At 45.7% G+C, this 849,782-nt stretch overlaps 4 protein-coding genes and 1 long non-coding RNA gene across 17 annotated transcripts; 2 read left to right on the forward strand and 3 right to left on the reverse strand.

Moving 5' to 3' along the window:
- Positions 1-13,871: 13,871 nt before the first annotated feature.
- LOC146783772 (uncharacterized) lies at positions 13,872-95,385 on the reverse strand. The gene is made up of 3 exons (XM_085633373.1): positions 94,713-95,385; positions 85,557-85,643; positions 13,872-14,006 (listed from the first exon to the last, which is right to left on the reverse strand). The coding sequence occupies exons 1-3, from the start codon at positions 94,996-94,998 to the stop codon at positions 13,963-13,965; spliced, it is 417 nt and encodes a 138-aa protein (XP_085489499.1). The 5' UTR covers positions 94,999-95,385; the 3' UTR covers positions 13,872-13,962.
- On the forward strand, positions 27,256-72,271 carry CDK2AP1 (cyclin dependent kinase 2 associated protein 1). 2 transcript variants are annotated; one of them, XM_085635527.1, is made up of 4 exons: positions 27,256-27,417; positions 57,582-57,679; positions 69,811-69,958; positions 71,575-72,271. In XM_085635527.1, the coding sequence occupies exons 1-4, from the start codon at positions 27,351-27,353 to the stop codon at positions 71,640-71,642; spliced, it is 381 nt and encodes a 126-aa protein (XP_085491653.1). In that variant the 5' UTR covers positions 27,256-27,350; the 3' UTR covers positions 71,643-72,271. The 2 variants fall into 2 exon arrangements, with proteins under 2 accessions (XP_085491653.1, XP_085491652.1); XM_085635526.1 differs by having other exon boundaries at positions 27,257-27,417; positions 57,579-57,679.
- Positions 95,386-108,900: 13,515 nt separating the features above from the next.
- LOC146783774 (uncharacterized) lies at positions 108,901-109,347 on the reverse strand. The gene is made up of 3 exons (XR_014970595.1): positions 109,250-109,347; positions 109,041-109,144; positions 108,901-108,958 (listed from the first exon to the last, which is right to left on the reverse strand). It is a non-coding gene; the product is annotated as an uncharacterized LOC146783774 (long non-coding RNA).
- A 74,463-nt stretch (positions 109,348-183,810) lies between these two features.
- On the reverse strand, positions 183,811-265,004 carry MTRFR (mitochondrial translation release factor in rescue). Of its 10 annotated transcripts, none has more exons than XM_085635807.1 (5): positions 264,618-264,686; positions 250,613-250,727; positions 247,493-247,580; positions 219,683-219,975; positions 183,811-184,151 (listed from the first exon to the last, which is right to left on the reverse strand). In XM_085635807.1, the coding sequence occupies exons 3-5, from the start codon at positions 247,548-247,550 to the stop codon at positions 183,927-183,929; spliced, it is 576 nt and encodes a 191-aa protein (XP_085491933.1). In that variant the 5' UTR covers positions 247,551-247,580; positions 250,613-250,727; positions 264,618-264,686; the 3' UTR covers positions 183,811-183,926. The 10 variants fall into 10 exon arrangements, with proteins under 10 accessions (XP_085491933.1, XP_085491938.1, XP_085491935.1 ...); XM_085635812.1 differs by lacking the exon at positions 247,493-247,580 and adding an exon at positions 251,673-252,250 and having other exon boundaries at positions 264,618-264,659; XM_085635809.1 differs by lacking the exon at positions 264,618-264,686 and adding an exon at positions 251,673-251,806.
- Positions 265,005-265,063: 59 nt separating this feature from the next.
- Positions 265,064-758,929, forward strand: MPHOSPH9 (M-phase phosphoprotein 9). Of its 3 annotated transcripts, none has more exons than XM_085635805.1 (24): positions 265,064-265,268; positions 351,698-351,946; positions 358,940-359,081; positions 396,213-396,302; positions 414,314-414,840; positions 478,403-478,514; positions 489,289-489,367; positions 495,920-496,026; positions 507,187-507,312; positions 526,941-527,416; positions 538,094-538,252; positions 543,908-543,995; positions 544,186-544,401; positions 552,434-552,481; positions 591,203-591,267; positions 608,778-608,879; positions 609,987-610,124; positions 683,849-684,033; positions 712,433-712,603; positions 719,871-719,988; positions 735,434-735,534; positions 738,885-739,084; positions 746,581-746,649; positions 758,118-758,929. In XM_085635805.1, the coding sequence occupies exons 2-24, from the start codon at positions 351,873-351,875 to the stop codon at positions 758,217-758,219; spliced, it is 3,495 nt and encodes a 1,164-aa protein (XP_085491931.1). In that variant the 5' UTR covers positions 265,064-265,268; positions 351,698-351,872; the 3' UTR covers positions 758,220-758,929. The 3 variants fall into 3 exon arrangements, with proteins under 3 accessions (XP_085491931.1, XP_085491930.1, XP_085491932.1); XM_085635804.1 differs by having other exon boundaries at positions 265,065-265,268; positions 351,695-351,946; XM_085635806.1 differs by having other exon boundaries at positions 265,065-265,268; positions 351,695-351,946; positions 609,990-610,124.
- Positions 758,930-849,782: the final 90,853 nt, after the last annotated feature.

Below are 849,782 nucleotides of genomic sequence, written 5' to 3' on the forward strand. Positions count from 1 at the left end.
AGGCTATCCCCACCCACTCCTTGGATTGGTGGTCCTAAATTTGTGACGTGGTATGCACCACTAGTTTTCTGTCATACCAGATGTCCGAATAGTCTGGTTTCTTTCTGCAGCAAGGGTGAAGCAAGCAGCAGTCTTTTGGGGGAATGTGCCAGCCAATAGCTTCAGGTTCCTATCCAGCCCTTGGGTGCTTATGGGTTTAGACCCACCTCCCAGGCATCCTTTCCTACGCCAAAGACATTGAATAAGACAACATTCAATGTTACTCCCTTACTGAGACCTCGGATTGGAGCCCTTTAGAATGGATAAGCTCTTTCAGCGGCTTCTCATGCAGCCAACTCCTAGGATATCTCTAGCTTCCACCATCAATCACATCAGCACAATCCCAGACTCAGACTATGACCACCCCCACCTGTTTCCCCACCATACTCCTCTCTCACTCTCTGTAAGACGCAGACACCCTTACAGAGTCACGCGCATGGAAGAGGTCCCTACCGTAGCATTACAGTTGTCCGTAAGGGACATACGACTGCATGCACCTGTTCAGAGTGACGAATGATCTTCACCAACATGAGGGCCATTCAGTGGTGGAGCGACAGGCAAATTGTGCTTCTCACAAAAGCATTTGCTTTGGGTGCAAAGTTGAATGATTGTGATGTTGGTGAGTTTAACTAGACGAATATGCTTTGTCAGAATGAATACAATGCATTTTATGTCTCATGAAACCGTTCTTTGTTACACCTTAAACACTTCGCTTCTGGGTGTCTTCAAATTGTGCTTTTCTTTATCTTTCAGGAAAGGGTTCCCTTTCTACTTCTGGATAGTGACCCTCTGAAGGTACACAAACACAAAAGTCCAGGAATTCCCTAAAGAAATAATAACTAAAGTTTCCAATGCTTTGAGTCATGTCACTGTCCATGATCATTCATTGAGCCTGGTTTATGTTCTACTGTGGTGGGCTTCCAATCTAAGACACCAGCAGTCTACCTGCCTCCAGGGAGTACTTGGCCCTGCTCACTTCCAGAATCCTCACCTCTCAGAGAAAACACTCTATGCCACACTATCTGAGATGAAGTGTGGATCTGGGGTTTCTTGTTGGTTTTACACTAGACCCCTAGCATCCTCTCTGACCTCCATTGGAACGTCCAGATGAGCGTAGAATTGTCTGATAGGGATATAACCCTGTGCTGCACCTCAGTAACCAAGGATTGGGCCTTAAATTGATAAAGATGAGCTTCATTCTAGCGTATGAATTATGGGGCCAGATCAGTCGGATACTGAGCCCTCCAAGGGTTCAGCTGGCCCATATCCCCCGCCACTGCCTGCAGTGGATAGATATCATTGCAGTACCCACATACCTCTGCCTAGATCTGAAGGCCCCTTCCACACAAGATTCCAGTTGGCCCACCCTAGAAGTGGATCTGAGGCAAAGGACACACTTTTCTGTAGATCCGCCATATGAAATTCATTCTGATCTGTATTTGGCATTTACAGAGTCACAAGGGAGACATCCCTGACCCTCAGACTGCTGCTAAAGGCCAGAAGCCTCCCCCTCTCATGGCCGATAATCCCTGGAATGAAACCCCACCTAAAAGTATGGATGAATTTCTATCCCATACAATTTGGGCTTGGCCAAAGTGAAGTGTTTTCCCATGAAATGTCTGGAGCAAAGCCTCTATGCATCTTTATGCAGCAGGTCACTTTCCTATAGAAAATATATGTCTGCAGCCATCCAGTATAGCAACTGGTGCACATTTACCCTCACTTTAGCTATTCCTGCTTCTTATTGTGAAGCAGAACTCAAGGCATCTCCATGCCCTGTCCCAAACTATACACCCTGGGTAATCTGATGTGCCTAAAACAATAGTGAGACTATTTTGAATATTTCTCTCCTCACCTCCCCAGAAGTCAACCACCCCCATTTAGGAATAAGACCCATACTCCACATTTGTGCAACTGCATTAGCCCTTTCAGCCCTCTCCAGCTGCTCCCCCAACAAGAGAAACCACAGAGCTGGCACACTCATTATCTGTCAGCAGGGCCCAGGCTGCTTTGCATATGGATGGGTGCAATCTGAGGTGGCATGCTGGGCAAAAACACAATAGGACACGGCCCTGAGTAATTACCAGTGGTTTAGATTAATTCAAGCATTCCATTCATCACTTTTTGTATGTTTAAGTGTGATGCCATAAGTGCAACAGTTAGGCACACAGGTGGATTCCGTGCTCACTGTGCCACTGAAACCAAACTGTACCCCACTGAAGAGGACCACGTAGGCTTAAAGTGGTCTTGGGGTCCTGTGTTTTGGTTCAGAGAAGACCTGGCCTTGTAGTTTGGGCTTCACTGTTCTTATTGGAGCAAGGCCAAGGCTGATTTGCATACGGCTGGGTCTAATCTGAGGTGGCATGGTGAGCAAAAAAACGATGGACTGGGGTGCAGCCCTGAGTAATTACCAGTGGATTAGATTAATTCAAGCATTCCATCCATCACTTTTATGTACTTTTCATAATCTGACAGACGCCGTGGAAACACCACCCTGAATCTTAAAACCCACTCTAGACTAGTCAAGTACCAGGTAATGTTATCAAGACCCGAACTCCTCCCTTCGCCCCATGACCCTAACAAGCCAGAGTGTAGCAATATACAAGCAAATAAGCAATCAAAACGACCCCCACATCTTGCAGTGTGCTCACCCTCGCTTCAGTTAACCCCTTCCAGTCAAAGATTCCACCTCTTGTTGCATTTCAGTTCCTATCCACTGACAAGTCTTCTGGGCACGTCAGCTTGAACAGTTCCCCGGCAGCTGAAAATTGTTGGTTCGCTGCCCGCCAGCCCCTCATGATCATTTCCGCATTAGGTTTGGTGCTTCTTGCCACTGCTTTGCTTCGTTGAGTAGAACCTTTTCCACCTCCCCTTCATCGATAAATACAGAAACTTTATTGCTTCTCCTTCATCACAGACATTTGTCCCTGCCAATAGAGATGAACCAGAAGAGGGAGTGTCTCCAGTTGCATTGATGTATTTTGTAGTCCTGAAATAACTTTTCTAGGCATTGTACATAAAGTTATCTCTCCAACTGGTTTCCAACATTATGATTTCTTTCAGCTAGAAGTGGTGAATGCACAGGTTGTCGGAAGGCAGATTATGTTGTGGGCCAGCTGAAGCTGTGTCCAGTTCTTTCCATGATGAATCTTCTAGGCCCAAAAGAGCTCGCTTAGGAATACCTCTTCTGGAGTGACTCTCAAGATCCTCATATTTTTCTGGCAGAGTGACAGTTTGCTTTTGAAGGACCAGCGCCCTATTTGCTCCATTTTGCTGTCTACGGTTGTTGCCTTACGAGAGTGGACTCCTTTGCCCAGATTGCCCACCTAGGTATGCCTTTCTGTCCAGTCTCTCTTGAAGTTAGATTGTTGGAAGCAAACTCATCTTTTAACCTCTGGAAGAGAGACACCATAAAGTCTTGTTCCACTGTTGCTGTTCAGGTCTGTTTTGCTTTCTATGAAGCGATGCCCGACTTCAGTTGAGGTTGAGTCAACACTTCTCTAACCGAAGGGCACTGCTTCCATTTCCCATGTGTCATAGCTACAAGATGCTCCATGAGGGCAGGCTTCTGGTTAAGTGCCTGACTCTCTACTTACAGCCCTAAGTACATCATGTAGAAAAGACCCAGGCCTCAATCACCTGGAGAAACTACGCCTGTGATTCAACTGTGGCCCAAAATGCATTGCAGGGGCCACTCCTTGCAATGCTAAACGACCTGGCCTGGCACCCACCGCTGGGACCCAGCATCAGGGCAATTATTTATGACTAGATGTGACCGCTGCGATAGTGTCCTATGTTCATGCACCAGGGACCGCTTTTCTCAATTTGCAGCAATCTTGAAGAGGCTAATACCTCTCTCCAAGGACCCCCTCTGTCCAGACTGAATCAACCCCTGCTCCTGGTATGCATTTCCTATGGTGTACTGAGCAGGACTCTTGGTGCCCCATGACTTGTTCCTCTGAATCAGGCTGAATTGTGGTTGAGTAACAGTCATGCTGTTCAATTACCTTGTCCACGGAACCGTGTGGTGAGTTCTATCAAGTGTCCCTCTCAGGAGCCGGAGTTTGCTTAACAGTGCCGCTAGGTTCTCTTCTGCCTGTGGTGCCGGTGACACCAGCGAGGGTCCTCCCTACTCCCCTGCAGGTTTAGTGTCTCTGAATCTCTCGCCTGCTGGATCCCCACCAAGCTCTCCATCATCACTGGCTCTATGTTCCAGGCCCTTTATTTTTATTATTAGTGTTTTGTAAAGCGTGCAGCTACCCGCAGTGGATTTCCCGGCGCCATGCCTCCACATGGTTCTTTCTCAGAGAATGATGGGATAATTTATTCAAACTGCCAGGTTTTTGATGGTCCGCTTATCAGTCTGACTCTGCACCTCGCTATCAGTCCCGCCAGGCGGTGCTCCCGCACATATACCCTTGAAGCACTTTCACTCCTCTACCTATGACGTCAGGTCCAGCAGACTATTCAAGACTTTAAGTAGCTGCCCTCTGAAGCTGTCAGCCCGTCCAGGCCAGTCCAGGGGCTTCTGAGTTCCAACCTTGCTGGTTGAGGTAATTTATCAATGGTATCCTGGAATCCATCTTACTATAGTTCTACAAATTGGCTAAGTACACCCTTTCTGCACTTGACTGTCAGGCTGGGGTGGATGAGCAGCCAAAGGCTTCTCAGGGAGGTAGTATGGGGAACAGGAGCTCAGAATTCAACAATAACATAATTTCAATAAAAGAAAGTTCCTTAATCACAGAGCATTAATTAATACTACTACTGCGCAATTGGAGGATTGTGATATGAGGTTAAAATACAGTTTGTGATCATGAGGCACTGAACTCTTAGGAACACATCTCCTCATCGTCTTTAATCCCTGGTCTCTAATCTGGGATGCAGCGCTTGTCAAGCACAGGAGAAGTTCTGCAGTTCAGTCATTCACTTCCAAAGGCACATATGCGCCCAACAGTTTAGATCACTTTTCTCCTTATTTGCTTTGAGCCTCTCGTTCTCACATAATTCTCAAGCTCATGGTTACATCCATCTAGGGGATCCAGTCCAGGTGGGTGTACGTAAGCAGTGGTTCTGCTCCTGCGGCAGAGGCTGATGGGGCTGATGGGGCTGTGGCAGTGGCCTCGCTTGAGACTTAAAGACTTTAGGGAATTCTGGGTCTATGGATCCTGTGGCAGCTCTCGTCTTTGGCAGTTGCAGCTTCCCTAGACCGGGTACAGATGGAACATCAGTAATGCAGGTTCAGCTTCTGGGGTGATCTTGACTTTGTGTATAACTTCAGAAGTTGTGGCCTCTGGGCCTATCAGGGCATTCACCTCACTGTTGACTGAGCGCTGAGGGCCAGATTTATCATAGTATGGCGTTGCCTTTGTGTAGGAAGCTGGGTTTCTGGTGCAGTAACTCCCCCCACACTTTTTGCCAGGATATTGATGCACTTTGACTTGATGTGCCCTGGGTTCCTGCCAATCAGGTTCCCAGGGCCTGCGTTCTTTCCAAAAACTGTACCTTGTGCCCCTCAATTGGCACCTCTCTGGCCACATGTCAGTCCCTTATAAAAGGTACCATGGGTACCAAGGGCACTGAGGCCAGGGAAGGCCTCTAAGAGGTGCAGCACGTATTGTGCCACCCTTAGAGGCCCTGTACCTTTACACACACACAGTCCCATTGCAGGCTGCGTGTTTTGGTACAGAACAAAGTGTAGCGTCAACATGGCACACCTCCCTGTGTGCCATGCCTACAACCCGCAGCCCTGGCATAGTTCAGCCACCCCTTTAGCTGGGTGCATTATACAAGTGGTGAGGGTACAGGTGCATGAACCCTGTACCCCTAAAGTGTCTAAGCCAATTCTTAGACACTGTAAGTGCGATAATGCCATTAAGAGTATATGGTACTGCTAGTTTCTTTATGAACTCCACACCACCATAATGGCTTTACTGAAAACTGGTAAGTTTGGTATCAGATTTCTCAGCACATTATACCCACAATATCACCAGATCACCTGTGAACAGCAGCTCTGTTCAAATGAAACTCCCAAGACAGACTCTGAGCCTGCTGAGGGCAAAGAAACCCGACGCCTGGAACCACCACTGCACCCGTCGCCTACAGCCCGAGTTTGAGTGGCCCACTGGTCCCAGCAAGGTCCCCCAGCGCTACAGAGTCTGAGTCCACTGTGGGTTGACCCCTTCAGGACTCCCTGACGTCGCCTGCAGCCTCAGCACAGAGACCCCCCCCCAACCAAGGTGAAATCCGACCTCAAAAGACACCCCTGCATCCAGCCGCCCTGTGCCCTGGGGAAGAGAACCCGGGGTGCACCTATGCCCCGAGCCCTCCAACTTACCTGCCCAGCTATTGGTTTCACCGGGAAGTCTTCCTGGATCGAGCCTGCAGCCAAAATCCAAAACCGGCAACTCCCATTGAAAACAACAGGGCACCTGACGCCATAACAGCACCCTGCACCCGGCTGCCCCTGTGGGGGGCGCACCTTGTGTGCTAAACAGGATCCCCCTTTACCATGAGCTTAAGTCCAGGAGCTTTGCTCTCACTACCTTGTGGCCCACTACCCCCCATTGGATAACATTGGGCCTCAGCACTCTGCACCCGGCCGCCCTAGTGCCGCTGAGGGTGCTTTGAGAGTGCATCCTCGACCCTGGCGGAACCCTGGTTCTAACCCCAGAATGCCAACACCCACAAACATGTACTTACCAGCAAACTGTTAACTTACATTTTCTCCATAGGAATACATTGACTGTTTTTCGTTGAAAATTGTTTTAAGTGTGGAGTTGGTTTGTATGGAACATTGAAAACTGCCTATGTACTAAAAAGTGAATTACTTACTTTTTGTCTAGGATAAGTCTCAGTGTGATATCTAGGCATAACACACTGATTAGCAAACGTAATCTGAAAAGTAATCTAAGAAGTAACGCACATAGTAATCTATACAGTAACTGAAAAGTAATTTCAAAACATTGACTTACCTGTAATTCAATCAACTGCATTTGAACCTGCATTCAACTGTAAACCATTGCATAAGATTTTGCAAAGCATTTATTTCACTTACCTGCACCAGGGTTGGATTGGTTCTAGAAATAAAGTAACGTAATAATACTTTTGATACAAACAAATTGGTCTGAGTTCAGTCTTTGAGCGCGTGACATCATTTGCTGCCTGAGCGTGTACAAGAAATGCTTAACACTGCCCTCTGATACAGGCTTCCTGCTCGACCACACTACCACAAATAGAGAGTAAGGTGCTATCTACTTTTACGTCTGTAAGCCTTAGGGGTTCCACTGAACACTGCGCACAGTATACCTCACTAAAAGTATATTATACACAGAGCCAGCTTCCTACACACTTTGAGTCACACATGGTGTCACAAGGGCAACACAATACTAAAGTCAAATTTACCAAGCAATACATGGTCACATAGCATGGCCCTGTGTTGCTTGGTAAATCTGGAGTAATAAAAGGCAGCGCAAGTTGCTGCCTTGCGTTACTCCGCCCTGGGAAGGCATTCCGCAGGTGGAGCTTGGGTGTTTACATGCATCCACCCATGGATTTTGGTGCATTCACAGATTTAATAAGACTGGCAACCCTGGGAATGAGTCAAAATGCAATGCCTTCCCAGGGAAGGTGCAACTAGGAGAAATGTCTTTATTTCTTCTCCTTGTTTCCTCTTTCCAAGTGTACTTTATTTTGCAGCACACTTAGAAAGAGGAAAAAGCCTTAAATGATTGTTTTGTGCATTACGATATACCTTTATGCGCAAAAACAACCCTGCCTGTTACGTAGGCACCCTTGCACCATGGAGCAAGGGTGCCTGTGTTGGGGCTAGACAGCAGATTGTGTGCCAGCGCAGGCATAAATCAGAAATGTGCCATATATTGGTGAATATGGTGCATTTCTGCGCTTTTCCTTTCACGCAGCGCAGCAAGTTCACTTGCTGCGTGTTAGGTTAAGGTAGAATGTGGAGTGTGGAGTGTGGAATATGGGAGCTTGAGAGTTCCCTGCGTGGAACTGGGGAGGGGGCTGGATGGCAGTTGCTGCCGGATGAGGATTGAGATAAAATTACAATAAAAGAAGTCTTACCTGTTGACAGCCTCAGCTTCTTTTCAGTGGCGACGAGCTGGTCTGTCCATTCCTGCGTCCCTGCCCATCTGCTCTGTCCTGTCCTCGATGCCCGCCCAGGAGGAGCAATCTTTCCTGGATTTTGACACCACGTCGGAGGTACTGTTCCGGTGCCCGTACCTTGTGGGGCAAAGGGTCAGCGGAGTGGCTGGCAACAGCGTGCTAGAAGCGGAGTGTGGCGAAGCCAAGAGAGGTCAAGACGCCTGACAGCGTATGTGAAGGGGGAGAGGGTCAGCTTCTTGTCACTGCGTTGCGTGAAAGATTGATAAATCTGGCCCCTGGGTTCCAATGATGGCAGTTTCATGGCAGCACCAGTATCTTAGTCCCGGCAAACTGTTGATCACACTGCATCTTTGATTTCTGTAGGAGTCTTGATGCGGTTCACAGCCAGAACTGTCTAGATTCCAGGAGACACCTTCCCCACACAGGTCGCACCAGGCTTCACTCCCTGACAGTCTTTTGCTCTCACTGGCTATTCCCCATATCAGGAAAACACTCGGGGCATATTATCAAGAAACGGCGTTAATATTATCGCCGCTTTAGCGGCAGAAAACTGCTGCTAAAACGGCGATAATGGGCTTGATAATATGCCCTTGAGAATTCCCATAGAAGCCCATGTTCTGGTGTCAACATGGGCTTCTATTGGCATATTATCAAGCCCATTGTCGCCGTTTTAGCGGCAGTTTTCTGCTGCTAAAGCGTCGATAATGTTAACGCCGTGCTTGATAATATGCCCCTTGGTTTCTCCCACTGTACAGGGCAAGGTACGCTCCTTCCCTCTCTGTGCGGGCAGACAGGCTTTTAGGCTCTACACATTATGTGCAGACTTTAGGTGATATTCCCTGACCTCTTGGAGACTGGATGCCATGCGAGTACCACCCTGGTCACTTAGCTGAGATTCAGGTACTCTGTGGAGCACTACCTTCCTTGGCCATGAAGAACTTGGAACTGGAACAAAGGGGGGATGTTTGGATCCCACTTTTACACACATCTTTCCAACAGGTGATGTGGATCCATTTTTCTAAGGCTTCAGACCCGGTTTGAGTTGATCATCTTTCAAATGTCTTTTCTGGCTGCTCCTCAGACACAGCCTTTGTGCAAGATGAGGCTCTCACATCAGGTAGCAATGATGCTGGCTCCAAGCAGGTGTATCCAAAACAAGGGCACAATACAATGAGAGATCTGTGCACTTCACTGTCATCAGACTTCCTGAATCAATAATCTGGGGACATTAAAAAAAGGGCAGGCCCCGCCTAGAAACGCCCTCACCTTCAGGAACAGGAACTGCAGTCCCACCCCTTGCCTCTAACATCTATCAAATGGCAGTGCTCACGAAGAACAGACATTTGTTAATAAGGTTCACAATGAATTTCTAAGGAGAGCCCTCTGTCCATCCCCCTCCACTGTCTAGATCGCCATCCTCCAGCTACAAGAAGGCAGTCAGTACTGTGCCCCTGCCTGAGTAAGCTATTGCGGCCTTCAAACTTGTGCCACGCTGAACCTGGGGCATCCAAAATGCATCACACTGGTTCCAGTATTCAAACCCTCACCACAGAGTCATGCTACCATATATGTGTCATAGGCACATAGCACTTAGAACTATTTTACATGCACACAGAATGTCAGCTCAAAGATCTGTGGTACACATAACAGTGGAACTTTAAATGAGAGTGGTCAGTAAACCTCACTCGCCATGATGGATTAGAAAAGGCTCTGGTTGTGCTCATAATTTACAAAAACTTGATACGCTGCCACCCCCAATTTTTGTGATTCATTCAATAAATGGCCAGTGCCCCATACCTGCAATGTGGGCATGCTTTGTGTGTCCCTTCATCTCACAGAAGAGGTTCAGTATCTCGCATTACCAGGAACGGATCTAGGCCTCTGCGCGCATGCTAGTGTAATGCTAGGGCCAAACAAAAGGTTATGATACCAGTTTCATATGTAGTTGGGAACTCAAGACAGGGGCCTATGCTTGTTTCCTATGGTGGGACATTTCTGACCCAATAGAGACTCATAACAGCCCCATTCAGACGCAATGAGGCATCTTCTTTCTTCTGCCACCCCAGCTTTGGCACTTCTTCCCTGGGACTCAATTCTTGGGCTCTCTGTCGCATTCCTCCATGCACCTCCTCCTAAAATTGTTAAATGAAAAAAGGATTTCTTCAATGGCTATTATGAGCATTTTGTGGGGTCATGATTGGTTCCAGAAGGATCAATCCTGTAGCCAGATCAATATCTATCATTAGGTTGCCACTCACTGGCATATTGTGAGTTACAGTCCAGGCAAATCCACCTCATCCTTCATTTCATTTGAGGATCAGAAAATTGCATATCATTCAATTGGATACTGGTAACATCTGTTGATTTGTACAACACTCTGAAATGTCAGATGTCTGTTATGGAGCTCTGTTAACTTGTGGTGTGTACAGCTCCACAACTGTATTCCAGAAGAAGAATGTCTCAAAATATAGGGCTTCTTAACACTCCTGAATTTCTAAGCACTGCATATAACAAGAGTCACTATTACACAATGTAATGGTTTTCAGTTTACCAACGCTGGAAGAATGGGAGGCTTAGCTGGTCTTGACAGGGTTCAAACCTGTGACCTACAGATCATTACAAATGTCAACTGTGAGTGTGTATCTCACTGGGCCAGGTATCATGCTTGTATTACCTCCTAGCAGTTACTGGTCCCTTTCCAAGCCGTGGAGGGGATTAATGTTCTAACAGACCGCGACCCAGAAGAGGAAGGTCTTTAGGCCTTCTTGACATTTCCCCCAAATCCTTCTCAATAGTGGTTCCTTGAGAATGCAGGGATCAGACACCAAACAGTTTGCACCTTGCCAGGGTGGAGCATTAGGTGATTGTTGGAAACTGGTTTTGGACATCTAATGGCAGATTTATCAACACTTTGTGCCACCACAAAGCCTTGTTAAAAAAAGTTTTGGCCTGGAAAGTTGCCCTTTTTATAGCTCTTTCACTACACCTCGTAAAGTGGGCATTCCTTGGATGGTAGCTGGGTGTTCCATCTCGACCACCCATGTGTAGGAAGCTGGCTCTGTATATACTATACCAAAATAAGGTATAGTGTGCAGAGAGTCCAGTGAATCCCAAAGGCTTACAGAGGTTAAAGTAGATAATATCTTACTCTCTATTTGTGGTAGTGTGGAGGAGCAGTAAGGCTTTATCAGAGGGTAGTGTTAAGCATTTATTGTACAAAGAAATGATTTCACAAACTCAAAGACTGAACTCTGACCAATTTGTTTTGTATAAAAATATTATTTAGTTGTATTTTATTTCTAGAACCAAGCAAGGCCTGGCACAGGTAAGTGTAATCGTTCTAGGTAAGAATAATGCATTTGAATACAGTTGAATGCAATTGGTTTGGTTACAGGTAAGTCAAATGTTCATAAACAGTTGGAATTACTATAGTTACTTTAAAGTTACTTTGTGAGTAGTTGTTAGATTACTTCTTAGATTACTTTTCTTACTCAGTGTGGTATATCTAGATACCACACTGGGACACTTCCTGGATAGAGGTAAGTAATGCGATTTGTTATAAAAACACAATTATATGACTTTTAATAGAATTTCCAACTCCACACTTGGAACTTTTTTCACAGAAAAGCAGTCAATGCAATCCTATGGAAAGAAATGAAGGTATCGTTTTACAGGTAAGTACTTGGTTTTGGGAGTTGGGTTTCTAGGTTAGAACAAGGCTTCCCCCAGAGTCAAGGACGCACTCCGATAGCACCCTCAGCGGCACTTGGGCGGCCAGGTGAAGGGTGCTGAGGCCCAATGTTATCTAATGGGTATAGAGGGGCCTCCGGTTGGTGGCTGCTCACGGGCAAGCCACAAGGTTGAGGGAGCAAAGCTCCTAGGGTTAAGCTCAGGGCAAAGGCGGGCTCAAGTTAGCACACAAAGTGCACCCACAGCGGCACAGGGGCAGCCGGTTGCAGGGTGCTGTCTTGGCGTAGGATGCCCTGTTGTTTTCAATGGGGTTCTCCTGTTTCAACAAACACTGCAGGCTCGGGCGAAGACTTTCTGGAAGCGACCAGTGGTTGGAGCGGTAAGTTGGGATGCTGGGGGTTGCCTGAACACCGTTGGTTGGGCCACCCAAGGCCGTGGGGCGACGGGTGCAGGGTGTCCTTTGGCATCAGGTTTCCTTACCAGCTCCTGGTTGCGGTCGGGGGACCCTCGAGATAGAAGCTGCAGGTGTTGGCTGGAAGCTTGAGGCAGGTCAAGGTTCACTGGATCTCAGGTCAGGATCGCCGGGGAGACCCTCTCTGGGTGTTGGGCCACTTGAAATAGGGCCATGGGCGTCGGGTGCAGAGTGGTGCAGACTCTCAGATTTGGCCGGAGCCAGAGTCTGTTGGTGAGCAAACCTGGTACTCACGGAAGACAACGGCCTTTAAGTGAAGGCAGGGCAGGTCCTCCGGGTTCTGGGGGGCTGCTGGCTACAGGACATGCCAAGATTCCACTTGAGCAGGTCGAGGTCGGTACAGGCCAGTAGGGCTGGGGAAAAGTCGGTTGGTGTCCTCCTCTTATTCCTTCAGCACAGCTCTTCAGTCCTTCTTCTCTCTTGTATGAGGAGGCAAGGTTCGGAGTTGCCCCTAAATACTAGATTTAGGGTCGTTTCAGGTAGAGACAGGTTGGGGCCAATGGATCACTTCCTTGAGGTGGGTACACCTCCTATTATGCCACCCTCCAGTGGGAGGTGGGCATAAGCCTCACTGTGGTCGGCTGGGTCCCCCCATCTTCAAGATGGTGGGGACTGAGAATTGTGCTTCACCTCGCATCCCCCACCTGTGGGTGGGGTTGGCAAAGGTGGGCACTACTCCTATCTTGGTTTTCCCACCGATTCTCCTGCCCAAAGTGGGTATCAGAACCGGTGGGGGCCACTTGCTGGGAGCAGCAAATGGCTGGGTCAGCTTACAAAGGTGGCAAGCCTTTGAAGCTTCCCCTTTGTAGACCCTGTCCATCCTGGGGGAGGAGGCTTGGCACCTCTGCCAAGGATGTGCTCTGTTTCCAGACCCTGAGAGCAGGAGGCTCTCGACCCAGGGGTCCAGAAACATGTCTGGGGGTGGCAGCTGGCGAGCAGTAACTCAGCCTGGACACTAGAGTTAGTTTGTTTTTCAGGGGGCAGCGCTAAGATGCCATCTGAGTTCATTTTTCATTAAATCCCGCCCAGGCATCAGGGTGAGTTTAATGTGCTGAGAAGTTTGGTACCAAACTTCCCATATTTCAATAAAGCCATTATGGTGCTGTGGCGTTCGTAATGACAAACTCCCAGACCATATACTCTTTATGGCTTTACTGCACTTACAATGTCTAAGAATAGACGTAGACATTGTAGGGGTATAGGGCTCATGCACCTGTACCCTCACCAGTGGCATAGTGCACCCAGCTAGAGGGGTGGCTGACCTCTGCCATAAGCAGTGGGTTGTAGGCATGGCACACAGGGAAGTGTGACATGGTTAATTAGCAACCCGCACACCTTTTTGTTCAATGTTCTATTCATTTAATCCTTTATGGGGTGCAATCCTGGAGAGTGCCCTGTCCCATGGCACGAAAGAATATAGCATGATGCTGATGCACAATTGCGTATCAGTCCCAGGTTGCGACACCGCGTAGTAGATGAAAAAATCATCGTTCAACTGAAGTTCATTCAATTTAACCACATTTTATTGAAATCTTTTGCATGTGAAATTGGTCATTTCGATTTTCAAATGCGTGTAATATGCTGAAAAGCCTTAGTTACAGCATGTCGAAAGAATCCAATGATCATGAAGTAATTTAACCCAATGCATTTCGGGCTTCTCGCCCTTCGTCAGGGGTAACTGTAAAACATGGAAGAGACCACAAGTCAGAAAGACCTCGAAAAAGCACAATTTCAAGTGATTTTTAAATTAACAAAGTCTAAACCGTTAACCAATTCAATAGCAAAAAACACTATGATGGATATAATGTCGAAATACAATCGTCCCGTTTGATGGTATATTGAATACTACCCCCCATAATACAAATGAAATAACAATACAGAGAAATAATAATGAAATCATGTTGCGACACGATTAAGGGTCAAAATGTAATGCATACAACACCTCCACAATGCCGCACCCGGCGTTGCCTACCTCAAAATCTCTTAATTTATCGTATGGAGCGGCTGACATATGGATACTGCCTGTTTGAAAAGTCAGTTTCACCAATCCCGTTTAAATATCATCTAACTCCACCCCTATTGCGGCCACGTGTTCACCTCCGAATGTGAAAATGAAAAAAAGATTTAAACAAATCAATAAAGTTAAAACCATACAAAGCAAATTTAAACAGATGACACAGATCTCTATAAATGTGTGAAATTACTTCATGATCATTGGATTCTTTCGACATGCTGTAACTAAGGCTTTTCAGCATATTACACGCATTTGAAAATCGAAATGACCAATTTCACATGCAAAAGATTTCAATAAAATGTGGTTAAATTGAATGAACTTCAGTTGAACGATGATTTTTTCATCTACTACGCGGTGTCGCAACCTGGGACTGATACGCAATTGTGCATCAGCATCATGCTATACACAGGGAAGTGTGCCATGAAGACTCCTCACTTTTTTCTGCACCAAAACACGCAGCCTGCAATGGCAGTGTGTCTGTGTTAAGGTACAGGACCTCTAAGGGTGGCACAATAAGTGCTGCAGCCCTTAGAGGCTTTCTCTGATCACAGGGCCCTTGGTACCTAAGGTACCGTTTACAAGGGACTTACATGTGGCCAGAGAGATGCCAATTTGGGGGTACACAGTACAGTTTTAGGGAAAGAACATAGGGCCTGGGTACCTGGTTGGCAGGAACCCAGGACACACTCAGTCAAAGAGCATCAACATCAGGCAAAAAGTGGGGGCAACCACGCAAAAAGGGGCACTTTCCTACACCATCGTTTTTGACACCACGCTAAATCTACAAAGAATGTCAGACTAGGCTTTGCGTCAAAAAATAACACCTCCTTGAGCCAGCTGCTAAATTGGTTTTTTTTCCAACTTCACCTAACAGTAAAAATATTGAATGTGTGCTGAACCATACAAGACACATTCAATGTGGTAAATGTTTAAAAAAGATATCCAAGCATAAATGATGGAGCAGGTAAAACAAAATTTTGTATACCTTCTCTATTTTGCATGAAAATACTAATGACGTAATCAATTTATATATTAATTTGAATTAACTATGTGCTGTGATTTATTAATCAACAAAGTGCATTTTTTTATTTATTTTTTTATTGTTTTTATTATTATTAAAGTTAGGGCATAACACAATCACAGAAATGTCTATACAATTGCAGTATGTTGGTACATTAGCTGACGTCAACGCTCATATCACTGTTGCATCAGAATACTGGTCAGATCCCACCTACGGACCCATAGATATCGCCTCACCCCCTCCCTGTTTCAGATGGAAATATCCTCATTCGGCAACTCCGGTGGTTCACAGATAAAGCCCCTGTACTTGTTCCAGGCACCCCATACCTTCCCCCATTTCTGTGGACAACCTTGGTTAACATATGTAGTCTTCTCTGCTACCCTGGCTTCATCCATGTCCTTACACCATGCCCTGACCATCGGCGGGCGTCTGGAGCCCCACAACCTGGCTATATTCCATTTGGCGACCATCATTCCCAATGTTGCCCAGTCCTGTGCCGGATGGTTTAGATCATTTACAAAGTGCATTTTTGATAAACACAAATTACACGCGGGACTAATTGCTATCTGCGTGGCAGAATAACTTAATGACTAACTGTGGTACGCCTATTAACAATAGAAGGGGTGGTAATAGGAAAATTGCATGATTTATGTTGCTTTGGTGACGTTTGCGTTCCTGTTGGGACCGAATGGTGAGTATTGTTGCTTTAAATGTCGCTATAAACTAGGGAAATACTAATATATAATGGGATTAGTGTGGGTTTAACATTAGAATCTTAATTTCCATATATTAATTATGTTTTATGTTTGTTTCGCTTAAGTTGGCATTCGGGCTTACCAGGCCATGACATTCCAAATGGAGTTCGGAAGTGGCCACCGTCTTGTGAGCTTGATGTCTACTGCGTAGACTCGGATGGCTCCGAAGATCTCCAGGCATCCTCAATTCAGAGCACAGTGTTCCTGGTCAAGGATAGGAACGTGGAGGACTGCCAGATTTCAGTCAGTGTAAATTACCTCAAGAAACAATAGTCACCTATAATGAAGAATTAACATTGTTGCATGAGAATGACATAAACTGAGGATATGACCAAGCTATTTCCCTGAGAACCTAAGACTCTGAGAAAATCGGACCCTATTACAAAATTTGCAGGATTGGCCAATCACAGTTCTTCCCAGTTCAATAAATGTTTCATGTTACCCAGAATTTTATTATAAAAAGGGTAGTAGAATAGGGAGGGGTTATCAGAGTGTGTCCCGAGGAGAGAGTGTGTTCCAGAGGGGTGTCCCGAATTTGCATGATCAACTGGCTTGCACGATTGCTTGGTCCTTTGGATATCTTTGGGACTGTGCCGTGCTGAGCGAGGGAACCTTTCGGACTTATTGAGTTTTGGCCTGCTTTTGTTTGGGACGATTTCCAAAAGGATTTGGGGTTATGCAGAGCCAATTGAATTAGAAAAGAACCCCGATAGCAAGAATAGGTCAATATAAAATGTCATGCAAATTTGTGTTGATTGATTAAATTCAATTTGGTTGAACGAAATGCTAATTATACAATTGCAAGCAAGAAATTAGATAAACCAAATATTGATTAACAGAAAATGAGTTTGTGGTTCTTCAAGTAGGTCATTAGAAGGGATTCTGAAGGTTTAATGTGTTTTAGCTGGTTCTAAATCACCATCAACCAGTCCAACTAATTGCTCCATTGACCAAGTGGTGGAGTGCCTTGATGTTAAAGCTAGGATTCTACAGATGCAGGTGTACATAATGTATTTAATGCAAATAATGTTCCTATAGGTAATAAGGTACCCCGCCACATGTCCAGCAGATTCATCGTCCTCCTGCATGCGGATTCAGAGTGAGATGAGTGAGAGTTGGTGTTATGGGCCACACCAATGAATGCGTGTGTGAATGAGCAAGTGCGGTGACGGATCTGTGATGCAGGGAGGATCTGTGTAAATTTTCGCCCCCCCCCCCCTTTCCGCTGGATCATAAACTTTTGTACTGGAAGAATATCCCTCCAGTACAATACCTAAGCCACACGGCATGCATACACGTTTGCACTGTGGTGCAAAGGTAGGTGACTAGTGCTAGGCAACCTTAAAGAGGGCCATTGCAGAGGAAAGAAGCAGCAACAGGCCTAGTAAATATGGCTCTGCCGGGGCGTGGCTAGCAGCCGAAGAACATGGCCGCAACCTAGTGCGGCTCCGGAGCCCAGCGCCTGATCCCACCGCTATCCGGCATACATCCTGGCCGTAAACCGGCATAACCACCACGACTTGGCCCCCTGGACACCCGGGGCTCCGAAACTTGAAGAAAGCGCGAGCAGCGCGGAGTCTAGCCCGTCCGGCTGCCTCGCTGCGGGTGCGGGGCCTGTCGGCGGCGGAGACGCCGGGGCCTCGAGTGCTGGTTGCCTGACCCGCCGCATTACACGAAGGACCGGACTGCGCGCCAGCAGTGTGGGCGGCCGGGCCGGGGGCACGCCGTGACGGGATCGGGAGGAGACGGAGGGCCGGATCTCCTCCGGGTACCCCCCCCCCCCCCGCCATCAACTGCAATCAGCCCGTCGGCAGGAGACGCTGGCCTGGCGTGGCACCAAATCTGCACGGCGGCCCACTGGGTAAAGGGGCACCGCGAAGGACTTGGGGTGCCCTAGGGCCCTGGACACCCGAGACTCCGACGATTCCTGGAAGCGCGAGCGGCGCAGCATCTGGCCCGCCCGGCTGCCTCACTGCGGATACGGGGCCTGTCGGCGGCGGTGACGCCGGGACCTAGAATACTGGTTACTGGTTACTTGACCCGCCGCGGTTCACGGAGGGCCGGACCAAAGCCAGCGGTGTGGGCGGCCAGACCGGGGCCCCCCCCCGCCATCGGCAGGAGACGCTACGAGACGACCCGCTGAGGACTTGGGGCAGTCTGCAGCGCGGGGAATAGACGGCGACGAGGGGCAGGTGACACTCCGGAAGCGAAGCCCCCCGAGAGGGAGAGCCCCGGCGACTCCCGGAGTCGAGGAGAGCAGTGCAGTAGTGGAAGTAGGCCGGGCCTAAGGCCTGGCGCAGCAGGCGCGGGTGGAGCGAGTCGCGCGCCAACTTCCCCGGTAAGGAGCCAGCGAAGGGTCGGAGGCGGCGCAAGACCGGGACAGGAGCGGGGCAGACACGTGGCCCTGTGGTGCCCTGCTGCAATACTTTTGCACCTCCGAGGCAGGTCCCCGCCCCCGCTGACCGTCTGTCGCCGACCACCATGGGGGGGAAGGGCCAACGTGGTGGAGCGCAGGCCAGGCTTGACAAGTATGCCTACCAGAAAGACCGGACTGCCTCCCCCCCCCTGACAAGGCCAAAGAGATTACCCTGGCAGATGTTATGGCCACACTGACTCAAATGCAAACCTCTATCGGCACAATATCCACAGATGTGACGCTGCTGAGGGCCGACGTCGCAAAAATCAGCAATAGACTGTCCGAGGTTGAGACGACTACCGCCACCCTTACCAAGGACGCGACTGATAGCAGAAAACGTATACAATCACTGGAAAGGGTTCAAAAGCAGCTTCTGGACAAGCTGGATGACCAGGAGGGACGGTCACGACGGAACAACGTGCGCGTCGTGGGGGTGCCTGAGAGTGAGCGGGGACCAGCACTGGACCTCTTCGTGGAAAAGCTGATCACGGAGCAGCTGCAACCGCGTGGACTTTCCAAATTTTTCTCGGTCGAAAGGGCACACCGGGTGCCTGGGGGGAGGCCACGGCCTGGGGCCCCCCCACGCCCGATCCTGGCCCGCATCTTTAACTTCCGAGATAGAGACGCTATTCTTCAGGCGGCGCGTACTGCCCCCCCGCTGCGGATTGACAACTCCACGGTGACCCTCTATCCGGATTACACCGCGACCGTGTCGCGGCAACGCCGAGACTTCCTCGCGGTCAAAGCGGAACTGCGCGCGCGAGAACTGAAGTACGCGATGCTTTACCCGGCAAAGCTGCGAGTGGAGGCGGAGGGGCGCACATGGTTCTTTGCCACGCCGACGGAGGCCACGGAATGGCTGGAGGGCTGGCGCCCGGCGGAGGCATCGGGCCGGGCGGGGCGCGCCCGTCGCAGCCAGTCTGCCTCTCCCGATAGATCTGGAGGACCCTGAGCGGCGGGAGACTGTCGCTGCACTACGTGGCCGGGCCGACATGGCACGAGAGAACTTCAGCGGTGGAAAGGAGGCGGAGGCCACGGGGGCCTGGATACACACAGTAACCTCGGACAATGAAGGGACGCTGCAGTCGTGATCTACAAACTTGGCAACATGCTGTGGACCGGTTTCTTTAATGGACACGCACATGGTGCGGGGATCGGACGAGGGGCATGGGGCAGCCATTCCCCCACACGCAAGTAGAAAGTTATGGGACTTAAGCACTCTGCTACGTTGGGGTGGCGGGTAGTTTTAAATCCGCTGGGCAGGGAGGCAGGGAGGAGGGTGGGGGGACAGGGGAGTTTTGGGAATTTTGGTTTTTGTTTGGTTTTAGGTTTGGTTACTACACATTGGCCAGCTTGGCAACTCCGGAAGGTTGGAGGGACACAGGGAGATGTGCGGGGACGGCTATTTTCCACCACCCTACATGGCAAGGGAATCACATAACAACATCAGCGAGGCCACCGTTGGCTCCACGAAGGAACAATCACAGCAACGCAGCCCCGCACTTCAGGTCCTATCGTGGAACGTAAACGGGTTGGGAGATAAGATTAAACGGGGGCTGGTCTTACAATATCTTAAGCGCAAGGGACCAGCGGTGGCACTTCTACAGGAGACACATCTGGTAGGCTCGACCACGAAAGCACTGGACAGATGGGGTTTTAAGATGGCGATACACTCTGAGTTCACGACTGGGTCCCGTGGGGTGGGCATACTGGTAAATAAGCGCTTCCCACTGATTCTAGTCGACTCTCGTAGGGAGGACCTGGGCCGCTTTGCGGCGCTCACCTGCCAGTGGGAGGGTAGAATGTATAACATAGTAACAGTATACATCCCGCCGACACTCCACCAGGATACACTCCGGGCGTTAGGGGAATTCCTGCTGACACTACCGCCAGGGGACCTTATTATGGGCGGGGATTTCAATGCGACTATGGACCCGCTACTGGACAGGTCATCCTCCCGAGACCACGGTGGCGCTACCCCCAAGTTGCGCGAATTCGCGGAGGCACTCGGCCTAGTAGACACCTGGAGGGCCCACTATCCTGATGACCGACAATATACCTTCCACTCGGGGGCTCACAACACCCTCTCCCGTATAGACTATATCTTCACTTCACCCGCGGGGTTTAGGGGCCTGACCGACATATCTCATTTGCCCAGGGGCATCTCGGACCACTCACCTGTACTGATCACGTTTACACTTTCTATGCCGCACAATCGCAGGATATTCCCAATCCATCCGGGATACCTCAAAATCCCAACAATTCGCAAGGCCCTTCAGGCGACGACCAAACATTATTTTGCTGAAAACATGGCCCCTGAGATAGGCCCTGCAACTATATGGGAGGCGTACAAAACAGTCCTTCGAGGACAAGCAATCTCAGTGACTACAGCCTATAAGAAGACTCAGCAGCTAGAGGTGCTTGGGCTTGAACAGGGGGTGAGAGAGGCAGAGGCCGCACACGCCACGCATATCGCTGATGACACCGCACATACCGCCCACATGGCACGGCAGGAATATCGCTCCTATCTTTGGGAAGCCGCACGCACCAAACAAACGGTTACACGACATACTGTTTACGAGCAGGGTGACAAAGCGGGCAAACTGTTGGCCTGGCTGGAAAGGCGGGAACGGGCGGCGCGTTGGGTGGCGCGGATCAGGCTAGATTCAGGTGACTACACGTCGGAGCCGCGGCAAATCGTAGAGGCCCTAGCGACTCACTACCAAAAGGTGTATACGCCGGAGGCCTCGTCCACGGTGGCAGAGAACGAGGCCTTTCTCCGAGACATCGCGATGCCACGGCTGGCCCCGTCGGACGCAGAAGCCCTAGAGGCGGACCTGAAGGCGGAAGAGCTCACACTAGCAATCCTCGCTCTCCGTGCCGGGAAGGCGATGGGCCCGAATGGAATTCCGGTGGAGTTCTATAAGTCCAACGCTGCCCACATAGTCCCGCATCTACTGGCCATGTACGAGGACAGCCTCTCTACCGGGATACTCCCCCCGGATCAGAGAGTAGCCACCATAGTGGCGATTCCGAAGCCTGCCAAACCAGCGCATGAGTGCGCTTCCTATCGTCCAATTTCATTGCTAAACGCGGAGGCAAAGATTCTAGCGAAGGTGCTGGCGACGAGGCTGCAGCCCTATCTTACGACCCTGATACACCCGGACCAATCGGGATTTATGCCGCGCCGGAACACCGCTTTAAATCTACGGCGGCTCCACAGAATTCTCGAGCGCCGCACCTCGATAGAGGAGGATGCGGCCATCCTCTCGTTGGATGCGCGGATGGCGTTCGACCGGATGGAATGGCTGTTCCTCTTCGCTGTCCTCCGTCATGTGGGACTCGGCCCCAAGATATGCGCATGGATTCAGCTTTTGTATACCGCGCCACTTGCACAGGTGGTGGTCAATGGCCATATCTCAGACCCCTTTCCGTTGGGGAGGGGGACGCGGCAGGGCTGCCCCCTTTCCCCACTCCTCTTTGCTTTGGCGCTGGAGCCGCTGGCGGCCTGGTTGAGGCAGGACCCGGTGATCCGGGGATTAAAGTGGACAATGGGGTGGGAGGATCGCATCTCCCTCTATGCTGACGACATCCTGTTATACTTGGCCTCCCCTGCGCGCTCGATCGTCTGCCTCCTGGATATATGTGCATCATACGGGAGAGTGTCGGGCTACGAGATCAACTGGGAAAAGTCCATTGTCTACATGCTCCGCGGTTCCCCACCTCGGCTCCCGCGGGGTTGTGAGATTCGGGTGGTGACGGACGGTTTCAAATATCTGGGCATATTTATTACAGCGGACAGGGACCGTTTTGTGGCTGAGAATCTAACTGAGCCGCTGCAGCGGTTTAGAAGCGACGTCAAACATTGGCGCACCCTGCCCCTGACGCTACTGGGGAGGGCTGCCCTCTATAAGATGATGGCTCTCCCTAGATTTTTGTATATACTCCAAAACATCCCCTTCCCGGTGCCACCATCTTACTTCGCCGCCGTCAATGCGGAAGTCACCAGCCTACTGTGGGAGGACAAGGCGCCGCGGATAGCACTCCACAAGCTCACCATGGGGTGGTACAATGGTGGGATAACCCTCCCAGACTTGCGACTGTATTACTGGGCGTCGCAGCTTACGGTGATCAATCAGTGGTTGCATGCGCCAGGGGAGGACCCGGCATATCGTATGGACCGGCACCTGCTGGGGGCTGCGGGGGTTATGGGAGCGCTCTACAATCACAAGAGGGGCCTCTGCCCCCCAGGCCCCACGGCGCACACCCTCCGGCTGTGGTTCGAGGCGCAGCGAGCCCTGGGGTGGGCTGGGAAAATAACCCAAGCCACTCCGTTGTGGGAGGCGAAACAGCTGGGGGTATTGCGTACGACCAAGGGGTTCCATCGATGGGACCTAATCGGCATCTCCAGGGTGGGAGACCTTTGGCAGAAGGGGGAAGTGGTCACATTTACCCAATTGCAAGCAGATTTCGACCTGGCCCCCACCGAAGGGTTCCGGTACATGCAAATCCGGCACGCACTCCAGGCAGCTATCCCGCCCGGAACCCGACTTCCGGAGTCGTCGCCTCTGGAGGACCGGCTCCTCACGGAACACCTGGCACAGAGGGCGACCTCCCTAACATACAGAAAGCTGATAAACAACCGGCCAGATCCATTCACAGCCCTTAAAGACCGATGGGAGGCCGAGCTGGGGGAATTCGACGAAACGGACTGGCAGGCGGCGCTTTCCTCCCCTAGGGAGGTGGGCATCTCATCTAGACTACGTCTGGTCCAACTTAAAATTCTACACCGCACATACTACACTCGTACACTCCTATTTAAGCTGAACCGAACTGACTCCCCGCTATGCCTGAGGCAGTGTGGTATGGAGGGAACACTTTTCCATACACTTTGGGAATGCCCGGCCATAGCTCTGTACTGGAAGGGAATTTTGCGCACACTCTCCCAGGTGACCAAGATCCCAACACTCCCGGAGCCACGGAGGTGTCTCCTTAATGTCTGGGAACAGACGGATCACAACAGGACCACGCAACTCTGGGTAACACTGGGACTTATGCTGGCAAAACGTAATATTGCCCAAAAATGGGGCTCCAGCCAAACTCCGACCCTCGCCCAGTGGTCCCGAGACATGGACTCCACAATGGTGGTTGAAAAAACTGTCTACATTCACAGAGGCTGCCCCAAGAAGTGGTCCCGGGTGTGGGGTGGGTGGAATGCTTATAGAGGGAATATATGTGAACCCCCGAGCGATACATCAGACTCAGACCTCAGTGACCCCGAATAGGCGAGATATCACTGGTCGATGCAAAGTGATGTATACTGTCATGCGCAGAAAAAAGGAGCTCTCTGTTTTTCACCATGTCATGTATGTCCCGCGACACTTTCACTGGACCTCTACTCTACTGAACCTGATGCAAATGTGTAATGTTACATGTTTAAACTTCAATAAAAATATTTACAAAAAATAAAATATGGCTCTGCCTAACTCTTTATCCCGAGCACAGTGTAGGGCAGCAACTTTAGTTGCTTCGCTGCGTTGAACAATTTTTTTGTTTATCTGCTCCACAGTCAACACTGCTGTACATGGTACGATCCTTACCACCTTCTAATTTGTGTTACTGTCGGATATTTGTGGCCCCTTATTACTTTCGTTGGGGACATAGAAAAACTATGCTTTTGTTAATTCAGATTTTCCTGGTCCTGAAACATTTCTTTTCTATTCTGGTCTTTTGGGCCTGAACATATGACATGTGCTTCTGTTTGCGGATTTAAGAACAACTTGAACAAATGCATCCCCATTACTTCCATGCACTTTCTTATTCCATTTAAGGAAGATTATAGGCTTGTTATAATTGAGACCTGGTGAAAAAGCTAACATTGCAGCTCTTACAGTGTTTCCAAGTGCAAATCCTTGTTCCCAAAATAAAACACAGCCTTCTCCTTAGAAGGGCAATGAACTACTCTTGAAGCAAAGCCGAAAAATACATCCAAGCAAGAGAAGCCTTTAGAGCTCGCAGGGCTGCCTATCTATGTCAGGGGGGATCTGATAGTCACTGGCGTGAAAGCAGGAAAACAAATCTACTAGCACCAGAGTGCAAAGGAAAAGACAGGACTGTGTGAACTACTCATATCTGAGGAAGCTTTTGTAAGCATCTTGCACCGGAGACGGCCTTTGTAACCACAAATCTCATAGTGCAATATTCTTTGTACAAACTACCTGTTCATGCTGTACATTTTACAGCTGTTTTTTCCATCTCGCTGTGACATTGGTGAGGCACTGTCATGTGACCTCCTCGCCCTTATATGCAGCTCACCAAAGGACTTAGACGCACATATGTTATGTAGCGTGTGTTATACAACAATAAGAAAAGAATCATATTCACCTGACTTGGGGACACTTGAAGCCTTTATCCAAGACATTCCATAATAGTATCTTGATTCTTAAGAGTGGCAGTCCCGGGTTGATAGCCACATTCAGATTTGTGAATATTTATCGGAGTTATAATAAATGCACTCCTATTGTTTTTTTTTTACTCAGTCGGTGAGGCCAATAGTTTGGGGCAAGCCCACCCCAAGAAGCCCTCGCGTATGACTTCAAGGATCACCGTCTACAGAAAGTTGCCCATTCAAGACATAGTGGCAGGTGGGAAGCATAACTGGAACTGTACACTTGTCAAACGATAACTCAGGCCTCCTAAACCATGCTCAGGAAGGACAAAAAAACGCAAATGAGGCAGTAATGCAAAAGCCCGATTGATCTTGATTTTAGTGTCAATAGAGCCATCCTTCCGTCTATTGGTTGTTGGTTGATACATGCCAACTTGGACTCCTTTTCACTATGTGTGTGTCAGGAGGTGATCCTGCTCAAAGACGGAGCCTGTAGATGGGGTGGGGCTTTCTGGCCATTGCAGCTTGAGCTGCCATAGCTGAACATTAGAGTGGGGCAGGGCCTGAAGAGGAGTGTGGTCACACCTCTCCTAGCCAAAACCACAAAAGTTTTAGAAACTCCCTTGTGTGTATGTCCAGGGGAAGTTGCAAAATTTGGAACAGATTCCGAACATGCAGAGCCTTCAACCATGAGGCGGAAACTACTTCTGAGTATGCTGTTTCCAGCTCACCTGGTGTTTGCCATGTGATATCGGCTCCTTGCCAGGTGACCATTTGAAGAGAGCCGACATCTTGTGACACACTGGTGCACCGTGTGAGTTGACAAGGAGGTGTCAGAAAAGTTACCACAGAGATAACTGACTTGTGGTGACTATGTGTCTAGAAGGACACCCTTTAGGCTCTGCTCTTCCTATCAAAAATTAACTTTGAACTAGTAAACTGGAGCGCTTGTAATGCTAGACCTTTAGGTGTAAAAGTTAGTGGACATTCAAAAGAGGACATTTCGTTTCTCGTTTGCCAGCCCCTCCCTCACTGCACATCTATTATATTAATAAATGTAAAGTTACTGACTGGATTATCACTTCAGTTACACTATTTTATGCCTTACATGGAACCAAATTACCTTTACAGACTTGCCAAAATCAGCTGCAAGGAGGGGAGTAATCTTTATTTACATGTGTGTGCAGACAATAGGCTCTTGGGCATTTAAATGCATATTTCCCTTAATGAAACAATCAGACGCGAAGACACGTCGAAGAATCCTCAACAGCCGGGTAAAGCGTTAAAAATTGGACGATTTCAAAGAAAACGAGGGAAGTGCCCTCGTCCTTGAAGGAGGGGGGAGCTGGGGTGAGTGAGGGGGGAGGCAGGGAGACACAGCGCTCCATTGTACAGCACTCGCTTCACCTTTACCACTGTCTCTGCATTTCTTAAAATGGCTACTGCTGTGAATTAGCCAAGGGCACAACATGGATAGCTCAGAATTGCTGCCACCTACGGGCACGCCCATTCCTTTCATTTCAAAGACATTTTCATGGCTTTCAGACCAGAACGAAAAAGAAAGAACGGCATTTTTTTTCTAGCACATGCCCTTGAAAAATAACGCAGCTCGTTTTAACTGTTCGTCCACGAGAAACTAAAAAACATTATTTGGAATTAACAATATCCCGATCCCTTCCAGACAGACGTAGTAGTTTCAGCGACGCCGGTCACTGAATATACACATTAAAGTGTAAGACATTTCACATTTTGCTCCCCTTTATAGGAGGGTCATTGGAGATCGTTGCACAAATATTTAGGCGCTATGTGGGGGTTGAATATTATGCGTATTTAGTGCTGAATATCAGAAACTAAACTTTGCTGCACTAAAACATGTTTGCTAAAAAATAATCATGCTAGGCTATCCACGTGATTCCTTTATTTAACCTGTCCTTTTTTCGAGAAAGAAACCACGCAGTCAACAGAAAAAAAAATTGACAAGTTATTTTTCCCTCTGCGTCTCACTTTTTATCCCCCTCAGTCGGAATTCTAACACACTGTAATTGATTTTAATTTTTAAAATGCATTCAAAAAGTTTGCACTTTAAAAAAAAACGTAACCTGCTTCAAAAGAATCCCCTACCATAAAATCACTTTTTTTAAACAAAAAAGAAAAAAAAAAGAGGTCATATATTTTTTTAGACCGGTTGCATGGATGCGGGATGTGATTTATTATTTTTTTTACGATGTCTGTAAAGTTTTTGGGATCCCTGGAGCCCCCCTTCCCCAGCCCCCCTTAATGATGTATAGATGATATATTGCATTGTGGGTGTCAATATAAAGTGACGGCCATATTTGCCGGTGCTGCCGCTGTAAACAAAAAGTGTCTGAGGGAGAGAGACAGAGACGCTTCACTGAATTTCAGGACATTTTTATTTCTGTAATTTATAATGTCTCTGGGAATGCCTTACAAGCCCAACTCGAACAGCCACATGCCTGTGGGCTCCATGAACCAGGGTAAGTGTGAATGGGGCTTGGAGGGGCAGTTTGGGGGGCTTTTGGGGGCCCCGACTCGGGGTGAGAGAGGAATACCTGGGGAAAGCCCCGGTCTGTAGTTTCTGTCCAGTTCTGTGTGCAGGGTCAGATCCTGAGAGCTGATTCACACATCCGCCATGATCACTTAACCGGTGAGGCTCCGGCGGCCCCGGGATGGGTCACCAGGGCGTCCCGGGGACCCCCGTGGGCGATGGGGGCTGCTCCGCCACCCCCGGCAGGTCGTTCCAGCGTGTAACATGTATCAGCCGGAGCCCTTTTGATCAGCCCCGGTTCCACCATGATTGCCTCCCTAGGGCTGCTGATTGATCAGGAACAGGGATGTGCGTGTGATTGCGTGGAGGCGGGCGGCCCCCAGTGGCCAAACGCGGCGCTGCAGCTCAGGCGGCTTCACCAGCAGCACTGTGGTTTTCACAAAGACAAAGGGGAAAGAGGAAGCAGATGGCACGATGTCTTCATGTTCTCTTCATCGGCAGGGTTCTCGGGGCTGCTTAAAATCGTGCTTGGATTTCCTGCCGTGCTATTTTTCCTTGTTTTACGATTTTATTTTTCGAGAATTGGCACTTTGTGGACTTTTGCTACGGAGTTTGGAATGTGTACCCAGGTTCCACACTGAAGGCCATGCCGAGGTTGCATCCTGTCCTCGCAAAGCCTCAAGACTTTATTTTAGAGTATTTCATGTGGCCATTTATTTTGTGCGGGGATGAGCAGCGGGGGTGGGGGAGGGGGTAAGTTTAATATTTTAGTACATGTTGTGCATGCGCCAGTCCGTTTTATATATTTTTTTGAAGATATGTTTACATTTTCTAAACAAAGGCCCCGTGGTTGTTGATGTGGCGCTTTCGCTGAACTTTGAGACAGATGTCCAGTGTCTGAAATGTGTTTTTTATTCACTCGTGGAATTTTAACGCGTCAGTGGCAGGGGGACCCCGACCTTACAGCAGTGTGGGGGTGGGTGCGTAATCCTTCAAACATGGAGGGACATTCCGCCCCAGGGCAACGAATATCTCTGAGATATTGGAGACTCGGGGGGCCTCTTAACCTTTGGCAGATGGGGGGGGGGGGCATCCTTTCACTTTACGCCACCGATTAGTTAGCGATAGAGTCGTACGTGCACGTTTATGTGTCCAGAAAGCGAGGACCGATGGGGGGGCGCGATGGCCGGAGGGGGTGTGGTGAAGCAGCGGGGATGCCCGCCGAGCCTTCCGTGAACCCCCTTCCTTGCGCTGAGCTGAGGGAAGGGGGAGGGGTGGCAGCGAGCCCAGTGGATTTAGAACACAAAAGAGATGTAATGCAGCAGACCGGCCTTTTTATTACCTCGTTTAAATCGATTTGCACTTTGCTGAAAAGTGATTTCCGATAATACTAAGCACAGTATTCCAGTACTCTGCTTAACGTATTGTATTGTCGCTATACAGCGCCAAGTACTACCACAATAGCTGGTAAGAAAAAATACAACATTGGGCATTTTATGTAGCGCCCACCACTAAACTAAATTAATTGGCTCTTGGTGCTAAAATAGGCAGAGGGGACAAGCGGGCATCGACTTGGGCTCTGTGATACTGACATTTTAAGGTTGGCTGTGCAGCGTTTATCACATGTACTGCACTGGGGCATTTCTATTAGTATCATGCCTACATATGACGTGGTATTTCATTTGATGTTAATTATAGCTTGCTTTTGATAAATAATAAAAAACGAACTTAGTATCTAATGTGTAATAAGTGGCTTGTGACAAAAGCCGGGCGGGTGGACCGAGTAGGTTCCCGTGCCTGCTAGAGATATGTATAAACCAGAAGTGTGCATATTTGATTCCACAAGGTGGTTGACTCCCCCACTCTAAAGTCAATCTTCTGGGTGCCACTTAGGTGGGCAATAACACAGACCACTTGCAGCACCACACAGCTGAAAACGGGGGCTATCTAAGAAAGAAGGTTATTGTTTTATGTTATACTTTGTACAGAACTGCACACACGTGCAACACTTCTTGAGTAAGGCTGGTGCAGGCTCAAGTTGGCTATCTTCGATTATTTATCATTTGGGGATGGGGGAGTCTCTCATTTTCTTATCAACGGAGTATTTACTGAGTAACTAGAACTGAATGCTGTTATATTTTTTTGCAGAAAAGTGTATGGTGCCAGGAATTAAGCACTGGCCATAGGTGTAATGAGGACAATGGGCAAACATAATGTAACTCGGGGTGAGAGCGAGGTGAGTAACGAGTGATTTGAGTTGTGCTGCACCAGTGCTGTATCTGTGTCCGCGGCTAGTATTGGTTGGCCTGTCGGCCTCGCTGGTCGAGCATGTAATGGTGTGCTGCGTGCAGCGTCCTGCAACCCTGGAACTCTGGGATGTGTAGTTCAGCAGGGCTCTTAGACTGTTTCCATTGGTTCATGCGGTGCATGCAGTTTTTGAGAATGTACACCTTGCGAGACAGGTCTTTCCAAACACGCCTTTGCCATGGGCACTTAAGGTGACCCAATGCACGCTCACAGGGCGGGTTCGATGCCGCATGTCATTTGAGTAGCTCACTACACCAGGGTTTCTCAAACGTTTCCTTTCCGTGACCCGCTTGCTTTAGCAATTCATGAACCTGCACTTCTGTTTTCAAAATGAGACTTGCCAAACTGAGATGGCTCCACCAGAAGACCTCATCACAGCCTTTTGCAGACACCCGCAGTCGCCACCGCGCCTTAAATCCTCGTCCACTCCGTGGTTGTAATGATATCCAATTGCCACAAGCATCTATTAAATTGACAGACCATAATTAACAAACGAGGCCTATCCTCCCTTTTTGCCTCTCAACAAAAACTGCTTTCGGCCAGTAAGACCAACATAACCTAGATTCACATTTCATAGTTGTTCCCTGCAGGCAGTAGCTTCAAAAATCATTCGTCTATACAGACAGTATGTTTTTTTAACAAAGCAAATTGTGTTTACACGAAACCCCCAACTTCCGAATTCCATAAAGAAACCTTGTTCCTCGTGGTTTTTTTTTTTTATAGAGTACTGTCTTTTACCTGCTAGTTTAAAAAATATTTCCGTATTTGAAAGAAACACCTTTTTCTTGCTAACTGTAGCAAAATAAAGCTGTAAAGTAATAATACATTACAAGTAATACATGCAGAATGGCCCCATATTGCCAACTCGCGGTTCAGGTGACCCTTTCAAGCCATTCGATCTTTGGTTTCCTACATCACCAGAACCCCCAAGCGTTATGAATCATCTTTACATCTATACTAAGGGTAATAAACAAGGGAAATACAGCAGCGGATTGGTTAGATCCCATGGTAGGTACATGTAACTAGTGCTCGAAAGGAAACTGAAAGCGTCAATCAATCTACGATTTGTATAGTGCTGCTTATCACCCGGTAGGGTATCCAGACGTTTGCAGGGCCAGAAGATCTTATTTGAACAGTCTGGTCTTGAGGGCCCTTTGGAACTCTGAAGTTTGTGATGGTCTGGAACTGACGGGGAGGTTGTTCCAGGTCTTTGCTGCGATGCAGGTGGAGGAGCGTCCTCCGATTCTGCTTCGATGAATGCGGGGCATGTGGGCGAGTGATAGGAAAAGCAGAGCGTAATCTTCTCGAAGGTTGGTGGAAGTTGTGGCAGTGGTTTATGTAGGCGGGTCCTTGGTTGTGTAGGACTTTGTGTGCTTGGGTCAGCAGCTTGAATTGGCATCTCTTCTGTAGAGGGAGCCAGTGGAGTTGCCTAAACTGCAGTGTGATGTGGGTTTATCGGGGGAGGGTAAGGAGGAGTCTAGCTGCGGCATTCTGGATATTTTGAAGTCTTTGTAGGAGGTGTGCGGCAATCCCTACTTAGAGAGCCTTGCCATAGTCCAGTCAGCTGGCGATGAGGGCATGTGTCCCGGTGCATCTCATGAGCAGGGGTAGCCATTTGAAGATTCTCCGTAGCATGCGCAGTGTGACAAAGCAGGCGGAGGAGGCTGAATTTATCTATGTTTTCACTGTGAGCTTGTTTTCAAGGATGATTCCGAGGTTTCTGGCGTGGTCGGTGGGAATGGGGGTGGGTCTGGGTTTGTGATCCACCAGGAGTCATTCTAGGGGTTGCACCATGAAGGAAGGAAACAGTATTACAGTCTAATTTGTCAGTTGCCTCCACTAGGGGCTGCTGGGAAAACAGAAGATAGACACCCAGAGTAGAGAACGAGGGCATTCTCAATCAGAACTGCTTTCGGAACTTTCAGGTGAATTTCCTAGCCGTAAAAGCCCATTGAAAGGTATTTGAGTATATGTGAAATTCAAGTGAGGTTCTTTGCAGCCCTGCAGAACACACCCACTGCAGAGCACTAGTCCAGCCTAAAACGCAATGGAAATTCTTACACTAGCATCTTCAACATGGACCACAGAATCTAAGGGAAAAGCTAGAATCGTAACAAACTAGCATACTCTACGCCCTTCCTTTCGTTCCCGTTTCCCATTGTTATGGAACCTTTTGCTGTGTCAGAATTGCAGATCATTGCCTTACCAGCCCATGTACTCTAGTCCAGTTGAATTATGGTCAATGCAGTTGTTTCACGATATATTACATTACCTCACATTTGGCTTCAGTGCAATTCATTTCTGCCATTGCAATTGTTCATATGGTAATAGAAAGTCTACACTGCAGTGACAAACCAGACAAAAAGTACTGGTTTGTCCTATTGTTACGTGTTTTGGAATTCAGTTGTGGCCTCTTAGAACCAGTAGAGATGCCCCAGGGGAGGAGTTTCCTTGCAAAAAGGGCTATTTACAGAACAGGTACTGAGTTATTCTACTGTGAGAATGTAAGCTGTTTTCAGTGCCGAACTCCCTGTGCTGAAATTCCTGCGCTGCTCACCTGCGTCATCTGTGTTCAGGGCGTGGAAAAAAAATTAAAGCGCTTTTGCACTACTGCTTATTTATGTTCTTTTAAAATTCCCAATCCAAATCTTTAAAAAAACAAGAAAAAAATTCACACACCCAGAAAAAGATGCGTCCGCCAATGTCTTATTGCTATGTTTTTAAGTTAGTTTCCTTTAATAATACAGGTATTTTGTAGAGCACGCTTATCACCTGTGAGGGTATCCAGGCTTTACCATACTGCACAGCATTGAAGGTGATGTACAACATTGCTAAAAACCATTGGCACAGAAAATAGGCCCCAAAGGCATGACATTTTGGCTTTGCTAAGGCTTGTTTAAATTAACAAACAAGATGCTCTTTCTGCATTTTTCTTCACCTTCTCATCTGCACTGGAGCTCATGAACAGAAAACTACTCGGAGAGAGATTTTTGTGAGGACTAGCACAACCCTGTTTAGTACAAATTTTAGAACACTTCCACTGCACATTCACACAATGATTTCTACAGATATTTATAGGTAGAAATTAATTTGTGCTTCTGTTTGAGGCTGTGGACACTGGCACTCATTTTTAGGTCTCGCCTGACCCAGCGCATGCGCTGGTCTGGCGAGACTTATTGAGAGGGCTCCAAAAAGTGTTACCAGGCCAGCCTAGAGCTACAGTGCATGTGCGCGGGCGCGCGCGCCGCGCTTTACCGCGATTAGTTTCACTTTCGCGGCCGCACAGCCGCTTTGATGTTTGATCATGATCGAGATCACTTTCGCGGCCGCAGGGCCGCTTGGCATAGCCAATAGGACTCGCTTTTGGGACCTTATAAGTATTTAGTTATGCAACTGTTGCATGGCTAAACACTTATAAGGTCCCAAAGGCGAGACCTATTGGCTATGCCAATGCTTGTTAGGTCGAGCATTAGAGACCTCTTTTATATACTTAATTATATACTTCTCTTGTGGGTTTAATGCGCTCTTCCTGCTTTTCATTTGTTTGTTTCAGTATCCTTTAAAAATCCTTGCTTGCTCTTGGTCAATCATGCCTCTTTGTCCCTCCTTTTTCTCTTTTTTTGTTCCTCCCACGGAGCAGGGACCAAGTACTGTATCATTACACTCTGGTTATCTGTTATTTTTTCACTACTTTCTTGCCCATGTTTGGTGTTGCCTGTTTTTTTTGTCACTCGCTCTTTATTACCTTGTCACATTTGCTGTATGCAGTCTACCCATTCAACAACACTCATGCCTTTAACTCATGCTTCTTTAATTTCCTTAGGCCGTTGCCGGGAAATGCACCTGCTGTGCTCTGGTCAGAGCTGCTGCGACGGGGGAGCTCTGCTGCTCTGTGAGTGCAGTCGCACTCTCTCGTTGATCCCACTCGCTGCCCGGGTCGGTCCTCCTGACTTCTATGGAGGGCCCTGGGGGGCGAAATTCTCAGTGCCAACTCCATGCAAGTGAAACTACAAGGAGACCTCAGCTGAAGGGTATTAGGGTATTTGGGAGCAGATGACAGGTTTCCAGTACGGCGGCCCATGGTAGTCTTGGGGCCCACTGCCACGGGTAGAATATAGCCTGGAGGTGGCTGTGATGTGGAAGAAGAGATGGGGTAGGCAGTGTAAAAAGCACGGCATGTAAGGGAGCAGTGGGGGCTATTTCACTTACGTAGAGGCTTGATGGGCTAGAACAGGTAACTGTCAAGCTAGAAGTCGGGAGTGAGAATACTGCCTCTCCCTTTGTTAGATGCTCGTACCCTGCCTCCTTTCGCCCCACCCCCTTCTCCGTTTTCCATGTCATCCTGGATCGTGTGGAACAGTACTTCATGACGCGCGGGCAGGAACTTTGAACAACCATGTGTCTCTGTCTCTTCCCTCTTGAAAGTATTTCCATCACTCACAAAAACGCATGCACCATTCTTTGACCTTGTGATTTGCACCATGTCACACATGTGACCTTTTACTAGCCACACACTTCACTCTAATACACCACACAATTCCTCGCTCACTATCATATGCAATCATACGCAGTTGCGCAAGCGGAGGGAAGCTTGCACTGCTGCTGCCTGAGATGTATATGCGAGGAAACTTGGACTGCAGTGGTTTCTGATAGGTGCGCTTGAGGAAGCATACTTTGCTGCTGCATTTTCAGTAACCATTCTGTGTGTGGCAGGAAAATATGCACTGGTTTTGTGTGTATGTCTGTGCAGCACTGTGCACATAATGGAAGCCTGCACTACTGCTACAGTTAAGCACATGTTTTGCATGTATGAGGAAATTTGAACTGCTGCATTGACCTGTAGGTGTTTGTTATGTTAGTGAAGCTTGCACTGCAGCAGACCACGCTGTACATGTGAGTATGATACTTGGTGGCAATTTGTTTCACTGTGCACAAACCAGTATCGTTTGCTTTGTCGCTGTTTGTTTGTCATCTTTTAAATAAAGCATTGTACCATTCACCACCCGCCCTCCCTTTCACCACCCCCTCCCTCCTTCCCATTCACCAACCCTACACTCCCTCCCGTTCACTGCCCCCCACCTGATTGCCAAAGGCAATACCTTGCCCATAAGCGAGACCCATTGGCTTTGTCAATGCTTGTTTTGAAGTTGAGCTTACTGGGCTGTGCATGTGCTGTCTGTTATAAAGCATAACGCGACCTACCTAGAACATAGAGGGGGTCAGGGCCCACACATTACTTACCATTGGTTGGCTTTTCTTGTCACTCATTTGCCTGCTTCTTATTTGTATTCCTGCTTGCCAAACTTGTATTTGTCTCACCAATGGAGAATTGAATTATTAAATCGCTTTGATTGGCTGTTATCGCGGGTTCTACTGCTTGCTTTTCAAGCACTACTTTTTTGGTCGAGCCTGGGCAGCGCATGCGCTTCTCTGCGAGGCATGCTGTATTCCGATATAAACCTGCTGCTCCGCCCATCTTTTCAAATGGCTGCTGTGACTGTCCTTTGTAAATGTTGGCTTTTGATTTGTTAATAGGCTTATTAGTCCCCCCCCCTTAGTACCTCCCTATCTTCTGTTGTAATCTTCCATCAGGACTGGACCTTTGACGTGTGTCCTTACTGTATAGCTTGCATTAGTCCTTCTGGAGAACTCTTTGTTTAAATAATTGAAAGCTTTCTTTAGAGCCGGGTCGTCTAAAGAAAGAGGCGTGGGTGCCATTAAAGTGAAAGCGCCGCATGTGGCGCTTTTACAAACAAGCATTTGTTATGCAATAGGTCTTGCACTTGCAAGAGTATAAGCTATCGACATTGTAAATGACAATGCCTTTTATTTATGTTTTTAAAAACCAACGCATAAATAAGTCATTGCAATGCCAATAGCTCAAACTCTCGTAAATGCAAGACCTATTGCTGTGCAAATGCTTGTTCTTTTGTGTGAAGCACGAGTGTGTATGTCTTCAAACTTTCTCCCTTTTGCTCTGTCTCCCTGTGCAATCCGTGTTGCTCCCTGTTGGCTGCCCTATCTGCATGCGTTCAACCGTGTGGTGCCCCCATTTCTTACCCACACTGTGCCCTCTATGTTGCTTTCCCAATATTGTTGCTGCTTCCCCCCTTCATGGTTGCTTTCGCATCCACTGCAGCCCTCCTGCTGTTGGTTTGGTGTCCCTGTCTTTGGTGCCCCCCACTATGTTGCCTTGCCCCACCCTCCCTGGTGTTGCTTCTGTTCTGTGCCCACCCCCACCCAACTGCATTAAAAACAAAACATCTTTTGCACGTTTTATTTTATTTTTAGTTACTGATCCAACTCTACAATTTTCCCAATCACGGTGAGACGAAAACAAGCACATTTACACAGATGGCTTATTCTAAATATTATACTCTTAAGTGCATAGGCAGTCGTGGGTGTGTGGTGGCCCGAACGAGGAGGGTGGTGTGCTAGGGGTTTAAAGGCTGAAGGGGGTGTTGACCGGAGTCAGTTCTCACTGGCTGTCACGCGGTATGAGGTGACCTTTTAGCGGAACCTTAAATGCTGGAGGTGGATGTCCGCAGGATGTCTTAGAATGAGTTGCAGTGTGGGGGATTTAGGATTATGTGAGGCTTTATTAATTTGATATAACAGAGTATTTAACATTTGGGCCCTCATAAGTAGTGTGGAGAAGTAATTTGGATTTCAGTAGTAATTCAGCTCCACAGGGTTAGAAATATTACCAGGTGTGGTATTGCCTCACGTGAGGATATTTCCATTTGTTTTCTAGCAAGGAATTCCAACTGCGAAAAAGCAGGTAGGATTTGTGAGTGATAAATGACCAGGAATTAGTGAAAAGATGCAGTAAATGGTCTGGTAATCTAGGTTATTTCTCAATTCCTGGCCTCAAACCTGTAACAGGTCAATGGGATGGTACTACCACAGGTACTGGCAATACCGGGGCTGGCACTACCACTCCACTTTACCAACCAAGCTGACAATCGAAATGGTACTGCCCACTTTAGCCTCAGTGGGTGACAGTGGTCGAGCTGCACCAGCAAGGGAAAGTTCAAATGGTGAGAGAGGGGCAGGGTAAGGCGTAATGACTTTGCCCTCAAACTCTCCACTAGAAGATGATAAAGACTGCTTCAGTTGCATGGTCCCTTCCATTTTGATTGTTGAAATTAAGGAGCTGCACTCCCCTCTCCACATCATTAATGAAAAGGTGACCTCTATGGAGGGCCAGCAAAGGGGCTAATATATGTACACCTAATTGCTCGGACAACCCCAGCTCCCCATCCCTGTGTCTTCATAGTTTGGCTGGGACTTGCAAAAACATTTTATGTTAGCACTGTTAAGAGTTTATACTTAATATGCAGTTGTTGAAACTGTATTTTTCCCCTTTTGGTGGTTTGGTATTGGGGAGTATTTTGTTGAATGTGTGTACAAATGCCCTGTATCCAAAAACCCACCATTCAAACAACAAGTTGCGAAACTACAAGAAACGTTTTAGGGGCTTCAGGTGGTATCCTAAGTAATGCAGGAGAGGGTCACCGATGCCTGGTTTAGAGAATGCTGTGCAGGCAATGGTAACCAGTTAAGCACTCTAGAAGGACATTGATTACAAACGTGGTAGGCTAATGACTTGTTCCCAATGTGTACCTCCGTTCCAGCCATGCAATATTTTATGGTTGAGGGGCAACCACAGTGCTAGGGCACCTACAGCATTCACCAGGAAAAGATGCAAGCAGTTCTGCAATCCTCGGAACCTCCTCCAGCCAACAGAACCAGACCCACACCTGGGGTGAAGTCTAACTGTCTCCTGGTTCGACTGAAGGTGATAGGAGGAAAGTAGAAGCAGCCGGTGGGCATGTGGTAGATCGAGGGTAAAACAGGTGCACCCTCCTTAGGTCTTTGTGGCACCTGGGGAGGCCGTTCATCACGCTGTCCACTTACAGGACATTCTTGGCAGTAGAGCCTTGTGCTATCTTCCTGTGGATCAGGTCTCTCCTGGTAGGCGAAGTTCAGCTTCCATCACAGCCCGGCTGTGCCTACTCTCCACAGGTCAAGCAGCAAGACAATTCTGCAGGCATTGCCAGACTTTGGCTCAGCCTGGCGGAGAACGGCAACAACACAGCAGTTCCATTCCTGTTTCTTGTGGTCTTCTTTTATGGGTTGATGCATAGGCCTTCTTTGTAATTAATCGATACATCGAACAAAGTACTGGCAGAGGGTGGGGGAGGTCAACACTTGTACTCTTCCGAGAAAGGTACCTTGTGACCACAGGGTCTGCAGTTTATATTAAGGGCTCCTCTAACACTGGCTAAGTATGTTTTTGCTTTTTCAGGTCACATTTGAAGAGTTCTTGGCCTGGTGACCATAAGGAGGTCAGCCTGGGCTGTTGCAGGTGGAAATGTGTGGAAGATGGCCATAACACATAGAAACATGTTGGAAATGGGGCAAGTGTTTCACTCCAGCAGAGGGAACTTGAGCTAAGATCTAGATTGGCTACCGCTCTCATCTACAAGGTACACCAGTTTTGGGTAGTAGGTCAGGGATGGTTTGTGTACATGCAGGCTGAGACACCCTAAAGGAACATCCTAGCTTAGAATACAGGAGACCACACTCTTGTGCATCTTACGCAAATGGAGTCCAATGGACCCTAGCTTTTATTATTCTAAATACACGCTTGATTTTCCCCACTCCCCACAATCTTCATACATGTCTCAGAGATGCTGATGGGCCACAATCCTAATTATAGGGGACTGAACAGACTGCACAGAAGGGAGCCGGATAGCAGCCTTGCCACAGGGGGTTCAGATAAAAAAGCCAGTGTTCCTGACTGGAAACACACTGTCTTCTCCCTCAGTGTAAGCATGGCAGCAGTTATGTCGAGCGACTGACCGGCCCAGCTAATGTTGATTACTTTTTTTCTGTCCCGAGTGTATCGCAGAAGAGGTCCACTAGCTCATGAGGGGGGAGAAGGAGGAATAGAGAAGAGAAGGGTAGAAATAGAGGGAAAGGAGATGAGGGAATGGCTACACTAGGCGGGGACAAGACTGTGTAGGCTGGCTGGGGCCCAGTACATTTTGTGGCTGGACCAAAATCTAGATGGTGCAAGGGCAGGGGTGATTTTGGCATCAAAGGGATATTTCCATATCTTTTGCCATATTGTTTCATTAAGGTTTGAGACGCCTGCTGGTTGTTTATGGAGTTTCCATTTCTGGTTAAATAATCTTAGTCTGTCCATTAGGTGTGTGAAAGAGTTTATACCATAATCCTATGCCCAGGTATTTGATGGCTGTTAGTTGCCGCTTTAGACCATGGTCACTGATCACAGCAGATGTATAGTGTATGTTTAGGGGGAATACCTCAGTTTAATCTTTATTCAAGGAATAGCCTGCTACTTGTGAGTATTTTTCTATTTCTTTCATGATGATTGACATCTCTTGTGGGAGCATCCTTGGTGAATAACAATAAGTCATCTGCATAAGCAGCTACCGCTTAATACCTGTGATCCCGGGGTTTTCCCTAAAGACGGAGATGAACAGTTCACTGACTAGTAGGGAGAGAAGGGGTGAGAGTGGACACCCTTGATGAGTACTTTGTGAGAGAATGAAGGGTTGGGATAAGTGGCAGTTGACTCGAACCCTTGCTGTGGGGCCCGAGTAAATGCCCATAATCATGCAAATAAATTCCTCCACCAGGGGATATCTGTGTAATGTGGCATGGAAAAAGGCCAAGAGACCTTGTTGAATACCTTTCCTGCGTCTAGGGCCGCTGTTGTTGAGTGGGATAGTTTGGCTCTTTCTAAGGCATGGCAGAATATCCGGATGTTGACCGCCACGAGTCTGCCTTTTAGGAAACACTTTTGTGAATTCTGGATCAGGTGTTGGATGACCGACTCCAGTCTGCGGGCAGCAATATTTGTGTAAACCTTACAGTTGATATTGATGAGGGAGATCAGAATGTAATTTTTGATTTTTAAATAGTCTTTCCCTTCCTTTTGTATCACTACAATAATAGCTTCAGTGGCTGAGCTGGTAATGTAGCCTGATGAGGCATACTGTTGGAAAACTGTATGAAGGGGACCTGTCACTTTGTTAGCAAATGTTTTATATCATTTTACCGAGTAGCCATATGGGCCTGCGGCTTTCTCAGTTTTAAGGGCATGTATTGCTGAGACAATGCCCTCCTCTGTGATGGATTTATTGATGGCAAGGAAGTCTTGTTGTGATATTTTGGGGAGATTGTAGGAGTCCAGGTATTCATTAATCTTGGTTAGAGAGGTGGGAGCGTTGGGAGTTGTAGAGTTCCACATAAAGCAGTTGAAAGGAGTTGAGTATGCCTTTTGTTTAAGTGGTGACCACCCATTACGGGCTTTTTATGGACGATATAAGGGAATCGCTTTGTGTGTATTATAGGTAGTTGGCTAGCGATTTCCCAGCTTTGTTGTTATTGCAAAGTCTGCCCACATTGACAACATCAATCCATTTCTGAGCCCTCTGGCTAAGGATTTGGTTATATTCGTATTGCGCTGTGTGCAGTTTAGATAGAAGAGATGAATCTTTATTAGAGTGTCTGAGTTGGGTATTTAGAGTTTAGACAGTCAGATCTAATTCCTTGAGGGGGTTGGATATGGGCTTGTTTTTTAGTGAGGCAATGTGGATTAGTGTCCCTCTTGACTCTGCTTTGAGGGCATCTCATCGGATTGTAGGGGATGTGTCATTCGGGAGATTTTCTTTGAGGAAGTTTTCAGTGGCCGTCTCAATCTCCATCATATTGTTGGGGTCATCTAGGAGATCGTCATTCAAGCGCCACTTCTGAGGTGGTGGAGTAGGGTCATTGAGTGTTAGTTGGATTGACCCACAAGCATGATCGGAAACCACCATCTGCGTGATTTCAGTGATTGGGAAAGGTGGAGCAGGAAGTTGCTCACCATAATATAGTCTATACATGAGAATGCGTGATGGTGCGAGGATTAGAAGGCATAGCCACTCCTGGCAGGATTATGAAGACGCCAGGGCGTCTACTAAGCTGTTATTTTCCCAGCAGATTTTCGTTTGTTTGTGTGCTTTATTGCCTATAAATTAGTGGGTTGATATTCTATCTAGGTTACCATTCATAGGCAAGTTAAAGTCACCAACTAAGATAACGCCTAGGTTGTCTGGAAGGTCCGAGAGCTGTTGTTTAGGTCCTTCCAGAAATCAGTAGCGTTTGGTGCGTTGATGTTTACAATAAAGAATTTTAGATCTCTTTTGTCCATCTTGGAGATGAGCCATCTGCCCAATTGGTCGTGAGTTTGTGATATGACTGAGAGATCAGATATTTTTTATTTTAGTGTTACCACCCCATTCTTATTTTTTGGGGGCAGTGTGAGGAAGTGGTGGGGATCTACTCGGTGAATTGGGCGGGCCGTCGTGGGGCGTTCCTTGTAGGGCCGAAAGGGCAAAATAATTGGTAAAGGTCGGCGTGGGTACCCTATATGGTGGGCTCCATAAAATGGGTCTCGGCTCACACTTTATTAACTGGGTTAAACTGTTATATACAAACCCGCGGGCGAGAGTGTATACAGGGCGGCATGTTTCAGCAGCTATAGCCTTACAACGCAGCACTAGGCAGGGTTGCCCCCGTCTCCATTGTTTTTTGCTATAGCAATGGAGCCTCTCGCGTGTCAATTGAAACAGGCACTGCGGGGCTGGCGGATACGCATTGGCACAAACGAGCATATACTTTCACTCTATGCAGACAACGCTATGTTGTATCTGAAGTGACCAGGTGCTTCTGTCCCGCTGTTGTTGAGTGAACTGACTGAGTTTTGGGGGGGCCCTCTGGGCTCTGAATAAACACAGCAAAATTCCTTCTGTTCCCCTTAGGTTGACTTGCAGACAGCCCTCTAAATCTTCTACCACACGTCGAGCTGCCCTGGATAATAGACAAGGTTCGATATTTGGGGATTTATATAACCCACGAAGGAAAACAATTATATGACCCGATTGTGGGTCAAGTGACAGAGGGATTACGTCGTTCCATTCAATTTTGAAATACTCTGTACTGTTGTTGAAAGATCGCCCCGATTAAAATGGTAGTATTGCCAAGCTGTCTATATGTAATGAAGGGGACGTTCTATGAGCTACCCCGAAAAGCTTTTAAAGAGCTGGACTCACTCCTGGTCAAGCTTTTATGGAATGGCTAACGTTGTAGGGTTGGGCTTGATTCATTGCGGAGGGTGTGGGACCGAGGGGGACTGGAGGTCCCTGACTTGGAATTGTATTATTTGTCAACACAACTCCAACATACCATACATTGGCTGGATACCGAGTCCAATAACGCTACAAGAAGCAATGGAGACTTTTGCTCTGGGCCCGAGACAGTTCCATCTACACACTAAGATTGCAGTCACAGCATGGCAGCTATGGCCTACATTTCCAGAGGCTCCTGAAGATACCCACACGCTAGTTATCTATGGCAGGTGGTCGTAGATTTGTGACTCGCCTGTACCGAGCCCTTTGCACAGATTGAGAGTCCAAGCCTCTTTGGGCCAAGGAGAAATGGCAAACCCTCGGTGATTAACCCCTATCCTCTAGGGATTGGCTACATATTCATGCAGATGTCCGTAAGGTGACGCTATGCGCAAGATTGAAATCAATTCAGTTTAACTTCATACATCTGTCCCCCAAGAAACTTCACACAATTGATAATACATGGGACCCACGATGCCCGAGATGTAAGGCCCATGAGGCTGATTTCTTACATATGGCCTGGTATTGCCCATAGGTGACTTATTGGGCAGAGGTGGTGACGCAGCTTACCCACGCCACTGGTTGAGATATCCCACCGGCGATTACTAAATGTCTCTTGAGATTACTACCCAAGGACCCGAAACGAAAACTTAGCAGGTAGTTTCTGGTGCTTGAACTCACGGTGGCAAAACGACGCATTGTGCATCATTCGATAAGCAGCAAACCACCAACCAGGGAGTAATAGGAGGGAGATATGAGAGAGTGTGCAGGGATGGAACATAGATAGAAGAACAACACCTGGGAAAGAATTGCCCGAGGTGCTGCTCGCCTGGGGGCGGGAGGGGGGGGGGGGTAATGCTACGTGACCTGCTCGACCCTACATTACGCACGCAACCTGGAACAGATCATATGGAGGAACCGGTGCAGGAGGGGGGACTGGAGGAGGTAAGATGCTCACAGCATACCCCAGTCTGACAACCACTGTTTATCGACCATCAGCCTCATTATGTATACTCATGTGATATTGCCTATTGATATGACTTGATTGTTACATGGAAGCTACACGGGAGAGGAGGTCGAGGGGATAACGGGTGTTTATATCATTGTTTTTTGGTTTACAAATGACTACACGCATCTTTTGTTGTATGATGATAAGTGGAATCAATCCTATCCTATCTGTGAATAATATTTAAAAAAAGGCTCAAAGATATATTTAAAAAAAGAACATATATGGTGGGGACACACGTCACTCCTGACAGATGTCCAAATGGTAATGAGGGGTGTGTCAGTTAATAGCCTATATAGACATAGGGCAATCACCTTTCGGCCAAAAACCTCAACAGTTTAAACAGGAAACATCAAACATTATACTGATATCATCAAACATTTCTGTTAGTAGGAATTATAGTGTTTGTGAGAAGTTGGTCTGGTATATGCTGACCTCTAGTTATAGTGCGCACCTTGTACCAGTCCAAACAACCCTTATTGATGATTAGGTTAAGGACAACCTTTATTGAAAGCTATCCTAGTGGTAGCTATGGAGAGAAGCCTTCAGGCTAAGTCTCGAAGGAATGTAAAGCAGCTTGTTTTACCAGATTAGAACCTCCTGGATGACCAAATGAAAGGAAAATCACACAAGGAATATATAAAATATATGTATTTATTACTAAACACTCTCTACTAACCTCTTTATGAGATTAGAGAACAAAGCACACAATATTAAATCACTAGAACGACAGTAAATAGCACAATCCACAGTGGTCTCCAGGGGGAGACCAAACCATATACTAAGAAAGTGGTATAACAACCACGACTTGACTGAACACAGTGCCTAGAGCACGTAGAATCGCTGGGACCCCAAGGAACCACCCAAGGTAGTGACACAGGGGACCTACGGAGGACGGGTGCAGTATGAGAACACAGACGCGATTTCCATACAACTCTATGGGAAAGTCTTGGTTGGAATTTTAAAGATTAAGGACACTTCGGAGAGGACTTTAAGCAAACTCAGTTTAACATAGAAGGTTCTAAGACCAGCACCCTAGAGAGTACCGAGATACCCGCGTTACCTATCCCAGAGGAGCTGGGTGCATAGGGGGTCAAGTGATGTCGGAAACCTTCGTAGTTTTCAATGGTGTGATGCGGAAAAGTGCTGCTGCCGGGAAGATGAAAAGTGTCCGGTGTGATTCAAGCCTGGATCGGAGCTGAGAAGAACCTGAAAGCAGAGGGTACAGAGTCTGGGTCACTTCACAGTGACCAGGGGTACGATAGATGAATGCCCACCGATGTCGGCTGTTTCAGTTGAGAAGAGGTGAAGCTTGACTCTGCAGCCACGGGGACCAGCTGACGACGACTAAAGTCCGGGGGTGAGCTGTCCCACGAAGGATGTCGAGTGTTGGGGGGTCAGTGTATGGATTGAACACCAACAAGCCTTGGCAACTGCAACCCACGCGGTCAGAGGAAAGATGCTTCGGTGAGGACCAGCAAGGTCCTGGGGACTCTCCAAGCTATGGAGAGTCAGGGCACGTCTGGAGCAACCAGGAATGCCCACGGAAAGTCAAAGTTACCTTCACAGGGACCCACAGGCCAACAGACCAGGGATCGCGAAGGGACCTCGAGCTGAATCACAAATACCAGCCCACGGAACACTCGTGGAGTGTAGGCCGGAAAGCCTTGGTGCAATTACTGCTCGGGGTCAGGACTACAAGTAGCTCAAAGCACAGCCTCGGGGTCGCCAAAAAGCATGTACTGCTGCAAATGTACGCGGTGCACAGGGGTTCGGGTTGCGCGGTCCCCACGAGGGATACTGGCCTCAGAATAGCGGAGAGCGTAGATCAACGTCAGAGACCACGGGAACCCACCTCCCGTGTTGCAGAAGTCTTCAGAATCCTCAGGAGCTCGGGAGATGCAAACCGGTCAGATGCGTTTTAGGTGCCTGCCTTACAGGGGAGTAACTCCTTTATTCCAAGGGAGATTCTTCAAGCATCCAGCATCGTGCAGATCGTCGAAGTACTTGGTTTCTGTAGCAGAGTTTAGTCCAGGTAAAATCTAAAGTCCTGTAGTCAGGGGGGTCCTTCTTTTTACCCAAGGAAGGGGTGGGACAAACTCTGGGGACCCACCTATGGGAGAGTCAGGACAGAGGGGTGGCTACACCCATGTCCTTTGTCCAGTTTCGCGCCAGAGCAGGAGCAAATGGCTCCTGCAACCGGTTTGAGCTGCACAGGGACACCACATGTGCCCCCAGTGCAGACATCAAAGCACTCTGAGTGCACCCACCCAGCCCCAATACACTAAATCCTGTCTGGGAGATGGTCACACCTCCCTGTGACAGGAAAGCTATTGTCAAGCCTTCCCCCTGCTCGAGCTTGGCTCACCAATAGGAGGGCAGACTCGTGTCTGTGGCTGGCAGCATCCATTTTGTGATGCCCAGGTCGAGAAAGCTGGTACAGCGTAGCCCGGTATGTCATATTTGGCCCTCTAGGTGGGTGGTATCATACCTCCCCACCAGTTACTGGTGGGGAGGTATGATCCCAAGGTGTTTGACACCAAACACGGCATGTTTCCATGCAGCCGTTTTAAAGTTAGCATTTACCGCGAAGTTATAATGCACTTCAGTATATATGGTTGGCTGCATCACAAACAACCCCGGAAAATAGGTTCCAAAAGCTGCAGAGGGGCTCTGCTCATGCAGGTGCACCCTCTCACAGAAAACCCATCACCCTGCATTCAGGATTGATAAGGCCTGCCATAGGGGTGACTGATAGGTTTATATGTGCAGTGATAGAGGATAGATATAGTGAACCTATGTCTAAGTAAGGGGTGCATGCAACACCTTTCACAGGCTGCTGTAGCAGACCTGTGGTGTCATTTTGAGTAGTCTCCCAGGGGTGGCATAATACATGCTGCAGCCCCTGAGAGGCCTCGGGGGTACCTATGCCCTGGGTACATAGTATAGCATATACTAGGGACTGATAAGGGTACCCCAGAATCCAATCTGGAGTGTACCTAAAGTACATGCAATCAATTTAGCGGAGAAAGCAGCTAGGCTGGGGTCCTGGATATCAGGATCCCAGCCAGACTAAGTCGAAAACAGTGAAACATCAGCACAAAAAGTGGGGGTAACTATAAGAAGCAGATCCTACTCTCCTACAGTGTTCATACTGTTAGACATGCATGCAGATCTTGCGTATCTGGCATGGTGTAACGGGGTACGGGTACATTACTGCAGATCCAACCAGGACAGACCAGGTTGGCCCACAGGTATCAAACAGGAAGTTTGTACTCGATAACGTCAACTTAGAGCAGGATAGCGTCCTCAGTGGGGGCTAGATACTACCCTGCGGGGTAGTTCAGCATAGGTTTACGTTAGCCCACCAGACTTGGAAGTCATTTTGACGGACAAGGAAGTGTCAGTGAGGAACTATGACCTTTCTGAATAGGATCTTGGCAGCTCTACATAAGAATAGCCACAGAGAATGGAGAAGACAGAAGACATTAGCAAGCCTGGTGGACGTTAAATGTGCATTGTAGCCGGGACGGAAGAATCCAAGAATGTTTGTAGTTCTGCTGGATCCTTGAAGAGCAGAGTTTTTCCATGGATGACGATTCAGAATTTCGAAGGGCCTGCGAATCCGTATGGAATGTTATGGTCTTTGAGAGACTGGCAGAGGTCCAAGAAGCTTTTTCTTATGTTCACTGTCCTTTGAATAGTCCTGTGCAATACTGATTCTGGCTCCATTCCAGAAGATATGCTGAGCTTTTCCTCATATGTTCGAGAATGTCATTTTGCGTGGCGATATCGTAGTGGTCTAAATATCATGGCTCTAGGATGCGAGTTAGGAGGGTTAGAACATGGCTTGCCCATCGGGACTCGAAGAGTCTGTTCTATCTCAGAGTCTGCCAAATTTGATTCCAAGGGTGCGGGGTAGCCAGGCCTCCAAAAATTTGACACTGGAGTTTGCGTCGTCTTCCACCGTTTCTGAATTACCTTTGCGATTCCGATTTTCCAAGTCGGAGATGTCTTTTATCAGGGCCTTGATCTTGCTGGTGGCCGTGTCCACTCTTATCTTCTCAGATGATGCAGAGTCCTGCAGTGTACCAATCCTTGTTTCTACTTCTGTGAGCCTGCCTGCCATATTTTGAAAGTCATTCCTTAGGGCTTGAAGGTTGTGATGCATGAAATTTGTGTTTACTTTTGTTTCTTCGGCCAGGTTGTGTAAGGCATATCCAGACTGGCCCCAGAATCTGTTTTAGGTTTAATGGCGGAGTCTGGCGACGGAGGCTCCGTCTTGGCCTGTTTTAGTGTTGATTTGTTGTCTTTATTGTCCCTGGTGTCTTTGCCCCTGTGATCTGCCATCTTGGGAGCTGCTGCAAACTCAATGGGATGTTATGTGGTTGCGTATCTGCATAAGCTGTTTACAGGAGCAGAGGAGTGGCTTAGCGGTGAAGGATTTTGTCTACAGCCGTTCTTGTGAGTCAGCAAGTGTTTTGTTGGAAAACTAATCTAGCAGGGTTATGCTGATCATGGCCACGCCGGACCCCAAGGCCTGTGTAAATTGTAGTTGCAGGACTGGCGGTAGGGTCATGAGTAGCACTATATGTAAAGATCAGTCACCGCCCTCATAATCTCGATAGGCAAAGCTTTGGTATCCAACCTAGCATCTGGCTTCATTGATCCTTAATCTGGGGTAGGGCGCAAGCAAGGGCGTGTCTGTCATTTTCATTTCCCTCGTGAGGATGCTGCTAAGTTTGCATGGGATGTTGATAATCAGAGAGGTCTGCAGTGCGTGATGCTGAGTGTACCCACTAATCCACCGCAAATTTCAACAAATCACAACCCCAGTGGATAATTTGCCTTGTGGATTAGCCTCGGGCATTTGATGGGGAGATTGTACACTGAAGCACTGGAAACCGCAGGGCTGGGCACAGAGCAGTCCTATTAGGCCACCATCTTGCTTGGGCTCAGGCATCGCTAACCAAACTTCAGTAGCATCTTTAGGTTAAGTATAGGCTGCGATATGGACAGGCGGCTTTTGACTATACCATAGAATAGGGTCAGTACTAGCTGCAGCCCTCGATGACCTAAGGGACAGTAGCATCTTTCAGTCTCTTGATTCTTTGAGATCCAGCCTTGGGATTGATACTGTAAACCTATCCTCCAAGATGGTTCCAGGAGGCTGAGAACAGAGCCTTGTTTAGTTTCTTCCTTTCTAGCCAAACTCCAAATGTTTATCTGGCACAATATACCTTGTATCCATGGAATTTCTAATCGTGGGTGAAAATGAAATTTAAAAAAACATAAATCTGTGAAATGCACATCCCGGTATCATTTGAGTAAACCGAACACAAAGGCCCACCCATATTCCAAACTCATGGGAGAGCCCAGCAGGAGACTGGCTGAGGTGAAACCCATTGATTTCACGGTTCCTATGTGACATTTTCTGTTGCTACCAATGGCCGGTGAAAAGAATTTATTAGAAATCTCATAGTTGTCCAATTTCATGAAATTTGCCTCACAAGCAGTACTTTAATTATGTGAGATTATTGTCGTAACATGCATTTTGATAGAGGCTTATTGACTTCCAACAAAAGAAATAAAATGTTTTCACCTTGCACTGGCATGCAAAAAAAGCTGGTGCCGGGAGTCGTATTTTATCAAGGCAAAAGTGCAAAATGTCTAGAATTGGCAACCATAGCACTTGGCTGGCACATAAAGCCTTCTGTAACAAAACAAAAAAAGATGGTCTGGTGCAGGCAAAGTCACGTCCACTTCCAGCTAAATTTTGTGCCCTAGATTGTTCTGCGAAAATACCTGCCTTCCCTAGAGCGTGCAGGGTCCATCACCGCATACGTTCTTATTCTGATCTGAAGAATGGCATCTTCCTCTGATGTGGATGTCTGGCTGTTGGCCACCCTCCAAGATGCAGAGTCCCTTAATTCCTGTTACCATGGCAACACAGGCCCTAATTCCTTGTCTGATGTGAACTGCAGGATTGTTGGGTTGGCACTTGTTAGGTTAGGAGGATGAAGCAGACGGTGAAGGCACCAAACAATGGCGAACAACTGGAGATCTGGGGTAGACTCGAGCGGCTGCCATATAATTAAGGAAAATGGCAGATGCTTGTGCTGAGAAGAGCTAGTCACGAATTGGGGAGCCCACAAACAAATGGGGACATCACACAACATAGGAAGGTATCATTACAGGGTTGAAACATTGGTCTAGCTTGATATGATGTCAGGACCATTTTACAGGCGGTTGAGGGGGGAGTGGGGAGGTTAGGTGGCATCACCCACAAGGATTTACACGTAGTGCAAATTGTTAGTTTTAAAGTACATTGAACTAAGCTTACTAGGACCCAAAGAACAATTTAAAGGGTGATGCAAGGGTTTTCTCACAAAGATTAAGTGGGAAATATGTTACTTATTGCACATTTTAAAGTACATTGGTCATTCAACAGCAGTCAAAATATGATCAGAATTAATTTTACAAGGGGACAGGGATAATTCAGTAGACGGTGGAAATACAAGCGGTGCAAAATATTTATTTTCAATGCACAGTACTCCATGCAAATACACAAACTGACCAGGCCATATCACAGGGGTATGGAGGGCTGAACTCTGTAAAGAAGCTTAGTGGCAGATTGTGCATTTTAATGCACAGGAATCCAAAAATGGTGAATACTAGATTGTGTTTACAACTCCATTCATAAGTCGACCTAACCTTAATACCCAAATATTTGTATTTGAGTTCCATGACTACAGCAAAACCCCCCTCAGATCAGACTGTGCCAGTACTCAGTGCCAATAGTAACACTGTCTGAGGCATTGTCCAGTGTCCGTATATAACTGGACCCCTTTTGAGCAGTACTTCCCCATTCGAATCAGAACTAGTCCTATTAGTAGACAACTACCCAATGCATTTAGTGCACAATATACACCAGCACAAAACCGAGCACATTAACTTCAGTCCCCACATACCAGCCCAGTACTAGCACAGAATGCCTAGTCTGCACAATGCCACTATAGCAAACGTTGCTTGGTTTCCATAATGTCACAAACTGGACAGTTTTTATAGTCTGGCTTGACAGTGCAGCTGTCGCCAGACAATTATGTCAGCATCACTAGAGGGGGGCTTTGGTTCCTCATGTTGGGAGCCCAGATTACATGTTTCGATTGGGCAGAATTTGTGATTGTAATTACAATTTCAGAAGTTGTGTGCTTCCACAAAAAAGTGCTTGCCCTCCACACAGCTGTGAACCTTTTCTCTGTTTATCCAGCTGGCTGAGGTTGAACTTTAAGGGGTAGACACATGTCACTGGAATGCTAATAAAGTGGCTTAGATAACTAGATAACTTGTAGTGTTTTTCTCTGGCAGCAGCACATATGGGAGTAGGGCAGTCATTAACATACATGGATTTTTAGGTCTGTCTTCGCAGTGCATTCATATGCGAGACCTATTGGTATCGCCAACGCTTGTTAGCTGTGGCTTAATAGAAAAATGATGGGGTGACAGTCCCCCCGCAGCATGTGGTCCCCCATATTTACATATATATATATTCACTCACTCTACAGGTGGAATGGGGTGCTTATGTGCTCCACAGAGGCTTGCGTTACTGCCCTGATTTCTAGAAGGCTTGATATGTTTGTGCTCCCACCATTCCTGTAGTGACCCAGTTATGTTGTGGTTTTACCGTAATGTTCCAGTAATACTTTGTTAGCACTACTGGGAAGGGGCATGTCAAAGTCACTTTCGTGGGGTTTTGTTTTTCGGTCTTCTTAATTTCTCACGTCTCTTTGTCCAAGCTCATTATTTTCATTTTATCGGTATTATCCATTTTCTTTGTCCTAAGAAAAAATGTAGCTTTAGCTAGTATTTTTCAACATTTATTTATTTGAAAAAAGTATTCTGTGTTGTGGATGGTTGTCGGGTTTTCATGCTACATTACATAGATGCATACAAAACAGTTCTCATGCCAAAGGTATCCTAGCAGTGAGATGTTTGGTGCTCATGTAAAACTTGCTCTATTAAGAGCTTTGGGTACTGAGTAAGCCTGGGCGAAATCACTTGTGAAATGTCTTAATTTTGCTTAATGCAATTTTGCGTAATTGTTCTCCCCAGGGAAGCTGGTTCTTGCACACTATGTCTCGGTGAGAGAGCTTTCCTGCTCAAATCAGTCCCCTGACAGTATCTCTGAAGGCTTTCTTTTTTCGCGAGTTGCATTCACAAGCAAAAAGTCGTTTGAGAAACCAGCAAACCACATTTTACCCAAATGCGCAGTTTTATGAACTTTTTATCATCTTTCCCAAAATGTCATACAAATTGCGCATTTTCGTCCATCTCTAGCTGCTTAGGAGTCCATAACTGTGGTAATGACCTCCCGTTGTGCCACCTGCTCATGGATGTGAGGGAGAAGGGTTTCTGTGAACAACTCTTGATCTATGCTGTCCGCGACAGGATCACAAGTGGGTGTAATCCAGAAGATGATGGCTCTCAATCGACCATCTCCATTAAGCACAACAATGTGGCTTAGCAAAAATGATCTGACCAACAGGTAAAAGGTAGAGGAATTGACTTCATGGGAACCTGCCAAAACACACCTTGTGTGTGTTTTTTTTTTTTTTGAGGAGATGAAGGGTTTACTCCTATGGTCTCAATCTCCACAGCAGTGGGAGCAACCCGAAATCCTGGTTTTCGCTTACAAAAAATAAATAAACACACCTAAGATCTTTCATGGAGGGAGGGAGAGGGGTGAAAAGGAAAGCAGGTGGGAAATGGGAGTAGAGGTGGAAAATGTAGAGGGGAAAGAGAGTTGTAGCCCTAGGACATGTCGTATCACAAAGTTCTGAATTGAATAACCACAGTGAAATAGATGCTGCTCTGGCAACTGTGTGTAAAGAGGGCATGTGCATAGCTGAGAACGGTGAGGTAATGACAGAATTGTGGTGTTAGGATTCATGAGAAGAAGGACGCAATACATCTATTTATACTAGGAAACTAATCAGCAATTGACAGGCCTGTTTTTTTTTTAATCATAGGTAGTGCTGGAGTCAGGTGGGAAGGGCGAGTAACAAGAAGCTGGTCCCTCTGTGCACTACCCACATTCTTCATATACACTGGTGTTTACCTTGACTGTAGCCAATGGCCTGTATTGAGAGCACTTGAAGCATTGCTGTGTAGGCGTTCAATGTTGCCAAAGGGGCATCAGACACTGGCCATCCAACAATCATCCTGCTTCGCTGAAAACCATTCGGTATTGTCTCTCATAGCTCCTGCGTGTTTTCAGCGCTATTAAGTTCCCCAGCGACCCTGCGCAGTCCCGCCCGACCATGCCGAAGCCCCAAAGACGCAGGACCAGGGGGCACCAGCCCAGCGCCCTCCCTCTCGTGCACCAACTCAGAGGCCAGCGTCTCCCAGCCGACTACCTCCCTGATTGATTTGAGCCAGCTCCCGGATCCCTCCATGGCCTTGCGCCTGGCCATATCTGACTCCGACCTGTCTAAGAGCCCCGTGCTCCGTGGATCCAGGGACGACGAGGGGACTTGAACTCTGGCCTATGGCAAGGCTTTCTACTCAGCCTCTAACATGGCTCCTGTACCCATGAATGTTATTCTGTCTCTGTATTGGGAGCGATTTATCCTTGATCCATTCCTGTTACGCAAACTGCTTCCTCTTTCAGTGTTGGGTTCTACTGGAGTTTCCCTGTTGCTGGAATGTTCTTATGATAATTGCAGCTGATGACGTTTATCTATACGACTGTATGGAGGGGGGGGGTCCATCTCCACTTTGTCCATGTTCAACTAACCGTTTTAGCTTAGCACTTAGACTCATTGGTGGGTTGTTGTTGCATGTTGTTTTTCCTTCTAGGGCGACAGGTGCTTCATCTTCAGAAGTGTAGGGTGGGGGATGTTGGGGGGCAAGGGAGGGGGGGGTAGACCGTTGTCTCCCACTTGTTCGCAGTTTTTTGTTTTTCTTGGCAGAGATCTATGCACGTCCACTTATGATGATGACCTGGGACTTACTGAATCACACCACTTTCACCCACTTACACTGACCATGGTCCGCTGCCTCCCTTGGGATCCTGGTCAACCTGCGCTTGCGGTCCCTTCACCACACATTATCCACCCAGATGGTGTCCACCCTAAATAGACCCCTCCATGTCATGTCATGTCATGGAATGTCAACGGCCTCCTGGATCGCATAAAATGCACTGCCGTCCTTTGTAGCGCTCAGCGACACGTGCCTGATATCCTGTTCCTCCAAGAAATGCACCTTCTGGGTTTCCAATGCAATTTCCTTGCCCGGTATGGGTTTGATAGGGTCTGGCACTCCGGTTTCACACTGGGATCCCGGGGGGTTGCCATACTGCTCCGGAAGGGTCAAGGCTGGTATGTGGCCCTGACGGGTAAGGTCGAGGGACTCCCCTTTAACCTCCTGTGTGTGTATGTCCCTCCCGAACGCCATGGCCTCTGCCCTTCGCCGTCTCACACTTGTTATTTCCTCGTTTCCCCAAGGTCTGACGGTCATAGGCGGCGATTTCAACGCTGTTCTGCAACCCACCCGCGACGCGTGGGTGTTTCCTCAGCACCCCGCATTGCCTCTGCTAGGCGCTTGTCCGATTGGTCGTCTGCCCTGGGTCTGTGATGCTTGGAGGGTGTGGAACCCCCGTCATGAACAATACACTCACACTTCGGCGACCCATCACACCCACTCCCGAATCGACTTATTTCTGCTACCAGCCCCAGACTGCCAATTGATGGCCGGGGCTACCATCCTTCCCCGAGGCATTTCAGATCACTCCCCCAATCTCCCTCCGTCTTGGGAACTCCCCTGGTAGCACCCGCACGGTGTGGCGGATGAATGCCTGATTCTTACAAGGTCCCGAATTTGTCGAGGCCCTCGGGCAGGAACTGGGGCATTATTTCTCGACCAACACAGGCTCAGTCCCCTCGCCGGGTACACTATGGGAGGCCGGCAAGGCTACTATACGGGGAGTGGCTAGAGGCCTGGTCCATGCGAAACGCGCAGAGCGGACCGCCCAGGCTAGCTTCGACAGCGCTGTGTCTGCTCGGCAACTTGCACTGATCCATGAAGAGATTTGTCAGATCTCACTGGAATCAGCCCAAATGCTATGGCGGTCTTCCGTGGCACGCGTATACGGGTGGGGCGAAAAAAACGGTAAATTGCTCCATAACTTGGTGTCCTACCCCAAAGCTAACCGCATTATTCCAGAGATCCGTGATGAGACTGGTGGTCACCACGTCACCTCTCGAGCGGTCGCCCAAACCTTTGCAGGCTACTACCCTGCTCTTTATGCCACGCCCCCCCCCCCCTCGACCCCCCGGTGACCCTCTCGCTGCCCTGCTGTCCGAGACCAGGACCCAGCTGCCCCACCTCACTCAGGCGGTCACGGAGACTTTGGATCTTCCCTTCACTACGGAGGAGATACAGGGGGCCATTTCCCTTTTACATCCAGGCAAGACCCCAGGGCCGGACCGCTATCCCCAAGAATACTATGCCACCTATTGCAACACTTTGGTTTCCCCCTTATTGGACTTGTTCAACCATGTGGTGGACACGGGGTCCTTCCCAACTTGAATGGGCCCTGAATATTAGACCCCTGGTAGCCAAAGCGGACCTCCGGAAATGGCAATCCCTTCCCCTCAACCCCCTTGGCAGAAGTGCCCTCTACAAAATGATGGTTCTACCCAGTTTTTTGTACATTTTACAGAACATTACCCTTTATCTCCCAGGGAGCTGGTTCCGGGAATTGGACAGTACCCTCTCCTGGTTTTTGTGGGGGGGGGGGGGGGGGGGGCAGACAGCCGTGACTATCCCTGGCGCATTGTCGCATACCTCCTTACGATGGGGGCATGGGGGTCACCAATCTCCACCTATATGACGTGGCACAAGGCTTTTTGTGATCATGACTGGTTTGGGTGCGGCTGGTCTGACCCAGCATACTGGGTGGAACTCCGGTCAATGGATTTCCCACAGCTCCAAGCCTACCTGTACGGGGCCTCCATACCACACACCCTCACCTCCGTTACTCGAACGGTATTCATGGCCTGGCGTGCGGCCTTACGCCACACACGCTGGGACGGGACACTTACCAGGCAGACGCCCTTGTGGAGTGGCGCTTGGCTGAAGGAAACTTCGTCCCTTCAAGGCTTCAGTCGCTGGGATCACATCGGGATTTCGCTCCTCGGAGATGTTTGGGTAGGGGACCACGTTAGATCGTTTGCGGATCTCCAACAAAGCTACTCACTCCACTTCTCCCAATCTTATAAATATTTACAATTAAGGCATGCCCTAAGAATGCACATTCCGTCCCCCACCTCCTTCCCTGAATTCAGCCCTCTCGAGGCCCATGTGATGATGGGGAACCCGGGCAGAGGGGGGTTATCGCGGATTTACTGCTCGCTCATCAATAATGGCCCGCATCCTTAGACTTGCTGCGCGCACGCTGGGAGGGGTGGTTGGGTCACCTAGAGGACGCTCATTGGTGGGATGCCCTTATGGCTCCCTTAAGCTGCGTCTGGTCCAACTCTACTATCTGCATGCGGCATACCTCACCCCAGCGCGCCATTACAGGGCCCGTTTGCGGCCTTCTCCATCCTGCACGCGTTGCAGTCACGCCCCTGCAGATTTTTACCACATGATCTGGCAGTGCCCCGTCCTGGAGCCATTTTTGGCGGGGGTGGAACTGGAACTCACGCAGACCCTTGGATGGGAGGTTCCTCATGACCCGCTGCGCCTGATCCTGGGGGTGTTCGACAGTCTTGATGGCTCCCGGGCCGATAAGCACTTCCTGGGCACTGCATTGGCGGTGGCGAAAAGTGATATAGCGCCACTCTGGTCCCAGGCCAAGCCACCTACTAAGCGGAAATGGAGAAGGGAAGTGGACTGGTGCGGTACCCAAGAGGAGGCCCTCTTCGAAGCCCAGGGTTGTTCCGAGCTTTTTGACAAGGTATGGGGCAAGTGGTTCAACCTGCGACCCTAAGGGGTGCAAAAGTTTTTGTAAAAATTGATCGTGGGTGCATGTGTTATTTCCTTTGCAGAAACCTTTACAGGTCCCTGCCCTTTTCCTTTCCATTGGGTCTCTTCAATCATGTGCATGTTTTTACTGCCAGAGATGTTCTTTGTGATTTGTTCTTGAAACCAATAAATTTGATTATCAAAAAAAAAGTTCCCCAGCAAGGTCCGAACTGTACAAATCATTACACCTACCTTACATGCATCTAAACATGTATAGAGTTACACAAGTCATGAATGTGACAAAACTCATGTGGTTGAATTGTTTTTAGGTCGAGCCTACTACACTGCTTAACAGTGTGATTGGACAAGACCTATTGTGGGCTTGCCAAGAGCTTACAGTCGTCCATTCCCTATCATTGGTTGGCTTTATTGTCACTCATTTGCTTACTTCCTATTCAATAGCTTTCCCGTCCCACCTATGCCGAATGTGTATTTGATCATCCTCTAGAACATATCCTCTTTACCTTATCTTTGGTTGGCTAACTTCTATCCTTCCACTTCTCACTTTTATGGAACTACTTTTTTTCTTTGTGGCCAAGCACTGCATGAGTGCATGTGTTTTTCAGTTCTCTTCTGCTTGTGCTTGTGCCCACCCAGCTACTCATGCCCCGCTGCCGTCTCCCTTGTGTGCTGTGGTTTGAGTCGTGCTTCGTCTCCTTGCCAAACCCCGCTGCTTCTTCTCCTCACCAGAGTCTGTCGCTTCTCCCTTGTGTGCTGCTTTTCTCACCCACACTCCCATGTTGGTACCCACCCACTCCTCATTGCTCCACCCCACATACCACTGTTTGGCCCTTTTTTTTTTTTTTTTGGAGGGCCAGGCAGTGAATTGCTACAAGCCCCTCTATTTTAACAAGAACTTTTGCAGTACTACAATTTCATATATATTTTTCCTTATTTGATGGTTCATCGTGGATTGACCAATACAAAACTTTGCCAATGCTGGTGGAGTATAGAGGCAGTGGAGGCAACAGAGGAGGGGAGTAAAGATCCAGGTTTACATCATAACAGTTCAGCGACATATAGATATATTAGTTTGATCAAAACAAAAGAGGCCGATCCACTTTGGTGCTCACTAATACTAGTGCTTCCAACTTTTCTTTTTGTTCCATCTTAAAGATGGATCTCACATTTTTTGCACTGATTCTTTCAGTATTGTGGACTGAATTTTGGACCGCCTTGTCAACAAGTTTTAAACAGTGCGATGATTTTGATCAAAACCACCCAGCATTTTCTATTTCAAATCCCCCCCCGTTGATTGTACCTTAATCCTATTATGTTTCGTTGCCTGGAAATGCTTCTCTCTGTGGTCTTCACAACTGCTACTATTTTCATCTGTAAATTATGTTACTTGGTGACAGATCTCTTCTTCTGGATTTGCTCTCAAATGAAAAGCTCGAATGGAGAAATAAGAGTCTTTCGAACCACACACCCTACTGTTTTCAGAGTGACACTACTTTTCAAAAAGTAAATTACATGCATGCCCTTGCTGGCTTCTAGCTGTAATTCCTAAAGATAAATCTATTAAAAACCATTTTTAAACTAAAGAGCATGTTAAGAGTTGATGACCAAACATTAAAACTTTGCCTCTCCTATTTTTCTCAGCAGTTGCAAGTGTTCACTCCCCATCCACCAGTATAGCAACAACCGCGCAATATAGACAACTTATAAATGACTACGGACCCCCGTCTTTAGGCTATACACAGGTAATGTAGGGCATTTATTCTACTTGTCTCATTGGATTTAAACATTTTTAAAATGATCTAATTTTGCTTGATATCATGTTATGTGTTACTTATATAGCATACATACACAAAAGGATCATGGTGCTTTAGAGAAAAACATAACAAATGATTAAAAAAGATAAACTAGATTAAATGTTTAATTCCTAAATAATAAAAGTTTTGAGTTTCTTTCAAAATGACGCAATAGTAGTAAATCGAGCAGAAGTTTGAAGCAGTTTGTTCCACTTTCTGGCAGCAGCTATAGATAAAGCTTTATCGCCGAAAGAAAATGTTTTCAGACTGGCGCAATAAACACGGACTTTTGTGCAGTTTAAATTTGGAAAGTCCAAAAAACAAGATTAGAACAATGAATGAAATGATTGACAATTCCAGAGACCTGGATCGAATTCGCGTTTTTACTGGCAACCAATACAGGCACAACAGAAGGGGGAATGTGATCACGTTGGTTAATACTGGTGATGGACAAGCAGCGGTGTTGTGTACCCGTTAACGCCATCTTGAAAGTTTTTCTTTGAGGCCTAGGTAACTTGAGTTACCATTGTCTAGTCTGGAGTATACTAATGAGACCACCACAGGAATGTGATAGCCTGGTTTAACAAAAGGCAGGATTTATTTTTTTAAGAAGTTTAATATGCCAAAAACAGGTAAGTGCTATTGTGTAAACCTTGCGGCTAAAGGGAGAGGTCCGCATCATTGTAGACACCCAGGCTGTGAACGGTTTTGGAGGGCAATAGGTGCAAACCCATGACTGAGGGTCTAGAGGTGGGATTCCAGTTGTTAAAGAAATTCCTTGTGATAACAAAATATGTTTTGGCTGGATTCAGTTTTAAGAAATTTGAAGCTATCCAACGTACAACAGAAAGTACCATCATGAGCGAGTTGTGTGCAATAGCAGACTGGGCCCGACGGATGGATAATTTTAATATCAACTTAGTGCCTTCAGAGACATCGCCCTTCACTGGGGAAGCAAACAATCGCCAAAAGACACATCTGGGTAACCAGTCTGGCATACTGCGATACAACCATTGAGCTATAGGCTAAGCTGCAACCCGACATCCTGGCCAGAGGACATTCGGCAGCCACTGCAAGACTACCAGCTGTCACCTGAGCCCAGGGCCTCGGACAGAAGCGCATGGATATTGCTGTCTCCGCGTGACACCGGCCTCAAAGCACTGTACCCAGATGCTCCTGACACGGACTACCCCAATCTGCACTGAGTTCCTGCCACTTGCCCGTCCCACCCGACATTCAACCCTATAATTGTATTATACTCTGTCACCAGTGACCTCTATGACGCACTATGATAATGTACACCCTGCAAGGTTACTCATGCTCATTAGATGTATGTTTGTTTTGTACTATGACAAAATAGTAAATTAAATGTAAAAAAAACAAAAATGGCAAAAAGAACTTAGGGGCATATGTACAAGCCCCGATCACCACCACAACGTCGCCTATAGTGACGTTGTGGTGGCGATAGGGGCTGCACCTTATGTACAGGGCAGCGTTAATGCTGCCTTGTACATAAGGCCACCTTTCACGCTATAGTTGGCGTGAAAGGGGTGGGCAGCGGGTGTTGCGGTGGGTGTTCCACTGCAACATCCACTCATTTAGACGCTTCCCCCTATGTGCAAGGGTGGCGTACATAGATGGCGAAATGTGGAGAAATGCATTATTTCTCCTCGTTTTTGCTTTTCCCATGTGTGCTGCTACCTTGTCCAGCAAACATGGAAAAAGCAACATGCCATTGTTTATGTAAAGGAAGGTGTCCCATCCTGTACATAAAATTCTATAAAAACAAAATGCCATTTTGTGACTTTCATGTGTGCTGCATGAAGCAGCACACATGAAAGTGACATAATGGCATTTCTAGGATTGTTTATCTGCAGGAAGGGACACCTTCCTACACATAAACAATCCATCCCTGCACACAGACACCCTTGCACTATGGTGCAAGGGTGCCTGCGTTGGTGCTCAGTTGCTAAACTTAGCGCCATCGCAGGGCGCAAGGCTGCAAAACATTCATGTAAATATGGTGCAGCCTTGTGTTTCAGAAGTGGAGGATAGTGGCGTTAAGCCAGGAAGACGAACACCTCTCTCATCCACTTCCTTGTACATATCCCCCTTAGTGTCTTCATCATAGATGTGTATTTGGGCATCCATGCTCTAAAGAAGACAGGCCAGAGGTAGCGTGTAGATATTATGTGGGGATAACAATGAGTGAGCAATCTCAATTTAAACAGTACTAAAGGAACTACCAGCTCCGTGCTATGTCCTGGCTTAAAGCCGGCTTGGAGAAGTGGAGTTTGTGACTGGATTCTACAAAGCACTCTAGCTTAACAAATGTATGTTTCTCAAAAGAATTGACAAGAAATGGTAGCATGGAAACTGGTTGAAAATGTTTGGATCATCTTGGGGAAGCGAGGAGGTTTAAAGGTTTAATACATTTTATAAAGCCAGATATCATTCTTTGGCTTCAAGACTGGTTAAACTAGTGAGCCAGCCCCAAGGCCAGAAGGTGCAAGTTGTTGCACAGTGCAAGCAGGACACAACACAGCATGCTAGTGAGAGGGTCTGGAGATAGACTTTGCTTGAAGTACTTCACTGAAGAAAAATAGCTTATCTTCCTTTGATGCAGTAGGTAAAGGTAGCCAAGGAGTGTGGAAAGCAGAATCCTTCATGATCCGTGACTAAAGTTTAACTCTTTATGGTGCTAAACAAAGAAGATTATCACAGAGAGCTGGAAGGGGTGTGACTTGGTTGTGGCTACTTACAGGATTGGATAAATTGTCAATTGCACCCTCAACAACTCTTTAGATACATTAGTAGCCGGGTGTGATACACATAGTAAAAGCTCAGCTTTGCTAAACATATGTGTTGTTTATACTTAATTTAAGCCTTGAGTAGTGTGTTTAGCTGTAGGGTCAAAGTCCAGTCTCCAATGTCGTTCTGCTGTGCTCATCTCTAATTTCAGAAGGGCGAGATTTATTGCTGGCTATATGTTTAAGACTGATAGAACAACTGTGAGTTGGAAATCGTATCCAAGGGAGAAGATTGTTTTTTATCAAGTATCCAGACGTTCATTTTTCTCCTGACTCACTTGTAGGTTGATTGGACGGAAATGCAGCAGAGATAGCATTGAAAGTTAGTTGGAGTGCAAGTGACCCCCTGCATGTCTGTTATCGAAGTTTAGGTGGCCACTGTTGTTGAAAACTACTAATTTTCATTGGAAAAAGGAACCCATGATGTCTGATCTGACCAACCAAAGGCAGGGGCAAGAGTTGCTACAGCGCTTTGTGCTGGTAAAAAGTGCATCCAGAATATGTCTGATTTTTGAGTTCTTCGTTTACTAAAGAGAAGTTAAACACCTTAAAATCTTTCATTAAAATGAGCAGTGGTCCAGCTTGTTGGTCTAGCTAGTAATAAGCCACCAAGTAACGGAACATGATTGTTGTTAAGAACAAAATTGCCATTAACCTCCATCATGGCTGCAGAAGCCTTGACTGCACTTCGTGGTGAGCGATAGATCACAAACAAATGTATGAAGAAAGGTCCTATTTTATCCACATGTCCAAGTTTAACCTGAAAAGGTTTACGTTTATTTGCCAAATTGTTACTTACGAAGTATATCTTCTTCCTCAGCCGTTTTATTAGAGAGGTCCTGCTTAATTAAGTAGTATTTAGGAGAGACCTATTCATCCAGTTAGGGGCTGGCTATGTAATGGAACCAAATTTCTTCAATGAAGCACAAATCAAGATTCTACATTGTGCAAATGTCTGTAACTTGGGTCCGGTGTTTAATGGCTGACTAGTATTACAAAGCAGGGCTTTGATACTGGTAGTATGATTGCTTGTACTCCGGGCAAGATCTACAAAGATGTGACCTTCTAGACTGGTATGCTGTAGGAGGCTGGCTTAGTATATGATGCTCACTTATGTAAGTGTAGCACCCTGCATTAATACAGACAACCCTTATGGTTTGTTTAGTGGTCTTCGACAACCGTAGAAAGCTCTCTAAGTGGTAGCCGTGGAGAGCAACCTTCAGGCGTAGTCCAGAAGGAGTGTAAAGCAGCTTGTTTTACCAGTACTAATCATATAGTGTAAGTTAAATGAAAAAGAACCACACAGTGTAGTTATAAAAATATGTATTTATTATAAACACTAACACATTGCAATATCTCCTACCCGGATATATAATCACAATACACACACTACTTTGATAATAGAACACGTAAGTAGCACAAATACACAGTGGTCGCCAGGGGAGACCAAACAATATACTAATAAAGTAGAATGCGAACAATCACCTAAGTTGAGACTGGACCCAGAAGACGTAGAAGAGCTGTGGACCCAAGGAACCACCCACGGTAAGTACCCAGGAACCCCCATGGAGGCCGTGTGCAGAGTCGGAACACAACTGTGTGCTCCATACATGTCAATGGATAAGTCGCAGTTGCAGGTTTTCCAGTAGAAGGACCCTTCTCAGAGGACCCTGAAGAAACCCAGTGGAAGATGGAAGGTTGGAGAGTCACCCCACCTGTGGGTACCCTGGGAACAAGGATACCTACACCAGGGAAGCTGGGTGCATAGGTGCGAAGTGACGTCTGAAACCGCCGTAGACCACAGTGGAGGACTTTAGTGAAGATGCCGCTGGCGAAGGAGAAAGAATCCGATGGAACCCAAAGCTGATCCAAGATGAGCGGTACCTGCAAGCAGAGGGGCAGTGTCTATGCCACTCGGAGATGACCAGGATGCACGGAAGATGAATGCCCACCGATGTCGGAAAATGCAGGAGAGTTGATGGTGACCTTGGCATTGCAGCTGTGACTAGTGTGGAACGGTGTGGAAGACCAGGAGCTGTTCACAAGCTGTCCCATGTCGGATGTCAAGAGCCAGGGGGTTGGTGTCCGTCAGGAGCTCCAACAATCCTTGGCTACGGCAACAAACATAGTGCAGGGTCACCACGAGCAGGTAAGTCAGAGCAGGCCCAAGTAAATGGGGGAGCCCACTGGCGCCAAAGAAGACCCTCGAGGACCAACAAGTTGGCAGCACAGGAGTCTCAAGAGGATCTTGAGCAGCTCACCAAGGATGAAGGCCCTCGGTGCAGAGGATGTGGTGAGGACAAAGATCTTGGTAGCAAGAGATGCTTGAGGCTGGAGCTTCTTGGAGCCTGAAGATCTCTGGAGGAGAGAGTCAACAAGCCTTGACAGCGGCATGTCGACACGGTGAACAGGGGTACTGCTCTAGCGGTTCCAATGAGGGTTGCTGGCTTCAAACCTGCTGTGAAGACCGTGCAGGCCTCGAGGGAGTTGCAGAACCACCACCTGTATTGCTGAACCTTTCGGAGTTCATGTGAGCTCTGGAACGGCAGACCGGTCAGCTTCGTTGCAGTGCCTGCAAATGCAGAGGAGTGACTCCTTCACTCCAAGGGAAATTCTTTCAGGTGTCTTGGATGTCCACTGGCCTGTAGGAGAACCTGTATGGAGTGCAGGCACAGTCTGGCAGAACGACGAAACCAGGAGCAGCAGGAGTCTTCCCAGTTGCAGTCTTGGTTCCCAAAGTGAAGTCCAACGAAGTCCCCAGATGGTTGAAGAGGAAGTTTTTTCGGATCTGAATCTTGTCCCATGACGAATCTAAGGAACCACCCACAACTAAGCCCTCAAATACCAAAGGAAAGGGTTGGGATGATTCAGGGGTCCCTCCCACAGGAGGAGCTGGACAGAGGGGAGGATGCTTCCATGTCTTTGTCCAGTTTCGCGCAAGAGCCAAGAGCTCACTGAACTGGTTCCAACTGGAGCATGCAAGGAGGGCACCAAATGTGCCCTTCAGAGCAGTCTAGTGGCGCTGGCAAGCACCCCCACCCTGGCCCAATACACCAAGTCCTGTCTGGGAGGTGATCACACTTTCCTATGAGAGGAAACCTATTGTCCTGCCTTCCCCTGCTCGTGCTTGGCTCAGCAGCAGGAGGGCAGAATCGTGTCTCTGGTAGTCAGCAGCCATAGTTTGCTGTCTGGGTCTGGAAGACTAGTATCGGGAGCACTGAGGGCCTCCTGGAGGAGCTTTACAGTGCATGTGTTGGAGTATGATTCCAACTTGTTTGATACCAAACATGCCAGGGTTCGTTACAGCCAGTTTAGAGTTAGCCATCACATAATGACGCATAGCCACTCTATGTATCGTAATGGCTGATGCACCTACAACCCGGGAGAATGAACTCTGAGGATTATAGGGGTGTCCTACTCATGCAGGGGCACCCTCACTCTTATAACCAAGCACCCTGCCTTCAGGATTGAATGGCCTGCCTTAGGGGTGACTTATAGGTTTTAAGTGCAGTGACCTCAAATATAAGAATTTATATTTTGCGTAAGTGGTGCTAGCACCAGCTTGCACAGGCTGCAATGGCAGGCCTGTAGTCACACTTTGAGTGGTCTCCCATGGGTGGCATAATACATGCTTCAACCCATGGGGGACCCCTAGGGTACCTATGCCCTGGGCACCTTAGTACCATATACTAGGGACTTACAAGGGTACGCCAGTAGCCAATCTGGGGGGTACTCATCATGATCCACAGAGACTGGGGTCCTGATTATCAGCATCCCAGACAGACTAGTCAGAAAAAACATAATGACACCAGCAAAAAGTGGGGGTAACCATGAAAGCAGATCTTACTTTCCTACTTATGCTATATGATATACATTATTTACATTTAGTGCTGTAGTGGTAGAAGCATGAAAGGTATAATTTTGAGAGAAAAGCGCAAGGGGTGCTTGATGAGTATAGTCATTTGTTAGCCGTAATATGCTTGCCCACAGCGTTGGGAAAATAAGTTGATTGTCCATCTTTTGGGGCCACATTTGGCGACCAGGTGCGGAGATGTTCAAAAGTGCTTGTCTTTGGTACGCCTTCGAAGCACTGCCTGTGCATGAGCGTACAGTTGTAACCTCTTAATAAGCAACAGAGATGTGACACATAAGGCTAGAGCGCTGTCATAAGCTCAATAACACCCTCACCAAAGATGGCCGCTAATGGCAAGGACCGCAATCTTGCCTGCACTAGTGAACGAGTCTCCAACAAGCCAGTAGTCACAAATAAGAAGCGAAGAATGAAAAGGCCAAGAATAAGTCCTCCAGCACAAACACTAACCATTCGACTGCCGAACAGAGGTTTCGACCACAAACAAAATAGATTTGATGCGCAGTGGTCGCCCCTAAGTAGGCGTCAAACAGTAGCAACAACACCAATCTGATTTACCATTCTAAATTACATTAATAGTTCTTGTGAAAAATTCAATACAATCTTCTGTTCCTTGACCTTAACAATAAAGCCTGTGTACATGACCAGAATAGTGTAAGGAATTAGTTGCCCTGTAGAATCAAACACTAGGTTTCTGCCCTTTTACCAGTTGGAATTTTTTTTCAAGATTATTCACAAAATCAAGGGTCAGGCTGGTCAAAAGATGATAAACTTAAAAGTAAAAATCCCCACCAAGGACCACCTAGAACACGGAATAGATGTGCCTAGCTCCACAGATGAAGAAGTGCAGTAGCCATTCTAAGCCAAAGGACAATTAGCAATCACAAAAGTGATGGTGCAGTAGGGAGACATTCAACATTTTTCCACCGGCAGTTTACATGCGATACTGAGTGGCATAGACAGCAAGGACACTGCAGTCTAATCTGACCTTTTAACAATTTAGTCTATCATTGTGACGTAATCTCCGGATATTAGCGATGGTCGGTCTTTATGGAATGTAGGGTACTCAACGTAGGCTAGTTTCTGCCACCCCTAGTCCCTAATGGTCTTTTAACCAGCTTTTGGTAACAATTAAAACATTCAGGTCATTGTATAGAGGGAGAGATCCAATTCCAATATGATTTGGGAGTGACTATGTATAAATATTGATTTATGCAGGTGGAGATATTCTGCATATTGTTGAGCTTGTTGCACCTCCAGTCACCTGACTAAATGGGCAGCCCGCATGCTAAATGTAGAAAAATTAGCAAAGATGACTAGCACTTACGGCTTTTGAAATGGGTATATCACTTATAAACCAGGAGAAGATAGTTTTGCAGGAACATCTGAGCCAGTAACAACAAAGGTGGTGTTTAAGCTGACAGGCAGCGAGGTGATCTTCGCTTGCTGTGAATGGGCACAAAGGAGTTTACTTTCAGTGCCTTTGGCATCCCTGTGAGACAGATCTGCCACAACCAACATTGAGAGGAGGAAGATGGGGAGGGAAATCTGAAAGAGGGTGTAAGACGTCACTCCCAGCAAACAAGCAAAGCGAAAAGACCTCCACAAAGAGACAGGGTGAGATGAAACAGAAGGAAAGGCCTGTCAATTTATTTTTTAATTTGAAAGTTTTATATAGTGCGGGTATCCGAGCGCTTTACAATTGTTCAGAGAGCAGAGACCAATAGAATCAATAATATAGTCGAGAAAAAAAAATACAGGATATGGCAACAACCAGATAAGAGAGGGTCAGTGCTTAATTTGAGATGGTGGTTTCAGGTGCCCTGCACCAGCACTTAGTTGTCAAAACTGACACTTATGACAGCTGCCACATGTTGACACTGTTTGTATAATTTAGAGATGACCATTACAACAGCTGTTTAATACTTAAAATAAATTAATACATGTTGCTCACGCCATTATTATAGCTTTGGTGGTATCGAACAGTCTGAATTGTCACACTTGAAGCAGTGTGGTGGTTAGTAGTTGTGTAGGTACACTCATTGGCAGCGCTGGCGGTGCAATGGGTGGTGCACTCTGCAGTGACCTCCTGACGAGGGCCCTCACACTTATTTTTGTACAAACTAAGTACTGGGGAGGGTACAACTTATTTTAATTTTATTTTTTATTTATTTATTATTTTTTATTTATTTACAACACCATGTCAGGACCGATAGGACATAGCATGCGTACATACATAGCAAGCCCTTGCATCCACAGTGTCAATTACCAGGGTTCCAGTCTGAGACAGTGGTCCTTCTCTTACTGAGCAGCATCTGTGACCACACTTGAAAGGCACGAGGCAGGCTGGAAGACTGATTCTTCCATGCTAGCTGTAACCCATTTGTGTACCTGCCTCCGACTGGGCTGCACAGAGACAGTGCAGAAAGGAGTCTTGCATAATTAAACTGGGTTATATGACTCCCCGGAAGACGGCAGCAAACACCCTGGGAGAGGCTGCCTAGACTGTTACTATTTTGTAACAAATGCACCTGCGCCTCTTAAAAAACAGCAGCTGCAGATTGTAAATGCACCTGCGCCTCTTAAAAAACAGCAGCTGCAGATTGTAAATGCACCTGCGCCTCTTAAAAAACAGCAGCTGCAGATTGTAAATGCACCTGGCAACAATGCCCTTATGCTTTCTGGATGCATGGCTTTGCAAGTTAGGTGGGTCAAAAATTGCCCACTTCTTTCTTATTTTGATTTCCGCTCCAATCTTAAATGCAGGTAAAACGTAAAAGTTTATTTACTGTATAAAAAACGTAAAAGTTTATTTACTGTATTTCTCTACCTGGTGTTTTCTTGCAGGAGCTTCAATTGAAATAACTAAGTGAGGTTACACGAAAAATCAGCTGTATAAAATGGACTAGCAAATAAAATGAGTAAAATAAGAGGTTGATCCATGATGCTGGTTCACTTTAACTAAAACAAGCATTAAAAATAATAATACAAATAAAAAAAGAGCCACGCTTCTACAAGTACAGCAAACAACTGAAACCACCAAAAGAAACCCTCAAATCCCTTAAGAAAATACATATTAGATTACACGGTTGGCTTGGCATTTTTTTAATCAGGAGTACATGGCAAATGATCCCTTAATATTCCTTGCAGTGCCAGTTTTAGGACTCTGGCAGGCTGTCGGTCGAGCCTTGGTTCAGAGGACTGATGTCTTGCTGAAGATGCACGGGTGGGCCACTTCCTATCCAAATGATAAAAACAGTGTTTTGATTGAGGTGAAAGGTGCTCAGTTAGGCTGTTGCTGACTGGAGGTCACATTAATTTAGGTAAAATTGGTAATGAATATTGCTGCTTTGACGGGGGAGGGGCTACAAACGACCGAGGAGTGCAGAAAACACAAAAGAATGAGTGGGTCAGATTAAAGGGAAAAAAATAACTCATGGGGCTAGACAAGATTTGGCTCTGGGACATCCCCACTGCCCCCATAGGAGAGCGCAAAGGCGAAGTTAAGTGTCCTACGTACTGTTTGGTCCTTGTGGTATAGCTTGGACATCGAAGGGCCCCTACAAAAATCACCAACCTGGCTGAAGCCACAGCAAGTGTGTGTGTGTGTGTGTGTGTGTGTGTATATATATATATATATATATATATATATATATATATATATATATATATATATATATATATATATATATACATACCAGTGCGAAACGGGAAAACAGATGGCGCATCTAAAATAGCAACACCATGTCACTTTTACCACTGAGTCCAACTGCAATTCTCTTTTGAGTTTCTGTACGAGGCATTGCTAAATGTAAATACAATTAAACTAATTCCTAATAATTGAGTGGTTTCGGAGGGCAACTTGATACTCCTTTGAGGACGATAGTCCCCCTTTATCAATGTCTTCATACGCTGAGTAAAAGTATATTTGAACAAAAGACAGCTTGTTTTTTTTATTCTTTGTATGTTCCTGTGTGAGACAGTGCCATATTGTTACTCCGTGGTACCGGGCCTGATTTTGCATGATGGTTACATGTGATAATAAAGATTGAGCAAACCCTAAGACCTCATACTGAGTGGCCCAATATGATCAGTGTTATTTCCACACCCTGCAGTTACCATTACAGCTGGGCGCGTATTTACCGGAATTAGTATTACAAACCCCTTCAGAGATCTGCAAGTCGGAATGAGGCATAACACACATTTTCCTTTTTTTTTCTTTCATACCAACCCCATATTGTCTAGAGTGAAAGTAGCAAGCAAGCACAACTCTCTCTCTCTCTCTCTGGGCTGGGAGAGGCAGAAATGGTCTATACCCAAGAAACTCTTTAAAAATGGGACAAACAAATTAAGTTTACATCATAATTTTCCAACTAAAGCAACTAAAAACACTAAGGGGTCCATTAGGATAACGGGCGGATCGCCACCGCCCGTATGGCGGTGGCGATCCGCCTGCCAAAAACCTCCACCCACTACAAATGTCCCCCCCACCACATTACCATGGCGGGGGGGACCCCCGCGGACGGGAAGACCGTCCGCCGGTTTTCTGCCGGTAGGCAATCCGCCCGATTGCCTACTGGGCGGAAAAGCATTTTATATGGTGGCTGGTTGTTTCGTAGACACCGCCATCCATATTATTATGCAGGCGGGGACCTGCCTCGTTGCCGCCACGGATAGGCAGGTGGTTTTTGCCATTGGGGGCCCATAGCGGGCCCCCAGGGATCCTGAGGGGTGGGGGGGTGCACATGGGGGGTTACGGTACCCCCCTGCAGTTCCATGCACAACATGGCAGGCACCGCACGGTGCCTGCCATGTTGTGCATAGAAGTGCACGACATGCCTTCTTGGCATTGTGGCGGGCGGTGCTGAGAGCACCGCCCCCCGCAATGTCAAGTATGCAGGATGCGCCCGCCAGTGTGGCGGGCGCATCCTAATGTCTGCAACGGGACCCCCGCACTGATGGTGGGCGGTCCCATTCTCCGAGAGGATGGCTAGTGGACAAAGTCCGCCCACCATCCTAATGACCCTCTTAGGTTTTACAGGATGCTTGGAAAAAAACAACCTGAAATATTCTAATATTGAAGTTTGGCACAACATCCAGGAGCATTATTTCTCTGCGATGCCTTTGATGAAATTGTGCACTCCCCCATATGTTTCAAGCTGAATAGGCTGGAGATCATAACCCAAGAGCCCCGAAAGCTACCCCTGGCCCCAACCACTCTAGGGTATTACCAGTGTCCCATTTGGCCAATCCAGTGGTGTTCAGTGGTCTTTTGATTTAGGGTGGTTTTTCTCATTATATGATGAGCAACTAATAAATGAACAGTAAATATGATCTTTATTTGTAATATATTTCATGAAATTCGTATCTTAATTGTGTCTGTTCTGTGTTTCTATCAGGGAATTTTTATCACTCCCCAGGGGACCAGTAGTAACCAAGTACCTCAGAGCAAATATGCAGAACTTCTCTCTATAATCGAGGAATTAGGAAAAGAGATTAGACCAACGTATGCTGGAAGCAAGAGTGCAATGGAGCGGCTAAAAAGAGGTAACTATTCCCTAGTATTGTAACTCCGGACTCCTCTGTTAGCTCGTAACATGTTCTTAGTAGGGTCCTGAAAATTCTGCATGATGGCTCCGATATCATCTGGCCTCCTTAGTCTGTATTTAACAGAAGAGGTAGGAAAATTGTTTAGCTAGAGTTGAACGTTATTTTCAGGAGAGACGCCTAGGAATTACAAAGTCCATTTTAAATATCATATGGACTTGGAAAAATTGCATAGACTCTAGTGAAGTGACTGGGGAAGGGACTTTCGTAATTTAAGAAAAGCATAAACAATGCTTGCTTTCTCCCTTAATGACCCAAATTACAAGGTTGAGGGGGAAGGCAGGGGTATTTACCACACTTAGTAAGTAGCATTACCCGGGTGTGAGGCATCTACCATAAATAGCTTCTATGCAAGTGTTTCTTTCGGAAATTAGGCATAATATGCAGAATTGATATTTAACTGATCTAATTGCACACGTTTTGCCTTTTTTTCTGTGCCTGTTCACCAATAAAGTTTGGGATGCTTGACCTGTTATGGAAAAAGAGTGAGAGTCCAAAAAGTACTGCACAACTCAGATTTGAATCCTTGCGCAAACTCCCGTTTGCACAGAGATCAGCTTTTTCCTCCAGCTAGTAATCAGATCCTAGGTGCAATTGAAAGTCAGGTTAAACAGCATGAGTAAAATAAGTGACTGTGGGGATGCAATGCACAGTCGAAAAACTTGATTAAAAATATCTGCCTATGAGGTGTTACTCTAAACCAGGGATCTCCAACCTTTTCTGTAATAAGAGCCACTTATGATCAAAGAAAAGCATCCCGAGCTACTATTATTTGTGTTGTGATAGTGACCACGTCAGACAAAATTACGGTAGTGGCCATCCCATGCATGATTACCAGCAATGTGAAATGCCTCTGCATGAGTAATACATGACCGCCATAGCTGCAATGCCCCTGGCCCAAGGTAATATTATTAATAATAAGTCTCTCCAAAGCTGCATGATTTATCACTCAATAGCTTTAAATATATTTTGGAAATCCATCTTTCCGCTAAACATCAGTTTATGAGTTCCGAAACTAAATACATATTCATCCCAAAAGCACACTTCTCAATTCTGGTACACAAATTAGTTCAATCAAGCAAAAACGTCTAATTTAGTAGACTGGGCTACGCATAGGAGAGCTACTTGCAGGTAGCTGGAGTACTACCAGTAGCTCACAAGCTAATCGTTGGAGGAGCATGCTCTAAACCAGTGATACTCAAAGTACAGCCCGGGGGCCGCTTGCGGCCCTCTTGACCTTTACATGCCCCCCCCCTCGTGAACAGCAGCACAAGCTGCTGTTTAGTTGCTGAGGAATAATATGCAGAAAAAAATGTTAAATAAATAGGCAAGCATTTATTAACCTGCAAATAAATGCTTGCCCGTTTATTTATCATGTCTTTAAACCTACTTATTTAATCCCTGACCCACTCAGACCCCCTACCGCCACCCTGATGGTATCCGTGTGGCCCTCAGTCACACCACAGACCGTACTTTGTGGCCCCTGGGCAAATGTTTGTGAGTACCCATGCTCTAAACTCTTGTATTGTGTGTTTGTATTTTTTTTTAAATTCTAGGTATTATCCATGCTCGAGGACTAGTCCGGGAATGCTTGGCTGAAACTGAAAGGAATGCAAGATCATAGCGCTTAAGCGATCCATCCAACAAGATTTGCCATCTCCTTATGAAGAAGACTAGAGATTTTTCTTTCGTGATTCCGAAACATTCACTTGAATGTTTCCTTTTGTTCTGAACGGCATTAAGTACTGTACAGTGATTTAAGAATCTGAGAAACTACAATTTTACAGTCAAACTGAGTTTCAACTATCAGTGCAAGTTACTACACATTCTTTTTCACAGGAAGCTGGAAGCTGCATGCATATGAATGCTTAACATTTTGTTTACGTGCCTGTACATTTTTTTTTTTTTCCTTTGCTTACACCGACATCCTGAATTGCTGGACCTTACACTTTTTACATAAGCTATTCATTTTTGTTTGCTAATTAAAGCTAAAAAAATGACATTTTACCAAATTTCCTTAGTAACGCGAAGTCTGCCATACATCAGGATGAAAATGATTGTTTCGTGGTGCTTTGGGGACATTTACAAAGCATGATTTACTAATGTAACTTGACTTAGACGTACTGGAAACTGCAGATTTTATTAGTATGTTTTAAACAATATTATGAAACCTGCAAAAAGGACTTACTGAAACTGTTATTTGCATCTTTGTATGTATTTATTACTTTATGTAATAAAGCTTATTTTCACTAATGGCTTGTAAAAAAGAAAAACGTATGTGATAGATGTTAAATGGGAGTGTCAGTTGGAAAGACGGTTCTAATTCAAACGTGTAGGTTCCAGACTGCTGTATGACTACCAGTGGACATTTTGTCAACATTTTCTCATTGAAAAGCTATCCACATTGTAAGAAGAAATCCGCAGCCTCATTTTGAGTTTGGCGGTAGTTGAAGTCCACCTTAGTTTAAGTTCTCCAGAAGAAGGAGCCGAGCTTTCGCCACCACAGTGGCCATACCTGTTGCTGCAGAAACCACTGGTGGGCAAACGTTTTAATGGAAGCTTTTTAATGTCCGCTAATGTAGGTGGACTTCCACCACAGAATGTGGGAATGAGAAAAATACTCCCCTCCCCAAAGTGACGATACCATGTCAGTGCCAATCTGCATAAAAGCACTGTAAGTGGAAAATAATATTCTAATATTTAGTTTAATAGCAATACTGTGTTGAAAACTGTGTGTAGAAAGTGGTATTTTATGCCTCTCTTAGAGATCTCTCTGTGAGATGATTGTCTTTGTGGTAATTAGAAGTAGGAGTTTTAATATGCTTATGTTGGGGGTTAAGACATATTTTATCCTCTAAATCATCGGGTACTTTCCTCATCCCTCTCTCATTGTTACTATTATGGTGTGCGTCCACTCTCAGGAGACGGGAAATGGCTGGTATACTTACCAAAGACAAGTACTTTTAAACGCGAATCCAAAAGTAGCCTGTAAACAACAGCACCTTTGTCCAGTTTTGTCTTGGTCCTGGCAGCCAGTTTGTTTTTGGTGCATGCTATAACTTACATTTTTCTGATCTGTCTGTTGTGGGTGTGAGGTGTGCTAGTAACCCTGCCGGGATCAAGCTTTGGCTTCAGTTAAATGTGCATAGTCTTGGTGCACCTGGGCATAGGAAGCCCAGGACAACCCGCTGTCTGCTCCTCCACAGTGGCCCCCTTTCCTTCTCATTTACTCGCTCAGGTGCTTTTGCCGATGGCACAGAAGTGGAAGGACGAGGGCCACGGCCTTTCGGTCTCTGGCTACTTTGAAACAGAATTCCCAACAGTCCCCACTAAAGCCAATCATTGGCCTTCGTTTCACAAGTGGTGTGCAGTCAGAGGTGTTGAAGCTCTTTATGCGGCTCTTTTTCAGGTTCGGCACTTTTTCCAGCAAAGTTTTGACGGGTTCAGCGGTCTTTTCGCTTAGCCTAATGCTCAATGCATTATTGGTAATGTTCATTACTTTGAGTCCTAGTCCACCCCATCTCAGTTCTTACTTCAACAGGCTCTGTCCCACACATACATGGGCAGCATTCACATATTCTGTACAACTAAACGTTTTTAAATTATTCCTCCTGAATGGTTAATACGAGGTGTTTGATACCAAACAGCATAGGTTTCAGTGAAGCCATTATGTAGATGGGAAACTCATTTTGAAGAGTGCCCAGTACATACCTTAAGACTGCTTCCCTGCTCACTTGTAATATCCAGCAAGGGAGCTAGATATTACAGGGGCATATTTGCCCATGCAAATAGGTCCTCACATGTGCTATAATGCACACTGCTTCAGGGCTCCAAGGCCTGCTATAGCGGTGACCCCCATATAGCCCACGCAGTGTCTTTGGCATGGCAAACAAGAGTGTCGTGTCATGTCATGTCATAAAACATGGTTTTCACCATGTCACACAGTCTATGTGGAATTTGTATGTGGGTCCCTTAGGGTGGCATAAGCTATCCTGCAGCCCTTAGGGACCCTCTTTAGCACCCCTGCTGTAGGTACCTTTTACTAGGACATTACAGGGGTGTCCCTAATAAGTCCTTAGTCATTTGTGAAACAATCAGATATCATTTTGTTATAAGGGGGCAAAAGTGAGGGGACAAATGCAATAAAGCCCAGTTTCCTACACAACCAACCCCAATGCCAACAGGCCAGGAGACTCATCCACAACCTGGTTGAGTCTTCCTAGTCTGTCAGGTGAGGAAGAGAGTAAGGAAACAGGCTGCATTGTTGCAGGGCCTACTCTGCCTCACATCCTCCTGTCCAAGTCACTGCCTCTAGGCAGCTGACCTATCCCAACAGTGATCAGGCCCATTTTAAATTGATAGATATTCGTTCGGATGGGTGTTTGATAGCTTTAGGGCGCTCATATAACAATCACATTAAGTTTTTGTCTCAAGGTTTCTCACCTGCAGGGCTCTCAAATGAAGGGGAGCTACACCCAACTCCCCCAATTTCAATCCAAAGATTGAGCAACAATAATTAGCATCAAGAGGCACACGCAATAAGTATCAAACCGATTCAGTACAGTGTACAATGTTAGAAACAGAGAAGGCTTCTTTTCTGGATTTGTGGGTTTATTTCTTGATACATATATCTTTTTCTTGTGTGCTCTCCCTTGAACTTTAGCAAACACGTGTTTCGTCGTTTGTGGGAAGTATCCCTACAACTTCATCAAGGCTATTGGATACAGAACTTCTCTGTTGTCCATCCTCAATTCCGGTGTAATCCTCCTAACCGGAGTATTATCTTCACTGTGCCCGCTATGGACAATGATGCCAGGACATGGTATCTTTCAAACGGCACCACTGTATTATAGCTCACACAGTAGCATCCTCCCATAAAGTAGTCACAGAGTTGTGATCAGTAACCTATATGTCGCTGGTCCGTACTATGTAATTGATGGCACAGCTATATTTTCAGAGCCACACGGGAGAGTAATCCCAAACAGGAATGTAAATACAGAGCGTCCGAGCGAGTCGGCTTCAGACTAGCATTTTAAACTGGACTAGATCTGTTTCACCTTTTCTCCTTTCCTTTGGGTTAGAGGTATCTACCTCTGCTAATTGTCTCTTAGCCAGGGCAACCCATAGCTTATCAAAGAGGTTATCCTTAACTGGAGTAATCTCACCATGACCAGCAGGGTCCGGAGGCCTAACTTGTTACTTTACATGGGGTCAGACCACCATGCCAAGGACAGTGCCGCCATAAAGGTTAACGCCCAGCAGAAGCTGCTATCACTACCCAGAACCACACCTTTAGCTTTCCACTGACTGGTGGATGGGCTAACAAATCGGTTTCTTAAAGTTCAGAGGGACCTCCAGTTGTTTTGGAGCAAACCTTCTCCTTCTATTCTCTTCTGTCAGCTGAGGGGCCACAACCTTCTGCGGACCAGTTGCCTGACTAGTCAGGACTTTTTGTAGGACAGGTAAGGCTTCACCAGTGCCAACTTTGGAGTTCTTCCTTACTGGAGCAGAATCTCCTTGGCTTACTGGAACGTTTTCTAAAAGTTGCCCACATTTCCTACACTTCTTCCTCTTGCTTTTCCTCTGAGGCTTACTTTTACTAACTGTAGGTTCACCCTGGGAGAGGACTGGCACTGGACCAGTACCTCTTTGGAGCTCAGAGCAACCTCTGGGAGGTAATTTCCAAGCAGACAATCAAGGGGGATGTCTGTACGGACTACCGCCCCTTCCCAACTAAGGGACCCAGCTATGACTAAGAGTACTAAAGCCATAGGCCTAACAGTAGGCTCTCCTGGTAAATACTGGTCTGGGCTTACCAACCTGTAATGCACAATGGTGTGACTAGCACAAGTATCCCTCAGGGCAGTGATTGGGGTTCCATTCACCTCGATGCAATGGAAGTTTCTGCTTCCCTGTGGAACAGGTGTCTCCAACACTTTGATTGCGAGCTACCAGTAGCTTGTTGACACCTTCGGAGTAGCTCACATTCTCAAGTTAATTAAAAAAAAAAAAGCACTGGGACACATTTTTCTTTTGAAAGAAGGCTGTGTTTATTTACATTATTTTCTTCAGGCTGCAGATAGCAGGGCCTGATAATAAGCAGTACTGGAGTCCGATTTATGACACAGGCCACAGAGATGATGAATTGAAGCACTGTGGTATTTAACTCTTAAATAAGTCCTTGTCAAGTCAATATTGGAGTGTGAGAACAAAATGATCTTTCTGAATACTTTTAAATGTTAGAAAATTAAAATGAAAAGTTACCTTAATGATTAAGTTAACTCTTCATTTTAATTTCCCCCCATTTCAAAATGTCACATTTACAAACAGCAGGTCTCTTGCACCCTGTAGCCAGAGGACAATGTGCCATATGTATACCTGGAAAATACAGTCCCTTTTTTTAGCTGGGAGAAATTTAAAGTGAAGAAAAAGTTTTCCATGAAACATTAAGTCTTAATATTTTTCTCCACTTTCAATAAGCCAATTACGTCAATGTTTTATGAAGCATGTTTCTTCACTTTAAATACCTCCATTTAAACAAATGCCTGTATTTTTCTGTTTATAATTATGGCATCTTGTCTACAGGCAACCGGGAGCAAGATGCCTGGTGTTTGTAAATGTGACACTTGGAAATGGGATTTAATTTAAATGATGAGTTTTATTGAATCCATATAAACATAAAGTTAACTCTTCAGTTTAATTTTTTTCCCATTGCAAAGTGTCGCCTTTACACACAGGAGGCATCTTGCTCCCAGTGGCTGGTAGACACTGTGCCATATTTATAACTGTAAAATACAGCCATTACTTTAAGTGGGGGAAATTTAAAGTGCAGAAAAATGGTTGCTATCATGAACATTTTTGCAGAACATTTTCTGCACTTCAAATTTCTCCAATTTAAAAAAATTGTTATGTTTATATTATACATGTAACAGTGCCACAAATGACGAACGGTATTCCAGTGCCACAAGTACATACGAAATGGGCTCTCAGTCACCCATACACATTCATCCCATTCATATGCACACATGTTCATACATCGCCAAAGACCACACTCTCACTGACACACATGGCAGTCCTGTCGTAGTGCCCCTAGTCAACGTATTTTATTCAAACCATAGTATCTGGTTCTATGGACATTAGAATTAAAGTCAATGGATCTGGGCATAAGGGTGTTTAGTAACAATCTGCGAGTTGCTTAGCCTTCAGTAGCTCACAATGATTTTCAGTGATCAGAAGTAGCTCTCACTACTGACAAAGTTGAAAACCCCTGCTCTGGAATCACCAACTCGCCTTCTGGCCCTATTTCCCAGTTACCAGTTAAAAGCTACAAGGATGTCCTCATCAGAGGAGCAATCCTCAAAGGCTACACTGACCACTCCAGTGCCTACCTTTTTCTTGGGACAAGCTGAGTCCCCTATGTAGTTCCCAACCTGCTGACAATCAAAGCAGGGCCTACAGCCCATGCATGTTTTAAGCTTAGGTCCCCACTGCTCTGTTTACCACTAGAGTTGGGGAGGGATGCACTATCCTCTTTTGTGGGGGCCTGGGTCCCTGAAGGAACTTCTTTGGAGGACTTACCACCTGCTTCTTTTCCAATCTGTGGACCTAAACCCCATTTCTTGGAATCTCATCCCTGATGCTTTTTGGGAATTTCAGTCCTAACCCTTTCATCAGCTTTCCTAGCCAGCTCATTGTGACTAGAAAGTGATGTATCTACTAGAGGCTGATGTAACGTTTCTGATGTACAGTTTGATAATATGTACTCCTTCATAATCCTGCACCTTGTTACCTTTTAACCAGCCACCCAGTGTCCTGACTGAAAAGTCCACAAAATCAATCCAGGTCTGAATCAAGGTTTTCTGAGTCTCCCTTAACTTAATCCTCTTCAGTGGTCATCTAATCAATCAATCAGGGATTTGTAAAGTGCACTGCTCACCCGTGAGTGTCTCAAGGCGCTGGGGTTGGGGGGTGGGTGTCGGCAGCTCCGTGGGAATCATTCGAAGAGCCAGGTCTTGTGGTCCTTCCTGAATTGGTGCTTGGCCGCGAGGTAGGAGATGGCTCTTACACCTGCTCTGGTCCTGTAAAAACGTGGGACAGTGGATAGGGAGGTCGGATGAGCGGAGGTTTCTCTTGGGGGCGTGGAAGGAGATTCGGTCATTGAGGTATTGGGGTCCGGTGTTGTGGAGGGCCTTGTAGGCATGTGTGAGCAGCTTGAAAGTTATTCTTCTTTAGATAGGAAGCCAGTGGAGGTCGCAGAGGTGTTGAGTGATGAGGTTGTGCCAATGGATATCGAGGATAAGTCTGGCTGCGGCGTTCTGGAGTTTGCGGAGGAGTTTTTTGTTGATTCCGGTGTAGAGAGTGTTGCCGTAATCTCTTTTTGGAAGTTGTGCCTGATGATGTCGGGTTCCTTGGTGAGGGAGAGGATGAGCTGGGTGTCATCGGAGTGGGAGACGATGGTTGGGAGGGGGGCTATGTAGACGCTGAAGAGTGTGGGGCTGAGGGAGGATCCTTGGGGTACTCTGTATCTGATGTCTGTCGGTTCTGAGAGAAAGGGCGGGAGTCTTATTTTCTGTGTTCTAGCTGAGGGGAATGATCGTATCCAGTCTAAGGCCTTTCCTTGGATGCCAGCGTCGTGGAGTCTGGTGGCTAGTGTGCGGTTGGAAACGGTGTCGAAGGCTGCTGATCGGTCCAGGACGATGGGGGCTGCCGTATTGGCCTTGGTCGAAGAGGGTGCGGATGGCAGCGAGGAGGACAGTCTCAGTGCTGTGGTTGTTGCGGAATCAGTATTGAGAGATATCTAGGGTGTTGTTGGTTTTTATGAAGTGTGCTAGCTGACAGCCTTTTCAATGACGTTGGCTGCAAAAGGAAGCAGTAAGATGGGCCTGAAGTTCTTGAGGTCTGTCTGCTCTGCGGAGGGCTTCTTTAGGAGAGGGGTTGACTTTGGCATGATTCCAGTTGTCGGGGAATGTGGCTGTCTCGAGGGAGCTGTTGATAGTTTGTCATAGCTCGGGTGAAATGGCAGTGGGCGGCCCTGTGGAAGATGGGCAGGGGTCAGAAGGTGCTCCGGAGTGGATGCTCTTCATAGTCTTTAAGGTGTCTTCTGTGGTGCGAGGGGCCCAGGTGAGAAGAGTCTGTTGGGTGGCATCGTTGGGGGTGGGGGTTGGGGCAGTCCAGTGGTCTTGGTTATCGAAGTTGTCGTAGAGCGTCTTGATCTTGAGGTGGAAGAAGGAGCTGAGTTTGTTGCAGAGGTCTGGGAGAGAGGGATGGCTGTTGTTTTGTTGTTGGGTTTGGCAAATTCCTGTATGATGGCGAAGAGTTCCTTGGAGTTGTGGGTGTTGGAGAAGATTCTGTCATGGATTAAGTTTTTCTTTGTTGATTTGATGAGTTGGTGGCGTGCTGTGATGGCTGTTTTGTAGGCGGACGTGCTGCCAGGATTTTGCTGTTTCTTCACGTCTTCTCCAGTCAGCAGGAGCGCTTGGATTCTGGTAGATCCGTGGTGAACCAGTTGACTATTTTGTTGTGTCGTCTCGTGGTGTCCTGGAGGGGGCGAGAGTGTTGGTGCAGTTGGTGATCCATTGGTGGAGGTTGCTTGCCACTGTGTTGGAGTCTGTCGTAATTGGCGGTGGAGTGTAGGTGAGATGTTCCTCTGAGACTTTGTTCAAGCTTATGCGTGGGAGGGGGCACGTGTGCTTGTGTGCGGTGGGTTTTGTAAAGACGATATGGATGCAGTGGTGGTCGGCCCAGAGCAGTTGTGGTGGTGTGGCTGAAGTGAATATTGTTTCCTCCGGCGAAGATGGGGTCAAGTGTATGTCCTGCTGTGTGAGTGGGAGTGGAGACAAGTTGCAAGAGTCCTATGTTGCTGAGATTCTATAGGAGGGCGGTGGTGTTGGGGTCGCTGTGGTTGTCCAGGTGAAAGTTCAGGTCTCCGAGAAGTCTGTAGGGTCAAGGGCGTGGGGTGCGATGTGGTCGGCGATGATGTTGGTGAAGGGGGTGCGAGATCTAGGAGGTCTGTAGGCGAGTGTTTTGCGGAGTGTCATTCTGGGGTTGGGCTGGATCTAGAAGTGGAGATGTTCCATGTAGGGCGAGGCGTCGTCCGAGTTGGTGGTTGTCAATCAGAGGGAGCTTTTGTGGACAATGGCGATGCCTTCTCCTGGGCGATTGTGGCAGTCTTTTCTCAGGATCTTGTATCCGTCGGGGATGGTGGTTGCGATGTCTGGTTTGGAGAAAGCGTTGGGCTAGGTCTCTGTGAGGAAGGCGACGTCGGGCGTGTGAGTATTGAGGTGGTCCCGAATTTCTATGGCATGTCTGTGCAGGGAGTGTACACTGAGGAGGATGCAGCTCAGTGGTTTGTGTGTGGTGGCGTCAGGTGGGTTGGGAGTTGCTGTCGGGGTTCAGAGGTGGGTGAAGGTGCAGTGGCAGCAGGAGATCAGGCCTTGGGTGTTGTTGCATTCAGGGTTGAGTGCGAGGAGAGTGCTGGGGTCGTAGAGGCGGGGTGGGGGGTCAGAGGACCAGGTTCCATGGCGCTGGTCGTAGACTGGCGCAGACACGCATGCTAGAGAGCACTAGCCAGGAGCTCAACCTGGTGGTGAGTCCAAAGCCCTCAATCAAGGTCTCCTTCATGAAGGTATAGGACTCAATATCTGTCTCACTAAGTGCCTGGAGTCTATCCTGAGAAACTCCCAAAGTCAAGCCCCAGTGTTTGTGGTGTAACCTTTTCATTCTATGAGCCCTCTCAAAGGCTGTGAACCACTTGGTTATATCGTAACCTTCAACATATTTGGGGACAATCCCTTTGGGGATTTTAGGGTCAAATGTTTCTTCTCTCTCCCCATTTAAAATGTTGCTTCCACCAGAGATGGGTCCTAGGCCAATCTTAGGTCTTTCTTTTTCTATGCCTAATATTTTAGCTTCAGGTACTACTCTACTAGCTAGTTTTTGAAGATCAGGGTCTTCCTTTATTTCTTCTGGAGTACTGTCAGAAGTACTCCCAGTAGGGGTGCTATCAGTAGGTGAATCGGAGGTCAGTGCAGTCATTATGTAGCTGGGAAACTCGTTTTGACGAGTGCCCAGTACACACATTAAGATGGCTTCCTTGCTCACTTGTAATATCCAGCAAGGGACCTAGACATTACAGGGGCATAATCTTCTCATGCAGATAGGTCCTTACATGTGCTATAATGCCCCCTGCTTTATGGCTTAAGGTTTGCTATAGGGGTGACTTACATATAGCCCATGCAGTATCTTTGGCATGGCACGCAAGAATGTCTCATGTCATGTTTTCATACATAGTTTGCACCACGTCATGCAGTCTGTGTGGAATTTGTGTGTGGGTGCCTTAGGGTGTCATTAGATATGCTGCAGCCCTTAGGGACCCTACAGGGGTAAGAATGTACTTGGGATTCTGTATTAGCTATTTTGTGGGATATACAGCAGTGTGATCATCTTAAACATTGCCGCCTTGCCCAGTAGAGACAAATGTTTCAAATACCGCTCCAATGTTTCACATCCCGCTCCAGCTCCTGGAGCAGGGGCTCAAGATTCTCTTCAGAATGAGATGTGGCATCACCAGTGGTCCAAATGCCCAGATATTTAAACTTATGTAGTTCAACCCGCAGGGGCAACGGCAAGTCTCCCTTCTGCACCCAGTCTGCCATAGGGAACAGCAGGGATTTCTCCCAGTTGATCACAAAGCCAGAAAACTCGCTAAATACCTGAAACTCATTGCAACGACTGTTTGTTCCGTATAGCAGTATATTATCCGCATACAGGGATATTCTTTCCTCCCAACCTGAGTTTCCAGTCCACCCCCAAATCTGGCCATCTATTCTCATCCGCTCCGCCAGGGGCTCCACCGCCAATGCGAACAGCATCGGTGAGAGAGGGCAGCCCTGTTGGGTCCCTCTCCCAATAGTAAACGCTCTGAAGAGGCAGCTTTTGAGTTTGAATCTAGCTTGTGGTCCCATATACAGCAGTTTAACCCACCTAATTCTGTGGGGTTCCCCATCCTCTGGCATTGCCAACAGGAAAGACCACTTCACTGATTTGAAAGCCTTACTTGCAGCTAACGAGATGATAGCCCATGGCTCCTCATTCCCACCCATCTGAGTTGTTGTGTATACACATCAAATTCAGCCTCGTTGAGCAGCATGGCTTGAATCCAATTTGGTCCGCATGTACCAGACCTGTCACTACTGTGCGTAGCCTGTTAGCCAGCATTTCTGCAAAGATTTTTGTGTCTAAGTTAAGTAAAGCGATTGGCCTGTATGAGCTGCATTTATCACGGGGTTTCCACACCTTGGGAAGGGTTGTATGACTTTACAACGCATTCTGTTGTAACGCATGCCTTTACCACGCATGCGTTACAACACGAATGCCATCACCACGCATATCCCTTACCACGAAAATTCCTTTTACACGCATACTTTTGCAACGATTTTCGTTGTTAAACTATGCATGTAAATGTCATTTTCATGTTAAAGGATTTTCACCCTAAAAATGTACCTCTTAAATTTATCCCTCTGCGACACCACCCCCTCATTCCTCCTTACCTTTCCTCTCCTTGACCTTCCGTGGTGATGTTGTACGTCGTTAAGAGGAAGCGGAAGTGTTTTTCCGTTTCCTCTTACGACGCCGATTGCCTCCACGTCTTTTTTTTTTATACTTCGGAAACAGGTGCTCCCTTTTTTTTATCCCACGCTTTTTAGGTCTCGCCTGACCCAGCGCATGTGCTGGGCTGGCGAGACATTTTGTGAGGGCTCAAAAAAGTGCTACCACTGTAGCCTAGAGCTACAGTGCATGTGCGCGGGCGCGCGCGCCTCACTTTCGCGACCGCACGGCCGCTTTGATGTTTGATCGCGATCACTTTCACTTTTGATGTTCTCCGTGAGCCTGTTTATTACTTCTATGTAGTAATGGTGGCACCCGTGCGCCGCCATAACTACAGAGCAGTAATAAACAGAAACAATCATTGGCATAGCCAATAGGTCTCGCTTTTGGGACCTTATAAGTATTTACTCATGCAACTGTTGCATGGCTAAACACTTATAAGGTCCCAAAAGCGAGACCTATTGGCTATGCCAATGCTTGTTTTTGTAGGGGGGGGGAGACACCCCCCCAGCCCTCCCTTTTTTTTTTCTTTTTTTTTTCTTTTTTTTACTTTAGCACACATGCCTTTACTACGTATTTCGGAGTAAAGGTATGCTTGGTAAAGGCTTTTCGTTGTAACCACGGATGCGTTGTAATGCATGCGTGGTTATGGTAATGTGTGGAAACGGCCACGTTGTAGTGGCCGTATCCCCTTGGGAAGGAGGACAGCAGTCGCCGTATGTCGGTTAGTCTCCATTGCAAAATGACCCTATGTACAGCGAGAGCAAAGGTTCAGCCACTCCTAGACATTTTATGGAAAAACCGAACAGGCAACCCACTTGGGCCTGGGGCTTTCCCGGTCTGTGTAAGTGCCAGAGCGACCTCGGACACAGTCCGCTCAGCCTCCAATGTGCGTCCTTGGTCCGGACTCGGAAGTCTCACTCAAAGTTTATAGAATGTAGCAAACACATTTTTTGCAGGCAACACAATTACAAGTGAGTCAAAGTTTACTGCAAACAGTAATTAGTAGATGCGAGAAAGTTTCCACCTTCACAATATTCATCAGGTACATATCAGCAGGTCAAATCTGCTGATATATACCAGGTGAGAATGAAACAGGAAAACTCGTAATTGGTGCTATTTATCACACCTGTTAAATTCCGAACCGGGGAAATAGTATTTTAACCAGAGCAAAACAAATCTATCACCTACGCCTCAGGAGCACTCACCACTGCTATTGAAGGCTCAAGTTGCAGTTGGCTTTAAGCAGCTGTCCTTTAATATTGGCTCCATATTAGTGCAATTTCAGCCTGCCATCGTGCTGAAAATTGAGGCATTGTGGAGAAAGGGTGGTAAGGGAAAAAGAAGGCTGCAACATTTCTGACACTCCTCTCTCAATAGATTCCCCTGTTTTGCCCTAAACCTCTAACCAGGATCAGCCACAATACTTTCATTCAAGTACGCGAAAGACCTACTCAAAATTTGCCCACTTGTGGTCTTTTTCTTCTAGGCTACCTGATCTTATCCCAGATCTTAAGCTCTTTATGCGAGCTGCTTCACTAGGCAGAGCTGGCAAGTTTTCAGATTGGTTATGTGTGACATTTCCATGGTTTCAGTGTACTTATGAGTGGCATTCAACAACCAGATGTGTGACACTTAGAGTAACTCTTTTGCGTGAGTTAAACCAAGCAATGCAGTGAATGGAAAGACATAAGTATCAGAAATTACACTGTTTTGAGCAATCAGACGAAAAACTTGAGACTGCTGCAAAACATGTGAAATGGAAGTTTATCACCCTTCCACCCCGTACTAAGATGATAGTTATTTAAGGTAAACTTCAACCAAAACGGGGGAGCATGGCCTAGCGGTCCAACGTGGCAGACGCGCTTTAGGCAAGCTCCGACTGCCCACTAAAAACCTCAATTATTCTCCCGTTTACCATTGCCGAAAACGATCCATGGCCTGACTCATAGGATTGGGAATGAAGTGCCAGTAGAAGTGAGGCAAAGTAGATCGCGAGGAATGTGAGACCACCGGAGCCAAGATACCTCACAGGACAGCGCTCCTGGGCTGGGCCGGCGATGGCACGAGAGGCGTGTGGTGAGCCGCAACCGAGGGCGGTGAGCAGTTGAGAGGTACGGGACAAGAGGCTACGATGGCCTGCCAGCCGGATAGACCTGAGACCCAGATAGGCCACACGATAAGAAGATGGGCTGAAATGACGGTGGAGGCCGCGACCGACTGGTATGGTCTGGGGACCCACATGCTTCAAGGAGCAGAGAAAAATCGCAGACCCAGACACAGACGGCTGGAAGAAAGGATCACGAGACCCAATAGCCGGCCATACAAGTAAGGTGCCCAATAGGGAGGTAATGGCTGCTTTCCCAGCCATGGAACCGGCCGAGCTAGGTCCCAGTGTGGTTTGGGGTGGGGGAAGACCTCCTGGCCTGCTCCTACAGGATTATAGGCATAGCAGGCTCCAGTATGGACTACTTGCTCTCAATAACACAATAAAGAGACCTGCAGCAATACCCCTTGAAAAGAAAACGCACAGAACATAAGTGCCAGACCTTACACTAATTTACCAGGCTGTACGAGGAGGACTGGGGCATCTATTAGACAACCGTGATGAAAGACAAACCGGTGGGCAGCACAACAAAGCAAAGTACATTAGATAAATATACAGGGGCCGGGACCCCAGGACCATAGGTGAGCGGAGCAATGGGCACAATTCCAGATCATGCAGGCAAGAGTAAAGGGGGAACTACATCATGATTCCCACTGCATACTGATTTTCCCGGACTACACGAGGCTGATGCAGCAGCAGCGTCCGTGCTTCCAGGTTTTCCAGGTAGCCAAGGCCCGCCTCACCGAGCTGAAATTACCCTATATGCTGCTATTCCCGGCCAGACTACGGATGGAATATAACTCTAAGACACTGTTTTTGACCCACCTGAAGCCGTCTTCCAATGGACAAATGAGACGAGACATTTGAAGCACTCCCCGCTGCGCCGAGGTTCGAACTCGTCATCAGATGAACCTTGAACACAAACAAAGAGAAACTCAGACATTGATCTAGATCCACGTGGCGCTCCAAGGCCTGCATAGGAGAACAGATAATAGCTCATGACACCGAAGTCTCAATGGGCCATGGATGAATACAGGACAGGATCACTGAAAGTGCCTCGGACAGCTACTTCTCTTTTGAAACAACACAGTATCATGGTACTTGTATCTATGTGTTAGGTGGGTGAAACAGGTAGGTCATTACACAAAGAACATCCTACAAACTATACTGACAATGGGACGTTTGGGGATCCATTGAATGGGTCCAGGTGTGTCTCCTGTTGGGGACGACGTGGCCTATCAACCGCGGTAGATGCTTTAGTTCTCTTGAGGTATTGGGGTAGAGGGAGGGGGGATGGGAATTGTTCAGGGGGTTATGTTCTTGTTAACATCAACTGCGTAGTATGTTCTGTCCGATATCAAAATCCTGGTCTAGAAACTACACTTGTTAAAGAACCCGTAAGAATCACTGATGTCTGAAGAGAATCCTGGGGCCGCGGGTTTATTGAGAATAATCACTTGGAATGTCAGGGGTATGCTTGACAAGGTGAAGAGAGGAGCACTGCTTCGCTATCCGATGCATGCTATGGTGGACGCCCTGTCACTCCAAGAAACTCACTTAATGGGTTCCTAAACTCTGTGCTTAGCAAGGTATGGGTGTACCCATATGTTTCATGCCGGATTTCTGGCGGTTCTCAAGGAGTTGCAGTCTTGATTCGCTGTAGGGTCCTATTTTCACTGACGCAATCATGGGTTGAGCCGCAAGGCCGCTCTATCCTAATCCAAGGTCTTATATATGAGGAACGAAATATACTGGCCAGCATCTATGCCCCCCACCACTCAGTCAGGCCTTTGCTGATCGTATAATAGACATATGGGACCTTATTCTGTAGGGCTTGGCGATTGTCGGGGGAGACTGAAATGATGTACTATGGCCTATTAAAGACAGATGGACTCTCTTTCATACCGTATGGACCTGTGTGGCCCTAAACAGGATTTGGGGAGGTGTGTTGGCATGTCTCACAGACGTTTTGGGATGGGAATTGTCTAGGTGCCCAAAATTACTACATATCATGGACGAGATAGGAGGCAACCGATGTAAGTGTTGCCTCTTACACTAGCTAAGCGGGACATAGCTCAATTATGGAAAACCGACACATCACCACAGTCTTCTAAGCACAGGGCTACCCCCATAAACACAAGAAGATCTGTCAAAGATGGGCAGACTTCAGGGGGATCACCCTGAGAACCCCGGAATCGACAATCAGTAGAATAGATGAGGAAATGCGGTCATATAGAGGAGAAATGCCTGTTTCCCACGCAAGGTGGCACCAGGTTATATGGGACGTTGCTTAGAATATTATCGGAGATACATGGACATACTACACCGCAGCAAGTTTAACGTTTTATTGGTTCCGTTTTTGCTACATAATACCAAGATGGGTGCTATTGAGCTTTATGTATGTGACATCTTGAGCTTTCCTATGGTACAACACTCAATAAAAATATGTTGTGAGAAAAAAAAAACCTAAACCAAACAACACAGGAACGCATTCTCAATTCTATTTCTTTAACTTGCGTTTCTCAGTTGATCTTTCAGGCTATTTTATGTAGATACCTGCAGATAAAGTCCAAGAAATGAGTTGTGCTTTCTTCCAGTCGCCCTCATTGCACTCCTCCTCAGTGAGTGCTCTCCTGCTGGGCTCACCAGTGTCGTGATCAGTAAATCCTCCTCTCTGCAGTCCCAAGCTGAGCGAAGTCAGGGTCTTTGGCCCTAATTCTGCAGGGGGCCAGTGACCTCACAGTGGCTGTGCTGCTGTAGAATGAGCTGCTGTTGGGGGCTGGCCAGAGGCTCCCAATGGGTTGCTGCGGACTGAGGCCTGACTCATTTCGTTGCCTCGTTAATGGTTTTGCAGTTCTTACATAGCGCAAACTCGATGGTGAGGTAATGACGTGCTTTACATGAGCACCAGTTACATTACACAAGGACACATTAATATGTTTTAGGTACGGGTGCTGCACTGCCACTGAAGCTGACCTCTGTCGCCGCACTACAGCTGTCTGGTTATGAGAGACCCAGTGTGGGATGTGTCTCACGTCAGTCGCCTCTGAGTATGCCAGCTGCTTGTCATCGTCATCCATCCGGGTTGGCAGACCAGCGCTGCTGGCATTTTTACGTGTGCACCTGTGTCTCAAATACAGATGCCGGCCACACTGTACACATTCCCCCAGGTGAGAGCAAGCTAACTCGAAAGTTCAATCAATCAATCAGTGTAGGAAAGTGCCCCTTTTTGCATGGTTGCACCTCACTTTTTGCCTGATGTTTGATGCTCCATGACTAAGTGTGCCCTGGGTTCCTGCTAATCAGGTACCCAGGGCCTGTGTTCTTTCCCCAAAACTGTACCTTTGCTCCCACTTTGGCACTCCTCTGGCCTACATATAAGTCCCAAGTAAAAGGTACCAGAGGTACCAAAGGCCTTGTAACCAGATAATGTCTCTGAGGGCTCAAGCATTTATTATGCCACCCTCAAAGACTCCTCCCCTGACCCATACACACCACCAGTGCATTCTGTGTGCCAGGGGGAGACCCTAAAACTGCAAGTCGACATGGCACACATCCCTGTGTGCCATGCCCCCCAAAACACTGCCTGTGGCATAGGTTAATCACCCCTCTAGAAGGCCTTACAGCCCTAAAGCAGGGTGCATTATCCCACTGGTGAGGGCCCAGTGGGGTGAGCCCTGGGCCCCTACAGTACCTATGCTATTCACAGGTATTGCAAGTGCAGTGAAGCCATTTTGAAACCATGGGCTGGGAGTTTGGCATCTCGAACTCCACAGCTCTATGATGGTTTTACTGAAGACTGAGAAGTTTGGTATCAAACTCCTCAGCCCGTTAGACCCACACTGATGCCAGTGTTGGATGAAATGCCCCCTGATGAATGACCTCACTCTAGTGTCCTGGCTGAGGGCCTGCTCACCAGCTGCCACCCCCAACCATGTTTCTGGACCCCTGGGTCGAGAGCCTCCCGCTGTCGGGGGCCTGAAACCAAGCACATCCTGGGCAGAGAGGCCAAACTCCTCCCACAGGATGGGCAGGATAGGAAGGTGGAATCTGACTGCATGGTTACCCCCACTTTCTGCCTGGTGTTTTGCTGGTTTTCTACTTAGTTTGACTGGGGTCCTGCTAATCTGGACCCCAGTCTATCTGCTTTCTCCCTAAAACTGATTGCATGTACTTTAGGTACACCACAGATTGGATTCTGGGGTACCCTTATAAGTCCCTAGTATATGGTATACTATATACCCAGGGCATAGGTACCCCAGAGGCCTCTCAGGGGCTGCAGCATGTATTATGCCACATGTCGTGTTTGGTGTCAAACACCTTAGAATCATACCTCCACACCAGTAACTGGTGTGGGAGGTATGATTCCACCCTACTAGAGGGAGAAACATGACTTCACCGGTACACCCGGTACCAGCTTCACAGACCCTGGCATCACAAAATGGATGCTGCCAGCCACAGACACGAGTCTGCCCTCCTGCTGCTGGACGAAACACTTGCAGGGGAGGCTGGACAATAGGTTTCCTGTCACAGGGAGGTGTGACCACATCCCAGACAGGCTTTAGTGTATTGGGGCTGGGTGGGTGCACTCCAAGAGTGCTTGATGTCTGCACTGGGGGCACATTTGGTGTCCCTGTGGATAGTCCAGCTCAAACCGTTTGCAGGGGGTACCAGCTCCTGCTCTGGCGCGAAACTGGACAAAGGACATGAGTGTAGCCACCCCTCTGTCCTGACCCTCCCATAGAGTTTGTCCCACCCCTTCCTTGGGTATAAAGTATGAACCCCTGGCTATAAGACTTTAGATTTACCTGGACGAAACTCTGCTACAGAATCCTAGAACTTCTACTATCTACACGACGTTGGATGACCGAAGAATCTCCCTTGGTGTAAAGGAGTTACTCCCCTGCAAGGCAGGCACCAAAGACACTTCTGTCCGGTTTGCAACTATGCAGCTCCTGAAGGACTCCGAAGACTTTGCGACACAGGAGTGGGTTTCCAAGCTTCCTCGAGGCTGATCCGTGCTCTCAGCATTCCTGAGATCCAAAGCCCTCGTGGGGACCGTGCAACCCGAAACCCTGGACACCGTGCACATTTGCAGCAGCATATGCTTCTTGGCAATCCCTGAGGCTGTGCTTTGGGCTACTTGTAGTCCAGACCCGAGCAGTGATTCCACCAAAGATTACTGGAACTACACTCTTCGAGTGACCCGTGGGCTGGTATTTAGTGATTCCTCTTGAGGTCCCCTTCGTGTTCCCTTTTCCATCGACTTGTGGGTCCCTGAGAAGGGTACTTTGACTTTCAACTGGCTTACCTGGTTGCTCCAGACGTGCCCTGACTCTCCATCGCTTGGGAGAGTCCACAGGACCTTTCTGGTCCACACCGAAACTGTTCCACCGTGTGGTTTGCCGTTGCCAAGGCTTGTTGGTCTCCAATCCGGACACCGACCCCCCAGCACTCGACATCCTTCGTGGGACAGCTCGCCTGCAGGCTGTGGCCGTCGTCGACGCCTCCTGGTCTCCGTGGCAGTGGAGTCAAGCTTCACCTCATTGCACCTGAAACACCCGACATCGGTGGGCATTCGTCTATCGTGCCCCTGGTCACTGGCAAGTGACCCAGACTCTGTCCCCTCTGCTTTCAGGTTCTTCACATCTTCGATCCAGGCTTGTATCACACTGGACACATTTCCTTTCCACTGCAGCAGCACTTTGCAGCAACTCTCCATTAAAGACAGCGAAGATTCCCGACACGATTTGATACCTATGCACCCGGCTTTCCTGGGTTGGGTAACACAAGTACTCTGGTGCTCATGTGGGTGCGGGCCTTAGAACCTTCTATGTCTAAGAGGGTTTGCTCCAAGTCCTCTCCTAAGTGTCCTTAATCTCTAAAATTCCAACCGCGACTTTCCCATAGGATTGTACGGAGCTCGCGGCTGTGTTCTCATACTGCACGCATCCCCCGGGGGTCCCCTGTGTCACTACCTTGGGTGGTTCCTTGGGGTCCCAGCGATTCTACGTGCTCTAGGCCCTGTGTCTAGTCAAGTCGTGGTTCTTATACCACTTTCTTAATATATGGTTTGGTCTCCCCCTGGAGCCCATTGCATATTGTGCTATTTACTGTGGTTTTAGAACTGTAATATTTTGTGCCTTGCTCTTTAATCTCATAAAGAGGTTAGTAGAGAGTGTTTAGTAATACATTCATATATTTTACATATATATACCTTGCGTGGTTCTACTTTCAATTGGTCATTCAAGAGGTTATAATCTGGTAAACCAAGCTGCTTTACATTCCTTCGAGACTTAGCCTGAAGGCTGCTCTCCATAGCTACCACTAGGATAGCTTTCAATAAAGGTTGTCTTAAACCTAATCATCAATAAGGGTTGTTTGGACTGGTGCAAGGTGCCCACTATAAAACTAGTGGACAGCATATACCAGGCCAACTTCTCACAGGCGGGGTCCACAAAGGGGAAGCTTCAAAGGCTTGCCACCTTTGTGAGCTGACCCAGCCATTTGCTGGTCCCAGCACCTGGCCCCCACCGGTTCAGCAGGAAAACCAAGATAGGAGGAGAATTGTGCCGACCTTTGCCACCTCCACCCCACAGATGGAGGAGGCGAGGCAAAGCACCACTCTCAGTCCCCACCATCTTGAAGATGGCTGGACCCAGCCAACCAGAGAGAGGCTTATGCCCCCCTCCCACTGGCGGGAGGCGCAAAAGGGGGTGTACCCACCCCAAGAAGGGACCCATTGGTCTCGACCTGTACCGACCTGAAACGCCCCTAAATATATTATTTAGGGGCGACACCGAACCTTGCCTCCTCAAACAAGCAAGAGGAAGAAGGTCTGAAGAGCTGTGCTAAGGAAGAGGAGGAGGATACCAACTGCCTTGGCCCCCAGCCCTACCGGCCTGTTCAACCTCGACCTGCTCCAGCAGAATCCCGGCGTGTCCTGCAGCCAGCAGCCCCCTAGAACCCAGAGGACCTGCTCTGCCTTATCTGCAAATACTCTGTCTCCCGTGAGCACCAGACTTGCTCAAGAACCAGACTCTGGCTCCGGCCAAATCCACGAGTCTGCATCACTTTGCACTCTACGCCCATGGCCCGAGTTTGAGTGGCCCAACCCCACAAGGAGGTCCCCCTTGCGAACCGGCTCTGGTGATTCCTGACCTACCTCAAGCCTCCCGATGACTTCTGCAGCCTCTATCTGGAGGGTCCCCTCAACCGCAACCAGAGCTGGTAAGGAAACCCGACGACTAAAGACACCCCTGTACTTGATGCCCCACGGCGTTGGGTGGCCCAACTGATGGAGTTAAGGCATCCCCCTACACCCCAACTTACCTCTCGAACTGGTGATCTCGCCTTGGAAGTCTCCCTGCCAGAGCCTACAGTCTTTGTTCCTACCAGAGTTCTGCCATTGAAAACAACAGGGTACCCGAAGCCAATCGAGCACCCTACACCCGGCCGCCCCTGTCAACTCGGATCTCCCTTTGCCCTGAGCTTAACCCTAGGAGCTTTGCTCCCTCAACCCCGTGGCTTGCCCGAGAGCAGCCACCAACCACCAATGGACCCCAAGCCCAATGGGCTAACATTGGGTCTCAGCACTCTGTACTTGGCCGCCCTAGTGCCGATGAGGGTGTTCTTTGAGTGTATCCTTGACCCTGGGGGAACCCTTGTTCTAACCCCAGAAATCTAACTCTGAAAACCAATTGCTTACCTGCAATCCGATAACCACATATTCCTCCATAGGATTGCATTGACTGTTTTCCTCTGAAAAATTGTTGAGTTGTGTTTGCATGGAAACCCAAGCAACTGTGTTTTAATGCAAAAGTGTTTTACTTACCTTTGTCTTGGAAATGTCCCAGTGTGATATCTAGGCATATCACACTGAATAGAAAAAGTAATCTAAAAAGTAATCACTAAGTAATTACAACTGTGTTTAAAATGTTACCAACCTGTAACAAATTCAATTTCATTCAGCTTGCATATCTTTATCAACCTGTGGAGAGGATGTAGCCTTACGGCTAGAGCGGTCGACCTCGAAGCTGGGGAACCGAGTTCAAGTCTCGGCAACAACGCTCAACATCTTGTGATTCTGGGCAAATCACGTAACCTCCCCGTGCCAATCAAATCGGACTTTATTCGATTTTTGTTAAATAAAAATCATAAAAGCATACAAAATGTAATAAGTACAATTATATCATTATATTGCAATGTTAAAAAAACCAAAAAACATTCAATTCTGCATCAAATCGTTTTGCACTGTAAAGATAAAATTCTCATTGTTTTTTTCTGCATTTGATTATACTTTTTAGAAACAGAGCTATCTCTCTTGTAACACATTCATTTTCCAGGATCTGCAATGCAATAAAAGCCGGATGGCATTGCCTCAAGCCCCATAATCTTAGAATCGGTATAATCCATCTCCTCCTTATTGCCTTGTAAAACTTGCAGAAAAGAACAACGTGTATTGTAGATTGCTGGGAGACCTCGTCACAAGGGCATCTACATAATGCTTTAGACCAATCGTTTATTGTCGAAAAGCTGACCAGATGATGGAATGTACTTAGTCTGAAACAAGTCAAAACAAATCTGTCGTACCCGCTTGGTATAATAATTAGATATGACTAGATACCAGGAGTAATTAACAGCAATTGGTTTGAGAGTACCGTTGGAGGAGAGGCCTCCCCAACAAATCTAAGTGACTCCAAATGAGCCAATACATGTTTTTTAAAATCTTTTCTGGCGATAGAACCCATGGATGGGGTATCAGTATAGTAGCCCGGTTGCCCCAAATCACTCATGAAGTCTTTTATATATTTCAACTATTTTATTTCTAGAGCATGATCTAATTTGAGACTGTCTATTAAAACTTCACGGTTGAGTGCTGTTTTGGCTGTGGACCAGATCCAGTGCCAAAGAAGGACCGGTTGCGCTTTTATTATGTTAGTTATAAACATGACTCCCAATTCTGCATGGCAGATATAAGACGAGGTACTGCGTGGGACAGCCAACAGAAATCTTAAAAATGCATTCTCAGTCTTTTGAATTAAGTTTACATCGCAATAGCCCCAAATCCCAGCGCCATATATTGCTGTGCTGACGCATTTTGCACTATAAATATGGAGCGGCGCTGCCGGGGTTTTTTGCCTAATTTTTTTGAAAAAGTGACCAAGGCTGAAGTTGCTCTCATGAAATTTAGGTTTCTAGTTTTAATTGCATTGCTCCAAGAACCCTTGGAATCAAAAAGAATTCCTAGATAGGGGTATGTGGGGGTATTTTCAACCTTTTTGTTATCGATGTAAATGGCTCTAGTCTTCGTACTACCTTTCCCGCAGCTCATAATAAAAGTTTTACTGGTGTTCACTGACAGGCCCAGGTTTTTCATAAACTCATTATATGTATGAAGAGCTCTTTGCAGGCCCAACGGTGTGCACGCCATTATAACGGCATCGTCCACATAAAGGAGGGCGGGCAGGGAGCGACTGGCTAGTTGTGGTAGATCGCGACACTTCTCTACCATCACCTGTTCTAGCCCATTTGTATATAAAGTAAATAAAAAGGAGGCCAGAACGCAACCCTGCCTAACCCCCCTCTCCACATTGAAAGGTACCGTACACTCGCCCTTAGACCCATAGCGAACCCTGGCAGTCGCATTATTATACAACTGTCTCAGAAATTGAATTAGTGGTTCCTCCACTCCCATACTAGCTAAAATACGCCATAACTTCTCATGGATGACACAGTCAAAAGCTGCCGTGAGGTCGACATATGCCAAATACAATCTCCCTTTTCGTGACCTTGTATATTTGCCAATTAAAATGTTAAGGTTGAGGCATTGTTCTAAAGGTACCTAGGCCATCTCTAAACCCAAACTGCAGGGGGGGAGTGGCCAAGATGGTGGAGATTTAGGACGTGTTTTCCTATCTCTCCAGCGCCGTCCGACATTAGCCTTGTTTATCGCCCTTAATCGTGCCCATCCGCGCTTACCGGCTGTTGGATTGTTGCCTGCTGTCGTCCTGGCGTAAGCGGTGGGCTCCTTTCTTGCTTTCCCGGTGTTTGTCCCCGTGAACCGATTTGCCCGGCCCCGGCCTTGCTGTGGCCCGGCGGATCCTGTGTGGACTCGGCGGCGGTGAGACTGGATGCCACTTCGCTTGGGGGTCTCTGGGGAGACGTTGGACTGTTGGGTCCTCCCTGTGCTGCCCAGCTGTTGGGCCTCCGGCCGGTGGCAGATCCTGGCGAGACCCGGTGGTGCAGTGACGGAGGTGCCCGCCATTTTCTGTTTCCTCGGTGGCGCGGCTACTCCGTGATGGCGGCAGGCCCTCGGGCTGAGAAGCTCTCCGCGTGATGCGGGGGCCCACTGAAACTACTGGCGGAGACTTATGGCACCCGCACTGGTGCGGCTGAGGTGAGGAGCAGAGGTGCGGTGAGCTGGCGCCCGTGACTGTGCTCGGTCCGCAGACCGGCGGACGGCATTCGCGCTGGTGGAGGGTGCGAGGAGGGGACTGTCGGCTTCTGTGGGTTCTCCCCTCCCCGTGTGTTGGTTCCTGCTGCGTCTGGGGCCGAGTGTGGAGTGCGGCGCTCGGCCGGCGGCCCTGATTGCAGCTAGGGCCTTCGCCTTTAACGTTGTGCTGCGCTGCCGGTGGAGGTGAGGAGAGCGGGAGTTGCGGAGCGGGACGGTGAGTTGTCGCCTGTGGTAGGGCTCGGTCCGCATATCGGCGGACGGCGTTAGCGCTGATTACGGGGGTGGGGTGGGGGCTGTCGGCTCCTGGGGGCCCCCCCTTCCCCCTGCTTGCATAGGAGGCTGGTGCTGGCTGAGGCTGGGGCCGCGTGTCGGGGACGGTACCTGGAGTAAGGCACGCGGCCTCTAGCCCTGGTTTCCATAGGGCCTTGCCCATATTGATTCCGACTGCGACTTGGGGCTCCTGATCTGCCACACTCCAGGGAGGCTTGTAGTCGGCCTGTGATTCGGTGGGCGGAGATGGATCAGCGGGCCATGGGCTATCTTTTGCTTGCTGGTGGCTGGGGCCCCCCTGGTGGGACTTTGGGGGCCTGGCCTGGCTGTTGCCACATCGTGGTGCATTCTTCGGGGGCGCCTCCTCCTTGGACTGCTCTTGCTTGCCCCCCGGCGCTGCGGTGCTGGGTTGGCGGCTCCTTTGCCGGCTCGGACCTCTCAGCTGAGGGCTGCCCCACCCTTCCGTAGCTCACTTCCCAGGTGAGAAGTCTTAGTGGGGGCACATCTGCACTACTCTAGTTCCTCAGCGTGGACTATACGCTGTGTTGCAGCACTGACTTTCTTCTTCCTCTTTCTCCTCACTGGCTTACATAGCGGCCGGCCTGGTGGGGGGGTCCTGTCTGGGGTTGGAGCGGCTCCCTCCCCTTGCTTTAGTCTGGGATACCTTACGGCAGTTCGCCGCCACTTTTCTGCACCATGTCGTCCAATAAAGGTAAAAGAGACAAGGCCCTGAAGGGCCCCTTTTAGGCCGCCTCTGGCCCGCCTGCCTCTCAGCCTGACGCCAGGTCCCCTCCAGTGGATGATGAGGATGCGCCAGCGACCAAAGCTTTTATGGTTGAGCTGTTCGCCTCCATGAACGAAGACATTCAAGAGTTGCGCTCACAGCTCTCCTCGGATCTCAGGGATGTTAGGCGGGATGTCGATGCCATAGGAGAGCGGGTCGCGACTTTGGAGGAGCATGACCTGGGTAGGGAAGACGACTTGCACCAACTTCAGCAGGAGATGATTCGACTCAAAGAACAGAATCTGGATCTACAAGTGCACGCGGAGAATTTGGAGAACCGCTCCAGACGTAAAAACATCCGCATTCAGGCGGTTCCGTGGAAGGAAGAGGGAGACGATCTCCGTGCTTACATCAGTGCCCTGTTTCAGCAGATCCTGGGTGATGAGGGGGGTCGGGAGGTCCAGCTGGACCGAGTCCACCGGGTGGGTCTCCCACGCGGTGCTAAGGCTCCCCCTCCGGATATCCTTGTCTGTGTGCATGATTTCCAACTTAAGGAACAAATCCTCCGCAAAGCCAGAGACCTTCACCCAGTGCAGTTCTGAGGTCATCAGCCTGCTCTCTTCCAGGACTTAGCGGCCTCCACGCTGGCTAAACGCAGAGTGTTTAAGCCTGTCACCAATCATCTCAGAGAGCAGGGTATACCTTACTCTTGGGGTTACCCATTCCGTCTCATCTTCAACCTCAACGGCAAGCTCCTGCAGCTTCGCTCCCTTGAGGACGCCTGCTCCACGCTGGGCATGGACCGACCTTCTACTCCTCCTGAGCCTGCTCATTCTCACCCTCGACGACGCAGGCGCTCCTCGGAATGGCAGCGGGTTGGGGGTCCATCGTCTAGCTCTAAACCGTATGCATCTGTCAGAGGGATGGAGAGAGAGGCAGTCCTTTCGTCGGTGTCGCAGGTGACCGACAACACTGATGTCCCTTGATTCACATGCCTTGGCATCCTTTTGGGCTCAGTTGCTGGCGCTAAAGGGGGGGAGTCGCCCGACAGCACGCACTTTCTTTGCTCCCTGACGTGCCAGGGACTTGTTAGGTGCACTATGGTTCGGATTAGGGATTACTCCTCGATCCCTCTCAGATCATGCCCTCCTCTCAGTCCAGCTACCGGCGTGCTGTGTGCGTTCTACTCCCCCGAGCTGGCGCCTTCGTGATTCCCTTCTTCATTCTGATGACGTCACTCAAAGGATTCGATCCGTTATTAAGCACTATATCGCTGAGAATGCTCAGGACGACACGCCCCTTGCGTCGGTTTGGGAAGCCTTGAAACTCGTAGCTCGGGGGAATTTATTGCGGTTGCTGCGTCTTTCACGCGACTCCGCAAACAGAAACGCGTGGAGCTGGAGGCGGCGGTTGAGGAACTGGAAGCGGTTCATAAGCGCACCGGGGCGCCGAGGGTGTGGAGGGAGTTGGAAACGCGGCGCTGTATGCTGAAGCATCTGGATCTGGATAGGGCTGAGCATGTGCTCCTGCGGCATAAATTCTACCTCAGTGGAGATCAGAGTGGGAGGATGCTGGCGCATAGATTACGGGCGCAGGCACAGATGTCTGCAATCCCTGTCATCCGGGGTCCGAATGCGGTGGAACATACCACGGATGCACTGATTGCTGACACATTCCGTCAATTTTACCAGCACCTTTATTCAACGGAAAATGCCCCTTTGCCTGATCCAGGGTACTATTTGTCCTCCAGTAATATCACCCCCTTACTTAAGTCGTCGGCTGATGATCTGGACTCTCCTATTCATCTCGAGGAGGTGATATTGGCAATTGCGCGGCTCAAAGTGGCTAAGTCGCCGGGCCCGGATGGCTTTTCAGCCTTATTCTATAAACAGTTCTGTGTGGAACTCGCTCCCCTTTTAACAAAGCTTTTTAATTCCTTCCTAGATACTGGGGAGGTGACGCATTCCCTGTCTAAGAGGCCATCTCAAACCTTAGAAGGATCCAAAGGAGTGTGGATCGTACAGGCCGATCTCGCTCCTTAATATTGATGCGAAGTTGTTCGTGGGTGTGTTAGCTTCCTGTCTTAACCCCCTCATGGATGCCATCATAGACCCGGACCAAGCAGGCTTTATACCTTCAAGACAAGGTGGGGATAATACCAAGAGGTTGCTGCACCTCATTGATTTTATCCATCGATCGCATACCCCGGCCTTTCTGCTGTCAATAGACTCAGAGAAGGCCTTTGATCGGGTGGACTGGGATTACTTATTTGCGGTGCTCCGTACATTTGGATTTGGGGATAATTTCATCTGTTGGGTGCTCTGTCTATACGCCTCCCCCAGGGCGGCGGTGCGGGTTAATGGCGGCAAATCAGCCCTGTTCCCTATTGCCCGGGGCACGCAGCAGGGCTGCCCCTTATCCCCCCTATTATTTGCGCTCTACATGTAGCCTTTTGCTCAGCACATCCGTTCCACCCTGATGTTGTGTGTCTGAAGTTCGGAGCTGATATTCATAAAATTAGTATGTATGCTGAAGACGTCATCCTCTCTCTTACGCAACCACGGACGACTCTGCATTACTTGACGACGGAGCTCTCTACCTTTGGAGAGTTGGCGGGGTTTAAGGTCAACTTTTCAAAGTCGCAAATTCTTAATATTTCTACCCCGGAGACAGAGATTCGGGATCTCCAACAAGATTTTCACTTCCAGTGGGTGTCCACGGATATTACCTACCTCGGCATTCGTCTGAACCCTTCCATTGCTAAAACGGCCACTCTTAACTACTCCCTGTTGCTGGAACAGACGGCCAAGGCCCTGGTGGCCTGGTCTCGTCTCAAGCTGGCATGGTTTGGCAGGCTGGTGGCAGTGAAGATGACGGTTCTACCGCGCATCCTCTATATCTGCCAAATGCTCTCTTTGAGCCCGCCGTCAGGCGCCCTCCGCAAACTCCAGGGACTGCTTAATAGGTTCCTGTGGGACAATAAGAAACCATGCCTTGCGCTTGCGCATGTGACTTCCCCGAAGGCGCAGGGAGGGCCCGGCTTCCCGATCGTGCGCGCCTGTTATCAGGCAGCATGTCTTTGCTTCATCACAGAGTAGAACAGGCCTCTTTCCAGTAAGCACTGGAATTTTATGGATCAGACGGTGGCCGGTCGGAACATATGGCGGGAGTTGTGGCTTCCACGTCGGCACAGAGCGTGGGGGCTATACTCTTCTCCGATTACTTCCCCGACTCTTAAAGTTTGGGATCGATTTGTGGGTCCGAATGGGTGGACGACGTTTCCTTCTCCTTTGTCCCCCATAGTCGATAACCCCGACTCTCCGCCAGGTTGCGCATCCCAGATCTTCTAACGATGGCGGGAGGAGGGTTGCAAGCGGGTAGGTGCCCTGTTTGATCACGGGGGTGTGATTCCCTTTCCTCAGTTGCGTAGGGATTATGATTTGCTGGAGGGCGATACCTTTCACTAGGCGCAAGTTGTACACTGGGTCATGCGACCGGAGAATTTCGCGTTAATGTCCCGCCCCCTGACGTCCTTCGAAAAATGGCTGGGGTGTGAAACGGACGATCGTAAACTCATCCCTGAACTCTATGCCCTAATCACTTCACAAACGCAGAGGCGCCGCACCAAAGCGCAGGTACAATGGGAAACTGACCTGGGGAGGCCCTTGTCGCACAAAGAGTGGGACCACATTTTTTACAGGGCACACCATACTGCTTCTAACACAGCAGGGGCCGAATCTGCCTATAAGGCTTGTTTCTTTGTTCCTGTTTTTCTTTATATAAAAGTGGCACTTTCACTTAGCACCTAACTGGCTCACTATGGCTTACTCTCATTGCGAGGTCGCCCTCAGGGATGTAGACCTATACGCTGTGTCTTTCTCTACAGTTCTCGCTCTGCCGGCGCTCTGATGTAGGCAGTAAAGCTGTATATTTGCTTCTTTGTGACCACATAATAAACATGATTCATTCTAAACCCAAACTGCAGGTCAGATAAGACATCGTTGGCCTCTGCCCATGATTGCAACCGATTAAGTACTATCCGGCATGCCACTTTAGCCAAAGAGTCGAGCAGTGAGATGGGGTGATAGCAGGCTGTATTCTGCCTGTTGCCTTTCTTGAATATTGGGACCACTGTGGATTCAGACCAGGTTTTAATAAGGCCTATTTCGCAGCAAGCTGCAAGCACTTGCGTTAATAGGGGGCCCCATAGATCAATATTAGACTTAAAAAGGTCTATGGGTACCCCATCTGGTCCTGGTGCCTTACCTCCCTTACTGAAATGTATTGCGTGGAGTACTTTCTCCAGAGTGAAATTCAAAGCTATAGGTAAATTTATAGTTGGCATTGGGGCCTGAAAAATAGGGGTAAGATTCATGCCTTCCACTTCCTCAGCTCGTCAATAAATACTAGAGTAGTGCTCCACCCAAAGTCCTTCCTCAATGGCAATTTCTATCCTTGGGCTTTCATTGTTTTCAAAAAAAGGGGCTTTCACGACCCGCCAAAAAGCAGTGCTATCCTTATTTTTGCTCGCCTCTTTTAAGTCCGCCCAGGCCTTATCTTTGAGTTCGCGTTTACATAATTTCAGGGCAAGCTTGTATTCCCTTCTATATTCCCTAATTTCCTTACAGTCCCTAATAGTTTTGCGTAGGGCTTCTTTTAGGTTTGAGTAAGCTTTTGTACATTTGTGATCAAACCACCCTAGAGTCTTACCCTGGCATTTGGTCTTAATCTTTAGAGTGCTGCTAATTTACTCCGCAATCTGCATATAGGATTCCATGATCTCTTTGGGTACTGCAGACGTATCTAAGCAAACTTCAAAGTTTTTATAATTACTTTTTGCAATTTTCTCCGTGAACTCAGTTGGTTCTAGCTTGTCCCATCTCAGGGAAAAGCCATTATGTTTATCCAAAGCTAAGTCACGGACCGCATAAACCCTTTTTCTCTGTGTAGATCGCAAATTAGTAAATTTAGATATGATCATGCTCAGAGGAAAGTGACCGCCCATAGCGTTCTTGTGTACTTTGTAGTCAAGGAGTCTGATTGCCTATTAGGGATAAGTATGTAATCTATAATGGAACTCGGGCCTCTTCCAGTGAAAGTCTGAGTAAAGGTAAGCGATGGTGAACATAAAAAATGGGCGAAATCAAGATCTAGTGTGAAGAACATTCTGTTAAGAAAGTACCCATATTTGCGAATGGACAGGGCGATGCTGGGGCTACACGGAGTCCTCCACGCCTTATATGTTAAATCGGGGATAAATAAGCTGCAAGGTCCCACAGCGTGCACGGTACAGATATGGCGCACGGCATGGCACAGCGCAGGTTGGGGTGGGAGGGGGTGATTACGCAGCATACGCCGCTATGGATCTCCCCTAAGATAGGTATGGGTCACTTACGTAAAGAATTCGAGGGGTGGGACCTCATAGGCATCTCCAGGGTCGGTGACCTCTGGAGGAAGGGTGGAGTGATACCATTTGAGAAGCTGCAATCAGAGTATCAGATGCACCGGACCGAGCATTTTAAATTCTTACAAATACAACATGCACTGCAGAAAGCTATACCCAGGGGGACCACCCTACCTGAGTCCTCCCCGCTAGAAGATCGGCTGCTCACAGACCACCTCACCAAGAAAGCTATAGCATTGACCTACCGTAAACTGGTGAATCATCAAAAAGACCCCACGGAGATCCTTAAAAGAAGGTGGGAGGCAGCAGTGGGACCCATGGACGAACTAGAATGGTATGAAGCTTTGGCGTCTCCCCGAGAAGTGGCCATCCCATCCAAAATAAAACTGGTGCAGCTTAAAATACTGCACCGGATATACTACACTAGAGACACACTCCATAAAATGGGGAGGGCTCTTACTCCGCTCTGTCTGCGGGGGTGTGGCCTACAGGGCACCTACTTTCACACTATATGGGAATGTCCTGACATTACCTTGTACTGGGGGGAGGTCATGGCGACGATCTCACGGGTTACCGGTCATGATGTCCCACCAGAACCTCGGATGTGCTTACTGAATGTGTGGGACGCTACTGATCTTAACCAGGCTGACCAAACTTGGGTGACCATCGGACTAGCATTGGCGAAGAGGAATATTGCGCAATACTGGGGGGCGCAGTCGGCCCCCTCCCACGTGAGGTGGTGCAGAGACCTAGATAGTGCCATGACGGCGGAGAGGGTGGTGTGCGCGAACAGGGGTTGCCCCCGGAGATGGCAGAGAATCTGGGGAAAGTGGAACACATTTAGAGGCAATATATGCGAACCCCCTGTAACGGACTCAGAGTCCGAGCTGAGTGAATAAAATAGGGACATCATCACGACTAAGAATAGACTCGGAGGAGGGTGGGTGTAGGGGCGGGGGGCGACGGGTGGTGGATATGGAGGCTTGGCTGTAATTGTATGACAGTTTCACTAAATGTCTGAAATTGATTAATATGACAGCAAACTGTACCACACGGATGCAATATGTACTGACGAAAGGTGTACTTGTGTTCTCTGTTTGTCTTAATAAAAATTGTTTAAAAAAAAAAAAGAAAGTACCCATATGGAGAATGTGGGAAGTGAGGTAGATTACAATGATTATCATCCATTAATCCACAAGTGATATCATTGACCAAAAAGCACGGTGCAATATTACAATTCCCCCCCCAAACAATAAAAATATTGTCTGTCTGATCGTTCTGTACCTTATGTATATCATTCATTAGTTGCTTCAAAATATCCACCACACTTTCCCTTGGAGCATTATTCTAAAAATTAATCAACACAAAACAATTCCTTTTATCCAACCGTAAGATCACAATTTGGTAGTACGTTTCTGACTTCATGAGTAGTGTTTTGTGCGTGTCTCAACATATTTAAAATGTAGATGCTAAGACCTCCCTTAGGCCTTCCATGGCTTGACGGAATAGCAGGTGTGTGAAAGGTCTTAAATCCGTTTATATGGGGCGTGGCCGAGCGCGGATCGAAGATGGCCGTGTAGTGTAGTAGCTCCACTGAGTGTTTCTGCCCCACGTCTATCCTGAGGACACATCAGTGTCATCCTTCGACGGCTCCAGAGGTCAGAGCAGTAGCGGTTTTCAACCCGCTCACCCCGGTTCACCTACCGGCTCAGGAGGGCGAGATATCGGCCCCGGAGTGTTGAGGCCTGCAGAAAGCATGGGAGCCGGGACCCACAGTAGACGAAGGAGCCGGAGGAGAGCTCCGACCAGCCTGATGACAGCGAGCGGTGGCGCCGTACTCTGGAGGCGCCGCCTCAATATTTGAAAGCGGAACTGCGGGGGGGGCATCCAGGACCCGAGGCTGTGGCGGTGACCACTACTTGCGCCCTGAACTCGGTGAGGCCAGAATACATAATTTGCAGCGACGACATGGAGCGCGCCTGCCCAGAGTTGGTTAATGGGGGCGGCGCGCTCTTAGCAGCGAGAGCCTCCCTGCTGTTTGCCCCTGCGGAGTTGAAGTGCGTCGCGCACCCGTATCGGGGCTGCTGTCTACCACGCATTTCTTCACACAAAAGGGCACTGGCGCGTCCCCCCCCCCCCCTGCGCTGTCAGACTGGCCTGCACTGCGCTGTGGGGCCGCAGTTCCACAGCGCCACAGATATCACCCACAATAAAACCGTGAAGAGGCGTCGGGGACCCGTGGCTGCAGCGGTGATTAAGCTCCCAAACCTGGAGTCTGGTGAGGAGGGGGGGCGCAAATGAGCAAAGAAGACACAGAGTGCACCTGCCGTGCATTTGTCAATGGAGGCAGTGCACTCTTGTGAGTGGTAAATCTACTGCTGCCCACCTCCTCAGCGCAATAGTTGCATATATCTGCAGCGGGAGAGAACCTGGGGGCCACAGTTTGAACACATCAAGGCATTAAGGTAAAAAAAAACTCCCGCCCCCCTGAGAGGCTCAAGCGGAGCCAAGGCAGAGCCGGTGGCCCTCTGTAATTTCCCCTGAGTTAGGGGCCCCGCTCCCTGGAGAGAAAAAGACTTGACCTTAGACCTCAAGGGCCCGCACTTTTGATGCTGATACTCTGACTAGTTGGCCTCACTGGTGAGTGCTGTTGGGTTGGTGCCTCTGCCTGCCCCAAATACTTCAGTTCAGTTGAAGCACACACTGGATACCACGATGGATCGCGTCAAGGGTTCCGGGTCCCATGGTGCGAAGCTGGTCCAGACTAACAAACTGGACCGGTACACAGTTACAAAGGACGCTCAGCAGAACCGACTGTCCGGAGAGGCTGCCCAGAGAAACCCAGGGGAAGAGGGACAGGAGCTATCGCTCAAGGATGTCATCGAGGCTATCACTGGAGTCAAAACTTCACTGGAACACAAAATGGACACCATGACGATTGACATCAATCTGATTTGGGCAGATCCTATGGAAGCTCAACGAAAAAGTCAAGCAGGTGGCTATAACGACCTCCAGTCTTGTTGGCGATGTCACACAACTACAAAGGGAGGTACACAAGCTCCAGGACTCTCGCAAGTTCATAGATCTCAAGCTAGATGACTATGAAGGCCGGCTCCGGTGCAATAATCTCCGCATCCTAGGAGTTCCGGAGAAATCGGAAGGACAATCTCCGGACCTGTTCATTGAGGACCTTATTCTTAAACACCTGCAGCCCAAAGGCCTCAGCAAATTTTTTGTTATTTAACATGCCCATAGGGTCCCGTGTGGCCGTCCCAAACCGGACGCTCCCCCGCGGCCCATGCTGGCTCAGGTCTCGAACTATCGGGACAGGGATGTTATTCTCCAGAACTCCAGAGCGGGGGCCCCCATTCGCTATGAAAATGCTGACATTACTTCTTTCCGGACTTCACACAGAGAGTACAAATACTCAATGCTGTTCCCGCCACGTCTTCGGGTTGAAGCAGAGGGAAGAGCGTGGTTCTTTGACCAGCCTGAAGAGTGGATCGAATATCGCAGAGCGAAGAACCAGGCGGATCGCGGCGCTGGGGAACATGCGGACATCTAACCTGCCTGAAATAGAACTCTGAGGATGGCGGCCTTGAACTGAGTAACAGGGACTTTGATGTGGGTGGGCCGGGGTGGGTGGGGTATCTGAGTTTTTCATTGCGGGAGCTGGTGATTTTATACATGCTTTAAGTCCTTTATCTGTCACACTTTACATGAATAGGGGGGGACACGGAGCACACTATTCCCCCTTCCTTTCTTCCTTTGAATTTCTTTCTAGGGTGACAGGCACTCTGCAGGTGTCCGATGGGCAGTTCTAAGCCCAGAGTGCAGGGCAGCGGGGTGGGGGGTTGTTGGGTTGGGGTATTTAGTTTATTTGTTGTCACATTTGTTCCATCGGTGCAATGTATGGGTACACTTGCAGAAGAGTGGCAGAAAGAATACAAGCCATGGATTTCTTGACCTACAGTTTGCATAGCAGGCATGATGGGGGATAAAAACGTAAACATTTTGAGCTAGAATGTTAACGGATTAGGAGACAAAATCAAACGAAGTGTGGTTTTCCAATACATTAAGAGGCACTCTCCTGACATAGTCCTACTCCAGGAGACACAACTGGTTGGGAATTTATGTAAGGCAATGCACAGGGGGGGGTATATATTAATTGCGCATTCTGGTTTCACCTCGGGTTCTAGGAGTGTAGGTATTATGACAAGGAACACCTTCCCATTGACAGTTGACACCACATGGGTGGATGATAGAGGCAGATATGTTGGTGTATCCGGGATGTGGGAGGGCCGGCTCATCACCTTTATGTCTGTTTATGTTCCCCCAGGCCTACAAGGCACAACTTTTGCCGATCTTTGCGCGGCCTTACTCACCATTCCGGATGGGCTCCTGGTCCTGGGTGGGGACTTTAATGCAGTGGTCTCGGGTACATTGGATAAATATCCCCCACGAGAGGTGAGACCATCTGCCCGTTGGTTGCCAGACTTCCTTGAGGCGATGGGACTGGTCGATGGCTGGAGAGTATATCATCCAGACCAGGTACAGCATACCTTCTACTCTGGGGCGCACAACAGTCTCTCCTGTCTAGACTATTGTCTTGTGCCAGCTGCGCAAGCCACAAATATAAACAAAATTAAACACTTAGACAGCGGTATCTCTGACCCCTCGCCCATCTGGGTTCACCTGCTCGTAAGTGTGGGTGGAGTTGGTAGATTGGCCCCAATTAACCCTTGGTATCTTCGTAACCCCAAGATCCGTAAAGAGCTAATTAAAGCTATTGACAACTATTTTTCCGACAATGAGGGGTCAGTGTCGTCTTCTCGGTCCTTGTGGGAAGCATTTAAAACTGTAATTCGGGGACAAGCCCTGTCATTGATATCTGCTCCAAGAGAGACAAACAAAAAGAGGTCCTCAAGCTTGAGGCAGACATATATAGACTGGAGGGGGAACTGTAATCTGGGGTAACGCCGCAGAAGCTCCATCTGCTGAGTCTGAAGCAGCACGACTATAAAGCACTGACCTCAGACAGAGCCAAGGCCCTGAGTAGAGAACAGCAAGGCACACTTTATGATTTGGGAGACAAGGCCGGGAAGCTCATAGCGTGGCTAGACAAAAAGGAATGGGCGAGTCGACTAGTCCCGGGGCTCAAAGTACAGGGAGGTGTCTCAATCACGGAGCTGCAGGAAATAGTAGACAGGTGTGCGGAACATTTCCACTCCGTCTATACGGCGATATCCTCCCACACCGCAGCGGACCATCAGGAGCTACTGCAGAATATCAAGCTTCCCTGTCTCTCCCTTGAAGACCGGAAATATATGGATAGCCTTCTTACAACCGATGAGATCGCACAAGAGATTCGCTTCTTAAATTCTGGGAAAGCTTTGGGCCCAAATGGACTTCCCATTGAGCTCTACAAGCTGAGACCAGATAAGCTAGCCCCCTATTTGAAGTCTATGTTTGAAGAATCTAGGGAAGTGGGAATAATGCCCCGGGAACAAAGAATAGCTACTATTGTCACCATCCACAAGCAAGGAGAGGCCAAAACAGATTGTGCCTCATACAGGCCCATCTCTCTTTTAAACACTGAACCTAAGATTCTGGCCAAACTCTTAGCCAACCGCTTGGTGAAGGTGATCAGTGGCTTAGTGCACCCAGATCAATCCGGTTTTATGCCTCAGAGAAATACAGCCCTAAACCTACGCAGAGTTCATGGGGTGATAAATAGAGTCCACACCCTTCGGGAGGCAGCTGTGATTGTGTCGTTGGACGCAACCATGGCCTTCGATACCATTGAATGGTCCTACTTATTGGCAGTTTTGGTGAAACTGGGACTTGGCCCGGAATACATTCAGTGGGTACATCTTTTATATTCTGAACCATTGGCTCAAGTGGTGGTAAATAACAAGGTGTCAGCCTCATATTTACTCAGTCGAGGAACTCGTCAGGATTGCCCACTGACCCCCCTTCTTTTTTCCCTGGCCTTGGAACCCCTTGCCGCTTTTATACGTTGGGATCCAATGATAAGAGGTTTGCAGTGGTCCCCCGGATGGGAGGACCGCATATCCGTGTATGCAGATGACATTTTACTCTATTTGGCCTGCCCTAAGAAATCGCTTATAGTGGTGCTGGACATTCTTACAGTCTTCGGTAGATTCTCTGGTCTTTCCATCAATTGGGGAAAATCCTTATTATTTGTTCTGAGGGGGGACCCTCCCGTCCCTCCCCGGAACTGCCCAATACAAATTAACCTGGTTGGATTTAAATATTTGGGGATTTCTGTCTCACTGGACCCCTCGGTCCACTATGCCCAGAATCTCCTTCCCCCTCTTCGTAGACTTAAAGGCGACATCGCCAGCTGGAAGACTCTCCCTATTTCGCTCCTGGGCAGAGCTACTCTATTTAAAACTATAGCATTACCACGGTTCTTATATGCCCTGCAAAACACCCTAGATCTAGTTCTAGCACGTTATTTTAAGGAGGTTGAGAGCCTGCAGAGGGACCTATTATGGGACGGCAAACCTCGTATCGCCTTGAACAAGCTAACGCTACACTGGTATGATGGAGTCATTATATTTGAAAATGAACAACCTAGGCAATTCATGTGAATAATAATACAAACTAATTCTGTATCCAGTAGTCAGAACAACTCAAAACAGTAAAACAAGTGTGGAAATTATTGTTATTTTTTTTTAATTTAATTAATTTGTACATTCATCAATAAAAACATTTTATTATGCATAAACAAGTATTAAAATTATTACAATGATTAAAAGTAAATTGTGGTCTACACAGGAGTGAGAAGTAAACAAAGTTGTGGCACAATTGTATACTTTTCGACGCGCGTTTCGGCGTAATTAACGCCTGCCGTCAGGAAAAAAGCCACAATTCCTGTAATTTAAAAAGAAGAAAAGGTCTAAACAACATTTCATAACAACTTTTTTATATGTATCACACATTTGTCATTTTCTGACATTGACATATCGAGAGTCTGACTAGGACTTATTCTTAAATTAATATAGGGTATGCCTTCATTATAGCACTCTATTAATTTCTTTTGTTTCAGATCAGCATATTGCTAAATAGATAAAGGGGGAACAGAGGATATAGAGGGGAAAAGTGCACAACTCATACATAAGTATGTATAACCATTTAATGAAGAGTCGTTTACTTATTATTTTAATTATTTAGAGTTGTGGAAGAGAAATAGATGAGGAATAGAAAGAGAAGCGATAGGTTCTAAGTCTTTCTTTAAAGCTAGATATCAATCTTGGGTCTATTCTTTGATTATATATCTACCTGTGCTCCAATTGGTAGATGCTGGAGTTCCAGGAAGTTAAAAGCTGTTTCGGATAACTGAGTACCTAACAATGCAGAATACATGGTTATATCTCTATAGAGAGTTGTTTTTCTCTAAGGTATAATTTGAATAGTTCTGGTTTATACCTTGATACTTGGGTGCTCATCTGATAGTACTCAGTCAGTCGAGGAGTAGATGGCCTTTCTTTTATACATATTGCGTAGATATTAGTTCGAAATGATGTTTAAATCTAGAAGTAGAGATTAAAAAACGCATTACTCAAATCTGTACCTTGATAGTAGATCTAAATGAGTTGGCTAAGTTCAATTCCTTATTGATGTAGAGCAAGCATTACCTCTGTTTGATAGCAAACTCTTTTTTGTATGCCAGTTCTTGGTTGAGTGGAGGATGTTTGGCATATAAGCAGCATAGGCGTGGTAGGTGTGATTTAACCTAAGAGTGAAGAGTAATGGGGGATTGAGTAAAATAGAACAGGGTCAGTAACGAATTTTGTATAAAAAGAGACCATGTATTTGCACACTTCTTCAGATATTGTTGGTACAAATTGAATAGCAAAGAAGCTATCTATTTTGCTAATGACGAATATATCATGTATATTTATTTACTCTCTATTGGGTACTAATTCTTATGGGCTTCGGAGCGTATTATTGTCATTTAGCTTAAGATAGCAATGTATCTGTTAACTGAGACTATATATGCCACGATAGGGTTTTGTGGTGCTTACCTTCGCGTTTAGATGCTTATTATATCAGCAGGGGCCCTCCTCGGTCGGTAGACTGGTGTTTCTTTAGATGGTGGATAAAAAGCAAATGCCGCCTCAGAGTTTCGCGTTTATATATTCTTTAAAAAAAAATTTCAACATCTTTCAGGTGTATCGTGGTTGGCTCGTTTAGGGGACGTAGAGCGTGAGACGCTTCTCACGTTGATCTTAACGGTGTTGAGTGGCGTGTAGCGCTATTCCCATAGTGAAAGTTTGCTTTTTTTCTGGTGTATTTCAACTGCATACTGATTGGCGCATTCGAAGGACGTGAAGCGTGAGACGCTTCTCACGTTGCTCATAGAGGTGTCGGGTTGTATGTAACGCTAATCCCACAGAGGAGGTGTAGGTCACATAGCGATTTTTTATTGGCTAAATTGGCTCACGTGCTGACAAGGCATACAGTTTTTAGCATGAACCACATTTCTATGTAAAGAAAAAGCTCCAACATGTAGTTTATCTCTTTTTTATATAATATTTCACTAGTGACATTTAAGTTTTTGTACAATTGGTGTATTGAGAGGCCATGTGAATAATCCAAGGGTTGCTGCTTGTGTGGCGTATAATGAGTTTCGTAATGTGTGACACTGATCACGGGGTGTCTGGCATTATTTGTAAGGAGGTTTTTTATAGGATAGTTGGGTTCACGTGTCAGAATAATATTTATGTGTAGCGTGAAACTGAGCTTTTTGAATGACAACAGCCCAACTTTCAATTATAGCTTTATTGATCATGGTTATCGTAACATACAGGACTTGATCCATGTTCTAGAAGTTATCAGGCGATTATTTATTACTTGTTTATTAAATCTAAATATGATTAAGCAATAACCGGAATATAAAAAGAAATTATAAATCTGAAAATGGAATGATGTTTAAAATTTCATTCTGCTATATTCTGAGATCTTATGGTTGTGTACTTTATCATATTTTATTTGACTAATGAAGATACATCTGGGGAATGCAGTTGCTGATACAGTTCAAGACGCAAAACTAGATTTTTTATATATGTGCATATTCTGCCAAGGTGTAGAAGGGTTAACATTTAGTTAAGTAATTGCGTTTTCCCATGGCAGTTCACTGTTGAGGCCATTTTTGAATGTATTCAGTGAAAAAATCCAGAAAACTTCACGTTTCTTGCGGATTTTTGTTCCATGTGTATCGTCAAGTGTATTAATTTTCTCTAAGATGCGCCAACGGATATCTTCTGGCTTATGTTGGAATTCTAAAAAATGTTTTACTAGGGGGGCAGCTAGTTTTTTAGTTTTTATGGCTGAACGGTGTTCTGATATTCTGGTTTGTATTGCCCTTGAGGTTTCTCCTATGTAGCCTAATTGGCACGGGCAGAGAATTAAGTATATCACGTTTTGTGTCTTACAGTTCCACATTTGCGTTGCTTGAATTTTGAATCCATTGTGTATGAGTGTCTCACCTGAACTAATAAGATCACATGATTTACAATTGGTGCATCTGAATGTTCCCTTGATTGGACGCTTGTCATCAATGGATTTTTGGATGAAGGGAAGATTGGTATTGTCGTCTTCAAATCTGGAACGTACCATGATATCTTTCAAGTTTTTATTTCTGCGGTGGGCATATAGAGGTTTCTCTAATTTGGTGGTATTTGTAGAGTTACAGTTCAGAATATGCCAGTTTTTATTAATGATATGTTTAACTTTTGCATTCAATGTAGAGTGCTCTGTTATACATACCAACTGTATTTGTTCTTGTTGTTTCTCTTTCCGTAACAGACTGTCTCGATCATAGAATCTTGCTCTTTTGTAAGACTCTCTTATTAATCGGTGTGGGTAGCCTCTTTCTAAAAATTTAGTTTTCATAATGGTGGCCTGTTTATCGAAATCAGATAAGCTAGAACAATTACGTCTAACTCGTAGAAATTGTGAAAAGGGAATACTTTGTTTCTGGCTACGAGGATGGTAGCTTTGAAAGTGTAACAGCGTATTCCTCGCAGTGGGCTTTGTATGGAGATCTACTTCTAGTAGTCCTGAGCGGTTTATAATGTTAATATCTTAATATTCTACTTGAATACTGCTGTTGTTACTTGTAAATTTCAGATGAGGATCTGTGAGGTTTAGCCATTGGATGAATTCTGGAAGAGTGTCGTCCCCACCAGTCCAGATAAAGAAGATGTCATCCATATATATGGACCAGTGGGTGACAGACTCAAAAAATGGAGCTACTTCGTTGTGGATAAATTTGGATTCCCACATTGCCATATAGATGTTGGCTATGGAAGGTGCTACTGATGCTCCCATACTAACGCCTTTTGTTTGGCGAAAGAGATGACTTCCAAATGAGAAAATGTTCTCAGTTAGTACTATTTGGAGACATTCCTTTATAAAAGGTTTAGAGCAGGATATCTTAAAAGTATCTATAAACCAATCTGTGGCATCTATGGCTTCTTGCTGTGAGATATTGCTGTATAGTGACTCGATGTCAAGGGTCACTAATACATCATTATTGCAATTAAAGGTGAGATATTCTACTTTATTTATTATATCTCTTGTATCTTGCACATAAGATTTTATTTGAGGAATATATGGTCTCAATAAGTTATCTACGAATTTGGATAGAGGTTCTGTGGCTGTTCCAATAGTAGAGACTATCGGTCTATATGGAGGGTTGTTTGGATTTTTATGAATTTTTGGTACTCCATATATACATGCCGTTTTGCCTTTTGAAAAGTTGAGATAGTCATGTTCTTTAGTTGTGATAAGTCCTTCGTTAAGTACAAGAGTAGTTAGAGTTAATATTCTTTTTTCTATTCTAGAGATAGGATTGATTTGTATCTTAGAATAGAATGTGTTATCTTGTAACATATTGAGCATGTTGTTTTTATAGTCATCTGTGTTCAGAACAACGATACCACCGCCTTTATCGCAGCATTTTATTGTTAAGAGTTTATTTTGTGTTAAGCTGTTCATTGCTGCAAACTCTTCTTTATTGAGATTATAGACGGGTTTTGGAATGAATTTTAAATCCTGTTCTAATTGTTTAAGGACTATATTTTCAAAAGTAGATACCTCTGGTCCCACTTGTTCTAATGTCGGGGTGAATGTGGATGGTAGTGTTAGTTTACTCAGATTGGAATCTAGGTTTGTATTATGTTCATCAGATCCAAAGAATTTGTTTAATCTAATTTTTCTGAAAAATGAAAAGATATCCTGAAAAAGTTCAAAAGTATTAGCATAGGTGTGAGGGACAAATGAGAGGCCTTTTGATAAGAGATCTATAGCTGAAGATTCTAGTTGTTGAGATGACAAGTTGAAAATGGGAATTACATTCCGTTTATCCAATATTGTCTGTTTCTTGTCTCCAATAGGTATTGAGGATCTGGTTGGTAGTGATGCCCCTGGTAATTCCCTCTGGATTGGGGTTGGGCTTGAAACCGGACTCTTTGTTTGCCTCTGCCTCTTCCTCGCTGACCTAAAAAAGGCTGATGAGAATTTTTTGAATTGAAGGAATTATATGTTTCTGGTGGGTCATATTGATAGGATGGTCCTTCATTTTCAGAGTCAGACGTGTCTGAAAAGGTCATGACTTTCTGTGGTCTTGATGTTTGGTCATTTGTAAAATGATTTTGTTTATAGAAATCTGCATTGAGGTAAGGATATGTTTTTTCTAATGTGTAGAACCTTTTATCTTTAGTTAATTTATCTAGTTTTCTTTTGTTGAGATATTCTGCGAAGGACGCTAGTTCTCTACTTGAGTCTTCTAGTTTTTTTGTGGCTTCTTCTATACTGTTGTTTTTTCTTATTGTCTCTTCTAGTTCTTTCAATTCTAGTTTGAGTGATGATACTAACTCTTTGGCTGTTTCAATAATTAGTATCATAAGGTCTCGTGAGCAGCGGTTGGCAATCATGCTCCATTTTTCTAAAAATTCTTTATGGTGGATAAATAGCCCTGGGATATTACGAACACGTAGACCTTGTGGAATTATTCCTGCCTTCAAGTATTCCAACATAAATTCTCCATGGGCTTCTATTCTTTTAAGTTTTTTCTTGAGGTCTACTAGTTTATTAATATCATCATTATTGTGTATGTTAGATCTGGAGCTGCTTCCAAAAGAGCTGCTTGTACCTACCAGTATTGCAAATTCCTCATCGGTAAACCCAAATGTTTTTAGTTGGGCCATGAGGGTTGGTGCAAGGGTGAGATAATAGGGTTTAGATGGATGATATAAAGAACGAAGATTAGAGAAGATGGAGAACAGATTCTGATATAGAGTTAACAATTTGTCAGAGCATATGAAGGCATACCAATATAGAAGGAGGGTCTGATATATCCTTTCTCTCTATACAGTAACAGTACATAAAGTCCCGCACAGACAGGCTGTGGGTAAATTCTCGAAGATAGCAAGGACCCCCTGATAGTTCCTAGGACAGGGTATTATATATTTGAAAATTAACAACCTAGGCAATTCATGTGAATAATAATACAAACTAATTCTGTATCCAGTAGTCAGAACAACTCAAAACAGTAAAACAAGTGTAGAAATGATTGTTATTTTTTTTTAAATTTAATTAATTTGTACATTCATCAATAAAAACATTTTATTATGCATAAACAAGTATTAAAATTATTACAATGATTAAAAGTAAATTGTGGTCTACACAGGAGTGAGAAGTAAACAAAGTTGTGGCACAATTGTATACTTTTCGACGCGCGTTTCGGCGTAATTAACGCCTTCGTCAGGAAAAAAGCCACAATTCCTGTAATTTAAAAAGAAGAAAAGGTCTAAACAACATTTCATAACTACTTTTTTATATGTATCACACATTTGCGCCCCTGCACTAGCGCACAGTTTGTGGCAACAGCAGTTTATTTTGGACGGCAAGCGAGGGCAGAAGAGCATGAAGATAAACAATTTGATTGCTGTCGTCTGGCCAATCACTGCAGCATGTATATGGAAAAAGGAACCGGATCAACAGGAGATTGGGTCTGGCACTGTTGTCAGCTTCTTTTATTTTATTACATTGTTCTTCCCACATGGCCCAGAGCGGCGGAGTCTGAGACCAACTCACAATGTTTTTTTGTTTTTTTTGTAAAAAGGAAGCTGCCTTTGCAGCTGCTGGCGCAGAGGATAAACAATGTAGCAATAACTTTCTGGACGGTGAGCATAACAACATAACTCTTCTGACTCCAGGCCCAGCCATCTGATAAAAATTACCTGCAGTGGCACTCTAAGGCAGCAGCACGGCAGGCCAAGAAGCGAGCACATTGTAGCGCCTCAATGCACAAAATGAGTCGGAGGAGCTGTATTTATGCAAGATACCAGCACTAAAATGCTTTAGTCTAACCCCTGATGTGTGGTGCTTAGCAGGGCTGTCTGGGCCCAAGCAGAAATATGATGCCTTCCCTTTAGAATCACTTTCTTTAGCCATTGAGCAGAGCTTATCCATTCTGTCTGTTTTGCTTGCAAGCCCTTGGGCGGGACGGAGCATCCAGGAACAACACAACACAATTACTTAGTGTGAAAAAGGCCGATTTAATCAAACAGGTGCAAAACCTCCAATCCAACTACCTTGGCTCTATGTCGTACAGACTAACCTTAAACCCAGCCTCTCTAGACATATTACAATCTACCCACCCCGAAATAACCCTTAACATGTCCAAAACCTGAGCACAAACTCTGCTCAGTCAAGCGTCATGCATGCTACCATCAGGAAGACACCACTGTTGCCTTCTTCTTGCTTTAAAACTTTCTCCTCTCTCCTTCCCCACATCACTCGACTGAGTCTCAACATGACCAACTTTCATTGCAATAACTTTAAAATGTGTTTAACCAACCGGCACCAGAACAACCGTTAAGAGTTTTTATGTCCCCCCAATTACTCCCCCCACCCCAAGGTCTCTTCAGCTCTTAACTTTCCTTGAGAAAACTGTACCAATTCTGACAAAATGCTCCTCAACTGTAGCAAGTACAATTCCATTCCAAAAGCAGAAAGATGTACCTCGTCAAAGAAATGAACAATCTCGTATTTAATGTCTGGATTTCCCCAAAAACATATTCCTTCGCTTTTAAAGAATCCCCTCATTTCTTTGTTCCATTTTCTCCTTGCCCTATCAATTGCTTTTTTTGCTGCTCTCCATTCCATATGTGGCAAGAACTCAGTCTACACAATTGTTGCGTTGGACCACATCCGTTTCAACTCATTCAAATCTTCCTTTATAAATGTTAATGACGCTAATCCTTTCGTTTTACAAGATCGTTCTCACCCAAATGGATGACTAACACCTCCAAGCAAGTCCACCCTTTTACCAAGGAGTCATGTTCTGGCAGTAACTCATACCACCTCAATTCTCCTTTACCAAATCACTTTAGCTACACTACCAGACTGTCAAACCTCAACTGCGTTCCTTGTTTCTACTTGGCAGGCTGTCCACTTGACAAAAGAGTGCCCACATATCCACACCTCTATGTGCTTGTGCCCAAGACATGTAACATAACAACAACAACAACAAAAAACGCAGTTTACTCCAAAGCTCATCTCCACCTCATGTATTTCTAGCAGCAATCCGATCTCCACCACGCCAGACGCTTGATGTCATTACCTATCTACATAGCCATCCCAATACGTAAAGAGTCCCAAAACCCTGCCCCGGAAGGCCCAGTTCCTTCAGGGCCCTCCTGAAAACCCCAAGAACCTGCCAAGCTGAGAACCTTGTACCATCAGCATGCCAGAAAACCGCATCTTGCCCCACACCTTGCCCAAGCAGTCTGCTTCATGATGTCAAAAGGCAAATGTGGTTGTCTGTATATGCTCTCAAGGATACACAAATGCCACTCCGTGATTGATCCTAGATAACCAAACCTGTACCGTCTTGTCACAAACCCGAACATCCTCCCACCTAATACCTTGGCTAATTTTGGACCCAACTACCACTGCCACTTGGAACACCCTGAAAAACAACCAAACCCTTATTAACAAAACCTCAAACTCTCATGGCCGTCCCTGCAAACCTGCAGAAGTACATAACTCCTTTTCGAAATGCAAAGCGTCACATGTCATCTCATTTTGCCCTTTTCTGCATTCTCTCACTTATCCCTTCAAAATTCTCTTCCCCATCTCCTCTGCCGACGGTTCGTAACTCCATAACAGCTCACAGTATAAGGCTCGTGACTGCTGACAAACCTCTCTCAATCATTCCCTTCTGACAGCTACGCCCTCGCTGACGCGCCTTCTCTCTGCCAGCCAAGTGAAAAATTCATAACCAGAAGACGCGAAGGAAGTTTAGAACATTTATTTAAGCTATCATGCTCTAAAATGCAGTATATGTGCCACAAATAGAAAACAAATGCATTCTAAAATTACTGTTAGCATGGTTAATAATTCATATATCATGAAAAGCCCTGTCATTTTATAGGACAGCGTAACCTAAACTCCCCTCCTTCACTAAAGAGGCTAAATGATTATATATCAAAGATCTCTGGAATTACTGGCAGACCCCGTACCTTAGCCTTCACAGATGAAAGTGCTACATCTCAGCAGACACAGTGCTCTCGTCTCAGAACTCTCTTTTCATGTGTGTGTTTTTGGTTTCTGTACTCATCTATATGATAGAACATGTATGCACATAAACAACAGCTGCATTCTAGTGTTATGTCTTGGTGATAGTGCCTGACCTGAAGGAATAACAAGGGACATTGTTGTTTGACCTGGTCTATGGTGTTCAGACTAGATCCCAAGAAAAGAACATAACGCAAATACATATGCAGGTATCGTGTGAAAGTACAAAATGGCACAAAAGCAAGACTGTTTAGATAGTAACGTGTGCAAAGGAAAATGAGGCCTACAACATGCACAGTTAGGCTAATATAGGGAACTACAATGGGCCGTGCAGGAAACATGACACTGTGGTAAATTTAAATTACCTAGACTTAATTTATGCGGTAAAATACAATACGAATAACTCAGTAAAAATAAGAGGCAGAATCCGTGGTATTCGAGGGTATAATAGGGAATTTATTCCTTACAAAGGAATGATGGTTCGAACCAGGCAATCGAGTTCCGTCACCACAAAGGTTCAGGAAGGGATCAGCAATACATTATTGACAGGTTATAGTATATATAGTAATGCATTACAGTAAAGACAGATGCAGGAGGCGTAACAGCTGATAAGAATACACATACGTAATAAAAAAGGCATTACAATAGGCGTGCATAGAGGCGTATACTAAAAACGTCATTATGATGATGACACAAGTGGGTGGATCCATAAGAGAATCCTGCAAAGTCAGCAAAAATATATGGCAGAGATGCGCGCGCAGCTGCATGACGTGTGATTGACGTGTAACTAGAGGGTGAAGGGAACTTGACATTTAGCCCTACATGAAGAGACAGAAGTCTGGAGTGTCAGGACAACCTAGTCCTAAATCATATCTAATATCTTGTGTTTAAGGAACTATATTATCTGGAAGGAAAGGTCTTCTCGGACAGATCCTATTCTATACTGACTGCTAGTGCGTGTACAAGCGTCTAAGTGTCTACATGAGATGCGAGGGGGCATGGGCCTACCATGGTAACGAAAGTCATGAATTACTTGCACGGAGACAGTAAGGCCGGGCCCTTTGCTCTGCAGCTGGAGGGATGTTTACCTAAGCTACTAGACAAGAATGTAGTTCTTGAGGAGCGGAACAGATAACTTGAAGGCTGAATACAGTTTTGGCAGGCAACAGGCCGGGCTAGGCACCGTTAGCCGCGCAGGAAGTAAGACAAAGTTCATGGATACAGATGCAGGTCCAGGCTGGAGCATTCAGAGGCAGAAGCAGGAAAAAGCTCGATGGCAGAATTCAGGGCCTACCTTGCCAGAGCTGGAAAACGTGAAAAGTATACCATATAAAGACGGTGGCAAGGCATACTTAGGAACGGAATATCTGACCCATTCATGGCAGATCTGAAAGAGGACATATTAACGTTGGACACAATTGTATTTGCGTCTTCATAGCTTGAAGTGGAGGGAACATACATGTACTTGTAGCATGTACATGGAGCCGTTGGGGTCTAGATAGGGGACACAATTGACCATAAAAATTCATATTTCCTCATTCCCTCCTTGTCCCCTACGGACCCTCATGAAATATCGATCTTCAGGAATCCATCAATCTGTTCATGTAACATCATTTGCTCTTCTTTCTTCTTCCGGGATCTTGAATGAAAACTTGAACGTGGAATACACGATGTGGCACACAGGCCGCAAATCGCTGGTCCACATTGTAGACACAGGCAACAACTGAATACTATGAGAAAGCCAATACCTAGGAGGGATAGGACTTTCCATCCCCAGGCTGACAATATGCTCCAGAACCAACCGGACCATGTCCAGGTGCCTGGATTCTGGTGTATCTGGTTTGCAATCTTGTGAAGACGAGTTATGGCTTTATATACGGATGGCGCGTTTTCTGGGATGAAAACACAGCAACTTGATCCGATGACCCTACAAGCTCCGCCCCTATCTGCTAGGATGACGTCAAGGACAAGACGATTTTGAAGAACAACAATCCGCATCGCAGACTGCTCCTCGGTTAAGTTGCCTAGGGCCGAGGTAGTTTCATTCACTACTGCTTCAAGGGTTCTGGTTAATCTACGTATCAGTTTACTGTTTGAGACAACACCTATGTAAGGAAAGAGACCTTTATTGAAGTCTGTATATTGTTCCCATGCTGTTTCGGTGTAGTCAACAATCGGGATATCTCTCTGGGGTCTATGGTGTACTAGATTGGTATTTCTATGATAATCAGGAGGGGCTAGGAAAACAGGTGGCAGAAGAAATGCAATGTAACAGGTACCATCCCAATCTAGGGGTAGGCGTATATATGCGGTGTGACCACAGATGAAGTAGGAGTGACGGGAAGCTCTAAATGTAGACTTGCCTTTATCACTGAATTCGATCACAGTAGTACATTTACTATGACCCAGGTGTACTGAACCATTCTTTCTTACACACAATTCACCTTTGACTGGTAATACGGACATAGCAGGCAAGACTAGTGTAGCTTCAGATTCAATATTCAGAATCATGAGGTTAAGTGTAAAATTACCTAATCCATATACTTCATTTTCTAGGTCAGTTCCTGTTCGTTTGGGAAGTCCCTCCTTGTTAGGATAACAGGCTTTAAGCAAAACTAAGTTCAGGTTTCCCCATACCCAGTTGCTCTGGTAAACTACAGTGTTTGAATCTAAAGAGTTAATCAAACTAAACCATGCTCCACAGGAACCGTTGTGTGTAAACGGGTACGGAAAGAGAGGCAGAACTCCTTTGTATTTCTGATAGGGAGGGAGTCGGCCACATATCCAACAATTTGTAGCATTGCTGGTCTGATGGGAATGGTGTAACATACTAATGAATGTGTTGTTGCGCAGCGCAAATCTATAGGACAACTCATGTGGAGGTAGTTCACTAAAAGAATGTTCGGCTGTAACATTGTAAGCACGCTTGAAAATAGGATAGTACATGTGCAACAGTATACTTGCAGCAATAATAAAAAGACTTAGAAAAAACATAATCAACAATGTCACTATACAGTGACTATGAAGTGATTTACAGTATGCATGTTTCTTGAGCTGTTTCTGTCTATTTCTCTCTCTTATTCGGTCTAGAGGATACATGTCAAAGACTTAATTCAACCGATTCACCTTGGAGAGGACTTAAACAATCGAATTGTCTGACTTGCTAGACCTTAGTTTCAGTTTGTATTCCTGTGATTCGGTCTTTTCAACCAAGGGGAGTTTTGAATCAGTCTCTGGAAGGGGGCAGGGCTGAGAGTTCAAATCCGATGGTAGTCCATGAAATTTCTTGATATGACTCGAGTGTAACCAACCCTTGCGACCCTCGACCTTCACGGCTGTCCTCGTCGTTAGAAGAACCAGCTTTGGTTGTTGCCAGCGAGGCTCCAACGGGCTCCTCCTGTCGAAGTTTCGTACGAAAACTAGATCTCCAGGAACCACTTCATGGGGCTTCACCTCGGTGTTGTCGGGAAAGGCTGCAGCTACCTGTGAACGGCAAGATTGTAGTGCAGACATCAAGGAAGCAAGGTAATCTGTCAGCATATTACAATCAACATCAGTTATTTTACGAGGTATAGGCGTCCCCCACATATTTGGTGGCCTACCGAAGACCACCTCGTACGGGGATAGCCCTGTGCGAGAATGTGCTACCATTCTCATGTAAAATAGTGCAACTGGTAATGCTACTATCCAGTCGACACCTTTCTCTCTACAGATTTTAGAAAGTCTTATTTTCAGGGTCTGATTATGACGTTCCACGAGACCTGCTGCCTCGGGATGTCGGACACAGTGGAATTTCCATTGATAGCCTAACAAGAGTGAAATGTGTTTCATTAGCTCGGATGAGAACGGCTGGCCATTATCTGAGTACACGATACGGGGCAAACCATACCGTGGGAAGAATTCACAAACTAATTGTTTGGCAGTAGTCGGGGCAGTGTAATCTGAGACGGGATACGCCTCTGTCCAACGGGAAAGAGTGCATACAACTACGAGGACATATTTGAATCCTCGACATCGTTCCATCTGGATATAATCCATCTGGAGGACTTCAAAAGGGTGATCGGGAGGTTGAAATCCACCCTGCTCTACAGGTACGCCTTTACCTGGATTGAACTGACAACAAATCATACAGGTTCGGACTTTCTGTTTGGCTGCAGCTCGTAAGTGTTTGTTGAACCAAATGTGTTGAATACTGTCTAACATAGCTTTTTCTCCTAGATGTGCTGGACTATGTATTGTGTTAATGATAACTTGAACCATTGAGTCGGGGAGAAACCATATAGATTTTCCCTTCGTCATCCATCCCTGATCTGTTTGGATCCCTCCTAATTCAGTCCATTTCTTTATTTCCTCTGGTGTAGCATGTGTCTGTATGTCAATTACATCAATGGTGGGATCCTTAACTGTCATGCAGTGTGTCGGCGTCGGAACTATTGTCTTTGTCAAGTCAGTTGCATGAGTCCTATTCTGTGCTGTTTGCTTAGCTGTTCGGTCTGTGTGACGGGGCAGGGGACATGACTGAGGAGGACTCACCTGTTTGGCCATATTGGTCACATGACCCCTCTATATCACTTTATGTTCATACACAGGCTGGCGAGGAGCGAGAGCAACCGCAGGACTGGATTTACAGCCCTCAGCCAGACTGGACTCAGAAAGAGGTACCGGGTGCCTTTAAGAGGGAGATCCCATGCGACGAGACTCCTCCCCTGGATGACGCGTCCTGTAGCGGGACTTCAAAGGAGAACAGGAACAGGAAGTTGGCGGACGGCGTTTCCCCGGAGTTGGAGAGTGAGCTGGAGTGGAGGAGAAGAGCGACGGTGAGCGGAGAGGAGTACGGGACATCGGAGGAGAACGAGTTGGAGTGGCGGAAGAGGAGCAGACTGGAGCGGACGGCGGAGCCGAGAGCCGAGACCGAAGAGCCTACGGGAGCCGAGAACGACAAGCCAGGAGGCCACCGATTCCGCGAGGCGCCCTGCCACGTTCCCAGGGGAGGAGCGTGGCTGGAGCAGGTACGGGGGAAAGTCGCAGGCTGGGTGGGGAAGGGAAAATCCTCTTAAAGCACTGATAACCTCGAAAAACCCGCCATCACCCCCTATTCCCAAATCCCCTCCCCTGAGCACTTAGACACCAATTAGACTCTCGCTGCACGGTGTCCCTCACTCCTGGACCCTTCATTGCTTCGCTGGGCGACATCGCCTAACACGTGATTTCCTTTTGTTTTCTTTTGGGTTATACCGGGGAAGAGAAACCTGTCCAGAACGACTAACAGGGAGAGAGGGACGACGGGAACACCTGCAGGGATTCGACCTACCCTGAACACGTCAGAGCAGCCCCGGTTCACTGGATGAGAAAGACTGTTACACTTGGCAATAAAAACCTACTTTGAAACCCCTTACCTTCTTGTGCAGCGTGTCTGTCACCCCGAACCCACTACACTGGTGTCAGAAGTGGGATCCCGCCATCTGGATGGACAAGATGGACGCCCTCATCCAACACCTCGTGAAAGGGCAGGAGAAATTGGAATGGGCTATCCAACGACAGATGACGTCAGCCCAAGCGGACAGGGAGGTGTTTCAGACCACTGTCAATGCCCAGCTGGAACACCTGCAGAAAGTAGGCACAGCCCCTCCCCTCTCGATGCCCCTAGAACACCGCCCCCCCCACGTCCCAAACCCGTCAGGGATTGCTCCACAGAAGTATCTTCCGGGGGATGACCCAGATGTATATTTAATGAACTTTGAACGAGCCGCACGAGCACTGGGATGGCCCGAAGATAAGTGGCCCTTCTTTTTGGCTCCCCTACTGACAGGCGAAGCTCAGTTCGCATACCAGGTGGCTAACCCCACAGGTACCGTGCCTTACTATACGATCAAGGAGATCATCCTGGATCATCTAGGACTTGATGGGGAGGCCTATAGAGTGCGTTTCAGAAGGGAACATGGTTTGCCTGGGGAGAATCCCAAGACATTGTTCTTTCGGCTCAAGATGGCAGCCGACAAATGGTTGAAGCCCTTGATAAGCACCAAAGAGGAGGTAATGACGAAAATATACCTCGAGCAATTTATGGAAGCGTTGCCTTATGGCACCCAAAGGTGGCTGAGACAACATTCTGGACTAACACCTGAACAGGCCATAGACATGGCCACCAACTACTCGAGAGCCCAGCCAAGAGCAGCAGGATGGGAAGGCGAGAAGGGACAAAAAGGGGGGAATCTCGGAAAAGGGGAAAAGAAACCCAAGGGTACGCCCGAGCCTCCTAGACCCCGACCAATACGGGTGGAGGGTCCACCGGTCAGGGGCCCACAGTGCTTCGACTGTGGTGAATGGGGGCACATTGCCAGACTCTGTCCAAGGAAGCGTACAGCGGAGGAACCGATGGAGGTCGGATATTTGCCCAGGTCCATCTTATATTCAGCAGAGTTGGGGCATTCTTTTTATGTAAGTTTAAACCTGAATGGTAGGGTGGTTAGAGCATTGCTTGATTCGGGCTGTCGGCAGTCCGTAGTACAAAAACACCTGGTCCTCCCTCATCAGTATGTACCGGGGGCAGTTGTACACATCCGCTGCGTACATGGTGACGTGAGACCTTACCCTCTCGCCCAGGTAACCCTTCATCACCGAGACAAAAAGCCGTGTACCGTGAAAGTCGGGGTGGTGGAGTCCTTGCCCGAAGAAATGCTGCTGGGGGTGGATAATCCTGAGTTTCTTTCCTTGTTCCCGGGATCTAGTTCAGAGCCACCCTTGAGGACTGGGGTAATAAGGACAGCCCTCATGTCTCCCGAACCATGGGTCCTAGACCGCAGTTTTCGGTTTGCACAGGTCAACGACACCACGCTATTTAATGCATGGGAAAGCGCCCACATGTCCGACTCCCAGGGGACAACGCAGTACCCTCGTTTCCTCATAAAAAGCGGGCTCTTGTACAGGGAGGGAGCAGAGGGAGCAAAACCCCAACTACTGGTTCCAGTGTCCTTTAGGGAGCAGGTCCTCTTCTTTGCTCACGCGCATCTTACTGCTGGGCATAGTGGGAAGGAAAAGACCACGGACAACATAACCCACTTCTTCTATTGGCCGGGAGTATATAAGGATGTCTACACTTATTGCATGCGATGTGAGACCTGTCAGAGGAAGAATGCACATCGTCCTCCCGCAGCCCCGTTACATCCCTTACCTTCCATTGGCACGCCGTTCGAAAGGGTGGGGATGGACCTGATCGGGCCATTACCGAAGACTGCAAAGGGGCATGTGTACGCGCTGGTGGTCGTGGACTACGCCACCCGGTTCGTGGAAGCCTTTCCGCTGCGGACCCCGACTACCAGCCTCATAGCGGAGAAGTTCGTCGAGCTGTTCTCCAGGGTTGGGTTCCCGAAAGAAATCCTTACAGACCAAGGCACCCCTTTTACATCCAAGCTCATGAAAGAGGTCTGCAAAACCCTGGATATACACCAGTTACGGACTTCCGTATATCATCCACAAACGGATGGCCTCGTGGAGAGGTATAATCAAAGCCTAAAGAACACCCTTAAGAAAATGCTCACGGCAGAGGGACGTGACTGGGACCGATTGTTGCCTCTGGCATTATACGTCTTGCGAGCACAAAAGCAGAGCAGTTTGGGCTTCTCGGCCTTCGAGCTCCTATACGGGCGACAACCAAGGTCCCTCTTGGAGATCACCAAAGACGTATGGGAATCAGAGGGAGAAGACGAACAGAAGTCCCTACTGGACTACACCAACCAGCTCAGGTCCAAGCTAGGAAAACTAAGGACCCTCGCCTGTTCCAACCTAGAACAACAGCAAACCCGTCAAAAAAAATACTATGATCGGGGAACTAAGCTACGGAAGCTACAGAAAGGTGACTGGGCCCTACTGCTCCTACCGGGAATAGCCGACAAGAGAAAACAAGAGTGGAAGGGTCCATATGAGGTCGTAGATACCATTGGAGACACGACCTACAGACTGCGGTTGTCCCCTACCAAAACTCAAACGTATCATGTGAACCTATTAAAGAAATGGATTGGACCGCCACCGAAAACAGCCCATCTACTTATTCCCACAGGTGAGAGCCCGACGTCCACGATAGATGAGCTCGTCGTGAACGAAGGACTATCCCCCCACCAGAAGAAGGAATTAAGGGATGCGCTAATACCATACAGAGACACCTTTTCGGACCTCCCTGGTAGAACTACGCTGGTGGAGCACAGCATTGAGACCCATCCCGGCAAGAAAGTAAGACAAAGACCCTACAGGATCCCGGCGGCCCGAAGGGAAGCCATACGTAACGAGGTACGCGATATGCTGGAGTTAGGTGTGATCCAGCCTTCCCGGAGCGATTGGGCCTCGCCGATCGTAATGGTCCCGAAACCCGACGGGTCCAGACGTTTTTGTATGGATTTCCGCGCATTGAACGCCATCTCTACATTCGATGCATATCCGATCCCACGAGTGGACGAGCTCATCGAGAAATTAGGCGACGCAGTATACATCACCACGCTAGACCTAACGAAGGGGTACTGGCAGGTACCCCTTAGAAAAGAGGACAGGAAGAAAACTGCGTTCATCACGGAAGAGGGACTATTCGAGTTCACAGTCCTTCCATTCGGGCTCCATGGGGCGCCTGCCACCTTCCAGCGTTTGATGAACACCCTACTTCAGCCCTATGCCGCCTTCTGTTCCGCATATCTGGATGATATCGTCATTCACAGTACACAATGGGAAGGCCACTTGCAACATGTTCAAACAATCCTGGCGGCACTCCAGAAAGCCGGCCTCCACGTCAACGCAAAGAAGTCTCGAGCTGCTTTCCAGCGAGTGAACTACCTGGGTTTTGTCTTAGGTGAGGGAACCATCACCCCCCAAGCAGAGAAAGTCAGAGCCATCGAAGGTACCCCTTTCCCACGCTCCCGTAGAGACCTAAGAGCTTTCCTGGGGTTTATAGGCTACTATAGACGGTTTATCCCAAGCTTTTCGGCTGTAGCCGCCCCCCTGACCAATCTATTAACAAAAACGGCCAAAAACCGAGACCTAACAAACCCCTCCCCCGAAGCTGAACAGGCTTTCTTCGATCTGAAAAAAGCCATAACTTCTCAACCAGTCCTCGCCTCCCCCGATTTCACCAAACCCTTCATCCTTGCCACGGATGCCTCAAATGTGGGGGTGGGGGCTGTTTTATCGCAGGTGGGGTTGGACGGGCTGGAACACCCTATACTGTTCGTCAGTAGGAAGCTCTTTCCTAGGGAGATGAAATACCCCACTGTGGAACGTGAGTGCTTGGCCATCAAGTGGGCTGTAGATAAGTTACAATACTACCTGGAAGGTAGGCCCTTCGTGTTATACACGGACCATGCCCCGCTACGATGGATGTATCAGAACAGAAGCCTCAATCCCCGTGTACTGCGCTGGTTCCTGTCTCTGCAGCCATATTCATTTACGGTGAAACACAGGAAGGGAAGGGACAATGGCAATGCGGATTTCGTCTCCCGAGTCTTCCCTCTCCCCGAACGGGAGACGCAAGGGGGGAAGGTATGTGACGGGGCAGGGGACATGACTGAGGAGGACTCACCTGTTTGGCCATATTGGTCACATGACCCCTCTATATCACTTTATGTTCATACACAGGCTGGCGAGGAGCGAGAGCAACCGCAGGACTGGATTTACAGCCCTCAGCCAGACTGGACTCAGAAAGAGGTACCGGGTGCCTTTAAGAGGGAGATCCCATGCGACGAGACTCCTCCCCTGGATGACGCGTCCTGTAGCGGGACTTCAAAGGAGAACAGGAACAGGAAGTTGGCGGACGGCGTTTCCCCGGAGTTGGAGAGTGAGCTGGAGTGGAGGAGAAGAGCGACGGTGAGCGGAGAGGAGTACGGGACATCGGAGGAGAACGAGTTGGAGTGGCGGAAGAGGAGCAGACTGGAGCGGACGGCGGAGCCGAGAGCCGAGACCGAAGAGCCTACGGGAGCCGAGAACGACAAGCCAGGAGGCCACCGATTCCGCGAGGCGCCCTGCCACGTTCCCAGGGGAGGAGCGTGGCTGGAGCAGGTACGGGGGAAAGTCGCAGGCTGGGTGGGGAAGGGAAAATCCTCTTAAAGCACTGATAACCTCGAAAAACCCGCCATCACCCCCTATTCCCAAATCCCCTCCCCTGAGCACTTAGACACCAATTAGACTCTCGCTGCACGGTGTCCCTCACTCCTGGACCCTTCATTGCTTCGCTGGGCGACATCGCCTAACACGTGATTTCCTTTTGTTTTCTTTTGGGTTATACCGGGGAAGAGAAACCTGTCCAGAACGACTAACAGGGAGAGAGGGACGACGGGAACACCTGCAGGGATTCGACCTACCCTGAACACGTCAGAGCAGCCCCGGTTCACTGGATGAGAAAGACTGTTACACTTGGCAATAAAAACCTACTTTGAAACCCCTTACCTTCTTGTGCAGCGTGTCTGTCACCCCGAACCCACTACAGTCTGCTAGGTCGTTACCCTGGGAAATGATATCGGTGACTTTTGTATGGGCTTTGCACTTCATGATAGATATTGAAGTAGGTAGATGTATTGCATCTAACAGGGCTTGAATGAGGGGACCGTGTTGAATGTTGGCACCGTGAGAAGTCAAATAACCTCTCTCTCGCCAAAGGACTCCGAAGTCGTGTACAACTCCGAATGCATAACGTGAATCTGTGTATATGTTAACTTTTCTATTCTTAGCTTGAATACAGGCTTGTGTCAGGGCAATAAGCTCTGCTGCTTGAGCTGATAATGTGTCAATACAATTTGTTTCAATGACTTCGGTGTCTGTCGTGACTGCATAAGCGGCCACTAACTTTCCTGTACTTGTTCTCATACATGAACCATCTACATAAAGTGTCAGGTCTGGGTCTGGTAGTGGGACATCTGTCAAGTCTTGTCTGGGTTTCGTCGTAATAGTAATGACTTCAATACAATCATGTGCCAGTGGGTCTGTTCCACTTAATGGCAAAAGTGTGGCAGGATTTAATGTACTACAACGTCTGATTTCTATGTGTGGCTGAAACAATGTGAGTTCGTAACCTGTCAGTCGTGCTATAGTCAAGTGTTGTGTCTGTGTCCGGTTCAAGAGAACCTCTACTGCGTGTGGTACTTGTACTGTCAATTGATGTCCTAATACTATGGAATCACTTTGTCTGATCGCTAAAGCTGTTGCTGCAACTGATTTCAGACACGCAGGAAGAGCTTGAGCTACGGGATCTAACGTGCTAGAAAAGTAAGCACATGGCTTGTGTGATCCTGCTTGTTCCTGCGTGAGTACTGACAAGGCAGTACCTTCACGTTCTGTAACAAAGAGTGTAAAAGGCTTACTGTAACATGGTGTCGCTAAAACAGGTGCTTGGCATAAAGCTTTCTTTAAGTCTTCAAAAGCTTGTGTATGTTCTGGAGTCCAAGGGAGGACAGTCGATGTCGCTGCCTCCTGGGTTGTCAACTGAATGAGTGGTTTTGCTAAAAATGCATATTGGGGAATCCACTGCCTGCAGTACGAAGTGAGGCCTATGAAGGCCCGTACCTCCTTTTGGGTCTTGGGTGGTGACATGTTTATAATTAACTGGATGCGGTCAGGTGTGAGCTGTCTCCCCCATTTGGACAGCAAGTGCCCTAGGTACACAACTTGCTGGGCACAAAATTGCAGCTTTGAAGGGGACACCTTGTGCCCCTTTTCGGCTAGGAAATGTAAAACCGTCAGTGATGCTTTTTCACATTCGGGTTCGCTTCGGGCGGTGATCAGCAGATCATCGACATACTGAAGCAGTGCAGTGTTAACGGGCATGTGGATACTGTCAAGTTGTCTTTTCAGTGCTTGGCTGTAGATGCTAGGACTTTCTGTAAATCCTTGAGGCGCGCGTGTGAATTTAAAACTTCGTCCATTTAAACTGAATCCGAACAAATATTGGCTTTCCGGATCGATTGGGACGCTGAAGAAGGCGTTCTTGAGGTCAATTACAGTAAAGAACGTTGCCTCTGAATCAATAGCTGTCAGTAATGACGAGATATCTGGGACCACGGGATATTGTGGTACAATGCATTTATTCAATTCGCGCAGATCAATAACTAATCGATATACTGGGTGTGCTTTTGGATCAGTTCGTTTAAGAATCGGAATGATCGGAGAATTACATATATTGGAGTCGGTTTCTACAACCACTCCTTGTGCAATGAGCTCGTCAATGATTTGCAGTAAAGCCACTACAGCATCTGGCGGTAACTTGTATTGTCGCATTCGTGGTAGTACCACTCCTGTTTTGAGTGTAACTCGGTATGGTGTAATGTGCATACAACCTACATCAGTGGGGCCTTGTGCCCATAAATGTGCAGGTAGATTCTGTAACCGGTGATCCATGTCTCTAGACACGTAGTGACCTTTAAAGTCACGCAAAAATAGTCGTACTCCGTCCGGAGAACAACATATTATAGCTCCTAGAGCTTTCAATGTTTTTATACCTAACAAGTTTTCTGGGCATGATTTCGTAAGCAATAGATCTGTAGTCCGTGTCAATGGACCAACTGTAAATGCAAGTGGTTGCGATACTTCGTTAATAGTAGGCTTTCCTGAAAAACCAAGGGAAATATTTTGTGAGCCTGAGAGGGGTGCCCCTGGGACTTCGTCGTGACTTATAGTTGTTCTGCTTGCCCCTGTATCAAGTAGAAACTTTCTGTCTTTCCCTAATACTTGACTCTGTACATAAGGACCCTCTTGATCTACAGGAACCTCAATAAGGGGTAAGCCAACTTCCCTCTCTAGGCTATTTCATGTGTAGCGCTGATACTCTGGATAGTCATTTTGTGCGTACTGGTACATCTGTTGTGTCGTGTTTTGTGTTGCAGCAATAGGCTGTGGCTGTGGTTGTGGTACGGTCTGTTGTGCAGCTTGCATAGGCTGTACATTCTGAGGTACTTGTTGTTGGATCTGATCCTGTCTAGGCGGACGCGGTCTCTCCTTGGTTTTACCCGTAGAGATATTATGTTTCAGAACTGCACAATCATTTATATAATGACCTGGCTGTTTACAATAGTTGCATGTCCCTTTAACGGGAACCGCTGAGTTACTGGACTGTGTCGCACCCTTTTTATGACCGTCAGCTGGAACTGACTGAGCGACAAGCATTTTCATTTTCGGGTCTTTCATACGTCTTTGTTCGTGTTCTTGTTCTTCTCTAATTCTATTCTGGTGATACTGTAACATTTGTAACATTTGTGAAGGAGTGTTAGCTTGCCAAGTGCTCTCAACTTTCAATACTCTGTTTTTAACCTGTGGTAGGGAATTCTCGACTAGTTTTGTTACAAAAAGATGTGGATATGACTCGCTATTTGCTTTCAGGCCGCTATTAATACCAAAACATTTTTCAAATCGGGAATAAAAATCACTAGTGTCTTCCTCGGGTTTCTGTTTACAAGCTGAGATTGCTCCCCAATCTTCCTTTTTCGTAGTTAATAAACGTGGCAATACTTGTACTAATAATCCTGGCAATGCTTTTGTTTTGTCCCCAAGCCCTACGCCTGCAGTTCTGTTATTTTCTTCGGTTTCTAATGCGGTCCAATCAATCTTTTGGTCTCCCACCTCCCATTCTTTTTCTTTGAGTTTCTCATAAATACCGGCAGGCAATAATACTTTCAGTATTTTCATAATGTCAGGATAGGTATAATCACCCATGAGTAACATGTCCTTTAGTTCACGGTGAAAACCTGCTGGATCTTTGTCATGGCTGGGCACTAATTTTTTCATTTCCAATAGTTCTATTTTGGTTATGGGCGTGTACACAAACACGCGTCTAAACGTATTGTCATCATTCCTGACTGGGTGTACTTCGCGTAAGGGATTCTGTCTGTCTATGTAATACGTTTTTCTCTCCATGGAAGGAGCTGGATCATGTTCTGGACACAAAAAGGCACTATATCTATGTCTGTATTCTAGAATTACTTTAATTAGATCGGTACCTAGACCTCTCCATTTATTCATGAGTAGTTCTATCAATATATCAGGTAGGGGACCAGGATCGGAGTGTTGGCCTTTATATAATATAAGGAGATGTTGTATCATGTATATACTAGCTAAACGCTGTTCGTCTGGGGCGAGATTCAAAAACGTGTGTGCTAGCGCATCATCACTGTATTTTTCAGGACTGTCAGCCCATTGTACTGCTGACCTGGCTAATTCCTGTTCATCCATAGAATCGAGCATATGGTACCCCCTTCGTTCTCGAAGTAATTTATCAGTAGCCTGGAATAAGTGTTCAGGGGTCCTTGGATTTGAGATAACTGTTTGAAAAATTCTGTTACATTCTGGACGTATCGGACGTATTGTTTTATTAAAGGATCTTCCTTTTCCTACATAAGCTATCATTTGTTTAGCTGGTAATTCAAATTGTCCTGTGTTCATTTCTGACTGTTCCTCCTCCTCTTCCTCTGATTCAGTTTTATCTGCTTCTACTCTTCTTTCATGTATTCGTTCTACTTCTTTTCTGATCCTTCGGCACATGACTTCTATACACTTCTGTTTATCATGTCTCCCGTCTGTTATATTCTGACCCCATTTGGTAAGTACTTGCATTTCCTCCGAATCTACCTCAGGCCTGTCTCTGTTTCTGATCAAGCAGTTTATGAAAAAGCGTAACAATAATTTTTGCATGTCTACTTTCTGGTATTCCATGGCTTCGGCAATACTTTCAGGACCTTGCCCTGTTTGGATAAAGCGATATATTTTGTCTAGATGTTCAACCATTCCTGGTAACGTCATTAAATAGTTTGCAGCTCGTCGTAAACGTACTGAAGATAGCAACATTCTGTCGTGTTTTCCTGGCACTGGATCATATCTACAATCTGAAAGAGGCTCATTTAATATATTGTCATTAGCTCTTTGGGGTGTACGTTGGTATGCTAAATCCCTATAAGTCAATCTAGTTGTTGGCGGTGGCGTGGAAAAACCTCCTGTCGCACCTCCCGAGGTGCCAAGTCCAAAAGGATTTGTTGGGTGTAGGGTAGAGAGTGTGGGTGCAGGAAGGACTGTAGAAACAGATGGAATGGTTAGAACTTGAGTAGGAGTTTGTTGCTGCGGAGGTGGGTGCAGCTGATTTTGGGTTTGAGCGTCGTTAACGGGTGGTGTGCGTGGCTGCGCACCATTAGCATATTCGGGGGCTGCATCATCTAAATAGGAAGAAAGGAAAATGTCCTTTGCGGTCTTGGGATGTACTTTAATCGGGAGTAATGGAGGTGGCAGATCTTTTGGTACCTCGAAGGTGGCCTTAGGCAAACCCTCGGCCAGAAGAGGATACATACCATTCATAAGAGTGTTTCGTTGTCTGTCTACTTGTTCTGTTTTTACTCGGGTACCTTCGTCAATTAAAATGTTTTCTCGGGCTTTTTCTGAATCTTCCCTACTTTTCTCTTCCTTTCTGAGCGCTTTCTCTGTGCGTCTATGCGATTCTTTACGCCATAGTTCAATGGCATCCTTCTGTGACTGTCTGGCTTTCTTTTTACATAATGCTTCTTCTACTCTCATGATGCAATCTGCATCCCATGTTCCAGCAGCGGGCCATCTCTGACTCTCTGCTAAATCCTTGGTGTAGTCCACCCATAGATCAAGATATAATACGGCATCTAGGCCATGTTTATGGTACATAAAGTACCCTGGAGTGTCCCTAGGTGGAATGGGAACAGCTTCCTCGAGTATCCCTTTTCTAGTTTTTATCTGTCTTAATTTTGAAAATAACGGCATCTTAAACCTTGCCACTTAATTCTTACTCGGTCTTGAACACAATAATTACAATAAACACAATAATGAAAACAATCACTCATACCACGACATTTAAAATATATCAAAACATTTTAGAACGAACAATAATAATTAGAATAAAACTAGTTAACTGCATAATGCTAAATATACTGTATGTACTGCTAAACAGCACAGATACACTGCTAACACAGTGCAGACCAGGTCTGTGTACCCAGACCTGTCTTGACCGGCACAAACTAATGTGCACGTCTAGATGCGTCCCCAGCAACGGTACTCACCGGGAAGCACGTAACGGAAGGCCTCGGAAGTCTGGACTGGACTGGACCAAACTGGACTGGACTCGACTCGTGACTTAGATACTTCGGAACTTCGGAATATGGTGGGCCTCTGTATACCTCGGATCTTGCTCTCTAAGTTAGGCTCTGGTCGGGATTCTCCGCACTCCTCACCGCCTCGTCTGGGTGTTGATCGCAGCCTCAGTCGCCCCCGTTGGCCTGAGGGAGATACAGGAAATCCTGCGGGTACGCGTAATTGTCCGTCCGGCTGTGGCAGGAGACCGGGTCTGCAACGCACCTCCGGCGCGTGGGGTGTGAGAGGTGTCCCTGTTCGGGTACCAATTATGTGGTAAATTTAAATTACCTAGACTTAATTTATGCGGTAAAATACAATACGAATAACTCAGTAAAAATAAGAGGCAGAATCCGTGGTATTCGAGGGTATAATAGGGAATTTATTCCTTACAAAGGAATGATGGTTCGAACCAGGCAATCGAGTTCCGTCACCACAAAGGTTCAGGAAGGGATCAGCAATACATTATTGACAGGTTATAGTATATATAGTAATGCATTACAGTAAAGACAGATGCAGGAGGCGTAACAGCTGATAAGAATACACATACGTAATAAAAAAGGCATTACAATAGGCGTGCATAGAGGCGTATACTAAAAACGTCATTATGATGATGACACAAGTGGGTGGATCCATAAGAGAATCCTGCAAAGTCAGCAAAAATATATGGCAGAGATGCGCGCGCAGCTGCATGACGTGTGATTGACGTGTAACTAGAGGGTGAAGGGAACTTGACATTTAGCCCTACATGAAGAGACAGAAGTCTGGAGTGTCAGGACAACCTAGTCCTAAATCATATCTAATATCTTGTGTTTAAGGAACTATATTATCTGGAAGGAAAGGTCTTCTCGGACAGATCCTATTCTATACTGACTGCTAGTGCGTGTACAAGCGTCTAAGTGTCTACATGAGATGCGAGGGGGCATGGGCCTACCATGGTAACGAAAGTCATGAATTACTTGCACGGAGACAGTAAGGCCGGGCCCTTTGCTCTGCAGCTGGAGGGATGTTTACCTAAGCTACTAGACAAGAATGTAGTTCTTGAGGAGCGGAACAGATAACTTGAAGGCTGAATACAGTTTTGGCAGGCAACAGGCCGGGCTAGGCACCGTTAGCCGCGCAGGAAGTAAGACAAAGTTCATGGATACAGATGCAGGTCCAGGCTGGAGCAAGACGGTGGCAAGCTATGAAGACGCAAATACAATTGTGTCCAACGTTAATATGTCCTCTTTCAGATCTGCCATGAATGGGTCAGATATTCCGTTCCTAAGTATGCCTTGCCACCGTCTTTATATGGTATACTTTTCACGTTTTCCAGCTCTGGCAAGGTAGGCCCTGAATTCTGCCATCGAGCTTTTTCCTGCTTCTGCCTCTGAATGCTCCAGCCTGGACCTGCATCTGTATCCATGAACTTTGTCTTACTTCCTGCGCGCGCATATACTCCCTTTGGTCAGGATAAGAGCACTTAGAAAGACATTAAATACAATAAATGTAATCAAAAAGTAAGCACACTCGCCATTTCACTGACGTACAGGAAACTCATTAATAATATGAGCGACCCACTGACCTTGTTGCGGGAGAAGTGGACAGCGGATGGGATTGAGCTGGACGATGAGGGGTGGCAGGAGGCGGTCTCCTCCCCTAAAAACGGTCGCGATATCAGCGCGACTCCGGTTGGTGCAACTGAAAATTTTACACAGAGTATACATAACGGGGCCCCAGATGGTACAAATGGGAGGGCAGACAGATGGGTCTTGCAGACGGGGGTGCACAGTCCCAGGCATTTTCATGCACACCTTATGGCACTGTAGACATATTCAGTAATATTGGCGAAAGATACATGAAATTATTAACAACACTCTGAAAATTGAGATCCAGCCGGAAGCCCCCAGATGCATCCTCAATATTTGGGAGCCGACAGACCTGAACCACCATGCCATGCAGTGGGTTACACTTGGCTGCATAATAGCAAAGAGAAATATAGCGCAACTCTGGGGGGCGGCACATGCGCCCAAAATCGCTGATTGGAAGAATGACCTTGATTGGTGCATTCACCGTGAAAAAACTGTATACATTGCTCGAGGCTGCCCCCGTAAGTGGTCCAAAGTGTGGGCCCCCTGGAACACATACCGTGGTAATATCTGTTCCCCACCCAGATTGTTGGAGGAAGATGTCTCCCTTGAAGTGTAATTCCTACTGTACAAAATTCCTGTATGCTTATGAACTTCTGTCTTGCTGCCGCCTATTGTATGATTCAGTGATACTAGGCCATGTTGTCGAATTGGTTTTAATAAAAAGATTTACACAAAAAAAAAAAAGTAAGCACACTCAAAGCCTTGTTCTAGAGATGTGAATGACAAAAATCCATAATGAGAAAGAAATGTCAATTTGGAAAAATAATCAAATCAAGGTGATTCAGAGGAATCCATAACGTCACTCGCCATTTCATAGGCCAAAGACTCCATGAAGGAATCCGACTGCACTTATCGATTGGTCCACAGCCCAAGTCAGGAGCTCCAAAGAACAAACATGCTCTTCGGTCTCAGCCAATGCGGAGAAAATTACTGGGCAATCCGCATCCGTGTTAATAGTGCCTGTATCTTATGATCCATGTGGCGATGCACATGTTTCCTCGGAGATCAAATGTTCATACATTGCATTGTGAAGAAGTCGCAAGTCAAAAGAACAGTTCTAAAAATGGGTCGCTAAGGGACTCATCAGCAGTCCAAAGTCCAAGGCAGCGGGTGTTTGCGAAGCCAGACATATATCAAGAGTCCATTTGAAGGGACACCAGATGTAGTGGAACACGGGTAGCACGCAGGTAAACCAGGCAGGTCAAAACGTCAGAGACGAATCAAGGTCCAGCTTTTGAAGCAGTAGCATTCCAAAGATGTGATACATATGCTCACAGGAATACTGGAGTGATGCCAGTTCCAGAGTGTCCACAAAATGAGCATCCATTGCGGAGAAGAAAAAACAGGACAAGAATGCAGCAAATTAGGAATAACAGCAATGGGAATCCTCTGAATACACTAGAAAAAATGGGCTGAATAAAGCCGGCATTACTCCAAAGATGGTCTGAAAAGAACTAACAAGGCCGGAGCCTACAACCTTAAAAAAGTGGGCAAAGTTGGCCATATTAGAGGCATTAAAGATTTGATGCACTAATTCTCTGAAATGCAGGGAAAGGTTAGTGTTTAACAATGACTGTATTTTACTAGAGGTTCTAGCCACCTGCAATTTGAAGGTCTTGCAAGCAGATGTTAAGGGCTACTTCTTGCTGAAACAATAATGCTTTGAATCTGCTTAGTTTGTTGAAATCTGCCTTCAAAGTTGGAATGGAATGCCACAATGAGCTGTCTACTATCTATCCCATGCGGAGGGGAATCAAGAAATTGTTGCAAGAAGTGACTAACTGGGAAATGGACAAAATATACAGGGGCCTCTATCCTGCATTCCGCAACAGTCTTGATCACTAAGCATGAGATAACTCCTGTTAGAGAGTACCGTAATGAAAGGAAGAATTGCAGGAACCGGGATTCCTTTTAAATAACAAGCCAAATTGGTGATTGAAATGTTGAATGCACCGTGAATTTTAATGTGTTTACAAACAAGTGAATGTCAGACAGTAGAGTTGCATTCTTCTCTAGTGATAAAAACTTCCTTGTCGCTACTTTCACAACGATAAGCAAAGGGGAGTGACCATAATTCATGTATGTAACTGCTACCTAAGGGTTGGTATCTACCTACAGGAACATGTTTCATGCAAGCTGTGAATTGAAATGTTGATATAGGCAGTGAAATAACTTTATGTATTAAATACAACGCTGAAGACGTTTCAGCTATGGTAAATGGGGATTAATGCACTTACCTTTGGGGCTGACACCGTCATCGCTGGGGCCCTAACGCTGTCTGTTCTCCCCCGCTGCCGTTGCCTGTTGCTTCACACGGCCGCCGTGGGGGGAGACTACAGCTCCCAGCTGCATTGCGGCTTCCTGCTTCTGCCCACTTCCCGCCTGAGCGCGCCCGGAGGCGCATAAAGACCGGTTGCCCCCTCGGTGGAGCGGGGGATTGATGCACTTACCTTTGGGGCTGACACCGTCATCGTCATCGCTGGGGCCCTAACGCTGTCTGTTCTCCCCTGCTGCCGTTGCCTGTTGCTTCACCCGGCCGCCGTGGGGGGAGACTACAGCTCCCAGCTGCATTGCGGCTTCCTGCTTCCGCCCACTTCCCGCCTGAGCGCGCCCGGAGGCGCATAAAGACTGGCTGCCCCCTCGGTGGAGCGGGGGATTGATGCACTTACCTTTGGGGCTGACACCGTCATCGTCATCGCTGGGGCCCTAACGCTGTCTGTTCTCCCCCGCTGCCGTTGCCTGTTGCTTCACACGGCCGCCGTGGGGGGAGACTACAGCTCCCAGCTGCATTGCGGCTTCCTGCTTCCGCCCACTTCCCGCCTGAGCGCGCCCGGAGGCGCATATAGACCGGCTGCCACCTCCGCGTCACGGACGCGCGCGGACGGCGCCGGGCTAAGCCCGGGCAAAGGGCGGGCCCTTTGGGAGCTAGTGGGTTTCCCGTGCATTTGAGACATTGAGCACCTTGGATCTGTACCCCCTGAGACCTACAGCCCGTACATCAATAAGCAGTTGTGGCAATTGTTAATCCCATGATGACTAAACAAAAGTCAATCATGGACAATTACCTGGTTAAAGTCATAAGCAAGATTAACAGCGACAGGAGAAAATCCTTAGGACGAGATAATTTAACTGATCTGCCCCTGGGACTTTCCAAAGAGGATACTATTGACATTGCTGAGTCCGTGGTCAACGGTTGTAATTCTGAAGCTTTATCCACGGTAGTCTTAGATGTCTGTGCCCCCATTGACGATCCACTAGTAGCCCCGGAGGATATTCCACAGCCATGCCCGTCGGTCCCACGCTCAGTGACTACTAAACGGGGAGGAAATATTACCCGAAGAAAAGCAGAACCTGCACCAAAGAATTCTGTCTGTGACAAGGGGACCCTTTCTAAGGACAATACAGTTACTATTAACACCGAGCAATTTGACCTGCTAGTTGGTATTATAGAAAGTAAACTTGAGCTGATTGTTAAACCATTAATTACTAAAATAGATAAATTAACAGCTGAAGTATCTAGACTAGGGAGTGTTTTAGACGGGCATATGATTAATATAGCTAATCCTAGGCCCCCAGTGAGGGATGGTTCAGGAGTTGAATCTGCCCCTAAGCTAGTTAATGGAAGCGCCTGCTCTGTGAAAGCAGCTACATTAGGCTCACAAGCAGGCAGCCGAGCGACGCAGGCCCAAGTAGTACCAGCAACTTTGAGTGGAGCATCGGCATGTAAGATGAGTAGAACCGTGCAGGTGCCTGTAGTGACTGTAAGACCAGTAAGGGAAGCTGCACCCAACAATAATCGATCCGTAGACCTTCCACCTGAGTGTGTACCTTATGTTGTTGTTCTAACCAATGTCCCCTCCCTAGATCTTAACCAGACTAGAACCACTCCAGAGTCGCAGGATTCATTAAAAAATAAAACGATTTTCTGGCTAAACAGGCACTGTGGGTTCCCGGTTAAGTTCTCTGATCAAATTATATCAACCAGAAGGGTTAGTTGGATTGGTAATACAAGAAAGTCCTGTAGGGGTGACTGTGTCATTGTTAACTTCCAACACCCCCAGCATGTTGCGACGATCCTGTTAAGAGCAGCCTCCCTAACACAGAACGAGACTGATGTAATTGTACGACCTTTGGGATACTTTTACAATCATCTTAGCAGGACGCCTCATGCTATTAACAGAGATAGAGCCTTTCCTCCTAATCATGCTATCACTAGAGATAGTCCATTTCTACCCAATCATGGATCAGTTTTTGAAACCCCTGTCCAGAACAGATAGCAATCCCTGAGTTCCCTAGATCAGAATGATTGACATCAGAGGGCATCTGGACCCCAGTTGGCCACTACCCTTAGTGCCCTGTATAATCAATCTAGTGTGACAGGGTTAGCCATTTTGGGTCTTCAGGTGAATGATAACTTGGAAACTACTAACAGTGGGTTAACGGTAGTAAATGCTATAGAGAATAACCAGGAATTGATTAATGTTGTAGACGGGACTCCGGGTGTGACTATGTTTGAAGTACGTGGTGACGGAGATAACCCCAATACTGCCCAAGATGAGCCCAATAGTCGTTCCTCTGGGGGTATCTCCGTCGCCAGCTGGAATATAGCTGGTTGGGCCTCTAAGGGAAACAAACTGGGATGGGAGGCCTTGATTAGATCATATGACATTTTATGTCTCCAAGAAACTTGGTGTACTGTTAAACCAAGTCTTAATGGATATGTATGTTATAGCCTAGAAGCCTCAGAGTCCAGACATGGAAGAGCTAAGGGGGTACTGCTTTTTCTTATATCAGTAGACCTAAAGCTGACGGTTGTTAAACATCTGTCAGTCGGAACCCATTCCCAAATTCTTTGGGTGCGACTACCAGAAGGCATAGAAGTGCTTTTAATAAATTTTTATAATAATATTTTTAATAATTCTCGGCACAAAGTGATAGAGGAGCTTGATAGTGCCCTCATGAAGCTTGTAGCAGAAGCAAAATGTATTTTTACTTTTATTTGGTTAGGTGATTTTAATTCCACAACCTGTGGTTTGTCCTCCTCTAGGGCTTGCGGGGTACAAAATAATAGTGGTGAGAACACGCCCCATTTCCCACATAACGCCTATGGGGAGGCCATTAATAGTGTAATGGCAACTTATGATTTAGAGCTGGCGAGGCCTGATGTAGAGGCCAGTGGTTTTTCTATTCCCACATTCATTGGGAGGAACGCTAGCTCTAGCATCGACCACATTTTGGTATCATCTAGTTTAGTGCCCCATTGCCTGATCAAGATAAGGGATGCCTCTAATTTGAGCGACCATAATTGTATTACTATGCGAATCGAAATATGGAAGTGTAGAGATCAGCTGGCGTCAAGAATTTATGATAACATCGAGCCGCATAGAGTAAACGGGAATAGGCTAAGGTGGAAAGGGGAAAAATCTGCAGTAGTAGTGCCCATAATCATATCTAAAAACTTGGTAGACATTAACGCTATTTTAACACCAGGGTGTTTGCCTACCTTTGTTGTGACTAATTTTATTAATATCAATATGACTATTAATAATATATTTACTGGAAACAAGCCGGGTACAAGAGGCAAGGGCAAGGGTTGGTTTGACCATGCTTGCACAGCCCTTCTTTCCCAACTTAAACAAGCTTTAGCCCTTATACCTAGGGATAAGAATCAAGTCGCACTTTTACGATACGATTATAAAATGGCACTTATTAGAAGGAAGAAGGAACTACAGCAGGAAGCTTGGGATAATTTAACACAGGCGGCAGAAACCTTGGACAGCCGCTTATTCTGGTCTACTATTAATTCCCCCTTCCTACAAGATGATAAAATCCCCCAACTTTCTTCAAATGTGGGGAGTGAGGCTTGGGTGACCCATTTCTCAGCCATTTTCCAAGATAATGCCCTGACTGACAATGAGCAAAGGCAATGGCCCATTGTTTCACTAGACATCTCCTTAGGGGAGGTGGAATGTAGTATAAAAGCTAGCAAGGGGGGAAAGGCACAGGGGCCCGATGGAGTCCCCATCGATGTTTATAAGGCCCAACCACTGATTTGGGGACCGATACTTACTTTAGTTCTCAATGCAGCGGTAACCACTTTGATTCCACCCACATGGGGAGACTCAATTATTGTCCCTATTTACAAAAAGGGGGACAAGGCATCAGCCTGTAACTATCGGCCGATTAGTCTGTTGGACTCATCGGTGAAAATTATGAGCAGGGTGCTGTTGTCTAGATTGGAAACGTGGGCCGAGGAGAATGGGATTCTTGCCAACTCCCAATATGGCTTTAGAAAGGGCCGTGGGACCCTAGATCAGTGCCTGAATTTAGAACTATTAATCAGCAAGTTTACTAAGGCTATGCATGGTAATCTGTATCTATGCTTTGCCGATTTAAGTAGCGCTTTTGACCTAGTTAACCATTCGCTCCTTTGGTCAGTTTTGTTAGAATGAGGCGCCCCCAAGGAAATCATTTTTTTCCTCGCTAGACTATACAATAAGATGCAAGCGTGTGTTCGATACGGGGTCAATGGGGAGTGTACCCCGAATTTCAATGTGAAACGCGGAATAAGACAGGGCTGTGTCCTCGCCCCCTTGTTGTTTACTTTATTTATTAATGGGGTGGAAACCGTCCTGAAAACAGTTAAGGCTGATGCACCTCAGGTTGCCGGGATTAGTGTGCCAGTTCTGCTTTACGCGGATGATGCTGTGCTCCTATCCCGGACACCTATTGGTTTGCAGCGCCTGATGGACCGGTTTTCTGAAATCATAGGGGAGAGGAAGTTGCTGATAAACAAAAGCAAAACCCACACCATGATTTGCGGGGGCCAAGACTAGCAAGAATCATGCTTTTTTTATAGAAGGTGTGAAAGTGCAGCAAGTAAATAATTTTTGCTATTTGGGTGTCACTTTTTCGAGTGATGGCAGTTGGGCCCAGGACCTAATAAGTGTTAGGACGAAAATGGCTAAAAGTTCTTATGGCATATTTAAATTTGCCGCAAAGATAGGGGATAGGCGAATCAGAGACATGATGGAGATATACAAGGCTAAAAGTGTCTCCATTGCCCTATATGGGGCAGGTTTGTGGGGTTACTCTAATGTTGGTTGTTTACAGAGGGAAGAAAAATCTTCCTCAAGAAATTAATGTGTCTACCTGCTTCTGCCCCAACAGACTTGATTCATAAAGAGGTTGGGGTTGCCTATTTGAGTGATCTTGCTTCATTTAGGCCTTTGTCGCTTTATCAAGCAATTTGGCTCAAGGAAGAGACTGAGTTCAACCAACTTGTTATTAAAGATTGCCTCAAATTAGATAATTGTATGAAAATCCCATGGCTCAAGTATGTTGTTGAGAGCTACCAGGCTATTTTTGGGCTGAACTTGTTGTTAGATTCATGTCCCCCCCTGAAGGACTGGGCTATTCTAAGGCCCAGCGGTGCCAGGGGACAACACCTGAAACCTTCGTGGGTTACCTGTTCCGGCGTACAAAACACAGAGACACGGGACACTTCCTGCGACGTCAAAGATCAGCGTTTTATTTACTGCAGGGATACAGAAATCACAAGAAGTACACAACGTGTAGGTTCTGGGAGACTGCTTCGAATTGCAAAAGTGGATCGCTCCTTTTATACACATTTTGGTCATTGCACAACATGGCAGACAAAGGTTACGACTCAGTTCCCACAATAAACTTCAAACGGGTCGCATTCATGTTTCAGAAGCCTGGAACATGATTACAACGACATTGCCGGTTCCCAACTGTAAAAGCATATTATCCCCACATTAAGCACATTCCATTCTGACTGTAAACACATTCAGGAGAAGGGACAGAAACAGATGCAAAGGAAGAACAAAGATGCACAACGGATTGAAAAAGAGTGTAGAGAGTAATAACAGAAACTTGATTACAGGATCAAAGACCTCGTGCCTAATGCATGTATGACTGAAACAATAAACGGGCACGGCAAGATGAGCCTTGAGCGGGGCCATCTGCCTCTGCCGTGTCATTTCCCCTATCATAAAAGACACCCTCAAAGAAACACGTGTCCTTCGTGAAAGCTTGGGAATCCCAGGGTCAAAGAGCGGACAAGGTCCGTTCGCTGGCTACTTGAGGGCAAGAAACAAAATGGATGCCGTATCTAAAATGGAACCCGAGGGTTCAGATGGACATACCTAGAAATGAGACGATCCGTACATAGTAGTGTAGCGAAAACGCGTACACCCACTAAACTCGTCATTTGCGGTTCGTAGATACCAAACTCGTCCATATTCAAACACACCCAGAAAATGTCGTTCCGATTCACACGGAACCTCACCCCGAGTTCTTGTCAAACATGTTATGAAAAAATCCTTTATGTTGTTTAGAACCCAAAAACGTTTAGCTGGGACTGGTCCCCTCACTACAGTTCAACTTTATAACAAATACATTGTAAGCGAAGGTTTCCAGCAGTATTTGAACATGGTAACCCGACCAGCCCATAGATTTGTCTTAACCAGATTAAGGTTAGGAATGGCACATGTCTTGGTGGCCTTCCCCTAACAAAAAAGGTACTCTGTCGGCCCTTGCCCATGCGATGGTCATTCAAAACAAAGCAGTATGCACTTTATGCTTATTTGCACTCTCTTTTTGAATGTAAGGATTACTTTTTTTAAACCCTTGTTTTTAAAATATGGTATTTCTAATGTGGAAGATGCAATGAGGTTGCTTTTTAATATGAATTCACCAGATATATGTTTTTATACTGCAAGTTTTATCTGTAAATCTATTTATTATAGGAGAAGTATGACTTTTTAAATGTGTTTTTTATTTCGTTTGTATTTCTGCATTTTGCCGTGTGCTTTTATGGTCATTATATGTATGAACCGAATAAAGCTTCATGAGCTGGGAGCTGTTCTAATTTTTCTAAATTCAGCATTGTATAGGTTGCGTCTTTCATTGCCATCAATTGTTGTTTACGTGTTAGATTAAAAGGTAGAAACAAATTACTGCAATTCAAGTAATTCCATGGAGCCTGCCCATTTCGAAGTGTTTGAAGCGTCCAGCTAAACTGCATAATAGATCTAAGTTGACTCTGCACATGATACAACGTTGACATGTTACTTTGCACAGTATAATAGGCAACACAATATTGTTCAAGTTGTAAATATGAGATGACAACTTATTAATACTATTATGAACAACAGCTAACACTTTTTCCAAATTATCTTGGTCAATTTGTCTTAAACATGCAGCAGCTTCCATTTTTATTTCCAAATTTCATTATAGGTAGTATGTATAAATCTTTCATAACTTGGGGACTTGGAACCCTAAAAGAAATTCATTAAATTCATGTCCTCGGACAAAGATGTTGTTCTACTGCAGACAGTGTGGAATATTCCAACCATTGTTGACATAACTTTTCACACCAAATAGGTGGAAACAATACCAGAATGTAAAGTATCGGGGATCAGGTGATCAGGTGTACTTGATTTATACCCCGGCGTGGAATTAAGAAAACGAGCATGACAACTATTTGTGTCTACTGACCACAATAACCACCTGCAAGGACTCAAAAATGAAGAATTAAATGTACCATTCTACACAAGGCTATTTAATTGTTCTTCTGTGTAATTTGTATAACTTTGCCAATTTATCAAAGCGGGTGATGAAGGGAATGGTCGGGCATTCTTTTCCTTGATTTTAGCCAATGCCATACAAATAGTCGACTGAATTGTTTCATTGAGGATGGTCCCCTGTGTGGGAATTAGACTCAAAACAAGGTTTCCGTGCCCTGAACCTGCCAGGGCTTTGTACCCCAAATCTATTTGAAATCACTAGTAACCTTCCAATAATCATAACCTTTAAGGGCCAACTGATTAACAAACATTGTGGCATATATAAGCTTAGTTTGAGTAAGCATATATTTCCTTGGTGGTGTTGGGATTAATTTAAAATAATATGACATGGGGTCTGAAGTGTCATCCTGAAAAATATGTATATTTTTCTCTTTGCTTTTTAGAACTCTCTGGAGGGAGATTTGTACAATGTTCCCATTGAGTATAATTAAAATGGGGACACTGTCTACCAGTTCTTTATAGGAAATGGTGTCCATAATGATGGTAGCAGAACATCTTTGCATAATTGGCAGAACTAAGGTATAGATCTTCTGTCTCAAAAACAGTATAATACTCTAATTAAGAAAGCATAGAATTTACAGCATCAAAATCCCAATCATCCGAATGCAACCCTGGTACTATCACATCACCCATAGAAACTTTTAACACATATGGTTTTATCCCAAACAATTCCATCAGTCACTGGAATGGCCGAAATGTTAATGAGGGACAAGTCTCTTTTCATTTTATGCAATGAAGAATGGGGGCCAACACCCTGTTAACCAGTTCTGTAGCAGAACGTTCCGGGAGGCAATGGCTGTTAATTAGTAGGAAAAAACACAGTCACAAATCCAATCCACATGAACAAGGAAAGTATGAGCCAGACATATATCCAGCATTCTTTCGCCGGGGCTACTGGGACCTCTCTGTGAGTGGCCACAGCGGCAAGGGAGACACACCCAGTAGAGGATTGGAAGTGGTCCCCCTACCACTGGGATCCTGCACAATTGCTCAACACTCACTACTACTGCTGGGAATGAGGTAGATCTGCAGACTTTGGAACTGTCCCTCTCACCACTCTTGACATGGGGGCAAGCTGGAGAATGAGGCGGACGGCACCTCCAAGTAACACCGTGATGGGTGCCCTTGATGGAACATTTTGACGATGCCCCCTGGGCGGAAACCATAACTGTCTGTCCTTACCGCGGTGCCCGAGCAACCTTGGCCGATGCCCGGTGGAGCTGTCTTATGCAGTTATAGAGGAATTTGGCTCTGGTTCACCCCTCGGCAGGCCCCTACCCAGCCGGACATCGGACATTGTTTTCCTCATCTCCCCATTGTGTTTCTTTTCCCTTGCCCGCCTCCTCCCGCCGTGATTCTTTGACTGCCTCCCCATTTCCAGCCTGACTTTTCTGTGTCCCCTGAAGTACTTTCCCCCTTTCCGTTTTTTTCTATGTTATGCTATGCTTTAGTAACTCATGTAACTATGTTATACTGTTTCCATTTCTATGTTATGCGATGCTCCAGCAACTGATGTAACTATGTAACAATGTTCTGAAACAATGTCCTACCTCATGTAAAGCGCTCTGATACCTCCGGGTCTAGCCAGCACTATATAAAACTTTTTAAATAAAATAAATGAAATAAATATATCAAAGGAGTGACTAAATAAGTGTGTTTTAATCATGAAATAAAAACAACTCCGTGCAGAAGGTATGTACAAAACAGAAGAAAAGTTATCTTGATCCATATAGAATCTGGAGATACTCAGCTGAAAAACAGGAGGTTGTGACTCAGCAGTAGGACTTGAAAAAGCCAACTCAGATGGACTCACCAATGCTGTATCATTATAAATAACATCTGTTGTAGAAGACATTATATTAGAAGCAGGTATCGTGTCAGGGAAATTGTCGGTGGAGGACTCAGCCTCCCCTCCCTCTGGGGAAGGATCAGCATCGGTGGTGCTCACAGGCTGTAAAGAGAGGTCTTGTAAAAAAGAACTGCTATTTCGTGACATACTATGAAGTATCAGCCACATTGGTTAGTGGGACATGTTCAATGGAGACAAAGCCATTGTCCTTGTAACCAAGGAGAGGTGGCAAAATCACAGTTTGTGTACCTTGAAGGCCAAGGACCGAAACAAGAGCATGGTATGATGGGCCAAATTCCTTTTTGATGGCCACCTTCTCTCAAACTAGAGCCCCAAGTTTTGGAAGCCAGACGGAAACTGGAATTTGATCTGCAGCACTGGAAGAGGAAGACTCCAGCAAGTGTTTGCGAGATTGAGCGTCACTGAACTTTTGTAGGTCCTGTAAGACAGCACAATGGTTATCTACGTCAAAGATTGTGACAGCTGCCACAACGTCTGGACCATCAAAGTCCGGAATATACATCTTGATGCCAAAAAGCACTTCGTACGGGGTTCGCCCACCCAGAGAACTTTTAGGGAGGTTATTTAAGATTAGATAGTTCAATCAACCATGACCCGTACCAAATACTCTAGCTGTTAAGGACTGCTTTAAGTCATGGTTCATTCTCTCCACAACAGAATTTTCCTCGGTCTATACAGTAAAGAAAAATGCACTTGCGGTCCCATGGACTTAATCGTATCATGGTACGCTTTAGCAGTGAATGCTGGACCTTGATCCGAATGGAATGCGCAGCAGGCATATGTCCCGATAAAGACTTGCAATTCTTTAAGAACAGTTTGGGTGTCAGCCCAGCTCTGCCGCCAAACCCAGAGGAATCAAGAACAAGAATCAACTGCAACCAAAATATATTTAAATGCAGTATCTGAAATCAGTGGACCACAATGATCTAAGTAAATGCAGCCAAAAGGCTGGTGGAAATAAACAAATGGGTCTGTGGTGGACGAGACACAGTGGAACTTTTTAGTTGCATTGACAAATGTCACAGGTTAAAACATTTTATGGTTCGTTGGTATAACCCCTGCTACCAATAGCACTGTTTTAAGAGTGAAATAGTGGCAGCCACACTGCATGAGCAGAACCTATACCTTCATGTGCGGCCACGATTAAATCGTGTCTGTGGTCTGTGTTGGCAATCACATGCTCACCAACTCCAGGAATAGTTACAAAAGGAATATTTTGATCATTTAAATGATAAGAACATTTAGAAGGAAAGTCCTTCGCTAATACATTCACGGCAGCCAAGATATCATTATCAATACAAGTCTTACAGAGTGTTACTGCTGCTATTTTAGCTGTGTCTACTACAGATTTGGCCGCTTCATCAGTCAGAGAATTCCCTAGGGCATGTGCTCCCACACGTTGATGAATCAATGTATGTATAAAATGAGCTAGCGGCAAATTATCCTTAAAATCCGCCACTTTAACCTAAAGCATTTCGTGCTTTATTATGCTACCTTTGGAATTCTTAAAATCATTTTGTCGCCAAACACGCAAGTTGTCATTAAAAGACTGTACACAGTAATACAAATCACGTACAGTAAGGGCAGGGAATTTAAGATACATATTTTCAAGTGCAAGTAGTAAAGCCTTCAATTCAACCAAACGCACCATAAAGTCCATAAGGGACTGTGTGCGAGTAGTTTGTGAGTGAAAAACGTCATCTGACATAAAGCCAATAACGATGGCAGATGTGGCAGAATATTGCTGCTTAGAAACTATAGCAGTTTGAGCAGAACCATCAGTATATATGACTGATCGATATTGATCAAGAGGCAGAATCGGAGAATGCAAAGGATAAACATGTTCATATTGCAAAAACCTCTGTCTTTGCAAATAAGGATCAAAGATGAAGTCTACATCTATGGCTGTCGAGGATGTAGTCCATTGTATCCATCGGGAATGGTGGGCTTTTGCGTTATCGATGCCAGCTTTTGGCAGAGTAGATACAACAATAATGCATTTCCCTTGAGCAAGTTGCCTTTCCTTACGGATGGCCATATGTACAGCAGTTAGAATTTCTTCAGTAGAATCAAAACGAATTTCCGCAGACAGAGATGAGATTTATATGCAATGGGTACTGTTTCACCTTCATTAAAGGTTACGTATGTAAATCCGATGACACCCAACAAAACACAGATAACCAAGTTTGTGGTATTGACACGTGTATGCAAGCTATGTGTTTCAAGTAAATCAGACTGTAAAGATCCGAGTCTGGCATTATGGTCCGACGTCCATTCGGAAGCAGAAAAATCTGGGCGAATTAAGGCATAAAGCGGTTTAATACGTAGTGCATAACCAGGTATGTATGTCTTACCAAAATTAAGATTACTGGGAGGCTGCCATTAAGCACACTTCTCCAGAAAATGAAGGGCAAGACTATTACCCTCATGAGTAAGTTCATATCCCATAAAAAAAGACACTGAGAAAATCAATTTATGACTTTCTTGAAGTTAAACTTGTAACCTAGTACAGCAAATCATGAAATGATGCGATCAACTCTTGCTACATGGGGGTTTAATTCATCGTAAGTTAGGTAGATATCATCAATGTAGGAAATCGCATCAGGGTCGATCTCATGAAGGATCGTCACAATGCTTGTCGCAAAGACCCCTGGGCTCTTCTAATAGCCCATAGGAAGTCGGGCGAAACGCCTCTAGAAACCGAGGGTGCTAAATGCAGACCAGTCGCAGCTCTCTGAAGCCAAACTGTGACTGAAAAAATGTTGAAAATATCCAAAGTTATTTTATATATTTTATGGACGATATTATTCATCAGTACTGTACTATGGGTATTTTGCACCACAAACATGTGAGTATGACTGTTCAAACGTGTGTAATCTAAGACAATGCGATAGGAATTATCAGGTTTCATAAACGGAAAAAGAGGTAAGGAGAATCCTTATCCCAACCAGTATGCTTACGATAAAGTGCGGGGGCCAATGCAAGGGCTCATTCAGAGGAGTAAGCATGTTGAACCTCATCTGGGACAAAGTGCGAGAAAGAAGGGAGTAAGATATCCGCACCGTGGGGACATGCAAGAACAAAAGGTGGGGGCCAGTTGATCTCCGCCAAGAGAATGTCATAACACTTAGTTAAATTGCCCTAAAATATTAGCGTAATTGTGCGTTTAACGTCACCTTCAATTTGTATATCCAAATGATATAGTCCGCGGTTTCAACCGTAATAAATGTATCAGTTGCTCTTGTAACTAGATATTGGTGGAGATTCCGGCGTACCATGGTGACTTCTGCCACGCTGTCGGGGTGAGCCACTGCCCAACTCCTGTTCATGAAGAGGGTTCTCATTGTCTGGGGCATACTTTGCAGTTAATGCAGCAACTTTCTTTTCCTTAAAAGGGGGTTTTACATGGAGTGGGTCTATCCTCCTTCTTTTAATCATCAGGTCAGATGAGCGTTGTGTCTCCTGCTTCGTTTGAAGGTACTCTCCTTGTCTGAGAACAGATCGCCCTCCTCTGTCGTATTGTTGATCAGATGATTCCTGAAAGGAACAAAGAGAACGTGTATCAGAAGACTGATACCTGTAAGGAGTCCTAATCTTAGTGCGATCACAAAGGTCGTAACGTTGTACAGAGGACTCAGGGTGGAGAAACTCCATGTTGTCTAGTTTTTGTTGCTGCTTAGATTCATCCCATGTTTTTTGGGAAATTCACGGGCACGTTTCAGAACTAGGCTTGCCAAGTGGTGGTACAGAAGGGCTGGTCCCCAAACTATTGTGGCCTAGAGAAGGGTACACATTAGCAATAATGATAGGCAACTCACGTTTGCGGTCAACTACTGCCACCACAGCAAGTTGCTGGCTTATATCCAAAGACATGGCTTCACCTTTAACATTAGAAAGAATCATTTCGGAGATGACGGGGACATTTCCCACAAGTTTCATCCTCAAATTGAGGACAGGACCTGCCCCATGCTCATTCTGTATATGTTTTATGATGTTCGGTAGAACAGCCATCGAGGAAGTGCCATGACAAAGAGTGTATACTGTGGCCAAAAATAGTCGCCCAGGTTTTGCAGTCAGGCAGACTGGGGACCAGTCCATTAGGTAAGCACATGGTCAAAATAGGGTGCTTATCTTGTGGTCACGTAAGGGGAAACAAAGCTTCAAGGGCCATCCAAAATTGTATTTCTTAATGATTCATGGGTCTTTTGCCCATAACTGAAGGAACAATTACAGGACTAATTATAGGCCCCACTGGTTGTTGGGCCTGTCGTTGTATGCAAAGTCTAGCTGGACCAGCTAGCAAGGCACGGGAAATATATTGGATAAGATGTCGATATAGTACGACAAGACAATTATACGATGCACGTGTTTCTACTAAATTAATATTCGCCATATTAGGATTTGGAGTATAGCCCGCTAATGCTGACCATATGGCCCCTTCAATACTTAAGAGACCCATTCTAACAGTCCCAAGGATGTGGGGGAGGGTGCCATTAAACCACGTCTGATGTTCCCAGGCGGTCAGAGAACTTTCAAGAAGCGCATATGGATGATATACATTAGATGCCTGCAGTACTTTGTATTCATGAAAGGTATTATCATTAGCATCGTCAGCCGGAAATATGACCCAGGAATAGAAAACTTCGAAACGATATGCTGCGTCCGCCTCTACGACAAACATCACAGGAGCACCCGCATTAGGGACTCCATGCCGTAACAAGTGCTGAGTAACTGCTGGACAGCAGTTAACAGGAATAACTATGGACTGTGCCATAACTCATTTAGAATGGATTCAAAGTGTAGCACAAAGAGGGTCATAAAATCTTTTAATATTCAAGCTTGAAAAAAGAACTAGGTACTCCCTAATAACTATTGAGGATAAATCTCTAGCACCACTGACATCTCTGGGAAAAGGTGCAAGGGTATTGTGGACAAGCACTCCTCAGGGTTCCTGCAAGTACGAGATCAAACGTTGGCGGCGCCATGTTGCAGGGATTCTGCTTTAGGACAGAACTATGCTTGGAACTATAGAACATCAGTATTGTAGGGACTTCGTCCCCATACCACCTCAGTGTCTTTGATTCAGAGTCCAACTAGCTATTTATTTATTTATAAAGTTTTGTATAGTGCGAACGTGACCCTTACGGGTATCAGAGCGCTTCACAATTTTGGGTAAGAGGGATACAGTATTGGGAAGCAAAACATTCTTTTTTTTTTTTTAAACTTTGTTTATTGAAATTTTACGTCATGTCATTACATACATACAAAAGCAAAAAGAAAACCATAAACAGAGGCAAGTGGCAGTGCAGAAATCAAGTCGCATTAGCATCCGATCCAGTGCGATCGCAGGGGCCAAGTAAACAGTCACGTACAGTAGAATATAAGTGTTGATCGCTTGTATACAGTGTAGGGACATCGGGCAAAAGGTCAAGACACATTATAATCACCTGGTAGAGGCGTGGGGGCCCCTCAGACAAAGTTCACCCACGCACTTCACATCACCCATAGCGCAGTCTCAGCCCAAAAATCTCGTACAACGAGTACATACAAACAATCCTCATGCCCTGGAATATCGTAGAGGAGAGACCCTAAGGGGCTGCCCGGAAAGGAAGGTGGAGGAAGAAGAAAAGAAAACACTGCATCCACCTCCATATATCCATAGCAGCTCACCGTCCCCCCTATGCAGGGTGTGCGTCGTGGACGGCGGGATCGGGATCGGCAACGGTCAGGGGAGGGGCGTCTGCTGTCAGAGCCTCCGGATACTGCAGTAAGTAACTTTGTAATGGTCCCCAGATATCGGCAGGGCGGGACTGGGCAGGGAGCAATTCGGAATATGTCAGTACCTGCTCCTGGCAGTAGACCAGGTCCTTGAGCCACTCCTTAAATTTCGGAGCCCGTCCCCGTCCCCACCGGCAAGCTACGCGCCGTTTTGCCAATAGGAGCGCAGTCGTAACAAATTTGCGACTCGCACGCGGAATAGGTTTAGTGTAGCCCAGTAACGCCTGTATAGGATCAGGTGCGAAGGGCCGCTCTATCATTTGCGAAATGGCAGAACACACATGTGTCCAATAGCTCTGGACAGTGGGGCATGTCCAGGACAGATGCAAGAAGTCCGCCTGGGGGGCATGGCATCTCTCGCAATTATCCGAGTCCTGCAGCTGAAATCTGTACTTGGTGACCGGAGTGCAGTAGAGACGGTTCAAGAATTTAAAATGTATGATACGGTGTCTACTACTTGCTGAGATTTGTTCCGTCTGCAAACAGCAGTATGTCCACCTGTCATCACCTAGCTCCAGCCCCAACTCCCGCTCCCACTCCCCACGTGCTCGGGAAATGTCGAGTGTAGCGTCAGAGCGGACTGCATGATACAGTATCGAGACCAAATGTGAGGGTGAGGTGGCCTGGAGGATCCTATGTAATGGAGCCATGGTGTCAGGCTCAGTCGGGAAAGTCGGCAATATGGCCTTCATGCCATGCCTCAGTCTAAAGTAGGTAAAGAGCTCCAGGGGGGTAGGCGTGTACCCTTCAAAGAAGCGTTCCCGGTCGTGAAAGGTCCCGCCGGAGAACAGATCTCCCCATCTATGGAGTCCCAGCTTGCGAATCAAATCTTGGAACAGTCTCTCTTGGAGAAGAGGAAGCTGCGGATGATAAACAATTGGGAGAAGAGGGGAGTACAGGAACGGACTTCCCACTCGCCTCGACAGCTCCAGCCAGGCCCTCACCGTGCCCTGCAAAGCGTTATAGCTGGTAGTGGTAGGTGGGAGCACACTATGCAGTAGGCCAGGCAGGGGCAGGGGCGCCGCCAGCCAGCCCTCCGCAGCAAGCTGGGGCATAAAAGCGATCGGGTGGAACCAGTAGTACGCATAGTGCGCTTGGGCGCAATGATAGTACAGTTCCAGATCCGGTATATCGAAGCCTCCGCGCGAATATGGAGAGGTCATCGTAGCCCACTTCAATCTAGGTCTCTTTCCCCCCCACACCAACCGTATCAATTCGGATCGCAAACGAGTGAAGAAGTGCCTGCTCGGGGGGAAGGGAATGTTCATAAACAAGTATAGAAGCCGGGGAAGCACCACCATCTTAATCAGGGCTGCGCGCCCAGCCATCGACAGAGGGAGCGCAATCCAGCGGTCGACACAAGAGGAGATATGCAGCAACGTCGTGCCATAGTTTAACCGCATGAGCTCCTCCCTATCTCGAGAGATCTTAATGCCTAGGTACTTGACTTCGGACTCACTCCATTCTATGGGATAGTCGAGCGAAAAGGTCTGTGAGCCATCAGTTAGATGGAAGATCTGGGACTTTGACCAGTTGATTCGTACGCCCGACATCTCCCCATATGTCAAGAATTCCCGGAGGAGTGGGTTTAAGTTATTTTGAGGGTCCCGCACATACAGAGTAATGTCATCTGCATACAGCGACAGCAATATCTGTCGCTGCTCACAGAACAGCGCTCGGTTTTGGTGGCGTTGTCGGAGCCGCGAGGCGAGAGGCTCAAGCGCCAGTGCGAATAAGAGTGGGGAGAGTGGGCACCCCTGCCTGGTCCCTCGGGCAATTCCGAAGGGTTCGGACGTCCTGCCATTGATTAAGACCCTGGCACACGGACTGTAATAAAGAATAGCTATCCATCCCAGGAACACCAGAGGAAAACCCATGTGAGTCAGCACAGCCACCAGATAATCACACTCCAAGGAGTCGAACGCTTTCGTAGCATCCAAAAAAACCGCCACCATCTGTAGGCTGGGATCCACATTCTGCAAGATTGCAAATAGCGTGCGCAAGTTGTGCGACGTCGCTCTTCCGGGTATAAAACCCGATTGATCCGGGAGTACCATTCCCTCCATGAGGAGCGTCAAACGATTAGCCAGAGTTTTAGCAAGGATCTTTGCATCACAATTAAGGAGGGACAAGGGCTGATATGAGTCCGGGGAAGTCGCCGGTTTACCTGGCTTCAAGAGGGAGGTAATCAGTGCCTCTCTCATGGAAGGGGGAAGCTTCCCCAGCGTGTGGGCCTTGTCGAATACCTCTTTTAAAATCGGGGCAAGGATATCTATGTAGGATTTATAGAATTCTATCGGGAGACCATCAAGGCCCGGGGCCTTCCCCGAGGCCATCTGCATTATGGCCTCCCGAATTTCGTCAATCCCCAGAGGAGCCATTAAGAACCGGCGCTGTCTGTCAGAAAGCCATCCCAATGTAATTTCCCCCAAATAACGGTCCAGTTCCGGCGCATGTGCATGAGTAGAGGAGTACAGTTCAGTGTAGTGGGTAACAAACGTGTGCATAATAGACTGGGTATCCCTGTGGAGTGTCCCCGAAGATCCTTGGATCTCAAGGACATGGTTGCTGAAACGGGGCGGACGTATTGCCCATGCCAGGAATTTACCCGGCCGTTCTCCCTCCCCGTACCTGCGAGCTTGGAAGTGTTTCCCCCTAAACCGAACCTCTCTATCCGCGGTGGCTTTATAGTCAGACAATAGGTCTCGGAACCTGGTCTGTGCCTCTGCATCTGTGGAAAACGTGGGGGCGGTCTCCAGGGCCTTAAGGTCGGCCTCCAGTTTACTAAGGCTGTTACGTAGGTCCCTGAGGACTCCCACCCCTTTCGAAATGCACAGCCCCCTGATGGTAGCCTTAAAGGCCTCCCAGACTACAGCCACACTGTTCACCGTTCCACCGTTCCGCTGAAAGAAGCCCTCGGTCTCCTGTGCAATTTCCGACCGAAAGACCTCATCCAACAGGGCAGAAGGCTGCAATCTCCAGGACATTGGAGAGCCAGCAAGGTCAACCAGTTCCACACCCATCAGGACCGGGGCATGATCGGAGTACGTGCGCGCAAGGTGTTGTACCCAGCATATCGTGGGAGCAAGTCCCGGGGAGACCAAGAAATAGTCCAATCTGGCCCATGTGGCGTGTGCAGCCGACCAATGTGTGCCCTCCAAGGTCGCCGGGTGCCTAGAGCGCCATGCGTCTAGCAGATGACGCTCAGTAAGAAGGTCGCGAATATATGCCTGCGAACGAGAGTAGTGTTGAGGGCCGGGATTTGCCCTATCTTTCGTGGGATCAATAGCTACATTTAAATCACCTCCCCACACTAAGTAAGTGGAGCCTATGTTCAAAATCTCCCCCCAGAGCACCTGAAGGCATTTCGGATCATCAGAGTTAGGGCCATAGTAACACGCTAGAGTGAGCGTGTCCGCACCTATGCGTCCCCAGACAATACAATACCTGCCCTCCCCGTCTGTCCGCTCACCCAGGCGCAAAAAGGGGGTGTGTTTCTTAATGAGGATTGCAACTCCTCATGAGTAAGTGGAGTAGGAGGAAAAGGAACGGTGCATGGCCAACCTGGATGCAAACAGCGATGGCCTGGACGGGTCCAGGTGCGTCTCTTGAAGGAAAGCCACGCTGATGTGATGTCTATCCAGATACGCCAGGATCTGTCTACGCTTTCTAGGGTCCCCCAAACCCCTCACATTCCAGGTCAGGAAATTAAGCTGCCCAGTAAAGTCCCTGCATGCCTGCGGATCACCCATGGGGATCAACAATTCTCAGCAATAGCAACGCAATGCCACCGCCACCGCCACCACTAAAATGATGCGAAACAGACGATGCAATCACCACAACATACCAATCAACATTAACAGACAAAAAAGAAAATTCCCCACTCCCCCCCCCCCCCCCACCCCCCTCCCACAGCAGCATCCCAATCATGCCATCTGGATAGTCCCCTTCCTCCCCACCCCAGAACCAAACCCTTCTATAGCCAACGCCACAAGGGATTAACATTTGAACTGGAAGACAATGGGGTGATACCCTTTGGAGGTCAGTCTAGGTGGAGACACCGTGTCCCCTCGACCCATGGGAATGCGCCCGGCCGTGGACCGAGCCCCTTCCAGGGACAAAGAGCGCCCAGCGAAGTGAGATGTCCTGAGAGTCAGGTGCGCGTTAAATGGAGGTAGGACTTCGGTTACATCCCCCCACCCACAGTGCAGCCAGGCCTTCAAGTCTCCATAACATGGTCCGTGGCAGTATACATCAGCATCCGCTTACCAACTGTCAAACATCTGCCCCGGAAGCGCCAGGTCGACGACCCAACGCCGTCATACCGAGGCCGGCGAGGATGGGTTGTCCAGTTCGCGCCTCTTGACCCAATTCAGAAATTCCTCTGCTTGTTGGGGTTTAGTGCAGAAGATTTGTTTCCCCTGGTGTGTGATGCGTAAGCGAGCTGGGTAGAGTAGCGCATAGTCAATTTGAGCAGCCCGCAACTTTTGTTTGACCTGTACGAATTTCTTCCGCTCCTCCTGGACCACTGGAGTGAAGTCAGGAAATATGGTAAATGCAATGCCGTCGTATGAGAGGGTCTTCTTCTCCCTCGCCACTCGAAGTGCCGCATCCCGGTCCCGGAAGTTCAGCAAACGGGCGATGATAGGGCGGGGGGGGCCCCCGGCGGCGGCCTCGGAGCCAGTGATCTGTGTGCCCTCTCAACGATGAACTGTGGGGAGAGGGAGTCAGCCCCCACCACAGTGCGCAGTAGGCCCTCTACATAGTCCTCCATTTTGCCTACGTGGGTCGACTCCGGTATGCCAAGTAGGCGAACATTATTCCTCCTACTACGCGCCTCCAATTCCTCATTCTTGGCCGCTATCACGTGAAGGACTTTGTCCATGCGCGCCACAGTGTCTGACAATTGTGATGTGCGATCCTCGGAATCAGAGATACGCCGCTCCGCCTCTGAGATGCGTTCTCCATGACTGTCCACCTTGTGCACAATCGAGTCCATACGTGACTGCATGGAGTCCATTTTATCCACTATGGTCGCCAGACTTTGCCGCATATCCAGCAGTATGGATTTGACGTCATCGCCCGCCTCCACCGGTGCCGGTCCCCCCGCACCGGCCTCCGGCTGGGACCTGGTGGTCTTTTTCGTCTCGAAGGTGAGGCGAGGCTGACGGCTGTCTGGCTTCCCCATGACGACCCCGTCAGGCAGACCACAGCAGGAGCAAAGATATGGCCGGAAAGACCGGATCGTAAGGTAGGCCACGAGGTGTAAGAGGGACCAAGGGGGAACGCAGCCCCGCAGGGGCAGAGGCGATCTACCAACCTGGGCGCAGGCACACCTCAACCCCTACGAGAGCGCCAGTCAGTCTCCTCCACCAGCGGCGGATAAGCACGCCAGGGACAGGTCCCAGTGCCAGGAGCCGCTCACGATCACCCGGGGCCGCCACACTCCTCCACAACAGGCCGCTCACTACCCGGGCAGCAGGAGCGCCCTCTCTCCGGGCCACCAATCGCTACGAACCAGCCAGGGGGGGGGGGGCAGAGGGGCCCAAAACTGGGACCCCCAAGTACTCACAGCAGCTGTAGCCTTCCAGCAAGGATCCAGTCTGAGGAAAGAGGCAGGCCCTGTCCTCCAGCGCCTCCAGGTCCACAGCGACCCCCGCAGCGCCGCCGTAGTCTCAGCGCGATCCCTGCGCAGGCCTCTCAAAGCAGAAAGCGAGGCAGGACAGGCCATAGGTCTCTGCCTCCAGCAAGCAAGTCCCCCGGGTCTCAGAAGCCTGCTGAATCCGCCGATCGTCGCACCACACTCAGCGGGTAAGGAAACAGGCCACAGCGGGGGTGGATGGGTCCCCACAGCGCGAGGCAGGTGAGGCAGCATCGCGCCGCCGTAGTGTCCGGGAGAAGGACGGGGAGGTGACACCCGCGGTCGCCACAGCCGCCGGCAGCTCACCTCGTCAATATGCGTGCCCCCAGCAAGCTCTCGATGCAGCAGTATGGTCAGCACAGGGCGAGGGCACCAGCCGGGGCACACGAGGCCCACCGCGGCTGTAATGCAGGGCAGCCGCCCACAGCTCCGGCGCCGGAGGCGAGGCCCTCCGTCCACGTGTGCTGCGTCGCTCTCGCGTAGCGGTAGCACCCCGGTCACGGCTCCAGACGAGTTCTCACGCCAGCCGGCGCGGTCAGCAGCAGCCTCTCAGTCCAGCCCCGCCGAGTCCCCCAGGGCAATGCAGAGCCTGGGCAGCAGCAGCGGCGTACGGGAATCACCAGGGTCCGTTTTTTTCACTAAATCGCGACGCTCAGGAAGGATTAATGGAGGATTATGTCGCTGGGCTGCGGGAGCTTCACCCACAGGCAGCCATTCCGCTGTGCGCCACCTAGCGCCTCCTGGGAAGCAAAACATTCTTTACATAACTATGCAAGTCACGTGCAAGACTCCTGTAGGTATCGGATCTCTTCACATAGGGGTAGGGCGGATACAGTAATGGGTGCGGAACATTCGAACATATGTATGTACAACGCATGCTAACAATGTTATTCCCAGGTATATAACCATGTCAAAAGTCAATCAAGACGACCGAATAGAGGGTAGTAATGGAGTCTAGGAGCCAAGGCCTATTAGGGCAGGAACTTGAGCATTAGGATTTTTTTCACTTCCTTTTTGAAGGAAGCAGTGGAGGAGATTGTACGGATTTCTGGAGAAAGAGAGTTCTAAATCTTTGGGGCAATGCCAGAGAAAGCTCTGTTACTCGATATCTTTTTGTGGAAATTCTGTGGTTTCAGGAGCATAGTACTTGCACTTTGTGATGCTCTGCCGCCCCCTGATAATTCTAGTTTTTTTTTTTTTTTTTTTTAATAAAATTTTTTATTGTGCAGAGAAAAAGGGTACAAGCACGGGCCTACAACCTCCTGGGCCGGCCGCTAGTATTCAGAAATGATCAAGCAGTTCAAAAACAATGACTGGCCCGCAGGGGCTCCGCTAAATGACAGGAGATCAGGCTGCACATAAGGGAAGTCAGGATACACCATTTTTTACATAAATATCAACAAAAGTAAAGAAAAACAAAAAGCAAGGCGAAAAACATGAAAAGGGCGTCTAACCACAGCAGAGGAACTCCACATAGGACCACCCTAGGGTGGTCAATAAAAAGGGGGTCTGAGAGGGAGGGGGGGGCCACGGGAAAACCAAATCTATACTCAGATGAACAAATTAAGCAAGGAACCCTCAAGGATCAGGGGGACAAGGCAACATCAGAAGTATCCACCAGGGGGGGAGAACAGATAGTCCCTCGATACACATTCCACTGACCCCAGATTCTACCCCACGCCCCCAGTTTACCACGAGCCACATACACCGTCTTCTCCCTGAACATGCACCAGTCCATGTTCTCCTTCCATACGGACACGGTGGGAGGCCGTTGGGAACCCCAAAGCTGCGCAATATCTCTCTTTGCGATCATGTTCCCAAGGGCCGCCCACCGAGCCTGGGCCGCATTATAGTCATTGGGCTCCCACACATTCAGAACACATCGGCGCACCTCCGGCAGCAGAGCGACCCCAGTGACTCGTTTCATAACATCATGCACCTGGCGCCAATATTCCGCCACCTCGCGGCACTCCCAGAGGATGTGGAGAAAGGTGGCACTGAGCCCGCAGCCACGCTTACAGAGCCCATCGTCAGAAAACCCCATCGAGACCAAACGGGGACCCGTCACATAGACACGATGGAGAATCTTAAGCTGGACCAGACGGAGACGGGCCGGGATGGCAACCTCCTTAGGGGATGACAGCGCAGACTGCCAGTCCTCGTCGTCCAACTCAACCCCATCTCCCGTCCATGCCTCCGAAGACGCACCAAGAGATCAGCCCGATTATTTATTAGTTTTTTATAAATCAGGGAGATAGTACTGTCGGGGACGTGTCCGTCGAGTATACGGTCCTCGAGAGGCGAAGAAACAGGGACCGTGGTCCCCTCCCCAAAGACCGAGAGTAGGGCGTGCCGAACCTGGGCATAGCGGAAGAACTCCCTTTCACTAAGCTCGTACTCGCTCTGAAGCGCCGCGAAGGATTTAACCGCGCCTTTAACCCATAGGTCCCCCACTCTGCTAATGCCGATCATATCCCAGTGCTCAAAGCCTTTCGTTGTCCAGAGGCTTCCCAAGCGCTCTGAGGCGAATAGAGGAGTAGCACACGTTAACCGCTCACTCCAGCCCACAGCACATTCGCCGCCTTCCACACACGTACCGCAATCCTGGTAGGGCCCGTGAGGATCCTTCCGGCAGATCGAGAGTAGAGCGCTCTGTTATAGTTACCGCCGGGAAGCAGGAATTTATCCATCTCATATGCCGGGTTCGAGGCAGGAGCATACGTTGCATGGTAATGGCAGACAGCTGGGAGGCCCAATAGTACCTTCTAATGTCAGGAAGCGCGATGCCCCCATCATACCAGGGAAGAGTCAGCTTTGCCAAAGCGATACGCGCACGACCGTCCCAAACCAGTCTCCTCTGCAAACTCTCCACTTCCCTAAAGTAGGCCGCCGGAATGATATCGAAGGAGTTCTGGAGTGCGTAAAGAAATCTGGGAAGGGACATCATTTTAAACAGTGCTGCGCGACCAAGTGGAGACAAGGGCAACTTACACCACCGAGCCGTATCCGCCCTCAAACGCCGGAGGGGAGACAGGAGATTCTGCTCATAGCGGACCGCCGGATCCAACGAAACGTATACCCCCAAGTATTTAAAGCCGGATTGAGATGTTTGGATCGGAAGCCGAGGCGGCAAGAGAGGAAGGCCACCGGAGATAGGATACACGCAAGATTTGGACCAGTTAATTATCAAACCCGAATTTCTCCCGAAGGAAGTAAGGACATCAAAAAGCACATTGAGCGACTTCCGCGGCGAGGTGAGGTACAGAAGAATATCATCCGCGTACAACGAGACCCGATCCTCGAAGCCCGGGGCCCACCGGATCCCTCTGATCGAGGGCTCCCAGCGGAGCCAGGCAGCGAGCGGTTCCAAGGCGAGAGCAAAGAGCAGAGGGGACAACGGGCACCCCTGCCTAGTACCCCTCCCGAGAGCGAAGGGCCGAGAAACCCGCCCATTGACAACAACCTGAGCCATTGGACCAGCATAGAGGAGCTTCACCCAACTAATAAATCCCTCCCCAAAGCCAAACTTCGCCAATACGGCCCAAAGGAATGGCCACTCGATGGTATCAAAGGCCATTGTGGCGTCTAAGGAAACCAATATGGCCGGTTCAGAGAAGTACTCCGCCCTAGCGAGGACGCCATGTAGACGCCGCAAGTTGAGCGCGGTATTACGATGAGGGATAAAGCCGCATTGATCCGGATGTATCAAATCACATATAACTCTCAGCAAGCGATTAGCGAGGACCTTGGCAAGGATTTTCGGTTCGGCATTTAGTAGGGAAATAGGCCTATATGAGGCACAGCGGTCTCGTGGCTTACCGTCCTTGGGAATAACAACTATAGTAGCCAGACGCTGGTCGTCGGGAAGGGAACCCCGCTCGAGCGACTCCAGAAACATACGATGGAGGAAGGGCGCGATTTTATCCGGGCGTAGTTTATACAGTTCAATCGGCAGTCCGTTGGGGCCCATAGCCTTGCCCGAGCGAAGGGAACGAATCGCGGTAGCAATCTCGTCGACAGACAGGGAGGCATCCATCTGCTCACGGTCCTCGACGGATAGTCCGGGCAAGGCAATATCCCGCAGCAAGAGACGAGAGTCATCCTCATCTCTATCAGACACCGGGGAGTACACCGCCCGGAGGTGGTCAGCAAAACACTCTACAATCTCACCAGGGTCAGTCACACACACTCCATCCGAAACCCGAAGCTCCGGGACCACACGATTCACTCTCTCCTTATCCAACCGAGCAATCAGTTTACCCGCCTTGTCCCCGGCATCATACAACCTACCCTGTTGCTCCCTATACATGATCTTGGCAGCGTCAGTGACAAGAGACTTATATTCAAACTGCTTCAAGCTGAGGGCATGAAGCCCATCCTGAGTGACACCCGTCTCCAAAGCCGCCTCCAGCCCCGATATTTCAGTCTCCAGCTTCACCACCGCCTCATTCTTAACACCCTCTTAGCCTCCACTATCTGGGATAGGGCATGCCCGCGGAGCACTGTTTTGAAGGCTTCCCACAGGGACACTGAGGACAACACCGACCCCTCATTCTCGAGAAAATACTGATCAATCGACTTAACAAGGCTATCACGAATCTTGGGGTCTCGCAAGTACCAAGGGTTAATAGGGGCGATCCGCCCAGCGGACCGCATCCCGGTGTCGAAAAGCAACCACAGTGGGGAATGATCAGAGATACCCCGGGCCAAGTGCTTTACCTCTCGAATCCGGGTAGTCTGGGACGCGGGCATAAGAAAATAATCCAATCTGGAGAGACTCCCATGGGCCCCAGAGTGAAATGTGTACTGACACTGTGTCGGATGCATTAACCTCCAACAATCCACCAGACCGAAGGTATCCAAGAGTCCGCCGAGCCACGCCTGGGCAGCAGGGAGGGCCCTGGGCGGGTGGCGATCCAAATCACCCGAAACAACCGAATTAAAATACTCACCCATAAGCAAAAGACTGTCAGGAAGCTCAAGCAGCATACGACCCAAGTCTGAGAAAGTGGAGTTCTGGAGGCCCGGGGGAACATAAACCGAAACCAAGGAAAGGGACTGTCCCTCCCACCTCCCAGTCAGAGCCACATAGCGCCCTCTATCGTCTAGGACAACCCTGGTGATCTCTAGCGGAAGTGAAGATCGTAGGAGAATGCCCACCCCTCTAGAGCCAGTGGTGAAACCGGAATGGGCCACGAGTCGGTATCCCCCCCTGTTCATGGCATGACAAACATTACCGACCAGATGCGTCTCCTGTAAGAATACCACATCAGGAGTCAAACGACGCAAATACTGCAGCACAACACCCCGTTTGATACGATCCCCCAATCCGTTGACGTTCCAAGACATCAGTCTCAACCCGTCCCCCCCCATCCCCTCCAGTAGATCAAGGGTCCCCCAGCAAATAGCACGACACCTTAAACTGAAACAGAGCCAATACCTCGCCTTGAAAACAAAAAACACAAATCCAAACAACCCCTCCCACCCACCAACCCCCCCCCAAATTCAACTCCCCCCACCCTGCACCCCTGCGGTCCAGAAAACCACCCCAACTTGCAGTGTGCCTGTCGCCCTAAAAACCCCATTCTACGAAAAGACCCCGGAGGAGGAAAGGGACCCGTCCCCGCCCGCCCCCAACACAGATCATAATTAAACAAAATGTACAAAAGAAGTAGAACCCAGCCGAACAAAACAAAATATCAAAGTCAAGGACCAAAAGTCACTCCGAAGCAGGCCCGCCACCCTCGGTACCACCAGAAGGCCCAGGCCGGTCACCCCGGTCCGGCAGAGAATCCAGCCAGTCACCCACGGTCGCAGGACAGTCAAAAAAGGTAGTCCGGTCTTCGTATTCCACTCGGAGCCTGGCAGGAAAAAGCATCGAGTACTTAAGACCCAGGTCCCGGAGACGGCGCTTCACCCCCTGGAAACCCATCCGCTGTTTCTGGACAAGTTGGGTGAAGTCCGGGAAAAAGTTAACGGATGAGTTCTCATATCGGACCGGGCCATGTACCCGTGAGGCCTGCAGAATCGCATCTCGGTCTCTGTAGTGAAAAAGTTTTGCGACAATAGGCCTCGGGGGAGCTCCCGGTCGCGGCCGACCGCCTGGGACTCGATGGGCCCGCTCCACGGCAAAGAACTTACTCAGGCCAGCGGGGGCAAGCTGTTTGAGGAGGAGTTCCTCAACCATAAGATCCACCGGGCGATTGTCGGAGGTCTCCGGAACACCTATGACGCGGATGTTATTGCGTCGGGCCCGTCCCTCGAAGTCCTCCAGCCGCCGGGCCATCAGGTCGTTGGCCGACTTGAGGTCGCCGAGAGCAGTCTGCAGGTCCGACACATCCGTACCAAGGGTGGACGTCCGCAAATCCAGCGATTGAACCCTCTCATTGGTCTTAGAGTGATCCGCCCGAATTAGCGTAACATCAATGGCCACCGTGTCGATTTTACGGGCCAAGGCCTCGTACTGCTGAGCGATGGTCTCCTTGATGCCGTTAATGGCGCCCATGATGTCCTGCAGTGACAAATCCGGAGGGGCGGACGAACACCCCCAGCGTCATCCGGGAGAACACTGGCCGTCCCAGGGGACCCTTTACCAGGAGTGTAGCGGTCCATGTTGTTGGTCTGGACCGGTCCCCCACGTAGGGATGTCTTGGTCTTATGCCTCTCGGGATCCCCTCTGCCTCCCATGTGGAACCACGCTCGCCGAAGGGGACCACCGAGCAAGCGTCAAAGTGGCACAGGCGAAGCCGACACGAGCCGTACCAGGGACCCCAATGTGGCGGTGCGAGAGGATCAAAGTCAATGGGCACACTGGTTTCAGGCGGAGGCAAAGGCACGAAGCGAAGGCCGAGTGAAAACCCAGCCGCACAAAGCAACTCCACTGTCCAGCCACTCAGAGATCCAAAAGTGAAACCGAAAGTGATGAGACGGCCGCTGGCACAGCCCCGATGCCGTTGTTGTTCAACTATGCCCCGGCTCCACAGTTCACCTTCGCACCGGGCACAGCCATCAGTTGGGCCTCAAAAGTTCAAACCACCATAGATCAGGTCTCCCAGGTCCGATTTGGTTTCTGAAAAGAGTTTAGGGTTCAGCGAACGTTCATCTTCCAGAATCCGTCAACCAAGTCAGGATAAAGTCAGGATAAGTTCCGAGGAGCAGCGAGGGTCCGGGGAGCCCTGTGCTCACGCGACCATCTTGGATGCATGCTAGGCTCCTCCTGTCGATAATTCTAGTTTTTAAGCCAGATAGATGGGGGTCTTGAAATGAAGGGCTTTGTGCGTCTATAGTGCCTCACTTGCCCTCCTAACCTTATCAGAGAAACAAGTGAATTGGCACCCCAGACACAACACTATCGGCACCTCTCAGGGATCGCGGTAACAGAAAACACCCATTCGCTCTCACTTGTTCAAAATAAGATAACCAGAAGACACAAAGGAAGTTTAGAATATTTAAACTATTGTGCTCTAAAATGCAGTATACGTGCCACAATTAGAAAACAAATGCATACTACAAATACTGTTCGCATGGTTAATAATTCATATATCATGAAAGGCCATGTCATTCTATAGGACTGCGTAACCTACACCCCGCTCCCTTGTTAGTGAGGCTAAATGATTATATAATCAAAGATCCCTGGGATTACTGGCATATCCCGTAGTTTAGCATTCACAGATGAATGTTCTTAATCTCAGCAGATGCAGTGCTCTGGTCTCAGAACTCTTTCCAGGTGTGTGTTTTTGGTTTCTGCGCTCATCTATATGATAGGACATGTATGCACATAAACACCAGCTGCATTCTCGTGTTCTGTCTAGGTGCTAGTGCCTGGCCATAAAGAATAACAAGGGACATTGTTGCTTGACCTTCTCTATGGTATTCAGACTAAATTCCCAAGAAAATAACAAAACGCAAAAACATATGCAGGTTCCGTGTGAAAGTACAATGTGGCACAAAAGCAAGCGTGTTTATATACTAACGCGTGCAAAGAAAAATTAGGCCTACAATGTGCACAGTTAGGCTAACATATGGAAAACTATAATGGGCGATGCAGGAAATACACAACATGAGAAGGGCTGCATCTGTCACAGTACACAACGTTCCAGGATAATCCAAGCAGAAATGCTCCTCTGCCAAATGTAGCAGAGAGGTAGTTTATATAATAAAATAACCGTTCTAATTGCACTGTGTCAAAAGGTGCGGAGCTGATGTGATGGTTCATCTGGAGCCTTAGAATGGTCTCCAACCGCACAACCAAATACAAGGGCATCGTGTTCTATGTTCCTAGCCTCGGAAAGAGAAGAACAACAACTTGATAAGAATGCCTACTAAGAAATAAATTGTATGCAGAATAATTTCAAAGTACATTATTGTGTAAATATAAAACATGTAAAAAGTCACCATTAGAAAAGATGTCAAGTTAAAACGTGTAGCTAAAATGGAGACTCAACTACCTTACAACACCCTCTCCTTGGCCGGAGGGAGACTAAGCTCCAACTAAAACATGAAAGCTAACCTACAATGTCAATCAAATTATTATAAAATATACTTTAATAACCAATATAACTAAATTAAAGCTACAGAAAAAAGCCAATTGAAAGCACTCAACTAATACAAACAAATAAAAGTCAATTAGTTTGAAAAACAGGTGTGCAAATTAATAAATGTTTCCCATTTTCAGTTAGTGGGATCCAGGACGATCTGCAGACGATATATCCACAGTGGCTTAAAGAGGACAAATATGGGTATATCCAGCCCAATCAGAAGTTGTTGATGGTGTTGCAGCCGGTAGTGTATAAGCAGTAGAAGAGATAACTTCCAGGAATCCAGGAGCCGAAGCATCCAGGAATGGCTCATATTAAGTATCCTTTAGCAATGGTAGTCTCATAGAACAGCACTGAAGATGAGCCCTCAACGGACGCACCTGCAGATCCATATCTGTAGATTGAACCAGTCATGTCGCAAGACATAGGACAGTGCACAATCAAAAGGACACCATAGGCAGCGGAACACAGGATGCACGCAATTAAACCTTAAAGGTCTAAAAGACAAGGACCAGTTGTCGTTCAACACCTGAATAAAAGACACTCGAAATTGTTCTACTATGCGTTTACGTAACATCATGATGTGTGGAAAGACTAGAGAGGGGGACAGATCAGGGGCACTTCTTGCCTGGCTTGCCCATCAGAACCAGAACACACGGCCAATTAATGAGATCGTGGGCCCCGCCACCTCCCAGGCAGATATTTTTTGGCTCTTCCAGGACCACTACATAAAAATATACAAGAGCCATGAATAGGGCTGTAAGGAACAGGTCGATCACTTCTTAGCGCCCCTCAACATACCACAAATTCTGAGTGAGAACAGGGCACTCCTAGAGGCAGTGATCACACCCTCGGATGTAAAGCAAGCAATTCAGGCCCTAGTCCGTAACAAAGCCCCCGGGCAGGACGGCAGCAGGGTTAAGATTAACTGGACAAAATCCACTATATATCCCCTGAGCCTAGACCTTTCCCCATGAGAGATCGGAGACTTGAGTATCGCTTGGAATACCTGCGCCACACGATACCTTGGCATTCGACTTTATAACTGTCCCACGGGCTCATGCAAAGGAAATCATTGTCGAGCCCTAGCAGGAGCCAAAGCCCGAGTAAACTTTTGGAAAGCTCTGCCTTTTAGCCCCAATAGGCAGGATAGCCTTAGCGAAGATGATCTTAGTGCTGCAATTTCTCTACTACTTTGCCAACAACCTCCCTTGCTCTTCCTTTCGCGAAATGGATACCTTATTGAGCTCCCGCATATGGGGAAACGGACGTCGGAGAGTGGCCCTTTCAATGCTGCAACTCCCGACAGACCGAGGAAGACTAGGATCGCCATCCTTTGAAGCCTACTTTCTTGCGGCGCAACTCCAGTGGCTGACCCGATAGACAGCGGGGCGACATCTGGGGCAGACCGCCTTGGAGATGGGATCTATGACGGTGCTGGCTATTTGCAGAATGCTCCTCCCCGGCACCCATCCTGAATCGACATATTCCATACAGGTGACGGTAGCGCATACATGCATGTTACGCATTCACCGCATGTCTGGTGGGTCCCCCTTGTACACCCCCCTATTCCCGCTGGCTGGACTCTCTAGAAATGGAGAATACTACTCCGCCCGAACAATGCAAATCTGGAGAAACCACTCGGTCCTGGAGGTGGGATCCCTGTTCACAGAGAGTCAACTTTTCCCGTTCTACCAACTCTCGGACGAGACAGGTCTCCTACGGGGGCAGTTCCTACTCCATAGACAAATAATCGTAAATTGCCGCCGCCTTTGGGACCTCTCAGTGGGGGTACCTGCAACGCACCCGGTACTCCACACAATACTCAATATGGGCATGGGTCGACACTTAATTACATGGCTTTATAAAGCAATGCGAGATCTTACTGCCACAACACTTACCCCGCTGTGACAGAAGTGGGAGGAGGAGATAGGGCGCCCACTACATGATAAGGAATGGGAACAAACCTTAGAATACCTGAAGAAAGTGTCTCGCAATGCCTGGTTTAAAAACATACAGTTCTCAATACTACATCGGGTCTACCTCACCCCGGAGCTGCTCCAACGGTTTTACCCAGACGCACAAGTCCTCTGCCCAAGATGCCAAACCCTGGATGCAACATTTAAACAATTGTTTTGATTATACCCCATGATACAGACCTGTTGGAGTACACTACACAAGACACTACAGGAATTAACAGGGCTCACCGACCTTCACACCTGGGAGGCCAGCGGGATCCGGATATTCCGCAGACAAAAGACCCTTAAAGTTCAGACACGCTCCACCTCCCTAGCCCTCCTACTGGCGAAGAGAGGGATCACAATGTACTGGAGATCCCCAGTAGGACCCCCACTGGCATCCTGGACAGGGGCAGTTAGTAAATGGGGCTCGGCAGAGAAGGACATAATCAGGCGGGAGGAGGTACAAGGTGTGCGTAAGAAGAAAAATGCTACTTACCCAATATGCATCTGTTCTTGGCATGTAGAGGTGTAGATTCACATGATTTGAATGAGTCTGCCATCTAGTGTTGGGTCCAGATGTTGGCACTTTGTTTTTGTTCGAAGAAGTCTTTTCCAGTCACGAGGTAGGTGACTCCTCCTTTTGGTGATGGTGTGCATGGGCATCAACTTCATTGTTAGACTGTTTTCCCGCAGAGGGTGAGAATGGAGTTAGTAAGAGTAGAATAGAGATGTCCATGTGTATGTATCTAAGTAAGATATTACAGCAAAAGGTATAGGTACCCGGGGAGGTGGGCGGGCGGGCGCATGTGAATCAACAGCACTACATGCCAAGAACAGATGCATACTGGGTAAGTAGCATTTTCCGTTCGAGGCATGTGAGCTGCAGATCACACGCTTTCCATAGACTATACAGCAGTAATCTCCCAAAGCAGTGGCTAACCTGTATCTGTTGCAGTGGTTTGAAAGAGTGTACGAAGAACTGACTGGCCTACATTAGCTTATTGTATTGCTAACACATCTACACAATAGTGTTTTATGAATGTGTGAGGTGGAGACCAGGTTGCAGCTTTACAGATGTCAGCTATGGGAATGTTTCCTACGAAAGCCATAGAAGCCCCCAATTTGCGAGTGGAATGCGCTCTAAGGTGGAATTGTTAAAGTCCTTTTTGCTTTTGCATAGCATGTTTGAATACATTTGACTATCCACCGTGCAATACCTGATTTAGAAATGGAATTGCCTTTGTGAGGTGGAGCAAAAGCAACAAAGAGCTGTTTAATTTTACGAAAAGGCTTAGTCCTTTCTATGTAATAGAGTAATGCTCGTTTAACATCTAAGGTGTGTAGAGTACGTTCTACCACAGAATCTGGTTGAGGGAAAAACACAGGCAACTCAACAGATTGGTTGATATGGAAGGCAGAACTTACTTTGGATAGGAATTTAGGGTTAGTACGAAGAACCACCTTGTTCTGGTGTACTTGTAAAAAGGGTTCTTCTATGGTTAGTGCCTGAAGATCACCCACTCTCCTCAGTGATGTCATAGTAATGAGGAAAGCAACTTTCCAAGTGAGAAATTGCAGTTCACATTTATGCAATGGCTCAAAGGGTGGACCCATTAGTCTGGTAAGAACAATATTAAGATTCCACACCGGGGCAGGTGAATGTTTTCGGGGAATAACTCTTTTGAGTCCTTCCATAAAGGCCTTAATAAGAGGCACTCTGAAAAGAGACAGATGTTGTCAATTCTGAAGATACGCTGCTATTACAGCGAGATGTAAGCGTATAGATGTGTACGATATATATATATTTTTTAATTATTTTTATTGCCATTTATAAAAACATCAATTACAAACTGACAAAAACATCATCAGGCAATACTCAGATCATCGGAGCAATAGTGTCCATATCCATCATCTTCTAATTCAGCAATTATCGGATATAATCAACAGCCATACATTTACAATATCGTGACAGTGGCCAGAATGCCATTTCATATGCCCGGTCTATACATTAAGAAGGGGTATTGGACTCTCGGTCCTAGGTGTCAGTACATTGTTGTTACCCTGTTAGGTACATTAGAGGTCGTCTATGTTTACCGTGTTCAGCCAGTGTACAAACGGTTCCCCGATATCTCGGGGCGGGACCGCGCTGGCAACTGTTCCCAATACATCTCCAATTGCGTTTTGCAGTGTGTCACACTAATGATCCAGTTCTTAGTGGTCGGCAGCAAAGCCGTTCTCCAGTGAATGGCCACCTGGCGTTTAGCCATTATTAACAACATAGCAGTCAATTTCTTTCTTTTGGGTGGTACTGCAGTGTTGTCGCCTAGCAACACCACCAGCAGCGTGCAGGGTAGTTTGTGTCCTGTGATGTATGTGTTGCAGTGTATGTATCCAGAAATTAGCCACCAGGCGGCAATGCTGTGCCACGTGTAAGAAGGTAGCCTGTGCGTCCCCACATCTCCAGCAGCGATCATCAGGACGCAGTCACATTTGGTGTAGTTGCACCGGGGTCTGGTATAGGCAGTGTCAGACGGTAATTTGAGGACAGTAGCCGCAACTGACCGCAGATTAACTTCCATTGGTCGTCTGAGATGTCCACTCCATTATCCGTCACCCATATCGTTCTAGCCTCTAGTGTAGTATTGTATATACGGGTGATCAGCTTGCGGCCGTGTTCTATCGCAAGTACATTTTCTAATGCAGGCAGTGCCGCGGGGGGACTTGGAAATGTGTCGATTCCGCTTCTGCAGGAGGAACGTAACTGATAGTAAAGGAGCATATCCGCAGCCGAGGGGGCCTCCTGTCCGCACATTTGTTGTAGTGTTAAGAAGATTGGGGTATGGTGAGTACCTCCCATGCAATTCTAGGTTGCTGCCCTGCCCACACCAGTTTGACCATAAGGAAGCGCAGCGATTTAAATGGGGATGTTGACAAAGAGGTATAGCAGTTTTGGCAGCATGATCATTTTTGCCAGCGCAATACGGCCTATCAGAAATAGGGGGGAGTGTTTTCCACCAGTGTACTCGCTCTGTGATCCAGTCTACCTCACTCCCGTAGTTTTCATACCACAGTTCGTTGAGATCTTTACTAATCCAAATTCCCAAATATCGTGTTGGCCCCGTAGCCCATGCGATCGGATACTCGGTCTTGAAGGGTCGAGTGCCGGATGTCAAGGGGATGATGACAGATTTACTCCAATTTATTCGTATCCCTGAGAGTTTGCCGTACCGGATCATTTCTCGCGTCATGGGTGCAAGATTGTCTTTAGGGTCCATCAAGTATAGCTTGATGTTGTCCGCGTATAATGATACAGTCAGGCCTCGTGTGGTGAATCCAATGCTGCGGTGTGTGTGATGCTGTCTGATGCGCGCTGTCAGTGGCTCGGTCGCGATGGAAAACAGTAGGGGCGTTTGGGGGCACCCCTGCTGTGTTCCCCTGGTGATTGCAATGGGTTCGGATACTAGGCCGTTTACCATTAGGCGCACCGTTGGCATAGTGTATAATGGTTTTATCTGTTGGATGAAAATGGGCCTAAGGCCTATTGGAACAGCAGGAAAAAGAAGCCCCATTCCAAGGAGTCAAATGCCTTGGTGGATTCAAGTAAAACCACGATCGCCGGGACATATGGTGCCAGATAGTGCATTGGGGTGAACAATGTTAGAAGATTTTGGGACGTAGACCTTACCAGTATAAAACCAGTCCGGTAATATTACTCGGTGAGTAATGGTTGCATTCGGGTAGCCAAAAGTTTGGCGAAAACTTTCGCGTCTATGCTTATTAGTGAAATTGGGCGATAAGAAGCGCAATTAGTGGGATCTTTGTCCGGTTTTAAAATTGTTATAATAACGGCTTCACGCATTGAGGTGGGCAGATAGCCAACCTCCATGGCTTCTTGATACACCGCCAGGAGATGAGGTGCTAGGATGCCAGCGTGTTCTTTATAAAATTTGGCAGTCAGGCCATCCGGTCCAGGGGCCTTATCTGCCGGGAGTCTGCCTATTGTCTGCTTGACATCTTCCACCGTGAAGGGCATCCCCATGTATTCCCGGTGGGCATTGTTAAACCACACCAGTGCAATGGAGTCAAAGTAATCTGAGGTGGACTTATATAGTTGTGCATAAAAACTGCGCATGGCGGATAAAATGTCTGGTGGAGAGGGCACTGCTGCCCCCTCTGCAGTGGTCAGTTCTGTGATGAAGGAAGAGCCTCTGGGCTTACGCAATATATTGGCCAGTGTTTTACCCGGTCTATCCCCTTCACCATATCTACGCGCCGCAGCCTGCTTGTATATGAATTGGACTTTGCGCTCCGCTTCTTCCTGGTATGACGTGAGCGTAGTGCGTATATTGACTAATATAGAGGGTGTTGGCGTTGCGCAGTACTGTGCCTCTAGGTCGTACAGTTCCTTCTCTATTCTATTCAGGCTGTTCCTTATATCACGGAGAACACCAGATTCGCCTGCTATGCAATGAGCAGGTCTAGGGCCCAGGGTGCGATGCGCTCATTCCACCAGGAACATCGGGGTGAGTTCTTCTGTACAGAGATCTCGGAGCAATTCTTCTACGTATCTTTCCATGTTTTGGATGTTGGTTGACTCCGGTATCCTGTGATATGGACATTGTTCTAAGTCTTTGTTGCGAGCTTTTATTACTTCGAGTGCCCTCTCCATGCGTAATATGTTTCCCTGTGACGTTTCCTGTCGATCCTCAAAGTCTGATACTCGCTGTTCCAGTGTATCTATCCGGCTTTCATTCCTGTCCAGTCTTTGAGACATATGGTCCATTCGTGCTGCCATATTGTCCAATTTTGTGTCAATTGTTCTCAGGTTGCCTCGCACCTTCCGCATTAGTGCTCTGATGTCGTCGTCGTGGTCAGAGTCCAGTTGTGTTTCCGGGACTACAGTAAGCAAAGCAGTGGCAGGTTCTTGGAGGCGCGTTGATCTTTTTTCGAAGGAGATCTTAGATTGTTTGTTTTCCGCCTTCCCCATGTCGGTGGCTGGTTCTCCCCCTCTCTCAGTCCAGTGATGCCGTGGATATGGTGGCATGTCCCTGCTGGTGTGGTGAGTGGAGTCCGCGGGTTCGGATGGATTGTGCTGTCTTTACAGTATGCTGCCCTCGTAGTAGATTCTTACAGGTGCGTCGACCCGTCTGACCCCCAGTGGTGTGGTGGGTTGGCAGGCTCGAGTAAATAGTGCCTTGTCTTACGACAGTGCTGCGCTCAGTTGTCCTGTGAACGTCTCACTTATTTTCGTGGCTCGTTGCAGCAGGCAGTGGAGTGCTCAGGCTGGTCCGCTGTTGGTCACAGCGTTGGCTACCTCCTGCTGGGGGCCCCCTCAATCCTCCTCTCCTCACGTAATCGCCCCAGAGTCGTGCAGTGCCTAGGGGGGGGGCCTACCACGGCGTTATGTTATGTTGTAGGTCTTCTCTCGCCAATCAGTCTTCGCCTGTCGGATAGGGTCCGGGGAAGCCGCGCACCTCGCTTACCCCACCTGATATTTCCTCCGGCTCTCAGTGTGCTTGACCCACCGACGTGGTACTTCAGGCTTGTATTTGATTTATCGGGCAGCAGCGTAGCTCCACGCGTCTGTGTTAGGCCTCGGTTTGCATGCCCGGCCCCAGCCTGTCACGGGGAGAACCAGCATGTTGAACTATGTGGGTAGATCTCTTGAGCTCACTTTTGTGTCTCGCGAGAGGTGTTCGCGCTGCCCGAGCGCTGCCTTTCTTGTGTCTGATCCGGGCCTTCTCGTTATGGCGCGGGTCTCCGGTCTATCTCCTGCCCCCGCCGGCCGGGACTTCGCTGCTTACATCTGTCCGCCTCAGCCACCCCACTCAGGTCGCTCTAGCAGGTCAGCATGAGGGGGGGGAGGCTCCGCTTGGCAGGACTCACTGTATGTCACGCAGGTTCTCAGTACCGGCTCTCTGTCTCTCCGCTTCTCCGTATTCGCCAGCGGGGTCCCGGCATTGGCGATCCGCCATTTTGATGCCTGACTCGTAGGACCTTCGGGGGCTTCTGTGCTCCATGCTGATGCTTCCCGTACAATTTCACAGACTTGCCGGTGGAGCGGTGGCTCCCCCCCCACAGATCTCAGACCCACACAACGGTGCGCTGTTCGCATGGCCCACCGCGGGCTTTCGCAGTCGTTACGCGGCCCAGGGAGAGGCCGCTCCACTCCGGCTCTGGATCTTTGGTCCGCAACAGGATTTTTGCGCCTGGAGCCTCTCGGATAGCAGCTCTTTTCACTTCCCAGTAACCCTGCTATCTACACCATTGCGCCCATCTCCTCTGTCAGAACCACTCGTCCACCTAAACCCTCCAGAGCACCCTCATACAGGTACAATATCCCCATCACCCCTCATAGCCCAAGTGCCCCCGTCACCAAAACAGTCGCGACAGAGCTGCGCTGTATGCTCCACAACTGCAGATCTGCAATAAAACACAAACTTGAAATCTCCGATACCATCAACTTGCACAATATTGACATGCTCTTCCTCACTGAGACCTGGTTCAACGATACCTCTCACTCTATGTTTGATCTCCTTGTACCCACAGGTTATTCTATACTTAGAAATGACAGAATTGACAAAGTTGGGGGAGGTGTTGCAGTCATCTTTAGAAACTCCCTTCAACTTAAGGCTCTTCCCAACAGCTCCTTCCACACTTTTGAATGCCTATCTCTTGAGCTTCAATTGCACCACCGCTCACCTTCTCAGATTCCATGTTATCTACCACCCGCCTGGAAGCAGCCCTTCGTTTATGGAGGAACTCACGGACTGCATCAGCGACCAATACTCGCAAAGTGACAATCAGATCTTCGTGGGTGACTTCAATGTCCACTGGGGCTCGCCTCAAGACACCTATGCGAACTTACTGGCCACCTTCCTCTCTGCAAACGATCTTATCCAACACTGCACTGAAACAACACACTCTAAGGGCTCAACCCTGGACCTTGTCATTTCTAAAGCAGGCTTGCTGACCATCGCTACCCCTATTCATGTAGACTGGTCTGACCACCTCCTCATCCCATTCTCTCTTCAGCTATCACACTCTATAACTCTCGGCCAGCCTAAGGGGGCTACTTCCTGGTTCCGTGACACTAAAAATATTGACCTCAGTACCCTCTGTGATTCTGCTTTGCTATCACTTCCAAGGCTAGACCCGGACCTAGATGTTAACGAACTCACCTCCCAATGCCTCACAGTCCTTGCAGTCGAAATCAATAATGTCGCTCCTCTCCAAAGCAAAAAGAAAAGGCCCACTCCCTCAGCACCTTGGTTCAACAAATCCCTCTATGAAGAAAGGAAGTACCTAAGAGTCCTTGAGAAACAATGGAGACAAGCGCCCTCCACCGAAAATCTGGCCACGCTTCGTTCAGCAAGATCCAAGTACCACAAGCACATCTTCCTTGGAAAAGCGTCGCACTTCAAATCCCTCCTTGAGTCAGCCAAAAATAGACCCAAAAAACTATTCGACCTCATCAAGAACCCAAACAGCTCTCCCCCAACCTCCAAATTGAAGGATTCCACAAAGAAAGCAGCGGAATTCGCTATATTCTTTGATGAAAAGGTGAAATCACTTGTAAATCAGGTCATTCATCCTACCCCTACAGAGGAGCGCAAATCCTTAACCATTTGGCAAAACTTTGACCCCCATCTCTGATGATGCCCTCCTTAAATGCATCCTCGATACAAAGCCCTCTAACCATTCTCTTGACCCCATCCCTAGTGCCATTGCCATTGACTTCTATACCCATTCTCTCTCCTATTGGACCACTCTGGTCAACCTCTCCCTCAGTCAAGGCTCCCTTCCTGTTTCCTTCAAAACTGGGCAGGTCACCCCTCTGCTTAAAAAACCCACTGCTGATGCGAACGACCCTAACAACTACCGTCCCATCACTAACCTACCCTTTCTTGCAAAAATCACAGAAAAATGTGTAGCGAAACAACTCTCTCGCCATATTAAGGACAATGATCTTCTGGACAACTTCCAGTCCGGCTTCATTCAAAACTGCAGCACTGAAACAGCCCTGCTGCTAGTGATTGATGACGCACTGCGGATACTCGATTCAGGGGAGTCTTGTCTTCTAATTCTTCTTGACCTTTCTGCAGCCTTTGACACTGTCAATCACAATACTCTCCTTAACACTCTGCAACAGAGAATGGGCATGGAGGGCACTGTGCTCAAATGGTTTGCCTCCTTCCTCTCTGATAGATCCCAAATGATCAAAATAGCGAACAGTCTTTCATCTCCTTTAGCGGTCGGTCAAGGTGTCCCTCAAGGCTCTATACTTACACCCACACTGTTCAATCTCTACTTAGAACCATTGGGAAATCTCCTGAGTAAATCCGGGATCCACTATCATCTATATGCGGACGACACTCAAATCTACCTTAAGGTGGCCTCCACTCACGATCTCTCCCTCCTAAGCTCTACTCTCGACTCCATTCAAAACTGGATGTTAACTCATCAACTGGTCCTAAATCCCTCCAAAATTGAATTCCTCCTCCTCTCCTCCTCACTTTCTCCTCCCCCAGTGCAACATGGATGGATCAGATTAATCTACTGAACAATAAACCCATCATTGTCGAGAGCGCAAAATCCCTTGGCGTCATACTCGACAAAAAACTCAATCTACTCTCCCACATCGATTCCATTGCAAAGTCTGCTCGATACCAACTGCGCCTTCTTTGGGGGATTCGTCGCTTCTTCCCGGAGCACGACCTTAAAACCCTGGTCCAATCGCTGGTTCTCTCCAGATTGGACTACTGCAATTCTCTTCTTACTGGCCTCCCCAAATCCCACCTGTCCCCCCTGAAGTCTGTTCTCCATTCAGCAGCTCGCTTCATACATGGGGCCAAAAGAAGCGACCACATCACACCCATTTTATCCACCCTCCGTTGGCTTCCCATAGAGGCAAGATCTATCTACAAGACTGCCTGTATCACCCACAAAGCCTTGCACTCATCCTCCCCTCGCTACCTGGCGGATAAACTGAAACTCTCTGGTGGCTCCAGACCATCACGGAATGCAGAAAATGTATTGCTTGAACCTCCCACTTTCAAGAAGGAAAGATCGATGGCCCAATCCTTTTCAGGCAACGCGGTGAGAATTTGGAACTCACTTCCGCCTCAGCTCCGGACCACCACCTCTTCCCAGGCCTTCAAAACTGACCTCAAATCTCTCCTCCTTCAAAGACACTTCCAAATTTAATTCACGCCCTATATTTTCTGAAGGAAGTCCTTCCATTATAGGAAATTCTGTTCTCCATGCCTATAGAAGTGCCTTCCCAGTGTGTTTTGTGTTTTGAGTGTCTGCCATATATTGCAGTATTATACTTTTACTTGTATTAAGATCGCTTTTGTAACATGCACACATGTCACTTTCTCCTTTTGTAATGTATCGTATGCTACCTCTTGTATTTTGTTTGCTTTTGATACATGCAGTACGGCCACCACTGCCTCATGTAACGTAACTTCTGTTTTAGTGTTCTGAGTGTCGGCCATTTATTGCAATTTTTTTTCCTTTTACCTCTACGTGTACTTTGTATGCTCTTGTAACCTGCACACATCACTTTTTCCGTTTGTAACGTATCGTTTGCTACCTCTTGTATTTTGTTTGCCCCTGATACTTGCACAATTGTCACTATTGCCTCATGTAACGTACCGTTTGATTTTGTAACATGCTCAATTGTATTTTTGCTCCTTATGTATCATTACTGCTGCTATTGTGAAGCGCTCTGACACCTTCGGGTAAAGTCTGCGCTATATAAAAACGCATTAAATAAATAAATAAATAAAGGTTACACAGTATTGTTACTTGCTAACCTACTATTGCGTGCCTCGGATATTGATCGGATTATGTGCTCTGCCGGCAGAGCCGCCTCTTTGTGCTGCCATCTTGCTGCTCGGCTTGGCCACGCCCCCTGCAAATTATATTTTTAACTGAAGCATCAAGCGGGTTGATATGGTTATTGTAGTAAATAACAAACCGCTTCCACTTTGCTGCATAGCAAGCTCTTGTAGTGGATCGTCTAGCTTCCTTTATAATATTCATACAGTCTGGTGGAAGATTGAAATAGCCAAACTTTAGGACTTCAGGTGCCAGATCGCTAGGTTGAGATGTGTGGGATCTGGGTGTCTTATCTCTCCACGGCTCTGCGTGAGGAGATAGGATGTGAGATATAGTCTTTGATTAGGAACTACTGAGAGCTCTAACAGGGTGGTGAACCAAGGTTGACGGGCCCATGTGGGAGCTACTAGGATTAGTGTGAGGGATGTCTGCCTGAGCTTCTGAACCACTTGTGGAACGGGTGGGAGAGGCGGAAAAGCATAGGCAAATATCCCTGACCAGTTCATCCATAGTGCATTGCCTTTGGACAATGGGTGTGGATATCTGGAGGCGAAGCTTAGACATTTTACGTTTTGGTGTGTGGCAAACAGATCTATTTCTGGGAAGCCCCACATCTGAAAGAACGGGAGGAGAACTTGAGGGTGGAGTTCCCACTTGTGAATCTGTTGTCTCTGCCTACTGAGCAGATCTGCGATATGATTGTCAACCCCGGGAAGGTGTTCTGCTAGAAGATAGATTTTGTGATGTATGGCCCACCTCCAGATGGCCTGTGCAAGATGTGACATTTGGAGACTGTCCCTCCCAGTTTCTGTATGTAATACATGGCTGCCATGTTGTCTGTGCGTATCAGGACAGCTTTGCCTACAAGGTGATTTTGAAAGGCTTTGAGTGCTAGAAATACTGCTAGGACCTCTAGATGATTTATGTGAAGTGGTTTTTGCTGCTGACTCTACATACCCTGAATTGTGTGAGTTTGGAGATGAGCTCCCCAACCAGTGAACGATGCGTCTGCTGTAAACACTGTCTGTGGAACCGGGTCGATGAAGGGCCGCCCTTTGGAAAGGTTTTGTGGATTGCACCACTTCAGAGAGCAATGAGTGCGGCCGCCTACCAACACTAGATCTGATAATTGACCCAGAGACTGATTCCACTGACGTGCTAAGCATTCCTGAAGGGGACACATTTGAAGTATTGCATAGGGAACTATTAAGATGCAAGACACCATTATTCCTAGTAAGTGCATGAATACCCAAGCAGGTAATAAGTGGTGGGGCTGGAACTGGGAAATTAGATCCTGAATGTTGCGGATTCTGGTTGGATTGGGACAGGCTAGAGCTTTTTGTGTATCGAGAGTGGCTCCCAAGTATGATTCTGTGCTGATAGGTCGGAGATGGGACTTGGACATATTTACTGTGAATCCGAGAAACTGGAGCAGCTGTACCATTTTGTGAGTTTGTGGTAGACACTTTGTTTTGTTAACTGGCTTTGATGAGCTAGTTGTCGAAGTATGGGAAGATGTGAATATGTTGTCTTCGCAGATGAGCTGCGACTACTGCCAGACATTTGGTGAATACTCTGGGAGCAGTGGTGACACTGAATGGAAGCACTTTGAACTGGTAATGTTGTCCCGCTACCACAAACCTGCAATATTTGTGATGAGCGAGATGTATTGGAATATGGAAGTATGCGTCCTTTAAGTCAAAAGTAGACAGAAACTCACCTTGCTGAAGGAGTGGGAGCACTTGTTGGGAGTGTTACCATGTGAAAATGGTCTGACTGTATATACAGATTTAGGTTTCTGAGGTCTAGTATAGGCCTGAGAGAGCTGTTCTTTTTGGGTATGAGAAAGTATAGAGAGTATACGCCGGCCCCTTGATATTGTAATGGGACTGGCTCTATAGCTCCTTTCTGTAATAGAGAATCTCTTGTTTGAGAAGGTACAAATGTTCTTTAGACATTTTGTGTGATCTTGGAGGAATGTTCGGGGGATTGTCGGCAAGCTCCAGGCAATAACCAGATTAGATAATTTGTAGAACCCATCTGTCTGAAGTTACTGTATTCCAGACGGGTAGAAATGGAGGACGGCCTCCCCCGACAGTTGTGGAATGATCGGGGGTAGAGGAAGGATAGTCACTGTTTGTTGTTGGCAGGGGAAGTACGTGTTGAGTTACCTCTACCTCTTCCCTTGCCATTATTGCCTCGAAATCTCCCCTAAAGTAACCTCTGGAGGAAGGTGACTGATTGGTGCCTTTGTAGGAGGCGGAGGGATTGTCTGAGGATATATTTTTAGAGGCCCCCTCTGTAAAAGGAGCGGCAAAAGGAGCCCCGATTGGAAGGGAGCTGTAAAGCCCCCCATGGATTTCGCAACCTCTGTGTCCTTCTTCATTTTTTCTAAAGAAGTATCAACTGCAGGGCCGAAAAGGTGTTCCTTAACGAAGGGTAGATTTAAAATGGACGCTTGGACATCCGGTTTAAACCCTGAGATTCTGAGCCAGGTGTATCTGCTCAGAAGAACGCTGGTGTTTACTGCGCGAGCTGCTGAATCAGCTGCATCTAAAGCACATCTAATTGATGTATTAGAAATTAGCTTTCCTTCTTGGATTAAGTCATTGGCTTTATTTTTATGTTCATCTGGTAAGAATTGAATCAATTTTCCCAGCTCGTTGTAATGAGCCCTGTCATAACGTGCTCATAGAGCCTGGGTGTTAACAATACGCCAGGTATTCGCTGCTTGCGCAGCTATTCTTTTATCAGAGGCATCTATAAATTTGGATTCCTTATCAGGAGCAGGGGCTTCTCCTGTGGTTTGAGAGTTTGCTCTTTTACAAGCGTTAGAAACCACTAGGGAGTCTAATGGAAGTTGGCCTTTAATGTAAACTAGGTCTGTAGGTGCTGGTTTATATTTTTTGTCTACTCTGGGTGTGAGAATTCCTGCACGCACAGGGTCTTTGAAAATATCATCTGTTTGTTTAAGCATGCCTTTGAGCATGGGCAGTTTATGTGTTGCTCTTTGAGAGTCTCAAAGAGAAAATCCTCCTCAAGGGAATCTTTGTGAAGTTGGACCCCAGATATTCAGCAGCCCTGTTGAGTAGTTCCATGTACCCTATATTGTCATCAGGTGGAGAGAGTTTAGAAGGGTATAGATCCAGGTCAGGGTTAGGTGGGAAGGAGGTGTAATAGGAGAAGGAGAAGGGTTAGTACCAAATTTTTCCTTTTAAGCGGAATGTGGTAATCTTCCTGTAACTCTGGTTTTCTTTTAACTGGCAATTTAACGTGAAAATGCCCAGTTTTGGGATTAATCACCAGTTCTTTCTTTTTTGGGTCCGTGTTGGAAGGCGGAACATCGAAACGAGGCTCCTTAGATGGAATAGGAAGTGGTTTGTCTTTCAGTGCTGTACTTTTTGGTGTGGAAGGCTTCGGATCTGAGAATTTCGGATCCGAAGATTTAATTTTCGGTGTGGAAGGGATGGTCACTATGACATGTTTGGATTTGTGTGCCGTAGGTTTCGGCTTGGTGCCGGCACAGGGCTGACTGGGACCCGAGCCGGAAGGATTTGGTGTATGTTTTGGGGCCTGGCCCGAAGGTGGGGCATTTGAAACCTTTTCTCTGTGCCGACATTGGCCCGAAGGCAGAGGAAGGACCGGTGCCTTTTTGTTCGGCATAGCTTAGGACAGGGGAGCATCAGTACTCACTGTACGTTGACCCAGTGGAACTTCCACTTCCATGTCGGAGTCAGCTTCGGACACGGAGATGTGTTCCTCCTCTTGCTCAGCTCCTTGTGCATGAAATTCTTCCTGGTCGGAATCTTCTCTGAAGATATCAGGTGCCGAGCCGCTTTACCAATGCATTTTGTGACGTCGCACCTGACAGTCAAGGAGCGTTTTCTTGGATCGGAAAGATCGGCACGAGTCGCAATCAGTCCTGTTCATTGTGTTCTAGTGACAGACACAAGTTGCACACTTCGTGCAAGTCAGTGCGCGGAAACTTAGCGCAACACCAGGGACAGAATCTGAATGGAGTCCGTTCCATCGACTGCAAGTTGACCAGACGCGGTTAGGCCCAATGTCCCTCAACGAGTTTTGCGATCGAATATTTGAATTGATACGATACGTGGAGAATGGTAAACGCGATTGAGAAACAATACCATTGAGGTTAGTGGATTGCGTACTGAGGGGAACCCGAGAAATGGTGTTGCAGCAATTCACGTCCGAACCCAATGGCGGGAAAACACTATCTAACAATGGAGTCGATGCCCATGAGCACTATCACCGAAAGGAGGAGTCACCTACCTCGTGACTGGAAAAGACTTCTTCGAACAAAAACAAAGTGCAAACATCCGGACAAACACTAGATGGCAGACTTATGCAAAGCATGTGATCTACAGCTCACATACCACTAACACATATTTCCATGGAGTGGGCAACACTAATGCAGTAATTCCGTCACCATGCAGTAAGCACCCAGCAAACGCCACCACAAGCAACTACAACAGACGCCACAAGCCACGATATACAAGCCCACCAACCCTAAATACTGGTAATACCAGTTACCTCCAGACATCACAATAGCACATGACCTGGCAGTTCTCTCACGGGACAGAGACCCACACACAGCGCTTACACTTGTCTGAGCTGCACTTTGGGAGAGCCCTACTCCCCAAAAAATACATGCAACAATGTAATCCTCCCATCTCATCATGCCCATGGATTAAGATGCTCTAACTTGCCTTGCCCCAATCACCCTAGGTTCCTACACCCAGTTCATTGTCCATGCCAGTAGTTTCAGGGACCGGATACCGTTCAAGTTATGTAGCTCCTATTATAACTATATCAAGACACACCACAGTACTGCACGGCAATAGCAGGGAGACCAATAGCTAATCCTATTACTCACGTATACTGTTACACCCGTAGTTGACCGATAACCATGTATTATACAATTATATTAACTGTGCCAATTACTACGACTACAACAATGTAAAACGTTTGTGAAAAATTCAATAAAAATTGTTTTAAAAAAATGATGTGTGTAAAGACCCTGACCATTTGACCTCGAGGTGGGACATCCATTGCGGAGCAACAAAAATGTGACAAAAACATTAACGACAAGGAAGCACAAACAGTATGCCTCTACATACACTGGAAACCAAAGAGTGTACAAAGGACTAAATCACTCCAAATACAGTCTGGAATGTACTAACAGAGTCAGACCCAATCGCTGTAAAAAGCTCTTTGTTTAGTCTTCCTGCACATGTGATCACCATTCTCACAAAATGCTTAGCAGTCCCTTCCTGAAGGTGAGCGGACTCTGTAATCTTGACTGTTTTGCTAGGGAAGTTTCCCAGCAGCTTTTCTCCCTTCTATGAACTCACATTTTCAAACCTTGGTCACAGCTAAAGCCCACTCCAGTTCCCTTTCCCAATTCTTCCACTCCAGGCCAGCCAAGTTGCTTTTGTCCACCATCTCATTCATCAACAAGGTCCTGCAGAGACCACCACATGCATGTCTTCTCTGCTGCTTGGCAGGCTGTGCAGCTTCGGAGTAACAATGTTCTACATTGACAACAGTAAGACATTATGTTTGAAAGGTGAGGCCTCTTGAAAAACTATACCCTGAAGCATGACATGAATCTGCAGCGCTGTTACATTTATTTCCTCATTCAATGGCTGTTCAAAAAATGACAATTAATTGTGCTTATGCTTTAGTTGTAGCTTTTTAAAACCTAAAAATATTTTCCCAGATTAATGTTGTTCTTTGTCCAAATTATGTACTAGCATTTCTTTGAACTGCTTCTTCTTTTCAAGGAGTTCATTTGCTTTTCTCCTCTTTTCTTGTTTTCTCTTTTCAGCTTCTACCTTTGATTTGCAGAGTTCACTTGTTTCACCTTTGTAAAATATGTCCACTTTTTCTTGAAGGATTTTTCTAGCTATTTTTCTGTTCTGTTCAAGCGATCGTGTTTGATGACACTGAAGATAAAGGATACATTTGTAATTATCAAACATATAACAAACTTCCAATTCACTTATTGCATTATCACCACACTTTTGATTACTGAATAAGAACACGAAATTCACAATTTACAACATCATTTGCAAACAAGCTACTTTGTGCCACATTCAAAGCCTATCACAGCCTCTTGAACCCGAGGGCCATAGTATTGTTATTTAATGTGGCTGGTTTCTCGAAGTCTCCTTTAATCCCCTTCTGTGCCATGTCTGTGTCTCAAGCCCTGTTATGTCATGCAACTCAGATGTAAGCTTGAACGTGAATGGTCTGGCACCTGGCACTTGCTGACTGAAAGCTTCTGCTGATGTTCTGGTCTACCTGACTCTGCTGGTCGCTAAAAAACTTTCTACAAAAATCGTAAGGACCGCACTTTCGTTTCAATATTGGGGATGATCATTGACCCACAGAGGAACACACAACCCCAGAATGCAATGAGAACTCAGATGTGCTCTTCTCTGCTCGTTCTGCTACTCAGCCTCGTATGCAGAAATTGCTGCTTAGGTGCAGGAGGAGGAACAGTTTCCCAGCATTTCTGGACGACTGGCCAGGAGGAATCAATCGACAGGTTGTGCCAGCTGCTTTTGCCAACTGTTTAGTGCGAAGAAGTCTGAGATGCAGGCAGTGCCATATGGATTAACCTCGTCTGGGTTCCAGCCCAAGCCAAGTACAGCAGTGACACCAGTTCCAGTCAGTGCCAAGTAGAATACAACTGGAAAAGCAACGTCACAATTTTCCGCACGGTCGCTCTCTGTGCTCAGAATGGCATGTTGTCAGCATCCACCATCTTGGACAGAGGTGTCACTCACTTGTCCTAAGCAAAACTGTGTGTTACAGGGGATGTGCACACGATTGGCTGCACAATTAATCTTCCCTGTAATGCATTCCTGCAATGGAGCTGTGTGTAACTGTGGAACATACACGAGTTGGAGCATGAAATAGCTAGCTTTTGAATTTAGGGCTAATTTCCCATTTTATGATGTGCACATATCTTCTCATTTATACCAATTAGAAGCATTTCTGCTTTCTACTTGTAGCTGGAGTAGATTCTGCAACTGTATATGTTTTGGCTCCTTGTCTCCTAAATACATACCTTCTATAAGCACTCCTCTTCACCATTATTTCCATAGCTAATCGGTCACCACAAATTAAACCTTTGTAATTATTACTGGAGAACACTGGAAACTTTACATTTGGCTGGTATGGAATCCTCTTGCTGTGTTCCTTGAGGCACTATGTAAACAACCTATCTGTTGGAAAGAATGGTTCATAGCTCTTTGTTAAGCGCCCATTGATGGACTCTGATGCTGCGGATAAAGGAAAATAAATGCATCCTAAAACACTGATTCAGAATGAAGGGGCAGGGACTTTTAACTTCGTCCCATCTGCTCAGCCCAAGATGGTCAACAACTTGATGAGTACCAGGAGGCTGCATTGCAACTTGACCAGAAAAGTATCCTTGTCAGAAGGTTTAAATGTCCTTTTAAAGGGTACAAGTCTGGTGAGAGCATTAAATCCTAGCACCTCACTTTAGAGTTCAGGCTTATGTATGCGAGTTCGAAAACTTTACGGATTAGCTCATCAAAGATCAACTGGTTGTTTATTGCTTCTACAAATAAATACAAGAAAGGCTGTTGTCTTGTACAAGTGTAATGTTATCGGAGGGTGTAGACACATCTAGTATTATACATACAATCAAAGACTCTACAGAAGCCACAGAAAGACATTGTGTTTATTGAAGACATAAGAGATCACGTAATAAAACTTTAATAAGTACAAAAAGGGAAGTGCCATATTTTTGCAACAACCAAAAGCATAAAGTAACTGTTACAGATGTGGATCTAGTCACCAGGTAGCCAGTTTTGAATTCTGTCCTTCTGCTGAGGAACCATGATGTTTATGTGGGACGCTATTTGTCAGAGGGCTTAATTGCAAAACGCAGATCTACTGTTAACGGAGCTACAGAAGAACAGAACGATTTGCAGAAAGGAGTGCAAACTTTTGTCGCAACTATGGTAGACCCAACATTCATTTTATGTAAGGGTCCAACTGCAATTGTCAGAGGTAATCCACTTGATTTACTTATAGATTGGGGAGCACCTATAACAATTATTTCGAAACAAACCTATGATGTTTATTGGAAGGATGAAGTTCTGCAAGAAACATAAATAAAGACAGGAGTCGAGGGTAGTACAATTTTTTGTTTTCTACAATCAATTTCAGGGGGTTCAGAGATATACAGGAAGATCTATGTTGCTCTCAAGGGAAAGGACATTTTAGGATGGTACCAAAGGATATATTGAGAATTGCACTCATGCCTGGCAGGAAGCAGCAGATGTTGTGTTTCCAGGAAATTGCTACGAGAGGTTTCTAAAAAAGTGATATTTTTTCAGAAAAGAGGGATGTGAGTTTGTCTACGCTTATGGACATTATGTTCAAAGATCCAGGAAACAGAGGGTTGGGAGATTGCCAAAATCTGAACTCTGTGAATGGGATAGTTGACAACCACGAAAGTGAATGCTGAAGGGTTGGGAATCTTGGGAGGCTCTGAACTTGGAATTAAGTTGAAGCATAACATAACGTGTATTTGTAAAGTGCATGTTCACTCAGGTGGGCATCTTAGCGCTGAATAATAGATGTTTGTTGATACCCAACTCAATAGTAGTCATTTTATCAGCATCAAAAGGATCAAAGGCTGAGTGGACCCGCCAGAATTTGAACCTGTGACCATGAGGTCATACAGAGGCCCCCTACAGTGGACGCATTAGTCCACTAAGCCCCCAGACCAGGCTAGAAGCAAGATGCCATTCCTATAAAACACAAAATGAGAGGGACACCTCTTATTGTGAGAAAGTATCAACAAAGGTAATAACTAACCTTTAGCTACAGGGAGCTATTGAAGCTGTTGGCAGCTCACGCTGGTTATCTTGCATAGTGATAGCTCAAAAGAAAAAAAAGAAAAATGTTGAGTGCATGTGTAGATTTACCTTACTTAAATTAATAAATTTGGGTTGAAGCCCATCCAGTACCCAAAACAGATTACCTGGTGGCCCCTCTGGATGGTGCACAGCTTTAATAATTTTGATCTATGCTCCCTGTGCCACCATGTTAATCTTTCTCCGACTTTGCAGTATCTAACTGCTTCAGTTCTCAGCAGCTTTCGTGTTTCAGCACATAGTGACAATCATTTAAAGGAATGAATGACATCCTGGCTTTCCAGGATGTCATTCTCGTCTTTGGAAAGGACTAAGCAGAGCACAATAGGAGGTTGGACACATTACTTGATGTAAGAAATTGGATTACTACAGGGGTTTGGGGGCGACTACTCACCTCAAGGAATAATCACAACCCTTGTCAGGGTGAACTTTCAAAGTCACCTAATTAAACAGAGCTCAACCGCCTGGCAGCTAAGGCACAGAGCAGACAGGTTTTACGCTTTACTTAGGGCAAAGTGTAAGGTATCTATTCAGTACCAAAACAGTAATCGAGTCAAAATGCAAAATAGGAAAAATTACAATATGAATTAGGAAAATAGAGCCACATTTCATAGACAACACATGTGCGTATCGACATGATCTTTATGCCGGCTACAGCATTCTCAAGGTCTCACACATTCAGATACTCCCCCACAGAAATTACGACCATGCTCCACTACTGCTTCAAATTGGAGACCATGCCTCACACCGTCAATCGATTTGGCGGCTTAATGTCTGGTATTTCCAGGATAAAACGTACGTTCAGACGGTGGGTAAAGATATTCAGCAATATTTTCAGCTCAATGCTGGGTCGGTGCAGTTGCCGGTTATCCACTGGGGAGCATGTAATGTCACCACGCCAAAAACATTCTCAGACGGACCAAAAGACAGCGCCACCTTGGGGTGAACAAGCTGGAGACCAAGGTGCTTCACCTGGAAGAATGTCTGGCCACAGGTCCTGATGATGACACCAATAGACAGCTGGTGGTGATTTGCAAGGAAATTAAACTCCTTTCCATGGAAGCGGCAAGGCAGCTTTGGTGGGTGTCCACTGCATGGGTCTATCGGTGGGGTGACAAGAATGGGCAGCTACTATACTGGATGGCATCACGGCCCTTAGCAAGCACCGTTATCCCGGAAATCATCATAACGCCCCCCCAGCCCTCTATGCAGCTACCCCACGCCCTGCAGCTGAGACAGAGGAGCCTCTCCTGGATGATGTGCCGCTGCTGCGCCTGTTGCAGGTTGACTATAGTGTACTGTACGAGCCCATTACACTGGAAGTAGGTAAAGCTATATCCTCGATGGCGGCAGGGAAAACATCCGGGCCATGTGGGTACTCTATAGAACTTTACAATAAATACCAAGATGTCCTTGCCCTTGTCTCCTGGATTTGTACACGGAAGCTATAGAGGTTGGCTCCTTTACAAAAGGAACTTGATCAGGCTAGAATTGTAGTCATACATAAATTGAATACTCCTTCGCCTTCCTGTGTGGATTACCGCCCCATCTCCCTCATCAACGCGGAGGTTAAATTCTGGCTGCGCATCTCCGGCAGGTCCTCTGGTCCCTTATTCACCCTCATCAGTGTGGCTTCATGCCCGGGAGGACCAGGAGGCACTGCTTCAAGACATCTCCATGTAGCACTTGCACACCAGCACCTTCTACCAAATCTCCTGGCTGTGCTCCTGGTTGACTTTGAGAAAGCACTTGATATGGTCGATTGGGGGTACTTGACGAAAGTGCTTGAAAGAGGAGGTTTTGGACCTCGGTTCCGCAATCTAGAAAAGATGCTTTATTCGGATCCACTGCTTGAGTCCAGGTCAACGGTGTGGTCTCGGAGGAGTTCCCCATACGGAAAGGGACCCAACAGGGGTGCCCCCTGTCCCACCTTCTCTTCCACAAATATCTGCAACTCCGACACGCACTTAGGGTCCACGTAGATCCAGACACGCAGATTCCAGAATTCATCCCAGTGGTGGCAAAGACCATTATGGGAGCGTTGGGTAACGGGGCCAGAGGGGATGGCGGGGGGGGGAGGGGAGTCTCCCAGATATACTACACACTAATCAATAATGCTCCAAACACCTCACCGAGCCTCAGAGCGTGTTGGAAGGCGTGGCTTGGGCCGGTAGAAGATGCAGACTGGAGAGACGCACTGATGGCCCCTAGGGTGTCATCACGCTTGTGCATCATGCAGACATATTATCTACACTGTGCTTACTTGTTCCCTGACAGGCTATATTGGTCAAATTTGCTGCCCAGCCCCTCAAGCTTCCGGTGCTCCCAAGCACCCGCTGTTTTTTTATGACATGATCTTGTGACCACATACAGAGATACTGGAGGAGAATAGCCGCTGAGCTTTCTGGGGTGGTTGGTCTAGAACTTGAACTCTCCCCGTTGGTGGCATTGCTGGGGGTGCTGAAGGGAATTGGGGGAGGAGGAACAGGGCAAACTGGGTATTAATGGGGAAGGCCATACTGGTGGCCAAGTGAGACATCGCAGCCCAATGGAAATCTATCAGGCCCCCTACGATGACGCAGTGGAGAGGGGGGTCGACTGGTATGCCCAACAGGAGAAGCCGGTTTATAAAGCACGGGGTTGCCCAGCTAAATATGTCAAAGTATGGAGTAGATGTTTTGAAGGGGGTGGTTTGGGCCTACCCAAGCTGTACTTCTGAGAGACGTTGTTTTGCATCACTGTATGGGACCATTTACACTGCCATTGTAATGCATATACTGTCTTTTACCCGTTTGTGGTTTAGTATTGACTGCATTGCGACTTGTTGTGATAAAAAATAATAAAAACATGTTTATAAAAAAAAAAAAAAAGACAAAATCCAATGAGGGGAACAGGAGATATGAATTTTTTAACTTTTAAGTAGGTATGGTGCCAAGAAGCATAAAGTGCCAATGACAGTCAATGGTACTGGTAGACTGGGACCTAGGCACAATTTGACACCCGGGCCCGACGCTTGAAGTGAGCGGTTGGATTGGCGTTTTGTACCTTTTTGCAACCTGCCAGGGACAGATACGGTAGTATACCTGATTTTTGCAGGTCACCCGGTGATACTGCAGAACTGCCGGATCACTGGTTTGAGTATATTTTATATACATACAGACGCATTCACTTTCACTCACTTTTTCTCATCAACATAGCAGTAGCTTACCAAAGAGATACTGAAGAAAGCCATGACACTTTTATAGGTCAATAGGCTGAAACATGTTGATCACTTCCTAGTGCCACAGCCTCTAATGCCGGCAGTTGCACTACTCACTATCTGTTTTTAACCCTAGCACCAGATGGCAAAAGTAAACTATGTTAGGCTAACCTTATAGCTAGTTTTATTCACTTTTTAGTCAGCACTGCACCCCCTCCACCACACACTATGCTCACATTGGGTTCTAGGACCACTCCTCATATCTAAGAAACATTCCTGAGCTCCTCCCTCGCAGCGAGGGGGTCGTAGCCCACGTCACAACTAGGTTTGTGACACGAGGAGGTATCCAGATGATGAAGCATGACACCTCTGGTGTGAGAGGGAAACCGTCCTTAAAAAGGGACACCACCCCCCATCTCCTCTTAGCGTAGTCTGTTCCACACACCACTCGTCTTACGTGACTCTGGACCCGTGGCCTGTTGTGTGTTTCATAGTTCTAGAAAAGGGAGTTTGTCTTCGCTGGTCCTTCCATCTCCTCAGGCCCCCCTCTTTTGTGTTTTTCACAATTTAATGCAGACCATGATTGATCGCGGGTCAGATATACCAACAGGGATTGTCCTGGTCAAAGGTTTTACCCTCTGACTTTTGTCCTTTAAGGTCCACAGGAGTACACTTCTAAAGCTGCCCAGGACATCAGGGGGAGGCACATAGAGATCAGGCAGAGACCAACAGCTGTAGTCAGCCCCGTCCAGGTCCAGTAGTCACTGTTCAGCTGGACAGTTGCAGGAAAGGCCTCTTGTAGCCTGTTTTATCTCCGTAGCTTGAACAGCAAGTCAGCCTTATAACCTATGGAGTCCACTTCTTTGTTCTCGGTACAAGATAGAGCAGGTCCTGTCCTTCAGGGCTCTTCTCAGGTCGCAGACAGCAGGTTCAGTCCTCTTCTGATCTTTCTCAGATTCAGGGCTGTTCTGAAGTGGATGCTTGGGGTACCACATTTATTTCCAACATTAGCTTGTGGGTGGGAATGACTCACGGGCATGCCCTAACCAATTGGATAAAAGTTCTTGAAGCAAACACTATCCACTTTGGACATTTTCAAGTTGGCAAAAGTCATTGGCCACACTCAACCTTGGCTCTGAGGGCTGCCTGTGGTGAGTGCACCAGGTTAATGCTAGTGTCCTCCCACATCCAACACTAAAATCCAGTTTGGAGCAGGTACTATACCCTCAACAAACCGAGAGAGGTACATGTGGTAGGACAAACGTAGAGTCCTCCTACAACATGACAGTGGGCATACAAGAATTGTCTTGGCATTCTTTTCTTTCCCTTTCAACTGTGCCCCAAAGTGTTAGACGTACACCCAGCAGACCTAATAAGCAGGCTTGGACACTCAAGCAGGATTAGCCACTCTAATGTAAAAGGCTTGCTCACAGACTCCATCCTACATATTCTGGGAGGTTCAGAGTAGTTCACGTCAGCCTATTATTATTCCTGGCAGGCATGTCACACCTTTTCCACACCTATTCAAATGCTAATTACTGGCTGGCAGAAGTGGGAGAGCAAATGTAAATTTAGCCTCCAGGAACTTGAGGTAGGGTAAAAGTAACTCTGAAAGTTACTTTTCCGAAAAAATATATCACAAATCAGACTTCCCCCTAGAATTGAATGTTTAATAATTATTTAAAACAGTTGTTTTATTATTTTTCTAGGGAGTCCCATTCCCAAAATACAGTATTAGGATTTTAATCAGTACTCTGGTTTTCTACATAGAACTGCTAGTCCTTCTCCAGTAAAAGAAAACCAGCTTTTGGGTGTTAGTTACTGTAAGAACACAATAATATATGTCTACATGTCCTACTTTTTAATACCATGCACAGTGCCTTGTGGACTACAAGGCCTACACAAGGGTGAAATTAATATTTAAAAAGGAGGTTTTGACCTGTCAAAATATTTTATTTTGACCGGTTGAGTTGCAGTTTTTAAACGGAGCCATGTTTTACACGGTCAGTGTAGTGGATGGCACAAAAGGAGCAGCAGTCCACTAGTGACATTTAACTTACAGGACTTGGGTACATTTTATACCGTATACTAAGGGTAGGGAGACCATGCAGAAAAGGCAGATTTCCTACAATTGAGAAGAGTGGTTTGCCTCGGAGACTGAACAATTGCGTTTTTGACAAAGCCATATTGAATACCTGGGGCAGGCTATTAATGCAGGCAGGATAGAAAAAGGCCAGGTCAGGTGAGAGATGTAGAAGAAGCTCCTGCCGAGACAGATAAAGAATAGACACTCTCTTTTTTGGTGCTTTGTGATTTTTATTAAAAATAGACTCCCAGTTTTGCTTCCATAACGGAACCTATTCTCAGGATACTAAAGAAAAAAATAGAGTATAAATGGTGGGAAGAACAAAAGTGTGCCTTCTGAGAAAGTCGAAAGGACATTGGTGAATTCACAGCTTTTACAGTCTTATGTCCCAGATATACCAATGTATGTCACTGCGAATGAGTGAGCACAGACTTGGTGCTGTTTTTTCACAGAACAAACAGAGCGATGAACAATCTGACTTTTGTGTCCCGCACTTTGAAAGAAGTGGATAAACAGTTTTCTGTCATTGAGAAAGAAATGCTAGTTTTCACCGGGGCAAGCAGATATTTAGATCGCATATGTGAGGAATCAAATGTATTCTCCCCACTAATCGCAAGCAACTGCTCCACATTTTATGCGGAACTCGTGTGAATTCCAGCAGAACCAAGAGACAAAAGTTATATTTTGAAAGAGTATAATTTTGTTGTAGAGAATATTCTCAGCAACAGTAACAAAGGGACAGACTGTTTCTCTAGGCTTCTTGTGGATGATTGAACAGAGGATGGTTTTGAGGATTTGTAGTGCTTAGTTGAAGCCCTGGATGCAAAAGAGAAGAATTGTATTAGAGAGTCAATAGACACAGGCAATGCAATGTGATCATGTTTACAGAAGGCATTCCGTTTTTAAAGGAGGGTTGGTAAAAGAGTGTTGATCATTTTTACATTTTCAAAGGTAGCTTGTAAATTGTCAAAAAGTAGTTCAGATAAAGATTGGTTTGGAACTTCGGCTGATGGGCAGTTGAATGCTAACAGGGTTTTGCCAGCGAGTGTCCAAAGTGGGACTGGAAATTTGGAAGGGTACTGGAAATCTCTGCAGGTTAAGAAATGTTCATGTTGGTCTAAAGATTATGCTTGATAGCCAGTTTCTATTGAATTATCCTTTCAGCTTGTTTCCAGTATTTGCATTTAATATATTATTCCAATGCTGTAAAAGTTTTAATTCCCTTTGCTTGATGTTGCTGCTCAGTCTTGTTAGTGGCTTCAGTTTTAGTTTAGACGAAACTCAACTCTCAGGTTTTTATATGAAAGGGGGTGTTGTGCCTAGTGTTTCCCCTTTTATCCGGTTCTGTGTCTTGCCTGTGACTCGTGCCTGGAATGCAGATGTAAGCTTAAAAGTAACTTTTCTGTAACTGGGCAGTTGCTGATTGAGAGCTGCTCCCGTTATGCCGGTCTCACAGGCCCTGTGGGTCATGAATTAAGTGAGTACAGTTACTCATTTTTGATTCATATTTTATCTGTGTTAGGGGGTCTGCATACAAATTTGTGTCACTGCCTCAATGACTATGTCCTCGTGTCTGGTTATCCTGGTTTTGGGCTCTGTATGAAGTCTGGGGCCGGTCATCCGTGTTCCTGGTTTGCCTATCCTTCTCTCAGTGTCCTTGTCTTAATGTAATGTTCTTTGCAGTAATGGAACACACAGCTACACAAATAAGATGAGCCAATGTAAAATAACATTTCAAAACCATGTTTTCAGTGCAAATCATTTTAAGTCAGTATTGCTGTGTGCAGAAACGTCCCTAGATAGTTTCTACCTTCTTTATTGATTTGTAGACAAGTTTATTTGTTGGTTTGGTCGCTTTGCTCTAAAGCACAGTGTTTCGCTCTGCATTTTAAAGCCTTTTCTGTTCCGGCAACCTTACATGGTGATTGGGTTCTGGTTTCCATGACGCACAAACATTAGCTACCCTTAGTGATGTCATTGTGTCTATGTGACATCGATATGGGCAGCCATTATTAGCCTTTGCAAGAGGCCACATATAAGTGTGCAATGGTGTGGCTTTGACAGGCTTGCAGAGGTTCTTTAAAGGCATGCCCACAAAATAAACTCCACTTCAAAACAAACTGAATTAAGGCCTGAAGACTCCTTTGCAACATGTTTACCCGCAAGCTGAATTACTATGGGCTGCTGTTTTGGTAGACTTTCTTGCAAGAAGCATTTAATAGCTTGTGCCTTCTTGTTTGAAGGAGTCATGTAAGAAGGACAATGCCAGGTCCAGGAGTGCTGCAGACCACTGCTATCCTCAATGGTGTTGGAGCCATTTTTAGAGGGAGGATGAAGACACCCTTAGCTTCAACTGCAAACTGGAATTTAGCAATCATGGTCTTTAGGTACTTTAGGAATGGGTGTTAATGATTAATTAAGAATTATTTTGGGGCAGAAACTGTAATTCTTAAACATCTGTTGTGTTTACAGCAACATGCTGAGGCGTCGGACGATATGGGCAAAACTGACATTGCTTTGTGCATCTTCGAAATATTGTGTAAAAAGGACTGAAATTGGGTAGACATCAGATACCCGAAAAGTCAGTTGAATGTTAAAGGCCTACTTCAAGGACAATAGCTGCATCTTGAAATTTTAGACAATTATTTGATCAAATGGTAAGGGATTAATTGGTTCACTAAACTGATAACAGCAAAATCAAACCAAAAGTGTAGTTGGTCAAGAGCCCTTCACTTAGCTGTGGCAGTCACAAAATGGGAAAAAGAAACCAAAAAGCCTTTGAGAGAACTGACAGTTAAAAGGGAAGCCAAAGGGGAACGCAAATGGTAAAACCATGTGAGAAGGTGGCAAATGCGACGGAAGGAATGGCTTTGTGGTAAGCTGACAGCTCTCTTCCCTCAAACACTGTGCATTACTTCCCAACTTTGTAAGATATGTAATCCGCAGAAGAAATCTCTCCACTTCATTATTTTCTCTGTTATACTGTGAAGTTTTTGCCTAGTGCTATACCGTGCAGTTCCTTCTCCGTTTGGTGCTTAAGGGTATCTCCATATGTGGATCATTGTTTGTGGATTGCAAGATGGTAAATAGAGGGGAGCAGATGTGGGAGATCGCTCCAAGGCAAGATCTGAACACCCACCAATCGTCTTTCAGACCCGGCCATAGCACAGAAACAGCCATTCTACATATAGTGGACGACGCCCTCCTTGCTCTTGACTGCAATGAAACCTGTCTACTAGTCCTGCTTGACCTCTCCTCAGCCTTCGACATGGTCAATCATGACAACATTCTAAAAAGACTGGAAAATATGATGGGTTTATCTGGCTCAGTCATTCAATGGTCAAATCCTTTCTGGAAAACAGAACGCAATCTTTCATTGTGAACAAAAATCTTTCTCTCTCCTCACCGAACCGTCTGGGAGTACCACAAGGCTCAACCCTATCCCCCACCCTATTCAACCTATATGTCGAACCACTAACCGAAATTTTACAGCAGACAAACACAGCCTACCACATGTACGCGGACGACACTCAACTCTACATCAAGATCTCCTCCATTGAAGACATAATAACGATGAACATGGCACTCGAAAAGACTGTCCACTGGCTAACAATCAAGTTCCTCAAGCTAAACTCGCAAAAAACTGAATTTCTTCTAATCTCCCCCCCTAATAGTTCCCAGGAGACAAAGGAATGGTCCAAGTTGATCACTGCACTTAACTGCACGCCAACTCTGGTGGACTCCACCAAATCACTTGGAATTACACTAGATAAGAACCTTAACATGCAAACAGACATCAACCTGTTAGCTAAAAACGCACGCTTTCACCTCAGCTATCTCAGGAAAATGAAACCTTTCATCGAGAACCCGGACCTCAAAACTGCAGTTCAGTCCTTAGTCATCTCAAGGCTGGAGTATGGATGCACCACCCTCGCGGGGCTTCCCAAAATCTCAACCGCCCATTAAAAGCCTGTCTCCTAACAGGATCTAGGAAATTTGACCCCATATCTCCACACCTGAAATCGCTCAACTGGCTTCCTTTTGAAGCTCGGATCCACCTAAAAATGGCATGCATCACTCACAAAGTGCTTCACCACAATACTCCCCAGTACCTATCCCAACAACTTACCTTATCTGGAGGAATCAGACATTCAAGGAGTGCTGATAATCTACTCCTGAAACCCTCACGCTTCAGAAAGAAAAAAAACCTCTGACAGATTATTCTCCAGAGCAGCACCAAGAATATGGAACTCGCTTCCTCCCTACATCAGAAAAATCTCCTCTACTCTTCTGTTAAAAAAAGAAGCAAAATCATTCCTTATGTGCAAATTCCTCCTGTAAACTATTCACATGGAACATTCCAGGTCTACACCCTAAACTTGACCCTTCTATTCCTCGAAAGTCATCTTCGCTGCTCTTGACCCGTTGCTCAGAAATACTCTCACGCCTGCGACCCTCCGAACTTTGTAAAATATGTTGATCTTATGTATGCTATACTTTTTGCAAATTGTTTTACTCGTATTATGCCCTCATTGTAAAGCGCTCCGATACCCTTCCCTGGGTCTGGACCGCGCTATAGAAAACGCTAAAAATAAATAAATAAATAAAATAAAGATGTGGTGGACTGGAGGGGGCAGGAGGCGTTGCAACGTTCCACAGAGCTGCACAAGTTAGTTCAGTGATTGTTAAGATTCAAATCACTGCATGCGTGTCAGGGACTGTCATGACAATGCAAGAGATCTGTTTGTTGGTTGTTAGTTTCTCCAAAGGCATAATGGGACTTTGTTGTGTGACTTACCCTATTGAGTCTGTTTAGTGATTTCATGTCCTGTTATTATGTGCATGTCAGTGTCGCCCTGCCTTAATATTCAGCCTTTACTGGTGGTTCTGGATTTTCTACATGTGGGGTGCTACGATGTGGGGGTCAAGTCCTGGAACAACGAAACCATGTGAGTGTGACTAATGTTTTGGTTAAGGTGCACATGGCAACCGCTTATCTTCCTTTGTATGTAGATTACTGTGGATTTTTCCCAGTTGTGAGCTCTGTAGAGGGGTGAATGAGGAATGTTGGTTTTGTTTTGGGGAGGGGGAAGGGAGGTGTATTCTTTTTAGTGCTGGTGCATGTATTCATAATACAAGAGGGAGTGTATTTAGAGTCTAGAGTCTGTGTATTCCTGTTTAAGTGCCATAGTAATCACTGTTTTTGTATACCAATGATCTCTTCGGATATGTTGTAATATAGCATCCTCCTTTTTTTACAATCGCAAGGAGACAATAATCAGTAGTGAAATATTTCTTACAGTAGCAATCCAACTATTTTATAATCAGGAGCACAATGGACCATACTTGCTAACTGAAGTTAAGTTCACTCTTGTAACTATACAGCAGTAAGTAGTTTTCAGAAAAAAGTAATTTTCTGGTAGAGGTGAAAAGCATCTACGCACCAAGTCAAAGTATACAACACACAATAAATCAATGTTAGTACATACACAAGGTACATGCTACAGAAAAGGTTTCCAATTGCACAATGTTTCTCTTTAATCTCATTTACACTATACCTAAACGTATTTCTTCCCAATCTATTAACTCACATATATAATCAGACTAAGCATCATCACTCAATTCCAATAACCCAGTTATGACTACAACAACATTCTTCATGAGCCAATGTAAACATTTTACATTTAACCCCCATTGTTGGATTTAAGTGTTTATGTGTACCCCAACCTGCCCCCGCTGCGTGGCACCGGATGCGGACCTGGTACACATGCTGTGGGTTTGCCCGAGGTTGCGGGGGTATTGGGGTGGGATAGCGCACGTCTTGAGCACGGTTGCTGAACGTCCCTCCTGGGACACGGCAGAAGCTTGCTTACTGGGGCTTTTGCCGCTCCCCTTGAAGGCGAAGCGGCTACGCCACTTCGCTAACCTGGCATTAATGCTGGCAAAGCGCCTGATCACACAACGGTGGAAATCCCGCACGCCGCAACGTGTTGAAACTTGGGGAGAAGAAGTGTTACGTTGGGCGGTAGCGGAACGAGAGGCGCTGTATCGTGAGGAGAGTCGGGGGCTGCGTAAGCGGCCTATCTCACTGGAGTGGGCGCATCTGACCGAATTCAAGAGCGAGATGGAGGAGGCGGAGGGAAGAGCTACGGTGCCTACCCCCCCGGATTCCCCCGCATAAGTGGTAGTGCTCGTTGATAGAGGTGGATCATTGGGAGTGAGAGGGGGTGCCTGACTCCGGGCGATGTGCGGAGGGGTGAATGGTGTGATCGGGGCCCCTCTGTCGGGATACATGGATTGGCCTCTGCTCGCCCTCATCCAGGGGCTTGGGATGGGGCGGCCCTCTGCCCCGGCTTGCGGTCCCTTCTTGTTCCCCCCCCCCCCCCCTCCCCTCCCCCGAGTGGATGCTGCGAGGCCCCCAGACTGTGACTGCTTACTTTGTGGCATGGGTGGGTATGGCGGGTGGGTTTTGGGTGGGATTGGGGTTTGTGAATAGTTGAGCGGTCTCCGCTCCTCCTGACCACATTCGTTCAAAAGCTGGGTATGGAGAGCACAATACTGTGACATAATGGCGACCCTCCTAGAGTGATTGAGACATTATCGTGTTATATTGTGGACAACAGCACAACTTGAAAGGATAATACACAAAACCTGAATTGTATCCTTTGTTTCCGGAATAATTACCTGTGCAACGTGAGGTGTAATTTGTAATACCTGCATATGAAAATCACAATAAAGTTTGTTTAAAAAAAAAAAAAAGTGTTTATGTGTACCCCTTTCCCAGTATTTCCATGTCCCCTATTCCAATATTGGTGAATGTTTTGCTGACACACAGCTGGTGCACATCAAGTGGGTGGGCTGTTCCACTGCCCCGTGTGCTGCAGTCATGACCAAGTCTACATGTCTTCTTATCTCTATGTATGTGCTATTCTGTCCTTGTATAAGGCAGTGGAGGCTGGTGATACCTGAAAATGGTGGAGGTAATACTTGCCACGGGTCACTGCATTGTTTCCAAACTTTGCCTTGTGTGATCTCGTACACAAATGTACCAATACATTAACACTCACTGTTTCTCATTTTCAAACACAATTGCACACACTTGGACTTTCACAATCACTGGCCATCACTCACAACTACTGCTTTACAGGGACCCTAATTTGAACTATACTTTCACTACTGGTGCTCAAGTGGAAACGCCAAACAACAGTTAAGGGAAAGATCCTTTCCAATTTCCTTTAGATCCCTTCAGGTCTAGCACAGATAGAAATAAACACACAGGTGTCTTGGTGGTGTTTGGCATTTCCACTTGAGCACCAGTAGTGAAAATATATTTTAGGAAGAAGGATGTGCTTAGGTGTTTTCCTTTTTCTCTCTTTGTGAACACACAGCTATGATTTGCCATTCTGGGGTACAGGTGTTCTGCTTCAGTAATGCACCAGGTGCCATTTCACCATGGCCTCTGGGCCCTGGTGCTTCTCCAGCTGCTGCACTATTGCTAGAGGCACCCGTGACTTACTCCCACTCCCTCTCACGATCTCCGCCTCACTCATTTATTCTAACTCACTCGCACTTCTTTACTCACACCCTCACCTTTCTTTCACTTATTCATACTCACTCTCATTGATTCTAATCAATCTTTCACTCTCATTAACACTCGCAAACACATTAAATGACCACACACCTCAATCTCATTCTCTCTTAATCACTCACAAACACACTTTCACTCACATATGCACAGTGAAACAAAACAATTTTTTTACTTACATTTCTACCTTTGCTGGCAACTCAGAGGCTTCCTCGCAGCAGCAGAGTAGTAAAACGGTGCTGGAAATTAGAACCAGCATGCCATGATTCCTAATGAGGAGCCAGACAGAGCAGCAAGGCAAGGATTAATAGGAAGACCCACTTCAAGCCCGCTTCCAGCTACTTGGTAGCACTGGAAGCACAGTCCTATCAAAAGATGGGACAGTACTGGGGATCCTGCCCCTGTTGCTCTGTATTTATTTTGAAAGTTTTACACAGAACGAACATGACCCCTGTGGGTATCAGAGTGCTTTACAATTGATCAGAGAGCAGAGATAAATAGAATCAATAATATCAATGTCAAGAAATATAGGATATGGACACCCAGAGAAGGGAGGATCAGTGCTTAATTTGAGCTGGTGGTTTCCGGTGCTCAGCACCTGCACTTAATTATCAACACTGGCACTTATGACAGCTGCCACATGGTGGCACAGTTTGTATATTTAGAGATGAGCAGTACAACAGTTGTTTAATAATGAAAAATAATTAATACATGTCGCTCACACCATTATTATAGCTTTGGGGCCCTGAAACAGTCTGAATTGTCACACTTGTAGCAGTGTGGTGGTTAGTAGTTGTGTAGGTACTGTCATTGGCAGCGCTGGCAGTAGCAATGGGTGGTGCATGATGCAGTGGCCTCCCGACGAGGTCCCAGACACCTATTTTTGTACAAATTAAGTACGGGGGAGGATACAACACAATGTCAGGACCGATAGAACATAGCATGCCTACATACATAGCAATCCCTTGCATCCACAGCGTCAATTAGGTTCCAGTCTGAGACAGTGGTCCTTCTCTTACTGAGTAGCATCTGTGACCACACTTGAAAGACACGAGGCAGGCTGGAAGACTGATTCTTCCATGCTAGCTGTAACCCATTTGTCTACCTGTCTCTGACTGGGCTGCACAGAGACAGTGTAAAAAGTAGTCTTCCGTAATTAAGCTGGGTTATATGATCCCTGGAAAACAGCAGCACACACCCACTGCCTAGACTGTTACTATTTTGAAACAAATGCACCTGCGCCTCATGAAGAACCAGCAGCAGCATTGCTGCCGGGGCATTGTTGCAAGGTTAATTTACAGACAAACCTGTATAACATACCAATTTTACTCCACCTTTGAGTAGAATAATTATTTTCTTCCACTTAGCTATGATACTGCAGTTATAAGCTGGTACACTGTGGAGGAGTGGGACTTTGGAAGTCTCCTGACTAGGGTCGAGACCCCAATGGGCATGTTGACTTTTGATGGGTGATTATGGCTCAGATTGGCCTTTGGGACGCACCGATGTGCTCCCTGACAGCTGCGTTTTAGCAGATAAACTGTACTGCCTGAGACATGCACTGTATGTCTGCTAAATAAAAAGGATTGTGTCTGTATTAGGGGAATGTAGTTGAACTGCACCCCTCACACAAGCAATCCAGACATCCATCTACAGAGTACTGTGTTTTAAAATAACATTCTGTTGATGGATCGTCGCTCAGACCCTCCTGGTGGTGGGGCTAAGAAGACTGACCAGAGCAATTGCAGAGTTCATGTAAACACAAATATTGCATATGCATGAATACTGCTAAATGAAATTATCAAAAGTGTGGGCAGAGGCTCTGCGAACTATGCTCACAGGTGGCAGGGCTAAGCCCTGAAGAGGAGTCACTCCAATATAAGGTCTTGAGAGTACCAGTGGCACGCAAGCGGTCTGTTTTTTTTCCAGTGCACTCCAGGGGTAAGTGTATTGCTTGTCAAGATAGACTGAATGAATGTCAGGAGGCAGAGTACCGTGACCACCTCTCTCAAGGTCATTACAGACGCCGATTTCAGTTCAGGACATTCGTGTGACAACCGGATGCATTCTGGGTGTTGTGATCTTGTTTTGCTTCCAGTGAACTAATTAGATCAGCAAACCATAAAACAACGATTTGTAAGTAAAATGTTCAGGACTGGAAACAGTGTCCGTAATGACCTGGAGTGAGGTGGCCACCCTATGGCGAGCCAGATACCAGGAGTTCTAGTGAACGAGTTGAATGGATTCAAGCACCATAACCTTCCAAGGTCCAACAGAGTCAATTGAGTGGACACCTTTTGTTTGGATTGCTGGACTGAATACCATAAATAGGTTACATAAAGGGAAACACTATCAGAGGTCCTAGGATATGATCCCTGTAAAGGGTCCATCAGAGTCCTTTGTGGGTGGTGTAGGATCGAACGTCCCTGACACAGTGGCCATGTGACATAGTGTTCCTCATTTGCTCATTCGCCTGTGCAGAAGACTTGTATGACGAGTTTCCAGATATGCATGCTACGTGAATTTGTCGGTTGCTCATCAAATGAGTGCTAGACTCTGTTTGAAGACAGGGGTACACCCAAGTGGTACTACTTTTACAATGGGTGACTACTGTTCCAAAGATCAGGTTCAATAATCCAGAGTCGTGGGATACAAGCATCCCAGTAGGAAGACCTTCTTTGATTTTGGAATTTAAAGTGTGCTAACATCTTGTGAGTTTCATGGCACTTTAAGGATACATGATGCCTAAACCGAGAGACTCACAGAGATTCAATAGACAGACTTTAAGAGCCGATTCCACAAATGAATTCCAAGAACCCAAAAGAAAAGACTTCCCTAGCAAGCCGCACTGATCCTGGCAATACATAAATGTAGCTAATTTTCTGAGTGAAGTGCTCTATGGAGGACATACCGCTGAAGCAGCTGGGACACACGTTATAGATGAGGTTAGCAGAAAGCTTTGTGAAAGAGGCAGAGACATTTAAATTAAGTAATTTAAATTAAGTACTTTCTTCAATAGCTAGACATTGTCATTTTGTTGTAAAAAGTAAACATTATCACATTTCTTAAGTTAGAAAAAAAATCAGTCTATAAAAAGTAGGGCAAGGGAGCAGAATGGAGTAAGAGTCAATACTTGTTGAATTGGGAACAAAGACCTACTGATTGGGATACATGGAATGAAAAACGCAGTGAAGACAATGCCTGATAAATGAGCATCAATATGTGGACAGGAATTGCCTCCCAAGAATGGATAATATCTGTATGCATTCATGAAATATAATTGTACTAGAACTTATGTGTGCTGTGAGCAAAGTCAGGATCTTGAAGGGTGTGGGTGGGCTCGGCTGCAGGTTGTCTATGGTATTTTTGTTAATCTTGCTTAAACAAAATGCAAAAAATACAGATTAAGAAAATCAGTCTAAAAGCTGCATTTTGCCCATGGTTTAGGCACTATGGCTTAGAAATAGAATGGGCAGGGGTTAATAGCGTACACCCACATACACAGGATTAGAACTTAGTCAGCGGATTTCCTCATTCCTCGAGAGCATGTTAATAGGAGGGGATTACCTCTGAAACGGGGAGGGGTGAGCGGTAGCGGGATTATACTCTCCTATCTTTGTTTACCTGACAGCGAATACTGGATGTAATAATGTAAAACTTACTGTGTACAAGGTTCACCTACTGATGTACTTGCTGACGTTTTATAAATAAAACCAGTTAAAAAAAAAGTTGCATTTTGCTTCTTGCAGTAGCACTAGATGTAAACTGTTGCATTAGTTATCCTCCACACACAAAAAAGGGGGAGGAGGGGAACTCCTATTTCGACCTCCTCTATAATTGACTAATCACACACAGAGAAGTAGGAGTAAGAAAATCGCTTTTTAGAGGTTTTGTGGCAAAGTTAAGATGCTTGAAAAACTGCCCTCACCCACAATAATTTGTGGCATGCTTCATCATTGGGCTGCTAAACACACCCCTGCGCAGACCAACACACGGGGTTGAGCAATAGGGTGGGGGAAACAATACAAATACATAGCAGAGTAGAGATCAAGCAAAGAATAAGTGCAGCCAAACTAATGTAAATGTAAAACTAACTCATGGCTATCCAAATGCCTATTTTATTCACGGATTCCCAGGTCAGGGTTGAAAAGGTATCTAAGACCAGAGGATGGTAGTGAATAGGTTAAATTATGAACCATTCACCCCTCCACACTGCAAATTAGTTTACATGTTTTAGCTGTATCTTGTGTCTTCCCCGGCTGTTATCAGGACTACTGGATCCCTGTAGATATACCCTCCTTTCCTACCTTAATAAGTAGATTGAGGACTGAACCTGTAATTTGTACGTAGGGCATGTAATCACACTTTGAATAAAATCTGCAAGTAAGAGAATATACACAAGTGAAAAGACACAAACACATATACATATGTGCATCATTATAAAGAAACATATTACTATGCTCCTCTAAACTGATTTAGTGCAAAACGGCTGATTCTACACTTTCTGTAATTGCCGTGTATCAGGGCAATGCCCTTATCAAATGTATAATCCATGATACAAACTTAGGAAATCATTTATTTAAAAATGATTACTCGGATGACACTACTGTCCATCTACACCCTTCATGGTGTGTTGTGAATCACAAGGAAATATACTCGGTTGATCTTAATGAGTTTCACTGTAGTTTGTGCTCGAGAATGCGTAGGAGCGCAGGCGGCTCTCTGTAGTCCCACACTAGTTATAGACAGGGGGGGTAATGCATAAATAGTTAGAGAAAAACTAAAGAACCATCTCTGTAAGTCATTGCCCATGCACTATATACGCACTTCTTGTCATCACACCCCGGTATACGTTCGTGCCCGATCGTTCTATGCAGGATCTGGTGTCTAGTGGCTATCGTGACAACATGGATTCAAAAAGGAGAGCCATCTCTTCTCATTCGTTCTGTCTCTGCCCCCACCTGATCCCGGCTTACTTCATCAAGGTGATTCTGCCTCAGCGACAATGTCTCTCCCAACGCCGTGAAGGTTCCGAGCAATTGATCGGTAACCCTCTACATAGTGCCTGCATTTCCCGTCATGTGGTCCCGGAAGTGTATCACGTGACCCGCGGTATCGAATTTAGAAACTAGAACACCGCATTTACCAAAGATAGAGCACTCCGCCTCCCTTTTAGGATAAAGCCATAAACTCCCTCTGTATATCATTGACTGAAGTCTCATCATTTCCAATAATGGAAAGAAAGGGGGGGGGGGTGGGGGGGAGAAACATACTCTCTGCAAAATCTTATTCCTGAGAGAACAGAGGTGGATCTCTAGGACACGTAGCCATGAAATTGGTCTGAATGATGACATCCCCTGGAATATTCTCAGCAGATTATGAACATCATCTAAGGAACATCGCACGCCCTTTTTGACTCTTTTATCTTATTGGTATAGACAGAGTTACCTGGAACCACTTCCCCGCATAACTTTACCTTCCATCAGATGAGTGTGGACTGATTTAATCATCTCAGTGGAGTGTGTGGCGTGGTAATGTTTTATTCCCTTAATGTAGTTGCAATAATATGGGGGTCGTGCGTTTACTTATTTGTGTAATAAAACACATTAATGCAGAGAGTATGTCCCCCCCCCCCCTTTCTTTCCATTATTGGACATGATGAGACTTCAAAGAAAATGATATGGATGAATACTAGCAGTCCATTGGCAGGTAGTCGAGCCATTTGTAACTATGCCTGGACGATTTAACCGCTTCAATCGAGAGACTGGGATTTTCCTTCGTGTAAAAACGCGGAAGTACTAGTCTTTGATCCACGCATCCTGTATCACATGACTGCCCCCGGGACCAGGTGGGGTTATGCGTGGGGATGAGCAGGCGCCAAGTAGGACTGCAGAGGGAGTTTATGGCTTTATCCACTCCAAAAGGGAGGCGGAGTGCTCTATCTTTGGTAAATGCTGGCGTTCTAGTTTCTATATTAGAGACCGTGGGTCATGTGATACACTTCCAGGACCATATGACGGGAAATTCAGGCACTATGTAGAGGGTGTGTTTCAAAGGAGAGAGTGAGAGAAGCAGCTCAGTTGCAATCTCCCAGGTACTATAATATCACAAAAGGCAACGGCTGTTTTCTGTTCTCCAAAAGGATATACAGATTTTCGAGCTCAATTTTTTACCGGGGCATCCCGTACAAATGATTTGTCTTAATACATAACCACTATGGGTGTTGGAGTATCCAAAGGTATTGGAGAAGATGCCTCACTCCCTAATAGTGACATGCTTCATCATTGGCGTCTTTCCACACCCAGGTAAGATGGTACTACCTGGGCGGACTCAACCAAAGGTGTTATGGGAGTTCTTATATAAAGTATTGACTGGTTATGCAGGGAACCAGATGGGTGATATAATAAAAATACCTACAGGTATACCCCAACTCTATGCTTTATTCCTAGGGTACCTGGGGTATAAGATAAAATCGTGTCCTGGTCTGGGGACTTCTTCAGGGCTAGAATGTCTACTCCTCGGTGTCCCTGCTTTATGTTTAGCAATTTATTAATGCAAAAAAAGAATGAGGCCTATTGCACTCACCTATAGTCCTTATTCATCCAGTAGTTTTTCTACTGTATGGTGCTACTGTGCACCATGCGGGTCTTATGAGCTATGGTGCCGTCTTGTAGTCACACATTCGTCAAAGATCAGACACCACTTGTCTACCTATGGTTCACACACCGCCCGTCGCCTCCAACACCCAGAGTGGTTATGTATTAAGACAAATCATATGTTCGGGATCCCCCGGTAAATAACGGAGCTCGAAAATCTGTATATCTTTTCGGAGAACAGAAAACAGCAGTTGCCTTTTGTGATACTTGGTAGAGGGTTACAGATTAATCGCTCAGAACCTTCACAGCATTGGAAGAGACATTGTCGATGAGGCAGACTCACCTTGATGAAGTAAGCGGAGATCAGGTGGGGACAGAACGAATGAGATGAGATGGCTCTCCTTTTTGAATCTATGTTGTCTAGATAGCCACTAGACACCAGATCCTGCATGGAACGATCGAGCACGAACGTAGCCTGGGGGGTCTGGGGTGTGATGACAAGAAGTGCGTGTATAGTGCATGCGCAACAACTTACAGAGCTGGTTCTTGAGTTTTTCTCTAACTATTTATGCATTACCCCCTTGTCGATAACTAGTGTGTGACTAGAGAGCGCCGCCCTCGTTCCTACACTTTTTTGAGCACAAACTACAGTGAAACTCTATAAGATTAACTGAGTGTATTTCCTTGGGATTCACAATACACCATGAATGCGCATGGGCTTCGGCTCCATTCCTCAGATTGTTTTTCGCGAACAGAGAAAGATGGAGCGTAGTAATAACAGTGAAGAAACCCATGTGTGTTGTATCTAAATAAGATAGACTGGAACAGATACAGGTAGCCGGGGAGGCGGGTGGGCGTGTGTAGATCTGCAGCTCTACATGCCAAGAACAGATGCATACTGGTAAGTAGCATATTCCGTTCGAGGCATATGAGCTGCAGATTACACACTTTTGCATAGACTATATAGCAGTTTCCAACCTTAGCGGCGACCACCGGTATCTGTTGCAGTGGTTTGAAATAGTGTTTTTAGTACAGCCTGGCCCACACTAGCTTGTTGCTTGGTTTGCACATCTACACAGTAATGTTTAGTGAAAGTGTGCGGTGTTGACCATGTAGCTGCTTTGCAGATATCATCTAATGGGATGTTCCCTAGAAAAGCCATAGAAGCCCCTATCTTTCGTGTAGAATGGGCTTTAGGGGGAACGGATAGTGTCCGTTTTGCTTTGTGGTAGCAAATCTGGATGCATTTTACAATCCACCTAGCTATCCCTGATTTTGAGATGGGGTTGCCCTTGTGTGGTGGAGAGAAAGAGACAAACAGTTGTTTGGTCTTTCTGAAAGGTTGTGTTCTTTGGATATAGTATAGTAAGGCTCGTTTGACATCTAGGGTGTGTAGAGCCCTTTCTGCAACAGTTTGAGGTTGCGAGAAAAATACCGGTAATTCTACCGATTGGTTTAGATGAAAAGGGGAAATGACTTTAGGTAGGAATTTTGGGTTGGTACGGAGAACAACCTTGTTCTGGTGCATTTGGAGAAAAGGTTCTTGTATGGTAAGTGCTTGTATCTCACTGACCCTTCTAAGGGAAGTGATGGCTACAAGAAAAGCTGTTTTCCATGTGAGAAATTGCAGTTCGCGTTTATGCAAAGGTTCGAAGGGCGGCCCCATTAGCTTTGTGAGAACTATATTTAAGTTCCACACAGGTGAGGGTGGTACTCTGGGGGAATTATTCGTTTTAGGCCTTCCATGAAGGCTTTAATGGCAGGTACTCTGAAAAGTGATAGGTGCTGCCGGTTTTGTAGGTAAGCGGCAATTGCTGCAAGGTGTAGCCGAATGGAGGTATATGCTAGGTTACACCTTTGTAGATGGAGTAAGTAGCAAATGATGTGTTTTATAGACACGTCTAGAGGATTAATTGTGTTGTTATGGCAATAAACAACAAATCTTTTCCACTTGGCAGCGTAGCAGGCTCTAGTGGTAGGGCGTCTAGCCTCTCTGATGACGTTCATACAGTCAGGGGGAAGGTTTAGGTATCCAAATTCTAAGATTTCAGAAGCCAGATCGCAAGGTTGAGCTGAGCTGGGTCCGGGTGCCTTATCTCTCCATGGTTCTGGGTTAGTAGGCATGGTGAGAGGTGTAGCTTTTGGTGTGGTACTACCGAGAGTTCCAGCAGCGTGGTGTACCACAGTTGTCTAGCCCATGTTGGAGCTACTAGGATCAGTGTGAGGGAATGCTGCTGTAGCTTTCGCACCACTAATGGAATTAGTGGGAGAGGTGGAAAAACGTACGCAAATTTGTCTGACCAGTTCATCCATATCGCATTGCCTTTGAACAATGGGTATGGGTATCTGGCGGCGAAGCTTGGGCATTTTTTGTTTTCGTGGGTGGCGAAGAGGTCTATGTGCGGATGCCCCCACATTTGAAAGAACGGGTGAAGAACCTGTGGGTGAAGTTCCCACTCGTGGATCTGCTGCGTCTGTCTGCTGAGGAGCTCTGCCATGGTGTTTTGTACTCCTGGTACATGCTGGGCTAGGAGAAAGATTTTGTATGGAATTGCCCATCTCCATATGTTCTGTGCTAGTTGAGAGAGCTGTGGAGAGTGTGTGCCGCCTTGTTTTTGAATGCAATACATGGCCGTCATGTTGTCTGTGCGAATGAGGACTGCCTTGCCTAAAATCTGTCTTTGAAAGGATTTTAGGGCTAGAAAGATTGCTAGTAACTCCAGATGGTTGATATGGAGTAACTTTTGTTGCGGCGTCCATGTGCCCTGCACTGTGAGGTGTAATAGATGAGCTCCCCAGCCGGAGAGCGATGCGTCTGTTAGGATTATTTGTGGAACCGGGTCCAGGAACGGTCGACCTTTGGAAAGGTTTGTGGTGTTCCACCATTGCAGAGAGCGATGGGTGCGACCGTCTACCAACACCAGATTTGTCAGTTGCCCCTGGGCCTGGTTCCATTGGCGCGCTAAGCACTCTTGGAGTGGACGCATCTGGAGTCTTGCGTGAGGCACTATGAAAGTGCAAGAGGCCATCATCTCTATCAGTTGCATAAACACTCTTGCTGGAAGGGAGTGTTGAAGTATGAATCTTTGACGCAAAGCCTGAATGCTTGCAATCCTGGCTGGATTGGGGTAGGCTATGGCTTTTGAGGTGTCTATGGTGGCACCGAGGTATTGCTTTATGTGGGATGGCATTAGCAGGGACTTTTGGTGGTTCACCGTGAAGCCTAGTTGGTGAAGTAGTTGGATTGTAGTGGCGGTGTGGTGTACACATTGGTTGTAGGACGTGGCTTTTATCAGCCAGTCGTCCAAATATGGGAAGAAGTGAATGTGCTGTCTTCTGAGGTGTGCCGCCACGACCGCTAGGCACTTGGTGAATACCCTTGGTGCTGTTGTGACCCCGAATGGGAGCACCTTGAACTGGTAGTGTTGCCCGTCCACTACAAATCTGTGGTACTTTCTGTGAGCATGGTGTACTGGAATGTGAAAGTATGCATCTTTCAAGTCCAGTGTGGTGAGGAAGTCGTTCTGGGAGAGGAGCGGAAGTACCTGCTGAAGCGTTACCATGTGAAAATGGTCTGAATGTATGTATGTGTTTAGGGGCCGGAGATCTAGAATAGGGCGTAGAGTCTCGTCCCTTTTTGGTATTAGAAAATATAGGGAGTAGACCCCTAAATTTTGCTGATTGGCGGGAACTTGTTTTATTGCCTGTTTTTGTAGGAGGGAGATTACCTCCTGTTTTAGTAATGTGCAATGTTCTTGTGACATTGGGCGTTGCCTGGGTGGAATGTTTGGGGGGGTAGATGTTAATTCTAGGCAGTACCCTGACCGAATAATTTGGGTCACCCATTTGTCTGAGGTGATGGTCTCCCAGACCTGAAGGAAATTTTGTAGTCTGCCCCCGACCGGAGTGGGATGGTCTGGAGGGAGCGGGGGGGAAGTCATTGGGTAGGCGGTGTGGCAGAGCGGGCGGTATTTGTTTTGCCTCTGCCTTTATTGTTATTGCCCCTATAGCCGCCTCTTTGATAACCCCTTGTGAAGGTGGACTGAGTGGGGGATTTGTAGGAAGTGGACGCGCTATCTGAGGAGTAGCCTCTAGACGTACTCCGAAAGGAAGAACGGCGAAAGGAGCGCCTAGGAGGGTGTGACTGCAGGGCTCCCATAGATTTCGCCGTATCAGTGTCCTTCTTCATTTTTTCGAGGGCCTCATCTACCTTTGGGCCGAATAGGTGTTCTTGGTCAAAGGGATGATTTAGGATGGAGGCCTGTACCTCCGGTTTAAAACCTGATATTCTCAGCCAAGCATGGCGACGGAGGAGGACGCTAGTATTAATGGCCCTGGAGGCTGTGTCTGCTGCATCTAAGGCACAGCGTATGGAGGTGTTAGTTATTGTCTTACCCTCTTGAATTAATTCATTGGCCCTAATTCTGTATCTTTCGGGGAGGTGGTGCATTATGGTTTCTAATTCATCATAATGCGCCCTATCGTATCTGGCCAACAGCGCTTGGGTGTTGGCGATACGCCATATATTGGCTGCCTGTGACGCAGTGCGCTTTCCTGACGCGTCCAGTAGCTTTGACTCTTTGTCAGGTGGTGGTGTTTCACCGGACGCCTGGGAATTTGCCCTCTTCCGTGCAGTGGAAACTACTAGGGAATCTAGTGGCGCTGGCCCTTTGAGATAGGCAGCTTTGTACTTTTTTTCTATGCGTGGGTTAATGACCCTGGCCCTGACTGGGTCCTTAAAAACCTCTGGCGCATGTTTTACCACCCCCTTGAGCATAGGTAGTATAGAGGTAGACCTATGTGCGGTATCAAAGGTGTAGAGGAGGAAATCCTCCTCCACTGGGTCAGTGTGTAACTCTACCCCGTGATAATGTGCCGCCCTCTGAAGTAGGTGGTGGAAACCTAATGAGTCTTCCGGTGGAGATGGCCTGGAAGGGTAAAGGTCATCTTGTGGGACGTCTGGAATATCTGGGTTATTGTAGTTGTCCCATGGGTGTGGGGATCCTGTAGGGGTGGGGTCTTGGGGCACATCCCGTGGATCGTGATATGGGTCCCCCTGATCATCATCATCTGGAGACGGGGTCGGAGAGCGATGAGGTGGGGGTGGAGAAGGAGGAGGTGGAGGAGGTGGGGAAGGCATTCTGAAAGGGGAGGTAGCCGAGTCCTTCCTCTTTGGAGGTGGAGGCGGAGCCGGTTTGTCCAAATGTCTCTTTTTGGAAGAAAGTGCCAAATGTCCAGTTTTTGGATCCTTGGTAAGAGTTTTTTGCAAGGGATCCGGTGTAAACAGTTCTTGTGACAATGTTTGTTCCGTCGGCGCCGAAGTTTTCGGGGCCGATGACTTTTTAGGCTTGTCCGTGCCGTGCTTAGCACTGGGCTTGGGAACCTCCGTTTTATTGGTCGGTGCTGAGGTGGGCTTCGGCGTGGAAGTGTCGGTGCCGAGGGCCTTATGGGGTTTGGTCGGTACCGAAGATGGCGTCGGTACGGAAAGGCTGGGTTTCGACACCGAGGACTTCGGTGGGGAGCTCGGTGTCGAGGTAGAGGCCGGTTTCTTTTTCGGTGCCGAAGTGTGTTTCTCGGCACCGCTGGAAGGCTGGCTTGAGCCCGAGCCGCCGGAAGGCTTATTTGGCTTCTTCACCGGGCCCGAAGGTGGGGTGTGTGAAGCAGTGTCTCTGGTCTTGCCTAGGCCTGGAGGCGAAGGCGTGACCGAAGCCTTTTTGGGTGTAGGAGGGGGTATAGTACTCACGACCCTCTGCGCCGAGGTGATGTCCTCCACATCTGAGTCGTCGGCTTCGGAAGCACTGACGAGGTCCTCTTCGGTGTGCTGCTGTCCCGGATCTTCGACATCGTCCCCGAAGATGTCGACTGGAACGGAGGTCGAGGAGTGCGCCATGTTTCGTCTGGCTCTTCGATCCTAAATAGTCTTGTTCGATCTGAAAGACTTACAGGCCGGACAGTCTCGAGCCTCGTGTTCAGGGGAGAGGCAGAGGTTGCACACCTCATGAAGATCGGTGTGGGGGAATTTGGATCCACATCGAAGGCACTTCTTGAAAGGAGTTCTTTCCATCAGCCGGGACCGGAGCTTGGGTAGGCCCGAAGGCCGCCGTCGACGACTGGAATCGAAGATTTGTCGATGAGAAGCTGATTGAGGAGATCTGGATCTGAAAAATACCGCGATGAGCGAGGATTCCGCTTCGATCGTCGAACTGGAAATGTTCTGAACCGGAGCGCGTAGATTACATCCAAGGCCGATGGCGGAAAAAAACAATCTGAGGATGGAGCCGAAGACAATGCGCAATACGATCCAAGGGAGGAGTCACCGACCTTGTGACTTCCAAAGACTTTCCAAGAGGAAAAAGAAACTGCAAACATCCGGGCCCAACACCAGATGGCGATCTATGCAAAAGTGTGTAATCTGCAGCTCATATGCCTCGAACATATGTTTCTTTATAATTATGCACATATGTATATGTGTTTGTGTCTTTTCACTTGTGTATATTCTCTTACTTACAAATTTTATTTGAAGTGTGATTACATGACCTAAGTACAAATTACAGGTTCAGTCCTCAATCTACTAATTAAGGTAGGAAGGGAGAGTATATCTACGGGGATCGAGTAGTCCTGATAACAGCCGGGGAAGACACAAGATCCAGCTAAAACATGTCGACTAATTTGCAGAGTGGAGGGGTGAATAGTTCATAATTTAAACATATTCACTACCATCCTCTGGTCGGAGATACCTTTTTAACCCTGACCTGGGAATCCGAGAATAAAATAGGCATTTGGATATCCCAGAGTTAGATTTACATTTCTTTATCTGCACTTATTCTTTGCTTGATCCCTACTCTCCTATGTGTTTGTATTGTTTCCTCCACCCTATTGCTCCACCCCGTGCATTGGTTCGCGCAGTGGTGTGTTTAGCAGCCCAATGATGAAGCATGCCACAAATTGTGGGTGAGGGCAATTTTTCAAGCATCTTAACTGTGCCACAAAACCTCTAAAAAGCCATTTCCTTACTCCTACTTCTGTGTGTGATTATTAGTTTATCCTCGACATAACACAGGAAGAGGCACTTGAAGCATTCATCTCCACATGTGAATTGTTTTTTTTTTAAAGACAAAACCCATATCAGAATGTGCAAGGAGTAGTAACCTATCCTACAGATTGCAATGAATGGATGTTTTAATGAAAGATCCTCATCCATGATAAATCCTAAAGATTTAACTTCTGAGAGAAAATCAGGATCAATAGCCAGGTTTATGGGCCATATGGAGCCATTCCATTATTCCTTGTAGGTACTGACCAGGAGGAGTTCTATGTTTTTGGCAATCAATGTAAAAAAAGTGTGCACCATTCATTTCTGGACTGTGAAAAGGCAGTCATGCAAGTTGGAGATGATATGTGATCATGTGATACTTAAGATGGAAGATCAGCTGCTTGTTGTCTGCATTAAGAGAAGGCAAAGCAACCAAAATATTCAATACGTTTTGACAAAAGGTGCACATATATAAGAAAAGGACGTGAGAGAGGCAATAACTACTAGAGATACCGCGCATTCACAAACTATAGGAGGCTGGTCTCACTAGTTGAGTTTGGTCTTTTAAACCGGATTTAATCCACTGCAACAATACGCAGCTGATTCCCATTTATTTCACACAGTGAACCAGAATGGAATGGTCGACCAAATCAAAAGCTACAGAGAGATCAAATAGGATCAAAAACAGCTTAAATTCCTCCATCAAATGTGCCCCCAAATTCTTTGATTACAAAGATCATTGCTGTTTCCTTCCCACTTCTTGGATGAAAGCCAAGCTGCCAATCTTGTAAAACGTGGTCTAGCTCCAGGAAAGAGGACAGCTGCTTGGCCACCACCTGCTCCAATGTTTTCCCTAGAGTGGACAGGAGGGCCACAGGATGATAACTGTATACGTCACCTAGCTATAAAAAATGTATTGTCTAGCAATGCAGAAACAACTCCTCTCTTCCAAGGTGATTGTGTCATCCCAGTCGAAAGAAATAATTTAAAGCATTTTTGTATAGTAGACAAAATAGCAGGGCTAAGTGCTTTCCAAACGTGATGGACATAGGCAGAGGGGAGACCTTGACTTGATATTCTGCAACAGGTGATTGACCTATTGAACATCAGAGATATTTAATCATGCCCCACCTAAATCATGTTCCACATGGAAAGACTTCTCAGCGGAGAGACTGAGGAGAAATTGAGCATTGGCACTACCTGTATGTATCCACATGATTTCAGAGTGGAAAAAAGGACAAATTGTTGTAGAGTTCTTGAGAGGGATTACCTGTATTGCTTAAACACAATAGATTCGCAAAGAATTTTTGACACTATAAAAATGTTTTGGAGCACTATCTCCTTTTGCTTTCTTCTCTTTCGAGAAATAGATTCTGTTTTACTCATCAGTGCTTTAAAATCCTTTGATTGATTGTTTTGTAGTTCTAAATCCTCTGTGCTGTAAGGCTCACTCCACTTCCTTTCCAGTTACTATGTTATAGGTTTATCTCTTTAAAGCTGGTCGTTAAGTCAGGGCTTTAAGGGGGGCACAGATAAACACTTTCCCTGCAAACTTAGGATGTGCTCTCTGAGAGTGTCACATACAAAATTATTTAAGAAGTCAACATGTTGGTTAATATCAATACCATGTTTAGCATCAACATGAATCAAGCAATATAACTATTGGTCCAAAGCTAATATTAAGCCTGCCCATTCTGTGTGTCTGTAGACTAACTTGAGTCCCGCAACCGTTAGTGAGATTACTGGTCATGACTTGAAACCGAAGCAAAATATGGTCCCTCGATACCCATTAGGGTTGCCAATGGGATTTCAAATGCCTGTGGGACCAAAGAACAAATCAAGTGTATGCTTGGCCTCTGGTGTGGACCATGGCCAAGCTGCAGAAGGCATAAGCAGTCCCAAATGAATAACTGTTTCCTTTGACACAATTGCTGAGTTATGACTGCAACTCCTCCACCTCTACCAATGGTACAACTACGATGGGAAATTTTAAAACTGTCCGGCAGAGAATTTGCTGAAGGTAGTGCAGAAGCGTCTGTTAGCCACGTTTCAGAGAGTGCAAGAAACTGACTAGTGTTAGAAATTATTAATTTAATTCAATTGATGTCTCACTAAGGTTCTGCAGTTTAATAATGCTCCTGTGAGACTCTGAGGAGTGAAGGGTGTGACTTTTAAGATTGGTTCTGTCCACATACAATAGAGGTCTTGGAGCTGTGTGGTGAGGATTCCAAGGCATTTTAACTTATCACATACCTTGCAACATTAGGGGTAAAGTAAGTAAACCCATTGTAATATACACATTATTTGAGCTGACCTACCACACTTTCTGAGAGACTCAGGATCCAGAGTCTACCTTCAGATGCATTGACGGGCAAAGACAGGCTTGCCACAGAACACATCAGCCCTGTTTAAATAGTCAAAGGCGGGATCAGCACATGACAGATGTAGTCAAATGGAAGATATGACTAGCTCATACACACGAAACCTAACATGAAGAATGAACTGTCCTGTAAAAGAATTAAATCATGCTCCATAAAAACAGGTAATTATGCGAATCAGACAACAAATCTTACAGGCTCTGAGGGGCTGAGGTAAAGATAAAGAAAGAGAGAGAGACATACAGACAGTGAGAGATGCTGGTGTACAAGGAAGATAGTGATCCTGTTGTAGCCCTTAGTTTGTTCCATAGGGTTTAGAGACAGTAGGAGCTGTGGTCTCCCTTTTCCCTACATGTCCTTTTGTACTGCTCTCCTGTTATACCCTCTCTCAGATACCATTTTAAAGCCAAGTGTCTATGTCAGGTTAGAAATCTTGTCAACCTGCCTGGATCACAAAGATTATTTCATGTTTCACTTCCCTAGACCAAGCCAATTTCCGCAGATCTGCTTATGGCTTGAGAGAACAATACCTGAACCAAAATAAGCCCGCAGCGGTCATATCTACAAAAAGACACTAATAGAATGCCCGTGACATTTTGTTAAATGAGCTGCGGGAAAAGCAAAAGCCCAGGACAGCTTGATTTGATATAATTCTTCCCTGTACACAACCTTTGAGCGACAGTCACCTTGCTAGCTAGTTGTCTTGAAACTGTGTCACACCTAAAGGAAAAATACTTCTGAACAACAGCTTCCTCCAGTTGTTTGGGGCCAACTTTGAATATCAGCGGCCAGTTGGCTGGATATAAGCGGATGTCATTTTTAATTACTGTGTTCCCAAGTGTGAGGGCCTGCTAACTTCTGCCATGGCATCTTTGATCTACACTCATAGGATCCTGTAACATTCCCAAAACACAAGCAGAAGAGAGGGACTACTGCCCGGCACACACAGTGCCTGTGCTGAGTAGTCTTCCCTCCTGAGATGGTCTGCCAAATAGACATTTGTGTGCTCCAACCGTTGAAAAGAATATTAAGTGTGCAGCTGTATCCTGCAGAACAAGACACCGTGTGTGCCTTGCTTTGCGGTTCTGAAGCAGTCAGTCACTACAGTAGCTCGTAGGGCTACTGTCATTTATCATTGGTGTCCCAAAACCACAATACTCATGTACACCAGTTCAATAACCAACTATTCTCTTTTAGCTCTCTCTTTTCTTGAATTAGAAAGGTTGACTAGTCAATGCTTACTCAAGGAGGTGGAGGAGCTTTAAGACTCAGAATACAGTAACACATTGGACAAAAGTTAATAAGATGAATGTCTACTAGCCAGCACTTTACTTTTAAAAAACGAAGTGTTTTTTAATGCAAATACAGTAAGTAGAAATAAGACACTTAAAATTATGATGTTCAAAGAAAAACTGAAGGCTCAAGCACCATCTGAGCACAAGTTACCATCCCAAACTGTTTACAGCCCCCTCTGCAATCACCATTTCAGCGTAACATTGAGCCCTAGGGTCTTGTTAGATTTCAGACGAATGTAAGTGCTGGCTCCAAACAACATACCCAAGGTGCCAGACAGACCGATACAATGCATTATGTGCCCACCTCAATCAATAGCAGTTATTTCCGGTGAGAAATGTCCTCAGGAATGTAATAAACCAGAGCCCCTGAACCACCTCAAAAATAAAACTGTTTCCACCATGGAAAATGAAGTTCTTCAGGTGTTCCAGTGTATCACTGGGGTAGTGCCTCTGGGTGACCTGGTATCTGATCATTGAGTTTAAAAAAAGGACACCCTTCAACTATCTGGAGTCCAGATCCTGGTTATCCAACTGAAATTTATGTTAAGGAAATAGGCTGACTAGGGGGCCTTCATTCATTGGATGTTCTTTCAGATGTTGGTTTAGGTACCAAACTGTAACTCAAGAAACACCTGTTGCAGTCAAGAATTTACAGTAGAAGGGGATTCATAGGGCAGCTGCATCCTGAATGGGAGATGCTGGGACCAGCCACTAATGGTAAGCTTGAAAGGGATCTTAATTGTTAGTTCATCTGGTGATAACAGCAGAACTAGCCATCTTGGAATATTTACACTAAGTGGAGTTGTCTTGAAAAACTGAACTCTGTCCCCACCATGGTTTGTCTACAAGGGTCTACCAAACTGCATATGAAAGATTGGCGAGGTGTTGAATAGTCAGTCACATATCTGCTAAGTGGACCCAAGTCATGTGCAACACCCAAAGCCTGTTCTGACTTCTTAACATACAGCACTTCATGGTGGGGCTTGGGAGCCCACACTTTTATTGGAAAAATATTAAACTACCTGTACCAGGAGACTAAATGCTTCAGGCTAAAAAGCTCGGACTGGCTAAAGGTTTCAGATGACATGATGGCAACCTGACAGCATTATAGTCATCTTCATGTCACCTGTTAGAATCACCTGCAAAGAAGACTTGGAGCAAAATAGATATCACGTTTACAGTGACCGGAGTGCATCTAGGAGACCTGGAGGACTCGGTAAAGGTGAATCTCATAACAGAATTGTCTCTGAAAGGCTGGTATGGGTGATACAGTCAAGTCAGACCACTGACCGAAAGCTTCAGAGCTATAGACAGTCAGCCATGTGTCAGGATCACCTCTCAGAGACCAGCTTCGCTTGGACAGATGTGTTATGTGTCGGTCTTGCATCTGAAAAGGTCTTGAAAGGCAATAGAGTCAGTCACCAAGCACCTTCACCCAACTGACTGACTCCGCTCCAATACTACTGCACCACATTATGAAAGCTAAGTATGTAATAATTTTGATGGATTAAAAATAAAACTGTACATAAAATATATATTTTACTCCTTTGTAAAGTTACACAATCTGTGGGTATAGTGGTCACTTGTCAATTTTCAAGCACTGGGATGCACTTAAATGGTGAAGGTGAGTTGGGGAGGGTCAGTAACAGGGAAGAGTGTGGCGCGGCACAGAGAAAGGAGACGGAGGAGGATTTCCTTTGTAAGGGGACCTATGACAGCAACTGAGGGTGCTTCGAACAAAAATGGTTTTGGTCACATTTTTTATAAGAGGATTTTGAACCGCAAGTCATGCTAGTTTCTTTCTTACTTTAAGTATGTAAAATTATGGATGGTATATTTTTGTCACAGTCAAATGTGATTTCAGACACCCTCATAGAAAGAGGTGTGTTCAATGTTGGATTAACTAATCCATGCCACCTCTTCTCCAAAAGAAACTTCTTTAAAAATAACTTCAAACAATGATTACACTGTCAAACGACACAACCTTTTGCACTTGTATAATTTGGCAATATTTGTTTTAATGTTTTCATGATACTTCAGAGTAACTTGCCCTACTATTATCTATGACTGGCCAATCAGGTAAAGTCTTTACATTACAGTTTATATTATGACTTTGAGTCTGGGAGCCCTTTCCATACCGCGTTTTTGGGTTTTCATTGACCAGGTGTGTTTATGCGCTTGGTTTTACTAAATTGCAAATTAGGTAGTGTAAGGTATTGCTCTGATTCAAGTGATTGTGGTGTATTTAGCGGCAAATTAAATGAATAAAAGTTCTTATACCAATACTGAGATTTATTCAAATGCTTTTTTGGGTATACAATTTTTGGTAAAATCATTTCAACAAAACATCTTTCACTTTTGGCTGCTTCTCCTACTTTGACCTTACCTTTACTACAATCCCAGACGGCTGATGTTTCAAAACCACACAGTTGCTGGTTTTATTAGTTGCCTGGCCTCCTGGACCATGTCCTCTTACAAACTGTTCATTCAAGTCGTTTTCATCTATCAGAAGCAGATCATAAGTATCTTTTTTTTCTGCCACTTGGATCAACGTTACGCTCAACATAGGGGATAAAAGGTTTTTGTGATTTGTAGATAGCCATGGTTTCAATAACTGGGTCCTTAATCTGGTCCAATTCAACAAACAGGATATATTCATGAAGATGCAAAGAAAGTTTCCTGGAAAATACAAAAATGAATTTAAACTAAAGAGAACAGCCAGAAAAAGTGTTGTTCATCTTACCATAGAGGCTATTGGTGAAACTTAGTTTTCATTATATCCATGTTACTCTTTTAAATACCATTCAATAATACAGCACACACTGCAGCACAAGTAACAACATTTTTCAGGTAATGCAATCAGAGAGACAGTGTATTATACATTTATGATGCCATAATAGTCCCCCCAACATCCCAAAATCTTATGTATTTGTGTGGACAGACCCTGGCTTTATAGATGGGTTCCTCCATCTTCTTTGCATAGTTACCAATGGCTTTTCACCACATAGATAAAGGAGGAGCCATAAGCGATTTCCAAAACTGGGCAATGAAGCTCTTTGCAATTACAGTATCAACATCATCAATTAAACTTTGTTTCGGCCAATTTGGCCATAAAAGCATATATACAATAACGTACAGTTCATTTGATTCGTGATAAAACCACTAAAAGATATATATTCGTCATATGGCATTGTATAAATAACACACAAGTGTAACCTGCAAACAATCTACATTACAAACCGTCCCAACTCACTGGTTACATTAAAGTGTGTGTGCAGCATGTATGTGCAATTTACAATGTCAAATTTAATAAGTCCATGCTCTATCTCACAGTTCAACCATTCAGGCAATTTTTTGTAAAGTGCTTGTGTCTATCATTATAAAGGCTGTACACATTATTATAGGCCCATGAACCACAATTCTACTTGTTGAGTCGTACGCACTAGTACACCATACATCAAGTTAAAAATACATCAATAAAAATAGTTACAAAAGCTCATAAAATTAATATAATACCTCCACACAAGAAAGTGTACCAAGGATTAACCAGTATCTTTAGGGGTCAACTTCAAGAATACCTTACGTGTGCACCACATGGAGAATAAAAAGCCTGCTACTGAAAATGCTATAGGGAGGTTTGCGTCACATTTCAATATCCTAAAAGACTCAGAGCAATGCCTGGTTCCCAGATTTCTGCATATCTGGATCAACCATTGTTTTCTCGATTTCTTATACCCAGGGCAGAAAAAAAAACACATGGTATTCTGACTCTGCTGCATTGTTACAGGCCGGGCAACCCAGAGTTTGTAGGCCTGCCCATTTGTTCGTAAAAGCACGCAGTGGCAGTACCCCATGCCTGAATTGAAAATATAGCTTCCTAGCGGCAACTGGCTTGATGTCGTCCAGTACCGACTTTAGCCTGTACTGCTCTTTGATTTCCAGAAAAACTACAGTAAGCTGGCCTATTGAATGGCTCCCCTGTAGTTGAGCCAATTTGTTCTCCCAGTAACAATCCTTTAGCTCCTTCCTTGACACTGTGGGACATGTTATTTCTGGACTATCCCACAAATGACCCCGTCCCATAGTTAAAAAAGTGTTCCGGATAAGGGTCAGCCATGGTAATCTCCCCGCCCCAGGAATACTCAACACCTCTTAGTTCTTCCCTTTACTCAGCCAGTTCTGGAGTGACCCACAAACATCGCCAAAATAAGAGAGGTCTGAGAGCAACTTCTTCCGCAATTGACCTGACCCCCAAATCTAGTCGAATCGGTATGAGAGGGGAGCTGCGAGGGAGGCCAAATAATTGCCTGACGAAGGTGTTTTCAGCTTGTGTAAGGCTGTCAAAATGACAGTGTCCCCATATTTCTGCCCCCTATAAAGCAGTACCTCTGGCTTGAGCCTACTATATTTCTAGTACCGGGCCCACAGGTTTATGGCTAAAATTTCGAACTACCTTGGTCAGGCCCCCCCGTTGTCTGGGCTAGCTTCAAACTAGTTTTTTTAATTTGTGCCCCTCAGTCCATTTTTTCAGTAATCATAATGCCGAGATACTCAAAGACAGACGCCCTCTCTAGGGGTCTGCCGTCCAAACATGGGTTTGGTCAGGTACCATTGCCTGAGTTAAACACCATAATTTTAGTTTGTTTAGGTTAATCTCAAGCCCCCTTTCCTTACAGAAGATATCAAATGTATTAAGAACCCTCTGTATACCTATAGGAGATTTTGAAAGTAACAGGGTATCGTCGGCAAACATCATGGCCGGGATATTACGGGTCGCCAACTTAGGTGCGTCTGTATCCTGTAGCCTTCTAAATTCAATTAACCCATTTATGAAAAAGACTAAAAAGGGTCGGGCAAGGAAATAACCCTGGCGGACACCTCGATCTACAGGGATGGGTGTGGCGAGTTCCCAATGTTTACCAAACCTTATTTGTGTGAAATTTCCTTCATGTAACCGCCTCAGGATTTGGCACAAATACACCAGGACCCCCATCTCTAACAGGGTTGCCCACAACTTACCTCTTGGCACCAGATCAAAAGCAGATTTTAAATACACAAATATTAAATAGAGGTTGCCACCCTCAATACACAAGGTCTTCCAGTGTAACCATTGTAGCCTAAAAATCTGATCCAGTGTGGACATTTTTTCTCTGAACCCTGCTTGGAACGGGCTGAGAACATTATGCTCCTCCATCCAGCTCTGTAGGTGACACAACAGCACACGTGCAAAACATTTTTGGCTAGTGTCAATGAGGCTTATGGGCCTGTAATTTGTGGGTAGCAAAGGAGATCCCTTTTTGTAAACTGGTATGATTTCAGTCCCAGCCCAGCTAGCGGGAATTGCCATACCTTGAAGGACGGCATTAAATAGAGTCCAGAAGTATGGTACCCAGATGGTAGGTTCGCTACGGAACAGATCCCCGGGTATCTTGTCTAACCCTGGGGCCTTTGTTGGTGCTATTTTGCTTAGTGCACCAGTTACCTCTTTAGTGTTATTATCGGGATATCTTTTTTCTCCTTAAGTGTAGTCGTGTGTGCTTTGGGACAGTTGGCCTGTAGGGGGCAACGTTCATTATCCACTGTGTTGTCCTCTATATATACCCTCGAGTAGAGAGACTCAAAATGGTCCTTCCACACATCTGCCCCTAGATTTGGTTCTATCGCCGATTTTCCTTCAGAACTGCCCGTGTTTACCACATTTCAGAATGTCCTCATATCATGGGTACCCAAGAAACTTCTCAGTTTCCCACTTATCTCTTTCCCACCCTTTTTTAGCCTCATCGATATTATTTCGATAGGCCACTCGATTGATTTTAATCAATGGTCTATCCTTGGCCTTGATAGCAGAGATCAAATCTGTTTTGGCCTTTCGGCATCTTTCATTATATATACCAAGGGTGTCTGGGTTTTCTATTGATTCTAATTTTTTTGATCGGAAAGAAAAAGTCAGCCATGGTAGTTGTCAGTCTAGTATGATTTTTTTTTAAATTCAATTGAAGTACCGTCAGCTAAAACAGATTGCATTGAGTTCACAAGAATCGGGATGACGGTTTGGTATAGGGAGCATAGTTTTTCTTGGGATTGACTTGTATCCGCCCATCGGACTCTCTACCTGCAGCTGGTAAGGGTCAATCCACCCTCAGCAGGCACATGCAGACCTGATGCACTCCCAGGGCTTGGCGTGGACAACTCTAAGATTAGGGTGTTGTGATTACTATTGTGACGGGGCTCGATCTTAAAGTCTACTGCCCTGTGCCAGGATTTTATATCAATCAAAGTATAATCTAGTATAGAACCATGTCCAATTCTATTAAAGGTGTATTTGCCTGGTGTGTCGGACTTTGTTCTAACGTTGCATGCCCTCAGTGAATGTTTTAATGCAAGAGAATTCATCTGGAGCACCAGACGAATCCAGACTCTTACTAATGGACTAGTAGTCTCTGGGATAACCTAGTGTTGGTCTTCTTCACAAGGGTTATCTTCGTTCATACCATCTAAGGGCTCATATTGGCAGTTAAAGTCCCCTCCAAGAATCACCAGGCAGTTATCAGGGACAGTAGCAAGAAAAGTAGTTAGCTCATCAAGTGTCTGACTCTTGACTACGACTAACTGGTCTCGAATAGACATTTATTAGCGCAATTGTAATCCTTGATGGAAAGTTAAGGAGGACACCTAGAATGTCGTTTGAGGATGTTTCTAACTGTTTTACAGTACAGCCTGGATGTACACCCACTCAGATACAAAGCCCCCCTGAGGGCCTCCCCTTTCCCCCCTATATTGCAGCTACGCTATACGATGCGTAGCCTGATTTAGGGATGTCCCCCTTGCCCAGGTTTCTTGAAACATGCAGATCTCGTGTTGTTCAATAAATGTCACCCATTCAGGATTATCCTTCTTGGGGGCTAGTCCAGCTACATTCCAAGCTAAAAGCCGAAGCCTTAATGGATCCCGCTGGTTATCCATGACAGCAGGTATAGGGAAGGGTGCGTGCGGGGTCGCACCAGTACACAAATCTGACTTCTGGGTAATCTCATTGGATGAATTACGAGATTGTCCATTAGTTGTGGCCATAATACATCTATCAATTTCATCCCTTGTTGTCCCACACAACCTCCCACAAGTCTCACCCCCCCTTGATGGCAGGCATGCTCTGGTCTTTGACCTCTTCTGATATGTACAGTTTTCACCAGTTGCTCTCTCTGATGGTAGGGTTCCTTCAACCAGTATCTTTTGGGTTCAAGTCAATCTACTCCCTCTAAGACACCAAATCTATTTGTTGTTGGAATATTAAAGAGTGGCTGCCTGGGCCGATCATAATCTAGATTGGTAGATTGATAGTTCCGGTTTAATGTTCTCCCCTCCCAGCCATTCTGCCTTCTAATTTGTTGGGGTCTCCCCGGAGGTTAAAAGTAACCCAGTGGAAGAGCCCTTATGGCCCCCTCCTGTCTCCAGTCATCCCTGCTTAGCATTGCTCGGGCGACCAGTGGATTTCTAAAATGTATCACTATACAATCCCCCTGCATAACCTTGGGTCTCCAGCCCACTCAGCTGACTCTGCGAGTTGTTAGGATCTCTCCTGCATCCTCATAAGGAAATTGCTTATGATTGGCTAGCCAAAACATGCATTTATTTTTTAATTCCTGGTGAGATTCACTATGCCCCCTCCCAAGCTCAGGAATACCTGTCAAAACAACATCATATGGGGTTGAGGCAGGTGGTAAATTAATGCACGGCAGGGGGAGGTTTTCTTTGTTAGCTTCTGTACATTTAATAGATCCTACCCCCTCCCGCTGTCTATTCTCTTGCCACTGTCTGTTGTTATGTGATTGTGAGGGTGTTAAATTGGCCCTGCTAATACTTGTAGTACACTGGCTAGCTTGATCGGAGCGATGATGGTAGTAGAGCCATTCTGTGCAAGTGGAGAGTCAGCCTTATTGGTACCAGGTGCAGCCTGAGCTTCTTGACCACTGACAGTCACTTCCCTCCCCATTTATTACCCCTCTATTGCCTGACTGGGCCTCGAGCAGCATAGCCAGCTTATCAACCCTTTCTACCAGCATTTTAAGCTTGTCCTTTACAATAGCCCTTACTTGGATTTGTAGATCCACCACTAGATTTGTGACCCATGTTGGATGTTCATTGTCCATTACTATGTGGCTTGATGATCCTCCTTCCTCGGTGTACATCTTGCCCATAATTTCTTCGGGCAGCAGAGCAACAGGCAGAAAGGACACAGCAGTATCAATACCCACCAGGGCACATTTTGTGCATTATATCCAATGGCCCTTGTTAGACGGTGGCCGGGAGATATCTGTAACATTTGTGACTGATTAATCCGCTGCCAAACTCTAAATCAATAAATTGACCAGATGGCAGTTTCTTTAGACAGATGGCATTTTGTTGTGAGAAAGCAGCAAACCCCTACTGATATCCCCACAACGCGATAACTTCTGGAAGTTACTGCAGTTTTCCTGCAAGCAAAAATCAACTCTGCACCTGTCACAATGTATTTCAATTTGTGTGGATGAAAGATCAATGGTCGCAGTATGTGAAAAATCTATTGTTCCAGTGCTATCCCCAATGATAAAACAGATCAAGCTGTGTGTCCTGTTTAACCTGAACAGATATGTATTTCCTTCTGTAACAACCAATTTATTATCTGTCTCCTACTTGCGATATTGTTTTTCAATGCTCTCTGGGGTTAATATTGTATACTCCCATGCATTTGCCATTACTTTGAAAATTCACAAGCAACTGCTATTTGTGATGTAAACTACAGCTTGTAAAGCGCCTACTTTGCGAAATGAAACATGTGCCAACTTGGCAGAGCAAACTGGTTGGGCTACATTTATAGTACAGCTAACTTGTCACGCTGAAAACTCACCGGGCCGGTTACCTACAACATTAAAGTTGGATGGAGCAGTGGCTTTGGTATAAATTGGTTTATCCTTAGGATATTACACTCTGGGGCAGATTCCAAACCTGTACTTTTTTGTCCCGCCCGACTCGTATCGGTAAATTTTTCCATACAAATCGTACAAGTCCCGTCCGACCCGTGAAGTACGATTCGTACGGGAAAAATACAACTTTTTCCGATCCGATTTGTACGGATCGGCCCGATCCGTACAAATCGGATCGGGAAAAGTTTTACCAGACGGACCCGGGCACTTTTCCATACAAATTGTAAAAATGCAGTCCAACCGTACTAGTATGATCCGGACCGGCTTTCCAATTTACGATTTGTACGGAAAACGTCCCGTACACGGGGAATGCCATTACCCGCTACGAAGCGAACTTTGTACGACTCGTATCCCGGGAAAAGGTGTTCCAGGGGTGCGAGTCGTACAGGCATACACCCCCGTGCGTTGTGTATGTACGGTGTGTACCCCCAACATCGCATACCCCAACATCGGGTACCCCAACATCGCGCATGTACTGTGTGTACCCCCAACATTGCACACCCCAACATCGCGTACCCCAACATCGCGTATGTACTGTGTGTACCCCCAACATTGCGTACCCCAACATCGCATACCCCAACATCGCGTATGTAATGTGTGTACCCCCAACATCGTATACCACATCGCGTATCCCAACATCGCGTATGTACTGTGTGTACCCCCAACATCGCGTACCCCAACATCGCGTACCCCAACATCACGTATGTACTGTGTGTACCCCAACATCGCGTACCCCAACATTGCGTACCCCAACATTGCGTATGTACGGTGCGTACATACGGGATGTTGGGGTATGCAATGTTGGGGGTACACAGTACATACGCGATGTTGGGGTACGCGATGTTGGGGTACACACAGTACATATGCGATGTTGGGGTACGCAATGTTGGGGTATGCGATGTTGGGGGTACACACCGTACATACACAACGCACGGGGGTGTATGCCTGTACGACTCGTACCCCTGGGGACTCTGCTTTTACTGCTGTTTTTGGCTCCCGTAAGAAAAGTGCCGTACAGAGTGCCGTAGGGACAAATCGTACTTGCTGGGCTGGAAACCGCTGCTTAAATACATACAGACGTCACGTGCAAGCTGTTAAGGATCAGAATCGTTGGGTTATTTTAGCTGTATGGTCTTTTGTGCGATTTGTTTGGAAAGAGGCTTTCTGTACGAATCGTACTTCCTAGGTTGTAAGAAAAGTTTACCGGGTACGAGTTGTACGGGAAAAACGCTCCATACAACGATTTGTACAGCCTTTTTCCAGGATTGGAATCGGCCCCTCTGTGTGTGTTTATGTATCTCTACAAACACACACACACCTAAAACATGCACCTCAATTCCTACATTATTGACCAAGGCGTGCTTTCCTTCTCAACGAAGCAGGCTTATTCCACACCAGCTCTAGCAGTTCAGTAAGGCACGGAACCCTTCAACTCAATTGACATTCACCCCAAACAAAATTCCTTTTCAATCAGAGAATTCAGGTTGAATCTACAACTGCACCGTTTATATTATATCACAAATCTTTCATACATCTATTTTAAAGTAGACAATTCCTTTCATTAGTGTTTAAATAAGTGTCATCTTCAAAACATATTAACGCACTGTAGCCGCTAAAGCAGTGCACTTATCCACGTATTACGGTTGCCATCGTTGTTACAAAGGTAATCAGCCTGCAAAATGACACCATTAATAGAACCGTTGCTTCTAATTGAACATAATTAACTAAATACAATTTAAATCCACGTAATAAACTAGACTCCAAAATACAACTCTAAAACTTACAATACTTTTCTTTATATTTGATTCCAAAAAGAACAAGCATTTGCAATGTAATAGGCCTTGCATTTATGAGAGTATGAGCTATTGGCATTGCAAATGGCAATGCGTTTTATTTATGTGTTGTTTTTTATTATTATTATTAAACATTAGTTGAGCGCGTAGCTACCCGCAGGCATTCCAGCGCTAGTGAAGACAGGCAGACGACAGTAGGAGTTCTAGATCGTATTCTGAAACAGCCAGTTCTTCAATAGCTTCCGAAAAAAGAAGTGATGAGCAGTTGAGCGAAGAGGAAGGGTATTCCATAATCTGGCTGTATTGTATGAGAAAGAGCGGCCTCTGGAACGGGCCCTTTTAATGTGAGGGACTGATGCTAAGAACAGATTGGCTGAACAAAGACATCTCAAAGGTTGATAGAAGGCAATAAGGGAATGGTTAATTATGGGACCTTTCCCCCAGAGGGGTCTTGTGAGCTATATACAATGATTTGAATATTATGCGTTTGTTTATTGGCAACCAATGTAGCATTTTAAGGACGGGCTTGGCAGAATGAGTTTTAGGGGTATTGAGTAGCAGCCTGGCTGCTCAATTCTGCACGACCTGAAGTTTCCTTATGGTGGATTTAGGGGCACCAAGGTAGAGAGAATTCCCATAGTCCAGGCGGGAGAGAACCAATGCTTGAACCATGACTCTCCTAGCTGGCATCGGAAGAAGTGGTAGGATATTTCGGATCAATCTAAGGATGCCGAAGCAGGTAGTTGCTAGCTTTACTGCTTGGTGGTCGAATTTGAGAGAACTATCCAACCAGACCCCCAAGCTTTTGATTTTAGGTTTAGGGGCTGGTGGAGGGCCAAGACAGGTAGGCCAGCCTAGTCCAAAATTGGAGATAGAGTGATTGCACATGATCATTAACTCAGTCTTATCTCCATTGAGCTTGAGGCACGAGTGATCCATCCATTTAACCACTGTCTTCAAACAAATTTCCAGGTGGGAGGGAAGTTTATTGGGGTGTTTTAGAGCTACCACTAGCTGTGTATCATCAGCATATGTAACGATATGGATCCCGTGTGGCAGGACTAGCTCGGCGAGGGGTTTCATAAAAACATTAAACTGTGGGGAACTCCACAAGTGAGTGGCACGCTCTTAGAGATGTTACTTCCTTCAAATACCTGGAAAGATCTGTCAAGTAAGAAGGACTTGATCTAAGCTATGATGCCACCTGAGACTCCAACCTTTCTAAGTCTGTTAAGAATGATGTTATAGTTGACAGTGTCGAAGGCGGAGCTCAGGTCGAGGAGAATGATGGAACCAGCTCCTCCCTGATCGAGGATTTTCCTAGATTCCTCAACTACTGCGAGAAGGGCAGTTTCTGTACCATGTTGCGGTCAGAATCCGGTCTGTGAGGTATGTAGTAGAGCACTAGTTTCTAGGAACTGAGAGAATTCTGTTGACATATTTCTCTAAAATTTTGCTTATCCCAGGGAGATGCGAGATGGGGCGATAGTTACCCAGTACCTTTGGGTTTAAATTGTTTTTTTTTTTACCACTGCTCTTATCATGGCATGCTTCCATGATAGAGGAACTTGACAAGTGGAAATAGATAGATTTAGCACTTCCATTAAAACTGGGAGTATAGTTTCCTCTGCCTTACGAAGTATATGGAGGGGGTGCCGGATCACGAGGGGAGCCAGATTTGACCTGGTCAATGATTTGGGAAAGGGTGTCCAGGTTCATAATAGAAAGTTCCTCCAGTCGTTGTTCAATGTCAAATGGAGGTTTATCTTTCAAGGTAGTGTTGTGGGAACAAAGAACCTGTAGAAGGGCATTATATATATCTAGGATTTTCTAATTGAAAAATTCTGCAAGTTCATTGCAGCGGGTTGGGGTAGAGTCAGGTGGTGTCTCAGGCGGAGGACACTCCATGAGACTTCTTGCAATACGGAAAATGTCCCTAGGGGCGTTGACTGCAGAGGTAATTGTTTTCTTCAAAATGCAGTGCTTGAGCTTTCTTTATTTCTGTTTGGTAAATTTTGATGGACTCTCTATATTTCTGTTTATTTAAGGTATCGTAATCTTTCCTCCATGCTCTTTCTAGTCTTTTGCAATTTTGTTTGAGTTCACGGAGTTTGGGTGAGTACCAGGGTGATGTTTTCTCTTTAGGCCTTTTGTGTCCAGATTTGAATGGGATGGTGGCATCCAAGGATGATTCAATCCAATGATTGAATATTTCAGTAGCTGCGTTGGGGTTGGGGTCTAACAAAGGCCTGGTATTCGTCAGAGCTGTGGTCCAAGATTCTAGCGAGAGTTTAACCCATGGGCGTTCCCAACTACATGTTGACTGAGAAATAGTGGTCTGTGTCGGAATGTTCCATTGGATCAGGATTAGGGAATGGTCTGACCAAGGCACAGGGTTGGGGTTGCCTGCTGAGAGCTTTTTGTTGTTTGAAAAAACTGGATCTAGAATGTGGCCTTTACAATGGGTGGAGCTGGTAACTTTTTAAATCAGTTGGATAGCCGATAAGTCCTGGATGAGTTCCAAGGCTTCAGACTTTAAAGGGTCCTCTAAGTGCAAGTCGAAATCGCCTAAGAGGGTGATGTTGGGGGAGGAGCTAGCTAACGTGGCAGTGGTATATGTGAAGGATTTAAGAAATTGTCCACAGGGACCTGGGGGGCAATAGATGAGGATTCCTGAGAGGGTGAGTGTAGCAGAAAATGAGATTGCGAAGAGCAAGCTTTCGCAGTCTTGAATGAGATCAGGCTCAGTGTGACACTTGAGGCAATCCTTGAGAAGGATAGCAATGCCTCTCCCTTTCCTCAGTTCCCGGTCTTTCCTCAGGATATAATAGCCGGGAGGAAGTTCTTGCACAAGGTCGGGTTCAGATTCCTTGTGGAGCCATGTTTCAATTAAAATCAAAACATCGGGATGTTCTCCCGCAAGAAATATATTGATTCCCAAAGAATGTTTGGGTAGAGACCTGCAATTGAGAAGAAAATATTTTATACAAATTGGGGGTCATCATTTTAGGCTGTGTATGAGGGGCAGTTCAGGGACCAAAGTAAGTGCATGGAGTGAAACCATTCATTAAGCAGATTGAATGAAGGCACTTATCTTTACAGGGAATCCTCAGTTGATGAAGTTGGCTGGAGGAGTATCCAAAATTGTCTTTGGAAGTAGGGGCAGGGGTTCTGGCCCCTGGCCCGAATTGCGTGTGGAGGGGTAAAGACTTTTTTGCGTTCGGCGAGCTAGCAGTGCGCCCGCTGCGTGTCCGCTCTGCCATGTAACTTAAATAGTACAAGGGAGTATGCCTACCTGGCGTTTGACCCAGGAGTCGCCCCCCTCCTTTTGCCGGCTCCCTCCACTCAAGTGGAAATTCCGTGGTAGACCAGGGAGCGAGCGCGAGGCAGGAGCCTTAAAGAGGTACGTTTAAAATAATGGCTCAGTAAATAAAAGCAACGGTTAAAATACTTCTAAAATGCCCCCAATAAAGTGCTCAGTGCCAAAAGCTTTTCCCCGTCTGTCTAAATGTCCTTGCGTGTCAGCGCTGCCATGCGACTTAAGTAGATAAATTAAACTGCATTGTCATTTACAATGCCAATACCTTAAACTCTCGCAAATTCGCAACCTATTGCATTGCAAATGGGTGCTTTAAAATAAAAAAAGGGTTAGGTGAGAGCGTGTCCTACCTGCAACAGCAGGCAGGACACAGCTGTTTGAGAAAATAGTGCTCGAAGGCTGTAATTAAAACCCACTGAGCAACAACACACGTAACACGGGGTGTCGCCATGGAAAGTTACAAAATGTGACAAGGCGGTACTAAGAAACCTTTTGACCGATGAACGACCACAGTTTACAGTGGACAATGACAAGCCAATGAAAAATGTGGGCGGAGCTTCAAGTCTCTACTTCAATACAGCATGCCTCACAGAGCAGCGCATGCGCTGCCCAGGCTCGACCTAAAAAGGAACTAGATAAATATAGATACAACAGCATTAATCTGAACATTTACATGAGGGTAGAGCTACTGGTACCTCTTCCATTATGACTAGCCAAAGGGAATCATCCCAATTTTTATTTTTGCCAATTAGCAATATTGGTCGTAATGGCTTTCAGGTAGTTTAGCCACATCGCCTAGTGTATAGCTTTCAAGTAGCTGTGCTAGTTGATAAGGAGGCAGTATGTGACCAATTATTGACTGCAACAAAAAAGCAAGCCTATATAAAAACTTGTCCAGAAGACTCCAACCTGCAGTGTGTATATTAAATATAGACACAACAGGCTCAAAAACTCACCACCACTCAGGTACAAAAGTACCTGCAGTGGGAGCCGTGCAAAGTTCGGAAGCCAGGCTGAAATGACGAGGCAACTCCTATTACCAGGTTCTAGTAGCGCTCAATTTTCCATGATTTTGGACAATACTAGAATTCGGGTGGTTTGTCAAGAGATGGAGGAGTTATAAAACTCCAAAAAGCCAGAAGTATAAAATCAGTATAAGGACAGGGCATGCTTCTTTGCTCAACATGTGAAAGTTTTAGGAGAGAGGGGGTGGGGTCACCGAAAACAGAAAAGTGGTGGTCTTTCAGCAAAGTTTACTTGTCATCATTGTCCCTAAACCAGACTTGTTCAGATTGAAGAGATGTGTGAGAAATGTCAAAATAGCGTCAAATAAGATGATCGCATAGGGTAATCAGGTGGCATTGTAAATAAAAAAATAGTGAGACATATTGGTGCCAAGTCAGCTTCTACCAAGGCAAATTTACACAGATAGTGCACCGCCAATCAACTGACAGGCCAGATTCCGATCTATATAATTGTTTGAAATTTAATTTTTCAAAAAGTTTGATTGATCTAATTAAGGGGTGGGGTGTTACTGAATTTGTATGTTGCTTTATTTTATTTTTTTAACTTAGTGAGTCATCTAGTGGACTTTCTGGGACTGTGGCTTGAATTAGGTCAGGTCAACCATTAACAGTTGAACTACAATCCTGAGCCAGTTACTCAGAGCTATGCAGTAACCAGGACTGTATGGAAATGATGCCTGGTGTGATGTGTGGTGGGACGGTTATTAAAGTTGGACTTTAAAGGTTTATAAAAAGTCAGGCGAAGGTTCAAATACATACATGGCATCAAAGTACCTGGACTTTGAAATGCAAACAATCACATTAAGATCCTTTAGGACCGTAGAGTGGGATGATACTGAAAGCACGTATCATTTGTCAAGGATGACAACAAAATCCAGAGGCTGATCTATGGGCAGTGAACAGATGCGGTCAGTTCTAAATAACCAGGGGATAGTCAAACCGCTGATAATCTGTGATGCACCAGTTTCAATGCATAGCTAACTCACTGTATTCAGTTATATGGTCATTGAAATGAAGTACTTGCAGGACAGCACCAGCTGAGAGCAGCTCCCTTTTCTTTGCCAGAGGTGGCATCAGAAGTGATAATATTGCTCAGAAGGGCAGAGTAGAATCCTGAAAGGTGCTGGATTCTAGAGTACATGGAAGATTGAGAAACTACTCACTCCAGGTTGAAAACCCTAGTGGCTCAGAACCTCATTTCGGGGGTGGTAAATGCATTATTGACTTGCATACTCTTCTGCACGTGGAAATACGAGGAGTCTTGAGATTTTGTGAGGAGGGCTCTGGGAGCCCAAAGGCGTGCCTAGGGAATGAAACGGAACAGTCCGAGCAACTTCTCTCTCGAGATCCCTGTGGTAGTCCTGTGCACTGCAGAGGGTCTTGCTCCAGGCCTACTTATGGGCAGCAACAAAAGGCACTGGACACGGACCATCGCAAGAAGCCATGTCTGTTCTTCTGCTAGACTAAGATCTGGAAGACACCTCCATAAACTGCATGTTATTAAAGAGCACAGTTTCAGAGGCCGGGAACTGGAGTTGCAAGTGGATGATTCCCCTTGAGTGTAGCAGGGTGCTTTGCCCCTCAGTTTTCAAACTGCTTCTCGCACTATGCATCTTTTAAAAAGTGTCACCATACACTACATTGTTCATGCCACACAACCACCTGTTTCATTCCACTTCATTTATAGAACTAGGTACTGCTCAAATCAGTGGCCCCAGTGAAGCACCACACAAAAAGCCATTTAAATAGATTTCCTTCCCTTCATTGTGAGTGTCTGTAGTGAACAATGTCACTGGAAGGCATGGCATTGGGGGAGGGGAGAAAAGAGGGGGAAAAGATGCATAATTATCTTGATTTCTTAAGGCATCACAGCTGTACAGAGCCCAATGGGTGCTGGAGAACGAACAAGTATTCCTTGCACAGTGGGGATGACCCGAATTACAGCTTGGTGAGCGACTGGCAGCCACTGTACCCTTTGTGAGTGGCCAGAGGCCTCCCCGAAGCCTAGTTGGACTCATCTTCTGATAAAAGTGGAGTAAGTTTGTTAGAGCATTAGGTGTTCCAACCTATCGAATACACCCATGGGAAGCATGGTCAAAATCGTTGCAACAATCCTCCCTCCACTTACCTAGGGGAAACCATATGCCAAGCATTCCCAGGGGATGCAGTTATCCCAAGCCTGGAATGCAACCTGGCGATAACCTACCTATTCTTGGGTATTAACTAAAGATGAATGACAATGCTTGGACTACTAGCCTGGGGGCTGAATGGATTTACATGGGTGAGTGTACTCCATTTTCCTGGTGCTCTGCCAGGCACAGATCTTGAGGTCTTAAGCGAACCATCACGGATTAAACCTTTTAGCATTTGTTCCAAAGGAGTACTCTGATGGAGCAGCCCTCTGCCCACTGGTCTGCACTGCCTTTCCTTTAAGTCTGTGCCTATGCCCTTGGAGCCGAGATGCCATAGAACTATGGCAAGGTTAGCTTAAGGGCGGGTCCACGGGAATTATCGGATTCTATAGCCTTGGCATACCAACGTAATTGTAGTCTTACTGCAAGTGCCAAAATTTACCATCGTCTGCATCATTACACTTTGCTGTCGTCTGTTTTGAAGGCCCTAAAAAATGGTTTGTATAAAAAATATTTTGTTTAAAGTACCCCTAAGAATCCACCTTCCCTTTTCCACTGCCACTTACACCCCCTCATGTCCTGAATCTCACAATCAATTTTAACCCGCATTGCCAGTGTGATTGTTTGGAAATCAGAAGCTCCCCCCCCCCAGCCCCCCCAACTTACTGACTAAGCTACGCCCCTGGCCTGAGCAAGACAGTATATCACACCCACAGGATGAGACTCATAAATAGCAAAGTTCTTGAAGTTGTGATCTTGGGAGAGTTAATATGCAGTTCCTGGAATGGGAGGGGAAAGAAACACAAGAAAACACGCACACACACCAGTTGGGGTCACGCATGTATTATGGGGTTTTTATGCCCCATGTGTGGGGAAACCAGTCACTGCACACAGCTATAGGCAAGACCCCCCCCCCCTCCTCCAAAGGTCCACTCTAGTTCACACAATAGTGGCTCCTTCACAATGGATTAGAACTGACTGCTACTCACAAGACTGCTACAAGGCAGACACAGAACAGTCCCATGAAAAGTCACTGTAACAACTGAAATCATGTGTTGCCAGTGCGGGCAAGTCACTGGATGCCACGCGTTACATTCTGGACAACTTGGTTGTCCAGAAGAGATTTATCCTGACTGGATTAAGTCTTCTCAGACAAAAGGCTGTTTTTGTATCCTCACAGCGTGAGCAAAAAGACATTCATAACATGGCCACTTACCTCGAGACAAACCACATGACGATTGTGTACCCAACCAATAACCCTCCCACACCAATCTAACTCTTTACTGAGAGAATGAAACAAAGGGAGGAATGGCTCTCCCATTAAAGTAGGTTTAAGTGAAATAAACCACCCTCTACAACAACATCCACCCGGGAAAGCTTAGACTCAGTCCATTCCTACAGGCTCGGTCTCTTGCTCTTCACAAGTCTACACTGAATTCTAAAGCAACAATCTCTTGCTCCAAAAAATAACTTGCTTCATGGTAGACTTAGCGCTCAGCATTCGTCACCGCAATCTCCCACAACACACTCCTGCCCCACACCAGCGACTAACATTATACAGAACTCGTATTCACGTCAGAAAGTGCATTCCTCTCGAGATAATCAGACACGAATTGTGCAAGGGGCCTGTACAATAGAGTACCTCAGCTCCTTGCTCTCACTTTGCACCATCACACTGACTAGCACCGACACTCAGTACTGAAAAGCACAATTCTAGGTACGCATGACCCCAAAAGACTTCCCAAATTGACATGAAAGCAATTCAACCAGACACTCCCCCGTGGCGTACAGCGCTATCTTCAGCTGATGTTCCTTGACACCTCGCAAGATGTTTTCGGCGCTATACAAGTGCAATTACAACAAGGACAGTCAATAGGGGATCTGAAGGTACCAGGAGCAACGTCAATAAACATAATAGACCAACGTTCTCTAGTTGCACATTAGCAATATGCATACAACCTGCCACCTGGAGATGGGACAAAATTCTGTATTTAACTCATTAAACCCCACCTTCTGTGATGTGCCCTGCTGTTGTTGACAGTGCCCATTTAGAGTGGCTAAGTTGTGCCAGGCTTCAGACAGCACCACAGAAATCCACCGCCAACGAACTCTACACTCGGGTTGTCCAACTCCCTCCATGTATCATTAGGCGGGAAAGAGAAGCGTCCTCACTCTAACAGGAGATGGAACTACTATGTTTTTAACCCCTGCAAATTCGTCAGTATAAACAGTGTGAGGAGACAGGGATATGGGGGGGGTGAGGGGAGTTATAGGCAAATTAGTAAACCCTTGAAGCCCAACGCCGCTTAAAATAAAACATTCCCTTTTATAGCAATTTAAGGTCACTGATAACTTGTCGACTTAAAACTTCTTAATGGAGCAGTTTGTCGTATATAAGCGTTCCAGAGCAGGAGTTACTACGACAATGACTTCGGAAGGATGACAGGCCGAGTTGACCTTACCTGAATTCGAACGTGTAACTGCAGACCACAAGCAAGTCGTGAGCAGGAGTTTAACTCCATTACATTTTATTACAAGCATTTGCAATCTAGGTCTCGCATTTACACGAGTTTAAGCTATTGGCATTGTAAATGACAATGCGTTTTATTTATGTTTAAAAAAACCAAAACATAAATAAAAGACATTGTCATTTACAATGCCAATAGCTCAAACTCGCATAAATGCAAGACTTGCATTACAAATGGTAGGCATCACGGACAACGGGAGGGTGGGCGGGTAAAGAAAGCACGGACAACAGGTGGGATGGCAGGGGGGTAAAGAAGGCAGGACCTCAGGAGGGAGGGCGGTGTTGTAAAGAAGGCACAGACAGATGTGCTTTTTTTTTTTTTTTTTTTAGGAAAACATTTTTTTTATTGGCATTTGTAGATAGTAATAGACACATACATAGGCGGTTTCGCCCTTATCTCAGAAACATTACATAGCATAGCAGGAGCGCCCTGCCGCAGCCATTTCAACTTCGCAGTCTCGTGAGCGCTTAGGCCATTGTGCTTGCAGTAAAAGTAACTCGACAAAGAATATAGTGCTTAAAGACAAAATAACAGGTACCGTGTAACAACCGAAGTAAAAGGGCCAGTCGCCATGGGAGGTGACAAATGAAGAGAAGGCGGTACTAAGGAGGGACTAACAAGTCTATTTAGGAATCAGAAGCCAGCATTTAGGATGGACAATGACACATGCCAATGGTAAATATGGGTGAAGAATGGCCGGGGCTTCTATTCCCTACTCCACTACAACAAGTCTTGCACAGCAACTTATGCGCGCTGGCTTTAGGCTAGACCTAAAAAGGAAACTACAAGTGCAATGTGTCTTAAAGATTTACACTAAGTCGTACACAATCATGACATGCGGTATCTAATGAACTATACAGAGGAAGAACAGGGATCTCTGCTTTTTAGCCTCACCTAATACACTGCTACATAAATACTGTTGTTATTATTGTTTAAATAATGAATATATTATTCAATGCAATCTTTGTCAAAATTGTAGCAACGGTACAGTCCATGAACGAGGGTTGCCACCCGGCCAGTATTATATCACCATGCCCATGCTGGGAAAATCACGAAAAGCCATTTTCACTTCGTTGCACTATAAATTTAAAACAACACATACAAGAAGACATCCCTCCAAATTCGGTTTAAAGCTATGCCTACTTTTCAGAATGAATATATATGAATACAGGGGCACAAATAGGCTTGACAATAAAGACAGAACACAGAGGATTTTTACACATCATGCAACATTATATTCAAGGACCAGCTCCTGGTGTTTCCAGAGTCACTTCTCTAAGAAAGGTGGCAACCCTATTATGAACCCAAATCAAAATGTAACACTGCAGATTAATGTGCACTTGTTCAGGAAACAGAGAGAAGCTAAAACTAAGGTAAGATGGAGGTTACAAAAGACCCAAATGGACCATAGAAGAGGACTGTTTTGGCAACAAAAGCAGCAACTTTCTATTTATATGTATTCCCCAGAGAGAAGACCCGCACAATGGAAGACAGAGCCCTGAAACCCTCCCATTATTGTAGGCTGCCGAGTTTGGGGTATTATGTTTCACTCCTTGAGCGGCGTCTGGCATAAAGAACGGTGTCAGGTCTAAGCAGCAAGGAAACAATAGACGTGCAGGCGAATCTACCCACCCAACCTTCTATTTTTGTGAAGTCAGCCCCAGAGGCAAACAAATATTTACAAATATGAGAGTAGATGCCCCCACTCCTGCACACAGTTATCTAGTAGGTTTGGTTTTAATGTCTATGTGTAAACTGCATTTTTCTGATGTATTTGTTGCAACATAATTATATATATGTGCTATAGCGGTAAATATCTATAGCACTATGAAAAGGCCAAATTGTGTCAGTAAGCTTTCGCTATAGTCAGAGAAAGGGAGAAGAAACAAGCTGTTGGCTATGCTCATGTGGGGACAAAACACCTGTGCATCTATTGTGCATTCGTCACGATCTTTCTGGAATACATCTGAGAATAAGAACATTTACTGATACGTTCACAGCGCGTTTGAGTGGAACAGACCCGAAACGAACTGGATATTTATTTTTTATTTACAATTTATTTGTTTCATTTTAAGAAAAACTTTTAAGTATTGACATTGATTATTAGCCGAGTGCGGTTTTGACCGTGCAATTCATTTATAGAACATTTGTAAATATAGAATAAGATAGGTTCATTGTTATTTGTTGGAAATGCATTTACTTTTTTACGATAGAAAATGTTTTTCATTTATTGTGAATGAATGACTGAACAAGTGTAACCTCTCATTTGGCATTCTCAAAACATGAAGATAAACTAATACCTGAATCTAGTCTCCTAGGTGTGTTGTGAAATTCCAGGGTGGGATGCCTGCCTTAGTAGGTGCACTTGTAAACCCATGGATGTTCACAACTATTTGCGAGCACCTTCCTACTGTGTTTATAGTAAGAGATCTACTCCTGTATAAAGGCACAAGTAAGACCTTGTCAGGGTAGTAATGGAGACGGAAACCCCCCCCAAAATGGTGGGGTAATGGGATGGGTTTACTCCTCTTGGAAAAATATATTACTGTGGGGAAAAAAACTTTTAAAGTGCAAATGCACTTTTGTGTTATATTTACTACATGTAAATGTACACACTACATTTATACATATGTAATTATAATATGTTTGAAAGTTAAAACAAGATGTTTATGCTCAAATCTACTTAATAAAGCAGAGAACTTAAAAAGCTGTTTAATAATTCCACAGTTATATCTGAATGCTGTTTTCTTTCATGAACATTTTCTTATTATTAAAAATAAATCATAGGGATTATTTGGGAACTCGAAAAAGTTTAATCTATTGCTTCAGTAGTAAGTACAACATACATCCCAAGTATGGTATTTATGCACATAACATCTAAAAGGGAAAAAGACAAGTTAAAACAGATTATCCATAAAATGCATAACGATACATTCGATATTCCTGAATCGCCCGCTTCACCCATAACCATGCAGACTATAAAAAGGAGGCAAATTCAGAACTACATCTGTCCCAGAGCAAAATGGTAGTGCTTCAAGATGGTATCTAAATCCATAGCTCATGCATAAAGAAAGAAGCCACTTTGTTGTTAAATTGTGAGTTTTGGTGCAAAAGAGCATGAAGTGCGGTGTGTCATCTTTGTCACCGTGACTACAATTGCAGAAAACTTTACATGCGAGTTGCACACCCTACCTTGCTCTGTACATTCTTGTCAGGAAAAACCCTAATCTAAATGTAATGTTTTGTTTATGGAACAATGTGATCCTGGATGCAACGAACGTAAGTAAGTCACAAACATGAGGGTCTCTACAGTCAGATAACTAGATTATGAGTTACCCACCTTAATTGTGCTCTCTACTAGATTCATAAGACCAATATAACCCATTCACAGTCCTAATGGCATCAATCCCAGTAAGAGCAGGATTGACCTACTGATAAGTGAGGCCTATGTCTGAAAGGCTATGTTGTTGCATCTCCAGGAGTGTACGGTCAATATTCAGGTTGGTAGAATATTCAGATCTCGAAAAAAGCTGATAGACTATTCAACTACAAGGTAAATGAAAATCCTGTGTAAAAGATACACATTCAAGGAGAATGTGTTTTAAATATTGAATAGTGCTTATTCTTTGGTTATTGACCGGAAGGCCATGTATGTACTTCTTAACTTTATAAGTAAATTTATCCTTTAACATTCAACAACTACTGGCACATCGATATGGCACACATTAACTGCAACAAACTGTAAGCACTGATTAAATGCATATATTATCTTCTACACAGATCGTGTGGACGTTGCCAGAGAAGTAGCCTTTTGATTATGAAGCACCTGCTGCCTAAGCACCTTTCCTGCTAAATTATTAAAGACCAAGAGGGTATCTGGGCAGTGATATAAAGTGAGGCACAAAACAGGGCTGTCCCCTGTCGTCACTATTGTTTGTCTCGGCCCTTAGCTTGTTTGTTGCACAGCAAGTAGAATCTCTGGGGAGTTATGTTACTGCCTAGCACCAAATTGTGTCCTTATATGCAAATGATGCTGCCTTATATCTGAGGAACCAGGGGATGGCTCTACCAGATGAGAAGACATTAGCAACTGATTTTGGACGCATATCTCGACTTCAAGTTAATTAGAATAAATCCTGCCCTTTTCTACTGAAACATTTAGGTGTTCAAATATACCATGATGAATCACAATTGATTTCAGGTAATATAGGTTATGTGGTTGATAATGCCAGACAGTCATCTTCATTTTGGTGCAGTCTTCTGCTATCCCCAATGGTACGTATAGCTATAACAAAATGCTGCTCTTACCCAGAGTACTGTACCCTTTTATGATTCCATCAGTTCTACTATCCAAGAAACCTGAGTAAACAGAGGTGGCCACTGGCAGAGGGAGGACTTGGGCCTCCAAATTACGAGGTTTGCTACTTGACTGCCCAATCTCAATGGCCTATGCGATGGGGTTGTGCATATCTGACCGAGAACAAACTGAAATGAAAGTGACGACTGGAATTACCACTATATATGCAGTGGTTTTAGGGAACACCCCCTTAACTGGTAATGTCGGAGATCTCATAAGTTGGCCAGGCAGTGCTGCCCTCAATTTCTGGATCGACTGGGGACACAGATTGCATATTCATCCTGAAATCCCTCTATTAATGACTTCTATAATGCAAAGTACTTACTAGGGGACACACTTCCCAGGCATGGTTCCAGGGTAGAATATTACTTGTGGGAGATTTATATAATAATAATAATAATAATAATAATAATAATAATAATAATAATAATAACTTTATTGCTTAAATAAAAACCTTTGCAATTCACTACATTGTACAATGACATAAGCCCAAATAGATAGGCATCACCTTTTGTGTAAAAATAAAAAACAAAAAAAGATTTGATTCAATACGTTAAAAGGTTGCGATATTACCATAAGACTGTACAGGTTCTAAAAGTGACATTCTGTACATTCAATAAAGTGCATTGAGTAACGTAAAAGTACGGCCTTTCAGGTTTGGAGTCCATTCTCCATTCGCTCTTACTAAAACATTTTCAAATTTCTATAAAATTAATTTTGCAAAGTCTTGGTATGGGGTGATTTCAAGTTCATTAGACCTCACCACTCAGGGGCAGCATCCCAACTAAGTCCATGTTCATAATTTCAATTTTTTGACCCTTTCATTATTCTTTTGCCAGCCTGCTCCATTAACCTTACTGAAGCATAATTTAGCTCCGGGTTGTGTGGATTAAAACTTGCTAAAACTGCGGCTCTGCAGGATCTGATTTCCATTTTGTTCCAAATTTTTCTTAGGAGGGACCTTCTTTCCTGCATCAGGCTTGTACATAAGCAGAGAATATGGATTATATCTTCTCTGTGTTTCCCACAAATGCGGCATAGCTGCTGTGTTTGGTCTCTTTTCCACTTCGGCAGGTGACAAAGCAGGTTGGACACTCCCAGTCTTAGTCTTAAGAAACGAAGTTTAGTATGTGCAGAGAATGGTAAAGTTAGGTACCCCTGGGGAGACAGATTGGAGTACGTATTGAGAGTTAGCCAACCGTGTGACCTTTTTGCGAGGCATGATTTGTCCTCTACTACAGAGAGTTTTTTCATACTTATTTTTGCCAATCTTTTAAATTCGCCTTGACTGATTTGCAAATCCCATGCTTCTGTTAAGTTCAAAGTTGCCAGTCCTTTGGCCCAGTATGCATGCCCCGAATGCCATTGGTTTGTGGTTATATTAGACCAAAGATATTGTGCCAGACTCCCCGCTTTTGATGACCTTAGTTTGTGGCAGTTTATTAAAAAACTCATTAGTCTCGCCAGAGATTGATTGCTGATGCCCAATTCAAGCCTGATCTGTGCTGATGAGGTGTTTTTTGGAAGCTTAAACACTGTTCTAAATTTTTTTGCAATAATTGTGTTCAAGTTGCCACTGTCCCGCCCCTTTAGAACCTCGCTTCCATATGATAGGGTGGGAATAACTTTTGCCTGAACTGTCTGCAGAATAGGGGTAAATGTTGGTCCAAACAGTTTCTTATAGATGGAGCTGAGAGCAAAAGAAAGTGCTACTCCCTTCTTTTTTTGCTCTTCTAGCTGAGTTTTATAGCCACCGTTGTTGTTAAAAAAGACACCTAAATATTTTTGACAACGTGCTTCTTCAATTTTCTCCATATTTAAAAACCAAGCCATCTTCCGGGGCTTACCAGGACGCACCGCCAAGATTACTTACTAGGGGACACACTTCCCAGGCATGGTTCCAGGGTAGAATATTACTTGTGGGAGATTTATATTCTAATTGGTACACTTCACATGTGTGCCTCCCTCGAATATCTTGGGGAATAGGGACAAGACACTTTCTCACTCCAAATGCACTACTCAATGTAATCAGATTAATGTGGGGGGTTAGGGGAGTGGGTAAGGTGATATTAAACCTTTTAGAAAGTACATCCTTCGATTTAAACTCCCAATTGGCACTGGTAGACATGCCATGTCTACCCTTTATAATGGTAGATCTTTCATTTTTATTCCAAGATAGTTATTGTTAAGATTAAATAGGGAAGAGAGGATCAGGCAGTTGCTCATGGAAAAATAAGAAGTCCTGCAATACACTAAGAAAGTCACAAGAAATCCCATGTATAAATTCAATCAGTTGAACTATTTGAATCAAGCGTACCTAACATCCAAAACAATAGAAAAATGAACCCAGTCTTGGCTACTCACTGCCCATAATGTCAAGCATTGCAAGGAGATTTCCATCATAAGGTGTGGTATTGTCGGATTCTATGTCAGGACCGGAGGCAAGGATTAAGCTTCACTTTCTCCACTTTTATTACAACCAACAGCAATTAATCGTTTATAACCCATAACAAACTACATTTCCCATGAGTCCTCAGGAAATAGAAAAACGTTAACATCAGAATATTTAATAAGGATGCGACCCTTCCGTAAACTTCCCCAGAGGATACTCTATCCTCCTCCTTCTTCGCTGCTCCAGCAGTTTAAGAGAAGTGTTTTTCTCTCCCTCTGTCGTTTGCTTGTTAAGTTTAATTATGGTGTTGTAGCCTTTTTAAAACGTTTGCAAGGTTGTTTTACCGTGTCATGGTTTTCGCGGCGATGCATTATGCCCAATTAATTTCCTTTCCAGCGCGGCCATGGGAACGTTCTCGCTCCTTCGCGGCCACTTATACAGGTGACAGGCTCTCGTCACGGGTGGTCTTTCGAGGGCTAGGGGAACCGCAATCAGCGTGTCTTTACCCCCATGCAGCCTGCATGTCTTTCATCCACTTCCTTAGCTTGGTGAAGCATGCACGGCTGAAAACTCTGTCGAGGAAAGTACTGTGTGTGATAATTGGGACCTGCCCAGGCAATACAGTTCATTCATTAACAGTAAAGGAGAACTGGCCCCAGGCCCCATGGGTCTTCTGAATTAACCCTTAATTGGATCCAAGCATACAGGGGACTCACCCTTCTGTTAATCCCCATTCCTATGTATTCCTCAATTTCACTCCTAAATAGAGGACTTTGATGATTATTATGAAGAGGAGGAGGTAACATACCTCCCGAGTGATGATAATTTTTGCCAGGTAATAGAGGTCTCGATTTTTAAGGTGGTTTTTCAAGTGGTAGTGCCCTTGGAGAAGATAACACTTCAACTTCATACTCAGTGTCAGAGACCCCTCGAACCGAGGGAAGATCTTAAAGGGCCCCAAGACCCTTTACCTCCCGGGCAGCTTTCTACAGCAGCCCCAGAGTACAAGCCCTAGTGCGTGGAGGAGAAAGGAGTAGATATTGATGCTTTTGCATGCCTGAAGAAAACCTTTATGGATTCCCAATCCCCCACTACTTCCGCTCAAGTCATAGATAACTTAGGGGGGCCCTCCTTTGCTCCTGAAACCTCTAGACAAGGAGATGAAGAGCTGTCTTAGAGTAGAATGCCCTAGACAGGCTTTGGCTGGGAAAGTTGCCCTCACGCCAGAAGTGGATGCAAAAAATGGCTATCCTTCTAGCTAAATTTGTAAGGGACCCAAAGAAATGCATTGATCACTCTTGGCGCTCATGCCAAGATACATTGTTAGCCATCACTGGTTCATTAGCTAAGATCCTGGACATGGCGTAGGATGCCAAATCTTCCAGCTCTCCTGACACGCTCTCCAGTTGGGGCCCAGAGGGCCATCGTTTTCTTAGGAAACGCGAACTGCGTGATTTCAAAAGAGAGGCGTCGGTCACTCATAATAAAAATAGACCAAAAATTAGGAGAACTCTCCACCTCGGAGGCAGGACCCATTGCAGAGGGCAATCTTTTTGGGGACCCTTTCATAAAAAAATGTGGGAAATTGTTAACACATTTAACTTCCTGGACAAGAACCAAACCTTGATCAAATGCATCTTTACGCCCCGTGCTTTGGTGAAGACAGTAGTGGCAGGGGGCGCACAACCAGCCGCGCTTACTAACAAGCCTCCTACAAAGGTGCGGATTCCTACAGGAGGACAATGGCAAGATCTGGCCAAATTTGAGAAGAGGAAGAGGCAACGGGTCCTATAACACCGAACAAGGTGAGTGTTCAAAACTTGGTGGGGATCAAGATTGAGGGCAGACTGAAACTCTTCTCCCGCAACTGAGCTTCCCCAACCATGGATGCGTGGGTCCTACAATCAAAGGTTTCCAAATAGAATTCTACGACTCCCCTACCCAACCCTCGCGCCTCAAACCTCTGTTTTTTAATTCGGAGCAATGGCACCTATAGATGGGAAGGTTTCCAAACTTTTAGAAAAAAGGACGATTGTTCCATCTTCCCTTTACTCCCATAGTTTCCTCAGCAATCTTTTCCAAGTGGAGATAGGGGATGGGGGTCATCGGCCAGTAATCAACCTGAGAGAATTCAACGAGTGGCTGGCTTATTGCTACTTCAAGGTGGAGGGCATACACCTCCTTAGGAATCTACTGCAGGGACAGGATTGGATAGTCAGGTTGGATCTCAGAAATGCATATCTCACGATTCCCATTTTTTCCCCTCACAGACTTTTTCTATAATTACAATAGAGGTCTCAGATCTTCGAATTCACCTCCCCCTTTTTGGTTTATCCTCCAGTCTGTGGTGTTTTACCACGGAGATGAGACCTGTAGTGGCACACCTGAGATTTGTAGGTGTCTGACTAATAGTCTGTTTAGACACCATCCTTATTCTGAATCAGTGCCCAAGGCGCCTGACCTCTCATTTACAAATGACCATTGCGTTACTGGAGTCCCTTGGATTTGTGATCAACGAGACAAAGTCAGTACTCGCCCTTTCTCGGAAGATTCAGTTTCTAGGGTTTGTGGTGGATTCAATCAATGCTACCTTAAGTCTTCCCTCTCGCAAGCTATCCAAGATCAAACATGAACTCATACGAACTTTACCCAAGGCCACGATTTCACCACGTCATCTAGCCAAAATTGTGGGCCTTCTCTCATTATCAATACAGGCCATCTTTCCGGGCCCTTTGCATTATTGCATTTTACAATGCCTCAAAAGTTCTCATCTGTGCAAGGGTCTGACTTATACCCAGTTTATTTCTCTTTCGGAGAAAGCGAAAACAGAGATCCAGAGGTAAATTTCCCACATGCAGGCGTGGAACGGACGCGCCATCTTCGGTTCCCAACCCGAAAAGGTAATCGAATCAGATGCCAGTGGTTCAGGCTGGGGAGCTCGCTGCGAAGACTTTTCCACAGGAGGAAAATGGTCCTCCACAGAACAGGTTCTTCATATAAACTGTCTAGAAATGATGGAAGCTTAATCTGAAGTGAAATGCTGGACCAAGGACAAAGCACAATTTTGTGTCCTACTCCAGATGGACAATGTAGCAGCTCAAAACACAAGGGAGTCACCCTAATTCAAAGAAAAGGATCAGGGTGTCACTGAACCAACAACAAAAAAAAAGATTCCCTTTTCGCCGGGAGTTATAAAAACCGGTAATAATTAGGACCCACCTGTTAATTAAGAGCCACTAATATTAAGAAATTTTAAAACTAAAAAAACAATTCTTCTCAATAAATATAAATTGATAGCAACCATGAACGAAATTATAGACAAGTGAACATAAATTTGAAATCTTAATCATTTGAGACCCTGAAAAGCCTTTGATCACCCAAAAAAAACATTTATGTATATAAATATATATGTGACTCTTATTTTTACTTTTAAAAATGGGTAGCAAAAACATATGGATGTATATCCCAATCACATTCAATATCAAGGACAGATTACATAAAGTGCTTGTGCTAGTAATTTCAATTTCATCCACATAATAAATATTAAAACTCCCCTAATACATAGATTATGCTACCTTTCAGAGCATAGTTTAACACAAATGGCAGTCAATAAAAACAATTCACATGTTAAAAAACTAGGAAAAGAAAAAAACAGTTATGCTTCAACAAATTTTTTCCAGTTTTCTATACCAAAAGATTGTCGACGCGGCGTTTCGGTGAAAACACAAATTTTCATCACCTTCTTCATGACAATTATTTAATAATTCAAATACAATCACTATAAAACAAAACAAAGGACATATCAGTAATTGATACAAAGGTATTTCATTCTAAACTATCACTTCTAAGGCTAACTATGTTCACTTGTTTGTATAAATAAATAAAACCGACATTTAAACAAGCATTGGCATAGCTAATAGTTCTCACCTTTGGGACCTTATAAGTGTTTAGCCAGAGATATTTGCTTTGCCAATGTCTTTAAGCTATGTTGTAGAGTAGTGTGGCTGCAGTGCAGCATGTTGAAAAGTTATAATAAAGTGTTATAAACATTTTTGTTACCTTATATATAACCAAGTAGACATTATGTACACTGAACAACTTGATTAAAAAAAGAAATAACATATACAATATCTTCCAGAAAGCTGATTTATGAGGGAGGTAATAAACAGTAAGCTATTTAGCCTGCTGGCAGGAGCTGGGCAGCAGCTGTGTGTGGAGGAGGGGAGAGACATCTGGCATAAACCTGTGGCGGCTTTAGATCTCTGATCACTGCCCTGTATACCCCTATAATATTAAAATCTATCACTGGCCAGGCTCGACCTAAAACATGAACAAGCCATGCTTTGGGGGGGGGGGAAGAGAGGGCTCTGAGGTGGGCAGACAAGCATAAATATGCAAAGTTGAACAGCGTGGTCTGCCTTGGCAGCTTGTAACCCATGTAACTGACACATCATGATAGTGCAAATAAAGCGTGGCACGATAAGAAAATGAAAAGGAATGGAGTGGCGCCTCGTGAGCAGCGTCATACGGCGCCTCTCCGCCGCTTCAGGGGTGATGGGAACTTGGCTCAAGTCTTCAATGACCAAACACGTCTACTCGTTACCGCACTTTAACCCGGCACTGCTCCGTCCATTTACAAAAGACATTCTCATTCATTAATGTGCATTACCCATGCGGTGCGATGCGATGCATCCTGCAGTCTTAAAAGTGCCTAGATTAAGGTGCAGAAAGCATAAGTAACGACAATCATAAGATCAGCAAGGTGAGCATGGTTCTCTGTGCCTTCAAAATTATTGATGAGCAGCACAACTCAAATGATATTTTTACTTGCATGCATGTGTGCAATCGATAACTTCCATTTGGAATTATCAGTGCTGTGTCTCGCACACACTGTGCTTGCTATGTGACTCAAACATACCGTGCATCAATGGTTTTCTCTTCACATCGAAAGATCTTCACGGTTTGCACTTTGGTGACAAGCTGGTCGCGAATCATGCGCTTTTGTGTAAAGCACCATCCTATCAGGGGGTGGGGGCGGTGACCAGATAACTTTAAGAATTAGCTGAACATGGACAAAGAAGGGTGGTGTTTCTTTTGGAAATAAGGAGTGATTGAACAGTCTATGATATGCGTACATTGGTTATTTGAAGTAGATAATTAAAATGTAACTTGCTGGCGCCATGGTTAAAGATGAAATGGGATGCCGCACTGATGAAGGGAAATGAATGAACATGCCTGAAGAGCTATTCAGAAACAAGGTTCACAGAAGAAAATTGAAGCATTAGACCGTAGCTACAAACCTATTACTGCGATTTTTTCCTGAGCCCGATTCTTTGTGTGGGACACTTTGAAGTACGAGCTACCACTTGCTTATCTGAACAGTTGTACTTTTACTTCGACGCATGTGTAATTTCCTTGTTGGATCAAAGAAATATATAGTGGTTCATCACCTTTTCCCACCATGCCTGCACGATGACTCAGTAAGTTTACGCTCTTAGCTTTACAGATTTTACACTATTGACAGCGCTGTATTTTGATCGGCAGGTCACCAGTAAAAATCTAGACATGCGCATTGGGCACTTCATCCTACCGAGATTGGTATGTTGAGGAACACTTACTTGGAATATTGTGACGCCTGTAATTAACAATGTTGAGTAACGGCACAAGTACGGTATGAAGCACTATATACAACAACAGCATACTGCCACCTTTGATCATTATTATAATGGGAGAGTGTACGCCTTCAGCTTTTGACTTTTGGGCCTTAATAAATGCTGTCAAATAACATGCTTGAAGGCACTTGGTAAGTGACATAAACAAGCAAAAGTGAAAGCACGGCGTGTTGTGTGTATCCTGACCCACGAGGAATGAAGCTGCCACCCTGCGCGCCGCTGCTTGCTCCCGAGAGCAACACGTTGTGGGAGTCAACATTAAAAAAAGAAGGTGGGACATGCACCTGCCTTTAGCCATTTGCGTGCTTCCATTACTGAAAGACACACGCAAAAGCCAATTCTATGTGTGGGAGGAGTCAGACCCACACGGAGTAGTTTAGAGTGCTTACAAGAAGCCTTGCAGAGCAGCGCATGCACGCTGGCTCAGGCTCAACCTAAAAACATTTTAGGGAAATTCAAAATCTACAATGAGCCAGTTCTCTTGATTTGTGAAAGATATACTCTATCAATGCCCGGACTACCTCCTGGGAAATACTTGGACTCCCTATATTGTCCCACCAAAAATGAAGGGTCTAGCAATATTACGGTATCTCAATTATTAAGAAATATAACTGTATAAGAACAACTTACATGTCTATAAAAAGGCAGGACTCTATATTTTATCCATTTTCTCTCCTGACAGCTGGAGTGATGTCTTATAACTGTATAAGAACAACTTACATGTCTATAAAAAGGCAGGACTCTATATTTTATCCATTTTCTCTCCTGACAGCTGGAGTGATGTCTTATCTACTCCTGCAGAGCGCTTCTTACCCAACTGATTGATAGCAACTACTTACTGGTCTAAAAACGAAATTGAGTTCTATGTATTTTTTTAATATACCAGGTATCATTAATTGTATGAGTCTATCAAACATCTTCCCCTTAAACTTACTTTAAAATAAATGTCATAGACCATTCAAATAATCTGCAGATCGTTAATATCCCAATATCATAGAAAATGACGTAACATTTGATCGAGGTGTTATCATGCAGAAGCCTCACAATATATTCCTGTCAATTAAAGCAAAAGAATTGTGAGGACCTGATTGAATGACTTGAAGGTCCTTCATTAATTAATGCACAGGCAGCTTCTCACCTTGTATGAAAGGATTGACTGTATCTTGCAAATTTTCTCTTCAATTTTTCTTTTTCTTAAGATATCTCCAGTATTTTCAATTAACTGGATTGAGGTATACAGTTGGGTCATTACTCTGTAGTAAAATAGGGAGAGGAAAAAAGAGAGAACATACATCAATATAAATTGTCTCTCTCAATAATATTAATTTATTTAGAAAAAACACCAAATGTTTACTGATAGCTTGTTGGGAAGGACTATGAATCATTCTCTCAAGTTCTCTGTTAAGGGTCTTGGAGTCATTTAATCAGGTCCTCATGATTCTTTTGCTTTAATTGACAGGAATATATTGTGAGGCTTCTGCATGTTAACGCCGCGAGAAGGTGATGAAAATAAAAGATTCATATATATATTTATATACATAATTTCTTTTTTTGATCAATGGTTTTTCAGGGTCTCAAATGATTAAGATTTAATATGTATGTTCACTTGTCTTTAATTTCATTCATGGTTGCTATGAATTTATATTTATTGAGAAGAATTTTTTTTTTGTTTTAACATTTCTTAATATTAGTGGCTCTTGATTAACAGGTGGGTCCTGATTATTACCGGTTTTTATAACTCCAGGCGAAAAGGGAATCTTTTTTCGTTGTTTGTTCATTGACACCCTGTCCCTTTTCTTTGAATTAGGGCGACTCCCTTGTGTTTTGCGTAATCTGTCCTTGATATTGAATGCAATTGTGATATATATCCTTATGTTTTTGCTACCCATTTTTAAATGTGGTGAAAAGTAAAAGAATCACATACATATTTATATACGTAACATTTTTTTGGATCAATGGCTTTTCAGGGTCTCGAATTATTAAAACTTAAAATTTATGTTCACTTGTCTTTAATTCCATTCATGACTGCTATCAATTTATATTTATTGAGAATAATTTTTTTTTGTTTTAAAATTTCTTAATATTAGTGGCTCTTGATTAACAGGTGGGTCCTGATTATTACCGGTATGGAGGTAGGAAAACACCCATGATGAATCAATCAATCAATCAATCAAGCATTTGTATAGCGCGCTACTCACCCGGAGGGTCTCAAGGCGCTTGGGGGAGGGGGGTCCGCTACTGCTCGAACAGCCAGGCCTTGAGTTGCTTCCTGAAGCAGAGGTGGTCTTGGGTCAGGCGGAGGTGGATGGGGAGGGAGTTCCACGTCTTGGCAGCCAGGTAGGAGAAGGATCTTCCTCCTGTTGTGGCTCTTCGGATGCGGGGGACGGCGGCGAGGGCGTGGCTGGTTGATCGAAGCTGGCGGGTGGGAGTGTAGAAGGTCAAGCGGTCGTTGAGGTATCTTGGGCCTTGGTTGTGGAGAGCTTTGTGTGCATGGGTGAGGAGTCGGAACGTGATTCTCTTGCTGACGGGGAGCCAGGGCAGGTTTCTCAGGTGTACGGAGATGTGGCTGTGTCGGGGAATGTCCAGGATGAGGCGTTCTGGATGCGCTGGAGTCGTTTCTGGAGTTTGGCTGTGGTTCCGGCGTAGAGGGAGTTGCCGTAGTCCAGTCGGCTGGTGACGAGGGCCTGGGTGACCGTCTTCCTGGTTTCGGTGGGGATCCACCGGAAGATCTTACGTAGCATGCGTAAGGTCAAGCATATGGGAGCAGATGCTTAGTCTATGGAGAGAACAATAATTTTGAGAAGGTATGCTAATTGACGGACAACAAACACCAATTGAAGGGGCTCAGAATGTGTCACAAGGCGATTTGGAACATTAACGAAGCATAGGAAGATTGCTCACTATCTCTAACAGACGTGATATTGTTAGTGTGCAAGAGTTTTGAATAAGCATACAGGTCCACTGTGCTGAAGAAACATGCACACCAGTGGTGAAGATACAGGGTGTTAGAACGGGCGACCTTCAGCATCATGGTCAGAGCCCTGCAGCTGAAAATCCAACCCATATAGAATTGCACATATGAATTTGGGGGTTCTCCAGCCTCTCCAACTGAAAGGTTTTTTTTTTATTTGTAGAGTTGTGCATGGGCATGTGGAGACAGCAGCAAAGCTATTTATTTCAAAATCAGGCTGAAATAATCTTCTGAGTTGCAAAATGGTAGAGGAACTGAGAATAATTCTCTATGAATTTAACATAGACTTGTGTGTAGTAAAACACCTTCTTGGTGACTCACAGTCAATATTTCAAATGACAGTTTGATGGAAAAAAAATTAAGTAAAGTTACATGTTGACCCTTCAGTACAACCCGATGCCCTGGGACATCCGTGCATCCAGTAATGTTATGAAACAGGTAAAGCATTTTAGAATCAGGAAAGCACAGGGATCAAAAAAGGTGACTACATCAATGCTCTGAGTATTCCTTATTATTGTCACCAGAAAGCTTTAGTAGCCAGACCTGGTGTAAATCTGTATGGACATGTGTCTACCAAGTTACTCAGAGCGGAGGAAGCCCAAGGACGTCGTAAACACCTGATTTCTATGCCCTGGGCCATGCTAATGCACTCCTTCGTGCAGGAAACAATAATGGTGGCGGGCCCACGAACGATTGGTCGCCCAGGGGCCCCTGCGGTCCATGAGCCCACCCAGGGAGACATACAAGGGGTTCAGGCGCCCGGCGGGTCGTAATTGGGACCTGCGACTATTCCTTCATTATGCCTCCACACGGGCAGTGATCAACGCTCCCGCCTCCCTCCTTCCCCTCCCCTCCCCGCGCCCAAAACCCCAACAATATGCCCTGCATTGGTGCAGCTCTCAGGCGCAAGATAACTGCTGCTCAACATTCACGACATAGTGCATCCCCCCAGTTCACATATCCCCAGTTTGTTGACGGTTAACATATGGCTGCAATCCCATAGCCTCTACGGTAAAATGCTATGGGGAGTAGGCACACTTAGTGGCCCCTGCAGCGCGCGGCGACAACCATGTGCGCTAGCTGGGTATGCCTGGGCACAGACCCCGGACGCCTGACTGCAACTCATAAGACTAAGTGGAGACCCACATGCCCTCGGCTCGCACGCTCCAAAGTCCACACAGGGCGCGATTGTGCGTTCCTGATTGTAGGCCCATATCAAATCGCATTACCAGATGTGCTATTGTATATATTGTTTTTCAAAATGCCAATAAAAAGTGTTTTTAAAAAAAAAATGGACATGTGTCTACCAAATCAGACCATGTACCAGGAAAGAGACCTGACATTCCATCACTGATGACATTAAGGAGGACCTGAATGGGGCATGGCAATTTTTAAAACTAGACTTGAATTTGGGAATGGAACTCGATGAAGACTTGTGGTATACAATAACCTTTTCCACTTATGTTGGCATATACATTTTTAAACAAATAAGCTTCTGAGTATCCTCTTTGGCAGAGGTATTCCAAAATACTATACATCTGATCTTGGTCTACCTTTAGGGTGCACTCCGGGCCAGTGGTGACATGCTGACATATGCGTGTGCTGAAAAAGAACAAAGTGCATGATGAGTCCATGCAAGTATTCATTGCCTGCAGGAAATTGAATTAATCTTGCTTGGAGAGAATTGTGAATGTTCTCAAACTCAGTCTTATTTGCTCTCTTTGGCTATGATGATAGCTGACCCACAGAAAGGCAAGATCAGAATGTGTTCGAGCTTCACAGTTTTTTTAGGGACGGCCAGCTACTCCAGATGCTTTATATATAACCACTCTGAGTGATTTCATCAACTGTTAAAACAGCAAAGTGAATGGCCAAGGTTCTTAACATCATTCAAGATCTTGTCCCTCCTGTGGTAGAGGTAACAGTCTCTGTTGACATTGCTCATTGTCCTAATGAGAACCGTCTCACTGCCTTACCCCAGATTTCGATACAGCAAACTAAGAAGATACTGCTGAGCTTAAAATCAGGAGCCCCCTCAGACCAGTGTATGCTTTCTATACTTAAACTGGCTCCGGATCTGATGGCCAAATTTCTATACAATGTGTTTAACTACACGCTCCAATCCGGAATTTATCCTGACATTTGGAAGGAAGTGATTGTTACGCCACTCTGCTCACCCCCAGGACCTGAAGAATCTTCGTCCCATCTCGTTACTCCCCGCCCCTGCTAAGATCTTGGAGAAAATCATCAATAAAGAGCTTATGAAATTCGTTGACACCTGGGAAATGTTAGAATGGATTTCGTACTGGTTACAGTACTGAGTCTGCCCTTATCGTGGCTACTGACAGCATTTGTGCTCAGGTCGATCAGTGGGGAGGCGGCGGTTTTGATAATGCTTGACCTGGCGGCGGCATTTGATACCATGTCCCTGCCCCGTATGATTCAGCGTCTGCAGCAAGTGTGAATCATGGTGACAGCCCTACAGCTTCTCCAATCATTTCTGTTAAATAGGGCTCACATTGTTAGCTCTGGAGGCATTAAAGCTAAGGCCTTTAGTCTCCCATGTGGTTGGTGTGCCTCAGTGCTCATCTCGGAGTCCCACCCACATAGAAAGGCCAGAGGTCCCTTTCTATGTGGCCCCTCTGGCAGACCTGGTGCATTCCTTTGGCTTTCAGGGCTTATCATACGCTGACAACATGCACATTATCGTCTTATTTCTAACAACCTGCAGTGGGTAGAAGGGAGGTTTAATCAGTGTATGTCCAGCATTATTTGCTGGATGAAGGACAACTCACTGAAGATTAACGCAGACAAAACTGAAGTGCTTGTGCTTGGTGCTCAGAACTCCATCTGGTCAAGCACTTGGTGGCCAGCGGTCTGCGGACCCCTCCCACCCCCGTTAGGTCAGCTAAAATCCTGGGGATCATCTTCGACTACGCTCTGAGTTTTGACGCCCAGGTTAATCGCACCGTCAGCATAAGTTTTTACATCTTGAGGATATTGAAAAAGGTTATTCCTTTTGAGCTGCACCAGCCAGTTATTATTGCCCTGGTTACCTCTAGGCTAGACTACTGTAACGGTCTGTACCTGAACATTAACGGTGCTTCCCATAACAAACTACAGGTGGCACAGAATGCGGCGGCTTCAAGCGGCCCTCAGCCAGGCAGGGGATTCGCTCTCTATACTGGCTCCCCGTCAGAGAACGTATTTCTTTTTTTAAGGCTCTGTACGTGGTCTTCAAGGCCTTGCATCTTAAGGGCCCCTCCCATTTGAAGTCGCTTTCAATGGTATGTTTCGGGGAGGCAATTGAGATCCTCCTCATATAAGAAACTTGTGATCCCCAGAATTCGTAGGACTAGATGGCGTGGCTGCTCCATATCGGTAGCAGCCGCCAAGCTATGAAATTCCTGGCTCTTTACATCCTAGTTTCCTTTATGTTTGGCCGCCTCTCCTCTGTTGGTCCTCCTGTTCTGCTATAGCGCCTTGACACCTCTGGGTATTAGTGCGCTTTACAAGTGCCATCCTATCCTAGTCAGCAAGATGAGAACTTCAATGCATCAAAGATATCATGCTAGCTGAGACCACCATGGACTATTTTATTACCAAAAACTGAATACCGGAAGCTGTGCTGTTCCATGCCATGGACACCTGCTACAAGTGGCCTACGCCAGCCATGCATTTATGTCCACAGACAATCCTATTCAGATAGAGAAAGCAGTGATTTATTTTCATCTGGACACTGAGCATTTTAGTCATTTTTACAGTGATACAGATCACAAATCACTAATACAGCTGCTCCAGGTATCTGGTCAAACCAAATCTTGCCACATGGGGAAATTAATCCTTCAGCTTCAAGAACATTACTTGATTTAATTTTTGTGTATTGACTGGAGGCAAAATATCTTGCATAGTTTCTCTCTTGAGACACTTGAATCAAGCCTTGCACCATCTCCTGGCAAGGATAGACCAGCGGAGCAAGAAATACTTCACTATTTCATGTGCCAAGCATTAGGACAAGAATCACCTATCCTGTCCAAGGTCTTGTACACTACCCCATGGGAAAATGTAGGCTTTGACTGCTGATGCACCACTGATGGTCACCAGGCCATCGTCATGCTGGGTGAGTGTAATCTCCACTAACAGTCAAACTGCGGGCCATCACCTCAATAGAAGAGGTAATTTCTAATTTAGGGATTTCTGGCGACCAAAGGACATCAAGACAAACAATGGTCATCTTTTCAGGATTGATATTTCATGCTCTAAATTACAACTCCACGCATTCCAACATAGGAAGATCATCCCACTGTAATCTAAAGTCAACACTGATGGGGGGGCGTGGCCTGCAGCGCAACGAGATGGCTGCAGCTTAGAGGAGCTCCGCGAGAACCGCAGACTCCCCCGACGATCCGTAACATAATCCGGGCAATAATTATACCTCAAAGGCATACGATGGCAGCGAAGCGCACAGAGAACCAGCCGACCCGATGTTAGGACGTCGCCGAGGCACCGGGAAAACAGTGGAGACGGGAGCGGCCTGATGATGCGGACGCAACCAGGGGCTCAATTGCAGTGAGTGCCCGTCCGAGGGAGGAGTGAGCCGGCGCACCGCTACAAGCGCAGGAGGCGGCTGTTGGGCATTTTGTGCGGAGGCACCGGTGGTGGCCGGCCGCATTCAAGATCCGCTTGTGTCCCCGTGTAGACAGGAAGGGGAGGACACCTGGAGCTTGACTCGCGTCGCCTCCGGGACGCGCTGGTGCGCGATTACCTCTGAAGGGGGCGTGAGGAACGGCCTAGCAGTCCGGCCGGAATTGGAGCCTGGAGCTCACATCGAGCCGTCCAGAAGTGTATGGGGCTTGGCTTTGGCCCCCATTGGCAACCACAGCAGCTCGTGGCACAGAGGAGAGCAGGGCCTGTATGACCAACTGACACCGGGGCCTCAATTACTGCAGGGGCCTGCTTTAACTACCGGGCCAAGGGACAGGAAGTATCTAACGCTGCGACCTCAAGTCAGCAGAGGTCTTGATCGCCGGAGGGAGGACCGGAGATTGGCTGTCACCCGAGGTGGCCCCAGAAGACTGGTAAGCAGAAACCATGGCAGTGCTATGGGGGGGGGGGTCGTGACCCTAGCTCCCGGAGGACCCACTCTCAGCGGCGGCCAGGCCTGTGTGCCCTGAATATCACAGCAGGCCACGAATAGAGGCCCACCCGACCTTCCTGGCTGGTTCCCCCCAGGAGTGCGACAACAGAGTTCGTGGGACACGCAAGTGCGACGCACGGTGTAGGCGGCATCTCTGACCACACGTCACCGATCATAAACCCTGCAAGGTCAGTTCGTGGTACAGCGGGAAAACCGACAGGCCGCGCGGGACCGCCGGTCTCGCGGCAGGCGACGGCGATTACCGTTCGGAGCGGCCTTATCAGGGCAAGAATGGGGGGCAGAGGCCCACGCACGACCTCTCAGGTCAAGCTAGATAAATTTGCATACGGAAAAGACTTTCCCGCGCCGCCAGAGCGTAAGGGACTCCCAGACAAGGCCCCAGAAGACGAAGGAGCAACTATGTCTGCCCTCACGATTGTGCAGTCGACGGTGGGTTCGATCTCCGCGGAGGTTTCCTTCCTGCGGGCTGACTTCCAAAAGATGACCGCCAGGGTGACAGACGTTGAACAGGCGACGAAATCCCTTACGAAGGACACAGCAACCTTAATCAAAAAGGTGAACCACTTGGAGGCGGAAAACAGGCTCATGGCTGCAAAGTTAGATGAGCAAGAAGGGCGCTCACGGCGCAATAACGTCAGAATCACGGGCATTCCTGAGAGCGAGGGGCACCCTGCCGTGGACCTGTATGTAGAAGACCTCATAAAAGCCAGGCTTCAACCCAGGGCACTCTCCACTTTTTCTCTGTTGAAAGAGCACACAGAGTGCCGGGGGTAAGCCCAAACCCGGGGCTCCCCCTAGACTTATCCTTGCCCGCATCTTCAATTACGGAGACAGAGATGCCATATTGCAAACGGCGAGGGTGGCACCACAGATATGCGTCCAAAACTCGGTGGTATCCTTCTTTCGGGACTATATGTCGGCCGTCTCTAGGCGTCGTAGGAGCTTCATGGAAGTTAAAAAAGAACTGAGAACCAGGGAGCTGCCATATTCAATGCTGTTTCCGGCAAAACTACGTGTGGTGGCAGAAGGAAAGACATGGTTCTTTGAGACACCTGAAGAGGCCCACGAGTGGCTCGAGGGATGGCGTTGTGTGGAAAGATCCCAGCGATCAGACAGAAGCCAGAGACACCACAGGATGGATGGAGAAGCTAGGAATGGTGGACAGGAGCGGGAAGAGGAACAACAGAAGCGAAATCTGACCGAAGAGTGAGTTTAACTGTAGCGGTCAGCAACTACGAACGGATGCAAAACAAGGGCACTCCAGCGAACTCACTAACATGAGGTAACGGCTAGGGAACAACGAGAGCAGCTTGTCTTTGAGGCGGGGAGCAACTGCAACCCTCGGCGGACTTCTCACCCCCTACATGCAAGTACTGTTCATGGGAATGGGGACTAAGTGCTCTGCAAAGTTGGGGTGGCGGGTAGTTGTGACTCCGTCCAGCAGGGAGGCAGGGTGGAGGGGATGGGACTGTTCGTTTGGTTCTGTTGGTTTTTTGTTTTCAGCTCTACTGAGGCACTCGGGTAAGTCACATCCTTACACATGATTCACCGGACACATTGCACATATGACCTTGCAACATCTCTTCTGCACTTCATCAGATATGGCGATACAAGACACAATTGACCCTGACACAGGACCGTCCACCATGACTCCAGTGTCCTTGCTCACGTGGAACGTACACGGCCTGGGAGATAAAATAAAGAGAGGCCTGGTTCTACAATGTATGAAGCGTTGCTCGCCGGCAGTGGCTTTACTGCAAGAAACACACCTTACTGGAACCACTTGCAGGGCGTTGGACAGGTGGGGGTTTAAAATGCTTGTCCACTCGGAATTCTCTTCCGGCTCCAGGGAAGTGGGTATTTTAGTTAAAAAACACTCTCCGCTAATAGTGCACAACACCAACACAGACAATCAAGGCCGCTTCGCGGACAAAATAGGTCAATGGGAGGGGCGGTCCATCAATATAGTATCCGTCTACATCCCCCCTGCATTACACGCGGTAGCACTCCCAGCACTTAGTGATTTCTTACTTGATCTTCCGGAAGGGGAGATCCAGATTGGGGGGATTTTAATGCAACTATAGATGGAACTCTGGACCGATACCCGGTAAAGGCGCGAACAACGGACATTTCGGGCCTTGGGAGCTTTATGGGAGCACTTGGGCTTACTGATGTGTGGAGATGGCACCATCCCACGACACGACAATTCACCTTTCATTCCGGAGTGCACAATAGCCTGTCTAGAATAGATTACTTCTTAACCTCAGCTGATAGCATGAGGAATATCGACAGTGTAAAGATCAGGCCTAGAGGTATCTCTGACCATTCTCCAATACTGCTAATGTACACATCATCACAGGATGCGACGGCGTATCTATCCCATCCGTCCTGGTTATTTGCAAGTCCCCAAGATCAAGGCTATAGTTGCGGCAACCAAACACTATTTTCAGGAAAATGTTTTATCGGTTAGCTCTCCGACTACCCTGTGGGAGGCTCATAAAACTGTCTTCCGAATGCAGGCCATTGTCTCTATTACGGGTCACCGGACAAAAAAAACAGCGAGAGCTGCAGGGCATAGAAATAGAGCTGCATGACGCTGAGGTCCAACATTCCAATAACCCAACACCGACTACATCCCAGAATTTGCGTTTTAGACAACAACAGCACAGGGACTACCTTAGGGAAGCAACCAGAATGCGACTAACGGCCACTCAACACAAGCTATATGAAACCGTGATAAAGCCGGGAAGCTCTTGGCGTGGCTCGACAAGAGAGAACAAGATACTAAATGGATAGCGGACAGGGGATGGGCAAACGAAAACGGATTCGCGGACAATAGTGCACACACTTGCGCAACACTTTCGGCAGGTGTATACGTCATCCTCCATGATGACATTGGAGGAGGCATTAACCTATATACAAGATATTGATATGCTCAGGCTCACCCCAGAGGAGGCTCTGGCACTCTAGGTGGACCTCACAGTGGAGGAGGTGCAAGTGGCAATTGTGTCGTTGCAATCAGGTAAAGCAGTAGGACCAAACGGGATACCTATTGAACTTTATAAAAAGATGGTGGGGACGATTGCCCCACATTTGCTGCACATGTACTCCGATAGTTTACAGGTGGGTGAGCTCCCGCTCGATCAGAGATTGGCCACCATAGTTGCAATACCTAAACCAGGAAAGCCCGCTGATGAATGCACCTCTTATCGTCCAATATCATTGATCAATGCGGAGGCAAAAATCCTCGCAAAGCTACTGGCGATTAGGCTAACACCGCACCTTACGACCTTGATACATCCGGACCAGTCTGGTTTTATGCCAGGTAGAAATACGGCCCTAAACCTGAGGCGCTTGCATGGGGTGATGGCCCGCATCCCTTATCTTCAGGAGTCAGCTGTTATACTCTCCCTAGACGCACGGATGGCGTTCGATATGGTGGAGTGGCCCTTCCTGTTTGCCGTGCTTAATCACCTGGGCTTCGGCCCCAAGTTCTGTGCATGGGTTTGTCTCCTGTATACTAAACCAGTGGCACAGGTGGCGGCAAATGGACACATCTCAGAAGACTTTCCACTGGAGCGCGGTACACGTCAAGGTTGTCCCCTGTCGTCGCTGCTTTTTGCCCTGGTGCTGGAGCCATTGGCGGCGTGGATTAGGTGGGAACCTATGATACGGGGTCTCAAATGGGCAGTGGGGTGGGAAGACCGCATCTCCCTATACGCGGATGATGTCCTATTATACATGACCTCCCCTAGGCGCTCCATACTGACTCTCCTAAACATATGCGATCTCTTCGGACGGGCGTCTGGCTACACCATAAACTGGTCCAAATCTGTAATGTATATTTTACACGGCCCTCCACCGCAACTCCCTAAGGACTGCCCGCTGCAGATCGCGGGTGACACGTTTAAATACTTGGGTATACATATAACAGCTGACCCGGATGATTTCTTCAACAGAAATCTGGTGCCCCCACTAGAGCGCCTTAAAAGGGACGCAAAACACTGGGAGACGCTGCCGCTCACATTGTTGGGAAAGGCTGCGCATTTTAAAATGATGGCGCTTCCCCGATTTCTAGATGCGCTAGAGAACACACCGATCCCAGTACCGGCAAGCTATTTTAAAGCGATAGCGGCGCAGGTTTCCAGCCTTATGTGGGGTGCCAAACCAGCGCGCATAGCACAAGCTAAGTTGGTCCGAGGGTGGTACGATGGTGGGATAGCCCTCCCTAACATAGAATTATATTACCGGGCGGCGCAGTTAAAGGTAATCAACCAATAGATACACGCCCTGCAAGCAGACCCTGCATTTCGGGCAGACATATCAGTATGGGGAACGGGAAATATGCTGACCGCCCTTTATAATAAGAAACAAGCCCCTGCATTAATAGGGCCCACAAAACTCACAGTAATCATATGGCACGCCGCACAGGCTAAGTTGGGATGGCAAGGGACTATAACCCGGCTTACTCCTCTTTGGGATACGGAGGGGTTGGGAAAACTCAGGAATAGTAAGGGATTCAAACAATGGGATGCAATAGGCAGATCCACAGTGGGTGACATGTGGAACAAGGGGAGTGTAATTACATTCGAGAGTCTTCAGCAACAATACGAACTAGCACCCTCTGAAATTTTCCGATATACTCAGATAAAACACGCGCTAACAGCAGTCATTCCACCTGGTACCGATGTCCCGGAAGCTTCGCCTCTGGAAGATAGATTACTGACAGACCACATGCAGAGGCAGGCTACCTCATTGACCTATCGAAAGTTAGTTAACAATCTGCCAGATCCAACTGTGTCACTCAAGAACAAGTGGTCTTATAACGTGGGTGACCTTGACTACACTGAATGGCAGGAGGCGTTGGCCTCACCACGTGAGGTGGGCATTCCTTCACGACTCAAACTTGTACAGCTTAAAATTCTGCATCGAACCTATTACACTAGGCCTACACTACATAGGATGGGAAGAAAAATACACCCATACTGTCTGCGGGGATGTGGGGAGGAGGGCACCTTTTATCACACCATATGGCAGTGCCCGAAAATTGCAGAATATTGGACAAGGGTAATGAGAACCATATCACAAACAGGGGAGGTGGCATTAACACCGGAGCCCAAGAGATGTTTGTTAAATTTGGGAGCCGAATTACCTTACTCATCCGGAGACACTGTGGGCTACGCTGGGGATAATGGTGGCGAAGCGTAATATTGCACAAAAGTGGGGAGCGGTGGAACTACCGTCATTGACCACATGGTGTAAAGACATGGACACTTATGTTGGCCGAAAGAACAGTATTCATTAACCGAGGTTGTCCTCGGAAATGGAGCAAGATCTGGGGGGCCTGGAACAAATTCAGGGGGAACATCTGTGATCCACCGCCTGACCAGACGGAAGAGGACTCGGATGAAGAAAGCTAGAAAGGGGGGCGATATCAGCATGTGGGGCAATGTTAATGACTACGGTGTAAGAAGTGTTAATGTGATAAGGAGATTGAAATATGTAGTGTTGATATATAATGAGTACATATATTACCTGGAACGGTTATGTCTCGACGAAGTTAACTATAATAAAAAGATTTTTTTGTTTGTTTTTAAAGTCCACACTGATGTTGTGAGGTTTAAGCGAACCTTGAAGTATGTAGTCAGTATTGCTAATAAACAAGATACTGATCTTGAACTGACACTTTACAGTTTTCTAAAGAAAAATATGTCCACTCCACATTTTTCTACTAAGGATCCTCAGGTGACAGCCCAATAATTGCCACCATTTTAGACTACCGCTCATGGTCCCCAACTGTGTGGGTTTCCAGTGATCACAGCGCTCGGAATAACAATGATCTCATGGGCCAACAAAAGAAGTCAAGTCCTGAAAAATTCAAGAGGCAAGCTGAGTGTTAATTCACCTCGATAGTGAATGAAGACAGCCCCCTTACTATTGAGCCACCTGTGGGGACAGAAGATGTCCACATGCACTTGCATCAGGGGACACTTGTCTCTGTATCACTTGAGATCATATTCCCCATCAGCTGCAGACAATTGGTGTGAGCCCATACAGTTGAAAACGGTAAATGTTTGAATACTGTGAGGTCCATGTTTGGGCAGGCTGTCCCAAATTGAGTGACTTGAGAAATTAGGACCTTGATGGATTCCTCCTCTCTGCTGCCGCTTACATCTAGGGTGGTCACAGCATCAAAATACTATCTTCTCTCCCGAGCTTTTAACCAAGAAGTCACCGCCTAGTGTGCTAGTCTAGTTAGTTCTCTGGAAACAAACCATGATTGAAACACCCAGAATGCATTAGGTTGTCACATGAAAAATCAGGATTGAATACAATATTAACATGGAGTGACATCGCACTCCAGGGCCTCAAACATCCACCCAAGACTCAGATAGCAAAAACGGAACGGTTTACCTTCAGTTGAATTTTCGTTTCAGGTGTGCACATTATATTTTATATACAATAAGTAATCTGTAGGGCATATGCCAACAAAATGCGATGCTATGCATTTTTTATTTTCCTTTGCGTATGTAAAGTGCTCTGATACCCACGGGTCTAGCCAGCGCTAGTCCGGTCCACACTCACTGACCTCGCCCTCTAGTACTTCAGTCACAGTTCCTGAGAACTTCTCTTGTCCCTCACCCACAACACAAAAACGCTACCCACATAGGCTCAAAACAAAGATAACAAACGTCCATCTACAAGCCCCGGTAGCGTGTTACTCGTGCGGGTTAGAGCTAGATAAATGCTGCAATATTCGTCTATTATGGTGCATTATAAATAACTCTCCAAGTAGAACGAGTGTGCTCATTACTGATTCCCAATTTTTACCGTTTTGCTGACTCCAAGCTTAGCAAGTGCGTTCAGGTCATGCTTTTCTGTATTAATAATAATGCACATACGGAAATTAACGAGGGAGCGGAACTTTCATCCTTAGTTGATTAAATAACGCCAATAACGCAATTACTCTGTGTCATGCCCAAATTTTGATCATTCCACCGATTTCTTGCTTACCAATTCCCAGTTACCCTTCGAGCAGTTTGGCAAAACACAAGCAAATCGGTAAACACAGACAGAGGACTACCTGAAGAAAGAAAAAAGAACAACGTAGAGAAGTGACCACGCCTTCAATGGAAATAATCGATACCGCGGCAAAAGCCGCGGCTTTTCGCTCGTGGAATTGATTCATGATGTCAATCCATGCTTAATTTTAAAACAAATTGTCTGAAAAATTGTCCGATTACATTTTGCACACGTGAAGCCAGCAGGGAGTATATACACTATTCTAACAATGAAGACATTATAAAAAGTCAATGCTAAATTTATGGACGTTTTTAGTTGTTATTGTTGGTGGTCAAACTGGAAAATATGGATTACCGTTTCGAGATGGCCGCCGTCTTTACATTTCTATTTTTACCAGACGGCCAGCTTGGAGTCAGGCGCTATTCGTGACGTGTTCCAGCCCCGATTGAAGATGGCCGCCGCCTATGGCACAGTGTTGTCCCACTGGAAAACCACTTTCGAAAAAATGTCATTAGCCAATCACAGAATGGGCTGTCATGGGTGCTGTTAACGGTCCCTGCAAAGGCGAAAACGCGACATGATCTTTTTAAGCCTCAAAGCTATCAGCCAATGAAAATCTGGAAAAATGGAATCAAGGAGCAGGTCGGTGGCAGACTGGAATTGGGTGTTAAGAGGGGATGGGAGAATCCGGTCGGAAAACTTTTTGGGGATGATACTTAGATATTTTCTTATGGTTAGTAATGCAGTCACGTAGACAGGACATGGTTGAGATTGTCACGTAACCCTTTCTAATCTTGGCTTAAACGTGACTCGTTAAAGCGCGGGAAAGCAGTGTTCACCTCTAGGATTCGACACAGAGCTCTTAAGCATTTACCTCTAATGGTCAACAAAATTCTCACACCGGCACCCCTGGGGAACTGAACTGAACCCGGTTTAGTGCCCCGGGGGCACCGCACCTTTTACATTGCTATCCCTACTTTACCTGTGCAACGGTATTTTGTTAAATGCGGGCTTCTTAACCCTCGCTTTCATGCCACGTCCCAAACATTAGAAGATACTTATGTCATGTGATGTCTTCAACCACTCCCCTTGTAGGGTAATCTCTCAGTTTTGCTGACAGTTCGCATGAGTTCAGGGGCAGAGAAGAGGGGGTCTCGTTAAGCAGCTGTTATCCTTCTTTAGGTTAATCGCAAATGCTTACAGTTTCATCTTTTGTGCTCTTTCATTCATAGGTTTAAAGGATTAATAAATGTGGATTGCAATTCACCCCACCAAACAATGTTATTTATTTTAGCTGTGCAGTTTCTTGACCGTTAAGGTGAATTTCTTGCCGCAGGGCATGTCGTATTTGTGCTTTGTAATATGTTTGCGTTTTCTGTCTTTTAATAGGGTGAATAACTGTTTTAACATTCAAGAATATTTTGTTCCTTATAGACCCCCCCCCCCCAAGCCAGCTGATTCTGCTTTCCTATTTTGTTGACAGAATTTCTGAGCTGCAGAAAGCACAGTGCCAAATTAGGAGCTTGTGTATATATAGCTCGACACCGGTACAAGGGTGCCCATCATTTATGCTCCAGAATAATTTTTATTGTTTTATAATTGCATTTTGTTATGTTGCACTTAATAGAATGTGGAAGTTGGAGTGTTGGTGTTTGTATGTAAGGAATAAGTGTGAAGAGAGGAGCTGAGCTAGCTGGATGCGTTGCAATGTTAGTGTTGCAGAGCTGCTGACACTCCCACTTAAATGTACAGTCCTTTCATGGACTTTATGCATGTCACACTTATATAGCACTGCCCCTGATGTTATGTTATGTTATTTCAAATTTGTAAGGCGCACAACTACCCAAGGGTTTCCCTGCGCCGCCTGAAGGGACCAAAGAAAGAGAAAGAAGGAGGAAGCTTATTGATTGAATAGCCAAGTTTTCAGTGACTTACGAAAGTGGCCAAAAGTAGTCTCTTTCTTTAATGGCAGAGGAAGGGAGTTCCACAGGGTGGGGCCCAGGCAGGAAAAGGATCTGCCACCCATACGTGACAATCTATGCTTGGGAACCATGAATTTCATTTGAGTGAATGAGCGGAGAGAGTGTGACGGGGCATATTGGTGCACAATAGTGTTTAAGTATTCAGGGGCCTTGCCGGTTTTAATCTTGAACATATAGGTTAGAGCATTACATTTAATGCGGTTTTCAACGTTGAGCCAGTGCAGTTCGGGGTAAAGAGCTTGCAGTGGTGTCAAATTTCGGAATGTGGCAAAGTAGGCGGGCTGCAGCATTTAGTACAACCTGCAACTTGTGCATCACGTCCTTGTTGGCTCCCAAAAAGAGGATGTTGCCATAGTCCTAGCCTGAGATGACGAGAGCCTGTATTACAGTTCTTTGAGTAGAGACTGGCAGCATCCACAGAATTTTCCTGAGCCATCTGAGGATGCAAAAACAGGTTGCAGCCACCTTTACCGCCTGATGTTTCATAGAAAGCCGATCATCCATGATGAAACCTAGATTACGGGCTTGATGGGTGGGCTGAGGAAGGGCACCCAATTCAGATGGCCAGTGTTGGGGACTCCATAACTCTTTATTATTCCCCAGTATCAACACCTCAGTCTTCTCCCCGTTAAGTTTTAGGGAATTGGCTTACATCCACCATGCAATTTTGCGTAGCCCTGCTTGAAGGGATGAAGGCTTGGACGCTCCTTCAGCAGAAAGGGAGAAGATTATTTGGGTGTCGTCCGCATAAGAAAAGATCGCCAAACCTGCCTCGGCGGCGGTCAGCCAGAGGTTTCACATAGATATTAAATAATAAAGGGCTAAGGATAGAGCCCTGTGGTACCCCGTAGGGGGATGTGTGGGTTTTGGACGTTGCAGCTGAGGAGAAGACCTGATACGTACGATCCTCCAAAAAGTCCGCCAGCCATTTCAAGGCAGGCCCAGCCACGCCAATGGATCGTAAAGCTTGCAATAGCACAGTCTGAGATACCGTGTCAAAGGCGGCACTCAAGTCTAATAGTATGAGTGCCACAGTGTCACCTGCATCTAAACGACTGCACAGCATCTCAGTGACTCCCAGAAGGGTGGTCTCTGTTGAAAAGCCTTTCCGAAAGCCTGATTGAGAGGGATGGAAGAGCCCATGGGACTCAACGTACTGAGTTAATTGCAGGTTCACATGTTTTTCCAAAATTTTAGAAAAATTGGATGCAAGGAAATGGGGCGGAAGTTAGATGGCTGTGTCGGATCGGCATTTGCTTTCTTGAAAAGCGGAAGAATCATAGCATGTTTCCACTCAGATGGAATCACTTCTTCCTGTAAAGATGCATTCAGTAACTCCATGATCAACCTCATGGCAGGTGACTCAATTTTCTGTAACACGGCGACAGGAAGTGGGTCTAAAGGGGAACCAGATTTCAGGCTCCCTAAAATCTGACTAAAAGAAATGATATCGAGCGGAGCCAATGATCTAATTTACTTAAACAGGTCTCCTGTTTAACCTCCAGCTGGAAGTCAGTCTTGGAAAGTGGGGAAACAGCTGAAACTAGCTGTGTGGTGGTAGCGTTTATGGTGTTTAAAGCAGAGTGAATTTTCTCAACTTTATTTAAAAAAAAAAAAAAACAGTGCAAGATCCTCACATTGTGATTCCGTAAGAATCGGAGGGGGAGCTTGATTTCCAGCTCCGGAAAGCTCCTTCACCAATTTAAAAAGAGTTTCAGGACAGTTTTGGGCATTAGTGATGATGGAACTCACGTAATCCGCCCAGGCAGTATTACAAAGAGAGTAATATTCTCTAATTGCTTGTTTGTAAGCAATTTTTGACTCAGATGCATAGTCCTTCCTCCAACGCCTTTCCAACACTTTACATTTGCTTTTTTCTATTTTTAGGTTTTGTGAGAACCAAGGGGCAGGAGGGCGGTGTTTTTTCACCTTCTGAGTGAAAGAAGGGGAGGCAGGTATCCACTGAGTTGGAGATCCAATTTTTAATCGTCTCCAGGTCTGTCATGAAGACCTGGTTGATGGTAGGGATACTGTTAGTTAAAAAAGTATTAAAAAGTTTCATATCTAATTTCCCCCAGTTTCTGGAGTTAAACTTATTGCCTACAGCAGGAGTAAATGAGTTGTTCAAGTCTAACGTGACCCTGAAGCCAACCAAAAAGTGATCTGACCAAAGGACAGGGAGAGCAGGAGAGCAGCATACATTAAGGAGGGTTGAAAAAATAGGATCCAATAAATGACCTGCCACATGGGTGGGGCCATTATTTTGAAGCAAAATATTCATGGCTGCCAGATCAGTAATTAGGGTGATGCTGACAGAGCAAGTGGTATCATCAAAATGAAGATTCAAGTCCCCCACGATCGTGAAATTAGCTGCTCCGAGCAGATAAGTGGCGATCAGGAAGGGAAGCATCCCAAGGGCCAGCCGGCCCGGGGGACGGTAGATTAGTATTCCTGAGAGAGTGAAGTGAGGGGTCAGGGCTAGTTGGAAAAGCATAGAGCTGACAACGTAACCGCTACATCAGGACCAGACCTCCTGTGAAGCCAGGTCTCAGTTAAGAAAATGGCATCTGGGTCCGTACTGGTCAAGAGATCAAATATGTCAGCTCTGTGTTTAAGAAGCGAGCGACAGTTGATGTTAAAAAACGTAAAACCAGAGCTAGTAGTATTAGGGCTTCTAAAGCCCTGTGCTTTCTTGTGATGTGGGGGATTAACGAGGGCATTTTGAGTTTTATGGAGCTGAAGTTCCCGTCTCCAGCCACACTTATCGCAACTATGCAGCATGTTCTCAGTAGTAGCAGGACGCATTTGCACGCAGTCATCGCGTTGACTGTTGCGGAGCTCTAAGAGTTGTTAAGCCGAGAAAATAATCAGACTTTCCTGGATTTGAGCAGGGGTTATGGCCCCTGGTCCCGGTTGGGCACAGACTGGCTTGCCTTCGGCGCGTCCGATCAGTGGCCATTATGTAGGGATTATGGCCGGACGGCGTGCAGCGACTGGAGCGCTGACTGCCAGCAGCGCGTGGCCGAACCAAAATGGCCACCAAGGACCAAGTGAGTCACGTTGAAAGCTAAGGTTTGATGAGGCATTGAAGTGCTTTGCTGTCTGTAGCAAGCTATTCCAGAACCTAAGGTTAGTCTAGTGTTATTGATTAAAACCAATACAGTATGGAAGTAAAAGAAAATGCTCTTTTCTCGCAAGTGGCTAAAACAGATTTAGTAAAATAGATGCAAAGGGGGAATAAATAAAATTATAGGAAGCTATTGCACAAGTTACCGGGGCCGTTAAGCCTAGTGTCCTCAAGTCATTTAGCTGTTCGCTCTTAAAGCATTATAGTTTTATCATCGTGCGTGAGCAAAAATGCATATGCAATTCCAGTGCATGTGTGTGCTTTTCCAGTTAAGCAGGGGCATTCACAGGCTTTCCTATAGACTTTCCTGCGTCATATCAAGTGTAACATATCTTCAACTCCATTTCCGCACAGGCGTCAATATGAGGGCCTTTGCCCCCTCAGCCATGGTGGTAGATGTTGAATGGCTGGCAGTTTTCCTAATCTAAGTTTCAAGAAATTCTCCTTGATGGTTCTGTGGTATCCTGTGCCGAAGTACGGTTGTGGGCTAATGTACAGCCTTTGATTGTCCAGGCGTGTTTTCTTGATGCAAAGGTGACTTTGTCAAATACTAGAGACATGCTCCTTATCGTCTTCAGCACTATTTTCTTGAAGCTAGCATGTTTAGTCGGGACTTCCTAGACCTGGGAGAGTTTGGTGTTTGTGAGGCAGTCATAAAGGTGTTCTCTTGCCGGTGCAGTAAATGGCGCAGGCTGTTCGAGGAAGCAATCTTGATTTTGTGCCAACAGATTATGTAGGCCCCCTGTCTTGCTAGCTGTTGTTTTGAGGCCAAATTCCAGCCGGATCTGTGCTGCGGATGCATATGTTGGGATGTTGAATATAATTCTGTATGGAAAAAAAAAAAACAACCAGCAAGGAGTGGAGGGTCTCCGGAAACGTTTAAAGACCAAGCGCGGATATATTCCCCAGTAATAACTGTCAAACCAATTAAAGAATCCGCGGGTCTGATGAGTCAAACAAGACTCTTATTATAGCTAAAGACCTAAAAAACTGTAATGCTGTTAACAGAGGAAGAAACAGTCCTCAATAAAGGTGACCCTTAAAAACAGGAGAAAATCCTTAAAAAAGGACGGATTCCCATCACTCACCGAGGGGACATGCTTCATCATCTGGGTCTCCTCCTCCTAGTCACACACTAGTGTAACCAAGGGCTACACCCCTCTCAGACAGAGAGGGAAACTCACAGATGTTTTCAAAATAGTGTGAAAAACAGGCAGAAGAGAGAAAGCTCTCTAAGGTCTCGCAGATGTGAAGAGGAAATAATGTAAGAGTGATGGGTGCAGTGCATGAAAGTGAGGGTGAGATTAAAAATGGATAGCGAGAGAAAGGACTTTAATAGATATCTCTTGTTATCCACACTTAAAAACAGTGCAAAAGCAGTTTTAACAAAGTAACTGTGATGATGTATTAGGTAGGTCTACGTGTTTCAGCCAAACGGATTAATAATCCTCTGCTTTTTTCAGGACCACAGGAAACTATATTGCTGCTGCGTAGTGAAAAACAAAAATATATAAATAAGTATAGATATACAGGGTTGGAATAAATCCAACCAATGTAACCTGGCTTTCAGGTGTTCAAAGCCTCCGTAATCCACGAGATGCTGATGGCACCTGTAGAAGAAGATACTCGTATTCAAACAGCAAAACAGAAACATTAGTCTTATGCTAATACAATTTGTTTATATACTGTGGTGGAAAAAGTCAACATCAATACAAATGTGTATCACCAATATACAAATACCATATAGGTGTTTATGCTCACCTGTATTTTACGAGGAGTGGACCTCACCTCACATGGCGACAGCTCAGGATTAGAGGGCCGCTCTATGGAAAAAAGAGAGAACTGACAATGATATGTAGACAACGTGCTATGTCTCAAGTCTGACAAATCATTCACTCTTATTTTCCAAGACCTGCATTGTGAAGAACTGTTTAAAAAATAGTTTTGAAAAAAATCGGTAATTTTTTTTTTTTACAAAAATAGTTAAAAATAAAATGTTTAAAAAAAATGGTTTAAAAAAAATCGGGAAGGCAGACAACAGTCTAGAGTTTGCATTTGAAAACAAGGGGGCACAGCCTTTTATGCTAGTGATGCATAGTGCTGTTTCAAAATGTACTTGAGATCACACTGGAAAAAACAAGTACACAACATTTAACATCCATAGTAGTATACAGCCACAATTATACAAGAAGATATGCAATAGTGTAGCTGGTAACAATTTAGAGAGGAAGACATTTGCGTGTTTAAAATCCTATTTGTTGTTTAGAGGGTTGGGCTATGTGATGGTGTAGCTGGTAATTATTTATAAAAGAAGACCTTTGCGTGTTTAAAAACCCTTTTGCCATTTTGAGGGTCGAGCTTGAGATAAAGGGTAAGCTACGGTACTCCCCAGTATAAACAGCGTGTATATTAGCATGCTTAGAAAGATTGTATTAACCGCGGAGAAAAAATATAGTAGTTCCGCCGGACGCCTAGATTATAAATCAACGCATGCACTGTTTGCCACTGAACCACGCTTCAGCCAAAACGTAGACCCTTACCTGTCCGTCGGTACCCCGGGCTCCAACTGAGCCGTATGTGGAGGTACTGACTGCAGGGCGAGTCTGTCCTTTATGGTGGAGTCTTTCACACGTGTAGCGCATTCTGCCTTGTATCGCGTTCAGAAATGATGTCAGTTTTCTGAAAACTACAAACTGACGTAGCTTATATTGGGGATTGTAGTTTTCAATAATGCGGTCTTCCTTAAAATTCCACTTGTTGTGCATGATTTCACGTATTCTAATCAGCGCTTCTGTGTTTTGTTCTATCATGTGAACCAAAGAATAACATAATTGTCCCTCATTGTTATTATGAGTCTTAACAATTGACCACTATAATTATGCCGGCCATAGAAATGACGTTCGTTGTCTAAGAACTACAAACTGACGGAGCATGTCGTGGGGATTGTAGTTTTTTTGATAACACTGTCCTCCTTAAAGCTCAGTTTGTAGTGCATGATTTTATGTAGTCTATTCCGCGCTGTTGTATCTGGCTCTCTAATGTGAACCGAAAACTAGCATAATAATCCATCGGTGTCAGTATGAATCTTGACCATGGGACTCATGAAAAATGGTGCCCGGCGGGTCGTAATTGTGAACTGCGACTGTTCTTTCATTATGCCTCCACACGGGCAGTGATCAGCGCTCCCGCCTCCCTCCTTCCCCTCCCGCGAAAAAACTCCAACAATATACCCTGCATTGGTGCAGCTCTCAGGCGCAAGATAACTGCTGCTCAACATCCACGACACCGTGCATCCCCCCAGTTCACATATCCCCAGTTTGTTGATGGTTAACATATGGCTGCAATCCCATAGCCTCTACGGTAAAATTCAAAGGGGAGTAGGCACACTTAGTGGCCCCTGCAGGGCGCGGCGACCACCATGTGCGCTAGCTGGGTATACCTAGGCACAGGCCCCGGAAGCCTGACTGCAGCTCATAGACAAAGTGGAGACCCACATGCCCTCGGCTCGCACGCTCCGAAGTCCACACAGGGCGCGATAGTGCATTCCTGTTTGTAGGCCTATATCAAATCGCATTACCAGATGTGCTATTGTATGTACTGTTTTTCTAAATGCCAATAAAAAGTGTTTAAAAAAAAAAAATGGGACTCCTGAAAAATGAGTAAAAAAAAAATGTTGTGGCTAAAGCAGAAATTCTGTATCTCTTAATAAATATATATAAAAAATAGGGAGAGACCCCTTCTAACACTAAGGGATTGGAGTACTATTAGATAGTTTGAAAATCAGCTATCCCTTGGAATATCATTGGAACACATACAATAATCCCTTCCTCATATTCAATCACACAACAGTTTTATATAATTTTCAACTGTCAAATTTCATCACAAAAGGCTACTTTATTAAAAACATATTATTATACATTTGTAATAACATAAAAAGAGATTGTTTTGAACTGTGTATAACACATTTGTTTTCTAAAAAAGCACATTAGTTCATAAAATACAGTACAATTAAAACATTATACAAAGCATTACATATCCAAAACAACATTTGTTGAACAGAGAGAAGATTTGACAATACAATTTGTCATTGAAAAGGCATATCGATAGGGACAAATTAGATAACTTGGCCTTGATATACTTAGTCTTTGCACCATTTACAAGACCAAGATTCCCATAGATTATGCTGTTAATTGCGTCAACGCGTTTCGATGGTTCCTTGTTAATAATCCATCTTTTTCAAGACCATAATAAATTCAAGTCCCTCTGAGTATTTCGTTATACAGTCGCTGTAAGCATCCTGTATACAACAAATAAAAACAAAAGAGTATTTTTGGCCCAAAAAATTATTTTTGGGGTATTTATTTAAAAAAAAACCCTATATAGCACAATTCTATATTTAATATTCTATTACTGTCATCCTTCGTAAATACCACAATAATACAGTTGAAATCACACTATTATCATAGCTCATTCTTATTGTTAAAAGAGCTTTCGAAATGTTCCTAATAGTAAACCACTCCTAGTTCAAGAGTAACTCTATATCACATTACTACTTATATTGGAATTATTCATTATTGTTTGTCCCTTCTTATCAAAGCCACGCCGCCTGGCTAATCGGCTATACGTATGTACACTCTGGCTTATGTTATTGTCATCATATCTCTATATAATCCTTCTACTTCAGAACTTCTACACCTACTCTACAGTGTGACTTACAATAACTCAATTTAACAGGGGGAAGGCATTTCCTATATAGAGGGACTATAAAATCTTCCCTTGAGCGTTTAGTCCCTGCATCAGCTTGATCTTGTCGATTTTGTTTTATAAAATAGATTTCACATTATTGTTCATTTTGTATTTATTATTGGTTGCCGCCCACCTACATGCTGGCTATTATGGTCTCACCTGTTCTTTATGAATGCTGTGCCCCTGTTGATCTATAGCACAAGTTAGGACCATATGTCAGAAAAAAATGTGTTATACACAGTTCAAAACAATCTCTTTTTATGTTGTTACAAATGTATAATTATGTTTTTAATAAAGTAGCCTTTTGTGATAAAATTTGGGAGTTGAAAATTATATAAAACTGTTGTGTGATTGAATATGAGGAAGGGATTATTGTATGTGTTCCAATGATATTCCAAGGGATAGCTGATTTTCAAACTATCTCTTGATAAATATACAAAAGACGATTGGATTGCCATAAAGGGAATTCGAAAAGGAACTCAATGGCCAACTCTCGCGTGTCAATCTCATGTCAAAATGTATAGCTCAAAAATGATAGTCATGCAGGAGTATGTATGGATCAGATTCATTGTATAGTTTTGACGAGTGGACCCAATCTCTTGCTGAAAAAATAATTCATAATATGGTCCACGGTATGTCGTTATTTAGCCCTTGTTTATCGCTTTGCAATTTGAAGACCCATTTCTGCTCTTTGATAAACAAGAATTTGAACACATCACTAACATGGTTCGGTATAAATGGTTTTTCAAGGACTGTCCATGTAAATTCTTCAGCCTTGTGGTCACGGTCTAAGAAGTGTTTCGTCAGTCTAGTAGCCTGTTTCCTGCACCTGATAGTACTCTTATGTTCCAATATTCTTGATTTGATCTTACGGGTGGTCATTCCTACATATTGATATTTACAGGGGCACGTTATTAAATAGATCAGTTTGTCACTGTTGCAGTTTGTGAAACTCTTCTGAACCCAAGGTCTGTTTGTGCCAATATCTATAGTTTTAGAAGGTTGAGTTTGTGGGCAAACCGCACATGACCCGCATGGAAAATGTCCTTGCACTGCTGGGAGGCCCCACAGCGTCCCAAACGGTTGAGCTGGTTGTGTTCTCGTCCTGGTATGAACCAATTTGTCGCGCAGATTGGTACTTCTTTTAAAACAGAATAAGGATAACGGAATTTTTTTCTCTACCAATGTTCAGAATGCGCCAATGTTTGCGGACGCTCTGTTGGATTCCGTTGGGCAGTGTACTAAAGGTGTTAACAAAAGTAAGTCTACTCATTGGAGGTTTCGGTACTGGTGGATCTAGCAGTGCTTCACGGTTGTTATTCGTAGCTCGTTTCAAGGAGCGTTGTACAAGTCTCTTCGGGTATTTCCTAGCTTGGAGTTGTTTGGATAGTGTTTTTGCATGGTCCTCCTAGTTCTCCTTTGTAGAATATTTCCTCCGTACCCGAAGGAATTGGCCATACGGTAAATTGTCACGAAGTGACTTAGGGTGATGGCTGTCGTAACAAAGTAGAGAGTTTCTAGCCATCGGCTTCCAGTACAGTTCACTCTCCAGGCCCGTGGGTGTAGAAAAATGGATAAATCAAGAAACGGTAACCTATTTTTATCAAACTCTACCGTAAACCTAAGGAAACTATTCCTAGTGTTTAGCCAAGTTTGAAACCGAACGATGGAATCGGGATCACCTCACCATACGACCAGCACTTCATCGATATAACGCTTCCATAAACAAATGGAATCATGGAAGGGATTCTCTTCAGTCAGAATGTGTTCCTATTCAATGGCATGCACATACAGGTTCGCCAAACTTGGCGCGAAAACGCTGCCCATGCTGGTACCAGAGACTTGGAGGTAGAATGGTCTCCTCAAATCTAAAGAAATTTTCTTTCATGGCTAATTTGGCACAAGCCATGATGAAATGTACAGGGGTAAAGGAGTCTAGGTCTCTGTTAGTCAGCAGTGTGTCAATGGTATCCAGAGTCTCGTCTTGAGGAATGGAGGTGTAGAGTGATTCAACATCAAATGAGACCAGGTAATCCGTATCCATGTCGAATTCTACTTGCGGAAGCAAACGTAGGATATCTTTCGTATCATGGACTTTCGTTGGCATCTCTTTGACCATTGACCTAAGAAAATAGTCCACAAAGGTTCGAGAATCGAGCCTAGGCCAGATATAATGGGCCTTCCAGGTGGTGGTCTCTGTTGTTTGTGCACCTTCGATAGTGCATAGAAGTATGGCATCACAGGATGTTTTGTCTGCAGGAAGGCGGCCTCATGAGTGGTGATCCATCCCTCGTTGGTGGCTTCCTCGACTATATCGGAGATCGCTCTTTTAATCCTCTCTGTGGGATCTTGTTTAAGAGGGCGGTGCACTTGGGCTTGATGGTTTCTCCAGCTGCCTCTGGAGCGCCCGCGACCGAACCCTAAAAAAAGACTGATTGTTAAAGTCTTGGTGGTGGGGTTGGCATGGACCCATTTGTGGCTGGAATGGATGTGTCGGAAATCAGCAAGGCGTACGGGGCCACCATTGTTGGAAATGTGGTGCCTGTGGACCATTTCGTCAACTAGATCTAGTGTTTCTGCCGTGGCCTCTGTTCTGTTGTCTAGTGCCGATTGATGAGTCTGAGTCACTCGACCCTTCTTCTGAGCTAGTGGCGGAGTAATTTGAACCATATCTACGTCCTTTTCTATTGAATTTTGGCGGGATATTGTCACTTGTGTATGGGTACACTTTCATGTTTGAAACGCGCCAGATCTTTTTTAAATTTCTCAATTTTAGAAAGTAGAATCGAATCTTTAAAGTCTTTATTAGTTTCTTCTAAATTCTTTTTAAAATAACGTGGTCGTGATGGTAGCTTTGATCTGTGACTCAAGCAGCTGTATTTCAATGATAATAGTGTCAGCTATGCGCTTGGCCTTGCTTATAATTAGAATTAACCAATTACGCGTGCAGCACCAGGCTATAAGAGACCAATCCTTCAGGAAGAATTTATCTTGGAGAAATAACCTGGGAGCATTGGTGACAAACCGGTGGGGGCACAATTACCCCTAAGATATTCCGTCATGATTGCCCCATCTATAAGAGTCAGAGATTGCGATTTTTAAGACCCAATAGTTTTGCCCAATCGTCTTCATTAATTCTGTATGCCCCGATTAGTGTGCAATCCAGGATTACCCCTAAATATCTGTAGCTTTCTGTGTTCTGAATTTGGGTCTTTTCCAAGTACCAATTGTGGGTTTTCTCTCCGCATCTTTTTATAGACATTGTCTTGGTTTTCTCCATGTTTACTTCCAAGTAGTTAGCTATTGAGTATTTGTGGAGAGTTTTTAAAAGGCGTTGCATTCCTTCATGCGTGTGGGTGATTAGCACTACATCATCAGCGTATAAGATGCTAGATGTAGTCTTGCCGCCAATCGTCAAATCGCCAAATTGGGTCGTGTGCATTGCATAGGTCAAGGGTCTGCGTCAGGTCAGCTATGTAGAGATTAAACAGGGTTGGAGAGAGCACACAGCCCTGTTTGAGGCCTTTGATGGTAGGAATATGCCTTGACAGGCGTGTACTGTCGCCCAGTTTAACCTGTACCCAGGTGACTGTATGTAGGCCTATTAGCATGCCCAACAGCGCTTGCGGGATTTTCCAGCGTGCCATCTTTTTCCAGAGACTAGCCCTCTCCAAGTTGTCAAAGGCAGCCTTAAAGTCTACAAAACCGAGATGGAGCGATGTTTAAGTGACTTTGCCTTGTCCATAATTAGTAACAGCTTAAGTATGTTGGTGAAAATCCCTGTGTTTTTCGAGAAACCGGTTTGGTTGAGCGGTATTATTTATTGCTCGGCTGTCCATGTTTGAAGTTCTAGTAGGATGCCTGCAAAATATTTGGCTTTCTTATCTAGTAGAGTGACTAGACGATAGTTCTTTGGGTTGGATTTCGCTCTGCTTTTGTAGATGCAAAAAGAACTATTGATGGACAGAATGCAGAACAAAGTCAAACATTCACCCCAGTACAGAGATCTGGGCCTAAATCCATTGTTTTTTTGCTCGCTATTCCAGTTTGGACCCAGCCATATGCAAATCAGTCTTGACTCTGTGCCCAATGGGAACAGTTCAGCCCGAACTGCCAGGCCAGGTCCTCCCTGGACAGGAAACCAGCATCCTAGGACCGGTTTCGGGGTTTCACCCCTCTTTAGCCAGGATAGCTTGATTCCAGTGGCATGCAGAGCACGGGACTCGCGTCTGAGCATACCCGTCCCACACGAGGTGACAAATGCAAAAAGAACTATTGATGGACAGAATGCAGAACAATGCCATACATTCACCCCAGTACAGAGATTTGGGCCTAAATCCATCATTTTTTTTTGCTCACCATGCCATTCCGTCCATCAATTGTGTGTCTTTTGCTGCTTTTGTATATGGGCGCAATGATGGACCCTTTTCCAAGAGGCCGGTAGTTGACTCAGTTGTCTGGCTACCCGAAATAGTGGCATCAAAGTAACTCAAGAAGGGAGTGAAGAGGTAATGCTCAAAAGAGTAGAAGAGGTGGATACGTCCTCCTCAAGTTATATTGTCAAAAAACAAAGGTATCCACCCTTATGGCAAGGTATAGAAGTGGTCCTCCAGACTACGTGTGTCTCCTACAATGGTGCAAAACACATAGCTTTGTTTAAATACCCCTCACCCATCAAAAGGACCCTTGGTGGCATGCTTTATCATCGGGGTCTTCCTGCCCCGCTGCGGGACAGGGCCGTCTTACGACCTATGACTATGTGGGAGCACTGGTTATGAAAAACAATACTGTGTGTGGTGTAGGAGTGTGAGTGGAAGGGTCTGAAGTGAGTGAATGGTGAAAAATTAAAAAATATCTGTCTCCGTGGAAAAAATAAATTGTAATGTTCCTTTGAGCTGGTATCGTTGAAAGTTGGGAATGAGATGGAGATACTATGCTTTAATGAGCAGTGTATCCTGTGTCGACATGTTTCGAAACCCTCCCCTGGCTCTGGCTTCTCATCAGGACCTAGAAGAGATCCCTTCTACACTCAAATCAAAACAACTGTGTATTTACATATAATCCTAACTAAGTGGTGCACATAAATTTAACATGCATAGTATACTATACCCCAGTAGGTATATTGCTGAATGGGTTCTGGAAGAATAAAAACAGAGTTAAAATAACATAACACATCCAAACTGCACCATGGGCCTCATGTAGGTAGCCAAATACCGGTCGGTAACGGCCGATATTCGGTAAATATGCCGTCACCGACCGGTATTCAGACAAGTGAGATGTAGGAGTCCAAAAACCACTTTTCGGTAAATATGAGGCGGTAAATACCGATTCATATTTACCGAATTCCAAAATACCGAATCAGATTTACCGAATACATAATTAACGATTCGGTAAACATGAAGTGGTAAATATGAAGTGGTAAAAATTAAAATGACATGTAGGAGCACTCGGTAATTAAGAAATCCAGGAAAATCGGTAAATAAGAGTCGGTAATTAACACGGATTGAAAGCAGGTGGTAACCATCAACAGTGCAGATAAGCAATCCCAAAATGCAACAGCGTGGACAACATGGCCGCTATGTACGTCATTGCAAGGCGCCTACGTCTACAGGCAGCAGGACTGAGGGTGTGGCGACGGGAGGAACAAATCTACAGACAGCGCATCACACTATTCCAGCTGACTGATGCAGAAATACATGAGAGGTACAGGCTACACCCCAAAACCATCATGGACTTAATCAGGGACCTACACCCACTCCTGGACCATCCAATAAGAAGGGCGCACGCCATACCCCCACATGTGCAGGTGCTCTGCAGCCTACATCTGTTGGCATCCGGCAGTTATCAGGTGGTGACAGCTGCGGTGGGTGGGGTATCCCAGAGTTGCCTGTCACGTTTCTTCAGGAAGTTCCTGGATGCCATGATGCAGAGAATGCACCACTACATAAGCTTCCCAAACACACAGGCTGCACTGCAGAAAACAAAAACAGACTTTTATCACATGGCACAGTTCCCCCATGTCATCGGCTGTATTGATGGTACACACATCCCAATCTGTCCACCAGCTGACACAGAGCACATCTACAGGAACAGGAAGTCCACCCACTCCATCAATGTGCAGGTGATCTGTGATGCAGGGAACATCATCACAGATATTGTTGCAAAGTTCCCTGGGAGCACCCACGACTCTTACATCTTCCAGAATAGTGGGATCTACACACGACTGAGTGCCGGAGAATTCGGAGAGGGATACCTGCTAGGTAAGTAACAGTGACGCCCCTTGAAACCTGCAAATCATAGTGTATAGAGGCATGTTACTGATGGTTCCCTCTTACTCATCCAGGCGACAGTGCATATGCATGCCGTTCATTCATCCTCACTCCCTACCTACACCCAGCAACCCAGAGTGAGAGACGATACAACGTGGCACACAAAACAACACGCAATGTGGTGGAGCGCACGTTTGGACTACTGAAGAGCAGGTTCCGCTGCCTGCACAAGAGCGGAGGCGCACGCCAGTACAAACCCATCACCTGCTGCAAGATTATTGCCACTTGTGCAATGCTGCACAACCTTGCCACGAAAAAAGGTACAGATGTGGAACTAACATATTTTGAGGACAACGAGGATGAGTCAGGCCAGCCAGAGGGCAACGCAGCTAGAGTGCCAACTGCAATCGATGGGAGAGAGAGACGGGCAGAGATCACATGCAACTATTTCTGAGTAAGTGAGGGGACACAGCGAGTTGTGAGAAGTCATGACGTAGTTTTAATGTGGCACCACGCCATGAACACATGAACAGGCCAATCTGGCAATATACCATCTATACAAGGAGTATGTCCAGGGTTACGTCACCCAATGGGAAGTGGCTAAGCTGGGCTACATCAATGTTTGCGCATACGCGCTGCAGTGGTGGATTGCACGGCCTGTGCATCCTCACTAGAGCCAACCCCAAGCCGCCTGCTGCTCCTGCGTGCTTCTGGGACGGGGGGTGTGATGCTGCTGCTGGTGTCGATGCTCTCCGCAGCATCCCCTGCAGCAGTTGTCGACGCCTGACTAGTCAATAGCACCCCTAGTGCACTTGTCACCTGCACCATCCCCCGAGACAGGTCGCTGCAGCACTGTGTTAGGCCCTCCTGCATCGTCACAGAGCGCCGGCACAGTAGAGAAGTCGCAGTTGCCAGACGGTTGAGTGCCCTGCTGGTAGTGTCCCTTCTCTGGCGTTCCCGGCGCCGTGCTTCGATGTCAGCATCTAATTTGCTGCACAACTGCTGGATTGACTGGGACATGTCCCGAATGCCCGCAGCCATGCCGCTAATGTTACTGTCCATGTTGACTAATGTTGTCCTCATCACCCGCATGTGCCTCTGGACTGACATGACTGCCTTTGATTGCAGGCGCTGTTGCTTCAACATTTGGCCCTCGAGACCCAAGAAGACACCATGGCCGTCAGTGGGTGCTGGTGGACTCTGGACACGCGACCTGCGGCGCCCTCTTGCTCCCGTCTGTGCTGCCTGTGAGGTGTGGGGCACAGTGGCATGGCTCCCTTCCTGGGGCCCGGTGCGGTCTTCTGGGCCCATGCTGTCGTCTGACGAGGTGTCTAAGGCTCGTAGCCTGGCTGCTGGACGCCTCCTCATTCTCACACCTGCAAGCGGAGATGTGGCCGGTGATTCGAACATGAGTGGCGATGCTGGCTCTGGTTGTGGTGATGCTGGCTCTCGGTGAGGTGATGCTGGCTCTGGGTGCGGCGAGGCTGGCTGTGTTGGTGGTGCGGCTGCCAGTGGGCCTGCTCCCTGGTCTGAACTTGTGCTGGCTAGAGGTGATATTTGTGGCCGGTGTGCCGTCTCTCCTGCAGCATGCCCTGTCCTGCATGATGTCACATCTGTGGACAGAAATACAACATTGGCTCAGTGTCCCCGAAGGGCTGCATTGCAAGCGTCACAATAAAACATTTCACATTCCAATATGTCCTCTGTCTCCTTGTGCCTCGAGTGCGTGACATGCCTTGTTGCCCTGTAACATTTACGTCATGGTTAGTGTTGCCCTGACTACATCTCACGGAATGCATTGCCTGTCTGCACTGACACGTGTGGACTGCAGTGTGATTCTCGTTTCACAATGGGGGATGTGGGATAGGGGTAGGGGGGGCTACATTGCTGTGCTTTCATCTTACCTTGGTGTGTTGCGGCTCTGGCAGAGCTGTCGGCGTCCCCAAGACCCACGACGCTCTCCTGCTCGATTGTGGCCGCCACCAGCTCCTCCAGTTCGGTGAGGGCAGGTGCCCTGTTGGTTCCACCTCCGGTCTGGCTGGCCTCCTTCTGGATGTCGCCCATCTTCCTCTTGGTTACAATCCTCAGGTCATACCAGCGCTTTTTGAGGACCTCAATGTCCCTGTGGGTCACTCCCACAGCATTGACCTGCGCCTGGATGGCCAGCCATATGTTGCGCTTTTCAGCCTCAGGCACTTGCAGGGATTGCCTTCCAAACAGCTTCTGGTGCTGCTTCACCACCTCCTCCACCAGCACCTGGAGTTCCTTGGGGCTAAATTTCAGCTTCCTCCTCCTTTCCCCTCCGTCTCTCTGTGTTCTCTGGCTGGACATGCTGTTCGTTTACCCGCTCGCACATGCAACGGCTCCCTGCCTCTCCTCTGCACTCCAAGCCTCTCCAGGGTCGGCTAATTATGTACACCTGCCTGGGTGTGGCCACTTCGGCTAATTATGTACACCTGCCTGGGTGTGGGCACTTCCTGGTTGGGTGGGCTGTCGTTGCACAGGATTAGCTGTTTCGTCAAGTCATGTGATTTTATTTACCGAATCCGTACATACCGATTCGGTATTTTCCGATTCGGTAAATACCACCTCGGTATTTTCCGATTCAAATACCACCTCGGTATTTTCCGATTCGGTAAATACCACCTCGGTATTTACCGATTCGGTGAATTCCGATTCGTAATTACCGAATGTTACCGAATCGGTAACTGTTACCGAATTTTTACCTACATATAACTTACCGATTCTAATTTACCGATTCGGTACGGCTCGGTATTTAAGAACCGGTAAAATTTATTTACCTACATGAGGCCCCATATGTGGTGTTGACCTGTAAAGAAAAGCGATATATTTCTGTGATATATTTTTCTTATCTTAATCCATTATAATTAGTAATCAGTGCTGAATTTTGCCGGCGAGATGGGACAATACAAAAACATACACCACACACTCTATATCTAAGAACCGCGTGATGTGTGTATCCATATGATCAATATAACTGAGAGTATCTGTTAAATATATCTCTCCTTCAAAAAACAGTTTAGTGACAGATAAAGAAGCCTCCAAAGTTTAGGCTGTTCACATACTCTTATATCGCCCAGATAATGCTCAATGAGCCTTCAAAACGGGAGGGAAGGGGTACCTATAGTCACACTGTTAAAATAAAATAAAAGGAAAAACTGTTGGTTTTGTGATCCTTCCTGATTGAGCAGCGTTTCACTGTTGCAAATCGGCTGTGCCGTACTTGCAATATCAAGGTTACCTCCTCACCAGGACACTGCCTCGCTGCGGCTCCATGGAACATTGAGCCAGTGTGGGCAGTGTCCTTAAATACTGAGCATAATTGGTAGTATTGCTGCCAAAAACTGCACTAATTGGTACAAACACTAGACCGTCAGAAAATCCAAGACCTAGAATGGCACCTCTGGCTGAATGTGTTTGTTCCTCACTTCCTGTTGCTCGAGGGTGTTTGTTCCTCACTTACTGTTGCTCAAGGGTGCCGGAATAGTGGGTCCAAGGACGCTGCCCAATAATTGAGTCCTGCTCAAAGAAGGCAGGATGAGAGGTTGTGATCTGTGAGGTGTGGGCAATTGTCAATAGTACAATAATATGAAGGAAGGCAGACAAGCATTCAGCTTAAAGTAGGGTAAACACAGTACGAGTAAGGCATGTAGAAGTTAGAGGAGAAGGAGCATTCTATAGTTTTAAGTCCAGATCAGTTTTTCATGCTGGATTCTGGGAACACAGTGGGAGGTAGCATGAAATATAAGCATGTAAAACTGTAGACAGTTACGTTATTTTCATCTGACATATTGTATTTGAATTTTAGCATCTGTACAGCGCCCACCACCCACATGCGAAGCGCCCATCCATGTAAACACCACGTCACAATAGGTTAAGCAATATTATGTAGATAAATGCCTGCCCCACAACGGAAACATAAATGTAAATCTGAACAAATCCATTTCTTAGACATGTAAGAGAAAGAATGAAAACACAATGCATTGCTTAATTAATAAGCTGTTGGATTGGGCATTGTGTGGTATTTCACAAAAAAATGCACACATGAAGGTAGACTCAGTACATTTAATCTTCTCACCTTCATCCAAGGTGGTATATGTTATCAGACACATACAAGTGTTTCAGACAGTGATTATATGCTTCTTTATCAGAGAATAAATATTCTCTGAACCTTTGGCCTCCAACAAACAAACAACAAATTATGTCTTCAGTGCAACTAGTTGGAGCTCTGGAAGCCTGACATCACACGTGACGCAAGAGTGAGAGAAAAGCGATCCTGAGAGGGCCTGAGACGAGGTGTGCTTTCAGCAGCGTTTGGTTGCTGCAAGGTTAGTGCCTACAGCTCCCTCTGTTTGGTGCGGAATCGGGCGGCATTAGGCCGGTGCAGCTTGCGCCTTCGAAAGTCTGCTTCTACAGCCTCTCTTGCTGCCGCCAGTTTGGCTGCCGGCCCCCTTTTGCAAGCTGACTTCCCGCTGTACGTTTTCCCAACGTCTAACTCAACAGCATTAGCTATTTATAAATGCACTGCCCACAGAACCTTAACTGTTACTTCAAATCAGGGCTGGGACCAGAGTACATACCGCAGGTCTACCTTAAAAGCCCCTTAGTCCCAAGGTATCCCGGTGGTGTCCAGTCCTTTCCTGCACCCGGTGAGGCTCCCAGCAAGGCAGGTATGGCAGCTTTAGTAAGCCGCCACTGAGTGAGAGCCTACCGACCTCACGGACGCGGTCCAGCTAGGCTGGGTGTCGCTTGCTGGGTCCTGGTGTGCTCCACTCGCCTTGTGCCTAGTAGGGGCCTCAGAGCCTTCAGCTCCAAGTTTGAAGACTAACATATCAGCAGGCCAATATCCTGCACCACAAGGACCAAGACGCCCCCTGCAGAACCGACTGCAGTATGCTCAGCGGTACCCCTGCCCCACTTCATGGCACTGTGGGAATAAGCATACATAGAAAATACAGGAAGGAGGTAACTATAAGACTGTGGGAGCCCCTACTCTGCAGGGCCCATTTGGATTAGTTCCTAGCAGCTCTACGCCTACCTTTAGCGTGCCGAGGCCCAGACCTCTTATCTGCGGAAGGGATCATCAAGATCCGCAGTGGCTCTAACTTGCAAATAACCTCAAAGGGCTCGTCCTGCTCCGATTTTTCTTCTAAGACTACTGTGCTTCAACAGCAAGTCCATCTGTAGCTTACAAAAATGAGCCTGCTGACTTGGACTCCTGGGCCCTAAAAAGAAACCCGCCAGTTGTTCAAACTTTGCCAGTGGCGGGAAAGTTACTTGGCTCTCAGCCACCATAAGGACTACGCGGAGCACTGCCCAGGAGCACCTATCTCAAAAAACAACATACAAGGATCTCCGTATGGGCTTAATCGTGCACCATTTCCAGCTTGCTACCAGCTCAGGGCTTTGCCGGTTTCTTCCACCGCTGGATACCTAGGTGTAGAAGAGATCTCATCCAGGATAAGTCTGAGCTAGAGCAGGATAACAGGCCTGTCTGCACAAAAGCCATCATGCCCAACGTGAAGCGCAGATCCCATTTGTGCCTTGGTGTTATGGGTTCCCCGCTACAGAATATTGAAAATCAATGGCATTCCATAGTGGTCTCCCTCACTTCCCAAGCAATGGCGCAACCAACACCAGATCCTAAGAACCATCAAAGCACAGTGTATGAAGGGGAGCCCGAGGTGAAAGCAAAAAAAGGGCAGGTAACAAGAGTGCACATACATCACCAACACTCAACTGGCCCCAGAGAGTCTAAGCTGCATATTCCTCCAACCGTTTTTGGACCAACCACGTTTGCGAATGGCTCAACTGCTGAAAACATCGATATTGGTGAACTTGCAGCCTCTGTTCTACAGAGCCTTGAGTCTAAGATCGAAAGAACCATGGAACTTACCCAGAAGCTGTTCAGGACGCCAGAAGCGTTCAGGGAATCATTCCCAGAAACACAAGATACAAACAGCATTGAGGACCTACACTCCACAACCATCAATGCAGCACAAAACCTCATAGCAAGAGCATTACTATGGCAGTTTTAAAAAATGGAGTTACAAATAGACCTTCTGCAATCAATCGCGCAGCGCCTTGTTAAACTAAGCACCAAGCTCAACATCATCGAAGAGAGTATTCAAGAAACAATGAGCCTCGAGAAGTGCTCTTGCTCCTGAGCTGCCATTATTGATGGGGGGCATTACTACCTGAAGTACCCGGCGAGATAATAATCCTAGTCAGGGGGGAAAATTGTGACATAGTATCTCCCAGCTTGAAAGCTCACCGCAATGTCATCCAGGACCCCACAAGTGCAGAGGAGGCACTTCCTATATCTACCACAAACTTAATCACCATCTTCCCCATTGGAACCAAGCTCCTGCTCCATGGCCACACCCAAAGAGATGCTCATTAATGAGGCGCCAACCAGAATCAGCGCACCAGTGGTCTTTCTATCCAGGAGGGCTAATAAAAGCTGAGGAAACAACATAAAAAAGCTAAAGCCAAAAGAGTGGCCCTACAGCCATCCACATTGAACTGTCACATGCCGAGAGCCAAAGCGCATGTTCTGTTATATCCAATCTTCACCTCCAAAAGTGGCTCAGAATAATCACTCATCACAGAGGGACACTGTTCAGGGAATAAAGACCCACCCTCTCCTCAAAAACACACTGGAACGTTAAGCCCCTGATGAGGCAAGTCCTGACCTGGGCACACGTATGACTAAGCGCTATTCAAGAAGAAGATGGAGGCTAGCACCCAGTTTTCTCCAGCAAAGGCCCCAGGTCTCGTAACATCTGAACATTCTGCAGGGCCCCCTCCTCGCCTGATTATATTGCCAGCTCTGTCCAACTGGCAGCCTCTTGCTGAACCAAAGATGGTCAATAGTCTTACGGGAAACTCTACGATAGGACGACCAGGCTCCGGTCCCTCTATTCAATAGCAGACAATCCGATTGGAGCTAGCAACACTCCCCACCTCAAAATCAGCCCCCGTGCGCATGAGGCAGTGCTTACCCTGAGGTATCCCTAGTCCTAATCCAGTCTGGCGACTGTGAATGGGTAAGACTCCAGAATCTCCAAGGGGATGTGCATGGCGAATCCTGCCAACAGCATCACCAACTAGCAGCTCTCAAGGAAGCGCCACAGTTAGCAGAATGGGGAATAGACATCCAGCCCCCCTTCCTGGAGAAATATTCGCTAGTCCTCTATTCCTGTACACAGGGAAAGGAGGTTCTCTCTGTCCTGTGTGGCACAAACAGCATCAATAACAGTGGGAGAAGCCATCAAACAATACCCAAGACCACTAATGACCTCCGAATAATCTGCAGCAACAACCAACGGTCCGCACACTTCAGGGAACCAACGGAGGACCCAGTGGGAGATGGAAGCTCCCACAGGTGTCATCCCTAGCACTTGTTTTATTCAGGCATAATCTAATGCAACAGTTAGGCAGGCTGCTCCCATCAATTAACAATAATTTCATGGAACGCAGCAGGGCTCAAGCAACTCTTTGAGGTAAAAAGCTGCTCTTGACTACCTTAACGGTGAAATACGGTGTCTCCGGGAGACATGGGCCATGGCAACAACGATGCTTGCTGGATACTATGAATTTCATCATGCTCCCACAAGACATAATATATTTGGGCTACCATCAGACGGCTTCCCCATCTTTATTAAAACTGCTCGGAAAATAGTGGCCACTGCATCACCCATTAAGTCGCACGCCCTACAAGCCCTGCTCCTCAAAGGCGCAAAGCTCAATACTCCACCTATAATTCTGCTGTTAGTCAACTGCTCTCTCATTATCGCTTTCCTCAAACACGGTTTATGAGCTGCTGATCAAATACGAGCCGCATCAGGCAATTCTAGCCGGTGACTTTAATATCAGGGATCTGGGCAATCCCACCATTCTTCCCAAGCCGTCCGATGTAGCCACACCTCTACATGCTCTCCTTATCAATCATAATAACCTCTGCTTGTCCCAAACCATAAAAGTAGTCTGATCTCATTTCTGGCGGCCCAAATCAACCTTTAGGACCATCTCCACAATAGATTACATTTTTGTCAGCGAAGGGCTGGCTTCTATTCTCCAAGTCTTTGAAATTGACGATGGAGATGAAAGCTATCATAGACCCTTATGCATAACACTGCAATTAGTCTTTGCAGACTTATCAATACTTTTGCTCAAGGAACCAACAGGGGATGAGCACCACAAAGCTCTACACAGAATTAAATGGTCGACTAAACTAGGGGTTAAGCCTTCAGCCTGGATAGGGGAAAGAAAGACGGCTACCAACCAATCAGTCTAAAAACAGCCCCAGAGCTCTGGGAGGACTTTGTAGCGGATCTTCAGCATGTGTTGGGCCATGTCCAACTGAAATCTCTGAGTCACTCAATTCCAATGCAGAACCCTGACATTTCTAGTAGTTAATTGCCTGCAATTGCACCCTCCGCAGGACCTGGCTACCAGGAGAAAAGACAGTAAACCACGAAACTACCAAATCATCACCCAGGTTAGGGCAACCAATGAGAAGAAAGTATGGCTGCACAAAAAGGAGCATAATGAAGCTGAGTGGCTCAAAACCTTTACGCTACTAAAAGATAAGTCGCTCCAGAATATGTAGGTAGATAAATCATCTTGGCAATTCAGGGCATACCAAAGAGAATGGCGTGGAGGAAAAGGACCGAATCAGCCATTTGGAACAGCTATACACAATTGACCAAGTGAAAGCAGCAGCTCCCCCTTGTCATCCCGCCCAACCCCAGATCCTGGGGTCCAACAGGGCACACCAATCACAGAAGTCACAGTAATTGCCACAATGAAGAAAATGAAGAATGACTGGACACCAGGGCTGAACGGGATTCCTGCCTCTGTGTATAAAACAGCGCAAGATTTCTGACAGACAATACCAACGCCACTCTTCAACCATGCGATCGTAACGGCAACAATACCGGCCTCCTGGAGGGGCTCAATTCTCTTTCCCATTCACAAAAAGGGAGACTGCTCGAACCCTGCAAATTAGAGGCTCATTGCTCTCCTCGATCTTGAAGCAATGGCCTACGCACGCATCATTCTAAAAGAGCTGGAAACCTGGGCAGTGGAAAAAGAAATTCTCCCGCCTTACCTTTCCAGCTTTACGCCAGATAGCTCTGCAATGGGTAACATCTTAGCACTGGTGTATTTATCTACACAAGCGGTTAGGAGAAAGCAACCCCCTTTGTTCTGCTGCTTCATTGACTATAGCACTGCCTTACTTCAACAGGGTGGAGTGAGGCAGGCTATGGGGCAACCTAGCTGCTTGGGGGGGAATTCCGCTCTAGCTCCTTAGGGCGATCACATCATTATATCAGGGAACATGGGCCCGGGTAAAAACAAGCCTTGCTACAGCTATTGCAGAGTGACCTCCAACATCGGGCTCAAACAGAGCTGCATGCTGGCCCCCCTCCTTTTCAATCTGTCCATTGCAGATCTGGGAGCAGCCCTGGAAGGAGCCAGTTTAGTCACACCAAGGCTGGGATGGCTTCATCTCGCAGTATGCAGACGATAATATCACGGACCACAGCACGGTCGTTCTGCAGAGAGCCCTCCATGCTCACCACTGATACAATCAAGCGAGCAACTGGCACATGAAGATGAGAAAAAACAATGTTATTGTATTTGGTAAATACCCACACAAAAAAAAACAATCCCACTGGTAGCTGGGTGATGACAAATTATGACAACCCCAGCCTACAACTACCATTGAGTGTGGCTATCGTAAAGTGCCAAACCGGCTGCTCTCCTAAGGCATCTCAAAACAAAGGCCTACACTGTCCTTCACCTACTGAAGCGCCATGGTAACTGCCTACAAAGTCCAACAGCTGAGCCCATGCTGACAGTTTTGAAAGCAAAATTGATTCTGGCCCTCAATTGTGGTCACCTGGCGTTTCCCCCAGCCTTTGATAATGTCTTAGCAAGCTCCCAGATCAAGGCTTACAAGAAAACTTTACTCACGCCTGACAGACCAGAATATTGAGGCTGGAGCTGAGCCCTGGGAGCCCTGACCTCATGGGACAGGGGGATTGAATACAGTTCTATGTCAGGGTCCTGCGGGCCCCACCGTGTCCTCGATCAAACACCTTCCAAAACCAGTCTTTGATGGAGCAGGGTCCCCCTGGCAATCAAAACTAGCAACCGCAGTAAGCTATATAAAGATCAGGACAGAAAGCCTGCATGCACAAGACATTACAGCCTCATCCTGGAAAAAAGTTGTGAATAGGCAAGTGCTTTTAACCATTTTTGAACGGGACATTGGGAGTCTCTGGCCCAGGCCTCTGACAGAGACACTGGATGCGTCTTAACTCCCAGGAAAGGCAAAGTCCTATTTTCAACATGCTCTTTCAACCCAGGCTCGCTGCATGGAGGGTTCGGAACTGTACCTCACTGAAAAAACGCCAAGCACCCCCGCTAGACTGGGGACATTTACAAGCCTTATTTGCCTCTCACTTGCTGAAGTGATAATTACAGCGACTGGCCACTTACCACAGGTCCGGCACTCTGCAGTCAGCCTTTAGGAGATCTGCTAACCAGCATTGACAACCCCATGGGATCTGTGCAGCGCTCTACACTGTAGAGCGGCCCTGTGCCCTGGTAATTCATCAACTGGGAACTAACATCTTTTCTAGGTGACCCTCACCCATTGCTCAAAATATCCAGAGGTGACTAGTCATCTGCAGCTTATGCCCAAACAGCAAGAGGACATATAAGTTTGCACCAGGCACTTTACACTTTATTCCCTCACAACCTTGGACACTATTATTTCAAAGTCACATAATGTTAAATTATTTTGTCCAGTATTTTTATAGCTTTTATACCAATGAAACAAATCAGTTCACGTTTTTTTGTAAACTTCTTATAACGCTACCCTGCTTGTAACACTAATTGTTTTATCTCATGTACAGTTTTAGACATGTCATGATTTTAATTAATCGAACATGAATACAATGTAATAATAATGTCTACTATTTTCTGCAATGTGAAAAGTAATTGAGGCAAATTTTCTGTAATTTACATAAATTTGAAAATTCATTCTGTGTGGGGGGGGAGTCATTCTGTCCATTTGCATGTTTGCTAATGTTTGGCTTTCTAATTTAATTATGAACTTACTGGGAAGATAGTTCATTGGGGCGAAGGACACCGAGGCGGAGAATATGCAGTCTTCGCTTTACTTTTTTATTCTCAACAGCCATGTAACAATGATGCAATACATAACATATTACAGGAAGAAAGTAAGGAAAAATAGCTAGCTGTCCATATAAATAATGATGCCCAATTTAAATCTGCCTCTTCTTGCTGCGAGGTTTTGTTGTCATCTGAAAATTGTAACTTCGAGAGTTATTCTTGTTTTTTTTTCTGAAACTAGCAAATCTTAGTGCTAAGTAACTTATTAATATTTTATCATAATATATAGAGGTAGACAATGTAGAAGAGTTCTTAATAGTGAAATCTACATATCATATACAGACCCTAATCTGGGTGGGATTATATTCACCTCTGTGTCCTTAATAAAATCGCAACTTCTTTTGTATAACATTTTCGATTCTGTGATTGTAGGCTTCAGATCATGCAAGTTTAAAACTTATCTACAAACAAAGAAAAAGGATTACTTACTGGTTTAAAATAGAATTCCTTAAGCAGAGAATCTGATGACCATTCTACTATATGGATGATATCTTCTAGACGTTCACCAACATTCAAAGATTTGGAAGCCATTGCACATGTAACGGAGTGAGCTCCCAAAAACAGAGGTGTCAGTACTTTCTTCAGATCAAATCTATCTGATCCATCGGGCCAAAGTGGGGCAAGAGACCGAGCCATAAGGGCTGAAGAAGATGATCTTAGTTTTGTAGTAACTATTTCATATGATTTTAAACATTGTACCACATAATATTTTTTCTCCTGGGGCGGCATGAAAGGTAACTTACCTGAAGCAGGTTCTGTCCTTCTGGAAATAAGAAAGTAACTCCCTCTGGAGTAAAGTATCTACCTGCAAGATTCAATGCTCACACATCTAACCCTCTTTTACAAGATGCTGGCAAAGGAGGATGATAGTTTATCAGACAGTTGTTCTCCTGATAGATATTATCAGGCCATGTGTGAAGGAATTTTAGAACAATAAAGGTGTCCCATAAAACAAATATTTAGGACAAGGAGGCGAAGAGTAAATCTATTACCTCACAGCAGTTTTGGAGCCCAGAGGATGTTCACCATTTGGGTGATCTGCCGTTGGCAAAGGACCTTCAAAAATTGCTAAGTGGTAGGTATTAATTGTTCTGTAAGAAAGTCAGCTGCCAAAGATGCTAGAAAATTCACTACAAAAATTACATCTGTTGCTGTGAGATTCAAATCCTGTTCCAAGCACCAACCAGACCATCTGTTTAGGCCGACCAATATCTTTTGTGAGTGGGGTCGGGCCAGGTCTTGTCGATAAGACTGAGAGCTTGTTTTTAATGTTGGAAAGTCTCCAAGCTACTAGGCGCAGTTGGTGTTTGGAGATTAAGGGGTGAGTTGGCCTATTGGGTCCAGGTGTAAAGTAGGAAATATCGGCACAGACCCAGGTTATTGGCAAGATAATTGCAGAAGAACTGGAAACCAACTCTGAGTTCTCCGTAAGGGAGAAATAAAAATCACTTCAACTTTCTGCCTTCTGATCTGTAGAACTAATCTCAAGAGCATAGAAACAGGAGGGAAGGTATAATTTCAACTCTTCCAATCCTGTAGAAAAGCAATGGTTGCCAGAAAAAATTGATCTGGTCTCCAGCTGTAAAATAGAGTAAGCTGGAATGCCAATTGTGAGTCAAAATCATGCCTTTAACATGGACCCCACTTTTACTTTATCTTGGCAAATACAGATACATTCAGTTCCATTCGCTGGAATCCCTGCGGTATCTGGAGTTCAGTATATTACCTTATTCAGTTTTCTTGGAAGATGCATAGGTAGAACTGATACATTGTGGGTTAGGCAATAATGCCAAAATTCTTTTCGATATGAGCAAGCGAGATCCCACTCTCCCACCTCACTCCGCCCAGGAGGTTTATCTATTGAACTTCTGAAACACTGCTCATTTTCCAAAGTATAAAACACTTTTTTTTTTACAGGACAAGGAATGGATTGTAAAGGATCCGGCTAGGAATTCCAAGCGATTTATGTGGAGACATGATCACCAAAAGACCATCTGTCTTTCTGTAGTTAAATCTCCACATCTGGCACCCCAACCAAATAAACTGGTATCTGTTTCAATCACCATATGTGGAACGAAAACGAAAATTACCTTTGCATTTCAAGCTTCCAAGTGATTCAGATGCCAGTGTTATTCCTGGCTAATGCCTGTAGAAAGTTGAATTTGATCTGAGAAAGAGACCTTTCCTTAAGTGAAGAATCTTTTCAAACCATGATCGTGTAACATACCGGGGAAAATAGCCTGAATATAAGAAGCTAGAAGGTCTAGTAGTCTGGCTTCCCAAAGAAGTGTGATCATATTATTTGACAGAGCCTTGCTAGTTTCCTTCATGATGGCTTGAATTTTTTTAATTGGTAAAGATATTTACGTTGAAATGGAGTCTACGGCGAATCCCAGAAAAGTAATTTGATTTGAATGAATAATATCTGATTTGCCATTGTTTATGACAAACTCTAGGTTCTGAAGGAAACATATTGTCGTACTCACTTGAAGAATGAGGGGATCCTAAGACATTGTTAGACTATCGTCTAAGTAAATAATCAGACAAATTCCACCACCAAGAAGCCGAAGAAAGTCCGAAAGGTAGAGCCAAATATTCCTAATTCTGTTCTTTCCATTGAAATTGAAGGGCACGTTGGAGAGGAGAAAAATTGTGACTGGTAGATAAGCATCTTTGAGATCTAAGTGGACTATGAAGTCACCTTTTCTTAAGAGGTTTCTCGGAAGATGGATTCCTTCCACCCTGAAGTGTCTGTAAAGGATCAGAGAGTTGAATTCTTTGAGATTTATTGTTAATCGAATCCTCCTTTTTTTTCCCCACAAGGAGAAATATTGCTGAGGATACCAATCAGATGAAGGGCACATGGTCTGATGGCTTGTATTTTAATAAGAGAGCACATCTCCTGGTTGAATATCTTTTTCTGCACTGTGAAACAGATCTTTTTTATGGAGTTTGGTTTGGATGGGGTGGTATAAAATTAAGGATTAAAAGCGAAAACTGGAGGGGCGTGGCTTGGACTCCACCGAGCATGGACGCGTGAGCTCTGAGCTCCGTGTCGGCCGTGCGAGGTATCCTGATTTAAATCTTCCTGGCGGCGTCGGAGTCTCAGAGGGGGACCCCCCCTGACTGAGAGGTGCCTGCCGGTGGGTTGAACTTCGCGCCGAAGCACGGGGGGGCTGCCTGGATCGGCGACTGCTGTGGACCTGCTGGGTGGGGCCCGGCCATCTTGTCTGCGGCCTGTGGAGGGCCTCGTATCCCCGGTGTTGCGTGCGGAGCTGCCCTGCCGGAGGTGGACAGTAACCCGGCTGGGGCGGACCATCGGCCGCGCTGCGGCCCTCTGGCCCAGAGGTGAGCGGGGTGAGCGGTGTCGGCCCAGGCGGGGCATGGAGGATCGTGGACGGCTGGCGGCACTAGTGGAGCCCGCGAGGACCGGGGAGGCGCAGTGGTAGCGGCTACGCCGGCAGTGGTTGGAGCTAAGCTGGGCCCGGCATCGACGCCCCGGGGAGCGGTTAGGAGGGCGGACTGCGGCCCACGGCAGGAGCGGCGGAGGAGAAGCTGTGCGGGCACTGCGGGGATCCTGAAGCGCTGGACACCCCCCCCCATAGCGCTATCACGCTCCCACCCCCCGCGTCTTGGAGTGGGGGAGCACCGGCCCACGGGAAGACTAGCGAGGACTGCGACCTTTATGGTCTCCACTGCAAGTGGCAGTGCAGGTGCCGGGGCGCCTTCTTCGTGAGCTTCTGCTGCAGTTGGTGCTGAATGGGGACATTGCAGTGAACGGTGCGCCCCGTATCTTGGGTCCCTTGGGCCTTTCCGGCAACGGCGGGGACCCGCTGCCTTTGCCGGTGTTTGCGCCGTGCCAGATGAGCCTGCGCATTCTAAGCCGATGAGGGAGCCCTTAAGCAACAGGAACGATAGAGTGCATCGCTGTCTCCCAGTGCGCTGAGTCAGGAGCAGTACCGGACTCGACAGCAGATGACATAAACCTCTGTGGAGATACAGGTCAACTGGAACTGTTGCTGCTGAGCGGGGAGATCGGTGCGCATTTCTCGCTCTCTGGTGATCACTGTGTGGGCACGTCGTCCTTTGAGCTGGACAGCTGTGGTCAGGGCCCGACCATGGGGAAGCCGCGGCGCGGCCCGGGGGCGGCGCAGACTGAGCACAGGGAGGACCCACCTGACTCTCAGGTTCAGGATCCGGCTGGAGCCCTGGCGTCGGGACTACAGCAGCAGCAGCTGGATCAAATCCTCAAGGCCATATCGGACACGGAGGAGGCACTGTGCCGTGACATAGCGCAGGTGTCCACGAGCCTTGGATTTTTGCGCGCTGATCATGGCAAACTGGTTGACCACGTCAAAAGCACGGAACACAAGCTTGAGACGCTGGAACCTGCCCAGAAAGCGATGGAGGCCTCACTGGGTGACTTATTGCGCAGAGTGCAGCTGTTGGAGAAGAGGGCTGAAGAGGCGGAAGGGCGCAACAGGCGCGATAATGTACGGGTGGTGGGCCTTCCCGTGAGACTTGAAGGGGACAATATGGTTGAATATCTGGAGGAGTGGCTGCGAGAGGTGGTGGCACCGGAAGGTTTATCGCAGTTCTACACCCTTGAGAGGGCCCACCAAGTGCCGTCTCGCCCGCCGGCTTTGGCCCGTCCCCCTAGGCCAGTGGTTGCACGCCTGCTGCATTTCAGGGACCGTGACCTTATACTGAGGAATGCCCGGACATCTGGCCCATACAGAGTGGATAATGCCTCGGTCTCCCTTTACCCTGATTACTCCCAGGAGGTCCAGCGGAGCCGCTTCTCCTTCATGGCAATTAAGAAGGCCCTTCGGGCGGAGGGGATCCAGTATGCTCTGTTCTTTCCGGCACGGCTGAAGGTGATGGTGGACGGGACTTCTACATTCTTTGACGTGCCAGACAACGCGTGGCACTGGCTGGAGCAGTATCGTGCAGGTGGGGGCGGCACTGGACAGCGATAACCGGAGGTTGGGGCCCAGCCAAGGCGTCGTCAGGGCCGCCGCAATAGAAAACGTGTGGCGAATGGACGGTCACCGTCGGCCTCTCAGACAGAGCTGGAGAGGCAGGCGGCTCTGCAGGCAGTTCCCGCCATTTCTGGAGCGGCAGTTGCGGCTTCGCCGGCGGCTTCAGGATCTCGACGGACATCTGAAGGGGAGGTATCAGCGGGGTCGGAGGATTCTGGGGAGGACATCGAACACCTGCCAGAGGTTACGCCAGGCACTGCCGATGGTATACTGGACGAGTGACGATGCCTGTCTACAATTGGTTTACAATAGGGGGTGGCACGCCGGGGGCTGCTCTGTGGCTCAGTGGGGAGTGGCTGTGGTTCTGCTGAAGATAGTGGGAGACCTGGTTCCTGGTAGGGACGGGGGGGCGGGGTGGGAGGAGGGGGTCTCTTAACCGGGGGGGGGCCACCGGGGACGGGACGCTGCCGGGAAGAGGGGAATATGACGATTGAGGCCTGACACACAGGCTGGGCTGGTGGGATCGCTGTCTGGCTTGTGTTGGTGCTGGGTCACCCCCTCTACCTCACACCTATTGTGAGTCTCTGGTAGCTACCAGGGTATTTTTCTTCGTTAGGTCTGTGTTTGGATGGGTAACTATGGTTTGGAGCCTGTTCTGGGGAAGGAAGGGAGGGGGGTTCGTTGGGGATGTTTTGCAAAGGGGGGGTTTGTCAGTGTGCCCGCTAGGCCGTATTGGCTTGTGCTCTGTTGTATCCTTCTACATGGCGACCCGACTTAAGATGTGTCACTTGGAATGTGCGAGGGCTGAACTCCATGAGAAAACGTTATAAAGTACATGCCTATTTGGTCCGTAGGGGGATTCAGGTGGCCCTCTTGCAGGAGACACACGTTGACCAGGCGGAGGGGCGGGCGTTACAGAGGAGATGGAGGGGACAGTTGTTTTACACTACCTATTCAGCCTTTGCTAGAGGGACTTTAATTTGGGTTAGAGGCGGGGTTCCTTTCCAACCCTTGATCACACTAGTAGATCCAGAGGGGAGGTTTGTGTTGGTGTTTGGCCGCCTAGACGGCAGAGATGTGACATTCTGCAGTGTATATGCCCCGAACTCCGATCACACCGCATTCTTTGCGCGGCTTTCTGGGAAGCTGGCGTCGTACTTAGCTGGCATGGTGTTCCTCGGGGGGGACTTTAATTCTGTTACTGATGTGGAGCTGGACCGTTCTCACCCCCCGCTGGCTCAATCAGCAGTACGTAGGGCGGCCAAGGTGAGACGGGACTGGCAGGAAGCTTGGGGCCTTATGGATGCCTGGCGGGTACAACATCCGTTAGACAAGGACTACTCCTTTTTTGAGTGCCGCATGACTTGCATGTCCGGCTTGACGGCTTTTTGTGTACCCCGGGAGCCCTAGAGCTTACGCGCCATAGTGAGTATCTCGCAAGGACACTCTCGGACCACAACCCCTGCTTGATAACGATACTCTGGTCGCAGCAACGGCAAGCGGTCCCGACGTGGCGTTTGAATCCGGTGACGCTGGAGGATCCCGTGTTTAATGCGGAGTTAGGGGAGGGCGTGGAGCGCTACTTTCTAGGCAACTCGGGGACGGCGAAGAGTTGAGCTCAGGAGCGGGACGCGCTTAAAGCGGTGGTGAGAGGGATTTGCATCTCGTCCGTAGCTGGGACGCGCAAGGTGCTGCTACGAGACATTGACCGGGCTGAGGTGCGGCTGCGCCAGGCAGAGTTAGACGACCACGCGGCTGGGGGCGCACGGGAGGAGTTGTTGGCGGCGCGAGAGGAGGTGGCCTCGCTGCTGTGACTATAAAGAATACATGGTGCGGGCGCATGCTGAATGGGAGTGGGGTCGCTTTTGGCCTGGTTGGCTAATCCGGCTGTTCGGGGATCCCCGGTGGTGTCGCTGGCTGCGCCGACGGGGACCCCGGTTCACTCGCAAAAGGAGATTAATGACCAGTTCCTGGGTTATTACTCGTTGCTGTACCAGAGTAGGATGAGGGACCTGCCCGATGGTCTGGACACTTATTTAGAGACTGCGGGGTTGACCCGCTTGGATCCGGAGCAGGGCTCTGCGTTGGGGGCAGTTATCTCTCTGGGTGAAATCAGGGCAGCGGTTAAACATATGGCCCGGAGAAAGACTACGGGGGCTGATGGCCTCCCGGTGGAGTTCTATGCAGCGTATTTGGATATTCTGGCACCGCAGCTACAGTCAGTATATAGAGAGGCGTGGGATCTGGGCAGGCTACCGACCACTATGAGAGAGGCGATCATAGTGCTGTTGCTGAAGAAGGGCGGGGTCCCCACCTCTAGGGCGGCATACCGACCGCTCTCCATGGTCTCGGTTGACTATAAGATCCTTAGCAAGATCTTGGCCACGCGACTTTTGGGTCACATGCGCTCACTGGTACACCCGGATCAATCAGGGTTCATTCCCACTAGGAATACTGCGATGTGCATTCGGCGGTTGGTGCGGATACTGGGGGAGGGAGGGGAAGGTACGTCGGAGGCCGTGGTGCTGTCGGTGGACATCGAAAAAGCATTCGACAGTGTGGAGTGGCCGTATCTGTTCCGGGTGCTGAAGGAGTTTGGCCTTGGTGATAATTTTGTGCGTTGGACCAGTCTGTCATATAGCTCCGCCACAGCTAGGGTTCGTACGGGACGTACCATATCAGCGGCTTGCCAGGTGGAGAGGGGCACTCGTCAGGGTTGTTCTCTGTCCCCGCTGTTGTTCGCGCTGGCAATTTAACCCCTTGCGGCTCATGCCCGGCAAGGGCGGTACTACGAGGGCGTTCGGCTGCGAGGGGAGCTCCATCACATATCGCTGTATGCGGATGACCTCCTGTTGTATCTGGCCGATGCGGGGGATTCCCTGCGGGGCGCCAGGACCCTGCTCAGGGAGTTTGGTCGATTGTCGGGGTTGCAGGCGGATTGGACTAAGACCTGCCTGTTTCCTTTTTTGTCCCCTGGAGCTCAGCAGCCTTCGGAGTTCGCAGAATTGAGGTGGGAGCCTACCTGCTTGCCGTATCTGGGCGTCCGTATATTTCACACCCCCACTGACCTTTTTGAGGGGAATGTGGGTGGTGCGCTGAGGGGGCTCAAAGGTAGTATGGCGTTCTGGCGCACTCTTCCTCTTTCGGTAGCTGGGCGGGTAGCGCTGCTGAAGATGATAGCGCTGCCGCGACTGCTCTACTTTTTCCGCACTTTGCCGATATGGATCCCGGTCACCTTTTTTAAGACGCTTCGGACATTGATGACCGGGTTTATTTGGGGAGCTGGGAGACGGCTGGTGGCGCTGTCCACTCTGAGGCTGAGGGAGGAGGGGGGGCTGGCGGCCCCAGATTTTGAATGATACTACTTGGCGGCACAGCTGCAGTGGCTGACGCAGGCCGTGGCGCGTGAGTTTCGAGGCCCTGAGGGCCTGCAGGGTCGGGTTATCCTGCGACATGTGTTGTCATTCATTGTGCTTCGGCAGAGGCTCAGGCTGGACCAGCTTACCCTCGAGGAGCGCACACTCTGGCTGTGCTGGATTCGTAGTCAGAAGCGGGCAGGCTTCGTGGTCCCGTATGCCCCGGAGATTCCTTTGGGCATGTGCATGGCCCTCCCCCATGGCGGCGATTGGTCGGCGTTGGCTGGCTGGGAAGAATGCGGGGTCCACATGATTGGGTATTTATACATGGATGGCGTCTTGTTGTCATTCCAGGAATTGCAGGCGTATGATCTACCGAGGGGGGATTATTTTTTGCACGCCGCCTTGGTGTCAGGAATTCAGAAACAGTGGAAGATGGGGCTGTCGGAACCCCCAACTTCTTTGGGGTGTCAATACGTCACTATGGCGGCGGGTACATTCAGGGCCATTACTTGTCTATATAGGCGGCTGTCCACGGAGAGGTTGTCACCTATGGATGCCTTGCGGGGTAAATGGGAGGGGGATCTTGGTAGGCCCATTCCTGAGACTACGTGGACGCAGCTGTTACGGCGGGCCTGGAAGGGCACGCGCAAGGCTAGATTTCAATTGGTCCAATTTTATACTCTCCACAGGGCTTACTTAACTCCGGTCAAAATCTTGCGGTACTTCGGAGGCTCCCAATCGCCGTGCCCCCGGTGCAGAGTGGAAGGTGCTGATTTTGGTCATATGTTTTGGTCCTGTCTGGGACTGGGCTCTTATTGGGCGGATGTGGTGGCGTGTCTGAATCAAGTGACTGAGCGCGAGCTGGAAGTGGAGATGGGGACTTGCCTTTTGTTATGGTTTCCGCACACCCCTAGTACCAAAATTACGAGCAAGTTTTACGATTTGGGTCTGATAATGGCGAAGAGGGAACTCACTATGCATTGAAAGGCTAGGGCCGGTCCGAGCTTTCGGAGATGGAAGGCGAGTTTCTTGTCCTGGGCGGGGAGCGAAGGGACGCTTCGTCTACAGCTGGCCAGACGAGCATCTAATGACAAGGCGCTGGCCGCGGCACAGGCGTGGGGGGCTCTGGTGGAAGGGCTTCGTTCTTTGGAGGAGTTGAGTGAGGGGGATAGGGATCCTGTAGACATGGACCGGAGCGTGGAGCCTGGGGTGGGGCCCTCTGGGGCTACTGGGGAGACCGCACAGGACGGGCCACTTAGGTACACTCATGGAGGACTCAGCGTTTGCACACTATATTGAGAACTTTCAAGTAGTCCTGGTGGGAGCATGGGGCGTAGGTAGATGGGTGTCAATGTGGGGCCTCCTGTTGCTTGAGAACAATGAAAGTGCTCTTTTGATTGTTTTGAGTTAGGATTTCTCGGACCACAGGGCCCTACATGCAGAAGTGGAAGAGGGGTTGATGCGGGCACACTGACAGGGGGGGTGGGGGTAGAGAGGGTGGTGGGTGGGGGAACTAGGGAGGAAGCATGGAAGAACCGATTTCTCCTGACATGTACATTGATGGTTAGGTCTTCTATAAGATATTGTATGTAGTATTGGCTTTTTTTTTTTTTTTGGTGCACTGATTTGAAAATTCAATAAAAATCTTTAAAAAAAAAAAAGAAAAAAGCGTAAACTGTTTGAAGAAACTACTTTTCTTTTATGATTCCCCCCACTGCCCCCAAGTGTGTTAAAATGACATAACCTAGCACTAGAAGGAAGAAAGTTGATCACTCACCTCGAAAGGAAGAGTTTTTAACACTCCCAGGGAAGTTTCCATATGGAAAGTGTCTTCTGTGACCCCGACCTCTGGATGGTACGTAGGGGATATTCTTTGTTGTCAGTTCAGGTACCTCTGTGACAACGAAATACTCTATAGAGCCAGGTAGGAAAAACAGCTGCCAGAAAAGCCCCTGCTTCTGCCAACCCTGAGGGAAAAGTTTGATTGGAAATTTCTTTTTCAGGGCTGATTTGGTCTTGCCCAAAGAAGTAAAGGTATTGACAAACCTAGATACTTCTGACCTTACATGTTGCATCACTCAGACATGGTCAGTGACTTCCCTTATGACATCACTCATGACCTCATCCAGTGACTCTTTTTAAAATGTTTATGAGTGTTAAAGATATATACTAAGAGGGGAGGGGATGTAGCCTTACGGCTAAAGCGGTCGACGTCGAAGCTGGTGAACCGGGTTCTAGTCTCGGCAATGATGCTCAACATCCTGTGATTCTGAGCAAATCACTTTATCTCCCGTGCCTAACAAAAAATGAATGTGTCCTTGTGTAACGAAACTGGTGCCATGTAAAGCGCTCTGATACCTGATATCTTCGGGTCTAGTTTGCGCTATATAAAACTCTATAAAATTAAATTAAATTTAACAAAAGGATCTCTGAACAAGAGATCTTCAGCTGAAGGACTTGCTTCATTAGTTGCCCAATTACAGTTTGGGATCGATATGTAAAAGTATAGATCTACAGCTTTCAGAAGAGAGGGCACAGTTGCTGTTGCCCAAGAGATAAAGGACTCTTTTTTTTTTTTTTTTTTTGGTGTGTGCAGTTTTATTTAGTGCACCTCGACCCGAAGGCATCAGAGCACTTTACATGAGCACCAGTTGAATTTCAGACTGACACATTTATTTTTAGGCACAGGGAGATTAAGTGATTTGTCCAGAATCACAGGATGTTTGAGCCTTCCGCCAGACTCGAACCTGGTTCCCTACCTTCGAAGTCAACCGCAGTAGCCGTTGAGCCACATCCTCTCCCAGCCCGTCCTGTTAGAATCTCTGGATCAGTAGGAGTGCACTGACCCTTTTGCTGTAAAGGCTAACTCCAGGATTTTGGAAAGCTGATCTGACAAATGCAGGAGTTTATCCTGATGGGCTTTCCAAGACCTATCAATACTCTTTTTTTGGATCTTTTGTACATTTGCCCAGGAACACTGATAGTTTAGGATCTGTATCTGGAGTTTGGGAAACTTTTCCTACTATGTTGGACCTTGGACATTCTGTGTGAAGTCCATAGAAAGGAAGGGTTTTGTAAATTAAAAGATCTTTCTCCTACATCTTCATTTTCACTTCTCTTTTTTTTTGGTGCTGGTTGCTAAGATCTGTCGTTCTCCTCATGTGAGGCATCATATTCTAAAGCCTCTTCATAGTTGTCCCCAGAAAGAACACTGCCTAATTCTTCATTTTACTCTATTCCGATACTTCAGCAACAATATCTGAAAATGCTATTTTTAAATTCTCTTTTGTAAGAGATCTTGTACTTTTTTTCAGTAGGGTCAAGATTAAAGATAGTAAAGATCTTACTTATTTAACCATAGGGCATAAGCTAATAGAAATGGTCTTTTGAACCTAGTTTTGTAAAATGTTATCAAAGACAGTTTTGTCACAGCTGATAATAAAATCGGTTACATTGTATGTGGTAAGGTTGACCAGAATATTCGTGGGATTATTTTTAGACATCCCTAGCATGGTACAAAACTATAGCTAGCAGTATCGATTTTAAAACCCCAAAGTAAACTTTTTAGAATAATCACTCAATTAATATAAAGGGTTATACGCAACTGCGAAACTGTAAATTAGAAGTGAAAACTCTTTGATTAGATAAAATGGTCTAGGTCAATATAAACGTTTCCACAGTTATTTAAAAACTGTTATTAATTATAAGTTCAACCCTGGAAGTACAGTAAAGCAGTATATCTTTAAAATAGGAGAAAAACAGCCTGGAAATGGTTAATGTTTATGGGAGAGAATTACAGGAATCTACTGAACCTGAAGGTGCAGAATTATGAAGTATCTCAGGTGGGAGGAGACGGGTCGAATGTAGGACTTGAAAGTGCACTCGAGCAGGAGCCAGGATCGTCACACGAACGGTAGAAGTACTGGGAACAACCAGTAGATTCCAGCTAATAGTCCATAGAAATACAAGTGGAGATTGAATATAAAATGTCATCCGCACAGCTGTCCTTTGATTAGAAAGGAGAGCCTGACCAAATTAAATAGCACCATTTTATAAAGGGTATTGTGGAGTTGTTGGCAAAGTCCGGTGGACACGCAAAATCCATGAGTTGGTGTCAGCTTTCATCACTTACAGTGGTTCAGCTTAAAAAACATGTACGCATGTTCGCTACATTTAACATTATGAAGCAACTTGCAGTGTTCCCTGATTACTCCCTGATAATATGCAAGTACAAGCAGAAGCAAGAAAGCAAGATTTGTGATCGCTTTAAAAATAAAATGTACACAATACATGTAACTTGATAAAACGTTTTGCTGAACTGTTGTTGAACGTTAAATCAATTTCTCTGAGGAATCATTTAGTAAAACGTGTTGTATGAATAGCAAATGTTTAAAAATAAATTTAAAAAAAGAGCCATAAGTGCTTTGGCAGATATGTCCTTGCATTTGTGCCGATTTACGACTTTCAGGAATTCGCAAGAGTTTATAGAAGTAGGCCTGAAACAGTCATTATAGCAAACTTTTGTGATCTCCATTTTCTCATGAGCAAATATCAGGCACGTAACTTCACAGGGTTGTTTCGGGCATGACATCCCCCAATTAAAGGCTTTCTTTTGGGTTCAAAATAGTTTAATGAAATTTTCATACTAAATCAACAATAACAAGAGACGATACAAAAAATAGTACCGAATAAATACCCAATAACAATAGAGAAATCATGAGAACATCAATTAAATTGCTTTAGGTAAACAGTAAATATATCATTTAAAGAACAGAAAAATGAGGGGGGAGGGAATGGGAACATCTATAAATGTATTATAATAGTGACGAAAAAGAAACTTAAAACTCTGTAATATTATAATAGCAATATATATCATGAATTAATATATATTTAAGAAGATAAATATATATCAATAGGTTTCCAAAAAGAATGATGAGTTAGAATTATGATTAATACCATGTAAAATAACTGAGCTCCTCTTCTAGTTAAAATAACCCATGACCACCAAACGTGAACAGATAATAAAGAAACATCTTTCCAACATGCTGTAATGGATTTTAGAGCAGCCGATAATAAAAAATTGAAAAGTTTACCCTCTAATTCATTTACTTTTTGTGAAAGAAACAGATTTGCAGATTATCAATTTGAATAAAACATCTTCATGAATATTAAATAACTTTTTTAGAATAACCCAAACTTCAGACCAAAATTTAAAAACTAAAGGACAATCATAAAGCATATGCTGTAATGAACCGGTATGTAAATTACAGTGCCAACAAGTTGAAGACGGAAGATGTTTAGCATCAAATAATTGAAATGGAGTCCATAAACCGTTATATAAAATATGAGTTTGTTTGAGAGAGCGAAACTCGTAACCAACCGGAAATATTATTAAGTCAAATAGTTTTCCATGTATTGATTGAGAAAGAGATTGAAAGTTCATTATACCAAAATGTTGAGAACACATTAATGTTGGTTCCTTGAGAGATGGGCATTTTCTTATATAGTATAGAGACACCATGAGGTAAAGTGGAAACAGTTTGAATATAAATTGATAAATCTAATTTAACATTAGAAGGAATGCAATGAGGAAATTAATCTAAAATAGAGTTACATAATGAATCATATTTGATAAAATCAGAGGAAGGTAAATGAAATTTCGATAGCAAAATGTCAAATGAAACAAAAGCATTATTGTGATAAACATCCTTATGGTAGAAAATGCCATCTTAAATCCATGAAGACCAAAATCTAACATTTTTATTAAGTTTTATAACTGGGTTATGCCATAATGACATATCTTCGGTATAAGATATAGCTGATTGAAAAATTAAATCTAAATCATTAAAAATTAGCTTGGTGGATTTTAAACTAACAGATTTATGCAAAAATTGAGATTTATTAGACATAGTTAACAAAGTGGGCAATGGAAAAGGATTTATTAAAGATTTTTCAATTAAAAGCCAAGTAGGGGGATTATTTAAAAAAGAGTGGTTAAACCAAATAGAGCTTTGTTTTAAAATGAAAGCTTTGTGAAGACAAATCTGGTAATCCAAGGCCTCCATTACACTTGGGTATTTGTAATTTTTTATAGCTGATACGAGATGATTTATTATTCCAAAGATATTTTTTATAAAACTTTAAAGGAAATTGAGTGGGAATCATGGCAAGAGTGTAAACATGTTTTGGTGCGATATTCATTTTTATAGAACCCATTCTACCCCACCATGAAAGATGAAGTGAAGACCATTTGGTTATTTTATCTTTATTATCATTTAAGATAGAGTCACAATTTAGTGATATTGTTGATTTCATAGATGAAGAAAATTCAATTCCAAGATATTTTAATTTTTCTTTTTGACAAATGATATCATTCATGGGTATCGTATCACGAGTACAATAAATATTTAATGGAAATAATTCAGTTTTATTAGTATTTAACATATATCCAGAAACTGTGGAATACAACAAAATAATTTCAAGTAGGGAAGGGAATGAGGATAAAGGTTCACTAATAAATAACAATACATCATCAGCAAATACTAAAGTTTTAATAATAACATACTTGATATTAATTCCTGTATATATTATTACATTTTCTAATAGAAACAAGTGAGGGTTCGATACCAAGAAGAAATAAAAGGGGGGGGAAGAGGGGACAACCTTGTCTTGTACCTCCTGAAAAGAGAAAATTGATTAGAAATGTGGCCGTTAATAAATAAACGAGCAGTAGGGGAAGAGTATAAAGCAGAAATCATACGTATAAACATGTCCCCAAAATTAAATGATAATAAAGTATGAAATAAAAACTGCCAGTGAATTTTATCAAACGCTTTTTCAGCATCCAATGCGAGGATTCCTGATGATAGAGACAAAGTGGATCCCTGTTCAGTAACGTGCAACAGAGTTCTAGTATTATTGGCTGAATATCTATTCTTCATAAAACCAGACTGATCTGGATGAATAATAGATTCTAACACAGACGATAATCTAGAAGCAAGTATTTTGGCATACAATTTATTAAAGAAATAGGTCGATAATTTAACACCAGGGTAGGGTCTTTATTAGGTTTGGGTAATACTATAATTAGAGCCTCAGTTAAAAGAACCAATAGTAGTTCCCGTAGAACCAAAAAAAGGTAAAAAGTTGAAATAAATAAGGGATAAGCTGTAACTGAAATTTTTTATAAAACTCAGTGAGAATACCATCAGGACCAGGGGATTTATTCTTTTTGAGAGATTTTATGGCTAATAAAATTTCATCTTGAATAATAGGTGAGATAAGTTCAATTTTATCTGATTGCGAAATCTTGGGTAAACCACAATTTGATAAGAAAGAATCAATTAAGGTGGCATCGTCAAAGTTAGGTTTGTTATATAGAGTAGTATAAAAATCCAGGAATTCACTAACAATATCATTTTGGGATAGAGCGATTTTACCATTAGAGCCATGAATTGACATTTTTTAAAATCTTTTTTGATGCGTAAATAAATGGCTTAAAGTCGTCCAGATCTATTAGCATTAAAAGCAAATTTGGCTTTAGAATTTGAAAGCTGAATACCAGCTCTTCTGCCAAGGATTGAGTTAAACTCATATGTAAGTTTCTGCAATTTGAATCTGTATTGAGGGTCATTGGGTGTAATAAAAAGTCTCTCATAGTTTGCAATTTGTTTATCCAAGTTTGTAATATTTGCATTAAAAGTTTTTTCATGGGCCATAAGAGAAATAGTAGCACCTCTAATATAAGCTTTAAAGGCATCCCATCTATTCACCATAGAAGTAGAGCCTTCAGGGTTAAGAAGAAAGTAGTCATGTGTAGCATTTAAGAGTTTAGGTTTATTTTGTTCATTAAGAACAATACTAGTATTCATTCTCCATCTGGATTGTGTTGTAACATTAGAATTCAGCTTCAAAATAAAAGAAATTAGGGCATGATCCGAAATATCAATATTACCAATAGTAGGAGTGACCACGGAGTTAATTAATTGTCTGGAAATTAATAGATAACCAAGCCTAGAATGAGAAATGTGTGGATTAGAAAAAAATGTAAACATTTTTTCTATGGGAAAATGTAATCTCCAAATATCAACTAGCTTTGTAGTTTGAAGAAATGATTTAAAAGCAAAAAAAACTTTAGGAGGCCGAAATTTAGTAAGCGATAATCTATCTAATAAGGGATCAGATATAACATTAAAATCTCCACTAACTATGAGAGGAACTTTACCCAATTTGAGAACGTCGGTTGTCAGGACAGACCAAAAGTGGGGATCATCAGCAGTAGGATCATAAACATTTAATAAAAACATAACCGAGGCATGGTCAAGATGGGGGCGAGGTGAGATGTGTCCTCTCGTCTCTCCCTCCGGCCGACCAAGTAATCACCGCACCCAGGCGGTTTGCAGCTATCATCGGATCAGGATCCTGTGCGGGACTGCCCGTAGGGAGCAGGCGGTCCCCGTCCTTCCTGAAACGCTCCCTGAAGCTGCGGAGGTGAGGCAGAGACGTTGCGCTGCGCTCTGGTGACGGTGGGGCCTCCTGCCTGAAGTGAAGCTGCGGCCTCAATGTTGATTCCGTGCCTAGCCGGCGCTGCTACTACGCGGCAGGGTCGCCGGGTCTGGTGCCCTGCCGGTTCTTCTGCCACCGGACCTGAGGAGCCCACGTCGCCCTACTGCTACTGCCACCTACGACGCACACAGCGCTTCTGACGCTGAGTGCCAGCCCAGACGGCGGTGCCACTCTCCTGGAGCCGGGGCTGGCGCGTGGATGCTCGTCCCCAGCGGCTGTTGGTGTTTGGGCCCACACCTGATATCGGTGGAGCAAGCGGCTGGGGCCCTTCTGGTGCGGCTGATAGCGGGGGCAGCGGGTGTGGGTAAGCGCTTGGCATTATCCCCTGCGTTCCCTGTGACATCTGGCTGCACGACTCTGAGGCGGACGGCGGCCTGGAGTGCTCCGGAGAGATTCCTAGCGGAGGCGGAGGACGTAGAGAGGCATTGAAGCGGCAGCCCGGAGGAGCCTGTGTGTGACCTGCGGTGGCCTCGAGGCAGCTTGCTCGCCCTCTGGGCCCCTACAGTGGGATCCTGACCGGGGGTGACAGGAGCCCCCACAGAGGTAATGATCAGCTCCCACCAGAGACACATAGGGACCTGAGATTTGACCTGCTGTGTTAGGGCCTCGCGCTGGGAGGTCCGGCTGGGGCCTGCGGCGACTGCGCCCTGTTGGAGGTGAGGCATTGAAATCTGCCTCTTGTGCTTCCCATGCAACACAGTGCCTTGCTCCATTGCCCATAAGGAGACAGTGACATTGTGAGGTTGGAGTGGGCCCCTGTTGGTCCTGCTTCAGGAGCTCTTCCTTTATTGCGCTCACACGTTATAGGTCCGGGTGCGGTGCCGTTCACTAGCCACTTTCCCCTACTAAACCTACCCGGTATCCTTTTCTTGACTGGCACCGCTCCTCCAGGTGGACATTTCAAAGGTACTCTAACGTCTCTTCTTGGCACTGCTGCGGACGCGGAGACAACTGGTCTCCGTTCTTTTCGACACTCCCGCACTGACTAGGCAGAACCATGTCTTCCACGAGGGGGAAAAAGGGCAAGTCCCTTCAAGAGCACTTCCCGCAGGGAAGTGTGATGTCTGAATCTGCCAAGGAACACGATCCCACACCGACGTGTGGGTGCCGCGGGTGAGGAACCGGTAACACTGGCCTTCCTGGAATCCTTGTTCTCGGCCCTCTGTGATGACATCCATGCAGTGAAACGAGACCTCACCGCGGAACTTCAGAGCCACCTAGAAGACTTGGAGAACCACTCTAGACGTCAGAATGTTTGGATCCGGGGGAATGAAGACCAATGCAGAAGCTGGCGATATCTTTACTTTCGTGCGTGAACTGTTCAATCACATTCTGGGCAATCCCCCCGACTCCGACCTCAGGATTGACAGGGCGCATTGCGTGGGTCCCCCTTGGGCTGACTCCACCAGCGGATATCCTGGTCTGTCTTCACGACTACCGCACCAAAGAGGAGATTCTTCAGAAGGCCAGGACACAGCACCCTATCGCGTTACAAGATCAGTCTCCAGTTCTTTACCAGGACCTCTCTGCCCACACACTCCAGAAACGTAGGACATTTCGCCCCATCACTGCTGCCTTACGAAAACGCAACATCGCGTACTCCTTGGGTCACCCATTTCGTCTTGTGTTTCGCTACGACAGCAAACTATATCAACTTCGCTCTCTGGTGGAGGCTGGCAGAATACTGGGGATTGACTTGCTGGAAGAGGAAGACAGCAGTGACACCCAGGACCGAGGGTCCAGTGACACGCGACCGTGTTGAAGGCAGCAGAGATGCAGACGCCGCCCCAACCGCCCGCGGCGTCCTGATCCCGACGAAATCGCAAGGGGCCAGCAGGACGCTCTGGAGGCCTTACCTGGAACCCTAGTTAAGACATTGCTCCCTTGAAGAACCTGGGCCAAGTAACTTTTCTCAGCCTTTCTGTTCTTGGGCGGTCTGAGGGGGGGGGGGGGAGATGGGGGACACACTATCTCTTTCAGGGGCTGTTTTTCTCTCCTTCTCGCGCTCCCTTTCGGCCGCCCATTGCGGCTGGATATAGTCCTCCGAACTGCCGATGTGTACCCATTGATCTCCCTATGCAGTTGCACCTAACTGTTATATTTTGCCATATCTCATGTACGCCTTCCAACGCGAGATTCTTCCCCTCAGTAGATGCCTCCGCATAGCCTTAAAGTCCTTACACTAAACGTGAGGGGACTAAATAATCTCATCAAACGCCGGATGATTCTGGCTTATCTGGAAAGCTCCGGGGCTGACGTATGCCTATTACAGGAAACACATTTGTTAGCCAGAGACTGTCACAGATTCAGGTCACATGCCTTTCCAACCCAGTTCTTCTCCTCGGGACCTTCTAAATCTGCAGGGGTGGCAATTCTGATATCCAGGGCTTTTCGGGGAAAGGTGCTGCAGAAGGAAGCCGAAATCAAAGGCAGGCTTCTTTCCTACCAATTCATGATTGGGGGCCACACACTGATCCTGGAATCCATCTGGGCCCCTAACGAGGGACAGGAGTGGTTTCTCCATGAGGCATTGCTTGGGGGTACCGCTAATCCGGAGCGCAGGCTACTCCTGGGGGGGGACCTCAACCTAGTTTTCAATAATGAGTTAGATCGGTCGGCGCACCGCTTTGGTCAAGTGGGTGCCCTTTCCCGTGCCGAACTTGCTAGATTGGGAGACCTAGGCTTGATGGACTTGTGGAGGGACCTCCACCCACAATCCAGGGAATACTCTTATTATTCTAGCGCACACCAGACTTACGCTAGGTTGGACTATTTCATAGGCGCCAAGACAGTCCGGGACATGACGACCTCCGCCGACATCTTAGTTGCTGCCTTATCGGACGATGCTCCAGTAGTGATTACCCTAACTTGGCCCCCCGTCCGGCTCCCTACTCGATGCATGCGCTTCCGAGATACCTTCTTGCACCGCGTAGACTCCGTCGCTCAGATCCAATGCGCGATCGATGACTATTTGTCCTGCAATGACAACGTGGACACGTCTATCTCCACTTGATGGGAAGCTTTGAAGGCTGTAGTTCATGGGGCGATTATTGCTCTCTCCTCTGCCGATAACACGGACCGTAAACGTAAGAGGGAAAACCTCACCCATAAAGTGCGCGAGCTAGAACAGATACACCAACGCACCGGAGCACCGCACATATGGTGCCAACTGAAGACAGCGAGGCTGCAGTTGGCTGCCATTGATCGCGATAAAGCTGAATACGCGGCACTTCGCCTGCTTCATTCCTTTTATACCAGCAGTGACAAATGCGGTCGGTTATTAGCACACAAGCTGAGAGAAACCCAGCTGCGGGATGGGGTTCAGGAGATCACAGACCAAAAAGGCAGCACACACCGACGGCCTGTTTGATGACTTTGACATAGCAGAGACATTCTGTGATTTTTATGCACAGCTATATGATGCGCAACATCTAGAGTCGGCGGACATAGTTGTGTATTTGGACCAGGTTGCTCTTCCCAACTTGTCCCAGGCACAAACCGGCCACCTAGAGAGGGAGATTCGCCCGGAAGAAGTCGTTTCAGCCGTCTCTCGCTTGAAATTGGCCAAATCCCCTGGCCCAGACGGCTACACAGCCGCATTCTACAAACAGTTTTCCCACACACTTACCCCGATTCTCACTCGCCGCTTTCCTTCTTCGGGGGCAATACCTCCCTCCATGCTCGAGGCGGCTATAGTGGTCATTCACAAACCCGGCAAAAATAAGGAACATTGTGCGGCGTACAGTCCTATCTCTCTTCTAAATCTTGACCTGAAGCTGTATTCTAGCATTCTTGCAGCCCGACTGGCTTCCTACATGCCTGGGTTAATCGATCCTGACCAGGCGGTCTTCATACCCCAACAGCAGACCAGTGATAACCCAGAGCGAGTGCTCCATCTCATCGAGAAAGCTTCTTGTATCCTGGGAGACTACATGCTCCTCACCGTCGATGCCAAAAAGGCGTTTGACCGCGTGCATTGGCTTTATTTGGCGCAAGTGTTGATCCGTTTTGGCCTAGAGGAAAGGATGAGGAACCGTATCCTCAACTGCTATCGTGACCCCGTAGCTGCTGTATGGGTGAATGGCTACATATTGACTCCCTTTTGCATTCACAGAGGCACTAGACAAGGGTGCCCTTTGTCGCCTTTGCTCTTTGCCTTGTATATGGAGCCCCTGGCACAAAGAGTACGTGAACACCCACAAATCTCGGGCATTCGCTTTGGCAGTGACACTCATACCATCAGCTTATATGCGGATGATGTCTTAGTCACTCTGACAAACCCTTCCATGGTTCTGGGCACCTTTCTAGAGGAGCTGGACTCCTTCGGAAAGACGTCGGGGTTTAAAGTAAATATCAAAGTCTGCTGCTCTAAACCTCTCTTTACCACCCCAGTTATTGGCGGAACTGCAGGCGCGCCACTCCATGCAGTGATCCTCTGACACAGTCCTTTATTTGGGGATTCAGTTGGCCCCCACAATTCAAACAACAAGGACAGTAAACTACAGCATCCTACACTCGCGCATCCGGACGGATCTGCGTAGATGGAAACACTACCCTATTTCTTGGTTGGGTCGCATCTCCGCAGTCAAGATGATGATCCTTCCCAAACTCCTCTATCTTTTTCAGACGTTTCCTCTCCAGCCTCCCGCTCCAACGGGTACAGTCGGAACTATCCCAGTTCATTTGGCAGGGCCGCAAACCGAGGATGAAGCGGCTGGTTAGTTTTCTCCCACCTGCCGAAGGGGGTACTGGGGGTCCCTGATCTTGCGCTTTATTATAAAGCTGCAGAGTTACGTCACCTTGTGGAGTGGAGCCGGGCCGAGTCGGAAAAGCACTGTGTTTTTCAAGACCGCTCGATAGCGGCACTTCTTTGATGAACATCCCTTTCCTTCGAATGGCCCAGCATCCTCCCAACCTTTACGCCTCTCATGTGACCAGCACTACACTGCTAGTCTGGGATCAGACAAATAGACAACACAAATTGACGACTTACCCCTCCCCGCTCACTCCACTTTTTGGTAACTCTGACTCTGGGCCCGGAATGGGTGAGACCTCCTTCCCTCATTGGAGAACCACAGGTTGCTGCGCGCTTGGTACTCTCTACGACGCTGACAGTGTAGTACCTTTTGCACAACTCCGCACTGACTATGGTCTCCCTGAATCTGAGCGACTGCATTACCTACAGCTCCGACACTGGGCCACTCACCCTGACAGTAAATCTCAGGCAAATAGACTCCTTACCCCATACGAGAAATGGCTGATCACCTGTTCCTCGGACAAGAAGCTAATTTCAGATTTGTATAAAATGCTTCTATCACGCTTCACCCACGCCTTTCATGCAGGACGGGCTAGATGGGAAAAAGACCTAGGCCGCAATCTTACCAACAAGGAATGGGAGGGAATCTGCTATAGAGCATGACATACTGCGACTTACATGGGGTTTACGGAAACCTTTACTAAACTTGTGTATTATTGGTATTACACCCCGAGCGCATGCACCAATTCGACAGCGCACATACCCCGGATTGCTGGCGAGGGTGTGAGAGGGTGGGAACACTTGTCCATGTACTGTGGGAATGCGAACATTTGACACCCTACTGGACGCAAGTCCTCAATGACATTGATAAATATTTAGACACAGAACTGCCTCGAATTCTGGAGAATGTGCTTCTGGGGGTTTCTTTTTTTTTTTTTTTTTAAATGTATTTATTAAATTTTCACAACAGCAAGAATAATTGATCGAGCTTTACAAATCATACATACAAAAAATTAACATAATTAAATAAGATCAGACCAGATTTCATTTCAAAAGCATTGAAATACAAAGGGAATAAAAAAAATAAACACAAAAAGAAAAATTAACCTTCTAAGACTGAATCCAGTTACTAATAGGGGCCCAAATATTTAAACCTAAAGCTTTCTTTTTCCTCCCTTTTAACCTATACACAGCTTGCTCTAACTGATAAATGTTCAACAATTTCGATTGCCATTGAATAAATGAAGGAGGATCAGAATCTAGCCAATGGGAAGTAATACAGTATCTAAAAATAGACATAGATATAAATAAAAAGCCTTCTTCAGCAATTGTCCACAATTTAACAGGATTTGATTGGACACCACAAATAACAAATTCAGCAGAAAGAGTAACAGATGAATTCATAATATTATTAAGAAACATTTGAATTTCGGAAATAAATTGATTTAAATTTGGACCGAAAAAAAACATATGAGCAGCATTTGCACCAAGAAGATTACATCGACTACATTTATCACCCCTATTAGCTTTCCACTTCATCAATTTAGCTGGAGTATAATATAAATCAAAAATACTCATAAAGAATTGGCTTTTTAAGGATCCATTGATTAAGACTAAGTCAGATAGATATAAAGCATCAGATAAGTTAATAGACTCTATGCCCAAATCCTTTTGCCATTTTAAATTAAATAGATCAAGATTGTCTACCATCCGGGTTAGCATAGTCTGATAAATTATGCCAATTCTATTTTGTTTCTTACAACTTTCAAATATATCAATTTTCCTAATTTTTTTACTGTATAATAAGTTCTTGGTGTGTAAAAAACTACGTATTTGCAAGTATTTAAAAAAATCTTTTTGAGGTACATTATAATTTTGTTGTACATACAAAAATGAAACAAATCGTCCTTCTTGATAAAGATCACCTAGACTAAACATATTTAATCTTTGCCATTGCTGAAGAATCTGGTCTGAAAATATTGGTGGCAAAATCGGATTATTATATAATGGTGTATAATAGGTAATGTTATTAAAACAAAATCTTTTCTTACATTGTCTCCATACCTGATAAACGGTCAATATGACTTTAAATCTTGTTTTTTTGTAATAACTTGGTTCTGAAAAACGTAAAAGACATTGACGTGCTTGTGCACCTAAAATCATTTCATAAATTGTTGGATAAGTAGAATCCTTAGGTGATAATTCTTGGAAAATTAGAACTCTCATAAATTTAAGTGATATCGCCAAGTAGTATAAGCGAAGATTTGGTAATCCCCCACCTCCTCTATAAGTAGGAAGTGAACACCATTTAAGGGATCGCCTAGCTCTCTTATACCCCCAAAAAAATCTTGAAACTATTCTATCTATTTTGGTAAATAAAGTGGAGGGAAATAATAAAGGTATAGTTCGAAAAAAATAAAGAAATTTGGGGAAAAAGAGCATCTTAATTACATTAGTACGGCCATAAAGGGAGAGATGGAGATTATTTAGCCTTTCAAGGGATCTAGTAGTTGAGGCGAGTAGTGGATCAAAATTAAGATCAACAATATCCTCGACCTTAGCAGAAAGTGTTACACCTAAATATAAGGCCGTTGTAGCATATGTCAAGTCAGTTGATAGGCTAGCATTAGAGTGAATTATTTGTGTTTTGGCTATATTTAATTTATATCCAGAATATAAACCAAATTCCCGAGCTGCCTCTACAATTTTAGGAAATGCTAAATTGATATCTGAAGTGGCAATCGCGACGTCATCTGCATATGCAAACATTTTATACTCTACTTGATGAATTATAACCGGCGGGATACTTTCCTGATGTATTAGTTTTTGCAAATAAGACTCAATATAAAGTGCAAATAAAAGAGGTGAACATGGACACCCTTGCCTGGTCCCCCTTGTTATTGATAGTGTAGTAGATGTCTCAGAAGCTATGCGAATTACAGCCCTAGGTTGTTTATATAAGGCTTTTAAGGCACATACAAATTCAACTGGAAACTTTTTCCAAGCCAGTACTTGCCAGAGGAACCCCCAGTCTACCCTATCAAACGCTTTCTCAGCGTCAAGTAAAACAATTCCGACTGGGGATCCCGTGGCCTGAGCCCAGTCTAGCAAAGTAATGATCCTTCTAACATGATCAGTTGTATCTCTCTTTTTAATGAATCCATGTTGTGAATCAGCCACTAAATTTGGCATTAAGTCATTTAGGGCCTCATGTAGGTAGCGAAATACCGGTCGGTAACGGCCGATTTTCGGTAAATATGCCGTTACCGACCGGTATTCAGACAAGTGAGATGTAGGAGTCCAAAAACCACTTTTCGGTAAATATGAGGCGGTAAATACCGATTCATAGTTACCGAATTCTAAAATACCGATTCATGTTTACCGAATACATAATTAACGAATCGGTAAATATGAAGTGGTAAATATGAAGTGGTAAAAATTTAAAATGACATGTAGGAGCAGTCGGTAATTAAGAAATCCAGGAAAATCGGTAAATAAGAGTCGGTAATTAACACGGATGGAAAGCAGGTGGTAACCATCAACAATGCACATAAGCAATCCCAAAATGCAACAGCGTGGACAACATGGCCGCCATGTACGTCATTGCAAGGCGCCTACGTCTACAGGCAGCAGGACTGAGGGTGTGGCGACGGGAGGAACAAATCTACAGACAGCGCATCACACTATTCCAGCTGACTGATGCAGAGATACATGAGAGGTACAGGCTACACCCCGAAACCATCATGGACCTGATAAGGGACCTGCACCCACTCCTGGACCAGCCAACAAGAAGGGCGCACGCCATACCACCACATGTGCAGGTGCTCTGCAGCCTACATCTGTTGGCATCCGGCAGTTATCAGGTGGTGATAGCTGCGGTGGGTGGTGTATCCCAGAGTTGCCTGTCCCGTTTCTTCAGGAAGTTCCTGGATGCCATGATGCAGAGAATGCACCACTACATAAGCTTCCCAAACACACAGGCTGCACTGCAGAAAACAAAAACAGACTTTTATCACATGGCACAGTTCCCCCATGTCATCGGCTGTATTGATGGTACACACATCCCAATCTGTCCACCAGCTGATACAGAGCACATCTACAGGAACAGGAAGTCCACCCACTCCATCAATGTGCAGGTGATCTGTGATGCAGGGAACATCATCACAGATATTGTTGCAAAGTTTCCTGGGAGCACCCACGACTCTTACATCTTCCAGAATAGTGGGATCTACACACGACTGAGTGCCGGCGAATTCGGAGAGGGATACCTGCTGGGTAAGTAACAGTGACGCCCCTTGAAACCTGCAAATCAGAGTGTATAGAGGCATGTAACTGATGGTTCCCTTTTACTCATCCAGGCGACAGTGCATATGCATGCCGGTCATTCATCCTCACTCCCTACCTACACCCAGCAACCCAGAGTGAGAGACGATACAACGTGGCCCACAAATCTACACGCAATGTGGTGGAGCGCACGTTTGGACTACTGAAGAGCAGGTTCCGCTGCCTCCACAAGAGCGGAGGCGCACGCCAGTACAAACCCATCACCTGCTGCAAGATAATTGCCACTTGTGCAATGCTGCACAACCTTGCCACGAAAAAAGGTACAGATGTGGAACTAACATATTTTGAGGACAACGAGGATGAGTCAGGCCAGCCAGAGGGCAGCGCAGCTAGAGTGCCAACTGCAGTCGATGGGAGAGAGAGACGGGCAGAGATCACATGCAACTATTTCTGAGTAAGTGAGGGGACACAGCGAGTTGTGAGAAGTCATGACGTAGTTTAATGTAGCACCACGCCATGAACACATGAACAGGCCAATCTGGCAATATGCCATCTATACAATGAGTATGTCCAGGGTTACGTCACCCAATGGCAAGTGGATAAGCAGGGCCACATCAAAGTTTGCGCATACGCGCTGCAGTGGTGGATTGCACGGCCTGTGCATCCTCACTAGAGCCAACCCCAAGCCGCCTGCTGCTCCTGCGTGCTTCGGGGACGGGGGGTGTGATGCTGCTGCTGGTGTCGATGCTCTCCGCAGCATCCCCTGCAGCAGTTGTCGACGCCTGACTACTCAATAGCACCCCTAGTGCACTTGTCACCTGCACCATCCCCCGAGACAGGTCGCTGCAGCACTGTGTTAGGCCCTCCTGCATCGTCACAGAGCGCCGGCAAAGTAGGGAAGTCGCAGTTGCCAGACGGTTGAGTGCCCTGCTGGTAGTGTCCCTTCGCTGGCGTTCCCGGCGCCGTGCTTCGATGTCAGCATCTAATTTGCTGCACAACTGCTGGATTGACTGGGACATGTCCCGAATGCCCGCAGCCATGCCGCCAATGTTTGTGTCCATGTTGACTAAGCTTGTCTTCATCACCCGCATGTGCCTCTGGACTGACATAACTGCCTTTGATTGCAGGCGCTGTTGCGTCAACATTTGGCCCTCGAGCCCCAAGAAGACACCATGGCCGTCAGTGGGTGCTGGTGGACTCTGGACACGCGACCTGCGGCGCCCTCTTGCTCCCGTCTGTGCTGCCTGTGAGGTGTGGGGCACAGTGGGATGGCTCCCTTCCTGGGGCCCGGTGCGGTCTTCTGGGCCCATGCTGTCGTCTGACGAGGTGTCTAAGGCTCGTAGCCTGGCTGCTGGACGCCTCCTCATTCTCACACCTGCAAGCGGAGATGTGGCCGGTGAATCGAACATGAGTGGCGATGCTGGCTCTGGTGGTGGTGATGCTGGCTCTCGGTGAGGTGATGCTGGCTCTGTGTGCGGCGAGGCTGGCTGCGTAGGTGGTGCGGCTGCAAGTGGGCCTGCTCCCTGGTCTGAACTCGTGCTGGCTAGAGGTGATTTTTGTGGCCGGTGTGCCGTCTCCCCTGCAGCATGCCCTGTACTGCATGATGTCACATCTGTGGACAGAAAACAACATTGGCTCAGTGTCCCCGAAGGGCTGCATTGCAAGCGTCACAATAAATCATTTCACATTCCAATCTGTCCTCTGTCTCCTTGTGCCTCGAGTGCGTGACATGCCTTGTTGCCCTGTGACATTTACGTCATGGTTAGTGTTGCCCTGACTACATCTCCCGGAATGCATTGCCTGTCTGCACTGACACGTGTGGACTGCAGTGTGATTCTCGTTTCACAATGGGGGATGTGGGATAGGGGTAGGGGAGGCTACATTGCTGTGCTTTCGTCTTACCTTGGTGTGTTGCGGCTCTGGCAGAGCTGTCGGCGTCCCCAAGACCCACGACGCTCTCTTGCTCGAGTGTGGCCGCCACCAGCTCCTCCAGTTCGGTGAGGGCAGGTGCCCTGTTGGTTCCACCTCCGGTCTGGCTGGCCTCCTTCTGGATGTCGCCCATCTTCCTCTTGGTCACAATCCTCAGGTCATACCAGCGCTTTTTGAGGACCTCAATGTCCCTGTGGGTCACTCCCACAGCATTGACCTGCGCCTGGATGGCCAGCCATATGTTGCGCTTTTCGGCCTCAGGCACTTGCAGGGATTGCCTCCCAAACAGCTTCTGGTGCTGCTTCACCACCTCCTCCACCAGCACCTGGAGTTCCTTGGGGCTGAATTTGAGCTTCCTCCTCCTTTCCCCTCCGTCTTTCTGTGTTCTCTGGCTGGACATGCTGTTCGTTTCCCGCTCGCACATGCAACTGCTCCCTGCCTCTCCTCTGCACTCCAGGCCTCTCCAGGGTCGGCTAATTATGTACACCTGCCTGGGTGTGGCCACTTCGGCTAATTGTGTACACCTGCCTGGGTGTGGGCAGTTCCTGGTTGGGTGGGCTGTCGTTGCACAGGATTAGCTGTTTCGTCAAGTCATGTGATGTTATTTACCGAATCCGTACGTACCGATTCGGTATTTTCCGAATCGGTAGATACTACCTCGGTATTTTCCGATTCGGTAGATACCACCTCGGTATTTTCCGAATCGGTAATTATCACCTCGGTATTTACCGAATCGGTGAATTCCGATTCGTATTTACCGAATGTTACCGAATCGGTAACTGTTACCGAATTTTTACCTACATATAACTTACCGATTCTAATTTACCGATTCGGTACGGCTCGGTATTTAAGAACCGGTAAAATGTATTTACCTACATGAGGCCCTTAATCTATTAGCTAGTATTTTAGAGAAGATTTTACTATCTATTTTTTTTTTTTTTTGTTTTTTTTAAAAAAATTTTTATTTTTCTCTCAACAAAAGTAAGTACAGTATCTCTTACATTGAACAGTTTACAATATTCTCCTTAATTTCTATTATTTTTATCACCTTGCAGGCGTAAAATATAAAAAATATAATGTTTTATAGTGCTGAGACTGGAGAGGGGCTGCACTTAATATTGTGCGTCCTAAGTTCAACGATTCGATAAACAGGTTGCATTCACCTCCTATTTTAACCGCCCATTTCATGCCAAATTTCTCCAGGTCGTCCTGGGTTTCTTTCAGGAGGACTGCATAAAATGACCTTATTGAGCAATCCCCCATCAACTTAATTTTCTCCATTATTTCTATTTTATTAAAGCCTGCAGGACCTCCCGTTTTGTTTTTAAAGAAGCTTCTAATCTGCAAATATTTGAAAAAACCCCTATTATCTAAACCATATGTAGTTCTCAAATCCGAAAATTGCTTGAAACCATCCTGGGAGAACAAATCTCCTATTTGCGTAACCCCCCTCGGTGCCCATTCTGCCATTATCTGATCATCAAATATTTCCGGTGGGAGCGATCTGTTGTTAGTTAAATGCACATATCTATTAAACCTCCCCATCTTCACCCTCTTTAAGAAAGCGTTCCATACCGTAACTGCTGCCTTAACAGTTTTAAACCTAGTTCTCTTGAAATAACTAAAACCTTTACTAAACTTGCGTATTATTGGTATTACACCCCGAGCGCATGCACCAATTCGACAGCGCACATACCCCGGATTGCTGGCGAGGGTGTGAGAGGGTGGGAACACTTGTCCATGTACTGTGGGAATGCGAACATTTGACACCCTACTGGACGCAAGTCCTCAATGACATTGATAAATATTTAGACACAGAACTGCCTCGAATTCTGGAGAATGTGCTTCTGGGGGTTTCTAACCCGATTACTTATCCTTTGAAATCCATGAGGGGGAAGCAAATGGCACTTGCCTGGATAGCGCCACGCAAAACATTCTCATGCATTTAAATCTACACGCATCCCAACACAAACCAGGTGGATCCACTGCCTATGGCACATATTAGGCATGGAAAAGATCTCGCTCACTATGGGTGGCAAAGGCTCGGCTTCAGCGAATTGTGGCAACCTATCCTAGCTCTCCTGGCACAAGACTTTAGGGAATTGATGTGCCCGAGTTACTTACGCCTACAACAACTGGCGCAGTCAAGTACTCCCATGAACTAGCCACTCAGGCTAGTTTCCACACTGCCATAGGTGGGATGGGCTGAGGGGGGGCGGTGGGAGCGGGGAGGAGCGCTATTCTATCTCTTTCCTTTTTCTCTATTTCTGAGTTAGGGTGGGGGGGCTGTATTTTTGTTCTCACTCTCTCTGGAGAATTTATTCTGTATTTTTACATGCCATTAATCTGAACCGAAGCCCTGTGTGGCCCATTTGATTGCATTGCATTGCTTATTGGCTAATTTATATTGCTTGGCATCTATTTAATTAAAAGAATTTAAACCATACAAACATAACCGTCTTGTGAACTTTAATTTTAGCAATAACATATCTTCCATCTGTTTCTGAAAATTTGCTCAGAATTTGGCAATGTAGTCTTTTTGCAAAAAGGATAGCAACACCATTTTTTTGCCATTTGCAGGCGATGAAACAATACTATCAACCCATTTTTTTTCATATACTCTAAAATGTTGTCATCAATATGAGTTTCCTGTATAAAATAAATATCCGCTTTACAACCACCCAAATAATCTAACATTTTCGTACGTTTAATAGTATGACGTAACCCCTTGACATTTAAAGAAACTATTTTAATAGATTATTTGCTTGTCCACGTGAAGCTTTGGCCTTATCTTAGTGATATGAAGGTCATTATTCGAACCGAGAGTGACCACCACCCACTAGTCTCATTATTTCTTCTGTCCCTCTCTGATAATCACCCCAGCAAGGTAATCTTGAACCCGAACAATCCGTGTCCAATAACATGCGCTACCTAAAATGGGACAGGATTGTAGAAGACCCAAAAATAAAATCAGCTATGAATAAAGAAGTAATTGGTGCACTACAAGCTACGGGGAGCGATCTAGAGGGTGGGAGCTCCTGCCAGATTGTGGTGGAAGTCCATAATAGGCTCTTTGAGGGTTTGAGGAAATATTTTGTTAAACCTACCTCAAAAAGAATCCCAAAACACCACAAGAAAGTGGGATGGTACAATCTCGATTGCAGGAAAGCCCGGGCTAAACTTGGTAGTGCTCTTAAGATGAAAGACATAATTTTGGTAAGAAATGCCAGGATAGATTACAAGAAGACATTAAAGGAGGCAAAGGAAACGTGGGACAATGAGATGTGGAAGGATCTTCTTGATGCCTGTAGGTGCAAGAATAGCAAGCAATTTTGGGACATATATTAATGGGACAGGGGTGGCATACCAGAACGCCCACAGAATAACGTGGCCCAGAATGAGTGGGTAGATCACTTTAAACCCCAGTATGCCGCACCCTGTGAAGAAAATTCACGTGACACTCTGACCCATGTCTATTATAATGAGGCAATATTTTCATTATCAGATGTCGGAAGGGCCTTAGACAAAGTGACAAGGGGCAAAGCACCTGGCATGGACGGAATTCCAGCAGATTTGTTTATTGGTGATAGACACCTCTGGTGTAAATACATTATGCGTCTTGCCAATGCTATTGCTCAGGGAGCGGATATCCCCTCCTCGTGGAAGGGAGCAGAAATTGTTCCGGTCTTCAAAAAGGGGGATAAGTCTGTTGCGGGAAATTATAGACCAATTAGCTTGATAGATGCGATTCAGAAGATTATTGGTCGAATGTTCCTACATGAGATCCTGACCTGGATAGAAGATCGGGAAATTCTAAGTCCTATGCAGGCTGGTTTCCGACGCCGGACAAGTACAATCGATCAAGTCTTCCGTTTTGTTATTTTATATTGGAAGACGGTAGTTCTAGGAAAGGGTGCCTTATATGCTGTATTTGTGGACTTAAAAGTGGCCTTCGACCTGGTCCCCCGTAGCAAGCTATGGCAGGTCCTGAGTGAACTTGGAATTGCACCCGAACTCCTTTCCATGGTTATCCGCCTACATGAGGGAAATGTTGCTCGGGTGCGTTGGGGGGGGGTATGGGAGAGGTGACGGAGGAATTCCCGGTGGGCAGGGCCGTGCGGCAGGGTTGCGTTTTGGCGCCGACCCTGTTCTCGCTCTTTGTCAACGGGGTGGCGGACTTCCTCTCGCTGACCCCCACCGATGCACCGGTATTGGCAGGATCTCGTATCCCCATCCTCATGTTTGCGGATGATACGCTGATTATTTCCAAGACCCCAAGTGGTCTACAGAAGGCACTTGGGTGCTTTGAAGAGTACTGTAAAGTGAGGGGCTTGGAAGTCAACACCGGAAAAACAAATTTTATGTCATTTAATGCTCATAAATCTTATAAGGGAAGGATTTATATGAATAACCTACCCCTGGAGGAGGTTACTTCATTTACATATTTGGGCATTACATTGCAGAAAGATATGCATTGGGGTTGCCAATTAGATCGTGCTGCATTAATACACAAACAAAAAGCAGGCGTTCTACTTTCTAGATTTAAAACCTCATTCACAAAACCAATCTAACCAGTATTAGAGATCTATGGGACGATGGTTTTGAGTTCATGCTTATATGGGGCTGAGCTCTGGGGTTTTGGCAATTTGAACAGCCTGATGGTGCTTGAAAATGCGTTTTTACGTAAGATCACAAAACTCCCTTCAAGCACACCATTGCGACCCCTATTGTTAGACTTTGGCAAAAAACCACTAGAACATCTGGTGAAGCTTCGCCCAATACTATACTGGCGCCGGCTTTGGTCCACAGGAGAACTTGTCCACTACAGGAGTGGATTCTTGGATATAATAAAATGTGATTCGTTCCACAAAATACATTGGCTACGTGGGATTAAGTCTCTCCTGTGTAGCTTAGGTTTGATTGATCTCTGGAACGATCCATTAAATGCTGTTTTCCCCTCTAAGGACAAACTGAAAGCAATGTACTGGGAATAGGTATTTAAGGTAGAAATCACACAAGGACTTTCCACTCATTTAACATGTCGATTTCTTGACCTAAAAGCTCGCCCATCCTTTGAAAGGTTCTGGGACATAATTGGAAAAACCCTCGACCGCAAATTGTATTTTCAGCTGCGGGTGGGTACTCTACCCGTTGCTGAATTTACTGCTGGCTGGGGGGGTCACCAAAACAAAAATGATAAGTGTTATAGGTGTGTAGATGAACGTGAATCTGTAGGACATCTATTATTTTTTTGTCCCATGTATGCTGAACCTAGAAGAATATGGATAAAGCCCATTTGCAGATTTTTGGGCATTAGGAGATATGCAATAGCGCTCCGCATTCTGTGCACAGAATCTAAACCCCCTGTATGTATAGCTGTGGCAAAGTTTTTAGGGTGGGCCTGGGGCATACGGGCAAAAGCCTTGAGGATCGGGGTAAATCCCTTCTAAATCATGTGCACTTGGTAGAATATTTATTCTATAGTTAATATAGGCTGGCGATTAAATCAATATGTTCATCAAATAGTCCCACGACATCATAAGAGCAAGTGGATTGTTTTTTTTTTTTTTTTAGATTGGTCAAATATTTTTATAAAACATTGTGGTCGACGGTTATTCAGAAATGTAATTGCAATTTTAACTTTTTAGATAATTTAATACCTGTTTTATGTTATGAATGTAATGTGCTTTTATGACCTAAACTGTCGAATAAAGCTTGATTGAAAATTGTAATATTATGAACACTAGCCATGGTGAAAAAGAAAGAAAAAGAAGGTCAAGAAGAGACAAAGATGTAGATAGAGAGAGGAAATTAGTAACTCCAAAACAGGTGATCAAGAGAGAGAGGGGAAAGAAAAGGAAAACAAACAAAACATAGAAAAAACGAGAAACATTAATAACAGGAATGAAACGCACACACACTTTACAAGCATGACTGAAACTGGATTAGCAAGGTAGCCGAGAAATTGGTCAACGGGCAATTATCTCAGTTCTTCGAGACAAATAACATTCTGCGGCAATCCCAAACTGGATTTCGCCCGGGTCACGGCACAGATACCGCCCTCCTTGCCGTCATCGAGGAGACGAGGCGCATTCTGGATTCAGGAGGGTCAGTGGCAGTGATCCTCCTGGACCTCAGTGCAGCCTTCGACACAGTCAACCATCGTGTCCTTCTCCATCGACTCGCGGCAGCAGGACTCACCGGGACGGCACTCCGTTGGATAGAATCCTTCCTCACCGGGCGCACGTTCCAGGTTTGGGATGGCAATCACCACTCGTCCACCCTCCCTCTCACGAGCGGGGTCCCTCAGGGATCTTCCTTGAGCCCGACGCTTTTTAATGCATATATGGCCCCTCTTGAAGACGTAGTGACACCATTCGGTATAAAGATAGTAAGCTACGCTGATGACACACAACTGGTCGTCTCCCTTTCCCAACTAGACGACCACCCAGACAACCTGGCTAACTGCCTCACGGATATCCACGGTTGGATGTGTGACTCATCATTAAAACTAAATGGGTCAAAGACCGAAGTGATGCTCCTGGGAAAGCAATGGGTGACCATCCCCCCAGCGGTCTGGCCAGACGTGTTCGGGGAAATTCCTACCCCAAAGCGCGAAATTAAGACCCTCGGAGTGTGGCTTGAACCCGAGCTCTCCTTGAAGATGCAAGCCGCCAAAACTACAGGCACCTGTTTTGGGCTCATGCGCACTACCCGCAAGATTCTTCCCTTACTACCACCCACATCCAGGAAACTACTCATCCAGGGGCTAGTACTGTCTCGGCTGGATTATAGTAACATGGTCTACCTGGGAGCCCCTGAGGCCACCTTGACGAGACTGCAACGGACACAGAATGCAGCAGCACGCATGCTCATGAACCTTCCATCTAGAGTGTCAGCCAAACCCGCCCTCAAGGCCTTGCACTGGCTCCCTGTGCGCCAAAGGGTGGAATTCAAAGCCATGTGCACGGCTTACAAACTGATCAACGGATCTGGCCCTGCGATCCTCAGTAACATGGTCACCCCCTACAAAGCACCCAGATCCCTACGATCCGAGAATGAGCACCTAGCCAATATTCCCAAATTCAAAAGGACACGCACAGGAGGCCGACGATTTTCTGTACAAGCGGCTACCAGATGGAACTCCCTCCCACGTACCCTTAGACTGGAACCCAGTTATTTGGTTTTTCGTAAAAAACTGAAGACACTCCTATTCCCCAAATAAGGTCTCCCCTCTTCCCTGCCCTCATCTGGAGAACAAGTCTTTACAGCGCGGGGATGCCCTTGGGTCACCAGGCGCTATACAAATCGCTAAAAAAAAAAAAAAAAAAAACTCTGGGAGCCCCCTGTGAATATAACCAAAAGAATTGTCAGGAAAATGCGTAAAACTGATGTTCAGGTAGCAGAGTCATGAGTATCTATTGAATGCAGGGAATGCTGATCCAAGAACAATCTTAAATCTTCAGGTTGTTGGAAGGATTTAGAGAAATTATCTTTCCAAATGTGCATTGTTGATGGATCAAAAAGACCATATTTAAATCCAAGACTTCGGAGCTGAGGACGAAGAAGAGTAAATTCCTTGCGAATAGAAACAGTTTCTTTAGCAAAGTCTTGGTGGATAAAATGTTTATGTCCATTGACCATCAAAGAAGGAATTTCGCAAGCTGCTTTTTTTTATCAAAGCCAAATGATGGTGGCGAAGAACTTTAAAAATCATTTGTTGAGGTTTTGTGTGGCGAGGATTACGATGTGATGGAATCCTATGCGCCTTATCAATTTCAAATTTTTCTGGAAATTTGATGTTCAGAAGGCCAGGAATCAGATTCTCAAAATGTAATCTGCAATTGGAACCTTCAAAATCCTCAGGCAAATTAAAAATGCGCAAGTTATATTGTCTGTTGCGATTTTCCATATCCAGAAGGAGAGCAGACATAGTAGAGATTTCCGCCACAAGTGGAGAGAAAGCGTCAATTTTAACTTTGTCATGTATTTTAATTGAATTATCAGGAATTTTCATTGACATACTTGCCATGTCTATGCGCAAATTTGTATTCTCTGTTGCAATTGAGTCTGTGTTGGAACGAAGTGCTTGAAATTCGTCAAGAATTAGTGACAAAGAAGGTTCACTTGACTCAACCACCTTAGATTTAACAGGATGGCAAAATCTGATTATTCCTCTTGTTATAAGGAGTTTGCGCATTTTTATGATCCATGCTTTTGTTTGAGAAAATAAACTCGCAAGGAATATAAAACTAATAAAAACGTAATAATAGCTGAGAAAAGCTTGTGAATACTATAATAATTATTGAGAAAAACTTGAAAAAATGAATGGTGCAGCAGCTAAAACTGACTGTGGGAGTGGTTAGGCCAAAGCCAGGCCCTCTCCTAAGCACTTACTCCGCCCCCCTGACAGACAATCCGGGCAGTACCTCAGACCAGGGCTGGGAGCAGAAGCAGGAAGGAATGAAACGCCACTTCCACCGATGAGCAGACCTGGAAAAGCCTCACAGCATCAGGTAAATGCTTCAGAATCCCAGCGACCTCATTTTTAGAAAAATTGTGACAGAAATATCGTTGTTTTAGGTGAAAAAATGGGGTAAATCGGGCGGATCTCAGCAGGTGGCGGCTATCTTGTTTCGAGTGCTCGCGCGTCTCCTCCAATTAAATGCTTTCTAACTTGGTAGTTGGGTCTGGGGGCCAAGTGTTGGGTCTCGCATGCCTATGTCTGGTTTCTTGTTGTCCTGATCTCATTCAGGGGTTTTAACGTGTTCACTTCTTGGATCAGGAACGTGTGTGTGTGTGTGTGTGTATAATATTTGTCTCCACAGATTGCTGTAAACAGCCGCTCACCCTCCTTTCGATGCCGGTGCCAGCAGCTGTCACAGCACCGCTAATTATATTTCCCACACGGAAAACTTCTTTCAAAATAATGAAAAGAAATTCCACCGGCACACCATAGGACGAGTCCAATAAAGATTTATTGTCTCACAAAACCAACAGTACAACGCGTTTCGGTGAAGCCTTTGTCAAGTAAATGACCTGTGCCCAACTTCCCTTTGAAATAAGGGTCGTAGTTCATAGACAGTGAGAAAACACTTAAGGATCACAGGTACATATGAAAAAAGAGAGATGCAAATTCATATGTAAATAATGCCGTTACAAAAACAAATATGCTTAAAATGGAATATCTTTTTCACCCAGTTATGCCGATCTCACCATGGGGTGGTGTGAAAAATTTGTGGCATGGAAAGAGGAAAATGAAGGATACACAGCCAAGATAGAACTGTGGCTGAGGTACATTGACAAACTCTTTCTAATCTGGAATCGCAGCCCAAATGATTTCAAAGAATATTTTGACATTTTAAACACCAATGATGTTGGCTTAAAATTCACGTACAACATCAGTTCCAAATCAATTCAGTATCTGGATGTACAAGTATATATAGAAAACGATCAAATACAAACAAAAGTCTATCCGCAAACTGACAGCCACCAACAGCATACTCCACGGCAAAAGTTTCCATCTGGCCAATCTAATAAAGTGCATCCCTTATGGGGAGTTTATAAGAATGAGGAGAAATTACTCGGCAAACGACATGGCTGAAAGAAATCTTGAAGAAAGTGTTAAACGATTCATGATGAGAAGACACAAACAGAGATGTAAAAGAAGGTTTGAATCAGGCGAAAACAGTCTCACAAGAAGAAACTCTAATCAATAAAACGAAAAAACAAACTGATGATACAACTAGGCTAATTTTGACCTACAGCAAAGAGTTTCAAAATCAAGAAAATGCTCCCAAAATATTGGAATGTTCTGGAAAAAGATCCTGACATAGGAAAATCAATTGGTTGCAGACCAAATATTACATATCGCAAAGTTGCATCTTTGAAAGACAAACTTGTGAACAGCCACTTTGCACCACAAAAACCAACTACATGGCTGGCAGTGAAACAAACAGGATGTGTGCACTGCAACAAATGCAAAGCGTGCAAAATTGGCAAGTCAATGACCGGCATTAAGGACTTCAAAGGAAAAACATTCAACATAACGGAGAAAATCACATATGAAACATCATATGTCGTTTATATGACTGAATGTACATGTGGACTGCGCTATATTGGTAGCACCATCTGTCCCCTTCGGAAGCGAATGTTAGAACATCTTGGAGCCATCCACAACAAAGATATGAACTATGCAATATCGAAACACCTTCACACACAACACAAGACACATTGGGAGAACATTCGATACTTTGGAATCGCCACTGTTCCAATACATGAAGGAGGCGGCAATCGCACTCTTAAATTAAGAAGACTGGAATCGCGCCTCATCATAAAATTTAAGACCAAGGCTTCGTTTGGATTAAACGGAGCTGAAGAATTACATGTGCATTTATAGAAATCTCTTGAACATTAAAATTGGCACTCAAAAATTGGGTACTTAACCCGGAAATCAAAGAGTCAACCTATCGAACAAGATGTCAAAAAGAGGCGCTCAGCCTTAAAACAAGAAATGTATAAATAAAGTTTTTTTCAAAATTGAAGGAATATATGAACAGTCGAGTTACATCGCGAAAAACAGAGGTACTGAACCTATGTACAACAAACTAGGCAATTATCAACTGAAATGAAGAAAAACAGTTTGATGAAACATCGCCTAAGTAATAATTACGCGAACTATTCTTGAAGTCTGGTACTAAACCTATAACTAAACTATCGAAAGCTGTTGAAATAATTCACAGAACATCGCTAAAAATGAATTTGATCAGTGCCATTACAAAGAGACATGTACATAATGTATAATTAATCTGTGACTCAATAGGAAATACAAAGACCAGAATGCATCAGAACTGGCAATTCAAATGAACACTATTTAAGGGTGAAACTGACAAAGGACTCACGTAACCGTGACAAAGACCATCTCTTGGTCGAAACGTTGGTGGGTGGTGGGAATGGTGGCGGGATTTATGCTTTATTAAATGGCATTCAAACACGACTTCTGGAGTGCGGTTGCCCTCTTTGTTTGAGATATATATATATTTTATCTACTGGCGTCGCCAGTAGATAGTTATAGTTACAACCTATTTTCCATAGGAAATCTCAAAATTCTATTTTGAATAACTTTGGCGCCGGTTGACGAATCTTCGCGAAATTTTCTAAACTAATGGGGCGCTCCGCTCAGCTCCTACCCTGAAAGTCTCGGGGTGATTCGTCGAGCGGGGGCCGATAAAAAAGGGGGGTCCCAAAACGCGTTTTTCCCATGCATTTTTCCATAGGACCTTTAGTCGAAGGTACAGCCCGAACGGCTGTACAGAATTACTTGAAATTTGGCAGAGAGGTAGTCCTCAGGTCAGGGAAGTGCCTTTTGCAGGTCTGGTGTCAATCTGTTCAGTATTTCCTGAGAAAATAGCATTTAAAAGCATATAAATATCTATACGGTGCCGTGCGCGAGCGAAATTCTCATTGGTTGTTAGATGTCAGTCAACATTCGAATCGGTCAAAATCAGGAAGTGTCGGCCGCCATTTTGTCTCTCGCACTGAAAAGGAAAGGGGGAAAAAAGGTGGAAAACGTGAAAAGGGGGCAGTGAAGAGAGTTCCTGACCCCCTAGCCTTTGTTAGGGGGTCGCAGAAGGACCCCCATTGGTGAAAAAAACATTTTTTTTTTTATTTTTAATTTTTTTATAAAAATCGCGGGGTGCGCGCAGGGTACGCGCACGTCGCACGGTGCACGCAGCGCACCGTGCGCCCAAAGCGCGCGCACGGTGTGCGAAGCGCACGGTGCGCGCACGGTGAAAAACCTTAAAAAATATATATATATTCAGAAATACATAACTTAGCATTTAAAAAAACGTACAAATTCACTTAAAAAACCATAGGTTTCACACACGTTATAGTTAGGAATTGGCATTTAAAAAACCTTGCAAATTCACTTAAAAAACCATAGGTTTCACACAGGTTATAGTTGGGTGGACATTTCACTCGTAAAAAACCAATGAAATTCCCCTGTTATAGTGGTTCAGATAACTATAACTCGCGCGACCGCCACTCTATCACAAGGATGATGTCATCAGTGATGTCATCAGTGATGCCACTGACCATGTCATGAGTGATGTAATATGTGACGTCATGAGCAGTGGATTGCGGGCGTGCGAGTTATAGTTATCTGAACTAACTATAACGGGGGAATTTCATTGGTTTCTTACGAGTGAAATGTCCACCTAACTATAACCTGTGTGAAACCTATGTTTTTTTAAGTGAATATATATATATATATATATATATATATATATATATATATATATATATATATATATATATATATATATATATATATATATATATTCGCTCCAAGGTACCCACAGGTAAGAACGCACTCCGCAGAAGTTACTAATCGGGTAAGGACCACTTCACAACCCGATAGAATTTCAGCCATTCAGTTAACTTGATGATAGCCTTACGCGTTTCTGAGCCGCCGCTCGGCGTCAGAGGCTTTAACTGAATTCGTGCTACTGGACTCTCCCATACTATTTGCATAATTAAATGTCCTCAAATGGACTGATATATTTCACCCACATGGATTGTGGGACTTGCAGTCCGTGTCCCAATAGTCACTAAATAGTCGCACTTTAATGAAGCTGTTTTTAATGAAAGGCCCTGTCATGGGCCTCAGGGTGCGTGTGGCCCATAAATCCCTAATTCCTGCTCCACGATGAGACGCGGCATGATTCAGCACCTCGTGGCCCCCAGTGATAGCGGGGTGGTGCATCTTTCGTGGCTGGGCTGCCGCGTAATATCGTCGCTCCAAGGTACCCACAGGTAACATCAGACTGTGATGCTCACTCTTACCCATGATTCTGCTGTTGAGTGCGTCCTTGCCTGCAGGCAAACTTGGAGCGAGATAGAGATATATATATATATATATATATATATATATATATATATATATTACCTACTGGCAGTCGCCAGTAGGTAGTTATAGTTAGGACCCTGTTTCCATAGGAAAACCGCAACATTCTATTTTGAATAACTTTGGCGCCGGTCGACGAATCCTCGCGAAATTTTCAAAACTAATGGGGCGCTACGCTCCGCCCCTACCCTGAAAGTCTCGGGGGGGATTCGTCAAGCGGGGGCTGAGATAAAAGGGGGGTACCAAAACGCGTTTTTCCCATGCATTTTTCCATAGGACCTTTAGACACAGCTACAGCCCGAACGGCTGAACAGAGTTCCTTGAAATTTGGCAGAGAGGTAGTCTACAGGTCAAGGAAGTGCCTTTTGTAGGTTTGGTGTAAATCTGTTCAGTAGATTCTGAGAAAATAGCCTTTAAATCAATATATATATCTGAGCCAGCTTACGGTGTGCTTACGGTAAGCTTACCGTACGTGTACGGTGACGTGCGCGATTCTGATTGGCTGTTAGATCTTAGTAAACATTCGAATCGTTCGAAACCAGGAAGCGGCGGCCGCCATTTTCTCTCTCGCACTCTTAATGGATGAGGAAAAACAAAGGCAAAAAACCTGAAACGGGACTGTTAAGACAACTCTTTACCACCTAGCCTTGATTAATGGGTCCCCACAGTTCCCCCATGGGCAAAAAGGCATTTTTTTTTTTTACGAAAAATTGCCGATTACGCTTACCATACGCGTACGATAATAATTTTTTTTTGGGGGGGATTTTTTTTATCGCCACTTTCCCCACCCCGTGTGCCAATGGTGCCCGCAGGGCACCATATGTGCATGGCATAATAAACCTATTGAAAATCTAAAAGCTTACCTTTCACAGCGAAGCGCATAATATGTCCTCCATGTGCGCACGGTGCGCGAAGCGCATCGCGCGTACATGGCCCATCCACGGCACTAACTGCGTAAAGTGTGCGCGCGGTGCGCGAAGCGCACCGCGTGCTCACTGCGCGCGCATGGTGCGCGAAGCGCACCATGCGCGCACGGAACGAACTGCGTTAAGTGGGCGCGCACGCCACGAATGGCGTAAAGTAACTTAGCATTTAAAAAACCGTACAAATTCACTGAAAAAACCATAGGTTTCACACACGTTCTAGTTAGGAATTAGCATTTAAAAAACCTTGCAAATTCAGTGAAAAAACCATAGGTTTCACACATGTTATAGTTAGCTGGACATTTCACTCGTAAAAAACCAATGAAATTCCCCCGTTATAGTTAGTGCAGGCAACTATAACTCACGTGACCGCAATCCTCTGCTGATGACATATGTGTCTTTATGAAAAAAAAATATTTGTAATATATGTATAGCTAAAATTTTATGGAAGAAGACATGGGCAAATAAGTGTCTAAATACAGTATTAGCATCAGCAGAGGATTGCGGTCACGTGAGTTATAGTTGCCTGCACTAACTATAACGGGGGAATTTCATTGGTTTTTTACGAGTGAAACGTCCAGCTAACTATAACATGTGTGAAACCTATGGTTTTTTCACTGAATATATATATATATATATATATATATATATATATATATATATATATATACATATACACATATACATACATATATACTGGTTTGCCCAAAAAAGTTGCACGTTTGCACGCACAGAAGTACTCCTTAAATGGATGCAAATTTACTACTTTTTTTAATTCACAAACATTGGCAATAGTAGACTTGGAAAGATGTGCTAGTCTTAGGTTTCAAAGCATACTGCTGCCAATCAAACGCCAAATGGTGATAGGACGAATGCTTGCAAATAGTCTAGCTACTGGCAGTCACCCTGGATAGCATTTCAAATTATTGTTTTTCACCCACCATGACACACTAGATAGCCTGATTTTGTGTTTGCAGAAGGACTAAAGGTAGACAGGGTGGCGGAGGACTTTGTCTGCCATCTTGCCTTTACTATGCCTGCCAAATTTCCTGTCAGTCTAGGAAAAGTTTGAAAGATGCCCATGTCAGACATGACACCCGGCCATCAAACTTTTTCAAACTTGTTTATTTTTTAAAACAAGCTCCCAAAGTGTGAGTTTGTTTTTGAAAAATAAAAAAAAGTTTTCTCCCATAGTGTAGATGTAAAAAAATATATATATATATATATATATATATATATATATATATATATATATATATATATATATATATATATATATATATATATATTCACTGAAAAAAACATAGGTTTCAGGGGCGTTATAGTTAGCTGGACATTTCCCTCGTACAAAACCCTAGAAATTCCCCAGTTATAGTTAGTTCAGCTAACTATAACTCGCGCCCCTGCAATGCACTGCTGATGACGTCACATATTACATCACTCATGACATGGTCAGTGACATCACTGATGACGTCTCAAATGACATCACTCATGACATCATCCATTGAGTATGTGTTTCTGAACAGTTTTAATATGTTTAATATATATAGGGAAAGGCCTGTTGAAAAATAAGTGGGTGTACAAGTGTGTGAATGGATTATTTTCTAGGTGCGTAACTGACTCTATAAGTGAGTATTTTACTGCAGACTAGTGACTAAACTGGGTGAATGTCTGTATGTGTCTGTGTGTTGGTGTATAAGTGGCTGCATGGTTTTGTGAATAGCTATACGAGTGTCTATATGGGTTATTGATTGGTTGTCTGAGTATCTGTATGGGTGCCTGAGTGTTTGTGGCGGTAGGGTGTGTGTAACTCTGACTAGATGTGTGAGTGGGTGATTCAGTGGGTGCATGGTTTTAGGAGTGCATCTGTGATGCACTGTATGGTTGGGTGAGTGTATGTATGGGTGTGTTAGTGATTGAATGTATATTTCAGTTGTACATGTGTCAGTAACTACATATGTGAAACGCAGTGTATATGTGTGTAAGAGTATATAACTATCTATATGTGAGAGTGTGTGATTTTGGGAGTGGCTGTATGCGCCATAGTGCAAGGATATCTGTGTCATGTGCTGTTTGTTTTTTCTGCAGGAAGACACAGAATTTGTTAGTATTTTTATGAGTAAGTGAACTTGAGTGTTTTTAACTGTATAGGTGAGTACATTTTACTGTGATTAATTATTTGCATGACTGACTAGATGTGTCAGTACCTCAATGGATTATTGGCGGTGTGTGAGTGTCTATATAGGTGTATAAATGCACAGAGTGACTGTAAGTATGAGTGACTGTAGAGGTGAGTGAGTGGACATGTATGTAGACCTAAAAGTCAATGAGTGGGTGAGTAGTTATTGGTATTGGAGTATCTATGGTTGTCAAAATGGCCATCTGAAATTTTGAGTCGGTGTATCAAAGGTTATATTAGGGTGTGAGAAGATGCACTAATTTATCACATGGATGACGTCATCAGTGATGTCATCATTGATGTCATTTGAGATGTCATCAGTGATGTCACTGACCATGTCATGAGTGATGTAATATGTGACGTCCTCAGCAGTGCATTGCGGGGGCGCGAGTTCTAGTTAGCTGAACTAACTATAACAGGGGAATTTCTAGGGTTTTGTACGAGGGAAATGTCCAGCTAACTATAACACCCCTGAAACCTATGGTTTTTTTCAGTGAATTTCTAAGGTTTTTTAAATGCCAATTCCTAACTATAACGTGCCTGAAACCTTTGGTTTTTTCAGTGAATTTCAAAGGTTTTTTAAATGTCAATTCCGAACTATAACGTGCATGAAACCTATGGTTTTTTCAGTGAATTTCAAAGGTTTTTTTAAATGCTAATTCCTATCTTTAACTTATCTCTGAAGATGTCATATTTAATGATTTTGATTGGATTTGTATATTTTTCAAATTCAGTGTCAAATTCATTAATTTTGTTTTTTTTATAGACTTTTTTTATCACCATTTTTTAAACTTATTTTTTCAATTAATTCTTTTAAAAATTAAAAAATATTATTTGAAGTTAATTGCTTTTTCAAACATATTTTTTTATATATTTCAAAATATTATTTGAACTATATGTGCAAAACTTTATTTTATATATATTTTTTAAAATGTTTTTGGATCCGCGCACCGTTCACGATTCCTACGCGATAGCGTCCGCGCATGGTAATCTTTATCTCCCAACAATTTCATTTTTTTTCCCTTGGATCCGCGAACCCACCTCGAGAGGATCCGTGCATCCAACGCGATAGGATGCGCGCACCGTGCGCGCATGTCGCTGTATTTTTTTTCTTTTTTTAAACAGGGGCCCCAGGGGGTCCTTCTGGGACCCCCTAAGCACCTCTAGAGGGTTAGAGTATGTCCACTCTGCCCCCTTTGTATGTTTTACACACTTTTTCCCCTTGCTTCTTCAGCCTCGCTTCTACCGAGGCAGAAAATGGCCGCCAACAGTTCCTGATTTCGAATGTAGAGAGACACTCGACAGCCAATTAGCATTCAGCGCGCGATCGGGAGGGTGCGCACTTGGTTCGGGGAGGGTGCGCTTATGGTGCGGGTAGGGTGCGCGGATCCTCCGAGGCCATAGATGTATATGTACTTTTAACTCTAATTTTCTCAGGAACTACTGAACGGATTCACACCATACATGCAAAAGGCACGAGTCCGAACTGGGGACTACCTCTTTGCCAAATTTGGTGTCATTCCGTTCAGCGGTTCGGGCTGTAGCTGCGACAACAGATCCTATGGGAAATTGCATGGGGAAAACGCGTTTTGGGACCCCCCTTTTTTCTCGGCCCCCGCTTGACGGATCACTGCAAAACTTTCAGGGTAGGAGTGGAGCGGAGCTGGCCAAAAGTTTGGAAAATTTCGCGAGGATTTGTCAACCGGCGCCAGACTTATTGGGAATAGAATGTTGCGGATTTCCTATGGAAAATAGGTCCTAACTATAACTACTTACTGTTAGTAAATTTGAGATGCACCCCTTTCCCCGAATCTCACTGACTAAGATACGTCCCTGATGCACGTGTGTGTGTGTGTGTGTGTGTATATATGCAATTGCAAAATCACTATCACTTGCTCCTTTTTCCTATTATAAAAAACGTATTACTTCTGTCTTTTTTAGGAGTAAATTTACAACTTTTTCCAATGTGGAAAGAAATTGGAGAGGAGTTGATGAATATCCTTAAATGGGTACGTTTGTGGGTGTGCACAGACTCGCAGGGCATTCCAACTCTGGAACTACAACTTCACACCTACTTTCAGTCCCTTTTTGGATCAGATTAGGATCCATAAAAACTAGTACCGTGCAGTAGCACCTCATCAGTACCATGCAATTGAGAGTTTATTCTTATGGAATGGGGAATACCAGTAGAGACTTGGTATTACTGAGAAGATTTACGCGCAGTATTCCCTTTCTCTGGGTATTGTCAATCACATTGAACACCTACTCTGGGCAGGACATAAAAGTAACTGGAGGGGCTGCTGCAGAACAAGGGAAGATAGTACAGAGAGTTAGTTGGGAGGACAGGAGAGACTAGTCTGGCATGGGCAGGTTGTAAACATTAATGGCGAGGGTGCTGCAGATGTTGCTGAGAGTTGGGCAGTGGAAACAATAGCCTGGCATGGAAAAGCATTGCATGCTCATCGTGCACCAGGGCTGAGGGTTGGGTGGGAGGCATGAAAACGTGTCCAGTCTGGGATGCTGCTTGTTCGGTAAGTGATTTTGCTGGCCGATTTTTTCCAGCTGGTAAAATTGGATCCATTGTTCTCACACTTGGTAAATAAGCATGCTGGAACAACAGCAGACTCATGATTGAGCGGAGCAGAATTAAGGCTCATAATCTGGGTCTATATAGATTTACAGAACGTTTGCAAAATCAGAACGTTGCTGGAATCCAAACAGTGATATTACATGATCCATGGCATAATCCGAGAAGCTATCATTAGAGATTTTATATAATGAGAATGCTTCCATAATCTGTCATCTCTTTGCATGGCACCAAAAGGGACAAGTGATTTTTTTTTTTTACTGGACAAGTGGATTTAAGAAACTTCCTCTCCCTTGGAAAAGTAGGTAATTTATACAATTCCACACCCCTGACATCGGAGCACAACTGCTCCACGGTGCTTGCAGCACAAAAAAAATGACAAGTTTAGACAGCAACAGTACTTTCCCTTTGTTAATGTTAATAATCCAGTGCCTCTCTCCATCAGCTCAGAATAGAATTCCAGATCTCTTCAGAGTAATCCCTTTTTAGGTTGAAGCCTACCAGGCAGCACATCTGTCTGGTTGGTACAGATATCTTGGGGACATTTAGAAAGCTGTAGGAATGCATTCCACCCGTAGCTTACAATTGTGGTTTGTAGCTCACGCTTTATGGCTTTCTATTTGCTTTAGGCTGTCCTGCTTGAGATTGTCCCTTCCATTGCTCAAACCTTGTTTACTGTATTTTTCCACAAACTCGCTTTCTGTAAACAGGCCTTAAAATCTTGTTCTTATCTTGCCACATTTGCTTTGCATTCACAGACCGAGGTCAAATGGCAAGCTGTCTCTTCCTAGGGAGCTTGAGGTTTACTTTTCTTTCTCTGACTTCAAAAATGAGAGAATGTATGTGACAATCCTGCTGAGTATCCATGTAAGAGAAGTATGTAGGATGTTTTTTTCTTTTTAGCATACCAAAAAAAATGAACTGTGCTGATTTTTTTAGAATATATCCGAATTAATGCAAATGGAGCACATTTTCTTTGTAATTCTGAAGTGTGGTGGAAACAAACATCAACGGGGGCAGTGCCTCTGGGTCGTTGACCTGCTTATTTTGGCCCCCCAATTAAATGTAATACTAAAACTGTTTTGTTTTGATCTTCTGCTGCTAGGCCGGTTAAAGTATTGAGGGCTGAGGTGGTGCCTAGAGAAGCCAGTGTGGGTCTGAGGAGGGGGTGGAGCTTAACAATATTGACAGACTGACTGACACGGTCAGGACTAGCCTGCGGCAGCGCACCTGGATCCAAGTGCACATGTCTGGTTGGACTGCTGCAGCTCTCCGGCCAACCCAACATGCGCACTAGATGCCACTCAGGGTCTCTCCATCAGCTCATAGCCGCAGCCCCTGAGCTCAGAAAGGAGTGTTGAGGTTGTCTGCCCCAGCCAATCCATGCGTGCCTGTAACAGCAGGAGCAGCATCTGGATTGGCTGAGAGACACGGTACGGTAGTTGCTGGGGCCTCTGGCAGTGTGTGCACGTGACATCACACAGCGCAGGGGTGGCAGGCAGATGTGTTCCTCTTTCTAACCTCTTCTTGGTGTGAAACGAAGAGAGACAGGCTGCACTGCACGCATGCTTGCTTTGAAAAGAGCCGCTGCCTTCCATCGTCATCGTGCTTCCAATCCACACACAGGTAAGTTAGTGAGTTGTTTGGAAATTTAGTAGTAGTTCGTCGTGAAGGTCAGGGCCCTCTAAGTGGCACGAGCAACTCTTGCAAACAAATGGATTGACCAAGAATTCTAAAAAAAAGCCCACAGTGGCATAGCAAAGGTTCCGTGGGTCCTAATGAACCCCCTCCCCCACCCAAAACAAAATAATCCCAGGGTGGACAGTAAAAACGCAGCCTAAGTCTAAGTGCTGTGGCCTCTCACATTGCTAGACACCAATGCTATTGCAGCAGCTGCACTGTTTGCAGCTACAGCCCAGTGAGCATCTCAGGACTCGTAATGTCAGTTTCCCTGGGGATAACAGAACGATCACCTCTATGGTGACCACCTTTCATAAGAGGCAGTGACTTTCTAAAACAAGCATTGGCATAGCCAATAGGTCTCTTCTTTGGGACCTTATAAGTGTTTAGCCATGCAACGGTTGATATTGTTGCACCAAGGTTATTGTGCTGCATAACTAAATACTTATAATGTCCCAAAAGCGAGACCTATTGGCTATGTCAATTCTTGTTTTAATTATTATTTTTTAGAGGACCTGCCAACTGCAGTTTGCTGCCGGGTTGCTCCTTTTACACAAGGCATTTTTGGAAAGGCTCGTTTTATTTGTATTCATCGTTCCAAGATCGGTACCTACCATAATGGATTAGTAAATATAAAAAATAAACAAAATGGAGGATCTCTCATTTCGTATTGATTCGCATGAGTTGTGGTGCACGCATGTACATGTGTCATGGCTGTGAGAGTAAAATACGCTTTTAGCTTTTGTGTTCAATGCTGCACTACATATGCAAAAAGTATGGCAAAGACAATAGGTCTACATTGACAAACAAAAGGCGAGACAATTGTCTTTGCCAATCCTTGTTTTTTTTTTTTTAGAAAGCCTTAAAAGAACATCAGCAAAATGTGCTGGGCAGCAATCACTTTGTTCCACTTATAAGAAATTTGCACCAAATGTTTTGAAAAATTGATGAGAAGGAAGGCACAAGGGAAACATAGGGGAGAGTTAGGTTTAGGTTGGAAATTTGTTTTGTTTGGAGTCAAGGTTAGACTTATTACATGTGTTAAGATTAGATTTAGGGACAGGGAAGTTTAAAAAAACGCAAACAAATTCTAGATTTCAGTGACATTTTAAATGTAATTGAGCATTTTCAAATCATTAGCTTTTGAATTCTTTTAATTTCCAACTAAATCCAATGCGAGCTAATTGGTCTAGATGCTTGTGTCGTGAGAGTTGGCGGTGTTGTGGTAGGTTGTCTTGGCCTATCAGGTGTGCATGCCCTTGGCACAAGGCTATTCTGTGACCTCTAGGACTGGGGGGTGTCTGAGACACTTAGAATTTGACACCGCATCTCACATGGCATCTTGAAATATCCTTGAAGAGGTGTGAGCTTGGGGTTAGTTTGCCCACCCTGGAATGGGAACAGGAACACCCGTGGTGCAATCCTGGCTTCTCTCCTGACCAAACTGGGTACCCTGGGTCAGTTTGCAAAAGTCGGAAGCGCTTCGGGCTTTTGCTTTACAAAGATGTTAAAGAAAGGCATAAAGCGAGTTGTTTATTCGGAGTACACTTTAAAGGCAGTAATGTTTCGGCATTACACGTCAATGCAGCACACTGCTGGAATAAGCCTCACATCAGCACCGTTTAAAGGACATTAACTTTAACAAAGATCCCGTGCTGGGCTTGGCAAAGCCGGGAAAGGAGTTCCCAGGGAGCCGAGCTCCGGTGACATTTTTGGCGCTGTTCCTGCTCCGAGAATCAGAGTGCGGACTAGAAGCACACACTGCCAGGGAGACATGCAACCCGGCACTTAAGAGGTGTGCTTCAGTTTAACACATAAACCGCTTGTTAGCAGAAAGGCCAATCACTGAGGGGTGGAGGCAGCGCCCGAGGAATCCTTTCCTAACAGACTGAGCACGCTGCTGTGAAGGAATAGGGAGCTTGAAGGAGGGTGAAAGTGAGGAGGTATGCATGGAGAGCAGCTGGGAAGAGACAGAAAAGGATTTCAGAAACCCGTGGGAGGTGAAAAAAAATAATGAGAAGTGGACTATTGAAAGAAGTTCTTGACGGCACATGAAAATAATGAATAAGCGTGAGGGAGCGTGGCGCAGCCTCGCAGCCACGAAGGAGCAGGCAAATGCACTCGTGCTGGCATCTGCGTTGCGGGAGCGAGCAGTGGCGGCGCGTAAGCCATATGTTTTCAATAACCACGCGTGCCTCTGCTCGCTCCCGCAAGGTGGATGCCAGCACAAGCACGAGTGTGCTTAAAAAGGAGCAGACAGATGGCTAAAGGCCCTCCTAGCGCAGCGCATGCGCGCTGCCTAGGCGAGACCTAAAAAACTCATCAAAGGCCTTAAGCGCAACAAGTACATCAACGGCTCATATCGACGCCTCAGCAATATGGCTAGAACACGTGTAAGACGCAGACCTGACTCTTTGAGATTAACTATTTTTCTCGGGATACCAACTTGGCTATTTGTGGTTTATCAGGCTCGGCCAGTGTTGAGAAGGTGCATGAAAGCTTCATTCAAATCATGACGCAACCAAGCTTCGTTCTCGTCTCGATGTTCGTTTTTACTGATCTTAAGTTGTGCTACGTGAGTAGCTGACAAAGCCCTCAACTTTCCAAATGCGTTTCGGTGGTTGTAGTCCGTAGAAGTGGGTGAGCCAGCATATTCACAGGGGGAGCCGAACCAAGGGCCTGTCTTCGGTATAACAACCCGAACACGAATGAAGCTGACAACCTATTTAGCATTTAAATTGTGCAACAAACATAAGATAAAGACTCATTAAAACTAGTGTGTTTAACACGTAGAGGCGTTTCTCTTAGAGCATTAGATTGTATCACTCCATTGAGTGGCATTTAATAGAAGTGATAGTTTCTAAACATGGACTTTAAAACAGCCACGTCCTTCCCCGCCTTTTATGATGCAGTTAGCCAACCATGTGGGAGTCAGTTCTCACGTGTACTCTTTGTAGCATAGGTTGATACGTACATACTAACATTTTAGAAGAGGAAAGTAGAAGATTTTTCAAAAATAATCGGGACAATGTATTTCCCCCATGACTTCTAATGCAGCAGCGGCAATTTCAGGTGGGTTGCAGCCAAAATAAAGCAGTCTTGGGCTTCAAAAATCCGGAGTCTCCCACAAGAATTGGGTCTAGTGGCATGGATTCGTTCTCCAGATGGAACAACTTTAAAGTATATTTAAACTCATCTGCTTTCCCCCAAAGTCGCCCTAAAAACTTTTGGAGCTTATACCATAGTTATGAGATGGCACAAATCTCCCTTGAAGGCATATAAGAGGATCACAACTCTGGAGGTAAATTGTGCTGATAAGTCCGCTACAAACACAGGGTGTAACTGAAGAAGATTATAAGGCATGTATTAGAAAGTAACCTAATGGAATAGCGAGAGCATGTATGAAGGCACAGATAAGATGCATATTATTGTATGTGTACTCTAGAGGGTGGGAATGCTGAAAAACCATTGGTAAATGAATTGGGTGGGGAACAGAAGTTACATTGGCTAAAAGATGTTGTGGGCTTTTTCCTGTATGACTCAGTCACTGCTGTTGATGTGGATAGCTATGTTCAGTTATTGTACTTATGGTGCGCATTGCTTCAATGACTATGTTATCATTTAAAATCAATAAAAAAAATATATATGTTTTTTTAAAGTGGACCATAAATTGCCAAAGCTTGTGACAGGAAATAAAATATCCCCTACTGGTCAAGGGAAAAAAAAACTCCTCTGCTTTCGTCGGGTACATACTGAAGGATGTATTTCAAGGTGCTTTCGAATGGAATGAAAGGAAAAGAAGAAACAGTAAAATAAATTGCCTAGAATCGGACAATTTGGTCAAGCGAGGAAGCTAGGATTGAACCCCAGTGTTCTGCTTGTGTAATTCAGCCGCTAGATGGGTACATTCCCATTTTGCATCCAATTTTAATACTGCATCTTAATTCTCTGAGCAGGTATATCAGGACACTGTTAAATGAATGCGCATTATGTTAAATCAAGCTTATATTAGAACACCTTCTAGAAAACGGCGATTGATGTAAGGCGGTGCGTGACAGAAGCCACGTAGTTACCTGTCTCGTTTTTTTTGGCTGGAGTTTCCAAGCTGGAGCACATCTGGCTGGAGCCTTCAGTGGCTCTCCCACCTCTAGTAGGTTTGCTATAATTCAGTCTAGACTACATGTACCAGAATGCAAAGAGTGCTGGCTAAGACTGCGTTTATAGGTGCGTATGAATAAACGGATCTCGTTCTCCACTGCCTGGTGCATGTAAAGAATCAATCAATTAATGGCCTTTGTAATTATTCTTGTATTTGTGGTTAATGATTCAACTGTGTTTTATCCACATGCAATATGAGTTACTGTGCGTACCTGATGTAATTTCTGACGCAGTTTCGATGCGAATCGGAGGCTCTTAGGGGTGTGGCGTGCTTCATGGTTATGTAGTTACAATTACTGTGGAATTTTAGGCGCTTTGCTTTTATGGTTGGAACCGCGCAGTGCCCCATTGTTAGGGATATATCCTCGATTGTGTGTGTTTCAGTGGTTGTGTGTGTGTCTGGCCTTTTGAGTTTGTGTGGGTATGTGCATAATTCTGCATTTGTGTGTTTTATTTGCTTGTGTGCGCGCGCTTCTGTGTATGTTTCCGCCTGTTGGTGCATGTTGTCTGTTCTTTGCCCATCATCATAGCTGAGAGGATGTGTGCACTTATTTGACATTATAGAAGAATTTTGGGGTAAGTCTCCATCACTAAACGTCCGTAAATAAACCTACTCCTTGAAAATGGCAGAGAATTAACCATTCCTACAGAAGTGCATCGGCTTAGCCATGTCACACAACTAACATTTTTAAATGGATGTCTCAGTACTTTTAGGTGTTTCTTCTTTTCACCCGCTTCCATACTCCATCTCTCACACATCATGCATACACACATTAAGACACCCTGACACGGACAGACACACCGTATCCGGACACTGGCCTGTGACAGTACAGCATGGTAGGTTCCTTCTGGGTAAATGGCAGGATGTGGCATTATGATAAACAAAAGTCAAGTGACGAGTAGATACCCTGAAGCAACAAGTAAGGCGCCCAGGTGGTGGAAATAGGCTGTGTGTGTTGAGCGGATGTCTGTGGTTGCAGCTCCCTCCACCGCACTGGTAACATCTAACAATGCCACCCACTGACGCGGACAGTCCGAGACCCTTTGTTTAGGACCGTGTTCGTTTGAGCTTACTTACTTTCCATGTTTTCAGTTGTTGGTTGATGCATGTTATGACAACATGTTGATGCCTGGAGCACCAGGGATTAATGGCCTTACCCTTTATTTTCTACTTAAAAATGTGCACCACAACGTAGTGTGAGCAACTTAGCTCTTCCAAATGTCTTTAGGAAAGAGCCAGATCGCGCTGCTCTGAGACTTCCTCGGCCCGTCAGCGCCTCCGCCACCCTCCACTGCATGCATGCTGCCAGCAAGGCGAGAGGCTGGCCAGAGCTACGGACCTGGGGATTGGAGCCCAGCTGCAGTCTCAGCGGCAGCTCAACATCCTGTGATTCTGGGCAAATCACTTACTCCGTCAGCCTCCTCTGCCTGCAAGGAGGGAGGACGGGCGGAGCTGCCGACCTTGGACCTGGGGATTGGAACCTGGTTCCATTCTCGGCGTCGCCTCAACATCCTGACTCTGGGCAAATCACTTACTCCGTCAGCCTCCACTGCATGCAAGGAGAGAGGACGGGCGGAGCTGCCGACCTTGGACCAGGGGATTGGAACCCGGGTCCATTCTCGGCGCGCCTCAACATCCTGACTCCACTCCACTCCACTCCGATCTACTCCACTCCAGTCTACCCCACTCCAAGCTATCCAATCCACTGCACTCCACTCTGCCCCAATCTACTCCACTCTACCCCAATAGATCCCCCTCCACTCTACCCCACTCCACTCCAATCTACCACACTCTACTCCACCCCAATCTACTCCACTTCATCCAACTCCAATCTACCACACCACATCACTCCAATCTATCCCCACCCCAATCTTTCCCACTCTACCCCACTCCAAACTACCCAAATCTAACCCCTTTCCATTCTACCCTAATATAATCCACCTAATCTACCCAACTCCACTCTGCCCCACTCCAATCTACCCAAATCTAATTGACCCCACTCCACCCCAATCTACCCCAATTCAATCTACCCCACTCCAATCTACAACGTTAATCTACCCAACTCCCCCACTCCACCCACTACCATCTATTCTAATCGACCCCACTCCATTCTAGCCCACTCTACCCCCACTCCACTCTACAACAATCTGCTCCACTCCACTCAACACCATTCCACTCTACCTCAATCTACCCCACTCCAATCTACCCCACCCTAACCCCTCCACTAACATTTAGCCATGCGGAGCAGCAGCTACACTGGTGTACAACATGGCTAAAACACATTACCAAAGCCAGTAGCTCTCGCATAGGCATGACCTATTGACTTTGCCAGTGCTTGACTAAAATTTGCTTCCAATCCGATCAGCTTACTCCCACATTACTAAATGTTGATCCTAAACGAAATTTCAAATCCATTCCAAAATGTCTGACACTTTTGGTTTTCTAGTTTGACAAGCACACTATGCATTCTACCTTTCAGACTTGTAACTTGCATCATCATGCACTATGACATGTTGGACGCTTCCGTCTCCCGCATCGCATCAGTTACCAAAAGTAGCACCTGGTCATCTCGATAGCTTCCTACTGGATTTGCCCCCTTCACTTTAAAGCACTGTAAAGTCAGTGAAATTTGTGTTTCGATTCAGTTCTTTGACACTCGTGCATTATTCTCTCATGGCACTTGCTACCCCTACACCTTTTCTAAATGCATTAAAAAAAATAATTGTCTTCGTGGAAGATCTTTACAGCATCAGGGTTCACCTGTTTGCCTGCCTCACCACGTGTCGTCCGCAGCATGTCGCCACTTTCTTATTTTGAGTTCCACAGATGAAGGCTAATAAAAACGAGATTTAATCAAATTAATAGACCCTATTAAATGGTCTTACTATGACATAGAATGGATACCAACCATCAGTTTTTAATATAGAAGAATCATTAACAGCATTCACTTGTGGCAACAGAAGATTCTTATGCTGACTGTACATTCTTATAGATGTAAGTTACTTATTGGCAACTACAAAAACTGATACCATGGGAATTAGTATTTATTGTGGCTGATAACTATCTGCTACCAAGTTTTTTCCCATCTAAATGGGGAATGACGTGGATTTTAATACTTTCCCTACCAAAATCTACATGTATAGGTATTTACCACCTTTAATTTTCAACACTCCTGTTTGACCTACCAAAATTCACATGCAGAAAATTGCAGGGGTTGCATTAATTACTGCTAAATTTGTGGTTCTGCGCATGGGTTTGAAAAAAGGCCACTGATAATAAGACCATAATGGGTTGACGGGCCCATACTACAAAATAAATCACACTACTATATCTCTCCCCCTCGAAAGAAGATAGATTTTTGCAACTACATTGAATGTAACTGGACACTTTGAGAAATAAATTAATAATTTTGTTTGCAGTTGTTAAGGGTATTTTGGTTCTTTTATTAACACTTGGTGGTAGGAGAAAAACACTTTAACCGTGACTGTGTATATCTAATTGAATAGAGAGGCACAGAAAAGTAGAGTTTTACCTCTGGGTTAAACTGTAGATAGGATGCCCATATAAGGGCTACAGCAACACCATATTCATAATCCCCCCCACTCGACTGAAGCCCCCCCCATTGCTCTCCTTTTCTTCAAAGAGCACATTGGTCTTGGCAAGCAGGCTGGCACTGGTGCTCCAGGGCAGGTGGTCTTGGTTTCCTTGGGTGATGTCTCCTCACCCACCTGGGAGACTGGCAGGCCTTGGCCCCCAGTCCTGGTCTCAGGCAGAAGTCTTGCAGATCTTCTCCTCGTGTAGCCTGACTGGCTGCTTGACAGTTGACCGTTTTGGAGGCCTCGAGCTCTCCTTCTTATAGTTCCTTTCCAGACACCAAATGTGATTTAGAGTCTGAGGCTTTTAAATTGATGCTGGGGATCTGCTTCCTTTTGAAGTACTCTCTCTTCTGCCTTGCCCATCCTCAAAAAAGCAGTCTGTCATAACAGGAGCAGCTCCAAATCTGATAGCCCCCCAACACAGACCATGGGAGTGACTAGAGGTTCACATCTGGATCACAGCCACAGTGATATGTGTTTTAAAAGGTTACTCCAGGGTCTCAGCCCTATTCTATATGCTTCTCATATCAGACCCATCTCCTTCCTGAGATTTGCCCATGCCCCTTCCTAGTGACCACTCGCTGAATCAAAGAGTACCCTTTAGAGTGTACCAAAGAGCCTGTCTCTCCCTTCCTCCGGGGTATCTCACCCAGCTTACAGGAATACAGCAATCAACAAATATGTCTGGGGGGATTGCTCTACCTCCTCATGTTTCTCCAGTTAGTCATGTCTCCCAAAATGTAACCCAGAATATTGTATGCATTATACCATTTACAGGCACACATACACCCACCACATGCATATAACATACACACCCTCCACAGCACTGCACAGTTTCTGTATTGTACCATTCACAGGCACATAAACACCCAGCCCATGTATAACACACACGCACTGCACAATGGTACACACCAAACCAACGAAAGCCACATGCGAGTTAAGCACACAGCAGTGGAACTTTGAATAAGTGAGCTTGTAGGCCTCACTCCAGTGACACAGCTAAAAACAACTGTTCACCTTTGATCAATCACTATACAGGATTCTACTACCACCGCGCTCGTGCTGCTTAACTCCTGTGAAAGGCAGTCGCCTTTCACCACTATGAGGGTAGCACTTTGGGCAACCCTGCTGGTCCAAAAAGACATGCAGTCCATGAGACAGGACTATGTCAAGGCGCACACACATGATCGATGTTAACGCATTACAACAAAAATCGGCATCGGGCATACATACATCATTAAAGTTGGGGCACTCAGGACAGGGGTGCACATCCATCACCATGTGAGGGATTTTTCTATCCCATCATCTCCTTTAATACATCTTGAACACAATGTTTCATTTAAGGAGAGGAAATGTGCTCCTAAAATGTAAGTAACAACTTTTGTAGTTTAGGTACTTTGGACAAATATATGTTCATATTGATGTTTTTATCCATATAATTGTTGCGTGAAACAAATACAGAATTCCTTTATAGAAGAAAAAGTTAATATAGCATTTAATTGAATGGTTTTGCTGGTTTTGTAGGAAGTTGGCTCAGTATACAGTGCATTAAAAACAAGTACACTCTGTGGAGAGTCCAGTGGGTCCCCAATTGACGTACAGAGGCTAAAGTAGATAATACTAACGCTCTCTTTTGTGGTAGTGTTGGTGAGCAGTTAGGCTTATCAGACGGTAGTGCAAAGCACTTGTTGTAATCACAAAGGCAATAAATGAGACACATACCCAAAGAATAAATCAGAGATCTAACTAGAAAAATAACACTTCTTTTTATATGTATTATAAAACTAAGAAATTCGTTCAAATGTGAGTACTGTTTTTGATAGCAATATTCACAAGTAAATACACTGGTCAAAGTTGTTTGCCTTTATGCACTATGCAGTCTCATGGGGAAACAAAGCATGTATGCATAAAGATAAGTGCAGTCGGTTTCAGGGGTTCACCTTTGAGCTGGATGAGCAAATGTGCTCCTTGCGGTTAGAGACAAACAGCTGGCAGGGGCAAAATTGGGACAGCTGGGCCACTCATGAAGTGTCTCAGTGATCTTGACACCCCTCGGCAGCTTCTTGGTCATGGTGCAGTGGGAATACGGATTGAACTCAAACTGTTGCTGTTTGGTGCAGGACATCTGGCACCACGGGGATTAGTGCTGCATGGCTCTTGTTGGTCCTAGCGTCTTCACACTCAGTGGGGAGACAGCTCTGATTTTCCAGAGCATGAGTACTTTCTCCTGGTTGTCTGCGGTGTCGGTCGGGTCGGGGAGCCGCAAGGCGGTTGACCGGACTCTGCTTTTCGGTGCCTGCGGACTGCAGGGGAGTAGCCCCTCTACTCCAAGGGAGACTGTAGGCAATTTTGGAAGTGCTGGCATGCTACCCATGGCTTTGGTAGATCTGCAGCTTGCAGGACGAGTCACTCTGTTGCGATTGTCGAGAAAGTTCTGAGCAGGCACGGTTTCATGCCCAAAATGTCTGCTGTTCTCGCCAGGCAGATACTCTCCTTCCTCCTCCTTCTCTTGATCCATCGAATCAGAGTTCTTGACTTCAGGGGTGCCACCTAAATACTCGATTAAGGGGCTTTTACGGGGAGTGACAGGTAGTAGCCAATGGGCTGCCTAAGTTTTGGGTGTCTACACCTTCTATATGCCCACTTCCTGTGGGTAGTGGTCATAAACCTGACCCATGAATGCTAATTCCACCCAAAACAAGATCGAGGAATCTGAAAAGTGGGGTCCCCATCATTTAGTTTACCTTACGGGTGGTGCTATCCTGATGTGGGCACACCTCCTAATCAAACAGCATTTTCCTGCCTGTCCTGCAGCCAAAAGTGGAGTCGGGACAGGGGGTGGGCATCTTTATTATCTGGAGAGGCCTGGGTCGCATAACAAAGGCGGCAGCTCTGTTGAAGCTTCCCGCCCTGGAATGCAGATCCTGTGTGGAGGAGGTGTAAACACGTCCGCCCAGAGCAGGCTGTGTTCCTGGCCTCCAAGAGTGAAGGCTCTCGCCTCAGGAGATCAGAAACTTGTCAATGGTGGCTGGCTGGTCGAGATCAGGTTTTCAGGGGGCACCTAAGGTGCCCTCTGGGTGCATTTCTTACTAAATCAAACACTGGCATCAGTCTGGGTTTACTAAGATGAGATGTTTGGTACCAAACATCTCGTGTTACAGTGAAGCCATCATGTAGCTGGGAAACTCGTAGCAGCAAGTGTCCAGCCCATGTACTCGGTATGACTTCCCTGTGCACTTGTGGTATCTAAGGGTGAACTTAGATCTCACAGGGACACATTGACTCATGCAGATATACCCACACATCTGTATAGTGCACCCTGCCTATAGCTGTAAGGCCTGCTGTTTGGGTGACTTACATATACCACATGTAGTGTTTCGCCGGCATGGCACTCTGGAATGGGTGCCATGTCGGCTTTTTGTTTTTCTCTGCACAAAGACATGCAGGCTGCAGTGTCAGTTTGCATGAGCTTTGTGAGGAGACCCTTAGGGTGGCACAATTCATGCTGCAGTCCTTAGGGAACTTCTTTAGTCCCAATGCCCTCGGTACCAGGGGCACAATTTACCAAGGGCCTATATGGAGCCTAAAGTGGGGTCAATTGTGGAACACTGGTACAGTTTTGGGAAAGAACACTGTTGCTGGGGACCTCGTTATCAGGAACCCAACACACTTTCAGTCAAAGTTGCATCAGATACCAGCCAAAAAGTAAGGGGTAACCATGTCAAAAGGGGGACTTTCCTACACTCGGCTTCTGTATTTAATTACTTCAGAACTTTAATTTAGTTAAAACTGTCATCTTGTTTCAGAAGTGGTTGGATATTCAAGGCATGCACATTTCCTGATGTTGGAGACATAACAAGCACGTAGAGAACAAGGAAATGCAGATGAAAGGGACCCCCTTTCTTCTCAGCAGGCTGATTTGGAAATAGGCGAACGTGATCATTTTCTTCAAAGTTTCACCATCAAGAGCAGTCGTTGATCAAAATGGAGGACGCAGACTCCATGAAATCCTCTAAACATCACCACGCTTCAGCAGAACATATAGATACAGCTGAAAGGTAAAGCTATAGCTGAAGTTGTTTACTTAAGTAATTATTGGAAAATGCTTGTTATCTAAATCTGCATTCCAAGTAATTATCTACCCCACTCTGTTAAAAAGATATTATTTTAGTGATTGGTTTATGTTCTTACAGGTTGTTTTTGTATGTAAGAGCATCTGCTTTAGTAGATTTCTTTGTATGCAGTTTTTGAAATCAAATGTGCAGCTGGCAGCAGCTTAAACCTTAAACCGTTCACATGATTTTCAGTCTTCATTTAAGACTTCAGTGTGGTTTCTCTCTGTAGAAGAGCCGAAGATTATCATAATATGCCTGTCTCTGTCCATGATTAACACTGCCTGTTACACTGTCTTCTCCACACGTTTATTGCATTGACTGGTGAAAGGAAAGGAGGGATACCAATCACCCTGTAGTTGCTTATCTCCATGACTAGCTCCTACCCATCTCCTGCTTCATTCCCTTCTAAGAATTTACTAAACTTGCTTGTGACAGAGAAAGATTGTCCAGATACGTCTGCCTCCCTCACTCCATGATCAATTATGAGCTGATTAGGTGGCTCTGTTTTAAATCCATTCCCCTTGCTAGTGTTGTACTCTCCTCCCATACCTCTCTTCTGGATAAGTTGTGAATCCTGTCCAGTTTGCGTAGGTTCAGCAGTGAACCAGTGATGAGTAGATCAAGGACCCACATTAGAGCAAATTTCTCTGGGTGAATCCCACCCCTTCCCTTCCTGGCAGAATGCGTCTATCTTTACAAAACCTTGGATTGCTCTTCCAGGATATTGCTCTTAGTTGGCCATGTTAAGGCTTTGGTGACCAAAGGGTCAATCGGAAATCTGCACAGACAATGAATCCTATCCATCTGGTGCCGTGTGGTGTATGCGGGCTCCACCGCAGCGCTCATAGTGGTATACTTTAGGGGCTAGGCTGACTAGATCGCTTTGGGAAACAAAGCCACCAGCTGCAGTGATATCAGTCCAGCAGCATGGGTTACGGTTTCCCCCTGCCCATATTTACTTTTTGGGTTTACTTGCTCATGTACAGAGGTTTATGTGCTCAAAGCCTCTCTGCAAAGCTGCTAGTAATGCACCGCCTAAACCCGTTGCCACTGCAGTAATTTCAGCTTCTCTCACACAAAATAGAGCAGGTACATCATGGATTGCAGTAATGCAAGATTCCCCCAGTACACAGAACTGTTAGACAGCGACCGTACAAGCTTCTCTTGCCTTTTAGCATATTTGAGTCCTTATATCAATGACTTCAAATGGGATAAACAGCATGACAATTCTCCTGGAAGCTCAAGTGGAGTGCTTGGGTGCAGAGAAATGCAGCGATAAGTCACAACTGAAAATGTGTTTTACAGCTGCCAAGCGTACACATTACTGATTAGGTGCATATTGAATTTTGTGTTCAGCTCTGGGGTTTTGTATCCAGAACGCTTCTCTTGATTTCTGTTCCGGGCTGGAGTCTTCATCAAGAACATTGTGTACTGCTCCAGACACCACTACTGGTGTACGGTCGAGGTCTAAAAAGCAAACTCTGGCCTTGACATCTCTCCTTACCCATTTGATATGGAGAGAAAGATTTATTGAGGTCAGGTGCTTTGACTTTTTAATTTGACCCACGTGGCGAGTAAATTAATTTTCCACTCCCATTGGGCGTTTTATCTTAAAAAAAAAAAAAAAAAAAAAAGGTTTGCATGGCTTGAACTTTGGAGAACCAATTCTCAGTGGCCTAGATCTAATCTCTTCACTGTGTATTTGTTTTTATGTGCTAAGAAGGAATTAAATCGCGTCCTTACCCTGGATGGTACTTACCGTGCTCAAAGTTGCAATTTGTGTATAATTTTAGTAATCATGTCCATTTGCGTAACACTTATTTGCTTTTTCTTGCTAACAGCATTATTTATATTTCATGGCAGGCATGCCTACCTCTCCCTAATCTCCATGTGAAAGGTTGTTATGGCTTGGTGAACAATCAGTTACGTGTCTGCTTAGTGGCCACATGGCAAGTGCTAAGTCAGCAATCTGTTCTGGCTTATTAGTAAAAAGCACTTCACATACTGAGATGAAGAAGTCTATACTTAAACGAAAAAGGCAAGACCACAGATCCCAGATAGCAGTGTGCTGCTGCCTAAAGTCCATAGTGGCTGAAGGCGTTACACATGACATGGGCAGCACTGAAACCACCTGTATGTATTATTTCTGAATTGTGAACAAACTGGAGTCCTATCCCATACTAAATAAGCTTTCACCTGTAAAGGTCAATAAATACAAGTAATGAGTCACATGGCATATTTACTTCAGAAAAACTTGTAGCTGGTTCAGATTCACTTACATGTCACTGAAAGATTATCAGAGTGGGGCACAATCCGTAACAAACGAGAATCGCCTCTTAAGAGTCACTTGGTTCAAACAGGATCAGTCCTCTATCTGATGAAGACTAATGGGTATTTGTTACCCAATTCAACAGTACACATTTGATCAGCCTTGAAAAGATGAAAGGCTGAATGGACAAGTAAGGATAATATGTGACCATAGTGTCAACCACAGACCCCATGGTCAGATTAGTTTACTCACCTACTTGAAAAAATTGGATTATTGGTAGCTACCAACCTCAAGTAATATTCGCAATCCTTATCAGGGCGATTCACTTACTAAACCTTTGCTCTACCCTCTGCTAGCCATGGCACAAACAGAGGAGACCGGTTTTGAGGAAATGTGTGAAATATTTATGCAGTATCAAAAACAGCAAAAAGGTTCATATGTATAACAATAAAATTCCCAAAACGAATTAGAAGAATAGAGCTAAGGTTCATAAACAAAATGACACCAAAATTACAAAAATCAAATAAGTGGACCAGAGATATGAATTTGTTAAGTTTTAAGTAAAAATAATGCCAGAAAGCCTCAAGTGCAATTATAGTCAGTGGTCGTGGTAGAACAGGACCTACGCGCAATTTGACACTGACCGCAATGAAGCCGCGAGTCAGAGACACTAACAAGGAGTTTACCTTCTGACTTTACTTTAAGGGGCGTGACAGAGAAAGGGTAGGAATGCACCGTATTTAGGGCAATACGGCGCATTCCTGTCTTTTTCCCCGCACTGGCGCCCTTTTGGCTGCCTAGCACCAATGCAGGCACCCTTGCACCATAGTGCAAGTGTGACTATATTGCATGCAGGATTGTTTTTGTGCAGGAAGGGGCACTTTCTTGCACAAAAACAATACTGAGAGGCTACACATAGAAAGAGGAAGTACCCAGGATAAATAAAGATATTTCTCCTCATTACGCCTCTCCTGGGAAGCCGTATCTTTTTGGCACATTCCCAGGTCTACCAGTTGTGGTAAGTCTGGTAATGTGTCAAAAACCATAGGAGTTGTGTGGGAACACCCACGCTACACCTATGGAACTCCTTCCCAGGACCGAGTAAAGCAACACAGCAATTTGCGCTACGTTGCAATACTCCAGATTTATGGGGCCACTCAGGGCTACGCAAAGTGGCCTTGCATGGCTTCAGAAATCTCACTTAAGCTCTGTATCACGCATGTACCACATTTCGTGGTGCAAACGCGACACAAACAGTCTTGTAATAGGCCCATAATTCCCAATCCACCCCATTTTCCACTGATAAGTTGGGCAGTTGCAGGGAATACCTCTTGGAGCTTGTTGTATCCCTGTCTCTTGAACAGGAGGTCAACATTATGACCCTTGGAGACCACTTCATTGTCATGGCTACGAGAGGAAGAGCAGACCAGTCTTCTGGGCTCTTCTCAGGTCTCGGACAGCAGGTTCAATCCTTGTCTGATCTTCCACAGGTCCAGGAGTGTTCTGAAGTGGGTGCCCAGAGGTACCGCATTGATACCTGGCACACGCTAGTGGATGGGATGACCCCAGGGGACACCCTAACCAATGGAGTAAAGGTTGCCGGTGCTAAGCCTACCCACTTTGTGCATTGTCAAGATGGCCAAAGTCTTCGGTCACACTAAACTTGGGCTCTCAGGGCAAGGTGTGTGTGTGTGTGTGTGTGTGTGTGGAGAGTGAACTATGGTAATCCATGTGTCCTCCCACATCTAACATTAAAATCCAGTTTTAGACAGCCTCTGTACCCCCAACAAACGCAGAGAAAGAAGTGTGCTAAAGTCTAAGCTGAGCTTTTCAGAAACTAGATGATATATGTTATACACCAGTACCTGTTAAGCTTGATGGGAATTTTAAGCATGGTTTGACACTTTAATGTTAAAGAAGATGCTCACAGCCCCATTCCAGTGGTCACTCTAAACCAGTTCTGGAGTAGCTCTCCCTCCCACTGGGGCTGGTACATGGCTGACTAGAAGGCCACAGTCATCACAGCACTAGATGCCACCAAATCAGACTGCTCCCAAGATCTTATCAGGATCTACCTACTTTCCTCTGACCCACACCTGCAACACCTAGCCTGAACAATTGCTGACCTTCTCCCTCCATTGTACTTTATGCTGGGGTCACAGTCTTCACCAACTGAAAATGACTCCCTCCCTCTTTGCCTCTCCCCCCCCACCCCAAGTCCAATGTATTCAATTGTGTACTTGTTCATGGACACACAAAAGAATGCATGTGTGACTCCTTCAGCCAGTTGCATGATGGGATTTCTGATCATATACGAAAAGCAAAACCTCAAGCCCTAGAGGGCAACTTGCCTGCTGCCTATATAGGCGAGAGCTTCAGCGCCCCACACATGGGTAGTAAGCGTGATTTAGATATTGCTACACACTGAAATCCAATGAATGGCTGATGGTTTCACACATGAATAATGGGGCTTGGAATCTGTTATCTAGAACTTATGTTTACTTTTTCTCTATTGCTTATATTGTTAATATGTTTACTAATCTATTTCCTATTGTATGGTCTGCTGATACGCAAATTCAGTTTATCATATTGCTGCATGCTAGAACGATGTCATGTGTCCGGTTTTTAAGGGATAGCGTTGCTATCTCGCTACATTTCTTCCGATCACTATTTTCTCTTCCTGGATTTTTCTGCTACAAATCATTGTGTTGAGTAAACCAAGTCTACAACTCCCCGAATGCATTAGGTTGTCAAATGAAAGTGTAGTCTGGGAACGTGGCCCCCTAATGATATGGAACAATGTAGCAACCCTTCTAAAGGATGAACGATCCAATGGGTATATCACAGATGATCAATTCAATTCCATCCGGCTTTCTCTCTCTCTCTCTGGACCAGGACCCTGGAGCCACCTTTCTATGCATCTCAGACCTGATCTTCACGGCTGCTGTCCAGGAAAGGTCTACAAATCCCCTCTTCACAATATTCTTACCGTTCTATAGTGTCCACCTTTCCACACTACCTCTCTCCTGTGCTGCTGTCTTTGATCCCTTCGCACTCACTGCCCTCACTTCACATTGTAAACGTAGCTGCATGTCTTCAGATGCTGCCTGCATACTCTTTCGGTAGGTATGGTGGTTCACTGCCTCCTGGGGTTAGGTTTACACTTTATAAACACGTGTCCAGGGATGGCTAACGCAACACATACTGTTCTTTATACATCGCGGCATAGGCGTACCCGCCGTCGCCACTACATTTACCACAGTCCTTTGGGGCAACTTGCTGGTGTGACGAGCAGTGTGCGACCAACCTTTGCACAATTTATTATGGCTCCCTTGAGCCAACGGGCTGGCGAGCCTTGGATCTGCACCTGCGCGCCATGAGAGGTACTTGACCTGTTTTAATTACATTTTGGCAGTCCACACGGCACCCCTTTACACTGACCTGCTCCCTGCTGACGAGAGGCAACTACCTCGAAACACGTGTCCAGGGATGGCTAACGCAACACATACTGTTCTTTATACATCGTGGCATAGGCGTACCCGCCATCGCCACTACATTTACCACAGTCCTTTGGGGCAACTTGCTGGTGTGACGAGCAGTGTGCGACCAACCTTTGCACACTTTATAAATACCCAAATTTAATAAAACTACGCCACCAATGGGTGGCTTTCCTAGGAGAGCTTCAATCCCCCTGGGAATGGTGCCCTGGTGGACTGGGAGTGTACCCTCAATTCTGTCAAGACGTGAATGTAAGTGGCTGATTCATAAACCTTTTCAGGTGCTCAAGTAGGCTTAAGCATGCATACCTTGCATGCGAATCACAAGAGTATAGATGCATAGTGTTCGTGTACCAGCTTTAGTCACACCAGAAGTATTCACATATTACATAAATGTAGATTACAATTCCCCCCCCCCCCCCCGAACACGCACACAGCGTTCACAAACAGGAAAAAAGCAGCGGGAACAGGCAGAGCAAGCAATTCCGTGTGTTCGTGGAACTCTGCATGCTTTCGGAGATTTTTTACCACTTCGCTGAGCTTTGCGTAGCGCCACTACGCAAATTTCGCCCACCCCTACCTACCAGTGTGAATATTCCATGTTATGGGCTGATACGAAAAGTGATGTTTCTTGAAAGTCGGTGGATGCTGCCACAAACTGTAACCCTAATCAAATTTGGTTATAAAAAAAAAAAGTGCTATGACACTGCTGCACCATCGCGCTTTTTTCGTTGACTTTGCGCAAGATGTCTTAAAAAAAAAAGAAAATTCACCAAGCTGAAAGAGCTTGCATAGGCGAAAACTATTGGATTTGCTTGTGTTAAAATGATGCTTAGATTTGTTGCCTCTCAGTTCTGTTCTTTAGGGATGACTGAGGAAGCAAATCAATGCCGTTGAGTGAATCGTAGGTTTCGATGCAGCATTTCCATCCCTGTCCACGTTGCCCATTCCCTACTTACCCCTACTCTTCAGACCACCTGCTTTCTAGCTCTGCCAATGCTTTCCTATTGTTGGTGCTGTCTTGGGCCTGTGCTATGCTTTTCCAAACTCTTCTTTTTGTTTCTTCTCATAATTCTTTTCCCCGATGACACTAGCACAGCATGTCTTCACTTTAAATGCATACTATGCTGCCAAATGCCTGTTTTGTACTTTGTGCTCAATTTTCTCTAGAAATGACACACATGGATTACAGTGTGCCTCGGGCGATGCATCCTCACCTTCGTTGCCTGGGTCGGTGGAACTGCTTACCACCTTCATGCAAGATATGCAGAAGAGCGGAAGGAGTGACTCTGAAATCTGGAGGAACTGTGAGGTACGTATTGTATTCTCATCAATACTATGCAAAGGGTGTGCTTGATTCAACTGAATGTGACAGGAAACTTTTTGTCTCTAATAAAGATAACAAATCCAGCTAAGATGGCTAAACCGAATTTCCTGTATATGACTGTTAATTGTATTCAATGATACTGGTCAAACAGATGCTTCTTCAAAAGTGTATCTGTTCGAAGCCGGTGGACGCTTTGATATCTAACCATATTTGTGATAGATTGTGACCTTTTACCACAATTTTGTGGCTGCTCTTACCACTGTACATGTCCATACTGTATTACGCAAAATGTCAAAAACCTATTAAAAAAAATCAAAAAAATCCAGCAAAGACATTGTATAACATATTGGTTACGTCATTCTATTTGTCAAGCATCACAAGTCTGTTGCTGGTAAGCCAGCTCGGGGAGTTAAGAGTTTTCTGCTGAAAACTGTGTGTAACATAGGTCAACATTTTGAAACCCAGCACAACCATCTATAAATTGAGTAGTGTTGAGTTGGATAATAGTAAAATGTATTTCCAGGGCTACAGAATGGTAAAACCTTGAAATGCTAAGTAAAAAAAAATATTATTAATATTATTAGTAGCCCGTATAGAACCTGATTATAGATTTGGCGTAGAGGTGAAATGCTGCTCGGTCCAATCAAAAGTTCCTAGTTTGTTTTTGCACCCGGCATTACTGGGTGTGATGAGATCACACCCATTTTAACTGCCAGTAAAATCTAGTGCGGGTCAATCAGGGTTTTAGGGCACAGGCCCACCTCAGCTCGACCCCTTCCTCCACGATGGGTGGAGCATCCTGAGTGATAAATGGGAGCAGAATAGTCCTCGGAATAGGACATACACATGTTGATTAGAACCCAGTAATTCCAGATTTTCCTGGTTATTCCCCATTGCTGGGACAGAACCTCCTAATAGGGAGTTTTAAATACAGAGATATTGTCCACAGTTAGTAATTCCGTTTGTGTTCTCTCTACATCTAAAACCCAATGCACTCGTATTTAGGCCCATGCTGCGCAGAATCTCCCTCTACTCATCACATCCCTGATAAGACACTGTATTTTGTAGAATATTATGAGGACCCTATGAAGTTTGATCAATGCGAGGGTGATCATGCCAGATTTTCAGGCTAGATACTGACCATGTGAATTCCTTTTCGTTTAATTATGGGTATGTGTATCTTCTGTGGCTGTCCTGAAAACATGCCATGGATTCCACCTTCCTTGACATACTTAGCACATCTTTGCTTTAGAGTTTCCTCACTTCAGCTGCACATCGAAAGGGGTTAATGTTGCTTTTTGACACTAAAATGCCTGTCACCCAGTGAAGCTGTTATTTCCTTTCATGCATGTATCGGTTCTGTAGGAAGCTGGCTTTGTGCACGGTATAACCACCTAGTGGTATGGCATATACAGAGTGCAGGGGTTCCCCAAAAGTGTACAGCGCTCCATGTAAAACCCAAAGTAACTCAAAGGGTTTCATTAGTGGTAGTATTTGCGACCAGCCTTAAGCCGAACACAGAGGAGTGTAAGATATTTATTGCACAACATTGACCAATAAGATTTGATTTGATTTTGATTTGCTTTACAAACTTATAGAGCGCACGTATGCCCGAGGGCGTCTTGGCGCTATGAATGACGGGTATGCTGAATTTTGCAGATTAATTATACTTCTGACCTTTCAGTTATTAAATAACCATGTTTTCAGCAGCCCTCTAAATGACATTAGTGACTTGCTGTTTTTTATCGACATAGGTAATGAATTCCAGGTCTTCGCTGTTCCCTACAGGAAACTCCTGCTCCCCCAGCGAGCTTGCTTATACCTTGGGATTGACAGTAGTTGTGCCTGAGCTGACCTTAAATTTCTAACTGGCATGTATTTCTTAAGATGTATTCTCCAATACAGTGGCCCTTTTCCCTGTAATGCCTTATATGCCAGGCATTGCGACTTAAATATAATTCTTTTACCTACTGGAAGCCAGTGGAGGTCTTTCAGTCGATGGGAGACTGACTCGTATTTGGGAGTATCCAGAATCATTCTTGCCGCTGCATTCTGCATTCGTTGAAGTCTAAGTAGGAGCTGTGATTGAAGTCCCACATATAATGTATTGCCGTAGTCCAGTCGTGATAAAGCTAGGGCTGTGACCACTGTTTTTAGTGCGTCCAAGGGGATGAAAGGACGGATCTTCCTAATCATTTTTAGAATGCCCCAAAAAGTGGAGGCAAGCTTATAAATTTGACATTCAAATGTCAGTTTTTCATCAAATATTTCCCTTAGGTTCCTGACCTTTGTGACAGGAGTTGGACAGTCACCCAGATCACCGGCCACAATCTTGGGGACCAAAAGGAGGTCTTTGACCCTAGTATCAACACCTCTGTTTTTTTGCCATTTAATTTGAGGCAGTTTTTCTGCATCCAAGTATTGATCTGTGACATGCAGGTATTAAAACAGTCTGCTGTCTCCTCAATATTATTTAACACCGATACCACCACCTGCGTGTCATCGGCGTAGGAGACAACCGAGAAGTCACATTGCCTGATAATTGCTGCTAGAGGGGCCACATAAATATTAAAAAGGGTGGGGCTCAGTGAGAACCCTGAGGCACCCCACATGGCAGTTTGAAGGATTTGGAAGCTAGTCCATCCATTTCTACAACAAACGTTCTGTTGGTTAGATATGATGACAGTAGAGTAATGGCGGTATCTTGGAATCCCAGCTCTTCTAGTCTACCAATTAGGATTCCATGGTTGACCGTATCGAAGGCCGCCGATAGATCTAACAAAATCAAGGCGGCTTTCCTTCCCTCATCCAATGTTCTTCTAAGTTCCTCCACTGCCATCACCAGAGCTGTCTCTGCTCCATGGCCTCCTCTAAACCCATATTGCGAATGGTCTAAAAGATCTCCATCCGAAATAAAGGTTGTAGTTTCTCCAACACCTTGGAGTAGAAGGGGATTCTTGAGATCAGCCGGATCAGCTACCCGGTTCAGTGGGTTAGAGATTGTTTTTTTTTTTTATAGTAGAGGCCGAACTGAGGCTGTTTGCCAAGCCTCTGGAAACAGACCTGACAGTATTATTTCCGAAAATACTGTTGTGAGTTGCTCGCTAATTGTTTCTGTGAACATATGAAAGACTTTAGGAGGGCAGGGATCGGATGGGTATCCAGACTTAGTAGTCGTTACCACTTGGGTAATCTGTTCCTCATAAGGGAGATACGACTCAAAAAGGATATCCACACCAATTTTATAAAAATAAGCTTTGTTTGTGTTTTATTTTAAGATCTCCACAATAAGGGAAGTACATTTTTAAATACAAATACTTTTCAATTTCAAAGGTCGAGAGTGCAATTTTTAAACAGTTCAATGTTATCATATGGAGGAAAACAATAATGAGGCTATACAGGTAAGTATCTGACTTGCAGTTTGAGTCTTCGGGACCAAAGGTCAGCAAGGGGCAAGGGTCAGGTAAGTACCAAAACTACACCACCAGCGGTACACGGGCGGTCGGGCTCACAGGTCAAAATCGGAGTTTGGCCCAATGCGTTTCAATAAAGAATGGGGGTGCTTGAAGCCACACTGCTTGCAGGTAGATAAATCTGTTGCAGGGGCTAAGCTTTAGGGGTTAGAACAAGCACGGGGGGGCACAAAGCAGCACCAAACATACACCACCAGCGGCACAGGGGCAGCCGAGTGCAAGGTGCAAACACAGCGTCAGGCACCCAGTGCTTGTCAATGGAGAACTTGCTTCGGGACAAACAGGCTGCAGGTGTCGCACCGGAGGTTGCAGAAGGGAGACCAACAACAGCAGAGGTAAGTCGAGATATATGGGGTCATAGGGGCACTATCAGTTCAGCTCACCAAGGCACAGGGGCTTCGGGTGCAGGGGTGTCTTTTCACATTGATTTTGTCTGCACCAGGCCATGCATGCTACTGTGGCAATCTGCATGGCTTAGGTGAGGGGTCCTTAGGCAACCCTTTTCAGTCCCAATGCCCTAGGTACACAGGTACCATTTACTAGGGACTTATAGGGGACCTGAAGCGCCAATTGTGGAATAGTGTTTAGGGTAGAACACTGGTACTGGGAACCTGGACAGCAGAGACCCAGTACTCTACAGTCAAAGTTGCACCAAAAGCCAGGCAAAAAGTGTGAGGGTACTGCAGCATAAACCCCGTTTTCTCACCGGTTCCTTCTTTCCAGTGACATTTTGTTCAATCTGTTCCCCGTGTCAGTAGTCTTGCTGAGCTAGTGAGAAATGATAATGAATGACTACTATCACACAGTACAATCCTGAAATTTTATTACAACAAAAAAGTAAAAAATGTAAATCTTATAGCACACATTGACAGTTAGAACTCACAAAATATACATAGCTTCTCATATTATTCCATTACTGCGACTAAACAGGGATTTACTATTTATATGAATCGCATACCTTGCAAGGAAAGCGAGGTTCCTTGTTTGGTGAGGGGCCGAGACGAACTCTGTGAGGGAGTACACCCTCCCGGGGGTTACCACTGCGTCACTATTAGTACTCCCTTGATTAACCAGTCTGCCAATAGAAGATGTGGCTAACTGGAACAGTATGCTGATGGTGGATAGATGATATGCCCTATTTGAAGTATTTAACACCACCTATGCGTGGGGAAGGAAGCACGTCCTTTTGTTATTATATTCCCTCACACACTCTAGTGGTGTCATGCTTCATCATCGGGACACCCCAACGCCTAAAAGTCAGGGTGGGCTTGACCATTTTTCAGGGAGCACTTACTGAGATCTTTTTTGGCCAGGGGGATAAAGATTTAAGAATCAATGTCAGACCCCAGTTTCCCTTTATTCTTGGGTCTGACACTGATAATAAAAACAATAAGTTAGGGATTTCTTGGGATATTATGGTCCTAGGACCCTATTGCCAACCTACTTCTGTCCCTTGCTTCCCCATAAAGGGTGCTTGGACTTTCTTCAGGGCGTGGGCCCCCTGGGAATTAGAATAGTAAGAGAATTTCCCTATACTAATTCGTGATAAGGGCAGATAGCTGCTCCTTATAAACGAGACCTTTGTCGTCAAAATCACTCCATCGGTTGGAAAGGAAAGAGGGGAGACAAGACAGACAAAGTACAAACTCGTTATATCCTGATTACCAGTTGAATAAATTAAAATATACTGGTGTTAATATCACCATGTTCCACACATCATTATCAGTGAGAAGAAATAGAATGTGCGCATGATTGTAGCACATCCTCTCGTACATGTCATGGTCTGCCTCTTCTGCCCCTGGTATCCCTCTAGGTCGCGTGAGTGTATGTCTGTGTTCCGTGACGGAACAAACCCCTCACTTCCGGACTTGGCCGCTAGCGGTCTAGTCTTCCTGGGAATCACCGCAAACGTCATCAGCGCTTCCGGGGGAATCCGCGTATCAGAAGCGGCGATTCCCCCGGGCCGGCGCTTCGGATCCTGATTGCTGTGCCGATTCCGCTGGGATCGTGTCTGCCGCTGCCCCTGCCGGAGTAATCGTCCAGAGACGTCGCCTGCTACCCTGAAGCCCATTCCGGGCACTCTTCGTACGGAACAGCCACGCCGCACTGAAAAGGATTTTGGTGGTGCTCCTTTCTCCGCGTCTCTGCGCTGGGGCACATAACTGGTGGTGCTCCTTTCTCCGCGTCTCTGCGCTGGGGCGCATAACTGGTGGTGCTCCTTTCTCCGCGTCTCTGCGCTGGGGCGCATAACTATCCTCAAGACCTCCACGTCGTGCTGAAACGCCGGAAGGTACTTTCGCCCAGTCACCGCGCTGGAGGTAAGGTATGTGACATTGCTCTTCCTGCAGTTTGCCTTGCCTCAAGACGGATACCTCTTTCTTTTGTACTGTGTCATAGCGCAGGAGCGCTTCTTCTTGGTTTGTCTGTACTGTGTCATAGCGCAGGAGCGCTTCTTCTTGGTTTGTCCGTACTTTGTCTTGGCGCAGGAGCGCTTCTTCTTGGTTTGCCTGGATCACAGCGCAGGAGCGCTTCTTCTTGGTTTTACATTTGCTTTCTTGAGCGCAGGAGCGCTCCCATTTGCCAGGCATCTCTTTCCTTCCTGGTTAAGCGACCTTCCCTCTAGAGGTAGTCCTCATTCCCCTCACGAATGTATGTTGTTGAATGGGGGTCAGCGTATTACTGGTGTAGTAACCAGTGTGCCCTTGTCTTCCTGAACAGCTGGTGTCCATCCACACTGAGGGACGTCCCACCTTCCACCTTTGGGTAACCTGGTCCTTGATTGGCTGCCATCCCTTCTCCCATCTTACTCCTAGTTTGTCACCGTTCCAGAGTAGGGTAAGGTGGGCGTAGGGGTAGTGGCTCCTGTCGTCTCTGCGAGATCTCTCCACAGGTAACAGGTACCTTGTGGGGAACCTGACAGAATCCGAAGCCCCAGTATTAACATCTCGCCCGGACGACATGAGCGATTCCGATATATCCCTGCAGGACATAGCAGCTATGCTTGCAAATATTCACGCAGAAAACCTTAGTCTACGGCAGGACATGACGGCCTTACAGGGCCAAGTAGCAGCAGGGGTTACTAATCCCTGGGGTCCTGCTCCTTCTCCTAGGGTGAGGCAGGAGGGGCTGATACGGCCTCCTGTGTTCACCTATGGGAGCTCTGCGTCAGCCGCCCAACAGGACAACACCATACAGGTGATAGCACCCCATCCCGTTCAACTAGCTCCACCCGAACGCTTTTATGGCGATAGCTCCAAATACAGCGTTTTCCTCCATCAGTGCCACCTACACTTCATGGCTAGAGCAACGGCCTTCCCTGATGATGCCTCTAAAATCGCGTTCATCCTCTCCTACATGGGAGGTGACGCCGCGCAATGGTCCATCTCCCTCGTAGAAGACGATGACCCCATGCTGTATAACTTAACAACCTTCAAGGAAGCCCTACGACACATGTTCGCTCAGCACACCTTTGTCCAAGCAGCAGCCAACAAACTGCTTAATCTAAAACAAGGCAACACAGACTTGCTTCATTATATTACAACCTTCAACAGACTGGTAATAGAAGCCTGCTGGCCCGAGAGCAAAAAGGTATCCGTGTTCTACAGGGGTCTACGTGACAAACTAAAAGATCTGATTTCCCAGATGCCTGATCCTCCGGAAGAGATAACACCCTTTATCGACCTAGTGGTCAAGGTGAATTACAGGTTACAGGAACGCAGAACCGAGAGAACCAAAGGAGGCGATAACCGGTTCTTGTCCTATAAGGAAAAGACCCAAGAGGAGCAGAAAACCGTTGGGGACAGGCCCGAACCTATGCAAATCGGCGGCCTCCGAGGTCCCCTTACCAACGAAGAACGAGCGAAGAGAAGACGACAGAATCAATGCCTGTATTGCGGAAAAAGTGGGCACTTCGTGAGGGAATGCCCAGTCAAGCCCTATCGGGCAAGAGGAAACCGGCCTTTTGCGTTACCCGTGTCTAAGACGGACAAGGCGGGAAACGGAGAAACCCAGTAGGCAGAGGGGTCCTACTACTGGGTTTCTCATCCAACAAGATGATGACGACCCCCGCCTTAGTCAGTGGCAACCACCATCTGGGCATGGAAGTGTTTTTAAAGGCCGGGTCAGGGCAGGTCTGGCAGGTAACTGTCCTTCTGGATTCCAGCGCCACCGGCAATTTCATTGACACTCAGCTTACGAAGCAACTGGGGATAACCACTGTTCCCAAGGTAAAACCCGAACCCGTCAAGGCAGTGGATGGTACTGACCTAACTTCGGGGCCTATCCGATACCAGACCGAGAACCTACGTATGCCGCTCGTGAATACTGACGCAGAAGATATCACGTTCGATGTGATAGATGCCCCCCAGTTCAAGGTCATACAGGGTCTGCCCTGGCTGGTGCGCCACAACCCGTGCATAGACTGGGTAACCAGGGTCCTGGTCTTGGATTCCACCTACTGCAACGCATCTTGTTACTTCTCCACCGGTTCCTCCTGTATACGTACCATACAGGCCCATCCCCTATTCTTCACAGGTACCGGTGTGACCGCACAAGACAAAATCCCTGAAGAATACCGGGACCTGGCGAGGGTGTTCGACAAGAAGGGCGCAAACACCCTGCGTCCACATCGCCCGTTCGACTGCAGGATTGATCTAGTACCGGGCTCCACGCTTCCGTGCAGCAGAATATACTCACTCACGGAAAAAGAGAACGAACACTTGCGCTCCTACCTGGATGAATACCTCCGGAACGGGTTTATCCGCCATTCCAGGTCTCCTGTGTCCTCTCCCCTATTCTTCGTAGCCAAGAAGGAAGGGGATCTCAGGACGTGCATAGACTTTAGGGCCATGAACGCCATTACCATCAAAAACAGGTACCCACTGCCACTGATTTCCAACCTGCTGGACCAGATAAAGACGGCTACTGTTTTCACCAAACTGGACTTGAGGGGGGCTTACCATCTTGGCAGAGTTCGAAAGGGTGACGAATGGAAAACAGCCTTCCGTACAAAGTATGGCCTCTACGAATACCAAGTCATGCCTTTCGGACTCTGCAATGTCCCCGCCGCTTTCCAACATTTAATCGACGAAACCCTCCGGGACTTTCTCGATATATTCTGCATCGTGTATATCGACGATATCTTGATCTACTCCCAAAACAGGGCGGAACACGTGCAACATGTACGAGCGGTCCTTAGACAGCTGGAACAGAACGGATTATACGTCAAATTGGAGAAAAGCATTTTTCATACAGACTCCGTCGAGTTCTTGGGACACGTCATCACGCCAGCTGGTATTCAAATGGATAATAAAAAGGTCGAAGCCGTCTTGCGTTGGCCATCCCCTACCACGGTGAAGCAAATCCAAAGGTTCTTGGGATTTGCTAACTATTATAGTCGCTTCATTCCCGGTTTCTCCAGGGTTGTCGCACCCATCACCTGCCTGTTGCGGAAAAATGTTCCTTTCTGCTGGGACGACACGGCCGAGCATGCCTTTCAGGAGCTGAAACAGAAATTCACGACGGCCCCCATCCTGAGGCATCCCGACCCAAAACAGCCATTCACGGTAGAGGCTGATGCCTCACAGGATGCTCTAGGGGGTGTGTTGTCACAAAGGGACGCTACGTCAGGCTTGCTACACCCGGTGGCGTTCTATTCCAGGAAGCTCTTACCAGCCGAACGCAACTGTACCATCTCCGACCGAGAGCTATTGGCTATTAAGACAGCATTCGAGGAATGGCGCCATTATTTGAAAGACAGCGTGCACCCCGTGATGATCTTCATGGACCATCAGAACCTTCAGTTCCTCCGCTCAGCCCGTGCCCTCACATCCCGGCAGCTCCGATGGACCCTGTTTTTCAATGAATATGATTTCCGCATCGCATTCCGACCAGGAAAAGAAAACGCCAAAGCCGATGCACTGTCCCGCCTGGAAGAATCCAACGACCCTGTGTTAGTTCCTGAACCTGTGCTCATCATTCCCGAGCAATGTTTTCAGGGGGTAGTGCTGTCTTCTGACTTCCTATCGCTCCTTCATGATGATCTCACACGGATCGACCTGTCGGCCATGACAACGAAACACAAGGGCGTTTTTACACAAAACGGTTTCCTGTATAAAGACAACAGATAAGTTCTCCCTCGGAGTTCACATCAACAACAAGCCCTGTCCATGTGTCACGATCCTGTTCTGTCCAACCATCCGGGTTACCACAAAACCGTGGACCTCCTACAAAGACATTTTTGGTGGCCTACCTTGGAAGAAGATACCAGGCTCTACATTGCGCGTTGTACCACGTGTGCCCAGGGTAAAAACGTGTCCGGACCGTCAGTGGGATTGCTTCACCCCATACCTGTACCCCCATATCCTTGGCACACCGTATCCATGGATTTCGTAGTGGACTTACCTGCCACCACCCTAGGATACACAACAATCCTTACCATAGTGGACCATCTCACCAAACAGGCTCATTTTGTCCCTATGAAAGGGTTACCCACAACAGCCGGATTGGCGGTTGTGTTCCTTTAAAACGTGGTTAGATTGCACGGCATACCGTCTGTGGTGATTACGGACCGGGGGGCACAGTTCGTGTCTTGCTTCTGGACGGAGGTGTGTGCTGTCATGGATGTGGACATTCGCCTGTCTTCCGCTTACCACCCTCAGACCGACGGTCAAGCCGAGAGGACAAACCACACCATGGAACAGTACCTGCGTTGCCTACTCCTCACTACAGAAAAAGAATGGGGAGACGTGCTATGGTTGGTGGAATTCGCCTATAACAACAACAAGCATTCCGCTATCGGCATGTCCCCCTTCTACTGTCTCCAGGGCAAACATCCTAGGACCATGCCATGGGAAGAACCCAGAACAGCCCTTTGCCCACCGTCCAAGAACACCATGCTAAACTCTGCGACCTCTGGCAACAGGCCCGGTTTGAGTTGGCCAAGGAATACTATAAACAATATGCAGACAACCACAGACAAACGGAGCCCGCCTACAAGAAGGGGGACAAGGTGTGGCTCTCCATTCGACATCTCAACGTCCATGGCCCGAATAAACTGTTGGCCCGCTTTGTTGGTCCGTATGTTATCGGTAAAGTGATCAACCGTGTCTCCATGAGATTATTGCTGCCTCCATCAATGAAAGTACACCCTGTCTTCCATGTTTCCCTTCTCCGCCCTGTTCACCCTGAGTGCGATGTCTCTTCCCCTCCTGCTCCAGTTCTGAGGGACGACCACATTGAGTACGAGGTCAGGGCTATTCTTGGTTCTCGTCGTACACGGGGAAGACTCTTTTACCTTGTAGATTGGAAAGGCTATGGCCCGGAAGAGAGGTCCTGGGAGCCCCTGTCACATGTCCGCAACGCTTCTCAGTTGGTTCGCGCCTTCCATGCCCGCCACCCTCTCCGTCCTCGCCCAGCTACCCCTGTCTGATTCTGTTATGGTGGGTGGTACCGGGGGGGGGGGTTGTTTTGGTGGGGGGTGCTGTCATGGTCTGCCTCTTCTGCCCCTGGTATCCCTCTAGGTCGTGTGGGTGTATGTCTGTGTTCCGCGACGGAACAAACCCCTCACTTCCGGACTTGGCCGCTAGCGGTCTAGTCTTCCTGGGAATCACTGCAAACGTCATCAGCGCTTCCGGGGGAATCCGCGTATCGGAAGCGGGGATTCCCCCGGGCCGGCGCTTCGGATCCTGATTGCTGTGCCGATTCCGTTGGGATCGTGTCTGCCGCTGCCCAGTAATCGTCCAGTGACGTCGCCGGCTACCCTGAAGCCCATTCCGGGCACTCTTTGTACGGAACAGCCACGCCACACTGAAAAGGATTTTGGTGGTGCTCCTTTCTCAGCGTCTCTGCGCTGGGGCGCAAAACTGGTGGTGATCTTTTCTCCGCGTCTCTGCGCTGGGGCGCATAACTGGTGGTGCTCCTTTCTCCGCGTCTCTGCGCTGGGGTGCATAACTATCCTCAAGACCTCCACGTCGTGTTGAAACGCCGGAAGGTACTTTCGCCCAGTCACCGCGCTGGAGGTAAGGTATGTGACATTGCTCTTCCTGCAGTTTGCCTTGCCTCAAGACAGATACCTCTTTCTTTTGTACTGTGTCATAGCGTAGGAGCGCTTCTTCTTGGTTTGTCTGTACTGTGTCATAAGGTTTGTCCGTACTTTGTCTTAGCGCAGGAGCGCTTCTTCTTGGTTTGCCTGGATCAGAGCGCAGGAGCGCTTCTTCTTGGTTTTACATTTGCTTTCTTGAGCGTAGGAGCGCTCCCATTTGCCAGGCATCTCTTTCCTTCCTGGTTAAGCGACCTTCCCTCTAGAGGTAATCCTCATTCCCCTCACGAATGTATGTTGTTGAATGGGGGTCAGCGTATTACTGTTGTAGTAACCAGTGTGCCCTTGTCTTCCTGCACAGCTGGTGTCCATCCACACTGAGGGACGTCCCACCTTCCACCTTTGGGTAACCTGGTCCTTGATTGGCTGCCATCCCTTCTCCCATCTTACTCCTAGTTTGCCACCGTTCCAGAGTAGGCTAAGGTGGGCGTAGGGGTAGTGGCTCCTGTCGTCTCTGCGAGAACTCTCCACAGGTAACGGGTACCTTGTGGAGAACCTGGCCGTACACATGCCACACTCTCTGTAGCGCGTGAATTCAAGGATGGCGGTAGTTTACCGCATCCTAATTTCATACACTCTTGGTGCGTGACTCGCTAGTATCAGTCATATCAATCAGACCTACTAACATAAAAACACGAGAACACCACAAGAGTGCCCATCTCTCATTCCTGTATCAAATGTAGTTCACACATTCTCAAATTCATTCATTTTGTATATATTTCTGCTTACCCCAATTTAGGAGAGGATTAACCCCATGTGGGACCTCAATAAGAGGGGTAGCCCTGTAGTCAAACTCTGCAGGTTGAAAACATTCGAGAATTCCAAAAGAAAGTAAATCTGAATGCACTGGTATGATTTTCCGTTAGTTGCCGCCCGGTCAATGGTGTCGAGCCCGGGAGGTAGTGGGGAAGAAAAAGGAGGGAAAAATGCCCACCAGGACGAAAACACAATCATTATTGGTCTGTGCCTTAAACATGCCCCAAAACGTACCTTTTTGTTCAGTGCAAGTATTCAGACTACTCACGCCATCAAGGGTCCTGCCCCGTAGGAACACCTGCTCAGTTGAGGTTTCCACAACTTGGAGTAGCTGCTGTGTCTGCGGTCATGGCTTTTAACTAATGTACGGAGACTCAATGGAAAACTATCCCGCTTGCTTCTGGGGACGTGTAACCGCACCACATTTACTATTTATATACCTGCAACATATCTCCTTCAGTGCAATAGCATGTGTTACATTCTACACCCTTCCGAAAGTATAAAAGGTACAACTCCTCTGTAGGTCCTCTCATCCCAGTATGTGGCTTGTCTTCTGTAAAAGATCTTCCTCAACTCAACATTCCAAAGGCCTAGAACAGCTTTGAGGTAGAATTGCGTACAGTGTAAGATCACAGTCCTACAGATATGGTCCAACCCTTTGTTCTGCTTAATGTGGCCTAAATTCAATTCGAAGATCGTCTTTCATCTATATTTGTTTAGTTGGGCACCTTTTAAGATGCACCAACAAGAAGTCTGCTGTTATATCCTTTTTATTTGACGTTCATTATTTTAAAGCTGTGAGAATTTAAGCATAAAAATCTAATTGTCCTTAAATATCTTTATCCAATTTTGTAAAAATAGTATAGCCATGTTGATACTTACTATTTGCCATGGCGGGGTTGTGCACCTCATGATGTCCCGTTCAGGTGTTTTTTATGAGGGCAAATGCCCATTATGGCACTAGTTAAACAAAATCTTAAAATACCGTAATATGACCTTTAAATTTGTGTCTTAATTGACTGTGTTCTCTGTTATGATAGATGGTATCTGAAGCAGAAGGCACACAGGAGCCTGAAGAATCGCTGAAGCGTTGAGCAGATCCTTCTATCCAAATATCTGGAGCTCAGAGCTCCTGCACTGGGGCACTGTGGCCCAGGGCGTCTCAAAATATTGCCTTCTTATAACAGCATAGAAAGTCACTGGGCCAGATTAGCAAAAATTGTGCAAAAGTCAGAAATCTGTGTATCGTGGATTTCTGACCGGAGACTGCTTGGGGTCTGTTTTTGAGGAATCTAAGAGATCTCCTGAAATGTGCATGGAACTCTAGCTAAGTCGTTAATGGCCCTGTATTCTCCTATTTTTCCAGGCAGGGTTCTATGGAATTGTCTACTGTATATGGTTCTTAATCCACTGGGCGCTTTGGTAAAAATGTGTTAGGTCCATAGGGAAATCATTTTTCTGTTTTACAAAGCCCCTTGCCGAACATCCATTTTGCATATTGGAATGTTAATTCCCTTTTCCAACCTTTTTAGGTCTCACCTAGCGCTGGAGCGTGCATGCGCTCCTCGCTCTGCGAGGCTTATTGTGATCGAGAAAATTTCAGTAGTGTACTTAAGCCACACCCATCATTTTGATTTGCCGGCATCATCATTTATTTTAAACGCTGGCCTCCGATTGAAAATGAGGCTTTTTTGTTACCACCCTGTCTCCTTGTGCGATGGCCCATCCGGACTGGATTGTTTGCTTATTACTTGGTGTAGATCGTTTTTTTTCATTAAAGGGACACCGCGCTTTTAAAAGTTTAAGGTAGAGCACTGCACCTAGACACCGCGCTCTGTTTATTATTATTTTTTTTACTTTAATTCGGAGCACGGCGCCCGCTTTAGGGACACCGCGCTCTGTTTGTCTAATTAATTTTTACTTTAATTCGGATCTTCTCACATTTTCCTTTCGGGCGTGAAGCGGATTTTATGATTCTCTCGGATTAAACTCGGTGTCTGAAGTGAGATTTATGGCAGCTGAAGGATGCGATCACAAACACGCAGGCGAGCGGTGGGTCACTGTGCTCCTTGTTAAGACACGGAAATACAACTGGACCCCCGCCCCCTTAAAAGCTTCTGATTGTAACGCCTCGAGACTTGCTTCATAGCCAGCTCCAGGCCTTGCAACCCTATATTTAGGGTAGAGGTCCGTCTGGTCTAGCACGCGAGAAGTGCGTCTTCGGTGTAATTTCTGGGTGGCTCCGCGGTGCTCTCCCCTGGTGCAGACCTCGCAAGCCATGGAATCTCCCTGGGTGTAGTAGGTGTTTTGTGCCTGGGAGGTGCTGCTCTTCCCCTTAACTTCTTTCTGCGAAGGCAGTGACCTCTTGCCTTTGAGAACAGACTGTAAATAATTGACGCAGGTGCTTGCTATTGCTCGTTCTGAGGTTCTCGAAGAAGAAATCTGTTGGAGTTGCTGGGTCTGTTTTCCTCCTTTCGGAGATGTGACCGAATCTAGGACAAGTGCCACTTACTCACACCAAGCGTGTCAGCCAGCAGCACTTTAAGCACTCAATGTAACTAGCAGAACGGTGCTCAGCAAGCGCTGTAGAAAACATAATGGGCTCGATCCATAAAGCCCTTTTTCGATCGTAAACCTATTTTTGTGGTCACAAAAATGATACTTAGCAGGGGGAAATAACATAACATAACGTACTTTTTGTATAGCGCACATATCACCCGAAAGTCTCAAGGCGCTGAATAACAGATGTATAATGTTACCCAACTCAATGGTACTCATTTTATCGACCTCAGATGGATGAAAGGCTGAGTGGACCCGCCGGGATTAGAACCTGTGACCATGAGGTCGAACACAGGCCCCTACAGTTGATGCATTTGTCCACTGCGCCACCATACCCGGCTTAAATGCACTTGGTACTCTGTAATTAACGTCATAACTGACCACAAGAAAACAGAAATGGGAGGAGCAGGAAGGACGTTTGCCACGGGAGTTTGTAAAACCCAAATTCATTAACTTTCAGCCAATAAAGTCTCTTTCCAAGCCCTTTCCCACCCTAGAACCAATTAGATTTGCTCCAGCAAACGGCTGAAATTAAAGCCTTTCCGGGGTGTGAAGGTGAGGGGACCCTCCCCAATCTTCATGGGGGTGTGAAGGAGGGGTTTTGTCCATGCCAAAAATACAACTGTGTATTGTTGCCGTCATTCCTCAGTGTGTAATTGTACCCATGGTCAAAATTTGCATTTGGAAGTAGTGACTCCTAACCATGACCTTACCAGTCGATTGTTTGGTAGCCTGTGATTGGCACGGCCTCCCCGGTGTATTAGAAGCAATCTTTGTGAACAGCGAAAAATAGCAAATCTGCACCCATTCGTAGGAGTGTTTTAACGAGCGCAGATTTTCCACTCTCTTTTGTGAATTGGTCCTCCTGTATTCCGAATTTGACTTGCTTAGCTGGAGGAGAATGCAGTGGAGTTAATTTTCACCTTTGCCCTCCGGCACCGGTTACTGGTGTTTTAAAATTAAGAGGGATGTGTGTGTACTCCTATGTTTATATAGTTTGGAACACATTTTCTAACTCTTCTCTGCCGGTGATGCCCGTCACACACTGACGCGTGTAGTGTTTTAAAATTAAGAGGGATGTGTGTGTATTTCTATGTTTATATAGTTTGGAACACAGTTTCTAACTCTTCTCTGCCGGTGATGCCCGTCGCACACTGACACTTGGATTCAGGTAATGGATTGGTTTAGCACTACATACCATACAGCAATGTACGAGTACTTGTAAGCATGTAGGGCGTTGGGTGGTGGGGAGTTTGTGGTTGGCAGTTGGCATCTGTCTCCTAAAATGCGCTCTTGATGATAACAACTTGGGTAGAAGCCCACTGTGTTGGGAAATAAGGAAGAGATGTCCTTTAATACCTGAAGGCCAATTGCACCCTCGTTATTTTCTTACTGCTAGCCCCCTTTCGCTACCAATGCTACTCATAAGTCCTAATCAATACTCACTTTCCATTCATAAGTGGATTCAAGTTTGACCCTCAGGATTGTGCGCATAAATTGTATTAATTACCAACCTTTTTGTTTTTCTCGGATGTACATTTTTGTCCTTTAGTGTACACAAACTTCAGAACGCCGAAATTCGTCCTGTGGTTCATCAGTGTGACCTACCAGCTTCTGTGAGTGTCGGAGGTCAGAGTGTCCAGTAAACAGTGCAAACCACGCCATAGCTCCACAGTGCCATTAACTGCTCGTCCATGTTCTCGCTATTGCAGACTCAATGTATGATCTTCGGCATTCCCATGGCCGGGACTGTGATAACCAGTCATGGTTCTATACACGGTGTGGAGTTCTGCGAGCCCCAGCGTGCACTAATTGCAGGTAGTATCTGGCATCCACCTGGGTGTGGGCTTGTGAGTGAGGGCCCTGTTCACTAGCCACCAACAGCTGACTGTCTTGACCACGATTCAATTTCCAGACAGGTTGGCTTAGGCCGGTGACCAGACGTCCCGGATTTGCCCGGACAGTCCCGGTGTTTCACCAGCTGTCTGGGCAGATTTCGTCAATTTTGTCTCATGTCCCGGTTTTTAGAAGGGGTTGACTGAAAACAGTTTGAGGCACTTTTTTGGGTGTTCAAAAGCTTTGCTAGTTACCAACTGTTATAAGTAAACAATTTAATTAATAGGTATCATTTTGATTGTAGAAATAACATTGTATTTACATTCTTAATGCATCTTCTGTGATCCTCTGTTGATGACAGCTGTCATTCCGTGGATGGAAAATTGTAGTCCTTCTATTTTCCCCAAATGTCCCGGTTTTTGGTTCTCAAGATCTGGTCACCCTAGGTTGGCTGCCATACATTTATACCGTAAAGCATATAGTGTGAATTGAGGAGCCTGCTCGGCAAGGGTCTCGGATTTCAGTGGGGAGTTTTAACTGGGGTCTGTTCCTCGTTAACGTAGAGTCTTTTTGTAGGCGTTTGTCCGTTCCTAGAGTATGCAGCACTTATGTGGCAAAGGCAGCTTTACTGTTCAAACACCAATGTCACCACATCAAAAGACCACGCTTGCAGATTAATCGCGCCTTTTCCACCTCAAAAGAAATATGGTTTAGCTTACTTGATTGGTTTTGGTCACCCTGTGACGCAAAGGCTCGTCTTTTTCACCGTAACGTGGAATAAATAAGAGTAAGTAAGTTAAAGGCAGAATAGCAAAGTTTTGTGGTGTGTGTATGTATTTGTAATTGCTGTATTTTTAGTCTGTGCTGTTATATGTCTATGTGACATCCAACGTGATATTGATAGCGACAACAAGTATTCACAACAAGCATTTGCAATGCAATAGGTCTCGCATTTACGTGAGTTTGAGCTATTGGCGTTGTAAATCACAATACCTTTTATTTATGGTTTAAAAATAAAAGGCATTGTTATTTGCAATGTCAATAGCTCAAACTCCCGTAAATGCGAGACCTATTGTATTGCAAATGCTTGTTCAGGGCTGGGAACTGCCTGCAGGATTGTATATGAAGGATATGGACAACCTCCTCTGTCACAGGCCATAGTGGTCGTTGGAACAGGTGATCCTTGACACATGAGCGCAGCTTGTGTCGCAGCTCTAGGAGCTTGTAAGACAAGGCGCATCTGCACAGGGCTCTAGGACACGTGGATGGAGTGTTTGAAACACTGGAGATTCGTCTCGATGCTTCCCGTGCATGTTTCTGCTCGATGTGCCCATGCAGGGGGAGCCGCCATTTGCAGATTGGTCTTGCCCCCCTCCGAAGGGAGCTTCCAGACGTAACGGCGCGGCCGCGTCTAGCGTGAATGGGAGCACGCGCCGTTCACGGGGCGTCCCGGCCTCATTAGGTTTCATCTGGAGCTTCGTACGGCAGGCTGCTGTCTCTCCTGCTCATACGTGTAAAAGTAGGGCATCCGCCGCTGCTGGGCTCAGCCGCAAAGCATTCAATAATTCATGATTCTGTAAACGCACCTGAAAGCACTCTGGGTTTTAAGGGCCAGAGCAGGAAATGATGAAGCATAGACCGACTCTCTGTTTTCGTTCTTTCATTTTGATCTTCTTTTCCTTTTGATCTTTTTCTTTCGCGTTTTGTAAACCAAGGGGTTATTATCATTTAAATATGGTGTTGTCTGCGCCGGTTTACTCGGTGGTTGCTCGTCTTCTCTGGGGAGACAGACATCAGTTTGGGTAATCTTAGTAGGCCGGTACTGACATCACCCAGAGAGGCTGACGTCGGTTCCCTTGAATAACCGTTGTTCTATTACATGGCCCGTTTTTAAAAAGGACAAAACTCAAAAACGGTATCTTCGCCCAAGATAGTTTACATATGATTCAGCTCACCTCGTTAGAAATTTCCGTAAAAAATAAAAGGGTTGGCCAACAGTGCAAACTCCCACCACCAGCTGTTTTCTTTATTTTTTTTATTTTTTAAGTTCGACTCTGTTTTATTGCATTTTAAGAATAGAAACCTGAAAACAGTAAGCGAGAACTTGCTTCAATAATCAAGAAAAAAAAAAAAAGCCACCACCCACCATTCCTCCCATCCCCTCCCCCCTGAGTACTCACTCCCAGACCCACTGTGATAGCTTTGCACTACTCCAGGCTTCCTCCTCGTCTCGTCCCATGGTGACTGACTCTGCCAAGCGAAACAGGAGCAGGTATCCGTGGCAGTTCAGCTCTCTAAACTCTGCAGAGAGAAGACCGATGAACGTGCGTCAAAGCTCTCCATAATTGGCTACCTGGTTGATTAGTGTGAGAGTTAATCTCCCCGACTCCAGTTTGTGCCATAGCCGGTGTAGCCATCCGGCATTGGGATGAAAGCTTTTCAGTTCCCCAGTGTGAGAGTTAGGAAACGGTGGAGGGTAATGCCTTCTTAATTGGTCCACGTCAGTGGATAATCAACATCAAGAGCATTGCTCAGAATGAAATTACTTGTGTTGTTTTTATTTCTGGCAGACAAAACAGGTATAAATTGTGAGAGGAAAAGCAACAAGCCGACACGTGTTTCGCCCTAGTGGCCCATTGGCCTTGGGCTTTTTCAAGGCGGTTTTCAGTAAATAACAAGGTCTTCCTGCGGATGAAATAGATGAGTCTCTGCGGTCTCAGGGAAATCGGAGGAATGAGCTGTAAGACAGCTCATTCCTCCGATTTCCCTGAGACCGCAGAGACTCATCTATTTCATCCGCAGGAAGACCTTGTTATTTACTGAAAACCGCCTTGAAAAAGCCCAAGGCCAATGGGCCACTAGGGCGAAACACGTGTCGGCTTGTTGCTTTTCCTCTCACAATTTATACCTGTTTTGTCTGCCAGAAATAAAAACAACACAAGTAATTTCATTCTGAGCAATGCTCTTGATGTTGATTATCCACTGACGTGGACCAATTAAGAAGGCATCACCCTCCACCGTTTCCTAACTTTACCTTTTCAATGGCTCTTGGGTATAGCCATTTACGAGGATTGTGCCACATATAAAATTGGGCCCTAACAACTGTAGCGCCGTAAGTCCAGAACTTTCCACCCATACAGCTTCTCATATCCCCAGTGTGAGAGAATGTTTTTTAGGACTGCTCCTAGTTCTAGACCAATGTGTCGCCCCCTGTGGGATTTGAGCGTGAAAGTAAGGACATTCGGAAGCCCCAAGATAACATATGCAGGGAAGCGGGGTAGCTGACTGTCAAAATAGGTGTCTATGTCAGACAGTATTGTGTCCCAGTATCGTGTAAGCCTGCTTGGGGCAGTCCCACAACAGATGAAGCAGCGTCCCTGGAGACCCACAACCCCTCCAGCAGTCTGCGCTGCGTGCAGGGCTACCCATATGGAGCTGCACTAGGGTAAGGTTCCAATATGTAGCTATTTTAGTAGCGGTCTCAATGCTGGCAGAGTTGCTTGCTCTGTTGTGCACTGTAGTAGATCTCGTCCCATTCTTTGTGTGTCAGCAACTGTCCCAGATCAACCTCCCCATCTCTTCTGCTCTGGGATTTCAACAATCTGGGTATCTCATTGAAGAATGGCATTAAGTTCCATTATAAGGCAGCTGTCGGAGGTCTTAGTCACGAGCCATTTTTCAAAGGGGGGTAAGCAGGCATTGTACCCTCGTGTGAACGTTTGGGGGAGTGAGCCAATGGCGAATTTGAAGGTAGCGCATTCTCTCCGTCTCTAGCACTGCAAAATATTTGCACAATTCCTCAAAGGAGATGGGGACCTCTTCATTGAAGAGGTGATCGTCAGGAAAAGTGGTGTGATCTAATCCCGGCGTAAAGTCCGTATTTCCCACAATCTGAGTGAGCGGGGAAGAGAACAACGTCAGGGCTTTGCACGTCTCCACTCGATCCCACACCTCAAGAGTGGCTTTAGTGATAGTGTAACAGTAAAGGCCTCATGCTCTCTGCGCACCCCGCAAAAACAGGATGTTCCGCATAAGTTACCCAGCTACCTCCCTGTCCATAAAAAGCCAATGCTTCTGGGATTCCTCTCTACTCCATTCCATTAAATACTAGAGTTGTGCTGCCTGATAGGAATGCAGGAGGTTGGGGATCCCAGACCCCCTCTCTCGGGTGGCCGGTAGCTCTGTTCCCAGCTCATGTGAGGCCTCCCCTGTGGGAAGACAAAGCAGCACATCGCCCCCTGAAAAGACTGAAGCATGTCCACAGGGGGTTCTATCGGGAGGGCCTGAAATAAGAACCGGATACTCAGGAGGGTTTATCTTTAATGCCACCACCCGACTGAGACAGGACAGTCAGTAGTACCTCTATTGGCCCAAATCCCTCCGTACCTGCCAAAGTAAAGTTTGATAATTAATGGCCACCGTCGCTTTCACTGTCGGGGCCAATTGGACCTCCAGATAGGGGATTGAGGTAGTTGACCAATATATCTGGTGTTAACCAGCTAGTAACCTCTCTGGAGCCAGATGGACCAAGAGGTTGAGGGCCTGCTATTTCTGGAGATTAATATGAAATCCTGCAGTCTATTCAAAGTTCTCAAGCTCTCCCAAAAGGGCCGGGAATGCTGTGATAGGGTTATCAAGTGCTACTATCACATCATCGGCATAGAGGCTAATGGTGTGTTCCTCTCTGCCGAAGCATACTTCTGTGATGATCAGGATTGTTGCGCACCGGTTTGGCCATAGGCTCCATATATAGAGCAAACTGCAGGGGTGACAGCGGACACCTCTGCTGAGTTCCCCTGCGAATAGTAAAGGGGGCGAGGTCTGACTATTGTATTGTTCTCCATAGATACTAAGGACCCAAGAGCAAAATCTAATCCCGAACCAAAGTGTTTGAGCGTCGCCTCCCAATAGCACCAATGCACTCAGTCACATGCCTTCTCGGCATCAATGGGCATGAGCGTTATTTCCCTCTGGGAGTGTTTGACTTTATCTATCAAATGCTGTCACATATGCCCCAATGTCTTTGCCTTCCACTGTGGTTGATGCACCCCGGACTCGAATGTTATTCAGCCTCAACCGGTTCTCTATATCCTCCGCGTGAGCCTACAGGTCAATCTGTTGGTCCCTGAGGCGGATCTCCTCCTGCTGAAGCTGCTCAGTTTCCTCATCACGGCTAGATTCATGATCCTCAAGGGTTGAGACTCTGTCCCCCACCTCTGTCAGGTTGCTGCGGACCGCCTTTAAGTCTTGGGAGGGGACTTTCTTAACTGTCTGGAGGTCATCTTGGAGGGAAGCGAACATGGTCTCCAGGAATGATCTTGTCACTGGCCCCTCACCATCATCTCAAGCTGCTATCTGCTCAACCTGCGAGGGCAGAGGCTTCTCTCCAGACTGGCCCCCGGCTGGTCTTGTCAGCATCTCCTTGAGCGATCTCTCCTTCTTAGCTCGTGCTGCAGCCATGGTCATCAAGGGGTATGCCATACCGACCACTTCGGTCCTCAGAACTGCAGGGAGGCGTAGGCCGTCCCCCAGGAAGGAGAGATCACAGGGTGGTTAGTGACCCCGTCCACTGGAGACCTCTGCCTTGCTGGGAACTCAGGAAGAAGTCGACTCACTTGTGTCGCTTTGTAAAATATCAGAGTGCATCCAGTCACAGCCAGGGCCCCACTCTAGTTGGTCGATATTGAGGAGTTCATGTCCTATGCCGCCAGCAGCCCAGTAGAAGTCCTCCTTTTGTGCACAACCCGCACCCTTGGGTTAGAATGAACGCACAGTATCTCTATGCCGATCTCTACCTATTGCGGATGGCAGACTGCATCAGGGCAATGTCTAAGTGGAGAACCCCAACGATCTTCAGCAGTAGTCTGAATGCAAGGTGGACGACTCAACTGCCAACAACGCCATCGTTGTCCGCCCTAGGCCTGGGGCAGTAGACTGGGCTGGAGAGCTCCGCCGGGGTGTCTCACTCTGTCCAAAGGGAGACCGGCAGTTGGACCCCTTGCCGCCCCAGCGACTTGGCGTTTTTAGGTCTCACCTGAACCAGCGCGCATGCGCTGCGAGGCTTCTAGTAAATGCTTTTCAACTCTCACCACATGCACGTGCGTGTGCTTTTTTTTTTCATCATACCTATTGGCCTTTGCGTGCATCTTTCTAAGAAAGACCGCACGCAATTGGCCAAAGGCGGGGGCATGGCCCGCCTTCTCTCTGCCTTGGCCTAGGCAGCTCTGGACCGAGTAGCTGCACCATCTGTTTCCAATTATCTTAATTAGAAACAGATGGCGGTCGCGCTGGCCCTGGTGCAAATTCCTTTTAGCGCGCGCGCACCACTACCAGGCTTGTTTTTATAAAGCATGCACGACTATCGAGCAACAGTCGTTTATAGGCTTCTTCTAGACAGACCATTTAGCCTCCTATACCATTGCGAAGGTGCAAAATACTCACAAGATTACATGTGACTATTTCCATGCACTCATAAGACCGATACGACTCATTTGTCATACTTGCTTAACAAGCCACAAGAGCAAAAAAAAAAAAATGCACATCCGTTCCAAATGGGCATCGCTCCAGGACTCCCAGCTCCTAACCAAATCAGACCGGGCTAATGAAAAACAGCTGGCTTCTGAAAATACGCTGCAGAGAAGCTTTTAACTGGAGTTTGGAAGATCCGCAAACCTTTACCCAAAGAGGAAGATGAAGAATGCCCACAATTCAGCGCGTTAAACCAAAGAGCGAGACAAGGAAGGGGCTTGTGTTGTTATGAATGAATAAAAAGAAAGCCTCGCCACAAAGCACTGCGTTCTTAAGAAGAATGGAACAGCAATATCGGGCAGTAAGCCATGGTGTCCTTAAAGACCACAGTTTGGGAGGGGAACGACTGTAATGCCTAAGTGGAAATTCACCTTGCAGTCCTCATCGCAAACACTGACGCCCATTCAAGAAGACTTGCATGACGGGAGAAGGGGAGAGGCATACAAAGCAGGCACTTCCAGGTGCGAACCGATCACATCCAGGTGCGCGGGAAAAAATTTCCGACTGAAGATGAAATCCCACATCATAAGTCATCCTTAGAAGGAATACATTCCCGGGCCTCCCAAAGCTTTAACATTCGGCCGCATGGCAAACCTCAAATTAATAAACATAGGGCCAGCAGGAGCAGAGTCGGTAAATGCTGCCAAGAAAGTGCTCCATTCATCTCTCGCTTTAGAATGGGCACTTCAATAGCTCAGCTGTGTAAAACAAAGCTCCCCAGAAAGATTGCCATTTGTAGCTATAGCTCTGTATCTATTTCGTACTGCCTAGGCCTATGTAAGGTGAGGCACAGCTTAAAATTAACTCGCTCTCCTAACCTAATTTTCTTCCTTCGCCGTCGGTTAAGGTAGTGAGTACTTCGGGTACTGTGCTTCAAAAATAAATATAAACAAACATACAAACAGTGTTGGCTACCATCACAAAGTAATAAGGGGCACGAGAACATAAAGGAATTGACAAATTATAGCATTACAAAATAGTGCACTATGGTCCATGCCAACCCTTTTATTTTTAAGTACATTAGGATATTGAAAGAGTGTTGAAAAAACATCACTTTCTCAGCCTGCAGCCTGATCGCGAGCCCGCCCTTAAGGCCCTGTGACCTTTTTAGCGTGTGCTGTTTTGGGCATTGAGGCCTCAGACCTGTTATCTGACTAACCCGCTATCAACGATATTGTTAAGCGATGTTGTGACTTTGGGCGCCGGAACCTTTTTTTAAAAACAAAATGTTCATGTACGCGTTTTCTAGAACATTATTTATACATATGCAATTCTTAATCTATTCATGTATCCAACGATATTGTTAAGCGATGTTGTGACTTTGGGCGCTAGAACTTTAAAAAAAAAAAATAATAAAATGTCCATGTCCATTCACCAGAACATCATTTTTAGATATGCAATTTTTAATCCATTCATGTATCCAGTCATCCATTCTCCCACCCATCCATTTGTGTTTTATTTTGAGCATGCATTCATCCAAACATTCTTCTAGACACACTCTCCTATACAGGCATCCACCAATAAGCACGGTCAGGGAGCATTTAACCATCCTTTTGCACTCACTTTACCATTTAACTGGCCATGCATCAATCATAATTACACACCACATGCAAGTAGAAAAAAAATCGAAGACATTTTTTCATTCAAATCTTTTTTTAATAAAGATTTTCAGTTATATATGTCATCTTAATTTCTAAAAAAATAACAAAAATTATTAACACTTTTTATTATAACTTTTCAACATAATGCACAGCAGCCACACTACTCTACAACATAGCCAAAAATTCGGCCTAAACACATAAAGTCCTAAAGGCGAGACCTATTGGCTATGCCAATGCTTGTTTCTTAATGTGCTCCACCACTAGGGCAAGCCGCCTATCTCCCGAGTCCCCCGGGAGTGCCCGTCACCAGGCGGGGAGGAGATCCCCAGTGAAGCGCCGATTGGTAATGGGCAGTGGGGGAAATATCTGTCCCAGCATTGTTAGGCAAACTGCTGAGGGCAGGTGAGGTGATCCCCTTCACCCCACATGCTCCTTCTTGGGCCCTTACCTCAATTGGTGCTCTGTTGGGAGCCGGCATCTCCACAATCTCCACAGCCCATTCAGAGCTGCCTCTGCCTCTACGTCGTCGATAGCGTCTCGACGTAGTGGTGCAGCAGTCATCCCCGCCAAGTCCCGGTTTGAAGCTAGGCTGCTCACGTCACATCACCACAACGCACCAGCCCCTTTGGCACTCACTTAATCTTGTGGCGGTCTTCCTGCTGGACTCTAGGCTCTCCGGATATCAAGAGTAGCCTCCCATATGGGCCAAATGGATCGGGGCAGGCCCTAGGTGATGTGCGTTGGCTCGCTGCGGCAATCTCAGACGGGCTGCAGCCAACACACACCTCACAGCGCCGTGGACACTGCCATCTTCCAATGTTTCCTTGTGGCCAATGATGTTCTGCTTTGGCCTATACGGGGCAGTAATCACCTCAGCTGGCGTCCTCTGCTATGCCTCAGGCACGTCTTACCAGGGGGTGCAGTGTAGGACCTATTGTCGAACTCCAGGCAACTGGCTTCTCCGAAACTATGCTCCCTTTTTAGGCAGTAGCATCAGGGCGACTGTAGGCGGACCGCGGCCGTCTCACCACGTCCCGCCCGCCGCCAGCTTGCGTCTGTCGGCGCTCTCCGATATGGTTCACCCTCCCACGAAGGGGACCAGCCAACTTCGCTGATGCCCCACAGTGCTTGAGGGGTTCTCTTTTAGTTTCAAGCACCTCGGGACCCGGTTTATGCTCTGGGGGGGGGTGGGAAGCTGGCCCTGGACAGCAGCAGGCGGCAGAGTGACAGACGGCACGTGCTATCCATTCTTCATCGTGCACACAACCCCCCTGCTGGTTTTCTAAAGTCTTGGGAAGTACAAACTTAAGAGACATTGCGTCTCTTTTGTACTGTGCCATGTTGCGTATGAAGGGCAATCTCAATTCTCCGCTTAAATCTCCTCAGTCTTTTGGTTCCGCTTGTGTCCATCACATCAATGGAGTGGACATTTCAGAATGTAGCTTTGTGCAAAGCAGCTGTGGTTTATCTCCACCTCTGTAGGTGGGTTTCTCCTCTGGGATCTCAAAAGATGTCCTGTTGAGGTTTGTGCGGGTGGAAGGAGTGAACTTTGCTTTTTTTCCCCCTAACACATTTAAATTATTTTTTCTGCTACAACATATCAATTGTAATGCAAGCACATGCTATATTTCAGCAAAATCAAAGCATGACTTTAAACTTTGTAGGCAAAAATGGTATGTCCATCAACAACAGTTCACCCTAGGAGTGGTTAGCAACATTGTGGCAACATTGTGGTTGCCCAGCAATAAATACTCAGTTATAGGAAACACTGATAAAAGGATGTTCTTTCCAGTCTTGTGAGACTTGTGCTATTTGGAGGAAACAGGGCTACTACTTTAGGGACTGGATCATTGTTTACATGTGTACCAAACAGTACCATGTACTTTTCTCAAACTTTCTGAGGTTATAAGGGATCTGTTGCTGTTAACTTTTCCATAATCTAAATATTTCATAGCTTGGCCCACCACAAGCTCAAAGCTTAAGTGGTGTGTGATGTCCACTGCTGATCAATTGGTAATCTTGCCGCTAGGTGCATGTGTGTGAATAGTTTTCCCATGGTAGTTGTCAGTGGGTAAGAACCTTTTTCCCCATTGTCACCAAACATTGTCACCAAGGGGTCAATGATAGGATTATGGTTCTTGTGTTATCATTGTTCTGTATATTTATATATCTATGGGCACATTTCCACCACATATGTATCGGAGTACCTGAATTCTGGCTATCTCTCCTACATTGTTTAGAGGTTCCAAATACCTCCGTTACTGGTGTAAAATGCCATCTCGGTAGGATCGTATGAGTTTTCTTTGTTGTAAACATATCGGTGATTTGGCATATAGTATTCTACAGAAGGTATTTCAGTACTCCACTACCCCCCCCCCTAAAAAAGAAGGAATCTTGAGAAGATCGGTCAAAATCTCCTACACAAATGGCTCCTCTTTTCAGGTTGCCAGCCACAAACAGGTCACGTAAATGTGAAATGGCCACCTAGCCTGGGTGTTGGAGGGATGTTTCTCTAAAGTTGAAATATGGATTGGGGCCTCTCGGGAGGGAAGCCAGGATTGCAGACAATGGAGTTAAGTTAATGGCTAAGGATACAAAGTCAGTTGTGCACTCCTCACTACCGGGTCCCAATGTTCGAGCAGCATTATCACTGATATCATAATTTGCGGTACACACCCACATCTAGGGGGAAGCCATGGATTATATTACAATGGGAATGCGATTTATCCTGTTCTACTCTAGCCCAGGGCAGTGCCTAATTTGTAAAATATTAAGTGCCAGGGCTCTGACTATGAGGCCACTGCAGCTTGCACCACCCATCACCCTGTCATCGCTGCCAAAACAACAACTAACCTTCTCTCTCGCATGTAAATGCGACAGTTCAGATTTTTCCAGGTCCCCAAAGCTAAAGGAATGGCTCGGGAGGCAGGTTTTAGTAATTTTTTTATGTATATTGTTTTCCTAAACAACTGTTAAACTGCTCATCTCCAAATTACATGAGCAGAGCCACCTTGTGGCAGACTGCCCGAAGTGTGGTGTTGACAATTAGGTGCCGGTGCCGAGCACCGGAAACCAATTAAGTGCCGGTGCTTAGCACCGGAAAGCTCCGGCTGAAATTAAGCACTGGCCCAGGGTTTCCTGTAAGGCAAGCATGACCAATTCAGAGTGATCCATTGCTGGGCTGCTCCGATATAGTTGGGCAGATGAGGCATTCCAAGAACTCCCTCAATGATGGGCTTAAACAGGGTATTCTTAGTGGCTAGGAGATCTACCATTCTATTCAAAGTTAATGAGTTTTTGTTGTGTCGTCTTAAATGGTGGTCAGGGAAACAAAGAGTGGTTGAGTCTGGATAACATAAAGGAGGTGAGGCATAAAAATCATCTGACTGCTGGCAGTCCTGCACAGACACTCACCCCCCCCCAGTCTCAGATCTGGGTTGATTCCATCATCGTTCTTTAGCTCACTTCGCCACCCCAGTTCACACTCAGCTATATGCAGTATGGATCTGTGAAAGAGGACTGCCTACCATTAAGGCAAGATGTATATCCATATGTATGAGTTGTTCTAACTTGTATTTAGGATTCATTAATGCAAAAACCTTTTTTACTATTAAGGTGAGTGTTTTAAGGAAATGCTATGAGCAGAGAACTCAGCTTGCATTGCTACCAGTGGTTACAGTTAAACATGTGCATGTTCGCAAACTATAAAAAATGGAAGAATCTTATAGTGCTTCCATATTGTTCTTTGATTATATGCAAGGTATATGCAGATACATGAAAGCAAGATTGGGGATTGCTTTCAAATAAAATGTACACAAAAAAATTTAACTTGAAAAAAGTTTTGGTGAACTATTATATAACTTTAAATACCATTTCTCTGCAGCATCGTTTAGCAAAAAGTGTCTGATGTATCCTAATTTATGTTTAAAGAAAAGCCTTAAGTGCACTTGTAGGTACAGCTTTTGGGAATTCACAAGAGTTTATATATGTAGTCCTCATACAGCCCTCCTAGCGAAACTTTGTACAACCCATTTTCTCATGCGCAAATATCTACATATATTTTTACCCCGGCGAAAATCTCCTGAGTAATTGCAAATTCACTGTACCTTGCCCCCTTTTCCCATCATGAAAACTGTATTACGCCTGTCTTTTTCAGGAGTAAATTCCAACCGATTTTCAATCTGGCAAAAGATTAGAGAGGAGTTGATGAATACCCTTAAACATGTAAGTTTGTGGGTATGCGCAGATTCGCAGGGCATTCCAACCCTGAAACTACCGCTTCCTGTTTAGTTCCAACCCCAGTTTGAGACCGCACTGTACTGGTGTGGTGGTAACCCCTAACAACTGGTAATGTGTGGAAACACCCTATCAATACAATGCAATTACAAGTTTATACCCATGGAATTGGGAAAACCCCTGCAGACCTATTTTTAGCGGGTGGAATTAAGCACAGACCATACATAGAAAACTTAAACTCATTTCTATTTTTGACAAAAGAATTTTAGCGAAAAAGTATCTGCCTACCTGATGCGAGTCGTAATACGGACCAGCCCTTCCTGAATTGGATAGTATTCTATGTTACATCACGCATGTAGGAAACTTTTACTTAAATATCTTTTTATTCTTTTGACTTTGTGCATGTTTTCTTGGTAAAATAATGGGTAATTCCTAAATCTGATTCTGATTTTCACTGAGCACTTTATGAAAAGATTGCTTTAGCACATGGCACTTTTTCTTTTAGAACACATTCGGAGTATCTAAATCTTGGGAACTACTCTCTTAATTCTTCCCTCAGATTCTTGGAATATCCGTATTGGAGATGATATAATGATGCTATTTAAATATATGAGAATTTATTTTGGCTGTAGGAGTTCTAATTAATCATGAGCTTCGTAATATAAAAGTTATAACTAAAATTATTCATTTGACATTCCCTAGTCTTATACATATATTTTGTATTATTACACCATTACAGAGAACCCCTGTTTATTGCCGCACAGACGATAAAGAAATTTCTAAAAACTTTTTGGTCCTGAGGAAGGAGACACAAAATTTGTATTGAGTCTCCGAAACGTGCGTAGACCAGTGACTAAACATCTGATAGATCCACAGAAGAACTACATGTCAATGTGTTGACTAAGATAGCTTATGACCTCTTAAGGCTTTCAAAAATTTATGAACTAGAATTTAAGCAGGATCCTACATCAGATGTGGTCTCTAGCAGAAAAACATTTTTGTGGTGTGTCTGATTGTATGTGAGAGTAAGAGTGATAGGTGAGAATATTGTGATGGTTGTCTTTATGGGGGTTTCTCCAATGTTTCTTTAAACTGTGTCTTTCTTTTCAAAATTTAGAAGTTGAGTATAAAACCTTTTTTCAGTGTCTCAATTGTACAGATTGTTATAATCCAATCTAATGTGGAAACATTTTTAAGGAAATATTTAAATGATACACAAATCATATATAAAAAAAACTAAATGAATGTTTTGTGATATAAAAAATAAAAACAATAAAACGATGAAAGAGTAAGTTGCTGTGTAATGTAATTCTGCTCTGGGGAATGTCTATATACAAGTAACTACTATTGAAAAATTAGATAGGTCAGATAAGAGGCTCTCTTTCTTTGTTTGTACCCTCTCCCCTCCTCTTGGGCCTAAAAGTAATTAGGGGAACCCTTTTGTACTTACACAGGAATTAAGCACAGTATACACTTTTCCGTGGATATTGTCAGTCACATTTACCACCTTGCCTTGGAAGGTCGTAAAAACGAATGGGGAGGCTGCTGCAGGGCTAGGCAAGATGGTGCTGAGAGTTGGCCAGGGGAGATTGTAGCCTGGCATAGAAAAGTGTCCTGTGTTTCTCATTTGGCCCATTGTTGTTTTCCCAATGTTAGCCTAATCATGCACGTTGTGGTCACTTTGATTTTGCACGTTACTAAATAACCCGCTTGCCTTTGTGCCACATTATATTTCCCCAGGGAACCAGCGCATGTTTTTGTATTTTATTATCTTCCTGGGATTTAATCTGAACAGTCTAAGCAAGGTCAAACAACATGTCCTTTCCTATTCTCTCTGCTCAGCCACTAGCACCTAGGCATAATAAAGGAATACAGCTGCTATGTTAACATACACATACTCTGTCATATAACGGAGGACAGGGGTTCTGGAAAAACACACACAGAGCGAAGGTCCTGAGATGAGAGTGCGGCATCAGCTGGGATGTAGAACATCCACCTATGTATTCTAAGGTACGGGGTCCGCCACTAAACTAGATCTATACTGTATAACTAGCTTGCTTCAGTTTTACGCGAGGAGTTAGGCAGATCTGTCAGGTAATCCTGACAGGACTTTTCATGGCATATGGTTTATTAACCATGCTGATGATATTTTTAATATGTATTTGTTTTCTAAATTTAGGCGCAATAATTGCATCTTGCAGCACAATGGTTTAAATAAACATTGTAAACTTCCTTCGTGTCTTATTCTTATCTTACTGTGGACACGTATGATTGAGAAGGCGAAAAGGTGTATCCTGTTTCTGCGATCCCTGAGAGGGTCAAGAGTGTTGTGTTACGGGGTGCCAAATCACTTGTCTTTCTAGAAAGGTTAGGAGGGCAAGTGAGGCACTATAGTTAGTCAGACTCTGGCTCATAGATACTGATGTGGTATGGTGACTCTGTCCCCTACATACTGATATTTTATGGTCCCAAGCATTGTTCTGTTCCTGTTCATGATGCTTGTGTGCCATGGCAGAGGGTTTAGTATGGGGTCAGGAAAAGGAGTCTAGTGTGCAATTGAAACGGTTCAGTAAGCGATTTTGCTGGCTTGAATTTCAAGTCCTTTCGGGTCCCTTGTTCTCACACTCTGTAAATGCGTGTGCAAAAAGAGCCACTAACTCATAATAGAGCGGTATTCCCTACTCATAATCAGGGTTAAAAAGATGTACTGAAAGCCGGCAAAATCAGAACATTGTTCGAATTTGAACCCTGATATAACACAAGCCTCGTCATAATCAGAGAAGCTATCCTTTGCATTAAAGCTTTTATATAATCAGAATGCTGCCATGATCAATCACTTTTCTGCATGACATCAAAAGGGACAAGTGGATTTTAGAACCATTCGGTCCCTTTGACAATATTTTATAAAATTCCACACCACTGGTTAATATGAGTCTGCGCTATTGGATAGTAAGGACTTGTTCTTATTATTGCAGTGAAAGACTCCAGTTCTAACATTTGCTGATATTGACCTGAAAGCCCAAAACCATTGAAAAAGACTGTATTTCTTTTAGTAAGTGTGGCAGCAGTGACTGAGTTAGTCAAGAGCAAAGAATGTTGTCTGGAAACATTGTAAATATACAATGGACACTGCCAGTTTTGATGCCCTACATGCGTGAGTTAGCTGCAATAGCGTGTTTAAAGGGCTTGAGCGACATAGGCAAGAAGAGGGCATCCTCGGGTTAATAATATTTACAAAGCAGTCTATTCAACTTTATTTTAGTTTTAGGTCTGAGGTTGTTTTTTAAGATGAACATTGTCATGTTTTGGACAAGGCCAGTCCTGCTCAGATGTTTTACAAATGGCCCTTTTCCTATATCAAAAACATTTTCAGAGTCTAGCAATAAGAGTATCCTGGTTTGTCTTGCTTGGCTTTCTCCTATATTAACCGCTAGATAGATATTGTCCCTAGCTTGCCTATCTTTGACAAAGCCTGGCTGATAGGCCGACATTAGATTGGATTAAATGGAGGCAAGATGTGAAACTAGCATCCTGGTGTATGTTTTGACATCGTTGTTCAATAATGATATGTGCCTACATGAGCCACATTTTAAAAGGATTCTTATCTGGTTTTAGGATCAAGGCCCTTTATGACTCAATTATCATGAATGTGGTCTTTCCAGTGTATGGGAAAGAATTGAATACCTTTGACATGTCGACCACTGTGACATATGGTATTAGTGACCAGTGTGCGACGAGTTTTGGGGTCAAAAGTGGGGTCAGACTGGTGTATATTTTTGCCTCTTTCCTATTCACGCTGTACATTATTCAGTTAGAATTGGCCTTACGTCAGAGCGATAAGGATCTACCCAAAGCAGGCGATAGGCTCATTCTGGCGTTTCTCTACGGCTATGATGCCATATTATAAGCCCATACAGCCCTTGGTTTGAAACCTCTACTTCAATCCTTTGTGGATTTTCTAACCTCCCTGTATCTAACCAGAAGTTGCATAACGGTAGTATGTCCTAAATCCACAAAACCCTGCCGATACACAGGTTGTCAAATTTCAAGGGTATCTGCGTTTCCTTATCTGGGGGTACAGTTTGACTAAAAAGGTTCATGAGCCACTCTTTGATCTACTATGAAACTCTCACTGGTTAAGTCCAGCTCATCTGACTTTGCCTCCATGTGGGGCAAGAAGCCACTCCTTACTATGGTTAAGATCTACCAAGCGAAATGTCTCTCAGCCGCAGCTTATTGGAGTGATAGCTGGGGCTAGGAGGACACTCGACCTTGAAAATTGTGGAGAATTCATTTTTTCAGACTTCTTTTGTCCCTTCCGCAGAGCACTTTGGCAGATATTGTACACTAGGAACTCTGAGTGGGTTATATCTCTGATGTCCTCACCCATCATCCCCTCCTTAGATGGCTCGCTGTCTGGCTGACTAGCGGACTATCTATCAACAAAGACATTATAAGGAACTGTCTGAAACTGGACAGGTCATGTCAGATTCGATGGCTCAGTTATGTTAAACTGACTTTTTATGCTCTTGGCCAACACAGCCTATTTAAAAATAAATCCTGAAAGTGTCACTAGATCGGATTCAAAGTGGACCAAATCTAATTTCCTTACCTATAGGAAAGATAAGAGGGAGATGGATCAAATTGTGACGCTCACCTTTTGAGCACACACCGTTTTGAAATCCACGCCGCATATGGAGCCCTATTTGGTTATGGTGCGTAGTACAAATCGTAGCTATCTCCTGACCGAATTTAGGCTAAGCCTGGTACATTATCTACTCAGGGTGCCGAGAGGCTGGCAGCAGGTTAATAGCCAGGCTCCTTCTGTGAAAGGATTTAAACTTTACTCAAGCTAGACCAGCCCTAATATTTTTACAATTATCTGCAAAGCACATCTGTTTTTCTATGGCAGTTTTTACACTCGATCTCAAAACCTTCTTGTTTGAAACCTCTCTTATTGCTATATAATTGTCACTTTCCCGTGACCTCTCACGTACTGTCCGCTAGCGTCGGGACACCTCCTTGGAGGTAGCTGTGCACTTTACAAATGCTATGAATTGAATACATTTATTTGACTTGGCAATTTTTTTTTTTTTAAAGAGGCTGGTACATTTTTTTAAAAACTTCTATCAACTGTATCCGGATTTCTTAGATGGTTTTATTGTCGTATCTTTGTTCAAATTTACTATGCCTGTATGGTTTAGTTTCTTATAAGCCGAAATAAAAGGGTTATGACTGACTGAATGCCTTAGTCAGAGGGTCTATCAGAATGCATTGATAGGATGTCTTGGTTGTGTGGTGGAATTTGAATTAGGGCTGTAACTTCTGATTCTTCAATAAGGTCATCTAGTTGGTATAATGTGTCTTACTCGATAGGTGGGAATGTAAAGTTTGCTAAGTAGGGGGTTAGCCCAGGTTACTTCTATCCCCTTAGACATGAAAAGGGATGTCTAATAAGTGAGAGATTGATTACATATGTCTCAATAACCAGTCTGGAACAAGTTCTCATCTTTCACTATGCTTCCAGCTTCCCGAGTTTTTGGGCAAGCAAGCGGTTGTGTGGCCTAATTAGCTAACCATGAACTGTTCCAGACTTTTCTTCTCCCTCTCCTGGTGTGTCTCCTCATTTTTATTAAATTATAACCCTCATCTGAATAGGATAGGAACTCCTTTATTTAGAGCGCTAGAGTGGAAATACATATAATTCGAGGTGGGCAGTCTTCTTCAGGAGGGTTTCTTGGACCACTATCATGTCCAAGTCTTTCGTGGTGAGCCATTTTAACACTGCTCTCCTTTTCACCAGGGAATAAAGACCCTGAGCATTCAGGGGAAAACGTAAGTGGCGTTATCATGTTGCAGTGTTTAGGGATTCAAGTGCCAGAGTGTTGAACTAGCATGCTGTCTTATCTGCACCAATCCAGATATTGTATGTAAAGGTGGGCTTGTGTGTTTGAGCAAACAAATAGACCAAAAATAGCCAAAGAGAAGATAGATGCTGGTTAGTCCCTGACTACAATTATCAGAGTATGAGCTACTCTGTATCATTAGAAATAGGGAATAACAAAACGTGAGCTTTACGACATTAACCGTAAATTCAACAAAAACATGATGGGAAATTGTCATGTGTGCAAACAAATAACACGCCCAATAAAGTGACCGCTTGTGTCGTATATTAGGGGCAGACAAAAGGTGATGATACAGAAGGCTAGGCATGAATTAACACTTCCTTTGGATCAAGAGCAAATACGGAGAGGTAAGAAATGTATGTGAGTAGCGAATGTGGCTTTTCTGAGTTCAAGCCTGAGGGTTAGTTAAAATCCTGCTTGAAAGATGGGAGAGAAGGACTGTTGTAAGGAAGACAGGAAGCCCATTCATAAGAGTTCAGTGCCCCTCAGAAGTTGTTTCTCGAGCCTCCATTGTCTCTTGCAGTTGTCTCCCTGACCGCACAGTGGTTTCCGCTGGGGGTCAGTATTCGAATGGACAGCCTCTCTGGGGTTGTATCACGATTTGCGCCAGGTAGGCCAAGGATGATTCGGGCCACCTCCGATTTTATATAAACATATGTTAAGTTCTATCTGAAATTATGTCTTTGTCATTAGGTGCCTGTAGGACATGGTGAAAGAGAGCCTACACTTATGTTTCCAAGTCTGTATTGGATGTATCTTTGAGTAATTGATGCATATATTATTACTTTGGCTACAGTTTTCTCAATCGTCAATTTTCTCAAGCTTCGAATGGCGATGCTGTCCAGTACAGTTATTCTTCAGCAAGATCACCATGCACATGAAGCTACTCAGACATCTTAATTTCTACATGTCCTCCAACGTGTCTTTGCTTTCTGCAGTGAGTGGTCCAGATCCTGTAGGTATTTAGTGGTGTCCTGCCGGAGCACTGTGGTCTTTTTTTTTTAACTCTAGCAGGAGTTGTAGGATGCTGCCCTTTGTATTGCAGTTGAGTACATTGGTCCTGGCCATCTGTTTATCCAGTGAGTTTTCCCTAGGAGGCATCCTTTCGATATTTTCATTTTCAGACTTTTGTGGGGCCAGTGAGTCGCTGATGTATGACGATTTCTGGGCCTTTTTTCGCACCGCTGCCATTGTATCATTCATGGGAAGCATGGTGGATGAAGCCGGGGTTGTTCAGCAGGTCGGTATGAGGAGGAGGCATTCTAAAGGGGCCCCTTCACCATGTGGCTCATGGAATGTTCATGTGGGATGTGCGCAGCAAAATTACTTTGCAATGACTTTAGCACAAATTTTCGGAATTTGATAGGCTTCATCCCCCTTGCCTGAAGCTGCAATGTGGGTTGTTACATGTTCTTATTTTATCAACCAATCTGATCCGTGAGTGGCCCTGCACTCCCGAGTACAAACTGCGAGAGTCATTGGATTCTATGCTGCCTCTCCCACGTTGAGATTAGAGGAGCCGCTCTCCATTTCTTGAGGCCACCGCCTCCACAGAACACTCCCATCTTCAGCAGCTAAGACAGTCCCCAGGTGCAGGAGCTGGGGCAAAAATATTTTGTCACCATTAGAGTATTCATGGCTGTTCATCGTGTCCGCTTCAGTTGTATCACAAGGGTCTGGGCAGTTTGGCGGTGATTGGCCCCAAATGATGCTCTATATTATCCCCGGCGGGTGCCCTGGCCTCAGAACTCAGCAGAGACGCCTCAAGGATGTCTGCTTTTAAAGGGAATTTTTATTTAACATCCCTCTATCTTTCTTTTACACATACAACTCACCCTGCACCACACTGCCTACACCATTCATGCATGTATTAACCAGTATTCATATATAGATATCAAAAACATGGAAACCGCAAAATAAAATACTGTGAAAAGGACACTGACTAGCAATGTAATACTGTTTGCAAATCAGAGGGTGGAAAAAAGACGACTGAATATTTGCAAACAATTAACTTGGCTCATTTAAAAGCGCTATGTGGCTCCTGTGTGTGGTGTAAAGCGGTAATAGTAAAGAAACTGTATTTCTAAGCCCCATGTAAATTTTCTTTTTTTTACATTTAACAGGCCAGGTGGTTACAGCTGTTCAACTTGATGGAGAAGCAGTGTCAAGAACAGATCACTGCCCAGCAAGAGCAGTTCCACCAACAAATCCAAGTAAGGAACTTACTCGTATTTTCTGTTCTATAGTTGGTCTCTTGTCCTTTATGATGGTTGCATCCAGCTTTGTTCAAGTTGGCTTCTTGGTAGATACAAGGTCATGAATTTCTTTCATTTAAACTTTTTTCTTTATTTAAGGTCATTGTCATATTTGTGCTTTGTAGACAGTCTAGTAATTTGCATAAATGTTAAGTAACTGTATGGAAAAAATCTCCACGTGCTGCAGACGAGGACAGAAGCCTTCATGGTCCTCAATCAGTCACCTTTTCTGAGCACTAAATGTTGAAGCACCTAGCTGCTTTATAGTGAACAGCATGCACTGTATGCCAAATATTTTGCTGCTAGTTGCATGGGTACTCTATATGGTTATTATTTACATAAAAAGAAAGCTTTTTTATTGGTTCATTTACACAAGATACATATTTTGTAATACATATAATAAACATATCGCACCTTTACCTTAAGATTACCATTTCTCAGCATGTAGTTAGAAATAAAACGACGTGCTAGATCAGCCGGGTCTTTGACACTCCCCAAGAGAGAGTGCTCCTTTTCAAGCTAGGCATCCTTAGGGTGATCAACTGAGCGAGGGGAAAAAAAACCATGATGTGACAGGAGACCTAGACGCTAAGTATAAAGAACAGTCTCAGGAGGAATGCCTGTGTGATTCCCCCAGGATTTGTGCTAGGTCCATATCAACGACAGTTGCAGTATCAATCAATCAATTAAGAGTTTATTAAGTGCAACTACACACCCGGGAGGGTCTCAAGGTGCTGGGGGACGCGTGCGCATCTCCTTGACACTCACGGAGATACGCCGAGAGGCCAAGTAGGTCCTGAGGTCTTCCAGGGCTCACCAGGGTTCGTGCAGTTGCCGGACGCTCATGGTGATTCGTCGAAGAGCCAGGTCTTGAAGGTCCTTCAGGAACTTGGTGAGAGATGGTGTCTGGCAGAGGTGGAGAGGAATGGGTGTTCTATGCCCTGGCCGCGAGGAGGAAGAAGGGGCGGCCTGCTGTTCTGGTCTTCGTGTTGCGCGGCACTGTCACGAAGGAGAGCATGACAGGAGGTGTACGTTTTACCTCTTTGCAGACAACACTAAAACTTGTAAAAAGGTTAATACCACAGACACAAGTAGAACACTATAGGAAGGTTTAAACAAATGTTTCATAGAGACCAGGCATGGCATAACTAAGCTTGTATGCAGGAAAGGGCAGAGGTATTGTTCCAGCGGAAACTGTGGAGCTCAGCACATGATGGATGAGTTATTACTGTAGGCGATCTTACAAGAGGGGCATTTTGGAGTTAGGCAAACGTCTTAAATTTAATGGAGTACACTGAAAATTAAATGAGGCAGGGGAGAAGACTGAATTGTAGCTCCTCGCTTGTTATCAGGCATGAGGCTGACATATCCTTATAATATTGAGTGGGATTCCAGCACTAATTAATTCTCTACAAATATTGAAAAGTGTTACACCCTTTTCACTCATCTCAACAGTGCCCTCCTGAAAATGGCAATGCACCTCACAGACCTCCCAATAAATGAGAACTACCTGTAACAAAACCATACCAAGTAGGCACCATTCCTGAAGAAAGGATAGTCCGAGAGAGCCTGATAGAGTTGTACTAGAGTTCCTTCTTCACCTTGGCCACATGAAGCACCTCCATCCTATTCCTGTAGTCTTCACAGTGAATGAGGATTGTGCAGTTGCGCATCTGGTTTGGGCAGACATGTAGTGACTCATGAATGAACTGGAGGGTAGAAGATAAGGGTTGAGACATCACAGAGAGATCAAAACATGTCAGTCATAACCCCAGTTTCCATTAAGATCCACAATTTGTACATTGTACTAACACAGGCGATGTTCAAGAACATGAACTGCTTTAGAAGGAGTTGTACTGGTATCTTCCAGCTCTACCACATTCTTTTCTCCAGTGCTGTTATCATGTCAGCCTACCTCCCTGTCTTATGTTGGAGGCTTGCATGCTGGGCACATTATCAGCTATCTTATCCGTAAGCGTCCTGTTGTATAGGCTTTGTAGAAATGGGGCTACCAGAGGAGGAATCCAGACTCTTGACTCTACATCTGTAGTTGAATTTTTGTACAAAGGTTGTATTTCAAACCTGCCCATTATTGTGGTACTGTGGTCAACCTGAGGTTGGCTCCTAGAACCAATGAAGGAGCTGAAAAACGATTTAAGAGGTCATCGATGTACAGACCAAACTCGCCTAGTTAGATCTTCAGTGAGGCAAAAGCCAGCAGAGTGAAGTGAAAGAACTAGAGCACCGCTGCTGCACTGTTAGCTCTACACCTTAATGGAGCAGGTGGCAACCAGATGGAAACGTCAATTAAATGGTGCCAAAAGAACTCTCCACTCTATGCAACCGTCATTCGAGTAAGGTAGAGATTAGGCTTGTTCCTCTTCATATGTTGCAAAGCTCCAAACAATAATCAGAGGCAGAAGAATTCAGTGGATACACCTGTATTTCTGTTGCTGTGCTGCAGAACTAGACTGCACTGTTCAGGAAGGTGAGTGGAATTTCAATCCTCCAGCAAGTTTGGAGTATCACTGAATGTACTGCAGGGTAGAGTATGACTAATAAAGGATGGATTGTTCATGGACTGAAGATAAAACTGGAAGTTCATTGACTTTGCATTGGGTAGATGCTAAGAGGGTTGTGGCAGAGATCCCCTTTAGTTAAGAACTGGACAAGGTGGAGGACAACGCATTGGTTACACGATGGCAATGTCCCCCAGAGTGCGCCATTTGATAATATTGGAGAGAGGATAAAGCTAATCCTTGAGTACAGCACCAGTGGGAAGGTTCTTTACAGAGTTGAGAAGGCGAGGTGGCAGTAGGAGTGACCAACCATCAAGTTCTGAGCAGGAGACATGTTGGCCAGAGGTAGCTAGTGCAGGCTGGATAATATTCATCACTTTCACTCAACTGCTGTCACAGTGGCTGAGAGCATCGACCAGGCAGGAACTGGAGGCAGTGCCGCTTAAGCAGTTTATATTCCATTGCATGGTCTCACTGTGGCAGAGCTCCCCAGAGAGTGGACACCAGTCAGCTTCTGCTGACTGCCCCACAGCAATGCACCAGTTGGACCCTGCCCCTTAACGAGGAAGAGAAGTGTGGTCAGAAGATACCACAGTAGTTCTAGGGTTACTATGATCTTGATCATTGCTACAAGTTCAGTCGGATGGCTCTAGAAAGAAGGCACACAGAGACCCTCAAAAGGCACTGTCAGCAAATAACACCGCTCAGAGCGGGGCTAACCATTACAGTCTTCTGATGGAACAGCAGCACTCTGCACCTGGGCTCTTGGAGCAGTCTGCACACCAAGGGTAGGGGGAGGGTGGCGATGGGCAGCCACAAAACTGGAAGGTCCTCTGAAAATCTTCAGCAACCTTCAACACAATAAGGGAGCCTGGATGTCCCAGAATTGTTCCAGAAATAAAGTTCATCCCAGAAGTGAAAACTGAGACAGGAAAAATAAAGGGTTCTAAATAAGGATGTTAATATGTCCAGCACTCACATTATGCTTAGCAGATCGCTTACCCACACTTCTTCCTTTACCCACACCTTGACATGCCTTGACACCTGTAGTCATGGATTGACTCTCAAGCCCTGATTTGACTCCCTGGGCGTGTGTACACACCGAAGGTGAGTCACACAGTGCTAATAGCCCTAGGAAAATCAGACATCAAATATAGGTGGGAAAGCCGAATGATAAATATTATGGTTGCTAAATACCCAAGTGATCACTCTAACTGGAGTTGGGGAATTTCACACATTTCCACATCTTGGGGACAGGCGTATACTCCATTAATGTAAAGCCATAAATTCTCTGAAGATAATCTTCCAGTCTTTGAATTACCCTAAATAGCTAGCAACAAAAATGCAAGGGAGTGCCGTCCAATCATTGGGTATAGTATTCAGAAATTGCTCTTCAAGATATCCAAAAAATAAAGGATAGCTGGCTTCCGAGGTTTTCAACTCCTATTGTCTGGAACAGACTCTGCATTATTCTTGTGCACTAGTCGATGTGCCTTCAGTGCCGCAGCCCCTTACTGCCCGAGGAAAACTATGGTCTCAGCCTGGTGGACGCGTGGCTCTCCTCTCAGTTTCCCACCAGTGTTCATCACTTTCATACAGGGCACCCTCAGTCCACCAGTCTAGGTGCGCTGGATTGAGGTCCATCATAACTAATTCCGCTGGAGCCATGTTTGCTGAAGAGCGGTCAACTGCTCTAGGGTTTACCATGATGATTTTACGGTGTACGAGTTAACCACAAGCCCATTGTTTTGATAAAGGCCTTCTGAAGTCAACACAGAGCTCCACACAAAGATATCCTCAGTCAAGCCTAGGAGACTCTATACCATCCAGAAAATAATTTTGTATTCCTGTCTGTCAGGTATGACATCGCAGTGTTAAGATGTTCCATGTAGGTTGTGAAGGAAGCTGGCTCTTTATATAGTGGACCAGAACGAGGTACACTGTGTAAAGAGTCCAGGCAAACACTAGTTGGTTTACAGAGGCACAAATGATATCCCAAATGCTCTCTTTTTTGGTAGTGTGGGCGAGCAGTTAGGCATATCAGAGCTTAGTGCTAAGCATTTGTTGTACTCGCACAGGTTGTTTTCAAGTAAGAACTTTTTTTAATACAAATTTTTACAGGTAAGTAAATAGTTCCCTTAAATGAGACTTTACAGAGCAATGCTTCCCTATGGGAGGAAAGACATATGTTGCATATGGTCTGTTTCCGGGGGGTCTCCTTCAGGACCTAGGATTGTAGGGGGCCAAGGTCCAAAGTACCACCAACAGTTACTCATTACCTGCCTTGGGGCATCCGGTTGCAGAGGTGCCGGTTGGGTTGGTAGCTGTATGCGCTACACCGGTGGAAAGAATGGGCCTCCTAGAAACTGTTTGCAGAGGGGAAATTGTGGACAAGTCCCGGAGCTCCCAACAGGGGGGCTCGGTCACAATCGTCCTGGGGACAATGGTGCACAGCTGGTTCGTTGATAACCAGGCTGGGGCACTAGAGTGTAAAGGCCTGCTGGGCTCTGTGCATCCTAGAGCCTTGCAGTTGTCAGGCTCGGCGGTTGTGGGTGCAAAGTCAGGACAGCTGGGCCACTGAGGAGGTGGGTCTCTGCGGTGCTAACATCCCTCAATGGCTGCTCTGCCTCGGTGTTGTTGTTGTAGTCTGGATTGGACTCTCTCAGTCTTTTGTTGCAAGGGATCTGGCACCCCGGGTATTGGCCCTGTGTGGCTCCGGTCGGTCCTGGTGTCCTCTCACTTGGTAGAGGGACAGATCTGACCTTCAGGAGCACAGTGTCCTCTTCCTGGAGGGATGCGTTGGGCTGGCATGGGAGCGGCAACTCGGTCGACTGGACTTTGCGTTTCAGTACCTGTGGTCTGCATGGGAGTAGCTCCTCTACTCCAAGGGAGATTGATTCACAATTTATGAAGGGCAGGCAGTCTCACAGGACTCTTGAAAGCTGGTCAGCTGCAGGACGAGTCGCTGGTAACGATTGTCAAGACTTGGTGCAGGAAGGCAGGGTGTGGCGGCAAAAGTCCACAGCAGCAATCAGTTCTCGCTTTTCTCGCGGCTGTTCTTTGCCCTCTCTTCTTGATCCATCGAATCTCAGTTCCTGGTGTCTGAGGTACCACCTAAATGCTCAATTTAGGGGGTGTTACGGGGAATGACGGGGAGTATGCAATGGGCTACGTACCATTAGGGGGTCTACACTCTCTCTATGACCACTTCCTGTGGAAAGTGGGAATAACCCTGACCCAGAAACCCTAATCCTGCCAAAACTAAGGTGGTGGAATTGTTTTTACTTCATGTAGAATAGTGCAAGTACGAAACCTTGCTTTCTAGTGATCATGTAACAATGTCTCAATTATGCTCATTGATTTAAACACGCAGTTTTACTTGAATATCATAGTTTTCAAACTGACAATTTAATCAATTGTTGCACATCACAATTGTTTTAATAATAATACTAATATCAGATATTGAACACATTCATGTTCGCCCAATGCATTTCGGGCCTTTTAGTGGCCCTTCTTCAGGGGAAGATCTAAAAACAAATCAGAGATACACACATTTAAACATCGGTGTGCAAGAAAACAGCACTTCATGATACAATCGTTTATATACCAGAACTCAACTTATTATATAAATCATGAGAAAATGTCCATCCTCTAAATCATACAACAGAAGAAAATGAAAGAGAACCCCTTAAAAACCAATCACCCGGTGTGGTGGAATGTTGACGTGAAACAAGCGAACCGAAAACGTACCTGATCGTCATTAATCAACCGTGCTGGGAATAAGAAATAGAAAATACGCAACTTTAGCGTAAACTTTTCTACAGGGATTTGAAAGAACAGAGATGACTAAATTAATATCCCTCAAAGCCACTGACCTGTAAAGTGAAACAAATCAACGTGTACTATACCAGCCTCACGGGATCAAACTGTAAGAAAAAATAAACTAAATTGCCACTCTGTTGGTAAACTCAAAAGCCTACAAACCAGCTCAACATCTCCCGAAGAGCAAACGCTCACCTTCTTACAAAACTATCATAGCCAAACGAAGTCACCGATGCCGAGCTGAACGAGTTCCCCTCAGCTGTACCAGAAAGTCGAACCGGCGTCTGCCTTATACGGAAGTAGCGTCATAGCTATAGAAAGAGGACTGAAAATCGCATCTATCTTAAGTTTGCACGCCCGCCATGTTAGGAAAGAAAGAATCAATCTCGTAAACGCAGAGACAACTGCTATAGATGTAGAAGGCCCGAAGGATGACCGGAAACGACTGAAAAAGTGCGTGTTTGCGTGAAAAAAGAAAAAAGAAATAAAATGAAAAAAGAAATAAAATAAAATACACATGAGTGTACATAACACAAGTGCCATTCATAGTAAAAATCATGGACATTCATATAACTGCAGTCGGTATGTCTCCAACAAAGTGCATAACATCAGTTTAAAGGAAACATCCTAAATCAGCTTTATCATTGATCCCAAAAGGATCTTGCGTATTTAATCTCCTGATCCAAAATATCTCCCTCTGCAGAAATGTTTTAGTTAAGTTTCTACCAGGGGTGGGGACCATTGTTTCAATCACTTGAAATTTGAGTTGGGAAATGGAATGTTTACATGTATTCCAATGTACTGCTAGACTACTCTTGGGGTTGGTGTTTCGAATCGTGCTTTTGTGCTCCGAGATTCTGGTTTTAATCTTTCTTTCTGTTTTACCTATATAGAGAAGTCCGCACGGACATTTTATAGCATAAATCACATTTTTAGAATCACAAGTGGAATTATGTCGCAATTTGATAGTTTCACCCGTCGAGGGGTGATGTACTACATTCCCTGCAATTACTTTGTTGCAATGTACACAATTGGAGCATCGTTGCGTGCCTTTGAATTCTATGACATTGGTCTTAGGAGTGGTAGATAGGATTTCTTTGATATTCTTTGATCTTTTGTAAGCAAATAAGGGTTTTTCTTGAAAAAGATCTTTAAAGTCCTCTTCACTTTGTAACATGTCCCATCTATTCATGATGATCTGCTTAATTTGTCTGGAACTTGTGGAATACTTAGACACAAAAACTTGTCTGGTAGAGCGTTTTTTAGGTGTAGATTGCAATAGACTTTCCCTGGTTCTTTGCTCAGTTTTTGTTATGGCATCTTTCAAAGTCTCTTCCGGGTATCCTTTGGATAAATATCTCTTCCTCATGCAATCGATATTAGTTTGAAACGTTTGTTCAGACGAACAAATTCTTTTGGCACGTAAAAATTGCGAAAACGGAAGATTCTTTAGTAAATTTTGTGGGTGGAAACTTGTGAATGACAAGGCGTTGTTTTTATCAGTTGGTTTGTGGTGAATTTCTGTGTGAATAATACCATCTGTTATTTTGATCAGTACATCCAAAAATGATAGTGAATGCTCACTAATGGTGTTAGTAAATAGAATGTTTTCATCTTTATGATTGAGTTGGGATATCTTCCTTTCCAACAGTTCCGAGCTGTTTTTCCAAATTAAGAAAATGTCATCTATGTACCTCACGTACAACAAAATATTTTCCGTCCACTCTGCGTCACAATAAATATGCTGGTCTTCAGAATGGGCCATGTAGGTATTCGCGTACGCGGGTGCCCCCGCAAAACCCATAGATGTGCCTTTGAGTTGTAGATAATACTGGTTGTTCCTCTCAAAGTAGCTATGGTGCAAACAAAAGTGCAGCATTTCTAGCAGGAAAATGTTGTCTACTCTCAAGGTAGCTTGTCTTAATAATGCCCATTCCACAGCTTCCATCCCTCCCATACGGGGGATGGAAGTGTATAGAGATTTCACATCCAATGTACAAAGTAAAATTTCATTTGTGATCTTAACCTTTTGTAATTTCTGTAAGAATTGGGTAGTGTCTTTGATATAGGAAGTCCATTCCTGAACGAAAGGTTGTAAAAAATGGTCAATGTATTTACCAATGGGTTCAAAAATGGTCCCGCACCCAGTGACTATAGGTCTGAATGGTGGATCCAAAAGATCTTTATGGATCTTGGGTAGCATGTATAATCCAGGTGTACTCGGATTTTCTTGGGTTAAAAACAATCGGTGTTGTCTGAGATCCATCCCATTTCTTTGGCTTTAGTAAGAATGGTGTTTAAAGTAACTGAAAGTTGATCAATAGGGTCACCATCAAGGAGAAGATACGTGGTGGAATCAGAAATATGCTCCAATACTTTTCTATGGTAGAACGTTTGGTCCATAATCACAATGGCTCCTCCCTTGTCAGCCTTTTTGATGTTAATGTCTGTATCATTAGCAAGAGTTTTCAAAATAAATTGATCTGATTTGGTGAGATTAATCTTGGTTTTCCTTTTTTCGTTCACCTTGGAAAAGTCTTTCTTTACTAAATTTTCGAATGCATCTAGGATTTTGTGTGATACAGGTGCTTGAAACGTGGATTTACGTTTGAACTCCTCTAATTCTCTTTCTGGGAGAGGACCCTCCGTGGTAACAAATGTAGAAAAGAAATATTTTAGTCGTAGGACTCGCATAAACTTGAATAACGTTATCTCGTTTTCCAGTGCGTTGGTGTGATATGTGGGGACAAACCCTAATCCTTTGTTTAAGATCCTGATTTGATGATTCGAAAGTTCTTTAGAAGAAATATTGATGACTAGGTTGTTTTCTGGCTCCTCAGATTTTGCCTTAATTTTTCTTTTGCAGAAGCAAAAGAAAAATCAAGGCAAAATCTGAGGAGCCAGAAAACAACCTAGTACATTGGAATACATGTAAACATTCCATTTCCCAACTCCAATTTCAAGTGATTGAAACAATGGTCCCCACCCCTGGTAGAAACTTAACTAAAACACTTCTGCAGAGGGAGATATTTTGGATCAGGAGATTAAATACGCAAGATCCTTTTGGGATCAATGATAAAGCTGATTTAGGATGTTTCCTTTAAACTGATGTTATGCACTTTGTTGGAGACATACCGACTGCAGTTATATGAATGTTCATAATTTTTACTATGAATGGCACTTGTGTTATGTACACATGTGTATTTTATTTTATTTCTTTATTCTTTTTATTTCTTTTTTCTTTTTTCACGCAAACACGCACTTTTTCAGTCGTTTCCGGTCATCCTTCGGGCCTTCTACATCTATAGCAGTTGTCGCTGCGTTTACGAGATTGATTCTTTCTTTCCTAACATGGCGGGCGTGCAAACTTAAGATAGATGCGATTTTCAGTCCTCTTTCTATAGCTATGACGCTACTTCCGTATAAGGCAGACGCCGGTTTGACTTTCTGGTACAGCTGAGGGGAACTCGTTCAGCTCGGCATCGGTGACTTCGTTTGGCTATGATAGTTTTGTAAGAAGGTGAGCGTTTGCTCTTCGGAGATGTTGAGCTGGTTTGTAGGCTTTTGAGTTTACCAACAGAGTGGCAATTTAGTTTATTTTTTCTTACAGTTTGATCCCGTGAGGCTGGTATAGTACACGTTGATTTGTTTCACTTTACAGGTCAGTGGCTTTGAGGGATATTAATTTAGTCATCTCTGTTCTTTCAAATCCCTGTAGAAAAGTTTATGCTAAAGTTGCGTATTTTCTATTTCTTATTCCCAGCATGGTTGATTAATGACGATCAGGTACGTTTGCGGTCCGCTTGTTTCACGTCAACATTCCACCACACCGGGTGATTGGTTTTTAAGGGGTTCTCTTTCATTTTCTTATGTTGTATGATTTAGAGGATGGACATTTTCTCATGATTTATATAATAAGTTGAGTTCTGGTATATAAACGATTGTATCATGAAGTGCTGTTTTCTTGCACACCGATGTTTTAATGTGTGTATCTCTTTGATTTGTTTTTAGATCTGCCCCTGAAGAAGAGCCACTAAAAGGCCCGAAATGCATTGGGCGAACATGAATGTGTTCAATATCTGATATTAGTATTATTATTAAAACAATTGTGATGTGCAACAATTGATTAAATTGTCAGTTTGAAAACTATGATATTCAAGTAAAACTGTGTGTTTAAATCAATGAGCATAATTGAGACATTGTTACATGATCACTAGAAAACATAAAGAATTGTAAAAATTTGTCAGCAACAGCTGCATGGGTAGGTTGCTCCGAAGCAAGGTTTCGTACTTGCACTATTCTGCAATTCATTTCAGGGTCTGTCCAGACAGTCAGCCCCCTTTCGGAAGCACCCCTTCATTAAAATCATTTAAGTAGTATAAAGATCAGTGTGCCTTTCTTACACTCCAATTACTTTTACTTCATGTAGCCCACCTTAGGGGTGGTACTAGCCTGAGAGGGGAATACGCCTACTGACTAGCTAATTTTTCCACCTGTTCTGGTGCCAAATGGGCCCGGGCAGGGGTTGGCATTTCCGATTTCTGGGGAAGTCTTAGGTCACATATCAAAGGCAGCAGAGGCCTTTGAAGCCTCCTGCCGTGATATGCTGATTACTTAGCCATCCTGCTTTGGAGTAGGTGGCAACACCTTCGGCCGAAGCAGGCATTGTTTCTGCCCTCAGAGAGCTCCGGCTCTCACCTGCAGGGGGTCAGAAACATATCTGTGGTGGCAGGCTAGTCTGCACCAGTCTGCCAGTACACAGGTAGTTGGTAGGTTTTCAGGGGGAACCTCTAAGGTGCCCTCTGGGTGCATGTATTAATAAATCCATCACTGGAATCAGTGGGGGCTTATTAATACAAGATGTTTGATACCAGACATCTTTAGTTTCAGTGAAGCCATCCTGCAGCTGGGGAATTCGTAAACACCAGTGTCTAGCACATGTACTCAAAATGGCTTCCCTGTCCACTTGCAATATCTGAGAATCGACTTGGACATCACAGGGGCATATCTGCTCATGCAGATATGTCCACACCTGTGATATAGTGCACCCTGTCTTAGAGCTGTAAGGCCTGCTATAAGGGTAAGTTACCTATACTGCATGCAGTGTCTGCAGGCATGGTAAACAGGAGGTGTGGCATGTGGTGTCTTCACTTTTCTCTGCACAATGAGACACAGCCTACAATGGCAGTCTGCATGTTGGTGCTGAGGGGTCTCTTATCAAAATACACGCTGCAGCCCTTAGAGACCCTCTTTAGCCTCTTTGACCTAGGTACCAGGGGTACCATTTACTAGGGGCTTATAAGGGGTGCTAAAGGTATTGCCAATTGGGGGAACAATTGTACTGTTTTAGGGAAAGAGATATGACACTGGGAACCCAGTGACAGCCTGTCAAAATTGCATCAGCTAGCAGGCAAAAGGTGGGGATGACCATGTAAACAAGCATTTGCAATGCAATAGGTCTCGCATTAGTAAAAGTTTGAGCTATTAGCATTGCTGATAATGCAACGCCAATAACTGAAACATTTAGTAATGCGAGAAGACAGAAGTTGGGAGAGCCCTGGTGGTGGAATGTGTGGCCGAATAAGCGACCTCTAGGTGATGCACGCATGAAGGGTGAGCAGGAGCTCGAGAAGGAAGGAGGGGTAGGAGAAGATGGATTGACAGTTGTGGAGGGTGGGGGCTGAGAAACGGAGTGTGTGCGCCGACGAGTGTTCTCTGGGATGTGGGGCATGAGAGAGCTGAATGGGAGGATGGAGCGTGAGCTCCATGATGGATAGTGGGGAATGCGTAAGCTCAGAAATATGTCCCATGGAGAGTGGGGTTAGATTAGGGATGGAGAGTGTGACAAGGTGGAGCGCACTTTGGAATGGTGTACCTACGTGGTGGACGGGGTAGGTGATCTCAAAGATCGAGGGTCTGTGAGGTGAACTCAAGGAATGGATGAGGGAATGATGGGTGAGGTCATGAAACAGTGTGTGGAGGGACAGCGAGAGAGGGCGGCGTGCATGGTGATGGGTGAGAGGCTTCGAGGATGTAGGACGCGCTAGTTCGGTATATGGGAAGGTGGGGGAATGCCAGATCGTGCGGTGGAGACCGGGCAGTGGGTGAGGTTGTGGGTGGAGAGTAGGTGAGATAGCACGGGGTGGAGAGAGTCAGCCAAATGAGAGGCTTGGGGAGGTCGCTTAATGAGAGATCAGGACTTGCAGACTGTGAATGAGATCATGCGACTGAAAGAGAAGTGGGAACGGAGAGCATAAGGCAGGTGAAATGAATACACGGAGAGAGAGGGTGAGATCGGAGCATGGAGAGTGAGGAGGAGGGGTGGGGTGGGGAGGTGACATTGTTGCATTGTTTCTGCAGAGCTTTTATTTCTTCAGCCCTTGTTCCATATTCTGCGTCCAACTCATTTATCATCATGAAGCGGGAGCTTGTCTGAGGCCAGAGATTATCTTTTTAGCCCGAAGAATGATGTCTGCTGCACTGGGAATGGTGTGAGCTCCGAAACACCAGGAGGGCTGTGCACGCGCGGCTCCGTGGACAGCTTGCATCATCTAGCGCTGACAGACTTCACCCCGCTCAGGTGACTTGAGCTCGGCAGCAATGCCTGCGAGTGAACCCGATGCAGCAGCGGCTCCCAACGGAAGCAGGGCTCCCACATCATTGTTTGTACTGGGCAGCATGGCTCTCAAACTATAGGCGTGGGAGCTCCCAAACGCTGACCTTGCCTCCAGTCCTGCCAAGTGTCACGCATCAGGCGTGACGCTAACGCATTTCAGTGTGGTGTTCCGCATCACCGCACTGAAATGTATTGTCACGCATGTGCCCACTCTCTGCTGACGCGCTGAAAGTTGGCTAAATTAAAGCCAGGGTGCTGCTAGTGCGCGCTTGACCTGTGTGCGCGGGGGCTGCACAAGTCTGCTCTCGCTCCCCGCAGACTAAGGAGACAGTAATTTACATCGGATGCTGCTCTGGCGGAGCCCGTGCAGCGTGCCCAAATAATATGCTTTATTGTGACGCTTGCTGCTTAATAGGAGCTACAATGTTGCAAAACTGTGCAGTTCTGCAGAGTGCTGGCTCGATTCCTGCCTGACCCTGACCACATGACAGAGTGAGTCATCACATGTCAGGAGACTCACCCTGCTGCCGGAATAAATTACCGGGAGTCCTCAGAGCCTGCCCTAGTTGTGACAAGTGGTGCGTTAACTGGCTGGCAGTGAGTGCGGCGCCTCTGGCGCCCATTACCGCACATCCTGGCTGGTTAACATGAAGCAGGAAGTGAGGCTCCAGAGTTATAAGCGGCCGGTGGCGGGACTCTGTGTCGCAGAGTCTCACCATGATGGTAGAGCCGCATCAAGAGGCTTGTGGCTGCAACAACGGACGCGCAGCTGCGCAGCGTGTGCGGGGAGACTGGCGCTGCAGTATGCAAACTGCTGCGGACATGTCGTGCGGCGCCGGCCGGCGTCCGACGAGAGGCAGGTGGCCGAGGCGCATATCAGTCACCCCCGCCGTGCGGCTCAGTCCTGGGCTCTCCCCCGTGGCTAGCAGCCAGAGAGAGAACAAGTTGAACTCACAACTCAACACGCTCAGTAACTTACTATCTAAGAAACGTAAGTACTTCTAACGCTCGTCACGTGACAGATTCTGTGTCTGAGAGGCAGCCTGCTCACAGTCACGTTGCTCAGTGCTGCCAGTCTGAGACTCACTGTGTCGTGTGTGTTGTACTGTCGTCGGCAGGCCGCACCCGGGTAAACCTTTTGTGTCGCTGCGCGGTGGTGTCTCTTGTTGTTTGTCACACAGAGCTGCACGCACTGTCCCACCAGATCAAAATGTGTGAGTCACTGAGTAACTCACACATTTGATCTGGTGTGACTTGCGGTGCGCCGGTGCCCGTGGTCATGGTGGTGTTTTCTTTTGCAAGGAGGGCTCTCTCTCATCTGTCAGGAGGGAGCACTAGGGTTAGCGCCCTTCCATTTCTGGTGCTCTGCAGCATTTTCAGGAACTTCTTGGAGTTTCTTGTTGCTCAAATGGCTGTAATTTCTGATGTCAAGAAGTTTCCCTCGTCTTTATTGCATGATTTTTGCTCGCGAGAAAGTGTCACTCATAGTCGCTGAAATGGGAAGTGCAATATTCGAAAAAAAAGCAGCTCCGGTTCCCTTAGTGCAATGCGGCGGGGGCTCAGCAGTCCGGGCGATTTCATCTTAGGGACGCTCCCCGTCCTCCGACGCAGCTCTGCTTCCTGGAACGAGCGCGGGGAAGCCCTCGAGGCTGGGACCAATCCCAGCGCGGCACGGCAATGACGAGGCGGGAATCCCTGAAGGCGGAGACCAATCTCTGCGCGGCACGACAATGACGTCAGCAGAATCCAGGCCAGCAGCGGTGAAGTGGAGGAGCAAGGGAGCACAGCAGCAAAGAGAACGCGCAAATTAGAAACACATGTCTGCTGCGCGTAACCGACACCGCCGGGAAATGGGCGGTTACATTTCCAAAGAAGCTGGGACATTAATACACCTTTCACCAATGGCGTGCCGCCTTTTTCACAAAGACGCACGCTAAAGCCAATAGCAGCTGACAAAACCACACGCACGAGCGTGTGGTCAGCTTCCAGAACCCCCTTACAAGACGTCTCGTGCTGCGAGAGCAGTGCTGTGCACTACAACGCTAGGCGCGAGACCTAAAAAGGGGCACTTTCCTATAGGTTGATTCTGGTTTGCATATTTTCATTACTTTTTGATCCTATAGCTGGTTCTTTCAGAGTTCTCAACATTTTTGCCAGAGCCAAGAATTGTATTTCTGCTTGTGATTTAGGATACCCTGGATTTGTGAAATGATATGTTCATTTTGGTCTACCACATTGTGATTTGTCGACTTTAAGACATTTGATAGGATCTTATATTAATAGTCATCTTAATTTTTTAATACGTGGGAGCCATTTATATTTGTATAATCTTGATTTGTTATTACAGGGACTTTTTGACATCAGAATGGAATTGTTTAAGAAAGTGACATCACTGTTAGCTTACGACAAATAATTACAAGTGTATTCTTGTCTTTGTGTGGGTGGTGGATTTCAGCTTCACCTTACATGGCACCCTTACCCATGGAATGAGGCTGTCCTACCACAACTGTCGGCAGAAGCTCCACGTCTCCCTCAGAGGACGTGCAGTGTTTACAAGCTCATGGCTCTCTGTCCCTGCTACTGCATACTGCCTCTACTGATATCTCTCTCAAAGGTGGGCCACAGCAGGCAGGAATAGCGGGTGTCACAGCTAAGCCGTACATGTTTGTGCATTATCCCGAGAATGGGGCCATCTTGCAATTTTTGGTGTTGCATTCTCCTGTTTCCTCTAACCATACCCAAACCACAGCTGACCAGGAAATGTAAAGGCCTTTGGGATGTCTTCATAAGAAACAACGGCGGAATATAATGAAAAATGAGGAGTGTACACTTCTCAGATTTTTGCTTTTCATTCCAGATTTTTACAATAATTTCTATATTGGAAACTACAACCTGGAAATGAACAATTCATGTTTTACTTGGGGCAACTGTTTATCTTTTTTGAGGGAGAGAAGGTGTGGAACACCCACTTACCATATGGAATAATACAGCCCAACTTTATGTTTAATAGAATATTGCAAGTGCTCTCCTAATTCTTTGTCCTTAATAAGTCCTTCAGCCTATGGCTGTATGTCTCTGTATAGTCACAGAACTCTTCTGCGATTTGTAATATTATTATAAAGTACATTTGTAAGCACATTATTGCATTCAGTTACTAATTGTCTGGTGATGTGTTTACGGTACATTTATTGAAGGGCAGGAATTATTTTGTGAAACCTTAAAATCGGATTAGTGACCAGTCCTATCAGTTCTGTTTTGCTAGATCTGTGTTGTATATTTGTAAACATTGTTTGCACTCCTTAAAGCTAACAATCACAATTAATTTGACTACATTCCAAGTAAATACAACTTATTTCAATAATTGTAGCAATCATAACTGGTAGGGAAAAGAAACAAGGAACACACAAATCCTGAATCAATCATGGGATATATTGCAAGGAGAAAAAAAAACTTTTTTTTTGTTTTTTTTTTGTTTTATATTTTGCAGTGTATAGGTGACACTATAAGGCTGTCCCAAATACAAAAGTGGCAAAACTGCGTGAGTGCTGTGGTGACAAGGTGCAAAAAGTGCTGGGTGTAGAACAATTGTATACATTGATGTATTGTTGGTTAAAAATAGTCATTTAAATAACATCAGTCCCTAGGCACATGAATCTCAGTAACACTTTTAGTTTGATTTTCCTTCTTTCGTGGAGCTGAGAGTGTAGGGATAAGATTGTCACTGTTGTGTCGACTTTTCGACCCTAATATAAGCGCAGATTGTGCGTCGGGACGGGTCTTCTTAAGGACTAGAAGAACAGAATTGGACAGCCTGGAGTAACAGGTATATATGGTATATATGATATGGTAGGAAGCGATTGACCATCCAATTCAAATCTTGTGTGATAGAAAGTTTGAGAGCCCAGGTCAGAGGAGTCTCAAAAGGAAGGTTAAAGATCGACCATCCGGTTGCGATCTTGTAGGTAACGTGGTTGCCCTCTGGAAGATTCTGAATGGGAGGGATAAAGATCCACCATCCAGTTGCGATCTTGTGAGGAAATGGATTCCCATCCATTAGATTCTAGACTGCGGTCCGGGCGATCCTGTCCGAATTTAACCTTCCTTTTGAGACTCCTCTGACCTGGGCTCTCAAACTTTTTATCACGCAAGATTTTAATTGGATGGTGAATCGCTTCCTACCATATCATATATACCTGTTACGCCAGGCTGTCTAATTCCGTTCTTCCAGTCCTGAAGAAGACATGTCCCGATGCGGAATCTGCGCTTATATTATGGTTGAAACGTCGACGCACCAGTGACAATCTTATCCCTACACACTAAGCTCCACGAAAGAAGGAAAATCAAACTAAAAGTGTTACTGAGATTCATGTACCTAGGGATTGATGTTATTGAAATGACTATTTTTAACCAACAATACATCACTGTATATAATTGTTCTACACACAGCACATTTTGCATCTTGTCACCACAGCACTTGCACCGTTTTGTCACTTTTGTATTTGGGACAGCCTTATAGTGTCACCTATACACTGCAAAATGTAAGAAAACAACATCAAAAGATTTTGTTTTTCTTGCAATATATCCCATGATTGATTCAGGATTTGTGTGTCCCTTGTTTCTTTTCTCTACCAATTGTGATTGCTACAATTATTGGAATAAGTTGTATATATTTTTTGTATGTATTGTTCTGTATTCAATTACTGAGAAAGCAATTCCTATCCCGACAGAACCAACATTATCTCTAAAAATTCATACCCAGGTTCTGAGGGGCGCTTGGTCACCCCATTATATCAGACGTACATTTCAAGTATGACAAGCTACATACTGACAACCTCTCATCAGTGCCGAATTAGATGCACAAGCGCTGCATCGGCCTATCAAATTTTTCAATGGGATAAACAAATTTTCATTCTTAAATATCTTAGTGCTGTGTGTTGTTGTTGCATATTGATTCATGGAATTTGCTTTCACGTGGTTTACCTTTTACACATTTGTTCTCTGTTCATTTTCAGCTGATACAGGATGAGATAAAACATTTAGTGAAGTTGCAGAGCAGTAGTAATGCCTGGAAGCCTTGTGCAGGAGATCCCTCAGCCAAACTTGCCAACAATTGGAATTTGTGGGGAATTCGTGCTGGACAGTCTTCTGGAGCCTTTGAAGGAACCAAAGCAATTCCCAATCAATGTAGCAGCTCTGGTGAATCTGGAATGGGTCTGAAAATTCAGGAGAGCCTCGATGACAGTATTTCAGCAACCAGTGGTTATGGCACAATATCCTTATCCCAGCCTAATCCTGTGGGCGATAAATGTGAACAGAATGGCAGGCAGTTGGTGGGAAGTGAAGCCACCACTTCTAAGGAGCTTGGAGACGTTGGTTTCAGATTAACATTTGATAGAAATGAAAACCTGCAATCTACGGAAAAAGAGAGCCTGGCTTCAAAGCCTGATCAGCCGGGCAATGGCAAACAGTTTGCCCAAGGGTTGACTTGCTCTGTTACCTCTGAAATGCATAAGGCCAGTGAAAGCGAAAAATCCAATGGGTGAGTAGAAAGGCTTTTCATATTTACAATTAGCTAACCAACTGCTTCTGTTTTCGATGTGCTGAAAGCGGTGCTTAATTTATTGCAGAAGCAAGAGACTGATGCAGTTAAACGTCCGATGCAATTAAATGTCAGCATGACTAATAACATGGCTGGAAGTCTTACCTCCACCTCATGCCTCTTTAATCCAGTACGAGACATTCCCTTACAGGTTCCTGCTTTCTCCCTGTGTAACGGATTTTCCGTCTTTCTCTTCCTCAGTCTTTCCGATCTGTTTATTTTTCCCTCTTTTGCTAAGAGTAAATGTATTATATGGAAAAATAAGTTCCGGTCCCCCCCCGACTGGCTCAAATTAAGCACTGGTTGAAACTCTGATTGTGGATTTACAGGTACATATCATCCAGTGGAATCATTTTTAATGGTTGATCGGACAAGGATGGGCTTCTCCCACTTGAAAATGTCTGATTCTTCTTGTGGGACTGGCTAATTTGTAAATGTTAGGACAGAACAGCCTTGACTATTATCATCTCAAGTGAATGTTGGAGTGGAAAGATCCTCAGCAACACTGCTAAGCCACATCAGAACAGGTAGTCTTATTTTAAAACCTGGTGAACCCCAGGCTACATAGACAATGCACACAAGCATGCTTGGACAATCCCTCCAGTATTGGAAGCTACACAACAAATAATTGTTCACCTTGTAAGTTTCCTGTTTTTTTAATTCACTTATTAACAAAAAGTCCGGTAGTAGACTAAATACCAGACTATCTAAGCACTGTCCACTATGTTGTCCAGATCCGTTTTGATCATCTCAGGTTTGGTGAAAAGAAGAGTTTTACCTCCGTGGATTATCTTGATCATTGCAGAACTCCACAGGTAGGCTGATTCCCTAAATCTGAGAAACACTTTCTACATTTCTTGTAGACTTGTTTGTGTAATCTGTGTTTCCACACTACAATCTGTTGCTGTAAAAAAAAAACATACTTTGCTTTCCTCAAATGTTCGACAGCCTTGCTATGTCACCTGAGCCACTATCACACAGACCCATCTGTTCATGCTGTGCCCTCTGTTGTAGGTTGCTGTGCTTCTCCTTCCGGCTGGACTTGCGCTTATAAACCCTAACCCCACCACGGTGACCAAGGGTTTCTCCAGCATGAGGAACTGAGAACTTGGCACCCACAAAAAAATAGGATACCCCACTCTCACCAGCAGAACCACAGCCTGAGGCACATCCCTCTCCTGGTTCACTTCATATTGTACAAGGCTGGAGCTCATGGTGAGGACTTGCGCTATGAGGTTGAAGTGTGCTGTGGTACAGGTTCCAGTGATTGTACCAGCTGTTGCATCATTTGTCTAAGGTCCTGCACAAGTCTTCTTGCAGTACTCGTGGTCCACAGGCTGCGCCCCCCCCCCCCTCCCCTCCCCCTTTTAACAAAGAAGCAGGAGTGGTTGTACGAGGCCCAAAGAAAGTGGCTGTTTTGCTCATCTCTAGACTCTGGGATCTTCTTTGATAATGATTGATGGTAGAGTATCTCAGCCCATGTGCATGACCGTGGAATAGATTTCAGTAGTTTTAATTATGTTTTTGGAAAATTCTCATTAATAAATACCTATTGCAGGTAACAGTTTCTTGCTTTTTAAAAGTAAAACTCGTTAGAATTAAATGTTGACAATATACTGTACTTTTGACTGAAAGCCCCCTGTGATATCTCCTGAACAAAGAAAAGCAAAGCAGTAATGATGTATTTATGCCTCACCCCTTACTTGAATGAATGTGCACCTTACCTTTAAGAAATCCAGATAAACCTCTGTCCAGAATGCACAGCAGTGTCAGGAACATAATCCTTTCAGTCTGTTGTGCAAACATCTCTCAACAGAGCTGAAGTTTTTTTAACTTATGTATTTTTTTTTTTTACCAAGGAGTAGCACTCTTTACCTGTCCTTTTATTCTTGTTTCTCCTGTGCCAGTGGTAATAGCAAGATTAAGCCTTTAAAAAGCTATTTGCAATATAATCCAGTGTTTAAATAGCCACTGAGTAGTACAAATTAACATTAAAACTGATGACTGGCCCAACGAGAATTCAAAAGAATGAGATGAGACAGAGGAAGTGTGCCAGGTGAATAAGCCAGGTACCTCTTGGCAGTAGAATCATACTAACTTTGTACAAGATAGCCAGTTTTTAATATACTGACTGCCTCCTTATTGAGATGAAATGAGAGAATAAGACTTTTGCCTGGATGTCATCTTTCGAGGAGCCAAATTGAAGTCTATCCAGTTCATAACTAATCTCAGTTCATAAAGAGCTTCTAGAGATTTCAATATTCTGAGTAGTCAGTGGGAAAGGACTTGCATAGTTCAAACCAGTTACTAATTCATACAATTGTGTTTCTGTCAGTCTTTTTGAATCTGATCTAACCAGGAGAAACGTTCCGTCATACCTTTTAATGTTGAGTATCTGGGGATATCTCGATAAGACTAAAGACAAACTTATATCAAAATAGTTATTTATAAATCATGGCTTGAACTGCCCTGGCCATTGCTTTATATGTAGTATTCTGCATTTCCGCTGGTTATCAAAAAGCAAATAGACTCCTTGTCGTGAACCTGATGTTCGTCCTGCTAGTAGTAAAGCAGATAGCGTTGCCCTCATATTAATCGTCCCTGTCTTGGATTTGTGGAAAAACTCACCTGGAGAACCACTCAGACGCTCCCAAAACAGTACTGCTTTGGCTCGGAGTCTGACTCCAAATCCAATGCCTTACTGTCAAGTCGTTCTGCTCAATGTGTTTGCATGATTGATCTCTTACACTTTGCCCTGTATTCTCCTGTTTTACCCTGTCTCGGGTATAGTAGGAGGAGCTTTTTGTTAAATTAACCAGTCATTTTTCTTGCATCCAACATATCGGAGCATTTGTGGGAGGATCTCAGTGAGAACATGAATCACTGGAAATTTTTAAATATACAAATGAATGTACACTACATGTAAAACATGGATAATATCACAAAATCTGGGACACAGTATAACATAATACAGCCAGCTTTCAGTTTAGACAAAGTTTGGCAAATGTATGTGGGAAAGGAAGGAAAAGGAAACGCCCTGGTTATAGAAAATACGTGACCGATATTTAAAAGGCATCTTTTTGTTCTAACTTGTCTCAGGAAATAGTCCTGTTTGGTCTGCCCTAGTGAGTTTATCTCCGCTGGGCTAATCTCTGCAGCGTGTTATCCGGCACCATTATGATACATGGGTCCATATGAGAACTTATTCCTTGTTGATGTTGGCAGTAGTTACAGGAACAAGAACGAGGAACTATCAAGTAATCAACAAGGGGCCCTAATGGGATAGATATAACTCAAGAAACCAAATTCACATAAAATAACAATGGAGGCAACGCTTGTAGCAACATTGGGCGATATGGGACCAGAAAGAAAATGCACTTGGGGCAGAGGTGCAAAGGCAGCAGATGGGTACGTTTGAGTATGGGACATAAGTTCAATTGTCTCTTTACCACATTGCTCAGATGTTGGGGTAAAAATGCAGTGTTACTTTTAAGGTTCCAGCCTTCTGATGCTCCTGTAAGTTTGTGTTGGATACCCCTTCGATCAGAGATGTCAGAGGAAGGAAGGTGACACAAAAGGAGCCAGGATACCGTCTAATGCTTCCTTTCTTTTTTTTATTATAAAGTCAGGAACAGTAGAGACCTAAATAAAAATAAAACAACAACAAAAGAAAATAGAGGACACAAGTCTTTTATAGTCTTCCCAGTCCTTCTTGGAGGTCAGTCTGTCCTCACAAAAAACAAAAGGGTTTGTCTTCCGGCTTCCCTGTTCTCTTCCTGTTACGGACGTTTCAATGGTCACACACCGACTCCCAGGAGGATAGTCCTCGAAAGAAACAAAAGAGGGGACGTTGTGAGTGGGGTGCCTGTGATCACATGTGTGCTGTATTATCTTTGTGTCTCCTCCACCACACTCGTGAGTAGTTAACATCTGTAGTGGCCTTTTACACTACTGCCTATGACTGGTCCCTGCCACCACCTGTGAAACGATACAAAGTTCAAAAAAGGAACTTGCCTGCAGCCACGGCCCTGCTGGGACGTGGCAGACTGGAAACAGACAGCCTCTCTGCTCTGGGAACCCGTGATGCTGAGTGCTGGTCGCCTCGGGAACTTGGATTCTGCCTTTACCTGTGCGTCGCAAACTTCCTGGATTCCTCTCTGTCTCTGTCCCGTAACTGGTGTTGTCTTCTCCTACTGATTCCTCCGGCGTGTAGACCACCGACCCGTGGGACGGCCCCACCTTTTCTTCTACGTGCTGCTGGTATGCTGGTGCGCTCACTACAGTGCCGCCGGTCCGCTGCTGGCCACCATGTTGGAGTTCTTAGGAGTGGAAAGTGCGGTGTCGCACTGCTCCCCCGTTAGGTATGGACGTTCGGGCCAAACGGATACTGGACATCGGGATAAGAAGTCGACATTCCCTTGAGGCTTCCCGGGAACATGATAGGTCTGGAAGCAAAAAGATTGGAGGGCTAGGAGCCAACATAATATTCGAGGATTAGTGGTCTTGTTGGTTGCTAACCAGGTAAAGGGGGCATGGTCAGTTAAAATAATGAAGGACTGACAAAGTAGGTAGTATTGTAGAGCCTCAACAGCCCACTTGATTGCTAAACATTCTTTTTCGATGGTAGCGTACTTTTGTTCTCTAGGGAATAGTTTCCGGCTAAGGTACAAAATGGGTTTCAACTGCCCCTGATGGTCAGGTTGTGACAATACCGCACCCAGTCCGTGTGCAGATGCATCGGTTTGAAGAACAAAGGTTTTTGCAAAATCCAGACAATGGAGTACGGGATTGTGACATAAAGCATCTTTCAGCCTAGTGAAGCTGCGATTAAGTCTTTGTACCACTTCACTTTACTATTGGTATGGTGACTAGTTAGCAAGTCAGTGAGAGGGCATGCCAGTTCAGAGAAACAGGGAATTAACCGGCGATAGTACCCAACAAGACCCAGGAATTATAGTATTTCTTTCTTTGAGAAGGGCTGTGGGATGTTTCATATAGTCTTAACTTTGTTCACTTGGGGATTAATATGACCCTGAGTAATAGAGAACCCCAGATAGTTTGTGGTCCGTGGCGGAAGTGGTTTTCTTTGGATTTAAGGTTAGGCCTGCTTGCGTGAGAGTGGATAAGATTTTTTCCAGGTGACCTAAATGGGTCTCCCAATCAGGGCTGATAAATACAATGTCGTCTACGTAGGCAGCGGCGTACTGTTGGTTGGCCCTTAAGACCACATCCATCAGTCTTTGAAAGGTGGCAGGGGCACCATGAAGGCCAAATGGAAGGACCTTGATATGATATAACCCTAATGACGTGGAGACTGCAGTTTTTTTTCTCGGGCGGCTGGTGTAAGTTGGATTTGCCAATACCCTTTAGTAAGGTCTAAAGTGGACATAATGCGTTCCCTTCCTACTTTTTCTATTAACTCGTATACCCTGGGCATAGGATAAGAATCGAATTTGGAAATGGCGTTTAGTTGTCTAAAATCAATACAAAAACGAAGACTTCCGTCAGGTTTAGGTATGAGAACTACAGGGGAATTCCAGGCACTTTGGAAAGGTTCAATAATGTCTGCCCTAAGCATGTCCTCGACTTCAGCCTCCTGGCAGCAGGTACTCTGTAGGGTTTTAACCTGACAAATTTTCTCTCGTCTGTTACAATATCAAGTTCACCAAGTGTAATACATCCTGGGGACTTGGATACAACTTTCGGGTATTTCTTCAATAGCGCTACCAACTGTTGTTTTAGGGTTAACAACTTACAGGTGTTGATATCTTCTAGGGAGGTCTCCTCAAACATCTTAGGGGGGTTTCGGTATCGTTTGTGAGGGTTATAGTCCTTATTGTTTCCCCTGTGGTCTTTCTCTGCTTGGGGTTCTTCCCATTTCTTCAGCAGATATATATGGTAAATTTGTCCCTTTTTGGCTTTGTTGGATACGGCCACCTTATAAGTGACGGGGGTTATTTTGGCCAGGACTTGATAAGGACCCTGCCAGGTGGCTTAAAGTTTCTTTTCAGTAGTGGGTAGGAGAATGAGTACCTTCTCACCTACAACAAATTCTCTCAATCTTGTCCACCTATTGTATTCCTTCTACTGCTTTTCCTGTGCCCTTTCCATATTCCTATGTACCGTTTCCCACAGGGAGGACAATATTTCTTTAAGCAATGTACTGTAGGTCAATCAATCAATCAGGTGTTTGTTAAGCGCGACTACTCACCCGTAAGGGTCTCAAGGCGCTAGTAGGGGTTTCCCTTCATCTTCCTCCTCTACCCACTGTTAAAAAGCCAGATCAAGTAGGGAGCGGGGTTTCCTCCCAAATAAGAATTCAAATGGAGATAAAGCCGTAGACTTCTGCTCATGGGATCGGATGGCAAATAACACTAGGGGATGCTTTTGGTCCCAATTGTTCTCAGTATCATTTACGAGCTTCCACAGTATAGTTTTAATCTTTCTGTTATACCATTCCACCAGTCCATCCATCTGGGGGTGGTATACGGCGGTTCGTATTTCTTGAATTCCTAGAAGGGGGCATACCTGTCTTATTAGTCTGGAGACAAAGGGTGTGCCCTGGTCTGTCAGAATTTCACATGTGAAACCCACCCTGGAAAAAAGTTATCCTTGCCTGGGCCACAGAGGAAGATGTTATACTTCTGAAGGCTATGGCTTCAGGATAGCGAGTGGCGTAATCAACAATCACTAAGATATACTGATAACCCCTAGCAGACGGTGTTAGAGGGCCAACTAAATCCATTCCCAGCCTCTTAAACGGAATGTCAATGATAGGGAAGGGTCTTAAAGGGGCTTTCGGGTGTGGGGTGGATTGATTAATTGACACCTGGGGCACGAGGAACAGAACTTAGCCACTTCATGATAAATGCCAGGCCAATAAAAACGTTGCAATATATATTTAAGGGTATATTCCTGTCCATAATGGTGGTCCTCCCATTTTTATTATGGGTAAGACGCATGACTTGCTCTTTCAAGGCTATTGGTACCAACAATTGTTCAGAGGATTGGTTTACACACTGACAGACCCTATATAGTAAGCCTCTTTTGACAGAAAAATAGGGGCCTACCTGTTTAGGGTTTTTCTCCTGTGCTCTCTCCCAAGCATATGTCAGAGTGCTGTCTTTTCCCTGCGCCGCCCGAAAACTTCGAATGGGTGTTGTTTCCGCATCAGAGGAGGAGAGAACACAAGCGGTAGGGGATTGGACAGTATTTTGATAGTCCATTCGTGCCTTTATTTTCTCCCTTTGGGTTTTAGGGGCTTTCACTGCAGGGTTTTCTATCTCTATTGTAGAGAAAGCAGCCTCTTTTAACCAGCCTACCACATTATCCTCTTTTGTTACATCCGTTAAATAGTCAGCAAAATGGGGCAATTCGGTACTTGAGAATCACCTTTTCTGTCAAATAGGGAAAAACTCCTACTTTACGCAGTTAGGACTCCCCATCTATAGTCAAAAGTACTTCTGCCACAGGGTAAGTCTTTACGTCACCATGGACACAGGACACTGATATCGGTTCGCCACTTTTTATCAGGGTTTTTGGTACCAGTTCCTGACAAATTACCTAATGGCGGCATCCACTGTCCAATAGAGCTTTGACTGTTCTCTCATTAAGGTAGACATCTTCTTATAGCGGTCCCTACTGCCACCTGTCCATCAACACTCTTCCCTTGTAGTAATCTACTTCCATTGGTTCGTTAGCGTCCATTTTGTGGGGACAGTTCTGGATATATGACCCCACTCAACACAACAAAAGCACTGGGGACCTGTGTGTTGCATTGGGCTTTCGGCTTCAGGTCTTGCCACACTTCTTCACCCTGTGGTAGTGATCTGTAAACCATTTGCCGTGTTGCTGCTGCAGTGTTTTTGGGTAACACTGTATGAAACTCCGGTGAGGGATGGTAGGCACAAGCAAGGTCTATTGCTGATTGTATTGTGAGATTTCGAAGTTGTCTTACCCAGTAACGGGTGTTACAGGGCAATGCCTATAAATATTGCTCTAAATATATTTTTTCAGTAACCTCCTCTACAGAGGATGTGGTGGGTTGTAGCCACCGATTCCCAAGGTCCCTTTTTCGAAAATATAAGGCCATTGGGCTGTCCCCTGTGACCCATCTTTCCTTGTGGAACCTAGTGCTGTAATGTTCTGCATCACATCCCAGTCGTTCCAATATGGCTCTCTTTATCTCATGATAGGGCGGGCAAACATCAGGGTTGGTAGCCTGATAAGCGGCTTGTAATTCTCCGGATAAAAGGGGAGCAATGTATTGGGCCCATCTCTCTGGGGGCAAGCGACAGTAGAGGCTACCCTCTTAAAATTTACAAAGAAAAAATCTGTCGTCCCCTTTCTTGATAGTTCTGCAAGACCGAACCCGGTACGTTTGGGTGAACACGGGCGCTGGAAATGGCATCCGTGAGGCGGTGAATGGCAGTATCTTGAATCTGCTGGTTGCCGGTAAGTATGGATGCCTGTTCCTTTAGGGCCGTTTGGAAAGCTTTTCTTTCCTCTTGTGCGGTTTTTGCCTGTTGTTCCATTATGAATTGCAGATGTCGATGTCCTTCGGCAAGCTGGACTATCATAGCCTCCATCGTGATGAGTTGTGTCGTTTGGACTAGACGCGAGATCCCACTTCTGACACCACTGTAAGTTTGTGTTGTATACCCCTTCTGTCAGGGATGTCAGTGGAAGGAAGGCAGCATGAAAGGAGCCAGGATACTGTCTAATGCTTCCTTTCTTTGTTTTATTCTAAAGTTAGGAACAGTAGGGACATAAATAAAAAAACAACAAAAGAAAATAGAGGACACAAGTCTTTTATAGTCTTCCCAGTCCTTCTTGGAGGTTAGTCTGTCCTCACAAAAAACAAAAGGGTTCGTCTTTCGTCTTTCCTGTTCTTTACCTGTTACGGAAGTTACAATGGTCACACAGCCTCCCAGGAGGGTAATCCTCGAAAGAAGCAAAAGAGGGGACGCCGCGAGTGGGTTGCCTGTGATCACGTATGTGCTCTATTATCTTTGTGTCCCCTCCACCACACTCGTGAGTAGTTAACATCTGTTATGGCCTTTTACACTACTGCCTATGACTGATCCCTGCCCGCCACCTGTGAAACAGTATGAAGTTCAAAAAAAAACTTGCCTGCAGCCACGGCCCTGCTGGGACGTGGCAGACTGGAAACAGACAACCTCTCTGCTCTGGGAACCCGTGGTGCTGAGTGGGGAAGACGGTGGGTTTCCCACTTCTGTGCTGGTCGCCTCGGGAACTGGATTCTGCTTTTACTCGTGTGTTGCGAACATCCTGGATTCCTCTTGGTCTCTGTCCTGTAACAGGCTTTTTCCTCTCCTTCTAATTCCTCCTGCATGTAGCCCGCTGACCCGCGGGATGGCCCCGCCTTTTCTTCTACGCGCAGGTGGTATGCTAGTGCGCTCACTACAGTGCCACCCGATTCGCTGCTGGCCGCCATGTTGGAGTTCTCTGAAGCGCTCAGAGCGGTAACACAGTTCCCCAGTTCCCTGTGCGATGAACAAATCAGACCAGCCGTACTGCTTCAGACTTTACCCCTACGATGCTCATGACGAGCTGGACTCGTCTTGGCACACAGTGGTCTTGTGCTCATGACGAGTTCAGCTCGTCATGAAACATCGCATGGGAAATCCCTCTGTTGCGGGCACGAGAGGGATTCCCTTTAAGCTAAAACAGCCTCAGGAGCTTCCGAGGCCCTGCCCACCTTCCCGGTTTCCCTGAAATGACGATCAGCACTCACGTCGCGCTGACGTCATTTCAGTGAAACCGAAACTGAAATGAGCCAAGAGGCTCATTTCAGTTTCAGTTTCTACGTGCTCAGGGGGCTATCTCAGCCCCCTGAGCACGTAAAAACTCAGGAGAGGTATCGTTGGAAGTGGGAGAATCTCCCCTTTCCAATGGTACCCCTCCCTAGTGAATCCCTGCTTGAGGATCGCCCCAGGAGGGCGATCCCCAAGCAGGGATCCACCCACTAGGCACCAGGGAGGAGGGAGCGGCCCCTTGGGCAAGGGCCTTTGCTCCCCCCATACATTCTTCGGGCACCATTAGTCTTTCTGCCCCCTAGACATCAGGGATTTTATAATAATTTATTCATTAGGGGTGGGGGCTGCCCAAAACTAGCATGCCGATTGCCTCCCCCCCCCCCCCCCCCCGGCACAAAATTGGTCTTTCTGCCCCCCCTGGGAGACAGATGGGGCAGTTGCCCCAAATCTGCCCCCCCGAGGGGGCAGAAAGCCCACTAAACGCCAGGGATTTTGTTTTTGCCCCATTTTTTGGGGGGGATGGGGGCTGCCCGAAACGGGCACGCCAATGCTCCCACCACCATTACAGCCTTTCTGCCCCCCGGGGGGGGTAGATGGGGGCAGTAGCCCCCAATCTGCCCCCGGGGGGGGTAGAAAGCCCACTAGACACCAGGGATTGTCTTATGGGGTATTAATTAGGGGTGGGAGCTGCCCAAACGGGCATGCCGATGCCCCCACCCCTGGCCAAAAAATTAGTCTTTCTGCCCCCCCTGGGGGCCAGATGGGGCAGAAGCCCCCAATCTGCCCCCCCCCCCCCCCCCGGGGGGCAGAAAGCCCACTTGACGCCAGGGATTTTGTTTTTGCACCTTTTTAAAAAAAAATATTTTGGGGTCGGGGATTTTTTTTAGGCAAATTTGAATTAGGGTGGGGGCTGCCCAAAACAAGCATGCCCATGCCCCCACCCCGCAAAAATGACAGCCTTCCTGCCCCCCCGGGGGGCAGATGGGGGCATTAGCCCCCAATATGCCCCCCAGGGACGAAAAGCCCAGTAGACACCAGGGATTTTTTGGGCAAATTTTAATAAGGGTAAGGGCATTGGCATGCCCGTTTTGGGCAGCCCCCACCCTAATTAAAATGTACCCAAAAAACTCCCTGGCGTCTAGTGGACTTTTAGCCTCCCCTGGGGGGCAGATGAGGGCATTAGCCCCCAATCTGCCCCGATGGGGGGGGGGAGGGCAAAAAGCCCACTAGTCATCAGGGATTTTTTTGGGGCAAATTTGAATTAGGGTGGGGGCTGTCCAAAACAGGCATGTCCATGCCCCCACCCCCTCCCCCGCAAAACTTGCAGCCTTCCTGTCCCCCCCCGGGGAGAAGATGGGGCAGTAGCCACCAATCTGCCCCTCCGGGGGGCAAAAACCCAACTAGATGCCAGGGATTTTTGGGGCCAATTTTTATTAGGGTGGGGGCATTGGCATGGCCATTTTATGCAACCCCCCCACCCTAATTAAAATTTGCTCTAAAAACTCCCTGGTGTCTAGTAGGCTTTCTGCCCCCCCTGGGGGGGGCAGATAGGGGCATTAGCCCCCAATCTGCCACGCCGGGGGGGGCAAAAAGCCCTCTAGTCGCCAGGGATTTTTTTGGGGCAAATTTGAATTAGGGTGGGGGCTGCCCAAAACAGGCATGCCCATGCCCCCACCCCCTCCCCTGCAAAAATCACAGCCTTCCTGCCCCCCCTGGGCGGCAGATGGGGGCAAAAGTCGCCAGTCTGCCCACCGGGGGGGGGCAAAAAGCCCAGTAGACGCCAGGGTTTTTTTTGGGGCAAGTTTGAATTAGAGTTGGGCTGCCCAAAACGTGAATGCCCATGCCCTCACCCACTAAACAAATAGCCACAGTGTTTCTGCCCCCCTTGGGGGCATATCAGGGCAACCCCACCCCCCGATATCCCCCCCAGGGCGGCAGAAAGCAGACTAGGCACGGATTTGTTTTTAGCAATATGCCCACCTGTCGATTTTGGGCCCTAGCGTAGCCGGCACTTAGGGAAATCTAGCAAACCTGTGCATTTTCCCAGGGGAATCCAGGATGTGGTGACTTGACTGGCTCTCACCAGGTTACCATTTTTCTCGTAAGACTTTGGGGAATGCGGGGTGGGTGGAAATTTGTGGATCCACGCAGATTCCAGAACTTTCCACCACAGAAATGTGGGGAAAATGTGTTTTTTTGGGACAATTTTTTAGGTTTGCAAGGAATTCTGGGAAACAGAACCTGGTGGGAGGCAGTCAAGTCACCCCATCCTGGATTCCCCGGAGTGTCTAGTTTTCAAAAATGTATAGGTTTGCTAGGTTTCCCTGAGTGCCGGCAGAGCTAGTGTTAAAAAACTACAGCTAGGCACTTCGCAAAAAAAGGGTCATTTTTCACTGCAAAATTGAGGTGTGACCACGTTGCGTTTTGCGCCGTTTCCTGCCACGGGCACTATGCCTACCCACACAAGTGAGGTACCATTTGTATCGGTAGACTTGAGGTAATTCAGATTTGTAAAGCAACTGTTATTACCTATTGATTTTTGATGCATTTCTGCCTTCCAAATGAAAGACCTTGTGTAAAAAAGAAGTCATTTTGAAAAATGACCGATAATTCTCATGCTAGTTTGAGTATTCCCAATTTCGAAAATGTGCAAATATGTACTGTTTCTAAACTCTATAATTTGTTCCCATTTCAGAAATACATAGGTGTCTTTCATACCGATTTTTCCATGTATACATTTTCCCACAATAATTGCTATATACCCGGAACATAATAAAAAACCATTGCAAATTGCTGCTCAGTTTTTGACTCTGGGTTTGTCGGGTTCTTGGTGAACCTACAAGTCCTATATATCTCCACAACCAGGAAGGTCCAGCGGATGTAACTGTATATTACTTTCAAAGAGCTGTCATAATTAGAAGAAGTTACAGGTGAAAACGTTGACACAAAAGGCTGTTTTTTTGTCAACTAATTTTCAATTTTTCCTATATTTAACTGTTAGTTTCTATAAAGAAACCTTGATGGATCTACACAAATGACCCCTTGATGAATTCAGAATTGTATCTATCTTAAAATGTATAGCTTTCCAGGATCCATTATTGCTTTCACACCCATTTCTACCATTAACTGGAAGGAGGTTGAAAGCACAAAAAATAGCAAAAATAGGCTATATCCCAGAAAAATGTCAAAACTGTGTAAAAAATGTTGGTTTTCTGACAAACGTCTGTCATTCCCTAAAAGCTGGGAAAGTGATTATTTCAGCCCCATAAACCCTTTTTTGATACCATTTGCAGAGAAAAACCCAGACGCTTTCATTTCCAAGAAAAGGACGCAAATTTGGCGTGGATACCTTGTGTGGTCAAAAAGTTACAGGGGCCTAAGCGCGCACTACCCCAAATAGCCAAAAAAAGGCTTAGCACGGGGGGAAGGGAGGGTGGGGGGGAAGGCCTAGCAGCGAAGGGGTTAATCTGCCTGCAGTGTTCTCGATGCTTTTTCACATGCCACCTTGAGCATCTTTGCATAGCAAAGCATTTTGTTATCCTATTTAGAATATGGTTGGAGCCTTGGGCTAGCATTGGAGCAGAAATTGACAGGTAGCAGTGGCATGATACTTAAGGAAGAATAGGTGGGAATGCTGGATAAGCTGAGCCAAAACAAGATGAGAGAATGCACTCCTTTCCTTTAATCCATTGTTATGCTTATAACCATGAAATCATTGCGTGCGAACAGTCCGTGAGCTGTCCCAAAACTCCCGGATTTATTGATTATAACCATCCAAAAGAGGCACGCGCTTTACGGCCCCAGCTGTCGCACTGTGGAATTTGAGAATGTTCTTCTCCTTAGAAAACTGCACATGTATTACTCCAATCTTAATCCTTTGGAAACAAAACTTGTCAAATAAACCAAACACTTTGGAACACAACGAGGATGGCTTGATTCCACCATGGTTCTTTTATTTCTCATTTTCAAATATCGTCGGCGTGCCTAACCGGGCATTACACAGCGACACGTGATAAACCATTCATATAAAATGTATTCCAGTAAATCCATATGCTCTCCACCCAATGCATTTCAGGCCTAACTGCCCTTCGTCAGGGGAAACAACTGAAAGTTTAAAAAGAAACATCTCAATCACCTGCTCAATGCAAACTATCTTTATAAAATGCATTCAAAATAAAACTACAACTCCCAGTGTTCCACTCTACTGTAATCCCACCCAATACTCCCATAAAGCAAACCCCAAACCCATTCATGAAAACCCCCCTTCCAATGCTCAACTTAAATCCCCACTTGTAATCACCCATAGAAACTATGCATAACAAGCATTTACAATGCAATAAGTCTCGCATTTACGCGAATTTGAGCTATTCACATTGCAAATAACAATGCCTTTTATTTGTGTTTTTGTTTTTCAAACATAAATAAAAGGCATCGTCATGTACAATGCCAATAGCTTAAACTCACGTAAATGCGAGACCTATTGCATTGCAAATGCTTGTTGTTCCTTTCACTGTAGCAGTGACCTGGTTTGGTTTTAAAAAACATAAGACCTTTGGCGTCACGCTATTTGTTCATTTGCATCTCACTGATGCTGGGAACAAAGAGATTGCAATCTTTACTGCCGATCTTAAAGCACTTAATTATCTTGTCCTGGTTTCGTTTCTCAGCTGGCGCAAACAAGCTGACACTTCACACTGTACCAGACTTTCTGTCTCTCGTTTTCACATCCTATTCCTAATTAAAGGACAATGCGAAGTGGCTGCTTGGGTGTTGTATGGACACGGGTAGAAAACACTAGTGTTATGGTGTACATAGGTGCAGCGCTTTATGCAGTTTTACAGTTCTTCCCTGTCTCTTTATAAATTTATAACAAATGGCACGCCATGTCCTGACTTTGTAACGATAGCAGGGTGATTTAATGTCTGAATTAAGTCCTGTAAATATACAATCACACTTGATGTCATAAGCAAGCGTGAAACTTGCTTCAGTTTTATAATTGCATGTTCACTCACTATCAATGGTATGCTATGTATTGAGTGCGTAAAGATAGTAGGGTGAGTTCTTGTTAGTATTGAGTCCTGTAAACGTACCGTCCCACTTGATGTCAGCAGCGAGCGTGAAACTCGCTTTAGTTTTATAATTGCACGTTCACTCACTCTGAATGGTATGCTATGTACCGAGTGCGTATGGATAGCAGGGTGAGTTAATGTTTGTATTGAGTCTTGTACATATACCGTCCCACTTTATGTCAGCAGCGAGCGTGAAACTTGCTTCAGTTTTATAATTGCACGTTCACTCACTATCAATGGTATGCTATGTACCGACTGTGTAAGCATAGCAGTGTGAGTTGATGTCCTTATTAAGTGCGCTAAATATACCTTAACATCTAATGTAAGCAGCGAGCGTGAAACTCGCTTCAGTTTTATAATTGCACGTTCACTCACTCTGAATGGTATGCTATGTACTGAGGGCGTAAGGATAGCAGGGTGAGTGCTTGTTAGAATTGAGTCCTGTAAATATACCATCCTACTTGATGTGAGCAGTGAGTGTGAAACTCGCTTCAGTTTCAAATTGCACAGGCATATGCATAACACGAAACATTATTTTAAGCTATGCGTGTACTATACTAAATATGGGTCAGCCCTTTAAGCTGTTTTTTGCATCTGCACAAAACAAAGCATTATTTGTTAAAGCTTTGCTTATGTTATACTGAATATGGGCTCAGCGCTTTCAGTTGTAATCTAGTTTTGACCTCTGGTTTTAGGAATTCTTTATAAATGCTCTGTCATGTACTGACTGCGTAGGGTTTGCAGAGCTAATGTTAGAAATATGTGCCGTAATATACCATCACACTTGATGTCAGCAGCGAGCGTGAAACTCGCTTTCGTTTTGTAATTGCACGTTCACTCATTATCAATGGTATGCTATGTATTGAGTGCGCAAGGATAGTAGGGTGAGTTCTTGTTAGTATTGAGTCTTGTAAATATATCATCCCACTTGATGTCAGCAGCGAGCGTGAAACTCGCTTTAGTTTTATAATTACATGTTCACTCATTATCACTGGTATGCTATGTACGGAGTGCGTAAGGATAGTCGGGTGAGTTCTTGTTAGTATTGAGTCTTGTAAATGTACCATCCCACTTGATGTCAGCAGCGAGTGTGAAACTCGCTTTAGTTTTATAATTGCACGTTCACTCACTCTGAATGGTATGCTATGTACCGAGTGCGTATGGATAGCAGGGTGAGTTAATGTTTGTATTGAGTCTTGTACATATACCGTCCCACTTGATGTCAGCAGCGAGCGTGAAACTTGCTTCAGTTTTATAATTGCACGTTCACTCACTATCAATGGTATGCTATGTACCGACTGTGTAAGCATAGCAGTGTGAGTTGATGTCCTTATTAAGTGCTCTAAATATACCTTAACATCTAATGTAAGCAGCGAGCGTGAAACTCGCTTCAGTTTTATAATTGCACGTTCACTCACTCTGAATGGTATGCTATGTACTGAGGGCGTAAGGATAGCAGGGTGAGTGCTTGTTAGAATTGAGTCCTGTAAATATACCATCCTACTTGATGTGAGCAGTGAGCGTGAAACTCGCTTCAGTTTCAAATTGCACAGGCATATGCATAACACGAAACATTATTTTAAGCTATGCGTGTACTATACTAAATTTGGGTCAACCCTTTAAGCTGTTTTTTGCATCTGCACAAAACAAAGCATTATTTGTTAAAGCTTTGCTTATGTTATACTGAATATGGGCTCAGCGCTTTCAGTTGTAATCTAGTTTTGACCTCTGGTTTTAGGAATTCTTTATAAATGCTCTGTCATGTACTGACTGCGTAGGGTTTGCAGAGCTAATGTTAGAAATATGTGCCGTAATATACCATCGCACTTGATGTCAGCAGCGAGCGTGAAACTCGCTTTCGTTTTGTAATTGCACGTTCACTCATTATCAATGGTATGCTATGTATTGAGTGCGCAAGGATAGTAGGGTGAGTTCTTGTTAGTATTGAGTCTTGTAAATATATCATCCCACTTGATGTCAGCAGCGAGCGTGAAACTCGCTTTAGTTTTATAATTACATGTTCACTCATTATCAATGGTATGCTATGTACGGAGTGCGTAAGGATAGTCGGGTGAGTTCTTGTTAGTATTGAGTCTTGTAAATGTACCATCCAACTTGATGTCAGCAGCGAGTGTGAAACTCGCTTTAGTTTTATAATTGCACGTTCACTCACTCTGAATGGTATGCTATGTACCGAGTGCGTAAAGATAGTAGGGTGAGTTCTCGTTAGTATTGAGTCTTGTAAATATACCGTCCCACTTGATGTCAGCAGCGAGCGTGAAACTCACTTTAGTTTTATAATCGCAATAGATGGCAGATACTCAAAACACTAAAACAAAAGTTATGTTGCATGAGGCAGTGGTGGCCGTTGTGCATGTATCAAAAGCACACAAAATACTGTGTTGCTGAAATAAACAAGCACCCGCCGCAAAAGTGAAAGTAAATTTGTGACGCGGCGGAGTGGGGCGCGCGCTTGGCGGGGGACTGCATTACAGGCGGGGGAGCGGACCCTTTGAAGTTTGATGCCGAGGGCGCCAGAGATGGTGGCAATGGTGAGGCAGGAGGGCCAGAAGGGGCATACCGAAGCCTACAGCACCCGCGCCAAGTTCCATTTGGGAGAGGGGACAAGAAAAGAAAAATTGACTAGCAGGTGTCTGGTTAAGCAAATGATTTTGCAATATAAAAGCAGATCTTACGAGCTTTGTAGGTGGGTTAGGTATTGATGTGTCTCCATGCTAATGGGGTGCTCCATTGGCTGTTTCGACCGCACGAGGTTTGTTTTTGTGGGGAAAAAAATAATCATGGCTAGCATCAGTATCAGAATTTAACAGCGAGCACAGTGGAATTTCACACGATTGTAGTGGAAAGAAGTGACTCGGACAACCTTCACAGTGGCGCTGTTATTCTGCGTTCCATTGTACTTGAATAACCTGCTTTTGGTACAACCTGACAACCCAAGCTGCAAAGACCCTTTTCAGAAAGGGTCACCGAGGCAGCCACTGGGGATATTGCAAAAGATGTTCCTGAGTATGCTGTCATAGTAGTCTGGCCCCCTACTGTCTTTCACAATTGGTTCCACATTCCTAAACGAGTATACTGTGCAGCCAGCGGTGGGATGGAGATACGAGATAGGATAGGGAAGGGACGGCCGGCGGGAAACTGGCACAAACTGTTTATTTATTTATTTCATTAATGTGTTTTTATATAGCGCGGACTTTACCCGAAGGTGTCAGAGCGCTTCACAATAGGAGCAGTAATGATACATAAGGAGAAAAATTACAAGTGAGCATGTTACAAAATGAAACGGTACGTTACATGAGGCAATAGTGACAATTGTGCAAGTATCAAGAGCAAATAAAATACAAGAGGTAGCAAACGATACGTTACAAAAGGAAAAAGTGACATGTGCAGGTTAAAAGAGCATATAGGGTACACGTAGAGGTAAAAAAATTTCAATAAATGGCAGATACTGAAAACACTAAAACAAAAGTTACGTTACATGAGGCAGTGGTGGCAGTTGTGCATGTATCAAAAGCACACAAAATACTGTGTTACTGAAATAAACTGTGTTTCTGAAATAAACGAGCGCCCACCGCAAAATTGAAAGTAAATTTGTGACGTGGCGGAGTGGCGCACGCGCTTGGCGGGGGACTGCATTACAGGCGGGGGAGCGGACCCTTTGAAGTTTGATGCCGAGGGCGCCAGTGGGCTGAAGCGCTTCCCAAAAGCGGATTGCATGGCGGCACGATGCGCGTGATTGTGTGCGTGCTCGCCATGCAATCCGCTTTTCGGAGCACTTTTGGGAGCCCCTTACTATAGTCTCGCCTTGCGATCGCTTACGCGATAGCAAGGCGAGACCTAAACACGAAAAAGTATGCATAAATCCAAAAAAGTACCAAACTAAACTCCAATGTGTCACATCCCCCACAATACTTAATTCCTACTGTGTTCTAAAAACTACCCCACCATCCTCTCGAAACCCTATTCACAACCCATTCCAGTTAGAAAGCACCCATTGTAAATCCCTCGCAGAAAGGCCCTTAAAACTACCTTCAAAGCCACGATCAGCAACCTACTATCCACCTCCGCGCTCTTCTTAAACTGCCGGAAATGCCTAATCCCTCCTTTCTCTTTACTGCTCTTATAACCTCCCACGTAAATACCATCTCATCATACCATCAAACGGTGTAGCCGTGACCCACTATGAATGGGACTGCGAATACAAAGACAACTATTTTAAACAGTGACCTGAATACTACAGTGTATTCATACCCAACCCTATTATAATCCCGCCTGCACCAAAAACTAAATCATAACGTGTGTTTAAACATATTCACTGCACAAACTGGATGACTAATGTCCTTCAAAATAAGTACAAACACAAACCACGACTTGTGTACAAAACCACAAGTTAAAAACAGGTTTTCAATGTTCCATCAATCAGATGTTACTGCTGGTACTATTCATAAGTAAACTCTTGAATTCCATTCTGTGTGTTCCGTGTCCTCTCGCCATCCTCGGAGAGATGTTTCATTTCAATGCCGATCTTCATCACATTTAGTCCTGTTTGTCAGCAGGGTGCAGACTCAAATAGGGACAGTACATTGCTAAGCTGAGCCAGCACTAGAAAGGGGAACCTTCTGCATAGAGCACCAGCTGCGCTCCACCCCTCACCCACGTGCTACAACCCAGCCCTCTTTCTTTTATTCTTTCTCTTCACATGGCCACAGCTCACTGCTACGCAATACACTTTTAAGCTGCAATTGACATGAACTGCACTTTCCTCCATCCAACAGTAAACTAATGTCTATAAATAGCAAAGTTTGTTATGTTATATATACTTCTATAGCGCTCGAATCACCCGGGGGCAACTTGGCGCTTAACTAGAGATATTCCTGAGACTGAAAAAGAGTTTTAACTGTTTCCTAAATGTGCTATAAATAGTAATTTTGCCGAGGGGGTCTGGTAGCTTATTCCAATATCTTGGTGCTAAATACGAAAATAATTTCCCCCCAGAACGACATAGCCTTATACGCGGCACTTGTAGGAGACCCCGCGCGCCGGACCAAGGTTTCTGTTAGGTTCGTGCTTAGTAAGTCTCTTTTGGAGGTATTTGGGGCCTCTACCATTAAGTGCTGTGTAAGTGAGACAACAGATCTTAAAAAACGATCTCTTTCTCACTGATAACCAGTGGAGTTCTTGCAATAGGGGCGTCGATGCGGACCCCACTGGGTGATTCATTACCATCCTAGCTGCAGTATTTTGAATCACTTGCAGTTTGCTCAGCAAGGTCTCTCCTACCCCTGCCAACAAGGCATTACCATAGCCCAGGTGACTGATGACCATAGCCTGGACCAAGGTTTTGCGATGGATTGTTGGCATAAAGGGGAGGATTTTATGCAGCAGACGCAGGTTATAGTAGCATGAGCTAGTTGTCGCGGCTATATGGTCTCTCATAGATAGAGACTAGTCTAATTTTAGCCCTAAATTTTTAACACATTGAGAAGGGACAGGGGCAACTCTCAATTGGGCGGGCCACCAGTCATCTGACCAGCTGACTGTGGCTTTGCCCATTAGCATTAACTCTGTTTTGCCGGGATTTAGCTGGAGGCAGTTCCGCGTCATCCAATTAGAGATTTCAAGCATTCCTCTGGCAAACCGAGCTTTCTGTAGTAGGGGATCTCTGTGTATAGTCATAATCTATGAATAATCCCCGCCCATGTGCGGGGACCCCGGAGCAATCAAAAATATCTCTTAAGCTGTCCCGCATTTGCAAACCTGCAAAGACACTTAAGAGACAGACAAAATAATACAGCCTAATCACACCAAGGCTGCACTGGCCAGCACTTCCTCTGAAGTGAACACAACAGCCAAAATAAAGTTGAAATGTCATTTTTATTCACATTTGACATGTTCCTTTATTATCACACACTCCCTTCACCAAAATCCCTTTAAACAATAGAGAGGAAGGGGTGGACAGACAAGCCCTATAGGCTGTCATTATGTGTCTGCTAAAGGGATACCGTGCCTTTAAGAAACTCTCCAGAGACCCCCGGTATCCCAGGATGCACAGCCAACACAAGTTACTTTCAGTTCTTTTTTCCGGCTCCTGCTAGCAGGACCCTGGAGCTTGAGCTCTACCCTTTTGGGTGGTTTACTTGATTTAAATTGGATTTTTTGGATAAATAGTGTTTTCATTCGACGTCTAGAGCCTTTGTCTACTACTGCCTGCAATCTGGAGCAGTTTTGGCCCACTCTTAGCATGGCTTTGTTCGATAACTGCCCTGAGTGTGGGAGGAAAAAGGCTAAGACGGACCCACATGATGTGTGTATCCTCTGCTTGTCGCCCTCACATGTCCCAGCTACATGTGCCATCTGCAAAACCTTTTCTAAGAGGACCCTGAGGGACAGGGAGAAGATTCGCCTTCAGGGACAGGAGCAGCAGAGGACCGGTGGGACTTCGGGGCATGGAGGGTCTCATTCCCCCTCCTCCGCCCATGCTTCAGCCCCTGGAGGGACCTCCGGGCAGAGCAGGGAGCAGAAGCGGCACCTACCGGCTGGTAGGTCGCGTTCGACGTCGAAGGCGACGACGTCGACGGCGAGAGAGAAGGCACCGGTATGTTCGCCGTCGATCCAGGGCTCTGGGTCGCGGCAGCCTCGGCGTTCGACGTCGAGGGAGGGGCCGGCGAGACCCGGGACCGGGTCGCCGTCGCAGGTGTCACGGTCGACGTCAACAACACATCGACGTCGTACCGAGCCCCATGGACTTCACTCGCCACCTTCGCCGTCGACCCACGGCTCGACGCTGACGGAGTCGACGCCGAAATCCCGGCGCCCGCCGTCCAGGCGGAGACGATCGCCGTCGAGGCACAGGTCGCCGTCGAGGCACAGGTCGCCGTCGAGGCACAGGTCGAGGTCGCCGTCGAGGCACAGGTCGCCGTCGAGGCACAGGTCGCTGTCGAGGCACAGGTCGTCGACGTCGAGGCACCAGCGGTCGACGTCGAGACACCAGCGGTCGACGTCGAGACATCAGAAGTCGACGTCGAAACATCTGAAGTCGACACCGCGGCGACGGAGGTCGAGGCGTGGTTCGACATCGAGGAGGCATGGTTCGACGTCGAGAGGACGCTCGACTGCGAGACAGCGTTCGACGTCGAGGGCTAAGAGACGCCGGACGAGGTCGACGTACAGTTCGACGTCACAGACATCGGGGAACACGTCCTCAGTGATTACGATCTCCAGTCGGGGATCGGGGAGACGCGGACGTTCCCCGTCGGTGGCTTCCACGCGGGACAGGCCCGCCAAGAAGAGGAGAGTGGCCGCGAGCCCGGACAGTTCTGGTGGGGGCTCGCCTGCTAGGAGTGATGGGGCTTCGGAACATCTGTCCCCGCTGCGTACCCAGCAGCCGCCTCTGCCTCCTGTGCCCGACCTTCCACCGGCGCCGCCACCGGTGCCTGCCCTTCCTCCCCCTCCTCCTCCTCCTCCTCTTCCTCCGCCCCCTCCTCCGCTGCCTCTGCCCGTGCCTCAGCTGCCTACATCGCCGCCACGGGCACCTCCTCCGCCCCCGAGGGTCCCTCACAGGCAGAGATCTCGCTCTCGCCCTCGCAGGCGATCACGGAGTAGGTGCAGATCGTCCACTCGCTCTGGACATGGACGACGGAGGTATCGGTCTCGTTCCAGAGGCTCGAGGGGCACGTACTCTTCCGGAGCTGGCCGGTTTTCGCCCTCACTGTCGGAGACGCCTCCTACCCGCGTCTCGCCGGTGGATGACATCGCCACGTTCCAGGAGGTGCTGATGAGAGGGGCTGCGAAGTTGGGGATATCAGTCACTACCCCTATCCCCACTACTTCTTTGTGATTTTTAATTAATTTTAAAACTGTGTTATTTTCATGTTGTAAATGCACTCAGCATACCTCTGATACACTTGCACGCATTTTCGCCCATCTATCACGGCGCTAGCTGCCGTTAGAGCTTCAAACCGGGCTCAGGCTTCTCTGCACTCGGCGGCCATCTTGAGTGGGGGCTAGAGTGGTGGGAGCGCTCTAGTGTACCACATATAAGGAGCCCTGAAGCAGCGCTCGCGAGATCTATCCCTTATACCAGTCAGAATCGATTTTGGTGAAGCACAGAGCATGTGCATTGTATTCAGTGCTCCCTGAGCAAAACGGATCGTTTTTTGTGATTTTTAATTAATTTTAAAACTGTGTGATTTTCATGTTGTAAATGCACTCAGCATACCTCTGATACACTTGCACGCATTTTCGCCCATCTATCACGGCGCTAGCTGCCGTTAGAGCTTCAAACCGGGCTCAGGCTTCTCTGCACTCGGCGGCCATCTTGAGTGGGGGCTAGAGTGGTGGGAGCGCTCTAGTGTACCACATATTAGGAAACAGTGTTCCACCGCGCTAGCGGTCGCGTTTGCGGGGGCGCCGTCGCTGCGCCGGAGTCTCGCCTGAGTCAGCCCGTCTGCGCCCGTCAGCGTCCCGGAAGCGCTCGGGAACGTTTTCTGGTGGGTTCCTCTTAGCTCTTGGCTCGATGTACACTAGAGATGATCTTCTGTCTTACAATGTACACACTGCTCCATGTCAGCGAGCTATCCCCTACTCTGCCTGGGATATTACTAAGTGGCCCACGTGTGGGTGGATGCCGGACCCCACAATTCCCTGTCCTGGCAAGCTCCCTCTTTTAGGTACTAACTGCGCCTTGTTAAATACTAGGTCTCTTCCTCAGCACGCTCTCGACATATATAATCTCTTAACACAAGATGACTTAGATTGTCTCTTTCTCACAGAAACATGGCTCGGTGAGGGCTCGGAACCTGATCTGGCTATTGCCATCCCTCCCTCATATGCTATTTTCCGTCGAGACAGATGCAAGGGAAGGGGAGGCGGAGTGGCACTTATCATTAAAAGGCACATTCCTTGTACCATCTTGTCGACGGATGATTTACCTGACTGTGAAATCCTTGCCTTCTCCCTGGCCCTATCCCCCCATCAATCCTGCCTGGGGCTTTTGCTTTATAGACCACCTGGCCCTCTTGGCTCCTTTACTGAGGATTTGCTATCGATCATTTCCACACTGAGTCTTAGAACAAAACACTGCCTAATACTCGGGGACTTTAACATCCACATGGATAAGGGCGAGGATCCTGAAGTGCAAAAATTTCTGGATATGACATCGTCGGTGGGACTTCATATGTACCTACAGTCCCCTACACATGAGAAGGGGCATATTTTAGATCAAATTTTTTCGACCGTTCCGGTGGTCCTTTCCTCCCTTGCCCCAGTTCTTTGGTCGGACCATTTCCTAGCGGATTTCACGCTAGTACATCAGCCTGTGGCCACCCGCATTTCGCAGCGGCTCGCTGCTCGTAGTTCTAGAGCCTTCCACAAAGTCACCCCGGCCATGATCACCCAGGCTTTAGATACCCATCCTTGTGTTTTTACGGGCAGTCTGGAGGATGATGTGGTGTGTTTTCAGAATTGGCTCACTGCACGTTTGGAAGCCTTGGCACCATCTCGCCAGGTTAGATCTGAACTGGCACGAGCATCAGCCCCGTGGTTCTCTGCTGCCTTGGCGGCCAAGAGAAGGCACTGCAAGAGGCTGGAGAGAATTTGGAGGAGGCACTATGATACATCGGCTAAGCAGTCTTACAGAGCAGCAGTGAAAGAATATCACAGGGAGCTCGTTGCAGAGAACAAATCCTATTTGGCCAGAAGGATCGAGGAAGCAGATAGCTCCTGCAAAGAGATCTTTAAGATTGTTAAAGAATTCACCTCTCCCTCCTGCTGCACTTCTGCATCTGCTCTCTCGGAACCTTGGATCATGGAGCTTGCAGTATTTTTTACTAATAAAATACGTACTATCCAGTCAGCGTTGCAAGGAACCCAGATCATCTTGAGCAAAGGTTCAGAGGTCGATGGCCTTTCCAACCCCTGGTTATGCCCACCAGCTATGCATATGGATTCTGTGGGCCCTACCCTGCACTGTTTTCCCTCTTTAGAGCCTCAGGCCTCGCTTGACCTTTTGTCTAGCCTGAAATCTGGCTCTCCTCTGGACCCTTGTCCCGCCAAGTGTCTTGCGACCCTTGCACCTGCCCTTAATCCGATCATCAACCCTCTCATTAATGCATCTTTGAAGTCGGGCAAAGTCCCCTCCTCCTGGAAACAGGCCTTAGTTCTTCCCCTCATTAAAAAACCAAATGCAGATGCTAAACTGCATTCTATCTCGCTGCTTCCTGCCCTGGCCAAGATCACTGAAAAGTGTGTTCATACCACCCTTACCAACTTTGTAGAGGGCAACTCCCTTTTACATCAGTCACAGTCTGGATTTAGATCTAACCTGAGCACCGAGACCGCTCTTCTTGAGGTTACTGAGATTGTGAAGGAGACCCTCGATAGGGGTGGAAAGGCCCTGCTTATCATGCTTGATTTGTCGGCGGCCTTCGACACCGTCCCCCACGACCTCCTCCTAATTAGACTCTGGGAGATTGGGCTGCGGGGTACGGTGTTCGCATGGTTTCAGTCTTTTTTGGCCGATCGGACACAAACGATCTGGGCTCCCCCTTTCTCCGCCCGGATGCCGCAGCTTAAGGTAGGGGTCCCGCAGGGCTCCATACTGAGTCCTTCCCTCTTTAATATCTTCCTTACACCTCTTGCGGCACGGGTGGAGGAGCTAGGGGCCCAGATCATATCCTATGCGGATGACACACAGCTCCTGTTCACTTGTGACAGGGGCTGTGACTTTGATGGAGCAGCCATTCGGAAGTGTTTGGAGTTTGTGTTTGACTGGTTTGGGAAAAATGGCCTCAAATGCAACTCCGATAAATCCGAGATATTGTTCTTTGGCTGTCCTGCAGACCCACGTTGGAAGCTATGGTGGCCTTCGGCCATGTCTCCCCCTGCCAGCGATTCGGTCACAGCGAAGAACCTGGGTATGATGGTCGATAACACTCTTTCCTTTAAAACCCAGGTTGCTGGCTTGACTGGGAAGTGCTTTGCCATCTTAAGGATGTTGCGCAAGTTTCTGCCCTATTTATCTTTGGAGCATAAGAAAATTACGGTGCAAGCATTAATTGGCTCGCGCCTAGACTACGCCAACACCCTTTACTTAGGTCTTCCTGAGTATCTGCTGACTCGTCTGCAGATAGTTCAAAATTCTGCAGCCAGGGCAATCTTCGGTTTAACTAGAAGATCTAGGGCCAGCAATCTCCTTGTCTCTCTGCATTGGTTGCCGATTCGTAAGCGTATCTTCTTCAAGACCCTAACTACAGCTTTTAGGGCGCTTCACAATTTCGGCGCTGAATATCTGCAGAGAAGGGTCAATTTCTATCTTCCATCTAGACCTCTGAGATCTGCTGCCCAGGCCAAGGCTATCGTTCCAACAGTGAAGCGTGCTCGCTGTGGAGGTCGCTCCTTTAGTTACCTTGCACCCCGCCTCTGGAACACATTGCCCTTGACGTTGCGGGTGTGCACCAATCTCTCGGTTTTTAGGAAAGGACTTAAAACCTATCTGTTTGCTTTGTAATGCTGTTATGGTTAATTCTGGTTGTGTTTTCTGTTATGGCTGTTTGTTTGCTGCTGGTATTTGGTGTGATGATCTTTAGCGCCGGGACGCTCTTTGGAGCAGCTGAGCGCTCTACAAAACAAACAGTAACATAACATAACATAACATAACTTCTGTGATCTTTGAGACTTTGCATAAGACTCATCTGTCGCGCCCCCTCCTTCCGTTGGTCCCGGGGTTGGAGGAACCTGCAATGGAGGTGTTCTTGACGCCGGCCGTGGTGAAACCGGCGCCCTCGAGACTGCTAAAAAAGTACAGGGCTCCTGACTCGGACCCGGCGTTCCTCAGAGTGGATCCTCCACCGGATTCTGTTATCGTGGCGGCGGCTCGTAAGCAGCACTCTACGACGCCTTCATCCACGGCTCCTCCGGATAAGGAGAGTCGCAAAATGGACTCCTTGGGGAGGAGGATGTGCTCCACGTCGGCCACCACGATGAAGGCCGCTAGCGCCTCCGCTCTGTTGGGGCGCTATGACAGGTCTCTTTGGGACTCCCTGCAACAGTTTGCTGCCTCCCTGCCTAGAGACAAGAGGGAGGACTTTCAGGAGGTGCTGAACGAGGACATGATGGTCTCTAATCAGATCATCAGTGCGGCGGGGGATGTGTCGCTGCTGGCGGCCCATGGGTACTGCCACGGCATACACATGAGGAGGCATTCCTGGCTGCGGCTGACCCCGCTCAAGCCTGAAGCGCAGCAGAAGATCGCCAATTTACCATTCTCTGGCACGACGCTGTTCGGGTCACATGCGGATGACGAGATGGCCCGCATGAAGGCTGAAGCGGAAACTCTGAAGGCGGTGGGGCTGGAGAGGCCCAAGGAGCAGAGGAGGTCCTTCCGATCCTCGGGCAGGCGCTACGCCAAGCAGAGGGGCCAAGGGCGTCAGTCGGGCCACCAACAACAGCCCCAGCAGCAGCAGCAGTACCCGAGGCAGTCCTTTCAGAAGCGCCAGAGGGGCAGAGGCCAGCATCAGTCCTCGGCGGGGAACAAAGGCCCGGCCGGGTCGAAGCCCTGAAAAGCTACTTCCCCCTCATCCGTTACCCGCTCCGGTGGGGGGAAGTATTCAACACTACCTGGCAGAGTGGAGGACGATAACGCAGGACAAGTGGGTGCTGAATATTGTTTGCAATGGGTACTGTCTTCGTTTCACCAGCCCGCCCCCACAGATTCCACCCGTGCGCTCCTCCTACATGGTAAGGGAGCTCCAGCGGGAGGCAGACGTTCTGTTAAAAAAGAGGGCGATAGAAGCGGTTCCTTTGCAGCAAAAAGGAAGAGGTCTCTACTCACGGTTCTTTCTCGTAAGAAAAAAGGACAAGAACGAGTTCAGGCCTATTCTAGATCTGCGTCAGGCCAACAAGTGGATCCGCAGAGAAAAGTTCCGTATGTTGTCCCTGCATCAGATTTACCCTCAGTTGCATCGAGGAGACTGGCTGTGCGCCATAGATCTGCAGGACGCTTACTTTCATGTGCCGATCGCACCAAAGCATCGCAAGTTCCTGCGGTTTCTGGTAGGCAACAACCATTACCAGTATTCAGTACTCCCGTTTGGCCTGAAGTCTGCACCACGGACGTTCTCCAAGTGCATGGCGGTGGTCGCGGCACACCTGCGGAAGACCAAGGTGTTTGTGTATCCTTACCTGGACGATTGGCTGATCAAAGCGTCCACTTACCAGGAAGCCCAGTGCCATTTCAACAGGACAGCTGCCTTGCTGCATCGCCTGGGCCTGCACATCAACATGTCGAAGTCCGTGCCGATCCCTGTGCAGTGTCTCCAGTACTTGGGGGCCTCAGTCAATACCTTGACCGCAAGCGTGTGTCCTTCGGAGGAGAGACGCTTATCGATCCGTGGGAAGGCGCGGCATCTCATCTCAGCCCGCTCTCCTACGGTGAGGACGGTGTCTTCCTTACTGGGGTCGATGGCTTCTTGCATCTTTCTCACCCCCAATGCACGTCTGCATATGAGGCCCCTACAGGAATGTCTGGAGGATCAATGGGACCAGAGGCGGGGGCGTTGGGAAGACAAGATCCAGCTGTCTCAACACGCTCGGCAGTCTCTGACTTGGTGGTGTGCCCCAGAGAATGTCTGCAAGGGGACTCCTTTTCACAAGGATATTCCGGTCCAGACCATAGTGACCGATGCGTCTCTCCAGGGCTGGGGAGCGCATTCGGGCCCTCTTCAGATTCAGGGGATATGGTCACAGATGGAGACGACTTACCATATCAACTTTTTGGAACTCAGAGCGGTACACTTGGCCTTGAAGGCGTACCATCCCTCCTTCAGGACGAACTCCCTGCTGGTTCAGACGGACAATACTATGACCATGTATTACCTCAACAAGCAGGGGGGCTCACGTTCACGCACCCTGTCCCGGGAGGCACAGGCGATCTGGAACTGGCTGGTGGCCAGGAACCTGACGATCACGGCGACCCATCTGCCGGGAGTGCAGAACGCCCAAGCAGACGCGCTCAGCAGGCTCGTTCAAGAGAACCACGAGTGGGTGCTAAACGACGACGTGCTAAGAGACGTCTTCGCAGAGTGGGGCACTCCGGATATAGATCTGTTCGCTACGGCAGAAAACAGCAAATGCCGCGACTTCGCGTCCAGGTACTACCAACCAGGGACGCTGGGGAATGCCCTATGGATCAGCTGGTCCAACAGCTTTCTCTACGCCTTTCCACCCATTCCCCTGATCCCGGCGGTGCTGATCAAGCTGTCACAATCCAGAGCCAGAATGATCCTGATTGCTCCGGAGTGGCAGAGGCAATGGTGGTTCACCGACCTTCTTCACCGGTCTGTTCGGCCGCTCCGACGCCTGCCGTGTCGGCCGGACCTTCTCACGAAGTTCGGAGGACAGATGGTTCACCCCAATCTCTCGTCCTTGAGTTTGGCAGCATGGCTCCTGAGCTAGTACAGTATGGACACTTGAACCTGCCTCAGGACTGTATGGAGATCTTGAAAGAGGCTAAGAGACCGTCTACGAGGACTTCCTACGCCTATAAGTGGAAGAGATTCTGCTTATGGTGCAAGGCAAAGAGCTTTGACCCTACATCCTGTAAAGAAGATGTTATTTTGCCTTATCTGCTGCAGTTAGCTCAGTCTGGGCTTAATTTTCAGTCTATTAAGGTTCATCTCGCAGCTCTGACTGCGTATAGGAAGGGCCCTTCTCAAACCTCATTTTTTCAAATCCCTGTGATTAAGGATTTTTTGGAGGGTTTGCGTAAGGTGTTTCCCCCTGTTAGAAGACCTTCTCCACCATGGGAATTGAATGTGGTGTTATCTAGGTTGATGAGGGAGCCTTTTGAGCCTATCCATAAGGCTTCGTTGCAGCACTTGTCTTGGAAGGCTGCCTTCCTTGTGGCCATTACATCGGCCAGGAGGGTGAGTGAGATTCAGGCTCTGTGTTGTCAAGAGCCGTATACTGTTTTCCATGCTTCTAAAGTAGTGATGCGTACCCATCCTAAATTTTTGCCTAAGGTAATCTCAGATTTCCATGTGAATCCGATGATAACTTTGCCTACGTTTTTTCAGCATCCTTCCTCTCCGGCGGAGAGGTCTCTGCATTCACTTGATGTACGTAGGGTGTTGAAATTCTACCTGGATAAGACAAAAGATATCCGCAGGTCGGATCAACTGTTTGTTAATTATGGTTCGGTAAGAACTGGTTTAGCTACCTCAAAGCAGTCCATTTCCAGATGGATTGTTTCCTGTATCCAGCTTTGTTACCAAAGAGCTAATAAAACATTGGGGGGTAAGCCTACGGCACATTCGACTAGAGGCAAGGCGGCTACTACCGCTTTGCTTAGGAATGTTCCCATTGCGGACATTTGTAAGGCTGCCACCTGGAAGTCCGTCCATACGTTTACAAAGCATTACTGCCTGGATTCTGATGCTAGGGCAGATGCGCAGGTTGGACAGGCTTCGTTGAGGAATTTGTTTGCACAGTGATTTGTTGGTGGTTGGACTTACTCCACCGCTTCTTGTTGGTTGGGATGGGCTTGCCATTCTATTCATAGATTATGACTATACACAGAGATCCCCTACTACAGAAGGAGTAGTTTCTTACCTGTAACTCCAGTTCTGTAGTAGGGGTATCTCTGTTATAGTCATAAGCGACCCTCCCTCCTCCCCGGTGGAGTAACCTGACAGTATCAGGCCTGTTGTTATACACCTTCAAAAAGAACTGAAAGTAACTTGTGTTGGCTGTGCATCCTGGGATACCGGGGGTCTCTGGAGAGTTTCTTAAAGGCACGGTATCCCTTTAGCAGACACATAATGACAGCCTATAGGGCTTGTCTGTCCACCCCTTCCTCTCTATTGTTTAAAGGGATTTTGGTGAAGGGAGTGTGTGATAATAAAGGAACATGTCAAATGTGAATAAAAATGACATTTCAACTTTATTTTGGCTGTTGTGTTCACTTCAGAGGAAGTGCTGGCCAGTGCAGCCTTGGTGTGATTAGGCTGTATTATTTTGTCTGTCTCTTAAGTGTCTTTGCAGGTTTGCAAATGCGGGACAGCTTAAGAGATATTTTTGATTGCTCCGGGGTCCCCGCACATGGGCGGGGATTATTCATAGATTATGACTATAACAGAGATACCCCTACTACAGAACTGGAGTTACAGGTAAGAAACTACTCCTTCTCTGCTATTATGTCAGTGCCAACCGAGAAGATAAGCTGAGTGTCATCAGCATAAGAGATGATCTCAAAGCCCAGTTGTTCCGCTATCCCTGCTAAAGGGGCCATATAAATATTAAATAGGGTCGGGCTTAGGCAAGAGCCCTGAGGTGGGCCTTTGTCTAAGCTGATTGAGTCTGACAAGTGTGGACCGAGCATGATTGTCTGTGTTCTCCCAGACATAAAATTTTGCAGCCATTTTAAGGCTCCTCCCTGGATACCACAGGAGTCCAATCTCTCCGCTAGCACTTCGTGTGAGATGGTATCAAATGCTGCGGAGAGATCTAGTAGCATCAGTATTGCCGAACCCCCTTTATCTATTTGTTGCCAGAGCGAGGCGATGACTGCTAAAATAGCAGTCTCGGTGCTGAAGGCCAATCGGAATCCCGATTGTGATGGATCCAAAATTTCGTTTAGTTCTAGATATTGGCTTAGTTGTTTGTTGACCATGCCTTCCAACACTTTTCCCAATAAAGGTAAAAGAAAGATCGGACGGTAATTTCCAAGTTCTCGTGGGTCTGCCGTTGGTTTCTTCAGGATAGCACGCACGTATGCTTCCTTCCATGTTCTTGGAATATTCCCATATTGTATAGATGAATTATACAGTTGGAGAATAACTGGCGCGCAACTGGTGGCTAAAAGAGCCATCGTCTTAGGTGGACAGAGATCCGTTGGTGAGCCTGATTTAGCTGAGGCAAGTGCTTTAGAGACTTCCTCAAGAGTAATTGGGGCGAAAAAGTCCAGAGTACTTCCTGTCCTTTTTTCCAGATCCCTATATCTGGAGGAATCTGGAACTAGCACAGTTTTAGATGGGGAAGTTCGCGTAGATTCTAGTGATCTTATCTTGAAAACGACTGGCTAGCTGATTACAAAAATCCTGTGTTTCCAAGGGGGATTGCCTGCAAGCATGAGGAGATACAAATTCAATTTGGTTAAAAATAAATTGGCGTCCTGCCAATTTTTAAATTGAGATGATAGGTGGTCAGGGATTGTTTGTACTGCATTCTATCTTGCGTTGCTTTGCTGGCACGCCAGACTCTCTCCAATCTTTTGCATTTGGACTATTCCGTCCTAAGCTCGCTGGTGTACCAGGGGGCTGACGGGCGATTTTGCAGCTGAACCATGTTCTTTTTAGGGATGACTACATCCAAGGCAGTGATGAACGCCTTGTTTAAGTCCTCCAGCGTTAACTAATTTCTCATCTCCATTTTTCCCTTCTCTAATTGAAAAGCCTCCTCAAAGAGTTCAACTGAAAGATTGCACCAAGGCCTAAGCATTTTTTGTTTCTTAACCAAGCTAGGGGTAGTAGACTTAGGGCAGAACAGCTTGATGGCAAAACTGACCATAGCATGGTCTGACCATGTAAGCGGCTCTGAGGGGCTACAGGTTAGATAATCAATGTTAGGAAAGATAAGATCTAACATGTGCTCAGCGCTATGAGTAGAACCAGTCCCTCTTTGGGTCAGGCCAAGCATATCGATAGTGGACATGAGTTTGTTCACCTCCAAGCTCATAAGGTCTTCCCCATGGAAGTTAAAATCCCCCAATAGGAGGAACTTATTTGCAGCAAGCACATGCATAGCAATTAATTTGGTCCGTTTGTCTGCAAAATCAGTCTTAGAGCCTGGGGGGCTGAGAAAGCAAAGTTACTTGTCAACATTGTGGGTATCGTCTTCAAATTCATAAATAGCGCTGCCTCCTAACGCATAAATGAGGAATATAATTGGAGATTGGAATGATCCTTTCTCAGACGTTCCCCTCAAAATGAACCAACTATTTGACTATGCTCTGCACTTGAATTATCAAATCAAATCAAATCAATCTTTATTCGGGAGCCAAAAAGGCAACCATAAAAGTACATAGAAAAACAGTTGACAAGAGCTTCAAGGTTTTCAGCGTAAAAGAAGCAGACATATTAAAACCAAAGAAAATATTTAAAAAGTAATTTAACAAGGCACAAATTCTGCCTATGTCTCACTACCAATTTCAAAAAAATAACTGTTTGTTTAGCAAACAACTCGGTGTCCAGTAGTTGCAAGACAAGGAAGGCGGGACGACATCTGCGTAAACCCCAAATTTAAAAAATCGGGGTTAACCACTGCTTTCTCAAGTCGTTGTAAAAATTACAAAACATTACTGTATGCATTGTGGATTGAGAAGAACTCATATCGCAGGGACATGGTTGAAGATGTCTTTCCCAAGATTTAGAAATAGGAAAGGTAACCGAATGGTGAAAAACATTCAGTCTAAGCCTTGTTAAAAGAGATTTCTCATAATCAGTAATGTTAAAAGTCAGGTAAGGCTGAATTGAAAGAGTCGTTTGGGTCAGTAAGGAGTATTGAACTGTGGGTTTGTGGGCTTCGCTAGTTAACCTCAGGGATTCAAGCTGAGCGAGGCACAACTTTTTAAATTGCTTCCTAGGAATTTCAGCAATTTTCGAGGGGGAAAGATAATACTGGATCATGCCCAGATCACCTAAGAATCTCTTTACATAAGCAATCCATCTGACCTTATGTACTCTATCCAAGGCCATACAGTCTTTTATGAACCCTTGGGTAAAGGTAGTGTCTATAGAGGTCCAAATGCGGTGCCATAGTAACAAAGGTTGGATCCTTATTAGATCTGCTACAAAGGGCAATCCTACTTCTAAATGGCATACATAGGTTGAGGTAGACCGCGGGACTGCAAGAAGAAATCTTAGGAATCTGTTTTCCACCCTTTGGACCTCGTCAATCATAGCGTAGCCCCACACACCCGCCCCATAAATTACGCTACCGATGCATTTTGCCTTGTAAATTTCCAGGAGTTCAACAGTGGGTCGTCTACCTAATTTGCTGGCGAAATTGACCAAAGCGGCAGTTGTTCTTGCAAAAGTGAATTAATTAAAAGAGCAGTAAGGGTGTGTGACTTCAATGAAGGGTCCTACGATGGAGAACCTGGATTACAAGTATGTTAATTTTGCTTCTCCATTCTAGGATCGTTATAAATAGTCTTAAACATTTGAATATAATAGCATGCGATTTTCCTTGAATTGTGGTGAAAAAGTTAAAGAATCTTAAACCTGGGATAACTTAACAGAAACACAAAACCATTGTCTCATTGTGATAGGACTTCAAGCCAGTGCCTCTTAAATGTCCACATTTTCTGTGGAAAATAAAAGTTTGCTGGAAGGCATTACACCACTGCTTGTAATTCACCCTAGTATTTGCATTTACGTTTGTGGTCATCCTGGTCCTAACAACTTTCACTTGCAGATTAAACTGCTGGCTGATGGCACATCTTGATGGGATCTCTTATTGCATTCCACATTGCATCTCATTCACAAGCTTAAGTCTGTCTCAAGGGTGTGGAATTCCCATCCTGCGATGCTCAGGACATGTTGTTTGGGGTGAAGCACTACAAGTCTTAATCAATGTTTATTTAATTCCCTGGACAAGTTGGTTCAACCCCTCGCAGCATGAAACCTTTGGCCACCAGTTTGCAGTGCCTCGGTATTGCTCTGAGAGAGAGAGGCCTGTCTGATGCTTAGCTACGATATGCATCCATTTTTATGTGTTATTCAAAAGTCTATATATGATTTGTTAATGCAAAGTCTTTCTGTTAGGGTGAGCACACTAAGGACATTGGTTCAAATTTAAAAACTTGTGCACGTTTGCAAAATGTAACAATTTGTGGCTATGTACAGTGCGCCATTATTACATGCAAATACATGTAGAAGAATTGAAGCAAGAGCGGTGATTTTATATTGAAAGCAAACAATATACCCAAAAAGTTGCTGCTTAAAACAATGTGCAGGTTCCTTTCAAAATAACGTACCCAAACAATATTTGCAGCTTGAAAAAAAGGATGAAACTTGCACACAGTTTTGCTAAATTATTGTACAATTTTTAAGGACAAATCGTGTTAGATGCACGCAATGTTTAAAGCAAAGTAATACTGGAGAATTAGTGTAAAACCATTATGGCCTATCCTGCTCCTGTCTGGAGTAAATGTCTGATCTTTAACAGGGTGGATACAGGTTGGAATGGGTTTGGAGAAGGGCTGGTGAATAGTCTAGGCTGTGAGTGAGCACAAACACTCTGGCATTTTAGCCCTCAAATAACCGCATTTGATCGACTTCCTGTCCCGGAGCTTAGATTTTCTCGCAGTTAATCCTTTTATAAATGCAAAACCACCTTTTGTGTGTGTAAGAAAACCTCATCTGCCTAAATAGCCCATTGAAGTTTAACTGACAAAACTTTTCAGAGTTTAATGAGCTGTAGATTGTCACTATCTTGTAACTGATATAATAATTGGTATCTGCTCACAGTTGTGGCAAATAAGGAACAGTCAGGTGAAGTTATCTGACCAGGAATTGCACAATGCAGTGAAGTGGAGAAAGTCCGACTGGAGGGTGGGGCGTTGGGGCTGGAGATGTCCTTGACCCTCAGTTGGCAGCCAAGGCACAAGAGAATTTAAGTTTATTTACAGCGAAGTAATTTTGTGACATCAATTGAATGCTTACATTTGCCTTTGTTATTCACAAGACACTTGCTCAGAAACGAAAGTAAGAAAGAGAGCAATTGTACAGTGGTACAATTGGAGCAATGTAACATCCTGATGTAATCAAAACATCGGCACAATACAAAGTGCTGGCATAGCGAGAGCTCCATCGTGATCACAAAACCAACCTAAACGGAGTCGATTCATGAACCGAGGCTGTGCAAGCACGAGAGCTGGTGAATATTTGAATATTTGGCATGAATAAAGTGCAGCCGTGTTCAGAGACCGCATAATCAAAGCTGTTCTAAAATCCAAAAATTCACCAAATATGAGCCTTGGCATAATCGGAGGGACTATTCTCACCTCATTGCATGGAACCAAATGGCACAAATGAATTCTTTCTGCACGGCAAGTAGATTTCTGATGCATCTTGTTCCATGAACAAGTAGATCATTGATAACATTCCATACCGTAACTCTACACCTAGATTTTAGAACCGCCTGTCCCATTCTGAGCTTTCATCCAATGGAAGACTCCAATTCCAAAGCGCCTTGGTTCTATATGGATCCTAGAAAATATTTTCCTATTACCTGTATGTAATTTCCAGTTTAAAGGTCAGCAACAGGTGCCCAGCCCTTCATTCACAAGTTTTTAACTCCCCTTGATGGCATTCAGGTGCACATCCCTTTCTGTTTGGTAGTGATGTGTAATTGTTGAATTAAATACTTCTTTTAACAAATATTGGTTTCAGGATTCGTTCTCTGTGTCTTGTAACTTGGTCTGAAAATCAGGTGGTCCCACCTGTGCAGTGGCGTTTTTGACATACCTCCATACTTAGTCCTTTACCATATGCTTAGGTGAGCTCGTTCTCATCAGTCAAGTCCAAAAGATTGTCATCCAGTCACTTTACAGTACTGATATATTAATAAATATTTGTCCTCTTTTGATATTGTTTTTGATTTTGCTGTAATCGGTAGGATGACGCGTTAACAATGTTAATTAAACTCTACCCAATTCTTCCACTGTGTGTCTCATACATGTGATCCAGCACGAACCCGACAAATTGATCAGGGATAAATACTCAATAACTTCACATACTTTGGCCCATACTCATTCACCCAAATCCCTGATGCGCTGGGGTTAAGTTTTGTTATCTTTATATCAACTTACTTTTATTACTCAAGTTTATATTATAAACATCCTGTAATTTATGCATATTTAACTCCTGCTGATCGACTTTTCATCTACTTGGTCATTAAACCAATTAGCTGAAGAGTTGACGGCAACGGAAATTCTAAGAACATTAATAATTAATAATTGACTAAAATAACCACAGACTCTCTGTGAGATTTCATAATTTTATCTAGTAATAATAAATGCTCATGGCGATCATTTTTATAAATTCAAATACTGGAAACCTCATGAGAGAGAGTAACCAACTAATCATAGCAACAGCGGAGATACCATCTCAAATATACCTTGCAAAGAGTGGATAGATGAAGAGACATTAGATGCAAATAAAATATATAGACTTTAACCAACAATTTCAGAGGGATAGATGAAGAGACAAAAGCACAGAGACAAAAATGCAACTGCAAAATATACTTCTGCAATGATAATTTATGCTAAAAATACAAACCCAAAGGATCTGTTAAGGGAAAACCACCGCCTAGGCAGTAGTGAGGGACCCCTGAACCCAAGAGTCAGGGATCAAAGACTCGTGAACCAGGACCGAGACAACACAGGAACAGCTAGGCCTCTCAACAAACCGACGAACAGCGCCGCACCCCTCTCTCGAACACCTTCAGCCTAAGCGATCTCTAACCACACCCCCAAAGCACCTATTCTTATACCCTAAAAATACGTGTCCGTCCCACAATAGTTGCTAACTTTACATTTTCTAGCTAAGGGATTGGTTAGATTCTAGGGGTGGGATGTCACCCCACTATGAAATCATTCTTCTTTTGACTACACCATTGTTCTAAACATTTTCTTTCATTAGTCCTCAATACTTCTTCTCTCTCATGAGTACACATGTAACAATTTATTGTACTTCCTAATAAATTCAACACCTTCAGGTTCCATTCCTACGATGACACTGGCTTTGGCTGTCTTTCAATGTTTTGTCCTTCACCAGGTCAGGCTTTTTCAGCTTTGCACAGCAGTTCAGTCACGTGGACACATGGTTCCTGCTTTCTCCCAAATTCACCTGCCCGTGCTTACGCTAACTTAAAAGATGGCGGACTTGTTTATTACTAAAAGAACGGAAAGACAGACACTCATGAATTTGTGACAATGCAATTTTCACTGTTTACCACCCACTTAGCTCTGTTCATAATTATTAACGATTATCCTAGCAAAGCATAAGCAGAAAAGCTGCATTATTTATTAGTTTAAAGCAACACACACCATGCTTTTTACTAAATACACATGCGGCCTTGCCATGCACACCTTCTTAATTCATTCTAACCACAAGATTATTACATTTCCGGTTATTTACGTATTCATTTATGGTTAGTTCATGCATATTGCAAAGTAAGCTTCCCACATGTAATGTAAATGTGCACATTAGTGTTTCTAACTCTACTTACTGTTAGTACATATTATAGGGGTGTTCGGTCGAGCAGGTTTCCTTCGCGAAATCCTGCTCCATCAATCCCCCCTCCGATGGCTTTTAGGAGCCATCATAAATACTCACCATACTGAGTGCCACCTTTCATTTTATCTAGATATTATTTTTTCCTTCTCCTTTTTATGGCACTCATCTAGGTTTTTCATCATATCATAGTATTCTCCATTTATTTCTTCAAGTTCTATCTCTTTTTTCTTTTTCTCTTTATTCCTTTTCTTTTATCTCTTTTGTCTGTTTCATCTTTTCTTTTTCTTATGCACTTACGACACTTATATGCCGTTAATATTACTAAAACTACTATTGCTACTGAAAGTATTTACATTATTAATTTTCCCAACAAACTTCTTCCAAAGGTGGAAAACCACTGACTTACCGGAGAGAAACTCTTACCAAGTCTCTCCCATACACCGTCAACCTCCAGTTGGGTTATTTCTTTAAGTAATTTTGTAATATTTCTTATATATCCTTTTATCCCTTTACTTTTATCCGGGATATATGTACAGCAGTGTTGAATTTTCAACATGCCACAGACTCCACCCTTTTTTGCTAAAAGAATGTCAAGGGCAAGCGATTTTGTAAAACCATTGATCTAATTGCCACCATTTCAGTATCAATCATCAAGAAACCACCAGCAGTATCTGTTGATAAATGATCAACCACTGTGGACAATTTTCGAATTTTGTGGGAATTCAGAACAACTCCAACAGAGTATCAGTGCACCAAAAATATCACCTACTATTTCTGTGAAACTTGCTCTCTTGCTACGTATTAGTCCTTGCTTTACTTCATTGACACTATTATCTTTTCGGTTTACATGATAAAACTTTGAAAAAACTATTCCAAAATAACAGCTCTCATACCAATGTGCAGGTAACCTATGATAGGCTTTCTTGCCACACGCATAATATATTCCCGGGAAAACAGGATCAGTTCTACCCTTTAATCCCCATCCTCCAGTAACTTGGTAAGTATACTCACATTCACTAGTGCCAATAAAGTAGTTATTATAGTTAGTTTTTGATCTAAATATACATAGTTTCCCCTTCTGAGACCAATCCAGGGAAATCACAGCATATATCTCACCCTTCTCATAGTTTCCTTCTCTAAAAGCCCAAGGGGGTGCCTGTGATTTCTGTTTATCAGCTTTTTCCTGGAAACTTGCCCTTCTATTTTCTACCATATCTAAAAAAATAATTTTTTTTCAACATGTAAGCTACACGCTAGGTTATTCTTGTAGGCATATTCTACATCTAAAGCTTTAGTAATATGGAAAAACATTCGCACTTCTTTTTGATTTCTGGGTGGATTCTTTCTGGAGTCACCTTTCTGACCCCACTTTCAATTTTGTGACCTAAATACTGAACTTCCTGTCTACAGTATTGTAATTTAGATGGTGACACTATATATCCTCCTTCTGCTAAATGGTTCAGTAAGGCAATTGTGTCTGTTACACATGCTTCTCATGTTTTTGATGCCACCAGTAGGTCATCAATATACTGAACCAAAACCGAATTTCCAAGCATAACGAAGTCTTCAAACATTTTTTCAAGATCTGATTAAAGATCGAAGGACTCTCAGTGTACCCTTGAGGAACTCAGCACCATGCCAAGACACGGTTAACGAACCGGAAAGCAAACAAATATTGACTTTCCAGGTGCGAAGGAATGGGGAAAAATGCCTGACACAAATCACTAACGGTGTACCATTCTACATCACAAGGAATTTGGTGAAGGATTACTGCTGGATTTGGCACTACTGGACAACACAGCACTACAATTTTATTCACCTTTCTCAAATCTTGAACTATTCTATATTTTCCGTTGGGCTTTTAAATTTTAATAATGGGTGAGTTACAGGGACTGCTCATTATTTCTTTTAGAATTCCTTGTTCAATCATTTGGTCAATCACAGGTGTGATTCTAACAATTACATCTGGACTCATTTTGTTTTGTGGGGTATTAGGGGAGAGAAGTTGGCCTAACGGCTAGGGCTGTCGACCTTGAATTTGGGAAACTGGGTTTGAGTCTCCACAATGACGCTGAACATCCTGTGATTCTGGGCAAATCACTTAATCTTCCTGTGCCTAACAAAAATGAATGTGTCCTCATGTAATGCAACTGGTGCTATGTAAAGTGCTCTGATACCCGATTCGGGTCAAGTTTGCACTATATAAAACTCTGTAAAGTAAATAAAAAAATTGGGATATATAGCACCATCCTTTACTGTAATCTGAATGGGATCTACATTTTGCTTGAACCCAATCTCTTTTCCTGTGAAATCCCACACATCTGACCTCACTGTACTTTTTAATTCTTCAGGTAAATCTTCCTCAGTAAGGAGTGAATATAATTCACTCACTTCTGTCTCTCGTTGGGCCATCATCATTTTGTACTCCACATCCTCATCCGGTGTCCTAAATGCAACACCATCCGGTGTGCAATAAATAGTGCAATTCATTTTGTACAATAAATCTCTGCCCAGGATATTAACAGGACTGGAATCACATACCATAAACCGATGCATGTCTTTAAAATTTCCAATATGAACTTCTATGGGGGAGGAGTTCCTATATGTTTATTTGCAACGCCTATATCTTGGATAGTTTCTCCTGAGAGGGGTAGGTTTGGGATTTCTGCTGCTCTCACAGTAGAACGGGTAGCACTAGTGTCCAACAAGAAGGTGATATCTTTACCTTCTACCTTTCCATCAACAAATGGACCTGACTGATCTACCGCTAAAGATGCGCCAAGTATGCACTCTTCCTCCCCCCTCGGGCACCGTCATTGAGATGAATCCGAATCACTCTCATTGCACTGCACCAAATACTGCTAAACTAATGGATTCTTACCAAACTGTTCTTCTCCGTGGAATCCAGAACTTGCACTGTACATCTGCATATGAGCATTCACATTACGAGGTATAGGAGGTTGTGGCATCTGTAACTGTGGAGTAACTACCTGCTGCTGCTGTTGATTCCCAACCACCTCATTCTGTATCTGTGGATTTAAATGTTGATTTACTTCATTACCCTTTTGACCAGATCTACACTCCTTCTTCCAATGTCCAAGCTTTCCGCACGCATGACAAGGAAATTTCTTTTTAGCTTCTTCCTTACTCATTTTAAAATTTCCTTTACCTCCACTGTTTACCTGACCAACCTGATTCTGACCTTGTTGCACATTGCTATTTTCTTGTTGCTGTTCTGCCATCTTCACTTGAGCCCACATAATTTTCTCCTTTAACTTTTTAAGCCTTGAATCAATGTCATCACTACACTACTTTGCATACCTCAGAATTTCATCTATTAACTTACTTTGCCAATAGAGCATATGCTGCTGTATCATTGCACTAATCTCCAGTTTCAATCCGTATACGAATCGATGCACAAAATGTCCCATGTCTTTGTCTCCAATATTCTCAAACCAAATAAACACTTGTAGCAACCTCTCATAATATGCAACTCTTTGGGCTCCTGGGTCGTCCTATCAATCTTAACCCAATCTGTTTCTTTAGGAGAGATGTTCTCTTTCAAGAAAGTAATGACCTGATGATACTTCTTCATTATCTCATCAGATGGTGCACCTGTTTTTGCATCTCTGGGATATTCATCCTTAGGCCAGTTGACAGTAATTTTACACTCTGTCCACAAATCAGCCAGAACTACTATTTCAAAAAGACCATCTAAATCTTTCAAAAACACCTTTGAACCTTTGACACATTTGTCCACTTGTTTATACCATTCAGCAGGTTTCTCTCGCAATCTGGGAAAACCATTGGTAAATGACAATATATCGTCTAGACAAGGTACATGAACATATCCACCACCTGGAACCTCTCTCATAGGACATGCCCTTTCAACTTGCTCGTTTTCCTTTAACAGAAACATGGAAGTTCCCTTACCAGTAGTTTCTTCCTTCTTTTTCATCCATTTACTCCTCCATCGCTCTACATTTCCCATTTTTTCAACATATTCATTAATTCTTTTATCTGTAATCTTTTTCCGGACACATTCAAACTCTTTAAATACTTGTCAGTAAAAGCCATTCTGTACGTTTTCTGCAACACTTTTGACATTTCTATAGCCACACCAAACTCAATAGCAGCTTCAGATAATTTCTCATGAAGATTCTTCGCTCTCCATGTAAGTCCCTAGTCTATCTGGACTTACTGTTCCAATAGCCATTTCTTCTAAGTCTTTCAATTGGCTCACGTTTATACTCTGTGTGACAGGGTGGTCTCGACACACTCTTCCCCTACGGGCACGAGTGAATGGTGGTCTGCCTCTTCCCCTTCAACCCCTCTGTTTCATCCCCATCAGGAAGAGTGGAGAGAAAGCACGGACACCTGGGAGTCGGAGTTCCAAAAGGAGCCTAACCCGGGCCCCTTTAAGCAGAGCAAGAACCTACAAGCGGACCCGCCTTACAGCAACGTCACGGGCCGCTCACTGGACAAATATCCGGAAGTTACGAAGGAGGTGTGTCTTTCGACCAACGCGAGGATCACGATGGAGAGCACAACGGAGGAGGTGGCGTGTCAACAGTCTGCGGAACCTACTGTAGCGGAGAGGACGGAAACAGGGAGCAGCTCAGAGGAGGCAGCAGCGGAAGGCGAGCCAGGAGGCCAACGACCCGGCGAATCCCCGAGCCATGTACCAAGGGGTGCGTGGCTGCTACAGGTACGGGAGCGGCTGTCAAGGGCATTTGGGAGGCGGGAGAGGGCGCTGGTGTAAACGCGGCGCTTAGAACCCCACAGAGCCGCGCGGCTTCAAGTCGGTCGCATAGGCGTTGTTCCCCTCTCTCTCCCTCTTTTCTCCGCGCCCATCACCAACTGTTCACACAAACGCACGTTTTAAATAAGCACGTTGTGGTGTCATCCCTCACTCCCGGGCCCCTGGGAATCCACTACGTTCAGAACCAAAAGCTGACCCAGTACCTGTCTGTCCTTTTCTCCCGCGCTCGAGGGAAGTGCCGACGGAAGAGCCCAGCCCCAAGCACGGCAGAAACAGACCGGCAGAAGCGGGAAAGAGACTCCGAGCGACACCCGAGGAGAGAAGACATCCCGCCCCCCCGCCCAGAGAAAGAAAAAGACTGTCCCACACATCAGGAAGACAGGGAAAACGGACCCCCTAAAAGAACTGCCTAAAAGACGGCCCTTACATGTAAAACTAAACTATAGGGGAATAAAACCTTATAGCAGCAGACCTGGTCTCCGGCTCCTCACTGTCCCATCCTCACAACTGGTGTCAGAAGTGGGATCAGAACCAGCATCCATCAGAAATCCTATGATGGAGACCGTCGTCCAACAACTCATAGTAGGACAAGAGAAACTGGAATGGGCAGTGACTCAACAAATGACGTTGGCCCAAGCCGACCGTGATGCCTTCAGGGAAACAGTAACCGCTCACATAGACAGTATCCAAAGAGTGGTACCATCGCCCGCAACGCTACCCGTGAGTGAAGGGAGATCAGCCCAGCCACATCCATCTGGGATCTCATTGCAGAAGCATAGTCCGGGGGAAGACCCGGACGCGTTCTTAAAAAATTTCGAACGGGTCGCCAGAGCCTGTGGGTGGCCCTTCTTTTTAGCGCCACTCCTGAGCGGAGAAGCGGCGTACCAAGTGGCCAATAACGCCGGTAATACCCCTTATGCGACCGTCAAGGAAATAATATTGGACCATCTCGGACTTGACAGTGAAGCCTATAGGGTACGGTTTCGAAAAGAGAAGGGGAACACAGGGGAAAACCCTAAAACTCTTTTCTTTAGACTAAAGATGGCCGCAGACAAGTGGCTCCGGCCCTCCACGAGCACGAAGAAAGAGATAATGAATCGGATTTATATGGAACAATTCATAGAAGCCCTTCTATATGGAACACAAAGGTGGCTCAGACAGCACTCTACTCTATCCGTGGAAGAAGCTATAGAAATGGCGGCAAATTTCTCACGAGCCCAACCAAGACTTATGCCCTGGGACATGGAAAAATCAGGAAAAGGAGGAGCCCCCCCCAGTAGAACAGAGAAAAGAACAAAACCTCTCTTAGAAGCCCCCAAATCACGCTTCAGTAAAGTCGAGCCACCGCCATTAAAGGGTCCACAATGCTTCGAATGTGGGGACTGGGGCCATATCGCCCGGCTATGCCCACGCAGAAAACCAGCGGAGGAACTCATGGAGGTTGGGTACATGCCAAGGGCCATGTTATACACCGCCGAAATGGGGCCGTCCTTCTATGTGAGTGTCTTGATAAACCATAGGAAGATGAAGGCCCTATTAGATTCAGGGTGTAGACAATCAATGGTTCAGAAAGAAGTGGTCCTATCAGAGCAATTCTTACCCACACAAGTAGTGCATATCAAATGTGTCCACGGGGATGTTAAGACTTATCCTGTGGCACGGCTGACAGTGAATACCAGGGATCACTCTCCCTGCACGGTAAGGGTGGGGGTGGTAGATTCGCTGCCAGAAGACCTCATACTGGGGATTGATAATCCAGATTTTTTAGCCCTTTTTCAAACAGAGCTGCAGAACCGATTAGCAGGAAAAGGGGAGGCGCAAGTGAGATTCTCTACATCAGAACCCTGGGTTTTAGATAGCAGCTTTAGATTTTCTCAGGCTAACGATCCCACTCTCTTTAACGCCTGGGAAACGGCCCATCAGACCCAAGACTCTCAAACTCCTGTGTACCCCCGCTTTGTGATCCGTAATGACCTCTTGTACAGAGAAGCAAAGAAAGGCGAACCCCTTCAGTTGCTAGTACCTAAAGTCTTTAGGGAACAGATCCTGTTCTATTCGCATGCCCATCTGGTTGCCGGACATTCAGGGGCAGAAAAAACAACAAAACACCTTCTGCGCTTCTTTTATTGGCCAGGTATTTATAAGGAGACTCTACAATATTGCCAGACCTGTGAGATCTGTCCGAAGGGGAACACCCAACGACCCCCAAAAGTCCCACTACAACCATTACCAATTATCGGAAACCCTTTCGAACGAGAGGGCATGGACCTGATAGGACCCCTCCCTAAGACGTCAAAGGGTAATACTTATGCCCTGGTCGTAGTAGACTACGCCACAAGGTTCCCAGAGGCTTTTCCTTTGAAAGCTCCTACCACCAAAAATATCAGCGAAAAGCTGATCGAACTATTCTCCCGAGTAGGGTTCCCAAAAACCATATTAACCGACCAAGGCACTCCGTTTACGTCCCGACTCATGGGAGAAATCTGCCAGACGCTAAACCTAGACCATCTTAGAACCTCGGTTTACCACCCACAAACCGATGGGTTGGTTGAACGGTACAACAAAACCCTTAAGGGGACCCTGAAAAAAATGTTGGAAGTCGAAAAAAAAGAGTGGGACCAACTCTTGCCCTTGGCCTTATATGTAATAAGGGCACAGGAGCAAAGCAGCCTCGGTTGCTCTGCTTTTGAACTCCTGTATGGGAGAGTGCCACGTTCTTTACTCGAGATCACACGGGACGCGTGGGAAAACGAAGCAGACACGGACCGCAGGTCCCTGTTAGAATACACCTGCCGATTAAAGTCCAAATTGGGAAATCTACGAGACTTGGCCCATTGCACTCTGCGAAAAAGCCAAGAACGACAGAAGAGACACTACGATAAAGGAAAAACCTGGAGAAAATTAGAGATCGGTGACTGGGCCCTGGTCATGTTGCCGACCACCGCGCAGAAATTCCGGAACGAGTGGTCCGGCCCTTATCCAGTCGTTAAAACGATTGGCAACACGACATATAGACTACAGATGACACCCAATCGGACACAGTGTTTTCACATAAACATGTTAAAGAAGTGGCTAGGACCCCCACCGAAAGATTCCCACCTAATTTTTCCTTCATCATCCGTGAACACGACTTTACCTCAGCTCCCCATTAATGAAGAGCTGACAGACAACATGAAAGAAGACATTCAACGCCTCTTCCGGAAGTCTAGGATTTGGCTCCAATGAGTTCATTCTATCTCTCAAGTTATGTAAAATCCTTACATTGAACGTACCGAACTCAGGGAAAGCTAACATCCCATCATCCTTCGTATATTTCCTCCAGTTATCTAACCAAACACATGTATGGTACTGTGAGAAAGTGGCTCTGTATATACTGTTCCCTAATAGGTACAGGGTGTACAGAGTCCACAGTCCCCCAGGGGCTGATAGAGGTTAAAGTTAGGTATGACCTTACTCTCTAAAGTGGTAGCTTGGTCGAGCAGTAAGGCAGTACCAGAGGACAGTGTAAAGCATTTGTTGTACACACTCAGTCAGCAAATGGTCTCCCGCACTCAATAACTGAACTCTAGACCAATGGTTTATATATATAAAATATATGCTTGTTTTATTTTTAGAACCACAAGGGAATAAAAATATACTTTCTCAGAATGAGAGGTTGAATATGCAATAAGCAATGGATTTTTTGTAAATAGTCACAGTTGGTTACAATAAACAATCCTATTTCCTAAACATAACAATGCATTGAGCTCAATGGTAAATTCAGGTTGTTTGTAATAAATTACTTTTCAGATTACTTTTGGAATTCCAGGTCTGGCTCCTAGATCCAGCCCTGGGACAATATTCAGAATCAAGTGGTGAAAGTCGACTTAATTACTGTACTGATTTTTAAATAATATTTAGCTATTTCAAAAGTTGACACTTAGAAAATATTTCAAAGAAAACATTCAATGGATCTCTATGGCAAGAAATTCAAGTTGCAGGTAGAGTACTTTATCGTTACTTTCGCAATCCAGGTCTGAGTACCTAGACTCAGCACTGGGGTCTTTATCAGAAACAGGTAAGTAATTACGTTTGCAGAAATTGTACGATTTTAAAAGAATATTTCAAGATTGCAGAAATCAACACTTAGAAGAAATTTCACAGAAAAGCAGTCAATGGTTTCCTATGGAAGAAAAAGGAGTTAAAGGTAAGTGTAGTTGTGGGTACTTTTCAGAGTCAGTGCTGGGCATCAAGATCCAGCACTGGGAGCTCACCTAAGAGCAGGTGAGTAAATTCGTTTTTGGTACTCGGCTGATTTTTGGTGAATATTTTGAGTTTTGAAAAGTTCACACTTAGAAGAATTTCCAAGAAAAAGCCAGCCAATGTTACCCTATGAGGAAAATGAAGATCGCGGTTTAAGGGTAAGTTCTCGACTGGCAGAGTTGAAGTTCTGGGCATAGACTCAGGGGTCTCCCAGTGTCAGGTAGGTACAGTCAGTTCACCCTCAGCGGTTTCAGGACGGCCGGGTGCAGAGAGAGTTAGGCCCAATGTTATCCTATGAGGAATAGGGGGGCCTGGTTTGGTGGCTGCTGACTAGCAGGCCACGCGGCTGTGGGAGCTGGGCTCCTGGTCACCCACTCGGGGCAAGTGGGGAAGTAGGCTAGTGTAGAGATTGCACTGCCAGGGCCACTCGGGCGGCTGGGTGCAGGGTGCTTTTGAGCCGTCGGGCGCTCAATGGAAATCAATGGGAATGTTCCGGTTTGGAAAAAGGCTGCAAGCTCGGGGACGAGGATGCTTCAGGTGCCACCACCACTTCGAGAGGTAAGTTGGGTAGTTGTAGGTTAGGTGGGTACCCCGGGATTGGGCACAGGGGGCCGCAGGGCGCCGGGTGCAGGGGTGCCTTTTGATGTCGGAAATCTTACCCTCTTGTTGATCGCGGTTGGGGTGGCACTCTGTTCTGAGGCTGCAGGCTTCTTCCGGAATGTCGAGGGGGGTCCTTGGGTGCCGGACTCGGGGTCACAGTCGCCGTGGGGTCGTCCTCAGGGTCTTTGTCCACTCCGACACTGGCCAGGCTTGGCTGGTGCAGAGTGTGCTGGGTTCGCGGTTCCGGGCTGCTGCCAGGGGTTAGAAGTAGGTTTCTGAGCAGAGCCTCTACTCATGGGAGTCCCAGAGGCTTAGAGCCAAAAGGTAGCCAGGTCCTCCGGGGTTTGGTGAGGTTGCTGGCCACGAGAGATGCCGCGCTGGTGCAGGTCCGGGAGTCGACAGGCCGGTAGGGCTGGGGCCAAAGCAGTTGGTGTCTTCTTCCCTTTTTAGCAGCTGCAGGGCAGGTCTTTGTTCTTCTTGCTCTTCTTGTAGTTTTTCGAATCTGGAATCTGGGGAGGGAAGGTTCAGGGTGCCCCTAAATACTAGATTTAGGGGCGTTACAGGTATGTGAAGGCCAGGGACCAATGGGTCCTTGTCCTGGGGTGGGTACACCCCCTATCCTGCCTCTCTCCTGTGGGAGGGGGGCAGTAGCCTAATCCTGATAGGGTAGGGCCCCCCCATCTTCAAGATGGCGAGAGCCCGGAGATGTGCTTCACCTCGCCTCCCCCACCTGAGAGGTGGGGTGGGCAGGCTGGCACATCCCCTGTCCTTGTATGGGGTTTCCGGCCAAGCTTCCCGCCAGAGTGGGGGGTTGCAGTGGCCTGGGGAAACTCCAAGAGGCGGCATGCCTTTGAAGCTTCCCTTTGCTCATCCTGGGGGAGGAGATTTATCACCTCACCCAGGATGTGCATTGTTGCAGGCCCGGGAGAGCAGGGGCTCTCCCACCCAGGGGTCCAGCAACGTGTCTGCTGTGTGGCAGCCTGGGCAGCCTCAGAGCAGACGTGGATTGTAGGTTAGTTGTAAGGGGGCATCTCTAAGATGCCCTCTGGGGTGCTTAGTATATTAAATCCCACACTGGCATCAGTGTGGGTTTAATGTGCTGAGAAGTTTGATATCAAACTTCCCAGTCTTCAGTGTTGCCATTATGGTGCTGTGGAGCTCGTGTTTGACGAGCTCTCAGCACCATGTACTCTTAAATGGCAGCACTGCACTTGCAGTGCCCAGGAAAGGACCCGGGTACTGTAGGGGCACAGGGCTCCTGCTCCTGTGCCCACACCATAGGCGTAAGGCACCCAGCTAGAGGGGTGACTGATATATGCCTTGGCAGTGTAGGTGGGCATGGCACACAGAGATGTGTGTCATGTCGACTCTTTGTTTTGTCCTGCACCCAGACACTCAGCCTGCAAAGGCAGTGTGTGTGTGTAAGGGTACAGGGCCTCTAAGGGTGGCACAACGAGTGCTGCAGCCCCTAGAGGCCTTCCCTGGCCACAAGGCCCTGGGTACCTAGGGTACCATTTACCAGGGGCTGACATGTGGCTAGGGTTTGCCAATTTGGAGTTGGTGTGTCTTAAGGAAGGAACATAGGCCCTGGGCACCTGATTGGCAGGAGTCCAGGGTACACTTAATCAAAGTACATTCTGCAATTTAGCAAAAAGTGGGGGCATACCATGCAAGAAAGATGGCACTTTCTCACAGGTACCCTCGCTCCATCATCATATAAGAGGCAGGCGTTTTTGGGGGAGGAATTGGATATTCCCTCTCTTTTCACAACAGGGTTGTCTTTCTTAAGGAAACTCTTCATTATCTTTAGCAAACCCATTTTCAGACTCTTTTACTAGTATTTTCAACAAACAGAATAAAAAAGCTTCTCTGTAATTCTCCTTTCCCTATCAGTTAAGCTCTGTCTTATACCAGCGCGACTCGCACCAACCCACCAATCTGGGCTTTGTTCACACCCGCTATCTGGCCAATGCCAGCGCGGCCCTTTGTGATGTCATTATCACTCCTTCAACTGTCCCCTCCTTTACAAAAATCTTTACGACAAATTTTCTGAGTTTTCTTAATCAAAATTCTGTTAGTAACAACATAGAAAGGCAATGCTACCTGGTCTGTTCCACTAAATAAAGAGAGAGTTTTCACCCTTTCGAAAAAATCCTTACTCTGCAAGCAATAATAACGACCAGCGTTATCTCACTTTTCTAACAAGCTCCGGGGAGACATGTTACTCCTCTTGGGATAAAGCTGAAGTTTCACAAGAGGACTTTTTTGGCATAAAAAAGGTGTCTTGTTACTCCCCCGGGGATACTGCTAGAGTTTTAAAAGTGGACCCTTCGCTATTTCAGACACTCTACTTACACACAAAATTTCCCTAAATATAACAGTGACAGCCCTACATTTCTTTTCAGTATTATCCCAACAGACAAAGTACGTCTGCAGTGTGATTTCTTTACCACACTCTTATTCTGCCTACTTCAGGCATATTCCTTCCCGGGATTCCTCGGGTAACTCCGGACCTGTATATCTAGACAACATAGAACAGGACACTAACTCTTCATGTTAAAACATATAATCAATTTTCGATAACCATTCCCAAACCAATCGGTAATTAAACCGTCCTCTGCTGCCTAGTAACTGATCCAGCGCGAACCCGACAAATTGATCAGGGATAAATGCTCAATAACTTCACATACTTTGGCCCATGCACATTCACCCAAATCCCTGATGCGCTGAGGTCCAGTTTTGTTATTTTTATTTTAACTTGCTCTTATTACTCAAGTTTATATTATAAACATCCTGTACTTTATGCATTTTTAACTCCTGCTAATCGACTTTTCATCTTCTTGGTTGATGAATCAATTAGCTTAAGAGTTGATGGCAATGGAAATTCTAAGAACATTAATAATTAATAATTGACTAAAATAACCACAGACTCTCGGTGAGATTTAATAATTTTATCTAGTAATAATAAATGCTCATAGCGATCATTTTTATAAATTCAAATACTGGAAACCTCATGAGTAAGAGAGTAACAAACTAAGCATAGCAACAACAGAAATAACATCTCAAATATACTTTGCAAAGAGATGAAGAGACATTAGATGCAAATAAAATATATCGACTTTAACCAACAATTTCGCAGGGATAGACGAAGAGACAAAAGTACAGAGACAAAAATACAACTGCAAAATATACTTCTGCAATGCTAATTTTGGCTAAAAATACAAACCCAAAGGATCTGTAAAGGGAAAACCACCACCCAGGCCTAGGCAGTAGTGAGGGACCCCTGAACCAAGAGTCAGGGATCAAAGACTTGAGAACCAGGACCGAGACAGGACAGGAACAGCTAGGCCTCTCAGCAAATAAACGAACGGCGCTGCGTCCCTCTTTCGGACACCTTAGGCCTAAGCGATCTCTAACCACATCCCCAAAGCACGTATTCTTATACCCTAAAAGTACGTGTCTGTCCCACAATAGTTGCTCACTTCACATTTTCTAGCTGAGGGATTGGTTAGATTCTAGGGGTGGGATGTCACCCCACTATGAAATCATTCTTCTTTTGACTACACCATTGTTCTAAACGTTTTTTTCCCCATTACTCATCAATACTTATTCTCTCTTATGAGTACACATCTAACAATTTTTTACATCCTAATAAATTCAACAACTTCAGGTTCCATTCCCACGATGACGCTGGCTTTGGCTGTCTTTCAGTGTGTTGTCATTCACCAGGTCAAGCTTTTTCAGCATTGTACAGCAGTTCAGTCACGTGGTCACATGGTTCCTGCGTGCTCCCAAATTCACCCTCCCGTGCTTATGCTAACTTAAAAGATGGAGGACTTGTTTATTACTAAAAGAACGGAAACACAGACACTTATTAATTTGCGACAATGCAATTTTCACTGTTTACCTCCCACTTAGCTCTATTTATTATTAACGATTATCCTAGCATAGCATAAGAAGAAAAGCTGTGTTATTTGTTAGTTTAAAGCAACACACACCGTGCTTTTTACTAAATACACATGCGGCCTTGCCATGCAAACCTTATTAATTCATTCTAACCACAAGATTATTACATTTCTGGTTATTTGCATATTCATTTATGGTTAGTTCATGTATATTGCAAAGTAAGCTTCCCACGTGTAATGTAAATGTGCACATTAATATTTCTAACTACTTACTATTCGTATATATTATAGGGGTGTTCGGTCAAGCAGGTTTCCTTTGCAAAATCCTGCTCCATAACATCCTATTTCCAGATGTTGAACTTTCCACAGTCCATGATTACATCTGTACTGATATGTAAAGAACTTCAGTTTGCTTGAATATGGATTTATAGCTGTTATAATCCTAGCTACACAGCACCTCCTTTTCACAGATATGGTATTCTAGACTTTATATAAAAATAGTATGAGACCATGTATGAAAGAAATCCCTTTGCCATACATTGTGTTGGTGGTATTTCTGGATTTTTCCTCTTGGTCAAGGAGCTCCCCTGAGTTCCATTCGAGTCAGTGACCCACAATATTTCCCATCAGCTTCTCAACCTCTCCTGATTGCCTGAAAGCCGCAGTACTAACAGTTGCTCAGTCTCATATTTTCCAACTGGTCACAGCAGTTTTTTTCTCTTTTTATTGAAGTACTACTAGTCAATACACTGTCCAGTTTTGTTTTTGTGAAGGCTAAAGCCTTTGTTTGGCAGACAGACACAAAATGCAAAATCGTCTGCTTCGGTAATATGTGTGACGCAGGAGCCTTTTTGTGACCCATTGCGAACTCTGCAGAGTGCAGAGATGGAGGCCTTAAGTGGCGTAGTTAATGCAGCAGATGCAATATGGAACAGAGTCGTAGGACCAACTGCAGCTCAGATGATATTGACGTTTACTATCCAAACAGAGGGAAGTGGTCCCACTCATTTTCAGTGTATGCATTAGGGTTCATGGCACCTTACCCATGACACTGGAGGAAAGTACAGTTACTCAGAATAAATTAACTGCTCGCCTCCCTTCCCCCACTGACCTTGACCCTCCTCCTACTGGGTACTATGAATTTCTGAGGAAGCTGCTCACACTGCCTACCACCACAAAGTCTCCTTCCACATAGCATTGCCATGCTATTGCCTTCAACTCCTTGCCCCGCCTTCGAACCTCATGAAAGGAAATCATTAGTTCTGTGGTGATTTTAAAGTCGTAAGGTGATGCATTATAAAAGTTAAGTACTAAGGGCCATATGTAGGTAGCTAAATACCGGTCGGTAACGGCCGAAATTCGGTAAATATGCCGTTACCGACCGGTATTTAGTCAAGTGAGATGTAGGAGGCCAAAAACCAGTTTTCGGTAAATATGAAGCGGTAAATACCGATTCATATTTACCGATTTCTAAAATACCGATTCATATTTACCGAATCGGTAAATATGAAGTGGTAAATATGAAGTGGTAAATATGAAGTGGTAAAACTGAAAAAGACATGTAGGTAAATTCGGTAATTAAGAAATCCATGAAATTCGGTAATTAAGAGTCGGTAATTAACACAGATTGAAAGCAGGTGGTAAGCATCAACAGTGCATATAAGCAATCCCAAAATGCAACAGCGTGGACAACATGGCCGCTCTGTATGTCATTGCAAGGCGCCTACGTCTACAGGCAGCAGGTCTGAGGATTTGGAGACGGGAGGAACGCATCTACAGTCAGCGCATCACACTCTTTCAACAGACTGACGCAGAGATACATGAAAGGTACAGGCTACACCCACAAACCATCATGGACCTGATCAGGGACCTGCACCCACTCCTGGACCAGCCAACAAGAAGGGCGCATGCCATACCACCACATGTGCAGGTGCTCTGCAGCCTACATCTACTCGCATCTGGCAGTTACCAGGGTGTGATGGCTGCGGTGGGCGGTGTATCCCAGAGTTGCCTGTCCCGTTTCTTCAGGAAGTTCCTGGATGCCATGATGCAGAGAATGCACCACTACATCAGCTTCCCAAACACACAGGCTGAACTGCAGAAAACTAAAACTGACTTTTATCACATGGCACAGTTCCCCCATGTCATTGGCTGTATTGATGGCACACACATCCCAATCTGCCCACCAGCTGCCACTGAGCACATCTACAGGAACAGAAAGTCCACCCACTCCATCAATGTGCAGGTAATCTGCGATGCAGGGAACATCCTCACTGATATTGTTGCGAAGTTTCCTGGGAGCACCCACGACTCCTACATCTTCCAGAACAGTGGGATCTACACACGACTGCTTGCCGGAGAATTCGGAGAGGGATACCTGCTAGGTAAGTAACAGTGACGCCCCATGAAACTTGCAAATCATAGTGTATTGAGGCATGTGACTGATGGTTCCCTTTTACTCACCTAGGCGACAGTGCATATGCCGTGCGGTCATTCATCCTCACTCCCTACCTACACCCAACAACCCAGAGTGAGAGACGATATAACGTGGCACACAAATCTACACGCAACGTGGTGGAGGGCACGTTTGGACTATTGAAAAGCAGGTTCCGCTGCCTCCACAAGAGCGGAGGCGCACACCAGTACACACCCATCATCTGTTGCAAGATCTTTGCCACTTGTGCAATGCTGCACAACCTTGCCACGAAGAGAGGTACAGAGGTGGAACGAACAGATTTTGAGGACAATGAGGATGATTCAGGTCAGCCAGAGGCCAACGCTGCTGGAGTGCCAACAGCAACAGATGGGAGAGAGAGACGGGCAGAGATCACATGCAACTATTTCTGAGTAAGTAAGGGGACACAGCCAGTTGTTGTATGTCATGACGTAGTTTTAATGCGGCACTACGCCACAACACCAAAAATATGCCATTCTGGCAACATTGCGTAAGTACAAGGAGTAAGTCCAGGGTTACGTCACCCAATAGTCTTTGGCTATGCGGTGCTGCATTAATGCTTGCGTCCACGCGCTACAGTGTGGGATGGCACGGATTGAGCCTCCTCACTACTGCCAACCCCAAGCCGCCTGCTGCTCCTGCGGGTATCTGGGACCGGGGGTGTTATGCTGCTCCTGCTGCTGGTGTCGATGCTTTCTGCAGCATCCCCTGCACCAGTTGTGGCCGCCTGACTAGTCAATAGCACCTCAAGTGCACTTGTGACCTGCACCATCCCCCGAGACACGTCGCTGCTGCAGTGTGTCAGGCCCTCCTGCATAGACACAGAGCGCCGGCAGAGTAGTAATGTGGCAGTTGCCAGCCGGTTGAGTGCCCTGGTGTGACTGTCCCTCCTCTGCCGTTCCTGGGGCCGTGCAGCTCTGTCAGCATCATATTTGCTGCACAACAGCTTGATGGACTGGGAGATGTCCTGAATGCCCGCTGCCATGTCACCCATCCCCACCACCATTGTGCTGATGTTCCTGTCCATGTTGGTAAAAGTGGTTTTCAGTCCACGCATATGTCGCTGCACTGACATCACTGCCTTTGTTTGCAGGCGCTGTTGCTTCAGCATGTTGCCCTCGAGCCCCGAGAAGACCCCATGGCTGTCGACGTCTGCTGGTGGACTCTGCACCCGCGACCTGCGGCGCCGTCTTGCACCCGTGTGTTCTCCCTGTGAGGTGGAGGGCACAGTGGCATGGCTCCCATCCTGGGGCATAGTGTTTGGCTCCGGGCCCCTGCTGTCGTCCGATGTGGTGTCTAACGCACGCAACCTGGCAGCAGCACGCCTCCTCGACCTCACAAATGCAGGCGGTGATGTGGCCAGTGACTCAAACATGAGTGGCGATGCTGGCTGTGGTAGAGGTGACGCTGGCTGTGGTAGAGGTGACGCTGGCTGTGGTAGAGGTGATGCTGGCTGTGGTAGTGGTGATGCGGGCTGTGGTGTTGGTGATCCTGGCTGTGGCAATGCTCCCTGGGCGGAACTTGTGCTGGCCAGAGCTGACCTGTCTTGCCGGTGTGCCCTCTCTCCTGTAGCATGTGCAGTCCTGCGCGATGTTACATCTGTGGACAGAAATGCAACATCAGCTCAGTGTACCTGAAGCCCTGCATTGCTAGCATCACAATAAATGTATGTAACACTCTCACATTGTCCCCTGCATCCTTTTGGCTAATGTGTGTACCATGCATTGTTGTTCTGTGCTATTCAGTTCATGGTTGGGGTTTCCCTGACTACATCTCCCATAATGCATTGCCTGTCTGCACTAACACATGGACTGGAGTGGGATAATCATTTCACTATGGGGGATGTGGGATAGGGGTAGGGGGGGCTACATTGCTGTGCATTCGTCTTACCTTGTTGGGTGGCGGCTCTGGCAGAGCTGTCGGCATCCCCAAGGCCCACGACGCTCTCGTGCTCTATTGTGGCCTCCACCAGCTCCTCCAGTTCGGTGAGGGCAGGTGCCCTGTTAATTCCACCTCCTGTCCGGCTGGCCTCCTTCTGTATTTCCCCCATCTTCCTCTTTGTGACGATCCTCAGGTCGTACCAGCGCTTTTTCAGGACCTCAATGTCCCTGGGGGTCACTCCAACCGCATTGACCTGCGCCTGGATTCCCAGCCATATATTGCGCTTCTCTGACTCTGGCACTTGCAGGGACTGCCTCCCAAACAGCTTCTGGTGCTGCTTCACCACCTCCTCCACTAGCACCTGGAGTTCCCTGGGGCTGAATTTCTGCTTCCTCCTCCTTTCCCCGCCATCTCTCTGTGTCCTCTGGCTGGACATAGTGGTTTTGAGCTGCACAATCGGGCACTGGCTCCCTGCCTCTCCTCTGCACTCCCAGCCTCTCCAGGGTCTGTTGATTGTGTGCACCTGCCTGGGTGTGGCCACTTCCTGGTTGGGTGGGGTGTGGTTGCACAGGATTGGCTGTTTCATCCAGTCATGTGTTTTTGTTTTTCCGATTCGGTAAATACCGATTCGGTATTTACCGATTCGGTAAATACCACCTCGGTATTTACCGATTCGGTAAATTCCGATTCGGTATTTAAGAATCGGTAAATTATATTTACTCCAGTATTGGAGCCTTTCATAGATTCACATGCCTGAATCATTCCCCGTCGTCGAGACGGGAGTCTCCGGTACATAAAAAAGCTTTGCTTAGTATCATAGCAAACAGAAAAAAGGCCTAGGCCCATTTTCCTTTGCAACCCATAACCTTCGTTATGTAAAAAAGGACTAAACCAGTCCCTGAGCCAATCAGAGCCTCTCACCCTCTAGAACACTCCTGAGAGAACCTTCTGCCCTCAGATTTTCTACCGCACGTTGTGCTAGGGAGTCTCCTTTGAGCTCTGCTCAAATTCTACAGTTGGTTTTAGATTGAGGTGATTTTTTCTACTGAAATTTCTACATCATCTAGGAGAATGGCTGATAAAGGAAAGAAAGGCTTGTTTAGGGCCTGTGCCACCTGCTCAAAGAAGAGATTATATACTGATGATCCTCATAAGGACTGTATATACTGCCTTTACCCACACCACCAGGCGAAGGAGTGTAAGGTATGTCGCACCTTTTCTAATAAGACTTTAAGGGATCGTGAAGGCAGACTGCTAATTTGGCTCCAAAAACTTAAAACCAGGAAGGACGTCGTGTCTAGTGACAGTGAGGAGGCGTCAAATGTTTCAAGGAGATCTCAGAAGAGAGGCAGATCTCCTCAGGCTCATACCTCAGGGGAGAAACCTGAGAAGGCTCTTAAAAAGACCACTGCTGGGTCTTCAGAGCGCAGTCCCTCAAAATCTCCTAAAACTAAAGAAAAGGAGAGCAAGGGTCATGCTTCAGGGGTGGAACAGCCAAAGAAAACAAGTTCTGAGCCTTCAAAATCACCCCTTAAAATTAAACATGCGCTTAAAAAGCCAGCGTCTACTTCACCTGAGGAGAAATTAGGAAAATCTACATCGTCGACGGGATCGTCGACGAAGAAGGTAGCGTCGTCGACGACGAAGAGTGAAGTAAAAGTCATTATTAAGCCTGTACTCTCGTCGACGATGGCATCGTCGACGGCAGTGTCGACGACGAGAGCGCCGACGGCGACGGCAATGACGACGACGACAACAACTACATCGTCGACGGCACCGTCGACGACGGTGACAACTACATCGTCGACGGCGGCAACGACGACTATGTCTACAGCGTCGACGACGATGTCGACGGCGGTTAAAATGGCAATCTCGTCGACGGGCTCGTCGACGAGGGAAAAAACCCCGGAAAAGCGGGGTTTTGACAGGAAAAGAAGGATTACCCCGGATATTACGTCTCCTAGTAAGGTAACGCCTCTGGTTCCATCCCATTTATTGGAAGAAGAAGATTCGCAGGAAGAGGATAATGAGGGCCCGTTTGGCTATGCAAGTAGCCCCTCTCAGTTGCACGTTAAATGTCAGGAGGATGACTGGGAGGATGAGTATGGGGGTTATCAGGACCCCCCCCGACAACATGAACAGGAAGAGATGGTGAGTGTTCCAGCTTCTCTTCTGACGGATTTGCAGTTCATGTTGGATGATTACAAGAAGAGGCATACTTTGCCTCAGTCTACCCAAAGGATGCCAGTGGCTCCGGCGCACTCTGTGCCATGCACACCACTGCGAAGACAGGAGATACCGGTTCCGCGGCCACTAACACCTTTGCCACAGCCGGCTCTGGACACTTCTGAGGATGAAGAGCAGGATGAAGGGGAGATAACAGATCCTAGTAAGGAATGGGATGAGTATTTGATTCCGTCCCCTTCATCTCCGTCACCAAGACCTGTGGATTCCCCTCCGGAGGACATTGGAGGGTTCCATAATCTGATGGAAAGAGCCGCGCAGAGATTTGCGCTCAGTATGTCATCAGATAAAGCAGAATGCTTTTTATATGATTTTAAAGAACCGTTTCGCAAGACTGTTAGATCTCTTCCAATTGTGAGTCATCTATGGGAGGAAGGTCTCAAAGTGATGGAGACGCCGGCAACGGTTACTCCAGTGCTGGCTAGGCTGGACAAAAAATACAAAGCGCCTTCCGATGCTCCGGCTTGTTTATTAGGTCACCCCAAACCGGACTCGGTTATAACTCAAGCGGCGCAGCAAAAGTCGAGGAATCCCTCTGCTCCAATTTCCACGCCACCGGATAGAGAGGGTAGGCGCTTGGATGATGCAGGAAAAAGGTTTTCGTCCATGTCTGCTCTTCTGGTTAAGGCAGCAAATGCACTAGCCATCCTGGGCAGGTATGATAGGCAGATGTGGTGCGACCTATCACCATACATTGATAGCATACCTGAAGCGGACAGACAAGAGGCTAGAAAAATCTTCCAGGAGGGTGAAAGGACTTCGGCTGAAGTCATAGATTGTGCAATGGACATTGCGACCACGGCCTTCAGATCTCTGGGAGGAGCGGCGGTTTTGCGCAGACAAGGATGGTTGAGAGCAACATCTTTTAGGCCTGAAGTCCAGAATAAGATCTTGGATCTTCCGTTCAATGGGGAAGATCTGTTCGGAAAACATGTGGATGAGGCCTTACAGAGTATAAAAAAGGATACGGAAACAGCGAAATCTCTGGGAACATTGCAGTATAGGAAAGTTCCTTTTCGTGGCTCACGTGGTAGGGGCCAGCCCTCTTATAGAGGGGGTTATCAACAAGGCCGTTATTCTTCCTACTCCACATCATCTCAACCATATCGTCAACAACAATATTCACAAAGAGGAGGTTTCACAAAATCTACTCCTAGAGGTCGAGGAGGTCGTCAAGGGAAAGACACCACCCGAAGACAATGACATTCTGGTGACACTTACTCCTCATATGTCACATATTCCCCTGGGTGGAAGAATTTCCTATCATCATCAAAATTGGCAGCAGATAACGACGGACCAATGGGTCCTCCAGATAATTCAATTCGGTCATACTCTAGAATTTCTGGAAAGCCCCCCTTGTTCACCTCCAAGATTTCAAGAGGTCAAGTATTTGCATCAGATGCGTCAAGAAATTCGGACAATGCTCCGAAAGGGAGCAATAGAACCGGTACCGAATTCCCAGAAAGGAAGGGGATTTTATTCCCGGTTTTTTCTGATCAAGAAAAACATTCTTCAATGGCGCCCCATTTTGGATCTCAGATCCCTAAATACTTACCTCAAGGATCAGACCTTCAGAATGATTTCCCTCCAGGATATTCTGCTGCTGTTAAACCCAGAGGATTATATGACCAAACTGGATTTCCATATTCCAATCCATCCTTCACACAGGCAGTACCTTCGGTTCGTGGTGGCCGAAGATCATTACCAATTCAGGGTGCTTCCTTTTGGTCTGAAATCGGCCCCGAGGATTTTTACAAAATGTCTGGCTCCAGTGGCAGCGGTACTAAGGAGACAGAAACACCAAGTGTTTCCTTACCTCGACGACTGGCTAGTCAAGGCTCCATCGAAAGCGTCAGCCCAGTTGTCAACAGAGGCTTGCATAGAACTATTTGCCAGTTTAGGCCTCACTCTAAACGAGGAGAAGTCGACTCTACAACCTTCAAGAAATATAACTTTCTTGGGAGCGATTCTGGATACGGAGGTAAACAGAGCGTTCCCCTCCGAGGAGAGACAGCGCGGAATAATATCTCTATCCCAGGCGTTTATAAAAAGAAAGTCTCTTTCAGTACGCAGGTACAAGTCTTTGCTGGGAACGATGTCATCTTGCATTCCCCTCGTACCTTGCTGCAGACTACGGATGCGTCCGTTACAAGAGCAATTGGATCTTCAGTGGCATCAAGCGACAGGATCCTTCGAGGATATAATCAAAGTGACGCCGATCATGGTCCACGCGGCGACATGGTGGACCCGAAAACGAAACATCTCACAGGGTCTTTCTTTCCTGACTCAGCCAGCTCCATTGGTCATTACAACAGATGCATCCTTGGAAGGATGGGGAGCATTCCTTCAGGATCTGCAGGTCAGCGGTCGTTGGAAAGCGGACGAACAACAATTGCATATCAACCTTTTGGAGCTCAGAGCCGTCCGCTTAGCATTGTTAGCGTTCCTGCCAAGGATTCAAGGTGCAGCCGTGTTGGTAAGAACAGACAACACAACAGCAATGCACTATTTGAACAAACAGGGAGGCACAAGATCTCTCTCCCTGTCTCGGGAAGCCCAGTGGATATGGGAATGGGCTCTACGACACGAAGTATCCATTACAGCGGAACATCTTCCAGGGGACCAGAACACCAAAGCGGATACTCTAAGCAGACTAAAGTCTGTCTGTCACGATTGGGAAATCGACAACGGGATTTTGGACAACATCTTCCAGAAATGGGGAACTCCAATAGTAGATCTTTTTGCGACAAGGGAGAACAGAAAATGCCGGTTCTTCGCAAGCTGGCTTCCCCAACGGGGATCTTGGGGGAATGCGTTTTTGATGGCATGGTCAGGCATCTTTGCCTACGCCTTTCCTCCAATTCCCCTCCTGCCGCGGGTTCTTATGAAGATCAAGAAAGAACCATGCAGGTTAATCCTGATAGCTCCGTGGTGGCCCAGACAGCATTGGTTTGCAGAGCTTCTTCTACTGTCAGAGGAGCGCCCGATTTGCCTGCAGCCGATACCGTCTCTGCTGACAATGTTCCAGGGGGAAGTGCTGCATCCGGATCCGAAATCTCTGCAGTTAGCAGCCTGGCTCCTGAATACCGTGAATTTCAACATCTGAATATCCCTACGGAGTGCAGAGAGATTCTATCTAGAGCTAGAGCGGATAGTACAAACAAGACATATCGGATGAAATGGAAAAGGTTCTGTTTATGGTGCAAAAGTTCTAACATTCATCCGCTGCTTTCAGAAGCTCACGAGATTATTCCATACCTCTTGCTTTTGGCTAAGTCTGGTTTGGCGCATGCGTCTATAAAAGTACATCTAGCTGCAATTTCACGCTTTAGAAGAACGGCCTCTGGTCCATCTCTGTGGTCTGCTAGAGTCATCAAGCAGTTTATGAAAGGTCTGTTCCGAGTTTTTCCTCCAATAAAACCACCACCACCTCTCTGGCAATTGAATGTCGTTCTTTCCCAGTTGATGAAACAGCCCTTTGAACCAATTCACAGGGCGGAACTGAAATTTCTTTCCTGGAAAGTTGCGCTTCTCATTGCACTCACTTCAGCCAGGAGAGTGGGAGAAATTCAGGCTCTCACGATCCAAGAGCCGTTCTTGCAGTTCAAGGAGGACAGGATAATACTCAGGACTAATCCAAGATTCATCCCTAAGGTTCCAACTGACTTTCATTTGAACGAACCTTTAATTCTCAAAAGATTTTTTCCACAACCATCAACAGCGGCGGAAAGAGCTCTCCACTCGCTGGATGTCCAGCGTTGTTTGAAATTCTATTTGCTGAAAACTAAGCCTTTCCGCAAGTCTTCACAGCTTTTTGTGGCCTACAGCGCACCCAGAAAGGGTTTCCCTTTGTCAAAGAGAGGAATTGCCAGATGGATATCAAGTGCCATAGGGTATTGTCATCAGGCAGCTGGCCGACCTTTGAATGCACGAGTCCGTGCTCATTCTACAAGAGCAGTCTCCACCTCTACTGCTCTATTTGCAGGAGTACCGATCCAGGATATCTGCAGGGCGGCGACCTGGACGAGTACACACACCTTCACCAGGCATTACTGCTTGGATGCAGCCACAGAGAGAGATGTGGCAGTGGGAGAAGCGGTGCTGAGGAACCTTATCCAGTAACGGTGAGCCTTCTTTACCATCCCTCCTTCCTTTGTTATGTACGTTGGCACATTTTATGGTTGTTTATTGTATTACCATTTGCAAAGAAATTTTGAGAGGTGGAATTTGGTTTACAGATACCATTTTTATCACACTGTATATGTTTCCTGGATTCACTTTCTAGGTAACAAAAAATGTGCATTTATTTACTGCTCGCTATTCTGATTCAGGCATGTGAATCTATGAAAGGCTCCAATACTGGAGTAAGAAAACAAGTTACTTACCTGTAACTGTAGTTCTCCAGTATTGGACCTTTCATAGATTCACATGCAACCCACCCTCCTCCCCTGAGAGGCTCACCTCGGATTTAGCACAAAGAGTGTTATTGCACAAGTGCACGAAAATCTGAGGGCAGAAGGTTCTCTCAGGAGTGTTCTAGAGGGTGAGAGGCTCTGATTGGCTCAGGGACTGGTTTAGTCCTTTTTTACATAACGAAGGTTATGGGTTGCAAAGGAAAATGGGCCTAGGCCTTTTTTCTGTTTGCTATGATACTAAGCAAAGCTTTTTTATGTACCGGAGACTCCCGTCTCGACGACGGGGAATGATTCAGGCATGTGAATCTATGAAAGGTCCAATACTGGAGAACTACAGTTACAGGTAAGTAACTTGTTTTCTTACCTACATGAGGCCCTAAATGTTTACAGTATGACCTGCTGTATGTCTGTTGCCCAACAGTTTCTTTGTGGGGATTTTAAAAAATACTGCATTTAAGTCCAACCTGCCTTTTATTCTTAGAAAAAGAAATGTTCGCTTTGATACAAAAATCCAATAGTGTTGTATTTTGGAATTGCGTAGAAAATTGACAGTGAATTTACATTTTACATAAAACAAGTTTACAACATTGTAATGTATGCCATCTGATGCCTATAAAATTGACCATTTAGAATACATTTATAGCAGTACATTTTACATAAAAAGCAGTTAACCAGATATTCAGTTGTATTTATTTATTTAATGTGGGTGTTAAGGTAGTCACAGAACATGTAGCATGTCCTTGTAGCCGGAAATAGACCTACTTGAAATGTAATAATTGTTTTTTTGTGACTTATAAGTGCTGCAACTAAAGTCTATATATGTTTCTTGCAGTAAACCTCTAACTTCCTGGGCACATAAAGTGAAACAAAGTCAACCGAAGAAGCCCAGTGAGGAAAAGGAGAGTTGCAACAACACTGTGCAAAGAAATGGCCAAGCTGAGAAGGTGAACCTTGGGAGTGCTGGCTGTATTAGTCTGTTTTATTCCATTACTTTTTATTTCCATCTCATAGACACGAGTTCAGATCTAAAAATGGGTGTGCGTTTTCAGTGTACTCTGAAATGTAACCTTAGTAACCTTTAAAGACCAGCATTAACAAGCCAACAGGTTGCGCTTTTATATTATGGGTGCCAAGCTATAGACTTTACTAAAGCTTGCTTGTAAAGCAATGCTTTAAACCCCCCAAAAAGAAGAAAAAAACAGTATTGGAGGAAATGCAAACACATATCATAAGGTATCTCAGACAGTTTATTGAATTCAATATTTTTAGTCCTTATAAACGGAATGATTTATTTTTCAAATTCTTCCCACTCAGGAAACTCTGAACAGAATTTAAAACGATTAAGGAAGTTTCATAATTTAAAGGAAACTCTTGCCAAGGCCTAATTACATTTCCTCGGAACTGAAACAAATGTTTCAGCCAGTTTGACCTGAGCAGTAGCCCAGAGAGCAGATTTATGGGCCCCCAGAACAACTTCTGCTTCAAACCGCAAACTGATTGAGTGCTGTCAACTACTCTTCTAGCACCATAAAAGCCTTTGTGTGATAGGGCCAAGACGCGATAGATTGCACAATCTTACTCTGTGTTAATTTTGTACAGCCCAGGGTATCAACATCAATTTTATGTCTCTATCCATGTATATTGACCAATCTTTTCTGCTTGATGGGTTTTTCTCTGTACTGTATTTGGGATATATGCATTTGAAATGATAGTTTTTATCTTTTTAATGTTGTTAGGTCTCGCCTGACCCAGCGCTTGCGCTGGTCTGGCGAGACTTATTGAGAGGGCTCCAAAAAGTGCTACCAGGCCAGCCTAGAGCTACAGTGCATGTGCGCGGGCGCGCTCGCCGCGTTTGCCACGATTACTTTCACTTTCGCGGCCACACGGCCGCTTTGATGTTTGATCGCGATCACTTTCACGGCCGTTTGGCATAGCCAATAGGTCTCGCTTTTGGGACCTTATAAGTATTTAGTTATGCAACTGTTGCATGGCTAAACACTTATAAGGTCCCAAAGGCGAGACCTATTGGCTATGCCAATGCTTGTTTTAATATTTTAATAGTGATGGCTCAAACTTTTTTTATATTACTGATGTATTGTACATCTGCTCTGTATTTATTACTGGACTAATGTACTATAAGCATTTGCACTTTTATGGCCATAATAACCGAATAAAGTTTATTATGATGATGATAGGGCCTGTGTTTTCAAGCAATAAATGGGATGTAGGAGATAAAACACAAACTTTCCTTATTGGCTTTTTTAGTAATACCATGGGAAAAGTATGCCTGTTGCTGTGGTTTTACAGACAAAGCGTGAGGGGTGGGAAGCATATTATTTCTTAGTTATTTATGGCATTCATAGAGCACAACATTCATCCCAATAGGATGTCACAACGCTAGTTATAACTCCCTTAAGTTTCTAAAAGCATTCGTTAGTGAGGACTCCAAGAGCATTATATTCTAAACAGCCATGTTTTTAGCTTCTTCCTAAATCCCAAACAGTCTTTAGTGAGGCGTAGATCTAATGGTAATTTATACCATTGTACGGCGGCCTGGCATGAAAAAGTGCGACCTCCTGCTCTAATTTTATCTTTATTCACCTGATTTTGGCTAATGCAAGATTACGTGATCTTAGTTCTTGCAGAGGAGAATAGAATTCAACTTTGTCTAGCAGAATTTTAGGCCAGTCTTACGTAATGCTCTATGCGCATGGTACAGTAACTTAAACTTTCCTGTTTGGTGCATTAGCAACCATTGTAACATTCCTAAACATTCTGATGCCGAGGAAAACTTTTTCTTGTTACAGACCAGCCTGGCTGCTGCATTTTGAGTGACCTGCAGTCGTGAAAACCAGTAATCTACCATGCCAATATACAAAGCATTCCTGTAGTCCAGTCTACTTGTTATCAAAGCCTGAACTATAGTTTTCCTCCAATTGTCCGGGATCCACATAAAGTCTCCTCCACAATTTTAGTAGGACAAAACATTTGCCACACATTGCCTTTACATGATTTTGCATGGATAATACACTATCTACCTAGACTCCTTGATTTTTTGCAACCCTTGGGCTCTGGCACAGTTCCTAACAGCATAGGCCATCAAGATGAATCCCAGATTAAATGTGCTCCCCCAAAGAGTAGTATTTCTGACTTTCCTACGTTTAGTTTGAGACAATGCTCTGTCATCCAATTTGCAGTTTCTGATACAGTCAACAAAATTATCTCTGGTGTCCTCATGTCTTTCCCCTATTTCTGTAATGAACTGTGTGTCATCCGCATAAGAGCAGATGTTAACTACCCCTTTTTCCCAGAAGTTGGCTAATGAAGAAACTTATACACTGAAAAGGGTTGGGCTCCACGATGATCCCTGTGGGACTCCACAATTGCTTATTTTGGGGCACATGTAAAAGAACTCAGTTGTACTTTGAGTTCTATTTCTTAAAAAATAGCTAAACCACTGTAGAGTTTTGAAGTGAAGTCCTTGTTCGTGTAGTTTTTCCCCATCAGAAGAGTTTGTGATACAGTATCATGCTGCAGACCGGTCTTAAATGATCAGGGTGGCAGCTTTGCCCAGCTTCACTAGTAATCTGATCTTATCAAACACTGCAGCCTTTGTGCTGTTCTTTGCTCAGAAGCCTGTCTGCAAGGGATCTAGGAGATCATTGGTCTCTATATAAGCAGTCAGTTGTTTGTTAATTTCTCCAAAACTTTGGAAATGTATGGGAGCTGAGAAATTGGTCAATAATTCGAAAGGATGGAGACAACTAAGCATGTTTTTTTTGGCAGTGGGGATACCACTGCTTGTTTCCACAAATACGGAAATGTTGCTTCATTAAAAATCAAGTTAAGTGGGGACACAGTAACATTGCTAACCGCGAATAGATAAAATGGGGACACGGATCTAGCGAGGATCCTGATTTTACCACTTTCATTAATTTCTCAACTTGCTCTTCCGTGATGGATTCAAACATTCCTAAATAAGAGGTTGCATCCGGATGAGGTTCCAGAGATTCCCAGTTTATCTCCTCCAGTACTGGTTGTGTTTTAAATGGTGAGTACATTTGTAAGACTTTATCGTTGAATAAGTCAGTGACTTTTTCACAATTAGCTTCAGAAGGAGTCAGTAATTGAGAAAGGCCTACTGGGTTGGAAAGTTCATTTACTATTCTAAACAGTTCCTTGGATGGGCTACTATTTTCCTCAATTCTCTTTATAAAGTAGGCTTTCTTTATTTGTTTGAGGGCTTTATGATATTTATTTTTGGATTGCCTCCATCTGTGTTCCAAGGGTTTACATTTTCTTTTCATCATTCTGAGCATTCCGCGATATTGGTGGGTACTCTGACTCACTGTTTAAGTTGCAAGATCTGCATATCATTTTCAATTTTCTAATATAGAATCCATTAACATTTTGGGGATCGATCCTTTAATATGGACAGATCTTTTTTAAATAACTTCTCTTTTACGCTCCCCCCAGGGAAAACTAGCTCTTCCATACCCTCAATATGTGCAAAAAGCTCAAGGAACCTCAAAACTCCAGATCTGTTTGCTTCTTATTTCTCGCCAATAGAACATACTGCAGTGAGGGCACCCTCCGAACATGTAGAGAATTTAAATTTAGAAATCATAAATGTGTTGGACCACTGTGCCACCCGGAAAATGATCACGTCAACTAGAGATCCACCTTCAGAAAAGTGTAATTCACCGGAGCTCAGAATTATTAAAAGCAAATGTAAACATTGAGAGTCTGGGGAATAGGTATTTGAGGGCTGAGCAGCACTTGAAGGACAGAGCAAGAAAACACACACTCTCTCATTGAGTGCTGATTAGAAGAAAAACAAGCATAGCCAATAGGTCTTGCCTTTGGGACCTTCAAAGTGTTTAGCCATGCAACACTTGATTTTTTGTGCACCAAGGATATTGTGCTGGATAACTGAACACTTATAAGGTCCCAAAAGCGAGGCCTATTGGCTATGCCAATGCTTGTTTTCTTCAGTTCCCAGAACAGAAGTCAGATTTTAGTATCAAAAGTTTCCGGACTGTATGTCATCCACCCTTGCCCAGGTCTATTGCCCAGGGTCATTCGTTTATAGAAAGTCACATCTTTCGGTGCATTAAGATTTAGAGACCGGATGCATAAACTAAGGAGGGCAGACTCCAAAAATATGACTTGGAAAATGTCTTGAAGGGATGCTTAAATATGAGCATTGTGGTCCATACTGAACGGATATAGCGATTCAGCTGATAGAATGGGCAATTGGTGAGGTCAGGCAACTTTGGCTGGAAAATAAATGGAAAATAAAAATACTTTCAGATGCCACAAATTGAAGGTGAAGGGGTGGCAACAGAAAGGGGGCGGAGTCACAATGGACAGAGCCATGAGGAGTGGTGTCTGACACTCAAATGACACATTTTTTTAAAACCTGTGCCCCAAAGGAATTTGCAGCAAAGACAGATGTTATAGGGAATCTGTTCTTTCTTCCTTGATTGCTCACAAACAGAATGCTTTTTAAAATATCTTCTGGGTTAGGGCGCCTGCTGCAGGGATCTTTGTTCCCAGCAATTTCCAGGGTGTAATAACAGTAAGATAACTTGGGTTGTTAATACACTTGATGGAAAAATTTGGTGTTGTCTGGTTACAGGCTTGACTCATCATGAAGCAGAGGGTTAAGTGCCTGCCAGAAGCAGAAGGTCAGACATGCAGGACACAGATTTGTATTTAACCCAGACATCTCAGTGGGTTACTGCTTTTGCTGCAGAGATCCCCATGTCGCCTTCATTTCACAAGTTAAAATACTTGCATTACAGCTCTGTGTATTATGAACCGGAACGAGACAACGATTCCTGGTCTTCGTTGTTTTCCACACCCATCTGTGTTCGGCAAACCTTTTAGACAGTATTTGATCTGTTGCGTTTTCTGAGGCAGATCTGACATCTTGCGCATGGAACACACGCCACCTCGCCTCAACACTGACTAGAGACAACTCGGCACGGGAGAAATGCTTATTTAGTCAGAACATATTTCCTCTCAGGCATGGGGATGCTTCTCGCCTGGTTAAAGGGGCCTGCTTGGAGCACTGGAAAATGGAAATTCACGTTTTCTGACAAACCAGAGAGAAAAGAGCAGTGCTTACAAAATAGCGGGTTGCACCAGAGGCAGCAAGCCCAAAGTTTGAAGTACCATATATTTAAACTTCTATTTTAGGATTAAACAACAAAAACTACATGGTGCAGTAGGACCCCTTGCAACAGATATCAAAACGACCGTGAAGTAAAAGACCCGCATAGCTGACCAAAGAATGAAAAACAATGAAATATAAATCTATATTTCTGCCTACGCTGCCTTGACGTTATTTTTACAATCTGTGCTGGCGTCTACAAAGTTACTTTCTGAGTTTCTTTGACTTGAAAGGGATCCCGGCTGCACGCAATAAAGCCATGTTTCCGTGAGCGCAGCACAGTAAATGGAAAAACATAATGGCGTGCCCGTTTCAAAGCCAGGATATTTACCACTTTACAGCGGGCCGACTCTATTCACAGTGCGCCGATGTGACCTTTGTTCAATTCCTATTCATATTTTACTGGGGCTGTTACAGAGATCAAAAAGATTTATCAAAATGAAATTTCCACAGTAATATATAGCCTTGAGATATTCTGTTACTTTACACAAATCCAACTATCCATTCAAACTGCCGAATGCAAGGCCTGGTCTCCATGGCGACAGGGAAGTGCACAGTTAGATCATTGCTTATGTTAGCAAAGTTTTGTTGTGTCTTTCTTTGAAGCCCCGGCGAGATAGTGCCGTGCAGGGCGCACAACACGGCTCAGCCTTTGCCGCTACAACTGCCGCCTGTTTACCCATGCAAAGTGTAGGCCTTTGTAAATAAGGCTATGAAAGACGGGCACCATCGGCTACACTTTTCAACAAGCATTGGCCGCGCACTGGAAGGTAAACAAACAGCGGAGGCAGCGGGTTCGCTCATGGGAGGGGGTGCCTGCTGCACTCAGTGCACGGAGGGTTTGTTGAAACAGCGGAGGCAGCGGGATCGCTAAAGGGAGGGGGTGCCTGCTGCACTCAGTGCACGGAGGGTTTGTTGAAACAGCGGGGCAGTGGGATCGCTAATGGGAGGGGGTGCCTGCTGCACTCAGTGCACGGAGGGTTTGTTGAAACAGCGGAGGCAGCGGGATCGCTCATGGGTGGGGGTGCCTGCTGCACTCTGCTCGTGCATGCCAGCAAACGGCAATGCGCACGAGGCGCCCGCGCAAGACACCAAAAGTGAAAGCAGCTGCACACACAGCATCAAGAGGACGTCCAGACAACGCGAAAGTGATCGCGCGCTGCGAGTGATGCGCTTAATGAGCATGACGAGGAAAGCCAGATGGCGCCTCTGCTCGTAAGCGCGCGCGCGTAACCGCAAGCTCTAGGCCACAGTGGTAGCATTTTCTGAAGCCCTTACTAAATGTCTCGCCAGAGCAGCGCATGCGCTGGCTCAGGCGAGACCTAAAAATCATTTCCTCTTTGTGAGCAATGGAAGTATTCAAGTCATCCAATCAAAAGGCTGCTAAAGACGCTGTGCTGTGTGTGACCGGGGAGGGTCAACACAAGAAGAGGAAGGAAAGCCATAGAGTAAGAAGCAATTAAATGAGTGACAAGAAAGCCACCCAATAGTAAGCAATGGGTGGCACAAAGTGCATTGTAAGGTTTTAGTGTGGTCCACAATAGGTCTTAATAAGCTATTAGACATGATTGAGTGAGTGAAACTAGGCAAAATATTCAGAAACCGGTGACATTTTTGATGCATTTCTACCAATGATTTTTTTGTCTTTTTCTGAAAGTGTTATATTTGTGAGGCCATTTTGTGTGGGCCAGACGTCCAATGTTGTCTATGAGGGCTGGTGCTACATAATCTGTGTTTACTCTGAAAATTTGTTATAGGTCCGTGTGAGAAAGTGCCTCTTTTGCATGAGTGGTGGAGTGAGCTAAAGAATGATGATGGATTAAACCCAGATCAGTTGACTGGGGGTGAGTGCTTGCAATGTTCAACACTCCGTCCATCATCCCCTTTGGTTTTGCTTTCTTTTGCATGGTTAGCCCTCTACGTTTTGCCTTGTTTTGATATGGTTTCAAATGTAGTGCACAGGGTCCCTGCCAACCAGATCCCCTATGCAAGTGCCCCTTCCCTAAAAACAAATCCCTAATTGGCACTTCTGCCCTCTGTAAGTCCCTAGTAAATGATACTCTAAGTACCTAGGGTCTGGGAGCTGAAGTGGGACCCCCCCCCTCCTCACTGGGACCATGCCACTGCCCTTGCAGCTTGCATACCCCTGTGAGGGAGAAAACAACAAAGTCAACATGGCACCCTGCCTGTGTGCCATGCCAACTAGCACTGCCTGAAGGCATAGGTAAGTCACCCCTCTAGCAGGCCTATACCCCAGGTGAGGGCATATCTGCAGGAGCGGATATGCCCCAACAATATTGGGATCCATTCCTTAGTATTGTACGTGCCAGTGAAGGCATAGAGGGTACATGGGCTGGAAACTCGACAACTCGAGTTCCACAGGACCATGATGGCTTCACTGAACACAGGAGTGTTTGGTACCAAACTACTCCGTTCAAAAATCCCCACTGATGCCGGTGTAGGATTTATTGTACCATGTAGATGTGACCCTTGAAAACCTACTGTGGTCTCTGACTGGCTGTAGGCAACTAGCCACCACCCACCACCCATCATACATGTTTCTGGACGCCTAGTTAGCGAGCCCCTGCTCTCTTGGACCAGAAGCAATGCACATCCTGGGCAGAGGTGTAACTCCTACTCCCTCAGGATGGAACAGTGCTCGAAGAGGGACTCTTCAAAGGCCTGCTGCCTTTGTAATGCAACCCCTAGCCTCTGCAGCTATCACCAGATGGCAGCCCCTGGTCACTGTGGGCGGGAAAGGCGTCGAGAAACTCAAAAGAATCGGAGGTGTGTGCACTTCTGCAAACCCCACTCATGAGGTGTGAGAGGCGAGGTGAAGCACAGCTTTCAGTCCCTCCAATAAGGGCTATGTCTATGTCCCCTCCTACAGGAGGGTGACATAATAGGGTGTAGTCACACCAAGTAAGGTGCCCATTGGCCCTACCTACTAATCCCCTAAAACGCCACTAAATCTAGTATTTAGGTGGCTCCCCCCAGACCTGGAAACTAGATTTGCGATAACCTAAGAAGAATGAAGACAACCCTGCAGAGAAGAGTGAAGACTACGACTGCCTTGGTCCCAGCCTTACCAGCCTGTCTACAGTTTCTGTGAACCTGTGACCTGTCTTGCAGCCAGCGACCTCTGAAAACCATGGGAGGACTGCTGCCTTCGAAAAAGATGCCAATCTCCCGTGGACAGCGGGCCTGTCCAGAAGAAACCTACTCCAAGATTTTGCATCCAGGTGGATCCGCGTCTCCTGTCCACTCTGCTCCAGATGCCCACAGCCTGAGTGGTTCACCTGTGCAGTGAAGTCTCCTCATCGATCCTGTCCCTGTGTCCAGCGCTGGCTGACTGCTCCTGGCCTCTACGACGGCACCTGCAGTGTGAATCCAGAGGCTCCCCCTGACCTTGACCAGCACCGGTAAAAAGACTCGGACGGCGAAAGGCACCCCTGCACCGGAAGCCCCTGAGCCTTGGTGAGTTGAACCAATGGTGCCCCTACGACTCCCTAGATCTCTTTTTACCTCTGCTGTTTGCGGTCTTCCCCTTGCAACCTCTGGTGCCACACCTGCAGCCTCTTTGCCGAAAGAAGAATCCCAATTGAAAAGCATTGGGCTCCTGATTTTGAAATTGTGCCTTGCACCCGGCCGCCCCTGTGTCGCTGGTGGTGTTTGTTTGGTGCTGCTTTGCTGCCTCCCCTGTGCTCAAAATAACCGCCAAAGCTTTGTCCCTGCAACGTATCTACTTACCTGGAAGCAGTGTGGCTCCAGGAACCTCCGTCTCCATTGGAAAGCATTGGTCGAACTCGGGTTTTGACCCCTGCACCTGGCAGCTCCTGTGCCGCTCGTGGTGCAGTTTTGTCTCCGAAGACTGGGATTTTAAGTGCAGTACTTACCTTTTTAACCTCAATATTGTTTTCCCCAAATGATAACATTGGACTGTGTTGAAAAGTTTCTAAGTGTTGATTTTTCAAAGTGAAAAGTAGTTTTTCAATTATAAACATACTTACCTTATTACGACGATCTTGGTCTTAAAATAAAATACAAAGTTTAATTTTCTAAAATTGGTCCTGACCTCCTTCTTGAGTTGTGTGTCCATTATCGATCACTGTTGTGCAATATATGTCTTACACTCCTCTGTGTTAGGCCTAAGGCTGATAACCCTCACTACCGCTAATAGCACTTTGGGTTTTACATTGAGCCCTGTACACTTTTAGGGATCGCCTGGACTATTTGCAGCGTGGCAATATCATATACAGAAGCAGCTTCCTACAGTCCGGCCTTTGTGGACCACAGTTGGACATCCCAAGTATAATGGAACCAGTCAAAGGAAATTTGATCTGTTTCTTTGCATTTCTTAATGGTTGCAATAATAAGCTATTTAGAAACATGTTCAAATGTTTATGGAAATAAAAATGAACCTGCTTGCTGAGATTGTAGAACAGAACAAAGTGGTTGAACAGGTGATCGTGGTGGCTAAACAGCTGTACAAAAGTGATGGGGGTTTTTGTAAATGGGGACACCATATAAAGGTATGTTGTGTCACTATCCGTTTCCTGTGGCTTTGCCTTCTGGATGTCGGTGATCTGAAGCTTTCACTTGCTACAATCTTGTCTGTATGGGATCTTTGATCAGTAGTCCCATTTACCTGTTCAGGAACATGTGCCAATAGTATCAAATGCACCTTTTTCCCTTCCTGAATGAGTTTAAGAGAAATAGAAAACAGAACAATTAATTCATAAGTCGCATATTGTTCTTGCCATCGAGATAAAAGAACGTTTACCAGAGTTCAGAGTAACAGTCTGTGATAGGAGAAATCATGTGGAAAGGAGCACCCATAACTGCAAAATCGTCATCACCATGTCCCTTTGAAGTGTAGCCGCAGGTTTCTATGTCATTAAGTTTTACTTGTCATAATGTGGAAGGTGTATGGGGCTTGTGCTGTGGATACCTACAATATCACATAATTGATGCAAGACAGCTGCATGTCCAAGCTTAGACTTAGATGTGTCACCATTATTCACAAGGTGGTTTCCACTTCTGTAGAGCTGATTAACTTGCTTGTAGAGTTGAACATCTACTCTCTGGATTCCCGAGTAGAAGAAAACCTAACGAGGTTGAACGGAAATCTGAAAGTATGTTTGGTTTTGGTAGGAAAAAATGCTTTTTTTTTATCTTCTAGCTGGTTGAGTTTGCCAACCAGTAAAAAGCCAGTTTAAGAAAGTGGGTGCAGAATATTGACCCATGGAATGATTGCATAAGTTCAGTCCTTACGCAATAATGCTGAGGGGGCATATTGGTTTACTAAAAGAGGCTAATTGAATGAGCAGAGACAACAACCATCCCTTAATTTACATACTTAAGTGAAATGGGTGATTTGAAGGTAGGTTTGTGTGAATATGAAAATAAAAGTACTCCCTTTCCTCCCAAGATTTATATTGACTTTGCTAGGCTATAAAATATTGATTGTGTGTTGCTTACTTTTGCGCTGCACCTCATGCCTCCGAAAATTAACTCTGATATTTACTGATACATTTTAGATCTGTTCTTCGTCATCGCAGATGTCCTTTGTTCGGAGACAAAGTGATAGTCCAAGCTCCTTATTCTCCGACGGTTCAGGTAAAATTGAACTGGATAAAACACTTTAACGCAGAAATGTTTGGGTCTCTGGTCATGTGGGAATAAACACCAGTATTGCTCACCTTGTCTAATCATCATCTATACCTTTCCAAAACACCTAATTTGTGTGTCAATGATGTTTACATTTTCAGACTTGTGTTATTGCAGTAAAGTATGATAGAAAAGTTACTTCAGTGAGGAATTTGGTAATAATTACCTCATTTAACTTAACATTCCATATTCGTTAAAGAATACTTTGGTTGCCCGATCCATACATTAAAACCACTATTTTATTATTTGTTAGACGTTTTGCCCACACTGGCTGCGAATTTATGTTTAATTTGATGATTTTATAATAAATATGTATGAATTTGTAATAATCTCATTCAGGTTGTTGACACAAAGCAAGGAGTGACACCCACTCTTAGTTCATCATCCTCCATGTTTGTGAATATAATGCAATGATCAGCTAACTTGGGGATACCTTCACTGAATCTAGAAATGTTGAGGTTAAATGAAGTAACTATTGCTTAAAATTAAATTCGTCATGGAAGTAATTTTTGCTTGTTGGTTCTCTGGCGGAGAAGATCAAATCCCGCGATCAAATCCCAATACACATGGCGTGTGTTGGGATTTTTTTTAAATCATGCTGCATCAGTCCCTAAATCTTTTTCTTGTCTTTAATCATTTAAAACTTGTCAATACTTATTTAAGGCAAGGTTAAATGAGCCTACAGCTTTTAAACAGGTTTATATGCTCCTTTTCATAAGAAATATGAAGCCTGGCAGTACTTAACTATGCGTCATAGTCCAATTTCCATATTTCTTTCTAGAAATGGTGGCTATGCAATTACAAAATCATCTTGTCTCTCTACCTACTTAAGCAACTGTCCTTGTAAAAGCGCAGTACAGTAGATGAAGACAGTATTGCTATGTTAATGTTGTCAGATTTGCCACACTATACATCTTGATTATCCTTGGAACAGACCAGGGATCTGCAATACAGGCTGGCATTATGGGTACAACTTAATTTGTTGCTGCTCATAGCAGCAAGAATCTTATGACACACTAGAACTTAGAACATCATGACCAAACAATACTTCAGAACAGAGGTAAAAGGCCCTTCAGCATGTTGACCTTTATTACTAATCGCTGTTTCTTTCAGGTAAGGACTGCTTAATGCGTTGTTGTATGTACGCTCTTGCTCAGAGCAGGCTTTTGTGGTGCTCGGATCAAGAGACTATATTGGTTTTGCCTTTGTTTTGCTCCTTTGCCACAGCCATGGCAAGGGTCTGTTTGGTTTACACCACTATTAACTAGAGAGGTCCTGAAGAAAGCTCCTTGATTTTTACAGTGAGCTGAAACATGTTGACCAAGGGATAATCCAGACACAACTAGTAGTTCTGACACATTATCCATCTCATTCATTCATTTTTAGGTCTCGCACCTAGTGTTGCAGTGCGCAGCACCGCTCGCGCAGCAAGAGACCTCTTGTACGGGGTTTCAAAATCGAGCTAGGAATCGCATGCGCTAGTGTGTGTGCTTTTCCTTTTGGGTCATGCTATTGGCCTTTGCGTGTGTCTTTTTTATTAAAGACAGCACGCAATTGGCCAAAGCCGGGCCCATTGCTATGCCCATGACCTATTGGTGTCTGTTACGCGCACCGCCGGCCATGTGGTTTCAATTATCGTGCCCAGACACGGGCGCGATAATTGAAACCACATGGCAGCGGTGTGGCGCGCGCACCACTCGTTTGGGATCAGGACGGGAGCCAGAGCCGAAGGAGCAGATTCAGACAGGAAGGAGCGGCATGACTGGAACTCACAGCAGCATGCAGCTGGGGGGGGGCGAGGGTGAGTAGTGGGCGTGGGTCGTGCATGCACTTAACGGGCCCGTTTAGGACGGGGCAGGGTCTGATAGCACCTTGTTTTAATCTTCTTGAAGGGCCTAGTCGGCAGAGCCTGGTTATCACACGGCTGCCTAAGCCTTCCATTTCTTGTGGGTCCTTTTTCCGTGTACCTGTCCATGTGCTGATGTCATGGAGTTGCCTAACGTGGTGTTTCATCCATCTATGTTGTTGACTGTTTCTTTGTAAAGATGCCACAATGGGTTATTGTTAGGTTTGTTCTGTCTTATTGACGATTACAAAGGCACTGCAGTCACCATGTGCTTTGTATCTCACAAGGAGACCGGGGAGGGCTGGGGGCTCACGGTTCCACTTTCTCCTTGGGTTTCGGTGAACGCCCCCTGAATGCTGTGAGCTGGTCACTTGGTTCCTGTAGCAGGGTTGGGCCAGCGCCGGTGTTTGCCTTCACTAAAGGTTTGTGTTGTCGTTCGCGTTCAGATAAAGTCTGTTGACCTTCCGTGAGCCCTGGGCACTTGCCAGCCACAGAATACAGCACCGGGGTCAGGTTTTCACCCCTCCCCTCCTGCCCCGGCCGAAACCACCAGGGCCGTGGGAGAGCAATGAAACAATTCCTCCATGCGGATTAGTCCAATATGCTCTCAAACGCAGGTTTGAGCTATTTGTATTGTAAATGACATTGCCTTTTATTTATGTTTTGGTTTTTGAAACATAAATAAAAGCCATTGTCATTTACAATGCCAATAGGTCAAACTAGTTTTAAAAAGGATAACTAACTGGCTGTCATGCGAAATAATTATGGGGTCTATAGCGATGACACGTGGAGCGCATGTGTCTGCCTTTTATTGAGTGAACGCTATTGTGTATATTTTGTAAGAATTGGACTTGGTCAGTTGTCTCTGAAGATTGTATGCAAGATTCATGCTCGCTATTGCAAGCATGTGCTCGGGGGGAAAAAAATCAGATTTTGATGTGTACAGATTGAAGATTGGTGACGGTGATATATAGCTTAGTAGTGATAATCTAATATGCCGTTTAACCTTTGAGCGTTGTACATAATCACAAGCTTTACGGGGCAGTTTAGCAGAAGTACTCATTATATTTGGATCTGAACTTTTGAAGCTAGTTTGTAAAGAGAGCTTGCATCTGATAGTTCAACAGCAGTTTTGAGGTCAGTATTTGTGTTGCTTTATATTTTTACCGGACAATACGCTGTAGCATGCTTGTTAGTATTATCTTGCACTTTTGTCCGAAAACGGGAGTTCATTTCTGCACCGAAATCTGATGGTGTAGAACGTTTTGGCTTCTATGCAATGTCTTCGGACTTATTTTGTGTAATATCAAATCATTAGACCTGCTATCACTTTTTTGGGGCAAGTGCCCAGGGTTGATGGTATAATTGTTTGCAGATATAGTACGTTACTAAAACTTGTGTTAACTACTGAACCCTGAAACTACGTTATTTCCCCCCATAATGCATTGTCAATGAAGACTGTGGTATTGTCTTATGAAAATCATGGCTCCTTACAACATTCTTAACTCTACGTTTGCCTTCCCAAGCCTGCATTTTTCCAACAGTTGGTTTTTCAGCTGCGGGCGTTGTGAAAACGTTATTTTATATTTGCATGGCACACAGCTGACAGTGGTGGTTTTAGTAGTAATGTATTAACTATTACAGTAGAAGTGAAACATCTGGGCGAAAATGGACATGTCTGTACCGTGCTTTATGCGCATAGTGATCTTTGGTTAGATTCCTAAGGGTCAGGTATACGCTGTCATGCAGCAATGCACATTTTAGTTGCTTTTACTAGGCATGCTGGGGACACAGATGTGCATTCGTGTTATAGGTTGCATGCCTTTCATTGTACACATGTATGAGATATATCTTGAGTGGGCTGACCACCTACTTTCAGGTCATTACGGACACTCCTGGACTTGTGTGACAACCTAGTACATTCTGGGTTTTGTAGCTGCTTTTGCTTTCCTTGAACTAATTAGACTAATACTTGTGTAATCAATGATTCATAAGTGAAAAGTTAAAGGATGGAGACTATAATGACATGGAGTGAGGTGGGCACCCAGTTCTGAGTCCGATTGAAATGAAAGAACTGTAATTAATTTGTTATTAAGGTCAGTGACTCAAGCTGCTTTGAGGAAGGAGGGGCAGCGGCACTGGTGGAAGGGAGCAACCAAGGACTGTAAAACTCCTGAATGAGTTGTTTCTGAATGAGTACCGATCGGCTGAAGATTGGATGAGAACTTGTCTGAAACGTCCCAGTCAGAGCATCCTAGATGTGAAATGGAAAATCAGTTTATAGTAAACTCAGTACTGGTAATGTCCTTCCCACCAAGATTTGGGATGTTCCTTTTTGTTACACTCGGGTGATAATGCTGAAGTGCTGTAAATTGTTGGGGTCTCAAATTACCACTTTGGTTCAATAAATCATATTTGCGTTGTTAGCATGCTTGGAGAGTAGTTTGTGTGTTGGGGAATTTCATGGGCTTGTGACCCAGTCGAAAGCTAAAGGCGCCTCGCTCTGCCTTATGCCGAGAGAGATTTGCAGGGGTGCCTCATGTTCAGGTGCTATAGGGTCCATTTGGAACCTAAGTCGTCCTAATGTGCTTTTTAATGGTAAACTAGCAGCTAAGAAAAGCTAGCTGCCATTAAATGTTAACATTAAAGAGACTGAAACCCTGAAAAGCAGGCAAGATCCCCGTAACAGTTATAGAATCACACTGTAGCACCTCCAAATAGTAACAGCAGGGAATAACACTTTCGTGCAGTAATAAACGACCACCAATGTGCATGTCTTCTCTCTGGTTTATTTCCAAAGTTTCCAGTGATCCATGAGTATATGCAACGATCAATCAGTAGATTTCCAGTTTCCATTATTGTTGTAACGTACAGCCAACACTTGTTTAGTCTAAGGCAGACCGTTTTCAGGTCTATAATATGTACATAATACAGTCAATCAAAACTTTATTCAGTCTATCAATTCAGACTGCGTATGTATCATAGAACCCGAATACCATCCCCAAGTGTCAACCAATAACAGCCAAAGATTGTAAGTAGTTGTACCAAATGTAGTGCACCCCTTGTGTTAAGGAGAGAATACACATTTGCTGTCAGTCTATTTAAATAAAAATAACTAGGTATGAATACATGCCAATGAGCACACCCTTGTAAGACGCATATAACACCACAACAGTGTCGTACTGCATGGTCATGTTGAATGTATCACCTGCTTGCCTATGTGCACCATTGATGCATGCATATGACAAGTAGACAAAGAGGAGTACCATATTTTTCTCAACAGGCGGTACCCAGAAGGCGCATAATCAAAAAATGGAAACCAGGTCACAAAGACCTATACTGTACATGCTAAAAATGATAAGAGTATCCAATTAGTCACGCAGTATAATCTGGTTAAAAAAATCACATTAATATACATCTGAAGCACCTATTCATTGTCTTTACCAAAAAGAAAAGGCTCATTGAGTATGTGCTTCAAAAGTGTTTAACGGGGTGTTAATACACTCTAACATAGTATACACAATTATGATGTTTATGCTAGATCAGCTAGCAATGAAGCCATTATAAGCTAAAAACAAGCATTTGCAATGCAATAGGTCTCACATTTGCGAGCGTTTAACCTATTGGCATTGTAAATGACAATGCCTCTTATTTACGTTTTAAAAACCAACACATAAATAAAAAGCATTGCCATTTACAATGCCAATGGCTCAAACTCGTATAAATGCGAGACCTATTGCATTGCAAATGCTTGTTTTATCTACCATGGGCCACTGGGAATAAAGTATTGGTTAGTGAGTTTCCCAGAGGTATTTTTAATTTCACTGCACCTTAAACACCATCACATATAACGCATAAAAAAACGCTCCTGTAATCCGGTGTCGCAGCATTCGGCTACCCAGCTGGGAACCCAATGATGAAGCATGACCCCAACTAGGTTGGTGTGTGAGGGTTCTTTTAAAAGCCCATTAGGTGCTCTACACTACTAGGGTGACCCAGCCACTCTCTAGTGGTCCGTCTTAGTTGTTTATTACATTAGTTTGGGACAAGAACGGCCTACATACTGTCCTAACTCTCCCCCTTGTTTTCAGATTTTTTTTAAGAATCAGCAGATAAATAAATGAGTCTTGCTGCCATGAGAAGAAATACAATGAAGTTGTATGCTTAATTTTAGCCTCTAGGTGATTGTCAGCATTTTTTTTCACCAATTGGAGCTGCCTTGCATCAGCTTAGGTACTATGCTAAAATGGACAGTATTCCCCTTTAAGGGAGGAAATTCCATGGGCAAAAATACGGGCCTGAATACAATTAACATGAAACACATACCTTAATCTGGGGAAAAACACAGTTTGTGCCCGATTCCAAACTTACTGCAGCACTTATAATTACGTCTCTCATAAGTTAATACATTTAATATTAACACAATATAACTTGAGAGTACTTCACAATAATGCAAAACTTCACAAGTTGGAAATCAAGAGGTCATGGAAGGGTATGTTGTATATGTGTAAGCTGAAAATTGTCATTCACTTGACAGAATACATACATCCGTATTTGTTCACATTTCCAAATATGGGCTAGCTTTCTGTTTTGCATCAATGTTTTTGTTACATCTCACTTAGGATCAATTAACATCATTATATATTTTTTTCTAGGACTGAGTTATTGGAAGTTGGATGAAAAGGAAATGTATCACTCTTTACCCAAGACGTTTGAAAAAGGCCTTTCCAACGTGTTCTCCGATAACCTGGCCATGCAGCAGGTACACCTATTTTTTAGGTCGAGCGTAAGCGTATGTCCTCTTCTATACTTTATTATACTTATATCTCTGTGGGCCAAATGCCATTCCTTGCTTCTCATTTGTTTATTTCAATGTCCTTTAAAAATCCTTGCTTACTAGTGGCCAGTCCTGCCTCTTTGCCCCTCCGTTTTCCTCCAAGGAGCATGGATTTAGTACAATATCATTGCAATTTGTTCTGTTGATCTGCTTGTGGGGGTGGGGGGGGCGATTTTTATTATGTTTTCAACCTCTTGTTACACTGTGGGTGCTCAGACATAACTGCTTACATTGTATTTCAGCATTCATGTCTCGTCCTTCCTGTCCGAAGCCAGCAGCAGCCAGCCATGCTTTCTAGCTACTGCAGCTCTAAATCATGTAAAAAGTTAAACCAACACTTAAACACAGCTTGAAATTGTACTTTAATATGCATGCTGCATGTGTTTTTCCTCCTCTCCAGGACTTGTGCTTGGCTGCTGGCTGAGGAGTTGGAAGTTTCTCCTCATCAGTTTTGCGCTGAGGTCAAAATGTTTCCTTCTGGAAAAATGTCCCCTTTAAAATGTGCATTTGAATGTATAACATAAATTAAAAGCAGAACAAGAACCCAGGGCCAGCAAAAGGGCTGTGCGATTGCACAGGATACTGACTTCAGAGGGGCAATGTTATTTTGCTTTTAAAAGCACTCCACACATTCCTGGCCTCCTGCAATTTCCAGATAATAAAAATGTCAAGATAACTCCGGTGATTGATGTTCTTGCTGGAGAGGTCAGAGTTGTCTAGTGGAAGAAGTTTTAACTCATTGCAAGGTAGCCTGAGGGTTAATATGCCAGCAGTGATCTATGCAGATTACAAAGTGCATAAAATGTAAATAGGTCAATGGGTTACTGCTCTTCTGTTACTTAATTAAAATCCTAACAGAACAGTGAATTTATAACTGTCATCAAAGAACTGCATGCACTGCAAAGTAAATATTTGATGAGATATTAAAGTTGCAAAAAGGGTTCATCTGGATGGAAATTGTTTTTATATAAGAGAACTCCCAACTATGGAGTTCTGTTTTCAATTCTGAGTTTGTGCTTCTGGGGCCCAAGTACTCTTTAGCAATGCTGCCTACCAATATGCATGACTTGTGACTCCTACACCCTGTAGTCCTCTGTGTTGTGTAACATTTCCTTTACACTAATTTATACACTTCTGATTGATTGTCTCTGTAATTTGTATGTGATGCAAAGTGCTCTGACACCCTACACTGATATGTGTGGCGCTTTATAACTAATTAAATGCATCTGAACATTAGTGGTTATGGAGCCTTAAGGGACACTGTTAAAGTGTAGTGGTGAGGGAATCCGCATCACTCAGTCTTACCTCAACATCACCTGAGCACTGTCTCAACATCAACACAGCACCACCTCCTCATCAGTGCACCACCAGTGCCTCACCAAATCAGCTTCAGCGCAGCACCACCTTAACATCAGCACTGCTCAGCACTATCTCCGCATCAGTGCACCACCTCCAACACAGCCCCACCTCTGCATCAGCGCACCACTTCCTCAGCACAGCACCAACTCAACATCACTCAGCACCACAGACTGGCAGTAAAAGAAGCAGTTACTGCCAGCTTTGCTTCTTGTAAGCAATGACTATAAGAACAAAGTTCATGTTTATGCACCTCTTGCAGGTTTTCAAAACACAGAAATAAAAGGCATTGACATTTACAATGCCAATAGCTCAAACCCTCTTAAATGCCATACCAATTGCATTGCAAATGCTTGTTCTCTCTTCCTTCTGAATAGTTTACAGTTGACACTTGATTTTGGTGCGCATGTAGAATTCTAAAAATGATATAGGAAATGTAGCTGTAGGTATTATGTGGAAGCATGATATATGATATTGCAGGAGTGGGGAGTTAGATGTATTATTGTATATTTAGTACAGAATTACGATTAGAAACATTTATTTTTCTGTTAAGTGATTCCATGGTCATCCCATTGGGTGATGTATTATTAATAATGCCAATAAAATGTCAATTTAAAAAAGGAAGCAGTAGCACTTCATGAGACATTGTACTAAAAATAATAAAATCAAAAGCAAAATCATTCAGTATATATTTTACATACTGTACGATCCATATAGCAAAGGCCTGCAATTCATACTTTGCAAAATGTAACACATGGCTTATGATCAGTAGTGGTATGACCACACTGGTCAAAAGCACTGTATCAGAATGTTTCCCTTTGTTGGCTCTGTCTATGTGGACTTTGCATTTGGCGGCTATCATAATGGCAGGACTCACAACTATTTACATTTCTTCTATCTGTGTTAACGTTTTAGTGCAAATTCGTTTAAATTTGTAGTTCCTACAGTAGTTTATATGAAGCAGACATAAAATAAATTAAGTTGAATAGGTGTGTTGTCAATTCTATATTTTGCCTCATCAAAACAAAGTTTATTTTGGACACAGTCCTTAAAAACAAACCGCAACAAAACTATATCTCAGAATCAACCAATGCAAACCTATCAATATAAAAAATATACGGACAGTATTTACATAAAGACTTTCTCGATCTTCACTTATTGAACTCTGCAATTGGCATTGCAAACAGTCATTTCCCACTGAAAGTGCAAGTGCAATTAATTCTCTTGAGTTTTACATAGCTTTAAGGACTTGATTGTAATACGTTTGTTTGAAAATTGGTAAATTTGTTAGATATGCTCTTTGCAACAATTCTGAATATCAGTTTATCTGGGAAATCATGTTTAAATCCTCTAGCCTGGAAAATTCCGCAGCTTGTTCGACCTTCATTTCTGTTGTTTGAAGTTAGGCAATATAATTCTAATAAGAAAGTTATGGTATGCTTCGTTTAGCAGATGTGTGCTATATCTTGTAGACACAGAGAAGGTTCTACACTTATGGCTCTGCCCAAGTCAGACTTTCCCTATATAATTAGATCTTTTGCAGTATTTATTTTTTTAGTAGGTTCAGCTATGAAAATGAATTTAAAATAAAATGTAAAGGAAACATTATATTTGTATTTGAAGAATATTTTAGTGTGCTTCATGCTGCCCCTGAATCAAAGAGATTATTCTGAAACTTTATAGAAGGACAAAGAAAAGTTAAGGACTTCACCATGTCTTCTGCTGAGGTCTCATGATTCCATCACTTTGTAAGATTTTGTAAGATGATGTTGTTGGTGGAGCTACACATGTATTTATGGTGTATTATATCACCACGATTTTTTAGCAAGTGACTTTTGCTCTCGGATGCACCCAAAGGCCATCAGGTAGCAGAAGGTCAAACTATTTTCGAAGGCCTCAAGTACACCCCAAGGCAGACTATTTTCACTCCTTCAGGTAGGTCATCGGACAGGGAACGATTACCCAAGGTATCTTTTTGCAAAATACACACAATTTCATAGGAAAGATCCTCAAGGAAATGGTCTTGCTACTGTAAGCATCAGAGACTCAGCAGTGTTCCCCGACACAGTCTGTTCTATGTTGTCTAAGCCTATTCTGGGTCTAAAGAAAACGATGCAGAAATAGCTCACTCTTGGCAAACCATAATAGACAAATTCAAGGTTGACTCCAATACTCTCTGAACCAGTCCGAGGGGGGCCAGTGCCTGCACCTTTGGTGATTTTAGCTACTGTGACCCTGCTGCCACCCATCTTTATGCTCCCACAGGCTTGGGCCTTGGTGTCGCATCCAATTAAACCATAGCCTTCTTCAGTGTTGTCAGTCATGCCTACAATGCAATTACCGGCGCAACCCTTGTAGGCAAGTTGCCAAATGTTATCCGAGTGGTTAAAGAAAAGGTTTATGCCTGTTTTCCTATTGCCCCATGGCAGGACACCTCCTGAGAGCCCAGAGATTTGCTTGGATAGTGGAACATTTTGGATCAGATGCAGAGGTCCTGGCAATTTACAGTTGGGCTGCTAGCATATGGAGAAAAACTAATTGGAGGGTGTTAACCTGCTTCATTTTTAATATACAGATACCGGCCTCATTGTTGACCTACAAAGTAAAAGGAGTCCCCGAGACATCTCCAGAAGGGTACATTTCTAACCCCTCGGGCCTACTTCAAAATAAGTCTGTTCATTTGCCTCAGTTTTATGTAAAGCAACAGAAGCACTGGACTAGTATTACCTTGGTCCACTGCTGAGACAAAGTTCAACATCTTAAGTGAAATCTAGGAACCATCCTCAGCTATTTTATAACGCTTGCTACCTTTAAAGAAGTTACTCTTATAGCCAGTTATAACTGCCTGGGAGAAGTTATTTTCCTACCTGGCAGTCCACAAATCAATCACACAATGCCATAGGCTTATGCCTTCTGACCCTAAATTTTTGTCATTGCATTGCCCTGCGAATACCATGTGTTCTCTTGGAAGAAACGTTCACACCTTGTAGGAATTGGTCGAAATAACCGTAATCCGTCTTCCTTTGCTCATAATGAACAAGTCATTCCCGGATCTGGTCAACAATGATTTAGCTGCCTTCAAACAGATCTTGAAGGGTCACCTGGATTCCACTGACATAGTAACTTGATCCATGGCCATAGCGTTCCTTTGCGCCATTGTGCCTTGATGCGCTCCACAAGCTTTTTTGCAAATTTCGAGGTGGCCATTATGGATATGCCCTTCTAAGGCGTTTGGCTCTTCATGGAAAATCCTGGCTCCTCCTTTGAACGTTTTAGGAATACTCGCTACGGTGTACTTGCTGGGCCCTAGACTCCACAGCGAAGCTGCTCCACTAGCAGTACTATTGCTTCCAGTTTACCTCTATGTGGCAGGCAGATGACCTTCTTCTATTTAAAAAAGGAGCAATAGAAGGGTTAACTCTTGAAGGAGAGGGACCCCAGATTCTAATTCACTCTACTCTCTTCTTGGTCCCCAAAAGGCCTCCGTCACATCCTTGACCTATACCTCTAGATCCAGTTCATTTTCCAGGAAGTTCAAAATGGTGTCCTTGAGCCTGGTCCTGCTGGATCTTCAGGCAGGAGACTGAGATTGGTTGATGTCCATGGACCTTTGTGAATACTTTTTTCATCCTCCTTGCTCTCAGGAGCTACCTCTGATTTATCTTGGGGGCCAAACAATTTTAGTTTGGAGTTCTTACATTTGGTCTGACAACCACTCTACAAGTGTTCACCAAAATGTTTGTTCTTGTTGCTGCTTTACTTAGAAGATAAGGATTCTAGATATTTCATTACTTGTCTTCTTGCTTGTGGTAGAGGAAACTCTACGCTAGTCATGAAGTATCTTTAGTGCGCCCTGACACTCAACACCCAGAAGTCTCACCTTGTCCAGAAGCAGATGTTGGCCTTCATAGGTGCAGTGGTGAGACCCATATGAATACTTCTCCTGCTCCTCAGTAGATTGCAGATATTCAGCATATTATTCTGATGTTTCTGATTCATATCCTAGACCTGCTAGTCTTGTGTCTACTCAGCGTGATGGCAGAATGCATTCTGTTGATACAGGGTCCTCCAGTGGTCCCCAAGGCGGTAATTGCTCAAGGATCAGAGGAAATATTTGTCTTGGACGCAGATATTTCACTCTGTCATCCCGGATGGATCTTAGATCTCATGGAAGTTTGCCCATTTAGCCTCTGCAGTTGTAGTTCGACTCCTTTTCATTGGGCTGAATTACTCATCTGGACAACATGACAGGTGCAATGCCTTTGGTCTGTATTGGAGCAGCTTCTACAAATTAATGTGTTGATGCTATGGGCAGTCTGTCTGTCTTCCCCTGAAGTCCCTGAAGACTTTTCCCCTTTCCATCTCTGGGAGTACCATCCAGATACTATACAACAAAATGAGCACTGTCCACTAGATTAATAGGCAGGGCAGTGTGGGTTGCTGGACCATGTGTGTGGACATTTACGACTGTGGCGGTAGGCCCTACTGCATGGCATCTTCCCAGTGGCAGCTCACCTTGCAGGCATGGGATAGCCTTGAGTGGATCTCTTCTCCACAGTCCAAAGCAGGAAATCTTTTCAGTTTTGTGCTATCCAAATCCCTTCTAATGGTTCCCTGTGGACGGCCTTTTGGACTGAACTATTCACTAGGGGCCAGATGTAGGACCATTCCATTTAGCGAGTCACAAATTGCGACGTTTTGCGACTCGTAAAGTGGAATGCACAATAGTGTCTCCGACACTGTTTGCGATTCCTAATGGGGTCGCTAAAGACCTACCTCATTAATATTAATGAGGTACGTCGCAATTCGCGACCCTTTAGGAATCTCACATATCACAGGGATGGTCGCCTGCTGAGGACAGCAGATCACCATGTCTGTTTGTTTTTTAAATAATGCAAACAAAAACTCAAATGCAGCCCGTTTTCCTTAAAAGAAAATGGGATGCGTTTAAAAGAAAAATGTAAAAGTTTGCGGGAACACTACTTGCTAGTAAAAATATTTTCGCATCCATTCAGAAAGGGGAAGAGGTCCCAGTTTGCAACTGGCTTACCACCTACTTGAAGTAGGTGGTAAATGTGATTGTTTTGCGACTGCATGTGCACTCATCACACTTCTGACAAAAGTCCTGCAGGAGGGCGGAGCTGAACTGATCCTGATCACCCCATATTCAAGAGGAGGATTTAGAACACCAATCTATTTGATCTAAACATTCGGCCTCCTCTTCCTCTTACATAGATTAAACTTGCTCACACTGCTGGGTGGTCACATCTTGCACCCCAGACATTTGACGCTACAGATCTCCTGTTTGATAAAAGAAGTGGCAGTCGTCATCTTGACTGCCAGAAACCTACAAAATCTGTTTCTGAAAACTGCTGGACAAATTAGGTTCCTTGGTGTGAGTCAGAAGACTTGGATCCTTTCCGCCTCCCTTTTCCGATGCACTCTCCCTGGCCCAGCAGAATTTGGTAATTACCACTGTGTAAGGATATTTTACTGCCTTGTCTGCTTTCAAATGTCTACCTGACCAACCCTCTGTTTTCAAGTCTTATTTAGTGGTGCTAAAAGGACTTTATAATATGTTTCCTACCTTATTTATTGTTTTACAGTATGGTTAGAATCTGGTGTTAACCTTCCTTATGGCTTCTCTATTCGAACCAGTGCACAGTTGCCCAATAAGTTTACTCGCGTTAAAGACTGTATTACTGATGTCAATAACTTCAGCCCATAGGATGGGTGAATTTCAGACCCTTTCAGTCTGGCTACCCTTATGTGCTTTGCCCCATATAAACTGGCACTTCACAACTTCACTTCCATCTCGCTGAAAGGTATATCTGCCTTTCACATGAACTAGTCTGTCACTTTTCCTTCATTCTTTCCTCCTCACCCGACCAAGGAAAATGAGCAACTGTATAGACTGACCCCCCCCGGCATTCATTATCTTACTACGTGGACTACGCAAGACAAGAAGGAGTTCCTTATCAACTGTTTCGCCAGAGCCAAATGAAGAAAAAGCAAGAATAAAGCACACAATTTCATGTAGGTTTACTCTTTCTGAGAAGATCTTTTAAGCTGTGACCTAAAAAGAACCTCCAGCACATTGGTGTCCAATCTGCAAGGGCCATGGCTTTTACAGTTCTCACCAGTGGTGTTCCAGTGGCTTATATTTGCAAGGCAGCCATCTGCTTCTCCTTAATACTTTTGAAGAATATTATTACTCGCTCTCACCCCCATTGCGGTATTACTTTGGATTCATTCATAAGGTGAGGAATCATCAGATGGTTTACTTTTCGTAGGTAATGCTATTTCTGGTGGATACTATATTGATTAGTAGGGCCGTTGTAATTAAGATCCCAAAGTATGCAAATGTATCATCTGCTATGATTGTTGCCATCATTAATGCTTTGATGGGAGACCAAAAAGAATCCAGTACCTGACGTCATCATCATCCCTCATTGCCATATATACAATAATGACGCCACATATGAAGCTGGTGGATTTAAGACCGAAGCCATATGATACCACTTGGTGACAAAGCAGAGCTTTTGCTGGGGGGAATAGTTCTTCAGATCCAATCTGGCCACTGGAGTATTATTAATAAAGGTGATAAAGCTATAGTATCTGTGGGAAAATATAGTATCCACCCAAAATATCAATATTGAAGGCAGGTAAGTCCTTGATGCACATAGTAGTTTGAAAACATCTGTGGAAAAAGAACTAAGGGGCCGATCTATATCTATATCTATATCTTGGCGGTATAGGTACAGTGACAGAGCATCTATAATGTATGCGGGCAGACCCTATGTTTAATCACATTTGAGACTACTCAGTGCACTCTCATAGTCGAAAATCAATATCTAGTTGCTTAAAAGAAGGCAAAAAGTGGGGGAACAACTGCAACAAAAGCCCAGTTCCTACATTATCCTCCTCCCTATCTGAATCTAATCCTTAGGAACAACTCATTTCAACATCCCCACTTCTGGAGGATTCATTACAAACCACTGAAATATGGCTGTTTGACCATTTTAGACATCTCCTATGCTCTCTCTGGGTGCCTGCCTCTTTTTGAGACAATAGGCCGGCATGGATCTTCCTTTGTCAAACTGAATTTGACCCCTCTTGAAGGTGTTTTCTCTTTCTTTACACTTTTTGCCTATTAGAATTCCCTTCCCAGGTCTTCTGAATCACCCGCCGACCAGAACTTTTCGTCCTCCTAGGTTTCTTCCTGCCTCTTTCCTTCAGAGCAAACAGTGGCATCAATTTCTCCATACAATTGTAAGGATGCCTCCTAAGCCATTTAGCAAGAGAAATAAAAGCCTAATTTACCAATCCCTCTGGATTTTCTGCTCTGTACCCTCTGACCTTTTCACACAAATCCTCTCCTCAGAAAAAAATATTCCACCTTTAGAAAAAATAATTAATTCTACTATTGCAATACGCTCACCACTCAATGGGATCTAAAATACTAGACGTTCCCTTTGATAACCTGGTCATTGCTGCTGGCCATGTGAAAACATCGTTCATCTGATTCCTGTCAGGCAATGTTCATAACCATCCCAAAGTATGGGCGCCGTAAGAATTCACAAACCCTCAAGGAGCCTTGACCAATTTTTCAAGAGGGCTACAACACACAATAGCAAATAAGCTTATGGTGGATGACAGAGCTCCACTCCTGATGAATGGCCACACACTAGAATGTGAGCATTAACCAATTCCCCCCACCTGGCGCTCTGCACTGCCTTCCTCCTCAAGCTCTCTTGTTCTGCCTCAGTGCAGCCAGAAGGAGCACAAGTGCAACAGAAGTAATAAGCTCCTTGGGCCCAGGATCTCCTATTCAAGCAACCCTGTTGCCCGCTCGTGCCTGTTAATGGCCTCCAAAAACAAGTGGGGGTACCAAACCTAATACTGATGCAGAGTCGCTCAGAAAATAAGCATAACTAACATAATTAAAAACACTACATAGAAATGACACTCAAAAGCACCTCACGAAGCTAGACATATATATAAAAGAGGTGATACCAAGTAGCTTCCTGTAGCAGACTCTCCCCTCGGCTTATCAACATGCAAAGACCGTGGATCGCAACTAAACATTCATACATAATATTAGGACATTCCATAGAATCACAGCGCCTAAATAATTATAGAACATATCTGTGCATGAACAGCAACAAAAGAAGGAAGATGTCTGTGGGTTCTGTTGTTTTATACTTGTTCTAGAATGTTAGTGTTTGACATACTTGACTTCTGTCGTTGTTACTGCTTTCCATTAGGGCAATAAAGCAGGTCTGTGTAATATTGGCACCCATGCCCTGCCATACAACCATGTGTATTTATGTGCCAATACACCTAGGTTAACTCTACACTTTTTTGCTGGTCACCATTTCAGTGTAGATTTACACCTAGGTGTAGACTTGCATGTCTCCACTGCTTCAAATCAGAGGATGGAGCCTCTTAAGACAGGATTTACAAAAGTAGATTTACTGCTAGTAACTTTGCACACTTAAGAGGAGATCTTTGCCACCATGGCAGAGATCTCCCTATGTGAACGATTTGGGACAATTATTCAAGTTTATTATTCTTTATACAAAATTAATAAAAATATTTTAATTTGAAAATAAAAAAGACAACATATTTTAATATAACATAAATTTAATAATAATTTTTCATAGAACTAATAACATATTACAGTACATTAATTCATCAAATTTAAATGTAAAATATTTATTTTGAATAAGTCTAATTTAATTTTTTTAATTAACTTTTAAAATGATGTAAAAAAATAAATTGTGTGTATATATGTGTGTGTATATATATATATATATCAGTTCAGTTGCATTCCTGGCAGGGCAGCCTCCTCGTACCCCCGCGCAACAACACAAACACGGACCACCTTCTTTAGTGCAAGGAATTTATTCGCTCAACTGCTTGATGTCGCCATAACGTTTCGGCTCCCCTTGAGCCTTGATCACATGACTATATATATATATATATATATATATATATATATAGTAACATTAAAATAAATATGCATATTTTAACAGTCAAAATTATTATTCTAACATTAGTTTCTATAGCATGTCATTTTATTCCTCTGCATCTGCCATTTTCTACTGGAGTGTGTTGCAGTACCTGTGAGTGGCCATGTATTGTGTTTGATTTACTTGAAGGCTAAAATAGAGTACATTCACAACAGTGCCACTGTAGTAACTTTAGATGTGTAGATTGTGAAAAGCTATGGTCTTACTGTTTTGTGGTTGTGTTTGTTCTAGCATGTCCCATACTACACCACTCCTTAATTCTGAAAACTCTTTTAATTTAGGAGTATTTCCCTTTTTCCATCTGCTCTTATTTGTCCCTTCCACATTTAGTACTGAAACGTATATCCATGCATGAGGAAATCACAGACACCGTCTCTTACCGTAGGGTTATAAATTGCATTTTGTGGTACCGAAGTAGTACTACTTTATGTACTACAAAATGCTGTTAGTGAATAGACCTCAATATGTTTCACAGCCATGGAGTTTTCTTTTAAATTGTGATTATAGTGAAATGTCCAATCCATTCTGCAAATATATTTTAATGACATTTTTGAGGTAATTAAAGAAATTAGATGAGTGGCTAAGTCAGTAGCATTCGGGTACTCGTTATGTTCCTCTGCAGAATTGAGGCTAGCTTGATGACACCAAAGGCTTCCAAAGTAATAAAGTGTAACTATGTGCTTTTATTTTCAAGACTAATTCTGCCAGTGAGAGTAAGCTTCAGTCTTTAAAGGTGATTTATCAAAATAAACTGAGAGAGAAGGACGAACGACCTGCATGGAGTCCACCTGACCAAGCCCATCAGAGTCATCCACCAGAGGTAATATTTATCAATTTAACCTGAGACTATTGCTCCTGTGAAATGCAACCAAGGCAAGTCATTGAAGGAATGTACGCTTGGTGCATACCAGTTGTGCAGCTTGATGTTTATGAAAGAATTGATTTACAAAATACAATATGTTCTTGAGTGGCCTGGCATGGAGATTTTCCAGAGATCGTGAGCTTGATCCTTGCATGAACCAGATAACTATAGGTGGCAATCCATGCGTCTGGTTGGGTTCTGAGCAAAAGCATGAGTCCAGCTGTCAAAATAAATGTCATGTGAATTATACAGCAACATATTTTGTAAATAATGAAAAATAAATGTCATGAGAAAACACTTTAATGATTTGTGTAGTTGTAGTCCAATGAAAAATGAATATTTTATATAGTATTTTGGATTCTAGCTAGTCTATCCTGTATTTACAATGCTAAAATCAAAATTAAGTCCTTGATGGCTGTTAATTGAAGGTGTCGCATTAAACATGGGTCCAATGGTAGCTATAGTTATGACTGGCATTTAGAACCAGCATAGACTGAAACAACTGAAAACGTACAACAATGAAAGACCGAACCTTGTTATATCCATTTGAAGCACACAACCTTTGACTAACACAATGCAGTGACTAGCTCTAGTAGAAGCTGTGATGTAGGCATGTAATAAGAGTGCAGGGTTTCAATGGGGTTCTTGGGAATTCTCTTCCCAATCTAACTTCCAGGTTTACATTTGAAACACTGTGGTTAAAAAAGCGTTGGCAAAGCCAATAGGTGCTAGCTTCCAGCCTTTTGGGGTGTCAGTGCCTGTTGTGTTTCATTATGGTCTTGGTGAAACTTTATTGTAGAGGGGAGTTTTTGTGCCCTCACCAATAAAAATAAAAAAAGCTCAAAATAACAATATTTTCGGATGCAAGAGACATATTGTTATAAAAGTTCCTGTCATTGAAGGAACTACTTTGAAGGTGGATATGACTTGGCCGGCAAACTCTTGCCAGCCGTCCTCATGGCCTCGTTGGCTTAATCAATATATGATGGTCAAGATGCAGTGTAGGATGTCTTGTGTGCTGGTAAAGACGGCACAAACTCTGGGAGCAGAGCTATTGGCAACAGGGTTGTGCTTAGAAGGCATGCCTGGAAGTGGTCAACTGTGTTTTGTCCTTTGATGGCTCTATATTGTTTGGGAAAAAGTCTGGTTTGGGGTTTGAACAACTTATGGTTGGTTGAGTCGCAGCACGCTCCTTGGTATTTTTTCTCCAGGCGATCATTTCATATACAATATGGTAAATTGAGGGTTTATTCTAGGGGGTAGCCTACAGTCAGTATCAGCCCTCCCAACCTGTGCAGGACTAGCAGGCTCAGTCTTCTGAGACAGAGGTTTTGGCAGTGTCTTTCCTGTAGCTCTTCCTCCCTTGCTGCAGTGGTTGCCAGGCTGCTTTATCTTGCCCTCACAAGCGGCAAGACAAATTAAAAATGCTCAATCTGTCTCGGATTCCTTTTGCTCTGGTCCCAGGGGACTGGATGCTGTCCCTAAATTTGCAGGAGATGTATTTTTATATACCTGTCCTGCACTGCACATGAATTATCTGTGGTTGTGTAACGCCCTGAACGTCTCAGGATCGTTTAACAGACACGACAATGAGGACGCAACCACTTGTGAAGGGTTAGTTCTTTTAATGAAGGCAAATAAAATACAAAGAACAAACAAAAGTTATAGTCACTGGAATCCTCCAGGCTAAGTACGTTACCAGCCCACAGCACGGATGGTCCTAACCGTCCTCTGCATATACGCCGATCCCGGCGTATGCCAACAGAGGGCAGAAATGAAATGGCCGACAATGCCAATCGGTAGGCTGTGAGGGGCACGAAGAGTGTTGGGGAGAATCGAGGAGTCAGGGAAACACCCAGCCGGGGTCTCTACCTGAAGGGAGCAGCCGCTCAACCTCTTCCTCAGACTGCACCGGGACGCGGAGTCACCTCCTGGTGATGCGTCACCGATACCCCAATCACAAGCAAGAAGACTGAACCGAGAGCAGCCGCTCGATCGATCCTGTGGACTTCCGAGTCTGTAACGCGGCAAACACCTCCTGGTGTGCGTTACAGCTGGCAGTCCCTGTGTCTCTGGTCGGGCTGGGAGTTACGACTCCAACCAGCAAAAGCGCCACTGCGCTTGGACTCAGCCGAGTCAAAAAGCGAAGCTCAGTGGTTGACCGGTAGAGCTTCCGGGTCCTTCACAGGTGACGATGGGGCAAGACACGGCCCAGGGAGTAACGACTCGACCTACCTCCGTTCTTGCCTTACTGGAGCACCACTCCTGAACACTGCTCTTCACGAAGCAGGTACGTCGGTGTAAACACAATATCCGACAGCCTTGTACCTCCCGGTTCCTCCCTTTATAGGGCGTGTTTTCCTTGAGTTATGTAACAGCTCTCCTGTTTACATAAGGGCGTGTTTCCCTTGAGTTATGTAACAGCTCTCCTGTTTACATAAGGGCGTGTTTCCCTTGAGTTATGTAACAGCTCTCCTGTTTACATAAGGGCGTGTTTCCCTTGAGTTATGTAACAGCTCTCCTGTTTACATAAGGGCGTGTTTCCCTTGTATGACAGGAATTCTTGACAGGTTGATTCTGAGGCAGGAACAATGCCAATTTGGTGTCCTCTCTTTCTGCTTTACCTCAGCTCCTTGAGTTATTATACAGATTTTATTTGTCAAAATAGCACATATGACGCAGATCTCTGAATCCCAGAGACAACTGCCGCAGGGAAGATGCAAAAATTGACTTTGACCGTTTTGGATATTGAAAGACAGGAGAATATGAAAGGCAATACAAATAAAATCAGTCCCTGCAAACAAACAACTTCCCCTCCCAGCGAACCGTCTCCTTATTCCGGAACAACAAATCACTGACCCAGACTTCCATTGATCTACACAAGAGCTCAACATCCACAATACCATTTTCTGCTGAGGAATTGCAAGCCACACATATGGAAGTGCAAGGAACGGGAGAGGCCAACGGGTTACTCTAGGTCTCGGTCCCACACCCCCCGTGGCAGCTCCAGGCCTAGATAATCTGCCCAGCGCCTCCAAATCTTATAGTGCTTCCGAGGGCAACCTCTAGCATTAAAAATGGGGATCTCATGGCACATACAAAAGTCCAGACCATTTTTCATATCGAGACCGAGGGGGCAACCACCGCCTTCCACGCTCTAGCTATATCTTTCTTCGCTAAGGTAAAGCCTAGGAGCATGAGATGTCGCTTATAGATGTTGCCCCCGATCCCTTCCATCACATGAAGGAGAACAAGCTTCGGTGAATGAGGGAGCTACCACCCCAGGACTTCAGAGAGACAGGCCAAACCCCCCCCCCAGAATCGTGCTAGCGCTGTGCATTGACATGTAGTGTGTATCAGGGTCCCCTCTTCATGCCCGCAACGGAGACCCACCGGGGAAGCCACCAAGCCCGCCCTCGAGAGCCTAACCCTGGTAAAATAAACCCGGTGGAAATATTTAAATTGGATAAGCCGCAGGCTCACTGCAATAGCCGCCCCTCACGGGGAAGCCAAAGCTTCTGTCCAGTCCTCGTCTTCCATCTGACCCACATCGCCTTCCTAGGCCTCCCACAGACGCTGGAAGGAGGGTGAACAGTGCGGAACCAGGGACTGATAGAATTTGGAGATCTTATGATCTAGGAGGTCCCCCATAAATACCTTAGCTTCTACTGGGCTAAACTCCGGCAGCTTAGTAGGGTAGCGGGCCTCAGGGAAACCCCTTGTCCCCCATCTGTCTCTGGCCACATCCATCACATCGTTTCGATCCCCTCCAATAACCGCTAGGCCCTCAGGTATATCTGCCCACAGGGTCATAATTTTCTCTGCCAGCCCCCAGGAAAAAGATGGGGGGGCATAGACACTCCCCAGAACCAAGGTCTCACCACCGACAGTGCCCTGCACAAACATGTATCTGCCCTGAAGGCCCCCCCCCCAGGTCTTAACATGTGTATACGCAACTCTACGGTGAATTAAAATAGCAACTCCTCTGGAACCCCTTACAAACCCGGAATGAAAGACCTGAGTAAACCCAAAATGCTTGAAGCATAATGCCTTAGTCCCCATGAGGTGGGTCTCCTGCAACAACAATACATCTGCGCGGGCGCGCTTGGCCGACTTCAAGATAGCCCACTGCTTGATCTTGTCAAGTGCCCCTCTAACGTTCCAGCTAAGGACTCTAAGAATGCCAGGGGCCTCTCGTGTGCTAACAGACATTCCTATTCCGTGCAGGTCCTATACAGTACAATGGCAGATTCCTGGCAGGCCCGCCCAAGGAGGAGTCGGATTCTCTTCCTGAGGGAGAGTGAGGACGCAGCCGCAGTTTCATCTGTCCTGTGGAACACCTCCTCTGGCGTGTCAAAGAAGTGGGTGCGGGACCGGAATACCACACGCAGCCTGCCTGGATAAAGCAAGGCATAAGGGAGTTTGAGTTCACGGAGGCGGGCCTTGGCAGCCAAGAACGACTGCTGCCGCTGCTGTACCAACTTAGTGTAGTCCGGAAAGATTAAGATGCGTGAGTGGTTGAAGAGCAGCGGTTCCCTAGCTTGGGCCTGTTTCAGGATAGTGTCCCTATTGTGGTAATTGAGGAGCTTGGCGATGACAGGCCGCGGACGGGCGCCCGGGGGAGGGCTTCAGCATCAGGGCCCTATGGGCACGCTCCACCACAAAGCAAGTCATTAGTTCCTCAGGGGGAGCCAGCCCTCAAGCCAGTCCGTAAGAAATCGCTCCATATTCCCCTTTTCGCAGTCCTCCGGAAAGCCAACAAAGCGCATGTTGTTGCGTCGCGCCCTCCCTTCCGCATCCTCCACTCTCGATGACAGGCCCCTCTGCGTAGTCTCGAGGGACGATACCTTCTGTTACAGCGTGGTGGCTACATCCTCCACGCCCGAGATCCTCCTCTCCGTCTCTGTGATGCGGGCGACCGCATTCCTCAGGTCCTGGCGCAGGAGCATCACATCGGAGCTGACTGCCCCAATCTTGGCTTCAAGGGTGTCTCTGGACTTGGTAATGGCAGCCAGGAGGGCTGCGTTGACCGGCACAGCATTTTGAGACCCCCGGGCAGTGCCACTGGAGCCCCTTGGCCCGTGAATTTGTCTATAGTGCTCTGTTTAGACGAGCTGCCGCCGGGCTTATCCCTGGTCATAGTGGCCCAGTTACTGCCACCAACCCCGGCCGAAAAGCCCCCAAGAGGTGGATATGCAACCGTTCCGCCGGAGGTCAGGGTCCCACTCCTGATGGTGTCTAGATGAATGCATGCCACCCCCCACACATCCTCTTGTCTGGCTGGCTCAGCAAAGCCCCCCGGAGGCACCCCCGATTTGGGATCCCCGTCCCAGCGGCCCGATACAACCGCCGAACCCCTGGTGGAACAACCCCCAAAGGGATCAAAATGGGGGGGGGGAGGGAAGCACCGGGGCCCCAACAATGGACTCAAGGGCTCTGACCCCAGCGACGGTCCCCACCGCGACCCGACTCGGCTGCCGACGTCCCCGGTACTCCTCACGGGACGTGCTAAGCCCAGGATGATAGCCCCCTACAGGTTTCCTCGCACTGTCCGGCCGACAGCCGGCCGAAAGGACTGGACAAGCCGTGGAGGCCGGGAGAGGGACCCCAATGGATCACTCTCACCTCTTGGAGACGCTGATGGGCCACCACCCAGCGTCTTTCCCCGCTCAATGCTGCACACAGCGGATCTCCGTGTCGCTGAAGGGGCCCAAACACTCCGAGAAGGAGGAGGGGGGGGAGAGATGAAGAGGCGAGGGGTGCCTGCGGCCGTTGGACCACCTTCCCAGGCAGCGCAGTCATACTCACAAGCTGGGCGCCTAATATGGAAGGACTCCAGCATTCCCAGGGCCCACTCTCCCCCAGGAACCATACGGGCCACTACGGGGACGAAACTGCGTCTCCAGCTACCGCCACCACTCTGCTCGCGACCCGATCAGGCCGCCGACAATAGCTGTATCCCCATAGGGAACCGGAGGGCCACCAACTTATCGGGGCAAGCCCTGCTCAGGATGACTCAACCGAGGCCCACACGACTGTTTGCGCATGGCGCACTCCCTCAGCTGCTGCCGCAGCGGCGAGGCAACGCTGCAGGAAGCCCAGGCAACACCGCTGCTCAGGATGAAACTGCGGCGCAGGTAGGCCGCAGCCGCCGCCACACCTCCGCCCTTGAGTCGTCCGCGGCACCCAAACTTGCTCCAGGGGTAGCTCTCAGCAAGCGATAATGGCGGAACAGCCCAGGAACTAAATAGGAGACCGGAGAGGCAGGATAAATAGAGGATTAAGGTGAGGCTGGATGGAGCACGCTCATCTCACGTTCGCCATGCTGGCCCACCAAGCCACGCCCCCAGCTCCTTGAGTTTTTACAGAAATAATTGCAGTAGTTGCTGCTGACCTTCGTAGGTCGGAGATACATGTGTACCCATAACTAGACAACTGGCTGCTAAAAGCAGGCTGCTATAGGCAGGCTTGCCGCAATCAATCCGAGAGGAGTTTAAGTCCCACTTGTGCCCCGGGCCGATGATTCCATTCATTGGAGCTGTTCTATACAAAATGGTGTTCAGGTCTTTCCACCGCCGCCACAAATCCGGCACATTCAGGATTTGATCCCAATGTTCCAGACTCTATCTTCAGTCTCTGTGAGGGCAGATCTGAGGCTTCTTGGACTACTGGTGTAATGCACACTCCTCTTCCTGATTGCCAGATGGCATATTCGGGCCCTGCAGTGGAACCTAAGGTTTCAGTGCTCCTAGTGGCAGGGCTGCCTAGCCGATTCCATCCAGACTTTTCAGAATACAAATGAGGATCTTCAGTGGTCGCAGACAAGTGGCACTCGAACCTGCTGCAGATCACTCTCCCTTTCCCACCATGACTTCATGTTTGTGACAGATATGTCCCTTCTGGTGTGGGAGCTTTCACCTGGGAGAGTTGAATATCCAATACTTTTGGTCTCTTCTGAGAGCCAGTCCCATATCAAACCTATAAAGCGTCTAACGAGTTGTCTTGCCCTGAAAATCATCCTGCTATTTATCAAGGGGAGTCTAGCGCAGATGCTCGTAGACAACACGCCTTCCACCACCTCTAGTGATACGACACAAGCAGGGCAAAGAGGAGGCCTGGGTCCTTAGCGATATCCGTATGTCTATGGAACTCGCTGCACCAACAGAAAATCTTTCTAGTAGGCAACCATCTGGCATGATCTCTGAATGCCAGGGCAGATGAGCTGAGTAGATGTCGGCTAGTGGATCACGAACGGCATTACCACCGTGAGGTAGCAAGGGATGTCTTTGACAGGTAGGGCACACCCTGGTCTGATCTGTTTCCCACCAGCGAGAACATGCAGGGTCAACTGTACTACTAGAGTTTCTTCAAAGAAAGTCACTGGGACATAGATTCAGATTGTGAGGGGACACATGTCTCCTGTAAATGTTCCGACATTACCTCTCCTGCTTGGAATTGTGCGGAAAGCCAGGAAAAGGCAGGTCCAAGCTATCTTTATAGCCATTGGTTGGGGCAAAAGAGAATGGTCTTCGGAGCTCCTGAGCATGAACATTTGCCTTTCGATCCGGCTACCCCTTTGGGAGGACCTCTTTTCCCCAGCAACAACGGAGGGCCCTGCATCATAGTCTCCACAGCCTGCACCTCCATGTGTAAAGAATGAACAGCAATAGATAAATGTGTTCAGTCCATCAGCTGCAGTAGTCCATGTTAGCCTGGTGTCCGATCTGCGCTGTGGGAAGTTTGTTGTCTGATGTGGTGCTCGTCCTACTGACTCTCTGCAAGCCAAACCTTTGGATGTGTTGTTGTTTGTTTAATTGTTGGTTCAGCAAAGCCTTGCAGTGGGCACATTCAAGTGTTATCTGCTGGCCCTTTCAGCCTTTTTGTGTTTAACTGATCACCTTTTCATTTTAACCCCTTCGCCGCGGCAGGAATTCTGCCACGGCGCTGGGGGGGGGGGGGTTTGGGGGCACAGCGGCGGCGCCGTGCTCATGACGGAACCACTCCGTCATGAGTCACGGGCGAGCTGTGCTCATGACGGAGTGGTTCCGTCATGACTCCGCCCATGGCGCTAATCGCCCGCACAGACGGGGAATTAGCGCCGCGTGGGCGGAGCGGCCGCCAACGGCCGCAGCATGACGGAACCACTCCGTCATGAGCCACGGGCGCCGTGTGCTCATGACTGAGTGGTTCCGTCATGAGCACGGAACGGGTTAAATCTGTTTTATTGTTATGATAATACATAAACACATACCACAGTACAAGGCTTATGGCAGGCGAAAGCTGGTGGTGATCTTTACAATGATGAGAGTCGTCAAGAGCAACAGGCAGGTGGCCATACTCATCTAACATATTAAAAACCAAGCGTAGGGACGCAATTCAATTAAAGAATAATGACTGTGGTAAAAGAAGCAGACAACACTTTACTCAACGTAACATAATAACTGGGAAAGGGGAGGAAAGGAAAGGAGTCGAAGGTGTCATGCAGTGAGGCCAGACAGACAGTCAAGGGAGCTAGGGCAGGGGACACATTGGCAAAGAAGGTAAGAGAGAGATGAGCAAAGAAGAAAGAGGACGGGAATAGAAGGGGAAGAGACGAGAGGGGGGATTGAGAGGGGGTGGACGGGCTGGGAGGCGTGAAGGAGAATGAAGGGCCGGATTTCCCGGAAATAAATTGTTGGGGCCCCCATTGGAGCTGCGGGGAGAATAGCGATTTTCTCCTGTGGTGAGATTGGACACTTTACAGTGAGATTTCAGCACCACGGGCAGAAGAGTCCTCAAAGCTGGAGGGTGCGGACTCTGGGAGGAGTAAATCGGGAGTATTCCTATTTGGAAAAATTATCAATCAGTGGTTGTCCAGTATGGGTGAATTTGGGTTCTGTATGTGTAACCTGGCATGTTAGGAGTTCGCCATGACGTGCCAGAGGCACGTAATCCACGAGGAGGTAGGTGGGTCAGAGGGCTTCTTCCAGTGGAGGGCTAGGGTTTGTTTAGCCGCCCTCAGCATATGCACGATAAGGTGCCAATCGGAGTGTGTCATGGCTGTGAGGTGTTGAGGGCAGATACCCAGGAGGACCACTCAAACGCCGCAAGCGCGGACAGGAGATGTGAATACGCGTGCACAACTCCTGTCCTCTGCACGCGTGCACATGTCCTGTCCCCCTTCCGTCTACAAACTGACAACAATAGATCTCGCCAAGGCGAGCAGAGGATGAGCTGATTCGCTAGGCGAGACCTAAAAAGGAAACTCAAAGGCCGACTTGTAACTACATCTTATGTTACTGTTTTAAGCTGAATATTTTTTTTACAAACATTTTATTGCAAATAAGATCAGATGAATGCCTGAGGCAATGAATCAATTTGCACGTCTTTGACTAAGCATGCATGTATGCATGAAACTTCTTTAATGAAGTGTAAATATGGAGTGTGCAATTGCAAGAAAGGGTGTCATGAAGCAAGGAAAGAGCTGGTTGAGCCAAACGAGTGGGCAAGTTGGTAAACATGAAAGAGCTCCATAAGAAATGTGCACCCTGAGTTTGGTATGGTTTTGTGACAAAAGTAAAGTATTTTAAATACAGATTTTTTGTAATTTGTATGCATTTCATTTTCTTAAATGAGAATATACATAAGTGTGTCGGGACAAGTTTAAAATGAAGGAATTTTGTATAACACATTGCTACTCCTAGGAGAAGTGAGAAAAACAAAATTCAGGAGGAAGCAAAAAAACAAGTTTTAAGATTCTTTCTGAAATGCCGGTCAGAGCAGAGAGTACGGAGCTTGGCTGGGAGATGGTTTCATGTTTGCGTAGCCAGAGAGGAAAAGGAGTAGCCTCCCTTCCTGACTTGCCTGATTTTGGGGACCACCACAAGTGAAACCTTAGAAGACCAAAGAACATTTGAAGGAGAATAATTCTGCAACGTGGCCAAAAGGTACTGAGGGCCTGAAGAGAGGTAGGGCCTATGTTCCAAAACTAATGATTTACTGACAGTCAACCCAGCGATCTCAAATAGGGGGTATTGGTGTCCGCTGGGGGAAATTTAAGGATCAGGCATCCCACTATGTTCTAGACGACCTGCATCCTTCCTATCAAGTAGTCCGAGAGACCAAGGTACGGATTCATTGACGTAGTCAAGTCGTGATGTAATGAGCTTATGAAGTACAGTCTTGCAGGAATGCACAGGGAGAAGAAAGATGAACTTTTTCAAAGCTCAAAGCAACCCAGAGCATGTGCCAGCTGCCAAAGACACCTGGGGTTGAAAGAAATGGAGCTTGGTGTCAAACTTAACACCCAAGTCCTTGACAACCATCGCCAGCGAGATGAGGTGGGGTGATGTTTCAGCCCATGATCTCTTCCACCAATTGGAACAAAAAGACCCAAACAATAAGCCCTCTGTATTATTCGTGTTGTACTTCAGATGATTAGAGACTACTTTAAGAAAAGCTTTAAAAAGTGCTGCTGCGGCTGCAGATCCCTTCTTGAAGGAGAGCAGCAGCTGAATGTCATCAGCGAAAGACACCACCTTAAATCCATGCGATTTAACCAAAGGAGCCAAGGTGGACATAAAAACGTTAAATAACTTAGGGCTAACAGATGTGTCCTATGGTACCCTAATTGAAAGGGGCTTGATTCCCAAAGAGAAGGAGCCAGGCAAACCAATTGTCCTCAGGAAATATTTATTCCATTCAATGGCCAGGCCCCCAACCCTGAAGTCAGTGAGTTGTTGCAGGAGGATCATATGAGAAACCATATCAAAAGCTGCGGAAAGATCAAGTAAAATAAGTGCCAGCCTGCCTCCTTGATCGATTGCCAGTTTGATTAGTTCAGACACTTCTACTTATATTTTCAGTTCCACTTTTAGGGCGGAAATATCTAGGATGGAGCAGCCTGTGTTTTTCAAGAAAATCTGAGAGCTGCATATTTATCAGCTTTTAGATGCAGCCAGGAGGCGTGATATTGGTCTGAAATTAGACATCACAGTAGAGTCCGTGGAAGGCTTCTTAAGAAGAGGTACCACTTTAGCTTGTTTCCAGACTGACAGCACAATGGTTGTTGATAAAGAGGTGTTTAAAACCCTGTTCAAAGCTGGGTTGACCATATCAACAGACATAGCCAACAGCATCGATGGAGGATAGGGGTTAGCCAGCAAACAAGATTTGCTTTTCTGATTAGCAAGTTCAGGCTCATCCTGAGAGAAGTGATTAAACTGGAGGAGTGAGCAAACTGGTAAGTTCACACAGCTGCCGGTCAAAGATTCTGTAGACAAGTTGTTCTGTGTTTTGGTAATTAAAAATGAACGCCTATTGCAGAGATTCTCAGCAGGCAGGATACCGATATTGCATGCTTGTGGTGCGAAAAGAGTTTTTGTAATGTTAAAGATTTCACATGGCCCATTAGCTGGTGCGGAGATGTTTGCTTCAATATAGGGCACCTGAGCTGCTTTAGTTGCAGCATGATGTTTTTGCAAGGCTGCTTTGTAGGGCGCGTTGCCCTCCGGCAAACGGGGTCTGCGCCACTCTCTTTTCTTTCTCCTGCAGGCTCTTTTTTGTTACCTTGTGCTAGGAAAACACCATGGGTCAAGGGTATGCAATTCTTCCAAGTCCGTGAGGAAGCTGGAGTGTCAGCAGTTGATTGAAGCCAGCTATTGACTATGTCCACATCATGGACAATGGTGCCCGAAAGTTGCAACAACATTAGAAGGAACGCATGTACAACAAAATGAGAGAGAAGCACTCTTACATTGCAGTCAAACATAAAACATGAAAAAAAGGGAAAGTGTTTTAATATTCCTCCGTAAATCAATATTCAGAGTTAAACAACTTTTCACTCAATACATTAAGATGCCATGGACCAATATAATTGAAATATCCACTCTATTTCTTATTTGAATATAATAACAAGGACATTTACAGCCAACTCGTTTCGTTCCATAACAGTGGGACTTCTTAAGAGCTGTAAAAAAACATACAAACCAGAACTTAAGCCACATACAATACATTGAACAATGCAAATTATAAACATCAGGTGCACAATGAAGCGACGCAAAAAGCAACCATTGAAAAACATGAACCAACATTTACACAAAAGACATTTAAAAAACTCCTGATCACTTGGGAGAAACTCAAACAAAAACAATCGAGTGCACAAAGTTCTCTTGGAAAACTAGTACACGTGACCTTCCTATGTAGGAAAATTAGTCCTCATATATTTTAATTGCTTTTTCAGTATATCATTATTTTTAACAAACGTCCATATTAATAAGAATGAAAAATATCCTAGCTATCGTAACAAAGTTTCAATTCTATCAAGGACTCGGAGGCAAGGATTATGCCTTCTTTCTTCCCTTTATTTAAATAGCAGCCATTGATTCAACTTTAAACAACTACAATTCCCATGAAACCTTGGCAATAAATTAGAACAAATCATCCAATGAGGAAACAGTCCCACAGTAACCATTCAGAAACCATTGTCCACAACATAGTTCCTCGTCATTGTCCCTTCTCCCTCTTTCTTCGCTGCTCGCAGACGAGATAAGTGTCTTCTTTTGTTCACTTCTGTATGCCGTTATTCGTGCTTTGTTGACAATAGTGTTTTACTGCCACGTGACCACGCTGCTTGTGCGCTGTTCTTTACGTTCTGTGGCTTTACCGCACTGCTTGCGTTTAGCTGTGTGACTAATTAATTGTGATTTTCCCTTTACGGCCATGAGAGCACTCTAGGATCATATAATTCATTCTAGAGTATGTATCTGTGATATTCTTGTGAATTGAATTAGTCCGGTATGGTCCTATGTGCCAAAAAGGTCTTTTGCAATGTTTCCACCATGCTGCACTACAAAGCTCTCAGTATACATGCCTTCACCATTTTATTCATGGCTTCCACCAGACCATTTGCCTGCGAAAGATAAAATGCTGTGCGCTGATGTGAAATTGACAATCTATCTAGGAACTCTTGCTTTTCCTGTGAAACAAATTCTATACCAATGTCTGTCACAATGACTTTGGGAGTACCTTCCCTGGACAACTATTACTTCAAAAACTCAATTACACTTTTAGAAGTACTGCACCAATACATTTAGTCACTACCAACTTCATAGTGAAGTCAACCAAAACTACCACATACCTCTAAAAGGGCTTTTTATCTTGGGCTCATGTCAAACATTCTATGAGTATCTCTTCAACTTTCCTGTCCATGCCAGACCACCAGTACCGCTCTCTCTACCTTGATCCGGTTAAGTTCTTCCCCACATAGCCATCCTGTGCCAGACTCACTAATTTCACTCTCATATCTTTCAACAGAATTCTCCTCTCCCCTCCCCCCTGCATAATTCATCATTTATTACATACAGTTTATCTTTGACAGCACAAAACTGTCTTTCAGCTCCAATGAGGTTCCTTACCTCAGGCCAACCTTTAATTCCCTCATTTTTTTCATAACGACACATCCTTCCTTTTCCCCATTTTTTGCTCTCATAACACCTTCAAACCTACTGGCTCTCCAAGACCATCCTCTAAAACCGGAAACCTGGAGAAGAAATCAGCAGCTTTGTTTTTGAAATACATCACATACTGCATCTCAAGATTGAACTCTCTGACACGTTCCATCTACCTGGTGATCCTGGCTGTGGCTTGGTCACTTCCCTTACATAAAAACACATATACCAGCGACTTGTGATCACTCATTACAATCAAAAGCATACACCACAAATAAAACTTGAAGGGCTGTATTACTTCCTGCTCAATTACAGAATAGTGCACCTGTACTCCTTTAAGTACCCTTGAGGTGAAGGCCACCACTCTCTTCTCACCATCTTCCAGCTGAGCCCCAGCAGCACCAAAACCTTTCTGGCTTGCATCATTTGTCAATATTGTCTTCAAAAAGTCACAAAATGGGCAGTTTTCCTAACTGTTTTTTTACTTATTCAAATACTTTGGAACACTCCCCAGACCACACAAACGTTTCACTTTTTTAAGAAGTTGTTTCACTGGTTAAACAAAAGAAGCAAAGTCTTTTATGAACCTCAAATAATATCCCGTAGACCCATGAAGGACCTCAGCCGTTCCTTATTCTCAGTGTTGAGAGCTCAAATTATAGACTCCGCAAAGTTGTTTTTGTGACCAATGCCTTCTCTAGAAATGGTATGAACCAGATATTCTTGTCTGATGTACGCAGACGGGAAACAGTGTTTACAACACAGACAGAACTATGCTGTGCCATTACAACGCAAGCACTACAACAAATGCGTTATTGACACGCATTGCATTACAATGCAAATCGTTACAGTGACTTGCTTTAGGGAACACATTATTGTATTTTAAATCGAACACCTTCCCTACTGTTGCAAGAACTGGAGTTGGAATAGTAAAATATACTATTCTAAAGTACAGCGCTTCCCTAAGGCAAGTCGTTGTAATGACTTGCGTTGTAATGGAACGTGTGGTAACGACGCGTTTGTTGTATTGCCTGCGTTGTAAAGGCATGCGTTGTAAAAGCATGCATGAATACGTCATACATCCAAGCAGAAGATTTTGGAATTAGGGATTTAACTCCCAAAGGGTTGAATAAGAAACTAATGTCACTTCAGAAATATACGGCAGTACAATATTTGAAGATAAATGTTTCTAAGAGAAAATTCTTGATTTTAAAGAGTAGAAAGTGCGGAAAGAATAGGAAATTTGTTTGGAGAATTGGTTTAGAGAAACTTGAGATTGTAAATTCTTATCTTTACTCGGGGGAAATTGATAACTGACAATACAAAAGATAAATCCCACATCGAACATTGCTCTTGCAAAGCTGTCTCACATGCAAATGGACTACGTGCATTCCATAATGTAATGGGTCAAAGGCATTTTTTGCATATGATATTTATGTTTTAAGTGAAAGTCCCTCCAACAATATTATATGCTATTGACTATATCCAAGTAGGAAAATGGGGCTTCCTTGAATAGATAGATCAGATCTTGCATAAATTATGTAATTTTAATACATCAGTCCCGACTGCAGCTATTAGGTTAGAAGTTGGCCTGAAAAGCTCAAATGCCGAAGGACTAGCTAGAGTGATTCAGTGGGGCTATCAGCTGAAGAATAGTGAATAGAATACTATAAAGGGCTTCTTGAATGAGGAAATGTTTGGTGCGGAAGCAGTTAAATTCTCCTTCTCCCTTGCGTTTAACCATTTTGACGCACAGGAGGAGTTTGTGACTTCCCTTCCACTCTCAGAATTCAAAAAATGCTTTAAAAAGTACTAGTTGTGTTATTAGTCTTCAGCGAGATCTTAAGTATTGTAGGATGACGAAAAGGCTGGAGGTAATCTCTGCATCAAGCAATCCAAGAGTTGCCCAGAAGTATTTAGCCTGTAATCTGGATCATGGTATTCTCAGCTTGTTGATTTTATTTCGTCTGAATTTTCTTCTGTTAAATGATCTAACGTCAAATTGGTTTACCCCTGTGATAACAGGGAAATATTGTAATGTGTGTAATTTGGGCATTGAGAACCTCAACCATGTTTTTTTTGTTTGTCCAGCCCTGTTATCACATGGCCTTCTGCTGCTACAGCCAATGTTTATACAGAATAATGTTAAAACAGTAGCGGCAGCACATGAGTTTCTCCTTAACCCAAAGAATGGAATATTATGCACAAAAATATTTAACTTTTTTGAGGAGTTTTCAAATTATTTTAATTACTTAGTGTATTGCTGTATGAGAGGAAGGAATTTACAGGGCTGTTTTTTAGTGATATAACGTATATATATTGATTACAGCCAAGTAGGGAGGAACTTGTTGTGGAAGTTAAGGGAGATAATAACTGAATTCCCATTCATATGGCCATGTCTGAACTTGGGTGGCGGAGTGAACTAAAGAATGAGGATGGATTAAACCCAGATCAGTTGACAGGGGGTGAGTGCTTGCAATGTTCAACACTCCGTGCATCATTCCCTTTGGTTTTGCTTTGTTTTGTTCGCCCTAAGTTGGCAGGGTATGCCCAGACGTGGATCCCTTGCTCACTTAGCCACTGGATTCAAGCTAGCCTGGCTGATGACGGCTGATTAGCCAGAAACCGGTCCCAGGATGCTTGTTTCCGGTCCAGGGAAGACATGGCTTGGCAGTTCAGGCTGGACTGTTCCCATGAGTCACAGGGTCAGACTGATTTGCATATGGCCATGTCTGAACTGGGGTGGCGGAGTGAGCTAAAGAATGATGATGGACTAAACCCAGATGACTTGGGGTGAGGGCTTGCAATGTTCAACACTCCGTCCATCATCCCCTTTGGTTTTGCCCTACTACCAAGAATATACATATTGGTCTTTTTTGCAGACTTCTGCTATGGCTGCCAGTGTTTTTCTCTTCTCCGGAATAATTTTTACATAATATTTGCTGCTATTGGGGAGTTTCTTTTTCATATAAAATCGTTACCTTTAAAGAATTGGTTTTAATTATAATGAAATTACGAATGAATGCATGTTCACTATCTTGGCCCAGGGTAACCGTTTTAGCATGAATATAACTTTTGGGGCTATATGAAGACTTTGCTATGACTGCTATTGATTTTACTTTCTTTGGAAAAAATTGCACATCTCCTTTGCATGCTATGAGGGTATGGACTATTTGTACAAAATTGTAACCTTTTATTAATTCTCCTATTACAGAAGTTTTAATAATAATAAATTACATGTGTATTTAATTCGATTTATCTGATGATGGTAAAGGATCTAAATATGTAATTGTAATATTATTATTTTGTTATAATTGTGACCAAAATGCTTTATTCTACTGTGGACCTCATTAGAACCCAAATCTTAATGAATTGAATTGACCCAGATATGGTACCGCACCTACCCTGAATTGACACTTTTCTCTTTTGAATGTCAAACCACTTTTTTGCACGATTGTCAGCACCTCCATTGTAACCCTATCATGGTCAATCCTATTTTTACTGTAGACCAAGATATTGTTTTGAAAAAAACAGCATGTGCTGAATAGCCTCAAATACCTTCCTCATTAGTCATTGGAAACAAACTGCTACTGAAGCCAAACCAAATGGCATGAGAGTAAATCAGAAAACACCAACGTGCATCACAAACTAGATCAGGTGCCTTGATTCCTCTATCAGTAATACCTGAAGGTATGTGAAAGACAGATCACCATTCAACAAAGTTATCTTCCACAATATTCGATTAGTGTTGCCTGTCTACCCATATGTTCTATCTGCACACATACAAATGTTTTTCCCTCCAACTTTGGGTGCTAGAACCAGTCGGGCAAGCCACTCAAAGAATTGTGATTCAAAGTGATACCTAAATCATGTTGGCAACAGAAGTCAAAGAAATTATTGATTCTTTTTGCGACTTAGTCTTTTCATATGGTTTACCCACACCAAACATTGCGTCACAGTTCTGACCTCGTATGAGTGCGTTTGGTGACCCTGAATCAGCTAACACAGCCACTTCATTCCCATCTACGGTAACCTTCGACTCATGTATTTTAATCACCCCAGTGTCATAGTCATGCATACTTACTGAGGTATCCATCACACATAACGCAAATTTGCTTAATCCATTTTGCAAATTCTGAACTTGATGGTCAGCATTATTATCAACAATCTTTTTACCTTCTTGACTTATGTGCACTCTGGCGAATTGACCTTTCTTACCACGCTTGTAACAACTAGACAATTTAACATAACTCAGTCTATTCAAGCCATGATTACTACTTCCACATCCAGAACATTTAAATTTGTTAAATATTTTTGTGGATATGTTCCTTCTCTTTTAAATTTGGTATATTTCTCCTAACTAGATCCTCACTCACTATTTCAGGCACAGACATTTCTTCACTTTTTTCCTAGTATTTCTTTAGTAATTTTTGCAAAACAATAACATATATTCAGTGTATATGCTTGCATGAGAGTCATCATACATGTAAGGAATTATCTCAATTGTGCTATAGTGCAACTTGCCATCTTTGTTCCACAGAAAACACTGGTAAATAGAACGAAAACTATACAGAACCAAAACTCAACACATTCTTTGGCCTGCCCTGTGGCCTGCTCTATACTTCGATTTAAAGAGATCACATCCTTTAAATGTGTGATTTTTTTTTTACCACTAGCTTCTACTGCACTCTAGGGATATTGTTGCATCTAACCATCTGATCTATTATAAGTGAATCGGTGATCTCACCAAATTCGCATGCCCTTGCCCAATTGTTAAAGCGGACACAGTGTTTGAGTTTTTCTGTTTTCCTTGCTGTTGTGCCAAAAATATATGCCTCTTGATTTCAATAATTTTTGTCCCAAACTGTCCACTAAGATATCATTATATATCCGTTGGTTTGCCATATCCCACTTCTTAAGACATTTCTTCCAAATTTCTATGTTTCTACATTCTGTTCCAAGATTGCGCAGTAATAAGCCTTGCTTCCTGGCTGCAGGCAATGTTTCACCCTCAGTTGCAATGAAGTAGGAATCAAAATGTTCTTTCCACCTTTTCCAAGTTAGAAGCAGTTTACCCGCATCGGATAAAAAGGCTGGAGGCCTGGACATCCTAACATCTGCTTTCTATATAATTTTGCATCAAGAGCACTCACCCCCCAAAAGAACCCACAACAATTTGATGTATGTCAGTGCAATAGTAATCGATAGTGCGGGGCATAGAGTTGATGTGCAACACAAACATTCAGTTCCTGAGGAATCATAATCGGAATAATAAAAAAAAATCTCAATAATGAACTTCGATCTAATCCTCCATCTCGGTCTGTTCTGTTAATACTGCTTATTTTATACCTGTCTGGAAGCGTGGGAGCTGCCAGGTGTAGAGGATTCCCCCAGTGATGTTTTGGAAAGCAAATGCAGTGTAACTGCTGATGCGGAATATAATTGTGAATTAAAACACTATGTTTGAAAAGTGAGCGTGTATTTAAGAGCGCTGCTTTAAACATGTTAGCTGAGGGGATGTTGGCATTATGTTGACAAAATGTACCAGTGTATTAAGGTTTAGAGACAGTTACAGTCCCTGTAATATAGGGTAGATCCATAACATTATCAGATGCCTCTACTTCTAGTCTGTCATACCGAATGGTCTTAGCTGAATGAAATTGGCCAGAGCATCTGACTGCTGCTGAGGTTGAGGCATGAATGGGTGCAGATGGGGTGGACTTTGACATGTCACTGTTGCGCCCACTGCATGGTCATGCAGGGCTTCTGATTAAATGGTGTTTGGGGGTTGACACAAGACTCATCCGGAACACTAGACTGCTGATCTGGCTGTCCCAAAGCGGTGGACACAGCAATGTGGTAGAGAGTGGAACAGAAATCTGAAATAACTTCTTACACCCAGTATGAGACAGTCACACAGTAATAAGTTCTAATACATTTGCTCTACCAGTTAAAAACACTGCAAAAATCTATCCTAAGCAATAAAAGCACTCGCAATAATTGGTTTACATTTCAGTGGAAACAAGTGAATTGGTTTTTGAAGCCTCTCTAACATTGTTGATGGGGAAGTGGGCATGTTTGATTAGTTCTTCTGACAATTACAAGAAACTGTAAGATTGTGGGTCTTCTTGCTGATGTTTTGTATCTCTTATTTCACAGGTGTGGACACTAGATCCGACAATACATATGAAGCCGGGCCATCAGAACACAGATCTTCTTTCCAGCACATTCTTCAACCAAATGGGACCTACAGTACCATTCACTCCAGACTCCATTTTGGAATCTAGCTCTTGTAGCCATTCGGACAAGGAGTCCTTTTCCAGGGATAGCGCTATGAATTCACCTATGCTGAGTGGGTCACCAAACGTTTTTCCCCGAAGTTGTGTTTCATCTGTGAACTTGCACAGGAATCATACATTCCAAAATAAAACTAATGAGAATACAAACTTTGTAATGCGATTTGATGGTGCTGGTATGTCACCCATTGATTCTGTAATTCAGAGTGAGGGTGATAGAAGCAGTCGGACTCTAACACCAACATCCGACACCCGGTCACTGCTTCACAGTGCTGACGATCAGGACCCAGAGTACAACGCCTCCTCCTCATCTGCAGAGCATCCTGTCATGTTGTCTCGGTAAGTTCTTTTTCTTTTGAATCTGCTCTTTAATGCAAATTTCTTTGCAGTGTGCTCTTTACACATAGTTTGCTCAGATCAGAGGCAGGGTTACTTTTGCTTTTACTTGTTTGTGAATGCAGTATGTATTACAACTACACGTATGGCTTTTTGATGCAGCTTTAGTACTAATTAACTGCAGTCTTTGCTTCATTGAAAATAAAAGCAAGATTGGACTGCTTGCAGATAAAGTCTTTAATATATTAATGAATTCAACACTCCCCCCCCCCAACCATGTCACACTCCTTTTAAAAGTTAAATGTGAAGCTTGTAATCTAAGAGCGGCTAAGCCGAGTCAGATGAACAAATGTGATACTAAAGTGACCTGTACAAACTTTATTATACACATGCAGCAGGAGCATTATTATCAGGCCAGCTCTCCTGGCCATCTGGAACGCCTTGTGACAAATATCAGACCCTGTTTTGGAGAACGACAGGGCATACAGGGGCTACTGGGCCCCAGTTGTGGTGATTGAGGGAGGGTTGCCATTGCAGTCCTGGGATCCGTTCCTTAATGGCTGTGCAAACCAGCCCAAGTACAAACCTTTTGAAGCTCGACTCCCAGGGTAGCGAGGGCGAGCAGTCACATGTTACTTAGGAAGGTAGTGTGGAGGACAGAAGCTCAAAACTCTGCAATAAACCAGCAGATACAATAACGTAATGTCCAACCGAGTGCTGATCGGTTCTATGAAAAGAAAGTACTTTAATCACACAGCATAAACAAATATTACTCACTTCAATTGAAATCCTGGGTTTGGTCTCCAGGAAGCATTATACCTCCCATTTTGATCCTCGCTCCCCGGTCTGGCAATTCTAATACTTCTAGTCCCCAGTATACTGCAGGTAGAGGCATGAATGGATACAGGTACAGATTACTTCACTTTGAATCTGACTGGTTAGATGCCTAACTCAGTTCAGTATGTTTCACTGCAAGTATTAACTTGGGAAAGCCTCAAATCCTCACACCGGAGTCCTCTGCACATGTTTAGTCCCTCATTCCAGTCATTGGCTAGGCACTGCTTTTCCCTGTTCACTGGTGTTGCAGATCACGTGGTATGGCGGGTACACCCGAGCCCCTGCTCTCCTCTGCTGCAGCTCCTTGCTTCGGAGGGCATAAGAACAACTTCCCTTCGGAACTGGACTTGGTGGACTAAATCAGCATGGCAGGTCTTGTATAGCAGCACAACATATTTGGCAGTTGCAGCGCTCCTGGCCAAGTGCAGATGGGTTACAGAGGCAAGGTAGTTGTGGCCTTCAGGCTGATTAGTTAGCATTGAGGGGTCTTCAGTAACGGTGGCCCTCCACGTCGCTCGGTGTACTTTAATGTGATACAGCTCCTCTTCTCCTTTGTCTGCTATTGCAGTACCAGCTCCAGGACCCACAGTGGTGACAGCTGACACAATGCTACTTGTGCTTGTAAAGGCTTAGTGTAGTTCAAAACAGGATCTATGTAGAGAAGCCAAAAGACCCCCTCACTACATGGCCATTCGCCATCACTACCTGGGCCGTTCCTGGCTTCGTTGCCTAAGCCTTCCATCGGGTATTCATTATGCCGGTCGCAAATCGAGATCCACCTCATCTAAAGTCACTCCTCTTGCAGGGCCATTCACATTTCTTCCCTTTCTCAGCTGACAGACAGGCTCCTAGGCACTAGGTAGACCCTCAACCCTTACTGTAGAAAGTGAAGGTGATTTTCGCCTCTGAGAGACTGGCTGTCAGGCCGGCACAATCCCTGATTACACAGCAGTTTGAGTACCCTGCAGAAAGAGTTTGGAACTAGAGCAAAGTGGGACGTTTTTGAAATCCCACTTTAATTTACATTTTACAGATAGGTGAGGTAGATCTACTTTATAAGGTTTCAGAGCAAGTTTGGATTGACTCTCTTTCAAATATTGTTTTCAGGCTGCTCTTCAGACCAATTCTTTGTTCAAAGTGTTGGTTCTCCCAGCAGGGAGCAATTGGACACGCTTCAAACATTAGTATCAAATATATAATCACAATGCAATGTGAGCTCTCTGCACCTGGCTTGCATCCCCTTCCTTAAGCAGTAATCAGAAATAGGAAAATGGACAGGCTGTCCCTAGAAACACCCTCACCTTGAACAACATCTATAGTCATACCTCTAACACCTTTCAAAATGCAGTGCAGAGGAATAACTAATCAGCAGTCCATTGATAAAACATTGTCCTCATAGAATTTCTAAAGGTGGCCTGTCTCTATCCTCTTCACTTCTGTCTCTGGGTCTCCAACCGACAGCCACAGTAATACTTGTAATACACATCTGCTGTCTAGGGGAACCTTTCGGCATCCTCCATCTTGTGCTGTGCTAAACCAGGGGCATCAAAAATGGATACTGTAGGAAAGTGTCCCTTTTTTGTATGGTCACACCCACTTTTTGCCTGTTATCTGATGCCTTTGACCGAAGCGTACTGGGTTCCTGCCAACCAGGTCCCCATTGCCAGATCTTTTTCCCAAAAGCTGTACAATTGTTTCCCAAATTGCCAATACCTTTGGCATCCCTTGTAAGTCCCTAGTAGATGGTTCCCCTGGTGCCTAGTGCAAGGATACTAAAGAGAGTCTCTAAGCATGTATTGTGCCACCCTCACCAACATGCAAACTGCCATTGCATGTTGGGTGCCATTGTGCAGAGAAAAGTGAAGACATGACATGGCACACCCCCTGTGTACCATGCCTGTGGACACTGCATGCAGTATAGATCAGTCACTCCAACAGCAGGCCTTACAGCCCTAAGGCACGGTGCACTATACTACATGTAAGGACATATCTGCATGAGCAGATATGCCGCTGTGATGTCTAAGTCGACTCTTAGATATTGCAAGTGAATAGGGAAGCCATTTTGAGTACATGTGCTGGACACTGGTGTCTACAAGTTCCCCAGCTACATGATGGCTTCACTGAAACTAGAGATGTTTGGTATCAAACATCTCATATTAATAAACCCACACTGATTCCAGTGATGGATTTATTAATACATGCACCCAGAGGGCACCTAGGAGGTGCCCTCTGAAAACCTGCTGACTACTAGTGTGTTGACCGACTGGTGCAGAGCAGCCTGCCTCAGACAGGTTTCTGACCCCCTGCACGTAAGAGCACGCACTCTCTGAGGACAGAAACAAAGCCTGCTCTGGCCGAAGGTGGTGCCACTTCCTCGGAGAAGAATGGCTAAAATAATCAGCATATCAAGGCAGGAGAAGTCAAAGGCCTCTGCCCTCTTTTGATGTGTGACTCAAGGCTTCCCCAGACAGGGGAAATTCACCTCACTGCCCCGGTTCTGTTTGGCACCTGGACAGGTGGGAAAATTAGCTATTTAGGAGGCATGTCCCCCACTCAGGTTAGTACCACTCCTAGCGTGGGCTACTTGATGTGGACACGACTTTTAGAATGCCACCATTTTTATTTTGGTGGAATTAGGCTCCATGGGTCAGGGAGACTCCCACTTCCCACAGGAGCTGGTCAAATAGAGGGTGTAGAAACTCTAAAGGTAAGTAGCCCATTGGCTACTTCCTGTCACTCCCTGTAATGCCCTTAAATTGAATATTTAGCTGGCACCCCTGACACGAGGAACTGAGGTTCAACGTATCAAGAAGAGGAGGACAAAGAAGAACTGCAATAAAAGCAATAACCGAAGACTGACCGTGGACTTTTGGTGCCTGCCGCACCAAGTCTTGACAGTCATGACCCAGCAGCTTGTCTTGCATCTGACCAGCTTCCAAGAACTCTGGGAGACTGACAGCCTTTCCATATTGCCAAGCAATCTCCTTTAGAGTAGAGAAGCTACTCCCCTGCAGTCCGCTAGCACCGAAACGCAAAGTCTGGTCTGCTGTGTTGCTGCTCCCCAGCCAGCCCGATGCAGCAGTCCCCAGGAAGAGGACCATGTGCTCCTGAAGGTCAGTGCCCCCCCTGCCCCCCTTCCCACTGAGTGAGAGGATACCACCCGGAGCTGAACACGGCCAATTTTCCGTGGTACAAGACCCATTGCAGCAAGCAGAGACCGTAAGAGTTCAGTCGGGACTCCAACGACTCCAAGACAAAGCAGCCATCGAGGTATGTCAGCACCGTAGAGACCCACCTATAGAGGGGCCCAGCTGTCCTAATTTTCCACCCTCATCCGGTGAGACCGACGACTGCAAGGTTCCAAGACACACAGAGCACAGCTGACCTTTCTACTCTGTACCAGAGTGCCCCAGCCTAGGTACCGACGAACTGACTGTGCTCCCTTGGCCCTGAGACCCTTGTGACCCAAGTCGCCTGTTTCAGGCTTCCGTACTTGTCTCCAAGTCCCCCTCTGCAGCCTGTTTCTAGGTGGCTCCCCTTACTGGTGTAGAGCGCACAGCTACCAACATGAACAGCCCTCTGCAACTGGACACCCCAGAACAGTTGAGAACTTGCTGGTAGTACTTTTGACCTTGGCCCACTACGACTCTAAGTCCTGAAGGAAGATCCTGGAAACCGACTGTAAATACTTGTATGCTATCTTTGCCTTTTCTCCCATAAGAAAGCATTGTGCTTAAAGGCACATTTAAGTGAACATTTACTTACCTGCTAAAATCAAATAAAGTACTTTCTTGTTATAAAATTTTTTGGTATCAAAATGTATATGAAAATACAACTCGTTTTTCTAAATTGATCTTAGATTTATTCTTGAGTGTCTCATTTATTGCCTATACGTGTGTCAACAAATGCTTAGCACTACCCTCTGATAAGCCTAGCAATTATTTTCACTTTACTGTTCCACCTGGTATTCCCGGATGACTGTCTCTAGATTGCGCACCAGGAAGAGTATGTTGGTCTGTGTTGTTTCAATCTCTAGGTATCAAAACCCATTGCTTGAGAATAAGGTAGGAGTGGCTCAGGTTGCCCTTTTGCCTACAGCGTAAAACACTGATTTTCCACAGTTGATCCTAAACCCTGAGTAGCGTTGGAAGAGTTGAAATATTGATAGGGCTGCCAAAATGGGCATCTCCTGGACTCAGAAATAAAGCAGAATATCATCTGCATAAAGCGGAATTTCCTTTCCCCTTTGTCACATGACCTCGAGGAATCCTGTCACACCCGCCCTCAACCTCCCCCAGCACAGCATGGGTTCTATGCAGAGGGCAAAAAGCAGGGGCGACCGTGAGCATCCCAGTTTGGTGCCACGCCTAAGGGGGAACCGGGCTATGTTGTCCCGTTGAACGTGACTGCTGACAAAGGTGCCTTATACAACAATGCCACCTATTTGCTATAGTTAGGGCAAAACTCAGTTGCCACCAGTGTCAGGTAGCTCTAATCAACAGAATCCAATCTCTTCCACCGTTCAGCAACAGTATAGCAGTTCTCTTGTGTGGCCCAGTACAACCAGACAATTAGGTAACCTCCTAAGATCGTGCCTAGTAACCCTACCCAGCATAAAGCCTGTTTGATCTGAGGGAATTAGTGTATCAATCACCCCCACCAGTCTATTCACCAACATTATTGCCAGGAGTTTTACTTCGGTATTGAGAAGGGATATTGGCTTCTAGGCACCACAGTTATTTTCGGGCATGCCTGGTTTGGAAAGCACCACTATGGTGGCATGACGTAGATCTGGAGGAAGTATCTTTCCACATACCTCTTTATACATATTTAGCAAGTGAGTGCCAATAATTGGGATAGTCTTTTGTATAATAGGCAGGGTGCCATTCAGGAATGGAACGTTGGGCATGCTATTGAGTGCGTCAGCCAGCTCTGCCAGAGAAAATTCTTTCTCCAGGTTCATCCTGTCCTTAGCAGTCGGAGCTGGTAAATCAAACTCCCTGAGGAAGTAAGCCACATCTTGCTCCTCTACCTGTTGCTACCCATTATACAGTGCTTGGTAGCCTCTAGCAAACTCCTGTGCAATGCCCCTATCATTGTTGTTTGACGCCCTTCCTGTAGTCTGATTTCTACAGCCCATCATGAGGCCTCGTTTGCTTAACTAGGCCAGTAGCACCAGATTTCTCCCCTATCTCATATAGTTGTCTCTGTTGGGCTATATACTGTTATTTTGCAGTTTGATGGACAGTTGTAATGTTTTCTTCTCTTGGTATTTCTAAGTTTCTTAAGTCTTACACTACGCCCATGTTCCCGTAATGAGCCTCTCTTTTACTAATCTCGTTCTCCATGGCTAGCACTTTTTAGACCCTGCTTCTCTTACCCTGGACCTTTAAGTATTGCTTTCTGTTTGTAAGGACAGTTTTGTAGGCTTCCCATTGTTTAACCTAGAAATCCACCATATTCTTGTTTTCTTGAAAGAAAAATTTGGATTCCATCCTTAATCCCTCCAACATATCATTATCCTGCAATCCCCAAGCATTTAGCCTTCACCCTCTTGGGTCACCAATACCATCCTCATCTCTTCCCAGTAGAAATTCAAGGCGGGAATGGCCCGCGATCTCTCTGGCTAGATATTCCGCCTTTTCTTTTGCTTCACTTGTAGAGACAAACACATAATCCAATTGGGAGAAAGATTTATGGGCACCGGGGAAAAAGGAGTTCTCTCGTTCTCTCTCTCTCTCTCTCTCTCTCTCTCTCTGTCTCTCTCTCTCTCTCTCTCTCTCTGTCTCTCTCTCTGTCTCTCTCTCTCTCTGTCTGTCTCTCTCTCTGTCTGTCTCTCTCTCTGTCTCTCTCTGTCTCTCTCTGTCTCTCTGTCTCTCTGTCTCTCTGTCTCTCTGTCTCTCTGTCTCTCTGTCTCTCTGTCTCTCTGTCTCTCTCTGACTCTCTGTCTCTCTGTCTCTCTCTGTCTCTCTCTGTCTCTCTGTCTCTCTGTCTCTCTGTCTCCGTCAGTAAGGCCCAGGGCATGTATGAATTGTGTCAAGTTAGGAGAAGCCTGTGGGGTTGCAGTGCTGTGTGTGGATTTGTGATACCCTCCCACCACTAATTGTGTCTTGTGACGTCTGACTCATGCAATACGGGACCTATGGCGTTAAGGATGCACTGTTGAAGCATCAGCGTGGTGGTGGAGGGGTGTGCACACTGAGGATCAATAACATTTGCCTACCCAACCTACTTTGGATACCTACATAGCATTTGGCTGGATCCTCCCACTTCTGCTTATTTTTTTTAATTTTATTTATATAACTTTTTATTAAAGACAAGGTTAGACAGTATACAAACATAGGTGCCAGAGGGTGGTTTGCTGTTACAGACCTGGGTCCATTGCCTGTTGCAAACAGTTTACATTTGATCAAAGTGAGACTATTCTACCCCGAATCATTCCTCCGTCTGGGCTGCGGAGGATCACAAATGCCTCCCCTATACCCATTCCATTTGTCCCAAATTTGTGTCCATATTTTGGGGCATCCTCTGGATTCATACACTGTCCTCTCCTTTAACATGCACCGGTCCATGTCATTTTCCCATGCTATCAGTGATGGTGGTTCCTGCGCCCTCCATAATCTCTCAATATTCCTTTTGGCAATTATCATTCCCAGTGTCACCCATGTTCTCTCTTTAGTGTTTAAATCTGTAGGGCCCCAGCTGCAGCTTTATATTACAATCAATCTTGTTGCCCATTACTTCCTCCATACAATTCATTAAGTCAGACCAGTATCCCTGGGGCACATGTACAAATGTGCCCTCCTGCCCACATCTCCTCATGTATCCTGCGTCAGTGCTATAGCCCATCTTCACCAACGTCGGTCCCGCAAGATATAATCTATGGTGTATCTTCAGTTGTATAAGACTAAGCCTGGAGGAGATGGATGTTTCTCTGGGAGAAGCTAGTGCCTCAGGCCATTCCTCGTCTTCTAGTCCCGCTACGTCATAGTCCCATTGAGCACTGAGTCGGAGGAGAGGGTCAGACATGTTGTTGATGAGCTTTTTGTATATCAACAAAATAGATTTCTCAGGTAGGTTTCCGTCTAAGACCCTGTCCTCTAACGGGGAGGATTCTGGTGGCATCTCCCTCTTTGTTATCGCCGCTTGCAGTGCGTGTCTGATCTGTAGGTACCTAAAGTGTTCTGTCAGCGAGGTCGTATTACATCTGTAGTTGGGCAAAGAAGACTACCCCTCCCGCCTTCCGTAGATCCCCAACCTTGGAGATGCCTATTAAATCCCACCGGTACTTCCTTGTTATTTGAAATGGGGATCTCTTTCGCATCAGTATCGCCACCCATCTTGAGCATTTAGTGACTCCAGTGTGCACCAAGGACATGTAGGAGCCTCTCTGGAGGCACCTAAAATGTGATTCTTGTGACTAAATCTGGTGCCTGCTTGCAGAGATAGTGGGCCACGATTTCTCTTTTAACTCAATTGGCCTGACCGTTTCCATTCAAGGAGAGAATTTTCAGTGTATTCAACCATTTTTCAGCCACCCTTCCGCCAGACGGCATTTCTGCAGCAGTCAGTCTCCCCAGGCAGTGGTCTAGGTCCAGCAATCACCCTTATCACTGGGGGTGGGGTTGGGGGAGAGGTTTGGGCCTCCTTGTTTGTCACTGGGGGGGGGGGCCTTTCGACCCCCAGCAATATGGCACCCCCCACCTCTGACTCCCAGGAGTCCCCACAGCCAACACTTTCTATTAAGTTGATGTCCTTATGATTCGTTGGAGCGGGACAAGTACAGGAAACAGAATCTGGTATGGCTGATTGTTGGCCTTAAGTGAAGCACTGGTATGTGTCAACAAAAAGAGAGCATGCATCGGGTGCAAAAAAAGACATATATGATGGAGACTACCATATGGTGTCATCTTTTAGAACTAAAACTACATTTTTTATAATTTGCATGTTATGTTTACTTGTTTCTGTATTTTTGTGTATTGTTTCGTGGATCAGAAGATGGAAATTGCTTTGGCCGTGGTCTTGAAATTCCAGTGGTGATTCAGTGGACATACTCAAAAGACAGAAGGCTAAGTGCCATAGGTCTCCTCTACCATAGTATTATATTGTATATTAGATGATTGGTTACATTCCTCCATTGGACATAGGAACCAATGGTGAAGCACTGTGCCATCATTGATTCTTGTCGGTGCCAAGTAAAGTTCAGTTTAAATAACGGAAGAGGTTGTTCACCTGGTTAAAACAATATTAATGAATACCCTCTTGATGATCTCTTAGTGGAGAAATCAGTTTTATGTAATCCTATTAATGGACATTATTATTTAGAAGTAAAAAGAATTTGAGAGAGCTAAGAAAAAGTAATTTTCATCTTCTCCAAATAATGAATCATAAATGAAGAAACACTTTAAAACTTATTAGAGTGCCTAAAATATTTGGAATTGAAAGACTATGAATTTTAAAAAAACAGTATAAGAAGAAAGTTTGAGATTTTAAAAAAGTGAGTGCGTCGTGCCACCCTCTAAATGTCTAATAAGTCCTAGGAACTGGAAGAGCATGGACCCGTTGTCCTTGTGAGGGAGTTATAAATTATTTCCATAAGTGTAAAACCAACGTCTGTGAGTTGTAGAATATATTTTTCACTTGTAAAAAATGTTAAATATACTCCTAAGAAAGCTTACAGAGTGAGGCCCCTATACTTGTTCCATTCAGCTATTTTTTCTGCAAGCGAAAACGCAAATAGTTTGAGTTTTCCTCCATACTTTATCTATGTTTTATCCACCTTTTCTGTGGGCACATTTATTTCTTTGTTGACCTGATGCTCTTTCTTCAGAGAAACAGAAGTGCCCAACCAACACACACACACAGGTCTTATACATTTCAGTACCGCAATGTTGCACTAGATGAAGACCTGAAGAAAAGAAATGTTAACTGGTAATCAAATAATTCTACAATACAAACACTCCGGTTTTGGTCTAGACTTCGCCTGCACACAGTCTATCCCTATTATTACAAAAATGTGCTCATCTCTTTGGGTCAACCGAAAACCCCCCAAGCTTTAGACATGAAAAAACACAAGTTTGAGGAGCACTCTAAGATTAGTTACATCATTTGAAGAATTCCTCTTATAATTCACAACTTCTAACGTTTAGGTCAAACAACAATAGAAGACACCATACATCATGGGAGTCAATCTCTAAAGCATATTCATTTTCATCTTCTTTTTATTTTTATTTTCATAACATCGTAAGCGAACAATTCCAAACTGTACAACAGCCAAATGCGCAACAGCCAACGCGTTTCGTCCCTTTATTTTCTGATGGGACTTCTTCTGGGCAACAATAGCTCTTGTGGGAGTTTATCTCTTCAATAACACTTCAAGCTGCTCTTCGTGGCCCTTTAAACCAGGTGATTCTAGCGTACTTCTGCAATGCAGTTTCCTGCTTCTTTTCTTGCTCTCTCAGCAATCTATTACTAAACAGTCCCAATCTCGGGGTAGTATCGTCAGTGTTGTCTCCAAGCTTCTTTCATCATCATGCACCAGTTTGTTAACAATCTCTTTCACATGTCCTATTCGAACCACCAAGGCGTGTAGTGCCCCCTGGTTACCGGCGCAGTCCGCTATCACCGGATTCCAAGACCAGACCCATGTTATGAAAATAAAAATTAAAAGAAGATGAAAATGAATATGCTTTAGCAAATAATTCTAGCTTGTGTTTTGCTATTTTAGCAGATCAGATTTTTGCTTTCCCTACCCCATTGGTTTTGTTTTTGGTGGGTACATGATCCACATGTTTGCAATTGCATTCTAAGGCAAAAATGTAACGTTTAATTTGTTTCCTGCAGGATGAGAGAGAATCTTCGAGAAAAACACGCCAGGCACATATCTGATTTGCGTGATTACTATGAGTCAGAAATTAACAATTTAAAGCAACAGCTGGATACCTGCAGTACATTGACTGCATCTGAAGAGTTACAGCAAAAAAAACAACATCTTGTTAGCAGGTAAATGATATTTGACTTGCACCATACTAATGGTAAAAATGTGTTGTTTATATAGTGCGGTTACCACAGTTCTGTTTCTTAATGCAACAGTTTTAACGCCACCCTGTTTAATGTCACTCAATTACTAGGCTGGTACTCTCCTTTATAATCCTAAATTGTGACCTACTGGTGGTGATGAATTCGTTTTGCAGCGTGTCACAGATACCCACAGGCTTTCTGGTGCTAATAGAAATAACCTAGAAATTAGGAGATTAATGCTACTGTATTAACCGTATTTTGCAAAAAAGGCCGAGAGTGAGGGAGCTGCTAATATGAACAGCGAGAGAGTGGTCTTATTTTTCAGTGAATAAGAAAAGGAGTGTCGAGTTTACCTGCAGCAACTTGATCCATGAGACAGTTAGATTGTTACTGGAGGCTGAGCGAGTTAGGTAGGGCGCGAGGTGGGGTCCCTCACCTGAATTTCTTCCGTTTGCATTAGTGACTGCTTGATCGGTAAAGCAGAGAGTCTTGTAGAAAACCTATTGGTGAATGGGCAGCCACAATGTAGGTTTGCAAGATGAGATGAAGTAGATGTGGGGGGGAAGATTGTGAAGCAAGTGAGCAGTTGACTTCTTCTCGGTTTGAAGACAGTGTAGTGAGTACTGAAGTACTAACTGGATCCATCGGGGGAAGAGAAAGAGGGCTTGAAATACTTTTTTGCGTGACTTGGTAGGAATAAAGGGAACACTTTTCGCAATATTCTTAGAAACTGAAAGCAAATAGCGGCTATATGACTAATGTGGATGGAGAAGGACAGCTTTTTGTAAAAAAAACTGGAAGGTTTGTTCATAATGTACTGTCCTGGGGGCTGGGGCAAGGTCCAAGTGCAGGCGGCCACGACGACAGTGACTAAATGAGGGTATTCTTTCCAAATTTAAGGACTTCGGCCGCGTGCCTTTCAAGTTTATGGAGGTTTACATTTTTCCTCTTGGCTACAGCTTCATACAGTTATTGATATATTTTTGAGTTTGCAGGATATTTGTTTTATAAATTAGCACAATAATTCGCATGTCAATGGAATGGGAAACAATGTTGCAGCCATTAGGAATGGACAAGTAGAAAGAATGCTGTGTTGTCAGTTCCAAGTGATTATGTGGCTTATACACCCTTCTGGTATAAGTAATTTTCAAAATTGATGCTGCAGAGGGACATTTGACAGGTATGGAAAATCGGACTGAATTCTTGAACCTATTTTGCATAAAACTTTAATGGCGAAAAATATTCCAAGGAAATCACTTTTGTCTTGTTAAATCTGCTAAAAAATAAATTTGTAGTTTTAGCTTTCCCTTGCACTGATTTTGCAGATGTATGATCCTTGTAAAATGAGAATAACTTTGGAGAGTTAAACCACCGACATATTCAAGCTCAGTAGATTAGTGTAAAATCACACAATTGTGAAAGTATACTAGCAGAACCAATGTCAAAATATTTTGATGAGCCAAAATCCTGCTTTATTATGCACCGAAACATGCCAACTGTGGCTGTCAGTGATGGTTAAAGGTCTGTCAAAATATCCTGTGAACGGGAGTCCGAGTCAGAGTATCTGTTTGATAAGAAGAATGATTTCAGAGGCACAGAGAAACGTTAAAAATCATAAATGTTTACATCTGGCAGTTCATCATATCAGTGCGATAGTTTCTGCATCTGACCAGTCTCAACCATGTCTCATCCATGTCTATCTGTGTTCCTACTCAATAGAAAATTATCGCATTGGTCACTTACAGTATATCCTACATGTTAAGTGATACGTTTTTCCATCAACTTCACGGTACACTGCCAGCGCCTTAGAACGTGTAGCCTTCTTCCAAATTTCGACTTACTCAGTCAATACTCTTGTTCATTCTAGTGCTCATTGTAGCAAAACTGTTATGGCAGATAAGGTTTTGTGGGAAATTTTCCATTAGATGTCAAGTTTTGCAGGGATTATTATTTGCTGCCTTCAGGACTCTTAAAAAAAAAAAAAAAAAAAAAGTTCTTGGAATCTTTTGTACTTTCAGTTGGGTTGTGCTCTATGATGTTTCAAGTCTGTTTCTTCCTGCATGTTCTCCATTTAGCACATGGTATTTTAAATATACTTAAACATGGTTTCAGAAGTTTCGCTGTTCTTCAATTGTGATGTGATAGTTGATATGGGAGCTTGTGTGCAGTGGCGGCTGGTGACATTTGAAATTGGTGAAGCTTAAAGGTTTGGTATGACTTTCATGTAGTGATCAACGTGGGCAAGCTTTAATGGACAAACGTGGGGTCCAGGCTAGATTCTCCTCCAGAGAAAAAAAATTATTGGCAAATGGTGCATTTTAAAGCAATTTAATTTAATGATAAAGCAAGGCTTATAAACCAGTGGGAATGTACAGTTTTGAAATATTAAGCACATAAAAAACTGGCCTATATTTTACTGCATTAATAAGTTCAATAGTTACTGTAATGTGAAAATTGTACAACGTGACAACGTCAGCCTTTTAAAGTGTGTGCTTGCCCAGTGTCTTGCACTGCATGCAGCATCAACATTGGAAAAAAATGCTCTAACCAGGTTTCGGGAAGGACCCACAGCTGCTGATTGAAATAAGTCATATAGAAGTATATGAAGACAGGCCTTTAAGTAAGATGAAAAATGTGTTGACTCCAAAAGGGAACACGTAAAATAAATTTCTGTGATTCCCATAGTGTGCTACCTGACCAGTATTTTGGTTTCTTTCTGAGATGTAATTGCATCCAGATATATAACACAACAACTGACCTACACCTAAAACGTGTCAGTACTATTGGCTTTGTCAATGGCTGTTAGCTGTTTAACATAAATGAGACACAACAAGGATTTGTTATAAATAATTAACCTTCAAAATGTTCTGAAATTTCAATAGTATTGAGACCTGTGGAAGGAGTTTTGGCTTTATGTGTGCTTTATGTTAGATATATATCCTTTTTTTCCCTGCACATCTTGTCCATCTTCAACCACCTCTCCTTCCTCTTCAGGACTCTTTTCACTCTTCCCCAAATGCACTTCCTTGCATCTCCCTCATCTCACCACTTCCAAACATACACTGCACTTACTCACATTTAAGCAATTTATTTACTTTTGCTTTTGCCCTGTAAATATTTTGCCATCTGTGCACCCCTTTCATACATATTTTCCCACGATTGCAATTACGACTGGAATACGTGACCCTTGTCTTGTGTGCTCTGCAGAGAGGCCCATCCACTGACTGACACTTTGCTTTGGCTTCAGTGTCAGCGCTCTGAGTCAAAGCACTTCATAAACGCCTGCACAGCTCAATGTATGCATGGAAAGAAAAATACAGAAAGAAACACAACGTGATTAAATTGCTTACTCTGAGGGAGGCACGATTAAGTAAAACTTGAAATAAGAGAAGAACTAAATAGCTGACATGCATTGCCTTAACGTTTTTAACACTCATTGTTCGTAAATCAATCCATGTGTTTTGGCATTAATGTTATCTGGCATGCAAGACTGCGGTAATGCGGGCTGGAGGGCCATGGTACGCACTACTATGATCACTAATGTCCATCTTTATTTTGTAAATCAAATTTGAAAAACTACACAAAATGCTTTTCTTTTCAAAGTATTATTTCATCAAACCTCGGGAACATAAAACTGTGCCATTATTACCATGTTATTGTTAAAGTCTGCATTGCATGCTCTCGGTCTGGAGACTAAGCAGCATGGCCATGCGCCTGCAGGGATGTATTATTTGCAGTGAGGCATGCAGCTGATTTAAAGACTCTTGCTGCCAGACCACATTAAAACTGCAATGAATTTATATCAAATGAGCCAACATAGCTCAGCTGGACTAGAGAGTCTTTAAGGGGCACAGCATGTACTTCTCTGCAGGACTCGGTACTCAGGGCAAGTTTTAATGTCATACAGTAGATAACTGTCTACTGTAAGTACATTTCTCTTGCTTTGCACTTGACTCTGATATTTGCATCAACTTCACAAGGGAACAAGAACCCTGTTCTGCTAGTCTTTTGGATCCATTTTGTGAAGGAACAATTGCATCAGCTCCACCTGAGGTGTCACAGTGGGGGAGGTTAGTATGGGGAGGGGTCTCAGCACAATAGGTATAACAGAAGATTAACATTCTAACACTTACCATTACCGAGAACAAAGCACCAGATCACATGTGCTTGCATCCACTCCTTTGTGTGACAAATGAGAAAGGGTGGGATCTTTGCTTGTGAATGACAGATTGCTACTCTCACGCAGGGACGGAGACTTCATCGCCCGAAACTACGATGCTGAAAGCTTCACTGGCCTACAGTGGATACTACCATAGCATAGAATGGCAATGATTATTTATGAAGGGCTTTAGAACAGTAAGCCCTGCGCCATTAGTCTCAGTTCAGAAAGTTGATGTACTGCCTGGCTTCCGTCTCCTGCTTCAGAGGAGGTGGGTCAGGCCGCCTGGGGGACACAGCCCAGACTTAAATACATCGATTTGTTTAAAGATACAATCTCATCTCTAAATAAATCGATCTATTTAATATATGTACAGGAATGTGAAGGAATATCAGGCAGCCCCAGAGCCCTAATGGAGAATCCGCCCCGGCTCGTGCTACATGTGGAGATATTTGGGTAATGGAAGAGAGGCTCATGCCAGAAACAGTTTGACATTTGTATGGAGGTTAATGTTAGCCAATTTTCAAAGGCATGATACGTCAAGGGTATGTGATGACTTTTTCAAGCTGAATATCATGTCAGATATTCAGATTTAAACTAGACTGAAAGATTGGCAGACAACATGAGCTTGGGGATTTCTGTTGTTCATCAGATTTAAGTATGTTAGTCTTGGTGATGTGCGTTGTGGCTGCTTCCAACGTTCAATGAAGTACAATATTACTTGAAAAACTGATAATAGATGTTATTTAAGTCTTTTTAGAATGTATTCTACTTTTACAGTGAGGATTTGGAAGTGTAAATTGATTGACTCTGAAATGCTAACAGTGCCTACATTTTTATTGAAGTTATTTGGAGGTTATTACTCCTTTGCCCTGGAGTAATTTATTGGAATGGTTCCTATAAACATTTTACTGTTGGTAAGATGTAGAAAATAAGTCTGTCTTGCTTCTTCTTTCGCTAATTCAGAAATGGGTAACTAGAAGTTTGTACATTTTCTGATCCTACATACATTGGGAACTTTCTGCTTCATAAATCTTATTGATGTTCTATTGAAAACTTGTAACATTTGAAGAGTATTACTAATTCGCAGTGCGAGAATGCTCTACTCTTGTACTGCATTGCAGGTGAACTGTCCATTCCATTTTTAAGCTATTCCAAAGCATAAGGCTCTCCATCTACTGGAGTCTTTACAAATAATAATAAAATGAAAGGCACTGAGACAGATGCTAGGAAAAAACAGAGATGCCTCTGGATTGCTAGGCTGAGATGTTCTTGTTTGTGAAATTGTATGATTGTGGCTATTTTTTCTTTTCTTGGTTTATCAACTGCGGAGCGCTGAAAGTGAAAGACACTATTCTATGTTGCCCAACACAGGCATCATTTTGTATGTTTAAATCCTTGTCACCATAGGTATTTGATGTGCTTCACCTGTTCTTTATTTCTAAAAAAATATATATGTATATATTGTATCTTCCCAGATGTGACCAGTTAGAAGATGCTCTAACCGAAGCAAGCACTCGCTTGCGGACTCTTGAAAACAAGAATAATGCACTGGAAATGCAAGTGGTAAGTAACCATCTTGTTACTTGACCTGTTCTGTGTATCCTCAGGTGTACAGGCTTATCTTGCTGTATATTTGAATTTTTAAGTGCATGATCATTCTTGTTTTACTTGTATAATTGTATTTTAGATGGCTGTACAATTAGATTTGTTTTTGTGTTATTTTTTTTAATGGTGTTAACTTTTTTGGGTGCAGGCAGACTGGAGGGAACGCTTTAATACAGTTAATAATAGCTCCAACATTTTACAAGAACGCTTTGAGGAAATGAAAGCAAGCAATAAGGAGAAGGACAACACCATCAGCAGACTCAAATCTCGGCTCAAAGACCTTGAAGAAGCATATCAGAAATCTTATAAGCTTTTGGAGGAGAAAGACCTTCGGATTAAACAGGAACAGAAAAGGTTTCAAGATGTAAGTAAAGACAAAATAGCATATCATAATTATATGTGAGCTCAGTATATTAATAATATTGGTGGGCAAATCTAGCTATAGAGCTGCGGAGCACTGCTCATGGTTGAAACTAATCGTACTTCAGGTCGTGTTTAGTAAGTGGTGTTAATGCTTGCAGACTAGTTCTGATTAAAGAGGAAATCTGTTTAAACATGTTGCAAACTAAAATGTCAACTTTGCAGTTACTCTTTTCTGAAACGATAGCATTGCTACTGCTTTACATTCTTCATGCAATAAAACAGCAGGCAACTCAGATGGCTAATTTAAAATAATCATTAATGTTTGTACAGTCTGGGCATTCTTATTTGTCATGTCTACAGTTTATAGGGTCTGATGTCTTTGAAAGCTGCAGCTAGTCAGATCTGAATGGTATTAGAGGGCAGGGTCTTAAACAGTCACAGTTTGTTGCACCATACAATCTTAAGGGGTTTGCCTCTAAGAGTTCCAACAAGTCCTGTTAAACCTGAGCATTGTTATTAGCGGAAGCTGGTGGAATGTAATAGTTTAAAACCTAATACCTGCAATTGGAAAATGGCATGCTTAAAGTACATGGGTGGCTCTTTAACAGACCATTGGTGGGGTCAGAGCTTCCTCATGAGTTGTGATTTTAACAGATGTAGTTCATAGCATCTGAGTATTATTACTTAAACGTGTTTTTAACACAATAGCTACTGGGACTGAAATGGTTTTACTGGGACATGTCTTTAAGAAATTAGTTTAATTTTGACAATGACTGGCGTTTGACTAAGGCGGTTCGTGGAAATAGACTGTTCTCCAAGGCGCTCACCTTTAAAAGTTGCAGATGGTAGCATTGCGTACTTGTAACAGTAACACCAAAAATTGTATTTTGTAGAATAACGTTCTCAGAATTTACATTAAAAGCTGTAGTTGGGTGGATAGCAACATACTTATGAGAGCTTGGCTCAGACAGCTTCAGTTGTACAGGAACATGCATTTAACAATCACTGCTGTTATGACTGGATGTGCTTTTAGGACCCATGTAATCTTAGAGGGCTGAGTTTTTAAAAACTTCAGCTGGTACGATCTCAATGTACCTCTAGAGGTGTGTCTTTAATAGTGATAGAAATTTGTAGGTTGATGTTTATTGCAAGGACTAATTTTTAACAGTTGCAAACTGAGCATTCTTTTGGAAAATCTTAGCAGCTGCATATGGTAGAATGTGAGCATTGTTATGGCGGACTAACTTTAATAACTGGATTTCTATATTCAAGTGTTGTCACAGGGACAACTCTTCAGCAGTTGGTGAGACCAGTACTTTTCTATATAGGCTAGTCTTTTCATTTGTAGAATTGGTGTAGTATGTGGTATAATAGGAAGAACAGTTATCAGAAAACAACATTAGAAATCCGTTTTTTTTTTTAGAATCCCCAAAAATGAGACAAAATGGAAAAAAACATCATAGATACTTTATCAAAATCGCACATCCTGAAGATGATCTAAACTATTTTAAAAATAAACATAAGACCTTCCATCAATTCCCAAAAGAAGAAATTGGAAATAAGGTAAATGCTTTAAAGCAATGTAGTTATTTTTGTTTGTACCATGACCGTTAAAAAGAAAGGGATCAGGATAGCAGACAATAGCAAAAATATAAAAAGCAAACAATGAAAAGGGGTAAGGAGCAGAACACAAGGGGAGGAAAGGAAAAAGGAATCTAGGGCTTGATAATAAAGTCAAATTGAGTTTAAAAAAATCAACAAGAAAGTAGTAAAAGAGATTTTCAGCAAAGGGGAGGGAAGAAAAATAGAGATGGGCAGGTTGGCATAAGTATTGGGGATTTGGGTGGTCAATCCCCCACAAAGTATGATAAAAATAAGAAATACAAGAAGGCAGAAGGAGGCACAAATAAAAGGGAAAAAGCCATAAGTGCTTTGGCTAAATCTCTCAATGAAGAAGGAAGTTGGGGGATAATAGTACAATGATTGAGTAATGAGATTAATTTAAAAAAAGTATTTATTTGATTGTTTAAGGACTTAATTGGGAAACCAAATTGTAGATAGCATTTTCTAGATAAATCATTCAGACATTCCCGGAATTGTTTTGCAATGTTTAGTTGATTTAATGTTGAAAATGTATAGCAAATAAGTTAGAGGAAAAGGATTCTCAAAGTTGGTATTCTGCAAGTTTCTCAGCGAACGCCTAGAAACAAGAGACAGGATCTTCTAAGGGACATGCCTTTACCAGCTTCTGAACCCACAGATAAGTGTTTAACATGGAGATTTGGGGTGACTAGATAATGTTTACAGGTCTATTATACTTGTGGGATAGGATAATTCTTGCAGGACCAAGTTCAGTTGGTGAGATTGTGTCGACCTCAGAAGGCATTATGCGTTTTTACATTACCACATTGTTACACAGATTTATTTTTAATCTCTTAGTTCATACTGCCTCTTTCTTTAATGGACTTCATTTGAAAGGAATTCAACAATCTTAAAATTATATCTTTTACAGCAGCACTTTATATTTCTGCTGCTTTCTTATTACCACTTAACCATTATCCACTTTAGCTAGTAGCAATGCCGTAGTCTTAACAACAGTTTATTTTATTGCCAGAAATTGTATGTATGTTTTTTTGTTTTTTTTTGTCCTCATTCTGCCAATTCTCTTGTTGGCAATATTCCATTCCCGCTGCTAGGATACCCAGGTAGGGATAGTCATTCCATCCAAGAAAAAATAGCTGCTTCCACTTCCAACCCTTCACTGGTGTGCCCGTAGCAAAGAAGGTGCCAGGACCGATAGCAATTCTTTGGCTTCATCATTGGACACCGGGTTTTTGACTCCAATCGACCAGCATAGCTCATACTTTCATCTGACTGCTAGGATCACATACCATATGATATTCTTCTTACACGCTGAAAAGAGAGGTGGGGCCCCTGATTTCCAAGACCTGCAGATCTCCCGTCTCCCCAGTAAAGTTACATAGAAAATAAATCTTGAAATTAAATTATTAAGTCCTGACGTACTTAAAAAATAATTCAAGTGAGGGGCTTACCCTCACCTGTATGCCTGTTACTTCCGTCAGAAATTTACACAGCTCAATCCAGTAATTTGTGAACTTGGGGCATGTTAAGAACCTAGGCATGTCGTCTGCCAAAGGGTACATACATCTTGGGCATGTATACTGTGTTCCTGAAAATTTTGATAATTTTCCTGCGGACCAATATACCCTATAAACAGTAAAAAGGTGATCACGTTTGAGAAAGGCGGGTTTTACTATCTCCCGAAGCATTGCACATGAACCAAACCAGACCGCACTCAGGTTTAAGTTTGTTAGGTCTTCTCCCCATAGCTTTTGAATGTCTCTGTCTAATTCATTGTCAGCCTCTACCAAAGTACGATACCACAGAGAGACCTCCTTTTTTGATAGTGCCAATTTTTATCACCTGATCCAACCAGGAATCATCTTCTTCCTCATCCCAACTTGTCGTACCCACCATGCGGAAACTTGATAGTACTTGAATCAAGTTAATTGACCCCCTGAGCATAGACTCAAGGTTTCCCAACTAATTAACTCGGACTCCGACTTAAGATTTCCCCATCTGGAAATCCCCGCAGTTTTCAGTGGAAGGCTAAGCAGATCCTTTAAACGCTCTGGGTTTCCTGGTGAATCTCATATCGGGCCCTAGAGGAATAGTATGGTATTCCTGGTTGTTTCCGAATAAAAACCCACAATCTCAAAGCCCCCAGCAAAATCTTCAGTCGCACCTTTTAAAAAAACTTCGGTCTCCATATTTAAATAAAAACTGATCTTGTCCATCCCTCAGTCCACTCGACATTGCCCCAAAGAGTATTCCTAGTGATGACCCATCAACTTTATTTAACAACATACAAAAGTTCTTAAAATGAAATGCATGAGTGTATATCATCAGATGAGGAAGCGCCAACCTCCCCTTCTTCAGCCTCCTCCTTAATTTTTTCCAGGATGTTCGGGGACCCTTTGAGGCCCAGATAAAGCTGCCTATCTTCCCCTGCAATTTAGCGATCTCTCCTTTATCAAACGGTAAGGGTATAGAGTTAAAAAGAAAAGTAACCTTAGGGAGAACAAGCATTTTAATAAGATTTACCCTGCCATATAGATTAGAGATAATTTTGCCCACCTAACCAACAGTCTCCCTACTTCCTGACTTATCTTCCTCCAGTTGACAATAGGCACTTCCACTCATTTCTGTGTAATTATTATACCCAAGTAACGCATATGCGATTTCACCCCCGGGGTTTGCCTAGACTGATTCCATTCCATAATTTCCGTCTTTTCTCTGTTTACCTTGTATCCCGATATCTTCCCAAATGCTTTCTCAGGGATGACCGTATACAGTATAAGATCATCGGCATACAAGGCTAATTTTGCCTCTAAGCCTGCATACCTGAACGGAACAATGGAATCATCATTTCTAATCCAAGACGCTAATGGTTCAATATAGAGATTAAATAAAAGCGGGGACAGGGGGCACCCCTGCCTAGTTCCCCGCATTATATTGAACCAATCTGTTAACTCCCCATTAACTAGGACCCTGACTCTAGGCCAACAATATGAATGTTGAACTGCCCCTATAATATTATCATGGACCGCAAAGACCTTTAGAGCCTCCCAGAGGTAAGGCCAATGAACTTGATCGAATGCCTTCGCGGCATCAACTGCCACGGCTGTTACAGGTAAATTATATGCTTCCGCCAAATCGATGACCCCTAACATCCCGAAAGTGAGTTCATTGAGCTGTCTTCTGGGAATAAATCCGCTCTGATCTTGGTGTATAACACTTTTAATGATCTTAGCAACTCTGGCGGCCAATATCCCTGAAAAAACCTTATAATTGGTGTTCAATAACGATATTGGCCTATAGGAATCTACTGCCAGGGGATCTTTGTTGGGTTTTCAAAATCAGGGTTACTGTCGCCTCTGGCCAAGACAGCGGAACATCTTCCCCTTCAAACAATATAATGTTAAATAACCCTTTCAGCACTGGTACAATACAGTCCAGAAGACTAAGATCTATCTCAAACGGGTGGCCATCCGGACCGGCTGCCTTCCCTCAAGCCATCTTTCTCAGCTGAGCTCGGACTTCCTCCTCCGTTATCTCAGCCATTAGGTTCATCTTCTGGTCTTTGTTTAATTTCGGGAGTTCGATTTTCTTTAGCCAAACCTCTATATTCTGTCTCCCCGGGGAGATATCCTCCTTTTATAGCTGGCTCATATATCTACATACTTCCAAGACCATTTTTATGTTGGTATCCAAAATGGTGCCTGTTACATCCTCTCTTAAGCTAGCTATTAAGTTTTGGGCTTTATCTACTTTAGCTTTCCAAGCTAAAAGTGAGCCACTCTTCTTCCCGTATGCGAAATGTTGCAATTTACTGACCCTCCATCTATCCAATAGCGTCTTATCTAGGGCTCCTTGATACTCTGCTTGAAGCTGTTCTAATTCTTTGCCCACCAAAGAAACTTTACTAGAGCCCTCCAATGATGCCTTTTGGAGCTCCTGTTCTTTACTTTTGATTTTTTTTGGAGTTCTTCCTCTTGTTGTTTCATGCTACATCTTTTACCCACCATTATAGAGGTGCCAATAGCTCTTAAAAAGGCCTTCAAAGAATCCCATACAATTTGAATCTTTCCTGATCCCATATTGGCTTGAAAAAAGACTAAAACCTTGTCTCTCATATTGGATATCACCCCTCATTTAACAGGATAGTCCTATCTAGGGTCCACCTTATTGTACCCCTCTTATCCTGGAGCCTCCAGGAAAAAAACACACCCGAGTGGTCAGACAGGATAGCAGGCAGATGTTTAATCTCTTCAACCCCTGTCAACACCTCTCGATCTGTTAAAAAGTAATCAATACGAGAGTGGTGGCCGTACTTCTTACTAAAAAAAAAAGTAACATCTTTTTTATCTCCCATCTTACTTCTCCAGATGTCCACCAGGTTTAGTTCTTGGATTATAGTCTTAAGTAACGGAGTTGTTTTAGGTGGACTGGCATATTTAACTTTGGATGTTCTATCCAGATCTTAATTTTGTACTATGTTAAAGTCCCCTCCAATTATCACAGGGGCATTCGCTAATATTAAACATGATTCAAGTTTAATTAATGCATCTGGATTATCCTCGTTCGGCTCATTTGAAAGGAATTCAACATTCTTAAAATTATATCTTTAACAGCAGCACTTTATATTTCTGCTGCTTTCTTATTACCACTTAACCATTATCCACTTTAGCTAGTAGCAATGCAGCAGTCTCAACAACAGTTTATTTTATTGCCAGAAATTGTATGTATGTGTTTCCTTTGATGGGAATGCAGCGAAGTCTTGAACTGCAGCATTGTTTCAGGCTTTCATTCTGACCGTCACTTATGCTCTTCATTTGATAGAATACAGCATTCCTACAATGATGTATTTAACAAATGCAGCTTTGGACATCACTTTCTTAACCACACTTATCTTTATGTAATGACTATGTTGGGAATGTATCACTTTTACAACAATCTCTTTAACAGCTGTAGTTTGTATGACTGCTGTGTCTATGTAAAGTTATTTGTATAGCAGGAAACTAGCTAGGCGAGTGCTGAACAATCGCTGTGTTCTTGTCAGTGATTACTAATATACATCTGATTTAATAAGAATGTTTCTATAATGACATTCTTAGCAGTAGAAGTTGTTAAGGCCTAAATAATTGCGAAATATAAAGTGTTATCATAATATTCCATCTAAATGTCATCGTATGTGCCCAACTCATAGAGAATTTTTTTATAAAAATATATTTAAAAACTCATATATACTGTTAATAATTGTTCAGGCCGCCACATTATTACCAATACTATATATATGTATTTTAGTTAATAGGAATGAAGTTTTCTTACACCGATTTTCTTTTTTTGCAGCAGCTTTTATGACTGTAGCCTTCTCAGTAGTGTTCATCTTTTACTAGGAGTGTGTGTTCTCACAGTGATAACTTTAACTGCTAGAGGTTTTGGGAATGGGATGTTATTACAGCCACTTTTTAACAAGGAACATTGTAGAGACGGCGAGCGTGTGTAGTCTTTTAAAATATACATAAACACAGGCTGTTATGCTCTGCCTCAAGGACAAATACCTAGAAATGTGTTTGTTTTCTTATTTTCTTCTACAAATATTAGGTTTAAGTATTATGTATATATTTCTAGGTCTGGCTTTTGAGACTGCTGTAGCTCCACCTTCTCGCCAGACAAATATTTTCCCAAAAATCTCATACGTAACATACGTGCATATAGGGACTTTTGTTCAGAGAGTTTCAGCATTTGATTTGTCAAAATGTGATTCATATTTTGCGTCCATCAACCACCACGTAACGATGGGGCGGGGCCTATCCCAGTTTACCTATTGACTCACTTCATTTTGAGTGACTGCACAAAGCCTTTGTACACTATTTACATTACCTAAAAATAGTTCCTTTGTCCTCAGTGACTAAGCTGGTTTAAAGTGTGCTATTTAATTTAGCTTATATTGAAATTAACTTTAAGTACTGGCTATGTAATTTGCCTCCAAGTGGGTGCCCAGATAGATGGTGATTTATTTTCTTTTGTAAATGTATTACTGTTTAAGTAATATTAGAGCTGCCTGTGATTTGAATGCTTGGGTAGGTGGTGATTTATTCCCGTTTCCATGAATAATAATAATAAAATGCATGGTACAACTGAAATGCTTGTTATTTAAAAACACTACTAGTAAAACGGCCACATCAATGAATGTTTATTTTATTTTAATGACCAGCATATTTCAACCCCATTTAGGAGACTGCTTTCTTTCTTTTTTTCTTCTTTATGTGGCTTATACTTACAATAAAAAATAAAAGAAAATCCCACAGCTTGCCAAGGTCAGGCCTGTTGTCTTTCCCAAGGCTTGTCTTTATTTTACAGTAAATAAGTGAAGTCCAGAAAACGTCAAAAAATAAATTATATTGCTATTTTCTGTGCATTTTCTAATAATTGTAATCCATTCCTAGCTGCTTGCAGAATATGAATCTCTTGCAAAAGAACACGAAAGAGTAAAGGTAAGGAAAAATAATGAAACCATTGTGTTTTCTACATAATTTATTTTTCTCTTCAGTTTAAAAAGCTTTATTTGAAAAATAACAGAGAATATAAAAGGCCAGCAATACAGAGAATGGTATATTGAAATACAGAGAACAAATAAAATGGCTAGCATGGGACAAAAAAAGAAAGCTGTTTAAGATTTAGAAGGCAGTAAGGGGGGAAAGGGGACGGTGGAAGAAAGGGGGAAGGGAAAGGGACAATTCTAGCAAATTGATAAACTGTGATATTGCATATCTACAAAGGAATGTAAACAATAATTATAATATAGTTAATAAAAAGAATAAGCCAACAAAAGAACAACGGAAATAAATGTTTAGGGAGGTTTAAATGTTTCCGCATTCAAACGAGAATGATCTTTTAAGGCTAGTTTTTTTTAAGTAAGTAGTAAGTGGCAACCAGAAAAGTTCCCTATTAATCATCGGCTTACAAGAGGAGGCGAAAGCAACATCAAGTCGGTGAAAGTGGCAGAAACTATTCCACCAGTGTTGGACAGAAAGCTTTGTAAGAGTTTTCCAATTAAGAGTTATGTGCTGAAAAGCCAAAGGAAGATTTAAGGAATCGGATAGGCTCCCGGAGAAAAGAAGAGGAATAGAGTAAGGAGTATTAAACATGCAAGAAATGTAGGACCAGATTTTCCCCCAAAAATGAGAAACTGAAGGGCAGAGGAAGAGAAGATGTGTGAGATCAGCACCAGAAGAGCTACAGGTCCAGCAATTTGTATCAGTAGCTTGGGCAAATCTGGCAATAGAAGTAGGGGTGAAGTACAGTCTATGGTAAAGGAAAAACATAGATTGATCTCTACATAATTTATTGCTTACTATAAATATTAGTATTTCAAGGATGAGGAGGTGTGTAATATGATGTTGGGTATGTTGAGGTGTATATAATGGGTGTTAAAGGGCATAGAAGAATTTTATGAAGAACTGTGTATGTAGGACAACTCTTTTATTCCAAACTATTATTCTTGTATAGATCTTCCTCTTGACATTTTAATATAATTTGTATATTCAATGATGCTAAATGAAACTCATTATCTATCTGCTGCAATTAGTTCCGGCTTCACGGTTGGTATCAGTAGTTTGCTGTGAGAAACAACCTTTACCACACAGTCTTTACCACGCCAATGCATTGTCTTTTCCACATGTGTGTGTGTATGTGTCTGTATATATATACATATATATATATATATCTGTGTGTGTGTGTGTGTGTGTGTGTGTGTGTGTGTGTATATATATATATATATATGTGGGTGTATATATATGTGGGTGTGTGTTTATATATGTGTGTGTATTTTTACGTATTTGCTATAATAGGAGAGTTGGCATGTGTGCTTTCGGTCGGGGCTTGTGATTGTGGGTCCACTGGGGTGTGTAGGGAACAGACTGGGTCGTCGTGTGTTGGTTGCAGTTTAAATTGGTGCAACAATAAGGTCCACTCCATAGAGATGGGGGGTGCTTGCGTATCCCCTTCACCTCCTCCCCCCCCCTTAGGGGGCGATTCCGATCCGGGTCGGAAAGCACTCCAACCGAGCCGGATCCGGAGTGTTTTCTGACCGAGCCGGAGTCCTGCAGTCCGACCGAGCGAGTGCGATGCGGCCGTATGCTGCCGGACTTGGTTCGGTCGGACTCCCATAGAAGTCAATGGGAGCCGGTCGTACGACGCGTACATGGGCTCCCATTGACTGAACGGGTACGCCGCGGACAAGTGCCCCCCTACAGTGAGTACGCGTCGGAGCCATCCGCACCGTACAGGCCTGTGTTGGGGAGACCCATGGGTCTCCCCCTGTGTGCGAGGCTGCGGGTGACAGGGGGTCCGACGCGGACCCCCAAAGGCAACCACCCGGATGATTTGCGAGCCGGACACTCCGGCTCGCACAGGCTGTCCGACGCGTGCATCGTACTGGCTCGTTCGTGAATCACATCCATTGCATGCCACGGTTAGCTTACGACCAAGACGTACGGTGAGGTTCGTACCCGGAAACAAGTCGGTCGGTGAATTTCATGTAGCTCGCATCGTACTTGCTCGCTCGTACAGCTGTACAAGTCGGGCGGAAAACACGCGTATGGCGCGTAGATTTTTCCGGCCTGATCGCGTTCGGTGCCCTTCCGACCCGGATCGGAATCGGCCCCTCTGTGTTTCCTCCTCCGCCGTCGCCCATTTGTGTACTGCTCCCACCCATGCCGCAATCGGGGGACCCGTGGAGGATCGCCAATGCATAGCTATACTTACTTCTTTTAGCCAGCAATATTGCCAGTGAGACAAAGCGGAGGGACACTTTGTGTTGCTTCTGTTTCCAGAAGATACCTAATGTACAGGTTTCCCAGGTGTTCAGGTGTGAAAACCCCGTGAGATCCCTAAGTGTCTTGTGAACATTGTTCCAATACGGCTGTAGTGTGGGGCAACTCCAGAAAATGTGGTAGAAATCTGCTTCCCGTGATCGGCATCTGGGGCAGAGGAACTGGGTGTCTGGGTAAAATCGTTGGAGGCGCGCTGGTGTTTGATATGCCCTGTGCAGGATGTAGATTTGTATATATTTTTAAAGCGTGCGTTTCTGGACACCTTCTTGGGGTATTCGAGGGCCATCTCCGTTCTTTCTCATGTATTTAGAGCCCAAGTTCCTCCTCCCAAGTGGCCCGCAGGGCCTCCAGGGGTTTGTTTATGAACTCCTGAATGGCTTTATAGAGCCATGTGGTCGGGTGTCGCCTCAACCCCATGTGTATGATCGTGTGGATGACCGGGTGAGTTGCTGGCTCTCCCGTTGATAGGTCGTGGTATGATCGATAGCTTTCTAGGAGTTGGCGGTGAAGCAGAAACTGGCCAGGGGGGAGGTCATAGTCATCCATAAGCTGGCGGTATGGTCTAAGCTGTCCGTCTTCAAACAGAGACTCTATTTCGGTTAGGCCGTGGTCTGTCCATGCGTGAAGCATGCTAGTTGTGTAATATTTATCTTGTTTTGGCCAGCCGTCTAGCGGCAGCAGAGGGAAGAACGGAGGCGTCCCTGCCGGCATACGGTGTATCTTTTGCATGCATTTGCGTGCCACCACTACTTGTATGGGGTATGTGCGTCTCGGTTTGGTGCCTGGTAGTAACAAGCGGCGGAGTTCTGGGATGGGTACCTGGCCGGTCGCCGTGTATGTCTCAACTATGTGTCTGCCTGCCGTCCAGTAGGGCAGCCACTTAATTGTGCTGTCATGAAGTATGATTCGAAGGACGGTGCGCCCAGTCCTCCCTGTGTGGTGGGTAGTTGTAACATCGCTAGTGCTATCCTGCATCTGCTTGTTCCCCATATGAGCGAACTGAGGAGCAGGTCTAAGTCCCGAAAGAATGTTCTGGGTGGGATTACCGGCAGATTCGTGAAGTGGTACAGTAACCGCAGGGGACTATTATCATTTTGGCTAAGGCCACACGGCCGATCGGGGCTAGCGGGAAGTTCTTCCAGAAACCAACCGCTGATCCGATTCCGGCCAGCGCTATACGTGGTTACCTTCAAATATGTCGGCCGGAGAGAGGTAGAGACGGATCCCGAGGTAACGGGGGGCACCTGCACTCCAGGTCACTTTCTGGTCACCCAGCCATACATCCCGAGGGGGGAGGTTCGGGTGCAGTGGTTAAAGTGTGGATTTGTCCCAGTTTACTCTGAGCCCGGAGGCTTCTGCGAATTCTGTCAATGTTGCCCAAATGGGTGTTCGGTCCGCAGTAATGTCCCGGATATATAGTAAGAGGTCGTCAGCGTACATGGAGACACTCTGTATGGTATCCATTATGGGAATGCCCCAGTGTTCCCCCTCCCGTCGCAGCCGTATAGCCAGGGGTTCTACAGCGAGGGCGAAGAGTAGAGTTGAAAGCAGGCAGCCCTGCCTCGCGCCTCTGCACCGCGAATTCTGGCGATATGTATCGTCCCATGCGGATGCGCGAGGTTAGTTTGGTGTACAGAAGTTGTGTGTATGCCAAGAAGATGGGACCAATTCCTGCTTGTTTTAAGACCGAGAACAGGTATTGCCATGTGAGGGTGTTGAAGGCCTTCTCGAGGTCTAGGATAAGACAGGCTGCTCTGGGGAACGCTGCACCCGCTTGATCTTGGATATGAAAGAGGCGGTGTATATTTTGAGACGTGTTTCTGCCTGGAACGAAACCACATTGATCTGGGTGAACAAGGGGTCGTAGGATTTGTGTAAACCTGTCTACTAATATCTTCCCTAGTATCTTACAGTCGGCGGATAGAAGCGTGATGGGACGGTAGGAGGCTACCGGGTTAGCAGTCACCAGGTTCCCAACACGGTGGTAGCTTGGCTCGAGCGGTTGGGGTCAGGCACCGTGCTAAGCGTACGTCACACCCTCACAATAACCATGCGTTCATCCGTTCCAAAAACGACACTACACCGTAAAAATTATGAAAGAAAGAAGTTTGTCTTTATCTTATTTTCTCTTAGTTGCAGGTTTCAAAACATACATACAATACCATAAGACTTTTCTTGAAAATAGCAGGTCAAATAAATAATACCACAGTGGGGTTTCAATAAATAGGATCAGGTCATAAATAAACACGGAATAAATATAGGTGCAATAAATACAAAGGGCAATTAAATACTGTCAGACAATAAATACTATGCAGGAATAAATACCGTCAGACAATAAATACTATGCAGGAATAAATACAGTCAGACAATAAATAAAACGCCTTCAATAAATAATATAAGCAATCAATAACAATTGCAAATCAGATCACATTTATGAGGTAGTCTGGTTTTACTATGCCCAAGTACAGCTTGTGGTCATTTGGATGACATGGGGGGTGTCCCACCTAGATTGGTCAAGGCTGGGCCTGAACTGAGGTAGAATAAGGGTAACCTAAGGATCTGGCTCTCCCAAAATACACAACCCCTCACAGAGGTCACTACACCAGTCTCAGTTCACCCCTGGCACTCCCAGGCTGGTTCTAACCCCCCTCTAGCCCCATGAATGGTCTTTTAGGGCTCTACAGGGCCTCAGATGCCCTTTCTACCACTTACTGCCCTTTTCACGATGATCGGCTCCGCTCGGCGCCGGGTCGACGTCGCTGGACGGCTCCGGTTCGATGTTGCGTCGATCTGTTCCACTTGACGCCGTGTCGATGCCGTCTGGCGGTTCCGGTTCGATGTCGCTGGGCGGCCTCGGTTCGATGTCGCGTCGATCTGCTTTACCTGACGCCGGGTCGGTGCCGTGAGGCAGCTCCGGATCGATGTCGCTGGGCGGCCTTGGCTCGATGTCGTGTTCCGGCGTCACAGGGTCACGGTCTCCCCGCTTCCGGGTGTCTCCGGAGTGCGACCTCCACTCCTGACCTCCGTCGGCTCCACCTCGGGTTCCGGCGACTCCGGAGTGCGACCTCCACTCCCGACCTCCTGCGCGCTTCACCTTGGTTTCCGGCGACTCTGGAGGGCGGACTTCACTCCCCCGTCGACGCCTCACCTCGACCTCAGGTGACTTCCTACTCGACCTCCGGTGACTCTCCACGACCTCCGTCGGCGCCCTCTATCAACCTCTGGCGGCTCCGGGTACGACGTCTGCTTTCTGTCAGCGCCACTTCTCCACCTCGGGCTCCAGGTCTCCAGGCTTCTCGACGTCAGGACTCCAGGAGGACACTGCTGTACAGGTCAGGAACTTGCTGGTCGTCTTCTTTAAGGCCTCTTCACAATATTTAGGTCCTTAAGATGGTTTTTCTGGTCTTGGTCCCACACAGGGCTCTAGGCTGGGCTTGGTCAGTAGGGACTAGCATCAAGGGTGGGTTTCTGGACCCCACTCCAAGCACTGGTTTCCACCCCTGCTGCCTCACTCCTTCCGAATCTCTGTCCTCTCTCCTCTCCAGTCAAGTGCCAACTGCCAACCTGAGATGGCCTCCCAACATTCTAAACTGCCTCTAACTGTCACAGGGTTCCAGAATGTTACGGAAGGTTCTAGAAATCTCCAGTGGGTTCTGATGATGTCACAGGTGACCACCATTTTGTGTCACAGGCCCTCAGACAGAAGTTCCAGGGGTAGGGAAAATGGCTCCCTGACCCTGCATCAACACTAAAAAGTCTGGTGGTTCCCAAAAAGGAAAAATTATAACAGGGTTTGAGGCAAAAGTGGGACAAAATAAATAATGATGAGGAGGGACCACCCAAAGGGCTGACAGGTCTAACAGAGGCCATCTGGTGTGGGTCGCAATTCGGTTTCAGGAAGGTTACAATAACTGATTCCCGGAGGGATCTTGGTAGTTCTCCTTTCTCTAGCGCGGTTGCGAACATCTCTACAAGGCGGGGGACCAACAGGAGGGAGAAGGTTGTGTAGTTTTCCAGGGGAAAACCGTCCAGCCCTGGAGCTTTGTTGCGAGCCAGTGCATGTAGTGCCTGGGTGATGTCGGCTGATTGTATCTCTGCGTCTAGTGCAGTTCTCTCCGCCTTCGTGATTTTGGGGATCATCAACGGGTCGAGAAAGTGGTCTAGTACTTCCTGCTCGGTCGGTGCTGGGCTACGGTAGACCTCAGAGTAGTATTGGTGGAACGCCAAGAGGATTTCCGCTTGGGACCGCACCAAATTTCCGAGGGGTCAAGCACTTCAGTAATGGGTTTCACGTCAGTGTCTTGTTTGGCTAGCCATGCCAGTAGTGTACCAGTTTTATCCCGCTCCTTATGCATCCTGGTTGCATACGCCCTGAAGTTGTACCAACTGAGGCCGGTGCTGGCGGCCAGGTACTCTGTCTTTGCTTTTGCCACTTGTGCTGCTGCCTCCTCAGCTGCGTCGTCTCGTTTGGTGAGGGCAGCTAGCTTTAGTTAGCGCTTGCCCCAGTGTCCGTTTTACCCCTACTATTTGTGTGATACATTCTCCCCAGGCCACTACTTTGTATGTGTCCCATTCCACTAATGTAGATGTCGCAGTTCCTGCGTTATTAGTGAAGTATTCCTGTATGCTTTGCTTCTGTTCATGTTTGAAGACTTGGTCCGTCAGGCAGGCCTGTGGTAGTCGCCAAGTGGGTACTGGGGGGGGTCTCCAGTTTAACCGCAGAATATGGGCGTCATGGTCAGAGGTGACCTGGCCTAGGTAGTCCATGTGTTGAACACATGACCCAACACCTTTGAGTCCTCCACTGGCTCCCCATCGAGAAGAGGGTCACTTTCAAACTCCTCACCCACGCCTACAAATCCCTCAACAACATCGGACCCAAATACCTCAACGAGAGAGTATCCTTCCACGTACCCAAGAGGAACCTCTTCTCTACCGACCTCGCCCTGGCATCCGCAGAAACAGAAATGGCAGGAGAGCCTTCTCCTACATTGCAGCCAAGACCTGGAACGAGCTCCCCGTGAACATCAGACGCTCCCTGACCCTGCAAACGATCAGGAAGGACCTCAAGACCTGGCTCTTCAACTGATCTGGAGCCACTCACCCCCTACCCCCCACCCCCCTGCGCCTTGAGACCCTCACGGGTGTGTAGCGCGCTATATAAGCCCCCTTGATTGATTGATAATCTGCCCTTTGGAGATCTATCTAGTTTATTGGCTAACATACGAAAGTTCTTAAAATGGAAAGCATAGCAATACATAAACAGATCAGGGAGAGCTAAACCCCCCGCCCCAAGCTTTCTCCTTAATTTTTTCCAGGCGATCCTAGGTCCCTTTGCAGCCCAAATAAAACTCCCAATTTTGCCCTGCAGTTTTGCTATGTCTTATCTCAGGAAGGTACGGGGTATAAAGTTAAAGAGAAATGTGATATTAGGGAGAATAATCATCTTAACGAGGAGGTGGTTGTAGGCCTGGCGGATAAGCCCGCTGATTTCTTTCATTTTAACAAAGATTCTGCCAAGGCACAAGTAGAGTGGGATTCGTACAAGGTGTACTTAAGGGCAATAATAAGTGTTATAACAATAGGTAAGCGGCGAGCTACACAGGTGAGAGATGAGGGGGTATAGCAAATATTAAGATGAAAGAAACTGAACTCCAGAAGGCCTCATTTGAGGTGTCATCCAGGATATCAACTCTCCGAGGAGAATTTGAGGACTTGCAGGCAGAGTATGAGGCTCAGCTCGGAAAAAGAATCCAGGACAGATGGAAAGTCAGTAAGCTGCAGCATTTCTCCTATGGCGAGCGGTGTAGCTCACTTTTGGCTTGGAAAGTTAAAGTAGCGAGAACCAGGAATTCGATACAGGGTCTGATAGATTTGGAGACCGGGGTGCTCTTAAAGACAAATGCAGACATTTGAGCGGAAGCTTTGAGGTATATGAGCAGTCTATATAAAGATGATCTACAGCCAAGAAAGGAGTGTATAGAGGCCTGGTTAAGGGAGCTGGATCTACCAAAAATAACAAGGACACAAGTGGACCCATTGGGGTCAGAGATCATGAAGGAGTAGATATTGGCACAATGTAGGAAAATGAGCGTCGGGAAAGTGTTGGCCAGATGGTCTTCCAGTAGAGCTGTATAAAGCAATCATAAAGAAGCAAACCCCCTTTCTAAAGGGAGTGTTTAACGCAATATATATGAAGGGAGAAGAAGCGCCGGCATCTTGGTTAGAGGCAATTGTGGTCCTAGTTTTGAAACCTGATAGACTCTGTAAAAACAGAATCCTATAGACGAAAATCCTTATTGAATGCGGATTAGAAGATCTTTTCTGGGATATTAACCTCAAGGGTGGCGCGGGTTATCGAGGGCATTATCCACATAGATCAGTGGGGTTTTATCCCGGAGCAGCAGTTAAACGAGCTTACGCATTTGATGATGGGGGTCATTGATATGGCTAAGCTCAGAAAACTCCTTTAACTGTTGTGGGGGTAGATGCGGCTAAAACCTTTGACAGGGTACATTGGGAATACCTTTGGGAAGCCCTTAAAAACCTTGGATTTCCCCAAAACGTAATAAGTGCAATACAAAATCTGCATAGGCTCCCCATAGCGAGGGTGTTGGTAAATGGAGAGCTCTGACTGGTTCCACATAACTAGAGGCACAATACAGGGCTGTCCCCTATCTCCCTTACTTTTTAACCTATATATCAAGCCTTTAGCGCATCAGATTAGAGCAGATATCACCATAACCCCTTTTAAGTCAGCTGGGTTGGAGGCCGTATGCAGACGGTATGGTGGTAGCCACAGTCTACAATATCCAGTTTGATGACGAGTGCTGAGGGTTTTGGCAAGATATCTGGATACAAGGTTAATGTGGACAAAACTGAAGTTATGGATTGGAACCAGGGAAAGATCAGCCCGGGGGCAAAATCCCAAATGAGATACTAGGGTATTTTAATAACTCCGAGATTGGAAGACATTGATCCAGCGCGACACCAATAATTGATCAGGGATCAGTACCCAATGACATCACACTAAAATGGCCCACACACATTCACCCAGAATCCCTGATGCGCTCGGATCAATTTTATGTACGTTCAATTCTTTTCCTTTATAGGTTTTTTTGCGACATCTTTTTATACATTTCTAACTTGTACATCAACTTTCCTTCCACTTGGTCGATGGACCAATTAGTTGAATAGTTGATGACAATGATAATACTATCTAACTAACTATTCAGTTAGCTAAATAATCACAGACTCTCGTTAAAGTTAATAGTAAACTTTATCTCCTATAAATGCTCAACTGCATATGGTCACAAAATACAAACCATGAACCTCACAAAGAGAGATAACATAGGCAAATTCAAATGAATACAAACTCATCCAATAGGCAATTACTTTATGCAATGAAAGAGTGGATAGATTAAGAGACAAAAGTTTCAGCAAAAATCATATGTGAAACATAATACACCTACGGAGGGGATAGATGAAGAGACAATAGTTTCACCTAAATAATACTTTTCAATATCAATGATGGCGTGAATAGGTAAAGAGACAAAGGTTTCAGAGACACAATACATTTGTAAATAAATGTTCAAAAGCGAGTTAAACTAAATACAAACCTAATGGTCTGTAGAAAACCACCCCCTCTGCCTAGGTGATGGCGGGGGTTCCCCGAAATAGAATCAGGGAACAAAGAATAAAAGGGACAGGAACAGGACAGGTCAGGAACAGCTAGGCCTCTCTGCACACCGACGGACAGCGACGCATCTCCCCTCTGTCTCTCCTGCCTGCCTAAGCTTAAACCACACCCGTAAAGGCACCCCAATTATACCCTAAAACTAACATGTCCGTCCCACATTTGTTGCAAACTTTCATGTAACTCGCAAGAGGATTGGTGGGCTTTGGAGGTGGTGGTGTCACACCACTGTGACTTCACCTATGATTCAACTAAATTATTGTTCGACATACGTTCCCAGGGTTTGGTTCTTAGCTCGTTCTCACGATCACTACACATGATACAATTTTAAGTCTTTATTCATAATTTTAACATCATCTGCGGAATGAGTCTCCGGTCCCACGGCTGGGCACATCACCTGGCAGTAACCCGTTACTCTGGCGTTTAACTCGTACATCTTTTCTGCGGTGCACAGTGCATCTGTCTTGCCTCTGACAGATTGTATTCACTCCTCGAATCACCCGTCCCACTTTAGCCAACTTAAGAAAGATGACGGTTTCATCAGGCACACTAAAGCAAAAGAATATAGACATGTGTTATATGGTAATGTACTTCCCACTGTTCACCACCCACCTTTGCACTATTCCCTGTTAGCTGATTTCCTAGCATAGCTTGTGGCAAAAGCGGCGTTAATTATTATTTCAAAACAGAATGCAACATGCAAATTCTGATGCACATGCGGCCTTGTCATGCAATATTTCTTGTTTCTTTCAAACCACAATGTTATTACAAGTTTTAAACTCTTTCATATATTATTTTTGTGTTAATTCATTGCATACGCAAAGCAATTTCCCTTGTGTTTATGTAAGGTGCATGTTAGTTTTTCTATCACTACTTACTGTTAGTACGTATTATGGGGGGTTTCTAAATGCGAACCCCTGCTCCATTAACATGCCGCGGGTCAACTAAGAAAAAATGAGCAAAGAGGTGGAGAGACTCTTAGTAAGATGGGCTGATCTGCCATTAAACATCTATGGTAGAGTAAACCTCATTGATGCGGTTATCTCTGAGTAGAGCTCCAAATGGTGCAATGTTAAGGTTGAAGATGACAGGAGACAGTATGGAGCCTTGGGGACTGCATGGTGATAGTGATCTTTCGTGACTTGGATGTGCCCTTGTGAACAAACTGATGTCTCTTGGAAAGGTATGAAGAGAACCAGTGAAGGGCATTGCTGTTGAATCCCATTTGAGGCTCAATGGTGCATATGAGGGTGGTTTGGTCGACCGTCGAAGGCAACTGAGAGGTCCAGCAATAATCAGAAAACGGGTCATCTTGATCTTTGGTCATGACGGCATCATTAATAATGTGTAAGGTACTAGTTTCCATGCTGTAGCATGATCTAAAGCCAGACTGGTAGTCGTGTAGGAGATGGTGAGCATTGATGTGGTCTTAGAGTTGGACATAGACTAATTTTTTATTGATCATGCCAATGAATGGTAGGTGAGTGTTGGAGCCAGTAGTTTGCAAGGACATCGGAGTCTAGTTTGGTTTCTTTAGGAGTGGGAGGTCTGGCCTGTCTTGAGAGTTTCTGGAAAGACACCTTGAGTGAGACAGGTATTTACAATAGTAAGTAGTGGTAACAGATCATTTCCAGACCCTTGGTGAAGGACGATATTAAGGAATCATCTTCATAAGTAGTGGCTTTGAGGGAGTTGAGAATGACAGCAAGATCTGGGGGAGAAAGAGGTCTTTGAAGGCTCACAGTTGCGGAGTTCTATTGGAAGGAGTGGGTGTGAAAATTGAAGTCAGTTGCTCTGCGAGTTGCTAGGGTGAGAGATGAGTTTAAGCAATAAGTGTTATGTGGAGAAGTCTTTTAAGGACCTAAAGGTTTGTTTTTCTCGTTTGTGCTGATCTTGGTTTGTTGGTGGGGCCATAAGCATGGAGACAGGGATGACAAAGTGGTCGGTCCAGTCCAGTGGATTGGGTAGTATGAATTGGATTATTGGTAATGTTGTGAAGTTATGGTTGCGGATGTGGCCCTTGGAGTGTTGTTTGACATGCTGTGCCATATTGAGTGTATCAATGAGCTGAAGAGGATGTCTGTTTTTTTTTGTCTAAGAAGTTGAAGTCATACGAGGGCGATATGTTGGATGGACGGGGTGTTGAAGAAATAGTCTATGTTGCTCAGTACACAGCAACTGCTATCTGAGTGGTTCCAATTACTTTCACCAAGTAAATGTCACTGTGTTGTGGAACTTGCCCAAATTAGTAATACAGAGTTCACAATCAACATAATTTGGCAGATAAGTAAACTCTAACAAACTACACAGTTCAAGGGGAGAGTCCAAGGGAATAAGTTTAGAGACCACTAAGGATTATATCCCCAAACAACTAGTATTATCAAACAATGAAAATCCTAGGGTCTATAGAATTACCGGAAGTGCCAGTAAACGAAAAAAGTAAAAGAGCAAAAAGAAACAGAAACAACACCACCTCCAAGTTATAATCTAGACTTGTGCGATAATGATCAACCTATTTGGTAAGAGTTAGCAAACACAGTGTGTCTAAGGGCAAATCCCTTTGAGGACGTAATCCCTCACTCACCAATGGTGACATGCTTCATCATAGGGACTCTCCTCCCAAAGGAAAATCCTAGTTCCTTTGGGGGCTACAACCCCCTCACCGAGAGGGAGGAGCTCAGGGATGTTTTGTTTGTAATTTTAGAGGATCGACTAAATCCACATATGATGAGTTATGTGTGAGTGAGGATGCAGCGCAAACAATCAAGAAGAATTGGTGAGTGTATGAAATCAAGTGATAGTTAAAACTGGCTAGGAGGCATCAGAACTATACTTTAATCAGGAGATGCCCACTGTCAGGATTAAAAAAGCAGTGAGTGCACCTGTGGTATGGATTTAAACCGCTATGGTGTAGGCTTAGATTGTCAACATGTTTCAGCCCTAGAAGACCCAAACTGGATCAGGCTTTCGTCAGGACCTTACAAACAAGCTACTGCCAAATGGAGTGAAAAAGAAACTGAAAAGGATATGGGGCCAGAGCAGTGTCATTGGCCTCTCATAGCAACTGCTGATACCTGTAATGAAAGGTAAATAACATGCATCAGATATATGCCCAAATATATCAGTCATGTGACTACACACTGAAAGTAGTCTGCTTAACCAATCTTGAAAAAAGAAGGGAATATCCACCTTACCCGCCAATGCTGGGTATAGGACCTCACCTCTACCTGGCAACCGCTCAGGAAGGCAGCACCTCTCTACAAAAAATATATTTACAGTTTGTAGAGTGCAAATACTGGTAGATAAACACTCAAAAGGAACACAAAGCCTGGTCATTTAGTGGTGAAAATAACCACCTGTACCAATCATATAAGCTGTGCTTCGTGTGTAAAGTTATTAAAAGAAGGAGGGATTCACACACAAAGATACCAAAATACCAGTGGTCAATAACTGTTATAATGGGTCTGGTACGCCAGAACAAACAGCAAAAGACTACTACACCACAGGTAGCCATTTAACCCCAATCACATATAAAAAAATATTTGTAAAAAAATGCACGCCCACCATAGGGACTATGTTCATAGTAATGGAGAAACCCATAATAAAATGTCTGTCTTGAAATGTGGACTATCACAAACCACAATGTTTTATACTAACTGTAAAAGATGGATAATACCATACCATTAATCACAGCAGTTAAACATCGTCTAGTTCCCAACAGTCCCCCAAACCAAGGCGATTTTTCTAGGGATCTAGAGTAAATACTCCAAAGGGACCAAAAGGATACCATCGCACTCACCTATCCGTCGGTACTACTCGCCCCAGAGAGCCTGCTGCCGGAGGTGAGTGTTCCACCGAGAGTCACGCTCTTAAGTACCCTCTCGATAAACCATTAATCGGCGTCCGGTGGTGTTAGACTCGCGCATGCTCAATGATCTTGAGCGTTAATGCGCATGCGCGAGACTAAGGATACTATACTAAGCGCGTGCTCCGCATTTAGGCACGCCCACGAACACTACCACGGAGGTGCTGTGCCCATGCGCAAATAGGATCTGCGTAAAAAGTAAGAAACTTGCTCATCCCTCCGAGTAGTTCTGACATAGTGTCTCAATGATGATAAAAATGAGATCACACGTGAGACTACAAAGGACGAGGGAAGATGTTCAGATCAAAACGGGATTACTGAGCGGTGGTATTATATGTTAAGGCGTTCCACTACGCTAACTCACTAATGTGGATATAAATGTAAGGAACCAAAAGTAATAAAATAAAACATGTAAGCTCCACAATAGCAGACACATAATAACCTAAACACATTACAAATATTCATAGAGCCCAACATCTAAAGGGCGCATGCTTATAGAGGCCCGAAAAAAAAAAAGGCTCTATGATAAAAACATTTTTTAAATTAAATGATCCTCAACAGGGTTGAAGTAAAAAAAAACAGGTCAATCCATGTAGATAACGTGTGTAGAAAATGGAAACTCCTAGAGAGTATCATGTGTGAAGGTATCAACTAAGGGCAAGATGAAAACCCTACATTGGGTGTCCCAATGGCGATATGTGGACATAGTTCAGTACAGGGTTAGAACTCCTCATAAAGAGACCCAAGGAATATCGTCATTCAGACCAGACTGGTGGGTATCTAGTTTGTAAACCCAACGCTGTTCCTTCTTGAATAGGAAAGCAGAGATGTCTGTCATAAGTGTGGGAATGAATGGATGTTCTAACACAGTCCATTTGAGATCTCGAGTAGTGTGACATGCCGTCACAAAATGTTGAGTTAGTTTGGTAGAGATTTTCTTACAACGGACAGTACTGTTATGTTCCAGAATACGTGTCTTCACTCTCCGTGTCGTCATCCCAACATACCGGAGTGAGCAAGGACAGGTGATCAAATAGATTAAATTACTACTATTGCAGTTTGTGTGATCAGTCGGATCCACGGTCTTGATGTGCCAATGTCAATCTCAGTGGTATGTGCAGTTTGTGCACATGCAGCACAGCTACCACAAGGGAAATGACCACGTACAGCTGGTAGACCCCACAGCGTATCTTGATGGTGCATAGCGGTCTCACGTGGACGAGTGTGTATAAGTCTATCCCTGATGTTGGTGCTTCTTTTGAAGGCAAAGAGATGACGTGGTAGGGGTGTAGTACCAATGTTTAGTATCTTCCAGTTTGTCAAAATACATTTCTTGATCTGATTAGAAAAACTACAAAAGGTGTTGACACAAGTAAGTCTATTCGTTGCCTCCTTGGGGCTGTTGGGTTTCAGCAATGCTTCCCTGTTATTATTCGCCGCACGTTTTAAAGATTGTTTGACCAATTTCTTGGGATAGTGTCTGGTGACAAGCTGATTCAACAGTACTTTGGCGTGTTCATGGTATTTGTCCATCGTCGAACAGTTCCTCCTAATGCGCAAAAATTGTCCAAAGGGCAAATTTTGACGCAAAGCTTTGGGATGGAAACTGTCAAATAACAGAAGTGAGTTTCTCGCCATGGGTTTCTTGTAAAGTTCGGTGCCCAGGCCTCCATCAACTGGAAAAATCAAAACATCCAGGAAGGGTAATCCTACTTTGCTAAACTCACAAGTGAACCTCAGGTAGGTGTTACGGGTGTTCAACCAGCCCTGGAAATCGTTGATGGAAGACTCTGACCCTGTCCATATGACGAAAACGTCGTCAATATACCGTCTCCAACAACGTATGTGGTGTCTGTAAGGATTAAGAGTACCCAGAATGTGTTCTTGTTCAAAACTATGAACATAGAGGTTCGCTAAACTTGGGGCGAACACACTGCCCATAGAAGTCCTGGACACTTGTAAGAACATCTGTTCCTCAAACCTGAAAAAATTCTCCTTCATGGCAATCCGGGCACAGTTCATGATGAAGGATACTGGAGTAATAGAGTCAGGAACCCTCTCCAAAAGTAAGGCCTCAATCTTAGATAAGGTCTCATCCTGAGGGATGCAGGTGTACAGCGATTCCACGTCAAATGAGACAAGGAACTCGCTACTAACATCGAATTCGACCGTTTCGATTAAATTGAGGATATCCTTGGTGTCTTTCAGATAGGTCGGCATATCTAAGACAAGAGGATGTAAAAAATTATCCACAAAGGTTCAAGCAGAGACCCCAAACCGGAAATGATGGGACGTCTCAGGTTTGAGGAACAGATGTTCTTACAAGTGTCCGGGACTTCTATGGGCAGTGTGTTCGCCCCAAGTTTAGCGAACCTCTATGTTCATAGTTTTGAACAAGAACACATTCTGGGTACTCTTAATCCTTACAGACACCACATACGTTGTTGGAGATGGTATATTGACGACGTTTTCGTCATATGGACAGGGTCAGAGTCTTCCATCAACGATTTCCAGGGCTGGTTGAACACCCGTAACACCTACCTGAGGTTCACTTGTGAGTTTAGCAAAGTAGGTTTACCCTTCCTGGATGTTTTGATTTTTCCAGTTGATGGAGGCCTGGGCACCGAACTTTACAAGAAACCCATGGCGAGAAACTCACTTTTGTTATTTGACAGTTTCCATCCCAAAGCTTTGCGTCAAAATTTGCCCTTTGGACAATTTTTGCGCATTAGGAGGAACTTTGCGACGATGGACAAATACCATGAACACGCCAAAGTACTGTCGAATCAGCTTGTCACCAGACACTATCCCAAGAAATTGGTCAAACAATCTTTAAAACTTGCGGCGAATAATAACAGGGAAGCATTGCTGGAACCCAACAGCCCCAAGGAGGCAACGAATAGACTTACTTGTGTCAACACCTTTTGTAGTTTTTCTAATCAGATCAAGAAATGTATTTTGACAAACTGGAAGATACTAAACATTGGTACTACACCCCTACCACGTCCTCTCTTTGCCTTCAAAAGAAGCACCAACATCAGGGATAGACTTATACACACTCGTCCACGTGAGACCGCTATGCACCATCAAGATACGCTGTGGGGTCTACCAGCTGTACGTAGTCATTTCCCTTGTGGTAGCTGTGCTGCATGTGCACAGACTGCACATACCACTGAGATTGACATTGGCACATCAAGACCGTGGATCCTGACTGATCACACAAACTGCAATAGTAGTAATTTAATCTATTTGATCACCTGTCCTTGCTCACTCCGGTATGTTGGGATGACGACACGGAGAGTGAAGACACGTATTCTGGAACATAACAGTACTGTCCGTTGTAAGAAAATCTCTACCAAACTAACTCAACATTTTGTGACGGCATGTCACACTACTCGAGATCTCAAATGGACTGTGTTAGAACATCCATTCATTCCCACACATTTGACAGACATCTCTGCTTTCCTATTCAAGAAGGAACAGCGTTGGGTTTACAAACTAGATACCCACCAGTCTGGTCTGAATGACGATATTCCTTGGGTCTCTTCATGAGGAGTTCTAACCCTGTACTGAACTATGTCCACATATCACCCTTGGGACACCCAATGTAGGATTTTCATCTTGCCCTTAGTTGATACCTTAACACATGATACTCTCTAGGAGTTTCCATTTTCTACACATGTTATCTACATGGATTGACCTGTTTTTTTACTTCAACCCTGTTGAGGATCATTTAATTTAAAAAAACTTTTTATCATAGAGCCTTTTTTTCGGGCCTCTATGAGCATGCGCCCTTTAGATGTTGGGCTCTATGAATATTTGTACTGTGTTTAGGTTATTATGTGTCTGCTATAGTGGAGCTTACATGTTTTATCTTATTACTTTTGGTTCCTTACATTTATATCCACATTAGTGAGTTAGCGTAGTGGAACGCCTTAACATATAATACCACCGCTCTGTAATCCCGTTTTGATCTGAACATCTTCTCTCGTCCTTTGTAGTCTCATGTGTGATCTCATTTTTATCATCGTTGAGACACTATGTCAGAACTACTCGGAGGGATGAGCACGTTTCTTACTTTTTACGCAGATCCTATTTGCGCATGGGCACAGCACCTCCGTGGTAGTGTTCGTGGGCGTGCCTAAATGTGGCGCACGCGCTTAGTATAGTATCCTTAGTCTCGCGCATGCGCATTAACGCTCTAGATCATTGAGCATGCGCGAGTCTAACACCACCGGACGCCGATTAATGGTTTATCGAGAGGGTACTTAAGAGCGTGACTCTCGGTGGAACACTCCCCTCCGGCAGCAGACTCTCTGGGGCGAGTAGTACCGACGGATAGGTGAGTGCGATGGTATCCTTTTGGTCCCTTTGGAATATTTACTCTAGATCCCTAGAAAAATCGCCTTGGTTTGGGGGACTGTTGGGAACTAGACGATGTTTAACTGCTGTGATTAATGGTATGGTATTATCCATCTTTTACAGTTAGTATAAAACATTGTGGTTTGTGATAGTCCACATTTCAAGACAGACATTGTATTATGGGTTTCTCCATTACTATGAACATAGTCCCTATGGTGGCCGTGCATTTTTTTACAAATATTTTTTTATATGTGATTGGGGTTAAATGGCTACCTGTGGTGTAGTAGTCTTTTGCTGTTTGTTCTGGCGTACCAGACCCATTATAACAGTTATTGACCACTGGTATTTTGGTATTTTTGTGTGTGAATCCCTCCTTCTTTTAATAGCTTTACACACGAAGCACAGCTTATATGATTGGTGCAGGTGGTTATTTTCACCACTAAATGACCAGGCTTTGTGTTCCTTTTGAGTGTTTATCTACCAGTAGTTGCACTCTACAAACTGTAAATATATTTTTTGTAGAGCGGTGCTGCCTTCCTGAGCGGTTGCCAGGTAGAGGTGAGGTCCTGTACCCAGCATTGGCGGGTAAGGTGGATATTCCCTTCTTTTTTCAAGATTGGTTAAGCAGACTACTTTCAGTGTGTAGTCACATGATTGATATATTTGGGAATATATCTGATGCATGTTATTTACCTTTCATTACAGTTATCAGCAGTTGCTATGAGAGGCCAATGACACTGCTCTGGCCCCATATTCTTTTCAGTTTCTTTTTCACTACGTTTGGCAGTAGCTTGTTTGTAAGGTCATGACGAAAGCCTGATCCAGTTTGGGTCTTCTAGGGCTGAAACATGTTGACCATCTAAGCCTACACCATAGCAGTTTAAATCCATACCGCAGGTGCACTCACTGCTTTTTTAATCCTGACAGTGGGCATCTCCTGATTAAAGTATAGTTCTGATGCCTCCTAGCCAGTTTTAACTATCACTTGATTTCATACACTCACCAATTCTTCTTGATTGTTTGCGCTGCATCCTCACTCACACATCATAACTCATCATATGTGGATTTAGTCGATCCTCTAAAATTACAAACAAAACATCCCTGAGCTCCTCCCTCTCAGTGAGGGGGTTGTAGCCCCCAAAGGAACTAGGATTTTCCTTTGGGAGGAGAGTCCCTATGATGAAGCATGTCACCATTGGTGAGTGAGGGATTACGTCCTCAAAGGGATTTGCCCTTAGACACACTGTGTTTGCTAACTCTTACCAAATAGGTTGATCATTATATCACAAGTCTAGATTATAACTTGGAGGTGGTGTTGTTTCTGTTTCTTTTTGCTCTTTTACTTTTTTTCGTTTACTGGCACTTCCGGTAATTCTATAGACCCTAGGATTTTCATTGTTTAAGATAAGTAAACTCTTCTAGTTCCAAGGCTAAAACTTCCACTATTCCACATCTAGTGGTGGAGGCGTTTGTGTCTGCCCATTGCCCACATCAGTGAATTAGCACCTTGTTTAGGGGTGGTGGTGTCTTTGTCAGTGATTTTTTTTATAGCACTCGTTATCTTAACTGAGTCTGTTTCTAAGCACTCCTAAATTTTACAAATGAGAGACTAAAGGCATAAATAAGAAGATTGTCAGTCCTAAGGTTCTGTTTCATTCCAGTTCAATAATCAAGTTACTTTCTTTGTACACTTGACTCGCCAAAGGCTGTGATAGCAAGAAAAATAGGCTTGTTCTGGTGCAGTAGAGGGATCGTAAGACAATTAGAGCATAACACATTATTGGCAAATCTGTGGCTGTTCTAGAGACATGGGGCTTAATTTAAAGGGAAGTATGGAATGAACCCCTCAAAATAACTTCAAGACTTACAGTTCACACCATGTGCATGCTTCACTCTCCCATGTCCACCTTGCACCCCACTTCCTTGACCCCAAGACTGTGGCATCAATGAGGTCACATCACAGACCATACATTTTGGCCTCAGGGAAAATGTTTGCAAGCACTTGTGCTTCGTGGTATTACTTTCCTCGAGTATTCAACTGCAGAAGTAACACAGCTAAAACTGTTATCTTTTGGTACATTCCAGAGGGGACACCATTTTTGAGATGCTGAGAGGGTAAATGAGATACATAAAAACTTTTTACGAGTAGTCTGTTAATTGTTGCAATGACAAAAGGGGCCAGAGTCTCTGACGCTGTCCAGTATCCCTGATTAGCATTCAAAGGTATTGACCTTGGAATGAGCATGGATGTAAATGTGAACAAGAGCCATCAATAGCACAATTGCATATGCAGCATTTTTGATAGAGACTTCTAACTGCAGATTCCTCACCTTTTTAAAATATTTGTCCGGGTGTCAGACTGAATCTGGATATATCTTGAGAAGTACCTTTGCATGCCAGTAGGTGCTGCTGTGTGGCTCCGTGATGACATCGCTCCGCTCCAGAAGTTACATATATGGGCCACCTAAGTGTGTTGGTGTCGGTTCTTTTCTTTCCATGCCAACAGACGCAGATCCGGAGCTACCCCTCATCTCTTCGACAACACAATTTCAACTTTTTTCAGAAATGTATTTTCTGTAGTATGCAAGTGAAATGTCAAAGCCTAAATCAACAGGGTTTAAACCTTGCAGTGAATGTCGCAAACAAATGTCTGCGACAGACCCGCATTTGGTTTGCCTATAGTCTGACCATAAATCTGAGGCCTGCACTGACTGTGCCTTTATGCACCTCAAAGTCACCCGGAATTGAGAAGCGAAGCTGTTTGAGTGAAAATCCTCTTTGTGACCGTTTGAGGTTCAAGGGGAAGTCCAGACCCTGCTCCAGAGGTAATTCCACCAACAGATTGTCATTGTGGTCCACAATCTTCGAGTAAGTTGAAGAAAAAGAGCAAAAATTGCTAGTGAGACTCATCCTCTTCCTGGCTCTTTCGCTCTCCCGAGCAGGCGCTAGGTCTCGCTCCGTTCTCTCTCGGTGCAGATTCTGACCCTCGTCCCGAGCCGACCCAAATTTCCAGGACCGTCTGCGACATCGTAGCAAATCAAAGACTTTTTTGATGCTGTCCTAAGGCTTTTTGCCACATTACCAGCTCCCTTCTGGTGGGCCTTCAGGCCCCAAGGAGCAGTGAGTGCTCCCAACTGGGCGTCCCCTGGCGGGTATGCCCTCCGACCAGTCGTGCCCTCTGGTTCCACTCCTGGTTCTAGACTGACATCATTACCTGCTTTCACTTAGGTGTCACCTCCAGCGTTATAGCGTGACCCACCGACACAGATGCCGGAGAATTACGGCCAACCCATAATGTCCAACGCCGAAACAGCGCTTCTCCGAACAAAGTTGCGTGCTTCTCTCATGGAGCTGCAGCCTGTGGGTCCCCTTCTGATTCTGATACTGTGCCCCTGCTCCTTGAGAAGGCTCATGTTCCTCACATTGTTTAGCACTAATTCGGTTAACGGTGGCTATGAAGCTGAGGGCGGGTATACCTCCAAGGTGCCAGTGATGTGGATACCTCTCCGGACACTGGGTTAATTGTGCCTCTGGCCCTGTCTCAGAGGAAAGTTCATCCTTTGCAATGGTTGTGCGGAGGGCAGCAGAGGTCCTGGACCTTCAGCTCTCTACCGAGGAAAACAATACCAGAGTTTTAATTGATGTGCTAAAGCCTAGTCTGCCAAGTTCCGAACCCCTGCGTCCCTTCAACAAAGCTCTAACAGACATACTTTTGGAGACCTAGGCTGAACCCTGTCATGGGTGCGTTGTTAATCTGCAAGTTCCAGGCGCCATTGCCCGGCCCCAGGTGCCCCAGACTTCCTGACCTAGCACCCCATTCCTGAGAGCCTTGTGGTGCAGGCTACGGCCAGCAAGATCAACCCAAATGTATCCCGTTCTACTCCCCCTGAAAGGGAATCAAAGTGGATAGAGACTTTTGAAACGTGGGTACCCTGCGCTCTGTGAATGGCAGCTGCCTTTTAGGACACTAAACCCATTCTTTGTGGGACTCAGTGGCTCACAATTTGCCTTTTTTGCTTGAGAAAGATCCTACCATCCTCTCTCAGGACATACAGGATGGTCATGATGCGGCCAAATCCACAATCCATTGCGGGGTGGATTGCATGGACTCCATTGGTAAAGACTTCTCAGGCATGCCTGCACATGGTCACTGTTTTTGGACGATGTCCAGGCAAGTCTCAGGGACATTCCCTTTACTGGTTCCCAACTTTTTGGGAAAAGCATTCTCCGCTCTGGAGCCATTTAATTATAGCGGGGCGCAGCGTGCCCCCTGGGCATGTTGGTGTGGCAGGCATAGAGTGGCACTCCATGCCAGCCGCACCAACTGTTTTATTCTCTCCGTGGCTATGGTAGGGCTTTCAGTACAGGCAACAGATGCAGCCATTACACCAATACCTTCAGTCCTTTTGTGGCTGAGTTTGCCACAGACCACGTGGGCAGCAGGAACAGCGTGTAGCCCTGTCTTCCACCCCTCTAGCTGCCTGAGTGCCCAAGCCCCTTTAGTGTGGCCTTCTTGGAAGACAGCCACCTTGTCAGAGGAATGATTTAGCACTTCCTGCCAGGGTGGAGGATGATAACTTTGGATAAGTGGATCCTCAAATTGTCCAGTGTATTTACTCTTTACTCTTCCTAGAAACCCCGCTGCGCTTCCATCATCCTCATAGTGGATGACTGAGGAACACTCTGTTGCTGGTTCTGACGCAAGTCTAAGCTCTCTTGCCGAAAGGTGCTATAGAGGAGGTTCCAGTGCCGATAGTTAGTTGTGGTTGTTATTCCCGCTACTTCCTATTGCCAAAAAAGGGCAGGGGACTCCATCCCATATTAGATCTCTGCTTTCTCAATGCCTTCCTGCGGAAGGACACATTCAAGTTGTTCACCCTGGCACAGGACTTGTCTACCCTCTGCAAACTGAATGGTAGTGTTGGAGTAGCCTTGGACCTGCAAGGATGCTTATTTCCACATCTTTGTTCTGTGGACAACTAGCCCTTCCTGCATTTTCCAGTGGGCCAGGATCATTTTCAGTTTGCTGTGCTCCCTTTTGGCCTCATCAGCGGCCAACTGGTGTTCACGAAAGTGACGGTGGTGGTTGCAGCACACATTTGGAGAACAGGCGTCCCAGTCTTCCCAAACCTCAATGACTGACTTTTGAAGCCGGGTTGGCCCCCACAGTCATCACCCACCTCCAAACTATGTTGTGTTTTTTTAACATTGTTGGAATTCTCTATCACCATACAAAAGTTACACTGACTCCTTCACAGATGCTCCCTTTCATCTGAACCATACTGGATTTTGCACCTACCCCCCACACCCGCTCCTGGAGCAGATAGTCCAGGACATTTGGGCTATAATCCAGATGTTTCAACCTCTCCTCTGTCTGAGATTTATGTGATTATGACTCTGAGGCTGCTGGGACTGATGGCCTCCTGGTGGTCCAGCACGGCAGGTGGCACTTGCAGGCTCTGCCATTCGATCTGAATCCCTTTGGGATCTCTCCAATCATGTCCAGGTTTTGGAGGAGACTGCAAAAGATCTGAAGTGGTGACTGTGGGACTGCAATTGGATCAGTGGCAGACCCCTCTTGCTATCCAATTCAGAGCTGACAGTGGTGACTGATGCATTATTTCACAGCTGGGGCAGCCACTTGGGAGAGGTGGTGATCAGAGGCATCTGGTCTCTGACATAAGGCCGGCTCCATATCAACCTTCTGAAGCTCCAAGCCATCAACCTTCATGCCATCCCTCAAAAGAGCAGGTGCTCACAGCAATACCACAGTACCACAGCCATGTGGTACTATATTAAGTGGGGTAGGGGAGAATAGATTTGTGGAACTTGTGCCAGGAGGCCCTGTCTCTCTGGATGGGGCCAGACTGATAGGGGATTTTGCTGGCGACACACCACCTGGTGAGATCCTTGAACGTCTGAGCAGACAAACCAAGCCGTTGATGCCTTGTGGATCACCAATGGCATTTACATGCGGAAGTGGTACAAGGTCTCTTCAGTGAATGGAGATAACCTTGGCTTGATCTTTTCACCACTGCCAAGAATGCATAATGTCGGCTATTTTGCGCATTGGAGTTTCCAAAGCGTCTCTCATTAGATGGGCATATGGCTTTGAGTAAACCACGGGACTCCTGTACCGTTTATGTTGATACCTCTTCTGCTCCAAGTTCTGAAGAAGATCAAAATCGAACGGGCCCAAGTCATCCAAGTGGCCCCAGATTGGGCACAAAGAATATGGTATCCCAAATTCCTTGTCATGAGCAGCTGCCCTTCAATCAAGATACCCATTTGGGAGGATCTTCTGTCACAGCAACAGGGCAGGGTCCTGCACCTGGGTGTGTGCAAGCTCCATCTCCATGCTTGAAGATTGAACAGATACATTTGAGTACTTTTGACCTTCCTCCCGAAGTCGTTGATGCATCTTGGCAGGAAGGCATCCCTCAATAAAATCTGTATACCCGGCTTTGTAACAAGTTGGGTTCAGTTTCTGGCCTGTGTGCTACTAAACAGATTGGACATCTTTATGCTTAGTTGACAGAAGTATTGTTGTCTCTTGCCCAGCAATGCTTATCTTTCGGGCACTGTTAAAGTGTACCTGTTGGCTCCTTCAGCCTTTCTAGGTCTGCTCGATCATCCTTCACTGTTTAAGTCCCCTGAGATGATACATTTTCTTAGGGGTTTACAACATTTGTTCCCCTTTCTCCTTTTATCATGCCACAGTAGGACTTAAATTTGGTTCTGATATTCCTCTTGTGTGCTCCTTTTGAATCTCTGCACATCTGTCCTCTATGGCTGCTTACTTTCAAACCAGTCTTTCTTGTCGCCATAACATCGATGCAGCAGGTGAGCCAGCTGCAAGAGGAGGAGGGACTCAATTCGACTGTATCCAAAAAGGGCTCTCAACTTTTACATTGGTTGTACCAGAGAACTCCGGGTGGACGATCAGCTCTTTGTACGATTCACTGGAGTGCAGAAGAGGACCATCTCTTGCTGGATCATACTCTGCATTGAGATCTGCTATAGAAAGGGCAAATATCAGTCTCCTGAAAGCTTGTGGGCTCATTCTACCAAAGCCAAGGCTGGTACCACTGTGATGGCATACAAGGGTGTCTGTTCTGAACATCTGCCAGGATGCTACATGGTCGCCACTCCATATGTTCACCAAGCAAACTGACTTTTTGGTTTGAGCCAGTTCACAGACTCCCATCCTGGGAGGTACTGCTTTGGTCTCTATTCAAAAGGTGAGGAATCTTTGTATCAGAAGAGCAAGTTACATACCTTCAGTAACACTCTTTCTGGTAGAGACTCTAACCACAAATTCCTCACCTACCCTCCTGCCTCCCCGTTCTGTAAACTGAACTCTTTCTTCTAAAAAGATCTAAAAAGATCACAATTTAGAGGACCGTACACTGCTCATGACCAATCTGAAGATTGGGCTCCATGTCTTAGGGTACAGACAGTATAGAAACCAACTGATGCCTGGGTGGCGCTTATATGGGTACCCATGTGTCGTTTCCGAAGCAAAGTGATGTCACCGCGGAGCAGCAGGACACCACCTATTGATATGCAAAGGTACTGCTCAAGATTTTTCTAGATTCATTCTGACGCCTGGGGGAATATTCAAAAGGTGAGGAATCTGTGGTTAGATAGTCTCTACCAGAAAGAGCATTAGTGAATGCAAGTAACTTGTTCTTTGGGGCTCAACTCGGTATAGCTCAGTATGTGCAAGTTTGTTAAATACCCTAAGTCTCAATTTTAAGTAATGATTTACATTAAGACCTTCTGATTTTTCTATCCTAAAATAATGGTTTATTGAGAATATTTGTAATAGTTTTTCTGCAATTTTCCTTATAATGGACAACTGCTACTGGCTACTATTAATGGGGATTAGGGACACCAGAGCAAGGCACTGTTTCATTAGTTTATGATAAAGGTGGTATAGCCGGAATGCCCCTCTTCCTAATTTGATAAATTTCTGTAAGAAACTGGCTCTATATATACTGCACCAAAGTGAGGTACAGTGTATACAGAGTCCAAGGGTCTCCAGAGGTTTTGCAGAGGTTAAAGTTAAAGAGAACCTTACTCTCCAAAGTGGTAGCTTGGTCGAGCAGTAAGGCAGTATCAGAGGACAGTGTTAAGCATTTGATGTACACACTCAGTCAGCAAATGAATTCACACACTCAAGAACTGAACTCTAGGCCGATTTGTTTTTGTATAAAAAAAAAATGTACTGTTTTATTTCTAGAACCAAGCAAGCCTGGTACAGGTAAGCATAAAAATACTTTTCAGATATACGATGCTGTGGTTGAATACTTTCAAATACAGTAGGACTTTGTACCAATTCGAGTTTACAGGGGTTGCAATGCAATGCACAAAATTAGTAGACTCAGTACATAGGAATCAATAGGCTTTTTAAGTAAAATGCAGTTAGATTACTTTTCGGATTACATTTACTTACACAGTGCTGAATCCTAGATTCAGCACTGGGGCGTTTCCTGAAAACAGTTGATTAAAGGTGTTTTAGTTCGTGGTACGATTTTTAAAGAATAATCTGGTATTTCAAAAGTTGACACAAACTTTTTCACATGGAATCACCAATGTTATCCTATGGAAGGAAATTCAATTCGCAGATGAGTTACTTTAACGGTACTTTTCTTACTTCTTAGGGTTCTGGGGTTAGACTCAGGGGTCCCCCAAGGTCAGTGATGCACTGTTGTTGCACCCTCAGCGTCACTCGGGCGGCCGGGTGCAGAGTGTTGAGGCCCAATGTTATCCTATGGAGGATAGGGGGACTCCGGTTGGTGGCTGCTGGCAGGCAGGCCACTGGGTTGTGGGGGCAAAGCTCCTAGGGTTAAGCACAGGGCAAGCTGGGGACCAAGTTAGCACAAAAGGGGCACCCTCAGCGGCACTAGGGCGGCCAGGTGCAGGGTGCTATTTTGAGGTCGGGTGCCCTGTTGATTTCAATGGAGATTCTCCGGGACAAAGAAACACTGCAGGCTCGGGGATGAGGATCTTCCAGGAGTGACCAACACTTCGAGGGGTAACTTGGGATATTGAGGGTTGGTTAGGCACCCCTGGGTTGGGCACACAAGGCCGTGGGGCGTCGGGTGCAGGGGTGCCTTGGGACGTCGGATTTTCTTATCCGCTCTGTAGGGGGGGTCCTCTGGATTGAGGCTGCAGGCGCCATCTGGAGGCTTGAGGCAGGTTAGAGGTCGCCGGATCTCGGTTCAGGATCGCTGGGGGGACCTCCTCGTGGTATTTGTCCACTCGAGCTCGGGCCAGATTCGGTGGGTGCAGAGTGTGCGGGATTCGCGGTTCCTGGCTGACACCAGAAGCTGCAGTTCAAACACGTCCGGTGTTTACGGGAGAAACAGCTTGGAAAGTGAAGGCAGGCAGGTCCTCCAGGGTTTGTGAGGTTGCTGGCTGCTGGACCCGCTGGGTTTCGCAGGAGCAGGTTCGAAGGGAGACGGGGATGGGGCCAAGTCAGTGAGCTTTCGTCCTCTTGTTAGCTCTGCGCTGTTTTTCGTCCTTCTTCTCTTGTGGTTGCTGGATCTGAGGAAGAAAGGTTCAGGGTGCCCCCTAAATACTAAATTTAGGGGCTTTACAGGTAGGTAAAGGGCAGGGACCAATGGGTCCCTTTCGTGGGGTGGGTACACTCCCTATTCTGCCACTCTCCAGTAGGAAGGGTGCAGGAGCCTGTCCCTGGTTGGCTGAGTCCCCCCCATCCTCAAGATGGCGGGGACTCTAGGTTGTGCTTCACCTCACCTCCCCCACCTGAGGGGTGGAGTTGGCAGAGGTGGGCACACCTCTTTTCCTCACTTGTTTTTCCCGCTGGTTCTCCCGCCCAAAGTGGGGGGTAGAACCGGTGGGGACCAGTTGCTGAAAGCAGCAAAAGGTCTAGAGAGGCTCACAAAGGCGGCAGGCCTTTGAAGTCTCTCCTTCATGAACCCTGCCCATCCTGGCACCTCGTCCCAGGATGTGCATAGTTTCAGGCCGACCGAGAGCAGCGAGCTCTCGACCCAGGGGTCCAGAAACATGTCTGGTGGTGGCAGCCTAAGCAGCCACTCAGTCAGGTCACTAGTAGTTGGTCGAATTTCAGGGGGCATCTCTATGATGCCCTCTGTTGTGCATTTTACATTATATCCCACACTGGCATCAGTGTGGGTTTAATGTGCTGAGAAGTTTGATACCAAACTTCCTAGTCTTCAGTGTAGCCATTATGGTGCTGTGGAGTTCATAATGACAAACTCCCAGCACCATATATTAATGGGGGCTCTGCACTTACAGTGCCCAGGAATGTACTTGGGCAGTGTAGGGGTACAGGGCTCATGCACATGTACCCTCACCACTGGCATAGGGCACCCAGCTAGAGGGGTGACTGATGTATGCCAGGGCAGTGGTTTGTGGGCATGGCACACAGGGATGTGTGCCATGTCGACTCTTCACTTTGTTCTGCACCAAGGCACTCAGTCTGCAAAGGCAGTATGTTAGTGTCAGGGAACAGGACCTCTGAGGGTGGCACAATAAGTGCTGCAGCCCTTAGAGGCCTTCTGGTCACAGTGCCCTGGGTACCTGTGGTACCATTTACCAGGGGCTGACATGTGGCCAGAGATGCCAATTAGGTTTGTTTTTGGGGAAAGAACACAGGCCCTGGGAACCTGATTGGCAGGGACCCAGGGGACACCAAGGAAAAGTGCATCAGTAGTCTGGCAAAAAGTGTGGGGGGGTTCCTGCAACAGAAACCCACTTTCCTACAATATCCAAATGCAGAAGTCCCAAATTCATCAAGAGAACAGCATTCCAGTTCATACAAAATGCATGTACATTACTTCATCAGTTAATAAACAAGCATTTGCAATGCAATAGGTCTCGCATTTGCGAAAGCTTAAGCTATTGGCGTTTATAAATGCCAATGCCTTTTGTTCATATTTTAAAAACCAACACATAAATAAAAGGCATTGCTGTTTACAATGCCAGCAGCTCAAACTCTTGCAAATGCGAGACCTATTGTATTGAAAATGCTTGTTACCAATGGGGCAGAAGTGTCACTCCCACTCCCAGTCCCAGTCTGGGACGGCCCATTAATGTATGCAGAGTGAGCAGAACAGTGAAGCAGTGTTTGTACAGGCACAATCCGTCATTGTGGGTAACTGTTTTTTTTAGGGTGCCAGGGCCAATTTTTATCCCACTACAACCCTGCTGAATAGTACACATATCAGAATGTCTGTCACATTCAATAATGTATCTACTATATGCATTTTATACAGTAGTCGATCTATTTTTGCCACTTTTTTCCCTGCACTGAAAGCCAATAGGGTTGAATAACTGCATTTGTACATGTAAGGATGCACACAGCATTTGTAAATGTTTAGTTGTGCTGGCATATTAAAGTCAGACTTGTTGGCTTTGCCAATACTCTATTTTTGTATACTGTGCGGTCGGTCACAACTTTTACATATTTTTGCACTTCATACGACATAAGTAAGGATACTTCCTGAGATATTCTAGTGCAAGGAAACAGTATGGTGTAATCCACCTAATGTGACGAATCATTCTGATTGGACAACACTTCATAGAAGAGGTCAAACAGGGTCTACAAAACCCAGGAGTGTCACCACCCATGCAACCAATGTGTAAGCTGTGAATGAATGTATTTAGCTTTCTGCTTCTTCACACGCACAATTTGCGTGTGAATAAAGAGCCTATAGGATGACCGCAGAAAGTAAGCGGTGATGGGGTGTGTTTTACCGCCTAGCTCCACCATCGCCATCATTCTTACGAGACACAACCACAGCTAGATGTCCTCCGTGGTTAACCCACCGACCCCCAACAAAACTCTGGAAGAAGTCTTGGTGTAGAACACAGATGTGACTAATAACCTCTCTTAAACCAAAAAGATTGTATTCTTCAAGGAGCGAAGGACTCCACTATAACAAATAGCAGTCAAAACCCAAAAACTTTCCTTGTCAAACTGTCCCTTTCTCTACAAACTATAAGTCATGGGGATGTTTAATAGCTATTTACCGTCCATACCAGTGATTCTTAACCTTTTGACTTCTGTGAACTCCCACTGCATCATTATTGGAATTCAGGGACCCCCAAATGAATAATAATTGGAATCCAGGCATCCCCACTGAGTCATTGGAACCCAGGGACCCTGGCCTAAACAGTTTTAATGATTTGAACCACAGAACAATACACAAAAATACGGAAACGTACAACACGCAACACACCGTATTGAATGAAGAGGCCGCTAGTAGAAGAGGTCTCCCTGAGGATTTTCTAGCAAGCCACATCCTGCGGCCATTTTTGGGCAACAGGCTTCATTAGAAAGGCTGAAAACGAGAGAGAGTCAATTGGCCTGTGAAGTGCGAGGTTGAGGGAGTAAAGTAGGGGAACTGTAGGGCAAAACAAAGATGAACGAGAAGAGAAAGTGATAGCCTCTCAAGGAATACAGGTTTGCTGGCGCATCCTTGCATATTTGTATAACAAATATATATTGTAGATATTGTCAAGAGATATACATTGCACTAATATGATGCCTATGAAGTGTAGGAGGACACAGTGACCCCTGGTAGAGCAAGAGAAGGAGGTAGCGACGGAGGTGAGAACATGCAGGGGTAGGAAGGTGTGGGTGAGACGACTAAGAGCCAAGATAAAGAAAAGAAGAGGGGAACTGAAGGAGGCATGAGAAGGGGGTGTGAAGAGGGTAAACAGGATGATGGCAGGAGAGGAAGAAGTTAAAGTGCCAAGAGCGGGAGACTGACAAAAGCAAAGATAGAGCATGCATGATGGAGGTTGATATTAATTGGCATCTGTCGGTATAGCGCATTGCTATCACTTGTGAGGCCTCGTAGCGCTCCACTACACGCTGTTCATCGGTCCACTTCAGAGAACAATGAACCAACAACTGAGAGTACGCTTCAGAAGGGAAAAAACAGATATAGATTTACACAGACCGTGCATTGGTGCATCATGGATGTGCACAAGGCGGTGCGATACGAGTGTGTGACACTGCACTAATGAGCCCACTCAGTGACATTTTTGCGACAGCCAAGCAGCAGGCGCCTTGAGGCAGGCATGCTTTAACTATGGAAACGCAGGAGTCACCAAGGCCACAATTGTAGATCAGCAGTAAAATAATAACATATTTTCAATGCTATAGGTCTCGCATTTAAATGAGAAACCTGTGGCATGGCATTGCAAACAAACGGCCACATTATGCGCGCACCCACGCAGCCGACCGGCCGCCTACTAGTTCAGCGCTGTCACCCAGTGCCACTGGCGCACCCAAAGGCGCCTGGAAGCCTCTAAAAGGACAAAGGGAGCTGGAAGGACTCACCCCGGGCAGCTGCTGCGCCTCTGGATCCTCTTCGGAGTGTGCGAGGCTCCACCCCGGCCGCTGCTCACGTGGTGCTGAAAGGAACAAATGCCTGCATTGTCCTGGCTGCTTTCAAAGTGAAAGCGAACAAGATTTTTAAAGCACTGCATACCCCTGGCGAGGCCCAGAAGCGCTGTCCTAGATATGACCTCTCTCGCTTCGCGGTGGAACACGCGAGTGAAGGGACACGTAACCCGCTTAGCGGCAGGGAATCTGATGACCCCATGGAGAGGCACGGCTGGCACGGAGATATATATATAAACGAGAGTGATGCAAGCTGCTCAGCGGCAGCGCGCCATAGCAAAATGAAACAAGCTGGAAAAAAGTGCTTACCGACTAATTAAAGGAGACTGTATAACGCCGCAAGTAAAAGATCCAGTCCGGATGGGCCATCCCAAACGGAGACAGGGTGGTAACAAAGAAACCTCATTTTCAATCGGAAGCCAGTGTTTACCATAAACGATGACGCAAGCCAATGTAAAGAAGGGGTGGGGCTTAAACTCCACTTCTGAAATCTCCTCGATTACAAGAAGCCTCGCAGAGCGGGCAGCGCATGTGCGCTGCAACGCTAGGCGAGACCTAAAAATGGAAACTACCAAAGTTTTTTTAAATTATCCCATTATTGCTCCTGTGGGCAAGCACAAGGAATTGTGGAGCTGGGCCATTTAAGGGAAAATGTTAGTCTATCACTTCCAAGGGTAGGCTGATCTTTTAAATATCTCCAGCTCAAGAGTAATCTTAGTATTGATGCCGCAACACAGACTGAACAGACAGTTTGCTGTCTATTGCTGTCTATACGCATGAATTCCTTACAATCTGCAAAATGCAATCTGGTTTAAATTCCAGGATAAACCATGGTTTATACTTGGTCAGCCATTGCCTGATGCCCTTGCTTAACAGTGATATTGATTGCACCTCTGACCATGGTGGAGTGGTTAGCTGTTGGGGACATGATGACTTCTGGTAACCCCTAAATGGTGTCCATGGTATTGGTACCAGCGAGTCACTCGTATCAGCTTGAGTACTCCTCTACTGGACAGGTACCAGCAAGAAATCATATCAGATCATATCAGATTGTTCATGTATGTTTGCCAAAACATCAGCAACAACACTTGTTAGAAAAACTCAATGAGAGTTCTCGGGCTGCCAACCAAGTAATCAGTGCGGCTGATGATTTTTCCAAATTAGCCTCCACTGCCTATTGCCAATAGATTGCAAAAAGAAGATTTTTCTGGCTTAAACGTACAACTCTAATGTTAAAAACCCAAATGAAGGTTATGAATCTTCCCTTTTCCGGGTTATCTCTGGTCATCATAGTGAAGACAATGTTTAAAATGAAGCGGAGACCCTCAAGGCCGTAGACGTGGAAGAAAAGAAAAAACAAATTCAGGCAACAGAACAAGCCTAAAGACCGCAGAGTAGCACTGAGTTGAGGCTTGCAGATCCAACATAGTAGGTCTTTCATACCAGCCAGAGAGAAACTCCATAAACAGTCAAATGGTTGTCAATCTATCTTTATTACCTTTTCTTTTATTGTATTGCATATAGGCTACCTTTGGTCCAGACAAATGCCTATACACCTGATTAAAGGGTTACCAAAGGCAGAAACATTTTGACTGAAAATGTGGGTTAAATTAAACCCCACTTTCGTTTTAGTTTCTTCCAACTGGGGACAACAATAAACCTTTTCAAGTACGCCAGGAGGTATTTTTAACCTTTCTACTCCCATCTACTCACAACACTTACATCTGACACCTATTCGGACCCCAATACAACAAGAATACGGTTATGGCCTAAACCTTGCCTGCACACAGTTTATCCCTAATGTTTCAAAAAGTGCTCACTTCTTTGGGTCGACAAATGCAAAAATAACAATTGATGGACAGAATGCAGAACAATGTCATACATTCACCCCAGTACAGAGATCTGGGCCTAAATCCATCGTTTTTTTGCTCACCATGCCATTCCAGTTTGAACCCAGCCATATGCAAATCAGTCTTGACCCTGTGCCCCATGGGAACAGTCCAGCCCGAACTGCCAAGCCAGGTCCTCCCTGGACTGGAAACAAGCATCCTAGGACCGGTTTCGGGCTTCCAGCCCTCGTCAGCCAGGATAGCTTGATTCCAGTGGCATGGAGAGCAAGGGACTCACGTCTGAGCATACCCTTCCCACTCGGGGTGACAAATGCAAAAATAACAATTGATGGACAGAATGCAGAACAATGTCATACATTCACCCCAGTACAGAGATCTGGGCCTAAATCCATCGTTTTTTTGCTCACCATGCCATTCCAGTTTGAACCCAGCCATATGCAAATCAGTCTTGACCCTGTGCCCCATGGGAACAGTCCAGCCCGAACTGCCAAGCCAGGTCCTCCCTGGACTGGAAACAAGCATCCTAGGACCGGTTTCGGGCTTTCAGCCCTCGTCAGCCAGGATAGCTTGATTCCAGTGGCATGGAGAGCAAGGGACTCACGTCTGAGCATACCCTTCCCACTCGGGGTGACAAATGCAAAAATAACAATTGATGGACAGAATGCAGAACAATGTCATACATTCACCCCAGTACAGAGATCTGGGCCTAAATCCATCGTTTTTTTGCTCACCATGCCATTCCAGTTTGAACCCAGCCATATGCAAATCAGTCTTGACCCTGTGCCCCATGGGAACAGTCCAGCCCGAACTGCCAAGCCAGGTCCTCCCTGGACTGGAAACAAGCATCCTAGGACCGGTTTCGGGCTTTCAGCCCTCGTCAGCCAGGATAGCTTGATTCCAGTGGCATGGAGAGCAAGGGACTCACGTTTGAGCATACCCTTCCCACTCGGGGTGACAAATGCAAAAATAACAGTTGATGGACAGAATGCAGAACAATGTCATACATTCACCCCAGTACAGAGATCTGGGCCTAAATCCATCGTTTTTTTGCTCACCATGCCATTCCAGTTTGAACCCAGCCATATGCAAATCAGTCTTGACCCTGTGCCCCATGGGAACAGTCCAGCCCGAACTGCCAAGCCAGGTCCTCCCTGGACTGGAAACAAGCATCCTAGGACCGGTTTCGGGCTTTCAGCCCTCGTCAGCCAGGATAGCTTGATTCCAGTGGCATGGAGAGCAAGGGACTCACGTCTGAGCATACCCTTCCCACTCGGGGTGACAAATGCAAAAATAACAATTGATGGACAGAATGCAGAACAATGTCATACATTCACCCCAGTACAGAGATCTGGGCCTAAATCCATCGTTTTTTTGCTCACCATGCCATTCCAGTTTGAACCCAGCCATATGCAAATCAGTCTTGACCCTGTGCCCCATGGGAACAGTCCAGCCCGAACTGCCAAGCCAGGTCCTCCCTGGACTGGAAACAAGCATCCTAGGACCGGTTTCGGGCTTTCAGCCCTCGTCAGCCAGGATAGCTTGATTCCAGTGGCATGGAGAGCAAGGGACTCACGTCTGAGCATACCCTTCCCACTCGGGGTGACAAATGCAAAAATAACAATTGATGGACAGAATGCAGAACAATGTCATACATTCACCCCAGTACAGAGATCTGGGCCTAAATCCATCGTTTTTTTGCTCACCATGCCATTCCAGTTTGAACCCAGCCATATGCAAATCAGTCGGGCTGGACTGTTCCCATGAGGCACAGGGTCAAGACTGATTTGCATATGGCCATGTCTGAACTGGGGTGGCGTAGTGGGCAAAAGAACGATGGATTTAACCCAGATCTCTTGACTGGGGGAGAATGTCTGCATTGTCAGCATTCCGTCCATCATTTGTTTGTTGTAACGCTTTTCGCCCTAAGTGGGATGGGTATTCCCAGACGTGGGACCCGTGCTCACTACACCACTGGAGTCAAGCTATCCTGGCTGATGACGGCTGATAGCCAGAAACCGGTCCTAGGATGCTTGATTCCGGTCCAGGGAAGACATGGCTTGGCAGTTCGGGCTGGACTGTTCCCATGAGGCACAGGGTCAAGACTGATTTGCATATGGCCATGTCTGAACTGGGGTGGCGTAGTGGGCAAAAGAACGATGGATTTAACCCAGATCTCTTGACTGGGGGAGAATGTCTGCATTGTCAGCATTCCGTCCATCATTTGTTTGTTGTAACGCTTTTCGCCCTAAGTGGGATGGGTATTCCCAGACGTGGGACCCGTGCTCACTACACCACTGGAGTCAAGCTATCCTGGCTGATGACGGCTGATAGCCAGAAACCGGTCCTAGGATGCTTGATTCCGGTCCAGGGAAGACATGGCTTGGCAGTTCGGGCTGGACTGTTCCCATGAGGCACAGGGTCAAGACTGATTTGCATATGGCCATGTCTGAACTGGGGTGGCGTAGTGGGCAAAAGAACGATGGATTTAACCCAGATCTCTTGACTGGGGGAGAATGTCTGCATTGTCAGCATTCCGTCCATCATTTGTTTGTTGTAACGCTTTTCGCCCTAAGTGGGATGGGTATTCCCAGACGTGGGACCCGTGCTCACTACACCACTGGAGTCAAGCTATCCTGGCTGATGACGGCTGATAGCCAGAAACCGGTCCTAGGATGCTTGATTCCGGTCCAGGGAAGACATGGCTTGGCAGTTCGGGCTGGACTGTTCCCATGAGGCACAGGGTCAAGACTGATTTGCATATGGCCATGTCTGAACTGGGGTGGCGTAGTGGGCAAAAGAACGATGGATTTAACCCAGATCTCTTGACTGGGGGAGAATGTCTGCATTGTCAGCATTCCGTCCATCATTTGTTTGTTGTAACACTTCTTTGGGTCAACCAAAAAAAACCAAGCTTAAACATCAAATTCAACAATTTTGAGGAGCACAATAAGATTCTTTCTCTACAACATCTGAAAAGGATCTTCTTCTAATTTACAAAGTTTGTACATTTACTAATATTTAGATCAATTGACAGCAAAATACTTTTAGTAGTTATACAATACAAAAGTTAGATTCTCAATCAGACTGTTTTTCATTCTCTTTATTCTTCAATTTAGCAGATTTCGTGATAAAACAGATGGACAATTCAACAAACATTGGATCAACAGAGGAAAGTTTCTCAAGCCCTGAAGAAGTCCCATGTGAAAAGGGATGAAATGCCTAGGCTGTTTCATTTTTTTAGGGAATTGTCCATCTGTTTTATCACGAAATCTGCAAATTAAATTGTGCCTTTCCAACAACGATTTGTGACCACGGCGGTTCCAGAAATTGAAAGTTTATAATTGTCATGTGCACCTGGAAAAAAATTGCAGGGCATGGGTAGCTAGGCATGATGGACTTGCCAACAAAGCTTTTGCTCCTCAAATTGGCTCCTGCCATGGAAGTGGGAGACGCTCCAGGGACAATGTTCGTACATTGTGCGGACAACTCTGCATGCAGCAGGCAGAAGTTGGCCTGGATGCCACAGCCATACATGACTTGAAAGGAATCGACTTAGCCTTTCAGTTGGACAGAGATTTAAGCATGTGTTCCTAGAGAGGTGACACAGGGTTTACAAAGACATGTCCTATTATATTAAAGGAGGCAAAACTGTCCTTTTTCTTTTCATTAAATGAGGAGAGACACAAACTTAACATCTATGCCAGATTAATAGTGGGCCTTGAGTAAAGGGGCGGGTTTACATTACCAGTGGGCTCGAAGGCAGACTGAAGTTACTAGACTAACGAAAAACCAGGGTGGACTGTTGGAGAGTCACACTTCAGACTGGCATCAAGGAAGGGGAACAGGATGAAAATGATTGATGGCTTGTAAGAGGCACTAAACTACCATTCAGCTTCGAAGATGGGGAGGGGCCAGGTTAGCGCTGCCCATAAGAGGGTCTTAACACACATGAACTGTGGGGAGTGGGCAAGCAGACTACAGTTTAGCTGGAAGGGAAAGAGGGAAAGATCAGACTACCACTGAACTATAAGCGAACCAGGACGGATTACTGATGTCTCATGAGAGAGTAGCTGTCTGGAAGACAAAAAGCCAGGAAAGAGAGTAGGAAAGGTGAGAAATGAGAATGGGCAATGGGCTTCCTAGAAGCCTCCCCACTGTGTGACACTACCTACTTAGGGTCTCATTACGATGGTGGGCTGAAAACCTTCTCTGGACAGTCAGAATCTCTTCAAACACATCAGAGCCCTTCTGACTGACTCGTTCGGTTTACATTCCGACTGCTCGATTACGATGTGCGCAGTCGGAATGTAAACCGCCCGGTCATTCCGACTCCGTTCCTAACGACTCGCGGAGTATTCCTGTCGCTCGGAACTACATCATACACCCCCTAAGGACAGCGTTTCGGCACGCGGCATTACGATGCCAATTTCCAACCGCCTTTCCGCGTCGGCCTGTCTGACATTGAAAGGCTGTGGCAAAGTGACTTTGGGGGCCCCTGGCAGGACCCCCTTGCCCCCGCAGCCTACGGTTTTTGGCCAAGGGGGTACCTAAGAGACCCCACTGTAAATATCCTGCCTGCACAGTGTGGCAGGCACCATGGGGTGCCTGCGACAGTGTGCAGTGTTTTCTGCACACACCCCATTTTCCCATAGGAGCCTGTAACGGCCGGTTGTCGTGTGTAACACGAGCTCCCATAGGGAACAATGGGACTCTGACCAAACAGTGTTTGGTCGTATCGTAATCCGGCAGTTGGAACCGCCGACGCAAGTCGTCGGTTCCGAATCGGAGTCTGTGTTGGGTGGTGGCTTTCGGCCTGCAATCGTAATGAGCCCCTTGGTTGTGAAACATTGTTGAAGCTTTGCAGCTTTGACTGTTTTTACTGAGGCAGAAACATTTTAGAAAAGAACCTTAGTGGAAAAAAGAATTGTAGAAATGAAATGATGAAATTTCATTAAACCCATGCTGGGAACTTGTCAGTGCAGAATATACTATTTGTACTGCTAATTGTGGCAAGACTTGGTAGCTCTATCTGACCAAAAAGCGAGTAGGAACATGAATCAAGTACATTTGTACTCTGCATGCTGTAAGAAAAATAATACTTTTAATATGTGCGTAAATACAAAATCTTTGTTTTCTAGTGTTAGAATATTTCGTATTTTTTCCATACTTGATAATTTTTGGGTTTTTGTGCTTACCTTGTTAGGATACATTGAGCGCCACTGAGACCAAACAAACTGAGGCAAACAGAGAAATTTCAGACCTAAAAAGGTAAAAAAGGAAAACACTTCATTGTGAAATAATGTTGATATCAATGCTGATGATTGATTCTATGATCTGTCTTTTGATCTAGCCTTTTGACATTGTTACATTTCAGTTAAGACTTCTCAGCAGTTCCTTAGCTTTCAGATCATAGATATTTGTGTGTTGTAACATTGGAGAGGCTTGTGTTCTCATTATAAACCTGACTTGTATTGGGTGGAGGGGAAAACAAAATATCACCATCTAATGTCAACGGATGCAGCTGACTAATAATTATTGCTTTTACATTACATTGGTTGAAAAAGGTCCCCTTGGTAGGTCTGGTTAGTACTTGTAAGGGTATATACACCTAAATGTTTTGTAAAAACCGGTTATTGCTCACTGGCCTTAAACAGTGGATTCAATTTTTAGCAGAGCCTTGATCCATAAGCAGGAGACCAGAAAGAATAAACGCCTATTCTCTGCTGCCTCTGGGATGCTTGATGCACCTCTGGATGAGGTTGCGGCACAGCGCACTTCTGGTCTTCTGCTTTCTCATCACATTCAGTGTGGATCTGTCTGGCAGCCCTGGAATGGGCCAGCTCTTAACACTCAACTCCGGTTGACTGAGCTATGTCTTGTCTCACAAGCAGGTGAGGCTCGAGTAAAGGAACTGAGTTCTGGTTCTGTTGTGACCATGCTAGGAAGACCCATGTTTCTCAATCAATGTGGCTTGTGGAAGTCAATGAAAAATAAACATCAGGAACTCACTACTTTAATGTTCGGCAAGGGTCAGCCTACACCTACGCTCCAAAATCGTGTGCTGCAGATCTTTCCTGTACATAGTTCTCATTTGTGAATCACGATCTGGGTGCCGCCCAGGGGCATTTTTATGGTTTATATCTTTTTATTCATTTTAGTCAATAACATATGCTCACTCGCATCCAAAATCCAGGTGAGGTGTATAAACGGGGAGATGAAACATGATTTGTGGAGGGGAGGGAATGCAGAGGGAAGGGGAGGCAACCAGTACAGAGAGGAGGTGGTTAGAAAATGTAAGGGTAGACAAAACCGGAAAAGGGTTGGTCTCTATCTCACAGGTACCATCCCAGTAGATTGCTAGAAATCTTCCAGCTTGGCAAGGTGTGCTACAGATTGGCAATAGGTTCCCCTAATCTTGGTGGTCTTATGCAGGTGCTGACCTCTTTAACCTACGAACCTGGAGGTATTTGGGGCATGAGAGTTTCCAAAAGTCTAGTGATAGAAATTGAAGACAGGGGCCCCGCATTTTATCAAATTGTGGCACCTTGTTGTCTAGTGAGGCCATGAGTATTTCCATTCTATGGTGTCCCAGAGTCTGTGTAGCCAGACTTCATGTTCTGTTAGGGTGTTGGTGCCCTACTTGGAGGTAATAGCCTGTTTGGCTGCACACAAGGCCATAGGCTCTTCCCTTGTTGGAGTAGAGCGGGTAAGTCCAGGCATTTGGGAGGCCTAGCAGGACATAACTGGGAAAGGAGGAATGTCTGCATTAAAGATCTCATGGACATCTTTCAGAACTGCCTCCCAGTACCTTTTGAGTTTGGGACAGCCCTATATAAGATGTGTCAAAGTACCCAAGTGGCCACAATTGTGCCATCTGTCCTCTGAGCTTGTATGTTTCCTATATAACCCATTGTCATTTTCCCCTATGTTAGCCTAACTATGCACATTGTAGGCCACTTTTGCTTTGCACACGTTACTAAATATCACGCTTGTTTTTGTGCCACATTGTATTTTCACAAATAGCACATGTTTTTGTTCTTTTTCTGGGATTTAGTCTGAACAGCCTAGGCAAGGTTAAACAACATGGCTCCTTGTTATTCTCTGTGGTCGAACACTAGTGATCCAGCGGCTCACCAGCAGCTGGTACTCCAATACCATATACTCACCAGGGCCCATAAACACACTCACTGCAACCTGGCAATAACCGCAGGACTCAAAATGTGTGATTTTCTTTCATTTAGAGATTAGTCACCTCTTATTTCTCAACTAATCTTTCACTGATCTAAAAGTTATTTCCTCTGGTCCATGGACCATTAGTTGAACTAGTTGATGGTGAAATTACATAAAATAATCTTTTACATTTATAAGTGACCACAGACTATGGAAGTAATTTAAATCTTTATCTAAATTAATTTCATGTGAACCACTTACAAAGTACAGTACAGTCTCCGTCTCTCATAGGAAGGAAGATTTCAATTAATCATCAAACACATACTTTTATACCTTGCAATGACTTATGCTCAGAAAGGAGAGGATAGAGAGAAAGGAACATAGGCACATACACAGAAATAAAGTTACCTAGGATGGTGTGAAAACCAACCCCCTGGCCAAGGAACTGGAAAGGGTCCCCCGGGAAATATCAGGCGACAAAGGCTTCAGGACAGGAATCCGGACAGGCTAGATGACCTCTCTACCACCAACGCTTGCGTAGCACCCCTCTCTGACACTCTCTTCCTCCTCAAGATTCTTCTGCGATCTTCTTCTAAGTAAATTAATTTAGGATAGATGGTTCTGCATTCGATTCTTCTACAGCATATCTTGTCACTCCGACAGCATCCTGAGCTCTGCAGCATTCAGCAGATCTGTCTCTGGTTCACTCGGACAGCATCCCGGTCTCATCCTTGCTAACTAACTAAAGCTACCTCAATTATACCTTCGAATTTTCATGTACCACCGATTAATGTTTCAATATCGTAAAAATACTAACTCTGATTGGACAGGCAAGGAGGGATGATCATCACACCATGCTTATTTTTCAGTTTTGTCTTTCAGTCCATTGTTAATAGATCCAACCCCTTAATTTTTATTGACACATCTTTATTCCCACCCTTATTCACTTCATATTAGAAACAAGTGTATATTTTCTCATGTATTTCTATTCATCCAGAGGACTTCGGTGCTGGTTCCCAGGGTATGTGTCTTTTGCGTCCTTGGATTGTGTTCAAGCGCCAGATCACTTCTTCCGGCTTAATCACACCACGCATGTGCGGAGATCAGGTGTTTAAAAGACTCTCGACTAACACGAAAGGCCCAAAATACGCACTAATAAAAGAGTAAAAAGGCAAATGTTAATTTAAAAAATAAATGGTTTCACTGTATACCACCTATCTGTACTCCACTCCCATTTAATTTATTAATGCTTTCCCCGCATTAGCATTAGTAAAATAGCTTGTTTTAGTTTCAGCAAAGCAGATGCTAAGCATGTGAGCTTCAAGCCGCCATCTTAACAGCGTCTGCTCATGCGCAACAAAATCCCTCCACGCTTTAGCTTTCCATACTGCGTAGATGCAGCTGACGCATGCGCAATAAAGATTTCTTGTTAGCAGCCATTTTAGAATTTCACTCGAGTTACTTTATTAGTAAACACGTAGGCAAGCTTCTCTGCCTTTTATGTTCAATGTGGTGCATGTTAGTTTAACACAATACGTAATTAATACACTTTTAGAAGTTAAATGAGAGGATTGCTTCCAAGCAAGTCTCATTTCTAGGAGTCCTTGCTCCATTAATCCTCTCTCTGATGGCATTTTTGAGCCATCACAAAATTACCCATCCCAATCAGATGCCAACTTTAACATATCTCATTTTCTTTCCCTTTTTTGTTCCTGTTCTCATCTTTATTCTTTAAATCTTTCATTCTTTCATATAATTTTTGCCTTCATTTCTTCTAACTGTATATATTCATATTTTCTCTTCATTCCCTTTCCATTTACTTCATATTTTCTTCTTCTCAATTTATTTGTGCAACATTTACTCCATATTACTATTGTTAAAACTATTATTGCTATACCAACTAATGGTAGGATTACTTGACCTATTATTCCTTTCCCAAGATTAGAAAACCAAATCCCCATTGAGGAAATACTCTTTATTAGTCTCTCCCATACATTGTCAGCCTCCAGTGGTTTCAATTTTTCTTGATGTTTGGTAATATTCCTAATATATCCTCTAATTTCTTTACTTTTATCAGGTATCTAAGTGCAACAATGTTGCACTTTCAACATTTTACAAACTCCTCCTTTGCCAATAATATATCAAGCGCTAGTCAATTTTGTAAAACCATAGACCTAATTGCAACCATTTCGATATTAATCATCAAGAAACCTCCAGCAGTATCGGTTGAAAGACTGTCAACTACTGTTGACAATTGACAGATTCTATGTGAATTTAGAACGACTCCCACTGAAGGTATCAGTGCACTAAATATGTTACCTATTATTTCTGAAAAACTAGCTCTCTTTCTCAGTGTTAGTTCATTAGTGTTTTCATTGCTTCCAGTGATTCTTTTTACATGATATATCTTCGGAAATACTATTCCGAAGTAGCAACTCCCGTACCACCGTGCAGGCAGCTTATAGTAAGCCTTATTCCCACACACATAGTAAACTCCAGGAAATACTGGATCTGTTCCCCCTTTTAGTCCCCAACCTCCCAAAATTAGGATGGTATGTTCACATTCACGGGAACTAATAAATACATTGTTATAGTTTGACTTTAATCTATGGATGCAGGTTTTCCCTGTCTTTACAAAGTCTAGGGACATCGCAGCATGAGCTTTGCCAGTTGTATAAATTCCTTCTTTCTCAGCCCATGGTGGAATATGGGGTTTCTGTTCAGTAGCTTTTCTTTGGAAATCCGGTCTCCTTTCTTCAACTAAATTCAAAAACACTTTCTCTTCTTCACGTAATGAGCATGTTTGGTTATCCTTATGTGCCTTCACTATATCTAATAACATTGTTAAGAAAAATTCACCCATAAACTGTGCATCTAGACTACTAAGCACTGGATTCATATTCTTTTGAATAGGAATTTCTGTAAAAACTACATCTAGATTTGAATAATAATATTGAAGTTTTCCTGTTCTATAAAATAAACTTGACAATATGCTACATGAAATACCATATGTTAAAGGTAAATGATGGTATGTGACTCCTGCTACTGAAGCTGGTAATTTCATACAAACAATCACTAATTTCCATTGTGTCTATGTACTGAGACAATAACTTTGTAAATACATTTAAAGACGTATCATTATCTGTTACTGTGTGATGTAAGTCTACCTCATCTGTTGCTTCTAATTCTACTCTATCTCCTCTCATAGTAGCTGTCTTTTCATTAGTGTCTGTGTCATTCTTCTTGTCTGTTATTATCAGATAAGGTACTGCTATTGTTAGGAATAGCCATACTAAGATCACTATTAAAATACTACATATGCAAACCCTACAGCATTTCTTTATACAGTTTCGTTTTGGTCTCTCAGTAACCCTATCTTTAGCCATTTTGACTTAAGAAGATTTCTCTTCTTTTCTTTAGTTATGACTCAGACTCCTTAGTACTTCAAGGAGGCCTCACTTCCCTTTCGTCAATCTGTTCTGCATTCACTTCTTCGACTGTCTCTTCATTTAAATCTAGATTCTCAAATTCTTCTAGTATTACATAGGTCCATTCAGGACCCTTGAACTTCTTGTTCAAGACTTTGTCTTGGACTTCTCCGAATGTTCTTAGCAATTGACTGTTCAGACTGATTTTGACTGGTAACCTCATTCACTTGTTCTGGGATTTCATTTACTTTTCTCAAATGATATTTCAGCCTTTTGACTCCACCTGGCCAATTATCACCTTTTCTGACCACTTTTAAATTGCACTGCACTTTCACCTTCTTTGTCTTTCTGAAGAGCTCTTTTATTCTCGTTATGTTGTGGCACAATCTTTTTTTCCCTTTTCTCAGTATATCTGTCTTGGTTCAGGTCTTGTTATTGTGGTTTCTTCTGCCTGAACGTGTTCTTCCTCTAACTGTTCCTGTTCGGGTATCCTTTCAGACTGTTCTTCTTCAGCCCGAACGTGTTCTTCTTCTCCTATCTGGTCCTGTTCAGGTATTATTACAATTGGTTCTTCTGCTGCCTGAACGTGTTCTTCTTTACCGGTCTGTCCCTGCTCAGGGTTTTCGGTTGCTTGGTTTACCTGAGTATGTTCTTCTGTCCCTGTCTGGTCTTGCTTAGGGTCTCCAGTAGCTTTGTTTTCTTCTCCCTGAGCGTGTTCTTCTACACCTATCTGATCCTCACTAGTGTCTTGTCTTTCTAATCTTGTTCTTCTTGTTTTAATAACCACCTAAGGTATGTCGACCACTGGTATCCAGTCTTCCAGACTTGTGCTCAGATGTTCTTTGTCAGTCCCTTCAGAATCTGTTCCTCTAGATTCTTCGACTGTACAACCTTCGGCAGCCTCAACTGTTCTAGCCAGTTGTGGTCTCTTTTCAGCAGGGTCTGGAACCCTTTTCGTGTGGCTGGCATGGATCCAATTGGGCAAACCTGCACACTTCACTGCTGTAGTAGTGACCAGTATGACTTGCCGTGGATCATCCCACCTGGGTGCTAGGCAACACAGTCTGGTGTGCTTCTTCCCTACCACCCGTTCTCCGGGATTCAAGTCATGCGCCTGAGCCGGCTGCATGGCAACTGCGTCTTCTCCAACCTGGTAAGAGACGGAACGCACTAGGTCAGCCAATCCTTTGCAATAATCCAATACCAGATCATCAGTTATATTCAGTAATTTATGTCCTGGTATAAATGCTTGTCTCATTGCCCTTCCCATAAGAATTTCTTGGGGACTCAATCCTGTGTTTCTGTCAGGAATACTTCTGAGTCCCATTAATACAAGAGACTATGCTTCTGGCCAACTCAGTGATGTGGATGCACACACCTTTGCCAGTCTTGACTTGATTGTGCCATTTAATTGTTCTACCACTCCAGAAGCCTCTGGGCGGTATGCACAGTGCAGTTTCTGTTCAATTTTGAATGCTTCATTTATTAATCGAATTATTTCATTATTAAAATGAGGTCTTGTATCTGATTCCAAAGTTACTGGAAACCCAAAACGTGGAATTAACTCTCTTAACAACAGTTTGGCTACTGTTATGCTGTCATTTCTCCTAGTGGGGTATGCCTCCACCCATCGTGAAAACAAACACACTATGACAAGGATGTACTTCTTTCCACTGCATGGTGGTAACTCTATAAAGTCAAGCTGTAGTCTTATGAATGGTCCTTCTGCCTTTCCAATTTTTCTCCAACTGACCACTGTCTTCCTGCCTGGGTTTATTTGTTGGCATACTAAACATCTCTGGCAAAGACTTTTTGCGACTACCCTAAACCTTGGGTTATACCAATCTTGTCTAAATAGTCTGATCATAGCGTCCCTGCCTACATGAGTATCTCCATGGTACATTCTTGCAAATTGAGAGAGCAAGCAGTCTGGCATGACTAGTCTTCCATCAGGGTACACCCACATGTCATCTTCTGCCCTTCTTTCACAACCTGATTTATCCAATTTTTCTTTTCATTCCCTTCTACCTCATCCTGCAATTGTCTCACCTCATCCCATGTTTCGAAAGCTGAGAATAGCATAGGTTGGCAGCTGATTCCACTTGTTTCCATGTTCTTGTTTAATGACATATTATTTCTTGCACAGTATTGAGCAACCTGGTCAGCATATCGATTACCAGCCGCTTCATAGTCATCTCCTGACTGGTGAGCAGCACACTTGACCACTGCTATTTCTTTTGGCAATTGTATTGCTTCCAACAGTTCTTTCACAAATTTCCCATTTCGAATAAGGGGTCCTGAAGAAGTCAGAAATCCCCTTTGCATCCAAAGCTGGCCAAAGTCATGCACAACCCCGTAACCATATTGACTATCAGTAAATATGGTTACTTTCCAGTTTTTCCCAATTTTGCATGCTTTTACTAAAGCTATCAATTCAGCTACTTGTGCAGACTTGACTCCCGATAAATAGGATGCTTCAATGATTCCAGATATTTTACAAACCGCATAAGCTGCACTTAGTCCTCCACTTTCAAGTCTTAAGCAAGAACCATCAACAAATAGTTCATGGTCTGGCTCTTTCAGAGGTTCTTACTGTATGTCGGGACGGGGCTTAGTACACATTTCAGTTACATCCAAGTAATCATGATCTACTTCATCTTTCACTTCCTCACAACGGGAGTCTGGCAATAGAGTAGCAGGGTTCACCATAGTACACCTGATGACTGTCACATTTTCTGCTCCCAAAATTATTCTTTCATACTTAGTCATCCGACTAGGGGTAAGATGCTGCGTTCGAGTTCTTGTTAACAGAATCTCGAGTGAATGTGGAACATATACTTTCACTGGATGTCCCATCACAATTGACTCACTTTGTTATAGGCTCATACAGGTAGCAGCTACTACTTTTATGCAACTGGACTTCGACTTAACCCATGTCTTTGGATTAGGACTGAAAGTGCACAACCTTCCCTTTCACAACAGAACAGTGCAAATTCTTTCGAATAATCAGGCATGCCTAAAGCTGGGGCCTCGCATAGACAATTTCGCAATTTTACAAATGCTTCCACACTTTCATCATCCCAAACTATTGGATCTTTCACTCTTTTCCGTGTCATCTGTATCAGTGGTTTCGCTAGCAAGGAAAAACCTACAATCCATTGTCGACAATACCCCACCACTCCGAGAAACATTCTGATTTCTCTTTGTGTCTGTGGTAACTGCATTTGCTTGATTATTTTAATTCTCTCAGTGGTCACTTTTCTCACTCCTCTTTCTATTTGGTAACCCAAGTATTTGCCTCCTGTTTGGAAAAATTTTAATTTTTCTGGGGACACTTTGTTTTCTCCCTCAGCCAAATGATTTAGTAATGCAATGGAATCAGTGACAGTTTTCTCTGGATTTCAATGCTACAAGTAAGTCATCGATATATTGCACTAAAACTGAAATTCTGGGCATAACTAACTTCTCTAAACACTTTTTCTGTATTTGATTAAAAATTGAGGGACTTTCTGTATACCCTTGAGGAACTCTGTTTCATGCCAAAATGCGATCTTCAAATTTAAACGAAAAAAGATACTGGCTGTCTGGATGTAAGGGAATTGAGAAGAAGGCTTGGCACAAATCTATTACGATAAACCAGCCTGCTTTCCAAGGGATCTGATAAAGAATCACTGCTGGATTTGGCACCACAGGACAACAAGGCACTACAATTTTATTAATTTACCTCAAATCCTGGACTGTTCTGTGCTTCCCACTAGGCTTTTTAAGTCCTATTATAGGCGAATTACAAGGACTACTCATTATTTCTTTTAAAATGCCCTGTTTAATCATACGGTCAATTTCAGATGCCACTCCTGCTTTCACTTCTGGACTCATTTTTTATTGTCTGGTTTTGGGGTAAACTCTACCTTCTTTCACTGTCACTTTCAATGGGTCTATGTTTGCCATTAGCCCTATTTCTTTTCCCCATGAAGTCCCATACTTCTGGATTCACAGTTGTGTTCAGCTCTTCTGGTAAGTCATTTTTTGTCATCAAAGAATACATTTCATCTCTTTCTGTGCCTTGTTTAGCTGACATTATCTTCTATATCATATCTTCATCAGGGTTTTGGAAAGCAACACCATCTGGTGTACAATAAATGGTGCAATTCATTTTGCACAGTTAATCTCTTCCCAATAAATTCACTGGACCAGAGTCGCAGACCACAAATCGATGCATATCTTTAACATTTCCAATATGCACCTCCATAGGTTCTGTAATTGGAGTTCTAATCTGTTGATTCGAAACTCCTACTACTTGGATTGCTTCTCCCGAGAGGGGTAGGTTTGGGATGCCTACTGTTCTTACAGTAGAATGGGTAGCACCAGTATCCAACAGAAAAGTGATATCATTGCCTTCCACTTTCCCATCAATAAATGGACCTGACTGACCTACCGGCAAGGATGCGCCAAGTATGCACTCCTCTTCCTCCCCCTCAGGCACTGTCATTGCTCATTTTCATTTTCATGGTTATTCAGTAAAAGGTATTATGAACTCACAGAATTTTTCTTACCACTTCCTCCTTGAAATCCGGTGTCCGCACTGTACTTTGACTGATTCACAAAATTTGGCATAGGGGCAGGTGCCACCTGACACTGCTGATTAACTTCCTGCTGCGGATGATTCATAAGCACCTCATTCTGCGTCTGTGGATTTAAATTTTGGGTTGGCCTATTATTATTCTGAATATTCTTACACTCGTTTTTCAAATGTCCAAGCTTTCCGTACCCATGACACGGAAACTTTTTCTTTGCATCTTCTCTATTTATTCATCCTCTTGATTTGCCACCATTCACCGCATGATCACTCTGACTTTGTTCCTTATTTGACCTCTGCCTGACTATTTAATTTCATCTCTTGCTGTTCTGCCAATTTCACTTGTGCCCACATCATTTTCTCTTAACTTTTTATGCCTTGCCTCAATATCATCCCCACAATATTTTGCATATTTTAGAATGTCGTCAATGGACTTTCCCTGCCATACAATGTGTGTTGGTGAATCATCTGACTAATTTCTGGCTTCAAACCATACACAAACCGATACACAAAATTACCCATATCATTATCTCCAATGTTCTCAAAACCACTATACTGTTTGAACACTTGTAGTAGTCGCTCATAATACGCATGAATCGATTTATTTGGTTCTTGGGTGGTTCTATCTATCTTTACCCAATCTGTTTCTTTAGGAGGAATTTTCCCTTTCAGGAAAGTAATTATTTGGTGATATTTCTTCATCACATCTGAGGGGGCTCCTGTTTTCGCATCTCTTGGATATTCTTCACTTGGCCAATCAATTGTGATCTTGCATTCTGTCCATAAATCAGCAGGTACACTATATCAAACAGGCCATCCAAGTCTTTCAACAAAACCTTTGAAACCTTCACAAACCTCTCAACCTGTTTGTACCATTCAACTGGTTTCTCTCTCAGTTTAGGGAAATCGTTTGTAAATGATAAAATATCTTTTCGAATCCATGGAACATGAACATATCCACCACCAGGTACCTCTCTCATAGGACACAATCTTTCTACTTTTCCTGACTCTCTTAACATATATGCAGTAGATGCTTCTTTCGCCTGTGCTTCCTCCTTCTTCTTTGTCCACCTTATTCTCCACTTGTCAATGTCTCCCCACTTCTGCAAAATGTTCAACAACTCCTTTACTTGTAACTTCTTTCCCGACACATTCATATTTTCTAAATCTTTGTCCGTAAATTCCACTCGATATGGTTTCAGTAGCACTTTTGATCTCCCTATCTCTATTCCCATCTCAGAGGCCAGTTCTGTCAGTTTTTCATGAAATAAATTTGCATTCCTGGTTATACTCCTGCAAATAAACAACAACTCTTCTTAATTGTAAGTGTTTAATCTTTCTATTCCCACATTTCAAGCTATCATCTCTTCCAATTCTACTTTCAGTTTGTAAATATCTTAGGCAGGGCTCGAAAAATTCAAAAATGGCACTAGTCCTGCAGGACTAGTACCTTGAAAAATGTCCTCGACCTAACTGCAACCTACTTGACCTCCGTCTCTGAAAGCGGAGCAAATGTGACAAGATAACAAGATTTAAAGGCATCTTTGTTGCTCATTAGCTTTGTGAGCAATAAAAATGCCTTTAAATCTCGTTATCTTGTCACATTTGCTCCGATTTTAGAGACGGAGGACAAAAGTTAGTTTGTTTTCCTACTCGCCAGAAAGGGCGAGTAGGACCTAAAAACAGCTCGCCCTCATTAAATTTAGCTTGCATATGCGAGCGGTCGAGTGGATTTTTCGAGCCCTGTTAGGGGGTGTACTCTGTTTTTCTATTCCCTGTGCCCATCTCTCCAAATCTTCTGGAGTTACTGCTGTTGTACTTCTGGCTCCAGAGGATACCACTGATCTTCCTTCTTTTGAACTACTGGGTGTAACTCTTTTTGGGGTTTCACTTACTGAGTCTCTTATTGGTAGATCCATTAATGAAATTACTGAATCACACTCACTGGCTTGATCGGCTACCATCACAATTTCTTTTCTGGGGTTACTTAAGGAAGCTGTTACAGCTGGTGGTTTAAGGCAATTTACTTTGTCTCCATACAATGGAACAACAGGACCTATAGTTACTGGTATTGTTAATGCTTCAGGGTTCAAATTTAATTGACCCATCTTCTGTATTAATTCCTCTCTATTTTTACTTAATACTTCTTTTTCCCTATTTTGAAGTACCCTATTAACTGATGGATCATGTAAATTTTTTCTAATCAAGGGTGTTCCTAGTACTGGTGCCCTTGGTGTAATTCTACATGGTACTTCTTGGTAAAATGATGGGTTTTTAGTTAAAATACCCGTTAGCAACTCATCATCTGATTCACCATATCCTGTCGGGTTCAAGTATCTCAATTTTGCTTTGCACTTACTGTGTTCCTCAGCCACTAATACTGGGTATAAACCTTCTGATACCATTGCTTTTCTTCATTGCTACATCTGACCTTCACGTGTCTCCCATAAGTATCTAGGAAAATGATCCATCTATCTTCCACTCTGATTTTACTCACGTTCACATGATTGTCTCCCATTCTTCTAATGCCTCATACTGTGTTAACCTAGGTCTCAGATCTAAATCATTCATCCGTATCCTTAAATTCAGCAAAATTCTTCCATTAAAGGTACCATGCTCAGGAAAAGCTAAAACACCATAATCTTTCGTGTATTCCATCCAATTCCCCATCCATACACATGTATGATATCCTCTCTCCATCATAAATGAAGCAGGTTTTTTAGGGGGCAGAGTAGGAATTCCTTTTCTAGTCAATACAGGTTTATCTTTCTTAAAGAAATTCTTAATTCTCTTTACAAATGACAATTTTCTCTTTTCTCCATACATTCTAGACACTCGATACATGAAACGATAATCCGCAAATCCTAGAGCTTTTCCGTCAGTGCGACTCACACAAAAAGGCAAATGGGGATCAAGCATACAAATTTGTCAACCAATCCAAAAGTAGCTTTCACTCAATCATCCAATCAGTTTGCAGCTTGCGCTCGTGCTCTGACCAATGCCAGCGCGGCCTTTCCAATGTCGTCAGTTCTGCTCCTTACTACTGACACCTCCTTTACAATTCGCGTCAGTCACACGCCCGCTGTTTCAACCTATCCCAGTGCGGCTCTCTGTGACGTCAGTGCAACTCCAGCAACTGACCCTCCCTTCACAAGGTAATACGAAAACGTATTTCTTTTACTCTTCCTTAGTGGATTCCGTTAGTAACAATGTTAAAACATTCGATGCTCTGCCTGTTCCACTAAACAAAGGATAGATTTCAACTTATTCTGGAGAATTGCTCCTCTTTCACTGTGAGTAAAACCTCTCTTTACCCTTCGTTCAAGCTCAAGAGAACCTGTCACTCCTTCAGTGTTACCCTTTCTAGGTGATAAGACCAAAGTTTCACCAGCGAATCCTTCTTCTTTCACTCACACTCAACTTTCTATACGAAATAGTCCCTAATCTAGCACTGCCAGCCCTGCATAGGTTCTCAGTGCTATTCCAACAGACGAGTAACCTCACTGCAGTATGGCTTCTATCAACACCCGCTATTCATTCCCCCGGGGAATTTTTCCAGACAACACAAAACGGGACACTAACTCTTTTGTTAAACATAAATCAATAATCAAAAATCAATATTTATCACCAAACTAGTTAATAATAACCATAGCTCTGCTACCAGAAAACTGATCCAGCGGCTCACCAGCAACAGGTACTCCAATACCATATACTCACCTGGGCCCATAAACACACTCACTAGAACCTGGCAATAACCGCTGGAGTCACAATTTGTGATTTTCTATAATTTCGAGATTAGTCACCTCTTATTTCTCAACTAATCTTTCACTGATCAAAAAGTTCTTTCCTCTGGTCAATGGACCATTAGTTGAACTAGTTGATGATGAAATGACATAAAATAATCTTCTTACATTTATAAATGACCACAGACTCAGGAAGTAATTTAAATCTTTATCTAAATTAATTTCATGTGAACCACTTACAAAGTACAGTACAGTCTCCGTCTCTCATAGGAAGGAAGATTTCAATTAATCAATCATCAACCACATACTTTTATACCTTGCAATGACTTATGCTCAGAAAGGAGAGGATAGAGAGAAAGGAACATTGGCATATACTAAGAAATATAGTTACCTAGGATGGTGTGAAAACCAACCCCCTGGTCAAGGAGCTGGAAAGGGTCCCCCGGGAAAGATCAGGCGACAAAGGCTTCAGAACAGGATAGATGACCTCTCTACCACTGACGCTTGCGTAGCACCCCTCTCCGACACTCTGTTCCTCCTCGAGATTCTTCTGCGATCTTCTTCTAAGTAAATTAATTTAGAATAGATGGTTCTGCATTTGATTCTTCTTCAGCATCTCTTGTCACTCCGACAGCATCCTGAGCTCTGCAGCATTCAGCACATCTCCGTCTCTGGTTCACTCGAACAGCATCCCAGTCTCATGCTTGCTAACAAACTAAAGCTGCCTCAATTATTCCTTTCAATATTCATGTACCACCCATTAATGTTTCAATATCGTAAAAATACTAACTCTGATTGGACAGGCAAAGAGGGGTGATCATTACACCATTCTTATTTTTCAATTTTGTCTTTCAGTCCATTGTTAAAAGATCCAACCCCTTAATTGTTATTGATAAATCTTTATTCCCACCCTTATCCACATCATATTAGAAACAAGTGTATATTTTCTCATGTATTTCTTTTCATCCATAGGACTTCGGTGCTGGTTCCCAGGGTATGTATCTTTTGCGTCATTGGACTGTGTTCAAGAGCCACATCACTTCTTCCGGCTTAATCACACCACGCATGTGCGGAGGTCAGGTGGTTAGAAGAGTCTAGACTCACACGAAAGGCCCAAAATACTCACTAATACAAGAGTAAAAAGGCAAATGTTAATTTAAAAAATAAATAGATTTACTGTATACCACATGTCTCAACTATAATCCCATTTAATTTATTAATGCTTTCCCGCATTAGTAAAATAGCTTGTTTTAGTTTCAGCAAAGCAGATGCTAAGCATGTGTGCTTCCAAGCCGCTATCTTAATAGCGTGACGCATGCGCAATAAAGATTTCTCGTTAGCAGCCATTTTAGAACTTCACTCGAGTTACTTTATTAGTAAACACGTAGGCAAGCTTCTCTGTCTTTTATGTTCAATGTGGTGCGTATTAGTTTAACACAATACGTAATTAATACTCTACTGGAAGTTAAGTGAGAGGATTGCTTCAGGGTAAGTCTCTTTTCTACGAGTCCTTGCTCCATCACTAGCACCTAGACAGAATATAGAAAACACGTTTTGTCATACATCCCGGGACATTTCGTTTTGGATAGGACCCAGCATAGATTTGCAGACAGAGCAAAGGCCTTGAGACGTGAGAGCTGAGTCGGTTGAGATGTAGAGCACCTATCTATGTATGCTAAGGTATGGTATCCGCCACTAAACCTACTCGACGGGATCCTGAAGCTGCACCTGCCAAGAGAGGGGCTTGCGACCAGATGCTGTGCTAAGTGTGGCCTATCACCACTGCTGCGGACAAAGCAGGGTCAGTTACATGGGCTAAGGGGCCAGCAGCAACGCGAGAGGCAATGCCTCAAGCTGGGCACCTGGAACTCACTGTGTGTCTCCGTTCCCGGCCTCTCCAGATGTGCGGCGCTACAGCGGGTCACGGTGCAAGAAGGCTCAGTGTTGCACCCTCTACCACCACCGTTTCCAACAACCCTCAGCCCGTGCATAGAGCCCTAATGTGTCTTTCAGGCACTGGACGGTTTTGAGATTCACGGCCGCCTCACCACTCACTCTCCACAGTGGTTGCCACCTTGCAAAACCCCCACAGGGTCGCCCTTGCTCAGGAACCAGCAATTCTGAGTCTGGATGGTGTGTATGGAAGCCCCGCATCCAGGGCTACCCCGCTGTTGATTGCAGGCCTCCGGGGGTTAAGGATGTTGGCCCAGGGCACGGGCGCACAGAAACAGGTGGCAAAGCTCAGCAAAAATGCTCCTACCTGGCAGTCATCTTGGCCATGCCCCCTCGCCCACAGGCATTTTTGAGGAGCAGACTGCTCCTCACCCATGTACATAGTGCACATCAGTCCATGTTATTCCAAGTAGTTGTGATAATGTGTCTATAGCATTTTGCCCATTCTGCAATGTCCATTACTGTGTCCTGGTAAAGCAATATCGTACACAATCTTCAGCAATGTCTACACAAGAATATGTAACTCAATAATTCGCTTAAGTTTATCTAGCTCACCTTTTTCCAATTTCACACATTCCTTATGAATTATGGCGGATAAGGAGGAGACAAAAATTCCATTTAACCTAGGGGATTTTTGTTGGAAATAGTTGTTTTTTTTAAAACATTTTTTATTAAGGTCATTTAAATACAAAGCTGAGTAAACGGGGTGTAATGGAATACACAATGTTGTTGGAAATTGTTAATGGAAAGTTTATCACCTTTGTTACCCACAGTTTACATTTTGAATGTGTTTTCAGTCTTATCAAGTAATTTAATATTAGTGGTCTGTATATTTTTGTATTTATAGTGTATTGTCATGCTGTGTCCTGTTCAAAAAATACTTTAGTTGATTGAGTTCAGCATTATGCATTGCACCTTTCCACAATAGCAGTCTGATTTCTGCCTCGAATTTCCCAATCTGCCTATCTCCACTAATGTTTAGGTAAAGCCAAATGTAGTTCCTGCACACAATCTCTGTCACACTCTACCCATCCCAGCCAGGCGAGGAGCCTCCCAGCCTTATTCCCGCCCTCATACAGCCTCCGTTTAGAGACCACAGAGGCTGCCCGGTTACTCTATTCTACCAAACCTCTGTATCCTGCCTGCTTAAGGTGTAACTGGTGCCCCAAGCGGTCTTTTGTCTGACTGCATATCTAGTTCCAGTCTGAAAATATCTTCTTCCAATTTGTCAGCCTGGCCTCTCCACCCACAATCAGGAGAATGGCCTGTCCCCTCAGGATCACCTTGTAGACTTCCCAGATCGAAATACTAATCTGCTATATCCATAGTCTCCTGAAAATACAGAGTTGACCCTCTCTTATGTTGGCCGCCAGGTTTCTCCTCTTGAAGCACTATGGGTCAGTGACCAACTCCTTCCAGTCCCTCGGTATTTTCCCTGAAGTTCCACACACAATGGTTAATTGTTGGCAATTACTCTGGCAAGTAGTCTGGCTCCTCGAACATGACCCATATGCAAGTGGTGTGTAAGAAAGTAGTCAATGTGGGAAAAGTGCTATGCGCCTGAATAGGTGTATTATTTGGTCGTCGAGTTTTGCTTTTGCCATATATCAGTGAGACCCAGTGCATAAACCAGCAAGGGACCTCTCCTCCTTAATTTATTGTGGTGTTTTCCTATCATTATCATCCCTCTGGATTAAATTAAGATGCAAATAGCTGTTCTTAGCTAATTCAAGGGCAGATCGCAGATATGCAGGCGATAATGACCAAGGTAATATAGAACTAGGTAAGCAATGTATTTTGTGGCGGTACAAAGAGCGGATGTTACAAATTCAAATAATGAGGATGTGCTTGAAAGGTTCTTACAGTAGGATTTTTAGATTACAGATATTTCTTTTTTTGTTGCAATAGAACTAATTCAAAACTTGAAGACCAGCTCAAACAGATGGAACATGATAACATGGCAAAACTGCGTCATATTGCAGAGGATCATATACGGATAACGAATGCAAAGTAAGTCAAATTGTGTTTCAGACATTTTTTTACTTCTAGCAACAGGGTTGACCTCATTGAGTGATTCAACGACTGTAGAAATTGGTTTGCAGTCTCTCCCTGGCCTCTGGTGTTTGCTTTGTGCCTAGTAGGGTAGGAATTACTGGTAGAGATGATACCATACCTCTTGTGTTTTTGTTGATGGTCCCCTCCGTTTCTTAGTTGCTTGAACTATGAGGTAGATGGGTGGGGCAATAAGTGCCATGATGTCTGCCATCGCCACCCAGACTGTTGCAAGAAATTGCTAGTGCTACATAATTATCCCTTCGATCCTCTCTAGGATGTACAGTGTCCGCTCCTAACCACTGCCTGGCTTTAAAAAAAAGTACATAAAAGTGGTTCTGTTGGATACGATTCGTTGTCAGTTACCAACATCAATATTTACACAAATGCTTATATGATTAATTATGATGAAATTAATTCAAAATCTTTTTGATTGATTTTCTCATATGAATTAACTTTTGAAGCATTTGTGCAACTATTGATTTTGGTAATAGACAACAGATCTTATCTGACAGAACCACTATTGTTTATATACTATATGACAACCAGGTTCTGAGCAACACAGGGTTACCCCATTGATGCTTAATGTCTTTCCAAAATAGCAGACTGGTAGTCATTTGCTTAAGATGTCAGGATAGCTTATGTTGTTCTGTTATTTGCTAATTAAAATGACATCTCTTTCTTCCTCTTCCTTGTGCTGTCTTTACCTTGACCTCCTGTCTTCATACACTCCCTCTCTCCATTTTTCCTCTTTTAGTCTGTTCTTCACTCAGTCTTTGTCCTTTATCTTACCGTCTCACTTTTACTCACGCACTCTACCTTCCTCCCTCAATCTTATCATTCTGTTTCCCCTATGTCTCTATCTCTCATCTTCCTCCCCAGCTGGTTCTGTCTGTCTCTCTTGTTCACTCAATTGCACTCCTCCCCTCAAACTCCCCTTCACCTGTTGGCCTTTCTTTAAAGTATAGTACTCATCCTACTTTTATTTTCTGAGTTATTTATGGAGTAAATGACAGTATTAATAAACAATAACCTGGTTCATACTTAAGCATTTTACTTCCTTAGCAGGTTGCGAAGCACTGATGTTAGCAGACGAAAGTGGTTGATGCCTGGCTCAGAATGTTCACCCTTTACAGGGCAGCCCTTGGAGAATGATCCAAGTATTTTGGACAACAAACTGCAGGATACCTTCCTGCCAAACAGGTGAGGCCTCTTGGGAAGCATTCTTACATAGACTCTATGTTGAAGAAAGCGGAGTTCTGCAGCTATTTCTCAAGCTCTCCGTGATTGTTACTATAGTGGTGGGTACATTAAGAAAAGAAAACGTTGCACTATTCTTCAAACTAAATCACGTTACCAAGGTTAAAAAACAATTGGCCTTTTGCACACACATTTGCTGTCAGTGGAAATGCAGCCCTTTTTTATATTTCCGATGGCTAGCTGGCTTTCTAGGCAGGGTAGTTTGGTGCAGGGTAAATTTGAAGGCCATGGCCAGTGGGCTTAGACATCTGAAAGCTAGACCATATACCCAGAGCCAAAAGCCACAACCCACAAATCCCATCATTAAAGGCAATGGGAGCGGGGTGTAAACCTGCCATTGGGCCTAGCCTGGTCCTGTGATTTGATTGGGTGCACAGTTGGGTGAGGGCCTGAGAGAAGCTCCCACCCTGCACTGAAATCTGCCTGCTATAGTTAGCTTTGCAGCAATAATTCCCACATAGTGCATTACAGAAGATCACAGATGACATCACACATGATTTCATTGATGATATGATCTTCTACAAGAGCCACAATTTGAACAATGGCCATTAATAATGACAATGAAATATTCTACATTTCACATTTTTACTAATAAACGTAGATCTACTGTGATTTTGCATGCGACTTTGTGCTAGATGTGCAGCCCCACAACAATTAAGCATTGAGCGAAGAATTTTTTTTTAATCAAAGACGAGTACCAGAAGCAAGAATCGTGCATGCTCAAACTCAAGATAAATATTTGTGTATGGAGGGGAAATTAGAAAATGATGTTGGGAATGGCTATCCGACCCTCTGCTAAGCGGATACTGATAACGTTCTACTCAGTGCAATTATAATATGATACAAATATTCAGAGACTTAATCGCTGACTCTAGGAAGCTGGCTCTTTATATGATATATCAAAAAGTTGATATATTGTGTAAAGAGTCCCGGGGTTCCCTTATGAGTGGACAGGGCTTGCTATGCAATCACCAAAGTGCTCTGTTAGGGGGTAGTGTGGTCGAGCAGCCTTAGGCTTAACACAGAGGAGTGCAAGACATTTGTATATACACACAATGATTAATAAATGACAAAACAACTCAAGTAGGACATCCACACCAAATTATAACAAGCATTGGCATAGCCAATAGGTCTCGCCTTTGGGACCTCATAAGTGTTTAGCCATGCAACAGTTGATGTTGTTGCACCAAGGATATTGTGCTGCATAACTAAATACTTATAAGGTCCCAAAAGCAAGACCTATTGGCTATGCCAATGCTTGTTTTCCTTGTCCCCTGCCTGACAGTAGTAGCTTGTGGAGGGAGTGCCGTGGGGCGGTGGCGTGCCGGGTGGGGGGTAGTAAACTCCGGCTCACGGCCGACTGGAGTAATATAACAAAACAAAAAAAAACGAATTTCATTGCTCGCGCTGAAACTCCAAATGCGTTTCAGCGCACGCAATGAAATTTGTTTTATTTATTTATTTAGTTACATTACTCTGGTCGGCCGTGAGCCGGAGTTTACTACCCCCCACCCTGCCTCTCCCTCGCCCCACTCACCACCCGCGGCACTCCCTCCACAAGCCGCTACTGCCCTGCCATTTACCTAATCCCCCCACATTATATTACCACCAGTTATTGGTCAATATATTGGCTTTCTTAATAAACACGTCTTAACCCTTTTATGGAGTCTCAGTAACGTACATTGCACAACTGCTCACCATGCTAAAACGTACAACAACAACAAAATATATTATTAATCACAGAGGCGCAAAGCCTATTGTATTTTCCAATGCTTGTCTTTATTACACCAGCAATGGGTATTAGGCTCCTATTCACTGTTGCTGTAAATAAAACGGTCCGAAAGCAAAGAAGGCAGAGCTCCATCACCCATGAAGGCAAGTTACCTCTAGCTTCGTGGCGCTACATAAATCCTGTTTTGCTGCATGATTTATTAAACAAACTAGTGAATTGATAGCCATTAACATATAATATTTTAAATGAAAACATCAAATGGGAGGAAATACATTTGTCAGGGCTGCTTAAAGGTACCAGTCAAAAACAGATAAGTTAAAAGAACAAGGGGAATGGATGGGTTTTGATTTGATCAAATGTCCGAAGGTTGATGTCTGCGGTGGTCGACGGCTTTAAGTTGTGTGCCACTGAATATGTGGTGGCCGTGTTGGCACGGTCAGGCCGGACGGTCCTGCGTGGCTTATGCAAGGCTGCCCCGGGGGGTTGCGCAGCAGCCCCCCTAACAGGGCGACCGCCTTAGTGCCGAATGAAGGCACTGGGGGCAGCCGGTCTAGTCCCTGGGCCCAGCCAGGGAAGACGTTCGGCGATGGGTACTTCCGGCGGTGGGGGAAGGGGCAAGGGTATTTAGGCTGTGCCCGCCCCTTCCTCGCCCTCTTGTCCCTCTCGTCTCGCCTCTGGTCCCTTGCCGGTCGTCCGAGTCCCTCGCCGCCGTCTGCGTTGGGGACAGCGAGGTTAGTGTGGATTGTATCGCGCCGAGCGCCTGGCTGACGTACTCCGGCGCTGCGCTGTGGGACCGGGCTGCACTAGTGGATGTGGCACGTCAGCTTGGCCTGCCGACTTCGGTGCGGGAACCTGGTGTTTGAGCCTCGGGGGTGCGTCCACATCGGTGAGTCTGCTTGCGACTAGTGTGCACCCCCTACAAATGAATTTGTCTCGCGCTGCTCGGTGGTCATAATGCGAGGGGTGGTAGCTCAGTTGGCAGAGCTCTTCGATTGCGTGTGGGAGGCCCCGGCAGTGCCGGATTTAAGGTCATCGCACCGAGTGCTGGCTTCTTGGGGGCTCCGAGTTTGGAAGTTTATTATGCCTTTTGAAGCTCCGGATGCTGCGCGGCTATTACCAGGCCTCACATAATTGTCAAGATTTTTGGTGTAATTAATCATCTTCCTGGAGAGCGAGCAGGATTTTGTATAGTTGGGGGTTTGACTTCCGTGAAGTTCGTGCAGAGGGTTAATACGCCTGCTGCATAGAACGTGTGCCAAGTAGATAACAGAGTGCGTCTGATGTAAATAGGCCACATCCTGTGTTTCTGGCAATACAATTAAATTTTTTCAAGATGCTTATTAAATTATGGCCACTAGTCCGGTGCGCTGATTGTGCTTGGTCCCGGAGGTGTTTCTAGTCGGGGCGGGGGCTGCCACGTCTGGGGATGCTGCCCCACGCACCGGGGCTCGAGGTGGATGCGCCGCCGACTTGGCGCTGGAACCAGGGTTCGAGCCTCGTGGTCGCGTCCACTTCCCGTGATTCTGGGCATCCTATTTGGACACTTCCGGCAGACACGATCCCATTTGGTAGAGCAGACCTTTATATTACCGACTAATAAACAGTCTCTTCTGCCCGTTGTTATCTTATATGTGTGAAATGGTTATCGTCCGCCTTAATCATTCGGCCACTCAATGGTGTGGGCCATATACATCTGCATCTCTTCGGTAGTGAGTCGTGTTTAGGCTATACTACTGTCTAATTTTGCAGTCTAGGCCAGCCGCCTTGCATCTGGGGTGTTCGCAGCTGAGCGTCGCTTGCTGGTGTCTTCACAACACCCAGGATGCCGGTGGCCATTTAGTGTGCATTGCGGACTACGTTTGCCCGGCTTTGTTGTCCAGAGCCCAGACCTGCAGGCCCCTCCAGAGTTTGCCTCATTTTCGGCGGATCGTCCGACACTGTCCTTGCGTGGTCGCGTTCACAGCCTGGGATTCGGGGTAAACTAGTAGGTTATCTCGGGGGGGGCCACCCTCGAATCTGTCTTAGTCGGGCGGGATGAAGTTCTGCCACGGCGGTGCCTGTTTGGCCGCAAGAGTGTGTGGCGTCTTGAAATACTGTCTCTAGCGACGCCCATCTGGCACGATGCTGCCACGTTGAGTTATGTTGTGTGCACGATTGTATTCCACACACCGCTTTAGCTATCAAGCGGAGGGCACGATTTCCCGAGCTGCTAGCGTCAATCGGCGAGGCCTGAGGGGAGGAGATGTTGTCCGCGGGCTGCGCTGCCGACCTTGGGCCTGTAAACCAGGGTTCGATCCTCGAGCTCGCGTCCATTCCTGGGATGATGGCTAATCACTTATCTCCGTGTACCTGAATATGTAATGTATATCCGGTGCGCATGTGCAGCGCTCCGTTACTCTCGGGTCGAGTCAGCGCTATGTTAAACATGCAATAGAACTAGAGTTTCGCTTCGGGCCCCCTCCGTTGTTGTCACCGCCCCCCCCCCCCCCTATTTCTGTGCGTAGAAGGGCGCGACAGGGGCCAAGCTCCAATGCGATGGCAGGTGGCTAATTCCGGCTGGGCAGGCCATGTGAAGCAATAGTTCGTTTTACTTGGTCCTCAGGTTGTATCTGACACCTTGTAAAGCAAGTGCATGCCAGCTCGGGCTGACTTTAAGTGTCTCATTGCTGCCTTTGGGAGGGCCTGTGGGGGGCCATGGGGATGGTCAGTACTCTCCGAGATGTGTCGGAGAGCACGCGTGCGGGCCGCGCTACCTCCGGTAATTCGCTTGGGGGCATAATGTGGAATCAACGATGCTGGCTTTCTTTTCCAGGAAGTATGCAGGCCACGTGGGGGGCGGAAGTGTGTGACTATCGGTCCCGGCCTAATGATTTTATAGGTTGGCGGCACCACCCGGTGATCCTGGGCAAATCATGTATTGTATTTCACTGGCCGTCGAGCGGGTCCGAGTGGGGCCGCGAAGATGGGTTCCGTTGGCGGCGCTGTCGCGGAAGGTGCGGTCCTGCAGGCTGCGAGTCTTGTGGTGGCGGCACCATCCTGTGTTCCTGAGAAATTATTGAAGGTAAATGCCCCTGTGCGTCGAGTTGTAACCGGGTGGTGCCTGGAGTTGGTGGTCCGTCGACGCCGCTGCCGCCAAATGTGCGCGAATGCAAGTTGCGAGCATAGTGGTCGCGTCACAGTCATGTGATCTCTGGCTTCAGTGAATCCGGCCGCCCCCCCCCCCCCCTCCTCCCCCTTGGTTCAGCGCGGGTAAAGGCACTGTGGCCTAAGGGTTAAGGTCTGAGAGAGACTCTTATTCGAGGTCACAGGTTCTATTCTCATTGATTCTGACAATACGCGCTGCCCCCCCCCCCCTTCATGTGCATTGCAGGGCATTTAAGGCGAAAGATGGCCATTTCTGGAAATTGTTGTATGTACTGCGTGAAGCCCTGCCCCTTGGCCACAGCATTGCTGTTTTCTCCGCGAGAGTGTGAGAGTTTTACAGCACTTTAGTCATGTTATGGAGAGGAGCATAGTTGAGTAGACTGCCTCAAGTCTTTAGTTTTGACTAAGCACTGTTTAATAACTCTGCTTCATGTGTGTGAGATGATTTTCATCTGGCAAGGAGATATTTGAAAAGGGCTTTTAGGGTATTACAGACTCTGATTGGCACGAATTAGAAACAACTTTGAGGAGGAAGGTAGGGGTCATCTTTATCATTGCCTTGTTTTTTGTGAAATGTGATATATGGCTTAATGAAACATAGGGGCTGCATCACACATTTTGGTACTGAAGTAGTCGCAACGCAGCACAATCGGTGAACTGCAGCTCCATGCAGGGGCTTTGAGTTGAAAGGCATTAGTTTGAATAGCTCATTGGTAAGATCCCTGGGAGAATCCAACAGATTTGGAGAGGAAATCTTGTACTATCTTCCGTAATTTCCTTAATACTAGGAGAGTGAAGAAAGGGGGAGAACTTTGTGTTATGCAGCAAGTGCTGCTAAGAGCCAAAAGTTGAACTTAAATACAGAACATGGCCTCGTACTTCGCTTTCGGGACCTTTAGTGAATCACCTGACCTCTTGGCAAACTTGATGCACAGCTTCTTCTACTTGAATGCGGAAGATAGCCAGATGCTCTTGGGATTTTAACGTCAATTTTGTCTTGACACTTTCCATTAATTAAGGAACGGTTTAGGTCTATGGTGCCTCTATTCTAAATTAGTGGGCTGGTGGTGAATGGACAATAAATATGCCTTTAAAACTTGTTTTTACCACATGTGCTGTGCATTCATAGCCAGGTCATATGTCCCTTGTGGCGGTTTGGGTAGCGGTGGTTGATTTGCCTTCCTCCCATGCATTGACATGTCATGGCATTGTTGCTTGTCTTAGAGATTGGGTGACGTTGCTTGAGTTCTACCGGGCTGAAAACTTTCGGAGTGCACGTGGTGAGTCGGCCACTTTGGAGGCATGTTCCTGAAGGGGTAATGTGTAAACAGCATCCATCAGAGGTAGGTGTCCTCCGCCACTGTAGATTACCTCGTGGGCCAGAGTCTGTCAATGGCATAGGGTGAGGGGCCCGTTTTGTTGTGTCCGTCAACGTCCCTTGTCCCTGAAGGAGGTGTGATTTCCCGGTTATTGCCTGCAGTGGGCCAGGCAGGTTGACCTATTGTGTGAGTTCTTGGTGGCCACTGCTTTACCAGCCTTCTGTGTACGTCGTTCATCGCCACCGGCCCAACATCGTACTCTGGTGGTTATGCATTGCAGATGTCCTTAACGTATTTGGTAACCCAGTAGATGTTGTAAATAGACCTGGGGAAGCAATGATCTGCCTGACTTTGCCTGGGCTCACCAATAATGACTACGGCTCTCACTGTGTGTAATGCACACCCTTCATCGGGATGGGCTCGGGGCCCGTGGTATCCCTGGTGCCTTCTGATTCAAAAAATATTCACACTGAAAGTGTTTAGGAGTGTAGAACTTTAGGAAGTCTGGCCAGTAGTGAATGGAGGCATTTTTCAAGAGGATATGCCTGTTAGCCACAATGATGTCGCATTATCCTATGCACCAGAGAGGCTTAGTCTAGCCAGTACTGATGTGAGATGGGAGGTTGATTGGTAGTATTCCTGCCTCAGCGGTTCTGGGGGGGGGCCTGGTTGCAATGCTTTGTTTCATTGGCAAATTAGGCCGAGTGGACTTGGAACACCTATTAAATGCGCGGCGTGTTGGTGGCCGGTCTGTATGCCATAGCCAGTGCCGGAGCATGCTGGGTAGCCCTGCAGTCCAGTTTTACTCTGGAAAACACTTGTAGCTGCGCAGGGCTCCCTCTGTGCTGTCGAGGTCTTTTATATTAGCCGAGCACTCCTGGGACTCTTCACCACTAGGGTCGGGAGCAGGGGGAGGTGTCATTTGCATCCAGCACCTAGGCGAAGCAAAGAGTTACGCCTAGTGTTGAGTGAGTGTTAATGTTGCCTGGTCGTTCTTGGCCTCCTGAGGGTAGGATGACCTAGCAGCAAGGAACAGCTAGGGTGGTTTCGTGTGCTTCAGTGATGAAAAAAAAAAAAGGAACGGGGGCCCCGGCTCACACGGTAGTGGGTAAAGATCACACACGCCACAGGTGCCGAGGCCTGTACTGATGCCTGGCATTGGGCTCCCAGGTTACTTCTGAAGGGCTAGGCCTTCAGATGCTGAAAGGATGTCCGTTGTTATTTTACTCGATTGTTAAACAATTGGTTATTTTCTGGGTCATCCGCGGGTGTAGAGCGTTAGGCGCTTATCTTTCCATCGGGTCGGTTTGATGCGGGATGGTGGTTTTTGGGGCAGGTCACAGGCTGCTTCCTCTCGCTGTGTTTGTTCTTCTAGGTGTGGTCGGGGGCAAGTGACGGAGGAGAGCAATCATCGCGTGGTATAGCTGGGCATGAAGGAACGCCAGGCAAGATTGTAGCGTAGGCAGATAGTGGTACTTATCGGGGACTGGATGTTGGTCTCAATGGCATGCCGCCATGCTGGGGGACCATGTACCTAGGTCACGTACATCAGGCAGTGACAGGTGAACTGGGACCATGTGGGTTACTGGCGAGTTGTTTGCTCTACGGCTGAAGCGGGCGCTCCTAGAACAGGGCAAGATTGATTATCAGACGGGCAGGCTGCTAAGGGTTGGCCTGCCCTGGGATCGGATCGCCCGTAAGATAACCCACCATGTTTGCATATTGGTTATGCTAATAAACCTGCAGCAATATTTCTCCACTTACAAAAAGTGTCGTGTGGTTTATTTATGTATTTACTATGTGTTATGTGACAACAGTTGCCGATATTGGCACTAAGACTCTGCCACATTGTTTGTTACAGTGCTGTCGTCTGCTGCGTTGTATGTGGCCTTATGGCTTCTGACAGAAATGAGCACAGCCTCTCGCCCTCCACCCTGGTCACTTTCAGGACGCCACCGTCACTACTTTATTCCTAGTTTCTGGAACAAAATGGCTAGTACCAATCAAAATCAACGTCTAGTCCAATGAAAATGCACGTTGTGCTGCTATGCGGCAGCCCCTGCCGAGACCGGTTGGATTATAGAATCTGGGGGAAAGTTCAGAAGCAGTCTGTGCTTCTCGTAACTTTCCCTACACTCTGATTATCTGGTCTTCTGTCGATCGGCCTTTAGAGAAGCAACGATGTGTAGTTTCCCATCTCTTGCTATTTGAATATAGTCATTTGCATATTTCCCAGTTGCTGTGATTTAGCTTCGAGTTTCGACGGGTAGTGCAAACTCGAGTTCTCACTGTAAATTGAGTGAAAGTGCTCTTTGGTTGTTGGGATTTATATGTTAAAAAAACCTCAAATCTGGTAACGACAAACACATTTAAGTATTACAAGACCAGGAAAGACAAAAACATCTGATTGCATGTCGGAGGCTGCGTCCATAGCAGGAAGAGTCTGTCCCCAATGGCGCGCGAGTTGGGGGTGTGCCGGTCCAAGGCGTCTGCTCGGGCCTTGTATTTGTGTAGCTGTTCATCTGCCAGGCTGGTTATGTCCGTTCTGCCACATTCCTGTCAAACGCATCAGTATCATGTTCTGTTCACCCAGAGTGCTCCATGATATTGCCTGCTTTCTGTAGGCGATGAATTCTTTACACCTGTAATTTCAAAACAATGCAATATGGCAGCAGATAGCCCTGTGGGAGATGTACATATTTCTGCAGGCGCTCACCGTGTATGTCTGTGATGTAAATACATTCTGGGCTTCACAGCAGTGAGGGTGCTGAATATTCATTCTTTTCTGACATTGTCACCTCACCACCTGTGATCTGGGTGTGCCGGCGGTCTTAAGAAGTATGACCAAGGAAATGTGTCAGTGTTACCAACTTCGAGCTGGGTGTACCAGCCTCACTGAGCAATGTGGAATGGAATTATTGGTAGTAGCGTACCATAGTACAAATGAGTCCCTAATGATTCTGAGGGAATTAGGCACAGTGTGGCCCTCACACCCCTTATCCTATAGGGGGTGTCTGCATTTCTTTGGGAGTGTTACACACAGTCATTCGCGGTGGGAGTCCTTCTTTTGAGTTGGCCTGTCCTACATGCACTAGGAGTGTGGCATAGAATTCATGGGTACTTTCTGGCACAGTAGGCTGCTGTTCGGGTCTTGCTGTTGTTGCCTCTATATGACATGCAGGAAGAGCCTGCTGGTCATGTAATATCATTCAATCAGCTCTTTTTGACACTAGCGGAGGTCATTGTGTTATCTGAACTTCTAAAAGTGTGCGTACACATATGATTTCAAAACGGACCATTACAAGTGAAAATTGTGAATCGTTAGGATCCTAAGAGATAGAGCTGCTGACATGGGGGAGTAAGCATGATTACTGCTGCCGGACGACACGTGCGAGCCCCAGAGAAGCCCAGCACCCAGTGTCGTCCCCCGTGGTGTACTAGCTCAGTAGCTCACAACTTCCCTGCATTTTGAAGACCCACCTTAAAAGAAAATCTAATGGGATGAGTCAATAGAGGTTGAATGGTCAGTAACTTGGAAGAAAAGAGGATGGCTTCGCTATGATTCCATTTGCAGGGGGTAGAGATCGTGGGGCTACAGAAAAGAGGTCTGTACAACTCTGGTTGGGCACAAAGTTCTAGAACATTTCACCTTTGGAACAATCCAGATCTACTTGGTGATTTCTTTGCTAAACCGTCCGAATTTAGAAGCTGTTTTCACTTATTTGGCTGTCAGAATCCCCTCACGATAGCACATTTCAGACCACTGCAGCAAAGAGGCCAAGAATTGAACGAGCTTGGAGCCAGAACTACTTGCAGCCCCATTCACTCAGAAAGTACAGTGCGCTATGGGTGGCCGTTTCTGAGATGGTGCTCTTAGTGCAAAACCTTCCATGAGCACCGATTTCACCAAAGCGCCGAGAGACAGTTAAGTTTAGGCTATATACAACAAGCACTAACCAAGCCTAGAGGCCTGTCTCAGTGAGTCGAGTACTCAATTAACCAAGTGTGCCACGGGTTTTGTGCGACTCGAGGCAAGAAAACGGACCGCACCACCCGCTTCAGGTGTAACAAGACGTCAGCAGTTCTTTCATTTAGTTGCTTCCCTGGGAAATGGATCCAAAAACAGAACAATCCCGCGAGTGGTGCACGCGTGCCACAGCGAGACATGTGCTTTCAGTTATCACGCCCGTGTCTGGGCACGATAATTGAAAGCACATGACGGCCGGTGCTCGTAACAGACACCAATCGGCTGTGAGCGGAGCAATGCGCACGCCTTTGGCCTATTGCGTGCCGTCTTTGTGAAAAACACGCACGCAAAGGCCAATCGCGGAAGCCAAAAGGAAAAGCACACGCACAAGCGTGTGCGATTCCAGGCTCCGTTTTGAAACCCCATACAAAAGGGCTCTCGCTGCGTGAGCCCTAAAAATAGCAAGTATTTTTATATATGTTTAGGCATCAGAGAAAAATTCAGGTAAGTACATTTTCTTATATAAATTATTTTCCGTTCAAAAAGTGTCCACAGTGTAATTTCCGAGTTCTGCAATGTTATCCTATGGAAGGAAGAACAAGTTCTGCAATTAGGTACAGTACATCGACTTCTCCAATCTCCAGGAGTTCAGGTGAGTGGTGGGCAAGGTCCAAGGTAGCACCAGCAGTACCCCACCAGCAGCACAAGGGTGGCCCGTTGCATTGTTCAAATTTGCGTCAGGCGCCCAATGCCTTTCAATGGGGATCGGTCACTGTAAAAAAGAGGCTTCAGGTTCCGGCTAGGAAGCCAGTCGGCATTGACCAACGGGGGATTCAAGGCTTACGATGCTGGGGTTCTCTTGTCCACAGGCCTGGGGGTGATGAATGCAGAGGTATCTTTAGGTGTCGGGGTTTCTCTTACAAGAAGAAGTCGCGGTCAGGGGGTGTGTGCAGAGGCTGCAGGCGGCGTCAGGGAGTGCACGAGGGGTGAGACTACGACCTACTCGAGCCCTGGAGGGTTTGGGAACCTTGTTGGCACCATTGGCTCACTTCAACTTAGGCCGGAGTCGACGGGTGCAATGGTTGCTTCAGTTGTCAGGATTTCGCGGATCCGGAGGCCTCTCAGTCTACTTCTTTGGATTCCTTTAAAACACCTCTGCTGTTCACTGGAGTTCTTGAGTCTTTTTTCAGAGGCAGGTAGCCCTCCCTAGTTTCTGGAGTCACACCTGAAGGACAAGTCGACTTTGGCATCATTTTCGACACGGAATGCAGACAAGCCAGCAGAGTTGGTACCAGGTCAGCTGCTTCTTCTCGGCTTTTGCAGCTCTTCGGTGTCCTTTCTCTTCTTAGTTCATAAGGAGCTCCTTCTCTGGCACCAAAACTGAATTTAGGGGCTTTAGGGAAGTGTAGGGGAGTGTAGGGTAGTGGCTAATGGGATACTGACCCTTGGGGTCACTACGCCCTCTATAGAACCACTTCCTGTGGGAAAGGGGCATAAGCCTTTCCCTGAATTGCTAAGTTTTCGCAGTTTTTTTTATATAGCGTGAACTCGACCTCGAGTGCTTTACAAGAGCACCAGTTGCATTACCTTAAGGGTGGTATTAGCCTGGAGGTGGCACGCCTACCCGACAAGCTCATGTTCCCACCTGTCCAGGTGCCAAGGGGGCTCTGGACAGCGGGCAGGTGGCTTCCTCTCGTGTGAGGGGAGCCAGATTGCCATTCACAAATGTGGCAGCTTCATTGAAGCTCGTCGCCCCAAGGTTACTAATCAGCAGGTCATCCTTTGGGAGGGGGTGTTACACCCTCTTTCTGGACAGGCTTTTGTTTTGGGTCTCCTGAGAGCAAAGGCTCTCACTCTAGGAGGTCAGAACAGCGTTGCGGGTGGCAGGCTGGTAGAAATCAGTCAGCAAGGAGATCAGAGGCTGGTAGCTTTTAGGAGGGCACCTCTAAGGTGCCGTCTGGGTGCAGGTATTGGTAAATCCGACATTGGCATCAGTGTGGATTTACCAATACGAGATGTTTGATACCAAGCATCCGTATTTTCAGTGAAGTCATCATGTTGATGGGGAACTCATTTTCACTAGTGTCCAGCACATGTTTTAAAATGGCTTCCCTTGTCACTTTTACTCGCAGTAATAGGACGGACCAGCACAGGGGTATATCTGCTCATGCAGGTATGCCCGCACATGTGATATTCAGCACCCTGCCTTAGGGCTGTTAAGCCTGGTGTAGGGGTGAATTACAAATATGTCATGCAGTGGTAGGGAACATGGCACACAGGTATGGGTTACATGTCATGTTTTCACTTTTGTCTGCACCAAGACGCGCAGCCTGTAATGGCAGTCTTGCATGTGCTTGGTGAGGATTTCTCCTAGGTTGGCACAGTTTGTTTTGCGTAGGGACCTTCTTTAGCACCCCAGTCACCAGAGGTACCATTTACTAGGTACTTACAGAGAATGCTAAAGGTTTTGCAAGTTGGGTAAACAATTGTGAATGTTTCGGTGAAAGAACACTTGTACTGATGACCTGGTTAGCAGGAACCCAGTATACTTCAGTCAAAGGTGCATTAAATACCAGGCAAAAAGTGGGGGGGGGGTACTGCAACAAGTACCCAGCTTTCTACACTGACATTTATTTATAGGGCCACAAGTCTGAGTCATAGGTTGTCCTGATCAAAGACAGACTGACTGCCCTTCTTCTGTTACACTCTGTCCTTCAACAAATTAACCTCCTGTAAGCGGGTCGCACAGAGGACACGAACACGGGAGGATGGGGTGAGGCGTTTTATTGAAGGTTCACAATAAAGTTCGCGATGGGTTCTCCCTCGGTGGTAGGATGTCCGGGTCGGGGCGCTGTTCTTGGTCCTCGTGGGCTAGCGTCCCTCTTCTCTCTTCTCCCGGTTTCCCGTAAGGAGGGCTCTCGCCGTGCCAATGGAAAGAAAGAAGGAGAGGTGGCTGTTAGGAACGAGTGTTCTGTTTATCACGCTGTATAAGGGAGGGGAGTGAGGGTCATAGACTCGTGATAAGGTGCTCTCCAACGAACGGTCGTGAAGGGGGTGAGTGAAAGGGAGGACGTGCAGTACTAGGTACGGCGGTAAGCGGCGGCGTTCAGTGGCGCTCTCTCCTCTCCCGCCTCCCGACCCAACCCGTGAAGCGATCCCGTACCTGGGATAGCCACGCACCTCCTCCTGGGGCGTGGCTCGGCGGAGCGTGAATGCCGCGGTCTCCTGCCTCCGGCCTCGGTTCCTCCTCGCGTCCTCTGCTCCTCTTCGGTCCTTCGCTTCGCTCTGTCCCGTCTTCTTCCTCCGGTTCACCGTCGTGCTCTGTCTCCTTCCGTCCTCCGGTGTCGTCACACGCCACTGTCTTCTTCTCGCGGGTTCTTATTGGCGACTGGCCGTCTACGGTGGAGTAGAGGGCGGGGCTATCCTGGAAGACGTCCCAATTAAAGGCACAGTGTTCCGTGCTAGTGCCGTCTGACGTCTCTGCTGGCCACGGGTCGTCCTGAGGGACACAAAACAAGTCACTGGTCAGTTCTGGAGGGGACCACCATTCTCCTCCTTCCAGTACGGAGTCCGGGTGGTCCCCGTGACACTCCTCCACCCCTGGATTCTCCCGCTCGGGGAGAGGGGAAGTCCGAGAGAGATAGTCAGCGCTAGCGTTTTCAGCCCCCTTCCTATGTTTTAAGGTGAAAGAAAAGGGCTGGAGGGTGAGAAACCAGCGAAGCACCCTGGGGTTGTTCGAGATGTTCTGGCTCATCCATTGCAGAGGGGCGTGATCAGTATATAAGGTGAAGTGCCCCCCCTCCAGGTAATATCTGAGCTTGTCTACGGCCCATCTAATAGCGAGGCATTCCCGCTCAATCGTGGGGTATCTCATCTCCCTGGGGAACAGCTTGCGACTGATGTAAAGCAGGGGGTGCTCAATACCATCGGCCGCTACCTGGGATAGGACCGCCCCCAGGCCGTGATTAGAGGCGTCCGTATGTAGGATGAATGGCCTGGTAAAATCAGGAGAGGACAACACAGGGCTGGAGGTGATTATGTCTTTCAAGGTCCGAAAGGCTTCTCTCATTTCGGGGGAGGGGGTTTGGAAGACATGGGGTTTTACGTTCTTCAGAAGGGTATCAGTTAAGGGGGCAGCCTGCTCTGAAAAGTTAGGGATGAAACGCCTGTAGTAGCCGATCAGGCCTAAGAACGCCCTCATTTCCTTTTTCGTAGAGGGGAAAGGGGTGTTGTGAATCGCCTTTACCTTCTCGGTCTGGGGGGCTATGAGACCATGACCCAGCACATATCCCAGATAGTTCACTTTCTGGAAGGCGATCCTGGATTTCTTGGCGTTGACGTGTAACCCAGCCTCCTGCAAGGCGGAAAAGATAGTTCGCAGATGTTGCAGGTGCGTTTTCCAATCAGGGCTAAAGACCACGATATCATCTAGATAGGCTGATGAATAGGGCTGATGTTCCCGTAAGACGTGATTCATTAGGCGCTGAAAGGTGGCCGGGGCGCCATGGAGGCCAAAGGGAAGGACCGTAAATTCGTAGAGGCCGTCTGGGGTGGAAAATGCGGTCTTCTTGCGGTCTTCTTCCCTTAAGGGCACCTGCCAGTACCCCTTGGTTAGGTCTAGCGTGGTGATGTACACGGCTTCTCCCAACTTCTCAATTAACTCGTCAATTCGAGGCATGGGGTAGGCGTCGAAGGTTGAGATGGTGTTGAGAGCCCGGAAATCCATACAGAAGCGGACGCTTCCGTCCGGTTTTGGCACCATAACTATTGGCGACGACCACTCACTGCGGGAGGGACGTATCACCCCCAGTTGCAACATAGCCTGGACCTCTTGTCGTATCGCTTCTCTACGAGCGGCGGGGATTCGATATGGCCTTTGTTTGATGATCGCCCCGGGCTTGGTTTCGATTCGGTGTTCTGTTAGGTGAGTTCTTCCAGGAATATTGGAAAAGAGCGAGGCGTGGAGCTGTAAGACTTCCCTCAAGTCCTGGGCCTTGTCTGTGCCTATCTCGTTGTTGATGACCAGCTGGTGAAGAGTCTCCGACTCTTTCTGTTGCGTGGGTACCGTTAGGTTGGTGGATCGGGGGGGTGGCCCTATCCACTTCTTTAGCATGTTGATATGACACACTTGGGTCCTCCGGGGGGTGATCTGCAATTTGTAGGTGGTTTTCCCTATGGTCTCGATAACTTTATATGGACCCTTCCACTCTTTCTGGAATTTCTGGGAAGCGATCGGTAGCATCACTAACGCCCAGTCATTGACAGCTAAAGTCCTCCATTTCTTCCCTCTATTGTAGAAAGACGCCTGTTTTCCTTGCTGTTTCTCCAGGTTGGAATAGGCCAAATCACGGAGCTTCCCTAGTTTGGATTGTAGGCCCTGGGTGTACTCCAGCATCTCTCGGGTCTCCACCTTCTCTTCATTTTCCCAGGCTTCTTTCGTCATGTCCATTAGACTTCTCGGCTGACGACCATAAAGCATCTCGAAAGACGAGCAACCGAGGCTGCTTTGTACCTGGCTTCTGATGACGTACAAAGCCAGTGGCAGTAGCTGGTCCCACTCTCTTCCTTCTACGCTGAGCATCTTCTTGAGAGTGGTCTTGAGGGTTCCGTTATAGCGTTCCACCAACCCGTCCGTTTGCGGGTGATAGACTGATGTTTTTATCTGACGGACGTCGAGCAGTCGACACACCTCCTTCATTAGGCGAGACACAAACGGGGTACCCTGGTCCGTGAGAATTTCTTTCGGAAAACCGACTCTTGAAAACAGCTCTAGAAAGCGGTCGGCGATGTTACGGGTTGTGGGTGACCCTAAGGGGAAAGCCTCTGGGAACCTAGTGGCGTAGTCAACCACCACTAGGACAAACGTGTGACCCCTTTTTGTTCGAGGCAAGGGCCCTATGAGGTCCATCCCAACTCTTTCATACGGGGTTCCAATCACCGGTAGAGGCTGAAGGGGAACGGCTGGTAGTATTCGTGTGTTCCTCCGTTGACAGACCGAACAGGTCTGACAGTGGTCTTTGATATCCTTATAGATGCCAGGCCAGTAGAAGTGTCGGAGAATGTTTTTCGTGGTTTTTTCCGAGCCTGTATGTCCTGCCGTGAGGTGGGTATGGGCAAAAAACAGAATCTGCTCCCTGAAGGATAGGGGTACCAATAGCTGATGGGGCTCAGAGGGACCTCCCTGGCGATATAGCAAATCGTTTGTTATCAGGAAGCGGGGATAGGTATAGGGACCTCGTTCGGGTGCACTGTGAGCTTGTTCCCAGGCATTAAAGAGTGTAGTGTCGTTGGCTTGGGCGAACCGAAAGCTGCGGTCCAACACCCAGGGTGTGGGGGTTATCAGGGCAGGCGCTGTGGGGACCCTCTTGCCTTGGTGCGTCCTCCCCCCCTGGTCCTCGCTTAAGGCTAGGCGAAACATATCTTGGAACGCTGGGTTATCGGTTCCAATGATGAGGTCCTCCGGGAGGTTATCAAGGACCCCAACTCGTACCGGGCGATGGACCCCCGAGGGATGAATTACTGGAATGTCGGCCACGGGGTAAGGTTTGACATCCCCATGGACGCAGCGAATGTGGACCGAGGAGTCCGGTACTATCTGCTCCGGGGACACCCACATACTTTGGATAACCGATTGCCTACACCCTGAATCTAGGAGGGCCTGGAGGGGGGTCCCGTTTACCTGTACCTGGACGTGATATGCGGACCCCATTTCAGCGGTGTAGAGGATCGATTTGGGCACATATCCCACTTCCATGGGCTCTTCTGTGTGTCGTTTCTTGGGGCAGGCTCGGGCGATATGTCCCCACTCTCCGCAGTCGAAACACTGTGGGCCCTTCAGGACGGGGACTTCATACCGCTGGGGCCTGACCTTTGGTTGCTCCAGGATTCTGGGTTTCTTATCCGAGCGTAGGGCCGGGGGTCGCTGTCTCTCCGGTTCCCCTACATACCCCTTCGGTTGGGCCCTGGAGAACGTCGTGGCCATCTCTACCGCTCGTTCAGCGGTAAGATGCGTGTGCTGCCGCAGCCACCTTTGGGTGTGATAGGGTAAAGCGTCCAGGTACTGTTCTAGGTAGATCTTCTCCATGATCTCCTCCTTTGTGCTAGTACCCGGGCTCAGCCACTTGTCGGCCGCCATCTTCAGCCGGAAATACAAGGTCTTTGGGTTTTCCCCGGGCGCCCCCTTCTCCCTTCTGAATCGTACCCGGTAGGCCTCTGCATCAAGGCCCAGATGGTCCAATATGAGGGTCTTGATGGAACCATAGGGAGCGTCTCCGGTAGCGTTTGCCACCTGATAGGCTGCTTGGGCCTCTCCAGTCAAGAGAGGGGCCAGAAAGAAGGGCCATTTCTCCAGCGGCCAGCTGCATGCCCTGGCGACCCTCTCGAAGTTCGTAAGAAAAGCGTCCGGGTCGTCCCCAGACACATATTTCTGCAAGGATATCCCGGCTGGGGTGGGGTGACTGGACCTTGTCGCGAGTCCGGAGCCGGTGAGGGGATTGGTTACCGCCTTATGTAGCCCCTCCAACTGTGCTGCAATGGTATCCTTAAAGACCTCCCGATCCGCGCTGGCGGAGGTCATCTGTCGTTCGACGGCCCATTCCAGCTTCTCCTGCCCCTTGATCATGTGTTGAATCAACGCATCCATCTTCTGTGTACAGATGGGTCCTCTATGCCTGCATTCTCCACCACTGTAAGCGGGTCGCACAGAGGACACGAACACGGGAGGATGGGGTGAGGCGTTTTATTGAAGGTTCACAATAAAGTTCGCGATGGGTTCTCCCTCGGTGGTAGGATGTCCGGGTCGGGGCGCTGTTCTTGGTCCTCGTGGGCTAGCGTCCCTCTTCTCTCTTCTCCCGGTTTCCCGTAAGGAGGGCTCTCGCCGTGCCAATGGAAAGAAAGAAGGAGAGGTGGCTGTTAGGAACGAGTGTTCTGTTTATCACGCTGTATAAGGGAGGGGAGTGAGGGTCATAGACTCGTGATAAGGTGCTCTCCAACGAACGGTCGTGAAGGGGGTGAGTGAAAGGGAGGACGTGCAGTACTAGGTACGGCGGTAAGCGGCGGCGTTCAGTGGCGCTCTCTCCTCTCCCGCCTCCCGACCCAACCCGTGAAGCGATCCCGTACCTGGGATAGCCACGCACCTCCTCCTGGGGCGTGGCTCGGCGGAGCGTGAATGCCGCGGTCTCCTGCCTCCGGCCTCGGTTCCTCCTCGCGTCCTCTGCTCCTCTTCGGTCCTTCGCTTCGCTCTGTCCCGTCTTCTTCCTCCGGTTCACCGTCGTGCTCTGTCTCCTTCCGTCCTCCGGTGTCGTCACACGCCACTGTCTTCTTCTCGCGGGTTCTTATTGGCGACTGGCCGTCTACGGTGGAGTAGAGGGCGGGGCTATCCTGGAAGACGTCCCAATTAAAGGCACAGTGTTCCGTGCTAGTGCCGTTTGACGTCTCTGCTGGCCACGGGTCGTCCTGAGGGACACAAAACAAGTCACTGGTCAGTTCTGGAGGGGACCACCATTCTCCTCCTTCCAGTACGGAGTCCGGGTGGTCCCCGTGACCCCTCCCTATCCAAGGGCCTGAGTCAGGAGTGAATTTATTCACTAAATCTGGCACTGTACCTCTGACCTTTCTCAAAAGGGCAAAGAGAAAGTGACTGGCTTTCTCTGAGAAGGAACTCTACTTGCACAACTCAGGACTATCACATTTAAGTGTCTGTCCGTGATTTTATCTAAGGATGTTTACTGGTCTTTCTGATGACCAGACTTTTCTATAATATCAGTTCTCTGTAATGTTTGAATTCCTTAGCTATATTAAATGCTGGGATCGCCATGGCAAGTTTTACCTCCACTCACCTAAAGAAGCAGAATTGATTCCCATCCTAACTTATTGCATTTGTGTTGTTCCTTGGCACACCCCGAATTGCCATGGGTACACTACACTGACACTTGGGTCAATGGAATGAGGAATATGAATGATCGTCAGTCAATTTATGTTTCAATCTTAAATGGCACTTGAGAGAAGTCCTTGGCGCCCTCCTTTGGTGGTCCCAGACACTCATGTATTCAGTTTGCAAATCATAATTCTGATATTTCTTTGTAACTGTAGTTTTTGAAGTTTTTTGCTAGAGCCTTCTCTAAATAGGTTGTCATCTAATGCTTAGTGGACCTTGCAAATTTCATATTAACTAAATCATTCTATTTTTAGAGTTAAAAATATCTAACTAAATTCACTTAAAGCCCTACCAACCAGCGTTATGATTAAACAACTCCACTATCTTAGCTTCATTGGTCTCGCACTGAGAAAGTAATGTCTCTGCATACTGAGATTTGAACCAGATCTTTGCCGCATTCCAGGTTATTTCCAGTTACCTTTTTGGCAGAAATTCTCTTTCTAGTGTAATGGCAGACTGGCTTGTGAACCATACATGAATTCCTTTAGGATCTTGAACCTGTAATCATTTATTCATTCATTAGCTCTTTATTTCAAATAGCATCAGTAATCATAAAAATACAATAAAAACATCAATAAATTAATGACCATAGTATAAAAATCAAAAAAATTACAATATCATACACAAAGGAAATACGCCCCTTTTTAAAATCTAGATAAATACCAACATACTTGAATATTATGTAAAAATTGCAGATATAAAAGAGCTGGTCTTGCTTGCTCTAAATTCAAAGGCACGAGTAACGGACAAATATATTCATGTTGCAGGTCGGCCCATTTAGGGCAAATTAAAAACAATGTGCAAAGTGTCTAGTGCAGAGTACGCATCACATATACAAGAGGGGGGATCTGATGGCTTGTGCCATCCCTTTAGTAATTGAGGGAACATATTCAGAGGAAAGTATGTTGAAAACCTTCTGTGCATAACAGGCATATCCAGTGTTGGGTAAAGTTCAATTTTTTCCAAAGATTTCACCAAAACATAATGTGTATAGCAAAGTTTATGCTGTGGACCTAAGATTCTAATTTCCTGAGTATGTACCTTAAATGCTCTCTTAACCCATGCTATATCTGAAATTAGCTCTGAAGAATCAAAAAGATGTGGTTTACCCAAATTTGTCAGTGCATTTTTTGTGTTACTTAACCAAGGTATGCGAAGGCTATGCTCCATAATCAGATAATCTTTCAGAATCAATCTGTTGAATTCCAACTCTCTTTTGACCTATATCGAAAGCCATAAAAGTATAGGGCACAAATGTATATAAGCAGCAATAAAACCTGCACCTATCTATTCATGCACTATTCCTGCAGGTACATTATGCGGAATAGTAACAGTTTTCCAAAAAATGTATTTTCAGCCACTTGTTTAGTAATAGAAGACTTATAGCCCCAAATCTCTGCACCAAACGATACAGTTGGAACACACTTTGCAAGATAAATGTGTAATACAGACTTTAGATATAGCCTTGGCATCAATACTGAAGGTGACCCTATTAAAAGATTGGATGTGTGCTTTCAATAAGAGATTCCAGCAACAATTTTTCATCCAGCAAGATGCCTAAGTTGCAGAATTTATCCGCCTTTCCTATAACATGATCACTTATTGCGTAGGTTTTGGTTTTAGTATTTCTAGGTCCCATTATCATAGTGTATGATTTAGAATAATTAATTTTTAGTCCCACATTTTCCATAAAATCGGCAAAATAAAAGTTGTATCCTCTCTTTGGCACATCTTTGCAGTGTTCCCTTATAAATTGATCTAATTTATTAATGTATAAAATAAAAAAGCATAGGCGCTAAAATAAATCTCTGTGGGAACCCCTTTCCTAACTTAAAGTGCTCAGTGCATTCCCCCAGTGTGCCGTATCTTACTGAGGCTCCAAGCCCTGTGTGCAGATCCTGCAAAAATGTTACTAGGGTCTCCTCCACCCCTATGTCCCTCAGCACAGAACACAGTTAAGATCTCACCACTGTGTCAAAAGCTGTGCTGAGGTCACGAAGGTTAGATGTATACTTTCCCTTTTGGCCACTGTGTATTTAGTGACCAAAAGATATAAATTCAAGGTTTGTTCCATGGTGCCTCGACCAGGTCTAAACCCATATTGAATTTCTGACAAGGTATTCTTATTAATAGCCCAGTCTATTAATCGCTTCAGCAAGAGCCTACCCAAAATCTTTACTTCTGCGTTCATCAGGGAGATTGGACGGTAGCAAGCCGTTTTAGGTCGAGGGACCGTCCGGTCTGCCGAAGGCAGAACCGGAAGTCCGGGGATCTTATGATGCTTAGAGTGGCTATTTAGCCTGCCTCTCTTTTTGCCTCTCCTCCATTGGCTGGCTTCCTAAACGGAGGCCAGCCATTGGAGGAGCGAGCCGTCCCTCCAAATAGGCTCAGTCTTTTTCAGATTCGGGGGCGTGTTCCGTGCTCTTCTTTCCACTTTTTAGCCACGCCCTTTTTTAGGCGTGTTTTTCTCTCCTCCAGCCAATGGCAAGAGGAGAGAAAAGAAAAACACGCCCCCGAATCTGAAACCGCCGCTGCGTTTCTCCGAGGCATTTCTGCTTCGCCTCTGAGAAAGGCGGTGGTGTCTCCTACCTACTTCCCCTTTGAAAGACTCGTTTCCACCCTGTCGGGCATCATCAGCGAAGTGCGGCGTGAGGTCAGTTGTATGGTCACTTGTTGCAGTTTCCGTTGGAGAAGTAGATTAGTGAGGCAAAGTGGGACATTTGTAGCTCTGGTAATCTGTACTGGGTCTCTCAAGATAACCGTGCGGAATATGCGTGTACCGTAGAAGGTAAAATTAAATCACTTTAGAAATTCGGTTTATATTAGTCATGGTGGCTCATTATGGTCCCATTCAAATTCTCTGCTTCTGTTTTCGTTTCTTTTCGGCTCTGCCATTGGTTATGAAATATTTGTATCCCTGCTTCTATTGGACCAGCTGTTTTTCACCTCCTGTTCGGCACTGCCGTTGGCTCTGGCTAAATTTGTTGCGTCCCCTCTCGTGCTGCCATTGGCTCTGAGGATGTTCCAGTCTACCTCCGGGACTTTCCCATTGGCTGCGACGGTACACAGACAACTCGGGCCTGGTTCCCGCTTTCGCAGTCACTCACGCTGTTTCTGTTGTGCTGTTTTCTGTGCATCCGGCCTCTCCCGGTGACCCGCAATGTGACCCTCGGCACGACAAATATGGCGGAGGTAAGGCATAAAGTCCATGTATACGAATGGGCATGTTGTGCGTATCTTTCACAGTGCACAAGCTGTCCCGGCAGCTGCCGGTGGAGGGCAGGGAGGCCTGTGAAACCTCCACTACGGCACTCGCAGTCAGCCCAATAACTTGTTGCTTCCAGTGCACAACTTGAGCATTTTTTTTTTATAACCCGGCATAAGCAAGATGAGAGAGCTGCGTCCCTGCCCCGCCCATCTGCTGCAACGCGCACCCAGTAGTCACTGCATAGTGGGACCAATCTGTTTCTGTGCAGAGCTGCGAATGCCGATCGAGCCCCACCAGTTTACGGTACAGAGGGATTTCATGCGTAGTATTTGCTGAGCCATAATGTCTGCCCCCCCCCTGTAGAGTGCTGAGAGCGTTTCTACTTACCTTAGTGCTTATGTACTGCTACCCAATGACATCCTCTTCCGCCTTTCACTGATAGCTGCCTGTACTCCGCTACTTTGTGTCTGTGAAAGCCCCTCGCAAACGTTAGGAGTTGCCCAACACCATTGCAGAGTGAAAACTTTGGGTCTTCTAAGACCCCAGCTTTATGAAACGTCATACATGCCCATTTCATAAAAACGGTTTGTTCACGAGCATACATGGTAAGGGGATTTTGCAGTTACCCGTTATTTACCAGATCTTGTCTCTTCCATGTCTGACATTCATGAGTCTTTTTGCCCATATTTTCCTGCTGTTCCACTGTTTAGAGCTGTATTTTTGCATTCTGAACTCCTTTCTTGATTTCCACACACCTTCCCGTCGCATTCAGCACCTCGCACTGCAGCATGTATTTTCATTTCTACTGTTTATCAAAAACAAACCATGTCTGGGGCAGTGGCTCGCATGGTTTGTGCTTCTGCTACTGAGTTTGCCTGTGTCGCGATAGCTCAGGTTGGGCGGTCTGAGCTGTGATCTAACGCCGCATAATATACCAGTGAGGTGCGCAGTTAACGCAGCTTTTCCTCGCAGGATTCGCAGTTGAACGAAGTGCGCGCGTTTTTCCTTCCTACGCTTTGGTCTGTGGCTCGGTTATAATGACAGTTGCTGGCGCGCCTTTCATATTCTCTTTCCGCTCCCCTTGTAGTATTGTAAATGCGATCGTTCTTGACCATTATTTGATGTCTTTAATTAGGAAGGCAGGGCAGCGACTATTCGAATCTTTCTTAAGCCCACCCCCCATCGCGACAAGCACGGGAGAACATTAATTTCACTCTGTGTATCTGAAAGAAACACGTTAGTTATATTCCTCACCTTAGAATATCCCCAGGCGTCAGACTGGATCCGGAAGATTTTTCGTCAGCAATACCTCTTGCGCGTCGCTAGGCGACGTCTGCGGCTCCGCGTCTGTCGTCGGCGTCGTGCGCCAGAATGACGTCGTCGGAGTACTTAGACGCCGCCCTCTCGCGCTGATGTCAGTTCTTCTTTTTTCCGCGCCAGTGTGCAGATCCGGGAGAGCTATCCCTTTAGTCAATTTTTGACTAACTTTTTTGACTCTTTTTGGTCAATTCTCGACTCTGGTGCCGGTAGGATGCCTGGTTTCAAGGCCTGCGACGACTGTCACCGACTGATGTTGGTGACCGATCATCACCGCCGGTGCCTGTACTGCTTGGGCCTCGACCACGACGCGGCGTCGTGCTCCGATTGTATGGCCCTGACCTCGAAAGCTAGGCGGGAGCGGTCCCGCAAGCTTCTCGAGCTTCGCCGCTCGGCTCCGCGTCGCTCTCGATCCCGGTCCAGGAGGAGGTCCAAGGATCGGTCGCGGAGCCGCACTCGACATAGTCACTCGTCTGGCTCAAAGTCTTCGGGTAAGTCGAGGCACTCCAAGAAGTCCAAGAAGCGACACCGCTCTTCGGACTCCCCACGCCGGTCGCGCGACTCGGCCGAGGGTTCGGGTGGTTCCACCCCCGCGGCGCCGCAGGCGCCGCGCAAGTCCCCATACCCGACGGTCCCTGGGACTCTGACGCGACGCCGGCGGAGGTCAGTGCCTTCCTCTCGGCCATGAGGAGCCTGGCCCCGCCGTCGACGCCCGGTGGTGTGCCTTCGGGCCCCGCGGACTTGACTGGGCGACCTCGCATGCCGGCGGATCCGGCCCCGGCGCCGTTGGAGGCTCCGGCCCCGACGCCGCAGGTCCCCGAGGGGCCCGAGCCTGGGCCCTCGTCGACGCCGGTCGACCTCGTTACGCCTCCTCCGCCGGCGCCGACACCAATACCACCCCCGACACCGGCTCCGATCGACGTCGATCCCCGGTTCAGCCCCTGTCCGGTCCCGACGCCGATGCGGCGCCGCCCGACGCCGCATCCGACGCCGCTAGAGACGCATATTGTCTATCGACCGGCTCCGATCATTCCTCCTGTTTACCAGGAATCGGATGACGGGGGCGACTGGGAGGGGTCTGATGACCCTATGGCCCTTCAGAGCCAACTTGCACAGGACTGGGCAGATGAACTGGGGGAGGCCAGTGGTTTGGATACCTCACCGGACACTGGATTTATCTCTCCTCCGACTGTGGCTTCGGAGGAGGGTGCAGCTTTTTCTGTGGTGCGGCGCAAGGCGGACGAAGCCCTTGGGCTCGAGCTGCCTGCCGTGGCTGTGAGGACTAACATCCTCACTGATGTGCTTCAGTCTGAGGCATGCTCCACTGAGCCTCTGCTGCCATTCAATGAGGCCCTCACTGACGTTCTGCAGGGCACCTGGTCCAAGCCCTCCACAGTCCCTCCTGTGGATAGGAACGTTGCCAGGCGCCACCGCCCTGCTCCGGGAGACCCCAGTTTTCTGTCCCAACACCCCACCCCCGAGAGTCTGGTTATCCAGGCCTCTACCTCCCAATCCTCCTTCCCGTCCGCTCCTCCGGACCGGAATTCCAAGAGACTGGAACAGTTTGGTAAGAAGCTGTTCTCTTCGCTCAGTTTGGGCCTGCGGTCTTTGAACACCGCCTGTCTCTTGGACCGTTATTCCCACTCTCTGTGGGATGCGGTGGAGGACGTGCTGCCACTGTGCCCGGAGGAGGCCCGGGCGCGGCTTTCCTCGGCCCTGGCCGATGGGAGAGATGCAGCGCGCCATGCAATCCAATGTGGACTCGACACTACGGACTCGCTGGGTAGGCCGATTTCTACCACGGTGGCACTTCGACGTCACGCCTGGCTGCGGTCCACGTCTTTTTCAGGGGATGTCCAGAGCACCCTCATGGACATGCCTTTTGATGGCTCTCGCCTTTTTGGTGACAAAGCGGACTGTGCGCTGGCTCGCTTTAAGGACTCCCGGGCTACGGCCACGTCCTTGGGCCTCTCGGCCCGCGGCCACTAACTTCCGCTTTTCGCTCCTTTCGTGGCCAAGGAAGGGGCACCTCCTCACGTCCGCCTAGCCACCGGCCGCAGAACCAGCCTGCACGCGGTCGCGGACGTGGTTTCCACCGAGGCGGTACTGGAGGACGACGCGGTCAGTCCACATCCACCCCGGCAGCATCCGCCTCAAAGCCTTGCTAGTCCGAGCTTTCAGGCCCATTCCACGCCAGTGGGCGGCAGAGTTCGCCATCACCTGCTCCACTGGCGTTCCATCACGTCGGACAGGTGGGTGCTGCAAATCGTCCAAAGGGGCTACTCCCTCCCCTTCGAGACGACCCCTCCAGCCATTCCACTGCAGCACCACCGTATCTCGGGGGATCATTTGAATCTTCTCCACGAGGAAGTTTCGGCCCTCTTGGCCAAGGGGGCCGTCGAGCGCGTTCCGAGCCCAGAAGTAGGTCGTGGTTGTTATTCCCACTACTTTCTGGTTCCCAAGAAGGGCAAAGGGGGCCTACGCCCTATCTTGGACCTCTGGAACGTCAATGCCTTCCTCCGGAAGGAACGGTTCAAAATGTTGACTTTGGCTCAGGTTCTAGCTGCCCTCGACCCTGGAGACTGGATGGTAGCGTTGGACTTGCAGGACGCATATTTCCACATCCCCGTCCTGCCGGCCCACCGGCGTTACCTGCGGTTCACGGTGGGTCAGGAGCACTTTCAGTTCACCGTGCTCCCCTTCGGCCTTACCAGTGCCCCTCGGGTGTTCACGAAAGTGATGGCGGTGGTCGCAGCTCATCTGCGCAGATCAGGGGTTCCAGTCTTCCCCTATCTCGACGACTGGTTGTTGAAGGCGGGCTCGCCCCAGGCAGTCGTCTCCCACCTCCAGACTACGGCGGATCTCCTGCATTTGCTGGGGTTTTCCATCAACGTGCCGAAGTCACACCTGAGCCCCTCTCAGAAGCTCCTTTTCATCGGAGCGGTTCTCGATTCGGCGCAGTTCCGGGTTCATCCACCGGAACAGCGGGTCCGGGATATCCAGGCCCTGATTCCCATCTTTCGGCCTCTATCCTGGGTTTCGGTCAGGCTAGTGTTGCGGCTTCTGGGGCTGATGGCCTCCTGCATCCTACTAGTGCATCACGCCAGGTGGCGCATGCGGGCTCTGCAGTGGCACCTGAAGTTTGTGGGCCCAGCATCACGGCAACCTGTCCGACCATGTCTTGATCTCGAGGGCACTGCACAGCAGTTGCAGTGGTGGCTCACGGACCGCGATTGGGTCACGGGCAAGAGCCTCTCCCTACCCCTACCGGAGCATGTCGTAGTGACAGATGCGTCCCTCCTGGGATGGGGTGGCCATATGGGAGAGGCGGAGATCAGAGGCCTCTGGTCTCCGGCGGAGTCTCGCCTCCACATCAACTTGTTGGAGCTGAGAGAGATCTGACTTGCACTGAAAGCCTTCCTTCCCTCTGTCCGGGGAAGTGTCGTGCAGGTGTTCACGGACAACACCACCGCCATGTGGTATTGCAACAAACAGGGCGGGGTGGGGTCGTGGACCCTTTGTCAGGACTCTGGACATGGCTGGAACACCAGGGCATCACCCTGGTGGTTCAACATCTGGCGAGCTCTCTGAACGCCAGAGCGGACGAACTCAGGCGCCGGTGCATGATGGATCGCGAATGGCGTCTGAACTCCGAGGTGGCGCAAGGTCTCTTTCAGCAGTGGGGAGAGACTTGGTTAGATCTATTCGCCACCGACGAGAACGCGCAATGTCAGCAGTTCTGCGCGTTGGAATTTCCAAGGCGGCACTCGCTCGGCGACGCTTTTCGTCGCGAGTGGAGTTGCGGTCTGTTGTACGCCTTTCCGCCTATACCACTTCTGCCCAGAGTGCTGAAGAAGATCAAGCGCGACCGGGCCCATGTCATCTTGGTGGCTCCGGATTGGGCACGAAGGTACTGGTATCCCGAGCTACTGAGTATGTTGACCGATCCTCCGATGCGTCTGCCCCTTCGGGAGGATCTTCTGTCGCAGCAGCAGGGGACGGTCCTCCACCCGAACCTGTCCAGCCTCCACCTCCATGCGTGGAGATTGAGCGGCGGCAGTTGATGCCATTTGACTTGCCTCCTGAAGTCTGTGATATCATTTTGGCAGCCAGGCGTCCCTCCACAAAGACGGTATACGCCTGCCGGTGGAACAAATTTGTGGCATGGTGCACAGCAAAGGCTGTGGATCTCCTTTCCGCCCCTCTTTCTGAGGTTCTCCTCTTTCTTCTTTCTTTGGCCCAGCAGGGCTCTGCCCTGGGCACCTTGAAAGGTTATCTTGCTGCTCTCTCTGCCTTCTTACGGCTTCCAGATCAGCCCTCTCTTTTCAAGTCCCCTGTAGTATCACGCTTTCTTAAAGGCATTACTCACAATTTCCCTCCTGTCCCTTTCGTAATGCCTCAGTGGGACTTGAATCTTGTCTTGACATTCCTGATGTGCGCTCCCTTTGAGCCTCTTCACAATTGTCCTCTTCGTCTTCTAACTCTTAAGACTGCTTTCCTGGTAGCCATCACCTCGGCTAGACGGGTGAGTGAGCTCCTGGCTCTATCGTCCAAGCCTCCTTTTCTGTCTGTTCATCCGGACAAGGTTGTCCTTCGGCCTCGTCCTTCCTTTCTACCGAAAGTGGTGACCCCCTTTCATCTTGGGCAATCTGTCACCTTGCCCACCTTCTTTCCGCCTCCGCATCCTTCCAAAGAGGAAGAGCGGCTCCACCGTCTGGACCCAAAACGTGCGCTCTCCTTTTATTTGGACCGCACTAAACAGTTCCGAGTGGACGACCAGCTTTTCGTTGGCTACGTGGGTGCAAAGAAGGGAAAAGCTGTACACAAACGGACCATCTCCCGGTGGGTCGTTTTGTGTATAAAAATCTGTTATTCCTTGGCAAAAAAGGAACCGCCTGTTGGGCTGCGCGCCCATTCTACTCGGGCCACAGCGGCTACTATTGCTTTGGGACGGGGGGGTCCCTTTGCAGGACATCTGTCAGGCGGCAACGTGGGCTTCGCTGCACACGTTTGCCAGGCATTATTGCCTAGACAGCTAAGTCCGGAGGGATGGCTTCTTTGGCCGTTCTGTCCTCCAGGACTTTCTGGTGTGATCTTGGTTCGTCGACCCACCACCGGGGTTGGTATTGCTTGGGTATCTATTCTAAGGTGAGGAATATAACTAACGTGTTTCTTTCAGATGAACAAGTTACTTACCTTCGGTAACGATGTATCTGTAAGAAACATTAGTTAGTTAGATTCCTCACCGACCCACCCATCCTCCCCGTTCTGCGAACTGACATCTAGGGTTAAGGCTATCCCTTTCAGGGCCCTAGAATTTTTTGGCACCAGTGTCGGTATCTTGCATGGCTCTGCGTTCCTGGCGCGGAAGGCTATGTACAAGAACTGACGTTGGCGCGCGAGGGCGGCGTCTACGTACTCCGACGTCATTCCGGCGCACGACGCCGACGACGGACGCGGAGCCGCAGACGACGCCTAGTGACACGCAAGGGGTATTGCTGACGAAAAATCTTCCGGATCCAGTCTGACGCCTGGGGATATTCTAAGGTGAGGAATCTAACTAACTAATGTTTCTTACAGATACATCGTTACTGAAGGTAAGTAACTTGTTCGTTAATACGCCAGGGTAAACTCATTATCACCATTGTGTATTTTGTTGTTGTTCAATTTTTCTAAAACATGGTTGTTTTGACAGTGTGACATTGCAATTCTGTATATTTGTAAACAAAACACGGTCCGTACCCATGATTTGCTGTGCGGTTTTTGGACGTTCTTTTCTAGGTGAAGGATATTTCCTATTTTTAGCATATTACTTATCTGTGATTCCCCTAATAGTGCTTTTAGTTGCAGAGCGGTGTGTTTATGGCTTCATAGCATGTGGTTTTTTTATTTTCATTCAGAAGGAGTGTCTGGACATGTTCTTGACGGAGTAATCGTCCTAATTCTCTAAATAAAGAGCATCGTTTGCTTTCATGTACATTTCCATTCGTTTGACTTTTTATTTGTAAAGTAGTTTTCTCCACGAGTGCCTGTTTATGCAGTGTACAAAAACATTTTAAATACATTTTTTTGTGATATTTCAGTTACACGTTTGTGCAACAGACGTATAAAATGCAAAGGAACAATTGGAAAACAAGCACTGGCAAATCCAGTACTACTTCCCTTGTTGAGCTATCAATCAATCAATCAATCAAAGCATTTATATAGCGCACTACTCACCCAGAGGGTCTCAAGGCGCTGGGGGAGGGGGGTCCGCTACTGCTCGAACAGCCAGGTCTTGAGTTGCTTCCTGAAGGCGAGGTGGTCCTGGGTCAGGCGGAGGTGGGTCGGGAGGGAGTTCCATGTCTTGGCGGCGAGGTAGGAGAAGGACCGTGCCCCTGTGGTGGCTCTTCGGATGCGGGGGACGGCGGCGAGGGCGTGGCCGGTCGATCGAAGCTGGCGTTTGGGAGCGTAGAAGTTGAGGCGGCTGTTGAGGTATCCTGGGCCTTGGTTGTGTAGGGCTTTGTGTGCGTGGGTGAGGAGTCGGAAGGTGATTCTCTTGTTGACCGGGAGCCAGTGCAGGTCTCTCAGGTGTCCGGAGATGTGGCTGCGACGGGGGATGTCCAGGATGAGTCGTGCTGAGGCGTTCTGGATTCGCTGGAGTCTCTTCTGGAGTTTGGCAGTGGTTCCGGCGTAGAGGGAGTTGCCGTAGTCCAGACGGCTGGTGACGAGGGCCTGGGTGACCGTCTTCCTGGTCTCGGTGGGGATCCACCAGAAGATCTTACGTAGCATGCGCAGGAGACGGCGTTGACTTGTCTGGTCATGGAGAGGGAGGAGTCCAGGATGAAGCCCAGGTTGCGTGCGTGGTCTGTTGGTTTGGGTGCGCTGCCTAGGGCGGGGGGCCACCAGGAGTCGTCCCAGGCGGAGGGTGAGGATCCCAGGATGAGGACTTCCGTCTTGTCCGAGTTCAGTTTCAGGCGGCTGTTCTTTATCCATTCGGCTACTTCTTTCATCCCTTCGTGAAGGTTGGCTCTGGCGGTGGCGGGGTCGTTGGTGAGGGAGAGAATCAGCTGGGTGTCGTCGGCGTAGGAGATGATGTTGAGGTTGTGCTGGCGTGCGATGTCTGCGAGGGGGCTCATGTAGACGTTGAAGAGGGTTGGACTGAGCGAGGAGCCTTGAGGCACGCCGCAGATGACTTCGGTGGCTTCAGATCTGAACGGGGGGAGGCGGACTCTCTGTGTCCTTCCGGCGAGGAAGGAGATGATCCACTCCAGTGCCTTCTCCTGGATTCCGACGTTGCTGAGTCGTTGCACTAGTGTACGGTGGCAGACAGTGTCGAAGGCCGCGGAGAGGTCTAGGAGGATGAGGGCTGCTGTTTCTCCGTTGTCAAGCAGTGCTCGGATGTCATCGGTGGCTGCGATCAGGGCGGTCTCTGTGCTGTGGTTGGCCCGGAAGCCAGACTGCGAGAGGTCGAGGGAACCGTTCGTCTCGAGGAAGGCCGCCAGCTGCTTGTTGACGGTCTTCTCGATGACTTTTGCAGGAAACTGGAGCAGCGAGATGGGGCGGTAGTTCTTGAGGTCGGTGGGGTCGGCTGATGGCTTCTTAAGTAGAGCGTTGAGTTCGGCGTGCTTCCAGCTCTCCGGGAAGGTAGCGGTGTCGAAGGAAGTGTTGATGATGTCCCGCAGGTGGGGTGCGATGACGTGGTGAGGGCAGGGGTCGGTAGGAGATCCGGAGTGGATGGAGTTCATCGTGCGGACGGTGTCTTCGGTGCTGATCGGGGTCCAGGCGCGGAGGGTGGTGGTGGGGGGGCGGTGGTTCGGTCGTGGCGTGCGTCGGTTGAGTGCTGAAGCTGTTGTGTATGTCCGCGATCTTGTTGTGGAAGTAGGAGGCGAGGGAGTTGCAGAGGTCTTGCGAAGGGGTGATGTCGTTGTTTCCGGCGTTGGGGTTGGAGAGCTCTTTAACGATGTTGAAGAGTTCCTTGCTGTTGTGTGCGTTGTTGTCCAGTCGTTCCTTGAATGCGGTTTTCTTGGTGGCGTGGATGAGTTGGTGGTGCTTTCGGGTGGCGAGCTTGAGGGCAGTCATGTTGTCTGGTGTTGGGTCTCTGCGCCATTTTCTCTTGAGGGCTCGGCAGTTCTTCTTGGAGCTCTTGAGTTCGTCGGTGAACCATGGGGCTTTCTTGCTGCCGGGTCTGCTAGGCGGGGACTTCAGAGGGGCGAGGTCGTCTGCGCAGTTGCTGATCCACTTCGCGAGGTTGGTGGCCGCCTGGCTTGGGTTCGTTGCGCTGGTGGGAGGGTTCATGCTCAGGGAGGTCGCGAGCTGGTCGGCAGTGATCTTGTTCCAGCTTCTGCGTGCAACCTGTTGGTGGTGGTGGATCGTGGTCCTTCTGAAGCTGAAGTGGACGCAGCTGTGGTCCGTCCAGTGGAGCTATTGGCTTTGCCAATACTTTTTGCTGATGCTGTGCACACTGACTAAAAAGGAAAAGGCGCGAAGACCCAGCTGCTCTTGTACCTCAAGTTTCTGAATTCTACCTCTCTAACCCTCCCTATGTTCTACCTCTTCTCTACCTGGTGCGTATCATTCTACCACAGTGATGTTTACATTTCATCTTTATATCTCCTCCATCTACGTCACTTCTCTCTCAAATCACCTCTCTACCTCTCAGCCCTCTCGTCTGCACTCAGCCAGCTACAGAGCTTCAGCCCGCGCCGCTCTCCTTTCCGCAACTGTAGCAAACTCCGGCTAGCTGATTTCGATGTTCATTTAGACTGAGTATCGTTTTTTGGGAAATCCTCATTGAGAAAGACGAGTTTCCTTAATATTGTCTGCATGCTGCCTGCGTCCTCTGTTGCTCATGCCATGTTTAAAATGGCAAGCACCACAGTGTTATTAGACTCTGCTGTGCACAGTGGTAACTGAGCTTTGATTTCTGATCGTTCACAAGCCGGTGATAGTGTGGTTTGTACAGCACACGCCTGAAAAGACTAGTGTGGGCATTACCTTCAGCAAAAACAATATTGTGACACTAGGAGTTTATATACGTCAATTCACAACCATGTGCCATTTCCATATCTGTGCACGCTATAACATTCCAAAAAGTGACCGTGCCCCTTATACCAAAAATTTTCCTAGCATTGTTTTATCACGGAAAGTGCATACCATCCGGTGGAAGAAAGTCCGAAAGCCCCGGATTGAACACCACAGTTCAAAAGCTCTAGCTTAACATGAACATGTAGGGATTACATCAAGAGTTCGGTGAGGCTCATGTGCGGACCAGCATCGACTGCACTGACTGCAGCCGGTTCAGCTCTCCCCGTTCTGAGTCTGCCTCCCTCCTCCTCTACTCTTACCACTCTTCTCCTTTCTTTCTCTTCCTTCTCCTTTCTCGCACTCCTCTTGCTGTCCCTTTTCCTTCTTTCATTCCCTTTTCTGCCCTCCTCGCTCTTCCATCCTCTAGCCTTTCTCTCACTTGCCGCTCTATCCACTTTTCCTGCTTCCTTTTTCTTCTCTCCCCTTCATTCTGTCTTTTTCCCATGTTATGCACTCTCATCCTTACCAGCTTTTCCTTCTCTCTGTCGCCTCTCTTGCATTCCTTCCAACCGAGCCATCATGGCACATAACTCCTATCAGCATGATTTCATTCAGCGCCACACAGTTCCACGCAACACCATTCCATCCCACACACTACCATTCTACACCACACAATTCGACAACACACCTCATAATTCAACTCAACAACACATATACACAACACACCACATACATCCAATCTACGCCACAGAATAACACATAATCCTATCAAATTCAACAACACACCACGTAGTTAAACTCCACCACACCACTACACAACACAAAATACCATTCCACATAATTCCACTCCATAACACAGAATCCCAGGCAAGGTTTTAAAAACAAGAACATAAACAAAAATAATGTCATGAGCAATGCCAATAGCTCTAACTTTAACAATGCCGAGACCATTGCATTGTAAATGCTTGTTTAAAAATAGGTACTATAACCGATTACTTCCATGATGAGGGAATATGGCCTTGTGCTGCCACATTCAGATGTTGGGTAACTAATGGGACTCACAGATTTTAAAAGGTCGCCTGGAACCTCATCTGGGCCCGGAGACTTCCCAGGTGTTAATTCCAATATGCCATCCCTCACCTCTTCCAACTCGAAATAGACAGCAGTTTCTTTAACCGAAGGGACAGTAGAATTAAATCGCTGTAACCCGCTTATATGTGACCAAAATTATCTACCCACTTTTGTGCAGGTATAGTTAGGCCAAATCTGGTACTGTTCTCTCGTTATATAATGGCTGGTTAAAACTTTCTAGAAGGCTGCCCTGTTTATAGAGCTGCAGGCCTCCTTAAGTTTATCCCACGCTTCTCTCTTCAGGGCACTTATACTATTCCTGCGAGCGAACGCATATGCCCTCCTAGACACTTTTACGGCACACTGTGACCTTGGTTTTGATTTAGGGACTGCCTTTAGACCTGTAATCTTAAAACCAGCCATCTCATCACTGGCGGACCAGAATAAATATGAATGTTGCAGCACCACAGAGAGTTAAACTCCCCCAAAAAGGAAACGTGTGTTCCTGTCCTCCGCTTTATTGTTGGTCCTCATTCACAAACAAATGTAAACTGCACCTGGATGCTAACATCAACAATATAGTGAAAAGAGCAACATTACTACTGCTGAGAAATTTTGAAAAACTACATCCAAGATTCCCTTCTAAGGACAGCAGTGCAGGCATGCATCTTGCCCAGTATTGCATTTAGCAGCAATGCCCTAAAAGACTTCTCCAAATCCCCTCATATCATCAAAAGTAGTACAACCCTCTGGAAGCTGATTGATGATGGACACTTACCGCTACATCCTTATTTCTGTGGTCCGTATTTCCATACAGTGGCTACTAGTAGAGGCTTGGTGCAACTTCCAAATCAACCTCTATCACCCTCAAAGCTTTTCACTGGTCTTCTCCTAGGTATGTGCCCAACAACCTTTCTTTCTCTGGAAGTGCTTAAACTCTGTGCAGAACAATGCACACTTCACACAAGAAGCTCCTTAACAATTTGGTATTCTCTCACAATTGCTTAGTCCTTTTCTTGTCAGATTCGGTAAATAGTTCAAACTTTATTTTAGTGATACCCACATGGCATAGACTAACTTGGAATTCTTCCTCATGTTTTCCCATTAGCTGTAAACATTGCTGGGAAGAGTAAGTGGCTCAAGCAGGTATTCAACTTCTTTCCAGATCAACTCCATGTGACCCAGGCTGTGTTTCACCCCACATCTTTTCATGGTCAGGTAACCACCCACTCACTTCACTATCAAAATGCTTCAGAAATCAGGAGCAGACTGAATGTGCCAGCCATCCTCTGGTATCTGGTTGATGTTCCTAATTGTCTTTATTTGCTGTTTTTTATCGCACGTACCAGCTGCAGTGCTGTCCGAGTGCTCTACAGCATTTGAGTCTCGACATGACCAGTGACTGTACTGCCATTTCTAATAGAGACTTCTAACCACAAATTCTCCAGTATTGGGGTATTTTTCATAGATTCACGTGCTTGAATCATTCCCTGTTGCCGAAGTGGGAGTCCCACGGTACATAAGAAGCAGTAAGTAATGACTTTAACATTAAAGTTAATAGAGAAAAAACATTCACTTTAATATCTCATCCTAGTCATTAGGAATGGTCCAAACTCAGCCAATCAGGCGACAGCACCCTCTAGAACCCTTTCCACAGAGGCTCCAGGCTCTGATTTTCTACCGCACGTCGTGTGAAGGGAGTACTCCTTATAAAAAAAAGTCCACTTCAGTTCGGAAGTACAAATAGCTTCTGGGGATGTTGTCCTCCTGCATTCCCCTCATTCCCAAGTGCTGCTTGCGGATGAGACCCTTGCAAGAAGAGCTAGAGAATCAGGGGCTACAAATTTGAGGGTCCTCCGGGGATATGATAAAGATAACACCTCAGATGAAGGAGGCGCTTCAATGGTGGACCCACATCCTGAACATAGCCGCTGGCCAGTCGTTCTTGGTAGATCCTCCGAGTTAGAAAATTATGACCGATGTATCCCTCGAGGGGTGGGGAGCACATCTGGAAGGGCTGACAGTCAAGGGCAAATGGGACAGCCAGCAACAGTCCTTACACATCAATCTATTGGAGTTAAAAACAATATTCCTGGCCCTGAAATCTTTTATCTAAACAAACAAGGAGTGATGAGATCAACTACGCTATCCCAACAGGCCCAGGAAATCTGGGATTGGGCAATTCAGCACCAGATAATGTTAACAGCGGAACATGTTCCAGGAGTGGCGGATTCCTTGAGCATGCCAAGTACAGCCAACCACGAATGGGAACTCCACCAACCAACGCTGAATCACATCTTTCTGTTGTGGGGCAAACCGAAATTAGACTTTTTTGCGACCAGTCTGAACCGCAAATACCGATGCTTCGCCAGCTGGCTACCCCAGCGGCGATCGTGCAGGAATGCGTTTTTGATAACTTGGTAAAAAATGTATGCTTAAGCTTTTCCTCCGATTCCTTTAATCCCAAGACTGCTGCGGAAGATGAGGAACGAACCTTGCCGAATACTACTCATAGCACCCAGGTGGCCTTGCAGTTCTGGTTCACAGAGCTTCTCCTCCTATCAGAGTGCAAACCCAGGTTGTTACCTCCAATAACGAACTTGCTAACGACAAATCACGGCCAAGTCTGCCATCCGGACCCAACATCGCTACGATTGTCAGCTTGGCTCCTGAACACTATGAGTTCGCCGGCCTAACCATCCCTACTGACTGTCGGGAAGTCCTTGCAAATGCTAGAGCGCCATCCACTATAAGAAATGTACAAGCTTTAATTGAAGACATTCTGCCATTGGTGTGCAACTTCAGAAGTACATCCTATTCAATCTCCGCCAGACCAATTACTACCTTTCTTCCTGCAGCTGGCTAAATCTGTCCTCTTCCATTCGACTATTAAGGTTTTCCTTGCCGCAGTCTCCGGGTTTCTGCGGCATAATAGGTCACAGTTGCTTTGGTCATCAAGAATTATAAAACAATTTCTTAAAGGATTGTTTAGAATGTTCCCTCCTATTAGGCGCCCACCTCTGCCTTGGCATCTCAACATTGTATTGGTACAACTTATGAAGAGCTCATGTGAGCCCATTCATAGAGCAGACCTCAAATACATTACATGGAAAATGTCTCTCCTGCTGGCTCTTACGTCAGCTAGACGAGTAAGCGACATACATGCTTTCACTATTTGTCATCCTTTCCTTCAATTTTCAAGGGACTCTGTTATTGTTCGTTCCAATCCTACCTTCATCCTTAAGGTCACATCAGATTTTCATTTAAATGAACCAGTCATATTAAAAACTTTTTTCCCAAATCCACAAACACCAGCGGAAAGATCTTTACATTCCTTGCATCTAAAGAGGTGTATAAAATTCTATTTACAAAAGACCACCAGCATCCGCTGGAGATACTGTCATACGCTGATGAGACACAGATCATGGTAACAATTCCTAAGAACTCCGGATCAATGGCTGAGAATGTTCGATGCTGTATGACTAAGGTGGCAGAATGGATGTCTACCAATTTCTTAAAACTAAATGGGGATAAGACAGAGGTGATGGTCTTTGGCCCAGGGGCAACAAACTGGAACAGCAGTTGCTTGCCTCGTTCTCTAGGAATGTGTCCTTCCCTAGGAAACAAGGCCAAGAAGGAGTTCTGCTGGACCTTGACCTTAATTTCAATGCCCAAACTAACCGTACTATCTCCACTTGCACCTGGATATTAAGATGCTGAAAAAAATCTTTCCTTATATCCCGCTCCCTGCACGTAAGCAGCTTGCCCTCGCCCTGGTAATGTCAAGGATGGATTATTGCAATTTACTCTACCTAGACTCAAACAATAATGTGCAGCACAAACTCCAGCTAGGTAAAAATGCCCTTGCAAGTCTGGTTCTGGACATTCCCAAAAGACATTCTTCGGCGAAGGGACTGAAAACCCTACACTGGCTTGCTATTAACAAACGCATCAGCTTCAAATCGCTATGTATGGTCCATAAGGCTCTCTATCTCCCCTATCCTAAGAGACTGCAATCCATGTTCACTTGGTATTCCCCGGGCAGATCCCTTCGCTCATCTCCTAATATATATCTCCACGTACCCAGAACAGTAAGGAAGAAATGGGGCGACAGAACGTTTTCTACGGCTGCCAGTAAACTTTGGAATACCCTGCCGATAAACATTAAAGCCATTTCCCAGCACCTCCCTTTCAGAAAGGCCCTAGAAACTTGGCTTTTCTGTCTATAGACACCCCCGCTATCACCCTCTCTCAGTTACTTTCTCACTGGACGGTAGTCTATAGCGCCTTGACGCCCTTGGGTAACTGTTGCGCTCTATAAATTAAAAAATCTAATCAAATTTGCAAGACTGATCAACTTTTTGTGGCTTATGGTCAAATCAGAAAGGGATATCCTGGTACTAAGCAAACGATAGTACGTTGGATATCATCAGCGATACAATTTTGCCATTAGCAAGCATGCAAACCTTTATCTTTGACAGTGAAAGCTCACTCGAGGAGAGCTGTCTCCTCTTCGATGGCTCTCTTGGCCAGTGTGCTTATACAGCAGATCTGCAGAGCAGCAACCTGGTCCAGCAGGCACACTTTTACCAGTGGTTCCTGTGGTATAAGGTGCACAATCGCAATGGAAGGGTTAAAATGATGAAGAAACCACTTACACCTATGGTTTTAGTTTGATACAATCATATTTTATATTTTACAAACAAAATTCTATATACAATGAAAAAGAAAAATGTGCGTAGTGTCCCCAGTGAGAAACCGGAACCTAAAATATTAATGACATAATTGTGATAGTTTTTTACAAGGATTGCAAGGTATTCAAAAAAATCGACCATTTAGCAACTCCATGCATAATATACAGCAACTATATACAATAATACGCACTGTTAATTGTTCTCTTTCTTTTGTCGTCGACGACGTTTCAACTTGTGATCTAGGGTCTCATCAGGACCTATGGATTTAGGGACATCTAGGAAAAGAAAAAATTATAAAATAAGCATAGGGCCCATGTACCGGCACAAATGTGACCAATTGGATACAAGGTCATAAAATCAAAAAGTACCTGACGGGTAGAATGCGCAGCCGCTTGAGGTGTACATGCCAACAGTGGGTGAAGGAGGAAAAAGAAAGCAAGATACTCACAAGGACACCCAGCCGTGTACTGATTATGTGAGAAGAAAAAGAAACAGAAGAATATTATGTATAGGGACGGCAGGCAAGATGGTAGCGGTGCTGTAAGGGGTATCTGTACTAATGATAATACATAATAAGGAAATCTTACCCCAAGTGAGAGTGAAGGCTGGCACTCTATGGGTAGCTGAGCACTGTTACTGTGTTGATGATACACAGACACGTGTATGAAGACGGTGATGAGGAACTCTGTTAATAATGGTCAACAATTAGGGCCTGCGCACTTAAGGTGTAGTTCTATAAAGTGAGTACCTCTGGGGACTGATTTTACCTGGAGTTGGTGTTAATCACACGTGGTGCTGTCTCGCTGACCTGTGAATCACAAATGTTTAATATAGTGGTCTGTACCTGAGAATAGCAGGGGGGACAGAGTTACATTTGGTTTTACTGCATAACTGCATTGCGCGGTGGAGCAATAGCGGGCAAGGCCAAAGGTTCTTACCTACATATGGTATGAAGCCCATCTATAGAAGTTAGTTTTTTTCAATGAAGACGAATCCTGTAATTAACAGGAATCAGCCGATTAGTGAGGCAACGGGGAGAGTGAAGCTACTAGAGTCCCTACGTGTGCGCAGCATCATCAGGTTCTTATCTTCAATAATAGCAGTCCTCAAAGCGGTGACGATCCACTACGCGGGTAGCACGACAGCGTCAATCTGTCTGCTGTTGGCCAAATGACAGTGAGCCTGTGCTGACTCTGCCTTTAAATACACAATCTCCCGCCGAAAACTGGAATGACCGGTGTAGGAGAGTGGCATCGACTGCATAGTTGCCCCCAACTTTTTGCTGATGTTTTGACTGCGGGCCACTCTGTCTAGTGAAGGAGGGATGGGAGTTACCTCTCAAACCCCATAAACAGGATATTGTGGACTATGTACTTGGTCTCCGCTCTCGGATGGCTGAGTACATGAAGAAGGCGACAAAAAACCTTGATACAAGTCAGGAATTGCAAAAAGCCTGGCATGACCAAAAGGCTGTACTGGTGGTGTACCTGCCAGGACAGAAGGTATGGGTGTTGGAGCCAGTGGCCCCAGCAGCCCTCCAAGACAAATGGAGTGGACCCCATACCATATTGGAAAAGAAGGGAGAGGTCACCTACTTGGTGGACCTTGGCACTCCCAGAAGTCCCCACAGGGTACTTCATGTAAACAGACTGAAACCATATGCGGACAGGGCTGACATGGGCTTGCTCATGGCAACAGATGAGGGACAGGAGGAGGAGAGTGACCCTCTCCCAGACCTGCTCTCTCACAACCCTGATGATGGGTCAGTAGATGGTGTCGCCTTGGCAGGCAGCCTCACTGCCCAGAAACCGTCTCACTGCAGACAAGTTCTCCAGTCATTCAGGCATATGTTTTCACTGACTCCAAGTCAGACCACCTGGTGCACTCATGAAGTGGACACTGGGGACAGTCTGCCTGTGAAGAATAAGATCTACAGGCAACCTGACCATGTCAGGGACTGCATAAGGACAGAAGTCCAAAAGATGTTGGAATTGGGAGTTATTGAGCCCTCAGACAGCCCTTGGGCTAGCCCAGTAGTCCTGGTACCCAAACCTCACACCCAAGACGGCAAGAAAGAGATGAGGTTCTGTGTAGACTACAAAGGACTCAGTGCAGTCACTAGGACTGATGCACATCCCATTCCCAGAGCAGATGAGATCATAGATAAATTGGCCTCAGCCAAATATCTGAGCACATTTGATCTGACAGCTGGCTACTGGCAGATATGGTTAGCTGAATCTGCAAAAGCCAAAACGGCATTTTCTACCCCTGGTGGGCACTATCAATTTATTGTAATGCCCTTTGGTTTGAAAAATGCACCTGCCACTTTTCAAAGGTTGGTGAACCAAGTCCTCTCAGGCCTGGATGACTTTAGTGCAGCATATCTAGATGATATTGCTATCTTCAGCTCCACCTGGGAAGATCACCTGATCCACCTGAGGAAAGTTTTGGAAGCCCTGCAAAAGGCAGGACTCGCTATCAAGGCTACTAAGTGCCAGATAGGGCAGAGTCAGGTTGTGTACCTCGGTCACCTTGTAGGTGGAGGCCAGGTTCAACCACTACAGAGCAAAATCCAGACCATCATGGACTGGGTTGCTCCAACCACCCAGACACCGGTCCGAGCTTTCTTAGGCCTGACTGGTTATTACAGAAGATTGTAAAGGGATATGGAACCATTGTGACCCCCTTAAATGACTTAACCTCTAAGAGGATGCCCAAGAAAGTTCAGTGGACTGTCAGCTGTCAGAAAGCTTTTGATGACCTAAAACAGGCAATGTGCTCTTCTCCAGTGCTCCAAAGCCCCAACTACTCCAAATAATTCATAGTTCAAACTGATGCATCTGAGGTGGGGGGTAGGTGCTGTATTATCACAACTGAATGAAGAGGGCCAGGATCAACCAGTACCTTTTATTAGCAGAAGGTTGACCCCCCAGAGAGAAACGTTGGTCAGCTATAGAGAGGGAGGACTTTGATGTGGTCTGGGCCTTGAAGAAGCTGAGGCCATACTTGTTTGGCACTCACTTCATTGTTCAAACCGACCATAAGCCCCTCCTATTGCTAAAACAGATGAAGGGTGAAAACCCCAAACTACTCAGGTGGTCCATTTCCCTACAGGGGATGGACTATACAGTGGAACATAGACCTGGGAGCAACCATGCCAATGCAGATGGCCTCTCCAGATATTTCCACTTAGAACATGAAGACTCAACTGGTCAAGGTTAGTTTAATGTCCCTGCGTTTGGGGGGGGGGGGGGGTTATGTAGGAGAGTGGCATCGACTGCCTAGTTGCCCCCAACTTTTTGCTGATGTTTTGACTGTTTTCTGACTCTAGCCAGGCTGTGGCCCTGCTATCCAGGACCCCAGTCTATCTGCTTCCTCTCTAAACTGATGTGAGTACCCTAGGTACATACCAATTGGATACTGAGGACACCCTATCAGCCTAGGTACCCAGGGCATGGGTCCCTCAGAGGCCTACCAGGGGCTGCAGCACTTATTGTGCCACCCCTGGGACAGCCATACAAACTGACACCACCAGACCACTACTGTAGTCTGGGTAAGGTGGTGCTTGCACCCCTTACAGGGATATAGGTATCCTGTATCCCACTTAATACAACACATATATCCTCATAGGTCACCCCTAAGGCAGGCCTTGCTAATCCTACAAGGCAGGGTGCTGAGATATGTGTGAGGGGGAACCCCTACCTGAGTAGGGCCCCTCTGCAACCTTCGTAAAACTATTGCTGGGTTGTTTGTAGTGCAGCCATACCATATACTCTTAACCGCATTATAAGTAATCGCGATAGCGTGATAACTTGAGAGTGGCTGCACAGAACCATGTCATGTTTGGTGTCAAACATGTAGGAATCATACCCCCAATCCAACCATGGGACTGAGGGCATGATTCCCCCCTGCTAGAGGGGCAATATCGTAAAAGCGGCAGATTTTAGACTCCAATTTAAAAGTGCACACGTAGTACAAAATGGATGCTACCCGCCACCCACACGACTCTGGCTGCCTGTTGCTGGGCAGAACTCCAGCCACAGCAGCTGGACAATAGAGATCTTGTTGCAGGGAGGTGCTCCCTCCTCCCCAGACAGACTAAGTGGATTGGAACTGGGTGGGTGCACAATAGGATGTCTTTCAGACTTGCACGTAGGCTTCTCCAGTGCCTACTTCTGCATACACCGCCTCAAACCGGTTCAGTGGCATCCTGTCCCCTGCCCAGGCGGGAAACCACACAAAGGGGAGAGGGTGTAGCCACTCTTTCCCGCCGGAACTCTCATTGGTGGGCTCTGATCTAGACACTCCCCTAATCCTTGGATAAAGGTGAATACAGGGTCCCCAGAGCCTCAGATTAATCTTGGACTTCACAGACTTGAACCTTCGACTTGCTGCCGCACAGCTGAATGAAGAAATCTCCCTTGGGGTAAAGGAGTTACCCCCCTGCTTGGCAGGCACCTGAAACACTGCAAGTGACCCTGTTGGAACTCCGCTGCTCCTACGGACAACAAAGACTTCTGCCTACCTTGAGGTGGGTTTCCAGGCATCCCAGAGGCCAGTGAGTGTGCACAGCAAAGCTCAGCACCGTGGACCCCGTGGGTGCAGAGATCCCCAATACCCCAGGACACCGACCACCTCTTGCATAGCACACGACCCCGACCAGTGGGGAAGTTGTGCTTTGGCCCATTATTGAGCCAACTTCTCAGCATCATCTGTGCCAAAGATCGACGCCCTAGCCCGTTCCGGCGACCCGTGGGCGCATCTTTACGCACGCCAAATTGCTACCTCCCGCGGTCCCTTGTCTCTCGACTGGTGGGCCCTAGCGGAGGTCAATCTTCACTTTAAAGGGCTCCCCTGATTGCTCCAGGCCTGCTCTACAGTCTCCTCGCTGGATACCTCGCTCAGACCTCGTGGGTCTGCACCAGTACCTGTTTTGTGATTCTTGCGTGGGTTGCAGTTGCCAAGGCTTAGTGGATCCAATCCGGACACTAACACCGCAGCGACCCTCATCCTTCGTGGGACAGTTGCCCTCCAGAAGCTGGCCTTCCTTGAAGCCTCTTGGACCCTGTGGCTGACGATCCAAGCTACCCATCTTCCACCTGGAAGCACCCGACATTGAAGGGCTCCTTCTCCTGAGCCCCCTGGTGACTGTGCCGTCACCCAGACTCTGTCCCCTCTGCTTTCAGGTCCTTACCTTCAAGATCTACATCTTCAATCTGCACGACATCGACGACGCTTCACGCCAGCAGCAGTTCTTCACCTTTTCCCATTGAAAACGAGATCGCGACCCGACATCGAAAACGACCTATGCACCCGGCTTCCCTGGGGCAGGTAACAGTGGTACCTCGGTACTGTCGTGGGTGTGGACCCTCCAAGAGCTTAACTCTAAGCTGCTGAACTTGAACTCCTGCTAGAAGTGTTTTAATTCCTGCAATTACCAACCGCGACATTCTCCATAGGGTTTAATAGAGATCCCGACAGTAGTTTATACCACTGCACGAGTCTCCCGTGGGCTCCCTTTCTCACTACCTAGGGTGGTTTCTTAAGGGGCCAGCAACCCTAAGTGCCCTAGGCACTGTCTGTAGAATTGTCGTGGTTCTTATACCACTTTTTAAATATATGATTTGGTCTCCCCCTGGGGCCCTATGATTCCAGTGCTATTTATTGTAACTATCAATGCTTGTTTGAATTGTATCTTTACCTCCAGTTTCATAAAGAGACTAGTGGGATTATTCTTAGAATAAATGCATATATTTTATATATATACCTGTGTGGACTACTCTTTCATTTGGTTATTCAAGAGGTTATCTATGGTAAAACAATAAGCTTAACACTCCTTCAAGACTTAGCCTGAAGGCTGCTCTCCACAGCTACCACTAGGATAGCTTTCTTTAAAGGTTGTCTTTTAACCTATCACCTTAAGAGTCGAATTGGACTGGTGCAAGGTGTCCCCTATAACTAGTGGACAGCATATGCCAGGCCAACTTCTCACAACCGGCAGGCATCACAGATGAGTGCTGCAACACCGTGTCATCCGTTTTTCGGTAAGTAAGACCGGAGATTGAAAGCCCAAAAAGTAAAGAGAAGGTAAATGCAGTGTAAAGGATAGGATTACACTGTGGCAAAAAACGGCTGCGACACAGAAAAGGGGGCATTTTAAATGATGGATGCTTGTTCTTTGAGAGTTTATGTAAAAAATGGATGCATAAGCGGTTGAAAAAGTGATGAGTATCCCATGCAGCAACCAGCAACCATGTGGGGGAATTGTAACAAAAGGGACATATGGGAGGACATTTTCAAGTCCTAGTTTATTCACTTGGTTTGTTTTCATAACATGTTTGATGCGTGTGTGTTTCCACTAATAAAATTGTATGTAGTGAATTTTAAAATTGCACAAAGGCATAATTCACAATTTTTATAACTTATAGAGCTTATCGTGTACTTTTTATAGAAAGTAAATGATGAGCGGTTATTACAAGGATTAGTACTTCATGATTAATTACGTCATCATGTTAATACAGTTGTGATTTGCACAAAAAATACACGCAGGAAGGCATTATTAGGGTGGATGTGCTATGTATATTAGTGTGGTGCATACAAAGAGGATCTCTTACAGATGGAATATTACATGAAATAGTGTGTCCAAGGAGGCGCATACGTAATTATACATGCTCTGTTGTTGATGACATCCTATATTATATAATAGTCTATATTCTGCAGCCACACTCCGCTTCAACTGTGACATTGGTAAGTAGGACATATTTTAGCCGGTAATCAAAAGATAGACATTTGAAGAAATGCTATTGTGCTGAAATATAATATATAGCATAGAGGTATGTCCTTTTGCTACTGTTTCACAATGTACATCTATTGTAAACAATCATAGGAGAAAATAATGCTTAATGACTAAAGATACGCATTGACAAGTTTACAAGATGAAGTTATAGACAGGAGGTCTGATAAAGATATGGTCACATCAGTCGGTTAATGTGGTCACAAAACCCCGCCATTCTTTGGCGGAGTTCAGCCCATCATTGATAGTTAATTCTCTCTATCCAGCGACATTCTAATCATTGTAAAATTTGTGAGATATCACCTCCTCTTTGAGGGACAACGGCGACATCTAAAGTCCTCTGAAGTATGATTTTTTTCATCAAAATGGGACACCAAAGGGGCATTGGCAACAGTGCGTCTTATCCGGCTGCGATGTTGTCCAATGCGCGCCTTTACTGGCTGTTGTGTTTGGCCAATGTATGGTAACCCACAAGGGCACCATATGCAGTATACTACTACCTGTATTACATTTGGAAAAGAATTTCAATGTCTGCTTCAAACTTGCATGTTCAAATACGTTTGTGTTTGATGTAAAGGTGCAGGAAACAATTCCCACACTTATGGTGTCCTTTGATTTCCGGTAGGCCCCATGTGGATTGTAATGTATTGCTTTTACGCAAATTGACCTCTGTAGATGATCTAACTAGACCAATTCAAGTACCCACTTCTGTCATTATCTCTCTTCTATGCATTATTTTCTCCTATGGTTGTTTACAGTAGATGTACATTGTGAAACAGTAACAAAAGGACATACCTCTATGCTATATATTATATTTTAGCACAATAGCATTTCTTCAAATGTCTACCTTTTGATTGTCTGCTAAAATATGTCCTTCTTACCAATGTCACAGTTGAAGCCGAGTGTGGCTGCAGAAGATAGACTATTATATAATATAGGATGTCATCAACAACAGAGAATGTATAATTACGTATGCGCCTCCTTGGACACACTATTTCATGTAATATTCCAACTGTAAGAGAGCCGCTTTGTATGCCCCACACTAATATACATTGGGCATCAACCCTAATAATGCCTTCCTGCGCGCATTTTTTGTGCAAATCACAACTGTATTAACATGATGACGTAATTAACGATGAAGTACTAATCCTTGTAATAACCACTCATCATTTACTTTCTGTAAAAGGTACACCATAATCTCTATTGGTTATAGAAATTGTGAATTAGGTTTTTGCACAATATTAATATTCACTACATACAATTTCATTAGTGGAAACACACACGCATCAGACATGTTATGAAAACAAACCAAGCGGATAAACTAGGACTTGAAAATGTCCTCCCATATGCCCCTTTTGTTACAATTCCCCCACATGTTTGCCGGTTGCTGCATGAGATACTCATCACTTTTTCAACCGCTTATGCATCCGTTTTTTATATAAACTCTTTAAGGACAAGCATCTATCATTGAAAATGCCCCCTTTTCTGTGTCGCAGCCGTTTTTTGCCACAGTGTAACCCTATCCTTTACCCTGCATTTACCTTCTCTTTACTTTTTGGCCTTTCAATCTCCAGGCTTTCTTTACTTTCTACTTTTTCTACCGAAAAACGGATGACACGGCGTTGCAACACTGAACTGTGATGACTGCCGGTCATTCCAGTTTTCGGCGGGAGATTGTGTATTTAAAGGCAGAGTCCACACAGGCTCACTGTCATTTGGCCAACAGCAGACAGACCGACGCTGTGGTGCTGCCCGCGTAGTGGATCGTCACGCGCGTTCAGGACTGCTATTATTGAAGGTAAGAACCTGATGATGCTGCGCACACGTAGGGACTCTAGTAGCTTCACACTCCCTGTTGCCTCACTAATCGGATGATTCCTGTTAATTACAGGATTTGTCTTCATTGAAAAATACTCGCTTCTACAGCTGGGCTTCATACCATATGTGGGTAAGAACCTTTGGCCTTGCCCGCCATTGATCCACCGCACAATGCAGTTATGCAGTAAAACCAAATGTACCTCTGTCTCCCCTGCTATTCTCAGGTACAGACCACCATATTAAACATTCGTGATTCACCGGTCAGCGAGACAGCACCGCGTGTGATTAACACCAACTCCAGGTAAAATCAGTCCCCAGAGGTACTCACTTTATAGAACTACACCTTAAGTGCGCAGGCCCTAATTGTTTCCCATTATTAACAGAGTTCCTCATCACCTTGTTCATACACGTATCTGTGTATCATCAACACAGTAACAGTGCTCAGCTACCCATAGAGTGCCAGCCTTCACTCTCACTTGGGGTAAGGTTTCCTTATTATGTATTATTATTAGTACAGATAGCCCTTACAGCACCTCTACCATCTTGCCTGCTGTCCCTATATTTAATATTCTTCTTTCTTTTTCTTCTCACATAATCAGTACCCGGCTGGGTGTCCTTGTGAGTATCTTGGTTTCCTTTTCCTCCTTCACCCACTATTGGCATGTACACCTCACGCTGCTGCACATTCTATCCGTCAGGTATTTTTTGATTTTATGACCTTTTATCCAATTGGTCGCACTTGTGCCGGTACATGGGCCATATGCTTATTTTATTATTTTTTCTTTTCCTAGATGTCCCTAAATCCATAGGTCCTGATGAGACCCTAGATCACGTATAGGGTCGAAACGTCGACAACAAAAGAAAGCGAACCCTTAACAGTGCATATTATTGTTTATAGCTGCTGTATATTATGTATTGTTGCTAAATGGTCAACTTTTTTGAATACCTTGGAAAATACTGTCCCAATTATGTCACCAATATTTTAGGTTCCTGTTTCTCACTGGGGACACTACGCACATTTTTCTTTTTCCTTGTATATAGAATTTTGTTTGTAAAATATAAAATATGATTGTATCAAACTAAAACCATAGGTGTATGTGGTTTCTTCGCCCTCTGACATTTTTTTTGTCAAAGATATTTTATTACATTTTATACAGCATATAATCTGAGATAGTACCATCACATCATCCCACGCAGGGGAGCAGAATAATTCAGCAAAATTATAATAGCTGAATACGGTGCATTGCCCAATATAAATCCAGCTCCTTTCCTTGTTGAGTGGCGCGAGTGGTGGATACAGTTTCTAAACCTAATGGAGCTTGAAGTGAGTCCTTTCTGGGACAAGATGCGAGCAAGCAGTTCTACAGAGATTTCATCTTCCTTCTGCAACGGTAACTTCCCTATGTCTTCCAATTGGAATGTGTTACATGGAATGAACATAAATCATATACAAACTTATCCCAAACGTGAGATAACTTAAATAAAAGACAAAATAACCCCCCCTTGTACCCACCCTACCCGTGGTGGCGGCAACAATCATACAGTGAGGGAGTCGTATGACACGAGCTCCAATCAAAATTGAAAAAGATGAAGGGTTCTTATGGTGGAGGGACAAACAGCCGCTGGGAGGCCTCGTGAATGGAAGGAGACTAGGAGTCCCCATTTAAATTCAAAGTTCTTATAGTTCTCCCTGAAAATGTCAGACATACGCTCTAGGCTAAGCAATTTCCATATGCGAGAGTGCCAAAGGGAGATAGCTGGAGCCTCCTTCCTCTTCCAGGCGGCTGCCAAAGTAATCTTAGCTGCTCCAATGCAGAGCCACATAATCATTTCATCAGCTCGAGTCTGGTGTTCTAGGGAAGAGTCACGAAGCCTCAAAAGGCCACCCGCCATGGTAGTGGGGATGGGATAACCCAGCATGTCTTTTCTATGTGCCAGAATTTCTTCCCAGAAGAGGTGGATAGTCGGGCAATCCTACCATATGTGTTGAAAGTCCCCAAGTAATCCGCACCCTCTCCAACACCTATCAGATGTGGTGGGGAAGATCTGCCTAATCTTGGATGGATGCAGGTACCAGTCCATCATGGTCTTCAGGGGCGCTTCCCTGAGCTCCGTGGAGTGATTGAATCGTGTGATATCCGACCATAGGTGTGTCCATTCCTCATCAGAAATAGGACGGTGTATCCCCACATGGACATATATTGTGGGCGTGGGGATAGGGCGGTTTTAAACAGGAAGCTATATATAAACGAAATCACCCCTTTCATAGAAGTAGTCTTGGTGAGGAAGGCCTCAAATTTTGTGAGAGGCTGGGTGGCTGCCTCCCGTACCTGAGTAGTAAGGGCCCAATGCATCAATTGAGTATAGTGGTATCTTTCTGTGTTCCCTATTTCATAGTCCCGTTTACAATCCTCAAAAGTGAGAGGATCAAAGTTATGGAACAGGTGTGTCAGGGCTAGGCAACCTCCCTTTCTCCAGGCGTCAAAGGGTCCCTCATGTAGGGCCGGGGGGAATGCTGGGTTGAAGTGGAGCGGTGTAAATGGGGAGGGGAACGAAGTCAACCTATCGTCCCCCGCGACTGAGTCCCACACTCTTAGGGTGGTGCGTGCGGGGGTGCTAATGTATGTATTCTTAGGTCTGTCCTTTCTAGGGCACCAAGCCAAATCCCAAATAGTCCTCCCTTCGCACTGCGGTCCATATGTAACCAATGTTTCTCAGATTCCTGTTTTGACCATTCAACCAAGACTCTCAGCTGTGCCGCTTTGTAGTATAAGAGAATGTCTGGGAGTCCAACTCCCCCGTCTTTGCGAGAGCAGCGCTTTAGAGAGTAGGAGAACCGAGCACGCCCCCCCCCTGCCAAATAAAGCGTAGGATCATGGCCTTCACTCTTCGGAAGAAGTCACTCTCCAACTCAATGGGTAAGGCCTGAAATAAATAAAGGAGCTTAGACAGAAGAGTCATTTTCACGGCGTGTATTCGGCCTAACCATGACAGGAAAAGAGGTTTCCATTTTGTGAGTTCTGTTTGGATACGTGCAAGGATGGGGGGGGAAATTGGCAGCATAGAGCCCCTCAATTCTTGGCGTTAGTTGAACCCCCAAATATTGGATGGAAGAGGTAGCCCTTTGTAGTGGAGTAAGGGACTGAAGTCTGAGAACTTCTGCTGGCGGGAGGGTAAGGTTGATTATATACGATTTGTCTAAATTTATTTTAAACCCTGACACTACTTCAAAACGTTCAAGTTCCGACTGTAAGTGCGGGAGGGACGTAGCGGGCTCAGACAAGGACATAAGGACATCGTCCGCAAACAAGGAAATTTGATGGGACTCCCCTGTGAATGGTAACCCTTGGATACCGGGGTTAGTCCTGATCGCTAATGCTAACGGTTCTATGCTGAGAGCAAAAAGTAAGGGTGAAAGGGGACACCCCTGTCTCGTGCCTCTAGAGTGGTGAAAGGAGGATGATTGTACCCCATTAATCACCACCTTAGAGCGGGGGTGGAGGTAATTAGCTCTAATCCTATTGTGAAATTTAGGCGAAAATCCGAATGCTGTAAGTGTGTGGAATAGGAATACCCAATCAACCCTGTCAAAGGCTTTCTCAGCGTACCATCCTACTAAGACCGCTGGAATTTGGCGTCTGTTGGCCTTTTCTATCAGGTGTATAATTCGACGGGTATTATTGTGTGTTTGACGTCCTTTGATAAATCCTGACTGGTCTGGGTGTATGAGGTCGGGCATGAGGTCATTTAGGCTTTTGGCTATAATTGAGGAATACAGTTTTGCGTCAAGATTTAATAGGGCAATCGGCCTATAAGAGGCGCAGCGCTGGGGATCTTTCCCCGGTTTGGGTATCACTGAGATCACGGCCTCGGACATGGTGCCGGAGGTCGCGCCTTCCTCTGCCATTTTGCCAAAAAGACGTGCAGGGTAGGAGCTAATGTCGGGGGCAAATGTCTTATAAAAAAGGGCGGTATAGCCGTCCGGCCCGGGAGCTTTGTGGGACTGCAGGGCTTTAATGGCCGCGGTAACATCGTCTATGGTAATAGGAGCGGTGAGCAAGTCATTCCATGTAGCAGACACCTGGGTTAGGGGCAATGACTGGAGATAGTCCCGTTGGGTGTTCGAATCTAAGGATTCCCCAAAGTATGGGTTTTTATAGAAAGAGCCTAAGATCTCAGCCTTGTCCTCGTCTTTGTGTGTAAGTTCCCCCGAAGGACCCCAAATGCCGCCTATGTATTCTCTCTCTCTTTTATCTTTTAATTGTCTGACCAGATGTTTACCAATTTTATTGCCCTGGGTGTATGATAGGTGCCGTAGTTTGAGAAGTGTGAATTCCGCCCTGTTATTATAAATGGCCATGAGTTTACCTCGGAGCGCCGTGAGATTGCGTAGAGTTTGCCTTGTGGGGTTCAATTTATGGGTGCGTTCAAGAGAAGTCCGCTCAGTTTCGAGTAGCTCTCTCTCGCTAACGCGCTGCCTATTCAGTGCTGCATTGAGGGCAATACATTCCCCCCTAATAACAGCCTTAAGTGTATCCCGGTGGTATATTCAGAGGTGTCTTCCGGCCTGTTAATAGCGAAGAATTCAGTAATGGTTTCTCTTAATTTGGTACAGGATTCCTTGTCGCGGATAAGCGACGGCGGAAAGTACCACCTGGGGGTAGTCGGTGCGTTCCCATACCAAGTGAGACTAACGGAGAGTAGGCTATGATCTCATACCGAGAGGGAGAAGATCTTGGCATCTTGTAAGGCACCTTGCAGGGACTTACTAATAAAGATGTAATCGAGCCAAGAGTATGTACGATGGACATGTGAATAGAACGTCTCGGGTCTGCGGGAAAAGAGTGCGCCAGGCGTCTAGAAGGCCCGAGTCATGTATGCGCTGCTGTGTTTCCACGGAAAAGGAGCCCATGTCCGAACGCTGTGTGTGCGTACTGTCCAAGTCTTTCTGCCATATCAAATTAAAATCACCCATGAGGATCAGTGGACCCTCTACAAAGTCTGTTAATTTCCTCAAAAATGTGTGTAGGGAAACCGTCTGACCAGTGTTGGGGGTGTATACCGCTGCAAAAGTGAAGATTTTCCCTCTCAAGCGCCCTTTGATCATAACCCAGCAACCATCTCTAAAACTCTGAACTCCCAGTGGTTGAAATTGTATGGAAGAGCGAAACATAATAGCCACCTCCCAGTGTTTCGTGTGGGCTGAGGACCTATACATTAGTGGAAAATGTTTGTGTCTGATGCGCGTGTCCTCGGCTCTAGCTAAATGTCTCTTGTAAAGCTACTATGTCGAGGTGATGGTCAATAATGTATTTACATACTTTGGGGGGAGTTAAGACCCTTAACATTCCAAGTTCCAAAAGTAATCGGCATTATGTCACAGGGAAAAAACTACAGCTCTCCCAAAGCTCCAAAAGCCCCATCACGTCCCCGATCCTAATCTGTCCCCCTGGGGAAGTGTAGTACCAGATCACACCGACTGTGCCTTCCCAGAAATCAGAGATCCCCTCAAAAGCAACTGTTAAAAAGCCGCCACCACATCCCTCCCAGACCCACCCCGTAACCCCTAAAGAAATGAGAACAAACATAAACAAATATACAAAACAAACACTACTGTTTGTCTCCCTGTGGGGCGGAAATGACCCCCCAGGGACCAGGGGGTACAGTAGGTCCGAGGACCCCGTCCACATCCGTCCCGGTGGAAAATTCAATCGAAAGCATATTTGTGCTGCTAAGAGAGAAAAAAAGAAAAGGCAAGCCTTAATAAAAGTCCATGCCTAGATAAACGTATAGGTAAGTTATCTGCATTGGCGAATAGAACATTCAGCACCATCTTGAATAACAGCATGTATCTAAAAGCAATAACATAGACCCACTTTACTATAGAAAAAAGGAAGCAACATTGGTCTTGCGTATAAAGTCCACAATGTCCATGATCTCTCCTCATCCCGAACAAGTGACCAAAGCCTCAGGAACAGGGGCAGCAGTGGGGCTCAAGAATGGAATATTCCTGTTATGAGCCGGCCCCTGTTGTGTATCACCGAATGCTTCTAGAGACGTCGGCCATCGTGGCAGCTATGCAGGAGACTGTGAGGTTCAGACAGGAGGCGATCATCGGCGCCCCCTGCGCGTCCCAACAGACCATGCTGAGGTTGACGTAGCTCCTCGGTTAGATTCTCCAGTTTTGCCTTGGGAGGGGGCATCCTCTTCAGAGGGAAGGCCCAGAAGATCCAAGCCTTCCTGTATATCGGTGATATGGCGTCGCTTGTTCTGAAATTCAAACTGAGCCCAAATGGGTAGGTCCACCTGTACCTGATCTTGTCGTCTCGCAACTTAGAGGTAATGGGTCTGAGCAGTTGTCTCTGTGCCAACGGTGCTACATCCTGATAGATGGTGCAGGAGTGGCCTTGAAATGCGACGGTGTCCTTCGTCCTGGCTGCCTGGAGAACCGCCTCCTTAACTTTATAGGAGTGGAATTTTGCCGGGATGTCGTGGGGCCATTTCTTCTCGCTGTGCTGTAGAGTCTCCACTCGGTGAACTCTGTCCAATTTCATTTTAAGTGTCTGTGGGGTCAGAATCTCCTGTAGTGAAGATCGTTATCGATTTGGGAAAAAGGGGGTGGTGATGGACAGAGTTTCTGATTGATGCAGAATGCTCTTACCAAGTCAAGAGATCATGGTTTTAATCCATCACCGTTTTTTAGCTCACTGCACCATCCCAGCTCAGAACCTGGCTACATGCAAATTAGTCTGTACCTGTCCCAGTGCATGATGGGAACAGGGCAAACCAAACTACCAAGCCAATTCTTATACTGGGAAGGAAACAAGCTTCCGGGGACCGGTTTCTGGCATCACAGCCTTCGTCGGCCCGGCTTGCCTGAATCCTGATGGTGCAATGAGCAAGGGACTCACGTCTGAGCATACCCTCCCACACTGAGTGTGGATAAAATCGATTTGGGAAAAAGGGGGTGGTGATGGACAGAGTTTCTGATTGATGCAGAATGCTCTTACCAAGTCAAGAGATCATGGTTTTAATCCATCACCGTTTTTTAGCTCACTGCACCATCCCAGCTCAGAACCTGGCTACATGCAAATTAGTCTGTACCTGTCCCAGTGCATGATGGGAACAGGGCAAACCAAACTACCAAGCCAATTCTTATACTGGGAAGGAAACAAGCTTCCGGGGACCGGTTTCTGGCATCACAGCCTTCGTCGGCCCGGCTTGCCTGAATCCTGATGGTGCAATGAGCAAGGGACTCACGTCTGAGCATACCCTCCCACACTGAGTGTGGATAAAATCGATTTGGGAAAAAGGGGGTGGTGATGGACAGAGTTTCTGATTGATGCAGAATGCTCTTACCAAGTCAAGAGATCATGGTTTTACTCCATCACCGTTTTTTAGCTCACTGCACCATCCCAGCTCAGAACCTGGCTACATGCAAATTAGTCTGTACCTGTCCCAGTGCATGATGGGAACAGGGCAAACCAAACTACCAAGCCAATTCTTATACTGGGAAGGAAACAAGCTTCCGGGGACCGGTTTCTGGCATCACAGCCTTCGTCGGCCCGGCTTGCCTGAATCCTGATGGTGCAATGAGCAAGGGACTCACGTCTGAGCATACCCTCCCACACTGAGTGTGGATAAAATCGATTTGGGAAGATCGTTATCTACATATGTACAATGCTAAGTTAGCATAACCGCGTTAGATGTTAGAATGCCATCTTGCCGCTTTTGCACACGACACTGTAGTCACATGTTATTAAATTGAGAAATGCTTACTCGACTTTGCTTCACATGAGAACTGTCTGTTGTTAACATCCCAAACAGTGAGCAGTGACCTTGGTCTGTATACAGTGTAAAAGAAACCGTCTGGGTCGCTAGACGGTGCATGTTGTTGAGTTCAGGTTGATCGGCCCACTAGTTTAGCCATAACACGCACGCAGCTGCAAATACCTGAAAGTCGAGTGCTTTTAATATTGCAGTGTTACATGTTTTCATTACATTCGGAAGAAGAGCGTTCATGGGAGCAGAGCATAGCTGATCCTGTGATGTGAACTCTCTGAGCTGATCTTTACGGTATGGGGTTCCCCATTCAAGCCTAGAGACCTTTTATTAGTCTAATAATACTATTAGTGTGTTAGAGAAAGGAAGGTGGCTGGGATCCACTGTCATTTTAGTATGATTACTCCTTTAATTTTCTATGGTATTGTAACCATGCTGATGGTTTTGATTTTAATCGTTTGTCTGCTAATGTTAGCCAAACTGCTGCATCTTAGAACACAAGGTTTATAAAATAAACTCTTTAAACTTTTACCGTGTCTCTGTTTATTCTGTTGTGGACTGGTACGAGAATAATTACGAAAAGGTATTTCTGATTCCCACCATTCCTGAGAAATATACTAAGTCGCTTGTTCTGGGTTGTCTATACATTGGGACCGCCGAGCTAAACCTCGGATAACGGATGCTGGCCGGATAAGGGGTTCTGGGTTCTGAGGTGAGTTTTTGGTACACCACAATTCACTGAGGGCCTGGGTTCCTGCGCATAGTTCTGCGCATAAGCAGAATCCCTGCAACATGGCGCACCTAATGTTTGGTCTATTGATTTGAGACGCCTTAGTAGTGCTTGTATTAGTCCACAACATCCTCACTCTGGTTTCCGGATAACAGGAGTGACGGTTTAACCTACCTGTGTTTTTTCTATATAGGTTCTTTCAAGCTTGATCATTAAAAAGGTTATTTAATCTGAATCCTAGTGCTACTGATATACTGTAGATTTACTGTTAGTGTCCTAATGGCGGTTGATATTCCGGCTCATAGCCGGGCACCCCTGAAACGTCATCTGGCGCAGTATGGGGTGCCGGACGATGGTATGGCTGTGATTTTTGTGATAAGTGCCGATGCGTTGTTTCCGTTTGAGTTGTTCTACTCTTGGGTTACTTTGCCGGCGGTGAGTGAAGACAATGATACGTTCCTTACCTATACTGCCACGCAGCTACCAGCCAACTATACGCCATATAGGACTCAGGAAATTCCAATTTCTGCCTGGCAGCATAGCATTTGGTTTAATGGCGCCCTTCCCCATGCGGCTGTACCGGCGAGAATGGGCCCTTTGTCGATTGCAGGGGCCACATGGCCGGTACTGGCCGGATATACGCCTCATCCCCGCTACCTACAGGTGACGGTGGCTGAGTTACGTATACTGCACACTGCCCTTATTACAGTACACAGGGCTTTAGTGCAGTACGTGTCACGCAACGTGCAGGTGGTCGCTACTGCTGTTGCGGGACAACCGACGGACCACCACGCGGTGGTTATTAGTCCTGTTATGGTTAATTCAGTTGTGGGCAAAATAGGGATGACTTCTCTTATTGGCTTGCTGAGAAATTTCCGAACTTTGCCGAAAGACTTAGTCCCAGACATGGCCGATTGTGAGAACTGGGGTAAGGTCTTTGCAGCGACATACTCGAAGTGCTTTGGCACTCCGTCTGTCGGTACTGCCCTCCGTTATAAAACGTGTTCAGGAGAATCATGCTGCGGAGGCTGCTGTTGAATTGGGAATGCGGCTTGTCGGTGTGTTCGATGTGGTTGCTACCATGATACTGGGCAACCTCAAAGGAGATGCTATGCAATTCCAAGTGCTTAATAAATTAGACGCAGTGAACGAAGACGACAAGCCGAGGGAATTCGCGAAAATTATCGCGAACGCCTATAAACAAGTTGGTCGTAGCGCCTTGGGTGTTAAACCAACTGTGAAGAATCCTGATTTAATACAGCAGACAAAGGCAAACTCGTCTGGTAAGGACGAACGTCCTAATTTTCCAAAACAAAGTTGGCGGGCTAAAAAACAGGAAAAGCAGCAACAGAAACAGGGGTCTCATCCTGCCTCTCCAGTACAGTCAGGTAGTGAACGCACTTATGATCTGCGTGATCGTGCTACTATTAATTCACCTGATCGATTTCAGGTTTCTGAACAACGTTCTCCTCGTTCTTCACAGGAAACATCGGCTTCACAGTCCGGTGGCGGAGGCGGTTGCAAAAGTCGGTGTGCACCGCACGCACCTGAGCAATCCCGACAGACTGACGGCAAAGGCAAGCAAGAAGACTCTGCACGTCAACGACCCCCGTTTCAGAAGAAGAAAGTTGCTGCACTGACAGCGAGGTATGCCTCAGATGGTACGGACGCAGCTTCAGAACCTGTCATGGGCGCTAACGCTGCTAGACAGCGCGGCGGAAGTTACAGTAGTGCGACAAGCACTGCGTCCATATCTGGTGGCGACAGCAACTGATATATTTGTGAATATTGAAACTGCTGACGCTCGGGTGTATCCCCCTGATAGATTGTATAATATAGTCATTCAAATTGAAGGTGACATACAACGTACAATTCAAGGTTTTTTTAGGGATAATCTGACCACTACCTATGATATTCTGTTGGCGGAGGCAGATTGGCCCCCGGCTTTCGTTTTAGATGCTCCTAGAGGGGAGGAGGCAATCCTCCCGTCCTTTACGCACACAGTGCCTAAGGTCCTAGCTAAAAAGTAAGCCGAGGAATGGGCTCAGGTGCAAGCACCTGCGTTATATCGAAATCAGGTTGGCTGGGATAAAATGTCTCCCGGCCATGAGATTCCGTTGCGGACTACGCCCCAACCTCAACCCCAATACCCCATGCGTCGCGAAGCTAGACCTCACGTCGCGTCGATCCTTGAACAATTGGAATATCAAGGAGTTATCGAAACATGTGTGTCACCTATGAATAATCCCTTGTTCACTGTGACGAAGCCTGACGGGTCGTACCGCCTAGTTTTGGATTACCGGCACTTAAACTCTCATTGCCGGACCTGTGCAGTACAGAACACCCACAGTTCGGCTCTCGTCGATAGTCTCGTGAGAAAAAGGTTTAAAACCACACTTGACATTTCCAATGGCTTTTACAGCCATAACCTGTCCTCTCTTAGTAGTGAGTGGACGGCCTTCACCTCCGGTGGCAAACAAAAACAATTCAAAAGATTACCTATGGGCTATAAGAACAGCCCGGGAGTCTTTGCCGTGCGTGTGGTCTCCCTCTTGGAGGGTATAGATCCTGATGCGTACTCGTATGTGGATGACATTTATCCCACAGATGACGAGTTGGACCCGCATCTCCATCGCGTTGATCACATTATTGTTTTGTTTGCAGACTTCGGTTACAAATTCAACTTTGCGAAGTCACACATTGCGGAATATACAGTTTTGTTCTTGGGGTACGAACTCAACAATGAAGGTCGAGGATGGGCTCCGCACTTTCTAGAGAAGTGCGCATGCATCCGTGCTCCTACTTCGCTGAAGAAATTACAATCCCTGCTGGGTTTTTTGAATTTCGGTCGAACTTACATCCCGGATTATGCCCAGCGTATCAAGCCGCTTTACGCCTTGGTACAACCTACTTTTTCCAAATCTTGTTGGCTGCCAGAGCATTCAGCTTTATTGCAGTTATTGCAAGCTGATCTTCTTGCTTCTAAATACTTACTGACGTGTGATAACCACACTAACCTGGTCATAAGAATAGTGCCCGGCGCAGTTGGTTTCACATACTTAACGTTCAATGAGGGCGACACCGTCCCCACTGCTTACAAATCTCACTTGTACACTTCAGCTGAACTGCGTTTTTCCGCTGTCGAGAAGGTTCTGACAGCAGTGCAGATGGCGATTCTGAAAGAATGAGCGCTGTCGCAAGGAAAACGCATGTTGGTGGTAACACCCTATCCTGCCCTTGAGGCAGTGACAAAAGCGAGTGTACCGAATTCTAAAGCTTTGCATCCAAGGTGGATACAATGGGCCACTTCCTTGACCTCGCCGGACGTCACTTTTATCTTTGACGCGGCACTTCAGACTCAGGAGTTTTTGCAGTATGAATTAGTTCATCCGGCTCCTCTGTCCTTGCGCCCGCTCGAGGATTACCATTGTATCATATACACTGACGGGTCTGCGCAACCCGCAACTGGATCAAAGCACGCCTATTCAGCGGCTTGCGCAATTGTAGTCGGTACTTTCGTAAATGGAGAATTCCAGTCCGATGTCGTGCATACGCAGTCATTGGGTGATTGTACCGCGCAGTTGGCGGAGCTTCGTGCTCTGGTGCTAGCGCTAGAGTTTGCTGATCCCCGAGTCACTACCCTTATAGTGAGTGACTCCTTTTATTGTGTTCAATCTTACAACGACAATCTACATTTTTGGTCTCAGAATGACTACCATGATTCCAAAGGTAGCACGATTAAGCATAAATTGCTTTGGGTTCGAGTGGCAGATCTTAAAGAACGTCTGCCTCTCGTGAATGTAATTCACACTCTTGGTCACCAACAAGTTGGTGTCCATGCTGTCGGCAACAGCCTAGCTGACGAGGCAGCAAAAACAGCAGTGGCGACATATTTAGTAGCAGCAGTTACAAGATCCAAAAGTAAGATCGATGATGACATCTTTGCAGCTATTGCTGCTACAGAGCAGGGAACGATGCCACCGAGAGGTTTCCCAGCTCGTTACCATTATCGCTTAAGTCCGGATAAAGTCCCATTAGTGAGGATTAGTGACGTTGGTGACAGATTGATTCCCAACGCGGACTGCAGACCTTCTTTGATATTAGCGGCTCACGAGGGCATGGCGTCCGCGCATGCCGGCGTTGCAGCTACTGTATCTCTGCTACAACAGCGTTACTGGTGGTGCGGTTTGTATAAACAAGCCAGAGCTTATGTTCTTAATTGTGACATTTGCCAGCAGATTAAACCTTCGACTGCGGCGCGCCCACCACAAACTCAGTTGTACATATCTAATAAACCATTGGGTTGTGTTTATTTAGATCACTGCGGTCCTTTTACCTCTGATACTGCGTACAAATACATCTTGGTTGCAGTTCATTCGTGCACACGTTTTCTGTGGGTGTGGCCACAAAGGAGTGCTGATTCTCGCACTGTCATAAAAGATTCGCGTGTCTTTGTTGGGAGTTTTGCATGTGGTACCTTTCATTCTGATCAAGGCCCGGCGTTCGCCTCTAAGGCGTACAAAGAGGCCATGAGAAATTTGGGGGTCCAAGTAAAATTTTCGTCTCCATACCGGCCTGAGGGTAATAGTGTAGTGGAGCGAATGAACCGTGACTTAAAGCAATCTTTGACAGCCAGAGTTTTGGGTACGGGCCAGAACTGGCTTGCCCACTTGTATGACGTGCAACGTGCACTTAATAATCTCCCTAGAAGGTCTCTGGGTGGGCGGACCCCATACATGATGCTCTTTGGTGTTCGAATGTTTGTTTCAGACCTTGATGGTCTAGACATGGCGGCGTCAGCCGCACTCTTTGACGTAGATGAACACTGTGCTGTATTGCAGAATCTTCAAAAAGCCAGAAACAGTCTAGCGAAGGAACACGTACCCTCCTCATCTGAAGCTAAAATTCAGATTCCGGTAGTCGGCTGGCTACCTCGAGTTGGTGATCTGGTCCGTGACAAGGTGGAGAACAAGGAGGAGTTCGGCCCCTCTTATCGTGCACCGGTTCCTGTGCTTGGAGTGCAGGGTACTAGAACAGTCATTTTACCTCCACTTCCTGGTCGAAAGGATAACAGGTACATTTCGATTGACAATGTCAAACTACAGCGAGTGGCCGATTCTTCTTAGTATGACTCCGGCGGTTTCCTGCTCTTCGATGCTGAGAAATTCTGTTGTGGCCCGAGCTTCTGACACAGTGCCTGATGTTGCCATCGAGATGCATGCCGTTACTGGTCCCTTGTTGCCACAAACGCCTAGTGGTGTGCTTTAAGAAGTTGAGTATGCTTATCCTGCGGATGTTACCTTGCCTGTTTTACAATCCACCACAGTTGCCCTCTCACAAGACTCTTTTGATTCTCATTCAGTGACTTCCATTGCCCCTTCCAAAGTCTCAATTTTTGTGGCTTGGTTCAAAAGACATTTTTTAATACCCCCTTGGACTTACATTTGGGTGGTGCTCATATGTGTTTTTTTGTTTATGTCCATTGGCTTTGTGGTAGTGTTTTTTAGACTTATCAATGGACACTACCTGAATGAAAGGTCTACGATTCGACTAATTAATGGAACTTTGGCCCCCCCACTCCTCATCACACATTATGAAGAGGGACCAGACTTTTGTGAACATTACGGCGTGGCCTGTACGTGATGGGATCGTTTGGGATGCCGTTAAATTTCAAATTCATGGCCCCACTGAAGTGATTAATGTGCCAAATGTATTTCGTGTTTCTATGGGTGATGTCGTTAAGCAGAACATTCACTCAGATGATTGGGATGTTCAAGCCATAGAAGCACTGTTTTCTGATTTGAAATATTATGCTGCATTTGATGCTGAGGATTTGTATTTAGATACTGCTAATTATAATGAGCAATTTTGTTATCAACATTATGGCACGCATTTCCTACACAAAGCAAATACGTTTAGAAATTTTGTAAATTATACACAATGGGAACACTGCCCCGCCCCTAGGATGGGCAGCTCTGCCACGTTAGTGGAAAAGTTCACTTATTTTTCTGATTTTAGTGTGTCCATCCCGGCCTCCTTTTATTTTAAAGTTGTGCCTGAGTCTGCTTCTAAAGTTAGGCTGACACACACCAAATTGTTGTATTCCAAGTCCTTTATGGACGAGTTGGCAATTGGCGGGTATGATCTGTGGAAAGCTACAGTCGATCTTAAATCGGTTTGGGGCTCCAAACGATGGCAAGTACAGGGAACAGAAGCTTTGCATCGTGCCTGTCTTATCCCGAATCATATGTTATTTTTAAATTCCTCGATTTTTCAGACAACCTGTTTTGGATTGGCTACGTCTAAAAAATTAAATTTTCCCTCCGTTCCGGATCTGGGTGCTTATCCCAATTGGGGTAATCATACGGATCTATCTCTTGCTATGTTGCAGACACAGGTTTCCAACACGTCCTTCAATATTTCTGAATTGAATCCGGATGGGTGGTTGGTGTGGCAAACGAGTTCGGACTCCTGTCAACATAGGTTTCTGGATTTAAATCAGGGGTATACACAGGTTCGTGTGGACCCCTGTTTTGAATCTTCTCACACTGTAACTACCTACTCAGTAGGGAAGTTATGCCAGTCTTGGCTGCAACATTCCACTTTAGCGTCTGTTAAACTTCATTTAGCACGATTACATGACAAAATAGATTTGAATGAATTTGTTAAGGGTCCTGCAGTTGGCAGGCCCAAACGATGGGTGTATGCGGTTTATAACGAAGTTTGGAAGTTATCACAAATTGAGGCTGCATCCAGATTACGTGCTATTGATCAAGCCAATATGGAAAAAGTGTTGGCTGTAATAGATAATAGTATTAACACCCTATCTTATAGAATTTATACCTTAGATAATATTGTATCATCTGTGGTAGACATTGTGCAGGATGATTTGTCTGTATTGTATCATGGTCAAAATCAGTTGCGTTCTATTATGCAGTTTGCATGGACGTTGCAAACTTTAAAGGCAGGGAAAGTCCCTTGGGATTACATGAATACTTCATCTTTGTTCCTTCCTTATAATTTAACTGCAAAACACCAATTCATGTCCATGAAAGATGCTACATATTCATTGCTACACATTGAGAAGTTAGAACCTTTGCCTTTCTCTGTTGCCGAATTGAATTCTGCTGTGTGGCTTGTACATGGGTTGATCACATTACCGTTTCCCCTGTTTAAGTTTAGTTTGTGCATGAAACATTATGCTCTAGGCAGATACGAACAATTGGGTACTGCCTTCCTGCATGAAGTTTGGTCGCTCCCTTTCACATACAGATGTGTGAGGGACGGCAAGGAGGTTTACTTGAAAGGTGAAGAGTGCACTTCCACTCCGGATCACTCTGTTGTGTGTAGGCACATTCAATTGCATGGTGTATGTAATGTGCACGCCCCTAATTTAGCTTGCGTCCTGAAAGGGATTCCTGTGCCAGTTATTACTCCATCTTTTACGCTGCTTTCTAACGGTAGTTATTTGCTGTTAAATAATGAAGCTTGCTGTGGGATGTTAGTGGGAATTCCCTACATAGTGACTGTATCACAGAGAGTAGTTTGCTGTAATAACGTCCTGTTCCCACCCCCGCATGGCCGGCTCGATGTATCCATCTGGCCTTCCATTCCAACCTTGAAAGCAGAGTTCAACAAGATGAGCAGAATAAGGGCTCTATTGTCTCAAAAAGAAGTCGCGTTGACTTCATCCCGGGAAACATTTGTCCTTCACGTAGCAAACACGCTCACTGAGGTGCAAGCGCTTTTGAATACTGATCTACCACTTCATTTTGGGACTCTGCTTCAGACTATCTTTAATGCCTCGTCCACAAGTGGCATTGCTAATTTTTTTTAAATTGTGGTCTCCGGCCTCGTGACCTCTTTTCAAACTATTTTTGGAGTGATTCCGGCCTTTTTTCATTCTATTTTTTCCAGCGTCTTCGGAGGTCTCCCTTTGCTTCTCGCCCTCTTAGCTGGAATACTTTTGTTGATCTGCGCCCTGCGCTATGGATGCACGACTTGCGTCACACGACAACATGTCCCGGCTGCTCCATCTTCGTAACCGGATGCTTGAATACTATGGCACTTTGCCATTGGCAACTTTGAGCGTAGCCTATGGATTGTCCTTCCGGTTTGCCTACTTTACTTGTGTGCAGCCAGTCTTTCATTGCCTAGATTGTCCGTTCCAATGGGCTCTGGATTTGTGTCTGTCAAACTTGGTGTCTCCTGTTTCGGATTATGATCGGCTTATGAGCCCCTTAGTGGCTCACGAGTTGGACTGTTCTGGTGTTGGGATTATGGCGTGTGCTACAGCGCATGGAGTTCTTGGAAATTGGGACATCGGAACGGCGGCGATTGACTTCTTAGCGAACAGTTATCTTGAGGTACACGCCGGTTGTCCTCGCCAGGTGCTGGAGGCTCCGGTGGTTGAGGAGCATGTATGTTCCTTCCCCGTCCTGAACTGGATGGCAGATAATTTTGCGGAACGTTCCAATGATTTCCTCTTGGGAGCTGTTGCAACTTATTGTGCCTATACATTGATGGATTGACTTTTGTACTTTCTTTTCGTCCTACGTCCGTCAATGATTGTTTTTTTGTCCGCTACATGGTTTTTTTTACTCCGTTTTAACTTTTTCCTTTGGTTTTTTTTCTTTTTCTTCGACCTTTTTCACTTCCCTTATATGGACTTATAGTTCATGCCCTTGGTTCAGTTCTATCAAACTTGAACTCTGCGTTCTTGCAAGTGCGCCCCTACTGGTTAGTGGTCCGATCAAGGGGGGGTGTAGTGAAGATCGTTATCTACATATGTACAATGCTAATTTAGCATAACCGCGTTAGATGTTAGAATGCCATCTTGCCGCTTTTGCTGCTTTTGCACACGACACTTTAGTCGCATGTTATTAAATTGAGAAATGCTTACTCGACTTTGCTTCACATGAGAACTGTCTGTTGTTAACATCCCAAACAGTGAGCAGCGACCTTGGTCTGTACACAGTGTAAAAGAAACAGTCTGGGTCGCTAGACGGTGCATGTTGTTGAGTTCAGGTTGATCGGCCCACTAGTTTAGCCATAACACGCATGCAGCTGCAAATACCTGAAAGTCGAGTGCTTTTAATATTGCAGTGTTATATGTTTTCATTACATTTGGAAGAAGAGTGTTCCTAGGAGCAGAGCATAGCTGATCCTGTGATGTGAACTCTCTGAGCTGATCTTTACGGTATGGGGTTCCCCATTCAAGCCTAGAGACCTTTTATTAGTCTAATAATACTATTAGCGTGTTAGAGAAAGGAAGGTGGCTTAGATCCACTGTCATTTTAGTATGATTACTCCTTTCATTTTCTATGGAATTGTAACTATGCTGATGGTTTTGATTTTAATCGTTTGTCTGCTAATGTTAGCCAAACTGCTGCATCTTAGGACACAAGGTTTATAAAATAAACTCTTTAAACTTTTACTGTGTCTCTGTTTATTCTGTTGTGTACTGGTACGAGAATAATTACGAAAAGGTATTTCTGATTCCCACCATTCCTGAGAAATATACTAAGTCGCTTGTTCTGGGTTGTCTATACATTGGGACCGCCGAGCTAAACCTCGGATAACGAATGGGACACTGATGCTGGCCGGATAAGGGGTTCTGGGTTCTGAGGTGAGTTTTTGGTACACCACAATTTACTGAGGGCCTGGGTTCCTGCGCATAGTTCTGCGCATAAGCAGAATCCCTGCAACACTCCGAGAAGAGAACTACTATGAAGGCCTCCAAGTCCGTGCCCTCCTCCAGGTCCCTGACTCGTATGTTCTCCCTCCGTGCTCTGTTCTCGAGGTCCTCCGTCTTGAGTTGTGACTGATGGAGCTGATCCTTGAGTAATCGAACATCATCCCGGAGCTCAGTGGAGATTTGCTCTTGTTCCTGGTGGTGAGTCTCGAGGTCAAGGACTCTAATGCCTATAGAGTCCACATCTTGTTGCAAGGAGGACAAACGTTCCATCAAGTCTGATCGCAGTTGGTCCATGGAAGATTTGATTTCTTGGCTGATGTCACTGCGTAGTTCAGATTTGAAGTCTTTGAACATGGTTAGGAGTTCTGCCTTCTTGAGAGCCATTGCTGCAGAGCTTGCGTTTCCTCGTAGCGTTGATCGTTTTTCTGAGGTCGAGAAGCAGTCGGAGACCTTATTCGGTGTCTTGCTCGTTGTCTTCTTAGGCGGCATATGGCTTAAACCCTCAGAGTCGTGCAGGCGTATCAAGAATAGAGTGTGCAGGGTTCCGACTGGGGAGCGTCATGAGGTGGTGCTTGAAGTGCTGATCCCTGTGCTGTAAGAACTCGTACCTTGAAACTAACTGAGGACTCTTCTCAGGAATTCAGCTATTCAGTCAACCAGTGCACAGGGGAGGCCAGTGTCGCCACGTGGGAGCACGACGATCAGGTGCACGTTAATGCCCTTGGTAATGAAGAGAGCCTTGAGGTATCGCTCCCTCAACCGGAAGGAACCAGTTATGAGGAACTGCAGTGGGGGCAGCAAGGTGCCAGACTGTGGCGTCCAAGGTTGCCAATGCGGGGTTGTTTAGCAGTGGTTAGCTTGCGCTGGTGGTTCCCACAGTTAGGGGGAGGTGTGCAAGCATGGCGACATCAAGCAATGGCGAGTAACAGCATCTCAATCCATCAGGGCATTTGCAACTATGCGTCAGCTCTGTGGTGTCTGTTGAGGTGTAGACACTAATTGCAGTGCTTGACGAGCCCTGCGGTGCGGAGACAGCAGGCGGCTCTAGGCATCACGTCGCGAGTGATGGTGATCGCCGCTATTGAGGGAAGCGCGGCCGCCATGTTGACTAAGGCACGCGCGGGGGAGGTGAAGTTCAGCCGAGTTAGGTAACTAAGGTTGCCGCCGCTACTGCCCCCGAGCCAACCGCTACCTTAAACTGGGTCCGCTCCTCATATGGGGGTTTCTGCGTCTGCACTGCCAATATAAATTCGGGAAAGGCTCCTGTCACCGCAGGACTCACGCCGCCATTTTAGCCTGCAGTGCCTTCCCCCTCCAAGGCAGCGAACCTAAACGAGCCAGTTCTCGCGGCGGTCAAAGTGTACAAATGATCTCCCCTGATGCCTCACATCGTCCCACGCTGGTAGGCGCCGTTTGCGGCGTTTCTATGTTTCCGCAGCTGCTCCTTTTAGCACTGAGACAGCGCGTGGATCGGGAGCCGAGACGGGCTACGTCCGATCGGCCATCTTGCCTGGCCACGCCCCCCCTGACATCATTTTAACCCTTCCATTGCGATTGTGCACCTTATCTATATTGATTCTATTATTCCACAGGAACCACTGTTTCTGATAATAATTTACCCACCCAGGTTCCTTAGTGAGTTGGGTTCCCTTGTCCCTTTTCTCAACACTTTTACCAGGCATTACTGTCCGGAAGCTACAAGCAATGCGGACACAGCTGTGGGACAAGCGGTTCTCCGTAATCTTTTTCAATAAGGTGAGCCTCTCTCCTTTCCACCTTCCTATATATTTCGACCATTGATTTTTTTTCATTGATATTTGACTTGTTTCTTGTATCATGCATACGTTGTTATGTGCACTTGTATATTTAAATACCTATATGTAGGCGATTGTCTTTTTATTATATATGTATATATGTATGTGGGATGCAATTCTTTTCTACATACAGGTTTACATATGTGTTTCTACTGCCTGCCTTATATTGGCATACATTCCTATAATACTACTGCTATCTATTCAGATTCAAGCATGTGAAGCTATGAAAGATACCCCAATACTGGAGAAGAAAAAAATTACTTACCTTTAAACTGTGGTTCTCCAGTATTGGTATCTATCATAGATTCACATGCGACTCACCCTCCTCCCCATAGAGGCTCCCCTGTTTGTTTTAGATACTTATATTGCACTTGTGCTTGAAATAAATTCTGAGAGCCTGGAGCCTCTGTGGAGAGGGTGCTGTTGCCTGATTGGCTGGAGTTTGGACCATTCCTAATGACTGGGACGAGATATTACAGTGAATGTTTTCTCTCTATTAACTTTAATGTTAAAGTCATTACTTACTGCTTTTTATGTACCGTGGGAATCCCACTTTGACGACAGGGAATGATTTAAGCATGTGAATCTATGAAAGATACCAATACTGGAGAACCACAGTTTACAGGTAAGTAACTTATTTTTTCCTACGCACAGTAGGTGGCTTCGTTCAGCTCCACGACACCATCTTCCTCATCAGAAATGATGTTGCGTTACCTATATATGCACCACCGTAGAGCATTGACATCAGTTACTCTCTTACCACACTAACAGCGTGGATATGGAGAGCTACCTCAGTCATTTTTTACCACTTTTTTTTTTAGACCTTTCATGAGCTGCAGTTTCTAGTGTGCTTAGACACAAGCCCCCTTCAAAACCCTATGGGCTTTCAACCTTGTGGGGACTGCCACAGACAAATGTCCGTGTCAGATCCTCACTTGGTATGTCTACGGTGCCTGGGGTTGGGCCACCTCCCAGGGCTTTTGCTGAGTGCAAGTCCATACACCCCAAGTTGATGAGGTTACTATGGACGATCCATCTTCCCGCTCCAAGATATCCTCTTTGAAGTAAGATAAATCAAAATAACACAAAAAGAAGTCGTCCAACCATTCTTCAGCTTCCCCTTCCTGCCATCGTGCTTTGACTCCCTGCTCCTGTACTCCACCTGCAGAGCCAGTGGCCAGCCCCTTCTGCGCTTTCCAGAGTTTCCTGGAGGAAGAGCGACTCCTGCTCAGTTGGAGGAGTTCTACGACGCCATGCATGCCATGTTTGGGCCACCTACTCTCTCTGACGCACCTTTGGGCCCCACGGGTTGGTTACCAATGGCATGCCCACTCTCCCCAGTTTGGATCCAGCTATATGCAAATCTTGACCCTGCCCTCCATGTGAACAGTCCAGCCCAAACTGCCAAGCCAGGTCCTCCCTGGACCGGAAACGAGCATCCTGGGACCGGTTTCGGGGTATCACCCCTCATCAGCCAGGATGGCTTGAATCCAGTTGCGCAGCGAGCAAGGGACACACATCTGGGCATACCTTTAGCCACTTATGGCTCACAAAGCAACATCACAAAACATCACTGCATGCTTCTTGGGTCGATATTCCAAATCGTTGTTGGACTAGGTTGCACGGCTGCTTGCCATGCTTCCTGAAGAGGACTGGGCCATCCTCAATCAAAACATAATGAACAGTCAACTAAACTATCTGGGTTTTATTTTTGTTCCACCCTTTATGCTACGGTTACTTATAATGAATCTCAAACTATTCTTAAGGTGCAACGTCTTTTAGAAACTTGGTCTCCAAAGCATATTTCCTGGTGGGGTCGACTGCAGACTCTTAAAATGATAATAACACCTATTATTAATTTTGTTTCTTCTATGCTTCCGGTAAAGCTCTCTGATTCCTTCTTTCACGAACTTGATTTACATACTTCCAAATTTTTATGGAATGACAAAAGGGCTAGAATTGCTTATAAATTCTTACGGAAATCTTACGATATGGGAGGCTGTAATCTTCCTGATTGGGGGAAATATCAAACTGCTTTTCTGGCGTCTCAGGGTGCGCTCTGGTTTTCTTCTCCCTCTATTCATGTTCCATATTGGTTGCTAATAGAACAAGAATTGGCCTCCCCTCTGCCGACTGCCTCTTTTTTAACCACGAATACCCTTTCTATTCCATTCTCTCGATCTATTATTGTAGACACTATTGCTGCGGTTCGCAAGGTTGATAAGAAAGTGGCAATTCCACTGCATAAAACTAGATGGTCATCTATTTGGCGGAATTCTAAAATAAAAATTAATATTGATCCAGAGTTGATGTCTTATTGGGCTGGGAAAGGTATCTCACTTGTTAAACATCTCTATCACTCCAATAATGATCCTTTCCCTTTCTCCTCCCTAGCTCAACAATTTTCTTTATCTAACTTAGACTTTTATACCTTTCTTAAGATAAAGGTAGCACTTGCTAAAGTGCACCTTCATCCTTCTTCCCCTACGATTACGCTTTTTCAATTATGGATCAGGACTGGTCATGTAGCGTCTAGGATTTACAAATTCTTGTCGTCCTCTACACTTCCTTCCCAAACTGTCGCACAGCAAAAATGGCTACATCATTTTGATCATAGTGTTACCGATCATATCTCTTCAGACACATGGCAAGATATTGGTAAGCTTTCTCTTCGTAACAAAATCGCCCCCTCATTAATGCAGTCTAAGTTTTTCTCTGTTAATCTTCTTCACTGGACTCCCATTCATTTGTACTCGCTAAATCTCAAAGAAGACAATCTGTTTTGGAGTTGTGGTCTTTTACCAGGCGATTTTCAACATATGTTCTTTGATTGTTCCCTTCTCCAACCCTTTTGGGATTTAATTCACAAACACCTCATGATTATCTTTAATATTAAGTTTCAACTCTCTTTTCCATTAATTCTTTTAGGTCCGTTGGCGGCCCCGGTCCCTTTGCCTTTAGATTCCATGGAATTACAATTGTTGGATCTTTTATTGACTATTGCAGTCACAGTAATTCTCATGGAGTGGAAATCTTTCTCTTCAGTTTCTTACCATACTTGGTGGGCTTGGGTTTCCTTTTTACGAAGTGCTCATACGTCAGTTGATCACGCTCATCTCTCTCCTTCTATATCTTCTGGTGTTTGGAAAGCCTTAGATACGTACATGGAATTGGCCTCAGAGGGGTTGGTGGATCAATATCCTTTTGATTTGTCTGGTTAATGTTGTCTTGTGTGTCGGGTGAATCCTTTGGAAATCTTCTCCTCTTCCTTCACTCCTCCCTGTCTTTCTTCATCTCTTTCCTACTTTTTCCGTCTTTTCTTCCTTCCTTTCTTTTTTCCTCTCATCCCTAATTTGCTATCTGATGGTGATACTTTTGATAATTACTTCTGCCGGTTATCAATTTTTTCTTCCCTAATTAATTTATTTATCTGATATCTGCAGATTAATGAATGTTAATGATGTGTTTCTTATTATTTAATTTCAATCTAACATATTGTTTGTCTTTATCTGATATCAATTGTATCACTTTTGTTTGTATCCTATGTCCTTATTTGCTCCTTTAAAATAATAAAATTCTTTTGAAATAAAAAAAAAAAACATAATGAACAGTCGGGATGCAGCGAAGTTTGCCATCTGATGTGGGCTGTATACCACAGATTCCCTGGGTAAAACCATGGCATCTATGGTGGTTGCAGTTCACTGGGTGCTTGTGGGATGTCCAGTCATCCTTGATTGACATGCCCTTCGATGGCTTTCGCCTATTTGGTGACAAATCTGACTCTGCGCTCAAGCGCTTTTGCTGTTCAGGCTATGGTACTGATATTTCAGCCTATATCCTGGATTTCACAGAGACAGTCTGAAGCTGCTGGGTCATATGTCCTCCTGCATCCTGGTGAAGCATGCCCGATGGCACACGCAGGCACTGCAGTAGCATCTAAAATCCCAGTGGGCGCAGCATCAGTCCTGATATTTCTTCGACCTGGTCCAGATATTGTAGTGGACTGCACAAGATCTGCAACGGTGACTGACGAACCACAAGTGGGTCAGCAGCAGACCCCTCTCACTTCCCCACCCAGAACCTTACATTAGGGACATATGCATCACTCCTGGGTTAGGGTGGCTATCTAAGAGGGGTGGAGATCGGAGGACTCTGTCTTCAGCAGAGTCTCAACTCCTCACCATTCTCCTGGAGCTGAGCGTCATCCGTTTGGCATTAAAGCCTTCTGTCCATCCATCAAGGGAAGGCTGTTTCAGCTGGTCACGGACAACACCACCGCCATGTGGTATTGCAACAAACAGGTGAAGGTGGGGTCATGGGCCATAGGCCAGGATGCTCAGTTGTCAATGACTTCTGGATCACAAATGGCAGTTACTGTTGGATGTGGCTCGAGGTCTCTTCCAAGAAGTGGTGGAACCTTGTCTCGATCTGCTGGCACTGCTGAGAATGCACAATGTCAGCCCTTCCACGCGTTTGGAGTTTCCAAGACGGCTCTTGCTCTGAGACACATTCTGCCTCGAGTAGAACTTGGGACTCCTCTACGTCTTCCGTCGATACAACTCCCGCCTACTGTTCCCTGTAAGATGCACTCCTGTCCAGCTTTTCTCTACACACCTTGGAGTACGAGGCTTTGAGCGCTCACAGAGATAAAAACTTAAATGGTCTTAACATTAAAAATATGCATGCCCGTGGTTCTTCTTATAATATGGATTGCATAGAAAGAAGAGTCCAGCTTACCTGATGATGATCTAAATTGACACAGAGGCAAGTATTACAGTGTTTGTGATTTCAGAAAGATGTGGGGAGATAAAGGGTGTATCTGACTAACAGATTTGAGAGACTACAGAGGACGTGAAGTGAAGGGGAGGAAAGAAGTGAACAAGACACTTCAAAGACCACTACTGTTTCCACACACCTTAGTAATGTTTAATTTAGTGTAATATTTTCAGAATTGACAACAAAATGTTGTTACTCATTTATCAGATACTGGTAACAAGCATTTTCAAGGCTAATATTTTCGGTTTGCATTAGGTGTATGTTGTGTGATATGTCTGGATGCAATAATAGAAAACTGACAGGGTGGCTGCTAAATAATGGTCACGTGGCACAGTGTGTGAAAAACTGTATTTTAGTTTGCATGTTTTAAACCAAGTCCTAATTAAATAGCCCAGCCCTCTTGGAAGGGATTCCTAGTAATGTTTTTTTTGGCAATGCCTCCCTTTGCAGACCTCCCCACTCGCACCTTTTTTTATGCCACTTAAATCACTGGTGGTTCTGTTCCTATCTGCTTCGGAGCTAAACATATCTTACTGAAATCTTGCCCTCTTGCGGATCCCCACTAAATCTCTTCAATCAAGAGAGACCACCTCCTGGTTGAGGGAAAAGACCAGATGATGACGATACCAACTACTAGTACGTCAGTGGCAAAGCATATACCATCAACTAAAAATAGTTGTTGAGGGTCCCACAGATTTTCTCAAAAGGGATTCCTCCAGAACATCATATCCCACTCTTCTTTGATTTTTGTTGATATCTGTGTATGGCACAATCTTTTTTGTTTTTCTTTACCTTGTAAAATTTTCTCATGCCCCATATTATCCACTAGAAGCAGTCTTTAAATATGTGTCATCACGTGTCTCTCTCGCTAATTAGTTGCCCCATTGCTTTGTATTGGTTACTGTCATGTAACCTATGATGTTTTGCTGCACTCTGCGTTTAATTATCCTGCAATAAAAATAAATGGTTTACCTTATTCATAAGACTTGCCTGATGTGACAGACCAAATTAATTATGAAGAATGAAAATTAAGGGATAAATGATAACGATGAACCCTATATGAGGAAAATGCAGTTTACATTTCATAGAGAATTGTAAAGAAATCATTATAATACTGAAATGAAGAAAATCCCAACTCTAACACTGAAGTGCCCACTTACTCTCGTGCTCACATTAACCCTGACCCTAAACTTTAACCTAAATCTAAGCACAACTACAACTCTAACTTTTATTCAAAATAAACATTTCTTACTTTTATTCTTATTGTTTCCTTTATGGATTTCTACTAAGGACCTCAATATGAGGGTCCCATACATTACAGTCACCCTCCCCTAACAGATGTTACAGGGCCCAATGGAATTGGACATTTTCACATGAAGTTTGCCGCTGATGAAAGCAGCCAAAATCCCATCTCAAAACTCTAGTGGAAAATATGCGGTAATTGGGGGGAAAACTACTGAGAATTTTAACAAGCCACTTGTAATGAGATATATTCTTCCTCTTCACATGAGACCCCATGTAATGGCCTGTACCAGTTGTGATTTGTTCTGGACCTGGTGTGTATTATGCTCCTCAGATGCCCGCCTGAGCCTCACTGGCCCTTGTTACTTGGGAAGCACAAGAGTTTGTCAACTTAGAAAGTGAGTACATTAAAAATCAGTGCATACAGTCATGAGCAGTAGAATAGAAAAGTACACATTTTAGATAAAGTATATTATCATATCACGTTGCATTGTAGTAGACCTAAATAGATTTCTTGAATTATCCTCAACCCACAAAACATGTTTTTATGTAATATCTTATGTTTCAATATCTCTCCTGCCAACATTTAAAAAATTTCATTTTTGTTGCGTTGTATTTTCAGGTTTCCATCTCCACCAGAAAAGGACAATTCACGTGAAAGCTTTTCTTCAAGCCTAATGCCAAAAAAAGGCAGAGTTATGCCTGACACACCTATTATGAGAGCCTTCAAAGACTTCGAAGATGGAAAAGTTTTGAAAAGTTGGGGCTCACAAACAGCACAAACAGAGAAGATGGATTCTTCTAACAGTAAATTTAATTTGCTTCTTGGTTTACTTTTTTACTTTGTACCACTCCTGTCAGCAACATCCATCTTGCCAAGGCCTCATATGTTGCCCACAAATATCAATACTACATCTGACCATGTTTACATGAATGCTCAGTTGGTCCCACTGGAGTTTCTTGAATGTTAGTCAGGATCTACTTATTTTCACACAGTGTGGGAAAGTGGGTTATTATTTTGCTGGACAAGTGTCCACCTCAAATGAAAAGGCGACCTCCTGCTAGATGTCACACATATTAAATAAAAAAAAAAAACTTACTCAATCCCTGGTAAGGTGTCACAAAGCGGGCATAAATCAAAGGCAATGTGTAAACGTTTAAGCAATGCATACATAGTAGAATAGGTTTCACAAACACAATAAAATTCCAACAACTAATTTTAAAGTAAACCGAGAAATGTCATGAGTAAAATGTGAATACAACGCATATCCAATTAGGGGAACTGGAGATGAGCATTTGTAAATATTTAAATTGGTGCCAAAAATCAGGCGATGGCAATGATTGTTTATAAAAGTGGTAGACCCGGACGTTGGCACGATTTGAGGCTGACCACGATAGAGCTCTGGTCGGATACAACAACTGATTGGTCCCAGTGAAAGTCTGAAGTCAAAAAGTTCAGAAACATTTCTCTGTCCAAAAACAAAAAGTGCCTGAAAAAAATTCCCCTTTTCTGCATTTTACCCCAACTTTTTCGCCTTTTGCTGGACTCTATATTTTTACTGCCTTTAAAACTCTGCACACTTTACCCCTGATAATCAGCAGTAAAGTGTCTGTGCACCTCCTTTCAACATGATGAAATGGGTATGCTCATAATTCCCATGCGTAATCTACCCTCAAGTCCCCAGTATATGGTAAAAAGTGTACCCAGCGGCCTGTAAGTTACATGCCACTAGTGGACTGCGGCACTTATTGTGCATCCGCTACAGTAACCGTGTAAAACATGGTTTCAGGTCTAGCAGTGTAGCCTAACTGTAGCAGCATTAAAACTGTAATTTGACATGCCAGAATAAACCCTGCTATTTAAAAATAGTACATGTAGAAATGTAAGAATACCCCCTGGTATTTAAAAATAGTACATGTATAAATGTTTATTTTAATATGTATAGTAACTAACACCTAAAAGCTATTTTTTATTGTGACATGCCTAGCTGTCCTATGTAGAAAAGCAGAGTATGGATTGAAATCCTAATGCTTTATTGTAAGAAAGTGCCCTCTTTTTGCATCGTTGCCCCCACTTTTTGCCAAACTGCTGATGTACTTTGACTGAATGTGCCCTGGGTTCCTGCCAAACAGGTACCCAGGGCCTATGTTCTTTCTCTAAAACTGCATTAAGACAAAACGCAATTGGCACTCTTTGGCCACAGGTCAGTCCCTTGTAAATGGTACCACAAGTACCAAGGGCACTGTGGCCATGAAAGGCCTCTAAGTGCTACAGCACTTATTGTGCCACCATTAGAAGCCCTGTACCTTTACACACACACACACTGCCATTGCAGGCTGAGTGTTTTGGTGTAGAACTAAGTGAAGAGTTGACATGGCACCAACCCTGTGTGCCATGCCTACAACCCACTGCCCTGGCATAGGTCAGCCACCCCTCTAGCTGGGTGCACTATACCACTGGTGAGGGTACAGGTGCATGAGCCCTGTACCCCTACAGTTTCTAAGCCAATTCTCTGACATTGTATGTGCAGTAATGCCATTAAGAGTATATGGTACTGGGAGTTTGTCATTATGAACTCCACAGCACCATAATGACTTTACTGAAAATCTTGGAAGTTTGGTATCAAACTGCTCAGCACATTAAACCCACACTGATGCCAGTGTGGGATTTAATGAAAAATGCACTCAGAGGGCATCTTAGAGATGCCTCCTGGAAAACGACCTAACACTAGTGTGTAGACTGAGTGGCTGCTCGTCAGCTGCCGCCACCAGACATGTTTCTGGACCCCTGGGTCAAGAGCCTGCTGCTGTTGGGGGTCTGAAAGAATGCACATCCTGGAACGAGGTACCAAGCCTCCTCCCCAGGATGGGCAGGGTCCACGAAGGGGAAGCTTCAAAGGCTTGCCGCCTTTGTGAGCTACACCAGGCCGTTGCTGCTTCCAGCAACTGGCCCCCACCGGTTCTGACCCCCGCTTTGGGTAGCAGAATCGGCGGGAAAACCAAGTGAGGAAGGGAGGTGTGCCCGCCTTTGCCAACCCCAGCCCTCAGGTGTGGGAAGTGAGGTGAAGCACAACTCTCAGTCCCCGCCATCTTGCAGATGGGGGACCCAGCCAACCAGAGTGAGGCATATGCCCCCCTACGACTGGAGGGTGGCCTAATAGGGGGTGTAAACTGCCCCAAGGAAGGGACCCATTGGTCCCAAACTTTACTTACCTGTAAAGGCCCAAATCTAATATTTAGGGGCAACGATGAACCTTGCCGCCTCAGACAAGAACTGACTAGAAGAAGGAGGATCGAAGAAGCCATACTGCAACTAAGAAGAGGAGGATGCCCACTGACTTGACCCCACCCCTACCAGCCTGTCCCCACCTCAAACCTGCTCCAGTGAAATCCCGGTGTGTCCTGCAGCCAGCAACTTCAAGAACCCGAAGGACCTGCCCTGCCTTCCAAGCTGAAGATTTGTTCTCCAGTGAGCACCGGATTTGCTCACCCACAGACTCAGGCCCCAGCCAAAACCACAAGTCTGCACCCGACGCCTATGACCCGAGTTTAAGTGGCCCAACACCACAAGGAGGTCTCCCTGGCGATCCTCACCTGAGATCTGGTGATCTCTGACCTGCCTCAAATCTCCAAGCGAAGCCTGCAGCCCCTTTCTGGAAGATCCCCCAACCGCGATCGGAGCTGGTAAGAAAACCCAACGCCTAAAGACAGCCCTGCACCTGACGTCCTGCAGCCTTGGGTGGCCCAACCGACGGTGTCCCAGCATCCCCAGGCATTCCGACTTACCTCTCCAACCGGTGGTCACCTCCAGGAGTTCTTCGTCCCCAAGCTGCAGTTTTTGTTACAGCCGGAGAATGACGATTCTCAGATTAACATGACTAGAGAATCAGGACTTCATTAAAGATGCAGAGACTAACATTATGCATAATCTTTTATTTGCCACTCCTTTGCAGCCCCTTTAAAGAACTTCAGCCATAACAACCCAGAACTGGAATTATGAAGGCTATAAATGTCTCCTGCATAGAACACTCATCCTCTTTTAAATACGATCTTGCGAAGATAACTTTCCATCTTCTTCCACGTTAATCTCACTTCCCTATGACTGTGATTCTGTAAACAAAAAACACCTTTTTAAAGCAAACCAAACACTACATATCAAATCCTCAAAAGAAAACATAATTCCAAGAAAAAAAAAACTTTTCACAACATATTTTCATTATTTATTCTCAAATACTTTATGTATCTACTTAATATACTTCTACTTTTCTTTTGTTTTTTTGTTTTTGTTTTTTACAACATGCTAATAATGCCACCAAATAAGGGTGTGGAGGGAGGGATAATGTTAGCCTCTGCGTCTTTAATGAAATCCTGATTCCCTAGTCATGTTAATCTGAGAATCGTCATTTCATTACAAGACCGGAGGCTACCATTATGCATGTTGAAAGCCCCTTAACACCACTTCATACATATTCTCAATTGGTCTAAACCATGGGTACTCACAAACTTTCTCTCGGGGGCCAAATTTACAGTGTGGTTTGTGGTTGAGGGCCGCACCGGTAGGGGTGGGGTCAGTGGGGGCGGGTCAGTGGGGGCAGGGCTACCGTTTCAAAACATTACTAGACAATGCTCTATTTCCAAAGCAGATGTAAGTACATGGAGCACATGTTTATAATAACTTTTTACTATCAGACAATAGCAATCTTAAGTGGGAGTTTTGGATATGAGGAACTGCTGATTGTTTTATCCAGGCTGTCAATGTAAGTGCCTGCTTATGACTGGGAAGAGTATGGAATGTTGGTGGCAAGTGTAAATTAATGCATAGGACTAGTATTTCCAAAGAGGAGATGGCTAAGGCCACCCAAGAGGATAAAATGCAGGGAATTGTGGCAACATTTATGAGAAACAGGGAAGAACTGTGTGCATCTTTCTTTAATTTTATGGGATACCCAATGATTTATTTGTCCACAGTGGCCTGTTCTACAGAAAATAAGTAGTGGTGGTGGCAGATGGGCTAATGGAGAGAATATTAGTGCTGGCACATGTAGGTCAACCAGAAATGAGTGTAACAAGAAGGAGAATTAAATCAGATTTTATTTTTGGACCCTGGACTAGATTGTAGCATGGAAAAAACAATGTGAGAACCTTCATTTCAACATCTTACAGTGATGAAGCACGAAAGATAATAGTGTATTCCATCAATAATGTCAAGGGGATCCAACTATCATGGAAGAATATCACTTTAGAAATTTCGGGAAAATATGGCATTGTAGGGTGGTCCCTAGTGCGATATTGTTGCACTTTATTTATTATACCTGTTGGCCAGATAAGGTTTGAGATGCAAGTCAAAATATATAGAATCATTGATTTTTTAAAGGACTTATTTGTTTTAGGAGGGTTTCTTAGGAAATTCATTACTGACAGCATAGTCCATATTGTTTCTAGGAAAATTAGAGTGTTTGATATATTTGGGAATTATATAACTTTCCACGTCAGTTTATTAAACCCTAATAAATGGCCTAAAGAAAAGCTAGACTTGGGTTATAAAATGTTTATAGTTTATTATGTGAGGATGGCAATGGAACACATGCATGCAAGCACATAAAAAATGAAAAGGAAAAAACTGTTTAGCAGGAATATAACCCATCATCCATGAAAAAATAGTAAGACCAAATGAGTTATAAAACCCAAAATCAGCCCTAAGAGCTTTGGAAAACCGCAAGGCGAGTTGGAGTGGAGAACCAAGATGCAGAAATAGAATAGCCAGGTGTGAAATGAGGGCAAGCCACAACAACGAGAGACACACCCAAAGTAATTCAAAAGTAGTAAATATCGACTTTGAGGCCCTTGGGACAAAACTAGATCTTATTTATGTTAAGGACTAATATTTCACATTTCTTTCGAGGTATGCCTTAATGTAGCATCTCAGATCATTTTGCAATGCCAGTTCTAAACACATTTTTCAAACATTTGATAGCATCTGCAGTACAATGGGACACTACAAGCACATGTTGAAGAAACTCATGCAGATTGCCAAACTAACATGCAAACTATTATCTCATTTACTTTGCCACAGAATGGGAGGGTATGTTGGCACATCTCACTGCACCCACAGGGAAATCGCCAGCAGCGATCCTATTTAGAATGAAGAGAAGGACGCTGATTTCCCAAGATACTGATCCTTCCCCTCCCGCAATACACAGCCACGTGATAGCAGGAAAAGGCAGAGGACAAACTAATCGGTGGACAGACAACACCATCACACCTCTGTCAAAGAGAAAAAATTGGCAAAATAAGGGTTCACACAACTATGGCGCATCATTTAACCTTGAGCCATATGGTGGCCTACGGTTGAGAACCTATGCTCGTTGACGTCTCCTGTCACCTACAAAATATCAGACTTTCTAAAAGACTCGTTACAGTGATGAACTACAGATTACCTACAAATTATATAATATTAAAAAGGGAAATGTAGAGTCGCAGGCGTCCCCAAAGAATGCGAGTGTCCTACTCCTAGTATCAGCATTCTGAAACACACAAATGGGATGATAACAGATTCACTGGTAGCTGAAAGAGACAACGAGCACAGACTGGCCATAATCTGGCAGCACTCTGGGGCCATGTGACTTCTTGGCACCAGACTGCTTGCTCTGTCTTGTATGCTGCATTGAAGAATTGTTTACTGAAAATTAAAGATTCAGAAACACTAATCAAAATAAGAAGATCAAATCATAAAGCAATTTTAGTTTAGATGCTCGCGTGGAGCAGAAAATGGTGCATAGGGGGCAACGTGTTGTAACAGCAGCACATCTTCAAAGAAAACACTAATACTTTTATGAATTACATTTATAAGAAATATGTATGTTAGTTAATCATTTTATAACACCATTGTGCACACACGAAAGGATTACAACATCTTGTTAATGTGAGAACGAAAGTATTTAACAATTTAGTGTGTAAATACATTAAAGATTAAATATATTTATATATTTCCAATGATATCTGTCACTGCAAGCGTCCTAGATAACATTGTCAAACAAAAGCAAAATCAACTCTGGCGACACACACCCTGACCTGGGCGAGAAGAGGCTGCTGCGTCCCTGCACAGAGGAGAGGTCGTGCTGAGGCAGTGGAAGGGCGAGGAGAGGTCGTCCTGAGGCAGTGGAGGGGCGAGAAGAGGCTGCGGGCAGAGAGGATGTCGTCTGAACCATGGACACGGGAAGCTTCCCAAAAGGCCCTTTAAAAGTCAGCTGTAAAAGCGCTGCGCTTACAGCTGACCTTTAAAGGGCCTGTGCTTCCCGCTGGTGCCATGCGTGACGTCACAGAATCAGGCACAATCAGAGGCCAGCAGTAAACAGAGAAGCCGGCCGCATGAGCATACGTAGTGAATACGTTTGAGTACGTATTCACTACTTATGCTCCTGCGGCCATCTTCTATGTTTACTCGCAGGTCAGGAAATACAAGGCAAGGCCCGCGGGCCGCCAATAAAGGCTTGCCGGGCCGCTGGCGGCCCTCGGGCTGTACTATGAGTACCCGTGGTCTAAACTAATGCTTCGCAAAGGTGTCCACATTTGACCAATCCACTGCCTTCAAAATGTTCTCCAAACTTCCACCATACTAACAACGCTTGCCATAGCTCCCCTGGTGGCATGAGTTTTGAACTTTTCCATATTCACTACTGCTTGTTCCATCACACATCTTACCCACCTTGAGATTGCTGCTGTACTTACCACACTATAAGGTTTGAAAAACGAAAAAACAGTAATTGGTGTTCACCATCCCTCCTATTCTCGACTCTGCACTCATACTCCCTCAGACAATCTACCACACACGTCTTACACTCCTTATACATCGGATAAAATACTGAAGTCGACATAGTCTTAGTTCTTTTTGTATCTCAAAAAATACACCATCCGGGCAAAAGTACCTAATATTAATCTCTAACCACTTCACATCAGACACCCTTCTGCATGAAATCAAACACAACAATGTCGCTAGCTTAATAGAAATATTCTTATTACTCAAAAACCTATTCATAGGCCAGTCAAGAAACCACTTCAAACCCAAATTTACAATTCACATCACGTCAGAACCTCACTTAGGTGGCCTCTTCAATCTCACACTCTTTAATACGCTACAGACCAAAACCTTGCTACCCCTTGATCTACCTCCTACAAAAGCATGTCCTGCTGAAACAGCGGACCTGTAACAATTAATGGTACGATAGCTCAACCCCTTATTAAACTTTTCCACTAGGAAATTCACTAACTCCACTACAGGAGCCTCCACAGGATCTAAACTCAGTTCCATGCACCAGCGTACCCAGAACCTCCATACTCCTTTATACCTTTTCCTAGTTCCTGGTGCCCAGGATTCTTCGAGTAACTCTGCAGCCTCCTGCGAAAGTCCCTCAAAAGCACTGGATCCCCTGAGACCTTCCAAACAAGAAGGTCCAACATACCGCTCTGAATCCAAGGATGAACCTCTCCTAGCTAGTTTACCAGCATACCTTCTTCTGCTGTCATCAGAAATGGAACCTCGCAACCCAATTCCAGCACCACCGGAAACCAAGCCTGCAACACCCTAAATGGAGTCACCAAAACCAACTGACATCCTTCTCTCCTCACCTTCAGTAATACCCTCTGAATCATAGCAAAGGGTGGGAAAGTGTAACCTTTCAAGTCCGACCAAGTCTTCTGAAAAGCGTCAATCGCTGCAGCCCCTGGATCTGGCAACCAACTATAATACCTCTTCAACTGGCATGTCAACCTCGTTGCAAACAGGATCACTTCCAACTGACCCAATACCTTCTGTATCCACCTGAAATACTCTGTCCCCAGCATCCAGTCACTGTAGTCCTTCATATGCCTGGAATCAATCCGCTACGACATTCTGTACTCCCGGAAGGTATTCTTCTCTTAAAGCTATTTTATTCTTTAAACAAAACATCCACAGCTCCTTCGTCACATCCCATAGACTCTTCGATTTGCAACCCCCCAATCGGTTTATATATGCTACCGCTAAAATGTTGTCCAGCTTCATATGCACTGTCTGACCTTGTAACTTCACCTTGAAACTCTACAATCCTGCTGTCAGTTCCAGACAGTTTATATACAGGTCCTTCTCTTGCCTTGACCAGGCACCACCTGTTTCCTGAAGTTCCAGACGAGCCCCCCATCCTAAAAGGCTGGCATCCGTCTCCAGGATAACATCCGGTAGGCAACCAAAACTTGCTTTTCCATTCCAAACCTTCACATTGTGCAACCACTTCTCTAGTTCTTCCTTCGCTTTGACATTCAACTCTACCTGGTTCCCATGCCATAAACCTGCTCTCAATGCAACTGCTTTTACCCTTTGCAAGGCTCGATAATGCTTGAATCAAAGTCGAAAATAAATCTAGAATCCTTGCCAAATCCCTCAAGCTCAATGACATCTTCCGCAGAACTCTCAACACCTCTTTCTTTATCATTTTCACCTTCTTCTCTGATAACTTTAGCGCCTCTCCAACCGTATCTATTGTAAACCCAAGGAAATCTAAGCTCTTTGCTGGTATAAAATTGGACTTTGTTTGGTTTATCAAGAAACCCAAACTCTCTAACATATCTATTGCAACTCTGAGCTGTCTCCTCAATTCCTCTGCGTCCTAAGACATCTATAAGATAACGTCTAAATACACAATCAAACTGAAACCTCTCTCTTTGAAGATTGCCACTACTACACCCACCAAGGTGCTGAAGACAGGCCAATAGGTAAGCATAGGAATTGATATAATTGGCCTCTCCACCTAAATTGAAGAAATTTCTGACTGCTTTCCCTCATAGGTACCGTGAAGTTGGCATCCTTAAAATCCATCTTCACCAACCAATCCTTCAACTGCAACATGTCCCTCAAAAGATGTATTCCTCCATTTTGAAATGTCTGTAAACTAACGACTGATTCAGACTTCTCAAATTTATCATCAGTCTCCATCCTTTGTCTTTCTTTTCCCCCTAAAACAAGGTGCTTACAAAGCCCTTCAAATGTTCCTCTACCATACATACTGATTCCTTTTTAGGTCAAGCCTAGCGCAGCGCGCATGAGCTGCTTTATGGGAGGCTTCATGTAATCACTCCAAACTTTTCCGTGTAGGTCAGACTCCTCCCACACATCTGATTGGCCTTTGCGTGTGTCTTTCACTAATGAAAGCACGCAAATGGCCAGAGGTGGGTACATGTCCCACCTCTTCTTGAAATGTTCACTCCCATGGCGCTTTGGTGTCGGGAGCGAGCAGCGGCGCGCATTGTGGCAGCTGCATTCTTCCCTTGTTGTGGATCATGTTACTAATGAAACACAGCGCGGTCGCTTTCACTTTCGCGGCCGTGCTTGTTTCTCTTGTCTTAGCTGTGAGAGTTTTGTTTTTGATATTCGTAGCTGCTCATCGTAAAGACCAGGAAGAGTTTTTTGGCTTGGACAATAGCTGTTTCTACAGATCAGTCATGTGTTTATAACATATCTTATCTGGAGGCTTTAGCTTCCTCCACTAGGCTCCTTCACTGCGCTTTTGCTGCTTTTTATTATTTTCACTGTTGATTAAAACCAGGAGGAAGAAGGAGGAAGTACGCTGGGCATGGAGTCACTCTCTGCCGCAGGTGGGCGGCATTTCCTGTGACAGTTTTGGAAGCGTGAATACTGCGAACTAAGCTCTACTAAAGCGCCTTAAGTTGGTGGAGTGGGGTGCAGGCACTATTCTTCGGACTAAAGTCATCTCCTTAGAGTATAAGTGCCCTACCATTAAACGTTTATAGATTGAAGATCTCACATTAGGGGGCTCAACATTAAATTCAATTTATACTTGGATGGATTCTATTGCAAAATGTCCTCGGTCCATGGACTGGAACATGGGCGGATCATGGTACACTGCTAAATATATATGTGTGCACACACACGTACTCACACACACACACGTATACACACACACACGCGCACACACACCCACCCACACATGTACACACGCACGCAAACAAATTTTTTTACCTTTAGACTGTCCCACTGAAGAGGGTTGAGCCGCAGGGCTGAACTTGTTTTTGCTAATTTACTTTCCTGGAGCACGCACATGACATCGCTGATGTGGGCTTCAGATACCAAACTTTGCTACATCTGCTTAGATTGTGCGAGTTATTTTACATGATGGTGGAAGTTGCTCAGAACAAGTTCTCTGTTTACCCTCCTTGAATAGTTTCCTTGCTGAAGTACATTTTTTGCATATTTAACAATGAGAACAGTTGTAGGACACAATGCTCCTTGCCAGATTCACATCTCCTTCTATCGACCTGAAAGAAGGAAGCGAAGCTCGAAGTTTAAACAAGCATTGGCATAGCCAATAGGTCTCGCTTTTTGGACCTTATAAGTATTTAGTTATGCAGCACAATATCCTTGGTGCAACAACATCAACTGTTTCATGGCTAAACACTTATAAGGTCCCAAAGGCGAGACCTATTGGCTATGCCAATGCTTGTTTAACATTTCCTTTACCTCTAAATCTGCAATCTCTGCTTGAGTCAAAACTAATGCCTTTGGTTCCACAATCTGAACTGGTCTTTGAACAAAGTCTATTTCGAATCCTTGTACTACATTTAAAACCCAAGGATCCCTTGTAATCCCCTGCCATGCTCCCACAAAAAAACGTAAACGTCCTACCTTTTCTAGGGAAGAACCAAAAGTTATCTGCATACTCACCTCGAGTGCCTGGACCCAACTGACATCTTTCTCTTCCACCTCTAATCCTGGGGTATCTTCCTCTTTGAGGGAAAAAGCCTGAGGAACCCTGGAAATCCCTTCCTGTTCCTCTGTAGTTATAGTTGTATTGGGACCTCTGAAAGCCTCTGCCAGCATAGGGTCCCCATCTACCGGCCCTAGCAAAAACACCTCCAAATACTTTTCTCATATTTGTCTGCGCCTTTTCCAGCACAGTAAAGGTAGAAACATGTTTCCCCAGACTTTTTGCAAAACCTTCTTCAAAAAGTAAGCCTTAAGGCTCCTCGCTAGGCTCCTTATTTGTTATATCTCCCAGTTTTGGACTGATTTTCATAAAAATGGACTTCTTCCTTTTTGCCAACAATCCAGAGTTAGCATTGCCCAAGATGACCATAGCCTTCTGGCTCCAACCACGCAACAGCTGCACGTCAACCTGCTCACCACTTATGTACGCCTCTTCTGCCATGTCCATACGTTTTGTTGAAGGACCCAACACATCTAATAAACGGTCCGGACACTGTTTCAATGATCGTTCTAATCCTTTCCACGGATCTTTCCCTAACTTACTAAATAAGATATTAAGTCTGGGTCCAGATTTGGGCTAAAGCGGACCTTATTGTCAATTTGAGGCCTTGAGCTCTCAAAACACTCCTCACCTCTCTTTCTAAGGGCTTTCTAACGCAATGTTTGATTAACTTAGCAACATGATCCAGCGGCCACCAATCCGCACTTCTAGGGTGCATTAGAGGTAGAGGCTTGATCAATCTTTAGATCATCATTCAGATCATCCTCATGTTCCACATCAAAAACGGACTCATCTTACATTTTCTCACCCCTCTCTTCATTTCTTTCATCCAATTCCATATTATACTCCTCAGAGTAATCCTGCGTGCCACCAAGGGCACCACTCTTTTTTTATGGAGCTAAATCCATCTGTTCCTTTCTTATCCATGTGCTTAGTTTTCCTAACCCTTTTTGTCGGTCTTTTCTCTCTCCTTTAATTTTCTTCCTCAGAAGACCAAAAATCCTCCTCTGATCTAATCTCCTTCTTTTTCTTGTCCATAACAATCTCAACCACGTCTCTTATTGAACTTTTCATCTCACACTGGATCAGTCTCCTTAAACTCTCCTCGCTTACTCTTCCCTCAACAACTGCTGACTAACACTAGCTTCCTCTGTAGTCATTCCTGGTTCACAATTAACCACAATTTTAAACACTCCTAAAGGAATCCTAAACAAATTCTCTCAGAAGCTCACTGTTCTCCAAATAGCTATCCTAAACCAAACCACCGCTGTTCTGTCAAACAATCAGCTGTGCGTTTTTTTTTTTAATTGTAACACTCTAGTTCTCACGCCCTCGTATTCTCATTAAATACAATTCTTTTCATCCCAAACTAAGATGGCCGCCGCTCTCTTGCGAGATTTCGGCGGCCAATCCGCTTCAGCAGTGATAGTGACCTCACAGACTGTCACGCCATCTCTTGAGGAACCTACTTGTTCCCTCTAACTGCTGGTGACGACCTCAAGACACCGCATGACCAACGTGAGCCTCCTGAAGTTGCACACATACTCCTCCGATCGTACGAGGTGGCAGCGGCTCGCACGCGACCCCCGAATCAGCAAGAAAATGACACAGTAAGGCCGCGTGCAGTTTCTTAGCTAACAATACGCCGCATTATAGATAAAACCCGAAATGCATAGCATACCCTGCTTAACAATCGGTCACAGTCTCAAATCCTACCTAAACCCCGCATACTCGCTCTCAATTAAAACAAACTTGTTTGCAGTGAAAATTAAAAACCACACATTCCGCTTCTAAAAATTAGAAGCTTATCCTAAAATACTAATATTCAATCATCCTACATATCCATTATATATCCTCATACAAAACCAACCGTTTAGTCTAAGGATAACTATACATGTACTTATCAGATCAGGAGCAGCACTTAGAAGAGGATGAGTGTTCTAAGCAGGAGACATTTATTGACTTTATAATCCCAGTTCTGGATTGTTTGGGTGAAGTTCTTTAAAGGGGCTGCACAGGAGTGGTAAATAAAAGATTATGCATATTGGTAGCCTCCTGTCTTGTATTGAAATCCCCATTGAAAACAGCAGGACACCCGATGCTAAAACAGCACCTTGCACCCAGCCACCCCTGCGCCGCTGTGAATGTACTTTGTGGCTAACTCGGATCCCCCTTTTCCCTGAGCCTAACATCAAGAGCTTTGCTCCCCCAACCTAGTGGCCTGCTCGTGAGCAGCCACCAACGGAGGCCCCCTATTCCCCATTGGATAACATTGGGCCTCCGCACTGTGCACCTGTCTGCCCTAGTGCTGCTGAGTGTGTTTAAAGGATGCATCTTTGACCCTTGGGAAACCCTGGTTCTAACCCCAGAATACCAACTCCCACAAACGTGTACTTACCTGTAAACCGATAACTCAATTTCCTTCCATAGGATTACATTGACTGCTTTTCTTGAAAATTGTTGCAAGTGTGGAGTTGGTTTGTATGGAACATTAAAAACCTGCATATGTACTAAAAGTGAATTACTTACCTTTTGTATAGGAAATGTCTCAGTGTGATATCTAGGCATATCACACTGATCAACAAAAGTAATCTGAAAAGTAACTTACATAGTAATCTGAAAAGTAATTTCGAAAAATAGATTTACCTGTAATTCAATCAGCTGCATTTGAACCTGCATTCAATTGTAAAACATTGCATAAGATTTTGCAAAGCATTTATTTCACTTACCTGCACCAGGCTTGGCTTGGTTCTAGAAATAAAATAACTAAATAATATTTTTGATACAAACAAATTGGTCTGAGTTCAGTCTTTGAGTGTGTGACATCATTTGCTGCCTGAGTGTGTATAACAAATGCTTAACACTACCCTCTGATAAAGCCTCACTGCTCCATCACACTACCACTAATAGAGAGTAAGGTGCTATCTACTTTTACCTCTGCCTACCTTTGGGGTTCCACTGGACCGTGTGCACACTATACCTCATTTTGGTCTCTCCTACTGTGGCTACAGAGGAGGAAGCCTCTTTTGCTATGGTGGAGCATAAGGCAGCTCAGGTCTTGGACCTTTAGCTGCCTTCAGTGGCAGTTAGGACAACTGTCTTGACAGAGGAGCTGCAACCTGGTCCAAACCATAGGAAAATTACCTGTCACCATTGTACCGCTCCTGGGAACTCCAGTTTCCACACCCAGTACCACACCCCACCCTGGAGAGCTTGGTGGTCCAAGCCTTCACTTCTAGGATCAACCCCGGTGCATTCTCTACCACTCCAACAGATAGGGACTCCAAAAGCCTGGATACCTTTGGAAAGAGAATGTTATCTTCCACCAGCCTTGCACAGCGGTCGGTGAACACCACTTGCCTTTTGGGCTGATATTCCAATACGATCTGGGGTTCGGCTGCACGAGTGCTGCCCATAGTCTCAGAGCAGGCCCAAGCCATACACTCCCAAGCTATTACTGACTGGAGAGACTCCGCAAAGTTCACCATACGATGTCAGCTTAACACGACGACTCACTGGGTAGAGCGATTTCATTGTCAGTGGCTCTGCGTCTGCACATATGGCTGAGAACAATTAGTTTTTCAGGGGATGTCGAAACCTCGCTTATGGACATGCTCTTTGCTAGCTCTCACCTTTATGGAGAAAAGGCTTACTCGGCGCTGGAGCGCTTTAAGGACAACCGACCCATTGCCAGGTGCTTGGGCTGGTCTATGGCCCCTTGTCACCCCAGTCTGCCTTCCAGCCCTTTCTTGGTCATAGAAGGGATCTCCAACAGCATCCATACCCTCCCAGCCACCGTGGCCAAAGGTTGGAGGCCTTCATCCTATTGCAGACCTGCACCCTTTCAATTCCTTCCTGAAAAAGGAAAATGTCAAGATGCTCATGCTCCTGCAAGTTCTGTCTGCCCTGTACCAGGGACACTGGATGGTAGCATTGGAATTGCAGGATACATGTTTCCACATCCCCATACTGCCTGCCCAGAGGTGTTACGTGTGATTCATGGTAGGCGAAGAGCACTTTCAGTTTGCCATACTCTACATCTTACCAGCACCCCTCAGGTGTTCACAAAAGTGATGGTGGTGGTTGCAACTCTTCTGCAGAGGTTGGGAGGTTCTAGTCATTCCTTACCTCGACAATTGGCTCTTGAATTCGGTCTCGCTCCAGGCAGTAGTCTCCCATCTCCAGACTATGGAGGACCTTCTGTACTCGCTGGGGTTTACTATCAGTGTGCCGAAGTCACATCTGACTCCTTCTCAGACGCTCCCTTTCACAGTGTAGTTTCGGACGCATCCTCCTGAGTAGTGAGTCCAGGATATAGAGGCTACGATACCGATGAGCAGCCTCTATCCTGGGTTTCGGTGAGAAACACACTGAGGTTGTTGTGCCTCACGGCCTCCTGCTTGTTGACATTTGCGGGCTCTGCAGTTGGACCTGATGTCTCCTTGTGCACAGCATCAGAGGTATCTCTCCGACATGGTCCAGATCTCCGAGGGAACTGCGAAAGTGGTGGCTGACTAACCACAATTGGGTCAAGGGCTGACCCCTCTACTTTTCCCAACCGAAGTTGACTGTGGTGACAGAGGCATCACTCCTGGGATGGAGCAGACATCTGGGAGAGGTGGAGATTACAGGACTCTGGTCTACGAAGTCTGAGCTCCATATCAACCTTTTGGTGCTTTGGGCAATTTGCCACGCATTGAAGGCCTTTCTTCCCTCAATCAGGGGAAGTCTGGTGCAGGTGTTCATGGACAACACCACCGCCATATGGTACTGCAACAAATTTGAGTATGGTAGGGTCGTTGACCCTTTGACAAGAGGCTCTGCGTCTCTGGACATGACTGGAATGCGCATTTCCCTGGTGGTTCAACACCTGGTGGACTTTCTGAACACCAGGACAGACAAACTCAGGCAAAGGTGTCTAGCAGATCACAAATAGCCTCTCCATCGGGAGATGGTGCAAGGGACTCTTTCAGCAGTGGGGAAAGCCTTGGTTAGATCCGTTCACCACTACTAAGAACGCTCAATGTCAGCAGTTTTGTGCACTAGAGTTTCCAAGGAGACTCTTGCTCTGAGACTTTTTTCGTCTGAAGTGGAGCTCCAGCCTCCTGTATGCCTTTCTATCAATACCACTCCTGCTTAGAGTTCTCAAGAAGATCAGAAACAACCAGGCCCAAGTTATTCTTGTGGCTCCGGATTGGGCACGGAGATTCTGATATCTCAAACTGTTGAGCATGACAATCTGTCCTTTGATCAGGCTGCCCCTTCGAGAGGATCTTCTGTCGCAGCAACAGAGGAGGGTTCTGCACCTAATTCTGCACACCTTTCACCTTTGTGTGTGGAGATTGAGGGCGACAGTTGACAGATTGCGACCTCTGTCCTGTCTGTTATGTTATTCTGGCCATCAGGCGTCTCTTCACCAAGTCGATATATGCCTGCCATGGGGATAAGTTTGTGACATGGTGCGATTCCCACAACATCGAACCCCTTTCTGCATCTCTATCACAGGGTCTTCTGCTTGCGCTCTCTTTACCCAGCAGGGCTCTGCTCTGGGCACATTTAAAGGTTATCTTTCAGCCATTTCGGATTTGCGGTTGCCGGACCAACATCAGTTATTTAAGTCACCTGTTGTGGCTAGGTTTCGTAGAAGCTTGCAACACGTTTTCCCCCAAGGCCATTCATCATGCCCCAGTGGGATCTGATTATTAACGACCACAAGGGCAGCCCAAACCACCTGAACCAGGGGCATTCAATAATTATTCCAAACAAAAGGTTCAGAGTATACAAATCAAAGGAAATATCAGAACACAATAAAAGCATAAATTTATAATCAAAAAGAAAAAGAAAGAAAAAAGAGAAGACCCTAATAGAAAAACATACAAAATGTATTCAATAAAACAGCTCAGTGTGTTAAGCTGGTACATATAACATTAAGAACATATACATGACCAGACAAGTGGCAGACAAGGAGAAAAGTACATAAGATGGGAGTTTACACTATTTTTCGTAAAACTCCAGTAGACAAAAGAGTGTGTCCTCCAATAGTTGCGGCCACAATAGCGTCGACGGCGTTTCGACCTTTGGTGTTAATCCATGGTCATCTTCAGGACGATAAATATACTGAGCATCCTAAACAAGTAATCTAAAATTACAAAAAATGTATTACATCATAAACATTTAAGAAAGGGCCAAAAAACAGTATTATTTTACAAAAGAGAAAAAAGGAAGAAAAGAAGAGAAAGAAAGTCAAAACTTAAGGGAAAAAATATTTGGAGAGAGATCCAACCAAGCCAGGTTTATTTACAGATTAAAGGTACTTCTATGGGGGCTTCTTATGCCCCCAATTTTGCCATTTTATTTGTTGACGATTTTGAGCAACGTTTTGTTTATAACTGTAGACATAACCCTTTTCATAGTAGCGTTTGCCATTGGCGACGCTATATTGACGATATCTTTTTTGTTTGGACTGAGACTTGTACGGACTTGACGTTTTTTTTGAGTTGGTTAAATTCTTGCTCTTCTGATCTTAAATTCATTTCTCAATCCAGTAAGACTCACATTGATTTTCTGGATCTTACTATTTTTCCTCATGAAGGAGGTTTGTCAACTAGACTCTTTACTAAACCCACGGCTCGCAACACTTTGCTTGAATATTCAAGTCACCATCCTCGAGGTTTGAGGGATGGTTTGCCCTTCGGGCAATTTCTTCGAATACGTCGAAATTGTTCATTTAAAAGTGATTACTTTATAGAAGCAGGCAAACTTGCAGAGAAATTGCGACAACGTGGCTATCCACGTAAATTGGTAAAGCATTCAATGAAAAGAGCGTGGTATAATCAACGTGAATTCTTGCTGATCCCCAAAACCAGAAAACAGATGAATCGAATTCCTTGTGTTACTACCTTCGGCACTCAGAGCAACCACATTTCGGCGATTATTCGCAAACATTGGCCGTTAATTAAATCAACTGGCATTACCAACGAGGACCCCCTTTTTTCTTTTAAAAAAGGAAAACATTTACGGGACCATTTGGTTAGGGCAGCTTTGCCCTCGGAAAAAAATCCTAGTTTGACTACCATGTGGGGCCTAGACAAAATTGTTGGACACTACAAATGCGGTGGCTGTGTCATGTGCGATTCCAGCTTGACCACAAAACAGTTTGTTAATGGCAATATTTGTCATGACTTACGAGAACATTCAAATTGTAATACTCAGAATGTAATATACGCACTGTGGTGTCCTTGCGACCTTGTCTATATTGGCCAAACGACCCAGAAGATAAAGATACGCCTGGGCCAGCATAAGAGTAGAATAAAATGTAAAACTGAGAATGCACCTCTGGTAGCACATTTTCTGGAATTTATTCACGCCCCTACAGACATTCGCTGGCAGGTCATTGAGGTAATACATGCGCCCTTAAGAGGAGGTAGTATTACTAACATCTTAAATAAAAGCGAATGTCGTTGGATTTTCCGTTGCAACAGTATAAATCAGGGTCTGAATACTCTAGAGGAATGTCATTCTCTTATTATAGGGTAGGTGGTATATCAGCTCTCCCTGCCTAGATACTGCTGACTATGATACTGTGTAAATGTTGGATGTTTTCTTTTCCCTTTTTCCCATGAAACCATACTATTGGGATTCTTTCAACTATTGCAATCATTCATGATTTTGTAACAACATATTGTCATTGGTAAAAGTATAGGCATCAAAATGTAATGAAACTATGTTGCACTATTGAGCCCATAATGCTTTGCCATGCCATTATATAAGACTGTATATATTTTTTAAAAAGGATAAACATCTTTGAGTTAATATGTAATGTTGCATTTATAATTATAGCTCTGTGACTAGCTATTTTCGTTTGGCTATATTATAGATGACAACAATGTAGGAAATTGCTGGGAGGATGATTGTATCTTAAAAGATTTTTTCTTCCTGTATTCATTATGGTGGCACTAATAACCAGTCCTTCATTTCTGTCTGGTGTTGGGGCTTTTAAAGTATCTGCTTGAATTTTTTCAGTATATTCTACGAATTTTTTCAGTATATTCTACTTTCTTTCCTCCGGATATTTCTACTTTCGATAAATTGCCTCTCTGTATTGGTGGTCGCTGTATCTTTCAGTGTGAGTCTTTAGCTGCTGTAGGATGATACTTTAGCAGCTTTTAAAATTGATTAACATGAATTGAGGCTCTATTCATTTACGATAAACTGCCCCTGTATCAGTGCGTGTAAAAAATCTGTAATAGGATCGAGGGTTGTACATTTACTGATATCTAGTACTATGATATCAGTTATGTTTAACTAGCTTTAACCGTTCCAAAATGGCGCTGTATTTCAACTATCGACAAACGTGAAGTCCTTTTTCTATTGTTATAGCCCTTCGCGGCGTCTTTATACCTGACGGAGACATTTTGCCGTATTGAAACTGCTACCACTGGTATGTGATATCGTGCGGTGTTTAAGTCCCGGTAAGCGCCCGTGTCGGTTTGTTCGTAAACTTTTCAAATTGATATGAACGAGCAATTTTACATATGTTGGGTTACGAATGGTGCTACTCAAGTTCTGGGAAGCACCCGTGCTTGCTTGCCTTTAAAGTTGAGAAAGATTGCTGTGAGCTGGGCGCGTAGTATTGTATAAGCATATTTAAACATAATTGACACGAAGTATTGGAGTATGAGTGCCATTTAAGTTCCGGGAAGCACCCGTGTTTGCTTGCTTTTAAAGTTGAGGAAGAATTACTGTGAGCTGGGCGCGTAGCATTGCATAAGCACAATTTGAAACATAAGTGGCACGAGGCATTAGAGTAGGATTGACTAAATATTCGCACTCTAGGCACATTTGGCCTTGTGTTGTCGATCACAATTTACTTTGTCATTCCTAATATTAGGATGACATCCCCTACCCTCCCCTTTCTCCCTTGACTACGTATTTTAAGCTGCACATTTAATGAGCTCTAATACTAAATAAGCTCACTGTTTTCCTTTCTTTCCTCCTCCCCTTCCCCCCCTTTTTTTCCCTTTCCCCTTTCCCTCCCCCCTCCCCCTTTTCCCTTAACCCCCCCCCTTTTCCCTTTTTTCTCGTGCTATCTAGCATGGATCAAATAGGGTGAAGTTGAGGACGATTTGTTCGCTCCACTATTCCCTGAATTCATTACCGTTAACGATCGGCTCCCCAAATTGAGGTTGTCGTAGTCTCCTTGACGGTTTGATATTTCTTCAAGTGGCTTCTGATATTTTGACCGCTGAAATAAAAAATAACAGTGGTATCCAACCTGTTTAATACAGAAGTAAGTCCTTTTTGAAATTCTGATATGAATGGGTGGCAGGATTTGACTGCACATTGGTTCCAAGTCGGATACTATACATTTCTTGCACGGCTAATGGAATCAGTTCCATCTGCACCGGTGGTTCTTCATTTTTATTGTTAATTTTGGCACCTGGCTTGGTTGGATCTCTCTCTAAATAATTTTTCCCTTAAGTTTTGACTTTCTTTCTCTTCTTTTCCTCCTTTTTTCTCTTTTTTCTCTTTTGTAAAATAATACTGTTTTTTGGCCCTTTCTTAAATGTTTATGATGTAATACATTTTTTGTAATTTTAGATTACTTGTTTAGGATGCTCAGTATATTTATCGTCCTGAAGATGACCATGGATTAACACCAAAGGCCGAAACGCCGTCGACGCTATTGTGGCCGCAACTATTGGAGGACACACTCTTTTGTCTACTGGAGTTTTACCAAAAATAGTGTAAACTCCCATGTTATGTACTTTTATCCTTGTCTGCCACTTGTCTGGTCATGTATATGTTCTTAATGTTATATGTACCAGCTTAACACACTGAGCTGTTTTATTGAATACATTTTGTATGTTTTTCTATTAGGGTCTTCTCTTTTTTCTTTCTTTTTCTTTTTGATTATAAATTTATGCTTTTATTGTGTTCTGATATTTGCTTTGATTTGTATACTCTGAACCTTTCCAGTGGGATCTGAATCTGGTTCTCACTTTATTGATGTGTGCGCCCTTTGAGCCTCTGCACAATTGCCCTCTTAGGTTCTTGATCATCATGACTGTCTTTCTATTGGCCAGAACATCTGGCAGGAGGGTTAGCGAATCATAAGTGCTCTAGGCATAGACCACTTTTTACCCTTAGAGGTTGGTCCTCCAGACATGTGCCTCCGCCCTTCCGAAGGTTGTGACTTCCTTCCATGTATGCCAAAACATCACCAGTCTACCTTCTTTGCTCTACCTCATCCCTCTAAAGAGGAGGAGAGACTCCACCGACTGGATCCAAACAGAGCATTGTTGTTCTACCTTGAACAAAAAACGTCCCTGTGAACAATCAACTCTTTGTGGGGTGCGTAGGAGTTGAGAAGGGGAGGTCACCACAGAAACGGACCATCTCATGATGGATAGCGCTCTGTATCAAGATCTGCAATGCCCTGTCCAAGAAGCAACCCCTTAAGGGTTTGCGCTCTCATTCCAACAGATCTAAGACTGCAAGCCCTGCATTAGCCCGCAGAATTTCTGTCCTGGATATCTGTCAGGCAGCAATGTAAGCATCCTTGCACACGTTTGCTAAACACTACTGCCTGGACAGTCGGGTCCGTCGTGACAAGCACTTCACCCGTTTGGTCCTACAAGACTTTTTAGGTCGAGCCTAGAGCAGCGCATGCGCTGCTTGCTCGACTTTTAGTAAGGGGGTTTTCAAAGTGCTACCCACAAGCTTTTCCTGCCCTAAAGCTTGCGTGCATGTGAACGCGCGCAGCCGCCATCTGCCTTTCTTATCTCATTAAGCCTTGTTTTACAGATACGAGCAGTCATGGCTCATTAAGTGCTTTCGCGCGCAGCGCGCGCGCACCCAACTCCCTCTGCCTCTCCCTCCCGCTGCAGCCCCATCTATGCATTCCGTGCTGCCAATGCTTGTTATTAGCAGCTGCTTGGTGTTGCCGGGTCAGTGTTGCGTGCACTGCACCGGAGGTAGCAAATCAGTCTCCCAGTGGTTAAAAACATAAACGTGACACTACGATATAATTGGTGTGCGCTATAGAACATTTTTTATATTCTATAAGTGTTTTCGTGTAGTACGTGCATTTCTCCCAAAAAAAGCAGGGAGGCGGGAGCTTTAGATGGGCGTGACTGTACTTTGTTCGCCGTTTCAGCAATACAATTATTTTGCAACTATTTTTTGCCATTTATAGCGGAGAGGGTTATTATACTTGTGAGCTTATAACCTATTCTTTTTAAAAATGATAACCTGTTCAACCGGCCATTCAAAATATTAAACCATGCTTTCTATTACCTGTCACACTAAACGTTATCCAATCACGGGCATTTCTGATTTGCTTATACTGAAGACGCTTTTGTTTGCCTTTTCAAAGGCTTTTTGCGGAGGCTGTAGGAAATACATTTCTGAAATGGCCACTGGGCGCTTATAGACCCTACAGCACGAATGTAAACGGAGACCGCCTCTGAAGGGCGGGTTTCCCATGATTCTAAACGTCGAGTGGGCGGAGCAAAAGAGTAGTAGGCGCTATGAAATGCGATACTGTGTTGACAAAGGATTTTCTCTTTCGTTGTCTTACAACACCATGGAGTGCTCGTAGTCAGCCCTGCAACCGCCCACCATGAGATTTGAAGAGCAGGTTTATGATAATTTATGCCAAGCAAAGGGACGGAATGCAATGAGAATGGAAGTTAACTTGATGTGTGTAACTTGTATAGCGCACACCAAACGTGCATTTCTCTTGACGATTAATAATTGTTTTCAACGTGCATGTCAGTGGTACACTTCTAACCTGCGTTCCTTGTGCCTAATGAACTCAACCCCTGAACTTGAGTGTGTTTTGCAAATCGAAAGACGGAGGAAAACTTTTAAAAATATTTTTGAATCCTTAGAGAGCTGTGTATACCACCTCCTTTATTTAATATATACATGTAATGATATTGCTCTTTACAGTTTTTCCAAAAACGTATACCCGTGGTATTACTGTGGAAGGTTACTGTTTCGTTCGTGACCCTAGCGTAAATAAGCACTCAGTTATTGAAACAAGAGCCTCCAAGAAGTTTTCAATACTTGATGTGAAGGAGGGAAGGTCACAACAGTCCACAGGTCTTTGGACGCTCTTTGTACGTTTGAGCTATTTGAGTTTATTTACCCAATGAAATCTCTCGAAGGTACATCCCACTTTTGCCTTGTTTACCATTTTTGATCCAAATGGTGACTTTCAGGTTAAAAAAAAAACTCACCAAAGAAAACATCGACATCGTTTTCCCAACAAAAGTACTTTGTTAGTCATTTGCTGAATGCAAATTAGCATTCCGCCGTAAAAAGGCCTACAAGAAGAGATGCGTGGAGGCAGACATTTATATTTATATATAATTACACATTTAGTCTACCTGATGCTCACCAGTTGCTCCATTCAGAAACAATCTTTTTTTTAAGGTGTCACTTAAAAAAAAAAAAATAATAATTTAGTAGGCCCAACTCTTCTCTATTCCTGCTGTTTTTTTTTTATGGATATTAAATGCGTGTCGTATTGCATTGCAAATGCTTTTTGTTTCTTCTTTTGTGTCCTTCGGAATCGTCCCCTATGCCGTATTATTTCATGTCTCCTGTTCCATGGAATGTGCCTGTCACCGAAACACGGGGCTGCGATGTTAGGAATGTTAAAATGTGAACTAAGGTGTCAAGCCAGGTGAACCGTTTAGCTTGACAAAAACGTAATTCGCTGTATCCGTTTTCGCCATGTAGGACAGCAATTTCTGTCTTTTTCGTGGACAACCTGTGATTCACCCCAGTGCAACCCACTCGGGTTATCTTACAGAGTGGTGTTCATTTTAATTTCGTTTTCAAACATGCTTGAAAATGCATTGTGAGAATTTAAGCTCTCAATATGACTATATTTGTGCTACTTGGGGTGTATGGCATTAGCCTTGTGTCTCACAATAACCCTTCGGTGTACTAACCTCAGAGGAGAACATAGACCGACATGTTTAAGCCAATCTTCGTTAGGTCTGGCATCATAGCACAACTGTTGCAGTGGCCAATTGTTGCTATTTTTAGGGTTCGATTGCACTGTGTATGCAAAATCTCTTGTAAATAAAACAAGCATTTGCAATGCAATAGGTCTCGCATTTACGCGAGTTTAAGATATTGGGATTGTAAATGGTAATGCCTTATATTTATGTTTCAAAAACCAGAACATAAATAAAAGGCATTGTCATTTGCAATGCCAAGAGCTCAAGCTCGCGTAAATGCGAGACCCTGTTGCATTGCAAATGCTTGTTGATTTAGAAGTGGCCTTGCAGACCAACCTCCGTGGAAGGCATTGCTTGGATATCCATCCTAAGGTAAGGAATCTGTGGCTAAAAGTCTCGATCAGATGAACAAGTTACTCACCTTCAGTATTGCCTTTTCTGGTAGAAACTCTAGCTAGCCGCAGATTAGTTACCGACTCTCCCATCCTCCCCGCTCTGCGAGCCAATTGTAGTATCAGGAACACCCTTCTCAGGGCCTTCCCTTTTCCACACCAGTAGTCAGTTCTCATTGTGGCACCACGCTCCTGGCATGGAAAGTCACAAAAGTAACTAACATCAGCGCACAGGGGTGGCGCCTGTGTTGGTACCATGCACATCACTGCTGATGCAGAGCCGAACGACACCACCTACCGGCGCACAGGGTCACTGCTCAAAAATCTTCTGAATCCAGTCTTGACACCTGGGGGTATTCTAAGGTATAAGGAATTTGCAGCTGGATGCAGTCTCTACCAGATAAAGGGCTACCTATGATAGGTAACCTGTTCTTGTGGAAGCTCTGTTTTTTTGCTGCTGAAAATGAGTTTATTTCACAAGTCACTTGATTTAATAATATTGTTTTTCACACTTATTCTTCGGAATGTGCCTACTGTTGCTTGCCGGGGAGAGGCTGTTTCCAAGCAGGTGTTTTTAACCAACATTTCTTATAAGGATCTGAAAGTGGGCAAACTCCAGACGTAAAATTGGTGACAGACCCTCTGTACCAGTGGTTGTTAACCTGGGATCCATGATACCCACTAAGGGGGTTCACAGTTGTTTAGAAAAATTAAGTAATAGTAACATATTAATAAGGTATATACATAAAAAAGCTAAATTAAAAATGTTAAAACAATGTAAATCTGAAGGATTTTTACTTTGGAGGATAAACCTTAAGTTGCAATACTTAGCTTGGTTCATTGGAGCAGTGCAAGTACAGCAAACCGAATCTAGTATAGATGATTTGTGGCCCCAATTGAAGCACTGCTATCATCTGACAAACATAGACCATGCGTTTGGAGCAATAGACAGACAAACCGCTATACTAAAGTGTAAATATATATATATATATATATATATACGCGCTCCTCTTTCCACACAAAAGCGGAGCACTCCCAGGCAGGTGCTGACTTTGCGGCTGTGGATTCCGCAACAATATTATGCTCCACTCCTTCTATTATCGTTCAAAGGAAATTGTCGCACTCACGGAGGCGTTTTCAACAGAATTTATTTACGTGACCAAATGACCACATGCTGGTCATATGGTCACGTAAATAAATTCTGTTGAAAACGCCTCCGTGAGTGCGACAATTTCCTTTGAACGATAATAGAAGGGGTGGAGCAGAATATATATATATATATATATATATATATATATATATATATATATATATATATATATATATATATTATCTACTGGCGGTCGCCAGTAGATAGTTATAGTTAGGACCCTGTTTCCATAGGAAATCCGCAACATTCTATTTGGAATAACTTTGGCGCCGATCGACGAATCCTCGCGAAATTTTCAAAACTAATGGGGCGCTACGCTCCGCTCCTACCCTGGAAGTCTCGGGGGGATTCGTCAAGCGGGGGCTGAGAAAAAAGGGGGGTCCCAAAACGCGTTTTTCCCATGCATTTTTCCATAGGACCTTTAGACACAGCTACAGCCCGAACGGCTGAACAGAGTTACTTGAAATTTGGCAGAGAGGTAGTCCTCAGGTCAAGGAAGTGCCTTTTGTAGGTCTGGTGTAAATCTGTTCAGTAGTTCCTGAGAAAATAGCATTTAAATCAATATATATATCTGAGCCAGCTTACAGTGCGCTTACGGTAAGCTTACCGTACGCGTACGGTGACGTGCGCGAGCGCGATTCTGATTGGCTGTTAGATCTTAATAAACATTCGAATCGTTCGAAACCAGGAAGCGGCGGCCGCCATTTTCTCTCTCGCACTCTGAAGGGGTGAGGAAAAACAAAGGCAAAAAACATGTAATGGGACTGTTTAGACAGCTCCTAACCACCTAGCCTTGATTAATGGGTCCCCACAGTTCACCCAAGGGCAAAAATTCATTTTGTTTTTTTTTAAACGAAAAATCGCCGATTACGCGTACGGTAAAAAAAAAAAAAAAAAAAAATTATCCTCACTCTCCCCACCCCGTTTACAAATGGTGCCTGAAGGGCACCATTTGTGCATGGCATATTTGATTTTGCCTAAAAATGTAAAAGCTTACCTTTCACAGCGAAGCACATAATATGTCCTCCATGTGCGCACGGTGCGCGAAGCGCATCGTGCGTACATGGCCCATCCACGGCACTAACAGCGTAAAGTGGGCGCGCGGTGCGCAAAGCGCACCGCGTGCGCACCGTGCGCGCACGGAACGAACTGCGTTAAGTGGGCGCGCACGCCACGAATGGCGTAAAGTAACTTAGCATTTAAAAAACCATACAAATTCACTGAAAAAACCATAGGTTTCACACACGTTATAGTTAGGAATTAGCATTTAAAAAACCTTGCAAATTCAGTGAAAAAACCATAGGTTTCACACATGTTATAGTTAGCTGGACATTTTACTGATAAAAAACCAATGAAATTCCCCCGTTATAGTTAGTGCAGGCAACTATAACTCACGCGACCGCAATCCTCTGCTGATGACATATGTGCCTTTATGAAAAAAAAATATTTGTAATATATGTATAGCTAAAATTTAATGGAAGAAGACATGGGCAAATAAGTGTCTAAATACAGTATTAGCATCAGCAGAAGATTGCGGTCGCGTGAGTTATAGTTGCCTGCACTAACTATAACGGGGGGATTTCATTGGTTTTTTATCAGTAAAATGTCCAGCTAACTATAACATGTGTGAAACCTATGGTTTTTTCACTGAATATATATATATATATATATATTCATTCGTCTTTTAGAAATAAAACTAAATATTGAAAAGCTCCAACATTTACATTAAAATTTCAATCTTTGAATCATTTTTTGTGCATGAATTAAATAAAATATTAGATCATCTGTGCATTCGTTTGATACCTACTTGTTTCTGTAGTTTGTTTATTGTTTTGAGGTTCAAATTGTAGAAATTACTTTTGCCTGGGTTTGCGACTTACAGGACTGATTATGTGGGAGTTCCCAGAACTCAAAAGATTAATACCCAATGCTCTGTACTGTACTGTCAAACATACCTTATCAGCACTTCATCTGATCATTCCACAATACATCGCCCTTTCGCATTGCTAACAGTCTAAACTCTTCCTGGTCCAAGAAGCTCACACACGTGTCCAGTCCAAAAATGCTGGCGACTCCCCAGCTCCACAACCTCCCTCTCAGTTCCCTTCCTTCCGGCACTTCTAAATTTATTTTTCGGGTAGAGAATATTTTACAAGAAGAACGCATGAACATTTTGGACAAGGAAAAACAGTAGTATGGGATTTAAACCTATTTAGCTTACGTTGGTCTCTATTAGGACCCAGGTTGGCATGCAGGAGGCAGAGGTTTGATTTTCACTTACCAAACTTAGCATGTTTCTTTGGCAAATATGTTATCTATAGGATGAATCTAGTCTTTCCTTCTATTTTCAGAGTTTTTAGTGGCATAACAATAGAAAGCCACGTGCTATCATCAAAATGTCTTATATTTGCCTCCCATCACCTATTTAAACTCTGAGTAGACACAGCAGTTGGTATCTTGTGCAATCTAGCCAATGCCTTTCTGGTCATTCTACCTTTCTCATTGTTACCGTGAATGGGAATTTAGATTGTATTACTCTGACAAGGAAGTTTCATTGCCTAAAAATACCTGTCAGTTAAATTTGTATATAGAGCCACAAGACATTGATAAGGGAGACTAAATTTAAATGATGCTGCAATATAATATACTTTTTTTCCCAAAGATACTCTATTAAAATCTTTCCTAACAGGATTGTCAGAAAAAAAGTCTCTCAGTTTGTAACAAGTAGCTCAAACAAAAGCCCCAATCGGAAAGAGAAGCCACACATTTTAGGAAAATGGATCTTCCATCCCTCTTCCCTCAAACCATTCACCCCACCCTTAAAGGTTACTCCGGCAACATAGACGTCCAGTGCACATACAGTAATGTAATAATGGTTCATCATCGTAATTTAATATTTTAATACTCTTTTTTTTGTTTTTTTTGTTTTAGAGGCCTTGAATCGTCGCAGTACTGTAGGATTTGTTGACTCTCCCTGTGGTCCCCAGTCTCCAGAGAGGCATAAAGGGCAAAAGCAAACAAAAAGATTTGGATCACCAAGTGGTCAACGATCATCATCTCTGCCACCCTCTAACCGGCGATCATCTCCATCTGCAACTCCAAGTAAGTGTACTCACTTGTTCGTCTGAAGTGCCAATGAACTATTTCTCAGATGAAAATGTTGAATTTTGTGGGCCTTGATGTTTTGGTTGCACAATTCACACAGTTGATCTTTCCAACACAATCTAGAAAGTATTCCTGAAGATCTGTGTGTGACTGGCTTGCATTTCAACATATTTTGTCTTATGAAAAAATATACAGTTAAATTGTGTGTTAATTAAGTACTAAGCATTTAATCGTTTTTATTCTCCAAAGAGCAGTATCGTAGCATTTCTTAAAACGTGTGTTACTGAAGGCCTGGTTTAGACAAAGCTGTATTACCTAGAGACAACATTCCTTTGTACTCAGCATTCGCAAGGCGACATGCAAAGACACAGTGCATTGATGACCTTGGAACCTCATGGTTTGGATTCTGATAACCGCAATTGACCAGATTCTGGACAAATCTAATCTCTTGTCTAGAACTGTCCCAGTACTGAACTATACACACTATTTGTTGTGTGTACAGCACATCATGTTTCATGAGTTTCTGCTAAATTAACCTATTCCTCTGCTCCTTGGGCTAGATCTGGATCTACAGAATATCCCTAAAAGAGATTTCAAAAACACCTTGGTGTTACTTAGCCTTATTGCAAACTTTCTAAGTCTGAATTAAAATAAATTACTGATTCTTATTGTTTAATGTAAACTGTTTCTGCTTAATTTTTTTCTAGGGTGAGAACATTAAGTGACTTTTTAGGCTCCTCGAAAAATCACTTTAAAAATTATTCTTGTAGAAGTAAATCTCAGTGATGGACAAAATAATGTGCAAATCATTCAAGGCCTGATGACCTCCTGCAGCTTTTGACTTATTATTATTTTCTGTGGTTCTATAGAGTTCTTGTCTCTGCGATATAGGTTTTTGTAATCTTTTCTGTCACAAATTATTTTGGACAGAGCCCTTTTCTTGACCACTTCAATGTGTTGTCTGAAATTTCATGCCATTTTGTATTTGAATGTGTTCATCATATTCCTCACTTTTAAATAATTACCTTGAATGAGTAAGGAAAGCAGATGTTTAAAACACTGACGGATCTCTATGTATATCCCTCACTTGTGCAATGAACTCCTTAAACAGCAAATAAATCTGTGAGAAAAACTAAAATATTCCATTAAGCTATTAGGTACAACAAAAAAATTCACCTAAAAAAATGACAACACGTATTAGATAAACGGGTGGATACTTAAGATGTGTACCCCAATTTTTTTTTTCACCTGATCATACCTTCCACATTTTGTTGTGCTGCCACCCCTGTGCCTTAATCAACCAGTATAGCATTTATTTGTTTTTGCAGCTTTGTGCTAGAGACCATTTCATCTTCAAATCTTCTCTACATATCGCCCTGGATCCAGAATTGTTTTGCTCTCAGCTGGCACAAGGTAATGCCATTCTGAATTTAGCCCTTGATCAACTCACAAACAACCAGGGTAAAATGGTGTAGGTCCTCAACCCCATAAATGCTTTGGATGCGGAGATCACATACTCAGCATTATATTCTGGGAGCTAGGGGTATCACTTCAGAGTTTGTAGCACCCACCACCACGGAAATGCCTAAATGCCTGATTGTCTTCACCTGACATCTCCCCCCCCCCCCCATTACCTGCAGGAGAATTACTTTCACTGCCGGAGATAATTATGTCTTCGCTTGAGGACATATGCAAACCGCTATCCTGAAGGTGCTGGGTCAACTTGGCGAATCAAATGCAAATTGTTTTGGTCCTGCCCAGATATGGAATGTCCACGTTGAACTGTTTTGTCCCTTCTGTAGGAGCACATGTAATTCCAGAATGTATACACCTTTTCCTACCTGTAGCAAAATTCTTAACAATTCAATTTGTGTATCTTTAGAGTCTCATAGTATATTCTAACTTTTTGATACCTCAGTAAAGGTGGAGAACAAAGTCTCTGCAATGGCACTTTCTTAGGTGCCAGTGCAGAGACCCCATCCTCCATCTCTACAGATGTATCAGATAGATAGATATCTCTTGATAAGTGGAACTATTTGTATGAAGAACTATTTTACGTGCACCACTTGGGTTTCAGGATGCCAATAGTATGGAGCTGTCCTTCTCCTCTCCACTCACTAGCTTGGTAAAAAAAACAAAGCTTCCATCCAGGCTTTCATATCAGACCATAATACCTCTGCTTTCGTTCCCAGCATTCTGAAGCTCACTTAGCATTTACTGAGGTTGTCACTTAGCCCTACAGCCGGACAGTGGAATTCAGAAGACACCCCTGAGACGCCTGGGGAGAGGTCCTGGCTCAATGATACAACAGTTTGCCTCCGAATCTTAAATTGATCCTCCAGTGTGGACAGTTTTGTCTGTTGCAGAGGGCTTATGATTCAAGATTCAGAGGTAACCAGCCTGTTCTCTGTGACAATATTTAACAGTAAGCTGGTCCCTATGGGGGAAGTGTGGCCCTTGACTTCCACGGCAATAGTATTACACCAGGCATACAAGAAAACCTCTCAAATGGCTACATTTCAGTTAATCGTTTATTGCATTTATTTATACATATGTAATTTAAAAATATATTAATCAATTTTAACAATATAGTGTAGTACTTGTATAAGGTGCAACACATCTCTTTGAGATTCCTGCATGAATGACTCTGCATCAAATTGAGACTTTAGTAGAGGCCATTCTGCACATCTCTAGTGCTTTCCTGACTTCTTCTGGTGCACATTCGGGCCCCATGGAACTGTTTGGGACTGTAGTAGTTATTGCAGTAGTGCTGTCTCCAGATGCCAACTCAGTGCTGATACTCTTGCTGGATCCTGAACCGATGTCCGCTTGAGCTCAACTGATGTCATGCTACGAGATCACAAAAGTGCAACCAGTTGTATGCCTCCTGACTCCAACCCAATGCCTCTTCCGGAACGCATCAGCAGAGCCTCCATTCATTTTTTTGGCTCAGATTCTCATCCTGTGCCAGAAGAGGAAGTTCCATAGCATACTGATGACGATGAGGAGGGTGGCTTGCTTGTCCCTCATATTACTGATGATGCCTTTTACCTTGACTCACAAAACGCTAGTGAACTTTACACCTCCTCAAAAACAGAGCTTGACTTGCCACTTTGACCTCCAATGTACGGAAGTGCCTCTTTCGCTGTGGCATTTCGGAGGGTAGAGCAGGTACTATATTTGCACCTGCCCTCCATTGAGACTAAGACAAATGAAGTTTTGACAGAGATTCTCTAACCTGTGCCAGCGAAATTGATACCTTTGTTCCCATTCATTGACACCTTCATGGACGATTACATTTTCAAAACCATGTTCTTATACACCTGCTAGTCAGCAAGTAACCAGATGACACATGCCCAGGCCTGGTGATCAGATTTTCTCACCAAGCACCCTAAATTGGAGAGTCGTATTGTACAGGTTTTTACCAGTAAGTTTAATGGCCAGTCCAGCAAATAGGGAATCCAAGAGGATTGATACTTTTGGCAAGCAGATGTTTTCTTCTGCAAGTTTGACACTGCAGTCCATAAATAGTGTGTCTGTTAGGCTGCTAAACATATTCCTTAAGAGACTCTGTCAGCGAGATCTTGCTGGCTGTATTAGTGGACGTTAGGGCTTCCTTTGCTCAGACGATCGATACTAGGCAGGATGGAGAAAAAATATGTTTTCTGTGCAGGCTTAGACACCATGGATTGCTTTTTTCAGACAGTTGGTACTAGTTTTGGTACCACAAGCGTGCTTGGGTGAAGTTGACCAGATTTTCTGGCGAAGTGCAGGCATCACTGATGGACATTTCTTTAGATGGGTCCTGACTTTTTGGACCGAAGGCGGACTCAGAATTGGAATGGTTAAAGGATACTAAAACCACAGTGCATTCTTTGGGGCTTTTGTCTCTTGCAAAACAATTCCCCTATCAGTTCTGCAAATGTAGGCGCTACTAGCTTATAAGTACAGTTCCCAGCAAGTACTGCGGCAGACTGCCCAGTCTTTTTGGGGCTACGAACGCAATGCCAGTACACATCGAGTAGCCAAAAGTGGCACTAGTCCTCCAGCTTCTCTTCCTCTGCTGCAGCAGCCACCAAGACACTTTAGTTTATCTTCAGTGGTTCTTGATGGGGGGGGGGGGGGGGGCGAGATTCATCATTTTCTCCCAGCTTTGTGACCTATCACTTCCTACCGATGGGTCTTACCAGTTCTCCAAAGGGGCTACCCCTTCATTCATTCCCCAGCCCACTAGGCCGAATTTCAGAGGATCATCTATCTATCCTGCTGCAGCCAGTACCACTCTTACTCTCTAATCATGCTATTGTGTGGGTATGATATTGGAGAGAGGCTAGGGCTGTTGTTTACGCTACTTCCTTGACCCTTCGATCCCTTAATGCCTTCCTGTGGAAGGACAAATTCAAAATGCTCACATTGGCTCAGATTCTATCTGCTCTGGACCCAGGAGACTGGATAGTGTCTTTAGTCTTGCAAGATGCATATTTTCATACACCCGTCCTACAGTCCCAAAGACGTTAGCTGCCGTTCAAGGTGGGACAGGAACATTTTCAATTTGTTCCCTGTCTGCCTTGTCACAGCCCCTCGGGTGTTCACAAAAGTGATGGTGGTGGTTGCTCTCCATTATCTAAGGTCGGACGTTCTGTATTCCAGTAACTCGATTATTGGATACTGAAAGCAGATCGCCGCAGTCTGTTATAGACTACCTACGGACAATGGTGGAATCCCTAGCATTAATTTCACTACAAACAAGCGAAAGGCCCGCTTTCTACGCTCACAGAGGCTTCCATTCATTGGGGCAGTCCTGGTTATGGTCAGGTGCAAGACTTTCCATTCACCACAGCAAGTCCAGAACATTGGACTGTGATTGAAATATTTCCTGCTTGGTCCTGGATCCCAGTGTGGGTGGCTCTGAGGCTACCTGGCCTCTTAGCCTCGTCCATCCCCTTGTCAATGAGGATGAGCCTCTGTCCTCTGATCAGTCTACCACTTCAGGAGTACTTCCTGTCCCAGCAACTGGGAAGGGTCCATTATTCGAACCTCCACAACTTACACATCCATGTGTGGAGACTGAGTAGAAGCATTTGACTGTTTTTGACTTGACGTCCAGAGTGGTAGATGCCATTCTTGCTGCTGATGCCTTTCCTCTGAATCCATCTATGTTGGGGACTAAGACAAGTTCCTAACCTGATGTGGTACCCAGGACACTGATCTCTTGCAAGTTAAGCATCTAGACGTTCTCTTACATGTTCTGGCTTTAGGCCAGCAAGACCTTGCAGTGGGCACTGCAAAAGGTTATTTTTGGCCACTTTTGGCTTTTCTAAGTTTGCTAGGCAAACCATCTTTGTTTAAATAAATCAGTCGTGATGCGGTTCATTAAGGGGTTGACAAACTTGTTCCCTCCCAAACCTTTTGTGATGCCTTAGTGGGAACTTGGTCTTGACATTTCTTATGTGTGCTCCCTTCTAGCCTATGCATAATTGCTCGCTGTGCCTATTGACTCTGAAAACTTGCTTCGGCATGCTTAAGATGCTCCGGAAGTTCCTGCCTTTACTCACAGAAGAACATAGAAAGATCACTGTGCAAGCCTTGATAGGCTCTAGATTGGACTACGCGAACGTCCTTTATGTAGGTCTTCCGGAATATCTGGTTCAGCGGCTGCAGGTTGTGCAGAACTCCGTGGCCCGTGCCATCTTTGGCCTTCATAGGCGAGCGAGAGCTTCGGGTCTGGTCCGATCGCTTCATTGGTTACCAATCCGGAAGCGGATTATGTTTAAAGTACTGACCCTGGCGCATAAAGCGCTCTTTGGCACCGAAGCAAAGTATCTACAGCAGAGAATGTCCTTCTACCGCCCAGTTAAATCTCTGCGGTCGGAATCTTTGTTTCTCGCGGTGGTTCCTCGGGTGAGGAAGGCCCGCACGGGGGGTCGCTCTTTCAGTCTGAGGGCCCCTCAGCTGTGGAACTCTTTGCCTTTGGTCCTACGGTCCTCTTCTTCTCTCCTTTTGTTTAGGAAGAGCCTCAAGACGTGGCTTTTTAACCTTTAGGGTGTCTGTTTTTTTTTTCCTTTTGTTTGTTTTCATGTTTTCAGGTTTTACTGAGCTGCCTCGATAAAGCGCCGGGACACTCCACGGAGTAGCCGTGCGCTATAGAAATAAAAGTTTAACATAACGTAACATAACAAAACTGTCTTCCTCATTGTGATTTCGTCAGCTCGTCGCAAGAGCGAACTGCAGACAGTTTGTATATTTGATTTCACCCCACCTTCAACAAACTATTCATGCATTGCTCGCTTCTCCTGATCGAGTTCATCTTGTATTTGTAGTCTAATGGGCACAAGAAACTGCAACTGTCAGTGCACAGGGATGGTGTGGAGTCAGTGCAGAGCCACATTACGCCACCTAGCTTTGCATGGGAGTATTGCCGAAGACTTTTCCGGATCCAGGCAAGGATAGTCTATGGGTAAGGTCTCTGTAATTGGAGTATCCTCCAGAAAGAGCGCCACCGAAGGTAAGTACCTTGGTCTTTGCATATGAGTCGTATTTTTAAACACAGAATGTTCACAAGTATTAGGCTTCTGGTGAGTTTTCAACCCTATACAGTATTGGCAGGGCAATGTCCACTTTATTGGGTGCTCAACACCCTTCTATCTAATGCCCAAAATGCTCATGGTGGGCACATCAGTGCAGCCTTTGTTAGAGGCATGGGGAAGGGGAAATCCTTGGTATTCCCCAGTGACTGCTCCACCCATTGAAATCTGTCCTTCATTTCCCTACATCCAAGGAGTGACTGTCAGAGGTACATACTATTGTGAAGAAGTTCATGTTTATTAACATTCACATAGGTTTTAGATTAGTAATTTTACTTTTTGGTTAATTCATTATTTCTAAAATACTTAGCTCTTTTTGTACCTATGTATTGACAATAATTTATTTTCAAAGTACGTGCAGCATCAGGTTTGTAGACGTACATGACGTCAATGATGTGGATGGGATGGCATTCTCTTTCTGTTCTAGATTGGTGTATTTCAGCCACCTTCAGACCAGCTATTCATGCATTGCTCCCTTTTGCTTGAGTTCTTTGTGGCCTAATATGCAGTATACAAATGCCTAAATGCATTGATTGTCTTGTTTTGTATTCAGATAATTGCCACGCTGATTTATCAATAGTAAATATGCGTCTACAAGAGCCTTTTTGATAGATACAGATCCAGCCCAGGAAAGATTTGTGGTTTTGCTATTGAGCCATAAAACTTGTTCTGTTTTCCAGCAAAAAGGGAGATCATGTTGATGCCGGTATCTGTAAAATATAGCCCAAAGAGATCCCCGAGAGAGAATTTCTCGCCTGGATTAAGCCAACTACTAAGTAACCAGAATTCTGTTACAAGGTACATTATAATAAATATTTCAAGTTTGAACTTAGCTATGTGTGTATTTGAAAAAGCTCATTGTTTAGCTAGCTTTTGGCATGCAAATTGTACATTCGCATTGTTAAGTGTTGCAGCATTGCACCTCTAGCGGGGTGACTCAGGATACAGTGTTGGAGTGCATGTTTTTCATCTCTGATCAAAATATGCATTAATGAGTGGGCTAAATATCTTTTATTTTTTTAATTTCTGGAGCCATTGCATTCTTTATCCTCTGATGTCCTGTCTCATGTCATCAGAATAATTCAATGAAAACATTAGCTCATACAGTATTGTAGGATCCTGTGTAATTCGGCTTTGTGGCTGGGTTCTCTAATGTCATCCTTAAAATTTCAAATTCTCTGGTAGAGCCGGGTGTCTGAAGCCCTCTCAACGAGAGAGGACCCTGTTGTCATTCCTGGTTGGAATCACAACCCAGCCCACTAGCATATCTTCTTCTTGGCCTTGCTTTTTCCGTACACAAGATGCATAGATGAAGAGTATCACCTCGAAAGGAGAGTGTCAGTGGCGTTCAAAGCCCTCTCTGATTTTGTTATCTCTATTCACTCTCACCATATATTGGGCTTTTCATTATTAAGTTGTACTCCAGAAACAGTACAGTTAAATTATTGCTGCTCTTGTTTGTCTTTTGAGTAGAAGATTAAATCTCCGTTGATGGTTTTAACTATCAGTAAGCTGTGGATCAATAATAACTTTTATTATGTAGCGATTAATGGTACTAAGTTTGCTGACCTCAAAAGGATGAAATTCTGACATTGGTCATGCTGGATTTAAACTTGTAACCTGGATTGTAAAGCAGATATCAGAGTAAATGTAACTCACTGAGCCATCTTGCTCAGAAAACTGTGAGATTACATGAGGACTATCAGGTTAATAAACACCATTTATTTTGCTGGGTTTTGGTGCAGTGGCGGTGCTTGAGCCTCCGTGACTACCCACATTGATATCCCCAATCTGGAGTCTAGTGTTTCATCTTTGTATTATTAACAACGATAATCCATTGAGCAAGGCTCAGTTAATAAAGCTAGCGAAGATACACTAATCAACAAGCAGAAATGAATGAAAATACTTAATCCATACAGTTATTTTGAATTAAAGCATGAGTTGACCAAAGGTTGTGGATGGTGCATTGCTGAGTGCGAATAAATAACACTCTCCCGTGATGACTGAGAGAAAGCAGTCAAAAAGGAAATAGTAATGGACCTCAGTAGAAACAGAAGCTGATGAATATTTGGTTGGGGCTAGGCCAACAGAGCCTGGTTGTCGTATCAGTAAGTAGAGAATTACCCACAAGTGGCATAACAAGCCGTATGATCATACTGTACCACTGCTACCTTTAAACCTTTTGGTTACTCAATCAACCTTGTCCCAGCAACACTCTTGAAGGACATGCAACATCCATGATCTTGTTTGTACAAACCTAGTTAACCCCGGGCTAGCCCAGGGAAAGTTGCTTGACTGCTATAAAATAGGCCAAGTCCTGCACCCGCTGAAGAACGTCTGTGCCGATGTCGATGATCTAAATGATCTTTGTCCTGTATCAGGTCTTCATTTCCTAGTAAAGGTCATAAAGAGATGTGTGCTACCCTCAGTTCAAATAGTTCATCTCTAAACCCTTCTTGTAGACCTGCAATAGAGCACTAAGTAGTGGAGGACACCCTGTGAATCCTTGACTAAAATAGAAGGCTTGCTCTTCTGCCCTGCCGCCCTCATACAATGCATATCCCAAGTCCTACTCTTCTGTTCTTACTTTGAACCGCTTAGTGACTGTTTCTGTAGCTCTGCATATCCCACCACGAATATGCCTACAATGCCCCTGAAAGTCCCCTTTTCTGCTAAACCTAAGGAAAATGTATGTTTGGATGACACATCATCTGAAATTACCCCCTCAAAAAAACATTCTGCTTATTCCTCCTCCCCCACTCTGCTCCAACGTTGAGATGATATAATCGTACATCATGAAATACAACTTTATATCAGTAGTATAGTCCTTTAGTGCTGTTGATGATAAACTGCAGAAACACCCTCTTCACAGGTATTCTCAAAGTGCATCTTGCCCCTCTGAACGCTGCCTACTGTGGCTTGTGAAGCATCAGGGCAGTTCTTATTATAATCAGAACGCCCTCATCCTTGCCAGGCTGCAATGGCTTACCAGTGACACCTGATTCATTTACAAATTATCCTGCTTGGTATATAAAATACTGGATACTAACATTCCCTACTATCTGAGGCAGATATTGACCATCTCAGGCAGTCTGTATTCACTATGCAACTTCTGGAGCCATCAGACTTTAAGGAACACTGGACCATAGCGCAATCAGACTCATGGAATAGTTCGCAAATTTGGGTCTCCCTCCCTTGTGATCTTTAGGCATCCCTTTCTGATGCTGACTTTTAACTAAAACTAAAATCCCGCCTACATAAGAGAATCACCGTCTGGGCTCTCTTGATGTCCGTTGCTTATACGCTTCTCTCTTGGTTTCCAGAAGTGCTGCTCCATTACATTCACTATGTACATTAGCTATAGTTCACCTGCTTTGCACACGTCTCCCATCTAGTGTTGCAGATGTTACAAGTTATTTTTCTTTTATATATAAGTTTTGGTTGTGAGTTGACTCCTGATCCCTCCCCGAAAGTCACAATGCACCAGGACAAAGACTTTTTAAAATAAAATATTTTTAATGGCATTTGTATTGATACATCTTTCAGTAGGGCAAGTGCAATCAAAGGCATCATCTAGAAATGAAAATTCAAACATGGCCCATTGTGTATAATAGATATAAGCTTGCAAGCATGTCATTCAAGGAAAATAGGAAAATGAGGATAAAATTCTGGCAACATATTGCATCTAATCTGACAAAATATCAAATTGCCCATTATGTACTGAAAACAAACCAACAATTCAACAAGAACCCTTTGGCTAGTGCCATTAAAAGGCAGCAGGACGGGAAGCAATACACATGATTAAAGAGCTCTTGCCAATCCTATATCGCAGCTGTGTGTGGGCGAATGGAGGGGAGGAGGAGGAGGGAAGAGATAGGAGGGCTCAAAGTACATCTCTACGGGGACCTCTCCAGGGGTCCATCTTGGCCATAGCGCCACCCCGCACCCATTCATGCTTGAAGAGATCCCAGGCACCCAAAGCCCCCAAGGCAACTCCCCTTAACAATGTAGAGGTCATCTCCTAGTCGGTGGGGGCTCATGTAATTTGTTAACCAACTTGAGAACATATGTGTCCCAGAGTGTAGCGGCACCACCCCGTCCCCGTAATCGGCAATCAAGAGCCAGCATGTCTACCTCACCTCTATCCCATTTATGAGTCATGTGAAGCCAGGATTTGAGTGTGGGCGGCTGTGTAGCTTTCATGCAATTAAGCCTTTGTAAAGGACCAGTGCCAGGTCCACCAGCCTGAGATAGTGCTTATTGCGCTTGGTGCGTTTCATGATCCCCAGCAAGCATAAGAATGGGTCCGGTGGTATCTGTGTGTCAATCACCAGTGATACCTGTTCCATCACCTGTGTTCATACCCACTCCCTCACCATGTGCAAATATGTGGCATCTGCATGTCCACAACGCGGGCAGGCCAGCGATACCCCACCAGGTCTTGTCCTAAAGAAATGTGTTCCCTAGCGTCTGATGTATTTGCAGCTCTGGGACCATCCCCCGACAAAGAAAAGTAATTCGACTCCAGACACTACAATTGCTTCCATTCAACTCCAGACACTACAATTGCTCCCATTCAACTCCAGACACTACAATTGCTCCCATTCAACTCCAGACACTAAAATTGCTTCCAACAAACCTCTACCACCGACTCGGATTCACACTCAACAGGGATTGGAGGTTTCTTTCTCAGCACCAGGTTGCATAACAATGACTCATGGAGAGGTGGTTATAGAGAACAAGCCCTTTCAGTTTTGCCCCAAGTGCAACAATAAGTTCCAGTGGTCTGACTGTCACAGGCTTTGCAATCTCTACTTACCCAGAGACCACAATGAATCGAGCTGTTCAGCAAGTCAGGACTTTAAAAATAAAAAAGACCATTAAATATAAGATGGAACGTCTTTGTGTGCATTACAGAATTCAGCACAAGGGCCATACAGATCCATCAACCTTCATCGGTTCTGAAGAAATCAAAGGAACCTCCTCAGAGTGGGAAGGTCATCCAATATCATGGTAAGCCACACTACTCGGAACCCAGAATACCTGTTTTTAGAGGACTCTGAAGGCCCTAGTGAAACCTGCACCCAAGACAGACTCCACCAAGGACACCCTATACTGCAAATACCATTCAAGGATCATCCTTTCATGGTTCGACCTTAAGAAGATTCTCGAAGGCAGGGTAAGCACTGGTCTCGAAAGAGGCTGGGTTTTACCCCTGAGACTGTGCAAAATAGTCTTAAGCAGACCGCTCCAGCCACTGTTGTGAACCCATTCTGCACCACAAGCCTATCTCTTCTCCAGTCAAGCCTCTAGCAGTGAGCACCAAGCCACAAAGTCGGACCCTACCTTTTTGACCCCTTTGTGCAGAAGTCTGTTCCGAATTCAGCTCCGAGACGTGTTTCCACTCTGTAGTCGATGCCGTGCTACCCAACTCCAACCATAGATTAGCTGGAACAGCTGATGTCAGGAAAAAGAGAATTTACATCCATCATCAGCCAGGGAAGATACTGGCTCGCTTCCAAACGAGTAAATCCAACACCTCTATAGAAGAGAAAACATATAAGGAGGTTATCGCTGAGGAATTGCACATGCTTTGTATACCCAAGTGCGCCACGTGCCTCCTGACTCCATACTTGTTCATGTTGCTAAAAGGAGAGCCTTTGCTCAGGCAACTGGAGATGCTCTGTCCCCAGATAACGACAGCCATAAGATTGATGCAGCAGGAAAAGAGGTTGCACTAGGAGCAGTGACACAGTGTCCTGTCAACTCAGTGGGCACCCTCTCAGTGTATGACAGGTACCATTGGGAGGAGATGGAGCAGCTTGTGAACATCTGCCTGAAGCTTACTGCTGACATACACTGTGCCATAGATGCGGCAGACAGGGCCTTTAGTGAGATGAACACAAGTATCATCCTAAGAAAACATGTTTGACTCTGTGTGTCAGAATTCCATCCGAAAGTACAACAGCACATCAACAATGTCCCTTTCGATATGGGACACTTATTATGCCCTCAAGAGGGCACCATGAGGGAAAAAATAAAAAGCAATATGGGCTTTCTAAACTTAGACGTGTATCATTTGTTTTCATCACCAGCAGGTGAGTGGGTGCCGAGGTAGTGGCAACTTCACATTGTTCCGGGTTTCAATAAAATCAGCCATTTCAAAAGGGTCAGCCTCAGAAAACTTACTCCAAAGTAGGCTCTAGAAGGAGTTGAAAGGGGGGAGGTGGCCAAGCTAGGGTGCCTCTGATGCCAAGGAATGACTTGCCCCCAGTCACATAACATCGGTCAGGTGAAGGATAGGAGTTGTTCCTTTCACAGTGGGAGGAAATAACATCGGACAAATGAGTCCTGTCAAATGACCAACAAGGATACTGCTTGGGGTTTCACACCACCAAGCATTGCACCTCACTCTCAAATAATCAGTCCGGAACATCAACTACTGCTGCAAAAGAAGTTGCAAGCACTTCTAAACAAGGGTGCTTTAGAACCTCTTCCTCCACATCAAAGTGGTCAAGTAGTATACTTCCTCATCCCAAAGAAAGACTGCATCCTAAATGCATAGCCTAGACAGCAGACTGTTAAACTGATGCATATTGTGGGAGCACTTAAAAAGGACCACCCTGCAGGATGTCATTACACTGCTTTCCATATGGCGACCCTCTATCCAAAGGATATCTACTTGCCAGTTCCTATCCATCTAGTGAATAATTGCTACTTCAGATTTGTTGTAAGTGGACAACACTACCAATTCAAAGTGTTACCCTTTGGGGGGTGGGGGCACAACAGCTCGAGGTAATTCACCAAATGTATAGTGGTGGTTGCACCATTCGTGTATCGCTGTATTTGGATGGCTGTCAGCCATCTGCTGTGCCAAACACATAATGAAAGAGTAGTATCACTTTATCAGAGGTTAGGTTTCACAGTCAGTGCCAAAAAGTCTAATCTCTTCCCCCAACAGATCCAACCCCTTTTGGAAGCTGTACTGGACACCGTGACATGCAAATTATATTCTAAACGAGAGAGAGGTAATATTTCAGAGGCTGCTCCCCTTTACCAGACGCTGCATCCTCTGACAGTGAGAATGGTCATGAAATTTATTTTATTTTTATTTATTTGGAGGTTTTGTATAGCGCGAACAAGACCCTTGCGGGTATCGGAGCGCTTTACACATGTTAAAGAATAGACATATATACAATTAATATAATAATAATAATCTAGAAACCGTGCATAATATGGCTGATCCCCCAAATAGGGCGGGATCGCCTCAATGATAGGACAGATGCATCAAAACAGTGATATAACAAGCGAGCCGTAATCATGAATAAAGATGATGAGTCCTAGTAAGCTGAGACAGAAGAGTTCCAAGGAACTAAGGTAGAAATTTGTTCATGAGTAGTAGTTTAACTTCTTTCTTGAAAGATGCCGTTGGGGGATTCAGTCTGGTTTAGGGGAAAGGGAGTTCAAAATTCACGGGGCAATGCCACAGAAGACTCTCTTGTAGGTTTTCTTTTTAGAGAATCTCAGAGGTTTCAGAAGTAATGTTCTTGAGCTTCTAGAAGATCTGGGCCCCCAGAGAGTTCAAGCTTCTGAGCAAGATAACTTCGGGCTTTGTAGGTCATGTATGCAATTTTCAGATGAATTCTTGCTCCGTAGAGGAGTTGAGGAATTTCAAATCAGGGGTGGTGTGGTTGTTTCTTTTCCATCCAGTGATGAGCCTTGTTGCAGAGCTGAGGGAGGACCTTAAGGGAGCCGTTGTGGATTTGGGTAAGCCACTCAGGGTTGCGGGTCCATAGTCCAGCCTGGAAAGAACTAGGGCTTGGAAGGCAGAGGAGTTGAAGTCCTTGGGGGGGGGAGGGGGTTGAGGGGTAGAAAGGGTTTTAATTTTCTTAAGATGTTAATTTGGAGGTTCGCTCCTTTGGTGACCGCCCTAATGTGGTTCTGCATGTTAAGGTTCTTGTTGAGAATTATTCCTAGTGATCTCGCTGAATCAGTGACCGCAGGCAGTTTAAGCCTGTTAGTTGCTTTATCCATTCGTTAATGACAGGTTATTGGGTGGGGCAATTAGGAGGAATTCTGTTTTGAGATTGTTCAGTTTGAGGTGGTTGCATGTTAGCCAGATTTCTTTTTTTATTTTGCAGGGTTGATGTCTTTTATGTCTAGAGCGGAGGAGACTTTCAGGTATAATTGGGTGTCATCGGCATACATATGATAGTGGATAAGCTCAGAATTAACGTTAGCGGCTCCATGAACAGGTTTAAGAGAGTGGGTGAGAGAGAGGAACCCTGTGGGAAGCCTGAAGTGACAGGCATGGACTTAGAAAGGGACTGATTAACTTAATTATTTTAGTTCTGTTTTGGAGAAACGAGGTGAACCAGTTTAGGACAGTCCCTGAGAGTCCCATCCCATGTTCCAATAGGTCTAGTTGGTAGTCGTGCTTAATCGTATCGAATGCTGAAGAAAGGACAAGGAGGCATGATTCGTTTTCACCCAACATTTTTAGTGCATCGTCCACTTTATGTGTAACTACCGATCCAAGGCTGTGCCCTGGTAGGAATCTGGATTGGAATTGATCTGTGTGAGTGATCATCCTTTGTTTTTGTTTTTTAGCATAGGGGTGACCTGCGTAGACTTTAGGCAATCGGGGATTGTGCCTTGAAGTAGAGAAGCATTAATGTTCTTGGTCCAAAGTGAGAGTATTAATAGTTTTATATAATTGAAGAAGTTGGGTGGTAGCGGGCTTTTGTAGTAGTTTGAGGGTTTCATATCTGCTAGAGTTTTGAGAATGACGTTTTCCTTAATGGTCTTGAAGGAGTTCCACAAATCGTTTTTGATGATGTGCTCTTGTAGATATGAGAGTACAGAAATCCAGTACAGGGAAGGGCTGGAGTGAGATGAGAAGGGACGGTGCTCCAGAGCCCTCTGCAAATCAAATGTAATGTTTTCCATCTTTTCATGAAAGAAGGAGGCATACGCTTCGCAGCGTGGTTGCGGATTGGATCCGGCTGATGGAGGGTTGGATTGGATTGGCCAGTTGATTGAAGTTTAATGAGCTGAAATAGCTTTTTTGGTTGGTTTCTTGCTTGATCTAGTTGGTTTCTGAAGAAATTTGCATTCGCGTTTCTAGTGCTTTTGTAATGAGTTTCTAAGTGATCTCAAATGCTTGAGGTGTTCAAGGTAAATTGAGGATCTCCATTTTTGTTCCGCTAGTCTCATGTTATTTATTTATAAAGTTTTATATAGCGCGAACATGACCCACGAGGGTATCAGAGCGCTTAACAGTCAAGAACATAAATGGATGAGGTGTTATGCACACATTCAAAAGTGTCAATACGAACATAAGAACTAGCAAAATATAGGAATAACTTACATAGAGGACCATGGAACTGCAGGACGTTTTACAATAGACAGTTAGTGAAAATTAGGTGATTGTGCTAGCAAACATATATACATATTAAGACCACAATCGATTCTCAATAGAAATAAAGTGTATAGTAGACCAAGAGGGACCCACCGCCAGCTAAGCGTTACATAGCATACAGTAGATGAGCAGTATGAGCTTTGCTAATGGTCAGAAGACTCGACCAATCACATTAGATAGGTAAAGACATTCGGGTCATGAAGATAACTCAGTGACATCCTAGAGTTGAAAATTAAGGCAAGTATTTGTTCATTAGATGTATTTTTACTTCTTTTTTGAAGGCGGTAAGGGAAGTGATTCCACGCACTACTGGAGGTAGGGAGTTCCAAATCTTAGGTGCATTCCCTGAAAAGGCTCTACAGCCGGTTCTCTTCTTGTGGAAGGATTGAGGTTTCAGAAGGAAAGTGTTCGCACTTCGCAGTTGTCTACAACCTCCGGACCTTTCTAACTTTTGAGCCAAGTAGCTGGGTGAATTGTTGTGAATTGCATTGTGTGTCATGCAAGCCACTTTAAGGTGTATTCTTGCCTCGTAAGGTAACCAAATCAGGGCTTTCAAGGTTGGCGAGATGTGAGTATTTCTTTTTCTTCCTGCTACCAGTCTGGCCGCGGCATTCAGTGCTGCTCTTAGCGGCGCCAGCTTGTATTTAGGAAGACCACAGAGGGTAGTGCTTCCGGAATCTAATCTTGGTAACACGAAGGCTTGAACTGCCATTTTTAGATCAGCCTGAGGGAGGAAGGGTTTCAGTTTCCTTAATATACTCAACTCATGATTAGCACCCTTGGTGGCGATAGAGATGTGCGACTGCATATTCAAATGTTTGTCTATAGCGATTCCAAGCGATTTTGCTGAGTCAACGATGAGGGGGACACAATCGAAGGAGGTTAGGTGTTTTAACCATAGGTCTAGCTTTGGTGTGTGGCTCGGTGGCGAGATGAGAATGAATTCAGTTTTTTTTGTATTCAGCATGAGGTGGTTGTTTGTGAGCCAGTTTTGTGTTTTCAGTAGAGTATTGTTGAGGGCAATGATGTCTTCTGGAGAGGTGATTTTCAGATACAGCTGGGTGTCATCCGCGTACAGGTGATATAGGATGTTCGCTGAATTTAGAGCGTTCGCCAAGGGCTCCATTAGGAGGTTGAAAAGAATGGGTGATAGGGCAGATCCCTGAGGAACACCCAGGGTGGCCACAGGGGCAGCGAGAGCGAGTTCTTCATCTTGATTCTTTACGTTCTGTTATTCAGGAAGGAGGAGAACCATTGCAACACTGTGCCTGAAAGGCCCATCCTACTTTCCAATAGGGACAGAAGGTTGTCATGCTTAACCGTATCGAAGGAGGAGGACAGATCAAGAAGTATCAATAAGCATGATTCATTGCGGTCAAGCATTTTTAGTATGTCATCCATAATATGTGTGAGAGCAGATTCTGTGCTGTGTCCTTGGCGGAAGCCCGATTGGTGACTGTCTAAGAGGTTGTACTGCTCAATGTGTTTACAGAGTTGAATTTGTACACATTTCTCCAAAAGTTTCGCCAGAGTGGGGATGTTGGTTATTGGACGGTAGTTGTTTAGATCAGATGGAGAGCTTTCTTTAGAATGGGCGTGACCTGCCCTATTTTAAGAGAGTCCGGAATGACACCTTGACTCAGGGAGGCATTTACTATTTTATCCCATAATGGTAGAATTGATGTTTTTAAGGTTTTGAACAGGGAGGGAGGCAGGGGGTCAGAGAAATGATTGGAAGGGTTGATTGCTTGAAGCGTGTTGTAGATGCTGTGTTGAGAGATTGGCGAAAAGGTGTGCCATGAGGCATTGTTTTTAGTGATTTCTCCTGGATTATTAAAATGAGTTTTTGGGTGTTAAGACTACCATTGTATGATGGTTTAAAGTCCTTAGTGGACAGTCTTTTGAGCTGTAAGGGTGCAATTGAGTTTAGAATTACCTTCATGGAGCTGGTGTAGTGGCTTGTAAGATCTTGGACATCTGACATGTCCCCAGGAGGATGTAATTACTAAGGGATGTTAGTTCATTAAGGTTAATGTTATTTATGCTCCTTTTCCATATTTTGGGTTTCGTTAATTGAACGGTATTTGTTCTTACGAATTTCGGAATGAAGATTGTGATGCGGTGGTGGTCAGACTAGTCACAGGGGAGGATAGATTCCAGTTGAATACAGTTAGCTTTAGAGAGGATTAGATCGAAGGTTGCTCCCTTGTTGTGAGTGGGGCTGTCATAGAATTGTATCAGGTTGAGATCAGCAAGAAAGGATTTAAGGCTGTTGACTATAGGGTCATTCAGATCATTCCAGTGGAGGTTGTTTGAAAGTGTTTGAAATTGTTGGTGCAATGTAATGCAGTATATCCGAACGTCTGCATACACATGCACCCATTTCGAGAGTGTCTGCGTAGAAAATGGTCACAAGCAACAGGTCAGTTGTAAGATCTTGTATTGGTATAGCCCAGAGTTCAGCACACACTCCAATGGTGGAACAGCAAGAACTTTTTACTGGATAGATTGTTTCTTGACCCTAAATCTGAGGTGATCATTACCACAGATGCCTCACTGTCGGTTTGGGAAGGACATCTGCATAACCTGACCTTTCAGAGTACCTGGACACAAAAATCATAAAAATCCCATCAATTTCTTGAGGCTAATAGCAGTCGATTGGCCCCTTGTAGCGTTTTACTTACATATTTGCACAATACAGTTCTTGTACCAAAGCGCAACATCACTGTGATGTACTGCATCCGTATCACTTGTTTCACCTGTCAGCACTGGCACAGTCGACATGGCACTGGGCCATTAGACACCAAGTCCTGATGGTAGCAGAGCATCTGCCTGTTGAATGCTGCTGACCAGATCCTTTTTCATGAGATGACTTCTGCTGCTGAAACTTCTGCAGTTGCACCTGCTATTGCCCCTGAAGTTGACACTTCCAGAAAAGTATGTGAACATGTTGTTTGTACCTTAGAACTGGACCGGAGGAAACGCACTGACTTCAAGGTCTATGCCTCAATTTTCATCATTTGTAGCTACTTGCTGGCCCATGGATAAAACAGAGATGAGCCACTAAATGGTGTCTGTAACATTTGTTGCTGAGCATTTAGTGTCAAAGATGTACGCCTCAATCAAGATTAACGTCTGACGAAGACACCATGACAGATGTCAGCAGTGGCTAGGTCAGCTTAAAGTGTCTGAGGTGACCATTGCTTCCTTGAGGATTTCTAGGAAATCTTCTCTTTTCTCTCATGGGATATACTCCAGAAGCTGGTTCATAGAATCCAAGAGGGGCCTATCATACCTGCTTAGAAGTGCAGCACAACTAGCTGCTCTGTCAATGCTGGATGTCAGACAAACATTCTTGCCCAGAGAGTCCCATCTTCTGCTCTCTTTATCTGGCACACATAAAGGAGTAGAACTCATAGCATTGATTTATTTTCTTTATAGAAGCTACCACTGGAGCATCAGCTAGTTCTAATTCTCTAAAGAACTTCGGATGTGAATCTGCTGGTCTGAATTTTTTCTCTAGCTGTCTCTTCACAGGACGCACAAAGGATATGCAAGAGGGTCCATCATGGGTTCGAAAAAGCCTAGTTGCAAGACAATCACTGGGGTCAGAGCTACATTTGGATTGTTTAAACAATTACAAATGTGGTCATCCCCAGCATTAATGTCTGAATTTTGGACAGTTTGTTAAATTAGATAATAACAACAGTTGAGCATCCTTGATGGTTTGGACTGAAGTGATGCTGGAGATGTTGGAATGTTGAGAAGAAGACCTGTACCATCTGCAACTAGTAGCCCTAGATGTCTTGTGCCTTCGGCAAAGTGGCCATCTTTACAGCTCTGGCTCCCTGTCTCTCGTCTGAGTTCAGCCTGGAGAGGGGCTTGGAAAGTGGCCTGGTAAAGATATCGAATTGTCCATATGTCCACCTCTGTCATCTGCAACATCCTCTTTCTGACGAAGTGAAACAGAATGCAGATTTACAAATATTGGGCATTTAGAAGGAGGCTGAGCCTTTTCTGTAGAGCTTCAATGCACAAGAAAGACTGGTTGGATGTCATACTCAGTTCACTATCATCCGCTGGTGTTCGAGACAATGGTGTTGGCTGTCTAATCCTCTTCCAAATGTGTAATTTGAAGCCCATCCCTCTCTAGTCAAGGCACTGGCTCACTCTGGACATTGGAGACCCACCCCACCAACGTCAAAATATCTCTCGACATCGAGTGATGCCCCTAATGCTACAAACCTCTTAACATTGCATCGATGCTGAAAGATGTTCTGAAGGTCCTCCTGAAATTGATGGCCTAGATCATGAGCGCCAGTGACTTTGAGATGCGACCCGCTCACCTCCTGAAGTGGCAGAAGCAGCACTGACTGGATACTGGACTGATTCCAACTGAGGCTGCTGCAGAAGCTGAACTGTTACAATTTGTATCCCCCCAATGGGGGCAAATTGCTCGTTAGCCTCCTGTATAGCAACTTTTTTTTTTTTTTTTTTTTTTTTACAAACGTCATATTCCTGTGACTCGCTCCTTTGTCCAACCCGACCATATTGGCAGTCTGTCAGCTCTGCGCATTCATTGTTTAACTGCTCCCTTCCCCACCTCCTTCGATGATGTCTGTGCTGGCTGTCAGTACCTGATCATCCGGCGGCTTAAATGTCCTTAAATCTATGTCATGTCAGACCTGTCATTGATCAAACTGGTTAATCAGAAAAACGCTAATGGAGAGTTTATTAGATCCTACCCACTTTCTGTAAAGAAGTCCAAAACGTGCAGCTCATGTTGAAGCATCGAAGAGTTATCAATATATATATTTTTTTAAATAATAGTTATTTTTTACTGTGCTATTTGGAGTACTGCTGCCTTTCAGTAATTCTGCATTTCGGTACAGTGCAGTTGTAATAAACATTAAATTGTGCTTAAATGCTTTCAATTACAGAACCATTCTTTGTGGTGTTCTCTGACTTACAAAACTAGCACTCTTCAACCATTACGTTGCATTTTTCATAGACAGTTGTATTGGGCACAAGGTTGAAACTGACTGGCAGTCTCAGTGGATGTACATGTCAGAACCTTGACTACACTATGTTTATACTCAGCGTTCTGTATCTTCATTAAATTGTAATTGCTTTGGAGAGAAGGAACCCTTGTTGTGGGCTATTTCTCGTGTTGTCTTCCGTTTACACAAGCAAGGATATTTTCAGCCCAATCCTCTGATCTGAATCATGTCTTCCAGCTGGTAGCAATATGGATATTGACAAACTGAAGTAGGACCTCAGTAGCACAGATTTGTCCAATATTTCCTGTAATATTTCATGCTGGGACAACACCTGCTATAGAGACTGCATAAATGTAATCCGAGAAGCCACTTTATTTACATCCCCCCCCAAAAAGACATTACTCCCCTTATCCTGCTCTTAAGTGCTCTCTCTGTGTGTTCATGTTTTCCATTGTTAACACTTTCTCGTTTCTAGCTGCTATGAAAAGACTTTGGTGCAGAGCTTCCAACCCAACACTTCAAAGCTCAACAAGTCTGTTGTGCTATTGAAATTCTCATGGGCCCGAGTTACAGAAATGGAAATCAAGAAGGGCAGATGAAGGTCAGTTGCTCCTGGGTCCAAATGGTTAAAGACATACCAGTTTTACACTAGGAAGACTCTGGTCCAGGCTCTTATCACCAGCCGCCTGGACTATGTGAACGCCTTGCTGACCTCAGAAAATGATACCCTGCTGTCAAAACTGCAGGTGGTCCAGAAAACCGCAGTGCGACTAATCTGTAACCTTCCTTCAATCTCGCCTTCTTCTCCGATCCTTAGAAAGCTTAATTGTTTACCTATTAGGAAGCGTGTCATCTTTAAACTTTGCTGTTTGACACACAAGGCTCTCTTTAAGTCGCAGCCAGCTTATTTGTCGTCCCTGTTAAATCCTTATCGTCCTTCTAGATGTCTGAGATAGTCGGAGAAGGCGTTTTTGGTGATTCCACGCATCCGCACCTCAAGATATGGAGGCAGATCGTTTTCCTACACTGCCCCCTACCATTGGAACAAACTTCCTTTTGGCCTACGCTCTTGCCCTTACTTCCTTCCTTCAACAAGGGGCTTAAGACTTGACTATTTAAAATTTTCTCCTCCTCTACTGGAGCGCAGCTCTGAGATGCTCCTTCGGGAGGGATTCACACGCAATACCAAGTGACTAAATAAATAATAAATAAAATAAATATTATAATTCCAAACACTATGGCCCTGATTACGAGGTGGTCAGTATATTTCGGCCCGTGGGTAAACCCTATTTTTTACGCACTGGTTGGAATTTTAAGTTATTAGTTATTTAATGCAACCAATAATTATCGGATGTGTTAAATAACAAAACCTGGCAAAATTTAACAGGGGTAAACCATATGGTATTTACTTTGAGGCGGATTTTGATGCGTTAAACATAAAAATCTGCATGTTATTCCCAACATCTCGTAATAGGTGGGATGTTTATTTATCATGTGTGATAAATGTCACCTCCACTCATAATCAAGTCCTCGGCTGGAAAAAACAACCGGAAGGCGTAGTCTGTGGGCTCTGGGCCGAACACCTCTTGAGTCATACCGATTCGGTCTATTGTAGACGCTTGAAACCCTTAGTCAAATAGACCGATGAAGTATTGAGGCGGAGAATGTGAATCAAAAATATCCTCGAACCACAATACTTCGGTTACAGGTAAAATTTTCATTACTGGGAATCTGTGGTTAAAAAAATACCTTTGCTAGTCGATTAATGTCACCTTTTCATATTCTCTTTTTTTCTTTTGTTTTTTTCTTTCCTCTGCAACAGATTTGATGTACTCGTAGATGATCTGCATAATTCTCCACCATCATTTCAAGGGCGGAGTCCCAGAAAAAAACTTCATTTCATTTCGCGCGATGATCTCGAAGGTACGCTGTGACGTGTCACCTCATAAACATGCTTCACAAGGTTACATTCTTCCTTTGAATCGTTGCCATCCCTTAAAATACCAGTGCAGGTGGCCGTCAAACAAGCAGTGATATAAGCCTTATGTCTAATATCTACTGCAAACTGTGCCCTGAACCGGGGTTTCGGATTATGACAATATGTACAGACCTGTTATCCACCTCGCAGTAGCTAAGCTCTGTGATCAAGTGACCGTACAAAAGAAACCTACAAAGTTGTCTGATTGGTGAAATCAGTAAACCTGGACAACTGGTGTTAAACAGGTCTTGGCAAAGCAAATAGGTCTGGAATGCAGTTTAAGTCCTGACTTATTAAAAAAGCCTGCTGCAAAAGAAAAAAAAACTATTGTTTTCAGTCAATCAAATAACTATATTTTGGCTGCCAGGGCCATAAAAGTACAGGTACGGATATAAAAACATAACAATTAAGTAAAACAATACATTTCAGCATAAGAAAGGTTCAGAATTCATATAAAATAAACACCAGAATTAATTCAATAAAACGATAAAATGTCATCTAGCATATACAAAATACAAGTAAGTACAAAGGTATAAAAATAAAAGTATGACACAGAGGCCAACATGAAGTTAAGAGGAGAGGAGTACCTTTCTTCGAAGTATCCATATGAAACCGAAGAACCTGGCTACCGAAATGGCATGAATTAGACTACAATTCAGTCTCAAAGAGTGGCAGTGCACGCCTAAGAGCCTACAGGTGGGTGCTAGCCAAGTTCTAGGGGGACGGGCATAAACTGGGCAAACAAAAAGGACATGCAAGACACTCTCTCCCTGAGAGCTGCAAGCAGGACAGACATCAGTTCCCCCGCAATCAATTGTTATCTGTATACGTTGCATGTATGAGATAAATAATTTAAAGTGTGATGGTTCAGAGTACTTTTCAGTTGTAAAATAGTCCCTGGTGCACTGCAAATCCATTCAGATGGCATTGCAACACTGTACAACTCTTCATAACAGTATGCCATTTCTTCCGTGAGGAGGAGCCCTTATCCTTGAAGTTATGGAGGGGAGTGTTGCACTTATAACATATCACTAGTATTGTTAGGTGCCTGTTTAGGATTGCAAAGCCATTGGGAATGTTTGTGAATACCCACAAAGCTACTGATCTGTGAGTGTAATTCAGAGTTACCCAAAGCCACCTAACTGATCCCCTGATAAACTTTATTGGCCATCTTTACTGCCGTAAATACCACCTTCCTGGTTTTCTGCGGTCGTAGGATTGATATGCAGTTTTAACTGCCCACAGCTTGTACTGCTGTAAACTAGGGACACAAATGGCCCTATTCATAAAGGTAAATTTGCATGCGTAGATTTACTCACGTGTAAATCTACTTCTGCACCTTGGTGCAAGTCTATATTTTGTACACTTAAGTGTAGCTTCGCATGTCTCCACCCCCTCAGTTCAGGGGGTGAAGAAATCGAAGACAAAATTCAAAAGTGTGAAGTTTCTCCTAGTAACTTTTCACACATAGGTGCAGATCTTGGTCATCATGGCAGAGATATTTCTATGGTAAAGTATAGGAAAATGGATCAAGCTTATACTTTTTAAATAATATTAAAAATAGTTTATTTTAAAATAAATTGAAATAATTATATTTACTCTGGAATTAGTAAAATAAAATATTAGAGCACATTAACTCTTCAGATAAATATGTGGTAAATAAATTTAAATATATTGCCTTATTTTATAAATAATGTAAAAAATATATAAATCCACCCTCACCGCCATTTTTATTTTTTATATTTTAGTGTGTGTAATTAAAGTTGTGTTTAACTAATGTAAATTATTTTGTAATAAAAGTTTATATTAAGTCCCAGTTTCTGTTATTTTCTATGGTTGTGTACCTGTAAAAGGCCATGTGCGGTGCTTGACCTATTCCAAGGCTCGGCTGGAATATTTTTACAACTGTTTTGGGACCTTTAGAGCTGTAGAAACTTTAGAAGTGTAGTTTGTGAATAGCAACGGTCTTACTCTTTTGTGGGTGGTGTTTGTATGTTCATGTCCTTCTGTATTTCCCTAAACCTGCAATACCTCTCCTTAAAACACCCTCCAATTTAATAATAAGTAGGCTCCATTTTCTAGCCACTTCTTGAGTTCCCACCCACATTTTACGACAAAAATATATACCTAGGTATACACAGATCTATGCTACGTTTGAAGATATTTTGCACACAGAAAAGATTGAGGGATGGAGGTCTCTGCATGCAGGTTTGTTTTTAGCATTTTGTAGTGAGTAGTACTACTGCAGTAGTACTCTATGTAGTACAAAATGCAATTTATGAATAGGTTCCAAAATGTTCTGTGAATCAAGCTCTAAGATTTAGGTTTTATCATTAACCTAAATTATTAAGCCAGTTCCTAGTGTAATGATGTTTGCTTGTCTGAATTGCCAAAATCCGTTTATTCACAACCGAGGCCACCTCATTCCTCAGTAAATATTTGTCTGGCACCAATCCAGTTATTAAATCCTGTTCAAAGTGGGTTTGCCTCTTAGCAGATTCAACTGTATAAATAGAGACAGAAATAGCCGGTGAGACATCCTTTCATTTAAGACATACAATCTGGTGGTTTGCTTTATGTCCCTAACAGAGTTACATGTATTTGAATTTAATTTTAGTAAATTTAATTTCACCACTCTGAAATTTGGCATGGCTGCCAGTGGATATTTTAACACACACATTGTGACCTAAGATATCTTGTGAACTCATTATGTCTGCAAAGAATGCAAAGCCAATTCCATGGCAGAATCCCATTCATGCATGCTATATAACTGATATTAGTGCTGTTTTTAACATTTCTGCTGGTACCTATCCACATCCACTAGACATATTAGTATTTATTTATATGTATTTTTCATTTTCTGACAAGACGTTCGTATAGTTCCACTTTGTACGCTCGCACGTGGGTGCCTGGTTTGTTCTAGTCCTTTAGCCATGTAAAATACTACAGTGCACTCTTATGAAATGTCTAGCAAACACTACAAGTAAATATGCACATCTATAGCTATTTAGTCTTAGTTTATGCAATTCAATATTGTGGTTTTTTTTATAGAACCTGTCATACTTTCAGTCTGGTATTGGGCTGTCACTCATGATTGATAGAATAGAGAAACACTTTCAAAACAAGATCGAACTTGCAATTTGGTGATGTTTAAAAAAAAAAAAAAAGAGTGCTAATTGGGAAACATTGTTTTCACTTTGCATCTATGTGTAAAAATCTGACATAACTGAGAGACATCTGACTTCAATGTTTAGTGACTGCACGTGTGTATGTTTTAATGTTATTGCTTGTGCAGAACCGGAACATACGGGATATACAACAGAAATGGTTACACGTGGGCCATCCTCGGAGGACACCACCACAGTGTTGAGAAAACAGCCTTATCCCCCTGTTTCGGATACATCTCATGAACCTGAATTCCCAAGTCGAACAGAAATGAGGACGTTGGATGAAACCGAGAGACTTTTTGATGAGCTTACGCAAGAAAAACAGCAGGTACCACTTTATTTGTATTTCTAGAGCTGTCAAACTCATTTTGTGTGTATCTGTTATTAATTGAGTTAAATTCTAAAAACTGGGACGATTGGATCCATTGATTAAAGGTGTTTGGCATTAAATACTTTTATCTCTGTTTTTTGGGGGGGGGGGGGGGGGTTACCATCTGTTCATTTCACAGTCACCTGTTGAATCTCATTCCATAAAGTGATTGCCAAGATTTAGTTATCTGAAGTTCACCCTGTGTTTTGACATTTTTGTGATCGGATTAGGGTCTTTAAAAATGCTTCAAATATTGGGGCATCTTCAAACAAAGCATGCTCCTCCTGAAGTCACACCTTCACCAGTTCAGTATGTCAAAAAGTGTTTTCTGTTGTAGAGATGTCATTTTACCTGTTTGTCTGGTCAGATTACATGTTAGTACTAATGGGGTTTCCATGCTGCCAGTTATAAAGTGTTTGACAACATTTAGTGATTTATTTGTGCTTGTGTAGTACTCTAGATCCTAGCTTTTTGAGGGGTATTATCACTTTGAATCTCGAAGCCTAGGTCCTAGGATGTCAATGAACACTGACACTTTCAAAGAACTGTAGACAGCCCAGATAGAGGAGTCTTCAGCTTGGGTGGTATGTAACCAGAATACATATTGTTTGGAAAGATCTGGGCAACTTTAGCTGTACACCCACTGACTGACTGAAGATGTAAAGTTTGTTCTTGTATGGGAACCACCATTTTAAGCCTTCATTCAAGGAGCAATACTCAGCGTAGCGGTGTGTACCTAATATCTGATCATCTATGGAGATAATGTGAGGAGCCAATAAGAGGCGTATCTTAGGCCTTTTTGAGGGACATACGTAGCCCTAATATTTAAATTATCCGAACATGGACGGTTACGTTTTGGCTATTACATAATGAGTACGGGATATTTTCAGTAAGTAGCAAGGCTCTTCTCCGCCAGTACCACTGGTAGTTTTGGTCAGCATATAGGGACCAGATCACTTTGTAGATACTGTACTGTTATGAAAATAGATACATGATCCCGGAGTAAAGTCGGATCATTTTAAGCCACAACTGTTGGTGTGATGCTTCTGCCATTTATTCGGATTTTTCTGTCTGCTTTAACCATCTTGAATTTTTGCTTGCTGTGGGGATTGGAACACTGACTAAACATCTAAAGTGGTGGTTAGAATATTACCAAAAAAGTAACCAAATAAAAGGGACACCCACCACAGTGTTACTCCTGTCATGTTATTATTTTTACACTGTCAACGGGCAACTTGCAGTTCACCTGGGTTTATCTCCAATAGTGTTGGATTTTTTTTGTCCCCTTAGTTTTACCATGAATCTAATCAAAGTTTGCTAATTTTTTTCTAAATACTGATCCCCTCTCACCACAATCTAGGACAGCAGTGTCATGTTAAAGCAAACATTAATATTCCTGGTTCATTAACACATAATAAAAATAAACCCCACAAAGAATCTAGCCCTGGAATACTTAGGTTAGATCTGCTTGCTTAAGGAACTTAAGATATGTATACCAGAGATGAATCGCCGATCTCCCCTTGGGTGGAATATGTCATCAAATCAACTCTGAGCTTCACTTTTCCCCAAAACTTTTTGACTACTTACAATTAAACAGAAAGGTAGCAGTGGTCGAATTCAACCGCACGTTCCTTATAAAGTTAGGGTAAATATATCAACACTAATAATTACGTATCTTATTTGAGTAAATCAAGTGCTACTAACATTGCTCATGTCCCTGCTACTACCCATAGGGTGTTACCTATGTTGCTTTCCCTAAGAAGTGTTGCAGTCACAAATGAGTTTACAATGCAACACCGGAGCACTATGAAACAGTTAATGCAAGCAATAGCGATTTTTCATCTTAAGTAGAAGAAGAAGAAAGAAGAAAGAGGCATTTGTAGAGCGCATGGCTACCCTAAGGCCTCCCAGCGCTGAGAACCAGGTAACAGAGATGCTGACTGCTTATGCGATGGGGAAAAGATGCGTCTTCAAGAGTCTACGAAAGGGTAGATATTTTTCCTCCATTCGAATGGAGTGTGGGAGGATATCCCAAGTCTTCGATGCGACATAAGAGAAGGAACGACCTCCGCATCTGGACCTGAGAATTCTCGGAACCATGGCCAGGTGTTTACTACCAGAGCGAAGGTGTCTGTTAGGATGGTACGGGGAAACTAACTTTTGAAGGATTGGAGGGCCATTCTTGTTCAGGATCCCATGCGTGATGCATAGGGCCTTAAATTGGATTCTTTCTGCGACCGGAAGCCAGTGCAATTGTCTGATTGCTCCTTTAGCTGATTCTCTCCGCGGGATTTGTAGGAGAATTCTTGCTGCGCAGTTCTGGACCTTCTGCAGAACGCTTATTGTGGATAGGGGAGCTCCTAAATATAAGGCATTAGCGTAGTCCAGACGTGATAGAACCAATGCTTGAAGGGGCAGTTTTTTTGCGTGGAATGGGAGAAGAGGGAGAATCTTCCTGGCTGTTTTCATAATCCCGAAACAGCACCCAGCAACCTTATTGGCCTGTGTCTTCATATCTAATTTTTCGTCCAACCACACTCCTAGACTCTTAATGTGGTTTTTTGGAGTGGGTGGAGATCCCATGCAGCTGGGCCAGGACCAAGGCAGGTCTGGGGGCAAAGGCTTTCCCAGCAGCATGAGCTCAGTTTTTGATCCATTCAGTTGGAGGCAAGACTGTTGCATCCAAGCTGATATTCCTTCAAGGCATCTAGAGAGATTGCATTGTGGCTGTCCGAGATTTTTGAGCGAGACAATCAGCTGAGTGTCATCGGCATACATCACTATTTGTATGCCAAATTCCTCCACAATCTTGGCTAGGGGACTCATATAAATATTAAAAAGAGTGGGGCTAAGGGAGGAGCCCTGGGGTACTCCACTCTTCAAGGGAACCTTCGTAGAGGACACGTTCTCCTCGAAAACCTGGAAAGTGCGACCTTCAAGAAAGGAGGCTAACCAACTCAAGGCTGAGCCAGTCACCCCCATTTCGAGACACCTTGAAATCAAGATTTGATGATTAACGGTATCGAAGGCCGCACTGAGGTCGAGGAGAATCAATGCAGCTGATCCTCCTGAGTCCATGATTTTCCTTGTTTCTTCCACTACCAGGGCGGTTTCTGTCCCTTGATGAGATCTAAAGCCGGTCTGTGTCCGGTGCAGGCAATTATGTTTTTCCAAATAGGAGGAAAGGGTAATGTTAACATGTTTCTCAGCAATTTTAGCTATTCTCGGAAGCAGGGAAATAGGGCGATAGTTAGCCATAAATTCCGGGTCTGATCCCGGTTTTTTTAACAGGGCTTTCACCATGGCTTCCTTCCAGAGTACGGGGACTTTACCTGCTACAAAAGAAGAGTTGATCAGTGTAGCAATGACTGGAGCTACTTCTGGGGCAACCTGCTGCAATACAGTGGGGGGCGCCTGATCATTTGGGGATCCTAATTTGAGTTTATTAAGTAAAGACACCACTATGTCTGTGTCTAAGGGCGGGAAAGATTCCAAGCTTCCGCAGACAAAATCTTTGCCTCATAAAACGAAGATTGGGCTTTGGAAATCTTAGTTTTATACAGTTTTAAGGCATCACGATAGATTTTCTTTTTTTGAGATGAAAAATCTTTCCTCCAGTGCCTCTCAAGCACCTTGCAGTTCCGTTTTAGGTCTCTTAGTTCCATGGTATACCATGCCACTTTTTTTGTGCCTTTTTTGATGTCTTTGAGTTTTATAGGGGCGAGTACATCCAATGAATTTTTAATCCATTGATTAAACTGTATGTTGGCAATTTCGGGGTCGGAGTCAAGACTAGGCCTTGTTTCTTTGAGAATAACAAGTAAATAGTCCAACAATTATATAAATCCTTCTTCTTGATTTATTTCCTTGTTTATTCAAATTTCCAAAAGAATACATAAAATCCAACAGCTGACATGTTTTGTCTGATACATACTTTTTCAAGGCTGCAATGAGCTGCAACGTGTTCCTTGGTGGTGTTAGCCCCTGCTAAACAATTTCTGCCCCAGTTTGAGAAATGTAGGGTCTACTCCTGAGGGCTTGCATTAGATACAGACAGCAACAGTGAAGCCCAGTCCTTTTGGGACTGCGGCCGTGTGTTCGGCAGGCAACATGTGGTTCAGCACGGGCACCAGTATTCTAGCTCCTTATCCCCTGCTACAGTGGGCAACAAACCGCTTTAATTTGCCCTCAGTGGTGCATGCCAATGCAGTGGGTAGCAGGCTTAGGCATTTCCTTTCTAGTTTGCGATCCATCGCATCCGATAGATGGTCTTGCAAATTATTCACAAATGTTATGCATTCCTTATTAGGTCTTGCCTGGCGTTAGCAGCGCGCATGCGTTACTCTCGCCATGCGAGGGCCTTTTGTAATCAATACATTTTCGAAAGGAACTTGAAGCCCCGCCCCTCTTTCCCATTGGCTTGCGTCATCGTTTATGGTAAACGGTGGCGCATGATTGGATATCGTTTTTTTTTTCTTACTACCCTGTCCATTTTTCCGACAGCTCACCTGGACAAGCCGACGCCATCTTTCAGAGAATATGCAGCTATTCATATAGCGCCTCATTTGCCATCATAAAAGAGCCTCACAGCTGCCACCGCCCCTTCAGGCCCAATGCTGAGAGGGATTTACCATGATTCTCCTTTCACTGCATGATATTCATGGTCTCGAGTTTTCCCCAAACCCCTGTTTACATCGGTGTGTTGTACCACCACCTAAAATCCGGCTGCACAAATACCAACATATGCGTGCATGCAAGTTTTGACAGAAAAGAGATAGTCTCTTCTGGTGACGATTTTTTGGTTTCTGTATTTTCTTAGCAGGAATGTAAAAGGCCCTTGCATAGTTGCGTGGGTCTCACGTGTACAAGACCATCTGTTATAGGCTAAATAAATAACACAGCCAGCTCCTCCTGCAGATTATGGCCTCCCCTTCCTTGTCATGCTTTGACCCCTCTCTCTCTCTGCCCACTCCCTCCTCGTGACACCCCTCCTGATGCCTTCACATCGCCTCGGCTTCCTCCTGGCTAATTGAAGCATATGATTTTCACTGGTTATCTGCAGGGTCCCCAGAGACAGCCAGGCACGCTGCGTAGGAGGCATTTTAAAAGCTTATCTCAACAAGCATTGGCAATGCAATAGGTCTCGCATTTAAGCAAGTTTGAGCTATTGGCATTGTAAATGACAATTACTTTTATTTATGTTTTTGTTTTAAAAACGTAAATACTAGGCCTTGTCATTTACAATGCCAATAGCTCAAAATCTCGCAATTGCGAGTCCTATTGCATTGCAAATGCTTGTTCTTTCTTCTCTACCCACTAACTCTCCCACATCATAAAAGATTTCAAAAGAGCATCTGTCCATCCTTCTTTAGGAGGTTGTCCTTTCGCTGCCTAAAGTTGCCATAGAAAGAGCACCAGACTCCGAGAAAGAAGGAGATTGCTACTCTTGCTATTTCCTCGTCCCAATAAAGGATGTTTACCTTGGGTCTGTCTTGGACTGTCATCCCCTCAACATCTTCCTACAGAATGAGAATGCTCACATTTGCACACATCCTGTCTGCTCTGGAACCTGGTTAGTGGATGGTGTCCTTTGACTTGCAGGGCAAGTATTCTCATATGCTCATCGTGCAGCCTCACAGCGGTTAACTGCAGTTCAGGATAGCCCAGGAGCATTTTTAGTTTGCTGGCCTTCAGACTCACCAGCACCTCCTCAGGTGTTCACAGAAGTGATGGCAGTGGCTTCAGCCATTGCCAGAGGCTAGGAGTTACTGTATTTCCGTACCCCAGCAACTGGCTGCTGACGGCAGGTTGCTTCAGTCAGTCATGGACCACCTCTGGATGACTGCTGACTTTTTAACATTGTTGGGTTTTTCCATAAATGAGCCTAGTTCTACTTGAATTCCTCTCAAAAGCTTACATTCATTGGGACATTCCTGGATACAGTGGAGTTTAGAGCTTTCCCTCTGCAGCAATGAGTCCAGAATATTCAGGTTACCATCCTGATGTTTCAGGCTCGATCCAGGTGGCAGTGGCTCTGAGGCTTTTTGGCCTTTTAGCCCCGTGCAACTCCCTTGTCAACCATGCCGGGTGGCAACTGTGAGCCCTACAGTGTACCTCGAAGTTTCAGTGTGTTCCGTATCAAGGCTGCATTTCCAACCCTGTCATTTTGCCTGCTACTTCTGCGAGTCTTTTTGGTCTGAGTCCTCTCCACAGACCCCCCACCTTGGGGAGGTACGGCTTTGGTATCTAATTTAAGGTGAGGAATCTGTACTTAGACGTATTAGGAAATTGCTTACCTTTGATAATGCTCTTGAGGGTATACTTTTTCTAACCGCATATTCTTCTGTACTCTTCCCTCCTCCCTGTTTTTGTGGAGGGACCTCTATTTAACACCTAAAAGGTCCAGAGTTAGTACTCTGCACACTGTAGACAACAATTGTTCACACTCTGCATCTGAAGGCGTGAACAAGGAAAGGACAAGAAACCAAGGTCAGCATCCAGGGATGGCACGTGTATGCGGTTCCGCTCAATCACTTCCTGAGTTGTATGAGCCAACACAGAGATGCATTTTTACACCCAGTGCTGAGGGGGAGCACTTTTACGAAAAATATCCGGTTCCCGTCTGGCGCCTGGGGAATGTTCTGTGGTTAGGTATCTGTGGTTAAATATAATATCCATCAGAAAGGGCATTAATGGAGGTAGGTAACTTGCTCAGTCTGTATTATCATTTAATGTTGCTTATTGGCAGACTGCATTTTTTTTTTATATTTGTGGAGCATGGATTTAGCTGAGAGCAGCGGAGTGATGTACATTGAGACTATTGGGGACAAGAGTTGGCAAGAGGAATGATTTAGGTGTGTGTGTATATAGTCAGAAAATGTTGGGGATAAAGCAGTCCTTTATCGCCATGGGCAGTAGTTTGAAGGTGGCCCTTATTGGTTTATTAGATTCCCTTTAGAGTTTTAATTCCTCTTTCCTGAACTGTAGGCGTGATGAGGTAAGTCTGATGTGTATGGGTTTTGTTCCATGTTCTGGATGCGTCGATCTGATTCTCTTCCTAGATTGTGGTGTTGTAACATTGGTGGATGGATTTTTAAAGTGCTTCACTTTACACTACTCTAATCTCAGTACAATACACACTAGTGGATAGAGATTCACCACCTGCATTCAGGGTCTCCATTTGCTGTGGTCAGGGTGAGAATCCCAGAGAAAGATGCACAGTTTATGATGACTAAACCACAGTATAAGCCCAAACAGAGCTAACTCAAGCATTACTCATGTTATCTCTACTGACAGCGCGAAGCTTTCAATCGGAAAAGCCTCATTCTAGATTGTTTGTCCTTTTGATTTGTTGATGTATATAGTTGGTTTGGTTGGAAAATGTGTTTTTTTTATTTTGATATATTAAATGATTTTCAAATGTGTCACTTACCTCATATGTGTTTTTTACACAGATTGAGGCTGCATTAAGTCGGATCCCCTATTCTCGAGGAAGATTGACTCTGCAAGCCAAATACAACAAGGTGACAAATGTCTGCATTTTCGTTAGTTTGTGGGTGGGCTTACTATGCAAAGATCTCTCACCAGGTACTTAATACAATTCCCCACTCTCCCAGATTGATGACCTTATTGCTTTCAATGAAGTATTAATAGGGGGAGCAGCTAATCTTAGCATTCCTATAACGACTCTTGCTTCCACTACAACTGTGAATTTTGAAACTGCATCACAGGACATCACCCAGACTCTTTTTGCCCTTGGTTCCGGGTCTTTTGGAACCTGCAATGCAGTTATTTGTAGCTCCACCCTCTGTGAAGTGTGCCCCTACCAAGCTATTTAAATAATATAAAGCCCTGGATCAAGACCTTCTCTTTCCAAGATCTATTCCTCCTCCCATCTCTCGGACTAAGAAGTCCCATGCCTTTGTTCCCTCATCCACTGTTCCTCCAGATAAAGAGAGCAAACAAATGGATTCTGTGGAGAGAAAAATGTGCGACATAGCTGCCATGATCTTGGATATTGCAGGTGCTATTGCCTTGCCTCTTTGATAGATTTCTTTGGGACACACTACAAAGATTTGAAGAGAACCTACCAAGTGAGGATGAACAGGATGTTCGATGGCATATGTGGCTGTAGATACACAAGCTCTGCATACTCCTGCCATTTAGTGTTGGGTTCAGAGTTGTGCAACTTGTTTTTCTTCAAAGAAGTCTTTCGAGTCACAAGGTAGAGTGACTCCTCCTCTTGGTGATACTGCCCATGGGCATTGACTCCTGTGTTAGATTGTTTTCTCTCCGCCGTTGAGTGCAGATGAATGTGACTCTCCTCTGTGTTCAACTCCGTTTGGTACGAGCCTTCAGTCCTAGCCTGTGTTCAACGGTATAGTATATCTTGATTGCACTTTTTCCATTCCTGTGCCACTACAAAAAAACCTTTGGCGGGTCGGACTTCGACCCATCGCCCTTCGGGGTGCCACCTGTCTCGGGCCTTCCACATGCACCGTCAGTACGCAAGATGTGTTCCTGATGCAATAGATCTTCAAGATGCATTTTTCCTCATTCTGATAATAAACACAAATGTTCTATGATTTCTAGTAGGAAAGGATTATTACCAATTTAAAGTCCTACCCTTTGGCCTGAAGTCTGCTCCTTACACTTTCTCAAAGTGCGTGGCAGTAGTAGCGGCGTATTTCAGAAAGTTCAAGATCGTTATCTACCCTTATATGAGTGATTGGTTAATGAAGGCATCATCTCCAGACCTGGTAACAAAACACCTCCAAGTAGCAGCAAGCACCTTACAAAGGCTGGGGTTAAGAATCAGTTTTCAAAAGTCAACGATTACTCCATTGCAAAGGATTCACTTCTTGGTGGTTATGCTAGACACCATTGTCCCTAAAGCGTATCCTTCAGAGGAGAGACACAACATAGATGTTGCCTTCTGAAGAAAACACACTATCCAGCTGCTCCACAAATTTCTTCATTACTAGGGTTGATGGCATCAAGCTACTTTTTAGCTCTAAATGCCAGATTCAATATGAGGCCATTACAGCATGCCTGGAAAAAAAGTGGAACAAGAAAATGGGAAGTTTTTTGCAACACATTAACATTATCTCGGAAAGCACTCCATAGACCACAGTGACAGATGCATCACTACTAGGATAGGGTGCTCACATGGCCATCTATAGATACATAGAACATTATCAGAGAGAGAAATCCTATAACGTCAACCAGTTGGCTGGCCATCTAGCTCTTAAATCATTCTTGCCATCATTCAGATGGAGTACCCCTCTTGTTCAGACACAGTGCAGCCACATATTATTTGAGCAAACTCGGGGGGAAACATACTCGAGACTCTTATCCCTGAAAGCTCAAACCATTTGAAAATAGCTGTTGGCGACTATGGCCTGCCAAGAAATGGTCTTTCCACTTCAAAGCAGTCCATCTCTGGATGGATAGTTTCTTGCATAACGTTGGCGGATAAACCTCTCTTTAGTAAGCCTAAGCAGACAATTCCACAATGGATTTGATGATTCACAAAGAGCACAAAATATGCTGTGGTCTTCTCTGATAGTTAAGTACTCGAGGGGCTGTATTATCGAAGGAACCTAGAGGGCTCAATAGCAGGAGCGGCCCCTGCAGGTAAGAGCTGTGAGGTGGGGTGGTGGGGATTCGTCAGATGACGATGAGGCAAATTTAAATAAATCATTTTCCCTCGTCTGTCGAATTCAACCCCACCCTGCCCCACTGCTCTTACCTGCACGGGCCGCTCCTGCTCAATAGGTGTTTATGCCTGGTTTTTGCGACCTCCAGGTACTTTGGTATAACAGAAGGCAGCAGACACTCGTAAGGCCCCTTCTGTAGTACAGATTACGCCAGCGCAATCTGAAGACCCTGTTACCTCATTTGCATGGGGGCTCCTCTCTATTGATATATGGGAATACTTTGTGACGGTGCCATATTACAGTCCTGGGCAAAAAGGCCATCGGAAGGCGCACATAGAAATGGAGCACAAACAGTGTGCGCCCAGACGGTTGCCACTTGAAAGGGCAAGGGGTCACAGAGGGATCCCCACACATCCCCCAGCAGACATATGCAGTTGTGAGAGCAGAACCCCAATATTTTACTGCACCCCAATATTTGGATCACCCCAAAATTTACCTTCCAGCACCCTTGATCTAGCGATAAGAGTGACCATCTTTCTCGACATCAGGCCCACAAAATCAACTTAGCAGAGCAATCAAAATAGTGACTGGGAGCACTCAATAACTGAGTTTTATAACAAAATCTCAAAATAGGCATTACAGCATTACAAAGAAATGCAGAATATATACCATGAAGGCTGACATACATAGTCCGATATCAGAATTATTTCAAGTCTCAATAAGCAACAAAAAATCCTAGGTAGAATGGGCAGCGTCCTTAGAGGAATAAGGAAAGTCATCTAGCTCACCTCTAAAAAGAACGATTTTTATACACATTTTACGCATAGGTAATAAGCAAAATCTGCAAATTCAGCTTGGCATGATTAATGATAACACATACTGGACAAATCAGAATGATGATCATCACACAAATAATTATAACACTAACCCATTTTTAAGGTAGAGGAAATCTTCCATTAGCTTCCACAGCAACAGCACAGTCAGGAGATGTAAAACATATTAGGAAATATTTTCAAACAAAGACTCATACACCAGTGTGCTATCAAGCTTGCATTGGAACTTTCAGGGGGGCGTGGCTAAGCCAGCCACGATGGCGGTCACGCATTGCTGAGGCTCCGCGCTTGGGCGCTACGTAGCTTCGTAGCGGGTGTTCGGCGGCCCAGGGAGCACCGGAATGTGCCTGCATGGCAGTGTGATGCCAGTGGACGCCTGAACGCGTCTTGAGCCTCAGGAACGAGGCTTCACCCGGACAGAGCCATTAGCGCCGCAGCCCGAGACCTAAGATGGCGCGGGGGCTCCCTTGAAAGAGACTGAGACGGTGCGGGGGGAGACACCGAGGGCAGCGGCGCATCGCGCTTTCCCTGCACGGCTGCCTGAGCGAGATGAGCCGGGAGCAGACCCGGGGACATCGGTGCGGGACGCCGCGAAGCGGATAAGCATCGCCGCCCCTAGCAGACCCGCCATCTTGGACGCTGTGTGCCCGCCGGGGAGTGGATCCTGGCGTTGCCATCGAAAGCCCCAGGTACCTCTTATGACCGACTCCTGGGGCGACTGAGGGGAAGCGCTGGGATCCGGTGGGAGCGGCGCGACCTGGGGGTTTTTCAACCCTCTCACGCGATGCCTGCCTGACCTTAACATGGCTGCCAAGAGGACACCGGACCCTCTCCTGCACCACCAGTGAGGCCTCTACCTCCATGACCGCCACAGCGACAGCGTCCTCAGCGGCATCCGGGGGGGTTGGTGCGCCCCCGGCCGACCCACCCGCCGCCTACCCACAGCGGACTGCCTGAGAGCCCCCTGGTGCCCCGGGGATCGGAGAGGACCGGCGCGACGGGCCGCACCGGCGCGAGGTGGCGACAAGCCCTACACCCTGAAGGGGACGCCCCAGACACCGGGCACAGTGGTCACACAGGGAGACACGAAGTGGACAGAGTCTCTGGGGAGGTGTGACGTGAGTCCGAGCTCCCCCACCACACACGGCCAGGCCTCGCCGACTACACCCTGAAGGACTGCGGGGGGTCTCGCCTCTGTTGTGGGCTCCTGGAGGGGACTTAGTCTGCGCGGACACCGTGAGGATTGCTCTCGAATCCTGTGGAGTGCACCCCCAATTCACGGGGACGCCGCAAGTGATTTCCCACCCATAGCATCGGACGCAGACGTGATCTCTGTGTGGGTGGTCTGCAACTGGAAGCGCCGTTCAGGTGGCTCCCGAGGTCTGACATTGGTGACTCCTGTACCCTGCCTGCGGAGGGAGACCCAGAATACCGGCCCGGGCTGCTGTTCTCCGGTGCCGCTCTCTCGCCATCCTTCACCATCGCGCCTTCTTCCCCTCGCGGACCCCTGGCGCCACTGCGGGCTCTTGAGACCTGACCGCCGGCACCGGCCCTTCCACCCCACGTGGAGTCAAGATGGGAAAATCAAGGCCCGCGCAACACCAAGCGGTCCCGGAGAACATGTCAAAGACCTCGACCTGGTCCCCCAGTACAGCGTCCTCCACAGACCTATAAATCTCGGATAAACTGGATAAGGTCCTCGCCGCCATTGAGCTATCCCGTCTGTCTATGGAGGAACGCCTTGGTACCCTGGCGTCAACCTTCTCCGCGATGATCACCGTAAATTAGCTGACCGGGTGCGCACAGAGGAACGGACACTAGAGGAAATACAGCCAATTCTGAAAGAACACCAGACGACGCTCCAGGGGGTCCTCACCCGTCTAACCGCAGTGGAGGAGTGCGCAAACGACTTGGAAGGCTGCTCGAGACGCTGCAACATCCGAGTGCTGGGGCTACCAGAGGGTATCGAGGGAGGAAAGCCCATAGACTATATGGACACATGGCTGAAATCCTTTACCCCGCCCTCAGACCGTACAGCTTTTTTCTCCATAGAGCGAGCTCACCGAGTGCCGGCCCAGAGACCCCCGCCTGGTGCGGCGCCTCGGCCACTCCTAGCTAAGTTCCTACACTTCCGGGATCGGGATGCGGTGCTCCGGGCGGCGCCACTACGGGTGGAAAACAACCAAATAATGATCTTCCCGGATTATGCCCGAGCAGTACAACAGCAGAGATCCTCCTTCCTGGACGTAAAGCGGAGACTACGGGACAGTAAAATTCAATATGCTCTGCTCTTCACAGCCCGCCTAAAGATCCTCCACAACGGGTCCTCCCTCTTCTTCACATCCGTGGAAGCCGCACAGGACTGGGCAGATCAGCACTGCTCGCGGGCACCCAATCCTCATCCCCAAAGGGGCTCGCCTCTCAAAACTTTCCGCACTCGGAAACGCCCCAAGAAGCTCCGCAACATCGAGCCCAGAACAACGAGTGGCTCTCATGACTCGCCCGACCTCGAACAGATTATGCGAGAGGGACGCGAGGCTCTGCAAGCAGCAATCGATCTGCGCTCCACGCAACCCTCGGAACCCATAGATCGACCCCCACACCTGTTCTCATCAGAAGGCGAAAACGACAGCGATGGCACCGTCTCGGGAGCAGACCTGGCGGCACTCCCCCACGCCACCCCGCAAACCGCAGATGGACTGCTGGACGGACTGACCTCTCCTACCTCGCCCTGAGGCAACTCAGGCATACAGACTGCCACACTGTATCCTTATATGTAATGTTCGCCTCATGCCCATTGTCTCAAACACAGGGGCTGACACCCTGCACATGACGCGCATTGCTCCTTCTACATGCCCACTCAACGGGTTGCCTCGCACTTGCATGCCGTCGCCCCCTATCACATAGAGCAGTTATCCCCCCTCGTGTTACGGGAGGAAGTTTGGACACACCGTTTCCTAAACGATGAGTCCTATGTATTGGAACAGTTTCCCGCACCCCCACACGTTGTTAATACCCCGGTTCAAACATGTCCCACCCCGCCATGGGGCTTCATGCCACAGAATATCCGATTGGACAGGCTCCCCACCTGCCTACTCCCCCCAGACGCGGCGCATCCCTAGGAGACCACTAAATAATCTACCTAGTGGGCACCTCACCTGACCCACACACAGACCAGACTACTCATGGCACAGCTGACGAACAACGCAGACATTAACATACTCACGCTCAATACACGTGGTCTACACACCCCACGTAAGCGCTATGCGATATACGCCTACGCGAAGCGACAGAAAGCGTCCATCCTCTGCCTACAGGAAACCCACCTTAATTCAACTGAAGTGGGCAAACTGCGAGTAAAATGGCGCGGACTTATCTGCGCCACGACCTACTCCTCGTTTGCCCGGGGGGCACTGATATGGATCCGCCCAGGAACCCCATTCCGGGAACTTAGACGGGTGGTGGACGACGAAGGCAGATTCGCCCTACTGGAGGGACTTTTAGATGGGAGGGGTATCTTCTTGGGAAGTGTATACGCCCCGAATGTCGATCAGGATAAATTCTGGGACCGACTCACAAACTCTCTAGCCCAATTCACACATGTACCCTGGATACTAGGCGGGGACTATAACTGTATCCTGGATCCGAGACTGGACCGATCGCACCCCCCACTCCCGCACTCCCCCACCTACAGAAAAATCGAACGATTTAAAGCATGGGTCGCATACTGGTCGCTCACAGACGCATGGAGACTGCACCACCCCCAGGCCCGCATTTACTCTTTCCACTCCATCCCACACAACCTGCGAGTCCGGTTTTGCCGATTCTTATGCACCGCAACGCTTCTCCCGCAGGTATGCCACTCTGATTATCTGGGCAGAGTAGTTTCAGATCACGATGCACACCTTCTCAGCCTCCAGTGGAGACCCCCGTACCCCCCTGTCCCCACATGGCGATTATCACGGGAATGCCTCACAGACCAGGTTTTCACACACTAACACCAACGCAGCATTTCAGATTACTTTACTCCTAATACGGGGAATGCATTGTCGACCCTGGTCGAGTGGGACGGCTTCAAGGTGGTAGCCCGCGGGGAATGTATTCAGCAGAGGGTCGGGGTGAGACATACCTTAGAGCAAGCCCTAGAGAACGCGGAACAGCGACTGGCCACGGCCACTAAAGCCGCAGACCAGTCGGTAGCGACGGCGACCCAAGTTGCCCAAGCCAAATCAGCATATCAAGCGGCATGCATGGACCTTCGGCGTCACAATTTTCGGACTTATGCAACCCGAATGCACAAGGACCGTGATAAAACGGGCACACTCCTGGCATGGCTTGCCAAACAAGATACTGAAGTCCGGCCCATCACCGCAATTATAAACCCCTAGGGCACCCTGGTGCAATCCCAGGATGAGATCCTCCAGGCATTCTACCAACATTACTCAGCGGTCTACACGGTCCCCTCATCTCTCGATCCAGGGGCCGTCGACCACTTCCTAGACCCTCTCCCCCTCCCCCAGATCTCTGCTGAGGACAAGAAGGGGTTGGATGCAAAGATACAAGCTACTGAGATTACAAGCGCTGTACGAGCACTGGCCCGTGGTAAGGCCCCAGGCCTGGACGGGTTTCAACTTGAATACTACGCCACCTTTGCCCCTCTGTTGACTCCCCGTTTATCAGCAGTGCTGGACTCGGCACTCAGAATCGGTGAACTACCCAGCTCCATGAGAGCGTCTGTGATCGTGACATTCCCGAAACCCGACCGGGACCCCCAACTCCTAGCCTCCTATCGCCCCATCACACTACTTACAGCCGACTGTAAAATCCTGGGGAAAATCTTAGTGGATAGATACTCACAAATTATACGCCCGTTGGTACATCCTGACCAATGTGGTTTTGTCCCGGGGAGGAATACTTCTCACAATATCCGGCGCCTCTTTCACATCCAGCTTGGCGATCGATTCCCTCGGGCGGCGTGTCTAATTTTGGACCTTGAGAAGGCGTTTGACACCCTAACATGGCAGTTCCTCTTTGCCGTCCTCGGACGGGCGGGACTGGGTACCACGCTCATAGCCTACACTCGCCTGCTCTACACCAACCTTACATCTCGGGTCCGCCTTGGTCGCTACATCTCCCCGGAATTTGCAATGCACAGGGGCACACGACAAGGGTGCCCCCTCTCGCCCTTATTATTCGCGCTCGCGGTGGAACCCTTGGCTATCCGGCTCCGCCAGGACGGGCAAGCCTGGGGTATTCCACTAGCGGACGTCACGCACTGCGTGTCCATGTACGCAGACGACCTCCTCATATAAATACGAGATGTGACAGCGGATCTCACCATGCTCGAGACCGCCCTGATGGAGTTCACGGAGGCCTCAGGCTTGAAAGTAAACTGGGATAAGTCGATGGTGTACCCTCTCCATCCAGGCGCCTCCTCCCAGGATGTCTGGATCGGTGACCGGAAAATACATTGGACGGCAGAGGGCCCCCGTTACCTCGGGATTCGTTTATACCATTCCCCAGCCGACGTCTATGAGGGTAACCACCGTAGGGCACTCGCAGGGATACGATCCTTCATTGGGTTCTGGCGGAGCCTCCCGTTGGCCCCGATAGGCCGGGTAGCCTTTGCAAAGATGATACTGGTCCCGCGGCTCTTATATTACTTCACCAACCTACCAGTAATCCCACCCCGCTCCTTTTTCAAGGACTTAGACACACTCCTCAGTTTTCTAATATGGGGTAAGGGGCGGCACAGGATCGCGCTAGCAAAGCTGAAACTACCCACGACACAGGCGGGGCCCGGTGCGCCATCGTTCGAAGCCTACTTCCTGGTATCGCAGCTCCAGTGGCTCTCATATTGGACGGCAGACAGATACACACTCGAAACATGTACTGCCACGGGTCGTATGCCCATACCAGAGCTACGCCGCCTACTCATACCGGGATCCCGCCCCACGCGAACCTACCCCCTACAAGTAGACATTGCCCGGAAGTGCGTTCAGCGTATACATCGCGTGGCACCAGAATGCCCCTCATACACACGATTACTACCGCTAGTCGGCTGGCCCAGACACGGGTTTTTTTTCACATCCGAGGCAGAAATACTGTTTGAAGAGGGGCAGCTCCGGATGTACCGGCAGCTTATGGACCACTATGACCTGCCCCCAGGCCAGTTCTTGCTTCACCGCCAACTTCTCAGCCACTACCAACCATACTCCGACCTCACATCGGGGGAACCCCCCACACACCCAGTTCTCCACACAATATTACGAATGGGACCGGGTCGCCATCTCACCACATGGTTGTACAAATCGATTAGGGAACTGACACCCCTTCTACTAGGATCCCTACGGGCCCTCTGGGAGGAGGAAGCAGGACGACCATTTCATGATAGCGAGTGGGAAAGAGCGATAGAATTCCCCAAAAAAGTATCCAGGAACGCCCGGTTTAAGAACATACAGTTTCACATCCTGCATAGGGCCTACCTAACGCCAGCGCGCCTTCAACGCTTCTACCCGAACACGACCTTCCTCTGCCCTCGTTGTCAAGCGGGGGATGCAGCCTTTTCCCACATGTTCTGGACCTGCCCGGGCATTCAGACCTATTGGTCATCTATCCACTCGACGCTCAGAGATCTCAATGGGCTGACCCACCTGACTACCTGGGAGGGTTGCGTGCTGGGCATACTCGGACGGAGGAAACGACACAAAATACCAATGCGCTTTGTTTTCCTAGCCCACCTGCTGGCCAAACGCTGTATAGCCATGCACTGGCGGGCCCCATCGGGTCCTCCGCCTGCGGCATGGGTGGGGGCGGTTCTTAAATGGGCGGCAGCTGAGGAGGATGCAATCCGTGAGGAAGAAGCCAAAGGTATCCGCAAAATCCCAATCTCCCTAGAATGGGTGCTTCTATTGCACCAATTCAGACAATCCCAGACCCCGGAGGTCCCGGTCACCGACATACATACCCCCGACACCGTACAGCCTCACACTGTACAGGCTCCCGGGGCAGGGGATCCCCCTCCACGACTTTCCGTGCCACTCCTAGACCCGCCGGGTCCGTCCTCGCCCGTCTGACACACTCAACTGCCCACCACATCAGCCCACGCACCCACCCCCTCCTAGGCGAGTGGTAGCTGCACTATCGAGTAGGCAATAACGGGCCCACAGTATACGCCTGGCCCAAACACGAAGAACCCCATGGCACCTCCCAGTTTAGTTTTCCCCCCAGTTTTTCTTACTGGCAAAGACCTGCTACAACACAGACCGCATCCACACTGAATAAGATGTAAACGTACTCTCTATATTGATGATGGTCTACTCTGCTACTTACGTATCACAGTCATCTATACGAAACATGATGTATGTACGCTTATATTATCAAATGCCAATAAAAAGAATTTTTTAAAAAAAAGCTTGGATTGGAACTTTCAGAGGAAGTGTCCTTCAGAAAATTACATGAGGAACACTAAGAAAGTTTCATTCACAGTACATGCTTGTTGAGGAAAGTAACCAATTGCATCACACTGTCCTGTGCTCTGCGAAAACTGCAAGGAGAGAAGACCCACGGGGACATTGATTGGCCGGGGTAAAAAGCAGGAGCAAGAGGAGCAGAACAACAAGCAGCATTCATTTTAATAAAATGGTGTCTCTACAAAAATGTGGTATACCTAAACTACATAAATAAACACACTTCTAAACCTCTAAATAAAAATTTTCAAGTGCAATGTTACAAATTTATCAGTTACGACTATATTCATTAGAAAAATCATTAGTATAAAAAATGTCACCTGAAATTGCACATTTAGAACAACCTCTATTACAGTCACTCACTGCACCCACCTACAGGGGGATTGTAGCGTCCTGCTATAAGGTCAGGTAGCTAATGCATTGTTCCCAGTTACAAAGCGGGTTCACGTCTGCTGTAGGAACAGCACATATGATGTTATATGGTCCTGTTCTGTGGCCGGCACACAGACTTAGAAGTGGGCTCTGATGCAAAGTGTGACAGTGCACCATATATATAATACGGATCATGTGCTAATCTGCCATCAGCTCAGTATTTCACCTGAGCAAATGTGAGTAAACAAATATGGATTGTTTTACACATTTTTCCCAGATTCAAAAATACTCTTGCCTAAGAAAAGTGGAACATTACTCCATACTTGCAGCAGAGCCATAGGCCAGGACATTCTTAGTCTCTTTGAATCCCAAACTATTCCTTGCCCTGATGTTCTGCTATTTACCTATGTATATTGCTAGTGACATTTCTTATGCCATTGTAGTCTGTTCTCTGTGTGGGTTCTCTTTTGTGCAGTTCTGGCAGGGTCATTAATGGGACACTATTGTAAATTTGTCATTTGTAGTTTATGGTCCAAATAAAATGAAATGCATATGAATTACCAACAATGCACAACTTGCACATAGGTATAACCAAACATATGCATTGGATAAGCTGTGCATATGATTACTTAGCAATAACATTTTTTTCTCTTTTTAGGAGGCATTAGAGGATCGTTTGGAAAAGATCAACCGTGATTTGGGCTCCATTCGCATGACACTAAAGAAGTTTCACGTGCTACGAACCTCTGCAAATATTTGAATATAGTCTGTATTCAATTCTAATGTTTGTGATTGCACTAATGTACAGTAATGCACTGATGAAATGCAACCTTTTTTTAACTTTTTTTTGTAATAATTCCAGATCAAGATATCCTGTGAAATTTATATTTTATACTCGAACAAAAGCCAGCAAATATTTTAAACTTATTTTTGTTACTATAGTTTTGGACCAGTCTGTAAATCATGTATTTAAATGTTTTTAAGAACTGTTTATATGTATATATCTATATATATCTATACACACACCATGTAAACAAATTCTATTTATGTTGAGGCTAAGGAATTAAAGAAATTACATTTTGTTTGTTGTAGGCAAATATTAAATGTTGTCTGTAGTTTCCTTTGTTCCAAGTTGTCTGTAAGCCACCCTTAGTTGTAATTATATGATGTAACGTTTCTGTTGAAAAATTGTATGCGCAATAAGAACATTTAGAACATGTTTAAAAATGTTTGTCGTTTTTACCGAGGTTGTATATTATTTTGCCTTTACTGTTATTTTGTGGTTTGGATGAATTAAGCAGCAGCAGTTCAATTACATTGAAATGGTTGAGCAATATTGACAAAAAGGGGTGGTAATTTGCTGTTAAGTGGTGTAAGAGATGCAAACTGGAGTGGTAGTAACAGAAAGTGCACAATTTATATTTCATTATGTTATTATAAACTATAAACATTAAATGTTTTAAATATGAATTGGTGTTGATACCTGTTTTAATTGCAGTGTTAAGCTTGATTGTCTGGCCTTTACTGGGCTTCTAGTCTTCGGAATGCAATTTTGTTCTCCATTGACATGAACGTTGCCCTTTTTTTCTATAATTTTCATCATTTTTATGATAATTGATTCTTGGCGAAGCACTGTTTTCTGTTGCACAGCTTTTCGAGAAGCAAACAATCTATTCTAGACTCCGGCAAAGAAAAAAAATACTTGAAACTTCTCAAAAAGTTGGTTGCTAACCTTCCAGAGGGATTTTAGGAATCTGGTTCTTACAACCACTTTGGATTAAAGCTGAAAAGGGGAAAGTTACTTGAAATCCTTATGGAATCCTATGGTTGTTCCCTCATTCGTGAATTCATGAAAAGTAGAATGTATGAGATCCTGAAACGCAATTTTTCGACATAAATTTTGTTTTTCCACCATTGCAATAAATAGAAAACAAACCCAAGAAGGCAGTATTTGCATCATGTTCATTTAGTTCAAATACAAAATAAATAGTACTTTAGGCTGAGAATATCATTTAGAACAATCAATGTAGTTACTATAAAGGAAAAAACAGGAAATTAGCCCTAAAGTAGACAACACTATACCATAGCATAAATTGACCCAGCTCCTTTAAGAACCATGGATGGCTTCACTGTCCCATCATACCCAGCTGAGTGTTAGTTTATTTTTGGGAGCAGTTCAAAATCTTTATCCCTCAAAGTGGGGAGGTCGATAAGACTTTTATGAATTCAGAGAGAATACAAGTCATCAGGAGCTAGGATTATAAGTGAATATATTTTCCTTTTTCACTATGGCGTTCTCTATGATAGGTTTAAAATGTAGAATAGAGTTTGCCCAGCATTGTCTGTCTTTGAATCCGAATCCAGAGAGTAGTGATTATAAAGGTATGGATTGATTAAGCAGACTTCAAATTAATTGAGACATTTCTCATCAGAGCATCAGTAGCTGTCTTCTGTCTTGAGGAATTGGCTCTCATGTTTACCAGGTATTGATCTATTCGCTTTCCATAACAAGTGGCAATACAAACAAGCATTGGCATAACCAATAGGTCGCGCCTTTGGGACCTTATAAGTGTTTAGCCATGCAAAAGTTGCATAACTAAATACTTATAAGGTCCCAAAAGCGAGACCTATTGGCTATGCAAAGCGGCCATGCGGCCCCGAAAGTTAAAGTGATCGGGATCACGATCAAACATCAAAAGTGAAAGTAATTGCGGTAAAGCACGGTGCGCGCACCCGCGCACATGCACTGTAGCTCTAGGCTGGCCTGGTAGCACTTTTTGGAGCCCTCTCAATAAGTCTCGCCAGACCAGAGCATGCGCTGGGTCAGGCGAGACCTAAAAACTATTGATATGGCAAGGGTCTGTTTAGAGTAGGCCACATCTTTTTGACCACCATCATAAGAGCTGTTCTTCCTTACGAATGTCTTTGGTCTTATGTAAATAACATAATACCCTACTAACATACAGTGTATATAACAACCTTTCCACTGGAGAAGAAGTATTTGACAAAATGTTGATAAGGAAATGTTTAATATTTACGTGGCCCCCCTTGGCTAGACTGATCTAATCATTAGGGTTTGCTCCAGTAGCCTATACAGATGAGACACAAATTGTTGTTTCTATTTCGAATGATGTTGATGATACAGCACACCGCTTCAATGGATGTATGGGAGCCATCGAACATTGGCTGAACGTTAACAGTCTCATGCTTAATTCGGCTAAGACAGAGGTTATCCTCTTTCGTAAGGAGTTGGTCTCTTGCAATCAATCCTGTTGGCCCCAGACACTTGGCTATCCTTCAATTCCAATATCTTCAGTTAAGAATTTGGGAATAATCTTTGATCCCAACTTGTCCTTAAACGCACAGTTTAACAAAATCACCTCTTGTTTAAGATCAGGAAGATCCTTCCATTCATCCCTTTTGAAACTCTGCTAAATCAGTATTGTAAGGCCTTATATTTTGGCATTCACCAGCGCTCTCTGAAGAAACTTCAAAGCCTGCAGAATGCAGCGGCAAGACTTTTAAAGAGAACTCCAAAGTTCCAGACAAAGTCTGGGATATTATGAGAGCTTCACTGGCTTCCTGTGAAGAAAAGAGTCAAGCTCAAGGCCTTGTGTTTGCCTCATAAAACCCTGTATGACCAGCCTATCTGGGAAAAAAAATCTTTCTTGGTACAGTCCTAGTAGGATGCTACGTTCAACGAATTCTCAGACAGTCAATGTCCGTAAAATCAGAAGAAAGAATTGGGGAGGTAAGAGCTTTATTCACTCCACAACATAACTGTGGAACAACAACCTACCTGAACACCAAAGAGGTCAGTTAAATTTTTTAGCTTAAGAAAACAGCTTAAAACCTGGTTATTCTCTTGTCCATAATGAATAGATGTAAGCAGTAAGTCTGAGTTTTACGACCATTCTCTTTTCAGTCAGTAGTCATTAGCACCAAGACGCCATCGGCATTTGCGCACTTTATAAAACAAATCAATATCAAATTGTCTGATTAATGTGGTTAGATGACCTACAATGAGACCGATCCTTTCGGAGCTCCTCTGGCCGAGGGTTCAACTTCATGTGGTTTTCCTGGAATGTCTTGCTGACTTCACAAACTATCTTTGTGTGGAGGTATTTCTGGACACTGCTGCTTGTTTTGTGCAAATCCACTCTCGACATGAGTCTGAGATGAGGAGACTCTGTGATCTGTAGTGGGCTATGGTGGAGACCACCCTCTCGTGTGAGGAGTCTATGGGCAACAGGGATGTCAGACTAGATGGTGGGTCGTTCTGGGTGCTTCATTGATTGTGGATACTGGAAGGGACTTGGGAGGGGAAATGCCTGCTCCCCAGTAGTAGCCCTTTTCCTAGTGCTGCAGACCTGTCTTACTTCGCAGATGTGATACAGTGTGAGGGATTGTGCAGAGGGGGAAGGCACAGTTCTAATGAAACCTCCTTGTAATCTGCCCTCACTCAGAAGAATTGAATATAATAATCTCAATGAGTTTCCAGTAGAATTTACTCCCTTTGAATACACTTCCACCTCTAATTTACGCTGCTTACTTCATAACTGTAGATCGGCAGTCAAGCACAGGATTGAGATTGCTGACTTGGTTGTGGCTTCAGGCCTGAATATCATCACAGAAATTTGGATCAATTGAACCTCCCCACCCAGGCTCAACATACTGATTCCACCAGATTATGGGCCCGATTACGATGCCGGTCGGACGCGTGACCGCCCGACACGGAGTAGGAGGGCCCGCTTCCCAGATTACGATCTGATCACCGTGTTGGCGGTTGCATCCTGTAATTTTTCCATTGCATTTTGTGCTGCCGCTCGCAACACACGCCACAATGGAAAAAATACAGAGCTGAAAATCCTTGCACCGTGTGGCATGCACCAGGAGGTGCCTGCTACAGGGTGCAGAAATGTTTAGAGCTGAACCACAGGTGCTCCCAGCCCCCATAACGGAGGGCCAGGGGGCAAGGGGGCGCCTTCTAACGACCCCCAAAGTTGCTTTCCACCTGCCTTTTCATGGTGGGTAGACCGCCATGAAAGGGCAGGCAGAAAACGAAATTGTAATTCCGACGGCGGAGCCGAGGCTGGCTCCGCTGCTATTTGTGGATTACATTTCCGACCGCTGTCCTGACGGGCATCTTGAGCCCCTCGGAAGCGCATGCATTATTCCCCCGCGGGTTTCCCTCCGACCGACAGTATAGTATTACGGGGTCGAACAAAAACCTCTGATGTTGGACGGAAAGCCTCCTATGAGCTGTCGGATGGCTTTCTGTCTGACATCATAATGAGGCCCTATGTTATTTTATGTCTGGACACGGAAGAAACAATTCATGGTGAACTGGCTTTAATACACAAAAACTCACTGAACTGTAGAAAAGTAACCTTCTCCACCTTCCAGTGTTTCACTATAGATATCAAATTTATTGCCAGCAAATCCGCCAGACTTAACATAGTTAACTGTCCTGTTAGGGATAACCAGTCTTTTATCGAACAATAAAATGTGGACTGGGTTTGAGGTCTCATCGGTGAGACAATAAGTTCACCAAGACGTATTAGTTGAAACTCAAAAAAGATATTTTTATTATGTAGTTTGCAGACAAAGAGCAACACAGTCCAACTCGTGTTTCATGACACACGTTGCTTCATCAGGGCCATTTTAACAAAAACTAATAAGTCTTATTAAAAAAGGAGAGACATACGTTTTTATGACACATGAACAAATTTAGACAATGAACATAAAACCAGAAAAAAAAACAGAAAATGGAATAAAACAAATAGAAACAAGAAAAAGGAAAATACTATTAGTCACCCATATAGCAATTACTGAGTTTGTACAATTGTATTGTGTTGGACCTATGTCCTAGGGGTAGCTTGGCTCCAGTCAACAGGCTTATATCTCCCTCTGGCTTCTCATGCTTGCATCCTACCCAGCTTGCAATCTGGCGCAGCCTCACCCAAAAAGGACGCTACACTGATTAACTGTGAAGTTTTATTAAAAAGACTTGAACACCTCTCCTCCTTGTTAGGCTCAATTAATCAATTTTCCATTAAACTGGTAACATTTCAGTACCTTCCCAGTACCTTTCTAGTATATTTCTAGTACATTTCTGGTACATTTCTAGTACATTTCTAGTACATTCCTAGTACATTTCTAGTACATTCCTAGTACATTTCTAGTATATTCCTAGTACATTTCTTGTACATTCCTAGCACATTCCTAGTACATTCCTAGTACATTTCTCTATATCTTGAGGCACACCAAATAGAACAGTACACGATAACTTTTCAAACAGTGTTTACAACCACCAAAGCTTAACCCCCGGTCACATTTCAGTCGGGCATTTTAAGTATGACTTGACCACTCCACAGGGAATGTTAATTCAATTTGGCATCCCACAACTACTTCCCTGGGGCCTATGTACAGCACCTGAACTCTCTAGGCTGTTCCACAGCAGCTTGGTTAATTGTCATTTACTGCTTCTTTTCCCTTGTAGCCCTGGTATCAGTCCTGACCGCTGGGGTTGAATAACACTTCACACAGTCACCTCATAACCTTATAACATAGGCCTTAATCCCCTCTAGTTCCGTGCTGGTCTCCTAGGGGTCTCGGCTACCAAGAGAATAATAAACAACACGTATGATTACCACGGACCCTGTTAATAGCTATGGGCCTCACAGAATTCTCTCACACCCCTCCCTCCTCCACCAGGACCAGCTTACGGTTAGTCTTGCTATACTCCTCACTGGAACTGGAGCTGCTTTTCTCTCATTCCGCGAGAGAACGGGTCTGGTTGGTACGTGGAATCCTTTCCCACCTAAACGGCGAGAATCTGGGCTCTGTTGCCGATTTTCCCCCAAAACTGTCGGTACGGTGCCCCTGCCGGATTCAGCTTCCTGACCTTCAGACGCGGTGAACTTTTAGACGGGGATTGGGATTCTCTCGAACTCCCCCCTGAAAGCAATGTCGTACGCTGAATTCCTCTTCCTCACCGGCAAAGGGCGGCGCTTCGGCCCCGCGGCACGTGATCAGAGGACGGCGGCCTCCTGGCCGGGCCCGCCCCCTCTCCTTCCTGCCTGCTTCCTGAGGCAGCTCTCGCCGGAGCTTCGACGGAGTCGCTGGCTCCCGGCCCCTCACCTCCTCAGCTCACTGGCACCGCAAGTCCACACAGAGGACCACCGGCCACGCGACCATGACGTTGGGGTCCGCTTCAGGTAGGGACCGGACACAAGTATTTTCGGGGAAGTGAGGGGGGGGGGAAAGAGTCTGGTGCGGCCCTCACGCGACCAGGAAGGCTCCGGGAGAGTTAAACAATATGGCCCAGTCTTCTTGCTACGGGTTTCGTCTCACCCTTCTAAGACCAGGGACACAAGGCGAAGGGTAACGGGTGCTGGATCCCACACGGGGACAGTGACGGAGACCCGATAGACTCCTGGGCTTGGGCACTATCACTTCTTCTATCAGTCAAAAGGGGGGTTTTGGCCACAACCGGCCAATCCTGCAATCCCCGGCAACAATGGATTCGGGGAGTAGGCGGCCCCAGGCGTTAATTCACTCCCTCGTCCCGGCTGTGTTCAGGGACCGGTCAGGTGGTTGAGGGTGGTGTCACTGCCGTAGATACCCTGGCAAATCCTGAGATCTGTCCACTCTTTGTCCAGCGCAGCCACCTCCCCACTCACGGGCCTTACTCCTGACTAGCCTGCCGCCTCACTCTCACCTAAAATGGCTGCCCTCCTGCCACCTCTATTTATCACCTTGGGCTGACTTGCCAGAGGGGCCCAGAAGGTTCCGGAACCTCTCATGGTAGTCATGGCCCAGGTGCTGAGGTGACAGTTGGAGCCACCATTTTGTGCCTCTCACCTTCCCCATCTATTTCCCTCAGAGGAGCACCTTGCGTCTTTTCCTCAGGTGAAGTGGAAAAAAACACCCAGAACCTCTACATCAGCACCCAATAGTTAGGTAGACAGAAAAAAATGAGGAGGGGGGAAGGGACAAAAATAATAAAATGAGGAGGGAACTGCCAATGGGCTGACAGGTCTAACACGCGTCCCCCCCAGCTGAAAGTGGGGAGAGCTACCCAACCCCTTGGGAGTCCTCTTCACTAAGGCGGAAATACCTGGAGAGACCGTCAGCATTGGCGTGGTCCACTCCTGGGCGATGTTCCACCCTAAAGTCCATCCCCTGTAGGGAAATGGACCACCTCAGCAGCTTGGGATTCTCGCCCCTCATTTGCATCAGCCACCTGAGGGGCCGGTGGTCGGTCTGAACCAGGAAGTGCGAGCCAAACAGGTATGGCCGCAGCTTCTTCAGAGCCCACACCACCGCAAAAGCTTCCCTCTCAATTGCACTCCACCTCTGCTCCCGGGGGAGTAGTCTCCTAGATAGGAAAACCACCGGTTGGTCTAGACCCTCATCATTAAGTTGCGACAGCACTGCTCCAATACCGTGCTCCGACGCGTCCGTCTGGACAATGAACTCCTTGGCAAAGTCATGGGCCCTGAGAACAGGTGCCGCACACATGGCCTTTTTCAAGGTGTCAAAAGCTTGTTGACATCCCTCGGTCCAGATCACCCGTCGAGGGTGCTTTTTGGAAGTGAGCTCAGTCAAGGGGGCTACGATGGTACCGTATCCCTTGACAAAGCGTCGGTAGTAACCAGTGAGGCCCAAGAAGGCCCGAACCTCTGTCTGTGTCTTGGGGGGTTCCCAGGCCATGATGGTTTCGATCTTGGCCTGGAGGGGTTGCACCTTGCCCCGACCCACCAAGTGACCGAGGTACACTACCGACCCCTGCCCGATCTGGCACTTACTGGCCTTGATCGTCAGACCTGCCTGCTGCAAAGCCTGAAGAACGGCCTGAAGGTGACTCAGATGGTCCTCCCAGCTGCGGCTGAAGACAGCAATGTCATCCAGGTACGCAACTGAAAAGGCTTCCATTCCAGAGAGGACCTGGTTCACCAATCGCTGGAACGTAGCAGGGGCGTTCTTGAGCCCGAAGGGCATCACACAGAACTGGTAGTGACCCTCGGGTGTGGAGAAGGCTGACCTTTCCTTGGCTCCATCCGTCAGGGAAATCTGCCAGTACCCAGATGTGAGGTCAAAGGTACTGAGATATTGGGCAGCTCCCAACCGGTCAATGAGCTCATCCGCTCTCGGGATAGGATGAGCATCTGTCTTTGTCACTGAATTCAGTCCCCTGTAATCCACACAGAACCGGAGTTCTGGGGTAGTGCCCGGTGGGGCAGCTTTGGGTACCAGTACCACCAGACTGGACCAGGGACTTCCTGACGGCTCAATTACTCCTAGCTCTAGCATCTTGGTAACTTCCTCATGGATGCTAACCTTCACCTTATCCGACAGTCGGTAGGACTTGGACTTCACAGGTGGGCTGTCCCCTGTGTCCACATCATGGGTACACAGATGAGTCCTTCCCGGAATAAGGGAGAACAAGGAAGCAAACTGCTCCAGTACCTGGCGACAGTCCTTCCGTTGTTCAGGAGTTAGTGACGGTGAAAGGATCACTCCCTCCACCGATCCATCCTTCTCTCGGGACGCAAACAGATCGGGAAGAGGTTCACTTTCCTCTTCCTCTGACCCATCAGTCACCATCATTAACGTGACCTCGGGTCTCTCTTGGTGAGGCTTGAGGCGGTTGACATGGAGCACCCGATGGGGCTGCCTGGGGGTCTTAAGATCTACCACGTAGGTAACCTTGCCCTTTTTCTCAACCACCTCAAAGGGACCTGACCAGCGATCCTGGAGGGCGCTAAGCTCTCCAGGTTCCATCACCCACACCTTCTGGCCAGGCTCCAGCTCCACTGGGTGAGCGTTTCGGTCATACCATTCCTTCATGACCGTTTGGCTGGCTTCTAGGTTTTCAGAAGCTTGCTTCCACAACCTAGCCATTTGGCTACGAAAGGCCAGCATGTAGCTCACCACATCCGGGGGAAGTTTCCTGGGAGTCTTTTCCCATCCATCCTTCACCAGGCTGAGGGGTCCACGCACAGGGTGCCCGTACAACAACTCGAAGGGGCTGAAGCCCACTCCCTTCTGTGGTACCTCCCTGTACGAAAACAGCAAACAAGGTAGGAGGACGTCCCATTTCCTCCGCAGGCTCTCGGGCAGACTCCGGATCATGCCCTTTAAGGTTTTGTTAAACCTTTCCACCAGACCATTAGTCTGGGGGTGATAAGGAGTGGAGAACCAGTAGGTAACTCCACACTCTTTCCACATGGCCCGCATGTAGGCCGACATGAAGTTGGTACCTCTGTCCGACACCACTTCCTTGGGGAATCCCATCCGGGTAAAAATTCCCATAAGGGCCCGTGCCACCGCAGGTGCAGTAATGGTCCTCAGAGGGATAGCCTCTGGGTACCGTGTGGCATGATCCACCAGAACCAGGATAAACCTGTGACCGGCCGACGTTGGTGGATCCAATGGCCCGACAATGTCGATGCCCACCCTTTCAAAGGGGGTACCAACGACAGGCAGTGGTTCCAGGGGAGCCTTCAGCTTCACCCCTGTTTTCCCACTAGCTTGGCAGGTTACACACGTCCTACAAAAAGTATCGGACGCAATCCTCATCTGAGGCCAGTAAAAATGAGGGACAAGTCGAGCAAAGGTCTTGTCTTGTCCCAAGTGTCCCGCCAAGGGTATTTCGTGAGCCAGTCCTAATAGGAAGGCTCGGTAACGCTGGGGAACTACCAAGGCCCGGGATGAACCATGCACCGGAGCCTTGGGTTCGCTATACAGGAGTCCATCTTCCCAGTATATGTGGAAGTTCCCCGAATCGTTACCCGCTGCCTGGGCTTCGGCCTGCCGCCGTAAACCCTCAAGGGTAGGGCACTCCTTCTGAGCCCGACAAAACTTTTCCCTAGTAGGTCCTCCCTCCACCTGCCAGTCTGCAGGGGTAGGCAAGCCCTCCAGAGACGTTACATCCCCCTCCGTAGACTCCGGGACCACCTTAGTTGCCCCATCCACCTTTGGAGGGTCAGATGCCGGGGCAGGCTTTCCCCGTCCCCGTCTACCCTTTCCGGCAGCTGGTTGGGCCTTTGTCCCAGGCTCCAACCTCTGTGAATCCCCTCTTCGGGTGGTCACGGACCGAGTGTGGGCACACGTCCACTCAGGGGTCCCCAACATCTCCATGTGGGCCCTGAACTCAACCTCCTTCCACGCCGAGGGTTCAAGGTCGTTTCCCAACAGGCAGTCGACCGGCATGGCAGGGCTGATCGCAACTCGTAGAGAACCCGCAACCCCTCCCCACTCAAAGGGAACCTGGGCCACCGGATAGTGACCCTCTCGGTTGTCAGCCATCACAACCGGGTGGACTACATTGGGGACCACCTGCTCTGGGGACACCAGCTGACTCCTTACCATAGTCATGCTGGCTCCTGTGTCCCTCAGAGCCTCCACCCTCTGGGCATTGATGGTGACCCATTGCCTGTACTTAGTAGTATTCGAGGGCATCTGGGTCTTAGGAACCATCTCACAATCCCCTAAGGACACTAGGGTTAGCCCTGCCCACTCACCTCCCTTATCTAGGGGCAACTCCTCCCCGAGCACTACACTCGCCACCCCAGGGGTCTTTCCTCCAATGGGAGGGTGTGGTCTCTTGGGACACTTGGCATCCCCCTTATAGTGCCCAACCTCACCACACTCGTAACACCGGACAACTCTAGGCTGCTGACCACGGTCAGGATAAGGGGGTTTGTGGGGACCAACCTTAGGAGGGAATCCTACTCCCTTCCCTGGTGAACTATTTTGGGGGCCTTTAGAGAACTCCCTCTTTTTGTCTTCCCCCCCCCTTTCTTCTGGGGGGCGCCCTGTCCAGCCCCTTGGAAATTCCCTCCAGTCCCTTTTGAGGATACCCGGGTACTCGCCCAGATATCCGCCTCCTCTGCAAGCTTCCTGGGATTAGTGAGCTTGCTGTCTACTAGGTGCTGACGCAGCTCTGGAAAACTTTTCTCGAGGAGATGCTCCTTTAAGATTAAATTGTACAGTCCCTCATAGTCCTTGACTTCGCTACCCTGCACCCAGCCCTCTAAGGCCTTCCTGGCATAATCCAAGAAGTCCACCCAATTCTGAGTGGACAACTTCTGACTACCCCGAAACCTCTGCCTGAATTTTTCAGGGGTCAGTCCAAATTTCCTTACTAGGGCTACCTTCATAACAGGGTACCGGGTCTGGTCTGGCTGTTCTAGCGCTAGCAAGGCATCCCTCCCCACCGGAGGCATATACCTATACAGGCCACCCCCCCACTGGGCTTCGGGGACCCCAGGGGCTCTTAGAGAGACCTCATAGGCAGCCAGCCATTTTACAATATCATCCCCTATACCATAGCTAGCAACCACATCTTTAGGCAGGTAGGGCCTGGACTCTCTCGGGACTTCCCTCGGTATGCTGCCACCATTAGGACTGCTGGGGGTTCCAAGTTGAAGGGCTTTGAGCTCTAACTCTTTTAAGTGAAGCTCATGGAGGAACCTCCTCTCCTCCCTCTCCTTTTCCAACCGGGCCAGATCCATTCTAAGCTGTCTCTCTTCCCTCCGATCAACTAGGTCAGCAGAGGACAGGCTCCCCCCTGAGGCGCTACTTCCCACTCTTGATGGGGCCCTGGACCCATCGTCCATATTACCGCTCCCAGGGGGAAGAAGGACTTCCGGTTCTTCTAGGAGATCTAGTCCTGGTTCTTCTTCCCGTTTCCCGCTAGGGTGGGCCATAACCCAGGCTCTTAAGCTTGCCTGGAGCTCTGTCTTCTTCGCCCCCTGCTTAAAGAATACCCCCCGTTCCTGGCAGAACTCCTTCAATTGGGCCACTGTATACTCCTCCAGCCTACCCAATTCGAATTCCATCCTGCCAGATGGGACCCCAACACAGTTAACAAGAACTTTACTCAAGAAAGGGAATCCACAGGACAATTTTAAAAACCTCCAATTAAGAAAACAATCTGGAGAAAACTCCAGCCAAAACAATCCAGTGTAGGTGGCGATGCGCGCTAAACTGCCACTAAGCGGATGCAAGCACTGAATAAGTAATCCCACCGCTGAGCACCAATCTGTTGGACCTATGTCCTAGGGGTAGCTTGGCACCGGTCAACAGGCTTATATCTCCCTCTGGCTTCTCATGCTTGCATCCTACCCAGCTTGCAATCTGGCGCAGCCTCACCCAAAAAGGACGCTACACTGATTAACTGTGAAGTTTTATTAAAAAGACTTGAACACCTCTCCTCCTTGTTAGGCTCAATTAATCAATTTTCCATTAAACTGGTAACATTTCAGTACCTTCCCAGTACCTTTCTAGTATATTTCTAGTACATTTCTGGTACATTTCTAGTACATTTCTAGTACATTCCTAGTACATTTCTAGTACATTCCTAGTACATTTCTAGTACATTCCTAGTACATTTCTAGTACATTCCTAGCACATTCCTAGTACATTCCTAGTACATTTCTCTATATCTTGAGGCACACCAAATAGAACAGTACACGATAACTTTTCAAACAGTGTTTACAACCACCAAAGCTTAACCCCCGGTCACATTTCAGTCGGGCATTTTAAGTATGACTTGACCACTCCACAGGGAATGTTAATTCAATTTGGCATCCCACAACTACTTCCCTGGGGCCTATGTACAGCACCTGAACTCTCTAGGCTGTTCCACAGCAGCTTGGTTAATTGTCATTTACTGCTTCTTTTCCCTTGTAGCCCTGGTATCAGTCCTGACCGCTGGGGTTGAATAACACTTCACACAGTCACCTCATAACCTTATAACATAGGCCTTAATCCCCTCTAGTTCCGTGCTGGTCTCCTAGGGGTCTCGGCTACCAAGAGAATAATAAACAACACGTATGATTACCACGGACCCTGTTAATAGCTATGGGCCTCACAGAATTCTCTCACACCCCTCCCTCCTCCACCAGGACCAGCTTACGGTTAGTCTTGCTATACTCCTCACTGGAACTGGAGCTGCTTTTCTCTCATTCCGCGAGAGAACGGGTCTGGTTGGTACGTGGAATCCTTTCCCACCTAAACGGCGAGAATCTGGGCTCTGTTGCCGATTTTCCCCCAAAACTGTCGGTACGGTGCCCCTGCCGGATTCAGCTTCCTGACCTTCAGACGCGGTGAACTTTTAGACGGGGATTGGGATTCTCTCGAACTCCCCCCTGAAAGCAATGTCGTACGCTGAATTCCTCTTCCTCACCGGCAAAGGGCGGCGCTTCGGCCCCGCGGCACGTGATCAGAGGACGGCGGCCTCCTGGCCGGGCCCGCCCCCTCTCCTTCCTGCCTGCTTCCTGAGGCAGCTCTCGCCGGAGCTTCGACGGAGTCGCTGGCTCCCGGCCCCTCACCTCCTCAGCTCACTGGCACCGCAAGTCCACACAGAGGACCACCGGCCACGCGACCATGACGTTGGGGTCCGCTTCAGGTAGGGACCGGACACAAGTATTTTCGGGGAAGTGAGGGGGGGGAAAGAGTCTGGTGCGGCCCTCACGCGACCAGGAAGGCTCCGGGAGAGTTAAATAATATGGCCCAGTCTTCTTGCTACGGGTTGCGTCTCACCCTTCCAAGACCAGGGACACAAGGCGAAGGGTAACGGGTGCTGGATCCCACACGGGGACAGTGACGGAGACCCGATAGACTCCTGGGCTTGGGCACTTTCACTTCTTCTATCAGTCAAAAGGGGGGTTTTGGCCACAACCGGCCAATCCTGCAATCCCCGGCAACAATGGATTCGGGGAGTAGGCGGCCCCAGGCGTTAATTCACTCCCTCGTCCCGGCTGTGTTCAGGGACCGGTCAGGTGGTTGAGGGTGGTGTCACTGCCGTAGATACCCTGGCAAATCCTGAGATCTGTCCACTCTTTGTCCAGCGCAGCCACCTCCCCACTCACGGGCCTTACTCCTGACTAGCCTGCCGCCTCACTCTCACCTAAAATGGCTGCCCTCCTGCCACCTCTATTTATCACCTTGGGCCTGACTTGCCAGAGGGGCCCAGAAGGTTCCGGAACCTCTCATGGTAGTCATGGCCCAGGTGCTGAGGTGACAGTTGGAGCCACCATTTTGTGCCTCTCACCTTCCCCATCTATTTCCCTCAGAGGAGCACCTTGCGTCTTTTCCTCAGGTGAAGTGGAAAAAAACCCCCAGAACCTCTACATCAGCACCCAATAGTTAGGTAGACAGAAAAAAATGAGGAGGGGGGAAGGGACAAAAATAATAAAATGAGGCGGGAACTGCCAATGGGCTGACAGGTCTAACATATTGTAATTGCATTTATATAGTGCTTACTACCCTGACGAGGGGTCGAAGCGCTTTTTCGGCGAGTAGCACGCTACACCGGAACCCATAGAGGATTAGTGTTGAATTAGTATAGTGAAACATGCAAGTACATTTTAAGTGGTGGATAGGTTAGTCAGTTATTTGGATTCGGAAGGATAGCAGAAGGCTAGAAAAGGAAAAAAAAAGGTTTGTATGTATATAGCGCTTGTTACCCCTGATGGGTGTTGAAGCCCGCTACTCCGGAAACCCATAAAGGATTAGTGCTGAATTAATATGGTGAAATATGAAAGTAATTTGAGTGGTGGATATTAGTCAATTATTTGGAGTGAGAAGGGTAGCGGCGGGATAAAAGGGAAGAAAGGTTTGCATTCATGTAGCACCTGTTACCCCTGATGGGTGTTAAAGCACTTTTCTTGCGAGTAGGACGCTACTCCGGAACCCATAAAGGATTAGTGTTGAAAATGAGTATAGTGAAGTATGAAGTCATTTGAGTGGTGGATATGTTAGTCAGTTATTTGGATAGAGAAGGGTAGGTTGCGAGATAGAAGAGGGAAAGAGGTTTGTATTTATATAGCGCTTGCTACCCCTTGATGGGGTTTTGAAGCGCCTTATTGGCGAGTAGCAGCTACTCTGGAACCCATAAGGATTACTGTTGCATTAGTATTGCGAAACATGAAAGTAATTTGAGTGGTGGAAATGTTAATCAATTATTTGGATTGAAAGGGGTTGGGAAGGGGTAGAAAAGAGAAAAAGGTTTGCATTTATATTGTGCTGGTAACCCTGATGGGGTGTTGAAACGCTTCATTGGCGAGTAGCACGCTACTCTGGAACCCATAGAGGATTAGTGGTGAATTAGTATAGTGGAATATGGAAATTGAGAAGTGAACATGTTAGACTGTTATTTTGATTGAAAAGGATAGTGGAGGGACAGATGAGTGAGATTTTTTTTTTTAGGTCATAGCAGTAGGAGGAGGCTTTTGGATGAGTAAAAAGGGGTTTTTGAGGAGAAGAGTCAGAGGGACGAGTTTAGAAAGGTTTGTTTTGGGGGATCGGAATAGTTAAAAGAGGTGTCAGATGATGCAAGGAGGGGTAGAGTAGGAGAGAGTCTAGAAAGGGATATTTTGGGGATCATAGTAGTGGTATGGGGTTTGGGATAAATGAGAGCGTGGATGTAGAGGATATATTGATAGATGTATAGGGTGAGAGATAGGGTAGTGCATTGGAAAGAGTAGTAGAAAGAAGTTTGAGATGAGTCGGAAAGTTGGGCTAGAAGATATATTGAGAGAAGTATAGGCTGAGAACTAGGGTAATGCATTGGAGATGCTAAATTAGAAGAAAGTGATAAATATATAGATCCATAAGTACATTGAAAGTATATAGAGGCATAAAGGAGGTAAGTATATGTAGATTAAAGATATTGATAGAGGTACAGGATGAGAAATAGGGAAGTGCATTGGATATGCTTTTTCAGGAGATAAGTAACAGACACACAGAGGATCTTACTTGTAGCAGAAACACCCTGCTTCCTCTCCCTTGTAGTACGGGTATTCCCTTGTGTATGGGGTGGGATCTCCCTCGTACATGGGACAGCCTCTCTTATGGTTCTCCCTAGAGTAATAAGTGCTGTACATTTTAGGTCTGGCTTGAAAGCACAGCTGTCTGTTGGCGTATTGTTTACAGGGCTTTAAAGGGCTTTAAAATGCAGTTAGCGTGGACTTTGGCGCCACCCAGAGTATAGCTCGTTCACTGCTTGCCATTAGCTTTCTTGTGTATCCATTCCACGTTCTAGGAGGGGTCGCTTCCTTTGGCATGCATGAGGGACTAAATTACATGTGTAAAGTACACCCGGCCAGCCCTCACGCTGTTTGTAATGTTCAATTCATAACGTCCAATGCGCGATCTATACAGAAAGCAAATCTTGTATGCTGTGTTTCTTTCCCCACTGGGAAACCAGTAGGGCCAATCTTAATATGATACACAGTACTTGTGCATGCAACACATAAACAGCAGTTATGAATCCAATACATGCATGCTGCATTTATGAACGTCTGTGTTTACATGCACTAGCACATTAAAGCCAGACCTGCAGGCTTTGCCAATGCTTCTTTTAAGTGCTTTCTGTTATAAGTAAGAGATGCTGATGAATGCTCTTCATTCCATAAGAGCCCCCCCTTCCCGCCCCCATGTTTACTATGAAGGGCTCGGCCGCGAGGGAGGCTGACCCCTGTATCCGGGCACGGGCGTAGGAAGTGTGGGGGACGCGGGGGATATATCCCCCCCCAGATTTTGGAGTGGGGGGAACACGGGGGACAAGGGTGGGGGGGGGGAACAAAGGAATTTCCCCTCTCCCTTCTGTTATCGCAGGGCCATTAGCACGCGAAAGCGCTACCTAATGGCCCTGCACTTGACCTGCCTGGAGTCAGAGGCCACCCGCCCTCTGCCTTCTGTTATGCTGCAGGAAGGCTCAGCCGTTCTGGGAAGGGCAGAGAACGGAGAAAAAATAAACGCTGTCTCTTTTCCTTCATGGCAAGGACCGTGTCCACTACTCCTGATCTGCCTCTGGCGGCTGCCCTCCTCTCTTTATTCCTCCATCTCTTTCTGTCTCTGTCTCGCTCCTGCTTACGTGCTGATTTCAAGAGGCAGCTCTTAAGGTACTCTCTCTTGCCTCTCCTTTTCTTTATTTGTTCCCCTGTGAAATTGATCCAAAAAAGGCTGAACACTTTGGCTGTAAATGTCCTCATTTTTTGACCGTTTTCTATTGAAAAGAAAAACCTCGGAATGGAGAGAAAAAATAGTTAAATACCTAAATAAAGCAATACAGAGTGAACAGCAGACAGGCCAGACTGTTATTTACACCCACACACATTAGCGCCACTTTACAGAGTTTGCCAGTGAAAGCGCTACTTTCTTTTTATCTTCTTTCTTTGAACAACATTGTTTTCCCAGGGTGGGTAAGTGCGCCATTCCTAAAGGGACTGCAATACCTGGTTGATGGGTAGAGTGGAAACGTTTAATATGATAGTTTTCAACTTTTTAATTATTTTAGCTTATAAAATGCGGCTCTGTGTTTGGGGATGTGGTCTTTTTTAAACCAAACTGCATACATTTTGAAAGGATATAAGCATTGGACATTGAAAGGGGTCCCTTCCTGGTCCTGTAGCCATGTCTTGAACTTTTCAGGCAAAATCACTTACTGATTTCTGAATAATGAGTTTAAAACCATTAAGGTAACCATGTTTTTTTCTGATTACAGTTCACATGCTTTGCTTATTCTTGCATTCCCTATGAGTGTTTGCTTTTTCCAGGGTGTTATTAATTTTTTTTCAGGCAGCATTTTACTGTTGTCTAGTGCATAATTTGAATTTAGTCGCAGCACAATTGAGTTGTGCTGAAGGCAGTGCGAGTTTCTCTCAGTGGGGCAGTATGGTGTTCAGTGTGGGAGAGAATGTGGCACTCTGGCCAGAGCTGCTGAATTTGGAACTGGAGAACCATGTTCAGACCTTCATGACCAGTTCACCATACCACACTCCTGACAGAGCTTATTCCGATGCTACACCTTAGAAGGCCCGATAGACCTTAGAAGCCCAGGTGACTTAGCACCCGCAGGTGGACCTGTCCACCACAATCCATACTGCAGTTCACTTCCAGTCTTACGGGCAGGCATATGAAGAAGCACATCCTAGATCGACAGTGAATCTGTCACTGAGGTCACAAGACCCTTGAGGCCAGTCCACCTCACCCATTGGTACCTCCATTGGCCTTTTTCCAGCACTAGCAGTGCAACTTGCCAGGGGTTGGCAATGTAGGATTTGCATGCACACCAAACTTAGGGGGTGATTATAATGGCAGTGGGACCGCCACGTCACCCCGTCGGTGGCGGTCCCACCGCCATTGATGACTGCATCACAGCCCGCCATATTACAATGGCGGGTGGTTACCTGGCGGTCGGAAAGACCAACCACCACGCACCCGACGGGCTTCTTGAGCCCGCCGGTGTGGTGGAGGGGCTCGTGGTTCCTACAATGCTGGTGGTGCCTACCATGCACCGCAGCAGGGATTACGATGTCCCTTACCCGCCAGCTTATCAATGGCGGTTCACCTGCCATGGATATGCTGGCGAAAGGGACATTGGGGGCCCGTAGCAGGCCCCTTTACCCCTGGCCCCCAGACATGGGTCCTGGGGGGCGTCTATGATGCCCCACAACATATCACTGCATCATGTGGCAGGCACCGATATATTTAACTTGTTCCTTTTTTTTTTACTTTGCGGCGGATGATGCAGCCAGCAGCACCTGCTGCAATGTAAAAGATAGGCACTGCGAACACCGTAGTGGCAGTCGCAGTGTAATGCCTATCGTGGGGCCTCCACCTTGAAGGCCAGCGGTACCATTCCCCGATTCGATGGCGGTGGTACTGAAGTCCGCCTGCCATCGTAGTCAGCCCCTAAGTTTGCATTTTATGAATATGATTCAGCGGGAAATAAATTGATGTTTACAATTTAATTGACTTTGGTTGGCCTCTTATCTATGAGATTTCCCTGTTGAATGTGCCTTTACATTATACATTTTCGGTTGTATGAATTGATTGCATACTACACTCTCCTACAGGTATTAACTTGAGTGTCATTAGGAGTGTCTGGGACCAATTGTTTTCTTAGGAATTGTTTTCTTTACTAACCTTTGCAAAGGGCCCTAAACTTCACAGCAACACAAGTCGCATTTCTTTTAGTAATTTGGGATCCGTTTGAGCTACAAAATTGTTTTGGAGGAAATCGTTAGATTATGCAGCAGATGATGTATTATGTGGTAAATATGATACAGCCATAGTTAAGTGGAAAACATTTTTCCACTTAATTTTGCCCCAACATTGTAGTTGATCAACTTGTAAGTTCCCCAAACCCAAAAGTCGAGTTTGGGCACAATTTGCATTTTAAAAGCAGCCCTATAACACAGGGCTACTTTTAAACTGACCTCAGGCTTCAGCAGTGCACACATGCAAGCGCAGAAAGGGCTGCTGGCCTCTAAACTGCCATGCCTTATTATATTCTAGGGACTTAAAAGTAGTTCTAATCCCCCTGCCCTATTATGTACTAGGGCCTTATAGGAGAGGTCATGCCAATCATAGGGGTACCCTAACCCATAGTGCACCCTAGAGTATGTAGGTGTTTTCACTGTATTTTTAAGTGCCACTTTCAGAATAGCACTGGCTGTTTAGGCAGAGGCCAGGGTCAGTCAGTCAGGTACCACCAGTACCAGTCAGCAAAAAGTTGGGGAGTGCCCAGGGCTGCTTTGCAACACTAGAGAAACACAAACTCAGAATGTAAAACATAACACCATGGTTGGGGGGTTCTCTTCAATAATCAGAATTGATTTCTATCCTAATGAACCCATTTTCCAACATTAGGATAGGGAAAGACTGGGGAAAACTCATAACGTTCTAATCTATACATTGAAGTTTTTATGCAGCTCTTTGATGACGGTTAATAGCTCACTGTTCAATGTTAGGATTTTAACTTATAAACTTTAAATACCAAAAGAATATCTCAGACAAAAGCAGTAACTCACTGACCTTTTGAATGAAAACTTTCACTAGACAAGCCTTCGATCTCTCTCAAAAAAAGAACATTAATCACCAAAGTTATCTTCACATTTTTATTGTTGCCTGAAAATTGCTGGAGACCAGGAATGCAGCAGCAGGTACTTTTCCAACCATAATGCACTTGCAAACACGACGCCCCCACCCTAAGTCAGCGGCCTTTGTTTGCTTTGTGCATTAAGATGCAAGATTCATATATATGTTTTTTTTAAACATTTGGTCTCATTACTATATGAATGTAAATATAAATAAAGCATACATGCAAACTGTGACTACATGCCTGCTTTTCTCAATATTTCACTTCGAAAGTATGCAATTGTATTTGTTTAACGGGCGGTGATTTGTATAGGGTCACTGGAAAGTGCACAAGGTTGTCCCTGTCCCCCCCCCCCCCCCCCCCCCCAGAATTTTAGTGTCTCCTACGCCCTTGTATCCGGGCTCTCCCGGGCATTGGGAGGGCCTCTTTTGCGGGGAGGACTCATGTTATGGCGGAGACTTGGCAAGGTGTTTCATTAATTTCAATTGTCGGTGGGGGGCGGTGCCTCGAGTATTAGGAGGTTCCCTTCCCACCAATAGGTTCCATTCGATTGGAGTAGTGCTCCTAGTATTACAAATAACGGCGCGGGACTCTACCCGATGCTACGAGGTCTCCCCTTTTATTAATTGCCATAAGGCCTCTCGCTCAAGTATGGGGTCCCACTCTGCCCCCTCCAACTACACGGGTCTCGGATGCTTTCTATGGCATGTATACGGAGAGGGGGCTCTCTGAGACTAGGGTCTGAGGACGTCACGCTGATACTCGGGTCTTCGGGGGTGTGTCGGTGCAAGGGGTCTCGGGACGGGGTCTCCTCTCGCGTGAGCTCTCACCTGCCGGTCTTGGTGACGATCATCTCGTTGGTGCGCTGCTGGAAGTGCTCCCACAGCTCCTTGTCCTGGAGTCTGACGGTCACCTCCCGCTCCTGGGGGGCGCCGGGATCGGACGCCTTCATCTCCCCCCCTCGGCCGCGCTGAACACGTGCTCCAAGCGCTCTGGAGCCCCCGTTGGGACGCTCATCCTCCCGGCTCGGCTGAAACTCCTCTGCACCTCTCCCGGGCCGCGGGCGCCTCGTCGCCTCTGTTCTCTTCTCCTCGCTGTAGCCCAGGCCAGCAACTTGAAAAGTTGTAAGAAAAGAAGAGAGACAATAAGATGTTAAGCCAAAGGAAATGGGAAAACCTTATCTGTGATAAAAACTAGTATCATACACAGAATATGTGCAAAAGATACTGAAGGGAACCCAAGAAGATATTAGAACAATGTAAACCAACCAGACAGAAACAGAGTTGCACGTCTTCACAGTGCAGAAAGTGGATGCAAAAAATATAGCGGCCTTTAATGAACCAAGTGATTATAAGAAAAGAGGTTAAAGGAAGAAAATTAGATGTTATACCAGTGTATCATTGAAGATCGCAAAAAAAAGCGATGCCCACAAATATTCAAGACGATACTCTATCTCCGTATTTGGACAGATCACGAATCCGAAATACAAAAAGATTTTTCAATACATAAATATGTTGCATCAAAAACAAAAAAGGTTTTATCGTCGAATTTGACTGTATAATCTAAGTCAAGGAATATCAAATACTTACAGAAAAAACTTTAAGTTATTATTCGTATAATCAAAATATGTTAAGGATGGCGCAGAGAAAATAAAGACATAAAAGTCCATTCATCGCTGAAAAATAGAACACTCAACACCAATGCATTAAAGGACAAGAAGGTAAAATATAATAATTCTGTGTCTTCAAGAGAGAAAAACAATTTGTGAAAACAAATGTCCGGTAAAAAGATGTTTATAGTGCTAAAGAGAAAGCACTGTATAAGCCCAAGGAAATGAAATAAAACTGCAGCGAGAAATGGCCACGGATATAAACAATCAATGCATCTCAAACCAATATTATCAAGTACAATCGAGACGCTTGAAAAGTGAAAACAATAGAGAGCACGTGTGAAGAACCAGCCAAGGCAAAACATTAGAAGTTTCACATGAGAATACAAAAGTAAAGCTGAAGCATTAGCTTGGAGTGTAATACTGTGAAAGCAAGTGGGGTACATGACTTTACTGCCATACAAAGAGAAACAGTGTAGGCGCAAAAGCGGCACTATAACTGTAAAACAAGAAGCACCGCTCATTAGGAGCGTACAGCTCTTTCCAGGAGCAAAAAAGCACAGCCGTAGATGCGGCACCACTATTTAGAGTCCCAGGAAAAATTAAATAATTAATACTGTTACAGAAAAAGAGAAATAGAGCGATGCAGCGCTAGTAATATAGAGTAAAAGTAAACCCGTCACTGTAGCACTAGCGCTTGGAAAGAAAGAAGCGCCGCTCATTAAGAGTGTGTTGCTGTTTAAGGGAGAAAACCGCAAAGCCGCAGATGCGGCACTAGTATTTAGAGTGCTTAAAAAAAAAAATTATACTATCGGATAAAAAGTGAAAAAGAGCACCGCTCATTCTCAATGTATTACATTAAAGAAGAAAAGGCATGTAAAGCCTATGCTGACATGAGTACCAGGTTAATGCAGTGAGAAATATTATTTAAGACCCTGCTGTGTCGCTGTTTATCGAAGAATGTTTGGTCTTCACAGCTCCTACTATCCAATATCAATCATATCTTTCTCTGCAACTTCAATCTTGGCTGTGGAAACCATATGTGCCTCTTATAGCAGACACTCCCTTCCAGCCTGCTGGAAAATGGCCTGATTCAACAATACTTAAAAGCCACAAATACCGAAAGTTGTATCCTGGATCTGATCAATGCCAAAGACAACCTTCTCAATATAGAGCACGTTTTGTTGACTGGCTTGATCACTACAAAATTCTTAGGCTCAATTTGTGGACTAATCAAAGGAACAATTACCCTGCTCAGGGACACTGCCAACCTCAATCATGTTGAAGTCTACTCATGTCCTACAGATTGTCTTCCAAGTCTCATCCATTATCAAGATATAAATGAAGTCACCAACAATTTAATAATACCCAACTGAAATCATGAATGACTTTGCCCTACTCAAAGAGAAAAAGTCTAGGGGCAAAAGTTCTTCCTTCTGGTATACTAGAGAACTCAAAGATGAAAAACAACTCCCACTGATTGAACATTCCTGGCGCCAAAAAGCAATCTAAAAATACTTTGCAATGCAAAAGGACCTTCTAAAAATGATATCTTTGTAGCCAAATCTCCAATTGATTTTCCCAATACCAGGTCTAAAAGCTCTTTGATAATATAAAAGCTGCAACAAATCCCAAACCTCAGTTAAAATGACCAAACCAGACAAGATACATGCAGAATATCATTTTTCTTTGACAAATCAAAAGATTGAAACGTCAGTCCCACCTCATTCCAATTCCCCTATGAAGATCGAAGTAGAAACTCACTGAATAGTTGGTCTGAATTCAAAGGCATATTACAGACTGACCTTCTCAGTATTATCTCCAGTCTCACGCCATTGAATGTCTTTACCTATCCATTTGGCTAAAGAGATGTGATAGGTCTTACTCATTTTGGTATACCCTACATTAATCTCTCACCTAAGCGAGGAGCTTGTCTAGGCTGCTTAAAAACCCTGTGTCAGATCCAGATGTTCTAAACCAGTGTCTGGCCCTTCCCTTCTCTGCTGCAAGCATGGAAAGTTGTGTCAACACCCAACTAAAGCAGTTCTTTCAAGCAACAATATATTCCACAACCTCCAATCTGGGTTTTAGAGACGGGTGTAGCACAAAGACCGCTATTCTGCAGATTTTCAATGCTCTCTGCACATTGGACAACAATGCCTTCTAGTCTTGGCCTCTTAAAAGTGTTCAGTGCTGACCATCGTGTTATCCTGAGTCACATGCAGGAAGACTGTATAGGCTTCGAAGAACAGTCCATGACTTATTCAAAGATTATGTAGCAAACACCGCATTGAACTACATTTTAATTGTTTAAGCCAATAGTTGCATCTCAAGGGGCCCATCAAGGGTATATTTTTGCCCCAGCCCTGTTCATCATGTATCTGGAGCCTTTAAGTGTTATAATTAAATATCAGTATGTTAACGACACCTAACTGCTCCACCTGTAAGTTTGATCACCTGCTGATATCTCTTTTCTGGCTTTGACCTGGATACATTTTAGTCATGGCTTATGACCCACCGTCTCAATTTCAATCATCAAAAAACCCATTTCATTTTGAAATGTATTAAAGGTGATTTTGGCACATTGGATGAACAAGCAGCCATACACACAAGTATCAGAAAAAGAAAAGACAGGAAATATATAAATTAAAAAAAGAAAATTATGAAAACTAGAACGTTTGCTTGGGTGTTTTTAGTTTCCTACACAGTGCACAAAATGATGCATAAAATGACCTTCATGCAAGAGGCGAGTAGTTCTAAGGTGTCCCTTCTATGCAGATCTAATAACTTGGGCAGTCGGTCAATTCTTTGGCTTTTGGGAGTCTCGTTGTTGAGGGGGAGTTTGTTCCAGGTCCTGGCCGCGATGTAGGAGAAGGCTCTTCCTCCCGTTCTGGCTCTCCGGATGCAAGGGATTTCGGCCAGGGCAAGGTCGGCTTAGTGGAGGTTTCTCTTAGGGGCGTGGGAGGAGCTTCTTTCGTTGAGGTAATGGGTGAGTGAGCAGCTTGAAGGTCACTCTCTTTTCGACAGGGAGCCAGTGGAGGACTCGTCGGTGCTGGGTGATGTAGTCCTGTCATGGGATGCTGAGGACGAGTCTGGCTGTGGCGTTCTGGACGGTGTGGAGAGATTTTTTAATTCCGGCATAGAGGGTGTTCCTGTAGTCCAGTCTATTGGTTAGGAGTGTGTGGGTGACGGTCTTGCTGGATTCAGAGGAGGAACCACTTGACGGTCTTGCGGAGTATGCTGAGGGTGTTGACGCATGCGGTAGATATGGTGTTGAGCTGTCGGTTCATGGTGAGAGAGGTGTCGCGTTTGATGCCGAGGTTGCAGGTGTGGTCTGTGGGAGTGTTGCCAAGGGCGCTTGGCCACCAGGTGTCGTCCGAAGCGGAGGGAGTGGATCCGAGGACTTCTGTCTTCTCCGAGTTGAGCTTCAGGCAGCTGCTGCTCATCCAGGATGTGACTTCCTTCATTCCTTCCTCGAAGCTGAGTCTGATAATGTCGGGTTCCTTGGTGAGGAAGAGGATGAGCTGGGTGTCGCCAGCGTGGGAAACAGTACTGAGTCCGTGTTTTCTGACGATGGTTGCGAGCCGGCCATGTAGATGTTGAAGAGGGTGGGGCTGAGTGAAGATCCTTGGGGCACTCCACATCTGATCTCTGTGGGTTCGGAGAGGAAGGGCAGGAGTCTGATTCTTTGAGTTCGGCCGGCAAGGAAGGAGCGGATCCAGTCTAGGGCAGTTCCCTGTATGCCGGCGTCGTGGAGTCTGGCGGTTAGTGTGCAGTGAGAGGCGGTGTCGAAGGCTGCTGAGAGGTCCAGTAGGTTGAGTGCTGCCATGTGGCCTTGGTCAAGGAGGGTGCGGATGTTGTCAGTGGCAACTAGGAGGGCGGTCTCGGTGTTGTGGTTGCTGCAGAATCCAGATAGAGAGGTGTCGAGGATCGAGTTGGATTCTATGAAGTTCGCGAGCTAGATGTTGACAATTTTCTCAGTGACTTTGGCGGCGAAGGGGAGGAGGGAGATGGGTCTGTAGTTCTTGAACTCCGTCGGGTCTGCAGAGGGCTTCTTGAGGAGGGTTTGACTTCTGCACGTTTCCAGTTGAGGGAGCAGTTGATTGTACGTCGTAGTTCAGGTGCTAATTGCGGAGGCGGCTCTGTGGAAGATGTGCGGCGGGCGGGGGACATTAGTGGGGGCTTCTGAGTGTATGCTCCTCATGGTGTTAGTGGTGTCTTCTGTGGTGACAGGGGTTTAGGCGGTGATGGTCGGCTGGATGGTGTTGCTGGTGGCTGGTTTTGTGTCTGTGCCTTGGTTCTGCTTGTCGAAGTTGTCATAAAGAGTCCTGATCTTGTGGTGGAAGAAGAGATCCTTGGAGGGAGGAATGTCCTGGGTTTCGCTGGGGGGTTTGGTGAATTCTTGTATGATGCTGAAGAGTTCTTTAGAGCTGTGGGAGTTGGACCAGATTCTCTCCTGGATGAAGTTCTACTTCGTGGACCTGATGAGTTGGTGGTGTTCTGTCATGGCGGTCTTGTAGGCGGTGCGTACTGAGGTTTTGCTGTTCCTCCATGCTTTCTCGAGTCATCGGCACTTGCGCTTGGATTCTCGGAGGTCTGTGGTCAACCAGGTGGCTTTCGAGGTGCATTGTCTGTCAGAGTTCCGATGGGGGGGCAAGTATGATTGCGCAGTCGGTGAGCCATCTGTGGAGTTCGTTGACTGCGGAGTTGGTGTCGGCCGTGGAGGTTGGAGGCGTGCGTCTGATGGCGGAGCTGAGGTGGTCTTGTTTCAATTTCTGGATGGGGGCGTGGTGTAGGTTTGTGTGCGGTGGGTTTCGAGAAGACGTGGATGCAGTGGTGGTCCGTACAGTGGGTTGCGTGGTGTGGCTGAAGCAGATGTTGTTTCATCCTGCGAAGATTGGATTGAGGGTGTGTCCTGCCTTGTGGTTGGGAGTGGTGATGAGCTACTTGAGTCCGATGTTGGCGAGGTTGTCCAGGAGGGTGGTGGAGTTGGGGTCGCTGAGGTTGTTGAGGTGGAAATTCAGGTCTCTGAGCAGTGCGTAATCTGTGGTGGCGAGGGCGTGGGGTGCAATGAGGTCTGCAATGGTTAGTGGCGAATGGGGCGCGAGGTCCGGGAGGTCTGTAGGCGAGAGTTCCGCAAAGGGTCGTTCTGGAGTTGATCTGGAAGTGGAGGTGTTCCATGGGGGCCGAGGATACATTTGAGCTGGCAGTTGTGAGTAGGAGGGAGATTTTGTGTACGATGGCGAGTCCACCTCCGGGGTGGTTGGGGCGGTCTTTCCTCTGGATCTTGTGCCCGTCGGGGATGGCATTTGCGATGTCTGGTGTGGAGCTGGCATTGGTCCAGGTCTCTGTAAGGCAGGCGACGTCGGGCGAGAGGGTGGTGAGGAGGTCCCAGATTTCTACTGCATGTCTGTGCAGGGAGGGTACTTTGAGGAGGATGCAGCTCAAGGGTTTGGGTGCGCTGGCGTCCGGTGGGTTGGCGGTAACAGTAGGGGTCCAGAGGTGGGTGAAGGTGCGGCAGCAGTGTCGGCAGAGAACTGGCCTTGGGTAGTGTTTAGCATCAACAGCTGGCAGTTATTTCTTCCGGGATTGAGGTTGTGGAGGGTTGTTGATTCATAGCGGCGGGGGTCGCGGCCACCATTAAGTAGGGGTCAGGGGAAGGGAGAGCAGCTGGGAGGCGGGACTGGGAACACGCTGGGGGGAGGGACCACGGGGGCAGCAGCAGTGGGAAAGGAGGCGACAATGGCGACAAAGACAACTGGAAAAAAAGGCGCAAGAGACAAACAAGGCACAAAAAAGCATAAGAGACAACAAGGCACAGACAGCCAACAAGGCACAGAAAGGCACAAGAGACAACAAGGCACAGATAGCCAACGAGGCACAAAAAGACACAGAACGGCACAAGAGACAAAGAGGCACAGACAGACAACAGGATGCAGGCAGACAGAAGCAGGGAACCCACAGAAGGCTGTTAAGGTGGACCAGCAGACTAGCAAGGCTCCCCACTGGACCACCATGGAACGCCTTAGCTGGGGACCAGAGAGGTGCAGGGGGCAGAGGCGCAACGACAGAGCTGCATGAGGGGAGAGCAGTTTCCCTGACCAGGAGGTCAGAGGTCCTTCTCCTGAACTGAATTAATTGTTTTTCTTAAACAGAAGCCTCAGGTTTGAAGGTGCCAGTGACAGTGCTGGGCCAAGCCTTACAATGTCTATTTTGCCATAGCATTGAAATGTTGCATTAGTGCTTGATGCAAAATATCCTTTCAGGTGCAGTCCACCAAGTTATTATCGGGGGATCTTTTTTTCTTCAATCCATATTTTGTGGAAGCCATCTGACAATTGGTTTTAATCGAATGATAACCAGCATCTAATTTCTGGGTGATCATGGAGAGGCTTGATGTCAGCAGTAACAAGGATTTCCAAAACTTCCTCTCCAAACAACCGATGCGGTGTAGTGATTTGTCCAGACCCCATAACGTGGAGTCTTACAAAATTTGACTTCCCACTTTTGCTTGAATTACTTAGTCAATGTAGATAGAGAAATGGTGATCATTGGAACATGTGATTCTCAAAATGGCGCTGGCTTCTACTTTGGCTCTATCTAGTGTGGTTTGTATATGGGTATCTCACTTAAGTTGCTATTGATGGCCTAGGTACTTGAAGGAGTCAACTTCTTCCAGGCTTGTACCATTGATTGAGAAAGTTTTCTTCCCTTGGCATTTATCTTACAATACCTTTTCATGATTTGAAGTTGTCCCTGCAGACCACTAGGGCTCTGGGCAATCAAGATTGAGTCATAAACATATAAAAGTGCTGGGGGTCTTAAAGTCATTGATTGCAGGGATATCTTCAGATGCTTTTTGAACTTCACAGTAGAGGTCATTGATGTAGAGAGAGAACAAAAGCGGGGCCAAAAGACAACCGTGGTTTACCCACCTATGGATTCGAATTCTCTTTGCTGTTGTCGCCCTTTTGTTAAGTCTCTCTTGGGATGTTGTGTCAGTATACAGCAGCTGACAGTAGGGCTGCATCGATGCCCAAATTCAATGATTTCACCCAGAGGATTTGTTTTGGGACCAGGTCGAAAGCTGATGTAAACTCTAGAAAAGCCAACAAGACGGGGCATCTATTTTGCTGTGTTGTATTTGTGAATTGAATGTAGAAAAGTAAAGATCTGATCAGTCGTCAAGAGTTCCAATGAGCTATGGCTCTGAGGACTACTTTTGAAAAAATCTTGCAATCAATGTCTATTACTTTGGCCTGTAGGATTTCGAGTGGCTTTGCTTACTGAGTGGCACCATGAAGTTGTTTCACCATGAAATTGGACAGAAGCTTGAGGTGGCGATCTCTGTGAAAATTCCTGCAAGTATTTTTGGATCAGCAATCTGGATCCAAGAGGAATGCCTCTGGAGGTTTCATGTTAAGGCTTTTCCCATTGACAGATCATTTATTGCTTCCTTTAGTTTATCCATGTTGAAGATGATGTTCCACACTATTTGCTGTTATTTCTTCCTGTACTTCAGCCAGTGGTAAATTGGACTATGGAGAATCAATTGGAACTCTTCTAATTTCTACTTGCAACTAGGCCTTCTCCTATTTCTTCCCAAAAAGCCTGAGAATCTTTTTCCATTGCGCCTTTTTCTAGTTCATGTCGCTTTGTATCTGATAGATTCCTTACCTTTGAATTTCCCAGGCGTCATGCTGGAGCCGGAAACCTTTGCGTGAGCAGCACCCCTGTGCGCCGTTGGGTGGTTCCATTCGGCTCTGTGTGACGTCGTTGGCGTTGGTTATGATGTCGCTGTCACCTATATAGGCGCCACCCAGGCGTACGGACGTCAGTACTTTTCACTTTTACATGCCAGAAGCACAGAGCCTTGAAGTGAGTGACCTGAGTGTGTGCCATAACTAGGGTTCTGAAAAAAGGAACAACCCTAGCCCTAACAAATGCAGCTAGATATTGTCTCTACTAAATACTGCATTACTAAAGGTAAGTAACTTGTTCATCTGATAGAGACTTCTAGCTGCAGATGCCTTACCTTTGAATGGATACCCAAACCATACCATCCTGGTGGTGGGCTGTGGACAGATTTCTGACATTAAGAAGTCCTGCAGGACCAAACGTGCAAAATGCATGTCCCTGCGGACCTGATTGTCTAGGCAGTAGTGCTAGGCAAAGTGCGCAAAGATGCCAACGTTGCTATCTTGCCGATGTCCAGGACTGGGACTCCCCGAGCCAACACCGTGGTCGCACCCTTCTTCCTGGTGGAATGAGCTCATAAGCCCTCAGGTGGCTGCTTTTTAGCCAGGGCGAGGCAGATTTTAATGCAGAGAATGACTCCGCGAGAAATGGTCTGTTTCTGCACTGCCCAACCTTTTTTTCTTAGCTCCCACGTACCCCCCAAAGAGTTGGTTGTTCACCCAGAATTCTTTTGTGCGATCAAGGTAGAACAACAATGGTTTTTTGGGTCCAGACGGTGGAGACACTCCTCTTCCTTAAAGGGATGCGGGAAGCAAAAAAGGTGGGCAGTGTTCTTGATTGACCTATATGAAATGGGGTCACCAGAAATGAAGCTCTGGTGCGAAGCAGCACCATATCTCCAAAGATAAATATATAGGGAGTCTTGGATGACCATGTCTGCAACTCATTCACCCTCCGGGCCAATGTTATTGCCACTAGAAAGGCTGTTTTGATAGTAAGCAGCCGGAGGGGACAATTATGCAAAGGCTCGAAAGGAGCCCACATAAGAAAAGTGAAAACCAAATTAAGGTCCCGATTTGGCATGACAAAGGGCATTGGTGGAAACATGTGTACACGCCCTTTTAAGAATCTATCCACAACAGGAGATTTAACCAAAGAGGGTTGGTCAAGCAGCTGCAAGAAAGCGGACAGAGCAGAAAGATAACCCTTCAGAGTACCCAACACAGAGTCCTGCTGGGCAAGGGTAAGAATGAAAAGAAGGATGATAGATAAAGAAGCAGAAAGAGGGTCAATTGACTTTTCTGTACAATATTTTACGAACGTTTACCAACAGCAGGTGTTTACCGTGTTGGTGGAGGGCCGCCTGACTGCAAAAATAACTTTACATACTTCAGGAGGAAGGTCAAAAGCTATCAACTGTGATGCAGTGAGCATGGGACCCACGTCTGGGCATACTTTTCCCACTTTAGGGCGTCAAAAGCAAAAAGAACAGATGATAGACAGACTGCTGAACAATGCAAACATTCACCCCCGTCATTTGTTGATGCGGCATGTTTCTCCCTAAGTGGGATGGATATGCCCAGATGTGGGTCCCTTGCTCTCTGTGCCACTGGATTCAAGTAAGCCTGGGTAATGAGGGATGATACCCCGAAACCAGTACCAGGATGCTTGTTTCTGTTCCAGGGAGGACCCGGCTTGGCAGTTAGGGCTGAACTGTTCTCATGAGGAGCAGGGTCAAGACTGATTAGCATATGGCTGGGTGAAAACTAGGGTGGCGTAGGGAGCAAAATAATGATGGATTTAACCCAGATCACTTGACTTGGGGTGAATGTTTGATTTATTCAGCATTCCAACCATCATTTGTTTCCACAGCTCCTTACCACCATGACATAGGAAGCTCTCTCCTCCATAGCCACAGTTGGTGGAGAGAGAATGCCAGTATTTGGGGATGTGTCCAGTCCACTAGCTTCCCCAAGTTCCTCATACCACTCCATCTGTTCTACTGAAACATCCTTGTGCTCTAAAGGATCCATAGACCCCTCTCAATACTCTCCAGCGCCTAAAACATCTTCAAAATGTCCAGGCACAACATAGAACCTCTGGGTTTTGCCGGCGCCAGAGTGGTCATCGAGTAATGACGATCTGACTGAGTCATCGGTAATAAGGATGTGGCTGACAGGTCCGATGTGGAGGAAGGTTGCATTGGCATGACTTGTGTCGCCCCGGATCTGGAATCGAATCCACGAGGTCCCACCAAAGCCGTTGGCGTCGAATCTGATGTGCCACCCTCTGACCCAGCAGGGCCCGAAGGCTCACCAGAAGGGTCAGCCTGTTCAAATTTAGGGTGTATGGCCTCATAAAATATTATTTGAGCCAGTGTAGCTCTGGCTCCTGGAAATGTGGGGAGGCGCGAAGTCAAACCTGGCTCCGGCTCCTCAGCACTGTGCCTAGAGCGTCGGTACACCGTACCTTGTCTGCCGACAGCTGAGGCGAAGGCGAAGTCTGCTTTGACTTCTTTTTCTTCTGGTCCTCTTCCCCGAGTGTCCCGAAGACCTCAAGTGAGATGAAGAGATCTTGGGGCTACAGGAGTGGTCCTGCTACCTCCTCCTCTTCGAATTGGACTGAGGTCTCTGTGGAGTCCAGCTGGCCGGTGTCGACTGCCAGGCCGCAAGGAGTTTCAAAGCTTGCTACTGCAAGGCCTTCGGAGCCATGGCCCGACAATACGAGCACGACTTTGAGTCGTGGTCAAGCTCGAGGCACCAGAGACAGATGAGGTGGGGGTCAGTTGCCGACTTGGCGTGGTTACAGGCGCCACATGGTTTAAATGCGGTCTTTCTAGAAGACATCTCTCGACACACAGAAAAAATCTCAACAAAAAGTTGAAAAAACCTGTCAAAAAGAGACAGAGTGGTAGCTCTTTCCTGGATCAGCGATTAACTGGTGTGGAAAGAAAAGAACTGACGTCCGCATGCCTGGGTGGTGCCTATATAGGTGAACGTGACATCATAAGTTCATAAACAACACTACCAACGCCAATGACGTTACATGGAGCCACCCAATGGCGTGCAGGGGTACTCTTCACGCAAACGTTTCCAGATCCAGCCTGACGCCTGGGAAATTCAAAGGTAAGGAATCTGCAGCTAGAAATTGTCTCTACCAGACAATGCGTTACCAAAGGTAAGTAACTTGGTTTTTGAGGGCTTTGTTCTTTTCCATTTTTGTAGGGGCTTTATATCTGTCTTGCGTTCCTAATTTACTTACATAGTGTGTTACAGCGAACTAATGTTTGCAATTCCATCTTTGTGAGTTTACACTCCTCGTCAAACCAGCCTTCTTTTGAGATGTTTTTGGACCCTGGTGGTTTGTTGCAAGTGCATTTTCTTGACACTATGGGTGAAAGTGATTTTAGTAATGTATTGTAGGAAAGTAGGATCTGCTTCTTATGGTTACCCCTACTTTTTTGCTGATGTATCACTGTTTTTCACTAGTCTGACTGGGATCCTGCTAATCAGGACCCCAGTCTATCTGCTTTCTCCCTTAAATTGTTATGTATGTACTTTAGGTACACTCCAGATTTGATACTGGGGTACCCTTATCAGTCCCTAGTATATGGTACACCATGTACCCAGGGCATAGGTACCCCAGAGGCCTTCCATGGGCTGCAGCATGTATTATGCCACCCATGAGAGGCCATTCAAAATGACACAACAGGCCTGCTACAGCAGACTATGTAAGATGGTGCTTGCACCACTTACTGAGATATAGGCTCACTATATCTATTTAAATCACTACACTTAAAAACCTATCAGTCACCCCTATGGCAGGCCTTATCAATCCTGAAGGCATGGTGCTGGGTTTTACGTGAGAGGGTCACCCTGCACGAGCAGAGCCCCTCTGCAGCCTTCAAAGACCATTCTCTGGGGTTGTCTGTGATGCACCCAGACATACATGTTTAAGTGCATTAGAACCTCGCGGTAAATGCTAACTTTAAAACGGCTGCTTAGAAACATGTTGTGTTTGGTGTCAAACACCGTGGAATCATACCTCCACACCAGTAACACCCTTCCAGAACCACTACTGTGGGTCACTGGTCTACCTGGTACCAGCTTTCTCGACCTGGGCAGCACAAAATGGATGCTGCCAGCCACAGACCCGATTCTGCTCTCCTGCTGCTCAGCCAAACTCGAGCAGAGGAAGGTATGACAATAGGCATCCTGTCACAGGGAGGTGTGACCACCTCCCAGACAGGACTTCGTGTATTCGGGCTGGGTGGGTGCGCACTCTGAGTGCCAGAAAGTCTGCACATTTGGTGTCCTTGTGTATAGTCCAGCTCAAACCAGTTCTGAGAGCCATTGGCTCCTGCTCTGGCGTGAAAATGGACAAAGGACATAGGTGTAGCCACCCCTCTGTCCTGCCCCTCCCTTATGAGGTTCCACAGAATCCGTCCAACCCCTTCCCATGGTATAAAGTGGGTTACCTGACTACAGGACTTTAGATTTTACCTGGACAAGATTCTGCTAAGAAGAAACCAAGTACTTCGACTGCCTGCACTACGATTGCACGACTGAAGAATCTCCCTTGGAGTAAAGGAGTTACTTCCCTGCAGCAGCAGGCACCTAAACGCATCTGACCGGTTTGCTTCTCTAGAGCTCCTGCGGACTCTGAAGATTTCAGCAACACAGGAGGTGGGTTCCCAAAGGTCCCTGAGGTAGATCTGACCTCTCAGCGATTCTGAGACCAGTATACCTCGTGGGGGCCGTGCAACCCTAACCCTTGTGCACCATGTACATTTGCAGTTGCGTAGGCTTTTTGGTGATCCCTGAGCTTGTGCATTGGACTTTGTGTAGTCCTGACCATGAGTAGTATTTGCACTGAAGATATCCGGGCTCCACTCATCGAGTGCTCTGTGGGCTGGTATTTTGCACACTTGCTTGAGGTCTCCTCGCGTTCCCTGGTCCGTTGGCCTGTGGGTCCTGGCGAGGGTCACCTTGTTTGTTCTTGGACTTTCCTGGTTGCTCCAGACGTGCCCTGACTTTCCATTGCTTGGAAAGTCCCTTGGACCTTGCTAGTCCACACCGTAACTTGTTTCCTCTGACCGCGTGGGTTGCATTTGCCAAGGCTTGTTGGTCCTCCAGCTGGACACCCACCCCTCAGCACTCAACATCCTTCATGGGACAGCTTACCTCCGGATCCTGGTCATCCTCGATGTCTCCTAGTCCCCGTGGCTGCAGAGTCCAGCATTCCTTCTTCGCACCTGAAGCACCCGACATCAGTGGTCATTCGACTGCCGAGCCCCTGGTCACTTGCTGTGACCCGGACTCTGTCCCCTCTGCTTTCAGGTTCCTCTCACCTTGAATCCAGGCTTGGATTCCACTGGACACTCTTCGCCTTCCTGGCAGCAGTACTTCTTTGCAGCTCTCCATTGAAAATGACAACGGTTTCCGACACTACTTGACCCCTATGCACCCGGCTCCTCTGGGATAGGTAACACGGGGACCTTGGTACTTACTGGTGGGTTGGCTCTAGAACCTCCTAAGTTCCAAACTTGAAGTCCTCGTAGAAATGTCCTTAAACTCTAACTTTCCAACCGCGACTTTCCCATAGAGTTGTACGGAGCATGCAGTGGTGTTTCCTCACTGCACCCGTCCTCCGTGGGCTCCCTGTGTCACTCCTCTGGGTGGTTCCTTGGGGTCCCAGCGATTCTATGTGCTCTAGGCACTGTGTCTATTGAAGTCGTGATTGTTATAGCATTTTTTTAGTATATGGTTCTGTCTCCCCCTGGAGCCCGCTGTGTATTTTGCTACTTACGAATGTTCTATTGGTACAGTATTGTGTGCTTTATGTTCTAATCTCGTGCAGAGATTAGTAGAGATAGTTATATTAATAATAAATTATTTTTATATAACTACTGTGTGGTTCACCTTTCATTTAGTTATTCAGGGGGTGATAGTCTGGTAAAACAAGCTGCTTTACATTCCTTCAATATTAAGCCTGAAGGCTGCTCTCCATAGCTACCACTAGGATAGCTTTCAATAAGGTTATCTTTGACCTCATACATCATAAGGGTCGTGTGGCCTGGTACAAGGTGCCCACTTTAACTAGTGGACAGAATATACCAACCCACCATCTCACATTACGTTACATAGAGCCACCCAATGGCGTGCAGGGGCACTCTTCACGCAAACGTTTCCGGATCCAGCCTGATGCCTGGGAAATTCAAAGGTATGGAATCTGCAGCTAGATATTGTCTCTACCAGACAATACGTTACCAAAGGTAAGTAACTTGGTCTTTGAGGGCTTTTTCATTTTTGTAGGGACTTTATATCTATGTCTTGCGTTGCTAATTTACCTACATATTATGTTACAGCGAACCAATGTTTGCAATTCCATCTTTGTGAGTTTATACTCCTCATCAAACCAGCCTTCTTTTAAGATGTTTTTGGACACTGGTGGTTTGTTGCAAGCGCATTTTTCTTGACACTATGGGTGAAAGTGATTTTAGTAATGTATCATACAAGGACAACTGATTAGCTTCATCTGCTTTGTTTGATAGATTTACCAGGAGGTCAGTGGTGGCAGGATCAGTTTGTAATTTCTTGACATCTCACTCGTGCCCTGATATCCCAGGTATCTGAAAGAGACATGTTAGTGATAGATTCCTTACCTTTGAATATCCCCAGGCGTCAGACTGGATCCGGAAAGTTTTTCGTCAGCAGTACCCCTGCGCGTCAGTAGGCATTGTTATGCGGTTCCGTGTACGTCGCTGGCGTCGTAGTCGCCGAGATTATGTCGTCGGAGCTACTTAGATGCGCCCACGCGTTCTGATGTCAGTTCTTTCTTTTTTCACACCAGCAAGCGCAGATTCGAGAGAGGTACTCCTAGTTAATACTTTAACTTGGTCTCTGAGAACTTGTTTCTCTTGTTTTGCCGAGTACTCGACTCCTGGTGCAGTAGGGATGCCTGGGTTTAAGTCCTGTAGGACCTGCCGTCGGAACATGTCGGTGGCGGACCCACACGACGTGTGTCTCTCATGCTTGGGGCACGCCCAACCCCGAGGCGTGCCCCGATTGTCGGGCCATGGCACCGAAAGCTTTGCGGGAGCATCCCGATAGTTATTGGAGGCCCGGCAATCGGTTCCGCGCCGATCGAGGTCCCGCTCCCGTGGGAGGTTGAGGGATCGGTCGCGGAGCCATCGCTCGTCGGAATTGGGGAACAGGTAAGTCAAGGCACCATAAAAAGTCGAAGGAGCGATGTCGCTCTTCGTCTACCCTTCACCGGTCGCGGGACACGGTGGAGGGGGCGGGTGGTCACTCCCCCGCGGCTCCACTGAAGCCTCCGTTGTCCCCTGCGGCCTACCCACCTTTACCGGGCCCGCACGCGATTTCAGGACATGTAAAGGTATTCCTGTCAGCCATGCACCGTTTGTTTCCAACGTTGGATCCCTTTGGAGCACCTTGTGGACCCGTGGGGTGGTTCTGCCCCCATACTGCCACCTTTGGCCCTGGCTGCGCTGGCACGATACCCTGGAGTGCCGTCAGCTTTGGCCTTGGTGCCGCCACCAGCTTTGGCCTTGGCGCCGGCTCCGGCCTCGGCGCCGCCACCGGATTCGGCCTTGGACACGACCCCGTTCCCTATGGGGATGGACTACGTCGAGCCTGGATTGGTCTATTATCCACCGATTCCAAATTCCAGGTGGTGAGTTCATTCCCTTTCCCCGAGCCCTCCGTCCTTACCGACCTCTTACACGGCCGGTGGACGAAGGGGAGTACTGGGAGGGGTCCGAGGACCCTCTCGCAGCTCACTGCAAGGATGAGCTGGATTGGGAGGGTGATATGGAAGGTCCAGGTGATCTGGATTTCTCTCCACACCCAGGTACACTGTCCCCTGCTTCCGTGGCTTCGGATGACGTTGGGATTTTTTCTGCTGTGTTGCGCGGAGCGGCGGAGGCTCTTAACCTCGAGATCCCATCTGTGCCTATCAGGACCGATCTCCTGACTGAGGTACTGCAGCCAGCAACCTCCCCTGCAGAGCCGCTGCTGCCCTTTAATGACGTGCTTCCAGACATTCTGTTAAGCACCTGGACCAAGCCTAACACAGGGGTTCCCGTGGATAAAAGGGTGGCACGGCGTCATCGCCCGGCCCCGGGTGACCCCAGCCTATTCGGTCGCTATTCCCACTCTGTGTGGAACCCAGTCGCACAGGTGTTGCCTCAGTGTCCAGTGGAGGCTCGGACGGTGCTCTCCCAGGCCATTGCCAAAGGGAGGGATGCTGCAAAATTTACTATCCGCTGTGGTCTTGACAAAGCTGACTCCCTCGGCAGGGCTATTTCCACTACGGTGGCCCTACGCCATTACGCTTGGCTCAGAACTACTGGCTTCTCAGGGGATGTCCAGGCCACTTTGTTGAACATGCCCCTTGGTGACAGGGCAGATGGCACTTTGGAGCACTTTAAGGACTCCCAGGCTACGGCCCAGTCCTTAGGTCTTGCCACCACGTGCACTCCAGTGGGGTCTGTCTTTCGCTCCTTTCGAGGTCAAGGTCGAGGCGCACAAACACGTTCTTTTCAGAGCCGCCGGCCAGCACAGCCGCAGACTCAGCGCAGCCGGGGTTGGGGTGCCCGCCAAGGTGGGTCACGAGGCCAGTGGGCGGGTCAGTCCACCGCCACCCCGGCTACAGCTGCCTCAAAACCTTCCTGGTACGGTATTTCAGGCCCACCAGATGCCAGTAGGTGGCAGGATTCGCCATCACCTCCCCCACTGGCGCACCATCACTTCGGACAGGTGGGTTCTGCAGATAGTCCAACGGGGCTACTCCCTCCCCTTCGAGACTACCCCTCCGGCCATACCGCCTCAGTACCTTCGCATGTCGGGGAATCACTTGGTGCTTCTCCAGTAGGGCGTTGCGGCCCTCTGGGCCATGGAGCGCGTACCAACATCAGAATAGGTCGTGGTTGTTATTCTCACTACTTCTTGATTCCAAAGTAGGACAAGGGCCTGCCTCCTATCTTAGACCTCCGGAACATCAATCGCTTCCTCCGGAAGGAGAAGTTCAAGGTGCTCATGCTTGCTCAGGTCCTGTCTGTCTTAAACCCGCACGACTGGATGGTAGTGTTGGACTTCCAGGAGGCTTATTTTCATATCCCTATCATGCCGGCCCTCTGGAGTTGCCTGCGGCTCACGGTAGGCCACGGGCACTTTGAGTTCACCGTGCTCCCTTTCGGCCTTACCAGCACCTCTCGGGTGTTCACGACAGTGATGGCAGTGGTCGCAGCTCATCTGCGCAGATCAGGGGTTCAGTCTTCCCCCTATCTGGATGACTGGCTGTTGAAGGCGGGCTCGCCCCAGGCAGTCACCTCCCACCTCCAGACTATGGCCGACCTCCTGCATTTGCTGGGGTTCTCCATCAAGGTGCCGAAGTCGCACCTGATTCCCTCTCAGAAGCTCCTCTTCATCGGAGCGGTTCTGGACACGGTGCAGTTTTGGGTTTATCCTCCGAAACAGCGGGTCCGGGACATTCGGGCTATGATTCTGATCTTTCAGCACTGGTCCTGGGTTTTGGTCAGGAAGACCCTGAGACTGCTGGGCCTCATGACTTCCTGCATCTTGCTGATCAATCATGCCAGGTGGCATATGCAGGCTCTGCAGTGGGACCTGAAGTTCCAATGGATGCAGCATCAGGGAAACCTGTCCCACTACGTCCAGATGTCAGAGGGCATTGCACAAGTCTTGCAGGGGTGGCTCACGGACCAGCGTTTGGTCAGCTGCAGATCCCTCTCCCTTCCCCAACCGGAGCACACAGTGGTGACGGATGCGTCCCTCCGGGGATGGGGCGGCCACATGGGAGAGGCGGAGGTCACAGGCCTCTGGTCTCCGGCAGAGTCCAAGCTCCATATCAATCTTTTGGAGCTCAGGGTGATCCTACTTGCACTGAAAGCATTCCTTCCCTCAGTCAAGGGGAGGGTAGTGCAGGTGTTCACAGACAACACCACCGCCATGTGGTATTGCAACACACAAGGCGGGGTGGGGTCGTTGACCCTATGTCAGGAGGCTCTGCGCCTCTGGATATGGCTGGAACGTCAAGGCATTTCCTTGACGGTTCAACACCTGGCAGGTTCTTTGAACGCCATGGCGGATGAACTCAGCCACCGGTGCCTAATGAATCACGAATGGCGTCTTCACTCGGAAGTGGCACAAGGTCTCTTTCAGCAGTGGGGACAACCTTGGTTAGATCTATTTGCCTCCGAAGAGAACGCGCAATGTCAGCAGTTCTGCGCGTTGGAGTTTCCAAGGCGGCACTCGCTCGGAGATGCTTTTTCGACGCGAGTGGAGTTGCGGTCTGTTGTATGCCTTCCCGCCTCTACCACTTCTGCCCAGAGTGCTTAAGAAGATCAGAAGCGACCGGGCCCAAGTCATTCTTGTGGCACCGGACTGGGCTCGAAGAGTTTGGTATCCCGAGCTGCTCAGTATGAGCGTGGATCCCCCGATCCGACTGCCTCTTTGGGAGGCTCTTCTGTCGCAGCAACAGGGGACGGTCCTCCACCCAAACCTGTCCAGCCTCCACCTCCTTGCGTGAAGATTGAGCAGCGACAGTTGATTTCATTTGACTTGCCTCCTGAAGTCTGTAATGTCATTCTGGCAGCCAAGCGTCCCACAGCTAAAACTGTGTACGCCTGTCGGTGGAACAAGTTTGTGGCATGGTGCACAGCGAAAGCTGTAGACCCCTCCTTTCTGGCCCCCCTTCTGAGGTCCTATTGTTCCTTCTCTCTTTGTCCCAGCAGGGCTCTGCTCTGGGTACCATCAAGGGCTACCTTTCTGCTCTTTCAGCCTTTCTCAGGCTGCCTGATCAGCCCTCTCTTTTCCAGTCCCTCCTATTCCTTTTGTAATGCCTCCGTGGGACTTGATCCTGGTTCTCACATACTTAATGTGCACTCCCTTTGAGCCTCTTCATAACTGTCCTTTGCGGTTATTAACCTTGAAAACTGTCTTCCTGGTGGCCATCACCTTCGCTATGCGTGTGAGTGAGCTCCAGGCTCTTTCATGTAAACCTCCTTTCCTGGCAATTCATTCGGACAAGGTTGTGCTTCAACCAAGCCCCCCCTTTCTGCCGAAAGTAGTAACTGCCTTTCATCTCGGGCACACTGTCACTTTGCCCACTTTCTTTTCGCCTCCGCACCCTTCAAGAGACGAACAGAGGCTACACCGTCTGGACCCAAAATGTGCGCTTTCATTCTCTCTCAACCGCACACAACAGTTCCGGGTGGATGACCAGCTCTTTGTTGGCTACGTGGGAGCCAAGAAAGGCCAAGCTGTGCACAAGTGGACTATCTTCAGATAGCTTGTCTTGTGCATTAAAGCCTGTTACTCTCTAGCTAAAAAGGAACTTCCGGTTGGACTGCACGCCCATTCTACCAAGGCGACAGCAGCTACCACGGCATTGGGACGAGGTGTCCCCCTGCAAGATATCGGTCAGGCAGCTACGTGGGCCTTGCTGCGCACTTTCACTAAGCACTATTGCCTTGACAGTCAAGTCCGGAGAGACGGCTTCTTTAGCCAGTCGGTTCTCTGTGACTTTCTGGTGTGATTTCATTTCGCAGACCCTCCTCCGGGGTTGGTATTGCTTGGGTATGTATTCTAAGGTAAGGAATCTATCACTAACGTGTCTCTTTCAGATGCACAAGTTACTTACTTGTGTAACAATATATCTGTAAGAGACATTAGTTAGTGATAGATTCCTTACCGCCTGCCCATCCTCCCCATTCTGCAAACTGTTATCTAGGGTTCAGGTCATCCCTTTCAGGGCCCTAGTTCTATTGCACCAGTAGTCAGTCTCTGGCATGGCTCTGCGTTCCTGGCGCGGAAAAGTTGTGTACAGAACTGACGTCAGCACGCGTGGGCGCGTCCAAGTAGCTCCAACTACGTCATCTCGGCGACTACGAAGCCAGCGACGTAAGCGGAGCCGCACGACGATGCCTAACGACGCGCAGGGGTGCTGCTGCCGAAAAAGTTTCCGGATCCAGTCTGATGCTTGGGGATATTCTAAGGGAAGGAATCTATCACTAACTAATGTCACTTACAGATATATCGTTACACAAGTAAGTAACTTGTGCGTTATGCGGTGTTTGGACTTCTCTTGTCTTCGATAATAGGTTGTTTTTTATGCCTAGAATTAGAGCATTATGATCACTCTCCAGCTTCCAGTGAACCATACATTTTTTGAATCTAGATCTAGACCAATCAACTCCTCTAAGCAGAATATAACCAATTACAGACTGAGCACCACGAAATGAAGTCCTCACGTATAAAGAAATGGGCCAAATGCTTTCCCTTTGCGCCTTTCTTTTTTAAATAAACAACAGGTGTTGGACAGTTTACCAAAGGCAGAGTTCAGCTCAGTTGTTTGATCATTGTTAATCTCCTAATCTCCACTCTTGCAATTAAAATCACCACAGATGAGAATATAGTGTTTTGATTTGCTGGGTTTGGCCGTGGCTTCCTTAATGGAACTAAGGAGGTGTAAGAACCCCTCAATCATTTTTTTTTTACATAAATGTTCACTATTCTCACTGTTGTATTATCCAGTAATCTGATTTCACACATTAATAGGTTTTTGTGGCTGTTATCCCAAACTTTGGTTGAATAGCAACCTTCGACATTGCAGGATATCAGTAAACCACATTTCTTGGTTTAGTTAGTTTTGTTGCACATTTCAAGTGGGACTGTCCAGGGTGAGGTTCCCAGGGTTTCTTGTAAAACTATTATATCCTGACCGGTTAAATAATTCATGAAATCTGTGTCACTTTCTTTTTGAGGAATACAGGCTATATTCCAGTATAAAAATGACTGTAAATATTTTAAGAATAGGAATCTGGCTTCAAGAGCATGGTATCCAAGAGCAGGTATCATGTTTGGGACTGAGACTGTAACCCATCGCTGGGTAATTCTCTGGGTTTAATGTGGTCTGTTTCTAGTCAGGGAGTTTTTGCAAGATTGATTTTGCCCAATCCTTTCCCTTCTGGTTATGTTGAGGGTGAATTATCTGATCTTGTTGAAATTTTGTTTCCTGGATTTTGCATCATACCTGCTGCAGTTAAATTCAATATCTTTTTCAATTTGTGTATATTGACTGCTGCTAATCTCCTTTTTGCCTCAAAGATTGTATCGTTGGAAACAGACCTCCATTCTACCACTATTGATGAAACCTAATTTAGATGTAACGGACCTGTGCAATTTTCGGCCAATCGCCAGGCTACCCCTGCCGGCAAAAGTTTTCGAAGGCATCCTGAACGCACAGCTGAGTGTCTTCTTGGGCGCAGGCCATAGCCTGGACACATCTCAACATGGATTCAGAGCAGGGCACAGCACGGAATCGGCTTTGATTAGTTCAACAGAAGATCTAAGAACTGTGATGGATACAGGGGGCAGAGCCGCCTTGATCCTGCTGGACTTGTCTGCGGCCTTTGATACGGTCCATCATAAGATACTTGTGGACCGGCTAAGGGCCTGTGGGATTCAAGGAAAGGCGCTTAAAATCCTTCACGCCTTCCTTTCCGGCAGGACGCAGAAGGTGGCACTAGGCGATTTTGAATCAGACCCATTCGTGCTCCCCTGTGGAGTTCCTCAGGGGTCTTCCCTGAGCCCTACTCTTTTTAACGTATATGTCTCTACCTTAGCACCTATTATTAGATCCTTCGGCTTCAACTTAACATCGTATGCGGATGACACTCAGATAGTGGTATCACTGATGCCGGGGGAAACAGACAGCACGGCAGAAAGGTTCAGAGGCTGCATGCGGGAAGTCAGTAACTGGATGGCGGAAAACTGTCTTAAATTAAATACAGCGAAAACAGAGGTGTTACTCTTTGGATCCAGAGACAACTTCTGGTCTCCACGCTGGTGGCCGGAGGAAATGGGCTCCCCCCCAACTCCGGTCCCGAAGGTTAGAAACCTGGGCGTACTAATGGACGATTCACTGTCCTTTAGGCCTCATGTCAATGCTATCACCTCAGCTACCCATTTCGTCCTAAAAACCATCCGGAAAGTGCTGCCGTTTCTAGCCAACGAGTACAAGAAGACAGTGGTGACAGGACTAGTGATGCCCCGTCTGGACTATTGCAACAGCCTTCTGATGAATGCCCAAAAGGGGCTCCTCAACAGGCTCCAAATTCTGCAAAATGCAGCAGCTCGTCTGATTACTAGCACACCCAAATTTGCCTCGGTATCGCGAGATTTGGCGAAGCTGCACTGGCTACCTGTTCGCAAAAGAATTACTTTTAAATCGTTATGTGTAACATTTAAAGCTTTGCATGGCTTAGGGCCCCGTTGCATGACCCAACTTTTCCAATGGCATAGACCGACTAGAGTGCTGAGGTCTGCTGAACTGAGCCTGGTAGTTGTCCCCAGAGTTAGGAAGGCTCGGTGGGGAGGTAGGAGTTTCTCTCTGGGCGCAGCAAAGGCTTGGAACGCACTGCCACTCAACATCAGACAACTCCCCGACCTCCTGTCTTTCAGGAGAGCACTCAAGACGTGGCTCTTCACACAGTAATCTTTCTGCCCTCACACTTTGGCAATCAGCGCCAGGACACCTCAGGGTAACAGTGCGCTCTATAAATGTGAAAAATAAATAAATAAATAAATATTGTTGCTTTTGGGTTGGATATTTTTACTTGCTTGATCTTTCTTCAGCTGAGGGTAAACAGGAATTGTTCTGACAGTGTATAGCCAGTAGTTATTAGTTATATTGACTGAGTTAGCCTTTACTTTGACATGTACTTGGGCCAAAGGCAGTGTGCCTTGTAAAAGTAGGCAGTCAGGGCTCGAGGTTGAAGATAAATGGCCAGGATCACCCAGGCGTCTAGGCATAGTATTTGTTGCTGGCTAAACAGTCTACTGAAAGATTGTGTACATGGTTTGCATGGTTATTTCTAGAATTTGTTGCTCGTGTATTGATTGGTACCAAGATGGATTTGTCAGTCGTGTGTTTATTACTGGGGTTCCCGTACCAATGATTGCAATCTGCCCCCGCGTAGTTGACAGTGTTTTTTCAATACCCTCAAACAGAATGTTATCGTCTTCCTTTTTGTTGTTTCTTGAATCTGATTGTAATTCATCGGGGTGATGGCTGCTCTCAAGTGTAGATTGCATGTCAGCTTTGGAAGAATTTTGTTCACCGGCTTCTTAAGCCATTCAAATGACACCCCAGGTGATTGCTTTCTGGTTCAGTATCTTAGCAGCTTAGTATGTGCTTGATGTATAGTTGGTGCCGGGCCCATTTTGCAGTAATTGTCAGTCGTAAGGGTTGCAGAAGCAGACATTTTGAAAGCTTTTGAAGTCTCCATGGCTCCAAGCACGTCCTCTGCAAGGCCTGGGATCAGAAAACCACTGGTACAGAGGTAGTTCAGGTGACCATATAATAGGAATATTTTGCTATGGCCACTATACAGTGATTTATTCACAACGTGGTGCTATGGGGTTCTCCTTAGAAAAGTGTGAAAACCTCAAGGCAGTGAAATGTTGAGCACCATCTATGAAAATGAATTAATCTATAACATTTGTTTCTTCACTCTGAATTTCCCTCTTTTGGCAAATAGTTCGGCTACATTTCCTTTCGATTTCTTCAGAAGATTCTTCTAGGACAGCTCAAAAATGGCTGGATTCTACCGATGTACTCAATTGCTCTCTAGTCATCATCGATCATTGTAAATCACCAGGATATATTTTAGACAACAAACATGGCTTAAAAGAAGTCACCCAAACTATGGTCCTGTAAAGACTGGACTACTGAATGTCATCCTATATGAGACTCCAAAATTCATCTAGAAACCATCAAATCCCCCCTACATTCAGCAGCCCATTTAATCTCCGATGCTGGTCGCCTTGAACATACACACCTATACTATGATTTTCATACTGGCTGTCAATTGAGGACCGGTCCACTTTTAAACTTTCCTGTATACTTAATGAACTCTTACCCCCTGACCACTCAGATTGCTAGCAAAGTAACTAAAGATCTTTGGCAGTTCACGCCAAATTCACAGCTTTAACTCTCTACTGGTCGAAACCTCTGCTTTTAACAAATAAATGCAACATGAACCACCCTGTCTCTGGCTATTTCAAAAATCTGGAACTCCGACTACCACCTTATCAGTTTCCAGAAGACAGTTTAAAGACTACCTCTTCAGTGACTTGTCCTGATCATACTAGCCCCCAGATGAGAGGGAGTTGAGGGACTCTGCGCAAAACTCAATTTGTCATGTTGATATGTTTGCATACTGCTTCTGCTGATCGAGGATATACTTTGCAGAGAGTGCACTCTCATTTAAGCATGATGGTGGTGGCCCACAGATTATCCCTATGTAATTCCAACACCAGTTATCCTTCATGAACATCGTTGTATCTGACCCCTCACTGATAATCTCCACTTTTTGTACAACGAAACCCTATGTTCAGTAGCTTGAGTCTGTGGAAATGAGTGATGTAGATGCCAAAACTATTTATGGTCCCTATATATACAATTTTACTCCTGCATTAACTGTACAGTATTATGTGAGGCGTGCTGATGCTCTAGGAGTTTGTGATTGCTTTATGAACACCTTAATGTGTAAATCTGAAACTTTAGGAAGAAAAGAATGGGCTCATAATAACTCCTCGATATGATGAAAAAACACAGAGCTTGAAGCTAACTCACCTTCCTGGCTGATGCAATAGCAAATAGAAAGACAACCCTCCAAGATGGATGCTGTAGATTAGCCTTGTGCGATGGCTCAAATGGTGGAACCAACAATTTAGAGAGAGCAACATTAAATTGTGAGGGACAGAAAGGCCTTCTCACTGGGAGGAAAACATCTCTAAGGCTCTCCAGAAAACCCTTCATACCTGAAGTAGACATGCGATAAGCAAGAATGTTAACCAATGCACACAAGAAAACAATAGACCAGACCAGACTTTGCTAGGTAAAAGATACGGTAGTGCTGTCAATTCCTGGCATGTTCTTGAGTAAGCCTGCTTGCTGAAGCACCATATGTGAACCTCTTAGATTGTGTCAGAATGTAAAGACCTTGTGGAAGGGTGCACCACCTCCCTCAGGATGGCTAGGCACTCATCAGAGAGCTTTAAGTGACCATACTGCAAGACAGCAGGAGCCAGGGGGTCAAGTTCAGGGATGGACGATCCTGAAATCAAAATCCAATTTCTTTGGAAGCCTCTTGCAAGGCAGAAGAAACATCTGAAGAAGGTACTACCATTCACAAATCTAGTCTGTAGCCAATCTTCACTTTCCTGAGTCTGAATTGAATTGTTCTAGGAAGAAGTGAGCATGGAGGAAAAGCGTAGAGAAATTCTCTTGAAGGGTTATCAAAAGTGCATTCCCTCAGGGACTGAAGTTCTGAGAAGCTGCAGGCATAACTTTCTTCCTTTGTCATACAAGTCTATTTCCAGTTGCCTCCAGCAAGAAAAGACGTCTGGCAGTGCTCTGTCATTTAAAACGCATTTGTGTTCTAACAAATGGTAGCTTAGTTCATCTGCTTTGTATTCTGGATCCCTGGAAAATGACCTCAGTCAAATGCGGTCACCAGCATCCGTTGCCAAATTATCTGAGATTCCTCAGAGAGCCTTTGGGACTTTATCCCTCCCTGATTGTTCAAATAGTACATGGTGAACTTAGCCTTCTGCAAAAGAAGAGAAGCGACATTGCTCACCAGCTAGTGGCAGATCTAATATGTGGGTGAAAGGCACATGGGCACAAATGGCTTGTATTTTCAATCAGACATGTCCTGCTACGCCCCTGTAGAAAGGGCCAGTGTGCGTGTGACTCTCAAGACAGATGTAAAGTACTTATATTGTAATTCACGGTTTAATTTGCACAGAGTAGCTGGGGTGAGAGGAGGGCAACTGGGTCAGGGGGTTTCAGAATGCAAGTATCAAAGGGAGGGACTGAGGAAGACAAATAACTGGTGACTTTGAGCAACATGTGGCACTGTGAGGGAGAGGAGAGTAGAACGTGGTCCTGCTGTGTAGTATCTCTGGGGATGGCAGCTTTGGGGCTGATTCGTTCAAATGGTCTTGCTAGAGGTCTGCAGGCAGGTACATTGTAGCGAGGGTGGTGGGCATTTGTGTAGCTCAACTGGGGCAGGGTTTGAGGGATTTGGTAGATGGTGACACGTAGAGCAGGAGTGTGTGGGTAGTGAGTGTGTTTAGGGCCAAGATAAGGGGGCTATGGTGTGGGCAGGATCCATGTAGGAAATTAATTTGATGGGGGAAGGGGTGTGGCTTTCAGCCGAGTAGTGACAGGAAGGGTGAGTGGTGGCAAGTGGGTTGGTGTGTAATGACTGAAGTGGAGGCAGATGGTTTGTGACTAACACATGACAGTCTGAGGTCAGGCAGGCAGGTAGTGATGGGTGATCCAAGGGTGTGGAAACAGATGAGTAGTGACTAAAGCATATAGGGGTAGGCGTGGTGAATGAGGTGTGGAGCAGACCGTTTCTGGAGTGTGGGCTGGGGCATTTTCAGGTGTGAAATGCAAGCTGAGATAGGGCTGTAGGAATAGATATGTTGCATACAATCCCTATAAAGGGATCTGGGGCACAGTGGTAACAGACAAAAACCTATTTAATTATTCACAATGTCACACACACATTGCATTAGGAAGAATAGACACTTTAAATAAAAAACGTTTACTATGATAGGAATAACCTGTTTCTCAGTACATTTTAACCAACTATACAGGATATCTTAACAGCAAGAAGGCACGTTTGTTACAGGGAGCGAAAAAACAGAGTGATCCAGGGGCAATAAACTATTTTTGCTTTCTCTTAATTTATTCATTTATTTATTTCCCTAAATTGAGGCGCTTATTTTGCCTATTTTATTTTTAAGCAGTCCGTTCAGGCATTGCTGAAAGTTGTTGCTGCTTTAATATCATAATAAACACATGGTTCAGCTGTGATCCAAATCTGTGGGAAAATGTAGTAGGCCTGAGCCTGTGGCATGACAAATCTTTCCTGTTGCAGTCTGCCTATTCTAAGGGATCTAATTGTACTCCTCTGTTATTTTATTCTTATTTATATTTTATTTCTAACCAGACAAGAGGTGATGAAAACAATAACATTGCTTATCTATGCAAACATCCCGAAGACAGGAAATCCAATACACTTCTTGGGGACGCAGGGAAGACCGTAATAATAATAATGTTGCAAAACCTCGAAACATCAATTAACTCCGAAAGCGAACGAAGAACCAAAACATTGTACTCTAATAGTTCCCAGGAGATAGAAACATTTAAGGGAGACAAAAACTCATAGTGGTCGAACTGCAAAATATATGCAACCACATCTAAAGTCTGCAACTCTACTTTTAAAAGGCCTCTTTAAATCTACACACATTATTGTGACAATATGCAATACTGAGCATTGCTTACTTCATGCATACTGTTCTTTAACATATTCCACAACTTATTCCTTCTCTTCTTCCACAGCTGCACTCATGGTAATCCTGAGATAGGATGGCCTCTAATGTGTCATAATTCTAAACAACAATTAATTAATTTAAGAGATGTCCCCAAAGATGTTGCCAGTCAGTAGTGTTGCTTCCGTTCAGTTGTCATAGGGGAGCGAAGCATGTATATACATATATGTACATATACACACACATACATACATACATACATACATACATACATACATACATACATAGACACATACATATTCCGTCACTAAACTGCACAACGTGAAACCTGAAACACTGTATTCAATCTCGTCCTCCCCCGTTTCCAAATTGTGTGATTGTAGGCAACTTATTTCTCTTGTTCACTTTCACAGCTCAACGTATTCTTCTAACTGTATACAAAAATATATTTCTACACATACATATTCTTCCTCTCAATCTCATGTTCATTGCCAACCACAGGAAGTCTCTTTCCAGCCTGGCTCAACGCCCAGAATCTGTGGTCGGCCAGGAATGCTACTTCTGAAGGTAGCCCAAGAAAAAATCCATTAACTCTTCAACACCACGTAATATTCAGACACATGTGTTGTCTTATTTTAAAATAATATGGCGTTTTTGTAAAGCGCACGTTCACTCAGAATGGTATTGTGGCGCAACATAGCAAATCTTTATTGTTCCCCTAACTCAATGGTACTCGTTTTATACATCTTAGAAAGATGAAAGGATGAGGAGACCTAGCAACATTTGAACGTGTGACCATGAAGTTAAACCATGGGTGTAGCTAGCGTGCATTCCATGTATGTAATATGTTAAGCTTATGATCCAAAAATATCAAAGGGAATAGCTCCATTTTACCTGGTATTACATCTTCTATCATTGGGCTGTGGGCGGTAAGGGATGGCAGTCCTTGACCTCACCTTTTTATGTCACTTTTTTCTTTTGTGTGGCTGGTCTCTCATTTGATGCTGGGCCAAGTCAAGGGTGTAATAGCAATCAGAAAATATTCAAGTGGGAGAATCCATTACTAAGGGTCCAAGCACACCAGAAAGGTGAGGTGTGAAGCGTGAGGTGTGACTGTCAAAGAACTGAATGTACCTCATTCGGGGTATAATCAGTTAAAATAGGCAAGCCTATTTAAAACTGTGCTAAAAAAGACGTAATTAAGAGTCGTGAAGGCAGCTACTTGGAAGCTAGACACAGTATTCACTGGATGCACCTCGCACCAGTTGTGTGGTCTCTAATTGAACCTGTCAGTTAAAGTGGGTGTGCTTGGCACATACCCAGATGTTCATGTTGATCACCTCTCACTGCAGTGCATAAGAGAGAAGTACACCCATATATAAGATTACGCTTAGACTGTGAGAGAAAGAGATGAGAAATGGCGATGTGATGAAGGAAAATATTTCCCCCTTTGGAAGCACGCAGTTGAAAAAAAGACGCTGTTAATCTCAATGCGATAAGATGCCTCCCATTCCTTACAGAAATAAATGTTCAAACAATACAATTTACTCCAAATAGGTAATCAAAATTCTAAACAAATGTGAGCTGCCAGACGCAGTCCCATACACACGTATTTGTAGCACAATGTGGAGACGCCAGATGCAACCTCCTGTCACTATGTACATATTCCAAAATATAAATGTGAGAAACTATTTCAACAATTCGGTGTATGTTGTTGTGCATTACGTGGTCAGTTATCTGAAAGTGACTTGTGCTAATTAAATGTGGTGCTGCGCCACATGGGTCAGACAGGTGCTGGGGGGGGGCGGCAAGGGGTAACTATATAATACTATTTATTCACAAAAAGGCTTTCATATATAAAAAAACAGTTACAATTCTAGTTATTATTGGTCGCACTAAAAACATAAAAGTTCAGCTCGCCAGGCACAGATGCTTAAAAAGACAACCACAATGCATGCTAAAAAAGACCACAATAAAAAGAGATTTGACCATAAAATAATCGCACTTCAATTATATAAAATGTGAAGCATATTATGTACACGTCTATTTATATATATAAACCCACAGAACTATTTGCGCATTCTCCTCTGCTGGCCTAAATGCGTACAGAAAGATGTCTTAAAATAACAAAGCAAAAAATAAACGTCTTTACGTTTCATTTTAACACAGGAAGAGAACAGAAAACCACATTGCAAGGCGTTTTGTTCACAAACCATAATCACACAATACTCATGTTGACTGTCTTTGGAGATAAAAATATATACTGACAGTCCCTTGCAAAAGCCAAGGAAGTATGATAACTGTTTATCATATATCCTCACGTGTCAGTCACAAGACGTAGAGTGGCACATCCTATCCAGGACTCGGAACCGCTCCTGAGCCAGCAAATAGCTGAAATGTGTGAAAACTCTATCTCCGTAGCACAAAATATATCTATATAATGATAAAAAACCCATAATGTAAGCTCTAAAAAAAGAAAAAACAATGCTTAAGCTAGTGAAAATCTAATAATATTTACTCTTACACATACCGGGGAAACCACTTTCTTCTCTTCTTATACAAGAGAAAACCGTAACACAAGAGGAAACCGTGAACCTGTTAGCTATGCAGGCGCGCATTTCGTCTTCTTTCTCATGACTATTGAATGAGAGTAATCTTCCCTTCCCTGTCGATCCTTACAAGTGGACAGAGGTATACCTTACATCTATTTAACAAACCCACAATTGAACACTGAAAGATGCCAGACGCAATCTTCCCTTCCCTGTCAGTCCTTGTAACTAGACGGAGGCCCCTCCCTGCTTTCAGAGAGGCACGATAACCACTTATAACAATGATAAAACAAAATAATCATTGGAAGATGCCAGACGCAATCAGCCCTTCCCCGTCAATCCTAGACGAGGCACAGTAACAACGTATGTCTATTTCTAAAAAGAAAAACACAGAATTCAAACAACTTCCTAATGTCACTGTTTGGCTCAGAGTCCACTACGCACACGTTTCCGCAGCTTGGGAATGTTCTTTTAATAAGCGAGACCAGTTAGACAGGAAAACTGAAACAACGAACACAGATGTCCTACGGGCGCCCTTAGCCGCTGCTCCCAGAAGACACAGCACATCAGGCAGCCAAAATAACTTACCCGAACGCTGTTCTCTGTGGTTCAGTCAGGAAAGAGGCACGAAGGTTAGTCTGCGTTCACGGTCCCAGTGGTCTCCTGTCAGCCAGCACTGCTCATCACGTTGAGGTCACCAAATATGTTACAGGGAGCGTTTTAGGGGCACGGGGTCACCCTCACCACATGTTCGAGGGAGTGATTTAGGGACAAAGGGGTACCTTAACTTGAGGGGGGGGGGGTGACCAGGAACGCTCACACTAAAATGAAGGAAACAAATATGTGAGCCATGGAAACTAAGCCAAAGGGTTTAACAGATTTATTTAGAAGGTGCAACTTCAAGAAAAAGGCATTTAAATTACAGAATACAAAATATAATGACCTTGCATTCATAGAGAGTCTTACCAAACAGAAGGCACTTTTATCTAATCCTCAATAGGACTCAGAAGGCATTGAAATTGTTTGAAGAGAGACACTTCAGAAAATGCAATTATAACTTGTGGAGAATACAAACCTCAAAGACACATTTATAAATGCACTATGAAAAACAATTTAAATCAAGGAAAAAGTTCTCAGAGCCAAAATACATTTGATCTAAAATGCTGAGAATACTCATGTTTAAACCTAAAAGAAAGCAGCCTTGCAATTATAATAGAAGTATTACATTCTCACCAAACTAGAGACGAAATAGCATACATAGCATATACAGCAAATATATTGGCAAGTTAAATTGTATCTTAAAAACAAAAAACAAGAGCTCTTGGGGGGCACCCACACCCGCCTGCCATCTACCAACAGACGGGTGGGGTAGTCCGACAAGAACCCCGTGGGCTTCCTTTTTATACTCTTTAATGCAATGAGAAGTGCCTACAGCAACGTCATCTCACGCCAGTCCTACCTACGTCAATTACACCACGGTTCGCACATTTATTAGAAGTGTTGTGTCTATCCTACTAAATGAGGAACATAGACTAGGTGAAAGGTTCTTTTCTCAGGCCAAGCACTCGTCGTAAATTGCATAGGGCAAGCAAAAAATATGTAATGTAAGGAATAAAATATATAGCAATGTCTTGGTAGCCACATCCATCACCCTGGTCTGACGTTCTTGCGGTGGGAACTTCTCTGTTCTTGTAACCAGACCTACCCAGGATGTGGTGGGCTATATGTCGACAGGGTAGAGAGACAGAGAGACAGTGAACTCTGCGCACACGGTTACGGTGGGGGCTCTATAGGTTGGAGCAAGAGGCCTCGCAGAGAGAAGCTGGCTGTGATTTTTAGTCAGACAGGCATAAAGCCTGCTTTTCAGAAAAATGGGTGCAGAACTCTGGTCAATTTAACACGGCCTACAAATTAGGCCGGCAGGGCAAGGATAAGGGTCTCATACCTCAGGTGTGGGCAGAACGGACCTGGGGTACTATATGATAAAAATAGACTCCACCTCAGTTGTGAGTAATGAAAATATAATGGACACTTTTAACATGGTTAAAATATCATCTCAAACCTAACACCCTAACAACCTACTTCTGTGCACTACACTGAAATATGGAAAGCAGAGCAACTTTCAGTCTAGAGTTTCTTAGGGAGAAGTTACAAACTGCATACCTTGCTGACAGCTAAAGCGGTTATCAACAGAGGCGGGAAGGCAGTGTTCCCTGCAAAGGGCACACAGGCGCTGTGGTATCAGCACTGAGCAAGATGTTGCATCAGCGAAGTGTACCGGCAGTAGCTGAGACCGTCTTCTGGCAGAATGTCGGGCGATAATCTGGGTAAAGAACCTACCATCAAAATGGTCAAATGCCAGTCCTTCTATAATTTGAATCTTATTAGTGATTGGAATTTCTGACATAACAGAACGTCAATTCAGGCTACATTTCTGATTCTGATTGGTTGTTAGATCTTAGTAAACATTCGAATCGGTCGAAACCAGGAAGTGTCGGCCGCCATTTTGTCTCTCGCAGTCTGAGGGGGTGAAAAACAAAGGTGGAGAACGTGAAAAGGGGGCAGGGTGGACAGTTCCTGACCCCCTAGCCTTTGTCAGGGGGTCCCAGAAGGACCCCCAAGGGCAAAAATAAATTTTAATTTTTTTCCGAAAAATCGCGGAATGCGCGCAGCGTACGCGCACGGCGTAAACGGAAAAATTCCGCGAGAAAAATTCCGCGAACTTCGCGTATCTATTACGCGTACCGTATGCGCACGGCAAAAAACAAATTTCAAAAAGGAAAGCTTAAAAAAAAAAATTGTGAGGTAAGGTTGGCTCTTAAAAGAGCCGTTGGGTTAATACAGGGATAGAGGAAAGAAAGAATGGGAATATTATGAACGTCTACAAACGTGCTGGTCTATCTTATTGTTAATAAGGGAAACACTGGTCTCCCCAAAAACAATAAGACCACAACAGGTTGTACACCTCATTGAAACCCTCCGAAATCGAGGGTTAATGTCCAGAGGAGCTGAAGAAGGTGATGCTCCCACCTCGGAGGAAGGGCTCAGCTGAGCTGCCGATGATGTACTCGGCTGAGCTTCTGAGGTTGGGCTCCGGTGACTTACTGAAGAGTTTTCTTCAGTATGTCGAGCAAAGGTCCTGGGATGTTTATCCCTAAGGTGTCTCATCATAGAGTGATTTCCAAAGGAATACTTCTTCCTTGGATCTCCTCTAGATAAAACACGCTCACAAAGTCTGCAAGTGACCAATGGAGCATTGACCTTTTTCTGCCCCTCTGGAAAAGTAAAATACTCCCACACAAAAGAATCCTTTTGTTTCCTCCTTCTCTGTCTGATGATGGTGCTGCTAGGCTCACTCTCAGAAGAGGACTGCTGCTCTGCCATTGTATCTCAATGTCAATTCAGCTCCTTCTCCTAGGGGATCTCAAGCAGTAATGAGGGGAATGGGTGTGGTGTGGGAAGTTTCTGGAACTGAAAGTAGTTTCAACCAATGAGAAGTGTTCTTTGTGGATCACATGACCTACCGTGCGCGCTCCGTAAGCTTACGGTACGCGCTTGTAAACAAGTATGCATGACCAAACGTGACGTAAATATGCGCTTACGGAGCGCGTACGTAGGACGCACTCGCACATGCGCATTACACGCACCCGCGTAACTGCGACGTTGGTTCCACGCAACGCTCATGCGTGTACGCGTACGTCACGTACGTATCACATAAGCGCACCGTACTTATGACGTACGGAGCGCGTAGCGTCAGCTAACCGTACGCGCATCGTATCACGTAAGCGCACCGTACTTATGACGTACGGAGCGCGTAGCGTCAGCTTACCGTACGCGCACGGCAACAAATGCATAAAAAAAAAATACAAGTTTCAAGAGTTGTAGAAGATAACAACTGTATGTAAACATTAATTTATTAACCATTCCATAATGCAGGATATAGTACATATATTATTTTATACATAGGTTGGATATTATTTTTTACCCAAAATCTAAAAAAAAAATTTGCATTTAAAAAACCGTACAAATTCACTGAAAAAAACCATAGGTTTCACACACGTTATAGTTAGGAATTAGCATTTAAAAACCTTGCAAATTCACTGAAAAAAACATAGGTTTCACACATGTTATAGTTAGCAGGACATTTCACTCGTGAAAAACCAATGAAATTCTCCCGTTATAGTTAGTGCAGGCAACTATAACTCACGCGACCGCAATCCTCTGCTGATGATGTCAGATATTACATCACTGATGACATATGTGTCTTTATGAAAAATAAATATTTGTAATATATGTATAGCTAAAGATTAATGGAAGAAGACATGGGTAAATAAGTGTCTAAATACAGTTATTTTGCATATGGGCCTGATTTAGATATTGGCGGGACTCCTGTCTTCCTTCCGTGGCAGCGCTTAACTCCATTGAGCTGACAATTTTCTCCCCGCCTTATTTAGATGTGGGCTGGCTGAACCGCCGTCCACATCAACGGAGTGTTTTCCGTCTCTCGTCAGCGGCTCACCTCCATCCACGTCGCTGACTACTCTGCTGGTAACCAGTACTCCATTGCCATCATGTTTGCGCCAAGCCTATTTAGATTTCCCTGTTGTGCTGGCATTGTCCTAGCAGCGAATTCCTGATGCGGTGAATAGCTGGTGGAGAAGGGACTGGTAAGTACTACTTAATAAAATATCACTACACTTACATGTTGTGTTTGCTTTACAAATATATGTTCACATATAGCATAGCACACAAGTAGCATACACACACACTATTGAATGTACACCCAAATGCACCACAAGCACAATACCCACAACCACCACAACAAAAAAATATATCTGAAAGAAACACGTTAGTTATATATTCCTTACCTTAGAATTAGCCCCAGGCGTCAGACTGGATCCGAAGAAAAAAAATCGTCAGCAGTACCTCTGCGCGTCGGGAGGTGGTGTCGGTCGGCTCCACGTCCGTCGTTGGCTTTGTGTCGCCGGGACGACTTCGCTGTAGCTATTTAGATGCTGCCCTTGCGTGCTGAAGTCAGTTCTTTCTTTTTCTGCACCAGCCAGCGCAGTTCCGGGAAGCGCGGTACCTCCAGTCACTTTTTGACTGATTTTCTTCTCGACTTTTGTTGACTTCTTTTTTGAGTCCTTCGACTCCTGGGGCGCACGAGGGATGCCCAGCTTCAAGGCATGCGGTTCCTGTAACCAACTGATGTTGGTGACAGATCCACACTGCGTGTGCCTCTTTGGCCTGGAGCCCGACCACGACCCCAAGTCGTGCTCCGACTGCCGGTCGATGGCGCCGAAGACTTTGCGGGAGTGGTCCCGAAAGCTGCTTGAGCGCCGGCAGTTGGCTCCGTGCCGTTCGATGTCCTGGTCTCGAGGGAGGTTGAGGGACTGGTCATGGAGCCACCACCATTCATCCAAATCATTCAAGTCTTCGGGGTCGTGTAAGTCGAAGCATAAGAAGAAGTCGTCGCTCTTCGACTTCTCCTCGTCGGTCGGCTGACCCGACGAGGGATGCGGGTGGGGCCCCTCTCACTGCTCCGCGTGCGGAGCCCGAAGAGTCGACTCAGAGTTTCCCTCCCTTCCCGGGACCCGGAGCAACTCCCGCCCAGCTTCCTACGTTCTACGAGGCAATGCATGCCATTTTCTGGCAGCCCAGACCTGGCAGTGTGCCTTCGGGCCCTGCAGAACCTGTTGGGGGGCCTAGGCCTTCTCCACCGACGGCCTCCCTTGGATCCAGGCCTGGATCCTGATCGGTGCCAGTTGACCTGATAACGCCTCTACCGGCGCTGCTTCCTTCACCACCATTTCCGCATTTGACGCCGGTCAGCCCCCCGGGCGGCGTTGACCCCGGCCTCCATCCCGACGTGGGCCCGGAGCAGGAGTGGCGTCGCCTGGTGCCGGATCCGGCACCAAGAGGGGTTTTTGTGCCCCTGTTCACTCCTGGGGTCCCCTTTCAGCCAAATTTGCGCCCAGAGGATGAGGAGTAGAACTGGGAGGTGCCAGGAGACCCTTTAGCTGATCAGATGGAATCTGAGTAGGACTGGAGAGAGGAACTGGGGATGCCAGTGGTCTTGATACCTCTCCTGACCTTGGAAAGTTGTCTCCTCCTACCGTGGCTACGGAGGAGGGAGCGTCGTATGCAGTGGTGTTGCGCAAGGTGGCCAAGGCTCTCAACCTCAAGCTTCCTATGGTGGCGGTCAGGACTAACCTCCTGACAGAGATGCTTCATCCGGCTGCGAGCTCTTCGGAGCCCCTTCTGCTGTTTAATGAGGCCCTCACTGACGTCCTTTTGGGCACGTGGTCCAGGCTCAACACGGGGCTCCCGTGGACAGGATGATGGCCCGACACCACTGCCCGGCTCCGGGCGACCCCACTTTCCTCTCCCAAAACCCCACCCCGTAGAGCTTGGTGGTCCAAGCCTCCACTGCCAAGAGTGCATTCCCTACCGCTCCCCTGGAAAGGGAATCCAAGAAGCTGGACCATCTTGGGAAGTAGATTTTCTCTTCCGCCAGCTTAGGGTTATTTCTCAGCCATCTCAGCCTTCCTTTGGCTTCCAGATCATCCTTCTCTATTCAAGTCCCCAGTTGTAAATCGTTTTCTGAAAGGCATAACTCGCCTCTTTCCTCCTATTCCTTTCGTTATGCCTCAGTGAGGCTTGAATCTAGTTTTAACTTATTTAATGTGCGCTCCCTTTAAGTCGCTTCACAACTGTACTTTAAGGCTTCTCACGCTTAAGACTGCTTTCCTGGTTGCCATCTCCTCTGCCAGGAGAGTGAGTGAGCTCCAGGCTCTTTCATCTAAGCCTCCTTTCTTGTCTGCCCATCCAAACAAAGTGGTCCTCAGGACTCATCCATCCTTCTTGCCCAAGGTTGTCACTGCCTTTCACTTTGGTCAGACCATCACTTTGCCCACTTTCTTCCCGCCTCTGCATCTTTCGAAAGAGGAGGTGAGGCTCCACCGTGTGGACCCAAAACATGCGCTTTCCTTTTATCTGGATCACACCAAACAGTTCTGGGTGGATGACCAGCTCTTTGTTGGGTAAATGGGTGCAAAGAAAGATCGGGCCGTACAAAAACGGACTATCTCCCGATGGGTTGTTTTGTGTACCAAAGCCTGCTATTCTCTGGCGCAGAAGGAGCCTCCAGTGGGGCTGCGCTCCCATTTTACCAGGACGACAGCAGCAACTACTGCTCTAGGACGAGGCGTTCCTCTTAATGACATCGCTCAGGCAGCTACGTGGGCCTCGCTGCACATGTTTACAAAACACTACTGTCTTGACAGTCAGATGCGAAGAGACGACTTCTTTGGCCGTTCTGTTCTCCAGGACTTTCTGGTGTGAGATTGGTTCGCAGACCCACCCCTTGGTTGGTATTTTGCCAGGGTATCTATTCTAAGGTAAGGAATCTATAACTAACGTGTTTCTTTCAGATAAACAAGTTCCTTACATTCGGTAACAATATAGCTGTAAGAAACATTAGTTAGTTATAGATTCCTTACTGCCCCACCCATCCTCCCCGTTCTGCGAACTGATTTTTATGGTTAAGGATATTCTTTCAGGGCCCTAGTTTTGTGCACCAGTGGTCAGTGTCTTGCATGGCTTTGCGTTTCTGGCGCTAAAAGACGTCTACAGAACTGACGTCAGCACGTGAGGACGGCGTGTAAGTAGCTACCGCGATGTCATCCCGGCGATACAACGCCAACAACGGACGCGGAGCTGGCCGACGCCACCTTCCGACACGCAGAGGTACTGCTGACGAAAAAACTTTCCGGATCCTGTCTGACGCCTGGGGGAAATTCTAAGGTAAGGAATCTATAACTAATGTTTCTTACAGATATATCATTACCGAAGGTAAGTAACTTGTTCCTTTTTAAATGTCAATACAGGTGTGTTCATTTTACCTTGATAAGTTGTGAAATGAACTCTTACTGCATTACACGTAAGAACAAAAATTGCATGTAAGAGCAATGCAAAAATGCTTGACCCTAAAGAAAATTTAAACACACGGTTCATAGTAAGACATGTAAACAAGAAGCTTACATTCTATCCCGGCGACAACGGAGTTGATTAGCATTGTGGGCAAGTAGTAGCAACACAGGAAGGACCAGGACAATGGGGTTCAAGACGGAAATAGAAGTAGGAAACTGAAAAAAGGTAAGATTGTGCCTCATTTTCTTCTAATCTTCCAACTTAAGCTTGGAGGTTTCCCTGCCACAGTTTCCTTGACGGAAAGGCACATCGTGATTGGCATGGTGGTAATCTTGGTTGGAATCCCTCTGACAGCCGCTTTTTACTATGACGCCATTGACGTGGGAGGAAAATTCTGGCAGTGACGGCAGGAGTCTGACAGGTTCTCATCTGTAGACTTGCCAACATCTAAATAGAGTGGGCGGACCGCCAAGTAGGCGGGCAGGCAAACCATTAGAAAAGTGACTGCGGGACCAGAACTGCCAAGATCTCACTCAGGCCCAAAATGTTTAAACTTTGTTCTTATATGACCTAGACATGGTGACAAGTAGACACTTGACACAGACACATGTTGCATCAGGTGTTATATCTATGTCATCAATCGATGACCTGACACTTTCACAATTCTTAGAAAGATTAAGGTCAGATAACATTTGCGTTAAATGGCAGAAATGGAGAAAGATGGTGACCTCCATGACCTAAAATGGCGATGGTGCCTAGCTAGTATAAAGTCAGATGAATCGGACCTTAGGGGTTTTACGTCGGGTAGCTAGTAACAGGTGGGGCAGGTGCTGTGGTAAAGGTGGGGGAAACGGATATAGGCCAATCTCTGACATATTTACCAATCCCTGTAACTATCCAAAAACCTGTCACTTTTCCAGTTATTGTCACTATCACATTCCAGCACCATCATAACGTCTTCCACCCTCCCTATCTTTGTCACTACCCAAAACCACAGGCATCACGTGACCATATTCACCATATACCTGACCCTCTAAGTCACTGTCACACTCTTAGGCTTTGATATGGGTCCTGTGTCTGTCACCGTCCGAGCCCTTACTACAATTCCAGGACCTGTCTTTGTCACCCTTCCCAACACTATTACCTTCCGCTTCCTCATTACCTTCCCAATTCTCAACACCCTCCCCATCTGATCGAGACTTCTAGTTGCAAATTCTTTACCTTTGATTTATCTCCATGCGTTTGACTGAATCTGACTGATAGGTGGCGTCGTTCGGCTCCACGTGGTGGCGTCCGCACCCGAAGTGATGTGCACAGTGCCTATATAGGAGCCACCCCAGTGCGCTAACGTCAATTATTTTCTTTCTGTGCTAATCAGCGCAGATCCGAAAAGAGGTACCTCCAGTCATTTTTGACTGACCTTTTTCAACTTTTTGTCAAAGTCTTTTCTGAGATTGTCTCCGTGTGGCAGGATGTCAACTAGAAAGGCCGGCGTCAAGCTCTGTGACACCTATCTTTGAGAGGTGTTGGTGACGGACTCACCTTGTTTGCTTCTTGAGCCTCAACGAAAACCTGCGCTGACTGCCACGCCATGCACCCCAAGGCCTTGAGGGATTACTCCCTCAAGCTTCTTGTTGCTCGACGTACGATACTGCGATGGTCTTTTCCCGGTCAAGAGGAAGGTCCTGTGATCGGTCGCAGAGACCAAGATCCTTGTATTATTCAAACTTGTCTTCCGGTACATCCAACAAGAGAGAGAAAAGTAAGAAGCAAAAGAGGTTTTCAACTTCGCCCCGTCTGTCGAAATCATCCAACGAGATGAGGGAGCGTTGTCATTTGAGGCCTGGCTCCGCAGCTGAGCCTGCGCCTGGGTCGTCTCTCAGAGTTTCGTCAAGCCAGAGTGACCCCCGCCCAACTTAATGAGTACCAGGGTGTCCTTGCACCTCATATTTGAGCAGCCTGTTCCTGCTGGTGTGCCTTTGGGCCCTGCAAGTTCAGGAGGGGCCCCCACTATTCTCCGCCAGCAGTTTTGTCCCTGGCTCCAGTCAGGCCCCTTGGATCCACATATGGATTCGGACCAGTGCTGGTCTTACCACCTCAACCTTCCCTAGTGCTGGTCCTGGTCCCGATGCTCCCGGCGGTGCTGTTGCCACCCCCATTCTCATCCTGAATTCAACACAGAGTTGGAGGGGCATAGACCCTAACATGGACTGGTGTGAGGAATTGGCGGATGCCAGTGGACTGGACACCTCTCCAGATACTGGCATGGTTTCTCCTCGTACCGTGGCTACAGAGGAGGGAGCCTCTTTTGCTATGTTGGTGATAAGGGCGGCCCAGGTCCTGGACCTTAGCCTACCCTCAGTGGCAGTCAAAACGAACGTCTCGATACAGATGTTTCAGCCGGGAGTAACTCCCTCAGAACTGCTTCTCCAATTTAATGAAGTCCTCATGGATGTCTTGCTTTGGACTTGGTATAAACCCTGCAGAGGGGCTCCTGTGAACAAGACAATTTCCCACACCCTCCGCTCCGCTTCAGGGGACTCCAATTTCCTCACATAACACACTACCCCAGAACGCTTGGTGGTCCAAGCTTTCCCCTCCCGTGTAAATCTTAAGACATTTCTACCACTCCACTGGATAGGAAATCCAAGAGGCTGGATACCTAAGTGAAGAAAAAACTTTCTTCTACCAGCCTGGCACTTCGGTCCATGAACACAGCATGCCTTTTTGGCTGTTACTTTCATGCACCCTGGGATTCGGTTGTGCGAGTGCTGCCCATGGTCCCAGAGGAGGTCCAGCCATACTCTGCCATGCTATGACAGATGGGAGAGATGCAGCTAAGTTCACAATCAGATGTGGGCTGGACATTACCAACTCACTAGGCAGGATGGTTTCTTCATCAGTTGCCTTGTGGCGCCATGTCTGGCTGAAGACGACTGGCTTTTCTGGAGATGTCCAAGCATCGCTTATGGACATGCTCTTGGGTAGCTCATATCTCTGGAGACAAGGTGGCCTCCGCGTTGGAGCGCTTCAAAAATAGCAGAGCTTCGGCCAGGTCTTTGGGCCTTTCCATAGTCCCTGTTTGCCTTTCGCTCCTTTCATGGCCACGGAAGGGGCTTCTAGCTGCTTCTGTACCCGGTGAGCCACCACGGCACGCATGTTTCTCAGCCTCTGCATGGCCAATGAAGTGGTACCCACAGACCCCTTGGGTCGGGCAGCCAAAGGTCGAGCCAGTCCGCTACCCTCCTCCCCGGCAGCTGCAGCCTCCAAACCCCTTTTGTTTGCCTTCCTACCATCATGGGCTCCCAGTGGGAGGCAGGATATGGCATCCCCTGCCTGATTGGGGGTCAATAACATCAGACCGTTGGGTTCTTCAGATTGTCTGAAGTGGCTACTCCCTCCCCTTCCACCCATGCCACCCACTTGCAACAGGCGGATGGGGGACCATCTCTCCTTGCTCCACCAGGAAGTAGCTGCTCTCTTGAACAAAGGGGCCATAGAGAGGGTACCAATGCTAGAAGTAGGTTGTGGTGGTTAATCCAGTTATTTTTTGGTGGCCAAAAATGACAGAGACCTTAGTCCTCTCCTAGACAGGCACCCTCTCAATTTCTTTCTGAAAAAGGAGAAATTCAAACTTCTCCCACTCACTCAAGTCCTGTCTGCCCTGAACTCAGGAGACTGGATGGTAGCGTCAGACTTTCAGGAGGCATACATGCACATTCCCGTCCTGTCGACTCATAGACGTTACAGGTAGTTCTCAGTGGGCTACGAGCACTTTCAGTTCCCCATGCTCCCTTTTGGCCTTACCAGTGCCCCTCAGGTGTTCACCAAGGTGATGGCGGTAGTTACAGCTCATCTGTGGAGATCAGGGGTGCCATTATTCCCCTATTTCGATGACTTGCTGTTGGCCATATCACTAGCAAAAAGCACATAATGTTTAATGATCAACCTATTTAGTGTGTTCCCATAAGGAGTGTGTTTAAAGTGAGTTGCCTCAACACCATCAGTATCTTCTGATTCACAGACTGGCTGGAAACTATGTTTACACCAATTGATGTTAAAATCCCCAGTCCATAACATGTGAAGTTGGCAGATGTATGTCATGGACTATAAACTCCTCTCTGTCTCTCTCTCTCTCTCTTCCTTCCATCAGCTTTCTCTCCCTCTTTGCCCTGGTGTTTCTCTCCTACCAAAATGTCTTCCTTTGTTCCACGGTGTAATGTACCTGCTGATGATGTTCCATGATGTAATGTCGTGGTCCCAGTGCTTCTTCTCCTCAGGATCGTGTTGATGCTATGTGTGGGCCCCCCGCCCATCCGACCCCTGTCCGGTGCACGTGAAATACCCTCGGACGAGGAGACAGGTGGGCGAGGGAAGGTCGGGAAGGGACAGCAGGGGAGAGACCTGGGGTTTCTGTCTTCCCTATGGCAGCTCTCTGCGAGTCCCTCTCCGTTACTTCACGGATGGGACGAAGAGAGAGAGAAGGTCTCGCTCGCGCTCCTCGTTCATTCACGGGGAGGCGCCAGGAAAGGCTTGAGACAGCCTGCGGACTCAAGCGCTGCCACTCACGCCCAGGAACTCCGAGGGCGGAGGAGCGCAGGAGCCGCTGCTGCTTGAAAGTGTCGGGGGGGGGGCGCTGCCACTCACGCCTGGGAATCCGGGAGGCGGAGGAGCGCCGGGAGGTCTGTGAGAGCGGGTGGCGCTGCCACTCACGCCCCGAGGTCCTGGGGCGGAGGAGCGCCGGGAGGTCCGTAGAAGTAGGTGGCGCTGCCACTCACGCCCGGGAAATCCAGGGGCGGAGGAGCGCCGGGAAGTCTGGAGGAGCAAAGAGTGCCTCAGAATCTTCTGAGGCGCGCCGGAGAAACCGCAGCCTGCTTACCTCCTCAGAGTCGTCGAGAGATCAGATGTCGAGATATCCACGTCGGGTCACCGGCTGGATGGAAGACAAGGAGTCGCGGGACGATGCGGGGGTTTCTTCGTAGCCGTTAGGATTCACTAGTTCGAACGGGAATCATTGGCCCCGCCTACCAGGTTGCCGCGCCTTTTATACTTGCCCGGGGTGCGATGCCGTTTCGTCCGGCGGGTGGCCGCGGGGGCTGCTGGGATTTGGAGTCCTATCCTCGGAGCAGCGCCGTCGGCCCCTGAATCATGACAGCACACCCCTCTTTACCCCGGCCACCGGACCGCCGGAGCCTCCGGGCTTGGAGGGCGAACGGCGGTGGAAGGCCGCCACCAGTCGGGCCGCGTGTACCGCCGTCGCCGGTTCCCATGAGTTCTCCTCGGGGCCGTATCCCTTCCAGGCCAAAAGATACCAGAGCTTGCCCCTCACCAGTTTGGAATCCAGAACACGGCGAACGACGTACTCCTGCTCGTGGTGTACCCAGACAGGCGCAGGAGGCTTCTTCACCGGGCACAGAGAGGGTTTCAGCAACGACACGTGGAACACAGGATGGATGCGCAGATGCGGGGGCAACCGCAGTAGCACCGCCACCGGGTTCACATGTCGCACCACCGGGTATGGTCCAATGTACTTCGGGTAAAAAACACTGGGATAGCGGAAGCGGATGTTTTTCGTGGACAACCATACCTTCTCCCCCTTGCGATACACTGGTGCGGGTCCCCGCTGTTTGTCGGCTTGGGCTTTATAGCGAGTCTTCGCTACCCTCAAGCTGGCCCTGGCCTGTTTGAGAGCAGTGTGTATGGTGCTGAGTCTTGTCTGCAAATCAGGAAGGGACACCGCCTCCCTGGGGAGAATGAAGGGGACAAATCGGGGGTGGAACCCGGAAGCAAGAAAGAATGGAGTGTGGTGTGTTGATGAATGTTGTGCATTATTATACGCCACCTCGGCCACCCAGAGCAAATCAACCCAAGAGTCCGCCGCTTTAGCGGCGTAGCAACGCAGGTATTGTTTCAGGGTTTGGTTGAGTCGCTCTGTCTGCCCATCCGTCTGGGGGTGGAAGCTCGTGGACAAGGAGGAATGGATGCCGAGCTGCTCACACCACACCCTCCAGAACCGGGCAGTAAACTGCGAACCCCTATCCGAGACGATCCCCATCGGGAGTCCATGAAGTCGCACCACGTGTCTCAACAGGAGGGACGCCAATACCCCTGCCGAGGGGACTTGTTTACAGGCGATGAAGTGGCCCATCTTCGTAAGATAGTCAACTACAACAATAATGGCGGTACATCCCTGGTCCTTCGGCAGCCCCACCACGAAGTCTATGGAAATCCGTTCCCAGGGATTCATCGGGGTAGGAAGTGGCATCAGCAGTCCTTGTTGTCGCTGATGGTCGGGTTTCATCTGGGCACAAACCGCACATCTCTTCACCCATAGCAACACATCAGGTCGGACAGTAGGCCACCAAAACTGTCTCAACACCCTCTCCAGGGTTTTTGTCCCTCCCATGTGCCCCGCGCTGGGCACGTCATGGCACCATGAGAAGACGAGCTTTCGGAGTCGTAACGTGGGGACTAATACCCGGGACCCCCACAAGGGAATACCCTGGAAAAGACGCCATTCCTTGTGGCTTCGTAACCACGATGACCAGGTGAAGGTTTGGATTCCTTTCTTTACCCCCTGCAGGAAGGATTCGGTCTTCAGACTACCTATGACCTGATTCGGAGCGAGAATGGATTGCTCGGGAGACACCGTAGGGAGACATGGAGGATTTTGGCGTGAGAGAGCGTCGGCTTTTCTGTTCAATGCCCCGGGACGATAAGTCACCACGAAATGATATTCAGCAAAAAAGAGCGTCCATCTCTTTTGCCTTGGCGACAGGTGGCGGGCTGACCGTAAGAATTGCAGATTGCGATGGTCCGTGTAAACGGTCACCTGGTGACGAGCCCCCATCAACCAATGCCGCCACTCCAAGAAGGCTTCGCGTATAGCGAGCAGTTCTTTCTCCGCGATGGTGTAGTTGAGCTCGGCCGGGCTCAGTTTCCTGGACATGAAGGCCACTGGATGGAGCAGCCCTGTCTCCTGCTGGCGCTGGGAAAGAACCGCTCCCACTGCTTCGTCTGACGCGTCGGCTTCCACCAGGAACGGAAGCTCCGGTTGGGCATGGCGAAGGACGGGCGCGGAGGTAAACGCTGTCTTGAGCTGCTCGAAGGCCGTCTGGGCTTCTGGTGACCACAGGAAAGGCGTTCCCTTACGGGTTAGCTTGGTTAACGGGGTTACCGTTTGGGAAAAATGTTGGATAAACCTCCGGTAAAAGTTCGCGAAGCCGAGGAAGCTCTGCACGTCTTTCACTGAGGTCGGTTGTGGCCAATCGGCCACGGCTTTGACCTTCTGGTCGGTCATGATCTGCCCTTCGGGGGTGAGCAGGACGCCAAGGAACTCCACGGTGGTTACGTGAAACTCACATTTTGTGAGTTTGCAGAATAGTCGGTGTCGTTCCAGGGCTCCCAGCACGGATCGTACGTGCTCTTCGTGGTCCTTGGGATCCGACGAAAAGATCAAAATATCGTCAATATAGACCACGACGTATTTGTCCAGATAGTCCCTCAATACTTTGTTGAGGAAGTATTGGAAAGCGGCCGGGGCGTTGCAGAGGCCGAACGGCATCACTAAGTACTCGAATAGGCCGAATCGGGTCTTGAACGCTGTTTTCCACTCATCCCCCGCGCGTACCCGAACCAAATGGTACGCCCCTCGAAGGTCCAACTTTGTGTAAATCCGTGCTCCCCGGACTTGTTCCAAGAGGACGGGAATGAGTGGTAGGGGATACTGATTCCTGATGGTTATTGCATTGAGGGAACGGTAGTCGATGCAGCAACGTAACTCCCCGTTGGCCTTCGGAATAAAAAACAGGGGGGACGCCGCCGGAGAGCTGGAGGGGCGTATAAATCCCAGCTTCAAGTACTTGTCTATGTACTCTTTGAGATGACAGGTTTCTGGACCGGTAAGAGCATACACCCGGCTGCACGGAACGCTGGCTCCTGGGACCAGGTCGATGCGGCAATCGAATTCCCGATGGGGTGGTAGTTCTTCGGCTTGTTGCTTATCGAAGACCCCGATATAGGGTGCATAGCAGTTGGGGAGGACCACCTCCTTCTCCGCTGCAGTGGCCACATGGTGCGGGGTTCCGTCGCCCGTCCCCAGAGGTTCCTTCATGAGACGGCAACGGGTGTGACAAAACGGAGAAACGAACGTAACCGTGTTCGTCGCCCAATGTATATGTGGTTCATGCAGCCGTAACCAAGGCAACCCTAGGATGATCCTGCATCGAGGGGCTTGTATGATATTCAGAGTGAGCCACTCTCCGTGTTCTTTCCCTATTGTAACCCACAGGGGCGGAGTGACCTGTCGAATGGGACCGGACTCTAACTCCTTGCCGTCGACAGCATACACCGTTTCGGGGACGTCTTTGGAACGGAGGGGGATTCGCAGCCTCTCTGCTTCCTCGATATCCATGAAACATCCTGTGGCCCCGGAGTCGATCATGGCTCTAACCTCCAGCGTGCAGTCATCAACCGTCACTTGAGCGGTGATAAACACATGGTCGGGTTCCTGGGTGACATCGGCTTCCAGCGAAGGGATGAACTGACAGCTTGAAGGCGTCCCTCCTCTTTCCTTCAAGCACGGGGGTTTTCCGCCGGTCCCTCAACGAGACTGGCCGTTGTTTGACCCGTTCGGGGCCTACCGGTCTTCGGGCGCACCGGGCATTCGCGCAGGAAATGGCCCTTCTTCCCGCAGTATAGGCAGAGGCCCTGCTTTCGTCAGTGGTCCCGCTCCGAAAGGGTCAGAGAAGCTCTCACCGTCCCTACCTCCATGGGGACGGGCCCGGATGCAGTAGCGTCCGACAAGCGGGGTGGCTCGTACGGCGAGGGTGGCTTGTCCTTTCGTTTATGATCGCCTTTCCGTACCCGGAGGCGATAATCGAGCCTGGACGCCAATTCTTTCATGGCCGAGCAGGTGAGTGGCTGAGGGTCGATCTGGGCGATCACGTCCTTTAGCTCCTCCGTGAGCCCTCTATAAAAGATCGCTGTCTGCTTCGTCTCTGGCCAATCGGTTTCTGCCACCAGACGGCGAAAGCTGTTGATGTACCCTAGGAAATCGGAGGGGATCTGCCGTAGGTCGAGAAGATCATGGTCGGCTGAAAAGGTGTCTGCTCTACGGTCGAAAGTTCGCTCAAATTCCTGCCGAAAGGAGTCCCAATCGTAGAGAAGGGCATCGTCTCGCCTTACTAAGGGGACCGCCCATTGTGCTGCTTCCCCGGTTAAGTAAGAGATCAGAAATGCTACTCGGGCCTGGTTCGTGGCAAACAGTTTAGGTTTGCAGTGAAAATTGAGTTGAACTTGGGTGAGGAAGACCTGTACTTTCTGGATATCCCCGTGGAACCTCTCCGGAGGGGCCAAGGGGACGTGAGCTGGCATCTCCACCACTACCTGTGGAGTGGTCACAGGAGAGGGCATCCCTGCGTCGAAGGGATTGCGTTGCAGGCGATCCAAACGGCCGTGCAAGGCGACTGAGTCCGCTCTGGATGCCGTTAATTCTAGCTGGATCTGGGTCAACAAGGCCATTACATTGTCTAGTGATGCCATGTTTTTGCGTCAACGAGATCAGGAGGAGAAATATTCGTGGGCCAATGATTCTGTCGTGGTCCCAGTGCTTCTTCTCCTCAGGATCGTGTTGATGCTATGTGTGGGCCCCCCGCCCATCTGACCCCTGTCCGGTGCACGTGAAATACCCTCGGACGAGGAGACAGGTGGGCGAGGGAAGGTCGGGAAGGGACAGCAGGGGAGAGACCTGGGGTTTCTGTCTTCCCTATGGCAGCTCTCTGCGAGTCCCTCTCCGTTACTTCACGGATGGGACGAAGAGAGAGAGAAGGTCTCGCTCGCGCTCCTCGTTCATTCACGGGGAGGCGCCAGGAAAGGCTTGAGACAGCCTGCGGACTCAAGCGCTGCCACTCACGCCCAGGAACTCCGAGGGCGGAGGAGCGCAGGAGCCGCTGCTGCTTGAAAGTGTCGGGGGGGGGCGCTGCCACTCACGCCTGGGAATCCGGGAGGCGGAGGAGCGCCGGGAGGTCTGTGAGAGCGGGTGGCGCTGCCACTCACGCCCCGAGGTCCTGGGGCGGAGGAGCGCCGGGAGGTCCGTAGAAGTAGGTGGCGCTGCCACTCACGCCCGGGAAATCCAGGGGCGGAGGAGCGCCGGAAAGTCTGGAGGAGCAAAGAGTGCCTCAGAATCTTCTGAGGCGCGCCGGAGAAACCGCAGCCTGCTTACCTCCTCAGAGTCGTCGAGAGATCAGATGTCGAGATATCCACGTCGGGTCACCGGCTGGATGGAAGACAAGGAGTCGCGGGACGATGCGGGGGTTTCTTCGTAGCCGTTAGGATTCACTAGTTCGAACGGGAATCATTGGCCCCGCCTACCAGGTTGCCGCGCCTTTTATACTTGCCCGGGGTGCGATGCCGTTTCGTCCGGCGGGTGGCCGCGGGGGCTGCTGGGATTTGGAGTCCTATCCTCGGAGCAGCGCCGTCGGCCCCTGAATCATGACATGTAATTAACTGGTGATTATGTTTATACTTCTATTATTTTTTATGTAAAGTGCCTTGATGCCCCTGGCCATGTTCTTGTAAACAAACTTTTAACTAAAGATAATACATTTCAGATTGTATGTTGAACTGCTAGTATATACGGTTCATTTCTCTTCCTTTACATATGTTTTGTTCCACTCTTTCCTAGCTCCTCCCTTGAGAGTTTGGCATTACTCCCTTACTTTCAGTAAGAGTTGGTAGTAACAGAATGTAGATGCCTGAGTCAGTTAGTACTGGTAATCTTCATTACACTGAATACTAGTTTTCCTCATCGCAGTTCTTACATTTGAGAGAGGGTAGGTTTTGTATCATAGGGGGCCCCTGGCCCGTTCTGGCCACACCTGAATTATGAGACCCTTGTCCTTGCCCTTCCAGCCTAATTTGTAGGCCATATTAAATTGACCAGCGGGTCCTGTGTTACTATATGACAATTACCACTCAGCCAGCATAAAACCCCTGTGTAGGCCCTTCTTTGTTAAATTGACCATAGGTCTGCCATTTTGCTGTATAGCAGGCTGATGGCAGGTCTGACCCAAATTATATTCAGCTTCTCTTTCTGCAAGGCACTCTGCTCCAAACCAGTAGCCCCCACCCTACCCGAGTGCTCAGTTCACTGTATGAGTTCAACATCCCCCTATTCTTTCGACATACAGTAGGCGGCTTCCTGGACTGGTACATGCTTTTAAGGAAGTGGCCACCGCAGATGTCTGGTAAATATTTCAGTTTTAAGGAAGTGGCCACCGCAGATGTCTGGTAAATACTGCAGACGAAGCTATTTGGGTAACTTACGTAGGTAGAAGTTGCGTGCAAAGAACCCCAAAAACAGTATAAATAGGGAGCACTCACAAACATCAAGCGGACTACCTCGCTGTCTGTATGTGGGTTACGGACTGCGTAGAGTTTTCCCCAAGAGCAAAAGAAGCTCTTGCGTCTGCTTAGCATTATGTTGTATTTTACCCATATGAAATGTCTTGTCATGTTTAATCATTGTTCTCTTTATTTGTTTCTCCTTTTTTGTATTTACATAATGTATTCATTGTAATTGCAGGAATGCTTGCTCTAGAGTAAACGTGAGAGTTCCTAGGTAACAGAGTTCTTATACTCTGAAACATTTCTCCTTGGTGTAACCTATTTCTTCAATTGCACTTATAGATGCGTTCTCTTTCTCTGACAGTACAATAGTGCAGATACGGAGGGTATCATGATGAGCTCCATGTGATTATCTGAATTCTGTATTTTATGCCTTTGTCTTGCAGTTTCTTTGAAGTTGCATCTTCTCATTAAACTGCCATTGTATTCTGCCTCCAATTCCATGTCTCACATGTCTATTTTCTTCGATTTTAGAGCAAGCATTCCTAGGCACCCCGGTTCAAATTAAGGTGCCCCTTTTGTCCCTGACTAACTCTCCTGCTCAGTTCTGTGGTGGCTCCCGGGGCTCTGAGTACCGCCCCTAGCTTCCTTGTCCTGTAATAAATCCTCCCTCCAACATTTTGGTGCCGTGACTCGGAGTAGCAGTGCCTGCAGACGGGGGCAGTAACGGCTGGGTTCGTGGGGACACAGACTGAGCACTCGTGACTCCTTTCTGGCCGACGCCTCTGAGTACAAGCACTCGGGTGAGTATTGGGCTACCTGACGTGAGGTGACGCTTTGGTGACGGTTTATGAAAGGAGCGCTTGTGAGGCTTCTGTGTTTTTCTCGGCGCTCTCAGTTCTTTCCTGTCTCCTGTCTGGTTGGTCTCGCTATGGACATTCTTTAACTGGGGAGGCTTGTGTGTGCGGCATGGAATTCTGAGCTGGACAGTACGGTCAGGAAGTTGTTGGTTTATTGTTTCCTTTTGTTATATATAGATGTGTGTGCTATTGTTTTTGCCTTGAGTGCCCGGAGGAGAAGGCTGCGTCTTGCGCCTTTCACGGGCTTATTTAGCTCCTTTTTTTATTATTACATTTTTACATTTTACATTTTTACATTGTTTTTGTAGGAAAACAGGCATAGAAGAAAGACAATAAAAAAGTAAAAAGAATAAGGGATAAGGAGAGGCTGTTTATGTCTGCAGTCTTTTCAATGCTATTCTTTTTGGTATAGCTTGCTGTTGGGACTCTCTGTATATAGTGAAACAGAGAGCGCCTCTTTATCAGGGGGCTACGGGTCGGCCTGGTAGAAGAGAAGGAGAGATTCGATTTACTATCGTATTCTTTCAGCAATAGAAAAGTGCTCCACTGAGTGGATACAGTGGAGGCTCTCCTACATCAATACAAGGTAGGAAAGAGGTTGGATATTGTCGGTCCACTTAGCTACTGGATAACGGATATCGCCTGATTTATGAGGATTTTAAGAGGTTCCCCGGGATGTTTTTTTTTTGGGATATTATGTTTAAGTGTTTTTGGGTATTTGTGTGTCAGTTTCCCTTTTGTGTGTGCACCATTGTGATAGGGAGCACGTGTTGTTTTTGTCCTTCAGTGGGCAAAGTATGCAGTCATTGTTTGAAAATAGAAACCCTCTAAACGTGCCCGACTTGCTTCTTTCTTGAAACACACGTAGACTTTCAGGATTGTATGATTTCGGATATTGTTTAATGATGCATACAGAGGTTTATTAAGTGTGATAGTAGCACTTTATTGTGGTTGGTGCTTATATGGGCACTACAGTAAGGGTCACTGGCTGACACAGAAGCTGATTTTAGTAAGGCCATATTATTTACGTGCTCAGTTATTTGTTATTTGTATTTTTGATGATATGTTTTATGATATGCAGATGCATATTGAATGTATAAGAACATGATGGTTATGTTAAATTGATGTTGACTGGTCTGTATCGTTTTATTAGGATAAGACCTGCTAGGTAGGGTTACCATTGTAACAGAAGATCACTGCCAAATACAGAAGATTGGTTTGTTAGTGAGATTCAATAACTAGGGAGGGTTTTAGATGTGCTTTTTGCACTTCCACATGTATTGATCTGCCACTGATAACTCCAGAGATTCTGTGATTTAAAGTTTTGAGCGCCACAATTGTTACAGGTATATTGTTTAGTGCTGCCTTCTTTCCTGTGTGCATATTCGACATACAGGAATACCCCCCACCCCCATCAGCACAGCAGATCTTGCTAAGAATGAAAATAAATAAATAAAAGAAAAAGAAAAGCCAGCACCCATTTCCAGTGCTATTCACATTAATTAGGACCAATAATAACTAGGATTGTAACTGTTTTTATATATTAGAGCTGTTGCCTTTTTTGAATAAATAGTATTATGAATAAATAGTATTATGTAGTTACCCCTTGCCACCCCCTAGCCTCTTGTCTGACCCATGTGGCTCAGCACCACATTTAATTAGCACAAATCATTTTCAGATAACTGACCACGTAGTGCACAACAACATATCTCAAATTGTTTGACTATTTCCTCACATTTATACTTTGAGGGATGTACGTGGTGACAGGAGGTTGTGTCTGGCGTCTCACTGTGAGCCACAGATACATGTTTATGGGACTGCATCTGGCAGCTCACATACGTTTTGAATTTTGATTACTTATTTGGAGTAAATTGTATTGTTTGAACGTTTAACAGTGTCTTCTTTTTGCAACTGCGTGCTTCCAAAAAGGGAGCTACTGTCATCATCACGTTGCATTGTGGTTTCTTATCTTAGGCCTAGCACTAGCCAACGCCTTTCGACTTCTCTCTCCATATTGTAATGGGTGTCCTCTGTTCTTCTCCTTTTTCAGCTACGTGCGGTGTACTTTAATAGATATAAAGTCTGTCATCTTCTCTCGATTTGCAATTTAGCGTCTCTCACTTTCGTACCTGGCTTATAAGCCTTTTTCCCAGAAGTGACTACAAATGCGCCATGTCCTGTAGGTCAGAGGCACCTGATAATGTTGTCCTTTTGTGGTCAATAGTTCATCATTAAAAGAGTATAAAGATCTGCTCCTTAATGCATTCAACGGACTACCCTGCTGCAGTGACCTCTTGGGTCACTGACGCCTGTGCGGTCTCCTTCAGCCCTCTATCTGAGCATCTTTGGCTGAAATTCTAATTTCTTATTGTGCTTTGAAATGGTCTTTTTCTCTCTCCTCTGCATTGTCATTATTCTAAATCATTATTGCAAAGCACTAGTGGTTGTCCCTCCTAACTTAACATGTGCATTCCTAGCATTGAAGTAAAGTGTATGTTGCATTTTGAAAGTATTTTCATTGATTTAAAATATATTTGCATTACATGAGTTTGTTCTTCACTCCAGAAATGTGTCTTTAAATGTCAAGACTTTACTAAGACTTCCAGGCTCTATATATTGAATTCTTTTAATAAAAGGGGTTCTTCTTTCATATAAATCAGACAGCTGCTTTTCCCTATCGTTAACTTGTTTATTTTGTCATATTTTTGCAGAAGCACCCCCCACAAATTAAGCTCCCTTGGTGCAGTGCCCCAGGACCATGAAATTTCACCCTTTCATTGCATTTAAATGTATTTTGAAATTTTAAATCCTTGCACAATTACTTTTCTCATTTAAGGGTTTGTCTTCTGGATAATTGAGCGTCATAAACATCTATTTTTGTGTCACTGTTTTTGGCGGATTACAGATGTAGTTTTGAATAGTCTTTCAGGAGTTAACAAACTGATGAATATATTCTCTGCTGGGTTAATGATTTGATAAATAAAGGTGGCACTTCAATGTAAGACCTTTGTTTTTAGAAGAGAAATACTTTCTCTTATTTTGCTTATGGGCCCTCCTCATCTCTTTCTCTCACAGTGGTGCCACAGGAGATGTTATATGTAGGTGTATGTCTCTTGTGCACTACAGTAAGAAGTGATAAGCAGGAACATCTGGGTACGTGCCAAGCACACCCACTTTAACTGAGACAGGTTCAACTAGAGACCACGCAACTGGTGCGCGGTGCTACCAGTGAATACTGTGTCTAGCTTCCAAGTAGCTGCCTTCACGACTCTTAAATTACGTCTTTCTGTGCACAGTTTTAAATGGGCTCCACTATTTTAACTCATAACACTCTACATTAAGTACATTCTGTTCTTTGACAGTGACACCTCAGGCTTCTCATCTCACCTTTCTGGTGTGTTTGCACCCATAGTACTGGTTCCTTCGACTTGAATATTCAGTAAAGTGGTAGTAGGAAAGGGAGAAAGGTTTTTGCATGCATTTTTCGCCACAACGCACAGCACCTTTTTGCATTTTCTGGTTGCCTTACACCGTAGACTTGGCCCAGCGTCAAATGATAGACCAGTAACACAAAAGAAGGAATGACATAATAAGATGAGGTCAAGGACTGCCGTCCCTTACCGCCCAGAGCACAATGATGGAAGTTGTAATACCAGGTAACATGGAGCTGTTACTTATGATATTTATGGGTCATGGACCGCCATATTGAAAAACTAAAAAAGCCATCAATATAAGTAATATAGTCCCTGGCAGAAAAGGAGATACTTCCAGTTTCAAATGCATATTAATATCTCTCTATTTGGATGGCCAGTTATAATTCACACTGAAGGTTGCACTGAGTGCTGTAGTACTGAGCAACAAAGTACAGAATAATTTACTCCTACCTGCGTTCCAAATTCAGCAGCAAGTGAAGCAGGCACAAGCAGTAGCCCATCATGCTAGGGCAGATCCAGTAAGTGCTGCCACAAAGAGCACACAGTTGGGGTTAGTTAATAGGGAAGAATCCTGAAATTGTGTTTCATGGCCAAGAAAGTTAGTGTCACTTTAGAGATAAAATGATGGAGTGGAATGCACGCTAGACATACCCATGGTTTGACTTCACGGGCACACGTCAAGTGCTGCCAGATCTCCTCAGCCTTTCATCTTTCCAAGTTGGATAAAATTAGTACCATTGAGTTAGGGGAACAGTAAAGATTTGCTATTTTGCGCCACAATACCATTCTGAGTAAACGTGCGCTTTACAAAAAAGCCATATTATTTTAAAATAAGCTATATTTTAAATACAATTAAATACAACATGTGTCTGGATGTCACATGGTGTTGAAGGGTTAACGGATTTTTGAGGCTGCCTTCAGAAGTAGCAGTCCTGGCCGACCACAGATTCTGGGCGTTGAGCCAGGCAGGAAAGGTGCTTCCTGTGTTTGGTAGTGAACATAGGATTTTGTAGAAAGAAAAATGTATGTGTATTTGTGTTTGTGGAAGTGAAGAAGGACTAGTTGCCTAGAATGACACAATTTGGTAACGGGTGAAGCCGAGATTGAATACAGTGTTTTCTGGTTTAACGTGGAGAAGTTCAGTGAAGGAATATGTATGTGTCTATATACAGATGGGTGAGAGGAAGTGAGGAATAAGTTTTCGGATATGCACAGCTGTGTGCAGCCTTCAAGATATGAGACAACCAGAGATTCGTAGGATGCTCCAGTACTAGGAAAATACAAAAGAATAAATAATACGTGCAGATGTAAAGTAGATGCATAGAGTAAGCAATGCTGAGTATTGCAATATTCTACAATTGGAGTTGCTGATTTTAGAGGTGGTTGCATATATTTTGCAGTTCGACCACCACAAGTTTTTATCTCCCTTAAAAGTTTCTATCTTCTGTTTGGGTTCTTCTTTCTTGGTTAATGAATGATTAGAGGTTATTATTATTAGATTTTTCTCTGTGTCTCCAAGAAGTGTATTGCATTTTCTGTCTTTGGGATGTTTGCTTACATGGGCTCAATGTTTTTGTTTTCATCACCTCGTGTCTGGTTAGAAATAGAATACAAATAGGGAAATTTACCACAGGCTCAAGCCTACCACTTTTTCCTATACGTTTGGCTGACAGCTAGACCATGTGACCATTTTGATATAAAAGCAGCAACAGCTTTCAGCAATGCCTAAATGGACTGTTTAAAGGGAATAAATTGAGAGAAAGCAAAAATGGTTTATTGCCCATGGATCACTCTGTTTTCACTCACAAATATTACAACGTTCTGACAACAACTTAACGCCCCATATACTTCTCCCTGATCAATTAATATATGTATAGGTCACATCAACTGAGCATCAAAGTGGCATTGAAATTATGTAAGAAGCATGTTTTTGTATAAATTAACACCCGCTGCGAAGTTTCTTTCTACAAAGGTATTCAGGCAGAAGGAGAAGGGTCCGCCCCATCATCCCTGAGTCCAAAGAAGAAGAGGACAGGTGATCAGCCACAACAGGAACATCGCCATCTTCACAAGAATATGGGAAGAATAGATTACCGTGTAAGGTGAATGTGCTATAATGCATTCTCAGATGCAGTACATTTGCCAGGGACACAGAGGATAGGAGTAAAGAAAAGTAGTAATGTTGTGTTTATATTGTGTTTAGGTATTGATCATTTGTAATTATGTGCTTCGTATTATAATGTTTCAAGGAAACAATGTGTGCAGATTTGATGTGTGTTTTAATATATAGGTGCGATGTTTCGGGGTGTTTGACAATAGGTTTCTGTAGTCTTATGAATTTACAACAGGTGTATATCTGCAATTAATTCAAGGACATAGGTGCACTTTATTTCATGATTTTGCCCCTAAGTAGGTCTGGCGTTAACAATGACCTTTCATGTTTAGTAAAATGTTGTCTCTCCCTCCCTCTCTTGGCTAGCTTCACTGTGAGTGACTTCATTCTGTTCTTTCACAAGGAGCACATTCACACACAGTTGTTTTATCCAGTGCCAGGAACTACTGTGCAATGTGTGATTTTTGAGGCCAAAACAGTTTCTGCTTTTGCCAATGTTTGTTATAAAGATGAGGGCCCAGCAACACCCACACCAATGAGGTTTCATGAAAATATTGGCAAGACAAGTTGTGCATTGACAAAGCCAAAAGGCTGAACAACAATTTCATTGGCTTTACCAATGCTTGTTTATTTTTATGTTGCAAAGAAATGGTACATACCTTATTCCAGTAATTTAGCTAAATGTTTTGCATTCATTTTGTGAACCTTTTATTTTAAAAGCAAAGAATTATCGGTTTGCTTTCAAGCATTCTGAGAGCAGTATACATAGTCTCACATTCCTAAGAAGTGTGTACACATTTTCATACTCTAACGACTGTCAGTAGTGCAGTCTGAGCTTACAACAGTTACTAGGAGCGCTCACCCTGATAATGAAGCCTTTGCATCAATGAACATTCAGCATTAGCACATGGACACAGATATTGTCCTTTTTGCAAACTGTGCCTTTCACAGATCCTTAGTTTGGTACTGTAAACTGACAGCCAAAGGACCTCAAACGGATGTGTCCTGGGTGTGGGGCTATAGGAATTACACATCCCTGGGCACAATTTGACAACTATGAGTGTTTTGATTACTAAAGGTGTTACTGTGACAGAGGTTTTCATCTGGGTTTTCTATTGGGTCAAGCTGTAGTACAATGTTTAAATATGAATATGGCCCAAATGGAAAGGGATGTTTACCAACCATAATGCTTGCCCCCATGGCCTGTCTTTTTTCATGGTTCAATACTTGTACGATGTGATAGGAGGACCAGACTGTTTTCCTAAAGCTGTATTTCCACTGCCTCAGGACACTTCATTTCCCCACATGAAATGGACTTCATCAACATACCCCCTACTAAAACTACAAGTACGTGTTGGTTATTGTGTGCATGATCAGCAAATGGACTAAGGCATGCCAATTCGAGAACAGCAATCCACAAACTATTGCCAAATGCCTTCTGAAAGAGTTCATACCGCGCTTTCGAGAACCTATGCTTTTGGGTTCTGAAAATGGACCGGCGTTCATCTCACATGTGATTGAGGGGTTGTGAAAGGGGCAAGGAGCCATACAGAAGCTACATGCGTTCCACGGAAACTACCAAGTGGGAATGGTATCCCAAGTTCATCCTGAAGGGCTGCACGTGCTACACAGAGGAGAAAGGACGAGTGTGTAAGCGGGCCCCTAGGAAACATCACCTAAAGAACGTCTGGAAACATCGACGCCCCAACCCCTCAGTCTACAAGAGGTGGCAACGAGACATCTTTACCTTTTCTTCACTTTGTTTCTTCATATCGAATGTGCCCAAGTAATAAGAAGTGCTTGCAAACCTCTCAAATTACTTGAAGACGGGCACCAACGGTTACTTTTTCTGTTTAAAGGTATCATCTCTGAGGCTCTACATCATTATTCAGCAGACTCTTTTGGAACATAGTACAGACGCAGCAGAAGATAAGACATTCTTCCAACTAGTCACACTAGCCACACGTACCAACGATTGGAACAATGCCTCAAGACTTGCTCAAGACTTTCAGAACAATTAGAGAAAATGATCATGGGTGCCACTAGCAGCATTGATCCCACTTTTCTGCTATTATAATGACTTTTGTACCACATTGAATGAGTTACCATTGATGAAGACGGGACAAGGGGACGGTTGGCAGAGCATGTGTTACAATGTCATACCTGTTTGTCCTAATGTGCAATATCCTCTTCTGTAGACATACCGAGTACGTAGCAGTTGCACCTCCTGAGAACTGCATAATTAGCAAAGGGAGAACAAGCATAGAACAGGGAATATGAATATCTTGGCACTTATAGAAGTTGTAGAAGTAACAATGGGACCACCCTAAATGCGTCTACCATTACCAAATACCTCAAAGACCTGATAGGTATGCTGTCAGGAGTTTGTTCATATTATGAACAAGAGGGGGGAATGAGAGAGGGTAGGTTTTGTATCATAGGGGGCCCCTGGCCCGTTCTGGCCACACCTGAATTATGAGACCCTTGTCCTTGCCCTTCCAGCCTAATTTGTAGGCCATATTAAATTGACCAGCGGGTCCTGTGTTACAATATGACAATTACCACTCAGCCAGCATAAAACCCCTGTGTAGGCCCTTCTTTGTTAAATTGACCATAGGTCTGCCATTTTGCTGTATAGCAGGCTGATGGCAGGTCTGACCCAAATTATATTCAGCTTCTCTTTCTGCAAGGCACTCTGCTCCAAACCAGTAGCCCCCACCCTACCCGAGTGCTCAGTTCACTGTATGAGTTCAACATCCCCCTATTCTTTCGACATACAGTAGGCGGCTTCCTGGACTGGTACATGCTTTTAAGGAAGTGGCCACCGCAGATGTCTGGTAAATATTGCAGTTTTAAGGAAGTGGCCACCGCAGATGTCTGGTAAATACTGCAGACGAAGCTATTTGGGTAACTTACGTAGGTAGAAGTTGCGTGCAAAGAACCCCAAAAACAGTATAAATAGGGAGCACTCACAAACATCAAGCGGACTACCTCGCTGTCTGTATGTGGGTTACGGACTGCGTAGAGTTTTCCCCAAGAGCAAAAGAAGCTCTTGCGTCTGCTTAGCATTATGTTGTATTTTACCCATATGAAATGTCTTGTCATGTTTAATCATTGTTCTCTTTATTTGTTTCTCCTTTTTTGTATTTACATAATGTATTCATTGTAATTGCAGGAATGCTTGCTCTAGAGTAAACGTGAGAGTTCCTAGGTAACAGAGTTCTTATACTCTGAAACATTTCTCCTTGGTGTAACCTATTTCTTCAATTGCACTTATAGATGCGTTCTCTTTCTCTGACAGTACAATAGTGCAGATACGGAGGGTATCATGATGAGCTCCATGTGATTATCTGAATTCTGTATTTTATGCCTTTGTCTTGCAGTTTCTTTGAAGTTGCATCTTCTCATTAAACTGCCATTGTATTCTGCCTCCAATTCCATGTCTCACATGTCTATTTTCTTCGATTTTAGAGCAAGCATTCCTAGGCACCCCGGTTCAAATTAAGGTGCCCCTTTTGTCCCTGACTAACTCTCCTGCTCAGTTCTGTGGTGGCTCCCGGGGCTCTGAGTACCGCCCCTAGCTTCCTTGTCCTGTAATAAATCCTCCCTCCAACACATTCGTGAGGTGGCTCCTCACCTTTAGACAGACAATCTGTATTCACAACAGGGAAAAGGCAGTTTGCTCTACCCACAATATCAATGTTGCCCTGATGAGGATGGGGTGTGAGACTGTGTCAAATACTGCAGAGAGGTCCAGGAGAATGAGGGCTGTTATGTCTCCTCTGACAGGGATCATGTGGATGTTGCTTGTGGCGGCGAGGAGTGTTGTTTCTGTACTGTGGTTGGGCCTGAATCTAAACTGTGTGGAGTCAAGGAGCTGGTGGTTGCTGAGGTGGTGTGAGGCGTTAGTTGTTAGTTTCTCCTAGTCGTTGGCTAGGTATGGTAGGAGGGATATCAGTCTGTAGTTGAAGAGCATAGCTTAGACAGTGGATGGTTTCTTGAGCATGGGCTTGCCGGTGGCATATTTCCAGGAGTTTGGAAATGTGCATGAGTCAATGTAGGCGTTGAGGATGGGTGTTAATGCTTCTCTGAACGGTGGGAGTCCTTTGGTGAAGGCATGGTGGTGGCAAGGGTCAGATAGGGCCCCCGAGTGGATGGTTTTCATGGTTGCCGTGGTTACGACTGTGATGGCAGCAGACCATGAGGTCAGGGTTCATTCTAAGGCCGTGATGAGAAGTTGAGTTGCAGTGGTGACTGGGTCTGCTTGAGGGTCAAAGTTGCCGTACATGGAGGTGATTTTGTTGCAGTAGGGAAAGCAAACCTCTATCCTCACATTTGTGACTGATCTACAAGAACTGTGAAAATCCAAAAACCTTTGCTAAATATCCTTGCATATTGCAAGGCAGAGGGGGAAGCACAATTTTCCTCTCCTTTCCTTGAGATTCATCAGGAATTGCAACATTGATGTAATGAATTGCAAAGATATTTCTGACTCCTTGTGCAATACATTTGCAATATTTGGGTTTTTCGTTGTACTGCCTGCCACTTTGAGCAGTGCAGGCTTCCCTATGGAAAAAAAACTTGGAAAACTTGAGTTCATAATTACTAAAAATAGAATAATTTAGGTAAGCTTACTGAACTGGACAAAATGTTGGGGCATATCAACAAGGCGTCGATAAAAAATAATCGCCACTTTTACGGGCGTTTTCAGCCGAAAAGCGGTGATAATTTTATCGCTATATCAGCAAGGTCACACTATCACGGGAATCCTTGCCTTAGCGCCCTTTCCCGTTAGTTTGATTTAGCCATGATATCCAATGGAAGGTGGATATCATGGCTGAGTCTGTCCTGCCCTATCAGCAAGCTATCGCCAAACGTTGTGCGATTATCGCTGTATTTCCAGCGATAATCGCACAATTGCCAGCTTGCGCCTGGAATTTTATCGCTTTTGAGATAAGCGTTGCTAATAGCATGCTATCTCAGCGATAAAATTCGGCGATAATTATCCTAGCGCTTAGCGATAATTATCGCCGGTTGTTGCCTATATATCCCGTTGTGTTTGAGACCGAGAAGCATCGGCTCCTCTCTGCGGCCATGAAGCTGCTGGTCCCGGAGAAGTCTGCGCACGTCCGGCTTGGGAGAGGCTGCGTCGTCCCTTGAGGGGCTTCCTGCGGGCTGCAGGGGGAACGGTGCAAGCGGAACCTCCTGTGCTGCCGCTCCAGACACTGTGTGTGATTTCCCTATGGAAAAAAAACTTGGAAACCTTGAGTTCATAATTACTAAAGATAGAATAATTTAGGTAAGCTTACTGAACTGGACAAAATGTACAATAATGTAGATGGGAAACTTGGAAGGCTAGCTAGCTGGATCAGCATTTCCAGGAGTGCTAATCTTTGGAAAGGGACAGATGGAGCTAGAATGTGTTCAGTACAATAGGTTTGCAGTCAGATTGCCAAAGTGGAAATGAGTTTGATCAATTGAGTTAATTCCATGTGGTCCATGAAATATTTATTGTCAAAACTTCACTTTAGTAAACTTCAGGTGAATTATTCAACAGAGAGAAGATGAGTTGTGACTGACTGCCTGTCGATTCACAGTAGTTAATGCCCTGCTTTATGACATTTAGGCTATTAGGGAAGCCTGTGGCTTGACCTTCCCATTAAGTTAAGAAAAGGTTTTTAGAGAGTGCAGAACACAGCAACACTCCTGCTCTTACAATTGACATGTATGCGATGTATGTATTGGTGTTTACATTGTGCAATCTTAGCTTTTGAGCAAAGGGGTCCTGTGCAATAATGGAAGGTGTTAGGAGATGATACAGTATCATGTACTTCAATCCGGGTGTTACACATTTCATTTGCATTATTCTGATAACCACACCGATTTGATACAAGCCCCCAAACAAAGCAATGCCTAATACAGGTAGGCCTGAATTTTTCTGGGTATGATGGTTTCAAACGATCATAGATATAAATAAAGGGCCTCATTTATGAGAAATTGACGTAGGGCAGTGCCACGAGTCATCTTGTGGCGCTGCCCTACGCCAATGTGAAAGGGCAGGAATGCATTGTATTTATGAAATACAGTGCATTCCTGTCCTTCCCCCTGCGCGGGTTCATATTTGGTGTCTAGCATCAACATAGGCATCCTTGCTCCATGGTGCAAGGGTGCCTCCATTGCAGGCACGATTGTTTTTGTGACGAAAGAACAAACCTTCCTGCACAAAACAATCTTGAGAGGCATTTTCCTCTTTCCACACATAGATATAGGAAAAACGAGGAGAAATTTTTACGCCTGCTCTGTGGAGGTGCAAGGTTTTGGCGCTGCCCAAGGTTTATGTGATTGAGTAAATTTGGAGCGTCAAAATCCATGGGTGCTGCTTGGGACAACCCACTGCGATGCCCTTAGTACGCTTCCTTGACGCAGAGTAAGGCAAGGCAGGGACTTGTGCTGCTTTGTCTTACTCCACGCCTATGGGGCCATCAAAGCCAAACAGAGTGGCTTTGCAGCGCCTCGTAGATATGATCGAGAGGCGCTGCTGAAGCATAGTGACGCTTTGACTGTGCAATCCTCTCATTAATAAGCGCCAAAGTTCCTTCCACATCCCACTAATATGCAGCTGCCTTTGAGCTTACTGCACGTTTAACTTGCCAATTACCCCAACTATTATGATCCTCACGCCAAACACTACTATTCACTCCTAAAGGATTGAGCTGACGCAGTTTGATGCTATACATAAACCACTGAAATAATTTAAAAAAATGATTTGCAGAAGGTTAGGAGGAGACAGGCAATGTGAAAACCCGGGGACATGTATGATGCACGTCGGGGTCTAAGACAAATAAAATGTGGTCATTGTAATAACAGTGGTCAATGTAAAACACTGCTGGAAGTAAGATACCGCCCATTTCGAGAGGTTAAAATACTACTCGCCTGTCAAACAGCCTCTACTGTTGACTGACGGGCATAAAATTACCACGGGTGTTAATTATAATTAGGGCTCCCGGTTTTCCGTTTTTACAGATTTTTACATATAAATACAGACGGAAATCTATATTTCCTTTGTCTGTATTTATATTTAGAAACTACAAAATACTAGAAAACGCTGCCGTGCTCGAAATCCAGAGTTATCTCTCCACGTCCCCTTCCTGCTGCTGGAAATTCCTTCCCGGGCACACACACAGCCACAGAGTACTTCACAGGTCTTTTGAAAGACCATTTACTTGTTAACGAGGCTTTATTGTTCTTTCACCCCATGCCGTAGCCTCCCCCTGTCCCCGGCCCCATACAGTGCACGTTGTAAGCACTTACATTCACAGTGCTGCAGCAGCACATCCTGGCACTCGGCTTTTTTAAACTTAAACGAAGATGATTTCTCCTCATATAAGGAGGTATTGTATCATTTACGACGCACAAAAGTGCTGGCGGGCGGGCATTTTTGCATTTCTTTCACTCCACAGTTATGCAATGTTGCACACAATCACTTAGTGGTTTAATTCATAGTTAATGATGGAACACATCATGACTAGTCTGTGGTACACGGACGTGCCTGTGAGGGAAAGGAGGGAGAATGAGGGGCAGATTGCTGGTGGCAGGGAGGCGAACGAGGGGAGGTGGAAGGAATGTCAGACTGCCCAAGACAGAGGTAATGAGGGAAAGGTAAAATGTGAAATGCATGGAATAATAGAAAAATATTGCATTTATGTAATGACAGCATTTGTGCTGTCAACCAGCAACAGGTAATTTTTTACCCAAGGAGTTCTGTCTATATTTTAAATTTTAAAGGAAAGCTTGATGTGATGAAGAATTTCATGAGGCAGATCAAATGCAGTTCTTCTGCCATCTACAAAATATGACTGGTTCAATTTGTCAAAAAATGGCCATCTGCTGTGGAATACCAATTTCAAAATAATCAATTGGGAGGGAAGGAGAAGCTGTGGTCCATTCGGCTTCCTTTTATTAATGCAAAGAATCAAAGAGGAGTGGACCACTTGTCCTGTGTAGCCAGGGTCTTTTTGCTCTTGGTTCCGTCATAAAAGAACCCTCATATCTATACACAGGTACGAAGGCGGTATAAACTGGGTCACCGCTTGTGTGTATTAGTACAGCATCATCATCGGGTCTTTTTTTTGTATGTATGCTGACCTCCGCCGGGAGGAAGACCAACTGGTTATCCAGTAGCGTCCAGACATGAATATGAGGGAGGGTGTGAGAAGTATTCAAATCCAGTGAAATTAAAATTCTCTAAATCATTTTTTCTGCTGTAGCTTTATTCTGAGAATATTGACAAGAGAAAAATAAAAAAGTTTGAGTGCGAATGAAGACCGAGTTACTGGTCTATCGTACTTATCAAATAATAAGGGTCAACATGTTTCAGCCTTCTGTCAAGGTCTAAAGGCTTTTGTCAGGACCGATATGAAGGAGGGTGCGTTGTGGCTCCTTATTTAGTGAAGATTATTCACTAATCAAATTCATGTGGTCAGATCTGTGGTATCTGTACCTAGAGAAAAGTATTTTGTTCTCTCGGAGGTACCCAGAGGTATGTGAGGAACTGTATTTCGGTTCTGTCACGTTTGTGGACTTGTTCTGTCTCTGTCCGCGGTACCTCCGATGACCAATTTCACACAGCATTCTGTCTGTGGTTGAGAATGATCATTTTTTGGCACGGCTTCATATGTTCATGCCCTTCGAACTTTGCTGTGGTGTGAAAAAACATGGATGGAGTGGAATAGGAGACAATTTATTCTGCTCGCTGGGATCACCCTAGAGTGGTTTAGCATCTATTTTCAGTTGGTGAACCTTAGACTGAGATAGTACCTTTCAGGGCACGTGGTGTGTAGCTTGGGATCTATCTATCTGTCTGTCTATCTACACATAAACACGCCACCACCAATATAGGTAACCTTATGTACTTTCTGTGTGAAAACCATAGACATTTGAAGGCAGATTTCTAGCTGGCTTTAGATAGAAATAGAGAAGCGCTGGCACATGTTTGCTCCTGATAAGTGCTTGTACTCTATCCTAAAGTGTTTTTATAGCAGAAGTGAGAAGCACAGGTACTCTCCTTTTCAAATTACTCAGTACCGGACCATTTAAAGCACTGCTAAAGCCACAACAAATCGCTAGTTTAAGTGAGCACATGTGTGCATTGTCAATTTAAATAAATGTGGAAAAGTACTAACTGTAGCATCGTCTTTTACTTGTGGCAAAAATAAAAATGGATAAATACAGACGGAAATGGCAAAAAAATAATTACCATAAAACCGGGAGCCCTTGCTGCTTGCTGTTGCTGCCCGGACGATCTGGAGTCTTTGCCTGCCGTCGTTGGATTGTGCCCCGTGCTGAGGGGAGGAACTTGCATCTTGCCGGACCCGCTGCGCGGGTCCCGCTGCGCTAGGAGTCACTGTGGGGAGGCGAGCTGAAAAAGAACTGAGCCCTCGTGAACCGGCAGGGCTGCGAGCTGCCCAGCAGGGACTCCATTGCTCAGGAGTCCCTGCGTGTCACACCTGTGGCCGCTCTCCCTGCCGGCCACGCCCCCCGACACCGTAAAAGCAGCCTGTGTTAGAAACACTGCGGGAAACCTTGCTGCTTGCTGTTGCTGCCCGGACGATCTGGAGTCTTTGCCTGCCGTCGTTGGATTGTGCCCCGTGCTGAGGGGAGGAACTTGCATCTTGCCGGACCCGCTGCGCGGGTCCCGCTGCGCTAGGAGTTACTGTGGGGAGGCGAGCTGAAAAAGAACTGAGCCCTCGTGAACCGGCAGGGCTGCGAGCAGCCCAGCAGGGACTCCATTGCCCAGGAGTCCCTGCGTGTCACACCTGTGGCCGCTCTCCCTGCCGGCCACGCCCCCCGACACCGTAAAAGCAGCCTGTGTTAGAAACACTGCGGGAAACCTTGCTGCTTGCTGTTGCTGCCCGGACGATCTGGAGTCTTTGCCTGCCGTCGTTGGATTGTGCCCCGTGCTGAGGGGAGGAACTTGCATCTTGCCGGACCCGCTGCGCGGGTCCCGCTGCGCTAGGAGTCACTGTGGGGAGGCGAGCTGAAAAAGAACTGAGCCCTCGTGAACCGGCAGGGCTGCGAGCAGCCCAGCAGGGACTCCATTGCCCAGGAGTCCCTGCGTGTCACACCTGTGGCCGCTCTCCCTGCCGGCCACGCCCCCCGACACCGTAAAAGCAGCCTGTGTTAGAAACACTGCGGGAAACCTTGCTGCTTGCTGTTGCTGCCCGGACGATCTGGAGTCTTTGCCTGCCGTCGTTGGATTGTGCCCCGTGCTGAGGGGAGGAACTTGCATCTTGCCGGACCCGCTGCGCGGGTCCCGCTGCGCTAGGAGTCACTGTGGGGAGGCGAGCTGAAAAAGAACTGAGCCCTCGTGAACCGGCAGGGCTGCGAGAAGCCCAGCAGGGACTCCATTGCCCAGGAGTCCCTGCGTGTCACACCTGTGGCCGCTCTCCCTGCCAGCCACGCCCCCAGCCCTGCCCCACCCCTAGATAACCAGCTGGAGTCACCGCTGCGCGGGAGCGAGCGGGAGCAACCGGGGCGAAGACCGGGCTAAGAGCGGGCCGTTGAGGCCGTTCGAGGTCTGCGAGGACTGGACTGGGCCACCCTCTTTCGTTCTTTTCCCAACATTTCCTCGTCTGAGCCTAAATTGACAAACCATTCTATCATTTCATCCCCACTGTTAAGCCAGGGGGTTGCCCTTGTTGTTGTTGTTAAGTTATGTGCACCAGGCTAACACGGAGCAAGGCCGCCAAGGGTGGCCCTCCAATCAGTGGCCCCATGGATGATTTCATCACCCGTACCAATATAGCCATAGACCATGAAATTTCTAAACTTCAGACTCGTGTCTCCCTGGAATTGGCAGCCGCCAGAAGACTGTCCCAGGTAATCGAACTCTCAAAAAAATCCTCCCTGGGCCACATAGCCACCGCGGTTACCCCGGAGCGTCCAGCCATTCCCCATTGTGTAGTCACGCAGGTTGATGTTCACCACACCCCGACTCTTCCCCCATTTTCCCCTACTTTAGAGCCACCGACTCAGGAAAGTGTAGTGAACCTACCTACCATTTCTCTCAAGCAGGATGTTAGTTTTAATTCCCCCACCCCTGTAATGTTTTCACCTAGGTGTATCACTAGTAAAGATAAACAACCTAAAAGAAAATGCAATTCTTGGTCTGCTTACTGTCGTAAGAAGGCTAAAATTGCGGTTGCACAACAGCTGAAATTGATTATTGTACCGGTATCCAATGCTATAGGAGGGTGTGTTTCCAGGGAACAACCACAATGTGAGGGAGCCAAAGAGGGGACAGCCACTGCTTCTTCCACCATCATGGCAGAGGATGAGGGCTTACACGTAGAGGGTCTGGAAAGGAATGAAGGGGAATTTATAGGTTTAGTTTGGGAAACTCTTAAGAAACTTCTCTCCCCCCTTGATCTTAGACTCTCACGCATTGAGAATAACTTGCTTGAGATGGAAAAGAGCATTATTGCCCTGGCCACTCTCGGCCTGAGAAGTCTAGAAAATCAGGGCTTTTCTGTAGTTGACCCACCACCTCAAGTCCTAATTTCACAAGCCCCGCAATCCCCCCCTCCAGTACCAGCTTTTGTAAGGCCGGTTCCCAAACCGCGGACCGTGGGTGTGGATCATATTACCACCGCCCCCAAACTTAAGGCTCCTAAGCGCCCCACCCCTCAACCATCAGTCAAACCTAATGCAGGCGTCCCACATAGACCCCCTCCCAGTGAAGTGGCGTACCAACCAACCCAGGGCCCTCCTGTTAAGAACAATTTTAGAGGGGGCTATATCGATCTCCCTCCAGAGGCCAATGATTATGTGGTTGTGTTGACGGGTGTCCCCCAGATTGGAAACGGACAATACGAGAACCACTGGTCTCTGAAGAATAAGATAATGCATTGGCTTAATGTGAATAGACCAATTCCCAATGGCCGGAGAAGCAGAGTCCTGATGGTACGTAGAATCCCCTGGGTGGGTCCCACAAGGAAAACCAGTTCCGGGGACTGTATAGTGGTGACCTTTGAGGACCCTCACATGGCACACCACATCTGTTCTTGGCCCATTGGTGAAGGTTCTCTTGTTATACCTAGGCCACTGTCCTTCTTTTATCCACCACGCCCTAGACATACACGGGAAGAGGACTGGTCATTAGTACACCATCACACTTGGAGGAGTCATCCTAATATCCACCAAGATTTCCCCTTAAACTGGAATGGCCTCCCAACCTCGAATAGGTTTGGTGGTCTTGAGGAGGTAGATTGACTCCCAAGGCAATCTGCTCTCCAAGCACCTTCACCATAGGTCCTAGGGCTCACAGAATCTTTTGCTGTGTTGATTGAACCTTCTGCTGTTAGCTCCCTAGGCCCAGAGGGAATGCCATTTGCTTTACCTACAGAGGGGGGATTGAACACGTCATGCACTTTAGGCTCCCAAGTCGTAGTGGAACGACTGGACTCTCCTCGTATGATTCCCTTGCCACCTACTCAGAATGTCCCAACAGATAGGAAGTTGACCGATGCAGCAATGGCTCCCTACCATCACCAGATTGAGCCACTGCATAGGTTAAATAGAACAGCTGCGGGGGTAGCAGGACCTGTGCTCAATCTGGCTATACCTGTTAACCCTTCAAGGCAGATTACCCCAGCCGAACCCTTGTTAAAGATCATAAGTTGGAATGTGGCAGGGCTTGCCCGCAACTTTGAAATTCCCGAATGGAACGCCTTTTTGGACCCTTATAACATCTGACTCTTGCAGGAAACCTGGTGCCTAGAACCCAGGCACAGAGTAGGCTTCACGACCTACTTCGTCCCAGCTTCCCAACAACATGGATGCAAAGGTCGCCCGTCTGGTGGCCTTCTTATATGGGTCAATATCGCACTAGGTTTAAGTGTAAGCCAAAAGTCCACTCATTCTCCTGACCTTCAGAGGATAACTATACTATGCCCAGGGGGAAGGAAGTTAGAAGTTTTTAACCTCTATCTAAGGGGGGCCAGGGGTGGGGCATCATCTCTATCCTCTACAGGTTTAAACAGTGATCTAGCCGCCTGCAGCATTGATTCTTACGTTCTTCTTGCAGGCGACTTCAACTGCTGCTTTGAACCATTGGCTAGGGAGGACATTCTGGACACTTGGGATGAGGACACAAGGAGAGGTATCCCCACCCTGACCCTAGACCCGATTCCTAAATGGACGCAGAGTGCGATAGACATCAATGCACTCTGCTTGGAACACGACCTAAGACCAACTAATGGACGATCCAAATCGGATCCTATGGGTGCGCATACCTACAACAGGATGGGACATACCTCCAGAATAGACTATATCATGCTGAATTACAATCTGTGGTCATTCCACTATGACATGGAGGTTATAGCGTCTTGTGATAGTGACCACAATCCTCTCTCTCTAACCCTGACTCCGCCTTGGCAGGTCGGGAACCTAGCCAAGTTTCCCCACAAGTGGAAAACCTCCCATGAACTTGTACCTTCAAACTGTGGCAGGCGCCTAAAGTGGGCTAAAGCAGCGGCGGATGAGGAAAGGATGGCTCAGGCAGGGACCATCATGTTAGCGGTGGGGTCGCGCCTCGATGCCTTAGATGTCACCAGCCAAATTGTTTTACCGATATTCACAGAAACCATTGTGGCATTAAGCGATCTGTTTATTATATCCCAAACCAGCGCGAGGGTTGCTGTGAAAGGTGCTTCTAGGGCAAGAGATAAGTGGTATTCGTCCAAATGTCGGGTTGCTAAGGGGGAACTCATTTCCGCAGTGAAAAGCAAGGATCCAGGCAATATCAGACTTGCGAGGAAACTTTACAAAAAAGTTGTAGCTGAGGCTAAGGAGGCTCATGAATACAGTTTTTGGCGGGATCTAGTGGAGGCAAGTACCAGGAAAGATTCCAAGGGGTTTTGGGATCTGTTGAGAGCCAGGGACAAACCTCTTGATCTTCAGTTTACCTGTAATATCCCTGGTGATGTCTGGTTTGCCCACTTTTCCAAACTGTATTCTGTTCTACGGGGGGCTCCCCAACTTAGCATGGGTCTTCTTGCCAGTTTTCCAGCCGAGATTTCATTTAACGACTGCCCCTTCAGCACTGAGGAAGTTGAAAGGGCAATCAGCTGTATTGTATCTAATAAGGCTGCAGGTCCTGATGGAATTCCGGTTGACCTGTTGAAGAAATACCCATCACTGTGGAGTAGACTAATTGCCTCACTCTTGAATGAGGCTCTGCTGGGAGGTTCTCTCCCTGACTCATGGAGGGGCGCTGAGGTCGTCCCTATTTTTAAGAAAGGCTGCCGGGACGACCCAGCTAACTATCGCCCTATTAGTCTGCTTGACTCAACACAAAAGGTTGCGGGCAAAGTGGTACTAGGTAGGATCTTGCAGTGGGCCGATGAAAACCAGGTTCTGTCAGATTTCCAGGCAGGTTTTAGAACAGGGATAGGCACCATCGAGCAGACATTTCGCCTTCTAAT

Source organism: Triturus cristatus, chromosome 11, assembly GCF_964204655.1.
Source record: "Triturus cristatus chromosome 11, aTriCri1.1, whole genome shotgun sequence".
Lineage (NCBI taxonomy): Eukaryota > Metazoa > Chordata > Amphibia > Caudata > Salamandridae > Triturus > Triturus cristatus.

Excerpts from the sequence above, each read along its gene's own strand:
- CDK2AP1 (XM_085635526.1), top strand. The coding sequence starts at position 27,351 with ATGTCTCTGGGAATGCCTTACAAGCCCAACTCGAACAGCCACATGCCT. Across the intron at positions 27,418-57,578 it reads TGTGGGCTCCATGAACCAGG|CAGTTGCAAGTGTTCACTCC; the intron begins GTAAGTGTGAAT and ends TATTTTTCTCAG. Across the intron at positions 57,680-69,810 it reads CGTCTTTAGGCTATACACAG|GGAATTTTTATCACTCCCCA; the intron begins GTAATGTAGGGC and ends TGTTTCTATCAG.
- LOC146783772 (XM_085633373.1), bottom strand. The coding sequence starts at position 94,998 with ATGGCGGGCACCTCCGTCACTGCACCACCGGGTCTCGCCAGGATCTGC. Across the intron at positions 85,644-94,712 it reads AGGCAACAATCCAACAGCCG|GTTCATCTGATGACGAGTTC; the intron begins GTAAGCGCGGAT and ends TTTGTGTTCAAG. Across the intron at positions 14,007-85,556 it reads CCATTGGAAGACGGCTTCAG|TTACCCCTGACGAAGGGCGA; the intron begins GTGGGTCAAAAA and ends CATGTTTTACAG.
- MTRFR (XM_085635807.1), bottom strand. The coding sequence starts at position 247,550 with ATGAAGAAGGTGATGAAAATTTGTGTTTTCACCGAAACGCCGCGTCGA. Across the intron at positions 219,976-247,492 it reads GCCGCGTCGACAATCTTTTG|GAAACTTTCTTTGCATCTTC; the intron begins GTATAGAAAACT and ends TGTATTTTCCAG. Across the intron at positions 184,152-219,682 it reads CGTCTGGGATTGTAGTAAAG|TGTCATCAAACACGATCGCT; the intron begins GTAAGGTCAAAG and ends CTTTATCTTCAG.
- MPHOSPH9 (XM_085635805.1), top strand. The coding sequence starts at position 351,873 with ATGGAGGACGCAGACTCCATGAAATCCTCTAAACATCACCACGCTTCA. Across the intron at positions 543,996-544,185 it reads ATGCACTGGAAATGCAAGTG|GCAGACTGGAGGGAACGCTT; the intron begins GTAAGTAACCAT and ends TTTTGGGTGCAG. Across the intron at positions 591,268-608,777 it reads GAAATTTCAGACCTAAAAAG|AACTAATTCAAAACTTGAAG; the intron begins GTAAAAAAGGAA and ends TTGTTGCAATAG.